Below are 1153433 nucleotides of genomic sequence, written 5' to 3'. Positions count from 1 at the left end.
GACAAATCCAAGTGCTCGTGGAAACTAACAGTACAGAGGTGACACCACAAATCAGTAGGGAAGGGACAGGTTGTTTAGTACAAATGGGAAATCTGATTCACTATATAAAGAAAAATAAAACTGGATCACACCCAACACCACACCACCAGTGGGTGGGAGAGGAACTAAAAACCAACATATAAAAGATAGAATTATAAACTTAATTCAAGAAAATGCAGGAATTACCTTGGTGACCTAGAAACAGGGAAAGAATTTTTAAACAAAGCTTTGAAAGCACAAATTACGTTGCAAAACAAACTAACAACAAACAAATGAGTCGGATTAACTCAAAATTAAACTTTACTGTTCAGTGAAAAAATTAACGGAGAGACCATAGGGTGACAGAAAACAGTTCAAAGTCTGAACTACACCTGAGATAAACATTTAGACCACATAAGGACCTCCTGCAAATAAAAGATGAAATGACAGAAACCCCAATAGAAAAATGGGCAAAGGATAGAGTCAGCTATTTATAGCCACCCCAGCAGCTAACTGTGTGACACAATGTAATGCTTATGAAGAGACGCTTCAAACAATTAGCAATCAGACAATGCAAATTAAAACAACAATGGGATGTTAATTTGTACTAATTAGCCTGGCAAAAATATGAAGTTAGATAAGGCCAGGTATTTGTAAGGATATAGGACTCCTTAGCACCACTCAAAGGAAGGAATGACTTGTTCATTCCTTCTGGAAAGAGCAGAAAGGTTTCTGGTCCTACTTAGAAAAATGTAGTAAGTATTTGCATCTCCCAATGACCCATCAGTTCTCTCCTGAGTGTTAGGCCACAGAAACACTCCCCCAGATCCACAAGGAGATATTTCTTTATAGTATTGATTGTGGGGGCAAAGAGTTGGAAATGAACTCGGGGTCCCTGATTAGGAGGACAGTGATAAATGCGATGAGACATTGCCTGGCGATTTTACAGCCCTTGTACCTGCTTGGTTACTGAGATAGTAGCTTAGATGGACACCAAAAACATGATGCTCAGTGAAAAATGTCAAAAGACAGTGAGCTTTAGATGCAGTATCACTCATATAAATACAAGTAAAACAACAAAAATAAATAAATTTTATAGAACACAGATATGCAAAAATACATACATGAAAATATTGCATTGTTTGCTTATGTGAAAGCGATTAAAGAAGAATGGGTGTGGAATATGAGGATAAAGGAATGAAGTTTTAAGAGTAAATGAACAAAGAAGCAAATAGAAAGTATGTGAAACTCATAAACTGCTGGGTAGAGGTCGTTTCAATAAACGCGTTGCTGGCAAAGTTTCTGCTTAACCAAGTCAATTTTGATTAATTTGCTTTGTGTAAACACCAAAAAACAAACCTACCGTCATTTAGAAATTGTTCCCACAAAGCCTCAGGATATCTCATATAATGAAGTTTAAAGGATAATTCTAAAAGCGAAATTCTGTGTTAATCGATTTAATTAAAAAAGAAATCTAAAAAAAATACATCTTAGGAGGAAAGAAAAGGAAATACCTAATTTAGACAATGATAGGACAGCACATTCCCGTGTGGTAAACCATTTGAAGTAATTCTGGGGCACCAGGGTGGCTCAGTCGGTTGAGTGTCCGACTTCGGCTCAGGTCACAATCTCGCAGTTCACGAGTTCCAGCCCCACTTCAGGCTCTGTGCCAACAGCTCAGAGCTTGGAGCCTGCTTCTGATTCTGTGTCTCCCTCTCTCTCTCTGCTTTTCCCCTGCTTGTTCTCTGCCTCTTCCTCTCTCTCTCAAAAATAAATAAAAACATTTTTAAAAATTAAAAAATAATAATTATTGTCATCTGCAGTGTTTTTCTATATCCAGTGTATATTTTGTGCTGAAATGTAAACTCCTTTTCTCTTGTTTTGTCCTCCAGAGAAGGAGCTTACCCTCTAGGTGGACACCAGGGTGTTGGGCTTCTGTTTTCCATCACCTCAGCCTGGCTTTCTCCAGACTCCTGGCCTCCCTCCCTCCCAAGAGGCCACACAACCTCTACCCCCACCCGCCTGCACTGACCGCTGGTTTCTTGACGGCTTTTCTGTCTCTCTGGCTTCATTACTAACGTGCAAGTTGCTTTTTGAAGGGAGTTCTTAGTTGAAGCAGATTGGCCAGTCTTCTTGGATGTGTGGATTCGTTGGGAGGAGGCCAGCAGCCGCAGGAATGGGGACAGGAAGAGAGGATTAGGGTGGAAGAAGGAAACTGACCAGGGCAGAGAAGACGCACCTTCACTTCCTCACAATTTTGTTCTGAGTCCTGCTGCCTCCCGCTAAGCCTCAATGACAAGTGGAAGACCAGGGTCAAGTACACAGCTGGCTGTGGGTGCCCCTTGGTTGGGTCTGAATGAGGTCGATGGCAATCTTTTCAAAGATTCCCTGGGACTCTCCTTCAGCTCCTCCACGCCGTATTTCCCTGGAGTGGTAGCTCTCTCCAGCCACAGAAGGTTGGACGGATGCTGGAGGGCTGGTGGCCTACGCACAGCGCGGGTGTCCACTCATGCTGTAGGGGCTCAGCCGCTTTTCCAAAAGCGCTCGCCCTAGGCACAGATTTCCATTGGAGAGATACACAGCTGCCCCCTGCTCCCCTTTCAGCCTCATCTGCCCAGAGCCGACTTCCTTGCTTCAGAGCCGACTTCCCAGAGTCCTCCTTCCCAGACTTTCCCCTTACTCTCCTGATCTTGCAAGAACAACCTGTGATTCCCCTCTCTCTGCACTCTGGCTTCCTGCTGTCAGCAGAACACTGGCGACTCTCCAACGCTCTCTCAGGGGTTGGTGGGTGGAAAAGACAACTTGGTGTTAACTGTTTTGCAGGATGGTAAAATACTGTTTCATACCGTGAGGAACATGGAATGCTCTGTACAAAAACCTGTAGGGAACGGGCTTGTGTCTTTTGGAAGTCATCGGTTTTGAGGGTGCGTTCAGTTTGCAGAGATGTGCTGGGGTTGGCACTGGCCAACGGTGCATGTCTCTCTCCAACTCCGTGTCAGTCACACCATGGCTGGAAAGTGGCCGTGGCGGGAGGATTCAGACCACGGAAATTGGTAAATACTACACTCGAGGGCTTCCTGCACCCCCCTCTAAGGTGGCGGGGTGGGTGTTAAACATTTACCAGCATCCCGCTCTGTGAGGGTTGCAGGAGGAGCGTTATGGGGACTTAGAGAACAAGGCAGATACATGACAAAGACCCTCTCCCTTGGGGATGATACGCCTCAGATTCTCAAGTCATTGCCCAGTCATGAACTGAGAAAAGAGATTTGCTGTTGCCAAGTGAGGCTGGCGAGTTCTTCTAACCAACTATAAACACTAGAGTCTGAGATACAGAATAACTAAGCCCGATTCTGAGGTAGTACATCTGAGAATGAGTAGGTGAGATAAGTAAACACATTTTAGAAATGCCCGGTGTGTTTAATGAGCGCAAGTAGTGTTTTGAAATTTTTAAGATATTAGGTTCTTTTTACAAAAATGTTTATTTATTCTGAGAGAGAGAAAGAGAGAGAGAGTGGGGGGGAGGGGTGTGAGGGACAGAGAGAGGAAGAGAGAGAGGATCCAAAGCAGGCTCTGCACTGACGACACAGAGTCTTACACGGGGCTTAAACTCACAAACCATCAGATCATGACCTGAGCTGAAATCAAGAGTCGGATGCTCGGCCGATTGACCCACCCAGGCGCTCCTTGAGTCTTTTTTGACTCAATAATATAATTTGCAACTGATTTTCTTATTTTAGCAAATGTGTGGCTATATATTTTTTAATATTTTAAATGTTTATTCATCTTTGAGGAACAGAGAGAGACAGAGCACAAGCAGGGGAGGGGCAGAGAGAGAGGGAGACACAGAATCTGAAGCAGGCTCCAGGCTCTGAGCTGTCAGCACAGGGCCCGACGCGGGGCTCGAACTCATGAAACATGAGATCATGGCCAGAGCCGCAGTTGGACGCTCAACCGACTGAGCCATCCAGGCACCCCAATATATTTTTATATTAAGATGTGACAAATAAAGACTGTACGGGTACCGCTGAACCCCCTTTGTTCTTCCATTTCCATGGCTGACTGTGCAACTGGCAAGACTCTGTTTTTCCAGGTGAGAAAAAGTCCTAACTGGTGCTGCAAACCTTCAAAGCTCCAGAGCCACGTACACGGGTGTCCTGGGAAGTAGGGATGGATCCTACTTGCTGCCGGTCAGTGGTCACAAGCTCGGATGGATATCTGGCCCCAGGGGCTCCTCACGTGGGGAAGCCCCAGCTCCTTCACTTGTGTGCATGTGTGTGTGGTGATGGGGGCAGATCTGGGTTCCCAGTGTCAGCAGCAGTCAAGGGTCGTTTGAGCACACCCCACTTTCTGTTTGAAAGGATGAGAGGGAGCCATTCCAATAAATGTGGGGTGATGGATGTGTAGCTTCTTGATTTGTGCAGCCCCCAGTCACCCTCTTGATTTGAGGCATCTCTTTGCTGCACGCCCAATGAACTGTTGCAGTGTCATTATGATACACAGGGCTGCCCCAAAGAGAGCCTTTCTATTGTTTTTCTTAAAATATAACTTCTGCAGTATAATAGTTTTTAGAAGGAATGCTTATTTTTTTTTTTTATTTCAGAGAGAGAGAGAGAGAGAGAGAGACTGAACAGGGCAGAGGGGCAAAGGAAGAGGGAGAGAATCTTAAGCAGGCTCAGAACAGAACCCCACGTGGGGCTCCATCCCATGCCCCCGGGATCATGACCTGAGCCAAAATCAAGAGTCAGATGCTTAACTGACTGAGCCACCCAGGTGCCCCTGCGGTATAATTTTGATGTTATACTTAGTTCCTAAAATTCACTTATAATGTGTTCCCATTAGGTGTTACCAGGTACCCAGAACCTGTAGGATTGGAGCTGGAAGTCCCCACTTACCCCCACCTACCGGAGGACCTGTCAAGGGAAGGGGCTTCCCCAGACCCACAGCTGACACAGTGGTCATGCAAAAACAGATCCTGGAACTCTTGAACTTGAAGCTCAAGACCCCTTTACTTCTCTGACCCTGTATAACTTATAAATGTATATGAAGTGGGCACCTGGCTATTCAGAGGTGACTTTTCAAATAGGCAACTGGTGATTTTCAAGTCTATTCATAGGTTATTTGTGTAAAAATGGATACACAGGGCAAGTATATAAGATATCGAGTTTTCTAAATATTCAGCACTAGTAAAAGGCGGGATTCATCTTTACAAAGTGCGTGTGCATGGAAATTTATGCTCAAACAAGGATTCTGAATGATCAACAGGTGGCAGTATTTTCCTGCCTTATGCAGTCCTGTTAGCGGGCTAAAGAGAGGGCATATTGTTTCTGAGCCCCTGGATTGCACAAGGATAAAGAACTTCTCCAGAAATGTTGTCAGGCTGAGTGGAGGAGCCAGTGTCTGACAGGGCCCCCGGGGGAATCGTCCCCCAAACCTACCTGCCAGCACCCCAATAGAGGGATCACGTGACAAAGTACTCTCCTCCAGAATAATCTGCCCTCACCTCTCTCGGGGAAGAATTGAAAGAAGAGAAGAGCAAAGCTGACCAGGCTGGGCTCAACTGGACTGTTACTTCAAGTTTAATTTATAAAATTTACATCTCCCACGTAAAGATGCAGTGATAACGGGCTGTTTGACAAGATTGTTGTGAGCATCAGGTGATGTGGTTTATGAGAAAGGACCTAGCGCCAGGCTCGGTAGATAGCAGCTTCCTGGCTGGTCTCCTCTCGGGCTGAAGGAGCCACACTCTCCTTCCACTGCCAGTGTTTTATGAGAAATTGACATCTATTTTCCAATCTTCTGTGAAGAGCCATGCAAACAAGAATGAAGACACATCGCATACTCACCTTCCAACGAGACTGACAGAGTCTTGCGATGTACAAATTCTAGAGCAAGACGGTCACCTCAGGTAAGGGTGGGGAGCTGCTGACTGTGGCCCAGAAAAGCTTCTCCAATTATACACGGGGCTTTGGCAAAACCCTTGACCCCGCATCTCTTCACATCACTCTATCCTCAGAATCCGGAGGGCAGGCAATGCGTTTATCTGGTTCACTGCTATATCCCCCAAACCTAGCCCGGAAATGGAGGAGAGTGATGGTAAGTTTAGTCAGCATTTGGTGATGTGTGAAGTACCACTCTGAGCACTTTTGTGTCTTTCGTCTGCTTTAACTCTATGCAAGCCTCTAAGTGAGGTCACCAGCCACCTTCGTCAGAATCACCTGGAGACTTCTTAGAATCCAGACTTCCAGGGTCTTCCTCAGATCTGCATCAGGACCTTGGGGCAGGGCCCTGAGGCTGCATTTTTAACAAGGGGTTCAGGTGCCTCATTTAGCCCACAGCTCAGAGCTCCAGTCCTGTCTCAACTTCCTTTTGGGACCCCAGCTGGCCAAATCCTATAAATTAACGTGCACTATTCATCTCCAAGTGAGAATGTTTCGTTATGTAACTCTGCCACCTATAGGGAAGTTGAGTGCTTTGCCCCGAGGTATGGGGTGAATAAAAAATAGTCAATCATATTGTAAAAACATTGTCTAGTGACAGATAGTGACTACACTTTTCACGGTGAGAATTGGGTAATGTGTAGAATTGTCGAATCAATACGTTGTTTGCCTGAAACCAATATAACGTGGCAGGTCACCTATATTTCAATAAAAGACAACAAAACAAAACAAAAAACCCAGACTAGAGTCACAACTCTAGAACCCAGACAGTAGCTCTTCCCAGCCCAGGAGAATAATAATATACTAAATACATCTATGCGTGGCTTCAGAGTCCCCAGGGTGTAAGTCTTCCAGCCCAGAGTGAACTTGCGTAGGAAGCCACCAAAGCTGGAGTCAGGAGTTTGGGTAGTGGAGAGGCTGTTGTGTTGTTAGGCCTCTACGGCTACTCATGGCCGTCCTTCCAGGCCCCTCATAGGCCGGCCGCGTGGCCCCTGGTGGATCCCTGCCTCCCTACTTCTCCATGGGCCTCCCAATGAGCCCCTTGTTACGGAGTTAATCTAAATAAGCCGGAACAGCCTCCTGAGATGGGGGTACCATTGGGAGGCCCGGGACTGAGGGTCCTAAAACCCTGGGACTGCCTCTCACGAAGGGATGACCTGGTCCAGGGCCTTTGCTCTCAGCTCAGAGCCTCTGGGCAAGAGAGGTGCCTGGACACCTGGGTAAAAATGTAGTTTCAGGGTCCCATGTCCTCTTGGAAACCCTGATTCGGAAGTTCTGGGTGGTTTGGGGAAAGGTGAGCTTGTGGCCTCCCTGGTTGCTCCTTCACCGTTCACCTGGAACTGTGCTTTCCGGCTCTGCTACAGAGCAGGCGGTGGATTTTCTTAAAAAACATAAGCATTTATTAATTTTGTTTTATAATAACTTAAAAAGTGGTTACTAAAGAAACTAATGAATATTTTAGAAAAATAAGCAGAGGATCGGGCATGCCATTTGTCCCATTGAGCCATCCTCAGGGCTCTATTAAAATCCCAGGCCCCACCCGGCACCAGCATGGGCTCCGGCCATCTTCCCAACCTGCAGAAGCGTGTTGCTGCTGATTTGACCTTTTGTGGATGTTTCATTTCCCCAAACCTAAAGTAACTTGAAAATAAAGGAAGAAAATGAAAGCCAAGGAAAGATGGGCTGTCAAAGTAGACTCAGGAGATTGAAAGCATTCACACCGCTCACAAGGCTCTAAGATTCATGCCAGAGATGTTTGAGTCTTCCTCTCCTCTGCCCAAGGTCAGGGGAAGCTCGGGTGCTGCTATGCATCCTTCCTGTTCCGGTGGGGGATACCCAGCCTCACCCTGCCAGAACCAGGGGCAAAGTTCCCTTACCCTTGGATCTTGCTTTCCTTTTGAGGTTCCCAACTACTGGCCCACGACTCACATCGTATCAACTCACCTTGTACTCGTGCACAAAATAATGTACATTTTCTACCTGCAAGGGAGAATGTTGCCTTTAACCATGCAACTCTCTGTTACGTATGAACTCAAAATTTCTCCACGCTCAATTGCCTTTCTTATATGGAATAGCTGTTTGGGGCTGTAGTGGGGAGAACAGCATTGCTGTTATTACATGGCTGACTTCTTTCCGATGGGTTTAAATTATTTCTCTAGTGACTTCCTGCCAGGGTTCCATCCAGGGTTTGCGAGACCTGAAACTTACATCATTTTGGAGGCCCTCTTCAATTAAAACAAAAGTACACATTACAAAATTATGTATGAAAGTTGGTATTTATTTAAAATGAGAAAAGAAATCATGATTAAAAAATATCACAAACATTATAAAATTCAAACAATATACTATTTTCATTAATTCTTTGAAATACCCTTATAACACTATTCCTTTTTTATCACAAATGACTTTGTAATCTTTCTTATGGAGAAAAGAGAAAGGTACTCGATTTTTCATCAAATCTGGCTGATGAAAATTTTTCATTGTTGTATTTCAGTAAAGTTTTCTCCAACTGCACAAATCTTCACTGGCTTTGTGTTTAGACTTGTCAGTGTTTGAAAACTGCTATCCAGTTTCTTTTATATGTGACCTGTAAGAACTGGATGAACCTTCCAGACCTGCTTCTGGCTTCATACATTCCAGATCTTGGTTCTCCTTCACTACCCCTCACTTCCAGAATGTGCTCACACTGCTACCCAGCCCCTGGCCTTGCTCCTTTGTGTCAGGAGGAGAAATGAGAACACCCAGTAGGTGGCAGGAGATTTCCTAGAGGTCTTTCCTCAGGGTGGCCAACAATAGTCTAACAACACCTGGAAGGAACCGCACATAAAACGTCCAGTGAAACCCAAATTAAATGGACCCCTCACTCAATTCCTTGTCCACTGATGCCCAGAGTGCCTTGCACCACTCTACATGAGTGTGACCGGGGGGATATCAGAAGGGAAAGCGCCTTCATTGACTAAGGTTAAAATATTTCACATCTACAATGTTTACAAAAACATACGACGTGTGAGGGCATTGCTAGGACCCTTCCCAGAAGCCTTGATGTGGAGCGTCCTGGCATTGAAGGCTCATCACCCTCAGCATAAATCTCCCTCCTCACCTCCCTAGTTTGTGGGTATGAAGCAGAGCCTCTTCCTGTCCCGGCTCTGCGGTTAGCCACTGTGTCGGATTCACATGTGATAGGGACTGGCCTCCATATGGCTTCCTCTGCGCTGGGACTGCTGTCGGTGTAGACTTGGGCCCAGGACAGAGCAGCCCGGACCTGCTTGGCACTCGCCAGCTCCTTTGTTAAAATGCAGGAAATGCAGGCCTTCCATTTTCTTGTTCTAAAAACAGTGTTGGAAGCAGTTGGGTCCCCATTCTGGTGATTTCTGCCCCAAGGAGAAGGGAGGCAAACTCTGTTCCTCTTATGGTCCAAAGGAAGAGTGTGCAGAAGGAGGGGGGCTGAGGTCTAATGTCTTGTGTGGCTGGTGTTTTGGTGTTCCAGTTTGACAGCTCTGTGTGAGTGGTTTCTTGGGAGAGCTCCACATGTCAGGAAATTACTTCTTGTCAAATTAAAGGTGATAATAGGCAATACCTGGCAGTGTTTGAGGGTATTGAGGAAGCAGTAAGACAGAAGAGAGAATTTCTTCTCTTGTCTTTGCCAAGCCAAAAATGTAGGTCAGCACCAATAGTCTGACTTACAGCAAAATTCGGGTTCAGGTAGTCAAAAGTCACATGAGCCATTCTGTTTAGGGGCTCAGTATTAGTTTTTGTTTTTATGGGACTGCGAATTTGTCATTGCAGGTGAAGGGGGTCACACTGGTTGGCCTGTAAGGTCTCTCCCTATACTAGTTTGCTATAACAATTGTCCTTGGTAAAGCACGGGCCCTGCCGTAGGGCAGGTGCCCTTGGGAGGGGTAACAACATGTTGCATGTTTATTCACACCGCAGTGAGAATCGTTTGTCAGCCGATTCCACACACGTGATGTCTAGGATTATCAGGAAGGAGACCAGCCTTGTGAAGTGTTGGAGGCACAGTGCAGCAGAGTTCAGAGATCTGGCCTCTCCCACCCCCGCTTTCCTTCAGGGTGAGGGGTCCGAGTCATCTGTGACTAACAAGAAGGTCCTGGCATCAGGAATGAGGGGAAACCTAAGGTAGGGGTGAAGTTGGAAGAGCGTCAGAGAAATTTCAGTTGCCTCTTGGGTGGGTCTAGAGCTGACGTGGAGCCTCCCAAATAACTATAGTCTTCTGTTCCCACAGGCCCTGCTGAGGATCTGGGCCCAGGATCTGGGCCATCCTAAATGGTAGCAGTAATGGTAATGGCCAATGAACCTTGCTTGCCTCTTCCCTTCCCCTCTTCCATCTTTCTTCCTTCCCCACCTATCCATTGAGTATGAGCCTCTTTCCAGGTGTTGGGATTCAGAAGTAAACAAACAAAGACCAACTTCCTATCCACACAGGCTTACATTCACATGAGGAGGGACCATTGCTATGGTCACAAACCATTACTATATGACATGCTAGACCCTATACTTCATGTTTATCTCAAATCTCCCCACCCACTCTGAAAATGATGTTTATTTTTCCCATTTTACCAGTAAGACAATACCTAGGAGCATGTCTGAAAGATAATACTTATTCTGTAGAATGAATGAATGAATGAATGAATGAACTAGTGAACAAATGAGTGAACAGAGGCACCACGAATGTAAGCCGTTGACCCACCAACACACAGCTAATAAGTGATATAGCCTGGGTCCAGCTCCAAAGCCTGGGTCTGGCCTTTCAAACTGGGTGGGGTTAGCCTCTCTCCTGAGTCTGGAAACAAAGGCACGTAGGCCTCTCCTTTCTGTGCTCATGACTGCTTTCCCCCTTTGTCCTTCTCCTCTCATTGGTTCTCTTTCCTTCCCCCTTCTTTTCCCCATTTCCTATCCCCCCTCTAGCTCTACCTTCAATGGCATGACTGTCCTCCCTTGGGGCTTTTGGGTGTAGAATCAGCTGCCTCCTGGAGAATAGTTTGTGGTGATAAAGAAGCTAAGGAGAAGGAACGAGAATCCAGTCATTCTCACCTTGGCGCCCCCCGCCCCGGGGAAAAGGGGCTGGGGAATGCTCATAAAATGGTCCATCGTGAGAAGACTCTTATGGGCTGAAATGTGTCCTCAAAATTCACACATTAAAGTCCTAACCTCTACAACTTCAGAATGTGACGATATTTGGAGATTGATTTTTTTTTTAATGTTTCTACATACTTTTAAAATTTATTTATTTATTTTGAGAGAGACAGTGAGCACAAGTGGGGGAAGGGCAGAGAGAGAGGGAGACAGAGAGAGAATCGCAAGCAGGCCCCACACTAACAGTGCAGAACCCGAGAGGCTTAACCTACTGAGCCACCACCCAGGGGCCCCTGGAGATCATGGGCCCCAATCTGATCTGACTGGTGTCCTTATAACGAGAGAGGATTAGGACACACAAGGAGACACCAGGGGCGTGTGTACAGAGGTATGACCACCCTGAAGAAACAGCAAGAGGGCGCCATCTGCAAACCAAGGAGAGAGGCTTTAGGAGAAAGTAATTATTACTATTTTTTAATAAGGTTTGTTAGTTTTTTCTTTTTAAGTTTTTTTTTTTTTTAATGTTTATTTGGAGAGAGAGAGAGAGCAGAGTAGGGGCAGAGAGAGAATCCCAAGCAGGGCTTGATCCCACGAACTGTGAGATCATGACCTGAGCCAAAATCAAGAGTCCAATGTTTGACTGACTGAGCCACCCAGGTGCCCCAGGAGAAAGCAGATCTGTGGGTACCTTGATCTTGGACTTCCAGCCTGTTAAACTGTTGTTTAAGCCACCCGATCTGTGGTATTTTGCGACGGCAGCCCTAGCACACGAATTCTCATTCTCACACCCTCAAAATACTTAGATTGGAGATGCTTCTGCTTGTTTACCACTTCTCAGAGGACAGTTAAGAACGTTCTTCCCCGCACCCTCCAATGGGGAGTGGGCACTGCCAGTCAGGATGCCTGGATACCCTCCCCTTCGAGGGCCTTCCTCAGCCCCCCTGGGCCAGTCTACCTGAGAGGGCTGACAGGTGCTGTGGTCACCCGAAAGAGCAGGACAGCAGGCCTGTGGGCCCAGGGGACAGCACGCATGGCTATTCTGAGGCCTAGAATCTCTGTAACTGGAGCACAGAGTCTGCACGCCTGGGACCGGAGAGGGATCTGGGTCAACAGGAAGTTGAGAATGGAGCTAAAACGAATCCGGGGAGCTCCATTCACGTGAAGCAGAACCTGGCTTGGCCTCCGAGTGGACGGTGTGAAATAGGAAATAATCAAATGTTGTTGGGTGCCCGTGCAACCTGCAGGGCTCACTCAGGAGCCGCTGGGAACAGCTGCCAGAAGTGGTCATGTCCGTTTCATTAATTTCTAATCGAAACAGCGGCTTATTCCAAAGTCAAAACAACCGTTTTCGCTTTGTTACATGTGGAAAGGTCACTCACAGTGGAGCCGTCTTCTGAATCTCACAGGTGCACTTGGGTCGGCCGTAGTCGAGTGTCTCTGGTAAAGAACTCAACGGTGCTGCCATCCTCGTCCCCTCTCCAGAGGAGGCCATTCTCACCTCCTTTTGGACTTCTCCCGTGCATTTGGTGAAACAAGTACCTTTAGAGCATTTTTACCCGACTGCGGATTTAAAAAAATACAAATTTTTAAGTTTATTTATTTATGTCGAGGGAGACAGAGAGAGTGAGTGGGGGCGGGGCAGAGAGACAGAGAGGAGAGAGAGAGAATCCAAGCAGGCTGTGCACTGTCAGCACGGAGCCAAGTGCTGGGCTCGAACCCGCAAACCCCAAGATCATGACCTGAGCTGAAATCCAAGAGTCAGTCAGTCAAGACGCTTAACTGACCGAGCCCCCCGGGTGCTCCTGGGCTGCGGATTTCTTGAGGGCATCAGCCATGTCTTCTTACTCATTCAGGTGGACCCAGCACCTGTTAGATGCTCAGTAAATGTGCATCAAATGAATTGAGTAAAGGGATAAATAAATGAACTGGTTAATGTTCAGCCAGGATGGTGGGAGCAAAGCAAACAGCACTCGTTGCTAAGAGGCTGGGAACCATGGGTACTTGTTCCAAATGAAGTTAATTCCCTTAAAAACAAAAACCTGACATTTGAATAGTGCTTCACAGCGTACAAAGCGTTTCCTCACCGAAGAGCTCTGCTACCATCTCCAGGTCTTTCCAAGCCCTTGGTCGCCAACTTAGACCTGGTCCCCGGGTCTGAAAAGTAACCCTCCACGTGTTCCAGCTTTGAGTGTGGCTCTCTCTGAAGCAAGTGTGAGCTGCTCCCTTGCTTCAGGTGTCTGCCTCTTGGGGATGGAGCCTCCGGTGACTTTGAAGGTAGAGCTGAATTTCCACAGCTAATACCCCACAGGGGCTCCCCCTCCTCCCTTACACCTTCATTAGCTGCAGTGGGTCCGGATTTCTAACCCAAGCTGTCTGCTGTCCTGGATGTCTACGGGGTTTTAAACTCTGTTCACGCTGGAACATTCCCTCTCTGTCTGGGTGTTTGCATGCGTGAGTACTTTGCTGTTTTTCGGACTCGTTTCCTATTGTCCCTGTGGTCTGTTTAGACTTCAGGTTAAAGATGCCTGCCCCTTCACCTGCTCTTCTGAGTCCTTTTAAAATATACAACCTGTCCCTCCTCCTGTCTTTCCAGGTTTGCTGCCCCTTTACCACACAAAGATCGCCTTTTGTACATTTCTGGCAAAGGGATTAGCATTAACCCTTTGTGCTGACTTTGCAGGAGGGCAAGCATTCAGTGAAAGTGGCTGAGACTGTTTTGCATTTCAAAACCGTTTTAAAAGTGATAAATCACTTTTAAAGTGTGCTGCCCTAGTTTACTCTCATAGTTTTACATCTAAGCCAAGAACCCACGTTACCTCCACGGTCTCTATAAGAAAGGGGGACACCCCGCAAAGAGTACAAAGCTGCAGGGTCCTCGGTGTCAACTTTTGGAGGTCTGAGTCCCTTCAAACTCTTCCAGTTAGTTCCACAAAGACAAAAGAAGATGCAGGACTTCTTACCGTCAGCAACCAGGCAGAAGCAACAACCGAGTCCCGGACACCTTATTTAACCATTTAACTAGTACTTGCTGAATTCAACTGAGTACTGAGGAAGACAACTTACAGGTGCCAGGAGTCAGGAGCCAAGGCTCAGGACAAGCATTGCCTCTTCCATGCAGCCCTCCATGATAGCCCATGTTCTATATGGTGTTATTCCTACTCTCTCCTCCCTGATTCCAGAATACCCGACCTGCTCCTTCATTAGCTTGTATACTGTGTGTTATCCCGAGCTGTGGGATACTTGTTATGTGTCCCATCTGTCCATGTAAACCTCTTAGTGGGGAAGAGAGTGTCGCCCAGGGCACACATTTGCAACATGGGGGCGCCTGAGGTTTGCCGAATTGAAATGAATTTAAGAAGTTTAAATTCTCGCTATTTCACATACTCTTCACAGCCAGTTTCTGGAGGTGGCCATGTCCTGGGTTCCAAATGACACAGGGGCTTAGGGGGTGGAGGAGAGGTCCCCATACCCGGAAGCAGCCATCTCTATGTGGGGGTGGGGGTGGGGGTGGCTAGTCTGGCCTCCCCTGAGGGTCTTCAGCCCCTGGAGGGGGTCCAGAGCTATCTCGTTGGGGATCTGGACCCACTCAAGGGCTGCCTGCCCAGCAGAGTCTCTTTCTTTCCCGGCCTTTACCGAGAGCGAGGCTCCGTCCTTGCCCTTTCCAGCTTGTGCCACGTGCTGCATGAGACTTCAGACAGCACGGGTCTGTTTTTAGATTTTGCCTCACGTGTGCTCAGCTAACTTAATGAGCTCTCTATAGGGGTAGCTGTCTTGAGAGACCGTTGCTAAGGGCCAGTCACACGTTTCTCACCGTGTTGTGATGGAAACGTGATTAGATGCTGATCCCAGCTCAGGCAGAACCTGCCCGGGTGTCTGGTTAGAGTGGCCTCTTCTGCAGGAGCCTGTGGGATTTCACAGGCCAACAGATGCAACCTTGTGATTTCGGCCAACGGACAAAGGGTGGTAAAATGCCAGGAGGAGGGGATTCAGGAAGACTCCAGATCCATGCAGTTAGTTAAGGGCATAGGCCCACTTTAACTGCTTTGCCCGAGTGCCGCTTGAAGTCGGTACCAAAGAAGCAGGACCTATGTGTCCCTGCTTTTCAAGAGTGTGTAAGCGGTTGGGCAAGTGAGATAGAAATAGTTAAGTGTCCATCTGGGGGTGCCTAGGCCTAAGTACAGAAAGTCAGGGGGTCCCAAGGAAGGAGAGTGTGTATGAGGGGGGCGTTCAGGTGGGCTGGAGTGATCGGGAAAGGTAGCCCTTGAACTAGAAGGTAAGGGGCCCCCAGCAAGGCAGGATGGATCAGCGTGAATCGGGCCGAAGGTAGGAGTGATCCCCCTGGTAAAATGATGGTGACGGTCATCGATCACTGACCACCCTCTCTGGGCCAGACCCCCTTCTAAGCGTTTCTTCTCTCTGTCCTCACCACTACCTTCAAGAGTTGGTGCCGTTCTCCAATTTTACCGACGAGAAATGAGGCTCAGGTAAATTACATACAGTGTTCACGCTCACCCAGCTGGTAAGCCGCGGTCTGAAGGGCTTGGCCTGGACCTTGTGGTTAAGGGGTCTCCAGAGGAGGGGGCACATTTCATGTGAACCACACGAAAATCCTTGGAATGGCAACTATCACTATATTTATTAGACATGTGTCACCATACCAGTAGACAATATACTTCATAAAGCACAAAAATATAAAAAGGGTTAATGAGATAAAATGAAATACACTCTCTCTCATATATATGCCACACACATACTTTCTAGGTGGAATTCTTAAGGTGGGAAATATTAGTGTGTATAGTGCATAAGATATATAAAATATTAGTATGTGTGCATAAATACTGTATATAATATATAATAAACAATGTATCAGGGAAAGTACTTTATCTCATTCTTTAACACGATATTGGTACGGTAGGGTATGTCTATAATTTATATATAATTAAATAACTTTTTTTAATGTTTATTTATTTTTGAGAGAGAGGTAGAGCATGAGTGAGGGAGGGGCAGAGGGAGAGGGAGACCCAGAATCCAAAGCAGGTTCCAGGCCCTGAGCTATCAGCTCAGAGCCCAACGTGGGTCTTGAATCCATGAGCCATGAGATAATGACATGAACCGAAGTCAGACGCTTAACTGACTGAACCACTCAAGTGCCCCTAAATAACTTTTTTTAATGCTTATTTATTTATAGAGTGCGTGTGGGAGCAGGGGAGGGGCAGAGGGAGAGAGAGAGAATCCCAAGCAGGCTCTGCACCATCAGCGCAAAGCCATTCAGTGCGGGGCTCAGTCCCACAAACCATGAGATCATGACCTGAGCCAAAATCAAGAGATGCTTAACCGACTGGGAAACCCAGGTGCCCCTAAATGTATATATAGGGGGTACAGGTGAAAAAATGTTTTACTGATGGGATTTCAGATAAAATTAATTGGGTATCTACTTCCAAAGACGATGTGCAAGAACATCGGGGTTATAAGCTACACAGACCCCACCCAGGAGAAGGTAGAAGCTGGAGGGCAGTGGGAGTTCTGGCAGATCCGGGGTCTAGGAAGCCTCAGAGGCATGGAGCTGACGGTGAGAGACTGAGACCCGGAGCTGGGCCTGTTTCCTAGTTGGGAAGGCCTGTGCGAGGCCAAGGCCAGGGGCCAAAAACTGAATCCCATTGGTGCAGCAAAGTGTGCATAGCCAGAATCACACAGCGAGGGATGCAGTGGGCCTGGGGCTATCAGGATAGAGCAAGTTCTAATCATAGGTTTGCGTCCAGGCCAGGAGAGTTAGCAGGAGCAAGGCAGGGCTCCGTGCTCAGCATGCTGAAGAACCTGGGAGAGTCAAGGATCATAAACCGGTGTAGACAAGATGGGTGAGTAGAGGCAGTGTGGTCTAATGGTTAAAAGTATGCGCTTTAGAGTCAGAGCAATCTGGGCTTACAACCCATCTCTGCTGCTTCCCAGCTGCATGAACTTGTACGAGATCCCCAGCCTCACTGAACACTGACATCCTTACGTGTCAAAGGAATAATGATACCTACTCCATAAGGTAGTTGTGAGGATTAAGTGAAATCTGCTGGGCATCTATGCTGGGTATTGTATAATGTATTATAGCTGCTTTCATTATTTTAGAGCTGTTGTTTTAGTGAGTCTTGGGAATAAGGCAGTTGCCTGGGAATCACAACTGGGGTAAAGACTAGAGACGGGTCCTCTGCTTGGCTAACCGGATGCCCATCCCTTCAATTCCACCAGCCTCTGGTCAAAAAAGAAAGGAGGATTATGGATATAAAGAACCAGTCCGCGTGTAACAGCGGCTCTCCAACACCCGAGTGAACATGAGTTGTGAGAGTCTATCCGTCTAGTGATGGCAGTTGCTAAGGGGCCCACCTCACATCTCGGGATCTTTGCACCAGCCACTCCCTCTGTCTGGCCTGCCCTGATCTCTACCTGGTTGCTTCCTCTTTGTCATTTATAATTTTAACCATGACCTTCCCTGAAAAACCCTCCCAGACTGCTCTAAAGCTGCCACCATTTGTGGAGCATCCCACCCAGCTATAGCAGACTACTCACCCCTTTACGTATACGTAGATCGTTCACCAAGGCAGGCCACGTAGTGGCCATAAACCATATCTTAATATCGTAAAAGGGCTGAATTCAGAGTATGTTCTTTGACCACAGTAGAATTAAATTAGTTAGAAACTAACAAAAAGAAATCTAGAAAATTTCCAAGTATTTGGAATTAAATGACACTTTTCTAAACAACCCACAGGTCAAAGAACAAATCAGAAGGGAAATTAGAAAATATTTTTAGGGGCGCCTGGGTGGCTCAGTCGGTTAAGCGTCTGACTTCGGCTCAGGTCATGATCCCACGGTATGTGAGTTTGAGCACCGCGTCGGGCTCTGTGCTGACAGCTCAGAGCCTGGAGCCTGTTTCAGATTCTGTGTCTCCCTCTCTCTCTGGCCCTCCCCCGTTCATGCTCTGTCTCTCTCTGTCTCAAAAATAAAATAAACATTAAAAAAAGAAAATATTTTTAAAGTTAAAAGAAAAATTGAAATACAACATATCAAAGCATGTGGGTGCAGCTAAAGCTACACTAACAAGAGATCTTTTAGCTTTCAATGCCTATATTAAGAAAGAAGAAAGATAATACTATGAATACATATATCAAAACATCATGTTGTACACCTTGAATATATACAATTTTTACATAATCTATGTTATATTAACATATAAAAATTGTATATGTGTATAGATACATGAGATTTATACATATATAAAGCTGAGGACAAAAAGAAAGGTCTAAAATGAGCAATCTAAGCTTTCACGTTAAGAAGTAGAAATGCATGGGCACAAAACCGACAAAACACTTAACCGACTGAGCCACTCAGATGCCCCTAAATATTTTATTTTATTTTTTTTAATAAAAAAAGTTAATTTTTGAGAGAGAGAGACAGACAGACAGAGACAGAGACAGAGTATGAGCAGGGGAGGAGCAGAGAGAGAAGGACACATAGAATCCGAAGCAGGCTCCAGGCTCTGAGCTGTCAGCATAGAGCCCAATGCAGGGCTCAAACTCACTGACTGCAAGATCGTGACCTGAGTCAAAGTCGGACGCTTAACTGACTGAGCCATCCTGGCGTCTCTAGAGATCTTATTTTTAAGTAATCTCTACACCCAATGTGGGGCTTGACCTTGCAACCTCAAGATCAGCAGCTGCCCACTCTACCGACTGAGCCAGCCAGTCCCAAAAGGATAGTCTTTTCAACAGATGATGCTGGTATCCATTTGGAAAAAAAAACAAAAAACAAAAAACCTAGAATCTTACATTAAATAATATGCAACAATTAATTCAAAAGAGATCACAGACCTAAATATAAAAGCTAAAATTGTAAAACTTCTTGAAGAAAACATAGAAAATCTTTGTGATTCTGTGGTAAGCAAGGAGTTCTTAAGATGCATAAATCACACACCATGAAAAAAAAATTGAGGTATTGGACCTAGTCAAAACTGAAAGCTCTGCTCTTCATTAAGAAAATGAAAAGGAAAGCCACAAGCTGGGATAAAACATTACCAAATGTTTATATTATAAATAGATTACATATATAAATATATTTATTTTATATATTATATAGCACACATAAATATATATTGAATAGTTGCATTTATATTCTTAAATATATAAAATATATCTATTACTAAATATAAATAAATGTATTTGTGAACATTTGCGGGATATTTATATCTATCTATCATCATAAATGGCTTGTATTCAGAAGATATAAAGAACTCAATAAGGAAGACAAACAATCCAGTAAAACAATGAGGAAAAGATTTGAACAAGCACTTCACAAAAGAAGATATACAAAAGGCCAATAAGCGCATGAAAAATGCACAGAATTATTAGCAGAGAAATACAACTTAAATCCACAATGAGGGGTGCCTGGGTGGCTCAGTCGGTTAAGTGTCCAACTTCGGCTCAGGTCATGATCTCACAGTTCGTGGGTTCGAGCCCCGCGTCGGGCTCTGTGCTGACAGTTCAGAGCCTGGAGCCTGCTTCAGATTCTGTGTTTCCCTCTCTTTTTGCCCCTCCTCTGCTAGTGCTCTGTCTTCCTTTCCCTCAAAAATAAATAAACACTAAAAAAACCTTTTAATCCACAATGAAACACCATGACTCAGTCTCTAAATGGCTAAAATTTTAAAAGACTGACAATATCAAGTGTCAACAAGGATTTGAAACTACCGGAACTCTTACATTGCTGGAGGGATATAAAATGGCAGAATCACTTTGAAGAGCAGTTTGGCAGTTTCCTATGAAATTAAACATACACTTACCATGTGACCCTAGGTCTTTACCCAAGAGAAATATATGTCCACAAAAAAATTTTTATGTATATGTTCATGACACTCTTATGCCTAAGAGCCCCAAACCAGAAACAGTCCAAATACCCATCAACGGATGAATGAATAAACAAAATATGGAGGATCCATACAATGGACTACTACTCATCAGTGAAAATAATCAGACTGTTTGTACTTGCAACATGAATGAATCTTAAAAACATTACGTTGAACAAAAGATAGCAGGCACATAATAATGCAAACTGTATGATTCTATTTGTATGAAGCTTTACAAGGAAAGCTAATTTATGACAGAGAGCAAATAAGTGGTGGCAGGGGTAGGGTGTGGGGTGAGGGATTGACTGGAAAGTAGCCCAAGGAAAATTTTGAAGTAATGGAAAACTGCTACATCTTGATTGGGGTGATTGATCTCTAGGTGTCTGCATTTGTCAAAACGTATAGTCTGTATCTAAAACCAATGTGTAAATTGTTCTTTTTTTAAAAATAAAGTTATTCTTTAAAAATGTTAATTTCACTTTTTTAAAAAGACTGAATCAATTAATAAATTTTATAGGAGTGGATTTTAGGGTTCAAATCAGAGATGGCTTTGATCAACTGCAGTTGAATTGCTTAGAGGGGGATTTCTTAGACCATTTCTTCTTATCTATCTATCTATCTGGGTTTTTTTTCTAGTTTTTTCACACACAATGTTACGTTAGCTTCAATGTTGTTAATTACAACACAGTGATTCAACAAGTCTGTACATTGTGCCGTGTTCGCCGCAAGTGTAGTCTGTCACCATACAAAGCTATTACAATACCCTTGACTATATACGCATACGGTACCTTTCGTCCCCATGACTTACTCGTTCCATAACTGGAAGCCTGTATCTCCCACTCCCCCTCACCCATTTTGCTCATCCTGCCCCCAACATCCGTTTGTTCTTATATTTAAGATCTGATTCTGCTCTGTTTGTTTGTTATTCATTTGCTCTGTTTTTTAAATTCCACACATAAATGAAATCATATGGTATTTGCCTTTCTCCGCCTTAGAGCATTTCTAGTCAGGGAGCATGTCAAGGGCACTCAGGGTGGCTCAGGCATCTGTCCCTAGCTGTACTTCTTTAGAAGGAGAAGTCAGGAACTCTGACAATAGGCATAATACAACATTTGATTAATCTGTGTGCTTCCTCCTTTCAAAAATGGATTGGAGTAAAATTATCTATAACAGGATAAAAGATAAGTAGTTGAGAAAACTGAAATAAAGGGAAAATAATGAAAGGAAAGCAGATAAACCTAGAGGTGAGGTAAAAACACTGAGATAACTACCGACCATTATGTCCTGTGCCGCAGAAGTGGGCTGCAAAATTGACTTTGAGCTTCCTAGCAACCAAAGCAAGAAAGGGAACATAATCATAGTGTAATCACAGTGGCCACAGAGAAAACAAACCCTGTTGCTAAAAATGGTATATTTATCATATCAGCTTTCTTATTAAAGAGGTTACGCAAAAAGGAGACTTCTTGATGGAAATTTATGTGGGATCTTTCAGGGAACCTGAATGCTTTTCATTATCATTACTATTTTAGACTTTGTAAAGGTTTCTTTCCTGGTCTATGTGTGAATTGGAAATACCATGACTACTGAATACTTAGTTTTTTTCAGCTCCTGATCAAATTGAAAATCATAAACTTGCCAGTAGGTTTTGAACCCAACCCAGATTCTCATCGTGCTTCAGCCTCAGATATATCCTTCCGCTCCCCACCCCAGGCTTTATTGAAATATAATTGACATATAACATTGTGTAAGTTTAAGGTGTACAGTGTGGTGATTTGATATATGTATATATTGCAAAGTGATTACCACAGTAAGGTAGGTTAACACATTCATCACTTTGTAAATAATTACTATTTTGTGTGTGTGGTGAGAGCTTTAAAAATCTACTCTCTTAGCAACTTTCAAGTATACAGTACAGTTTGTTAACTACAGTCACCATGCTGTACATGAACTTATTCATTTTATAACTAGAAGCTTACCTCCCAGCCATATTCACACATTTCCCCACCCTCTTTCTCTTCCTCTGGCAACCGCCAGTCTGTTCTCTGTGTCTATGATTTGGTTCTTTTTAGATTCCGCATAGAAGTGAGATCATTCGGCATTTGTCTTCTCTGACTTATTTCACTTAGCATAATGTTTTCAAGTTGCATCCATGTTGCTACAGATGATAGGAGTTCCTTCTTCCTCATGGCTGAATAATATTCCATCGTATATATATGAGCCACATCTTCTTTATTTATTCATCTGTTGACGGACACTTAGGTTGCTTCCGTATCTTGGCTTTTGTAAATAATGAGCATGCAATGAACATAGGAGTGCAACTATCTCTCTGAGGTAGTGATTGAATTTCCTTAAGATATGTACTCAGAGGTGGGATTGCTGGACCGTATAGTAGTTCTACTTTTAATTTTTTGAGGAACCTCCATACTGTTTTCCACAGCGACTGCACCAATTTACATTCCTTCTAACAATGCACAAGGGTTCCTTTTTCTCCACACCCACACCAGCACTTGTTATTTCTTGTCTTTTGGATGATAGCCACTCCCTCAGGCAGTTTTGATTTGCATTTCCCTGATGATTAGTGATATTAAATACCTCTTTATGATTTGCATATCTTCTTTGGAAAAATATCTACTCAAGTCCTTTGCCCATTTTTAACATTGGATTCTTGGGGGGTTTTTTGTGTTTTTTTTTTTTTTTGCTATTGAGTTATATGTGTTCCTTACTAGGTATGTGGTTTGGATATTAATGCTTTATCAGGTATGTGGTTTACAAATATTTTCTTCTACTTCATAGGCGTCTCTTCATTTTGTCGATTGTTAGCTGTGCAGAAGCCTTTTGGTTTGATAGTCCCACGTATGTATTTTTGTTTTTGTTGCCTGTGCTTTGGGCGTCATATTAAAATACTCGTTTCTAAGACCAATGTCAAGAGGAGAAGTACCCCTTTGTTGAAACGGATCCCAGAAAGGATTTGGGAGCTGAAATGTGACTAAGATGAGATTGCTTCTTTGGCACCTAATGGGGAAGTAAAGGATTGTGGGAACCCAGAGCTGGGGCAGTCGATTCTTCTAGAGCATCACGGGCCGTAGGAGTATTCTAGCAGGCCTTAGGGGAAGATTGGCATTCACCACTCCAGTCATCATTCTTGACAAGATTCACAATTTAATAATATCATATAATAGGAATAATAAAATAATATCATATAATAATAATATAATATTAAAATAGATATTCTAGGGAAATATCTCTTCCATTTTATATTTTACTAAATTAAAGGAAAAAAGTAATAATTCAAGTGGGTACAGATGTTTTCGTATTATGTTCTTGAAGTATGTATATCCCCTAATGTGAGAAGTTACATTTATTAGCTGTGTAACTTTTAATTTTTCAATTGCATGGACAACATTATTATAGTTACTAGTATTAAACAGAAAAAAACTCACGTTTTACTACTATATATCAAATTCTATTATTTTGTTCTTGTATTCTGCTTTTATGTTGAATGGTGGCCCTTAAAGGATTAAGACAGAGGAATGTCACTTTGTGGGGTGCCCAGGCCAGATGGAGGACAAGATGGGTTAGTTTGCATATGAAAGCCATGCTCCCAGCTGAGTCCTTTGTTATCTCTAAGAATTGGCTAGCCAGAGAGGGGCAATCTCTCCTTAGCCTGAAGGCTTTTTTAAGATGTCAAAATATCATAATATATAGAACACACACACACACACTTCACAAGTCAAAAGATTTTTAGGGCTTTTAACGTGTATTGACAAATTGATTTCCAGAGTTCTGTATCAAATTGCAGTAACAGTTAACAATGTACAAATGTACAAGTTTTAATAGTCTCATCAACATTGGGTTTTATCAGATTTTCTACATTTTGTGAAAGTAATACATATACTCTCCTTTCTCCTTCTTATGTTAATATTGTGTTTTGGTGGTTATTTTAGGTGATGGAGGGGGATGTGAACATTTTCCCTACATTTCCCTACATTTTCCTTGGCTAATTATATCTCTCCTTGTATGCATTGTATGTATCATTTCTCATTTATAGGTCATAGATTTAATGTTTTCTTAATAAATCTTTGTGAGTTATTCATATAATATAAATATGAATCCTTTGGATTTTTAATGAAACTGTTTTCTCTAATGTACTGTTCTTTCAGTTTCTGTCCTGGCAAACTAGCACATTTTTAGTAGTCAGTTCTATTGATCTTTACTTTTGTATTTTCTTTTGTTAAGAAACACATTTCAACTGAGAACATTTTAAAGATCTTATTGGCTCTATTCAATGCTTCATGAATTGGGCAACATTCCATCTAGCAGATAGAAAGGACCTCTGATGAGCTGTACAAAATGAAAGACTTGTGATAGCCAGAAGAGAGCAGGAACAAGGAAGTTACACTGGGGGTAGAAGCCATTGGTTGTTGCAAGGTTAATTTCCTAGAAAGGATGGCAGGGGTCTGTCAGGCAGATCACCTAACTAGTGCTGATCAGGTGATTCCCCATTGACTGGCCTACATTTCCATTTCTAGGAAAGCCAAAAGTGTAATTAAGTTTTCTTGGTTTGGTGGTGTGGGATTTAGGATTAAGGGACTCCATCTTGGAACCATTGTCTTGTTTTTAACACTTTGATCACTTTATAGCTTTAAGTTAATTAATCTACCAGAGACCTTATAATTATTGTTTTGTTTTCTGCTAGTTTTTCTGTGTTTTATTAAAAAAAAATGTTTAACTCGGGGCACATGGGTGGCTCAATTGGTTGAGCATCCGACTTCGGCTCAGGTCATGATCTCGCCGTGCATGAGTTCGAGCCCCGCGTTGGGCTCTATGCTGACCTCTCAGATTCTGTGTCTCCCTCTCTCTCTGCCCCTTTCCTGCTCATGCTCTCTCTCTCTCTCTCTCTCTCTCTCTCTCTCTCTCTGTCAAAAATAAATAAACATTAAAAAATTTTTTTTAAATGTTTAACTCTTTAATACACATGTGGAATTTATTGTCAGTGTATGGTATGAAGGGATAATCTAAATTATTTTTTCCAAATGGCTTGACTTTATCCCATGAATAGTTAAGGAATTGTTCTTTTCATCATTTTTTTGTGATGGCTCCTTTAAGTTCTTACAATCAGAATGAATCCCCAATACTTTCTATTCTCTATTTATTTACATGTCCGCCTTTTTGTCAGTAGCCTGCTGCTTTTACTCATTGCTTTCTATCATATTTAAATATCTGGTAGAACAAATTCTCTCTGCTTCCCTTTAAAATTATGTTTTGTTTTGTTAAAATTAACTAATAGCCCTAATAGTTCATATAGAGTGAGTATTGACCTTGTTTTTCATTTACACCATCCCGTTTAACTTTTGCCACCTCCATACGGTAGAATTATTAATACCCCTAATAAGAGCACAATTGGCATTTTATCCCTTACTTAGCCCTCCCAGATTTCATTTCCACATTCAGGGCTTGTACAGAACTCCTGTTCATCCATGCCTGTCACAAAGCCTTCTCATCTTTATGCAGGTCTCATACATGGAAGGCGGGGCTTATTTCTAAGTACTTCCCACCTATTGCCGCTAGTATGAGAGCAGCCCTTCCTGCTAAGGCTACCTCATAGGATTCCTTTGGTAGGCACCCCAAGCGTGTTAAAATCGTCTTAATTTCACCAAATTGCAGGTCCACGCAGCAGTCAGAACCTGCCACTGATGGACTCAGGCCCTGTCATAGCCAGGACACGGTTTTCCTTCGCGCTGACAGGGATGTGAACATAAACTATGATTCTTCCCCACTGTCTCATTTTATGGGGAAAGCCAGTTTCCAGGCCAGTGTGAATAGGGATCTGGGGAGGGAGAGATGGAGGGGAGATATAGGAATGGTATTCTATAACTGATCCAGAAACTACTGCCAGCGCCTGCCATTTAACCAAGGAAAAGCAGAGTGGGTCCACAGACGCTGGCACACAGGAGGGAAGGCTGCATTTTGTACATGCCCTGGGCTAATTCCATACTGGCATTCCTGGTACAGCCACTTACATTTTGCTGGGAGGGTCATTCAGTCAGTGTCTTTTATGGAGCCCCTATTCTGGGACCTCTTGGGAGCAATTTAAATGCAGCTACTACTCCCCACCAAAGGAATGGAAGTCATTGGGCCGCCTTTGTTTTCTCTCTCTCCGGGAAAAGAATGGATCTTAATGAACAGTCTGGAGCATAAGCAGCTCTTTGAACACTTCCCAAGAAGACTATTCAGAGTAAAATAATGAGTATCTTTTACAGCAGAAATCCTTCTATCATCTATGTGAGATAAAGCAACAGGGAGCCAGGAATGGACAGGACGTTGATAACAGGCCATTCGCTAAGGGCAGGACTACATGGACGAAGCCCTCCATCACCCCTAAAACTCCAAAAGAACCCAGACATGGATTCACATGCCTCTTGGCGAACATTACACACAGGCCATGTGGAGACTGTTCAACTCTGGGCTCTATCATTAACTAACACTGTGACTCTAGGCAAGTTGGTTAATTGGGATGGATCTCCATTTCTTCAGCTGCAAAGATGTAAGGAAACTATTAACACAAGAAATGATAGCAAAAAGAAAAAAAAATTATCTCGGTATAAGTGCTTGCCTGACAGGAATTTTGAAGGCCAAAACTACTTTCAGATGCGCTATAATACATGGAAAAATGGAGAGTTCTGGGAATGAGTATACAAGTATTTAAGAGAAAGAAAAACTCTGTGTGGGCTGAGGCAGAGAATTCTTCATGGACCATTAGGGACAGGGAACCAGAGGATACATACCCCAGATTTAAATCTGCAGATCTGAAGCACTTGATGGAATTTCAAGGTGTAACTCTCTTGGTTCTCCAGAGAAACAGAATCAATAAGATATATAAGAATATATAAGAATCAATAAGATATATATATACATATATATGTGAATATATATAATCAGTAATATATATATATATATATATATATATACTCACACACACACACATATCTGTCTGGATTCTCCAGAGAAACAGAATCAATAAGATATATAAGACATATAAGAATATATAAGAATCAATAAGATATATATCTTATATAAGATATATAATATATATAAGATATATAATATATATAAGAATCAATGAGATAGATATCTATATCTATATCTATATCTATATCATCTATATCTATATCTATATCTATATCATCTGTCTGGGTTCTCCAGAGAAATATATATATATATATACACATACATATATATATATATATATGTGTGTATATATATATATATATATATATATATATATATCTGGTTGCGGATTCTATTTCTCTGGTGAAATATATATATATATTTTAGTTTATATATATATAGTTATATATATATATTTCAGTTTATATATATATAGTTATATATATATATATTTCAGTTTATATATATATATATATATATATATATATATATATAGTTTTGGAGGCTGAGAAGTCCCCAGACCTGCATTCAGCAAGCTAGAGACCCAGAAGGGCTGATGGTCTTGTTCCAGTCTTAGTCTGAAGGCTTGAGAACAAAGAGAGCTGGTGGTGTTTATCCTAGTCCAAGTTCAAAGGCAGAAGCAGGCTGGTGCCCCAACTCAAAGACAGTCAAACAGAGGGCGCAAATTCTCTCTTTACTCAGCCTTTTGTGTCCTATTCAAGCCTTCAATGGATTGGATGAGGCCTGCCCATATTGGGGAGGGTAATCTACTTTACTCAGTCTAATGATCTAAATCTCATCCAGAAACACTCTCAGAATATTGTTTAATTAGATGTCTGGGTACCCTGGAGCCCAGTCAATTTGACACAAGATTAACCATCACAGAAGGCCTTGGCTCCACCGTGGAAAATTCTGATTCTGTGAGTATGGAGTTGGATCAAGGAACTCTATTTTTAATAAACTACCCCAAGTGACTCTGATATACAAGTGTCTTTAATTCTGTTTCTTAACCAGGGTGCTGTGGTAGGGTTCCTACATGGGTGACAGAATAGTACTGTACATCCAGGGCCTGGTGAGCCTCTATTGACTAGCCTGGTCCCTTGTTGGAGAGGAGAGAAGAGGAAAGGAGAATTGCAGGGAGGGACATCAGATGACGTTTTTCATTTTCTGTGTTTTATGATGCTTTGACATCTTGGGGCCTTGCTAATCCTTGAGAGACTGCTCCTCCCCAGGGTCAGCTAATTCCTAGAGACAGTAAAAAAGTGCCTGTGAGCACTCCTTTCATATGCAAGGCTGCCAAGTCCACCCACCAAATCACCTCCTTCATCCCTCTCACACGCCAACCCAATTTTCCCCCTGCCCTCAATCACCTTGCTGCATCCATTCCTTTCTGCAAAAACCACAATAAAGTCTTTGGTCTATGCTTTCCCTTCACTCTGTCTGCCTCCTGACCAACCCTGGTGCTTCCCAGTGTGGCCCTGTGTGGTGCACCATGCCTCCTATTTCTAGAAGTCTGCTAGTAAAAATTTCTTCCTAACAGTCATTTCCATGTCTGTGTGTCTTACAAATCTCACATACATTTGAAAACAATATGTTTTATAGAAGAACAGGGAAGAGACTGTTTCATTGCTAACACTTCGTTTTGATTTTTGTCTTCACAAGCTCTGTGGATGAGAGAATCTTACCAACAAAGCCAGCTGGCTCTGAGAGCAGTTATCTCCATGGGCCATGGACAAAAAATGTGGGCTTCTAATGGAGCATGAGGCACGTATACCCAGTCAGACTCCTTGTTATCTTTGTTGATGTTACAAGGCAAGTGCTAACTTTGAGAAAGTGCCAGAGAGAAACTGGCCATAATTCTGTAAGCAGCTAAGGGGCTTCTGACTCTTCTGAAAGGCAAGAGAGAGAAGAGACTCTCCCTTCCCAAGAGCTAAAGACAGCAGGAGGACACATTTTTGATTTTACTTGGAGTCAGTCTCATTAGGTGACCAGTTTAGAAGTAATATAATGTAATCTTAGGCTTCTGTGACAATGAGTGCATTAGGTTTGGTGCAGTTACTTCAGGAGTAATCTTTTGCCGAAGCCTCCAAGAAGGTGGTTAGGGGCTACTTATTCAGTGCAGGAGAAAAATGTCTATTCTATTCTAGATAGGAGAATTTTTTTAAGGTCACCAAGATTATGATTTTTTGCTCCTTCTTTCCCTCTACTCCGTCGTTCAAATCATTTTGAGTTACTATTGCACGGTTACAGTTTTGAAATATAGTTTTGTTTTATAGCCTAATTATTTTTAATAACTAACTGCATTTGTTCTTATATTGTTGGCTTGCTCCTCTGGGACATCTCTACCAGAATGAGCGCTATTTCCTTGGAGATAAAGAGCTTTAAGACCCACAGTGCTTGGAAGTGAGGAACGTGTAGATTGGAAATGGTTTACAGAGTTTGGATAGAAACTGTACATGGTGACACAGAAGTCCTCCTGAGCTTAAAGATGAGTTGTCATTTATAAGGAGTTGTAAATATACCCCAAGTTTTTAGTGAAACTATTCTATAGAAGTTACCTCACACGTGTTTTCCTTTTTCTGCTTCCCAAAGGTATACAGAAAAACATTCCATAAAATGTTACTCTTTGAGAAGTTGCATCTGTTTCATTAATTCTTTGTATCTCTGCTACAAATTTGAAAATGGTAATTTGGTGTTTGCCTCTTCCCTTGTTTGCTGTGAAATTTGTCAGTGTTTGCAGTACCAACTCTAGCCCTTTTCAAGGTGTACTTGATTTAATGGGTCTAATGAGAATGAATGAGGGGGTTTTCAGGTCAAGGATGCCAAATGAAGTCTCCAATCCTCTCCAGAGTTTGGCCCTCATACTTCAAGCCTCACTTCTGCTCTTCTGCTCTGCCCTTGAAGAGCCCCTGCTCTCCATCAGCGTCCTCCCTCCCGAGCTCTGTGCTCTAGCTCTGGCCCTGACCTCCCTCCCAAGCCCAGGTCTGCATTTTAGTCATTTCCCACAAGTCTCCGTTTTAACGTCCCTGGAGCCTGGCTGTGTTTCTATGATTCTAAATCTCCAACAAGTGGGAAACTAAGCCTGACCTATCCTTCACCAAACAAAGCCCAGGGGAAGAAGTAGGGTTGGGGTCCTGCCCCAGGAAAGGTCTAGCCCTTCCCCAAGCTCAGAACACCATACCCTTCTCTGTCCTAGAATTAAAGAGACACCAGAAACTCCTGTTAGGTTGGAAACCAGGAACTCAGTGGGGACCCTCAGTGGGCTGTGGATTTCAAAACAGGACAGAGACTAGTCTGTCCTTCCTCTCAGTTGGGAGGGGCTAATGAGAAACAGACTCCAAGGGACAGGTTGGTTCCACACCTAGAAAGCCGGGCGAGGGAGGAATCCAAGCTGCGTCCTCTGAAGGCTGGAGACAGTGAGCATGCTTCATTCAGACAAACCCAACAGGGATAGGTACTGGATGGGGGAGAATGTGGGATCCCATCACCCTAAATGCATTCCATGAAACACTCACCTCTTGAGAAATGAGTCACCCATGAGAAATAGTTCTATAATCAAATACATTTGGGGGGAAATGGGCAAATAAAACTCAATAGTTTTCTTGATTGTAGAAATTCTCAGAGCCCTTAACAAGCTAATGTACTTTGTAAAGGGGGGTGAGGTACACAGTATTTCCCAAAGGTACCTCGGTCATGTAACGATCTCTCTCTCTCTCTCTCTCTCTCATAAGAGCCTGTGAAATGCTAGAATTGTGTGGGACAATTTCTACAGTAGCTAGTTATTAAGTGAAACACTACTTGCCTCCACTATTACCAAATAAAAACATGGTCGAGGATTTACTGGGATCCAGAACGGTGGAATAACTGGGGAGGAGCAAAGAAGTTAAGATAAAGTCCCCATACAGGCCATTTAAATGGTGTGAGGCTGGAAGCAAGGGGTCTTTTGAGGTCAGTATCTCTGAAACAAGGGTTCATGCACGGTGGGTGCTCCCAGGTACAGAACACAGACTCAACTACCCACACCCAGCCAGGGTGGCTGATAGCAGAATGCCTCATGGCACTCTACCATTCTACCTCATGGTAGTAGATTCTGGAAGGGATCAAGGACCATTCAGCAAGAGTAAAGAAACCTACAACATCTGTTTTCATTTGCAAGCCACCTGGTCTCTACAGGCTTTGAGTCTGTTTTGTAAGCTTTTGGGAGCCCTTTCCCCAGGAAGGTGGCAGTTCAAGGGACAGCACTCTGACCCAAGAGAGAGAGAGAGAGAGGGAGGACAGGCAGGGTGTAGTCCTGGTACCCCTCTGTCACAGCCAGGTGATCTTGAGCAAGCCTCCATTTCCCCATCTCTGGAGGGAGGGCCCTACCTCACAAGGTTCTCGTGCGGAATAAACCAAGCCACATGTATCTGTGAGCGGACTTCATAACCGAAAAGCACTATGGGAAGGTCGGGACTGTCAGGAATCATCACCCTGGGGGAAGAGTGTGGAGGGCAGTGTGGGGCGGGGAGGTGTGTTTGTGTGAGACCTTTGGAGGCTGCTTATAAGAGGGGGTCACCAGGGGTGCCTGGGTGGCTCAGTCAGTTAAGCGTCCTACTTCAGCTCAGGTCACGATCTTGTGGTTCACAAGTTTAAGCCCTGCGTTGGGCTCTTTGCTGTCAGCATGAAGCCTGCTTCAGATCTTCTGTCTACGCCCCCCTCTGCCCTTCCCCTATTTGCAAATGCTCTCTCTCTCTCTTAAAAATAAACATTAAAAAAATCATTAAAAATTCTTTTAAAAAGGCTCATTGAATTTATATTAAAAATAAAATAAAATAAAACAAAACAAGAAGGAGTCACCAGAAAGCCGCGTCGGGTAAAAAGCTTGGTGGTTTTCTGTCCTTGGTGCATATGACTTGTGCATTTCTCTTTCTCAGACACAGTTGCTACTGACTATCCAACGGAACATTCCTCAGAAAGTTTGCAGGATTCAGCCCCCAGATGTTCCATAGTAGCTTCTCGGGAGTAGAAATTGACTTAGCTAATGGTTCTGCAACTTCAGAGCATCCTGTTAAAACAGATTGCTGGCCCCACCCCCAGAGTTTCTGATTCAGCAGGAACGTGTGTTTCTAACACGTTCCCAGACTTGGCTTTGAAAACCACTGCCTTGGGCTGACCAGGTTGGAGAATCTAGGGAGCCCTCACCTCCGGGGTTTGAGATTCAAGCTCTCTGCTGGCCTCCAGCCCCTCCGGTGGCCGCTTTCCTAAAAATCCCTGGACTCTGGGTGTCTGCCAGTGCTAACGGGTCAGTGAGGTCTGGCTGTCCACTATTCCTTGGGTGAGGACTGGGGAGGGTCCTCCCCGTTCAGCGGCATTACCACCCAGCCCCTTTGCTCCCTAGGAGTCGTGAGAATGCAGTACCATGTTGTTTTTCTCAAAGGATGCACGCATCTGTTTTCCAGGTTGGAACACTGGCCAAGGTCTGTCTCGGGTACTGCTTTTAAGCTTGGTCAGGTTTGGGGTTTGCCTCTACGGACTGAGGGTATTTTACTGAGTGCCAGCTGTGGCCTGTGACCTGGAAAAGCACTTCATCCAGCAGCAGATGGGCCCGTAGGCGGTGGTGGTGGTTACTGCTGGGCCATATTAGATACTGCTCCTGGCCTCCACCTCCAGTCCGCCCGGGGGGGGCCCCCTCCCCCTTGCGTGTGTGTTGCTGAGTTACCTGCCAGTGTTTACTCGCTCCAGCCAGTCCTCACGTGTCTGGCCTCCGAGTCACTGGGGGGCTGAAGTCTTCATTCGGGCACCGATTTCATACCCCTGAACCCCTTACACACAAGGTCGGCTCTTTATGTGGATTTTCATGTAACTTTTGTAATGAGGTGACCTCCTTTCGCTACTTGTACAGTCATTTGGCTTGTATCATTTCCTCTCAATGCCCTGAAGCCTGGGGTTCAATTTTCCTCGGATTTTACTTTATGGGAGTGGTGTCAAGCCCTGTACTTGGTATGAAATAGTAATTATGGGTCTGATAAAGGTGCGCTCAGCCTCTCACCATGGGTTTGCTTCCTGTCAAAAACCTAGAAACTTACAAACACGTGGTTTTAAAAAATAGCTTTCTTGAGATACAATTCACATGCCATACAGTTCACCCTTAAATTAAAAGGCACAATTCATTGGTTTTTAGTGTAGTCACAGATCTGTGCAACTGTCACCCCAATGTTAAAATATTTTCATCACCCCAAAAAGAAATGTACCCTTAGCGATCGGTGTCTCATTCATTGTTTCCCATCTCCGCACGCCCCCAGCCCTGAGCACCACGGATCTTTCTCTATAGATTTCTTGTTGGGGAAATGGAATCCTATAATACGTAGTCTTTTGTGTCTGGCTTCTTTCACTTAGTGTAATGATTTCAAAGCTCGTCCATATGTATTGGGACTTCATTCCTTTTGTGGCTGAATAATATTCCATTGAATGGCTACACCACACTTTGTGTATCCATTTGTTTCTGTCTTCTGTGAAAACAAATCTGTTAGAGACATTTGAAAATCATTCAGGGTTTTCCAAAGCAGTTCTTGGTTTCATAAATGTTTTGAGTTTTCCACCCCTTCCCAAAACTCATTAGAAATTGTTGACAGAACTCGGAACTTTTTGTGGGTCTTCTTTCTTGACATCGTCATCCTCCATATTGAAATTACAAACCTCTATCCAGTAACCAATAGTTCTGTGATGAAATAGAATAAGGATAGAAGTACTGCTGGACAGAGAGCATCTATTGTCATGTAATGCTTCTTCATTTATTTGAATTTACTTTAGAAAAGGCACTGAAATGGTTTTATAAAGACAAAGTACCTCTTGAATAGTCAGACAGGCCTCTTCTTACTGTGGCTTCCAGATCTATTTCCCTCAATGGAGCATCTCATGGTCCCTCTCCCCTGATCTTCTCTGGACTTCACTACCACCTTCCCTTGCCCACTCCACCCCTTAAAACCCACCCTGACCCCTCCCACTCCTCACCAAGCCCATCCCCCCACCCCCAGGATTTTTCAAGTGTTGTAGGATAGGGAAATAGCTCTTTTTCTCTCACAGAGGGTCAGGGGATCCTGGTTTAATTCTAGCAGAGTTTCTGCAAGGAAGGAACAATTAATTAAAGATGAGAAATAAGCTGATTCTTGAAGGGAAATTGCCTTGGGTAATTTTCCCTTTTTTTCCTACCAGCTATGGGAAAACCAGATCAGTGAGCTGCAGAAGTGACCCAGTTCACACTGAGCAGCCTAATGACATAGGAAAGCAGGACTGGGTTATTCTGTATTAATGTCAAATCATACGCTTTAGAATGAAGAGGACAGGGTCCATTCGCACAAGTATCCCCAAATGATGACTAGGAAGAAATCCAAAGGTGTTAGTAGTTATTTTTACATAGAGAAGAGAGTGAAAATGAAATTAGACTTAAAAAAAGAAACCTGGAACATTTAGAAATTTGGATTAGGTAAGTCTGGGGTGGGGAGGGGAGCACGCATTTCTAAAAATTGTCAGGCAATCATGAGGCTGCCACTCAAGGGCCACACTTTGAGAACCACTGATTTAGAGAATTTTCTAGCCCTTGGCTGTCCCTTTGTCATTCCTGATATTTCCTCCTTCTTTCCCCCCCCCAAAAACTTCCAGGGAAAGTCAAGAACATGTCTTTTACTTTCTTAAAAAAATTTTTTTTAATGTTTATTTATTTTTGATAGAGAGAGACAGAGCATGAGCAAGGGAGAGGCAGAGACAGAGAGAGACACAGAATCCCAAGCAGGCTCCAGGCTCTAAGCTGTCAGCACAGAGCCCAACGCAAGGCTCAAACTTGAGAACCGTGAGATCATGACTGGAGCCAAAGTCAGACACTTAACCGATTGAGCCACCCAGGTGCTCCTGTCCCTTTCTTTGCATTAGCTCCATAAAACCATCCACACACACTTCCCCCGATACTTACATTTCACAAGGGCCTCATTGCACAAAAATAGTTTTAAAATTATTATTACCAAAATGTTTTTAATAGGATCGGTATCGCCCGATAAAATGGAATTCGCATCTTTGGATAGAGAGGTTGTTGGGATACTACTAGTGAAACATACATAAGCATCTAGTCCTGTTACCTTACAGTTCCTCCTAACTAGCACCTGTATTTCCATGGAAGTTCCTAGACAGTGAATGGGGGGTGCATAAGTTGACTGATACCTAATTTCTTCCGGCATCTTCCACTGAACTCAGAGCAAGTGGGAAATGGAGGGAGAGAGATCGGGTGTGTGGTTCAGGGGAGTTAGGGGAGGGACCATTCCCTTTTCCTTTCTAGTTCACTGGATGTTTCCTTTCCCCAACCCAAATATTTTCGGAAAGAATATGTTTGTAGCCAGCACTGAAAGAACTTTATTTCTGTTCAGGTCAGAAACCTAAGCTTTCAGTCATTTGTTCATTCATTCAAAGAGGGTAAAGTAACAAGGAAAACCCTTGAGGCAAACATTTTCTCTTTTGCCTTAGAGGTGGTAACAGTATGAGTCCTCAGTCCAGGGTGCTCAGAGAAGGGTGCCTTTGGGTTCCAGGACCTCTGAACGAGAATACACTGCATATGACCTTGACCAAAGAAAAACCCAACCAGACAAAAAAAAAAAAAAACTTCATGAAAAGAATGCCACAACTTCCATCAGGAATGTATTTTGGTTTGAAATGGTAAAAATGTGATGAATCCCCCTTCCCAGCCTCCACGTGCTCCCACTGGTGGCACAGGATGGTCCTCGGGTGAGCCCCGCTGGTCACACTGTACCAATTTGAGACTTCGCTGAACTCGATGTTTCTCAAAAGGCCTGTCAGAGACATTCACCTCTGAAGAGAACTGAAGGCGGGGGAGGCTTTGTTGGTGATGCAGCTGTCACATCCTATTAGTGCATGGGTGGGTCTCACCGGGTACAGGAGGTATGTCATTTATAGACAGAAATTGCATAATTAAGCTTGATAGAATTTTGACGCTTTCTTGGCAGTGCAATTTGTTCATCAAAGAAAAAGCCTTTAGGAAGCTGGTCACATGGAATTTGAAACTCCAGAGTTCAAGACTAGGTAATCTTTCCCAAGTGGGACTTGGAACTTGGGAGCTCATTTGATTTGGGGCACTAATAAGGGCCCTTGGAAAGACTGTCTCTTGTCTTTGGCTTCTAGCCTCATACATCCCGCTCTGAATGGGCGAAAGGAAGAAGGTGAAGCCAGATTTTTTTCCCCCAAATTGTTGGAGAACGTGGACCACATGCATTGATCTTAGTTGCTTCCTATTTATTTATTTATTTTTTAATATCATTTTGGGGGCGCCTGGGTAGCTCAGTTGGTTAAGCGCCGACTTTGGCTGAGGTCATGATCTTGCGGTTCAGGAGTTCAAGCCCCACGTCGGCTTGTGTGCTGACAGCTCAGAGCCCGGAGCCTGCCTTGGATTTTGTGTCTCCCTCTCTCTCTGCGCCCCCCCCCCACTTGCTCTTTTTCTCTCTCTCGCTCTCTCTCAAAAATGAATAAACATTAAAAAGATCATTTTGTTGTTGTGCTGTTGTGAAGTATAACCTCCTTACAGAAAAGTACACCAAACAGGAAACACATAGCCCACGTCATGATTACAAAGCCAGACGCAGTGTATCCACAATTGCTGGAGACTTTTGAACTTTGTTTTGCAAGCAGACTCAAACAGTATATATTCTTTTGTGCCTGGCTTCTTGCAGGCAACATTGTTTAAGACATTCACTCATGTTGTTGCATGTAGCAATAGCTTTTCATTCTCACTGTTGTGCAGAAATCTGTTCTGAGACTAGACGTAATGCTGACAGATATTGTGGTTGTTTCTGTTGTTTGACTACTAGCGAATAGTGCTGCTATGCATGTTCTCGCACATGTCTGCCTATCTGAAGCGTTTGATAGACTCACAATGCCTGGGCTCCATCTTAGGAAACTCCAGTTTTGTGGCAACGACAATAGCTGGGGTGCAGGGTGTACCTATGTCCAACTTCAGTAGCTAAACTATTTTTTCAAAATACTAAAATATTTTAGTAGCAAAATTGTTTTTCAATTTTTTTTAAACGTTGTATTTATTTTTGAGACAGGGAGAGACAGAGCATGAACAGGGGAGGGTCAGAGAGAGGGAGACACAGAATCCGAAACAGGCTCCAGGCTCTGAGCTGTCAGCACAGAGCCCGACGTGGGGCTCAAACTCACGGACCGCGAGATCATGACCTGAGCTGAAGTTGGCCACTTAACCAACTGAGCCACCCAGGCTCCCCAGCAAAACTGGTTTTCAAGGAAACTGTAACCATCAGTGAGGTAGCGGTATTCAGGATCTGACATCTTTTATTACTGGTCATGCCATTTTAGGGGCACCACCAGCAGGTGACCACTGAACATATCTCAAGGTGTATACGAAAATTCTTGTTTAGTGAGGAGACTCAGCTCTGTTTCTAATTACAGGCTTTTAGAAATGTCTCCAGAAGAACTTGTTGGAATGGCTTTGTAACAATAAGCAACCAGAAAAAAAAAAAAAAAGTATGATTTGATGCTTCGATGCTTCACCTAAGATTAAAAGGCGAAAGATTTATTCGATCTGAAGAGAAACCAGAGTATTGCTTCACCTAAGATTAAAAATGTCTTTCAGTGGTTTTTTAAAATTTGGCCATAAGTGAATTTATGTTTTTCTATAGGCTGATGGGGGGGGGGGGGGAATCCTGTTTTGAATTGCAAAAGACGTAGGGTAGAAAAAGCACACATTGCTGGCAACGGGGTATTCTGGAACACTGGGTGGAACACTATACCGGCCCCTTTTAAACCTTTGTTCTGGTAGAACAAAGAATTTCGATATAAAGAGCAATAGAACCCTGGGCAGACCTGGTTCCTGTGAGAGCCGTCACTCGTGTGGGGAAAGGACAACAGGGAGTTCTTGTCCCCCCCATACGCTTTCCTAATAGATCCAGAGGTTGATATTGGCATGGATGGGTTTACACGGCAGTTCTGTGTAGGAAGCCAAAAGATTGATCGCCCCTCCCAGTGCTGTCCCAGCGGTATGGACAATTCCACCAACTGTAGGCCAACATCAAACAAACAAAGAAAAAAGCCAACACCACCTTGAGTGTTCAGGGAACTTGTGCTTTTTGGCCTCTGCGTCATTTTGGATGAAGAAGATGGACGACCTGCGCTTTGGCCCCTTAGCGTGCCACCAGCAGCATCTCAGGAATAGCAGCACTTACCATTTCCACGTGAGCTTTTGGCGCATGACTGTGTGCCAGTCTTCCAGCTGGCATTTTAATTTGGGATTGTATACCAGCCAAGATGGGGAAGAAATCCAAAAGGCAGCTTGTTGGGGAAAGAGGAGGAGGAAGAGGAGGAGGAGGATTCATCAAATGATAGAAGGACCCCTCTGAGGACTTTCAACAAGTCAGCAGATTGACCATGTGGCCCCAAAGCTGGCTGAGACCACGTTGGGATCTCTTCCTGTGCGGGGACGATGCTGAATAATCAGGTTGTTAAAAAATCCTAGTGTATGAGAAGATCACACTACTGTCATGGATAAATTAATTGAGCTCCCACATTCTCAAAAGGGAAGGTTCATAGAATTTCCCCAAATAGGTTGTCAGGAACTGCTTTTAAATATTTGGCAAACTCCATTTGGGCTAGAGTGATTAGGAGTAAAATCAATCAACGGTGTGTATGAACAGCTTTGGGAGGCAACGTTGTGCAGGGTTTCAGAGAGTAGGTTCTAGAGCCAGATGCTTGGGATTGAATGCTAGTATTGTTGCTTCCTAGTTTGGGTGACCTTGATAAGTTACTTAACTACTTTCCGCCTCCGTCTTCTCAGTAATACCTGCTTTATAGGGTTGCTATGAGCACTAAACAATAAAGCTGGTGCCTAACACATAGTTCCACAAATGGGAGTTGTTAATGTTAATGTGAGAGCAAGAATGCTGTAGGCACTGAGAAGATCTTGGTTATGATCTAAAGGATGGCCTTCCAGGGTTACTCAGCCTGGGTCCCTCAGAGGCAAGTTCATATTGATAGAACAGGGTAACCTGTCCTGTTTTCTGGCATCTTGCCGACATACCCACCAACACCCGGTGGCTTCTTAGATGACTACTCCTGGGGCTCTTTGCCATGAGCCCACCAGGAGCCCACTCAGTCCCACAAGTCTAGTGAGACTAGTGAGCTGGTACCACTCAGAATAGGGACCACAGCCCTCTTCCCTCAGCACGCAGCTCTCCCTTTCCCCTCTGAACTCAGATCGCTTTCATTTCTAGAATTTCAAATCGTTCCTCTTGCTTTGCTATGACTTGTTACCCATTCATGTATTTGAACGTATTTATTGGACACTGGCTATGTTCCAAGCACAGCGATAGGCACTGGGAATATCATAGTGGGCTTTTAGTTCTTGTGAGGGAGTTAGCAGGCAAATAAATAAATGATAAATGATGAGAGACATCATACTAGGAAGGAATCCAGCAACAGGTTGAGAGACGGAGGAGAGGAAAGGGGATGCTAATTTGGACTGGACGGTCAAGAAAGGGCCTTTCAGAAAAGGTGGCAGTACTGGGTTCCCTCTGATCAAGAGGAAGGAGCATCGGTGTATCGTAGGTGGTATGGAAAGGACACCCTAGCTGGAGGGGACCACATGGAAAAGGTCCTACAGGGGAAATAAGCTTGGGATGGGGACAGCAAAGGGGCCAGTGGGGCAGAGCAGAGTGGGCCTGGGGGAGGGCAGGGAGAGGGGGACAGAGCAGATAGCGTGGGGCCTCGGAGTAGCAAGACAAGGGGATTCCCCCGTTCTTAGTGCAGTGGGCTGCCTGGCTCTTCTGGCGGGGGGTGTGTGCTATTTTTCTTCATGTATCACAGTCCCCCGCTCTTGCCCAAACTGGTCCTATCACCTAGCACAATGCCGTGGCCATAATATATACGATAATAGTTGCCAAATACAATGGTAACCTCTGGTGGTTTGGATCTACATTAAAGGATGAATTAGTCCAAAAACTTGGAAAATGGGCGCCGGGAGAACTCTCAGCTGATCATTCCTCTTTGCACTTGATTTTACATTTGGAAATGTCTCTTTCGGAAAGATAAGTACTGGATCTTGCCTAATGCTGGAGATGATTCCCTGAGAAAGCTTTGTGTAGACTAAATTCTATTTTACATACCAGGGGGCTGGCAGATTGAAGAAATCCCACTTTCTGTCATTTTCTATAATACAGAGCTATTATGAAATTGAATAATGAATCCTCCATCATTCAGATACAAGTCTATATTTTTGTACATGTCTAATGCATGACCTGGGTTTGGTGTCCTTGGTCTGACCTCACTGCCCAATTGGTTGTGAATATCCTCCACCTGGGTATGGCTCTCCTTGACCAAGGATGGGAAGAAAGTGCTGCCTTTCATAGCAAAAAGCTGGCAGGAATGAGAGAATTTTTATTCCTTGCCACATGGGGAAGGCAGGTAGTTTTTAAAAAAAAATATTGTGCATTGGGGACCCACAGGCATTGTATTAACTGCATTATATGCATTCTTTATTTCATTTCTTATTTACCAGGTGAGGAAGCCAGTGCTCAGAGACATGAAGGCTGATCTCTGAGCCTACATTAACTCCCAGACTTTGAACCTGTTTTCTCTGGTTTGAATTTAACTGCTCCTGGGCAGCCCTCACAGACACCACGTCCACCATCACAGTGGCCTGGGGGTGGTGTTACTTCACTTCTCATATGTTGGCACGAGCATGGATACACAACTCCTAGGACACAATAGAGTAGACTAGAACTTCAAACAAAGCTATGCTATGGGTTGGGGGATGACAACAGGGACAGAGGCACAGAGAGGACGAAATAGTTTTTTTATATTTATAAAATACACTGCATTCATCTTCAGTCCATAGTGCCTCTGTCTAAGTGATTTCCACCTAGAAGAACTTTAAAAAAGACATTTCCGGGATGCCTGGGTGGCTCAGTTGGTTGAGTGTCTGACTCTTGATTTTGGCTCAGGTTGTGATCTCACAGTCTGTGAGTTTGAGCCCCGCGGTGGGCTATGTGCTGATAGTGCAGAGCTTGCTTGGGATTCTCTCTCTCTCTCTCTCTCTGTCTCTCTCTCTCTGTCCCTCTCTCCTTCCCCTGCTCACTCTCCCTCTCATGCATTCCTGCACCTGCGCTCGCTCTCTCTCTCTCTCTCAAAATAAATAAACAAACTTAAAAAGAAAAAAAAAGACATTTCCATTCCACTCTTAGAGATTGGCCCATAAGACTGGAGTGGAGCCTGGGAATTTACATATTTAAAAAGGTCTGTCCCAGGACCGGTGTGTGTAGCCAGGTTTAAGAATACAAAGTACCTTGGGGCACCTGGGTGGCTCGGTCGGTTAAATGTCCGACTTCGGCTCAGGTCATGATGTCACGGTCCGTGAGTTCGAGCCCCGCGTCGGGCTCTGTGCTGACAGCTCAGAGCCTGGAGCCTGTTTCAGATTCTGTGTCTCCCTCTCTCTCTGCCCCTCCCCTGTTCATGCTCTGTCTCTCTCTGTCTCAAAAATAAATAAATGTTAAAAAAAAAAAAAAAAAAGAATACAAAGTACCTTGCCGCTTGGCCCCCAGACTGCTTCACTAAGGCATAATCCAGTTTCCCTCTAACACCCAGACCATTCTTGGAGAGTTTTGGATTACTAGAACACCTAATTCAAGAGAGATTAAGAGTTCTTTCTCCCACAGTTATCTTGTTTGTTGCTTAGGGCAATTTCTTCTTCAAGGGAATAGTATCCATCTGTCTGGCCCTATCCAGATTTCAACCCAATGTTTAGACAAGAGACATACTTCAGGCCACGGGACTAAGGAGTCATTGTGTCATCATAACCCAAAGTCCAGAATATCCCATCCTTTTCCTCTTATGAAAAATTGTCTTCCTGGGCAATTCACTAAGAGTCCTGTTTTTGTTTCTGAGGCTGATAAACTAATATGTTGATGTGTCATTGACTTCTGATACATTAGGATCAACATTTGAATAGCTATTGTCCTTAGATAATAATGGGATGAAAGGCCTTGTTCTAACGTTAGTCTTGGAACCAGATGAATATAGGATATAAACTACCTGTAAATTTCAAGACCTCTCTGAGCAATTCCTTCCTGAATAGGATAGGAATGAAAACATTCACTTCACGAGATTTTTTTTAAAACATGAAATGAGATTACATATGCAAAGCACTGGCTTTTCAACTTGGGCTCATATTGGAATCTTCTGGGCAATTTTTAAAAAAATACTTCAGCCTGGATTTTATCCCTACAGATTCTGATGTAATTGATCTGGGCTTTGACCTGGCCATTAGGAGATTCAAGAGGTATCCTGGCGACTCCACATGCAGCCTGGTTGGTGCCTGAACCATTGAGTGGACAATCAAGCAGGCCTACGTGCAGGGGTTTGGGGACAAGACCGATGGCCAATGCTTCACAGATAATTTGGAGAATCATCTTTTGTCTGCGTGCTCAAAACTCATTTTCTAGGCTGTTCCAAATGGCTCTTAAGAGTCCTTTGTTTATCTGCGACCACATTTACTAACTTTTCATTGCTCCTGTTGGTTACTATATTAAATGTTCCCAAGCTTCTGTAATGAGAGTTACTTTAGTTAACGGACAAACTGCAGGTCTCAGGGACACAATGAGGGTGGGGCCTGGATGTAGGCATCCTTGACTTCTTAACACAATGTTAATACCTAGCCCTGATAGCTGTTTGATAATGTTGAAGGGGAAAAAATGTGATTTTAATTTCTTAATCCAGCTTAACTTGGTGTGAAATGAATTCCCACCGTTTCCATGATCCTTGGGCTCCTCAGGCTGGAGTGGCTGTGTCTGCAGCATGCCCTGCCCTGCTGTTACCCAGGCAGGTCAAGCTCTAATTGCCTGCAAACTAACAGGAGACTTTTGGCCAAGTGAGGTTTCATCTATGCACTGATTATAAGTGGGTGTAATGGAGTGATAGCCCTGCTTATGGTGCTCAAGCAGAACACTTTTTCAACTTTTTAGCCTTTGAAGGGCCAAAATCATCTTTGGAGATTTGGTTCCTTTTGCTCAAGTTTAGCAAGAAAATTTCTCCTACTATTTGATTCTGTGACTTCTCAATGATGGGCGATGAGATGACAAAGAGGAAATCAGACTAATCTCCAGCAGAAAGTGTCCTTCCAGGCAAGAGGTATCAGAACATCCATACTTACATGTGTCCTTGCAAGGCATGGGCACCTATTTCCATGGCTAAGACCAATCTGAGGAGTCTTGAAATCAGAATTTGAAGTGTATGTAACTGAGGAAGCATACAATTCTTAACAGGGCAACTTCTCTGATCTGAACCACATTTCGGTTAAAAGCAAATCTAACATTCTGTATATAAATAGGAAAGTTCCTCATCATCAGCTTGAGTGATGTGAGCCAACTGAACAAAAGGGTCTCATGACAAGGTGTTTGCCTTTTTTATGCAAATATAAGATAAATATTCATGGAGCTTTATTTTAGGGAGAGAAATTTAAAATGGCAAAACTAATTTGAGTTTTATTTCACATGTGCACAAATATCTTAAATCCTTTTGGGAACAAGGTAGGGGTATAATTATACATTTTCAAATGTGCATGTGTAGGTGTGCTTGTACATATTTGTCCATTTTCGGTGAGAATCAGGTATTGAATCATGGTCAAACCAATGAGGGGCCTGATGGCTTGGAAAACCACAGAATCATTTTTGTATGGAAATCTCATAGTGTTCACCCATGAATTCCTTGGGCCTAATCACATCTGGATGGCAGGTGGGCTGAGGCTGCCCAGAAACCACCCAGATGCTGTGGACAAGAAACCCCAAGCCACCAGTATTCTGGGACTGACTCACCCATGCTTATATGGTGAGTCTAGCAAGCCTGATGACTCAGTTCTGGCCTGAACTGTATGAACCATCTGTAGATGTCCACAGTATGGACAGTGAATATGTCATTAAAAAAAAATGAGGTTAAGGGGTGCCGAGGTGGCTCAGTCAGGTAAGCATCTGACTCTTGATTTCAGCTCAGGTCATGATCTCACGTGTGGTTCATGAGGTTGAGCCCCATGCTGTCAGTGTGGAGCCTTCTTGGGATTCTGTCTCTCCCTCTCTCTCTCTCTGTTCCTCCTCTGTTCGCTCTCTCTCTCTTTCTCAAAATAAATAAATAAACTTTTAAAAAGTGAGGTTAATTAACAGTTCAGATTCACTTTTCCTTTTCTGATGCTAAACTCCTAATTTGTCTTATTTTCTTTCAGCTGTCTTCAACATAAATAGTTTTTCCTTTTCTCTTTTTATTATGGAAAAAGTTAACATACTAAAAGCAGAGAGAAGAGTGTAACCAATCCCTATATTCTCAGCACCCAGCCTCTGCAGTTCTCAACTCATAGTCTTTTTCGTCCTCCTCTGGATTAGTGCAAAGCGAGTCTCAGGTATTATTTAGTCAAAACTTTTGTTTTCGAAAACAATATTTAAATAATCATTTAGAAGTCAAAAGTATTAACTAATTGCTGTCCAGTTATAAACCGTTAGATGTGACCAAATCTAGTTGCTAGGGGAAATAAACTAATTTTGGGGGCTGAATTTAACTTCTTTTTCCAGAATAGTTTGTGTAGTCAGATACAACCACTGTTTGTAAACTCTTCCGAACATAAAGTAATAAGGCGCTAAGCCAATTTTAGATTAGAAAATGTTAAATACTAACCCTCACCTTCCAGATGAGTCTCCTAGATATGCTTCTGTCTACATTTGTGTGAGCAACTCCAGGTCCTTGGTAATCCCACAAGATACATGAAACTTTTTTCAATCTGTAACTTCAGCTTTTCATCTGTTTGTGATTTACAGAATGTGAAAATTGTTTTTTCAGTGTTTTAAAATAAGACTACAAGAGAAAAATTAGGACAACGAGCAAACATTTGTGAAGCTTTCGTAAGCTTTGCTGGGTGTTGAATCTATTGGGGTACATTTTTCAATTAAAATGTTGTTTGATATTTTGAATTTAACAAAGAAAGCCTTTAAAATATAATTCATATCTTTATGTCATAAATGGTGATTATGCCCTTAAAAAATCTTCATTTTACATAAATAGTTTTTAAACTATTCAGTTATCACTGATTTAATTGTAATATAATACACAGGGGGAAGGAGAAAAACTTCTCATTAACATGGACAAACTGAGGTGGTCAGTATGAATCTAAATAGTTAAAGAAATACAACTTTTTCTTACTATTTTTTATGTACATAAAATGCAACTGAATTTCAGATGTGTCCACATCAAGAGTAATGAACAGAAAATACATATCTGAGTAGCTTCTATTTGTACAGAAGGATTTCAAAGGATTTTATTTATATTTTTTGATAGGCAAACTACATGTATCTCGCTGAAGTCTTATTTATGCTATTAGTTTGCTTGGCAAACCCTTTCTTTGTATGTTACACTAAGGCAAAATTTTAGTTATTTCAACTGGGATAGAATTACCAAAAATTCTGAACGAATTGAATGCAAATGAATGAAAATTTAAAATTACAAAAAAAATTATAGCTACTTAGATACCAGAGAGTAAGTCATTTCAGGGATCCAAGTTTTCTGGGTGGTTGAGGCTTTATCCTTTCAAGAAAATTAGAGGAGGGGAAACTGAGTTTTTAAGGACTTTTTTCTAAAATCATCCAAATACTTCTCTGTTTTCTTAAGGAGAGCTAGCTAACCATCATTTTCCTTTTCTAGGTTATTCAAAGCTTATTTTTTGAACAGCAGTTATTTTGTCATTGTTTGGGGTGCTCTGAAGGGGCCTGGGCTGTTCACCTGCTGGAACCGAGACTCAGGAAGTGTATCTGTGTGCGCATGCGTGCTCCGTGAGGTTTCCCCACACAAACCTTCATCCCCAGGCCTCACTATTGCTGCGGTCATTGTATCCACCGACGGTAAATCCTATCGTCTTCTATCTCCTTGGGAAGTTAGGTGATCACATTTATTAGAAAGGTGTCTAAAGTAAAGTAGTGTGGCTCTGTGTGCACGCCTGATGGCTCTCCTAAGAATTGAGTACGGGATGCTAAGTGGAGGTCTTTAGTACTTTCTGTTTTGGAGGTTCAGAGGTCATTCCTGCTCACCTCCTAGTTCTTAACTGGGTCCCAAATAGGTAAGGGCTAAGGCAGCAGTGTTCCAAGCTGGAGTGGTGTTCTGGAAGTACTACCTTGTGGTTCCTCTTCGACTGGCAGAAAGGGTGCTGATCAAAATCTTACATTTATCACAAGTCAGAGGGCACGTATGGAGGATGTAGTGATGGTTAGAAATACCGAGATTTTGGGGCGCCTGGGTGGCTCGGTCGGTTAAGCGTCCGACTTCGGCTCAGGTCATGATCTCGCTGTCCGTGAGTTCAAGCCCCGCGTCGGGCTCTGTGCTGACAGCTCAGAGCCTGGAGCCTGTTTCAGATTCTGTGTCTCCCTCTCTCTCTGCCCCTCCCCCGTTCATGCTCTGTCTCTCTCTGTCTCAAAAATAAACGTTAAAAAAAAAAAAAGAAATATCGAGATTTTAGGATACAGTAGATTCATTACGAATCGAGAAGACTCCATTTAATCAATACTTTAATTTTAAAGCATACATTTTCTTATCATTTAAAAAAAAGTGTTGGCCTTCATAGCTGAGACAAATGCTGCTTTTATTTAAAATTTCCATCTCTGTCAGAAAAATTGATGAGGCTATTAAAATGTGAGTCCTTTCCAATTCGGGCACTTTTTTATTGCCACATTGTAATATAATTATTACATATAACATATACTAAAATACTTTTGTTAACTACAAAAATGTTTCCTCTCTTTATTTTCAGAAGTTTTGTTCGTTTTAACCAAATAGAGAATTTTGGTATACATAGTGTGGTAGGTGGGACAATGACTGTCCTCTCCCCCCCTCCCCCCCCCCAAAGTTGTTTGTGTCATATTCCCTGGAACCTGTGTTACCTCATATGGCAAAAGGAACTTTGCAGAACTTTCTAATTAAGTTAAGGATCTTGAGATGGGGAGATTATTCTGGATTAAGTGCATGGGCCCAATATAATCACAAGGGTCCTTATAAGAGGAAGTCGGGAAGGTCAGAGTCAGACAGAGAAGGCCATGTAAGGATGGAAACGGCAGGAGAAAATGCTGGGATGATGAACCAAGGAATGATAGTCTCTGGAAGGTGGAAAAAACAAGACCTGTGTTCTCTCCTACAGCCTCTGCAAACAGCCTGCCCTGCTGACTTGAGCCCCGTGAAATTGATAGCAGACTTCTGGCCTCCAGAACTGCAAAAGAATAAGTATGTGTTGTTTTAAGCTGCTAATTTGTGATTTGTTACAGCCACAATGGGAAACTAACATGTGTAGGAAATAAACTCAAAGGTACTAAAGACCTCCAGTTTAAAAGTCAGCAGACATTAACTGAACACAAATTTCGTGTGATCAGCTCAGATTTTACCTTCCTCATTCTGTTTATTCTTAAACAGAACAGTAAACATGAGATTTCTTGTCTTTTTCAATTTCCAAATGAATTCTTAATTTAGAACTAATTAACTTAAAAGAAGAAAATGTTCTCAAGCCTCTTAAAGCCTCTGTGGATAAAAGCTGGCCTTTCTCCTCAGTGGACTCCCATGGACTATGGCTTCCACTATTTGCTGGTATGACTTTCTGTAAAACTCCACCAGCGAGTGTATTTTTGAGTGACTCATCCTTAGTCCTAAAATGTGTTACAGGGTGGTTGTTCTTACAGAGAGATGATTGCTGTGAGCCCACGCCATCCCAGCACTCGCTATGATGATTAAGAGTTGATTAAGAGTTGACCTTGCTACTGTGTGTGGAGAATACTGGCAGGAAATTGAACTAGAAATTTGGAACAAGAGGCCAAGTACTACATTTGTAACTTTTGTAAGAAGGTCACAATACTATATTGTCTTTAATACTAGACAATATATCCCCCATTTTATAATTTCTTTATTATACTTTTTTATTTCTATCAGGAAGGTGCCACATCATAAATAGCTTGGAATATAGAAAAGATAATGAGAAATCAAACATTCCCCATATTTTTTTTAATGTTTATTTATTTTTGAGACAGAGTGTGAGTGAGGGAGGGGCAGAGAGAGAGGGAGACACAGAATCTGAAGCAGGCTCCAGGCCCTGACCTGTCAGCACAGAGCCTGATTGGGGCTCAAGCTCAGGAACCGGGAGATCATGACCTGAGCCGAAGTCGAATGCTTACCCGACTGAGCCACCCAGGCGCCCCAAACATACCCCTAACTTAACGTAAACACTCAGCATTTGGTATGTTCTCTTGCAGTCTTTTACCCTTTGCAAAACAGTTGTTTGTAGTTGTTTGTTTTAACCCAAATGCTGTCAATGTACCTATGATTTTCATCTTTTTTTTAAAAAACAATACTGTGTGGGGCACCTGGGTGGTTCAGTTGGATATGTGTTAGACTTGATTTTGACTCAGGTCATGATCTCACGGCTGGTGAGTTCAAGCCCCGTGTCAGACTCTGCGATAACAGTGTGGAGCCTGCTTGGGATTCTCACTTTCCCTCTCTCTCTGCCCCTCCCCCACTCGCTCTCTTTATTTTGACTTCATTTTTGTGGCAATAGGGAGCTAATGAGGGTTTAAGCAGAGGAGCTGACAAGATCAGTTCACTTTTCTATTCTTCATACACCTTTCTCTAATGTGGTTGGAGCTTTATGGTGAACTTCTAGAACATGAAATTCCACCAATTTTCAAAGCATTTCTGCCTAAGTCAGAGGCAGAAAGCACAGAATAGCCACTGGATGTGATGAACCCCCTCCCAAGATATTTAAGCAAGGGATCCCCTGAGATCCTGAGGAAGAAGCTGATTCTCAGCCAACACGGCATCTCTCTATGCTCCAGGACAGATAGGATCTTGGCTGGTGAGCTGCTCAGAACAGACTGGCAGGGGTAAAAGAGAACTTAGAGCTCATCAACGTCGGAACTCCTCATTTTGCAGTTGAATTAGCTGAGGTCCAGAGAGGTGGAGAGCCTCATCCAAGGTCACACAGCCACTCAAAGGAAGAGCCAGCATGGAAGTTCAAGGTGCCATCCTCCAGTGAGCAGAAATCACACACCCCTAATGTACAAGGACCTTACTGTATAAACCTGCCTCCTGAAGACTATGGAGAGATCTGGGTGTCTAGGGCCTCTGTCTTTACGTTCCTCACCCCAAAGATGCCCAGAGTGATGATTCTAAAGAGGAGGGTGTAGCCTAGGGTGGGGGCTCTGTGTGCCTAGACAATCAGCAGAGAGGTCCATCTGGAAGTCTGGCCCCGCCCTTCCCTGTGTGGGAGTGGGAGGAGTTGGGGCACAGATGTGGGCAGGTGACTAAGCAGAGTCCAGGTGAAGGTGCACAGGAAGGGTGGCCCATCCCCACACTTGTTCCAATGCCTAGTATCTAATGTGTCCCAGAGAACTGTTGGAGTCCTTTTTGTACCTTTCCACTGCTCTGTTTCTGGCACTTTCCCCAGTGTTGAGGTGTCAGGAGTCTGAACAAAAGAGAAAACCAAATCGTGATTAAAATGATCAGGAGACCCTCAGCCAAGAAGACTGAAGGAGATGCAGTGTCTTGATGGCTCGTCAGCGGAGCACAGGGGGACTGGTGCTGGCCCTAAAAGCCAATGTCCAAAGGCAAAAATGCAAAGTGAGAAGCTGCAGGCAGAAGAGAGGGAAGAAAGAAGGGGCAAGGGGGAAGGCCCAACAGACATCGGAGGAGGTGAGAGACACAGGAACAGCTGCCACGGTGCCGCCATCCCACCCAGAGAGCAGAATGGCCATGAGTCTGGGGGAGACACAACCAGTTGCTAGTGCATCACAGCTCTCAGGCCACATGCAGTGTGGCACAAAGAGCCCTCTGTGTGCCCCAAGAAGTCCTGAGTGCAGCACTGTATCAAAGCAGACTGCAATGGATAATTTTCGTAATGATGCCACTGAGTTATCTAAAGATGAAGCTGGGGTCGGCAAACGTTTCCTGTGGAGGTCCAGATAATAAAGCTTCAGACTCTGTAAGCCATACGGTAACAAATCTGCCTTTGCAGTTCAAAAGCAACTGTAGGCAACATATAAATGAACGACTTAGCTGTGTTCCAAGAAAACTATTAGAAAAACAGTGTGCTCTGTCTACAAAGACAGGAAAATAAGCTATATACCTTCTTAGGAGCTATTCAGTTGCTAGACGCTTAGCCTACTCAAACTAGTAGTAAAGTCAGTTTTTGTTTTTAAGGATTTAACGAGGAACTAACCTTGTAGACATCCAAAATGGGAAACAACACACAGGCCGACCCGAAAGGACCAGGTCCAGAGAATCAAGGAGATAAACTACTTCTGTCACCTCTGGTGGAGCCACAGGTCAGGTCCATTCTCGGATTCTCTCTGTGCCGATTCTCCTCGCTTAGCTTAGGGCAAAAAACGTGCTGAAGGTGGTGGAACCAGTCCACCTCTGACTTGATATAAGCTTTCCATTCAAGTGTCTGCGTCCTCTAACTGGGTCTTTCCCAAATTCTTGGTGGAAAATATCTGATTGGCCTTGGTGTCCAGGTTTGTTCAAGGAACCGTGGCCTGTGGGGCCAGTTCATGGGGCGAAACTAAGGAGGCCAGAGCAGCAAGCAGGTGTGCGTGTGGCACGGGCGACACCACAGTGATAAGCGTCACTACTGTATCTATTCCGCTACGTGGAAAATTCCAAATACTGCTACTTCTGTGATACTGGACAACTAATATAGAGATAAAGCCATTTTGGAGAACAATAAGCTCTACTGAGTCAAATTCTGAGTCAAATGATCTAGTAATTCTGCTCCTGGGTGTATGTAATTCACAGAAAATTTCAGGCTGGCTAATAAGGGGACATACCTGGGAATGTTCATGTCGATACGATTTGTGGTTGTAGAAAGTTGGAAGCAAGCTGAGTGGCATTACTGGGAGACTGGAATGTGGTGCAAGCTGAGATGAAGCAGCGAGTAGCACAATCTTTAGTCGACAACAGCCGCGATGACAGCCAAAAGGCATGGCGCTGAGAGAAACAGGTAAGAAACACAAGGTGATTCACGCCGCACAACACCATCAATGTACATGGTGCTGTACATGAAAATACACGCATAGAAAGCAGACAGTCTGCAGGAATACATCCAAACAACATGACAAGTCATTGCATTCCCTCATTAAAAACATACCAGGGGCCTATGTCTATCACAGAGACCTACCTCGTGAGAAACCACTTCTTCCACCGAGAACTACCATATAAAATATATTTGAACATGGCTTTACTTAGGAAAGGGGTCTTTGTAGATGTAATTAAGGACCTCACGAGATGAGATCATCCTGGATTATCTGGGCGAGCCCTAATCCAATGACAGAGGTCCTTATCAGAGACAGAAGAGAAGACACACACAAGTTCTAGACGGCCATGTAAAGATGGAAGCGGAGACTGGAGGGATGTAGCCACAAGCCAAGGAATGCCTGGGACCACCAGAAGCTGGAAGAGGCAAGGAAGCCGTCTCTCCCAGAGCCTTCGAAGGGAGCATGGCCCTGCCTACACCTTGATTTGACTTTGGCCTTCAGAACTGTGGAAGAATAAATTCCTGTTGCTTTAAACCACCTAATTTGTAGTAATTTGTTATGGCAGCTAAATGAAACTAATACAGCACTCTTACTATTTCCCAAACAATGCAAAGACCGTTTTTCTCCAACATGCGGTTTTTTTCCCAATTCACAAATTTCTGCTCTTAGGCAACCAAGTGTGATTGCCGTCTTACATTTTACTTCTATGTATATTGTAAACTCAATGAGACAGTGTGATTATTGTTTTGTGAATATTTGATAATTTCATTTAAAAACGACCTGACTTGCCAGGTGAAAAATGGCATCTCGTTTTAATTTACATTCTTTGGGTAATATAATTGAACAATTGTTTATCTTCCTTTGTGAAATGCCTTTCATGTTTTTCTCCATTTTCCTGTTGGGTTCATTAACATTGTCTCGGTTTGTAAAAATTCTTCAGATGTCAGAGAGTAATCCTTTTGTCACATATAGTTTTAAAATATTTTCTTTACTATGTTCTTTTTCTTTTAATTTTGCTTATGGCAGAATTTGTTTTAGCACACATACTTCAATTTCTTATGTACCTTATAATTTTGCTCATTGCTTTTTAAACTCAGAAAGTCCTAAAAAATAAATAAATAAACTCAGAAAGTCCTCCCTTCTCTATATATGTCATGGATAGGTACGCATATTTTCTTTTAAGTTTTTAATAGAATAAAGATTTACCTTTTAATTCATTAATCTACATTAAACTTAATTGGGGGAGGTAAAAAAACTCTTGAGTGATTAGGCTAAAAGCTTAACCTAAAGTCCCTGAGATAGTCAACTGCATGATTGAGTTGTTGAAGATGGCATTTTAAGCACCAAACGACACACAGAACAGGTGTTGGATTGAATGACCGGGCACAAGAGAGTTTGGCTCTGGTGTTGGGGGCAATGACTCAGCTTGTCTACCAACTCATCGGATGCTTAGCCAAAAAGATTGTCATCCCCAACAATGGATCTGGAAGCTGCCACCAAACTCTGCTTCCTGGGTGGTATCATTCTGTCTTGTGGGCTCTGATGGAAAGAAGAAGAAGCCAATCTTTGAGTTTTCAATGAATGATAAGCAGAGTCTGGGGTCAAAATTCCCTTCCCCCATTATACCAAAGAACCTGCACTCTGAAGTGGTGGGACCTTAGGTTTGTAGTCTGGAAGAGAGAATGTCAGGCTTTGCAAACAGTTCCATCAGTGCCCTCCTGCCAACGGTCAGGCCTGGGTCATCACCCCTATAATGCTTAGAGCCTAGTCCAGGCACTGAGGTTGGTGGGGTGTCCTGGCCCAACTGCTTTTCTAACATATAAGGAAGGGACATCTCTGAGCACACAAGGAGGGGCAAGGAAAGGCCGCAAGACAGATGAGAGCACCCCTGAGTCTGTATGGTTGACAGATCACCAAACACCTCATGTGACAGGGAAGAAAAACCAGGAGACTTGGATAAACTGAGTTCCAGATCTGTCTTCCCTGTTTCGTAGCGCCGCAATCTTGGGTAAGCGTCCCGCTTTCTCTGAGGCCCAATATCACCATCTGAAACCCACGGAAGCTGTACAAAATGTCCTCTAAGGTCCCTTCCAGCCCTCACCCTCTCTGATGCTACAACCCAAACTGCCAGCAGACCCAGTGGCTCTCTGGACAGAGAAGGTGGTCCCAACATGGAGAGGAAGGGAGACAGCCACAGGCTCCTGGAATTACATGCAATCTGCAAAGTCCAGGCAGGTTGGTTTTCACATGCACATTGCATGGTATAGAAAGTTCTGCTGGTTTGGTACCAGCCTATCCAGTGATACCCGTCACTGATTAAATGTCGCAGCAACAAAAGATAATGTTATCAGCTGTTGCCATTTCAGTAATAAAGTGGATGTGCATTCATGGCGGTGGAAATGTGATTTATCAAATGTTATGAAACAAATGATTATTTAGCTGTCTTTACCTTCTGCCATGGTTTTCAGAAGCATCTTTGTGTAAAATATTTGCAAAACAGATTTAACACAGTTCCAGCAAAAGAAAAAATGCTGTCTCATGCTTATTTACTGTGTGTTCCCATTAATAACAGTAATAATAACGTCTGGGGGCAATTATTCTTTTAATATAAAGCTTATTTGAATATTACAGTAACACCCCACCATCAGGCACTATAATCATTCTTGGATTTGATCACACCATGACTTCCAGGATGCAGCTCTCACCTGCACACCAAATGGCCTGTAATACATAGACCCTTTCTCCCTAACATAGATAGCATTCCCAGACTAAGTAACTGTGCTCAGAGGATTCTCTTAGTGATGATAAGTCCTTCTCCCCACTTCCTTCCACTTGCATGGCTATATTCAAATGTATTCATCTAGCCACCACTCTGGCTGGGAATGTTGACTCTGCTGGTTATGTACACGTCTGGGGTTGATCCTCCTAACAAATGTCTTTCTTATGGCTGCAATTCTCTAGAAAATAATTCGGTTCTGCAGAGCATCCTTGAACACGAATGACCACTGGATGTATCCTCTTAGTGAGTGAACCTTGGGAATCATCGTGTGTGTGTGTGTGTGTGTTAAAGAGGGACAGAGCAACAAAGACAGAGAGACAGAGAGAGAATATGTGTGTGTTTGCTGGTTAGTTTTTTGTTTGTATTTCTGTACAAAGAATCTGGTTTGAGGGAAGCTGAGGTGACATAATCAGTGTCAATGTTATCCTGTTCAAAGATGCCTAAGTATCAAAGTTCTACTTGAAAATCAAAGATCCAATATTTTATAGCAAATATGTAGATCTTAATTTCAGTCCACCCGAAAAAGTGGGCATAATATTGATTTGGATCGCTGTTTTGGAGATAAATCTTCACTATGTGTCAAAAATGTTATACAAATATCCATATGTTGTATTCATATTATTTTCAGAGCCATAGTTAAAGATAATGAAGTGACAATTTTTGAGATATATACATTACTGAAAACAGATAACATAGAAAAATAAGAAAGAGGGAAACTTGAGAAGCAAAAATGCACTTAAGCCCATGAAATCTAGACTAGGTGAAATTCAGCATTCATAAAGCTTGATTAATAACAACATCAACAGGGGCACCTGGGTGGTTTAGTCGGTCGAGCATCCGACTTCAGCTCAGCCCCGCGTCGGGCTCTGTGCTGACAGCTCAGAGCCTGGAGCCTGCTTCAGATTCTGTGTCTCCCTCTCTCTCTCTGCCCCTGGACAGGAGTTCTGATCCAACTGGTCCATCTAGTAAGTTGCCAAGTGGATGATGTCTCTTTCTGGCTGGAGTTGTAGAGACAGCAGGACTCCTTGTCTGCAGGCTTGGCTAGTTCCTTTCACCTATCCTCCCAGGCATATATGCTTTGTTTCTCTTGGCTAAATACTTACAGGAGTGGAATGGCTGGGTTGTATGGTAAGCATACGTTTAACTGTTTAAGAAATTACCAAACTATTTCCCAAAGTGTTGTACCATTTTACAGTCCCATCATCAATATATGAGAATTCCAGTTGCTTCACAGTCTTACAATACTTGGTATAGTCTGACTTTCAATTTTGATTAAATGATCGTTATCTCAAGTTCATAGCTTTGTTCCCAATGTTGTTAACTCAGGTTCTTGATACTTCTTGATACTTAACTGGCACTCCTCCTTCAGATAAATTGAGGTTGTCAGATAGGAACTCTGTGCACTTCCTCCCACCACCTATAAACTTAGCTCTATCAGTACCAATCATTCCCACCTTGCCTCCTGTCAGAGCAGGAGAGCTATGTCTCCACCTCCCTCTGCCTAAGTCCCTCTCTTCCTGTGACACTGTGCCCTAGATCCCATTCTCCTCCTCTGAAGCCTCAGTTTGTCAGCCATCTTTCTTCTTTTTGCTATCCTCTGCTTTTCTAATTATATAGTACTTGCCTCTCAGTCTAATAATGTATTCAATTCTTGCCTATATTTAAAAAACAAAACAAAGACTATCTTGTGACCCCTGATTTTTCTCTAGCGACTACTCTATCTCCTTTCATTTAAAGTTAAATTTATTGAGGGGCGCCTGGGTGGCTCAGTCGGTAAGCGTCCGGCTTCAGCTCAGGTCACGATCTCACGGTTTGTGGATTTGAGCCCCATGTCAGGCTCTGTGCTGACAGCTCAGAGCCTGGAGCCTGCTTCAGATTCTGTGTCACCCTCTCTCTCTCTGCCCCTCCCCTGCTTGCACTCTGTCTCTCTCTGTATCTCTCTCTCAAAAAATAAACAGAAAAAAATGTTTAAGCTACATTTATTGGGAAAAAATGGGAAAATTTCCATTTCCTCCTCTGTTCACTGCCATCTAGGCTTCATCCTGCTTTCCACTGAAACTACTTTCACTTAGGTTCCCATGACCAACATATTCCTAAATCTAACACTTTCTAAATCCTCTCTTACTTCACCTCTGGGCAGACTTTATGCAACTTGCTCACTAACTTCTTAAAACATTTTTCCACTTGACTTTCCAAAGGTCTCCCCTGGCTGCTGCTTCTTAGTCTCCTGGTTTTTTGTTTTTTGTTTGTTTTGCTTTTTTTTTTTTTTTTTTTTTGGGGGTTTTTTTTTGTTTGTTTTTTGCTTCCCTGCATTGTGCTTTGCAGATGTTATTAAGGATCTTGAGATGGGGAGCTTATCTTGGATTACCTGGGAGGGCCCTTAATATAATCCTAAGATTTGGCTACAGAAGATGGCAACATGACCATTTAGGCAAAATAATATACCGAAGATGGAGGAAGGGGTCAGCGACTAAGGAATGCTACTTTAAAATATGGAAAAGGCAAGGAAGCAGATTCTCCCCTTAGAACCTCCAGAGGGAGTTCAGCCTTGCTGATACCTTGATTTCAGTCCAATGAAATTTATTTTACACTGATCTCCACGACTGTAAAAGAATAAATGTGTATTGTTTTAAGCTATCAAGTTTGTGTTCATTTATTATAGCAGCAATAGAAAACTGCTATGGGCCATGTAGGGCCCTTCATACCTTAGAGGCCCCTGTCCTAGGACTCTTCCAACTGTGTTCTTTCTCTTGGGGTCAAAGTCTATGTCCCCGCTTGCAGGCCAGGCATCAGGTCTCCAGGACCTCAGAATTCTTTACTCAGGAAATTCTTGCTCAAGTCCTATTTTCAGGCCTAAATACTTCTTTCCCCACGTTTGTCCTTTTGAGACAGACTGCGCTGCTGGTGGGGTCATGCCTGGATCCAAAGGGTGGTCAAAGGAGCAACTGCTTGTGAGGGGTGAGCCACTGTGTAGACAATAGAATGAAGGGCACAAGAACTGAAGCCAGGAGACCAGAGGAAGTCTTCTTTGGTACTTCCGGCATGAGATGATGATAGTGGTGGCGATGGGGAGAAAAGACTGGACTCTGGGTATATTTTGAAAATAAAGACAAGTTTTGCTGATACATTGATAGGAGGTATGAGAGAAAGAGAGGGGTAAGTGTAATTCCAAGGTTTCTGGCCTGAACAGGTAGAAAGATGGCATTGCCATTAACCTAGATAGGAAAGAAGGGAGAAAGAGCAGATTTTGGGTAAATATTAGTGGCCCAATTTTAAATGTGTTACATTTTGGATGCCCATTACACAGCAAAGTGGGTAGGCAACTGGATGTTTAAGTGAATCTTGCCTTTTTCAAAGAGTGTATACTTCCAGCAACTAGCATAGTGTCTTGAAACAGGAGAGTCTTAATATTGGATACATCAAATGAATATGTGACATTCCTCCATAGAAATATTTCAAGACCTACTCACAGTTTTATATCTGCACATCATCAAGTTGGTTAATATGAAGCCTACTGACATTACACAGCTTGGCCAACTGCGTAAGCCAGGATATTAACAACCTGATTGTTTAGCATCTCCTTGTTCTTGGCTCTCTCAAACATTTTGATTAGGACTAGGGCTGAAGTTGAATATTAATACCAAATAGATTGAAGTCAGATCCATGGTCCCTCTCTTATTATCCTAGTGTTGAACTTACTTAATTCACTGATTGCAAGAAATTTTTCTCTGTAATTATAAAATGTATAATAATATTGACTTCTTTGTTCCATCTCTAAAATTCTATTTTTTTTCTCCACCACATGTTTGGAAACGTTTGCAGCCAGGGCTTTTGTTATTTCAGTCTGCTTGAATGCATTGTGGATACTGATAGGGCCTGAAAGTGTCTGACGATGCTGAATAGTCTATGAAGGTTAGTTTTTTATAAAATGTTAATTTGATGAATGAGCAATAACACTAATCTTCCTGGCTCTAAATTTACAGACACTATAAAACCATTTGCCTATAAAGTGTACTATATTTTATAGTGTTAAAAAGGTCATACTTCTGTGGCAAGATGTTGGAGACTAGGTTGCCCATGCATTTTCTCTTGTATCTTTTATAGTTAAGCTATTTTTCCCCTTTACTCTCCAGAAGTTTCTCTTGTCAAGTTCACCAATGATATTGACATGAAAAAAATCTATAGTCATTGTTTTTAATCCTCATTTTCCTTATTCTCACAGCAACATTGACACAGTTGACTACTTCCTCAATAAATGCTTTTCCTTCTTTATTTTGTATCATTGTGCTCTCTTAGTGTAATAGTTAATTTTATGTGTCAACTTGACTAGACCACAGGATGTGCACATTTGGTCAAGCCTTATTATGAGTTGTTTCTGTTTGGGATTAACATTTGATTTGGTAGGCTGAGTAAACAGATTGCATTCCCTAATGTAGGTAGGTCTTAGGTCTCATCTAATCAATTGAAGGCAGAAACGAATGATGAGCTAAAGTAAGGGGGAATTTCTGTTGCCCAATGTATCGAGCTCGAACACTGGTCTTTTCTTGCCTTTGGTCTCAAATTAAAACATCAGTTTTTCTTGGATCTTGAGCCCATGGGCTCTCCTGGTTCTCAGGCCTTTCAAGACAGACTGGAACAATACCATCAGCTTTCTTGTGTCTCCAGCTTTCTGACTACACATCTTGGGACCTCTCAGCCTCCAAAATTGCATTGATGAATCAATTCTTTGTAACAAATATCTGTGTGTGTGTGTGTGTGTGTGTGTGTGTGTGTGTGTGTTTATTTGCTTGTAGGCCATCTCCTCCATGAGAATGTAACACTATGAGCACTGAAACTTTTTGTCTACTTTGTTCACTTCTGTATTCCAAACCCTGGAATTGTGTCTAGCAAATAGTAGGCACTCAATAAATACTCCTGGACTGTATGAAAAAATTCGTTTGTGGTATTTTCCTAAGGCCTAAGACCAGTAACAATTTGTGCTTGTGTGCGTATTTCTTCATAGATGCTCAAAATGTCCATACGTGTTATCTTATTTATCCTCACATCATCCTTTAAGAAGGAGGGGAGGGGGCCATTTAATTATGACTCATATCCATTGGTGGAATGGGAATGTTTGGTCCCCGGGAATCTTAATGCCCAGTGTTTTGAAGATAAGGCTGCTGAGCATACCTTCACTTACCTCATGAACAATGTATCTTGGAATCCTGTCTTTGAAGAATTTATTTCATAAGGCTGTGCATTTTGCTACAAGAACTGGCCAGCAAAAATATACTCAGTCAATATGAATTTTAAACATTTAAAATTCTTTCCAGTTTGGAAAAGCTACAACTAAAAGGGTTTCAGAATTGCACATATGGTAAGAGGAAGGTATGGTTTCAGACATTCTCTGGAGCTTGTCTTCCAAACGCAGAAACCAAGGGGCAGATTAATTTGCGCAGATAACACCAATAACCCTTTAGTGTCCTATGAATACTGCTATGTGAATATATTACTCCCTCTCAGCCTCCCACTGCAAATCTGTGTTAGGTATCTCTGACAATTTATGAACAATGTGCAAATGCATGATTTTGTACATTAAGATTTCATAGGAGGGAGATGATACATAATAAACTTTTTAAGTAAATGTACTAATAATTCAGCTCTTAAATAGTAATTCAGTAGTCACATGCCCAAAATTACATTTTTATTATGTGTTTATTTGTGTACAAAATACGTTGTAATTTACTGACGCATGTGCAGCAAAATATTCTATCACATACAACAAAAATACACCTTTTACTTTCCTTCCCCTGCCCCTGAAAATGGCAACACTGTTTTGGCAGTTCAGCAGCTAAAAATAAAGTGCTATAATTAAGCAGTATTGGGATGTCTTCACTTGACAAATGTGATGTACAATTTGAGTATACAACCACATCTTAGTTTTTTCACAGAACAGGAAATTCCACATCCTGAACACCTCCAGAAGATACAAATATTTGTATATATATGTACACATGTATACACTGTATATGTAAAGTGCCAACGAGCCTCTTTGTCCTTTGTGAGTTTGATGTATTTATGTTTATTCTTTCTTTCTCTTCCCAAAGCCAGATTCACACTATTGGTGTCTCAGTTCATCAGCAGGCACCGAGAAGCTCACGGAAGGCTGGCTTGTTGGGGGTGTGGTGTTGGTGGGAGGACAAAGAAAGCCTTCAGACCTCACTGGGGGACCTAGAACGGAAGGGCACTTTGGACTGGAAACAGCCACAGAACAGGAGCCACAGGGCACGCTGAATCTCCTGGTTGCGGAAGGCATAGATGATAGGATTGATCATGGAGTTGTAGGTGGCGGGCAGCAGGGTGGCGTAGGTGTAGACTGCCGGGTCCTCGCGGCTGCCTACCACGCAATAGATGGCGAAGGGCAGCCAACTGGCGCCAAAAGTGCCCAGCACCACAGCCAGCGTACCCACGCCCTTTCTGGTGGCTGCGAGGTGGGGCGGCGCCAGGCAGTGCTGCTGCAGCGCGATCTGGTGCGCGTGGCGCCAGACCACCTGGCAGATGCGCACGTACAGGTGCAGCATGATACCAAAGACCGCAAAGAACGCGGCGGACAGCAGCGCCACGTGGCTGCGCGTCAGCGGGCGCACCACGCTGCAGGTGGAGCGCTCCGCTAGGCAGTTCCAGCCGAGCACCGGCAGCAACCCGAGGCCTAGGGACATCGTCCAGGTGGCAGCGAGCAGCAGGTGCACGCCCAACAGGGTCCGGCGCGAGTAGTAGGTGAGTGCGTTGTAGAGAGACAGGTAGCGGTCCACGGTGATGGCCAGCAGGCTGCTGACCGAGGCAGCGAAGGAGGCCACGAGGAAGCCCACGGTGAGCAGGCTCACCGTTTCTGAGGGCACCACGTACTGGAACACGAAGTGAAGGATCAAGCCGCAGCCCGCCAGCAGGTCGGCGGTGGCTAGGCTGCCCACCAGCACGAACATGGGCGTGCGCAGCGCCGGGGTGGACGCGATTAGCGCCACTACCAGCGCGTTTTCGCCTGCGATCACCGTCCCCGACACGCACAGGAGCACGTCCCAAGGATTCACCGCCGACAGTAGCAGCCCCGGCGGCCCCGCGGGCAGCTGAGAAGACAGCTCGAGGGACGCGTTAGCCGCGCCGCCGCCCCCCAGCGCCGCCGCTGCAGGGGGCCCCCATTCGCCGCTGTCCCGCGCCCCTGCCGCTGTGGCCGCCGCCGCCGCTCCCTCGGTGGTCACTGCCACCACCTGGGAGTCGTTGAGCGAGGAAGCGCTCGCGTTCATCGCTGGCTGACGCTGCACCCCTGCGTGGAAAAGGGAGAGCGAGCGTCAGGTGTGTGGTTCACGCCGCCAGGGAACTTTCCCCGGGCGCGGGTGCCTCGCTCATATTGCTCATCCTACCCCAGGACCCCAGAGCAGAGCAAGGAAGCAGTGGCTGAGAACCTAAAATTAATAAATACCTGTTGAGTACGGAGTGAGCGTGTGAGTGAAACGCACACGACTGCTCCACGGATATCTGAGTTTTTGCACAGATATATATATATACAGAGAACATGCGCTTGCATACACACAGATCAGTCCCGTAAGTGTGCCCGTAACTGCAACAGGCACCCGTTTGCACCTGGCTAGGTAGGGGCATCAGCCCTGGCGAGTCCTGCCCTGGGCTCTGGCCGACAGGGTTAGGCTTTTTCCTAAACTAGGTGGCGGGAGTCGCTGTCCGCGGTGCTGAAAGCGAAGTTTCAGAGGTCGCGGAGTCCAGCGGGCCCTGAAGGCCACAGAGATCCCTGGGAAAGGGGTTTGGGGGAGGGAAGCTGGGGGTCTGTGTGGGGGAAGGGTGTGGAATCAAGCGTGGCCCTATTTCTTCTGCTTCAGGGAAGCCCCCTGGCCATCCTTCACCCCTTCCCTTTTCAACACCCTCCAAGTTCCTCTCGGGTGTCGGGTGCTCACCTGGGGAGTCAGGGCCTCAGGAAGTCGCTGATCATGAGCGCTGTGGCGGGGCGCAGGCTGCGCTCCCCGCGCGGACAGACTCTCCGCCTGCGGGGCGGCCGGGCCCGCGCGGAGCAGAGCGCGGGGCGCCTGTCTCTGTGCCGGCGCCGCCGAAAGTGAGAGACACGGTTAGAGGCAGAAAAGGCGGCTACGAGCAGCGCGCCCGCGGAAGACTGACTGGCAGGGAGCGGTGACGTCAGGCTCCCGGCTCCCGAGTGCGAGCCGGCACTCATTCCCCTCCACCGCCCATCAGTACCCCCCAGCTCCGTCTCTCCTCCCCCAAAGTACGTCTCCGAAGGTTCAAGGAGGGAGGAGAAGACGGAGCGGCCACCTTCTGTCCAGAACCTCCAGGAATGGGATGAGGGAACGAGGAGAGGAAGAGAGGGGTGAAGTCTGGGGGTAGGGAGGGTGAGCTGGGAGGAGAGGGGCGAGGTGTGAGCTGCAAGGCCGGGCTGCAAAACCTTGGGCCAAAGGCCACCAAGAGGGTCAGGTCGAAGTATGAGCCCTGGAGAGGGAGGAGGTTGGGGCAGGGAGATCTAATGGCAGAGTTGCTACCTTAAAAAAAAATACAGTACTGTGTTGGGGACAGGAATGAATGAACTGGGGGTGGGGGTGGGGCGGGCGATGAGCTTTTTGAGAAGATGTTTGTGGTACAGTGTCAGTTGAGTAGAGCCAGAGGGGAAATGGAAAGTTGTGGGAAACAGAGAAAAGATGGAACATTTGAGGGAAAACAGGGTTTTTTTTGAAGTTACCTGTGCGATTCCATTCTCTCTCCCTCTGTTCTTTCCTCTCTCTCCCGCCGTCTTTCCTGTACTCTACACAGCAGGTTTCACCATGATTTCCCAGCCCAGTGTTCCCCAGTTTCAGTGCTGATAGTGCCCTTGGAACTTGCTCTTCAATTAAATACCAGGTCTGTGTCTTGTTAGAAAAGAAGAAAACAGCAAAATGTGATTTACTTTCCTGGCAACAGACTTGCCCTGTTAATTAGTACCCTATAAAACAAATTACAGGATGAAAATAGTGATAATTCAGCTGCACCAGACTTCAGTAGGCAGGAGTTTTATTTTCAGCCCAGATAAATCATCCTTTTAGTTTAAAGGTGTTTTGTTTTGTCAGTAAAATACAAGTAGTAGACTTCTTCTTTTATTCAATCAGCCAGAATCTCCAATAGTTGTACTTAGGCAAAAGCTGAAATAATTGACTCCTTCTAAAGCTCTAAAATAAACGATTGCACTTTGGCATGATGGCATTATACTGAGGTCATAGCCATGCTTTTCAGGGACCACATGCTTTGGGCAAAGTGAAAATAGACGTTTGTTATTGGTGCTTCCTCTACTTTTCCCTGTGTATCTTCTTCCCTTTCCTGGCTTCACTTTGCCTCTAGCCCCATGGGCTCTACAAGGAAAAAACAAAATAAAACAAAATTCAGACTGTCTATAGGCTGGGGTGGGAGGTAGATTTTTACTCTGGCTCTTTTCCTTTAAACATAGTGCCCGAGTTCAGATTCCTCCTGGACACTCTGCCTTAATGCAGCTGAACTTAAGTAGAGGAAAGAAGGATAGCTATAGGACCATTCAGTTCTTTGCTGGAATAGCCAATGTTGGACCACAGAATGAGTTTATACACATTGTCTCCTTTTGGGAAGTTTATAAAATTTTCCAGGCACCGTTTCCACGAATCCCCAAATTGTCTGAAGTTCTAAGTTTCCGAAAAGAGCTATTTTGGGTTTCAATAAAAGATTCTCACGTAAAAGCCAAGAATGTTATTTCCGAGCTGTCAAATGAACTGCCAAACCACATGTAATAACATGTTAATTACAAATTTTCCAAACAATTAGATAAAGGCCCAATAAAGGAGGGGAATTCTTAACGTCTGAATGTCATAATGCAGCAGAAAGTGTGAGATTGAACTTGAACAGAGATCCTGTGTTTTGGACACCCTCAGGCGCTCATCATTGCCAAGAGTGGACTTTCTGGTGGTTTCAGGAGGAAGATAGCCCATGTAGAATTATGTACATAAATGCTGGTTGAGGGTTCATAGGCTATTTTTTGGTCATGCCAGTCTGTGTTTATTTCTCTCATATGCTAGGCTGAACATTGAAAGTAGACAGAACATGTTCTTTCAGGCTCCTCCTTATCTCCCTCATGCCTGTCCATCTCCTGGGAAGCAGAAGATGGGAAAGAAGAAAAGTGTGTGGTTCATTGGTAATGAATGAGTATTACATGTACTTCATTATATACTCTGCCAACAGATCCTCGCAAGTATCTGCCCTTCCAGTAGTCTGTTCAGCCTATGAACAAGATGACATTTTCCACTCTCAGCCTAGTTTATGGAAGGAGATTGACACCTGACCCAAGGTGAGATAAGACCAGCCATCCTTTGCTGGACCAGTGGCTAGATTCCTCTTCTTGAAAATTTGAACCAAGATACTTTGTGACAATCGTCAGTCAGTGTTGGGCTCTGGATCTAAGAGATCATAACAGATTAGAGCTGGAGCACTCATGTTGAGCCTTGTGTGATATGAGTAATTGGAGGAATCCAGGTGCAATGAAAGAATAAAGCAGATGTGTAGAAAGGAACAGAAATGAAGATCAAATGACTGAGAGATGGAGGGGATGACTTTAGTCATTGTCTAGTTCCTGACTCTGGGAGTCTGGATCCCTAGATGTCTTAAAATTGACATTTGTGTCTCTACTACAAACCTTCCTAATCTTGAGCTACTTTGAGTGAGTTTCTATTCTGAAATCCTTGATACTTCATGAAATATACTATTCATCTACCAGCTTGTCTGGTTTGGGTTATGTTTTGGGGCATGCAAAATTTTGTTTTCTGGCTTGTAATCACAGGTTGAACTCATCTTTGCCAACCCTGTGACATGCCCATCATATCCTCTGGTGCCTTTCTATTCTAGTACTATCCAAGCATGAACATGAGAATGCTTTCCTTGTCAGAGGTTATGCCCAGAAATTACGACCTCTCAATCACAACTCTTTCTCTGGCTTCCCTGGGTATCTCTTGCCCATTTTAGCCTAAGTCAATGATTCCCAACACTGGCTGTGCATTAGAATTACCTAGAAAGCTTTTAAAAACTTTTTTTTAAGTTTAAAAACTTAAAAAAAAAAAACAACTCCTGGATCCCTCACTCAAAGATTCTGATTCATTTGGCCTGGAGCGAGGGCTCGGCATCAGGTTTTCTATAGTCTCTAATAGAACCAGGGTTGAGAACACTCACATAAGTGATCACTCAATCTCCTTTCTTATCAGTTTAGCATGCAGGAGAACTCCTGAAAGAGTGAACTGGAGTTTGGAATAATTGCAACAAAGGAATTATAGCAACAATCCAGTCACTTAGTTTAATTTCAGATTTTAAGGCACTAACCAGATCTTCTCTGCAAACCTTTGATTTTCCACACGAACCTCTTTTATGGCCCAAGATCAATGCTGACACTTGGTTCCCATTTGGCTCTGATGAGCTCAATGGCTCCCATCAGGGTCTAAGCTCTGGTTGTTCTGGACCCTCCATTTTTCTGTAACTTTCAGTATACCTCAGCATCTGCCCCCTTCCTTGTTCTTAGTTCACAGCCATTTCCCAGGTGTGCCCTCTCCTGGCCCAGATTTTTGCAAATCAATTCTGTTTTACAAAATTAGACCTACAGTCAGACAAGCTGTCTAAACCTTATAAAACTAGGTTGGAAAGACCCACGCTAGCAATTCTGGCTTATCTCTCTGGGCATCTGCCAGACGCCCCTATAGACACACACACACACACACACACACACTCCCTCTACATGGTTCTTAGAGACAAGTCGTATAGTTTTCTACTGGGAAATTTGTCTATTTGGTGATACACAAACACTTATTCTGATAGCTTTGGAAGAGATCAGGTGTTTAGTGAGATGTATGAAGCTGTTATTAAGGAAGATTGTTGCTGAAAGAGGCAGCAATCACAAAGGGCCATTGAATAGCCTACATTGTTTGTCCAGATCCAGGATATTGGATGGAGTGTAATCTTTTTGGGATACATCCTGAGGCGGATGAATGATATTCAAAATATCTCCATTTCTCTGCTTTCACCTGCCCCTAGGGTTACTTCTCACCCCAGGCATTGGAGGCGTGTCATAATGTTCAAGGTACCTATCTACTGCAAACACATTAGGGATATTCCTGTTTTATGCCAGGTGACTGGTCTTTACTCCAAAGGGCTGTTATTCTGGAAGGTCAGCATAACCTGATGTTCCCACCAAATTTAGAAAAGGAGCATACCACTATTATTATGATTACATGCCCATAAGATGCAGAACATTGTGCAGGACAGTTGAAATTTTTTTATTTAATTCAGTGGTGGACAACATTTTTTTTTTTTTTGCATGAGAAACAAATGAGGAAAAATAGTAGCATTTAAAGACATATGTCCTTTTTCATAAAGAGCAAAAATAACTTTCATGGAGTTTCATGGGGCTATGTATAATGTTACAATTTAGATTCAGTTAGATTATATTAGTACTGACTTACTGAACACGAGAATGATAAAGTTGGGTCTACTGGTATTTTTGAAAGTAACACAGAAGAAATCTAATCTGTCATGCCCTATATTTTATTTAATTTTTAAAAAATGTTTATTCATTTTTGCTAGAGAGAGAGAGAGAGAGAGAGAGAGAGAGCATGAGTAGGGGAGGGGCAGAGAGAGAGACACACACACACAGAATCCGAAGCAGGCTCCAGGCTCCAAGCTGTCAGCACAGAGCCCGAAGCGGGGCTTGAACCCACAAACTGTGAGATCATAACCTGAGCCAAAGTCAGAGGCTTAACTGACTGAGCCATCCAGGAGTCCCTGCCCTACATTTTCAAAGTGCCGTGGACCTCACACAGCAAGTCCATGCTCTATCTTATTTCATTCTCTGAAACAATTACATGGGTTTTGGCATTATTTTCTTTGCAAGTGGGGCAACTGAAGTTCAGAGGGGTGAAGTGAGTTGTTCAAGGGTACACAGGACACTGGCAGGCACATTATGTACAAGATAGCAGCAATCTCATGGGAAAGCAAAACAAACATAAATTCAATGTGTGCAAAGGTGTGTAACTTCCAACACTCAAAGAGGCTTTACTTGGAATAGACAGGCATATCCAAAATGATGCAGGTTGTATTTTATAACTTCAATATTACTGTGAATAGCTGTTTATAGATGACCTTAACATTCACAAGGATGGCCCCATCTGGATTCCTCATCATTCCTGCCCCTCCACCTGTCTTCGCAACCCTCTCTATCTTTGTTCCTGACCATCTCTCCTCCTCAAATAGCTACTTTCTCTGAAATCAGCCTTGGCCTCTCAGCCATCTCTTGCCCCTTCAGATCTCTTCCATTTATAAGGAAAAGCTCTCCCTTGAACTTACATCTCTGTCTAGCTTCTGCCCTATTACTCTCTTCCCCTTCAAGCCAAACTGCACTCCCCTTTCTCACCCCTCATTTACAACCCATTCACTCCAGCCTGGCTGCCTGCCAGTCCTGCACTTTCAATGAAGTCACCAATAAAATCAAGTGATTGCCTTCTAATTCTTTGGGAAATTTGAGGAGGAGGACCTTAGCTAATAGACAGTAAATGAAAGGGGTCTTTACAGTTATCATTTTGATGGCTGTTCAGTATTACATTAAAGACATAGAGTGGCGTTTAATTTACCATTCTCCTACAGTTAGACATTTAGGTTGTTTATATGTTTGCTATTGTAGATAACTCCGCAAAGATTACTTTCATGCACATAATTATTTTTATTGTGTATGATTATCTTGACATGAAAATTGTCAGCCAAAGGGCAGAAACATTTCATGGCTCTTGAAATGCATTGCCAAATTGCTTTTCAAAATGACTACAATAATTTGCAATGCCAATAGCACTCTGTGAGTATACCAGTTTCTCTTCAGCTTTTATAGCACTGAGGTTTTTTAATTTCAAAATATTCTTTCAATTCAAAGGGCATATGTGGTACCTCATTAATGATTTAAATTATATTTGTTTGATTTCTACTAAGGTAGACCATTTGTCTCTCTTTCTTTAAACAATTTGAATTTTCTCTTACTTGAATGATCTATTCTTAACCTCTCTTTGGACTTAAATCTGGTTTTATATAGCTGATCAAGTCTACTGGAAAAGATATTCATCTTTTGCATATCAAACTTGAGGGAAATTTTTCCTCTTTTCCCTTTAGTTTTGATTGTTCTAGAGTATTGTGTTTTTATAATGTCTCACTTCTTTAGAAAACATCTCAGCTCTGGAAAGCAGACCTGAGATGTCTTGACTTCCCTGCCATGTGTGGCCTGAGGAGAAGGGAATTATTTGGGGGCAATGGGCAAATTTTGGAGGGTCCCACAGGTCAACTGGAAGAATTTGGACTTGGTGCAAGAGGAAATAGGGACTCAGGGCAGATTCTGAGCAGAGAGATGATTCGAATTGATGCTTCAGTAAGCAGTGGAGAGCAGAAAGTGGCTGCTTTTCTGTGACACACTTGTGGGGATCGAGCAAATAAAGCAAGCTTACTCAATGAGAGCAAGCAGGAATTGATGCCTCTTGAGTTGCTGCTAAGATAACTCACTGCTCTGGATGCTTATCTGAAATGTAATCCCCTGATCTTTTGAGAAGGATTCTAAAACCTAGGAGAGTTGCTAAGGGAATAAAGCCCTAAGTATCATAAACAGCTGAATCCATAAAATAATTTTCCCAAAATGTCATGAGCTGAATAATCGAGCCAGCAGTATTTGAGGGTTTGGCAGGAGTGAGGAGGAAGCCAGTGTGGCTCTGGCCTCTCCCTCTCCCTCCAGACATCCCTCCTGTGTGCACAAAGGATAGTCCTCACCAAGGGTCCTCTTTATGCCTGTGTTCTCAGGATTTCTGTAGTCCCAGGTGTTCCTTCTGCTAAGGACCCTGCCCTCGCGTAGGTTCTAACACCCGCCAGCTTTTTACCTGATGTAGATTACATCCCCACCCTGTACCCCAAACTGACTGATGCTTTAAGCAGGAATAATTGATTTGAATGACTTGGATCACATGCTTATTTTATTAGGTGGAGGTGGATTAATTAGACTTTTCTTTTGAGCTTTTTAAAAAAAGGATAAATATCTATATATAGTCATAAAGAGACATTCCTAAAATGAAAACGAACAAAAACCCAAACAGTGAATAAAGAATGGGCTCAGTTTCGTAAAAGACATTATATGTATATATATAAATATATGTGTGTATATAAATATGTATATATATGCTATATATCAAAATGTTAACAGTGATTACCTCTGAGTGGAGGCTATTTTTTATCCTTTTAATGTTGTATTTAATGCATTGGCAGAAACCAATCGCTATCTTCCGATATCCATTCTCCCTTTATTCTGGAGTAATGGAACCTCCCATTTTAGCTGGGCACATTGCCACCTAGCATAAAGCATGTTTCTAGGCATCAAGTGCAGCTCAGTGTGGTCATTCAACTGTTCTGCCCAGTGAGACATAAATGGATGTGTTATGTGGCATCGTTCGAGAAAGTGTTCTTGAAAGGAAGGGGCATGCCCTTCCCTTCTCTTTCCTCCTTCTTGCTGGCTGGAATTTGAGCATGATGGTTGGAGGCAGAGTCGCTATCTTGGGTCCCGAAGTGGAAGCCACATGCTGAAGGTGTTGGAGCAAGAGAGAAGAAACCTGGGTCCTTGATGATCATGGAGTCTCTATACTAGCTCTGCACACCCTATACCTACATGACGTAGAATTATTTTTCCTCTTCTGTCTTGTTTAAGTCACTACTATTTTGAGTTTTCCATCACTTGACAGCTTAATAAAATCACAGATAATACATTTGTATATTTTTTAAAGCCATGAAATACATAAAGGTATATTGAGAATTCAAGTCCAAGTCCTGTACATGAAATGATTTTTCTTCTTGCAAAATTTTTCGTTGAAACCACTTGTCCCAAATTTCACTCATATCTGCTCTCACACTCCACTCAAACAATTGCATCAAGTTGGCACTTAGTGCTATGTTCAGTTTTTTATAGAAAGACACGTTGCCCAATCTTTAGTCCCCAGGTTGTCTTAATTTAATTCAAAAGGCTTCACAACTGTCCTGGGAATAAGATATTGAAGTGACTGCCCTGTGACTGGAGACGTCGTAAGCTGTGGCAAAACCAAAGTTGAGATGGTCTAGGTGGCCCTTTCCCTGTCCACATGAACTGCTTCCATCAAGACTTTGAGGCTAGGGCCTGTGAGGACCAAGAGTCACACAGTTTGTGTGTGTGTGTGTGTGTGTCTGCGCGCGTGTGTGTGTGTTCGGTGCATCTGTGTGTTACACGTGCTTTATGTGGGTGTGTAGTGCTCATGTGTTATTGGCACATGGGTGATGTATACATGTTCAAGAAGTGTCTGTGTGTTCATGTGTGTTTTGTGGACATGTGTTTGTTGAGACTGTGCATCGTATAGGCATGTGTGCATACAGGGATGTGTACTGTACTCCTGTGTCACACAGGGGTGGGTGTGTGTGTGCATGCATATTATGTTGGTGTGTGTTTGCAAGTTTCTGTGTGTGATCACACGCTCGCACACACACATGTGTAGTGATGTGTTATATGACAGAGGAGGTACCTAGCATTGCAGGGTCCTGAAGAAGGTTGCAATTGCTTTAGAAGCCGGGCCAGAATCAGTGATACAGAAGAATCCCTACTCTTCCACACCCCCTCATACATTTCTAGGTCACAGGTGTCCCCATTCATTCCTAATAATAATGCAATGTTTACATTACATTTACTTATCTAAACTGTAGGCAAGTACCAGCAATTCAGTTTTAAGTTGGCTTTAATTTAGCTGGTACTTTCGCTTTTGCTGCCCCAAATGACGAAAGTCATTTTTTTTAAATTAAATTTTTTCCAGGCATTTGTTTATACTGTGAAAGGAAAATTATCCTGAAACATAAGGAATACTCAATATAACAAAATAAAAGGGAGATATCAGATGAAGAAAAGCAGATGTCACTGAAACATAGTGTTGACATTTCAGCTATTCTCACACATTTGGTGTGAAAAACATTTTTTAGCATCCCACACATCACCACTATATCCCCACAAAGAATCCATCATCTTTGGCTCTTAAGTTCACTTACTAATGTGGCTGTCACTCCTCAGCAGGTCTGGGTTCTTAAGGACCCTCTATAAAAGGGGGGAAAAAACTATTCCCGTGTGAGTATTTGTAAATTACATCTCTATGTATGTAGAGATGCCTGACTCCACAGGATCATATTGCCCTTCTGAAGTTTTTTCACACACAACATGAAGGTGCCCATGGCCTTGGGGGTGTCTGAGGAGAAAGCGCCCCCCACTGATTCTGCATTTCCATGTTATGTTGGGGAATGGCCAGGCCACCCCTAGGTGGTGCTGTTGAGGACTGGCTGGGAAGTACACTTGCTACATTTGAGATAAGGAGGAAGTAGGGTGGGGAAGGCTTTGGGAGAGTTTCTACAGCCATTTATGTTCCTCCTGGCTGGTTGTGGCCATGTCTGAAAATGTGTCCAGACTGTAGACATAGGATTGTTAGCATGGGTCATTATGCACATAACCCTATGAGGAAGACTGTTATCCACATTTTAAACTGAGGTTGAAAGCCCCTTGTCCAGGGTTACACAAATAGTAAGTGTACATGTTGGGCACTTGAGGGGGGTTTGAGTGTAGGCAGTTTGGTTTCAGAACTCTGCTTTTAACTAAGGCTCCCTCCCAAACACTTGCAACCGGGACCACACAGGAGCCAGGTGGAGAGAGGGGGTTTTATTGAGGCATAGGCTTGACACCTGTTCTGAGAGGCTTAGCTCATGAATGCACTTGGCCAACAGCCCAGCATCTTGGTGTGATGTTGCTGTTCATCTTATTAGGAAAAATCTCATGAAGTGAAGAAAATGCTTTTTACTTCTGGAAAGTGTTTAAAATGTTGACTTGTCACATAGGGAGAAACATGGCCTTCTAGAAAAGCTTCTTTCAGCTCCCACAGGTAATCAGGGAATCCATCAGGACACCCTTTGGGCTCTACTTTCAAAAGAAAATGAGAAACTGAGCATGCTTCTCCTCCTCCACATGGCTAACTCTCACCACCTTTGTTCTATTCTCAACTCTGACCAAGTTCATTTTGTTCCCAACAGAATAAAGCTTTTAAGATGAAAGTTAGATTCTGCCCCGCCTCTGTTCCAAAGTCTCAGTGACTCTCATCCTGCGAGGTCTTGCGGTGGCCACATGGGCTCCAACTGGCTTGCCTCTCACTCTTCCCTCTCTGAATACAGCTACTGCTTTCCTTTTCCCTGACTCGACTGTAGTCCTACTAGTCTTTTCTTCCTCTGACACACAGACATACTCACAACCCAAGGCCTTTGCACTGGCCATTCCCTTTTCCCCCATAGATATCAGGTCTAACTCCCTCACTTCCTTCAAGTCTGCTCAAAGTCACCTCCTCGATGAGGCCCACTGGGACTACTCTATTTAAAATCGCAACTTGCCTTCTCACCCCTTGCTTTCCCCTTTCCTACCTTTTCCTGCTCTACCTTTTCCCCATGGTCCCAATCAACTTTTAACATAAGATACAATTGAATTATTTATTGTGTTATTATTTATTGTCACTCCCCCACTCCCACCCCCACTAGAATGTAAGTTCTTAGAGAGCAGGGATCAGTGCATCATTTATTAATGTATTCCAAGCACCAAGTACAGGGCCTGACACATGCTATGGGCTCAGTAAATGTCTAGTGAGTGAATGAGGGGGGGACCTGCAGCCTACAAATGTTCTCCTTTGTGGAGATTCCACAAAGCCTATTAAAGTCCAGATGAGCAATGGTCCAGGGCTGACAAAGATTCCTGGGCTTAGTGGGAAGCCCTGTGTATTCTGCACAAGGAAGGCGGAGTTGGGTTGAACCATCACTGTGTCTCTGCAAAAGGGAAAGACTTTATTATAGCTTCACACTGCATCTGGACACTTTTTAAAATAAATATACTAAGAACAGGAGGTTATTGGAAAATGCCATTTTTGTCTTATTCATGCAGACTGCCTTCAAGGAGGAAATGTGTGTCAAATGCTTAGCACTGTGCTTGGTGCATTTTAAGTGTCCCATAAAGGTTGATTGTTATCATAGCTATCTATCTGCCTATGTATAAGGGAAACCTGGTTACTGCTGTGAGCTTTTCTCCCTGTTTTTCCAAAGCAGCTCCCTTTCTGCCTCCTCACGTTGGAGCTATGCTGGGGCTCAGCACCCAAGTGCTGTCCAGGAAGTGACCAAAGCTGAAATGCACCATATATAAACCCACGAGTCTTCTGAAAATGTTGGCTCGGCCAAGGGGACGTGCATGGTCAGGAGGCAAGACTGGGGAAACACATCCCCTCTTTCCAAGCCCAAGGGGATCATTGGTAGATGACTCTCTGGTTCAGTGGCCTTCTAATAGCCTGGGGGACTGAAAGGGAACAGGACCAATTTCTTCAGCATTCATGGATTCCATCACTGAAAAACATCCATCACTCCAGACCATCTCTAGATACCAGACCGAATGTCTTGGTAGCCCATCCAACTTCTTCTAGATGCTTGCTTCATATGTTGGCACAGGTTTTGCTCTAAGGTAACAGGAGTAGCAGAAGGCTCCATTTCCATGATGTTTCCTATTGGTTATTTGGGAGAAAAGGGCTTCAAAAACCACAAATTTATTATCTTAAAGTTCTGTAGGTTACAAGTCCCACATGGCTCTCATTAGGCTAACGTCAAGGGGTTGGCAGGGCTGCGTTCCTCTCTAGAGGCTCTAGGGGATAACATGAGTTTTTTTGCTTTTTCTAGCTTCTAGTGTCTCCCCCATGTTTCTTGACTCCTGGACCCTCCCTCCATCTTCAAGAGCAGCAGTGTCTCTCATCCGACCCTTCCTCTGTAGTCACATCTCCTGCTGACTGTAGATTCTCTGCTTTTAAGGATTCATATGATTAGGTGAGGCCCACCTGGACGATCCAAGATACTCTCCCAGTCTCTAGGAACTTAACTTTAATTGTATCTTCAAAGTCCCTTTTGCCAGGTAAGGTGACATATTTCCAGGTTGCAGGGATTGGGATGTGGATATCTTTGGGGGTCATTATACTGTCTGCCACAGCCATCAAGATTAGGATTGTCTTTGAATTATAAAATTATCTTTATGTGCATAGAAAGCTATATACCCCAATTTCAACTCTCATTTTCTCCAACTATGGCCGTGGTTTTTTTGTTGTTGTTAACTATTGATAGGTTTTTAGAGGATATTGTCAATTGATTTTGTATAGAATCCTCCTATCCTGACAGCTTCACATCTTCTATTAGGAGGAACATGCCATCTGACCTCCATGTAGTGTTGCTGAAGTTCACCAGGGACCCTTCGAAAATGCAAAGGTGAGGAGCTCCAGCCAGTTCTGGGGAGGACACTATATCATTAAGAAACAGCAAAGGGGTCTGGGCATGGTAACCAGTTACTGCCAGGAATTATCTGGAATGAGTGCCTTGTAGGCAGACTCTTAGTGAAGGGCAAGTCCAAAAGGGAAAAAAAGCAAAATCTGCCTTGGCTTGTTCATTGCTATGGTAAATAGACATGGAGAAAAGGGACTGATAAGTGTCTGGCTAGAAAAATAGGTAGTTTTTAATGGATCGCTCCCGAGACAGGTCTTTTGCAAGATCCAAAAGAAGGAATTTGTCCTCTAGATGCCCAAATGGCTCAGAAATATAAAATAGTTCATTTTCTGCCTTGGGTCAGAGTAGATGCCAGATTAAGGTATTCAGGTGTGGAAGGAGCAAGAAAGAAGGTAATCCCTGGACAGAAGTGGAAAATGGTGAGAAACATTAGTGAGGACTGAGATGGTATCAGAGAAGAGCAGAGTCTGAGGAGGAACTGACAGATCCCTAATGAGTCCTAGAAACCTCCTTCCTCTACTTTTGGAAGTTTGGACCAACAGGCTGACTAAAATTCTGAGGATCATCCTCCCCATCCCTCCACCCCCATTTCTGAAAGAAACACTGACTTTCTCAAAAGTTGATTTCAATTACGAGCTGTAAGATATCACACCAGCTGTCTGGCAAGCTCATCTGTCATGACCCCAGACAACTGATGCTCCGCATTTTATGTACAATGGTCCTTCCATGTTAACCATAGGCAAACCTCTTTCTAGAATCTACTTTACATCTCATCACAATGAGTAAAATCTTCAATTTTATTTTGAAGCTGCATTTGAGAAAGCAAAGAAAGGGCCTGTGACCATGTTCAGAAAGGACAGCTAGTATCCTGACCAGCAAAGATGATTAAACTATCATAACCGGGGGCATGTGGGTGACTCAGTTGGTTAAGTGTCCGACTTCAGCTCAGGTCACGATCCTTGGGGTCCATAAGTTTGAGCCCCGCGTCGGGCTCTGTGCTGACATCCCAGAGCCTGGAGCCTGCTTCAGATTCTTTATCTCCCTCTCTCCCCTTGCCCCTCCCCTGCTTGTGTGCTCTCTCCATCTCAAAAATAAATAAACAAACAAAAAAGAACTACCGTAACCAGACACAGACACGGAGAGTAACATAGCTGGGACTCCAGTGGAGGAGCAAATATCCTCTGCCTCCAGACTGTCTGGGGGGCTTCCTCTCATGTCACTTATGAGAATGACCTGGAACTCATCAGGAAAAAGTTAATCTGAGCATTTTTTAGGAGGTTGGAGAGTGTGCTATGTGTTTTCGAACTTCGCATCAAATATGGTTCATGTAAAAATACTTTAGAGTTGAAGCTACTGAGAAACTCAGCTACCTGGGGATGACATATTCCCTGGGAGCACTTGAGGCCAAGATTTCTCTGTTCCATGGGAAGTAGCCGTGAGCAGGGGGTTCACACAAGTGTGGCTATTGAAGCCACATGAAGCCATCTCATGACCCCTGAACGGCTCTCTGAAGTGTATCTGAAGACATTCTCAGGTTACAGAGGCTTTGCCATGCAGTAGAGGCTAAAAACCTGGGAATTGACCTTGACTGACTCCTCTCCTCATTTCATTTTATTTTGCCTCATTTCATTGCATTCTATCTCATTCTGTCTCATTAATTGATTAATTAATTAATCCATCCAATGTTGCATGCTAACGGTACTGTGTGCCAGGTACTATTCTAGTGCTGGGGATATATTTAAAAAATAGCAAGTCCCTCAATTTCTTATATCTTAAGGAGGGAATATAGACAATACACAAAACTCATAGGTAAGAAAGCGATAGTCTAGAAAGTGATAAATTCTATGAAGAAAAATATAACAGAGAAAAAGAGAGGGCTCAGCTTCCCATTTTAAATAGGGTGATCAGGTAACCTCATTAAGAAAGTAATTTTTGAGCAAAAATTTAAGAGATGAAGAAGGGAGCAACTATCTTAGAGAAGAACATTCCAGAGAATAGTAATTGCAAAGGCCCTGAGGCAGGGCAACTCCTGGTATGTTGAGGAGAAGCAAAGCAGCCAGTATGGCTAGAGAACAGAGGAAGAGAAGAGGAAAAGGTCAGAGATTTAAGGGGCAGGCTGCATTGGTACTCATAGCCATTAGGAAGACCTAGGCTTCACCATTTGGGAGGCAGGGAGCCTTTGGAAGGTTTTGAAAGAAAAGAGGCAAACTCGTATGTTAACAGGGTTACTCTGGCTTCTGTATTGAGGAGGAAAGAGTAGAAGCAGAAAGACGAGTTAAGAGACTCTTGCAATAATCTAGGCAAACGTTAGGCATATAGACTAGGCTGATAGCAGTGGTCCGGGGGACTGAGATGTAGGAGGCAGTCACAACAGAACTGGTTACCTGTGTTGTGAGAGAAAAACAGAGACTCAAGGATGACTCAAGGCATCTAGAAGGACGGGTTGCAGAGGAAGATGAAGAGTTCAGTCCGAGATGTGGTAACTTTAGGATGTCTGTTAGATGTCCTTCCATGTACGGTTGTTAAGCAAGAGTTGGATTTACAAACTGGGGTTTGGGAACAGGATCTGGGCTGGGGATATTCATTTGGGAGTCACCAGCTTGCAGATGGTATTTAAGACCACAGGACCAGGTGGGTTCACCAGGGGAGCAGGTGGACATAGACAGAGGAATGAGAGGGTGCAGCCCCAAGCTCTGGGGCCCTCCTATGTTGAAGGACAGAGAGATGTGGAGGAGAGAGCCAAGGAGCCTGAGAAGGAGGAGCCAGCGAGGCAGGAAGAAAAGTGGGAAAGTGGGAGGGTGCGATGTGCTTGAAGTCAAGGGCGGGAATCTTCCAAGGAGGAGTTGCTCAAGGACACCAAATGCTGCTGTGTGTCAGGCGACACCGGCAGGGAGGCCCTGCTGCTAGAAGTTTCTTGAGCGGAAGTGGCTCTTTCTCCAAATGACCTCTCAGATCAACCCTGCTGCTCCGCTGGTTGTCTCAGGCCCCACCCTCTTCCATCTTCCCTAGCCCTGGAATGGCTGGCACCCCTCAGCCAGCCCTGCCTCAGCCGGACCACGCTTCACCCCACAGCGGCCATTCGTCCCGCGTCGCTCCTGAGCACCTGAGGGGTGTCCAGCCTGAAGTGAGATGCACAGCAAGCACACGCTGGAGGTTGAAGACTTAGAACAACAAAAGGGATGTAAAAACATCTCATTAATAATTGTTTATATTGATTCATGTTGAAATGGCAGGATTTGGGGATTTTTGAATTCAATAAGACATATTATTCAGGCCAATTATACCTCGTTTAAGTTGCTTTACATTTTACAAAGGTGGCTACCAGAAAATTTTAAATTACATTTGAGATTTGCATTTGTGGCTTGCGGTATAGTTCTTTTTAAATATATATATATATATAGAGAGAGAGAGAGAGAAATAATTTTTATCATTTTTATTTTTGAGAAGGAGAGAGTGTGTGCAAGCAGGGGAGGGGCAGAGAGAGAGGGGACAGAGGATCTGAAGTGGGTTCTGTGCTGGCAGCAGCGAACGCTGTGTGGGGCTCGAACTCACGAACTTGCGTTATATTTCTAATAGATAGCACTGAGATACATACACCCTTTTTCACTCTGCACCCAAAGTAATCTTTTAAGAGGGCAACATCCTCCATGTCAGTGTCATGCGTATTCCCTTCAATAACTTCCTGCTGCTTCAAAACACCTCATCTTTAGCCCGATCCCTGAGAGCCGGGCCTGCTGTCAGCCTCGGCTCCAGAACCTGTCTTCTTTCTTGTCTGTGCTCAGGGCAGGCCGGCCACATTCCTTCCCACCTGGGCTCTGCTCTGCTGCGGCTCTCTGGCTGGAGCCCTCTTCTTCAGCGTCTTTGCATTGTTCATACGTCTTCCAGACTCAACTTCTGTCACCTCCTTAGGGAATCTTTCCATGGTCTTCAAACTAGGTTAGGCGCTCCACTTGTAATCTGACCGCCTCCTGAACTCTTTCTTGATAGCACTTGTCTGACCTGCCCATCGCTGCATTTATAATCAGTTTTGCTCTTTCTCCAGGAGGCTGCAGGCTCCAGAGACTCAGCCGCATTGTTCATTAGTATCCTTTGCACCCAAAACGAGAGACAGAAAGCAGAGTTTAATGTTTCATGTTACATTGTTACATTATATTCTCATGTTGAAATTAATTGTGCTCTTCTCCTCTTAAATCGTTATATCAAACCTGATGTGGTGCTGCAGAGTTTAAGAAATACTCTTTTTTTTTTTTTAAAAGACTTTAATTTTTTAGAGCACAAATTTTAGGCTCACAGCAAAATTAAGGGGAAGGTACACAGATTTCCCCTGTTCCCACACAAGCATAGCCTCCCTCATTATCAACAGCCTCCACCAGAGCAGTTCATTTGTTACAATTGCTCCATCTAGTCACCCCTCCCCTTCTCCAGATCCTTGGCAACCACTGACCTTTCTACTGTTTCCATAGTTTTGCCTTTTCCAAAATGCCATACATTTGGTACCATACAGAATTTAGCCTTTTTAGTTTGGCTTCTCTCACTTGGCAATATGCCTTTAAGTTTTCTCCATGTCTTTTCATGGCTTCATAGCCATTTCCTTTTAGCACTGAATAATATTCCATTGTTTGGATGTACCACAGCTTGTTTATCCATTCACCTACTTGGTATTCACCTACAAGGACATCTTGGTTGATTTCAAGTTTTGGCAATTATGAGTAAAGCTGCTATAAGAAACCTCTGTGCGCAGGCTTGTGTGCATATAAGGTTTTAACTACTTTGTGTAAATTTAAAAGATCTTTCGAAGTTGAAGAGAATTGTTTGCTGGTTTGTTTTGCGGGGTGGTTTTTGTAATTTTTTTTTCTTGCTCTTTTAAAAACTAAAACATTCCTCTCATAGAGAGAAATGCTCCGATACCAAGTGTATGATTCTCTGTCTTTTGGCAAATCAATACGTTCATATAATCAACATTCCAATCAAGGTATTGAAGATTTCCATCACTCTTGGGGCACCTGGGTGGCTCAGTAGGTTAAACGTCCGACTTTGGCTCAGGTCATGATTTCACGGTTCATGAGTTCGAGCCCCATGTCGGGCTCTGTGCTGATCTCAGAGCCTGAAGCCTGCTTTGGATTCTGTGTGTGTCTCTCTCCCCCTCTCCCGCTCGTGTTCTGTCTCTCTCTGTCAAAAATAAATAAACATAAAATAATTAAAAAGACTTCCATCACTCTCAAGAAGTTCTCTTTACGTCGTATAGGCAATTCCTGCCCTCAAACATAATCACTCCCCGATTTATACCATCATGGATTAGTTTTGCCTCCTTATAAATAGATTTATATAAATAGAATCAGACAGTATGCACTTGGTTGTATCTGGCTTCTTTCGCCCAGCATCTTGTTTCTGAGATTCGTTCATGTTGCTGCTGAATCAATAGTTTGTACCTTTTTATTGCTGAGTAACTGCCTTGATATATTATGATTTTTCTGCTTGCCTCCTGATAGATATTTTTGGAGTGCTTGTAGTTTGGGGCAATTATGAATAAAGTTACTAGAAATACTTGTGTCTGAGTCTTTTGCATACATGTTATCATTTTCATAGTAAATACTTAAGTGTGGGATGACTGGCTCATGTATAAGTGTGTGTTTAAGTTCTCAAAAAGTTGTCAAGCCAATTTATGAGAGCTTCAGTTTTCCACATCCTCATTAACATTTAGTTTTATTAATTTTCAGTCTTCTTAATCTCAGCCATTCTGGTGAGTGTGAAGTGATATCTCATTGTGGTTTTAATTTGTATTTCTTTGATGACTAATGACGTTGAGCATTTTTTCATGTGCTTGGATAGCCATTCATAAATTTTCTTTTGTAAAGTCTCTATTCAAATATTTTTCCTGTTTTAAAACTGGATTGTCTTGTTCATGTTGAGTTGTAAAAGTTGGGTTTTTTTTTTAATATTCTAGGTAAAGTACTTTGTTTCAGGTATATATTTTATAAATATTTTTCTCCCTATCTGTGACTCAACTTTTTATTTTCTCAAATGTGTCTTTTAAAGAACAGAACATATATTGATTTTGAAGTCCATTTTATCCATTTTTTTCATTTACAGTGGGCACCGTTTGAGCCCTAAGGAATCTTTGCCTACCTCAGAGTCTCAAAGATTTTTTCCTATATTTTCTTCTAGATGTTTTGTAGACTTTACATTTAGGTCTTGACTCAATTTGAATTGATGTCTGTAATGGTGTGAATGATTGAGGTTTAGTTTAGTATTTTTGTTTTGTTTTGTTTTGTTTTTGCCTCTAGGTAAATACCCAGTTGTCCCAGTACCATTTATTATAAAAACGATTTCTTACCCCACTGAATTCGGTTGATACCTTTGTGGGGGTGGGGCGGGGGGGGGGGAGGTTCTGGACTCTCTATTCTGTTCCATTTACCTATATACCTGTCCTAAAGCCAGTATCACATTCTTTTGATTTCTATAGGCTTAAAGTAAGTTTTGATTTCAGGTAGTATATATAGGTCCTGCAACATTATTCTTGTTTTCAAAATGGTTTTGACAGTTTTAGGCCCTTTACCTTTCCATACAAAATTTAAAATAAAACTCAATCTTAACAATAAAAGCCTGTGGGAATTTTGATTGGGGGTGTATTAACTCTATTGATCAATTTGGAAGGAATTGACATCTTAACGATATTAAATGTTCCAATTCATCAACATGGTATCTCTTTCTGCTTACTTAGGTCTTTAATTTCTCTCAACAATGTTTGGCAGTTTCCAAACTCTTAAGTTTTTTTTAATGTTTTTTGCTGCTATTTTAAATATCTAAATTTTTCATTATCCAAATTTTGTTTACCAGAATGTTTTTAAAAATTAGTTTTTGAATGGTTGACCTTGCTACTTTGTGACTTTGCTAAATTCACTTATTAGTTCTAGGAAATTTTTTGCAGATTTCTTAAGATTATCTATAAAGACAACTGTGTTGTCTTTGAATATCATTTTGCTCATTCCTTTTCAGTTTCGGTGGTATATATTTCTTTTTATTGCTGCACTACACTGGCCAGGACCTCTACTAATGTGTTGAAAGGCTGTGGACACTCTTTATGTTCTCGATCATAAGGGGAACAAGTTCTATATTTCTCCATTAAGCACTGTGTTAGCTTTATCAAAATAGAAGTTCCCTTATTTCCTCAGTTTTCAGAGTTTTTATAATGAATAGGTGTTCAAATTTTAACAATGCTTTTTCTTTATTTGTTGCCATAATCATGTATTTTTCTCCTTTATTTTATTAATATGGTGGAGTTTTTGATGTATTTTTGAATGTTGAACTAACTGTATATTGATCATAAACCAATAAAGGGATAAAAAAGGAGAAACCTCCCTCTCATTTATTGCTCAATTCTATTTTCTAATCTTTTGTTGTATACAGGTTTGCATTTAGGTTCACGAAGATTATTGATCTGCAATTTTCTTTTCATATAACGTCCTTATTACATTTTTTTAAAGAAGTTTATTTATCTTGAGAGAGACAGAGATAGCACAAGCAGTGGAGGGGCAGAGAGAGAGGGAGAGAGAGAGAATCCCAAGCAGGCTCTGCACTGCCAGTGCTGAGCCCGACGCAGGGCTTGAACCCATGAAACTGTGAGAACCTATGAAACTGAAACTTGAGCTGAAACCAGGAGTCAGACACTTAACCGACGGAGCCACCCAGGCGCCCCCGTTATTAGATGTTTGTATCAAGATTATAGAGGTTTCATCTAATGAACTGGGAAGCGTTCCTTCCTATTTTCTGGTGGAAAGCTATAGCTTTACAGAGATGAGAAACAGAGGCTGCAGAGGGGGCTAGAATGTGTGGGACGACGTGCACAGGGGAGTCCCCTTGGGCCCTGGCCAGGGAGCCCTGGGGGGTGCAGGGTGTGGTTCATGAGGCCTGAAGAGGGCAACGCTCAGGGGGCTGAGGACTGAGTGGAGATTTCAAAGACTGCACAGGCCAGGACACCTAGGAGTTTGGGCCCAGTCTGACCAGAGCAAACTTGCTGAGAACCATAAGTTATGAACTGAGAAGGAAAAGTCTACCTCTTAAGAGAAAGAATCATGCCCTGGGGGAAGGGCTCTGCCTTGAAACAAAGTACAAACTGAAATAGACGAGTCCATTTCCTAAACTTGGTTGTTTTCCTAGATGCCTCTTCTTCCTCTGCCCCAATAATACTAATAAGAGCCAATCTGTGGGCTGCTTACTATGTGCCAGGGAGGCTGCTCTAAGTGTTTTACTTTTGTTGATTCAGTTTATCATCTCAGCAGCCTTGTGAGGCAGGTAATTAAAGATGCAGAACTCAAAATACTAGAAGATGATGCAACTTGCCCAGCACTACAGTTAGTAAGTAGCAGAGCTGGGCCTTGAACTCATGGGAGCTGACTCCAATATCCACATTCTTCACCACAGTCGTAGACTGAAATATCTCGTGTCCATTCCCCTTCTCTTCATGTCCTGTCACCACAGCCTTGGTTCAGACTCTCCTCATCCCTTGTCTAGGTGTTTATCATCTTCCTATAGATTTCCTTGCCTCTATATTTTATCAGAGACACATTTTCTAAACTGCAAATCTGATCATACAAAATCTTTTTCTTCCTGCTCAAAATCCATTAATGATGGCACTTAAGGTCTGTTATGATCTGGTGTCCACCTTTCTAGCCAGCATTTTCTCCTTCCTCTTTCTTTCTCTCCCTCATTCTTCCCACCCCCAACCCAGCCTTATTGAGGTATAACTGACAAATAAAATTATAACACAATATATAATAATAATATATTGGAAAGGATGCCCACAATCCTAAAATAAATTAATTAACCCATCACCTCACATATCTCCCTCTTACGTTCTACTCTTGTTGCAAATTTCAATTATACAACACAGTATTAACCATAATCACCGTATTATATACATTAGATCCTCAGACTTTATTCATCTTATGACTGAAAGTTTGTACCCTTTCATGAACGCTCCCCCTCACCCCCACCCCCCAGGTCAGCAACCACCATTCTATTCTGTTTCTATGAGTTCCACTTTTCTCTCTCTGGCCACCTCACCTCCTCTCTCAAGCCTGTCCAGACTCCTGCCAGGCACACTTAAGCCTTCTTTCCTGCACAGTGAGCATGCTTCCCATGAGCCCCAGCATAGGGCCTGGCAGGTCTCTGGTCCCTGGTTAGCTCACTGCTGGGTCGGGGTCACGTTTCACTTACTCCTGGCACGTGCTGGGCACATAGTAGGCACACAAGAAATGCTCCTTGTGATGTGGTACACAGCAAACTCCCAGCAGCAGCTGAATGATGTTATATTGTCCTTCCCTCATGTGGGTGGAAGTGAGGGTGAAGAATGTCTTCAGAAGCCTGAATGCATCAGGGAAGGGGAGGGGGTGTGTGATGCAGAATGTGTTTTGGTTTCACAGTGTGCCGGTGGCTGGCCTTGCTTTATTAGCAGCAGGCCAGCATTCTCCCAAGAACGAGAGATTTTTCTTCCTTGTGTTTGGACAAAGCTGAGATCCCACTTAAGTGTTTCATTGTTCTCTGCCTGCCTCCTTAGCCTAATTTCTTTTCTTGAAATTGTCTTTGTGAAGGCAGCTCTCTCAAGACCCAAGCGATTACAAAGAGCTGGGTAGTACTTCCTTGCAGGGCGGCGGTGGGGGGTGGGGGGGAGGTCCTTGGCCCTGCTGTGTTCTAGCAGAGGAGCAGGGGCCCCGCACACTATGCCTATGTCCTTCCTCTTGCCCAGAGCATACACGCCAACAGGAAGGGGGCTCTGTTAACGGAGGTGCAGCCGAGTGGCTGGCCCCCCTTCCCGCTTGAACTTGTCAGAAAATTGTGTCATGGCATAACTTTTGTTCTTGTTATTTAAAAGTTTTTTTCTCCTTAGGGGTGCCTGGGTGGCTCAGTCAGTTAAGCATCCGACTTCGGCTCAGGTCATGATCTCAAGGCCCATGAGTTCAAGCCCTGTGTCAGGCTCTGTGCTGACAGCTCAGAGCCGGGAGCCTGCTTCAGATTCTGTGTCTCCCTCTCTCTGTCCCTCCCCTGCTCAAGCTCTGTCTCTCTCTGTCTCTCTCTCAAAAATAAATATTTAAAAAAATAAAGTTTTTCTGCTTTAAAGAAATTTTTGTAAGTGCTGAGTGGGTAATTGACTAACATGCAGCTTTGGGGAGATGGGAGAGTGTCCACAGACCCTGATGACCCACGTGGGGGCAGGAGCCTTAGCCAGGGCTTACCCGGACCGATTTCACTAAAGCTTGGCTGTCATGGAGAGGGCAGTCATGGACTCAGAGGGAAGCTGGCCTGTCAGTTGGCCCCATCAGTTAGCTCCAGATCTCCCCAGCCTGGGTCGGGTACACCATTACACCCCCTCTCACATGCTGTATTTTTTCTTCACGGCACTACCAGAGTTTGCATCACATATTTGAAGGATTCTCTTATCAATGATTTCCTCCTCCAGTGGACCATGAGAGCCACAAAGGAAGAATGTGTCTGTTGTATCCAGACCCCAGTCCAATGTCTGGCACCTAATACTTGAATGAATGTTTGAATGTATGAATGAATGTTGAATGAATGAATGTTTTCGAGCAGCCTCTGCAGCTTGGAAGAGGAAGAGTTTTATAACATTCTTTTATCATGATATATGGGCCCTCATTCACCAGCAAGATGCTGACGGAGACAAGGCCTCTTCTGACCTGCTGGTCCAGCAGTGGAGGTGGTTGGGATTGATACATCCACAGTCTAAGCCAGTGTCCCCATCTTTGCTGTGGACTGTACCAGGCACTATGGTAGGGACTTGTTTCAGAGCTGAATTTTGTTCCCTCAACATTCATAGGTTGAAGCCTAACCCTTGATGTGACTGTATTTAGCGATAGGGCCTTTAAAGAGGTAATTAACATTAAATGAGGTCACATGACCTAACGCAGTTAAAGGAGGTCCTAACCTAACAAGACTGGAAAGGCCATGGGAAGATACAGTGAGAAGGTGGCCACCTACAAGGCGAGGAGATTGACTTCAGGAGAAACTAATCCTGGTGACACCTTAGCTTTGGATTGCCCACCTCCAGGACTATAAGAAAATAAAGTTCTGTTGTCAAAGCCACCTAGTCTGTGGCTACATTTGTTAATGTAGCCCTAGAAAATGAATACAGGGCTTCCCTGTAAAAATGAATGAGAGGTACGGAAAGGTGAGGGAGAGAATCATTGCTTCTGTGGGGTCTGGAAGACTGAGGAGGAGGTGGTTATAAAATCATGGCTATAACATAGTAGAGCAGTTTGAGGAAGAAGGGGGAGACTCTTAATTAACTCTTACCGATGGAGAAGGCACTGGCTTAAACCCGCCTAGCAAACTATACTAAGCAACCGTTGCTTACCATACTTTTCCTGGTTACCTTCCCATAACTCCTCCCCTCCCCTCCCCAGAAGCCCCCAATCTCTCTTCCTTTATCTGGCCTCTTGTCCATACCTTGTCACCCTTTGGGGTGACGTATAAGCTCCCAAATTCTAATTTCTTTAATGTTTATTCATTTTTGAGAGAGACAGACAGAGCATTGGGGGGATAAACTATCATAGTGGGGGGAGAGGCAGAGAGAGAGGGAAACACAGAATCTGAGACAGGCTCCAGGCTTTGAGCTGTCTGCCCAGAGTCTGACACGGGGCTCCATCCCACAAACCGTGAGATCATGACCTGAGCTGAAGTCGGACGCTTAACCTGCTGAGCCACCTAGGCTCCAAGCTCCCAAAGTCTAAATGCTTCCTTGAGCCACATTTTTCTCTGTGAACTCCTGTGCGTATATACATAATTAAATAATTTTCTCTTTTGTTAATCTGTCTTTTATCAGTTTGCTTTGTGGGTCCCAGCCAATGAATCTACAAAGGTAGAGGAAAAGGAAAAGTTTTCTTCCTCCCTACAGCTTTGGCAGCCATGAAGGACAGCTGGGACACTTTACTCACTCCAGGGGCTGCAGCTAAAGTCTTGGAATGTCTGACAAAGGGTAGAAACTCTTACTAAGTCAGCCTCACAGATCTCGGCCTACAGAATCCAATGGACAGAGGGCAGTTAAGAGCCTCTTTGTCTTGCCCTTGCCAAATTTAGATTAACAAGAGAAAAACATTGATAAGGATTCATTATCTGCATTATGACTCTTGTGAATTTGGTTTTGAGTACTTATTCATTATTGGTCTTTTCCTTCCCAGGGATGGTCACTGCTTTCCTGTTTGTCTTCCTTCACGTCCTGCGAGTTTGGGTTGGCTCCTTACCTGGACGGGCACAGGTTGGTAAGCCAGTGTCTGTAGGTGGCCAACCGTCATGTTGGGGGCCCCACAATTTTGTTGACAGCCAGACAGAAATATGGGTTGTACCCCATTGTGGCTGACTTCCTACTGACAATTTCCAGCTCTCAGAAGGTTCATCTAAATCATTCTCCTTTTTGGATATCTTTGGGAGTGACTTTGGATCATGAGAGCTGCATCTGTTGCAGCTTCTTTGGGAAACTTCTTGTGTCCATGGTTAAGCTAGAAAAAGGCTTATTGTTTTTGGTTTTGAGTCACAATTGAAATAGGTATACCTTTGGTTTTAAAAAAAGCCCCAGATCCCTTTTCCCTTGTCTAACTTCTTCTCCACCTTCTGTGCCCCTTTGGGTTGGTACATAAGCCCCAAATTCTAACCATCTTCACACATAATAAAAATGATTTTTTTCTCTTGTTAATCTGTCATTTGTCAGTTTAATTTGGGGGGGTCCCAGTCAGAGAACCCAGGAGGATGAGGAAAAAGGTTTTTCCCCCCTTCCCTACAGGAGGCATTGTGTCATTGATTGAGTGAAACAAAACAAAACAAAACAAAACAAAACAAAACAAAACCCAACCAACAAATGAATAAAACCAGCTTCCTCAGTTCTGTGGTCAAAGATGAACACGTTACAGAATTAAGAAGTAAGGTATTAAATAACCCACACTCACCCCTACCTCAGTCTTTTCCCTCTTTATGAAAAGGAGGTGAGTGGCTTCCATAAGGAAGCTTGCAAAGGTTGCCCCATGCTGCGTCACCTGCTTTATTCCACATCCTCACGTCCCTCTAGTTTTCAAACCTCATTTGCACAGCTCCGGTGTGTACAGGATTAAGGAAAATGTCAATTAGCCAAGAAAGTGCTGTTTAGCAGCCTTTAAAAAAAACAACTGGAAGATTTCTCCCAAATATATCCAAACATCTTGCGTCTTTTCTGTCTGGATTCCACCCCAACACACACCCCACAACCTCACCCCAAAGGACAGCATCCTTCGGTACCCACCATCTCTCTTCTCTCCTTCCCTGCCCATCAAGGACGCTCTCTCGTCCCAACAGTCTCTGCTTCTGTCTAGAAAGTCTGTCCCGCTGAAGGAGCTGTGGTCCCAGGAGTGTGGATCAAGGGGCAAAGAACCAGCAGTTATGGAGGGCCACCAATGGCCAGGCACTACCCTAGATGTTTTCTCTATTTTTTGTATTAAATCTTTACAATAATCCTGTAACAGAGAAACCCTGTTTGAGAAGCAAGAAAGCTAAAACTCACAGATATTAAGGGATTTGTTCTCTGTCACACAGCTGGTAAAGCCCCCAGCTGACTTCCCCTGCTCCTCAGTCAGGCCTTTCCATTCAGGGTAGAGTCCCCAGAGCAACAGGGTCTTGCTAATCCTCACAGCTATCCATGACAATCTCTGTGGCTCAAGAATTGAGACCGAGGAAAATGGAGGGTGGCAGCTGGGGTTTCAAGCCCAGGTGTTAACATTTGCAATTAGCTGGCAAACAAAATAGAACTGACCAGAGAGCCCAGAATAAGGCGGAAGCTTAAGAAAAGCCAGCAGGAGGTGAGCAGGTTTCTAGCCTTTCTGTTCCTTGGTTGTCCTTAGGAGATTTTGGAAATGCAGCCTTGAGGACCCTGGCTGTGCTTTCTGAACGGGTAGATCTGGAAGCGAGTGGAAGTTAAGGTATGCCTGAGAATGTGATCATTTCTGTTTCAAGGAGAGCTTTGGTCTGAAGAGGAAGAACGTGGCTGCTGTATTCTGTGATCCAGCAGGAGCAGCGGACTTGAACTGCCATCTTCTTGTTGCTATAGGAACACTTTCCTACACATTTTCTGAAACACTCAGGCCTGAGTAAACGCTGCCATTGTCAATTCCTGTGCTTCCACTGGTTCTCCTGGAAAAGAATGACCAGGTGATCACCTACCAAAGATAGAACCTGAAGACCTCCTTCCCGACTTGAAAACCAATTGGCAATCCCATTTCTAATAACAGAGGTGCCTTCACACTCTGCCCGGTGGTACACTCAAGTTTCCCCTTGGGCCTGTTTCCGAGGTGAGCAGTGATTGTGAGGGAGATGCTGTTGGTTCAGTTCAAGGAATGCATCCTGTTGACTATGACTCATCCTAGGAGCCTTGGTTCAGTACAAGCACAAAGGAGATGCAGATGAGGAGTGTTGTGTGCATGTACTCACGTCTCTCTCACTCTCTCTCTCTCTTTTTCACACACACACACACACACACACACACCCCAATTTGTTGTTGTGCTGTACCATGTTCCTTTCCTGGAGGTCACAATCACATTTGGTAGGCAGAAATCCACCAGACCTTAGGATTCAGGCAAAGCTTCCTTCTCCCTGCATTGATATCCACAGTCTGCACACCATTCTTAATTTGCACTGGTGTTCAGGACATCTAATTTTTTCAAGGAAGATGAGGACATTTTTCTCAAGGTGGAATTCTCTATGTGGAAGCAGCTTCAAATAAGTGGAACGAGAACTAGAATAAGACTCATCTACCACTGATCTAGCAGTAGGACCTTGAGGAAGTCATGTAGCCCAACTGGATGACATTTTCCCCATCTATAAAGAAGGATGATCAAGGCTTCTTCACAGCCAGCTTGATATAGTTAAGTAAATTGATTTATTCATTCGGTAGTTATCTAGGGCTGGGGATATTTCAAATGAGCATGAGACAAAATGTCTGCTCTCATCCTAATGTACATAAATAAGTGAAAAAGTAATAAGTAGGGAGTAAATAGTGTGCAGATGAATAAACAGAAAAGTGTGATAGAAGGGATTGGATGATTGCTTTAGAAGGGGGGAAGGGGTCAGAGCAGGTATCTCTGAAGAAATGACATTAAAGCTGAGATCTGAATGGCAGGGAGGAACCAGCCATGCAAAGATGAGGTGGGAAGTCCTTTAGTAGAAGACACATGTAGTGCAAAAGGCTACACTTTTGCCTGCTGCTTTTGAGGCTGCTGAGGCTCCTGTTAAGGAGCTAACTTGGAGTACTTGAGGAACCAAAAAAAAAAAAAAAAAAAAAAAAAAAGAGTAATATGCTTGGAGCCTGGTGGGTGAAGGGGAGAGGGACACAGGTACCTGGTCCTGTAACTCTTTGTAAACCCAGGCAGTGAACTGAGATTTTATTCTAAGAAAGATAGAAAGTCATTAGAATGTTTTGGGAATGGGTGGGGTGGGGTAGGGAATAGCATGAATAGATATTTATTTTTAAAAGATTTCTCTGGTCACTCTGAGGAAAGTGGAAACAAGAAAAGCAGACAGGAGGTTTTTGTAGGAGTCCAGGCTGAAGATTATGGTAGACTTGTGTAGGGTGATAGCAGAGAGAGAGAGAGAGTGAGAGAGAGAGAGAGAAAGAGAAAGAGAAAGAGGGAGGAAGAGAGAGAAATGGATGCTTCCGAGCTATGTGTTACAGATAGATAGTACAGAGTCTTGCTGATGGCTTGGGTATGTGGGGAAAAGACAAATAGAGGGTAGGTTAGATTTTTGGTTTGCACAGCCAGTTGAGTGAAATGGGGAAGACTAGGAAAGGAACAGGCTTGGGGGGACCAAGAATTTTATTTTAAGCATGTTAGGTTTGCAGTAGTTCTTTTAAATGTCCAAGAAGAGATATTATCTAGGCAGTTAGGCATAAAGGTCCAAATTTCAGGAGGCAGGTCATAGTTGGAGGTAGAAATGAGGAATAGAGGTGGTACTTAAAGTCGTGGACTATATGAGGTCACCAAAGGAGAGAGGATATGCAGGGACTGAGTCATGGAGCTCTCCAACATTCAGATGACGTTGAGGAAGAGGATCTAGCGAAAGAGACTGAAAAACAAGTCACTACAGTAAAGCAGTCACAGAGGAAAAGCAGAAGAGTGGTGTCCTTGAGGGCAAGAAAAGAAAGAAGTGTCAGACCAGAAGGACTGAGTGGTTCAGCTGAGTGTCCAAGTGATTAAATAAGAAAAGCAACCCTGAATTTGACAAAATGGAGGTAGCCTCATCAAGCAGGTGTATGGAATGGAAAAGTGCTTTGAAAACCACGATGGTGCTTCTTCAAAGGAGCATTTGTGCAGAATAGTACCCAGGGAAGGCTTTTTCAAAATACACATGTCTGGGTCTCAGTCCCTGATCAACTGAATCCAAATCTTTGGGGTGTTGGAAAAACCTCTGATGCAACTCTAAGAGCCACCACTATCCAACTGTAAGTTATTGTTACTCTTCCCTCTATGTCCCACTCCCAGGTATGTCCTGTGTCATGTTTGCCCTTTTCACAGATGTCTTATAAACATCTCTGTGGGAGGGCAGTTTATGTTCTTTGTCACCATACACACTGGTAGTGTCTCACAACCATGTTCAGTGGCAGTACGGTAATATTGCACATCAAAGAGATTTTTTTTTGCCTTTTCCAAATACCCTTGGAGCTCTGGAATTAATAACTGAAGTGTTCACAGTAAGTGTTGCGGACAGAAGTCTCTGAATTAGTTTGTGAAACTTCGCTACTCAGACATGAATTCCAGTTGGTTTAGATGAGAAAATGAGTAGGTAGCCAAAAATGTCAGTCAGTCACCTTTCAAGGCACAGCAAACCAAGAGTGTTCCAACCTGTGGCAGGTAGCCACAAGTGACCCCGCAGAAGGCTTGCTCAATACCTCTCTTCTCTTTCTCCAGCTCTGTACCTTTGACCTTGGTTTTTCTATTCGTCCATTTTCAGGGCTCTGGATAAATGAGAATATGTGGACTAGTGAAGGGAATATTTTTGAAAGATCTCTTAAGTGTTTTATTGATTTAAAAAAAATTTTTTGAAAGTAACTAATAATTGTATGACAATTGCTTCCGAGGAGGCTGCTGAGCCTCTGGGAACATGGTTATGAACACATTATTATGTCAATTATCACACAAATAATCAAATGGCCTTCTTCTCACATTCATACACCTGGATGTGGCTCAGGAGGGCTGTCATGGGAGTTGCTGTGCTGTGATATCTTTATTAATGAGCAAGAGACAGAGGTAAATATTGTGCTAATTAAATCTACTGTGGATACTAATCTGGGAGGCACAGCTAGCCAGGGAGAAGCAGAGATCCCACCCTAGCTCACTCTGAGCTTTTAAGTATGTGGAATGAGAACAATAAAATGAGCTTTGACGACAGAGAATGAAAATGAGGGGGAAATATCCTAGATGCATAGATTATCGGCAAGATGATAGGAAGAAGGAAATCCCAACTATTGGTCTTATAACTCACCAAGAACACGGAACTAGTATGGCCCTGCCCACAAATCAGATCTCCAGAGAAGGCTGGAATATTGGTTAGAAAGTTAGTTTGCAAGGGCAGGAAGGAGAAACCAGGTGGCTTAAGACCATGTTTACAGAAATGGAGGTTGTTGAGGTCCAGGCAGTAGGACCCCGGAAGAAGTAGAGGCCGGCTGAAGCAGCCTGCCTTGGTGGCAGAAGTTAGGAAGCAATTGAAGAAAAAGAGAACTGATGTAGGACCTCTTTCCTAGCAGGCCCAATGAGACATAGCACCATCTGACATAGAGGCAGAGAGTTTAGGGAGAGAAGAGATTACCTTCTCACAGTGACATGGCTGCTGTGTCCAATTTCCTTAGACCTGGAAAGTTTGTTTGGGAGTGAGGTCCATGAGGAAAGACCTGACCCCCCTGGCCCCCCAGTAAAGAGCTGCATTCATTCACTCAGTGTAACTCTATACACATTTACTGGGCAACTGCTACTGTCAGGGTCTGTGTTAGGATCTTGGGACATGAGGAAGCAGGAAGAACAGATACATCAATAAATGTCAGCATGGAAAGGGAAGCTCACTGACTTGTCCATGTCCTAAGAGCGTTGTGGCACTAAGGAAGGTGCCAGTCATTCATCGTTGGGGCCTAAGGGCTGTCAAGGAAGGCTTCATAGAGGAGACACTCAGCCTGGTTTCTGAAAAGCAAGTAAAGAGAGTTTTCCAGATGGTGTGTTGACAGAGAAAGAGAGGCTGGGAGATAGGGGAAAGTAGAGAGGAGAGAAGCATTCCAGAGAGTGGGAAAGCATGTGCAAAGGCACAGAGGCATCGCAGGGCAGGGTATGCTAAAGTGGCCACAGGTTTTTGGAATACCTGGGGCGTTAGGGGCACAAACTGACATTGCTAGCGTTCAGCAGTATTTGGTTCTCCTCTCTTTCCCAGCATGTTTGAGATTACGCTTTCTACCTTCTTTGCAAGCATGTGGTATATTGAAACATAAGACCTGGGGAGTTGTTTGTTACTATAGTATATCCCAACCTATCCTGACTTGTAGAGTACCTGCGGGGAAGGGCGAGAAGTGAGACTGGAGAGATTGGCAGGGGATAGATCTTGGGTGGGACATTTGAGGACAGTTTCTCTCTGTGCCAAAGAGTTTGGGTACTCTGGGCCATGGAGAAATGTGCAAGGTGCTTTGGACCTAAGCGTGACATGATCAGGTTTGGTGGCTGCGTGGAAGGATATGACGAAGGCAGAGATTGGTCAAGAGGTGACTGAAGCAGCTGAGTAGTACTGAAGGCTTGAACTAAGGCCCTGGCAGTGAGATAGGAGAAGGCTAATCTGGTAAAACTAGAGGACTTAGTGGCTACTTATATAAATGGAGAAAAAGGAAAGGAAGAATGAATTTAGAATATTCTTCGGTCTTTGGCTTAGGTGACTGTATAGGTAATTTCAATATTAACTGGGACTCAGAATAGTGGACAGGTATGGACGATAGGTTGTTCATTGTTTCCCCCTCCCCCCCTGTTAACTTCCCAAAAGAGCTTAGTGTTACACCCAGTAAAAAGTTCAGTCCACAGGTTGTAGCTTCCAGATTCTTCTTCTACAGTGTTTCTCAGCCATAGCCTGGGTCCAGTCCCACAGCTAGAATCATTCCTAATGAGTCTTTCAGGACCCTGCTGCCACACTGAGGGAGAGAATGGTCAAGGTATCCCTCCAGAAGTTTGGGTGTGAAATCAGAGTTTACTCAGGATTTGCCACACGCTTGTGGCAAGTCATACCACCTGGAACAACAAATACAACAATCCAGACCCTGTCAGACTCCAAATGCTCAGATGGCACCAAAAACTAAAAGAAGGTTAGCCAGGTATGATCCTTGGCCCAGAAAAGCCACCCCATAACAGTAGCAGAAGGAATATCCTGGCTGGTGGCTTAGGACCTAATGATCATCAAAAGCCACAAGGCAGTGATTTTCCAGATGTTACCTGATCACGCATTCTCCCCACCAGTCCCATTGGTCTTTGAAATCCTATAGCTAAGTTTGTAGGTCCTGGCTATTGCTTGAAATGATCACATACCAAACCTACGAATGTATATAGTACTACCAATAATAGTAATGATGAACACTCATTGAGTATTGGCCCAATAGAAAGAGGCGCCCAGAACCTGGGATCTTTGGTCAGCTTCCGTAGGTGGGTGGGTACATCCTTACCCTAGGACTGGATGTCTAGATTTGTACAGGGTTCAATCTAAGAGTTGCATGAAGAGTGGAGGGAACTGGCCATTTCTGGTTGGGAATGGCATGAAGACCACGAATCTGGTCAGAGACAAGGACATGGGGAGAAGGACAGGAAGTAAGGGAGAAAAGGTGCAGCTTGGTACCTATATAAGTGCTACCGGGCTGCCATGGGTTATGAAGGTGCATTCTAGCCTCTGCACCCTAAAAGCATTGGCCTGCTTGGCCTGTCTCTCCTGGATTTGGGAGCAGGAGAGGGAGAGGCCTGAGTCTGTGGGTGGCTGGACACCAGGGTGAACAGGGTCCACTGGTGACTTCTGGGAACTCAGTGAGAAAATACCAGCCCACAGTGCAGGGTAATTATTCAGCCCAATAGCCTTTCTAAGGTCCCCTTCCTCAGAATAAAAAATATATGGGAATTAGGGGGTGTGACAGTTACCAGACTCTCGGAGCTAGCTTCTGTGTGTGCTTTGTCCCCCTCACAGGCTTTGAACCTCAGTGCAGCGGTTAAGAGCACAGGCTGACTTCACTATTTATGTAATATCTGAAAATGGGCCTATCACCCTCTCTGAACCTTATGTTTCTCTCCTAGAAAGTGCAGATAACAAGACCTGCCTCATAGAATTACTGTTGTGAAGGGTAAATAAAGTAAGTCATGTACAGGGGAAGACCTGCAATCCCACCAACAACTTCATGTATGGAAAGGTGGGTCCAAAAAATGGAGGATGGGGAGCCACCACCTTGGGCAGCTTTTAATCATAGAAGAAGAACTTGGAAAGCAAAATAGGATGGACCTGGTGGCCATGGACTTAGGTCAATGGGCCTTTACTCCTCTCATCTCCCAACTACAAATCTCTAGTATAAACTTTGTCAGAATCTGCACCCAGAAATCATAATTTGGAGTTTTCTTTCATTCTTGGTTGCTATGAATAAGTTCCACATATGTAATGAATTTTGTGCTTGTAACCATCTCCACTAGATTCAATACACATTACCTCCGGCTGCAGCTCGCAGTTTAACAAAGTCTCTGAGCTCACTCCAGAGAACACGTTTCTGCTCATACCTGCCACCCCCGACATGAGCTTATAACACCAAACAGGACTGCCATTTCAAAGGAGAGATGAAGGAAAGCAGGAGGTCCAGCCTGGCTGAAAACCTAGCTGACTAGCAAAGCAGTCAAGTTGTCCAAAGATCAAGTGAAACAGAATCTCCCAGATGTTAATATTCACAAACAACCTAGCACAATGTTGAGCATGCAAGGGGCACTCAGTACACATTAGTTCCAAGTTGTTAAAAATGGCGCTAGTAACAAGGGAATTTGGCACTGTTCAGCACAACTGCAAATGAATTTGCCCTTTGCCCCAGTCAAGTCCACCTCTAGGATCCTACCTCACAGACACATTGGAAGCAATACTTGGTGATGTATGAAGGAAACTAGTCACTAAGCGCAAAGACTGAAAACAACCCAAATATCCATAAACAAAGAATCTGTTGAATAAACTATGCAACATACTTAAAATACATACTTAAAATTGGACACAATGCTGCTGTCATAGAGAATGAGAAAGATCGCCACAAACTGCTATGGAGTAATCTCCAGGATACACACACACACACACACACACACACACACACACACATTTTTAAAAAGTTACCATTGGGGACAAGACAGGACAGGACAGAAGGGAGTTGAATAGAGGCTAGGCCTCTCTGAACATACCTTGTTTTTTTGTTTGATTTTGGAACCAGTAAATGTTTTACTGAATTTTTAATTAATTAAATAAAAAGAATTCCCTAAAAATGGACAGTGAACTAAAAACAAAAAGAAAAACAAAAAGAGCTTATATATCTAGCTTATATATCTAGAGCTTATATATCTAGTTGGTGGTATGCCTGTAGGAGGCATATTTCAAATGATTACGCCGCAGTATTTGCACTCTGCACCCCTAGTGGGATATATCCCAAGGACAAAAAAGAACCACAAAGATATCCAGAGACTTTACTCTGCATTCTGTAGTCTAGTTGTTTGTAGTAATATTGATATTATTTTGAAACCAGAAAATAGGATAAAACAAATATGTTTGCCCTAATCTTATTAAAAAGAAACCAAGGTTTTCAGTGCAAGGAGATAAAACATAGACATGTAAATGAATACAATCAGGAAATTTAAACAAAATCCCATTATTCTTACTTCAAATTGAAAATATCAGTATTAACTCATGATTTATTTTCCATTGTCTAAAAATTTGGTATTTCCTAGTGATGTTTACTGAAAAGATTTGAAAGCAGTGATAAGTCAATAACAACAAACACCCCAGTTCCCAGATTGTAGTTTCTAGATGCCATTTCCCACTGAAGGGAACAAGGGCGCCTTGAGCTGGAACATCTTGTCATGCCTGAAAAAAAAGGAGCTGTCAAAGATTACTATGATCACATCAAATGTCATGGCAGTCAACATGAAGGGCCCCCCACTTGCCAAGGATAAGACAGTCTGAACATAAAAAAAAAAGTACTGCAATGGATTGAAATATGGAAAAGTCCTGGGTTCATCATGATGCTCCATATGCCTGCACCCCTCCCCCACTGCCACAATCGGTTAGCCCTCCTTAGTTACCTTTGGAAGTTGCCAGAACACCAACTCATTGTTCTGAAAATTGACAAATAAAGGAAAATAATCTAGTACTTATCCTGCCTTTCTCAAACTGCACCTCATGGTAACCAAAGAGCTGCTGTGGGGAAGCTCTTTACGGAAGACATGCAACCAGTCAGTGCAGTAGGAATGATAACATTGGGAACTCACTGGTTTGCAAACCCTAACAAACTGGTGAGGTAACAGTCACCAATGGCTGCTAAAGCCATTAGGTTAAATGTTGCTGGGGAATTCTATAATGTATGAATCAGGTTGACACCATCTGAACCCAAAGATGAAGGATAAATGAAGCAGGTGTCATGCACATCCTGACGTGATACGACAGCAAGTATACAACATCACCTATGAAGTATTTATTCTCCCCGCTCCCCAAAAATGAAGACTCTGAATGTAATCAAATACTAGATGTAATACCTAGTTCTCAGGAAATAGGGGGGTATAGAGGAATATGTTAAATGACACCATGAGTAATTTAACCAGAAATATTAAGTACCTGGGAAATCCTACAGGTCAAGTGACTTTAGTTTAATCCGGAAATAAATGACATTTCTTAAAGAGAAGTGGAACAATTACAGATGAAAAGAGATTTTAGACACATACCAAGATGCATAGTGGACACATACCACAGATTTTTATTAAAAGATATACAGGTGCTGGGGCGCCTGAGTGGCTCAGTTGGTTAAGCATCCAACTTTGGCTCAGGTCATGATTTTGTGGTTCATGAGTTCGAGCCCTGCGTCAAGATCTGTGCTGACAGCTCAGAGCCTGGAGCGCGCTTTGGATTCCGTGTCTCTCTCTCTCTCTCCGTTTCTCCCTTGTCCACACTCTGTCTCTGCCTCTCTCTCAAAAAATAAATAAACATTAAAATCTTTTTTAAAAAGATAAACAGGTGCTAATTTATACTATTCTTTCAAATTTTCTGTAGGTTTCAAATTTTCAAAAAAAATGTTTAAATCAAAGTGAGAAAAAGACTAATCAACCAAATGAGGTGTGTGGCTCACAATTGGATGCTGATTTGAACAAGCCAATTTATTTATTATTTTATTTTATGTTATTTTACTTTATTTTATTTTATTATTTTATTTTAGAGAGAGAGAGAGTACAAGCAGGGGGGAAGGGCAGGGGAAAAGAGAGAGAATTCTAAACAGGCTCTATGTGGAGCCTGACAAGTAGCTTGATTTGGGGCTCCGTGCAAGGCTGGACCCCACAACCCTGGTCTCATGACCTGAGCTGAAATCAAGAGTTGGACGCTCAACTAACTGAGCCACCCAGGAGACCCTGAACAAGCCAATTTAAAAAGAAATATACGAGACAACCAGGGCTTTATTGTGAAGTATTTTTAATTTTGTTGTATATGACAATCATATTGTGGTTATGTTGAAAAATCCATCATTTATTGAAAGCGCATAATGAAGTAATAATAAATGAAAATATGCTAACATGGGCTAAAGTTGTAAGGTACAGTAGTAAGAATATGTTGGGTGTAGTTAGAGTTTGAAGCTGGGCTCACATCCTGGCCCCACCACTTTTTAACTGCGAGAACTTGAATGAGTTAAACTGCGAGAACTTGAGTGAGTTAAACTGCGAGAACTTGAGTGAGTTTCTTGTGCTCTCTTAAATTCAGTTTCCACCAAATACTACCTGCCTTGAGGATTAATGAAATAATGTTTATGATAGTGCTTAACCCATAGATGATATTTGACACAACTTTTCTTTTTTTAATATAAAGGGTTATCCCAGTATAGATGGATTTGTGTTTAACCAAAGACAATATCTTTATCTAGTGGTTCATGTTAGATTTTCAAGCATTCACTATAGGTTAATGACTAAGCTATTCTTTATAGCACAGGAGCCCAGGTCGCCTATAAGGGACAGAAATCAAGGAGAGACTTTAAGAAACGGGCAGCCCCACATTGGGCATATTAGTGATGTGGTCACATAGTGGTCTGATGAAATGATTTTCTATATGTAAAATGCTTAGAACAGGGCCTGGCTCATGGTAATATTATCTAAGTATTTACTATTATTATTATTAATGACTAAGCAGAAGGTAAGCCAATTTTAACGTCTGCATATCTCTCCTTTTTCTGTTTCTCTGAACTTCCTCTCAAGTACTGAGGTGACAATCTATAAATTGATATATTTTTCCTAGGCTTAGAAAGGATGACTCAATCTCTTAATTCACAGATTCTGCTCTTGTCTTAGACTTGAGCCATTTTGAGTTTCCATTTTGACTGCATTATCACTAATGGGTCTTTGGCTGTCATAGTTAACAACTGCCTTGACCCATAATGATGAGGGAATCAATGGTCCCATGGGGTACTCCCTTCGGCCTCATCCTGCTGCTCCAAGGGAAGTCTGGTCCTCATTGCAGTCAGTGGTAATCAGGGATAGAGACACGAGTCCTTTGCTAATACACCAAGAAGTTCTCAGAGAAGAGCCTGGACTAACTAGCACCCTAGGCAGTCTGCCAGTTCGTAGCCTTTTTGCTAGAGAGGAAATTTCTGTGTGTTTCAAATTCCTCCCCTGACCATGGGCTGCATGGTATAAGTCTCTATGTAACATGTAACATGTGAGTTGCCCTGTAAGTGGCCACTCTGGGCTTGAAGATGCTGAGAACAATGAATCTGGACTTCTGCAGGAGGATTTTGTACCGTTGGTAAAATACAGCATCCTAAAACAGACCTGTGATTCGGGGGCCACATCAGTCTCAGAATATTTCATTGTCTTCACCTCACCCTGAAATTGCAGAACTTCCGCTCCCTAGAACCCATTACTGCCTCAGTTATTCCCAGGTTCCCTCAGTCTCACAATCCCAGCTTTCTTCGCAGAGTGGTGGCCAGCATTAGCCTCTCTCTCTGGGTTCTCACCGCCATGTCTGCTGCCAGGCCTATGATGCTGGCCCAGAGGGAGCGGTTCCAATGCTACTACAAAGCCTCCTGAAGGCCACTCCCCTCCTTTCCCTAACTATGATGCTGCCCAATCCTCTGATGTCATGTTGCTTTAAATGAGCAGATTGAGTGATGGGTGGTGCTGGCTGGTTTGGAGAAATGCATTCAGGTAAGATGATTGGGTAGCTGGATGGCAGATTCAAGGAGCCACTGGACCACATTTGCCGGTGTTGATTGGTGAGGCCAGCTCAGGACTTGGGTTTCAGGAAAGGAGGTCAATGGAGCCTGTCAAAGAACTTTGAAAACGCATGAGAACATTTTAATCTGACCCAAATGGCAAGGAGGAGCCCTCTGCTGAGAGAAGCCAGCAAAAGCAATAACTCTGCTGGGGTTCAAGTTACCTGGCTGCTGAGTGGGGTTTTCTGCCTAGCACCCATTTTCTAGGAAAGACCTAATCTCCCCATGCGGCAACTTACACACCCATCCAATCAGCACCACCTATACCTATCCATTTCATAGTCAAAATTACACTACCCAAATTCAAATCCCAGCTCTACCACTTAAACAATATGCCTCTCGACTTATTATTTAACATCTTTAAGTCTCAATTTCATTATCTGTCATTTTTTTTGAAAGACAATAATTATACCTGCTCTGTAGTGTTGATTGGGACATCAGATATGTGCAAAGCACTTGGCAGAGAACCTGGTGCATGGTAACCGTTCAGTGAATCTCTTGATCATCATCACTACCACTAAGACCAACATCAACATTTTGATTACCCCCTGAATTCTGTACATTTTTGTATCTGACATTAATAAAGCCCCACATGGCCTATTCTCTGCATGGAGACATATTGTCCAGGAACCAACATTAAATATAAAGGTATTCCAATATTTAGTCACATTTCCTGAAGAACATTGAAGAGATTCCAGTCAATGGCCCACCCTAGTCCTTGGCAAATCCCACTTCCTGTCCCCCCCCCCCACTGTTTCCTGTAGCCCAGCTTCTCCAGAGCCTCTTCCAACTGACTTGCCACCCAACTCTCTCCCACATCTGGCCTGTTAGTCTTCCCTTCTCCTTCCCTCCCACCGCTGCCTCTTTTACAACCTTTGCAGCCTCTCCCATACAGTGTCTTTGAACCCTATTCTCCCTCCTAAAAGATGTAGACCAGAGCTGGTTAGCAGCAGGCTGGAGGTTTTCTAATGAACAGAAATAATGTCATTGGACATGTATGTAGTACTTTATCATATACCTTCTAGTTTAATTCTGAGTGGATAAAGGCAACATTCTCTTTCATAGGTAGGTGGAGAAGATAGGAAAAGTCAGAAATCCCAACAGGTTAATAAATCTTGGCCCCTGGCAATACATGACATCACCATGCCTTGGGGCCATAATTGATTGGTCCAGGCTGAGTATTTGACGTCAGCTGTCTGTCCATCCAGGGCTTTCATGGAGACCCTTAGATTGAAGACCGAGAGGGTCTTTGGAAGCCAAAACTATACATTGTAACACTTGGACTTTTTAAAAGTCCTTATTCCTGGAGGTGTTACTATTAATTATGAAGTTTCCAGTATAGGGAAAACTTGCTGACAATATGATTGTGTTTAAAGATTCAGAAGAAAGAAAGAAAGAAAGAAAGAAAGAAAGAAAGAAAGAGAAAAAGATTCTGTCAAATAATACCAGCCTCCTCTACAACTGAGGTCACCAGTCAGAGTAAAAAAAAATGTTCTTAAATGCTATGAGGCATATTTTTAGAGATTATAGTTTAGACTTTGTTTTTTTAGAGCAGTTTTAGGTTCACAGCAAAACTGAGCATCAAGTACAGAGCGTTCTCACATACCCCTCCCCCTCCAACCTCCCACACCGTCAACACACCTTGCAGAGTGGTAGTTTTGTTACAACAAAAGAACTCACAAGGACACATCATAAGCACCCGAAGTCCATAGTTTACATTATGGCTCACTCTTGATGTACATTTATTGTATGGGTTTGGACAAATGCATGATGAAATGTATCTGATACAGAATAGTCACACTGCCCTAGTCTTCTGTGCTCCATCTATTTACCCTCCCTCTCTCCAAACCCCTGCAATCCCTGGCCTTTTCACTGTCTCCATGGTTTTGCCTTCTCCAGAATGTCATATCCTTGGAATCAGACAGAGTATAGCTTTTTCCAATTGGCTTTTTTCACTTAGTGCTATTTAAGATTCTTCCATATCTGGGGCGCCTGGGTGGCTCAGCCGGTTTAGCGTTGGCCTTTAGCTCGGGTCATGATCTCACGGTTCATGTGTTCAAGCCCTGCATCGGGCTTGCTGTCAGCATAGAACCTGCTTTGGATCCTCTGTCCCCTCTCTCTCTGCTCCTCCCCTGCTCATGCTCTCTCTCTCAGAAATGAATAAACATTAAAAAAAAAAAGATGCCTCCATGGCTTGATGGCTCATTTGTTTTTATTGCTGAATAATATTCCACTGAATGAGTGTCCCACGGTTTGTTTATCCATTATGTACTAAAGGATATCTTGGTTGCTTCTAAGTTTTGGAAATTATGAACAAAGCTGCTGTAAATATTTGTGTGCAGGTTTTTGTGTAGACATAAGGTTTCAACTCCTTTGGGTAAATACCAAGGAGTGGGATTGCTGGATCACATGGTAAGAGTATGTTCAGTTTAATAAGTGTCCTTAATACACATCAGCTCGTTTTATCTTTAAGGTAAAACTGCAGTGTCATCTAGATGAATCTCACACTTTCCAGTTTAGCAAACTGAGACTCCAAGGGGTAAAGTGAGTTCCCTGTGGTCGCCAGACTGAACTGTGTACTTCCTGACTGAGAAGAGGAAAATGTCTTCACCACTGCTGAGTCACAGCCCCTGCCAGGTCCTGGCTCCTGTCAGGCGGCCCTCTCAGCTGGCTCTCTTCGATGTGCCTCTGTCACACTGTGGTTGGCCAGGGTGCCTAGAAATTGGGAGTCCAGCGAACCCCACCGCCCACCTCTGGCTCGGGGATTGCTTGTAGTAACCCTTTCCCGTTGCTCACTGCGTCCTCCCCAGCCCACACCCCACAACCCTTCACCCCTGACTTTGGAGGAACAAGAGACCATTTTTCTCCCAAAAGGCTTGGGGAGCTGCCTGGCTCCCCACACATGGGGCAAAACTGGTTCAGACCACAGTTATCATGGAGATGGAAAAACCCTTGTCCAGCAGCGCAGTGTCCTGTAGGTGGCGCCATTCTGGGGATACCAGATGAGAGCTTGTATGACACAGGGATGAAGGGAATGGGGGTTGGGAGGGGAGTGTGAAGGGAGTGAGGCCGAACGGCAGAAAGAGAATAGTGGCTTATGGCCATTTTGCACACACTGGTTGGCAATAGAGGGAAGTTTGAACCTTGTTTTCTCCTTGAAGGACAAGCAACCTCTGACAACAGGCAATCATTTGTCTTGTGGGTTTCTTCCTTTTTTTTTTTTTTTTTTTTTAAGACTTTCAAGCTCTATTCTTTTGGCAATTATTTGTTTAAAATCGTTTCTTCAGAATTGCCTGTTTATACTCCCCTAATGTAGTACTTTGTGCTTCCTGTACAGTATGTCCTCTTCAGAGAACATAGAGAAACCATGCTAATGAGGGCTATGCACATTTTGTTCTCTTAACAATTTGTGTCTTTGTGTGTGCGTGCGTGTGTGTGCGCCCGCGCTTGCGCGCGCATGCGCGCGCACCTGGACCAATCACTCAGAATCTGGAAATTTTCTTTTTGTTAAGATAGATGGGAAAATTGCTTGTGCTATGATCAGGCTTTGTCTTTTCACAATTGTGACTGAAATCAATTTATCCAGCCTGAGTAGCCATAGGAAAATAAGAGGGAGGTGCTGTAGGAAGACACAGCCACTCATTCCTCCTCCACCTCTTGAGTTCTTTTTATTCCATGCAGTAAGGGGACAGATACAAAAGAAGGTGACACAATGCCTCTTAAAACATGGACTAAGCATCAAGCACATCTGAATCCATGGGACGGAAGTTCCTATGCTGGGGACCTCCTCACCCCCAGCCCAGGCCTGGCCCTGTTCCGTTTGGCTCTTGTCTCTTACCCGTTGGACTGTTCCTGAGTTGCATCCTTTATAAACAAAACTGTAAATGTGTGTATGTGTGAAATATATGTGTTAAGAAAAACCATTAACTAAGCATCCGGATATATTGGTCACTATGATGAGGGTGGTGAACGTGAGCCTTTGCAGCAGTCGGAACTTTTAGAAGGCAGGAGGGTAAAACAGAAGGCAAGGACAGGGACAATGACCCGCCGTCTCCGACAACGCTCATCAGTCATCATGACAGAGCGTCTTTCCGGCACGTAAACGTGGCACGCGGCCTGAGGCTCAGGGGCAGTGAGCATTGCGTTTCTGGTGATAGGGATTCATCGGGGCTGGTGACACAGGTGCCGGGAATTCCATGTGCCTGCACTAAGGGGAGCAGGAGAATTAGTGGCCGACTCTTTCATCCAGGGATTCAGGCACCTGTGGACTCAGGGGGCACGGATAGGGCCGAACAGGAGAAGCTGGGAGGGAGTGGAGCTCGGAGGGCCTCACGGTGGAAGTGACTTCTCTGTGGGGTTTTAGTCGAGACACGGTGCATCTTTGGAGGAGGGGAGGAGAAGGCGAAGCTGGCTGGGCTGGTGTGCCATCCAAGCTGACGACAGTCTTGGGGACACAAGGAGTCTTGAATGGTGTTAGATGGGGGACAGTGAGAGCGCTGTCATTCACACTAGGTAAGCAATTATTTACCTTTTAGGCCCAGAACTCTGCCATTTGAAAATGATTTGCGAATGGTAAAGAAACTATGTTAATGCTGTTGCTATTAGCCAACGGTTTTATTTTTGCTTTTTTTTTTTTTTTTTTTTTGCTTTTGTTTTGTTTTTGCAGAAGCAGCACAGGGAGTTTCTGCCCTTCTTTCGTTCCTTTCTCCCACTTAATAAAAAAAAAAAAGTGTTACATTCACCTGCGGCAGGAAACGGAACTTGCTGAACTGAGAGTGCTTGCTGCCAGCCCCCGGGGAAGTTTAAAAATGTGTTTTAAACCCTTTAAATATGTAAAAGAGACTTGCAGGATGCTCATATTAGTGTGTATTTATTTCAAAAAAATATTTAGAAGAGCTTATGATGCATGATTATCCCCCCACGGGGTGCTGGAGATTGGGGGCATCCAGGGATTAGAGTGGGAGTCAGGACACAGCTACCTGCAGTGGGGCGGGACCAGGCTGCAGGGTGTAGACAGGAGGCCCTGACCATGGGGGAGCCAACCCTGAGCCTCCCCCTCTGCCTATCCATCTCTGCATCAATAAACACACTCTGGGCTTTCCCTGCAGGAAAGAACCTCCTCTCCCTCAGGAGACACCATTGGCTCTTTCTTCACCCTCTGGCATCTGAAAAGGGAGGTAATAATGCCCATCTCACAGAGTTGTGTGAATTGAACAAGCGAATACAGGGAAAATGGTCAGAATGGTGCCTGGCACATAATACGCATCCAGTAAATGTGTGCTATTGCTATTAACGCTTAGGAAAGAGTGGAGGCAAATGCATCTACTCAGTCCGCCCATCTGAACCAGAACCTATTCTGTGTCTATTGGCATAGAAAGAGTACCTATTAAAAATTTTAGGGGGCGCCTGGGTGGCTCAGTCAGTTAAGCATCTGACTCTTGGTTTCCGCTCAGGTCATCATCTCAGCCCCACGTCGGGCTCTGCACTGACAGTGTGGAGTCTGCTTGGGACTCTCTCTCTCTCTCTCTCTCTCTCCCTCTGTCGCTGCCCCTCCCCTTCCCTGTGTTCACACACTCTCTCTCCCTCTCAAAATAAGTAAAGAAACCTCAACAGATTTTTTAAGAGAAAAAAATTTTAAAGCAAGCTACAACATAGTTATTACAGTATGATTTCCATTTGGGGGGAAAGGTATGTTTTTACATAAAGATTAGTAGGCTGGACTGTGTACCCCCAAAATTCCTATGTTGGAGGCCTAACCCCTCGTTCCCCAGAATGTAACTATATTTGGAAATAAGGTCTCTAAGGAAGTAATTAAGTTAAAAATGAGGTCATTAGGGTGCATCTTAGTCCAATATGACTAATGTCCTTCTAAGAAGAGGAAATTCAGACACAGGCATGAGCCCAGAGATACGACCATGTGAGGAGACAACAGGAAGGCAGTCGTCTGCAAGGGAAGGAGAGAGGCTTCAGAAGAAACAAAACCTGCTGACACCTTGGTTTTGGACTTCTAGCCTCCAAGACCGTGAGAAAAAAATTTCTGTTCTATGTCCCCCAGCCCGTGGTTCTTGGTTGTGGAAGTCCTGGCAATTGAATACAACGAGGGAAACGTCGAAGGATGCGCTCCTAGTGGCTATTCTCAGAGTGGAGGAATTTCGGCAGGTTTCAATTTAACTTATTTTCTGATTTGAACACAACCCAGTGTATCTTATCAACAAGTTTTCACAGAGGATGTCAAGACAAAGCAACACCCTCAGACTGAGTTCCCTGCCTGGTTAGATTTCAAATCCCTGTTTGCCACCATCCCGTCATCTCCGCTGGCTCTCTGCCATCTATGCATGGGGCTGTTTACAGAAGGGACCCGCCTGGGGCCAACCCACTGAGGTCCTGCTTCACTGTCATGGGAATGAGGAGCATCCAAACCTGTAAGATTTTACCGGCAACTGAGCAGGGTTTCTGAAAATGATTCCATCCAAAAGAAAGCGATTCCATTCAAAACAAAGGATGGTCTCTTTTTCCCTAATGAATATTTGAGTCTTGGTCACATATATGGTGTTAGCTTTTTCTGCGGGAATTCTTCAGGGCCCTCCAGAGAGCCGCACAGCCTGGCACTCGTCCCCGGGGTTGATTGAGCGCCAGTGCCCACATTGATAGTGGGTTTTCCGATTCCTCACCTGTTGAGGTCACTCCGAATGAAAAGATGTCAGTCTCTGAATATCCTCTGCCCACAAAGTTCCCATATACCTTTGCCTTTTTCTTGCACAAAACAGCTTTGACCCTTCCGCAGGCAGCTGGACTTCACACAAATGGTAGTGGGGGGGAGGGGGGTGGGTGGGTGGGTACATCATGGAGGGCTTCAGAAGCCTCCTCTTTCCAATGTTTCCTTTGATCCCAAGAGAAAAAAAATCAAAGACATGAAAGCAAATCTGTGAAGGAAGAAAGCAAGAGTGCAGTTTGCCTCAAGGGCCTGGCCTCAGTCTATTGCATTAACCCCTCCATGGGGCAGCACGGAGGAAGGGGGCTGCTGGCGGCAGATAGTCCCCCATACCCCACGTACCCCCTGCTCCAGCTGCTCCCCTGGCCTGTCAGCAGTGGGAGATGGAGGAGGAGATTCTTTCCACCTGGTAGATCCGTGGAGTTTCTGGAAACTGTCAGTTCCTGAGCCATTTGTAAGGAGGGGCACACAGTTTCTCGCCGGCAACAGGTGTTCAGAGTGCCTGCTGGTAAGAACAGAGCCATGGTGGGGGTCAAAGGGATGATTGGGAAGGCTGCCCCAAGTTGCCTTCTGCCTCCCTGACTGCTCCCTGAGCCAAAGAAAGCCAACCACGTCCAACATTATCATGGCTGAAGGTTGAGGATTGGTCCCCAGCATTCCTTTTCCTATCCAGAGCCCAGCAGTGAATGCTTCTTAGGGAGAGCTTCTTAAATAGCCTCTATCGAGCATTACCTCGTATCAGACTCCAAGCTGGGAGTTTCCCACCCATCGTGTCCTGTAACCCCTGTGCTTGTGCTATTGCCCTGAACTCATAGTCTTTGTGACTGGACTCATTACTCAAGATTTTGCAGCCACAGTTTCTTCATCTATAAAATACAAGTAAGAATGCACATACCTCATGAGTTTGTCAGGAGGATAAGCTTTCAATAAATTAGCCAGGATTAAAAGTAACGAAGGCACCTGGGCACCTGGGTGGCTCAGTGGGTTCAGTGTCTGACTTCGGCCCAGGTCATGATCTCACAGTTCGTGGGTTCCAGCCCCGTGTCAGGCTCTGGGCTGATAGCTCAGAGCCTGGAGCCTGCTTCGGATTCTGTGTTTCTCTCTCTCTCTCTGTCCCTCCCCTGCTCATACTCTCTCTCTCTCTCTCTCTCTCTCAAAAAATAAAAAACCGTTAAAAAAATATAACGAGTCAGGACTGTATGTACCAATATGGAAATAGCTCTAAGACATCTTGTTTAAAAAGAGAAGGGGCATGCGGCAGCAGGAAACTCATGCAGTAAGTTCCTATTTGTATAAAACAAAAAGATGTATGTTCAGCCCTGTGTGGCTGAACAGTCATTTGAGGTTTTAACTTGTCTTTGTTCTTGTATTTTCCTCCTTTGTCTTGGGCTGGCCAAGTGGAAAGAGCCAAGAGGGTGAACTTGGCAAAGGCTTCTGCACTAGGAGCTACCTTCAAGGCCCTGGAGCCCTGGGTGGGCCAGTGGTGACTCCGGAGCCAGCAGCCCCAGCACCCCTTGTTGTGGACCAAGACAGCCATTCTTTAGGCCAGAAGCCTGGAAACAGGACTCCTACATCCCAGCCAAGTGCCTCCCTCCATCCCCCTGGATGACCCCTGGCTGTGCCCCCATGACTTGGCTCGCTCTCTGACCAATTTAATGTATCCTAATGTGATTATATGTACGTACCCTCCATACCCCTGTAGTGTCCAACTACACCCAAGACTAGTGGGTGAGATCTGGATACCTGGGGAGGGACACCCGGGCCCTCCTCCCCCGGCTGTGGAAAGACATGATGACATCTCAGTTGTGGTTTTCTGGAAAAGGGCACTTGGGGAGCTAAGATGGGGCAGATTTCCCTTTCTTCTCCTTTTTTGGTCCAATTCCTGGGGGTTACCCTCTGTTAGGAGCCTCCCCAGCTTCTGTTCCTCCTTCACGACTCACATCTGCTCCAACGTGGTGTGGATTGAGGGCCTGAGGGGCCTGGCTTTGAATCTCAGCTCCATCACTGTCGGGGCCCATGAACCAATTCTTTGATCGGTTTTCGTTAGCTTCCATATCTATAAAATGGTGAGAATTATAGTACCTAGTTTACAGGGCCTTAGCGAAGGTTAAATAAAATAATGTAACATAACACAGTGGCAGGCATATAGCAAGCATTTGGTAAACCTTAACCAGAAATCTTTAAACCAGTGGGATAATCTAATTATGAGAGCACTAAGTACAATGGTCAGAGAGGAGAGGAAGGCCCCACAGGACACAGGGTTGCTCTCTGGAAGCAAGCAGAACGTTGTCCTGTCAGAGATTGGCTGAAAAAGAGCTGAGGTGACCTCCTGTGGTACTCCAGCTCTAGGCTACCTGAAGAGGAAGACTGTGCCTGACCCAGGGCTGGTCCTTAGTAAAGTTTTATTGGATAGTATTGGGGAAATATAAAATCTGGAAAACCTCTCCACAAAGGTAGTAGAGACCGATACCACAAAGGTAGTTGAGTAAGCATTAAACCAGAGTGTGATGTGCACTGAAGGGGTTCAAAGTATGCCACCCCAAATTATGCCACTCTGGCGTAATGATTTCTTTCAGCTGGAGGCGATTGAGAAAAAGAAGACCCAGGAAAAACTCTCTGCCCTCCCCTTTCTACCAGGAAAAGCAGGACAATTCTTAGACTCTTACCAGCCTGGAGAGAGCACCAGAGGATACACATCACAAACCTTACTAAATAACTTATTTAGTTATGACAAATATTTACATACATTTGAGAAGGACAGAGAAAGAAACAAAACAGTGAGGAAGAGAGAAATCTCTTTCCTTATTTTCAACAGGGGGAATCAAGCCTCTTATTTTTAATTTGTACCTGCTCTTACAATTTATGATAAAAACTACAACAACTACAAAAATCATTGAGAGGTTGCTAAAGGACAGATAGTTGTTCATCGGTTTAATATTCACAAAATCCCTGTAAGATCCATATGAGTATGGACCCATGCTACAGATGAGGAAACTGAGGCACAAGGAGATTATTTTACTTGTCTAAGTCACTGAGAGGGAGAGCTAGGATTTATATCCAAGCACTCTTGCTGAGTGGATTGATGAAGAGAGGGAAAGATGGATGGATGGGACCTGGAAAGGGATGAGGAGTTTTTCAAACTGCGATTGAATTTGGAAAATGCTGCCGAAGGCTTGTGGGAAGTCTACAAGATAATGCACCTGTCTGAAGATCGATATTGTCTCGCGGTTCAGCAAGGCAATTCCTTTCTCATGCTCTCTTCATTCCAGTTTCTGGGTTCAGTACTCATCATCTCCAAAATGCCTCCATCAGTAACCGTTTTTGATGTGTTTAAGTGGAAATATTGCAAAATCAGATGATTGCTGATTTTAATCTTTGTACACATGTCACGCCCTCGATGATTCGTTTTATCCAGTGTTTGCAGTTTGGGAGAAGGAAGCTCGGCTGGGTTTCCAGTTGTAGCACCCACGTGATGAGGCTGTTGTTCTCCAGGCTACCCACCGTTTGCAGGAGAGAAGGGCTGGGCTTTACTTTTAACACCCTCTTACCTTTAATTTCCCTTCCCCGTGATACAAAACTATGTCAGAGGATTCACTTAGGGGAGGAAATCTCTTCCTTTTCTGTTCCCAGAAATAAAGTTCTGCATTTTGGAAATATTACTTTAAAAATGTTTTTCATGCTGCTTTTTTAGAAATATTTTCCCCAAAGAACATAAGATTTGCGGAATGGCATGCTGGTACTGTGCAGTGTAGATTGTGAAATTCAAAATTGTGTCGCATCCCGTCTACAGGCTGACATTTCCATCCTAACTTACCTATGGGTGTTTTAGGGAGATAGGTGTAAAAGACACAGGGTTACAACTGAAATGCATTTATTTTTTATTTTTTTAAAGATTTAAAAAAATGTTTATTTATTTGAAAGAAAGAGAGCACAGGCGGGGGAGGCAGAAAGAGAGAGAGAGAGAGACAGAATCCCAAGCCGGCTCCATGCTGTCAGCACGGAGCCCAGTGTGGGACTTGGTCACACGAACTGTGAGATCGTGACCTGAGCGGAAATCAAGAGTCAGATGCTTAATTGACTGAGCCACCCAGGCACCCTGCCACTGAAATGCATTTAGTAGGGCCCCCGGTGCATGAAATACTGCGACTGACTTGATACTGAAAGTTGCTCAGAGTGGTTTCTGTCCCGTCTACACTCTAGGAGAACCGTGAGGCAGAGGACAGCCTGAGAGAACAAGAGGAAGGACAAGAAGAAAAGAGGGTGAAACAATGAGCCCATTTATGAGCAGGCCACAAAGAATCATCACATAGAAGCTGGCCCAGAAGTCAGCACAGGAAGAACCAGTTTATTGACGAGGTGGACTGCTGTGAGTGAACTGTGTAACCACTCCCCTCCCTGCCCCCCAAAAAGATATACTGAAGTCCCAACCCCCAGTACCTGTGACTGTGACCTTATTAGGAAATAGGGTCTTTGATTATGCAATCAAGTAAAATGAAGGGATTAGGGTGGGCTTTAATCCAATATGACTGGTGTCCTTCTAAGAAGAGGGAAACTGGGCACAGACACCCAGGGACACCATGTGAAGACGCAGAGACATACAGACACAGAGGAAAGACTCCATGTGAAGATGGAGACAGAATGGAGTTATGCTGCCACAAGCCAAGGAATGAATATCTGGGACCACAGAAGCTGGAAGAGGTGAGGACGGATCCTTCTCGGGGGCTGCAGAGGGAGTATGGCCCTGCCAACCCTTTGACTGTGGATGTCTATGTTATGGCGGCCTAAGGAAACCAATGCATGGATTCTGTAGGGTATAAGCAAAAATCAACTTTATTCTCTTCCCTGTCTTTCCATACCCACACTGTTAGGCTATTCATGCCCATCCCTGATGAAACCTTAGATCCCATAGTTATCCTGGCCATTTTGAGATATGAGAAGTTTGATTCTGTCTAATACCAAAATTTCAGTCCACATCCCATTTAAAAATTCTTCCCTTTCCAATTGTAGGTTTAACTCAAGCTTGGAAACCTGCAGTGGTAGAAGGCAGCATAGTTGGTTTCTCCACTAGTTCCCCACCTGACTGGCTACCTCTTTTCCCCCCTCACTCACCATGTTGTGCATGGTTGGTACAAAGGGGCAGAGGAGAAATGGGAACAAAAGAATCCTTATTTGATATGTGCACTTATTATCTGATGGTGGATTCTCTAGATAAGACAGATGTCCATAGTCCAGCTCCTTCTTTGGTGGGGCACAGTTTCTAGACATTTCAAAATAATGGGTCCATTTTGCAGGCCCTTGTTAACTGGGGCCTTCATACGGGAGGGTACCCTAGTATGAAAGATGCTCACCGGCAGATCATTTATGACCCAACCCCAATGATACACCACTAGCCCTTATTTATGTTTGCCTCTCTCCTCACAGGAAGCCACAAAAGACATATTCTTATTTACACAGCCTTACATGGGCAGTTCTCTAAAGAAATAGAGAACTGGCTTTAAAAAAAATAGAAAAAGAATGGAAAGGAATGGAAGGAAGGAAGGCAGGCAGGAGGGTGGGTAGACAGGAGGGAAGGAAAGAAGGAGGGGAGGAAGGAAGAAAGGAAGTAAGAAAGAAAGAAAATGTTGAACATAGTCATTAAAAATGAAAATTAAGTTGGGGCGCCCGGGTGTCTCAGTTGGTTAAGGGTCCGACTTTGGCTCAGGTCATGATCTCACAGTTCGTGGGTTCGAGCCCTGCAATGGGCTCTGTGCTGACAGCTCAGAGCCTGGAGCCTGCTTCAGATTCTGTGTCTCCCTCTCTCTCTGCCCCTCCCCCCACTCACACTCGGTCTCTCTCTCTCTCTCTCTCTCTCTCAAAAATAAATAAACATTAAAAGAAATGAAAATTAAGTTTCTTTTCTGAGAAAACAGCAAATGGTGGATGACACCAGTGCCATGAAAGGGCCCAGGGGCCTTGGATACAAGAAGCCTGAAAAAAAAAAGTAAATGAAAACAAGTTGCTTTCACTCTTATGTGGATCCTGAAAAACTTAACAGAAGACCATGGGGGAGGGGAAAGAAAAAAAAAGAGAGAGGGAGAGAGCCAAACCATAAGAGACTCTTAAATAAAACTGAGAATAAACTGAGGGTTGATGGGGGTTGGGAGGGTGGGGTGGGTGGGTGGCGGGCATTGAAGAGGGCACCTGTTGGGATGAGCACTGGGTGTCGTATGGAAACCAATTTGACAATAAATTTCATATTAAATAAGTAAATAAATAAATAAAATAAAATAAAAATAAAATAAGACAAGTTGCTTTTTTTTCATGTGTCAAATTGAGAGAGATTGTAAACCATTAAACTATGCAGGTTTGGTAAAGATGTAGGTACCCTTTATTCTCCAGGTAGGCATGTGAATTATAACAATGTTCCTGGAAGATAGTTAGAAATACTTAGAGTGTTAACAAATGCACATCAGGTGGCCTGGGGAATCTCACATTCCGGAAAGCCTTGCATTCTTATTTACACAGTCATGTGTATTACATTATTACAAGCCATGAATAACAGTTTTTCTGAAGGACAAAAAGGGGACAAATCTCTGCATCCTTAGTGAGCCTCAAAGTCAGGAACATCTAGCATTTATCAAAATGACCCAGCTGCATCCCATCAAATTGCTGATGCACACAACTTGAACTGCAAAGGTTTCCCTCTTTGTTCTGGGGGTCCGTTGTTCTGAGAGCTGGAATCTGGCATGTGCTTTGCTATTGCAAGTAAAAATTCTACTCAGTACTCAAGAAACGGTTCGGGGGGGCGCCTGGGTGGCTCAGTCGGTTAAGCGGCCGACTTCGGCTCAGGTCATGATCTCGCGTCCGTGAGTTCGAGCCCCGCGTCGGGCTCTGTGCTGACAGCTCAGAGCCTGGAGCCTGTTTCAGATTCTGTGTCTCCCTCTCTCTCTGACCTCCCCCGTTCATGCTCTGCCTCTCTGTCTCAAAAATAAATAAACGTTAAAAAAAAAATTAAACAAACAAAAAAATAGAAACGGTTCGGGTTTTCCTCTTCTTTTGTAAAATGTATTTGTGTATTAATGAGGGAAAAAACGAAAGTGGTATCTCAAAATGACAAAAGGGAAAAAAGAGGGGGGCATCTTTCTTGATCACGTCCAGAAAAACTAGGTTTAGGTGTTCTGCAATTACCAAAAACACAACACAAAACGGAAACCACATACCTCTATAGAGCAGGTCTGTTCTTAGTGTTCTATTCTAAAGCAATTGTTCGTTATAGTTGCTTCAAATCTCTGTCAATGGAGGAGGCAATGACTAGTCAATTCTGCCAGTTAGCTCATGCAGTTAAAATGCCAGCCTATTTTTCTTAATAGTCAAGGAGAAAAAAAAAAATCTCACCAATTGACACCTCACCAAAGAAGACATACAGATGGCAAATAAGGATGGGATGAGATGTTCATGATCATGCATCCTTAGGGAATTTGCAAATTAAAACGATCATGAAACATCATCACACACCTATCAGAATGGCTGATATCCCAAACACTGACAACACAATGCTGGCAAAGACAAGGAGCGATAGGAATTCTCATTTGTTGCTGCTGGGGGTGCAAAATGAAAGCCACTTTGGAAGATGGCTCGTCCATTTCTTACAACGCTGAGCACACTCTCATCCTATGATCATGCAATAGCATTCCTTGGTTTTTACCCCAAGGTGTTAAAAATGTCTGTCCACACAAAAACCTACACAGAGATGTTTATAGCAGCTTTATTCATAATTGCCAAAATTAGAAGCAACCAAAATGTTCTTCAATACGTGAATGGATAAATAAACTGTGGTGCATCCAGACAATGGAATATTATTCAGCAATAAAGATGAATGAGCTGTCAAACCACAAAAAGATATGCAGGCAACTTAAATGCATGTTGCTAAGTGAAAAAAAAGATGGTGTGGAAAGACTACATAATGCATGATTCTAATAATACGACATTCTGGAAAAGGCAAAAGTATGGAGACAGTCAAATATCAATAGTTGCCAGGGGTGAGGGGAGAGGAGGGATGAATAGGTAGGGCACAGAGGATGTTTATGGAAATGAAACTATTCTGTACGATACTGTAATGATGGATACATTTGTGAAGCCCATAGAATGTAGAGTACAAAGAATAAATCTTAATGTAAACTTCTGTATATGTAAACTTATATAAGCCTAATGTGGACCTTAATTAGATAATAAAAATTTTAAACAATAGTAAATAATAAACATATAATATTTATATAAATGTAAAATAAACTATAAATATATAATATAAGCAATATATCAATATTGGCTCATCAGCTGTAACAAAAGTACCTCACTAAAGCAACAATTAATAATAGGGAAAAATGTGTGTGAGGAAGTGAGGGATGGGATATTTGAGGACTTTACTGTCTGCTTAATTTTTCTGTAAACCTAAAACTGCTATAAAAAATAAAGTTGGGGTGCCTGAGTCAGTTAAGCGTCTGACTTCTGCTCAGGTCATGATCTCATGGTTTGTGAGTTCGAGCCCCACATCAGGCTCTACACTGACAGCACGGAGCCTGCTTGGGATTCTCTCTCTCTCTCTCTCTGACCCTCCCCTCCTCAAAAGAAACAAATAAACTTAAAAAAAAAAGCCTAGGGGTGCCTGTGTGGCTCAGTCGGTTAAGCGCCCAACTTTGGCTCAGGTCATGATCTCATGGTTCACAAGTTCAAGCCCGGTGTCAGGCTCTGTGCTGACAGCTCAGAGCCCGGAGCCTGTTTCAGATTCTGTATCTCCCTCTCTCTCCGCCTCTCCCCTGCTCGCATTCTGTCTGTCTCTCTGTCAAAAAATAAATAAAAACATTAAAAGAATTATTAAAAAAATAAAAGTCTACTAATTAAAAAAAAAGAATCAAGCCAATTGTTTCACTGAGTTGGCATTTCATTTTTTTTTTTTTTTTTTTTTAATTTATTTCTGGAACAGAGAGAGACAGAGCATGAACGGGGGAGGGGCAGAGAGAGAGGGAGACACAGAATCGGAAACAGGCTCCAGGCTCCGAGCCATCAGCCCAGAGCCTGACGCGGGGCTCGAACTCACGGACCGCGAGATCGTGACCTGGCTGAAGTCGGACGCTTAACCGACTGCGCCACCCAGGCGCCCCTGAGTTGGCATTTCAAAAAGTAGATCCAGTCTGATGTGGTTCAGGAGTAACTATACTCTATGGGATGTTATTTTTTTTTAAGGCCTTTGACATATTAATTTCACATATTCTGATTTCACATATTAATTCTGTTGTGAAAATATCCATAAATTTGCTATGGTTAATTGGGAAATTTTTAGGACCCAAAAGAGTGAAGAAGTGGTTTCTCTATGAAAGTTTGTTTGTCATTGTCCTCAGGGTCAAGAGTCTCACCATCTCTGTCTCCCTGCATACCACCCCCACCCTGGAACAGTCTGATCCTACTGATGGAATGGCATTGGATTTCCTGGATTGTCCTGAAAGCTTGGCTTCTTTGGGCCTTTTCCTCTTTCACATGCAAGAAAAAAAGACGTACAGTATTACCAGGTTCCCGTAAAACAGTCTGCTCCCACCCCCAGAGTATATTCAGGTTGTAACTGTGCATACCTCGACATTGGGCAGCCCAGGAGAACACCCCAGGTGAGGGTAAATCAGAACCCAGAACATTTATAGTAATGGCTTCACAAAAAGCTGTGAGACTGGACCTTGGAAAAGGGTTGGAGAGAGACGTGGCTGTACAGTTCGTGCAGATGTATTGGTCCTGGGCTTCCAACTCCATACATGGGCACAGTCTTGGCATTAAATATGGGTAGGCCAGCTGCAGGAAGATCCAAATCCCAGCCGGTCCTCACTGTGAGAGGAGATAGCAGGAGACATATGGCACATTTCTTTAAATTTTAAAAAAAAAAATTTAAATGTTTATTTTGAGAGAGAGAGACAGAGTGTGAGCAGGGGAGGGGCAGAGAGAAAGGGAGACACAGAATCCAAAGCAGGCTCCAGGCTCTGAGCTGTCAGCACAGAGCCCAAAGCGGGGCTCCAACCTGCAAACTGTGAGATCATGACTTGAGCCGAAGTCAGAGGTCTAATTGACTGAGGCACCCAGGTGCCCCAACATGTGGCACATTTCTGAAAGTTTCCCCTGAAGGGCACCAAGCTTTTCCAACCTCCTGGGCTCCCAATCTCTAAGACTCCCTGGCCAGCCTGGTTCTCCTACACCTACTCCCTTTAGTTAAGTAGGACGAGGAGAAATAAGTCAAACTCTTCTTTAGCTCCTTAGTCTTCTTTTCCTCCTGTCTTTCTATACTCTTTTTTACAGCTCTCTGATTTAGTAGCTGAAATTATAAATGGGAAGAGAGCTTCTAAAAAAAGTTTATCTGTCTGAAATTGACATGTAGACTAGATCACGGAAGTGTTCTCTTGGCAGCGCACCTGGGTGGCTCAGTTGGTTAAGCAACCAACTTCGGCTCGGGTCATGATCTTGTGGTCTGTGAGTTCGAGCCCACCATGGGCTCTATGCTGACAGCTCAGAGCCTGGGGCCTGCTTCTGATTCTGTGTCTCCCTTGCTCTCTGCCCCTCCCCCATTTGCACTTTGTCTCTCTCGAAAGTAAACATTAAAACATTTTTTAAATAAAAAAATAAATAAAGCATTAAAAGAAAAGAAAAGAAAAGAAAGAAAAGAAGGAAGGAAGAAAGGAAGAAAGACAGTGGTCTCGTGGCAAGCATGTGTCCCCTCACCCAATATGGATCAAGGCCCTCCCATGGGTGGGAATCTGTACTTGGTGCTAAAGACAAAGTGAGGCATAGGGAAGTGCTGCCCCCTCATCCCAGCTCTAGAAGCCATGGGAGAGACAGACACTAAAGAGATGATGACAGTGACAGTTCTCCAGAACCTTAGTTCTCCTACATGAAAATTCTAGCATATATCTTAGGAATTCCAGTCCCAAGGGAGAGAACAAGGAAACTGGGAGCTTCCCTCAGGAGGGAGAGAAGTGGAGACGTTTATCAGAAAGGCTACCAGAAAGTACGTGCATGAAGTTATCACAGTCAGAGCCAAGGCTAAATGATCTTGTGTACCAGAGGAAGAAGTTGAGATACATCTACACAGCTAGGCTTCTCAATTCTCCAAGCTATTTTGAATAAGCGAGAGCTGGATGTCAGCAGCCAATAGCTCTAAATACAAAATCAGAAAAGCTTTGAACATTTGGGTGTCAACGCAGGCAGAAGGCAAATCCATTTTAATGGGCATACTCATTTATAAGAAAGTGACATTTTTGCTTTTAAGCATTCCACTGAAACATCGAGGAAGGGAGGGCTTAAAGATTTTTCTCTTAACAACAGGATGTTAATCACACAATGTACATTACTACTCATGCAGAAAGTATAAATGTCGTTAGTATTCTCTTGATCTAAGATGTGATCTTTATTATTTTATTTTAGTAGATGTAACAAAATAGAGTCACTTAAACTACTTTCCAATTTGTATTTTCATATAAGGTGTTAAACTCCTAACTACTGGATTCTCTAGGGATTTTCTGATGCCTATGTTACATAGTTGGAGAGAAATCTTAGGATAGATACTATTGGAGAACAAAGAAAGGCAACCCCCTGTTGACCTGGGGCATTCAAAGGTGTCTTCTCAGGAGGTGATTTTTTAAGCTGGGTCTTGAAAGATAGAGATGATATTAGCCAGAAGACTATGATGGAGATCAGGTCCTTTTCACAACTGGGTCCTTGTCATGGCCTTCACAAGACCATTCTGCCCTTACCTGGCTGTGTTTTCAATTTAAGAGAGAGTTGAATGGGGCATCAGAGAATAATAAAAATATTAACAACCCACCCCTGCTTACATAATCTCATTTGAGCTTCATGAGACCTTATGGATAAATGCAAAGAGTTCAACTTATAAATGAGGAAATGGAGGCCCAAAGAAGTTGAACAACTTGTCTAAAATCATGCAGGTAATAAGTAATAGAGCCAGGATTTCTCCCAGGTCTATAATGCTCACACATGTATGTATATGTATATATCAATATTAGTTCACTATTACCCTACGCACGTCAGAAGGAATATACCATATTGGCACGGATGTAATCTATTATGAGCAGAAGGAGACTGGATAATATTTGGAACTATTTTAGAATGGAAAAATCCATTATTTGAAATCTTAAAAAAATATATTTTGACGCAAATGACTCCAATAAACGACAGTAAGCAAGGCAAGGGGGGAAAGAGACAGGGCCAATGCCAGCATTACATATTTAGAGTCATATTTGTTGAGCCAACTTTTACAAACCAACAAAAAGGAAAAAGTCAAGAGAGCATCAGAAATCGATAACACAATTTTAGTGTTAGCTGCATTTAAGTGAGACAGCTCTGACTCATTCAACATGTGATGTCAGGCCAAGCAGGTTTCAAGGGGCAAAAATGTATTTTGGGGAAAAGTGGAAAAAGGAATGATACATTTGAAAAGACCACATCTTGGTAACGTATCCCTGTGATGGGGATGCAAGAAATCATGAAGGACCTTCTCGGAACCCTGAGGAACCTGTACTCTTTCTTAAATCTCCAGAGCAGGACAGAGCATGCCTCGCCCTATAGGAAGCCAAGGCCATATGCAAATCACTGACAAACAAGTGGAAGATGAACACTGGGAAGTCAGAAATTTTAGGGACCAAAACAAGAGTCCTTAAAGCCCTAGTGCCTTTAATCCCTGCAGACAAGGAATGATCTAGAAAAAGAAATGACATAGAAAAAGAAGGAACTATTTAACTGCCAAGAAAAGGAGGGTTTCTGATGGTTTTTGGTGGTCCAATCCACAGTTTAATAATACTTGACCTCAGAAAGGGTCTTGTGTTATATTAACTTAATCCCGTGTTTACAATTAATATATAATTTAAGCAACTACCCTGTGGCTGGAGTCCTTATTTTTCTTTTCTCATTCTTTATCTTCTTGAGCTGACATCTATGGCAGGACTCCCTGGGTATTGTTGTTGGGAGACAGGACTGGCATATCACATGACTGATGTTGCTGTTCTACTTTGGGAGGCATAATTTGACCCAGAACTCTCTGGAGCCATGCAACAAAAGATCAGTGTAGGTTTTGTTTTGTTCTATTTGTATTTGTTATCATTTTTGGTGGGAAGGATGCTTCATCCAACAATATTCATGAGTTCGTTCCTTAAATTATAAAAATCTCTGTTACAAATATGACTTTGTTGACTATTATTTCTCCATGCAGATTCCACAGAGCATAAAAAAGAGTGTTACGATGGGCTATGAGATTCCAACAAGCCAGAGAAAATGGGCTCTAGGGCAAAAGATATGTGCACACTGCTCAGTTTATAGCAAAATTTATAGCAAGTTCTAAGGCTGTGACTTCCAGGAACAGGGATCCCTGCGCAGGAGGAAATTTAGAATGGGCCCTTGGCTTCCTTAGAATGAACCAAGCTTAAGTCATCGCTGGCTCTCAGAGTGCCCTTCAGCTGTAAATCTGCAAAAGGTCACAGCAACTTGACTGTGTCAACAGCTGTCTGGGTTACTGCATCCATGAACTCAATGTCCGTGCAATGCCTCTGGACTGACAGACCCGGCCAGTTGGCAATGGTAGCCGCAGGCCACACAACTCCTTACTTTCTAAGCTGTTCAGGCTTCCCATCTCCAGCACTTTCTTGTTAGATAACTGGGACCTTGGGGTGTCATGAAATAACCAATTTTCTTTTGAAATTCATTCTTTCTTCTTTACCTAGAAAGGGGCAAATCCACCCATGCTCTTGGTGTAGGCTCTTAGGAGACTGGGAGTGATTCATCTCCACTACAAAATGAAGTGTTTTCCAGGATATGAAATACTGTTGTGCAACAAGAAAGCCGCTAGATTGTTTATTCTCCTTCACTTTATTGAATTTTTTAAATACAAAAGTTATCCATGCTTGTCATTACAAATCAGACAGGGAGGAAGATGACATTCGACAGTGGTGTCCTCTCTCCACCCCCACCCATCACCCTGCAGTCAGGTGTGTCCTAGTCTGGTGTGCATCCTTTCACGCCATTCTAGAAGCACGTCTGCATGCATTCCAGCCTACCTACACGGACAGCACAAAGCTCGAGTTCTGACCTCTTCTGCGGGCCTCTCCCACCTTCTCAGCTGGAAACCAGGCTTTTAATCCTTTCTTCTTCCTAAGCATTTCTACCATGCTCAGAGTTTCTGGAGTAGCCATCACTCAGTCTGCTGGGGAAATGGGATGAAGCGTAGTGGACGAGACATAGTCCTGGGCTCCCTGGGTCGGTGTTCTCTGCTTCCTGAGGGACCAGTGGTCAAATAAATGGGGTCATTGAGTCTCTCTCTGGTCTGAGCTTGTCAAAGTTGTGAGGGTTGATGCAATGAGATACCTGTGTTGACCCTGGTGCAAAAAGCAGACTCTGGAGACATCCGACCAAGCAGGAGAAGCTGGGGAGAAGATGGTTGTTCTCCTTTGATAGCTGGTTCTGGAATATTCTGCAACAGTGAGTGGATTATTCAGGACTCTTACTTCTCCTCCTTGGCCTCCTGCTGAGGACAGTGTCAGGGCTCATTAGCACTTCCACTAGAGGCGAGCCCTTGCTGCGAGAAGAGGTGAGAGCAGTCAATTTTGCCACTCATTAGCAACTCTGGACAGATACTGGTGGGAAGATTGACCCCACTGGCAAAATTAGAGTCTGCTTCTCTGGGGGCACAGCTATCCATCTAGTCCTTTTGCCATCCACATGTCACCCAGGGTTGACTATCTGCTGGTCTCACAGAGCAATGAGCAAGACAGTATTTTTTAAGGTATTAGTCACTTTATATAGTACAATAACTCTATGAATCGCCAGTGTTGTGATCCTCAGTGTAATGGTGAGAAGGCAGGAGGAAGACTCTCTAAAGTAAACCAGACACCACGACCATCCTGGTACCTCATTGCTCTGACCTAAAGAGTAAGGATTGGGGGGCGCCTGGGTGGCTCAGTTGGTTAAGCAACCGACTCTTGATTTCGGCTCGGGTCATGATCTCACGATTTGTGAGATCGTGCCCTACATCAGGCTCTGTGCTGACAGCATGGAACTTGCTTGGGATTTTCCCTGTCCTCTCTCTCTCTGCCCCTCCCTCACTCACGCACACACACAACATACACACACACACACTCTCTCTCTCTCTCTCTCTCTCTCTCTCTTTTCTTTCTCACAATAAATAAGTAAACATTGGGAAAAAAAGAGTAGGGATTGAATTTGAAACAGTTTGGGCTGCTTCAGATTTATTCACGTGCCCCACAAGATCCCACTCTGATCAGACTGCCATGATATTTGTACAATAATTTATAGTGTGCAAAGCACTTTAGCAGGTCCTTCAATTCTTACCACAACTCTGTCAGGTCATGACTTTTATCTTTATCTCACGGACAAAGGAAGATCATAGTAGTTGGAACTGAGTTGCCCAAGGTCAAGCCCGGGGCTCTTTCCCTGAAACCAAAGTACATATATTGAGATATACCAGGACTTAATAAACAGAGAGAGGAAGGGCCTCTGTTAACATTGTTTGAAGACATGAGGAATGAAAGGAATACAAAGGAAATCAAAGTGCACCCCTGTCCTCTAAAGGTGAAAATCAAACCTCAGTAAGATTGGTCATCCAGGGTGCAGGTGGACCGTTGAACCAGCTAAATTAGGTGGGAAGGAGTTCTTTTTCTTGCCTAGTCATCTTTGAAACATTGACTGGTTTTCATACAATGTAGCACCTCATGCTACATGAATGAAGGCAGAGGACATTTTGCTAAGTGGAAAATGCCAGACGCAAAAGGGCAAGTACTATCTGATATCACTTACCTGAGGGATCTGGAGTAGACACACTCATAGAAAGTGGAGCAGAGATGACCAGGGGCTGGGGTAGGGGGAATCAGGGGTTATGGTTTAATGGGTACAGAGTTCGAGATAGTACCAAAGTTCTGGAAATGGATAACGGTGAGGGTTGCACAACATTGTAAATGTGATTAATGCATTGAATTGTACACTTAAAAATAGTCAAAATGGGGGTGACTGGTGGCTCAGTTGGTTAAACGTCTGACTCTTGATTAAGGCTCAGGCCATGATCTCATGGTTCCTGAGTTTGAGCCCCACATCAGGCTCTGTGCTAATTGTGTGGTGCCTGCTTGGGATTCTCTCTCTCTCCTTCTTTCTTTTCCCCTCCCCTGCTTGCTCTCTCTGTCTCTCTCAAAAATAAATAAATAAACTTAAAAAATGGTTCAAGTGATACGTTTTATGTTACGTATATGTCACTATAATTTTTTAAAAGAAAAACTTACAAAAATGTAGTTTGATGCAAAAAAACTTGACTTGAAGATTCTTCACAAAACATATCTATGGCAAAATCTGTGCTGCAAATGAGTTGAACTACTTCCTTTTCTGGTTGAGCAAACACTTTGTTTTTAAAATATTTCCCCCAAGGTTTTTTTTTTTTTTTCTATTAGCTATTTTGTTTGTTTTCTTCTGTTTTTGTTTCTCACCTCAGACAAAAAGCTCTTTTGAGTTCATAGAATTACAGGTAGTTAGGTAGTTCCTCTGAAGAGAATCATTTTCTCTTCGCTAAGTGATCATTTTTTTATATTAAAAAAAGTGACGGTTAGAAAACGAGTTGAAATTTCCACATGATTAGAAGCAAATGTCTCATTAGGAACTTAACCAAGTTTGGGAGACCCTTTAAAAAATACCTGAGGATTGAATCACTATATCGTATACCTGAAACTAATATAACACTATACCTTAATCATACTAGAATGTAAGAAAATAAATGAAAAAAAAAAACTTGAGGAGAAACTGGAGGCACCACAACATTTTTTTTTCAATATTAAAACCAAGTTTTATTTCAATCTGTTAAATTGGAGGCATACAATGACCCAGACACATCCCTTTAAAATCCTTTCCTTGAGATGCCAGAACTTAGATATGAGGGATGAACAAAGAGTCTGGCAAACATGAAAACAGTGTGTGCAAAGGGCCTGTGGCTGGAGAGAGCCTATGATATACCGCGGTAGCAGCACATCCTGAATGTGGGACTTCTTTGCTTTTATCATCTGGCAAGTTTGACATAAGTGCAGTTTTATAGATGACTCCACCTGCTCCTATTGTGATATCGGCATACTTCAATTAATAAAAGAAGTATTTAAATGTGGAAAAAAATAAACGAACTCAATAACAATAAAAAAAATAATAAAGTAAAATAAGATAAAATCCTTTCATTGCAGGGCACCTGGGTGGTTCAGCCGGTTGGGCGTCCGACTTCGGCTCAGGTCATGATCTCCCGGTTTGTGACTTTGAGCCCCACGTAGGGCTCTGTGCTGACAGCTCAGAGCCTGGAGCCTGACTTTGGAATCTGTGTCTCCCTCTCTCTCTCTGCTACTCCCATGCTCATGCTCTGTTTCTCTGTCTCTCTCTCAAAAAATAAACATTAAAAAAAATTTAAAAATAAAATAAAATAAAATAAAAAATAAATAAAAAAATAAAATAAAAAATAAAAAATATAAATATATAAAAATAAATAAATATATATATAAATAAATAAATAAATATATAAATATATAAATATATAAAAATATAAAATAAAAAAATAATAAAATAAAATAAAATAAAATCCTTTCCTTGCAAAAAAGCAAACGATGGCGTAAAAGGAGTATTTCTGAGGTTTGATCAGAGTAACATAGAGCAGGACCTTCGGAAAGGTAGGCAAGGAAGCTGAGCCAGGATGCGCCAGAGCTGAGGTGGTTGTTTATCATTATCATTATTATTATTATTGTAAGAAAACACATAATAGGAAATTGCTCCCTTAAGTGTACATTACACTATTGTCAACTCTATGCATACGGTACAGCAAATCTTTGCTTTTCCGTCTTGCGTGACTGAAACGCTATACCCATTACACAGCAACTCCTCCTCTCGCTCCTCCCTCCTGCCCCTGAAACCACCATACTGCTTTCTGCTTCCATGAACGTGATTTCTTCAGATACATCCTGTGAGTGTTATCATTGCAGTATTTGTCTGTGACTGGCTAATTTCACTTAGCATACTGTCCTCAAGGTTCATCGTGCTTAGCCCGTGACAGAATTTCCTTTTTTTTTTAAATTTTTTTTTTTTAACGTTTATTTATTTTTGAGACAGAGAGAGACAGAGCATGAACAGGGGAGGGGCAGAGAGAGAGGGAGACACAGAATCTGAAACAGGCTCCAGGCTCTGAGCAGTCAGCACAGAGCCCGACGCGGGGCTCGAACTCACGGACCGCGAGATCATGACCTGAGCTGAAGTCAGACACTTAATTGACCGAGCCACCCAGGCACCCCTAAATTTTTTTTAATGTTTATTTATTTTTGAGAGAGAGACAGAGACACAGTGTGAGTGGGGGAGGAGCAGAGAGAGAGGGAGACACAGAATCCGAAGCAGGCTCCAGGCCCTGAGCTGTCAGCACAGAGCTCCATGCGGGGCTCCCACTCACGGGCGGTGAGATCATGACCTGAGCCAAAGTCGGAGACTCAACTGACTGAGCCACCCAGGAGCCCCAGAATTTCCTTCTTTTTAAAAGGCTGAATAATATCCCATTGTATGTAGTACATACCACATTTTCTTTATCTGCTTATCTGTCTATGGGCATTTAGGTTGTTTTCACTTCTTGGCTTTTGTGAATAACATTCCTTTTGAATAGCAGGCTGCTTCTTTGGGGACGCATTCTGTCTCCAAAGCTGTTAACTATAGGATTTGGGGAGGTTGGGGGGGAGGGATAGTTTTCTTTTTCTCTTTCTGCTGAGTTTGCTTTTTGCTGTTTACTTATTTTTATTTCTATTCTTCATGTTAAAAACTTTACTCAAACATCTGAGAATACTTGGGCTGTTCACTGACCACTGAAAGGTTGAACTCTGTGTGCTGTGGTGAGGGTAGGGAGGACCTTGACCATGGATGTGTAGGGTTTAGGGCAAGGATCTGTAAGATGATTCAGGGAAGACTTGGGTTTCTTTTTCACTTTTGCCTCCAGAAATCCCAACTGTTACTATCTTCATACCCTTTCTTTGGGCCATTCATTTCCTTCATAGAGAATGTACTAGTCTCCTACCTGAGGGCTGTATGCAGGTGTCCACCTCCTGGGAGTGGGGAACGAAGGGCGAGGCTGAGAGCTTCCTGGGTCAGATGCCAGCATTCCCTGTTAGAACAGCATTTTGCCCCTCGCCTCTCTGCTGTGACTGTGTCCCCTCCTGGCCCTCTTCTCCAACAGGAAGTCCCCTACTTGAGTGCTGACGGGTGGCCCCTGCTTGCTGCTCCGATGGAGAGTGACCTGGGATCGAATTTCTCCTTAAACAGAATTTCAACCAAACCTCTTGTTTTTCACTTCATCTCCACCACCCCCTCCCATCCTTCATAGTTCTGGGGTTGCTAGTTCTCCACCCTCCAGTGGGCACTTGCTGGTCAGTTCTCTGTTCCTCTATTTCCTCTCTTTTCCATCCTGCCCAATCTGATGGCATTTCTCATTTGTTGTGGGCCATTTTCCAAGTCTCTGCCCTTTTTGATGCATGCATACATTTTTTCTTTCTTTTTTAAGAATGTTTATATATTTATTTTGAGAGAGAGAGCGTGAGTATGTGCAAACGAAGGAGTGGCAGAGAGAAAGGGAAGAGAGAGAATCCCAAGCAGGCTCCACTCTGTCAGTGCAGAGCCGGATGTGGGGCTCAAACTCACAACCCTGGGATCTTGACCTGAGCCAAAATCAAGAGTTGGACGTTTAACCGACTGAGCCACCCAGGCGCCCCACATACATTTTTTCCGTTACTCTCATTTTACTGCATTTTCAGAAGGAAGCAGAGATAAACATTCATGTTCAATTCACTGTGTTTCATTGGAAGGTCGTTCTGTCCACCTCTTTAGCGCACAGGTGTTTCTGCATTACACTCGGTCTCTAATCCATTGTTACTGGCCTGCCTTCCTCATAGACTGTGGTTTTTCTGAAGGCAGAGGTCTCCTTTGCCTCGCCAGCCCCTAGCATAGAGGGCATGCAGTCATTATTTACTCAATTGGAATAAATAAATATTTATTTATTTAGTTGGTGCTGCCCATTGGAAAGCTGGAAAATAAAGTAAATGACCACATAAAGCCTCACCATTCTCCCATCCTCTATTAAAGATGGTCCTGATGAAGGAAGTTTTTCCAGATTGAAGCAGAAATAGCAAAATCCTATTCATACAGTGCCTTGTTTACAGTATATACAGATTTTCTGACTTGTTCAGAGAAGTGCTTATTTTACTTAGAAGTAATTGCTTTTCAAAGGCTGGCAATTCTCATTAGTTACCAGGTGAGTGAATCTAATAAGAAAAGTCTCCTGACTGAGCTAGAAAAAGCAATGGAACAAAATGTATAGTGGGGATTTTTTCCCACCTTGCAAACCAAATAGCTCCTGTGCTACCCGTAATTGAAAGAAAATTGACATGTATTATCTAAGATGCATTTTTTTCCGTGTGCGCAAAGAGGACTGGGCACGAAGGGGAGAGACTTTTAAGGCCCAGAAAAGGGCTGTGCTGAGGAGAGCGTTCGCCTCTTACAGAGATGTGATGGGGCATCATCGCGATGCTTCTGGGGGAGATTTCTGAAAGGGCCAGTATGAGTCTCCTAGGACTGTTGTAACAGATCACCAGAGACAGGGTGGCTTAAAACAACAGGCTTATTCTCTCACAGTTCAGGAGGCCAGAAGTCTGGAATCAGTCCCCAGGGTTGCCTTCTGCTAGAGGCTCTGAGGGAGAATCCATGTCATGCCTCCTTCCCAGCTTCTGGAAGTGGCTGGCAGTCCACTTGGGGTCCAAATGGCATTGCTTGGCCAGCAGGTGTATCACTCCCATCTCTGCCTCTGCGGGCAGATAGTCTTCTTCCCCCGTGCGCGTCCCCAGATCTCTCTTTCCTGGTAAGAAGATGGGCTTTAGGGTCCATCCTAATCCAGCATGACCTCAGCTTACCTTGATTATACCTGCAAAGACCCTAACGAGATCATATTCTAAGGTTCCAGGTTGACATGAATCTTTTGAAGACCCGATTCAGTCCAGAAAATGGCCCCAAACCCGTATTCTCCTGTCTCCTACTTCTAGTTATAATTTTGGAGACTACGTTTGTAGCAGAGTACTTTCAGACAGCTGATGTGGGAGAAGACACAGAGAAGGTGCCTGGAAGATGAAGAAGATGAACGTTACAGGTGAGGCTCCCACCCTTGGGCAGAGGCTCTTAACCTTGGTTGCACACCAGACTCGCTCTGCCTTTGTACTCCTGCTGCCATGCATCAGGTGTTTTTGTTTGTTTTTTAAACATTTGTTTGTTTTTGAGACACACACACACACACGGAGTGTGAGCGGGGGAGGGACAGAGAGAGAGAGGGAGACACAGAATCTGAAGCAGGCTCCTGGCTCTGAGCGGTCAGCACAGAGCCCCATGTGGGGCTCGAACTTGTGAACTGTGAGATCATGACCTGAGCTGAAGTCTGATGCTTAACCGACCGAGCCACCCAGGCGCCCCCCGCCTCAGTTGTTTTTAAAGCATCCGAGGTGGTTCCAATGTGCAACCCAGATGCAGACCTCAGCTCCAGGCACTGTCCCCAAAACACCTGCGGTAAGGCCGCCTTACTGAGTGAGCCCTGATGGCCTCTGTGGAAGCGGGTCTCGCACACGTGTGCTCTTGCCGACTGCTGAGCAGTTAGCACCGGCACGTGTGGATTTTATTTCTCCTTCATTGGCTTTGAAGGAGAACAGCTTCATCTGTACCGAACACTCAAAAGTTAATAAGGAAAAAGAACATTTGTAGGGGGATGTGGCTAAGAGGGAGGTTAATATTTAATTTTATTTTTCAGAAATAATTTTTTGTACTTCTCCAAGTAGCCTGTGCTCACAGAAATGTGAAAACCCCATAAAAGCCGGAGAAGAAAAGAAAATCACCTATAATTCTATCCCTCTGGGAAAACAATGGTGTGGTGAATATTCTATGAATGAATGAATTCTATGAAAGAATGAATTCTTTCTATGCATGTATAAATATACAATGTGTGTTTTACAAATAAGGGATTATGTGATTTGGGGGTTTGAGTTCTTCATTTCGCAATATAATGTTAAATATACATCAATAAACACATAGCAATAAATATTTCCCATTAAGTAGCCGTCAGATTTTGAATGGCTAAATTTTATTCCTTTGTGAAGAGAATAGACCATCATTATTTAACCAATTACTACAAGAGAATTTCAAATGGAACTTTTCCTATTGTCTGATTCATGGTGCAAGACCCAATGCTGAGAAGCAGAGGCCCTATCTCTCCATCCTCAAGCGGGCTCCCAGACTCACCCCCACAGTGCTCCACTAACCTCCATGCCACCCCCCACCCAGTTTCTATAAACAGTTAGGCAGGGCCTGGGTTGGGACCTTGGGAAGGGATGCTACAGTTATTGAGGACTTTGAGTTCCTTGTACACTCAGTTGTATGAAGTTTCACTCTATTTCTGGGCTTTATGTGACAATACAGACCGAAAAAAAGTTTTCCATGGACCCAGCATTTGGGCAGCTGGAGTTTTCAGACCCTACTTGCATGTATGGCAAAATTTCACTGCACATATAGTTCCTGTTCCGCCCAGGGACATGTTTACCATCATGTCTAGAGGTCGGTGATCTGGGTGACAAGCTGTGGTTCCTGAGAATATCAGCATTAGTCCAGGCTCCACAAGACCCCACCCTCCTCCCTTTCCTCTCCTCCTCTTGCCTTTCTCTTTCACCACCTACCTGCTATAACTGTATAGCTTTCATTTCCTCATCTTCCCTGCTGGGAGGTGGGGGACTGGACCACACATCTGGAAACACTGTCCTGGACCTAGAAAACAGAGATATGCTCCTGGGGAGAAGCAGCTGGCAGCTTGGGTGCTCAGGAAAAGCAAGCGGCAGTCATCATGTGTGAACGTCATTGTCCTCCTTATCCCTTGGTTCCCACACTGCATCATTCATTGAAAAACATTAAAACTCATCATCTTCCCCGGAATGAGGCTATAGACTTGCATTACAAGTATCAGGAAAAGCAATGACATTTTAACTCAAATAGATTTTTTTTCCTAAAGGAGTCTTACCTCATTTGATCTAATGTCGTAAAGTAACAGTTGAAATTTTCTTTCCCAGTGAAGCCAGGGTTGGAAAGTCATTACATAAGTCTTAGATGCCCTGGGAGCAGTTTCATGCCAGAGTCAAACACCGAATTTTTGGGGGCTACCTTCTACCGTGGTTGTTTTGCTTTGCTTCCTCTAGCTAATGGCTTTGACCCAATAAGCACTCCCCTCGGCTTTGTCCCAAACAGAACTTGACAATCTCACCAAGTTCATCTCAAAACGGATTCACCCACAGTTCCTCTAATCAGAGGCAGGCATAATCTGATTTTCAAATGAAAGATTTAGTGAAGCACACTTGAAGTCTGAGCTTGGTGTGCTTTGGCAGAATGTGGGTAGGTGCTGGGAATATTCCCAGTCTCTCTTTTACCTTCCTTTCTACAGAAGAGTGTCCAAAAGGCCATGGACACTTGCTTCTTGAGGCCACTTAATCTGGTGCGGGAACGTCAGGCTTTGCAAGATTTGCACTGGTGAAACAGCTAGATGCTTTGCAGGAAGGCAGCCTTGCCCTGAGGTTCCAAACTTTTTAGTTGGTAGCCATCATGTGGGAAAAACTAGTTGGTACAACACAGTGCTAGTTAAAAAGATAGATTTACATCAACTGAGCTCTGGAGCAGAGCCAGCTTCATGGGTGTGGGACCTGTGCGAGCACCCAGAGCCTGACTCTTACGAGGGCCCCGGGTTAGGTCTAATGTGCTATTGTCTCTGCCTGGAAATTCTTACTAATTTTGCACTGGGTAAGTTACAGAACCAATTCTGCTCTGGAATCAGAACTTGTTTGAACTCTGATCTACACTTCTTGTTATTACTATTACCCTTCTTACTATTTGTGCAACTATTACTACTGCTAGCTATTATTTACTGAGCACTGCTTTCCAGTGCTTTCCAGACGTCACTTTAACGCTGTGCTAGTTACCATTAGTGCCTTCATTTCACAGATGATAACACTGAGGTACAGGGAAGCTAAGTAACTTTCTAAACTTGTGTATGATCCCACACAGTTTAATTTCAGAGCCTGTCCTCTTAGCCACTATACTATTAAGTCTTGCTTACTTTGTGAATTTGGGTAAGTTACTTAAGCCTCTCTAAACCCAAGATTTCCTAACTGTCAAACAGGTATATTCTATGGTGGTGAGAACGGAACAATCCACTCCCACACTCAGCCCACACACCCAGAACGGAAACCACCCTTACTGTCTAGTTAACTTAAGTGTGCTGTCTTCATTGCCAAATCTTGAGCATGTCTTCGTTAGCATGACTTTACTTTTTAAGGACCCTCCTGCTCAGGCAAAGTTTGACAGTGCATTACAGGAACTTCCTGTAAGACTCATCAACTCTTCAGTGGAAAGCATCAATGGAAAAGATCCCTTGAAGCCCACTTCTCCAGATTCTCACCTTGCTGTTTCCACGAATCCTGGGCTATCATATCATGATTCTTACCCAGTCCTAATCAGCTCCTACATTGTAAGACCCATCTTAAGCCAAATTTCTAATTCTCAATAAATTCTGACCTTACCTTTCCCTCATCTGAGACACCACCAGTGTGGAGTTAGTGTTCTCTCCTACTGTGTTAAAGATAAATTCAGCTTCGTTTTATCAACAGATACTCTTGAGGGTCTTTGGGGAGGCAGCTTGTGATGGTACAGATCTTGGACCACAAACTCAAGTGTGTATGGAACAGATCTCTTTGCTTCCCTGTAACTCCATTTCTATATTTGGTCCCCATATCCCTTTGAGTTGTTGAAAACTTGCTTTCCAACACTTCGTGTTGTAAGGGAGGAATGACTTCCTCTACCCTCTTAAGTTCTGTGACTGGACCTGAGAATTAAACTGACAAAAGACAGATTAACAGGAGAAAAGCACACTAGTTTTATTTGATGTTAATATTTTTATATGCCCATGGCGGCCTTCATGTACAAGAAATGAAGACCTAAAAGAAGTAAGTAGGCCTAAGAGCTTCTATACCATTTTAACAAAGAACAACACTTTGTGGAGCTGACAAGACAAGGGAAAAAGACAAGGGCTGGGGCACGACATTGTGCGAAAATGACTTGGAAACATATGGGGGAAATTAATGGAAGATTAGGGTTATTTAAGTGGGCTTGTTTATGCAAATTCATCTCTGCTTTGACTCCCCATTTTCCAATGATAAGAATGTTCTTCCCTTCCTAATACCAGGAGGTCACTCACCTCACCAGGAGGTCCAGGAGGTCAGGAAATTTATGCCCTGCTTTTAGGTACAAATGGGGAGGTCAGAGAGCCGTTCCTGCCTCTGATGTTTCTCAGCTGTCTTCAGGTCAAAATTACCAGTATGCCAAAGTGGCATATTTTGGGGTGGCAAGTTCTGATCCCTTCCAGTGTCTTTGCCCAATCATATTTTCCAGAATTGTGTCCTTGCCCACATTTTACTGGGGAACATGTGGGTCAATGTGCTGGGGAAGGTCCTACTTGGTTCTCAATGTGCTAGAACATCTGTCACACCCTCTGTGATCAGCCATTGGTTGGCACAAGTCACCGCTAAGACTCTCCCATTCCTTTCTGCAAGCTGTCCACATCCATTGGCAGTTTGTGACTTCTAAATCTCTCTTAACTTGGGACTTGCTAGAACAGAGTTCAGGAATCTCCCTGGGGAAGTCAAAAGGCCAATCTGCCTAAGAAGACCATGTAGCCATTTCCCTTCTAGGCCTTCTATCGAGGACACTCTATATGCATCCCATCAGCCTTTTCCTTCCAGGTCCTGGTAGCCTACTGCAGGGAAGATAGTGAGCCCTGGCTGAGCCCACACTCACGGAGACTCAGAATTCCCACCTTTGTTCCTTCTTGTGTCCAAGATAACTCCTCCTGAGCCCACCTTGGCCTCCTGTGGGCTCTTTATGGGTATGGCCCACCACGAGACTCTTGGTTTTCCTACAAGCAAAGCCAAAGAAGCATGTTTGCATCACCTCCAACTAGGAGCTACTATCCTGATGACTGCTGGATACGGAAATATAAAATGTTTCTACCTTTTCTCAGCACAATGGTTCTCCCCTGGGACTAAGATTTTGTTGCTAGTCTCTAATCTTGGGAATCCAGAAGGGGTTTGTGCTGTGTGAGCAGCACAGCCAAGGATTCTTAGTTGTGCCTCAGTTCTGAGAGGTTTACATGTTGCCAAGCATTTGGTGGGGCTGCAGCAGAGAGCAGCATTTGGTCTTCTCACCACATGGCCTCTGTCCACAAGGACTTTTTCTGAACAACCCTGTCTTACCTTGGTCATCTGACCTCACAGGTGACCATTTCTTTCCATCTCTTCCCATCTATGCCATCCTCGAGGGTAGAGGAATTGAATTGTCCTGCTAATTCCAGAGCATCCTAAGTTCTAGAATCTGAGAGGCTTCCCAAAGCCCTATCTACCACCATGCAGCCATCTGTCTCTGAAATCTTACCCCCAAAGCTCTCAGGAAGCACAGATCCTTGGTTCTGGAATCCTCTAACTCACCAATAGGATCTCAGACTTTCCTCAGCCCTGGAAAAAGAATGCTGGGCCCTGTTCTGGTTATTTCTGCATAACAAATTACCCCAAAACTTAGTGCCTTAAAGAAGCCATTGTATTATGTTCATGGAGTCTATATAGGGACACCTTACCTCTCTCTGCTCTGATGTCTGAGGCCTCCCAACTTGACACCTGGGAGCTGGAATCATCTGGAGGTTTCTTCCCTCACATGTGTGGTTGTGGATGGCAGAGGGGACCTCAGGTGGGGCTGCTGGCCAGAACACATCTCCATGGCACCTCCCTGTGATCTGGGCTTCCTCACAGCATGGCTGCTCAGGGCTCCACAGGTAAGTATCTTGCCTCCCAAACAGAACTTCATGGCCTTTTAAGATGACTCTCAGAACCCCCATAATGCTACTGCCGTCGCAGCCTCCAGCTTGCCCAGACTCAAGGAGAGGGGGCATAGACCCCATTTGTCTTTGAGAAGACTGTCACGGTCACATTGTAGGGAAAGCATGTGGAATGGGGGACATTGTTGTGACCATCTTTGGAAACTGTAACCTGCCACGGCCCCTCCAGGACCTTCCAAGTTCTCTTCTTGTTTCTCCATCATCTTTTTCTAGTATGTGGGGGGTGAGGGGGTGGGAGAAGGGTGCAAAAAGGATTCCGCTTTTTTTTTAATCCTCAAACATTTTGGTGATTCTAGTAGTCCTCTCTTTTTGCTTCTGTCACTGGCTCGTGGAAACCAACACAGAAATGCTCCTCTTGTTCCCTTTGCAATCAATGGCTGTGGTCCCTAAATGACCTGGCTGTGAGGAAGAGAGAGAGAGAGAGAGAGAGAGAGAGTACAAGAGGGTATCTCTGCAGAGATTCTCCCACCACAAGGAAAATAAAAAGGATCTCAGAGACTTGTAAGAAATTTAAGTGAGAACACACGCAAGGCCCTGGCAATCAAACTTGAACTTGAACCTGTCTGCCCTTTCCCTGCAGAGACAACCCCACGCAGGGCATGGCCCAGGAGCGGAGCTGCTGCTGCTGCTGCTGAGCAGGGTTGACTTGAGGAGAGTGAATTAATATCAACTTGGACTTGATGGTAGAGACTCATAAGTAGTCCTTCAAGAGCATCTGGAGAGGGAAATGCTATTTCCTAAGGCCCTTTATGGCTCTAAACTGCCTCTCCGGCTCTCAGAGTCCATTCCACTCACCGGCTTCCCAGAGCCCCGAGAGTCACCCTGGCAGCTCCTCATTTCAGACTAGACCGTCTGTGCGAGCTGACAGGGAAGCCCGCTTTGGGGGGCATTTGGCTTAGCGGTGAGTGGTGCTTTTTCAAATTCAGCGTCTCGGTCCCCCAAGAGCGGAGGCTTCAAAGCGTTCCAGCCTGTGAGGTTACTGCTAGATACCACACCTGAGGGCAATAAGGCTCAGAATATATGCAACCCCCTTCCCCCTCCCCAGGTGGGCCGGCCTACAGGAAGTACACGGCCGCTGTTTGTGTTTGCACACGGCTCCTGCCTTGGAAAATCCTGTGGATAATCTGTTGCCTGCAGTGACAAAGAGTCAGTTAATATCTCCTCTGCCCTCTCTTCAGAAAGTGGGAGTAAAGTCAAACTCTCATCATGGAAACAATTTTTCAAAAAAAGTGCGTGGAGAAATTGTTTGGTCATTTATGGCCACAGTTTGCCTAAATCCTTCTATTGGGTGAGCGGTTTACCCTCTCAGAGCAAGGAAGAGGCGTGTAATGAACTCAGACTGGGTTGTTGGTTGTTCACTGATGTTGGAAGCAGAAAATGTGACACCTTTGCCTCTCTGTGGTTTAGACTGCAATGTGGTAATTCTCAACTGTATGTGTGTGTGTGTGTGTGTGTGTGTGATCACAACATTCTGACACCAAAATCTTTGGTGATACAGGCGAAGGTGTTGAAAGATGACAACCAATACAACACCAGTCAACAACCTTTGCAACACAACCTTTGACCACAACACAGCTCAAGTGCTCTGGGGCCAAGTTCTCTTGCGGTCCAGTAGGTGGAGTCCTCTCTGCGGAGGGGTCTTGACTGTGCTCCACTCCTCACCTCTTACCTGTGCAGCAGAGGTACCTGCTCCACATCACCCGGGCCCAATCAGCCCAGCTCCCCTTCTAACAACACAGCCCTGCTGTATGAACACTCAGCGGTCATTAAATGAGTTCTACGCACCGCGTGAAAACCAACAGCACATTTGTGAAGGGATTCCTGCACATCTGGATAATGTGTCCACACAAAGCCTTGTTTTAAGTATTAATCTCTACCTACAGCAAAATTGTGCTGGCCTGGGTGCCCTCCTGCGTGCTCTCCCCTGATGCCCTGTACTTAGCAGATATTATGATGTTTGGCACTTGCCCTTTCCTCACCTGTCTTCCCTATCAGACCGTAGACGCCTTGAGGAAAGCGATGTTTGGCTTGCCATTGTATTCCCAGTCTCTAGCAAAGAGCTTCGCGCATAGTAGGTGTTCAGGTCTAATCCTGTAATTAATGGTCCTACCGTGTGCCACATGGCAAGAGCTGCCTTTTCCTTTTGGGAACTGGGAAACACACTGGGAGAGGCCTGGTCCCTAATGCTACAGTCTTTGCTTCCATTCAGTGTAGCACATAGCAGATACATAAAAAAAAAAAAAAAAAAAAAAAAAGTGTGGTGAATGAATTAGCTAGAGGTGTGTTTAAGCTAAGAAGTGATGGATGCACTCATGTTACTAAGGCAGCCATCTTCTCATAGTCTTTAGGGGCCTTAGTTGGAGGAGGATGGGGACCTCCTAAGACAGGAAGAGTCACATAGAAGGCTGGTGGCTGTGTGATAGGGGGTGGGAAGGGCCAATGCCCAGAAGCATCTGGCTCAGAAGCCCCTGGGAATGCTCATCTCTGGAAGTGTGTCTGGAAGGGGAGATTTGTGGCTCACTCCTAAGGCTGAGGGTTCAGGGTTCAGGTTTGGCTAGTTGGGCTACCTCCCAGGTACTGGGGCTCCCATCAGCCAGATTGGGCACCATGGCTCCACCTTCCCGCAGTGTTCCTCCTTTCATGCTCTTTGGCGGGCAACCCCCACCCCATGAAGCTGGGCAGAACTCTCCATTCCACATGGGCCCCAGAGAATGCTGCTTTCCAACAGAAGAAGGGAGTCCTCCTACGTATTTCTCCACAAGAAATGTCTGTCACACTCCAAGTTCCACATGCTGTATCATGACCTATTTCCCAAAGAAACAGCTAACACTGTTGGCCTCAGAAGTTCCATTCAGAAAGCCTTCTCATGTTGAAGAATGCATATCCATTTTTTCAAATATGTAGGCACTTTTAAATTTGAAAATGACCTCAGTGCACTGTTACATACAAAGTAACTGCCTCATAGCCCGTTTTCATTCAAAACCCATGGAGTTGACATGTACTAAACGGGACAGTCACAAAACTGGGGCAACCAAGAGCCCTAATTCGACTCTCCTCAGAGTCCCATATTGCATGTCAGACAGACCAGGCTGCTCTGGCTCCTCTAACAATGAGCAGCTTCTAGTCAGAATTGGGCCTCAAACTGCATTTCAAGATCTGCCCCTCAGCACATGTCTGGCACCTGATACGTACTCAAAAAATGTTTGTAGAACTGGAGGTAGACCCTCCCATTTGGGCAAATTCCAGTTTCTTAAAAAGGAATATATAATTTTAAAATGACCTAAGAATGTTCACATATAGGGTTTCCATGACCTTAACAGAATGACTTCTTAAAATGAAAAGGAAATGGTCTCTTTGAAGTGTTAAGGGAAGCATCCAACCCCTGGTGAGGAGTTTTGCTGCCCTCACTGGCATATGCTGTTCTAAGCTTGGTCTGCCATAGTGAGCAACTTGGTCCTGTTGGCCTCCTCCAGTTACTCAGGGCCTGGCTTGCCCTGCCCCCACCCCCAATAAAGAGAAACCTCCCCCTTTCTTTCATAAACACATGCCATCCCGAGGAGTTGGAATGCCGACGTTCCTAAGCTGAGGTTAGGGGCTTATTCTATTTGTTCCCTTCTCCCAGAGAAGTTCTTGGTGGAGAGGGCCCAAGGGGTGGACTGTATCCAAAAGGCTGGAAAGCATCCTGTCCCATCCTTATCTGTGTGCTTTAAGTGGAGGGAAAGTCTTGGGGTCATTTGTCCTGAACTGTGCAGTCCAGCCACCAGAATGTCTAACTCCTGTGGTTCTGGAAGGTGCTGCATGTCTGGTCAGAGAAGCAGTCTCAGCTGTGCTTCACAGTGCTGTGGCCCAGGAGGACGGCACCAAGTCTGCAGCCTGGCTAAGGAGAGACTGGGTTGCTGTCACCAGCGCTGCCCGCCCCCCCCCCCCCCCCCCCCCGCCGCAGCCCTGCAGAAACAGGTTCTAACCCAAGGCGTCAGCCCCTGTCACTGTGCCAGCTTTTGGGGAAGCTGTGCATAACCCAAATACAACTTGGTTACCTCTAGGACCAGTCTCAGTGAGGGGCGCCTGGGTGGCCCCTGGGGTGCCTGGGTGGCTCAGTCAGTTAAGTGTTTGACTCTTGATTTTCGCTCAGGTCATGATCCCAGGGTCATGGAATCGAGCCCCATGTTGGTGTGGAACCTGATTAAGACTTTCTCTCTCTCTCCCTCTCTCTCTCTATCTCTATCTCCTTCCCTCTCCCTCTGCCCCTCTCCCTCACTCATGCTCTCCCTCTCTCTCCAAAATAAAATTAAACAAAAAAAAAGTAGTACCAGATATATTTTTTTGTAAAATAGGCTTATTTTAAAAAATACACATACACTTAAAACCTGGTGAAATGCCTTCTTGAACTCATTTGTTGACAATCCTTTTAAGACTCTTCTATCAGTCTCGACCTCAGCCTTCCTTCCCTGCACACCATCCCCCAGTGAAGACTTCTCTTGCCATTATGTGCTCCGTGTTTGCTTCCCCACCACGCCTCACTGCTCATGCATTGCATGCTCCCAGCATGTATATAATCTTCTTCTGGCGATTTTCCTCATGAGAATTTGCCCCCTGGGACTGCAGTGAATAAAAATGCTCCACTTTGCTTTATGCATATGGATAAAGCCAACCAATCATGCCCTCCCTGCAAGGACAGGTTGCCTCCTATCTAGTTCAGGCTATCCTTCTGAGCCCGTAACATTTTCCCCAAATCCCAGTCTTGGCAGTTCTGTACCCTTTACTTTTGCAAATATTTCCTAGTCCAGAAAAGAGTCTGGGGGCTTGTATGGATGAAAGAACCATTCTAGGCCCCACTTTTCTTGGATATATATGCACTTGACAAGAGCACTGTCAATCGGCAGAAGTTTAGTGACACCCATGGTGGGAGGGAGGGATGTAGGGGGGGAGGGAGGGAGGGATGGGTGGATGGATAGATGGGTGGGTGGATGGGTATATGAATGGAGGGATGGGTGGAGGGATGGAACAATAGGTGGATGGATGGGTGGATGGATGGAGGGAGGGAGGGATGGGTGGATGTCTGAGTCTGGACCCCTGCTTCTCAGGACCTGTGTGTTCACACTGTTGTCAGAAACTTTCTTGAGATCAGCTGCTTCACCTCTCACCACCTCTCACTGCACATCTCATCTTTAAATCAGAGTGGAACTGGGTTCTGAGCTGTAGAGGACTGCCTAATCTTTGTAGACTTCTCAAACTTTCAGCTAAGTATTCCCCAGCTGTAGGATGTCCGATGGCCTTGAGTTTCCTAGTAATGATACTAATATTTAAAGTGCTTGTTACAGGCCAGGAATTCTAAACTCTTTATACGAAATGTCTCATGTAATCCTTATGGTAAAGAAAATGAGGTTCATGCTATTGTAAAAGTCTTCCTATGCCATGTAATAGAAACAGAAAACTAGGCCCACAGAGGTTGAACACTGTCCAAAGTCGCAGTTCCCTAAGCACGGGACCACGGATTTGAACCCAGGATCTCTGACTCTAAATCCTATACCCTAACCACTATGTACGCTGCCTCAGAGAAGTAATCATACCTTTTGAAAGTCGTCAGCAACCTAATGGCTGAGCCTGGGCCAATAACATATCCTGAAATTATAGTATGTCAGCACCGCTACCTTCCTACATTGTATTAGAATTATTTCCTTCTGTTTTCCTCCCTGCCCAGCTAACCATAAGCTCCTGAGGACAGGGATGTTACCAGGTCTTACTCATGGTGGTAGTCCCTGCGTGGATACAGTCACGGGTACTTAATAAATGGTGCAGAACTCTGTGTAGTGGTGACTGTGGTCACCATGCAGGTCACCATTCAGATCTACCTTCGAGAATCTGCTGTCTAGCTGTGAGGAGTGCAGTTGGCTGACAGCCCTTAGCTGCAGCTGCACATCGTTGGAGCTGAGATGCTCTTTGTGGACAGTCTCTAGTCAATGATGGGGCTGGTGAAGGTACTAGGGTCTAGTCATCTCTTTTCAACATGGGGCTCCTTCCTGGGCAATCTTTCTCTGGAACTCCCCTTCGGGTTGGACGGAACTTTGTCATACCTGCATCACGGTCATAGTCTCTGCCAAATTCTGCTTCCTTCACCGTTTCCTCGCATGGAGGTCAGATTGACGTTGCAGTCTGAAGGCTTTCACTGCCCAGTTTTGCTTTCTGTCTTTCAATCTGTCACAGCCTTGCCTCCAATAAACCTCTCACATTCCTCACTTGGTACTGCTGCCTTAAGGACCTGAACTGACAGTGTGGCAGGGTCCCCTCCCTAAGGAAAGAAAAAAAACTTCAAGGCAACCTGGCTATATGCACATGTGACAACATCCCTCACAACCTTGTAACATGAGATCACTTGAATCAGACTACATGTTTGTGTTACCGTATACGGGAGACAAAGAAGTAAAAAAAATATATATTAAAAAACTACACTACACTGCATTTGGGGCTCAGATGTTTGGGGACGAACCCAACGGATCATTGCTGGCAGGAATAAAGTTGCTTCCTGGAAAGAAAAGCCTCAGTGTCAGGACTCTTTTTTACGAGAATCCTGCTACACACAGTGACCAGTCTGAGGCTGTTCAGATCTCCTTCCACGGGGAGCATAGTTGATTGACAGCCTCAGCTACCGTCCCTCTGGGATCACCATTGCAATTTGCCAAGGCCACATTCCTACAGGCTGCTCCCAGATACACTGAACAAGGTCGGCGGGGGGTGGGGAGGGGGTGATGCAGAACCCCTCTGATGGGTGATTTTGGCTTGAGGACTCCCCAGCAGCCTGGCGAAACCCTCCTTGAACCGTGCAGGAGTCTGGGACTCTTCTTACGCAATCCTTTTTCCGTCCCTCTTCCCCTTCACAGGTGTCAGAGACTTCTCTGGGTCCATCTCCTTTATCCTTCACAGACACATCCTCAGTAAACCTATTCTGCTTCTTGGAGACCCGAACTAACATAAGCAGTACTGGGAGGACGGTTGTCAGGTTTAGCAAATGAAAATACAGGATAACCTGTGACACTTGAGTTTTAGATTAATAAGACATTTTTAAAGCATAAGTATGTCCCAAATTTTGCATGGAATACAGTTATGCTAAAAACATTCACTGTTAACCTGAAATCCAAATTTAACTGAGTGTTTGGTATTTTCTCTGGAAACCCTCGCCAGGAATAACTCAAGAAAACGGGCATTAAGATAAATTCACACACATCCTGGTGGGTAAAGGGGACGTTGTGCTCCACATACCCGAGCGGTGCACAAATGCTGAAGATTTCATCGGTGGTGACCTGGGGAAAATGTCCTGGTAGAGGTGAAAGCCCACGCGGGTGTGGTGATGTAGGTAGGCACAGGGAAGACATGGCTGGAAGAGTGCCCACAAGAACAGTGGGGATGGCTGGTTACTGCCGGGTGGAACTGACGCTCTACAAGGGATAATGAAAAATTGCAAGCCAGGAACAACCAGCGAAAAGCTGAATGTGAGAGCCAGAGGGCCTCTTGGGTTGCCGAAGAGTGGCCTTTCCCTTCAACAATGGAAGAGCAGACACAGCCAAGCAGCATAGTGAGGTTTAAAGAGTTGAGTCACAGAGCTCCAGAAATGCTTAAGTGCTCAGTCAAGGCAGGTTGGTTATGCTCCTTGGTTGAGAAACTCTGGGACTCTGAAATATGGGAAAGAAACATCGAGATGGATGCCTCTGGGTGGATACTGGCTCTGTAGACCTCCTGAACTCTCAGGGCTTGCAAAATTCTTGTTAGGAAGAGCTAGCACTTCCCTCATGCTAGAATGTTCTGCAGAGGCCTGTTCCTATCAAGGCAACAGATGACCCCTCAGGAGTTGCCCTTACAGCTTCTGGCCTGGTCACTGGGCCTATAATCAGGGTTAAATCCCAGTATAACCTGGTTGGGGATGTGCTAGGCAGGTGAGGGATAAGAGGGACTCTACACCAAAGGAGCCATAATAGTCAGAGTGGGTGGTAGGAGCCAGGAGAGTGCGTTAGAACTGGATTTTGATGCCTAAATCATTGTATCTATCGAGGGGCTTGATCAATAGGCCAGAATGTAAGACTAGGTAAGCAAGAATACACTGACTTGGGGACTCTTCCTCAGGATACAGGATTTAGTTCCCTGGCAGGGAGCCTATAGGATGAGGCAAAATCGCCGCTAGGATGGCTCTTAGAAGCCCAGGGAGAGTGATGATCCATGCTGAGCAAAGTGGAAATGCTTGAATTGCCCTGGTAGTTATTAGAGGAAGGAATAAAGAGACTCAAGGAAATGGAAATCCTGGAATGGATTTATTATTTTGTGAGGCCAGAAGACATACCCGTCAGCAAGGCCATCAGGAATGGGCTGGTGAGAAGGACACTGGCATTGCTGGGAAGTGCTGTAGAGGCCTCCTATGGCAGGCTGGGACTTCACATAGGTAGGAGAAGTGGTCGCAGAGCTGAGCTTGCTGATAACCAGGGGGTTGGTGGGGGTCAGCGGGCAGCCCTTACCTGCCCGAGCCAGGAGGCCGCGATTGCTGCGATGATCAATAAAGTGGGACCAGCAGCTAAGGGGCTCGCCCCACGAGGTAAAGGTGAGAAAGCATGACGTCCTTGGGGGAAAAGTAGATGGGCGGCCAGCAAGGATGCTACTTAACAAGCAGAGAAAGAGCAAAGGAGCAGGCGGCTGAGGACACCCCAATAAAAAAAAAAGGTCACAGTAAAAATAAAAAGCCACAATCCCTTGCTCAGTTCCCAGACCTGAGTGACTTCATTTCTAGGACCCACTGACTGAGGACGTGGCTGCATCTGCAGAGACAAGGGCACTGCCACACACAGCACGTACATTCCATGGCAGTTCCTCCTGACTTCCCTCAAAGTCACCTATGGCCGTGTGGTTGCGTGACAAGACACCGGGGAAAGAGAGTGACCCAGACATTCCAATGACTCTCAGACCAGGAGCTGGGTTGACACTGACATCTGGAGATGCAAACTGTCATCGTTCCCCCACCCCCTTGTCCCCCCCCCCCCCCCCCCCCGTTAGAGTGGGTAGCCCCTCACAGAGGCCAGGTAATAAATGCAGACTACAATATAGTCCAGCTCACCTTGGACCCACTGGGTCTGCGGTGGCCACTTCCCCAGACCTTGAGTGTGTAATTGGAACTGATATACTTGGCAATTGGAGTAATCTCCACACTGGATCCTTGGACTCCAGGGTAAGAATTCTCAGAGGGGCGCCTGGGTGGTTCAGTCGGTTGAGCGCCCAACTTCGGCTCAGGTCATGATCTCATGGGTTGTAATTTCAAGCCCCACATCAGGTTCACTGCTGTCAGCCTGTCAGTGCAGAGCCCTCTTTGGATCCTCTGTCCCCCTCTTTCTGCCCCTCCCTCACTTGCACTGTCCCCAAAATAAATAAATATTAAAAGGAAAAAAAAAAGAATACTCAGAGTAAGCATGGCTGAGTGGAAACCCTTAAAATGGCTCCCTCCCCATGAGCCAAGATCATGAATCAAAAATACCGCACCCCTGGGCATAAAAAGGAGATTAGTGCCACTATTAAAGGAAAGAGTAGTTTCCTATTTGTCCTGGATTGGTCCCAGCCCCTTGGAGTACAGGAAGGCTCCCGGGTAAGTGTTGAGTGGGACATTTCCACTTACAGCAGGTCTGATTCAGATTCAGACGAGTCCTTTCACAGCACTGCCAACCCCCTACAGGTTGATTTTGTTAAAAAAAAAAAAAATCTTAAGTTCACCCTGATAAGTATGTAAAAGAGAAATCCTTAATGCAGGTAGTAATTTGAGTTTCCTGAATAGACAATTTTTTTTTTTAATGCAGAAGCCTGAGGATTTATAGAGAAATTTAATTCCATTATCCCAAAGATTTCAATCCCTGTCCCCAAGATTTCATAAGGAAAAGATAAAATAGATTTTTTTACATAACCTTAATTGACCTAAAATGATGATTAGAAAGGTCATATACTTCCATTTACTAAATGTTTTCTGTGAACAAGCTGACCTGTGAATTTCTCTCTCTGAAGATACGGACAAAATTAAATGTTTTATTGAACTGAATTAAAGATGACTTCATAATCAGGGAAGAGAGATTCATAAAAGCTTTTATCACACGTGATTTGCCAACATGTGGTATCTTTTCTCAAATTGGTTTTTCAGAGGCATTAGACTTTATTGAGGCAATGCCAAATGTAACAAAATTATTATCCATATCTCTTGGAAAAACCCAGACCTTTACAGTTCATCTGGAAGTGGAAAGTTATGATATAATTCTCCATAGTTCAGTGAATAGTTTTTAAAAAAGCACACTAATATAATCTCTAGAGTACATTCACTGCTAAAAAGCCATCAAAAGTAAATACCTAGGATAAAAACATATACAGTGAAGATTTTTCAACTTTATCAATACTGTTACTGTTACAATGACCTTAACCAACAAAGTTAGGGTTCAGCACTGGCTGACTCTTTTGGATGTGATAAATAAAATTAAAATCTGTATTCACATAAATCCCTTTTCTCCAGAAAGACAAGACTTATAGTCCATACACAGCACACCCCTGGTGGTAGCAGATAGAGGCATGTAACAGGTTAGGGAGTGAGGGCTTAAAGGAAGATATAGTCAAATCTCTCTTGGACGTCTTTTAAAGGGGAATGAATTAACATTGTTTTCATGGGTTAGACACTCGAAGACAAGAGGATGATTCAGGTCTCCTGCTGGTTCTGAGCTGGTCCTGAGCCTCCACTGTGTCATATGGTTGCCAGAGTCGCCCTCAAGCATTCACTTGACAGTGTGCACTGAGTGACAGCTAGAGGGACTCTGGGCTGGGAGATGCAGAGGAATGTGTCTCAGCTCTGCTCTCCCAGCACTCCATCTTCTTGGGGAGATAGACACCTAACACAGTCTACGGAACACAGCGGAATGTCAACATTTGGAAGATCCGCCTATCTCGGTGAACCAAAATTTTCCAAATGACCAATGCATGATGTCACAAAATCAAGCTTGGGTGAAAGATCCATTCTAAGATATACCAATTTTAATGTCACAGACAATGAAAAAGTTCCTTGATGTAGTTTCAGATTTCACAATACAACTAACCTTTAAGAAACTACCACTTACTGAGTTTGGGAATAGTAAGAAAGAATATCCACAATAATCCCAAAGGACTATTATTAAACTACTTTTCCTTTTGTCAACTTTGTGTCTGTGTGAGGATGGATTTTCTTCATATGCTTTAACCAAAACAACATATTAAAACAGACTCAATGTAGAAGGTAGTAGACCCCAGCTGTCTTTCATTAAGCCAGACATTAAAAAGATTTGAAAATGTAAAACAATGCCAATCTTTATTAAAATTGTTTTTTTAGAAAAGTTAGTTTTCACACACACAAAAAGACATTTCTGTTGATATGTTATGGGTTAATTTTTTTTGTTTTGTTTTGGAAAGGTTATTTTTTATTAAAAATATACTATCTATGTTACCATGGGATGGTTCTATTATTGCTATTTTTTAAATGTTTATTTATTTATTTATTTATTTATTTATTTATTTTTCAGAGAGAGGGAGGGACAGATCATGAGTGGGGGGAGCGGAAGGGAGAGAGTAGGACACAGAATCCGAAGTAGGCCTCAGGCTCTGAGCCATCAGCACAGAGTCCAATGCAGACTTGAACTCGTGAGCTGTGGGATCATGACCTGAGCCAAAGTCAGATGCTTAACTGACTGAGCCACCCAGGCACTCCTATTGCAATTTTTAATGAATTCATAAACATATAAGAATTAACAGTTTCTGAATGTGGTAAATACTGGTAGATAGGACCCGTATAAATAAAAGCTCTTTGGAGGTCTTGAATAATTTTTAGGATTGTAATGGGGTTCTGAGAATAAAAAGTCTGAGAACCACTGCTATTAGCCTATCAGGCCCTTCACAATCTCACCTGATGTATCTTTCCAACCTTTTTCCTGACCTTTCCCTCCCCGTCACCTTCCTTTCCTTCCACCACCATCCCTCTGTCCAGCAATGCCAAATGAGTTTCTGGTGCCCCAAATAGGCTGCTCTCCTTGCTCCTACTGTTCTTTTGAATGCCCTCTCTGCTATCCTTCCTTGTCAGGTTTCTACTCATTCATTTAAAATCAAGTTCAGTAAAGAGCACCTGAGTGACTCATTCGGTTAGGTGTCTGACTCTGGATTTTGGCTCAGGTCATGACCTCACAGTTTGTTGGGTTCGAGCCCCCACTGGGCTCTGCACTTACAGTGCAGAGCCTGCTTGGGATTCTTTCTCCCTCTTTCCCTGCCCCTCCTCCCACTCACTCTCTCTCAAAATAAATAAATAAACTTAAAAAAATCAGGTTCAATAAAAATTTCCCTCATTGGGGCACCTGGGTAGCTCAGTTGGTTGAGCATTGCCTCTTGCTTTTGGCTCAGGTCATGATCTCAGGGTTGTGGGATCGAGCCCTGAGTTGGGCTCTGCCCTCAGCTTGGAGCCTGCTTAGGATTATCTCTCTTTCTCTCTTCCTCTTCCCACCTGCTTAGGATTCTCTCTCTCTCTCTCTCTGAAAAAAAAAAAAAAATCCTCTTACTGTCTTGCAAAGCTAGTCACCAGGGGCTTTGCGCAGAGCAGTGATCTTGAGAAATCATTTTGTATGAGATTGTTTAGGCGTCTGTCTTTCCCTCTATGCTGCAGGCTCCTCAGGGCAAGGAACAATCTTCTTCACCCTTAACTCAAACTCCAGCAGCTAGCTTGGTTCCAAGCATACTACTGATGTTCAACAAATTCAAGAAAAAAAGGAGCAGCGGAGAGCAATTTCTTCTTATTCTCCTGCCCTGCCCTGACGACTCTGGGTCAGAGGGAAGGATCATAGTGGGAGGAGTGAAGAGGCACTTCACAGAAGAGGGCGTGAATAGGCACACACTTGAACCCTAGATGTCCAGCACATACACAAACCTTCTTCCTCCCCCTATACACTTCCGGAAGTGTCTTCTAACATAAGCCAGAGATCCCTACATATTCCCTCCCCAGGGGAAATCATCCAGAATCCCATCCAACTATAGTCACCAGAGATGATGTCATGACACTACTGTTCCCTGATTGCTGGATCTTTGGGATATGCCCATCTTAGATAATCTGCCACTTTGGGACGAGATGGTAAATTTTATCATCAGCCTAATCACCTCCTAAGTATAATGATTGATGGGTGAGGAGAGGGACAAGGGAAGAGAAGAAAATTTTGTATTTAAATTATAGTTCCCACTGTAAAAGGAAAAATGGTTACTGGGGGGAGTGCTGAAATGATTTACCTTTCAGCAGCAAAGAAAGTGCAGATGGTGGCACTTCCCTTGTTTCTGTAACTAACCTTGGGGCAACAGGATTTGTGACCCTCTTCCGGTCAGCCATGCCATGTTTCTTTTTTTTTTTTTTTTAATTTAATTTTTTTAAATTTAAATTAGCATATAGTGCAACAATGATTTCAGGAGGAGATTCCTTAATGTCCCTTACCCATTAAGCCCATCCCCCCTCCCACACCCCCTCCAGTAACCCTCAGTTTGTTCTCCATATTTATGAGTCTCTTGTTTTGTCCCCCTCCCTGTTTTTATTATTTTTGTTTCCCTTCCTTATGTTCATCTGTTTTGTCTCTTAAAGTCCTCATGTGAGTGAAGTTGTATGATATTTGTCTTTCTCTAATTTCGCTTAGCATAATACCCTCCAGTTCCATCCACATAGTTGCAAATGGCAAGATTTCATTCCTTTTGATTGCCAAGTAATACTCCATTGTATGTATATACCACATCTTTTTTTTTTTTTTTTTAATTTTTTTTTTCAACGTTTTTTATTTATTTTTGGGACAGAGAGAGACAGAGCATGAACGGGGGAGGGGCAGAGAGAGAGGGAGACACAGAATCGGAAACAGGCTCCAGGCTCCGAGCCATCAGCCCAGAGCCTGACGCGGGGCTCGAACTCACGGACCGCGAGATCGTGACCTGGCTGAAGTCGGACGCTTAACCGACTGCGCCACCCAGGCGCCCCTATACCACATCTTCTTTATCCATTCATCCATCGATGGACATTTGGGCTCTTTCCATACTTTGGCTATTGTTGACAGTGCTGCTATAAACATTGGGGTGCACGTGCCCCTTTGAAACAGCACACCTGTATCCCTTGGATAAATACCTAGTAGTGCAATTGCTGGGTCGTAGGGTAGTTATTTTTAATTTTTTGAGGAACCTCCATACTGTTTTCCAGAGTGGCTGTGCCAGCTTGCATTCCCACCAACAATCATGCCATGTTTCTCTTGCTTTGATCAGCATCTTGGCTGCTGCCTAGTTTAGCAAATCCTACATTTACTGAGTCCTTTTTTTTCCTCTATAAACTAATACAAGTGGTTTAGTTTTGTGATTTTATTTATGAAAAGTCTTCTTCAATTACAGAGAATCAGTTCAGACTAGTTTTTATTTACCAGTTGGATGGCAATTACATTGGAGTCCACTCAGATGAATGGACTAAAGAAATGAACCCACAAAATATTTTGTGTGTGGGTAGCAAGAGTTAAATGCTGGCTTACTGTTCTTTGTTAGTAAATGACCCTCCAGCTTGTGAAAATGAAAAGGGGACTAAAGAGTGTTTTGGAGAAAGCTGCTCTTGTGCGTGCAGACCTGATCTTCACTAGGAGCACGTCAGAACACGTGCAGTTTCCAGAGTGATCCATCACCTCTTGCAATGGGAGTGAATTAAGTCTCAATAAAGAGGTAAAAATAGATCATTTTTCCTTCAGTAAAGGATTCATTTAGCCATAATAATAATCAGTTAGCCCTATTGTTTGTCAGGCAGGAGAGATTCTGAGAGGCGGTACAGATCTCAGCAAGAACAAATAAAACATGCCAGGGGGGCAAACCAGAAAAAAGGGAATGAATCTTTAGATCGATTTTAAAAAAGCAAAACGTGACTTGCAAGAAAAACATGGTTGGGATGAGAGGCCAGCTTTGCCTTCGCTGGCTACTCTGAGCAATTTATTCTGACCAGCCAGCCCCAACGGCACGTGTGAGGACGACTGTAAGGCACATCGTTTCCCAAAAGGAGAAAACACTTCTGACTCAGTATGCGGCAAATTCTAGGAAGGAGAAAACTCACAGAGTTGGGGACAAAAGCTTAACTGTGAAACATATAATAAGATACAGTATGATTTTCAAACTCTCCACCTGCTGAAATCCAACAAAGTTGGAATCTCATCTTCGAGTGGCAACTGATTTATTCACATATAAGAGAAGAACAAAATCTATTTGAATTCTGACAGGAGTTGTTTTTTTTTTATTATGGAGAAATGGAAGTCACATAATATAATTTCAATTTGGATCCACAACATCTAAAATCATACTCTTCTGAGGACAGGTAACAGTCAGAGGGATTTTGCCTCACGATAAAAGAATGATTTTTCATGCTGGATCATTTTTGCAGTTGATGCTTCCAGCCTTCTCAAAAGCACGACAGCAGCCACGTGAGCTGGAAAAGCTCAACCAAGATCAAAAGCATCTCTCAGTTTGACAAAGTAAGACATAGCTTCCTCTACTGTGGTGTCTAGACGGATACAAAGTGGCTTTAAGAGAGCATGTCTCCCGCTACCACTCCTAAGAAGTTCACGCTGAATTTTAATGTGAATGTTTTTAGTTTGCTCTTGGGTGGGATAATACGGTCAACAAGATTTTATTTCATAGAATGTCACCATTCTTTGCTGATATTTCAATTGATGATCTACTGTGTTTCAAGGTTCATTCATACTGCTTGATTTAAAGAATTAAAATCGACAATGCCAGGCGGAAGTAGGAAGGCTTCTCCTGTCTTAGTGACTATGGCATGGGGAGAGTGGATACATGGTCTCGCTCTGAGAGGATGCTCGACCACCAGGTTGGCAGGTGGTGGCGAATACACATTATCAGTGATCTTATCAAGCTACATTTACTGAACATTTACCATGTGATAGATACTACGCCCAATGCTTTATAGGTATTCTCTTATTTCTTTCAACCACGCTCTATACTAGATGACAACATTGAGGCTTGGGGATTACTTATAAGTGATAGGAGTCACAGCTCATGCTCTTCACCAGTATGTGTTTCTTTTCTTTGGGTCTAAAAATTAGAGCAGCCACTACACTTTCTTTCACATATTAGCTTTTTAGTGTCTTTGTATGTGTGTTCACTTCATTTACCTGCTCCTTGGGGTCATGAACCTCTTTCCAGAGGTTTAATGTTACGTCTACTTTGCTATCAATTTGTAAGGTCTCCCTTGTACAGCTAGAGTTGAAGTAATCTGAATTAATGTCAAAATCAATAGTTCAGTACCGTCTTTGTTATGTCAAAATAATGTTAATCTGTTATGTTAAAAATCATGTTAATCATGTTTAAGCAGCTGCCTTACGCTGAGAACACTGTCTGCACGGCCACCATCACCAGCCACCCCTACTGCATCACAGCAACTATCCATTTACTGAGCCTCATTTACAGGCCAGGAACCGTGGCTACATGCTTCACATACATTACCTCTAAACTCCACATCGACAAAGTAGGCATTCTTAGCCTTACTTCACAGCTAAAGAAGGTTAGGAAAGAAGACTTTGATTCCAGATCTTCACGAGGACTGTATTCTCATCATAAGGAGATAGACCTCCAAGAAGCCATGTTAAAAATTAAGGTCAGTGGTTGAACTTGACATTTCTTAAGGAATTTGGGAACATTTTTTGACTTGGGAAGACTCAGGTGACCTCCTACATGCAGCAGCAAGCTATCGGGGTAGGTAATAAAACTACGCCAATACAAATTTTCTGTTGCCTGTTGTCACTCTCTAATCCTGGTTTTATGATGACATCGACTCAAAGTGTCTGCTAGTTAGGGGCTTTTCCCCTGCAGTGTAGAACCTTCCACAGAATTCCAGCATCTCAGGGTTGGAGACACCTTAAAAGTCATTTAGACAGTCAGTTTTCCTTCTCTCATTAGACAGCTTGGTTTTCTTCCCTATTTTATTTATGAGAAGGGAGAACTGAGACAACTTATCAACCAAGCATAGGTGTAATGAGATTACACCATTTGTGTTAAACTGTCGGAAAATGCAGGAAGTTGTCCGTGTTACGTTTGACTATACAGAGAACAAGCCATGTGCACGTGACAAGTCACCCGACTGGACACCAAAGGTCACACTGGGCAACACAACTGCACACCACAAAAATTATGCAGGGAAACTCATTTTTAATGTTTTATTTGGATATCATTTCATATTTATGGAAAAATTACAGGAATTGTTCAAAAAATGCCATTTACTCTTTCCCAGATTTACTGATTGTTAAGATTTTGCTCCATTTGTTCTTTTTTCCTGAACCATTGGAGGGCACTTTGTTGACATCTTGTCCCTTTATCCATAAATATTTCACTGTTTAGTTCCTAAGGACAAGAGCTTTCAAAAAACACAAAGTTAACATACAATTTTTTTTTTATCAAAACACAAAGCTAACATAAAGTCAGAATACATAAAAAAGTATGTTAACTACAAAGAAAAATAATCTGACCGCATTTTACATGAGAGATGGGTTTTTTGGCCTGTTTTCCTTACTGTGATACTCCCAGACTCTACCATAGTGCCTAGCACACAGCAGATACTCAACAAATACCTGTTAATTTCTTAATTATGGTGTGATACTATATTGACTGCATTTCTTTTTTTTTTTTTTTAATTATTTAAAGAAAATTTTTTTAACATTTTTTATTTTATTTTTTGAGAGACAGAGAGACAGAGCTCAAGCAGGGGGAAGGCAGAGAGACAGGGAGACACAGAATCCAAAGCAGGCTCCAGGCTCTGAGCTGGCAGCACAGGGCCGACTATGGGGCTTGAACCCGTAAATGTGAGATCATGACCTGGCCCAAGTTGGACGCTCAATCGACTGAGACACCCAGGTGTCCCTATATTGACTGCATTTATAGAAGTATTTCTAAAATAAAGCAAAGGCATTGACAGCAAAATATTTAAGCATTTCTTTATTTCCTGTAATTTGTAGTTCACCAGTTACAAAAAGAGGAAAAACTTTCAGATGTAAAGGACTCCCGGGAAATTAATGTTTTAAGAGGAGATAAAACAGATTACAATGTAGGCAAATTCATGGGGGGACCTGTTTTCTCTTCACAGGTAGCGGTTCCTGATGTATTCTCGGTACATGGAAGTATCTTCCTTTCCAAGAGGCTGCATGATACCTTGACTGGCCTGGATGTGGGCTTGGAAGATCTCTGTAGATTTTCTGTCTACCCTTGGAGGCTGTACTTCATAGATGTTGTCTTGTGAGAAAGCTGAGATAGGTGTTCTATAGAAGAGAAGAGGAGACATGGCTACATTAAAGAAAATAAAGGAACCACAGGGAGCTATGACTGCAAAGCATTCAAGAGCCACTGACCTTGAACACGCAGACTTAATAATAAGTGGTGGTGGTGATCTCCCCTGTCCCCTCCCCTGGGCTGGCTTCCTCCCTTGCCCAGAGGACAGAGCTGGGCCAGAGCCTGCCCAGGGAGCCTTCCCTGAAGCGCAGGCTAGATGGGTACCTTTCTCTGTTCCTGTGCCTCAGGTACACCTATGTCTGTGCACCCATCTGCCTCCTTCACTCGACTAGAGTAACTTTAGGTGGGGGCTATAAATTTTTTGTTCCTTGACACACGATAGGAACCGAACTTTTTTTTTTTTGTATATTAATTTTGTACCCTGAAACTTTATTGAGTTCATTTATTTGTTCTAACAGTCATCAACAGTTTTTAAAGGAAGATTTAGTAGGAATCAGTAAAGGGATACTAATTTCTTCCTTACATTGATAAGAAGAGCAAATAAGTTTATATGTATAATGTGCTCACTTAGCATAATGCCTGGCAAACTGTAAGTGCTCAGTAAATGTGAACTATTGTTAATGGTTACAGGTGCATAGTAATTCCTTATCTGCAATTCTGAAATCCTACAAGCTTTAATAACCAAATGTCACGTTGGTGGTAAAACTTGACCCAATTGAAATTCATTTGGTGGCACATCTAACCTGAACCAACAATACTGATCCCACTTCATGTGAATATTAATGTGTTTAATTATCAGACAAGTCCTCAGATCACACTGGGGATGTACCATCTTGTTATGCTAACAAGTCCAAAATTCTGAATTCTGAAACACATCTGGCCTCAGGCTTCTGATGAGAGATTTCGGATCTGTAACAGGCAGCTTCCTTCCTTTCTGGGGCATGGAAAAGCACACAAGAATCTCTTCATCCAAAAATATCCCTCCATTCCCATCCACCTAGCCTAACTTAATGCTTGAAATTTCCATCTATCCATTGGGGAAGGTGCTGTCTCCAGAAAAGCCTTGTCAAAATGCAGCGTGGTATCTGACACAACCTTTACTCATTGAAGGCTGAGCACCCACTAGTCATTGCATCCTTAGCTGAGAGCAGGCCCTCAAAGGATGAGTCAACCAAGTCAGGTGTGATGCAGAGTGAGCATGTGTGTAGAGTGTGAAAGAAAGGTCAAGAAGGGGGCTACTGATGGGGACGATAGTAAACTAAAATGTTGTTGGGGCATCTGGGTGGCTCAGTCGGTTAAGCGCCCAACTTCAGCTCTGGTCATAATCTTGCAGTTCGTGGGTTTGGGCCCCACATCGGGCTCTATGCTGACAGCTCAGAGCCTGGAGCCTGCTTCGGATTCTGTGTCCCTCCCTCTCTCTCCCCTCCACGCCCCCTCTCTCTCTCAGAATAAATAAACATTGAAAAAAAAAAACAAACCTAAAATGTTGTTGTGAGGGACTTAGCCCAGGGCTGGCCCTGTGGGGTGGGGGGTACTTCTTCTGCCAGGGAACCAAAATAACACAGAGACAAGATCTGAAGAATCTACTGTGCTGGGCTGGGACCTAGCCTTACTCCTTGTAGCAGAGGCATCAGGAAGGCATCCTGGATGCGTTAGCTGGGACCCCTGAAGCAGGGGGGAGATTCCCTACCATCAGAAGCAGAATTGGGCCTCAGCCCCAGCTAGGTCTGTACTAGGAACGTCAGCATTTCAAGAGACATTTGGAAGTGCAGACACACAGTGGAAGACAGGAGCTGTACTGTAATGCCCCCATCCTCAAAGGATACGTTTCAATCAAATGTGGGTCTTTCTTACCCAGAAAGCAAAGCTCACTGTGCTTTGCCTTTACACATCCTGCCACGGCTGGAGATGCATTAAATTACATTAAAATAAAATATAACTGGAGGTGGAATATTCTTTCTGGAAGCCAACCTCAATGGTTTTCACTTCAAGGTAAATGTATTTCAATTCAAATCTGGTATATCATTTGTCAAACACTCCCCTTTTTTCAAAGCACTTAAATAATTTCACACAATCTTAGAACGTAACCTTGTTGAAGTAAAAACCAAAGGAAAATGCTTTACACAAAGTTAAAAAAATGAAAGACCAAGGTGAAAGAGTCCTGAGACATCTGAATCTCAATCTGTCCTCCAGCCTGGTTTCAGTGCGTTCTTCAAAATACACAAATTACAGTTCTTCTAATGTCTGTGGATAACACATTACAATGATGAACAATTAGGATGATTAATATGTGAACTATTCTCCTCAATCTTCCCTCACAAAAGCACAGCAACTCTACAGTCATTTACATAAGTCAAACTGAAATGCTACAATTCTTTAGTGGGTGATAATATTCAGGGTCAAACCTTTTAAACCTGAACCATTTTAAAAATGGAGACTCCACCAGGGTTTCTAGAGATTGTCATCAAAGCACCAGCCACAGCAACTACTCTTGAACCACACCATCTATACCTGTCTAGTCTCTTTCTCTTCTCAAATCTTACTTAATTTTCACACTCATCCTGGAAGGCAGGAAGCATTGGGATTATACTCTCCATTTTAAGATGAAATGCTTAAAGTCAATTTAAAAATGGGACTACTGGTTTCTGTCCTGTCTTTGAAGCCGGATCTTTGCCCAGAACCCTTTGTGCATTAACAAACACCTCTCTGGCAGGAATCACACCAGACATCCCTAGTCTGAGCACTAAACCTTAATGAGTTGAGAAAGGGTGGGAACCCTCTTGCACTGTTGGTGGGAATGCAAACTGGTGCAGCCGCTCTGGAAAACAGTGTGGAGGTTCCTCAAAAAATTAAAAATAGATCTACCCTATGACCCAGCAATAGCACTGCTAGGAATTTACCCAAGGGATACAGGAGTGCTGATGCATAGGGACACTTGTACCCCAATGTTTATGGCAGCACTTTCAACAATAGCCAAATTATGGAAAGAGCCTAAATGTCCATCAACTGATGTATGAAGAAATTGTGGTTTATATACACAATGAAATACTACTTGGCAATGAGAAATAATGAAATATGGCCCTTTGTAGCAACATGGATGGAAATGGAGAGTGTTATGCTAAGTGAAATAAGTCATACAGAGAAAGACAGATACCATATGTTTTCACTCTTATGTGGATCCTGAGAAACTTAACAGAAGACCATGGGGGAGGAGAAGGGGGAAGCAAGTTACAAAGAGGGAAGGAGGCAAACCTTAAGAGACTCTTAAAGACTGAGAATAAACTGAAGGTTGATGGGGGGTGGGAGGAAGGGGAAAGTGGGTGATGGGCACTGAGGAGGGCACCTATTGGGATGAGCACTGGGTGTTGTATGGAAACCAATTTGCCAATAAATGTCATATTAAAAAAAAAGAGAGAGAGAAAGGGGACATGCCAAGTGACCAAGTAATTGTTTTATCCTTCAGAGGCCTCAGCTGAATATACAGGTGGGCAGGCTGTGGGAGGTAACAGCACCAGGGCCTGCCAACTGCCCATGGATGTAGGGCCCGGACAACTGTGATAAGGGTCACAGACCAGCCACTTCTACCCAGTGCCTTTGCTTTCTTGCCAGTAAATCGGTCAGGAGTCCTCACCCTACTTCTTGGTACACTGCTTCACTGCAGCATAGAGTAATGGGCACTATTACAAACACTCAATATGAAATGCCAAACATCAGCCTGAAATGGTATCACATTGAGTGGCACGTGGGTTTAGGGCTCCAACGCTACCTCACTCTGGTGTCAAAACAAGTAGGGAGTCAGAAAATGCATTAACTATTGCCTTTGTCTTTTTTGTGCTTCTAGATTCAAAGTCTCTTTCTATTCTGAGGACTGCTAGGGCCCAAAGGGAGATCCCGGTATTGAGCCTTCCTTCTGATGCCTGTCCATGCCAAAATGAACTTGTCTTCCCCAGTGACTCTGCCTCAGACCTCATGAAGGTCGCTGGTCATTCTCATTGTCATTTGGCCCCAAGTGACTGCTGTCTTTGTGCCTTGATGCTGGGGGCACTTCTCTTCTGAGTAAAAGTGAATTGGGGATATCGTAGAAGCCCTGTTTTTTGTTTGTTTGTTTTTTTTTTTTGATGTTTATTTACCTTTGAAAGAGATAGAGAGACACAGTGTGAGCATGGGAGGGGCAGAGAGAGGAGACACAGAAACTGAAGCAGGCTCCAGGCTCTAAGCTGTCAGCACAGTGCCCAGTGCAGGGCCCGAACCCACAGACTGCGAGATCATGACCTGAGCTGAAGTCGTACACCTAACCGACTGAGCCACCCAGGTGCCCCGAAGCCCTGTTTTTTTGAAGCAACCAAAGTAGTGGGGACTTGCTCAGCACATGTGGCCCGCATCCTCTGAATCCACTGTTGCTCTTAGAAGGGTCATTTAGGGTTTAAAACAACCAGGGTATGTTGGGGGAGATGTTTCAGATCTGAAAAAACAAGAAGGTGTCAGGACATGTATGGTAACCATGCAAGGACTAGAAATCCTAAACTCACCACCATGATCTGTGAAATAAAACCATGAGTGGTATGGAAATCTAGTTCCTCAAATAGGAGAGCCTGGAAGCCTACTGGAGGCACAGACAGGGCCCACCCTTCTGGCCTGCAGGCAGACAGCCTGTCTCTTAGACAAGAATGGTGAATGCAGTAGCATGCGAGGCTGGACTGGATGTCAGGCTAGGTTGTGACAGGTCCTGGGGGCTACGGTCGTGGTCAAAGGGTCCTGCAGGGGAAGAGCGGGTGTGAGCCAGGCTCCAAGCTGAACCAAATCTCCACTTGGGAGCATGTACCAGGTAGTGAGGACTTTGCACATAGAGGAACAGGTAGTGAGGGTTTTGGGGGTGAAGAGTCCTTTCAAGCATGCTTAGGCTGGGACCCCCATCTGGACTTCAGGGACACAGGGTACAGCCTGTCCCAGTCATGTGGACGGATTCTGCTTGCTGACATGTGGACCCATCCTGCTGTTAGCCAACAACTGCTCTCTAGCAAGGGCTTGATTAAGCCTTTACACACATCGTCCCCTGTTGGTGACAGCAGGGACAAGGAAACACTGAAGACGTCCCAGTGAGGGAAGGGCGTCCTCAAGGACTTGACCCCAGTCAAGTCCCTCCCACCCCTGCCAGTCCCCCCCCCCCCCCCCCCCGTAGGGTCTGTTGAATTGTTTCAAACTGAATTCAGTCCATTTCCTAGCTCATAACTAGTCAAAGTGCCTGGTAGCTTGGCTGCTGTGGACGAGTACACGAAATTGGATTTACGGGGCACCTGGGTGGCTCAGTAGGTTAAGTGTCTGACTTTAGCTCAGGTCATGATCTCATGGTTTGTGAGTTTGAACCCCGCATCAGGCTCTGTGTTGACAGCTCAGAGCCTGGAGGTTGCTTAGATTCTGTGTCTTTCAAAAATAAACAAACATTAAAAAATTTTTTTAAAAAAAAATCTACATCTGCAAAGTTTTTGTTGTTTACCTAAATCAGCATATGGAGGCTACTGGACTATACCTTGGGTGGTTGATCACCTTGTACCTCGAGGCCTGGCTGGTTATTGTTCCTGTGTTGTGTGGTTTTGTAGGAAGAGCTGACAGGCCTGCCTGTCCCTGTTTCCAATTTAGATTCTCATAGGCATCTCCTGACAAAGATACTTAATGATAGTTCTGCTGGAAATTTCTAAATAATAAAATACAAGGCCAAAATGGTGGAAAAAAACCCCAACAAAATGATAATGAAGAAGCTTAAGACATACCCAATATTGTTGGCATAATCAGAAAAATGAGGAAGGAGAAACAGAAACACACAAAACACTTTTGTTTCTTCATTTTACTTGGCCATCAAGAAGCCAGTCACAAGAAGCTCCCCATGGTCTTAAGGCAGTGGTTCTCCAAGTGTGGTCCCCAGACCAGGAGCACTAGCATCATCTGGGAACTTGTTAGAGATACAAACTCTCACGTCCTCCTCCAGACCTACTGAATCAGAATCTCCGAAGGTGGGGCCTAGCAAAGATGTTTAACAAGCCTTCCAGGGATTCTGACACTCACTAAAGTTTGAGACTCTGGTCTAAGGAGACCAGAATGGATCTAAAATGCTAAATAAGATCTTACTTGTGGTCGGTCAGCAGTACTGAACACGTTTAAACAAGAATTCTCCTTTCAAATATATACCGTGCTAACCTTCCATCGAGAACCCTAATTTGATGTTTAATTGCAAGATACAAGCAGTAATATCAGATGCACCACACATTTCCTGATGAGGAATATGTCTGATTTCTCCATTGGCTTACACATTTCCAAGGTGGGAAAGAAATGTAAAAACCTCCAAGACCCTCACAAGGGGCTGCCGATCAGCACCTTGTCTCTGAGGGTACTGGAAAGAGACGGAATACCCAATAATGCTTTCAATACTACAAAGAATAGTCTTTTTATTAGCTTCGATGCCATCTGTTTCTAGATGAAAAGACCAGTATTTAAACACCAAATGATGTGGAAATTGTGAAACTACTTTCTTTTATTCATTCCAGTAGAGAGAGTTGGCCTTTTATTGCATTTTCACGGTGGAGAAAATGGTTCCACTTTTCCCTCCTGGCCATAAACACAGGGAATTTTTTTTTTCAACTTCTCCTCACAGCCCCCAAAGGGATAAAACCTACTGCCCCTAATTCAAATGCCAGCAGTATTTCTGGAGATAAAATATTATAATTACAAATTTGCAGGCTCATTTCTTTTTATCTACAGGACCTAGTTCCATCCTCAAGAAAAGCTCTGTATTTCCCCTCAAGGAATGTTAAAGTCTTATTTAAAATAATATATTTGCCCGTTCATTTATGGGCTACTTAACCCACATTGCTCAGTGCGCTCAAACACCAAGGATTGATGACATTTAGCCTTAACTGCAGCTCCCATTCACAGAAGAGAAACACTTCAGGCAGAAGTTCATAAGACACACCACGTGTTTTTAAGGAAAATGCTTTCTTTGGTGCCCTTTAATACTCTTTCTAAAAAAAAAATTAATGTTTATTTATGTTTGAGAGAGAGAGAGGGATTGAGAGAGATTGCAAGTGGGGTAGGGGCAGAGAGAAAGGGAGAAACAGAATCCAAAGCAGGCTCCAAGCGGTCAGCAAAGAGCCCAACGTGTGGCTCGAACTCACGAACCTTGAGATCATGATCCGAGCCAAAGTCGGCCACGTAACTGACTGAGCCACGCAGGCGCCCTCATGCTCTTTCTTAAATGTTGTATTACTTGCTTGGTTATAATACGACCATGTCTGGTAACAACTGTATCTTACACTTGCATGCAGAACTAATGTTTGAGTCCCTTAAAATTTTTTTTAAATTTTATTTATTCTTGAGAGAGAGAGAGAGAGAGAGAGAATATGAGTGGGAGAGGGCAGAACAAGAGAGGGACACAGAATCCGAAGCAGGCTCCAGGCTCTGAGCTGTCAGCACAGAGCCTGATGCAGGGCTCGAACCTGACCCCAAGTTGGACGCTTAACCAACTAAACCACCCAGGTGCCCCTAAGTCCCTTTTAAAGTTCAATTCCTGTTGAGGCTTTTTTTCTAACACATATTGAATAGTCAATAAACATGTTGATCTGACAAGAAAACATTTAATTGGTCAGATGGAAACATCTTCTGAATTTAGTGATGTCGTGATAATTTGTGGCTGGTGATTGAAAAACTGGACAGCATTTGTATAATTTAAATAGTATTATATATGTGATACTTTTGCATATGATTAGCATTCTGGCATACATCAAACACCATCTGACATTTCCAGAAAATTTAGTAATGGTTCTGGTCACAAAGTATCTTTCCCTTCTGTTGCTACCACAAACTTCAAGTTTTTTTCCCCAAGGTTCTTTCTTTCACATTACCAAATGATTCTTTGTTGGTCATAACTGAGTCACAGTATCAAAAGATGACTAGATCTAAAGAGGACCTTATAGAAGATCTTGACCAACCCCTTTATTTACAGATAATGGGCATTAGGTCATTTCTTTCATAATTTCCTCTGCTTTCTGAAGAAAACCATAACAAGAGCAGATTCAAAATTGATCAGATGCTCTGGTCTCAGAGGAACAAAACCTCAGCAAATGCCTTAATAGTACCAGCCCTTGATTATTGGTCTATTTGTCTTTCTGCAGGTTTTAGAATTTCTATTAGAAAATACTAGCCTTTATCACATAACCAGCAGAGGGGTCTATAGTACACATCACCGTGAAATAAATCTCTCTTTATAGCCTTTAATACTCCTCAGAGCCTTTAGCCTTCAGTGTGTGGATGCCATATATAGATATATCTAGATATATCTATATATGGCATCCACACATATATATCCACAAATATATATATATATATATATATATATATATATATATATATATAATCGTCCATTGCTTCTCTTTAGCTGTCTTATTAGATTGCTTGTATCTTTCCAGTAAAGTACTCATATATTGAAGCCTAGTCATGAATCTATTTTACCAAAATGATAGAGTGAGAATGTGTTTGCTTTATCACATTAAAAATCTAGAGAACATTGCATATTGCTCACATTCTGTGCATAAGTACAGACACCACATTCTGTGCTTAAGTATAGACACCTAACTCCAAAACATAGCTCTCGAACTGCACCTGTCCAATATGGCGGCCGTTAGCCACATGTGGCTACTTAAACTTAATTGAAATTAAATAAACTTTAAAAGTAGTTCCTTAGTAGCACTGGTCACATTTCAAGTGCCTGATAGCCACATGCAGCTAATGGCCACTGTTTTACATAGCGCAGATATAGAATTATTTCCATCACCACAGAAAGTTCTTTTGGTCAGACTGTTTTAGAATCTCTTTCCTATTTTTCCTCATGAATTTTGGGTTCTTTTATGTCTTTCTAAGCCCATTATCCTAATATATCTATAGCATTTATCACTTTCTGATCTTTTATTTATATATTTATATACTTACTAGGAATGTAACCCCCATTTTGATCACCTCTTTAATTTCAATGCCCAGAAGAGCACCTGGCATACAGTAAGTGCTCAATAATTATTCATTGAATGAATGAATGATGTCTGGTTACAGAATCAGATTTTACCTTGGGTTTCTAAGTTCAGAACATGAATTTAGTGTGTTTTGAATTATCTGAAATGATAGGGAAGCTGTCATTTGACAGGATGGTGGGAAATGATAGATTTCCCATCAGAAGATTGCTCTTAAATTCCTTTCTTCAGATACTCTATAAATGGACAAACTGAAAGGAAGTTGGAGTGCTTTCTAGTGGGGTATAAAGCTATCAAAGTTGCTCAAAAAACACTGGTGAGGCAGAAGGGGTGGGTCCTTATTCTTCTTTAAACAGTGACTCAGAGATTAACAAAGTTACTAGGCTGAAATCAAGAGGAACATGTCAATCTTCAAATCACCTCTAATAAAACAAAAAGCAAAACGGACCCCTGTAGTCTGGGATCCAAGAAAGCAGGCACTGCCTATACTCACTTTGACATACCTGTCATGCCAAGTTCAACATGGGAAATACAGGTAAGCACTCACATTATCTGCTGCCTTGCCCCTCCAGGACATTTTCACATGTCTTTGGGTAGATAGAATAAAGGTGACAGGCTTCAGGGGCAAGCGCTTACCCATGTACTGGGAAATTAAACCATGTTATTAGCTGCTGGTGACATTCTAACCATTATCAAGGTAAAGAAAACTTAATTTCCTTTTTATTCCTACTAAAAGACAGCAAGTCTATATTAACACACAAAATGCTATGACTCTAACACATGATCCCTAACAAAGTCCAATCATTTCAGCCTATGCCATTGACAGCTAATGAACATGACACAGAATAGTGAACAAATCTGATTTCTTTATGTACAAACATTTCCAAATCCTTTTAATAGCTGCTATTATGACAAGATGATTGGACTGTCCTTTAGCAGAAACCCTGAAAGGGAGGTTAGAAATCTCACAGGCAGGTTAAAATTCCTTCAAGAGAAGATGACAATAATGCCAGTCTCTAAACAACCCACCATAGAAGAAGCAATAGGGGCGATGAGAAGGAAGTGAAGAATACAATCTGTGATGGCGGAACATAGGATGTATCCACCTCACAAACCAGAGATGCCGGCTGCTGTCTGTAAATGAGGCCCTTCAAAGGCTCAGCAATAAGGAACCTCAACTCCACAGAGCAGACTAAGGTTGTGATTGGAGAGAAGGAGGTGGCATTTTGGTAATGGAGAGAGCACGAGGACAGTAAAACTGTTATTGTGTGTTTCCTGGACACTCATCTGCCTTCAATCTGTCAGGGAGCCATGACAATGACAGGCCAACCAGAAGGGCACTGCAGTGTCACAAAAGTGAAGGATTTTATGCCTAAGCTTAGGCAACTACAACACAGAACAATTATAGAACACAATGACCTTAATGTATCTCAAGGAAGTTATGCATGTGTAATGTCTAAGGCTGCTAAACCCTGTGTTTTGAAGACTCATTTGTCATTTCTCATCAGATCACTAGATGAAAAAATAGCAAATGTATGTTTACACACAGACATGCTACACATATAGATAAAATACATACAATATATATGTTTATATACACTAACTAAACTATTATATATTATATATTATAATTATAACATATAATATATAATATATATATGTATGTATATATATATACATATATATACACACACACACATATATGTATATGTATATATATGTGTATATATACATATATGTGTGTGTATATATACATATATATATGTATATATATACATATATTCTTTAAACATAATGCCAAGGAAAGGGCAATTCATACATTTCGGCCCTCCCCATAAAATGACATGCAGTAAAACCTCGGTTTGTGAGCATAATTCATTCTGGAAACATGCCTGTAATCCAAAGCACTTGGATATCAAAGTGAATGTCAAGAACCACTGGCTCAGTTGTGATCGTGTTACGTTCAGTGTCATGTACGACTCATATTGCAAGACACCACTCGTTTAGAAATGTATTAGAAATATTTGCTCATCTTGTGCGACACTCACAGAGCGAGTTACTCGCCATCCAAAGTTTTGTACTTCAAATGAGTCCATGTGAACTCATTTTTACCGTGTCCATTTAGTGGACATTTACAATGTGTAGATACTGGAACAAAAGTATTGCTGATGAGTGGTTGGGGTAAAGGAGCCAATAAATCTAGACAACATATCGAAACACTACTTCTTAGATACAGTTGGAACATCTTGCTCTTAAAGTGTGACTTTTTACACTGTTATATATAAAGAAATCAACGTAATACACATAAAGGCCTTAGAGGCTGTTTACAAGCTTGTCAGGGTAAAGTTTTTGGTTACATTATATCACTGCCATATATTGATGTCAATTAAATATAAAAAAATAACAATGTTTCCCTAATATTTACCATGGACAAACTACTGTGCTTCAGAATTATCAATGCATTTCACCTTTTTATTGTAAAATAAAACACAGATACAGGAAACTGCACAAAACAAACACACAGCAATATTATAAGGTGAACACCACCAGGTCAAGGAACAGAAATTCCAGCAGCTGGGCTCCTTCCATGTGCCCCATTCCTATCACAACCATAGCAGCCATTGCCCTGACTTCTATACTAATCACTTCTTTGCACTTTTAAAAACGACTTTTTCATTCACGTGGGCAGCCTTAGGCTATAGTTTAATCTTGCCTGTTTTCAAAAGTGGGATATTATTTTCAAACTACAGATTCTCTTTCTTTTCCTAACAATTAATTAGCTGAAGGATCCAGGTTGTGGTTTCTCTCAGCCTGGATTTTGCTGACTGCATATTCATAATGCAGTTCAAAATATTCCTCTGTCCTTTGTATTTCCTGCAAGTCAGCAACTGCATCTAGAAGCTTGGCGAGAATCTGCTTTGGCAAGACTATAGGAGGTGGGTGAGTTGTTTCATCAGGAGGCCCATACTGTCTAGCTGTTTATCGTTTTTCATGTTAACAGCCAATAATGCTAAATGCTTACATCTGTTAATTCACTGGAGATTGCCAATGCTAATTATCCTATTTCTTTTTCATTTAACACTGTTTTTTTTTTTTTAAAGGATGCTTTCCCTCACCTCTTATTTTGTTATCCAGTGGTACCATTCATAAGATTCAGAGTGTCACATGCTTCTTTCCCTTTATTTTCTAGTTTTCCAGATAATGATGGTTCCCTATAATCCTTCCAAAGTGACCAGAATTAAAAAAAAAAAAAAACATTATAAACTCATGAGTTTAAACATATTTGATGAGTTCCATTCCACTGCAATTATTATTATTATTGAAGTTCAAATGATCCTATCTTTATCCAGTGGGAGCCTCTTCAAGTTCACTCCTGAGTCCTCTTGATATGACCCCAGTAATCTTTAATAGCTTTCTTGCTATCCGGATTGACAAACATGTTCCAGATTCCTTTTGTACACTGACCTGGAATCAGCTACTTCTCCCAGAGCCCTGGTTCCTGTTAGTGATGAACTGGTATTTCAAGACCACAAAGTGGGCACTAGAGGTTCTTCTTGTTACTGGAACATTGTATGTGTACATACAGCAAGTTCTTACTTGTTGATAACACTTTGTCTCTGCTTTTATACTTCAGAGATTTCAAAATAATATTCTCAGTTCACATTTTTTTCCTTGAGAATCCTAAATATATTACTCCATTTTTTTGACATAAAGTGTTGCATCTAAAAAGTATGAGGATAATCTAATTTTCTTTCCCTTAGAAGTCTTCCCTTTTATTTAGATGTCTAAAGGTTTTTTTTTTTTTCCCCCCTTTAAGGTCTAGTTTAAAATCAAAACCACACTCAGATATCACCTCACGCCAGTCAGAGTGGCTAAAATGAACAAATCAGGAGACTATAGATGCTGGAGAGGATGTGGAGAAACGGGAAGGGAACCCTCTTGCACTGTTGGTGGGAATGCAAACTGGTGCAGCCTCTCTGGAAAACAGTGTGGAGTTTCCTCAAAAAAGTAAAAATAGATCTACCCTATGACCCAGCAATAGCACTGCTAGGAATTTACCCAAGGGATACAAGAGTGCTAATGCGTAGGGCACTTGTACCCCAATGTTTATAGCAGCACTTTCAACAACAGCCAAATTATGGAAAGAGCCTAAATGTCCATCAACTGACGAATGGATAAAGAAATTGTGGTTTATATACACAATGGAATACTACCTGGCAACGAGAAAGAATGAAATCTGGCCTTTTGTAGCAACATGGATGGAACTGGAGAGTGTTATGCTAAGTGAAATAAGTCATACAGAGAAAGACAGATACCATATGTTTTCACTCTTATGTGGATCCTGAGAAACTTAACAGAAACCCATGAGGGAGGGGAAGAAAAAAAAAGAGGTTAGAGAGGGAGGGAGCCAAAGTGTAAGAGACTCTTAAAAACTGAGAACAAACTGAGGGTTGATGGGGGGTGGGAGGGAGGGGAGGGTGGGTGATGGGTATTAAGGAGGGCACCTGTTGGGATGAGCACTGGGTGTTGTATGGAAACAAATTTGACAACAAATTTCATACTTAAAAAAAAAATAAAGTCTAGTTTAACTTACTATATTGTATCATTCTGGGTTACTATTCTCATGTATATGGTGTGCTCTCTCAATATATAGTTTTAAGTAGTTATTTATTTCAGAAGGTTTTTTCTTTTTTGCCATTACAGTTTTAGTATTTTTTTTCTGTTCTCTTGCTTTATTTTTCTTCTTCAGGACTCCTATTATCCATGTTAAATCTTTGCCTGTTGCCAGTATAGACACTTTCTCTTAAATCTTTGTGTTGCTTCATTTCTTTTTTAAAAAATTTTTTAATGTTTATTCATTTTTTAGAGAGAGAGACAGAGTACGAGTGGGAGAGGGTCAGAGAGAGAGGGAGACACAGAATCCCAAGCAGGTTCCAGGCTCTGAGCTGTCAGCACAGAGCCTGACATGGGGCTTGAACTCACGAATCACGAGATCATGACCTGAGCTAAAGACACTTAACTGACTGAGCCACCCAGGTGCCCCTGTTTTTCTTCATTTCTTTTTGAGTTTTTAAGTTTTGTATTTTAAGCTCATTTTGAAATAGCATGCTTCAGTTTTAATCTCTTTTCCTGACATCTTCCTGCAAGGTCTGCAGGGAAACATCCCTGCTCTGTGTTCTTCTGTTCTCCTCGTAACTTCATATGGGACTGGATCTTGATACCTTTCTGATACTCATTATACAAAATTCGTTTTCCTGAACCTTTAGAAGGTGTGGTTCAAGAGAGGTTGACTGACTTGACCGAACTTCTTTGGTTGTCTTTGTGAGGGATTTAAAACCGTGGCAGACTGCTTTCTGAGATCTCCCGTACCTCTCTCCTTTCTCTCCTCCTCTCTTCCCTTCATGTCTGTCATGGTCCTGCTCAATTTTGAGTCCATGGAGAGTCAGATGGGTCCCCTGCCCTGGAAGGGACCTTTGGCTGTTTGGTTTCAAGGGTTTATGTAGCCCAGACTGCCCCAGCTCCCTTCAGAACCCACCCAGAAGCCCCTGCACTCAGCTAGTACTGAACTGGGTAAAACATCCCGCTTTCAGCGGCTGTGCTCAAACGGGCCTGCAGTCCTCTCCAGTGCATTCCTGTTGGCTATTCCGGTGTGTCAGATACCCTGCTGTTCCCTCCCCACTTCTTCCTCTTGTACAAACGCTGACATAATGCAGGTCTGGTGGCTGTTGGTGGGTTACCTCCACCACCTGCTTATTATACTTAGGGATTTCTGGAGACACCTTATCACATAGTTTTGAGGTAAATGCGTACGGGTATTTGGTCTTGCTACCTAGTTGTTCTGTTTTCTGTGAGGATTCAGAGAGTTTAAAACTATGTTGTTGCTGTCTTCTTCCTGGAACCAACTTGGTATAGTTATCTTAAAAAGAATATTTTTCATCTATCCCTGAGGCTGATCCCTAAATCTGGTATGTCCTTGCCTGCGTGGGCATCCTGTCCTTGCTGCTGAAGTAGACACTGACACGACACCTAGGGCTGTGCTCTGGGGGAAAGTCTACTCCTGCTCGATGCCCGCATCTACTCCATCAAGACGCGGTCTCCTCCGAGACAGCTGTATGCTGCAGATGTCCAGATGTGGAGGCTATTCAGCAACGCAGAGACTCAGGGGGAGTCGGCAGCAGGTGGCGGAACCCTTAATCTTGTGGTTCATCTGCAGCTGGCTCCCTAGGCGGTGCCTATATAGCAGCAGTAGTTCCAGCAGAGTTAGGACAATCAAAAACCACCGCCTATCAGCTACACTTCATTGCAGTGGATGGGAGAAGGCTAGTATCCCAGCTGGATTTGGGTCATGGGGCTTAACGGGCAAGGCATTCCTTCCAGAGGGCTGCCCAAGGACCTCACTCTGCTTCCTGAGCCAGGCGCCTTCATCATTCTTGCCTGATGGGAGTGATGACTGCTAATGTGAAAATGACATTTCCAATGCTCTCCCTTTCTAAATGAGGGTTTTTTATTTTCCTTTGCAAGCACTGTATATTGGGACAGACAGGTAGTCTTTTTGTTTATAGGTCAGCAGATTACAGAAGCCTTATCTGGACCTGATGAAGACAGCTGCACAAAACCCAGAGATCCTGGGCTTTGAATGAGATGCAGTAACTTGTGGGGGAGGGAGTGGGTTCTGCTGATAACAGAGGAGTATGCATGGATCCACGGGTGGCTACAGGGACAGACTGTGGCAGATAACAGCATTTAGATTCCCCAGTATCTACCTGAAACCCCCTTCTAGTGTGCAGGGGCTGAAAAGCAGGGGGAAAATAAATCCCACAGTCCCTTGCAGTTCAGGTTCAAAATGTGATTTAGGTTCTACCCACCACCTTGTACTCACAGGAGGCTTTGATTTAGAATGGGGGCATATGGAAGGAAACAAGACATAGGGTATCGGTTCTGCAGACTGGCCACAGCAGTGATGGCTTCCTAACTAGAGCTGAAGAGGCTGGTTTTGCACCCAGCAGCTACTTGGGATAGTTTCCTGATCAAGGCAAATGTGGAAGCCATTCTGAGGGTTTGCCATATGGTTTGGGGAGTTGTTCCTAAAAGCTGTGTCTAGAGTTTTCTTCTTCAGCCCTCCAGTGATTCTGAAAGTCACTTAAAATCCTATAATGAATCACTCTGTGTTTAATCTACCTAAAATGGATCATGTTTTCTGCACCTGAACTCTGACCAACATAGCCAGCCAATGAGCAAAGCACATGCGGCTCTGCTCTCTCTCGCTTTACCAAGGGGCGGGCAGCCAGGCTTCCCAGGTGACCCCTATTCCTGGAAGGGCCTAGCAGGAAGGGGATGCTTCCAGCAGTTGGACATAGTTGGGCATGCGTGTTTGCCACCAGAGGAGACAGAAGCAACAGTCTACCACAAGCACATATGTGAGTGGCAATGGTGGTCCTTTTCATGTTTCGGCCACAGCCATCGATATTCTTATTGGCCGAGGTCTGGCAGAACAACACTGTACATTCTCTCCGAGAACTATAAAACAAAAATGTCATTTGTGTTTTTCAAAGAACTTTTGGGTTTAGAGAAATGAAGCGGGATGATTTTCAGACCTAACATAGGTAAGATGCTTCCAATTTAGGATGCAATTTATAAACTGCATGGCTTCCCTCCTGTTTGTAGGGCATATTATCTATCTTAGTATAAAAAGAAGTGCAGTTTTTCTCTGTTTCAGACATCGGAAGAGCGGCTGGCGGTATTTGACTGCATTGTTTTTGCAGGCTACAACTTGAATGTTTCAGTTGTATAATGAAAGGACACTTGGCTTTGAGCCACAGGCAACAGGGACTGGTTATCCTGCACAGCACTAAGGCTATTGTGCTAACAAGGGACAGATTGCGCATTAAGAACATAACAGCTGTTCTCAAAGGGCAAAGAGTGTAGCTGCACCTCCCAGAGTCATCCTTTCCCTTGTGCGGCCTGTGTAGACTCTGGAGCAGCTAGTCATCTATCTGACCTTACACAGTGACCTCTGAGAGCAATCTGTCCCTTCTGTCCTCAAGTTTCCTAGAAGAGCAGCAGCAATGGCTGGTCCCTCCTGGAAACTCAGACCAATGGGTTACAGTAATGGTCGTGTGTCTTTTCTCCCTCACAGAGGTGATGACACCCAACTTCTATTCTTCACGCCCACTCTGATATTTTTACCTTTTCTATTTACAAAATGCTATCAATGAGTTTGCTATGTCATATCGTTACATCTCTTTGATCCTGCATCTTTTCTCTAATAAACCTTTTTTTTTTAGAGCTTATTTATTTTGAGAGAGAGAGAGAGAGAGAGAGAGAGAGAGAGCAAGCGCTCATGCTGGTGAGCAGGGAAGGGGCAGAAAGAGGAAGAGAGAATCCCAAGCAGGCTCCATGTTGTCAGCACAGAGCCCAATGCAGGGCTCAACCCCACGGAACGTGAGAACATGACCTGAGCCGAAATCAAGAGTTAGATGCTCAACAAACTAAGCCACCAAGGCATTCCTCTAATAAAATTTTAATTTTAGAACCTCTTCAAATTTGTACAATGATTGTGCAGAATACAAAGAGTTCCAACATAGCCACACCCAGTTTCCCCTACTATTAACATCTTCCATTAGTATGGTACATCTATTGCAATTAATGAACTGATCTTGACACATTATTATTAACTAAAAGTCCATACTTAGTTTCTACTTGATGTCTCTTTTCTATTCTAGGGTCCCTTTCAAGATACATTACATTTAGGTGTCATGTTACCTTAGGTTCTTCGTGGCAGTGACAGTTGATTTTCCTTGTCTTTGATGACCTTAATAGTTTTTAATTTTTTTTAAGTTTATTTATTTTGAGAGAGATAAAGAGAGAGAGGGAGGGGCAGAGGGAGAGGGAGAGAGAGAATCCTAAGCAGGGTCCGTGCTATCAGCACAGAGGTGGGGTCTGATCTCACAAATCCTGAGATCATGACCTGAACCAAAGTCAAGAGTTGGACACTTAACCTGAGACACCCAGGCACCCCAGACCTTGATAGTTTTGAAGAATACTTAACCTACATCTTTTCAGAGTTGTTTTGGAAGGAGGTATCAGTAGGATCATGAGTCTTCAAAAGAAAACCTAACAGTTCTGAGTTTTTAGAAAGACTCAGGCTTATGGCTTCATCTCTGTCAATATTCATCTGTGACAGAGTGTTGGGTACACCTGCCCAGTGGATATTTAGACAGTTCCTGAGAGAACTCCTCTGGAGCAGGGGCTCCCCAACCTGGCTGATCACTACATTCAAATGGAGAACTTTACATAAAGTATAGATTTTCAGGCCATAGCCCAGTTGTACAGACTCAGAATCTCTACCAACAGGGTCTTAAATTCTGAAATTTTTATCTTTTAAAAAATAATAATAGTGCTAATTATGTTTTTAATGTACAAAATTATAAAGCATGGCCCATAGTCTGTTAGTATTATTAATATAAATAGAAGTATGTATGCAGAAAATTTAAAGAGTAACTAAAAGTCCAATGCCTCCCTATAGTCATTTAACCATTTTCTAGGGACATTTTGGTTGCTCCCTGTTTTTATTGTTGTCTTTTGTTTTCTTGGGGATTTGTATTTCAACAAGTTTCCCAGATATTCTGGTGTCATCAGAAATTTAGAACCCACTACTACAGAAGAAATTCACAATTCAGCTGTGGGAGAACAGAATGGCCCTTTCAGCTGACATCCTTTATAAAATCATAAAGCCCCACTCTTCCCCTTCCTCCCCTGTTGAACAAGTCAGCCTTAAAGCCATTAGAGGGGGCAGAGCAAGAAGAGGCAGCCTGTAACAGCCTGGGGGGTGTCTGAACCCATGCGGCATAAAGAGGGCACCGACACTGGGAGGGACAGCTTGGAGAGGGTAATCAGAGCCCAAGCAGGGTAAGTCCCTACAGAGGACAGACAGAGGGGAGTTAAGACCTGAGTGGGTGAGGAGGGCATCCATGTGCAAGGGCAGCCTGAGATAGTATGTCAGGGCCTGGGCAGGGAGAGGCAGGCGTGGGTATCCACGTGGAGGGGTGGCCTGGGGCCCAAGGGGATGAGGAGGGTATTCATGGAGGTGGGTGCCTCTGCGATGGAAGTCAGAGCCTGAATGGAGGGCATCCATGTGGGGAGAGGGGTGCAATGCAATGGTGATGGAAGGCTGATATCAGGGGATTAATCAAATAAATAAATATAATAAGGGTAACAAAAGCCAAGTTTCTCACTACTGAAGAAAGAAGTCACTAACATGGAAAGGGAGAAGAAAAGATAGAAACCCTGGATACCCTACAATTAGAGATATCAGTATGAACTTACAGATTTAAATATATGTATATTTAAATTTGCTATATTTACAAATATATGCATTTGGATTAATACATAAAAACATATGTACTATATGCTCATATATACACATACGTATATTTGTGCAGTCTGTATTTATACATACATGTCTATCTATACATATTTACATAGATACATATGTAAATGTGTGCATGTCTTTTGAGTGGGCCTGGGAGCAGCAACACCCCCAATAGCAACAGACACACCTAGTGCCCAGACCTTGGCTTTAATACCATTTTCCACTAAAAAGAACCAGGGATCCTTGGAGAAATGACTGCTTTCAGGGCTGGGGCAGGCAAAGAACATGATGAGCTTAGAACATTTTGTGCCAAAAATCAAGGGACGTGTTCAAAGAATGATGAGGACATGTCAAAAGAACACAGGAGCCAGGCTGAAGGGGCTCAGGTGAAATTTGGGACAACTTGAGCATCAAAATAAATAATGAGTGTAACAGATTATTCCCCAATGAATAAACTAGGAAGCTGCAATCTCACACTGAGAGAAATAACTGAAAAAGTTGTATTGTAAGTTTGATAAAGAATGGGAAGTGTACATAGTTTGAAAGTATCTTCCACAAATATATTCCTCAATTAAAAGGAAAAAGAGCAACTTCACAGGGGAGAAGTCCAAAAGATACCTCTTTTAACCAAGGGATGGAAATAAAGGTCATCAGTAATGGGACAAATTGAAATTGTGTGCCATCTGTTAGGATGCAATGGAAAGAACCCACCATCGCTTCTGTGATCTTCCTGTGTATATTCATTTTGTACCTTAAGCCGACAAACATGTACTATGTCACAGTTTCTGGGGGTCAGGGATCTGGGAGTGGCTTAATTAGGTGATTCTGGTTTAAGGTCTTGAACAAGATTGAAGTGAAGTAGTCATCCAAGATGACAGTCAACCCAAGGTTTAACTAGGGGTGGAGAATCCACTCCCAAGCTCATTCAACATTGTTGGCAGTCCTCAGTTTCTCACTGGCTGTTGGCTAGGTGCTTCAGTTGACATGCTGGCCTATCCATAGAACTGCTCATGACATGGAAGCTGGCTTCCCACAGAGCAAGTGATGCAACAGGATCACTTCATAATTTAATCACTTCTATATGCTCTGGGTCACAAAGATCAACTGTGGTATCACGTGGGAGGAGACTGCACGAGGGTGGGAATAACAGGAGGTGGGGCCCAATTTGAAGGCTGGCTACCACACTGCTGAAGGCTCATAATCTGAAGATCATCATGACAGACCCAAATCCATGGGCAAGGAGATGAAAATCAAGGAAGAATAGGGAACTGTTCCAGAGCGGGAGAGATTAAAGTGACAACTAAATACAATGGGCGGCACTGAACTAGACCCTTTTGTGATTAAGGACATTATTGGGACAAATGGCAAAAACCTGAATGTTAGAGGATTCGTTGGTAGCAATGCACTGATGTTGATTTCCTGATTTTACTAGATTGCATCGTGATTTTGTTGGAGAATGTTCTTCTTATTTCCAGGAAATACCCACTCAAATGCTAGAGAGAGAGAGAGAGAGAGAGAGAGAGAGAGAGAGAGAGAGAGAGAACATCAGGTCTGAAACTTACTTTCAAATGGTTTGGGGAGAGAGGATGTTCTTCTGTAATTGCAACTTTTAGGTAAGTTTGAGGTTGTTTCCACATTAAAAATGTACATGAATTATAAAAACCGATGACACAAATTCAAGTGTCTAAGGGAGAAAATCCTAATTCTGCTGTAGGTAGAATTATATAATGGTGCTGCTTTTGTAGGTCAAAAATGTGTGAATGCTGGTAATTTCATATGGTTCAAGCTAACACAAGAATATCACAATAAACTGATCAATATCAAAGATAATGAAATTATGCATTTCCATAATTCAATTATGGAAATTCAATAATTCAATTTCATAAAACAATTCACAGCGTCCTTTCGAGGATCTCTCTTCTGCAACAGCCCACTCCTTGGCTAGCATCCCTAGCGTCTGCCTCTCTGTCGATGCCCTTCCTTCAGCACAAAGAAGTTGCTGGCAAAACCCGACCTTAGAAACAGTCCCTTGATTTCCTATTCCCCTCTGGATACGTTCCTATTCTTTGCACTCTTTTCCAGCATGTTCTGAAAGAATGGGTTCTATTCCCCGTGTCCTCTTACTCCCCATTTTCCCCTAAACTCACTGTAAATGGGTTTATCAAGCTACCACCCATAAACAGTTGCTCATCAAAGCCATCAGGTACTTTCCTACTGACTTCTCAGTCTTCAACACTACTGCCCACTTTTTCCTTCTTGAGACATTTTCTTCTCTTGGCTTCTGTGAAACCACATTTCTCTGGAGTTTCCTTTTCTCCTCTTTGCTTGCATCCTTGCCCCCTACGATTCATCCCCCAGAAAGTATGCACAGTCATCTTCTACAGACGTGAACCGGAGCATGCCATTCAACCGAAAGCCCTGCAGGGGCTTCACTGGACAGGGTAACGCTAAGCTCCTGGGGGAGGTCCTGTGAGATCTGGCCCCTACCCAGGCCCACTCCACCCCACACGCGTCCCTCTGGGCCTCTCACTCAGCCTTCTGCTCGCTTCTCAAACCTGCCAAGCTTGTTCCCATCCTGCTCTTCCAGGCAGGTCTTCTCTGCTTCAAACGCTCTTCCCCAGTCATCTCAGGGCAGACGCCTCCTCTGCGTTCTGTCTTAGCTCACATGGTAACTTCTCAAAGAGACTTTGCCTCAAAACCTAATTTAAAACAGATTCCCACCCTTACCTGCCCCAATCCTTCTCTCCCATCACCCTGGTGTGTGTTCCTCAGAGCACATATCTTAATAGGAAACGGTCTTCTTTATTCGCGTATTAGTTCAGCACTTGTCTGCCTCCCCTAGAACACAAGTGCCCCGAGTGTCTTGTCAGTCTTGTTCTTTACTGTGTCTCCAGTGTCTAGAACAGTGCCTGACACATGGTAGATGCTTCATAAATACTTGGTGAGTAAATGAATCCCCTGCTTTCTGTTTCAAACTGCTAACGATTTCAAGCCATCAGATGTCTCACGGCTATGACAACAATCACAGAATTTAAGAGATGACCTTCCTTCCAAATCATTGTGTCCACACTCAGATCAAATGAAGAACCTCTTCACAACACTGCTGACAGAGGGTATATCCAGCCTCTGCTTGGGTACTCTCAGTAATGGGAGAACTCACGATTTTCCATAATGGAATGTTTACATGTCATTGCTGACAGCACTATGTGTTGGAAGGATTTTCTCTTCAGTGACCCTAAATCTTCCTCCCTCTCTGTTCCACTTATATTGGTCCCGAAAGCAACTTAAAAAAGCCCTGCTTCACCTGACAGTGACTCAAATATTACTTGAGGGAGGGATCACATGAGTCCTACTTCTCTTCTCCAAGATAATGCTTTATGTGACATGAAAAATGAACCAGCACAGCACCTGAGAAAGGCCTGCAAAATTTGAGCAACTTGGTTTTAAAACAGCAAAACCTTTCTGACATCTTATCTGAAAAATAAAACGTGAGAGTGCCCTTGAGTGTTCAGAGAACACGGCCTCATTTCTCATGACTGTCCTTCTGTTGTCTTAACAGCCTGCTTCTCCGCATCACGGCCTTCCCGGTGCTGAGGGAACCGCGGCAGTCACAGCCAGCCAGGCCCAGGAGCATCCTCTCCGAGACAAAGACCCATCTTGGTCAGAACAGAATTGTGGCTCTATGGTCTCATCTCTGGACAAATTTTACATTTTAAGAAGGTGAGAGAGAACTCTTGTGATGTCACTATTCATTAATGAGCCTCGTGGCAAGGGCTCTTTGCCAAGGGAATTAAACAATTTATTCTATGAGGGAAAAACCAGTTTGGATCTTACTCCCCTTTGGGCTTTCGGTGTGTATGTAGCACAGGAGGAAGAACAGATGGTTGTGGTTAAACAGGCAGCATTCTAGTGCGTATCTGTACCCTTCCCTGTGATTTTCATAAGGGAGTAAGCACTCTATAAATACTATTGAATGAAAGAGTGAGAGTGAATGAAGAAACCAGTGAACCAGAGGGTCTCAGAACTAGAGCTGTAGTCTGAGCCTTCCTTTTACAGACAAGGCAGTAGGGGAGTCAGAGCCGAGGAGTGCCACATGCAGGACCAGACCACAGTGCTCCTGGGTCTTAGGCTCCGAACACTTGCTGAAGATTCATGCTGCCTCTCTTACCAGGCAGCTGTACAAATGAATTTCCAGTTAACTGAATAGGCACACAGGACTTTTTGTTTTGTTTTTAATAACCAAATCACTGTGGATGATTTCCTCATATCTGGGTCCCACAAAATGATTATTTTTAAGCCAGTCACAGTAAGCCCATAATCCTTGGCAGGGACACATTTAGGGACTGGATGTGACCCCATCCTGGCCATTGAGGCATCAGAAATCTGCTAAGGAGTCCCGGGACCCCCTGCCTCTAAGGAGGAGACATAGGGAAGATGTCACTGTTCTCCCTCTGGCACTATCACGTCTGATGGTGGACCTGCTTGCTGTAGCCATCTTGCTGCCAGTCTGAGGATGAGGTTTCACTGAGGACGGGAGCACAGAGAGATGGAAAGAAACTGGCGCTTCAGGATCTTATGAAGTTCCTCAACCAACACCTCTGGAGCCTGCCCTATCTGCAATCTTTCAGTGAGGTGAAATTATAACTTATCATTTAAACCAGCTGAGTCAGATATGCTGTTATTTGGAGCTGAAAGTATCCTAAGAGGTTTGAATCGCTTAAAAAAAGTTTTTAAAAATATTTATTTGTTTTTGAGAGAGAGTGACAAAGCGCGAGCAGGGAAGGAGCAGACAGACAGGGAGACACAGAATCCGAAACAGGCTCCAGGCCCTGAGCTGTCAGCACAGAGCCCGACACGGGGCTCGAACCCAGGAACAGCGAGAGCATGACCTGAACTGAAGTCAGAAGCTTAATCGACTGAGCCACCGAAGTGCCCCGAAGTTCAAATCATTTTTGATAGAAACCTTGAAAATGAAAATATTCGCTTTCTTGATTTCTTAAACGATAAAAAAAAAAAAAAAAAACAACACAGAAAATAAACATTTCTTCAACTAGTCAGGGACATCACTCTGCTGGCGAGGACTGAGCAAGGCCACAATGCAGTAATGCTTTGATTGCCTCCATGCTGCCTACTAACACAAATGCTCAAATATTCTATGCCATTAAGGTCTCAATCTTTTTAATCGCAGGACCCCTTTACGCTCTTAAAACCATTACTAAGGACCCCAAGAAGCTTTGGTTTATATGGGCTGCATCTACTGATATTTACCACACGAGAAATTAAAACTAAGAAATTAAAAAATATTTATTCATTTAAAAGTAACCACAGTAAACCCAATAAATGTTAGCATAACGTATTTTAATGAAAAATAACTAAATTTCCCAAAACAAAAGAAAATTAGTGACAAAAGAAGTAATGTTTGACATGTTCATGATCTCTTTAATGTCTTAATATCAGACAACTGAATTCTCAAATATGCTTCTGGCTGAATCTGTCACGACATGTTGTTTTGATTCAAGTATATGAAGAAACTCTGGCCTCATGGAGATATGTAGTTAGAAAATGAAGGAGTATTTTAATCATTGTTCCAGATAATTATAAATATTTGTCTTTGATTCGACCATAACTTGACAAATTTCTAAAAGGCTAGCTGCAATGGAGATACAACACAGTATCAACATTAACAAAAGTTTGGAAGAAGTTGAGTCCAACCCTCAAGGATGACTCTGAGGGGCTCAGTGGGGGAAGTAACTGCAGAAGTGATGAAAACAGCAAGAGAACTAACTAGAATTAGAAGTAGAGCCTGAAGATGGGAGTGAATTGCTGCAATCTCACGAGAAAACTTGAGCAGATGAGGAATTGCTTCTATGGAGGAGCAAAGAAAGTGGTTTCCAGAGATGGAATCTACTACTCCTAGTGAAGATGCTGTGAAGATTGTTGAAATGACAACAAAGGACTTAGAAGATGACATAAACTTAGCTGACAAAGCAGTGGCAGGGTTTGAGAGGTTTGACTCCAATTCTGAAAGAAGTTCTATTGTGGGTACAATGCTATCAAACAGCATCGCATGCAACAGAGAAATCATTCATGAGAGGAAGAGTCCATAGATGCGGCAAAACTTCATTGTTGTCTTATTTTAAGTAACTGCCCCAGCCACCCCAGCCTTCAGCAACCACCATTCTGAACAGTCAGTCAGCAGCCATCAACATCAAGGTTAAGACCCTCCACCAGCAAAAAGATTATGACTTGCTAAAAGGTTAGTATTTTTTAGCAATAGAGTATTTGTTAAGTGAAGGTCTATACATTGTTTTTTTGACACAATGTTATTACACACTTAATAGACTACACTGTAGTATAAACATAACTTTTGTATGCACTGGGAAACAAAAAATTCATTTGCATTACTTCATTGCAATATTTGCTTTATTGCAGTCGTCTGGAACCAAACACATAATATAGCTGAGGTATGCTAGCAATTTTATTTAGAGTTCCCAAAAAGATACCTAAAATTACATTTTGCTCTTTTGCTATCTGCTAAACATTTATTGACTCTTCTGAGATTATCAGAATGTTTTTCCTAGCTCTAGTCTATTGTTAGAAATAAATGTACCTAACATATTAACTGTAGTCAATTTACTTTCCTATTTGCTAACCGAATAATAAAGGAACTATTAATTTAGCAATTCTCTTTTGAAATAAGCCTAAAAGAGTTTTATTTTCAAAGAAATATTACTTTGATGTACAGTGCTGGTTGACTTTAACATTAAGTAATGAATTCCTAACACAATTATACATAGTAAAACAAAATGGTTAAGAAAGTCAAGATCCCTTTTTACTTCTGGAGAGGAAAGGATACGTTTTATTCAGGTACTTTGGTGCTTAATTAGTGTTTTGGTGACATCACACATACAGAGTAGAAACCATGACCCTTTACTAATGGATGTAAACCATCTTAGGGTTTTTTTACACGCTAATGGAATGTGGGTTTGAGAGGATTTTTAAAAATGGAAAAATTTTCATTCTTTTCAACTGAGATCAAACTGCTGTAATTTTTTTTTAATCATAAGCCTCTAAGAGTAAGTTAAATATAAAAACAAAGCAAAACTTTTAGAGCTTCATGTAACTTGAAAACAACAGACAAGTGGAAATTAGGAAATCATGGTTCTATTCTACGCATGCTGATCACGGGATTCTAAGAGCCAGTTACATATGGGGAAGGAATGCTTTTGAGGAATTCTTTTGAAGAGCTGCAGCAATTTGGTAGCAGCAGGGAACTGAAAATCAGGCAAGTATGGATCAAGATGGTGCCACAGATCATTCCTGACCACTCCCCTTCACAAGGCCAACTGGCAAATACCCATAGACAAGACAGCTCTGTGAAAATCTCAGGACCCAGGGATGAGGCTAAAGCACCCCCTTGGAAAAACAAAGATTGAGAAGGATGACCTTACAAAGGTTCAGAGGAGTGGCTACACTCCGACCACACTGCCCCTTCCCAGGACAGCACAATGCCATACCAAGAAGAATCCCCTGGGAGAGAGCCAAAGCATAAGAGACTCTTAAAAACTGAGAACAAACTGAGGTTTGATGGGGGGTAGGAGGGGGGGAGGGTAGGTGATGGGTATTGAAGAGGGCATCTTTTGAGATGAACACTGAGTGTTGTATGGAAACCAATTTGACAATAAATTTCATATATTAAAAAAAAAAAAAAAAAGAGGAGTCCCCTGGGCATATGGTTTCTACACTGGGGGGAAAAGAGCCCAAAGTGGACATCCAGCACCCCCAGCGTGGCAGGGCCCTTCCCAGGAGGCCCATTTGGATCTTGCCTCACAGGGATCAGAGGAAATCTGCAGGGCTTGACCACTGAGAAGGTAGGCAGGGTTTATAGGAACCAGGGCTCAGTCTTGGCAGACCACATTTCTCTTTGCAGCTGCGCCCCTGCAGAGATCCTAAGTGGTGGCTGTGCTCATCTGCATAGCCGAGCTGATGGCCTTGTCTGGCCAGGGGGCTTAGTGGGCAGTGGAAATAAAAGGATGCTAATTAACATTACAAAAACATATGAATGTGTAATATTCAATGGTAATAGTAAATATGTAATCAAAGTCAGATCCTTTAATACTGCAATAGTAGTGTGTAATTCATTTGCAACTCTAGTTTAAAGTTTAAAAAAAAACATATCTAAAAAACATAACTATAACAATTTATTTTTGGATAGACAATATAAAAAGATGTAAACTGTAACACTGGTAACCTAAAATGTAAGAGGAAGATAGGTAAAAGTACAGTTTCTGTATGCTATTGAAGTTGTTATTAGTTTAAAATAGGATGTTATAAAAATATTTTATGTAAGCCTCATGCTCACCACAAAGGAAAAACAACAGTAGACATACAAAAGAAGTCAAAGCATACTACTACTACAAAAAGCCATCAAATCACAAAAGAAGATAGCAAGAGAGGAAATAAGGAACAAAGAATCAACAAAACAGAAAGCAATGAACAAAATAGCAACACTAAGTCTTTACCTATCATTAATTACTTTAAACATAACTGTATTAAATTTTCTAATCAAGAGACATAGAGTGGCTAAATGGATAAAACACAAGATCCAACGATATGCTGCCTACAAGAAACTGGATTTGTTTTACGGACACACACAGACCGACAGTGAAGGGATGGAAAAAGACATTTCAAGTAACTGGTAACCAGAAAAAGCAGCAGAGTAGTTATATCAGCTAAATGGACTTTAAGTTAAAAATTATCAAAAGAGACAAAGAAAGTAATTATATACTGAAAAGGGGGTCAATCCACTGCAAAGATATAAGAATTACAAATATTTATGCACCCAACATCAAAGCACCTAGATATATAAAGCAAATACTCATAGAACTAAAAAGAGAAATAAACAGCAACGCAGTTACTACCCCAGTGTCAACACACAGATTATCTACACAGAGAATCAATAAATAAATAGCAGATTTGAAAAACACTGTAGACCAAATGAACCTAACAGACACATATAGAACATTCCATCCAACGGCGACAGAGTAAGCATTCTTCTCAAGCATATAATAAAACATTTTTAGGATAGACCACGAATTAGGCTGTAAAATTAGTCTCAACAAAGTCAAGAAGCCTGAAATTTTATCAAGTATCTTTTTCTTTTTCTTTTTTGTTTCTACCACAATGGAATAAAAGTAGAAACATCAATAACAGGAGGAAAAGTGGAAAATTCACAAAGACATGTAAATTAACACACTGCTGAGCAACCAATGGATCAAAGAAGAAATCAGAATGGAAATAAAAATACTACGTTGAGGCAAATAAGAATGGAAACACAACATACCAAAACTTATGGGATGCAGCAAAACCAGTTCTAAGAGGGAAGTTCACAGAGATAAATACATTCATGAAGAAAAAAAGAAAGAGCTCATATAAACAACTAACCTAACACCTCAAGGAGTTATAAAAAGAAGAACAAAATAAGCACAAAACTAGCAGAAGAAAGGAAATAATAAACATTGAAGCAGAAATGAGAGAGAGAATAGGAAAATAATAGAAAAGACAGACAAAATCAAGGGCTGATTCTTTGAAAAGATAAACAAAATAGACAAACCTTTAGCTAGACTCACCAAGAAAAAAAGGGAGAGGACTCAAATCAATAAAATTATAAATGAAAGAGGAGATGTTACAACTATTATCACAGAAATACAAAGAATTTTAAGAGACCATTATGAATAACCATATGCCAACAAACTGAACAACCTAGAAGAATTGGATAATTTCCTAGAGACATATAACCAACCAAGACTGAATCATGAAGAAACAAAATCTTAACAAACTACTAATGAGTAAGGAGATTGAATCAGTAACAAAAAACCTGCCCCCAAAGAAAAACCCAGAACCAGATGGTTTTACTGATGAATTCTACTGAAGAAGAATTAAAGCCAATCCTTCACAAACTGTTCCAAAAAAAAAAAAAAAAAATGAAGATCAGGGAACACTCCCAAACTCATTCTATGGGGCCAGCATTACCCAGATATCAAAGACAGATAAGGACACTACAAGAAAAGGAAACTACAGGCCAGTATCCCCAATGAATATAGGTGTGAAAATTCTCAAAATACTAGCAAACAGATTCACTGGGACATTAAAAGGATTATACACTATGATCAAGTGGGATTCATCCCAGAGATGCATGCATGGTTCAACATATGCTAATCAATCAACATGATGCACTACATTAATAGAATAATAGATGCAAAAAAAGCATTTGATGAAATTCAGCATCAATTTATGATAAATTCTCAATAAACTGTGTATAGAAGAACATAATAATGGTCATTTATGATAAGTACGTAGCTAACATTAAACTCAATGGTGAAAGGTTGAAAGCTTTTCTTCTAACATCAGAAACAAGACAAAGATGCCCATTTTCACCACTTCTATTTGACACAGTACTGGAAGTCCTGGACAGAGCAACCAGGCAACAGAAAGAGAGGAAAGGCATTCAAATAGGAAAGGAAGAAATAGAATTATCTCTTTTTACGGATGACATTATCTTATATATAGAAAATCCTACAAGACTCCACCAAAAAACTGTTGAACTAATAAATCCATTCAGTAAATTTGCAGGATATAACATCAACATACAAAAATCAGTTGCCTTCCTATACACTAAAAACAAATTATCTGAAAAAGAAATGAAGAAAACAATCCTATTTATAATAGCGTCAAAACCAATAAAATACATAGGAATAAATGTAACTAAGAACGTTACATGTAACCAAGAAGAATAAACGTAACCAAGAATTGTATACAATGAAAAGTGTAAAACATTGAAAAAAGAAACTGATGATAAACAAATGGAAAAATATCCCATGTTCATGGACTACAAGAATTAGGGCTGTAAAAAAGTCCAGACTAACCAAAGTAATCTATAGATTTAAGATAATCCCTATCAAGATTCCAATAGCATTTTTTACAGAAATAGAACAAATAACCCTAAAATTCACATGGAACCACAAAAGACCCAAATAGCCAAAGCAATCCTGAGAAAGAAGGACAAAACTGAAGGCATCACACTTCTTGATTTCAAACTTGTGTACAAAGCCATAGTAATCAAAACAGTATGATGTTGGCATGAGAAGATATAGACCAACAGAATCGTACTGAGAGCCCAGAAATAAACTCATGCATACACAAATAATATTTGACAATAGAGCCAAGAATACTTGTGAAAAAAGACAGTCTCTTCAATAAATGGTGCTGGGAAAAGTGGATATTTACATGTGAAAGAATGAAATTGGACCCCTATTTTACACTGGACACAAAAAGCAACTCAAAATGGAGTAAAGACTTAAATGTAAGATCTGAAACCATAAAACTCCTAGAAAAAAACATAGGAAAAAAATTTCCTTGACACTGGTCTTGGCAATGATGTTATGGATATGACACCAAAAGCCTAAGCAACAAAAGCAAAAAAAAACAAGTGGGACTACATCAAACTAAAAAGTTTCTGTACAGCAAAAGAAATGATCAACAAAATGCAAAGGCAACTTATAGAATGGAAGAAAATATTTGCAAACCACACATCTGGCAAAGGATTAAAATCCAAAATATATATATATAAGAACTCATACAACACAAAAGCAAAAGCAAAACAAACAAAACCCCCAAACAATCCAATTAAAAATGGGCAAGGGACCTGAATAGACATTTTTCCAAAGAAGACATACAAAGTGGCCAACAGGAACACGAAAGGGTGCTCAATATCACTGATCATCAGGGAAATGCAAATCAAAACCACAATGATATATCACCTCATATCTATTAGAATAGTTTTTATAAAAAAAAAAGAAATAAAAAGGGTTTGTTAAGATGTGGAGAAAAGAGAACCCTTTTACACTGTTGACGGGAATGCAAATTGATACAGCCACTATGGAGAACAGTATGGAGGTTCCTCAAAAAATTAAAAATAGCAATATCATATGATCCAGCAATTTCACTTCTGGGTATATAGCTAAAGGAAAGGAAATCACTATCTTGAAGAGTTATCTGCACCCCTATGTTCACTGTAGCATTATTTGCAATAACCAAGACATGGAGACAACCTAAATGGGTATCAATGGATGAAACAAGAAAATGCAAGATGTATATATTTATGAAACGTGTGTGTGTGAGAGTGTGTGTATGTAATGGAATATTATTTGGCCATTAAAAACAAGAAATTCTGTCATTTGTGACAACATGGATGAACCTTGAGGGCATTATGCTAAGTGAAATAAGTCAGAAAAAGACAAATACTGCATGATCTCACTTACATGTGGAATCTAAAAACTCTGAACTCAATGAAACCAAGAATAGAGTGGTGGTTGCCAGAGGCAGAAGGTGGGGCTAGGGAAGTGGGTGAAGGTGGTCAAAAGCTACAAACTTCCAGTTATATACTGTATTGTATATTTGAAAGTTACTAAGAGTAAATTTTTAAAATTCTCACCACACATGCACACACACACAGACACACACACACGTAACTATCTGGGGTGATAGGTGTGATAACTAACCTTACTGTGGTAATCATTATATAATAGATACATATATAAAATCATTATATTGTAAACCTTAAACTTACTCAATGTTGTGTCAATTAAATCTCAATACAGCTGAATTGAAATAAAATGAAAAAAGAGTATCGTGGCCCTATTTTAACTTGTCCTAACATAAGGTACAAGTTAACCAATAGGGATAGAAATATTTGTCAACTGAGAAATTGATGAGATACATGACAGGAAGTTTGAGTTGCTACATCTAAACCTGAAAATAAACTACAGATGACCCTTGAACAACATCGGTTTGAATTGTATACATCCACTTACAGACAGGGTTTTTTGTTTTTATTTTTTTATAAACATAATACTGTAAATGTATTTTCTTTTCCTTATGATTTTCTTAACAATTTCTTCTCTCCAGCTTACTTTATTGTAAGAATTCAGTAGATAACATATAAAACATATGTTACTTGACTTTATGTTATTACTAAGGCTTCCAGTTAGCAGTAGACTATTAGTAATTAAGTTTTGGGAGAGTCCACAATTAAACACAGCTTTTTGACTATGCAGGGTAGGAGGTGTTGGACCCCAACCGCCATGTTGTTTAAGGGTCAAGCATACAGTCAAATAAAAACTTAAGAATATTTGTCATTTGTCTTGCCGTTTTCTCCAATTGGTTAACCTCGGTATTTCTCCCTCACACCTAACTATTGCATGATATTACTAAAAAAGGTAAAATGATTAAATATTGAATATTATGCATTCATAATTTATTTAATGCCTGCTATGTATCAGGTATCCCCAATAACCTGGGTATACAAAAACAGATAAGCCCTGCCCTCAAGTAACTCATAGTCTTTTTATTTATTTATTTATTTATTTATTTTATTTTTAAATTTATTTTTTAAGATTTCATTTTAGCAATCTCTACATCCAACATGGGGCTCAAACTCACAACCCCAAGACCAAGAATTGCATGATCTACCAACTGAGCCAGCCAGGCACTCCCTAGATTGGTTTTAGATTAAAAATACCACACGTTGGGTTCTATTTACTGAGGGCTTTCTATTCCCATTAAATTGGGAGGGAATGGCAGAAGGATGTTTATAAAATATGAGCAGACTTCTAATTATGAAAACATAATGCAACTGATTTCTACGGTAGTACTCCTCAAATTTCTTCATAAGACCATAAGGAAAATGAGTGATAACATAAAATGATAAATAAGGAAAGTTACTTATATATCATTAAAAGACTACTGATGCCTGTTGGTGAAATATTAAACACAATCAGGACTTAAAGGAATTTGTACTTCATTTTTTAAATCATGTGTAAAAGCACCAAGGAGTTCTGCGTAACACAGAGGACAGTACAGCTTCAGTTAAATATAAAATTGAGAGTACTTTTTGTCTTTCAACCAAAAATTTATCTTAACTGAAAAGACTTCTCATATATGATCAAAGAAGACAAGGGCAATGCATACATCATACCTGGGCACACATTTTCGTTGTGCAAAAGTAATAGCTGTTAGGAAGCCGTGGTGACATAGCACAAGGCTCAGTAATCACTCTATCTGTCCAAAACCATCCCACTCACCTTACATACACAAAATTGTTGATAATTTGGTAAACTAACAAAATAACAAAAGGTTAAGCAGTTACAAAATGTGATTCCTGCATACAGAGCTAAGAAAACCAATGAGTAATACCCCTCACATGGCCATATCAGATATCCAAATCTGTTCCCCCGGGATTAACCTGCTTGCTCATGTAAAAAATTAGACTGTGTTTTACAGACTAAAAATACATTTAAAGCCATAATAAATTCTTCATCTCTGTCAGGAATTGAAGTATTTTCCCCCTCTAAACCGAACATGGGTCTCCAGAAAATTTTAAAAGCATGTATAATAAACTATTTCACTCAGATCCCTTTAGAGAAAGAAATTTAACTTGCTTTTTAACTCAAGAGCAATAAAACCCCCAAACTTAAATTTATCTAATCTCTGTAATCTAAAACCTCATGAATCCCAGACAAATCATTTTATATGTGCTATTACTGTCATGAATGCAACCTTAGCCCCCAAACTTAAGGATGTCATGTATCTTCATCCTGGCAACCCAGAACTAGTCAACCACACCAGAAAGTGCCAGCCTCTCACATGTTCCTCACACCCAATCTACTACACCAAGTTTTACGAAATGCTATAGATTCCACTTTTGCAAAATAATCCCTCTTCTTTATTTTCAGCTGTCAATAGCACACTCCAATCATTTTCTTGTCCTGATGTTTCTGACAGATACACTGTTTACCTCCCTGCCTCCAATCCATTCTCCAGGCTTACTTCCAGAGTGACCTTTCTAAAATGCAAATATAAGCCTATCACTCCCCTGGTTAAAACAAGCTTATAGGACCAGGGTCACTGTCTCTCACTTAGCACCTCCACCCAATTTTGTCTCTACCTGTGTTATGTCTCTCAGTGACAATCCCCTTGTATTAGACATAGGATTACGTCTGGATCTCCAAAAGTAGTGCATGGTCTTGAGCCTCTGCCCAAAGCCTTCTTTGTCTTCTTCAGCCAAATAACTCCATCTTTCCCTTAGAATTTGCCTGAGAATAAAGCCTGCCCAAGAATCTCTGTCTGATTTGGGTTCTTCTGTACACCCCCAAAGTCTCCTCTGCTGTCCTCTTCATAGCACCTCCCTAACACCTAGAATCACCAACCCACAGGTCAATGCAAACCCTCAGAGGCAGGGACTATAACCCATTCAACTGTGTACCACAAACATCAAACCGGCACATGGTGAGCACGCATTAAACATCTGTCATTTACTGCCTCTGATACCCTATGAATAAGGTCCGTATACCTTACCTTACACAAGAGCTATGTTCCTAAAACTGACAACAAAACCCATGTTAAGGGGGTACTTAAGACTTCATGTGAACCTGTGAAAGCCCCCATAAGTGGGAGTTACCAAAATAAAACAGGTAATACGCACAATTAAAAAATACATAAAGGTGCCTGGGTGGCTCAGTCGGTTAAGTGTCCAAGTGTCCAACTTTTGATTTCACCTCACATCATGATCTCACTTTGTGATTTTGAGCCCCACGCAGGGCTCTGCACTGACCTTGCACTGCCTGCTTCAGAGTCTTTGTCTCCTTCTCTCTCTGCCCCTCCCCCACTTGCTGTCTCTCAAACAAACATAAAATAAACATTTAAATAAATATATAAAAATAAACATTTAAAAAATAAACATTTAAAAAATAAACATTTAAAAAATAAACATTTAAAAATATATAATAAACATTTAAACATTTAAAATAAACATAAACATTTAAACATTTAAATAAACATTTAAAAAATAAACATTTAAACATTTTTAAAAAATAAAAATTTTTTAACATGTTTAAAAAATAAACATTTAAAAAATATATAATAAAGGCATTTTGATACCTTAAGTTAATAACTCAAGTACCTACAATTAAATTTACATTTATTATTCTTTATATGCTAGAAACCTTCCAGGATAGCCCTCTCTGAAAGTTTCAACAAATTCACCTTGCTCCATTAAGTTCATCTTAACATAGTATGCAGACGCTATTGTAGGTAATATTCCAATAAAGAGGCATTCATTTTATCTAAATATCTAATGGCTCTTCTGTTCTTTCAGCTTTGGCTTCTTGCCACTTCCTTCCCTTACATGCCCATCCCAGCTCTCGATTCATTTTAAGTAACGAGAGTATATTTTTTCAAGGCCTGCATTTATTTTACCTATGATGGATATACCACAGAATACTCTCTCATCTCTTCCTGACTCTTCTGTCTTGCTGACCTCTCTTTTCTGTTTCTAATTATTCCCAAGAGAAATCACTCAAACACACTTTCATTCAATCAACAAACATTTATTAAATACCTACATGCCAGGAACTGAGCTGAATTTTTTAAGTCATGTGGTTCTAGAAAAGGTGCATTCATATAAATCCAACCTGTGACTGTTACCTACAATAAGAAATGCACTTTGCACAGCAAACCAATATATAGCTTATTTATGCAGAGAAATAAAATGCCACTAAACAAGACAACTATACTTTTCACCATGCACTGGAACTCTCTTTTGGATTCAGTTTGGTTTTATTTTATTTCACTGTGTGGGGGCCCACTCAATTAACTTCATGGCTCACTAATGAGTCAAGAATTACAGTTTGATATGAGGGAAATACATGAGGGAAACTTCTGTTTTGGAGAGATTACTGTATTACAAAGAAAAAAAAATTAAAAATACTCAGGAGAGATGGAGAGAGGATGGTGAGGGAGAGAAGAAGGTAAAGTAAAAAGAAACAGAAGGGGAAGGAGTGAACAGAAAAGGGTCATCTAGAAATAGAAAAGGTAAAAAGGAAAAGCCAAAGAGGGTAAAGAAAAAGAAGAGAACGAAAAAGGAAAAAAGACTGTCGTGGTAATTTCTGGGGTGAGGAAGAGGTCACAGACTAGTTTCCTTGGGCTGAGGAGTGTTGTCATTTCTCATCTCTCGCCTGTGGAGGGAATTAGCTGATTAACCATTGATCACTGCCTCCTAACTGTGCTAAATCCTTAAACCTTTAGAGACTGTACTACGGGTGTTTAGGAAAGATAACAAGAGTTACCCGTGAAGGTAGAAATACTTACTAGCCTGCAGCACAGAGACCAGAGCACTGTCTGCAGAGGACTAGATGAAATCAGTGCGGGGGGACCCCAGAGAGTGACTCGTACATAGGGAACACAGCATTGAAAACGAGTCACGAAAAGAAAACAAAGTTGAATTAATCATGGCCACTGTGTCATGTTCATCTCATCAGTGGGAAAATGTGATGAGATGAAAGTACCCTGTGATTTGTGAAGCCCTTCCCCTAATAGAAACCCTTACCTGTGGGCATTCACCATCAGGTCAGTAAATGCTTCTTATTATGATGTGGACTTAGGGAATAAATTCAACCTGATGGTTCTGAAAGAGTAAACACACTTATTTACCTTATATTACATTTCAGCCTATCCTGTGTTGGAAGAAACGTAAGTTAGGCAGCATTTATCTAAACTCTATGTCTTATATTTTGAACAATTTCTTAGAGGTAATTTCTAAACGAGTGAGACATCTTCCTGGAATAGGTAGGCCACAGAATAGCAGGCATTAATAATATGTGTGTTCATGTTCCTTTTAACCTACACTGATTGGCATTTGTTGCTTGGTTAAAAACTCCCAGAGAACTGGTAGGAGTGTAAAACGAGAACAGGTTGGTCTTGCATGAATACAGTGAATCACCGCAGGGCCACACAACACCTCCCCCCTGCCCTGGCACAGCCAGTCCTTCCACTCGGGTCTTTTCATTCTGCATTTGCATTTGGTCCCGGGTGCAAGGGGAAACAGGATAGAGGGGGAAAAAGCTGAAAATCTCATGTGCTTAACTTTTTTCTTCTATCAGAAGGGAACAAAGAAGTACAAGAGGGCAAAGGGCTTATGAGCAGGAAAGAGAATAGTGGAAAAACTAAAGAATGTTCAAGGATGTGGGGAGAAAGGAGCCCCTGGGAGTGTGGCTGAAAACCAGGGAGATGGTGGTGAGGTGGTTTATGGGCAGGGATGCTCAGGGGGCCTCATACAGATTCTGGCAGAAATGGGAGGGAATGGGAACAAGATTCAGTACATTTCAACAAATATTTACTGAGCACACAATTTAACAAAGTATTCTGGGTGCAACAGGGGACGCGAAGATGGGCTTCCCTCTAGAAAGTTAGAACCTAGTAGGGTAGCAGTCATCGTGAACAACAGCAGTGGCTGTTCCTATGGTGGCTAAATGACCTCCATGCCATAATGTAAGTCAAGCAAAGTATGCTTGTCCAAGAAGCATGTCTACATTAGGGACAATATGCTGGGTACTGGGAAAGAATAAAGGTATATTATTTTAAATATTATATTTAAATATTAAAACAAAATTCAAGATTAACGGAGCAGAGACATTATGTCTGCATACAGAGGTGTCTACAAACCCAGATGATGTCAGAAGATCAAAGTGAGGGCTGTCCACACTAATTACTCAGTATTCCTACCACAGTGGTTATAAAAGCAGCTGGTAACAGTAGGCATTTATAGCTTAGAGATGGGGAGTCAGCCTGTCTGGGTTTGAATCCTGCCTGGTTCTTCCCCCTGCTAGCTGTTAGACCTTGAGCAAGTTACATAACTTCTCTGTGCTTCAGTTACCCCATCTGTAAAACGAAGATGATAGAAAGATCTACTTCATAGGGTTACTGTGAGAACTGAGTTAATTCAGGTAACGGTGCATAGAACACTGCCCATCACATGCTGAGTGTCAGTAAATGTTGGCTCATGTCACTTCCCCCTAGTCACCACCCATACACTCAAGGAGTGGTAGGAGCTGAAGGGAGGGGTCACACTCAAACGAAATACAGCTTTGAGTATTGGGCTAACAGTGTAGAACACTGACCAGTTTGGATTTAATATCTACTTCTAAGAAATGTGCCCAGAACCTTGGGTGAAAGTGTCCAGCTCCTCCACCCAAATTTCTGCACCTCTGTTTCAGGGGCTCCTGCTATACTGGCTTCTTGCCAGTTGTTTACTGTCAGTAATTCTTCTATTTGGTGTTGTATTTACCTCACATTTCGCAAGGGAATACTGGTTTGCCTCAAGATCTCAAGAAAAAGTGGTAAGACTGTAAATTATCTGAAGGTGTATATAAACTTAAAATTATTACTGTTTTAAAATATACTAGAACCTAAAACAAGGTGAGAATTTCAATAATCTCATACAAATCTAATTGCTCTTGGTTTTGGCATAGCTTTAGAACTCTAAAAATGAATAGTTGACATTTTAAGAACCTAGTTAGAGAATTTCAATTTACAGCAGGCACCCATGGACACACACAAAGACACGTACACTCCCAAACAACAACCCTCTTGGGCAGTTGCCATGACAACACAAGGCGGAACCTATCGGGCTCTCTGTTATCCTGTTGAAGGTACTGTGCAAAAAGACACTCATGTTAGATTCTTTACTAATTAAGTGGAAAAGGTTAAAAAACAAAACAAAACTCTAGATCCACAAGGTTTTCATATGGGCTATGACTCAGAAAAACAAATACTAAATATTTTCAGAAAAGCATTTAAAAGTAGTAACTGCAAGACCAACTGAGATACAATATTGAAGAAAAAACACAAAATACTTTTATTTTGAAAGCTATATTCATTTCATCTTTTTCTCCCAAGTTGTGCCATATCATTAATGGAATAATCAATTTGTATAATAAATTTCATTAACAGAGTCTATTCTTTTACTAACACATTTAAACACTTTCCTTTTTGGGCCACATCTACATCAATTCATTTGGGAGCCCAAACTTCCTTAAGCTAATTAGACTTAAGAAAGAAAAACAGTCTCTAAATTAATAGGGGTTTATATGTTTTTTTTTTCTTTTTTAAAAGAGGGGAAAAAAAAGAAAAAAAATAGTGACAGGGGAGAGAAGGAAGGGATAAGTAGTCCTTGATAAGGATGTGATAAACAGTGTCATTCCCTCCCCTTCTCTGATTAGCTATCTCTGCCTCCTCTGGAGTTTTCTCTCTGTCTCAGCTGTTAGATCCCCTCAAGACTCGATAGAAGACCTTTTCTCACTCTATTCTCTCTTTTTTTTGTCAGCTTATTTATTTTATTTTTGCACACATTACTTTTTTTATATTAAATATAATTTATTGTCAAGTTGGTTTCCATACAACACCCAGTGCTCATCCCAACAGGTGCCTTCCTCAATGCCCATCACCCACTTTCCCCTCTCCCCCACCCCCCATCAACCTTCAGTTTTTTCTCAGTATTTAAGAGTTTCTTATGGTGGATAAAGAAGATGTGGTTTATATACACAATGGAATACTACTTGGCAATGAGAAAGAATGAAATCTGGCCGTTTGCAGCAACGTGGATGGAACTGGAGAGTGTTATGCTAAGTGAAATAAATCAGGCAGAGAAAGACAGATACCGTATGTTTTCACTCATATGTAGATCCTGAGAAACTTAACAGAAGACCATGGGGAAGGGGAAGGGGAGAAAAAAGTTACAGAGAGGGAGGGAGACAAACCATAAGAGACTCTATTCTCTTTTCCTAGGTGGCCTCATCCATAGCCACTGGCTTTAATTATCACCCATATGCATGTACATCCCCAGAAGGAAATGACCATCACCATTTACATCCCCAGAAGTTCCGGATCAGTTGACCTAACTGCCTCCTAAACATGGCCACTCTGATGCTACTTTAAATGCAAACTGGATTCTCCTGTAGCACTCCTTAGCTAGTAAATGAAAGCTTTGAATGATTCTAACATAGGTGTAGTCAATACCTAGCTGCTAAATGAATAAATGTATCAAGCAAGCAAGCAAGCAAACCTGTTATACAAACCAAAAAATCTAAGGGCCATCTGGATAAGGCCACCTTTCTCTCCCTCCATGACAAGTTAGTATCCACGTCTCATTTCACCTCCTAAACATTCCCCAAATCTATTCCATTTCCTAAGTCTTCCCAGCCACCAGTCTTTGCCCGAAATTATTATAACAGCCTCTTAACTATCAATCAAGAACGTGCAGATGTAGTACACAGAGAAGTTAGGCAATCAGTATGTATCAAATAATTTATTAAACAAACTGATAAAGTTGCTCTAGGAAAAGGGAACAGAACATTTGCTAAATGTCAACTATATGTCAGACACTAATCTAGACACCTCACGTATACTACGTCATTTAATATCCACAGTGACTCATTTTCTAGAAGAAACTCAACTGAGCAGATGGCTTTAGGAGCCTCTCCCGGTCATAACCTTTGCTTTGTTTGGTCCCAACAAGCAGACGATAATGATGAACATGAAGATGATCACAACTTACTGAGAACTTTTTACCAGATATTGTTCTCAGTACGTTGAATGCATTATTGTGTTTAAGCCTACCACTCTCCTACAGAGTATTACCATCCCATTTTGCAGATGAGGAAACTGAGCCACACAAACTTAATCAAGGTGAAAAAAAAAAACCAAAAAAACAAGAAGAAGTAATAGAGCTGAGATCCAGGATGTGAACCTGATTCTGTTTAAGAATTTACTAAACACCTGTTTAACTTACAGCAAAGTTATTAGAACCAGTGGGGATATTGAGCAGAAATGACAAACCCATCACTGCTCCTGAGGAGCCTGTCTTCAGGGGCAGCGCTATTTTGTCATCCCACCTCTACCCACTGGAGAGCAGAGTTTATGGAAGGAAGCTTCCACCAACTCCAATCCCACCTCCAAAGGGTACATTTCAAGTCAAAGCTTCAGTCTCTTCCCCATGCCCACAGCTACCCAGTTTTCCCTGGGTAACACACCGGGAGGAGATGCTTTAGTGCTTATAGTGGTTAAGACTGAATAGTTTCTTAAAAAGTCTTTTAAAAAAGTACTATGAATGGCATGAATACAAAGATTCTTTAAAGGTCTAATCTAGTACTTACAGTTTTATAACTCCATCTGGGCACCTGGAACAGAGTTGCTGGCTGCTCTTGTCTTGTTTATGTTGACTCTGACCCAGCTGAACAAATCTACAAATTAAATGGATAAAAAGTAAGCTAAAGAAGGAACTATTTGCAATAAATTCAGTAGATTACACAAAATGGTATGAGCTTTCAAATGACAGCAGCATGCTTATTTCAGAAAAGCACACACGAGTGCCCTATGTAGCATAAGACTGTAATTACAAACGGGTACCTGATTTTACAGTGGGTTTGTTACAAATGAAGGAAGAAGAATTCTGTGTCTCAATTTACTTAAATGTGTTCTTGAAGCCAGGAAGATGATCTTTCAGGGCCTCACTTACCTAAGGGTGACTGCAGTAGGAAGCTGGGAACACAAGGGGAGGTATTTGCAGTGAGACAAATGACAAGGGAAGAGCAGGATCAGGCCAGGGATCCATCTCCCAAAGCAGGGACACTGTTGAAAACCTAGCATGTGGATTCTGTTTCCACAGGACCACAAGAATCCCCAAGTGTACTCCAGCCCCTCTTAAGAGTACTTTGAACTGTGAAGGAGGGGACTGAGGAGACCACCTGCTGAGCCTCACTGCCACACCACCCCTCCTTAGAGGAGACTGGAACAGCACTAATCCAGGCTTGAAGCTAAGAGTCACAGGGAAATGCCCCCAGCCAGCTCCATAGGATAGGAGGCTACCTAGCAATGGGCCAATGGGCTGATGGGTCAAGGACCACCTACTATTTCTCAAGTGCACACCTGTCCTAGTGTGGTCTGTGCTACATGCCTTCATGTTCCCCTCAGGGACATGGCTTGTAGTTTTGTTCTAATGTGCCCCTGGAAGGTTAGGGCGCATGATGAAAGGGCTTCCCACTTTTCTGCTGTTTAAAACATTTTCTTTTAGGGCCCCTGGGTGGCACAGTGGGTTGAGTGTCTGACTCTTTATTTCGGCTCAGGTCATGATTTCAGGATCGTGGGATCAAGCCCTGAATCGGGCTCCACACTGAGCATAGAGCCTGCTTGAGATTCTCTCTCTCTCCCTCTGCCCCTCTTCCCTGCTTGCACTCTCTCAAAAAAAATATATATCATATAAATTTTTTTCTGATTATTGATACTTTTACAATTAAATTTTTATTAGCTTTTTTTGAAGGTCAAGAAAAGTACTGCAGAACTAACAATTACTAACTAAATCATTACATGCTACTGGAAAACTTTTAAATAACTTACTTTTATCTTCAGCAAGTAAAGATTTTTGATTCATTTTGGGGGAAGAATGTCACATGATACCTGTTATTTGTACAGAACCTTAACCTTACCTAATCATGTACACAATCACTGTCAGAATTTGTTTTTAAAAAGATTTGGCTCCTTCAAAATATAAGAGACTCTTAAAAACTGAGAAAAACTGAGGGTTGATGGGGGGGGTGGGAGGGAGGGGAAAGTGGGTGATGGGCATTGAGGAGGACACCTGTTGGGATGAGCACTGGGTGTTGTATGGAAACCAGTTTGACAATACATTTCATATTAAAAAACAAACAAAAAACAACACAAAACAAAAACAAACAAAAGATTTGGCACGGGCCTGAGGCTTGGCAAGGCAAGCAGAAAACTTCCAGGCCTGGTTAAGATAACACACCAAAGATATCAGAAAAGCTGAGGGCAAAGGAAGGCATAGAGAACAGGGCTAAGCAATTAGAAAAAAACTATAAAACCAAGAAATCTTCAGGAGATTGAAAGTGGTTGAGACCAAACGTAGGAAAAACAGGCGGGAGAGCAGGAAGCTAGAAGACAGGCTGTTGGCTCCAGTTCCAGCTGCCTCCCTCCCTTCCCCACACTGTTCTGTGGTTGCCCAGATGGGAGCTGTGACAGGCAGGCCAGGTCAGGCCAGAGCACTGTCTTTACATGCACAGTCTCTGGTGGATACTAGCCCACTGGTTGCAGAACTGCAGTGGGAGAAGGCAGAACTTTTTTAGGCCAATTTAGGCCAGAACTACATGGGCTCTCGCCCTGCCCTTGAAGCTCTGCCATCTGGATCAGAGGAGGCACTAAGAGACCCCAGAGCCCCTAACAGAAAGAATGAAATCTTGCCATTTGCAACATCGTGGATGGAAATAGAGTGTATTATGTTTAGCGAAATAAGTCCGTCAGAGAAAGATAAATATCATATGATTTCACTCATATGTGGAATTTAAGAAACAAAACAGATGAACATAGGGGAAGGAAAGGAAAAATAAGATAAAACAGAGAGGGAGGCAAGCCATAAGAGACTCTTAAATACAGAGAACAAACTTATGGTTGCTGGAGGGGAGGGGAGTGGAGGGATGGGCTAAATGGGCAATGGGCATTAAGGAGGGTACTTGCTGGGATGAGCACTGGGCATTATATGTAAGTGATGAATCACTATATTCTATTCCTGAAACTAATAATAATAATAATAATAATAATAATAATAATAACAACAACAATAGAGACACCCAGAGCCTGGCTGGGGCAAAAAGTTCCTGAACATCCTTGGCCACCCCCCAGATACTGATGGAGGGAGGCTTCCTCTACCATAGCAATGACCACAACAGACAGAGATGGAAGATGCCCATGCCCCCTGTAGGGGCAGTCTGCCCACGGTCAAGGGTTACTCACACAGAGGGGAAGAGATGACCAGACCTCTGTTTCTCCCCTTCCCCCTAGGTCTACATCATAAGCAGGGGCAGCTGATATTATCAAGAAAATAAAGAGGGCTACACAGTCTAAAATCACAGATACCCACAAAGCACGGGGAAGGTCTCCTGAATAAGTCATTGAGTGGCACTTTCCATGCTGTTAGCCTCTAAAGAGGGATAATAATATCTTCTCAGCCTACTACAGAGTTGTCTAAAGAAAAATAAAACACTGCAAAGTGTTACACAAATCAAAGGAGGGGATGTTGTTCTTCAGGATATCAAACACAGAATCTTATTCCAGGACATGGATTCCTTCCTCCCCTGCAGTAATCCTTTCCCTATGGGCCTACCCTTGTACCCTTCTTAGACTGTTTCCCAGGAATACTATGGCTGAACAGGGCTGTATCTCACTCCCAGAGAAAGGAGGATGAAAAGTGGGCTTCAGAGGCAGTCTGCGCTACAAAGGCTCCAAGCAAAAGTCACACCTGAAGCACGAGACGCTTTCTTTTTTGCTTAATCAACGTGAGCCGTAAGTTCAGTCCCTGACACTCACACTGTCTGCAGTAAGCGAAGTCATATTATGCAGTCACGAACCCCAGATAATTCATTCTTCCAGACCATGTTGCTTATAGAGGCTCACTTCATATGCTGGAGTTCATCTATGTTGTAGGGACAGCTGTGATGGATAAAGGACTGTGCACCTGTGTGTCCAGGGCTGAGAAGAGTGTGGCTGAATTCTGAATGGCTAAGTTGGCTTCTGTCAAGATAGTAATGCAGAGTCGTACCAGTGCTTTTGTAGTTAAGAAATGCTGTGCATTCTTATGTTTTACATATTATGTAGCTGATCTTACTGGTTTATATTTTATATTTTACATATTATATAGCCAATCTTACTAGTTTGAAGTAAAAAGCTGTCAGTTTCCAGTCTGATGGATTCAGCAAATGAAATACTCTCCTTAAAAAAGAATGGAGGGGCGCCTGGGTGGCTCAGTTGGTTAAGCGTCCGACTTCGGCTCAGGTCACGAGCTCGCGGTCTGTGAGTTCGAGCCCCGCGTCGGGCTCTGGGCTGATGGCTCGGAGCCTGGAGCCTGCTTCTGATTCTGTGTCTCCCTCTCTCTCTGCCCCTCCCCCGTTCATGCTCTGTCTCTCTCTGTCTCAAAAATAAATAAACGTTAAAAAAAAAAATTTAAAAAAGAATGGAAAGCTGGGGTGCCTGTGTAGCTTAGTCGGTTAAGCGTCTGACTCTTGATTTCAGTTCAGGTCATGATCTCAGGGTTTGTGATGACTCTTTCAGCTTAGTCTGCCTAAAAAAGGTCTAGAACATTCTGACTTGACACCCTTATATCACCACTTCCTTCTTCCTCCTCAGCCACCACTCCCACCAGCACTCTAGAGCTAATGCAAATGCAAGGTCCACAATCGTCAATATCCTAGGTTCATTTTCTAAGAAGGTACCTGATCTTGGGACTTTGCTAATGCAAGAATAGAGAAATGTATGTGCACTTCAGTTTGCAGCTTATATATGGGCAGTGAAAATGCATGGACACGTCGTAAATTTTTATCATTTAGGGCACTGAGAGTCTCAGGCAGTAGTAGGTCCTTTAACTCCAAATAGAAACCAGTGTTTCAGAATTTGACCTCCTAAACACTATTACTGTATTGCAAGTGGAATTCATTTCCTTCTGTATTACCAATTTCATTTTTTTTAATGTTTATTTATTTGTTTTTGAGAGAGAGAGAGAGACAGAGAGAGAGGCAGAGTGTGAGTCAGGGAGGGGAAGAGAGAGAGGGAGGCACAGAATCTGAAGCAGGCTCCAGGCTTCGAGCCATCAGCACACAGCCTGATGTGGGACTCGAACTCATGAACTGCGAGATAGTGACCTGAGCTGAAGTCAGACGTTCAACCGACTGAGCCACCCACCAATTTCATTTATTAGAAGTTAGACCAGATATAAGTTATTGTAATAATACATTTGCATATTTTCTTAATTTCTACATGAAAGTAGTTTACCTTGAATAAATGGAGAGATCTTCTTCTGAGAGACCATCTGAGAGGTTAATTCCATATACTTCTTTCATGGGCTGGACCACATTCTGGGGTTAAAAACGACAAGGAACAAGGCAGAATTTTTAGACATCTAGCATAATAATTATTTCCAAAGGTAAAGAAAACGAACCTGTGAGATTTTCCACAAAAGTAATCACAGTATTTCTTCAATCTATTCATTAAACTTCTCAGTTAATGGTTTTTTAAAAATCTGATTTCAGTTCACTAAAAATAACTTTGTTTTAGGGTCAAAAGCTATTAAATAATTACTAGTTTCTTTGGTATAATGCAGGAATTAGAAAACTTTTTCTGCAAAGGCCAGATGGTAAATATTTTAGGTTCTTTGGGTCATGGCACTCTGCTGCAACTACCCAATTCTGCTGCACAGTACAAGGGCCGCCAGACACAACATGCAAACAAACACACATGGCTGGGTTCCAATCAAACTTTATTCACAAAAACAGGCAGTGCACTGGATTTTGACAGTTGGCTGTAGTTTGCCAACTCCCGGAATAATGAATTCAGTTCTTATCACGCTTTATTTGCCGTATCTATCTCTACGACTTTTGGCTATTTTTGGAAATTGCATGTCCCTAAAGCTAGATTTGGTTCTTTTGTAGTTTACTTTCCCTTATGTTCCCTTGTATTGGTAATGTCAAATTGAGCAGGTGAATTTCCCACTAGGGCTAGGCAAAGATTGTGAGGCTCAGGTCCAAACCCTACATTCCAGCAATGTGCTGAGTGAGGAAATGAATGGACCTCAAGTGGATGTGCTGCTCAAAATGAGACCGGATTCTCTTAAAAAATTCCGAAGTGATAAGAAATTTGCTATTATACATGGGAGCAAAAATACCGATTTCACAATGAAACCATTTCAATGAGACCTATGCTAAATGTATTCATCCCTTAATTACCAAAATGTGAGACCTGAAAGCATAAAACTCCTAAAAGAAAACACAGGCAGTAATCTCTTAGGCATCAGCCTTAGCAACATATTTATGGATAGGTCCCCTCAGACAAGAGAAACAAAAGCAGAAATAGACTATTGGGACTCCACCAAAATAAAAACCTTTTGCACAGCAAAAGAAACCATCAACAAAATGAAAAGGCAACCTGCTGAATAAGAGAAGATATATCCAATAACAGGTTAATATCCAAAATATGTAAAGAACATCTACAACACCCAAAAAACAAACGAGTCAATTAAAAGATGAGCAGAGGACCTTAATAGACATTCTTCTAAAGAAGACATCCAGATGGCCAACAGACACATGAAAAGATGCTCAACGTCACTCATCACTCAGCATCAGGGAAATGCATACCTAAACCATAATATCACCTCACACCAGTCAGAATGGCTAGTAACAAAAAGACAAGAAATAACAAGTGTTGGTGAGGATGTGGAGAAAAGGGAACCATCATACCCTGCTGGTGGGAATGTAAATTGTACAGTATGGAGTTCCTAAAAAAATCAAAAATAGAAATGCCATATGATACAGTAATTCCACTACTGAATATTTACCTAATAAAAACCCCAAAACAATTCAAATTCAAAAGGTATATATGCACTCCTATGTTTACTGCAGTATTATTTACAATAGCCAAGATAGGAAGCAACCTAAGTGTCCATCAATAGATATATGGATATGAAAGATGTAGTATGTATATGTATGTACACACACACACACACACACACACACACACACACACACAGTGGAATATCAGAATGAGATTTCTGGCATTTTCAACAACATGGATGGATTTCAAGGGTATTATACAAAGTGAAATATGTCAGACAGAGAAAGAGAAATAACATATGATTTCATTTACATGTGGAATCTAACAAACAAGTAAACAGAAACAGACTCAAATACAGAAAACAAACTGGTGCTTGCCAGAGGAGAAGGTGTAGGGGCATGAGTAATAGAAATACATGAGAAATAGTAAAGGAGATTAAGGGATACAAACTTCCAGTTATAAAACAAATAACTCACAGAGATGAAAAGTACAGCACAGGGAATACAGTCAATAATATTGTCGTATGGTTACAGATGGTGACTACACTTACCATGGTGAACACTGCATAATGCACAGAATTGTGAAATTATATTGTATACCTAAAGTTAATAAATATTGTATGTCAACTATACTTCAATAATAACAAAAAAAAATATTCATCTCTGGAAGTGCCTCAAACACCACATATTAGAATGGTGTGCATGTGGCCTTTTCTGACTCTAAGTCTTTTAACAGAAAGTAGAATTTTAGAGATCATTCTCTAGAGCCTAATGCCGGACCACACAAGCTCATCTCTTGCACACCTCAGTCACTTTGGTACTGTCTCCCGTGTCGGTCATCTTCACTGGAGTGGAGCGCTGAGACACAGAGCCCTCTTCTTCCCGGTCGGTCCCAGAGTCATCCTCAGAGCTGCTGGACACAGCCTCCTCGCTGGGGGGAGGCGGGGCACTGGCTGCTGTTTTCCGCTGTAATACAGCTTCTTCTCTATTGCTTTTGTTCCTTTAAAAAGATGAATATTGACATAAAGCATCTTTAAATCGATCCTTTGACACTCACTATGCATGACTGTCCAAAATCCTAGTGCTAGAGAAGCACAAGAAAATGGCTGTGAAAAACCAGTTTTTGGATTCAAGTTGTGATTAAGAGAAAACCTTAGCATTTTACCATGTACATGTACTGACCTTCTATGAAGTTAAGCCCTGTTATAAATTCAGAAAATAAACCAGTAAGTGGGTGTAAACCAGTGCAGAAAAGTCTTCTCACCACTTGGTTACTGTGCCTTCCTTTGGTAACTGAAACCAACACTTTCAAAATTTGTGGTACAATAATAGAAAACCATAAGTTTGGGATATTAGTAATGTTATCTGTAACCTGTAAAAGCTTCAAGAAAAGGTCAATAGCCAAATCCATGTAAATTTCCTTCCCTTATATGATTTTTATCAATCATAGCACCAGCCGATGATTTGTACCATAGTAATGAGCAACTGATGAACACAAACTAAATTTTAGTATTTGTATTGTTAGTAAATAACTATATTTGCTAGACATTCCTTCTAATAGTAGGGAGTAGATGGAAAAAAAACCCCAAAAAACTCAGAATTATGAAAGTATTTACTTTCAGTTCCAAACATGAGAGTGGTAAGAATACTATTTTTTTAACTCAGATAATATTTTATTGTAATATTTTTGGGTTTAATGAAAAATACTTAATATTTCACTCTTCAAAAAATACTCTACAAAAGACTTAAAATATCGTAATATTTGGAAATGTTTTAGGAGAAGAAAAGGAAATACTATCTGACCATGGGTTACATGTTATAGAAAATAAACTAGTTTCTGACTTTCTGCCAAGTAAAAATTAAAAGTCAATGGTATTTCTGTGCTATGCAGTAATGTAGCTGGTCATTTACGTATTTGTTCCAGGAACTTCTTGAATCCTGACTCCTGAGGACATTTCTTTTAAATTCCTTAGTTTCTGGTCTAAGGCTTAGCATACAGCAATTTAAGACCACATATTTAAGCCACAGAAATGGTGTATCAGGAAGTAGTAATATATATCCCACTGCATAAACCACACGTAGCTAAAATCCAACCAGGATCCCATTCACACTCCCAAATACAATTAGGACTCAGTATCTACAGTCTGGCCAGGGTTTCTGGTCAGAGTCTAGAAAAAATCTTATCACTGGGGTTATTAAGGTCAGTGGCAGTAGTAACAGATTCTTATGCTAGAACACATCACATTTCACTCCAGTTTCTAAGCATGAAGATGTAAATAAATAGTCTTCCCCAGAACAATGGTACAGTAATACACAGAATATGTATTAATTTCTCTACCTGAACATATTTGCTTTAATGGTTCCTTGGGATGCCAACAAAAATACAAGAAAACGAATAGAAATTTTTACCTAAGTATTTTATGTCGTGGGAAACAGAGGACACTGAGTTATTTATAGGACATAACACATAATATCTGTTACCTGTGCCTATGCCACCTGTGATATTCCTAATTTAAAATAATAAAATGCACCATGTTGCTGAAACTCCTACAAATTCTTTCAATGTTGAATTCTTTAGTAATCCCAGTGCTATGAATAAACTACCTGTAGAGATGCAATAAATGGAATGTGCTCCAAACGATGTGACTTGAAGTTATTCTTTTTGGTGTAAATTATACTGCAAGTGCCGTATTATTTTACATGAATCTTTAAAATTTCATCCTATATGCAAATCTTACCCCAATACCGATTTTCCTGTTTCATCTGGTTTACGCACTGTAAATGGACTTGGATCAATGCCAACGGTCTTAGGCATAAAGTCACTGGAGAGAGGGGAAAGAAATTCCATATGAATCACTGTCCATCCTGGTTTCCATTCAATTCACATTCTTACACTATTCCTTCTTAGCCCTCAGAGCTACATATATTCTGAGCCAAATGTTCAGGGGAGCTCAGGTGATCAAAAGGCCATAAAATCCCATGAATTAATGGCACCAGGTAACTTCAATGTTATCAGTCTTCACTGTGAATTTTCTTCATGATTATGGGACCCAATGGTTTTGAATTTAAGATTTTTCTCTATTGGAACAGAGTTGATATCTAAATTACTGCTAAGATGTATACACTTTGTTTATACATCACAATTACTTTTGAGGTAAAATTAAACTCATAAAAACCCATGGCAAAACACTAAGCCACTCAGTTTTATGGACAATGTTTTTATTACACTATACCACCTAGGGATGCCGACATAATGTTCAAAACCACAGCAGTATCTATTCGAGTATCAGCATCTACCTCATTAGGCTGGGGTTAATTCATTAAAACACTATTGGAACACTTGAAATAGAAACTTTTTGTTCACCACGCCCTAAGATAAGCTGAAGCTACTCTGGCACTGTGCAAGGCCTACCTCACCATTACTGCTGAAACCGGACCAAACTCCTCAGAGAAGCCAAAAAGGCAAGAGGTGCATGATTCATGCTGATGAGACTTAGGGCTCCAGCAAGGATTCTGCTCCAAGTGCAGCCATTACATTTTTGGAAGGAAAACAAAATAATATTGAATTTGACCCAAAATGCCTATTTGACAGTTTGTAAATATTGTTTTAAATATATAAGTGGTTTAGGGGCACCTGGGTGGCTCAGTCAGTTAAGCATCTGACTCTGGATTTCCGCTCAGGTCATGATCTCATGCTTCATGAGATTGAGCTCCGCGTCGGGCTCTGCACTTATAGAACGGAGCCTGCTTGCGATTCTCTCTCTCTCTCTCTCTCTCTCTCTCTCTCTGTCTCCCTGTCTTTCTCCCTCCCTGGCTCATGTGTGCACAGGTATAGACACACACACTCTCTCTCTCAAAATAAATTAATAAACATTTGAAAAAAAATGTAAGTGGTTTAGGGCCACCTGGGTGGCTCAGTCAGTTAAGTGTCCAACTCTTGATCTCGGCTCCAATCACGATCTCACAGTTGTGAGACTGAGTCCCACGCCGGGCTCTGCACTGACAGTGTGGAGCCAGCTTGGGATTCTCTCTCTCCCTCTCTCTCTGCCCCCCCTCCCCCGAGCACTCTCTCTCTCTCTCTCTCTCTCTCAATAAATATTTTTTTCAAAATTGTAAGTGGTTTAATTTTTTTTTATTTTTGAACATATATAGTCGATCCTCATTATTTGTGGACTCCTTATTTGAGAATTTGCTTGCTCACTCAAGTTTATTCATAACCCCAAAACCAATACTCAGAGCTTTTGTGATCACTTGTGGACATGTGCATGCCCAGAACACTGGAAAATTAGAGTAACCCAATGCTCATGTTCCCAGCTGATGGAGAACAAGGCGGCACTCTGCCTTGTTTATAGCTGTCATGCTATAAACAAGTGTCCTTTTTACAGTCTATGTACTGCCATGTTTTGCACCTTTTTGTGCTGTTTGGTGGTGACCTTGTTGTCCCAAATGACCCCAAGCATAGTGCTGAAGCTCTCTAGTGTTTCTAAGCACAAGAAAGCTGTGTGTTGGAAAGAAAATACGTGTGTTGGAGAAGCTTTGTTCAGGTAGGAGTTATAGTGCTCTTTGCTGTGAGTTCAATGTTAATGAATCAACAATATACCTTAAGTAAGGCATCTTTAAACAGAACCATACAACATGGTTATGTATTGACTGGTTAATGAAAATGTTGTGACCAGAGGCTTGCCAGGAACCTAAACCTGAATTGCAATGATTCAGTATTCTCTAATTCAGTTATTACAGGAACTTTATAGAACATAACTCATGCAAGTAAATAATCAACTATACAATATATACACATATGCATAACATCATTCATCCTTTGCTGAGTTGAAATATTCTGGAAATGACAATGACCTCACAGTTAAAACTTCTAAACTTTTAATAAGTTTCACTCAAAATCAACCAAGTAAATATTCTCAACTTTCCATCGGAAACTAAAGCAAAATATGGAGTGGTTTCTAGGAAACAAAACCATAGGATATGTTTCTACATGTACATTAAGTCTAGGCATACATATATCACATTGGAAGAAAATGTAAAATACACAAATGTAAACTTTATTATAAAAAATGATAATCAAGAAGTTATTTGCTTTGCCTAATTTTCTTACTCTAGTCCCATCACTTTTCTAAAGATCCCACAAAACTCTAACAGAGACACAGAAAAATGAAGCATATTCAAAAGTGACATACCAAGATGAAGAGTCTGAAAACAATGTCATGTGAATTATGAAAAGAATGAAGGATATTTACCCTAAAAAAATTAATACTGCTTCTTCAAATATCTGGAGGGCTGTCATACAGAAGAGGAACTAGACTTTTCCTATTCTTAATAAGAATAATAAAATAATGATAGCCACCATTTATTAGTCACCCACCTAGGTTGGTCACCCCATTAAGGCATTTGGCATGTACGTGTATATATGTGTGTGATACACATGCCCCTATCTACATAAAAGAAGAAGCTGAGACTCAGATAAGTTGGATAATTTTCTCAAGGTCACACAGGTAGGCAGTGGCTGATCTACAATTCACACCCTTGCTTTTCTAGTACCAAAGACTATGCTTTATTCTACTAATTTATGCTGGCTCTCAGTTTCTGTTCAATTTTAAAAAGTGAGTTTACTCCAAATGACAAACTAGGACCAATGGGAGGCAGATTTCAACCTACTAAAGGGAAGAAATTAACTCCAGTTATCTAACACTAGAAGGGACTATCTCCTAAAGTAGTGGGCTACTCATCACAGGGGGGGTATTCCGAGGCTGTACAATCCCTGCTAGCAGCCTTGCAGAATGGACTTATGACAAAGCAAGGCTTATCTATATAAACTGGGAAAACTAAAGTTCCCAAATCTTTACAGTATCAGAGCATTCACAACATACCGTGCTGAACTTGTCATAGCCAAGCAAAAGGTATCATCAAAACTACTCAGTTCGTATGGTCGAAAGAACTCGTTGTGGATGTCAATCTCTTCTTCATATTTGTGGAATTTCTTCACTATCAACTTCTTTAAGTTCGCGGCACAGATAACTAAGAGAGATAAAGACTTTACTCTTAAAGTCTTTAGATTACATCTAGCCAACGAGGTTCTGCTCCGGCCTCTAGCACTCAGACACTTGACAAAGAGATGAGCTATGTGCACAGAATATACAGTGCAGAGCCGAGTGTGATAAGCTCCAAGGGGGCAGGAAGGCCTCTGGAAGTCAGGGTGGGAGCAGGGAGTTATTTCAGAAATCAAACAACTCAGCTCTTTGAATTCTGTTTTGCTTTGAAATAAATACCCTCTGCCTTCTAGATATAAATTGTGCAGCTATTTCAGTAAATTTTCCTTCATATTTATATTTCAAATCTTGTTTAAGGCCAAGGTTAGACTTCTATAGTTCTTTCCTTTCTCCTGGAACAACAAATCTTCTTAGCAATAGGAATTATGATTTTTCCCAGAATTTCAAGGTTACAAATACTTTTTAAAAATTAATTAATAATTTATTAAAGGCTAAAAATCATTTGCAATCTTCTTAGTTCATGGCCTTTACCATCAAAGTTGGAATGCCTAACCATGACTAGATGGAATCCTCAACTGGAATGTTCCAGACTGGAAAAATGATGGAAACATCATTTGAACGCATTGTACATTCGAGGTTATTCATTTAATAAAAAAAATTTCTTGCCTTTCTGACAAATATACGAAATGAAATTTAAACTTTAGTGACTAAAATGTAATTTTATATACATATCTGTATATTTTTTCACTGTTTAGACACAGGAAAAGTTTTTATTTTTCCTTATGAATGGGTCTTTACTTCCTTCCCATTACCCCCAAATATTTAGAAACATAATAAGTACTAGTTTAAAATGGTAAACTAATATATTATATCCATTAAACATTTAAGGAACATACTTAACAACTGTAAAACACAATAAAAGAAATATAACACAATCCCTGGAAGTCATCTAAGATGTTAACAATCCCCTATAATAACAACAACATAAAACTGAGTAGTCACTAATTTCTTTTTAATGAAATATTATATGCAAATAATTTAATGCTTCAAGTTCATTTAGAAATATTTCCAGAATACGTTGGTATAAAAACTATATAAAAACTAAAAGAGAAACAGCGTACCTACCTTCATCATAAGGCAGCGGTAAATGTTTTATTACCTCTGGTGTCCACCAGTAAGTGTAACTATAAAATTAAAAAAAAAATAAATAAAAGAATAAGGTGAACTAATTGTAAACACTGGTTTTCTACAATTCATTGGATAAAAGGAGTTGAAGGTCTATAGTAAGATGCTGCCTCCTACTTTAAGGTTAGTTTTTTTTTTCTTTTTAAAACATGTTTGTAAAGCTTGGGGCATAGTAGGTCTCCAACATGGCTACTGCTTTCCCAAACTTCTTATTTCAGCTGTGTCATTGATGTACAAAAATTCCATGAACACATCTGAGAGTCAAGTGCTCTGATGTTACTTAATTACTGTTAGCTAAAAAAGATTTGGGTATACCAAGCCAGACTCTAGGAGCTGCTGTTTACTTCTCCCCAGATTGTTGCCTGCATTACTCTGCAAGCCAGTGAGCAGCAGGACCTTGACCCAAGTTCTACAGCCAAGACTCTTACACATGGTTATCTGAGAATTAGATTACTTCTTCCACTCTGCTCTGCATGTATGGGTCTGTGTATAGTTAATTACAACAGTTAACCAAAATCATTAAGTGAATGGACAGTCCTGAAGAACAAGTTCCCTTAGAAAACAGTATAGGCCCTGTTAATCTTTAACTATAAATATTCACTACTTGATTACAGAGGCCAGTTAGAGGAAGGTAGGGAATTTCAATCATCTGGATTTCTGCCAGAAGACTCATCTACTGTGAGCAGAGAATCTGAAAACAACAACAACAACAACAAAACCCTGAACTGCCCTCTCTCTGAACATTGGATATGTTCTGATAATCAAATTCTGATAAATTGGGTCTTCAGGGGGAAAATGCTATATCAAAGTTCATGAGCACTAGGAAGGAGAGTAATGTGAAACAGTATATCAAAATATATTAAAAACACAGATTTTCAAAACATTTATTAAAAAAAAGCCTATGACCAAAAATGCTAAAAAGATAATTTTAAATAAATGAAAGCTTTCTAAAAATAAAATGCTGACATTATAATCTTGAATAATCCCAATTATGAAGAATAGGGGTATTTAAATGAAATAGGCAACAGAAAGAACTTTCCTAGAGATGGCAAGCAGAATATATAACCAAGGATAATGGAAAAAAGGAACATATGCCTAATGAACTGGGGGGGGGGGGGGCAGAAAGTGAGATGATAACAGGAAAGGCTCTTCAAGTTTTGCTTGAGACTGAAGTTATGCTTTAGAATAGTGCTTCTCAAAATTCAGAGCATACAAAAACAGACACACAGACCAATGGAATAGAAAAGAGAACCCAGAATTGGACCCACAAATACAAGACCAACTAATCTTTGACAAAGCAGGAAAGAGTATCCAGTGGAAATAAGACAATCTCTTTAGCAAATAGGACTGGGAGAACTGGACAGCAACATGCAGAAGAATGAAACTAGACCACTTTCTTACACCATACACAAAAATAAACTCAAAATGGATGAAGGGACCTGAATGTGAGACAGGAAATCATCAAAATTCTATGGGAGAAAGCAGGCAACAACTTCTCTGACCTCAGTTGCAGCAATTTCTTACTTGACACATCTCCAAACGCAAGAGAATTAAAAGCAAAAATGAACTATTGGGATCTCATCAAGATAAAAAGCTTCTGCACTGCAAAGAAGACAATCAACAAAACTAAAAGGCAACCAATGGAATGGGAAGAGATATTTGCAAATGACATATCAGATAAAGGGCTAGTATCCAAAATCTATAAAGAACTCACCAAACTCCACACCCGAAAAACAAATAATCCAGTGAAGAAACGGGCGGAAGACATGAATAGATACTTTTCTAAAGAAGACATCCAGATGGCCAACAGACACACAAAAAGATGCTCAATGTCAATCCTCATCAGGGAAATACAAATCAAAGCCACAATGAGATGCCACCTCACACCAGTCAGAGTGGCTAAAATGAACAAATCAGAAGACTACAGATACTGACGAGAATGTGGAGAAACGGGAACCCTCTTGCACTGTGGGAATGCAAACTGGTGCAGCTCCTCAGGAAAACAGTGTGGAGATTCCTCAAAAAATTAAAAATAGAACTACCCTATGACCCAGCAACAGCACTGCTAGGAATTTACCGAGGGGATACAGAAGTGCTGATGCACAGGGGCACATGTATCCCAATGTTTATAGCAGCGCTTTCAACAATAGCCAAATTATGGAAAGAGCCTAAATGTCCATCAATTGATGAATGGATAAAGAAGATGTAGTTTATATATACAATGGAATACTACTTGGCAATGAGAAAGAATGGAATCCTGCCATTTGCAGCAACGTGGATGGAACTGGAGGGTATTATGCTAAGTGAAATAAGCCAGGCAGAGAAAGACAGATACCATATGTTTTCACTCATATGCAGATCCTGAGAAACTTAACAGAAGACCATGCGGGAGTGGAAGGGGAAAAAAAAAGTTACAGAGAGGGAGAGAGGCAAACCATAACAGACTCTTAAATACAGAGAACAAACTGAGGGTTCATGGGGGGTGGGAAAGAGGAGAAAGTGGATGATGGGCATTGAGGAGGGCACTTGTTGGGATGAGCACTGGGTGTTGTATGGAAGCCAATTTGATAACAAATTATATTAAAAAAACAAAAATAAAAAGCAAAAAAAAAAAATCAGTGCACACACGAACACTTAAGGAGATTCTGTTAAAAGACAGATTCTGATTCAGTAGGCAGTGCCTGAGATTCTGCATTGATGACAAGTTCCCAGTGATTCCAGAAGGGGTGGTCCTCAGGCTGCTTTTTGAACAGCAAGGTTTTTGAACATGAAAAGAACAAAAAAGAGTTATGCCTGCTGCTTGCAGATAATTCACATTTATTTTCAACATTTAGTAAGCACCTACTGTGTCAAACACCATTCTGTGTCTTAGAAATGCCACGTTGAAAATAATGACAGAGAAAAGTAAAGCTACTTAATTCCAGCATTGTTTCTATCTTCAACAGACATGGTAAGTTTCATGCTGGAAAGAGAAAAACGAGAGAAGAGAGAAGCATGTATAGCCCAAGAGATGGAAGGAAGCAGTGGAGCATCTCTTAAGAGCATTCAAGTGTCCTGGTCTACAGATGGGATCAATAATCTTTTCAAGAAGAGTGAAGAACGGAACTTATACTAAAAATGAGCAAATGTAGTCTTGATGCTCAAAAGTGAGAGGGTAATAGATTACAAAAACTATACATCAAAGAATGTGATGTCAATTTCAGCAAGATAACAGAATCAAGTATTAAACGGAGATGTGAATAACCTAAAAGGATAAAAGGATAACTTCTATGACTCCACATCCAAACCACACCAATCTAATCTCATTTTCTTTTCTTTTCTCATAGGAGAATCAGACTATCAGATCAGAAGAATGAGAAAGCATGGATTAATTAAGGTGTGTGTGTGCACGCGCATGCATGCACATGCATGTGTACACAGGTGTAAATTCCATTTTGTAATCACTTGATCTTCACAGAGGAGGAAAATAAAGAAGGTATCAGCTAGTATATAAGAAATTGCCTAAAGAATGATGCTCACAATTAGCTTATCTAAGATAAAGCAGTAAACATTATAAAGAATATGTTTAAACTCAGAACATACCACGTGGAGGAAAAGAATTAAGAGACAGTCCTGTTTTAGCAACTTGAAACAGGCCATAGATTTTTTTCTGAATATTATTAAACTGTAATTCCCTAAGCAAGATAAAAGTAACTTAATACTTTTGAGAAGTATTTTGGATTTTGAAAAGTCCAGCTCCTCTAGGTAGCTCTCAGCACAGAAGCCCATGAGAAACACCTGCCCCAGGGAAGAAGAGCTGACACAAATGGAAGATGAGAGCATCTGAGAGGACTCAGCCCAGGACAGGGAGGATCTCTGTTACCTCCACCTCCAAGTACATTTATTCAGAGGAAGAGTCCTGCAGCAAGGTAGAACCTGCTTTGGGACCAGGGCTCAGAAGACAGGAGACTGCAAGTTGGTGCCACTTCTTCCTTTGCATAAAATACCTAATATGCCAGTTGCTCTGCTCTTTTTCAGTCCCTAGAATTGAGTACTCAATTCCACAGGCTCACATAGGAAGGTGAGGGGGACTAAAAAAAGACTCTTTTTTAATTCCCCTAGCTAACTTGGGAGCTCTGTGAATTAATATATATATATATGGACTTCAGCAATCAATCTTTGTGAACAAGATAGAGAAATGTGGGCAGGAGGACAGTACAGTTAAATGATGACAATAGATTAAGTCACAGCCATTTAAATAAGTCCTACCAAAAATCAGGTTAAGGTACAAGGAGTTGTCTGGTGGTGCCCCATACAGCTCTGCCATCTACCTTATTCTACTCAACATTTTTCATCAACTATTTTTATCAGGATCAAGATGGCCAGCTGATTAAATCTGAAGAAGCTACAAAGCTACAGGTAATGCTTAATAAAAAGGATACACGTTTAACCCCCCTTTTTGGAAGCAGGCAAAGCACAGAAGACCAAGAATGCTCAAATGAGCATACAAGAATGGTACAGATAAGGCACGATATCAGGATATGTTAAAGACACTTGGGAGTTCTAACAGATAGGAAGCTCAGAGAATCAACATTATGATGGCATTGCTGAAAACAGCTAATGCAATCTTAGACTTGATAATAAACAGAGTATCCAAGACAAGAGGAGCAATGGCTCCAATGGTCCCACAATATTTGGCACAAATCAGATCAAACTCTGACCATTACTGAACCCAGGTTTGGGTACCACAATTTAAAAAGAATATTGGGGCGCCTGGGTGGCTCAATCAGTTGAGTGTCCGACTTCGGCTCAGGTCATGATCTCACAGTCTGTGAGTTTGAGCCCCGCGTCGGGCTCTGTGCTGACAGCTCAGAGCCTGGAGCCTGCTTCAGATTCTGTGTCTCCCTCTCTCTCTGCCCCTCTCCTGCTCATGCTCTGTCTCTCTCTGCCTCAAAAATAAATAAAAACATTAAAAAAAAAGAAAAAGAGAAAGAATATTGATGTTGACTGGAATCCATAAGAGGAGAGCATTCTGAAGACAATGGGATTATTTAATCTGGAGAAGAAGAGATATTGAGAAGGTGTGAACTTCAGGTTTTTAAAAGACTATAAAGTGGATAGAGAAATCGTGTTCTTAAGGTCTCAGGGGGCTGAACTAGATTAGTAGGTAAAGTTACAGAGAAGCAGATCTCAGCGTGATAGGAGAAAAAAATGTCTGAAAAGAACTGCCCCCTCAACCAGACACATCCCAGATAACAAACCAGGACTAGTCAAGCACAGGCCAGATGACCTCTCCTGGGAAGACACCAAGGGAGCTCACATATCAGACAGTGACTAGAGCTGGGCAATCTCTCAACTCTGAGTCAATGAAGTGATTAATGTTTAATATCTAAAAACATCTTGGTGACATGATAAACACTGATTCAATAAATAACATCTTAGATGATGTATCTCCTATTAACCTAATGCAGAACAAAGTTTCATTTAGTGGTTGTAGGCAGATCAATGAAAGTGAGCCCTTTGAATAACAGAAGTAGTTACCTCAAGAGAACCTGATTTGGATGAACTCTAGTCAGAGCTAGGTTTACTTTCCCTTCCCTTATCATTCAATAAAAATATATCAGAATAATTCATTGGTAAACACAGCGTAAAATATAGGATAGTCACCAAGTTTGGAAACACAAGCAAATACATATAAAGTTTTTATTGATATTATATTATCATAAGTGATAAAATATTATTATCTAAGTTTCCAGATTTTATGGTCATCCTGCTTGATTTTTAGTAAATGTTACAACTAGGGAATGTAATCTCCTTTAAAGAACAGTAACAGTACTAACACCTATTTGATTTATGTGCTAAGCATTTATATTACTTCATCTGATGCTCAGAAACATGTACAAGTTAGGACAGTGCTATTATCTCTATTTCACTCATAATGGCAACGGAGTCTTAGACCGGTTATGTAACTTGCCCACAATCACAGGTTTTAACTGGAGGCCATCTCTCCTGAGCCTGAGAGCTTCAGAATCGTGTTTATTCTGTGTCAGACCTAGTACCAAAGAGTTCTCACACATCGAACCCTCAGAATGACCCTGTGAGTTGTGCATGGTCACCTCCATTTGACAGATGAGCAGAAAGGGTTTCCAGAGTTTAAGGAAGAGGTCTAAGGTCGCACATTTGCAGAAATTCTAAATCGGCCCCACCCGACCCTGAAGTCCACACTCTCACCCAGTTGACTGCTTCCGGCTAAACTGTTCCTTTTATCTGAGAGTTATGATACTGACTTAACTGTCACCAAAATAACCAGTATAGGTGGGTGACAACAGAAAGTCCAAAATAAAACAGTGAAATTTACCTTACACACTTTGTAAGTACTGTTTTTGAGCAGTATTTACTGTTGACAACATTACCTGATTTTTGGAATTTTGACATTCTGGAGGAAAAAAAAAAACCCAACAACACAAAAACAGGAGACCAAACAAACGGAGAGAGGCATGTTATCTACTGTGATAAAACTTTATTTTCAGTGGCAAGCTTGCAGATGATTCTTGCTGAATCATCTAACTAGCTAAATATCTCAGTCAAGACACATTTCTCTCCATTCTCTCTGCAACCTCAGTTTCCTTTTTTTTTTTTAATAGAAAATGGGGATATAACAGCAGCTTCCTTTGTTGCCATAAATAAGCTCCACCACTGTCTGTCTTAGTGATCAGTTATGTAACTCGAGGTGAGCAAGTCGTTTAAGGTACACTTGTTATACACTAGCTAATTTCTGCAGGAGAAAATTGAGTGTTGGTTGTTCCCAAGTTGTATGTTAATCGTTTTAATACTGGAGGGGCCCCTGGGTGGCTCAGTCAGCGGTAAGCATCTGACTCTGGCTCAACCATGATCTCTCAGGTTTGTGGGTTCAAGCCCTCTGTCGGGCTATGCACTGATAGCTGGGAGCCTGGAGCCTGCTTCAGATTCTGTGACTTCCTCTCTCTCTGTCTGTCACCCTCTTGTGCTCCCTCTCTCTCAAAAATAAATAAATATTTTTTAAAAAGAGCTTTAATACTTGGGGTGCCTGGTGGCTCAGTTGGTTAAGCGTCAGACTTCGGCTCAGATCATGATCTCACAGTTCATGAGTTTGAGTCCCGCATTGGGCTCTGTGCTAACAGCTTGGAGCCTGGAGCCTGCTTCAGATTCTGTTTCTCCCTCTCTCTCTCTCCCCCTCCCTGTGCTCGTGCTCTGTCTCTCTCTCTCTCTCAAAACTAAATACAACATTTAAAAAATCTTTAAAAAAAGCTTTAATACTTGAAGGTAATATAAAATTCGGAAAATCACCCACATATACCCATAGTGAATTGCGTCACCAAAGCTAAATACAGGTATTTACACTCATCTCTCACCAAATCAACACAATTAGTTCCAAATTTTTTGTTTATCAGCAAAAATTCAGAGGCAATCATTTATTAATAGTAAATTTAATGCTTCATTTATAGGGAAAGTAAGCTCAAATAATACGTTGGTTATTCCACTAATATGCACTTACAGGAATAAATCTGAGAAACAGAAATTCTGACACATCCCTAATATTTTAAACATTCCTGAAGCAACACAGAATTTGGTAATAACTGCAACATCAGCACTTGCTAATTCACCAGTTGTTTGTGGTCTGGTCACACAGACAGACTGGCAGTGACCCCTGTAGTGTTTGGGAGGCACTGTTGCACAAAGTAAGAGCTATATTGAACCGATGCTGTAAGAGAAAGGCATGAGAGAACTTGATATTGTAGGCCCCTGAGCAGAACGCACCAGTCTCCAACCTCATATGTGTGAATTGTCTTGCTCATGTGGCAAAATGGACTATATTAGTACATGACGCCTCAATCACAACCACTAAACAGTCTTCTCATTAAACCCTCACAATGACTCTGTGAGGTATGTCCCATCATTTACATTTGCAGATGAGGAAAATGAGACTGGGAGAAGTTAAATAACTAATCGTAGGTCACATGATGACAGAGAGTCAACCTGACCCTGAGGCCACACCACACAGTGTCCTATCAAAACACATCAGGTAAACACTTCATTTCTTTTGAGAATATTAGTATCAATTTAACTGTCATCAAAATAACCCAAAATGGCTAATGAATCTAGAAAGCCCTGAGTAAAAGGGGTGATGAGAGTAGTATCTGTCACTAGAGTCACTATTCTGGTTTCCTGTCTTCACCAGAATCACCCAAGAGCTGGTTATGCTTCCTGAAGGGAAGAGCACTGGAACATTCGAACTCTGGAATTCCAAAGTGATGTTCACTTGAAAACCAAAGATTGACTCCCCACATGTGAGGGTTCTTCAGAGTTCCCCATCTGTAGGAAGCACTCGGAAATAATGTTGATAGTTTGCTTTAGTGGAACTACAACTTACATTCAATGATGAAGTTCTGAAACTTTCTATCTTACGAAAAATGCAAACCACCAATTATTAATGACAAGTTCCCAAAACTACCATCAGGACACCAACAATACTGAATTCCTCATGGCAAACATGTAGTAAGACTGACTACTTTAGCCTATGTGATTATTTCTCAAAAATGAAAGTATCTTATATTCAAAGTAACATCAAATCTGAGTTTACATAAAATACTAGGACGAAAAATACCTTCTTCTTGTTGGTAAAAGTCTCATCGTATTTTTATGATGCAAGTAAAAATCTGTTGGGAGTTCCCAGAGATGAGGTTTCCCTTCAGTGGGATGAAAAACTCCCAGGAAGAGATTAATGGAATCTTGTCTATCAGCATCTAAAAAGCAAAAATAGGCATTTCAGGAAATCCGCTACTGAGATATACAACTCAGGAGAATGTTTTCTCAGGAGGATAAAGGGTACAACTGTGATTTCATAACACATACCTTTGAAAACAACAGTATTTATACTCCAAAAGTCATACACATACCCCAAATCTAAAATAGTCACCAAGATTTTGAGCAGAATTAAAATCTTGCTTCAAAATGCTTCATGTTTGTTCCATCCCTTTCATAATATGGAGGAGACGGAACACAAACTGCTTCTTGAATTTTGAGAGACTCTTAAAAATCTTTAAGAACCGCCATAATACCACAGTGATTTTATTTTTAGGATAAGAACATATTTTCGCTATTCGTTATTCTACCTCAAACAAATACATCTTCATTTTATTACAAAGACAAGGAGAGATGTCAGAAACAAACAAGATGGCTCAACTCCTATCCATATTCTGTTGCACAACTTTGAACAAGTTAGTTTGCACAGTTTCCACTTTTAATCCTTGAAAAGGTATCTACTCTTTCTTTAGTACCGACAACGTTTACAACATTTTCTGTCCCCCTCAGTTGTGGGCCTGGCCCATTCCCTCCTGTGTTTGATAATGAAGGCAGAGTGGGCACATAGATAACAGCCTCATTCTAACTATTCAACCACCCCCAAATTACTAACTTACGTATACATATATATTGTGTTTCCTTCCTTTCCTAATTATATTTTGATAAAAATGATGATAAGCATGAAAGGGTCTCATGAAGCACCCTTCCCATTCTGCACTGGCGTCCTTCATTCTTTCCCCTCATTTCCTTCTTTCCATTCTTGTCTCGGAGCCCTGTATATTCAAGTTTGGGGCAGGCAGCCACAATATAAATAATAACCTCTTTCTGAAAATGAGCACAGAACTAAAGACAGCCCAGTAGAAAGGGCTGCTTTTGAAACAAGATAACATTACCATAAAATCAATCTTCCAACAGCTACAGTGAACACAGATATTTCTGAAATTAGCAACACTGTTCTCATGGACTGTTTGGTCATTTCAGCAAAAGCAACAAATGAAATATGGTACATCAAACATGTATTCCCGTTACTAGTATTTTGACAGGAAGTGTTCCATTAAAGCAGCATTTACCTTTCAGGCCAAAAGTAATATATAAAAGGGATGCGTTCATATGCTGAATATATTTGGAGACTTTTTGCCACTTTTGAGAGAAAACAAGTATTAAATGATGCAGACATTACCGCCCCAATTTGCACCCTCTTTACACAGTACAAAAGTAAACAAGCTGCTTTTATAGTAATTACATTCTTTATGCTTCTTGAATAGCCTTGATGGCACTTAATAACTCATACTATGCAGGACCTCAAAATATCTTAATACTATCTAGAGAAGCTTTCCATTTTTCAGCTGCGTTTTCAAGGAGTCTTTCATTTTTTAAACCGGATAGTTGCTTCAATTTTTAGCAAGTATGATAAAATGTGAGATGTGAGAAACATAACCAAATAAAAGATATGTCTTCAAAGGATCATAATGAAGACTTGTTGAATGTGCTGCCGTTGCTATAACTTAAAATATATCTATGGTGTACATGGTCCCTGAGGACTCCAAGGCCGGTTTAATGAGCCTGAGGTTCTTTTCCTGCCTACTTTTGACTGCAAATAAGACAATCACCCTCAGGAAGACAGTAATACTTTGGATATGGATAAGGGCTTAAAACAGGTAGGTTCTCTGTAGTTGTAGACAACAAGAGGACAATGATTACCTATTTTTGCACTCAATCATGCTTTAAAGGAAAAAAGAGTAATACTCCATTCAAACTCCACTCAAACAGCTAAACACTAACCAGTTTATTATGTATGTATGAAACAGATGATGCTTGAATATAACAATCCTTTTTAATTATTTTTAATTAGTGAAAAATTATTTTGGAACTAGAATATTTATTATGCTAATACTAAATTAAGTTTGTAATGAAGTAGCCTCTGAAATCAGTAATGGAAAGGAATGTTATTCAATAAATAGTACTGTTTAATTATTGCAGAGGAGGGGACAATAAAATTAGATCCCTACTTCATACTATTTATTGAAATAAATACCAATTAAATGTGAGAAAGACAGAGATCAACACTCGAATAGAAAAAGAGAAACATGCAATTTTCGAAAGAAACAGAAACGGACAATGAACATACTAACATTCAACTTTACTAGTTATCCAACAAATATAAATTAAAACAATATACGATTTCTTACCTATTTAAGGTGGCAAATAGTTGTCAAAATGGGCACTCCCATACTCTGCTTAGGGAACATTAACTGCTCGATGGTATCCATTCTCTAAGGCAATTTGGCAACACAGATATTCCTTGCTTTCTGAAAGTTTGCATTATGCCTCTTGGCTTAGGAAAGACCTACATTAGTGCCTGTTAATGCTAACAGAAAAATCTGAAGAGGATTTTAACTTTTATGAAAATAGCTGTTACTAACGTAGGACTTTCCTAAAAGCAAAGTGGTGTAACTCAGACTTCTGGAAAGTGGGGGATACTCTTCACTTTATGCCATTTCAGCTTACCAAAGTTTTCACAGGAACATTCTACTTTCCCTGAAATATCTATAGTCTCTGACCTGATATGCTTCTGGAACTTTCCTAACATCAAAAATATGCCAAAAAAGAGTGTATGTTTAAAAGGAAACTAAATGCAAAGTAATAGCAACTAAGTTACGATGTTTCTAAATGATAGACTGCCATAAGGCTGCTAAAAATCATGTTGTAGAAGAATATTTAAGGTCATAAAGATTACTCACATTATCTAAAAGGGCAAATGCAGAATATAAATATTACATGTATGGAAGAGTCATGTTCTCCTAAATATGAACAAGTGGCTATCTTTGGAAGGTAAAGATTATATGATTTTATTGTGAGCTATTCTGTACTTTCTATAATTACTTTCATAATTAAAAAAAAAGAACTACCATTCATTCACTCATCCAAGAACCTATATGTTCCACACCGGGGAAACAGTAATATAGAATACTCTGGCTCCAGGTGGGGTTCACATTCCAATTGGCAAATAAAAATATACACAAGTAAATAATGTATAAGGTACATTCAAGGGATGTAAGTTCTATGAAGACACTGAACGAGAGCAATATGGGAGCGAAGGGAGGGGACAGAGCCACTTAGATTGGGTAGTCAGGGCAGGGGTAGAGGCTGAAATGTCTGAGGAAGTCACATTTGAACTGTAAAAATGAGAAAGAGGTGGTCACACAAAGCTCTGGGGGCTTTGTGCTCAAGCAGAACAGACACAAAGGCCTGCTGGGGTAACAAACTGGGCAGCTCCGGGAATAAAGAGAAGGCCAGAGAGGGTGGAGGGCAGTGGACCAGGGAAACAGCCAAATTAGAGACAAAAGGCACCAGGTCACACAAGGCCTCGTAGGTTACAGTAGAGAGTTTTATTTTATTTTAAAGAGGGAAGTGACACTGTCTGACTTCAGTTTTGAAAAGATCCCTCTGGCTGCTATTTACAGCAGGGGCAGAAGCAGGGAGGCAGGAGGTGGATCAGGAGCTAAAACAGTTGTTCAGACTGCTTGCACCAGCATGGCAGCAGTCAGGATGAAACACAGCAGAAGGATTTACAATATATTCTGGAGGTTGAGATGAGAGTTGCCTAGAGATGGGGCTGGGGCGGGGGGAGGGGGAGGGGGAGATAAGTAAGGAAAATAAAAGGAATCGGGGATGATTCCTAGGTTTCTGAACTGAGCAATGGGTGCTGAAGTGGAAAAACCAAGTGGAGAAACACATTTGAGTCAGTCTCAAAAATGATCACTTGAGATTCTTACTGGATACCTGTGGTAGTTAGTGCATTTTTCACAGAGCTAGAACAAGCAATCCTAAAATTTGTATGGAACTACAAAAGACCCCAAATAGCCAAAGTAATGTTGAAAAAGAAAACCAAAATGGGAGGCATCACAATTCTGGACTTCAAGCTGTATTACAAAGCTGTAATCATCAAGACAGTTTTGGTACTGGCACAAAAACACATACATTGATCAATGTAACAGAATACAGAACCCAGAAATGGACCCACAAACACATGGTTAACTAATTTTCAACAAAGCAGGAAAGAATCTCCAATGGAAAAAAAAACAGTCTCTTCAGCAAATGGTGCTGGGAAAACTGGACAGCGACATGAAAAAGAATGAAACTGGACCACTTTCTTACAACATACACAAAAATAAATTCAAAATGGATGAAAGACCTAAATGTAAGACAGGAAACCATCAAACTCCTAGAGGAGAACATTCGCAGCAACCTCTTTGACCTCGGCCACACCAGCTTCTCACAAGACACATCACCAGAGGCAAGGTACACCAAAGCAAAAATGAACTATTAGGACTTCCTCAAGATAAAAAGCTCTGCACAGCAAAGGAAACAATCAACGAAACTAAAAGGCAACCAACAGAATGGGAGAAGATATTTGCAAATGACGTATGGATAAAGGGCTAGTCTCCAAAATCTATAAAGAACTTATCAAACTCCACACCCCAAAAACAAATAATCCCATGAAGAAATGGGCAGAAGGCATGAAAAGACACTTTTCAAAAGAAGACATCCAGAGGGCCAACAGACACATGAAAAGATGTTCAACATCGCTCATCATCAGAGAAATACAAATCAAAACCATGATGAGAGTCCACCTGACACCTATCAGAATGGCTAAAATGAACAACACAAGAAACAACAGGTATTAGGGAGGATGTGGAGAAAAGGAAACCTTCTTGTACTGTTGATGGGAATGTACACTGGTGCAGCTACTCGAGAGAATAATATGGGGGTTCCTCAAAAAATTAAAAGTAGAACTACCTTATAACCCAGCAATTGCACTATTAGTTATTTACCCACAGGATAAAAATACATATTCAAAGGGGTACATGCACCCCAATGTTTATATTTATAGCAGCATTATCAACAATAGCCAAACTATGGAGAGAACACAAATGTCTATCAACTGATGAGTGGATAAAGAAGATGCAGTAGAGGCGCCTGGGTGGCTCAGTCGGTTAAGCGTCCGACTTCGGCTCAGGTCATGATCTCACGGCCCGTGGGTTCGAGCCCTGCGTCGGGCTCTGTGCTGACGGCTCAGAGCCTGGAGCCTGTTTCGGATTCTGTGTCTCCCTCTCTCTCTGACCCTCCCCCGTTCATGCTCTGTCTCTCTCTGTCTCAAAAATAAATAAACATTAAAAAAAAAAAATTAAAAAAAAAAGAAGATGCAGTATATGTAGACGATGGAATATTACTCGGCAATCAAAAAGAATGAAATCTTGCCATTTGCAACAATGTGGATGGAACTAGAGTGTATTATGAGAAGTGAAATAAGTCAGTCAAAGACAAATCCATATGATTTCACTTCTATGCGGAATTTAAGAAACAAAACAGATGAACATATAGGAAGGGGGAAAAAGAGGACAGAGGGGAAACAAACCACAAGAGACTCTTAATGATAGAGAACGAACTGAGGGTTGATGGAGGGAGATGAGTGGGAGATGAGCTAGATGGATAATGGGTATTAAGGAGGGCACTTGCTGGGATGAGCACTGGGTGTTGTATGTAAGTGATGAATCACTGAATTCTACTCCTGAAACCAATATCTGCACTGTATGTTAACTAAAATTTAAATGATAAATAAATAATTAATTTTTAAAAAGATATCCATGGTAGTAAGAAATCTGGCCCACAAGACCTTTTTCTCTCTAGTGTCACACACATAAATATTTTATATCACATGGCAAAGGGGACTTTGCAGATGTAACTGAGGTTACTAATCATTGACTTCAAGATAGGGCAACTATCCTGTATTGTACATGGGTGGGTCCACTGTAATCACAAAAATCCTTCAAAGGCAGAAAAGGAGAGTAGAAAGGAAGGCAGAAAGATTAGAAGCACAAGAAGGATTCAGTGTATGGTTGCTAGCTCTGAAGACGGAGTAGGCCACAAGTCAAGGAAGGCAAGGAGCCTTTGGGAGCTGAGAATGACCCCAGCCAACAGCCAGCAAGGACACAGGGACGTCAGTCCTTTAACTTCATGGGATTCTGCCATCAACCTGGATGAACGTGGAAGCCTCCAGGTAAGAGCCCAGGTTCCCGACACTGACTGAATCTTGGCTTCATTTGACTTCATCACCTTCATTTTTACTTCAGCCTTGTGACACCCTAGGTGGATAACACAGCTGAGTAATTCTGTGCCCAGACTTCTGGCCCACAGAAACTATGAGATAATAAATGGGTGTTGTTTTAAGGCACTAATTTTATGGTAATTTGTTACAGAACCTACAGAAACTTCATACAACATTCAAGAAGAGATGTTAGCTAGGTCAGCTTTTAGATAAACAAGTCTGGGACTCAACAGAGGAGTCAAAGGTTAGAGATACAAAGGTGAGTGTCAAATGCATGGTACTTAAGAGCTGAATGAGATGCCCCTAAGGTAAAAGTGCAGAAAGAAAAGAAGAGGGTTTAGAAATGGGGCAGGAGACATCAATAGGGAGACTCAGTGAGATATTACACAGGTGAGTTTCAAGAAAGAGGGACTGGTCAACTGTGAGCAAAGCTGGTGACAGGCCCCATAAGATAAAGGCAGAAAAGTGACCATTGGCTTGGCAATATGGAGACTCCTGGTGATTCTGAAAAGTACAGGTTCAGTGGCATGATAGAGAGGATGCCCAGTGGAACAGGTAGAGAGAACAGGATACAGGAGGAAACAGGCAGGCAGATAACTAGAGAGGTTTTGCTTAGGAATGCAAAGGAAAAGGACTGTGGACTGAGGATGGAAGGAAAAGTCAAAAGGAAAATACCAAGGAGTGCTTTCGTGCTAATGGAAATGAAGCAGTAGAGAGGGGGAAACGGATTATGTGCAGCAATGAAAGCTACAGGGAAAGCATGAAGGGATGGGATTCAAAGCATGACAGAGGGGTTAAACTGAGAGTACTTAGTTGCAACTTTTTCTTCTGCCAAGTTTAACTGCTTTGGTTGCAGGAAAGGTGAATAGTTATTGTTATTTAAAATGTTATTAAAACAAAAATTATTGCTAAGTATCTTCTTCCTGCTATAGCCAAACACAGCTTATTCACTCTAAACCTCAGAAGGATCACCTTAGAAGGCTATCTCACTAGTCTTGATAAACTAAAATGTTCTCCCTCGTATGCCCCTGTTCCAGTGGTGAGCAGAAAGGGAAAGAAACTGTCCCACTACTTTACAGCACTATCATAATGCTGTGTGGTGCCATCTCCATGTGTTTTCCAAGTATGGTAGGCTTTGTGGTCTTTACTTTGTGAACTTTTCTTTTTTTTAAATCTGTTTGAGAAGGATCTGATTCTCCCCTATGCATGCATGCACACACATACATACACACACAATAATTATAAATTACACGTGTGTGCCTGTCTGTATGTATTTATGCATGTGTACAGATCTGTTAACTGCTGAAGGTATCATATATCTTCTCTTTCTTTCTTATAATAGGATTTATTTTATTTATTTTTCTTTTGGGGGAGAGAGAGAGTACATGCACGCAAGTGGGGGAGGGGCAGAGGGAGAGGGAGGTAGAAAATCTCAAGTAGGCTCCATGCCCAGCACAGAACCTGACATGGGACTCAATCCCACAACTGTGAGATTATGACCTGGGGTGAAATCAAGAGTTGGACATTAAACAGGCAGCTTAACCATTTCACCGGCCACTTAACTGACTGAGCCACCCACCCTCTTATAATAGGATTTAAATTCAACAAGCTTCAGCGAAAAAATTCAGCTTACCAAAGTAAATGTAAAAAAAAAAAAAAAAAAAAAAAAAAAATTTAGAAGGAGCTTAACAAGGTCCTTCAGACAGTTATAATTATAAAGCTCTTCCTAACACCTGAAGGGAGTATCTAGGTATCTCTTCTTTCCTTATTGGCATCCTCCAACTGCTGATGTAACCAGCTATGTTGGAAACCAAAGGTACTTCTTAAAGACAAAGCTCAGAGCATGCTAATATGTGAAGCTTCAGAACAATTTTTAAAATGAGCCTGAAAGAGACTCAGGTGGGTTGCCCATATAGCATCAATCTGTCTACACAAACTAACAATAAAATTCCTAACAACCTAGGGCAACAAATAAACAAATGGGACTACATCAAACTAAAAAGCTTTTGCACAGTGAAGGAAACCATCAACAAATGAAAAGATAATCTACTGAATGGGAGAAGATATCTGCAAATGATATACCCAATAAGGGGATAATATTCAAAATATATAAAGAACTCACACAGTTCAATATAAAAAAAACAAAACAATTGATTAAAAACAAACAAACAATTGGGGCACCTGGGTGGCTCAGTCGGTTAAGTGCCCAACTCTTTGATCTCAGCTCAGGTCATGATCTCATGGTTTGTGAGTCTGAACCCCACACTGGGCTCTGTGCTGACAGCGTGGAGCCTGCTTGGGATTCTCTCTCTCCACCCTCCTTCCCCATCTCTCTCTCTGCGCCTACTCCACTTGTTCTCTATCTCTCAAAATAAATAAATAAACTGAAAAAAAAAACTGATTAAAAAATGGGCAGAGGACCTGAAGAGAAACTTCTCCAAAGAAGGCATATAGATGGCCAAGAGACACATGAAAAGATACTCAACATCACGAATCACTAGGGAATGAAAATCAAAACCACAATGAAACATCACTTCACATCTGTCAGAATGGCTATATCAAAAAGACAACAAGTAACAAGTGTTGGCCAGGAATCAGAGAAAAGGGAATCCTTGTGCACTGTTAGTGTGAATGTAAAATGGTGCAGCCACTGTGGAAAACAGTGCAAAGGTTCCTCAGCAAATTAAAACAAGAACTACCATATGATTTGGCAATTCCACTTCTAGGTATTTATTCAAAGAAAACAAAAACACTGATTCAAAAAGACGCACCCCTATGTTCACTGGAGCATCACATACAATAGCCAAGATAGTGAAGTTGAGCTTTCTTTCATATGTTTGGAATCCATTGCATTTTTTTCCCTACGAACTGTACATTTCATTTGCCTATTTTTTTCTCTTAAACTGTTGGTCTCTTTATTTTGGCTTATTACATCTAAAGGAAATACTGGCTCTTTATATCTAAAGGAAATTAGCATTTGATGGTAGGTTTCAAAATTCTCCATAGCTTATCTTTTGACTTAATTTGCTGTTTGTCTGTCTACATAAATTTTTTTGGTAATGAGAGGAAAAAAATTCCTAACAACTTAATTTCAAGCATCTTCCTGCCCACCCCAGAGGAATAACGTAAGGAAGTTAAGTTTTGTAAAGTTATCTTGAGTGCTTTAAAGAGAATGGTTCTATAAATATATTGTCCTAACATAATATCCACTGTATTTTTAAAATAAGTTGTACACCCCAACGACACCATGCTTCTCAAAATAAAGTCTGTTTTAGCCACATTATTCATAAAATAATTGCTTTCATAGTAGTTCTTCTCACAGTTGTGGACAATTTTGTCTTATCTTTCCACGACCATTTTCTATCTTTTAATAGTACTCCTTGCTTTTTAAATAATGTACAGCTACACATTCATTCTCTCTGTCCCCCAGTCTTATTAAAAAACACTTTACTTGGTCCTTATATATCAATAATCATTCCCATTATAGGGACAATGATAACAGAGTACAGAAGAGTGGATGCTCCCTTTCCATCAGAACAGTTTTCAACCTTTTCCATGGTAACCCACCCCCAGAGAGATAGGAACATATTGGCACACTACTTACACAAGTGTTACAGGTTGAACTGTGTCCCCCCAAAAGATATGGTAAAGCCGTAAGCCCTGGGACCTGTGAATGTGACCTTATTTGGAAGTTGAGTCTGCAGATATGATCCAGTTAAGATGCAGTCACTCTAGGGGCACCTAGGTGGCTCAGTTGGTTAAGTGACCTTCGTTGGCTCAGGTCATGATCTCATGGCTTGTGAGTTCGAGCCCCGCGTGGGGCTCTGTGCTGACAGCTCAGAGCCTGGAGCCTGCTTTGGATTCTGTGTCTCCCTCTCTCTCTGCCCCTCCCCCACTCACACTCTGTCTCTCTCTCAAAAATAAACATTAAAAATTTTTAAAAAAAAAAACACGCAGTCACTCTAGAATAGGGCAGCCCATAATCCACTATGACTAGTGTCCCTACAAGAAGAGAGGGACTCACAGGGAAAGTGCCATGAAGACACAGACACAAGGGGAAAATGCCAGGCAATGTCAGAGGCAGAAATTAAAGTGCCGTACTTGCAAGCCACGGATCACCAGCAATCATCAGAAGCTAAGAAGCAAGTTAGGATTCTCCCCTGGAGCTTCCAGGGAGAAGGAGCACGGCCCTGCTCATACCCTGATTTTGGACTTCTAGCCTCCAGAACTGTGAGACAACAAATCTGTTGTTGAGCACCTTCAAAGTGAGATTCTATTTTATTTAAACTTTCAAAATATTTAATTTTGATTTCACTTAGCCAGATTGCTTAAAAAAGGAAAATGCATAAGAAGAAAAATGCACATCAGGTAAAGTTGTAGAAATGCTTATTATTCCAGAATTACCTGAAAAAGCATTGCTATAATATCTAGACAGGGTCTGCATGATGTCTTTTGAATGCTGGGTCCATGGTGCTATCTTTCTGTAGGTTTTGACACGGTGAACAAGTTGAGAACCACCATACTGAAGGGACAGGGTATCCCCATGATCTTCATAGAGTTCCTCAAATAACCTAAACCAAAGAAAAACAAACATTAAAAAATTTTACCGAAAGTGTTACACACGCTCTTCACTTAGCCACCTTTGAATTCCTAAAAGCCTTTCAAGTAGACTCTTGATGATAAATGTACGTGCAAAATATACACTATAGTAATAATCTAAAAAGTAACAAAATCAAAGAAAACACTGAAAAGGAAGTAAGGGCACCAAAAACGTAACCCACCAAAGCCAGACCACGGTGGTTCTAACCTTATTGAAAGACTTCTAACATTTTTCATCTTTCTAATTGATTTTTCAGATCAATTTATCTCCCACAACAGAATTTTCTGCCTTTCTGGGACAGACAAACCATATTCTTTCCTAAAAACACGTTTGAAACTCGTATTTCTTCACGTGCCTGTTAAGATTTTCAGTGCAGCGGTATCTGTGGATTTGGCCATTTGGAAGCTGATCTCTTTGCTCAACAGAGCCTTTATGACTCCATCAGATGACCAATAACAACCATCATTGTATTTTCAAGAAACAGCACTTCACGCAGTGCCATGGATCCAATGAGCAATGAAGACACAGTAATCCTTAATGAAGAATCAATCTTTTATATGCCTTATATTTTTAATTCCAAATGTACGAAGTCACATTACTTTTTCTTTCTAATGCAGTCTGAATTTATTTTTTTTTAAAACCACTAGTCTGTATTTATCTAAAGCACTTTGGACTTATCTAAAGAGCATAGTGTTTACTAATAATTAACACCAACAAAAAATAAAAACCATGGCAATAACACACAGGTCTTTAATAAAAGTATTTATTACAGAATTAATTTGAATAGTTTTAGCAACATAATTTTTGAGAAGCTAAATGAAGAAACGAGTCCATAGAATTCCTTATTACTAACCAGTTTTGCTTTCTGTCATTACCAGCAGTCAAAAGGCAGAAAAGAAGATTTACCTAACTGCATCTGTATCAAACTGTAGATTAGGCTTGTCGATCAGTCCCAAGGAGTACAGCTGATAAGCCAAAGCACATTTTCCCACCATAAACTGTGCCGTGTTGGTGCGGTCTAAACAGTCCACACAGTTGGTTCGAAGAACACCAGTCTAAAGAGAAATACCTTAAGACTTTCCAACCATTATTCAGTGACCAAAACTGCTTCTATCCCACTTTAGATTTCTTTTCTTAAAAAGCAGAAGAAAAGCTGTAGGCAGGGTATTATTCCTGCACAAATAATGAAGAACATTATAAAAGGTTACATTTGCTGCTCACTTAATATTGCTGCAATGGCATTGTTATACCTTCTAGTCTATATTTGAATTTTCTTTTTGAGTTTAAGATAAAACAGATAACTAACATTTTCCACATGTACCGATTAGTAAAATATGTTGCTTTTTCCATGATAGATCTTTTATTGTAGAAACCAAATATTCAGTGGTTGGGGCCTTATTTTTATTAAAGCATGATTAATATATATGGTGATTGTATCTGGGTCATTTTCCAAAGTGATTCGAATTTATTCTTTTCCCATTTGTTTATGTTTCAATTTCCAATAATAAAAATTATAATGTTTAAGAAAAAATCCACAGGCCATTATTATTTTAGTTTCACATCATTTGTAAGAGTTAAACACTAGCAGTAAGGCTTTTAAAAATCCTGATTAATAATTTTGCATTAAATAAGAAGTATATCTCTCTCCACAACTACTTTCAGAAAACATCATGCACTGCGAATACAGATTCTATTCACTATTAATATAATATCTATACCTGCAGGCGACCAGTGGGAATCACACATCCTCCTAGTTCATTCCACCTGTGTTTAAAAATAGATGCTTTAAAAAAATTTTAATAGCATAATCTATATTCATTTTTGGTACTAGCTCTTTATAAAGAATCAAAGTAATAGGGCTGAATGCACCAGAATGACCAGCTGATTCTGCTTACTTTCATTCTTTCTGGTAAGTGAATATGCAAATAACCAAGATGGAATGCTATCCCTGCTCTCCCTCCTCACGGAGAACCCAGGGAAACCCAGGAAAGAAGCAACTTAACTTGCCCCAGTGTCGCACAACTCAGGCATTTATCACCCATGTTCAACCAAAATCCCTGTTGCATTAATTTAAGCCTATTTCCTCTTTGGTCTCTACAGACACGAATAGTAATTGCAGGGGATCTTTCTAATAAAATCTTCCAAGCCTTATCCTCCTTCCCTCAGTGTTAAGATTCTCCACCTCCTCTAGCTTTATTTCATGGAGTTTTGTTGCATACCTTTGGTTGTTTTTGCAGACTTCCTTATTATTTTCCCTCCTTCTTATTTTCTCCATGTGCTAATGAATGCCTGGGGGTATGTTCTAAGTACTATATAATGAAATTGCTATTTTATTTTAATTATTTAAAATATTATAATTATTTAAAACATTTTAATTTCTTAAGAATTAAATTTTAATTTAAAAATTTATTAATTTTAATTATTATTTTTAATTATTAAAAAAAAAAATTTAAGTTTGAGAGAGACAGAGACAGTGTGACCGGGGGAGGGGCAGAGAGAGAGAGGTAGAGAGAGAGAATCCCAAGCAGGCTCTATACTGTTGAGCCTGGACCTGGGGCTAAAACTCATGAAACCATGAGATTGTAACCTGAGTCAAAACCAAGAGTCGGACATTTCACCAACTGAGCCACCCGGGGAACCCCCAAGATATTTTAATTATTTAAAAGAAGGTGCAGTACAGAAAAGAGTTAACAGGTCTGACTGCTTTCCTCAGAAAGGCCTGCTAACACAGTTGGTCCTTGGCTGGCATCTGGGAACTTGTGTTCCCATTCCCCGACAGACAAGAGTGCCTCACTGTACCTAAACTGTCTGTAGAGACAATATGGTTTTGCTGAACAACCTCTTTCCTTACGGGAGTCAGGAATTTTGGTATGTGTCAAGCAGAGCCGTCTAGGGGACCAGCCTCCAATAAAACACCCTGGCGCTGAGTATTTAATAATCTTCTCTGATTGGCAACATTTCACACATGCTGTGACAACAGGTTGCAGGGGGAGTTAAGCATGTTCTGTGTGACTCCATTAAGAGAGAACTTTGAAAGTTTCACCTATTTCCTCCGGACTTTGCCACATATGCCTTTTCCCTTTGCGAATTTTGCTTTGTATCCTTTGACGTTAATAAATCACAGCCATGAGTACAACAATATGCTGAATGCTTTGACATTTCCTTATGAATCAAGGATCCTGGGGATGGTCTTGAGGACCACCATCACAGATATCCCAAAATTCAAACTGTAAAAAAAGGATGCTTTCTTTTATTATTTTTTTGTCTATTTATTTTTGAGGGAGAGAAAGACAGAGACAGAGAGACAGAGTGTGACCGGGGAGGGACAGAGAGAGAGACACACACACACAGAATTGGAAGTAGGCTGCAGGATCTGAGCTGTCAGCACAGAGCCCAACATGGGGTTCGAACTCACTCACGAACTGTGAGATCATGACTTAAGCCAAAGTTGGACACCTAACTGACTGAGCCACCCAGGCACCCCAGAAAAGGATGATTTCTAAAGATATACACACGACAGTTGGTTTTTGCTCTGTGCGGTTTTTTGGTTTTTTCCATTATAATTAACTTTGTTAGCTGAAAATAAAATGCTGGGAAGGTATAACATTAGTTCATTAAAAGACACATAAAACAGGATCCTTGATCTGAAGAAGCTCACAAAGTAGTAATGAAGAAAGGTTTGTGAACAATAACTATAATACAGTGATAAACATGATTTTCATAAAAATGTCATAGGAAAAAATTTACATTTCATAAATGTATTTAGTCTATGGAAAAAAATTCCTGCCCTTAATGCTGAAAAATAGAATTCATTGCAGAAAATTTTACTTGGCAGAAACATCTGATGTAATGTTTATTCCATGAATAAGAGACATTCTGTGGCTTCCATCAGAAGTCTATACAACTGCCAGAGGAAATCCCATGCCGATAGTGAAAGTTCATTCCACAATCACATGAGTAGCTTGTCTTGTCTCCCCAAAGAAATAAATTCATCCATCTTTCAAGTAATACAAACGGCTCATATTTACAATATTTTTATCCACAAGAGCAAAATTCTTGATTTAAGTTTTTATACCATACATACTTTTCATCTGGCCGCAAAATGCTACAGTAAGAATCAGGGCGGTTTACAAAGAACCCAGTTTTCTTCACCACACTTTCTGCAATCACATTCAGTCGATCAAGAACATTACACAGCTTGCTGAGGAGAGAAGGAAGAATGAGAAAAGTGAGAAGAGACAAGTCTAATGTATACTTATCTTTGCATCAGAAGCAAATAAAGTCTACAGTAATGATAGGGATTTAAGGTTTTTGTTTTTTTTTTAATATGAAATTTATTGTCAAATTGGTTTCCATACAACACCCAGTGCTCATCTCAACAGGCGCCCTCCTCAATACCCATCACCCACCCTCCCCTCCCTCCCACCCCCCCCCTCCCTCCCACCCCCCCATCAACCCTCAGTTTATTCTCAGTTTTTAAGAGTCTCTTATGGTTTGGCTCCCTCCCTCTCTTTTTTTTTTCTTCCCCTCTCCCATGGTCTTCTGTCAACTGATGAATGGATAAAGAAATTGTGGTTTATATACATAATGGAATACTACTTGGCAATGAGAAAGAATGAAATATGGCCTTTTGTAGCAACGTGGATGGATCTGGAGAGTGTTGTGCTAAGTGAAATGAGTCACAAAGAGAAAGACAGATGGGGCACCTGGGTGGCTCAGTCGGTTAAGCGGCCAACTTTGGCTCAGGTCATGATCTCGCGGTCTGTGAGTTCGAGCCCCGTGTCGGGCTCTGTGCTGACAGCTCAGACCCTGGAGCCTGTTTCAGATTCTGTGTCTCCGTCTCTCTGACCCTGCCCTGTTCATGCTTTGTCTCTCTCTGTCTCAAAAATAAATAAACGTTAAAAAAAATTTTTTTTTTTTAATTAAAAATAAAGAGAAAGACAGATACCATATGTTTTCACTCTTATGTGGATCCTGGGATTTAAGTTTTAAAATGTCCGGTTTGTATTCAACAGGAACATTGTAACAATTAATTTCTGCAATATAATGTGTGTTCAATAACTAGCAAGATTTGGTGCAAGAGACATGAAGGGCCTGTATCAACTCTTGGCAAGCCTTAATCTTGGCACATTACACCCCCAGGAGAGCTTCTCCTAAAGCCTTTCGCTACTTAAGAGTCAAATCAGTGAAGTCAATAGGCATTCATAAAATGTGAGCAGAATACAATGCACAGTGCGGGTGGCAGGGGAAGAAAACACTGGAAAATAAATATAAATGGTGCCAACCTGTAATCAGTCTTAGACTCTAGGAAAATGTGTGCATATGTTTGTGTGTGTATGTGTGTGTGTGTGTGTGTGTGCATGGGTATCTAACTACACAAAATGAGTTAGAAAAAAGTACAATGAGTTAAAGTACAAAACAATACGGTAACATTAAAAAAATGAACAACACCTCAGAATAAACTTAGTGTTAATATGAACACCTAGTAAATGAGTAAAAGGACAACGTAAGGTTAAGGAAAGAAAGTTCCTTGGATGACCAGAGTTTTGAGTCAGGTCCTTGACAGGTAAAGGAGAGGTAGGAATGCACCCCAGGGAGGTGGGGGTCAAACCACAGAAGAAAAGGCTCAGGAATGGGACCCTGGCTGCCACCCTGGGCGCTGGGCATGCAGTTTCATCTTCTAGGAAGAGAACAGCCCGGGTATAAAGAAAAAGTTACTACATTCTGGAATGGGGCTTTCACACTACACTAAGAGTTAATTGCCTATGAACAGTCAGGAGTCACTACAGGTTCATCCACAAGCCAGATCTGCCAAAAGTGGTATCTGAGAAGGTGACCAAATGGGGACAAGATGAAACAGGGCACAGTGACACTAATGGCTGTAAGGGAAAGCGTGGAGCAGAGATGTCCTCAAGTGACTAGTTACTTAAAAGAGAATGTGCAGGTGGTATCGGTGGTGGGCAAAGAAAAGAGTTTGGTCAATTAATTTAAGCACTCAAATTATACATCAGCACCAAAACAGCCCCTCAGTGGGTTCATGAAGGAAATTAAAAGAGAACATTCACTTTACCATAGAGAGCAGCTTCCGGCTACTTTATGTCACAAGAAAAGGAAAATATCAGAACCAAACATATGGACATCTACTCACCTCTTGGTGTACTTGGCCATATCCCAAGGAATATAAATAATGGTGTGCTCAGGAGGCAAAAACTGGTTGAGGTACGTCACAGCAGCTACAAGTTCTTCACTCAGAATTCTCTCATGCTTTCTTTTCTCTCGTTCCTTTATCAAAAATGAAACATTTTCAGGGTTCTAGTTACCTTAAGTCAGAGGAAGAGACTTTCAACATTTTTACTTTTCAGCTAAGGCAAGAAGCCTAAGTCTTAAATATACTGGGGAAAAAAGCCTAAAATAAAAATAATATAAATTCAAAGAAATAAATACTTCATTGAATTAAAGTCAACAGATAATTAGCTTCAAAAATTCAAGGAGATGAGATTTTTTTTTAATAACCTCCTGCAGCTCCAAGATGCTCGGTTCACCCTCCCAGGCCTCGTCTCCACCCTCCACACCCCACTCTGTCAGAAAAGAACTCCCCAAGGACCAGAAGAACGAAACCCTGAACTCCAGCCCGCTAAGGACAAGACAGAAATCCACTAGGTCTGGATGCATAATCTCTAAACTGGCTGAGAGTGTTTTGCAGCCTACATGTGTTTCTAAATTTGACTCTTAAACACCCTGTGAGGTAGCCAAGCGAGGCACTTTCTCCCCTTTCAACACTGTGGTTGAACTGAAGTTGAGAGGTGTTCATGGACCAAATCTTACCTTCTGCCTCCCTGCCTGCTGTACCTCCTTACATATTACATGCCTCTCATTTAAGAGACATTAATGCAGGGGTGCCTGGGTGGCTCAGTTGGTTAAGCATCCGACTTCAGCTCAGGTCGTGATCTCAGGGTTCATGGGTTCGAGCCCCACGTCAGGCTCTGTGCTGACAGCTCAGAGCCTGGAGCCTGCTTCAGATGCTGTGTCTCCCTCTCTCTCTCTCTCTGTTCCTCTCCCACTTGCTCTCTATCTCTGTCTCTCTCTCTCTCTCTTAAAAAATAAACATTAAAAAATTTTTTTTTAAAAAAGGAGAGAGGCTAGTGTGTTCCAGTACAGCTCTGTGGCTGGAATGCTGGCTCAGCTGCCTGCTAGCCACATAGCCTTGGGCAAGGTTCTCACCTTTCCAGGGCCTCTATTTCTTCATCTATAAAATGGGGTAACAATAGTATCTCCCTTACAGCGATGATGTGAGGTTTAAAAGAGATAAAACACAGTAATCTCTTATCAGAGTAACTGTCATGTGAGAACTATGAATAACAATCAGCCATTTTTATTGTTATCCTGATCAGGACTTCACTTAGAAACAAAGAAAAACAATTCAGTGACAGTGACACCAACATGGTGTCGAGGCACTATCGCTGGCATCAAAATGGGTCTCTGCGGTTTTCAGTCACGGTATTAGTTATTAATTGTCATGAATGTAATTAGATAGCCACTGTGGAAACAAAAAGGGTATCTCTTCTGCACAGCTGAATAAGTCAAATGGAGGAATTAGAAAAGAGTTGATTAAGAACAGTGTTAAATCAGTTTAGGATGAACATGTATTTAGCTGTTTACATCCGAGAAAATTAAATTATGTATCTGGAATTTTTCTCAGAAGCACTTTGAACCAACTAGGGAAACAAAACCTTTTTGAAATTTTTTGATCAAATCTGACATTTTATGAGAGGGAGAGAAAAGGTTATTTAATCAACCTTAGATCATCTCCATGTAAAAAGAATCTGCTTTATGCCTTGTCTGTCCATCGTGGATTAGTGGTAGTGGGTTTAGTCAACCTCCTTTGGGTCGCAGAGTCCTATTACAACCAGATGAAAACGTCACAAATGTAAGTGATTTTAAGTATCACTTCAAGAAGTCAGAGACTCCCCCACTGCCTGTCACCCACGGCCCCCAGACTAAACACGTTCAGTGCTTGATTCCAGGTTGACTTCCTATTGATTCCTCAGTAGTGGTACTGACCGTGCATGGATTGCTACAAAATGTCAACCAGCACCTCAAACTTCCACAACTAGGGAAGGTGGGGTAGGGGTGGGATTACAACACAGGGTAAAAAAGAAAAGAAATCAAGAAAAGCATTTCATTTTAGTGACTTCATACAGAGGCAGAATAAAGAGTGAACATCCTGGGGTGCGGCTGACTGGGTGGCTGACTCTTGATTTCAGCTCAGGTCATGATCTCATGGGTTCGTGGGATCGAACCCCACATCGGGCTCTGTGCTGACAGTGCAGAGCCTGCTTGGGATTCTCTCTCCCCCTCTCTCTCTCTGCCCCTCCCCTGTGCACATGCTCTTTTTCTCTCTCTAAATAAATAAATAAACTTAAAAAAAAAGTGAATATCCTTCAGTATCATTCAATACACACAAATGCATTCTTTGACTCTAATCACAAATTAGTACTTTTTCCAAATGAACTGAATAAACATCTTTTAACGTATGAATAAAATAACTAACAGCAAAAACAACAAAAAACTTTTTTCTATTCCACAAAATAGCAACTTAATCTCCAAACTATTTTCTACTTATCTCTAATTATTGTCAGGATTTTTAGGACAATGGAATGATGAACGAGTACAATTTTTTAAGTCCCCTGATTAACCTTTAAATATTAACAAATATATTTTGCTAATAAATGTACATTTGAGAAACCTGGGTAAGCACACTTTACAATCACATGTATCAGATGTTATTTTTGAATCTGCGTATTTAATACAGAATTACTTCAAACATCATAGACTGAATGTCCATTTAGCCATAGCTTCTAACCATATTGTATGGACTTTGTATACCATGAAAAAGAGCCAGCGTTCCCTATTTTGGTGAATGGCATCACCATCCATCCACCTGAGTAACCAGAAGCCCAGGGATCAAACCTGACATCTCCCTCTCCCTCATCTCAAATCTAGCCCATCACCGAGTCTACTGCTTCCATACACTTCTCCTCAGCTCTACCATACCACCCTGGTTTAAACCAGGGTCACCCCTTTTCTGGATAACTAGAATAACCTCCTATGTGGCCTTCCAACATATTCTTTAACCTTGTGCCAATCTACATGTTCTCTTTGTTGAGGTCAGGATGACCTTTTCAAAATATACATCAGACCACAATCCTCGCAATCATGCAAAACCTTCAATGGTTTTCCATTACACTCCCAGGATAAAGACCACACTCATCAACACACCCTACAATGCTCTGCATGGTCTGGCCAGAACTATCTCTTCAGCCTCGTCTCACAACAGGCTCTCTGGTCCTCATCAGCAAGGCCCCTGCCATAAGGCCTTCCCTTCCTCAAAGGTACCATATCCGACCCAGGGCCGTGGTACCTGCTGTTCTGAGTTGAATATTACTCCCTCTCTTCTTGGCCTAGTTAATGCCTCTTCCTTCAGTCTGTGCTGACTCATCATCTCCTTGGGGGAAACTTCTCTCCCATTATAAGCTCTCATAGCACCGTTTAGCCTGTCTCGGTACCTCTGCATTACTTCACCATCTCCTCCATTAGACTATTAGCTCTGTGAAGGCAGGAATTGTTTCTGTGACTGCCTTGGCACAAAGGAAACCTTCAAGAATACTTGTTAAATAATGAACTAAATGGACACAGGATTCCTTGGTGTTGATTAAATTAACATTTCTTAATCAACCTCTCAGAATAACCTCAGACACTACTAAGTTGTTGGCCACTGCTGTGACCATAACAAAACCCTTGCTCTTCATGCTTTCGGTGTCTTCGTGGCTGTGGACTGAGATTCTTTCAATGCAACAGATATAGATACAATTTATTACCTGCTCTCCCTGCTCTCCATCCTAGGCTAATGACCTGAGTGCCTACTTATATACACGAGGTATGTCGCCCAGACGCCTCTCACAAGGAAGCACAGAACTGTAAGGCCATGCCACCACTTTGTCCACCTGGTCCTTGAACCACAATAGTACCCCAATTTCCGAATCTAGCCTTTAGACCCTACTACTACATATTAGCTTTCCTAAGAGATCTCTGGATTGTCTAGGGAATGGGGTGTATCAAGACTAGGCTGTGACTGTGTGATCTCCATGCTTCCTTCTCCAATCTGTCCTGGAAACTCAGAAGACGGGCAGACAGCACCACCCTCTTCCCTTGAAGACACACTGCTGATTCTCCCAGTTACCCAGGGAAGAGGCCACACAGAATCTAAGGCCAAAGGACAATGCCTTCGACAATCAGACACAGTGCTCTGTCACAACACAGAAAGTCTATAAAGCAAGCTTGTTAAACCCCTTTGTGCCAAGGAAAGATTTTTCTGGTGTGACTGAATTTCCTAAGCAAACAGATGAGCACACCATACCTTCACTAAATTCAAGATGATGATGGGGGAGCCAAACCTTTGAAGCATCTGGTCAAAGTGAAGGGCAGCCACGTGTGCAAACGGATCTGCCTGATCCACTGAGGGGGATAAAAAGGATGAATAAATAAATACCAAAATAAAAATTATAAAGCAAGAATAAAGACGCATAGGGCTTGGTTTTGTTTTTTAATGTTTAAAAAATGCAATACAACTAGTAGTTTCAATTAATTAATTCAATTAATCACTTCCCAAATTCCTCTTGAGCTTATCAGACACTCCTTCTACACGTATTTATTGAATTTGACTGATTCTTACATTTCTGAAGTAAAATACAATTTACTAGCAGTCAAAATTAAAGAAAACTTATAAAGTTATTGAATAAAAATAACATGTCCTTCTTCTAAATTATCTACCTTCCAGTAGCAAAACTTGGTTAAAATCTAAGAATTTATGAGATTTCTGTTCATCATCTCTAAATGTGGGTTAAAAAAAAGGGTTACTATTAAAAAGATTGTTCCACGTACACGTAATAGGTGGTTTAGGCATCATAGTTGAAATGTCCTGAGACCAGTATAAAGGCACTGATCCTCTAACTTGTACATAAGAAGAATAACTTCCTGCAGTAAAAGACATCACAGAAGCATCACAGAGTATTTGTTCAGTCTCCACTTCATTTGCAACATCGCCCTGGAAAGAAAGGTGGCATTTAAAGATATTTTATGTTCTCAGAATTTTTTAATGGAACAAATTTCCAAGTATATAATGAAATTATAATTCCCATTTTAGAACATTTTAAAGAGGTAAATGTTGATCAATATTCAATGTGCACATTAGAAAAGGAAAGCCATTAAAATGCAACAACAAAAAAGGCAATTAAAAATAGCCGAGAATAGATTAGGAAAAAATCAAATTAAATAGCTAATAATACAAGTAGCAGACAGAGAACAGCCTGAGTGATATAAATGGCAGAGAGGAACAGAAAAGGAAAACAATTACATGAAATTATACTGGAGGTCAGCAAGACCAGCAGAATATAAAACTTTAGTTCTGAAGACCGGGGAGGAATGGAAGGGACAAAACAGTGAGATTCAAATAATGCCTGATGGAAAGAAGCAAAAAAAAAAAAAAAAAAAAAAAAAGTTCTTGAGTTCGCTTTACTTGTAAAAGTATATAAGGATATGACGAAGAATAATTTTCATGTCTGTTTGATTATCCTTAAAATATTCAAAAGTAAGTAACATAGCAAAATTCCAATTTTTCTTAGAGCACCAGTTATAAATATTTTCATTGTGTTGATATAATTTTAAGAACAATGTTGCTATTTTTGCCCTGGATTAAAGCCCAGTGTCTCACTCAATCTGTCTACTCAAACACACATCTGCATAAGACTCAAGCTGTCTACTGCAAATGGAGATGAAACACTCAGAGGGGATTACATGACTGATGGCAGGACGGAATTTCTGTTGTGGTTATTTTCCAGGGGTGAGCTGAATAAGGAGCCTCCCTTGAGCCAACCTAAAGCAGAGGGAGTGGAATTAAGGGTTTCCATGCCTTGCTCTACTTTGTCTTCTCATCAGGGAGGCATTTCCGGGGCACCTGGGTGGCTCAGTTAGTTAAGTGCGGACTTCAGCTCAGGTCATGATCTCCCAATTCGTGGGCTCGGGCCCCACACCCGGCTCTGTGCTGACAGCTCAGAGCTTGGAGCCTGCCTCGGATTCTGTGTCTCCCTCTGTCTCTGCTCCTCCCCCACTCATGCTCTGTGTGTCTTTCTCTCAAAAATGAATAAACATTAAAAAATATTTTTTAAAAAGATGCATTTCCAGCAAGTGCTCCCCTCCACTTATTCCTCAGATGGAGGAGCTTTGCTATTTTAGTCTTTACACTAAATATGCACTACATTTTGTCATATATTACTGAAATGGCTCATTGTCCACAACGTTAGACTTGTCACAACTCCCCAAGGCATTGCATAACTTGCTCTAAGATAGCTGATTTTCCAGAACATCTGTATATATTAGTCATATTTCCCAAGTTTCAGACACTCTGGGGAATTAATTATTCTCTTGATCATGTCTCAAACTAACAAATGCCATCTTCTAGAATTCCACTTTGCTTCCTCTGAAAGCAAAGCAGATGTGAAAGGTGAAAATGTCAGCAGCACTGTTGCTTCTCCATCTTACCTCACAGTTTGCGCCTCTCTTGAGAAAGCGGGTCCCGGCAAACTTACTGGATCTTCTAGCTATTAGAGTGACATAGACTGGTCGTCCATAGATCAACAGCTCTTAGAAATCGAGTTAAAGCTGTCAGAGCATTCACACCGAACGGTCACACCAAACCAAGAGAATCATTATACCTTCAATATGCACTTAAACATACCTTGTCCAGAAGGTTAAACAAAACCAAAAAGCTCCACCCAAGAATGGAATAGCATTGGGTCTAACGGTTCCTCCAAGTTATGCAGGTATTAAAGCAAAAACAGGCCTACCTAAGGAGTGGTTTCCATGAATTCTAGAGGAAACGGTAATCAGGTATAGGGTTAGTGGCCAAGGGAAGACCTGGTCTCACCTTACAGCCAGCTAAAGGATGTCAACAGGTACAACTAATCCTTCCTTAGTCTTCAGAGATCATATACTTCTCAAAGAGAGCATATCTCACTTAACAGGGGGTTTAAACTATGAAGCAATATATGATACTTAGGGGATGGATAAGTTTAATACAGTAAATGCTTAATGCTATAAATGCTACCCAAATTTGTCACCTAACTGCAAAAACTAAACACTGTGAACTGTTTAACCTCTATACAGCTTCTGTCACCTTATTTAACTTTCTGAGCCTCAGTTCCATCTTCTGTAAAGTGGTGTGAGTACTAACAAAGTAACTAACTTTATTACATGGTTGGGAGGACTAGGCTAGGTAATGTGTGTAAACCAGTGCCTGTCCTATGGCAAATGCTGAATAGATAGCAATTCCTTTTATTATAAAGACTTCCAAAATTTATTACATGCTTGATAACGAGGAAACTAGATTCATCATCTAAACTAATGGGCTTTAAAATTATAATCCATGGTGCTATTCCTTATTCTAAAAACATAAACATTTTTACTGTGCTTAATATATGCCTGGCCCTGAGTTAGCTCTTGGCAATACAAAAGTTTGGAACTACCTTTTAGAAAATGCCTTTAGAAACTGTGGCACATTCCTTTTTGCGCTCTTGGTGGTGAAAACCTTGTGTTCTTTCCAGGTAGATTTCACTTTGGGAAACAGAGAAAGTAATTTGGAGCCAAATCTCATTATTCAGTGAATACACCAAGCAGATAATACTACTCACTGCTTGAAAATGATTATAAAGTAATGATCTCAAGTGTCGCACATAAATCTCACTCATTCCCATTTCAAACCTCCTCTATGTCCTCAGCTAGCCTCCCTTCTTCCCTTATTTGCCATCAAGAAGGCACCACCGGCTGCCTTTAAGGCTAACCTCTCTAGATATACCCCTGGATCCCACTCCTCCCGAATGCTCTGGTGCAAGAAGGAATATTAATTAATTACATTTACCCACTGAATGGTCTCAAAACAAAAAGTCCTTTAAAGTTTTCACTCTAGGTCTTAAAAAAAAACCAAGGCACAAGAATGTCAACCAGAAAATAAGCTAAGTGTACAAATGCCCTACATGATATCGAAAAGGGACAGGAAAAACCTAAATACCACTCCTAGAAAGTATACACTGCCTTTCTAAACCTCGTAGCATGACAGCACTTTCTTGAAAGGCTTCAACCATAGCTAGAAATTAAGTAAAAGGAAAAAAAATATTTGTAACATTGAACTCGAAATCACCTTAACCCAAGGTTCAACCTACTTCTACTTAATCTGTTATGTCCCTTCCCAATCCAGGCTTTTAGGACATTATGCCTGAACCACTGCAATGTCTTCCTAACTCATGTCCCTGTTCTAGTCTCATTTTTCTTAATCCAGCTTGAAAACAGATGTCAACTCAACCCTCCTAAGTACTCCTATCTACATTACCCTCTTGAAAAAACTTTCCAAAATTCAGGTACCAAACCCAAAATGCTTACTTAGTCTGACCAGCATAGCAGTCTGGTGACCGGCAATCTGACTCCCCACTACCCACGACATTGTACCTCCCAGGGATTTTACATGCAGAATGAAACTACTCCCATGACTTTCTCTACCCCTACGCTCATGATGCTTCCCCCCCCACCTGTGTGCTCACTCCTTGCTTGCTGCTAAGGTCTGACTTTTGTTTAGAGCCCAGGCCAAGCCTGCCCCATCCTCCCCACCTGTCAGTGATTCTGCTCCTCCTCTCAAATAAGAATGATACTTACTGCCTACATCCCTTACTGTGCATGCAGCATTTTCTTCCCTGTTGTTTATCCTTTTGTGTACAAAATAGACCTGTTCAAATGGATTGCATTCCTCTGTATTTCCACTACCCGGTATCATGGGCAAGTTTTCCTGCTGGGTGCATAGAATGGTAAATATAATCTTATAATTCATATATGGTTTCCTACAGACTGACACAGCGTAAGTTTAATAATATATATCTTAGTTTTTTTGAAAAAGGATACTTGACTGTCCACAGAACCCATGAATAATATACAACAGCCAGTCACGATGCACAGTATTCTTAATTATATCCAGAAGTTCACCGTTCCACACATACTTCATATAAGGCTCACTGGAGATCCCAAATACTCCTGAAAAATAAAACTTGGTATCAGAAAGATAAGGAAATGGGTCAACGCTCCACTCATTTTTGAGTTCTTAAGTTTTTAACTTCAAAATAAAATGCCTGGTTAATAGCACTGCCATTTTCAGTGGATATAATTCACGTCATCACTCAGAACAGCACAGAACTGTGCTGATCCTGTATAAAGTAAAAGAATAAACACATTTTTCTGATTTCTAAACACATTTTCCTAGCTTTTAACCTAGGAGAAAGGAAAACAATAGGGAAATTAAGGACACATGTACAAATACATGACTAAGGCCAAGAGACAGCACTTAAGCTGGCTGGAAGCATTGCTCTGGGGTCAGGCAGCCGGGGTCCAAATACTGGCTCTGCCTCTCATCAGCAGGATGACAGGTGTGATGAAGAGCGTTACTTACTATCTCAATGCCTCTGCTTCCTCAATCATACCTGTGTCATGTGGTTGTTGTAAAGATGAAATAAGTTGGAAATACACATAAAGTGCTTTGAACCAGACTGGTGCCTTACTGATACTTCCATAAGTGATATAGCTATTATCACATCAGGTTTTTTCTTTGTGAAGAAATTAATTTCATCAAACATGATTTCAGCATATCCAGATACATTTATTAAACACCAACAAGTTTTATGAAACTTACATAAAGTACAGCATAAGAAATAAGTATAGTTAAAAGATAATGGCTTAAAAGACTAAAAAGTTCTGGGTAGCAGGCTATTTTCCTTCTCAAAACATGGTATGTTAAGAGTGTTTATATACTACGACAAATACACTTGGTTTGATTCATAAAAACTAAATCTTCTCTGCCCTTTCAATGCTTTACGCAAAGCATGAATAGTACACACATGAACTAGAGTCCAGTCTTTGCCACCTACCAGACTCTGTGACCTCTGGTGAGTTGCTTAAACATTTCTGAACTGTGAAATGATGATACTACTACTCACCTCAGAGATATGTTCAGATTAAATTAACATACCCAAAGTAACTAATACACTGCCTGACAGAGTAGAGACTTTTTAAAAAATGTATTATTGTTTTTGTTTTCTACCTACCCCATACCTTCTACCCTTACTCTCTGTTTCCTATCAGCTTCCCCCTCTGTGGTAAGAGAATAGTGTACCCACCAAAAGATGTGTATGTCCTAATCACCAGAACATGTGAATATGTTATGTTACATGACAAGGAGAAATTGAAATTCAGATGGCATTCAGGTTGTTAATTAGATGACTCTGAGATGGGGAGATTATTTTGGATTATCTAGGTGAGCCCAATGTGATCACAGGGTCATGGTAAGGAAAAGAGGAAAGCAAGAATGTGAATGTCAGAGTGACGTAACGTAGGAAAAAAACCTCACTGGCCATTGTTGGCTTTGAACACGGAAGGGACCCCAAACCAAGGAATGTGGGCAGCCTCTAGAACACGGAAATGGCAAGAAAATGGATTTTCTCCAGGGTGTCAAAAAAGGAACGCAACCCTGCCAACACCCTAATTTTAGTCCACTGATACCTATTTGGAACTTCTGACTTCTGTAACATAGTACATTTGTATAGTTTCAAGCCACTAAGTTTGTGGTAATTTGTTATAGCAGCTATGAAAACCTAATACACAATGTTATTCATATCTGCCAAGTAGAACTGCTCTAGAGAGAGTAAAAAAATTAAGTGGCTTTTAGAGGCTTAATTAGGATTCCAGAACAAATATTCAAATTCATATTTAGGATGACAGTGCAAATTTAGTAATACTTTAGCTTTTCTATTACGAAGCTTGGTATTTAGAAGAAATGATACAAACAAATATTCAGGCACACATTGCCTTATCCTCCACCTGTGTCTGGCAGTATAGGTTACAATTTGGGAGTCTGAACCAGGGCAAATTTATGTGGTCTGGATGTTCTGAGGTACGTGGGGTGTACTGAGTTTGGCCTCAGTATAAGAGAGTCAATCTAATAGGTTAATAATAGTCAAGGGCAATGCCAGGGATGATATCCAGTTTAAGTAACGCTCTAAGTCTACTTAGAGTGAACAAGAACCTTTGGCAAAATGTTAATAGGGCACAGCCTCTTCTTGAGTGTCCTACAAGGACAAACTTTCTGCAACTTTAGATTACATTCTACCTCTCCACCCACATCTTCATCACCATTATTTAAGTTGCACAGAGCAAGGTGACCAAGACACCATTGACTTACTATGTCTCCATAGTAAATCCAATTCAGCTAAACTACTTTAAGCCTGAAACGATTCCTTCACAATATTCACTTTAGCTGTGCCCCTGGCTTTAGAGTTCTAGACCAACCCAAAAATCCAGGGATAAAGGTACCAATTCTGTTGTGTGACCAGTTGGTCTAGGATTTCCAGGGTGACCCTAGACTAGTCACATGTGGTCCTGCAGTGATCCTCCAGTGGCCCTGACATAAAAAGGCCTGTCTTGATACCATATGATTTCACTCTTATGTGGATCCTGAGAAACTTAACAGAAACCCATGGGGGAGAAGAAAAAAAAAAAAAAAGAAAAAAAGAAAAAAAAAAAAAGAGGTTAGAGTGGAAGAGAGCCAAAGCATAAGAGACTCTTAAAAACTGAGAACAAACTGAGGGTTGATGGGGGATAGGAGGGAGGGGAGTGTGGGTGATGGGTAGTGAGGAGGGCACCTTTTGGGATGAGCACTGGGTGTTGTATGGAAACCAATTTGACAGTAAACTTCATATATTGAAAAAAAATAAAAATAAAATGAAAAGGCCTGTCTTGCTTGACTCTTGGGTCAAGCTGGGACCAATCAAAATAAGAACAGTTTTTGATATGCTGTACTGGTTCCTCAGCACACTGGCCATGTGATCTTAATCTCTACACCTAGGTTTTCCACTTAGTATTTATTTCTTTAAAAGTGGCATCATATCTACTGAGAAGAGTTTTTATGAGAATCAGAGATACTGCAGCAAATGTCTAGGACATAACAGATAACCCATGATGAATTTTTTCCAAAACTCTCCAAGAAGTAAAATAGTGGTGTATTCTCCAATATTCAAAAAAACCAATTTCCATTTCAAACTTCACAAGTCTAGACCTAAAATGTATTCCATTAAAAGTACATGGAAATTTCCTAGGAAATGTCAGCACACAATTTTCTGGCTGGCCCACAAATGAAATCACATCATGATTAACGGTCTCTCCAAAAATGAACTGGTTAAGTTCATGTATCTGAAACAACCTCATGTAAGGACAAAGAACAATAAGGGATAGGGAAATATGAGGGAAATGTGAGTTAATTTCATGAGATGCCATTTCACGGATGCCGTATTAACATGCGTTAGATGTGCTGAAAACCACCTACCACTTCCACCCTGTGTAATTAATCCTTCATCTTCAAAGATGTCGAAACTCTCCTGGCGAGTCTGGGTTGTTTCTGACTTTAACATCTCCAGGGGCATTCGCAAGACAGTGAGATTATATTGAAGTGAGTGGGACAAATCATAGCTGTAACTAAGAACATAACTGAAACTTAGTAAGAATTATAAAAGCAAAACATATTTCAGTCTTGGCTCCTATATGGAATCAAAAACTGTCAACTATATTAGCACCTGTTCTGTTACTTGGAAGCGATGCTATTCAAGCAAGCACTATAAAACCATGAATGTAACTGGAAATTTAAAAATCACTGCATCCCTAAAAAAATTAAAAACAGAAATACTTTCAAGCCAGTAATTCCACTTCTGGGTATTTACCCAATGAAAACAAAAACACTAATTTGAAAAGATATATGCTCCCCTATGTTTATTGCAGCATTATCTACAATAGCCAATATATAAATATGGAGGCAACCTAAGCATCCACTGAAAACAATAAAAAAGAATGAGCTCTTGTCATTTGCAACAACAAAGATGGACTTAGAGGGCATTACACTAAGTGATATAAGTCAGACAGATAAAGAGAAATACTGTATGATTTCACTCAAATGTGGAATCTAAAAAACAACACAAACAAAAACAGAAACAGACTCATAAGTGCAGAGAACTGGTCATTGCCAGTGAGGCAAGAATGCAAGATGGGCAAAAGAGATAAAGGGGATTAAGGGGCACAAGCTTAAAATTATAAAGTAAGTAAATCACAGGGATGAAAAGCACAGCATAGGGAATATAGTCAATAATATTGTAATGATGTTGTATGATGATAGATGATGACTATACTTACCATGATGAACACTGAGTAATAAGCAGAATTGTCAATTCATTATGTTGTACACCTGAAACTAATATAATATTGTATGTCTACTATGCTTCAATTAAAAAATAGGGCACCTGGGTAGCTCAGTTAGTTGAGCATCCGACTTCAGCTGAGGTCATGATCTCACAGTAGGTGAGTTTGAGCCCCGCATTGGGCTCTGTGCTGACAGCTCAAAGCCTGGAGCCTGCTTCAAATTCTATGTCTCCCTCTCTCTCTGTCCCTCCTTCACTCACGTTCTGTCTCTCTCCCTCTTTCTCTCTCAAAAATAGATAAACATTAAAAAAAAACCTTTTAAATCACTGCATGACTTAGGCATTTGCACAATTAGAAATATATGAGAAACCAACATTCACTGACTTGCAATGTGCATTTTTTGCTTTACAGTGAGATCGGTATAACATCACAGCCTTGTGCAAAGAGGTCACACTCTCATACATATCTGAATAGAGTTGTATAGATGTTACAGTATCTACGCAATAGTGCATGGTCTGTACTCTAGTTTACCTATGAACAAAAATAATTCTATTAATTTTTAGTGGCAGTTCCATAACCGACTTCATAATAAAACAGGAATAAGAAAATAATACAGGGGCATCTGGGTGGCTCAGTCAGTTAGGCATCCAGCTTCGGTTCAGGTCATGATCTCATGATTAGTGAGTTCAAGATCCGCGTCAGGCTCTGTGCTAACAGCTTAAAGCCTGGAGGCTGCTTCGGATTCTGTGTCTCCCTCTCTCTCTGTCCCTCCCCCATTCTCTCTCTCTCTCTCTCTATCTCAAAAATAAATAAATATTAAAAAAATGTTTTAAAAGGAAAATACAAGCCATTATGATAAAATTTGTTTTAGAAGAGTAATACTCATCCAAAAAGTTATCACAGTCTTTGCAAATAAAATTTGGCTTTGAGGCCATAAGAAACCCATTTTACAATTCTGATTTCACATAATTAATAATTTTTAAAGTATGTCTAGTTATATATTTTAGCACAGAATGTCATCTAGAATTCATGTGTACCCAAATTCATAAAGATGGCTGCAATTTTGTCTGAAGACTCACAAATTATTTCAATTATTATTTCTTCTTTATGAATAATATAATTTATTCATATAATTTGATTGAAATTTATTTTTTTCATTTGTGAAATTCAATTTTACTACATTTGCTAGATGAAGCCATTAATTTTACTAGTATCTAATCTCAGGGATAAAAGTTGTATTAAGAAGTTGGTTTTTCAATCATATTTACAATAGCATCAAAAAATAAAATACGAAGGAATAAATTTAACCAAGGAGGAGAAAGATCTTACACTAAAAATTGTAAGACACTGATTAAATAAACTGAAGATACAAATAAATGGAAAGATTCCCCATGTTCATAGATCAGAATTAATATTGTTCAAATGTCCATACTACCCAAAGTCATCCACAGATCCATAACAAAATTCCAACGACATTTTTCACAGAGGTAGAACAAACAATCCTAAAATTTGTATGGAACCACAAAAGACCACCAATAGCCAAAGCAATCTTAAGAAAGAACAAAGAGGGGTGCCTGGGTGGCTCAGTCGGTTGGGCGGCCGACTTTGGCTCAGGTCACGATCTCGTGGTCCGTGAGTTCGAGCCCCGCGTCGGGCTCTGTGCTGACAGCTCGGAGCCTGGAGCCTGTTTCGGATTCCGTGTCTCCCTCTCTCTGACCCTCCCCTGTTCATGCTCTGTCTCTCTCTGTCTCAAAAATAAATAAACATTAAAAAAAAAATTAAAAAAAAAAAAAAGAAAGAACAAAGATGGAGGCATCACACTTTCAGATTTCAAACTTTTTTACAAAGCTACAACATTCAAAGTAGTGTGGTATAAAAGCAGACACATACGTAGATCAGTGGAATAGAACTGAAAGCCCAGAAAGAAACCCATGCATACAGAGTCAACTATTTGACAAGAGAGCCAAGACGACACATGGAGAAAGGATAGTCTCTTCAATAAATGGTGCTGGGAAAACTGGATAACCACATGCAAACAATGAAGTTGGACTCTTGTCTTACACCACTCACAAAAACTAACTCAAGATGGATTAAAGACTTAAATGTAAGACCCCAAACTGTAAACTTACTAGAAGAAGACAAAGGGGAAAAGCTCTTTGACATTAGTTTTAGCAAAGCTTTTATGGATATGACACCAAAAGAACAGGCAACAAAAGCAAAAATAAATAAGTGGGACTACAGCAAACCAAAAAGCTTCTGCACAGAAAAAAAATCAACAAAATAAAAAGGCAACCTATGTAATGGGAGAAAATATTTACAAACCATGTATCTAGTAAGGGGTTAATATCCAAAGCACATACGGAACTCATATAACTCAAGAGCAAAAAATTAAAAAATAAAAAATAAAAAAAAACCCAAACAAAAAAACACAACACAAATCACCAAAACGAAAACCAAACAATCCAATTAAATAATGGGCAAAGGACCTGAATAGGCATTTTCCCAAAGAAAATGCCCTACAGACACATGAAAAAATGTTCAACATCACATCAGGGATGCAAATTAAAAACACAATGAGAGTGCAACTCATATCTGCTATAATGGCTATTATCAAAAATACAAGAGACAAGTGTTGGTTAAGCTATGGAGAAAAAAGAACACTTGTGCACTGCTGGTGGGAATGTAAATTGGTTCAGTCACTGTAGAAACTGTATGGAAGTTCCTTAAAAAACTAAAAATAGAACTACCAGGGATGCCTGAGTACTCAGTTGGTTGAGTATCCAACTTTTGATTTCAGCTCAGGTCATGATCTCAAGGTCTGTGAGTTCGAGCCCTGCATCAGGCTCTGCATTGACAGCACAGAGCCTGCTTGGGATTCTCTCTCTCCCTCTCTCTCTGCCCCTCCTCTGCTCACACTCTCTGTCTCTCAAAAGAAAAAAATAGAACTGCCATATGATCCAGTATTCCCACTTATGAGTATATAGCCAAAAGAAATTAAATCATCATCTTAAGAGATATCTGCATACCCATGTTGACTGAAGCATTATTCATGATAGCCAAAACATGGAAACATCCTAAGAGTCCAGAAATAGGTAAATGGATAAAAAGGATATGGTGCACGTACACACACAGGTATCACTCAACCATAAAAATAAAAGACAGAAATCCTGCTATTTGCAACAACATAGATGGAACTTGAGGGCAGTATAGTAAGTGAAATAAGTCTGATTATTTCCATATGTTCTCACTTCTATGCAGAATCTAAAAAAGCCAAATAAGCTGTGTACTGGTCACACGGTACAAACTCCCAGCTATAAGACAAAAAAGATCTGGGCATCTAATGCATAGCATGGCAACTGTAATTAACAGTAATGAATTACAACCTAAAATTTGTTAAGAGCACATCTGGAATGTTTTCAACACACACACACACCCTCATAATTATGTGAGGGGATGGAGGTGTTGACTAACCTTATTGTGGTAATTATGTCATACTATTTATGTGTATCTAAACATCACGTTGTACACCTTAAACTTATAGATGATATATGTCAGTAATATCTCAATACACGCAGGGGTGGGGGCGGGAGGGATGTTGATTTTCAACTTTTAAAAATCAATTTTTTCCTAGTTAGAGTAACTGCTTTATTCCAGCCGAATCTTAAGAATGTAGTATATGCTTTTTTAAACTTACTTATCAGACACAAAAACCTCAACCAACATATTTTACTTATGGGATGACTTGGCCAGAGAGCTCAGTGTCAGGATACAAACGAAGTTGAAATCATGGAGCAGAGGACCATTTCTAACAGCACCACCAAGTTGCAGTGATAACTTGCAGATGCTATAAACATAAAATTAAGCAACAAAGACAGAGAGGCAGATGACTGAGATAAACACAATGGAAATATACATTCAATAAACATTTGAGGAAGTGAAAGTTCTTTCTTTAGGAGCCCTTCAATATATACTACTGTTAAAATAATGAACTCCCTTCAGTTTTATGAAGACATAACCCATTCTATATAGTAAACACGTTTTTCTTTATTTCATAGGTAAACAAGTGGTTAACTGTATAAACAATTTAAAGGGGCGCTGGGGTGGCTCAGTTAAGCATCCGACTCTTGATCTCAGCTCAGGTCATGATCTCACGGTTTGTGAGATCCAGCCCCACGTGGGCTCTGTGCTGATAGCACTGAGCCTGCTTGAGATTCTCTCTCTCTCCCTCTCTCTCTGCCCCTCCCCTGGCTCACACTTACATGTGCTCTCTTTCTCAAAATAAATAAATAAACAAAAAAAAGTGGCTAATGTTAAAAAAATTTTTTTTAATAAATTTAAAATAATGCATCAGTGCATGGCATCAGGAGTTACAACACTCTAGGCCCTCATTTAGTCCTTAGCACTCATGTCCTTTTTGGTGCATGCTATTTTGTGTTCTACCTTTTTAGTTTGGATATTACAGCTGAAAGAATTTTCCACTTAGCACAATAACTCTGTATCTCCTAGGCCTACATATTGGCCACATCAGTGGTAGTATAATACTCTATCACAATGCTCTGTTAAAATTTACTTGCCTGTCGTTCAACTATTGGTATTTGGGTTGTCCCTGCATTGGCTGGCTTGCTCGCTTGGGGCTATCATAAACAGAGAAGCTATAAGTGTCCCTTTATAAACAGGAATTAATATTTTCTCTCCTAATTTATTTTCTTAGGATATATTTTCACAAATACTTAATGCTACATTCCTCTTCAGGAAAACTATTAATTTACAATGCCATTAGCAGTATCTTGGTATTGCAATAGTTCTTCCTATCCTGAATTTGTTTTTAATTTTGCTAGATGGTTAACTAAACATTGAACTGTGAAATGGTTACAACTCTGTATTAGAAACTGAATGCAAATTTCATTTTGTAATTAAAAATTACAAAATAAGAATATTTCATTAAAATTCCACCTAAAACCAAGAGGATGTTTATAGTGAGAACAGTTGCCCTTTAATTTGCCCATTCAATATTCAATTATAAGATTTTTAAAGGGAAGAAATACCTGTACCTTTGTGTTTTTAGATGAAATAATTTGGCCAATAAAAAAAAATAAAGGAAGTACTATTGTGTCCTCTGATTTTGTTTTTACTTCCTGGAAAATAATATAAACATTTAAGTGACTAACAAGAGAAAAACTAAGTTTAGACTTACCTAAAGTAAAAATTGCTAGATAGGTCCACATTTTGAAAGATTCGTAGATACCTAAAAAGAAAAGCATATTACATTCACATAATACTATTATTTTGCATAGCTTAATTGTACTCACATATACATTTATATTTGTGAATACTCTCATTACTACTGAGGAATTCAGGGGCCACCTGGCTGGCTCAATTGGTAGAGCATGCAACTCTTGATCTCGGGGCTGTGAATTCAAGTCCCATGATGGGTGCAGAGATTACTTAAAAATAAAATATTTTTTAAAAACCCTGGGGAATTCAATCCATAGCTGCAGTAGGAATTTCATCTGAAGCAATTTCTAAGTCTGTTGATTGTCCCTTCAGAGACCCTTAACTTTATAGTTTGACCACTTCCTCATCCCTGATTGTGCCAGAGAGGGAGAGTCATGTACTGAGATGTGGGGCACTTAGACTCAGGGCAAGACAGAAGTAAATACTGTTCTTTTTTTTACAATTTTGTGCTTTGCAAATGCTTTGAGGTTGGAGAGAGGAGAGTAATGAAAACAAGCAAAAATGTTCGTGGTCACCATGATTTTAAGTTGTAAAGTTTTTCAACTGCAAAACAAACAAAAAAACAAACAAACAAAAAAACCAAATGTACAGAATAAAATATCTGCATATCTATCCCTCAGGATTAATACATGTTAACATTTTTTCAAATTCTTTCAACTTTTTAAAGACTTTTGATCACAAACGGGTACTGAGTTTGTTAAGCATATTTTCTACAAATATTGAGATGATCATAGTTTTCCCCAAAATATTTTAATGTAGTGAAGTGCTCCAGAAAAATTTTCTAGTGCTGATACAACCATGCATTGCAGGGATAACCTCTACTTCTCATTTTGTATAAAATGTTCAGTTGTACTGTATTTGTATTTCCTAATATTTTACCAAGTCTTTTTTTAAGTTTATTTATTTACTTTTTAGTAATCTCTGCACCCAACATGGGGCTCAAACTCATGACTCAGAGATCAAGACTTGCATGCTCTTCCAACTGAGGCAGCCAGGCACACCACCAAATCTTTTAACTTAAGTGACTTATTGCATTATACAGTTTTATAAATACGTTACAAGTTTTACCTATCTAGTAATACTACTTCAGCCTACCTATAACAAACTATTAATATAATTGTATCTTGCTCTGGATAATGTCCACTGCTACACAGTATTAATCCTACAGTAATTTCACTCTTTATTTTAATAAGTAATTTTAATTTTTTAATTATTTTTAAAATTTATTTATTTTTGAGAGAGACAGAGTGTGAGCTGGGGAGGGGCAGAGAGAGAGACAGAATCTGAAGCAGGCTCCAGGCTCTGAGCTGTCAGCACAGAGCTTAACGCGGGGCTTGAATTCACAAACTGCTAGATCGTGCCCTGAGCCAAAGTCAGACACTTAACCGACTGAGCCACCCAGGTGCCCCAGTAATTTCACTCTTTAAAGACAGTCAAATCACTATATAGAACAACATAATTTGTTTTACCATTCCTGGCTAAAGAATCATAAAGATGAGGTTTATAAGTAATAACCTCTTCAACTTTTTCTCACCCCTTAGATTCACATGTGCTGGTCTGATTTACTTTTTTAAAAAAATTTATTACTGAAGTATAGTTGACAAAAATGTTATATTGGTTTCAGGTGTACAACATGGTGATTTGACAATTCTGTACATTACTCAATGTTCACTATGCTAAGTGTACTTACCATCTGTCATGATACAACATTATTACAATATTATTGACTATATTCCCCATGCTGTACTTTTCATCTTCATGACTTATTTATAACTGGAAGCTTGTACTTCTCAATCCCCTTCACCTATTTCACCCATCCTCCCACCTCTGCTCCTATGGCAACCACCAATTTGTTCTCTGTATTCATGAGTCTGTTTCTGGTTTTGGTTTGTTATTTGTATTGTTTTTCAGATTCCACATATAAATGAGATCCACATGGCATTTATCTTTCTCTGTCTGACTTATTTTACTTAGCGTAACACCTTCTAGGTCTACCCATATTGTCACGAATCACAAGAGCTCATTCTCTTTATGGCTGAGTAATATTCCATGGTGTGTGTGTGTGTGTGTGTGTGTGTGTGTGTGTGTGTACACGCATATGCACCACATCTTATTTATCCATTCATCTATGGATGGATACTTGAGTTGCTTCCACATCTTGGCTACTGTAGATAATGTTGCAATAAACATAGGGGTGCATGTATCTTTTTGAGTCAGTGTTTTTGTTTTCTTTTGGGAGTACCTAATTTACTTTCAATCAACATACTATGTCTTCCTGTAAGATATGCAGGATATAATGTTTTTCAGTTAGTATAAGACAAAGGACTACTTTGTTAAATTCTTATTTAATCTGAATAAGTAAATAATCTGAAACCAATTATTTTTTGACAACTCCATTTCCATATATCATCAAGGACAGAATCATGAGAGTCCAAAATCCACTAAGAGGTTCTTAAGCAAGAGAGCCACACCACCTTTAAATTTTGGCTCATGTATCTAGAACAACACTATAAAAGTATAGAGTGTAACTAAAATTTAAACTTAAAAACAAATAAGCATGCCTAACTTTGTTCCATTTTAACCTTTATTATGTTCATAATAAATAAATTTATGTATTAAGATAAATCAATTCTATTCTTTTCTCTATCAACTTATTATCAACTCTTTTCTCTATCAACTTATTAATAGCCTTTTCCCACATTCCCAAGGCTCCCAAGGCTAATTTCCCTCCAAAACGTTTTAAAGATTTCAAGTCTACAGAAAAATTGGAAGGAAAAATAGTACAATAAATCCCATTATGTCCTTCGTTTGAATTCACTGTTAGATCTCTCTCCTTAAACACACACATGCACATTCCCTCTTTTTAAATACACAAGTACGTTTTATTTTCCTAAAGCATTTTCAGTAAGTAGCAGGCATGATGACACTTCACTCCTAAATATTTTAGTATATATCTATTATGAACAAAGATAATCTCCTAAAAAAAAAGAATATCATTTTTACACTTAAAATTTAATATTGATTCAGTACCTCCTAGTATATAATCCACGTACAAACTGTGCACATGAAGTTCTTTGCAGCTCTGTGTGTAAATGCACACACCTGTGTACGCACACATACGTTTTAATCCAGGATCCAACAGATATTCATGTGCTGCATCTGGTTGTCATGCCTGTTCTAAAATCTAAAACTGTCCTCTGGCTTTTTCGGTCTTTGATGACACTGTCATCTTTAAAGAGTTCAGGCCAGTTGTCTTACAGAATGTCCCACAAGATGGGTTTGTCTGATTATTTCCTCATGCTCAGATTCAAGATAAATATTGCCAGAGGGGAGGGGGTTGGATTGGAGGATGGGTGAAACAGGTGAAGAGGATTAAGGGGTATAAACTCCCAGTTGTAAAATAAATCACAGGGATGAAAAGTACAGCACAGGGAATGTAGTTAATAACACTGTAACAATGTCATATGGCAACAGACAGGAACCACACTCATCATGGTGAGCACAGCATAAAAAAACAAATACATATATATTTTTAGCAAGAAAACTATGCAGGTAATCTGTGTCCTTCCCATTGCTTCACACTGAGAGGCAGATAATGTCAGTTTTGTCACATGATGCTAAGTTTGAACATTTGGGTTAAGTATGTTTGCCATTCTTTTTTTTCTTCGTAAATAAAAAGATTCATGGAGTAGATGTTGAGACTGAGTGAATATTCTTCCCTCAATAACATTTCACCTAATGCCTTTAGTAGCTGTTGTTGATCCTCACCTGAATCAACTGTTGTAACAGAGGTTAATAATAGACCTTGGACAAAACTACAGAATTATGAGCTAGTATTTTGCATCTTTAACATAATACCTATAATATTTTGACTGTATTTTGTTTCCTAGTTGGTCTACCACATTTAAAAACAACAACAACAACAAACAGTAGTTACCACTGCTACATACCGGGCTTCATCAGGATGAGTAATTCGTACAGAATCGTTGGGTATATAGATCATATTTGTATCTTCAACCTTATATATTGCATGACCTCCAATATCTGCCATCTTCCTCCTTTTAGTTATTAACACAATATAATAGCCTTCTAGAAACCTCACAAAACCTATGCAACAAAAAGAAAAAGTTTCCTACACTTAGTAATGCTTTTAGATATATATTTAACATTTATTTATTTTTGAGACAGAGAGAGGCAGAGCATGAATGGGGGAGGGTTAGAGAGAGGGAGACACAGAATCTGAAACAGGCTCCAGGCTCTGAGCTGTCAGCACAGAGCCCGATGCGGGGCTCGAACTCATGGACCGTGAGATCATGACCTGAGCTGAAGTCAGCTGCTTAACCGACTGAGCCACCCAGGCACCCTAGATATATATTTAAAAGGCAGAAGTTTTCTGACACATTTCCTACTTTATTTCTGATTCACAGCCATACAAATTTTCAGTGGTATTATAATTAATCTCCATACTGACATATATCTCACTTAAAAAATACTACTCTAAACCATTTTATCTCAGTCATTCTTTTGTATTTAGTCTCATTCCAAATAGGATTGATGTGCTTTAAGCAAAAATATACATAAGATTAAGGGGAGTTGGTTATTTAATAGGTATAGAGTTTCATTTCACAAGATGAAAAGTCCTAGAGATCTGTTGCACAACAAGGTATGTATAGTTAACATTATTATACTGTACACTTGAAAATGGCTAAGACTGTAACTTTTATGTCATATTTATAAACATATGCAAACTAAGTCAATATATATACTAGTAAAAAGTACATAAAAGCAACAGAAAACCAAGTAAGTTTTCAGAAACTTACAGTACTGTGCTAACATGCACCTGTGAATCTCGATGGGGGATAAAGATTAAGAACCTCATCCTCTTTTTTAAAAAGAAATTAACCAGGGCACCTGGGTGGCTCAGTCACTTGAGCATCCAACTTCAGCTCAGGTCATGATCTCACAGTTCATGAGTTCGAGCCCCTCATCAGGCTTGCTGCTGTCAGTGAAGAGCCCGCTTTGGATCGTCTGTCCCCCTCTCTCTTTCCCCTCCCTGACCCCCACTCACAATCTTTCTCTCTGTCAAAAATGAATAAACATTTATTTTTTAAATAAATAAACAAATAAAAATAAAAATAAATTAACCAAAGGATAAGTTCTGAGGAACATACTTTGGGACATGTTGCTCAAAAGGAAGAATAAACTTCATAGATTCTTGATTACTAGTAGCAAAACCCAACTGGAGCCACCTTTAAAAAAAGAAATTTATATTAAGGGTACTAAGGTGATCCAAGGCACCAATGGGCAACAATATGATTGGGCCTCCGAAAAACACCTAGTGTCAAGATCTGAACATGTGCTCCATTCTTCTCTCTCTATATAGACTAGCCTCCTCCACAGACCAGCCCCCTCCACCTCTCTGGAAACGTGGTGGGAAACACAGCTGCTAACAGCTCTAAGTTTTACCCCCAAAAGCTTTACTGGAAAAAACAACTTTTTTTTATCAAGTTCAATTCCAGAATTCCTAGGAAAGGACGTGGACTGGCCCAACTTGGATTGGGTGCCCAGCCCTGGACCAATCAATGGTTGCCAAGGAAGAGAGTAACACCGCATTGGAAGCCATTTATACAATAATGAGGTGACTTCAATGGGACAGGGAGAGGTGGAGCCAGATCCCAAAAAAAGTGGAGGGTTTCAGCAAACAATATATCCAGTAAATTGCATATCCTTCATGCAATCTTCCACAGGTATCACCTGTGATAGTTAAGCTTGAAAGTTGGAGCATTATAAAACTATATTTTCTGCCAAATCATTGAAGTGCACATGTTGTACATGGGTGATTAAAGACCATATGTGTTATGCTTAGTAGCACTAAGTTCTTAGCAACACCCTACTTATTCTATAGTCTTGATTAAATTTTTTTTGGCTCCCAGAACTTTTGCTTTGGGAGTGAAAACTAACTCCCTTTGGGGGGAAGGGTCATTTCCAAAATGGCAAAATGAGGAGACCAGCAGACCCTCTCTCCAGTGAAACAAACAAAACTGGTAAAATTTATAAAAACAAAACAAAACTTAAAGTTTCTGGAAATTGTTCTAATGGCATATAACAAATGGAGAAATATTTATTCAAGAAAATCTACTAAACCTTGGTAAGAACAGCAAGTGTGTGACATCTGAACCATAACCTACTTCCCTTTCACACCTCTCTCCCAGTCTGGTGTGACTGGATATCAACTCTGGGCAGGTGTAACCAAGAGGATAGTGTTTTCCCTCTCTCCCTAGTTCTCAGTCTAAGGCCAAGGTTTCTGCTCAGAAGGTGCAGGCCACCAGAATGTCTCTTCCCCTCCAGCTCTGTGTTATAGGAGCTCTATTCCCAGGTAAGCTCTGCTGAGATTGGGGAATTCCTTCTTCTCCCCAGCTCCTACTTGTAGAGACTCTACCCCAGCATGACTGGTCAAGAATACTGGGTCCCCATTGCCCTCACCCCAGCTCACTGGTAGCAAGAGTCAGATACTATCATACAGCTGACTTCCTATCAGAAACGATGGAGGGCACAAGGCTGTAGGATAATATATTCAAAGTACTGAAAGAAAGAAAAAACTGTCAACCAAGAATCTTATATCTAGCATAATTATCTTTCAAAACTTTCTCATGTGTACATGTGCATGTTCTCACACACACCTGCACTATCTCTCTCTCTCTCTCTCAGAGTGTTATATTCTGTAACGTCTGAGCTAGGATTTGATACTATGAATTTTTTGTTCTAGAATTGACAAATACCTAATGTCTGTGTCTTGTTATTCTCAGCTGACAAAAAAAGGAAACTAGGAATTGACTATATTAACATAAGTGAGCTAAAATACACAAGAGAAAAAGCTACTGAGGAAAAAACACCATTTAAAGAGTGAAGCATACTTATATTTTAGAGATCCACAAAGTGCAAAGTGCTTCTAAAAAAAATGTTCATTTACTCCTTTCTTTGCCTTAGAGACTGACAAAAAATTCCCTGACTAAAGCTGAAGGACGCAGGAATAGGGAGGAAAAGAGCTGATGACAATCTCATTAAAAGCAAGTAAAAAAGAAGCTATCCTTTTACAAGGATAAAACTCATAAAAGCCCTTGGAAGCAGAAAAAAAAACACTCAAGGGTTTAAATAACAAGTATTTCCAAAATGAATGAGTTTTCCTTTTATTCTTGCTATATATTTACTTTTTATTTAAAAAAAATCTCTAATATTCTCAATCTATACTCCAACTGAATTTTAATTTTATGTTTTTTTAGCTCAAGACTATTTATACCATTCTACCTTTCTCTTCATAATCTGAATACAGGGAAGTAAATATATTGCACAAAAGAGACTCTTCTACCAGCACAAATGCCTTCGGTTTATTATAAATGAAATTTTTTCCTTCTTCCTTTTTACTACCAACTGGAAATGTCACTCTCATTTTAAAAAAGTTCCTATCAAATACAGCCAACAATTAAAAGACTTCAGAAAGGCACAGACATCTGCCAGGAGTTAGCCTATTCACCACTTTAACACACCAAAAGCAGAACAAGTTTTTTCATCTTCATTCTGTGTACTTATGACCCCAGACCAATTTCACTGAGCACTTCTCAGAAGCCATGATGACAGTCATCTTGCAAAAGTGATTTCTCTCTCTCCCCATAGAGAAGGCATTTTCATTTGAAATGGACACCGAGCAAAGTATACAGAAAAGGACAGTATAAAAGGATGCAGTGGGAGTTCTGGTGGCTGGAGAGGACCCCACCAGCCCACCAACAGAGAAGAATGCAGTATCCCACTTCAGGGGTCACCACCATGCCAGCTAGTCATTATCTTAAAAGCCTTTAGGGAGAACAGCACTCTGGCAGAGAAGCATGAAAAACCTCCATAAGGTACATAGGATCTAGGCACAACGGAGCCCTCTAGAACCAAAGTGATGCTCTAACACCAAATCTACTGGTCCCTTACTGGTCTGAGGCTCACACTATGTTGCTGTTATCTTCATTATTATCATGGATCTGCAATCCATTTCTTTCTTTTTTTTTTAATTTTTTAAATGCATTTTTGAGAGAGAGAGAGAGAGAGAGAGAGAGAGAGAGAGGAGGGCAGAGAGAGAGGGACACACAGAAACTGAACCAGGCTCCGGACTCTGAGCTGTCAGCATGGCTCGCGCTCACAAACTGTGAGATCATGACCTGAGCCCAAGTCACCCTGAAATCCATTTCTAAGCGTGCTGCTTTAAATAACAACTGTGTCTTAGTCTACAATGATACTTATTCTACTACTCCCCTTCAATATGCTAGAAACTTAGAACAGTATCCTCTAACAGGCAGAAAAAGGACATTGACCTGAAGCTATGTAGCAAAAGGGCCTGGGATGTCACAGAGCTAAGCCTAGTAAAGACTATAGGTAACCAGCCACCAACTCCATCCATGTGCCCCAAGATCAAATAAAACAACTTTGGGAGGAATGCTCTCAAATGGGAGTGATCCCAGTCAGTGGTTGCCCAAACCTCCTGCTGGCTATCAAATAACAATGGAGTGGGTCAGAAATGTATAAGGTAGACATATGACTAGATTGACTCGTATCTAGGGACCAGCGACGATCCATAAGCTTTTCGTGAGTACCATGCCCATGAAAAGACAAGAAAACAAGTGGAAAAAGTAAGGATTTAGAAACTTTAGAGCAATTTGAGATTGCTACAACATCCAAGTGTGTCATCAATGAACTTGCCTTGAATAGGGCATAGACTAGTTTGGGTCTTACTGAACTTGTGTGATGAGTCACATGTGCTCCAAGCTGCAGACTAGTTATGCACAGTAGGATCATGTGTTGGTCGGTGACATTTCTGTAGAAACAATCTGGTCCATTACTGCAGACAACTGAGAATCACTGCTCTAGATTCTTACAGATGATGAACTAAATTAACCGTGATAACAGTCTAAAAACATTCCAGCAAAATACTATTCACAAATTACACATGCTGAAAAAGTTAACTAAGAAAATATTTTGGTCACAGAACAGAAGACAACCATGCTAGTCACTTCTCGTATGTATTATTTTGACAACCAGACTATATATTTTTCAAAGATAGGCACTTTGCGTTTCACTGTTTCAGTATCCCTCACGGTTTCTAAGACAGGACTTACGAGACAAATCATAGATTTCCATTAACTCTCTATTTACTCTTTCAGTGATCCTAAGCTTCACTGACATGGTCGAACAAGAATACATAAAATATATTTCCATAAAACCAATACATCTTTACTTAGTACATTATTGTGTCACTTTACTGGTAGGTCAGTCTGTCAGTGACTTCATTATCCAAGGATAGTCTCAATCTTAAGAGGTCTCTAACCGCAAGAGAAACAGCTACCGCAACACCTACGGATGTCACCTCTATGAGAGACAAGAAGACACCTTCAGCCTTCACCCAAAGTTTCCTAATACTTGTGTATAAAATAAATTATCTGGTTACAAACCTGGTTATCAATTGATAAAAATCAAGCTCTGGTTTCATAAGTTTAGTTATCAATAGATAACTCATTTTAAAACGAGGCAAGGAAAAAATAAATAAAATAAAACGAGGCAAGGAATACTGCTAAAAGCAAATATGCCAAGAACAATGAAGGATGACTAAAGAACCATAAAAACAAAACAGTATAATGGTCTAGAGACCATTTAATGTAAAGGCAAGCTGCCCAATTCAACTCCAGAATACCCAAGGGTAGCTATTTTTAAACAGTTCAATAACTGATCTTCACTTCGTTACTCTTAATCATCGAGGAAGGTTCAATTTTGGATAATAAACCCTGGCTAATGAGGCATTCAACATTACATTCACCTTAGGAAATTTTCGTTTTAAAAAAGTATAAGTATCAGCATTGAAAGGAATAAGTTTAACCTATTAAGTAACTAATACTGAAATTAAAACCTACTATATTTAAGACACATTGTATTTCCAGGGTTTTTTGTTTTTTTGTTTTTTTGTTTTTTTTTTGCCTTTAATTTAAAATATACATGGGGCACCTGGGTGGCTCAGTCGCTAAGCAACCGGCTTCGGCTCAGGTCATGATCTCATGGTTCATGAGTTCAAGCACCGCATAGGACTCTGTGCTGACAGCTCTGAGCCTGGAGCCTGCTTGGGATTCTGTGTGTGTCTGTCTCTCTTTCTCTCTGCCCCATCCTTGCTTGCACTTTGTCTCTCCTCTGTCTCTCAAAAATGAATAAATGTCAAAAAAAATTTTTTTTAATAAAAAAATAAAAATAAAATAAAATAAAATATATGCAACACTGGGGCACCTGGGTGGGTTAAGTGTCAGTTAAGTGTCCAACTCTTGATTTCAGCTCAAATCATGATATCACAGTTCATGAGGTCAAGCCCCACATCAGGCTCTGCGCTGACAGTGTGGAGACTGATCGGGATTCTCTGTCTCTGCCCCATCCCACTTGCTCTCTCTCTCAAAATAAATAAATTAATTAAAAAATATATATGTGACACTTAAAGTGGAATTTAACACTTACGGCATTCATGGAATTTAATTAAACACATGAACTCACTTGACATACACAGACGTGCAAACATCCATAAACATTTATCTGTTAAACATGTAACTTCAACATACTTGTCAAGACTGAGCAGAAGGTGTAAAAAAGGGGCCAGTCCAAAGAAGAAACTAAACACACCTACCACTCTTGACCTTCCCTGACAGCCACTTAGACACAAAATGGACTTGAAGGGATTACATATGAAGAGCTATGAGAGCACATGGAGAAAAACTTCAAATATGGCAGAATATAATCAAAGTTTCAACAAATAGTGTCCCAAAATAGAAAGTGCTAGTCAGAAAAACATAAGCATTTGAAACTACACAGCACAGTTAAGTCCATATTAATTTTGTTAACATCTATAGATACTAATCACTCAGTTAACATTGCATACAGTCCAGCTGGTTTAAAGAGCACAAAAATAAAGTTGTTAAATGTTTAAAAAAAAAATGCAGACTCAAAACAAGGCACTGCCATCAGAGAAGCAATCCCATACAATTGTCCTCTGCCTGGCTTCCAAGGTCCCATGCAGTCTGGCCTCACCCAACTACGTGCCAACATTCCAGGACCCAGGGATATCTTCAAGCCTGTGCCCCTGCCATCGTCCCTACTGGGGTTCTTTCCCCCTCTTCCCCACATCCATCCAAATCTCGTTCCTCCTTCAAGGTCCAGCTGGAGTCTCATTTTCCCCAGGAAATCTTTCCTGGCCATTCCTGGTCCAAGTCATCTATCTCTTACATAATCTCCACCCCCATGTAACTTTTCACTACACAGCTTGGCTCTTAACCACAATAGTGGACTTGTCTTGCACGTATTAGATTTTGTCCCTCATCCTAGTGTAGTCAGCCTAAGACTCCCAGAGACAAATCCATAGTATGGCAAAGACAGGTGTACTGACTCATTGCAATAAGGGATGATGTACACATCAGAACTGTGGGGCATCTCACTACTGTCCCAAAGCTAGACAGCAGAATCCATAAAAGCCAAAAGTATATCTACATTTGTTTGTGAATAAATGAAGTAAAGGGGTTATGACTGAATTTGGGGGAAGGATGCAGGCTCTGTGCTGACAGCAAGCCTGACTCGGGGCTTGAACTCATGAACCATGAGATCATGACCTGAGCCGAAGTCAGTCACTCAACCGACTGAGCCACCGAGGTGCCCCAGAAATCCCTGTTAATTTAAACCAGTTTTACCAGTATCTGTTTTTCCAGCTGATGAATGGCAGGGCAGATGTTTATAACCCAAGCTAATTTTTTTCTTTTTCTTTTTCTTTTTTTTTTTTTTTACTTTTTCATTCCTCAACATGCCCGACAACAGACTTCTTAAAGGCCCAAACCATTTCTATATTTATGCTTATCCTATATGAAATTGAACAGCACTTAGCAGATACTGTAGGCTATTTGATATCTGATTGATAGATAATGAAATTGAAACAACCAAAGCCACAGATTATGGGTTATAATTACATAACTACATAAAACTATCTTTTAGTAGTCTACGTAGAGGAAAAAAAAAAAAAGTAGTAAGAAAGAGATACATTTCTTACCTACAACACCAAAAGCTGAAACAGCTCGAAATAACCCAGAGGATCCTTTCTGTCCCATCTTTGTTCTATTTCCTAGATCCAAGCGGCCAAGAAGTTCTCTCACTTCTTGCTGAGTATATACATGCTAAAAATAAACAAATTCAATCTGTAAGATTGTACTTATTCTTAAGATGATGTATTGCCTATAAGAATCACTAGCTATTTCATAGAGAAGCATATAATAGTGCACAACTAAGCTATAATTTTTAAAAGCCAACAAATTCTTTAATATTAGCAATTACAGGTAGTTATTGGATCACATGCTGCTTTACCAAAAACGTGTCAAAACTTTATCTTCTAAACCATACACTTAAAGGCTCCACAAGACAAATTTCAAGAAATCTATGAACGCCTTAAGACTGTGTGCAAAGGTTTAATTGCACAAATATACTTTTATTTTTATAAGGCCCATAGCTTTTCTTAGATTCTCAAAGGAATCTCTGATCAACCGCTTCTATCTCTAAGTAAAACCAAGAATCGATACAGTATATTAATAAAAACTCCCAGAATAGGAGAGTGAAGAACAACCATATCCACGAATGCAGGAAATCACAATATACAATCTATCTAAAATTATTATAACACAGAAAATAGATTTACAAAGAACTTACTGAAAATGGGTTCCAAACTGTAGCTACCAACATATTTGAGAAGCCGGCAATCTACATGGATTCAAAATGTTCACAGACAGAACTTCAATACAAAGGGAGTTAGGTTCTTTCATTTGAAAGAGTTACAATGAACTGTTCAATATCACCACACTGTATTTCACTTTTGACTAACAGTCTCACGTTTTTGTGCCACCTGAATGAAGTCTGTATTCCTGCTCTAGATAATATAACATCTGGAAAAGAACAGCTTAACATTTCTCTCATGCATCAGAACATCACCTAGAGGTGATTTTTAATAGAATAAAAGTCTGCAGCCCAGACTTAATATGAAGTAGCTTCATATCAAAGCATAGTAATAAATAATCTCTTCGGTAGATGCAATATTAAGAGTTACATTAAATCCTTAAAATGTCACTTCTAAAAGAAAATATACTCATTATCTTATCCAAAGAGTTTGCTTGGTGAAACAAATCAAAATGTATCAAAGCGCAATTCCGGCATACTTTTTAACACCAATAATTTCTAGAAACCAGATTAGAGATTTAAATTCCAGCCAACCATAAGAAATAATTGTAATTTTCAGATGCCTGATTTAAAAAGGAAAAAAATATATATACATCACTAAGAGCTGTGAGGCTCTTTCATATCCTTTAAACAACAGGTACAAAAGTTTCTGTTTGTATTCAGGTTTGCAAGATACTTACCCTATCATCAATTATGACCAAATCTTTCGGTTCTGTTCTATCAATCTTCAAAACATGATATTTTGTTTCTGCATGATTGCTCCCAACTAGAAAGTATCTCTATAAATGACAAAGAAATGTCATTAGTTTTTGAATGTGCTTTGCCTTATACACATTTTATAACTACTTTGGTTTTTGAAATTAAATACTGTAATAACGTCACGTTACTTTAGAAAAGAAATATTTCTGTTAAATATAACTGGCAGATTCTAAAAGTTCAATTTTAAAATTGAAATATTCTTAGTGATGTCATGATAAACATTAGTCTGGTATCTTAAATGTATGTGGTAACCAGGTCAGATTAATTTAATCATATTATATAGAGATTAACCTAACTGATTTAGAGACTGATGTTTAAACTTTGCCAGGAAGAAGCAGCTCTATAGTAAGAATTAGAAAGCTCAACACACAATTAGTAATGTTTAGACAATTATAGCTATGAAAATATTGAAATTTTATCAAATAAATCTTTACAAATTTTCTGTACAACACCGAAAATGACTTTAATATAGCAACTATAAAAATCCCAAAGTCCTATAAAAGATTTAAAAGAGTGTAGTTTCCTAAATGGCTTTTTGAGGCTACAGGAGGAAATAATAAATATTCTTTTTTTTCTGAAATACTTCTTTGGTGCATTATACCTAAACACTTTAGTCTTCTTAAATAAACATTCAGAATAAAATTAATTGATAATGTAAAAAAATAATCTTAAAGATAAAAATACTTTTTTAAATTTTATTATTATTATTTATTTTTGAGAGAGAGAGACAGACAGACACAGAGCACAAGTCGGGAAGGGGAGAGAAGAGGAGACACAGACCTGAAGCAGGCTCCAGGCACTGAGCTGTCAGCACAGGGCCTGACGCGGGGCTCGAACTCACAAACCTTGAGATTATGACCTGAGTCGAAGCTGGACGCTCAACTAGCTGGGCCACCCAGGCACCCCTAATGAAAAATGCTTTTAAGAAAACTTAAACAAGGTGAGTAATTTTTAAGTTGAATTTAAGAAAGTAAAATGCATTAGGAAAAATATGTCATTTAAAAATATCTTGCTCTACACTGCTAGGAATTTACCCAAGGGATACAGGAGTACTGATGCATAGGGGCACTTGTACCCCAATGTTTATAGCAGCACTTTCAACAACAGCCAAATTATGGAAAGAGCCTAAATGTCCATCAATGAACATTGATGGATAATGAACATTGATGAATGGATAAAGGAATTGTGGTTTATATACACAATGGAGTACTACGTGGCAATGAGAAAGAATGAAATATGGCCTTTTGTAGCAACGTGGATGGAAGTGGAGAGTGTGATGCTAAGTGAAATAAGCCATACAGAGAAAGACAGATACCATATGTTTTCACTCTTATGTGGATCCTGAGAAACTTAACAGAAGACCATGGGGGAGGGAAGGGGGGAAAAAAGTTACAGAGAGGGAAGGAGGCAAACCATAAGAGACTCTTAAATACTGAGAACAAACTGAGGGTTGATGGGGGGGTGGGTGATGGGTATTGAGGAGGGCACCTTTTGGGATGAGCACTGGGTGTTGTATGGAAACCAATTTGACAATAAATTTTATATTAAAAAAAATCTTGCTATGGGGCGCCTGGGTGGCTCAGTCGGTTGAGCGCCGACTTCGGCTCAGGTCACGATCTCGCGGTCCGTGAGTTCGAGCCCCGCATCGGGCCCCTGTGCTGACAGCTCAGAGCCCGGAGCCTGTTTCGGATTCTGTGTCTCCCTCTCTCTGACCCTCCCCCATTCATGCTCTGTCTCTCTCTGTCTCAAAAATAAAATAAACGTTTAAAAAAAAATTTATAAAAAAAAAAAATCTTGCTCTAAAAATATCCTTTAAAAGTGGTGCCTTTGTCAACATAGCAAAAATCAAGGGAATACTGCTACGATCAACTGACATCTTACCATTTCATTGGTCAGTTAAGAAACAGATACACAGGGGTGCCTGGGTGGCTCAGTCGGTTGGGTGGCTGACTTCGGCTCAGGTCATGATCTCGCAGTCCGTGAGTTCAAGCCCTGCGTCGGGCTCTGTGCTGACAGCTCAGAGCCTGGAGCCTGTTTCGGATTCTGTGTCTCCCTCTCTCTGACCCTCCCCCATTCATGCTCTCTCTCTCTCTCTGTCTCAAAAATAAATAAACGTTAAAAAAAAATAAAAAATAAAAAAAGAAACAGATACACAAAACGACTAAATAACAAATAAGATCCTCTAGATTAATGGCCAAACTGAAGTATGAAGACCATGGGAGTTCAGAGCAGGGAAGATTAATGCAGGGTACTTATTACAAGTGCAGAAAATGTCAGAGGGGTCAGGACTTGAATTAAGCCTTAAAGGATGGGTAAGATTTTTTAAAGTAAGACTTTAGTGTGTATCAGAAGATGAGCACTTGGTTATACTGTTTTAACACTAGATTGGCAAAAATAGGTGTAGTTTTTGTTATTAAATATAAATCCATTTATAAGGTTGGATCTAGACTTCCAGGTTATATAGAACAAAACTGTACGTTAAAATAGGACTAGTTCTGGGGGCTCCTGCCCCAGCCCCTGCACCATCCCTGCTGCTGCCAGACAGGAGGAAGGGGGGAGCATGGTACCTGTAATTATTAAACACGAATTCAGTTAAAAGATGATTGGTTAGGGGTGCCTGGATGGCTCAGTTGGTTGAACGTCTGACTTCAGCTCAGGTCATGATCTCGCCATCCATGAGTTCAAGCCCCGCATGGGGCTCTGTGCAGACAGCTCAGAGCCTAGAGCCTGCTTCCGATTTTGTGTCTCCCTCTCTCTCTCTGCCCCTCCCCCACTCATGCTCGGTCTCTGTCTCTCAAAAATGAATAAATGTTAAAAAAAATTTTTTTAAAAGATGATTGGTTGCCCAATCTTAAGAGGAAAGCTAGCCAAAAAATGGAATCCCTTAGCTCCGAGGAGAGGTACAGTCTGAATGACACTACCACTTATAATGAAGTAGAAATAGAGCAATTTTGGTAAATATTAGTAAACTGACTTGAGACAGCCAGTGACCAGGACTTGATGTACTGGGGGAGCAGCCAGAAGGGCAGAGACAATGAGAGGGAGGAGATGGCAGGTTCTCAGCCTAGCCTCAGCTAATTCCTGTCTCTGAGACCCTACCCACCTCTGAGAGGAGGGGTGGATAACCAATCTGAAAAATTAACTTCAGAAGGATGGTTTGTAAACTCTACATGTTTGTTAACAGAAAAGGAAGATACCTTCTTGAGCACTTGAGAAAGTCCCCATGAGAGGAAATACCAAGTGCAAAGACCTGAAAAGGGAAGAGCTTGGTGCATTAGAGGAACAAGGTTGAGTGAGAAAATGCTCATAAAATACCTAACATAGTAAAGAGTATTCAACACAAGGCACTCAGTAACAGTTAGTTCTTTTTCTCTCCTTTACTTTTTAAGATGTCAGTGAGTCTATGCCACTGCATTTAGAAAGAGATTGCATGTAGAAACAGACGGAAAAAAGAGAGTACTCTAGAAAAAGAAAATCACATGCAGGACCAGAATGGAGCCAGAATGGGAGAATGCACAAGTCTATTAGTAATCGGTCTTTGTCCTCAGGAGAGTAGCACGCAAATTAACAACAGTGGACAGCGTGCCGTAAGAGAAGGGTGAACTGGATGATGGCAACATAGGAAGGGCACTTCAGCCATCTGGGGAGGGTCAGAGCAAGCGATCCAGAGGCTGGTGACCTGATGCTGAATTTGGGCTTGAAGGACCTCACAAAAGGACTCCATGTACTGAGCCATGACAGGATGAGTGATACCTATGATCTCCACCTGAAACAATCCTTTCTCACCACCTGCCTCCTCCCAAAGCACTTTCCTTTGTATCTATAGCACTTACTGTTGAAGGCCTTATCTAAATTTGCTTTGGACATGTCTGCCCCTTCACCTAATTATAAGCACCTCAGGAGACTTGGGCTAACTCCCTGACCTCTGTGGTTCTTGTTTCTAGTCTGGTAGCACAATCTGGTTCCACAGGCATTGAATAAATGCTAGGTGAAAAACCACCCCCTACCCCAGATGAATCATGTAATTTTCTGGGTAACTTTCTACAAGGTTTATGCGAACCCGTCTTCTTTGGGTAAGTCATTCTCTCAGTAAAGAAGCACATCACAGCTTTAAGAGAGGTAAAATCCTTGGGTGAAATTCCTAGAATTTTAATAGATCCTAGGACATTTATAGAGTAACTGCAGTAGGACAATGATTTGGCAGTTTGTCATAAAAAGACAGTTGTAATTCCTGAGTGCTAGGAGGTGTTATGCCTTGTTGGCTGATAGAGTACAAACATGGGAGGGCAAATCTGTACTTCTCATACCCAGGCTCTTCCAAAAACTCCATGAAGCAGAGGACCCAATAGCTAAAATCCCAGAATTTACAAACAGACCTGAAAGGGGAAAAAGAAACAGGAAGGAGTATAACTATCCACATTCTCTCTTCTAAAGTGGTCTAATAAGCCTAAAAATATTTTGTGCAGAGAAAAGCGACCTCATGTGGAGCCAGTTAGGTGGGAGAGGAAACAACAGCTCTTGGTTGGCCTGCTGTGGACAGAACCACTTGCCTGTACTGCCCTCTGGTGGGCAGTTGCCTGTCCACTTCCACACATTTTTTTTTTTTTTTTTTAAATATAATTTACTGTCAAATTGGCTAACATACAATGTGTAAAGTGTGCTCTTGGTCTTGGGGGTAGATTCCCGTGGTTCATCACTTACATTCAACACCCAGTGCTCATCCCAGTAAGTGCCCTCCTCAATGCCCATCACCCGTTTTCTCCTCTCCCCCACCCTCCCATCAACCCTGTTTGTTCTCTGTATTTGAGTCTCCTGTGGTTTGCCTCTCTCCCTCTGTGTTTGTAACTGTTTTTTCCCCCTTCCATTCCCCTATGGTCTTCTGTTAAGTTTCTCAAGATCCACATATGAGTGAAAACATATGTCTTTCTCTGACTGACTTATTTCACTTAGCAAATGACTACTGGATAAAGGGTTAGTTTACACCAATTTTTTTAAGGAGAATAATCAATCCAATTACTTTTGTCTGGGCATGGTGGTGCCACTTACTGATGTGGGGACGGCTGCAGGGAAGCAGGTTTGAGGGGAAACCAAGAGTTCTGTTTACAACATGCCCAAAGAGATCAAATGGGAACTTCTGAGTCTGGAGCTCAGAGGAGAGATCTCAGTGTGTGTCAGCAGCACATACATGGCATTTAAAGTCACGTGACTGGATTAAGCCTCGTAGGAAGAATGAAGATAGAAACAGAGCACAAAAAAACTAGCCTGAAGCACTCTAAATAAAATTATTTTTAAAGGCCAGATATAAATAAGGAATCAGTTTAGAAGACAAAAAAAAAAAGGGTCAGTGTTTTGGGAAACCCCAGGACAGCATGGAGTCATCAAAGCAAAGGAGATCAGTTAGAAAATGAGGGGGCAGTCACATCCACATCAAATGCTGCTGAGAGGTCAAGTAAGATGAGGGCACAGAGGTGCCCGGGGGCTCTGACAACAGGATCTTGTGAGTGACCATTCTGTGTGCAGTCTCAGTGATACAGTGGTGGGGGCAAAATCCACAACGGAGTTGTTTGAAGAGCAGATGAATGGTCTTCTGGGTAAAGATGGAAGAGTGAACACCTCTGTTCTTCCCAAACACCTTACTAAAACCGTAGTAAAGTTTTTTATGTTCATTTCCTTACACATAAGCCCAAGGGCAAAGGGAAGAGTGGAGATAGCAACAACGACAAATCATTTGAACCTGAAAAGCATGCCCAAGAAAGCTGAATCCTAAACTGGCGTTGGGGAAGTCAAGAAACAATCCAATTTATACTACAGAACCTCCAAAAGGTGTGGAAATTTGTGGCATGTCTTATCTCTGGAGGTAGGAATGTAAAATTTCAGAAAATTGAAGTAAAACACAGCTCAAGCTTCCAAAGAGGAAAAAAAAAAAAAAAAAAGCAGGCTTCAAACCAAAGTTCAAGAACAGAGTTAACATCAGAAATTCTCAAGAGCAACAAGAGAAGACAGAAACATGTCGTCTTCGAAATTCTAAGGGAAAATTCATTTCAATCTTTATTTTGACATTAAATCTGTCAATCAAATGTGAGAATGGAATATGGACATCTCAGAATGCACGCGCTCAAAAAAGTTACTGTCTGTGAACCCTTTGTCACGAAGCAAATAGCAGAGGTGCACCACTAAAACGAGGGCGTAAATCACTAAAGAGGAAGACGCTGGATCTGGGAAAATAAGGAAATCATCACAAGAGAGGCTACAGGATGATGTAAGGGGAGATCCCAGGAGAGCAGCAGTGCTGCAGGCCTTGGGAGCAATTAGTCCAGATGTGAGCCACAGTTTTAAGAAGATGAAACCCATAAGAACACCCACCTCCTTCCCTCCCTACTGTGTATGAATGCACTGAGAGGTTTACCTATCTGGGAAAGTTGGGGTTAAATTCACCATGAGTCCTTAGAAGGAAAATATTGGCAGCCTGAAGTTCAAACGGTGAAAAACGAGGTAAATGAAATGCCCAAAACAACAGGGAAGGACAGAGGGCAGTAACTGAAGTGTACAGGATTTCCATACATCAGGCCTGCATCAGCTAGACTGATGCCTGGACTGCATCAGCCTGAACACACACGTACACGCAGGCACACAGGACTCAACACTGCTGGGGAAAACGTTTGTGTGTTTGTAGACATGTTGGGGGAGTGGGGTCAGCAGGAATCGGGGTAGAGAAGTAAGATACTCCAACAAAGCTACATTTCAGTGCCCATTCAGATAGTCTTCCAAAAGTTAAGCATCGCTGTGCAAGAAAAAGCTGAAAATTTCATTATGTGGCTGTAACCGTGGTGACTTGGTATGAAGATGAATGTGTTTCTAAAATATATACATGAACTGCAAATGGAACACAATAGGTAATCCATTTAACAGGAAATTCAGTATCTACTAACATTATTATCTCCTTTTATAATGACAGGCTAATTAATCACTCACTTTTCCTCTGAGAGAAGAAAATCAGCTTTCTTCAAAGAGAAGAAATTTTAGGTTGCCTGACAGCTTCAATTAATGTTAAACTTCACTTGAACTTTCAGAATAAAGGTATTTTTAAAGATCACCATGAAGTTACTTCTCACAATCCAACAGTATTGCAGGCCTGCCTCTTCACCTATTCCAGCAATCCCAAAATCAGTAATGCAGCTCGAAAGAAATAAGCCTCTAATAGTCAAAAAGGGATGTCTCCAAGTTCACTCTTTACAGCTTCAGGGCTTTACTGATGGTGCAGCTTCAAATCCCCAATAGAAAGAAGTGGAAACTTGGTCATCTTCAACCCGCCTTCTAAATCTGCTGTAATCACTATGCTTCTCTCTCCCATTTTATATCATTTGCTTCCGTGCTCCAATCCCTTGGTCAACCACATCTTACACTGTTCTCTCCCATTCCCTCATTACACAAACCAAGGCTACCATCAAGGCTAATTAAGCTGCATTCTTCATGATGTGGTTCTTACTCATATTATTCTATTTTGTATGACAGGGTAGAAAGGAAGGACAAGCTTCCTTAAGTCCTTTTGGAACAAGGTAGGAATTAAATAAATACACACACACACATACATACATATTAACAATTTTGAGCTAGCAAGAGTAAAGATTATCCTCACCCCTACTCATGCAGACACAAAAATCCCCCAGAGTTCTGTTCAGCTACCAATTTTAAACTCAACCACTATGTATTAATTTCTTTGATCACTTACTGCAATGGTAAGACCCCTACCGCATTATATATTAAGTAAGGGCTATAAATTGGAAATCATCTAATGTAAACTGCAGTTTCATCCAGCATAACTTCAGGTTGCTAAATCTTCTGTGGGCAACTCCAATTGCACTGGGCCATATGAGCAGTAAGGCTGGATCTGACCGCAGTTTACCTGTAGGCCGGGGTCACAGGACAGACAAGGGCCATGGCATCATCACAGGAGCCAAAGGGCAGCGTGAAGGCACTGGGCACCAGAGAGAACAGGTAAGTTTGGGAGGAAGCCAACCCTTCACAAGGCCAGAACTGCACCTCCGGCATGCTATCTACCAACCCACCCCCCTTTCTCCTCCAGAGTCCTCAAAATCCACCTCCAAACACAAGTAACAATGACAGGCTGAATGTCACCTCAGGAGCAATCCTGCCCAATTATCCTTCTAAATGAAGGCTCAGGACAAGAGGCAGCTCATCTTGTCCACTGTCTCCTTTGTTCTTTTGTTCCCCTAATTCTTTCATAACCAATTAATACACTCCCACCAACCAAATTAAGAACGCACTGGGGCATCTGGGTGGCTCAGTCAGTTAAGCATCTGACTTTGGCTCAGGTCATGATCTCGCGGTTTGTGAGTTCAAGCCCCGCATCGGGCTCTATGCTGACAGCTCAGAGCCTGGAGCCTGCTTCAGATTCTGTGTCTTGCTCTCTCTCTCTCTGCGCCTCCCCTGCTCACACTCTGTCTCTGTCTCAAAAATAAATAAAACATTTAAAAAAAAAAAAAGAATGCACTTATTCTGACTCATACACCTTGCCAACAAGGACTTTGGTCAATCTTTCCAATCTTTGCCACTTGGATAGGTGAAAAATGGCAATCTATTTTCATTTTATTGCCTTAGTTATTAGCAAGTTATGTATCTTTTTATATTCATACTTCTTTTTTGTCAGATTACCTATTTGTGTCCTTGTCCTTTTTTGTTGGGTGTTTTATTTTTCAGACATAAAATAATAAGCAGTATTATTTGTTGTTCAGGCTACTAATACTTTCTTCATAGTCTTTTGACTCTTTCTATTTACATTTACAGTTTTAAGTGCTTTCTATTAGAAAAGAAAAAATATGTCAATGGTCTAAATTCCTACTTCATAAATCTAGAAAAAGGTTAACTGATTAATCCAAAATCCATTAAGAGGAAGAAAATAATAAGCCTAAGAAGAGAAACTGATTAAATAAAAAACAACAATAGAGAAAATTAACCAAATCAAAAGTGGGTTCTCTAAAAAGTGTACTATATTTGATAAATGCCTAGCAAAATGGATCAATAAATAATGAGAAAGAACACAAAATACCAATGTCAGGAAAGAAAAGTGAGAGTTTTACTACAAATCCTCCAGAAATCAAAAGTTTAATGAGAAAATATGAACAACTCAATGCCAATAAATTCAACGACTAAGATGAAATGGACAAATTTCTTGAAAACTACAATTGATCAAGTGTGATTCAAGACCTACTGAAAACCTGCATAGCCCTATTATTTACTATAGAAATCGATTATCAAAATTTGTCCCACAAAACAACCCCAAGCCCAAATGCTTTCAGAAGTAAATTCTAACGAACATTTAAGCAAAGAAATAACACTAATCTTATACAACCACCTTCAGAAAATAAAAGAAGGAGCACTTCTCATTCATTTATGAGACCAAGTTACCCTAATGCCCAAATCAGACAAAGATGTTAAAGAATGATAGACTAATATCCTGAACATAAAGGTAAAAATCCCTAGCAAAATATTTGTAAATAGAATCTGGCAATATGTGAAAGCAATAATACAGCATGATGGAGTGTGGTATACCTCCAAAATTCATGGTTCTTTTAACCTCTGTAAATGAATTAATGTAATCCACCATACTAAACAAGTAAATGTCATATGCAGATGCAGAAAAAAACATGCAACAAAATTCAATATCTATTTATGATTTTTTAAAAAACTGTCAGCAAACTAGGAATAGAAAAGAATCTTTCTGGGGCGCATGGGTGTCTCAGTTGGTTAAGCATCTGACTTTTGATTTTGGTTCTGTTCACGATCTCACAGGTTCATAAAATTGAGCCCTGTGTCGGGATCTGCACTGACAGTGCAGGGACTGCTTGGGATTCTCTCTTTCTCTCTCTCTCTCTCTCTCTCTCTCTGTCCCTCCCCTGCTCGTGCTCTCTCACTCTCTCTCTCTCAAAATAAATAAACATTTTTTAAAAAAAGAAAACAATCATTTTCATTCTGATAAAGGGCATCTCTGAAAACCTATAGCTAACATCACACTTAATACTGAGACTGCTTTCCCCATAAGATCAGGAACAAAACAAGAAAAATGTCTGTTCTTGCCACTTCTATTCAACTTCGTACTAGAGATCCTAGTCAGCACCAGAAGGCAAGAAAAAAATAAATAAATAAAAGGCAACCAGATTGGGAAGGAAGTAGTTCCCCTTCCTAAATTATATGATTATTAATGCATAACGCTAAGGAAATGGACCCCCCCCCAAAAAAAAAGCTACTAGAACTAATGAGTGTGATGAGAAAAATGACTATTTTGTGTTGAGGACTAGGTATTTGACAGTATGATAACCCTGTTCACACCAAGTCTAAACATTTAGATAAGGACCTGAGTTTAGGATTGCTACCATAATTTCCCACTTTGCTCTTCCTATGATACCTTTTTAAAATAGCCACTTAGAGTTAAGCCCACAAAAAGTTAATGACCTCTGCTCCTATCACCTGTTCAGTCATAGGTATTTGCTACCCTGCTCTCTATCTCCTGCTCACAGTGCCTAGGACAGAGGACTGCTTTCCCCCCAGATCATTCCCTCCTCTCCCCCAACACTCCCACCTCTGCCATTTCTAAGAGTTGTAGCCCTACTTCCTTTCTGTGGGTGTACTGAAACTGTGCCTTCAATCGACCCTGTGGGTTTCACTTCCCCAAAGTAAAAGTTTGATGCTGAGGGAGCTATCTGCCAACCCCATGTGAGTGGCCTGTGCCCCTCAATTCAGCCGGTCACAGTCTGCATTATTCTTAATTCAACACACTAGCTCCAACTTCTCCACATGGTGACTTTAGCAAGGTTTCAGAATATAAGGTCAATGTACAAAAATCAACTCAATTTCTGTATGCTAGTAACAAGCAATTATTAAATCAAATTTAAAATTCCATTTGCAATAGTATCAAAACTCATAAGATACTCAGGAATAGGTTTTTTTTAAAGACATAAAATTTCAACACTGAAAACTATCACATATTGCTAAGAGAAAATAAACCCCTAATAAATGGAGAGATATACCATGGATTAAAAGATTCAATATTACACGATCCTGCAATGTATAATTTTAGACAGTCCCAATTACAAACATTTTAAAAATTTAATCTGTAGGGGCACCTGGGTGGCTGAGTCGGTTAAGCGTCCGACTTCAGCTCAGGTCATGATCTCACAGTTTGTGAGTTCGAGCCCCACATCGGGCTCTGCGCTGACAGCTCAGAGCCTGGAGCCTGCTTCGGCTTCTGTGTCTCCCTCTCTTTCTCTGCCCCTCCCCCACGCGCGTGCGCACGCGCGCGCGCGCGCGCTCTCTCTCTCAAAAATAAATAAGAACATTAAAAAAAAATTTTTTTTAATTTTAATCTGTAAAGCAAAGTCCATGTGTTCTAAACTGACTGAAAGAAAATGGTCTCTGTACACATGGTTGAGTGTTCTTCCAGAATATCATCACCTAAAGGTAGCTTTATTTTTATTTTTCCAGAGCAAGGTTTACTATGCTCTGTTTTTCTTTCTTTGCTCCTATTTTCTCCATTATTATTACTATTACAATAGAGGTTTTTGGCTTAATCTTGTTAGTTTGTTTGCTTGCTTATTAAATTTCTTTATAAAACAAAGTGCTCTATAAAGCAAAAATGAAAAGAAGAAAATCTTCTTGTAGCAGGACATGGGTGTGGAGTTTCATTTTATATATTTGAATTATACAAATATGAAATATCTTAATAATTCAAATATTAATAAATCTTCATTTTATATAAGTAATTTTATGATAATATTTCAATTAAAAATAATAAATAACTTCCAATTTCAGAAAAAGATTCAATATTACTAAGATTCAGTTCTCCCCATATTGGTCTATAAATTGATCTATAAATTCTACAGCTTACCATATATGAATGACTCAAAGGTAATACCATCCTCAATTATGAAAAACTGAGAGTTTCCCCCCAAAGGTCAGGAACACAACAGGGATGTCCACTCTAACTACTGTTTTCAACATACTACTGGAGGTCCTAGCTTCAACAATCAGACAACAAAAAGAAATAAAATACAAAATAAAAGTTTGACTTTTATTCTTTCATTCTTTTTCATTTTTCATTCTTTGCAGATGACATGATACTCTACGTAGAAAACCTGAAAGACTCCACCAAAAACTGCTAGAGCTGATACATGAATTTAGCAAAGTCGCAGGATATAAAAACAACACATAGAAATTGGATGCATTTCTATACACCAATAATGAAGCAGCAGAAAGACAAATCAAGGAATCGATCCCATTTACAATTGTACAAGAAAAACCATAAGATACCTAGGAATAAACCTAATCAAAGAGGTAAAAGATCCATATGCTGAACATTATAGAACACTTATGAAAGAAATTGAAGAAGACACAAAGAAATAGAAAAACATTCCATGCTCATGTACTGAAAGAACAAATATTGTTAAAATGTCTATACTACCCAAAGGAATCTACACATTCAATGCAATCCTTATCAAAATAACACCAGCATTCTTCACAGAGCTAAAGCAAATAATCCTAAAATTTGTATGGAAACAGAAAAGACCCTGAATAGCCAAAGCGATCTTGAAAAAGAAAACCAAAGCAGGAAGCATCACAATCCCAGACTTCAAGCTATACTACAAAGCTGTAATCATCAAGACAGTATGGTACTGGGACAAGAACAGACACTCAGATCAATGAAACAGAACAGAGAACCCAGAAGTGGACCCACAAATGTACGGCCAACTAATCTTAGGAAAGAATATCCAGTGGAAAAAAGACAGTCTCTTCAGCAAATGGTGCTGGGAAAACTTGGACAGCAACATGCAGAAGAATGAAACTGGACCACTTTCTTACACCACACACAAAAATAAACTCAAAATGGATTAAAGACCTAAATCTAAGACAGGGAACCATCAAAATCCTAGAGGAGAAGAAAACAGGCAGCAACCTCTTTGACCTCGGCCACAGCAACTTCTTACTAGACATGTCTCCAGAGGCAAGGAAATCAAAAGCAAAAATGAACTCTTGGGATCTCATAAAGATAACAAGCTTCTGGGAGTACCTGGGTGTCTCATTTGGTTAAATACCCGACTTTGGCTCAGGTCATGATGTCGCGGTTCATGGGTTCGAGCCCCACATCAGGCTCTGTGCTGACCTCCTAGAGCCTGCTTCAGATTCTGTGTCTCCCTCACTTTGCCCTTTCTCCACTCACACTCTTGTCTCTCTCTCTCAAAAATAAAACATTTAAAAAAAGTTTTTAAAAAGATAACAAGCTTCCGCACAGCAAAGGAAACAATCAACGAAACTAAAAGGCAACCAATGAAATGGAAGAAGATATATACAAATGAACTATTGGATAAAGGGTAACTATCCAAAATCTATAAAAAACTTGTCAAACTCAACACCCAAAAAAACAAATAATCCAGTGAAGAAATGGGCAGAAGACATGAATAGACACTTTTCCAAAGAAGACATCCAGATGGCTAACAGACACATGAAAAGATGCTCAACACCACTTATCAAGGAAATACAAATCAAAACCACAATGAGATATCACTTCACACCTGTGAAAATGGCTAAAATTAACAACTCTGGAAACAACAGATGTTGGCAAGGATGCAGAGAAAGGGGAACACTTTTGAACTCTTGACTGGGAACGCAAACCAGTGTAACCACTCTCAAAAAAAAATATGGAGGTACCTCAAAAAATTAAAAATAGAACTACCCTACTACCTAGCATTTGTACTACTAGGTATTTATCTAAAAGATACAAAAATGCGGATTCAAAGGGGCACATGCACCCCAATATTTACAGCAGTACTATCAACAATAGCCAAATTATGGAAAGAGCCCAGATGTCCATCAACTGATGAATGGATAAAGATGTGGTGTATACACACACACACACACACACACACACACACACACACACACAGGCATGCACATATACAATGGAATATTATTTGGTGATCAAAAAAAATGAAATCTTGCCATTTGCAACAACATGGATGGAGCTAGAGTATATGATGCTAAGTGAAATAAGTCAGAAAAAAACTGATACCATATGATTTCACTCGTATGTGGAATTTAAGTAACAAAACAGAAGAACATAGATAGGGGAAGGGAAGGAAAAATAAAATAAGATAAAAACAAAAAGGAATGCAAAACATAAGAGACTCTTAAATACAGAGAACAAACTAGAGGGGAGGTAGGTGGGGGGTGGGCCAAATAGGCAATGGGCATTAAGGAGGGCACTTGTTGGGATGGGCACTGGGTGTTATATGTACGTGATGAATCACCAAATTCTAATCCTGAAACCAATACTATAATATATGTAACTAACTTGAATTTAAATTAAAAAAATAATAACAATCAAATTCTATTGTTTAGATTTGCGCATTCCAACTTATTTAAATTAAAAAAAAGAACCTTATAAAACAGTAAGTGGTAGGTGGGGAGTGGAACAAGTTATAGCTAATAAAGGTAATTCAGGAGCTGGTGATGGATATGTGGGTGTGGATATGTGGTGTGGATATGTGGGAGTTTACTATTCTGTTTATTTTGTATTTGCTCAAATTTTCCGTAACAAGCTAAAAAAACAAACAAAAAAACACAAACCCAAAGACACACAAACCACAAACCCATGTTCTAAATTAACTGATTCATCAGATATACAATTACTTTGTCAAATAGCTATAAAAGTTTCTAATCACTGACTCTCTGTTTCTATATGTAATCCGTCCCAGTCCAGTTACAAACTATCTATGCTGGGCACCAATTGTCAGACCACACTCTCAGTAGCACTACTGATCTTCTCTGCCTCATTCTTTTCTTCACTGAACAATAGTAGTAATAGTAGTAGTAACAAGATTTACTTCTTAGAGGTTTTATTAGGATTAAATAACAAAATATATGTGGAGTGCTTTGTGACCAGTGGCTGGCATAGAAGTGTTCCATAAGCATTAGCTCTATTATTCTCATTAACACAACCTGCTACAGTTGGGTTTTTTTTCCTTTTACTTCCTAGGACCTCTTTACTTACCGACAATTTTATGCTTTTTTTCTGAGTTATTTATGTCCCTTAAACTTTGAACTTATTACTGAAATAAATCTTTCTGCTTAAATCTTTATTTTTTTTATTTTTTAAAAAAAAATTTTTAACGTTTTATTTATTTTTGAGACAGAGAGAGACTGAGCATGAATGGGGGAGGGTCAGAGAGAGGGAGTGACAGAATCTGAAACAGGCTCCAGGCTCTGAGCTGTCGGCACAGAGCCTGACGCGGGGCTCGAACTCACGGACCACGAGATCATGACCTGAGCCTAAGTCGGCTGCTTAACCGACTGAGCCACCCAGGTGCCCCTCTGCTTAAATCTTTAAATCCAAATATAAAAAAGAAGAATCACATACTTTACTGCTGAGGAAACTGAGATTCAAAAATTAAATTCAGCAGACATTTCTCAGGGTGGTTGCCTTGGCCCAACCATTCCTGAAAACAAAAGTCATTACTGCCAGACCCCATCCTGGCCACGATGATTTGCCCACCAAGGGGCAGATTCCCAATCATAGCTGAGTCAATCATGTTACTTCTCCTAATGCCTATGGTATGTCCTCAGCAACACCCTGAGTGGCTTCTCTAATACTGCTCTCCTATTCCTGCCTTTCCAGAAGCTGAAGAGTTAGCCTTTTCCAGTGATTCCAAGCAGTGGCTCCTCCAGCATCCTTCTGATAAACTCGCTTTTTATCTCTAAGCTGGCTGGAGTTAGTTTGCATTGCTTAGATGACTGAGTGGGGTCACAACCAAGTTCTGGAATACGTATCTCTTTCCATTAGACACTCTCAAGTGTATCTAATGGAAGTCTACTGTTTACAAGGCACTGTACCACCATGTGTGCTGTGAGGACCAACAGGTTATGACAGGACAAGAAGGGGTGGGACTTTACTAGGAAAGAGCTGCAGAAAAGACACTAGGTAGGTATAAGGAACTGAAAGCAATACGGATTTACCGCAGAATAAGGCACATAAAGGCACAGCGTTAATCCTCAATAAATATTTGTTGAATTGATATTAAATTAGACATAAAATCATACAGGCTGATGACAAATCACATATAGTTTTCAATGCCAAACTAAAGGATAAAGTGTTTACTCTCCTCAGAATGGGAGCTACTGAAGGTTTGTGAGCAGAAGAGCCCTGAGTTATGCTTTGAAAAGAATACTAACATCTCAGACAGTCCTAATGAATGCTCAGCTGATTAATGGGCTGAAGTTTCTGTGTTTTGAGTGTAGTATTTATGTTTCTAACCAGGGACATTAACCAGCACATTGTACAGAAAGCAGAAGGTTTTGTTTCAATGTCAAAATGATACTTCTGTATGACTCTCCTCAGAGAACAACTCAAGATAGCTACAGATATTTGATAATTTCCTCTTCTGGCGTGGATCTAATCAAATGAAGTTGACAACAAAATTAACTTAGGTTCAACAATACTTCTCCATTAATTGTGACCTGAGGCAGACCTGATATTAGAACCAGATTATAATCGAGAAACTGTTAAGTACCTACTTTATCAATGGAAGACAACCCAGGTTCCATTGAATGTGCCCTATGAAACACTCTACAGCATACAGGCAGGCTTCCAGCATAAAGCAATCTTATTACTACAAGTGTAATTTTAAACACAGACGCTAACATTACTGTTACCCCAATTCAAAAAGTTGTACTTTATTTTCCAACCACACAAATGACAATGTGCTCCTATAAACACTATTCTGTAAATCTTAGGGACCCAGTAATCTAACCACAAAAACTGATCTTATCCTATAGTAACTATTTACACGGCCATTTGAAGTAATGAAACAAAAAGTGCAAAAAAGTCAAGTGAAAAAGCAAAATAATGTTACCCAAACAAACCAGTCTTTAAGCAAAACAAGTTTTCCTTTCCTTTCAAATAAAGAGAACCAAATATTTTAGCAATAAAAGCGTACGTAATTAACAGTATAGTAATTGGTATGCCATGGAATCGGAAAACACACAAATTACTCATTCAAAGGTCAAAAATATTTTTTCATACCCTTGCCTGTACTGTAAGTAGCGAACTACAGAACTAACAGACTCTGAAAGTTGGAAAGAATCCATACTCGTTCAGAACTTTATGAACAGTTTCTGAGATACACCCACAAGCACCTGTTTCCAGTGTATTTCAACTGTGGCTTTTAAATGGAAACATGTAAAGGCAAAAGCAGCAGTGCCCTGGGTGCGATAACAAGGCGAAGCCCCCTCAGACACATGCCCAAGGCTGGGATTAGGGACTTAGGGAGGAAGATGCTGTCGCCGTCCTCTCTCGCGCGCCCCGCCGCGCCCCGCCGCGCCCCGCTGCGCAGGGAACTCACAGCTCTGGTCTCGTACAGAACCAGCTTCTGGACGGAGCTTATGATGGGGGCAGCGGCCGCGGGCATGGTCGGAAGAAATGGGGGCCCTCACGACAGGGCACCAGGCCGCGGCCCAGAGTGCGGCAACCTCCAGACTGCTCCAGGAGCCCGGGAGAGAAGACACCTCACACCCTGGACATCAGATCCAGACGGAAAAAACGCCCCTTGTGCACTAAACAAACAAGACCGGGAATAGCTCAGGTGTTTCCGGATCCCGGATCCCCACCTCCGGGCAAGTCCCGCCCCAGGCACGTCGGGGGCGGAGCTGGAGGATATACCATAGAGAGGTCGCGTAGAACCTGCGCGTTGTTTAGGGAGGAAGCGAAGGGCGCCATGTTTGGTGCGGGCGGGAGAAAAAGTGGGCGGAGAAAAAGTGGACAGGTTAGTCTGGGCTCGCGCTTCATCTAGTCCTCTTTGGAAAAGGAGTAGGGTTTGCGACTGGATTGCTTCTTTTGAATCGGTTCTCTGAGTTGTAGATAGATCCATTCGAAGTTGGTCTCTTTTTTTCTGCCTACCTCTGCCTTTATTTTCCTGGAAATATATCTGCTAGCCCTTCGCTGTGTGCCGGTGTTTTTCCCCTTGCGTCTCTTTATCTGTATTAACTCTTAGGAGAGTCAACAAAATCCATGCTGTCTGAAAGCTGTGTTGTTCAAGGAATTTTTTTTAAATCACCTTTTTAAAAAAATCACCGAAAGTTGGAGATTTTGTAAATTCTACAAACGGACTGTCGTGCAATGTTTAGTGCAGTGTGGTGTGGCACCGACTTTGAGACCGGCAGTTCTGGGTTAAAATAAGGCCTCTTCCATTTGATATGTGTGAACCCAAGTGGGCAATGTACATGCCCTCTCTAATCATCATTCATTTTATATTTGTCAAAAGGAATGTATTAAAAATACAAAGTTAAGTGAAAAGTGAATAAGTAAAATTATTTTAAAAAATCAATAAATTACAGCCCCACCTACAAGACCCGGTCCCCCAAGAGGCACTGCGCGAAGCCCCGCCAGGGGTTCCCTAGGCAACCGCTGCACCGACACAGCAATACCAGAGGCGGCTGCGGTCCGGCAGGTGGGGTCCTTTGGGCTCCTGGGGACTCCTCTGTGCCCAGGTAAGTAGGGGTCGTAGTCCCCCTCCCCGTCGCGTTTTGTGTCTATTGAATGGAACCTTACCTCCTGCGGGGACCCCAGGCCAGTTCCTTTTCCTACAAAACTAAACTTAGGGATTTCTCAGTAAAATACTTTTTAAAACAATTTTCCCTTCCAACCACTGATGTCATTCCACAAATATTTACTGAGCACCTACTGTGAGAGTATAAGACATCGCCTAAGTAGAAGTGGTAGGTTTCCCAGGAGATGGGCCCCCTGTAAACCGCACAACCCACCTGGAGAGTTTCTCAACGGCTTAAAAGGTGAGGGAACTTGTAAAAATTCTATTGAATTATAGTATAAACCTATAACATAATGTGATATTAGAGATTATATTACATAACAATGAGATGTTAGAGATCATGTTGTAAATTTAAAATTGAGAAATTACCAAATTAAAAAAAATAAATGTTTAATTATTTAGTATTTTAATTTTCTTTCATAGTTTGGTCCTATTTTATTAAGAACTAGAAAGATGGCCATGTCAGTTCTGGCATTTTACATTGACTTGGATCTTCCAACTGGGAAGAATATTTAGTTGTGTTTTTTTCATAGTGGAAACCAATTCTTCTGAATATGAGTTAAATATCTGCACTATGTTTTTATTTAGGATAACAACTCTTAAAATGTGTAGAATTCTGGTTTCCAATATTTAGTTTTCAATTATTTATATTATACTGTAATATTGCTCTTCATTTGAACCTTGTCTTAGGTTGGTTCACCTGGAAGCACATCCTGAGACAAAAATTCGAGGGCAAGTGGTTCATATAGGAAGTAATCCCAGGAAACATCAGGGAACAGAAGGAAGCTGATAAAAGGAATATTATCAAGCAAATTTCTCTGTGGGCTGAATTCACTGCGGAATACTGAGATATTTGTCTCAGAGTAATTCCCTCTTAAGGGCAAAGGAGCTGGGGCATTTATTCACTGCCTCCCATCAGTTATTGGCTGAGGCCTGCTATGGCGGAACATTAATTTCCTGGAACTTGTGATCTGCCTGTGCTCAGGCAGACTAGGTATGGCAGCTGGAAACATTCCTTAGGCAAAGAGCCACACGTGCTAGAAGTTAGAAGTCAGACTGACCATTCATGGAAAAGTTACATGTCAACTGGTTATGGGCACTAATAGCATCTGCTACGTTCCAATGAGATATACTCATTTGCACTAGTCATTTCCACTCCCCCCCCCCGCCCACATTAAGTTCACACCATCCCCTCAGTGATTCTTCTCAATGGTGGTTGGTCTCAATTTCTGAAAGAAAAGGACTCACCAAAAGATGATTAGTGGGACAAGCTATAGAATCCACTACTGCAATTAATCCGAGGTCTGAAATTGATAATTCATCACTTGCCTCCTCTACCACCCATTCTAGATTTCTCTTACCCTTGGCCAGCACTTCTGCTGAGCTCAGTTGTTTTCCCAGTAGGGTAACCAGTCTTCATCCCTGAGGGCTGTAAGCCTCTTCTTACCATGTCTTTGTCAGATCGGGCTTGCTACAATTACAAGAGGAGTCTCAGAGAATCCCCTGAGTTCAAGACATACATCTCCTGCTCCAAGCAGTAAAAGCAACCCTGTCCTCACCTGCCAGTGCAGTAACTCCTTATGGGCATGTGGAGCCACAGAGGACCAGGCAGCGGTTTTAGGTTTAGTGAAACCCACCTAAAGGGGTCTCCTGATAGAAGCATCTCTCTCCCCTCAATCAAAGCCAGGACCTCCAGTCCAGCAGAGCCTGAAGTCATGAGGAAGGATGGTACAAATTCCTCATGTCAATCACTGAGAGGGATGGTAGTGTCTTAATCCCACACAATCTCAAACTGGCATTTTCATTGTACCTTTAAGAGGCCATTCCAACATTCTGTCAGACCGGTAGCTTCTGGATGAAGAGGTATGTGGTAGAAGCAGTGGATCCTTCCTATCATACCTCCTTTACTAAAAAGAGGGTCTTTTGATCCAAGGCAATATTATATGGGATCTCATGATAAATGAGACACACTCCAAACCCTTAGATAGTAGTGCTAGCCAAGGCATTGTGGGTAGGAAAAGCACACCCATACAAGGACACATGTCACCTGCTGTATTCTCCAAGGTGAAGGAATTCCATGTAATCAGTTTGTCACTGAATGGATATACCATTTTGAGGGCTTAGCCTCAGTCTCTGTAACAGGTGAGATGCTTAGTGATAGAATTAACTAAATCAGCCTGTTGAGAGGGAGATGCGTCATTGAACCTATGCAATGGCCTCCATCACCTCCATCCCTACCACCATGCCTCCTCCATTTATGAGCCCATTTTGGAAGCATTGAGGTGACCAGGGATAAAGACTGGCTAGTGTTTACTGGAAAATCAGCCTGCTTTGTGAGGCTCAAAAATCCACATATTTTGTGTCCACTTGTATTTTTTTACTATGTGGTATAACAAAATTACCACAAATTTAGCAGTTTAAAACACATAACATATATTATCTCATAGTTTCCATGTTCAGGAGTTCAGGCGTAGCTTAGCTGGTTTCTCCACTGAGGGTCTCACAGAGCTGTGGTCAAGATGTTGGCTGCACGGCATTTTCATCTGGAGACTCGACTAAAGAAGAATCTGCTTCTGAGCTCGTTTAAATTGTTGGCAAAATTCATCTCTTTGTGGTTGTTTCTTTTCTTCCTGGCTGTTGTCCAGGGGCTCTCTCCATGACTGGAGGCCACCCACTGTTCTTTGCCAGCAGTCCTTTCACATCATGGCAACTTAATTCAGAGCCAACCAGGAAGTCTCTCCAGTGTGCTAAAATAGGATCTTACATAGTACGATGTAATCACAGGAATGGTATGTCTAATACCTTTGCTAGATTTAGAAGCAAGTCACAGAATCCATCTTCTCTTAGGGAATGGGATCACACAGGGTGTGACTTGGTAGGGCTTGCCATAGAGTGTGTTTGCTATGCCCCTCTCATAGGTCCATTCGCATGCCTCTTCCCCAGAACTCTTTTTCTCTTATCTTTCAATCTTACTCCTCCCAGGCCTTTGACCAAGCCATTCAATACTGTCCTCCAAACTGAGGACCTAGGTACACTGCCTAAAACTCTGCCCACAAGGAGGATTTCCCTTCATCATCATCTTTCAGGGCTGCCTCTGAGTGGCATTAAAGCCTGGAAGCATTCCATTTACAGTTTGCACCAATATATCATGATTCATCCATGACTTTTTATAAGTTCCTAGGGAATTCCTTATGATGTCTGAGCTGAAAAAGAGACATTGATAAGCAAAAGATAGATGACATGGTGTCTGGGCTGCTTATTTATAAAACTCATTTGTACCCTCCAGACATGCTTGGACCTGATCCCAGCGTTCCATTTTTGTCATTCAGTGGATTGCCCCTGTGCCTGCCCAACTTGAGGACTAGATCTAATGTACCCAGTTCATGATGGGCACTTCCAGTTGCATAGTCACTTGATGTCCCATGGCCAGGCATTCATTCTCTCCCAGAGCCCAGAGCATTGCCAGGAGCGGCGTTTTGAATGGGGAGTGGTTCTCTGCTGCAGACAGCAGTGATCTACACCGAGAGGTTTCTGTTGTGGCTTTCCTAAGACTCCAAAAGTATTCTCACCTACTGTAGGTGTCTCCCTCTAGCATCATGGGATCTGGCCAGGTATATGGCCCAAGAAGCAGGCCTCTGGTACCATAGACTAAAACTGCTACAGAGCTCTCTGTTGCTCTGAGGTTCGCTCAAAACTGACAGCTTTCCAAGTCACCCATTATATGAATCAGAACAGTATTCCTAAGTATGCTACAGGCTGTCTCCAAAAACTAAAGAGACATAAAATACTGCACCTCTTTTTTTTTTTTTTTTAGAGGTAGAAGGTATAAGGTGTAGTAAACTTGTCCTCCACCTTGGAGAGAACATCTCGGAATGTCCCAGACCACTGGTCTTTTAAAAACTCACCAAAGTAACAGGGCTTTAAATGTTTGTAGATTTATCTTCCACTTTCTGCTGCTCATGTGTCTTATGAAGCCATCCAGAACACTTGCCACTTCCTGCTCACAGGCTCTGATATTATCAATATTGATAATATATCAACAAGGGATCAAAAAGACCCCTTTGTACTATAGCTGTTAAAAGAGCAGGAGAGTCCTGGGGCAAGCCTGAATGTTCCATGCTGACTGTTCTAAGTGAATACAAACTGTTTCTAGTCTTTTCTGAGGGGGATTTTAAAAAAACACAACACATTTGCCAGATGAGTAGCTGCATACCAAGGACAAGAAGCTGTGTCTGACTAGTAAAGATCGCATCTGCACAATTACGAGTGGGGCTATCACTTGGTTAAGTTTTCAGTAGTCCCCCATCATCTGTCATGATCTATCTGGTTTTTATAACAAATCACACTGGAGAATTAAGCAGGGCTATCTTCTAGATAGTTTTGGGTAACACCTTTCCATTGCATTTGGAATGACTTACTATTTATTTCATGAGCTTCCACTTGGCTTTTCTACCACAGTGGTGCTTACTCCACAGGCAGGGAACGACTGGGAAGATTTTGCCAACTGCAATCCCCATCACATAGTCAGGGACCAGGAAAAGAACCACGAGGTGATCCTGCAGATCCTGCACTGTAAGACAGACTTGAGCCAAGACTCCATTTATTACTGGTTCTCCATTTGCTTTCACACCAGCAGGAGGCCATGATGGCATTTTGTATCTGCTGGTGTTGGTGTCAGCTCAGACCCTATGTCCTGTAGGCTCTGAAAGAGGAGGATAATCCCATTTCCACAGTGTGTATTTCCCCAGTTAATGGTTGTAGGTTCCCTTGGAGAAGGAAGAATTGGGGAATCCCTATTGTAAATAATTGTTACGGTGTTGTAGGGTCTATTCTTGAGGACTCCTTGCCTCCCCTTGAATAAATGGGCTCTGGAGCTAAGAACTAGGCAAGGATCATGATTTTCCACTGTGGTTGCTGACATCAGCCTTTGATTCACTTGCCCTTTGTCATTTTTAGAAAAGTAAGTTAATGAACATTTTCGTTCACTGCTCATCCATTTCACCCCCTAGAAATTCCATGGTTTATTAACCATTGCCATAGATTTCTGTGGATCTTGCTTGTTGCCATTCTGGACTTCCTGCCCATTGTAGTAATTACACCTACTTTGTTTCTGATGGTTAAGTGCTGCCATCTGGCCTCCGCTCTTCAAGACCCTGTCATCCCCACTGAAACATGGAACCCCAGTATTGTAGCAGCCTTTCCCCTACCTTCAGTCCTGGCCTACAAAGAACAGCCACCACTGAGCTTATTAAGGATACTAGTGCCCCCTTACTAGTTCATTCCTTATAGCCTTAATGAGGGGAGTGTCCTCTGGCCATCCCAACAAGCAGAGTTGGCTTATGAGTTCTCTAGCCTCATATGTGAAATCCATTTAACATGTCACCTCCTCGAGCCTTTGACACACTACTCTATATTCTACCAAGGCAGTTCCAGCATTTCCACCACATTTACTACAGGCTGTTGTTCTTTTCCAAGCTTCAAGGAACCTTACCAGCAGTGAATCAGGACCCACCCCAGGTGTCCTAGTCAGGATGTTAACACCTTGAGTCATGGGAGAGAGCCCACGTATCAATAAACTCTCATCTAGTCTCCATTCCCCCACTCAGCACCCTCAAGATCCTTTTGTAGGTATGTTCTCCTGATTCCTGTTGGTACGTCATAGCCAGGCCCTCCAATTCTTTAGGTGCACAATACCTTTCTTCCTGTACCAGTGCCTCCACAGCCAGGCTGGGCTGATGCTTGACCCCAGTTACTGGTTTAAAAGCTATGAGGAAGTTGAAGCAGATCTTGTGGAGGGCAAGCATTGTTTTCTGAAGTGTCTGCCTCAGGTGATGCAAGGAGAGGCTGCTATCCTTCCAGAGATGAGGAAGGAGCTACTTCTGTCAGTGCAAGGCATTCCAGGTGCTACTGAGTGTTAGATGGAAAAGGGAAGAAGCCTGAGTTCTTTTTGCCGCCACAATAAAGAATTACAGGGGGGCGCCTGGGTGGTGCAGTCGGTTAAGCGTCCGACTTCAGCCAAGTCACGATCTCGCGGTCCGTGAGTTCGAGCCCCGCGTCAGGCTCTGGGCTGATGGCTCAGGACCTGGAGCCTGTTTCCGATTCTGTGTCTCCCTCTCTCTCTGCCCCTCCCCCGTTCATGCTCTGTCTCTCTCTGTCCCAAAAAAAAAAAAAAAAAAAAGGAATTACAGGACAGCAAAGGGAAAGTAAAGCAGAGCAAAGTTTTACTCAAGTACACTCCAATGGAGGAGCGGGCCAGTCAAGAGAGACAAAGGCCCCAGAAACCCCAGGGTGTAGGCTTATATCAGTTTTTTTTTTTTTGAGTGGGTCCTAAGGTAGCAACATTTGGGTAACAGGCCTGGATTATATAATAATTAGCCAACTGAACATACCCTTTCCCAAGATGTATTCAAAATGCCTGCACTAGGTAGAAAACAACAACATTATTTCTATTCTAGAGGCATACACCAAATAAGGACAACAGGGTGCTGTCTGCACAAGTGCAACAAGCACAACAAACTCAATTCTTCCTCTGCTGGGATGTTGTGACCTTAGATGGGTGGAATGGGGTGGTCCCCAGGCGGTTCTCCATTGGGCATCTCCATCAGGACGTCTAAGGACCATCCTCCTATCACTCACTCATGCCTAGCTTCCTGCCTCACACACATAAATCTTAGGGTTCGAAGTACTCAGATATCCACCTAAATGTCCCCACCCCAGGCCTTAGGGCCCTGGTTTTAGTGTACTTAAAAGAGACTCTTTAATAAATGCACCACCTCTATAAAAGGTTTAGATGCATTTTCTCCTTTATAATTAGATTTTATAGTAGCATTACTTGTTTTTTTGGTACTAAAAAAAGCTTGAAATTTTAGTTCTTTTGTCATGAGGTTTTCTTCTCAATCTTTTTAGTATACTGGTAATAATTCTTATTATGTCTTTTTTTTCATAATGACACTATAAAATAATATTGGTATATTAAGTCCATTTGAATAGTCTTAAATTCCACAGAGAAATATAATCATATCCCTTTACCTGGAAGCATATAGCCCCCATAATCCACTTTTTATTGTTTCATGAACAGCATTTCAGACCACTGGTTCCATTTTTGAACTCTGCTCATTAAAGTCATTTCATAAGATTTTGTCATTTTTCCGTAAAGAGTTTGTATACGTTTTATAATATTTAATCCTGGTTACTTTATTATTTTGCTGCAAAAATAAGTCTTTTTTATCTTCAGTTACATTTTCTAGCAAGTCGTGGTGTATAATGGTGTATAGAAATGCAACTGGGGGCACCTGGATGGCTCAGTTGGTTGAGCATCCAGCTTTGGCTCAGGTCATGATCTAGCGGTTCATGAGTTCAAGCCCCGCTTTGGGCTCACTGCTGTCGGTGCAGAGCCCACTTTTAATACTCTGTCCATCTCTCTCTTTGCCCCTCCCCTACTCACGCTCTCTCAAAAATTAAAAAATAAATATTAAAAAAAGGGAAATGCAACTGAATTTTGTATAATTTTGAATCCAGCAAATTGGGTTATCAGGCTAATTCTCAAAATTTATCTGTGATATGTTTGTTTCTCATGTAGACAATCATATCAACTGGGAATAATAACAGTTTTCTTTCTTTTGTCTTGTTATTACCTGAAAAGAACATTTTTTTAAAGTTTTCTAATTTGTATTTTGAGAGAGACAGAGACAGTGCAGGTGGGAGAGGGGCAAAGAGAGAGAATCCCAAACAGGCTCCACCCTATCAATCAAGCACAGAGCCCAACGTGGGGCTCGAACCCACGAAACCACGAGATTATGATCATGACCTGAGCTGAAACCAAGAGTCAGATTCTTAACCAACCCAGGCACCCCTGAAAAGAACATTTTTAATATGTAATCATTAAATATGTTTGTCTTTTGTTAATACCTTTTATCAGATTAAAGAAATTCCCCTCTTTTCCTAGTTGCTAAGAGATTTTTATTAATCATTAAAGGGTGTTGAATTGTGTTACACTTTTTCTACATCTATTAAGATGATTGTGGAGTTTTTCTCTTTTGTTTTAATATGATAAATTAATTTCTCAACAACCTTGAGTTCCTGGGGAAAGCCCAACTTGGTCATGATGTTATTACCTTGTTCATATATTGCTGGATTCAGTTAGCTAATGTTTTGATTAGGATTTTTAAAATCTTGTTCATGAATGAAATTGGTACATAATTTTGCTTTCTCACACTCTCTCTGGTTTAGGTAAAGGTTATATGAGATACGTAAACTGATGTAACAAGACTCCACTTTATCTTTTGTCCGAAAGAGTATCTGGAAGCTTGTACGTCCGGAGTTCTTCAAAAAACCATCTGGTTTCTTTTATTTTTTCCCCAAAGACACAATTTATTTTCAAACGAAAGAAGCCAAGGAGACTTTGGCTACCCCCATCCCCTTCCTGAGCAAAAACTGACAGAACAGAGGTGGCTCTCCACCTCCTCATAAAGTCTTTGGTCAAAATAAACTATGAAATTGGGGCCCAGGGCCTCTGTAAAGACCCTGGCAGAGCAGAGGCCTCCCTAAGAGAAACACACTAAGCCCCACCTTCTGGTCCTGCCACCCACTTTCCTCCAATTATACTTTTTGTGGGAAGATTTTTAGTTACTGACTCTGTTTCCTTATGGTTATCCACTTAGGTTTCCTCTTTTTTTTCTTGAGAAGTTGATTTTTCTAGGAATTTATCAATTCTTAGAAATAATATCAGTTTATTTGGGATAACCTTGTTTGTGGTATCCTCGCATTATCTATATTATATCTGCAGCATTGTTATTCTGTAGTCCATTTAAAGTACACTGCATCAGACATAAATCACATATCCTTCTCAAGGAATCAGGGAACTTTTTAAAAAGCTACCATGCACTTGGGGTGCCTGGGTGGCTTAGTCGGTTAAGCGTCCGACTTTGGTTCAGGTCATGATCTCACGGTTCATGGGTTCAAGCCCCGCATCGGGCTCTGTGCTGACAGCTCAGAGCCTGGAGCCTGCTTTGGAATCTGTGTCTCCCTCTTTCTCTGCCCCTCTCCTGCTCATGTTCTCTCTGTCTCTCAAAAATAAATAAATATTAAAAAAAAAACCAACTACCATGCACTAGGCCACGAGGCAAGCCTCAACAAATTTCAAAAAGTTGAAAAATTGAAATCAGAGAACATACTCTGATTAACGAAAGTTAGAAATAAACAACAACAAAAATAGACAAATCTGTTTTAAGATATAAGAAACCATACTTCTAAAAACCTAATGTCTAATATTGTTTAATTGTGCCATCTGTTTTCTTTACTTGAACAATCTTGACAGAAGTTTTCTATTTTTACGTTTTTTCAAAATACCGCTGTTTAGCTTTGGTGACCCTCTCTCTATATGTTTGTTTTCTATTTTATTAACTTCTAAAATATATTTTTCTATTTTTCCTGGGTTTTTTCCCCCTAACATCTTAAAAGTGGTGAGCTTATTTCATGTACTTTTCAGACTTTCTTTGGCTCTAATGTATTTAATGCTTCTAAATACTTTAGCTACATCTTATAAATATTGTTATATATATGTTCTTTTTTTTTCAGTTCTACATATTGGATTTGGATTTCTGTTAGACCCATTAGTAGTCCCTACACATGTACACACACACACACACACACACACACACACACACATATGTGTGTGTGTAACTGCATAACATATATGTGTATAGCATATGTAATTTGATCTTTAATTGAATACACACAAATATGTGTATGTTTGCATGTATGTATTTTTCCCTTAATTTAATCTCTCTGAAACATTTTGTTTTAGCTGTCTTGTATAATGTATAACTAGATTTTGGTTTTTGTCTCAAACTAAGCTTATTACTGTTTTAATAGATGAGTTTAACTTTTTTGTCAGTATGGGAAAAATCCTTGTGTTTAGTGGTGTGGAATGGCTTTGGGGCTAAGTAAATTCTCAGGATATTCTCATTTTCCCTAACCTGCCTGCCTTTTCCAACTGAATTAGTCACTAAAAATCTCATTTTTTTCTTATTGTAGTATTTTATATTATGAATTCTGAAGAGAATACAGAAGAGTATCCTTTTGCAGATATATTTAATGAAGATGAAGCTGAATATAACTTTTTGCTGTCTAAACCCGTTTGCTTTGTTATATTTGGGAAACCAGTAAGTTATCTCTTGTAACTTATTATTTAATATTTTTTTATTTTAAAAATCATAATATTATGTTACCATACAAGAATGAAAACTACATAGTATGATGACTTCTTTCAGTGTTAGACTTTAGTTGTATGACTTAAAAACTAATATAATATTGGTGGTAATTTCATAGCTTTCTCTTCTCTTCTGCACTTATAATTGGAAAGGAACTGACATTGTACTTATCTTTGTTTTTATATTATGAAGAAATTAATTAATCAAAACATTGCACCATGAAAATTGTTAGTAGTCTGTGATCCAGGTTATTTTAGACACAATTGACATATAAAATTTTCTGTTTAATTTGTTGTGAGACTCTCTGAGTATTTGAAGGCAAGACACTATGGAGTCAAACGGGGAGCCTCTCCCATTAATATCTGAAGCTACTGAGAGGCAATGTGCCTCACCTTTACTCAAAGTGCATTAGCAGACCTATATATTATCTTTCCACAAAATAAAAAGAAACCAGAACTGGCTGTCATAAGATAGCCTGCCTTTCTAGGCATTTCTAGTAAGGACCTCTAGATGAGAGGTATTTTTAGCCATTGAGCTAGTTGGTAGTTACCATTAGAGAAACTGAGCTGGTTAATTAAAGAGGCTCCCCAGAATAGCAGAGACCAAAGGCTGGATCCCATCCTTGATTTAATTTTATGTAGACCCTGAGACAGGTACCAAGAAATAGTTCCAGTAATTTTCATTATGTTTCTTAACATATAATAGAGTTTTAAGAGTCAACAGTAAGAGCAGACAGGTACAAATGTTACTTCATTAAAGTGATCTTTTATCTTTAATAGATGACACTTTTCAAAGATGTCCATTAAGAAGGAATTTTTTGCTCTTGGAAGTTACTAAATGGAAGTCTGTCAAAACATTCATAGTTATAAACTTTAGAAAGGAAATAAAGTGACGGGTTTCAGTAGAATCATGATATGTATTCAAAATTACAAAATTTGATAATCAAAAGAGGACAGTACCTGTAATGCCATAATGGTACAGCTTCCTGGTTTCAGGGATATTTTCTTAATTTAAAAATGTTATTTAAATCATTTCATAAAATGTGGCAAATGTGACTCTTATAGAGAAAAATTATGCTATAAATATCTAAGGTCTGCTGTTCATTTTTTTTGTCGACAAAAAATTTACTTGATAATATTCATGTATTGTAACCATGAATATAATCTTTTAAATGTGAATATCTGTTTCTCTGGCAAATGACTGTTCTTTTGGGTTTTAAATAACATCTTTCTTTTTTAGGGGGTTGGGAAGACAACCTTAGCCCGTCAGATAACACAAGCATGGAAATGTATTCGTGTAGAAGGTAAATTTTACCTCCCCCCCCCAATATTTTATTATAAAACTTTCAAATATGCATAAAAATGTAAAGAATTGTACTATCTAGATTCTGTTATTAACATTTTGCCATAATTGCTTTATCACACGTCACTATAAACCCCGTGAATATCATTTTCATAATATCATCTTCATAATCTTCATAGCATCAGACATATTTTGCCTTTCTGTTAGTCCTAGTTTTGTTCATAGACTTTAGGATGGTTTATGAAATGTCTTTGACTCCATTCTTCTGCCTCCAATTCTCTAATTTTCTCATTTAGACCTGCTGGGGACATGTGTGTCTTAAGTGTCTCCCTATGGAAGATGGGAAGAGAAGGAACGCTCACAGCTGCTCTTGGGAGCATGTTTCAAGACTTAATATTTTTGATGATAAATTTTATTTTTTATTTTGTTTTGCATTCTTTGCAGTATATAAAATGAGGACTGACATCTTTATATAAAATATTCTTTTAATCAATACAGCTGTATATGTCCTAATAGAAAAATAAGCAGAAGGGGGCACCTGGGTGGCTCAGTCGGTTAAGCGGCCGACTTCGGCTCAGGTCATGATCTCGTGGTCCGTGCGTTCAAGTCCCGCGTCAGGCTCTGGGCTGACAGCTCAGAGCCTGGAGCCTGTTTCGGATTCTGTGTCTCCCTCTCTCTGACCCTCCCCTGTTCATGCTCTGTCTCTCCCTGTCTCAAAAATAAATAAAACGTTTAAAAAAAATTGAAAAACAGTTTAAAAAAAAGAAAAATAAGCAGAAGAATGAATAGCAATTCATAAAAGTAGAAATAGGGGCACCTGGATGGCATGCTGGTTAAGCGTCCAACTCTTGATTTCAGCTCAGGTCATGATCTCACAATTCGTGGGATAAAGCCCTTCTTTGGGCTTCATGCTGACAGCATGGAGCCTGCTTAGGATTTTCTCTCTCTCACTCTTTCTCTGCCTCTCCCCATACTCATGCTCTCTCTCTCTCAAAATAAACTTTTTTTTAAGTAGAAATAAAAATAGACAAATATATGAAAAAAGAGTTTAACTCCATTTTTATTCAAAGAAATGCTAATTAAAATAATACTGATTCATATTCGCCTATGAAACTGACAAGGAATCTTTAAAGTTCCTATAATCATTTTTGGCAAGAATGGTATGAAATGAGGATTCCATGTGCTGTTAATGAAATTGCAATCTGGTACAGCACAATCCATTGATTACTAGCAGCTGGGAACATAATTTCTGAGTCCTTCCCTAGGTCATGCCCCTGTCATTTCAGTCCCAGGATGTCTTCCACAAGGGATGGAATATTTCCTCTTAAAAAGGAAACAAATCATTGGAATTCTAACCTCAGGCCCCCTTTTTCTAATCAGTGCTTATCTATTTACATTTCTTGATGGCATTCTTTCCTTTCATATAATCAGAGTGCAAAATTAATGGGTTCTAGATATAACTCTGTGGTTATAAAATTATCTGGACTATTACGATGAGCACTGGGTGTTGTAGGTAAATGATGAATCACTGAATTCTACTGAAACCAGTATTGCACTGAATGGTAACTAAACAGAGTTTAAACAAAAACTTAAAAAGAAAAAAAGAAAACATAAAATAAAGGGTTTGACATAAGAAAAGGAACTGGACTAATAATACTAGTGTATTCTTTTGAGTAACACTTTATAATTCCAAATCACTGTCATATACACAATGTTATTTCATCCTCATATTCTCTTGCATATGATACAGGGCATAAGCATGCAAAGCCCAAAGTATTTAAGAAGTTAGCTTCCTCAAGATCCTTTAGCTATCCGGGGGCAGAGACAAGTTCTCTGTGGAATACTTTCTGCTGCCTCATGCTTTGGATAGGCTTAAATGACATAATGTATGTAAATGTGTTTTGTAAACTCTTAAAGTGATATACAAATATTTAACTAATCTTTAATTAACAAAATTAATCTTTGTTACCAGTTATAAAAGACACAAATATGGGGTGCCTGGATGGCTCAGTTGGTTAAGTGTCCAACTCTTGGTTTCAGTTGGGGTCATGATCTCAGAGTTCGTGAGTTGGAGGCTGGCGTGGACAGCAGGGAGCCTCCTTGGGATTCTCTCTCTCTCTCTCTCTCTCTCTCTCTCTCTCTCTCTCTCTCTTCTTCTCCCCCACTCATGTACATGTTCTCTCTCAAAATAAATAAACTTAAAAATAAACACAAATGTGTTTCTTAATTTGGCAATTCTAATATCAGTTTGTGCTAACATTTTGAATTCATATTTTAGCTTTACCAATTTTGGAAGAACAGATTGCCAGTGAAACTGAATCAGGAGTTATGGTAAATCTAAGTTTCAAAGTTATTAGAATTTTTGTTTAAAAAAGCTCTGTATCACAAATATATTATATTCTAATGTGTGGTATCTGTGCATGTTCTTAGTTGCAATCAATGCTGCTCAGTGGTCAAAGCATTCCAGATGAACTTGTCATGAAGCTAATGTTGGAGAAGCTCAACTCCCTGGAAGTTTCTCACTTTGGTATGTTTATTTTTATAAATTGGTGGCTATCAAAGCAGCCTTAAAATTCATGCTTTATCTGAGGCACGCATAAGTTCTGGAGTTGCTCTTTCCTTTGCCCTCTTGCAGGAATCCCAGAGCCTGAGTTCAGTTAAGCGGTTTAGATACTTTTCTTTGCTTGTTTACTTCATTATTCAGATTCAATTCAATTATTCAATATTCTTCAGATTCTACCCTTGTAACGTAAATAAATAGATAAGTTTAAATTGTTCAATCTTCTGCGAGCATCGTGTTATCCAGCAAAAGCATCGACACTCTGCTGTGGTACTTCTCACGGTGGTGACAGCCTCTGCTGACTGCTTTCCCATTCATTCAGTTTTATTACTAAGTCCTGTCTATGGCTAGGCTTCTCTGCATTAGCCCATACTTACAAGGCAGGAGTGGGAACTAGAATGGCAACAGCTTAGCCTCTGGCTCCAGATATTGGCAGGCTTCAGTCTGTTTATCCAGTCTACCCTCTCACTCTGGACCCAAGAAGTCTCTCTACATTCAAACAGATGCTCAGCAGGGGTTTGGGGCCTAATTTCTCAAGACAAAGACTACCGAAGCTCAGAATGACTAAACAGAAAAGAACAAATCCTGTGACATTTGCAAAAGAAGGAAGAAGAATAAAGATTTGCTGGGAAGAAAATCAGCTACCTGAAATAGATTTATTGAATGAAAGAGGAAAAACTTAGAAAGCTGCGTTATAGAGAAGACATGGTGACTATTAAAATAGAGGGATAAAAATAAAATGCAGTAAAGGAAAAACTATGATTACAGAAGCAAATCAATAATGGAAGTAGCAAAAGCAACTTGTCACTGCAAACTATGTATCATTCGTATCTATAGGTAGAAAGATTTCTCTACATATAGATGATGTATGGAATGAACAATATCTATCCATCCATTCATAGAGATATATATATATATATATATATATCATCTCTCTAGTATATATATTGTATAAATACTTACACTCTATCAGTCTTTCTGTTGTTCAGTGATAAAGAGGATGGACTTGGGAAAAACACCCAGAATGTGGGAGGTTAAATGAGTAAAAAGGTAAAAAGGACAATGACAGAATTCCAACACAGATCAATAAGTGACCTTAAAAAGCATAATGATTGAAACTGACACATGCATACAGATAGGTAGGCAAATATCTTTTTTGTTTACACTTCATCACACCTTACTTCTTGAAAAATTTACAGTATTTTACATGGTCAACACAAAGATGGTATAAATTTATAAATATTGGCAAAAAGAGAAAGAAAAAAATGAAAAAATAAACCTACTCAGCTATGCCATTTATGATGGTTATAACCTTTTTAACCTCTTATGGAAAATGTCAAACAAAGTAAAGAGATTATATAAAATTCCCCCCATGTATCCATCACCCAGCTTCAATGATAACTCTCATCTAATCTTGTTTTATGTAAACTCCTACCCACATTTGTCCCAAACCTACTTTATTTTGAAACTAATTCATATCATATCAGTTCATCTTTAAATGCTTTAGTATATATCTCAGAAAGTTAAGGACTATTTTAAACCTAGTTTCACATTACCATACCTAAAAAATTAATAGTAAATCACCTACTAATCACTCTGTGATGTCATTATTTGCCTTGTATATTTTTTTTTTTTCTAGCTGATTTTTGAGTTTTGTTTTTTTTTATTTTTGTTTTGTTTTTGGAAGCAGGATCCAACCAAGTTTCACGCATTGCAATTGATTGGTATGTCTCAAATCCCTTTTAATGTATAAATGCCCTCTACCTCTTTCTATCACCTTGTGTTTTCTTTTTTGAAAAAGCTAGTTATATGTGTTTAATAAGAGTTTCCTACATTCTGGATTTTGCTGACTGCATCCCCTTGTAGCATTTAATGTATTCCTCTTTCCCTAGACATGCTGTGCACTGGTGTGTGTCCTGGGAGCTGGCAGTATAAGTGATTTATTGAATCTGAGGGCCACACTCTCAGCATGTAATTGCATGCCTATGATCTAGGCATGCACAACTGGGCTCATTTAAAGGCTGTAGTGGGGGCAGGACCTAGAGTCTCTTCTGCCCGGACTCCCCTCACCTATTGTGTAACGTCCCCAGAGGAGTTTCTGTGCAACCTTGCACTCTACTAAATGCAGTTTAAAAGTCTCTGCTCAGCAAGAATTCTTTCTGATGTCTGGTCCTACCCAACAGCCTGGTAGAAACAAAAATTGAAACAAAATTGGAAGTGAAGAGCTTTCAAAACAGGGATATTAACTCTGGCCAGGGTCTAGGTGAGGCGGGGTAATTGATGACTCTAAAATCCCTAAAGACAGATAGATGTGCACTGCTGGGAACACTGCCCAGTAGAGTATTGCCAGATTGAATCTTATTTTTTTTTCTATACCAGAGCCTTTTATACTTGGAACTTTTATAGCTATTTAGAAGGAACTTACACAATCTATAATTATAATCCTTTCATTCACAACCTGTCATGCTGTGTTGGCCTTGGGCCAAAATCAGTTTCCTTGAACTACATCCTCACCCAAGAGAAAAAGGTAGAGCCAATGCCTGGGCATCCTAAGAAGTCCCTTTCTGCTCCCTGTTTCTGGACTCCAGAAAACTCGTTTTCTCCAGTAAGTGATAGACAGCCCTAATCTGGGCATTCCCTGCCCCAGGTGTATCACATAGTAGATTGTCTTCGAAGTCATTGGTCACAAGTGTATCCGCTCATATCAGGCTGGCATGACATCAGGTATATATTAGGGCTGGATGGACATAAGTTACCTGATGTCTCTGAATCTCGCGTCACTTCAGTCTGAAAGCAGTAGCATGCCATCTTCAGTTTTGCAGAAGTGGGAATTCATTCTACTGAACCAGGAAGTGAGGACAAAGTGATGGCATGGGCCAGTCAGTTTCCCCTGGGCAGCCATATGGACAGTATTTCAGCTTTTCCTTGGTGGGGGTGATGCAGGCTGAGCACTAGACTGCAGAGTGTCTATTCTGCCCATGATAGTACATCAGAGCCTTGCAGCAAGGAGTGGTGTGAGGTCTTTCATTCCTCCATCTTCAGCATTGAGGGTAAGGGCTTGGTAACGGTGTCAAGGAGATATGGGACACGGAGGGGAAGTCCTCATCTATGCTTCCATCTCCACACATGTCTCTGGGGTTAGAGAGGTTGGCAGTGGGGTTGGCAGCTCTGGTCCATCTATCAGGAAGTATCCTCATGATGTCTTTCCAGAATTGGGTCTAGAGAACTAAGCCCTTCCACTCTCCCACATCTCTTCCATAGATACATTCCTAGGGTCTGGATATTATGATACTGGCTACCTCTCAATGGGTAAAGCCCTAAAACTCATCACTCAGAAAATTCAGGCAGCCCAAATACTGGCCTATCAGGTGAGAACCAAACCCCATGGAAACAACCCATTTTTCTGCTGCTTCCACTAGGAAAGAGAGCAAGTTTTTTTATTTTATTTTCGAGAGAGAAAGACCGTGAGCAGGGAAGGGGCAGAGAGAGAGAGACAGAATCTGAAGCAGGCTGCAGACTCTGAGCTGTCAGTACAGAGCCCGACACGGGGCTTGAACTTGTGAACCATGAGATTATGACCTGAGCCGAAGTTGGATGCTTAACTGATTGAGCCACCGAGGTGCCCCAAAAGAGACCAAGTTTTAAACTCATTCCAATATACATGTACGCCTGAGGTTTAGGATACCTACAAACAGTTGCACTTGGAATGCCTGATAAGCTGTTCAAGCACTGGCAGCGACTGTAGTAATACACAGGGTGCTGATGAGCACAGCACACGGAGTGTCAAGCTTCCATCATTCATTTGTAATACACAGATGTTGGGCAGCATTGCCAGCAGAGGGAATGAGAGGGACAAAAGTATTGTGTAATCCCCCTGTTGTTTAGAAGAGGAAGGCATGAACTCTGGAGACTGATGTTCTCTGGCAATATGTGATCAGGAGAGATGATCTGGACAAGAGTTGAATTCCACCTAGGGCTAGACCATGCAGTCCCCTTCACCACAGTACTCACCCTCAAAATGTGATGGCTTAATGCCAGCCATCACATCTCAATACCTTGACAAGTTCCAATAAGTTTGTTAATCAAGTGGAGGATAATTTAGCAATAGAATCCAAACCAAACTAGGGAAGGGGGAAGCCAGGGGAACAAAAAGCAAGAACAGCAGGAGGAAGCAAGTGGAGAAAGGTCTGGCCCAGTTCCCGAGACAGTGCCAATGCATGCAGTGGCTAAATTTTTGCAGGAGTGTGTTGGGTTCATTTAAGGAACCTTGAATAGAATGGATGCCTTAGCAAACCATAAGAGAGTCTTAAATACAGAGAACAAACTGAGGGTTGATGGGAATGGGGTAAATGGGTAATGGGCATTAAGGAGGGCACATGTTAGGATGAGCACTGGGTGTTATATGTAAGGGATAAATCACTGGGTTCTACTCCTGAAACCAAGACTACACTGTATGTTAACTAACTTGAGAATAAAAAAATAATAAAAAGAATGGATGCCTTAGAATACGACCATATTTCAGTCTTTTAAAGACAACAGCAAAAGCAAACGAATAAGCCAAGTTGGAAATTAAAGATTGTATCAAGACGGGAGGGAATCATAATTATAGCTCATATATCCAAAACTAAAGATAATAAATCTCCCTTTCTGCCTTTTGAAGTCAAACTACTTAGGACTGCTTCTCTGGGTAGCATCCAATACATAGTGTTTGCAAAATCTTAGGAGAAATGCCTAAGGATTTCATGAGATTTTAGATTGCCATGATAGTTTTTGGTCTGCTTTTGTAAAATTGAAAAAAAGAGTATGTAATAAGCATGTTCTCAAGTGAGGATTTTGAGGTTGGCTTATTAGACACATTCATTCATCTATCAACAGATGCTTAATAACTGTTTCTTAAGTCATACTATTCTAGACATTGCATAGCAGTTCTCAAACTTTTTAGTTTTAAGACTCCTTCATACTTATAAGATTTGTTGAGGCCCCAAAAGAGCTTTTGCTTACTTGGGTTATATACATCAATATTTATCATATTAGAAATTAAAACTAAGAAATGTTTAAAATATTTGTTTAAAAATCATAACAAAACATCACGTTTGCATTAATAGCATATTTTATTTAAAAAATAATTGTAATCTTCAAAACAAAAAACTTAGAAGAGTGGTATTGTTTTATATTTTTGCAAATCTCTTTAATGTCTGACTTAAGAGAAGACCTAGCTGGCTGGATTCTCCTGTCTCCTTCTGCTTAATCTGTTGCAATTCATTGTTTCTGTTGAAATGTATGAGGAAAATCCAGTTTCACAGATATGTAGTTAGAAAAGGAAAGTATATTTTAATAGCCTTTAGAATAATTGATCCTACATCAAAACTCACCAAGGGTAAGTTTCTTAAAGGTTATTTACATTATAGAATCTGAAACCATATCAAGGACCTTTTCTAACTCTGTTACATTAAAATCCGTTGGTCTAAGGGCACCTGAGTGGCTCAGTCAGTTAAGCATCTGAGTTCGGCTTAGGTCATGATCTCAGGCTTCCTGAGTTTGAGCCCTGCATGGGGCTCTCTGCTGTCAGCACAGAGCCTGCTTCAGATCCTCTGTTCCCCTCTCTGCCCGTCCCCCGCTTGTTCTCTCTCTCCCCTTCTCTCTCTCAAAAATAAATAACCATTTAAAATAAATAAATAAATAAATAAAATCCATCAGTCTACCTTGAACTTGGAATGCATGCATGATTTGGAGGTGTACTATGCAGTAATTATTAGGAAAATATTAGTTCACTGAGTTGTGCAGATCTTCCAAATGTCAACACTTTTCGTTATACAATACCAGATTATCACTTTTGTTAATTTCACCACCAAGTTCATCAAGAAAAGTTTAAGAAAAATTTTTTTTGATGTTTATTCATTTTTTGAGAGAGAGAGACAGAGCATGAGCAGGTGAGAGGCAGAGAGAGAGGGAGACACAGAATCTGAAGCAGGCTCCAGGCTCTGAGCTGTCAGCACAGAGCCTGATGCGGGGCCTGAACCCATGAACCATGAGATCATGACCTGGCCAAAGTCAGGTGCTTAACCAGCTGAGCCACCCAGGCGCCCCCGTCATCAAGAAAAGTTTTAAAAATCAGGAAGTTGTAAAGCTTATGGCAATAGATACATGTTTTCTAAAATTTGAGTTTTTGCTTGAATTTTAGAATTGGCAACAAATACTGTCAGTTGAAATGACCAGCTCACTCCATTCACTTTTTATAAGATGTCTGCCAAATATCCAAAGCTGAATAACCATAATTTTCCGTTCTTTCAAGAAAAAAAAAGTCCTATTAAAACAGGAGAAAAATTGACCTAAGTCCTTTAATTCTGAGAAAATTGAGACTTTGTTAACAAGAGAAAATTTTCTCAAGCATGAGAGTGACATAATTAAAGAAATATATTAAGGAAATTAATGTGATGATGGCAAACAGGGTGAATTTCCATGAGAAGATTTAGGTTTCTGGGTAGGAATGCAAGCCAGTAAGTGTGCTAAGCAAAAATCATATTGATAATGTTCTGGTTTTTAAACTGTATGAGGAGGTTCATTGGTGTTTTATTACTCCCCATAACTTATATAAATATTATGTACATATATATTACCCTTACCATCATCACAGGGCTTTCCTAACTGTTCAAAGAATTACTAGCATGGAATTTCCTTCCCTAGGCCCCTCATGTGCTTAAAAGAAATTGATTTGGAATTTTTTAAGATGTTTCTTCCCACCTCAGTGATTTTATTTATTATCAGACAAATATTATTCATAGTTATACTTCATGTGGCAATAAACTTAACTATTAATTAAAAATATTTGACAGATGATTTTAAGATCTACATTAATATTCATCAATAAGCAAAGGAGATTTATAAAGTAATAACAAGTCCATGCTCTCATATATTGGTGGCATTATAAAACTTTAAAAATTATATTTTATTCAACAGGTTATATTGTCACTGAACTACCATCACTTTCACAGGATGCCGTAACTACTTTGCAGCAAATAGAATTAATTAAAAATTTAAATTTGAAACCTGATATAATAATCAATATTAAGGTAAGTTGTTTTTCTACCATAGCGAACCATTCTTTTTAACAGTGGTGGAATTCAAGGAGTATCTTCAAAAATACTAAGTAGTTAAGGAAATAACTGTTTAAGTGTCCAATGTCTTAAATGTTGTGTTTATTTTTGAGGAAAGAGAGAGAGAACGGGCAAGGGAAGGGCATAGATAAAGGGGGACAGGAGAACTAAGCAGGCTCTGAGCTGTCAGTGCAGAGCCCAATGTGAGGCTAGATCTCAGAACCATGAGATCGTGACCTGAGCCGAAGTTAGATGCTTACTCGACCCAGCCACCCAAGCGCCCCAAGGAAATAACAATTTACGTATCAATCATAGGGACTGAGTTATTCCTTCTCATGCCTCTGTGCTTTTACACCTGCAGCTCCATCCAAAGGAAATCCCTCCCCGCCTTTTCAATAGGCTTAATCATAGTCATCTTTTGAAAGTCAGTTCAGGCATCATCTGTTTCCCTGATGACCACCTCTTCCACACCAACACACATATTAACTAACTCATTCTCTCTCATTCTTTCTCTTTCACTCTCACTTTCTCCTTCTCTCTCTCCCTCCATCTCCTCTCCCTCTCTCTTCCTCCATGTCCCCTATACCTTACTACAGGAAAGTTAAATACTTCTCTGATGACCATTCACATTGCTCTCTTTTATCATAATATCTTATTATGTTGTAATTGTCTGTTTTCTTCTGGACTCTGCCTTACTCGAAGGCAAGAACTATGTCTTACTCATATAAACATCAACTAGCACAAGATAGTGTACCTAGTAGACACCTGATAAGTTTGACAATTAAATACAACGAAAGAAGGAGCAAATGATTTGGTCATATGAATGTTAAAGAACATCATTCAGCCTTGATTAAGAGTCAGGCTGAGTCCAATCCCCAATCTCTCTATCAACAGAATTTGGCAAATCACATTTAAGAGACTCGATTTCTTCTTTACAAAAATAGTAACTGCTTCATGTGAGAATGATAACACTTCAGTGAGGCCAAGTCTGTTTGTTTATATGAAAATTGATTATAAGCTTTTATATTCATAACTGCCTGGTTCTCCAGAAGTTTTGACAGCTCAAGATAAATGGGATGATTCTCAGCTCAGATGTTGGGACCCGGGAGTGTGTTAGGGTTAGCTGTGAGAGAGAAGAGGTATTGCAGTGCTGAGTGTGGTATAATCTGCAGCCTGCCACAGGTCGTGGTTGGAGACCGATCAGAATTCCTGCATGGACCTTGAGAGTGTCACACATGTGAACGTGTGGTATAAGGGAGAGAAGAAAAGATCTCAGACAACTAAAACCAAATATAAAGTCTAAGCCATGGAAAACATAGATTGTATAGAACAAGAGTGTACAGATATACAGACCATTACCCTCCAAATGTTTACTAAATTTGGGGCATAACTTCTGAGTTTGATAAGCCAAAGTAGAAAGAGGAAATGTGACCATTTATATAAAATTCACATTGTCCATGAAAAGACAAGCCATTCCTCAGGAAGAAACAAAATGAGAGGAATTAGAATTAAAATTTTAAATAAGAGAAATATCTTACATGGGTCTCAATATAAAAGATCGTTAACATAGAGAATGAAGCCCTTCACCGTTTTTATGTTTTAAGTGTGATAGTGGGTATCCAAGGAAGTTTTCTATGACTAGAATGTCAACAGAGACCTAATGTGAGACAGAGCTCAGTACAACACACATTTCTCTGATGGTTTGTCCTTATTTGGGCATAACTCTTGGAATTTCTAGAGCAGAAATTCTTAGCCTGGGATCTATGAATCCTTAAGCATCTATGAAATAATAACATTTAATTATATTAATAATACATAAATTATAATAATATGAAATTATTTTATTGTGTATGTCTGCTTTTCTGAAGCAAAAGCCAATGGCTTTCCTCGTATTCTCAAGGGGTCTGTATTACAAAAAAAAAAAAAAAAAAGATGGCAAAGGGCCAGTGATCTACTATAGCAGTGGTTCGCAGAGTACGGTCCCAGAGCCAACTGCACCAGCAGCCCTCAGAAGTTTGTTAGAAAAACATATTCTCAGAAACCACCCCAAAATGAGTCAAGAACTCTAGGGAGTGGCATTCAGCTATCTGTGTTGCAAAGCCCTCTACATGAGTCTGATGCCCACTGAAGTTTGAAGACCACTGCTCTGAGGCATGTCCTTCAGACTCACCCTTATGGTAGTCAGTTTCTGCAAGTGAAAATAGGAGACATTTGAAGGCAGTCGTCTCTGTCAAGGGCCCACAGTATGGTTATTCTGGGTTGCTGAGTAAGGAAGGGCAAATACACATTATAAAGATGATCTGAGTGGATTGAAACCTTTCTTGTGAAAAATTAGGAAGCCTGTAGAAGTCTGGCCTCAATAAATACCCATCCCATCTCCACATGGAGATGGCCTAAAGAAATCAGAAAATGAACCAGGAAGGTTCTAAAGTTTCCTGCTTCCTTTGTTTCTTAAAGTGTGGTGCATGCACCGTCAGCATCAGAATCACTGAAGATGCTTGTTAAAATTACTAATGTTGTTCCTTAGTGCCCCGACTACGATTTATGCCAAAGAATTTCTGGGCAAAGGCAGCACAGTAGTACAGGGTACATATACAGAAGAGATCAGTGGGATCCTGAAGTCATTGAAAATCGCAGGAAAAAGAGGAAAGAAGCCCAAAAAGAAGGAAAAGGAGAAGAGGAAGGGGAAGAGGAAGAAGAGCAAGAAGAAGAAGAGGTAACATCCCAATACCATATACTACACTTTTAAATTTGCTACAATTAGAGTAAACAATAGCAAGGATAGAGAAAATTATATTTCCTTTAAATTTTCATTAAGTCTGGAGGAAATAGAAAAAATATTTCATGTTTTTAAGAACTATTAGATCATAATCTAGAGGCCATCAAGTTCAACCTTCTTGTCAATATGGAAGTCCTTCCACATCCTGACAGCTAATCAGCTTCATGTCCTAGCAACAGAGACTGATTTGTCACCTACTGTGTGTCAAGCACTATGCAAGCTAGAATGAGAAGTCAGAGCAATAAAAAACAAAGGGTAATATGGGGAGCAAGTAGCCCAGGCATAATCCAGTTTATGAAATTAACATAATCCCAATTCCAATGTCTAGCAAAGAGCACGTGAAACAAAAATCGAAAGCCCAATTCACGTATACATGTTATTATAATAATCCTAAAGTCAGCATAATGCAATGGGGCATCAAAAGAATTTTCTACCATGACTTAATGAGGGAAACTTTGATGTGAAGAAATCTGTTAACAGGTGATGGGCTGGATTTGGTCCACCGGGGCATGTGGGTCACAGTTTGCCGATCCCTGCTCTACTGAAATATACCTGTGATCTCTGTTATAAATTAATTTATTTATAATTTTTAAAGACCTTCATATATTTTTGTAATTGCTACAATTTACAATTTATTATAAATGTATTATAAATAAATAGTATTTCTATTAGGGCAAAGTCAGATATTAACTTATAGATGGATACATTGTAAATCATTTGTCCAGTAAAAAAGATAACCCTCAAAGGTTACAATTTTATTGACTCATAAAATGTTAAGCGTACATTCATACACAACTTTGCAGTCTTATTTCAGTGATAGTATATACCTCAGCTTTGTCATCCTGTTGGTTTCCTCACTAATGGGTTAAATGAATCTTTGACATTGTTCTTTAGTCGTAGATCTTAAATGTTCTCATCACAAGAAAAAAAGTTGTAACTGTGTATGGTGATGAATGTTAACCAGACTTATTACGGTGGTCACTTCTCAATATATACAAATATTGAATCATTATGTTGTACACCTGAAGTGAATCTAATATTCTATGTCAATTATACCTCAATTTTTATTTTTTTAATTTAATCTTTATTTATTTTTGAGAGAGAAAAACAGCACACGTGGGGGAGGGGGAGAGAGAGAGAGAGAGGGAGACACAGACTCTTAAACAGGCTCTGAGCCGTCAGCACAGGGCCCGATGTGGGGCTTGAACTTACAAACTGCAAGATCATGACCTGAGCCAAAGTCGGACGCTCAACCGACTGAGCCACCCAGGCTCCCCATATCTCAATTTTTAAAACCATTTCAAAAGCTAAAAGAATCTTCCCTGTGCAAATAAGGCACTAGGCCATAGCCAACATCTATTCTATATTTTGTTTTTAAAAAAGAAAACCTCATAGCAAATGGGAATAAAAATGGGTCATTTTAGTATGAATAAAGCATACCATCTTAAATCAAAGATAGTGAGATAGGGGAGTCATAGCCCACTTAGTTACAGGGGTCGCAGTTATGTCAGTTTGTGATGTCGGTCAGGAACATAATCAGGAAGAGTGAGGACTGGGGTAGGCTAGGACTACACTCTTCAATATAGTAGCCACTAGTCCTATGTGGCTATTTAACTTCAAATTAATTAAAATGATATAAAATTTAAAATTTAGTTTCTCAGTAACACTAGCCATATTTCAAGTGCTCATGACCAAATATGGCTGTGTCTTCCAAATTGGACAGCACAGATCCACAACATTTCCATTATTGTAGGAAGTTCCACTGGACAGCTAGAGGGTTCATGCCCTTCTTCAGAGGACAGTTGCCTCTCAGCTCCAGCCCAGACAACTATTGTCATGTGGGAATACCAACCTATTCTTACCAGGTGGTGTGGTTTCTCCAGAGAATACAAAATCAGCATTTAAAAATAAAAGTAGTTGGCAACTAATCCAAAATTTCAAAAACACATTGTAGGCCAATGCTGTGGGATATAATCAAATTAACGTCCTCAGACTGAACTCAGTCCCAGGGGCCTGGTTTGCTTATGATGTCTGCCTAGAAGCACAGCCATGTTCAGAAGTCAAAAATGCAAACATGCTGCCCCCCTTGGGTTGATGACCAATATCGGCATGAAAGCGTTCACCCTTATATATACATAAATATAAACAATGTGCCTTAACTGCTGTAATAGCTTTGTATATGTTCTCTTGGCTTCCACTTTCCTTGACCCTCCACATCCATTCCATTCTTTGCGAAAGCCAGAGCCTTGTTTTAAAAATATGACCCTTGGGGAGCTTGGGTGGCTCAGTCAGTTGGGCATCCAACTTCGGCTCAGGTCATGATCTCGCAGTTTGTGAGTTGGAGCCCCACGTCGGGCTCTGTGCTGACAGCTCAGAGCCTGGAGCCTGCTTTGGATTCTGTGTCTCCCTCTCTCTCTGCTCCTCTTCCACTCACACTCACTTTCTCTCTCAAAAATAAATAAACATAAAAAAATAAAAATAAAAAAATAAAAATATGACCCTTAGCGACTTTCTATTACCTGTAGAGGAAAATTCAAACACCCTCGCATGGTTTACAAGGCCATGGACCTGGCCCCCTGATCTTATCCCTCCCTGGCTGTCTCTTCCTGCATGTTCATTGTATTCCAGCTATTCCATTGGCCTTCCAGTAGTCGTCACCTATTCTGGACTCAACCTCACCTCCAGCCTTTGCACTTACTCTTTCCTCTTCCCTCTGCCTACCACACTCTCTTCCAGACCTTTGTGTGCCTGCACCTTCTCCTTGCCCAGGTCCCACTCCATGGATAGCATCCTCAGAGACCATCCAGCAAGCGACTATATAACCCAGCACTGTGATAGAAATGTAGTCCCACCATATGTAGCTTTAAATGTGCTAGTAGGCACTTTTTTTAAAAAGCAAAAAGATACAGGTGAAAATAATTTCAATGATACATTTTATTTAATCTAATATATCCAAAATATTGTGTAAACATATAATCAACATAAAGATTCTGAGAGAGACATCTCTTTTTCATGCTAAGTTTTTGAAATTTGGTGCATTCCAATTCACACTTGTCACATATCACGTGTTCAGTAGGTCCGTATGGCTAGCAGCTATTGTGCTGGATAGCACAGGCCTACCCCTTTCCTCTGCTTTATCTTCCTCACAGCACTTACCGCTTTCTGAAATTATGTTCTTTGTTTACTTGCTTATTATGTGTCCGCTGAATGTAAGCTCTATGCAGCAAGGACTATGTCCCCTGTGCTTGTAACAGTGCTTGGCATACAGTAGGTGCCTAATAAGCTGTGTCCTAACTGGACATCTTTTGAAAAAGTCAGTGTATATTAAGCCATTTTGAAATGTGTAATCTTTGGTCCAGTAATTCTACCTTTAGGAACTCTTCTAAGGAAGAATATTAACAATATAAAGATTTATCTACAAAACTATTTGGTGAAATGTTATTTATACTTATGAAAAATTTGAAATATTCTTGTTCAACTATAGAATAATGATCAAATAATCATGTATTTAGGGATATTAATCTATTATTCGACCATTAAAACAGTATGTAAGACATTACAAAAAGATTATAAAGTGGCTTCTTTGATAGATAACATGATTCAAATAGTATAAAATGTAGATGTATGTGCATTTGTAAAAACTAGAATTAGAAATTAGATAATGAATTATAAATAATAGGATAAATATGATCTGTAACACAAATGAGGCCTTGGGCTGAGAACTTTTATGTATATGAGTCCCTCTGCCTTCAAATGTCACTTCTTCAGAGAACCCTTTCATGACCACCTGATATAAAAAAGCACTTTTACCCATCACTCTCCGTCTCCTCCACCCTGCATTTTTTCCCCTAGTCCTTATCACCACCCAACACATTTTGTATTTACTTGTCTACTTGTTTGTGCTCTGTCTTCCCCAGCTGGAATGTGTGCTCTGTGAGCCCCAGGCTCTTAGCTGATTTTGTTCACTGTCTTATCTCAAGCTCCTAGAACAGTGCCTGGCACTCATCAATGAGTGAATTGATGAATGAATGAATGAATGAATGAACGAACTGGAAGCTCAGTAAATCTGATTTCTTCATTCTCTCTCTAAAAATCAGATATTCTTCCCTTACTCTTCCCTACTTCTTGAGGAGCAAATAAATAAATAAATAAATAAGTATCCAAGTTAATTTAAAGTTTTATTCCATCTGATAAAGACCCCTTACGGTATTTAGTGTCTCTTAAATAAAAAATTTTCAGTCTCCCTTCTACCTGCTTCTCTCACCCCAAAATGGCTTGTAAGTGTAAGGAGGGAGGGATGACACGGCTTGTGGATTAAGTAATCATTAACATAAAGATGTTAAAAATCTCATCTTTTTCATTTAGGCATTTATTGCAGAAATGCAGATGGTGGCTGAAATTCTTCAACACGTAGTCCAGAGACCTGAGGATTATTTGGAAAATATCGAGAACGTTGTGAAACTTTACAAGGAACTAATTCTTCATTCTTTAGAAGTAAGAACAAGATATATTGATGAAAATGGGAATATTGATATTTGTGTTCTATCACTGATGAAATAGCTTTCACATTTTTTCATCCCCCTGTATTATCTATCTGATTCTCCACCACTTAGTTTGATAGAATGCTATTAGAATTAAGCTTGCATTCCAAAGGCTGTTTCACAAGACAATATTATTTTACTCTTAATAAGCAGCAGTATTGTTGAAAAGTGATATACGAACCGCATTTTTCAAAAGTCACTACAGGAATTTATTTATGGTCAGAAGTTGGAAAACCCATGTTAAGAGACTATTTTGTAAAGACATTTTCAATCTATAATTTATGGATTTATCAAAACAGCTGTACATTTTAAAAGGAACTGTTCATTTATTTAAATTGCAATCTAAAAAATTATCCCCAGATTGGTTTCTATGGTTATCTCATTCAAAGCTGATTACATATAAACATGATTAAGGCCATTACATATTAGAATAAGACAGTTTTAATTAAAATAATTAGCATTTTAAAAATATGATTACTAAAGTTACAATTTGTGAAAAGCATATTTGATTATGGTCTAAAGTCCAGGATAGACTCTGCCAAATTTGTGTTGGAGATATTCAACAAACATTTATCAAATTTGAGTATTTGGCCACACACCATGCTGAGCAACAGGGTACAAAGACAAATAAAAAAAATAGGACTCACATTGCCTCTTCCCATCTGATAGAGAAACTAAAAGAATTTATTTCATGCTTTTTTATGAAGTTTATATGTGTTTAAAGGCAAATGAGTGGATCGTTTTCATTTTCATTGTCCACCCCAAAAGAGGAGCCAAATTTAATTGTTTTCTTATGTATGACTTATTCCTCCCTACCTCCTTTTCTATCCCTGGCCTTTAAATTTTGCTTCTTAAGAGTAATTTGCATGTCTATCTATCATGTTCTTTCTTCCTTCAACAGAAATATCCTGCAGACTCCTTAAGTGGCTGGCATTGGGTGTAAAATAAAGCATAATTAAAATCAGATTCAGAAAATTAGAAAACTACATTCATGAGCATGAGATAGTCTTTTTAAGGATAAGGACCAGGTCTTCCATCCTGGAAGCCAAAACTAGACTTTAAGCCAACATGACACTTGCTGAATAGTAAAATAATTGCCTTTTATGGTAATTCCGGTGTCCTGGTGTGTGTAGAGGAAGGTGGGGAAAGCCATAAAAGGTAGGAGCCTGCAATTCTAGTCTCCTCTGACCTGGCTCAGGTGTCAATTCACTTTGGAGGCCAAGATCACCAAAATTCAGTGCTCCTCCAAAAGACATGAGGAAAGCAAGTGGCAGCATCATTTTCTGGTTTATATCTTGCTTCACCAAGGCCAAGTCCTCATTCTTGCCTGTCTTTGAATCCCAACCTGACTCCTGGTCTGATGTGGTGCATGTATCTTTAGTCTTATACTTTGGCTTAGTAAGTCCACTCTTAATAATCCTGCTTAAGAAAAGAATCTGAAATCCAGAAAAGCATTATGTACTTCCTTGTTCAGAACATGGCTATTTATGTTTAAATAAATAATATTGGCATAATGTGCTGTCTAAAAGAAAAAGAAGGGCTTAGAACCCAACCTCACATAATATTGTGAAAAACAAAATGCCTGCACAATTTAAGGAGATGATTTGTTCAGATTATTGCAATAAGGAGAACATTCATTAATGAGAACCTTCTCATCAAGGAAAAGAAAGGGAGATCTGGGGTTTTATGGATGGAGGCAGGTAAGCAAAGGGGATATCCTCGAGTCTTAGGAAATGATGGAGAAGGATGAAGACAGATCTTATCTGAGTCCTTGAAAAAGGATAGAGATGGGTCCTACCTCTCAATCATCCCTACTTCCTGGAAATGCAGGGCTCAAATAGAGTTCATCATTGCCAATGTACAAACATAAAATCTGGAAGATTTTAGATTTTAATATTAAAAACAAAAAATAATGGAAGAAAATTGAGAACATTAATATAATCTTGAGATAGAGAAAATCTAATTTAAGAAAGAGATCCAGAAGCAATGAAAACAGATATATTTTATTATAAAAATATTTTATTTTATAGAAGATTCCATAAGCAAAGTTAAGAGATAAATCTTTTTTACCTTTAAAGGTAAAATATTTGAGGGGCGCCTCGGTGGCTCAGTTGGTTGAGCATCCTACTTCGGCTCAGGTCATGATCTCGCAGTGAGTTCAAGCCCTGCGTCGGGCTTTGTGCTAATAGCTCAGAGCCTGGAGCCTGCTTCGAATTCTGTGCCTCCCTCTCTCTCTGCCCCTCCCATGTTCGTGCTGTGTCTCCCTCTGTCTCTCAATAATAAATAAACATTTAAAAAAATTTTTTTTTAAATAAAAGTAAAATATTTGTAATCGATATGGGTTAAAGACTTCCCATGAATGTTAGAGAAAAGAAACAATCTAATAGAAAAATGCCCAGATGTTATGGTTAGACAGTGTTCAGAGATGGGTATCTGAATACTGACCTCATCCATAGCCAGGGGAATAAAAAGTAGAACAAACCAATGTCATTTACAATTATCAGTTTGGCAGAAATTATTTTATGTATATATGCAGAGAGATAGATGCCCCCAAACTTTTTCTATTTGGAAGGACTCTAAAACTTTGGTGGAAAGAAAAACTGGAAAAAAAAAAAACAGAAAGAAAATAAAATTCATGGTAAGAAGATTGGTTTAGGCTTTTGCAAAAGAGCGCTTAAAATAATGCACATTATATCATGCATAAAGCAAACAATTTAGCTTTAAAGATTTATTCATAGTATACTAAGATTCTGATCTTGTATTCAGTTTTGCCAAGGATCTGGATTATAAGGGATCTTTTCTATTTTTTGCAGGAAGTAATGGCTGAACACAATTCCCAGTATCTCATTGAGCTTGATGGAAATAAGCCCCCAGAGGAGCTCTTCATGGTAAGTGCAATGTTTAGTGAGAATATCCCACAGTTTGGAAAATCAAAAAGTTACTGACTGGATTGTACTTATCTTCATAAATATCAAAAATATATTTACATTTTAGTCTGTTTGAAAAATTCCTTTTGACACTTAAAAATTTGATGTTATATCTGTTCATCTATCCATATTTAAATCAAAAGTACATTTGAATTTAAAATCTCTGTGTGACGGGGCACCTGGGTGGCTCAGTCGGTTGGGCGTCCGACTTCGGCTCAGGTCATGATCTCGCGGTCTATGAGTTCGAGCCCCGCATCGGGCTCTGGGCTGCAGCTCAGAGCCTGGAGCCTGTTTCGGATTCTGTGTCTCCCTCTCTCTCTGACCCTCCCCTGCTCATGCTGTGTCTCTCTCTGTCTCAAAAATAAATAAATGTTAAAAAAAAAATTTTTTAAATCTCTGTGTGACAAAAAGTGTCTCAAATAACTGCCAATAAGCACATGATAAGATGCTTAACAGGAGCCATTAGGGAAATGCAAACCAAAACCATAATGAGATACCACTTCACATCACTAAAATGACTAACATTTAAAAAAAAAACAACAACGGTAGTAAGTGTTGGTGAGGATGTGGAAAAGTTGGAACCTTCCTATATTGCTGGTGGGATTGTAAAATGGTGTGGCCACTTTGGAAAATAGTTTGGTAGTTCCTCAATAAGCTAACCATGGAATTACCACATGACTCAGCAATCAACCCCTTGGTATCTATAGCCAAAATAGTTGAAAACAGGTGTTCAAACAAAAACTTGGCCATGAAGGTTCATAGCAGCACTAATCACAATAGCCAAAATGTTGAAACAAGCCAAATGTCCACATATTGATGAATGGACAAATAAAATGTGATGTACCTATACACTGGAATATTATTTGGCAAAAAAACAGAATGGAGTTTTGATACATGCTACCACATGGATGAATCTTGAACACCTACTCAGTAAAATAAAAGTTACAAAAGGTCCCGTATGATTCCTTTTATATAAAATATCCAAAATAGGCTGATCGATCAAAATAGAAAATAGATCAGCAGTTGCTTGGGGTGAGGGTTGCCACAATGGGAGATCTTGGGATGAATGTGAAGTGATTACTAATGGATAAAGGGTTTCTTTTTGAGGTGATTAAAATGTTCTAGGATTAATTGTGGTGATGAGTGTGCAAATCTAAATATACTAAAAACCATTTAATTTTAGCCATGCTATACTTTAAATGGATAAATTATACTTAATGTGAAATGTATCTCAATGAAACTTTTTTTTAAATAAAGAATATACTCCACACTGTATAGTCCATTCTACCTCACTGAACATTCTACACTCTCTCATCTGTAGAGCTGGAGAATCCCTGAGCTCGCTCCTTCTGCACTCTTCTGTCTGCCCTACTAAGTGTTGTTACTATCCCAGACCTTTCCCCTGAATTCCATGCCTATATAATCAGCTGCTATTCAGTGTATCCAATTGGCTGTCTAGTAGTTATCTCAGATTTAGCAAAAATCCCCAGATCCACCATCACCACCACCTGCCCCAGATACACTCCTGTCACAGGTTTCCCCTCTCAGTAAGCATCTAATCCACTCTTCAATCTGCTCTTTTCTTTTTTTTCACATCCCACACCCAAGCAGGCTTTTCCTTCAAAACATATCCAGAATTTGGATTTTACAAACCAGGACACTTTTTCTCAAGGTAGAGGGCAGAAGCTCCAATAGGCCTTGGTTGAAACTTCCTAAGCCTGTTAAGGCCTCAATTGTCATTGGCACCCTGGTCTTCCTGCCTATTCCATTGGCCAAAACAAGTTACACGGAGAAGCTCAATATCAGTGGGATAGGGAAGTGTATTCTACCCACGGTGAACTAGGGAATTAAAAAGGGAAGGGAGAGAAGGGTAAATTATGAACAAATAACACAATCCACCACAGATTACCATTGACCATCAGGACCTTGTCAGTCCACCATCTCTCATCTCAGAGTCTATGTTTCATGTTCTTCTGCATAATGTCCCTGTTAGTTTCTAATTCTGCTGTAGCAAATTAGGTGGCTTAAAGTGACAAAAATTTTATTTTCTTATAGTTCTAGAGGTTAGAAATTAAAAAAATCAAGGTGTTGGCCAGGCCTTGCTCCCTCCAAAGCCTCTAGGGGATGATCCAACTTTGCCTTTTCCAGCTTCTGGTGGTCCCAGGCATCTCTTGGATCATGGCAGCAAACTCTAAGATCTGTTTCCATCTTGACATGGCTGTATTCCCTCTTCCTGAAGGGCTGTATTCCCTCTTCCTGTATTCCCTCTTCCCACAGAACTAGATCTCTAAGGACATGAATATTTGGGGACCAGAGGGCAAACTGTTATGGATTGAATTGTGTACCCCCAAAAGATATGTTGAGGTCCTAACTTCCAATACCTGTGAATGTAACCTTATTTGGAAACAGGATCTTTTCAGATGTAATCAAGTCCAGATGAGTTCATACTGAGTTAGAGTGGGTCATAACCCAATATGCTGGTATCCTTGTAAGAGAAGAGACTCGACACACAGGCAGAAGATAGCTATGTGACATCAAAGGCAGAGATTGGAGGAACACCAAACATTGCCAGCAAACCACCAGAAGGTGGAGGCAAGGAAGTATTCTACTCATAAGCTCATCACTGTTACAGAGTATTTGAGATGTTCAAATGCCAATGTATTTAAATATTTGTTCTTTAACAAATTTAGACAGTTATGGACCGACTTAAATATCTGAACCTAAAAAGAGCAGCTGTTTTAACTAAACTTCAGAGTGCAGAAGAAGAAATTAATGACATAATGGACAATGTAAGTTATTTTTAACTGTTTGAAAGTCTATCTTTTCACTATATGTTGTGGCCTTAATTTAATGTATTCTTTCAAGGTATAAAAGGAATTTCAGGATACCTTTCACAAGAATGGGTTTGATTTTTAGGAAGAAGCTGTAATAATTAACACAAATTCTAGTAAACACTAAACACAACAAAACTCTTGATGGGGGTCCTGGGTGGTTCAGTCGGTTAAGTGTCCAACTTCAGCTCAGGTCGCATGATCTCACAGTTCCTGGGTTTGAGCCCTGCCTTGGGTTCTGTGCTGACAGCTCAGAGCCTGGAGCCTGCTTCGGATTCTGTGTCTTCCTCTCTCTCTGCCCCTCCCCCACTCACACTCTGTCTCTCTCTGTCTCTCAAAAATGAATTAATGTTAAAATATTTTTAAAAATAAATAAATAAATAAATAAAATAAACACAAAAGTCTTGAAACAAAGACAATAAAATCAAAACAACCACAAGAATAATGAGAAAGAAACTCAAGTTCATTTTAAAAATCTTGCAACACCAAAGAAAGCAGAGACATCATAAAAGCCCTCCGCTCTATAAACACTCATTTATTCCTTCAAATCATTGAACCCTTTTTTCATATAACTACTGTGTTCCTGACACTATTGTATTATGGATGTGACAATGGTTGAGAGAGGAGCGTGGTCTGCCATTCAAACACCCTTTCCTGGAGAGAATGCGTCTGCTTTTCAAATACTTTTCCCAAGTTTGGACAGGAGGTAGAGATGATAAGGAAAGAGTGACCGCCTCCTGGCTTAACTAGATACGTTTCAGTCCCTGGTTCGTTGTCTGTAGACTCCATCGAGAAGGGTGGTAGCCTAATGTGGCCCACTGATTAGGTTATTGGTCTCATGCACCTCCTCTAAGCAACGACAGTCTCCTTAACAGTTAGCTACTTCTTTCAACCTTCAGTTTCCAACATTCATGCAGCATCCTCCGCAGTGTGCATGCCTCTTTATTCTCTGATGCTACAGAGGTCCAGGTGAGACCCCATTCTCACCTGTCCTCCACAGTCAACTCTGGAGCCAGCAGATACGTGTGAGATCTACATCTGAAGGTTGGAGAGAGCGTACCTGGATCCTTTTCCCCCCGGCAGTTGCTCACCATGCTCTCTCTCCCTGGCTCTTTCGTCCCCTGCTAAGGTAGCATGAGGACAGTGAACCCCTCAGCAATCTGCAGTCTGTGGAGAAGTGGACCTAACTTCTCTGGAGGGCACCAACAGAGGAATACTGAGGGGGACTTTTTATTTTAAAAACAAAAGAGCTAAATAAATACAAAAAAAAAAAAAAAGCAAGCTGTATATAACATGTTACTATTTAAAAACTTAGTTAAACTAAGAATCTGGTGCATTTTCAAACCTTTTCAGTAAGAATTTTTTCAAATCAGGTAATACAAGAAGATCATAAAAAACATTCTATCTACATTATAGTCTTTCTACTTCATAGCACAAAATGCTTGATAAAATTTAAACCAGGGTCATAATAGAAATGACAACTATTTATCTTATTACATTTTGGACAAGTACAGAATGTTTGCAATTAAGAAAAAAGCCAACATTTTCTTAATAAATTCTTTCTTAAATAGCAAAGCACTACCAACTAAAAAATTAAATACTTCATACTGTTAATTTTAGCAAAACGATGCCCACATTTTTAGTGTGGTATTTGTGATTAGCAGGATGAGCTGTTCCGTACTCTGGCATCTTATAAACTTATCGCACCAAGGTATAGATGGCAGAGAAGCAGATGGGGACGTACATGTCCTGTGACTTTAAAAGAAGGTAACATTAATCCAGGACTACCAGACTTTTCCGTGAGGTAAGATTTTCACAACTTAAATTTAAAACTTGTCCGTACCTCTTTTCAGTTGTTTATGATTATGGCATATTTTAAGTTTTCTAGGTAAAATGTACTGTCTTTCATCAGAAGAAGCATTAAAAAAATTTTTATTGAACCCACGTCCCTATCTTCTTCCGCCTATGCCGGCACCACCATTTAAAGTATTCATATTTGGACCTCAGTCTTCAGGGAAAACAACACTTAGCAATTTGCTTGCAGAAAATTACAAAGGAAAGGTAAGTACTCATTCAGCTAGCTAGCTATCTACCTACCTATACTTGACTATAATTTGTAGGACTTTCGGATTCACAAGATTTGTATTTAGTGTTCTTAATTTCACACCGTCAATTGGGTAATTGTTTCACTGGGTTTGGTGTGGGGAAAGCCTCCCCCTTGCTGCTTATTGCAGTTTCCGAGTCCACAGCCTTTCCCTGCTTCCCCAAAGCCCCCAGGTTTGACTGCTATGTCATGTGGACTGTGCCACCCATTACCTGTTTTGGTTTCATTCATCTCCTGTTTCCTGGGTCACAATCCTAGCTCACCATCCCTCTCTCCATGCAGTCACTCCTGCCATCATCCTTAGTATCTGCCAAGATGACCCTCTGTGGTGACAGACACCCTGGCCTGTCCATTCCTTGGCCTCTCTCCCCAGAGATCTTGTTCTCCACCCTCAGTAAAGTGAAGAGAAATCATGTGTAGTTTAGACCAGAGTGATAGCAGTAGAGGTGGTAAGGTGTAGGCAGATGGAGGGTATAATTTGAAGGCAGAACCCAAGGATTCGGTGAGGGGTTAGAATGGACAGCAGTTCTGCGAAGGCCAGTGTGCTGGAGTAGAGAACACAAGGGGGAAGGCAGAAGATGATGAGGGCTGAAGATGTAGTCAGACAGAACACTGCAGCCCTGAGAAGAAGGAGTTTGGATTTATTTCAAGTGCTATTCCTTTGAACTCAGGGGTGACATTTTCTATTTGCTTTAACTTTTTACTCTAACATATGACAAACAAACAGAAAAGTGAAGCTCAGTGAATTACCACCAAAAAAACCCCATATAACCACCACCCAGGACAAATATGGAGTTGCCAGCACCCTGAAAACCCCCTCATGCCTCTTCCCAGTGTTGATCCTCTTATTCCTTCCACAAAGGTAAGTTCTGCCCCGAACTTGATGGTATTCACTCCTACTCTTTTCTCTTATGGTTTTACCTTGGAAGCGTACATCCAATGCCATAGATTAGTTTGCATGTTTTTTTTTTAACTTTCTAGACTTAGACAATTTATGTTCTTTGTGCCTGGCTTTTTTCACTTAACATTATGATTATGATATTTATGAGTGTTGTTTATACATGTTACTGCATATAGCCTCGATCTATGTATTTTTTATTGCATTATATTGATTGTATTATATTATAAGTTATTTATCCACTTGAGTGTTAATAAAATTTGGATTGATTACAGTTTGAGTATTATGAATAATATTGCTATAAACATTCTTGTACATGTCTTACGGTGCACACATGGTATCTTTATATGTTTTGGAGATATATCTAGTAGTAAGATTCCTGGGACATTGAGTATGCAACTTGTGTAGAGAACGCCAAACTTTTCCAAATGAATTCTATCCATTTACAACTTGATCAGCAGTGTGTGAGAATTATGTTATTCCACATTCCTTCCAACTTTCGTTATAGTCAGTCTTTTTAATTTAAGCCATTCTAATAGGTGTATCTCCCTGTGGTTTTAATTTGCATTTCCCTGAAATGAATGAGGTTAGACATTTTTTCTTTGTTTATTGGTCATTCAAATATTCTCTTTTTGAAGTGTTTGCTCAAGCCTATTGGGCATTTGAAATTTTTTTTTTTACATATTATTGGTAGGAGTTCCTTAAATTGTCTATATGCAAGGTCTTTTTAGATAATAAGCATTATGAATATTTTCTACCACTCTGTGGTTTATCATTACCACATATGGTTTGTTTACAAACCACAAACATTATATTAAAGTATGTGTCAGACAAAGGAATTATAAGTTTAAAATATAAAGAGCTCTTACAAACCAAAGTGCAGATGAAGCCCTAATGGAAAAAAGTAGCAAACAAACAATTCCCAAAATAATAGATACAACACCATAGCCATTAATCATGAGAAAATGGTTATCACCTCCCTGATAACCAGAGAGATGCCAAAAAACCCCAGAGATCTGTCAATCTCACTGTTGGAGTTGAAAGATCACTGTTAATACCCAATATTGATGTGTGGCTAGGATGTGGAGAAGTACATTTTCATATAATGCTTGTAAGAGCATAACCATTAGGGATGGCAATTAGAAATATGTAAGAGCCTAAAGTCCTTTGCATATCCTTTGAACTGCCAATCCTATTTTATAAATTTTTGGTAAAGAAACTGATCAAAGATAGATACATAACTGTGTTCATCATAGCCTAGTTACTATTATAATAGTAAAAACATGTATACCTAAATATATATTATTAGCATTTTAGTTAAATAAGGCATAATATGTTCATCTAATATCTAATACCGTGCATCCATTAAAAATGACAGTGAAGATGTATATTTATTGGCCTGGAATAAAGTAATATAAGCATATTGAAGGAAAAGTAAAATGGAATCTAGAAGTGTGGAAGTATTATTTAAACTTAAGAGGCATATAGAAATATATTTCTAACATCCCGATATGTAGAGCATATTATCTACTCTACAATGGTCTTATATTCAGAATATATAGAGAATTATTACCCAGTTTTTTAAATGGCCAAAAGTTGAACATATGATTAAAAACAGAAAGCGAGTGATTGACCAACAGCACCCAAAAAAGAAGGTCAAAATGAATTGTGATCAGGGAAATGTGAATTTAAACTACAACGAGATACTTCTTCACACCCGCTACAATGGCTAAAATTTAAAAGATTCACAAAACCAAGTGTTAGTGAAGATGTGGAGTAACTGTAATTTGTATACATTTGCTGGTAGGAAAGTAAAGTAGTTCAACCACTTTGGAAATGGTTTAATGGCTTATTATAAAATCAAATACACATTTGGGGCGCCTGGATGGCTCAGTCAGTTGAGTGTCCGACTTTGGCTCAGGTCATGATCTTACGGTTCATGAGTTTGAGCCCTATGTCGGGCTCTGTGCTGACAGCTCGGAGCCTGGAGCCTGCTTCGGATTCTGTGTCTCCCTCTCTCTCTGCCCCTCCCTTGCTTGCACTCGGTCTCTCTCTATCTCCCAAAAATAAATAAACATTAAAAAAATTTTTTTTCAATCATATATACATTTACAATATGACCCAGTAATTCCACTTCTAGGTATTTGTCTAAGAGAAATAAAAACATATGACCACAAAAAGACTTCCTCACAAATGTTCATTGCTAGTTTATTTATATAACAGCCCCAAACTGGAAAAACCCAAGTGTCCATCAATAGATGAATGAATAAGAAAAAAAAAAACCTGCGGCATATTCATTCAGTGATACTGCTTAACTGTAAAAAGGAACTGATTACTGATGTATGCAATGACACTGATGAATCTCAAAAACAGTGTATAAAGGAGAAAAGGTTAGAAAGATTACATACTAAATGGCTCTATTTATATGAAATTCTAGAAAAGGCAAAACTGATATATAGTGACAGAAAACAGAAAGTAGTGTCCAGGGCCCAGGAACTAACTATAAAGAAGCATAAGGGAACTTTCTGGAGTGATATAAATGTTCCATATATTGATTATAGTTGTTATGTGTATATATTCGTCAAAGCTCATTAGACTGTATACTTAAAATGGATGCCTTTTATTGTATGTAAGTTATCCATGAAAAATTGACTTAAAAACACGTAATTTGAATATATATTACATGATACATACATATATAAATACATCATACTACATGGAAAGTATGTCTGAATTTCTATGAAAGCATGTACTCAAAAACATTGAATTCCGAAAATAACATACTTCAAGCAGCATTAAGATGTTTGAGATAGGTAAGTATAGATCTAGAAATAGATACAGGTGAACAATGTGTTTAATATTCATGTGATTTGTGCTTTTGTTGCTTTTCTCAAATATTCTCTGCAGGTAATTGACTATGCCAAACTTGTTCAACCACGTTTTGATAAAGCCCTTCAGTCATTAATAAACGATACTATCGCTGAGGCCACCGAAGCAGCGATTAAAGCTGTGAAAGAACAGCTTCTCACAAAACTACAAGCTAAAAGACAAGGTGAACTATCTCTTTTAAATGCGTGTTCTAAGCTTAGGTCAACAGTTCAGCCTGGCTGCCTGAGGGCTAGGACCTGTTTTGCTTGCCTCGATCCCCCAGCATGTTGTCCCCAGCATGTTGTACGGTGCAGCCTCTTAATAATGGGTTGAAGACATGAATATACATAAACCTGATTCATGAACAGAGAAAAGATTTCAGTCCTAGGCTTCTAAGGAAAGGAATCAGAAAGAGCTTCCAAATTTAGATTTACTATTATGGATTTGCTGGCTGGGCAGAGACTGAGTAGAATTTATATACCTTCATTTACACCAATTGTGACAACATTCTGCCTGATTCTTGTGGAGTTTACATTGTTGTTGTTGTTGCTGCTGCTGCTACTTTAGTATGTAGGTGTGTATGTCAGCCCCCATTGTAATTAAGTTTTTCTGGGGCACCTGGGTGGCTCAGTCAGTTGAGCATCTGACTTCTAATTTGGGTTTAGGTCATGATCTCACGGTTCTGAGATTAAGCCCCACATCGGGTTCCATGCTGACAGTGTGGAGCCTGCTTGGGATCCTCTCTCTCCCTCTCTCTCTGCCACTCCCCCACTCACGTGCGTGTATGTGCCCTCTCACTGTCTCAAAAGAAATAAATAAACTTAAAAAAAATTTTTTTTTTCTATTTGGGGAATTTTAATTTCAAATTCAAAAGTTACAAAGAGGCACCTGGGTGGCTCGGTCAGTTTACCATTGGACTCTTGATATTGGCTCAGGTCATGATCTCACAGTTTATGGGATCAAGCCTATGTTGGGCTCTGTGCTGACAGCATGGAGCCTGCTTGGGATTCTCTCTCCCCCTCTCTCTGTCCCTCTCTTGCTTGTGTGCACTCTCTTCTGTTTCTTAAAATAAATGAATAAATATGAAAAAAAAATTTTTTTTTTTTAAATTTTTTTTTCAACGTTTTTTATTTATTTTTGGGACAGAGAGAGACAGAGCATGAACGGGGGAGGGGCAGAGAGAGAGGGAGACACAGAATCTGAAACAGGCTCCAGGCTCCGAGCCATCAGCCCAGAGCCTGACGCGGGGCTCGAACTCACAGACCGCGAGATCGTGACCTGGCTGAAGTCGGACGCTTAACCGACTGCGCCACCCAGGCGCCCCGAAAAATTTTAAAACAGTGAAGCTGGAAGAAGCCTTAGTGATCAATTAACACAGTTCTGTAACTCTCCAGATGAGGAAAACTTTTTACATAAATTGGAAAGCTTCTGTCATTTTCTATGCTTGAAATTATTTAAATAGCAAGGAAATTATCTCTTCCTACATGGCACTGTTGAACTTTTGCTAGGAAAAAAACAGGTTATTTGCCTAACGAATCTGCCTCTCTCCTTTCTCATTAGCCTACAAACAAGTAAAAGAGTCCAACACGGTGCCCAGGGGATTGCAAAAACAACAGCAAAAAGACCAGCCTTTAAATTACCTGCCATCCAAAAGATCATCCAGATGATTCAGAATGAATTTAAATTTTAGTATGTTATCTTCAAAGAAAAACAAAAAGTTTTTAAAATATTCATGGACAACTCACAAACTAAAGCTTGAGAAATATTGACCAAGATGGCTTGTTATTCAACTTATTTAAGGCTTGACAAAATGAATTCATTAACTCACTCAACTTGAGTACCCACTGTGTATTACACATGATTTAGGCACTGGGCCACAGCAGTTAACAAGACACAGAAACTCCTGTCTTTGTGATTGTTACATTTTAATGAAATACAGAGGAGGAAAAAAGAAACAAGTGAACAAATGGAAAAAATATAACACAGTAGTAGGTCAGGCTGTAATGAGGCAGGGGTGCTGGAGTGTTAGGATGAGCAGGGAAGAGAGGACATTTAAATGAAACCTGGATCAGGAGAGCAACTAGTTGGGCTCCAGTTAAGAAGAGCAGTGATCAGTAATGTTTCTTGGAGTCTGTAGTGAGTCCTTTCATATCAAATTACGGCATGAAATCATAGATTTTAGGTCTTGCCACGAATTGCTTTCTTCCACTGGAATTTAGAAACAGAGGCCATCTCTTATATACTGCAAACTTAAAAATCTCTTCCTTTCCTTTTTCAAATTCAGTAATTATTCTAAATCTGACAGTAGGGTTCTTAAAATCATTTTAATTGGAATTTTCTTGCTAGTTCCACTAATTTCCTAGTTTTGCTAATTTCACTCCCAATATACTTTTTTCTTTCATTGTTGTTTTTTTTTCAATATATGAAGTTTATTGTCAAATTGGTTTCCATTCAACACCCAGTGCTCATCCCAAAAGGTGCCCTCCTCAATACCCATCACCCACCCCCCCCACCCCCCATCAACCCTCAGTTCTCAGTTTTTAAGAGTCTCTTATGCTTTTGCTCTCTCCCACTCTAACCTCTTTTTTTTTTCCTTCCCCTCCCCCATGGGTTTCTGTTAAGTTTCTCAGGATCCACATAAGAGTGAAAACATATGGTATCTGTCTTTCTCTGTATGGCTTATTTCACTAGCATAACACTCTCCAGTTCCATCCATGTTGCTACAAAGGGCCATATTTCATTCTTTCTCATTGCCACGTAGTATTCCATTGTGTATATAAACCACAATTTCTTTATCCATTCATCAGTTGATGGACATTTAGGCTCTTTCCATAATTTGGCTATTGTTGAGAGTGCTGCTATAAACACTGGGGTACAAGTGCCCCTATGCATCAGTACTCCTGTATCCCTTGGGTAAATTCCTAGCAGTGCTATTGCTGGGTCATAGGGTAGGTCTATTTTTAATTTTCTGAGGAACCTCCACACTGTTTTCCAGAGTGGCTGCACCAATTTGCATTCCCACCAACAGTGCAAGAGGGTTCCCGTTTCTCCACATCCTCTCCAGCATCTATAGTCTCCTGATTTGTTCATTTTGGCCACTCTGACTGGCGGGAGGTGATATCTGAGTGTGGTTTTGATTTGTATATCCCTGATGAGGAGTGACGTTGAGCATCTTTTCGTGTGCCTGTTGGCCATCCGGATGTCTTCTTTAGAGAAGTGTCTATTCATGTTTTCTGCCCATTTCTTCACTGGGTTATTTGTTTTTCGGGTGCGGAATTTGGTGAGCTCTTTATAGATTTTGGATACTAGCCCTTTGTCCAATATGTCATTTGCAAATATCTTTTCCCATTCCGTTGGTTGCCTTTTAGTTTTGTTGGTTGTTTCCTTTGCTGTGCAGAAGCTTTTTATCTTCATAAGGTCCCAATAGTTCATTTTTGCTTTTAATTCCCTTGCCTTTGGGGATGTGTCAAGTAAGAAATTGCTACGGCTGAGGTCAGAGAGGTCTTTTCCTGCTTTCTCCTCTAGGGTTTTGATGGTTTCCTGTCTCACATTCAGGTCCTTTATCCATTTTGAGTTTATTTCTGTGAATGGTGTAAGAAAGTGGTCTAGTTTCATTCTTCTGCATGTTGCTGTCCAGTTCTCCCAGCACCATTTGTTTAAAGAGACTGTCTTTTTTCCCAATATACTTTTAAGAAAAATTTGTCAGTGGAGAATATTGAGGGTTTTTTTAACATAGAAAATTCTATAATAACACAGGGAATGACAGCCAACATGGATTAGGCTTCCTGTGTGCCAAGCATTTTCTAAGTGTTTGCTTCTATTATCTCATTTAATCCTTACAACAGTGCTTTCAGTTTGATAATCCTCATTTTGCCCAATAGAAATTGAAACAGAGATCAAATGATTTGCCAAAGCCACACTGTCTGAATCAGAACTCACACACAAGTCTGTCTGTCTTTAAAAAGCGGAGGATTTAATCACTATACCTGTCTCCCTACCCCCCGACTATATTTGCTAACACAATCCATTACTATCTTTCAACAGAGTCAACTTTAAGAGAACTTGAAAGGAAGGAGTATGACAAGTTCCCAACTGATGTGGATAAGACTTTAGAAGAGATGCAGTCTTCATTTGATGAAGATGGTAATAAATATATTGCTGATGTTCTTAGCCATATCTTTCCCACTATAAACAGATTAGCTGATAAAGCATATTATTCTTTCATGCAGTGTTCACTCGTGAATACCAAAGAGAAAGCTCTTTAGAAGACAGTGAAGACAAAAAGAATTCAGAAAATATCCTCGGTGATCAAGCCTCTAAAACTGGTAAAGATGGTAACAAAATGAATGTGACTCATGCCATGCTTATGGATCTTATTTCCATTTATTTCATATTTTATCACGTTTGTATTGAAGCTTAAAATTATCCCCCAAATTGGACACTTACGTTGACATAGTTGGAATCACTAGTTTAATGAGTATGAACTTTTATAGACAGAGTCAGATTGCTTTGCACAAAAGTTATTCCAAATAATGTTCCCACAGTAATATACAAAATATGTGCTATTGTTTTCTTGATATATTCTCTTTTAAATATAATTTCTTTTTTTTTTTAATTTTTTTTTTAACGTTTATTTATTTTTGAGACAGAGAGAGACAGAGCATGAACAGGGAAGGGGCAGAGAGAGAGGGAGACACAGAATCTGAAACAGGCTCCAGGCTCTGAGCGGTCAGCACAGAGCCCGATGCGGGGCTCGAACTCACGGACTGTGAGATCATGACCTGAGCCAAAGTCAGACGCTTAACCGACCAAGCCACCCAGGCTCCCCATGATATATTCTCTTTTAAATATAATTTCAATTTTCATTTGACTATTTCTGAAATATAATTTTTAATATTTGTTAACCATTTATACTTCTTCTTTTCTGAGTTGACCATTTTGGTCTTGTGCTAATTTTTCCAAATTGTTATATCAATTATATGGTTCCTATAATAACTTGCTATATTAGTACCTTATTTTTTATATTTTTTTCCACATTGGGTGGTTTGTCTTTTAAATCATTTTGCTGTTTTTAAAGTAGAGGGATTTTTCATATTTTTGTAGTCAAATCATTACTTTCACTTTGTTTATTTCTTCCATTTACCTTCAGACCTTACAAAACCTTCATCTCAACCAGAGATTTAATATATACTTATATGCTTTTTTTTCTATTGGTCCAACCTTTTGATATTTAGTTTTAAAATGCATCTGTAGGGGTGCCTGGGTAGCTCAGTCAGTTAAGCGTCTGACTTCAGCTCAGGTCATGATCTGACAGTTTGTGAGTTCAAGCTCTGCGACGGGCTCTGTGCTGACAGCTCAGAGCCTGGAGCCTGCTTCGGATTATGTGTCTCTGCCCCTGTCCTACTCACACTCTCTTTCTCTCAAAACAAACATTAAAATAAATAAATAAATAAATAAATAAATAAATAAATAAATAAAATGCATCTCTAAGTTATTGTGTTTTATGATATAGAGCTGGGGTTTTGTTCGTTTGTTTGGTTGGTTGATTCCTCCTGATTCAGACAGATGTATGCTTGGCTGTGGTATATTTTAGTATCATAGAAATTGAACTGGGCACTGTCAGACAACTATGTATGGCACTTCTCCAACACGCACACGCACACACGCACACACACACACACACATACTTCACGGGAAGACCCCAGACATTAAAATTTTGGTCAAGTAGCATCTGGGAGCCCCATCTCAGCTGCTGCAGAGTTCCTAGGACAAATACACAAAGACAGCCTCTTCCCCATACTGTCTGTTTTCTCTTTGAGGGAGGCAGTCCAAGGTAGAAGCAGGCATCAGGGCCTCTACCTACTGCTGGAGTGATGCCAGCACTTGCCAGTATGCCCACATATAAAAGCATTCTCCCTGCCCTATCTGTCTGAGATAAGCACAGCCTTTACCTGTTGGAGCTAAGAGACTGTTAGTTACAAGTCTACAAGGAAGGGCAAATTTGATTTTTTTTTCCAATTTAGATCCATTGGCATTATATGAAACTAAAATTACTCTTGTTTTGTTATAGGTTAACAGTCACTATCTTTATTTTTCACTGCTGATATTATGTGCCCTATTGTTTACCTATTTGATTACTGTGATTGTAAATTTAATTAAAAAAATTAGGAACACGAGTCCTGGCTCCCTGGTCCCATACCACACTCTTCTTTGGGAATCACCTACAATTAATACTCTTCTTTAGGTGTTAACAGAGTTTTATTCACAGATGAAACCAGTGGAACATCTACATTTAAAAGAAGTTTCTAAGCTCTAGTCAAGATCTTAAGTTGCAGACTTCAAGCTGTATTATGAAGTTATAATCATCAAGACAGTATGGTACTGGTACACAAACAGACACTCAGATCAATGGAACAGAATAGAGAACCCAGAAATGGACCCACAAACGTATGGCCAACTAATCTTTGACAAAGCAGGAAAGAATATCCAATGGAATAAAGACAGTCTCTTCAGCAAGTGGTGCTGGGAAAACTGGACAGCGACATGCAGAAGAATGAACCTGGACCACTTTCTTACACCATACACAAAAATAAACTCAAAATGGATGAAAGACCCAAATGTAAGACAGGAAGCCATCAAAATCCTTGAGAAAAAAGCAGGCAAAAACCTCTTTGATCTTGGCTGCAGCAGCTTCTTACTCAATGCATCTTTGGAGGCAAGGGAAACAAAAGCAAAATAAACTATTGACACCTCATCAAAATAAAAAGCTTCTGCACAGCAAAGGAAACAATCGGCAAAACTAAAAGGCAACCGACGGAATGAGAGAAGATATTTGCAAACGACATATCAGATAAAGGGTTAATATCCAAAATCTATACACAACTTATCAAACTCAACACCCAAAAAACAAATAATCCAGTGAAGAAATGGGCAAAAGACATGGATAGACACTTCTCCAAAGAAGACATCCAGATGGCCAACTGACACATGAAAAAATGCTCAACACCACTCATCATCAGGGAAATACAAATCATAACCACAATAAGATACCACCTCACAACTGTAAGAATGGCTAACATTAACAACTCAGGCAATGACAGATGTTGGCGAGGATGCAGAGAAAGAGGATCTCTTTTGCACTGCTGGTGGGAATGCAAACTGGTGCAGCCACTCTGGAAAACAGTATGGAGGTTCCTCAAAAAAATTAAAAATAGAACCACCTTATGACCCAGCAATTGCACTACTTGGTATTTATCCAAGGGATACAGGTATGCTGTTTCAAAGGGGCATGTGCACCCCATTGTTTATAGCAGCACTATCAGCAATAGCCGAAGTATGGAACGAGCCCAATTGTCCATCGAAGGATGAATGAATAAAGAAGATGTGGTGTGTGTGTGTGTATATATATACACACACAATGGAGTATTACTCGGCAATCGAAAAGAATGAAATCTTGCCATTTGCAACTACATGGATGGAACTGGAGGGTATGATGCTAAGTGAAATTAGTCAGAGAAAGATAAATATCATATGGCTTCATTCATATGAGGACTTTAAGACACAAAACAGATGAACACAAGGGAAGGGAAGTAAAATAATATAATAACAGGGAGGGGGACAAAACATAAGAGACTCTTAAATATGGAGAACAGAGGGTTACTGGTGGGGTTGCGGGAGGGGGGATGGGCTAAATGGGTAGGGGGAATTAAGGAATCTGCTCCTGAAATCATTGTTGCACTATATGCTAACTAACTTGGATATAAATTAAAAAAATAAAAGAAATAAATTCATCTTTAAAAACAAGAAACAAAACAAAACAAAATACCTAAAAGAAAGTAGCTCTCAGCCACTAATATTTAATATTTTAAAAAATCTTAAGTTGGACCCCTAAAAAGGTAAATTAATATTTGGGTTATTTGGTTCACTTCGATTGTGGATCTAAAAATCATAAATAATTTCTTAAGAATTTTGAAGGAGAAAGATGTGATTTAAAAATAACATTATTAATGTTCTGTCTTAAAGGCTACTCTATGGTGAACAGTTAGACATGCAAGAACACAGAAAAAAAGAAAATGTGATTTATTGTTTTAGTGAAACAGGGACTCTATCTTTCTGTCCTGCCATCCCTGGCATGTGGCTACCAGAAAAAGTTACAAGATGGCCAATGATGCTCCAGCCATCATAACAGTGTGCTTAGCAGGAAGAGGAAAAATGTAAGGGACAAAAACTGGCACTCCACCCAGCTGAGGTATTCCTCTTTATTTTTTTAAATTGTTTAAAAAGTTTATTTATTTTGAGAGAGTGAGAGCATGTGGGGGACAGGCAGAGAGATGGGGGAGAGAATCCTCACTGATAGCACGGAACCCCCGAGGAGCGAGGCGGGGCTCAATCTCACCGATCCAAGTGACGTCATGACCTGAGCCAAAATCAAGAGTTGGGCGCTTAACCAACTGAGCCACCCAGGCGCCCCACCGCTTTTCTTTTGAATTATTCTTCTTTAATGAAGTGACAGGAAGTCTCACCACGAAAAAAATATGCTCACATCTTACCTATGGGCTATCTAAGCTATAAGGGAAGTTGGGAGATGTAGTGTTTTTAGCTGGACACATTGCTGACCCCAACAAAATCCGGATTCTGTTACTAAGGACGAGAAGAATGGATAATGAGTGAACAACTAGCAGCTTCTAGAGCATTTGGTATCTTTGCCTGGCTCTTTCTGCCTCATCATGCCCCCTTCCCAAGGCTACAGGAACATCATGGGTTCTTGTCTCTTCCACTCTGGTTCCCCAGGAACTGCTGGCTCTCTCCATCCCTAAGAACAGATTCCTCACTTCGCAGCAGAGGGCAGCAGAAGCTGCTCATTGAAAGCCCTTTGGAGTTTTTCTGGGCTGGGATAAATTATGCTCTAGCAGGAGACCCTGGTGGATGGAGCATTAAGGCAGCAGCTCAGGAAGCACAACTGGAAAGGCAGAGGTAGAGGAGTCAAGTGGAGCTGCCAATCTCTTGCCTGATTAGAGGAATGGATGAATGTTTATATCATGATGCAGTCTATGAACCACCTCAGCTGTGTGAGGAGGCATTCAGCATGCAATGAGGACAAGAATGAGGACAAGAGTGCAATGAGGACAAGAATGCAATGAGGACAAGAATGAAGTATAGCACTAGAAAAACCAGCCTGTGCCACCCATTCTTCCATCTCTGCCAACCTGCCTGCTTCTTATCCACTTACTGTTTCATGTGGTCTTATGCTTATAATTGGAAGTATTCATCTTGTTTTCTGATTAATTCCCTAGATGCGCATATTTTGGCTTGAGCCCTACAATCCTTTGGTTTCTACCTCTTCTACCTGGCTTCCTGGGTTTTGACTCCTGCTGGACGTGATTTTCTTCTTACCTCATTCACTTTTGTTCCAAAACACTAGCTATAAGCCACTGCTCTGATGTTTTGTGTTTCCTAACTTAACATTTCCTCCCTAGACTATTTCCCCCTTCTTGGAGCATGTACAGCAGTAAACACAAAGATACTATTTTGGGGGGTCAAGTATTAACTATCATGTTCTATTGCAAATGGCATTGTCCACTAAAATTATTAACGGCATTAGGTTATTTTACTTTAGATTCAACAGAAGACTCAATAGAAGAGGTAACTGCCGATCATCCAGAGGTTCTTTCTATAATAGAGGAGACTGTAAAAATGGCAAAGGATATGAACTTTGAACATCCATATGAAAAACATGCTGAAATCCTAGAGGAAATCATCAAAGAGGTAAGAAATCCATATCCAAACCTTTAATGCTTAGTTATTTTTAATTTCAACAACTATGCAATATAATTTCATAGCTTTGGAATTAATTCTTTAACTTTTGTTTAACTGAGTTCAGTTGGTTAAAATATGGTGCATAGGAAGCCAGTGCCAAAACAGATATTTCATCTATGAGCTAATTAGTTGTTAACCAAGACAAATTTTACTCCAGAGCTAAATTATTTCATCCAACCACCTTGAACATGTGTTCATAGGGGAAATGGATGGACACACAAGTGATTTTCCAATCTAAGGGGAAAATGAAGCCTCAGATGCTTTGTCTTACTGATGGTAAACCAGGTTTATCTCTGGTTTATAAAGAACAAGATATCCATATGGGTCTGTTTTGTACAGGGACCTTGAGTAAGCATTCAGAGCAACAGCCAAAGACAACAAATCTGTTTTGGACTCTCAATGAATTTCTTTGGTATTTCTATGTAATTTGAAAGTGATATAATTAAATGTTGGGAGGAGAAAAAAAATATTTTGAGAGTATAGCACCACTCTATAACACATTGGGTAGGCTCCTTGAGTCCCAGACTGTACCCAGGATGAATTGCTGTCCCCCTCTGAGCTTCCCATAGAGATCTTTCAACTCCTTCTGCATGTCTTCAGGTTGTTTTGTCATCAACTGATTCCTTCAGAAACATTCTGACGGGTGCCTGGGTGGCTCAGTCGGTTAGGTGTCCAGCTCTTGATTTCAGCCCAGGTCATAATCTCATGGTTTGTGAGTTTGAGCCCCACATTGGGCTCTGCACTAACAGCACAGAGCCTGCTTGGGATTCTCTCTTTCCCTCTCTCTCTTCCTCCCCCACTGTGCTCTCCCCCCTCCCAACCTCCAAATAAATAAATAAACTTAAAAAATGTTTAAAAAAATAAACCTTCTGAGAACCTACTGCTTGCCCTTTAATATGCTAGATTCTAGGGCTATGAAGATGAATTAAATGCAACTCTTTAAGGAGCCATCAGCCAGGTGGGGAAGGCTGATGAAATGAGCTATCATGTACTAAGTGATAAGTAGATATGTGCAAGGTGTAGGAATCCCACTAAGGTCAAGATAGTCATCTCTGCATGGAAGGTGAGACAGAGCATCCCAGAGGAGAGACATACAAGTGAAGCAGGTCTTTAGCATGATGGAAGCCCCATCCTGACCCTTCACGGAAAAATTTCTCCATTCTCTTCAGAGTTTATTCTGGAGGATACAAATCTACAGGGAGTACCAAAGCATTTCTGATATATATAGGAATGTATGTAGTGTCACTAGATGATAAACTGCCACTCTGGGATTGTGGAGGAGTTTAAGTCACATTAGATTTTTTTAAATTATTTATTTATTTATTTATTTATTTATTTTATTTAAAAGAGAGAATGCATGAGCGCCAGTGGTGGGGGAGGGGCAGAGGGAGAGAGAGACAGAAAGAATCGTTTTTTTAACGTTTATTTTTTAGAGAGAGTGAGAGAGAGAACATGCACAAGCAGGGGAGGGGCAGAGAGAGAGAGGGAGACAAAGAATTCATAGTAAGCTCCAGGCTCTGAGCTGTCAGTGCAGAGCTCAACACAGGGCTCAGATTCACAAATCATGAGATCATGACCTAAGCCGAAGTCAGATGCTTATCCCACTGCACCACCCAGGTGTCCTGAGTGAGAGTCTTAAACAGGCTCCATGCTCAGTGTGGGTCTCGATCCCACAATGCTGGGATCATGACAGCAATGGACAGATCATCTAAGAAGAAAATCAACATAGAAACAACGGCTTTGAATGACGCACTGGGCCGGATGGACTTGACAGATATATTCAGAAAATTTCATCCTAAAGCAGTGGAATACCATTCTTCTCGAGTGCACATGCAACATTCTCCAGAATAGATCATATCTGGGGACACAAATCAGCCCTCAACAAGTACAAAAAGATCGAGATCTTACCACGCATATTTTCAGACCACAACACTATGAAACGAAATCAACCACAAGAAAAATTTGGAAAGACAACAAATAGTTGGAGATTAAAGAACATCCTACTACAGAATGAATGGGTTAACCAAGAAGTTAAAGAGGAAATTAAAAAGTCCATGGAAGCCAATGAAAATGATAACACCACAGTCCAAAACCTCTGGGATGCAACAAAGACGGTCATAAGAGAGAGGTATATAGCAACCCAGGCCTTCCTAAAGAAGGAAAAAAGGTCTCAGATACACAACCTAACTTTACACCCTAAAGAGCTGGAAAAAGAACTGCAAATAAAACCCCAAACCAACAGAAGATGGGAAACAATAAAGATTAGAGCAGAAATCAATGCTATCGAAACCAAACAAAAACAAAAAATCAGTAGAACAGAGCAATGAAACCAGGAGCTGGTTCTTTGAAAGAATTAACAAAATTGATAAACCCCTAGCCAGTCTGATCAAAAAGAAAAAGGAAAGGACCCAAATAAATAAAATCAAAAATGAAAGAGAAGAGGTCACAGCCAACTGCAGAAACACAAACAATAATAAGAGAGTATTATGAGAAATTATATGCCAATAATTTGGGCAATCTGGAAGAAATGGACAGATCCCTAGAAACATACAAACTACCAAAACTGAAACAGGAAGAAATAGAAAATTTGTACAGACCCAAAACCAGTAAAGAAATTGAATTAGTAATCAAAAATCTTCCTAAAAACAAGAGCCCAGGGCTGGATGGCTTTCCAGGGGAATTCTTCCAAACATTTAAAGAAGAGTTAATACCTATTCTTTTGAAACTATTCCAAAAAATAGAAATGAAAGGAAAACTTCCAAACTCATTCTATGAGGCCAGCATTACCTTGATTCTAAAACCAGACAAAGACCCCAGTAAAAAGGAGAACTATAGACCAATTTCCCTGATGAACATGGATGCAAAAATTCTCAACAACATACTAGTCAACCGGATCCAACAATACATTGAAAGAATTATTCACCATTATAAAGTGGGATTTATACCTGGGATGCAGGGCTGGTTCAATATCTATAAATCAATCAATGTGATACATCACATTAATAAAGAAAGGACAAGAACCAGATGATCCTTTCAATAGATGCAGAGAGAACATTTGACAAAATACAGCATCCTTTCTTGATAAAAACCTCAAGAAAGTGGGGATAGAAGGTTCATACCTCAAGATCATAAAGGTTATATACGAAAGACCCACCACTAATATCATCCTCCATGGGGAAAAACTGAGAGCTTTCCCCCTAATGTCAGGAACATAACAGAGATGTTCACCCTTGCCACTGTTATTCAACATAGTGTTGGAAGTCCTAACTTCAGCAATCAGATAATACAAAGAAATAAAAGGCATCCAAATCAGCAAGGAGAAAGTCAAACTTTCCCTCTTCACAGATGACATGATACTCTATATAGAAAACCCAAAACATTCCACCAAAGAACTGCTAGATAAAACTGCCAATCCATGAATTCAGCAAAGTGGCAGGATATAAAATGAATGCACAGAGATTGGTTGCATTTCTATACACCAATAATGAAGCAGCAGAAAGAGAAATCAAGTAATCGATCCCATTTACAATTGTACCAAAAACCATAAAATACCTAGGAATAAATCTAACCAAAGAGGTGAAAAACTATACACTGAAAACTATACACTATAGAAACCTTATGAAAGAAATTGAAGAAGACACACAAAAAAATGGAAAATTATTTCATGCTCATGGATTGGAAGAACAAATATTGTTAAAATGTCGATACTACCCAAAGCAATCTACACCTTCAATGCAATCCTTATCACAATAACACCAGCATTCTTCACAGAGCTAGAACAAACAATCCTAAAATTTGTATGGAACCAGAAAAGACCCTGAATAGCCAAAGCAATCCTGAAAAAGAAAACCAGAGCTGGAAGTATCACAATCCCAGACTTCAAGCTATATTACAAAGTTGGAATCATCAAGATATTGTATGGTACTGACAGAAAAACAGACACCTTGGTCAATGGAACAGAATAGAGAACCCAGAAATGGATTTACAAACATATGGCCAACTAATCTTTGACAAAGCAGGAAAGAATATCCAATGGAATAAAGACAGTCTCCTCAGCAAATAGTGTTGGGAAAACTGGACAGCGACATGCAGGAGAATGAACCTAGACCATTTTCTTACATCATACACAAAAATAAACTCAAAATAGATGAAAGACCTAAATGTAAGACAGGAAGCCATCAAAATCCTTGAAGAGAAAGCAGGCAAAAACCTCTTTGACCTCAGCTGCAGCAACTTCTTATTCAACATGTCTCTGGAGACAGGAAACAAAAGCAAAATGAAGTATTGGGACCTCATCAAAATAAAAAGCTTCTGCACAGCAAAGGAAACAATCAGCGAAACTAAAAGGCAAACAATGGAACGGGAGAAGATATTTGCAAATGACATATGGATAAAGGGTTAGTATCCAAAATCCATAAAAAAACTTATCAAGGGGCGCCTGGATGGCTCGGTCGGTTAAGCGTCCGACTTCGGCTCAGGTCATGATCTCACGGTCCGTGAGTTCGAGCCCCGCGTCGGGCTCTGTGCTGACAGCTCAGAGCCTGGAGCCTGTTTCATATTCTGTGTCTCCCTCTCTCTCTGCTCCTCCCCTGTTCATGCTCTGTCTCTCTCTGTCTCAAAAATAAATAAATGTTAAAAAAAAAAATTAAAAAAAAAAAGACTTATCAAACTCAACACCCAAAAAACAAATAATCCAGTGAAGAAATGGGCAAAAGACATGGGCAGACACTTTTCCAAAGAAGACATCCAGATGGCCAACTGACACATGAAAAAATGCTCAACATCACTCATCATCAGGGAAATACAAATCAAAACCACAATAAGATACCACCTCACACCAGTCAGAATGGCTAAAATTAACAACTCAGGCAATGACAGATGTTGACAAGGATGCAGAGAAAGAGGAACCTTTCTGCACTGCTGGTAGAAATGCAAACTGGGGCAGCCACTCTGGAAAACAGTATGGAGGTTCCTCAAAAAATTAAAAATAGAACCACCCTATAACTCAGCAATTGCACTACTAGGTATTTATCCAAAGGATACAGGTGTGCTGTTTCAAAGGGACACATGCACCCCAATGTTTATAGCAGCTAATGGACAATAGCCAAAGTATGGAAAGAGCCCAAATGTCCATTGATGGATGAATGGATAAAGAAGATGTGGTATATATATACAATGGGGTATTAGTCAGCAATCAAAAAGAATGAAATCTTGCCATTTGCAACTACATGGATGGAAATGGAGACTATTATGCTAAGTGAAATTAGTCAGAGAAAGACAAATATCATATGACTTCACTCATATGAGGACTTTAAGAGACAAAACAGATGAACATAAGGGAAGAGAAACAAAAATAATATAAACACAGGGAGGGGGACCAAACATAAGAGACTCATAAATATGGAGAACAAACTGAGGGTTACTGGAGGGGGTGTGGAGGGGGGATGGGCTAAATGGGTAAGGTACGCTAAGGAATCTACTCCTGAAATCATTGTTGCACTATATGCTAACTAATTTGGATGTAAATTTTTAAAAAATAAAATTAAAAAAAATAAATAAATAAAACTAAGGCCATTAAAAGTAAAAAATAAAAATAAAAAAAAATCGGTCAAAGGGATGAAAAGTGCAGCATAGGGAATGTAATCAGCACTATTGTAATCACTTTGTATGGTGACAGAGGGTGACTACATTTATATTATCATGGTAAAAAATTATAAACTTTATTTTGTAATGTATATAATTGCAGAATCACTATATTGTATAGCTGAAACTAATATTATATTGTATGTCAGTTGTACTTCAGTAACAAACAATAATAAATATATACATACATACTTTTACATGGATTTTTTTAAACCCACAACATGAGCATCAAGGTTCATTTTTTTCTAATACAAATATCCAGCTGTATTCCGGCACCATTTATTGAAAAGACCAACCTTTCCCCACTATCATAAATCAAGTGACCCTGGGGCGCCAGGGTGGCTCAGTGGGTTAAGCCTCCAACTCTTGATTTTGGCTCAGGTCATGATCTCCTGGTTCATGAGCTCAAGCCCTGTGTCAGTAACAGCACTGACAGTGCAGAACAGCCTGCTGGAGGTTCTCTCTTTCCCTCTCTCTCTGCCCCCACTCTCGCATGCTCTCTTTCTCTCTCTAAATAAATAGATAAACTTTAAAAATAAATAAAAATTAAAAAATAAATCAAGTGGCCCTATCTGTGTGGTCTATTTCTGGACACTCTATTCTGTTCCATTGACGTATTTGTCTATCTGTGTTCCAGTACCACACATACTAACTACTGTAGCTCTGTAATTTCTCCCAGCATTGTTTTGTAGTTTTCAGGATAGAGGTCTTCAGTATCTCTCATTAGGTTTATTCTTAGGTATTTAATGTATTTTGATGCTACTTTAGATACCGTCGTGGTTGTATTTTATTTTCCAATTGTTCCTGCAATCATTTTTGTATCCTGTTTTCCCATTTTGCTTCCCACTAATTTCACTTTCTTATCTGAAGCTCACAGCCCATGTGCAGAACAGGTGCACTTGGGCCTAATGGATGATCCAGTCCAGGAAAAGGGAATAGGTTTTATTTCATTTGCAAATGGAACAGTTAGGCATGGCTCCCTAGAGTGATGGGTTAAGGAGGCTTCTGAAACCACATCTGTATCTCGGTATTTTTAGAATCTTTTAGAGTTATAGTTTAACAGTATTTTAAAGTCTTAAAAATACAGAAATAATGATAGGTATCATTTCTACCAAAGGGAAATAAGAGTCACCCCCTTGCAATGGCGAATGCACAGAAGTTTTTTCCATGCTAAATCATTTGCACTTTTCCCTGGTTTCTGTCTTGACTGGCTGCAGAGCACACAACAACAGAGGCTGGGGGACACTGGGAACTTTTTTCTGCTCCTATTGCTCTGCACACTTGTGATAACTGAAGCTGTTACACAGACTATACCAAAGGTATTTGCCCAGTACCTAGCAGAAAAATGTCTCGAGAACAACGTCAAGGGAAGTGGGGCTTTAGCGTCGAACCTGCCGCTGTATGTTGTCCAGCCCATGACTTATCTGGCTGCGTATCATATCCACAACCTATTTCTTTAGTCACTGTAGTCTTCTCTATGTGATACATCAGTTTTGCTCTGCTTCCATGGTCACACAGCTATTGCTCTAAAACCTCTCCATTTCTGCCCTTGTACCTGTGTTCATCACATGGTCATTATGTTTTTCTGGGCCTCCCTTGTCTCTCTGTGTCATGTCCTGCTTCCTCTGATGCTCCCAGTCCCTTCTCTCAATCTCTGTCTCTCTCTCTAGATATTTTTCACAGTGATAAATATTTGTTTATACAAGCGAGAAACATATATGTATGTGTATATAATATATATATATATATTCACAAGTGATTAAAAGTAAACATGAAATAACATAGAATAAAGGAATCTAAAACAGCATTAAATACAGGGAAAAATTTATTAAGTTAAAATCACAAAAGGATAGAAAGATGAATAGTGCATTTAAATGTTACATCATTTTTCTAAATATTACTTTCTCTCACTCACCCCTTCCCTGAAGATGTCCAAAGAGAGTGACACTATTTTCAGCGCTCAGACACCTGAAAGCCCACTTCCATGACTCTGGTGACAGCGAGGCCAGACATAGACCAAGCACAAAGGGCCCCCTCCCTACCACTTGCCCTGCAAGGCACAGTCTCCAGGCTCAGAGTCCCGCCTTCACTCTGCTGGGCCGCACACTCAGGAGTTCTTTCAGATATGAAATCCTAAGGCAGGTTCCCCCTTCTTTCCACAGTGATCTCAACTGGGGAATCTCCCTCAACAGATTCCTACACCGAAGCTGTTTTACCTATACATCCAAAACGTGTATCCTCAGGCACCCAGGTCCTTGCCTCCTGAAACTTTCCTCCCCTCAGCTTTGAAATGTCCAGGCCCGAGTGCCTTGTGCCACTTCAGCAACAGCAGCACCTTCCCCCTGCCCTGTTTCAGTGACTTCCTTTCCTGAAGCAGTGTCATGTGCCCATGTTTCACTTCTCTCTTCCCTTAGAGTCACTTGAGGTCAAGTCAGAAATATAACTTCCGCATTTGGACCTGCGCGAACACAGTGGAAAAACTCTTCAAGCAAAATCTCAACAAAGAGGCTATTTAATAGTGGTTCTCTCTATGAAGAAAAAACAAACAAACATGAGAATCATAATTTTAGGACAAAGATCAAACTAGGGCAAGCATTTATAATAAATAATGACATATTAATTCCTTAATATAAATATTTCTCACAAATCAAGGAAAATAGAGTACCCTAATATAAAAGCGGGCAAAAGGTATAAACAGATTATTTCATCAAAGAAGAAATGCAAATGGTTCATTGAAAATTTTCATGTTCAAATTTTGATAAAAATATGAAACTTAAAACTTTGGGATACAGATTCTTACCTGTCAAATTGCCAAAGATTTTTTAAAATGCATAATAATCTATACTAGTGAGGCTATAATGAGATAGTCACATAGAGAGAGTGAAAATTGATACAGATGTTTTGGAAGCAATGTGTCAGTGTGTGTGAAAAGCCTTTAAAATGTTCATTCTTTTATGCCTTTTGACCTAAGGAATCTGACCTGAAGAAATACATAACATTTGGGCAAGGATTTATATATACAGATGTTCATCACAGTGTTATATTAAAATTGTAAGTGATGTAAACATTTAACAGTAAGAGAATAATTAAACAAAATAAGATCTATTCATTTGATAAAATACTATGAAGGGTGGTGCCTGGGTGGTTCTGTCGTTTGAGCATCCGACTCTCGATGTCAGCTCAGGGGATGATCTCATGGTTCGTGAGTTTGAGCCCTGCGTTGAGTTCCATGCCGAGTGTGGAGCCTGCTTGAGATTCTCTCTCTCTCACTCTCTCTGGCTGCCCCTCACCCTTGCCCATGTGCTCATTCTCCAAAATAAAAAAATATATATTACGAAGGTATTAAATTTTTCAAATCCATTGAGTGAGATGGAGATATTATAAATTGCATCTCGGTGTTGCTTTAATTTTCATATCTTGAAACTGGACAGTATAATTTTCATTACCCATTGGGGCACCTGGGTGACTCAGTCGGTTGAGCATCCAGCTCTTGATTACGGCTCTGCTCATGATCTCACAGTTCATGAGTTCAAGCCAGCATCAGGCTTCACACTGACGGTGCAGAGCCTGCTTGGGATTCTCTCTCTCTCAGCCCCTCCCCCACTCACATGCTTGCTCTCTTTCTCTCTCTCTCTCTCAAAAATAAAAACAAAAATAATTTTTTTCATTAACCATTTACATTTTTTTTTCAGTTTTACTGAGTTCTTTTTGTTTCTTTTTAATTTTTTTTAATGTTTATTTATCTCTGAGGGAGAAAGAGACAGAATGTAAGCAAGAGAGGAGCAGAGAGAGAAGGAGACACAGAATCTAAAGCAGGCTCCGGGCTCTGAGCTGTCAGCACAGAGACCAACACTGGTTTCGCACTTACAAACTGTTAGATCATGACCTGAGCTGAAGCCAGATGCTCAACTGACTGAGCCTCTCAGGCACCCCTGTTGAGTTGTATTTGACATATAGCACCATATTAGTTTAAGGTGTATAACATCAGGATATGGTTTATGTATATATTGCAAAATGTTTACCACAATAATTTTAGCTAACGCCCATCACTTCACATACTTAGTGTGTGTGTGTGTGTGTGTGTGTGTGTGTGTGTGTGTGTGTGTGGTGAGAACTTCTAAGATTGACTCTCTTAGCAACTTTAAAATATACAATATAGTGTTGTAAACTATAGTCAGACCATGCTGAATATTACATCCCCAGGACTTATTCATCTTATAACGGTACATTTGTACCTTTGATCCCCTACACTCATTCCCCCACCCTGACCCCTGCCTCTGGCCACCACATATCTGTTTCCTGTTTCTATGAGTTCATGTTTTTAGATTCTACATATAAGTGAGATTGTATAGTATTTGTCTTTCTCTGTCTGACTTATTTTCATTTATACTTCTTTTTTATAGCTTTCTCTTTTTCTCTAATTCTCTATGTTAAGAATTTCAAAGTGTTTAAAATTCTTTTTTTAAAAGACTCTTCACTGAGATGGAGATTCGAAAAGTAGGTGATCCTAAATTCTGCAGAGGCCAGGGAGTTATACCCATCCTCGTGACATCTCTTCCCCTTTCACTTCTAACATCCTATGATTACCTGGTGACGCACAAACTTGAAACCCTCAGAGTAGGTGTATTCACAGATCCACATCACTAATTTCCATGCTCGTGTTGAGGCTGTTGCTACTGCACTGAGGGAGGAGGGTTGGGGGCAGAGTTTAGCAGAACTCCCTAAGCACCTGCAAGCTTTGTTTTGCCCCGATTCCTCTTACTGCTTTTAGCAACCATCTCAGTACATTCTCAGCTCTCACAATGAGGGATGAAGAGCAAAAGGGAAATGAAGAGTGTTGTCACTAAAACAGGCAAGCTGGACTGGGCCCTTGCTACTCAAAAGGTGGCCCAGGGACAACTGTCACCTGAGAGCATGTTAGAAATGCAGACTCATGGACCCTTGGTACCTAAAACCTCCTAAGTCAGGATCTGAATTCTATAATACTAAATAACAGGGGTGCCTGGGTAACTCTCTCAGTTGAGCACCTGACTCTTGATTTTGGCTCAGGTCATGTTCCCAGGGTTGTGGGATTGAGCCCCACATTGAGCTCCATGCAGAGCGTGGAACCTGCTTGAGATTCTCTCTCTCTCTCTGCCCCTCTACCACTCATGTACGTGTGCACGCACATGCTCTCTCTCAATACTGAATAGCATATAGCAAAAATGTATTGTTCTATGTATTTAATAAAGGCTTTTGCTTCCCATTCTTAATTTTTAAAACTTAGTTTATTTCTTTAAAATTTTCTCTTTTAAAATGAACTGATTCTTTTTTTTCTTTCCAGTGAGAATTTGAAAGATAATTGGTTAAGGTCCTCAAAAATGACACATCAGAGAAGTATCCTTGACTTCTGTGGCTGTGATGGTAATACCAGTGTGTCATTCTTAACAGGCTGTTGAAGAAAACACAAATAGGTCTTCTAGCGCCCCAAAACACGGAGGATGGATCCTGGACAACTGCCCTATTATAAAAGAACTGTGGATAGTCTTAGTCGAGAAAGGAATTATACCTGATTTAGTAATCTGCTTATCAGATACAGGAAACAATGGTTGGTATACATTCATCATGTAAATTTGAAAGTGAAGTTTTTCTTGATGATAATATGTTTAGTTACAATACAAAATGGAAAACTCTCCACTCTCCCTAGGTACATATTCCACCCCAACAATCCCTTCATGACTTAGAGGTACACAAAATGAGACATCCATTCACCAAGTAGATGGCCAGGGATAGCGTGCTGGACCCCTGGATGTTCCATCAGGCCCGAACAATTATTCTTTGGTGCTCAGTTTAACACCCCATTCCCAGTCAGCACTATAATTTCTAAATGAGAAATATATGAGGCTGAGAGTAGAGACTATATACCTGTTCTTATTCACCTCAGATGGGAAATATTAAGTATGTAAAGATAGAAGAACTCAATTTTAACTATTCCATCCCTTTGGACAAAGCTATAATAATCAAAGCAGTATGGTACTGGTATAAAAACTGACCCCTAGAATAAAGAGCCCAGAAATACACCCCTACACATATGGTTAACTAATTTTTGACATGGGGGCTAAGAATATTCTGTCATCTTGCCTTTTAAGGAAATATATTTGAAAAGAGTTTCAAGGGGGGGAAGTATATTATCTCTTTTCATGTTTTAATTATTTTTAACATGCCAATATATATCTCTTAGAAAGGATTTGAGATGGTCTCAGGATTTTAAAGAACCTGGGCTCTACTTAGATAAATGCTTAAAGGAAAATGTATTTGGATTTAGGCAGAAATAATTTTTCATTGTTAATTTCCAAAATATATCTCACTGTATTTTATAGAGCTTCAAAATTAATGTTATTCTCTTTATATTTCAGGAAAATATTTACTGAATAGACTGTATTTAGAGAATAAACCTGAAATTGACTCTAAGATTTTGGAAAGATTATTAGATGAACTACAAAAGAAAAAAAAAGAGGAAGAAGAAGCAAGGTAAAATCTGCCTGGCTTAATAAAACAAGTTAATGAATCTTTTATGTCTATTTACAAGCTACATTTATGAAATATCTTTAATAACAAAACAGTGGCCCACTAAGTAGATCCAATTCTTAAAAAACAAAACAAAACAAAAAAACAGTAGTTTTAAAAATACTTTCAGGGGCGCCTGGGTGGCTCAGTCGGTTGGGCGTCCGACTTCAGCTCAGGTCACGATCTCGCGGTCCGTGAGTTCGAGCCCCGCGTCGGGCTCTGGGCTGATGGCTCAGAGCCTGGAGCCTGTTTCCGATTCTGTGTCTCCCTCTCTCTCTGCCCCTCCCCCGTTCATGCTCTGTCTCTCTCTGTCCCCAAAATAAATAAACGTTAAAAAAAAAAATACTTTCAGATTCTCTAAAGTACCGAGTTGGGCATGTTTTCTCAGCCCAAAATCGAACTTAGTCTAGATCAGATGTTGACTCTCAAAAGACACTGTAACAAAACTGAGCACAAGCAAGACTTTTTTTTACCATATTTGTCTGTGACTTAAATAATTTCGCTGACTAGTATCCACAAATTGAAGAATAACATGATAAAAAGTAAATGAAAGTACACTTGTGTGAAATAACTAAAATCTGAACCCTGACTATGTTCTACATAAGGAGAAAACAAGACTAATTATTTATAGTTGGCAGGCTCAACATCAAAGTTTATTTTCCAGTCTGGGTGCAATGAAGAGCTTTTACAAATGTGAGCACCTATCTATTTGTCCATGGCAGGGTCAAGAACTAAACTTGAATAAACTATCAGGTTCTTCAGACTGGAGAATAAAATATGAAAAGAAGCAGTGACTTAATTTGCTAATTGTTCTTTCTTGCTGAAACGTGCTTTAGATTGTAATTCATCCACTGGGATTCCTGCTTCTCAAAGTGATAATGTAAGAATTAAATTTCTTCATGCTAATCCACCAAAGTTCCTGCCGTTAAGGACAACACCTATAGACAGGACTTTCTCGAATGCTATTTCCTTTTCCCCTCAGATATCAGCAGTTAGAGCTGGGATTTAGGAGCCTCTTTGAACTCTAGAAATTACGAAGCTGGGAGGCACATAATGAGGGGCAGGGGAGGCAGATAACTGATAAGTGTATGTCAGAGGGATTTTTTTTTCAGTGTTTACTCTTCATCTAAGTTAGCCATTCCTTTAAGAACTCAATACCAAAATATATGCAGTATAATTTAGTTAGGTCATTTAATAAAAGTGTTTGATATATTGAGTACAAGATATTGATTCAGACAATAATTACAAATGTATTACATTTGCTTTCAACTTTTATAAATTTTCTTATAAATGGAGCTACCATCTGCTAAGGTTTAAGGGATTACCTAATTTTTTCCCAGTGTATGAGAAAAGGAAATATTTGAGAACAGATGAAGATATTAACACAAGAGTAAAACAAAGTTCATGTGGGTTTTAGACTGAAGGTCTGCAACATTTTAAGGAGATAATTTAGAATACATACTACATATACATGTATCTTTTTTTTGAGAGAGAGAGAGTGAGAGAGAGGGAGGGAGAGAGTGCATGCATAGCAGGGGGAACAGAGGGAGGAGAGAGAGAATCCCAAGCAGGCTCCACTCTGTCAGTATAGAGCTCAACGCAGGGCTTGATCCCACAACCTTGAGATTATGCCTGAGCCAAAACCAGGAGTCGGGACACTTGACTGACTAAGCCACCCAGGCGCCCCACATGCATCATTTTTTTAAAAAAGGAAAAGAGAACTCCACTTTCTCCCTACTCTACCTTCATTTCCCTTTTATCCTATGGAACTCTGTGAGCTGTCTCTATAATCAATTGTTACCTCTTTTGATTCCAAATTGTCACATCTTTGTAAACTTCTTTTTTTTTTAATTTTTTTTTTAACGTTTATTTAATTTTGAGACAGAGAGAGACACAGCATGAACGGGGGAGGGGGAGAGAGAGAGGGAGACACAGAATCGGAAGCAGGCTCTAGGCTCCGAGCCATCAGCCCAGAGCCCGACGCGGGGCTCAAACTCACAGACCGCGAGATCGTGACCTGAGCTGAAGTCGGGCGCTTAACCGACTGAGCCACCCAGGCGCCCCACATTTTTGTAAACTTCTTACAGGCAAAGATTTGCCCAGCTTTTATAGCAGCAGTTTACAGATGTGCCAGTCAAGTCCAAGATAATTTCTGTCCTTCCATTTTGTCTTTGACTCATTTATCCAAGTGGTTTTGTAGAAGTGACTAACAACGGACAGCAAAATTCTTCCTCATTCTTGTCAAGTCTTAGATTCTTAGCAGTGGCTTACTATATTTAGGCTGTGGACAAGGAAAGGTTCACAAAAGAGCCCTGCCTGAAATAAACAGGATGACTGCTGATGGGCACGCAGTCAAATGGAGAAGGGGTGAAGAAAGAATATCCAGGAGTCTCAGAGGTCCTTCCTCTGGTCATGAACAAAGAGAACTCGAATTACACCACGACTGCAGGCGAGATTGCAGGATTTAGAATACCTAAATGAGAGAACATTCCCTAGTAACAAGAAATACATCTGTTGGCAAAAGAAGTATAGCAATGTCTTTTGAAAAGAATAGAAATAATTAGATTTTCACAAGATGGAGAAAAGGATGCAAAGAACACTGAATATGGAGAAGGACAGATTTACAGAACAGTCAGAAAAACTGCCCCAGCGTGGGCAACCAGTATGAATAGGCTCTACTTAATTCATCCCCTGTTGGTGAATACTTGATACAATTTTTTGGTTTTTTTTTTTAAATGCAATCGACATTCTTATTCATGTGTCTTTGTGCAGTAGTATGTCAATTCTCGAGAGTTAATTCCTAGATATAGAATTTTAGGCCAAAGGTATACAAATTTTAATTTTAACAAGTATTGCTTTACTTCATCACTTTACTAGCTTTCCTTATACCTGTCTTCATCATGAAGGCAGGCTTAGTGCTTCAACCCTAGTGAAAAACAGATTCCCTCCAGATATTTATATTTTTATATTCCAAGTCTCCACATTTCATTATTACTGTGTTGAATGGAAATGAGATAATTTTTCTGATTACAAAGATAATTATCTATTTATTCAATATAGAAAAATTTTATTTTATTTTATTTTATCATCATTTTTTAAATGTTTATTCACCTTAGAGAGAGAAGAGAGAGACAGCACACAAGCAGGGGAGGGGTAGAAAGAGAGGGGGAGACACAGAATCGGAAGCAGGCTCCAGGCTCTGAGCTGTCAGCACAGAGCCCGACACGGCCCTCAAACTTACGAACCGTGAGATCATGACCTGAGCCGAAGTCAGACACTTAACTGACTGAGCCACCCAGGCGCCCCTAGAAAATTTTTAAATGCAAAAAGTGGTAAGTAAAAGAAAAAATTCTCATAATGCCAGCATCCAGAGATAATTACTGTGAACAGTTTGACTAGTTTTCTTCTAATCTTTTGATCATGATTTATATAAATTTTAAGTACAAAATTAAAATTAGATTATACGTAGTTTTATATTATGCTTTTTTTGTCACTTAACATTATTTTGTGAACATTTTCCACTTAATCTGAAGGGAAAATGGTACAACTTCTCCCATTTACCTTTTCAAATTGGAGTGAGACAATCCTTTATTAATTTTGACAAATTTCCCAATTAACAGCCAAAGTTTTTAATTTTTTTAATTTATTTATTTTTTTAAACGTTTTTTATTTATTTTTGAGACAGGGAGAGACAGAGCATGAACAGGGGAGGGTCAGAGAGAGGGAGACACAGAATCTGAAACAGGCTCCAGGCTCTGAGCTGTCAGCACAGAGCCCAACGCGGGGCTCGAACTCACGGAGTGCGAGATCATGACCTGAGCCGAAGTCGGCTGCTTAACCGACTGAGCCACCCAGGCGCCCCCAGCCAAAGTTTTTTAAAGTGTAACATTGCAACTTTGCTTACCAAAAAAAAGAAAAAAACTGGGAAAACAAAAACCTGGAAAATTAACTGACTTCAATATCAGGAAAGTAAACATTTACAGTGTAAAGTTAAAAAGTATAATGAACATTATACACAACTTTATTTTTTACCATCATAAGCCTCAATACTGTAACATTGTGAGATGTCTGAATTTCCAAAGATGATTAAATTTTGGACATTTTCGTTTCAGAAAAGCCACTGAAGAGGCATTGAGAATACAAGAAAACCAAAGCCTGTTGGAAGCTATGAATGAGAAAGCAAAAGGCAAACACAGATTTATATCACTAATAATGTGTCATTTAATTTTGTATTGTTACTGCAGGAAACTGCAGTATTTCAAGTGAATTACAGACAAGGTGACCATATATCCCTGTTTGCCCATGAGAGTCTAGGTTTATGCCTGTGGTATTGAAATATTTATTTGATCCACTTTCATTCTCAGTGTTCCAATTTAGATAATAAATTATATGGTCACTAGAGTAATGGAGTCATAGGAAAAGAGCTCCCACACAGATACCTACGTGTGCACCCTCTACATGGATCATATGCAGCATGTCGTAAAACAGTTGCCCTCGTCATGTACGACACATGGCTGCTGGAATTCTGGTAGAAGGATTCCTGGGGAAGTTGAGAAAACAGCCAATCTCCTGCTATACCTATTTTCTTTGAACTTAAACTTCTATCTCCATTATAGAAGAATTTACTCCAAAAGTTTCTTTTACGACTGAAGCTCTTAGCCTAGGGTTCATGGATAAAATTCAGAGGCCTGTGAGCTTGAATGGGAAAGTAACTACAACTTTATTTTCCCTAACCTTTATCTGAAATTTAATATTTCCTTCAACTGGTAATTAATATAGGCAACAAACCATAATAGTATCAGTAGTATTGATACTACAAGATATCAATAGTATCTTGACTTTGTCACCAATAGAAACAAAAATACTTTCATGTCACATTATGGTTTTATATATCCTGGTTATGCTTAGCACTATTTCAAAATGATGGTAGTTATTAAACCAATTGCTACCTGTTGTTATTTAATGCATTAGTAAAGTTCACAAATTTCCTACAGCACAGAATTTATTTTGATATCTTCATACCTACATTTCAATATAATTGGATTCTTACGAATTTTATTTTATGGGTTTGAAAGCATTATTCTAAGGAGGGCCCATAAGTTTCATCAGACTGCCAGAAGGGTCCATGATTCAAAAGAGTAAAAAGTGTCTATTTCAGTTTTCCTTTGCTGGCGACAAGCCACCCCAAAACTTTAAAAGAGCTACATTTGTATTCCGTACACGTTTCTGTGGGTCAGGACTTAACTCAGGGTTAATCTCTCCCTGCTCCCTGGGAAGCTCATTCAGGCTTTGAGTGGCCACCCCAGAAGTCAGTCCTCCAGCCCCAGACAGGTTTTCAGAGACTGCAGCCTTGACCAACATCTTCATTTGACTTCATGAGAGACCCAAAGACAGAGCCACCGGTCAAGCTACCCCCAAAATCCCGACCCCAGGACCTGCAAGGATAACATGTGATTATTGTTGTTTTAATCACTAAATTTTGGAGTTCTTTATTATGAAGCAATAGACAACTAATACAACACATACTTAGTAAAATCGCAGATAGTATAAGGATCTTAACACATTTTTCAATCCATTCCTGACTTATCTGGTACACAGATTAGCCATTAGAATTCTAGAAAAAGTATTAGAACTTTTTACACTTCTCAGCATCATTATATAAACTCTTCATTTGTATATTTTATAAAGTACCTAATATGGAAAAGAATTCAATTTATAGGGGTACCTTGGGGGCTCAGTCGGTTAAGCATCTAACTCTTGATTTTGGCTCAGGTCATGATCTTGCAGTTGGTGAGATCGAGCCCCAAATTGTGCTCTGCACTCACAGTGCAGAGCCTGCTTGGTATTCTCTCTCTCCCTCTCTCTCTCTGTTCCTCTCCTGCTGGCACATGCTCTCTCTCTCTCTCAAAAATAAATAAATTTTTTTAATATTTATTTATTTTGGGGAGAGAGAGAGACAGAGAGTGAGCAGGGGAAGGGCAGAGAGAGAGAGAGAGAGAGAGAGAGAGACACAGAGACAGAGAATCTGAAGCAGGCTCCAAGCTCTGAGCTTTCAGCACAGAACCTGATGGGCTCGAACTCATTAACTGTGAGATCATGACCTGAGCTGAAGCTGGGCACTTAACCAACTGAGCCACCCAGGCGCCCAAAAAATAAATAAACTTAAAAAAAAAAAAGAATTCAACTTAAAAATAACTACATGTATGCATGTTAGGCATTTGATAATTTTTTTTACTATGAGAAGATACTCAGTTGAAAGACATTGTGAGTTTCGGCCGTACAGCACATAATGTCATGCCAAGCCCTGGTCAGATTCCGCAAACGCTACTTCTTCCTTGTGTGCATCACCATAAATTCCTCTATGTAACACGAAAGAGTCACCACAATGTAAGTCACCTACTTGGAAGCCACATACACTGTAGTCCTGGTACAGACCCAGACCTATAAGAAAAAACACTTGGGGTTGCTTTGCTCTGGGTGCTTAATCATCCAGATTTAGATTAACATTCAGATGCCTGAGGTATCTCATACCAGATAGTCTTGGAAGGTAATCAGTGGAGGAAGAAATTTCCACAAGAGTCCAGAAAACAGGCTCATTCATTTTCTCATATCATCTGCATAGAAATATCTTGTTTTTTAATTTCATGAATATATTAAAAGGAATTGAGGAGATAGGTTTTCTTTCTTTTTTTTTATTTTTATTTTTAACGTTTATTTATTTTTGAGACAGGGAGAGACAGCATGAACAGGGGAGGGTCAGAGAGAGAGGGAGACACAGAATCTGAAACAGGCTCCAGGCTCTGAGCTGTCAGCACAGAGCCTGATGCAGGGCTCGAACTCACGGACCACGAGATCATGACCTGAGCCGAAGTCGGATGCCCAACCAACTGAGCCACCCAGGCGCCCCAAGGAGATAGGTTTTCTGACACAGTTCACCACATCTTCTTGAAAGATTTACATGCAACTCCATAAAACTTGGAATTATGCTTTCAAAATTTACATTTGACATACGAATCAACATATTCCATTATTTGCAATTAGGTATAAGAAAATCTGTCATGTATACGTTAAATCTAGCCTCATGCTGCCCAATAGAAATATAATGCAAGTCACATATGTAACTTTAAATTTTCTAGTAGCTACATAAAAGCAAAAAGAAACAAGTGACATTAATTATATTTTACTTAATATACACAGAAGATTATTTTTTAACATGTAATCAGTGCAAACATTTCTGAATGTACTTTGCATTCAGTTTTTCATACTAAGCCTTTGAAATCCATTGTGTATTTTATATTTGCAGCACACCTCAATTTGGATTAGCCACATCTCAAGTGCTCAATAGCCACACATAGCTAATGGCTCCACATCAGTGCAGTTCTAGCCATTTCCTTATTGAATGGACTTCTGGGCTGTTTCCAGTTTTTTACTGTTAAAACCCTTAGCCCCATGTTCCCCTAGCACTCCGAGCACATGACTATCATCTTTTACCACTACATTTTAATGGATAAAATATGTAGACATTGTATCTGTCTCCCTCATTAAACCCCATGCTCCAGGAGGGCAAGGCCATTCCTTATTCTTTGTTTTGGCCTCAGCACTTATCAGAATCCTTGACATCCAATTAAATATTTGTTAACCTAAACCGAATAATAATTTTTTTCTCCTAATTTTTTTTTTTAGAACTAGAAGAGACTGATCCAGAGACTGAAGAGGAGATTGAAGGTGAGGAGTCTGAAGCTCAGGAAGGGTCTGAGGCCCTGGAAGTAGCCGAGGAGACCAGGGGATCCTTACCTGAGGAGCCTGAAGTGCCGGAGGTCCCTGAAACAGAACCTGAATCAGGTCAGACTCTACTGAGGCCATGTCCTTAATTCTACTTATGTCCATCGGGGTATGTGTGTGTGTGCACACGCATGTGTGTATTTGTGTCTTTTCTATGTTAATAAAATGGATGCAGGCTAAGAATGGTGACATGAGCTTCCAGAGAGCAACCATTTAGTCCAAATCACATGGGTTGCAATGTCGTAGAAAGGCCAAATCTTCTCTGCCCTGGTACTGGCACTCAGGAGCAGGGCTAGCTATGTAAAATGTGAGTCTCGTGGTTCAAAAAGCAGGAAAATGTGCCTTTAAATGTACTAAAATATGAAGCTTTTCCTTTTCTTCCACAGACTCTCTCTCAATTTGTCATGGTGCTTTTGGTTTGCTATTTAATCTCATTTTAACTAAATAAAAATTTTAAATTTTATTCATTAGCATGGATTTTACTGTTCATCTTTATGTCGTACAATGCCATATTTAAATGGAAATATAAGGGCATTTAACTCATGTGCAGAGTCACCAAAATTATACAATTTGTATTTTGCAGCTTGTACATGCATATGCATTTCATTCTTAACAGAATACTGTATCAGTTCCATGCATAAAACTAGCTCAGCTTTTTATTTTGCTTCTTAATATGCACATATATTCTATCAACACTCTCCAGCTTTCTAATGATTAAGGGAAGACTGAAAGAAAGGGAACTCTGGGTTGCCCTGTTTTTTCCTTTACCTCTACATCATCCTTTTCAGCCTAAATGTTTAGCTAATACAGGAAAGTAACATGAGTAAGAAAGTTTCCTTGATTATTCATATCTCTTTGAATGCTATCACCTTCTTTCAGTATCTGAAGCAAGTTGTAGTTCAAGGGAAAGCATGGTCTCTCATTGCTGCCAGAGTCCTCCCTCTCCCCCACAACACTCAATCACATGACTCCTTCACAAATAGGTCCCTTAGGATTCTACGCTCATGATGGGGAGTCAGGAATGTTCATGAGAACTTGAGAGCAAGGGATGGGAAACACATATTGTGCATATCTCTACTCGCATGCACTCTCTGTTGTCCCCCTGGAGTCCCTTTTGATTTTGCTTAAAAAAAACAATTCAAAGGTAAAATTACTAAAAATTTCAAAATGACAACCAAAGACCATTAATCTAAGTGTGAGGCCATTCTAAGCAAAAGACATTGTGCAAGTGCACGGGTCACACACTTGTGAGCCAGCCCTGCCTCACAGGTCCAGTTTGGTGGACTAGTGCAGGGCTCTCAGAAGGAGTCTGTGGACAATGCAAGTTACTCTCAGGAGAGTGTCTTAAAGCAGCAAGACAGGGGACCCCACTGTGGTGGGAATGAGGCACATAAATGCTTTCAAGCATGGTTAGTATTGGATTAGAAACTAATCCTACAAACTAAAGGCCTTCAGATACCTGCAGCTACATGCCAGCCTGGAGTAATTAAGGGCTGAGAACCCGCTGTTAGCTGTAAAAGGACCAGGACTAAGAGGAATTTTTACAGTGAGAAATCTCAAGTTCAACATAAATAATTTTTACAATAGGATTGGCATTAGCTTTATGAGACAATAAGTACAAAATCAGATCCCTTGTGCCAAACAGAGGAGCCAGCAGGATGAAACATACAATTTCCTTTTAGGAGTCCCACACCTCTATTGACTTCAGCTCCTACCCAGAAACTTCATTGTTTTCTTCAGTACCTAATCAATTTGACTGATGATTCTTGTACCCACCTACCTTTCACAAGAAGACAGGCCATAAAATACCAAAAGAAAGAAAGGAAACTGACATCCATCAAATATGACATGTCAAACATATCCCTATAATTCCAGTGTCCACAATAGCTCGTAATTAGTATTTACTGATGTTATAGGTCTATGGGACAATTCAGCGTTGTTGCCTTCTATCTGATTAATTCCCCCCAGAGAACCTACTTTGGATGTTCTAAAGCCAGCATCCTATTCTAGTTAGGGTCAGTTCTAGCCCAATTCTAGACAATGTTGACATGACTAGGCTTCTCCAGGGCTGGTTTGCTTCTGTAAAATGGGTCTCTTTGGCCATATTAAACCATATTTTACTTCACAGAGGGGCTTGCATCTGGTTTAACTAGTGATTACTTCTTCTATCTAAGGGTCTCTTTCTTCATAAAATCTTCTCCTCTAAATTACTTAAGGAGGCAATTATGAACACAGCCCAAGTGTCCATTGATAGAAGAATGCATAAAGAAGATATGGTGTGTATACACACACACACATACACACACACACACACACACACACACACACACACAGTGGAATATTATTCATCCATAAAAAAGAATTAAATCTTACCATTTGCAACAACATGGCTGGATCTAGAGGGTATAATGCTAAGCAAAATAAGCCTGTCAGAAAAAAAAATAAATACCATATGATTTCACTCATATGTGGAATTTAAGAAATAAAACAAATGAACAAAGAGGGAAAAAAGAGACAAACCAAAGCACAGAATCTTCACTATAGAGAACAAACTGATCGTTATCAGAGGGGAGATGGGTGAGGGAATGGGTGAAGTAGGGAAGGGGATGAAGAATACAATTATCTTTTTTTTTTTAATTTAAATCCAAGTTAGTTAACATACAGTGTAATAATGATTTCAGGAATAGGATGTAGTGATTCATCAGCTCCTCCCAGTTCTCCTCCCAAAAAGTGCCCTCCTTGATGCCCATCACCCATTTAGCCCATCCCCGCACCCAACACCCCACCAGTAACCCTTAGTTTGTTCTCTGTATTTGAGTCTCTTATTGTTTGTCTCCCTGTTTTTATCTTATTTTTGCTTCCCTTCCCCTATGTTCATCTGTTTTGTTTCTTAAAATTCCACATACGTGTGAAATCATATGATATTTTTCTTTCTCTGAATTATTTCACTTTAACATAATACAGAAGAGTACAATTATCTTGATGAGCACTGAGTAAGGTATGGAATTGTTGAATCACTATATTGTTCACCTGAAATTAGCATAACACTGTATACCAACTACACTGGAATTGAAATAAATATAAATTTTAAACCTAAGTTTCTTATTTTAAAGGCTCCTAAGCTCCACCCAAGTCCTGGTTGAAGCAAGTATAGGATGGAGTTTAGGAATCTATATTTTAATGAACACCTCAGGTGATTCTTATACTTGCTCACAATTGAGAACTGTCATAGGGGAAAAAAAATTAGGCTGAAGAAAAGTTTTATTAATGGTTGCCTTACATCATGGAAAAAGCTCAGTATTGTACTTAGAAAAACCTGGTCCTGAAAACTTACACTCAAGGGTGACTTAGCTGCATACTGTATCCACAGGTCACAGTGAATTGATATATCGAATAGAATATAGACAAGTTGAAATTTAGAAAATGTCTCTCAGACAGTGATCATGGTTCTGATATACTTGACATTAAATTGTGTATTTAAAAATCACTCAGATATCCAGTCAAGTTTGACGTGACATGATAATTATAGGAAACATACAAATAGAAAGATGGGAGAAAATCACCATAGTCCTGCCAGCAAGAAGCAACAAATTTTTAATATTCTGATATATTTCCTTTCAGTTTTCCTAAGCTTGGTATTTTGTTTTGTTTTGACCTGTGACTTGATTGGACTCAAGCCTAAGAGAAAGGTTTTCTCTGGGACATTTCTTTTTTTTTTTTAATGTTTATTTATTTTTGAGAAAGAGAGAGAGACAGAGAGAGACAGAGAGACAGAGTGCAAATGGGGGGAGGGGCAGGGAGACACAGAATCCAAAGCAGGCTCCAGGCTCTGAGCTGTCAGCACAGAGCCTGACGCGGGGCTTGAACCCACGAACCATGAGATCATGACCTGAGCCAAAGTCGGAAGCTTAACCTACCGAGCCACCCAGGCACCCCCATGTTCTTTTTTCTTTTCTGCAGAGATGCTCAGAAGATATTCTTCAATACCATTATGTTTTTTAACTTTGCTAGTATGTGAGCGATTTTTCCTGGAATTCAGTGAGCTCTTTTTATCTTCATACTAGTCTTTGTCTAGCTTAAAATGGTTTTCTTCAATTATACCTTCACTTATTGCTTCAGATTCCTTTTTCAGGATTACTTTTTATTATTTTTGGGTAGTTTCTGTTTCTCAACCACATTAATCTTTTCCCTGATAGTTTTGATGTCTTTTTTCTTTTTCTCTGTATTCTTTGGAAGGTTGTTATCCTCCACCTGAGATTTATTTTCTGCTTCTTTGCCTCTATCCTGCCTCTATCCTGATGCATATTTGAATCTGCTATTGCATTTTACATTTCCTTGCATTGCTTTCTTATTGGAACTAGCTTTCTTGCATTCCTGCCTTTATCTTAGGTTGGTCTCTCTTTTTTGCTTCATGATTCTTATTTCATAAGCTATGTTGTCTTCCTGTGCTTTTTGAGTATACCAAGCATGTATTTTCTAAAATTTACTCTGCTTCATAAAAGAAATCCTTTTCAAAAGCAAATTCTTCATCTAAATCTTTGGTTTAATAACTCTTTCCCTTCACTATAACATCTTTTCAAGGGCCTTGTCATTATGTTGTTGTTGTTGACTTGTCCTTGAATGGAGCAGATTATATCAAGCTCTAGCAGGTAGAGTAGGGAAACCAACAGGAAGAATAGGTGGAATATTTATAAGAATCATCCCCCAATCCACACACATGCTTGTGCATGCACACACACACACACACACACACACACACACATACACACACACACACACACATTTTGCTTTAATGTTTTGCCTGGTACTCTCAGATATAGACCTGAAGGTAAAGTTAATGTGCATTGGCCTAGTTCAAGTGGTGATATTTAGTAAATATTCATCTTATCTGTCTCTCCTGCACTGCGCTGGATCTTCGTCATCTCTATTTCATTCCGTAATTAGCCAGAGAAGCTAAGACAGTTTAGAAGTCCCTGTATGTTCTCGGTGTTCTTCTTATCTTCGTCATGATTTATAATGCTTTTCTTTAGATAAGTGAGCACATTAAAATTAAACATATCACCACCAGACCAGCCCTAGGTTTGTCCTCTTCTATACCCTACTCCCTTGACTATTTTTTTTAATGTTTACTTATTTTTGAGAGACAGAGAGAGACAGAACATGAGTGGGAGGAGGGGCAGAGAGAGACAGGGAGACACAGAATCTGAAGCAGACTCCAGGCTCTGAACTGTCAGCACAGAGCCCGACGCGGGGCTCAAACCCACCATGAGATCATGACCTGAGCCCAAGTCGGATGCTTAACCCACTGGGCCACCCAGGGGCCCCTCCCTTGAGTATTAATTATAGAATTCTTTAGAAAGAGGACCCAACTGTTACTTTAGCTTGGAAGACAGTTTCCAGTGTTACAGAATGGAGCTATATATAGAATATTACATAAATATGTTATATATTTGGTCTACACAAAATTTCCATTTCAGAACTAGGAGAGACTATAAAGTGAGAAGATAAACAACTAGTTCTTCCTTCCTTGAACCATCTCTGCTGTATCTGTATGTGATGCATGTCTTCTAACATCCAGGAAAATAGTGTTCTATCTATATCTTCAATACACGCACAGCTGGAACTTTGATATGTCATTGTCTTTCATTGTCACTTTATGATTTTTTGGTGTATTTTCATGGGTGGATTAAGAAATTAAAAGAAATATCAGGAACTCCTAGTCTGATGCCATGTGAACAGAAGTCTGAATAATATTTAACAACAGTTATCAGTCAGAATTATATGTGCCATGTGTATATTATTTTGGTCAATGTCCTTTTATATATTTTTAAATATTCTTCATTTTTCACTCTATATTATTAAATATTTTATGCCATACTTTACCTGACAGGAACTGTATTTTCACTTAGACATAGTATACACAATTAAACTGTGTTTTGAAATTTTCTTTGTGCCAAAAATTTCATAAAGGAATAGTGTTTTAAAATTCAAACACTAACTATTAGCTTTATTTTTTAAGTATCTGAGCCTGGGGAGGATACTACAGTTGGAACAGACATTTCAAAAGGATCCAAAGAGGCCCTGGAAATTAAAGAATTGTCTGAAACAGGTTAGATTATAAAAGTACTTACTGTGTGAAAGTACTTTTCAAATTCTTTTACAAAGGGCGTAGTCCCTTATTTTAGGCATAGTACCAATTTCCTACTTATTTTTTTCTATGTTGTATACCAGTTGATATGTATTAATTTAGCTTATTACATTAAAAAATATGTAGCCAACTTATAGCACTGTTTTTCATCAAATTTTATTTTATACATTAACAGTTAAAGTTGCTATATGAAATTATTAATAATTATCCAAATAATTTTGATTTTATTAATAATTCACCTAAGCCATTATAAAAAACAAAGCATAATTAAAATATGATTTGTGAGTGTAATATTATTAATTAGAAAACTAAGTTTATTTCTTTCAAATGTTATTAAAATACTATAAAGTATAAATTATTTTCTTAGTATGTCTAAAGATATAATATTTGAAGATTCTTTTTTCTTTCCTTTAACCTTTACTCAAAAGTTGTACTCCCTGAGTTTCCAGAAGATGCTTATCCTGATGTTCCTGAAATGGAGCCAATTAAAGAGAAGGTTAAAAATTTCAACTTTGGCTGGAAACAGCTGGAACCAGCAATCCATGAGTCTTTCATTCAAATTTTAAACTTGGAGATTGCTGACAAAACACCAGAGGAACTACTTCAAAAAGTAGTTGAGATTATGGAAAGTAAGAGCCACAATCATAACATTTATTGTCAAGAGCAGGTAATATTATTAAAAGCACCATGAAAGTTTAAAGTCTTTCTTGATGGTTTAGGAAGTAAAACATTCAGTATATTCAAGGTTGATATTTAAAATATTTAGCAACCTCATCTTGCAGGCACCTGCCAATCATAACAGTTCCGGGGCACAAAGCACTGGCCAAATTGGCCGGTTGTCATTTAAAGAATTTGTGAAGACCTGTTTGCATACACATTTAAACTAAGATCAGTCATTATAATCAGATTTCCTAATCTTTGACTACTTTTTTATGCTAATATCCTTTTATTCTAAAAATATCTTCCCAGAAGTTACGTCTTTTTTTTTTTTTTTTTATAGAACCCTTCCAGTATGCAGGATGGGAGTTAACTGTGGAAGATTATGATGAAGAAACAGAAGACTATCAGGCCTACGCTGAAGCTGAGGAGGAGCTAGAAGAGGAAGAGGAAGAAGAGGAAGAGGTATATGACTCCTTTATTACCTCTCATTCACATTGGTCACATCATTGAAAGTGCACATATCCAGAGTGGTAACTAGCACTTTTGGACCCCAAGAAAACAAGCAGGCATCCTCAATGTTATCAATAAGCATTTTCAACACACTTTGCCTCTACCCACGTTTGCTTGAACCCTGAAATGCCAGGGCTAGTTAGACAATATTTTACACCCATGAAAAAAGAAAGGGGAAATCCTTAAAAAATTTTTTCCACGGAAACATTTATAGGTATTAGAGACAGAAATATTTAACAGAAGTGGGCGTTTTATGTAAAAAACAGATAGCAATGGCCTCTTTGGGAGGCTGCTAGTATGATAATAAGTAGCAGTATTCTCAAGTGGAACAAGTCATTTTCAGGCATTAAACTATTCCCTTAGCAAGAGAATTTTGATAAACATTCTCATTTGATAGCCACACAATTCAGGTATCTATCAATAATAAAATAAGAAGTGATTCTTTTAATTTTAGGTTTTATCAATTCTTTTTTTTTTTTAATTTTTTTTTAACATTTATTCATGTTTGAGAGACAGAGCATGAGTGGGGGAGGGGCAGAGAGAGAGGGAGACACAGAATCCAAAGCAGGTTCCAGACTCTGAGCTGTCAGCACAGAGTCAGATGCGGGGCTCAAACTCACGAACTGTGAGATCATGACCTGAGCCGAAGTCAGACACTCAACCCACTGAGCCACCCAGGAGCCCCATAGGTTTTATCAATTCTTTTGAGGCTCCTAGACCCAGTTCCAACATGAGAGGAGGTCCTCCCCAACACAACACCTAGCAGTTCTCAGACACCAGCAGGGTCTGAGAATTCACTTCAATTCTGATACTGTCTACTTGGAGATTCCAGAGGTTAAGGGTTCAGTCCTAAAGGACTGCTCCCCCCTCCCAACCTAGATGCCAGTCACAGCCCCAGGTTATTTCCCATGCTTCTGACTGACTGGCTACAGATTAGGGGTTCCAATAACCTCCTTAGGTTCAATTACTTTGCTAAAGCAGCACACAGAACTCAGGAAAACACTTACCTACATTTACCAGTTTACTAAAGGATGAGATAAAGAATACAAATCAACAGCCAGATGAAGCAATACATAGGACAAGGTCCTGAACAAAGAAGCTTCTTTCTCTCCTTGTGGAGCTTGGGGCCCTGCTTGGTAGGACACAGAAGCTCTTCTAAAAGAAAAGACCAAAAAGCTGTCCTCATGGATTTTTATGGAGGCTTCATCATATAGTCATGGTTGGCTAAGTCTTTGGCCATTGGCTGATTCAATCTCCATCCCCTCTCCCCCACCCCACTTGGGAAGGTGGGGGATAGAACTGAAATTTCCACCCTTCTAATCGACATGCAATAACCTGGCTGAAACTAAAAATAATTACGTTAAGAGAAAGAAGCCCAACAAAAAAAGAATACATCCTGTATGATTCCATTTACATAAAAATTTAGAAAACTAATTATAGTGCTAGAAAACAGAGCAGTGGTTGCCTGGGAATGGGGCAGGTGGGAGGCAAATAGGAGCAGGAGGGAGAGATTTTACAAAGAAGTGTGAGCAAACTTTTGGTATTCATGAATATATCCATTATCCTAGTTGTGGTGATAGTTTCACAAATGAATACTTGTGTGAAAATTTATCAAATTTTATACTGTAAATATGTGCAGTGTTTTAATGTTAGTTATACCTCAGTCAAGCTGTTAAAAGTATTAATGGTGGTTATATCTCAATGATGAACTTACAAACAATTTTTATTTTTTAAATGTATTATCTGATTTTTTAACACTAGAAATATATAATTTTCACATTAGGAAAAATCAACAACAAAGATATTTCCCTTTTACCAAACAGAAAGTACAAAAAGAAACAATAGTTCTACTGCTACACCAGAGTTCAGGAATCACACCAAGATAGGCCCAAGTGTCTCTCTTTTCTTATCAATCTTGCCTATACTTCACGTGCATTTAAATCTGTGTATTATGTCTTTCTGTATCTGTGGGAAATTAATTATTGCCTCTTTTCCATCTCTTCCTTTTTTTCTTCCATAATACCTAATACTAATTAGGTCTCTTGGATCTATCCTCCAAATATCTGTATCTTTTCCCTCAAATTCTCCAACTCTTTACTTTTTTGTTCATATATTTGTAGATATGTCTTCCATTCATTCTTCTCATTTAAGACATTCACTGGGGTCCTACTGCTGTTATAACTAACTACCACAAAGTTAGTGGCTTAAAATAACAAAATTATCATACAGTTCTCAAGGTTAGTTCTCTGAAATGAATCTTACAGGGCTAAAATCGGTATTAGCTATGTTCCTTCTGATAGAGGAGAAGACTTTTCCTGTCTTTTCCAGCTTCTGGATGCCACCTTCATTCTTTGGTTTATGGCTTCTTCCTCCATCCTCAAAGCACATTATTTCAGCCTCTGCTTTCCATCATGTTATCTCCTCTTCTGCTTTGACCTTCTTGCCTCTCTCTTATAAGGAACTTTGTAATTACATTGGGCCCACTTGGATAATCTTCCCATCTCAACGTCCTTAATCACATATGAGGTTCTCACAGGTTCTGGGGATCTTTGGGGGCCATTTTTCTACCACAAGTGGTCACTCTCCTCTTAGGCTCATTTATGTATTTTGTTGGTGCCCATGAACTCTTTCTACTGTTTATTTGCATTTCTATTAATGTCCTCATCAATTTTCTCCTCAGAGATTGGGTTCTTTCCATCTGTGTTGCAAAGTTTTGTGGTCTATTTGATCTGACTGAACTTTCAGTTAACTAGGCTCCCTTAGATGGGTGGTGGTTTTCTTTCTTCTTTTTCTTTTTGTATTCAGTAGGGTTCAGAACTGTTGCTGGAGTGCTTTAGGTGACAACATTCTCAAAAATTATAAAAGACAAAGTGACTTCTCTCCCCATAGGTCAGGAGTATAGAGGCAGATAGGGCACATATTGATTGCTATGTGTGCCTATGACAAGCCCACGTTACCCAGATTCCTCATACTTGCTCAGATTCAGGTTTGGGGAGGACTCTTCCCACCCATACAACTCCTTCTTGGTCTTCTGTGGACCAGAGAGACCACAGGCACTTCCCTGGTCGTTGCTGATGCTAACATTCCCCAGGAAATCCAGAAACTCAGGAAAACAAAATTCCTCCTAGGACTTAACATCTTAATACTCTGTCTCTCTGATGTTTGTCTCCATGCACTCATCCAGCCCACCATAGTGGTAAATAATGCCATACAGTTCCCTCCCCTAGAATGTTTATGGATACCAGTTGCCTGCCCCAGCAGTTACGTTTAAGAGAAAGGAAGGGAATGTCTTCATATCACCATTTTCCCAGAATCCCTTGTTCCAAGACACTCCACACATTGCCTCTATACACATACCTCACATTCTGTTTCTAAAATTTATTTAGGGATAATTCTGGACCCACCCATTGTAAGGAAAAACTGGAGTCAATGAATGTAAGCCATTTACAATTAACTAAAAAAAATTTTTTTGTTTAATTACTCAAATGGATTGAGATATAAAAAACAAATGCTAACAAAAAAAGAGAAGTATTCTGGATATCAGTAAAAGTAGAATTGAAGGAGAAATGCATTAAAATAACACAACAAGATACTTTACACTGTCAAAGATAAGCAAAACTGGGCACTGAAGTGGTAAGGACAGGTTTTAATCAATACAGAAAAAAGTCCAGTGTGAACTGAACTCTGATTTGGACAGAGGTAGGTGGAGATTTTAAAAGCAGAATTAGGGAGCAGGAAGGGGAACAGCAGGAGCCCTGTAGATTCAGGGAAGTAAAAACTCGCCAGTGTCCATTGATGGATGAATGGGTAAAGAAGTGGTACATTCACACACACACACACACACACACACACACACACACACACAGGAATATTATTCAGCCATAAAAAAGAATGAAATCTTGCTATTTGCAACAACATGGGGGATCTAGAGGATATAATGCTAAGTGGAAGAAGTCAGTCAGAGAAAGACAAATATTACATGATTTCACTCATATGGGGAACTTAAGAAACAAAGCAAACAAAGGAAAAAAGAGACAAAAACCAGACTCTTAAATACAGAGAACAAACTAGTAGTTGTCAGAGGGAAGGTGGGTGGGGAGATGGGTGAAATAACTGAAGGAGATTAAGAGTACACTTAACTTGATGAGCACTGAGAAACATATAGAGTTGTTGAATCACTATTATTATATACCTGAAACTAACATAACACTGTATTTAAATTATACTGGAATTTAAATAAATACATGCATACATACATACATAAAATTCTTAAAAATGCTTTAAGTAAAAACAATAAAAATAAAATAAAATTCTCATGAAACAAAATTATATTGACATACACATAGGTCAGAATTTATACTTTCAGTATCATTTGAGAGCATATATTTTTACTGCAAATTCAACAATGCTTTGAAATAAAATTGCATCTTATAATTGAATACATTATAAAAATCATATAAATGAGAACAAACATTGAAGAATTCAACACAATTTTAAATGTTACGTGGCCTTATCTCAGATTTATCAAAATCCTTAATTTTGAGAGATTATACATTTCAGCTTCAAAATAAAAAATGTATATATTCTTTTTTCTAGCCCTTAGCCCTTCAAAAAAAAAAAAAAAGATTACATATAAATGCTTTGCAGTATGGCAGAAGTAGAAATTAGAGTTACCAGGAAAAAAAAAACCACATGATACCCAGTTATATTTGAATTGCAAATAAAAGAATCATTTTTATGTATGGTACATACTTATACTAAAAAATTATTTGTTATCTGCAATTCAAATAAAACTGGGAACCACATTGTTATTTTTTAAGTCTGGCAACCGTAATTTAAGTGGATTTATTAGCAGGAAAAAGTTAAGCAGTGAACTCAAGAATCTGGAAAAAAAAGCACAACAAAAGAAAGTAGAAAGGAGAGTAAAGTCAAAAATTAACAAAATAGAAAAAGAAGACAAAATAAAAACATTAGACCTAATTTCAAAAAAATGAAAAGTTGCAGACACTTGGGTGGCTCAGTCAATTAAGCATTCGACTCTTGATTGCACCTGGGGGTCGTGATCTTGCCGTCCTGAGATTGAGCCCCTCCATGCCCGCATGGAGCCTGCTTGGGATTCTCCGTCCCTCCCCTCTGTCCCTCCCCTGCTTGTGCATGCTCTCTCTCTCTCTCTCTCTCAAAGAAAAAAAAAAGAAAAAAGAAAACTTGGTTCACTGGGAAAAGTAATAAGATAGACAAACTTCTGAGAAGTCTAGGTAAAAAGAAGAAGCAAATAACATTTGAAACAAAAATAGGTATATAATCAAGATTTTAAAACAAGATTGTTTTAAATTACAGGAACTTTATACTAATAAATTTTAACATCAAGATTAAAAAGATTTTCAAAATATGAATTACTAAAATTTGCTTAAGAAGAATGATAAAAGCTGAAGAAACAAAAATAATAGAGGAGAGTTACAAATTATTTCTAATATGCCTTTGTTGATCAGATAATTCCTATGTTGTTTAAAATCTTCCACATCACAGAAAAATAGCAATACCTCCCAGGTCATTTGAAATTTACATACCTCTCATACAAAAATTGACAAGAATGGTGCAAGAAACGTATAGATTAGTCTCATGTTTGATCCTTTACAGAAAGTTGTTCATTATATCTTGTTTTGGAGAATAAAAGAGGTCTGTTGTAGAATAGTCATGTAAAGTATTATTCCACTGGTATTTTTTAAATACTCTATTTGTGTCTAAATATATGTCTCGTTTTATATATATATCAGTAAGATGTACCTTGAAAAAGTGGTCTGGAGGGGCGCCTGGGTGGCTCAGTCGGTTAAGCGGCCGACTTCGGCTCAGGTCACGATCTCGCGGTCCGTGAGTTTGAGCCCCGCGTCGGGCACTGTGCTGACAGCTCAGAGCCTGGAGCCTGTTTCAGATTCTGTGTCTCCCTCTCTCTCTGCCCCTCCCCTGTTCATGCTCTGTCTCTCTCTGTCTCAAAAATAAATAAACGTTAAAAAAAAAAAAAAGAAAGAAAAAGTGGTCTGGAAGGATACACATAAAATTGTGGATTGTTTTAAAGGCATCTTATTATGGGTTAAGTATTATTCAAGATGCATTTTTTTAATTACATTTCAGTCTTGCATCAAAATATTTATAATACTGTTCTCCAAACTGAATAATATTTGTAGAATGAAGAAAGAATTAAAGAGAAGAGAAGGAACTTGGGAGATAGCAAGCACTTTTGTCCAGTGGTTCTCAAAGAAAACTTCATCCTACAGCCAGGCAGCATAGAAGAAGCAGCTAAATATCGAGAAAAGATCTACTACTTTTCAAGTCCTGAGGCTAGAGAAAAGTTTCTGGAGCATCCTGAGAAGTATGTGGCTCATAATGAGCCATTAAAGGTGAAAACAATACTCCTATCCCAATAATCACTCCTGAGTACTTATTCAAGGACTTCCTGCCAACCTTCATCATTTTACTTAATAGTGAAGTCCCCGATCTGATATTAACAATATGGTGAAACTATCTAAGTTCCAAGAAGAACTTTTTGGAATATGCATAAAATAGTTATCTATTTTGATTTTTATAGTAATGCCTTGTGTCAAACCAACACGGACTGTCTTTTTAGTGGAAGTAAAAAGATACAGCTGAATTTATTGCTTATATGTTAAGGGCCAGCTGTGCTGGTTAGTCTGTGTAGAGACTTCAGAGCAGTCTGCTGATCTTAAGACAGGGAATGAGTGGGATTCAAGGATTGGTGGGCTTTCAGTGGGTTGACATTTGTAGAAGTGTGGTTACTCAAGCTCACACTCAGAGGCATGATCATAGGGGCACGTCTGTGCCTGACTTGGTTGACTCTCAGGAGCAAGGGCTGAACTGGTTCATTGGATTGAAAAAGAGTCCTGTTATATGGCTCTGAAGCAATCCATGTTTTCCTAAATTTGTGGTAACACTTTTTATTCTTATTTATCACCAATAATAAAAGAGCACACTGTGGTAATATTTTATCCATTTAAAAAATAAAGCACACACATAATCACACCAGGTTTAGACAAGAGCTTTCATTTTTAATTTTACTTTCTCACCCTATTCTACATGGATGTATTTTCTTTCTAGTGTATATAATATTTTATTATCTGTTTTTTTACTTAACATTATATCAATGTAAGTTTACATATTTCTACATAGATCTCATAATGCTTAATTATTTAACATACCATTTTAACATCTATTTGTTAGACATTTTTCACAGTATTTTTCATAGTGTGATTTGTCATTGTGGATATGAATTGTGGACAGTAATTCCACATTTTGGATATCCACATTGTGGATAGTAATTAGGAAATCTTTGGGCCTGTCATTCTTTTTTTCTCTTAAATTATTTTATTAGTATAATTCCCTAGCATGGGATTACAAGATCAAAGTATACAAATCACTATAGATTGTCACTTATACTTTTGAGGACACCAATGCCTTCTTTCTTCTTCTTTTTTTAGTTAATTAAGCTCCACCCCCACAGTGGGGCTTGAACTCACAGCCCCAAGATCAAGGGTCACATGCTCTACCAACTCAGCCAGCTGGGTGCCACTGACACGAGTACTTTCTTAAATAGAACATATGTAACATATAGACCATGATTTAAACTCTTCTGAAGTCCATTTCCATGAACTTCAATTTTTATGTGGTACCCAGGCAGACCATTGAAATATGTGGATGGTTGTGGCTTCTGATGCTGCTGGTGTTGTGAAGTGATAATTCAGTCTTAGGGCAATCAATAGGCCTAATGTTTTCTAAATTACTCAAAATTCCTTTTCTTCACTCGCCTCCTACTCTACCTCTCTCCTGTGGCAGGCTCCTCCAATAAGAATATGCCTTCTGGGCCCACATGGCTCTGGTAAAACTGTCTGTGGAAGATACTTAGCAGAAAAATTGGGCATTTTTCACATTCAGTTTGAAGAATTTCTTCAAGAAAAACTAATGCTCAAAACTGAAAAGAAAATAGGAACTGAATTTGAAGAAGATTCTGAGGAAGAACAGTTTGCAAAACAAGAACTTGAAGAACTTGCCATTCAGGCCAATGTCAAGATTGAAGAAGAAAATACAAAGAAACCGGTAGTAATATTAATACTCTATTTGCAGATAATTACGCTTACTGGTATTACTTTTGGAAGTAGAATATAAGCAGTGTAAAACTCTATAGTGAGTTAGGTCATCCTCCCCATATGTTATTTACAAATTTTACTGCTCATCTAGGATACAAAATAGTAAGTTTTACATGACTCCAGTAAAAATCTGAACAGCTTTCCCTGACAGGACTGTTTATAGCATTTATTTGGGACTATGTTATTTGATGTCTGACCTAGACTATAAGGTTTTCCAATATCATGTTCTCTGTTTTCTGACAAATACAAAAATCTGCCCCAGTACCAGCAGAGATCTCAAAATATTAATTTCTAATGATGCATCATAAGAAATTTTATGTCTTTTAGATGGTTTCTTCCTGGGGTTGTAAAGAGAAAGTTCTTCATTCGAACTCACTTATTTTTAGAGAGAGAGAGCGTGCGAATGAGAGAAAAGAGGAGAGGAGCAGAGAGAGAGAAAGAGAGAGAGAGGGAGGGACGGAGGGAGGGGGAGAGAGAGAGAGTCTTAAGCAGACTCCATGCTCAGCATGGAGCCTGACATGGGGCTCAATCTCATGACTGTGAGATCATGACCTAAGCCAAAATCAAGAGTTGATGCTTAGCGGACTGAGCCACCCAGGCGCCCCATATCTAACTCACTTTTTGATCATTTCTGATATAGCTAGACCCTTTTATTCTCAAATGATCCCCTGTAAATGGACCCATATAGATTGTATTCCAGATGACTGCCTGGCTCGCCCATCCTTTAATCAGGATCTAGGTTGAATAATTATAAGATAAATGACAAAAATTTGTTAAGCCTTGTGGGTGTGTGATATAGATTGAACAAGGTTTTAGCAAAAAGTAATGAGACAGATATCCGGAGGCCATGTGTGAAAGTCAGTCATGCTAATCACTAGTAACTCCTCTTAGCTATAACATATAATTTAATATTTAAAACCATATTAAATATTGATTTAAAGAAAAGGGCTCAAGTTTTAAAATGTTAACAAGTAGAGGTATTAAAAATGACCTAAAGAAAAAAGGTCTCATCCTAACTATGTAATTTATAGATTATTTATTAATACAGAGTTTTAAATTTTTTGTTTTGTTTTCTGATTTTTGTTTTAGTCTCCAGAAGTACAATTTACAGAAGAAGAAGAAGCAATCAGATTAAATCTAATGGAAAATGAGCCACTGCCTCCCGAAATTCTTGAAACAATTCTTTCTGAGTGGTGGCTTAAGGAACCAATGCGGTATCTTATTTTATATAGAATTATACAATTATTGACTTTCATCTTCTTTATTCTTAAAAGTTAAAAATGTAATCCAGCATAAATTTAAGATTTTTTTTTTTTTACTTTCTTGTAAATGAGTGATTGTACACATTAAAAACATTTGGGAAATTAGTTTAAAAATACTGATGCCAGGGGCCCTACCCCAAAACAACTGAATCAAAATTTTTAGAAGTGTGAGGGTAAGGGGCGCCTGGGTGGCTCAGTCAGTTAAGTGTCCAGCTTTGCTCAGGTCATGATTTCATGGTTTGTGAGTCTGAGCCCCAAGCAGGGCTATGCACTGGTAGCATAAAGCCTGCTGGGGATTTTGTCTCCCTCTCTCTGCCCCTCCTCTGCACGAGCTTGTGTGTGTGCGCGCTCTCTCTCTCTCTCTCTCTCTCTCTCTCAAAAATAAATAAGTAGGGGCGCCTGGGTGGCTCGGTCGGTTAAGCGTCCGACTTCGGCTCAGGTCATGATCTCGCGGTCCGTGAGTTCGAGCCCCGCGTCGGGCTCTGTGCTGACAGCTCAGAGCCTGGAGCCCGTTTCAGATTCTGTGTCTCCCTCTCTCTGACCCTCCCCCATTCATGCTCGCTCTCTCTCTGTCTCAAAAATAAATAAACGTTAAAAAAAAAATTTTTTTTAAATAAATAAATAAGTAAACATTGGAAAGAAGAAGGGAAAGAAAAAGAAAAAGAAAGGCAAGAAAGAAGGAAGGAAGGAAGGAAGGAAGGAAGGAAGGAAGGAAGGAAGGAAGGAAGGAAAGAAAAGAGAAGAAAAAAGAAGAGAGTATGAAGTTGAGACCCAAGCATCAGTAGTTTTGAAAGCTCCCCAGCTGATTCCAATGTGTAGGCGTGGCTGACTACCCATATTCTAAACTCACTCACAGTAATGATGGGCTGGACTCTTTTCCTTACAGCCTTTCACCAATTACACTTAAGACTACTTAACAGCTGTCCATAGTATTATCCCTTTCTTAAAAGCCAGGAACAAGCCTGACCTCAAACAGGACAAGTTTAGGAATCTCCAGGGCATCACAGTTTAAAACTTCACCTCAATTTCCTAACCAGAATATCTTGCTTTGGTATCCACCAGAAGAAAGAGAAATAGCAAACACTCACATGGAACTTACTTTGTGCCAGGTACAGTTCTACTATATTTTATTCACATTAACTTGCTTAACCCTCACTACTATCCTATGGAATAGAAACTTTTATTATCTCACTTTGAAAATAAGGAAACTGTATCACAGACAATTCAAACAACTGGCTACTCCCAATGCACCTCTGGGCAATCTTTTTCACCTAATCTGTGGCATAAATAAGTGAGTGAGATTATTAATCATCAACTTTAATTTTAATTTCCTATTGCCTAAATTAGATAATTTGTTTGATTAATTTAGGCAGGTTGACTGCAACAATGTAGTCACGGGTTGTTCTTTGTTAATTTAGCTCCTAGCCTCACAACATACATTAAAAAAATATTTAAAAGAGCATATGGATTGAAGAATTAAAAGTAAAAAGTGAAATTGTAAAAAGCCTAAATAAAATAGCTAAATATTATGCAACCATTAAGATGTATTGTAATGAAGAATTTTTAATAGCATAAGAAATGTTACTATATAAAGGATGCAAAATTATTTACAATAGCAAGGTGGACACATGAGGAACAAACCGCAGAGAAATAAAACAAAATGTCAGTAATCTCTGGGATATGAGATTATGGATAATTTTGCCCTTTTCATGCTTTTCTATATTTATTTATTTTTATTTATTTAAATTCAGGTCAGATAATGTACAGTGTAGTCTTGGCTTCAGGAGTAGAACCCAGTGATTCAGCTCTTACATGTAACACCCAGTGCTCATCCTGAAAAGTGACTTCCTTAATGCCCATCCCCATTTGGCCCATCCCCCACTCCCCTCCCCTCCAGCAACCCTCAGTTTATTCTCTGTATTTTAGAGTCTCTTGTGGTTTGCCTCCCTGTCTGTTTTTATCTTATTTTTCCTTCCTTTCCCCTACGTTCCTCTGTTGAGAGCCTCAAATTCAACATATGAGTGAAATCATATGATGTCTGTTTTTCTCTGACTGATAGTGAAGTGAGATGTTTTTCTTCTATAATCAGGAAAAAATCAACATATTTTTTAAAGGCTATTGCATGAGTCCTAGAGAGAGATAATAAGGGCCTGATCTTAGGTGTCATAACAGAAATGGAAATGTGGGTAGGGAGAGGACATATCAAGGCTTTACTCCTATGTGTGGGATGCAAGTAGGAATTGGAGGAGCCATCCAAATGTCTCTGATGTTTGGCACCCGAATACCAGTGAGTCAGAAGCAAGAGCAGTGTGGAAGGGTAACAACGGGTATGATTCTGACAGTATGATACACGAATGCTTCCTAAAGGGCACTGCGATGAAGAGATTAAGCAGCTTTTGGAAAATCCTGAATTGAAACTCAGAAAAGAAGCTGGGTATAGAGGTAGAGATTTCGAAGTCACTGACAAAAAAGTGTGACAGCTAGAATGGTAGGGATGAAAATGTTCCTCACAGAAAAGACTATGCTGAAGGCGTCTCTAAAGAAAAAGGCATACATCTTACAGCCAAAGTATAAAAAATTGCCCTCTTAAGAGTATGGGACACATTTTAAAATATCAGGTAAGAACTCAAACTGTCAAATGTTCTTAAAAGTGCTGTTCATGTTAGGAAGAAAACATATATTTAAAGATAAGTACCTAAAACAAACCCAATTTTATTTTTTTTAAGTTTGTTTATTTATTTTGAGAGAGACAGAGACAGCATGAGTGGCAGAGGGGGGGGGGGAGAGAGAGAGAGAGAGAGAGAGAGAGAGAGAGAGAGAGAGAATCCCAAGCAGGCTCCACACTGTCAGCGCAGAACCTGATGTGGGGCTCGAACTCACGAAACCGTGAGATCATGACCCAAGCCGAAATCAAGAGTCCAACGCTTAACCAACTGAGCCACCAAGTCTCCCCAAACAAACCCAATTTTAGATAAACAGGATAAACTCTCATTCAGAAGGGGACCAATACTGACTCTCTCAGATAAAGCCAAGTTCTTGAAGCCTGATTGTTTTATAAATATTTCATAATGAAAATGTAGTCACATTTCAGTTAGTTTTCTGATCCTTACAGTTTCATCATACTTGGGCAAGTTTTATAATTCTATTTGAATGTAATCATCTTACGCATATGAGCCAGTATATATACATTAATAATTGTCATTGATTACAAGGGGACCCAGGGAAGAGAATACAAACTGTCTCGTGAGAGGAAGTATTACTAGAAGAAAAACTACAAAAAGGTGGATTCCCACGAAAGGTGGGCTGGCCAAACCCACCTTCACATAAAGGGTGACACAGTCATTAGGGTGGGCATTCCTCCCAAGCAGAGAACTTATTTCCTATTGATTTTTCATCAAATATTAAGACTATTTACAATTTAAGAGAACTTATCTATCCTATAAATATAAGTATAAAATATTACCATTTTAATCCAATTCAATACATTTAGAACACACACCATGTTTACACAAGTAGAAATATTAAAAGACATAAAAGATACTACACTAAACTTTTAAAACTATTCATTGCATATCATATATAAACTTGTGATTTATTAATTTTTTCATTTTAAATATTTATAATAGTATTTTAAGCAAATAAATTATGAAATTTCCATCTAGTTCCACAGGTTTTATATTAGATGGTTTCCCACGATATCCTGATGAGGCCCTGTTTCTGGGGGAACATGGGTTTTTCCCAGATGCTGCTGTTTTCATACAAGTTGATGATCAAGATGTTTCTGATCGCCTCCTTCCTTCCCAAATTGAAAAGTGGAAACTGAAACAAAAGAAGAGATTAGAAAGGAAAAAACTCATCAAAGAAATGAAGGCAAAAATCAAGGTACATATCCAATAAAAAAAAATATGGGAGTAAATTTGTTCGGAATCTATTTAGTTTTAAAGTGGTCTTTATAAAAATGTAGTTTTCTGATTTTAATGCCACAGTCAATATGAAAACACTTTTTATCAAATATTAAGACTATTTGTAGGGGCACCTGGGTGGCTCAGTAAGTTAAACGTCCAACTCTTGATTTTGGCTCAGGCCATGACCTCACAGTTTTGAGCCCCATGTAGGGCTCCCTGCTGAGGGCAGAGCCTGCTTGGATCCTCTCTCTCCCTCCCTCTCTCTGTGCCCCTCCCTAACTCACTCATGCTCTCTCTTGCTCTCTCTCAAAAAAAATAAATAAACTTAAAAAAAAAGACTATTTGCAATTAAAGAGTTACAAAATTATTTGAGGCCTATGTGATTTTTCAATGTGTTAATGCTTTTCTCTCCAAGGCAAATAAAATTCAAGATAGTGGTAGCACCAAAGTATCCCTACACCAGACACAGGAGCAAAGTGGGAGAGGCATCATAATTAAACTTTTCAGTGGCTTTTTCACTAGTTCCTGGAATGATGACCCTATCCATCAAGGCCATATTGGCCTATAGTGAAACAAATCTATATATTGGTTTAGAACATCTTTTCTGAAACTATAATCTGAGGAGTATTACATAAAATCTTCAAAAGTGTCATAGGGAATCCAGCAATTCTACTTTTAGGAATCTATCTAACAGAAATACAAATAGATCCACATAAAAATTGATATATGAATGTTCATAACAGCATTATTCGTAACAGCCAAAAAGCAAAAACCACTCAATATCCATCAACTGATGAATGGATAAACAAAATGTGTTAGACATCCAGATAGAGTGCCCTGGGTTCCCACCCAAGATGGCAACATAAGAGCCTCCTGAATTCATCTCCTCCCACAGACACACTAAATCCACAACTACACACGAAGCAGTTCCCTCTGAAAGAAATTCGGAAACTAGCTGAATGACTCCTGTACATTGAGCAAATGAGAAAACACCCATATCACCCACATCAAAACAGTTGCTGCCTGAGAGTCCAGCTTCCAGTCAGCCTATGCTGTTGGCTATCCTCCCCTTTGGGACACTGACAGGTTGTGACCGCCCTTAACTACTGGGAGCTAGTGAGAGCAAAGAAAGTAGGTCCGACAATCACACAGGTTTGAGAGACAGCCAAGAACTCAGTCCAGGCTGACTGATAAGGTTCACCTCCTACCCAAGCCCACTCTGTGAAGACTAGGAAATGTGGCCCTTTGTCTAATGTGCAGAAACCAACCCAGAGTCAAAGAAAATGAAGAAGCAGAGGAATATAGTTTAAATAAACACTCCAGAAATAGACCTTATTGAAACGAAGATAAGTGATCTACCTGATAAAGAGTTCAAAATAATGTTCATAAAGATACTCACCGAGGCAGGAGAACAATGCATAAACAGAGTGAGAATTTCAACAAAGAGATGGAAAATACAGGAAAGTTCCAAACAAATCACAGAACTGAAGAATATGATAACTGAACTGAAAAATTCAATAGAGGAGTTCAATGGCAGACTAGACACATAGATCAATGGAACAGAACAGAGAGCCCAGAAATAACCCCATGCATATATTCTCAACTAATTTATTAAGAAGAGAGCCAAAGATACACGGCAGAGAAAGAATAGTCTCTTCAGCAAATGCTGAGAAAACTGGAAAGCCACCTGCAAAAGAATGAAACTACCCTGTATATATTATACAAAAAATCAACTCAAAATAGACTTGGACATAAGACCTGAAACCATAAAACTTCTAAAAGAAAACATAGGGGGTAAGCTCCTTGACATTGGTCTTAATTAGTTTTTTGGATTTGACACCAAAAGCAAAAGTCAATAAATGGGAACTATATCAAACTAAAAGCCTTCTGCACAACAAAGGGAACCATCAATGAAATGAAAAGTTAATTTACTGAGTGAGAGAAAATATTTATGAATCACATCTGATTTACATCTGATAAGGAATTGAAATCCACAATATCTGGAGGACTTGTATAGCTCAATGCAAAAAAAAAAAACAAACCCATCTGATTAAAAAAATAGATTGAAAATCTGAAAAAAATCAGATGAACTGAATAGACATTTTTACAAAAAAAAAAAAAAAAGACATACAGATGGTCAATAGGTACATGAAAAAGTGTTCAAGATCACTAATCATCGGGGAAATGCAAATCAAAATCACAATGAGATATCACCTTATACTTGTTAGAATGGCTGTCATCAAAAGACAAGAGATAGCAAGTGTTGGCTAAGTTATAGAGAAAAGGAAACCCTTTGCACTGTTGGTGGGAATGTAAACTGGTACAACCCCTGTGGAAAATAGCCTGGAAGTTTCTCAAAAATTTTAAAATAGAACTACCATATAATCCAGCAATCCTACTTCTGGGATAAGTATCCACAGGAAATGAAAACAGGATATTCACACCTCCATGTTCATTGCAACACTATTCACAGTAGCCAAAACATGAGAGCAACCTAGGAGTCTGTCAATGAATGAACGGATAAAAAAGACATTGTGTTTATATGTACGAGATATTATTCAGTCATGATAAAGAAGGAAATCCTGCCATTTGCAACAACATGGAAGGACTTTCAGGGCATTATGCTAAGTGAAATAAGCCAGACAGGGAAAGACAAATACTGCATGGTATCACTTATATGCAGAATCTAAAGAAATTCACACTTACAGAAATAGAAGAAAAGTGGTTGCCAGGAGCTGAGGGGTGGGAGAAATAGAAGTTGGTAACAGGTACAAACTTTCAGCTATAAAATGAATAAGATCTGAGGATTTAATGTATAATATGTGACTATAGCTGGTAATACTGAATTGTATAATCAAAATTTGCTAATAGAGTAGAACTTAAATGTTAAAAAAAGATAAATATGTGAGGTGATGGAAGTGTTCATTAGTTAAATGGGAGGAGTCCTTTCACTATGTATACATATATCAAATCATCACAATTTACACTTTAAATATCTTAAAATTTAATGAGGCTGGATGAATGAATGAATAAGTCAATGAAGTGAATGAATAAGTGGTATATCTATGTAATGTTGATACTATTCACTATTAAAAAAGAATGAACTATTGACACACCCTACAACACGGATAAAAATCATTATGCTTAGTGAAAGAAGAGCCAGGCTAAAAAAAAAAAAAAAATAGTACATACTATATGATTCATTCCATTCCATTTATAAGACATGTCTTAAAAGAGTGAATCTATAAATCTGGGCTGGGGTGAAAAGAATGGGGCTTTCAAATCTGGAACTAGGAAGACTAAGATGCAACATGAGAGCAGTGTTAAATAATTTGAAGGTCTTTCATGCTGAAGAGAGCTTAGTTGTTCCATAGGGCCACAGGGAAGGAACTACTATTGGTAGGAGGAAGGTACAAGGAGATGTATTTCATTATTAGTAAGAGTTTCAAAAAAAAAAATACAAACAAAACCCAAAATTGAAGGTAATGAGCCACTTGTCAATAGATAAGCTAATCAACTACTTCCAATTCTGAGATAATATGACTTAAATTATTCAATACATTATTAGGCTATTATATTTTATTATAATGATAAAAGATTATCAAACTTGTTTTTAAGTTTACTTATTTTGAGAGAGTGAGAGTGTGAGCAGGAGAGGAGGAGGAGAGAGAGAGAGAGAGAGAGAGAGAGAGAGAGAGAGAGAGAGAGAATCCCAAGCAGGCTCCAAGCTGTTGCACAGAGCCCAATACAGGGCTCGAACCCACAAACTGTGAGATCATGACTTGAGCCAAAATCAAGAGTCAAATGCTTTACTGACTGAGCCACCCAGGTGCCCCTAGATTATCAAACATTTTTAACAAATTACTTCCAACTATTTCCTTATTTCTCCATATACATAATCTACCTAATTACCAAAGCAAACTAACAGATGATAAATTCAAAAAGGTGTTCTAAAATTTGTAGGAAGAGTGGCAGCCCCCAAATGTTGTTTATCCCTCTGGAGGGAAATCGCTGATCAAAAGTTCCAGAGCTACAAGGATATAGTAGCATAATTACTACCATCACATGCTTTTCTGGAAATTCACCATCCTTCCATCCAAATGCTATTCCCACCTTGGGAAACATGTACATACATACATATACACATGTATGTATATATGTATGTATATGTATGTATGTATATATGTTTATATATGTATATGTATACATGTATATATGTGTCTATATATGTATATATGTATATATGATATACATATATATTAATACACAAAAAGTAATTTTATCCATTAAAATGTTTTAATGTCTCCTTCTTTAACAGGATGATGTGATTTCTAAAAGAAGGGCTGAACTTATAGCAGAGAGAGAGAAAAAACAGAAAGGGGAGGTAAGTAAATAAAACTGCTGCCTTTTAAAAAAAGAATATCCCTAATATAATGTTTATATATATTATATATGTTTTTATATATCAACAATATAAAATAAAAAGATGCATAGAAAAAGTCTTGAGGGGTATATGGGTGACTCAGTTGAGCATCTGACTTTTGATTTCGACTCAGGTCATGATCCCAGGGGCGTGGGATAGAGCCCCCCTTTGGCCTCCATGCTGAGTGTGGAGCCTGCTTAAGATTCTCTCTCTCTCCCTCTGACCCTCTCCCCTGCTCACTTTCTCTCTCTCTCTAAAAAAAAATAAATTAAAATAAATTAAAAAAAGAAAAAGTCTTGAAAGAAGTACAGAGTTTACATATGAGTAGTAAGATTATATATCACTGTTTTTCTTTATACTTTTTGTTTTTCCATAATTGTTTACAATGACCCTTTATTATTTTTATAATCATAAAACTGAACATTCTTAAAGGAAAGAAAACCACTAAAGAAGTTTAAATAATCTAATTCAAGATATAATACCACATTAAACTATGCTTCTTTTGGATTTTCATTTTTGCTTTCCAGCCTTCCAGCCCATGCACAGGGAGATAGGCTGGGAGCCTAGGACTGAGGTCTAGACAGAGAGACTGTAAAGCTGTGTTGGAACTAAAATATAGATTGTGCCGAGATAATGAATGGAATGAGGCAACGCCTGTGAACCCTCAGACTCATATATTGTACAGGCTGCTCAGTGCAGCTCCTTTTCTCCACCGGCTGATTTTTTGAAAAGATAAACCTTGAAGATTGTAGATTTTGTTTTGTTTGGAGAGGAACTATTCCCAAAATGACGTAGCCTACCCCAGTGCTACAGCCATGCTCACTCAGGGTTATAGAATTTAAAGAGGAGATGTGATGAGACATGCTAGTTCTGTGAAGTTACCTGGGGCTCATATGTATAGTCAGCTTACAAGTAATCCCCGTAACCAAGGCAAACAATGAGATGCTTCCTGCCTTCTCCCATTTCCTTCTGACCATCTTTTCAACACTGATTCTCAAGACTATGATCTGATACCTAAATTGGTATCCTTTCTCCAGTTCTTGCTGACTTTGTTCATTGCTGGCTCTCCAGTGCCTCACATAGTGCTGACACATAGTAGGCACTCACCAGTTGTTTTGTTGCTGTTGTATAACCTTGAGCAGGTTTCTTAATCTCTCTGAGCTTAGGCTTTTTCGTTGTAAAATGGAACAAAATTAACAATATCTAGTTTCCTGAATTAATAATACTTTAATTTCCCTTCCCTGCTATTCTTTTTTTTAAAGTAGCATTTATTGACAAATTGGTTTCCATACAACACCCAGTGGTCATCCCAACAAGTGCCCTCAAATGCCCCATCACCCATTTTCCCCTCTCTCCTACCCCCCATCAACCCTCAGTTTGTTCTCAGTATCCAAGAGTCTCTTATGGTTTGTCTCCCTCCCTTTCTGTAACTTTTCCCCCTTATTCTTTAATTAAATCTTTTTCTTTTTTTAAATTTTTATTTAATTTATTTGTTAATTAAATCCAAGTTAGCATATAGTGCAACAATGTAAATCTTTTTCTTAAGAAAATCAGTTTTCAGGATAAATTTTAAATGTTCTTGATTTATCATTTTTCTATTTGTTAACATTAGAATGGTGGGATTTCTTGCTATTTTTCATTTAAAAATTCAATATTCTATCTTATAAATTAAATCGTGGTTTTTTTAAATGTTCATTTATTTATTTAGAGTGAGAGAGAGCACACAAGTGGGGCAGGGGCAGAGGGAGAGAAAGAATCTCAAGCAGCCTCCACACTGTCAGCACAGAGCTCGATGGGGGCTCACCCTCGCGAAACCATGAGATTATGACCTGAGTTGGGCACTTAACTGACTGAGCCATCCAGGCACCCATAAGTAGGTTTTTATAAGTTAGCTCTCCCAAGACTTGATCTTTCACAAAATTGGCTATGTAGCTCACACAATTAATTTACACAAACCGACTTTGGGAAGATAATTCCTGAGATTTTTGGTGAATCAAAGATGAAAACTGTGTATTGACCTTTTAAAATTTCTTTGATGAGAATTTTATATGTCCTGCTACTACCTCAGACAAAGAAAGACTAAACAAAATGTAGCATGTCTAGGTTCACGCAGTGTGATCACTATAACCAGTTAATGTGACTTCCTGACTCTGCATAGATGCTGGGGCTTGCTTTCAAAAGAACAGAGACCTTCTCATCATTTGCCTTTTGTATAGGATATGCAGCTCCATTACTCACCTTTTCATAACAAATTGGGGAACCACGTACAAATAAAGCCCCTCCCAGGTTTGTCTTCTCATCCTTCACAAAGATCATTGCCCTTACTGTCTGATTTTTTTCCGACTTTTTTTAACATTAGAAATGATTTTAGTCTCAAGGGAGCTACTTCATTAATTTCATAGGAAAATGTTGCCATCTTGTGGAATTTTAGTCTCCAAGTGTGACTGATGAATAATCTCTAAGCCAACCCCTTCTCATGTTTAGTTTGCATACTTTCCAGCTCCTCAGAGGCCTTGCTTCTACTCCTATTTCTTGCTTCAGAATCTTGGTTCTCTTCCTGTTGTTCGCTGGCTCCTTCTCTGGTGCCTCAGTCTCTTCTGTCAAGTTATGCGTAGCCACAGACAGGAGAAAGCCAGAAACAGCCAGTATAGTGAGCCAGGGCTGCAAGTCAGCAGAATGGTGAGGGACTACACCCAGATAAATAGTTAATTCAGATAAATACCGTAAGTACTAAGGGGAAGCCGAAGCCAGGGTCCAAATGAGGTTGAAACAAGGTTAAGGACCAAGCACCAGGCCAAGACCATTCTTGAGGCCTTCTAGGGAGAAGGCAGGGTGTATAGGCCCCCAGGTCTATGTGCAGAGAGCACTTTGGGATGGAGCAGAAAGCTAAGGTTGGGTGGGAGGGTGGGCGGAGGGTACAGGCTGGGGATTGAGTTCTTTTTAAGTTTTTATTTAAATTCTCATTAGTTAACATACAGTGTAATATTAGTTTCAGGTGTACAATATAGTGATTCAGCACTCCCATAATCTCCCAGTGCTTGAGTTTTAAGGTTTTGAAAACAAACGGTTTGGAATAGTATCTCAAAATCCAGATTTAGAAGACAACCTCACCCTCCAGCACCCCCCCCACCACCAGCCATGTATCGTAAGGGAATCTAGTGTCTGACTAACATGCATCTGTATTGGGAAGCCTCAGAACTCTGACAAGTCTTTCACTTCTCCTCTATTTCTGCCTATCTCATTTCCTCCCTAGTTGTAAGCGTTCTGACTGTAACCTCTACCACCCTCCTGGCATAACCTTCTACTCAGTTATAGCCTTGCCCCTACTTTCTGGTACTGCTAGAAAGCTATGAGACAGTTTACCCCAAAGCTAGCCCTGTTTTTCAGAGACCATGAGTTTTGTTTCCTGTTGTCCCCTTTCTTTTTTCTTTTCCCTTGCCAGCCTTCTCTGGGATTGGTTGAATGTATTTTAGGAATCCATTTTATTTATCTTTTGGCTTTTTAGTTATACCTCTCTGTGTTTTTTTAATGGTTGCTCTCTATTACATATACATCCTTTCCTTTTCCCACTCTACTTAGAGTCAATATTATTCCATGTAATAGTGTAGAAAGCTGTGACTGTATAAATTCAGTTACACCCACCAATATCCTGTATGTTCTAGTGGTCATTTGTTTTACAACCAAGTGGATTATAAACTCCATAAGAAAAAAAATATATAGTTTTTGTTTTAAATAGTCATATGTATTTTAAATATATTGAGAGGAAAATAAATCTTCCTTTACATTTATCCAGATATTTAACCTTTTCTGTTGTTCTTTATTCATCCCTCTGGTGTGAGGGAAATCAGAGGGATGAGAAGAATGTGGTCATCTGAATTGTTTTCCTGTATGATTTTTCTTGGCTGCTTTCAGCCAAGAAATCTTTTTCAATGGTGTGATTATGATATGCCAACAGGTCATTTTCTTTATATTTATCTAGTTTGGGGTTGACTAAGCTTCTTTAATCCATAAATGTGTGTCTTTAACTAAATTGGGGGAAACTTTGGACATTATTTCTTCAAATACTTTTTCTGTCCTACTTGCTCTCTGTCTCCTTCTGAAAATCAATTTCACATAGGTTAGATCACTCACTATTGTGCTACATGATCTTGGGACTGTTCATTTTTTCAATCTTTTTTCTCTCTTCTTTAAGTTTGATAATTTATTTTGATCTATCTTCAAATTCACTGATTCTTTCCTTTATCATCTCCAGTCTATTAAATCCATCTGATATTTTTTTTAATTTCAAATATTGTATTTTTTTAGTTCTACTTTACATTTTGGTTTGTTTTTATTCCCCTCCTGAGATTTCTTATCTTTTCATTTATTATGAGTGTATTTTCCTCTTCCTCATTGGTCATAGGGATAACAACTGCTTTAAAGTTCTTGTTTTGTAACTCTAGTACCTGGAGTGGGTATTTGTTGATATCATTTCTTATGAGAATGGGTCATGTCTCATGATCCTTTATACTTTGAATAATTTTGGATTATTATAACTTTTGAATTATGAGTGTCATGTTATGTAGATTCTGAATTCTGTTAGACAGCTCCACGAGTGTTTTTGTTTTAGCAGGCAATTTATTTGGTAAGACCAAGCCTGTAAACTCTGTCATACTAACAATTCAATTTATACTGTTCTCAAACAGTCCATATGTGCATGGTTCAGAGATGTGGAAAGTCTGTATAAACTAATTTGTTGTTTCCTTCTCTGGTTCTCTCAATTCTGAAGTTTACCCTCACTCTCCGGTATCCTGGTTGTGTCTCCTTCCTCTGGTTGCTCCAGCTGGAAAGACACTAAAGTTTCCTATCAGAATTTTAGTCTCCCTGTGCCACCACCACTCTAATGGAGGCTGCCCTCTGAGCAAGGGCACAAAATCAGAGAATTCACCTTTAACCAACTGCTCACTCCAAATTTTTGCTGCTTTCCAAAATCTGCCTTTGTTTACTCTCCAGAGCTTCTTAAATGAGTGGGAGAAAGTGGTGTGTGTGTGTGTGTGTGTGTGTGTGTGTGTGTGTGTGTTGGGGTGGGGGGAGGGGTGTTCATGGTTTATGGTTATTATCTGCTAGAGGCTAAATTAACTTATTCCTTCATACTAGAGGCAGATCTCTGAGACCATGAACTTTAGAAGATATATCTCCTAACATAAGGCCTAAAAGCTATAATTTATCAGGAAAAAAAAAAAAAGCACTGTTTCAAGATCAAGTTGCCATTTATGGAAAAATAAAAATTTTTTCCCTAGGAAGAATTAACCTGTGGAGATTTTTAGGATATTAACCTTTAAAAAAATTCAACATTGTACTAAAGAAACTAGTGAAAGTAATACAAGAAAAAAAAAGAAATAGCATACATGTTGAAAAGTAAGGACAGAACTCATTATGTGCACATAATTTGATTATCTATTAAGTCCAGGATAATTAACTGCACAAAAATTATTTAAGGCTGCCCCACCATCTCCTTATGTAACAATGACATCTGCCCCCATGGGGAAAAAAAGGCAAATAATTTCTGAAGCAAATAATCTGCCTAGAAGATAATAAGTGCCAGGGATGTTGGTTGGTGTCCTTCATCTTTTGGAGCAAGATCCAACCTGCCCACCTCTTCTCATTCTCACATCTTAAATGGAAGCACAATACAACCTGCCCTGCTCACCACCCAGAGTTTGAAGTTGCTTTGAATTAAGCAACTTGGTCCTCCATTCATAAAAATGGATGAACAACCAAGGATTACCATATACTTGAGAAAAATTATCAACACAAAGGAGCAACAAGATGAACAGAACAACTGACCCTAAAATGAATAGGCAATTCAGAAAACCTTACTAAACATTTAAAAAATTCCAATCTCCCTAAGAAAATTCAAGAACTTGTATCCATAAAACAAAAAACAGGATGCTATAAAAAATCAGAAAGCAAAAAAGAGTTCACAGAAGCTAAAATGTTTCATGTAAATTAAATTAATTAAAAGTTTAATAGAGGCTGGCTCAGTTGGTTAAGCATCTGACGCAGGCTCAGGTCATGATCTCAGTTTGAGTTCAAGCGCGGCATAGCTCTGTCAACACAGAGGCCACTTCGAATCCTCTGCCCCTTTCTCTGCCCCTCCCCCACTTGCATGGATGGCCTATGCTCACACACGTGCTCTCTGTCTCTCTCAAAAATAAATAAGCAGTTCTTAAAAAGTTGAAGAGAAAAATTAGAAGTAAAAGCCAAAGGAGTTTCTCAAATATGGAACAAAAATACAAGAAATAGAAAATATGAAAGAAAAACTGGAGATATGTGGGGTCAGTCCAGGAGGATCAACATCTAATTTGCATTCAAAAAGAAAAAAAATGAAAAGAGAGCTAATATAGGAGGAAATAATCTTTAAAATATTGAAAGAAATGTCCCCAGTATTGAAGAGAGCAGAGGATCTTCAAATTGAAAGGGCTCAATGAATACCGAACAGAACAAGTTAAAAGAGATGTACGTTAGACACACTCTCATGAAATTTGAGATTGCTAATTATAAAGAGATTTTAACTGTTTCTAAAATGAAGAAAAGATAGCTACAAAGGAATGTGGATAAGTTTTGTGTCAGATTTTTCACCAACAATACTGGATGATGGAAGACAAAAACAATGCCTTCAAAATTCTGAATGAAAATGATTTTTAACTATTTATAATGTATGAGGATGAAATGGAAATATTTTTAGATAATTAAGATCTTTGAAAATTAGCCTTCTGTATATTCTTCCTGAAAAAAGTCACCAATTGATTTTTATGAATAATACTTCTTCCATCTAAAAAACAAAACCAAACCAGAAATATGGGGTGGGGGTGGGGGACAAGAAAAGCATTATCCACATATGGGACAAATTAAATTATGCATTATTTTGCATAATAAGAAAATACAATGTTTGACATTGATACTTTAGACATTTTCCTCAAAATGGTACATGTTTGTTGATATAGAGTTGCATCCCCTCTGTCACTATCTGTGGGTGTTGTGAATAAAGGTTATATAATTACAATATGGCAGGTGCTGTTTACTGGGTTTCAATTTTCAGAATTAATCACTCTTTATTTGCTTTCAATTCTTAGAATCAATTTTTGCATAAAGCACTAAATACCTAAGTGCTACTTAAAAACAATCATAGGACAGGAATGTAAATGTGGTAATGCTGGAGATGGAAATTTAGAAACTGAAGAGAGAGAAAAGAGGAAAGAAGAGTAAGGACATTCTCTTGAATTGTGGGGAATCAAAACATATATCTAGAAGTAATAGCTCAAGAGAAATTTGGAGATAATATTTAAAGTTATAGGCACTCAGTTGCAGAATTAAAGAATTAAAAATATGACTAACACTGGGGGATAGGCAGAAGAGAAAGAAAAGAAGAGAAATGTAAGTTAGCCAAATCCCTCATCATCACTAATATAAGAGAGAAAACAAATATCACAAGGGTCAAAAGTGTCTACCTTTCACTGTTTACTTTGTTATTTCCTAAACTGGTTTTCCCATAACAACCAAAAAAAAAAAAACAAAAACAAAAACAAACAAACAAAAAAAAACAAAAAACCACCAACCTTTTTAAAATGCAAGAATGGCTAAGAATGATGAGATATATGTTTTTATATGGAAAGAAACTTAAATGCATTGCTAAATTATATTTTTAAAAAGCAAGTTGTACAATATGTATAAATATAATTTTGTGTGGGTGTGTGTGGGTGTAAACATCTAAAAGGATCTTAACCAAATTGTTAACCAAAATTATTTCTAGGTAGGAAAGTGGAAATAGAGATGGGAGTGTGAAGGGAGATTTTTTTTACCCTATACAATGCTGTATAATTTTATCTTTTTAACAAAAATGAATCTATGTTTAAACTTACATAGTTTAATTTTTTTTAATTAACAAATAAGTTGGAAGAGCTATTAAGTTGAGCCAAGATCTGCAACTGAGACATCTCTCATTTGCAGTGTGGACTCATCCCACCATACTTCCAATAATCCTTAGAAAATCAAATCTGAAGATTTTTTTTTAATTGTCAAAGGATAAGGAAAAGGAAAAAGTGATAAAAGAACCAAATGGCTTCAAAATTTAAATAAAAAAAGAACCAGAACTGAGAAACACTGCCCCATATCCAAGCTTCTTTTGGAGAGGGAGGAGCCTGGGCACAGAGCAGGAAGGGACCCTCTCATCCTCCTCCCTGCACTTGCAAGGCCAAATTCCAGCTCCAGGTGCTCTTTAAAGGAACCAGGGTCTACTAAACGTGAGACAGGAAACCATCAAAACCCTAGAGGAGAAAACAGGCATCAACCTCTTTGACCTCAGCCTCAATAATTTCTTGCTTGACACATCTCCAAAGGCAAGGAAATTAAAAGCAAAACTGAACTATTGGGACCTCATCAAGATAAAAAGCTTCTGCACTGCAAAGGAAACAATCAACAAAACTAAAAGGCAACCGATAGAATGGGAAAAGATATTTGCAAATGACATATTGGATAAAGGGTTAGTATCCAAAATCTATAAAGAACTTACCAAACTCAACACCCCAAAAATAAATAATCCAGTGAAGAAATGGGCAGAAGACATGAATAGACACTTTTCCAAAGAAGACATCCAGATGGCCAACAGACATATGAAAAGATGTTCAACATCACTCATCATCAGGGAAATACAAATCAAAACCACAATGAGATACCATCTCACACCAGTCAGGGTGGCTAAAATTAACAACTCAGGAAACAACAAATGCTGGGGAGGATGTGGAGAAACGAGAACCCTCTTGCACTGTTGGTGGGAATGCAAGCTGGTGCAGCCACTCTGGAAAACAGCGTGGAGGTTCCTCAAAAAACTAAAAATAGAACTACCCTATGACCCAGCAATAGCACTGCTAGGAATTTATCCAAAGGATACAAGGGTGCTGAGTCATAGGGGCACATGTTTATAGCAGCGCTTTCAACAGTAGCCAAATTATGGAAAAAGCTATACGTGCCCATCAACTGATGAATGGATAAAGAAGATGTGTTTTATGTATACAACAGAACACTACTCGGCAATGAGAAAGAATGAAATCCTGCCATTTGCAGCAATGTGGATGGAACTGGAGGATATTATGCTAAGTGAAATAAGTCAGTCAGAGAAAGACAGATACCATGTTTTCACTCATATGTGGAACTGGAGAAACTCAACAGAAAACCATGGGGGAGGGGAAGGGGGAAAAATTGTTACAAACAGAAAGGGAGGGAGGCAAACTCTAAGAGACTCTTAAATACAGATAACAAACTGAAGATTGATGGTGGGGGCAGGGGAGAGGAGAAAATGGGTGATGGGCATTGAGGAGGGCACTTGTTGGGATGAGCACTGGGTGTTGTATGTAAGCGATGAATCATAGGAATCTACCCCCAAAGCCAAGAGCACACTGTACACTCTGTATGTTAGCCAATTTGACAATAAATTAGATATAAATAAATAAATAAATAAATAAATAAATAAACAAACAAACCAGGGTCTAATCAATAGAAAGATTAGGAAACAGCAGGATAAGCAGGAGATTGCAGGCATCAGAAAATGAAAAGGCAAACAGTGGGGGTGAGGGTAACTGGAAAGGAGAGAATGTAGGGCGTTGTTTAGGATAACAGTCCTTGGAAACTGGATGTGCAGTAATGGAGAGCAAGGAGTAAGGAAAACTTACAGGTTTCCAACTGGAAGGCAGTGCTCCAACTGATACAAGGAATACTTCTGGGAGAAGAGTGTGGAGGCGGCCCAGGAGCCTCTATGTTAAAGGCAAATGTTAACGCCTATATGGCACCACTTAGTACCAACATCCTGCCATGGGTCTTTAACAGTCATTTGTGTATTATTCTCCTTTCTTCAGATGGACTATAAACTCCTAAAGGGCATGTAACTGTTCTATTAATACAGTGCTTTATACAAAGTGGCAAATAATAGCTATAATGGCACAATAATAGCTATAATAGCTATCATTTCATGCTTGCCATGTGCCAGACACTTTACATGTATTAAGTAATTTAATGCTCCCACCATCCCTGTGAGATAGGTACTTTGTTATTCCTATTTTACAGGTGAGGAAACTGATCTTGTCCAAACTGACAACAGCTAGTGACTGAGTTATCCATTTTGAGTGACTTTCAAATACATGTAACCTTCATGGATGGGGCTAGAGACTCTAATGCTAAGCAAAATAAACCAGTCAGAGGAAGACAAATACCATATGATTTTAGTCACATGTGGAACTCAAGAAACAAAACAAATGAGCAAAGAAAAAACAGAGAGAGACAAATCAAGAAACAAACTCGGGCTCTTTCTGACTTCCCCAGGCAGTAGTGAGAGGAGCTGCTGCCCTGTCCGCCCACCTGAATGGTTGGTCATGCAGAACTGCTCCAGTTTTCTAATCAAGAAGAACATGCAGACATCCAGCACCCAGCCCAATAACCTGAAGGCTCGAGACACCTTCCACCAAATGGGCTGATTCACCACAAGACTGTGGGTTTGGAGGCAGCAGCCTATGGCAAAGACGTAATGGTCATGAAGTAGAGATTTGGCCAGCGAAAACCCACTGCCTCCTACATGCGGACCACCACTAACAAGAATGTCTGGGCCACTCTCAGCAGCATCAAGCACATGACCCGCAAAAACAAGTACTGTCCAGATCTGCACACGGCTGCCATTTGCAGGACCAGTGCCATCCTTCTCACCAGAAGCCTGTGATGGTGAAAAGGAAGCACCCCACTAAGAACTGCTGAGCACCTGCCCCCCACCTCCAAAGCAATAAAGATGTCAACCACCTGAGGAGGTGGGGGGAAGAAGAAGAAACAGATTCTTAATTATAGAGAACAAACATGATTACCAGAGGGAGGTGGGTGGAAGGGATGGATTAAAGGGGTCATGGGGATTAAGGAGTGCACTTGTCATGAGCACTGGGTGATGTATGGAATTGCTGAATCACTGTATTATACACCTGAAACTAACATGACTTTGTTACCTAACTGCAAGTAAAATAAAGACTCTAAACAAACAAACAAACAAACAAACAAACGGAACTTTCTGGCAACCATAGACATAAATAGCATTTAATATCTTGTTTATGTATTTACTATGTGATCAGTATGTTGTCAGAATCTTGAAGGAATTAAATTTCTGGGTGCCATATATTTAAAACTTTACTATGTTACTAAATAAATGTTGCCATTCCATACCAACCAATATCCAGTGACATAAAATATTCCAGATGATTAGTTAGCAGAGTCATTTGGTGCATATTCTATCTGTATAGTAAAAGAGAACATTTTCTTCCTTAGACACATAGGGAAGATGAAGATTTTAGTGAAGAAGAGCCTGAAGAAGAGGAAGATGATATTGACAACATCCTTGAAGATGAATTTCCAAAAGATGAGGAAGTGATGAGTGAGGAAGATGAAGAACAGGAAATTGATGCACTTGAACGCCTGAGAGGTGAACTGGGAGAAAAATTTGAAACAGATATGAATAATTTACAAGTAATACAGGTTATTACTTTTCCTTTTTTCATAATTCACAATGTAACATTTGAGAATGAAAGAAGTGTAGTTGGTTTATGTCTTGGTTTCTTTTTGACATTTCAAAAGAAATGTGTATCTTAGGACTATCTTCCCTTTTGCCAGCACCGCTTGCAATTATGAAAACAAATTAATAACTCAAGGGCAACGTGGAAGCCACAGAGAGTCAAAAGTTTTAACTGCCAATATGCAGTCACTCAGAAGCTGAAAAATATTTATTCTCTTGACCGAAGTGGTCAGTTACCAGCAATGTGTATATGCTGTGACCAGACTTGGTCTCATTAAAAATATTTGGTTTGGGGCACCTGGGTGGCTCACTACATTGGGTGTCCAACTTCAGCTCAAGTCATGATCTTGCGGTTCATGAGTTTGAGCCCGGCATCGGGCTCTGTGCTGACAGCTCAGAGCCTGGAGCCTGGAGCCTGCTTCAGATTGTGTGCCCCCCCTCTCTCTCTGCCCTACCCCTGCTTGTGCTCTGTCTCTCTCTGTCTTTCAAAAATGAATACACATCAAAAAAAAATTTTTTAATATTTGGTTTTTTTATTTGTTTTTCATCAGGATGAATGTGAGAAGCTTACGATACCAGTAATTCTCATTAATGGAGCTCGGAAAATCCATATCGTACAATATAGTTTGAATATGAAACTGAAACCACTGGTAGAGAATCGTGAGAGCATTTTTGAAAAATGTTATCCAATAGCATCACACCTTGCCCAGAAAATGCTGAACTACACCTATAAGCATATAAGTGCATTTGGCTACTGGGACCCTGTAAAGGTAATGTCGGCAAATGCACCTGAAAGCTGTGTTCTTTCTTTTATTTTTGTTAAGTATGTCTAAGAAGAAGACAGGATAATTTCAAAAATTGTAAGCATTGTACAGTACTCAACTAGCTATAAAAACGTGATTGTTTTAATTTTCTGACATCTGAAAAGTAATCAAAGGGTTTAATTTCTTTCATGTATATCTGGAGAGATAACACAATTCCAACTTGGTTTTAACTTGGTAGCAGAAGAAGATGGGTAGTAGAAATATTTTCAAAGGACACATCTAAAGAGCTGAGCTCTGGTACTAATTTGTTACCTAATTTTAGGCAAGTCATTTAACCTCTTTCATTCTTTAATGGAACCAGGCCTAAGACCTTGTACTAAGACCTAGTTCTGTACTAAGACCCTGAAAGAATAATACCAACAGGCCACTGTGATCAAAAACGAGAGTATAAAGAGTATACAGTGTGAGACACAATATGAAATGTGACATTGATGTTCATAACAAGCATTCTAAGTACAATATTTTTATGCACGTGGACAGATTTACTCCAGTTGGAATTCACTAGCCTCACATGTGGGATGATTTTCAACAAATCTTAACTAAGACCGTTCCAGCCACTGTTCTAGTCCTGGGAACAGAGTAGTGAACGAAAGGTTTCTTTTGTCATGGAGCTTACATTCTAGTTGGACTGGGGAGTGAGGATGGGCATAAGTAAATAAACAGAAAAGTATATTCTTGAAAGATAGTATTAAGTGCCATAAAGACAATAAAAGAATGTCATGTGATAGTTACCTATTCACTTGATCAGTGTACCTTTTTATTTCCATCAATGATATAGCACAGTGGTGAAGATCATGGCCTCTGCCACCATTTATTAGTGACCTTGCACAAATCATTTAACCTCTCAGTCATTCCTATTTGCATAATGGGAATAAGAATAGTTTCCTACCTTATAGTATTGTTACAATGATTAAATGAGTTAATTACTATAAAGTGCTTACAACAGTGTTTTGTTTTTTGTAAGTGTTCAATAAAAGTTATTGTTATTAATACATATTACTATTATTGGTCACTGATAAAAAGTATTTTGGAGGATGGGATCCAAAAAGGAGCCATGTGCATGTTACTTGAAACCTCCTTCTTGGCTGTATTGACACAATCAGTTTCAATTTTACTTAATTGTGCTATCTTCTTTATCTTAACCATACATAGGATGTCAAGAGAAACCTTTTCAAATATCATGCTGGAATATAGAAACATATGGCAGTGTCCTCCATAGAGAATTGGATAGAGTTAAGCATTAGAATGGCCTGGAAAACTTTTGAAAGATAGTCATGCCCTTTCTCTGAGATGAGTGAGAAAGGGGAAGAAGCAGACAAAGTCAGAACCCTATTTAGGGAGGAAGGTTTCATGTCTAAATATAATTAGAATTGTACAAAAATGTGTTATAGAGAAATGAGTGCATGGTCATAAGAAGGGTTTAAGCATATAAATAATCATTTCTCAGGGCTGTTGGGAATCTTTCTGGGTGCATGACAGTTCGATATTCTGATCTGATGACACTATGGGTATTCTGACCTACATAGGAGAAAGGATACATGCTAGATATTTTGAGCAACAGCAGAAACTGCTGTAAGGACTCTCATTTAATCTGGGAATTTGAAATAGAATCATTAAACTTTCAGCTTTTTGTATTACCAAGTGTAAGACAGAGCAGACATTCCTACACCACCCCTGAGTTTCTTCTTATACCTAGCACTTACTCCCAGCCATGAACTTCACTCCAGCCCAAGAATGATAATGTTGACAATACCATTGACCTGTGACAACTGTCCTGGTGTAGCTTTGGGGAAGGAGCAATCTTGAATCACATTGCTTCATACCTACTTTGTCAAGTATGGGCCGATACTTAGCCATCTAATGCTCTAAAAATGATATCCAAACCTGACTTTATTAATGACCCATTTGTCATCTTGAACAAATAAACAGATGTGGAACCACTCCTCCCAATCCTTCCATATCTGTACCTTAAGCTGCCTTTTAGGTATTTTTCCCTTTTGTGGCTGCTCTGGATATTTACGTGAGTGGGATTTTGCCTATATAAAATGTGGAAGAGAAACCTATAGGATTTGTCCTACCACTATGTCCCCAAACATAGCCCAGGACCCCATCTGTGTTAGTCTACTCAGGCTGCTATAACAAAGTACCACAGACTAGGTGGCTTAGACAACAGAAATTTATTTTCTCACAGTTCTAGAGGCTGAAAATCCAAGGTCAAATTGCCAGCAGAGATAGTTTTCTGGTGAGGCCTCTCTTCCTGGCTTGAAGATGACCACCTTCTCACTATGTCCTCACATGGCCTTTCCTCTGTGCTTATGTACTCCTGGTGTCTCTTCCTCTTCATATAAGACACCAGTCTCGTTGGATTAGGGCCCCACTCTTATGACCTCACTTAACCTTTCCCTTCTGAAAGGCCCTGTCTCCAAATACAGTCACTTTGGGGATTAGGCTTAAACCTTTGAATTTCGGGGAACACATTTCCATCCATAACACCACCTTAGGAATGGACCTTTTTATGAGGATAAACTGGCCCATGAATATATCCAAACAACTTTACATTCCTTGGCAAAAACATACACTAAAGACATTATAAGGAAGTATAAAGGAAGTATGGGAACTATAATGGTCATAAACTGAAATGTATTTCAGATTTCATCAATTGCATGTGGGTATAAAATAAATTGTTCTTTTTATACAGTTTTTAATATTAAGATTAAGTTATAATTAGTTTTCTTATTTTGTAAGAAAGATATTCTTATTTTACAAATGTATTCAAATGTATTTGGGGGAATGCTGTATAACTTAAAGCTAATTTATGAATTCAACTGTGTACATATTGCAGCTAAGGGAAGGAAAGACAATCAAACCAATTGAAACTTCAGAGAATCCAGTTTATGCTGTAATCCACCGTCAGTATATTTATTTTTTATCTAGTAAGGAATCTAGAGAAAAATTTATGAAGAACCCAATCAAATATATCCGCCAACCCAAACCTAAGCCTACTATGCCCATTAGGATTGCAATTCTGGGGCCTCCAAAATCTGGGAAAACTACAGGTAAGCATGTGTTTGCCTTTGTTATTCCTTTTTTGTTCCCCCAGTGTAGCTAACATACAGTGTTATGTTCATTTTAGGTGTACAATATAGTGATTCACCAATTCCATATATTACTCAGTGCTCATCAAGATAAGTGTGTTCTTAATCCCCAACACCTATTTCATTCATCCCTCTACCCACCACCCATCTGGTAACCATTAGTTTGTTCTCTGTATTAAAGGGTCTGGTTTTTGTTTGTCTTTTTTTCTTTGTTCATTTGTTTTGTTTCATAAATTTCATATATGAGCAAGATCATATGGTATTTGTCTTTCTCTGACTGGCTTATTTCACTTAGCATTATACTCTCTAGACCCATCCACGTTGTTGCAAATGGCAACATGTCATTCTTTTTTATGGCTGAATAATATTTCATTGTATAAATATATGAAGTATATAAATAAATATACGTGGTATAAATATACCACATCTTCTTTATTCATTCATCTATCAATGAATACTTAGGTTGCTACCATAATTTGGCTATTGTATATAATGCTGCAATAAACATACGGGTGATGTATCCCTTTGAATTAGAGTTTTGTATTTTTTGGATAAATACTCAGTAGTGCAATTATTGTGTCATGGGTAGTTCTATTTTTAATTTTTTGAGGATCCCTCCATACTGTCTTCTACAGTGCCTGTGCCAGTTTATAATCCCATCAACAGTGCACGAGAGTTCCTATTTCTCCACATCCTTACCAACACTTGTTGTTTTGGGTATTTTATTTTAGCCATGCTGACAGGTGTGAGGTGATATCTCATTGTAGTTTTGATTTGCATTTCCCCGATGATGAGTGATGTTGAGCATCTTTTTGTGTGTCTGTTGGCCATCTGGATGTCTTCTTTGGAGACATGTCTGTTTATATTTTCTGCCCCATTTCAGAACTGGGTTATTTGGTTTTGGGGTATTGAGTTGTATAAATTCTTTATATATTTTGGATACTAATCCTTTATTAGATATGTCATTTGTAAGTATCTTCTCCTATTCAGTAGGTTGTCTTTTAGTTTTATTGGTTGTTTCCTTTGCTATGCAGAAGCTTTTTATTTTAATGTAGTCTTAATAGTTTATTTTTGCTTTTTGTTTCCTTTGCCTCAGGAAGCATATCTAGAAAAATGTTCCTAGGGCCAATGTCAGAGAAATTACTGCCTGTGCTCTCTTCCAGGATTTTTATGGTTCCACGTCTCACATTTAGGTCCTTAATCCATTTTGAGTTTATTTTTGTATATGGTGTAAGAAAGAGGTCCAGCTTCATTCTTTTGCATGCAGCTGTCCAGTCTTCCCAATATCACTTGTTGAAGAGATTGTCTTTTTCCCATTGCATATTCTTTCCTGCTTTGTCAAAGATTGACCGTGTAATTGTTGATTCATTTTTGGGTTTTCTATTCTGTTCCATTGATCTATGGGTTGTTTTTGTGCCAGTACCATACAGTTTTGATTACTACAGCTTTGTAAAATAATTCGAAGTCTGGAATTATGATACCTCTAGTTTTGTTTTTCTTTTTCAAGATTGCTTTGCTATTCAGGATTTTTATGGTTCCATACAAATTTTTTAGGATTGCTTATTCTAGTTCTGTGAAAAATGCTGTTGTATTTTGATAGAGATTGCATTAAATCTGTAGATTACTTTGAGTAGTATAAACATTTTAACAATATTATTTCTTCCAATCCACGAGCATGAAATGTTTTTCTATTTCTTTGTGTCATCTTTAATTTGTTTCCTCAATGCTTTATAGTTTTCAGAGTATAGGTCTTTCACCTCTTTGATTAAGTTTATTTCTAAGTGTCTTATTATTTTTGGTGCAATTATAAGTAGTATTGTTTTCCTAATTTCTCTTTCTGCTACTTCATTACTAGTATGGAGAAATGCAACACATTTCTGTACATTGATTTTGTATCTTGCAAGCTTACTGAATTCATTTATCAGTTCTAGTAGTTTTTTTGGTGGAGTCCTTAGGGTTTTCTATATATAGTATAATGTCATTTGCAAATAGTGAAGTTTCACTTCCTCTTTACCAATTTGGATGCCTTTTATTCCTTTTTCTCATCTGATTGCTATGGTTAGGACTTCCAGTACTATGTTGAAAAAAAGTGGTGAAAGTAGACATCTTTGTCCTGTTCCTATCTTCAGCTGAGAGCTTTTCCCCAATGAATATGCTGTTAGGTGTGGGTTTTTCATATAAGTACTTTATTATGTTGAGGTATTGTTACCTCTAAACCTACTTTGTCGAGAGTTTTTATTATGAATGGATGTTGTACTTTGTCAAGTGCTTTTCCTGCATCTATTGAAATGATCATATGGTTTTTATCCCTTCTGTTATTGATGTGTCCTTTGTTATTCTTGAGTATAAAAGAATCTCCTGAAAGCTAGTGCCACTTCACCAGAAAACCAACTCTCAGAATTGACTCAAAAGGAGATAGAAATCCTAAATAGGATAATAAGTACTCAAGAAAAGTCATTCAAAAATATAATCCCATTCTAAAACAGTCCAGGATCAATCAATGATTTTAGAGAAAAATTGTATCAAACTTTCATAGAATTAAAAACTCAAACAATTTCTGTGTTTTTGAAGCTTTTTCAGCGCAGAGAAAAGAAGACAATAAGTTTCCCAATTTATTTCCAGTTTCTTTTGTTATTAAGGAGTGTAGTCCTCAATAAATATAAGCAAATATTTTTAAAAAATTAAAAATATATAATCAAATATTTATATGGGCAGAATTATAGTCAATATAATCAAAAGGTTATAAAGAGTACAAATTCATTTTTAAGTTAGCATAATGGTGATATCAAAACCTAATAAAGATAATACAAGAAATTATAAGTTAGTATCACTTATAATTACAGTCAAATAACAGCATATTAAGGTTATGTTAGCATAAAATTATATTAAGATATTTTAATATAAGATTTTAAAAGATGGAGACATAATCTACTGTATTAATAGTTTAAAGAGTAAAAATCCATTATCCTATCATTGCTGAAAAAGACATACTCCTATAATGTTTGAATTTTGTATAACTTTGGACTGTGCCTTTTTTTTTTAAAGGCAAATAGTCCAACAAAACATTAGTTTTCAAGATGACATAACATGAACAATGGTTGGTCACAATAAGAATTGAATGGAAAGGACAGATACAGGAGGTATTTCAAAGGAAAACAATAGGACTTAATGACTGACTAAATCGAGAATGAAGGGGAAAGAAGAGGTCAAAGAAAAATTTGTCACCAGGCACAATAAAAGGGAGTTTTGTGTTCCAACTCTTCAGATGAAAAGTTTGTTTTGCCCATTTAAACCTCATAACATGATGAGTCTTTAATAGTCACATTCTAAATGTTCACAAACGTAATATTTCCCAAAGAAACCGAATCATTGACATTTGAAATAGGATCCCACAACCAGAGCAAAAGGTGAAAATGTGGATAAACGTTCTTATTTCTCACTTATTTTTCTGTGTGCCTCTTAATCCCCATTCACTATTTCACCTATCTCCCTACCCCACTTTGGGCAACCACCAGTTTGTTCTCCGTATTTACGAGTTTGTTGCTGTTTCTTGTTTGTTCATTTGTTTTTTTCAGATGCCACATTTAAGTGATTTCATAATAGTATTTATCTTTCTCTGTCTGTAGGTCCATCCATATTGTCATAAATGGCAAGATCTCATTCTTTTTTTTTTTAATGCTTATTTATTATCAAGAGAGAGAAAGAGAAAGGCAGAGAGAGAAGGAGACAGAAAATCCCAGACAGGCTCCATAATGTCATCACAGAGCCCAATGTGGGGCTCAAACTCATGAACAGTGAGATCATGACCTGAGCCAAAATCAAGAGTCAGACACCAAACCGAGCCACCTAGGTGCCCCAAGATCTCATTCTTTTTTATGGCTGATTAGTATTCCATTGTGTGTGTGTGTGTGTGTGTGTGTGTGTGTGTGTGTGTGTCACATCTTTATCCATTCATCTATCAACAGACATTTAACGTTGATTCTATATCTTGGCTATTGTAAATAATGCTGCAGTAAACATAGGGTGCATATATCTTTTCAAATTAGCATTTTTGTTTTCTTTGGGTAAATACCCAACAATGGAATTACTGAATTGTATGGTATTTCCATTTGTAATTTCTTGTGGAACCTCCATACTATTTTCCACAGTGGCTGTACCAATTTAAATTCCCAGCAGTGTAAGTTTCTCTTTTCTCCACATCCTCATCAACACTTGTTGTTTCTTGTCTTGTGATACTAGCTATTCTGACTGGTATGAAGTGATATCTCATTGTGGTTTTGATTTGCATTTCCCTGATGATGAGTGATGTTGAGCATCTTTGCATGGCCATCTCTATGTCTTCTTTGGAAAAAATGTCTATTCAGGTCTTCTGCCCATTTTTTTAAAAATCACATTATTTGATTTTTGGTATTTAGTATTATTATTAGTTGACTTGTGGTATTATTAGCTGATTTCTATATATTTTAGAAATTAGCCAATGGATAATTTAGTAGGTTGCCTTTTGTTAATGGATATATCCAGTTTAGTAGGTTCCCTTTTGTTTTATCAATAGTTTCCTTCACTTGGCAACAGCTTTTTTTTTTTTTAATTTTTTTTTTTAACGTTTATTTATTTTTGATACAGAGAGAGACAGAGCATGATCGGGAGAGGGTCAGAGAGAGAGGGAGACACAGAATCTGAAACAGGCTCCAGGCTCTGAGTGGTCAGCACAGAGCCTGACGCGGGGCTTGAACTCACGGACCGCGAGATCATGACCTGAGCCGAATTCGGACACTTAACCAACTGAGCCACCCAGGCGCCCCTGCAACAGCTTTTTAGTTTGATATAGTTCCAATAGTTTATTTGTGCTTTTGTTTCCTTTGCCCAAGGAAACATGTCCAGAAAAATATTGCTATGGTCAAAGTCCAAGAGATTGCTGCCTATATTTTCTTTTATGAGTTTTATGGTTTCAGGTCTTACATTTAGGTCTTTAATCCACTTTAAGTATAGTTTTGTATATGGTGTAAGTGATACAGTTTTATTCTTTTGCATGCAGCTGTCCAGTTTTCACAACACCATTTATTGAAGACTATCTTTTCCCCATTGTGTATTCTTCCCTCCTTTGTCATAAGTTAATTGACCATATACACACAGGTTTATTTCTGGGTGCTCTATTTCATTCTATTGATCTGTGTGTCTGTTTCTGTGTTAATACCATACTGTTTTGATTTCCCATTTCTTTGTTGAAACAGAGGTGAACTTTTAACAAGGTATCAAATTATAAAAGCCTTATTATTATTAGAACTTTAAAAAGTAGGTCTGATTCCAACATTTATGGCAAAGCTAAGATTAAGGGCTCTGTAGCTCTTGCAAGGGCTTCCCTTTGGGGTGGCCCTAACTGTGGTCGGTTAATCTGCATTCCCTGTGAGATAGGATGGGCTCTCTCAGTGTCCTCTACACTCTGCTGTTTTCAGACACGATGAGGCAGGGTATATAGACCATTATAGAGCATGCCTACATTTAGTAGTTACGGAAAGCCATTGCCTATGGTCTCATTTAGGTGAAGCAGAAGTCAAAATGGATCTTGTTTCAACCAATGGCAACACCTATGTGACTTTGGACAGATTATCCCATTTTAGTGGGCATGAGTCCTCTCATCTATAAAATTAGAATTTCAATATTCATTCTATCCACCTGATGGAATGGTTGAAAATGTCAAATAAAGTCACAGAAGAAAAATTGCCTTGTGAGTTATAAATTACTATTAAAATGTCAGGTATGCCATTATAATTTTTAAAAATTATTTCCTATAGGATTAACTGAGACCTAACTGTGTAGGGTTATGCTATTCTGATTGAAGCATGGATTCCATAAATAGATAGATGAGGAAACACATAGTTTCATATGTTCGGTGACACAGGAGTATTAGATTATTATTTTGGACATAATTCCAAATAGAAATAGTACACAGGAGGAGTATCATATTATTAGAGTATTAGATTATTATTTTGGACATAATTCCAAATATAAATAGTACACATATGATGCCATGTAAAGCTCTCAAAAATTTGCTACCTTGTGCAGAAGGAAGAAAACACTTAAATATTGGTTTCGTTATGAAAAAAACCCCACAGAGTTGGCTCATTAGCCACATACCTGAAATATTAATAATGATTAACCTTTGACAGTATTAGTTCAATAAAATGTAACAATTTTGACTTTCAAAATTTCTTCAGGGAATATGAAGATTAGCTCACTGTGGACATCAATTAACCAGAAATTAAAAATAAGGTTGACTGATGAATTTGTGAAATGGAGTGAGTTTAAAGTTTTAATCTTTTTCAGTTGCCAAAAAAATTTCAAGTGAATATGGCTTAAAGCGCCTGTCAATAGGAGAGGCGATGCGTTATGTATTAAACAGCCAACCAGAAACAGAGCTGGCGCTCATGTTAAATTGGCATCTTCATAAAGGAATGACAGCACCTGATGAACTGGCTATTCAAGCCTTAGAAATATCTCTGATGGAAAGTATATGTAATACTGCGGGGTAAGTGGGAGTGGGCGGTGGGGAGGGAGTTAAATAAAGAAATCACTCACAGAATTTAAAACACTTATCTTCAACAAGGTTTAAAGCTCTTGTAAAGGGTGAGATCTACTTCTCAAACCTTGGACACCTACATGGTTATATATTTTTAATTTTCTGTCAGGCTAAAACTTGGCTTGAACACTTATATGCCAGAATAGCAAGCTGGCCACTTCATTCCTTGTAGCAACCTGTGTATCGTCTAAAAGTTTCTGGCCTTACACTGCTGACAAAGGAGGCCAGTGTGACTTCCAGAGCCTAGTAGACCTTCTCACTGCCCCATGGAATGATGGGGCACTTCTCTGCTCAACCATTACTCTCCCAACACAGCCACCGGCCAAACCCAGTTATAAAAGCCAGGGCAAGCCAAGGCCCTGCTCATGAGCCCAGGTCACTGACCTAGAATCCCACCAATTTACTTACAGTTGTCTTACGGTAGGAGCCTTTATGCCCTTCCCTGCCTCTGCTCTTTAACTAAGTCCTTGGCCGGTTCTCTTAATTTCAGTTACAGAAGAGCAGATTCTGGGGTGTGAGATTTTTCCCCAGGGAAGGCCCTGGGACTTACACAAACTGAGTTACCTCCTCCCTGGTGTTTAGCTTTGCACAACCCTGAGTCACAAATGTTTTATTTCATCTTAACACCAGGATAGTGACTGCCTAATCACCCTGAATGTTTCTAATCCTGACGGTCACTCAAGCAACCTTTCACAAGCAAAGAAATTGAGCTACTCTCCATTAGAAAAACCTCAAAACATCAATGGCACTCCCATAACATTCTCTATTAGGTTTGCCTGGCTACATTAATTTACAGTTCTCTCTGCCATGGAACTTAGAACTACTGCCTAGAGACTTGGCCACAGAGCACTGAGTGAGGGGGTCCTGTGACTTCCTCTAAACCAGCCCCTCTTGAAGACCACCAGCTGGCAGGCCCAGCCTGCTCCCACCTCAGAGGGAGTTTCCAGACCTTGGGGGTCACTCCTCCCAGAATTTGTGGACAGCCTTTATTCCTCATCTGAGTTTGATAGTAATACTCTCATTATCTCAGACTGTTGGACTGACTTAAATTCTCTGTCATTTCTGCTCAGAGGCATGATGGGTCCTGATGGAACATTCTTTCTCAGATATCACAGGGCTACTCTCACCAACTCCCTGTCTCTCCTCCCACTCGCCGGCCTCCCCACAGAACTTTAGTATAAAAGCAAGCTTAGAGCACCACTGTTTTCCCATATTTGCTGAATCTCTTACTAGGATACTATTCATTGTGCCAGTTCCTGTTCTAGCTGCGTTACATACTAGATCTATAAGTCTTTAAGACGACTGTAAGGGTTAAATATCATCTCCCCTATTTTACTAAAAACTGGCACTCAGAGAGGTCAAACTAGGTCTCAAATCTAAGTCTGTCTGCCTCTGAAACCTATACTCTTTCCGCTGTTTCATTTCTTAAAGTAATAGCACCAATTGAATAACACAATGCTCAAGGTATTATGTGTGTTCTCTTGAATTCTGCCAAAGCCTAGCTCTGTGATGCTAAGTGTATGAATTCAGAGCTGTGTCTGTATGTATGCTGCCCTACACCTGGCTCTTGGGCTGACCGAAGTTAAAAATATAGAGATAAAGAGGGCAAAGTACAAAGACAATAAATCAAGTTACACAAGGAAGGCCAGGGGGCTACTCCTAAAGAGATGGACTGCTTCTAGAAAACAGGAAGGAAGGTATGAGAGAAAAGAAATCTGGAATTATTTTCATGTTTCCCCTTGTTAGTGTTGTCATCGATGGCTATCCTGTAACTAAGTATCAAATCAGCCTCCTGGAATCTAGGTCAATCATTCCCATGGTCATCTTTGAGCTGGATGTGCCTTCCAAGGAGATTTTCAAAAGATTGTTCCTGGAAAAAAAAAAGGAACCAAGGTAATGTGTGTGATGAAAGCAATGATAAAGAAATGAACTTTAATCATCCAGGAAACAAGTATGTTTTTTACAACTTTTTCCATTCATTCTGTTTCTTTATTAGTTTGCCTTATCCACTGCACAATAGCACACAAATTATGGCGGTCAAAAACTCAAAACACCGCAAAAATATTAATGAGATTAGGCAATATTATCAAGAACAACATCAGAACTGGTATGTGATTGATGGATTTCACAGCAAATGGTGGGTGTGGAATGAAGTCATTAAGAAAGTTCAAATGGTGAATAAATATATGCAGACATACCTGGAAAGAATAAACGCAGGTAAGAAAACACCTTGTTATTAAAATATAATAAAATATTAAAGTCTACACATGCCTGACTCTTGTTACCATAATTCACTCAATTTGAACATTTGTTCCCACGATCTTAATCAGCATTTTAAGTATATGGTACTATCCAATTACTGGAGCATGTAAACTGTTCTAATAAATGACTGCCACTACTCAGGCTATCATTTATTGAATTCCTGTGTGAACCTAGCACATAAAAGTAATACATAGCCTCTCACTAGAAGAGTTTATAGTGTTTGGAATGCCACGTAAGAAGCTAAGTTTCAAGAATGCTAGTCATACGAAAGCAGTCGTCTGTGGAATGACATTTGGCAAAATTTTGTTTATGAACCTAGAATTAAAGTTATTTTTAGTATTTATATCCGTTTTGGTATTAGATAAATGTTGAGTCTATAAAAAACTAAATGTAAGCATAAATGCCTTTTAATATATATTTGGAATCCATGAAAGAAAATATATTCCTCTAAGTTACTTGATTTTTCTCTAGAAATACACAAAATAAAAGGAAAGTTATCTATATCTGATATCTCTAAAAAGAGTGATGACTCCAAAGAATTCATCTGTAGAGACATTTGGTTAGCGACTTTGTTTAACAGAGAAGATGTAATGAGGTACAAGAGCAACGTGACTAAGAGAATCTTGTACAAGGAAAAATGCAATGAGGATTCTGCATCATTTAGTCTTGATTTGCTTCATTATTTGGGTATAATCAGTATCCCTGGTTCCTGTTTTTCTGCAGACCAGGAATTTGTTTTTCCCTGAGGATTACACGGCATGACGAGTACAGGGAAAAAAGAATTGAGTTTTGAGAAACCTACTCACAATGAGTTTTGGCTAGCATCACACTAGTAAAACACTACATCGCAGACTTTGAAAGCAAAAATTGTGAATCATTCATTTCTGTTTCCCGATTTCACCCTCCTTGCCTTAGATTCGGCTCCCTGGAAACAGATTCCAGATTAAAAGTTGTGTCCAGAAGCTTAATCAAAAAGTATTCTCAGGATCTGAGTTGTCAGATTAAGCAAACAAAAATACAGAATCCCCAGTTACATTTGAATTTCAGATAAATAACAAATAATTTTTTAGTGTGAGTGTGTCCCAAATATTGCCAATACTCTAATACTAAAAAAATACTGAAAACTCATCATTGTTAATCTGAAATTTAAACTCCCTTAGCATCTTGTATTTTATCTGGCAACCCTAATCAGGAGATACACCTGAGGGGAGTGAGGACACTGGAATTGGAGGGAGGGAGAAACCACACCTGCCGTGTGGTGCAAATAGAAGCCTCAGCAGATAGGGGAGCCCTGGAGCTAGGATGGGCCTTCAGAGTTTCCCAAATTGAGGGGAGGACCCAGGTTGTGTTCCCTCCATTGGCCTGCCACTCAACACAGATCACTCTGGAGGGTGTGGGGGGAGGGGTTAACCTATGACAGACGGGCAATTCCCATTGCGGCTGTGACCCATCAGCACTGATGTTGCCAGCATCTGGGGGATGGTCGCATCAGCCCTGAAAGAGGGATCTGGATGAGGCACCATGGTATCCACTTTATTACTCCATATATACATGCCTCTGCCTTGAATAGTTTGATCGAAGTCTACCCTGTTGATCTTCTGCTTCAACTTCCACCTAATAATCTAACCTGTACCTGATTGTTTAAAATTTTTTTTTCAACGTTTTTTATTTATTTTTGGGACAGAGAGAGACAGAGCATGAACGGGGGAGGGGCAGAGAGAGAGGGAGACACAGAATCGGAAACAGGCTCCAGGCTCCGAGCCGTCAGCCCAGAGCCTGACGCGGGGCTCGAACTCACAGACCGCGAGATCGAGACCTGGCTGAAGTTGGACGCTTAACCGACTGCGCCACCCAGGCGCCCCTGTACCTGATTGTTTAAAATTAGTCTTGACTTGTTTTTTCATTCCACATTTCCTTTGTATGCTTTTCAAATGATCTTCTCCTATCGGGGAGCCAAAGTTTACTCTAATGATATGGAGCAAGGTCAGGGCTAGAAGATTAAAGAGACTCTTCTTCATTCTGCTTATTACATCAGAATAAGATACGTAGTTATTGCCAGATGTCATCAAGAATACCCCAAAATCAGGGGCGCCTGGGTGGCTCAGTCGGTTAAGCATCCGACTTTGGCTCAGGTCATGATCTCACGGTCGGTGAGTTCGAGCCCCGCGTCTGGCTCTGTGCTGACTGCTCAGAGCCTGGAGCCTGTTTCGGATTCTGTGTCTCCCTCTCTCTCTGCCCCTCCCCCGTTCATGCTCTGTCTCTCTCTGTCTCAAAAATAAATAAACGTTAAAAAAAATAAAATAAAAATAAATAAATAAATAAATAAATAAATAAAGAATACCCCAAAATCAGAAGAAGAGATATTTGAGTGTCTTTTAGGACTTGTAGTCATATGATTCTAAATTACCCTGTCCCTGTCACGGAACCTGTCAGGATTGGTGAGGTTAAGCACATCTGAGCTAAAGAGCAATCTAGGATTGTAATACTGTAGTACCATATAGTATAATATTATAGCACTATGTAATACTATATTCTTTAATAATACAATATATTATTATACCATAGTACTGTAGTATTATAATAGTTTAATATCCTTTGTAGGGAAGGAATATTAGGGCTTAGCCCTTTCATCTGTGTCATAAACAACAGGTGAATAGTGTATTAGTTTATCTATTGCTGCATAACAAATTATTTTAAAACTTAGCAGCATAAAATACACACACACACACACGCACACATGCACGCACAATTTCTGTGGGTCAGGAATCCAGGCACAGTGTAACTGGCTTCTCTGCTTCAGGGTCTCTCACAATCCTAATCCAGGTATTGTCTAGGATTATTGTCTCACCTGAAGGCCCAACTGAGAAAGAATCTACTACTACATTTGTTCATGTATTGTTGACAAGATTTTGTTCCTTGAGGATTGTTGGGTTGAGGGCCTCAGTTCCTTGCTGGCTGTTGGCCCAGAGACCACCTTCAGTTCCTTCCCATGTAGTCCTTTCCAACATGGCAGCTTGTCTTATCGAGTGAACAAGCTGAGAAGGCAAGAAAGAATGCCAACAAGACAGAAGTCATGATATTTTGCAATTGTCTTAGTTTCCTGAGGCTGCTGTGACAAAAGGCCTTAAGCTGGGTGTCTTAAACAACAGAAATTTATTCTCTCATAGTACTGAAGGCTAGAAGCTCAAAATGAAGGTGTGACCAGGGCCATACTGTCTCTGAAGTCTCTAGGAGAGAATCTGTTCCATGTCTTTCTCTTAGCTTCCACTGTTGCCAGAAATCTTCTGCATTCCTTGGCTTATAGATCATCACTTCAATCCTAAGGATAAATTTTATGTTTACATCATCACATAATGAAGTATGGGTTATGCTTCATAATTTTATAGTTAATTTAAGATCTTCTGAGGCATAATAATAACAAAGTATGATTTATGCTTCATAATTTTGTAGTTAATTTAAGACCTTCCTAGTCATAATAATAATTTTTAAAAGGTAAAACTTCTCACTAGTTAAAGGGACCATTAAAATGTATTGGGGGGGGGTCAAAATTTACTTACTGTAACTAAGCTGTATAAAAAATAATTTCATTTTCTAGAACATCTCATATTTTTTTGGATCCCCATTCCAGTACGGTATTGGGGAGAAAACTCTTAAAACTGTTCATTGAAGGACCTGGGGCTCTTCCTTTTTAAAATAGACTCTTTAGGGGCGCCTGGGTGGCTCAGTGCGTTGAGTGTCCGGACTCGGTCATGATCTTGCAGTCTGTGAGTTTGAGTCCCACGTCAGGCTCTGTGCTGACAGCTCAGAGCCTGGAGCCTGCTTCAGATTCTGTGTCTCCCTCTCTCTCTCTGCACACCCTCCTCTCTTATGCTCTGTCTCTCTGTCTCTCAAAAATAAACATTAGAAAAGTATAAAAAATAAAATAAAATAAAATAGACTCTTTTGGGGTGCGTGGGTAGCTCAGTTGTTTAAGCATCCGACTTCAGCTCAGGTCATGATCCCATGGTTCATGGGTTTGAGCCCATGTGAGGCTCTGTGCTGCCAGCTCAGAGCCTGGAGCCTACTTCAGATTCTGTGTCTCCCTCTCTCTCTACCCCTTCCCCACTCGTGCTCTCTCTCTCTCTCTCGCTCTCTCTCTCAAAAATAAATAAACTTAAAAAAAATAGACTCTTTATGGTAAACCTAGTCACTTTTGTAAAATGTTTCTTCCCTTCTCATCTGAGCACACGGGAGGTTTGTGTCAGTAGCATCATGTCAACAAACTATTGGCACTTTTGAAATCTACCCCATGGAAAAATTTAAAATATGTAGCAAATTAATGTGTGTGTGTGTGTGTGTGTGTGTGTGTAAGTGGGTATGTATATATGCATATACATATATATGTGTAGATATTATATATGTATGTGTGGATATATATGTATAATATCTATACATATATATGTATATCTATGTATATATAATATCTATGTATAGATATTATACATATATATCTATATGCATATATATCCACACATACATATATGGCTTATAACATATATATAATTTATAATAGTTAAGAATTAAAAACAAGCAAAACATTCATCAACAGATAAATGACTAAGTAAGCTATATGTATATTTATACAATAGAATACTAAGCATCAATTAAAAGGAATTAGGTAAATCGTATAAACTGATATGAAAAGATGTCAAAGACTACAACTAACTGATAAAAGCAAGTTGCAGAATAATGTTTACAGTATAGTGGCATAAGCATACTATATGCAAAAAATAAATGTGTATATGTAAGTATATAGAAAAAAAAGTCTGAAAGAGATACAAACTCAACAGTGATTACTCCCTGGAGGGACCATGAATTGAGAAGATGAAAGTGTGAAGAGAAACTTTTAGTTTTTACTCTATCGTTTGGAATTTTACAATGTGTATGCATTTGTATGATGCATATGTCCTTGCATTTATTTTAACTTCTAAAATCACCGTGTTTTCTATGAAAAAAAAAGGATAATAATAGTTAATCTGTTACTAATAGGAAAAGCTGCATGCATTGACAAGTTATGTATCACACCTCAAGAACTGATTTCTCGCCTGGGGGAATTTGGACAGTTCTGCCCTATCAGCCTGGCCGAATCATATGAGCTCGTTGATTGTTCTGTAACTGAGTCACTGAAATTTGCAGCAGAGTTCAGAGGGCACTATTATAAAATGAGTTCTCAGGAAAATCTGAATGTAAGTTTGTTCCTAACTCCAAATACTTACTAGGGAAAGAAAATGCCTATATCGGGATTCATCAAATAGGAAAGGGTGGGTGCAGCTGGGAACACCCAGGAACTGGAGACCAGGAGCCCCATTACTGGAACCTGTGACTTTAAGACCAATGAGGCACCTCGGAGGCCAGTCCTGAGACTGCACCCCAAGATATATTTTGGCACAAAGCAGAGATTCAGGATCAGTGAGGAGCCCTCCGCTTAACAGGTAGAGAGACCCAACAGCAACTCCCACCAGTGGTGGGGATGCTGAACATCAGGACCCAGCCCACAGGTGGTTATGGTTATGGTTGTGGTTGTGGTTATGGTTATGGTTTATTCATGGTTATGAATAAACAGTATTTTTTAAACCACCTTTGAAAGAGTAGTTACTCTCCATCCAGGAGATATTTCCCAATCAGGTCAGGTTGCCAAAAAAAGGACATAAAACATACTGCTCTAGATGTGCATCAGTCTTTATAGCAAGCCCTTCCACAGCACATCCTCTCTAAGAAGGAGAACCAAATGGAATATTTCCCATGCTCTGCAATCTGGCCCACTGCAAAGAAGGGGGGGTCTCTGCACTCCCTCCGTGGCAGCCTCCCCTTTCCTCCCAGTGGCAGCTGCTTCTGGCTCAGCAGGCACTCAATATGTCACAGTGAGTTCAAGTCAACAGCTGAAGGAATCTGTCTTGTTCCTGATGATTGCAAGGTCCTTACAGTCCCGATAGTCTGCTTCTTCCCAAAATGCCCAAGTGTCCACAGGGAGTCATCATAGCTTCCGTCCAGGGAACCATCATTAAATGTGTCTGTGTACTGTGAAAAAAGAAAAAAGGTAGGCAGCTAAGGGATTAAGGTCCTAGAGTACAGAAGGGAAGTCACAGTCAGTGGAAACTTCTTCATCACTAGAATTCCCTATATACCTTATATTTCTGTTTAATGCAACGGAATACAAATCTGTTCTAATATTATGTCTGTAATTTTTTGAGATAAAGGTTGGTAGCTGAAAACTAATCAGATGCCTCTGGACATTTTACTTTCCCCTGAAGAATTAGAATTTTAAAAATTTTGTTGAGGCATTTATTTCTTCCTGCATATTTAAATGGCAATCACAGAATTGCAAAACTGGAAGTGACAGTGCAGATCATGTATCTGGTCAGCCGCCTCCATTTTACGGAGTGCTAACTGAAGCTAGACGGCTTAATTCACCTGCCAAACAGCACCCAAGTAGATAATCACACTGCAGAGCAGGGAGACAGGCCAGCAAGAGACTGTGCACTCTCTGGTGCCTGGCGCGTAGTATGAGCTCAATAAATGTTTTATATGTGAGTGAGTGAGTGAGAGATCAGGAGAGAGATCTTAGATGTCATCACTTCAGAGCATTACTATAAGGATCTTGCAGTCAGGGAAACGAGTTACTGTAATGCAGAAAGTGGCTCTCAGATGGTTTGCTGCTGAAAACGGAGAGAACAGCAGGAGAGCCTCGGTGGATCTTTGACTGGCGTAGCACTCCTGTTTTAAACGGTCTTATTGGTGTCATCATTTTCTTTAGAAATTTTTGCAGAACCCAGAATTGTATGTGCCTCCGTTAGCACCTCATCCTCTACCACCTGCTGACATGATCCCCAAAAGGCTGACGCTGTCGGAGCTGAAGAGTCGATTCCCTAAGTGTGCGGAGCTCCAGGGCTACTGTCCAGTGACCTATCAGGATGGAAATCACAGGCAGGTCCTCACCCTCGTGGGAGTTTAGGGTGATATCTCTACTCAGAATAGGTAGTTCATATAACATTCTTAATATTTGGGTCAAAAGGTCACTATTATTTAACTATAAAATGTTCTGTTTCTTCTTCGAAGAAAATTAAACATTTTTGACATTTTATTTACACGATACTGCATAGTAATTATACAACAGGGTTTTTTTTTTTGTTTTGGGTTTTTTTTTTTTATCTTTCAGATATGAGGCCCTAATACCTGGGAACATTAACTATGCTTTAGAATATCGTGATCGTATATATATTTGTGAGAGTCAAGAAAAACTCGAGAAATTTTTGAGGTGAGACCATTCACTAAGTTACAAATATTGAACATCTTCTATATTCGGTGCACCATGCTCGGGGAGGTGTGTGCGTGTGTGTGTGTGTGTGTGTGAGCAAAATATATATTTTGTGTACAGACACACATATGCATACATACATATATACATGCATACATACATATATACATGTATATATGCATATATACATGTATATATGTATGTATGCATATACATACATATGTATATGTATGTATATATATGTATGCATATATATATATATATATATATATATATATATATATATATACATGTATATATACATGTATAATGATGAATAAGAACTGGTCCCTGTTGTCCCAAAGCCTGAGGCTCCGGGGTAAGATAGACTTTACGTACCTATTGACAAAGAATGTGATGGCATTTAGAGTGGGGAAATGCCAGGAGTTCTGAAAAAGTGTGGCCCCAAATTCTGATTGAATTGTCTGTGGAAGTGAGGCCTGAATGAGGAGTGGGAATTGAGTGAGTGGAGGGAAAGAGAGACAGGTTCCAAGCAAACAAACCTGGCCCAGGGGAATCACAGAACTGCCAAGAAATTCAGCATGACTAGACGTGATGTGGAAAGGAAAAGGATGGAGAGGCGAGGCTGGAGAAGGTGACTGGGGCCAGAGGGTGGAAGGTCAAGTAAAGTTACCATAAATCATTGGAACTTGATCCAAAAGGCAGAATGAATACATTGCCTGTTATAATCAAATCTGCTTTGGAGAGAGACCATCATTGGAGTGTTGATAATGGTTTGGAGGCAGGAATGCCAGTGCTGAGGCTATTGGGATGATCCTGTCCAAAATAATACAGCCTGTTTGAGGTCAACCATGAAGACTAGTGTGGGCAAAGCAGTGGGCTTCTGACCAACCAAGCCCCGAGAAACACCAACACGCAAATGTGAGAAGAGCTTGCAAGGAGAATGATGAAGAAGAACGCACAGAGAGGTGAAGGAGAGCCAGGTCGGGGAGGCTCTGGGGAGGAGGGGAGAGAGCCGAGGGGGAGGGGGCGGTGGCCAGCAGGTTTAAATGCTGCTTAGAGGTCAAGCAAGACAAGAGCCGAAATGTGTGTCAGATTTAGGTTATAACAGGTCATTGGTGATCCTGGCAAGAATGGTTTCAGTGGAGTGAGGTGAGTAGAAGCCAACTACAGCATACCACAGAGGGGATGCAAGGTGAAGAAATGAAGACCTTGCCTAGTCCTGAGGTGACACACACAGCAGCTGAGAGGGTGACGCACCTGAGGGCAGCGGGATGGAAGTGAGACCACTGGACATGGTTGCACGCTGTAACTTGGACCGTGCATGCCCCAAGTGAAGGGAGTAGCAGCTGCTCATCTACCGCCAGACATTTCTTTGTTTCACAGGAAGTTGGGAACCAAAGTTCTTTTTAAATTTTGTTTACTTTTGTTTTTTTTGAAATTTTGATACAAATTTCTAAAACTAACATGTGGATCAGATCACATAGTATTCCGAAAATACTACGTGGAATTTGTGCAGTAGTTTGTGATCTCCACTAAAGCTCACTGTTTGAAGAAGTGTATAAGGAAAAGACACTAGTTGCTAAAAGTGATAGAGAACTGATGGAGTGAAGGTAGTTTTTCTTTTTCCTTATATTTTTTAATGGGGACAGTGTGAGCATGTTTAGATGCAGATGGATGGGAAAGATCCAATAAAGAAGGAAATGCCAAAGGTGGGAGGCAGAGAGAAATTACTAAAGAAACCTGGAGACAGGCCAGAGGGGGATCCAAAGTCTGGTGGAGAGGGTGGGGACAGCTCTTACATGGCAGGTAAGCTCCCCCACGGAAAGAGGAAGTGTGTGCGCCTCTGCTTGTGGTGAGCACTTGAGGAAGTGCCACTCAGATGGCTTCTCTTTGTGACATGGCACCTACCTCTAGGAGCTCCGAGCTCTGACCTTCTCCCTTGTCACGTTCTCCCCAGTGGAGAAAACCAGCTGCTGAACTGTACCTCTTAGTCGTCTCCTGTACATTCACATTCCTATGTACTCACGGTGAGTATATGTGTGAGCATCCATCTGATGAACTTTGTGTTCTTAGGTTGCCACAGAAATACTGGAATCAGAAGCTTCCATACAAACTGCCCCCATTAAAGGAGCCCATACACCTCACAAGTCTTCCTTTGCCTGGATATCTGGAACAGGTTCAGTTACATGGTTGTCTATGTTCATATATTAGTAGAGTACAATGATCTGTTTTTTAACAATTTTTATTTTGGTAACAATGAAACTGAAGGCAGAGTTTTCTGATTTTTAAGCTGTAAATCCACTCTTAACCTATTTTGATTATGGGTGGTTGTGAAAACAAGAAGTGAGAAAAACCCTTGGTTCTCTAGCTAATCCCCAAATACCTGCAGGAAAATGAAGAGAGAGGAGATTGTCATGAAATTATTTACAGTTGACCTTTGGTTAGATTCTTATTTAAATTTTCTTATTTTTAAATTTGTAATATGAAGATTCAGTCTCTGAGAGGTTTAGTCACTGCTCAAAAGTGTGAGTTGCAAAAGCACCACAGCTAAACCACCAAAGTCATATTTTGCCCCAAATCTAGGGGCAAATGCCCCCAAATGCTACTCAAGTCACACTTTATTTATCTAAATATAACTCTTTTTACACAGAATAAAATTCACTAATAATCAACCACTATTTTAAATTTTTTTTTAATTCTATAAAATTAATGCCTGGGGCATAAATAATTTCATACCTTTCTCACAAATTCTTATCCACTTCATTTTTTTTGACTTTCCTAGATGGTGAACCTTCAATCTGGTTTAGTATCAAAAGGCAAGATGAGGCTCACCCAGAAAGGAGTATTCTCATAAAAGGCCACATTTCACCAGGAGGGCCTCACATCTTCTCTGCCCGCTCAGGGCTTCAGAATCTACCGCAGTGACAACTGTGGTCTCTGGAATTCCTTGCCAGGTGGTCAGGAGTCCTGATAGCAGAGGCAATCTGGTCAGCTCTGGCAATGGAAGTAGAAAATGGGCCGAGACAACTCAGAGCCCAGGAACCCCTTCTTTTGTCTTTAACATTCGGTTATGGAAAATGTCAAATATAAAAATAGAAAGAATTGTGTAATGAAGTCCATGTATCCATCACCTTCCTGACATTCAGCCAAGTTGTAATTTTCATTCTTCCTAATCAAATGTACTTTGTGTTCCTTTCTTGTTGGTTAAGTGGGCATTTAACCACCTTTATAAGCCCCAGGAGGCTATTAGAGGCAAAGAATAGCCTCTTTATCTATTTGCCACTAAGAGAAGAAACCAAATTCAAATATACGTATGATTTACATTGTTCCCTACCTGCAGGGTATTGCAACTTCACTAATTAAAGCAATGAATGCAGCAGGATGCTTAAAGCCCAAATTCCCCTTCTTAAGTGTAAAGAGATCTGCACTGCTATTTATAGCTTTTCACCTAAAAGGTATGTCTTCTTTAATGACATGATACTTGGCACTAATTTAACATTAATTGTAGTATATGTGATAAATGCATAGGATTGTTGAGCTGGATTGGTTGTTTGCATTGGTGTGTGTGTGTGTGTGTGTGTGTGTGTGTGTGTGTGTGTGTTGATAGCAAATATTTTGATGAAAATATCAAAATTGAGTTTCTAGTTTTTAAAGCAAGGATTACAAGTAATATAATCGGCTCTCCATAATCCATGCCACAGAGAAAGGTGAATAGAGGCAATTATGATCTAAAATGGATTAATCCCTAAATCTTACGTGTGATTTGAATATCTTCTCAGCTATAGCTGTGCAACTGTCTCACACATGTAGTTCTCTTTCTTTTTAATTTAATGACTCACTAACCTAACAGAAAACATTTACAGTTCTGTGAAATTTTCTGCAGCCTACAATCCCAATGGTTCTGAATATACAAAAAGGAAGTATAAGAAGAAGATGGACCAATTTTTGGAGAGATGTGAACTCATTACATATCTGGGTGCCAAGATGACCAAAAAATACAAGGAACCTCAGTTTAGAGCCATTGACTTCGATCATAAATTACAGACCTTTCTCTCTCTTAAAAATATAGACCCAGTTAATGGATAGTTTGCTTAGGTAACTGCAACCAGAATGTCAAGAGTTATCTGAAAGGGATAGAAGGAAATAGGTTGAAAATCTGGCCCTCTCGGCAGTACTTTTCCCTTCTGGTGGACTCAAAGCACTGCCAGCCAGGAGTGCGTGCACCTTCCTCTATTAGCATAAGTCTTAATATAATTTACAAATTATTGCGTGAACATTCTTCCTTTAACAAAATAGTTATTCCATTTAGAGTAAGCAACTCATTTTACTTAATAAATTTATTGTTCAATTTCCTTTTTAACATTTTCAGTCTCCATTAAAGAAAATTGCTCAGTAGGTGTTAGAAAGCTTCAAGAAATGAAATTAACATTGATATAAATAAAGTAGAAACATTGGTTACACTTTCAACATAAAGAGTTGTTTGTAAACGTCATGAACTAGGACATGTTATCAATTTCCCAACAAAATAAATGCATTTGAGATAACTAAATGGCTGCCTCTTTTCTTTTTCCTAAGTATTCAAGAAGCAAGCTGTAAACATCATTTTGTAATTATAAATCACCTGCAATTTTGAGAATGATGAAATCTAGAGTCTTATCATGTGACATTAACCCAGAAGTATGTTAGAGGAGAATTTACTAGATTGAATTTGAATGAGATTTTAAAAATAAGATTATCAATTTTTCAGCAGCAGTATAAGAAACCTAGGATATGAAATAGCAAGATTAGCTCTTCAAAAAATAAAAAATACAACCATTAACTGTGTGATCTTAGGTAGATCTTGGTTTCTCTGAGCCTTTGTTTCTTAATCTCTAAAATGAGTGATTTAGTTCTTTTTTTCCAGCTTCATTGGCATATAATTGACAAAATTATATATATTTAAAGTGCTCAACGTGGTGATTTTGATATAGGCATATATCGTGAAATATTTCCCACCATCAAGTTAACTCGGCTTATCCAACTCCTCACATACTTTGTGTGTGTCTCTATGTGTATATAGCAAGAACCCTAAGGGCCACTCTGTTAGCAAATTTTAAGTATATAATACAGCATTATTAGCTGTAGTCCCACACTGTACATTAGATCCTCAGAATTTATGCATATTATAATTGAAAGTTGTACCTTTTGACCAATATCTCCCCATTTCTCCTCCCACCCCCCACCAGCCCTTGGCAGCCACCATTCTAAACTCTGCTTCTATGAGCTTGACCTTTTTTGTTTTTTTGGATTCCACAACATGTATGATTCCATGCAATATTTGTCTTTCTCTGGCATATTTTACTTAGTATAATGTCCTTCAGATTCATCCATGCTGTCTTTGATCCCTATCATTTCAACAATGTTAAAAGCTAGAAGGCTGTTCTGTATATTTTTTGTATATTTTCATAATAAAATGATGTTTAAATAAAAGCTAGAAGCCTATTGTAAAAGTTAAGAAAAAACCCCAAAGCCTTTGAACTATTGCGATATACCCATAGATGAATCTATACCTTTTCAAGAGGCTGGGAGCTGTCAGCAGCTACCAAGTTTTGCGGGCAACATAAGGTCCCACCCACCCTTCTTCCCTTCCTAGTTCTTTTTTTTTTTTTTAATTTTTTTTTTTTAACGTTTATTTATTTTTGAGACAGAGAGAGACAGAGCATGAACAGGGGAGGAGCAGAGAGAGAGGGAGACACAGAATCTGAAACAGGCTCCAGGCTCCGAGCTGTCAGCACAGAGCCCGACGCGGGGCTCGAACCCACGGACCGTGAGATCATGACCTGAGCCGAAGTCGGATGCTTAACCGACCAAGCCACCCAGGCGCCCCTTCCCTTCCTAGTTCTTAACACCTGTAATTTACCATCTTTCCATGATAAAGGGGAACTTTTGCATTCTTAACCAGATACTACTGTCCTCAGTCTTCCTCAGCCTATGGTGTAAGGAGTTTCCTTTAGCAATTAAAACCAACTTGATTGCTTCCGTATCCTCCCCTTTATGATGGGCAGCAGCCCCTGCGAAGTGCCTGCAAACATTTCTTGGGGCCTCCAGAGAGCATCTGGGGATTATGTTCTCTGATATGGCTTCACCCTAAGAATTCTATAAACCCAAAGGTGGCCTAATTCCTCATCTTTTTTTCTGGAGCTGCTGAGTTCTGCACAGAAGTAGGGTGAATGCGCCTTCTCTCCTGAGGAGGGAGAAGTTTAGTCCCTGAGCTGGGCCAGGGACCAAAGGCCATGTGATTCTTTCCATCCCTTTCTCCATAGGTCTCTTTTGAGTAAATCTATGTAATGCAGTGCAGCAGATAGGAGCATTGGGCAGGGCAGGGGGAATCAAATTTTCTCAAGTAGCTTACAGCTCTGGACATTCTAGGTCTCTACACTCACATGCAAATATAGTTACACACAGGACCCTATTTAGAATAACTGCAGACCGGGCTATCATTTCCAGGCTGTTCCTTAGGTGCCAGATGGTGTGCTACTGGCTTTACGTACCTTATCTCATTTAATTCTTTACACACTGCACTTATACATAGAAGAGGTTCTTACCCAAGATAGCATGAGTAGTAGAATCCAGATTTAGCCTAACCCCAGACCCTTGCTCTTTCCTTAACATCCCCTACACTGTGAGCACAACTTGGAAATCACTGCCATGGTGTCAGTTCAGTGCTCCTAGGACCCTTCACTGGCCTGATTCCTCTGTAGACTCAAGCGTGCATGTGCGTGTGCGCGTGCACGTGTGTATACTTTAAGGTATAAAAATATTATAGAAAACTCAGGAAAATCTCCCTGGAGCTCAAGAACCCCCTAGCCCCACCCCCTATGTGTACTTACACCCCACCTATAATGTTTGCAAGTTGTTTTTTTTTTAGCAAGTTAGAGCCAGGGGTCTGTGTCCCATGAAGGGAGAATAGCATTTCTGCAATGAAAATGGAGAACATGCATCATTTTAAGACATGTTATTGAAATCCTCCTTTTGTTCAGAAATTATGTTTGCATATCATTATAAATCTATCAACCAGTGCCCCGAATATGATGAAAGAATATTCTGACTGGGTGTTCCGAGCCCCTGAATTTTTTTCCCTGAGTGAAGCAGTAGGAGGGGGAGACCAGCCCACTGTGTTCACATTGGCTCAAAACTCCCATCCTGAAGGCTGCCACCCTCAACTGACAGCTTCAGGCCAAGGCTGAGGCAGTGCCCTTACTAGGGCAAGAGACACCCTTCCGCCAGCCTGTGCTTTTCTGCATTAATTGTCTAGATGTCATTTTCACTACAACTAAAAAAATGCATAATTTCGCCCAGGGAAGAGAGATAGTATCCATTTGATAGACCTTAAGACAAAAATAACATAAGTACAGTAAATAAAGGGTGGAAAATAGGGAAAGGATTTGTGTATTTCCTTTCCTTTCCTTTCTTTGTTTTAATGGTTCCAGTCAGATCCATCAAGTAAATATACTATATCTGACCATTCCTGGTGCTGGACTGTGTGCTGTCATACTATATTAAGAACCGCTGTGCTGAACCTTTTTCCCCCATATTTGGGATTCTTAGCCTGGTACAAATTTGGGGAAATAAAAGTACTAGGTGAAAGGGCATGAATTTAAAAAATGAAGAAGATAATGCCAAATGATAGTAAAGGAGTAATAAAATTGGAGCCTTTGGGTGCTCTTGGAAGCAGCATGAATGGCTGTGGTCATTTTGGAAGGCAGTTTAGTGATAGGAATTGTGGTCCATTAGAATAAATGGGTGAAAAGCAGCCCCTGTTGCTTTCATTTGAATTAATAGCAACACTGGACATTCTTACAGATGTTAATCACCAGTTGCATTTCCTCTTTCAAGAATTGTTTCTTCCTGCCCTTTGCCTCTTACTCATGGCGTACTTTTTAATTTTTTGCATGAGCTTTTTATGTAATATATACATCAATCCTTCATATTTGCAGCAAATAAATCCTATTTTTTAAATCAAAGTAAAGCCTGTTCATCTTTCTTTTATGATATTGAATATTTTTCTAAGCTCTAGAAGTTCTTCCATCTTCAGAAATTTAATAAATATTCTACTCTGTTTTCTTCTACTGGGTGCGTGCTTGCGTGTGTATGTGTTTATACTGAATTCTTTAAGGCTTCTAGAATTCATTTAGGGATATGATATGAGCTGTGGTTTTAAATTCATCAAAACTCAAAGCACTAAATACTGTCGTTTTAAAACATTTTATTTTGGGGCGCCTGGGTGGCTTAGTCAGTTGAGTCTCCAACTTTGGCTCAGGTCATGATCTTACGGTTCCTGGTTTCAGGCCCCATGTTGGGCTCTGTGCTGACAGCTCAGAGCCTGGAGCCTGCTTCAGATTCTGTGTCTCCCTGTCTCTGCCTCTCCCCCACTTGTGCTCGCTCTCTCTCTCTCAAAAAATGAATAAACACTAAAAATAATAAACTTTTATTTTATTATGTATATTTCACTTATTCTCAATTCATTTATTACGTTTTCAAAAATTTGGTGGTGAAGGGGAAGGAGTTAAAGAACCGAGAGAGAATGAGAGATATATTTTATATATGCATGCCTCTGTCTAGTGTTCGGTGATTTTTTGTTTCATCTTTGTTTTTGCTTTTACAGATGAAGGCTTGACTAGAGATAGATCTACAAAGCCCGAAAGCCTTTAATTGTGGGTGGTTCTGGGAAGAATTCTTAGAGGGGTAACATCTGAATTAAATTGACCTTTCAGAATCAAGGCAGGTAAAAACAGAGAAAAAATAAAAATTGAGATTCTAACCACCGGGTGAAAGACATTCCAAGAATATTTACCAAACCTGTGAACCAAGCATGTTGAACGTTGCTCAGTCTATACAAGCATGTGTTTATTTACAAGAAACTTCCCCAGTCAAGGGTAGGAAATAAAAATGTAAATAGGTACACATCACCCCTATCAGATGCAGAAGAAATGGGGCCTTGAAACTGGAGCACTACTGAATTAGTGTTGTAAAATCTCTGTAAAGTGCTATATTGTCCCTATATTGTCCCTACTGGCACTGAACAATGTCAATTACTTTTCTGTTCCCCTCAAACCCATTTAAGACATAAACTTTGGACTGTAGTTTCTGCCTTGCTACAGTCTACTGTTATAGCCTGCAAGGATGTTTTGACGCCCTTCATAATGACAAAGGACTTCTACCAACCTCCAGTTGCTAGATGATCATGAACTTCTCCTTCCTTTAAACTCCTCCTGGGTTTTCCATTGACCCAATTCACCCAGAAGCCAGTAGATACTGGGCTTTGTTGTAGTCCTTGCAGCTTCCAGGGCCAAAAGATGGGGAAGAACGGTGGAGATTGAATTTGGAGGGGAAAGAGAAAAAAAACCTGGATAGCCTCTTATCCATCGATATTCACTCTGTAAGTGATCTTATGATAATTTAGAATCTATACTCTGATAACTCCAACATTAATATTAATGTCTCAAGTTCTGCGTTCACCTCTGAACTCCAGACTCTTCTCTATATCTGCCTACTGTATATCTTTCCTTGGTTATCTAGTTGACATCTGAAATTTAATATGTCCACCCCATACTTGCTATTCACCCAGCTTCTCTTTTTCCAGTTTTCTCTCAGATTAGTTAATGGTAATACTGTACACTCAGTTGATTTGGTCCCAAACAGGGATGAACCTGAATTGCATTCTTTCCTTGACTCCCCACATCTACTCTCTCAGCAAGTCCTATCAAAGACTATGCCCATGAGTCTGGGCTCTTCTCATGTTTTGTACTGCCCTCACCGACTTTCCATGCTTCTGTTCCTGTTCCTCTGAGATCTACTTTCCATCTAGCACCTGGAGCAGTCTTTAAATAAATAAATCAGGTTTCATCATTCCCTTTTAAAAACCTTCCAATGGCTTCCCACTTTAATTGAAGTAAAATCCAAACAATTTTCTCTGGTCATATGTGTGGTTAATTGTGTATGTCAACTTGGAGGGTATTTTGGGATGAGATTCAAATGTAAATCAGTGAGCTAGACTAAGAAGATTACCCTCTATAGTGTGGGTGGGCCTTATCTAATTAGTTTAAGGCCAGAATAGAACATGAAGTGCAGCCTCCGTAAGAAGGAATTCTCCAGCAGTCTGCCTTCAGACTTCATTTGCACTACCAAATCCTCAGGGTCTCAAGCCTGTCAGGTGACACTGCAGATTTTAGACTCCCCAACCTCCATAATCATTGAGCCATTTCCTTTCAATAAATGTAAATCTCTCTACATATCCCCTTGGTTCTGTTTACCTGGAGAACTCTGGCTCGTATAGAATAAAACACCTTGCATGGCCTAGCTCTGCCTAACTTTTCAACATCTTCTCCATTCTTTTTTATCTGTTCCCTCTTTCTTTTGGACTGACTGGAACTTTTTAATTCCATGTCTCTGCTAAAGTTTTCAAAGGTATGCACTCTATTTCTATCCACTGAGTATCTGTCACTACTCTTAACATGCATGCTTAGTCTGAAGGTAATATCTCTGTCCTTAAAACATTTACTACTATTCACCGACTTGCCATCTTAAGTGCTATTTTATTCAATATTTCGGATGTAGTTTATTATCCAAATTAAACATTTTCCTTTCATAATCAGTGTTTGTTTAGATTTCCCTCATGTTTGCTGTTTTTCTCTCTGTGAGCTCTCCATCTTACATCTCAGACTTCCCTTGGAGGGTTATTTTCCTTCCTATAATAGGGGTTTGTTGGGGGTTAATGCTTTCAATTTTTGTTTTTCCTACATTGTTTTGATTTTGTCCTTGTTCCCTATGATAATTTTATGGTATATAAGAAATAGAAATAGACAATCTCAATGGTTATATCTATTTTAAAACTTGAATCAGAATAGAAAGTACCAGGCCCAGATGGTTCGCTGGTAAATTCTATCAAACATTTAAGGAAGAAATTATATCACTTCTCTACAATCTCTTTCAGAAGACAGAGGCAGAAGGCTATTTCCTAATTCATTCTATGGGGACACCACTACCCTAATACCCTAATACCAAAACCAGACAAAGACATTACAAGATAAGAAAACTATAGACCAATATCTTTCATGAACGTGGATGTAAAAACTCTCAACAAAATATTAGTAAATTGAATCCAACAAGTATAAAAAGAATTACACACCACAACTAAGTGGAATTTATCCCAGGTGTGCAAGGCTGGTTCAACATTCAAAAATCAATTAATGTAATCTATCACATTAACAGGTTAAAGAAAAAAAACCCCATATGGTCATATAAATAGATGAAGGAAAAGCATTTAACAAAATCCAACACTCATTCATAATAGAAACTCTCAGTGAACTAGGAATAGAAGACAACTTCAACTTGATAAAGATCATTTATAAAAACCTGCAGTTTATACCATACTTGATGGTGAGAAACTAGAAGCTTCCCCACTAAGATCAAAAATAAAGTAAGGATGTTCCCTCTTAGCACTCTTTTTCAACATCATACTGAAAGTCCTACCTATTGCAGTAATACAAGAAAAAGAAGTGAAAGATATATTGATTGAGAAGGAAGAAATAAAATTGTCTTTGTTCACAGATGACATGATCATCTACATAGCAAATACAAAAGAATCAACAACAGCAAAAAACCTGCAATTAATAAGTTATAGCAAGGTTGCAGTATATGATGTTAGTATATAAAAGTCAGTCACTTTCATATATGCAGCAATGAACAAATAGAATATGAGTTTGAAAACACAATAACATTTATATTAGCATCCAGATAAAATACTTACGTGTAAATCTAGCAAAATACGTACAGTATCTATATGAGGACAACTTCAAAACTCAATTGAATGAAATTGAATAACTAAATTAATGGAGAAATATTCCAAGTTCATGGATAGTAAGACTCAATGTTGTCAAGATGTCAGTTCCTCCCAACTTGATCTGTATATTCAGTGCAATTCCAATCAAAATTTCAGGAAGTTATTTTATGGACACTAACGAGTGGATTCTAAAGTTTATATGGAGAGGCAAAAGACCCAGAAGAGCCAGCATAATATTGAAGGAAAATAACAAAGTCAGTGGACTGACACCACGCAACTTCAAGACTTAAAACAAGGCTACAGTAATCAAGACAGTGTGGTATTGTCAAAAGAATATACAAATAGATCAGTGGAACAGAAAAGAGAGCCCACATAATTATATACAGTCAACTGATCGTTGACAAAGAAGCAAAGACCATACACTAGAGCAAAGATAGTCTTTTCAGCAAACGGTGCTGGAACAACTGGACATTCCACATGGAAAAAAATACATCCAGACACAGACTTTACACCTTTCACCAAATCACCTCAAAATGGATCACAGATCAAAATGTAAAATGCAAAACTATAAAATCCCTAGAAGATAACATGGGAGAAAACCTAGATGACCCTGAGTATGGCAATGACTTTTCAGGTACAACACCAAAGGCATGATCCATGGAAGAAATGATTGATAAACTGGACTTATTAAAATGAAATGAAAAACTGCTCTGCAAAGACCCTGTCAAGATAATGAGAAGATAGGGGTGCCTGCGTGGCTCAGTCGGTTAAGCATCCGATGCTTGATTTTGGCCCAGGTCATGATCTCACGGTAAAATTTTAAAAGGGGCTGGTAATCACATCTTCAGTTTCAAACTCTCGGAGGCTAATATGATGGCATGCTGGAGATCTGGACGTGGGTGTTGCAGGGGATAAATTGCAAATGGTCCCTGACTTCTGACGGTTTGACTTACAATCTCTTGATTTTACAATGATGAGAAAGCAATACACATTTAGTAGAAACTGTACTTCAAATTTTGAATTTTGATTTTTTGCCCGGCTAGTGATAGGCAGTGGGGTCGTCTCTTGTGATGCTGGTCAGCGGCAGCGAGCTGCAGCTCCCAGCCAGCCACACGGTAGTGAGGGTAAATAATTTACAACCACTCTGTACCCATACAACCGTTCTGTTTTTCACTTTCAGTACAGTACTCAATAAATTACATGAGATAATCAACATTTACTACAAAATAGGATTTGTGTTAGAGGATTTTGCTCAACTCTGGGCCAATGTAAGTGTTCTGAGCATGTTAAAAGGTCGGCTAGGCTAAGCTGTGATGTTCAGTTAGATTAGGTGTATTAAATGATTACGATATTTTTAATTTATCATATTTTCAAATTACAATGGATTGATCATGACAACACCCCATTGTAAGTGGAGGAAGATCTGTATAAGCAATTAGGTATTGGTGAAACCTAGACTGAGAGAGTGAAAATGCTGAAATAGTTGGAGAAGTAGGAGGGGACTGAATTTGGCTGGGGCTTGTAGATGGTGTCAAGAAGCTTGGCCTTTATTAGGAGGGTACATGGGAGCCACAGTGGATTCTAATCAGGGGAATGCCTCCAGTCTCTGGGTGTGATCTGTACTTGATGAGATCTCCCTACTTCTGTGTATTGGAGGGAACAGCACGCAACTAAGACTAGTTAGAAGCCCTTAAAGTCTATAGAAGAAAGATGATGAAAGTCTGAGTAGCGATAATGATCATTTTAATCATAATAGATATGAATTAAACCAGACACTAAATCCATTACCTCCCTAATCTTGTTTACCCCACAGCTACCCAACCTAGGTGACACCAGTGTTAACATCTCCATTTTACAGGTAAGGTAAACAAGATTGAGAGGATAAGCAATCTGCCCAAGATTACTCAGTATTCAGATCTGACTAGATAGGGCGCCTCTCTTCACTCCCTTGGACTAGGCATTCTAAGTGGGATGGAAAAGGAAAAGACAGATGTGAAAAATAATTAAGAGGCACACAATAATGATTATTTTATTAGCATTACATGATGACAATGATGGTAATGGTACTGAATGTAAAGGCGATTTCATTCACTCCTCACGTATTGGAGCCTTAACGCAAGCTTCGGCATCTGGGAAGAAACAAAACTGATTAATTAAGCTGTCGGTGAGATATATCTAATATGACATAAAACTTCCGCAATTGCCGAATGACAACGCCACGCCCCATCCTCCGCTCCCAACTCACCGCAAACGCAAGACCCGCCCGTGATCTCTGGGCGGTGCAGCTCCGCCCCGGGCGCCTCCGCGGGCCACGTGGTCCGGCGTCCGCGCGCAGGCTCCCGGCGCCGGCGCTTCCGGGTTGGCGGTGGCGGCGGCGGCGCAGGGACAGAAGCCCGGACGACGCAGGTACCCCGGCGGCGGATTCTGCGGAGTAGGGGGCCTGGGTGGCCTTGGCACGGGTGCGCCATCCAGGCGGCCAGGTGGGACGGCCGCGATCCGGACCCCGCCGGGCACCCCGACAGGTAGGTCCTCCCGAGCCCGCGGTCCCGGGCCGTGGTGAGTGCTGCCCAGCCGTATGCTCCCCTGTCCCGCCTGAGGGGCCCGGGCCGGGAGTGGGGGGCCTCCCCCGCGTCCCGCTCACCGCTCCGCGGGCCCGGGTCTCCGGGGAATCGTCCGCCCGCCCCTCCGTGCGCTGTCTGGGGACAGCCTGGGCGATCGTGCTATGCTTCCGAAGCGAGGCCCGATGAGCCTTAGGTTATTATTTCATTGCAGCTATCCCCAAATTCATTTCGTACATTTTCTTGGCCCCTTTTATATGTTTTCACAGACGAAATGTTTAATAATGCGTGAAATCGAGACGCTGTGGTTCCCATTCTGATTGTGTGCGCAGCTATGGAAAGTTGGTGCTGGGGAAGGACTTTAGAGATGGTTGATTCCCGTTCCTTCATTTTACAGAGGAGAAAACAGACCCTGAGAGGCAACAGGGATCTTGGAGACTCACCCAACTAGGTAACAGTACAAGAATGACAATCCCAACCTAAGTTTTTTTTTTTTTTTTTTTTGTTTTGTTTTAAATCACCTTCTGCAAGTGGCAAATGGTAAAATTCAGATAACCATGTGAAGTGAATACTAGGTTTGTTTGGGCTAGGATTAACTTTGTGAGATGATGCTTCCTCGTTTTTAATCATTATTTTCTTATTTCAGGCTTTATGCTTCTTGGCTTCTAAAGAAAATGGCAGAAACATCATCAGAGCCTTCTGGGCAGCTTGTTGTACACTCAGACACTCACAGTGACACTGTTCTGGCCAGTTTTGAGGATCAGCGGAAGAAAGGCTTTCTCTGTGACATCACTTTAATCGTGGAGAATGTGCATTTCCGGGCTCACAAAGCCTTACTTGCTGCCAGTAGTGAATACTTCTCCATGATGTTTGCTGAAGAGGGGGAGATTGGTCAGTCCATTTATATGCTGGAAGGCATGGTTGCTGACACGTTTGGTATGCTGCTGGAATTTATCTACACGGGTTGTCTCCAGGCCAGTGAGAAGAGTACGGAACAGGTCCTGGCTACCGCTCAGTTCTTAAAAGTCTATGACCTGGTAAAGGCTTACACGGATTTCCAAAATAATCATAGCTCCCCAAAGCCAACGACTTTGAGCACTGCTGGTGCCCCAGTGGTTGTTATTTCTAATAAGAAAAATGATCCTCCAAAGCGGAAACGGGGAAGGCCAAGAAAAGTCAACAGTTTGCAGGAGGGGAAATCACAGCTGCCTGCAGAGGAGGAAATACAGCTGAGAGTAAACAATTCAGTTCAAAATAGACATAACTTTGTGGTAAAAGAGGGAGACAGCGGTATACTGAATGAACAGATTCCAGCAAAAGACGCAGAAGATTGTGAGCCAGGGAGAGGGGAGGAAGTGCCTGCTGAAAAAGATGAGAATTGTGATCCCAAGACCCAGGACGGGCAGGACAGCCAGAGTCGGTACAGCAAGCGGAGGATTCGGAGGTCCGTTAAACTTAAAGATTACAAACTTGTTGGGGATGAAGATGACCAGAGTTCAGCCAGAAGGGTCTGTGGAAGGAGAAAGCGGCCTGGTGGCCCTGAGGCCTGTTGTAAGGACTGTGGCAAAGTGTTTAAGTACAATCACTTTTTGGCAATCCACCAGAGGAGCCACACGGGTAATTATACTTTCGCAGCTTGCTGGAATGTGTTTGGGAGTCATGATGATAATGACAGCTTTCATTTATTGTGCAACTTCTATGTGATGGGCATTATAATAAGGCATTTATACATGTTACTGCATTTAATTCTCACGACAGTCCTATGAGGTAGGGAATGTTATCCCCATGGTACAGATGAAGAGACTGAGTCCTAGGAATAACTGGCCCAGGTCATCCATGTAGAGACAGAGCTGGGATTTGAACCCAGGTAGCCTGATTGTAGAACCCTGCTCTTACTTAGAGTTGTTGGTTCAAGGCTTTCATGCCCAGGTATCACACTCTAGCCAGATTTATTCTTCTTTCTGAGTCTTGAACATTTTTCATCTTGACCACAGCTGTGCTTTTACCCAGGTCTGTCTGGACAGCTTTCTCACTCAGCTATCTAGCTGTGAATGTCTTCTCCTGTTTGGTCCCTCTAACCGAGCTCTGGCCAATAGACCCTTTTGTGAGGATGGAAACGTTCTGTATTTGCATTGTCCAATATGGTGGCCACTAGCTACATGTGAGTGTGACTGAGGAATGGAATTTTTTGGTTAATTTAAATGGTACCATAGTGGACAGTGCAGCCCTGGCAGAAATCCCTTCCTCCTTTGAGTCCTCTCTTACACACTTAACTCTCTTTTGGGTCGGGCTGTAGTTACCAGTTAAATAACCCCTAAACCTAATTGTAAGCTAGGGACTAGTAGTTAAGTCTCCTCTCATCCCTCAGCTTGCTGTCATCTGACCCAGCAGCATCTAGCCCCGTGGTTCTCACCCTGGCCACACATTAAACTTTTTTTTTTAATGTTTATTTTTGAGGGAGAGAGAGAGACACACACACACACACACAAAATGTGAGTGGGGGAGGGGCAGAGAGAGATGGAGACAGAATCTGAAACAGGTTCCAGGCTCTGAGTTGGTCAGCACAGAGCCCTGTGCGGGGCTTGAACTCCGGAACGGCAAGATCCTGACCTAGGCCAAAGTTGGATGCTTAACCAGCTGAGGCACCCAGGTGCTCCCTGGCCACACATTAGAATCACCTAGGGAGCTTCTAAAACTACCAGTGACTGGGCACCAGCCCCAGAACTTCTGATTTAATTGGAGCCTTGGTTTGAAGGATAGATTGACAACCTTGAATTCTGGTTCTTTAAACAAAGTAGACATTTGGGAAATATTTGTTGAACTGTAACACAGTATGGTTTAAACAGTTAAGTAGTTCTGTAAGATTTGTTAAGGAAAACAGCATCTAGTATGTCCCCTCTTGCACCCAGTGTTCTCAAATTTTGCAGTGAATCACTTTAGTGTGGGTCTGTTTTCATCCATTTTGGTGGCTAATAATAGATCCACACAGGTTGGAAACTCTGTCTTTCAGTTCCAGAAAATTTTTGGAAAGTATCTCAGGGATGATTTCTTCTGTCGGTTTTCTATGCTGTCTCTTTCTGGAACTCCCTGCTATCTGGATGTTGAACCTCCAGACCCATCCTCCAATGTCCTTATCTCCTATTTCCCATCACTATTGGCTCTACTTTCTACTTTCCCCTTTATCTTTCAACACTTAAAGATTTATTTCTACTCTCACTGTTTTACCTCTAGAAGCCCTTTTTTATTCTCTAGATTCTTTTTAAAAAAATTTTTTTTAATGTTTGTTTATTTTTGAGAGAGAGACAGAGTGCTAGCGAGGGAGGGGCAGAGAGAGAGGGAGACACAGAATCCAAAGCAGGCTCCAGGCTCCCAGCTGTCAGCACAGAGCCCAGTGCTGGGCTCGAACCCATGAACTGCAAGATCATGACCTGAGCCGCGGTCGGATTCTTAACCGACTGAGCCACCCAGGCGCCCCTTTTTTTAAAATTATTGTGAATCCTCTTTTTGGTTCATGGTGAGCACGTTAATAACAGCAGTCTCTTCTTTGTTAGTTTTTAATGTTTTCTTCCCCTTGGACAGCTTCTGTTTTTTGCAAATTGCTTTTTTTTTTTCTTACTTGTTTTGGTATCTGTTTCAACTACTAAAAGCCTTCCTTGAATGGTGGTTTTTTAGAAATCATATTTGGGGTGTGTGGGTGGCTCAGTCGGTTAAGCATCCGACCCTCGGTTTTGGCTTAGGTCACAATCTCATAGTTCATGAGTTTGAGCCCCCGAGTCCGGCTCTGCACTGACAGTGTGGAACCTGCTTGGGATTCATTCTCTCTCTCTCTCTCTCTCTCTTTCTCTCTCTCTCTCTCTCTCTCTCTCTCTGCCCCTCCTCTGCTGGCACTCTCTGTCTCTCTGTCTCTCTCAAAAATAAATAAAATTAATTAATTAAAAGTCATATTTAATCTTATGTTGGAATGGTTGACTGAAAGTTCCCGTGGGTATGGAGAGGGCCTGTAGACGACGGCCTCACTGGGGGTGGTGTGGCTGCACCCCACTTCCTCACTGACACCTGGCATCTGCAGCCCTCCTACCCAGACCTGCCACATTCCAGAAGAAAACAGTCCACCCTCCCAGGCTGCCCGCCAGTGTCTAGAGCAGGAGCAGGGAAGAAGGCCGGTTATAGTCTCATCACTTCAAAAGTAAACTTGGACTTGCTGTCCCTGGGACAGTCCCCTTCCACTGTGCCTGGAGACCCACAGTGCAGAGACTGTTTTACCCTCCTCAGAGAACAGTCTCCGGCCTTGTTGGGGAGCTGGCCAGTCTTCTGGGAGGTCTAACTTTAAACTTCGAAACAGACTGTCATTGATCTCCACCCCCATCTTCAGAGGTAACAGGGGCTGCCAATTCCTGAGCATTGTGAAGGCTGTGTCTTAGGTTCCGTCTCAGCCCTTCTCACTGCTGGCATTGGATTCATCTGTTCCAGCTTGCCAGATTTTATTGCTGCTGTTTTCTCTCCAGTGCTGGGCCTTGTGGATGTATGCTATGAAGAGAAATCCCTTTATTGTCATTTTAATTTAGTAGGAAACAGAAAGATGTGCATATTCTTCCTTACACTGTGTTTCTGGGGCTCTTAACTCCAGGGGAGCGGCCTTTCAAATGTAATGAGTGTGGAAAAGGCTTTGCCCAGAAGCACTCCCTGCAGGTCCACACCCGGATGCACACTGGCGAAAGACCCTACACCTGCACGGTGTGCAGCAAGGCTCTCACCACCAAGCACTCCCTGCTGGAGCACATGAGTCTGCATTCAGGTAGCTGGGGAAGCACCAGGGGGCCACCTGCCACCGGGTTCTGGGGTGGGCGCTACCCGCGATCAAAAGGGGCTTTTCTCAGCCTGGTGTCACTTCCCACCTGGTGTCATTGGACGGCAGAATTGTGCCTTTGCCAGACTGTAGGTTAGAATTCTGCACAGCATTGAGTCTTAAAACTAGGGCTTATAAATCGGCTCTTGGGAGCTCAATGTGCAGACATTTGTTTAAGAATTTGGTGATTTGGGGGGAAACTTGAGCGTTCCACCTTTACCCCAGTCTCCACCACTCCCTACTGCCTTACATACCTTTGCACGTTTATGTTACTGTGGTGGACTCTGAAGGCATTTGCGTTTGTAGGCAAACCCAAATCATCCATAGAAAATGGGGACCTGGGCCCACTGTGTTACTTACTTTATCAGTGAACATTCTGGTTCTTTCCAGTTTTTGTGTGTTTTAGTGTCTTTATTTTTTTATTTGGCAGGACAGAAGTCTTTCACCTGTGATCAGTGTGGCAAATATTTTAGCCAGAAAAGACAACTAAAGAGCCATTATCGAGTTCACACAGGTACAGTAAAGTGAGAGAAAATTTGGATTTGGATTGATGGGGAGAAAAGCAAATACAAATTACTTCTGAAACACTAGGGTCATATTGTGGAAGATAGATTAGCATGTAAGGAAAGAATCTTAAAAAGATCTAAATTAGTTGTCTTTTCCTTGTGTTCTTCTCCACTACCTTGGGATTTATATTTAAAAATGTTGTACTACGCTTTTGGTAGCACACACAAACCCAGCAGAATTGGCATCTTTCAGAAATGCCACTTGCCTAAGAGGGTGCCAGTTGACTGTTTTTAATGGTGCCTGGACAGAAGTATCGTTACCCCGTAGCTGTCCGTCCAGGCCTTCTCCCACCTAGCTCTGTCCATTGTCTTTTTTCCTCTCCTGCCAAGTGATAAGAAATAAATGAGGGGTTGGGAGTGACATTTGAGACCAGTTGGCCACAGTCACACCAGCGCTTCAAGGGAAGAAGGAGATTATGTTTAGGGAGGTTGGAAGAGTCCCAGCTCTCCCAAGTAGTGTGTTGAGGTGCGTAGGAAAATATTAACTGTTACCAAATTAATAAAATTACTGTTGTGTTATTAAAGTACCATATTTAAAGTGATTATTTTTCAGGGAAGTGCTTTAACACAAATCACTGAAGAAATGCAGGGAGAGAGCGCATACATGCACTGACACTTTTTTTATTGTTGCGACAAGGCCACTCATTACCGGAATGCAACCACTGCCATCGCAAATTCATGGATGTGTCTCAGCTAAAGAAACATCTACGGACACACACAGGTAAAACTACCATCTCGTCCCTCCTTTCTGGTACACTTCATGGTTTTAGAAGAGTGAGGTCGAGTCCTCCTCAGGCTCCATTTATTATAAATTGGATGGTGATTTTACGTGATCAAGGTGGAAGGCTGTCCACACCATTCTGTGGGGAGATCCCTTCTCTAATAGCTCAGCAACTTAGAGATGGCTTACAAGTCTGAGTTTGGTTGTGTTTCAGTCTTAGTGTAGTTCAGCGTGGGAGATGGCGATCGTTGTTTTTAGAAAAGGAAACAAAATGAAACAAACACAAAGGTAGCATAGGCATGGGGGTCTCCCGTTTCCTGCCCCAGTACCAGTGGTTATAACACAAGCATCGCCACCTCCAGGAGAATCTGTTCCAGGGATAAAGAGGAGGCAGGATTGATCAGGGCAGGTATATCAGATTGGTTTATGCTGCTTTGGACATTTTCTTCTTCAAACAAAGTTTTTCTCCTTAACTTGTTTTCTTAAAATAAATGTCTCATAGGGTAGGCATTCTGTGAAAATAGAGCTCTATACATTTTTTTTTTTTTTAACGTTCATTTATTTTTGAAGGAGAGAGAGACAAAACGTGAGTGGGAGAGGGGCAGAGCGATAGGGAGGCACAGATTCCGAAGCAGGCTCCAGGCTCTGAGCTCTCAGCACAGAGCCTGATTCGGGGCTTAAAGTCACAAGCTGCGAGATCATGACCTGAGCTGAAGTTGGACACTTAACCAACTGAGCCACCCAGGCGCCCCTCTATACATTCTTTCAATAGATATTATCGTGAATAGGTTCTGTGAAGTTTAATTCGCTCGTTTAACACACATTTACAGAACAATTACTGGGTGCCAGGCACCGCTCTCCCTAGGTCCCCTAGGTCGTGAGGATACAACAGTGAATGAGGTGGCCAGAGCCCCTGCTGTTGAGGGGTTACCATTTGACCAAGGAAGACAAAGAACAAATGACTATATAACATGTTAGGTGGGGGTCAGTGCTGTGAAGAACTAAATACTGGGTAAGGGGGCAGGATGTGGGAAGGTGAGCTGCCCTTTTACATGGGGACTTGTGTGGGAAGGCCTCACTGATGAGGGGACACCTTGGATAGATATCTGAATGCTCTGGGAGCAGGGGCACCTGGCCAGCTCAGTCAGTAGAGCATGCAGCTCTTGATCTCGGGGTCATGAGTTCAAGACCCCCGTTAGGTGTAGAGACTGTTTAAATAAATAAGCTTAAAAGAAAAAAAAATTTGTTTTGAATGCTATGGGGAGTGAGCCAGTCATTGTCGCTGTCCAGGAGAAGAGCATCCCAGGCGGGGGGAACAGCAGGTACAAAGCCCTGAAACACAAGAGTTTCTGACTTGCCAGAGAAATGCCGGGAGGCCGTTGTGACCGAGGCTAAGCCAGGGCAGTAGAGGTAGGAGGGCTCGGGTAGGTGGATAGCAGAGGTGACTGGAGTTTGTATAACACAGGGTTCCTCGGCATAGCTGCATACTTGAGTCACCTGAGAAGCTTTAAGAGAGAAAAAGCGTGGTCCCAACCCCAGAGATTCTGACTGAACTGACCTGGGGTAGAGCCTTGAAAGTATTTGTAAAAGTTTCCTTGGTGATTCTGGTGTGTGCACTCAGGCTTCAGAATGTTGGAGGCCACGGTGAAGACTGGGTTTTCTTCTGAGCCAGAGGACTAACCAGAGCAGTGATAGGAGGTGCCTTAGAATTTTAATAGGATCATTCTGGCTTCTCTGTGGGGTGAAGTGAGACAAGGGTGGAGAGACCCATTAGGAGGCTGTTGTACTAATCAGGGGCTTGCAACGTGTGGTAGCAGTGGATGTGGTCCAGGTGGTCCAGTCCGGATATATTCTGAAGGACTATGTTCCTGGAAAGAATTTCCATTGTTTAAAACATATGTCTGTCAACAGAAAGACTTTCTGAGATGTCATAAACCCAGATAGCATCAAATGGTAATGTGAACATTGTTAATGTTTCCCACACAACTTGACAAGCAGGTAGTCAGTCTTGGAATCTGGAAACAAACTGGGAACAGGGTGGGCCCTGGCTCTGGTTTGAGAAGCTATGGAAAGATAATGGCAGTGGCCTGGCTTTCACCTTTGGAGTGGTGGGAGGTGATCATGCAAAGATGAAGATTCACCCAAGCTGGCACCCGTGTCCTCTGCCCAGATGGAGCTCGAAGTGATGTGTAGCATGAGTCTTCCAGTGAATGCTGTAGAAGGGAAGCTGCCTGGCTGCACTCCAGGTTGCCCCCATCCCTTGCTGCTACCTACTTCAGTGGGATTTTGTTCTTTCTTTTCTTTAAACTCAGTTCCCTTGCCTGCGTTAGGATCACTTAATTTTGTTTCTGGAGGATGGGACAGTCCGTCGGTAGTATGTGCAGCATACAGGCTAACACTGCATAAATGCTTTTGAAGCGTTGTGAATTCCTTGTGGAGTCTGCAGCAGTCAGGTGTGGGCCTTCGTTTGCATCCTGTGAAATTCATTCATTCATCAGGGATTTCTGGAACAGCGTGCCAGGCCTAATTCTAGGCATTGGGGTACTAGGAGTGGACAAGCCCACAAATTCTTCTCCTAAGAACGGGGGAGACAGGTGATAAATAACAAGTACAGTGTGTGAGGTGGGGATAGCATCATGAGAAAATGGATTCGGAGAAAGGGACTAAGGAGTATTAGGGGTGGGGGGATAGGGCTTTCGGTGGTGAGGAGGCCTCCTCGCTGGTAAAGTGACGTTTGAGCAGGGACTTGAAGGCAGTGCAGAGGGCAAGGGAGTCCCCGAGGGGAGCTGTGCTGGGGGATGACTGGTGAGGCAGGAGTCCCCTATGGGGCCCACTCGCTCAGGGTGTGATGTCCAGTGACTCTCCAGCGTGTCCGGGATGCTGAGCAGCGAGCAAAGGGGGAGTGCCCGGTGAGGTCAGAAAAGTTTAGAGCGAGGACTGGTGTGGGCGGACAGACCTGCGATGCCTCGTAGGCTTGGGGCTTTGGCTTTTATCTCTGGATGGGAGCAGGGAGCCTTTGGAGTGTTTGCAGCAGAAATGTGAAATGATCTGACTGCCTGCAGGGTCACTGTGGTCGCAGCACTTACTGTGGGCAGCAGGGAAGCTAGAGCAGAAGTGGGGAGACCTGTGAGGCTGCCGCAGAGACAGTGGTGGGCCTGGACCAGGGGTGGCAGTGGAGGTGTTACAGGTGGTCAGATTCTGAATACACTGGAAGGTGGATAGAAAAGTCAATAATACATGAGTCACCCTAGTGCCCCGGGGCCCTTGGGGAGGTGTCAGGAGGGCTACCTCACCGAGCAGGAAAGTGTGACAGTTGTGCGTTATCTCAGGGTGGACCTACAGGAGTAAAAGGTCCTTTTGTTTCCTGTGTATAATCACGTATCTCCTTGTTTCCCTTTGTAAGGGAAGGAACCATATCTTACACTTTCTCTGCATCCTCTTGGTACTTAGCACTCAGTGCTTGGGTACACAGCAGGTGCTTGGAAAGGGCTTAATTCATTTGTACTCATTGAGGAGTCAGGTGCTATCCCCTTTTGTTTTTTATACTGTGAACTGTGAGGTGATTATTCCTTTTTCCTTTATGTTGGATGTGTATTTCTAAATGTTTTCCCTTTCTTAGGTGAGAAGCCATTTACTTGTGAAATCTGTGGCAAATCTTTCACAGCAAAGAGTTCTCTTCAGACCCATATCAGAATCCACAGGTAAAGATTTGCAGGTATTTTTCTCATATGGGAGTCCTCATTCAACCCTGGCATTCAGTTGGGTGACATGTTACCTATACAGTCCTTTTCCCTAATTATTACACTGGTAGAAGTTTTTATGTAGTTTACAGTTATCTTTTCAATAAAGCAGTTCCCCACTTAAGCCAAATCAGGAAAACTGGCTCTGGCCAGCAAAAGTTTATATGATTGATTTCATTTCTTGAATTTTTATTTTTGGGCTGGGGACTGATCCAAAGCTTAAGTTCTTCAGTCAAAAATAAATATTAAATTTAATGTTTCCGAATAAATGTTTTTGTTCACATAGCTTCTAGATTTGATTTAATACTTTTTTTAAAATATGTTTATTTTCGAGAGAGAGAGAGCACGAGTGGGTGAGGGGCAGAGGGAGAAGGAGACACAGGATCCGAAGTGGGCGCCAGGCTCTCAGCTGTCATCACAGAGCCTGGGAACCTCAAGATCATGACCTGAGCCGAAGTAGGACGCTTAACCGACTGAGCCACCCAGGCGCCCCAATTTAATAGTCCTTCTAAGGCAAATAATTAAGGGTTACTCAAGTTTTTAATATTGAAGTCCATCATATATACTTAATTGGCCACAAGAGTCCGAAAGTTGGCAATGAGGGGGTGCCTGGTTTGCTCAGTCGGTGTAGCACGCGACTCTTGATCTTGGGGTCGTGAGTTCAAGCCCCACATAGGGTGCGAAAATTACTTAAAATTAAAATCTTTAAAAAAGAAATAAAGTTTGCAATGAGAACTAAAACCAAAAAGGAACTTTCTGTGTGATATATAAATATTTGCTTTCTTATCTGAAATATAGACTATGGAATCATAAAATTTTATCACATCTAGCCCAGCCCCATCCACCACCCTTACTCAGATACCATCCCCGCCTTTTCTTTTTCTTTTAGGATTAGAAACTAAAACCCACGAAAGTTGGGACTTGCTGTGACTCCTTAAGTTAGTAGAAGAACCCATGACTTATGACTCCCAGTCAAGTTAATTTTTCCTCTATTCTTCTCCCTAAATAATCAGGAAGTAGCAAATCTGTTTTTAAGATAAAACGTGTATTTTCTTATAGAGGAGAAAAGCCATACTCCTGTGGCATATGTGGCAAATCCTTCTCTGACTCCAGTGCCAAGAGGAGACACTGCATTCTGCACACAGGCAAAAAACCCTTCTCCTGCCCTGAGTGTAACTTACAGTTTGCTCGCTTAGACAACTTGAAGGCTCACTTGAAAATCCATAGCAAAGAGAAACCTGCATCAGATGCCAGCAGCGTTTCTGGCAATAATAACACTGAAGAGGTCAGGAATATTCTTCAGCTGCAGCCCTATCAACTGTCTGCATCTGGAGAGCAAGAAATTCAGCTTCTTGTAACCAATTCTGTACATAACATCAATTTCATGCCTGGTCCTAGCCAAGGAATCAGCATTGTCACAGCAGAGAGTTCTCAGAACATGACTGCGGACCAGGCCGCTAATCTCACCCTGCTCACGCAGCAGCCAGAACAACTGCAGAATTTAATTCTTTCAGCCCAACAGGAGCAAACAGAACACATTCAGAGCCTCAATATGATTGAAAGCCAGATGGAACCCGCACAGACCGAGCCAGTGCATGTAATCACACTCTCCAAGGAAACCCTGGAACATCTTCACGCCCATCAAGAGCAAACAGGGGAGCTCCATTTAGCAAGTGCTTCAGATCCGGCTCAACACCTGCAGCTGACGGAGCCTGCTCCCCCGACACCCACCCACCATGTGCCCCCACCCCAACCACTTAGCCAGGAGCAGAGCTGACCTGTAAACGTGTGTGATCGATTGGTCTCCTCCCAGTGAGCCAGCTGTAACTGTGCCGGAAGGCAGGCTTTCTGAAACACTCACAAGTCTTTCCAGAGGTGTGATGGCTAGCTGCTAGTTCTGATGCTTTCCATCCAGGCAACAAGACGTGTGTATCGTATCTTGTATGTAGTCCGGATTTGGATTTAGCATTCATTATTGATGAATGGTTTTCATTTTCATCCAAATCTCTTAAGGTGTTGGATGATTTTTATTTGGGGGCATTGATTTAGACTTCTCTAAGTCTTGAATGTCCATGGCCACAGCTTATGGCCTTGTGACCTTTCCATTTTTATTTTTTAGAAAAAAGGAAGTCCTATGTTGGTTGAATTGGGTAGAGTGGTTTCTTCTTTATTTCTCTTAGGCAACCCGGTTGCTTCTATAAGACAAGTCAGGGCTGAATACAGATAACAACTTTGGAGAATCTGTCCTTTTAATACTTTCTAATCCCCTAAAACAGAGTAACTCAACATTTAATCTCTGTGGTATGGTGGGCTCTTCGTGTCAGGTTTGAGGTAGATTCAGAGACATATAAACTAAAAGTCTATTTTAAACCAAAATGAATATAACAAGAAAACCAAAAAGTACAGGATTATTTTAAAAATTCTGAACTCAATTTTTCTGAGAAACATGGATTTACATATTTTTGAGGGGGTTTACATATTTTTTTAAAAGAAGGTTATTGAAAATATAATTTAAAAGTCTAATTAAAGAGTGAAACGGATCAAGACATTCAACCCATAAATTACAAATTTTTGTCAGCAGTGATAATTGTTCTTTCTGATGAAGTTAAAGCTTTCTCAGTTATCCTGGAATATAAAATTCTATTCAGTGTATTTTAAGTATCAAATATACTCTCCTGAATTCTAATTGATCCTGAAAATGATCTGTGTATTATGTCTGATAACTTTCTGAAGATGGGACCTTATAATCTATTTTTATTGCAAAGTAGGTTAAATCTTATAAAATGGACACATCATTTTAAAAAGTAAATATCTTCTACTTTTAAAAATAATTTGAGCCTCCAAACCATAGTGGCCAATCTGTAATTGTTGTACAGTTTTAGATAATTGTCAAAAGTTGAAGTTATGTTTGAGTTAGGTTTTCAAGCCCAGTGTACTTTATTGGAGACTTTGATTACTTTCTCTTAAGTAAACTGATAACAGATTTTGGAGAGAAGAAAATGGGCACTAATCTAAGTTAACATAATGCTGGTGGAGCGTAGGGGTAATCTACCCTAAAATTAACAGGATCATTACATCAGTTACTTATTTTCTCTCTGTAGACATCTTTGTTTGATTTCCACCTGAGTCCAGAACGTTTTTTTGGAGGTTAAAATAATGGGATTCTTCAGGTTTGAGAGAAGATAAAAGCTTTTTTTTTTTTTAAACATATTTGCCAAACTATATTTTAGTATATATAATTCACAAAATTTATAAAATGATATATATCTTACGTATACCAATCAAGTAATGTTCAAGTCAGGCCTGACTAGAGCCAAGATAGTAATTTTTACAAATACAGTTATGACCTAAATATTATTTCAAATTCTTAGTCATTTAAACTACTTCAATCTTACTCTTAAAATGCAAAGTTTTTGCCAGTTTTTCAAAGCTTACTGGCCCACAGTTTCTTGAGATACAGAGTATTAATATAAATGAATTTTTAGCTACTCACTCTGGAGAGCTAGAGAATTTATTCAGGAAGTACGGTCACATAAGTCAAGTTTAACTAGCTTTACGACAGTCTACCTCTGCACTAGGAGAAATACAATGTGGGCCTCACGTAATTTAAAATTTTCTAGTAGCCACATTAAAAACAAAAAGGTGAAAATTGATTTGAGTAAAATTATTTAATACCACATTTTCCAAATATTTCAACCTGTAATCAGTATAAAAACGTATTAATGAGATATTTTTTTATTCTTTTTTGCATACTAAGTCTTCAAAATCTAGTATACACTCAATCTGAATGCTAATATTCTTTGGACATACTTGACCTGTATTTAGAATTCATGCAATTTACAGTTGAAAACCTAGGTTGACATACAAGTAGTTGCACACTGAATTTTTTTTCAATAACTGAAATGATTATCAGTTAAATTTATATTAAAATCTGGGGTGCCTGGCTGGCTCAGTCAGAAGAGCATACTTCTCTTGATCTCAGGGGTCATGAGTTCAGGCCCCACACTAGGCATTAGAGATTACTAAAAAAACAACAAAAAGCCCACCACCGGTTCCTTAGTCACACTAGCCATATTACAAGTTTTTTTTTTTTTTTTAATCTTTATTTATTTTTGAGAGAGACAGAGTGTGAGCGGGTAAGGGGCAGAGAGAGAGAGGGGGACACAGAATCTGAAGCAGGCTCCGGGCTCCGAGCTGTCAGCACAGAGCCCGACGTGGGGCTCAAACTCCCAAACTGTAAGATCATGACCTGAACGAAGTCAGACGCTTAACCAACTGAGCCACCCAGGTGCCCCGCCATAATACAAGTTCTTGACAGCCACGTGTGGCTGGTGGCTCCTGTTCTGCATGGCACAGGCCTACCTGCTTCTAACTTGAGAGCCAGTTTCAGCCATAAAAATATCTTCCGGAAGAGTTCTGGTTTATTTACCTGTCAAAGGGAAAGGAGAAAATGATAGCTTTATAAATCTAGCTTCTCTTTTGTGTCCCCAAAACACCTTCTGCCCTCCGAAATCCCAAATTCTAAAGTTCAGTGACTCTGTATCCAAAGGAAATGTCATGCACGTAAAAATGTCTCTTACGTGTTTGAGAAATTTTTGGCTCAGTGTTTCACAACTTATTTTGTATTAAACTTGTACAGTTTTTAAAATTGTTTTAATAAGTGCGGAAATACAAAGTGTACTTCTTAGGAAATAGAACATTATGCTTTGGGTTACTGAAATGCACCTTATCGCTTTCAAAAGTGAGTCTCTGGTTTTCTCTGAGTTAGAGGGCTAGCTTTGGGAAGACTCGAGCTCCTGCCATCAAAATAAGTTATTTACACATGTGCTTGTCTCTGCTTCTTGAACATTTTTCTACCTCTACTGTTTTCTGCAGTCAGTTCCTGTGTTTAGGAACTGTGAGCAACCAGTCACATAATGCTGAAAAATATAGTGATATTCCCGTTATAGATGCTTACATCTAGGTTTTCATGAATTGGATAATAATATCTGCCACATACTGAGTCTTTATACTATAGGCCAGGACTGAAGCCAAGTGTCTTAGGTCTGTACCTTGGTGCTCCTCAACGTTCTTTTGTGTCGTGGCTCACAAAGTAGGATTTATGCAGCACCCTGCAATTAGGGGACTCCAGTGCCCTCGGGCCAGGACTGGCATATTTGCTTGCTGGGGCTGCCATAACGAATACTACGGACTGGGTGCTTAAAGCAACAGAGATCTATTTTCTCAGTTCTGGAGGCTAAAAGTCCAAGATCAAGGTGTGGGCAGGGTTGGTTTCTTCTGAGGCCTCCTGACTATCTTTTCCTCCCTGTCTTTGCATGGTCTTCCCTCTGTGTGTTTTGTCCTAATCTTACAAGGACACCAGTCAGTGTTGGATTAGAGCCCACCCTAATCCAAATGACCACATTTTCACTTAGTTACCTCATTAAAGGCCCTATTCCCACACAGTCACATTCTGAGGTACTGGGGATTAGGCCATCCACGTGAATTTGGTGGGGGGGACACAATTCAGCCCGAAATAACTGGCACCTGGAATGAGCAGTGTCTGGGATGCACCTATAGCCTATCTGAAGCAACATTCCTATTTTACTTAATCTTCATGACATTTGTATGAGCTAAGTAATATTGCTATGCCTATTTTACAGATGAGAACATAGAGGCCCTAACAGATGAAGTCCATTGCCCATGGTCACACAGTAATTGGCAAAGCCAGAACTGCTGCACAGCACTACCCTGCTTCCGCCAGATGGGCTTAACTATCACCAGACTTTTGAAATTGAAGCTGAATTTCTCTTCACGTACGATCCGCTTGATGTAATGGAAGGTTTTTGGCTAAAATTGAGGATCTGGGGCCCCTGGCAGGCTCAGTCGGTAGAGCATACGACTCCCAATCTTGGGGTCTATGAGGTCAAGCCCCAGGATGGGTGTAGAACTTACTTAAAAATTGATCTGTGTCTGACATTTTAGCACGATCAAACGTTGTACATAAAGCAATAATTGTAAAAGGTGTATAGTCTTTCTCCTATAGAAACGACTACCACATTAATACTTATATTAGTATTTTACCACTATTGGTTTAAAAACTTAACAGAAATTTACCAAGTCCATGAAAGTTACTGCTGATGTGAAAATGTCTTAACTAACATGAGCCTCCGTGAGCCCTTTTTTCGAACTCCTAAGGATAGTTTATGTTTAGGGCGGACTTGTTTGACTTTTTGCTACCCTTATTTGTTAAGTATTGAGGTGAATTATCACCCTCACTTTTCAGACTAAATTAAGACTAAATTTTTTTTTTAATGTTTACTTACTTGAGACACCGCATGCACACAGGTGGGGGAGGGACAGAAAATGGGGGAGAGAGAATCCCAAGCAGGCTCTGCACTGTCAGCACAGAGGCCAACATAGAGCTCAGTCTCATGAGATCATGACCTGAGCCCAAATTAAGAGTCAGACATTTAACTGACTGAGCCACCCAGGGGCTCCTAAAATAAGCCTAAATTCTTAAAAATTAAAAGAAAACTCTTGGTTTCACTTTTGTAAACAGCAGGCTTGGAGTGACCTCTAAAAATTCCCCTTGCCTTTTGTAAACATCAGGTCTCAAGGAATGACCTCTAAAAGAAACAGGAATGTCACTGTGATAGATGATGTAACTTTCAAATTTTGTGCATGTAATTAAGCAACAAACACTTTTGTTGGCTATAATATATATATAATATATACATACACACACTAAGTATGTACATGTATGTACACATACACACACTATATTTAGAATCATTCTCCCGTGAAAGGTACCACACTGGGAGAGCTTTTAAACTAAAGTTCAATCATACTTTCAACACAAAATGTAGGAACTTGAACACATTTTAGGTAACATTAGCAAGAGATCATAGCCTTTTTTTTTTTTTTAACATCTGAAAGAAAGGGAAAAATCGGAGCTGGGGTCAAGTCAGGGAACTAACTTTGTTGGTCTCAGAGTATGGATTTATCATTTATTTTGAATTTTAGTATCCATAGATTAATATCTTCCATGTCCATTGGATCATTTAAAATACAGATTTGAAGATACTCCTAAAGAATAGTTTGGCTTTTGGTTTTAGTTCAGGTTACTTTTATCCTTGTTGGATGCAGGGTTAAACTGAAGCTTCCCTTAGGCTAAATTGGAGTTAAAACTCCACATTTTTTAAATCTCCCTCTCATGATTAAATGGCTTCTGGACAACACAAATAATCTTAGTGTTTGAAGTATAAAAGTGCTCATTAACAAAAACACAGGAAAATATTTCATCCTGAGCCTGTTCGTATTTTTAACCTTTGTCTCCTGTGTTATCTTGGTGTATAAAATCAGCATGTTTTCACCTCTGGAGACCGTACCGGAAGAGAAAGCAGCATATAGAGGAATAAGTTTGCAAGGAAGAGTAGAAATAGGGACCCAAATATGCGGTTCAGTCACTCTTGTCAGCTGAGAGAGAAAGCCGGAAGCCATTCTTGACAGGGCCCTCGTCTCCTGCTATATGCCCCAGCCATCCCCACATTAAGTCAGTTTTGCCTCAAACGGTTTTGAATCCATCCACTGCTCCCATCCCCCCTGTTGTACCGTCACATCCTCTTGCCTGGGTTCCTGCCAAGGCCTAACTGACCCTTTCTGCTCCTCCCCCTCCGCCGCTTTCTCCACTGGAAGTGGTGGTGATCTATTTGGGCTCACCATTGTGCCTTTAGCAGCGTCTCGGTCAATGAATGGATATTGTGTTATTAAGGCAAATATGATCATGTCTCTACTTCAAATCCTTCTGCAGTTTCCCACTGCACTCAGAATAAAATCTGAAATGCAGCTTCCTCTTGGGCCTCTTCCCCATTCTCACTTCTAGCCACTGTCTCCCTTGCTGTTCCCCAAACATCCAGCAATTTCCTGCCTTAAAAGCTGGCGGCGGGTGGTTTCTCAGGCCTTGAAAGGTTTCTGCACCTACTGTGATGTCTGCTCAGCTGTCTGAATTCAGTGTGTCACTTCCTCAGGGAGACCTTCCCTGACTCTCTAATTTCAATCAAGCCACCCTGTCATATCTGTTCACAGCACTCTACACTTTGCACCCAGTTCATAATTATGTTTATATCAGGAAATGTGTCTGCCTGTCACACTGCAGCCATAGCTCCCGGCCCAGGACCGTGGGTGTGTTGTGTGACCTCACAGACCTATAGGTACAAGGTCATATTACAAGGTGGCTGAGATACGTCACCTACAGTGTGAGGGGAGGCACTGCTGGGACACAGAACATGATATGGATTAGAGGAAAGAGATCCTGTCTTCATGGCTTGGAGTCTGGGCCTTCTAGTCTCTGTACATTTCTTAGGGTCACCAACATTTTAGAATTGAAATGAGCCCAGGAGGTTGAGTAATTAAACTGCCTTCATTTAGAAATGATAAGGCTGAAGCATGGTGGTTGGTGACTTTTTCAAGGTCACACTAAGCTGGTGAAGCAAAGCTGGAATCTGACCAGAGCTTCTGGATTACAGATCAGTAAGTATATTACCCACTGCTTTATGCTCCAGTGTGTATCTTTAATTAGCAGAAAGTGAAACTCCGAGTCAGCAGATTTTCAGCATTGGAGTCATTATTGTTCTGTGATCTTTTGAAGACAAATTTTACCATTTATCATTCAGAGGGCCACATAATCCTTTCTGGCTGCAACAGCAAAGTCATTGAATTAAGGGCTAGATCCTGTGGGGCCTTTGCAAATACACTAAGTTGGAGCGGCCAGTTTTTTACCATCTGCTAATAAAAGGGACATGGGACGGTTCTAAAAGCCTGGTAACCCATTTATAGTGGACTTAAGAATACTTTTTACACTGTGTATTTAAATATGGGTGTGTCTAATTTTTGGCACATTCATTTCAAGCCAAATAAAGAGTCATACTCAAGAGCTAGGAAGGGCCCGGCTGGGAGGTTGCCCTAGTTTCCTGAGTGTGACCTGGCTGAATTCCCTGCCTCTTCTGGCAGAGAGCAGGCATTTCCCCTTGCCTCCCTTCCCTTCCTTGCCTGCCTCTCAGCTAGAGCCGGGAGCAGTGAATGTTCAGGTCTTACTGGGTCTCTGAGGGTTTCCAGAGGAAAGCAAAGGGAGAATAAAGAGGAAGGGAGAACCACAGGGCACCCAGCTCTTTCTGGTCCCTGGATCTCAAGGAGAGGGACCCTCCCATTTATTCCTCTGTTTTGTGAGTATTTCTCACATAACTGTGTCACTTCCTCTAAACAAGAAACAGCTTCGTATGATGCCAGGCTTTCATCTGTCAGGTTGCATCCACACTGGCATGGTGGAGCCCAAACACACCTGGGCCCCATACTAGCTCTGTCACTTGCTGTGTAACATGTTGCAGGACAAAGAATCTCTGTGACCCTCAGTCTCTTTTCCAGTAAAATGGGACTGTTTTGGTCACTGAAATTATGGTTATACTCATAGTAGCTGCTCAATAAATGAGAATTGATGTATATTTAATTCGTTGAATGACCGCGGGTGCCTTCACATTCAGCCCCGTTTCCTTATCAGGAATATGAGGAAGTTGATCCCAAAGGACTCTCAAGCCCTTTTCAGCATTGACAGTTCTGCAGGTCCTCACTCCAAAGCCTGCTTTTAACACTGGGGATCTAGCCTCTCTCCCACACACCCCTCCTTTTCCCCTTTAGTAGTGGTCTAACGACACCCCCACCCCCCACCAAGACCCTCTTGCCCTCTCACTTCTCAAGCCGCTTGTTGAAGCTGCAGACTGCCAGGTTCCCCGGACTTCAATCCGTGCCCATTGTCCTCAGCCCGGGTCTTGGGACAGACTTGTCGCAGGGCGTGGCGGACCCTAAGCCTGGATCCATCGTGGGGCGCCCGGGCCATGGCTCTCCTGGTAGGAGAGGTGAAGAGAGCACAGACGTTCCGGCGCCACCTACGGACCCGCCAGCTTCTGCAAACTTCTTGCCCAGCCCTAGCGCCCTATCCGCCCGGCGCTCAGAAGCCGCTCGAAGAGTTGGTACCGCTCAAGGGTGGGTGGCCTCGCTTGCCCGGGAACGGCTAGCTCTGCAGACGCGGGGACCGGGATGGAGGCCGCGGTGCGCTGTCGGGCGCCGGGCGGCGCAGACCCCGAACTTCTCAGTCCCAGCCAGCCCCGCCCGGGTCTCCGACCCCCAAGCGGAACGGGGCATCCGCAGCGCCACGCCCTCGGGCACCACCCTGCAGGCGTGGGCGGGCCCTGGGCCGCCCGGGCCCCAGATCGCGGGGTAATGAGATGCTAATGAGGCGCGAATAAAGGCTCACGGGCCGCGCGTCCAGCGCCAAAGCTCTTACCCGGCCGAACTCCCCTGCCCCGCGCAGCCGGCGCGCCGCCCCGCGTCCGCCGCTTTCCCCTTGCGTCTCCTTCACCTCCCCTTCCTCCACCCCCGCCGTCCCACCCACCCCCTGGGACGCCCGCCGGGCAGGAAGCGGCCCCTCCCGGCTCGTGAGAGGCCCGGTAAGTTGTCCAGCTGAGCCTGCTGTTTGCCCCCTGCCCGCGGGGGGTGAGGGTGGGGGCTCGCTTCCGGGGAAATACGATCCTGGGCGCTCGGGAACTCCGCCTGGCGGGTCCCCGCCGTCTCCCCTCGCCCCCTGCCCTGCTCAGTTCCTCTCCAGACTTTATCGTCCAGAGCGTGGATTCCACCCCCCCACCCCAGTGCCAGTGGTCCAGCTCCCTCTCCATCCTTCCACACTGCTCCGCCCCTGGCACATCCTTTGTCCTGGCGTTTGCAGGCTGAGTCGCCCCTTCTGTACGCATTTGCTGAGATCTTCCTCCTTCCATTTCCCCTACCCTCAAGAGAGACCTTTGCCTTTTCCGGCTGCCCGCGTCCAGGTGACACGCAGCGGGTAACTTTAGTTTCTTTCTCCTGCCTCGGCCTGGTACGCTGGGCTCAAGCTGGGACCGGTAGAGTGGCCGAGTGGGTTCGGGGGAGGAGATCATCTCTGAGGACATGTCCTTATTGATGCCACCTAATTTCCCCGGGGGCAGCCCCGTCCTCTGTACCCTCTTCTTTCTCCCAGCCCCAGCGTGAGAAGGCCCCCTCGACATCCTTCAAGTTGTGTGGGGGCCCGAGCGAGGGAGAGGGGGACAAAGAGAGGCCTTGTCTGGGGAGATTCCTGGGAGAGCGCGCCCGGGGCGCACGGGGGAATGGGGCGGGGCCTCGATGCGAGTGGGAAGAAGCTGGGAAGAGGGAATCCGGCTGTCACCCCCACCCTCCACCGGCCCCGAGGCCCACTGGAGCAGCAGCCAGTCACAGGGGAAGTGTTTTGACCACAGTGAGTCAAATAGACCTAATCCTCCCTCACCCCAGTCAGTCGCAACATCCTCCGGCTGTTGAGGTAGTTTGGCGGGGAGGAAAGTGGAACCTACGCAGTTAGAGGCTGCCTCCCCCTCTTCAGGAGGCAATCACGAGTGCTAAGGAGGAAAACTTTGTTCCTGGCATAAGACACACCCCACACCCAGCGTGGCACTGAGGTCATGGAGGGGCGCCCGCACAGGGAGGCAAGGGGTGAGATGGGGCAGTCGGTGTGCTCTGTGGCTGGGATGGCAGGTATTAGGTTTGTCCCTGTCTGCAAGGAAGACTCTCCCTCTGGGCTGCCTGCCCTCTCCACGTCAGAGAAATTCTCCCACGCCCAGCTTCCAGGGCCTCATAAAGGCAGGATGAGAATTCCTGCTCCCAGCGCCCCAGAGATGGAGGGGAGATTGGAGCTCCCTGGAAAGGAAAGCTGAGCTGGAGATTCCCTGTCTTCCTGCCCGCCCGCTGTGCCTAAGACTGCTGATTTCTCATTTCCAAATTTGGCAAATTTCACTTGGAGTGAAATCCTTGGAGTAGAAAGATAGCAATTGTCTCTGGAGCAGATTGGGAGTGGGCTGGGAGAAAGGAGCAGAGCCAATCAGGGGTGGACCCAGAGCCCCCTGAGGACACCAGCCTGCTTTTTTCTCCTCCCCATCCTTCTCCTTTCGTCCTTCCTCCAGCCTCTTCCCCTTCTTTTCCCTCCTTCTCTCCAGCAGCCGCCTGCCTTTGTTCAGCTGCTCCGGTCCCTGGGAGCGTCAGGGGCCTCATGGCTTCACCCACCTCCACCAACCCAGCACATGCCAACTTTGAGAGCTTCCTGCAGGCCCAGCTGTGCCAGGATGTGCTGAGCAGCTTCCAGGGGCTCTGCGGGGCCCTAGGGATAGAGCCCGGTGGGGGGCTACCCCAATATCACAAGATCAAGGCCCAGCTCAACTACTGGAGTGCCAAATCGCTGTGGGCCAAGCTGGACAAGCGAGCGGGCCAGCCTGACTACCAGCAGGGCCGGGCCTGTGCCAGCACCAAGGTGGATATGCGCTGCCAGGGATGGGGCTTGGACAATTGGGGAAGGGGGGGGTCAGAAGAGGGAGATGGGATGCCATGCCCGTACTGCCTTGTGTGTTCACAGTGCCTGGTGGTGGGCGCGGGACCTTGTGGGCTGCGGGCTGCTGTGGAGCTGGCACTGCTGGGGGCCCGTGTGGTGCTGGTGGAAAAGCGCACCAAGTTCTCTCGCCACAACGTGCTCCACCTCTGGCCCTTCACCATCCATGACCTGAGAGCACTCGGCGCCAAGAAGTTCTATGGGCGCTTCTGCACAGGCACCCTGGACCACATCAGTGAGCACCACGTGGTGGCCTAGAGGGGTGGGTGAGCCTGGGTCTAGAGACAGTGGGGGGCTGCTGGGACAGACAGCCAAGAGGCCGAGTGGACAAGATTCACTTCAGCCAGGTGACCTGAAGGACTCAGGTTCCTCATCTGTAAAATGGGCAGTTGAACTGAGTGATCTCCAAGACCTTTTCCAGCTCTGACCAGAAGAACACTAGTGCTGGGGGGTGGGGGGGTGGGGTTGTGTGGCCCTGGGGTCTCTGGTCTTAATCTCCTCTCTCTTCCAGGCATCCGACAGCTTCAGCTGCTTTTGTTGAAAGTGGCATTACTCCTGGGGGTGGAAATTCATTGGGGTGTCACTTTCATTGGCCTCCAGCCACCTCCCAAAAAGGGTAAGTACTTCTCTGCTCCCAAGACTCCCATCTGCCAAGGGTATTTTGGTCTATGGAAGAAAAAGGATGGGGTTGAGAGTCACTGGGTCACCCTTGCTATAGTGTGGCCGTGTACAAACCACACTGAACCTCATTTTGAACATCTGTACAATATGTCCTTCCTCAACTACTTTCCACGTTGTTGTAAAGGTGTAATTTGATAGTGTGTCATTGCTTGCTAAACCATAAACTGCAAAGCACCTTATGCATTTGTTTCACTGGCTTGTCCTGGGAATGTAGGGGCCCTTTCAGACTTCCACACCTTTGTGCCTCTCATACCTCCTGCCCCAGGTTGTGGCTGGCGTGCCCAGCTCCAGCCCAGCCCCCCAGCCCAACTGGCCAACTATGAATTTGATGTCCTCATCTCTGCTGCTGGAGGTAAATTCGTGCCTGAAGGTGAGTGGTCCTTTCCCTCAAAGAAGTCAGCATCTTGGGCTCCTCCTGGGCCTTTCTAGGCTATCATACTGCTCATTTTGTTGCCAATACCCACCTACCTCCACTTGCGTGCACTTCTAGGCTTCACAGTGAGGGAAATGCGTGGCAAACTGGCCATTGGCATCACGGCCAACTTTGTGAACGGGCGAACAGTGGAAGAGACGCAGGTGCCCGAGATCAGCGGTGTGGCCAGGATCTACAACCAGAGCTTCTTCCAGAGCCTGCTCAAAGCCACAGGTTGGGACCTCCCCCTGTAAGATCTCCCTTCCCTCTGGCTGTCTGTGGGCTGGCTCCTTCCTCTCCCTGCCCACCCTGTTCTCAGTCCAGGTAATCCCACACTTTCCAACTTTGTGGTCTTGGCAGCAAAGAACCTGTGCCCCGGGTGATTCAGTAGGCATAGCCCCGCTTGGCCATCCAGCGTGATAAGTCGGAAATCTCTCACAAATGCATGGGCTTTTGCTTTGTGCTTCATTATATATGATTTTTTTTTTAATTTTTAAAAAAGTTTTATTTATTTGAGAGAGAGAGAGAGAACATGAGCAGGGCAGGGGCAGAGAGGGAGGGAAAGAATCTCAAGCAGGTTCTGTGCCGTCAGCGCAGAGCCCAACACAGGGCTTTGACTCACAAACCGTGAGATCATGACCTGAGCCAAAATCAAGAGTCGGATGCTTAACTGACTGAGCCACCCAGGCGCTCCTCTTTATGTATGATTTCACATAAAAATGATATAGATTAAAAATGAAAGCGGTGCTTCCAGAAGATGCTCTAGATTTACTTTGGTTTTGCAATGCCATGCCTCCCTGGGGTGTACACACCCCAGTTTGAGAAGCCTGGCTCTTATCTGCAAGCATGGTGCAGGTCTCCTAGCTGCCACCCGTCCAAGTTTCTCTCTTTACTCCCAAGTCCTCAGGCCTCCCAGGCCCAGGACAGATGGTTCATCCATTGTGCCACCAGAACTCACGGGCCCCTGTGCAGGGGACACCCACTGCAGTCTAAGCTGTGATCCCAGCTCTCAGAGGTCAAGCATGGCTGAGGTGTTTGGAGAGGTGACACAGGATAAGGAGACACACCTCCCTTTGTTTTGTCTTCCCCCTGACCCAACCCATAGGCATTGATCTGGAGAACATTGTGTACTACAAGGATGACACCCACTATTTTGTGATGACAGCCAAGAAGCAGTGCCTGCTGCGGCTGGGGGTGCTGCGTCAGGTGGGGCCCGGGCCCTGGCAGGGAGGGGCTGGGCAGTGGGCCCTGAGAGGTAGAGGCCAGCCCTGGACACAGTGTTCCCCCCTGGTGTGGAGGAGGGAGCCTGTCCTCTTCTGCCTGTGCCCTGACATTTTCTCCACAACGAGCTCTTCTCCCCTGGGATTTCCATGGCAACCTGAATCCTATTCCCATCCCCTGTACCCGTCATGGAACTACATGTGTAAGCTCCATGAGGGCAGGGGTTTTGTCTCTTTGTCCTTTTTGTTTGCTGATGATTCCTAGGGCCTTGAAGGGTGCCTGCTGTGTAGTCAGCACTCAGTGAATATTTGCTGAATGGACTAGTTGAAAACCTATGTGCTAGGTACTGTGTTGAGAATTTTATATGGATTTTCTCGCCTAAATTCTCATAAGTACCTTGAGAAGTTAGGTATGTCATCTCTAAATGATGGGGAAACAGCCTGAGAAGTTCAGAACTCAGTCCAAAGCAAGTGCACGATGATAACAGTAATGGTACGAGGCCTTGAGGGCAGGGTGGGGCTTGGGAGCCCCCTAGCAGGGTGAGTGCTGAGGAAGGGGCTGGAGGATGGCAGGCAGGATAGTATGTTCGCATTCTGGTCCAGCTCAGTCTTCAGCTGCTATATAGCCTGAGGAAGCACTGTCTTAGGGCCTCCGTATGTGCACCTTCTCCGCCCAAGGGGATGGGCTGCCCAGTTGACCCTGCTGGTTCTGATGTGTCCTGTAGGACTGGCCAGATACCGACCGCCTGCTGGGCAGTGCCAATGTGGTGCCCGAGGCTCTGCAGCACTTTGTCCGGGCAGCTGCTGACTTCGCCACCAATGGCAAGCTCGGGAAGCTGGAGTTTGCCAAGGACGCCCACGGGCGGCCTGACATCTCTGCCTTTGACTTCACAAGCATGATGCGGGCAGAGAGTTCTGCTCGAGTGCAGGAGAAGCACGGTGCCCGCCTGTTGCTGGGGCTGGTGGGGGACTGCCTGGTGGAGGTGAGGAGGTCAGGGCTCCCTGATTGGGGGAGGAGGAGGGACTTCCAGAAACAGCCACTCCTTGTAAGGAGGCACAGGGGCTCCATGGTTGGGAGAGGAAGGTTGCCTCCTGGGAAGGAGGGGGGTAAAAAAAGGTTTGCTCTTTGTGGGGAGGAGTGAGGGCTGCTTGGTATGATGTGTGGTCCCCTCAGCTATGATTTTGGGGGCACCTGGGCTTGGGACTCTTAGCAGACTCTCACTGAACCATTTCCTTTCTTTCTGACCCTGCAGCCCTTCTGGCCCCTGGGCACTGGAGTGGCTCGGGGCTTTTTGGCAGCCTTTGATGCCGCCTGGATGGTGAAGCGGTGGGCAGAGGGTGCTGGGCCCCTACAAGTGTTGGCAGAGCGGTGAGGCCTGAGTTGGGGGGTGGGAAGGGCGGGGGTAGAAATAGGACTAGGATCAGGAAGAGGGTGGGGGTGCTGGGTGAATAGGGTGGGGGGCACAGGCAAGAGGATAAAGAAAGGCCTGGTAGTTCTTGAGAGATGGGTGCTAATTCGTGCTCCCGCTTGTGCCCTTGCCTTTGCACTTACTCCCCCAGGGAGAGCTTGTACCAGCTCCTCTCACAGACATCCCCAGACAACATGCACCGCAACGTGGCCCAGTATGGGCTGGACCCAGCCACCCGCTACCCCAACCTGAACCTCCGGGCCGTGACTCCCAATCAGGTCAGACCCCTGGCACCTACCAGACTCCAGGCCTGCCCTGTCACTGCCCCTGTGGGTGAGCCCTACCCCAAGCAGGCCCCTCCCCACTGGGCTGAGGCAGACTGTCAGCCTGCCTTGAGACCTGAAAGGGGCTGCCTTAGGTACGAGACCTGTATGACGTGCTGGCCAAGGAGCCTGTGAGGAGGAAGAGTGACAAGATAGATGGAGGAAAGCCAGCCACAGGTGAGCAAGCTCTCCTCCGGGGGCAGTGTCCCAAATATTTACCACCCAGTGCGGTGCACGGACCAGCCATCAGCACAGTTTGCAGCCTTAGGCTGGGAGCAGAGCGCTGGGACATAGCCGATGGTGGGGACGTCTGGGGGCCTCCTGCAGAGTGGAGAGGCAGCAGGGCACCAAGCAGCAATCGCTTGCCAGTCTGTGTGCACAATATCGGTATTTCAACAACTGCTACCGCCCCAACAGCCAGAGTGGCTGATGGCAGCCGTGCTGCCCTTCCAGCCTTGCAGACCCAGACCTGCCCTCCCTTTGAGTCTCTGGACCCTCCTTGTCCCCCAGTTTGTAGCTTCCTGCCCTCTGTGCCTAGCAGTGATTGCACCTGATTCATCCCTTCACTTTATTCCAAGAAGAGAAAATTGGGAGGAAAGCAGTGATGCTCAGTGAGCACTAAGTTGGTGCCCCTGCAGGGGTGGGTCCTGCCTCCACCTCCCATACTGACCCTCGTGCCCATCACCCGGGTTGCCTTTGAGCCAGGGCCCTTCAGCACAGCACAGCCTCCCCTCTCAGGGTCGACAGGCACCCAGGAGGAATTGCTACGCTGGTGCCAGGAGCAGACGGCTGGGTACCCAGGTGTCCACGTCACCGACTTGTCTTCCTCCTGGACTGACGGGCTGGCTCTGTGTGCCCTGGTGCACCGGCTGCGGCCCGGCCTGCTGTAGGTTGCAAATTGGGCTCAGGGGTCCCTGGCAGTCCATCCTTCTTTCATGCCTCTGTTCCTCCTCCCACCTCAGGCAGTGTGGACTGGTGGGGAGACCACTGTGTAGGAGTTACACAGTTGAATCCCAGGACTGCCAGTTTCTGGTAGTCCTTCTGCTCACGTCACTTCCCTACCTGGGTTTCGTGAGAGTCCTGTGCATTCAGTAGGGGAGGTTTGTGAGTGGTGGAGCACCCCCCCACCCAGGCCAGAAAGCCATCACTGGGCGGGTGGGGAGCGGGAGGGGGTGTGTACAGCAGAGAATCATCCCCCCCATGCCCTATGCTCCCTTTACACCCCACCAGCCCCTGCCTGCTGCCCTCTCCCCATCCTCTCCCGCTTCAATGGGGTCAGGTTCTGGTCTCCCATTGGCTTTTCTCCCCGGCATCCCACAGGGAGCCCTCAGAGCTGCAGGGGTTGGAGGCCCTGGAAGCAACTGCTTGGGCACTGAGGATGGCAGAACATGAGCTGGGCATCACGCCCGTGCTGTCCGCAAAGGCAGTGGTGACAGGGAGCGACCCGCTGGGCCTCATCGCCTACCTCAGCCACTTCCACAGTGCCTTCAAGAGCATGCCCCACAACCCAGGTAGCCTGGAGGGTAGGTGGGTGGGAAGGGGGTGGGGAAGGCACCCTCCAAGGGACAGCTAGGAGACATACCCTGGACTGGACTGTAACGGTCTGTTCCGGAGGTCCAGTTTTGGTTTCCCATCCGTGCTGACAGGCTCTGTCACTCAAGGCTCTCTGGGGACTTCCAGTGCTGTGCTATTCCTTGGCAAACTGCACAGGACCCTGCAGCGGACCCGTGCCCAGGTGGGGAGTCTGGGCAGGGTTGCAGCTGGGCAGCGCGTTGCTAGTGGGAATCCTTGGGGTGATGGGAGGACGTTCAGAATCGGGGGAGGGCTGGGGGCTCAGAGCTCCCATGCTTAGAGTGTAGGACTTGTTGCAGGAAAATGGGGAGGATACTGGTGGCAAGAAGCCGCGCCTGGAGGTAAATGCATGTAGGGGCTAGACAGTCCCCTGCTGTATTCCCTGGGTCCTGTCCTATGTTCTGTCCCCCCATGTCTTGCTCCCTACCCCATGCCCTGTAACCCACCCCCACCTCCCCCCCACATCTGGGTTCCCTTCCTGTCTTGCTTCTTTTCCAGCCCTTTCTATTCTGTGCATACAGCCACTCTCCAGCCCCTCTACCTCCCTGCCCGAACACTTACCTCCTTAGGTAGATGCTAAGACCCCAAGTACTGAGGAGCCACCTGTCCCAGAGGCTGGTGTACCCCTGACACCCCCACCCCAACACCAAGAGGTGAGAAAGGGGGCCCTGTCTGCAGGCAGAGGCCTGGGGAGGGCAAGGAGGGGTGTTTCAAGGATCGGGAAGATCTTTGCTGCTGGCCTCGACTCCAGCTGACCCTGTGGTCTGGGGTTCGGTGCAGGCTGGTGCTGGGGACTTGTGTGCACTTTGCGGGGAACACCTCTACATCCTGGAACGCCTCTGTGCTGATGGCCGTTTCTTTCATCGGAGCTGCTTCCGCTGCCATACCTGTGAGGCCACACTGTGGCCAGGGGGCTATGAGCAGCACCCAGGAGATGGTAAGTTGGCGTGGGAGATCTCCACAGACACTTTGGGCCTGTCCCTGCCTGAGGGCAAGGATCTTGAAACTGCAGGGGAAGTAGGGTACTGGGCATGAGGTGGCAACAGGCTCAAGATGGCACTTGAGTTCCCCTGGGTTTAAGGTCTCCTCTATCCCCTCCAAATCTCTAAATGTGGGGTTCTAAGGAACCAGGACACCAGCAGAAATTCACCTGCAAATCCAGAGTCCTGCCACCCCCGCCTTCCCTGATAAACTGAGTATCTGGGCATTGGGCTGCCTACATCTTATGTCTTCTCCCCTCCTCCACCCTTCCCAGGACATTTCTACTGCCTCCAGCACCTGCCCCAGACAGGCCACAAAGAGGATGGTAGTGACCAAGGCCCTGAGAGTCAGGTAAAAGCTGTGAAACTGTTGGGAGTGTGGGAAATAGTAAAGGGATCTAAGCCCCAGCTAACTTTGCTGGGGGTAACTGGATGTTCTCCAGGAAAAAAAGCTCCATGAAGGTAGGGTTTTTTATTTTACTTATTGATTTATCTCAAATGTTTAGAACACTGCCTGACCCGTTGCAGTAAATGGCATAAGTGAATGAATGCCAGAACCCACATTTATCTAAAGGGGCAGCCTCAACTCCACAATGGGCAGATCACTGACCAGACTACATGGTGGCTTTTCCAGGACCTTCCCACACCTGATGAAAACAGCATGCCATCAGGGCCCTCAGCTTCTGTCACCCCCCAGGAGGGGACCGGTCCTGTCCCAAGCACCAGCCGGCCTACCCGTCAGCGGATCCGCCTCTCCAGCCCGGAACGCCAGCAGCTGTCCTCCCTTAATCTCACCCCTGACCCGGAACTGGAGCCCCCACCCAAGCCTCCCCGCACCTGCCTTGCTGTGGCCCGCCAGGCCCTGGAAGGCAGCTTCGTAGGCTGGGGAATGCCAGTCCAGAGCCCTCAAGGTGACTGCTTTGCCCAGACATGCACACCCAGGGTGGGGATGCCATGGGTGGTACTGGGATTCCTGAAAGGGGAATGCTGGGGAATCGAAAGGGAGGTGTGGGGCCCAGGCCATGTCTCCTCTGTTCAGTTCCTGTGGCTATGGAGGAAGAGGAGGAACAGAGTCCCTCCTCCAGTGAGGAAGAAACAGAGGAAGAGGAAACTGTGACTTTGGACTCAGACACAGAGCAGGTGAGTAGGAGGAACCTGGCCACCTATTCCACTGAAGCCAGCACGCATCCACCAAATATGCCCCACGGCCCACCACAGGAAAAACCTATAGAATGCCCCCTCCTTTGAGCCAGTTTCTCAGAATGTCTTCTTACCCAGTGTGACTCCAGTCTCTAAGCCTCTTATCTTTTCTACCAGAACTTACCCTACTTACCTCCAGCTCAGGAAGCTTTGGTCCCTTCCAAACAAAGCTTCCCCAGCCCCTATCCAACATCGGGGCCAGGCCCTACCCCTGACCGGCCTGACCCTGCCATAGGCTCTGAAGATCTTGGCCAAGAACTCAGGCACCATGAGCAAGTACCCAACATGGCGTCGGACCCTGCTGCGCCGTGCTAGGGAGGAGGAGATGAAGCGGTTCTGCAAGGCCCAGGTGAGGGGTCTAGGGGTTTGCAGAATTTCTGATAGGGTCAGAGTTCTGACGTGGGATCAGACTTTCTCCGGTGCTCTTTCTTGAACAATCCAAAGACTCCTGGGCCTCCTGTCTTGCACCCCTCAGGCTGTCCAGAGGCGACTAAATGAAATTGAGACCGCTCTAAGGGAGCTGGAGGCTGAGGGCATGAAGCTGGAGCTAGCCTTGAGAAGCCAGAGCAGTGAGTAAAGATAGGAAGAACAAGCCGGGACACCCCTCTGCCTCCTAGCCGTGCGTTCAGCCCCAGCAGTCCCTCACACCACCAGGCCCTGCTTCTAGCAGACTCCACTCCTCATGCCCCTGACACCTGTGACCCTGGTTAGGGACTGCCTGACCACCACCCCCCACTCTTCCTTCCCATCAGCATCCCCAGAACAGCAAAAGACACTGTGGCTAGAACAGCTGCTACAGCTCGTTGAGAAGAAAAACAGCCTAGTGGCGGAGGAGGCTGAGCTCATGATCACGTAAGGGGAAGGGGGTGGGGACAGTGGCACTAGCCAGACCCCAGCCAGCAACTTGGGCACCTGGGACAGCCGTGCCTCTTCAATCTCTGCCCTCCACAGGGTGCAGGAGCTGAAACTGGAGGACCAACAGTGGCAGCTGGACCAGGAGCTACGAGGCTACATGAACCGGGAAGGTAGGTGGGGTGTAGAGAGGTGGACATCATGAGGCTGGTGTTTGCAGCCTTGTGACCCCAGACACTGATCAAGCAATGTGGTCCTCTAGTCTGAGTGCCTCTGAAACATTTCAGGAGGAAGCCAGAGAATGGGGCTTCAAGCCCCTACTCTGCCTTCAGTTCAATCAGGGCTGCACAATTAGGCTTTTATGTAAGATTGCTTTTAAAAATGGTGCTGCTGCTGGGGTGCCTGGCTGCCTCAGGTGGAAGAACGTGCAACTCTTGATCTCGAGGTCATGAGTTTGAACCCCACGTTGAGTATGGAAATTACATATGTACATACATACATATGTATATGTGTACACACACATATATATAATTACATATTATATGTATACACATGTATCATATATATGTATATATACAAACCAATCAATCTAAACTAAAAAATGGTGCTACTACTAAACAAGGCTAGAAACCACTGGTTTTGTTTTTTTTTTTTTTTTACAGTGCTCTTCCTCATTTTACAGATGAGGAAACTTACCCTACCTAGTTGTGGAAGTCACATAGGCCAGGATTAAGTTGTGCCTTTCCTGCCTCCCTGTCCGGTTCCCTGTGCTCTAAGCTTTGTCTTCTTCTTCAGAATTCCTGAAGACCCCTGCTGACCGGCAGGCTGAGGACCAGGTCCTGAGGAAGCTGCTGGATGTGGTGAACCAGCGAGATGCACTTATCCGCTTCCAGGAGGAATGCAGGCTCAGTGAGCTAGCCTCGGAGCCGGGGGCCCAGGGCTAGAAGTGGGGGGGGGGGGGGCTGCCTGCCCTCTTCCCTATGAGGAAGACCACCTCACCCGAGGACTATGCCACCCTGTTCATCTGGGCTGCCTGGGAGGGGCCTCACTGTTTACAATAAAAATGTTCCTGTCACACACAGGCCTGCCTGCAGGTGAGATGCAGGGAGGGCAGATGTATAGGAGCCTGACAGTTTATATTATGACAGTCACACTGACCGACCCTTGACCCCAATCACTGCTTCTACAACAAAAACACAGAGCCACAAAAGTGTCAAGCTTTATTGTTCCTCAGATCTGTCCCCCTCCTGCTGTCCCAGGAACAGGGCTGCCTGAGACTCTGGGTCCAGGTCGTGGGCCTCCCTTGCCCTTCCCAGCATATGCTGGAGCTCAGCCCGGGCCCTAGATAAGCCCTTGGCTTCCTGCATGTGGAAGAGGTAGACTGCACCTGCCCCCAACAGCAGTCCTACACTGGGAGTCCAGAGCATTATGGCAACCTCCCTGACCCCTCCCCCGGCTGCCAGAGCACACAGCAATGCCAGAAGGAGCAGCCCTAGACCAATCACGTAGCCGGCGAAGGTGGCCCACCAGCGAGCTTGAGCCATGCCAAGGTCCAGCTCTGCCCAGGCCTCCTTTAACACACTGATCAACCGTGACCTTTCTGCTGGTCCTAGAACAAGGCAGGGTAGTGGGGCAGGAGAGAGAGGGTCAGAGTGGAGGAGCCGCCTTATGGTGGGAAGGGACCTGGGGAGAGGGTGGGGGTGTCTTACCATGAGTAGCGCTGGGGGTGTGCTGGGGGGGGCTGTGTCTCACACACAGAGTAGCCATCAGGGCCTCATGATCAGAGAGGGGGGTGCCACTGTGAGGATCATGGCCAGTAGTGGTTCTCAGAGTCTTACAGGAGATGTAGAACCCAGAAACTGCCTAGGAAAAGTAGGGGCCAGAAAGAAACATATTTGAGGCCCTCTTCCCATTCTCAAGCCATCAGTAATCTACGACTAGACCAGATGGACAAAAGATTAGCACAAGCTGGTGAAAGACAGAGACACAGTGGGTGAAGACACATTGATGGGAGGGCCTGACCTTATATAGCACATAGTCAATGCGGATGCCAAAGGGAAATGCCTCTAACTCCCTCTGATTAACGTAGCAGTTCTCAGGTACCATCGTACAGCCTTCTTCAGAGCCCTAGGTGAATAAGTGGTTCATGCTAGGACATAGGGGAGGAGGAGGAGAGAAGCTGGGGGTGTAGACATGGAAATTATCAGGCAGGTCCTCACCTTGAAGTCCCGGGTCTCAAGGTAGGCATCATGCAGCCCTGTCCACTCCTTCAGCAGGCGGCAGCCCAGGTCCTTCGGGTGTAAGTTAAGGTCCCCACACAATAGAACCACATCGGCCTTCTTGGATGTGTGGCTGGGGGAACCAGGTTGGTGAGGCAGGAGTTCTCTCCTGACCAGCTGTGCCCACCTAGAAGTGGGGCCCTGCCACCCCTCAACCCCTGAACCCATCCCACTTCCCCTGTCAAGCCCAGGCTCACACACTGGATGAACTGGGCCAGTTCCCAAGCTTGGGCCACACGATGTGCTAGGTAGATGTCCTTCTGTCGATTGTACTCGGCATGGAGCTGAGCAAGATAGGTCAGATTATAGCAGTTGAGATGGGGGGGTCCCAAAGACAGGTCTGAATCATGCTGGTGTCTGTTACTTGGCATGATACTTGGTTAAAAGATGGGCAAACCTTGCCTACTGACCTTAGGAGATCCTGCCCCCACACCTCACCCCCAGGAAGCCCAACCAGAGGAGTCCCATCTCTCCCTCCCAGGACCAGGCCGCCTGTCCCGGCCCCGCCAGCTTCACTCACATGGGTCACGTAGGCATTGAGTACCAATCCACTTAGATGAAGCACCAGCAGACCCACAGCCTTCCCACAGAACCAGTCTCCGTGATGGATCTGCAGGCAGGAGGGAGCTAGAACCCAGGGCACTGCCACCCTCCTTCTGCCCGTTCCTGCAGCCCAAGAAAGGCTGCCTCCTTTACCGTGTGTTACTGGGGGGTGGGAGAGGGTGGTGGGAGAAATCTGATCTAAGGCTTACCATGTAGGGGTACCCATTGAGGGTGTAGACGTGCTGGGTGAATTCCTGAATTGGATGTTTGGAGAAGACGCACAGGCCACTGCCAATGACGCCACTGTAAACCAAGTTCTGGTTAACAGCCAGAAAAGCAGGAAGAGAAATACCCAGCTCTCTTCTCCCTGGTCACCCAGCTTCTATCAGCTACTTTTTTCCTCACTCTGTTGCTGAGATCAGCACCAGAGGAAATCTCAAAGCAACAGCCTTTGTGGGGTGATACAATAGAGTGTGACTTGGTAAGGCTGGGATGGGCTGAAGAGATAGGATCTTCCTGGTTCCACCTAGTCCTGCACCCACACACAGAGGAGAGGACTCGGGAAGACGGAGGAGGGTGCAGGTGGGATAGGGAGGGGCTGGCAGGGCCAAGAGCTTCCAGGTCTGAGAACAGACTTCCAGACCGGAAGGTTTCTCACCTCCTGAAGTAGTGTGCGGCGGGGTAGGTGGGCAACAGCTTCTGTCTCAGGTACTGGAAGTCCTGCTCACTCCACACCTGAGGGAAGGGGTGAGGATGCCTGCCTGTCTCCCCGGGGGAAAAGTCCTCTCCTGCGCCCCCGTCCCAGCCAGGGTTCCACACCAGTTCTGCCCTGCCCACCTCTTCCAGGAGAGCTAGGTCGAAGCTTTCCATGTTTAGAAAGTCTCCCAGGCGCTTCACGCGGTCACCCCGGTGCTTGCTCAGGTAGGGAATGCCCCTGAGGACGAGAAGGGTGGGGGGAGGTGACGGCTGGAGGCGCTCCGCTTCTCCGTGCACCACCGGAGCTGGGACCAGGTGCGGGCCTGGAGATGCGGATGCCCCCCGGACCCGACACCTTAGGGCACGGTGGAGCCGTGGCCCGGATGTGAGGAAGGCCTCCTCCCTCAGACTGTGGGTGCAAACGGAGCTGTGGCCCCCGGCCCACCCCGCGGGCGCTCTCACCAACAATTGAGGTTAAAGATCCTCAGTCGCAGAGAGAAGTTGGGCTTCATGGCGAGCGGTCCGGGGGCGCGGGACGGCGCTGCCTCCCCGGCGACGGCCGCGGCGGGGGCGGGGGCGAGCGGGCGGCACCTCCTCCCGGGGCGGCGCGCACAGGTGGTCGGCTCCGCCCCGCGCTCCCTCGAAGGCCGCGGCCTCTCAGCCCGCGCCGCGCAGGCCCTGGGCCCGGGTCCGAATCCGCGTTACCCGGGCAACCGCCCCACTGGCTGCCAACCCACCCGGAAAGGCGATCTGCTGCAAAGTTGGGCGCTGCCGGGAGGCGAGGGCCGCGCGCGAGGTCCCTGAGGGGGGATACCAGAGAGGAGTTCGGGCGGGCGGCCAGCCGAGTGAAGGCACACGGGACACGGAGCTCTCCGTCCCTTCGTGCGGAAACTCCGTCCCTGGCCTCAGCCGCCCGCGAGCCCTCTCTCGCCTCTCGCCCGGCTCAGCAGCAACAGGCGCGAAGTTGAGAAAAGACCCGCCCGTCGCCGCCCTCCCCCTCGCGTCCTTCCTCCCAGCAGGCGACGGGGGCGGGGACGCACGGTTGCTCCGGCGACGCGCAGTGTTTGTGCTCGGAGCAGTCCCCCAGCGCCGCCATGGCTAGCCAGCAGCAGCGCGGGCCGAGGCCGGCCCCATACTGCTCGAAGTCACCGCTCGAGCAGCCGCTGCAGGTGAAGGTGGTGGGGCTCTTCAAAAGCTCCAGCTTTCATATCGCGAAGAGCGCGGCCGAGGTAACCGCGAGAAAACCACAAGTGCGGATGGGTCTCCCGTCTCCTCGGGCTCGCGCTTCCTGGTGACCCGGGTCGAAGTTCGGGGACGTAGGGAGGTGTCCCTGGCGGGCAGCGTCAGTCTGTACCTCCCAGGGGTCAGGGTCGCGTCGGGCGGACGTTCCACTACCAGAAGGGCTACCTTTAAAGGGGGATCCGAGCAAAGGAAAATTCAGAATCTTGCTGGAAGGAGGGTAATTGCTATAGACCCACATTTTATTTCCACATTTTTACGTGAATTATAGATTTTAAAAATTCATGAAAAAATGTTTAAAAATAAGTGATACCGCATAACTACAGATTTTGTTATAAACTCCCTTCCCAAGTTTTTGGAAACTTCATTTGGGAAGGCTTCTTTTCCCTCCTTTAAATTTTCTATAGCAGTTACTGCATTCCAGTCAAATTAGGTGCTTAAGAAATTTCTTAACAAATGACCCACAAGTGCTTTGGAGAATCCAGATATTACTTTGCAAACACACAGACCGATATAAAAGGAAAAACACTTTAAGCAACTGGAAGAATTTGGCTGGGTCAGTAATGGTGCAGCACACCTATTATGCAAATGCATAAGTATTTAAATATAGAAATGCAGAATTCAGCACATCTCTGGGGTTTGCTCCGGGAATGCCACTGTAGGATTATGCCAAAATCCTCTCCTTCAAAACCCTGCTAGACTCCAGGACCATGCACTACGTTTGTATCTCTCAAAGTATCCAGCCAGATACCTGATACAAAATGTTCTCAAACAGAAGAAATCTTAAGCAATTCCTGCCTTGTTGCCTGCTGTAAGTCCACAGTTAAGAAAAGTTTGTAACTGCATCAAATCAAGAAACAGTAACTGTTTGACCTTAAAACAGCCGGTTATTTTACCAGCAAAATGGGCTTATTTGGTAATAACACAGGAATTGCAATATGAGACATAATAAGCTATGGCAAACCAAGGGCAATATGGGAGATCAAAGGAGAGGGACATAGACAAAAGGAAGAAGCTGGTAGGGGCTGCTTTGATAGAAAGGTGAGAGTTCAGGGTGGTGATGGTTTCTCACTGGTTGAGTTGTGGTATTATCCTATTGGCCAAGCTTGTTGCAGAGTAAGGAGACATTCTCCCTTCCTTCTGCTGGAATAGTAAAATAGACTTCTTCCTGTAGGGAATGCATGGTGTATCTCTTCCTGACCTACTGTGGTCTGCAATTGAGTGGTGGTAAGGCATGAGAGCTCCCTCTTCTGGCCTCCTGACTCCATTAAAAAAATTTTTTTTTTAAATTTTCAATTGATTTTTTCTGAGAGAGAGCGCAAAGGGGAAAGGGGCAGGAGAGAGGATCTCAAGCAGGTTCCATATTCAGCACAGAGTCCGACATGGGGCTCCATCTCACGACCAGGAGATCATGACCTGAGTCAAAATCAAGAGTGGGATGTTCAACCGACTGAGCCACGTAGGTGCCCTCTGACTCCATTTTAAATTGAGGCTTCCTTTATTCAATTTCACAGAAACTAATTTGAGAAGTTGGTGAAGTTTACATCAAGAGGAAGAGAACAAGTGAGAAGTCTGTTTAAATGATATGTGGATCGTCAAAATAAATAGAAATTATGGACTGCTAGCTGGGCTGAGGGGATCTATAAAGTTTATGGCTTAAGTTGTATTTAAGGAGTTTGAGGGACTTTTTTCCCTTGTTTTTCTTTAGCTCCTTTTCTGAAGGCACATGTTTTCTGTGCCTGCTCCACACTGTAGAGAAGGTGTTGGCAATTTTTTTTTTTTCTGTGAAGCCTAGATATTAAATTATTAGGCCTTCAGGGCCATAGGCTCTCAGTCACAACTACTTGACTGTGTCCTTGTGCAAAATCGGCCACAGACAATATGTAGATGAATGGTGCTTTTAATAAAACTTAATTAAGGATACTGAAATTTGACTTGCATATGATTTCACATGACATGGAATGATTCTGTTTCAACTGCTTAAAATCTAAAAATTCTTCTTAGCTCTCAAGTCTTACAAAAACAGGCAGTGTGCCAGATTTGGCCTGCTGGCCACAGTTTGCCACACCCTGTTGTAGAGGATACTAAGTCAAGAAAACAATGTCTTTGTTATATTAATAAGATTAACTTTCCCTTTCTTAAGCTTTTGCCTACTGTACCCCTATCTGAATATGAAAACATATGGATGTAAATTCTATTAGTTTATCTTAATAAAGGATCCTTGAATAATTTCTCAACATGATCATTTGGTGAGCAATCCTGAATACCTAATATGCTGACAGAGATTTAGATTTGTGAAGAGTAAGTATCACATAGATTCTGTTTTGGATGTAGTCTGTTCTAGACACTAAATTATGAAGAAAGTATGATTAAGTATGCTTAATTTGAAAACTACGGGGCTTATTAGTTATTCTAGGTGGTCCCCCAGTTAGAAACACAAGGGCCTCAAACTGAGCATGGACAATGGAACAAAGGACACATCGTCATCTGTTGGTTGGGCAATATCCTAAGAAGGAAATGACCCAATTGCTATCGCCCTCTTTGGCTCCCCTTGGTCCCAAAGGCAGGATATACTCATGCCCTCGCTCTCTGCCCCTTGGAATATCCACCCCAGATGAAGCATGCCATGCCGTTGTCCTCTTTTAGACCACAGTAGGACCTCTAAGCACCTTCTTTAGTGGAGAAGGAGCCAAGTGCAGCAGCCAGCTGTCCCTTTTCCCTAGTGGGCATACCTACTCGGACCCACTCAGCAAGGTGATCCCCAGTGGACACATCTACTCAGACCCACTCAGCAAGGTGAGGCCTAATTGGTATTGCCTTACCTGCCTTCTCTTGCTTTACCAGGAGGCAAAGTGCGACATGTCATGACTCAAAACTTTTTTTGACAGGAATTGTTAACCAGTATGAATTTTCTCTGATTCATATAGACAAATTAATAAACGTGCCCAATACCTAAAATATTTAATATTTAGTATTCTCTATTGTTGTGGGGTGTAACCACAACAATATCCTTTTAGTCATTCTCTACGTATCAATAAATTAAAATAATAACATTTATTTATTTTAGTTAAAAGTATCTGTAGAGGGAGGAGGTGGGGGTGGCTGAAATAGGTGATGAGCACCAGGTGATGTATGGGACAGCTGAAGCCCTATACTGTACACCTGAAACTAATAAAACACTGCAGTTAAATAAAGTAACATTTTCTTTTCATTAAAAAAAAAGTTTAGATCCACTGAGGTTTAGTAATAATTTAATTTAGGAAAAAACTGGTTCTAAAAGAACATGGCAAATTACAAAACTATTGGCATAAACTCATTTATTTGTTCATTTGTTCATTCATTTGCTATGTGTGGATGGTCTACTATATGCCAGATGTCAAGGCCAGTGGGGGTACAGGAAAACTAGGATGTAGTCTTGGCCCTCAAGAAGCTTATACTCTAGAAGTGAGACACATAAGCCAGAGCCCCAGTGTGAACTGGGTAGTGACTTACTGGAGATCAGCACAGGGGTCTCTGGGAGCAAGCAGGGGGCATCGAAGTCGGACTGTATGCCTGGGTATCCACTGTATAAAACCTCTCGAAGTCCCCATAAAAATTGGGGGAAAATTATTTCTACTTTAAAAGAGAACTTACTCTATAATTATTCTGTTTTGAAACCTAGAGTCTGAAGAGTAATTATCCAACCAAATTTGAAGATCCTATAATAGTTCCTCTTCAAGAATTTGCATGGGATCAATATCTACAGGAGAAAAAAAGGGTAAAGGATATTCGGGATATGGGAAATGAGCAAAGTTTTGCCTAAATTATTTGCGCATTGTTTGGGAAAAACTGAAGCAGTAATTTTAGAACAACTAGATTTGATTTCTCTAAATCGTACACTTTCCCTAAATCATTTCAATCATTGTACTGGGCTGATTGTAAGAGAAAGCAAAACATTCACAGGATTTTCTTTTGAAAGACAGGTGATAGAGGCGAGTTTTAAACTCTCAATGCTGCTATTTACCCCCGCTGATGGTTAGCCTCCTTCCCTGCGCTTCACATACTCACACTTCCCGTGACACCTTGGCACTCTTGGCCCTTCCGTGGAAGGTTTTGGTGGTGGACAGCACAGACACAGCCGAGGGCTGGTGTGGGGCTGTGGCCTACGGGAGCTCCGATGACAGGCACCAGGACCCCACAGGGCAGCCTTGTCCTAATTCAAGCTTTCTTCTCTGCATTCTCCCCACTAACAGCACCCTTGGAGAACCTCAGGCCCCAGGGCTAACAGGCTTTGTCCCGGGACAGCAGTTTCCTCCTGGGTGCCAACACTGATCATCTGGTAATGCTGCCTGGAACACGTGACACGAAGGGTTCCAAGGTGGTATGTGGCCCAGCAATACGTCATGTTGGAGCGAGCCTGGAATGGGGCACACTTCTTGCTTGCCATCCCCGCCTGGTCTCCCTGCCCCACTCCATCTCCCCAGTGGCTGATGAAATCCCATTTCCCCTGACCAGGGCAGTTTTGATTGTTCTGTTCTTTGTTGCACAAGGATGTCCTGTGATCCTGTGGTTATCACATAGTGTTGCTTTATGGGACCACTTCACTGTGCGGTCACAGAAATGCTGCAGGACTGAGTCAAGAATACCATTTGTTAAGTCTCATGCCATTTTCATAGCCATAATACATTTTAATTGGGATTCAGATAGAATAGTAGCCAACACAGTCATATGCCAGGCACTATTCTCTTGACTTCTGTATATATTAACTCCAATCCTTACAACAATTAGGGCGACCAGTGGTCCCGGTTTGCCTGGTGCTGAGGGGTTTCCTGTGATGCAGGAATTCAGTGCTAAAGCTGGGACAGTCCTAGACAAACTGGGACAGCTGGTCAGGACAGTTAGTCACCTTAACATAAAACAATTATGTTGTTAAATTTCTATCACCAAACTACCTACACTGCCTACCAGTATCATGCTCTCCACCTACAGGAAAGCCATGATCTCATGCTCTGTGGTCTGCACCCATTCCTCTTATAGAGTCCCACTGTATTCTTAAAGATAGGTGTGGATTTCATTCCATAGTTTCCCTCCATTTTAGCCTGGGTTACTAACCTTGGGATGTTTTGTGTTCTCTTCCTCCAGCTTTTCTCACGAGGCCTGAACGAGGCTTTCTCCATAATCACTGCTGCTTCTTTCCACCTATTCTTTATTGCCTATCCTTCCTTCCTCCCATCTCCCACCCTCATCTCTTGGATACTTGTCACCTTAACCTTCTGTTGTTTCAGGCCAGTTTTTGTCCTTCAATGTAAGTATTGTGCTTTGGGTCATATGTAGTACTTACTTAGCACACTTGAGGTTAGGTCTGAGCTGGAATTAATGCTTCAGCAGAATGTAATGCCACCCTTAGTGATGGCTTCTGGGCCTTTGGAAAGCCCTTTCTCTCCCCTCCAAAAAAAGGCAGCATCTTATATCTCTGTGCTGGGAAGCCGCAGAAACCACTGGGTCCAGCCCACTGACTTGAAGCAGGTGAGGAGGCCTCCTCATGTTCAGAAAACACACAAAGACAAGGCATCTGCACCCCCAGCCTCTGAGTAAAGTGCTTCTTCTACTGCCTTACTCCCACCAGGCTAACTAAATATCCACATTAGCCATACCCAGGCTAAATAAATATCCCTTTTTAAAGTTCTGCATTCTATAATATGTGATAACACTGATAAATCTAAACAGTTTAGGGACTCTTGACCTACAGGCTCTTTGAGTAATTTATAGTTCAGCATGAACAAGTTTATTCTTTTCCTCAGACCAGGTTTTGATATGGGCGCAGGAATAGGATATGAAATCTGGGAGAAGATGTGGGAGTGCAGCAAATTGGCAAGCTGAAGCAAGCTGTTCCCCCAAACAGCATTTCCCCAAGTGTGGTCTCCAGACCAGCAACGTCAGCATCTCCTGGGATGCTGTTAGACATGCAAATTCTAGGGCCCCATTCCAGAATCAGAAACTTTGGATGGGGCTCAGGAATCTGTAATTCTGCTTGACTGCTGAAATTTGAGAAAAGCTGTCCCAAATTATTTATGCTTTTCCCAGGACTGGCCCTGGGTAATAATAAACCAGATCTCTTCAGAGGGAGCATTACTCAGTGGCCACACACTGGAATTTAGGAGGTTGACCATTAGTGTGTGGATGAACACACGAATGCGCTTCATTTTAAGGGGCTTAGCACTTCAAAGTGTTGGCAAAGGTGGGCTCTCTCCCTCAGTGCCCCTGGGGTGCACCAGAAATCCCCCCAGGAGGCATTTCCTCACTCTGACCCCTCTCCCTCAAAAAAGCATTCTTTTCATCCTTGATACTGAAAATCATGTATTACTCAGAGCTCCAAGCCTTTCCAAGTATACACACAGTAAAATGTACTTCACAAATGAAGCCAGAGACTGCATTTTGTTTTCAAGTTAACATAACAAGTATGCTATGCACATAGATTTTTATTACCAGATAACAATCTACCTTCTATGTGTGTACCATTTAAAAAAAATTTTTTTAAAGTTTATATATTTTGAGAGAGAAAGAGAGCTGGTAAGGGGCAGAGAGAGAATTCCAATCAGGCTCCATGCTGTCAGTGCAGAGCCTGGTGCGGGGCTTGAACTCACGAACTGTGAGATCATGACCTGAGCCAAAATTAAGAATAGGATGCTTAACCAACTGAGCCACCCAAGTGCTGTTAATTTTTTTTTTTTTTTTTACTGTACCATTTTTAACACTACTTTTAGGCCATTTTTTTTTTTGCTTTCAGTGATGTCAGATTTTTAAAAATGTTCTTAAGTTCTATTTGAGAACAAAATTCTAAAAGATGGCAAAAAAATTATTTTTTTAAAGATTAGGCTATAGAGTCAATCCCAAGCTCTGGCTTATGGGTTTAGCAAGGTTGGTTGCCTCCCCTCCCCCTCTGCCAATACAGCTTTTTATCCTTTTTCTTTATAGGAACTCAAGAATGAGATCTGGGAGTATTCTTCCTGCGTGATGTGTTTTGTTAATGATCAGTTCCTGGGTGATGCATTTGATCTTCAGAAATGGGCTCACAAGATGTGGGATGTAGTTGATTTTAAGCCCCCTGCACTTTATGAGGCACTTACTGTGGATTATTCTGCTAAATTCTTAAGAGACACCAAGGCAAGTTACACTAATTTTTAAAGAAAAATAGTGGAATCTTTGACCATTTATATTGATTCAGCACTAATTACTGATATCCTAACGAAGGAATATAAACAGTAGGAGACTAGGTTTTAAGTTCTCAATGACCTCTAATCCAACTGCAAAGGATTACATATAATATTACAGGGTTTGGCTCAGCGGTGTGTAAAGCAAGCATATCTTACAGCATGCAAACTGCAGGGAGTGCGGGGGAAGCATCCCTGTTCAAACATTTCTATTCCGCATTAGAGATTTATATGCGTTGCTTATCCATTTTAAAACATAAAGACACCTCCCCCCGCTTCAGAGAAGGTAGAGCTTACCATCCATTCACCCTTAGTATGAAAAATTTTAATTAGTACCTTCTAACACCTGAGAGGTACTGCACTAACAGAAGGGGAAGTTTGAGAAGAAAGGTGACATTTTAAAGCATGACAAGTTGGCAAGAGCTGGACCAGGCAGGCTATGGCCCTAGGGGGGTTTCCAATGGCAAAGGACAGTCATGAAGCTTAAGGTCCAGGAGAGTGAGAGACAGACATCAGGGTGGAATGACAACAGAGGTAAAAGCACTTGGTAATTCTGCTCAGAAACTCTGTTATAGCAACAAGCACCACATGCTGAAGATCATTTCATGCTCATAGATGCCTGTGCCCACAGAAAGGCCCAGTGCTAGGATTTTACAGTGCCAAGCTGTAAAAAGGCAAAGACCTTGTTTTGTTTATCCTCACTTAACTGTACTGCCTCAAACACAATCTGAAACATAGTATAAGCTCAGGGAATGTCTGGCTGAACAAACAATGCACTTGGAAAATACTAGAAACTGCGGGTTATGGGAAGGAATTTAATGCTCACAGAAGGACAAGGGTCCCAAAGGACAAGGTTCTAAAAGTGCATGGTATATTCAGGGAATGGCAGGGGACAGCAAGGAGGCCATGATTAATAGGAAATGAGGCTGGGAAAATGAGAGTATCAGTCACCAACAATACCAAACTACTTTGATTAACTTAAGGAAAAAAAAGGTATGCCTTGAAAGGATATTGGTAACCTCACAACTGGCAGGAAAGCCAGAGAACCAGGTTTTGGGAAACAACAGGAAAACGTGGCTTGAGTCTCATCCCAGAAATGTGCAACTTCGATGCAGCTGCATCCCGACTGGCCCTGGGTTCACACTGCCACCTTCACGGAGAATTACTTCTTAACTGCTGTCTTTGCATCACTCCCTGAGATCCAAGGCCCCAGGCAGGAGCACCTGACTAATCCAGCCAAGGTCATATCCCCATAGCTCGGCTCTCACAGAGTGAGGAGAGGGAGAATCTGGCCCCTTTAGTGTCTTTAGGGCATAGTGGGTCCCTGTAAGACATTCCCTAAATAGGAAAGGTATTTAAATGTTAAGGAGGGGAAAAGAACAAAAACATCCACTAAAGAAAGGTTGAACTTACTGTCCATTCTGAACTAAGGAGTTAGATTTTTTTCTAGAAGAAAGTTGAGCCAACAGAACTTTTCATAAAGAGTATGACATAATCTTTGCTTTTTAAGAAAAAGTTTTAGGGCAAAAACGGGGCGGAATGGGGAAAGCTTGGTGGCAGGTTGGCCACTTGGAACACTGCTATAGTAATGTGGGCTAGAGATAATAACAGCCTGAATTAACGGCAGTGAGGAAGGAGGACCTAGATTCCAGAGAAAATCCTTAATTTTTTTGTGCAGAGGTGAGCTTTTTCATGCTGCAGGGACTTGTTTAGTTCTGGGTTGGAATGATCTAGGAGACAATTATGTTTGCATGTTTGGCTGCTAGGTGACATTACCTGGTAGTGTGCTCATTTGCTCTTTCATTAGAATTTTCAGAATTATCTACTCTTGACAACTGCATAAAGATAATATAGTGACACAGAGGGAAGTTTAGTGATGCCTGAATGGACTTACCCATTTCATCAATCAATCGTAATTTCCAATATATCATCTTTTCTCCCAAGCCCATGAAGTTTACTATATTATGCCTCATAATAAAGTTATAATATTCTTTTATAACTCAGAAATTGTAGTACAGAAGCTGGGAGGCACAAAAAACTTAAAATTATAATTGCTATGGATATAATACTTCATTCCTGGATGCCAGATAGCATAACATTAATGCAGTCTTTTAATTAAAAAAAAAAAGGTTAAAGTGACATAAAGTAGTGACAGTGATATCCTAAAAGCTGGTTTCATCTATGTTTCCTAGACTCTTAAGAAATAGGGTAGGGTAAGTTATGTAGCTTGTTAAATCAGGTGGCATTTTTGTGCATGAGAATGGTGCCCAAGATCTAGAATGTATCCAATTAGATGTGCTCTGCTCTGCAAATTAATGCTACCACGATGGAGACTGGTGTTTTCATTTTAGATGCTCCACTGTAGAGCTAGACGAGGTCACACAAATGTTAGCTGTCTCTACCAGAAAGGATGTCAATTGAAAATAAGAGCTGGGGCATCTGGGAACATAAGGACAGGACTGAAATAACGCCAAAGAAAGCACAGCATATTCTCTTCCCTTCCCCTGATAACCATACCTCCTATGTATATGGTGCCTCTGTTTTCCCACTCAGAAAGGATGTGTTCTGGCTTTGGTTAGCTAATCTGTGCTGACTCTGGAAATCCAGAACATACAGTAACCAAATCCATGGCAATCACATTGGATGTTTCCCAGAATTACTCAGAATAGAAAATTCCCAGTCTGTTTCTTTTTCCAAAGGGACCAACTAGCGTTCCTTCCTCCACCTAGCTTACACAGTAGGGGATATCTAGGCTACATGTTCTCAGTCTGGCGTGACAGGTTAATGTGACACAAAGCTTCCCTACCAAAGGGTTTTAACAAGTGTATTATTTAGGTTGTAAAGATCTGATGTAATCAAATGAAACAAACTTCTAAAAAAAAAAAAAAGAAACTTCTTTGAGTCAGTCTTTTAACTTTGCTGTTACCTTTCTACTGTTAATGCTTTTGAAATCTTATCACTGAAAGCATTATTTTGTGGTATTTTTGGTCATTTCTAAACCTTTCTTCCAAGACATTGACCTGCATTATCTTTTTCTCCCTAATTTTAATAGCATGGTTTTGTGTTCTTGGACATTTCTATTGATTTTCATCCAATTGGAAGGTTGGTTTTGGAGGTAAGAGGTTTTTTTGTTGTTCTTTCTTTCTTTATTTTTGTTGTTGATTTTTTAATAAGTGGGGGATGGATGTAGGAATCTGTCACTGTCAAAATATTAAATATTTAATCTTTGAAACCTTGTATCTTTATTTGTAGCTATACTATGATGCATGTCCCAAAACATGTAGAAATTTTCAGGTCTTGTGCACAGGAAAAGCAGGGTATTCTCAGCGTGGCATCAAGCTACATTACATGGGTTCAATTTTTCATCGAATAGTACAGAATGGTTGGATACAAGGAGGAGGTAAGTTTAAAATCTTAAATGCAATTTAATTGCAATGTGAAATCAGAATGTCTAAAGTTGTATTTACCTACCTTTGTGAAATGCATATAGAATTAGATATATTTAATATTAGACATTGTATATATTGAAAGGGTATTTTATTGGCCAAATGATTAAGATATTCATATTCTTTTTAAAAATGCCCAAGTTTTGAAATAAACCAATCTAAAGTTTTGTCACCCAGAATATTCCAAATTAAAAGGGTTAAGGTTAAGCTCTTGATTTTGGCTCAGGTCATCATCTCATGGGTTCATGAGTTCGAGCCCCACATCAGGCTCCTCGCTGACAGTGTGGAGCCTGCTTGGGATTCTCTCTCTCTCTGCCCCTCCCCAACTTGCACATGCATGTGCATGTGAGTATTCTCTCTCAAAATAAATACACTTAGAAAAAAGTGGTATAAGAAAAATAACATTTTTAAAAAATATTTTTTTTTATTTTGAGAGAGAGAGAGAGAGAGAGAGAGAGAGAGAGAGAGAGAGAGAGAAGGAGGGGCAGGGACAGAGGAAGAGAATCCCAAGCAGGCTCCGCACTGTCAGCTCAGAGCCCAACACAGGACTCGATCTCAGGAACCACAAGATCATGACCTGAGTGGAAATCAAGAGTCAGAGGCTTAACCAAGGGAGCCACCCAGGTGCCCCAGGAAGAGAACATTTCTAAAATCAAAATATAGGGAGGCCTGGCTGGCTCAGTCATAGAGCATGCAACTCTTGATCTCAGGGTCATGAGTTCAAGCCCCACACTGCCCAGTTGGACCTACTTAAAAAATCAAAATATAATTTTAAATGCTCACCTAAATTAATAGGAGTACGTAGAAAATACAGTGATTTTAAAAGACATTCTAAAGGTAGGAATTTGAAAAAAGAAAGGAAAACAAATTTTTTCTTATCAAAAATGTTAGTTGTTACAAAGTCAAATTAAGAGTGAAAGCATTTTGGTCTCCATTTTTGCTTTCTTTTCAGATCAATCCTTTGACTTCACACAGACTAGGTTTCTGACTAACAGCACAAAATTAAATTTTCGAGGCCTTTTGGGAGGTATCCTTTTGGGAACAATCAGGCAGCAATTTAAAAATAATTGGCTTAGTGTGTAAGGAGATTTGCTTGAATTTGATGAAATACGCAGAGGCTTAAATTAATAATGTTTATTTTTCTACAATCTGGAACATTCTGAGACTGATGAGAAAAATTTAGATTTAATCCAAGCATTCGTAGGTAAATCAACTATTTTCCCTCAGTTTCTCTATAATGAAATCACATCACCCATATTGTTATCTAACCTCATTATTTTCCCTCCTTCTCTGCCTCTCTCCCCTCCCTCCCTCCCTCCCTCTCTCTCCCTACCTATCTATCTATCTATCTATCTATCTATGGTATATACCTTCCTATGTCAGTAAACATAAACATATACAGTTTTTAGGGTCTACCTAAGTTTTCATCATACTGCTATACCAACTTATAGTTGGCCCTTGAACAGTAAGGGGTTTGAACTGTAGGGGTCCACTTAAACACAGATTTTTTTTACAGCACAGTGCTATAAATATATTTTCTCTTCCCTATAATTTTCTTAACATTTTGTATCCTCTAACTCACTTTATTATAAGAATACAGCATATAACACATATAACACACAAAATATATGTTAATTGTCTGCTTACATTATGAGCAAGGCTTCCAGTCAACGGTAGACTATTAATAGTTAAGTGGGTCTTAATATCTGGGTCTCCTGAAACTTAATTTAGTGTTGCCTATTATGTGCTGGGCTCTCAGATGCTATGTTCTTTGTTGTTTTATTTTTGGGTTTTGGTTAGAGGTGCCCCCTCCCGCTCCCGAGCCCCAGAGCAAGATTTGGGAAATGTAGGTCATGTTACTTGTTTGTTTACTTATTTGAAATACAATTTCCAAATAGTAAAATGCACAGATCATGATTTCAAATAATGAGGCAGCGATGTTAAGGACGTTTGGAAACAAATGCTGATTGCTAGATTCAAATCCACCTGATACATACAAGTTGTGTACCACTTGGCACTTAGACACTTAGCATCTCTGAATCAGTTTCTTAATCATAAAATGGGGAAAACTATAATATCACAGGATGTGGTGAGGATTCAGTGACATGGTATATCAGGAGTACCAAGCTCTATAAACATTGTCCTTTCACATATCGGATACCCAGAGGGCTGTGCAGAGAATTTTGGAATATGGGAGCTAAATGTGGTTTTATGCTGTGCCTAAGCATGCTTCCCGACGCTAGGGCTTGCCCGATGGGACCAGCAGGGCCTACATGGTCTGCACTGCCCCCAGCCTCATCCCATCCTCTGACATCTCCCCTGGCTCTGTATCCACACACTGGCCTCCTTGCTGTTTCTTAAGCACATCAAGGATACTTGTGCCTGAGGTTTTCTGCTGTTTCTTCTGCCTGGGACACAGCCCACCCAACTATGCCTCCAGATGGCCCCTTGCTTCAATTTCCTATCTGTTTCGGATTTTTGCCCAGGCTTCATCTCAGCAAGGACTTACCTGACCATCCTATTTAGAATGGCCACTGTCCTATCCACACAGATCTCTGCACCTCCTTCCCTGCTGCTCTCCTAGCCTCTTTTTATGTTTTTTTAATCTTTATTTATTTTTGAGAGAGATAGTGGGGGAGGGGCAGAGAGAAAGGGTGACAGAAGATCCAAAGAGGGCTCTGAGCTGTCAGTGCAGACCCCGATATAGGGCTCTAACCCACAAACCGTGAGACCTTGACCTGAGCCAAGTCAGATGCTTAACCAATTGAGCCACTCAGGTGCCCCTTATTTTTATTTTTACAATCAAGTATTTTATTTTTTCTTCATAGCACTTTTCATCACTGGACATACTACTACATATTTCCTAGAGAATTTGTTTAGTGTCTGTTTATCTTCACTAGACTATAAGTAAGTTCCATAAGGCAGAGGATTTTATCTATTTTGTTCGCTGTTCTATCCCTGGGTTCCAGATTGGGGCCTGGTATACTATATATAGGTGCTTAAAAAATATTTGTTGAAAGACTGAATGAATAAATGAGTAGATAAACCGGAAGCATACATTCTATTCATTTCTAAAGTACAAAGTGAGAGAAGATATCAGTTGTGAAGCCACTTTGGGGGAGATTCTCTGTGGCTCCCATAAGGCCCACTGTCTTCTGAAGGAGCTCTTGAGATATAGTTTAATACATTTTATCATCACAGTCATCATCATCATATTAAATATAATGATGGAGAAGATGATGATAATGAGAAAATGAACCCCATTAGCATGCAAGGCTGCAAATAATGGCCACTGATGAATGAGCAGGATGCTCTGCCAGGCAGTGCACTAAGTGCTATGAGTAGAACATGTATTTGTTTAGTCCTCAGAATTAACTGGGAGGCACTTACCATTATTCCTGTCTATACAGATGACGAAACAGGCTTGGAAAAGGTAACTAACATCAAGATTTAAATCAAAATCATCTGATTTTATTTATTTCTTTTTTCTTTTAGAGAGAGAGAGAGAGAGAGAGAGAGAGAGAGAGAGAGAAAGAGAGCAAGTGGGAGGGGCAGAGAGAGAGGGAGACAGAGAATCCCAAACAGGCTCCACGATGTCAGCATGGAGCCCAACGTGGGGTTTGATCTCACGACCAGGATCATGACCTGAGCTGAAATCAAGAGTCAGATGCTTTGCTTAAACTGACTGAGCCATCCAGGAGTCCTATCATCTGATTTTAAAGTTTACTTTGGCCCCTCCCCCGTTCATGCTCTGTCTCTCTCTGTCTCAAAATAAATAAATGTTAAAAAAATAAAATAAAATAAAATAAAATAAAATAAAATAAAATAAATCAAGTTTACTTTGAATCACTACTCTGCATTGCTGAATTTTTTGTCAGAAGTACAGAAATAACATAAGATATATAAGGCTGAATTCAAGTATTGACTAAAGTGGTGTCAATATAAAATATTTACCTGGGAGATGTGAAGAAAAGGGCAAGAGGAATGGGCAAAGGATGTTCAAGTGAGATTAGTAAGGGTGGGGAACCACACGCAGATTTGTCTGAGCGAAGCAAACTCTAAGATCTGAAGGAATTGGTGCTGGGGGACCCTCAACTTCTCCATTTCTGGATTTAGCCTTCAGCCACTGCAGAGATACTCTCAGAGATACCTGAGAGGTACTGAGGGCTCTGGAGTGAATCATGAGGGGAGTATCAGACGGAGGAAAGTTGAAGACTTCAGGCTTAACGTGAACTTCTGAGCCCATTTTGTGAATGTAATTTAAATGCTGCATGCTTGTACTGAATAAATTATCTCCATATGCTTGCTGTTGCATCTGATTGTTAAAAAAACAGCATGCTTTTATACAGGTAAATCACTCACACTGAGTTAAAATGGCACAGTCTTTCAACAGATACGCATTGTACACTGTACTCAAGGAGGGTGAATGAGAGAGGGGAAGAAGTAAAGAGGGGCTGATGGGGGAGCTGGATATGCAGAGCTCAGAGAACTTTATTTCCACCAAGAGTCTGATATTTGCATTAGTCAGCTTTGTTTCCCTTTTAGTTGTAAATAGAGAAAAAGTAACTTGTGCATGGAGGATGTTTATAGCAGGAGCGCTGACTAAGGCAAAATATGTACATGGTACATATACTGCAAAATGAGACATAACAAATACTTTAAAAAATACCCACTTCATTATATTATAAAGGAACTTCATTTCCAAAATACTGGCTAAATAAATGAATGATCATTCTAGGGTTCCAAGGAATGAAAATTTAAACACTGATTATTTTCACAGCGACTATTTTTATTCTTGTTCCAAAAGACCTTATTGTTCCTATTCCATTCTCTCAGTTTCATCTTTCCATTTTCCTTAAAAGCAAGATGGACTATGGAAGTATGGAATAACCCGTGGAGCAAGCAGAATTTCTATGAACACTCTTCCTTTTAAATTGTGGCCACAACTGTAATTGGATACTTCATCATTTCAAAGGTTTTGCATTATAATTTAACCTACCTCAGAGAGTTATTATCAGGGGAAAAAATAAGATCACGAATGTTAAAATGCTTACAAAATATGAGTGAAAGCGTTATAGTAATATTTTCATGGTGTAGGTATTGAACAGTTATGTATATTATAACTTACTCTAGTCACTGGTATAAGTGGAATCATAGTTTAAAGCACACCCCCACCATTACTATGCTCTATTTTAGTCTCAAAATTCTGATGTTTGTTTATTGTTATTTCTCAGATATAGTAGCTGGAAAAGGAGATGATGGCGAGTCAATTTATGGACCAACATTTGAAGGTCTGTATCTTTAAATCTGTCAGTCATGTACCAGCTGATAATTCAAATCTAACAAGACTGGACAGTTCAAACTCCAAATAAGATGGTGTTTGAGGTAACATGCTAAATTATATTATTCCATTAGGACAAATTCCTAGAATCAGTATTGTATGGACAAAGGGAATTTATAATTTTTAAGGCTTGTAATTTGCCATGCTCATACCCAGAATTTGGTACTTTGATAATCATCCCATTAAGACTGCTACTGGGGATCCTGGGAAGATGGTAATGGTGATGGCATAGTTTTTGAATTTTTTGAAATTCCAACATAAAAACAGACCACATAAGTAGATAGAAAAACTAAAAACCCATGGATAACACTTACAACAAAACTAGGTGACAATGTATCCACATGAATTCTTAAATACAAACAGATGAGGACAAACTACCAACAGCTACGAAATCTGCATGGCGTCAGGGTCTGTGTGGGAGAAAGCAGGACATCCAATAGAGGTGAAAACAGGAGAACCCCAAAATAGCCAGCAGTGGGTGAGTGCAAGGGGTCCCTAGTAAGATTTGAGAGGCTGGAGCAGCCTAACCTCTCTGAACTCTGGAAACTGATCTGGAAGGGCACTCTTCCAGGACAGGTCCACAATGAGGAGGAGGTGCCATGAATGGAATCAGAGTCATGCAGGATACAGGGACAACGGGGACAGAGCCAGGAAATGTCAAAGAGCAAGCTGCCATTCTTCTGAACACTACATGAAAACAACACAAGAGGGAGCTTTGTGAAGGTAGAAAAGCTACCTCCCTTCTAAAACCACGCCTCCTTCTAAACGTTTAGCAATCCTAATTTTACATAAAAATAGGCAATTTTTGTGTAGAAGAAATTTCAGGATTATTAGAAGAAGTAAAAGAGAGTAAGGAGTAAAGGAACATCACTACGGATAATAAAAATACACTGGAAAAACATGCTCAAAAAACAGATCAAAACTGTAAAAATTTTAGGATTAGCCAGAAGACATTGAGAATAGGATACAAGACAGAAAAAACTCATAAATAAGATTTAGAAAAACTTAGACATGAGGTTATAGAACTAGGAAAGAATTAACAGTAAAAGAAAATTTCAGAAATAAACAAACTAGAAGGACCATATGCCAAAGAAACATGACTAACGTGTCTTAAAAGAAGTAAAAAGTAGAAGGAGGGATTTTTTTTTTAACAAGAAGAAATGAAGAAAAAACACAAGAAAGTGACAAAAAGGAAAGCTATAAAGAGGAGATCCAACATACAGATGATAAGTATCCCAAAAGAATTAAACAAATACACAGGAATAGAACAAATATTAAGAATTAATATTGAAAAAACTGTAGTGAATTTTAAAAGGGTTTGATGTTCTATCTTGGGTTTTGGTGTTGGTTCCACAGCTATACACAACGAACTGTCAAAATGCATCAACGTGAACATCTAAGATTTATGCATTTGATTTTATGTTTATACCTCAAGTAAAACTATATACATAAAAACTAGGGGTGCCTGGGCGGCTCAGTTGGTTAAGCATCTGACTTCAGCTCAGGTCATGACCTCACAGTTCATGAGTTCAAGCCCCGTGTTGAGCTCTGGGGCTCTGTGCTTACCGCTCAGAGCCTCGAGCCTGCTTTAGGTTCTGTGTCTCCCCCACTCTCTCTGCCCTTCTCCTGGCTTGCATGCTCTCTCTCTCGCTCTCTCAAAAATAAATAAACACTTAAAAAATATATATGTATAAAAACTTGACACTACTTACTGAAAGAGAACATTGCTACCTGGTAATATTAAACCAGAACAACCAACACTAAGACATATTTATTAACATCATTGGACAGTTCAGAAAGTAAAAATTCTTTGGGCAGGTAGGCAAAAAAAGCAAGTGATTTACAAGGGAAAGCAAAGTAGGTTATCATATTCTTTGACATCATATTATTATGCCACAAGAAAATGGAGTAATATACTCATGATGTTCAAGGAAAGGAAATGTGAGCTAAGGATTTTATATCTAGCCAAACAATCTGAATTACAAAGGGCACACATACTTTTCAATATGTAAAACTTTAGAGAATAATGTTGTCACGATCCCTTCCTGATCTTGAGGAATTGACAGTAAAATGAGTTTCACACAAACAAATTGTAAGAGAGATCTTGACATAAGGATTGGTGACAAGCAGTAATCATAGCGACTTGTGAAACTAAAATTTAGTGAGGCATAAAGGGTGAGAGTATGACACGTAATGACTGAATCTGTAGTGTACCTTTTTAAAGCTGGAAGAAAGTGGGAGAATATATGCAAAAAACTGCTTTAACTATTTTCAGTAATTATACTGGTGATAGTATTATTTATTAATATTGTTATTCTGAGACTGTTGTATGTGTAATATGGAAAAAGTAAGTAATTATAGAATACTCTAATTTCACCATTTTGTATGTCCTTGAGAATTAGGATTTTCAATGTGGACGAAGGGAGACACAATGAAATATGTGAAATATTCATAGAGGCTAATAAGTAAAATATTCTGTATTGGAAATACCAGTTTAAAATCATGCAGTACATATCTACATATGTAGGTCTGTCCACTGAACTGGTCTACAATGACCAACCTAGTAGCCTTCTACGTTCCTAGCATTTAGATTGTTGTTTTGAAATGTCACTTCTCACTTGAAGAAACCAGGGCTCCTGGGAGAAATGGCAGATTCCAGTTCCAGGACAGGAAATTACAAAATGAGCCTGGAACCTCATGTTCAGTCATGCTATCATCAGATAGCAAGAAAGCTATTAAAGATCTACTAGGGTCATGTCAAAGGCCTTGGGAGACAATTTGAAGAGGCTCTTGCTGGCCAAAGATTTGAGCTTCAAAAAGAACCATAACTGCAAATAATTGAAACCCAACCAATATTTTAAATCCATGAGTTCATAATGATATCATATCATAAAATAAAGCCTAGTAGTTTATCTTTGGGGGAATGATGAGAAACAAATTCATTATGTTAAAAATGGATAAATATGAGCAAAGAATCAAGCATTTATCTTGCCTTTCCTATATGAACTATACCAAATTGTAGATAAAATTGCTAGTTATAAAAGCATTCCAATAAATAAGTGAGAAGGAAATAATAGAATAGCACCATTTTGCTGCCCCCAGTGAAATAATGGATCTAGGCTTTTGCTGCATTGGTATCTACTAACTTCACAAAAACAGAGAAAACCAGATATTATGAGCTTTCTGGGGAGACAACACATCACCAAAGGGACAAAACACGAGTCCGATTAAGGCTCTGGACCCAGCTGCCAATTTGCAGGAAATAAAACCAGTTCTGATGTAATATGGTCTTAAAGATCTCTGCACGATGCAAAATCATGCAATAAAAACTATAGGACTTATGGCAAAAATGAAGTACAAAAAAAAATCCCTTCCTCAGTGACACACTGAAATATATAGCAGCCTGATAAAAATAGTAACACAGTGTTACATATATTTTATGGTCAAGAAACACATAAATACTATAATAAATTTGGCACCCTACCTTGAAAGCTCTCTGATGTTCCTGGAAGTGGCGTGGGAAGAGACGCAGCTTGTGAATGACTGTGAAGTGGTAGGAGGAGGGTCCTCTGAAACTGGAGGCAAGTTGTAACATCAGATGTGGGTGGATGCCGCTCATACGTGGTGACCTGTGAGATGTCTGAGGTGTGTGTGTACCTGTGCAGCTCGGTTCAGCTGGGTGCCATTTTCCACATTTCCCTGGTGTTTCTCCTAGACATTGCACATAAACATGGCTGAGATTCATTATGCTCAGTTGTTCCCTAATCTTTCAATCAAGTTGAAACAAACTTGCATTTTCAACAGAAGTATTAGAGCCCAAAGGACAGGATGCAAAGCAGAGAAACATACTGAACTGCACGTGCAATCAGCAAACTTCAGACTGGGAAAAATTCTAGAGGTTAAACAGCTCAGGTTCATTAACAGATAAAAGTAAGTAAAGGGGAAAGAGGCAGAACTTGATGATTAAAGGAGACTTAAGAGGCGTAACAACAATTTTAAAATGGTAAAGACTAAACCATACTGCCTGGTAAGTACTAATAGCTGTTGACTAACTGCTAACACTGTCGACCTGAAGATTTACCAAAAACATAAATAGTCGATTAACATATATTTTGTATGTTTTATGTATTATGTACCATATTCTTACAATGAAAAAGGTAGAGAAAAGAAAATGTTAAGAAAATTGGGGTATCTGGGTGGCTCAGTGGGTTAATTGTCTAACTCTTGGTCTCGGCTGGGGTCATGACCTCATAGTCTGTGAGTTTGAGCCCCACGTCAGGCTGTGTGTGCAGGGCCTGTTTGGGATTCTCTCTCTCTCCCTCTCTCTCTGCCCCTCAACCCCCCCTCCCCAATAAATAAATAAACTTAAAAACAATGTTAAGCAAATCATAAGGCAGAGAAAATACATTTAGAGTTATGTACTGTATTTATTGAAAAACATCCACATATGAGTGGATCCCCACAGATCAAAGCAGTGTTGTTTAAGGGCCAACTGTATAAGGAAACATTAAGTATGAAAGTATGTAAAAGTCAGGGGAGTGGTTACTTTTGAAGTATTCAAGGCACTTTGGGGGAAGCTGGCAAAGTTTTTTCTTGGCTTGAGTGGGGATTAAATGGGTGTTTGCCATATAATAACTAATAATAATTCTAACTATACACTAGTTTTCTATAGCTTTTTGTGTCCATATTTTAATACAATGAAAAGGTGGTTTTTTTTTTTTTAAATAATATTGAAGGAATACTAAAGTGAAGGGAAAAAGAAGTCATTTTTCTTCTAAATTCACGTGGAGCCAGCTTTATTAAATGAAGCCATCCAAGTGACACCTTTTATTTACTTACTCATTAATAAAACATTAAACTCCTAGTTAGGGGCCTACATGGTGCCAGGGCCTTAGGAAAGAAAGATGATACGACCAAGTTTCCGGCCTCAAGGATTTTAGGTTTGGTGCACACAGATCTTTCAACAGATTAGCTACAGGCACTGTGCCAATTGCTGTTACAGAGGAAGAACGGAGTGCTGTGGGAGAGAACCGACAGCTGCCTGGGAGAGTTGGGGGCGGTGGCCCAGAGTAGCTTTTGAGTTGGGTCTTAAAATAAAACATTGCAGATGGGGAAGGGACATTCCTGGAAGCTTTCTTGATACCCTTAATCCCTGATGAGAATCCACCATCTCTCCACCCCACAGCTGCTGTCAGATCACCCAGACTCCTGTTTGGAGGCAGAGGCTCAGACAACATGGGCCTTCTGTCCAGCAGGAGACGGATCTCTTAGCTCAACTCCCTGCCTGCCCCCGGGGACAACCCCGTGCCTCCGTTGATTATCCCTCACTTCTACGCTCAGACTTTTGGGGAGATTTAGTCTCCAGATGGAGGCCTAGCTGTCCTCTGGTGCCTGGGGAGGCCCAGTGTGTTTACGGAGGCCTCCATTACTCAGTATGTCTGCAGGTGCAGAATTAGAAATTCAGCAACCCATCAAATGAAAATGAGAGATGCCTCTGAGGGAGAGATGAGGACTGTGCTCAGAACAGCAAAACATGGGTTTCCCTCCCTCTTTCACGCCCTGTGGGATATTTACACATCGGACAGCCAGGCCTTCCTCTGCATCTCTCTCATTGAACCCTATTACCACGAGCTGCAGAATCGAAACCAAGGGCTTGCTAAAAAAAAAAAAAAAAAAACACAAAACCTAAAACCACAAAACTCACTTTTATTAAGGTTAACACAGTGAATTTAAAAAGAATGAAATAAATAATAATTTAACTGGATGATTATTTTATAAATCGGTTTATCATTTTTTTAACTTGAAGAAAGTCTGTTTTGCTTTGTTTTGAATCACTATTTCTTAAATTGTCTTCCCAAATCCTATTCTTAATGTTACAAACTGAATATTAACCCCTTTTTTTCTCCTTGTATTCCTTGTATAATATTCCTAATCCTTCCCACTGGCCAAGGATTGGCGACTAGGTAGTTTGGGCTGACTAGATAAAATGTCATTTATACAAAAAAAAAAACAAAAGAAAAAAGGTATATATTTTAAAATACTGTATTATCCTTGTTACATTATTAGCTTGTGCCCTAATTCACAGATACAACAGTTAAGATCCATTTGTCCAATTCTTAGATCTCCTTATCTTTAAATGAAAGTGGACATTAATAAAAGACAAAGAACCTGATGTATTGTCGATATTCAATAATGCAACTAAAAGTTATACAAAAGTATTTTTTATTAGAAATGAGAACTGAAAATAGTATGGTCTGGGTAGCCATTTAAGGGCTATTTTTTTTTTTTTTTTAATGTTTATTTACTTTGGAGAGATAGGGAAGAGCATGAGCAGGGGAGGGGCAGAGAGAGAGACACAGAATCCACAGCAGGCTCCAGGCTCTGAGCTGTCAGCACAGGGCCCGACGTGGGGCTCGAACTCACCAACCGTGAGATCATGACCTGAGCCGAAGCCAGATGCTCAACGGACTGAGCCACCCAGGTGCCCCAAGGGCTATTTTTTTTAAATTGTGACACATATATAGAAAGTGCATATGTACAATTAAAACATTATTATAAAGCAAACCCCCACATTATCACCCTTGTCAAGAAATTAAAACTGCCAGCATGCCAGAAGCACCCCATTTGTCCATCCTCAGCAATAACTCCACCTCCCTCAGAGGTAACCACTAGCCTTTTTCCTTGCTTTTCTTGATAGTTTTACCACCCATGTATATATTCCTAAACAATATAGTTAAATTTTCCCTATTTTTTAATTTTATGTAAATGGAATCATACTACAGGCATTCTTTGTGTGGCTTGCTTCTTTTGTTCATCACTGCCTATGAAATTCATTCATGTTGTCTATATAGCTGGAATTCTCTCATTTTCACTAATGTAATATTATAAATATACTGTATTTATCCACTCAAGTGTTCAAAATGCTGGCTATTCATTCCTAATGTCACACACACAGTCAACATGCTTATAAATAAGTACTTCATGAAAGCAATAATTAAAACATACTAAGCATACTTTCTTTTTTTTTCCTTTTAAAAAAAATTTTTAATATGAAATTGGTTTCCATACAACACCCAGTGCTCATCCCAACAGGTGCCCTCCTCAATGCCCATCACCCACTTTCCCCTCCCTCCCCCCCCCCCCCCATCAACCCTCAGTTTATTCTCAGTTTTTAAGAGTCTCTTATGGTTTGGCTCTCTCCCTAACTTTTTTTTTCCCCTTCCCCTACCCCATGGTCTTCTGTTAAGTTTCTTGGGATCCACATGAGAGTGAAAACATATGGTATCTGTCTTTCTCTGTATGACTTATTTCACTTAGCATCACACTCTCCAGTTCCATCCATGTTGCTACAAAAGGCCAGATTTCATTCTTTCTCATTGCCAAGTAGTATTCCATTGTGTACATAAACCACAATTTCTTTATCCATTCATCAGTTGATGGACATTTAGGCTCTTTCCATAATTTGGCTATTGTTGAGAGTGCTGCTATAAACATTGGAGTACAAGTGCCCCTATGCATCAGCACTCCTGTATCCCTTGGGTAAATTCCTAGCAGCTAAGTAGCACACTTTCATGTACTTTTATATAACAACAAATAATTAGTGAATAACTATTATTATTTAAATAGAATGGTAAAAGTAGAACAGTGGGCTTACAAAACTGATATTGCTGGATTCAGGTCAGATTTGTACTTGATATTATTGCCTTCAGCAAATTATATGGAAATGTCCTAAACTGTCTGATGATATTTTTACCAGAGAGAATGCATGGCAGTTTTCCCAGACTTACAGTATTTGCTTCCTTTATAACCATCGGAATGAGCTTTATTTTAAACAAATTCAGAAGCTGATTTTCTTCAGCACATAAATTTCTGATTTCTCTTTCGGTTACATTTTACTCTTAATGTTGTATATCACAAATGATGCCAGTTTTGACCACAGAGCAGTAACTAGATTCCATATCTTCCATATCTTATGGTAAATGGCAGAGGCAAGAACTCCTGAGTCACAGGCAAGGTAATGAAAGGGTTTGGAGTTCCTAACATAGCTTTTAAACTTCCTTCCACGCCTCAATTAACATGACCTAAAAATAAAACTATTACTAATTATGCTGTTAGCTGCACTCAAATTTAAAAATTTTCCTATTTTAAAGATGTTTTTTGTTCCTCCTACCTCAGAGCATTTTTTTTTTTTTTGTATATTGTTGAAATTTTTCTTTTCTATTCAGGGCTACCGATAGAGTTAAAATAATTTATAGCAGTTAATTAACCCACTCAGACAAAGTGAAGGGAAAAAGAAAAAAGGTTTGGTTGACTTAATGATCAGTAGTTTTGTTTTTCCTGTCCTCAAAAAAATGTGAGCAGACTAAATTTACGTTTTTTTAAATGTAAATCAAAAGCATTAAGCTCCTACTTAGCACTCAGGATACACTAGGCATTCAAATAATATTTATCAAGGGGAACCTGGGTGGCTCAGCTGGTTGAGCAACCGATTCTTGATTTCTGCTCAGATCATGATCTCACGGTTTGAGTTCAGTTTGTGAGTGCGAGCCCACTGTCAGTGCGGAGCCTGCTTGGGATTCTCTCTCTCCCTCTTTCTCTGGCCTTTCCCCGCTTGTACTCTCTCTCTCTCCTCAAATAAATAAATAAACTTAAAAATTTTCAAAAAATATTTGTCAAATGAACAAATGTTGAATTAAACCTGGGATTTTCATTCTTCATCTTAATATTGTTACTTGTAGGAAAATATCTCTCTCCCTATTAATGTAAAAATACTATTCAGATATCCATTTCTCAGGAAAGCTTCTCTAAGGACAGAGTTTTATTTTGAACTCTATTATGCCACTGGCTCCCATCTTTAAGTGGATAATATGCTCCAGCATGGCTGGGGGCCACTCATTCCCCAAGTGAGCTGTGAAGCAGGTATCAAGTCTTAGCTGCATCTCATGCCAAGCTATGGGAAGGGTCACTACAGCTTCATGGCGAAGGCCTCCACCAGTAACTGTGTAGAGAAGGGGGTGGGGGGCGGGGTGTTGGCTCCCTTCCCCTCAGTGGGATGCTTTCCAGAAGCAGGAGCAGGTCAAAGTCTACCCAAGGACTTGGTTGTGGCACTGTCACTGAGGGGTTTGGAAGCAACATAGCCTCAGGTCCCTACATTCCACATCAACATTCTGTTAAAACAATTGTTAACATAGTTATTTAATTTTCGCACATCTTTTGAGGTGAACACACTTTAAATTTGTAAGTCAGGGGCTGCCTATACCTATACATTAACTTTTTAAAAGTTAATTAAGTTAATTAAGCTTTAACATTTCGCCCATAATCACAGAATGTAAAAATGTTACAACCCTACAAATTTTCTTATTGCTTACAGAATTAAAGAAAAATTTATCATAATATCTAAGAACAATGACAAATGCTATTTTGGTAAAACTCTGAATCTTTGGGCAGATTTCTATTCCATGCGATTTTCTGTAAAATTAATGGATTATTTCTCAATTCCCCTGAAATGAATATAGAGCATTAATGTAATTATATAGAACCATTTACACAAAAATGCTTTATATGCATTTCATAAGATTTCAGAGGTTTTTACTCAGTTTGCAACTTAACAAGCTAAAAGTAACTACCATAAATATGGCTTAATTGCTTAGTTGGTTTAGCTTTGAAACTAAATACTTAGCAACTGCAGTTTCAGAAAAGTTTATTGACAGTTAGTGTTCATATCTCTCAATAATTCCCAGAATTTTATAACGTTATTGACTGAAAACTTTTAGTGAATTCCTCTTCTACTACTTCCTTCTGTATTTTGAGTTTGGAGGTCAATCTTATTTTATGCTAAAAATGGCACTTCCTGAAAATGGTAACCTAATTTACCATCATATAATTCTCTTTACTTGTTAACCTTACACTAAAAAAAAAAAAAAAAAAAAAAAAAAAAAAAAAAATCACTTTCCACTTGGTCCATAGATGGTTTGAGATTAAAATTTATTTGAAGACTAAAAATCAGCATGAATTACTTTCATCATCAACATTTAAGACCACATATATGCCAGATAAGGTGCTCGGAGGCCCTAGGAGTTAAGCTATATTGAGACAAGGTCCCTGTCTGCACATACTAGAGAAGAAAAAACCATGTAAACAATCACACAGTGTTATGAATACTACCACAGAGGTCTGTATAAGATGCTATGAGGGGAAGGGTCATATCCGAAAGCCTTCTCAAAGGGGATATTTTTAATGATCACGCTGGTAGGCTGAATGAAGTCCTGTTGCCAAAACAGCACGAGAAAATTTGCTGACCTTTATTCCTCAGCAATGTACTTCCTTTTACATTATTAATTTAAAGTACTTCCTTTTACATTATTAATTTTCTTAGCACACTTGTTTTTAGCTACAGTAATGATAAACTAAAGGTAAAGAAATGTTCAAATAGTTCTAATAAGACTTTATATTATCTTTTTTAACAGCCCAGTTGAGTGAAGTATGAAACAGAATATTCACAATTTGGAAATATTTTAATGACCTACTATTTATTGTATTTTCTAGATGAAAACTTTTCAATTCCTCATGATAAGAGGGGAGTTCTTGGAATGGTCAACAAAGGCCGTCACAGCAATGGGTCACAATTCTACATCACACTACAACCAACGCCCTATCTAGACAGAAAATATGTGGCTTTTGGGTATGTGTGCTGTACGTTTGTCTGTATAATACTCATATATGGGGGTGCCTGGGTGGTTCAGTCAGTTGAGCATCTGACTCTTGGTTTCGGCTCAGGTCATGATCTCACAGTTCATGGGTTCAAGCCCCGTGTCAGGCTCTGCACTGATAGCATAGAGCCTGCTTGGGATTCTTTCTCTCCTCTCTCTCTCTCTCTGCCCCTCCCCTGCTCATTCTCTCTCTCAAAATAAACAAATAAACTTTAAACAAAAAAATTATAATACTTACATATGTAAAAACGTGGTTCCAAAAGATTTGGTATATGGTTTATGAGTAACTGAGGATAGAATTTTAAAGCAAAAATAATATAAATATACACAAACATTTAGAATGAATATTTCATAACAAGCTTGCTATCTTTAAAAAACAGAGGGGTACCTGGGTGGCTCAGTTGGTTAAGTGTCAGACTCTTGATCTCTGCTCAGGTCTTGATCTCAGGTCGTGAGTTCAAGCCCCGCTTTGGGCTCTGTGCTGGTTGCAAAGCCTACTTAAAAACATACAAACCACAGAAACCATTTAGGCACAGCCGTTATAATGTTCTGACCATCCATCCATCCACCCATCCATCCATCCATCCATCCACCCATCCTTCTATCTTCAGCCTCAAGGATATTATCTTCCTATTTATTATGAATAATACCATAGTGCTTAATAATGTAGATATATCTAGATGCAAAAATGAGGTGAAGCCATTTAAATACTGTACATGAACATTTTGAAGAGATAGACGAACACTCCAAATTACAAGTAACTTTTTTAACTGAACAATTTAAAGTATGGAAACATCTCAGGTAATAATTATTAGAATATATTATCAAGTTGCTTATAGGCATGTGGACCTAAAATGGATGACGAATATACTCTTTATCAATCTAATGATGTCTTACTAGTGAAGTCAATATAAATTGAAGTTTACTTGGTCTTCCCTGAAATGATGCAGAGCATTAGAACTTTTCTGAATAAGTATTAGATTATTCCAGCCACTCCATAGAAATAATTGCTGACTCTTCTTCCCGTGAAATTTCACAGCAGTTTTAATTTTAACCACAATTATTCCTTCACTGTAATGCAAGTGATATTTCTAGATTGAAAAAGCAGAAAGTATATTTTCACCCAAAGATTTCTTTCAAAAAAGAGATGATTTTATATTAATCAATGCATAACCTAAAAGGATGTGTTGTCTTCTATTTTCCCTGGTCCTAATAAGCTGCATTCTAATTTTGAAAATGAGCATTCTTCAATTATTTTGAAATCCAAATAACCCTCACAATTTCCGGGATCATTTAAATATCCTCGTGCCATCTTAATCACATGGTTAGGTGATCCTTCACATCTTTCCAAAAGGTACCTCTCTCATCACAAACATGACTGCTTTAAAAGGTTTAATGCCTCCTCCTTCACCACCACCCCCACCCCCAGATGCATACAGCTTAGAGTCTAGAGTGGCATTCAGGGCTTTTACTGTCTGGCCCCACATATTTTTTCAGCTTTCACTTCTGTTAGCCTCCTGATTCATTCATTCAACCAGCATTTTATTAGATACCTACTATATGCCAGTCATGGTGCTCAGTCCTGGGGAAAGAGTGAAGAGGCACAATTTCTGCCCTTTAGGGAGTCTCCAGTGTGTTAGAAAACCAACAGCTATAAGTCAGTCAGACCTGGGCTATGCCCGTTCTGTAAAGAGTGCACCAGGGATACAGGAGAGAGAGAGAAAACAACACCCTCCAACTCCATCAGTAAAAGTGAACGCAGATCCCTAGAGGGTGGCAGTGGAATGGAGGATGTGATCTCCTTTTGATGATTGCTGTTTTCCATGGGATTCACCATCCTCCAGGGGAATCTTGCTCACTCATTTTTGTTGTTACCACCACACTGGTTTTAGGGAGGCACTGCACCTCTTTTATTGTTCTAGCTCAAGTATGAGCTCAGTTAATCCCTGAAATCTCCAAATCACAGTGGAGTCTGAACTGAAATATTTAAACAAGACCTTAAAGACACTAGGCAGAAGCAGACAGATAATACCATAATAGGCAAGTAGATACTCCAACAAAGTGTAACTCTTTCAGGGGTACCATCCTTCCCCACTATAGGACTGCCTCTAGTGTTAATGCTTTCTCTTCCTATCATCTCAGAGCATTCCCAGGTTTATCTGACCTTTTGGAAGCCCAGACAGGATTAGCAAGGTCTAGAAAGAGAAATTTCCCCTCCTTTTGAGACCTACTTTCTGATACATCAACTTGCCCCTTCAGATAGGTGGATAACACTAGGAATTGCCTTCAGAGGAGACTGTATCAACCCACAGTCTTACCCCAGTGGTTTCACAGGGAAAGAATATCAAAATACAAAGCTGTAAAATCTCCATTCATACATGCATAAGTAGAAAGGGTGTATGTTGGGGACAGTGGTGGGGGGAATTAATTTCTTTATAGGGGATGCCCAAATGGGGGAAGGGTCATAGAAGGCTTCATGAGAAGGTGAGATGAGTACTGAAATTCACATAGAAGTTAGGCAGAGAAGGCTGGCATCAAAATGAGTAAAATAAAATTTTAAGAAGAGCAAAGAGCTTTGGCAGAAGGCTTTAAGAAGTAAGGAGAGCATCTTATCTACAAGTCATTTGATCTGGCTAGAGCTTAGTACCTAGTGGAGAATGGAGAGAAAGGAGAGTGGAGAAGAGGAGATAGGCCCAGGTCCCAAAGGGCTATGAATGCCATTCTGCTGAGCAGAGATTCCCCACCCAAAGGGGATGGGAAGCCACGGAAGAATTTTTAATTGGGAACAACGCGACCAGGTTCTTATTTTGAAAAAAATCTTTTTAGAAGAAGCGAGGAATTAATTGGCAAAGGATGAAAATGAAGGCGGAAAGGCCAGTTAAGAAGCAATGATAATAGTGCCATAAATGAAGTCCTGGGCCACAAGGCACTGGCAGTACAGGTAAGCAAGGGAAGAACAGAAAATTCAAGAAGTAGTTGGAAGTTAGATTCAACAAGACTTTACGACCATTTAAATGGTCGTGGTGAGGTCATGGGAAGAGTCTAGAGCAGTGGTTATCTAACAGAATTTTCTGCAGTGATGCAAACGTACCATAATCTGTGCTGTCCAGTATGATAGCCACCAGCCACATGCGGCCATTGAGCACTCAAAATATGACTAGTAAAATTGAGGAACTAAATTTTACTAAATTTTAAACTAAAATAGCCCCATGTGGCCAGTGGCTACCATGTTGGGCAGTGAAGGTCTAGAAAAACAACTAGGATTTTAGAACTGATTGGATGGTTGGTGCCATTCACCAAGATAGAGAATACAAGGAGGATATGGGAGAGGTCATGAATTCAGGATGGACAAGTTGTGTTTCAGATTAGGATACCTACACTAGAGGCAGGTGGCAACTCTGGAATACCAGAAGTGGTTATTCACACTGGGCAAAGGCTGGAAATGGAGATTTGGAAACTCAACATGGCAACTGAACTGCAGCCAGCCAGAGTACCCTCACTCGCAGAAGAGCCTCTGGGCTTTTGCTTATCTTGTTCCTTTCTACCTCCCGCTAGTCTGCCAAAATCCTGTTCAGGGCTTAGGTCAGAAACTTCCTGATTACCAAAATCAAACTGCTTCTTTGTCCTCTTTGGCACAGTGTAAAAAAAAAAAAAAAAAAAAAAAAGCATCTTCTGTCCTAACACCTGTCACAGTGGAGAGATGCACACAGGAGGTGTTCTTCAATATTTGTGAAACCAATTTGTAGAACAGGCTTCATTCACATCCTCTTTAGTCAGTGGTCAATCTGTCCATTTATCCCTTGCTCTTCATCCTCAGACTGTACCTTGTGTCAGGCTCTGTGTCATGGTTTCTGCCAGAGGCAGACAAAGAGATGGCTAGAGGGTGATCAGTGTCAGCATGGCCATGTCCTTATAAAGGCTCATGAAATGGAAACCTCACCTCCCCCTCAGCCACTGTTTCCGCCCAAACACTGGCAAAGGGCATTAGTCCTATGTTTAGGGCTGACTCTCTGGTCCATGTTGCTCTCTTTCAATTGAGAGAACCATCAGAAGTCTAGCTCTACTCAGGGAAATTCCAGCCCATGGCTGGTGAATGTCTGGAGATCCAAACTACCATGGCTTTGAACTTTTAGTCATGTATTCAGTGGATGTTGATTAGGTGCCTACATTACGTTAGGCATTGAGTATTAAGTAAAAGCATGAACCATGTCTTCATGGGAGAATCAAAAATTAATCAAAGAATCATACAAATAAATGTCAAATTAACCCTGATAATTCCCATAAGACTGGGAGCTTGACATAAGCAGAGGTGGGCTCTGGGAAACTTCCCTGTGGAGTGATGCTGAGGGAAGTGGGGGGCAGGAGCAAAACAGACAGATGTGGCTGGAAAGCAACATGGGATACTGAGGTACTAAAGCCAGTCCAGCTGGGGCAGAGAACGAGGGGAGCACACCATAGGACAGCACTGGAGGGCAGTGGGGAGGCCGGCCATGGCAGGCCATGGTAGACATTTTTGGTCTTTATCACAAGAATAATGGGAAATTATTGAAGTGTTTTAACAGGGAGGTGAGATCAGACTTGCATTTTTTTTTAGATTTGCATTTTTAAGAGATCATTCTGACAGCAGTGAGAATGACAGATTTCAGTCTGTTCTGATCCCAGAACAGATGTGAAGGAGCCATGGCAAAGTGGACACATCTACAGCTATTTATGACAGGTGTTAATCTAATTCATACAAAATAGCCTCAGCTAAACAAGATAGGACTCAATTTAGGAATGGAAGCTAAGTGTGAAAATTTATGACTAAGTTTTCCATTTTTTCCTCCTACATAGGCAATTGATTGAAGGAACACAAGTTCTTCGAAAACTAGAATTGGTTCCAACAGAGAATGAAAGACCAAAACAATGCTGTATGATTGTTGACAGTGGAGATCATTATGCCTGATTTTCATACAATATTTTCTGACAACTTATTATTATGTGTCTGATAAGCTGTATTTAATTAAACAGTGCCTGATAAAATTTAATTTGAAAGCTGTGCAGACCGCTGTAGGTTGGCCCACCCGACACCTAACCCCTCCCCATTTTTCCTTCCTGCCTCTGCCATAGAGACTATAAAAGCAAAACACTTCATTCCCCAGCCTCCTTTGCAGCTAGTCATGGCCATGGGATACCATCTGGCCAGTGAGACAGGAGTAGAATGCCAGTGGTCCTGCCCCTTCCCTTCATCCAGTCTTGAACGCAGACAGCATGGAGCTGTGAAGGAAAGGTCAAGAAAACTAGAGATGTCAGTCCCAGCTCTTGACCTGCAGAACCAATTCCAGCAAGCACCTATCTCTGGACTTTTTCCTGTGAGACAAATAGACCCCTGCTTGCTTATGTTACTATTGGCTGACTATTTTGCTACTTGTAACCAAAACCATTCTTAATTTAGCAGGGTACCTAATGGCCTTCCAATCCTAAAACATTTTTAGCAGAATTATGTTGTTTATAAAATACATTTTCTACCCTGAGAAACTTGGTAAATGACCAAATAGAAAAGAGGCAATAGATAAATTCATTGTAATATTTCACTGTTTATACACAGCATGCAGAAAAGGGCATATACTTTCGATGTTTCTATATGACATGAAGAGAATAGTTGTCTCTGACCATACCAACCAAATGAAAACCAAGAGCTTGGACTGTTCATCCCAACCCAAATCAACCCTGTGGTGGTTGACACTCCTGTGATGTTATTGGGGATCTAGCTTTATCAGCTGCTCCTTAATCTAAGATTCTCAAACCCATCACCTGGGGAACATTTAAAACAGAGACTGCTGGACCCTGTCCTTGATCTACTGAGTCAGAGTCTCTAAATATGGCGTAGGGACTCTGTGCATTCATTCAGCTCAACCTGGAGCTTCTTAAGTCAGCTGGGCACCAGTCATTTGGGATTCACTGCAAGACATAAGTAACTGGTTTCAGCCCCTTCTGTGTAGTCACTGAAGTGCGTGACTCTGTTAGTGGTGACCTCGCTCAGCTGCCTCCACCACCACCACCGGTGCATTCATGCTCTGCCCAAAGCCATTGATTGAGCTTTTCTTACCCTTAGTGGAAGGTCTGTCTTCTAAGAATGATCTCTCTTTAAGCCAATCTTAAGGAGACAGACCTCTAATTGACTTGGGGGTTGCCAAAAGTAGGCATATGCTTTTTACTTTTCAGTTTGAAATGACTATACATTTACAGGAAGTTGCAAAAATAGTACAGAGCAGTCTTGTGTACCAATCACCCAGGTTCTCCAATGGACATTATCTTACACAACTATAGTATAATATCAAAACCAGGGAACTGACATTGGTACCACGTGTGTTATCATTTTATCATGTGTAGGTTCATGTGACTGATGCCACAGTCAAGACACAGATCTTTTCAAAAAGACCTCCCTTGGACTACCCCTTTATACCTACTCCCCTGCTCCCCACCACCCATCCCTAACTCCTGACAACTGGAATATGCTTGCCTTTTTTTTTCTTAAATAACAGCTTTATTGTTATTTGGTATATGCTTTTATACTAAGATCGGAGATGGGTGGGGAGAAGGCATGGTGCACATTCTCAAGTGACCCAGAGGCAGTATAGTGTTAAGAATGTGTTATGGAGCCAGACAGCCTGGGTTTGAATCCTAGCTCTGCCATCCCCTGGATGCATGGACTCAGGCAAGAACCTCACTGTATCTCTATTTCTTCATGTCAAAGCAGAGGACCTACCACATAGAGTTGTTGTGAGGGTTCACAGAATCAATAATTTGTATGCAGGACCTAGAATAGGACCTTTTATGCTGTATATGCTCATCAAATGTATGCTTGACAAATTACTGGGTAGAACTTTCAGGGTGTGGCCTGGGAAGTTGTATTTTTTAAAAGCTCCTCAATGACTGATTAATAGCCAGATTTGGGAAACACTGAAGAGGAGATACCTCCTCTTCCTCTATTCTGAAGAGTTTCAGCCAACCTGAGAGGTTAAGCTGTTTGTATGAAGTCCCCAGATCCTCTCTGGGCCTTTGGATGGGTTCCTCTGGTCACACTGGTGACATCTCAAAGTGGGGCTAGGACTGCCACAGAGACTCTCACCAACCAGTGAAGCATGTGATGAATGAAACTGATGCTTTGCAGAGATCCTGCTTAAAACAAATTACAAGCATTAGTCATGTAATAACAAGCAGCAGAGCAATTCTTACTGGCAATGAACCCATATACTAGGTAATTAAGCATTTTATCTGATATGAAAGAATTGTGGTATCTGCATGGGTTAAGAAACGGATTCCACCTCCCTTTATTTTTCAACTCACTTGAAATGTAAAGGTAGAACTCTGCCAACCTTCTAAAGGATGGCAAGTTCATGGTCCCTTTCTTTGCTTCCACTTCCTACTCTCAGGCTGTGTGGAAAGTTTAATCACAAATCTGTGTATGCAGTGGTTCTTATTACCACCATTTAAGGGTACACACTGTGGGGCTCCTGGGTGGCTCAGTTGGTTGAGCACCTGACTTCAGCTTAGGTCATGATCTTGCGGTTTGTGGGTGTGAGCCCCACGTTGGGCTCTGTGCTGACAGCTCAGAGCCTGGAGCCTACTTTGGATTCTGTGTCTCCCTCTCTCACCTCCCCTGCTCTCACTCTGTCTCTATCTCAAAAATAAACATTAAACAAAATTAATGAAGGTACACCCAGTAATACTTCTGTATTAAAATGTATTCTGTATTGGGGTGTCTGGTGGCTCACTTAAGTACTGACTCTGGATTTCAGCTCAGGTCATGATCTCACATTTCTTGAGTTTGAGCCCCATGCTGAGCTCCATGCTGGCAGTGCGGAGCCTGCTTGGGATTCTCTCTCTCCCTCTCTCTCTGCCCCTCCCCTGCTTGTGCTGGTGTGATCTCTCCCTCTAAAATAAATGAATAAACTTAAAAAAATGTATTCTGTATTAGGATGATGTATATGTTTAGCCATGTCATTTGGAGAAACTGGTTCAAGGACTCAAAAGCTTATCCCAATTAACTCCAAGTTTTGTTTAATATAACAAAATTTTAAGACTCTCCTTTTGATTAAACAGAAGGAATTCTAGATTCTTCCATGTCTACAAATAAGAGAGTAAAGGCATTCTGGGGACTTATATACAAAATGTTAATTTTGTGACCTTTCCCTAATTGCTAGTATGGCAAAGTCTAACATGTATGCCGTGTCTTACATTAAGCCATGTGAATAAGGAGAGTGTGGTATCTGGACATTTTTATTTTGGGAAATTTGAGATAAACATTTAAAATTCTATCTACCTGGGAATGCAAGCTGGGGCAGCCACTCTGGAAAATAGGATGGAGGTTCCTCAAAAAACCAAAAATAGAACTACCCTACGACCCAGCAATTGCACTACTAGGCATTTATCCATGGGATACAGGTGTGCTGTTTCGGAGGGAAACATGCACCCCCATGTTTATAGCAGCACTATCAACAATAGCCAAAGTATGGAAAGAGCCCAAATGTCCATCGATGGATGAATGGATAAAGAAGATGTGGTATATATAAACATATATATATATAGATATACACACACACACACACACGCACACACACGCACACACACACACACACAATGGAGTATTACTTGGAATCAAAAAGAATGAAATCTTGCCATTTGCAACTATGTGGATGGAACTAGAGGGTATTTTGCTAAGTGAAATTAGAGAAAGACAAAAATCATATTTCACTCATATGTGGACTTTAAGAGACAAAACAGATGAACATAAGAGAAGGGAAACAAAAATAATATAAAAACAGGGAGGGGGACAAAACATAAGAGACTCTTAAATACGGAGAACAAACAGAGGGTTACTGGAGAGGTTGTGGGGAGGGATGGGCTAAATGGGTAAGGGGCACTAAGGAATCTACTCCTGAAATCATTGTTGTACTATATGCTAATTAATTTGGATGTAAATTTTAAAAAATAAAAAATAAAAATAAAAAAGTGTACTAACCATATGCACTTCTGTGAGTTACTTCTTCAGGAAATCTGGCTATTTTTCTATAATAATGTAAATATTTTTCCAATATAGCAAAGACATTAAGTCTTTACCTATGTTAGTGTGAATAAATATTTCCCACCAATAAAAAAAAAATTCTATCTACCATCTCACACCTGTCAGAATGGCTAAAATGAACAACTCAAGCAACAACAAATGTTGACGAGGATGTGGAGAAAGAGGACCCCTTTTACACTGCTGTGAGAATGCAAACTGGTGCAGCCACTCTGGAGAACAGTATGGAAGTTCCTCAAAAAATTAAAAATACAGCTACCTTATAACTCAGCAATCGCACTACTAGGTATTTATCCAAAGGATGCAAAAATGCTGATTCATAGGGGCACGTGTGCCCTAACATTTATAGCAGCTCTATCAACAATAGCCAAATTATGGAAAGGGCCCAAATGTTGTCCATTGTCTGATGGATGGATAAAGATGTGTAGCATACACACATACACTGGAATATTACTTGGCAATCAAAAGAGTGAAATCTTGCCATTTGCAACAACATGGATGGAAACAGGGTGTATTATGCTAAGCAAAATAAATCAAAGATAAATATCATATGATTTCACTCATATGTGGAATTTAAGAAACAAAACAGATGAACATAGGGGAAGGGAAGGAAAAATAAGAGAAAAACAGAGAGGGAGGCAAACCATAAGAGACTCTTAAATACAGAGAAGAAACTGAGGGTTGCTGGAGGGGAGGTGGGTAGGGAATTGGGCCAAATGGGTGATGGGCATTAAGGAGGGCACTTGCTGGGATGAGCACTGGGTGTTATATGTGAGTGATGAATCACTGTGTTCTACTGCTGAAACCAATACTCACTCTATGTTACTAGCTTGGATTTAAATAAAATAAAAAATAAATACAATAAAAAAATTTAAAAAAATGAAATTCTATCTAAAGAATTTGTTTGCTCCAACTGCAAACCATGCCAGTTATCTGTTAATGAATGAATAGTCTGGCAACCTCAGGGTTCCATATTCTGAGTTTTTGCATTTTGTACATATTTTAAATTAGGAGTGTTTTAGTCCCCGTTGCCTAGCAATGTGGCAGTCAAATCACTTAGCCTTTCGCTTTCCCCAGTCGGAGAAAGAAAAGATAGAAGTAAAGAAGATATTAGCTCCCTCTGCCTCTAAAACTTTAGTGATTCTCTGACTAAATTTATAAAATCAGTAACAACTCTATCAACTTTTGGGTTTCAATTTCATTAGTAAAATAGGGGTGCTTGTATCTCACAGCAGTTTGATGATTAATTGAGATAATATGTGAAGACACTTCTGCTGATGCTTAACACACAGCAGCTATTTGATAAAAATTAGTTTCCCTTCTGGAACATTAACCTGCAAAAGCCAGTCAAGCTGCCACTGACAAAAAATATCATCATCACTTCAAGAAACATCAAGTCCCGCTTATGTTCAGTCTTAGCTATTGTCCCTAACATCACATTCATTTTCAATTGACTAAATTTATTAAAATGTATATACTCAAAATTAAAATGGATCTCCATCCTTCAGATTGTGTGCTGACAGCTCAGAGCCTGGAGCCTGCTTCAGATTCTGTGTCTCCCTCTCTCTTTGCCCCTCCCGTGATGACACTCGGTCTCTCTCTCTCTCAAAAATAAACATTAAAAAAAATTATTTTTAATGGATCTCCATCACACCTAGTGATATGCTCTCCCTATGGAAACTCATTTTTTAAAGTACTATAGTAATTATATTATCAACCACCCTTCCTAAAATGGAATCTTAAATTGGCCAATCTAGTCAGTCCATATCTCAAATAAATTTTATAGCATACAAAACGTCTGTAACAAACTCAACAGAAACATATACCACATAAAGTACGAAGTGTGGAATTGATTAGAGAGGGCTTTGAAAATGTAAATCATAGGTTCTTTTGCTTCAGTATGAATAAGAAATGCTTGAGCCTATCAACAAAATACAGGTTCCTGAGCCTCACCCCCATTTCCGATTCACTGGGTCTGGTGAGGGCCAGAGAATCTGCATTTTTAACACTTTCCAAGTGAGACTCATGCTGCTGGTCTAGAGACCACACGTTGAGAACCTCCATGATGTATTAAAGACATAGATCTATGAGACCTGTGCCTTGTAGGCATGTGGAAGAAAAAGTTACAAAATACAAAATGGACCACAGAATAGAATGAGGAAAAATGATGAGACGAGAAACTTTGATTTTGTCAAGGTAGATGAAGATGGCATAGAGGTATGCCAACACTGCTCGATCAGAAGGGACAGTGACTGGAGGCCTGGTTCAGGGTCCTGGAGCTCCTGCTGGACTGGAGCTCAGGCCTCCCGCCGCAGGAGAGGCAACAGGCAGAGGCATCTTGGGATGGGGGTCTGGGACACTTTGCCGGCTCAGGGCAGTGCCCTGTTAGCAGTCAGTACAAAATCACTTGAATATTTTAATAACCAGAATGTCCATCTGGGAGTGTTCTGGCTGAAATCAGCTCTCTAAGAGAGGACCAGGAGGAACACAATGAATACCTAGGCACAGAGGGAAGCAGTAGCTAGTGCAGGGTATCAGAAAGCTGCCTGGGGTGTAGTTTAGCTTGAACTGGGGTTGTTCCTTAGGAATATGTTAGAAAAAAGGATTCCATTTCCTAAAGGACTAAGGCATATAATGGAAAAAAACTCTAGCAGACCGGGTTTGAAGCAGAATAGAAATAAAAATAAATACGTCTCAGGTGCCAGCCTAGACAGAACCCATATCCAAGAGTTTTGTGTTTGTACCCTGACCTTACATTTATTTGTAATGCAAAACAAAACAAATAAAAACTTTACAGAACGTTTTGCTTAATGTCATCTTGTAGATGATTCACTATCAGGAACTGCAGCAATTTAGATACCTAGAATAGTTCTCCACAGGTTATAATAAGCAGGCTTCTCAAACTTTAAAACACATGTACACATAGATGTTGAAAAAAATGCAGATTATCATTCAGGAGGTCTGAGGTGAGGCCTGAGATTTTGCATCTCTAAAACATTTTCAGGAGGTATGAGTGCACTGGGTTCATGAACCACACTTCGAGAAATAAGAGTAAAGCTGTGGTTTTCAACCTAAGTTGCAAAATTTTTTTTAACGTTTATTTACTTTTGAGAGAGAGAGAGAGAGAGCAGGGGAGAGGCAGAGAGAGGGAGTTTATTTATTTTTGAGAGAGAGAGAGAGAGCGAGCAGGGGAGGGGCAGAGAGACAGAGGGAGACACAGAATCTGAAGTAGGTTCCAGGCTCTGAGCTGTCAGCACAGAGCCTGACAGGGGGCTTGAACCAATGAACTGCGAGATCATGACCTGAGCTGAAGTCTGCTGCTTAACCGACTGAGCCACCCAGGCACCCCAACCTAAGGTGCAGATTAAAAACATGTGGAGAAGGGCACCTGGGCGGCCCAGTCGGTTAAGTATCCGACTTCAGCTCAGGTCATGATCTCACAGCTCGAGTTCAAGCCCAGCGTCTGGCTCTGTGCTGACAGCTCAGAGCCTGGCGCTTGTTTTGGATTCTGTGTCTCCCTCGCTTTCTCTGCCCTTCCCCCCCACTCAAAAATAAATAAAGACATTAAAAAGATAAATAAATAAAAACACGTGGAGAGCCCAGGCATTTTTCCAGACTAATTCAATTGGTACTCTGGCATCAGGAATTTTCAAAACTTCCCAGGTGATTTCTATGTTCAGTCAAGGTTAAGAATAACTGCTGTCAAGTATAATGCTCCCTTCTGAAACCCTGGAATAGTTATGGAAGACATATCCATAGCCAAAGTGGAGAGCCTCCTAATGACAGGATCTCTAGTTTATCATCAATCCTAATCACAGTGTTAATAATAAGAAATTGAATCTATAATTTCAGCTTACTATTAATCTTTGATTTATTACAATCTTCTTTGTTGAAACTTATTTAAATATTACAATGTTTAATATATGTTATCAAAACTGTGCTACAGGGGTGCCTGGGTGGCTCAGTTGGTTAAGCATCTGACTCTTGATTTCAGCTCAGGTCAGGATCTCAGGGTTCTCACCCCGCGTGGGGTTCTGTGCTGACAGTGCGGAGCCTGCTTGGGATTCTCTCCCTCTGTCTCTCTGCCCCTCTCTCTCTCTCTCTCTCTCTCTCAAAATAAAAACTTAAAAAACAAAAACAAAAACAAACTGTGTTACAGATGCCAGTCCTTGCTACGGAACACTGAAATGACTTTGAAAATCTTCCTTGAGCTAGCTTAACAGATGTCATGTAAAATAAAATAAGCCAATGCTTCTCTAGTTTTAAAACGAGAGTGAAATGTTCTCTTATCAAAAATCTGAAGACTAGAGTTGAACATCCAGGTGACAAATCATAAAACAATGGTCTCCACAATGGGGTGTGTTCATCCTAGGATGTAAACAAGTTGATCCACTGGAGTATAGGAAGAAAACAGACTTCTATTATATTTTTAACTTAAAAAAAAAAAAAAGTTTACTAGTGCCTTCCTTTGGGTGTCAGACGGCTGTATACATGCTGTGGGAAACATACCGTGAGAGAAGAGCAGCCAGTTCACTAAAGGCCGATAATGGGACCTCATTTAAGTACTTGGCTGCACTCTCATTCTTCCAGCCATAGGTTGGATCAACCATCATCAGTTTCTTATTTACATCCAAGCAAATCTCCAACTAGTGTAGTCAATAGAACAAATGTTCATAGTCATCAGGGTACAAAAGAGCCCCACTGGTTAGATCCTAGAAAGTAGTGAAGATGTGAAGTTGAGGAGAAAATGGTAAAATGTTTATGAAGTCAACTTTTTTGTTTTTTCATAGCAAAGCAGATCTCAAAAAAAGCAAATAACGTTCGCGCTATTTTATTAGGGTTAAATGTGAATAATTGAACTTGCATGATAAGTACAAATAACTGAAAACAGCATTAAAATACCTTTTATAGTCTAATTTTTACTATTTAATATAAGCACGGATGCAATTGTGAATATTTTGTGAGACTGGGCATCAGATGGTGCTCACCCTTACTAAAAACCTGAGCAGTGACAGAACATTAACAGGCATTTCGAAATTCAGCCCTGTTGCCAAGCACCGTTTTTCGGTCAAGTCACTTTTTCTGAGTCTCGGTTTCCTCACCTGCAAAGTGGGGGTGGGAACGGACCAGACGGATTTCCAACCCAGCTTGTCTTTGATTCTCTGTGTAGTGGTGGCGTTGACTGGCTTCTGCTACCAATGGCTGAAATAGAAATTCAGAAAAGACAGGTTGGGCAAGTGTGATAGAGGTAGACGGTGTTCGGCTCTGGCTCGAAGGCAGGACGCTTTCGGCGTTTTAGCCGCTCACCCTAGGTGGGCGGCGGAGCAGAAACTCAACCACGTGGTTTCTTCATTTCCCTGGGGGATCCCAACACGGGGTTATTTCCAGAAAAACCAATTTTCAAAGGACAGAAGCGCGGGTCCCACTAAAGTTCTGTGCAAGCACCCTCGGAATGCGGGAACACACCACAAACTTAATTCACGTCCTGATTCTAAGTGCACTCCACGAAAACCACAGCCGGGCGGACACAGATCCTGGAGGCGAGGCCCAGAAAGTCACGTGGGACCGCGCATTTACAGCCTAGCTGGTCGCTCGGGTGGACGCCGAGCGCCACCTCATGTAGGTTGTTCCATTCAAGCCAGGGTCGGAGCTTACCCTATCGCAGGAACTAGAACAGCCCAGCGGCGTCCTGGGTGATAACCTGAAGGCAAAGGAAACAGTTTACTGCATCTGCCGAGCTTCTTCGCTATATTTCAGTTGCTTTGAGGGACAGCGTCCCTCGATTTCCTCTCGATGCCCGTTTCCCCTCCCGTAGGATTCCAGTTGGTATCGTCCGCGGTCCGCCCCCGCTCCGCCTCGCCCCCGCACGCCGTGGCCTGGGGCCCCTCACGTGACCCCGTCGCGATCTCGCGGGGGACCAGACTCTCCGAGGCGGTGCCGCAGGGGACAGAGGGACTGACGGAGCGGAGTTCGCAGCAGCTTTCGCCGGAACATCTGCGCGGAGGACGTGATGTCGGGGCTCTCCCGCCAGCTGCCGTGGGCCGCTGCCTGCCTGGCCGCGCTCTGTGTGCTGACCGCGGCTCAGGACGTCTCCCCGGACCCGAACGTGACTGCAGTTACGACTTTAGCGACCACCAAGTCAGTTCCGACGTCGGTGACGACTCTAACCCCGGTCACCATTCCAGCACAAGGTGGGGGCCGGCCCAACGGGCTTCCCGCACTGGCACGCCCGCCGAGCCGAGCCGCCTGTCCTGCCCGCGGTGCGCGCGGGGCCCGGGCGGGCCGCGCTCCAGCAACATGGCGGCCCGTCCGAGTCCAGCCGGGGCCCGGCTCGGGGTGGCGGGGGTGGGGAGCGCCCCGGGGAGAAGGGGCGGTCGAGCCTCCGTGGCCTTTGCCACCCCGAGTGCCCCACGCCGACATGCTTTTAAAAAGTGCCTCGTAATCCCCAGTCTCACTTCACGCTCGGAAGAGGGGACGTGGCTTCCTCCCGCGGTGGCTGCAGTGGGGTTGATCATGGGGCGAGGCGACTCGCCTCCAAAGTTGTTGATGAAGTCGAACCCCCCTCTCTTTGGGGTTAGCCGTTTGCCCACCCAGGTCCTGCCTCCGAGAGGAGGCTTCTCCAGAAGTTGGCGAAAGAGGGAAAGAAACCGTAGACGTTAATGCTGCTAGTGTCTCCGACTTCGGTCTGAGAAAATAAGTTGCCTGGGATCTAACTATATTGATTCTGCGGATAGGTATGAGATATACTCGAGGGTTGGGCATTCGATTAATTAAAACTTTGCTATGTGCAAAGAAAAAAAGTAACCATTCGTGTACTCAGTGCTTCACGTATCCTTTTTGGTATTTAAGGCTAAATTAGAAGATAGGCAGTGAAATCTAGGAGGAAGATGGAGTTAAAGTAACTGCGAGAAGCGTAAATTTAGTTGATTGTGAAGCTGGGATTGGAACCCAGGTCTGTTGGTTTTCCAAAACCCGATCAGGAACACACCCTTTGTTAAGCTCTGCAGTAGACTTGGGTACTGGTTGAGGCGTACATTGAATTGGCAATGTCTTTACAACACAAAAGAGAAGGGAAGATAAATTTAAGGTAGAAAGGTGAAGGAGCCCTAGATATTTAAAACCTGCAATTTAGTATAATTGGTGATTGTAGTTAATATTGAGTAAGGAGTAACTGGCATCTTGACCAAAGAATTGCCGTGGAGTGTCAGGATATTTACCGTGGTTTCCCCCTCGCCCCATTCCCTCAGGCTGATGATACTATTTTGCAGTGTCTTCCTTTGGTTTGTTTTATGAAAGTTTAATAAAATGTATAATTGTTTATAAAGATGTAATAGTAAAATTCAAAAATTGTTAAATGAGGAAAGTAAATTGCAGTACGATACTGGATATTCTGACTGCACTGTTTTTAAGAGGAAAGAGCACAATGTGTATTGTCTCCTGCTGATTTTGCAGTTTTTTCCCAGAATTGTAGTTTTGGAGTGTTGTGTGTATTTTTCCAAGAGAAGCTTGGAGATTCCCGTTAATTGCCTTTTTGTAATTGAAAGTTGTGCAAAGATGTTTTGTTTTCTGTAAATAGTAGTTGGATAAGCTTCAGTCTAAAATGAAAGGTCGCAAGTTTAGTTCATTGTAAATAACATTGATTATGCTATTCAAACATTAATTATCAGGCACAAAAGATTTTAGACAACTAGCTTTTTTTTTTTTTTTTATCAGTATACAAACGTCTACAGAATTTATTTTCTATTTTGTGAACCCCTTATTCAGGGTATTATATATGTCCCAGTCCCTGATGAATACTAGTCATAAAATATTGAAATGCGTTGCCTCTATGCAGAACTGTTTTTTTTAAGGCATGGGGAAAGCAAATATGAATGTTTTGGGGGGCATCAACCTTCCAGGAAAATGGATAGAGCCCTATTCTAAAGTCTTTTGGTCATTTGGTTTAAATTATTGACAAAAACCCTGCTAACTTGTTAAATTATGTGTACATGGATGTTGCTCCTTCCAGGTCTTGTTGTTTCTTACCCTCCATTCATGGAGGACCTTGGAAAGAGCAGGCCGTTTATGAGTTCCGAATCTCTTGAGGTTTTCAGAATGGGCATCATCAGAGCTTGGGTTCAATCTGTAACAAATCTTTATTACTATTAAAAATTCCAGTGTCTCAGCTGATGTTTTAGGGCAGTGATTTCCCTGTGTGTGGTGTTGGCCTTATAACATAGCCTTTTTTCCCAATATTTTTATTTTTTATGGATCTTTTAAAATGGCTCAAGAAACCCTGAGTGTCTGTGAAATAGCTGACCTGTGAAAAAGGGTTGCCTAGATAGGTACTGAGCCTTCTCACTAGCTTGTGGGGTTTTTTCCTTCCCTTTCTCTTGAGTTTATTTCAGCTTCTTCAGTCATTTATAATGATAGGAAATTTTTATTAAGCCAATTTATGAAGTGTTTTTGTGTGTGTGGTTTAAAAAAAACCCATCTAACATGAGGTCTACCAATCCAACAAATTTTTAAGTGTAAAGTACATTATTAACTGTAAGCGCGATGTTATACAGAGGAGCTCTAGAACTTTTCATCCTACTTGAAACTATACCCTGCTTGACCAGCAAATCTCCATTTCCCCTCCCCGCAGCCATCATTCTACTTTCTGCTTCTGACTGTGACTGTTTTAGATACTTTATATAGGTGGAATCATGCAGTGTTTGTCCTTTTTTGAATGTCTAATTTCACATAATGCCCTTAAGGTTCATCCATGTTGTAGCATATGGCAAGATTTCCTTTTTTTGTGGTTGAAAAATACTGCAAAATGTATACACTTTTTTTAATCCATTCATCTATCAATGGGCTATATAACGTTTTACCACTTCTCTGAATTATATCATATGTAATGCTATCATATCATATCATTCAGTTCAGTATCATATGTAATGCTCACATTTGTGTAAAAAAGGTAAGTGATGCAAACTCAAAGTGAGTTATCAATTGATTGGTTTTATATGCCCCTCCCCACCAGGTATCTGTGAAAACCGCAACAGCTGTGTTTCCTGTTTCAATGCTAGCCTTGATGCTACTACCTGCTTTTGGATAGAATGTAAAGGTAGGAAAAGATTGCTTCAATTTTGAGGCTGCAAACTGTTTTGTTTTAACCTTTTAAGGTATTCTACAGGGCATTCCTGAACATTTGAAAATTATGTAGAAAATTTGGTATAGTGTGTTACTATTTATTTTGCAAGTCAAATACTTTTTCGTTAAAGTGCCCGTGGCTTCACATTTCCCCCCAAAACTCTGGTCTCCCATTCTGTCCCCACACCTTTAATTCCTTAGAGGGATAATTAAGGTTCAGTAGTTTTTATTTTTTTAAGTTTATTTATTTTGAGAGAGAGAGAGAATGTGCGTGAACACGTGAGCAGGGAAGGGGCTGAGAGAGAGAATCCCAAGCAGGCTCTGTGCTGTCATCGTGGAGCACAATATGGGGCTCAAACTCAAGGACCGTGAGATCCTGACATGAGCCAAAGTTGAGTGCGATGCTTAACCGACAGCCACCCAGGTGCCCCAAGGGAAGAGAGATTTTAAAGATTTGGAAGATGGAATGGTACAGGTACACTGAAATTAGCAGTGAAAGAAAGTTGTAAAATTTTCCCCTGAAAATAGTTGTCTAGAAAAAGGAGGCATTTATCTTCTGTCACCTACTAGATGAACTATGGAGACCTTATAAAACTTTGTTGGATACTTAAATATGAAAGAAGAATGACATGGGAAGAGAGTAACCTTTAATTTGAGGGATAAAGAGCTACTTGAAGATACTTTGAAATGCCAATAAGGTTTTTGTTAGGACTGCGGAATTATAGCATGTTCTGTTTTTTTAATGGAAGGTAGTTGCATTTTTTTCTTATCAGTAGAACAGTCTATCTGGTTTATATGTATATAAAAGAAAAAGCTAACACTATATGTTAAGCTTCTTTGTGCGTTAAAAAAATGTAAGAATTGTGGATATATCACTACATAAAAAAGTTGAAAAACTTCTTTTAAAATTAAGGTATTAGCTTAGTTTGGGGTAAAGTTAATTTTTTGTTGTTTAAGAGTCCCTTTTTTTAAAGTCATAAAATGGAATTTAAGAGCACACGCCTCTTCTCCTTGGGACTTGGCATATTTTTTTGGGCTCCAATACTTTACTGTTGGATATGTTGGGGAAAGGTCTCCCTTACTCTTGTTACAAGTCTGACCATCTAGGAAAGCAGTTTTAGAAAGTGTAGATGACCAAAGCAGAGATCTGGAACAGAGGTCCTGCTGCTGCTATCCGGGCACCTCCTGTGGTGACTAAGCCTTTATTAAAGATCTTGACTGTTTCTCCCTACTGACTCAGCCCTATTTGTAGATTCTAGCAACCTTCCCTGTATGGTAGTCATGCCACAGTTCTGTGATCTGAGTGTTTTCCGATTTATCTGTTCAGTATATTTATGATGAGTTTAGAAGAATATTTGGAGGGATCCTATGTATTACTTCTTAAACAGTGGGGAAAAGAAAATAAAAGTTATTTTATCAGTCTGTGGACTTACAAAGTATTTATCCTTGAGTTTGACTTTTGGAAGCAATTCTGGAGCTTAGTAACAAAGTCAAAGATAATATAAGCAAGTGATTGGTGCTCTGTGTCTTTTCTTCCCCGTAACAGACAAAAGCTACTGTTCCCATAATTCAACAGCTAGTGATTGCCAGGTGTTGAATGGCACAAAATTCTGTTCTGGTAAGTATTCACATTGACTGTCGGGGAAAGTGGCCAGAGAGGTGAGGAAGATCTTTGCCTCAGGAAGCCTTAGTTCAGTATTTGGTTTGCCATTTCCATAATTCTAATCTTGTTAGAAATTTGGATATAAATAACATATTCATACTGATACAAAGGACAGTGTTTTGTATCTTAGTTTAGTGATTTGGCTGCACTGTGGAATGCTGCAGATAGAGAGATACCTCCTCATTTACTTTTTTTCTTTTTTTTTTTCTTAACTCTTCTGGAAACTCCCTGCATTTTAGACCTTCTCTTTATTTGCATTTTACAGGCCTAGACAACCTTGTTCTGGCACTTTTCTTGGTTGTGGTGCTGGTGACTGTCACATTCTCTAGCATAGTTTGTATTAATGGTTGAATTTTTTCTGTATTCCTCTGTTTTCTCATTTTTTTTTTAAGTTTATTTATTTAGAGAGAGAGAGCAAGCAGGGTAGGGGGAGAGGGAGAGTGAGAAAGAGAATCCCAAGCAAACTCTGTGCTGTCAGCGTAGAACAGGGCTTGAACTCCCGAACTGTGAGAATGTGACCTGAGCTGAAACCAAGAGTCATACGCTTAACCTACTAAGCCACCAGGCCACCCCTCTTTTTCTCATATTTGTACTTTAATTTGAGGAAATTGATTACTCTTTAACCATAACTCTTTGCTCAGGAAATAGTTTAAATTCCTAGATGAAACAACTGATTTTTTAAATAAGATTACAAATGGATAGGGAAGTCAATTTGTAATTTGGTGCATAGGTAATAATTAAATAGAGCAAAAGAGGTTTCTGGAGTGTGTCAGTAGCCTTGAATGACTACCTGTAACAGTTTACTTTTAGTAGGCATTTTCCCATTCGAACTTGAACTTTGTGACTGAGAATTTCACTAGTGTGAGGTCCATTATCCCTTATGTACAGTGAATATAGTATGGTTTAGGTGGTAAAAGAGCAAACAATTTTAGTATCTATTTTGATATATATTAGAAAACACTAATAACTATAATCAGACCTGTGATTTCATGATAATACTTTCTAGAAACAAGTATTTTAAAAAAAAATTTTTTTTTTTTTAACGTTTATTTATTTTTGAGACAGAGAGAGACAGAGCATGAGCAGGGGAGGGTCAGAGAGAGAGGGAGACACATAATCTGAAACGGGCTCCAGGCTCTGAGCTGTCAGCACAGAGCCCCACGTGGGGCTCGAACTCACGGACCGTGAGATCATGACCTGAGCCGAAGTCGGCCGCCTAACTGACTGAGCCACCCAGGCACCCCAAAACAAGTATTTTTTTAAATGCTTGTTTATTTTGAGAGAGAGCGCACGCGTGTGCATGCTGGTGGGGAGGGGGTGCGTGGAGAAGAGGGAGAGAAGACCAAGCAGACTCCGAGCTGTCAGCGCTGAGCCTGAAAAGGGGCTTAGTCCCATGAACTGTGAAATCATGACCTGATCCGAGATCAAGAGTCAGATGCTTAACTGAGCCACCCGGGTGCCCCAAGTAAGACATTTTAAAAGATAGTAATTTAGAGAAAAATCAAATAAGTAATTATACTTATTTGAGGATGTATCAGTTAGAATTAGTTTGGGCTATGAAAGATAGGAAAACCCAAATTAGAGTGGTTTAAGCAACAGACAGACTTCACTCTTATGTAAAGGAAGTCTGGGCTCAGGTGTAGCTAGAGGGCTAGAGTAGCAGCTCTACAACCATTAGGAACTCGGGCTCTTTACTGGCATTCCTCAAGAATATCTCTGACCTTACTCTCTAAGGTGAGTGCTCCTATTCCAGCCATCAATTAGTCTTCCTGCCAGCGGGAAGAGGAAAGAGAGAGGCCCACATCTACCTTACAGATGCTTTCTAGAAGTTACACTTGACTACCTAGCTGCAGGGGAGGCCAAAAAAATGTCTGTCTTTCCTCACGGGAGGGAAGTGTCAACCTTAGATTGGTGCTTCCATTTCTAAAGAAGGGGAGATGAGTATTCAGAGCAACTGTCAGTCTCCTCCGCAAGGTGGTACTTAAATGCAAAAATTATAAAAGTGGTATTCAAATGACTGCAATTTGGAAAATAGTATAATAGATTGTGATATTTGAGATTGCTTGGACTTAATGTTTGTTTCTTTTAAATAGAACCCGAGCCCACTCCGATGCCAACCAATTCTACAGGTAATACAAGATAATTGATTCTTTTCCTCTTCTTCAGGATTTGCAAGGCCTTCTGATGGATAATTTGTTAGCAATTAAGTACCTAAAAGTTTAGTATAATAAAAAACTAGTAGATATATTTAGTTTTGGACCATAATTACATTAATATGAATTGTCTGTGACAGCGACACATAACTCCAGTGTTTCATATTCATTGTACATGGGAGGATTTGCTGTATCTTTGGACATTGAGTTCACACACTGCTTTTTGTGGATTTTGTGGAAATCTTGGGAAATACAGAAGCCTAAAGGAAATTAAAATTCCCTATAATTCCCATCATCCAGAGGTACCAAAATGTTTTCAGTGATAAAGTTATTCCAGTCTCTTCTGTGGGTATATCTAAATAAATATACTTACTATGAAATTGGATGGTATGTTCATACATGTTTGAATTTGTTTTTCTTCTTACTTAAACATTGTTGTATGCGCTTTAACCATGCTGCACTTGGTTGGATAGTTAGGTCATCAGTCATTCTCCATGCAGTGGATGTCTTACAGGGAAATATGTGCTGTTAACCCTGATAGGATTGATTCAAACAGCATTTCTAGGTCAGAGGATAGAATTATTTTAAGGCTTTAAGTACTGATTGCTTTCCAGAAAGATAGGCTTTTCAGCCTAAACAGCTGGAAAGTTTTTCACTATACCTTCTTTCTCCTTCTAAAAATCTTTACCAAAGTGATAGGAGGAGTAAATCATTAAAAAAAAAAAAAAGTCTACTCCAGGAAAGTACTAGGCTTAGATGATAGGGTTTGGAGATAGAAGTAAGACAGCATTTTGTCTGTGGTAGGAACTACGAAAAAGGTAAGTAAGCCCAGTGTGTTGAGATGTTTGTAGGAAGGTGTATATGTGGAATAACGGCATATGTGGTGAAGGAGATGAGAAAGAGGGAATGAGGTCAGGGAATTGCATTTGGAGTACACGGTGAGGAAAAATTGAGCTGGACAGTAACAGGTCAAGAGCCAGATTGGGAGGACAGATTAGAAGGAAGACAAGAGTGGACACATGGAGATTAGAATAGATAACCTGTGGTGGGAATTCTGGGGAACTACTAGGGGAAGAGTTGCAGGTGTATGCAAATAGACTTAGGAAGTAGAAGTGATAGAACTTGATGGAGGTGATGGCACAGCTCTTTGCTAACAGTACAGATTAAGCTGATCAGTAGGCAGTAGTAGTGTCCACAGGAGCAGCTTGTAGAGAGGAGAATAGGGCTTAAGAACCAAACTCTGTGGAACAGTAACACGTAAGAGTTGAGAAGAAGAGGACTGGAGAGGAAACTGAGTAGGGATGGGCAGAGAAGTGTGTCCAAGAAACTTTTATTTTCAGAGGAAAAAGTGGTCAGATGTTGTAGTAAGGGCCAGAACTCATTTTGAAAGACATTGGCAGTGGTGAGCTAGCTTGTTACCAGGTTTTGCTTGCCAGTTGTGCATAGCTCTTCCCAGCTACACATTCAGTGATACCATGTTGGTGGCTTGAATTACGGTGGAAATATTCATGCCATAGAGATCTGCAAATGCTACAGAACTTGCGGAGAGCACACAGTAGTAGCACCATTAGAAGTCACTGACTAGGAGGATGTTAAAGATTGATGAAAGCAGAGACGTTGAGGGAAAATTAGTTTCCTAAAGGTGGGATGTAAACCGGAAGCAGGAGCGGGGGAATCAATTTCTTTAAAACCATTGTGGGTTCACTTTTAATTTCTCCTCCATGGATCTTGATGCAGTTTTCATGCTTGCTCTGCACTGGGTTCTCCAGCGAACTACGATGGAGTCTTCCTTGTTTTGTCTCTTTGGGTTCTGTAAAGTGGAAAGAAGCCAGGGCTTGCTTATAGAAAATGCACCAATTGCATGGCAATTAGTGGTTGAAAAACAAACCTTTACATGGTCTCTTTTCATACCTACTGTGGAAAGAGAGCAAGTGAAAAATTAAGGGATTATTAAAGAAATGATTCAAAGGGAATCTGATTTACTTAGAAGGGTGTTCACTGGGGTTAATTATAATAGTCTTCTATCATACATAGTCTATTATACATAGTCACATACAAAGTCATGACGTATGTATGTTATAAATAAATATGAATGTCAATAAATAATACCATAACAGAATGACTAAATTACGTTAGAAATGTGGTCGGAAATATTTGTAATATATTAAGTGGAAGTTTTAGCACATTTTTAAATTTTTTGTTACATACATACCTAGAGAAGTGGCTGGCTGGAAGCAGCATGAGATTACTTAATTTACTGTATTTTCTATATTTCCATCACCAGTAGCAACTTTTATAACTGCTGAATTATTTTTTTTAATGAAAGGAACTGTGGGTCAATAGAAGTATAGTCCCTACTTCAGTCAAAAGTAAAAGTGTGTGAATGTTTTGCCTATTTATAAAAAAAGAATTAGTTTGTACCACGTTCAGAGGATTGTTCGTGAGAATCAGAAAATGTGTAAACTTTCTTTCTCTACCATCCATTGTCAGACAAAATTTGTTGATAGTGTTGTTTTAAGATTGAAAGGAATATATGTCTAATTTGTAAAGTGTTAGTGTGTTACACAGAATGTATAAGCAACAGAAACTTTTAAAGGATTAAAAGTCTGAAAATAATCATACCCTTTAATCTAGGAATTCTGTATAAGAATCAGTCCTATCAGAGATGAGATCAAGTATTTCCCTGCAAGATGTTTGTAGTACGGAGAAATGAGAGATGACCTAATTGTCTCTCCAAGAGCAGGGTAGGGAAAATGTATGCAGCAATGCTCATATTGAGAGAAAGGGATACAGACATGTATGAGAATATCCTGTCAGTATTGTTAACATATCTTTTATTAGAATCTGTTAGTACTAACAGAGTACTATTAGTAATATTAGTACTAACAGAGGTCTGTTAATACATTGCTTTAGTTCCTAAAATGTGTTTACATTCAGGTTAATTCTCACAAGTGTTCATTTCTTTATAGGTATTTTCAGATAAAAAAATTATTGGAATTCATGTAGTATGGTAGACTAGAGCTTACCTTTGGGCTCTTATAATTTAAATTGGGGGTCTTTGACTCCTGAGGACCTGTTCTTTTATAAATCGAATTTTATTGAAACAGAACCATGCCTGTTCAGATGCATGGTGTCCTGGGCTGCTTTTGCACTACACAGTGTACAAAAAGCTTAAAATATTTACTGTCCGCCTTTTTAAGAAAAGTTTACCACCCCCTTGAAAGAAAGAAGTTAAGGCTATCTTGATACCTACTGGAGAAGTACTGAGTTGCACCTGTTTCTTACGATGACCTTTTAAGTTAATAGTTTTTGCCACAGAAGCAAGGTTATTTATCAAAACAAAACAAAACAAACCCATATAGTTCCCTTACTTAAACACTAATTCTTGCCCTTCTGTGCGTTTCTTTGCGAGTTTTATCCAGCTGTGTACATAAATTCCATACATAAACATGTACATAGATGTTAACATGGATACAATTTCGTGCTTGCTTGATGTTTTCAGAAGCATTTAAAAGCTAGTATTCTGGCTACGTAGATAAGTTAGTGAACCATTAACTGAAACTTGGCCTTTATTCTTTAAAAAATGGAAAGCATGTGAAATTGGTAGCATTATTTTTAAAGACAAATTGTTAGATATTGAGAGGTTTGGGAATTTACGTTTTTAATAAGTTTTGTTTACATTCCAGCTAAAACCACAACTCTGCCTTCCTCTTCTACAACTACCACCACAGTTACTACATCAGGTAATTGAGGGTTTTTTAAACCAACAGTGAGGTAGGATGTGTGTGCAACATTGCCTTATACTGTTTCTGCCACCATTTTCCAGTTTTATTCATGAATGGTTGTGAGTAAAACTCATCTCTTACATTTTGGAGGACCAAGACAGTTGGCTGTTAGAGCAGTAATGGTAGGTTTGCTGAGAGTCCTTCTCATTTGTTAATGTGTAACCGCATTTGGCATGACATGTTAGAGTTAAATGTGGTAATGTTTCTCCAAAACCTTTTAGTACAACTTGTAGGCGAGATCTAATTTTTTATGACTTACAAATTAAATTACTAAACAGTGATTAGTTGTGTGCTGTGTTAGATCATGGCAATTAGAGTGAAGATAATATAGCCATCTTTTTTTGAGGAAAGGTCTAAAAAGCCAAGCTAGCACTGCCAAATGTGTACCTCAGCCATATTTCTCACCATTTCTTTTTTTTTTTTTTTTTTTTTTTTTGGAGACAGAGAGAGAGAGAGAGAGAGCGCGCGCATGTGCCCATGGAGCGCACATGGGGGAGGGGCAGAGGAGGAGAGAGAGAGAAAGAGAGAGAGACAAAGGGAGAGAATCTCAGGCAGGCTCCATCCCATGACGCTGGGATCATGACCTGAGCCAAAATCAAGAGTTGGATGCTCAACCAACTGAGCCATCCAGGCGCCCCCTCACCATTTCTTTACATTCCTTTATAATTCTTTTTTTTTTAATATGAAATTTATTGTCAAATTGGTTTCCATACAACACCCAGTGCTCATCCCAAAAGGTGCCCTCCTCAATACCCATCACCCACCCCCCATTAACCCTCAGTTTGTTTTCAGTTTTTAAGAGTCTCTTATGCTTTGGCTCCCTCCCTCTCTAACCTCTCTTTTGTTTTTTTTTTTCCTTCCCCTTCCCCATGGACTTCTGTTAAGTTTCTCAGGATCCACATAAGAGTGAAAACATACGGTATCTGTCTTTCTCTGTATGGCTTATTTCACTTAGCATAACACTCTCCAGTTCCATCCACGTTGCTACAAAGGGCCATATTTCATTCTTTCTCATTGCCACGTAGTATTCCATTGTGTATATAAACCACAACTTCTTTATCCATTCATCAGTTGATGGACATTTAGGCTTTTTCCATCATTTGCCTATTGTTGAAAGTGCTGCTATAAACATTGGGGTACAAGTGCCCCTATGCATCAGCACTCCTGTATCCCCTGGGTAAATTCCTAGCAGTGCTATTGCTGGGTCATAGGGTAGATCTAGTTTCAATTTTTTGAGGAACCTTCACACTTTCCAGAGCAGCTGCACCAGTTTGCATTCCCACCAACAGTGCAAGAGGGTTCCCGTTTCTCCACATCCTCTCTAGCATCTATAGTCTCCTGATTTGTTCATTTTAGCCACTCTGACTGGCATGAGGTGATATCTGAGTGTGGTTTTGATTTGTATTTCCCTGATGAGGAGCGACATTGAGCATCTTTTCATGTGCCTGTTGGCCATCCGGATGTCTTCTTTAGAGAAGTGTCTATTCATGTTTTCTGCCCATTTCTTCACTGGATTATTTGTTTTTCGGGTGTGGAGTTTGGTGAGCTCTTCATAGATTTTGGATACTAAAAGTGCATCTGAAGAGTAACTTAATTTGTATTATAAATGAAATCATATTCAGGTTATGCCACAGATCATTGTAGGTTATGAATCCTCCTCTCTGTATTTAAAATACTGTTCTTTTATGTTTTTTTTATTCTTTTCGCTTATTCTTGTGCTACCTTTCTCTTGGTTTCAAGGAAGCCATTTTGTCTTCACAGGAAGAAATACGGAACAGTTGTAATTAATTTTAAAGTGGCCAGCTTATCAAACAGCCACTACAACCAGTGTCTATTTGATATTCTATTTAAGAAAAAAGAAAAATTTAAGTATGAAATTGCTTTTTAGTAAAATGGATGGTGCTCCACTGGAAACGTTTTACTCCTTGAAAAGAAATTTATGTTTTGTTTTCTCTAGAAACATTTTACTCTCTGGAAAAGGAATTCAAACTTTTTTGCTTTTTTTCCATATGGTTTGGTAATGCTCATAAAATTTGCCGAGCAAGATTTACGGTACCTTTAATAATGAGGTTTTTTGCTTGTTGGAATTATAAATTGTAGATACTTAAGGTAATTTTTGCGATTCGAAGAATTGCAACCAAATTTTTACTTACCTTATGTAGTTTAGTAAAATTCAAAAGTTGTACGAATGTTCAAGTATTTACCGTAACAAATACTAATATTTACTGTAATAATTAAGTAAAAATATATGTAGTCTGAAGAAATTGCACATTTTTAAAGTGCTTTACATGTTCCCAGGGCATAATTTATGTACCAGGAGGATGTTTTGCTGTTAGTTTTGTGTTTGGATTTATATGGTAGCATTGACTGCTTGATACTGCTGGATGGAGTGAATGGGATTGATAAATGGTTGGTTTCCTTAATTAGGGATAGATTCTAGCTGTAAAGACTTGACCCAAGAGCAAATGCTTTATAGAATTGAGCACATGGCCAAGTAGAAGCTCAGGTGGGTCTTGAAATTATGATAGAGGATCGTGAGACTTACCAAGTGTTATTTTTCCGCTCTTATTTAACAGGTACGACTAATACCACTTTAACTCCGACTTCACAACCTGGACGGAAGTCTACCTTTGATGCAGCCAGTTTCATTGGAGGAATTGTCCTCGTCTTGGGTGTGCAGGCTGTAATTTTCTTTCTCTATAAATTCTGCAAATCGAAAGAACGAAACTACCACACTCTGTAAACAGACCCATTAAATTAACAAGGACTGGTGTATAACTCACTGAAACCAAAATATTATCTTTCAAGATGTCCCACATGGAAGACGCTATTCCAGGATCTTTAAATTTTCAGAGGATGCATATAGGATGTTTTGGAGCATCGTCCTTGAAGAAAAATCACTTAAATCATTTTGCTCAACAGGAATATTTAAAATATTCTGCATGAATCCTTGTGGCTGTCTTCTTTTATTTTAAATGGCTGCTGCTGTGGGATTATGTTCTCTCTTCTTGACGTACCAAATGTAACTCTGTAAGTGATGGAAAACATTGTCCTGCGCAGACAACCTCATGACTCTTTTGGCAGTTTAAATTTAGTCATTTTAAAGCCTGAAAGCTGCATTATTTTCATCCTAACTCAGGATGTAGTCTAGTGACCAGAATTGAGAAGAATGTGCCAAATGAGCATCAATCGGGTGGACTTTTGGCTGTCCTTTCAAAAGTGGAATAAATCTATAAATTTAGTATCCTTAGAGTAAACTGTATCTTTAGAGTAAAATTTTGTGCTCGATAGCAGTTATTTTTTCTACATTAGAAATAAGATGCCACACAGGGAATTACATTCCAGATTTAAAGGAACGAATGGAAAGGATACAAACCATTAAAGAATAGCAGGTTATTGTTCATCCTTGTAAAGCACCTTATATCACTGAGAAAATAAAGAACAGTGCCTTAAAAGACAGACTGAAAGGTAGACTGTAACTTAAAATGTTTGTGATTTGTTCTTTTACATTAAGGAAGGTAAAGGTTGGTCTGATGATGTAACTGTTGACAAGATGTAGTAAACCTGCTTTTAGATATCATACTGTTAGTATTTAACTAAATACTATTTGATTTCAGCCCCGAGCAAGTTAAGCTAAAAGATATTCCACAAAGCTGAAGGCCTTCACATATTGAACCTCCCAGCATTTTTCTTAGGCTGTTAAAAAGTATAAAGCTAAAGTTGATTTAATTATATTTTCCTTTGTACTTCAACACTGTTGTACCATGAAAGGATTTTCACCAAGCTTTCTTGAAAAGTAACTATTTTTATGAGGCAAGAAGGAAGGAAGTTGTTTTAGAGTCATTTACTAGTTCTTTAACGAGACAATCATTTTAAGTTTTGAGACCAGAAATGTGACCAGTGTAATTTTAGAAAATCTAGGGATTTTTGGTTGATTGGATTACTGTAGGTTTTTAATGATGATTGCCCAGGATAGACAGATTGTGCTTTCTCTTCTTTCTCTCTTTCTCTCCTGCTTTCTCCTTCTCTCCTGTCCTTTCTTTTTAGTTTCTGTTCCTGTAGTATAATATAAGCATGCATACTTTAATTTTTTTTTTTTTTAGTTTTCTTAGGCAGCACTAGTTTTTTTCAGTTTTAGAGGGAGACTTCTCCCCTGCCTTTGACATATTGGATTAGTTCAGAGGTTTACATTAGTTTTAAGAAAGTTTTTGCTTTTCTAGGTCATTAAAGGTTTTTAGTTTCTTTAGCCTCTAAGGGCTGAGTTTAGCACTTGGTTTTCAGTATTTTGTAGTAGGAGATGACAAGTTGCTTTGGTCCATTTCATTAGCCAAAATTCCTTGCATTTAGATTATATTCAAGGTTCTTAAAATGAAGATTTACTGTTTCTTTGTTACTTGCTGGTACAGCTAAAGTTTGTTTTACTTGCACATTTGTACATACACCTAATCTTTTCAAGTGCCTTAATTGTTTAAAATCTCTGGCTTCAAAGGTTTTTGGGAAAAGGTAGGTTTACCTCACATTTTTGTGTTTTCATTAGTAATATTCATTAGTAATTAGTTCTAGGAACCTCACAAGAACTTTTATTATGGTGCCATGGCTGTTAGTTTTTAGTGAGTGCTAGAAGATCCAAGATTCATTTGAAAATATACAGAATTTCCATTCCTCCCAAAGTGGCAAAATTTAGCTACAGTGGTATAATTATCATTTACATAGATGTGAATACCTTATCACACATTAATGTCCATACAGCAATTTTTGTGAAAATGTAGCTGATGGCGCCTTCTCATCTTCTGTAATTTTGAATATTGCTCTAATAACAAAACCATAATATGAAACCAGTTAGATTTTGCAAGAAGAGCTCTTACAACAGAACTCACGGCCTTTTCCCCCCTTCCTTTAGCAATTTACTATCTTGAGCCATTAAAAATTTGGTTTTTTTAAAATCCAGAAGGTATATGGAAACCTTTTCAGATTTTCTTCTGATTTGTTCATGCGGATGTAGTTCTATCAAAACACCTTACTTTACCTTACAGATATTTGTTGCACAGGCAGACACTGCTGTATTTAGAAATTTCTATTTCAGTTCATTAAAAACTGTAAAACCAACCTGTATCATGTACCAAACTGATTTAAAATAAATCTACATGTTTATTGAATCAATCTGTTCAATTTTTTATTAACTGAAGTGTTTTTTTGCATTTTGATTATGAAATTTAATGATAGTGAATTTACCTTATCAGTCTGTTTGGAGATGGGTTGTCTACTCTATTGTTATACAAGACCAGCAGATAGTAACTAAGATACGGATTTGCCAGTGGAGGAAATTTGCCAGCTTTAGAAATTTTTAGTGCTTTAGTGTTTACAGCACTTTACTGATGTTGGTCCATTGTCTTCTCAATTGCATTGTTCTCTGAGAAATCAGTCATCTTCATCTTCTGTTACTCAGTACATATCTTTGTTTTCCTTTGTTGCTTTTTAAGATTTTTTTCTCTATTGCTTGTCTGAGCAATTTGATTATGACATGCTGTGCTATCATTTCTTTTGTTTGGGGTTTGTTGGGTCTCTTAGGATATATGCCTTTCATCAGATTTGGACATTTTTCAACTACTATTTCTTCATATATTTTTTTCTGTCCTTTCCCTTCTTTGTTAGGGGTTCTGATGTCACAGAGGCTGCCGGAAGTTGACACACAGCTGATGCATGCACTGTTCGGTTTTTTAATCTTTTTCTGTTTCATGTCAGATTGCTGTCTTCAAGTTCACTAATGCTACAGTCTAAACCTAATGATAGTTTCATCCAGTGTGTTTATCATTTCAGGTGTCTTCATTTTTAGAAGTTCATTTTTCATGGTTTTTATCTTCCATGTCTACATACTCAGTCTTTAGTTTTTGATCATACAGTGGTATGCTTTTTTTAAATGCCTGTGTCTGCTAATTCTAATACTGGGTCAGTTTGATTTTTTTTGTTCATTATGGGTCATACTTTTCCTGTTTCTTTTGCATGTAAGTTGTAAATTTTAAGCTGTTTGATGCTGGTTATTTTGGTTCTGGGACACAGAAAACAAACAGTATGATCAAGGTCTTGCATTTAAGTTTTGTTAGGTGAGAGCAGAGCAGCACTTATTCTAGGGTTCCCCAGTTCTGAGGCAAGACCTTTCTGTATACCCAGTGTCCCTGGATTATGGGGCCTTTCTAGTCTGGGCTAGTGGGAAAAGGCTCTGTCCCTAGCCTGGGGCAGGCTCCCAGATACTTTTTTCTGGAAAGCTTCCCCAGCCTTTGGTAGTTAGCTTGTGCACGTGCTGACCAATATGTTGCTGAGACTACATTCTGCAGATCTTTGGAGCTCCTCTCCGTGGCTTGCCACCCTGGTCCTTTGCTCTGGGAACTCCAGCTGCTTTCAACTGCCTTGACTTTAGCTCCATCTGAACTCAGGAAGTCCACTGGGCTCTGTCTGGGTGTCCTCCCTACATCATTGCTTAGAAATGCAAGGCAGTAAGCTGGGTTGATCGTTCCCTGTCTTTCAAGGATCACTGTTCTTTGCTCAAAGTCCAGTGTATTGGAAACTACTGTTGGGTGTGTGTTGTCCCGTTTTTCAGTGTGAGGGTAAGTACAGGTTCTTCATCTTCGCCGGAAGAAAATGTTCAAGATGAGGATTTTACTTTATTTTATTCTATTTTCAAGATGAGCATTTTAAAGTCTTAATTTTTAATTTAAGGAATATGTAAATACATATTCTCAAATTATTTTTCCTTAAACTATTCAACATAAGTATGTCGGCTTTGACCATCCCCCAATCCCTTTCTCTTGCTTGCCCTCCACTTTGCAGAAGTAATTACTGGAACTGGTCTGGTGTGAAACAACCACCCCCCGCCCCCAGCATTTTTTATGTACTATTACGTACCCTTAGAAAATACATAATGTGGATTTTTATTTTAACATCATCCTGCAACTTCTTTTCGCTTACTACTTGCAGATCTTTACAAGTTAGTGTATGTCGCACACCAAATTCTTAAATTCTCTGTTGGCATATGTAGTATGAGTATCATAAGCATCTATTGAAGGATCGTAGGTTTGCAATTTTTAGTTTTTACTGACACTTCTGCAGAGAGTATCTTTGCGCCCTCCCCCTTGTTTATGTGTGAATATATCTCTAGAGTAAATGCAGAGAAGTGGAAATTTGCATCATAGGGTTTACACTTTGAAAATTTTAACAGACTGAGGTTGCCTTCCAGTTCCCACAAGCTGGGGTATCAGAATGTTTTCTGTATCTTTTCCATCTGATATTGGCAAAGTTAAATTTTAATACTCTGGTAAGTGAAATGATTTATTTGCTTATTTGTACTTCCTCTGTGAATTGTGTTTTTTTTTTTTGTCTTAACAATTGGAGGGTTTTTTATCTTGAAATATGCTGGGAGCTAATCTGTGGTCAGTGGATTTTCATCAGTCAATATTTTCTTCAAGTCTTTGTGGTGTCTTTATCATTAGAGTACAATCAGGAGACAAGCCACATAATAAGAACAGAGAAAGTTCATAAAATATTAACTGTAAGAGTGGATTGGAGTGATGGGGCATATTATCTGTAATATTTTAAGAAATAATTTGCCAAGCAGTAAAGAATTCTAAACGATACTGGCATAGCAAGTATAAGAAGTGGCCACTGACTGTTCTCCTCAAGCTGAATTCCAGAAATAATTTCAGGATACAACCTTGGCTCTGTGGATGAAGTTAGTGGTAGCTGCAAATCCACTGCTAGGCAGCTATGCCTGGGGGGGATGTTATCCCAGTGGTAATCTGAAGTCATCCAAGGGGATGCAGGGTAAACCAGCCACAGGAGGTACCACACCAGTGATACTCCACTGCTAAGCTATGTGCACTGCTCGAGTTTTGCCCAGAACCAGGGGAAAAAAAAAAAAAAAAAATCCCTCCAGTACCGTCTGCTGACAAAACACACACCACCTAGCTAAGAAATATTCATTCATATGGTTCAGCTCCATTTTCATTCTAATGGTGGAGCAGGCAACAGGTGGATTCAAACCTTAAAGCCCTTGTTTCTGTAAATTATGACCTCCCACTACTTAATATTTATTTTGCCTTTGCTGAGAACCTCAAGTGGTTGATTGTTTTCCTGGTGGTGGCCCAAATATTACTACCAAAAGGTCTGAGTCACACTGTTCTACCTGCTTTGATTGTTACAGTTTTCATCAACCTTTTCTATTGGGTATGGAAGTACTCAGGCACCCAGAGAATCCCGTGTTCCAGATGTGGTCTTTCCTCCATTGTGTGCCAGCAGTACAATCTCCCCTTGGTAATCATGATTGACCATTCCAGCCAGTAGAGTAACACCTTTTGCTGCCTATCGGTTTAGCGGCTTATGAATCCCATCCCAAGATGGCCAAATGGCGGTCTCATCTTAGATCTTGTATCAACAGACCCATCGTTGTGTCCCTGGTTGAAACATACCTTGGGAACGAAGACCTCCAAACCAGCACAGCTTGAGATTGTTGAGATGAGAAGTATAATCATGAGGAGTCCCTTCCATTTCCACCCCTTGATTCCTGGATTCATATGTCACCTCCTGTGAAACAGCTCCATCCTTTCAAGGTGGTATCTCCCAACAGTCACAACTGAGTTTTCAGTGAATTATTCCACCTTTCAATTAGACCAGCCATTTCCATGTGTCCAGGGATGTTAATTTCGTGGGCATGAGTTCACTGCAACATTTCCTTTACTGTGAAATGGTTTATTCCTTAATTAGAAACAATGCTATAGGAAATGCCATGATAAAACATTCTGTGAGTATGTGCATCAGATGGTAGTGCTGGCAGAAGCATTATAGACACAGGAAGGCAATCCAAATCCAGAATATGTCTATTCTACTGAAGAATCTCTTCTATGATGGCAAAGGCCCAATTTAATAGCCATCACGTGGATGGCTGTTACCCATGGGAGTAATACCATATTGCAACCTCAGTATTGGTCTTGGCTCTTCACAGATTAGGCAGTTGTCAGTAATGCATGACAGCCTTAATAAGGGAAAATCCATGTTGTTGGCTGAGACCATGCATAGCCTCTAGCTCTGCCACCATGGCCACGTTGTTCATGGGTCCACTGAGCAAGCACTGGGGTAGCTGGGGAATTAGACTGATACCCATAGAGTGCATTATATTATCCACCCGATTAAGAGCCTTCTCTGCTGTAGAAGCCCTTTGCTGGGCACTGACATGGGACACAAATACCTTCACAGTGTGTTCCCATTCCAAGATCCATCCATGTACTTCTTTCCAGATTTACTTGTCACCAACCTTTAATGTTTCTTCCAAGTCCCTGACTACACAGCCAGACCATTAGCAACTACCCAGGAATTAGTGTGGATATGTACTTCGGGCCATGTCTCAGATCAGACACAGTGGACAACCAAATGTACTACTCGCAATTCTCACAGGGAAGGGTTTTCTTTCACCCCCTTTTGGTTCACCCCCGAGTGGAACATAGTGCTGCAGCTATCCTCTTTTGGGTGGAACCAATATGTCATACAGACCTGTCTATAAACCAGGCTTAAATTTTTTATTGGCTAGCTAGTTGTTAGAAACACCTAAGGCTAGAGCTATTGATTGAGGAAGAGGATGCAACAGAAGTTGGTGTTGAAAGAGTCTGAGCCACATGTTCACGGAAGCTATCTGTACATTTCAGACCTGCTCAAGCAGGGTAGGTCAATTGTATACTATTTCCATTGATGATAGATTGCTGCTGTGCATGCTCAAGTTTATGACAAGGTGGATACTCCAACATCAAATCATGATGTGAAGCTCAGGCCACATGTTCACCTACTATCCCATGGTTGGGTAATAAGTCTCAAGCAAGGCACAAGTGGAATAGTTATCCTCAGCAGAGGGCATAGATTTGCTTCAAAATCTTAGGGTTCTGCCCTGGGATTCGGCTTGATAAAGACTCCATACATGCCAGGATACTTTTAGTATCATTGGCTTTGGACCTATAGATCTTAGGACCTATGACAGCACAGCTCATACTGTAACTCAAACTCATGACAGAGCCTTCTCTTGCTCTGGTCCCCACTCAAAGTTAGTAATCTTATACATTAGTCTATAAGTGGGTTGAAATAGCAAACTCAAATATGGTACACGTTGCCTTCAAAATCCAAAAAGGCCTACTGCGCATCATGATTTTGTTTTTCATGGTACATAGTGTGAGATGAAGCAACCTGTCTTTCTTCTTGGAAGGGGATATTTAACATGCTCCAAACCACTGCACCCCCAAGAAGCTTCATTGGGATTAATAGGCCTAAATTTTTGTGGAATTCTGCCCTTTACCTTCTAGTTCTTGTAGGTCTTACTAAGGCACCTAAGCACTTACTACCTTCTACTCATCATACCCAATCAGCATGTTATCAACATAGTGGACCAATGTGATTTTTGTAGACTATCAGATGATCAAGGTGTCTACAGACTATATCATGGCAGGGAACAGAATTGACAAAGCCTTAAGTCAAGACTTTGACAGAATACTGCTGCTCTACCAGGTAAAAGAAAACTGCTCCTCATGGTCCTTACAATTTGTTATGGAGCGAAAGGCATGGCAAATTAGGTCAATAACTGCATAACAAATACCAGGAGGATATTCATTTATCCCTGTAAGACACTACATCTGAGATAGCAGCTGCAATTGGGATCACTATCTGATTAAGGTGTGAACTTGATAGTCCCTAGTCATTTTCCAATATCCACCTATTTTCTGCACAGGCCAAAGTGGTGAGTTAAGTAGTGATGTGATAGGTATCATCACCTTTGCTTCCTTCAAGTTTTGATGGTGGCATTAATCTCTGCAGTTTCCCCAGGGATGTAATGTTGCTTCTAGTTTGCTTTCTTGACAGGGAAAGTTCCAGGGGCTTCCTATTATCCCTTCCTACTATAATGAGACTTCAACTCATGGGTTAGAGAACCAATATAAGAGTCCTTTCAGTTGTTAATTATGTCTGTTTCAATTATACATTCACAAACTGCAGACATAAAACCACTTGGTGGGTCCGTGGACCAACTGAGTCCACTGTAATTTGAACATGTGACTCCTTCTATTACATCACTATAAGCCTTCAGTTTAGTGAGCCACAGTGTGTTTTGGGTTCCCAGGAATTAGAATTAATTTAGACGTAGTGTTTATTCTTCACCAAATGGTCTGGATGTTCTTCCTTTCTGATGAACAGTAACTCTAGCAAATGATGGAAGATCCCTTAGTAAAATGTTTGGAAGAAGATTTACAATGTACCTGCAGCAGTGGTATAGGGTCCTTTCTCAAGGGGGATCCAGCCTCCCCTGCAGGCAAGGGGCCTTGCTCTGTGAATTGACTTAGGTATGGAATCTGGGTGAGAGACTGTGACACTCCACTGTGTTGACTCAGGCCAGGCTTAGGCTACCGGAGTTTTTCCTCCTATATAGATGGAGTAGTATTCTAGTTGGCTGCCCATATGTTCTCATTTGGGGGAACACATTGACCAGCAAAAGATCTCTCTGTGCCAGGTCTGTAATCTGACTACTGAGATGTCCCTGCTGCCCTTTTTATAATAGACATACCCACCTTGTCCTTGGCAATTGCCTGCTGCTATTCTGGGATTGCATCCTGGCCACTGAAATGAGAGAGCCCATCTCAACAGCAGTGAGAAATGACAGGACTGTGAATTCAACTGTCATTGTAATTCAGCATTCTGCACAATTAAAATGTGTGTTTCATTTTTAGCAGTATTACCCCTGTGACTACAAGAAATAGATTTTTTAAAAGGCTACTGTGGAAGCCTAAAGGACCAGTACTTGTCATTTTCTTCTTAAGTGCTGAAGTGCATCCAAAAAAGTCCATCCCACACCCCAGTATTTATGGTCATCATTACTGTCCTGAGAGTCAGTGTGGTAGCAATTTGGGCTCCCAAAGCACACACTTCAGTAGGTACTTTATCACAACCTACCGTGGATAACAGCTTGGTTAATTGTCATGCCACTGCATGCAAAGGATTACTAGCATTCCATTTCCTATTGTCAAGGAGCTCAGCACCATGTTCAAGCCCAAGGGTGCAACCAAACAAATCCCCAAATCCCAACTTTGTGAGTCTGTCCCCTAGGAACCCTCTACTACTGGTATCAGGTCTGTATTATTCATGGGCCAATTAGAAGACAGACACACACAGTAATCAAACTGAGGAAAGTTTAATATAAAGACTTATTAACTATAACAAGAGATTGAAGTAATGGAAGGACTGGCTGATCAGTAATAAAGAGAGTTCTGAAGAATATAGGGAGAGCAGATATAGTGAGCAGCCATTACCCTCCAGGGCTGCCATCCATTGGAGAGGGTGTGACCTCCTTGGACAGGGTGTGACCACGGCTCACTGGATGGCAGAGAAGTTCACTGAGGCTGTGAAGCAGCCCTCACAAAAGGAGGGGCAGGAGGAGAAAGCCCTTCACGGAGGGCCTCTTGCCAATGGCATCCACCACGAAGCCGCATCCACTACGGAAACCTCATGCTGCAGAAGCCACACCCGCGGCAGGAGCCTGCCTAGAGAAGCACCCCAGAATCTGGAAAAGAAACCCTCCTCCAGTGTCCCTCCAGTACTCTACTGACAAAGCTTAATATCTTGTAGTTGGCGAAGAAGAAATATTTTCATGGTCCATATTAATTACATCACAGCAGACAAGGATGAATTTAGAGCTAAGAGCTCATAAGTTGATAACTGGCACCATACCTTGTCATACTGAACTAAAAAAATTTTTTTGGGGGGGCGCCTGGGTAGCTCAGTCAGTTGGGCATCCGACTTCAGCTCAGGTCATGATCTCACAGTCTGTGAGTTCGAGCCCCGTGTTGGGCTCTGTGCTGACAGCTTGGAGCCTGGAGCCTGCTTCAGATTCTGTGTCTCCCTCTCTCTCTGCCCCTCCCCCGCTCATGCTCTGTCTCTCTCTGTCTCAAAAATAAATAAAAACATTAAACAAAATTATTTTTTCATTTTTTTAACCCTTTTAAAATTTATTTTTGGGAGACAGAGAAAGACAGAACATGAGCGGGGGAGGGGCAGAGAGCGAGGGAGACACAGAATCCGAAGCAGGCTCCAGGCTCTGAGCTATCAGCACAGAGCCTAATGTGGGGCTCAAGCCCATGAACCGTGAGATCATGACCTGAGCCGAAGTCAGACACCTAACCGACTGAGCCACCCAGGCACCTGTCATGCTGAATTTTTAGCTTTGATATCAAAGTCATCAATCTTCCTTTTGGCTTTTGTTTTTCATGTTCTATTTCAGAAATACGTTTGTATATATGTCTGTGTGCGTGTGTGTGTGTGTGTGTGTGTGTGCATATATATCTGGAATCCATTCAGAATTCATTATGTATCGTGTAAGGTGATAATTTAATCTACTTCGAATAGACTCAACCTTCTCCTTAATTTGAAAAGCTACATATATCATGTATAAATTTATGTATGTAAATATTTCTCTGGCCTACTCTGTTCATTCATCTACCTATTTATTCCTTTACCCAAGATACATTTTCTTGTCTGAACAAAAAGACTTGGATTAGGACTTTACAAAAGTCTAAAGAGGGTTTTAGTATTTGTAGGAAGAATAAAAAAAACTATTAAGAGAGGATGCTGTTCTTAAGTGAAACAAATAGCAATAAGTGCTTTGAAGTTTGTTTAGATGTATCTCTGTGCTGATTTTTCACTGTTAATAAATACTGCTTAGCAGCAATGACATCTCTCCTGGCTAACACACCTCGTCAGTAATCTAGAACCCATAATGTGAGGCTGCTTGTTGACCAAAGGCCCTAGGTTGTAGAAATGCAAATCAACTCTCCTGTCTTAGGACATAAGGCCAAATCCTACTTCACCTGGAACTTTTAGGATGTTATCATCTCAATCATTCCATACTATATCTTCTGATACTGATAATAAAAATTAGATAAAGGTTTAGTGGAGGTTCGAATCATGTTTATTCATTCAGATGCTCAAAGAAATAAAACTTGGAGGGGCATCTGGGTGGCTCAGTTGCTTAAGCATCTGACTTTGGCCCAGGTCATGGTCTCGCAGTTTGTGGGTTTGAGCCTTGTGTCAGGCTCTGTGCTGACAGCTCGGAGCCTGGAGCCTGCTTTGGATTCTGTGTCTCCCTCTATCTCTGCCCCTCCCCTGCTCATGCTCTTTCTCTCACTGTCTCTCAAGAATAAACATTAAAAAAGAAAAAAGAAAGAAAGAAAACTTGGAGGGCATATGATTACCAGTTGGGTCCTTCTGGGATTATGGATGGAGCCGTGTGAACTTGAAAAGCTGAAAGGTGAACATTTTCTACCACATTGGGTAGAAAGACGTTGTCAACCCTTTTTTTGTGTTTAATAGGTACCTGAAATATAAAGATTAAATAGATATTGGAGATATCATTAAAAGTCACCGTTACGACTAAGACTGAGATCATTGGTTCAGTCTGGGTTAGGCCATTTAGTGTGCCTTCTTATATTTGACACATGTCATAAAGTGAACTGGTCAAGAATTAGTCTATCAAAGGAAGCCTTTCCCAGCTAAGGAGAAAAAGATATCCCATATGTGGAGTAATCTAAAAATTCCTTAATATTTTATCATTTGTGTTAGTGCAGTGTTTTGTTTTGTTAAGAAAATCATTGGTGGTCTTACATTCCAGCCATGTATAAATTATTCTTCAATATGCATTTATTTGATTTGTCTCTTAGGCCTTAAGAAGTCAGAGCTTAGATAGATTTGAAGAGGCTTCAATTCTTTTGTGCCTTTCCTGGATCTTAGGTTTATTGCTTGGGGTTTCTATTCACATGCCAATGGGCCCACAAAACACTCCCTTATTTACTAGGGTTTATTCAGACCATCACCCTTCTGAATCTTTCAAATACAGTGGCTCTCCTCTGATGCATTTGGCTACTTAAGCAGCCTCTCAACCATGGCTGTGATTGCAGACCTCCCGCACAACAGCAACATTTGCTTTTGGGAGTGAAATGGGGATGGAGGGAGTCTTAAAAGCCCTTGTGGTTCCATACACATCAACTGAATATTGCTTCCTTTTGGAAAAGGCTTTTGCAGAAACAAATAGACATATACTAGAATCTTACCTTTTGGTGAAAGATGACTGCACAGAGACTGGTAAGTTGAGCCAGTGATGGGCATTAATAAGGTGGCCCTACTTGGTCAAGGATCTCAAATGCACATTCCTGACCTGTTTCTTCTCTTTCTGTGTATGACTCTTTAACTGCATGTTTAGAAATACTGCAGCAAATTTTTGGTCCAATAGCCAGACCATCAGCTGCAGAATTACACCCTCAAAAGAGACTTGAGAATGGCATATTTCTCTGACAGAATGATTAAATCTTTTCCTTTTAATTTTTCTCAAAGCAAGAGGGAAGAATTTTTTTTATTTTTATTTATTTTTTATATAATTTATTGTCAAATTGGTTTCCATACAACACCCAGTGCTCATCCCAAAAAGTGCCCTCCTCAATGCCCATCCCCCACTCTCCCCTCCCTCCCACCCCCCCATCAACCCTCAGTTTGTTCTCAGTATTTAAGAGCCTCTTATGGTTTGCCTCCTAAGAGGGAAGGATTTTAAATGTGTTGACATGGAAATGTCTGGAGGGGATTCTGAAAAACAATTGGGCAAAGGTGTAATACTTATGCAGTAGAGGAGGGTGTAAATATTGTTTTACATACACTAAAAGCTGAAACGTTAAAAGAAAATCTCCATATACATGCTATACCTGGACCTAATCTGTGTGCCAAGAATTTCTTTGGAGGGTAGATTTCTCACATGTTGTTGTTGTTCTTGTTAAGTTTATTTGTTTTTGAGAGACAGAGCAAGAGGGGGAGGGGCAGAGAGAAAGGGAGAGAGAGAATCCCAAGCTCTCAGGCTCCACCCCAATAACATGGAGCCCAATACGGAGCTTGAACCCATGAACTGTGAGAACTGCTAGTTAATTATTGTAGATGACTGAAGAAAAAGAAGAAATTCAGACACAGAACACAGCAAAGTGTGGACATTGACTTCCACATCCATTTATTTAAATAAACACTTTTTTTTAACTAGCAGCATCAGATCTCTTATCTGAGTTCCCTGGCACAGCAGAAAGTTTTAAAAACGTGTGAGAAATGGGGCACCTGAGTGGTTCAGTCAGTTGAGTGTCTGATTCTTGATTTTGGCTCAGGTTCAATCTCACAGTTCCTGGGTTCAAACCTGAGCTGAAATCAGGAGTCACTTGTTGGGATAAGCACTGGGTGTTGTATGTGAATGATGAATCTCGGGAGTCTATCTCTGAAGCCAAGAACACACTGTATACACTGTATGTTAGCTAACTTGACAATAAAACATATTTAAAAATAAATAAATAAATGTAATTGAGTAAGTGCTTTTGAGCTGAATTGTTTCGACATCAGAATTCTATTATTGAGGAGTAGCATTGGCAAGATGGCAAAGTAGGAAACCCTGCACCATCCTTCTTCCCACAAACACATCGATTTGGCAACAATTCATGGACAAAGCCTTTTTAGGAGAAATCCAGAATTTTATTATCTAGACCCAAGTATCTAGATAACAGCCAGGTATGTAATGTTTCTTAATGTTTATTTATTTTTTAGAGAGACAGAGACAGAGAGACAGAGAGACAGAGCATGAGCAGGGGAGGGGCAGAGACAGAGGGAGACACAGAATCCAAAACAAGCCCCAGGCTCTGAGCTGTCAGCACAGAGCCCAAAGCAGGGCTCAAATCCACAAACCGCGAGATCATGACCTGAGCTGAAGTTGGATGCTTAACGGACTGAGCCACCCAGGTGCCCTGATATATAATTTTTTAATGTAAGTTTGAAAAAACCTAACCTAAAACCATAATTTCATATTTACATTTTTCATTGTTTCACATATATAATCAAATTTATCTTTACTTACAGTTTCTGGCCTTTGAATCCTTCTTGTTATTTTACTGCTCATAAGATTAGTCTTTAAAAGGTGTTGCTGGGAGTATCTGAATGATGTGGAAGCAGAACTCAGGGAGTACTGAGCCCGAGATATAAGTCCTATAATGTTGAAAATGTTAAATTATATCTCTGGTTGCAATATATGGGCCTAGATTTAATCCACAAAATTTTAGAAAAGCTTGAAATGGGCATCTAATCCAACTTTGTCAATTTTGAATGAAGATGTCAAAATCTGCATGGAATCTTTTGCCTGCGGGTCACATGACCAAGTGAAAGAGAAGGACATGATAGGTGACTTGGACTATGGTGGTTAGGAGTGGACAGACTTAGGCATATTCAAGTTAATAGGACTTGGCAATTAACTGGACTTACAGGGTGACAAAGTATAGCTCCCAGATTCCTGGCTCAACCAACTGGGTAGATGTTTAATTTTAGTTTAGGGTGGATTTTGTGATCCTGGCATGTATATACTCAATAATAATGGTTGTTTACAAGATTAGAAGGGTAGTTGGGTAGGAAATATGAGTATATATAGAGAAAGCAGATAAATAATAGTTCAGAGTCCCTGAAAAGCTAGGAGCAAATGGGATCTCAAGCATTGGGACTGGCCCAGGGAAGAAACGGGCACATTTTCCATTTTACCAGAAGGGACCAAGAAGCAGCTGAGTACCTAATGTAGGTGAGCTGGGGTCAAAAAATAGAGGGGTTTCCCATGTGATGGCTTAAAAAAATTTTTTTTAAACGTTTATTTATTTATTTTGAGAGACAGCATAAGCAGGGGAGGGACAGAGAGAGAGAGGGAGAGAGGGAATCCCAAGCAATCTCCACGCTGTCAGCACAGAGCCCCATGTGGGGCTCGAACCCACAAACCCTGAGATCATAACCTGAGTGGAAATCAAGAGTCAGATGCTTAACCGACTGAGCCACCCAGCCATCTCTGCCACATGATGGCTTTTAACGGCTCTGTGAAACTGGAGGTAAAGTGTTGGCTGGGGAAGAGGACAGCGTCTGAGGATCTGAAGAGGCCAGGAAGATATAAAATAGTTTCTGGGAAGAGGAGAGAGTGAGCTGACCCATCTTCAGCTCCAGGGGAGGAACATGTGAGCAGGGCTTAAACCCACCAAGCATCTTAGTCTCTGGCTTCTGTGATTTGTTCAAATTCGGGCATATGACCTGAGTCAGCCCAGTCAGGGGCTGATCCTTTTTAATTGTCCCATCTCTACACTCACTCCTGCCATGTGAGCTGGAACAGAGGATGGAAGGGACAGCAGTGGCAGTCATCTCGCTTCCCGAGGAGTTACTTCCACTTCCTTTCTGCTCCCAGCATTCCTGGAGCCCAGAGGGGCAGACAGAGGGGTCAGGCCCCGGGGAAGTATGTCAGACCTGGATCAAGCAAACTGAAGCTGGTCTACCTCTGAACATTTCACAGTTTTGTCAGCCAAGTGATTTCATTTTTTTTTCCTTAAGCATTTTAAGACTAACTGCACTAGAGCATATTACAGTTCCTCAAGAGGTGCAAGATCCTAAGGGGACACCATGCTAATGCCAAGTAAGGAGAGCTTGCTCCTTAAGTCTGCCTTTGCTTCTGATGCTTCTGATGCAGGGAGCAGGGTGGCTGCTGCTACCACCGCGACAGAAAGGAGAGACCTCGGTCACTTCATGATTTCATCTGGACAACAGCTGAGAAAGGAGCGGGAATGACTGACTTCTACCTTGTCACATTAATAGTATAGCTGTCCTCTTGGAGTGCTGGGCAAAATAGACAGGTGCAACCCAGTCCTTCCCCTCCAATGAGTCACTGCAGTGGGGGACAGGTGGGGGCTGGGGCTTAGGAGAAACTTCTAGCTCTGCTTCCTGGGAAAGAGACTTCTCTTTCACTCCTGCCACATCACCAGTCTTGGGAATTAGGGTTCTGCCCCACCCTGCACCTGTCTCATGCCTCACTCTGCTTCTCCTTCATAAATGTGCAGGTGTTGGAGGACATGGAGGGCAGTTTGAAAGGACACGTTAACCCAAAAAGAGGTTAAAAAGATGCTTGGCTGGGGCGCCTGGATGGCTTAGCTAGCAGAGCAGGAGACTCTTGATCTCAGGGTCCTGAGTTCAACTCCCACGTTGGGTATAGGGCTTACTTAAAAAAAAAAAAAAAGGGTGCTTAGCTGGGCTGGAGACAGAGGGGCAAGGGATAGACAGGAAAATCCCATGGAGTGTGGAGAGGAGAGTTCAAGGTGCAGAACTGCTCAGCGTCAGTGGCCAAAATAGGGCCCTTGAGTACTTTTGATGCTCTTCCTCTTTGGACAGCACAGCTGGGGTGGGAAACCTCCCCCCATGGTCAGGGCCCAGGCAATAGGCACAGAGGCAGAGGGGAGAGCCCTGGGCTTTACCAGCGAGCCCAGCCCTGCTCTCAGCAAACCCAAAGTAACTCCATCTTTGTTTGCTTGATCTTTGACACTGATCTTTCTGTTTGTGAAAGATCTTATATATTCAACTGGTAAAGAGCCAAAAGCAAACATAAAGGACACACAAGTATGAAAGTGTCAAAGTATAGTAACCACATTTGCAGTTATTCAGTCCTGGTTATTGATATTTGATGATATTTTTGATAGTCAGATCTAGAAAAGAACTCGGAATTAATTTCATCCTCAACTTATAGGGAAGGAAGCCAGTTTAGAGACATCCTGGATTTGGCCTCTGCTCTATGCTACATTGCCCAGAGGGCTATCTTGATTGCCATTTGCATAGCACTCCTCAAGTCCCCAGCACCCAAGAATCATAATATATTTATAAATAACACTTGAGAAACGTGGTCATTGATGTCCCAAGACATTAAGATGCTTCAAAATATAGTAAAGTACCCAGTGTTCTTTAAGTGGTACATTACACCCTCCTGAGACCAGTTTTTATGACTGAAATCTTTTAGGATTGGATGTCAGTACTCCAAGGTGACTGGAGTCACCTTTCTACTAAAGTAGAAAGTTATGACTGCAAATCAGAATTAAGTTTTATTCATTCATGTATCATTCATTCATTCATTCATTCATTCAACAGACATCATGGAGCACCTATGCAATAACCACTGGGTTGTTATGGCTGGCCCATGAGACCCTCCTTCAATTCAGACCCCAGACCCTGGGGGTTTGTTCTAGCTAGAGTAGGGGACATGCTTACCGCCTGGTGAGTTCATCTGGACAGACAATCGCTCAGCGTCATTAAGCTGACTTTGTAGCTCTTCTATGCGCTGGAAAGCATCCAGCTTCACACTGCGTTCCTGGACAAGCCGGCTTCTCAGCTGAGGGGAAAAGTGCTTAGGAAGCAGAGATGCTTTTTTGGTGCACACTTTAGTTCCTGGGGTTACTAGGAGAGTGTGGGTCCAGGCCACCCCAGGAATATAAATCTTCACACAGTCCTGGTCAGGCTGAACTCAGCCTTCTGAAAATCAAGAGCTCCAAGAAGGCCAAGAACTTAAACCAAAGATGAGCAGAGGCAGCCCCTGCACCCCCTTATTACCTTATGATAGCCAGGAGTTTACTCACAAAATTTATATCCTTTATGTTTATTTCACCAGAGGGGAGGGGAAGAGAAGAGATGGAGAAGGGCCCTCAGTTCACAGAGGACCTTGTAGGCCAAGCCACAAAACTACTCCAAGGACAGGAGGAAGTCTCTGGACAGTTTCAAGCAAAGGAAAGACTTGATCTTTCTTCCAGATCTCTGTGCTCAGCTCAGTGCAGCTCATCATCTGCAGGGATGCCCTGAGCACCATCTCCCTGGCCTTATATAAGGCCCATACTCAGAGGCGAGCTTTTGTCTTTAATGTTTTTTATTTACTTTGAGAGAGAGAGAGAGAGAGAGAGAGAGAGAGAGAATGAGAGCATGAGTCGGGGAGGGGCAGAGAGAGGGAGAAAGAGAATTCCAAGTAGTCTCCACACTGTCAGCATGTTCAGTCCCGCTAATAGTGAGATCATGACCTGAACACAGATCAAGAGCTGAATGCTCTACCGACCGAGCCATCCAGGTGCCCCAGAGAGGTGATCTTTGTGTTTATCTGGGTGGCTCTCTGCTAGCACAGCTGACCCACGTGGCCGGATCCAAGGTGCTCCTCATCTGAATAGACAGGAGGTGTCTTCTTTTGAAATTTATTTTTATTTGTATAAATATAAATGGATATAGATGATAAAAAGTAATTGAATTATAAAAATTATTCAGAAGTATAAAAAAGCAATATGATTCTAATGATATCATAAAATTATAAAGTATAAAAAGGCAATAATTGTAAAAAAGTCAGAATAGTAGGGTGGATCTAATAGTGCTCCCCCATTCATGTCCACCTGGAACGTCAAAATGTGACCTTACTTAGAAATAGTCCTTGCAGATGTAACTAAGTTATGACGAAGTCCTACTGGATTAAGAGTGGGCCTTACGTACAATGACTGATGCTTTTATACGAGGAAAGGGTACAGACACACAGAGGGGCACATAGGGAGAAGGCCATCAGATGAGGAAGGCAGACATTGGAGTGCTGTAGCCACCAGCCAAGGAATGTCAAGGACTACAGGCAGCCACCACAAGCCAGAAGAGAGGCATAGAACAGACTCTTCCTCAGAGCCCCCAGGAAGAGCCAACATCTTGATTTCAGGCTTCTGGGCTCCTGAACTGTGAGAGAATAAATCTCTGTTGTATTAAGCCATCTAGTTTGTGGCAATTTGTTACAGTAGCCCCAGCAAGCTAATCCACAGGCTAATCTCAAAAATTCAGCACACTCTTGTCTGCATAGACCCAACCAGAAGGCCTGTGAGGTTTTGACGCTATAACCTACAGGCTCATCCTACAAAAGTTAAAGGGGCAGTTTCTTGTGCGTGCAGATGCTCTCAAGTGTACTGTAACTGTCAGTAGAAGATCAGATCCCCAGAGTTAGGAAAACTTCCTAATACAAATTAGGCCCAAGGTGCCTCTATGCACTGCAGGGATTGGTGTAGGCTCCTCGATCCCCATAGACAGGAACCATATCAAGACTTATCAAACTATATCAAACCATATCAAGAAAAACATTATCAAGACCTCTGAGCCAGGCTGGGGCTAAACCAATTGGAAAAATATTAACAAAGGAAGGAAACATGCTTAGTAAGGACCTTGTGTTGTGTTAGGACCTTAAAAAGGACCCCACCCCACATCACAGATGTGCCCGAGATCCCACAACCAATCCAGGTCAGTCTGTTTCCAAAAGTGTTCACCTTCATATTCCCAGCCAAAAGACATACAGTTAATATTTATCAAGAGCTGTGTATTAGTTTCTGATCTTAGTGCTTCATCTGAATTACCTTAATCCTCCTAAAAATCACGTGAAATGAGTATATCGTTCTCCGCTGTACCAACGAGAAGACTACAGCACATAGAGACCACAGATCTAGCCTAAAGTTACGCAGTGGAAGGCCCTGGAGTGTGAATCAGGAAGTCTGACTCTAGAGCATCCCCAGGAACAGGAGGTAGGCAAGGACATTCATGCTCTCCAAGGTCAGAGAGTCAAAATCTGCCCTCAGAATTGGAGGTTGGAGATGGACTAAAAAAGTCACTGTAGGCCATAGGGGCTCTTGCTGGCTGAAGGTGGATTGCTAGTTGGTGAGAAGTGAGACCATAAGCCCAGGGGACAGGAGCTGCTAGCAGAGGTGGAGGGCGGTTTAGAAACAGCCAGTGATCGTTTTTACATATATACACTAAAGACATGTATTTGTTGAGAGAAGCCTCAAAATGTTTTTGACTGCTTTTAGAATCTCTGCCGTTAGACAAAAATTAGCTATTAACTAGAGAGATGAACTCCTTATTTTTGTGCTGGTTTCTAGAAAAGCCTAATTTGAAAGATAAATATGTGACACCAAATGTTTCTAAGGATTCAAGTCATATTTTCGTTTATTTTTCATGAAATAAATGTGAAATTCTAATTTTTCTTTTATTCTAAAGCTACTCATTTTCTCTCCATTTCTCCAAAAATATTTTCTCTAGCATTGCCTCAATTCAATTTTTAGCCTTTTTAAAATTTTGTCCTTTGTTTTTGCAGACTTCTCCCCATTGATCTCCTCCTTGAAACACTTGGCCAATGATTTAATTTTTTTTAACTTTTTAAATGTTTTTATTTATTTTTGAGAGAGAGAGAGAGAGAGAGTGGGAGAGGGGCAGAGAGAGAGGGAGACACAGAATTTGAAGCAGGCTTCAGGCTCTGAGTTGTCAGGACAGAGCCCGACATGGGACTTGAACTCACGAGCTGTGAGATCATGACCTGAGACGAAGTCAGATGCTTAACCAACTGAGCCACCCAGGTGCCCCGGCCAATCATTTAATTTAACTTTCCAACTTCTCTTTCCTAATATCTGGTGAACGAAGTGATTTATTCCTTCAGTGAATACATGAGAAGTGCCTGCTCTGGAAGGTGCTATTTCTTTTGCCTTCTGTATTGGATTACATTCTGTGCTCTCCTGTGTTGGAACCTGCATTAATCCACATCTACATCTATCGTTTCCTCCTCTTTTTTTTTTTCTTTTCTTGCTGTAGGGGTATATTTAACAAAAATATATTGTGTCTGGAAATCACTTTTGCCTTTCCTTTTTGTCTCTAAAGTTCCAGAAACACCTTGAATAAAATCCTCTTATAATAGCTTCCATAATGCTTGCTGCTTTTCCAGATTACCGTTGGAATTTTCTAAAGGATTCCCTAGCTCAGAAATTGTAGCCAGATGGAAACATGTTTCCCACATGGGTTCTAAAGGTGCCAAGATTCTGGGCCTTGAGGCAGTCAAACCGTCCTCTCTCACCATAGGCAACCTGAGCATCACCCAACATGGGCAGAAATATTTCCGTTTTCCTGTGGGCCTAGAAATGACAAAGGTGGAGGACACCAGAGGCAGGGAGAATGCCAGAAGAATGCCAGCTCTGGCTGGTGCACCCCGATTGGCTTTCGAGTGGCTGCTACCTCCCACGGGAGTTACCTGTCGGAGTTCTGTCTGAGTTCTCTTCTGCTGAAGCCGGCCCAGTTTCGAAGCCCTCTCTGCCTCTTCAGTAAGGAGCTGCAGGTGCTGGTCCTTTTGCCGCACATCTTCCAAGAGCTTCTCCATGCCGGAGGCCTTCATTAGATCCAGCTGCTGCCTGTGGCGAGCTTCCTCGGTCACTCTGTGTTGCAGCTCTCTCAGCAATTGAGCCTGTGGCAGGAAAAGGCCAAAGGAAATGAAGAAGGCAGAGTCTTTCTTCTCACCAAAAGGTGGGGAAGAAGTTGCCCAGCACAATAGCCAACCCCTCCAGTAGGGCCCAGGGGCGCAACTCTGTGGAATATTCCCGGGCTCAGGGTAATAGAGGCTGGCCTTTCTGTTTGGGCTAGCAGGCAGCAAGACTATCAGGATCTAGGCCAGCTCGGCCTGGACTGTAAGCCCTGAGGCAACAGTCAGGGGGAGAACAAAGGAAACAAAGAGCAAAAGCCAGGCAAGTGGTAATGCCACTGTACAGGTCAAGAAATTTGGTCTTTTAATGCCCAAACTTGATGATAGTATGTATGTTACTTAACTTATTAATCACATATTTATATCTACCACAAACTACATTTGCCTTGTCATTGAGCATTTATCATGACGTAGCTGGGAAGGGTTTGCCTGGGGAGAAAGGAGTGATGTAATACAAAGCAGTGAGTGGAGAAGGGAGGTTCTAATCTTGCCTCTGTTTTGACTTCCAAAATAGCTTTGGGGAAGCCAGGTTCCAGATGGTTAATGAAGGAAAAGCGTAGTGATAATTTGGTTCTGTTTTGAAATTTTTCTAATCAGTAGCACCATAAGTACCAGATGTCCAATCCTCAATTATAATACTAATACTAATAATATTTGTATGGTGATGTTACAGTTTACATAATTATACTACATTCTTCACCTGGTGCACAATAACAGAGGATGTCAGGTCCAAAAGGAACAAATTATATGTCGTGTTTTAAATATGCCCAGCTTTCCCAGACTCTTATTTAAACTCAACTCTTCTCTCTCTAAACCTAGGGTCTTTCTGGGGTACCTGGGGGGCTCAGCCAGTTAAGCATCTGACTCTTGGTTTCAGCTCAGGTCGTGATCTCACAGTTCGTGGATTTGAGCCCTGCATCAGGCTCTGTGCTGACAGCAGGGAGCCTGCTTGGGATTCTCTCTCTCTCTCTCTCTCTCTCTCTCTCTCTCTCTCTCTCCTCTTTCTCTCTCAATAAACAAATAAACTTAAAAAAAGATACAAAACTGTTAAAAGAAATAAAAATAAGAAAACTAAACCTAGGGTCTTTCTGCTTCATTCATGCTTGGAGAGCTGGCCCAGTTATTAGAGCTTAAACTTGGAAACACCTTCATTGTGGTGCCCACCCCTTATTGAGCAGCAGTGACTTCTGAAATTATGACTTAGTATGGGTGGATCATCAGGAAAGAATGCAAGACTCTGTTTGGGGAATAATGCTGATGGCTAGGCCACACTCCACGTGCAGAAGGTCACTATCGATGGAAAGCGTGCTTGAAGATGAAAGGACTGGGCTAAAGGCAGAGACCTACATCCCAAGATGCCCTCTAGACAAAAAGATCCTCTGAAAAACACATACACATACACACTACACACCGAAGAACGATCTTTTGTAAGGGTGGTATTTCACCATCTTAGCCAACTTTTGGCCACTCTCCTTGGTGTCTAGGGCTAGAAAGGATGTAGAAGCGAAGCTGAGGTCTGGGCCATCTTTCTCTGGCAGTGCCTCCTGCTTGGCCTCAGCTGTGGAGTCCCGGTGACTGCTGCAGGAGGCAGGGTGCTGCTTCCAGGGCCACAGTCAGCTTTGCAGAGCGAGCTCAAAGGGAGGGAGGAAGAGGGGTTCTGGTGTTCAGATACCTGGTTATCCTGCTGCTTGCGCATCCTGGTGTTGGCGGCCTGAGCCCCGGCCAGGGCCTGCCGTAGCACCCCTAACTGCTGATGAAATAAAACCGCTTCTTGTTCTGCCATCAGCTTGATGCTCAAACACTCTTTTTTACTTTGCATGGCTTCCTGTGAACACCCCCAAACACAGTAAGATAGGAAATAAGTTTCCTTTCCATAGTTTTCATTTCAGAAGAGACTCTAAACCACTTCATTATCCATCATTTTTAAAAAGTTCCGGTAGAGGGGTACTTGGGTGGCTCAGTTGGCTCAGGCATGATCTCACGGTTTGTGAGTTCGAGCCTCAGGTCAGGCTCACTGTTGTCATTGTCCGAGCCCACTTCAGATCCTCTGTCTCCCTCTCTCTCTGCCCCTCCCTGACTCATGTTCTTGTTCTCTGTCTCTCTTAAAAATAAACATTAAAAAAAAAAACCACTTCTGGTAGAAACAAGCTCTAGTCGCCTTCTCTGTGTCCTCACTGAAGACCAGTGTGGCAGAGCAAATAGGGACTTTCAGAAACACTAAGTGAAAGTTTCCAAACCACTATTTTTATGTGCTTTGGTTCCAATTTGCCTTGAAGCCGATTTTCCACTTATTTTGTTACTCCATTTTCCTCAGATAATCATGTCTGAAAACTCAAAGATTTACGGTGTTTGGATGAAGCTGCCTCAAACCCTCGGGATGTCCTCCCTCCATTTTTCCCCTTTTCTCGTGCTAGACTCTCTGTTCTCCCATTTGCTTCTTTGCCATTGGCTTCTGGCTCTTTCCTATTTCTCTGGGGGCTCTGACATTCAGTCACTTCCCTGGAAAACTCCCCGACTGTTGACTGTGAGATCCGTTAAGATGGTTGGTCTTGCCAACACCAGGGCAAGACCAGCCCCCCAGGTCAGCCAGCCCCCCACCTCATCAGTCACTCCCTGCTGTGCGGGGTGGGCGGGCCTCCCTCTCCTAACACTCACCTTCTCTGCCCTGTTCAGCTGGCCCTGGAAGCGAGCCCGCTGCACAGCCAACCTCCAGTGGCCCAGGCTCCTCACTTTGCACACCAGGGCAGACAGGCGGCAGTTGTCTTGCTCCAAGGCACGCAGCTGCTCCTGCTGAGAAAGGCTTACTTTCAGAAAAGTCTGCCCCCATGAGAAGGGCACAGATGCTAACATCAGAGACAGGCCTTGGGGCACCTGGGTAGCTCAGCCTTTTTTTTTTTTTTTTTTTTCTGATGTTTATTTATTTATTTTGAAAGAGAGTGAGAGTGCAAGTGGGGGAGGGGCAGAGAGAGGAGAGAGAGAATCCTATGCGGGCTCCACACTGTCAGTGCAGAGCCCTGGGGCGGGATGGAGAGGCTTGATATCACAAACTGTGAGATCATGACCTGACTGGAAATGTGGAAATCAAGAGTCGAAGAGTCGGGTGCTTAACCGACTGAGACACCCAGGTGCCCCAAGGGTCTGACTCTTGGTTTTGGCTCAGGTCACGATCTCACAGTCTGTGAGTTTGAGCCCCGTGTCAGGCTCTGTGCTGGCAGTGAGGAGCCTGCCTGGGATTCTCTCTCCCTCTCTCTCTGCCCCTCCCCCACTCACATATTTTTTTCTCTGTCTCTCTGTCTCTCTCTGTCTCTGTCTCTCTCTCTCACACACACACACACAAAATAAATAAAAACTTTAAAAAGAAAAAAAGAAACGTGCCTTCCAGAAGATAACACAAGTGTGCTGTGAGCCCTGGTGCCCTTTTAAAATGTCTGATGCAATGCTTTCTCAGGGAAACCAGACTGGAATGCATACAGAGTGAGCGGTAGGGTCAGATGCTGAGATGAAATGCTGATATCCTATCGCTAAATGAAATCACGTACTTTGGCTGGGTTTTCTTTCATTCCTTCATCAGGTCTGGCAGAGCCCCATTTTTTCTTTAGGGCCTTCATATTGTCAATCCCTTCTGTTCTTACTTCACCAATGAGCTCACACACTTTCTGGATCAAATTCATCTGATTCTCATCCAGTTTTTCCTGCAAATTGCAGACTCAAGTTCAGGAAGGACAGTAGAGGAAGAGTCATTTTGCCTTCTAAAAGCTAACTTTCAGAAATGATTTCACATGAAAAAAAAATCATCCACCCAATTATTCTATCAGGTATTATCTGGAAGTCTCTGTATCAGCCCCCTTTACTATTGTCTTCAGTCCACAGGGCTTCATCAGATGGACCCTACACATCTTAGAGCCTAAGTTACCAGATGCCAAGTTAAGTTGAATGGATAGAAGAGTGGAAGGTCACAGGTGGAAAACTGAGTCACTCCTCCTCCCCCAAAGGGTTACTTGAGAATTTGAACCTAGGGGTTTTTGCAATCAGGTTGACTCAGCAGAATCTGACCAGATAAAACACTATATAGATGAGCCACTAATGAGGAACTACATTAAAAATACAGTAGAGGAAGGAATCAGGCTGGCTACTTTCCCATTTCGGTTTTAGCAGAAGTCTCATTATGAAATAGTCTGTTCTGAATGGCTTGTGGATAACAGCTTTTGGTGGAACAGCTTGATCATTGCTAAGTACAACTACAGACCCAGCATCCTCCGGTGAAGGGTAGAGTTGGGTGTCCTCTCATCTCTGAACCACTTCCCTGGAGAGGAAAGCAGGAAGATAGTGCCCAGCTGGGCAGCCATGGCAGGAAGTCTGGCTCCTGGCCACACAGAGAAAGCTTCCCCACCTACTTAGGAGTCTGGGGTAGAACAGAGAGTCTCTGCTTCAGGTGGCCTGCAGAACTAGGTTAGCCTGGGAGAAGTAGAGAATCCACTTTCTGTCTAGGAATCTGGCATAAGTTAAAAAAAAAATTAAGAAATTTTTCAATAATTTCATTCCTGGAAGATGACTTAGCAATTCCAGACTTCACTGTCTGTTCTCCTGCAATACCAGGCCCAATGCGTTTTGGTTTCGATTCTTTAATATTTGTAAGCACTTGTGTTTTATGGACCCTTCATAAGTGAGGAGGAATCTCTGGTCCTCTCTGGAATGACCAGGCCAAGGCAGAGCTCTGGTGGAAGCTCCTGTCAATGTAACAACTTCAGGGACCCAGAATCCTCCAGGAGAGACAGCGAAGTAAGGACCCACTGGGGGCTGGCTCTGGGAAACATCCACTAGCAAGAGAGGGGGCGGGTTTGTAGTGAAATTCACAATTTTGGGGCAGCTGGACCAGGCTCTGTGATGGCCCATTTTAGGCATGGGGCCTCCATCTTATAGCTCTTCAGACATCATAAGAAAGTGACAGGCTTCTACAGTGCCGTGGGCACACAGGCACCCCATTGCTCCTTTTCTGGATGGACCTTCACTTACAGGTCAGCAGCTGCCCGACACTGGACGTGAGAGAAAGACTGGTGGGCATTTGAAGGCCAGAAAAAAATCACTGACAGCTAATTCAAATTCTGAATCTGTCCAGTAAGCTTTCAGGAGGTGCCAGTTGCTACCTACACCAGGGTTTGTCCTGGCTTAGGGCATTGCACTCTCCTGCTTGGATGGTCACACTCAGTAGACAAACAGTGATATTAACCATTGGGGGTTTTGGAGAAGACACCCCCACCTGTCCTTCACAGCAATCAGATGGCAACAATGGCCCTTGGCATCAAGTGAGGAAAACAGCAAATAACTAAACTACCTAAAATTTAGTGTCTATCATGGTAAAATAATGAGAACCCATCACTGACCCCTCTCTGCAGTGAACACTCAGAGCCAGAGAATTCTTGGGCCCAACAGGCTCTGGTTACCACAAAGCCCATTCTGTCATTGTGACCACTCTGTGTTCAGTGGCTGTGGAGGTCATTAACACTTGGCTCTCACAGGACTGCCCAGACGTCCGACACAGGTCACTTACTTTTATGTCTAAACATGTCACAAACAGAGCCTGAACTAATGCTTCATATTCTTCTTGGACTTCTTTTCTAATCTTCTCTTTGAGATTCAGATTTTCTTCTTCCAAATCTGTGAGTCGAGCTCTCAGAGCAGTGATTTCCATGATCATATTATGACTGAGCTCTGCAACCTAACAGCACAAATATTGTTTAATGGAAAATAACTCAAAAATTCCAAACTGTCACTACAAAATAGTTCTTTGCATATCAGCGTCAAATTTGCTCTTCTACCTTGAAGCTGATGAAAGAGGTGAACATCCTGTTGTACAAATATGGATGGCAGAATTGAAGGTTGGTTTATGGGTCTCAGAACAGTGCCAGACATATAATAGGTATTCAATAAATGGTTGCCTATTATATGAGGGCATATATATAAGTGTTCCCAGAAGAGGCACATTTAAGCACTTTTTAATCGGATAAAATACTTCCGCTCTCTTGGTCTCCATTTGCAAATTGGCCTTTCTTGACACCTCAGCCTCAATACCTCTTGTGTGGGGAAAAAGTCCTCTGCCCCAACCCAAAAACTAGCAAGAAAAATATAAGTCAAAGCAATACAAAAAACAAAAACCACCAAAAAGCTAAGAAAAAGAAAGCCCTTATTGCTTAAAAAGTGAAAACACACTCCTTAGGTGTTTCTGCAGTGGATCTTCATTGATGGGACTTCTACAGGGCATAAGAAAATAATGCTAGGAAGTTTCCTGTCTTCCTACTGCTGAGACTGTGGATCTGTGAGGTGGAGAAGAGAAACTTTTTGGTAATAACTAACCTACCTGACCAGCGTTGTCTTCAGGAGGACCCGAACCTCTTCGTATAAGATCTAATTCCTGAAGAGGAGAAAAGAATGTACAACAAAACTCAACCATTTGTTCTTCCAATCATGGCTCAGTTCAGGACACCATGCTCCAGACACCTCCCATTTGTGTTAATGGAGCTTCATTTTGAGCTCCTCAAGCTCCACCTGGAGTCAGGACTGTGCTTGTGGTCCCATCGGACTTTAGGATGCCCAACATGAGATCTAAACGCAGCATGAACTTCCAGGTGTCCACACTAATGCAGAAGACTTGGCTATGTGGATAAGCCAAACTGGGGGTAAGGCCAAGACTCGCTTGATATTTGAATGCTTCATTTGATTTTTTTTTTCAGGCTTTTGCACTTTTCTTAGGTGAAAAGTAAAATTACACCAAACCTCTGAAGCAATCCATTCTAAAACGGTGTGCAATTAGGACAGGAGAAGTGACCCTTTGGGTCCCACCAGTGGGACCTCATTTTAAGGAAGTCTCATTAATGAGACCCGTGAAGTGCATCCTGAAGACAGAGTTTATTCAAGGATCCTGGCTTCTAGGCTAGACCATGGACAGCACAAGGTACTTTGGGGTTGCTTAGGTGGGAAGGTCAGTTAAGCATCTTCCCTGGGGGAGGGAAGGGGGTGCGGGGGTGGGGTGGCGACCTGCTCCTTTGTTGCTAACTTTTCATATTCTCCACTAGACGCCTCCAAAGCACACAACCCAGTGTTTCTGAGCCATCACTCTTGCAGCTGATAATGCCAGAGCCCAAGAAAATGAGCCAGTGAGAAGAGACATTGGAGAGTACCAATCATTCTCAGTTCTTGGATAAGAACACCTCCCCTAGCCTCTGTTCTATTCTCTTTGGAGTGACTCCCAGGCTTTCCTATCCACACCTTCCCCATCACACTTCCTGTCTCTCGGGGAACGTACTTGTTCTTTCTGGCAGAGCTTCTGCCTAGCATGCTCCAACACATGCTCATAACACATGGAGTAGCTCTCGAAGTTGCTGCGTTCTCTTGCCATCACTTCACAACCCAGGGAAAGGAGGCAGGCCTCAAGGTGCTCTTTCCTGAAAGTGATCTGAAAAGGAAGGGGCATCATTCACAGCAGCTCCAGCAGGACAGCCTCACTGTGCCAGGGCTCATGGCACACGTTGCCTTGGCTCACAGACCCATGTCTAGTTCTCCTCCATAGAAAACTTGGGCTCTACCCTTCCAAGTCTCTCTTTCAAGTCTGCTCTTAGTATTTGCAGGGCAGGGACAAGAGTACATATGGAGGCCCACCTGCCACATACCTAAGTATTCTAGATGCTTAAAGGTTGGAAATCAAACTAACAAACTATTAATTCTCCTACTTTGAAAAATAGATCTTCAAAATTGTTTGGAAGGCCAGGCTTGGACTACTCTGTGTTCTATGCTGAAATGTGGTGATGTGGAGTGAACTGGTCACCAACCTAGAGTTTGCAGCATGACACCCTTCTCTTTCTACCTCTGGCTTCACATCATACTGTAGATGGCCCTCACATGCATGTAAATGGACAGTCAGCTGTCTATGCCTCTACACAGCCACCCTGGACTACTCCTTAGGCCAGGGTATGCACACTGGCAGTAAGGTACACTCTCCCTCTGGGGAGCAGGATCTGGGGACTTTCCAGGGAGAATTCCAGGGTCTCAGGTACCTGAAGTGTGGTCTAGAAGGAGGGCCAGGGATCTGAGTGGGCATGTCCACTTGGCTGTAGGTATTTCTCACCCTGTGAGGAAGAGTGAAAGAAGAAGAACCAGAGGGGCTCTCTGAAGTATGAGCACCTGGCAGGGACCCCTCTAGCTGTGATTGAAGGGTCATACTGCTCATTCTCTTGGCAGTCCCATTTCTTCCCCTTTCTCTAAGAAATTGGGCATCCTTTTGAAGAGATAACCATTAAGGAAAAGAAGAAAAGTCCACCCCTCCAAGGCAAGGTTAGATTTAATCTGTGGAGAGAAATGGGAACCAATATGTAGAAGATAGGACCAGCCTACCTTGACTAGGGCCTGCATGTCTATGAGTGTTTTTGTGTGTCTCTATGTGTCTGTATCAGTGAGTGCATCTGGGGTGCATTTAAGGATATGATTGTGCGTCTGTGTCTGTATGCATTAGTGTATATGTGTATGTGTATCTATGTCTCTCATATATGTCTCTGTGAATGTCTATATATATTTCTGTGTCTATGTGTGACCCTTTGTGTGTATCATTGAGTGTATCTGGGGGTCTTTGGGGGCCCAATCCAAGACCCAGCCTGCAGGCTTACATGAGCTTTATCTGTGATACTTCAGGGTCACGAGGGCTCCAGGCTTAGTGGCAGTCTGCCACAGAAGCTAAGCTGTCCTTCTGGGGTGGGTCCTGTGGCCCAGTGAGCCCCAGTTCATGGTCCTATCAGTGCAACCTCAGTGTCCCCACTGACTTTCAGAGAAAGAGCAGCCAGACTTTGTCAAGGCAAGTTATTGAGGCAAACTAGCAGAGATGGAAAATAGTGATAAAATGCAGTACTGATGGAGGGAAACAGCCTGCTCACCACTGCTGATGGCAAGGGTGATCAATGTGGCATTCTGGAGGGCAGACTAGCTGTATCTGTGAAAAGATTTTAAAATGTTCATGCCCTTTGGCTCAGTAATTCCTCTTCTAGAACTTTATCTTTAGGGGATGATAAAAGCGATACACAAAAATATATGTAAACAGATGTCCTTGATCTTTCTAACAGAAGAGAGAAATGGCAACAACCAAAAGTGACTAATAAAGGGAAACAGGTTGAATTTTTTTCATCCATCTGTACAATGAAATATCAAACCGCCACCAAAAATTATGCTGTGGACATATGTTTATTGACAGGGGAACATGTTGATAACATGTACTCAAGTGAAAAAAAAGTACACTGCAATAAAAGGGCATATAGAATAATCTAACTTGGCTTAAAAAATGTTGATGAATGAAAAAAACTATAAATGAAGTTTGGAAGGAAATATGCCAAAATACTAATAGTAGTTATCAATGAGGGTAAGCTAATGAGTGTATTTTCCAATATATGATATTTCTATTTTCTAATATAATCATAACATGTTTATATAATGAAGATAATTATATATAAAATGTACAAATAAACAAAATGTATAACCTAATGAAAAGATAGTAAAGCTTTTGTAAAGATCATGATCCACAGCAGCTTGGCAAGGCACACTGAAGAGATGTAGAATGGAAACAGTGGATGAACACCTCTGCTCATGGGGGATTTCATGAGCAGAGCCAGGCAGTCAGAGGAGGACACATAGCCTCCCTCTCTCATTCTGTGGGGCTTCCTCAAGGGGCCCCTTTTAGTGGAGTAGGATTTGGGGCAATCTAACCTGCTCTGGAAAGTGATCAGTAAGACAGTTGGATTTAGCTTCTGACACCAAGGCAAAGGGAATCAAGATTTGATGGCCCTTGACTTCTTTATGGTGAAAGGGTCAAGGCTATATGGACTTAGTAACGACAAAGGAAATACTTCCCAGACAAAGTATGATGAAAGCCCGAAACGTTGAGACATTGCAAAACCACATTAAAGGCCATCAAGGCTGGTGACCCTTTCCAGGTGGCCTGGACCCAGTGCTTGGAATCGGCCACAGTGACTCACCCCTTGCTGTCCTGGACAGCACTGTCTGGATCCGACTGTGCCAGCCAGGCCTCCAATGGCTTTTTAGCAGGGCAAACACTTCTCAAACTAATGTTACTATAGCCACCATAGTAGATATAGGATCCCAAATAAACAGAAATGCAGACTTGAACCACAATGGCCCTCTACCATTCCCTCTTAGCCAGTGTGATATTTTACCTAGTAAGGGTGAGGCACCTCTGGGTGAGTCTCTGTGTTACACCACAGAGGTAGGAATGGCCAGGAGCCCCCTTGGGCATCCCTGGAGGCCAGAGAAATTGTGTTGCTTCCTTCCCTCAGTGGTTCTGTTGGGGCCTCAGGAGATTGAGCTGAAAGATCAACTCAAGGGGATGATGCATAGAGGGTGAGTGTGAAGGCAAGGAGAGGGGATAAGGGCCCAGCCAGAGCATTTGCAGTGGGGACATGGAGTGGGGAGCAAGTCTGAGGTGGGGCAGACAGGAAACTGTTATTGACAGGTGACAGAGAGTTGCAGGGAGACTCCTAAGCTCCTAGGAGTCTCTCTCTCCAAGTGATCTTTGATTTTGCAGACTTACCCAGCCTTCCAGAGGCAGCCTTTGGAGCTGCCTGAACAGCATCTGTTGTGGGACTACAGCCTGTGTGGCTTCTATTGACATAATTTTTCTATGAACCCTACGCGGGGCTCAAATTCACCAACTGCAAGATCATGACCTGATCTGAAGTGGGACACTCAACCTACTGAGCCACCCAGGTGCCCCCAGAGCAATTTGTTTCTTAAAAGCTGTTCTGCAGCCTACTCTTGCCTTCCTAGGTCACTAAATGCCAGCTCTGTGCCAAAATGCAGCATGAAGTGGGTTCATCTGCCAACTTCCCCTTCAAGGCAGGCCCCAGGCTTCCATAAAAACTACAGAGTGAAAATCATGTTCTCCAGTGGCCTGATTCCTTCACCAACAGTTAAATCTGAACTATGATGAATGGCACTGGCTGGAAAAGCACCAGATTGCCCCATAGACTGATCTAGAGAGCCAGCCTGGGGTGAAGCATGGCAGGTGCTAGTCCTTGTTATGGCAAAAGTCTGGCTCTGCTGGAAGCAAATTGCCCTTCTGTGGTTTGCTTCTTCTTGAAGCCCCTCATAACTCATCTAGTATCTATCAGGCACATACAAGGTGTTTTGATGATGTTTATAAAACCCACCTCTGCTGACAAGATGCTTCAATGATTTCCCGCTGACTCTGGGATAACATCCAAACTCCTAAGGATTGCCTACAATGTCATTCAGCAACTGGCCCTGCCCACCTTTTCAGTGTCCTCTTCTGAACTCTGCTCTACTCCCTTCTTAGATTGCTCTGCCTTCCTTCTCCAGCCCCTCTTCATCTGGCCAACTCTTATTTGTGCCTTAAGACTTGGCCCAAACAACACCTCCTCCAGGAAGTCTTCCCCATTTGTTCCCTACGTGCTAGCTGGGTTATATCCCCTGTGTATGCCTCTTTCAAAGCATTTAACATGAAGTGCCTTTTCTTGACACTCCTGGGTCACCTGGTTCCATAAGTTCTTTGAGGGCAAGAACTGTACCTTTTGCCTTTAATCTAACAAAGTGCCTAGAAAAAAATAGGAGATCTATAAATACTTGCTAAATGAGTGAATGACTTTTGACATATGAATGGAAATGGTTCTGGAATCCACACAACAGACTATTATAGTTCTGATTTGCCATAAGGGTCAGTCTCTAACTTCAGGTCGGTGTGTTTAGTATGGCATTTGAGCAAGATGTTAGAACTGATGGTGAAAGGCTGTTTTTCTAGAATTTGGGGAAGGAAGCAAAGATCACTAGAGGCCAATATGGACTCAAGAAAAATCAGGTCAGATTAGCCTTTCCTCAGAAAATATATAGCACTTGAAGTGTATCTGGATTTCAGCAGGACATCTAAAAGGTTTCTCCACTGGACCTTGTGGACCAGTGGAGAACACAGGCTGGGTGACAGTACAACTGGATGGGCTTCTGACCACTGAAAGACTGTGCCCAAAGAGTGTGGTCAGCCTGAAGGGGACCATAGGGGGTAGCACAAGGATTGGGACCTGTCCTGGCATACACGGTTAGTAATGACTTGAATGAGAATACTGAGGGCAGGCTGACAAGAACCTGGGAGAGGGAGACAGTGCTGAATGATAAAAATCCAGATTTTTAAGGATTTTAAGAAGTTCACCGTGGACCAAGTTGAACAAGACCGAGGCTAATAATATGGCAGCAGCAGGATGCCTGAAGGCAATGTGGGCTTCAGGTGACTGTCAGCCTAATAAGTCAACAGTGACGTGGCTCCCAATACCAGGCACACTCATGGGCATTAATCAAAGGACACACAGAACAAGTGCACTCTTTGCCGGTCAGACAATCTTGAACTTAGAGGGGACTGACCAGGATGGTAGAGTTGCTCATATAAAGTGATCAAAGGAAAGGAAGGCAGTTTAGTCTGAAGAAGAGAAGGCTGGGCTCAGGTCCTCAATGTATGCATGTGTGGTCTGTACTTGGTACAGAAGCACCCAGGTTAGGGAGGAGCGCGGCGCCTGCTCTCTTTCCTAGTCCATGTGCCCTGGCTTGGACTGCACCTGTCTGGAGGAAGGGGTGACTATTTGTAATCCACGGCGCAGAGGTGCACCTGTCTGGGTTTGTGCTACTAGAGCAGGTCCCTCATTGTAATGGTACGGAGGCTTCACACATGCCAGCAGTGGCAGTAATTGAGCTTCTCTGACTGACCTGCCCTTAGATATCCAAAGGCTTGTTGTGAGGGGTCAGAACCATGATCTGTGGTGTTTCAGGGACAGAACTAGGATCCACGATGGAGGTGGTGGAAGGCCAAATCCAGCTCAGTAAAAGCTGCTTGAAATATGAGCTGCCAGGAATGGCTGGGGATAGGGGGTGGGCTTGGAAGAGAGTGAGTTCCCTGTCTTTGCAGATCATTCAGAAAAGGCTAGAAGTCCACCAGGCATAGAATTTGGAGGGGTCTAACGTCCTGGCGTCTCATTATTCCAAGACACTAGCAGGCAGGTACCAACCTGATCAGTGTGCCTTGAGTTTCAGTCATACCTGATATGGGTTTGTCCTAATACTTTCATTTCTTTCCTAGATGACCCCATCTTCAGTGTTGGAGTAAAGTGTATGCATAGGAGGGGAGCAGATCTTGAGCTACAACCTTTTTGTTTGTTTTTATTGTAGTAAAATATATGTAACGTAAAATTTGCCATTTAAACCATTTCTTTTTGTAAGTAGGCTCCACACCCAGCATGGAGCCCAATGTGGGGCTTGAACTCACAACCCTGATATCATGGCCTGAGCTGAAATCAAGAGTCAAACGCTTAACCAACTGAGCCACCCAGGCGCCCCCATTTAAACTATTTTTCAGTGTAAAGTCCAGTGGCATTCACACTGTTGTACAATCGATCTCTAGAACTGTCTTCAGCTTGCAAAACTGAAATTCTTATACCCACTGAACACCAACTCCCCATTCGCCCTCCCCCCAGCTCCTAACAACCACCATTCTACTTTCTGTCTCCATGAATTTGACTACTGTGGGTGCCTCATATAAGTGGAATCGTGCAGAATTTATGCTTTTGTGACTGGCTTTTTTCACCGAGCATAAGGTCTTCAAGGTGCATCCATGATGAAGCATGTGTCAGGGTTGACTTCCTTTTTTTAAAGGAGAGGCACAACAGTCTGTGCTTCAAACACGTTTCTGAGCATGCCCTGCCCTAATCACCTCTGTATCTCTGGTTGAGAATCTCTGAGCTGCAGAGACCAAAAGGGACCACTTCACCCATTCATCAGAATACACAGTACTACACTTGGGTATCATTGAAAGCTTAAATGAAATACATGTAAATCATCAAGCTCTGAGGAAAAATGTATCCCCAACCAAGCTAGTGAATTCTCTGTCTCGTAATTAAAAACTGAAGTGTTGTTAATAAAATTACGGGGAATATTTGAAGAACTTAGAAAAATATAAATTTGAGGGAAATGTTGTTTTAAAAAATTAGGTATGTTTTGCTAAATCAGGTTTTTAAAGAAATGGTTGAATTTCAAAGGCAACTGGATTTGTTTCTACCTAATGTACTTATGTTTAATTTGTTAATGATCCTAAAAGCTCTGCTATGGCCAAATATCCACATACACTCTCTTACCTTGCCTTTTCAGCACTATTTAGGAATAGTCAAGAGTACACAGTTGATAACTTTAAGGACTGTGTGTATGTATATTGTATGTATTAAGTACATATTATTGTTAAATATATATTATATAGACTTGTTATGGATTCAAATAGATATATACCAAAAATTGTTGAAGCTGGTTTGCTTTGTGGAGAGGAAACGGGATGGTGGAATAAGGAGGGTTGGAAATGTTACCTTTCTGTTGGTTGTTTTTTTTTTTTTTTTGTACTGTACATTTTAAAAATGTTTTCTAGTTAGTGGAATTATTGGCTATTTTAGTTTCTCTCTTTTAAGTTTTGAATATTAAAAAATCAATGCAGGAAATGTTGCTAAAACAACTCATTCATCAACAAACTCCAAGGTTACTTTAAAAAGTTGGCTGAATCTGAAATTAGTCAACATGCAAATTCAAATTTCTCTCTCCTAATTTATTAGAAATCAGTCTTTGCCCAAAATTAAAATTATAACAAGTGATTGCTACTTTAAGCCTGAGTGTTCATATATTCATTCTAAGGGAATAAGGGAAGCATTGGGAAATGGGTTAAGCGGAAAGTCTTCTTTCCTTGGGTTAATATTACAAAAAAAATACACTCCAAAATGACTAACTTTCAATACATACCTCTAGTCCACCATCCTGGTAATTTTCCATTAATCTCTGTACAAATTTTTCAACTATTTGTGGTCTGATAACTGAAAAGTTTTCTTTCATGACATGGTGCTTCCAAAGATCTAGGGGGAGAAACATAATGATGCTAGTATCATGAAACACTGAACAATGATTAATGGCATTACACTGGACACAAGAAGCTGTTATTTCCAAATCCACAAAACTTAACGGGTGAGGAAGGGGGAAGGGAGGAAGTGGATGAGGACACAGGGTCCTCCAGAACATAGGAATAAGGAAGATCTACAACAAGAGTCCTAATGAAAAGATTTGGAAGAGTATCTCTGAAACCCCATGAACAATATTCTGTTATCCTAACTAAAGATCCCGAATCAAATGTTATTATTGATCCTACATGATACCTATTTTCACTAAGTCATTAAGTATCTGAACAATTATTTTGGCCTAATGTAGTTAACATAAATAAATGAAGAGCTATTATAGTTACAGTTACAGACTAGAAATGTTGAGGGCTGACAGGCTATGAACTTTAGCTCCTGGATTGAAGCAGCAATAGGATGACACATACAAGATGAGGCATATATGCAATATTCAGAGAAGCATTGTTTAGGACGGCAGAAGCTTGGACGCAACATATAAACTATGGTATATCCTTCCAATGGAATAGTATGCATCTCTGAAAAGAAACCTCCCCATGTACTAATAGGAAAAGAACCATAGATTTTTTTCCCCAATTTTTTTAATGTTTATTTTTATTTTTTTTAGAGAGAGAGACAGAGCATGAGCAGGGGAGGGGCAGAGAGAGAGATAGAGGGAGACACAGAATCTGAAGCAGGCTCTAGGCTCTGAGCTGTCAGCAAAGAGCATGATGCGGGGCTTGAGCCCACGAACCGTGAGATCATGACCTGAGCCGAAGTTGGACACTTAACCAATTGAGCCACCCAGGTGCCCTAAGAACTATTGATTTCTATGTGAAAAATGCAAGGTGAAGAAAAGTGAATATAACATGTTATGTTTTATAAGAAAGACATGATAAATATTAAATGAGGGGATATCCCCTCAAGCCTACTCAAGATTATTGCTCCAGAATGCCAGTGTTCTCCAATATCACTTCTCCCCTCTTTCTTGGATCATTCACAATAGTTCATGTTATCTCTCCCACCTCATAAAATCCTGCTTTTGACCCCACTTCCCCTGTCAGCTATTGCTTCATTTTTTTCGCTCTCTTTTTAGCAAAACTCTCAGGAAGAAAGGCCTATCCTGGCTGGCTGTGACTTCTCTCCAAATCCTTCGTAAGCCCACTCACCCAGGTTTCCCCTCCATTACTCCCCTGAACCTGATTTTGTTATAAACACCAGTGACCTCAACATGACTAAAAACATTGCTTTTACCTGACTACCAGAAGCATTTCACACAATTTGTCACATTCCTCCTGCTTGAGAAACTTTCATCACTAGATGTTGGGACACCACTGTCCTAGTTTTCCTCTACCTCAGTGTCTGCTCCTTCTAAGTCCCTTTTGCTGGTTCTCCTTGTCCTCTCCCCCAGCTCTCTTTTTGTTTGTTTTGTTTTAAGTTTATTTATTTTGAGACAGAGAGAGAGAGAGAGCAGGGGAGGGGCATAGAGAGAGGGAGAGAGAGAGAGTTCCAAGCAGACTCCATGCTGTCAGTGCAGAGCCTGACAGGGCTCGAATTCATGAACCGTGAGATTATGACCTGAGCCGAAATCAAGAGTCAGACACTTAACGGACTGAGCCACCCAGGCTCCCCTCCCCACCCGGAACTTAACATAAGAGTGTCCTAGCACTCAGCCCTTGGTTCACCTCCTTTTTTTCTATCTACGCTCACTTCCTTGGCTATCTTATGTAGTCTCATGGCTAAATACCATCCATATGTGGACAACCTTCAAATTGAGATCTAATACTCACTTGGCATCTCTTCTTGGATGTCTAAAAGGGTTTTCTTTTCGTTTTTTAAAATTAATTAATTATATTTTGAGATTGAGAGAGAGGCAGAGGGAGAGTGAGAGACAGAATCCTAAGCAGTCTTGATCTCACGACTGTGAGATCATGACCTGAGCCAAAATTGAGTTGGATGCTTAACTAACTGAGCCACCCAGGCACCCCTAAAAGGTATTTCAAACATCACTTGTGCATAATTAAATTCTTTATTTTTTTAAACTTTTTTAAAAAAATGTTTATTTATTCTTGAGAGAGAGAGACAGAGTGTGAGCGGGAGAAGGGCAGAGAGAGAGGGAGACACAGAATCCAAAGAAGGCTCCAGGCTCCGGGCTGTCAGCACAGAACCTGACACAGGGCTTGACCTCACTAGATGCAAGATCATGACCTGAACCGAAGTTGGTCGCTTAACCTACTGAGCCACCCAGGCGCCCTAATCTTTGAACTTCTCTCCCTAATTTGCCATCTCAGCTAATGGCAATTCTATTTTCCCAATTGCACAGGTCAAAAATCTTGGGAGTTTTATCATGGACTCTTCTCTTTCCCCCACACCCAACACACAATCCATTAGTAGTTACTTCAAAAACATGCCCTGAATCTGACCACTTAATACTTTCACTGCTCCCAACCTTGTTTGAGCCACCATCTCCCCTTGCTGGGATTATTGTAGTGGCCTCCAAAGCAGCCTCTCCCTTCTTCCATCCTTTTTCCTTTACAGTCCATTCTCAACACAGCAGCCAGAGACACGCCATTAACATATGCCAGATCAAAATCTGGGACAGGCACTGCCTCACACTCGGAGCAAACACTAAGAATAGGCCCTGCATGATACACTCTCTCTCTTTTCACCCTTCCTCTCTGACTTCACCTCCTCCTTGTTTCCCACTCTCTCTCCACTCCGGCTATGGGTATTTCTGCTTCATAAACATGGTAGGCACACTCTGCTCAAGTCCCTTGGATGGACTGTTCTTCTGTCTGGGATGCTCTTCCCGCAGATACCCACATACCTCCTTCAAACTTTGCTCAATATGTCACTTTCTCCCTGAAGTCTATCCTGACCGTCCTATTTACAATTGCAATGCGCTCCCTTCAAACCTCCATACGCCATCCTCCTTACTCCATTATTTTCTTACTTCTTGTGTTACTTATTATCTGTGTATCCCCTTCTAGATGATAAACTCCACAAGAGTAAGGAGTTTTACTCCATGACAGTAAGGTTGTACCCCAAAATGGTGCCTAAAATATAGTAGTGTGTAACATACTAGGTGCTCAATAAATAGATAATTGAATGAAAGAATGAATTAGTGTAGGCATAAAGAAGCACCCTTAGGATATATTAAAAACTAATAAAAATGGCTACTTGGGGTGGCAAAAAGGGATCAGTGGTAGCAACTTGATCTCTAAATATGTATATTGTTGTATCGTTTTGAGTTTTAACCAGGTGAATGTTTTAGCTGTTAAAAAAAATCAAACTTAAAAACAACAGGACGGTGCTGGAGCAGTGGAAATATGTCAACACTCCTTAACTTCCATATGGAAGAGCAAAAGCACATGTGTATGTTTAATTACGTTGGGTAGGGCCTACTTCCTTGTGCATGGCCCCAGGGGAGTCTTGAAACAAAGAGAAACCTATGGAGTCAGAGATAGAAGCCAAGCCCTGCCCCACTCCCTTTTCTGCTGTGGGGGTTCTGGCCATCAGCAAGAGTACACACAGGGCCACTCCCTGTCGCCAGCTGTTTCTAATTTCAGACGTGATTTCATACTCATACTTTCATTTTTCTGACAGGAGACTCGGTACGCACAAGAGGAAACATTCAGCACAGTCCTCTCAGAAATGTGGATATGACAGTGCAGGAGTACCTGGTATTTGCAATTACGTTGTTTACTGGGTGGTCCTGAGTTTGAAAATGGGGTTCCACGATTCTTCTACAATTGGCTACTTTCCATCACGAACATATAAATCTGACTTTGTTTTTCCTTTAGGACAATAAAGGTGATTAGACATAACACCATTGTCCTGGTACAGCTGAAGTGGAAAATCTAAAAAAAAGTTAATGTGCCTAGAAGTTCACACTTCTTAAGATGTTTAAGACTTTTGTACGTCTAAGCTTTGACAAAATGGAGTTCATGTATGCTTCAGAAATTTTTCAGACACAGAATTGGATACTTTTTCCAGGGTACTTGAGTGGTAGGTCTCTGGGTTATGGAAAAGCTTGGCAAGGGACCACATCTGCCACATATTTCTGGTTTGGGGACTGTCAGCTGGCAAATGCCCACAGAGCTGGTTTGGGTTTAGCTCTGGGGCTCAGCTGAAGGGGAAGTATTTTACCAGAGTGCTGGAAATCTTCCCACCGTGCTTCTTCCTCATGAGTTCAAGTTCAGACATACAAGTACATCTGTAGGCAGGCGTCAGGGGAAGCCAGGGAGAATAGAATTCATCCAAGAGAAGTAATTTCTGGCCAAGCGGAGTTGGTGGTCTCTAAATGTGTCTCATTTTCATTGTGTGTTGTGTTTGTGGCTTCTCTGAGATGAAGCAGTTTTTGACAGTAGCATGGAGGTGGGAAAGAGACAGCACACTGGGGGTCAAATTAGGGTTTTGTTCTTTCCTCTCATTCTGTGCCCAGGTCCTTTGGCTGGAGGAAACTTTGACTTCCTCCTCGCCAAACCACTTCCCCTCTCTCCCTCTATGAATGCTCCCCCCACCCCTATGCAGCCTCCTCCCTCTAGGAAGCGTATCTTGGTTTGGTAGCATTTCACTTCTCTAACACAACCACCGGCCTCTGTGCCTGAGTGGCTCCTGGGTCCTGAGCCAAGCAGAACTGAAACTTGAAGGCGCACAACTGCCAACCAAGGTTGTTCTCCTGACCACCAGGGTTCCCCCAGAAGGTGGGTAGGTTGAAACCTTATTGCTTTAAGCAATGTATTTTGTACTCCTGTGTTTCTCAAACTGCTCCCCAGAACGGTTGAGTTGATGATAGATATTCCCAAGGGGAGAAAAGGGTTCTGTGGTAAAATAAAGGTAAAGAACATTTCATACTCTCTCTCCTGGAGATTTACAGTGCACAGTAGGATAGTAAAGGCTCTGAGGTCTAGAGCAAAGAAATCTTTTTAGCATTATTTACCACAAGTTTCCCAAACTTCTTTGACAACAAATAAAACCTTTCCCCCACAACCCCTGCAAAACGTAGCAGAAATCCTCTTATCCAATCAAGACTAAGAGTTGGTTGATCAAAAGAAGTCTGATAAACCAGAGAATGCTTAAAAAATGACATGTAGTACCTTAAACATTCTATTTAACTTAAAAAACATAAATATACAAACATTTGCCAATTTTCTAATATAGAACTTAGGTCTTTCCTTTGTATGTGCCCACACATTGGAGTTCTGTACTATCTTTCTTCTATAAACCATAACACATAGTACATGGTCTACAATTCCTAGTGTGTGTTTTGTTGTTTTTGTTTGTTTGTTTACTTGTTTCTTTTTTTATGAAGAAAAAATAAAAAGACCATGAAAAATCCAAATGTGTCATTTTTTAAGGGCAGTTTTAAGTCCATAGAAAAATTGAGCAGATGGGTACAGAGAGTTCCCATATATTCCCTGCCCTCTTCACCTCCAACACACAGCCTCCCCAACTATCAACATCCCACACCAGTGTGGTATGTCTGTCATAACTGATGAGCATACACTAACATGTTATTATCACCCAAAGTCCATAGTTTACATTACAGTTCACAATCTTGGTGAAACTATGGGTTTGACAAATGTATAATTGGCATCTATCCACTATTATATTATCATAAAGAATAGTTTCACTGCCCTAAAATCCCCGTGTTCTGCCTGTTCATCTTTCTCTCCCCTCTAACCCTTTGGCAACCACTGATCTTTTTGCTATCTCCATGGTTCTGCCTTTTCTCGAATGTCATATGGTTGGAATCATGCAATGTGTAGCCTTTTCAGGTGGGCTTCTTTCACTTAGTAATGTGCATTTTTATCCTTGTCTTTTCATGATTTGATAGCTCATTTCTTTTTAGCATTAAATAATATTACATTGACTGGATGTACCACAGTTTATCCATTTCAACTTTTTTTTTTTAAGTGTATTTATTTATTTATTTAGAGAGAGAGAGACAGAGAGACAGAGCGAGAGAGAGAGAGAACAAGAAGGGGAGGGGCAGAGAGGAGAGATAGAATCCCAAATAGGCTCCATGCCATCAGTGCACAGCCTGATGCAGGGCTCGATAATGACCTGAACCAAGATCGGGAGTTGGACGCTTAACCAACTGCACCACCCAGGCACCCCTCAACTTGATTTTTATTGAGAAGATCTCTTTTTGTACTCCCATTTCATTGGTTTATATAATACTTAATTAAATTACCCACACACAATGACAAATAAAAGTGGCATAAACCGGTTTGAAGCAAACAATGATCAGTGAAGCTAGGTAAACACAGGCAATCTAAAGACTGTGATTAACGACTATTTTGCCGGCTTGTGTTACGAAGGGAATGGGAAGCTTCAGGCAGCCTGGGAGTCTGTTAGTGCAAAGTGCATGAGAGAACTCCTGCCCTAGAATGTTGGGGAACTTGTGTTCTAGGGCACACTGCTGGGAATGCTGGCCTCGGCCACCCTCTTTTAAGTGTTTGGATTGTGCTTCCCTTAAGCAAAACATTTTTGTCCGCTCACTGTTAACATATGTATATTTGTGTATTTCTAACTACCTACAACACTATCACTGGCTAATACTGTATAGTATGATGTACTCAGGGCCAGGCTCATTAACAATGAGAATGGAGCTCAGTCTACATTCCTAGAGTTTTCTTGACCTTTTGAAATTTTTTGTCTGACTTCTTATCAGATGTGGTTAACTTATCTTTTTTAACCTCATACTGTGGCTGAAGATAAGCATGTACCAGGATTAGAAATGTCTTTACTATTACTTTTTTCTTTTTTAAAAAGTTTTTTTTAATGTTTATTTTATTTTTGAGAGAGAGAGAGAGAGAGACAGAGTGTGAGTGGGGGAGGGGCAGAGAGAGAGGGAGACACAGAATCCGAAGCAGGCTCCAGGCTCTGAGCTGTCAGCACAGAGCCTGACGCAGGGCTCGAACTCACAAACCATGAGATCGTGACCTGAGCTGAAGTTGGACGCTTCACTGAGCCACCCAGGCACCCCTGTCTTTACTATTTCTTAGTGCTTGCTTGTGGATTGCCTCCAAGTGGTCACTTCAGGACACCTCAGTGTGTAGTGTGACATGTGACTTCTTACATATGAATTTAATCTACTTAGAAGTTTTAATGTTTTCTTCCCACACTCCTGGGATATACGCACTCCACTTTGGAAACTGCTGACCTTATAAATGTTCAGAGAAATTGAGAAAATCAATTAAAAATGACTTGAATGCTAAAATGCTAAATATGGAGAATAGCGGAGCCTTTTTGAATCAGTGGAACCCATCTCCATGCTAAGCCAAGCCCTGAGGCTGAATAAGATTGTCTGGAGCTGCTTTTTAAAGCTCCCAGGGGAGCACTAGTTCAGCTATCACAAACCAACACTGGACCAGGTGTGGCTGCTGCATTTTCGGATGCTCACTGACAAACTGGAAACCCATTCAGAAGCTCTAGAAGAAGACTAAGCTCCAAGACAAGGTGGCAAAGAGGGAAACGATTGAGAAGTATTAGAGGGCTAATTTCTGGCAGGCACAAACATAGACACCAGAGTTGTCCAACAGGGAAAGAGGAGACCCTGAGGGAAGGACAAGAGCCTGGCATGTCCCCTGGGTCTCAATAGTCTCCATTCCTAACTCCCTCTGTAGAAATCCCTAACCCCAAGGTAACCTTGACCTCAAAGGCGGCCTGTGTCCGAAGCCCCATCCACTATGGCTGCTTTTTGCCGCTGAGATGAGCAAAAAGCATCTCTTGGTGGAGATTCCAAGGTTTTATTGCCTTCTTCGAAGTTTCCTAGCCCACAGAGGTCTCAGGAAGACTACACTGAAGAACACCGGGCATACGGTGGGGACTCCATCACTTGCACTGAGGGAACTCACTACAGGAGGACACTCACATTGAGTCAGCAATAAGAAAATACCCTCACTATTGGCATTTACATGTACATGAGTACAGAATCTGAACAAGAGTTTACAATTGGCCCGTACACTCTAGCCAAAGTAAGTTTTGATAATATCTTTTTTTTTATTAATGTTTATTTATTTTTGAGACAGAGAGAGACAGAGCATGAACGGGGGAGGGTCAGAGAGAGAGGGAGACACAGAATCTGAAACAGGCTCCAGGCTCTGAGCCGTCAGCACAGAGCCCGACGCAGGGCTCGAACTCACGGACCGCGAGATCATGACCTGAGCTGAAGTCGGACACTTAATTGACTGAGCCACCCAGGCGCCCCTAAATTTTGATAATATCAATGTTAGCACCATTAAAAATAACTCTACCCCAGAGCAAAAGCATAAGAGACTCTTAAAAACTGAGAACAAACTGAGGGTTGATGGGGGGTGGGAGGGAGGTGGGGGTAGGTGATGGGCATTGAAGAGAGCATCTTTTGGGATGAGCACTGGGTGTTGTATGGAAACTAATTTGACAATAAATTTCATATAATAAAAAAAAAAAATAATAAATAAATAAATAAATAAATAAATAAAACTCTACCCCGCCCCTCTGCCTAACTCCCACCAGCTCCTTATGGAGGCTCTTTCCAAGCACAGCTGACAGCACCCTGCACAAGGCAGCACACAGAGCCACAAAGCAAAAAAGCTTTGTCCCTTGCCCCCCATCTGGGCGTCTCATTAAACCACAGCCTGAAACATGAAGATGGTTGCACCTGCTGTGCACTTGTGGATTTTCTCCCAAGACTCAGAGGGGAGTTGCCTGGAAGCAGCCATCACAGCACAATAACACGTGCTTTTTGTGTCTTGTTAAATGTTCTGTAAATGAAGATCAACCACACTCAGCTTTCTGGTGACATTCAGCTCTCTGGTGACACCCCTAGCCAAGAAGTGGCTTGCCTTCTCACTGCATAGCCTTCTGCCAAAGCCCTGTTTATAGAATTCAATTACTCGAAGCACTGATAAAATGACAATGTCTTAGGTGAGGACAGATGTTATTAATTAACATTATAATGTCTGTGGACTTTGTCTCAAGAAGAAAATCTAATTTAGTTTGCTAGTCAAACAACCCCTCCATGGTTCAAATGTTGTGAATTTTCCTACAGAATTAGTAGGAGTTAGGAGTAGACAGTTCAGACAGGACCAGCTACGTAATCTATGGCACGCTGTGCAAAATAAAAATGCAGGGCCTCTTTTCCAAAAAGCAGGGAAGAAAAGCACCATTATAGATACTAAAATATAGTGTTTTCTTTCTTCTGCAGCCTCTTTCTTGACCTGTCATGGTGTTTTTATTTGTTTTTAATGTTGTACTCCTTAGGCATGGGAATGCTTGTGACGAGAGTGAGACACTCACTCCGAGGAGTTCTACCCTGTGACTGGGAGCATGACTGCCTGTGTAGCTACTGAACTGAGGTTCTGTGCCCTGGCCAGGGGTGGAGAAGTTGAACCAGGCATCTTTCCTTCCCAGGGGCCCACTGTGGACAGGCAATCCCTAGGGTATTGTAACCTCTGTCCTGGGATATTGTACAAATCTTAGGATAGGCAATAGGCTTGCTCCCACCGAGTCACCCATTAGATGTACCATGATGTTGCCAGACTAGGGTCATTGAGATATTACTAGGTACACATATCCCCATCCTCCTCCTGCTCAGCAACCACCCCCCCCCCCACCCCCGGAGTGGAGGGCAGCAGCAATGGCCTGGTGGGGATGGTGAGGGGGAGATTAGGGGTGCCCAGGGTACTAGAGAGCAGACGAATAGGTAGCTGAGAGCCATTCGGCAAGGTGGGGAGGCAGTAAGAAGCAGGACTTCATGTAAAGCAAGGCTCCAAGTCTTGGTGCATTCTCCATTGACTCACTGGATTCCACTTACAAAACACAAACTCTTAGTCAAAATTAAGAGTTTCAAGATGGCAGCCATAGACTATTAAGCCCCAAGTACCCCTGAATCCTGTGTGAGTGTGCTGATCACATGTCCATGAAGTGACCCTGACTTTAGAGCTCAGATGAAAGGAAATAATTTTGATTACCTTCCCACCCCAAATACATGTGTTTGTAAGATTTTTACATTTATATGTTATATATATGTATAATACATACGTGAACTTAAATATATTACAAGTAAGAAAAGCTTATATGTTTTCCCCATTTCAACTTTATTTCAGTTATGAGTTAATCAACAGAGCTGAAACTGAACTTAACAAATGTTTTCTATTTAAAAGATTTTAAGTGGAAGGAAATATGTCAAAATGTTAATAGTTCTCTCTGGGCCAAGTTATTAAAAAGTAATTTTTATATCATTGTTTGGACATTGTAGTACCTCTTTACCATGAAAATGACACATGGATTGCTTTCATAATTAGGAAAAAACCAATAAATGCTATTTTGTAAAGTAATAAAATAAACATACTTTACCTGTAGGGAGAGTACCCTGGTCCTTGGACTTTTCTGATACAACCAGTGCTCTTTCTCTCTTAACTTTTCTTAATACTTCCTGGATCATATGAATTTCAAGATTTTCCAGAAGCTTCTGAAGCTAGAGTAAGAAGTTTGAGTCACTTTCTACACTCAGCTTATACTCTGAGCTCCCAAGTCACATTCCTGCAAAAGGGTCTGGGATTAGGTGCTGTCCCTTAGCTACTCTCTCCCGGGGAAGACGAAAGGGTTCCTTTCTTGGGTTTCTAAGTACTTCTGCAACCGTAGATATACCTCTTTGGGGATCAGCATCTTTTCCTGGTCCACATCCCCACTGATAAAACATAACCTTTTATTTATTTATTTTTATTATTTTATTTTATTTTTTTAAACCAAGTTCTGCTAAATTGCAAAGTGCTCAATGTCTGAGGTGACCTCATGTGTTTGGGGGTCTCTAAATGTGGCCAGGAATTTCATGAGCTGTTATTACAAGAGAAACCCCTGGGCCTGAAACTTGATTTAGATATCAAGAGGGATTTCATGAGAAGATTAAAATTCTAAACATGACCAATAGAAAATTTTCCCAATAATCATGAACTCTTACTTTATCCATTATGCTTGTTGGGCCCACATTTCTCCCTGTCAGAGGACCCCAGGTACTAGAGAGAACCAGGATTCAGAAGGGTAAGCAAGGGGATTCGGGACTGGGATGTGTGTATGTTGGAGGCGGGGGAGCTGAATTCTCCTTGGTGTTCAGGGGACGTGAATCTCTGCATTGACACTGAAACAGCTAGAGGTTTTGTTTGCCTGTGACAGTGAGCACAGCCACATTGGGTCTATGTCCTAGGACAAAGGTAAACAAACACTTGGGAAAAGAGCCTCTCACATAGATCATCTAGCATATACCAAATGGATTAGTGCATAAATTGCGTGGTCTTACTCTCAGAAAAAAAAAAAATCACAGGAGCTATTTTAAATACATTCCATTGCCATGGGTGTGTGTGGGGGGCAGATAATTGTGTGCCAGATTTTATGTTTTTTTTTTCAGTTTATTTATTTATTTTGAGAGAGACAGAGACAGTGCGAGTGGGGGAGGGGCAGAGAGAGAGTGAGAGAGAGAATCCTAAGCAGGCTCTGCCCTGTCAGAGCAGAGCCCCACGTTGGGCTTGAACTCATGAACTGTGAGATCATGATCTGAGTTGAGATCAAGAGTCAGATGCTCAACCAACTGAACCACGCAGGTACCCCTAGATTTTATGTTTAAGATGCTAGTGGTTATGTTCTCTATCACGGTCTTTTTTTGTGTGGTAGTCCACCTTAATTTGAGGAAAATCAAAATATGAAGATTCAGACTTACAAAATGGGAACATTAGGGGTAGTTATTTGCTTAATCAAAGCCCTACATACCTTTAGGTACTTAGTTCCTTCTGAGCCTGTTCAGTGATTTACACACCTACAATCTACACTTAATGTCTTAGAAAAAAAACCACTTGGGTGTATCTGTAGTATTACATGCTTATGCCATAAAGCAAATTTTCAAAGTCAAATTCAAAATGGCTCTTGCATACCTGTTGAATTTTTATTTCAATTTCTGAAGCTCCTTTAGGGGGAAGAATAGACTGACTACTTATTATGAGATCTTCAAATTCATCTTCTTTCCCCATCCGCCTAGCTATAGCTTTCATGCTGGGGTAGAGGATGTCAGTTCTATTAAAGAAGAGAGACCAAAATTAGTAAACAAACATATTTTTTCTCATTCATATTCTCTGACAATTATTTTCATTCATGTTCTGTCTCCTATCATCATGTATAAACCTCCCAACCCATTTTAGATACTCACATCGACATCTAAATTCACTATAGTTGTTGCACCCTTAGTCAATATTAAATCCTAGGCCTTTTCCCACTGGGCACATTTAATTTTTGTCTTCATTTAGTCTTCAAAATATTGACAAGTTTTGGGGCACCTGGGTGGCTCAGTCGGTTAAGCAGCCAACTCTTGATTTCAGCTCAGGTCAAGATCTCATGGTCTGTGAGTTCAAGCTCTGCATCAGGCTCTGCACTGACAGTGCAGAGCCTGCTTGGGATTCTCTCTTTTTCTCTCTCTCTCTCTCTCTGCCCCTCCCCCTACTTGTGCTATCTCTAAAAATGAATTAATAAACTTTAAAAAAAATTGATAAGTTTTCTCATTCCCTAGTTACCAGGAAAGCTGACTGTGATAATTCATAAAATAGACCACAAGGACTATGGCACCAAAGAGAATCTTCTTATGCCCAGTAAGGTCCAAGGATGGTAAATGCTTGTTTGATAACAGACACATGGAAGAGGCAACATATCTTTTCTGACAGCTAATTCATCCCAGCCAGAGCCTGAAGTGTGAAAACACCCTACCATCCCACAGACCTAAGATCTCATGTTGCACCATATTATACCTCTGGCTGTAGTGGGTGAAACTCTCAGAGACTCAGCACTTGGGTCTAATGGGGTAGAAAGTAGGGAAGAGTTCACAGCAGCAGCATCTCCCTACCCAGTGCTTGCTGGGATCCTATGAACTAAAAAAGCTTAGAATCTGCACCATGGGAACACTTGAGAAGCACAAGTTCCCAGGGACAGAACTCTGGGTAAATGATGTACAGTATTGCTTAGTGGAACCCAGCACTGTCCCTGAATTCAGTAGAACCCAGCTTTTCCTGTAAAGCACTTTTTATAGAGACATATTGCCCAGCTTCCTCTGAGCTCGGTGGGGCTGGGCATACCAGAATTCATGGACCAAATCTCTCCCTCAGAGCAAGGGGCAGGAATGTGCCAAGCCTCAGATTCCACTCGTCCACGAGAATTTCCACCTTAGCAACACTTGCCCGTAGAGTTCTGAGAACTGGTTGTGGAGGGAGACAGAACTGCCGTCCTGGCCTTGCAGTTTGAGCTGGCCCCAGTGGTCCTTCAGCACTTCCAGCTGCTTCCACAGCACCAGAAATGATCTCAGGAAAGCAAGAGACATCATCGTATTGCATGGGCCCCTCAGCAGCTCGGAGATCTTGGGGCTGCTTTGGAACTGACTTCTGAATCCTGGCACTCTGGACAAATCTGGCTGAAAGCATTATAGAAATTCTTCTTTATTGATCATAGGTCAATATGCGATGACATTTTACATGCAGCCCATGCAGAATGAACATTTTGGAGAAGGCCTATTCTCCCCAGGAGGAATGGTTTGCAGGCCTATAGCACATTTAAAGCTTAGAGAGAGTAAACATTCTTCCTAAATAGACAGTATACAGAAAAGAGGGAAATGTCTCCATTCCAGCTTCCTGCTTGGGTCTTGAACCACTCATTTTAAAAACTCTTTACTTGGGTACTAACATTTTATCTGCCTTTGAAAAACGGAGCCTTTCATGTTCAGCCTCTGCATTCTGGAAAGTGCCCTTCAACACACTTGAGATTTAATTCCCCATCACGGTGGAGCTGTAATAAAACCTTAAATTAGGGGTTTTAGTCATTTTGTGGGTGAAGAAATGGAAACTTAAATTTACCTTATCTCCTATTCCTTCTCTCATCCTTTAAAAGTCCACATGTCTCTTAATTTGAATTTATTATTCACTAGGCAATTATACTTTAGGATTATTTGTTCATTTATTCATTGGTGCTTTCCTTAAGTGTTTATTGAGGGACTGCTATGAGCCCTGGAGGATTAGAGGGAACAAGGTTTACAGGTCCCCTCTCCGGCAGCCAGCGGTGTGAGGTCCAGGGTCACCCAGAGAGTGACAGACAAAATGGGGACCTGTGTCCAGGAACCTCAGCCTGATGACAGTGTCTCAGTCACAGGAAAAGGAATATTCCTTTGCAGAAAAGGTGGCAAACCTGGATCATAATGTTATGACAAGAAGGGCCTCAGAGAACATTCAGGTAACAGCACCTCAGATGCTCAAGTTTCTTGGCTCAGAACTGGAAGAACCACCACCCAGTGTAACTGGATCCCAGATCAGTACTAGTAACATATCTAAAGAAAGGCATGGCTGCCAGAAAGAGGCTTGGTCAGGGGCAGAGTTGGCCAGCCAGACCCAGGGGACAGCCAGCAGCTCCTGCACACAGCTGACAACCCCTCAAGTGACCTACCTACTCAACAGCAAGCTAACCCAGGCACTTTCAGATTTGCTTTATCCTCAGAAAATTTTCACCAAATGACATCTTATGCAGTGGCCAAAAATATTCAACAGACCAAGGCTGAACATGGTGACTGGGAGGGGGCAGCGTAGAGGCCATGTAATTGGCCCCCTCTGCTCAAAAAGCCCAAGGATGCTCCTTTTAAAGGGCTTGTGTGCAGTTTCACCCAAAGACCCAGTTAAAAAATGCCAGTTTAAAAAGCGCCTAGACTATATGTGAAGGCGATTTATTTGCTGATCTAAAAGCATCTGCTGGAGAAGCAGGGGCAGTTGGACTTTCCCCAGAGATGAAGGATGCCACTGGCAGATGCCAATATTTCACCCTCCACCTATCCTGCTAGCACAGGTGGGTGAACTCAGATGCAAAATCCTCTCCACCACCACCTTGCTAAGACAAGCGGGGCGATGGACTGTGGCACTATCCCCTTGGCCTTGCTGAAGCCAGAGCAGGCATCAGTGCCAACACTTCCCTGCTCCCCAGCTGGGGCAGGCAAGAGCAAGCAGTAGCAGCAGTCTCCCACTCCCGAACTAAAGCTGGTTGGTGAGCACAGGTGGTTGCAACACTCCCCCACTCACTGGTTGGGGCTGGCAACTGTGAGCAGTCCTGGCATTTTTCTGCTCTGAGCCTAAAGCCAGAATATGCACCCAGACAAGGCACTCTCCTGCTGCATTCCTAAAACCCCTGGGCACATGCAGTCAAGACCCTTTCCTGCTGCCTTTCTAAGCTGGAGAGTGTGCTCCACCCCCTACACTCTCTAGTTGCTTAGTTAAGCCAGTGGATATGTGCAATCCATACAGAGGATGCTCCTTGACTGCCTGGCCCTCACGGCCAAGGGGGCTGACATTCCTGAGCTCCAAGGGAATATAAGAATCAGAAAGACAGTACTTGGCAGGCCACCACTCCAGGGCACTTCAGACAGCCAACTGAGACACAACCTTGCCTTCCTGTGACAAAAGCCCATTTACTTATCCTGGGGCTTCAGGCTGAGGAACAGGCTTCAAGTTTTCCATACATCTAGAGGCTACAGAAGTGCTCCCAGGGAACATAAGCAGGAAGACACCATCCTTGTGCACCCCCTTCACCTTGATACAGCTCAATAAGACCTCACAGAAAGGAGTTTATATACTCGTCTAGAGTCCCACATTTTGCAACTGTCACCCAAGGACACCTTCAGATCTTTTGGTTTGGAGGCAGCAGGGATTATGACTGTGGCCCCACAAGACTATATTTTGCATATTTTAAAAGCTGCTACCTGAGGGTCTGACTTTCGATTAGCCTGAAACTTGGTGCTAAATGAAATTCCTCCCCTTAGAACACTGACAGGCTCTGGTACATCTCGACCATAAGGACATTATCAATAATAAATCAAGTTGATCCAACAATCACAAAGTCGCAAGAAACAACCAAGAGCTAGGGCAAGGTTGAATGAGAACTTTCATCAACTGCACAAGAGCATGCCAAGGCTGAGAGAGGTAACTGTCTGGCCTAATATATAGAAACAAACACAGAGAGTCAAGCAAAGTGAGGAAACAGAAAAATATGTTCCAAACGAAAGAATAGGATAAAACCTCAGAAAGAGGTCATAATGCTATGGAGATAAGGATTCTATCTGATAAAGATTCAGGGTAATGGATGCTTACCAAACTTGGGAGAGGAATGGATTTACATAGTAAGGACTTCAACAAAGAAATAGAAAATATAATAGTATGAAACAGGAGTCCATAGAGCTGAAGAATATAATAACTGAAAAATACACTAGAGGGGTTAAACACCAGACTGGATGAAGCAGATGAACAGGTCAGCAAGCTGGAATACAAAGTAATGAAATTCACCCAGACAGAGCTGCAAAAGGGAAAAGGAATTTTAAAAAATGAAGATAGCTTAAGAGACCTATGAGACAACATCGAGCAGAATAACATTTGCATTATAGAGGTCCTAGAAAGAGAAAAGAAAGAGAAATGGGCAGAAAACTTATTTGAAGACATAATGACTGAAAACTTCCCTAACCTAGGGAAGGAAACAGATATCTAGGTTCAGGAATACCAGAGAGTTCCAAATAAGATGAACTCATTTTAATTAAAGTGTCAAAACTTAAAGAGAGAATCTTAAAAGCAGCAAGAGAAAAATTATTATTTACAAGAGAAACACCATAAGGCTATCAGCAGATTTCTCAGCAGAAACGTTGCAGGCCAGAAGAAAGTGGCATGATATATTCAAAGTACTGAAAGGCAAAAACTTCCAACCAAGAATACTCTACCTAATGGTTATCATTCAGAATTGAAGAAGAGAGAATTTTTCAGGCAAAAGCTAAAGGAGTTCATCATTCCTAAACTGGCCTTACAAGGAATGTTAAATGGACTTCTTCAAGCAGAAAAGAGATGTCACTAATTAATAACAAATATACATACAAAAGTAAAAATATCACTGGAAAAGGTGAATGTATAGTAAAGATAATGAGTTAATCACTTATAAAGCTACTATGGAGGTTAAAAGACAAAAGTAAAAAAAAAAATAAAAAAAATAAAAGACAAAAGTAAAATTAACTAAAACTACAATGATTAGTTAAGAGATACATAAAATAAAAATATGCAAAATATGATATCAAAAACATAAAATGTGAAGGGGTGTGGTAATAAAAACATAGAGTTTAGAACATGTTCAAATTTAAGTTGCTATCAACTTAAAATTGATAGTTATATACATAGGATGATATATGCAAGCCTCAAAATAACTGTGTAGCAAAAACTCATATTAACTACATAAAAGAAGATGGCAAAGGAAACTAAACATAACACTGAAGAAAGTCATCAAACCAGAAGGGAAGAAAGAAAGAAAAAAAGGAAGGAACAGAAAGGAACTACAAAAACAGCCACTCAACAAGTAACAAAATGGCAATAAGTACATACCATCAATAATTAAAATAAATGTAAATAGGCTAAATTCTCTAATAAAAAAACATACAGTGGTTGAATAGACAGAAAATCAAGGCATATTTATATACTACCTATAAGAGACTCACTTCATAAGTAAGGACACACACTGACTGAAAGTGAAGGGATGGAAAAAGGTTATTCCATGCAAATGGAGATGAAAAAAAAAAAAAAGCTGGTGTAGCTTTAAACAAAATAGACTTTAAAGCAAAGACTATAATAAAGGAAAAGCATTTCTAAATATATATTCATCCAATGTAAAGCACCAAAAATATAAAATAAATATTAAGAGACCTAAAGGGAGAAATTGACAGCAGTACAATAATGGTAGGGGACTTTGACATCCCACTTACATCAATTGATAGATCATTCAGACAGAAAAATCAATAAGGATACATTGGTCTTAAGTGATAGAAAGAAAGCCCAAGTTAGTAAAAGGAAGAAATAATAAAAATCAGAGCAGAAATAAATGAAATCAAGACTAAAAAGATAATTTTAAAAATCAATAAAATAAAGAGGTGGTTCTTTGAAAAGATAAACAAAATTGACAAACCCTTAGCTAGACTCACCAAGAAAAAAAAGAGAGGGCTTAAAGAAATAAAATCAGAAATAAAAATCAGAAGTTACAACTGATACCACAGACATACGAAGTATCATAGAGACAATTATTAACAATTATACACAAATAAATTGTACAACCTAGAAGAAATAGACAAGTGCCTACAAATTTACAATCTTCAAAAACTGAATCATAAAAAAAACAAAAAACAAAAAAATCAAAATAGACCAATTACCAGTAAGGAGATTAAATCAGTAATCAAAAACCTCCAAACAAAGAAAAGTCCAAGACCAGACAGCTGGTGAATACTTCCAAACATTCAAAGAAGATTTAATATCTATCCTTCTCAAACACTTCTAAAATATTAAAGAGGAGGGAATGTTTCCAAACACATTTTATGAGGCCAGCATTACCTGATACCAAAAACAGACAAGGACATCACCCCTTCCAAAAATCATTACAGGCCAATATCCCTGATTAACACAGATACAAAAATCCTCAACAAAATATTATCAAACCAAATTAAACAATACATTAAAAGGATCATACACCATGATCAAATGGGATTTATTTCAGGAATGCAAGCATGGTTCAACATCCACAAATCAATCAACATGATACACCACATTAATAAAATGGAGATAAAAATCATGATCATCTCAACAGACGCAGAAAAAATATTTGAAAAAACTCTCATCCATTTATGATAAAACTCTCCACAAAGTAGGTAGAGAGGAAATGCTTGTCAATGTAATAAAGGCCATATATGACAAACCCCTAGCTAATATACTCAATGGTGAGAAGATGAAAGTTTTTCCTTTAATATCAGGAACAAGACAAGGATGCCCACCTTCCCCACTTTTATTCATTATAGCATTAGAAGTCCTAGCCAGAGCAATTAGGCAAGAAAAAAAAGAAATAAAGGCATACAAGTTGGAAAAGAAGAAGTAAAACTATCACTGTTTGCAGATGACATGATACTATATGTTGAAAACCCTAAAGATTCCACAAAAGAACATTGGAATAAATGAATCTAGTGAAGTTTCAGGGTACCAAATTAATATACAAAAATCTGTTCCATTTTTATACATTAATAACAAACTATCAGAATGAGAAATTGAGATTACAATTACACCAAAAAGAATACTGAAGAATAAACCTAACTGAGGAGGTGAAAGACCTGTACACTGAAAACTATAAGTTGTTGTTAAAAGAAATTCAGGAAGACACTGATAAGTGGAAAGATATTCCATGCTCATAGATTAGAAGAATTAGTATTGTTAAAATATTCATACTACACAAAGCAATCTACAGATTCATGCAATCTCTATCAAAATTCCAATGGCATTTTTCACAGAACTAGAACAAATAATTCTAAAATTTATATGGAACCACAAAGGACCCCCAAATAACCAAAGTAATCTTGTAGTTGTTTTTTTTTTTTTTTTTGAGAGAGAGAGAGAGTAGGGGAAAGGACAGATGGGGGTAGAGAGAGAGAGAGAGAGAGAGAATCTTAAGAAGGCTCCATACCCAGCATAGAGCCCAATTCAGGGCTCAATCTCACGACCGTGAAATCATGACCTGAGCTGGAATCAAGAGTCAGAGCCTTCACCTGCTGAGCCACCTAAGCACCCTAAGACCAAAACAATCTTGAGAAAAACAAAGCTAGAGGAGGTATCATGCTCCTTGATTTCAAACTACACTACAAAGCTGTAATAATCAAATAGCATGGTATTGGCATAAATATAAACACATAGGTCAATGGAACAGAACAGAGAGCCCCAAAATAAATCCATGTATATATGATCAATTAATTTGTGACAAAGTAGGTAAGAATATAGAATGGGGAAAGGACTGTCTCTTCAATAAATGGTATTGGGAAAACTGGACAACTGCATGTGAAAATTAAAACAGACCACTATCTCGCACCATATAAAAAATAAACTCAAAATGTATGAAAGACTTGAATATAAGACCTGAAACTTAAAACTCCTAGAAGAAAACATAGGCAGTAAGATCCTTAACATTGGTCTTAGTAAGGGGCATCTGGGTGGCTCAGTCAGTTAAGGTTCTGACTTCGGCTCAGGTCATGAACTGACTGTTCATGGGTTCAAGCCCCACATCGGGCTCTATGCTGACAGTGCAGAGTCTGAAGCCTGTTTCAGATTCTGTGTCTCCCTCTCTCTCTGTCCCTTCCCTGCTTGCACTGTCTCTCTCTCTCAAAAATAAATAAAGGTTTAAAAAAAAAACCCAAAACATTGGTCTTAGTGATATTTTTTGGATCTAACTCCAAAGGCAAGAGAAAAAGCAAGGTAAATAAAAGTAAAAGTAAACAGGTGGGGAAAAAACGTAAACAAGTGGACTACATCAAACTAAAAAGCTACTGCACAGTGAAGGAAGCCATAATAAAACAAAAATGTAATCTACTGAATGGGAAAAAAATATTTACAAATCACATACATAATAGGAGTTAATAGCCAAAATACATGAAGAAGTAATACAGCTTAATAATAAAAAAAAAAAACAAACAAAAATCATGTTAAAAATTGGTCAGAGGATCTGAATAGGTGTTTTTCCAAAGAAAACATACAGATGGCCAATAGGCATATGAAAAAATGCTTAACATCACTAAGCACCAGAGAAATGCAAATAAAAACCAGAATGAAATATCACTGTACACCTGTCAGAATAACTATTATCAAAAAGACAAAAAAATAACAAGTATTGGCAAGGATATGGTAAAAAGAGAACGCTTGTGCATAGTTGGTGGAAATGTAAACTGGTGCAGCCACTATGGAAAAGAGTATGGAGGTTCCTCTTAAAAATAGAATTGCCATATGATCCAGCAATTCTACTACTGGGTATCTACCTGAAGAAAATGAAAACACTAATTTGAAAAGATATATTCATCTCATGTTCACTGTACCATTATTTACAATAGGCAAGGTACAGAGAAACAACCTAAGTGTTCATTGATGGATGACCAGATAAAGAAGATGTGGTTACACACACACATAGAAATATTACTCAGCCATAAAAAGGAATCAAATCTTGCCATTTGTGACAATATGGATGGATCTTGAGGGTATAATGTTAAGTGAAATAAGTCAGAGACAAATGCTGCATGCTTTGATTTATATGTGGAATCTAAAAAACAAAACAAAACCAAGACTCATAGAGACAGCGAACAGATTGGTGGTTGCCAGAGGAGAGGAGGTTTGGGGGACTAAATGAGTAAAGGGGATCAAGAAATGCAAACTTCCAGTCATAAAATTAAAAAAAAAATCATGGGGATATAATGTCTAGTATGGGGAATACAGTCAATAATATTGTATTAACTTTGTATGGTGACAGATGGTAACTAGACTTATTGTGATGATCATTGCAATGCATACACCAGACACTAATATAGTATTGTATGTCAGTTACATCTCAATTTAAAAAGGCATTATAAATAAAAAATACACAAAAAACCTCCAACTTGCCTCTGAGGAACCCAGGGCTCCTGGAACCACAGTTTTAAAGGCCCATGACTTCCATTTTAGAGACTGAGGTCTAAGAGATCACAGCACGGGTTGCACAGCGGGGCCAGGAGACCCAGGGTCCTATCTCACAGGCAGTATATATTCCATTGCCTCCTGTTATCTATGAATATTAAATACTCTTAAATAAAATAAATCATATCATTAAACTAGTTAAAATAAACCATAACTTTAAAGCAAACTTCCCTTGTTAATATATTCATATTAAGAGAAGTCTTCTCTTCCTAAGTGTTTTAAAGGATGGAAGAAGGAACAGGAGACAAGGTAAAGAACAAAGGTGGGGGACAGTGGGGGTGTCAGGGAAGGATGGCAATCCATCAAAAACAGGACTAAGAAATAGTCAACAGAGGGCCCAAAGGCCCAACATGCTTCTTGATCTTGGTACTACTTGGTGCCAATGCTTGCTTTGCAAATGCTCCATCTGAGTGAAACATCTAATTCTGTTGTGGAATTTAGATGGCACATCTAAACACTCTTCCTTTTCCACGAATTTTCCTGAAGTAGACTGGTGACTCAATTGTAGCCAGTAAGACACAAGGAAAATCTATTACAAGGTTATTAGAAGGCTCTGGAGAGGATTTTCTTGGTAAAAAGATAAAGCCCTTTAGGAGAAAGCTTTTTTTGCTCCTGATTTCATCTTACATGGATGAAGGAGACATTTTGCTGACATACCCATAATGGCAGAGTGGGAGCATAAACCAACCTGAGTGACTGCACCAACCCAAACTGCCTCATTAAGAGGCAAGTCTAAGGACTTGCTTTGCAAGATTAATACCTTTTGCTAATTTAATTCATGGCTAGTAGGACAACCTGTTACTTATAGCAGGTGCACCCTAATTGGCACAAGAGGGCATCACCTCAAAGGTGGAAAATCAGAAAAAGCTTCGGAAAGAGTGACGTGGAAGTTGAAACCTGAAGGATAAGTAGGAATTAATCAGATGATGACATAGAGAGGTAGGAGAAGGAACTTTTCCACCAGAGGGGTTAGCTTGCACAAAGTTACTGAGGAAAGAAAGCACGGTACATTTGATAAAATGAAAGAAGTTGAGGGTAGAAATATCAGCAGGAGCTAGGTAGTAAAGGGCTGGTTAAGGCATTTGGATCCTATTCTAAGGACATATGGAGGACACTGAAGGGCTGTAAGAGGGAAGGGACATAACCAGGTTTGCATTTTAAAATATTACTCTGGTAAGGGGTGCCTGGGTGCCTCAGTCGGTTAAGCGTCAGACTCTTGATTTCGGCTCAAGTCATGATCCCATGGTTTGTGAGTTCAAGCCCCACATCAGGCTCCACACTGTCAGTGCAGAGCCTGCTTGGCATTATCTCTCCTTTTCTCTCTGCCCTTCCCCACTTTCTGTCTCTTTCTCTCAGAATAAAAATAAACTTAAAAAATAAAATTAAAATAAAATAAAATAAAATAAAATAATCCTGGTGAATGGCTGGAAGAAGGCAAGAGTGAATATAAGAATCTAATTAGAGGTTATGCACATAGCCTAATAGTAGGAGATGATGCTGATTCGGGGGTGGTGATGGAAGATGGGGAATAGGAGACAAACTTGAGAGATATTAAAATAACAGGATAGTAAAACTCAGTGTCTGATTATGGGGTTTGATAGAGAGAAGTCAAAGATGAGCATCCAGATTTTTTGGCTTGGGCAGTTGGGCAGGTGGTGGTTAACTGAGAGGGAATATGGAAAGAGGAGCAAGTTTTGGGCTGTGAAACAAGCTCACCTGGGGACACAGTGTCTCTGGGATGGAACAAGGAAGTTGAATGCATGAATCTGACAGGACTGAGATTCGGACAAGACAGGTAGATGGTCATTGCATGAGTTATAGCCAGGAAAGTCATCAGCAGATGAGCGTGCCTAGGGAGTGGCTGTGGAGTGGAACAACGTAGCAGATAAGAGTAGAAGGAAGCTCCAGGGCAGACTGTCAAGTTGGAATGTGGGTTTCCTGCCTCAATAGGCATGTGACTTCGGGCACATCATTTAACCTTTCTGAGCTTCAGTATTAAATGAGAATAATTAAAGCATCTATTTCATGGAATTACTGGGAAGATTAAAGAAGCTAGTAATTACTAAAGCATTCTGAAAAGATCTCAGTCATAGCCAACAGTAGTATTAATAGCATTCAGGGGAAACTTCTTGATTAGACACAGAAGGCACAGGGCCAGGGCCCACAGAATGTTTTAATTTCTTTCTTATATTTTTAAATTTTATATAGAGAGAGTGTAAGTGAGGGAGAAGGGCAGAGGGGGAGAGAGAGAGAGAGAGGGAGAGAGAGAGAGAGAGGGAGAGAGAGAGAGAGAGAGGGAGAGAGAGAGAGAGAGAGAGAGAGAGAGAGAATCCTAAGCAGGCTTCACGCTGGGCATGCAGCTTGATGTGGGGCTCAATCCCACGAACCTGGGATCATGACCTGAGCCGAAATCAAGAGTTGGATGTTCAACCAACTGAGCTAACCAGACACCCCTTAATTTCTTTTAAAATCAGAGGAAAAGGATACTGAGGCTGAATAAAGTGTTTTAATATATGATATTAATTTTTGTATATTAACACAGTTGTAAACTATAACTTTTAATGCTTTCTTATGGAGGAAAGGGCCTACAAAGACAGAAGTGGCTAGTGTTGTGGAAGTCAAAATGCAGCCCTGCTGGTGGTAGTAGCAGGACAGAACCCGAAAAAACAGTACTTTGAGGACTGGCAGAGGAAGAAGGGAGGCAGGAGGCAGGAGAGAGTCTATGGGGAAGTCTGAGAAGGCATGGCTACCGATGCCAGAGGAAAAGGAGGAAGGGAGCTGTGCTTTGGAAGCCAGCAGCAGGGAGGCTGCAAGAAGGATACACTGTGTCAAATGCTGACAAGGGTCAGGTTGGAGGGGCACTGAAAAGCATCCAGGGGATTTAGTGACAAGGACCATGGTGCTTTTGATGAGGGTGGTCTCAGTGGTGACAAAGCACAGTTTCTGAGGAGTGGGTTGAAGGTGAGGAAATGGAGATGGCTGCTGCAGACATCTCTCAGAAAGTTGGGCTCTCAAAAGGAGGCTCTTTAAATGGGAGCACCAGCTAGCTCACCCTGTGTCCAGACAAGTCTCTGTCTGGTTCCCACATATGTGCAGAATTGGTTCCAGTTATGACACCAAGTGGGCCAGGGGCTCTTGCTGCCTTAGAGCTCCAGGGATAAGTCCAGAGGAGGGAGTGCTCACCTAGGAGTCCATAAGGCTAGCTGAGTAACGAAGATGAGAGCCCGGGGTGCAGATGTTCACCCAGGGACTCTGTCCTACCCCTCCAGTCCTCCCAACTCCAGTCCTAAATGTGTATGACTCACAAGGAAACCCAGCCAGTTGGATTATTTGTCCCGTTTGATTTCAATGGACCTCTTACAACCTTTGTTCTGTTTTTAAAACGAAAAGAAATGAATCCGCTGCTCCCATGTGGCATTAGCCCAGTCTTGGGACGCACTGGAAGAGGCTGTCAGACAAAGGGGGAGGAAGGTCCTTCAGTACACTACAGCACTGGCCAATTAGGAAGACTGCTCACCAAGAGTACCTGTGTGTTTTTGTCCAGTGTGTCTTGCTGGGGGGATCCTCCATGATCCTCCATGATCATATGATAGTTGCTCAGAAGCACATCTTCCAAAAGCAGCTGCATGCCCACCAGCTCTCCATGAGCCACCTTCAGATCATGGTCACTCAGCCTACAGAGGCACAGCTAAAAACAAAACAAAACAAAGAACAAAATGAAACAAAACACCCATCTTGAAGATTTCTATGTATCCCTTATACATGATTTGGGGGGAGAAAACTAGGAATAATTGTGTTTACAAACCCCGCCCTCTCCACTATTAGAAAAATCTGTAAAAATCAGAGTAACATTTCTAGCCGAAAGTCCTCCTTGAACATATCAGACTTTTGGCCTTGTATGGAAGTCCATTTCCCAGCACTTTACAGTGAGTGGTATTTGTATATGGTGAATGCATAGTGTGATATCAATTTTCTTTTGAAAGTACAGATAGAGACACATGTATGCATAGGGAAAGTACTAGAAAAAATAAACCAAAATGTGAACGGTGATTGTCTCCTACTGGGGGAAATATGATTTATTTCTTTTAACCATTCTTACTATGTTACTTTAAAACACCCAAACCTTTTTAATTTTGAGCCTATACAGAAGTAAACAGTAGAGTTCCCACCACCCAGCCCTAAGAACCATCAGCCTGTGGCCAATCCTGCCCCTATCTTCATCACTCTCCACTTCTGTATTATTTCGGAGCAAATTTATGATTGATTTTCATGTTTAATACTTTTCCATATTTTCTATTTTTAAAAATGAAAACACAATATTTGCTTAGGTAATCAGGGAGGAAACACATAATTGAAAGAAATTCTCCTTATGAATCCTGCTTAAAGAGTTCTCTTCCTACCACCATTCACAGGCAGACCGGGAGTTACAGACCCCTGAGCTTCCAGCCTGGGTGTTTCTCTAAGAGGTGCAGAGAGTGACTGAAGATGGCTGGTCACTCTCCCAGGTCATTACTGGTCATGAGAATTGCAGCTGAGTCTACAACCAAGGCCCATACCAGCTGAGACCATGATTCTCTTCTGTCATAAGAAAACATGACTCACCTGGTAGCATTGGATTTACAGCTTCATAATCAAACATCCTGCTTATCTCATAAATTATTCACCATTGACCTATGGACCCAATGAAACCTGCTTTGCAGTCTGCATTCAGTTCTTTCTGCCATGAGTGGGAAGAACTAGCCTACCTGCATATTATACTCTAGGGTATCTGGGCTGCTACCCATAACTGGAAACAGTCCTCCATCTTCTAGAAATGCTCTCCAAGGGAATAGCACAGATGCCTAAAAGAACCAAATGAGAAACATGATAATGTTGTACTGTTGTCCACAAATAATAAATATCTTATATGAACAGGATTTCTGTGTCTGTACTCCAAAACAATGTGGGATGATTTATTTATTATATAGACATAGTTACTGGGGCACCTAAGTGGCTCCGTTGGTCAAGTGTCTGACTCTTGATTCTGGTTCAGGTCATGGTCTCATGGTTCATGAGATCAAGCCCCACATTGGGCTCTGTGCTGACTGAGCGGAGCCTACTTGGGATTCTCTCTCTCCCTCTCTCTCTCTGCCCCTCTCCTGCTGGTGTGTTCTCTCTCTCTCTCAAAATAAATAAATAAACATTAAAAAAAAGAAGTAGTTCTGGATAGAAAGTCTCTGATGATGTAGAGGAGAGAGTAATATTCTTTTTTTTTTTTTTATTCCCCAAATCTGGATAAACAGAAGGGTACTTAATTAAGACTTCAGTGTAACTAGTCAGCACCAGTGTTTGGAAGTTCCAGAATACCATAATAATAACGGGACACAGTTACAATCAACAAAAGTAAACTTATTCAAATGTTCTAGACATAAGGAACGTTAAAATGTTTTCCTTCATCACCATTGTGTTCCAATTCTAGGTAACAATTCAAAGCCAATGCCACAATGTTAATATGTGGGCCTCTGTCTTCTCCATATCACTGTCCAACAGTCAAGGCATCCCCTACTAGTTGTGGCATCACATGCAGGCCTGGACATAGTGGACCTATCCATCTGACTCCATTCTACATTTGCAGACTTGGTACTGGCTTCAGACAATTCCTAGAATTGGAATTGATTCAGGTAGCCAGAAGCCAGGACACTTCCATCTACCTAATCCCAGGCAACATCTAAAGGCAGTAGGAACAGGACTAATGGTCATGGTCAATCTTGTATTCCAGGACTAAATGAGGGTCAAGGTTTGGGCCAAGAGTCATTGCCTTGTTGCTAGGGAAGGTAAAATGGTAGGACTTACATGGGGTTGGTGTTGGCATTACTTGGCTTAGCTTTGTAACATAAAAAAATTACATTGGAGGTTTTGGAGTCAGAAGACTTGGGTTTGTAAGGTGGTTTTATTTTATTTATTTTATTTTATTTTATTTTATTTTATTTTATTTTATTTTATTTTAATACATATATTTTTTAATGTTTTTTTTTTTTTTCAGAGAGAGAGAGAGACAGAGACAGAGACAGAGTGTGAGTAGGGGAGGGACAGAGAGAGAGGGAGACACAGAAACCAAAGCAGGCTCCAGACTCTGAGCTGTCAGCACAGAGCCCGACTTGGAGCTTGAACTCACAGACTGTGAGGTCATGACCTGAGCCAAAGTTGGACACTTAACCCACTAAGCCACCTAGGCGCCCCATGAGATGGCTTTAAATATAGGTGGTCTATAACTTCTTCGATACTTTTCCCTTAAAACGTGGAGTTTAATTCTTCTCCCCTTGAGTGTGGGCTAAAATTAGTGACTCACTTCTAATGAATAAAATATGGCAAAAATTATGGGATGTCACTTATGAAATTAGGTAATAAAAAGACTGTGACTTCCACCTTGGGTTTTGTTTCTTGTTCTCTTTTGAATTGTTTGCTCTGGAGGAATCCATCTGCCATGCTGTGAAGAAGCCCTGTGGAAAAGCCCACATGAATAAGCTTGAAAGTGGATCTTCTGATGCCTCCCGAAAGCCCATGAGTGGGCTTGGAAACAGATTCTCCTCCAGTAGACCCTTGAGATGAGTACAGCCTGGGCCAATACCCTGATAGTAGACTGGCGAGAGATCTTGAGCCAGAATTACATAGTAAACTGCTCCCAGATTCCTGAGCCTCAGAAACTGTATGAGATGATGAATATGTATTGTTTTAATCTGCTAAATTTTGGGGTCATTTTTTATGCAGCCAGAGATAAGTAATACAGTTTGTGATCTAGTGCTGTCATGAATGCCCAGCAGTCTGATCTCTGACCTGCCAGAACCTTACAGTCTTTAGTTGTAGAGGGTGGGTAATATTGTTGGTACCTAGGGAAAATAATAATTGCCAGGATTACATATGATAATACCTGCTGTAACCAGGGCTATTAAAAACTGAGCGGCTGACCTAATTTTTGTATTGTAATTGCTATTATTATTTATTAAATGGAAAAGATCAACTGTTGGTTTTGCTACCAGCTGGGAGCAGATAAGGTATTGCCCCCATTTGCTTGTTAAGCAGTTTGGAGGCAAAGACTCTGACTGGGAATAACAGCTGGCTATGGGGGCCCAGGCTGTTCTACCATGTCAATGAAGGGGAGCCAAGCAAGACTAAAGAGCACTAAAACATGGAGAACCCCTGCAAACTTTAAACCAAATGGAAACAAAGTGCCAATTCCCTATGTACAACATCGTTTCTAGGTATAAAAATACTTCTCAACATACCTGGAGGCTCTGTGGATCTAGTGGCTGAGGCACGCTGAGCTGTGAAGCAAAAATGCTCTTCACGAGAGAGTTGCTCAGTGGTGGCAATCCATGGTACATGCCGTCTGTAACAGACTGGTAGGCAGAAGCATTTCCAGTTGCCAAAAATGTTCTTCTACCAAAACATGGAGGGAATCTCATTAAAAGCAGTTACTTAAGCTTCTGAAGCTCAAAACTTTCTTCAAAGTTACTATAGCAAGATAACATTTTGAGATAAACACAGGTTTCCTCCTCAATGACCTCATCCTTCATCCTCCTTTCTTTACACACTGCCCTTCACTCTCATGATTCACAACCCTTAAAGGGAAAGGTAGATATATTATAGACTAGCATTGTCCAATAGAACTTTATACTATGTGGAAATGTTCTTTTTTTTAAAAAAGTTGATTTATTTATTTTGAGAGAGAGAGAGAGAGAGAGAGTGCAAGCACATGTGTGAGCAGGGGAGGGGCAAAGAGAAGGAGAGAGAGGATCCCAAGCAGACCGTGCTGTTAGCGTGGAGCCCAACTCGGGGCTCAATCCACAAACTGTGAGATCATGACCTGAGCCGAAACCAAGAGTTGTATGCTTAATCAACTGAGTTACCCAAGCAAGCGCCCCGCAATATGGAAATGTTCTGAGTTTGATTGTCCAGGATGGTAACCACTAGCCACATGTGACTGTTGAGCACTTGAAATGTCGCTACTGTGATTTGAGGAATTGAATTTTAAATTTTACTTCATCTAAGTCAATATCAATTTGAGACTTTAAATTAGATAGCCACATGTGACTACTGCATTGGATAACTCAGCTGTAGCTCTAGAACAAAGATATGGATTGTTGAATTATTTTAAGACAATAGCAGAGACAATTCTTGATATGCAAAACCAAATTTTAAAAAAAATTTTTAATTTTATTTATTTTTTAGGGAGAGACAAAGTGTGAGTGGGGGAGGGGCAGAGAGAGAGAGAGAGGGAGACACAGAATCTGAAGCAGGCTCCAGGCTCTGAGCTGTCAGCACAGACCCCAATGTGGAGCTTGAACTCACAAACCATGAGATCATGACCTGAGCCCAAGTTGGTCACTTAACCGACTGAGCCACCCAGGTGCCCCTGCAAACCAAATTTTAAATTAAATAATAAAACTTTGGGGTTTGAGAGAGGAAGATTTTTGTTTTGTTTTGAATAAAACTTGGTTTTGCATATCAAGAACCAAAAATCCTGAAGACTAGTGCATGAAATTTATACCATTAAGTTGTAGAGAAGGATGTATGCATGATAAATTACAATGACTTTTTTTGTCCAAATGGAAATAAGAATTTAGTAAGCAAGGAAAGACTGTTTCTAGAACTTAGAGCTAGTGGATACAAAAAAAAAAAAAAAAAAAAGATGCTGACATAGGGTAAACTGAGGAGAGGATATCCTAAAACAGAAGGGACCGTTTGTCTGGATCTTCCATGGGCTTGGCTCAAGTCTTGCATAAAGCAGACATCAAAAAGGAGATTAGCAATGACTGAGGAAGATACTAGCTCTGAGGGAAATGAGGTAGCCTCCCAGAGACTAGCAGACAATCAAAGTGTTGGGGAAAGCCCTGAGGAGTGCCAGAGCCCCCACAGAAGGGTATCTACATGGAATGCTGAGCATCAGGCCAATCAGAAGAGATCTGAGGTTGAACAAGATAATCCAGAATGGGTAGGTGACGTAGCCATTCCTCCTCAACTGCTAGGATGACTTATAAGCACCCCCAGGAGCTTACATCATCTCTGAGAGGAATGAAGGAAGAGAAAAGTACAGTGTAAGACCTAAAATTTAGGTCCAATATTATGGTAAAATCAGGAGGGCCTGGAATGGCCTAACCAAAAGGTTTCCTCTCCACTCTGCTCTCACAGATAAGGTCCCTTAGTCAAATAATCTTTCTTATTGAAGGGGACCTAGGGCAATCCCTGCTTACCCCCTTAGTGGTTTCTGTCTGTTGCCAGACCATGAAAGTATTCAAATGAACCAATCACATCCTCCTGCACAAATGAGGGGACATCATACCCTCCTGATACCACAAAGCCTGTCTCCCATAGTCCCTGGCTGTTCACTTTGTTCCCCGGGTGCAGTTCCTCTGTGGCCCTGCACAGCATGCAGTGTCCTCTTCCCCTGGGATGTAGACGACTGGTAAACTGCTGTTGATCTCCTCTGCCCAGCGTTTAGTGTCCCTGGAACACTAGCGCAGAATCCCTCACTTACCAACAGGGTGAATAGGAGGCCATCAAAACAAAGGGAAATGGGGATTAACTATTCTTAAATTGACTTATTTTAAATCTCCAACCGACCACTTTTAAGCTCTACCTGTGGCTGGATGAGGTGGAATTAGGAAGTTTCATCTTTTTTTGCCATCAGCAGAAGGGGCTTATGAAGTTAAGTTCAAAGACAGATGAAGGGAGCTCCATACTTTTACATCAAACCGCAAAAATCATACCACCTTTTCACATTTTAATGAGAATTAGCAAAAGATAGTTGAATAAATGTTTTATACTGAGAGACTAGATACAATCATTGACTTATCTTGATACCTCAAGGATGGAACCTGGAGTTGCTCAATGAGAACATTTTCTCCTGTTGCTCATGTCTTTCACATGTTTTCTAATGATTCTCAATGGGCCCTGCCAGGGACACATTACTCACTTGCTACCCATGTGACAGTGATGTATCAAGCACCAATTATGCACAAGGCAAAGTGCAGGAACTGTCCCAAATACAAAAATGTGTTTGACTTTTCAGCCTAGTAGGAGCCCCAGTGAGGCAGAGCTCATTTACAGCTGCTTCTGACCTTCCTCTACATGACCATGGTACTTTCCACACCCACGTCTGTCTTCTGGCACATATAGATCATATAGATCTACTTAAAACAGTGGTACCAAATAGCAGAATACTCTAATAGAAACATTTATTTTCAGCCCAAACCAAGAGTTCAGAAGTCTAGTAACTTGTACAACCTCTTCCTGGTTGGCTCCTTTCCTATCATTCCTGCTCTCCTCTCCCACCAATCTATAAGAAGGATTTCTCTTTCTCTCAGTCTCTGGGTCCCACTTTGCTCATGTCTTACTAGTTCAATCCTTGACTACAGTGCTTATATCTTAAAATTTATTTTCTGTTTATTATGGATATTTTGACATCTTCAAAGACCTTTCTGGCTAAGGATGATACTGCTCCTCCTTGGGCTAGATAGTTCCTAGAAATAGCAAAGGACTTGGCAGGGAGCATGGCTTTGATATGCAAACCAACCATCCAGAGCCATACTTCCTCTACCTGACACTTGCACCTGAGGAGGGAATATTCCTCTGCTTTATTCATCCCAGGCTAGTTAATAGACTACTAGAGATCACCTCTACAACCCAAAGCCCACTGGAATTATTCAACCCAGCCCTGCCATGCCTTTCAGGGTATGGTCTCAGCACTCTCCTTGCTCCTGGCCCACACAGATGCTTTCCCATGTGGCTTTGTGTGGTGTGGCATACATCTTGTTTCTAGGAACTGTGGATATAATAAACTTTGTTTTCCCAGGTCCCTTCTGTTCCCTTCTTGTGGCTATACCTGACTGGTCATCACATAAAAGAACACAGAACACCGATGTGCTCTCTTACCCTGACAAGTTTGTGCAGAACTTTGTAACTACCAAGTGCCACAAATGAACACAATTCCTGGCAGGGTTCTAGAGCCCCAGACATAGCTTTGTGCACATACCAAGCCTATTAATTTATGGATGCTTGGAGACTGTTGAAAAATACAATGCAGTTCAGATGTAAATGTGGCTGCTAGTCTAAGCTACAGAATCATAGAATATGGTATACTTTCTAGAGAGGCCAGAGTCAAATTATAGGCACCACCATTGACCAAATCATCGGTATTCTTTTCCCTACTTTCCTGATTCCTTAGTTTAGATCACCATGCTTTGTAGGCGCCATCTCCCCTCTATCAATAGAACTGTGTCTAATACCATGTGAAAAAAAGGGTCTCAAGATGATACTCAATACTTTTAGCACTAAATCCTCTTTTATTTCCCTCCTTTCTATGGACTCCATATTTTGAAAGATTTTTCTACCAAATGTTCAGTAAATATTTTCCTCTCTAACTTGATACCACATTAGCCTCCAGCCCAAGCTCCAAGCTGCAGGAAGAGACAAAGAAACATGATATAAAGGAAGAATAGGGCTCCGGAGTCTGAAAAACTGCACAGATGCAAGTTCTGCTACAATAAGTTGTGTGACCCTGGGCAAGTTATGCAACTTCTGTGAATCTTTATTTCCTCCTCTGTAAAAATGGGGGAAATTATTTCTACCCACAGAGTTGGCACATGGTGAGAACTCAACCAGAGCAAATTTCCTCTCCCCCTTATCTCAGTTCTTAGAATTCCAGAATTTCTTAAAAAAAGAAAGAAGTGGAGCGCCTAGGTGGCTCAGTCCGTTAAATGTCCGACTTCAGCTCAGGTCATGATCTCACAGTCCGTGAGTTCTAGCCCCGCGTCCGGCTCTGTGCTGACTGCTCAGAGCCTGGAGCCTGCTTCAGATTCTGTGTCTCCCTCTCTCTCTGTCCCTCCCCTGCTCATGCTCTGTCTCTCTCGGTCTCAAAAATAAATAAAAACATTAAAAAAATTTTAAAAAGAAAGAAGTTTGACATTTTGTTTACTTGCAAAGCTTTGGGACAAATGTGTCTTTTTCATCATGCCTTTCGAAACATTGATAACAGGTCATGGGTTCCCATCTCAACTCAATCAGACGCCTCATTTGATAAACCCTGGCCTGTGTCTTCTGCTAGGGTGGGTCTGACCAGCACAGCTTGCCCAATAGCACTCAAGAAACAGGGAAATGCTGTTTAAATCAGGGTGTGGCAAAATCTTTCTTAAAAGGTCAGATAGTAAACATTTTCAGCTTTGTGGATCATATGGTCTCTTGTGCAACTACTCAGTTCTGTGTGGAAGCAGTCTAAGATAATTTACAAATGAATAGGCATGACTATGTTTCAAAAACCTTCATTTATGGACACTGAAATTTGAATTCCATATAATTTTCATGAGTCACAAAATACTACTCTTTTCTTGAAATTTTTCCCCCAACCATTTAAAGATGTAAAAGCCATCCTTAGCCCACAGGCCATACAAAAATCAGGCCTATGACAGAAGTTTGCTGACCCCTGACTTAAATAGTTAAGATGGATTAGAACCACTGTACCACCCAAGCATTTACTTTCAACACAAATGATTACATCACCTGAAATTAAAGATAAGCTCACTTCTTAGGCATTTCTTGCACTGGCTAATAAATAACTTCTACAGGTTGGTGGACATGCGCAGAGGTGACAGGCCCTGGGCAACGTGGTTCCAATGGTATTAGAGGACAATACCAATTTCTGCCAGGAGCTTGGTAGGTGATGTGGTTTGGAGTGATGGTAGGGTCCGGAGCCAATGGTCAACAAAGAATTCTTGAGACAACTTAGGTGCAAAAAGGTGGTTTTGTTAAAGCAGGGGGACAGGACCTGTGGGAAGGAAGAGCTGCCTGGGGATTGTGAGGAGAGACTGATTATACACCTGGGAGTTGGGAGAGATAAAGTCCAGGGGAAGTTTCCAAAGGTATTTTCACATGGTAAAGAAGACTCATGGATACTGGAGGCCTAGCTATTGTCAAGCGAAGGTTGTTTTTCCCCCTAGCAAAGTATTAAAATGAAGACAGTAGGGAGTTCCTGGAGAAATGTTATACTCTGCTTGCCTCAAGTATTTATCAAAGGGCTGCAGGTCATAAGGAAATTTAATTTTATCTGCCATTTCCTTTTGCCTTTGTTTCCCGCATCAGAGGGCAGGTTGACAGGGGCAGAGTGAGACTTCTGTGCTTAGACTGCATCTACCCTGCAACCAGAGCTGATTATGCCACATAGAAGCAGGAGCCAGATATTAGGTGATTAATGGGCCACTATCTTGATGTCCTTGAGCTACATCCTTCCTCAATTTCCCCCAGTCGATAGAAGCATGTTGCTCTCATTCCAGGTAAAAGTTCAGTTCTTTCTTTTCAAATTCTGGAGAAGTCTTGAGTTTCTATAAGCAAAAACTTCCCTTGGGTAAACAGTCATGTTTGCTCAGAGTTATGAACTCTGGGGAAGGGTGAGGGAACTTCCCTGTCCTTCCTGCCTCTTGATTATCTAAGGACTTTTCCTTGTTTGCAGGTTTAGCAGTGAAATCATCAAGTGGGATGACATTTATCCCTTAGCTTCTCTTTTCCTCCTGTTCCCTGCCTTCTTTCCAGAGTCTATTTTTCGATCCACACTGCTGTCTGGCATCCATCCTAGTTCTAAGACTTTAGAGTCAAATGCACCTAGGTTCTACTTGTAGTCTGCCACTTACTAACTGTGCGATTCCAAATACACACAAGCCCGGAAGAGCTCTGAAGATAAAGGCTGGAGGAAATGTGATGAATAAAGGCCTAGTGGAGACATACCGTCCCGAGTGGTTCCCTCCAAAGTCTTTTGAAAAATATACTGAATATACTGAAACCAGACATAGAACACAGTGCCCTCTATTCCTGAGCACTGAGTGTGCCAGGACAAAGGAAGCCCCTCAAAGGAATTCCTAGGGGAAGCAGAATGGTTCCTCTGGGAGAACAGTAGCAAGCTGAACCCTGCACAGCTGGAATCCAAACAGAACCTCGGGGGTATAGCTCTGTCTTCACCCTATGTGAATTCCTTCCGAATTCTGACCTGGGGTTTCAGAGTCAGAGGACTAATGAATGGCCATCCTGAAAAAATTGGAGCCTTTATATTCTACCTGCTCAACTAAGCTACAGCTCAGAAAGTTGTTTATCAATAAAAAAGAAATCAATTCGTCCAATTGTTTTCTTCTGCTGAATTAATTTGAATCCAGAGATCCTTGATGCTCAGAGTAAAGAAAATGCAGAGTAGGAAGAGAAAATACAGTTCAGTTCAAACCCTACATTTACATCCTCTATGGATACCCATGCTAGTAGTGAAATGTGATTATAATCCACAGGTAAGAGCACAGCCTCCTGAGGTCTTCCTCCTTGGCTAAATACTTATACTGGGAATTAATCAAAGGAAGTTAATTGATATTGATGATTTAAGAGTAAGCAGAGACCCTTAGGCCTGACCTCTTCCCTTCCCATACAAAACTTATTATTTATCCTAGAAACAGTGTGACTCTCAGTCCCAACTAATTTTCTCATCAGTCATGATTAATTAACCAGATAGACATTCTTTTTTGTATGCAGAACACTTAATACCCACAATTTATTTATTTGAATTTATAAATTTAACTCAGCCAGTTCCACTGGCTTCACACGTGCAGTGAAAATTCTGTTCTTTTGAAAGGTGATTAAGGGCTGAAAAACATAAACAAAAACTCTTAGAATCATCTTCAGAGGTATGAAAAACATCATTCCCAATTCAACAACCTGAACATTGAAAGCAGTGATTGTTGTGCAAACTAACTGTATTTAAGGCACATTTAATAACATTGAGAATATTATGATCGGACAAGAACACACGCTGCTTGGACAGCCTTTGCAGCAGAATGCTTTCGGTAGCCACAGTGCTCTGGCTCAGGTTGTGCCCTATTTTAAGCTCGGTATTCAATCTTGCCAAGAGTGGCCACCCCCAGTGGTCACTCAGAAGCACCTGCCCTACACAATGAACTGGACAGGATCCGGCGCTCCAGCCCTTACCGGATGAGGTGCCGCACCGCAGCATCAAACTGCAAAAATATAACCTCCCTTCGAAGGAGGAGTGCCTGGGACACGTGGGCAGGGTCCTGGGGGCTCTGGAGGCTGTCAATCATTTTCTGCAGTTCTTGAAGCTCAGACCCTGGAAGATGGATGACATTTTCGTCAGATAGTGTGACCTACAGGCTACCGTGGCTAACCTAATGAGCCATCATTCACCTCCAAAGCTAACTTTTTACCTAAATGTACTTCTCTTTGTTTGTGAACATGCTAATTATATGTTTTGCAAGACTAGCAAAGTTATATTGTAGAGCCCAAGGTCTGATTTATCTTCCCTTCCTTCCTTCCTCCCTCAATAAGATAAAAATTTGCTTTGCTTTTCAGAATAAGAACATGCTGTTGAATGAAAGTTTTAAATTTTACAAGGCTATAGCCTCTAGACTGAATAAAAGAATGACAAGGAATGGGAAAGTATAGGTCTCAGTAGAGCTATTAGGGGCTTGAAGTTATTATAGATTACAAACCAGCATTCATTTCCCACAACCATGCCATACAAATCAGCCTCTCTGTCACTGGCTCATTCTCTCACTGGCTCATGGATTAAAGACTCAAGACCATCTAAGGCAAGCAAGAAATATGCATACCCATATGTGTGCATGTGCGCACACACACGCACACACACCTTCTTCTAGGAGATTATCATCATTTTAGGAGGTGTGAGAGTACCTAAACTGACTTGTTTCTTGGATCCTTACTGCAAAAGTGGACTGGACATAAGTAGACTTTCATGTGTTTTGAATGGAAATCTAAGTTAGGGACCTTTTGCAACACTCAGTACTGGGTTGAAGAAACTGGCCTGGGTATAGATGACTTAATAGCATCTCTATTATTGGCCCAGGAGAGGAGTTAGTCAGAATGGGAGAGCAAAGCAAGAAAATGATGAGTCCTTAGGGAGCACTAGTAGGGTAGTAGGTGGGCCCACACTTCCAGGGCTATTGGAATGTCAGCTGATCTGAAATGTTCGCCAACTCCCAGCGAGGACAGTGATAGCTTTCTAGTTGAGAGGACATCACAGTTATGGGAAGAAGACTATGGAAACTGATCTCTGTGCCTGATATGTAGCCCAAGGCAGAAGACAGATGGGATATTCATGAGGCATTTGCAGAGTTACTCTCTCAATAGCTTGTCCAGTCTTGAGCAGCCTTCTACCCTATCTGGCCTGGCATTGGATTTCTTCCCACATTTCTAGATGAAAGAGGAATTGAGGGAATGGGGAAGCTGTCCATGAGAGCCTGACCAGGGCAGAACCAGGACTGAGAATAGTTGCTAATGCTTGTGATATATGCTTTTGGCTTTAGGAAAACATGAGAAGTCCAGATTTCATATCCATTTGATGCTTTACATAGAAGAGAAAAATGGTTTTTAGGTACTTTTCCAGCCGCTGCAAAATTGGACCCAATCACCAAAATTTTTATGACTCCTCTATAAATCTGATGGCCATATCGGACTGAAAAGAAACTTCCTCCAGAAGAGGAGTCATGTTAGAGTGAACTGCACAAGAATTTTGGTGGTGGATGGAGGCCCTATTTAGTGGTAATCAGTGAACCTTATTTGTTCAAGGCCTAGTGGGACGGTCTGCAAGCATTACATGCTGTCAGGTGAAGTAGCAACCAGGGGGTAATGGTTTATAATCCTCTGCCATGACAATGAAAAAGGAATATAAAGTTGTATATATCCCGCGATTAAAGCTCTGTTAAATGTAAAGTGTGTTTGGACAAGGGCTAGAAGGCAGTAAAGGTAAATAAAAATATCTCACTTGTTAGAATGGTTGGATTGCAGGTAATTGTTCTCTTCATTATTTCCATTATTGTTTATATACGTGATGTGTGTGCATGTTTATATGATCACTTCCCAGCAAAATTGTTCTGTGTTGATAGGTAGTATTATCATTAAAACACAGATGCAGAGGTGGGGACTACCCTTTCTTTGTTATTAACTGACTTTACCATCCTCATTTAGGCTTCCCTTGTCTCATGGCATCAAGCAGCTGCTTGATGGGAGGGGAGGTGGCTGGCGGGCAGGGCAGACAGCCTGACTGTGAGGATGGGGCAGATGGTTACTATGTAGTTGTGGTGGGGAGGTTGGGAGGAGACCCTGAGCCAGGAAACATCAGGAAACAAATGAGACTTCCCCAGGAGGGTCTTATTTGGGAAATCAGAGAGAGAAGTGGGGGCAGGGGAAGGGGTGAGGTGGAAATCATAGTGGCCCTGTCTCCATGTGAATACTCAGAGCCAGCACACTTTGTTCTCAGCTTGTCTCTAGAGTTTCTGAAACTCTAAGTTTAGTGGACAGTATTTGGGCTTTAATTGGCCTCCTAAACCTTTACAAGGAAATCACAGTGTAAACTCCCACAGGCTGATTACATCCTCTGCTGACTCCAAAGGGAGTTGCTGACTTTCAGGGAAGGAAAGGATTGGGCAGGTCCACAGAGCTGGTGCACAGTGTCTAAGAGCTGCTTCCTCAGTCAAATGGCAGGGCCAAAGCTGAGATCTGGAGGGTCCCCTTAAAAATTATTTTAAAGCATATGAGCCCACAAAAGTCAAACTCCAAATAGCTTGGCAATAGCCAAGAGGAGGTGGGCAAGGATATGAACAGACCCATCTCTTTTCACCTTAGCTCTCCTTGTCTCCTCTGGGAAGCAGGCCAGGAACTGAGCAACCTAGGCTTTTTAAAAAGATGATTATCACAGAGTGGGATTTTTCTTTTTTTAGTTCAGTTTGCTCTTTATCTATTTTCAGCAGAGTATGCAAAACTTTGCACATTCTCCCTGGAGCACAAATGTTTTTGCTGGCAACATGACAGGGTGCATGCCTCTAATTGCACACCTTGGAAAGCCTGGGCCCCACATGTTTCAATGGTTTCTGGTTCATAAGCATATAAATAGTAAGAAACCAATTTCCTTCATCCTGAATTCCAGGTCCTCAACAATTTGGCCTCATTTCCTACTGTTCCTCAGTATCACACCAGTAGGTACGCCATTCTCTGGACTAGCCATGTGCAGTCTGCCTGTCACCTTTGCCAGAGTCCTTTTCTTGTCTTACCAGGACCATCCCTCCTAGCCTTCTCCATTGATTCTAGTGAGGGCAAGTATCCCCCACATCATCTTCCCCACAGGCTCCGCCCTCCCAGCTGCTGTAGAAGTTCCTATGCAGCCTCTATGGAAAGATGACTCTGGCTCTATCTAGGCTTCTATCTCATCTCCGTGTGTCTCAAGGACAGGGATGGCATTCTTTCTCCTGTCCCTCATCTAAAGCCCGGTCCCCATACCCTCCCCAAATCTAGCAGCTCCTCTAAGAGTGTCTTAGTTTATTTTCTGAGTAAACCCCTTTTATAACAGTCCCCGAATTAGTAAAAGGAAAGGCTCTAAGCATGCTTTGGAACTTCTTTCTTCTCTTGATTCTTACATGGAAGATTTGCTAGTAGTTTTGCAATCTCATTAGCCTGTGAAAATTCTGTGTTTTCTGCTGAGTCAGCATCAATCCATCCCTTCTTCATGCTGCCTGTCCTCAGATACAGGCATCAATCTTCCTCCAGGATCACCACTCATACGCTCCCCTAGGGTCTCCTATCTGAATGTTTACAGATTCCTTCCGTGCTCATTAGCGCAATGCAAATCTACCAGCAAACAAATCAGGGTCTCCCACAAACATACTTCCTTTATACACTGGCCAGAGAGGAATAGATTCAGAGTATATTACACTTGTTTGAAGACCACTAGGTTAGAATAGGCATATTATTAGCTCATTTTGTTGGCTCTTCTCATCCTTTAAAATCCTTGGCTACATGGGGTTAAGCATCTGACTTCAGCTCAGGTCATGATCTCATGGTTCATGGGTTTGAATGAACCCGTGTGGCAGGCTCTGTGCTGACAGCTCAGAGCCTGGAGCCTGCTTCAGATTCTGTGTCTCCCTCTCTCTTTGCCCCTCTCCTGCTCATGCTCTCTCTCAGTCTCTCAAAAATAAATAAACGTCAAAAAATATTAAAATCCTTGGCTACTCTGTTACAATATGTTATCACATTTACATTAACTAATGACATAATTTGACTGGGAGTCAAATTATTAAAATAACAAGATCAGTTTCCCTACTTTTGATTAACCCAGCTTACTAAGCATTTCAGAGTCTTTAATTTACCTTGTGCATTTATCTTAGAACTTAGTGCTTAGTTAGGGTTTATGGATTAGCACTTGGCAAATAAAACTAAAGCCTCAATCATTCTTACTTCAGGACCATCAGGCTACTGTCAGCTCACAGAGGACTGTCTGCAAGAATTCTTGACAATAAATGCTTGGTTCTGACCTTGCCATGTTAGCTCACATAGGCCAGAAAGGGAATGAAATAAAACTATTGTGCAGTAGGGGGATGTACATTCTTGTAGAAATTTTACAGAGATTTTAATCCACAGAACATCTCCATGAAACAGGTATTATCATCCCCATTTTATAGATGGACAAAGATCCACAGAATAAAATGTCCAGCTTCTAGTAACCAAGTGGCCGATACAGGGTAAAAAGCCAGGCTTGCCACTCTTGACTTGCTTTACCTTGTGGATTAGCCTATAAATGTGGAATTAATTAGTTTGGAGACACTATATTATGATGTTTTGCCCTTTGCCCTTCTTCTCACTGTCATTTATGAAAAAATATTTTAGTTCTGTCTTTCCAAGTATTAAGAGCTTCATATTAATTAACTAGATGGGAGAAATCTTTTTACAATGTGTGAGCATATCAAGTTACCACATTGTACACTTTAAATAGCTTACAATTTTATTTGCCAATTATACTGCAGTAAAGTTGGGGCGGTGGGGGTGCAGGAAGAGCTTCATAGAATTTCAAGCGAATATTGAAGGTGATTTGAATCACCTTTAATCACTTACCAATGCCCTCAGTTCCTCCCCAGTCACCTTTCAAAGGGTTAGCACTTAGAGGAAATTTAAAACATGTTGAGCAATTTCCAAGTTTAGCAAAACTGAAAAGGTAGGCCACAATGTCATGGAGAGGGGCTATCAGCTGTAGAGTTAGCTTTAAGGCTTGAAAAGCTGCCTGTGGGTATAACCAACACAAAGAAATATTAAGAAGTTTCTAAGACACATATAAAAATATATGAGCATTGATGGGGATAATATCTTTGAATAAGAATATTGGTTAAACATTTTCACGATATAATATAGGATAATAATTACAGGTTAATATCTAAAAAACAGAACAACAAAACTATTCATGAACCAGGGTATATGCCTTTGGACAAGGTAAGTCCTGGAGTGAGGCATTTAAAGCAATATGTTTCTCTTTGTTTAAAACCACAGTGACCATAAACACAGCACAATGTGTTTGTATGACCACTGATAGGTTACAAGGATCACAAATAAATTCCTAGCAGGAACCCATATTCAGACAACATTGCCCTGAGGGAATACCTATAAGCAAAGCATAGATATTTTTCAATGTATTTTAAACATGCCACCTAAACCCTGGGTCTTAAATATTAATGTTCAAGTGAAGAAAAAGTAGAAACGTATGATCTAACTGAAAGAAGGTAGTATTTTTATGTATATCTCAAAAACACATAAAATTCTTCAGTGAAAGAAAGAGTGGTTGTATTTTTAATTATTTGAGGAACCTCCACACTGTTTTCCATCATGGCTGTATCAACTTACATTCCCATTCACAGTATACAAGTGTTCCCTTTTCTTCACATCCTTGATAACACTTGGTGGTCTCTTGTGTTTTGACAATGGCCCTCCTAACAGGTGTGAGGTGATCTCTCATTGTGGTTTTGATTTGCATCTCTCTGATGAGTAGTGCTGTTGAGCACCTTTTCATATGCCTATTGGCCATGTGTAGGTCTTCTTTGGAAAAATATCTATTCAGGGCCTCTGCCCATTTTAAAATCAGATTTTATTGTTGTTTAGTTGTGGAGTTCCTTACATATTTTAGGTACTACCCCCTTATCAGATACATAGTTTGCAAATATTTCTCCCATTCTGTAAGTTTCCTTTTATTTTTGTTATTTCCTTTGTTAAGCAGAAGCTTTTTAGTTTGGGGGTAGTTCTGCTTATTTATTTTTGCTTTTGTTGCCCATGCTTTTGGTGTTATATCCAAAAAGTCATCACCAAGACCAATGTCAAGGAGCTTTTCCCATTCTCCTCCGAGAGTTTCTGATGTTATTTTTAGTCTCTAATCCACTTCAACTTAATTTTTGTGAGAGGTGAAAGATTTTGTGAGGGGTCCAGTTTCATTCTTTGGCATGTACAACTACTATATGATCCTCTCACTTCTGGGTATGTATCCAAAATCAGTATCTCAAAAGAGATTACTACACTCTCATGTCTATTGCGGCATTGCTCATAATAGCCAAGCTATGGAAATAATGGAAGTGCCCAGTGGATGGATAAATGGATAAAAAAAAATGTGAAACACACACACAGAGAAATATTATTCAGACATGAACAAAAAAAGAAACCCTGCCATTTGCAACAACATGGATGAACCTGGAGAATATTATGGTAAGTAAAATAAGCCAGATAGGAAAGACACATATGGTACAATGTCACTTATATATGGAATCTAAAAAAACAAGAAGTTGAGCTCATAGAAATGTGGTTACCAAGGGGTAGGAAATGGATGGGTGTTGGTCAAAGGGTACAAATTTTCAGTTAGAAGATGAATAAATTCTGAGGATCTAATGTACAGCATTGTACCTAGAGTTAATAATAATGTATTGCATATCTGGAAGTTGTTAGCAGAGTAGGTAAGTATTCTTACCACATACAAAAGAAGGTAACTATGTGAGGTGATTGGTATGTTCATTAATTATGGTAATCATTTCACATTGTACACATATGTCATATTGTACACTTTATTTATTTATTTTTTTTAACGTTTTATTTTTTATTTTTTATTTTTGAGACAGAGAGAGACAGAGCATGAATGGGGGAGGGGCAGAGAGAGGGAGACACAGAATCGGAAACAGGCTCCAGGCTCTGAGCCATCAGCCCAGAGCCTGACGCGGGGCTCGAACTCACGGACCGCGAGATCGTGACCTGAGCTGAAGTCGGCCGCTTAACCGACTGAGCCACCCAGGCGCCCCTCATATTGTACACTTTAAATATATACAATTTATTTAGTAGTTATATCTCAATAAAGCTGGGGTATGGGGAAAGAAAGGGTAAGAAACCTAGGTTGTTAAATAGGTGTTCACTTACATAGAAAAATTAGAATGTTTCCAAATTGCCATTTTTCAACACTGTACTTAGTAAATACATGAGTGCCCTGTGCATTTCTAGATCTACTCCTTTTTTTTTTTTAATGGTTACCAGTAAGATAGGCACACAGAGCAACCCCTCAAAAAATAGGCTGATTACCAGGATTGTGATCTCGACCTGTCATTAGCTTCAGGACATCAGAGTGGCGTTTTCATGAAGGGTTTGGGAGGAAATTGAGGATTAATAAGGAATGTGGGAAGCTTGAATTGTGTTCATTAATGACCAGGGAGAAACAGAACTCAGAAAATAATAAGGCCTAAGAGAAATAATAATAAAGCAGGCAAGAATATTGGGGGGCTGTGTGAAGATTTCAGTTATTAGATATCCCTGGAAAAAAAACAAGAGATGTTCTCTGAAATTGATGTGCTTATTAACCACAAGACATTAAAAAACAAAAAAAAACAACAACAACAAAACAAAAAACTCAGCCAGTTTTCATTCTGGTACACATAAAAAAAAAAAATACAAACCTTTTCTGGCAGAGTTTTGAACATAACCAGCACTTCAGAAGGATGGGGTATGAACCATATATTGAGGAAGACTTTCCCGTCAGCAGACAGCAAACATCGTGGCCGGGGCTGAAAACTCCTGCAGCATTATAAGAAAGTTTGGGTAGGCACAGCATTTCTCTCTAAAAAAGAGGTGGCCCCAGCGTGAACTATTTATATCACTGCCCTTCAGCCGCAGCGCCAGAGTCTGGATTGTGGTGACACATGAGCCGGGCGTCGGAGCCTGGGCCAGCAGGCCTCCGTTCCAGGCCGCTCACAGGTGGCCCTGGCTATAAATAACTGTGGAGAAGAGCAGTGGGGCTGCTTTTAGACTCAGCTGTGCTGGCGGAAGGAGTGGGCACGGAGCGAGGGAGAGGTGAGGTAAGAAAGCAAAGGGAGAACTGAATTAGGTGGCTAACACCATTCTAGGCGCTACATGTTTTCTCACTTAATTCTTATGACAACCTTGGAATGTACCTCTTTTGTTCTTTTACAGATGAGGAAACGGAGGCACTCTGAGATCTTGCCTGTCCAGCTCCTAAGAGATGAAGTTTGAGATTTAAATGCAGATCTGTCCGGGTCTAGAATCCAGGCTCTAGAGACCAGCCTCTATTTTCCTCCCTAGCCTGCCATGTTTTTTGCCAGGTTCTCCAGACTCTTGCCTTCTTTTCCTTCTTTTCCCTCTGTGCTCTCCTCTTCCTCCGAATACCTTATTATTTGTAGGCAGCAGTATAGCTGTCTCTTTGTTGCAGGTTTATGTACAAACACATAATTCACGTATGTCTGGTTTAAGAATTTACACAAGCCCAGCTACCTACTACCTGGCCTGAGGAATAGAATGTCGCCAGCTCCTTTGATGGCCCTCTGAGAAATCACCATCCTGAATTTTACATTAACCAATGCTAGCTTTTCCTTGTAGTTTTACCACAGGTGGATAAACCATTAAAAGATTATCTTGTTGGGTTTTGCCTGTTTTCAACCTTCATACCAATGGAAGCTCGTGATCTTTGTATTATACCCACTGGAGGAAGCTGGCATCTTGACTTGGTTTCTATATCATCTCAGGACTTAAGTGGCCCACTGTAACAGAGGGTGGGGTGAGGGAGCGATTTCCCATTTGAATGGATTCGATGCCTTTATGTCTGTGTTCATCTGGTGTGAAAATGGTGCTATGGGCAGTTAACAGGTGTGGGTTCTAGCATCAGAGGACCCCATTTTGAGACCAACTTCCATCACCCACAGCTGTGTGGCCTTAGATGAATTACCATCTGAGTCTTTTCATACATAAAATGGGGATAATGATTCCTAACTCACAGGACTGGTGTAAGGAATACTTTTTTTAAGTACCAAAAAACAAACTAAAGATAAAAGAGTGCCAAGCATGTGAAAAGTATTTTATAAATTGTGAGGTGCTATACAGAGTTTGTTATCATAATTTATATTATAACATAAAGTTTGTCTAGCAAAGTGGCCAAGGCTGGGTGGGGAGCAAGGGATGTTTATGGCCTGGTAGAGGGACACATAGGAACCCCCAGGGTTATTTGTCAAGAAGTAGGAACCTGTCCATGCTAATGAGAGGATGTCGTAGAATTGAGGGTGACAGGGAAAGGCCAGAGACTAGTGCCACCTCAGGCCTGTCTTGGTTACGCTAGACAAGGCAGTCCTCACAGACAGACAGACAGTGGAAGGAGGTGTGCAGTGGGTGTGGAGCCCCCACCCTCACATTGTTCCCTGCCCAGGGCCCCTGGGGTCCACCTCAGCCTTCTACTCTCCCCCTAGTCCTGGACAGCTGTGTTCACTCTCTGGCCAAAACCACCATCTATTTGCCAGTGACATCTGACTTCTCATTTGCACACCTGGTCCCCTCCACAGCTCCAGGCTTCCAACTTGCTTCCTTTTGGCTGGCAGTGCTTCAGGTCATCTCAAGCAAAAAAAAAAAAGCAAGAACTGAACTCCTTACCCTCTTCCACCCCAGTCCTGTGTCTCCTCCCATGTTAAAAGAACCACAACCCCCAGTCCCAAAAACCAGAAATCAAGGAGTCATTTTTAGACCCTCCCTCCTCCTTTACTCCTCAGGTCCTACTGATTTCATGATCCCCTCATACTTGTACCCGGTTTTCATTCCCACTTCCATTGTCGATAGCAAGGACTCTCAGTGGGAGGGTCTCACCTTCTATGGGACATTTTGGAAACCATAGGGGTGGTTTTTGGCTCTTGTTACCGTTTCTGGGTCACTGGGAGAGATTCAGATGACCCCTTCCACTTACTGAAGTAAAATGTAATTCATTTTACCTGAGGGCTGAATGTTTTCAATATCAAACATTCTGAGTATGAGACTTTTAAAATAATTACAACTCTACGTGAGGTGAATCATTGGCTTTAAACCCACCTTTCAAGTCTCAGGGTTAATCAGGTAATTTGAAGCTTGGGAACAAAGGATGGTGTTAGTTTGGAGAATTTCCCTTATTTCAGCAACCACAAAGTCAGACTATCCTGTCCTGCAGCAGATCAAAGCCAGTGTATAATCCAGTCTTATCTCTATTGTTCAGTTCACAATGTCCAAAGGTGCCCCAAAGAAACATCGAATATCAACAATAAAAAGTCACCAGGCCTGTGGCTGAGCACACAGAGGTTGCAGGCCAAGGGGCTGGCAGTAGCAGCATGGCTGAACCAGTCCTTAGCCTCTGAGGAGCATATAGATCCCAGGAGCTGCAGGGCCCTCTTCCAAGTGTTATCCTGTATTTCTCATCCACTATGTCCTTCCATTTCCACCCCTGCCTGCAGCTGAGGAAGGGCAGAGAGAGTAGCAGGAAGTTTTGGTTCCAAAGTTCAGGAGTTTAGCCTGGTTTTCAGCCCTACAAGGAGGATTCCTCCCCTTACTGGTAGATGACCCATCAATTCCCCAGCCTGCCAGTTCCTTGACCTGCTCAATATCATCCCCCTTAAACTTAATTCTCCTTTAGCCACTCACTTGGGGGCCACATTCCAGACCTTGTCATTACTTGGGACCACATCACCTCCAAAGACTTAAACTCAACATCCTAAGTTCCCATATCAACCTTTTATCCCTGTTTTTTCACTCACTCACTCTCAATAAACCTCCTTTATCCCCCTAACATATGCTCCATGATGTCATCCAGCCCTTTGGTCCTTCCCTCAGCCCTTCCATCTGTCAGTTCCATTTTGAATTCACTCCCTTCCCTGCCCAGACTGGGTCTTGCGGTCAAGCACAGGAAACTTCCAGTCTCTACTTCTTTGTACTCACTACCCAGCTACCTAGCAAACGCCCAGCTCTGAATCCCACCAGCTATTATGCTTTCTGCTTCTAGTTGCATTCTGCTGAGCACAGCTGGAGGAGATCATACCACTAATTGCACTGATACAACAACAAGTAAATGGTTTCCAGCCTGAACAGTGTCACCCCAGGACAACCCTTATTCTTTCTTTTGATCAGCTTTTATGCCCATTTCCTTTTCTAATAATTCCAAGTCTTCTTTCAGCCTCATACCAAACTCCTGCCAGCAGATGATGACAAGGTCTGTTATTACATAATTGAATTAAAGGCTACTTGCTGGAACCCCCCCTACTTCCTGTGGGCCCCTCCCCACCCCCCATCCTCCCGTCAAAGGTGGAGGTACACACCTGGGATATGAAATGAAGGCAGCCACTGCCCTCAAGGTTCTTACATTTCTGAGGCAGCTAGATATGCAAGCATGATTTATGATAGAAGCATGGTGTAATGGAAGTACAGTTGACCCTTAAACAACACAGGGGTTAGGGGTTCTGACCCACCTCAAAGGTGAAAATCTGTGCACAGCTTTGCTCCAAAACTTAACTACTAATAGCCTATTATTGATCAGAAACCTCACTGTTACATCAACAGTCAATGAACACATATTGTGTATGTCATATGTATTATATACTATATTTTTATAACAAAGGAAGCGAAAGAAAAAATGTTAAGGAAATCATAAAGAAGAGGAAATACATTTATAGCACTCTAATATATTTATTAAAAATCCATGTATAGGGGTGCCTGGGTGGCTCAGTTGGTTGAACGGCCAACTTCGGCTCAGGTCATGATTTCACGGTCCGTGAGTTCGAGCCCCGAGTCGGGCTCTGTGCTGACAGCTCAGAGCCTGGAGCCTGTTTCAGATTCTGTGTCTCCCTCTCTCTGACCCTCCCCCGTTCATGCTCTGTCTCTCTCTGTCTCAAAAATAAATAAACGTTAAAAAAAAATTTAAAAAATCCATGTATAACTGGACCCTTGCATTCAAACTTGTGTTGTTCAAGGGTCAACTGTAGAAGAAAGTGCAGTGAACATCCAGAATAGGAAGTATCTGAGACCTAGTGGGAGATTATTGGACGAATTCACAGCTGAGGCTTCTGAGCTGTGATTCATTATCTCCCTCTCCACATTTCTTCTTCTTTTTTTTTTTAATTTTTTTTTTAACGTTTATTTATTTTTGAGACAGAGAGAGACAGAGCATGAATGGCGGAGGGTCAGAGAGAGGGAGACACAGAATCCGAAACAGGCTCCAGGCTCTGAGCTGTCAGCACAGAACCCGACGCGGGGCTCGAACTCACGGACCGCGAGATCATGACCTGAGCCGAAGTCGGCCGCTTAACCAACTGAGCCACCCAGGCGCCCCCCCACATTTCTTCTTCTTAATGGCACTGCCATTTTTTTCCCATTTAAAGAAATTGTGGCAAAATATACATAACATAAAATTGGTCATTGTAACCATTTTTAAGGGTACAGTTCAGTGGCATTAAGTACATTCACGTTGTTGTGTGACTGTCATCACCATCATCTTCAGAACTTTTTTCTATCCTCCAAAATGGCAACTCTGTACCAATGAAATAATAATTGTACTGCCGTCTTTTTTTTTTTTTTTTTTTTTTTTTTTTTTACCCAAGTCAGAGACTCTGGGTGACACCCTAGATTCCTCCTTTTCCTTTAGCCTCCCATAAATCCAGCACCTGGCCAACTGATTTCACCTCCTAAACATCTCCTGTCTGTACAGTGTCAGTAGCTTGCTCCCCTTTTTCCTGTTGTTGAAAGACAAACACCAGACTTCTGGATCTTGCCCATTGTTTTGTACATTTTACTTCCCATTGCTCATCCTCACATACCCTGGGTGGGAGCCACTCAAGAGTCCACCTCTCTGTGTTTTCTCCTACCTTGAACTGAAGTTCTTTTCCTTGTCCACTTGAAACACCAACCACCCTTTAAGACCCAGGTTTAGTATCCCCTTTTCCCTGCAGCCTGCCTTGCTCCCCATCCCCACCTCCCCAATCCTTTAGATAACACTGAACATTTCCTGGTGGATACTTTCATTATACTCTTATCATATCTTATTCTTTATCACAGTGTACTGTAATTACCTATTTCCCCTTGTCTGAAGGGCAAGAACCATGTCTATCCATTGCTGTACAGCACTTGGCACCAAGGTTGCCATGTACTGCTGTTCAGGTTGTGTCCTGAGGCAGCTAGCAGTGGTCAATATCCAGCCTATCTTTTGCTTGCCAAGCTCTACATCCTGCCCAGAAGAAGGAGTGCCTTCTTCTAATGTCCATAAAGCACCATATGGGATCATGGTGGCTCTACCTGTCACACAGTAAGGGTTCGATTAATGTTAGTATTCTCTCTCTCCCTTCTTCACTCTTCCATCAGCCAACTGCTCTTGGAGAGTGGCCAAGCATCATCCCAGTATCCAGATTCTAGTCTCTTCTGGAGCCATGAAGAGCAAGGAGCCCTCAACGGACATCTTTCTTGGGAGGAGAACTCCCTCTGGCTCCTCTTCTAGAGAGACTTTGGTTTGAGGATATGGTAGTCTTTGTTAAAACTAAACACAGTACATTACAGCCTTTAAAGGATTAAGTAGCATCTTAGAATTTTAAACCTACCAAATGCATGGGGTTCTTCTGGTTAAGGGATGGCAAACACAAGCAGGGAAGCCACCTTTCCCTTGTCTTTGGCCATGGCAGACATCGCCAATCAATTACAACACTTTCATAAGCTTGGAACATCTCAGAATCCTCAGCAGGGCATTAATTGTTAGAACTGATATTTAAAAGAAAACTTATTCTTTATCTTCCACCTAATCCAACTCCATATTTTAGGAATGCAGTGAGTGAGGACCTCTGTTTTCCATGACCCTCATTACCCAACCCTGTCCTGGGGACACCTCTAGTTAAACTTGCCCTGGGGTGATCCCCATCTATCATTTCATGAACTCTCTTCAACGGTCCCTTTCTGGGAAGTCTTTCCATAGCAGTTCCATTCCTTGGAATCAACCTCTAGATACCCTAACACTAAAGATCTTAGCATGTTTAACTTCAGAGAGCTGCTTCCATTTCCTCACTCATCAGATGAAGAGTTTGAGGTTCAGAGATTGAAGAGAAGCAATTTGCCTGAGACCTCAGGGCACCTTATGACTAAGCTGGGTAAAGCCTAAATATTCTAACTCCCAGGCCATGGTTCTCTCTACCTCCTTGTGGCTGATGTCCATTTTTATGAATACTCAGTACATGGAACCACAGACTTTGGAGTTAGAAATAATCTTCTATACTACTTCAAGTTTACAAAACTTCCACAAAAGACAGAAGTTCCTTTCTCTATTGCTCCATTTTCTGAGGTGCAGTAAAAGGGGCATGTTAAAGTCTAGATAGTTTAGGGAGCAGGACACAGGTATAGTGGAAAAATACTGAATCTTTATCAGTCACTGCTCATCCACTGCCTGACTATAACTTGGACTCTGGGTGTGTGCTCACTTTGCTCACACTTTTATTGACCAAACCCTGCCATGAAATTACCACACACTAACTGGCTAGGCTCATTCCCCCTTAAATGTCTGTTTCCCCTAATCTTTAGGAAACACACAGTCATCTAAAATAAACAATAAAGGAATAGAGCAAGACCTGCAAGTTAGAGAGATTTTTTTTTTCTTTTCTACTTCCTGACCTCATTTGGTTGCTTCAAATAAAACAGATCAGAAACAAAAACAGACTTCCTAAACACAAATGTAGTGAACTTGTGGTTAGAGTTCTGGAAACTATTTTAAAAATTTGATCCCAAACATAGATTAGGCTTACAAATGGCTTCCTTGGCTAGTGGGTAGATGAAATAATGAAACTAAGAAATCTTAGGGGATTATCCTGTGATCTTTCATATGAGAGAAAGACACACTTCAGCCTCATTGGGAAACAGGTGCCCAGTCAAACCCTTCAGCAAAATAGTCAGTCTGCTGAGGTATATTTGCCCTACCCCTCCCTTAAATGCATTCTTCCATTAGGTAAATCCTCAAGTCTACCCAGGTGAATGCACTGCCTGAGCTCATGAGACAAACACTGGTATCCACAAACTGGGTGCCTTATAAGTATAAGGTAGGCCTGGTCGCTATTTTGGTAGCCAGCTGTCAGTCAGTCAAAGGCTTACAAACTCAAGTTTGTTCCTTCTCCAGTACTCTCTAGCCTGTTCTACCATTCCTCCCCCTTTTTTGGTGAGTTCCAACTTACCTGTCACCTCCTCTTTGAATTTCTCCCTGAGGCCCTGGGCTACAGTTAAACACTCCCTCTTGTGCGTCCTCACAGAACATTTCGCATAACTCTAGCAGGTTATCTTTAAAATCTTTGAAGTTACTTTTTTGTTCACAGAGCTTTCCCCCACTAGACTGAATTTACTGCCAGAGTCCATGACTTACTCACCTTCGTAACCCTGGCACATGGTGAAATGTCTGGTACTAAGTAAGCACTAAATAAGTAGTAGTTAAATAATGCATGAAGAAATAAGTGAGCGAAGGAGTGGTCTGATACAAATGTTCTTTCAATTCCCTTTCATCTGTCTGTTCTATGATCATATTTGTTGAATATCACTATTACTTGGCACTAAGCTCTGTACCTTATGGGAAAGAGTAAGGAGGAAACAAGCTTACCCTACAGGATGTTTTGCTCCCCCTTGGAGGCTGCATAACCGTGTAATACCCCCCACCTTTTTTTTTTTTAAAGGAAATGTGGTCGCTGACTGCACAGGTATGCTAACTCCTCCATCTACTTGAGTGAACTCTAGGCAAGGTGAGTTAAGAATAATTGAGAAACTGGATAAGGCATGAAAAGGAAGTATGGGAGCAGCTCTGCTCTTATCATTTAATATCATTCTACATGCATTGTTTTTTTCTCTGTAAGAGAAATACAGAAGGACAGATTTATCCAAGGCACTGGGGTATCAATGTTGTGTGTGGGGGGTGGGGGGGGGTGGGGGGGGTGTTTCTTATTCCTTCTGCTCCATTGGGTAAAATATTTGAAGCCAGGACAGCTCAAGATCAAGTTTACTTATTTGTTTGCTCATTTTAGATGCTGGCTTATGTAAAAGGGTGTGACTGATGAAAATCTCTGGGATCTCCAGGGGAAAACAAAACTACATAGATTGAAAAAGCAGTGAAACAGCCCATAAACAGAGAACTTCTTCTGGGTTCAAATACAAAGATACTGTTATTCTTGGAGTGTTAGCTCTTTCTTCTGCCCTTCTGAACCAAAAGACCAAGGTCAAATGCAGTAAAGAAAGCAATTCCCATACCAAATGTAACATGTCTCTTCCTTCTTCCCTGGGAGGCATAGGGTGCGTGGGGGCGGGGGGGTGGGGTGCTGCTGGGAGTAAAAAGCTCTAAAGGAATTTACACACCTGGGGTCAGCCTTGAGGCCCTCCTTGGAGTCTCTCAACCCTTTCTTTTCTCGTGGTTGCCCCACAATGAAAAAGGTGTCCCTGATAGCAGGGAAATCTTCCAGCAGGGCTCTCAGGCTATTGCAGTACGCCATGATCTGACCCCGAAGAGCATAGTGAGACATACGGCAGTTCAGTCTGAAAAGTCAGAAGAGATGATATCCAGAAGGTGAACCAAAGTTTTTGTGTCATTCCTAGAAAGATCTACTTCCTTGAAAGACCTTTCAAAGAGAATAGAGGACCTCATCCAGAAGAAAGTTCTATCTGGGTCAGGTTGCTATTGCCTGAAGGCAGAGGCATGGACCTCTTCAAAGCACCTCCTAGCATTCGCTTCTGATGCTCTTCTGTGTGTCAGAGGATAGTTTGGTTTGGTTTTACCCAAGAGAATTGTGTGTTTATTTAAAAACCAGGGGCGCCTGGGTGGCTCAGTCGGTTAAGCGTCCAACTTCGGCTCGGGTCATGATCTCACGGTTGGTGAGTTCAGGCCCTGCGTCGGGCCCTGGGCTGACAGCTCGGAGTCTGGAGCCTGTTTCGGATTCTGTGTCTCCCTCTCTCTGACCCTCCCCCGTTCATGCTCTGTCTCTCTCTGTCTCAAAAATAAATAAACGTTAAAAAAAAATTTAAAAAAAACCCAAAAAACCAGCCACCTGATTCATTGTCTGGATTTCTGTGTAACACTGCAGTTTATTGACTTCACAGTCAGAGAAATCAGCATATGTTGTTCATATATACTATACTTACTTCTGACAATATTCAACTATAACGTCTCTCTTGACTTTACCAATTTCATCCTGCGATAAAAGAGAATGACAGTTCTTCTATTAGAAGGTTGGCTATAAAAACTCTCCATTCTAGTACATGTATACATACTTATAGCAAACTTAAGGCAGGAAAAGCCCATGCGGTTGAGATATTCTTTCTGAAGGCCAACTTGCTGTGAGCCTCTGTGGTTCTCTCTCCTTCTTGTAGACCTTGCTGAGTATGCCAAGAATGCAAGACCCTGACTAGTCTTTACCTGGGCCATTTCTCAGGGTTCTGTTTGTAAAGAGCAACCTCAAGGGATAAGGGAATGTCTCCCTCCGGGAAAAATAGTAAGCTTGCCATTTAAAAAGAGGTGGATTCCTCAAGTTCAGTGTCATGAACCCAATGAGTTATGACAACTCAAGCTCAGTGTCATGAACCCATTGGTTGTGACAAAAACCCAGTGCATGAATCTAGGCTCCTCCATGTTGCCCCCTTGGGACTTGGGAGGCAGAGGGAACTGATAGAAACATGAAGCTCATGTCACCTGCTCTGCTGTGAGTCATAAAGTTCTTTGTCCCTGATCTAGGAGTCTTGTGTCTTCTAATCTGACAGGCATTGGATAATCCTGAAGAGCAGTTAATGAGATATAACATTTTTCACTTGGTCAATATTTTTTGAATATTGTAGTAAAAAAGACAATTGAATATCTCAATTACTTATTAAAAGGAGTCCTTTGCCTCCATTATTACTCAGCAGTAATCTAGAAGTCTGGCCTCCCTTACATCCCATTTGTAGAACTGGATTAGGGAAATTTAAGCCTTTCCTTTTCAGTCACAGATAGGGAAAAAGCTTAGAGTTGTAGACTTGTGATTTCTCTCCCAAATAACTATATATTAGTCTAATGACTTCCTCCTCAAAAAAAATTAATGAGCAATGAAATGATATTCACAAAATTAAGCAATACTTTTAACTGATTAAAGGCTTAAATTTTATAATATTTTCCAATAGATTATGATAGCATAAAACCCTTAAATAAAAACATGCATTAACATCTGGAAAACCAGATAACACATAAATTCGATAGTAAGAGCCCTTGCTCACCTGTCTAAACCCCTGAACACCTGTGGGTTATTCAGGAATGGGCTAATGTTCCAGAGCAGGTGTTGAAACTAGTTGTGTTTAGAAAGTGACAAAATAAAATGTGGTCTTGGAAAAGTGTACGTATTTTTAAAAGTAGACTGCAATTACCTTGAATTACTTCCTCTCTATTTCTTATTGAATTCCCTTTTTATAGTTCTTTATATTTTCAATAGTCCTATCTAAATAGGCTGAAAGCAACAGATTACAAGTTAAGAATTTTTATTTGCTCAAATGTAAAACACAATGAGAGCTTTATACTCATTTAATGTGTCCTTCTCACTAAACTCACATGGTTCTTCATTCTGTCAGCCATCGTTTGTTTCCTGAGGAGGAAGGCGTTCAGCATCATGTCCCGCAGCCCCACCTTTTCTAGTTGAATAGACACAAAAGCCTCTGGCACCCTGACAAGTGAACAGAGACATCTGAGCCCAAGGCAGCAAGTAAGTGGACATATTATAAAAAGACAACTCAACAGCTTGCTGGAGGACAGGTATACTTGGGGATGATACTGGGCCTTGCAACAGAAGAGCTGGTAGCTCTGTCTCCATGCTGTTCATCTTCTTCAAATGTTTACAGTTATAGCCACTGGGGATGCTGATGTGTCCCCACCCTCCTTGGGGCTCCCATGTGCCTGAAGCATGTGTCAGCAATCCCTCCTCTGTTCCAAACTTCATTGCCTGGCTCGGTGTTTGTACTACCCAGGTCCCTTTGTGCCCTCCTGGCCTCTACTGCAGGGGTCCCTAGACTGAAGAGGACTCTCAAGGGTCCTCTTGGCTAGACATATTGGTCTTAAATGTTCCATCCACATGTTAGGACTGTGAACTCTATTCGAACTCTGGCCACGTGTCAAATTAATGGCATCTTGGGTAATAGAACAGTTTTGCTTATTATTTTTTTCCATTTAAAATCTTCCAGAATTAAACTATCATTGGAAATAGTCGGAATATTTACTATAAAATACAAATATCTCTCTCTGTCTTAGTGAAAAGAGGTCAAGACATAATAGGACTTCCCTGATTTACAGCCATCTCTCTGTAGAGGCTGTGCCTTTCTGATAATGCAGCACCATATCATTCTAAGCAATAGTAAAACCCTTGAATAGTAAGGTTAGTTCTGTGTTTTTCAGTTTAAGATAAACACGGAAAGTTTGGAGAGGCCGAGATCCTTGTGTTCTGTCTATATTTGAAAAATATAGAGAGGGAAGACAAAGAGAAAGGAGGAAAAAGGAGAAGAGAGGAGAAAAGGGGTTGAAGTAAGGAACCATTGATAACTGTCTTTCATAAACTGTATATTGGAAGAAGTTGAGCCTACTTAGTGTTCATACAAGGTCTTCATCACAAGGTCTTAAAAATTAAACACGTGCTAGTCACTTTGGGAACTTAGGCATCCTTCAATACCATAATACTATGTTATTAATTGATTTAAAAGAGAACACTTTTGTTATTTTAAACAAATCTCTAGTGAAGTACCTTTTGGTAGCCTGGAATCTTTCCGAAGGATGAGTGAGGGTGTCTGGAACTTTAGGAGTTGGGGCTAATCGCAAGTTTTCTATGCCATTCACAATTCCGGAATTTCTTTTTCTGGCTGGACCCATTCCACCATGATTTCTCAGATCTGAACTTGTTTCCTAAAATGTTTTAAACCGAAGAGAATGGAATTATTAAGTTTGTTGGATTTGTAAGCTCTGTAGTACTGGCTGTGAAATTATCTCACAGCCGCAACTGACCCCAAACACATGTAAATGCTTGAGTATGTGGGGTGGGGACGGGTTGGAGTAGAAGGGAGAGAAGAGAAGGGAAACCGAGGGGAGAAGAAGAGAGAGTAAGAGAAGGAAGGGAAGAGAGATTTTGTACAATCTAAGGGTGAGGGAGTAAGTGTAACTATTTTCCAGAATAAAGTGCAGTTGTCTAAATTGCCCTGAAAAAAGTTCTTCATTCTACAAGTTAGCTAGTTGGAGTGCTCTGTGTAGAGTGGCCTGTTAAGAAATACTGCTGATGTATTTCATGGCTGCAAGGTCTGAAAAACTGAGGCAGGGTACTCATTGTGGTTCAGCATAAGCAAATGGAGGTGGGTTATATATGCTGTCATGCACAATGTAATGATAAAGGGCAGGGGAAGGGAGGGTGTGGAAGAAAAACTTTTCTGTGGTATTTTGTTGTGGCAACATAGGTGGACTGATGCAGGAGCAGTAAATGTAAACACACACTGCTTCTATACGTCTATCACCCTCTCAGTCCTTAACTCTGGACAGTCTTGCTTTCAAGCAAGTCTTGCTTTCAGCCCCATTAGAACTTCTCTCTCAGTTGGCAATGAGCTTTTGAGGATGTCAAATGACCTCATCTTCATCCCTGCTCTTCTGGCTCTTCCCTCTTCATTTAACTCTATCAACTTTCAACTTGTTATTTTTTCCCCTCTTCTTTTAAAAACAATAGTTTCATTGACATATAACCGACATTTAATAAACAGCACATATTTGAAGTGTACAATTAGAAAGTTTTAGCCTATGTATACAACTATGAAACCAACTCTGCAATCAAAATAATGACCATCCCTCCCATCCAGCCCTCTTCCTCAAGCAACCACTGCTCTCTGCTTTCTGCAACTATAGATTAGAATGCATTTCCTAAATTTTATGTAAATGGAGTCATGCAGTATGTACTCTTTTTTTGTATGGCTTCACCCATATTGTTGCATATCTCAATAATTCATTTGTGTGTATTGCTGAGTAGTATTCCATTGTATGGATGTACCACAATTTGTTCATCTATTTACCTGATGAGGGACATTTGGGTTATTTCCAGTTCTTGGCTATTTTTTTTTTTTTTATTTTTTTTTTTTTATTTTTTTTTTAAATTTTTTTTTTCAACGTTTATTTATTTTTGGGACAGAGAGAGACAGAGCATGAATGGGGGAGGGACAGAGAGAGAGGGAGACACAGAATCGGAAACAGGCTCCAGGCTCTGAGCCATCAGCCCAGAGCCTGACGCGGGGCTCGAACTCACGGACCGTGAGATCGTGACCTAGCTGAAGTCGGACGCTTAACCGACTGCGCCACCCAGGCGCCCCAGTTCTTGGCTATTTTAAATAAACATCTGTGTATGTTTTTGTATGAACATGGGTTTCCATTTCACTTGAGTAAATACCTAGGAGTAGAATGGCTGGATCATATGGTAAGTGTATGTTTAACTTTTTAAGAAACTGTCAAACTGTCTTTAAAAGTGATTGACCATTTTACATTTCCCTCAGCAGTGTATGTGAATTCCATACCTTTCACATCCCTGCCAACATTCAAAACAGCCTGTCTTTTAAATTTTAACCATTCTCATGGGTGTGTAGTAGTTTCTCATTGAGGCTTTAATTTGCATTTTTCTAATAACTAATGGTGATGAGCACTTTTTTTCTGTGCTTATTTACCATCTGTACATCTTATTTGGTGACTCATTTCTTCTTGAAACATTCCCCTCTTTTGGCTTTGGTAGAAATGCACAATTTTGTTTCCTCCCTGTCTCTCTGTCTTTTTCCTTCCCTCCTCCCTTCCCTCATTTCCTCTTGTTCCTTTTCATTGTCTCCATCATTATTCCTTCTTATTATACCATCAGCTGTCTTTCTGTCCCACACTTATAGGAAAGCATATAAGCAGACACACACATACACACACACATATTTCTCTATATATTCATATATTACTATATATTCATATATAAATATATCTATATACCTATAATGATACCGATATTGATATAGATATCCCTAATGTCTTTACACCCATGCCCCGTGCCCTATCCAGTGACTTTCAACATTTGCTTCTTGAATAGATCTTAAGGAGTGACTCATAATCCTCTCAATCTCCATTTCAACAAGAATAACTCCACTTATATTTGTTTTATATACTGGTATTCTTTATAAGATTAAAGTAATTGAATAGAGAATTCCTATGTCAACTATGTATGAAAACCACCAGTGATGGTCAAGCTGGGCTCCTCATTTTTATCTAGTACCCATCTGCCCTCTCGTTTCCATGCCTGTGTTATCTGAAGCTGTTCTCTCTGCCTGTCAAAAAGCTCATCCTTTGGGTTTTCCCAAATGTCCCCTCTCTAGGCTGCCCTTCCTGGTTCCCCAGATGTGACCTCTCTTTTCTTTAAATTTCTTCTATAGCTTGTTGAACCTCTTTTATACCTTGAGCTTAAACCCCTTGTGAGTCTGTCAGCCTTATATACACTGGTCTAGAAGTTCCTTAAAAGCATGAATTGTTCCTCAGTATTATCTGATGAACCTAACTTACAGGATGTACTGAATTAAGATTTTGGGGGTTGAATTTTTAAAAATCAATATAACTCACTCTATCCTTATTTCCTACTTCAGTATTTAATTTTATGGAGGATTATTATCTAGCAGTAGAAGCAAGGAATGAGTATTCTTGCCATACTCATAAATTTGTACTCTCCTATTAACATGAAGAGTAGAAATAGATAGAAGTTGACAAATGTGATAATGGATAAATATGGTATATTTAGGGCAGCTATATAGAATCTATAAGACTTAAAGAATGCTTAAGGACATTTGGAAAGTTGATTTCCTGAAACTATATTTAACTTTACTGGTGAATATACATACACATGAGAACTATACTATTGTTTAAAAAAAATTGGGTAAAAATCCCTATGAACTGATTTGGAGTGATTCCCAGGATATATTGTTAAGTGAAAAAACAAAATCCAAAAGAGTATATATGTAAATAAAATCCCAAACACCTTAATGATAAAATCATTCAACAAATTAGGAATAGAGGGAAATGCCCCAACCTTATAAAAGGCATCTATGGAAAAACCATAACTAACATCATAATTAATGGTAAGAGATTGAAAGCTTTCTCCCTAAGATCAGGAATAAGATAATAATACCCACTCTTGCCATTTCTATTCAGCCTTGTACTGGAAGTTCTACCTAGGGCAATTAGTCAAGCAAATGAAATAAAAGACATCCAGATTAGAAAGGAAAAGGTAAAATTATTTCTATTTGCAAATGACATAATCTTGTGTATAAAAAATCCTAAGTAATACATAAACACAAGTGAACTATTAAAACTAATAAACTAGTTTAGTAAGCTTGCAGGATACAAGGTCAATATTCAAAACTCAATTGTATTTCTATACATTAGCAATAAATACTCTGAAAATGAAATTAAGAAAACAAGTCCAGCAATATAATAAAAAGAATGAGAGATATTTTGAAATTAATTTAACAAAAGAAGTACAGAACTTATACACTAAAAACAACAAAATACTGTTGAAAAAAATTAACAAAAAAACCCTAAACAAATAGAAAGACATCCATGTTCATGGATCAGAAGACTTAATATTGTTAAGATGGCAATAGTATCCAACCAAACTGATCTACAGATTCAATGCACTCCCTGTCAAAATCTCAAATGGTGCTGTGTGTGTGTGTGTGTGTGTGTGTACAGAAACTGACAAGCTGATCCTAAAATCCATATGAAAATTCAAGGGACTCAAAATAGCCAAAGTGATCTTGAAAAAGAACAAAGTTAGAGAACTCATACTTCTCAATTTCAAAAATTAACACAACTCTACAGTAACCAAAACAACAGTGGCACTAACATAAAAATAGACATATAGTATAATGGAATAGAATTCAGGGTCCAGAAATACACTGTTATGTTTCAAGCCAATTCATTTTTGACAAAGGTGTCAAGACAATTCAATGGGGGAAAGATCAGTTTTTTCAACTGGGACAGCACACCACATGCAAAAGAATGAAGTTAGACCCTTTCCTCATACGGCATACAAAAATCAACCATAAATGGTTACATGCAAGAGCTAAATGCAAGAGCTAAAACTACAAAACACTCAAGAAAACAGAGGAGTATGTTTCAGATTCTGTGTCTCCCTCTCTCTGACCCTCCCCCATTCATGCTCTGTCTCTCTCTGTCTCAAAAATAAACGTTAAAAAAAAAAAAAAAAAAAAAAAAAAAAAAAAAAAAAGGAGCGCCTGGGTGGCTCAGTTGGTTGAGCGCCGACTTCGGCTCGGGTCACGATCTCGCGGTCCATGAGTTCGAGCCCCGCATCGGGCCCTTGTGCTGACAGCTCAGAGCCCGGAGCCTGTTTCAGATTCTGTGTCTCCCTCTCTCTGACCCTCCCCCATTCATGCTCTGTCTCTCTCTGTCTCAAAAATAAATAAACGTTAAAAAAAATTAAAAAAAAAAAAAAAAGAAAACAGAGGAGTAGATCTTTGTGACTTTGGATTAAGCAGTGGTTTCCTAAATCTGATACCAAAAGAATGAGTGGCAAAAGAAAGAATAGGTGAATTGGATTCATCGAAATGAACAGCTTCTGTTTCAAAGGATACCATCAAGAAAGTGAGATGACCCTCAGAATGGGAGAAAATATTTGCAAATCATATACCTGACGAGGGACTTGTATTCAGAATATATAAATAACTCTCACAACTCAATAATAAAAAGACAAATTCCATTTGACATAAAGGGCAGGGAATTTGAGTAGAAATTTCTCTTATGTGCCAATATGCACATGAAAAGATGTTCAGTGTCATTACTAATTAGAGAAATGCACATCAAAACCACAACAAGATACCATGTCACTCCTAATAGGATGGCAAAAATAAAAAAGAGACAATAACAAGTGCTAGTAAAACTCCAAGCGTATGTCCTTGCAAAAACCTGCACATGGACGTTCATAGCAGCATTATTGATAATAGCCAAAAAGTAAAAACAACCCAGGGTCTGTCAACTGAAGAATGAATAAACAAAATGTGGTATATCCATATACTGAAGTATTCATCAGTAAAAAGGAATGAAATATTGATACACGCTACAACATGGATGAAACTTGAAAACATGCTAAGTGAAAAAATCCAGATATAAAAGTCCATACGTTGAATGATTCCATTTATATGAAGTGTCCAGAAAAGGCAAATCTATAAGCCAGAAAGTAGATTACTGTTTGTTAGGGGCTGAGGTAACAGGGGGGCATGGGCACTGACTGCTAATGGGTATAGGATTTCCTTTGAAAATGATGAAAATGCTCTGGAATTAGATAGTGGTGATGGTTGCATGATCTTGTGAATTACATACTTTAAAGGAGTAAATTTTATGTTATGCGAATTATATCTCAAAAACAACATACGAAATCTGGGGAGGGGGGAAAGGGGGTATGCATTGTTTGTTACCTTTTGTAGAAAAAGAAGGGACAAATGTCTCTGTTGACTTTTACAAAAAGAAATGCAGGAAGAATAAAACAGAAAACAAATAAAATCATATCTCTACAAAGGGTAGGGGTAGAAGTACAATATTTTCTGTTGGATGATTCTAACTAGTCAATGTTACAGAGTTACATACAAAGAGAAAAACTGTTAGCAAATCACGAGAAATTAAGAGACCCTGTAAAGATTTGGTCATGTGTTGACTCACATTAGGAAAAACAGGAAAGAAGGGAAAGAGGGAAGGAGAGAAGATAAAAAGATAGACAAGAAGGGGAAGAAGGAAGAAAGAGAAGGAGGGAAGGGGAGAAGGGGAGGAAGAAAAGAAGGGAAGAGAGAAGGGGACAGGCTAAAGGATAGAAGGAATGGAAGGGGTATCCTAGCATTAGCTGGCATATAGTAGCATGCCTCAGGTTTCTCTATCTTACAAGCTGACCTTCACATCAGCAGAACAGCCCCATCGGGACGTGTGATAGAAGGATGCCTGTTGGACAGCCACCATCAAAGCATTTTTCTGAGCAGCTTGGCATGCAAGGGTCACTTGCATGTTTTCCACTCCTGAATGGAATAAGAGCTAAAGGAAGAAAATGTGAAATATTAGGAATTTCTGTCATAAAGCAAGAGGTGAAGTTGAGGGTTTGAGATCAACACTTATTTAACATGTAAACATATGAATCCAACTGACGGATGTGCTGAGATCCTTGTTCCTCAGACATGGGACTGAACCTCTCTCTAAGCACCATTTCATCCCATGAAGGCAGCCTGCAGGCCTGATTTGCTCTATAGCTGGACACCATCAGGTTTCGGGTCAGAAAAGGATGAGTAGGTTCTGATGAACTAGCAAACATGTGCTCAGTGGCAAACTTTTAAAACTGCCAAAATTAGATTAATGTTTAAAACACACACATGCAAATACAAACCTATACATACTCACACAGAAGCAAAGAAATCCATCTAAATGGAAGGGGGAAAAACAGCACCAAGTTCAAGAAGATCAAATAAAATCTCCAATAACATGTACATATTTCAAAATTTGGTACAAAGATGGTTCACTACATGTGCTTCTTTAAGATAGCTAGCAGTGGTTATTGCATGGGGTGTTGCAGTCTCTATGGTTTAAACCAGGCCAATGTGCACATCAAATAAGGTAAGGCTAGAAGCTTTTCTTACACAGGGGAGCTGAACTTATATAAATTAAATATTATTTTCTTTAAAGAAATACATGAGCAAATTGTTTAACTTTAGTTTCTTTAAAAACAATAATTTACCTTAAGGATGGCTTCCTTCGTATAAAAGCTAAACTTGCCAACCTGGTTATCATCCACCTCAGAGATGGCTAACACAAGAGTAGTAGGAGAATATCTGCAAGAAGAAACATGACATTGTCTTGATGTACCATGTTTTAGTGAAGAGATGCCCATTCTGATGGGACCGCATGGCATGTGATCAGTTCTAGGTGATCCAAGTGCAGATGTTATACAAGACTTGATATTTCTGCCCAAAGACCGAAGGGCTCAGAGGTCTTTTCAGTCCTTACTGGACTTGATCTCCTTTCAGTTTCATTGTGGTGACCACCTACTCCAAACTCTTTTCTGTTGATCCCCATTCCACTGTTTTATCCTGTTTCTGTTCTTACCTTCGACCTCATGTCCTCAGCCTCTTCACTGACTTGAACCCTTTCCTCCACTCCCTAAAGGCTTTCCAGTTCTTGCTCTCTTCCATTGCCCCAACAATCATCTAAATGTTCTTTGCAACCATGTTTATGCCTTGGGATATGGTCCTTTGTCCATACCTATGACGCTTTGTTGAGTAATTTAATACCTATGAATCTTAGTTTCTTCATCTGTAAATGGAGATATCACCTATCTCATAGGGTTATGGCAAATATTAAGTGGGATAATATGAACAAATGTGCTTTTTAAAATGTAAGTCACTATGCTCATGTTTGATATATGTTGTTATAACAGCACTCCAAAGTGGCAACTCTAAGAAGTTAACATACATAAAATAAATGCAAACTCAAGAGACAAGATCCTTGGGTGCATAAACCTTCCCCTGCTAATTCAGAAGGCTCCTCAGATCTTGCAAGATCTTTGGGTCATTGTTGCGAGAACCAGTCACAGCTTGGCCAGGCCACAGATCATTTGGGCACTTTCTGGTGATTGGTTGATTCCACTTGAACAAAAATATGCCCTATTTTACATCAGTGTAAAATACCAGCTCCTGCAGGAGGCCCGTAAAGACCCAGAGAATAACTTGGCTCAAGGTTGGAGATCCAGCCTCACCTGAGGCCTGCTCACACTTCCTGCCTTCAGTTTCTGTGAGACATTTCTACATACTTATGACAAATTGTTTTTGTTTAGCTAGCATGACAGGATAGAGCAAGAAATATTTTGCCTCCAGGGGACATTTGGCAATGTCTGGAGACATTTTTGGTTGTTATAAAAGGGGAGAAGGGGTACTACTGGCATCTGGTAGGTCAGGGATGCTGATAAACTACCTCTGATACACAGGACAGCCCCCTACAAGAGTTATCCAGCCTCGAGTTTCAATAATGCCAAGGTTGAGAAATTCTGGGATACCATATTCTGTCATCCTAACCCAGCCCAAGGTCTCTTTGGAGAAGAGGAGACCTTTAACATATCAACACGTCAAAGTTAAATTTTGACAAGTGATCCACACTAGCAAAACAAAGGTGACTTTTCCTCCTTGGAATCAACTTTGCTTTCCTGGGGGTGGGGCCAGTACCATGAATCTCCAGGGATAGAAAGAAAGGACCCTCAGGGGAAGGGCAGACTAGAAAAGAAGGAAAGAAGAGGGAGACAGACGTTTCTCCTCAGCACATATCAAAGGCTGATCCTGAATGGAAGAAAAAGATTCCTCTCCCCGACTTATAGACTCATGATCTGTTACTAGTAAGAGTGTTCTCTTTCTGGCAATGGGCTGAACATATGGGGCATGAAGAAGTTTCAAGGGTTTGAGTCCACTTCTGTTGCTGGTCAACAAAAGAATCTGACTGAGATACTGCCATACATGTTAGATTTGTACATTGTGTTAGAGTTTCAAGGAAAAAGCTGTTCAAAAAATTTAACTGACTTCTTCCTGGTCCCAGGGAAAGTGAGAGAAGGGATCTGGACTTCTGATCCATGGTTCTTGCCCCATGAGACAAACTCTCACACCCCTTTCTACCTAGAAGCAACACGGTCAACCTGTGCTGCTAAGTCTGTGATCTTATCTCATTTGAGCTTCCTGATCCGATTCTTCCATTACTTGCTTTTTTTAAATTCAATTATCCCCCTTCATTGAGTTCTTCCCCTGCCTTATCAAAAAAGGAAAGAAAGAAAAAGGAAAAAAGAATGGTATCATAGTAGATAGAATATAAGAGGGGGGATTTAGAAATACAATTGCATTTGTGAGTCCAGTGGTGGTAGAAATTATTTTTCACTGGCCATTCATTCTACCATTACATTATTTTTACTTGGACCTTCTCAAGGCTCACCTGTCCACTCGATCACTGTCCTCCAGCAGAGAGGTGATAAAAACAGGAGGTGGATGGTCCACTTTGTCCTTGTGTGATGCAAATTCAAAGTGAACAGGCCTCAGATACAAATGGCACTCTTCAAAACCCATCTCCCATGCCAGTTCCTTATAGAGACTAAAGGGGGGAGGATAAAGAGCCAAGAGCATTTGCTATTATTTTCCACTAGAAGGAAAGTACGTGGTAAGAAAACCCACAAAATCTGAATAAGCACAAAAGCAAAAGTCAAAACAATATTAAGCCAAGTCCGGAATGAAGTCAATGAGTCACAAAGGTCTTGTGTCTACTCTACACTATGACAGTTAAAAATAGCAGTTAAAGTAGGAGGAGATGTGCTTGGACACTTCCTCAACTCTCATTTCCTGCTGGCTTCTATCCTCAGAGCCCTCATGAGGTCACCAATACTGCTTTCAATACAAGGTTCACTATTTTCTCTCAGAACACTTCACAGCTGGTCTTTGTCCTCTCCTCAAGGAACATCTTTGTTCCTTTGGATCCAGGATCTCCATGCTCCCACCTCATGACCACTATCTCTCAGTCTGCACTGGCTTCTCTTCCTCTTCATTTTCAAATTCTAGTATTTCCTGGGGTTCCAAACCCGGTCCTCTTCTCCTCTTCTCTGTCCCCTTCTTGGGGAGTTTGTCTTCCAACCACATGGCCTAATGATAGCCCCCTAGTATAAGAGCCTATGACTGTACCTCTGTCCTATCCCAACTCTGAGCTCTACTCCCACATTTACATGGCTTGCAGCAAGGCTCCATTCAGATGCACCTCTGGCATTTCAGCCTTAAGAGTCTAGAATGTCTTCCACTCCTCTCTCACCCACATCCTCACACGTTTCTCCATTTTCAGAAATTGGTGCATTAAGGCTGAACTCAAATGGCACCTACACTAATTTGCTAGGTTGATGTACCAAAGTACTATAGACAGAAATTTGTCTCTCAGTTCTGGAGGTTGGAAGTCTGAGATCAAGGTATTAGCAGGGTTGGTTCCTTCTGGGGGCCATGAGGGAAGGATCTGTTCCAGGCCTTTCTCCTTAGTTTATAGATGGCCACATTCTGCTTGTGTCTTCACATCATCTTCCTTCTCTGTGTGTGTCTGTGTCCAAGTCTTCTCCTCTTATAAGAAATACCAGTCATATTGGATGAGGGCCCACTCTAATAATTTCATTTTAACTTGACTCCCTCTGTAAAGACCCTACCTCCAAATGAGGTCACAATCTGATGTATTGGGACTGAGGACTTGAACATATGAACCTGCCAGAGGACACAGTTTGTTCCTCAATAGTGCCTCTGTTATGAAGCTTTCCTTGACCCACTTACAAAGAATGAAACACTCCATTTTTTGAGTTCCCATAGTATTTTGGTTATATGACTAAAATAGCATATTAAACTATAGTAGAAGTAACTTTTAAATTGTGAGATCCCTGAGATCAAGGATCAAAGATTATGAGGAGGTACTATCATAAAGGTTAATAAATATCTTGACTCATGGTTCGAATTCTGTTTCTACTACTTTCTAGGTATGTGATCTTAGGCCAATAGCTTACCTTTCTGAGCCTCCACTTCCTTGCTGGTAAAATATTAGTAAGCTACTTATTAAGAATATTCTGTAAATTAAATGAATGAGTACACATAAAGTCCCCAGCACAGACCCTGGCCATAGCAGGCCCTTGGTAATGGTTTGTGGTAGATGATTTCACTCTTCAGGTATATAGGGACTCTCGTGGGGGACTAGAACACAAGGGAACTCATACATGTTTGCAACAAACCCTTTAATTCCATATTTTTCCTGCTTATGGAACATGTCCACTTGGATGTCTTTGCATCACTTCACACTCATACCTAAAACCTAACTCATTTATCTCTCTCTCTTTCCACCCCTGCCCCCAACCTGCTTAACCTTCCAAACCTCTGTAAGGCCTGGATACTGTCACTAACTCATCCCTCTCCTTTCTCTAATCCCTCTATTGCTTCTGCTCTGCTATTCAGCTTCATCATAGTTAAGAGCAAATCCAGTAAACATTTGTTGAGTGTAAGTCAGGCCTCATACCAGGTGATGGGACACCATGGAAACCGACATGGACAGTGCTTTTGCAATCAGGAGCTTACACTAGCAGGAAAACTGATAAACCAGTATTAAGCATCTAACTGAAAGGCAATGTGCTGAATAGAGAGGAAGCCCAGGTCCTAGGAGGAGGGCCTAGCCTAGCTGAGTGGTCAGAGAGACATGAGGGGGAGGCCTGGGTGGAGAATGAAAAAGTGGGGAAGGGGGTCATTTCAGCCATTTAGAAAGCTTGCTTTGACTGCTCTGGGGCACAGAGGGAGCAGGGCTTGTAGGCAGGGACACCTATGGTCTGTTCTCCCCCATCTGGATCCTCAGTCCCCCTACTGACCGAGCTAAGTGTACACTCTCCAGACTCATTTCTATCAGCCGGTGGCGGAGGGTCACGAGTTCCAGAAGTTTGGAAAATGTCTCCAGGAGCAGCATGTGAGAATCTTGGCTTTGGTTCTGTCCTTCGTCTGCTGCGGACTTGAGTGCAAGTAGACCTATCTCCTCCATGAGAAAGGGATCTCCCATTACTTTAGCTGAAAACAGCTGAAAGAAAATACTTTTTAAAGTATAAAAAAAGAAATTTCACATATTAAGAAAAAACACTCTCAGTGGCACAGACTCTGAATCCAGATTTCCTGGACTCAAGTCCTTGCTCTGCCACTTAGAAGCTACAAAATTTTGCTATTTTTTGGTTTCCTCATCTGTAAAGGATGGATAAGAATAATAACAATACCTAAGAGTAACAAGTAGACAATAATTACCTAAATAGGTTATTGAGAGAGTTCATTGAGTTAATATATACAAAAGTGCCTGGTACATAGTATTTGCTGTTATCATTATTATAAATATTTTAAGCCAAAATAAAGAATAGAAGTAGGAATCTGATCTTTTCCAAGTATTTTAGAAGCCAATAATAAGAATAATTTCCTATAAACTCTTCTAAGTGCAATTTCAAAATTTCAAAGTGTTTTCGTGTACATGAACTCAAGATCCCCATGAAGTAGAGGAGTCACAGATACCATCATTTCCATTTCATTAGTGAGAAATCTGAAGCAATACTGAAACTTTCCAAGGTCACACAGCAGTACCAAGAATGAACTTACACTTCCTAACTCCAGTCCAGTAGTTTTATAGTATGCTAAACTGCCTTTACATGTTCCGGGCAATTTTTGAAATAACCTCCTTGCTCTTTACAGCCCTCCTGCCATGGGGGGCTCCTCTGCTCTGACATCGTTGCTATACCCTCGTATACCATTCCCAGCAAGGACCCAGTTTGGGGACCCCCAAATCTGCCTTTCCTGGCTTGGCTCCTTTATCTACCTTTTCTGCCTTATCTCCCTTATCTGCCTTTGCTATCACAGATTCCCTTATCTGTCCACTGATCCACCAAAGGCCTTTTCTACTTGAAGATGCAATTTCTAGACTCTTGAAGTCTTCCAAAGTGATAAAAATTTATTAAACTAATTCCTATTAGAAACTAATTTCTAAGGACAATGTCTCCCCCATTTTTTGGCCTAATACAAAAGATTAATCTGAGTATTTACCATTTCTAGATCCAAATTTGAACACATTTCAAAAGTAAGAATAATTAAAACCGCATATGGCATCAATGGGAAATTAGGGAGGTATCTCAAATACTCACTGTGAGTTATAAGAGAATTTAAAATACATTAAAAAAATCTGGTAACATAATACAATGTGAAAAGAATCTGCAGTAAATGGTAGTAGATACATGACTGGTAATTTTGGGGAAAATTCAAAATTTTTTAATATTTATTTATTTTTGAGAGACAGAGCGAGCAAGCAGGGGAGGGGCAGAGAGAGAGGGAGACATAGACTCTAAAGCAGGCTCCGGGTTCTGAGCTGTCAGCACAGAGCCCAAAGCAGGGCTTGAACTCACGAATCACAAGATCATGACCTGAGCCGAAGTTGGATGCTTGACTGACTGAGCCACCCAAGTGCCCCAGGAAAAATTCAATTTTGAGCCATCTTCATACCCATCTTTCTCTCTTTCTCTCTCCCTCCAGGTGGAATACTAAAGAACTTAAATATTTTTAAAATAAAATAAAGACTTAAGAAATTAGAATAAAGTAAGACAAATATAAAACATGTGGAAGATGATTTGCTTTCTGGACTTAGGAAGATAAAAGAAATCACAAAGGAAAAGATCAACAGATTTAACTCTATGAAAATAAAACAGAAAAAGATAAATTGGGAGAAATATTTGCAGAAAATATCATGGACAAAGGGTTAAAATTTTTATTGAAGAGAGCTCATGGAAGTGAATACGAATGACATTAGGATTCTAAGAGATAAATAAAAGGAAAGACAGAAGATTCACAAAAAAATACAACTTGTAACAAGACATTTGGAAGGATATTTAGTCTCAACAAATACCAAGGAAATGCAAATTAACAAGGCAATGCCACCTGTTTTATACATATATATAAAGCATATGTCTGTATATATGCTTTATATATAAATATATGCATATACATATATATTATATATATATATATATATATATATACACACACACACACACACACACACACAGACATATGCTTATACCTAATACTGTACAGTGTGGCAGAATTAGTACTCTTACAAATTGTTGGTGGCATTATAATTTGTCCCAACTCTTTTGAGAAGCAATCTGCCAACTTGCATCCAAAGACTTAAATTTTGTTTCAGTAATTCCACTCCTAAGAATCTATCAAAGGAACTGATTTAAAATATAGAAAAATCTGTAAGTATGGAAACATACATTATAACAATTTTAATACCAATGAAAAATTAGAAATTACTTGAATGTCCAACAATAAGGAAAGAGGTGGAAAAGTTATGATCATCCTTTAAGGGAATTATAACCATAAAGGTGAGTATAAAGACTAGTTCGCAAAATGGAAAAACATATAATACAATGTTAACTGAGAAAAACAGTGTATTAAGTGTATGAAAAGCAGTGTATGAAGGATGTGATTATAACTATGTAAAATACGCATGTGAAGAATGCTTGAATTCAGAAAAGTATTGTGAATGCATTTGAGTGATTATATTTAGGGTAATTTTTTTCATTTGCTTTTTTCATTTGCTAAAATTCTGTATTACATTATTTTGATCGATTTAAAATGAATTAAAATAAAATAAAATTTTAGTTTAGGAGGGAATAGGAGGTCAAGGCAGATGCATGGAAGAGAGATTTTTGGTAGCTGAAAGTTCCTTCATCATACACCATGTACCCACACAGAGTAAGGTCAGATTGGAAATATAGGCTCCACTGTGCTGGCCTTAACAGAAAAAGAAGAGAATTAAAATCTAACTACAAATACTATGTAAATCATTAGGCCATAGTTTGAACCATAGAGTTCTAAGCTGAAAGGGGCTTTAGAGACCATCAGGCTCACTTCCATCTCCCTCCCCTCAAATACACAAATATAAGGTTACAAAATAGGAAAAAGAAGCTCAGGGAGGCTCAAAGACTTTCTCAGAGTCACACAGCAAGTTAATGGCAGGGCGGAACTTGAGTCCAGGTCCCTGTCTCCTCACTCAGCCACTCTCTCTCTCATACCAGATCTCAGGTCAGGACAAAAAGAGGGAATTTCAGGAAGAGCTTTAGTGCAAATAAAATACATAGCTTTTAAATTAAAAATGTGTATTGTTGAAATATAAATAAGCCAGAAAACATCTCCCACATACGTATGTATATCTCCCTTCTAACTGTAGCAGTATTTTGATAAAATAGAAACTTTGACCGAAAATGAAAAAACCATTACATAAAAATGTTGGCAAAGCCCAGCACTATGATCTGTCTCTGGCCAAATAGGGGAGGAATAGAGCCAAACAGAAAAACAAAGTTAAGTAGTAACATCTGCCTGGAAACATTCCCTTGGACAAGGAGCTCCCCCATCTCCCCTTTCGGAGAACCTACATCTTTGTGGAGACGTGGGCTGTACCAGGACTCAGGCTGGGCCGGTGTGAGCCACATATCCAGGGCCAGCCGCAGCACGCGTCTCTCCAGCAAGGTGAGGCTGCTGGCTGATGTGGGTCTGCAGGTGTGACGGGCCTCCTGGAGAAGGTGATCAAGAGATCGGGGGATGAGCGATGCCAGGCCCAGGGAAGGGTGGAACTCCAGCAGATACGTGTTTTTCAAAGACGGGCTTGAAAAGAGGATGGATCAATGACAATTTTACACAGCGAAGAACTTGATCTGTTTCAAAAGACATTTGAATTTTACATTTTTTAAGACCAATAAAACAGCTGTTTTAATCCAGGACATTATAAAAAATTGGAAGCTTAAAGGGGCCTCAGAGGCCATCCAGGGAAGCCACCAGATTATGCAACATGCTCTTTGCTTTAATGTGAACCCTTTTAAAATTGGGAGCCATAAGAATTTATTCTAAAAGCCCAATCTGATTCTTAAACTGTATACGGGAAACGTACAAACATTCCAGTAATCAACATTTAGTCAAATATCTGAAAACAAAATAACTTATCAGTGACTAAATATTAAATAAATAATTTCCATAATTGCTTTCTATTTTTCTACCTGAGTCTTTATCCTTTTCCCTGAACATGTTAATGAACAAAGACACATTTTAAATTCTGTACACAACTGCTAGGATCATTCACGTTTGCCATAAGAATGTTCTATTTTATAAATGGATGAAGCCAGAAATAACAAAGTGCTTGTCTGTGGGTATTCCTTTGAAAATAGAGGATACAGCACAAGTCAAGGGCCTTTCTATACCTACATAGAACTAAAGAACATAAATACTTCTTAAATCTATACAAATGGGATTCCTCTTAGTTCCAGATCTTAAAAATTACAACGCTAGGGCTGGAAAGGAATTTCATCAAACAAATAACATTTGCTTTTGAGACTGTTCTGACAGGTCTTGGTATCCATACAGTCCTAGCATGTTCCGCCAAGAACCATTTCCTCAACAGTAGATTCTTGCCATAGCGAGCCGCACACAGACAGCTGATGTCTCAATCTTATGACAGAGAAGAAATCAGTCCTTAGAAAGGTCTGTGGAGAAAATGCAGTCTTGTGCCTGGAACTCCCAGGGCTCTTTCTCAAGGGATAAGGTTAGAATCTAAGCTACAAGGGACACCAGGGTGGCTCAGTCGGTTAAGTGTCTGACTTCAGCTCAGGTCATGATCTCACGGTTCATGAATTCGAGCCCCGCATCGGGCTGACAGTTCAGAGCCTGGAGCTTGCTTCAGATTTTGTGTCTCCCTCTCTCTGCCCCTCCCCTACTCATGATCTGTGCCTCTCCCTCTCTCAAAAAAGGAATAAACAATTAAAAAAAAAAGAATCTAAGCTACGAAATCCCATGGCATCCTGCTACTCCCCAAGAAGATACCATAGCCCATTGTGGCCATATCCTAGTGAAAGTGCGCCTGCACTGCTGACCTGTGCGCTTGATGGGAGCACAGGGCCATGCCTCTATTGTTCACTACTGTGTCCTCACCTCCTTGCGCAGCGCCTGGTACTTGTAGGTGGCTCAGCAGATATTTGTGACATGTTGAAAGGAGCTGGATAATTTCTCCACCCATTTGAAGGCAATAGAGATTGTGATCATGGGCCATACAGACCAACTTGGGGCTTGCCACCCACTTCCTGATTCCCTTACCACTCTCAAAGGCAAGGAAGGAATGGTGGGGAGGGGGTGGCTCAAGCTGCATACATGTCATGGGGGTATACCTTCTCTGAGTGATCTTAGGAAATTTAGTTTGCTCCTTAAAGGGGTAGAGGATCACAAGGCGAGTTTGCAGAAATGGTGACACTTACTAAAGAAATTCCTTTTTGAGAAACTTTTAAGCACACCCAAGTTTCATGCATGTCCGCTTGTGTGGCACCTCTGAATAAGTCCTCTGATAGCATTTTTAAGAGCAACTTCTTTCTTTCTTATAGAGCTTCTCATGAGAATAAAGATTCTGTACCCAGTGTTTTAACTTTTAAATTCTAGCCTCCTATTCTTTATTACTTACAAAGCAAATGGATATTGAGTATGCAAGAAAATCCCTCTTCTGTGGCTTTTATATCTACTTGTCTCATCTCCCCAGATACTTGAAAGGTACTTTATAGAATAGTATTTAGACTTACCATCATACCCTTTAACTTATCTAAAAGATTAAATGTAAAATGTCTAAAGACAATAGCACCATACCAGCTATTGTTGATGGAAATAAGTTGTTTGCAAATTATGTTAAGGGGAAGTCCAAAGTTACTGCTATCATCTGGATGGCCTCTTTGCCAAAGCCTCTGGACATACTCCCGCTGGCGCTCTATCTAGAAATGTAACATAAAAGTTAAAATTAGAAAAGTTAAACTTTCCCATGGGTGTGAATTATGAGCCCTGGCATGAGAAGAACAGCAGTCCTTTGCGTCCCTTCATTATTTGACTGATTTTCACCCAGACGTGGTTTTGAGGATCCATTCACACGAAGACATGCTGGTGTCTCAGTCTGAGCCTGGGATCAGCCAATAAAAACAAAGGCAACCAAGTTGAGACACTCTTAAGAGGCCCAGGAAAACTTCTCTTTGTCAAATGATTGACTACAAGGAAAAAAATCTAACCAGGTCTCAGGTAAACGCACTGCAACAATTTATCCCTTGCTTACTTCCTGCCACTGGCTTTTCCCCAGAGGATGTACACTAATTTTTCCTTTAGTGTCCTAAAAATAGCCACAGCATTAAAAACAAATTAATAAACACAACTTTATACATTAATGGCTTGTAAAGGGGTATGTTTAGTCCTCCTTTCAGTACCAATAAACTCCATCATGTAGTGAAAATAAGTTGTCTATTCTTTGCGGACCATTAAATGTAATTAGGGTTGGAAACTTCCATTTAAGACTGTAGTTATGCTTGGAATTCGACAATGCAAATGAGCTTACAAATAAACATGCTCAACGTGCTGCCCTAGAAAACCTGGATTCTGAACCTGCAATGAAAGGAAAACACTATTTTCAGTTATGGCCTTCTCACATGTACTATTTTAAAATCCAAATGTACTTACGTGCTGATTGAGGATGCCCCTCACCAGCTGCAAGTGAAGCCTCAGGCAGGTGCATTCATCTTTGTAGGCCTTAATGAAATAAGGGTGGCTGAAATCAAACCTTGGGCACCTGTGCATGATGTCAGTGATCACTTGTGCTAAGGCAAACCTCTCCTCGGGGTCCAACACGTGCTGGTAGGCTTCAAAGTAACTGTCAAGAAGCTGCAAATAAGGTTTCTAGTCAGGGAACAGCAGAGGCAGCCGTAGGGCCCAGCAGAGAGAGGTGAGGCCCCACCCACTCCATGCTTTGGAAAGCCCCGGGGCATCAGCAGGAGAGAAACCGCTCAGAACCTCGGGGTACCGCGGGGTACCCCGGCCTGGTTCGGGCAGCTGCAGCACCAAAGTGACTCAGAGCAATTAGTAAACCCACAGAAGGAGGGAGGGCAAAGGAAGGGACACTAGTTTTGCCTGTGTCCCCTCTTCCCCTGCTCTCCACAAATAAAAGGAGCCTTAAATAATGAATAATATAACATGTGATAATGATAAGCTCTAATGAGACGGTGCATGCAATGTCACTCCATCAAATATATTTGTCTGTAACACCTTTCTCCACAGGCTCATTCTCCTGCCTCCATTTTACTCTTTCACCAAATGGAGGCAGGTGGCCTCCTCTCCTTATCCTCATTTCTGACCCCTTTTCTTTAACAGTTTGCTCAATTTTACCTAGAAATTGCTAGGAAGGGCCTGGTGTACAGAACTCTGAAAGGCATTTGGGGGAGCTTTTCTTTTCTTTTTCTGGTTTTTTTTTTTTTTTTAGAAGTGAGAATTAGTAATTTTATTGGAATGTTGCAGTGTATAAAATCATTTATATACTTTGATTATTGATAATTTGATGAAAAATTATTTGTATTACTTTCTTTTTTTAATTGTTTAATTTATTTTAATTTTTTAATTTATTTAAATTAAATTAAATTAAATTTAATTCCAGTGGAGGTCACAAGCCTTTCCTAAAAACCAAAGAAAGCTTCCAGACACTAACCATTGAAGAGGGTTCCTAATGTGAGAATCCAGAGAGAGGTGTTCTTTATTTTGCTTTTACATTTGTCTGTGAGCGTAAGAAATTTCTGTTCTGAGTGTAAATTCTATTTGTGTGTAATTAGTCATGGTGCTAATCAGGAAAAGGCTCTTGAGAGATCACTGGGCTGGAATCCCAAACAGGGACCTGAGGGCAAGATAATTAAGCAGTTCTGAACAGTGTGATTACTGTTCAGGCCTTCATAGGCCTTAGACAATCTTTTTTTGGAGACCCTATCCCACATTATATCAACTATATTAAGACATACTCACATCCCATTCAAATTTTTTTTTCTGTAAAAATGTTAAATGATATTTAGAATTTTGCTTTTCAATTTGGCTACAAACATCACTTTGAGTTAATGATTGGCTATGATTTCTGGGCAGTATATATTCAGAGATTCTTAAGAAGTGAGAAGATCTGATCTAGAAATTTTCAGATGCAAAAGGAATGTTTATAAGTGCTCAGTTAACAATGTTTTTACATTTTACTGACGTGATTAAGCATTACTGCTTTCTATGTTGTATTTTCTTTTCATATTTCAGAGTAATGCATAAGGTTTTTTTTTTCTCAAATCCCAAACATTTTCAATGGTACCTGAAAAGCTCTTAGATCCTAAACACCAAGTCCACATTGCCTGATGGATAAATCAGCTTTCACTGGAAGCTTCTGAAGTTTTATTCCATTCATTTCACAACAGAACAGATTCCTTTCCTCTGCTGATCTAATCCAACACTTCCTCCCTCAGAGTTTTAGCTCAAGATGTCCCTTCCCAGTCTTCTTTCCCTAGCTCCTCTTATGGAGGTTTCACTCTTCTGGAAGGTGTCAGCTCCCATTGTAGTCATATCACCAAAGCACTAGGAATTTATCCAAAGGATACCGGAGTGTTGATTCATAGGGGCACATATATCCCAATGTTTACAGTGCTATCAACAATAGCCAAATTATGGAAAGAGCCCAAATATCCATCAACTGATGAATGGATAAAGAAGATGTGGTTTGTATATATAATGGAATACTACTTGGCAATGAGAAAGAATGAAATCCTGCCATTTGCAACAATGTAGATGGAACTGGAGAGTATTATGCTAAGTGAAATAAGTCAGAGAAAGACAGATATCATATGTTTTCCCTCATATATGGAACTTGAGAAACTTAGCAGAAGACCATGGGAGATGGGAAAGGGAAAAAGTAGTTTCAAACAGAGAGGGAGGCAAACCATAAGAGACTCTTAAATAAAGAGAACAAACTGAGGGTTGATGGGGTGGGGGGAGTGGGAGAAATGGGTGATGGGCATTGAGGAGGGCACTTGTTGGGATGAACACTGGGTGTTGTATGTAAGTGATGAATCATGGGAATCTACCCCCAAAACCAAGAGCACACTGTATATATACTGTATGTTAGCTAACTTGACAATAAATTAGCTAAAATTGAGCTAAAACAATATATATACATACAGACACACACACACATATATATATATATATACACATACAGACATATATATATATACACATACAGACATGTATGTATATATATATATATATATATGTATATATATATATATGTATGTATATATATTTTTTAAAGACACACAGGCTTGCCCAGTGTGTGCATTTAATTGGCAGAAAGGAGTGAATTGCTGAGGTTGCAATTTCCACCAATCTGACAGCCTAGCACACTTTGAGATGCATCAGAGAAAGAGTGTGTTTTGTTTCCTTGGGTGTTGGTCTTCCTGGTGGCTTGGGGCCAGGAAGTCAACCCTCTTCTTAACAAAATAAGAAATTTCCCTGAAGGTGATAAAAAGCCCCTCTCTTTGTGTGGAGTCCATAGCTAAGAAAAGAATACAAAACCAGAAAGAACTGAGAAAGTGCAAGCACTACATGAATACGTGGCAGGAAAAGCCAGGAGTGTCTCCATCTTGCTAATCATGGCTTCCAAGACTCCCTAGAGAGGTAAACACTCAAGAATCAATAGCAGAGTAGGAATCAAACGATGCCTTATTAACAGATGTGCAGTATCTGGGCTTCAATGCTAAAGCACTAGGAGGGAGATCCTAGGGCACTTTATTTAGCATCTGGATTTGCAGGATGCCCTTTGGGAAACATTGGTCTCAGGGACCTTAGGTCAACCTTAGCATGAAAGGGAAAGCACCAAAGGAGGCTAAAATCTCAGAACACACAATGCACTCGTAGGTTAGGAACTCACACATCTCAGAGCAAGGAATGAAGAAGAAAGGTGGAGATCTCCCGCCCTGTAAGTGAGCCTTGGGGAAAATTGAACAAGCAGGGTTATCTAAGTTACCTGTTCCCTCTGCTGAGCTCTAGTCTAGAATAACATTCAATAATTAAATAGTAGAGGACAAAACAAAAAGGAGGGAGTGACAGGTAAGAAAGGTGTCACTTAATAGCCTAGGTGGGGAGATTAGGAAAGAAACAATTACTTCCCTAAATCATTCTGGACTAACTTGAACCTTTTTCACTGAGCCAAGGCAATCCCAGGAGCTGGTTTATAGTATTTGTATGCCTTGACCTGTTTTTTGTACAAAGAGCCCTATTGTTTGGCTATTTGGTAGAAGTTTGTGGGGAGGGTTCTTGCTGGTGATTTCAATCTGCTGATACCAGGTTGCAGAGGTTGGTGCTAATTTGCCAACCTCGCTTTGTTGTTTACAGGATTGCCAGATTTAGCAAATAAAAATAGAGGTCACCTAGTTAAATCTGAGTTTCTGATAAACAACAAACACTTTTTGAGTATAAGTATGTCCCGCATATTGTCATAATTTAATTGGCAACACTAGTTGTTGAAAAGGAAAACGTGGCTCTTTTTAAAAATTCATTAGGCTTTTTTAAGCTTTGGCCTCAACCTCAAGAAACTCTCAGATGGACCCTTGCATAATTTTATTATTAATACTTTCCCAACAGGGGAAAGACCAGGATCTTTCTGCCTCACAGGTTCTATGTATTATCTGTTTGCTAACTGGCCCATTTCCATTTAAACTCTAGGCTGGTTATTTGTCTAAGAAGTCTTCCTCGCCTGTCAAATGTCACCTGTGTGTGTCAAGGGCCAACTCTCAGGCAAAACAATGCATGGTACACACTGAGGGTAGGCATCAAATATTAGAGAAAATGGGAAAAAAACAAAACAAATAATCTCAAACCTTTCTGTGTTTATATTATTTTTACTTCAAGTGTCTTATATTTCTGGGACTTAAAAAACTTAAAAAAAGAACATTTTAGATCAAATGCAAGTACAAAACAGAAAATCAGTGCTAGCCACAACTGTCACAGGTTTTTATTTATTTATTTATTTTAGTTCTCCAAACACTAATTCAAATTACCCTGAAAATGTGTCCTCTGGTGGCTGTAGAGAGAATTAGCATGTGGAGCAAGTGCCACTTAGGAGCCAGGACAGCTAATGCCTGGCTTCTCTGAGTTCCTTAATTCACCTGAATTCACATCAGCCCTAATTTTATGAGAGTTTACACACAAAATGGTTACTTTCAGGATTTAAGACAGCCCAGTGTGTTTGAGCAATTCTTAACTCTAGGGATTCCAATATATTTGGCAGTAGAATCAGGACTGGGAGAAATCAATTGTACTCTAGATAACACAAAGGTTTATCCATTAGAAATAGGCTCTTTTGACAGAATTTCTGGTTTAGAAGGCCATGTTTCACAGCTTTGGCACAGATAGCTAGCTCAGTTTCTATAGAGAACTTATTGTCAGGGTAGGAAGGGGGGAGGCGTTTTCAATGATTTTTTTAAGTTAAAATAATTTCATTTACCATAGAGGAAACTAGTGAACAGCCCTGGTAGCTTAGCACAGAATGAAGTGTATGCCAAAGTGTGGAGAAATCGATTTTTCAGTCCTCTCTGCCCTTCTGTTCTTCTATTGCCATTGAGTCCTGCCTGGGGCCTCCATAGAAGGCCTGGAAGCACTGAAAGGGAAGGTGGGGAGACAGAGCCCAGAAAAGGGGGGCTGCATAAAACTCATGTTTCGACAATAAACTTGTTGAGTTCAGGGATTCTGTCTTATTTACCTTTAATGTAGCCTTTTCAGTCACTACACTCTGAGTCTAGATCTCTCAGTTGATCAAAGGAAGTTTCTAACTGGCAGATGAAGGGTGCAGATGCAAACTCTGTAGAGGCCAGTTCCCTTTGAAAAGAGGAACGGTTTTCAAAGCCCGAGGCTCTCACCCTTTAAGCCCAGCCAGGTGTTTTCAAAAATTGGGTGACCTAAATCTCTGTGAGTAATAGACCAGAGAGTAGATGAAATGGTTAACCATCTAATCTACTAGAAAAACAATTCAAAGAAAACATTTCCACTTCCCCATCTTCTGACCACATCATAGTGCACTGTAAGCTGGCTTCCACCCCCATACCTCCTCTGAGAGTCCTATGAAGCTGGCAATGACCCTGGGGACTGACCCCACTGCCTGGTGTTTAGGAGTCCTCTTTCTTGATGTTTCACTGCATGCCACACTAGTTAGTAACTGTCCTCTCCTAATTAAAAGCACCCCCCCCTTCATTGGCTCTTATCACACTATCCCTTCTTTTTTTGTCCTCTAGTTTCTTTGGCTACTTCTTGTTCCCCTCAAGGATTCTTGTTCTGTGATCTTCCCCTTAAATTCAAGAATTACCCAGGGCTGCATTTAAGACATCTCTGGCTTTTCCTAGTCATTTGATTCATTACTGTGGCTCAACGTTCACCTTCATACCTCAGCTCATATCTGCTCCTGACCTTCAAACCTATACATCCCACAAAACATTCACACCTGAGTTTTAGCAAACTCTCCTCACATGCCTGTTGTGGCAGACTCGGTATTGCCTTCCCCTCCAAAGTGCCCCTCCTCCTGCATTCCATTTCAGTTAATAGCCTCCTCCCTGACCCTGAGAAAGTCCTTTTTAATTCCACCCTTATTAAACTCTCACCCCAGCGTCTGGTCTTCAAATCCCAACATTTCCATTTCTACAAAGTGCTCTCAAGTCTGCCCTCCTTCCTGTTCTCACTGTTCCATCCTTGGTGTAGGTCCCGTCTTCCCTCTCCAGGTCACTGTTGCAATAGCTGCACTGCTCTTCTGCACGAGCTCCACTCTAATCTATTCTCCCCACGAATACCCCAGCAACTGGTGAAAACGGAGCTATGGTCGTATTTCTCCCTTACTGGAACTCACCGATGGCTCCTCTTTGCTCACAAAATACACTGTAAATGTTGTATGGATTAGCAGGCCCTTCACAGGCTGCACCCAAAACACATTCAGCTCGTTTCTCATCATGCCTTTATAGCCTAGCCATAGAAGTCCTCTTGTTCTCCAAATTCACCATCCTCATTTTACACCTCCCTGACATCGCTAATGCTGTTTCCTCTGCTTAAGGATTTTTCCTTCTCTGACAGACAACATCTTACACATCTCTTAGTAACAGGATTTAATATCTACTCCTCTGAGAAGACTTGCCAATATTTCCTTTACTCCAATAGCCCCCCACAGGACAAATTCCTCCCTCCGCGGTGGTCTCTGGGGATCTTGTGTGTGCCTCAGTTGTAAGCTGTGAGTCACCTGTAATTTTTACTTAGATACTGGGTGAACTTTTATAGACTAGAATTCCTTAAAGACAGAAATTATCTTCTCTTATTTATCCATATGTTCCTAATGTCTAGAATAGTTCCTGAGACAGAGGAGATACTTAATGTTTGATGAATAAACTCCCAAGAGTTGGTGACCATCAGAAGGGCTAATAATCCATGCTGTGGATACAAATGAAGAGCAGTGTTTCATTTATTACTAGGATATGAGCCATTGATGGTATGATGATGAATTTAGCAAGATGCCATCTCATTGCTTTAAACTCACCCTCGTAACTTGCTGCGCTGAGCATACCTTGCCCAACTGCCTGCCCCACCCACATGTGGTGTATTTCTAAAGGCCATAATAAAGTCAGGGTGTCTGTGTGTAGCAAAGTGAGGCTCGTCCCTGACAGGACAATGAATGTGAATGGAATCATCACCCATTCTCACTAAAAACATATATATAAGATCCTAAATTATACACCCCTCTAACAAATTATGCCTATAAGATAAAGTAGTACCCTTCACATTTTATTTTTTGTTGACAAGGAACCACAAGAAAATAAACTTATTATTCACACCCTTACAACTAGCTGAGATTATTTAAATAGAATAATTACTTTATTAGGAGCTGCCCCAAAAGACAGGCTTTTTGTTTGTTTTAAATACTGGGTTTTGTAAGAAAGTTTAACAGATGTTTTGTTTTCTAGGGAGAAATACCTGGCGCTTATTTTCTAGAAGAGTTGCTTCCCAGGTCCATATGTCATACAGCACAGCAAATCTGTCCACGCTTGCATGGGCCCATCCCCAGTCCTGGCCAGTATTTGACTTGCTGCCCTCTTTGTGACCTGGGAGAGAAGGGGGATGAGAATGACCAGAGACAGGCCTTTCCACGGAGCTATTCTCATTTGAAAAGCAGCCCTTGAACTGTCAGCTCCATCTCAGGAATGAAAACACTGAGTCAGTCACAAGGGTTCCTAAGAATCAGCTGGAGAGCCATTGGCCAAGACTAGGACCTAAGTTCACACTTGTTGACTTCTAAGTCAATAGAGGTTTTTGTTTCCACTTTTTAATTTTAGTCTTAAAGGCTAATTTTAGAAATACAACCAAAATTCAGTTAATATGAAATCTTCACGAAAATATCCTCAAACCTGTAATTTAAAGGCAAAACATACATTTCACCTTCTCTAAAAATAGGTCCCTGGTGGTTTAACCACAAACCCAGGTTAACCCCGCTCTTCCAAGTGAAATTAGCCAAGTAAAAACTTCTCAGAGAAGTTTCTAAGATATTCCTTAATTATGTTAATTCCTAACTTAAATCAATAAAGGTAAGTAATCATTGTCATTATATTCAGCTAAAATATTTTCCCACTACATTAATGCTAATTTTTCAATACCAGCATGAGTATTGCTTTCAATTTTTGAGTGGTCTATTTCAGACTGAAATATCAAAAAGTAAGAGAGTTTCAGGTGCTGAACTTTGAGTTCAATAATTATCATGTATATGATGGGTACTGAACAAGAAAAAGACTTTGATCAGGAATTTTTTCAGCAGAGGTTGGGAAATCATTCCACGGTGGATGACTACATATTCACTAGCTCAGTTGAAAGATGGTCTTGTTCATGTGGCTAAATAACTGCTGACTGTTTCAATCAAATTAAATTCTTAGCAGCTTGAAACAGTTGTACAGTGTTATAAATTAATATCAATAAAAATGATGCCATCAGTATGTAGAATAACCAGTAAAGATAAAAGCTAAAAGTTGAAATTAAATGCCCTAGAATGTTGGATGCCATCACTGCATCCCATGATTCAGACACCCATGGTCTGTAACAAAGAGGGCAGAGTTCAATCCAATGTTAAGTTAATTCTGTCAGGCTCTGAAAGGTTAGTTGTCAAACATTCTTTGAGCAGTATTTTATATCAATATTAAAATTCTTTTTTTTAAGTTTATTTATTTTGAGAGAGAGAGAGAGAGAGGGAGGAGTAGAAAGAAGGAGAGAGAGAGAGAATCCCAAGCAGGTTCACACCGGCAATGCAGAGCCCAACATGGGGCTTGAACTCATGAACTGTGAGATCATGACCTGAGCAGAAACCAAGAGTTGGACGCTTAACTGACTGAGCCACCCAGGCGCCCCAAAATGAATTATTCTTAATTACCAACCACATATATTACAAAATAGCACAAACCCTTGCTAAATTTCCTTTTAGGTGTTGCAATATGTCTAGAAACTCTAAGCTCTTTCCAAATATAATGCTAATGTCATCATATTATTCCAAAAGGATTCTTCTTTCCTCACCTATTTCTAGAATTGCATACATTTGAGTGACGCCAGAAGGAAGAAGAGAACCCATAGTATAGGTTATTTGATTACCCTGAGTAATGATTTCTCCTTTTGGTGCTTATCCTGCTGGATTTTTGTTAGGAACTCCAGGGTGTCTCTGCTTCTAACTGCTGTTTCCCCAAGGTCAATCACTTTTTTGTCACTTAGGAAAAAAGAATTATTACCTTCACTCCCTTACTTTGCTTCCCTCGGGGCCCTGCATGACACCCCCTTCACCTGGTGGGGAACAAACAGAGTCTAAACAACAGTCAGAATTATAACCACGCTTTGAAAGAGTAGTCACAGTCTCCAACAAGAAGAGGGACTTGAGCTAGAAGCAGAACCATATCTTCTCTAAAGCAGGGGAGGTGTATGCACTTACTGAGTTTTCAGATACTATTGGATATGCATTTATGTTTCCAGGTGGAAGGTGTTAAACAGAGCTCTTAGTGTTTATTATTTGTTTGGCTGGTTGATTTTTTAAAATCTGACTTCTGACCTTTCTCTTTCTCAATGTAATGGCTGGCTACAAGCAGCATTTCTGCCTCCAGCTCCTTCAGATCACTCAAGGCTTCATCATACATGACATGCACTCCTCGCTGGTCCTGGGTGTAGACGTAACCCGCGTCTATGCTGTAGTAGTCATCCTGGTTCTCCACTTCTGAGAACTCCATGAACTGGATGCTGTGGACCTGGGGAAAGAAAGCCAAGCCCAGAAGTTACCGGAAAAGAAAGAGTTATATTTTGCCAGCCCAAATGGGCCAAACAGTAGGCTTCTGTTCTCATGCAGTGGGCTGTCAGTATGGAGCTGCAGACATGCTGAATGCATAAAGCACTGTATGTAGAGAAAGACATATGAGCAAAGAATGCTGGCGGGGAAGGGTAGTGACATAGATAAATAGCTGATTAAGTTTTGTTCTGATTAACTCCAGGTTACCTGGAAAAAGGCAGGCAATAGAGCTGAGTGTTATTGGTCAGGGTGCCTGTGTTCTGGGCCTAGCTCTGCCAGGATCTCACCCTAGGCAAGTCACTCAGCTACTCTTGGCCTCTGTGTCCTCACCTGTAACATGGGGACAATGGCGATACCACAACAGTTTTACAGGGGCACGTTGACACTGTGCTTATGAAGCACTTGAGATCTATACACATGAGCTGTTAAAGACTTTTTCATTTTAATTATACAAATACTTTAAAGATGCATTAACACAATCTCATGTCTTAGTAATATATATACTGAATTGAATAGTGTTCCCCTAAAATTCATGTCCACCTGAAACCTGTGAATGTGACCTAATATGGAAATGGAGCCTTTGCAGACATACATAGGTTAAGATGAGGTCATAGTGGAGTAGGGTGACTCCAATGACTGATGTTCTTTTTTTTTAATTAATTAAAAAAAATTTTTTTGAGAGAGAGAGACAGAAAGAGGGAGCACAAGCAGGGGAGGGACAGAGAGAGAGACAGGGAGATAGAATCTGAAGCAGGCTAGAGGCTCTGAGCTGTCAGCACAGAGCCTTATGTGGGGCTTGAACCACCAGCTGTGAGATCATGACCTGAGCCGAAGTCAGATGCTTAACCGACTGAGGCCCCCAGGAGCTCCCAATGACTGATGTTTTTATAAAAAGAGGAAAACATGGAGACCGACTCAGAGGGGAGAAAGCCATGTGAGGACAGGGGTGGAGATTGGAGTGATGCATCTAGAAGCCAAGGATGCCAAGTAACAGCCAGGATTACTAGCAACTGCCAGATGCTAGGGGGGACAAGGAAGGATCTTCCCCTGGAGACTTCAGAGGGAGCATGGCCCTGCTCATACCTTGATTTTGGACTTGTAACATCCAACACTATGACAGAATAAAGTTCTCTCCTGGTTGCTAGGAGCCACTCACTTTGTGGTGTTTTGTTATGGCAACTCTAGGAAAGTAGTACAAGTAATCTGGGTATTCCAATCATAATTTCTTTCAGATGACTGAGGAACTGTTGCATCCTGAGAATAATTTTTCTGATAATGATCCTTACAATTTCAAACTTCACTCTTCTCAAGCCCACCTCATGCCCACTCTTCACTCTGTCTCAGCAGAAGCCCCTCTGCTTCTCCACCTCCCCTCACGCAGACCCCCTGGCTCACACCCTCCTCTCCACTTCCTTCTGTTCTATGGGGAACAACCCTGCTCCCCTTCTCTGTGACCATTCCCTCCCATCTCTGAAGCTTCCCTTTTTCTTGGATACCCAACTCCTTGCAGCCAGCTATTTTCCCAACTGAAACTGAAACATGCTCACATCCCTCTCCTTTATTTTATTTTATTTTATTTTATTTTTTAAATGTTTATTTATTTTTGAGAGAGAGAGAGAGCATGAGCAGTGGAGTGGCATTGAGTGAGGGGGACAGAGGATCCAAAGCAAGCTCTGTGCTGACAGCAGCGAGCCTGACATGGGGCTCAAACCCATGAACTATGAGATTGTGACCTGAGCCGAACTCAGACACTCAACCGACTGAGCCACTCATGTGCCCCTCACATCCCTCTCATTTTTAAAATATCCTCTTGCCCTTCCCCAGATCCCATCTTTTGTCTCCCCTCCTCCCTACAATCTAACCTCCCAAGATGTGATCTGCATTCACTGTCTCCATTTCCTCATCTCCTACTCCTCACCCGTCTCCATCTGACTCCTGTCTCCATCAAAGCAAACCACTTTCACTAAGACCAACAGTGACCTTTTCTCCACATCCAGCAGACTTTCTTTAGCCATCTTATGTAATCTCTCAGGAGCATGTGACACAGTTTTACACTTCCTGCTTCTTTTATTATTTATTTAATGTTTTTTATTTTTGAGAGAGAGACAGCATGAGCTGGGAAGGGTCAGAGAGAGGGGAGACACAGAATCGGAAGCAAGCTCCAGGCTCTGAGCTGTCAGCACAGAGCCTGACATGGGGCTTGAACCCACGGACCGCGAGATCATGACCTGAGCTGAAGTCAGATGCTTAACCAACTGAGCCACCCAGGTGCCCCTATTATTATTATTTTTAATTTACATCCCAGTTAGTTAGCTTATAGCGGAATAATGATTTCAGGAGTAGAATCCAGTGATTCATCCCCTACATATAACACTCAGTGTTCATCCCAACAAGTGTCCTCCTTAATGCCCGTTGCCCATTTAGCTCATCCCTTACCCACAACCCCTACAGCAGCCCTGTTTGTTCTCCATATTTAAGAGTCTCTTATGTTTTGTCCCCTTCCCTGTTTTTGTATTATTTTTGCTTCCCTTCCCTTATGTTCATCTGTTTGTATCTTAAATTCCACATGAGTGAAGTCATATTTGTCTTTCTCTAATTTCACTTAGCATAATATGCTCCAGTTCCATCCACATTGTTGCAAATGGCAAGATTTCATTCTTTTTGATTGCCGAGTAATACTCCATCATATATATATATATATATATATATATATATATATATATATATACACACACACACACACACACACACACACACACACACACACACATCACATCACATCTTCTTTATCCATTCCAAAGCTGATGGACATGTGGGCTCTTTTCCATATTTTGGCTATTGTCGATAGCGCTGCTGTAAACATTGTGCACTCCCTGCTTCTTGACTCACTCATTTCCCTGGCCTCCTGAGACCCCACCTTCTCTTTGGTCTCACCAACTTTCCAGCCATCCCTTTGCTGATGCTTGAGGTGTATTTTTCTCTATCGGGTCATTAAACAGGAGTCACACTTAAGACCCAGTCTTAGGACCTCATCTTTTCCTCCTATACTCCTTCCTTGGGAGGCAGTATACTTTCACTGCTGAGATTACCTTCTTTAGACCATTTGCTCCCTGGTATCTGTAATCCAGGCCTCCTAGAGCTCCAGACCCACATATCCAATGACCTATTTGGCATCTGTTCCTGGGCATCTCAAAGGCCCCTCAAACTTAATATGATAAAATTGTGTTTCTCCCACAAACCTGGGCCATCTCCAACTTGCCCATTTTGGTCAACAGCACCATCACCCAGTCACTTCCTCTAGCATGAATCATTCCTGCCATCTCCTTCTGCCTCACCCTACATGTTTAGTCTATCACCAACTCCTGTTGATTTGACTTCCTATCTTTCCAATCCATCACTTCTCTGCATCTCCACCACCCACCATCCTAGTCCAAGCTGTAATTAGCTTTCACCAGGAAAGTCTAGGAGCTTCCAAACTGGTTTAGCCTCTTAATTGGTCTATCCACATTGCTTCTGGCCCGAGTTTCTTTTCCCTCATTTTACTCACTGCTGACAGAAGATCTTTTAGAAGTGCAGTTTTGAGGGGTGATCAAGGTGGCTCAGTTGGTTGGGCTTCCAACTTTGGCTCAAGTCATGATCTTACGGTTGACAAGTATGAGCCCCGCATCAGGCTCTGTGCTGACAGCTTAGAGCCTGGAGCCTATTTCAGATTCTGTGTCTCCCTCTCTCTCTTCCCCTCCCCCACTCATGCTCTGTCTCTCTCAAAGATAAATAAACATTTAAAAAATTATTAAAAATAAAGAAATGCAGTTTTGATTGTCTTGTTTCCTCCACTTTAATATCCCTGAAAGGCATCCCATCACTTACAGAATAAAGCAAAACTCCTTAACAGGGCCTACACAGTCTGGTCCCTGCCTATCTCTCTCCAGTGGTTCTCAACCAAATGTGATTTTGCTCCCCAGTGGACATTTGGCCATGTCTGGAGACATTTTTGGTTGTCACAACTTGGAGGTAGGTGCTACTGGCATCTAGGGGGTAAAGGCCAGGAACGCTGCTAAATATCCTGTAATGGTTGGGACAGCCTCCCACAACAAAAGAATTATCAAACGCAAAATGTCAATAGTGCCAAGTTCAAGAAACTTTGGGCTAGTTTCATTTTGCATCACTTTCCACCTGGATCACTGTGTCCCAGCTATTCATGTCTTTTGGTTTCTTGTGAGTGCCATACTCTCTCTCTGCACAGGTCCTTTGCACAATCTATCTCGTCTCCATTGAAAGATCTCCTTCCTCCTTTGCCTAGTTAAAGCCTTTTCGCCTTCCAACCTCAGCTCTATCATTACTTTCACAGGGAACTCCTGCTGGCTTCCCTATAACACCAAGTATCTCTTTTGAGGCACTTACTGAGGTTGTTGTCTTACATTTATTTGTGTGAGTATTGATCAATATTTGTCTCACTCACTGGATTTTAAGTACTATGAGGGTAAGGAACATGTATATTTTTGTTCATTATTGTATCCTCAGTGTTTATTAGAGGGCCTAACACATAAAAAGTTAGAAAATAAGTAAAAGAATGGATGAAGAGATAGTTCTTTATATTTTTGTACACAGATTTCTTTTAGTCTATGATTTTATGATGCTTACTTGTACTTCTAACATATACCAGTCAGAAATCCTGTATTTGGCCCTCATGGATTCTTACCTCATGTCATTACACCTAATAAATGCATTCTCAATGGGGGTGATAATGTCCAGGGTAAAAAGTAGTTCTTGGAGGGGCACCTGAGTGGCTCAGTCGGTTAAGCATCTGCCTTTGGCCCAGATCATGATCTCGTGGTTTGTGCGTTCGAGCCCCATATCGGACTTGCTGCTGTCAGCCTGTCAGTACAGAGCCTGCTTGGGATCCTCTGTTCCCCTCTCACAGCTCCTCCCTCTGCTTGTGCTCTCTCAAAAATAAATAAACATTTTTTAAGGAAAAGTATTTCCTGGAGGACAAAAAAATCTTACTTTTTTATGGTATAAAGCACAGATATACATACTATACACATATGTGGCATATCTCTGGTATTAACATTTCTTTGGAGGGGGACTGTTGGGGAAAAAAGTCTAAAATGAGTCCTTGTGGGGGAAGCAATAATGAAAAAAAGGTTAGGAGACATTGGCCCAGTTTTTCATATATACATGAAATATGATATAAATAATATTTATCATCTTAGCTATTTTTCAGTTTACAGTTTAGTGGCATTAATTATAGTCACATTGTTGTGCATCCATCACCACCATCCATCTCTAGAACTCTTTTCACCTTGCAAAACTGGAATTCTGTATCCATTGAACAATAACCCCTATTCCCTCTCCCCCCAACTCCTGGCCTCTACCATTCTCCATATTGTCTCAAGTGAATGTGACTACTCTAGATACCTCATATAAATGGAATCATACAGTATTGGTCCTTTTGTGACTGGCTTATTCCACTGAGCATAATGTTCTCAAGTTTTATCCATGTTGCAGCATGTGTCATATTTTCCTTCCTTTTTAAGATTGACTAATTTTCCATTTTATGTATATATCCTATTTACCATCTGTCAATGGACACTCGAATTGCTTCCACCTTTTGCCTATTGTGAATAATAGGCAAATATAATAGGCTAATAGAATAATAATTATGAACATAGGTGTGCAAATATCTCTTTGAATCCCTGCTTTCAATGCTTGACCAGAAATCGAATTACTGGACCATATGGTATTCCTATCTTTAAATTTTTGAAGAAGCATACTGTTCTTCTGTAAATGGTGGCTGCATGATTTACATTCCCACCAACAGTACACAAGGGCTCCAATTTCTGCTTTTTGCTATTCTTTAGGCATACAAATTTTTTTTAAGTTTATTTATTTTTGAGAGAGAGAGAGAGAGAGTGAGTTGGGGAGAGACAGAGAGTGGGCAGGGAAAGGGAATGCAAAGTGGGCTCATGCTGTCAGTGCAGAGCCTGACATGGGGCTCGAACTCACAAACTGTGAGATCATGACCCAAGCTGAAGTCAGGTGCTTAACCAACTGAGCCACCCAGGCACACCTAGGCATACAACTTTTTAATAATTAGGCGCCTCCTTTGACTAGGAGTTCCCAAACTGAAAGTATTGTTTCTTATAAAATGATAAGTACCAATGAAAAACAGAAAACATGCTGAGAAAATGACATCACATACAAAAGTTAAACAGCTTGCTTAGGTTTATAAGCTAGTATATTGGCTTTTGCTGTTGGCATTTTAGCTCCTATCATCTGTTATGCAAACTGGGCTCTTGTTTAAGGAGAAAGGGACAACTTAGTGTGGAGTCCTTTATCCACTTTATCGGAGAAAAACTTTCCCGATGTTCTTGTGCTGGGGCATTTTCTAAAACTAAAGAAACAGCTATTAGATTGAGTTTCTGAAGCTGATGGAAAGCATTGCAGTGTCAAGATGCTGACTGTACTACCATTATCTATTTAAATTGCCTTTTTTTCCACTCTCCCCACCAGTGCCTCATTGTTCAAGCCCTCTACATAGACATACATATTCCTTCTCTTTTCTTCCCTCAGTTCCTGTCTCTGAAATGTGTGCTTACGTCCATAGGAGATGAATTTCAAAGACTAGATGGACAAATTACTTCATGCAGGGTTATGTCTCAGCCATTATCATATTTCCTTTCTAATTTCTTCCACAACTATGTGGAAGGCTGCCCCTTCTAAAGTTTCTGTGGTCTAGACAGTTGGTCCTTCAATATTATACTTAGAGGAGTGGCAGGAAGGGGAAGGCAATAATTATCTGTTTGGGTAAGAAATAATCTGATCTTTGGAAAGATTCATATGTTTTTAAGACTGCAAATTAACTGATGCCAAGATAACTATTTGAATATACAGTAAATATAGTAGAACTGGTGGCCCATCATTTGTTTTCTTCATTCCACTGGTTTCTACCATCACTTGTTCAAATATGAATTTTAGGCCTTTTGGCAATTAGACAATATTTCTCTGACCAGCTTACCTTTTTCTAGATAATCTTTACATTGATTGCAGATAATAATAGCCCAGTATAAGAATTTCACCAAAAATTGTCAATTGTTGAATGACTCAACCCATTGGCTATAATCTTTCAAATATTTTTAAAAGAAAATTTAAAAATCTATCTCTGTCTCCCCTGATAAGTATAATATTGTTATTGTAGCAAATTGTTCTTCATTTGAACAGCATGATATACTTTGCAATTTCATGTACACTGTCTTTTTGTGATGTCACAACTATTTTGTTAATGAACAGAGCCTTTCTTCTGCCCAATAAATATTTATTTAATGCCTACTGTATGAAAGATACATATCCAACTTTCTGTTTCTTTTTGCCACCTGAACATCTGATAAGCATCTCAAAATTTCTAAATCCTAAACTGAGATCCTGATCTTCCTAACAAACCCATTCTAAGATGGCAGATGATGGCAACTCCAAACTTCCAGATGCTGAGACCCAAACTTTGGAATCAATCTTGATTTCTCTTTTTCTGTATTCCACATCCTATCTTCCTGGAAATCATACCGGCTGTACCTTCAAAATATGTCCAGAATCTGACCATTTCTCACCGTCCTGTCTTCTCAGACACATTGCCTCTAGTTTGATTAATGCAATAACCTCCTAACTAGTCTACTTTAGTCCTACAGTATCTTCAGTCTATTCCCAATGCAGCAGCATAGATGTTAAAATGTAAATCAAATAACATCACTCTTCTGCTCAAAACTCTCCAGTGGCTCCCATTCTCACTCAAAGTCAGAGTCCTTGAAATGGTCCACAAGGCCCTACACAACCTGTTCCCCACCCCTCCAATCTCCCTACTATAATTTCGGCCAATTTCCCCCTCATGCGTTCGAGCTGTGCTGAACTCCTTGCTGTTCTTACAACAATGCTATCCTCGGTTCTGCCTCAGGGCCTTTGCATTGGCTTTCCCCTGTCTGTCACTCTTCTCCCAGTCAGTCATGTGGTTTCCTTCCTGATTTCCTTCAGGTCTTTACTCAAATAGTACCTTCTTAGTAAGGCCTTCCCTGACCACCCTACTTACAGCTTCAACATCCCATCACCAGCCTCCACCTCTATCACCCTTTCCTTCTTAATTTTTCTCCACAGTGCCTATCACCATGTTCACTAGTCTACAAAGGCTAGGTTATTCTGTGAGAACTCCAAAGTTCAGTGGCCTACAGTTAAAATTAATTTTTTGCTTATGCAGAGTCCACTGCAGAACATATTGCTTTCTAGGCAGCCATTTTCCAACAGTGACCCAGTGATCCAGGATGTTTCTATTTTGTGGCTCAATAAGTGCCTTCCAATGGCTACAGCAAGTGAAAAGAGCTCGAGGGTCAAGGACCAGCTCTTAAATACTTTGGTCTGGAAGTGACATGTCATTTCTGCTCACAGCCCACTGGCCAAAGCTCATCACTAGGCCCCAACTGCAAGGAACTAGGAAGTCTGAGTAAGCTTTGGTGCCAAACCATCTGACATTCTATATATGTCGCTTATTTATTTAATGTCTGTCTCTTTCCACTAAAGAGTTCCATGATGGCAGGGATTTGTGCCAGTTTTGGTTACTGCTGTATCCTCAGTGCTTAGCAAACTGATCAGAACATTTGTGGAATGAATGAGGGAATGAATGAAGCATTGAATGAGCTGAGTGATATAATGGAGTTAGACCATGGGGAGAACCATTCAGCTTTGCATGGAGATATAAGGAAGGCTTCCAGAGAGGTGTTATTTGAATGGACTCTTGGATAGGGTAGGTACTTACCAAGGAAAGAGGAAGTGAGGGACAGAAGGGCCAATATGTACAAGGCCCAGAGGCATGAACAGCTCTGCCCATTGAGAGGAGGGCCAGGCCCAGATCCAGAAGAATGGAAATATAGAGACAGTGGAGGGAAATGAGGTCCAAGAGGTTGGGGGCCAGATTGTGCCTGGCCTTGAAGACTATGCCTAGGAGCCTGAACTTTATCTCAGGAGAAACAGGATACTCCTGAAGGCCTTCAGGCAAGGGAATGAACGTGATCACATTTGGGCAAAGATCGTGAGAAACTTATAAAGCGATGAAGAGGGCCATTCTCTTACTTAAAATTCTCTGCTCCCCACCAACCTTGGAACTGGTCCCTACCCTAAAGAGCACCTAGCCTTTAATGGACTGGCCTGATCTTTTTCTGCAGCCTCCTCATTCCCTCCACTTACTCATAACAGCCTCTGCTACTAGCATGCCAAGTCCAGGCAGATCCTGAACATGCCATGGGATGTCAGACCTCCATGTCAAAAGAGACTTGCTTACGGTCAGATGTGCAGGAAAAGCCTGTTACGTCTCATATGGGGGCTCCTTCTACTCTGCCACATGCTTAAAGTAAACTCATAAAGTGCCCATGATGGGTGGTAGGTGCTTTCCTTTTTGGGTATTGTCACAGAGTGAGCACTTATTAATACTAGCTCAAGATTTTCCTCCATCCAGGGAAGAGGTCTCCATCTTAGGGGCTTCTCCAATGTCAGCTCCGCAGGCTGGTAAGGACAATGATCTTGGCCCCAGTTTTGGCCCTGGGCCTTGTGAGATCACCCCCAACAAACTAGCATCTGTGCCTCCCATCCCCAACAGGGGAAAGAATCACATAGTTAGGCCTGGACATTCCAGTTTAAATGTTGACAAGGCCACACACATGGAGCTAAACCACAAGGTCGTACTAAAGACCCTGAAAGAAGGCCACCTCCTGGAGTTTCTCACATATAGCAGTAGCTTCTGGCAGCTTCCAAGGGAGCTGTTATTCCTGTCATTTATGAGAGCAGAGAACAGTAATACTGCACACCCTTCAGAAGCTCCTCCTACCATTGATGGGGCAGAATAGGATTTGTTTCCCCTCCCTTCCTTTGTGTCTACCCCCAGACTCCATCCCAGAACAAACAAACTGAGAGAGAGCTCCGTGGTAAGAAAAATTCTTTTTTTTTTTTTTTAATCTATTAGCAAATAACAGCACAGCTATGGTATGAGGTCAGCTCAATATTAACAAGAGAAAGATGTGTTTGTTTTATAGGTGTGTTTGTTTCAGAAGCATCTTACCCTGCCCTCTAGCTCCACTGAGGGGCATACTTACTGGACTTGACTAACGAGCTAGGATCAAGTGAGAGGGGCAGAGGGGTAACACTGTGTATGAGGAGCGGATGGGGGATGGTACTTGTTAGCGAAGGAGACCAAAAAGAGAAGTCTCCTATATACTGAGTGAAGCTTGGACCCTAGGCGACTGGATGGAAAAATAAAATGTTTTTCAGTATCTAGAGCTGTTCTACTCTGTAATACAGTAGCCTCTAACCACACGTGGCTATTGAGCACTTGCAATGTGACTTGTCTGAGTGGAGGTGTGCTGTACATATAAGGTAAGCACAACATTTTGAAGACTTAGTATAAAAAAGATGTACATTAGGGGTGCCTGGGTAGCTCAGTTGGTTAAGCATCCAACTTCAGCTCAGGTCATGATCTTGTGGTCTGTGAGTTTGAGCCCCGCACCAGGCTCTGTGATGACAGCTTGAAGCCTGGAGCCTGCTTCAGATTCTGTGTCTCCCTCTCTCTCTCTCTCTGCACCTCCCCCACTTGCACTCATCTCCCTCTCCCTCTCTCAAAAATAAATAAACATTAAAAAAAGTACGGTATAGGAGTACTGATGCATAGGGGCACTTGTACCCCAATGTTTAGAGCAGCACTCTCAACAATAGCCAAATTATGGAAAGAGCCTAAATGTCCATCAACTGATGAATGGATAAAGAAATTGTGGTTTATATACACAATGGAGTACTACATGGCAATGAGAAAGAATGAAATATGGCCTTTTGTAGCAACGTGGATGGAACTGGAGAGTGTGATGCTAAGTGAAATAAGCCATACAGAGAAAGACAGATACCATATGTGTTCACTCTTATGTGGATCCTGAGAAACTTAACAGAAACCCATGGGAGAGGGGAAGGAAAAAAAAAAAAAAAGAGGTTAGAGTGGGAGAGAGCCAAAGCATAAGAGACTCTTAAAAACTGAGAACAAACTGAGGGTTGATGGGGGGTGGGAGGGAGGGGAGGGTGGGTGATGGGTATTGAGGAGGGCACCTTTTGGGATGAGCACTGGGTGTTGTATGGAAACCAATTTGACAATAAATTTCATATATTGAAAAAAGAAAAGTACGGTATCTCATCAATTATTTCTTTATATTGAGTATATGTTAAAATGATAATATTTTGGATATATTAGGTTAAATAGATTATATGATTAAAGCTAATTTCATATTTATGCATTTATTTTTTATTTTATTTTTTTAATTTTTAAAAGTTTACTTATTTATTTTTTAATTTTTTTAGTTTATTTATTTTTGAGAGAGGGAGAGAGACAGAGTGCGAGCAGGGAAGGGGCAGAAAGAGAGGGAGGCAGAGAATCCAAAGCAGGCTGCAGGCTCTGAGCTGTCAGCACAGAGCCTGACGCAGGGCCCAAATTCACAAAGCGTGGGATGATGACCTGAGATGAAACCAAGAGTTGGATGCTTAACTGACTGAGCCACCCAGGAGTCCCCAGTTTATTTATTTATTTTGAGAGAGAGAGAGAGAGAGAGAGAGAGAGAGTGAGTACACAGGAGGGGCAAAGAGAGAGGGAGAGGGAAAGAGAGAGAATCTCAAGTAGGCTCCACACTGTCACACTGCAGAGCCCAATGAAGGCCTTGAACTCAGAAACTGTGAGATCATGACCTGAGCTGAAATCAAGAGTCAGTAGCTTAGGGGCGCCTGGGTGGCTTGGTCGGTTAAGCATCCGACTTCGGCTCAGGTCATGATCTCACGGTCCATGAGTTCGAGCCCCACGTCGGGCTCTGTGCTGACAGTTCAGAGCCTGGAGCCTGTTTCAGATTCTGTGTCTCCCTCTCTCTCTGCCCCTCCCCTGTTCATGCTCTGTCTCTCTCTGTCTCAAAAATAAGTAAACGTTAAAAAAAAAAAAAAATTAAAAAAAAAAAGAGTCAGTAGCTTAACCGACTGAGCCACCAAGGCACCCCTCTTTATACTTTTAAAATGTGGCTACTAGAATATTGTAAACTATACACGTGGCTTGTGTTGTATTTCTATTGGACAGAGCTACTCTAGACTGCCTATGGATGACAGTTGATAATAAGATTTCTCAGCCTTATAGACATTACAAGCTTTAAGTCAGGGGTCATATGAGCTTAAAATTCAACTTGCTTGGTAGCAAATTAGATTTTATTTTTCACATTTGTCAAACTATCTTTTAAGATTAAGTTCCTATAAAATCCTACCTTCAGGAATAAAATTTCTAGAGATTGAAATGAAAATATTGCAAGAGTGTCTGCCATATTCCAAGAAACTGTAGGCACTTTTAACTTTATTCCTAAAGAAAGGGAGTTGATATGAATTTTGTGAGCTATAGAAAAATATATTCAAGAGATATTAAAAGTACCAACGGGCAAACACGCTTTTACAGGGATAAACGATATTTAATTGTCCACCTCTTTCCAATTTTTTTCTACCTTTGTTTTCTAATCCATATTTTCACTTGGGGCTTGCAAAACAGGAAAGAGGCAGAAGGGTACCTCTAACAATGTCAAAAAGGGTCTTATGAGAGCGTCTCTGTAAAGACATGTGGTTCTCAGGCTAGGATAACATAAAGGCCTCCTCATGTTCTGCTCACTATACAGTCAACAAACCTGCAGCTGAAATGCCTTCCTTCCTCATGTGTCCTCCAGGGCTGCTTTTACTGCTCTCTGCCTACTCTCAAGTGGACACTGCATTTTTCTAAAAAGCCATATCCCTGGGGCGCCGGCTGGCTCAGTTGGTTAAGCATCGGCTCAGGTCATGATCTCATGGTTCGTGGGTTCAAGCCCCACGTCGGGCTCTGTGCTGACAGCTCAGAGCCTGGAGCCTGCTTCGGATTCTATGTCTCCCTCTCTCTCTGCCCTTCCCCCACTCACACTCTGTCTCTCTCTCTCTCAAAATAAATAAATATTAAAAAACATTAAATTTTGCAGAGAAGAAACTGAGGGTTGACGGGGGAGTAGGGGAGAGGGGAAAATGGGTGGTGGGCATTGAGGAGGGTGCTTGCTAGGATGAGCACTGGGTGTTGTACGTAAGCAATGAACCATGGGAATCTACCCCCAAAACCAAGAGCACACTGTACAAACTGTATGTTAGCCAATTTGACAATAAATTATATTAAAACTTAAAAGGGGCGCCTGGGTGGCTCAGTCGGTTAAGCGTCCGACTTCGGCTCACGTCATGATCTCGCGGTCCGTAAGTTTGAGCCCCGGGTCGGGCTCTGTGCTGACAGCTTAGAGCCTGGAGCCTGTTTCAGATTCTGTGTCTCCCTCTCTCTCTGACCCTCCCCTGTTCATGCTCTGTCTCTCTCTGTCTCAAAAATAAAAACGTTAAAAAAAAATTTAAAAAAAATACAGTAAAAACCATTAAATTTTATTTTAAATTATTATTATATTTTATTTTAAATTAATGTTTAACTAATAAACATTAAATTTTTTTTTAAAAAAAGGCATATCCCTAAGAACCCCCCACCTGTTATTCTATCATGTTAACCGATTCCAGGTGCTACATAAGAAGAAGGGCACTTGGGAGACAGGATAATCAAGGGAGAAAAAAATCTCGAATCTTGACCTCACCTTGTGCTCAGCAGATGTCCCGTGGACATAGCAGTGAGCTCCCAGGCCTTGCAAGATGCCCAAGCCTCCTTTTGCCATATTTACCCGGGAAATGTCTTCTATGGTGGGGACCAGACTCCCTGCAACCATGGTAAGGCCTGAAGTGTTGATTGTCAGCGTTCGTTCAACAGATCTGAAATAGTTCAGAATTCCTAAACAGACGCGCTGAAACAAAGAAAGACCAGGTTAGGCCCCTGCCCTTTGCTGGCCCCACACAACAGAGTAAAACTGAATGGGGTTGCCAGGTCAACCCTACTGCTGAGAAACACACCACCCCCAAAATGGCCTGATTTTGTGGAAAAATATCCAAACAAAGAACAGGTGTAAGGATGCATTGCTACTGGGAAAGCAGGAAAGCCGCCTTGGGAGACAACCCAACATTTCAGACACCTGAAGCCAGCATGCCATGCCATCCACATACCTGCAGCTCCCTGATTCGCAGGTGGCGCAGATATAGAAAGGACAAGTAGGTCCCCCTCGTCAGGACAGGATCCCTATCACTGGGCCCAGTCCCATCGTCCAAGCCGAGCCGTTGTAGGGCCATTGCATAGCTGTATCTTTAGCAGGCGGGAAAAACAGAATAAATGCTTTCCACCTCAAAGTGGTTCGGAAAATTCATCTACACCAAATTGAAGTCACTTTATTTAACTTAAGGGAGTTTCACAGTAGCTACTCTTTATTTTTTTTTTTATTTTTTTTTTTATTTTTTATTTTTTTATTTTATTATTATTTTTTTTTAATATATGAAATTTACTGTCAAATTGGTTTCCATACAACACCCAGTGCTCATCCCAAAAGGTGCCCTCCTCAATACCCATCACCCACCCTGCCCTCCCTCCCACCCCCCATCAACCCTCAGTTTGTTCTCAGTTTTTAACAGTCTCTAATGCTTTGGCTCTCTCCCACTCTAACCTCTTTTTTTTTTTTTTTTTTTTTTTTTTTTCCTTCCCCTCCCCCATGGGTTTCTGTTATGTTTCTCAGGATCCACATAAGAGTGAAACCATATGGTATCTGTCTTTCTCTGTATGGCTTATTTCACTTAGCATCACACTCTCCAGTTCCATCCATGTTGCTACAAAAGGCCATATTTCATTTTTTCTCATTGCCACGAGTAGCTACTCTTTAAAAATGAACTAGAATAAAAATAATTACTATGTATAAATATAAAAAGAAATTTCTCTTAGCAATTACTCTTGTTAAAAACCCAGTCCTACCTAGGGTGAAACATTAATTTAGTTGTCTGACCTGTTTCAACAGTCTTGCTTTTATTTCAGCTTTAAATATTTTTGAGTTAACATGTAACCTACTTATTATTCAGTCACTCAATTTCCTCCACAGTGTTTAATCCATTTCCTTGAGTCCCTAGTAAAATGATTTAATTTTACCCTTTCTCTTTTTTCTGCTTGACAGGCTTATCAGCATGTTGGCAGAGACTTATTTGTGCTGGGTCATTTGCATTTTGTTCCATCGCAAGGTCATCTTCCTTCATATTTTCATTCTATCAAAAAAGTAGTATCAGTTGAATGACATCAACATTTGCAATATTATTAACAAAAATCAGAGCTGGGTCACCACAAAATTAAATCCTATGATCCAAGGCATATTTAGATGAGCAAACAGAAGAGCATCTTGGTCCATTGCAACATGACATATGAAAATGTGGATTTCCAAAATAAATTGGAAGGCACTGTTTTTATTATTATTTAGTCTCTGTTTTATAAAACTCTTCACAGCTTTTAAAAATTGCACCCCACACACACCTTTTACATGATTCACTTATGAAAAGTTGATACACACATTTGTAGATGCTTGAAACCATGAACGTCTCTAATCTAGTCTTGTTCCAGGCTGAGAGAGATCAGTGGATTAAACACCTCTTTCTACTTTTGACCTCTATGATTTAATTGTTTATAGTCTTGATCCTGTTTTCACACTTGTAAAATGGCATAATGATACAAAATAAGCTGCTGTGAGAATTAACACTTTGTGACTAGCACCTCATAGGTGCTCAATTACATGCTGGCCATGGATTGCAATAGTCAGTTAGCCCTGTAGGATCTATCACAGAACTCGTGGTTTATACTTAAAAAATCCACAGGCATTTTTCCTGATGTCAAGCAGGATGAGATCACACACAAAGGGCCCTAGGAAAAATTGTGAAGAAGGTGGTATTGATGAATGATCATGTCCTTGGCCCTCTGAGCAGCCCCTTTCTTGGCTGTCCTTTCTGCCTGCCCCTGGGCATAAACGCCATTCTCATAAGACATTCTTTTTTCGTAGCGGTGCTGATACCCACAAAAATTCTGAGTGGCAATGAGTTAATTTGGAGCCCCACTCTTTGGGTTACTTATATTCTAATAGTTCTTGGAATTCCAATAAGGCCCTATGGCAGAGACTGCTGGTTGTTCCCCCATATCCGCTTTCCTCTTTTTCTATAGTAATTGAATATTTATCTTGACACATAGCCACCCAGATGGAGATGATGTTTCCAAGCCTCTTTTGCAGCTAGGTGTGGCTATGTGACTAAGCTCTGGCCAATGGAATGAGAGTGAAAATGTCAAGTGGCAGCTTCTGGGAATTTCCTTGAAGTGGCAGCTTCCTCACCCCCATTGTCCATCCTGCCACTTATATATGAATGTGACAGCTGGAGCTCCATCTCAAACCAGGTGTTGATCTTGGATATGGAGGCCACATTTGTTGGAACTCCAGGACAGAAGGAGCATGGGTCCCTGAGAACTCCATGGGAGCAATCATCACACTGTCTCTGTACTTCCTACCCCTGGATGTTAATATGAGGGAGAGAAAAAAATTCCCATCTCCTTTCACCCTCTCTTATTTTGTGTTTAACTATGACCAACAGCCAAATATAATTTTAACTAATACAGTACCTAAGATTCTAAAGATACACAATTGGTCTTTATGACAGTGGAGGAGAAAATTTGGAGCAGGGATACTAGGAAGAGTTGGTGAGAAAGAAAATGGTCTAATTGGGTATCGTTAAGTAGCTTCCCATTCTGCCTGTGGATAGTTAACTCCTGCCTGTTTTGGGTAAGTATGCACATCAGTGTATTTCTGTGTAAACATCCCACAACCCTGGGAATGGAAAAGGCTTTAGGAGGCGACATGGTGTACTCCCGTTCCTGAATACAGAAACACAAGATCATTACCCCAAATTAAGAGAATCTCTGTTATTTTAAGAAAATCTGTAGGGTAGAGTGTACTTTATGAGGAAAGCTGAACTTTGACAGTTTCTATTTGGCCCAGAATTTTGGGTAAGAGGGGCTCTACTGAAGACTTTTGCCCCCCAGCCTTATGGTGCTCTTATGTTGCAGTTCAGCATTGCTGGGCATAGGTCCAGAGGGCAGGCTCAGAACCACAGCCTTTCTCTGATGGGACTGTGACTTTTTCAGCTGCTTCTAAAATTACCCAGAATTACATAGGAAGGAACAGAAAGTGACATCAAGTTACAGTGAAAGACACTTTGAAGGAATGACTGAACAAGCCACAAAAATACCCAGCAGACTGCCAGGAAGAGAGGAAGGGGGCACAACAGGGTAGGGTGAGTAACGGGAGAGAGCCCAGCACCCACCGGAAAAACAGAACAACCACAGCCCACTGAAGTAAACTGCTTAGGAAATACCAAAGGTGCATGAGTGTATCTCCCTAAGAAGGCTGGACACTGAGCAGGTAAGCAGCAGGGCTGACCGGAAAACAGAATGTCAACACCACCTGCGTTTGTACTTTCTTCTGAGGCAGGTAAACCCTTTGACATTTACTCTCCCTGGTGGCTGGGTCTTTGCCAGCACGGCTGAGTTCGTGTATTTGGACAGTTCTGAGACTTCTACTGATTGCAAATCTCATTTTATTCTGGGAAATTGGCAGGGCCAATGGAGTGGGAGTGGAGGGGGAAAGAATTAGAAGGAAAATATGTCTATTATGTATTTCCCACCTCCTAAATGTCCCTATAGCTTCCTTGTGTATACCTACAGAATATATGTATATGAGGGAGGGATATATGTATACCAAATGTTAACAATACTATTGTTATATTTGGGTGGTAAAATAATGGCTGGTTTTTATTTTCTTCCTTGAACTTTTCTATATTTCCCAAATTTTTTTATGATAAATACATGTAATTATTGTCAACAGAAAAGGTTTGTTTTTAAAATGCCTTATTGAATTGATGAGGGAAACCAGAAAAGAAGTGTTTTATGTGTCCCTGAACTTCTTGCACACTGGAGCTACTGTATACAATAACACTTTTGTGAGGGCACACCATGTACTCATAATATCTCTGGCAATGGAGGGGAGCAGTAACACAGGGGGAAACAGCTGTCCCCTTCTCCTCTCCTCCGTATGGCCAGTAAGAAGAAGCAAAAGTAGAGGTTGGGGGCACCTGGGTGGTTCAGTCAGTTGAGCGTCCGACTTTGGCTCAGGTCATGATCTCGTGGCTTGTGGGTTTGAGTCCCGCATCGGGCTCTGTGCTTACACCTCAGAGCCTGGGGCCTGCTTCAGATATTTTGTCTCCCTCTCTCTCTGTCCCTCCCCTGCTCATGCTCTGTCTCTGTCTTTTCAAAATAAATAAACATTAAAAAAAATTTTTTTTAAAAGGAAGCAAAAGAAGAGGCAAAGTTGATCTAGTGTTTTCTGCCCCTTCAGCATTCCATAAAGCTAAAGAACAGTGACCATTTAAACCATACCTTTAGAAATATGATGGTCTAAGGGACTCTTAGATATAGAGAACAAACTAAGGGTTGCTGGAGGGATTGTGGGTGGGTGGATAGCTAAATGGGCAATGGGCATTAAGGAGGACACTTATGATGAGCTCTGGGTGTTATATGTGAAGGATGAATCACTGGATTCTACTCCTGAAATCATTATTGCCCTATATGCTAACTAACTTAGATGCAAATTAAAAAAAAAAGATATATGATGGTCAATAGTAGTATTAAATGTCTGTACATAAATAACTATTTGAGTAAACAGGGATTTTCTTGGGGAAAAGCACTGGATACAAGTAACTTGATATGATACAAGTTTGGAAGGTTTGGGAAGATTCACATAGGGCTGCCTGGTCTATTCCTTCTCCTGGTTAGGACTACAGTTAAATTATTTTTAAGTTTTTTCAAAAGACTATCAAAAAATGCAGTCCATTTGGACCAGAATTACCTCTTTCTAGTTATAAATTATCTTCAATGAACAATTATAAGAAGATTTGGTATTTTTTTCTTTATCCCCCAAACCCAGATCTTTAAGTGAATTTGGAAATAGAATTGTGTATAAAGAAAAGAGTGGCCAGCCTTCCATGCTGATAGTAAATAAAAGGCCAATTCAAACTGTGATAGAAACATTACAAATATTATCAATGTTCAGACAAACACATTCCGTGTTAAAATGGATGTGGGAAAGCAGGTTCTCTCATAAGTTACCGGTTGGGAGAAAAACGATATACCACTTTAGCAGGAAATTTTGAATGTGCACATTCTGTGACCCAGGAAATCCACTTCTAAATATCTAAAGAAACACACACGCGCACAAGGAGGCATGTACAAGAAAATTCAGTAGGAATGGTTTCTAATGGAATAAAAAATGGCAACACTTATCCACAGGGAGGTGTCTGTGTGATCTGTGGTATATAATAAAATATAGTGCAGCCATTAAAAAGAACAACAGAGACAGATCTCTAAGACATATTATTGGGCAAAAAAAGAGCAAGTTGCACAAAGATCCATGGAGTATGACAGATCATGTAAATAATTTTTTTAAGTTTATTTCTATTTTGAAAGAGAGAGAGCAAGTGAGGGAGGGGCAGAGAGAGAGAGAGAGAGAGAGAGAGAGAGAGAGAGAGAATCCTAAGCAGGCTCCATGCTGTCAGCGCAGACTTGGACACAGGGCTCGATTTCACAAACCTTGAGATCATGACCTGAGCAGAAATCATGAGTTGGACACTTAACCAACTGAGTCACCCAGGCCCCCAATGATAGATTATTTATATACAAAACTAAAACACAAAATTATGCTATATATATATATATATATATATATATATATATTTTTTTTTTTTTTTTTTTTTTAATGAGAACATGCGTTTAAATGTAAATGCATTAAAAAGGCTTGAAGCCAATAACCATGTTAACCTCTGAGGAAGTAGAATGGGGACCCAGTATTCGAGTTCCCATTAGCTAAAGTTAAAGCATTAACTTTTCAGTGATGTTTCCACTTTTTACTAGGAGGAGACATTTATTTATTATTTCTGTAGTTTAAAATTAATTTCTAACAACTTCTTAAGGAGAAAAATGGTAACTTTACAGTGGAAAACCCTGTCAAACATCATTAGCCTAACCACATGATCAAGAGTAACATCCCCAGTGATAAATCAGGTTGATAGCATCTGCTTCAGATATGATGTGATGAGAAAGGCACTTCACCTCTGAGGTGCTCATCCTCCAAACTTATAACCCCAGTATAACCATGAGAAAAACATCAGACAAATTCAAATTAGGGAACATTCTACAGGTTGCCTGGCCAGTACTCCTAAAGACTGTCAAGGTCATGGTAAACAAGGAAAGACCGAGAAATGGACACAGACCTGTGGAGACTGGCAAACAGGACACTTAAAGATAATGTGGTACCCGGGAGCACAAAGAAGACATTCATGGAAAAACTAGTGAATTCCAAATATAGTCTAGTTTAGATGCCAGTAATGTACCAATGCTGGTTCCTTAGGTATGACAAAGTAATATAAGATCAATGTTAATAATAGGAGAAACCAGGGGCACCTGGGTGGCTCAGTCAGTTGAGTGTCTGACTTCGGCTCAGGTCATGATCTCACAGCTCATGGGTTTGAGCCCCACATCGGGTTCTGTGCTGACAGCTCAGGGCCTGGAGCCTGCTTTGGATTCTGTGTCTCCCTCTCTCTCTGTCCCTCCCCAGCTTGCACTCTGGCTCACTGTCTCTCTCAAAAATAAATAAACATTAAAAAAAATTTTTTTTAAATAATAGGAGAAACTGGACAGGGATTCCTGGGAACTCTTTACACTATCTTTTTAACTTTTCTGTAAATCTAAAACTACTCTAAAATAAAACATTTATTTTCTTTAAAAAAAAATCCCTAAGGAAAGGCTTCTGGTGTTCACAGAAAATTGATCAGAAATTGTTCTGAAGTTGTGCTATACATAATTAGTGCTTATATTCCTTCAGAGCTGTTAAAATGGACAGTCCTACCAGGTTTGCTTTCCTTCATGCAGAAGGCGCTTAAGAAAGTCATTTTTCACGGGCTATTATCACTTGCCAACTTCAGAATCAGAATGCTGACCAGCATATAGATGCTAAAATTCATACTTGACTGCTACATGCTTGCAAAATAGTAACAGAGCTTTAAAATTCATAGCCACATTCCTATGACTCCTCCCAGCTGCCACCTTCCACTTAATCCTAATCTCATCCGACTAGCATTCAACATTCAGAATGGCATCACACTATTATTGGTCCCCTGATACTGTATAAAGTGACTCTTGACCAGAGCAGATATACCCAAGGAAGTCACAAAATAACACCCACAGGAAACTGTGAAGGAAAAGTAGAAAACTGTTGATTGTTGCCTCAGAATTTCCTTTCTCAGACACTGTGCTATTTTCCATTCTCTACTTGGAAAACTCTTCTCCAGTATGGCTGACTCCTTCTCATTCATCAGATTTCAGCTCAGATGTCCCCAACTGTGAAAGAGCTTAGCTGATCATTCCGAGAGTGCTCCTTTCTACCCTACTGCCCCCTTTTCCTGTGGTTTTCTTCATGGAACCCACAAGTTAGAGACGTAGATTTACTTTTTCGTTCACTTGTTTATTGCATGTTTCATTCCCTGAGCAGCACAATTCCTGGCACAAAGGCAGCATCCATGTAATAATCATTGAATGAATGAATGAATGAATGAATGAATGCCTGAGAAACTTGCATGACACTAACATGCAGGTTAATCCATGTGTGTTATATGGCTCCCCTCATGATCCACCTCTAAAATCTATAGGTATTCTAAGTCTCTTTAGGGTCTATTTACCATAAATCAACTTGAAAAGAGGTGCTCACATTTTTCTCCCTTTGGCTAATTCCAAGAACAACATTTACAAGTCAGTCAATAGCCAGAGGAAGTGGTTTTCTTCCTTTTCTTTTTTTTCCCTCCTATTTAACACTAGGCAATTGCATTCACAACAGATTTTGGTGAAAGAGACTGCATTTCATCATACCCTGCTTGACTTTCTACCTCATCTGCAAATGGAGGAAAGCAGTAACAGAGAATGGCAGAAGTGTTAGTTCTCTCCACTGGGTGGCTGGGCACCTCTTAGTGTTTTCTGCCTTTCAACATTTACTTGAGCCAGCATCTCCTGCTGTCACCATGCACCTTCTGCTTTTCCCTGGTAAGTTCCTTTGTCCCCTAAATACCCATAGGCATTGCTACAACTCTGGCCTGCTGGTCCAGCCAGACCCTGGACCATTCTCCATGAATTCAAACATGAAGCTCTTTGCCTCCGACTCCCTCTTCCTTTGCCTCTCACCACTTCCTTACTCATATTCACCTTACTCATATTTCACCCTCATCTGGCCCCCAGGAATTTAATTGCCCCTATTCTCTCAGTCAAGGAGAAAAGCATATTAGTGCTAATGGCCCTCAAATATTAATACCAGAATTTCAGGTAATGGAGGATTATATCAGCATCAAGAGGTAGACTGTCCAGGATCCTAGGAGCAGGGGTCTTATTCTGAGATACCTGGGCTGACTTTGCCTTCGCCCCCTCCCTTCTTTCCTACTCCCTACCTCCTTTCCTTCAAGCTTGGTTCAAGAAACAAAAGAGCCAGATGTTTTTAAATGTCCCCTTGTTAGTATAAGGTCTTCCTGCAAGGTGACATATACCTCAGTATGAAATGGCAATGGAATAGGAAAAATGTGGCTATTTTCTCAATTTTTGCAGGTTGCTAGCTGAGGAGTGTCGTTGGTAGTCATGCCCTATCAGAGAATTCAGAGGCCAGGGAGATCCATGCCATGATATGCTGTATCTGTTCCTGATCTGTGTGACCAAATCATTTTTTATTAGGTTCTCTAGATCCTTACCTAAACAGATTGAAAAGTGCATAGAAGTTGTGGTGTGTGTGTGTGTGTGTGTGTGTGTGTGTATACATACATGCACTTACAGGTTTGCTTCCAGCTAATCTGTAACTCATTTCAAGTTTCGCTTTCTCCCATACCCAGTCTGAGATGATGGACCATGACAGTGCTCTCTCTAGCATTCTACTAAACTTCTCCATACCTTCGACTTTATGTATAATTTTTAGTCACTCTACAATTAATCTTTAGGGGTGAAAATAATAGGATTATTATGCAGATTGGGCCCCAGACAAATTCAGGCCCTCTTACTTCAACTGAACCCACTAGCTACATGGTCATCCTTATATTCTTTTCTCACTGGTGGCCCTGTGGTGTTCCCAGCAGTGATATACCTCCTCACCTGTCACTTTCACCTCCCACCTCACTAATGCAGACATCCTCTCCCTCTTCTCTCTCTCCTGGAGACAGCCAGAGCCATTTACAAGCTACCACACCTTATCTTTTGGCACGTGACAATTGTATATACCTCATTCACCTCAAGGGAAGTGATGCCATTCTCCCTTTCTCAAAATTACTCCTTGGACTGGTTTCTTCATTCCATTCCCTCCTCTTTCCCCAGGGTCCTTTTCTCAGATTTAACCATTCATATCTTCCATCCCTTCCTCTCCACTGCTCATTCCTCTCAGACAATGAACATATTGAGTCTTCCCATCTTAAATAAGCAAAGGAAACAAAACTCTTCCCTCAGAGCAACAGAGAAATAATAGCAGATTATTCAAAAGTGATATAGTACCACCGTGAAGACAAATATCCAATAGCTTTGTGTAGAAACTGATTTTCATTGCCAAGCCCCAGGCCCATCTTATGTAGTAGCTATCTGGCTGGCTTCCCTGCCTCCAATCTCTCCCTCTTCCCATCCAACTAACACCTGCTACTAAATTAACCTTCCTACAAAATATAGCTATGTATATATCACTTCCCTTACAGGAAAAGTACAAATTCCTTGGTCGGAAATTTAGAGGCATTCAAAACCTACTCTCTCCCCTCCTCTTAAAAACACCTCTCTTCCCTATATTTATTTCCACATGAATCTTTCATGCAGCCAAACTGGACTTGAACACTCCACGCACAGTATCTACTCTGCATTGTTGTTCATGCTTCCCTCCCGAATGTGCTTCCCTCTCCAGCACCACTGCCCCGAGCCCCACAATTCCGTCAAGTCCAGGCTCAATTTCCTCCTTTTTCCAGAGGCTTTTTCCCAAAAGAACCAACCCTGGGGGCACCACTTTGCCTCTAAAACACACACAATATTTAACAACTGTCCAACTCATTTGGTGTTTAGCACTAAGGAGTGGGGGCCCCTGGGTGGCTTCGTCCGTTAAGCACTGAAGTGTGAAGCTTTGCATTTGTATGTATAGGTCCCGGCAGCAACATCTTGTATTACACTTCTTTATATGCCTATTTTTAATTAGCATTTAAGTGCATTAAATGCTAATTATATATATATGTGTGTGTGTGTGTGTATGTATATATATAAATGTGTATATATATGTATATACATATATATGTGTGTGTGTGTGTGTGTGTGTGTGTGTATATATATATATGTGTATATATATGTATATACATATATATATGTATATAAAATAAAAACAAGCCTGGCTGGGTAGTAAAGCTTTTAGGGGGAGGGTCTCTGCAAAACTACCAAAGTAAATTTCTAAGGTGTACACACAGGTGGTACGTAGAACAGAAAGGCACATTGGTTATTTCTTCCTGTTGTACCTGGTACAGGTTGATGTTGTTATAAATGTCCTCCCAGATACTGTCATAGTTGCACTGATGCAAACTCTGGGAAGCCACGAAAGCTGGATGAGATGGAGCCAGCATGACTGTCTTCGCCGCGTGGTCTTCGAGCACTTGCATAACTCGCTCAGGGCTGGAAATCTCAAGGAGTACAAGGGGGAAATGAATGGTTGGGAAAGCGTTATTCCCTTCTTTTCAGCAAGAATGTGGTCATGTACACACGAATAGGAAAGCAGTCCCAAGTGGGGCTTTATTCAGTTAAAAAATAAAATCATACTCAAACATCACGATTCCCTTACATATGTCCATCCATTTAACATTGTAAGTATTCAAACACACATAGGAGCTCATTTAAAATTGTGTGACAACCCTCTAAACACAATAGCAGGTTGCTCCCCTAGAGGTGTTGTGGGACCAGTGAAAAGATGAACACCCATCATTTTGGGTACAAACCCTGTTTGCTATTAGGAAGCTGCCAGGAGATGGAGGAAGAGGAGGCTGGGTAGTGTGAGGGAAGCACAGGCTTTGTAAGGACGCAGACTTGGGCTTGCATCTCTGCTGGAATCCTGTTCTTGTTCTGTCCTAACAAGAACACTAGGATGTATCTCCCCAGATTGCTTCAAGAACGCCTAGCATGTAGTAGGTACTGAATAAATGTTCCTTCTTTTCCGGAAGTAAAGAATCAAATAATAGTCCCAACGCTGAACTCCTACTGCAGTGATACAAGTATTATGGAATTTCAATCATTTTAATATCACAAGGAACTTCAAATATCATTTAGTCCAATCTCTAATCAAAATCCCAATGGCGTTTTTTGCATAAGTAGAAAAATTCATCTTAAAATTTATACAAAATCTCAAGGGACTCCAAATCGCCAACATAATTTTGAAAAAGAAGAACAAAACTGGAGGACTCACACTTTCTGATTTCAGACCATATTACAAAGCTACAGTAATCAAAATGGTGTGGTACGGGAATAAATTGGACATATAGACCAACAGAATAGAATAGAAAATCTAGAAATAAACCCTCGAGTATGTGGTCAGATGATCAAAAGATGTCAATGTCATTCAACAGAGAAGGGACAGTCTCTTCAACAAATTGTTTTAGGACTGGATATCCACATGCAAAGCAATGAAGTTAAACCTTTATCTTATACCAGACACAAAAAAAATTAACCCAAAATAGATTAAAAATCTAAACATAAGACCTAAAACTATAAAACTCTTAGACAAAAACAGGGAAAAACCTTCATAACATTGAATTTGGCAATGATTTCTTGGATATGACACCAAAAGCACAGGCAAGAAAAAAGCAACATAGACAAATGTGACTACATAAAACTTTAAATTTTTGTGCATCAAAGGATACAATTAACAGAGTGAAAGTCACCTAGGGAATGAGGGAATGTATTTCCAAATTACATATCTGGTAAGAGTTTAATATCCAGACTATATGAAGAACTCCTACAACTCAACAACAACAAATAGAATAACCCAATTTAAAAATAGGCAAAGGACTTCAACAGACATTTTCCCAAATATGATATACAAATGGCCAATAAGCATATGAAAAGATTCTCAAAATCACTAATCATCAGAGAAATACGAAGTAAAACCAAAATGAGGTATCACCTCACATCCATTAGGATGGCTAATATCAAGAAAGACAGGAAGAAGGAGAAGAAGAAGGGGGAGAGAAGGTAGTTGGGGAGGAGAGGGAGGAGGAGGAGGAGAAGGAGGGGGAGGGGGAGACAGATGGGGCATTGAAGGGGAGGAGGAGGTGAAGGAAGAAAGAACAAGGAAGGAAGGAAGGAAGGAAGGAAGGAAGGAAGGAAGAAAATAACATGTGCTGATGTGGATGTGGAGCAATCGGAACTCTTGTGCACTGTTGGTAGTATTGTAAAATGCTGCTATTTCTATGGAAAATAAAAATTAAAAACAGAATTACCTTATGATCCATCGATTCCACTACTGGGTTTATATCCAAAAGAATAGAAAGCAGTATCTCAGAAAGATATTTACACATCCATGTTCATAGCAGCATTATTCATAATAGCCATGAGGTGGAAGCAACCCAGATGTCCATCAACAAATAGATTTTTTAAAACATGGTAGATACACACAAGAGAATATTATTCAGCCTTAAAAAGGAAGGAAATTCTAATGTATCCTACAACACGGATGAATGTGGATGGGTAAAATAAGTCAGTCATAAAAAGACAAATACTGTATTATTTCACTAATACATGGTACCTAGAGTGGTCAAACGCATAGAGACAGAAATTAGAATGGTAGTTTCCAGGGAATAGGGAGAGGGAAGAATGAGGAGTTATTGTTTAATGGGTCTACAGTTTCAGTTTGCTAGATGAAAAGTCCTGGAGGTGGATGGTGGTGATGATTATCCAACATTATGGATGTACTTAATACCACTAAACTGTACACTTAAAAATAGTTAAAACAGGGCACCTGGGTAGCTCAGCTGGCTAAGTATCCCACTCTTGGTTTCAGTTCAGGTCACGGTCTCACAGTTCGTGGGATCAAGCCCCAAATCAGGCTCTGTGCTAACAGTGCAGGGCCTGCTTGGGATTCTCTCTCTCCCTCTCTCTCTGACCCTTCCTTGCTCATCATGAAGTCTCTCTCTCAAAATGAATAAAGTATGTATATATGTATATGTGTGTGTGTGTGTGTGTGTGTGTGTGTGAATAAAATGTGTGTGTGTGTGTGTGTGTGTGTGTAATGGAATATTACCCAGCCATCAAAGAGAATGAAATCTTACCATTTGCAATGATGTGGCTGGAGCTAGAGTTTCTTGTGCTAAGGAAAATAAATCAGTCAGAGAAAGACAAATACCATATGATTTCACTCCTATGTGAAATTTAAGAAACAAAACAGATGAACATAGGGGAAGGGAAAAAGAAAGAGAGGGAGGCAAACCATAAGAGACTCTTAACAGTGGAGAACAAATGTAAGGTGATGGAAGGGAGGTGGTTAGGGTTGATGGAGGGGTGTTGGGTGGGGGGATGGGCTAAACGGGTGTTTGGCATTAAGGAGGGCGCTTGTTGGGATGAGCACTGGGTATTCTATGTAAATGATCAATCACTAAATTCTACTCCTGAAACCAATATTACACTATATGTTAACTAACTAGAATTTAAGTAAAAACTTGAGACAAACAAAACTAGGTAAAATAGTAAATTTTATGTCTATTTTACTACAATCAAAGAAAAGAGGGGGAAATAATATAAAGAGATCCCATGTACTCTTCACTCCATTTCCGCCAATGTTAACATCTTGCAAAACCATAGTACAGTATATTACAACCTGGATATTGACCTTGATACAGTCAAGTTATAGAGCAAATGCATCACCACAAGGATCCCTTATGTTGCTCTTTTATAACCACACTTCTTTCCCTTCCTCACCAGCCTCTCCTTAGCCCCTACAATCCACAAATCCATTCTCCATTTCTATACTTTGTCATTTCAAGAGTATTGTAGAAATGGACTTATACCATCTTTATGCGATTGACTTTTTTTCAGTCACATAGTTCTCTGGAGATTCATCCGGGTTCTTGGGTATATCATTAGTTTGTTCTTTTTTACAGCTGACTGCTATTCTATGGTACAGATGTACCACAACTAGTTCATTTACCCTCTGAAAGACATCTGGGTTGTTTCTAGATTTTGGCTATTGTGAATAAAGCTGATAAAATGTTTGTGAAAAACAAAAGGGAGAGGAAATCTGGCCACATGCTACCACATGGATGAATCTTGAGGACATTACCCTAAGTGGAATAAGCCAGTTACAAAAAAGACAAATACTATATGAGTCCCACTTATAAGAGGTATCTAAAGGTAGTCAAATTTAGAAACAGAAAATAGAATGGTGGTTGCTAGGGGTTGTGGGGAGGAGGAAATAGGGAATTGTTGTTTAATAGGTACAGAGTTTCTGTTTGCCAGGTGAAAAAGTTCTGGAGATCTGTTTCACAATAATGTGAATATACTGAACACAACTACATGCACGTAACATGATTACTATGACAAATTTTATGCTGTGTGATTTTTGCCACAATAAAAATAAGATAACTTCATCCAGTATTTCTGTTTCACAGATGAGGAAACAAACTCAAGGACGTTTTGTGATTAGACCAATGTCACACAGAGCATTAGTGCTGAAGCTGGACTGAAATGCAGCTCTTTTGACAATTGTTACTTTCTACTGAAAACTAACAGGGCTATAAAACTTTTGCAATTAGATTAGAACGTTCCAAATAAAGCTTTCATAGAAAATCCATGGCTAATATTTCTTTAAAAGGGAAAGAAAATTTAATTTTCTGAGAATGATTTTAGCAAGAATTTTATCTACAAGGGAACATGGTTATTTTCTTACCTTCAAAAACTTTGCTTGGAGTTGCATTAATGCATCAATTCTTTTCCGTTCTTTTAGTTTGGTCAACATCTTCTTTTGCCAAGGATCACATTTTGGCTTAATCTAAGGGACAAACATGTTCATACAAAGTTACAACATAACAGAATGGTTCTAAAAAAAAGTTGCAAGCAAAGAGATTCAAGGGCCTTCTGAAATGGGATCTAATCTTGGTGCTAGAAAGTTTGCCAAGATCATGGGACATCTTGGAAAGGGTCTGCATGGGTTCACAGATCCATGGAGGGAGATGGCAGCAGCAATTCCTGTTGGTGCCTGGCCTATGAGATACATTACTAGCTTCAACTGGGACGACACAGGACCATCCATGAGCAGGAGGGACCCTAAATCCATCAGTGTTGGGCACCACACTTGATTTATGGGGCAAGAAAAGTGTGCCCACAAATACTCCACAAGTAAAAATTTACCTTCTGCATTAATAGGGTATATTTCAAAAACTAGACCCATAGCTGTAAATACATCAACATACTCATAACTCTCAAATTTATATCTAGCTCTAAGCTCCAGTCTATTATATCCAACTATCTCCTTGATATCTATAGTTGGAAGGCAAATGTAACAATCTAAAACAGAAAGTCTGGCTTTTCCCACACTAACCACCTATTTGCTCAAGCCCCAGGAGATTTCTCTCCTTTCCCACCTTCCATCTTACGATACAAGACTTTTCTTTCTTTCACAATTAGTTGATCCTCATTATTCAAGGATTTTGTATTTGAAAATTTTCTACTCACTAAAATTTATTTTTAAAACCCAAACAAATAGTAGTAGATCTATCCAGGTCATTCATGGACATGCAAAGGATGGTGAAAAATTTGAGTCATCCAACCCCACATTCCCAGATGAGGTCAAACAAGGTGACATTCTGCCTTCTTGTTTCAGTTCTCATACTGTAAACAAGTTCTTTTTGTTTCTACATTTTCATGTTTTTTACTGATGATGTCACTGCTTAAAATGGCCCCTAGGTATAGTGCTGAAGTATTCCTAGTGTTCCTAAGTACAGGAAGGCTGTGATATATGTTATAGAAGATATACATATGTTTGATAAGTTTTTTTCAGGCATGAGTTATAGTGCTATTGGCCACGAATTCAATGTTAATGAATCAAAAACGTATATTAGTCTTTAAACAGAAACACACATAAATCAAGGTTATGTATTGATCAGTTGATGAATAAACTTTGTATTTTCCCTATGAACAATGGTTCTGTATTTGTTAATTCAGTGTTTGTGGCAACTTTATAGAACATAGTAACCCCAAACAATGAGAATCCACTATACTTACCACTACCCAAAATCATCTTGTTTAATCTGCTTCTGTATTGTTTGTAAATTGTGTATCTCCAGCACCAAGGGTCATGCCTCAAACATAGTATATACTCAATGAATAGTTTTTGACTAAAAAGCTGGATTTACACAGCTCACTTATACCTTTGAACGTTATTCTTTGTTCTAGCCAAGTAGCCAAGACCACTAACAACAAGAGAGTTCTGACTCAATACAGAGTACAGGATCATGGGGGCTTTTCAGAGAAGGCAGGTCAACATGGCTAACTTCAACATGGACCCAAGGCAGGAAGGAGCTGGGGGAGATTGGTGTACCTACCGTTGGTCCTACGGGACAGTTTGCTTAGGGCACTGAGGCGAGGGGAAAATAGGGACCCGACAGACCTGGTGCTACCAGGTTGCTTGGCCTGCTTGTAGGATACTTTATGACCATGCTGACATCACTGACAGGTGACTATCACTACAGGTCTCCTTACCTTTATAAAGGAAATCCAGTTAGCTTTCTTTTTCAAGGCCATACCAGGTCCTGCCAAACCCAAATTCTCCATAGTAGCTATCTTCGCATCATAGTCTGGAAATGTTTGCATTCTCTGTTGCTCCATAAAGATGCTTTGAAATTTTTGGGAAACCTAAACAGGATTAAGGCAAAGTTTCTCTTAAAGGGTCAGATAGTAAATATTTTAGTCTTTGCAGACCATATATATGGTCTCTGTTGCAAATACTCAAGTCTGCATTTGTGGTATAAAAGCAGTCATAGTAATATGTAAACTAATGGGCATGGATGAATTCCAATAAAACTTTATTAAAAAAGAAAACAAAACAGGTGGTGGCCTGCAGCTGTCATTTGCTGACTCTGCTCTAAGGAATTAGAGAACCAGAATAAACAGTACCCAAATATAAGAACTCTTCCTACACACACAAAAAATTGTTGTAATGTGATTGATTATCTTGTGAGCACAAGCACTGCACATAACACTGTTACAAGAAAATCAGAAGTGGAGGGGGAGCCTGGGTGGCTCAGTCGGTTAAGCATCTGACTTCAGCTCAGGTCATCATCTTGTGGTTCACGAGTTTAAGGCCCCGCATCTGGCTCTGTGCTGACAGCTCAGAGCCTGGAACCTACTTCAGATTCTGTCTCTCTCTTTCTCTGCCCCTCCCCTGCTCACACTTGGTCTCTCTCAAAAATAAATTTAAAAAAACGTTCAAAATAATCAGAAGTGGAAACTATTGCTATGTAAAGGAAACAAGCTGTTCTTTTGGAACAAGTTTGCTCAGCAGCTTCATGGGTTGGTTGGTTGGTTGGTTTGTTATCATTGATGATAGCTACTGTGTTATCATTTATTTTTGTTTATTTTGACTCTTTTAAAAACACCGTCTTATTCCAATTCCAGTTTTTGTTTATCACAATGCTTGCTGACAATGAGGGTAAGGTACTCCCTAGAAGCGCTCTGCTGCAAAGAAAGGCAAGAGCTGAAACATCACCTTCAAAGAAACCAGAGCACATGTGATAACACCGGTTTCAGGGAGCATAAAGAGACCATGTTACATATTAGTAGAAATAATCCTAGTAAAATCATGCTGGAACAAGCACACATGGAAGTGAAAGTTGAATGTCATGGCAAATGGTGACAGGGAGGACAGTGGCTCCTTCTTACACAAAGAGCATTCAAACACATTCAGATTTTAGTTTTGCCTGTTTGGATCAATCAAGTTACTATTTTTCCCTAGCGAATACATATGCTTGCAAAATCCCACACCCAGACCTAAAGTAGTATCTTTATTGTTGATGCTTTGGCTGAAAACTTTATATTCTAAATTTAAAGCCATCCATACATAATTTTATTTTTCCCTTTGAAATGAGTTTTAACATGGTTTCTATTAATACGAGTTTTTTTTTAAAGGAAGTGCAACACTGTGTTATAGTTCAGCAGACTGCATGACTTTAAAAAATCACTACATAATATAAAACTCTATTGAATTTAAAGAATTTTTGCCAATAGGAGAGCTACTACAACACATTCCGAGAATCGAAGGGCTCAAGACACTAGACAACTCCATTATCTAGTTGTCTTCTCCATTATCTTCCAAGTCTTGGCTACTTTTATACCATCTACTATGGACTATAAACTACTCTTTCTTTAAATTCTACAGAAAAATAAATCCTGTGATCCCTCTGTGTTGTATATTCAAGAGACCCAGTACTCTTACAGAGGGGAAGTTCAAGTGCTAATCTAAATCTCACCTATTACAATTAAATTTTATCACTCTAGAAACAATTGAGGCAGCATAAATATCCAACTTTGTGGCAAACAGTAGTGTTTTCTTTCACGAACACCTATCTTTGTATTAAGAAAGAGTCCATCAAGTACCAGGTTAAAGAGTTCCATTTCCTTAGTAGCATCCCTTAGCTCTTCCACGTCATATGGGATATTAAAATGGGAGAGCAGGAGCCTCAGCTGGGGTTTCAGTCCTTCTCTTTCAGTCATGTGTTGGGGCAGGGAGAAAGCAGCTTCTGTTCTTGTCAGCCCTAAAAAAAAAAACAAAAAAACAAAAAACCACAAAAAAACACAAAACCAAGAACACTAAGACCAATAAACACTAATCAGGGAGGGAAAATGGAGTGTTCTGTGAGATAACTGAAGGCAGGAGCTTCTCTGTTCACAGGGAGGCCCATTCTGCTCTTTGCCCAAGCTTCTCTGGCACAATTTACAGGCCAGGCCATCCTGGGCCATGCCTATCTGACAAACCCTTGATGCTGGCTTTCTGGGGGAGGTAGCAAGGACCACTCACCTTCACACAGCCTGTAGGAGAAACCCAACAGACCCTTTGAAGAATGACTTAGTGGGAGAACTACCTATAGTCCTTTGTGGTAAACAAAGATTATGATTTATAAATTAACCAGCAAATTAGAAGAAAGTGAGAGCTTTTATCTCCTTTTGCCTGGCTCACTCCTGCTCATTTTTAAGGACCCAGTTCAGACGGCCTTCCTCTGAGACGCCTTCTCTGATTCCCTACAACTAAGATGGCTGCCACTTCAGGTGCTCCTGTGTCACCCTGTACATATCCCAAGCAAATATGCCACTCAGAGTAGAAACCTGATTAGGTTTCTTAGTTATCTATAACACAAGGTAAGGGCAGGAGGACCATTAAATTGATTCAGATAAGGAAATTATTTTTTAAGCATGTAATATTAAAACTGAAAGAGACCTTAGGTATCACTTAATCTGAAAGGTGTATTTTGGAGATGAATAAATTGAAGCCCAAAGAGATGAAATGACCTGAACAGGCCCACAGTGAGGCCACTACAGAAATATATCTGGAACCTAGTACTCTCAACTTCAAGTTCATTGCTTTTCTCCCTCTCTCTTTATTTGTCAGTTATAAAGAGGGAGATAATAATGTCTAAGAAAAGTATTTTTCTTTTTTTTTCCATCATAAAATATTAAATTAATACTTGTTTATTAAGAAGATATAACTTCTTGGCATATAGAAAAATGTCAAGCAAGATCAATGCCATAAAACAACACATGTGCAAAACCACAATCTTCTTTCTCCACATTACCCAAGGAGACAGAAGACTGATATCTTACCTGAAATGCTGGTATCCACAGGGTCTAGAGATCCAGAACTCTGGATATTAGGGTCGATGTCATCAACATATACATTTTCATTCTCCTGACAAGCCTCAGGAAATTCATCAATAGCTACACTCAGCACTTTGGAGATGGGCAAATACTGGAGGGACTATAGAAGAGCACAACCAAGAGGCCACATGTCAACTCAATTCTCACAGAAGCTTCCAGACTTAGGTTCAGAAGCAGCCCTTTGCTTTGATAGAGGAGGAGGAGATAGAGGCGGGTCTTAGTAACCTGCTCAAACATGGGGTGCTAAATCTGGATCTGGGAGACTTGTTGTGGTCACCAACACTAAGCAACCTGAACCTCTAAGTGGGTCTACATTGATCAAGCATCCATTATGGACAAGACACTGTGTGAGGTATTAGGGATACCAACAAGAATAAGACATGGACTTGGGGCACCTGGGTGGCTCAGTTGGTTAAGCATCTTGACTTCGGCTCAGGTCATGATCTCGTGGTCAATGAGTTTGAGCCCCGCATCGGGCTCTGTGCTGACAGCTCAGAGCCTGGAGCCTGTTTCAGATTCTGTGTCTCCCTCTCTCTCTGACCCTCCCCCATTCATGCTCTGTCTCTCTCTGTCTCAAAAATAAATAAACGTTAAAAAAATTATTAAAAAAAAAAAGAATAAGACATAGACCAACCTCAAAGAGTTCACAGTTTAATGGGGGGACATAGACTTATGAGCACAGTGTTATTATGTCATGTGACTGGGGAGAGAGGACTCACAGGTAGACACCATAGTGACCAACTAGGGAAGGACTGAAGTTAGGATGATGGCCAGTTTTCTGGTTTGGGTAATTCAGTGGATGGTAGTATCACTGAGATGAGCCATAGACGAGTAGGAAAAGATTTAGGTAGCAAAATAATAATCTTCCTAAAATAGACATATGATCACATCACTCCTTTCTGATGCCTCTAGCCTGGGTTACAGCCTCTCATTGGTGACTCTATTTACTCTGTGATTATACTTATTCTGTTCTTTTCTATTCCATCCTATTCTTTCTTACCACATGGTATTTCAGTTGAATATTTACTTGCTCATTTCCCTTCCAGCCTGGGACCCAGTTACTTTTTTCAGCAAAGCCCATATTGTTGTTTCATGGCCCTGGACATGTACCTGGCATGTATTAGACCCTTATTAGATACTGCTGAATAAAAAAGCAGATCTAAAGGGGACATCATAAATTCTGAACAAGATGATGAGAACAAGAACTTGCAGAGTGAATATGAAATAATACAGCAGACACATGTTTGAAAAAACTAAATTAATGGAGTGGTTTCATTAGAGCGAGTTTTCAAAAAAAACATTTTCAAAGGTTTCAAAGAAAAAAAGCTAATGACTAATTATTTTCCTGTCATTCGTAGGGCAAGTAGAACACAGAAGCAGTGACAATCCAAAAGTAGGTGACAGGTGTGAAAAAACAATGCTGACCATCATGGGAGGGCACTATATTATCATATAACTATGTTTCACATACCCGTAGGTAGTGGTGAACAGTCCTGAGCGAGTGTAGGTGACACACAAGCCACTTTGTGTAAACAGTCAGGTCTTCTTGTGTCACTAAGTTAGAAGGATTGTTTTTTCCCAGAAGGAAGTTTTCTCGTGCAACAGACAATCTTTCAGCTCTCTGAAGGGCATCATTGTATTCCTGCATAATGTAGGCAACTTGTTTCTTTTTAAGAGGAAGGCAGAGTCAGAACACGATTATTTGCAAGCTGTTCTCTTGTGTCATTTGCTTCCAAGCATAGGCTAATGCTGTTTGGGGGCCAAATAAGAGGCTCCTAGAATATCAAAATTCTTTCACATTCTGAATTTGACTGACAAGGGCAGCAGTCATATTCTTAGGAGAGAGAAGCAAAGAGTCAGTGCATATGGATGTTTGGTAACTATAGGGGGCTTCTTAGCTTTTTATCTATAGCACAGGAGGCCAAATCCATGAAGAAAAATGCATTTTCTATCATACAAAAGTTCCTTTAAATCTCATCCTTAAAAATAGGTGCCATTATCTTCTGCCACAGGCAGAACAGGTAAATAGGTACATCCATTAGTTCCTTTACCATCTTTAGCCATGACTTAAAAAAACTGAAAAGCTACACTGTTGAAAAACAGTATGGAGATTCCTCAAAAAATTAAAAATAGAAATACCATATAATCTAACAATCCCACTTCTGGGGACATAGCTAAATAAGACAAAATCAGTATCTCAAAGAGATATCTGTATTCCCATGGCCACTGAAACATTATTCTCAATAGCCAAGATACGGAAACAGTCTAAGAGTCTGCTTATGGATGAATGAATAAAGAAGATGTGGTATATTACACACAATGGAATATTATTCAGTAATGAGAAAGAAGGAAATCCTAACACCTGTGACTGACATTAGGAATGGACTTGGAGGATGTTATGCTAAGTGAAATAACTGAGACAGAGAAAGACAAATACTGTATGATTACATGATGATTTTTTTTTAAAAAGTTGAACTCATAGAAGCAGAGAGTAGAACAGTGGTTACCAGGGACTACAGAGTGGAGAAATATTGGTCAAAGGGTACAGATTTGTAGTTGTGCAAGATGAATGAGTCTAGAGATCTAATGTACAGGTATGATGACCATACTTAATAATGTGTATTGACAAGCTTATTGATCATTTTGTTTCATTATAAAAAAGAGGGGTACCTGGGTGGCTCAGATGGTTAAGCATCTGTCCCTTGATTTTGGCTCGAGTCATGATCTTACAGTTGTGAGATAAAGCCCTGTGTCAAGCTCTGTGCTGAGTGTGGAGCCTGCTTAAAAAATTCTCTCTCTCTCTCTCTCTCTCTCTCTCTCTCTCTCTCTCTCTGTGTGTGTGTGTGTGTCCCCCACACCACTCTTTCTCTGAAAAAAAAAAAAAAAAAAAAAAAAGAGCCCATAGGTTCTGTTCTTGAGATTCCTACCTTGTAAAGAGGATAAAGTTGCTCCATAATCTTACTGTGCTGGCAAAACCTCTTCCATCTAAGCATGTGTAAATATTTACTCTGGGCCAGCTGGGTAATTCTCTCTGTATAATACTTTAACAAAAACAATGATAAAAATTAACACTTAGAATACAATTATAGTAGAAAGACTGAAGTCTTAAGAACACTAACAATAGGAAAATCACTCTCTGGTTGCTTCAGAATGATGGATTTTTCCTACACGAAGATCATAAAATTAAGAAACCTGGCTCAAGACACCATTAAACTTTAAATGAGGCAAGTAGTTATTTCTAAATCTATATGATATGTTGCCAATCTAATAGATGGTACTTTATCATTTAGTCAACAATTTTAGCAGTGACATAAAAGCCTGTACAATTGTCTAAGGCTACACTGAAAATTTCTTAAAAACTGAAGTTATAAGTCTAAAAATACGAAGCACATTATAGGTAAGATTATAGCCTTTAATCTTAGACCAGAAATTTTATTTATACTTAAAAATAGTCAAATAAACCAACCATTTTTAATGTTTTATTTATGATAATAAATATAATACTGGCCATGATGGAACAGGTAGGAACAGACTCATCCTTCCATCATAAATAACTAGAAAATAGGACAAAATAAACAGGACAACTATTTTCTGACATAAAACAACACACAATGCAGGACTGTGGTCCTTGAAGGACACAAATGCTATGAGCCCTACAATCACCTTGGTTTTCTGCCTGAAGAAGGCAGTTTCTGAACCACAGAATAAGAGAGGAAATCCCAAACAGAGCACGGCAGTCTCTCTGAGTTAAGGAGAGAGAAATTGAAGCTTCAGAGGCTGAGTCAGCTGGAATTTACAGGGCAGAGTACTGGAGAGAGGGATGTTGTGCAGAGAAAGGGCTCCAGAAATCTGCATGGAGATCTCTTTGAGCTTTTTGCTGACTATTAAACTATGCTTTACAGAGGGTGAAACTCCATGAGGCCATGCAAAGAATAACTGACTAGGGAAGTATAAACTGAATAGTTCTCACAGTTCATACGGGGACAAGAAATGTTCAAGTTCCAGTTAAAGGGAAGAGTCCTCATTGCCACCTGACACGTTCAGTGGAGACACCAGAGGAGTCACACTTTAGTAATAAGGATAAATGATCCTGAGTGAAAGTTAGTCTAAACTTGATCTAGCTTGATACCAAGCCTTGAAAGTATGAAGCTGATCTACAACTTAAATGCCTGTCAGAATAAACTCCAATACTCTTTAAAAGGAATTTTAAAAACCAGCATTCATTGCTGGAGGGGTTGTGGGTGAGAGGGGTGGGCTGAAAGCATAAGGGGCATTAAGAAAGACACTTGTTGGGATGAGCACTAGGTGTTATACATAGGGAATGGATTTCTGGAATCTACTGAAATCATTATTGCACTATATGCTAACTAACTTGGATGTAAATTTAAAAAAATCAGCATACAAAAATATAAGATTGAAATGTCCAGTGTCAAAAAAAAATTACTAGACATGCAAAGAAGCAGGAAAATGTGACCCAAAAGCAGGAGAAAAATTAATGAAGAGAATCAGACCCAGAAATGGCACCAGTGATGAAATTAGCGAATAAGAACTTTAAAAGAGCTAATATACTAATATGCACAGCATGTTCAAGGACTGAAAGGAAGGGGCACCTGGGTGGCTCAGTCAGTTAAGCATCCAACTGTGGCTCAGGTCACGATCTTGTGGTCCGTGAGTTCGAGCCCCACGTCGGGCTCTGGGCTGACAGCTCAGAGCCTGGAGCCTGCTTTGGATTCTGTGTCTCCCTCTCTCTCTGCCCCTCCCCTGCTCACATTCTATCTCTTTCTTTCAAATATAAACAATCATTTTTTTATAAAAATGATTAAAAGGAAAATGTGAACATAATAAGGAGAGAAATGAAAAATACCAAAAAAATCAAATAGAAGTACAAAAGAAAACTACAATATATGAAATGAAAAATTCATTGGATATGATTAACAGCAGCTTAGTGCAGAAGAAAAGATTAGTGAACTTGAAGATATAGCAATAGAAACTATACAAAATGAAGCACTGAGGGAAAAAAAAAGACAGGATAAATTAACAGAGCTTCGCTGACTTACAGAATGATACAAAGTGATTGAACAAATGTCTAATCAGAGTCCCAGAAGGAAGGAAGGAGATGGAAAATATATTTAAAGAAATAATATTTGAAAACTTTCAAAAACTGATGAAAATGATAAAAATCACAATCCAAGTAGGTCAACCGACTCCTAGCAAGAGAAACATAAGGAAAAACTCATCAAGGAATACCATAGTCAAATAGCTTAAAACCATTAGAGAAAATCTTTTTTTTTTAATTAAAAATTTTTTTAATGTTTATTTTTGAGAGAGAGAGCAAGCACAAGCAGGGAAGGGGCAGAGAGAGAGAGGGAGACACAGAATCTGAAACAGGCTCCAGGCTCTGAGCTGTCAGCACAGAGCCCGATGAAGCGTTTGAACTTGAGAACAGCAAGATCATGACCTGAGCCGAAGTTGGATGCCCAATGTACTGTGCCACCTAAACACCCCTAAGAGAAAATCTTAAAAGCACCCATAGAACAAAAGGACACATTGTGTTAGGAAATGAAAACTATCTATGCCAGAAGACAGTGGAGCAACATCTTTAAAGTGACAAAGGAGAAAAACTATCAACCTAGAATTTTACATTCAACAAAAATACCTTTCTAAAATGAAGGCAAAATGAAGACTTTTTGCAAAAAAAAAGCAAAGACATTACTCATGGCCGATCGGCAGTACAAGACATGTTAAAGTCTGTTCTTTTTTTTTTTTTTTTAAGTTTATTTATTTATTTTTGAGAGAAAGCAAACACAAGCAGGGGAGGGACAGAGAAAGACACAGAATCCAAAGCAGGCTCCAGACTCTGAGCTGTCAGTACAGAACCCAACATGGGGCTTGAACCCACAAACTGTGAGATCATGACCTGAGCTGAAGTCAGAAGCTTAACTGACTGAGCCACCCAGGCGCCCCTAAAGTCTGTTCTCTAGGCAGAAGATAAATTATATCATATGGAAGCTTAGGCTACACCAAGGTTTCTTAAACCCAGCACTATTGACATTTGGGACTGGATAATTCTTTGTGGTGTGGCTATTCTGTGCATAGTAAAATATGTAGCAGCATCCCTGGCCTCTACCCACTAGATGCCAGTAGGAATCCATTCCTCTCCCAAATTATGACAAAATGTCTCTAGACGCTGCCACATGTCCACCATCTCCAGTCTCCCCTTCTCTCCGCTGACAACCACAGATATACACAAAAGAATGAAGAGTGCCAGAATGATAGGAAAGTGAATCTTAGATGACGGTAATGACAAAAGTTTAGGTGGCAAATAGAATCTCAACATCTTTTATTTCTTTGTGATTAATTTATTCTTTAATTGCTAGTTGCTAATGAACTAATTTGCATGCAGAGTGAGAATATAACTCATAACATAAGAGTAAAGAACAAAGAGTTTTAAAAACCAAAGCAATACATGCTTATTATAAGAAATTTAGAAAATATATAAAAGTAAAAAGAAGAGATTCATTGTTCTGCCTTCCAAAGATAGTGATTGCTAACATTTTGGTCTATGTCCTTTAAGTGTTTTTTCTATATATTATATGACCATTATTATGACACACACACACTTTAGTTTTTGTCAACAAATATTACATAATAACAGAATAGTTTCTTATGCTAAAAAATGTTTAATGGTAGAACAATATTCTATCCAGTATTATGCTATTTTTCTTAACTCTCCTATTGTTTGATATTTAGGCAATTCTGATTTTTTCACTTTTATTGTAATGTTGCAATAATAATATTTATGGAAAATGTTTTCTACCATATTTTGAGTTATTTTCTTAAAATACATTTTCAGAAATATATTCCCTAGCTAAGTCAACAGCTTTTTGAGGGCTGAGACTTTCTTAGTATTGTATTGCTTCATAATACCAGCACAGGGAGTAATTGATAGCAACTTAGTCAATAGTTTAGTGAGTATAACTAAATTTCTATTAATTTCCAGATCTGTTTTTCAAATTGCAGCATGACTCTTACTTACCTGCAACAGAAGCAAAGGTAAATTTTCAGGAGTGTACTCTCTTCTTAGGCAGCTCTCTAGCTCCCTCTGCATGACATCTGCTTGAACAACAAGGGGCTTTGACTCAGCCACCTGAACCCCAGGCAGCAGAACAGGCAAACAAAGAAATAAGGAAGAAAAATTACCATTGTTTACGACAGCAAATGATATTCAATTTCTGATAGTTTTTACACAACATGTTATACTGTTATACCTCTGTTTCCAAATAATGAATTGTAATAGCACAAATCAAGAAACTGTAAAATTTCAAAACATCACAAAAAATAGGTATCTCCAAAGAAGTAGTGGCCTACTCTGATCTAGCAGTGAGCATTGGGCTGTTTTGCTCTCATAACACTGTCAGTAACATCAGCTGGTGTTTGCTGAAAATAAAGTTTTCTTGCTAAATGTTTCAAAAAGTTAGCAAAATCCAGTGTATTGTTGTATTACAATACAATTGTGTATTACAATTACACTCTCCTACTCACCTGTAAAGTTTTCTTTAGAGCCAATTCCCTTTCTCTTCGAAAGTAAGAAATGTCCTTGGGCATTCGAATAGAGCTGCAGAAAGATTTATGCAATAGAAGCTGTAATTATAGAAACTGTAATAAACCAAATTATAGATAGGCCCTGATTACTCTTCAGAACTGCTCATTTCTAAATAACTATGTCATATTATACTGGATTATTGAGAGCATGTAAAGACCATGTGCTTCTGTCTTAGTCTGAATCTCTCTTGTGTCTAACTCATGTTTGCTAAGCCTTTCCATGGGCCAATTTTCCTTTCCTTCACTCTAACATGGTTTTTCCTACTCTCCTTGATTTACCTCTCTATTTTCAATTCCAGAGTACCGGAAGAAGCACAATGATTAAGATTCCCCCCCACACACATATTTCCTCCAGTAACCTCATCTCTAACGAGTACTATGCTTATCAGACATCTCTTTCACCCTACACAAAACTAGTATCAGTTTAAACAAGATGTTTTTATTGTTGTGTTCTTGCTAATTTATTAAACATGAAATACTTTGAAAATTATTTTAACTGAGTTGTACTGTATGAACCTAGTCACGAAGGAGTTGTTTGCACCATGGGCTCTGATATGAGAAGGCACAAGTAGCACAGCCGTGGGGCCCAGTAATGAAGGGGGACCCTGTGAAAGGAAGAAGGGAGCTCTCCCCATTGGGGGTAAGATACACTCCAAGGCTTGGCAGCTTTGGGAACATCAGAGTACAGCAACCCTGGTATAGACATCACTTTCTCAAGATAAAACTTTGCAGACATTGGCAAGGAAGCCACAGCAGGTAGCTGTGAAACACATGTGAGAAACCACCTAGAGATTTGAGAGGGATTGTAGGCAATGAAATTCAGGTTAATGTTGTTCATATGACCCTATTAGTCCCCATGGGTAGGTTTTAAGGAAAGATGAAAATAGACTGTTAGTTTGTATACTTGTCAGCAGTCCCTCTACCCCCACTTTAGGCAGTGGTCCTGTGAAAAGACCAGACAGGAGGTCCCTCAGCTACATAAGTCTAAGCAACTCACTGAGCCATTTGTGTTGAATTCCCAACTGAAGTTGGAGATAATGCCTCCCTATCTCCTCATATCTTGGCTTTGATGAAAAAAATGAGGCAAGCTCTGAAAAAGCCTTAAGAGTAAAAGCACTAATAAATCAAAGCTGTAGTTTCTGTGATTACTGGGTGCCTGAATCCTGGCTGCAACCTCATGGAGGTGGAGAACCAGTAACCAACTAGAAAGGGAACAGGCAGTCAGGGAAACAGAAGAAACCCATCCCTTTCCTTCCCTCTTGTCTTCTGATTTTTTTGGCATGCTGGAAGATTGAGCAGTGTCCTGGGCTTAGCTGCCTAAACCTTCTCTTATTCAAATCATGTTTTTCATCTCAGTTCATCTCCAAGTGTCTATGAATGACTTAAAAGAGTGGTGTGTACCTGAACCCATAAAAATCCACCCATGTGTTCAATCTAATATTGTTTATTCAGCATACAGTCATTCACCTATTCACTCAGCCAAGCACTTATGAGACATTTAACCACTACAAAGACCTGGGTTTGGGGGTAAACTGATAATAGATAACCAGAAAAAAAAAAAAAAAGAAAAATTACCAAGGCACCACTATACTACAGTTCTTAATACATTTTTGAATCTAGTGGGCAATGAGAATACTAAAGTGATTATTTGAAGTGTACATTTTCCATTTTCCTTGGACTCCAGAACCTAGCACAACACCTGGCAAATAGAAGGTGCTCAGTATTGATCGAATTAATAAGTAGATTCTTCCAGGTGCAGTGATAAGTGCTTTGGGGGGAGTAGAGAAATACAAGTGTCCAGAGATTTCCCATCACTCTATTCTAAAAAATAAAAGAGACTTCAGGAAGACTTTCTAACACAATGTACAAAGATCAGACACTTGTTTGACCCTGAGACACTGAAGCTGTAACAATATTGACACTTGATCTTTGTACAGTGTCTTCTAGTTTTCAAAGTGCTTTAACATGCATTACCTCACGTGATCCTTATAATATAGGCAAGGTACATATTTGTAACCTCATTCTTCACAGAAAGAAACCAACGTTGAGAGAAATAATGACCTGCGTGGTTCCATTACCTTTTCGCTTCATCATACAATCTTTGATCTGCTTCCTACAACCAGTGGCTTCAAATACAAATTATAAAACACACTAAATACTAGTTCTTCAGAATCATCTTTGGAATGAGGTAGTAATGCATGTATTTACTGCTTCTTCCCCTGATCTTCTTTCCCCAACCCTCACCATCCACATTGTGTTTACTTGGCTATTCAACCTAACAGGGACCTCATATTGTTCCTCTTGACCAATTGTAGCAATAATAGAAAGAGAGGGATTTGAAGATCCTGAGCCCATGAGACTTGCCACTTAGGGGCTGATCTTTTTACCTTGTTTCTTCAAAAGAGATTGCTATCATTGGATGCATTTACCTATAGAAAAGCTCCTAATAAAACACCATTTGCAGAATTCATTACCAAATATCTAGCATTATTTCAGTTTTTATATGCCTCATCAAAATCAAGGTCAAATTCAATTAAAATATTTTTGGAAAAATGAGACCTCTTTGCACTTAGCATGATTTGTATAATAGCATCTGGAACTTTAAATTTTTGTTTATTTTTTTTAATTTTTGAGATAGAGAGAGACAGAGCATGAGCAGGGGAGGGGCAGAGAGAGGGGGAGATACAGAATCTGAAGTGGGCTCCAGGCTCTGAGCTGTCAGCACAGAGCCTGACACGGGGCTTGAACTCACGGAGCATGAGATCATGACCTGAGCTGAAGTTGGACGCTCAACCAACTGAGACACCCAGGCACCCCATAGGATCTGGAACTTTAAAACAATGGTATTTGTGAGCACTTTTCTATTTTCCTTGGTAGGATATTGCCTCTAAATGTCTTAGCAATACTAGAATACAGGAAAAACTCATGGCCAGCCGTAAAATCTGAGCTTGAGATAATGCCAATTGTCTATATAAACAATAAGAGGGAGATGATAGAGATTATGGGGTGAAAGTGGGAGCTGAAGCCCCTGAAGACCATGCCTTCTCACTACTACTATTTACCTGTAAGCTTGATGAGTCTCCTGTTCTTCTATCTCAGACTTTAGTTCAGTCAGTTGCAAAGCCAGTTCTTTTTCTAACTGCTGGATCCTTTCTGTGGAAGCGATCTTATACATTTCATCCATGATTTGCATTTACTGTTTTACCATATCCTGAAAAACAAGAGTACAAAGTTTCTGTGGCTGACTGACTCCCTTGGTAACCTTTATCCAGTGTATGAAACTTTGTCCCTCTTTCTTCAAGAAGTCATGCCAACTTTGTGATAATGTATGCTTTTGCAATTTGAGGAAACAGGCTGACTAGACTGTTGTCATTTATGATTTAATTACCATTTAGTAAATAGTAGAGAAAACAGAAATCAGAACCTCCATTGACTATGTTCAGCCCAGTTCACCTTCAGAAACATCCCTACTCGAGCTCTGATGATGGTGGTTTATTAAAACAAGAATGCCTCCCTCTGGCCCAACCTCTGCAGTCTTCATAAAGGCTTGTGGGAATTACACACTAAATGTTATTAATGGTGGTTAATGTGGTTAAGGTTGACTTATAGTATCACTTCAACTGGAACAAACAATAGGTGGGTACGGGATCCCTCTACATGCCTAGAGCATTTCTCCATAAGCCTTTTTTGAAGCCATGGACTTCTGACTAGGGAGAACATACTGAGGATGGAAAGCAACCTAATATGATCATGATCTTTGCACTTTGGGATTTGCAAGAAAGTCATACTTATGCATTTAAATGTGCTTTCTTTACTCTGAATGCTTATATTTGGCATACTGCTTTTACCATTAAATAAAATAGTTGATAATGCTTCAGTCCTACCCCATCCAGTTCACAGCCTGTCAAATACAACACAGTTATTTACTAAGAACTTAGTCAGTAATTCTAATTACAACACAAATTAACTGCATGACCTAGAATGGAACCCACGATTTGTAGGGGATTCAGAAGATGATGTGTTTCCTGTGCTACTGCTGCTACTGTCCTGGATATGTGGGATAAAATAATTCTTGGGTCACATTAGAGAGATTTAAAATATTTAACCCTTCCCTTTTTTGCTTTGACATTTCTAGATTTTCATTTTTTCTTTCAGAGATATTTCATTTTCACAAGTTAATCTGCTGTCATTCCAACAAATAATTAAGCTGTAGAGATGTTTTGTGTAGAGGCTTCCTTTGGGGCTTATTTATTCTTTTTATAAATATTAGGAATGGAAATGAGCATGCATGCTCAGTCTAGGTTGTGAACCTGCTGGGTAATAAATCTGTCATGTTTGGCACACTGCTGGAGCTCAAAAAAATGCATTGATGTTCCTAGCAAAAGTAAAATGTTGTTGTGAAAAATATTTGCCACTTGGCAGTGTCCTTTCAAGTTGGGCAAACAGTGAAACAGCTGCCTTAACAGCTGCATTCCAATCAGCAGCCAAGAGTGGCAGCAACACAGGCTGGCTGATTCTTCTTCCAAAGGATGGACATTCTGCCTTCATTTCCTGATCAGTTTCAACACTTCGCAGCTCAGAAATGAGAACATTTAATCCTGCATCGTTTAGCTCACTGCACAGTGAAGTAAAGTATTCACAAAATTAACATCAGGAGAGGTCAGCCTTTGACAACTATCCATGAGATGAATCCAACCCAGAGGAATCCATGCCTGTTGACCGCACACATCTAGTGCCAAAGAGATAAACAGCTCTGTGTATTGGAAGACGGGATAGGGTGGATCCCATTAGTGAGTACCTACCTGTTCTGTATCAGGCAGGCACTGGGCCCTCTTTTAAAGTTCCCACAAAGAGAGTCTCAAAATTATTCAAAAGCTTTTTTAAAAATAAGTAAATTTAATTAATTATTGATTGTAACAAATAAAAAACCTGCTTAAAAATGGTAAAATCTAGGGGCACTTGGGTGGCTCAGTTAAGCATCCGACTTTGGCTCAGGTCACGATCTTGTGGTTTGTTGAGTTCAACCCTGCATCAGGCTCTGCAATGACAGCTCAGAACCTGGAGCCTGCTTCTGATTCTGTGTCTCCCTTTCTCTGTCCCTCCCCTGCTCACACTCTGTGTGTGTGTCTCTCTCTCAAAAATAAATAAAAGTTTTTTAAAAAGTGGTAAAATCTAAGCTCTCAGACAAAGATAGTAAGATTAGCTTGAGCAGTGTTTGTGGGTGTTCAATGGGTGGTTAAGGTGGGCTTTGATAGACTTAAAGAAGGCATGTTTAGAAGAGAAATACTGAGTAACTAGACTCTTCAGGAAAATACTGTGTCAAAAACTTCAAGGTGACTGACTACTAAAAGAATAAAAATGCAACACAGACCCTCTCAAACAAGTAGAGGTGGGAGGTAGGAATGAGTTTAATAAATCCAACAGAAATCAGGAAAAGAGAGAAAAAAGAAAAAAAGTATGGTAGAGATAAGTTCAAATATATCAATAATTATAATAAATGTAAATGGATTAAGCCCATCTATCAAAGTAAGATTGGTATTTTTTCTTCCTTAAATGTTTGGAATAATTCACCTATGAAACATCTCAGCCTGAAATTTTCTCTATGGGAGGTTTTTAAATTACAGATTCAATCTCTCTCTTTTTTTTTGATGTTTATTTGTCTTAGAGAGAGGAGGGGGGGCAGGGGCAGAGAGATAGTGAGACACAGAATCTGAAGGAGGCTCCAGGCTCTGAGCTGTCAGCACAGAGCCCAACACGGGGCTCGAACCCACAGACTGTGAGATCATGACCTGAGCCAAAGTTGGACGCTCAACCAACTGAGCCACCTAGGCACCCCTACAGATTCAATATCTTTAACAGATTATGATTATTCATATTTTGTATTCCTTTTTGTGTTTATTTTAATAAATTTTTAAAAGAACATTTCATTTAAGTAGATAATTTTTTTGGCATAAGTTTGTTCATTCATAATATCCTTTCATATTTTGAATAGCTTTTTAAAGATATAATTAACACACCATACAATTAAACCACTTATAATGTACAATTCAATGATTTTTAGTGTATTCACAGTATTGCATAACCATCACCACAATCCATCTCAGAACATTTTCATCCCCCCAAAGAAAGCCCATATCCATTAGCAGTTTCTCTCCATTTTTCTGAGTCACCCTACCCCTAGCAATAGGCAACCACTAATCTACTGTCTATCTCTATAGATTTGCCCATCCTGGCAATTTTATATAAATGGGATCATCCAATATGTGGTCTTTTGTGACTGGCTTCTTTTATTTCACATAATGTTTTCAAGGTTCATCTCTGTTTTGGCATGTATCCAGTTAGTTAACATACAGATAGATCATTCATTTTTATGGCTGAATAATATTCCATTGCATGGCTATACCACATTTTGTTTATTAGTTCATCATTTGAAGGAGATTGGGGTTGTTTCTAGTTTTTGGCTATTATGAATAATGTTGTTACGAACGTTCATGTAAAAGTTTTGCCAGACTGTCTTTTAAAGCAGCTGCACCATTTTACATTCTCACCAGCAATGTGTGAGTGTTCCAATTTCTCCACATCTTTAACACTTATTATCTTTTTTATTTTAATCATCCTAGTGGATGTGAAATGGTATCTCATTGTGGTTTTGATTCCCATTTCCCTAATGTCAATGATGCTGAGTATCTTTACATGTGCTTGTAGGTCATTTGTTTATCCTCTTTGGGGAAATGACTATTCAGATTCTTTGCACATCTTTATTTTTTTTATTTTTGAGAGAGAGAGAGACAGAGTGCAGGTGAGGGAGGGGCAGAGAGAGAGGGACACACAGAATCTGAAGCAGGCTCCAGGCTCTGAGCTGTCAGCACAGTACCCAATGCAGGGCTTGAACCCACAAACCGTGAGATCATCACCTGAGCTGAAGTTGGATGCTTAACTGACTGAACCACCCAGGTACCCCACTTTGCCATTCTTCTAATTGAGCTTTTTGGTTTTTTTACTAATGAGTTACAAGAGTTCTTTATATATTCTAGATACATATTTTATCAGGTACATTATTTGCAAATATTTGCTCCTGTTCTGTGGGTCTTTTCACTTTCTTAATGCCCTTTGAGTCTTTTTACTAGTTTATTATCTGTAGGATGTATAGTGTTGTCTCCTTCTACATTCCTACTATTGATAATTTCTGTACTTGTTATTTTATCTTGATCAGTCTTATTAGAGATTTAATAATTTTACTAAGTGAGCCATATTTAGTTTTATTTTATTCTAACAATTCTTTAAAAAAATTTTTTTTAATGTTTATTTATTTTTGAGACAGAGAGAGACAGAGCATGAGTGGAGGAGGAGCAGAGAGAGAGAGGGAGACACAGAATCCGAAGTAGGCTCTAGGCTTTGAGCTGTCAACACAGATACCCACGCGGGGCCCCAATGAGCTGTGAGACCATTACCTGAGCCTAAGTCAAATGCTTAACCGACTGAGCCATGCAGGCTTCCCTATTCTTCTTCTTCTTTTTTAAATGTTTGTTTGTTTTTGAGAGAGAGAGAGACAGAGCACAAGCGGGGGAGGGGCAGAGAGAGAGAAGAAGACAGAATCTGAAGCAGGCTCCAGGCTCTGAGCTGTCAGCACAGTGCCCCACGCGGGGCTTGAACTCACAAACCGTGAGATCATGACCCAAGCCGAAGTCGGACAACCAACAACTGAGCCACCCAGGTGCCCCAAGTTTTATTTTATTCTAAATGTCTGTTTATGTCTGCTTTATCTTTCACTGATTTCTGCTCATTTATTATGATTCATATATTATTTACATTCATTTACTATACCAATTAATTCAATAATACCAATTATATTGAATTATTATTCATTTATTATTATTTACATGTTTTTTATTCCTAATCATTTATTATACATTCTTTTTAGTATCTTGGATTTAAGCTCTTGAGATTAAAGTTTTAGACCAATAATTTTTAACCTATCTCCTAAATGCATGCATTTAAACTATAAATTTCCGTCCAAGCATTGCTTTAGTTACATCACCATTTTAGATGTGCTTTCATTATTTCTCATTTTAATATTTTCTAATTTCCACTGAGAATTCTTCATTGACATGTAAATCATTTAGAATTGGTTCCAGTTTTTGGCTTCAGTTTTCAATGTGATTCCATTGTGGCCTAAGAACATAGTCTGCATGATTTCAATTTTTGAAAATATTTTAAACTTGCTTTCTGCTAACATATGGTCTATTTTGGTAAATGTGTCATGTACTTTTGAATATATATTCTGTTGTTGGGAGTGGTGCTCTACATAGATCAGTCAGATTGAGTTGTTTCATAATGTTGTTTAAATCTCTTATATCTATATCTTATATCTTTACTGATTTTTTTGTCTGACTTTTAATGAGATGTTGAGATATGTACATTAAAATCTTTGGCAATGACTGGTTTTTGTGTATTTCTCCATTTAGTTCTGATATTTTGGTTTTACGTATCTGAAGTTATTATTGGCTGCTAGTAGGACTGTTAGGTTTTTTTTTATTGAATGAAACTTTTGTCATTATGACATCTTTCTTCATCTTTAGTAATATTTTTTTGTAAAATTTTTAACTTTTTAATTCATTTTTGAGAGACAGAGTGCGAGTGGGGGAGGGACAGAGAGAGAAGCAGACACCGAATCTGACATCTCTAAGCTGTCAGCACAGAGCCCAATGGGGGTCTTGAACCCACAAACCATGAAATCACGACCTGAGCTGATGTCCAACACTCAATTGACTGAGCCACCCAGGCACCCTTTAGTAATACTCCTTAAAGTCAAATTTATGTCTTAGTAATACAATCACAGAACATTTTGGGTGGGTAGTGTTTACATGGTGTATAAATATATATATATATATATATATATATATATATATATATATAAGTTTATATATACATATATATTTAAGTTTATATATACATATATATTTAAGTTTATATATATATATATATTTAAGTTTATATATATATATATGTATATATTTAAGTTTATTTATTTTGAGAAAGAGCATGAATGGAGGAGAAAGAGAATCCCAAGCAGGCTCTACTCTGTCAGTCCAGACCCTCATGTGGGGCTGGATCTCATCAGCCAAAATTAAGAGTGCAATGTTTAACCTACTGAGCCACCCAGGAACCCCTACATGGTATATCTTTTTAATCCTTTCAAATTATCTGTACCTTTTTGTCTCTTAAGTCAAATCTGAAAATCTTTTTAATTGAAGCATTTAATTCATTTACATTTAATGTGAGTACTATTATAGTTGGGTTTAAGTTCACAATCTTACTATGTATTTTATTCATTTTATTTTTCTATTTGTCCTATGTATTCTCTCTTCCTTTATTCCTTTTTTCCTTCATTACTTTAGATTATTCAAGTTTTTTATTATTGTTTTCTCTCTTCTATTAGGTTTTTAATTATACTTGTTTGTTTTCTTTTGGTTATTACCCAGGGCAATGGTTCTGAGACTTTAGTGCGCATCAGAAACACCTAGAGGACTCTTCAAACATACAATTTCTGGGCCCCACCTCTGAAGTTTATAATTTAGTAGGTCTGGGGGAGGAATTTTTACTTCTAAAAAATTCCCAGATGATGTTTATATTGCTTTATACTGCTACTTTGATAATACTTATACTTTGATAATCATTCCTTTAGATTACAATATGTATCCTTGGCTTGTTACAGCCTACCTTAAACTAGTATTTTTTTTTAACCACTGTCCAAAGAATAAAAACCTTACAATGGTTTATGTCCATTTACCTCTTTCCTACAATTCATGCAGCTGTTTTTTTTTTTTACTTTACTTCTGCATATAAACTCCACGTTTTATTTTTGCTGCTTCGAAACTCAATTTAAAAAATTTAATCACATATTTATCTTTTCCACTGCTCTTTTTTTTCCTGAGGACCCACGTTTCCATTTGAGTTAATTTTCCTTTATCTAAAAATAACTACCTTTAATATTTTTTATGGTGTGGGTCTGCTGATAATGAATTCTCTCAGCTTTTGTCTGAATAAGTATTTATCATGATCTCCAAAGGATATTTTAATTAGGTATATAACAGATATTTTTTTTTGTAGCATTTTAAACGTCTATTCTTTTTTCGCTTCCATAATTTCAATCAGAAAATCAGTCATCTGTCTTATTGTTCCTTTTTTAGAAAGTAATATGTCTTGTTTTCTCTTGCTGCTTTGAAGATTTTATGTTTGTCTTTCAGCATTTCAGCTGTAATGTTTTTAACTGTGGCTTCCTTTGTATATATCCTCCCTGTGTATTGGGGTTCACTGAGCTATAATGTTTGGGTTGATAAGAGTCATCAGTTCGGGGACTTTCATGACTATTATCTCTTCAAATATTGCTTCTGCTCCATTCTCTCTCATTCTTATCCTTCTAGGACTCTAAACATACATTTGATTACTTCACTATATTCTTTTACTCCATTTAATTCATCCCATTCTTTTTGTCTCTGTGCCTCATTTTCAGATATTTTCTATTTTCCTGTCTTAAAGTTCACTGTTTTTTGCTCAGTCTAAGCTCTTAAAACTACCCAGTGAATTCTCAATTTTAGCTGTTGTATTTTTAAGTTCTATAATGCATATTTTTATAGATTCCAATCTGTGAAAATTATGCATCACTTTATCCAATTTTCCCATCTTTTCCTCTTTTACTGTGTATGTGTGCATATGTGCATGATATGTATATACATATGTACATAGTAATTATTTTAAAGTCCTTGTCTGCTAATTCTAACATCTGGATCATCTATGGGTCTGCTTTTACTATCTGCTTTTTCTCTCATCACTCATACTTTCCCACATCTTCTCAAGTCTTATAGTTTATTATATGCTATGTTTGGTGTATAAAAGAACCAATGGGACTGATAATGTTGTTATTCCCCCCCTCCCCCTTAAAGGTTCTCCCTTTATTCTGTCAGATGTATAATTTGAAGGGCTAGTCATCTTAATCCCATCAGGAATGGAATTAGATTGGGGCTGGATTCTGGTTTTAGTTAGACTCAGTTTGCCTCTTTGTCCTTTTTCTTCAGGTGTGGCTCACCTGGACTTCTGATTGACAACTTGGCAAGTCTCTCTCCTTCACCCCTTAAACACTATGGGAGAATCATAGTGTTTATGATTTTAGAGATTTTAATTTAGCTCATTAGCCTCCTACTTCAATGCAGCTTCAAAATCTGGCAAATGTCTTGAGAGGGAGAACTAGCCAAGTATATCATGTTAGCTTTCTGTTTCTGGTGGGATTTTGTCTCTTAATCATTGTGGACAGAGTTAACTCTGCCCTTCCAATCCAGTTTCCTTTGTGAGTGTAGCCTCCTGAGGTTTTTGACTGATAGCCTGGCTTTTCTCTTTCTCTTCATCCCTGGCATTCTGTCCTTCAAAGGTTTTGAGCTTAGTCCCCCACAACATCAAGTTCAATATCTGGTGAAAACTTGAGGGAGAGATCTGTCATGTTTGACACAGTCCCTGTTTCCAGAAGGAATTTACCTCCTAAGCACCAAAAAATTGAAGATTTTTCTGGGCCAGTTCTGGGCCAGTTTTATACTCTAACGTTCAGCAAATATCCATGGTATATTTCCAACTTCTTTAGATTCAAATCTGCTATGTTTGCACCCAAGGTCTTCAAAAACTCACCTGGCTTCTCTTTGTCCCAGTAGAGTCTCTGTGCCAAAAACAGAGTCAATATGACCAGAATTTATCTAAGGATTAAAACATCTAAGGAATATCTAAGGAATAAAACATCCAGGGATTGTCAGCTCACTCATGAGAGCTCTTCCTTTTCTAGAAATTTAGTTCATCTAGGCTTTGTTGTGTCCATGACTTTCCAATGACTTTACACATATAACTTCATAATTTATCTGTTTCAGTGGACGCCTCGTCTTTCTACTAAATCCTACCTAAAGTAGAAGTCTCAATAGTTACTTGAGAAGTACCACACATAATGTATTCTGATATTTTCTACTCTATTTCATTAAAAAATGGGGGCATCTGGATTGCTCAGTTGGTTAAGCATCTGACTCTTGGTCTCAGTTCAGGTCATGATCTCATGGTACGTGAGTTCAAGCATTGCATCAGGCTCTGCTCTGACGGTGCAGAGCCTGCTTGGGATTCTCTCTCCCCTCTCTCTCTGCTCCTACCCTGTTCACACACACACACACACACTCTCTCTCTTGAATTAAATAAACTTTTAAAAAATTTAAAAAATAAAAACAAACTTCTGGTCACAATTCGCTACTAATCAATGTCAGGATCCACTAATGAATCACAGCTTCCATCCTGAGAAAAGCTGGTCTAACAAGTGTCTGGGAAAAACCAAGGTGTCTGGCTGTTTGGAAGAGGAGGTTCATCAAAGGGATATGGATTAAATGAACCTAATCCTCTTAGTATTTACAAATTCTTGAAGTATGGAATTCTACCTGTATTTTTTCCTTGAGTCTGACAAAGTCAGACTCAACTTCTCACTGAAAGGCTTGGCAAATTTAATTTTGTTCTACCCCTTCTCTCTTTTTCCTCAATCAAAATCAAATTTTTATGATTTGTCTTAGTCATTAGTATTATAATCCCATTAATCCAAAGTTTTTATTATTTTGTCCACAGAGATATGGCAATTTCTTTTTAAAAAAACCTACTCTCCAAACTACCCCCTTAAACTTGGCCTTTTCCCGCTGTATTGTTAGTTCTTTTCCTTTAAGTTATACTAACTACCTCAGTATTTGTTTGTGAACGGGTTTTCAACTACCAAGGACCAAAAGAAGCATGTGTTGAAGCAAAACTTGACACATTGCTCTGCTGCGTCAGTGTGTGTATACATCATAATCAGAAAATAAAACAACTTGCACTCTGAGAGAAACAAAACAAGGAAACAAAAACAGGGTCACTGTGTCTAGTTCACTGTCCCCAAATAAAAGAATCCTTAAGTTTTGTTTATAAGTATTGACTCCCTCATAAACACAATTTTATCAACTTTTACAATGTTGATTTGTGATAACCTTTGTAGCTGTGACAGCCATTTGAGAAAATTGCTCTTTTCTATCATGAGCGGACTAACTACAAGCTAATAGTATTGATAATTTTGTGGGGTTGTTCCTAACATTTTAAAAAATATTTTTATTTACTTATTTTAGAGAGAGAGAGCGTGAGCAGGGGAGGGGCACAGAAAGACACACAGAATCTAAAGCAGGCTTCAAGCTCGGAGCTGTCAGCACAGAGCCCAATGTGGTACTCAAAATCACGAACCATGAGATCATGACCTGAGCCAAAGTCGGACGCTTAACCAACTGAGCCACTCTGGCGCCCGCCCCCAACTCTTGTATTTTTTATCTGGCGAACCAGTCCTTTTATACTTGGGAGTTTCTTACAAAAGTTTCTTAAAAGTAAACTTTTCCTTAATAAGTGCTTTGTCTCTGAGTATCTCCTTGACAATTCTATAGATTCTACCAAGATTTTATGTATTTATCTACCAGGGGTAAGTATTCGCCAGCCAGAACCAAGTAAACTGTAACTTAATGGTTCTTTGAGTTATAACTTTTTCCAGTCCTAGGGTGAATCTTCTGTGGAAATAGGGTTTTAATTTAGTTGATTCTATTTCTTTTTTATAACTGTTTGGTTTTTTGTTTCCTGGTTAAGTCTGGTTTTCATGCTAGTTCTGATTTGTACACAACCACTATTTCTCTTTTGGCGGCAGCAATGTTGGTAATACAGTTTTTAATGGTCTGTCTGGTCCTTATGAGGTAACATATGACAGTGTATTTGATTGTATTTTACGTTTGTCTTAAGCATTCTGTTAGCTCCTGTCATTGAGATACATCTTTCTTTGCCTTTAGGTCTTGAGAGCTTGATTTAGTCAAACTGATGACTGGTTTCACTAGTAAGTTGGAAAGTTGCTCATATTACTCCCCATAGTACTCATTTATTTCATTGCTGCCTTACCACTGGTGAAACCCTCTATGCTGTTCTCATGTTGTGTGCCACTCTGATTCAAATCAAAATAAAAATATTTTCGCGCCCACTGGAGTGAAGAGCAGATATTGGAAATCTGGAGCTGCATCAGCCAGTGAGATTTTGTACTTGGATTACATTTGATCCATCTGTGGCTGATGTTATAAAACCAAGCTGTTGGTTCTTTTAGTGTATTTTTTTTTTAAAGCCTTCTTTCCTCCTCAAAAAGGAAGGTACAGCTTTCTACAATAGTCTATTTATAATTATAAACTTTCTCTGTCCCTTGGGATACTATTAGAGACGAACAGGCCATAAGAGCTGTCATTTGAACACACTATATAAGGATATCTAACTCCAACAGACAAATTTACCATGAGAGAGGACAAAATATACACAATGAATAAAATTTGAAATTGTTTTTAAACGGTTTTAGAGCAAAGGGTAGAGACTTTGTTTTGCTTGAATGGTACAAGCGTTCTACAAATAAGCCTGAATTTGTGATGGAGAGAGAATGATTGCTTTTGACTTGCTTAGAGCTTAATGATCCCTGCAAGAAATCTAAAAAGTTCTGGGTGCATAACTTTTACTTTCTCTCCTCTCAAAAGAAAATAGGAAAGCATAAATAAATGAATAATCCAGGTAAAGATGTACAAAAGAGCTTTGTGCCCCAAAATAAGGTGTTAATAAATCTAAAGTTGTGCTTCTAGCTCAACCCACAATCTGACTGGAAAATTACTACAAAAATAGCCTTGTTTACAAGTTGACAAGATAAGTAATGAGATGCAAATTGACAGCAGAGAGAAAAATAGAAAACTTTAGTACCTTTAAACAAAACTTGAAGACTTCCTAAATATTTAGTATGAAAAACAGAAAAATTTAAGTAATCATGTTCCTAATGAGCATGCAGTTGGACAAATTAGGCTTGTTTAATAATGCTGTTTTAGATGTCTCCTTTCTGATTTAATTACAGTGAGAATTAAAATGTTGTATACTCTTCTAACTTATGCAAGACAGGTTTGTTTTCTCATGGAAAGCCTAAATAATTATACTTTATAGATACTTTTCTAATTCCTAAATGAATATTAAACTGAGTTACTTATTTAATTAGTAATCTTTGGATATAAATTATATCTAAGCAAGTCATTTGTACAGAACAAAATAAATACTAAGTCAACAAACATAGTTTTTACATACACTTGCCTTTTATTTTTATATATTTTAAGTGACCATTAATTAGTAGGTTGAAAAGATATATATGAAAAACTGAGGTATGTTGGTATACATGTTCTTTTTTGAAAGAAATGTTTCAAATTGCCTGTAACCTTCTTTAGTCACTTAATCATATCTTTTATCCTCTGGTAACTTTTTTTGATATGGCATTTCCCAAATTCAGAATAATAAACTATTACTGTGTCTTCTATATAAAATTTTCTTTGGGGTTTCTCAAACAGTTGCTAGACAGCTCCAAAGTTTTGCTAATTTATCCTATAAAAGGAAGAATACTAAAAATCATTAGATATGTTTGGTATACTGCAGATTTTTATTAGCTCAAAACTATTGCAAAAGTCATCCTGCTTATTGAGTCCTACATATGAAAAGAACTTGCACAGCAGTTCAGAGGAGCTTAAACTAAGTTAATTACATTTAAGTAAATGTATTACTATAAATATAAAATAAAGATATTTTTAGCAATTGTGTAACTTTCAGGTTGGCCAGAAGCATACTCATGTCTCTATACAAAGATTGGCACAGTAACTATTTTTTAAACTTTATTTATTTATTTTTAAAGTTTATTTGAGAGAGAGAGAGAGAGAGAGAGGGAGAGGGAGAGAGAGAGAGAGAGAGGGAGAGGGAGAAAGAGAGAGAGAGAATTCTAAGCAGACTCTGTGCTGTCAGCATGGAGACCTACGTGAGGCTCAATCTCATGAACCATGAGATCATGACCTGAGCCTAAATCAAGAGTCAGATGCATTAACTAACTGAGCCACCCAGGCACCCCCCAAATTGATTTTTTTAAAGGAATATTTTATTTGCAGTTGACAATCCTAAAAATATTTTGAGATAAAAGAACCTGGAGACTTTTTAATGCCTACTCAATCCATAAATTATCCTCTCAGGATAATAATTGACTAAATCCTTATAAAATGATTATGTGTTACTTCAGAAAAAAGATTCTACTCCCCACTATTCTAGTATTGTTGGCCTTTACAAAATTAACCTAAGCCATTGAGCCCTGTCATCCACGGACAGTTTCTGCTTTTTCATCAAGTCCCCATGATAAGATACAGAGCAAAAACGGAGTCTTCTGGAACAAACATGAAAAGAATGAAAGCCTCAGTAAACACCTTACCATACTGGTAATTGTTGACTCTATAGGGAGCGGACTCATGGAAACAGATTTTTCAGTGTAAACTGGTATCAGCATGACAAAAGGATACCTGTCAGACTATCAAAAAGATAGAGTCAGGATTTCTAGGATTCTTTAAATCCAGAAGCAAATGACTTCAAGAAATTGAGTGCTTCACCTCAAATCAGAAAAACAAGAATTTATCACCTAGGACTAAATGAGTTAATTCTGTGAATGCTTTCTTTCTAAGGGACATACATTATTTTGATCTATCTATTGGCTACACTTATATAAACTGGTAGAAACATTCCTTAAATGGTATTATGTTCCAACTGACCCTTCAGAATTACAGAAAAAAAAATATTTGGAAATATTTAACGGAATTTATAAGTAAGAGACTGGCAGGAAAACAAAAATAATGATTCTGGAGAAAATCATATATCAATGTACCACAAAATGGTAAAAATTGTTAAATATTATACAAAATGCCTTTACTAAGTTTCCTTCCTTTTCATAGCCATGTAGCTATTTAGCATAAGTTCAATCAAAACCTGTTCTCCTTACTACCAAGTAGTAATTGAAAAATTGCTTTACTGTCTGTGGCTATGCCTCAAATCCCATTAAAGTAGGTATGGCAAGCCCATTACTAAACAAGTTCCAAGCAACTTGACTGAGGTGAACTGAATGGCCCTTGGCTTAGGATTTCAGTATAAGAGCTTATGGGAGCAGTATCTTACATATAAAGGAATGACAGCCTTAAAGACTTTACAAAGTCTCCAAAGTTAATCCCTAAATTGTGGTATCACATGTCTCTAGTTTCACTAACCAGATTATAAAAAGGTCTCTGTGCATTAAGCATCACCTTTTGTCACATCCATATAATAAAACTGACCAAATAACACAAAATATCAAAGTAATGATACTGTATCATAAAATCAGTAGACAAATTCATGTGGTCAGAGCCATGCTTTAGGAGGAAATTTGGAGGCAAAATTTACATCTTAACCAGATTCGTAAGCAATGCACATCACATACCAGAGTAGAAAACAAAATGAAACAACAGTGTAAAGGGTCAACACAACATGTCTAAGTTGTGTAAACCTTTCACATTCCAAAGAAAGGTTTGGTCTTTACTCAACTCCCAGGAGATGACCTCTAAGGCCTTGGAATATCCTGCCTGATGATGTTTTTGTTTACCTAGGGACCGCAGGCCTCCCAGATAGTTCATGCTAACAATGTGATTTATGGTCCACTATGGCCTTAGGCCATGCAGTATCAGCTTGACCTACAGAGGGGCTGGAGACTGAAGGTTGGCCATATGAGCAGTCAGCCATGCTTGTGTGATCAGTCCATACTGAAAAACCTGAACACCAAGGCTTGGAAGAGCTTCCTTGCTTGGCAATATTGCAAGCATATCACCACACATCATTTCGAGGAGAATTAAGTGCTTGTCTGCATGATTTCACTGGAAGAGGACAACTGGAAGCTCATGCCTGGTGTTTCCTAGACTTTGTCCAATGTCCCCTTTCCAGTTGCTTATTTAAATCTGTATTCTCTTGCTGTAATAAACCAAAACTGTGAGTACAACAGCTTTTCTAAGTTCTGTGTGTTGTTTTAGTGAAATCATTGAACACAAAGGTGGTCTTGGGGAATCCCTGCAAACTTACTTTGCAACCTTGAGATAAAGTAACATCAGCAAACAATCACCCTGTCTAGTTCTTGCTCCTCAAGTAAATGAAATCTTGAGTCTTTCTTGTAAGTTACTCTCTAATTAAAACAACTATATCTCTGATTTTGGAAATGACTGAAGATATGTGATGACCTTTTTGGATACGGCAATTATGTGAAAAAAGTGCTGTTTTCCACCTTAAAGACAGTGCATACAAACTTGGTGACCTTGGTAAATTTGCAGGTATCTTTTTTCCTCTAAATGCTTGTCATATTTTTAATTTGTTAAGGCTGTCCTTCTAAAGCTTGGACTCCCTTGTAGATCTTCTTTGCATATGAACTCCTTTTCTTTTCTAAATGCTTTAGTCTCTAAGTGGCTTATGTTTTATTTCAGCAGCTGGAAGTTTGAATCAATAGCATTTTAGTAGACTCGTTAAGAGAAACTCTACTTTTTCTGGAACATTCATAGGAATGTTAGGAAGTTGCTCTGAGAATTTGAAATCACAGGCAAATATCCTACCCAAATACCAAAGGCACAGCCTTCCATCTACTTGAAACCTATGCTATAAAAGAACAAAAAGAAAAGTACTTTATCTGAAAATTTAGCTCAGTGCTCATATCATAAGAGAGAATCAAGATATGTATTAACTGATATAAATTCTCAAGCAGATAAGTTATATACATAAAAATATAGAATAAGTTTTTAACATACCATTTAGTTTTGAGATTAAAGTAAAAGTAGAAATTCCATACCTAAAAATAACTTATTTTAACTCTGGTACTGAATTTCCCAGCTTTAAATTTGTTAGCTCAGTTTATTTTGGGAAAAGCAAAGATAATGATGCTTTTTATGTTGTGTTCAAGCATTCAATAGTTAAGATATTAATAGCATTATTCTCTCATATGTATTACATATTTTAGATTTGGCTGTCTCTGAAAAGATATTTTTAAGGTATTAAACATTTTTCTTTTGCTAGAAATTATAAACTATAAAACCAGAAATGTTCCATGGAATTCTCAGGAGTGTTTTTAAATTTAATTTTAAATGGGTTTCCTGTGTACCAATATGATTTATGTTTTAAATAACACATTTGTAAAGTTGAAAGGACCTACAGTGAAAAAAAGTGAAATACTTTCCAGTTCAGCAAGAAGATTCTGGACAACTGCTCTGTAAACATCAATCTTATATTTCAGACAAGAAATGATTCACATTCTGTACTAGTTCAGTAATAGATTTTTCTAAGAAATACAAGTCAATGTACATTTAACTTCAAAGAAAACTAACCAAAAAAATACCTTTCAATGATTTCTGAACTTATCCTAAAATTTACTTAATCAGGCCAACTAAAATTAGGTCAACAGTGTATTATTTTAGCTATGACTAGAAGGTCTGTTCATTTTACAATCTTCCTTTTAAGATCTCTTTATTTAAGCAACTTTAATAATTTGTAATGAATAAACTTTTACAAGTAGGTAGAATCCCATTATAATGAACATCATTCCAGTGTTCACTTCCCTATGGCGTTTCTCCCTATGTTCTAACCATAACCCAGAGCTGATATGGCTACAAAGAAATACATTGAAGAGGATATCAAAAGTCACAGAAATACAGCCTCTTAGTAGTACTTTATTTAATGAAGCTATTTTCCAGGTAAGGTTTCTTTTTTTTAAATTTTTTAGTGTTTATTTATTTTGAGGGAGAGAGAGAGACAGAGTGCAAGCAGGGGAAGGGCAGAGAGAGACAGAGAGAGAGACAGACAGACAGACAGAATCTGAAGCAGGCTCCAGGCTCTGAGCTGTCGGCGTAGAGCCTGATGTGGGACTCGAACTCACAAACTGTGAGATCATCACCTGAGCCGAAGTTGGATGCTTAACCGACCGAGCCACCCAGGCGCCCCTCCAGGTAAGGTATTTATATATTTCACCCACTCACTCATTTAAAAATATTCTATCAGGTCTAACGCTCAGTAAAATGACATAACTTTAAAGAGCACCACATTGATAGTATATCAATTTTTAATTTTTTCAGTGCTGTTGAATGTTGATGTTCAGATTTGACATGCACACAGTTTTTCTCTCATAAATCTCGTATCTTTATGAATTTAAAAACTACCCAGAGGTGCCTGGGTGGCTCAGTTGGCTAAGTGTCCGACTCTTGATTTCAGTTCAGGTCATGATCTCATGGCTCTGCGTTGGGCATGGAACCTGCTTGGGATTCTCTCTCCCTCTCTTCCTCTGTCCCTCTCCCACATGTACATGCATACCCTATCTCTCAAAAAAATTTTAAAAGTTAAAAATTAAAAAAAAATTGAAATTAAAATTACACACACACACACACACACATGCACACACAAAACAAAATGTCTTAAGCACCTGCAGAACAAATTTCTTTCCTACCCATAGGACCCATGCTTTGCTAGACTGCACAGAAGCAGTGACTAGATAGAAACAATGGATGAAGAATAATGAGGTCATTTGTTAAGGGATTCACTTTGAATATATTTATTTGGGCCCACATTAGAAAAGTGACATTTCTCTAATATAGGTTGGTTAGTATTTGAAAAGAGTGTTCTATAGGCCAGTAAATGTAATGGTGTTAAAACAGGACATCTATCTGTAAAATATAGAAAACACATCTGTAATAGTATTTCTGGGATAAATAGTAGATTGCCATAAACCATAAGGGATATTTGGGAGTATTCCTAATTTAAACTGGCTATCTTTCCTCCACATCTTTCAAATACATTCCTTTTAAAGATTTATTAAGAGCCAACTTCTTCTTCCTTAAATAACATTTAGGACTACATTTTAAATTATTATCCAGTACTCACAGAGTTTCACAAAAATATTGACGACCTTCTCTGTGTGTGATGTACCCTGATATTTTCAATGCTATTCTAATATCATTTAAAAAGTGTTCATAGTGACCCACTAAATGGATTTCACAATCCATTAGTAGGATAGGACCTGCAGTTTGAAAAACACTGACTTGGTCCAACCTATGGGGAAGCTGAAGTGTGAAGGAATTGAGTGGCTTAAATTCATAAGAAAAGTGAGTGGTAATCATTTGCATAATTCTGTGCAAGTCAAAAACTATTACTTTTCTGTTTTAGTCTCAGTCATTATTGCTTGATTTTTTTTTACCTTCTTTATTCTCTACTCCCTTATTTTACTTCAGTGTTTCATACCTATTTTTTCTACTCGTGTCTTGATACATGGTTATGTAGACAATACATCTTTGAAATTTATATTAAGTGAACTAGTATCTTCAATCAACAAGAATTAAGAATCCTAGTCCAATACTGCCATGAGGTGAAAAAGCAAATGAAAGCTATATATATCAAGAAAAAAAATGAAGAAATACAAATAGGCCAACTTTATCTATCAATAGATGAGAAATTTAGTAGACAAATATTTAAGCATCTTCTCTGGGATGGTCATTATACCTCTATGTCAACTATTGTTTTCTTCCTTCTGTTATATTTCTGTACAGTCTCCTCTATCAGACTTTAAGCAACGTGAAGAGAGAATTCATGTATAATGTGTCTTTGAATCTCCCATAGCATCTAGCACAGTATCCTGGAGATCAACAAATACTTGAGTAGAGATCAGTAACTACTTCCTGAATGAACATGTCCAACACACCAATACACAAATAAAGAACTACCTTTGTTCTCTAATCTCTTCCTCTTAGCATTATAAAATCAAAGAAAGCATGATTCTGAGTGCCTGTTGTCTGTACACCCAAACAAACAACAAAATACTGGAATATTTTAACCAATGGTTATGTAAAACTTGGTCACATATCCTTGAAAGATGAAACAGCAGCACAATTGAACTGGTGTCTAAAACAGCAGTACCTGACCCATTATGCTTACTCTGATGAGACCATCAAAGAAGGTTAACTAAGTTTCATGACAAGCAATTATCAAATATTTATTGAGAGGTCTACTTATGGGCTAGGTATTGTGCCAAGTGCTGGGCTACAGTGGTAAGCAAGGCAGGATCATGCCCTTAGGGAGATTTCAGTCTATGGGAAAGACAAACAAATAAACGATAACAAGAAAGTATACTAAGTGCAAACAAAGGAGAAATACCAAGAAGAGGCAGCTGAGCCAGATTTGGGAGAAGGCGGGGGTGGGGGGGGGTTATTAAGGGGAGATTTAAAGAGAGCTTCCTAGAGGAAGCAGTAAATTGAGACCTGAAGAATGAGGTAAGGCTAGACAAGCAATATCTATGCAGGAAAAATCTAGGCAGAGAGTACGATGGATAAATTCACCCTTATTTTAAAAGATTATTCCAGAAAAATGATTATGTCACAGAACTTTTTATCTTTAAAAAATTTTTCAAATTTTATTTAAATCCAGGTTGGTTAACATATAGTGTAATAATGATTTCAGGAGTAGAATTCAGTGATTCATCACTTATGTATCTTTTTTGACAGCTAACTCATAATTCCCAATGTTCCTCCTCCAAGCACATTGGATTCAGTCTCCCAACACTGCGGACTGCTGAACTGGTCATTAACAAGACCTATATTGTCACAAAACTGCTTTAGAGCATTAAGTAACAATTTGCTTCTCTATTATTTTCTGCTGAAACTATCAAAGCACATAGGTACACAATGAACCATACATACATAGTAAAAAAATAAACTTCTTCATAGTAAAAGATAAACTTCTATTTCTTTAAAAAATAAACCCCTGAATTGGGGTGTGCTAATTTATAGTTCTAATAATTGCCTATGGCATCTAGCAGGATCTTGCACCAAATGAGAATTCAATGACTCTATCCCAATAAGGAGAACACTCCCAAAAATTCTACCAGGAAAAAAAAAAATCCACCTGATTCTTCAAATGATTCACAACTACAATAAAAAAAAAAAAAAACAAAAAAAACCTCTGACCTAGACAATATTTTAAAACTTTAAACTTTACAATTTTGTTATGACTAATTCTCCTTACATAACAAAATATGAAAAAGGAATTAAAGAAGTTACATGAAAATAAGCATATAGATTGTGAAGAAAAAGGCTGAAGCATTGGCCAAGTATATTCAATTACCAAGAAGTAAATTTAGTTTTACATCAATGACAGCCAATATAATTTTATCTTCATTTCATCAAAAGGTGCCATGGAACCCATAATGAGTTTTTTTTTTCCCCCTCACAGATGCTATTATGCCGTAGAGAGTTTTGTCTTATTATACATCTGGGAGTCAGCTTAGTTATCTAAACTTCACATACAATTAAATGTTCTCAGTGCAGACAGCTTTAGTTACAGCTGAATAGAGTTCCAGGAAACCCCATTAGGAGTTTCACTATTTACTCTACACCAACAATGGCAGCTGGCACATTTTTGGCCACGGTGAGCAGTCCTTCCACTGTGCATAACCAACTAGACTTTCCCCCTTAGTTTGATTCTCACCACATTGCAATCAAATTTTAATTTAATTTTTTGATGTCCTGTTACAGATTAAGACTACTCCTTTATAGTTAAAAGTTGTAATTTTTTAGTTGTATTGTTATATTTTTTTAAATATTTTTTTTTTTTTTACATTTTATTTATTTTTGATAGAGAGAGACAGAGCACAAGTGGGGGAGGGGCAGAGAGAGACGGAGACACAGAATCTGAAGCAGGCTCCAGGCTCGGAGCTGTCAGCACAGAGCCCAACGTGGGGCTCGAACTCACAAACCGCGAGATCATGACCTGAGCCAAGTCGGAAGTTTAACCGACTGAGCCACCCAGGCGCCCCTGTATAGTTGTATTTTTAAAGTAAAAAGGCTATATAAAAATCTCAAAAACAACTTTTTTTGAGAGAGAGAGAGAGAGAGAGAGAGAGAGAGAGAATGTGCACTAGTGTGCATGAGCAGCTGAAAAGCAAAGGGAGAGAGAGAGAATCTTAAGCAGGCCCCACCCTGGGGCTTGATGTCATGACCCTGAGATCATGACATGGGCCAAAATCAAGAGTTGGATGCTTAACTGACTGAGCCACCCAGGCATCCCTCAAAAACAACTTTTAAGTACACCACCACCACTAGCTAGCTCCCTATTTTAAGTATCTCCTTTTATCTTATACTGCTGAAAAATGAGCATGTCCCTTCAACCCCTCTATATTCAGCTAATACCCAATAAAAATGGCTAGGCTGCCAATGACCCATACAAGTACAGTTAACTCAAGATTCCAGGAACTGCTATTTCCAGAATTAGAATATTCACAATACCTGCTGTTTTAAACACTCACTTTCTAGTTTCACAGTTTCATCGAAGTTGAGACCTGTCTTGGCTAGACAGTTCCAATTTCATTTTTTTCAATTTCTGATTAAATAAAAAACAAACAAACCTGTTTTTCACTTAAGTGAACAAAATCCACGATATCCTACCGAGTCTCTGCTAGGCAGAGCGCAGCTGCAGGGTTGCCATGGCAACTCTTGTACACTGGCCACAGATTGCCCTTGTCCAAGAAGGAAATCATTTGCTCCACCCCTGAGGAGTCAAAGGCTCTGGTAAGCCGCAGTCTGTGAGCAGGACACATTTCTAGTTCAGTAGCTGTGACGGAGCAACAAGAGACAATTCTTTAGTGTTTCTCCATAATGTCACCCAACAACCAAAACAGATTCCAAATCAAGTTGCCATGTGTGATTATGTATTTCTACACCATGGTAAGATTATATTCTTTACCCACTCTCACTAGAAACCTGAGCTAGGGAATAAGCCAGAACAATTTCCTCTCAGACACAGAAAAGAAGAAGAAAAAAAAACCCCAAGTAATTAGAATATTCCCACTTTTACAAAGAATACGTTTTGGCTCTCGCTTTCAGGCTTTAACACATGCAAACTCAGGTTGTCTGACAATTTTTGGTGGGGCAGGGCAGTCAGATTTAACATTTATTGAGTTTTTACTCAATGCCAACCCTCTGCTGGGTGGTTTCTATGACACGTTACTTCCATTTATTCCTCACAACAACGCTGTGAGTTAGGTAGCAATACAATCCCTACTTTACAAGTAAGAAATGGAGGCCCTGAAAAGTTATTTGATTGTTCAAACTACTAAATGGTGGAGTCACAATTTGAACCCAAGTCTTCTAATTCTGAAATCTTATGGTTTTTCTTCTATGCTACATTGATTTTCCAAGAAAATTCTCAATTCTTAACTAAAATATTCAAGTGTTCCTAGAATGACTTTGTTTTTGTTTTACCAATACAGTTTCACAAGTGATGACTTCACTACTGATAATCTAAGTGTAGTCAGCCACTTTCCTAAGTGCATGGAAAACAAAGACACAGAAAGAGACAGGGCTGCATTACGGCCCTGGTGAGTTTTTTGCTAAGTTTAAACTACAGCACTCACATTCTCAAGGAGGAAAGGCAAAGTTGAAAAGTAGGTAAGGTGATGAAAATGAATTTAGATGAAGCACTCTGTGGAACGTCTCTGGGGCTGAAGAAGCTGCAGAGGGAGAGGGAATAAGAGTGGGTGAAGGACACATGCAGTATTTAAACCAGAGACAACCTTTCATCTCCATCATTAGTCACTTTCAAGGATAATTTCAAGTATCCATCTGCCCATTTTCAGTCATTTTTGCACTTCAGGTTTGGAAAGTTCTTCTAACTTAGCACCTCTGCTCTCAGTGAGAATGAATCAGTTTTCTTCTTCCCTCACCAGAGATCTACAATTACCACCTTCCCCCCGCCCCCGCAACACACACACACTTTTAGGGAATTTCTTAGGAGGACTGTCTTTAACATAATTGCTTTTCCTAGCTCCCCAAGATCTTGACCTGAAAATTCTTTCATACCTATAGCTTGATCATTCCCCCAGCTGTAGATAAATGTACCATCAATTCTGACCCTTTGGAATCACCATCTCTTAAACTGCTACCCTAGCTTCTGAGTTTCTCCTTTCTATTATGCCTTTTCTGTCAGTCTTCTATTTCTACTTCAGCTGATGACTTCAGTTCTCTAGTTGGCCCAAAGGATTTCAGTGAAAAAAACAAAAAAGTTCAAGAGTCATAATAGTTTCCATAGGTTTCTGGAAAGATAGGTCAACAAGTGTAAATTTATTATAAAGCATACATATACAAAGACATTGCTTATGACATCACTGACTTAAAAATATATAAAAAAAAGATCATATTTCTCTGAATTGTTACTGGATAAGGTAATAAAACATCCAATTTCATTTTCCTGTACTTTCCTATAAAAGTGGGTCCTGGAAATTTACATTCTCAATTTATACTGATGAATATTATACATAATGCAAAGACTAAAACTCATCAAAAGTTTTAGTGATAAAGGAATAAGATAAATAGATCACTGGTGTTAAAAAGCAGCACTGGATTTGTAAAAGAGAATAGTAATTGCAGAAAACGGCTTCTGCAGTTAAGTTATTGACATCTAAAAATTAAGTAACCATGAGTTCCTATTTATAATTGTCACATAAAAACTTGGGCTAAAGGCTTCTTTACAGGGCTCTTCCATTTACAAAAAAGAAAAACATTTCATAGCTCATAAAATAAGATAGGGAAGGAGCACCAGGAAAGGTAAAAGACCTTTCCTTACTCTGTTCATTTTATATTGGTTCTTAAGGTTATAAGCCTACTAAATAAAAAAGTGGAATGGTACTTGTATCTCAAATTTCACTTAATTTTAAATACCATCAATCCAGTATAATTTCTTATATTTAGCTAAAGAGGTCTGCAAAATGAGCAATGTGTCTAAAACATGGAGAGATTAGGTATTTCAGTCAGAGAAACAAAAACGCAGTCATTTATTATTTGGGACTCTTAGGAGGTTGTTACGCATTAATTTAAAAATATTACAACTTGACACTTTATAAGGACTAGAAACATAATTCAAAATTTCATAAGGTATATTAAATTAAAACCACTTTAGACAATTCAAGATCTCATTGACAAGAGTTCATGTAAGGTGATAGTTTTACTATTGTGTTATTACTGTTCCCACATGATATCATCTCTTCGCAATTTCATTTGAAGATTATGGACTCGTACTGGATGAAAGTTGCTGTTCTTCTGAAGAGAGTTAGTTAGCAAACATTTTCTGGGGCTATTTTTTATGTTCTTTGATCCTTTAGGGCTGCTATCTTCTCGCTGAATACCTGAAGCTTCACTCATCTTTGAGTTTTGAATTTTTTGCTGCAGTTTACGGACCTGGAGAGAAAAAAATCTAACATTTTAGTAAAAAAAGATATAAAAAATATACCCTAAAATGGATTGGATTGACGGTTTAAAGGTTACATGAAATTAAAAAGTTCATTAGGTCTTTACTGAATACCTATCATATGCCTAACACTATGCCAGTTAGGTAGAAATATAATGAATAAAACAAACCTTGCTCTCAAAAAGCTTATAGCTCTTATTAGTGAAAGAAAAGCATATATGTGACAAGTAGAGAATAATTCAGGCTGGGATAACTCTGAGTGGGACAAAAGGTGTTTATTTGAGAAGGCCAAAGTAGGACAAGATCAATGTGGACTGAGAAGATCAGTGAGAAGCTGCAAGGAAGATTTATAAGGGATATGAAACGAGTAAAAACTGGAGAACAGAGACAAGAGAAAAAGACCTTTCAGGAATGAGCACTGAATTTATAGAGTTGAATGTACATATACATATTTTACTTGAAAGTATTCCTGAATTTAAAGTATTACTGAATGCCAGTTAAAAGATGTCTCATTGGGTGGTATCTGGTAACAGTTGATGGAATTAAATGAAACAAAACCTATCAACTAGCCAAAACCTATTTCTGCCAAACCCAGTCCATTACCTAGTCTATTTCACTTATGCATGGGCCTAATTTGTAGATCTGATCCAGATATTGGCTAAGAACCTAGTATGTGTCCAAGGCCATTTAAATTTCAGAAATTAAATTTATCATGATAAAATGCTTGAAAATTTATACTGCTATAGCTATTATGGAGTAGAAATAATATTTTTCAAAATTTAATTTATGTATGTTAAAAATATGACTATTTTTGTATTCCCTTCAAATTTCTCCTATGCAATTCTAAGAAAGTGTATGTTTTATAATCTTCACCCTAACACAATCATACAAAAAAATTTACTTACTATAGCTTTAAAAGCCAGTAAAATGAAGATATTTGCTTTAAAAGTTTCATTTCCTCTTTTTCTCTTTATTGGTCATAGAAGAATAAAGGCAGTAAAATTCTGAATCCTTTATCACTTTCCTATAAAAGCGGGGAAGGCTGAGTTGTGAGGTTAATATATCACCAACTTATATGAATGCTGACTATTCTATATAGGCAGATAGCTACATGATGTGATTTGAGGGTTCCTGGAAAGACTTCTGCCTTCTGCTCCAGCAGGGTAATAGTGCTAATAATCCAACCTATGGAGTCACTGTCTTGGGATAAAATATTATCATATTCCATGATTCTTCTGTTGAAATATTAAAATTGCTATGCCATTCTTAGTTATTAAGCATTTGCATGCAAGGACAGAGTCCCCCTTACCACCACACTATAGCTAGTTAAGCATAGGCCCCCAGGGAATGGAACACAGCCTAACTTGTTCTGGGAAAGTACAAACAATGGTTTTAGCATTAGAGTACTGCTTGCGGAGCCAGGTTATGTATGGGTACTGAAACAGAGACCTGTCAACATAAGAGTCTTCATTAAAGCATTAGGGGCAGGAAAAATAAAGGGCAAGAATGTTAAAAGGGTAACCAGGAGGGCTGCAAAGCAAACTTAGCCTCCCTCAAAATTTTCCCAAGGTCATTTCTGAATACATAACTAAACATTCTTGTTCCCCTTACTTTACAATTATCTTGGAGAGTTATGTAGGAGGCCATGTTATTCCAATGGGACAGATGGCTCTATAATAGGCCTAATTTCTATCTGTCATCTTTTCACTAAACCACATATACAGATCTCAAATTTGAAAGATCATGCAGAGATATAACATTGACTCCAAATATGTTATCTTTTTATTAAAATCTTTAACTAAAGCCTTCTTACATTATCTTGATGCTTCATCAGTTTGGAAATTTGTTCTCCTTTCATTTCCATTTTCTTGACTAAATGCTCTAGTTCACATTCTATGTCTTCACAGACTGAATGACTTTCAGTCTCCTTCATTTGATTTAGTAGTTCTTCGTGCTCCCTATGAAAGAAAAGCAAATATCAAGTACTATTATGGTTTATATGTTATATGTCTTTGGTATAATTAAACAATATTCTGTTCAATCATAAATTTTTGCCAGTTAAATATTAATCTTCAAAGACAGTCTCTTTATGTAGGGTTATCTAATTAAATCTACAGTAAATATAAAAGGCTCTTGTGATTTGAGATTAGATAAATTTAGAAATATCCTAGACTTAGGGTCTTAAAGAACCTTAGAATAAAGTCCAAATTTTTGATACTAATAGCTAAATGTAATAAAACATTCTGATGTCCTTAGCTAAAAGTATTAAAGGATTCTCTTTAGTTCTAACTTTGGAATTCTTAATAGAGGGTGTTTAGGAAGAATTACAGCTATAAAAGTATTTGCCTGAGAAATCCCTAGATTTGGTGATTGCCTACTACTGTCAAGAGAACTAGTTATATCTTCTACAGAGGTCTTATTTCAACTAGCTGGCTACCCAAATCTCGTATTGTCTGGGATTTTTGTTGAATATATATTTAAACTTGGGGCTTAAAATATGTATCCTATACAGAATCTTGTTTACTATGGATGCTTCAAAACTTATAATGCAGACCAGACAGAGTTTAAAACAAGAAACTGCTTTCCTACTTGTCTAATGAAATGCCACTTAATTAAAAAGATTATAAAAAGCAAAAGGAGAATCTTTCTTATAAAATCATTTGTGAGTTATAATTTAAGGTCACCTGACCCCATTTGTTAGGACAGTAATAATTGTCTATAAGTTCAGATCTTGGGAACACAGAAACTCCTTAGATTGGAAAAGCAGTAATTATACACAGTTGAAAATTTAAATACTATCAGTAAATACAATGAAAAATCAGTGGCAACTCTGCAGATGAAAGTAAGTCCCAATCTAAGTGAGGCCTTTAAGAATTTATAAGTGGCAGGGGTGCCTGGGTGGCTCAGTCAGTTAAGCGTCTGACTTCAGCTCAGGTCAGGATCTCATGGTTCGTGAGTTCAAGCCCCGTATCAGGCTCTGTGCTGACAGCTCAGGGCCTGGAGCCTGCTTTGGATTCTGTGTATCCCTCTCTCTCTGCCCCTCTGTGCTCTGTCTCTCTCTCTCAAAAATAAACATTAAAACAATTTTTTTTAAGTTTAAAAAAAGGTAAAGAATTCATAAGTGGCATTGTTCTTAAGACTGAGAAGAAAAAAGATGCCTACATATCTTGCTACTTCTTCTGATAAAGAATAAAAATACTTACATACTCATTTGGTCCAGTTCACCTTGCATTGCCATCAAAAGTTCAGACAAATTGTCACAAATAGAAAGGGAATTTTTTGAGTCAGAAGGTTCAGCTTTACACTGGGCACTTGTTCTAGTAGGCTTGTAGAGACATCTAAGCTCAGTAACTTCAGTAGGTTTCCGAAGGATATGTGGCCCATAATGTTGCATCATCTGCAGGAGGCTTTGCATACTTCTATTCACAGAATGGCCTGCACTGGCAGACTTTAGGGGAAAAGAAATAGCTGAGAACAATTTTAAATGACTCATGGTATTTAAATAGCACTTACAACAAAACAGGAGTGTGTCAGAACAAGTATCTTCATTTTTTCCTCTCTTACCTTCTCAGCCATAATAGGCAGTGATTCAAACTTGGAATAAATTTGCTGATGTGGTCCTCTCTTTAAACATTTAGTTTTCTAAATATTAACAAAGGAAAAAGAGTAAAAAAAAAATTTTTTTTAAGACGTTTATGATATGAAGAAGTTTCGAAACTCAACAGTGAACAATCTGATTAGAAAGAAGCAAAAAATATGGATAGACATTTTGCTGAAAAGGTCATATGTACGGCAAATAAATACATGAAAAGATCTGCAACACATTAGCCATTAGGAAAATGCAAGTTACAATGAAATATCACTACACAGCTAACAGGATGGCCAAAATGGAGAACAGTGACAACAACAAATGCTGGCAAACATACAGAGAAGCCAGATCACTCATGCATCACTTGTAGGAATACAAAATAATATAGCCACTTTGGAAAATAATTTGGAAATTTCTTGTAAAACTAAACATGTACTTCTCATATGACCTGGCAATTATACTCTTGGATATTTATCCCAGAAAAATTAAAACCTACGTTCACACAAAAACCTATATGCAAATGTTCATAACAGCTTTATTTGTGATAGTCAAAAACTGAAAACGATCCAAATCTCCTTCAACAGGATCCAGCAAATATCAACACATTCTTTTTATTTCTGTGTAGTATTTCATGTTATAGATGTACTACAGCTTAATCACTGATAGCAAAGCAGGATGAGCTGGACGAAATAAGTATGTAAGTATTTTTATTCTTTATCAGAAGTAGCAAGATACGTAGGCATCTTTTTTTTTTCTCAGTCTTAAGAACAGTGTCACTTATGAATTCTTAAAGGCCTCGCTTAGATTGGGATTTATTTTCATCTGCAGAGTTGTCACTGATTTTTTATTGTATTTATTGATAGTACTAAGTTTTCAACTGTGTATAATTACTACTTTTCCAATCTGAGGAGTTTCTGTGTTCCCAAGATCTGAACTGACAGACAATTATTACTGTCCTTTTAACAAATGGGTTCTGGTGACCTTAGATTATATAAAACTGCTTCCAGGATCTATTGTATTGTTATCATCTGTTGTGTCATTTAGTGCCACTTTTATAAAGTATTGCAGAATACGTTTCTCTGAGTTTAGTACTAGGGGCAGCTTGAGGGAAGCCCTGGCCCCTCCCTCTGTGCCTGTGTCTGGCAGAGCCAGTGTGAGACAAAAAGACAATCCTTCCCTGTGCCTAGATAATCAAGAGTTTTGGTCCAGTCTTTGAGCACCCATTGAGAAAGTGAGGGGCCAGACCAAAAGCACAAGTTATGGGACTGAAATGGATTAATAAGAGTGATTTGGCCCATGACCCTGTAGCACAGTGTTCTGCAGGTCCAGTTGGGGAAGATATGTTTCATCAGCAAGCCACAATTATGGGACCTAATGATGGCCCATATTGAGGCAGTGTATTCTTTTTGACAATTCGTTTTCCTATAGACTCTTCCTTGAAGCCACCTAAGGTTGCATTTACAAGAAGAATTTATCAATCAGTATTTTTCAAATATTACAGGATTGGTAGCATTTGCCTTGATATTCGAAGATCACAGTGATCTCCTGCTTTAATTATTTCTAAATTATCCATTTGTTCCCTGCTATATGATCCAAACCCAGATGACACCCTAGTGCCAGAGACTGCATGGATCTATAAAATAGAAGTACAACAGAGTATCCTGGAAATGGACTCAGAAGTATGCTATGTGATGCTACCTTAAAGTCAGAATAGCCTGCATTATAGCCGGAATAAACTTTGAATTACTGTTCCTTTTTTGATTTTCTTAGCTGGCTACTCCCTTATCAGACTTCATCTTTTAAAATGTTATTTTTTGTTTATCTCCCTCCATTCATTTGCATACTCATCTGACAAAGACCAGCTTTGGACAACAACTGCTTTTAGAAACTAAAAAGTAGTTATAAGGGAACAGTTGCCCAAGATTCAGAATTGTTTTTTTTAAAAAGGAGCATGTATATTATGTGGCCAGTGTCTTTACTCTAACTTGGTTATGAGACTAAAACCATCCTGCACTGCTCTAATACACTGAAGAAATCACCTGAGCGGGAGGGAGGTGGATGCTCGGTTGTCACATCAAAGGAAGCAGCGTTATTCAAGTACCCATTCTTTTTTTAAAACTTCTACTGTTAGAGATACTTTATGCTCAAAAATGATGTGACTGGGGGGGCGCCTAGGTTGGTTCTGTTGCTTCAGGGTCCGACTTCAGCTCAGGTCATGATCTTGCAGTGCATGGGTTCAAGCCCAGCGTAGGGCTCTGTGCTGACAGCTGGGAGCCTGGAATCTGTTTCAGATTCTGTGTCTCTTTCTCTCTCTCTCTGCCCCTCTCCCACTTGCACTCTGCCTCTCTCTCTCTCAAAAATAAATAAACATTAAAAAAAACTGATGTGACTGGAGAAATGGTATTAATTTATGGCATCAGCAGAACAGAAAATGTGATGTATTTTATGCATGTTAATATAGGAATGACATGCTCTTGTTCTATAGAGAATGGAAACTGCAAGCCAAATACCCTTTGTATTCCAAAATGGGGTCTCAAACATTTTTAAATTTTCATTTAAATTGTTAGGAGACTTGGAGCTATTTGTTAATCTATCTTCCAACACACCATTTAATACAGCATTAAATAAATGATACAAGCTGTCAATGGATGAGTAATCAACTAATAGCTCTGCTAGTAACTGATTTATTTTTCTTCAATAAAGTTGTACATACTGAAAAAAAAAAGAGTTTAGAACTAGAAAATGTCTGTCTCTCTGGAAAAACTGGAATGCTCATTGTTATTTCACAAAGACAGATATACTGACCGTTACATGCTCCTTTTTGCTTTGATTGTCGAGCAAGCTTGGAACTAGGTTTTGTGCTCAACTATGGATACTTTCTTTAACCTAGGTTTTACAGAATATTCTATCCTCAAACCTAAAACCATCATCACTCAACTTATGTTTTAATACACATTTCATAGCATTATTGCATGCCTTTTATTATAAATCTCTTCAAATTCTTTTTGGAAATAGATAGATATAAATATTAGAAGAGTAAAGAAATAGACATTAGCAAATAAGAATAAAGTATCTGCCTACCTTTGAAGATTTCTTCTTCTCCTTGGAGCATTTTTTATTTGATACTGAAGACATTAAAATTCTACTGATTTCAAGTCCAGTTTGAAGCTACAATATTAAAGAACAAGCTTTATAAAACTGATTTTTAATAAGCTCTTCAAAGACATTATAATGAGAAATCAAGTCTCAGTTTATAAAGACAAAAATGCTTTCTGAGGAAGAAAACTCCAAATACTATTTTTTGTATGTGAAAGCCACTAAGTCTATTGATAATTACAACCATTTTCTGTTTATGAGAGAATGCATTACTTAATACACGTATACCAATCAACTGAAAATATATATCAGGAATTCTTTTGTAGATATATGTCAAAATTTCAGGACTACAAGACCTCTCTTGGCAGTGCATCCAAGTATATAAATATACTGGCTGACTTACTAAGAATTTCATTAGTATAGCAAAAAGAGACAAAACTAACAAGCAATGAAGCAGAAATTATAGGCTTCAGACAATGAAAAATAAGTATAATAAATAATCTGTGGTTTATTTTGATAAATAATATAATGCTCTATTTACTTCTGAGGCTTTGTCCTGAAATAGCTTACGCTGATGTTCTTCTTCCTTAAGTTTTTCTTCTAAATGTTTAATCTTGCCCTGCAAAAGAACAAAAAAAACTGGGATTGTTATATAAAACCTAGAGTCAAATATCCTTTGTTCTTTTTCCAAATAGTCTTTGGAGTCTTAATTCTTAATAGTTCAGCAAATTAAACAGAAAGAAAGAAAAATAAAGGGCAAAAGATGCTAAGATTTTTCCTGGCTTCCTTCCTATGCTTCTTTATCTGCTATTACATATAAGAGGAACAAAGGGAAAGCAAAGAATGTACATGCAAAGACATTAACTTCCAGCAACAAAATTGTAATGATGAAACTTCTGAGGTCTAGAGGGTCAAACAATTATAGCTTGGGTCTCAGTGTTTCATTCAAAACATAGACAAATCACAATAAATTTCTACTGTGTGCATATTATAAGGGTGCAGTTGTTGGCAGAGGGAATTCATAGGAAGACATATAATAAATATAATATATAGAATATATCATAATAAAAAGCTTTTGTCCAGTGAAGGAAACAATCAACAAAACTAAAAGGCAACCTACAGAATGAGATAAAATATTTGCCAGTGACATATCTGATAAAGGGTTAGTATTCAAAATATACAAAGAACTTATAAAACTCAACACCACAAAAATGAATAATCCAAGTAAAGGGGTAGAAGACATGAATAGACATTCTTCCAAAGGAGATATCCAGATGACCAAAGACACATGAAAAGATGCTCAACATCACTTATCATCAGGGAAATGCAAACCAAACTACAATGAGATATCACCTCATACCTGTCAGAATGGCTAACATCAACAACACAAGAAACAACAGGTGTTGGTGAGAATGTGGAGAAAGGGGAACCCTCTCGCACTGTTGGTGGGAATGCAAACTGGTGTGACCACTCTGGAAAACAGTATGGAGTTTCCTCAAAAAGTTAAAAATAGGGGTGCCTGGGTGGCTCAGTCGGTTAAGCGTCCGACTTTGGCTCAGGTCATGATCTCACAGTGCATGGGTTTGAGCCACAAGTAGGGCTCTGTGCTGACTGCTCAGAGCCTGGAGCCTGCTTTGGATTCTGTGTCTCTCTCACTCTCTGCCCCTCCCCTGCTCGCATTTTGTCACTTTCTCTCTCAAAAATAAACATTAAAAAAATTTAAAAAAAAAAGTTAAAAATTGAACTACCCAGAAATTGCATTATTAGGTATCTAACCAAAGAATACAAAAATATTAATTCAAAGGGACATGTGCACCCCTATGTTTATAGCAGCATTACTATATGCTAGCTATGTTTATAGCTAGCATTACTATAACAGCCAAATTATGGAAACAGCCCAAGGGTTCACGACTGATGAATGGATAAAGAAGATGTGGCATGTGTATACACACACACACACACACACACACACACACAGGAGTATTACTCAACCATAAAAAAAGAATGAAATCTTGCCATTTGCAATGATGTGGATGGAGCTAGAGAGTATAATGCTAAGTGAAAAAAGTCAGAGAAGGACAAATACCGTATGATTTCACTCATATGTGGAATTAAAGGAATAAAACGGGTGCCTGGGTGGCTCAGTTGGGTAAGCATCCAACTCTTGATTTCGGCTCAGGTCATGATATTATGGTTTGTGAGATGAACCCCGTGTCAGGCTCTGCATTGACAGTGTGGAACCTGCTTGAGATTCTCTCTCTCTGCCCCACCCCTGCTCTCTCTCTTTCAAAATAAATAAACATTTTTAAAAAATAAATAAATAAAACAAATGAACAACAAAAAAAAGAGAGATAAAGTAAAAAATAGGCTCTTGGGGAGCCTGGGTGGCTCAGTCGGTTGAGCGCCCGACTCTTGATTTTGGCTCAGGTTGTGATACCAGGGTTGTGGGATCGAGCCCCATAACAAGCTCCGAGCTGAGCATGGAGCCTGCTTAAGATTCTCTCTCTTTCTCTTTGACCCCCTCCCCTGCTAGCACTCTCTCTCTCTCTAAAAAAATAAATAAAACAAATTAAAAAAAAAAAGACTCTTAACTATAGAGAACAAACTGATGGTTAGCGGAAGGGAGATGGGGGGAGGGATGGAGGTGATGGAGATTAAGGAATACATTTGTTGTGATGAGTACCAGCTGATGTATGGAATTGCAGAATCACTATATTGTATACCTGAAACTAATATTACACTGTATGTTAACTAACTGAAGTTTAAATAAAACCTTAAAAAAAAAAGAAAACAATTTTGTGACAATGTATGGTGAGGGATATTAATTAGACTTATTGTGGTCATCATTAGGTTGTACACCTGAAACTAATATAATGTTTTTTTCAGTTATAACTAAATTTTTAAAATATGAAAAAAGCATAAGATATGTTCCTTGTTATTTAACAGTTTACACTGTATGTAAGGAAACAAAAGTAATAGGCATGAAACAATTAAACAACAAAACAATGAATATAATTTGACTCAGACTATATATACACTCATACATATACATATGTATTTTATATATAATATACATATGTATTTCATCTTATATCCATGCTATGGTTCAGACTGTGAAGACAGTACTATTTCAAAGGGAGAGCTTCCTGAGAATTGGAGAACTCAAGCAGGACCTGAAGAAGGTCTTATGAAATGAAGAAAATTTGGGTGGAGAAAGGAGAGGGCATTTCAGGATGGGATATAGGATAGACTTGACTGTAAGTGGTGAAAGTCAATCTTTTCAATATCCTTTAGGCAAATTATCTGACTAATGAAAATGTTCTGCCATTTCAGAAGAAGCCCAAATTACAATTTTATATCAAAAGGCAAGCTCATTCATGCCATGACAGAATGCATTAACTTTTTATCTCCACAGGCAGAAAATCATATCTGGATTACTAAGAGCTGTTAAAGAAGTTTTATAAATCAGATTTACTGTATATTCACACATAAGGCCAATAATGCTTAATACTAAAGATTTATTCCTGGCATCATCCCTTCAAAGAAACAAATGGAAGCTTACCTCAGCAGTTTTCTGAGTTGCTGTAAGTTTAAAACATTCTTTTTCTAAGACATCTAGCTTTTCAAGTTTTGCTTGCAGCTTCATATGCTCTTGCTCTTTTTCCCTTTGAAGCTGGGCCTGGAAAGGATAAAAACAAAACCTGAATTTGGCAAGTAATGCCAATGGCTCAAGAATAATACAACTTCTGAGAATTAAAGCACAATAAATCTGTCATAAGAAACATGTATATACATGTACATAGGTGCTTATGAGTAAAAAACAGAAAAATAAAAATACTTTTAAAAAACAAACATAATATTAAAAAATGAGCTATATTAGCATCAATGAAACAAACTCTTTTATGTATGTTAATATGACATTTCTACTAAGGAAAACATCATCAGTGAAACATATATTAAATAAACTGTTATTTGTAGGGTGACCAAACCTACACATTGATATATCTTTTAATTATAACACAGAAAATCAGCTATCAGAGAAATAAAGTATATAGAGAAACTGGAGAAAAGGAAAGTTATACATATATTTTCACATCTATACATTGTTTTGTAATGGTTATTTATTATCACACTAATGAAAGGTACTAATAATAGGGGCAACTGTGAGGAGGCAGGGGGTATATGAAAACTTTCTATACTGGCTGCTCAATTTTCTATAAACTTAACACTGCTCTAAAGAATAAAGAATATTAAAAAACAAAAAACTGAAACAAGCAATAAACAGTCTCAGTGACCTGTGGTCTAATATTCAACTGGCATTACAGAGGGAGAGAAGGAGAGAAGAATTATTCAGGCAAAAATAATTATTTGAAGTTATGATAATGGCTAAAAATTTACCACTTTTTAAAATGTTTATTTTTGAGAGAGAAAGAGACAGAGTGTGAGATGGGGGTGGGGGGCAGAGAGAGAGGGAGACACAGAATCTGAAGCAGGGTCCAGGCTCTGAGCTGTCAGCACAGAGCCTGACACGGGGCTGGAACTCACAGACTGTGAGATCGTGACCTGAGCCAAAGTTGGATGCTTAACCAACTGAGCCACCCAGGAGCCCCCAAAATTTTCCAAATTTGATGAAAAATATTACTGGACAGATCCAAGAATAATAACAAATTAAAAAACCCAAGCAGAGTAAGTACAAAGAAAACCATATTTGGGCACATCATCATCAAATTACTAAAAACCAGTGATAAAGGGAAAACCTTAGAAGCAGTCTGAGAAGTGATGATTCATTATGCACAGAGGAATGAAGATAAAAATTCTCATTAGAAACTATGAAATTCAGAAGACAATTGAGATCACATTTTTTTTTTTTTAATTTTTTTTTTTTTTTAACGTTTTATTTATTTTTGAGACAGAGAGAGACAGAGCATGAACGGGGGAGGGGCAGAGAGAGAGGGAGACACAGAATCGGAAGCAGGCTCCAGGCTCTGAGCCATCAGCCCAGAGCCTGACGCGGGGCTCGAACTCACGGACCGCGAGATCGTGACCTGAGCTGAAGTCGGCCGCTTAACCGACTGAGCCACCCAGGCGCCCCGAGATCACATTTTTAATGTGCTGAGAGAACAAAAGCTGCCAACTATAATTTTATATCCAGTGAAAATATCCTTCACCAATAATAGTGAAGGAAGGACTTGTCCAGAAAAATATATGCTAAGAGAATTCTCAGCATACTTTTAAAGGATGTACTTTGGACTGAAGGAAATGACACCAGACATAAGATCATATCTACACAAAGAAAGAAAAACATTGGAAATGGTAAAAATGTGAATACATACGTATTCCATCTTATTTCTTTAAATTTTCTTTAAAGGACAACCTTTTAAAGCAAAAATAATAATGATGTAGCGTGAGTTTTATAACACACACAGAAATAAAATTATGAAAACTGTAGCACAAAGGGGACAAGTGGAAGCACACTGTAGTAAGGATTGTACATCATATTGAAATGTTTTAATACTAATTCTTGGCCAACTGGTTTAGTTAAAAACACATATTTTAACTTGTACAACAGCTACTACAAAGAGGAGAGAAGTATCAGGAGGAAGAGAAGTCAATAAAATTTAAAAAGAAATCACTAGAGAAGTTAGAAAATATTTTTTAGCTGAATGACAAGAAAAACACAAAACATCTGGGGTGCCTGGGTGGCTCAGCTGGTTGAGTGATCTACTCGTGATTTCGGCTCAGGTCATGATCCGACGGTTGAGGGATCAAGCCCTGCATTGGGCTCCGCTCTGAGACTGCCTAAGATTCTCCCTCTCCCTCTTTCTTTCTCTCTCTCTCTCTCTCTCTCTCTCTCTCTCTCTCCACCCGCCCTTCCTCCCCTTTCCCTGTCTTGCTGTCTCTCTAAAATTAACAAAACAAAACAAAACATCAAACTCTGTGGGAGGCAAGTAAAGCGGTTAAGAGTGAACTCAGTAGCTTTCATCATAAAATGGCAACATTTAAGAGAAAGAATAAAAGTTTTAAAATCAATAAGGAAGGAAATAATAAAATGGAAATCAATTATGTAGGAAATAACAAAAAAACTATAAATAAAAAGTTATTTTAGTTATAAATAAAAGTTTAAATAAAAGTTATAAATCAAAAGTTTGCAACAGATATAGGGGAAGGGAAGGAAAAGGAAAAAGAAGATAAAAACAGAGAGAGAGGCAAACCATTAGACTCTTAAATACATAGGACAAACTGAAGGTTGCTGGAGGGGGGTGGGCTAAATGGGTGATGGGCATTAAGGAGGGCACTTGTTGAGATGAGCAGTGGGTGTTATATGTAAGTAATGAATCACTAAATTCTACTCTTGAAATCAATACTACACTGTATGTTAACTAACTGGAATTTAAATTAACAAAAAGGAAAAAAAAGAAATGAAAAAAAGATGCTTTCTCAAAAAAAAAATGTTGCTTTTTTGAAAAAAATCAATAAAATTTATAGAAGTGATAGGTAGATGGATAATTTTTAAAAGAGTAAAATTATAAATTAGTAATACCAGAAATGAAAGAAGAGACATCTCTAAAGACACAAAAAGAAACAGAAAATCCAAGTAGCCCTATATCTGGTAAATAAATTGAATTCATAATTTAAAAACTGTCCACAAGAATACTCCAGATCCAGATGGCTTCTACCAAATTTTAATTCTATCAAACACTTAAGGAAGAAATAACACTAGTCTTATACAAGGTCTTTCAGGAAACAGAACAAGAGCTCTTTCCAAGTAATTTTACAAGGGCAACAAAACCATGACAACAGAACTAGACAGACATTATGAGAAAATTACAAAGATCCTTCAAAGATACAGTCACAAAAATACTTAGGCAAAAATTTAGCAAACTGAATCAAGCAATGTAGAAAAAGAATAACGTATCAAAATCAGTTGGGGTCCATACCAAGAATGCAACATCGATTAACATTTGAAAATCAAATAATGTAACTTACCATATTAACAGAATAAAGGAGAAAAATCATATGACCCATCTGATGAGATGCAGAAAAAGTAATTAACAAAATTCAATACTCATTCATGACAAAAACTTTCAGCAAACTAAGAACAGAAGGTAATTTCCACAACTTCATAAGGGAGAGCTACGAATAACCTACAGATAATATCATAGTTAACAGTGAAAGACTGGCATCTTTCCCCAAAGATCAGAAACAAAGCAAGGATGACAGTCTTTACTACTTCTACTTGAAAGTGTATTAGCTGTAATAGCCAGTGCAGTAAGGTGAAAAAAGGAAATAAAAGCCATAAAGATTGGAAAAGAAGAAATAAAACTGTCTTTATCCACAGATGATAGGATTATGTATACTGAAAATCCCTAAAAAATTGAAAACTACTGGAACAAACAAATTAGCAAGACTATAGGATGCAAAGTCACACAAATATCAATTTTACTAGTAATAGAAAAATGGGAGGAAATGACACTGTTCATCATAGCATTAAGAAAACATTAAATTCTTAGAGATAAATTTAACAAAAGATGTGTAAGACCTCATTAAAAACTACAAACCACAACAAAGAGAAAGTAAAGACTGAAATAAACGGAGAATTACATCATGCTCATAGATTGAAAGATTAGATATTTTTGAGATGTCAATTTTCCTCCAAATGATCTCAAGATTTAACAAGACCACAGACAAAATCCCAGAAGACTTATTTTTTAGAAAATGCCACACTGAATATAAAATGTTTATAGAAGTGCAAAGGATCTATAATAACCACAATAATCTTCAAAAAGAACAAAGTGGGAAGATTTGCATTACTTGATTTCAAGACTTATTTTACAGCTACATGGTATACAGGGTCCCAGAAACAGACTTTATCTATATAGTCAATCAACCATACACAAAGCTGCCAATACAATTCAATGGGAGAAAGGATAGTATTGTAACGAATGGTGCTGGAACAACTGGACATCTACATGAAAAGAAATGTAACCTTCAACATTTTCTCTCAGCATACAAAAATTCCAGATGGAGCACACAGAAAAATGCAAACTAATAACTTCTAAAGAAAAATATTTTGGAAAACAGTTTAGAAGTTTCTTATAAAGTTAAACATGCACCTACCTGTGGCATCACAATTTTATTACTAGATATTTACCCAAAAGAAATAAAACATACATCCACAAAAGATTTGTACAAGAATATTCATAATAGCTTTATTCATCCTATCCCCAAACAGAACACGCCAGATGTCAATCAAAATAAAAACAAATAGCAATCCCTACCCGAATAATACCAGCATTCTCCACAGAGCTAGAACAAACAATCCTAAAATTTGTATGGAACCAGAAAAGACCCCGAATAGCCAAAGCAATCCTGAAAAAGAAAACCAAAGCCGGAAGCATCACAATCCCAGACTTCAAGATGTATTACAAAGCTGTAATCATCAAGACAGTATGGTGCTGGCACAAAAACAGACACTCAGATCAATGGAACAGAATAGAGAACCCAGAGATGGACCCACAAACGTATGGCCAACTAATCTCTGACAAAGCAGGAAAGAATATCCAATAGAATAAAGACAGTCTCTTCAGCAAATGGTGCTGGGAAAACTGGATAGCAACATGCAGAAAAATGAACCTGGACCACTTTCTTACACCATACACAAAAATAAGCTTAAAATTAATGAAAGATCTAAAAGTAAGACAGGAAGCCATCAAAATCCTCAAGGAGAAAGCAGGCAAAAACCTCTTTGGCCTTGGCCGCAGCAACTTCTTACTCAACACGTCTCCAGAGGCAAGGGAAACAAAAGCAAAAAAGAACTATTGGGATCTCCCTCATCAAAATAAAAAGCTTCTGCACAGCAAAGGAAATAATCAGCAAAACTAAAAGGCAACTGATGGAATGGGAGAAGATATTTGCAAATGACATATCAGATAAAGGGTGAGTATCCAAAATCTATAAAGAACTTATCAAACTCAACACCCAAACCCCCCCCCCCAAAATAATCCAGTGAAGAAATGGGCAAAAGACATGAATAGACACTTCTCCAAAGAAGACATCCTGATGGCTAACAGACACGTGAAAAAATGCTCAACATCACTCATCACCAGGGAAATACAAATCAAAACCACAATGAGATACCACCTCACACTGGTCAGAATGGCTAACATTAACAACTCAGGCAACAACAGATGTTGGCGAGGATGCAGAGAAAGGAGAATCCTTTTACACTGCTGGTGGGAAAGCAAACTGGTGCAGCCCCTCTGGAAAACAGTATGGAGTTTCCTCAAAAAATTAGAAATGGAACTACCCTACGGCCCAGCAATTGCACTACTAGGTATTTATCCAAGGGATACAGGTGTGCTGTTTTGAAGGGGCACATGCACCCCAATGTTTATAGGAGCACTATTAACAATAGCCAAAGTATGGAAAGAGCCCAAATGCCCATCGATGGATGAATGGATAAAGAAGATGTGGTATACACACACACACAATGGAGTATTACTCGGCAATCAAAAAGAATGAAATCTTGCCATTTGCAACTTCGTGGATGGAACTAGAGGGTATTATGCTAAGCAAAATTCGTCAGTCAGAGAAAGACAAATATATGACTTCACTCCTATGAGGACTTTAAGATACAAAACAGATGAACATAAGGGAAGGAAAGCAAAAATAGTATAAAAACAGGGAGGGATAAAAACATAAGAGACACTTGAATATAGAGAACAAACAGAGGGTTACTGGAGGGGTTGTGGGAGGGGGGATGGGTAAATGGGTAAGGGGCATTGAGGAATCTACTCCTGAAATCATCGTTGCACTACGTGCTAGTTTGAATGTAAATTTTAAAAATAAAGTTAAAAAAAATAGTGTGAAAACAGGGAGGGGGACAAACCATAAGAGACTCTTAAATATAGAGAACAAACAGAAAGTTGCTGGAGGGGTTGTGGGAGGGGGGATGGGCTAAATGGGTAAGGGACATTAAGGAATCTACTCCTGAAATCATTGTTGCACTATATGCTAACTTGAATGTAAATTAAAAATAATAATAGTAAATTAAAAACAAAACAAAAACAGGGGCGCCTGGGTGGCTCAGTCCGTTAAGCGTCCGACTTCAGCTCAGGTCACGATCTGACGGTCCGTGAGTTCGAGCCCTGCGTCGGGCTCTGGGCTGATGGCTCAGAGCCCGGAGCCTGCTTCTGATTCTGTGTCTCCCTCTCTCTCTGCCCCTCCCCCATTCATGCTGTCTCTCTCTGTCTCAAAAATAAAATAAACGTTAAAAAAAAAAAAAAAACAAAAACAAATAAGCAAATCATGCTTATATCTATGTAATAAATTCTATAAGCAATAAAAAGCAAAAGCTATTGATACAGACAACATGGATTAATAAAAAACTTTATGCTAAACAAGACAGTACATTTCCTATGATCCAATTATATGAAATTCTGAGACAGGCAAAAACTCTCAGGTAGAATAAATCAGCATAGTAGTTGTCTTGTTGGTAGGTGGGAGAAAGGAGGAAATATCTTGACGGAGATATGAGAGAATTTCTATTGTCTGATAGGGCTGTGGATTATGTACTTATTTATCAGATCTGTGCATTTTATATGTAAATTATAACTCAATAAAAACATTTAAAACTGTTAAAAGTCACTGATCAACAATACTTAGCTACAATAGGAATTTTGAGATTATTTTAGAAGATAAAATAAGTGAACTTCATCAAGTGGTTGCTCCTCTGGTTGCTGTACCCTTATTTACACAACTCAGAATTGTCAGACTTTTACATTTTTTCCAATCTGGTGGATGTGCAATAGTATCTTGCGGTTTTAATTTGCATTTTCCTAGTTACTAATGAGAATGATAACTCTTTTATAAATGTATGACCATTTGTGATTTCCTTTTTCCTATACTGTGCCCATTTTTCTGCTGTTTAGTTACTTTTTTGTCTTGTTTAAGAAATCCTTCTCCATTCTTAAGTCATCAAGACATTGTTCTGCATTTGCTTCTAAAAATTACAAAGATTTCATGTAAATCTTAAATCCATCTGGAATTGATTTTTGTGTATAATGTAAGGCTGGCATCCAATTTCATTTTTTTTCTCACGTAGCTAATCAATTTTCCCAAAACCATTTATTGCAGTCTATCTTTTCTCCAATGATCTGCAATGGCACCCTTGTTGTATATAATTTCCATGTAAGTGAGTCTGTCCCTGAGTTTATTCTATTCCTTTATTCTGGCTATCCATCCATACAAATATGTAAATTTTGATAGCATTACAATGTGTTTCAACATGTAGTAGAGCAAGACCTCACCTTACTCTTCAAAATATTTGGGCTATTCTAGGATCTTTACTTTTTAATATAAATTTTGGAGTCAACTTTTATAGTTCCTTGAAAAATATTAAATACTTGACCCATTAAAATACAGTATTGATTGGAAATGTTAACCATTCCATAACAATGCAAAAACCTTACAACACTTAATATTATATTTTAGTCTTTAATTTATTTTTAAGTAATCTCTATACCCAACATAGGGCTTGAACTCACAATCCTGAGATCAAGAGCTGCATGCTCTTCCAACTGAGCCAGCCAGTTGCCCCAAACCTTACAACACTTTAAACTACATTTACTCCTTCCTAATTTATAAACTATCGTTCTCATTAATTTTAATCGTTTATATAACTTTAAGCCACATAAAACATTATAATTGCTTGTATGCAATTTTCATTTAGATTTATTCATACACACACACAGGCACGCACAATCTTTGTTGCTCTTCTTTTGTTCCTCATCTCTGACCTTCCATCTAAGATAATTATCCTTCTGTCTGAATAATGGCCTTTAGCGTTTCCTTTAGAATGGATCTCCATTCTAATGATCTCGGTCTCTGTTAGTCTTTAAATGTCTTTATTTCATCTTTATTTCTAAAGAATATTTCCCCCAGGTTTAGGATACTAGGTTGACAGGTATTTTCTTTTTAATAGTTAACTATACCAGTCCATTGTCTTCTGAATTCAGTACTTTCAGTTGAGAAGTCAGATGTCAATTTAATTGTCCCTTTGAATGTAATCTTTTATCCCCCAGCGGCTTTTAGGATTTTATGCCTATTATTCATTATGAGGTGTCTAGGTATATATTTCTTTTTATTTTTATTATTCCTGATTTAGCTTTATAGGTTTTATAGGTTTGGTTTTCTTGAATCTGTGGTGTGATTTTTTTAAAATCCCTTTTTGGAAAATTCTATCACTATCTCTTCAAATATTGCTTATGTCCCATTCTCTCTCCTTTCCTTTTGGAACTCTAATTACACATAAGTTTGACCTTCACACTCTAACTTATGCCTCTTGATCTATTTTCTGAATTTACTTTCATTTTGTCTCTTTGCTGATCTGGATGATTTTGCCTTCCCATTCACTGATTATCTCTTCCAATCTACTGCTGGATCCATCCATTCAGTTCAAATTTCAGATACCATAATTTTCAGTTCCATAATTTTTATTTGGTTCTTTCTCAAATCTGCTCTGTCATTTTATGGTTTTCAATGCTTTGTTGAAAATGTCAATCATCTTTTATCTCCTCGATCATAGCAAGTATAATTATTTTAAAGTCTATGTTTTTGTCTTTCAGAGCCAGCACCCAGTTGGAGCTAACTTGTAAGAGTGCTTATATAGTCTGTTATGTATGTTATTTCTTTTCATAGTGTCTTTTTTCCTTTAAGTATAATTTATTTAAATTCCAATTAGTTAATATACAGTATGCTAGTTTCGGATGTACAATATAGTGACTTAGTAGTTCCATATAACACCCAGTACTCATCACAACAAGTGCACTCCTTAATTCTCACCACTTGACCCATCTCCCCACCCACCTCTCTTCTGGTAACCATCAGTTTTCTCTACAGTTTAGAGTCTTTTTCTTGATTAGTATCTCTCTTTTCCCTCCTTGCTCATTGGTTTTGTATCTTAAATTCCACAGATGAGTAAAATCATATGGTATTTGTCTTTCTCTGACTTACTTTGCTTAGCATTATACTCTGTAGCTCCATCCATATCATTACAAATGGCAAGATTTCATTCTTTTTTATGGCCAAGTAATATCTCATTATATATATAGACACACAAACACCCAAATCTTCTTCGTCCATTTTTCAGTCAAGGGACACTTGAACTTTTTCTATACTTTGGCTATTGTACATAACGCTGCTATAAACATAGGGTGCATGTATCCCTTTGAATTAGTATTTTTGTATTCTTTGGTTCAGTACCTAGTAGTGCAATTGCTAGATCGTAGAGTAGTTCTATTTTTAACTTTTTGAGGAGACCCCATACTATTTTCCATGGTGGTTACACCAGTTTGCATTCCCACCAACAGTGTAAGAGGGTTCCCCTTTTTCCACATCCTCGCCAACACGTTTCTTGTGTTGTTGATTTTAATCATTCTGACAGATGTGAGGTGATATCTCGTTGTAGTTTTGATTTGTATATCCCTGATGATCAGTGATGTTGAACATCTTTTCACATGTCTGTTGGCCATCTGGATATCTTCTCTGACATAATGTCTATTCATGTCTTCTATCCATTTTTTAATTGATTATTCATTTTTGTAGTGTTGTGTTTTATAAATTCTTTGTATATTTTGGATACTAACCCTTTATCAGATATGTCATTGACAAATATCTTCTCCCATTCTGTAGGCTCCGTTTTAATTTTGTTGATTGTTTCCTTCATTGGGCAGATCTTTTTATTTTGTTGAAGTCCCAATAGTTTATTTTGCTTTTGTCTCCCTTGCCTCAGGAGATCTATCTAGAAAGAAGTTTGCTATGGCCAATGTCAAATAGGTTACTGCCTGTGTTCTCCTCTAGGTTTTAATGGTTTCCTGTCTCACATTTAGGTCTTTAATCCATTTTGAATTTATTTTTGTGTATGGTGTAATAAAGTGGTCCAGTTTCATTCTTCTGTGTGTTGCTCTCCAGCTCTCCTGACACCATTTATTGATGAGACTATCTTTTTTCTGTTAGATATTCTTTCCTGTTTTGGCAAAGATTAATGGACTATATAGTTGTGGGTTCATTTCTGGGTTTTCCATTCTGTTCCATTGATCTATGTGTCTATTTTTGTGCCAGTACCATACTGTTTTAATCACTATAGCTGTGTAATATAACTTGAAGTATGGAATTGTGATGCCTCTAGCTTTGCTTTCCTTTTTCAAGATTGCATTGGTCTTTTTGTGGTTCCATACAAATTTTAAGATTGTTTCTTCTAGCTCTGTGAAAAATGCTGTTGGTATTTTGTTAGAGACTACATTAAATGTGTAGATTGCTTCGGGTAATATAGACATTTTAACAATGTTTGTTTTTCAGTTTATTTCTGTCATCTTCAATTTCTTTCATCAGTGTTTCATCAAGGAAGAAGTAAAACTTCTAATATTTGCAGATGACATAATACTTTATATAGAAAACCTGAAAAGACTCCATGAAAATAGTGCTAGAACTGATAAACAAATTCAGTGAAGAAACAGGATACAAAATCAATGTATAGAAATCTGTTGCATTTTTTTTTCAGGTTTTATTTTATTTTTTTAATTTACAGTCACGTTAGTTAGCATAGGAGTGCAACAATGATTTCAGGAGTACATTCCAGTGATTCATCCCCTATGTATAACATACAGACCTCATCCCAGCAAGTGTCTTCTTTAATGCCCCTTAAAGAAGGGCATTTAGCACATCCCTCCTCCCACAACCCTCCCAGCAACTCTGTTTGTTCTCTATATTCAAGTGTCTCTTATGTTTTTATCCCTCCCTGTTTTTATACTATTTTTGCTTTCCTTCCCTTATGTTCATCTGTTTTGTATCTTAAAGTCCTCATAGGAGTGAAGTCATATATTTGTCTTTCTCTGACTGACGAATTTTGCTTAGCATAATACCCTCTAGTTCCATCCACGAAGTTGCAAATGGCAAGATTTCATTCTTTTTGATTGCCGAGTAATACTCCATTGTGTGTGTGTGTATACCACATCTTCTTTATCCATTCATCCATCGATGGGCATTTGGGCTCTTTCCATACTTTGGCTATTGTTAATAGTGCTCCTATAAACATTGGGGTGCATGTGCCCCTTCAAAACAGCACACCTGTATCCCTTGGATAAATACCTAGTAGTGCAATTGCTGGGCCGTAGGGTAGTTCCATTTCTAATTTTTTGAGGAAACTCCATACTGTTTTCCAGAGGGGCTGCACCAGTTTGCTTTCCCACCAGCAGTGTAAAAGGATTCTCCTTTCTCTGCATCCTCGCCAACATCTGTTGTTGCCTGAGTTGTTAATGTTAGCCATTCTGACCAGTGTGAGGTGGTATCTCATTGTGGTTTTGATTTGTATTTCCCTGGTGATGAGTGATGTTGAGCATTTTTTCACGTGTCTGTTAGCCATCAGGATGTCTTCTTTGGAGAAGTGTCTATTCATGTCTTTTGCCCATTTCTTCACTGGATTATTTTGGGGGGGGGGTTTGGGTGTTGAGTTTGATAAGTTCTTTATAGATTTTGGATACTCACCCTTTATCTGATATGTCATTTGCAAATATCTTCTCCCATTCCATCAGTTGCCTTTTAGTTTTGCTGATTATTTCCTTTGCTGTGCAGAAGCTTTTTATTTTGATGAGGGAGATCCCAATAGTTCTTTTTTGCTTTTGTTTCCCTTGCCTCTGGAGACGTGTTGAGTAAGAAGTTGCTGCGGCCAAGGCCAAAGAGGTTTTTGCCTGCTTTCTCCTTGAGGATTTTGATGGCTTCCTGTCTTACTTTTAGATCTTTCATTAATTTTAAGCTTATTTTTGTGTATGGTGTAAGAAAGTGGTCCAGGTTCATTTTTCTGCATGTTGCTATCCAGTTTTCCCAGCACCATTTGCTGAAGAGACTGTCTTTATTCTATTGGATATTCTTTCCTGCTTTGTCAGAGATTAGTTGGCCATACGTTTGTGGGTCCATCTCTGGGTTCTCTATTCTGTTCCATTGATCTGAGTGTCTGTTTTTGTGCCAGCACCATACTGTCTTGATGATTACAGCTTTGTAATACATCTTGAAGTCTGGGATTGTGATGCTTCCGGCTTTGGTTTTCTTTTTCAGGATTGCTTTGGCTATTCGGGGTCTTTTCTGGTTCCATACAAATTTTAGGATTGTTTGTTCTAGCTCTGTGGAGAATGCTGGTGTTATTCGGGTAGGGATTACACTGAATATGTAGGTGGCTTTGGGTAGTGTCGACATTTTAACAATATTTGTTCTTCCAATCCAGGAGCATGGAGTATTTTTCCATTTTTTGGTGTGTCTTCTTCAATTTCTTTCATAAGCTTTCTATAGTTTTCAGTGCATGGATTTTTCACCTCTTTAGTTAGGTTTATTCCTAGGTATTTTATGGTTTTGGTGCAATTGTAAATGGGATTGAATCTTTGATTTCTCTTTCTGTTGCTTCATTATTGGTGTATAGGAATGCAACCGATTTCTGTGCGTTGATTTTATGTCCTGTGACTTTGCTGAATTCATGGATCAGTTCTAGCAGTTTTTTGGTGGAATCTTTTGGGTTTTTCAGATAGAGTATCATGTTGTCTGCAAAGAGTGAAAGTGACTTCCTCCTTGCTGATTTGGATGCCTTTTATTTCTTTGTGTTGTCTGATTGCTGAGACTAGGACTTTCAACACTATGTTGAATAACAGTGGTGAGAGTGGACATCCTACATCCTTGTCTTGTTCTTGACCTTAAGGGGAAAGCTCTCAGTTTTTCCCCCTTGAGGATGATATTAGTGGTGGGTCCTTCACATATGGCTTTTATGATCTTGACGTATGATCCTTCTATCCCTACTTTCTTGAGGGTTTTTATCAAGAAAGGATGCTGTATTTTGTCAAATGCTTTCTCTGTGTCTATTGAGAGGATCATGTGGTTCTTGTCTTTCTTTTTATTAACGCGATGTATCACATTAATTGATTTGCAGATATTGAACCAGCCCTGCATCCCAGGTATAAATCCCACTTGGTCATAGTGAATTATTCTTTTAATGTATTGTTGGGTCTGGTTGGCTAGTATCTTGTTGAGGACTTTTACATCCATATTCATCAGGGAAATTGGTCTGTAGTTCTCTTTTAGTGGGGACTTTGGTTTTGGAATCAAGGTAATGCTGGCTTCATAGAATGAGTCTGGAAGTTTTCCTCCCATTTCTATTTTTTGGAACAGCTTCAATAGAATAGGTGTCAACTCTTCTTTAAATGTTTGGTAGAATTTCCTTGGAAAGCCATCGTGCCCTGGACTCTTGTTTTTTGGGAGATTTTTGATTACTAATTCGAAGAAATCTGTTGCATTTCTATACACCAATAATGAAGCAGCAGAAAGAGAAATTAAGGAATCAATCCCATCACCAGTGCACCAAAACCAGTAAGATACCTAGGAAAAAACCTAACCAAACAGGTCAAAGACTTGTACTCCGAAAACTACAAAACACTAATGAAAGAAACTTTCATAGTGTCTTAATTCCTTCTGCCTGGTTATGTTTGATTGAAAGTTTTTCACTGTGTCAAAGAAATGTTTGTAGAAATAATTTCAGATCCCTAGGAACATTAGCTATCCAGGATGACTTCAATCCAATTTCAAAGACTAAGATTTTCTGGATTACTCTGATCGATTAATCTGGGTTGTTTTCTTTCTTGTTCATCCCTACAAAGCATTCAGAGCACAATGGATCTATCAGGGTTCCTACTCTTGCTAGGCCCTGGAATCTAACTTCAATTTCTTTAGCCCCATAGCTTTGAAAAGCATTATCTGGCCCCTCAGTTGAATCTCTGGAATCAGAAATGCCCTAAGAAGGATAGGGCCTGAAACTAGCCTCTCTAGAGGCCAACCTCTTTGGAGGCCAACCACTTTGGATTTGAGTCTACACCCATTAATTTTTAATTGGTGATTTTTCATCACTTAGTTAACTCTCCAATGCCTTTATGTATTTTTTCCCTTTCTTCCTTTCTTCCTCCCTCCCTGTCTCCCTTCTTTCCTTCTTTTTTAATATCTTGCCTAGTTTTTCTTGTTTCCTTCTACAGAAAGCTTAGTCCAATGACCCAGTCAGCTTCAATGTAAGTGGAAATCTCAATATAGCTCTTTATCCTACTTAAGATTATAATACAATCTTCCCATAACATTATTCTCCCAAAACATATTAAATTTTATTTTATTCATATAAAAATATGTTCACCTGTTGCTCTAGGATCATATTCTTCTCTCGCTCTACATTGAGAACCATTCTCTTTGTATATTCTAGTTGCTTCTCTAGAAGAGTACAGCGAGACTGGGCAGAATTTAACTGTATCATAATATCTGTGAGAAAGAAAAAGTAATAATGTGTTGATTATCACATAGATTACAGGTTTGGCTATCATGAGAAATACATTATGTAAATTCAATCAAGACCTAGAAGTTCAAGAAATCTTTAGTTCTAATACTGGCTCTCTAAGAGTTATGGACACACATTTTGTGAATTTCTCATTAAGTACATATAACTAGTTTAACACTGTCTCCCCCTAAAGATCCACAGGGTACACTTATGAAAGAGTAAGATGTCAGTGACTTACTTGTGGGATGATAGAAATCCTGGATGTTCCTGGGAAATGACAGAGGACCTAAAGTCTCTTTCTTATCTATATAGTTTTCTCTTTCAGGAAACTCGGGTATATGCATTTTACCATTCCCATTTCCTCTACTCTTGACTACTGACAGCATAGTTAATGTCCTAAGAAGTAATCCCTTCTAATCCTTTAGTATTTTACTTTCCTCAGCAGTTTCTTCCACTTTTGTCCAATTACCTCAGAAAAATTTTTCTCATTTCTTCACTCTTTTTGTAAGTTGACACACAATTTGAACCTTATTTATGATAGTGAATGTAGTACAAGGGAAAAGAAAGTTACACATTATGAAGTAAACTTATATAAATAACTTACTTTTTTTTTTTTTTTTGAAAATTTTTATGTTTATTTTTGAGAGAGACAGAGGGCAAACAGGTGAGGGGCAGAAAGAGAGGAAAACACAGAATCCAAAACAGGCTCCAGGCTCCGAGCTGTCAGCACAGAGCCAGACGCAGGGCTTGAACTCACAGACCGTGAGATCATGACCTGAGCTGAAGTTGGACACTTAATCCAGGAGCTCCTAAAGAATTTATGTTCTAAAATTCAAAAACTTATGTCCTGATGTTCTTTTGTAATTTCCACAGAAATCTCTACTTACCTGTCCACTTCCTCTAATTAATCTTTCAAGTTAATAAAAAAATTATATTCATTTTTATGGTTTCTGTATTGTTTAATTACTAGTGTTGCTTTATATTTTCAAATTTAAAAAATCAGTGTTGACTGAAAATATAAAGTATTTCAATTATATTATGGGTAAAACTAGATTTTTTTGGTATTCTGAAAATGTCCTAATTTCTAAACACAATTTGTCTAAAAACTAAATTTTTCTTTTAATCTCAATAATTTATGAACTGGGATAATATATGTAAGCTCAATATTATATCCATTTAATGCAAATTATTGAGAACAAGCCCTCAAGGTTTGAATATACATAAGAACAAAGATATTTGAGTAAATGTTAGACTGGGCTTATTATTTTCAAGTTGTAAACTCTGATAATCCCTTGTTTTTGAGAACTATTGAATTTTCTTACCTTTTTTTCTGCTTTTTCAGTTCCTGGTGTACCAGATTTCTCTCATTTGTTTCTTTCTCCAAGGCCTCTTTATACTGTGCTGCTTCTCTGGAAAGAATGTTCAGGTTGTCCTCAGCTTGTGTTCTCTCCAACTCTAAACGATGAATCTTTTCCTGAAGAGTTTTTAAGGCTAAAATTAGAGCTGTTGAAAAAAAAATTTGCTTGTTATTTTAATGAAAATTTTTGAACACTTACACAGTATCATATAAAAGTGAACAGTATATTTTTGTTAGTAAGCCAGAAAAACGTACAAGTAATGTATATTCCTCAAAAAAATTCACTAAAACTCTAAAGAGAGACAAATTTTTTCTAACATATCTTATAAAAACAGTATATTTGTGATTGTATGTAGTAATTTTCTAGGTTTGAGACAGCTAATAATCACAATTTAGTTCAATAAAATATATATCTTCAAATAAAAAGACTTAAAAAAGATATAGTCTAGGAGGCGTAAGAGTCTGAGCATGGATAAAGAAAATTTAAATGTAGTATCCACTAATTAACATGGAAATTTAGGTTTAATGTTCAAGGTTTTTCTCAGTTCTTGATATGTTCAGTTTAGCTAAACCACAAACACGTTATGATTCTTTGTCTAAGATTACAGTATTAATAATCAGAACATATGAGTTAGAACACAATTTCTTCCACTAGAAAAAAAATTATACCCTAGTGGTTTGATTCATATCAGGCTTGAAAGATTTTAAGTGGTACACATATACTACTGTGATTTTTATTCAGCTATATTAATATCATGATGATTCAGGTAAGCTCAGAGTTATAAAAATTTCAAGTAATAATGTCTATTCAGTTATAACTTCAAAGTATACAACTAGAGGGGAATGGAATACAGGTAAATGTTATAGGTTATAGGTTAATTTTTACATACAGGCATATTTGGTCTTATTGTGCTTCACTTTATTGCACTTAACAGATACTGCATTTTTTTTTTTTTTTTTACAAATTGAAGGTTTGTGGCAACCCTGTGTTGATTAAATCTGCCAGTGTCATTTTCCCAACAGCATTTGCTCACTTCATGTCTCTGTGTCGCATTTGGGTAATTCTTGTACTATTTCAAACTTTTCATTATTATTATATTTGTTATGGTGATCTGTGTTCAGTCATTATAACTCACTGAAAGCTCACATGATGCTTAGCATTTTTTAGCAATGAAGTATTTTTTAGTTAAGATATGTAGTTCATTGTTTTTTAGACAATGCTACCGCAAAATTAATAGACTACAGTGTAGTCTAAATGTAACTTTTATATGCACTGAGAAACCAAAAAATGCATTTGACTCACTTTATTGTGATATATTCACTTTATTACAGTGGTCTGGAACCAAGCCCACAATATCTCTAAGGTATGCCTGTAGTTTATGTCCAATTAGAACGATGTTTGCTAGAGATCACCATTTGTTTTTTGTTTTGTTTTTTAAAATGAGATCAAGAAATTACATTTATTGCTCTTTAGATGCAATACCTGGCTTGCTGATTTGGAATATTTCTTACAGCTTTTTACACCACACTGCTAGTCTATTTATTAATGGTAACTATAATCACAGAATATTAAAAAACAAGGTGATAGCATCTTAGCAGATAATTTGTATGGCATAGGCATGCCTAAATTCATAAATGTTTTCCTAATTCAATTATGAGATTCTCCTAAGTTTATATTTTAAAAGACAATACTTACAATGTACTTACAATGTATGGACTTCCCATAAAATTTTCAAGGATAATTTTGGAAACAGGCAATTTCTGAATTTAATCCTTGAATCAGACACAACTTTACTCAATTCACTATTATTCTAATCACCTAGTTTACAAGGATTCCAAATATGACCTTTTATTCTTCAGAGTATTTTCCTATTTTATAGTGATTTTTTAGGATAAAATTGTAATATGTGTCTAGCTGGTTAATCTTCACCTTATAGCTGAAGAAGCCAAAATAAAAAATATTAAATAACTTATCTATGTTTATAGAAACTTTAAGCAACCGAGTCAAAACTAATAGTTTTATTAAGATTAAACACATAATATTATTTTCTACATAAAAATGTAAAATTTTAGGGGAGCCTGGGTGGCTCAGTCAGTTAAGCATCCAACTTCAGCTCAGGTCATGACCATGAGTCATGATCTCACCATCCAGGAGTTAGAGCCCTGCATCAGGTTCTGTGCTGACAGCTCGAAGCCTACTTCGGATTCTGTGTCTCCCTCTCTCTCTGCCTCTCCCCCATTCACACTCTGTCTCTCTTTCAAAAATAAACATCAAAAAAATTTTTTTAATGTAAAATTTTATATAACATGTTTTACACCATTCCCCAATTTTAAATAAGATTTTAAATTAGAGTTACCTTGGTTATTTGGGGCACTAGGTGGCTCAGTTTTTGTTAAGCATCTGACTCTTGATTTAGGCTCAGCTCAGCTCGGTCATAGGATAGAGCCCTGTGCCAGCTCTGCGCTGACAGCATGGAGCCTGCTTGGGATTCTCTCTCTCCTTCTCCCTCTGCCCCTCCCCCACTCTCTCTCTCTCTCTTTCAAAATAAATAAACATTAAAAACACAGAATTACCTTGGCCATTTGGACTATGAAGCATTTTAGGAGAGGTAACTTCTAAGTTCGCAGAGCGGTAAGTCTGGGATGATTCATTATTCTGGGCAAATGATGGAACAAACACTCTTTCTGGAGGTTTAAGATAGCTTCCTACAATACTATGCATTAATTCAGAATCCATTATCTGTAGAGAATAAAGGAATAATACAGTATAGCATCATTCTTTCTTACTTGAATGACAAAAAGATTAGGCAAAAATTCAGGTAAAACTTAACATAAACACATACTCATATACTGTGGAGTTGTTTGTTTATGAAGTTAATTATCACAAATTCAACTATAAGAAGCTTAGTAATACAAGAAAGAAAAATCACTATTTACCATATAAATAGTATAGATAATTCTACCTGATTTTCAGTGAGCATATGCTCTGGAGTGAGTGGTGTGAATTTGCTCATTTCTCAGCTGATTGTAAGTTCATACACCCTCATCATCTGAGCACCACTCTACAAATAGTGTGACTCTAGGGTTCTTAGAGGAAGTATATATTCTAAAAGACAACATAGCTTTGAAACACAAGCCACCCGTTTAATACAATCCTTGAATCCTAACTGTGGAACTCCAATGTCCTGGCTTCCTAAAGGATTTTCAAGGGTAATTTTGTATATATCAGATTTTGTATATATCAATTCTGTATATATCCTTGAATAAGACACAACTCCACTTAATGCACCAGCATCCTAATCATAGTTTACAATGGTTCCAAATCTGAAGAATCTAAAATAGCTTTATTTTGCCATTCTGGAGGTTTTTTTTTTTTTTTTTTTCCAATTTCAATTTTTTTTATTTAGGAGAGCCCTTTCAACCATTTCAGCAGGTAATTTTTTGTCTAATTTTCCTAAATCATTTATTTTCCTTTCTGTAATTTAAAGACTGTAGAAATGTATTCTACTTAACAGATTCTAGTTAATGTTAATTCATAGCTACATTGGAAGAAACAGGGTAACAACTGTTCATACACACACGCAAAACAATTCATAAGCACAATTTTAAGAAAGAAAACTCATTTTAAAATGTAAACTTAGAATTCCATTATATAATTAGCCTATTTTAATTTTTGAGAATTGCAAATTTTCAGTGATTTCACTACCTTCCCAATTCATAAGGCAAAAGTAGATACTTCCCATGAATGTAATTTCTGGCAGGGTACAGAACCCAATTAACTCAGTAGGATTTTCTACCTTACCTACTGCTGTGATTGGCTGTCTTTCAGGACATTCTGATTGGTCTATTCTAAAAGTTATATAGCCTAGGAAGCTTTCCTAGAATACTTGCTGCCCTTTGCTCTCAAGAAGCAATCATTTTTTGCTACTATTATTAGCACCGGCTACCATCTACTAACCATGTCTCCATCCCTTGGGGTTGTTGCTGCTCAGACACTGTCGGCTCCCCATGGGAGACTGCATCTGTCTAAGTTGCTGTTCCCTCAAAAAACAAGAGAGCAAAGTTAGTTACAGTTGGCTCACATGAAGCAGAGGTACAACACCAAAGTACAAAAGTTCTGAACACGGTTGTACGTGTTCAGGGAGAGGTGTGTAGCTGAAACTATCCCACAAACCTTGGAATTACTCAAGATAATTCAGTTTTTGGCTCCTGGTGAGTTTCTCTAATAATAAAAAGAATGAAATTTTAACATTAGTCACTATACCCTGAAGTCCTTGGGAGGACTCTGTCTGCTTCCTCTTTACCAAATATAATATTTATTTACAAATTGGATTTTGCATCAGTTAAAAAAACAAATTCAAATTGGAGGTTTTTAATGTAAATGAAATGACTCCTTAGAAGATGGCATTACATTAAAAATCAGACTAAACGGGGGCACCCGGGTGGCTCAGTCGGTTGAGTGTCCGACTTCGGCTCAGGTCATGATCTCACAGTTCCTGAGTTTGAGCCCGGCACTGGGCTCTGTGCTGACAGCTCAGAGCCTGGAGTCTGCTTCCAATTCTGTATCCCTCTCTCTCTGCCCCTCTCCTGTTCCTGGTCTGTCTCTCTCAAAAACATAAACATTAAAAAAAATTAGACTAAAGATCATTTAAATGAAATGTGTAAATACATCTTAAAGTGGGCATAAGCAGAATAGCGATACACTGATAGGTGGTGAAAAAGAAAGGAAACAGTAAAAAAAATGAGAAGACATGCTATGATGTGACATAGAGCTCAGGGGTTTTCACTGTAATAGAGGTCCCAGCTTAACCTGTACAATCTAGTCCTGCTTTATAAACAAGTGCATAAACCCACTAGAAGTTTCTTTACACAAAGAACTGTGACATTCTAGGAGAAAAACTCACTCTGAGGCAAGATGAAAGAAATACAGAAAGCTTGATCCAAAGTCAAAGCCTAACTTGATGGAAGAAGAGAGGAGTAATTCTGAGTAAAGTACAGTGGTAAACATTCTAATTCATCTCTGACCCAGTCTCATGGACTCAAGCATGGGTGTTGGGAATGGAGAGGGTTGTTAAGTAAAAACTGAGAAACATTTCACCAATATCTGTACAAAAGATTGGGACATTAGCTGTCCTGCTTTGTATGGGATGTTATATTCCAATGAAGAGGGAAGTTGCTAGACATCACTCACAGTTTTGGCATTTTGAGGGCTCTGGTGCATTGGTAGTCTTGTTCAGCTAGAGAGAGAGAGAGAGAGAGCGCACCAGGAAGGGATATATTCATGGGTATATATGACAGAAATTTCTAGAGTAAAAATTTCTGAGAATACAGAGAGGTGCCTAAGCCTTGAACTCCAAGGATTCTGACATATCTGGTATGGAGCATCGCTGTAGGTAATTGAAAAGACCTCAGAAAATCCTGTAGAGCATTTTAGAGGATCTGCAAGCGAGGGCAAAAGGCTGTGAAATGTGGACCTCATTTGCATCAAGAGCATGGTAAAGCATAAGGAAACTCAAGCTGTGCCTGGAACTATTCCTGACAGCTTACAAACAACCAGGAAAATTATCCATTTTCTCTATGGTAAATACAGTTAAGACACCTTCATGAGCTGCAACTAAGGAGCCACTGCATACAGAAACACCCCCACCTCCCCTCCAAAAAACTGTGCTAGACACAAATACTGTACTGAAAAGTAGTTTTACTTGTTCTTGAGGGAAGCAATTGTTCCAAAACGGTCCTTTTTAACAACCAATGTCTATTCCAGCTAGTGGCTGACTGTGCCATCACCTCTGCATAATCCCATAGGATTGTTAGGGAGACAGCATTAGGAGACGGCCAGAGATACTACAATGGGTTCTTGGAATGGGATACTCTCTGTTTCCTACACTGCTAATTCTTTCAGGTTTAGGTTTTTCCTTAAAGAAAAATATCAGCAGCTGTATCATTTACCTGGTTTTCTTTGTGAATGCACCTAGGTTAACTTATCTTAAGAGCAAACTCAATAAAAGGTTGGACTAAGTCTATTTTATTTTTTAATATATAGCATTTTAAAAAGTACTATAACAATTGAGTTGGATAACTTTGATTAAAGAACTTGCTTTATAGATGCCCTAATAGATACTACAATCTATTATTTATAGTATACAACTAAAATGTTAAGACAATGATATAAAAAACAACTGGTCAACGGAAACCAGTACATATAAGAATTTAACATAAATACTTCCACTGGATTCAACAAATGATGCATTTGTTGTTCATTCAGTGTTAGAAAAAATTTAGGAAAAAAATCCAATTAAACCTTTATCTCATTCCATATATCAATACAAATTTCAGGTATGTTAGAGTCAATTTTTTAAAAAACTTTAAAAATTATTTTAAAAATCTGAATAATTAAAATAATCATAGAAATGGTAAGATGTTTTATGTTTAGAACTATGGTAAAAATAAAAGATACAAAGGCTACATTAAAATTCAACTATACCATATAAAAATTATGCACAAAACCAAAAGGCAAAAGAACGCAGAAAAAAAAATATGCAATGAAGGACAAAGGGGAATATCATTGATACAGAAAAAGCTTTTATAAATCAGAAGAAAAATACTAGCATCATAACAGAAGAATGTCAAGTGGTTATAAACCATCAATTTAGAGAAAAATGTAGCTAATAAACAATAAACCTTAACAATAATGAAAGAAAACCAGTTGTATCCAGATATAAAAGTAACCTTTGGAGTTTGAATTCAGTTCAAATTCTGATCTCCAACTTACCATCTTTCTGACTTTTAGAAAAACTTTTAAACTTTTCTGGGTCTCAATTTCCTTCTCTACATAATTAGGATGGTAGTATCTCATAGAGGTGCTATAGACAAAATATGATAATGTATATAAAGCACTTAGAATTTATGTCTGCAAGTATGCACTGTGAGCAAAATATGTATTTGATAAATGGTAGCCATATTTATTTTGAAAGAAAACATATTTCAGGTGAAGTACAATGGAATGGAACAGAATTAAATCTAGTAGGAAACAGAGTGTGTCTCATGTGGTAAAGGTAAACAAACATTTACTTTAAAAGAAAACAAGGAAATATCATTTTTTATATTTCAAAGCTCTTTTAAAGGCAAGAAAATAGGTAAAAGGCCTAGAATCGTCAAAAGATTTTTGAAGAACAATAAGATGAAGAAACTTGTCCTGTCAGTTATCAAGACTTACCATGAAACTAAAATAATTAAGTCAGTGAAACAGTCAGGAGCGATTAACAGACTAACAGAACACAGCTCAGAAACAGACCAAACCCTATATAATAACTTGATATATGACAAAAAGGGAACTTCTTATCAGTGGAGAATAGTTAGGCTATTCATAATTGGTGAGGGAAAAACTGATTCTCGAAATTTAAAAACAACTGGATCCTTATTTCAAAACTGTATCAAAAGTTAAATCCTATGTGTTAAAAACCAAAATGTACAAAGAAATATGTCTGGGAGAGCATATAGGAGAATGTCTTTAACAACTTTGGGCTTTGAAGGCTTTTGAAAACATGACATAAAACCCCTAACTGTAAGTTAGAAGACTGATTATTTTAACATAAAAAATATACATCACAAGATGCCATTACAAAGGTAAAAAGAAAAGCCATAGCCTGAGAGAGGGTACCTACATGCACATAGCTAATAAATTATTAACAAAATAAGATATAAAGTCCTCACAAATTAAATCTTTAAAGATAACATACCAGTAAGAAAGGGACAAAAGTTATTCATTGGACTACTATGCAGCAGTAAAAAAGAATGAACGAAACAGCAACGTGTACCCTCGTGGACAAATCTTAAAAACATGTTGAAGAAAAAAAGGGAGATGCAAAGAATATGTTCAGTATGTTATCAGACATGTAAAAAAATATTATACATTGTTTAGAGATATATTCATATGCATCAAAAGTATAAAGACAAGTATGAGATAATAAATACCAAACTCAGGATGGTAGTTAAGTGGGTGAGGATGCAAAAAGACAGGTGATTACAGAGGGGTATACAGGTATTTGTTATATAATTTAGTAAATCTTTTTATATAACTGAAAGACTTTATTTTTTAAAATGTTAGAAGTTAGCAATTTGAATAAAGACCACTCTTGCTCCTGTGCAAATCTGAGAATGGCCAACTTATATTGAATTTTTAGCTGTGGTTCTAAGCCCTGTACATGCAGTATCTCATCTAATCCTTGTAACAATCCTATGAGGTAAGGATTATTGTTGTTGTTGTTGTTATTATTACTATTTTTTTATAAATAAAGAAATAGAGGCACTAAGAAGAAATAAAGAAATAGAGGTCACCTAAGTTCATACAACTTGTAAGTGGAGGAACCAGGATTTAAACCTAGCCAGTTCAATTCCAAAGCCTGGGTTCTTAATCACTATGTTAAACAGCCTATAGTTTGGGGATATTTGCAGTTAGCCAGGTAAGAGATGATGCTATGTTTGGATTAGGGTGGTGAAAATGGAGATGAAGAGAGTGTATACAAGCAAGATGTATCCTGAAGACACAAGTGATGAACTGGATTAAGAGGAGAAGAAAAGGGAGAAATCAAGGTTTCTAGCTTAAATAACTGGATAGATGATAGTGCCATTTATTAAAAAGAAAACAAAGATAATGGCTAATACTCATATAGTACTGATATGTGTCAAACACTATTCTAACTGTGAGACATCCAAGTGAAGATAAGAAATAGGTAGTTTGATAGAAGAGTCTAAAGCTTGGAGGAGAGTTCTAGTACAGAAATATAAACAATGAAATTGTCAGCATATGGATGGTATATAAAACCATAGAATAGAAGTCACCTAAAGGAAGAGTCTGAATACAAAAGATTTCAGATAAGGAAAACAAAAGAAAGAGAAACCTATGAAGGAAAAGAACCAGAAAACTATGATGTCAAAACAAAGAGAGGACTTTCTGATCCACCATCTGTGGTGGAGCCACTGCCAAGAGGCTGATTTTCGTGAAAACTCTTATGGGGAAGACCATCACTCTTGAGGTTGAACCTTCAAATACAATAGAAAATGTGAAGGCCAAGATTCAGGATAAGGAACTCTTCCTGATCAGCAGAGACCGATCTTTGCTGGCAAGCAACTGGAAGATGGATGTACTTTGACTACAACATTCAAAAGGAGTCCACTCTCCATCTTGTGTTGGGACTCTGTGGTGGTGCTAAGAAGAGGAAGAAGTCTCTTACACCATGCCCAAGAAGAATAAGCATAAGAGAAAGGTTAAACTGGCCATCCTGAAATACTGTAAGGTGGATGAGAATGGCAAAATCAGTCACCTTTGTCGGGAATGCCCTTCAGATGAATGTGATGCTGGAGTTTTAATGACTAGACACTTTTATGACTAGTCACTTTTGACAGACATTATTGTGGCAAATGTTGTTACACTGTTGCTTCAACAAACCAGAAGACAAGTAATTGTTTTTTTGTTTTATTTTACTTTAATGTTTATTTTTGAGAGAGAGAGAGAGAGTGTGAGCGAGTGAGGAGCAGATAGAGATGGAGACACAGAATCCAAAGCAGGCTCAGGCTCCGGGCTGTCAGCACAGAGCCTGACACAGGGCTTGAACTCACAGACCACAAGATCACAACCTGAGCCAAAGTCGGATGCTTAACTGACTGAACCACCCAGTTACCCCTGGAAGACAAGTAATTGTATATGGGTTAATAAAAGACATGAACTAACAACAACAACAACAACAACAACGACAACAACAACGACAACAACAACAAAGAAGAGATTGTTTCAAGAAGGAGAAAGTAGTTTAGATTAAAAAAAAAAGTCAATTGATTTTGAAGAGGAAGAGACCACTGATGGTATAATGTAAGAACTAAAGATAGTTCCAAGGGCCCCATACTAAAAGGGCAACTAGAGGAAGACAAATGAGCAAAAGACATACAAATTCGATTCAAATTACGATGTCTTTTTGAAGAGAACTTCAATTACCTGACTTAAAATCACAGAGCACTCATAAAGTGCGTCCTATCATTCATCCTGAGTTAACCTGCCATAAGTCACAGTGCAAACAAACAACTATACAGAGCATGCAAACCACTTGCACAGAATCAATAATTTTCATTCTTGAAAACTTCTATGGCAGGTAAGAAAACCATATACAATTTCATTGACTGTACCCCCCAAATTCATATGTTAAATCTCTAACCTTCAGTATTTTAGAATGTGACTATATTTAGAGTAGGGCATTTAAAAAGGTGATTCAGTTAAAATAAAACCGTTAGGATGGGTTCTAATCCAATTTAACTGGTGTCCTTATAAAAAGAGGAAATTTAGATACACAAATAGATGTATCAGGGATGTGTGCACACAGAGGAAAGACCAAGTGAAGGCATGTGGGAAGACAACCATCTGCAAGTCAAGGAAAGAGGCCTCAGAAGAAACCAAATCTGCTGACATCTTGATCTTGGACTTGTGGCATCCAGAACTGTGAGAAATAAATTTCTTTATTTAAGCCACCCAGCCTGTGGTATTTGTCTTGAAAGCTCTATTAAAGCTAATACACTGACTGCAACTCATAATTTTGTTGCAGAGTGAAACATTAAGAATAGTGACAAGGACATAATAACAGAAGCCTAAGGTTTATGCAATTTAGAGGATGTAATAAAGTTATTCGCAATTTAGAGTTTCCTGCTTGATAAGATGTGAAACAATTATGTAATTCTGCCTTGATTTATTTTCCTCTATAATTGACCTTTAGTAACTTCTTAACCTTAATAAATTGAATGGGAAGTTATTAATGGACTATCCTGTATGCAATAATTTAAAATAATTAAAAATTTCCCAGCATAATCAAATGGAAGAATAAAACTAAAATTATGCTTTTGACCCATATTTAATTTACATGTAATTTTATTAGTTTTTGACCCAAATATTAGCATTTTTACCTAATATACTGTAAAATATTCCCTTAATAGTTTATATTAAAAGTGCAAGAATACTGCTATAGACTTAAGAATTAAAGTGTCATTCAAAAATTATAGTGTTGTAAAATTAAAAAAAATATGAGACATTTGCGTTGCAGGGATATTCAAAATAACTAATCTGAAGGTTAAGTTACAATCAATTTCAGAACACAGTGAAATAGAGTCTGTTTTTTAAAAAAACATTATCTTGTATTTTCTTCTGAAAAGTATTAAGAGGTAACAAAGGCTATTTCAGTTTTTTAGTTTTCTGAAAACAGTAGTGACTATATTCAAAATGTTTGAGAATATATGGAGAAGTCCATGGTACCATAAGTCTGTATAAGTCATAAATATTTGGGAGTTCTAGAATTGATAGGAAAATTTCACATATCCATTTAAAACTTATATCAGCTGCAATCTTCTCATTTTATAGATGTATGAGCCAAAGTCCAGAGACACTAATTAATTTGCTTAAAGTCACACAGCTCAAGTTTCCTGCACTCAAAAATCCATGACACTAGAGAAAAATATTCTCTCTTAAGAACTCTGGTTGATTTACATTTATTAAACAAAGACTACCCTAATGGAGAGTCATCAGGAAAACGCCTCCTGAAGAGAAATGGGAAGTAAGAAACACTGAATCAAACATAAAAGTATGTAATCTTAGTAAAGTCTAAAAGCATCTTAGAGGCTATCTATTCTAACCCTTTCTTTCAATACAAACTTATTCTCACACTATTTTTAACAGGTCATTTAAGCTCGACTGTATGTCTCCAGAGAAACAGAGCTCACTATCTTCCTGTTGAATTCAAAGCTGCTTTCTCTGATTTTTATGGATGAGACAGATTTTAAGAGAACAAAGTAGAGCTTCTATATTTATTGATGTAGATGTTGCATTGAATATTTACTGTGATAACTATTATATATTGAATTCATCTAACAAAAACTTACTGCAGAATTTAGAATCATTTTCAAACTTCAAATTTCATCATTTACTGGATCTGAAAGGCCTGTAAAAGAGCAATCCCATCCCCTGTTTGAGGGCAAATTTGATAAATCAAGTGGAGATGACTCAATCATATAACTGATCATTCATTTCTGATTAATTCTCAGTAGACTTGACTGGATCCAGATTAGCACAACTGAATACTAACCTAGGAGATAACTTTAGCATACTTTGGTCACCAAAACCAGCAGATTTCTCCCTTCTAAATACCTTAAACTCTACTTTAATAGAGTTTTTTAAAAAATAATTTACTACATATATAATACATATATGTATAGTTAAAGGAATTATAATAAAAAAAATTTCTGTGTATCCACACCTAGATTAAGAAATAGTGTTACAGTGCTATGGAAGCCCTCTGTGTGTCTTCCCTAATTCTTGCTTTGAATTTTGTGTTACTCATTCTAATATCTGTTAAGTTTTATCATATTTGTATGTATCCTTAATATACAATATATTGTTTGGTGTTGATGGTTTTTAAACTTTACATAAATGATATCACACTTTTTCCATTCAAAGAATCTTGCTGTTTATGTTGGAACATGAAGCTGTATGGCATTCATTTTTCCCTGCTGTATAGTATTCTACCATGTAACAGATCTTAGAAGGCATTAATTCCCATCACTCCCCTCCAAATACTATGATTCTGAAATTTTTAGTTCTATTTTTATTTTAACCACACAAAATAGACAATATTATTTTGATTTATAAAGTCAGTGTTTGCTATGTTCACCTATAAGTTTTCTTTGCTCACTGTGGTAGACATTATGATGAACTACCTGGATTCCCTTTCAGGAATGTGAACTTTTTCCACAGCTGCTGGGAATCCTGCCAGAAAGTGGCTCTTGGCTATTGGCCCTCTTTGGGGTTGCTTTGTCTAAAGAATACTGTCTCACCTAAGGTCAAGGCTCCTTCCAGGAGCAGCCCACATCCAATGAGGGCTGCTCATCCAAAAAGGCCTGACCCTCTTGTCCTAACTCAAGTGAACTCTGAAGGATCACCCCATCTCCAGAGCTTCCTGTAGTATCAGTGAAACCTTTGTTGGGTCTTCAATGAAGCTTGACTTCTCTGCCTAAAAGAGCTTCCTTCCTCTCCCTACCACATGTGTTGATCCCAAGAATACGCTCTAAAGGTATATGCTTAGAACTTTAACTATGGGGATACTTCAAAGCCAGTATTTAAAGCACTTTTCTTCAGAGAAGATTTCCATCTTAGGGCACCCAAACCCAAGGCACCATTAAACTGAACTTTTATATTGAGATTTGTTTTTGCCAGTGTGAATTCCAACTCCAAACCCACATCGGAGAACTGTGATGAGGAGAGATTCTTTTTGTCCACTCCATTCATAGCCAAGGATGAAACAAACAGTGTCATTCTGTTTTGTTTTTGTTTTAAGTAGGCTTCACGCCCAGTGCGGAGACCAATGCAGGGCTTGAACTCACACAACCCTGAGATCAAGACTTGAGCAGAGATCAAGGGTCGGATGTTTAACCGACTGAGCTACCCAGGTCCCCCAGTGGTGTCATTCTGAAAGGCGGTTATTTTCCCGTCATTAACAAAGTTTTATCCTTTGGGGATCCCAGCTTTACACTGCAGTGTCCAGACTTACCTCTGAGCATGCCCATAAGAACTTATCTCCTGCCCCATGCAAGCAGAAACACCTCCTTAATGCCCAGGTGTTGGGCCATGAGGGATCAGAAGGTGACCTCAAGGATAAAATGGGTTCTAGAGCTCCTTTATCCCCATGGAACTGGGCTTGCTCATTGCATACAGCCTCATATTTTCCACTTACTTTGCTTCCAACTCACCCATATATATATGTTTTAACCTATAAATGTTTTAACATTTTATACATCATTTCTGTGTTCTTTACCAGAGGTTTCTCTGAACATCAAATCTGCCATATTGCTTGAAACTGTAACAGCTTTAGACCTACTTAAGAGATGCTAAATGTTTTAGACAAACACAGAATGAGACTTATGCTTTAAAAAGGAAAAAGAGTTTATAACTTTCCATTCAGCTAAAGTTCTCAAAGCTACTCCATACTGTAAAGTTTTTCTTCAATAGCAGAAGGTGACTATTATTTGGCTGCTCATTAATTAAATAGAGTTCACTAAGAGGACTCAGACAGTAGAGTTCCTGGTAAACAATCTGTAAACTGAGAATAAGAAAAGCACACTATAGGGGCATCTGGCTGGCTTAGTTGATACAGCATGCAACTCTGGATCTCGGGGTTATGAGTTCAAGCCCCATGTTGTGTATAGAGATTTCTTAAAAATGAAATCTTAAAAAAAAAAGTACACTATATATCTAAATTTTAAAAATATGTTATGACTTTATAGGAATACTATAATTATTATATTCTAAAATTTCAGAAGCAGTTTAATCATTATACTTCAATGATTATCAGGTATAATATATATATTTAATAGTAGCAGCAAATCTTACATTTAATATATTGACCACTTGACATTCCAATTGATCTATTTAACACAATTCATAATTAACTTTAAATTAAATAGCCCTTATTGGATTTGAAAAATCATTTTTTGAATGGATAAAGATGTGGTATATACATACAATGGAATATTACTCAGCCATCAAAAGGAACGAAACTTTGCCATCTGCAACAACATGGATGGAGCTAGAGTGTATCATGCTAAGCAAAATAGTCTGTCAGAAAAAGACAAATACCATATGATTTCACTTATATGTGGAATTTAAGAAACAAAACAGATGAATATATGGGAAGGTGGGGAAAAAAAGAAAGAAAGAAAGGGAAATAAACCATAAGAGATTCTTTACAATAGAGAACAAACTGAGAATTAAGGGAGGGGGGTGGATGGGGGATGTGCTAAATGGGTGATGGGTATTAAGGAGGGCACTTGTGTTGAGCACTGGGTGTTATATGTAATGAATCACTAAATTCTACTGCTGAAAACAGTATTACACTATATGTTAACTAACTAGAATTTAAATAAAAATTTGAAAAGAAAACATCATTTTTCAGCCATCATAGTAAAGACTGATTTAGGCAAGAAGCATTAATGCTAGATTCAAGGGTAGAAATTTTGATGAGAACTAGAATATCTGCATGGTCTTAAGTGTCTCTTCCACAGATTGCTTATAAGATGCAAGAAAAAAAAGTAGTAACTATATAATAAAGAAACAGAACACTTTGAGTGATTAAAATTAACATAACCCCTAAGAGGTTAAGAGGGACATTGTGCCTCTGAATGTGAAACTCTGAAAAAGACATGTCACTTAAGCAGTATTCTGGCCAGGAATGTATAATCTGAATCTCAACATAACAAAACATCATCAAAGCTCCAAAGGAAAAACATTCTATTTTTTATAAAAGGGGAAACTGTTTTCTTTAAAAAAGAAATATGTCTTTAATATCTTAAAAGACAATCACACTTTTGGATACATCCAAAAGAATTGAAAGCAGGGTCTCTTGAAAGCGTATCTGTACAACCATGCTCATACCGGCATCATTCACAATAGTCAAAAGGTAGAAGCTACCCAAATACCCATCAATGGCTAAACAAAATGTATACACATACAATGGAATATAATTTGGTCTTAAAAAAAGAAATTTTGACATATGTGAAAACATGGATAAACATTGAGGACAGATGTTAAATGAAAAAAGCCAGCTACAAAAAGACAAATAATGTATGATTCCCTTCTAAAAGGTGTCTAGAGTAGTCAAACTCATAGAATCAGAAAGTAGAATGGTGGCTGAGGAGAGGTGTATAAAGGGAGTTAGAGTTTCAGTTTTCCCAGATGAAAAAGTTCTGTAGATTGGTTACATAACAATGTGTGGTAGGGGAGACAAGTTAAAAACAACATATGACTCAATGGGATCACTTCCGTAACAAAAGCATACACAGAGTGTCATGGGAATACAAGAGAGAGATCATCTAACTCTTCCTGATTGGTGGAAAAATAAGTAAAGCCAGAAATAATTTAAAATTCCAAACAGTTTTGAAAGAGGAGTTTAGGTAAATATGCCAGAGTGGACATACACACTAGCTTTTGCTCCCTCTTGGAAACACACTAAAATAATATTAAAATGCTTTTTAAAAAAAGATATAAACTGCAAGGACAATAACAAAATTTTGGAAAAACAGAAAACAGATGTACTAATAGTAACAGATTTAGCTAATGCAAAAGAGGCAGTCTCCTAACCCAAGTAAGAAAAGTGATTTTTTAAGTTTACCCTGCAGAACCTCCAAATGGCTCAGAAATCAGCTGTACTTCTCTAAGAGTTAAGATACAGCCAAACACTAAGAAACAGGATGAAAGTTTAGTTTAGAAGTAAATTATATACCCAAACTCCCTTCACCTCTTTATGGAGCCAGAAGACTCCTTTACCCCCATTTGGGAGACTGATTTTTTTTTTTTTTTTAATTCTATGAAGAGAGAATTACAGAGTATATCTGGATTGAGGGACACTCAGCACAGGTGACAGTAGGGTAGACTCAAAGCAGGAACATTCAGCTCTGAGAATACTGGTACTCTATATACTTAAGTGGAGAGGGGACGGTCCTTAGGGACAGAATATGACTAGCTCAAGTTAACAAAGATACTAAAGACGATAAAATAAATGGATTGGATGGATTTAGAGTTTCCAATCAGTTTTTTAGTGCCTGACTCTGAGGTAGAAGTTGTTTGTTTAATCAAGGCTTAGCAGACATTGAGGAAGAATGTGAAAGACAGAGACCAAAACAAGCAAACAGTGGCTTAACAGGAATACAAAATTTGGATATACTGACTTAGTAGAGATAGAATGTAAAATAATTGACGGACATGATAGACCCTAGTGAATCTGGCTGGAGCAAAGTAAATAAATGTTGGCAGTAACAGATGGCTAAAAAGGTATGCAAGGGCCAAACCACAAAAGATTTTGTACATCACACTAGAGTTTGTCTTTTGTAGGATCAGGCAACGTGGAGCCAATGAAATATATAAAGGAAAATAACATGATCATGTTTGCATTCTCACAAGGTTATTCGGATAGCTCTGAGATAGACATACTGGAGGGGGAAGAATTATTGGCAGGGGCACAAATTAAGAGGTTGATGAAGTAATTAAGACAAGGAAAAATATAGGCCTGAATTAAGACTGGTGTAGATGAGATAAACATGAAAGATACTTAGGAGATACAATCGAGGGGCACCTGGGTGGTTCAGTAAGTTATCATAACAAGTGCCCTCCTCAATACCCATCACCCATCTAGCCCATCCCTCCGCCCAACACCCCACCAGCAACCCTCAGTTTGTTCTCTATGTTTATGAGTCTCTTATAGTTTGTCTCCCTCCTTGTTTTTATCTTATTTTTGATTCCCTTCCCTTATGTTCATCTGTTTGGTTTCTTAAATTCCACATATGTACGAAACCACATGGTATTTGTCTTTCTCTGACTTATTGTGCTTAGCATAATACACTCTAGCTTCATCTATGTCATAGCAAATGGCAAGATTTCACTCTTTTTGATAGCTAAATAGTATTCTATTATATATAAATACCACAATGTCTTTATCCATTCATCAGCTGATGGACATCTGGGATCTTTCCATAGTTTGGGTATTGTTGATTAATGCTGCTATAAACATTGGGGTGCACGTGCCCCTTCAAATCTTTATTTTTGTATCCTCTGGGTAAATACCTAGTAGTGCAATTGCTGGATCATAGGGCAGTTCTATTTTTAGTTTTTTGAGGACCCTCCATACTGTTCTCCAGAGTGGCTGCACCAGTGTGCATTCTCACCAACAGGATAAGAGGATTCCCCTTTCTCCATATCCTAGCCAACATCTGTTGTTTCCTGTGTTGTTAATTTTAGCTATTCTAACAGGTGTGAGGTGGTATCTCATCAGGGTTTTGATTTGTATATCCCTGATGATGAGCGATGTTGAGCATCTTTTCATGTGCCTGTTAGCCTTCTATATGTCTCCTTTGGAAAAGTGTCTGTTCAGGTCTCCTGCCCATTTATTAACTGGGCTATTTGTTTCTTGGGTGTTGAGATTGACAAATTCTTTATAGATTTTGGATATTAACCCTTTATCTGATATGTCATTTGCAAATATTTTCTCTCATTCCGTAAGTTACCTTTTAATTTTGTTGATTGTTTCCTTCACTGTGCAGAAGATTTTCATTTAGATGAAGTCTCAATAGTTCTTGTTCACTTTTGTTTCCCTTGCCTCTGGAGACATGTCTAGATGCTATGGCCAAGGTCAAAGAGGTTGCTTCCTGTGTTCTCTAAGATTTTGATGATTTCTTGTCTCCCATTTAGGTCTTTCATCCATTTTGAATTTATTTTTGTGTGTGGTGTAACACAGTGGCCCAGATTCATTCTTCTGCATGTAGCTGCCCAATTTTCCCAACACCATTTGTTGAAGATTAGTTGACCATACAGTTGTGGGTCCATTTCTCAGCTCTCTACTGTGTTCTATTGATGTACGTGTCTGTTTCTACGCAAGTACCATACTGTCTTGATGATTACAGCTTTGTAATACAGGCTTGAAGTCTGGAATCATGATGCCTCCCACTTTGCTTTTTTTTTTTTCAACATTATTTTGGCTATTCAAGGTCTTCTCTGGTTCCATACAAACTTTAGAATTGTTTGTTCTAGCTCTGTGAATAATGCTGGTGGTATTTTCATAGGGATTGCACTGAATGTGTAGATTGCTTTGGGTAGTATAGACATTTTAATAATGTTTGTTTTTCCAACACATGAACATGGAATGTTTTTCCATTTCTTTGTGTCCTCTTCAATTTCTTTCATGAGTGTCCTATAGTTTTCAGAAACCAGATCTTTTACCTCGTTTGTTAGGCTTATTCATAGGTATCTCATGGTTTTTGGTGCAGTTGTAAATGGGATTGATTCCTTGATTTCTGTCTCTGCTGCTTTATTGTTGGTGTATAGAAATGCAACATTTCTGTGCATTGATTTTATATCCTGTGACGTTGCTGAATTCATATATCAGTTCTAGCAATTTTTAGGTGGAGTCTTTTGGGTTTTCTACATAGCATATCATGTCATCTGCAAAGAGTGAAATTTTGACTTCTTCCTTGCCAGTTTGGATGTCTTTTATTTCTTTATGTTGTCTGATTGCTGAGACTAAGACTTCTAGTACTATCTTAAATAGTAATGGTGGGAGTGGACTTCCCTGTCTTGTTCCTGACCATAGAGGAAAAGCTCTCAGTTTTTCCCCATTGAGGATGATATTAGCTGTGGGTCTTTCATATGTGGCCTTTATGATCTTGAGGTATGTTCCTTCTATCCCTACTTTCTTGAGGGTTTTTATCAAGAAAGGATGCTGGATTTTGTCAAATGCTTTTTCTACATCTATTAAGAAGATCATATGGTTCTTATCCTTTCTTTTATTAATGTGGTGTAGCAAGTTGATTGATTTGTGAATATTGATCCACCCCTGCAGCGCAGGAATAAATCCCACTTGGTCATGGTGAATAATTCTTTTAATGTACTGTTGGATTTGATTTGCTAGTAACTTGTTGAGAATTTTTGCATCCATGTTCATCAGGGATATTGGCCTCTCATTCTCCTTCTTCAGTGGGGTCTTTGTCTGATTTTCGAATCAAGAATCAAGGTAAAGCTGGCCTTGTAGAGGGAATATGGAAGTTTACCTTCTGTTTCTATTTTTTGAAACAGTTTCAGAAGAATAGGCATTAACTCTTCTTTAAATGTCCAGAAGAATTCCCCCAGGAAGCCATCTAGTCCTGGACTCTCATTTGTTGGGAGGTTTTTGATTACTGAATTCAATTTCTTTACTAGTTATAGGTCTGTTCACATTTTGTATTTCTTCCTGTTTCAGTTTTAGTAGTTTGTATGTTTCTAGGAATTTGTCCATTTCTTCCAGATTGCCCAGGTTATTTGCATATAATTTTTCATAATATTCTCTTATGATTATTTGTATTTCTGTGGTGTTGGTTGTGATCTCTCCTCTTTCATTCGTGATTTTATTTGGGTCCTTTCTTCAAAGAGTCACCTTTATTATTTCTTTTAGGGTTGGTTTAGTGGTTACAAACTCCTTTAGTTTTTGTTTGTCTGGGAAACTCTTTATCTTTCCTATTCTGAATGATAGCTTTGCTGGATTGAATATTTTTTTGCTGCAGAATTTTCCAATTCAGCACATTGAATATATTATGCCACTCCCTTCTGTTTTGCCAAGTTTCTGTTGAGAGATCTGAAGCTAGCTTTATGGGCCTTGCCTTGTAAATTAGGGACTTCTTTTGTCTGCTACTTCTAGGACTTTTTTTCTTTATTGCTATATTTTGCAAATTTAATTACACTATGTCTTGCTGTTGCTCTGCTTTTATTGATTTTGATGGGAGTTTTTGTGTCTCATGGACCTGGATGTGTTTCCTTCCCCAGATTAGGGAAGTTTTCAGCTATTATTTCTTCAATTAAATTTTCTGCCCCCTTTTCTTTCTCTTGCCTCGGAACTCCTATACTACAAATGTTACCTTGTTTGATGGAGTCACTGAGTTCCCCAAGTCTATTCTCATGTTCCATAGCTCTTTTTCTCTTTTGTTCAGCTTCATTATTTTCCGTTATTTTATCTTCTACATCACTTACTCATTCCTCTGCTTCTTCCATCCTTGTGCTCACTGCATGAAGACCATTTTGAATCTCAGTTATTATATTTTTCATTTCTATTTTTTAACTCCGTGGTAAGGGCCTCCCTGAAGTTTTCCATTCTTTTCTCAGGCCCAGCAATATCCTTATGATTGTTAATTTAAATTCTTGATCAGGCATGTTACTTATATCTGTTTCACTTAGATCTCTGGCCCTGACCTTAACTTGTTTTTTCATTTGGGATGGATTCTTCTATCTTGGCATTTTGTCTAAATCTCCGTCTTCTTTGTATTAAAAAAGCCTGTCAATGTTTCCTGCTCCTGAGCATAATGGCTTTATGCAGAAAAAGGTCATATAGTGTCCAGGGCCTGGCCCTTCATAAGAAAATTCTGTGTGCACTTTGCTGCTGTTTTTGGCTGCTCTATCCTTCAGGCCAGTTGTCTGCATGGGCTCTCCTAGTCTACAGTGGGCTGTGTTTGGTCCTTGGCCAGAATGTGGAGTGTTTAACTAGATGTGTTCTGGTCTGCTTGTTAAATGAGACCTGATACTACTTCCACTAGAACTGAAGCACTGCATAACTCTCTGGTTGGGAGACATGATGTGGGCAGGGGTTTCTGCTGGTCTTCTGGGGAAGGTGACCACCATGAATGGACCGAGGCAAACTTGACCAACAAGAGTAGTACCAACAGAATGCAGGGATGTGAGACTTGGTATAAGCAGGCTAGGCATCCAATATTGTTGCTATGTTGTTTACTGTAGGTGGCTCTGTGTTTATGCTGAGGGGCAGGAGAGGCAAATAGTGCCAACCTGCTCCTTTGACCCTGGAGAGGGGTCTCCATGCCTGCTGCCCTCAGGGAAGTACTCCAAGAAGGGAGAATAATCTTCTTTCTATGTGTCCTAGGCATTAGTCAGATCACTATTTCTGCCCCCAGGTTATTTGCCTGCCTTCTCTCTTGGAGCAGCACAGTGCCCTCAGGGCTAAGCACACAGACCTTTGAAATTCCAGTCTTCAAGCCCTGCTGGTTACTTATGAAAATCATCCCTCTTGTTTTCTCAGCCAATGGCTTTGGGGAGGTGTTCTTGTACATTCCCCTCACACTAGTTATCTTAAATGAGTTTGAATAGGAGAAATATGATTACATGAGTATAACAATACTTAGGTTTTTTTTATGCCAGTCTTTTACTATAAATTAAAATATAGCATCTAATTTTTATGTGCACAGTTAATTCAACTCAACGCCATGCTATAAGAACTAACTGATTTCCAAGCAAACTCATCAATTGAATTTAAAACATCTAGTGTCATGAAAATTTTATCTAATAATTAGAAAGTTAGATTTTTCCTTACTGAACTTGAATCGAGTAAGTTTAGAACCTAACAATGTCTAAGATTACTTAAATGATTAGACTTCATCAGCTTTACCTGTAGTTTACCTTGAATATTCAGTTCCTAAGAAAATGCTTCTGATTTAATATAAAGTGAATAAAGAAGAATATAAAATTGTATAATTATAGTCCAATTTTTAAAAGGAATAAAGAGAATCATATATAAAAGACTAGTAAGTGTATTAAAATGTTAATAGGTGAACAACAGGAGATTTTCATTTTCTAATTTCAACCTTCTTAAACATTCTTTACAATAAACACATCAGTTTTCTAATAAGCAACAAATATCTTTACTAAAATAGTTTCCTCTTAACTACATTTCTGCAGGGATAAACAGCTGAAGATATACAGTATCAATTATTTATACAAATATCTGTTGGGACACTTACATCTCCTTTTTAAGGGTCTTATGCCTCCTATATCAATATAAACTCAGGGAGGGCAATTATGTTAATTTCTTTTTTAAGTTTCTGCAGTCCAAACTGCTGTGTTCCGCAGAGGGGCATTGTATCCTCAGGGCCTAATAAAAAAATATTGTAAAATGAATCCCCTGAAACTAATTTGTTAGATCAACAAGTTTTCCCTACTTCCCTGTGCGAATATTTGTCATGGCTAAACTTAACAATTCTGTAAATACTATTTTAAGTTTTAAAATAACCACATATTGTACTTTGGTGTATAATTTTGCATTCAATGTCTTACTATAATATCATTTTATTCAAGTAAATCTTTGACAAATAACAATACAAAACAAATAAATGTTAAATAATAAACACTTGACAAATCTTAGGATTTTAAAATATTGCTGGTAATACTTCTTCAGAAAGTTCTAACTTTCTTTTTAATAAGTTATTTTGAAAGAATTTCAACATTCTTTTAATGTTTATTATATTTATCCATTGAACGTAACTGTTTCTAACCATTTCTCTTTAGAAAGGTTGATGGCAAACTTATTAAATGTAGAAAGAATTTCTAAATTCAATCAACAAATAATGAATTTTAAAGTTAACAGTACTCCTGATGCATAGGGGCACTTGTACCCCAATGTTTATAGCAGCACTCTCAACAATAGCCAAATTATGGAAAGAGCCTAAATGTCCATCAACTGATGAATGGATAAAGAAATTGTGGTTTATATACACAATGGAGTACTACATGGCAATGAGAAAGAACAAAATATGGCCCTTTGTAGCAACGTGGATGGAACTGGAGAGTGTGATGCTAAGTGAAATAAGCCATACAGAGAAAGACAGATACCATATGTTTTCACTCTTATGTGGATCCTGAGAAACTTAACAGAAACCCATGGAGGAGGGGAAGGAAAAAAAAAAAAAAAAAAAAAAAGAGGTTAGAGTGGGAGAGAGCCAAAGCATAAGAGACTGTTAAAAACTGAGAACAAACTGAGGGTTGATGGGGGGTGGGAGGGAGGGGAGGGTGGGTGATGGGTATTGAGGAGGGCACCTTTTGGGATGAGCACTGGGTGTTGTATGGAAACCAATTTGACGATAAATTTCATATATTGGAAAAAAAAAAGTTAACAGTACTCATATTAATTGCTACAAATTCACTTCCTTAGCCTATAATCTCCCCCCACACCCAGCCCCACCAGTGTCCACAAATGCAGACTGAACACATTCAATAGTCAGAATTAACTGAGTGCACTGATTACTCAGGCAGACCAAGGGGGGATGAACTGTTGGACAATTATAAATAACTAAAGCTCACCTATTTAATTGCCAAAATTTATTTCAACTAGTTTTAAAAGAAATATTTCTAAAATGTTTAACCTACTTTCCTTCCTTTTAGGCCAAGTACGCTCAACATAACTTAACCTTTGGGATGACTTAGGATATCACATAGCATTTTAATTATATACTATGATACTTAGAGAACCGCACTGATAACATGTTGGACTATTTGTCCCTTCACTGAAATGTTCCAGACTTACAGATTTTGTTTTCTGCTTTTTCACCTCTTGCTATATCTTGCTTTCCAGTCTCCTTATGATTGTTTACCTGTCTCTAATAGAATATCCTTCCCCTTTCTAATTGGGTTTCCCAATCTATAGCAAGTAAGAAACAATAAAAGTTTTCATTCATTGGCCATTTAGAGATGAAAAATATAGTCCTGGGTAGTTCTTAAAATATTCAGTTTAATTATAGTACAAAGAGTGCTATGGGAACCCAGAGGATCATCATCTAAGAGAGTTGACTTCCTGGAGGAGATAGTTCTTAAAGTGAGATATGACAGATGAATGAGTAAGATTTGATAGGCAAAGAAAGTGAGAGAATGGGTAGCAGAGAAGATCAAGTATACAGTCAAAGGAAACCACATAGTAATAAAAATAATGATACGTTACATTTATTGAACACTTCTGTAAATTAGTAAAATCGTTATAACAACTCTATGATGCATAATGATTCCCATTTTAAAGAGTAGGAAACTGTGGCACAGAAAAAGTGTTTTGCCCAAGTTCACACAACCAGTTAAGTGACAAAGCCAGGATTTGGACAGAGCCAGAGCAGTCTGGCTCTGAAGCTCACACTTTTAACCACCATGCTATCTTGCTTAATTATGCAAAGTTATGAAGGCAAGAGAGAATCTGCTGTTTGGGGGAATCTACTACAATAATAAAAAAGCTGGAAGACTACAAATGCGTCTGACTGTTGCAGAACAAGAGGGCAAAAACTAGCTAGGAAGGGGTCTGTATGCCAGCCACATGTGTTTGGATTTTACACCATAGGCAACAAGAGGCATCCAGCAGAGGAATAGTAAGATCAGATTCCCTTTGATAAAGATTTCTGTGAAATCTGAATGAATAAAAACAACCAGAGGCTAGAAATCCATTTAGGAGGCCATTCCAAAACTCTACGTGAGAAGTGATAAAGACCTGAACCAAAGCAATAGAAGAGGGAATAGAAAGGAGAGGACAAATTAGAGACAAATAGGATGTTGAATTCATAGAATGTATGACCTAGATGAGGAAAATCATGAGGGAGAGGGAGAAATTAAACAAAGCTGTAGTCAAGCCAGAAAACAGATGGATGGTGGTGAAGGTGGTGCAAAAGGTTCATTTTAGGAATAGAACAGAAAACCCAGAAATGAACCCACAACCATGTGGTCAATTAATCTTTGACAAAGCAGGAAAGAATATCCAATGAAAAAAACTCTCTTCAACAAATGGTGTTGGGAAAACTGGATGGTGACATGCAGAAGAATGAAACTGAACCACTGTCTTACACCATACACAAAAATAAATTGAAAATAAATTGAAAATGGATGAAAGACCTAAATGGGAGACAGGAAACCCTCAAAATCCTAGAGAATACAGGCAGCAACCTCTTTGACCTCGGCTGTAGCAACTTCTTTCTAGACATGTCTCCAGAGGCAAGGGAAACAAAACCAAACATGAACTACTGGGACTTGATCAAGATAAAAATCTTCTGCACAGTGAAGGAAACAATCAACAAAATTAAAAGGCGACCTACGGAATGAGAGAAAATATTTGCAAATGACATATCAGATAAGGGTTAATATCCAAAATCTATAAAGAATTTGTCAATCTCAACACCCAAGAAACAAATAGCCCAGTTAATAAATGGGCAGGAGACCTGAACAGACACTTTTCCAAAGGAGACATATAGAAGGCTAACAGGCACATGAAAAGATGCTCAACATCGCTCATCATCAGGGATATACAAATCAAAACCCTGATGAGATACCACCTCACACCTGTTAGAATGGCTAAAATTAACATTACAGGAAACAACAGATGTTGGCTAGGATATGGAGAAAGGGGAATCCTCTTATCCTGTTGGTGAGAATGCACACTGGTGCAGCCACTCTGGAGAACAGTATGGAGGGTCCTCAAAAAACTAAAAATAGAACTGCCCTATGATCCAGCCAATTGCACTACTAGGTATTTACCCAGAGGATACAAAAATAAAGATTTGAAGGGGTACCCTGATGTTTATAGTGTGTGTGTGTATATATAAATGTACATATGTATGCATATGTATATGCATATATATATATGCACACACACATACACACAAAATGGAATGGAATATTACTCAGCCATCAAAAAGAATGAAATCTTGCCATTTGCAATGACATGGATGGAACTAGAATGTATTATGCTAAGCAAAATAAGTCAATCAGAGAAAGACAAATACCATATGATTTCATTCATATGTGGAATTTAAGAAACAAAACAGATGAACATATGGGAAGGGAGGGAAGGAGAGGGAGGGAAACAAACCACCTGAGACTCAATGATAGAGAACAAAATGAGGGTTGATGGAGGGAAGTGGGTGGGAGATGGGCTAGATGGGTGACAGATATTAAGGAGGGCACTTTGTTTTGATTAGCACTGAGTATTGTATATAAGTGATGAATCACTGAATTCTACTCCTGAAACCAATATTGCACTGTATGTTAACTAAAATTTAAGTTAAAAAAAAAAAAAAAGGTTCATTTTAGACATGTTTGAGGTGCTTGTGGAATAATAACAACATAGAAACTGTTAACACTTAAACTGAGCTTATCATGTACCAGACTCTGGTCAAAGAACTTTGTATGTATGGATCTATAAAATCATCACAGTGACCCTCTGATACCTGAGAAGCTAAGTAACTTTGCCCAAGGTCATACAACTATTAAGTGGTTGAGTTGAGAGTTGAACCCAGGTAGACTGGGTCAGAATGAATTCTGCCTTTAATAGAGACATGTCAGTTGTATAAATGAATTTGGCCTAGAAGAAAAATGGTTTAGACTAAATATAAAAATGTGGAAGTCATCAATAAATACAGATGGAAGCTGAAACCATGAGTATTCACTTAGTTATAGAGTATGCAGGTAGTTTTTCTCTAAGTGTGGTCCTTCAGTCACTTAGGTATGAATACCTTGTGGGTTTTTATTAAAAGTACAGATTAGAGGGCATCACCCAGGTCCACAGAAACAGAATCTCTGGGCCCAGAAATATATAGTTTTCACTCACCAATTCCAATGCAAATTTAAGTTTGAAGATCACCAAAGAGAAATGAACAAAGAAATGTGTAACAATGACATTAAGTTTATCAGAAGTGTGTCTACCTTAAGAATAAACAAGTTCTGAAAAAGGATGGTAAGTAAAGGCCTAACCAAGTGTCTGAGGGGTCTTTTCTCAAATCTAAGCCACCACCTTATTATAAGATGCATTGCTCTTTTATGTACCACAAGAAAAGAAAATAGGACACCTATCAGTTAAAGGTGAAACGGGCACCTGGGTGGCTCAGTTGGTTAAGCATCTAACTTCAGCTCAGGTCATGATCTTGCAGTTTGTGGGTTTGAGCCCCATGTCAGGCTCTGTGCTGACAGCTCAGAGCCTGGAGCCTGCTTCAGATTCTGTGTCTCCCTTCCCTGCTCGTACTCTCTCTGTCTCTCTCTCTCAAAAATAAATAAACATTAAAAAATATTTAAAAAAAATAAAGCTGAAACAAAAGAAAGGCTACAAATGAAGAGAAGGATAAATGGGAAATAAATGCACTATGCAGAAAGAGACAGCAAGGAAACTTGAAAGTCTCTATCTTTCAAGTGCCAGGCACCAAGGAGAGGGAATTTTATCGCAAAGACAGTTCTTACACAACTTTGTACTGTGAATTCATACTACCAGTGAGATTAAAAACAAACTCTTAAACAGAGAATTTAAAATGGCTTCAGGTTGGTAGTAGTGCTAATGAGTGGTAGAGGCAAATGCAAATCCTCTCTGAAGTAATCCGACTTTATTCCAGGCCAATAACAATTATAAGACATATCACTATTTTAGAATTTTTTTTTTTTAAGGAAGAGAAAAAGAGAGAGGGAGCACATGCATGAGTAGGGGAGAGGGGCAGAGGGAGACAGAGAGAGAGAGAGAAGCTTAAGCAGACTCCATGCTCAGCACAGAGCCTGATGCAGGGCTCAATCCCATGACCGTGATATCATGACCTGAGCCAAAATCGAAAGTCAGGCGCTCAACCCACTGAACCACTCAGGCGCCCCTAGAACTTTTTTTAAAGGTGAAAAAAAAATGTCTTACAATCACAGTAAATGGAATATATACCAAGGTATTCTGAATGCCTAGAAACTAGGATGGAGAGGCTATTTTCTGGTTCTTAAATGTATCCCATGCATAATTTCATATAGGTATTGATTAGTAGTAGTAGGAATTTTTTTAGTAGTAAGAATTATATAGTAAGAATAAGAATTATGTAAGACAGGATGTTAAAAATTATAAAAAATCCTTTTCCTTCCCATATTTAACCATCTTTTACAATTTCCTCAAATATAAAAAGTTTCACCCATAAAAGCCTAGAAAACAAAACAACAAGTGAGATCAGACCACTAGTACCCCAGACTCCATGTAAATGTTTTAACATTCTCTGGGACTTTGAGAACTAGATTGCAAAGTTCACCGCAGGCCCTGGGATCTTTCCAGACACAACAGGAGGAAGAGCAAACTTTGCTCCTGCCAAGGGTGATGATGATGTACAGTCCCAGTCCAATACTCGGTATTCCTTCTTCTACTCACAGGCTACAAACACACTAAATATTTTCATTATATGCAGGTACTCTGGCCATTTTTAAGAAAAATTAATCCCTTTTCAACAATGCCACCATAAAAAATATTCCTTCAGCACTTTTATAATTTTCCTGAAAAGCTGTGTATTCGTGATTCAGACATGTAATTTCCATCTTTTCCAAGGGTGGGATAAACACTGCACAAATCACACACCATATTTGTTCTGGGATCTTATGAAACTGCAATTTCACTACATAGCAAGCATATTATCTAAACATCATTAGAAGACTAAAATGGCTTTAGACAATAAGCACTAACTGATCACTGTTAGGAGTTCCTAATTAAAAAGTTTTAAATGTTTATTTATTTTGAGAGAGAGAGAGAGAGAGAGAGAGCGAGCAAGCAGGGGAGGGGGAGAGGGAGACAGACAGAATCTCAAGCAGGCTATGTGCTGTGCACAGAGCCAGGTGCAGGGCTTGAACTCACAAACCGCATGATTATGACCTGAGCTGAAATTAAGAGTTGGGTGCTTAACCGACTGAGCCACCTAGGTGCCCCCTCAAAAACTTTTTTTATAAAGAAACCAGTTATTCAACCAACCACTGCCAGCTTCTCCCTACTTTTAGTGGGTAAAGGTCCTCAAAGTCCCTCTCATAGCACAGTCCTATCTAGAGCAACTGACAGAAGAATTCAAATGTGATTCCCACTCTTGCCACACCCTGGCAGAGCATCTTTTTCACTCAGGAAAACTGTTCCCTACCTCAGGAGCAAACGTGGACTTGCATGTATGAATGTGAGTATAGGGATTTTCTAAGACTGTGGAAAATGAAGTATCTCACATCCTTATCTATAATTTAATATTCCCTTTTCCACAGAAACAAGGGAATAATGGTTTTATAGTGGCACTGCTGTCCTAACCATGTTATAAAAGTGGTTTCTAGGTGGATCTTATGGAAAATCTTATTCTGTCATTGTCAGCCTACTTAGTAGTAACTTTTCAGATGAAACTTGCTAGTATAGTTTGTGTACTATATAATATTTAATTAAAAATTTTTAAGTGGACTATAATCCCACTATACAGAAGCTCCTATTAATATGGTTTTGTTCTAAATGGTAATACATCCACAGGTAATAAAACTTAAACAGCATAGAAAAGCACAAAATAAAAAGTAAAATATTTTCTATCTACTCTTAGACTCCTGATTCCCAACCATGTCTACTGCTTTTCCCTCTCTGAAGATAACAAATATCAACAATGTCTTGAGATCAGAAAGAAAAGAGAATTATTTATATACCTACACACTTTTCTTTAGCAACTCTCCTGCCCTGTACATCAATCAGCAGGCAATAGAGGAAAAGATTCATCAGATTCTAGAAGCATGGTAATCTTTTTGATTACGACACCACTGGTTCATTCTTTACCATTACATCCCTTTAAACTCTTGATATTCTCTTGGATTTAATGATGAGAGTAAACTTTTTTCTTAGGCATTTCCCCCTCCATTTCTATAGATTTGAGAACTAGACTGAATCTGCATGGCTTCACTAAGGAATATGACATAATGGAAAGGGGTCTGGATAGAATCAGCAGACCTAGATTTTTTCCTGTTTCTGACACTTATACAGCAGGCAATCTTAGTTATATCATTTCCTTCCTCTTAGTTTTGAAAAATATACAGTATTACGTAAATATACAGTAGTGGAAAGTAGCAGTGATAATAAAAAAAAATCATTCTTTTCCTGCAGTTTCAGTTTCCTTACACATTATTCCTTACAAATATTAATCTCTGATGTAAACTCTTCCCTTCATTACTGTAATACTTCAACTTTCTGTATTTATATTTCCCTAATTTTTCTGACTTGTCAGGTTGCAATAAAATTCCTCTTTAAAGAAAATACATATTCTTGACAATGAACTATTCCTTAAGTTCTTATAACTTTACATTTCTAGTAATGTTACCGTTACAGGGACTTTTGTTCATATAATGCATTTCATGTTTCCATTCTCTTTTGTAAGCAAATGTACCTATAATCTATATTATTTTATAATATAGTGATTAAGGGGCGGGGTCTACAGCCAGACACCCTAAGGATGAATCCTATGTAATCTGAGGCAAGTTTCTGAAAATGTCTGTGTTTTCCCCCCATCTACAAAATGGGAATATTAAGATTATCTATTTCATAGAGTTATATACAATGAATCAATAGAAAGTTCTCAGAAAACAGCTTGGCTCACAGCAAGCACTCAATAAGGCTTAGTTATTTTTTTTTCTTCCTGCCTTTTTTCTTTTTTTTTAGTATAGTTGACACATAATACTACATTAGTTTCATATGTACAACATGGTGATTCAACAAGCTTATACATTATGTTATGTCCACCACAACTGTAGCTATCGTCAAATTTTAGTTATTACTGATATCTAAAAATCTTTATACTTTGGGTATCACATCCAAAATGTTGCCAGTATAATCACTGATGTGCATAATGATACTGAGAAACCACAAAATCCTAAAATCCTTTTGAACTATCAAAACCTAAATTATATCCAGTATTGTCTTAATATTATGCCATATTTTGTACTAAAGTCTCCAAATAGGTAATCCATAAATACCATACAAGATGACTTTTCATAAATATTCATAAATATTCCCCACAATATTTAACCTACTTACACAGTAACTTTACACTGCTACAGTACAAACCCAATTTGTAAAACTCACACCTTCTCCATGCCCAGCCCTTCCCAGTGACAATACTACTTTGGGGGCTGTTCTAATTTATTTGTTCTTTATTTCTGCCCAAGATGATTTTTTTTTAATTTTTTTATTCTTTATTTTTGAGATAGAGACAGCAAGACAGAGTGTGGGGAGGAACTGAGAAAGCAGGAGACACAGAATCTAAAGCGAGATCCAGGCTCTGAGTTGTCAGCACAGAGGCCGACATGGGGGTTGAACCCACAAACCATAAGATCATGACCTGAGGTGAAGTCGAATGCTTAAACGATGTGGCCACCCAGGTGCCCCACAAGATGATTATTTTTTTAAATCAAGTACTGGCTACCATTTCTCTGAAGTTTAAGAGTTCATATCCATTTGAATGTCCTAAAAGCACCTCAAACTCATATCCAAAATTAAAGATATTATCTTCCTCCTAAAAACTGTTTTTCTTCCTTCATTTTTAATCAGTTAATAGTATCATCCCCCTACTCTCGAATGCTCAAGTCCCAAGGATTCAACACCTAAAACGCTTCTCCAATCAACTATGCTATCCCATCTTTACCACCACTGACTGGGTGCCCCAGACTAGGCCCTTATTTTTTTTGCCTGGACTATTACAACGGCCTTCTAAAGTGATTTCCCTGCTACGAATTCTGTCCCACTAAAACTATCCTCTCCTCTGCCTCCAGAGTGATCTTAAAATTACAACCCAGTGGCATGTAAGCCACTTTAAATGCTTAAAACTCCTCAGTGACTCCTCACTGCCTTCAGAATAAAGATCGAGCATGTTCTTAAGGCATATAAGGCTTTACATGACTCAGTTCATTTCTCTTTCTTCTACTGAGTGAATACATGTTTCTAGCATTCATATTGTTCTTTTCCTAGAATAGTCTTACTCATCATACAAGACACAGTAGTTTATCAGTTAATCTGTCCATGGAGCTTTCCCTTTCTTGGCTCCTTATGGCTGGGATAATTAACTCTCCTCTTGCATATCTATATGCTTAATATATTATATTGAAATGATCTGTTCATGTTTTTCCCTTAAATGGCAAGCCCTAAGGACAGGAATCAGGATTCATTCATCTTTGTAACCTTAGCACTTAATTCAATATTTAATAAAGACTTGTTAAACTGAAATGAATTAAAAGCCATGTAGAGCTCCAAGATAAATCCTGCTGACAACTCATTTCAATATAAAGTAAAAGGAAGCTGTTCATGCCATTCAGACAAAAGTGGGTTCTAGTCACTAACAGTAGTGTCTGAGTTATTCCTTCAAAAAGCAACACAAACACATAGGTTTGTCCTAACATTGCTTTCCTTGGCATTCAGAAATCCATATTCATAGTTCCAATTTTTTCTAAAAAGTATTTATTTATTTTGAGAGAGAGAGAGAATCCCAAGCAGGCTCCACACTGTCAGCACAGAACCCAACTCAAGGCTCGATCTCATGAATCATGAGATCATGACCTGAGCGGAAATCAAGATGCTTAACCGGCTAAGCCACCCAGGTGCTCCCATAATTCCAATCCTTATTCCTATTAGCAAGCTGCAGTATCTTAACTATACCACATAGCTAATCCATATAGCTGAAGTGAACAACTGTTCTAAAGGGCTGAAGTAATCTACTGATGGACAGAGTTGCTGACAGGCTGATAGATAAAGACACACCACTAAACCCTTACTTTTTTTTCAAACCGGACTTGTTGGCACAGCTGCTAAGGTCTTAACATGAGAAATAGCATATGTTGTTGAACAGCACAGAGGGCAAAAGGACAGAACCTGATTTTCCTGCCTAGCTGAGGTAGAAGCTTAACTAAGATAATCAAAATATGTATTACTTAAAATGCACCTATGAAAATTGGTATTAGCCTCCTTTTAAATGTTCTAGTTCTTTATCAGTTTTCAATGTACCTACTTTACTTTTAGCTGACAGTGCTAAATGCTGAAAGTGCTGCAGACCTTCCAATGTATCCCTAACAGCCAGAATACAAGTGGCATAGAAAAGACCCTATGATGTCTAAACATGGAATCTTTATTACTCCTATGAACCTCGCTTGCATCCAAACAGAGGCTGCCTGTGACTGTGTCTGCATAATTTGCTTCATTTAAAATTGAGATGACTTTTCAGTAAAGCTAATGTTAAGAATCAGCATAATTTTCAGTTTTCATTCCATTTTAATTCCAATAGTACTTGCTGAGTATCTAACTTGTGCCAGAGTTTTTGCTAAGAGATGGAAGTGAAAAGAGAAAAAGATCAGTCTCAGGGGAAATAAATGAAATGCCTCAACAACTCAGGGCTTTGAACTTGCTTTAACCTAGTATAAATTTGGTGCCTCACAAAAAGTGCAGCTGACCATTCAGTGCTGATTTCATCATGACAGTTGGCCAAGTTTGCCAGTCTAACCAAGAACAAGCCTGGCTAAGAGACCTAGCCTCCTTTAATATGACCAACTTCCTATCAGCTGCAAATTACAGCCCATCAAAAGATAGAGAAGGGTTTTAGCATGGCAAAACCAAAAGGTACAGCTGAAGGTATTTGCAATGGTAACTTCAATCATTGATAATACTCTTATGTACATGAATACTGCATACAACTACTTTTACTTACATTATATATAAATCTATGATACTTTACTGTGCTAGCTGAAAAGAGTGAAAGTATTTAGAAAGAGGCTTGATACTGAAAAAATACATTTTTATTTTTATATTATATATATGTATTTCTTTATTACAAAAGTAATACATGCCCATTTACAAAATTTGGGAATTACAGAAGAAAATAAAAATCACTATAAAGCTTACCAGTCTGAGACTGTTAGAATTACTGGTATTTTGTTGCCCCTTAAATAAATCAGTTTTTTATTATTTAAACAAAAATTAGGATTACACACACAACGTTTGTGGAAATTGCCTTTCTACTTAATAGCACATGATAAACATTTTCTTGTATTATTGTTTCTTTAAAGTATTTTTTAATTTTTTATTTCATTTTTTTTAATGTTTATTTTCTGAGAGAGAGAGAGAGAGAGAGAGCACGAGAGCAACCACAAGAGGGTGAGAAGCAGAGACAGAGGGAGACACAGAATCCAAAGCAGGCTCCAGGCTCTGAGCTGTAGCACAGAGCCCGACGCAGGGCTCAAACCCACGAACCATGAGATCATGACCTGAGCCAAAGTCTGTTGCTCAACCAACTGAGCCACTCAGGAACCCCTTGAGTATTTTTTTAATAGCAGTAAGTGAATATTCATGTAAAGTACCACTTTTTTTCATTTGGATACAGTCTAGAAATGATATTTTTACGTTGAAGGCAATTTTAACAGTTCTGATACATACTGTTAAATTGCCTGGAGCTGTTTTAAATTCAGACATTACTGGAACTTTGCTTAGACTGAGACAAAGATCCTAACGTTCAAATACCTCACTAGATCTTGAGAGTATTTTTCCAGTCTATAATACTGTGTTTCAGACAAAGTTTCCCTTAGTTAACTTATTAAAGCTTTGTAACAATCTGACCTGGATAAAAAAATAAAAACAAAAACAAAACTGTACATATATAAAGATAATAATATATTTATCAATATCCCCACTACATTGTAAATAGAAGTATCTCTGAAATGCTTAACAGAGAGAAAATGAGATTCTAGGAAATATCTCAAAGAAATTTACATCGCTTTTTTTTGACTAATGTTCATATAAATACAGACAAATCAAAAGTCAATTCTGCAAAATGTATATAGTCTTACATCGTATATTCCTCATATCACTACTAAAAGCGATATCAACTAATACTTGAAAAGTACTATAATTTATAAAACCTTTATACAATCAAATTTTTAAAAAATTTTTGTTTAACCTTTACTTATTTTTGAGAGAGAGAGAAAACGCACGAGCAGGGGAGGGGCAGAGAGAGAGGGAGACACAGAATCTGAAGCAGGCTCCAGGCTCTGAGCTGTCAATACAGAGCCCAATGTGGGGCTTAAACTCAAGGACTGCAAGATTATGACCTGAGCTGAAGTCAGACACTTAACTGAGTAGGTCACCCAGGTGCCCTACATCAAATTTTAACTTAGCCTTACAAAGTAGTATACTATCATTATAGTCATTTTTGAAAACAAGAGGAAACTAAGGCAAAAAGATTAAGTGACTTGCCTAAGGTCACATGTCTAATAAGTGGCAGAAACAGAATTCAAACTCAGGTCTCTGGACTCTAAATGTGTTGCCCTTTCTGCTTCTGCACTGCTTTCCATAAATCGTAGTAAATCCAACTTTCCCTATATCTAGCCTCAGGTAAAAAAAAATTAATAGATTAATTTTCCTAATGCTATTTATTTAAGCCGAAATTAAAATAAGCTTGCATTCCCTAAGTGCACCCACTGAAAGTGGGCAGACCAACCAAAATAGCTGTAGCAGACAGATGCCAACCTAAGGTTAACACTTTTCCCTCCTATAAATCCACACACAGAGAAACATGTTTGGCTGAGTATAATTCAATTTGTAAATTTTCCAAAGCAAACAAACATTACCATTATCAGAATTGTTTTCCCTTGAAATAGACCTCCTGTGGAGATAACAACTGAGAAAAACAAAAAACATCTTTAAAACAAACTCTATTCTCTCCTTTAAGAAAAACATACACATATATACTCCCAAATAAACATTTCTTTACATTTCTCCCTCCTATTCACTAACCGCTCAACTGCCTCTGACAACAAAAGAATAAAAAATTAACACTAGATGGTTTTTGAAGCTGGTAATGTAGAACTGTTACAAAGCTATCAGCTGTCATTAATTTAGCAATATCTTCGATGTACTTATTACAGTTTGTGATTTAACTTAGTTGCCTTAGCAAAAATAATTTTATTTTAGCAACGTCTGCACACATCTGTCTTCCTCTGTAGTTCCTTAAGAACAAGGGACCATATCTTATTCATTATTCTATTAACCACTGGACTCATATGGTAGTCATTGAATAAACATTTGTTGCCCTTCAATCAATTAATGTAGTAGAAATACATAAAACAAAATACATTTAAGTCTAACAGTTAACATTCACAAATGTACTACATACATTTTACATCTCTGGTATCAAAATTCACCTTTAAATTATATTTGGCAACATGTTTTCTTTCATTGTGGTACATAAAGTAAAGCTGTGCCTTCATGAAAAGATGTTCAACGTCGCTCCTCATCAGGGAAATACAAATCAAAACCACACTCAGATACCACCTCACGCCAGTCAGAGTGGCCAAAATGAAGAAATCAGGAGACTATAGATGCTGGAGAGGATGTGGAGAAACAGGAACCCTCTTGCACTGTTGGTGGGAATGCAAATTGGTGCAGCCGCTCTGGAAAGCAGTGTGGAGGTTCCTCAGAAAATTAAAAATAGACCTACCCTATGACCCAGCAATAGCACTGCTAGGAATTTATCCAAGGGATACAGGAGTACTGATGCATAGGGGCACCTGTACCCCAATGTTTATAGCGGCACTCTCAACAATAGCCAAATTATGGAAAGAGCCTAAATGTCCATCAACTGATGAATGGATAAAGAAATTGTGGTTTATATACACAATGGAATACTACATGGCAATGAGAAAAAATGAAATATGGCCTTTTGTAGCAACATGGATGGAACTGGAGAGTGTGATGCTAAGTGAAATAAGCCATACAGAGAAAGACAGATACCATATGGTTTCACTCTTATGTGGATCCTGAGAAACATAACAGAAACCCAGGGGGGGGGGAAGGAAAAAAAAAAAAAAAAAAAAAAAGAGGTTAGAGTGGGAGAGAGCCAAAGCATAAGAGACTGTTAAAAACTGAGAACAAACTGAGGGTTGATGGGGGGTGGGAGGGAGGGCAGGGTGGGTGATGGGTATTGAGGAGGGCACCTTTTGGGATGAGCACTGGGTGTTGTATGGAAACCAATTTGACAGTAAATTTCATATATTAAAAAATAAAAAAAATAAAAAAAAATAAAAAAGGAAAAAAAAAATAAAGTAAAGCTGTGCCTTACAATCTTTGGCATCTTAGGTTCAATGAATAAAGTCTTTAGAAAACTATACATTAAGAATACTTTTCTCATGCTATTAAATAAGTAAGTGCAAAGTGCTGATCACGGATCTCTAAAATTACTTAAAGATGTGAGGGGGTATCCCTTACAGATGGCTCCCCTGCTCTATCAAATCAGAGTGCTTGGTCTTCAAAAGCCAGAACTTTATTTTATTTATCTTTATATTTCTAGTATGTGCTCAATTAAGTGAGCTAAATGAATAAAGTCTTTAGAAAACTATACATTAAGAATACTTTTCTCATGCTATTAAATAAGTAAGTGCAAAGTGCTGATCACGGATCTCTAAAATTACTTAAAGATGTGAGGGGGTATCCCTTACAGATGGCTCCCCTGCTCTATCAAATCAGAGTGCTTGGTCTTCAAAAGCCAGAACTTTATTTTATTTATCTTTATATTTCTAGTATGTGCTCAATTAAGTGAGCTAAATGACTAAAAACATTTGGTCTGGGGAAGAGAATGATTGGGGTAGAGGGGATGACCTGTGCTGTAAAGGAAAAAAACCAAATGATAAAGATAACTTGACTTAAAGAAAAATAAATATACTTATTCTAATATTTAAAGATTATAGATCTACCACTCACTAAAGATTCATACTATTATACAGTATTTACCAAAATACTAGTTTCAAAAGATACTCATTGAGGTTACTCCTTAAATTAAACAGATTTCCAGACAAATAAATCTGGGCAAATGGGTAAAACAAAATTAGCCAACTTCTTAACCTGCAAGTTTTGTCAGTATATTTAATATTCTACTATCACTGTGAATTTCCAAACCAGCAATAAACCATGCACTTCCCAAACTTGTTTGCAACAGAAACCTTTTTGGGAGATCTCCTGGAGAAATTAGCATTTCATAGAACAGATTTCAGGCAATATCTATTTACAGAATCTTCAAAGCAGTTCTACAGAGGAGGCAACTATCAAAATATTACAAGGTATGTAATCAATAATATGAAATAACAAGTGACAATACAAAAAGAGAAAATTGTCTAAAACATCCTGTTACAAACAGAAATTCATATTCCCAGTGTAGGAGGGTAAAGGAAGAAAGAGACTTCTTTTATGGGGTGCCTGGGTGGCTCAGTCGATTAAGTGCCCAACTCTTGATATAGGCTTAGGTCATGATCTCACAGTTCGTGAACTTAAATATATGAACACTACAATCTTTAACTTTTTTAAAAAGGAAGTCTCCTTTTAAAAAAAATGTTTTTAATGTTTATTTATTTTGAGAGAGAGCGAGCGAGCAAGAGGATGAGGGGCAGAGAGAGAAGAAAAGAGAAAATCCCAAGCAGGCTCCACGCTATCATTACAGGGCCAGACATGGGGATTGAACTCACTTAGTGAAAGCCTTCCTTTACTTATTATCTAAAGATTCATAATGAATATATTTCTTTTTCAATTATAAAATTTCTGGAAAAGAAAAAAAAAGACCTTTCTTTCACTGCTGAGACTCCCCTTCTTCATCACTCTCCCTTTATTTCTCCTTCTTTTTTTGTTCCATGAAATGGGAGCGATTTTGTGATAGAGGACTGTACAACAGCAGTCACAAATTAGTATCTAATTTAATTACGTTTATAGTCTTTTACAAATCTAAGTCAGTAGGAGGTAATAAACAGAAAATTTAAGAAATGTTATTAATCTCCTAGGTAATAGTACACACTTCCCATGAATTCGTAATATCATGCTGGGCTTTTGATTAAATATGCAACTCAAGTCACATGGATGATAACACAATGAGAATATGTACTTCTTATATTTGATGTGATCACTGTAAATGTATGTTAAGAAGGTCAACAATTTTATCATCAATCCCTCATGGCAGGTCTACCTCTAAAATTATAATGTGCAATGCAGTAATCTTACTCTAATACAAAATAGTAAAATTCCATTTTCCTCTGTTACTTAGAAAAAGAAAGAAAAGAAAGACTAAGCATTTGGAGACAAACTGTTCATGTTACTAAAAAGAAGATAATTAGAATAATTTCCTTTCCAAACTTAAATTAAGTCAGTCATTATATAAGGAGATATTTAAGGTTCAGATGGCTTCAGTGTTTCATGGTACAGAAAGGGAAACTATTGGGGAGAAATCATTGATGGATTTTTCCAAAACTGTATGACCAGGCAGAAAAGTAGCAAAGAAATGGCAATGTGGACAAATAACAGGTATCTCAATATTCCTAACGGTAGGCAGTCTCCCTGACAGTTTACACCTCTAACACTCATACCACTGCTGTTAATAACATATAACAGTAAAGCAGCACTGAAATGGAACCGTTAGTCCCATTTCCTAATATGTTCCTCTCCTTGACCATATTTTTGGGCTGACTTCAAGCCTCTCCCTCTGAAGGAATAGATTTGAAGGATAACACTTATATGGTTATAAATATTCAGTATACTATTTTTTAAAGTTTTTTACCTCTTAGTATTACTGATCAAAATAATTAATAATTTCAGAGCCAGCAGAAACTTTATTAATGAAAATATCAATAAATCTTGGCACAGACATTATAGCTTTCACAAAAAATTAACTCAAAATGGGTCATAAACCTACATGTGAAACATAAAACTATAAAGCGTCTATTAGATTAACATAGGAGAAAATGTGGGTGACCTTGGTTTTGACAATGACTTCTTATATACAATGCCAAAAAGGACAATCCATGAAAGAAACACTAACAAGTTTGCCTTGTTATTTAAAATTTAAAACTGCTTTGCAAAAGGCACTGTCAAGAGAATAAAAAGTTAAGCCACAGACTGGGAAATATCCGCAAAACGCTTATCTGATAAAGAACTTGTGTCTAAAATATACAAGCAACTCTTAAAACTCAATAATAAAAAAAAAAGGAACCACCCAACTTCAAAATGGGAAAAAGATGTGAACAGATACCTCACCAAAAGAACATAAATACAGGTGGAAAATAAGCATATGAATAAATGCTCAATACTATATTAGGCATTTGCAAATTAAAATGAGATACCATCATTTACTAGAATGGCTAAAATACAAAACACTGACAACACCAAAGCTAGTGAGGATGTGGAGCAACAGGAACTGTAATTCATTGCTGATGGAAATGCACAATGGTATGGTTACTTTGGAAGACACTTAGGAATTTATTACAAAGCTAGACATAAGATTACCATACAATGTGGAGCACCTGGGTGGTTCAATTGGGTTAAGCAATTGACTCTTGATACTGGCTCAGGTCATGATCTCACAGTTCATGGGATTGAGCCCCACATCAGGCTCTGTGCTGACAGCTTGGAGCCTGCTTGGGATTCTCTCTCTCCTTCTCTCTCTCTGACCCCCCCCCCCCCCAACTTGCACTTGGGCACGCAGGTGCATGCTCTCTCTCAAAATAAATAAACTTAAAAAAAAAAAAGATTACCATACAATGTAGCAATGATGACATTAGTTATTTATTCAAGTAAGTTGAAAACTTATGTCCACAAAAAAACCTGTACAAATAAATCAGGCAGCTTTATCCATAACTGCCAAAAACTAGAAGCCATCAAGATGTCCTTCAAAAGGTGAATAGATAAACTGTGGTATTATTCAGTGATAAAAAGAAATGATCTACCAAGCCATGAAAAGACATGGAGGAAACTTAAAGGCATACTGTGAAGTAAAAGAAGCCAGTACGAAAAGGCTGCATACTGTATAATTCCAACCACGTAATATTCTGGAAAAGGTAAAACTATAGGACAGTAAATACATCAGTGGTTGCCATGGTTTCAAGGGGAGGGAGGGAGGCATAAATAGATGGAACACAGGAAATTTTGGAAGAGTATTAAACTATTCTATATGATCCTGCATGGGTGGGTACATGACATTATGCACTTGTCAAAACCCTTAGAATGTACAACCCAAGAGTGAACCTTAATGCAATTATGGGCTTTAGTTAAAAAAAGAAAATCTACTCCAACTGCCCTCATTTCACAGATGAAGACTCTGAGGCCCAGAAAGATCAAAAGACTAGACAAAAGTTACACAGAAAATTAAAAGCCACAGCTGCAATCTGTTATTTTGAATAAACGGCAAAAATAGGGCTGTAATGGATATTGGGAGTTGTTAATACTAACCCTGTTCATACTTGAGTCAGGCTACCTTTAAAAGTTAGACCTTTGCGGGTTTCTGACACTGTAAGACATTAAATACAATATGGGTACAAAGAATAAAGAATTCGTGCTGACTCAGAGCCTGGAGCCTGCTTCGGATTCTGTGTCTCTGTCTCTCTCTGCCCCTCCCACCTCCCTCTCTCTCTCTCAAAAATAAACATTAAAAAAATTTTTTAAGTAAAAACAACATTTAAGAAGTTGGCTTAAGTTTCGTTTCTTCCATTTTCAATACAAATATAAAGAAGCTGAGCAACTGCAGCTGATGAGATGGCACAGCAAGAAGGCAGAAAACCTTTCTTTGGGGAAGGTAGAAGAATGAACATTTGAGCTCTAACTTGGTGTTTAAGCTCTATAGTTGATACACTCCCCACTCCCTAAATTGTCATGAGAAAAGAGTGACTGCACAAAAGTTCTCATTTACTTAATACTTACCCGTTTGGGGGAAGTGATAAAGCACTGTAAAGAAGTTAAGAATATGAGTTTTGTCAGGTATGGTTTCCACTTCTGGCTCTGCCATTTACTTACTACCTTATGTGTTTTGAGGCAAGTTATTTAAACTCTCTGGGCCTCAGCTTCCTTACCTATAAAAATGGGGATAATAAGATCTACTTCATAGAGTTAATGGAAAGAAAATCCATATAAATCAGCTAGCATAATACAGGCACAGAATGAACACATTATGAATATTAACTATTAATAATAGTAGTTATAACTATTAGATTTTACATATGTGTGTGTGTTAAGCCTATGTCTCAAAAATTTTAGAATTAGATAGGACATAGGAAAACAAATATACAAAATATACAGAGAAAATGGTGCCAAGCATATACGTGCATTACATACATTATTTTATGGAGTCTTCTTAATAAGTCTATGAGGGAGAGTCAGACAGTGGGTCAAGTATTTGAGGAGCATTTACCATGTGTGAATCACTGTTTGAGGCACTGAGAGTATAGTAGTACACAAGACAAGAGTCCTTCATGCAGAAGAACACAAAATAAGCATAAAACAAACATATACAAGTGGATAACTGAATTGATGTGATGAAGATTAAAAAGGGAAACAGGTGGTCTGCTTTAGCTAAAATGGTCAGGTAAAGTCTCTCCGAAGATAGGGCTTTTGAGATGAATCCAAAACAGTGAGGAAGGCAGCCATGTGAAAATATTTGGTAAGGGCACTGTGAGTAGAAAAAAATAAGGATCTTAAATTTGGTATATTCAAAGATCAGAAATGGATAATAATATGCTCTGTATTTTATAGACAAAGAAAATGGGGTTTTAGAAAGGTTAGCAACCTGTATGAGGTAAATGGCAGAAGAATTTGAAGGTATTAACTTCAAAGTCAATGGTCTTGCAGAAATGCTATGCTGCTTCTCCCCAAAGTGAGCAAAACATCTCAATATTTTCTCAGCCATGGAAAAATCCTGCTTCTCAAACAGTCTTCTGAATGTACTTATGAAAATTTACCAACTGGAAGCAGTTCTTCTAAATTCCATGACATCTGTTTATTTGTTGTAGCAAAAGGTAGACATTATGAAACTAAGAACTGTAAATTAAACAGTGTAAAACTATATCCTGTTAAATAAAATTTTATGAGTGGCACTTAGATCTCCCTAAGCTATACATTCTTTATTTTTTTTAATATGAAATTTATTGTCAAATTGGTTTCCATACAAAACCCAGGCTCATCCCAACAGGTGATCTCCTCAATACCCATCACCCACCCTTCTCTCCCTCCCACCCCCCCATCAACCTTCAGTTTGTTCCCAGTTTTTAAAAGTCTCTTATGTTTTGGCTCCCTCCCTCTCTAACCTTTTTTTTTTTTTCCTTCCCCTCCCCCATGGTCTTCTGTTAAGTTTCTCAGGATCCACATAAAAGTGAAAACATATGGCATCTGTCTTTCTCTGTATGACTTATTTCACTTAGCATAACACTCTCCAGTTCCATCCACGTTGCTACAAAAGGCCATATTTCATTCTTACTCATTGCCAAGTAGTATTCCATTGTGTATATAAACCACAACTTCTTTATCCATTCATCAGTTGATGGACATTTAGGCTCTTTCCATCATTTGCCTATTGTTGAAAGTGCTGCTATAAACATTGGGGTACAAGTGCCCCTATGCATCAGCACTCCTGTATCCCTTGGGTAAATTCCTAGCAGTGCTATTGCTGGGTCATAGGGTAGATCTATTTTTAATTTTTTGAGGAACCTCCACACTGTTTTCCAGAGCAGCTGCACCAGTTTGCATTCCCACCAACAGTGCAAGAGGGTTCCCGTTTCTCCACATCCTCGCCAGCATCTAGTCTCCTGATTTGTTCATTTTGGCCACTCTGACTGGCGGGAGGTGATATCTGAGTGTGGTTTTGATTTGTATTTCCCTGATGAGGAGCGACGTTGAACATCTTTTCATGTGCCTGTTGGCCATCCGGATGTCTTCTTTAGAGAAGTGTCTATTCATGTTTTCTGCCCATTTCTTCACTGGATTATTTGTTTTTTGGGTGTGGAGTTTGGTGAGTTCTTTATAGATTTTGGATACCAGCCCTTTGTCTGATATGTCATTTGCAAATATCTTTTCCCATTCCGTTGGTTGCCTTTTAGTTTTGTTGATTGTTTCCTTTGCAGTGCAGAAGCTTTTTATCTTCATGAGGTCCCAATAGTTCATTTTTGAAGTATACATTCTTTAAATGTTTTATATCATATAGACATGTTATTGATGAAATATGGTGTTTTTAGTAATTTTTATAATAAAGCTGGACATGAATTCCTTGCTCAAAAATGTAATCTATTTATGCTGCTGTTTTATGAGAAAAATAATTGCCATATTTTTACTTATTGTAACTTTTCCCAATTAAGTAGCTTAAAACACAAAATATTATTAAAAATAAATTGCAAATTTGAGAAAAATGAAATATAATTCAAGGATCTCATTCTTACAGAATGTCAGCAATACGATTATACAAAATAGCACCCTTCAGTTCAACTACAAAATACTTTACAAACATTTCATTAATTTCGATCAAACTGAAGGACAAATATTACTTTACATATCGATGACTATTTCAGAAGATACGGTTTCTTGAGTACCAATATATGCCAGATGCTAACCTAAAAGCTTTATATATGTTATCACATTAAATCTTCACAACAGTCATAAGAACACCAAGGCTATCTCATCTCCCACATCCAAAGTCAGGGAGGTTGAAAAAAATTGGCCAAATTCACACTAATAAAAAAGCAGACTTGGGGTCCAAAGCCAAGATTCTGAGACTCTGAGGTCCATGCTCTTCTCACTATTTGAATATATAGCTACATCTCTCAACAACAGTTAAGGTTTCGTGCAGAAAGGTTGTCCAGAAGCAGTACTAGGTACTGTTCACCTGCATGACTCTTAAGTCCTTCAAACAAGATGATTAACAACATGTCCAACCTGGACGCAGTATCTTCCCATCCCAAGACTGGAATTCATAGTGTATTCCCTACTCTAATTAATGGAAGGAGTTACTCTTCACCATCTGGATAGCAATCAACCCAGGAACTCTGGTACACTTAGCAAGACTGTGCTTCTAAGACCACAAGACTTAGGAGTTATTTTTTTATAGTAAATTCATCAATGAATTTCATAATAAAGGCGTCTTGGGAGACCAGCCAGTCAGCTTTTTCCTGGACTAAAGCACTATTCATTTAAAGCAACAACTTCTCTACATATACTATACTCTACATATATATACTTTACTATCTTGCAACAACATGAGGTATGCAGGAATATAGTAAAAATGTTAGCAAATTCAATTTCACAAGGGTGAGCACTGTAATTCACTTGCAACAGAAATTCTGCTCTTTTAAGACAAATTTTCAAAAATGTTTTCGTCATGAAGTCACTTCTATCAATTATCTTGTGTTTTTGTAAACAACAGGTAAATATGCAATGCCTTTGAAAATTTTGTGACATTAGTCTTCCATTTATCCATCAAATATGTACTAAGTTCATATTAGATGCCAAGCACTGTACTTGGAGCTGGAGATGATGAGCAAAAATCGGTACAATCACTGCTCTTCTGTGCTTAAACTTTAGAAGCAGACAAACTTTCACACACCATTAGAAAACTGTATTTGTAACTTATTAGCAACTAAAGATATATGGTAAAATAAAAGTTATTTATGATAGGGACAGTCAACAAGATAAGGGAAACTCAGAGAAAAGTGGATTTGACCTAACATCTACAGGAAGGGGAGTCAGAGACAGGCTAAAACAGTCTGGACAAACAAAACAGTACCAGAGGTGCTGTATCCAGACTGTCTCCAGTTCTCCCATTCTCTCTTAAATATGTCCATCTGACTTTTATACTCTTTACTCCACCAAAACTGCTCTCAAGATCTTCAATGACCTCCACATTACTAAATGTAGTGGTCAGTTAATCAATCCTTATCTCATTTGATCCAGGACAGCACTTCACACACTTAGCACTCCCTCCTCCTTAACCACTTTCACTTGGCTTTTAGGACACCACACTCTGTGGGTGTTCCTCTCCGTTCACTGGCTGCTCCTGCACAGTGCCCTTTGCAGATAACTCCAAATCGACCCAAATTCTATGGAGTGCCTCTTTCTGTGACACCAACTATTCTCAGGCTGTAACTGCTGTCAAAACACTACTGTGAAGTCCAGTATTCTATCTACAACCAGATCTTTCCCGTCATCTCAATACTCATTTATACAACTGCCTACTCTGTACTTCAACTTGAACAGCTTAGAGGCATCTCAAACTTTACATGGCCAAACAAAACTCTTGATTTCCACCTCTTTACCTCTGTACACAAATCTGGAGACTTTCTCACAACATTAAATGGCAATTCCTTCCTTTTAGCTGCTCAGCCTAAAAACTCGGGACTCACCTTTGACTCTTATATGCTCACACCTCATGACCAATCAGCAAAACCTGTTGGCTATACTATCGTAATAGATCCAGAGTGTGGTCTCTTCCCACTACCTCCACTGTTATCACCCTGGTCCAAGCTACCATTATCCTCTCTCACCTGGATTATTACTTGAGCTTCTTAACTAGTGTCTCTACTTCTAAACTTCTAAACTGTTTCCCTGTGGTCTATGCTCAACACAATTTCAAATAAGTAATCATTTAAAAAAGTCAGATCATGCAACTCATCTGCTCAAAGCCCTTCAATGGCTTCCTATTTGTTAAAAAGTCAGCAGAGTCCTTTCAATCACCTACATAACTTCCTTCCTCTGTAACATCATGTTATTCTCCCCTGCACTCATTGTGCTCCAGCCTACACTGCTATTTTTTTGCTCCTGCCCATATGCCTTTGCACAGGCTGTTCTCTGCATAGGAATGTTCTTCCTCGAGGTATCTGCACAGCTTATTCCTCCTGCTTCAGATCCCCTCAAATGTCCCCTTCTTGATTAGGTCTTCTCTGACCACCTTATTTAAAATTGAACCTTGCCCCCCACAATCCGGCACTCCCTAGTCCCTTTCCTGGTTTATTTTCCATTGCATTTGTCTTCATTTGCCACATAGATCACATATTTATTGTTGATTTCCCCTTAACAGAAGGCAAGCTCTAGGAGAATAGGGACTTTTGCACAGCTGTACAGTTGACCCTTGAACAATGTGGGGGTTAGGAGTATCGACCCTCCACCAGGAAGTAAAAAAAATCCCTTAACTTTTAATCTATATAACTTTTGACTCCCCCCAAACTTTACTAAAAGCCTACTGTTAACCAGAAGCCTTACCGATAACATAAACAGTTGAGTCACACATATTTTGTGTATTATAGATGGTATTCTTACAATAAAGTAAGCTAGAGAAAAGAAAATGTTATTATGAAAGCCATAAGGAAAATAGATTTGCAGTACTGTACTTACCAAAAAAAAAAAAAAAAAAAAAAAAATCCACACATAAGTGGACCTGTGCAGTCCAAACCTGTTGTTCAAGAGTCAGTGTATATTGTGCTCAATGATATATCTTCGTTGTTCCATTGCACACTAGATACTCAACAGATATTTGTTGAGTGTATGAATGGATGAAAGGGAATATGAGAACCAATGACTGAAGATCTGCAGGGCTGATGCAGAGATAGGTGGAGAGTGGCAGGTATACAAAGTGAGGCTGGAGAGGTAGAAAGGGACCAGGTGACATTAGGCTTTACAAAGAAGCTTTGCCTTAAGAATACTAAGACACCAAAGAATGATTTAAGAGAAAATCTGGTCAGATTTGCATTTCAAAAAGATCATTATGGCTCCTGTGTGGAGAACTAATGGATAAAGGTCAGAGTGAATAATCACTATTGCAATGGTCCTGGCAAGAGATTATGGCAGATTGGAAAAGACTGTGCTTCTGTAGATGGTGGGGAAAGGATGGATTTGGAGGGTATTTGGGAAATGAGATTGATAGGATTTGGTAATAATTGGCTATAGAGGTACGAAGGATCAGAAGAAATCAACAATAAAGTGTAGTTTTCAAATTTTCACAAGTGGATGGTAGGATCCTTAACTGAAATGGGGAACACTGGAAAAGAATCAGGTTCATTAGAGATAACCATGCATTTGGTTTTAGGCATGTTGAGCTCGAGGTGCTTTTGAGAATTCCAAAAAGAAATATAATGGAAATAAATATATGAAAGCTGGAAAGATAAAGTTGGATGGAGCTATACATTTAAAAGTCATAAGTAGTAGTGAAACCATGGGTATGGATGAGATCATATTCAACTACACAGCAAAAAAAAAAGGACATAGATTTAAGAATGACCCTACTCTCTGCGGGCTGGACAAAGGAGGATGAGGTCAAAAAAAGGACAAAAAAGGAATGTCTTTTTTATTTTTTAAATCGTACTCATAAGAAGTTCACGTTTAAAAATAAAATCTGATTTAAACCAGTAGCATTGAATGTAGCAAGGCTACATTAGACTAATTCATCAAAACTATAAATCTGTTGAAGGACAGGTCATTTTCAGAAACTATCTGGTAAATTCACAGTACTTGTCTCTTTGCAACCTCAAAATACATCAATACACAAATATTATCCTTCCCAAAATGTATACGATTTGGCTTACTGCAATTTTCCTGAAAATATCTCATCTTTCTCACTTCTGGGACTCACCACATGCTATTCTTTTGGCCCTCTTTCCCTGGTATAAAGATTTTCCTGACTTTCCAAGATCAAGCTAAGTTATCTTCTTTCTAGCCATCCTAGATAGCCAGATATGACATCATACTATAATTGTGTGTTTAGCCATTAGATTCTGTAACTAGGTAGAGGCTGTGTCTTTTTCATTGTTGTATACTCAGAACCTAACAAGGCTATATTTTTAGAAACACATCTATTCTGCAACGTTTAGAATTAAAATCTAATTTGGTTCTCAGTCCATTAACTGCCTTTCACATCTTGACTTTTCTCATAAGGAATGACTTTTTAAAAACGGTAACTTAAAAACAAATGACTGAATCCTTTAAATATACTAAATTTTGGATATTTTTATAGGTCTTCTTTCATAGAGTATCCTTAAACCCTGCAAACATTGATTTCTAGGAATATTGGGGATTCTTTTCCCCTTAGTCTCACACAAAATGGATTTGAAAACTCGCTTTCAAAGCCCTGCCTAGGATTTCATTCGGGCGCATAAAGCACCGAACTCGCCTACACGATGGCAAACAAAAGTGCAACTGCACAGGGATACCTAATCCCTCGGCGCGAGTCCGCAGCAAGGTGCACTTGTTTTCACAGCATCTCTGTTGCCCGGCCTTCTGCCGCTCCCTCCGACCCTCGGGACTGCGACCATTTCCCGCGCCAAACGCGCCCTCGGCCTTGGGAACCTGGACTACTCCTTCCCACGCAGATTATTGGACAAAGTCCCTTGGCTACGAGGATAGCCCTAGATGGCGTCGTCTCCAAAATCCCTGAGGAAATGAAGGAAGGAAAAATCCTGTCCAAGGAAAAGTGGCAGGCAACTCTACAGTGCTCACCCAGTCGACGCTCTCAACCTCCCTTGGCGCAAACCGTTGGCTTGAAGGCCGCTACGGACAACGTCGCAGTGGCTCCTGGGGACTGTAGTTTCTATCGCCAACAGAATGCGTCGGCCGCATCAAAACTACATTCCCCAGAAGTCAATGCGAGGAAGCCCCGTCTCCTCAAACCGCGGGTTTGGCGTAATAGACCGTCGCTATTTTCAGGCTAATCTTAAATTTGGATTCAATTTCTTCCAAGTGTGTGTCTACGCCCGCTTTCTTTTCCGTGCTTGCCTTGTCTGTAATTGTTTCAGTGTACTTCAACGCCTCCTTACTTTTCTTTCCCCTACTCCAGTCCAGAGAATCCAAACGTCAGGGCACGGAAAACGCCCCCGACGCAAAATGCCCCTTAAGCGCCTGCGCCCTGCTCGCCATCACGCATGCGTAGCAGCCGGCAGCGGTGGGAGGCCGCGCGCGGACTTAGGGTCTGGAGGTAGCCAGCGGGAGGGCGGGGCTTTTTCCAATGGCTTTGCCTCTGCGGGTCGCGTCTGCTTGGGCGGGGAAGAGGGCGCTGGGGCAGGGGCGGCTCCTGGTTTATGTCGGGCGGAGAAAGGGGAGGGGCTGGTGGGGTGAGGACCCCATCTCCCCTCCCTGCTCCCGCCCTCTGGGCCGAGCCCCACCGATGGGGCTGGGCGAAGGGGCGGGCTCTGCGCCTCAGGCCTCGCTGCTCCGCCGGCTTCGCGGCGCAGCCCGGCATTTAGAGATTGCGGGCCAGCCCTTTGCCTTGCAGGCTTAGTGGGAGGTGGGCGAGGACGCAGGAATAGGAAAAGAAGTGGCGTCCGCCTGGGGGTCCAGAATCGTCGCGGCCGGAGACGCTTTCCTCCAACACTGTAGTCGAGACAGCGGCTGCCGGAGGCTGCCGTCCCCAAGGAACGCCTGGGTCTCCAGTCGCGGCGGCCAGTGAGCAAGGGTTTGGCGAGATTTCCCCACTAGCTCTTGGCCGGCCGCTGAGGCGAAGGGAGGAGCTGCGGAGGGCGGGGATTGAGGAGGGGCGGGGTGGGAATGCTCTTGAGAACCCGGTGGCCGCCCAGACCAAAAAAACCCGAATGGCTGGAGCGCGTTCAACTGTTACCAGCCTTTTTGGGCAGAGCACGGATTTGACAGCTCCACAACGTGAGGATATCCGCTGACCCCGCGAGACAGAGGAGAGCACTTCCCTGAGACTGCCTGTCCAGCAAAGCCAGCGCTGTAGGGTTTCAACTTTCGAACTTTTTTCAGTCTCTGACAAGGCTTGCCCCTTCATGTAGGAAGAGGGTGAGTTCTGTCTTGTAGATCGCTTGAAAGCCATCAATATAAAAGACACTTCTTGTTCCAAATGTCAGCCAGACATCTGTGTTTTCATGACGATTCGGTTTCTCTGATTTTACTCTTACATTCCTCGTTTTAAAAATACGAAGTGCTTTTGGGGACATGCTGAAGGGTAACTGAAGACTGCAAAGAAAAATCTCCAGTTGTCATGGCTGAAGGAGAGAATGAAGTGAGGTGGGATGGACTGTGCAGTAGAGATTCAACTACTAGAGAGACAGCACTGGAAAACATTAGGCAAACCATTTTAAGAAGAACCGAGTATCTTCGTTCGGTGAAAGAGACACCTTTTCGTCCATCAGACGGGCTTTCAAATGCTGTTTCTTTGGATGGGTTGAATAAGCTTCTTGCTCATCTGCTTATGCTTTCTAAGAGATGTCCCTTTAAAGATGTAAGAGAGAAAAGTGAGTTTATTTTGAAGAGCGTCCAGGTAAGAAAACATTGTAATTACAACTGTCCATCTAGTAAAGCGCAGGTTTGCTTGCAGTTGTATTTGCTTCTAAGAGGTGGTTAAGTGAACTCATTACGAGTTCATTCTACATCTTATTGAGTGGCTTGTAAAACATTGAATTTGGGACCAAAATTGAATAAGGTGAATTAAAGTGAAAGCAATTTTCAAATATAAGTAAATAAGCATTGTCTTTCTAGAGAGTTTTGGAAGCTGCATTCCTCCTGGAAAAATAAGAGAGAGTTACAGTTAATGGCAAGTAAAGACTTGCTTTTTCATTTTTACATGTTGTTAGGAAGTATAGCCAGTGTACTTTTCACATCAGTACAAACAATATTGTGTGGAAAGTTTCTCGTTTAAAAGCCTCTAAAATGATAAATGTTTCTTGTTCAAGATAAATGGTGAAACAATTTTTCTCTTGTTCTTAAAAGCAAAACAAAAAAATCAGGGTCTGTTCTCTAAAGGCAACCTTTCTTTTAAAAAAATGAATTATATAGAATAATAAGTCTATATTATAAAGAAGCTAGCTTCTTTATAGTTGAAAGTTGAACCCAGGTTAAGTGAATGATAGAAACACTACTGTGGTAAATTACTTAGTTTTCTCTGTGTTTGCCTCAATTGTTTTCTTCACATATATACCTACTTAAGTTTTGAGTGCAACCAATGAAGAATGTTAATTTTCCTCCTCTTCTATACATAGTCAAACTCTCCTGTTTTATTGGAAGATTTATTAGGAAAGGTTTGGTTTGGTTTGAGAAAGGTTTTTATATACTAAGAATGTTCAGTGACACTATGTCTAAGTTACTGAATCGAAGTCATTTATGAGGAGTTCTTAATTTACTTGGGTATATATGTCAGCTAAGATTAATAGTTTTTTCTATTTTGGTTAGTTTGAAGCAATAGAAAAATAATCATGTCCATAAAATGAAGACTCTGTTTAAAATCTTGGGATATTTCTTCTCACAAACAGTTTGGGAACAATCATTACAATTCATTTATCCAGAGTTATCAGAGAGGAATTAATTTTCTAGATTCCTGATGTTTACCTTTTAAGCATCCAAAATTATTTCTCTATTTCTTAGACTGTAGCATCTACAACAATCATTTTTCATAATAGAGTCATCATTATGCACATCAAGTACTGTTGTATAGGTGAGGGTAGAGTATACAGGACTATATGATCCACGTTTTTTGAATTTTTGTGTTCAATTTTAATAGTTTTTTTGTTCCCTCCCTTACTGTCAGTACACTTTGTTCTCTTCCTGAATTTTTAATTTTGCTGCTTATTTATATCCAAATGGGAAACCAGATAACCAATTTGGTTAAGAATTATATTAAAAACAAAAGTAATTAAGCTCTGGGGAGTGCAGGGTCAAAGGACTGTGGTATATTGGTAAGTAAATGGGTACTGGAGCCAGACCTGAGCTCAAATTCTCCTCCTTATTAATGTACTGCATAACCTTGGACAAGTTAAGTTACTTGATCTCTCTTAGCTTGGATTTCCAACATCTATAAAATGGGAATAATAACATAGAGCTGTTGTGAGAATAAATGAGATGTAAAGTGCCCCAGTACATAATGGATGCTCCTCTCCTTTATCGTAAGTGAAAGACACGGACTACATGATACATATTTCAAGATTCATTCCTCCTGCAAAAAGATTCAAGAATCGCCTCCACAGTGAAGGTTTTCCATAAATTTATACTTTTAATCTCTGCATCTACTGCACTTAATTCCTGCTACTATTATAACAGGTACTTTACTTATATTGTGCTATAATCACATGTTTATGTGACTGTCTCCTCGGAGGGCTGTAAGTTCTCAAGAGTATTGACTGGGACCTGGAAGCTACTAAATAAATATCCAGTGTCTGAACAAATTTATATTTGGCTTCTTTTTATTTTTTATCAGCCTGAATAAAGTCACCAGATTAGGGAGTTTCCATCCCCACATCCTTAATTCATGCCTTCATTCAGCGATTGTTTATTGAATCCATGGTGAATGCCATTCTAAGAACTAAGAACCAGTGGTAAACAACTTTGACATTCTACTGGAGAGAGACCATAAACAATAAACAAATAATATAATTTTAGATAGTAAGGGAAGACTTCCCCGAAGAGATGACATTTAAGCAGAGATTTGGTGAATGAATAAATATAATCCAGGCAAAAATGAAATTTGTGAGGGGGACATTCCACACATAGGGAACAGTTGTGTAAAGACCTCATGGCAAGAGAGAGCAGATGAGGTCTAGGACCGGAAAGTAATACAATGTGATTGGAGCATATGTTTGAAGGGAGAGTGAAAGCTTAAGCACATCCTCTGTAGTCAGACCTAGCTCTAATACTTTATTAGCTCTACAATGTTGAATACATTTCTCCTTGATTCAGTTTCTGCTCACAATGAGAATAAAATGAAATAATGGTTGCAAAACATAGCACAGTGCCTAGCACATAAGACATGCTCAGCAATATTAGGAATTCTTACTGTTCTTAAGCAGGAGTTGGATAACAGGATCTTGAAGGCCAAGTTAAGAGTTGTGGACTTGGGGCGCTTGGGTGGCTCAGTCGGTTGAGCGTCTGACTTCAGGTCACAATCTTGTGGTCCATGAGTTCGAGCCCCGCGTCAGGCTCTGGGCTGATGGCCCAGAGCCTGGATCCTGCTTCCGATTCTGTGTCTCCCTCTCTCTCTGCCCCTCCCCCGTTCATGCTCTGTCTCTCTCTGTCTCAAAAATAAATAAATGTTAAAAAAAAAATTAAAAAAAAAAAGAGTTGTGGACTTTATCCTAGGAACAATGGGAAGCCACTGAGGAGTTTTGAGCAAGACTGTGACATGATCCACAGTGTATTAGGATTACTTTGGAAGCAATGCGGAGAATGAATTTCAGGGGTGAAGAGTGGATATGCAGCATCAGGAGATAATTCCACCAGTCCAAAGCAAAATTATGGTTGGATTAGGGTGTAGTGGGAAAAGTGGGAAACAGTGAATGGGCTTGGGAGATAGCTAAGAGTTAGAAACAGGAGATAGTATTGAATTGGATACAGGAGATGAAGAAAATAACAAAATAAAGGATGCTCTCAAGTTTCTGGCTTGAACTACTTGATTACTAGTTCAGTCATTTCCTGAGACAGAAGAGTGGTAAAGGGTCAGTTTAGGAGGAGCGGTGAGTTTTGTTTTAGACCTGTTGAGATTAAGTTACCTGTGATGCACCTGATTAGAAATAGCTCCCGAAGGGATTTCTGCCCCTGCTACTACCATTGTAGTTCTGCTATTGTTATCCGTCACTTCTCCAGACTTAACCCATCCTCCACCTTTATATCCATGCTCCACATAACTGCAGAGTCATTTATCTAAAATGAAATCTGATCATGTTACTCTCCTGTCTAAAATCCTTGAGGATAGAATTTAAACTGCTTGAGAATGTCACATAATGTCCAGCATCATCTGGCTTCCACATACTGCTCCAGCCTCACATGAGAAACCAGATAATTAAATGTGGTACTCCATAATGCTTTCTGTTATTCATTGGTAGATCAGCAAAAGCTGAACTGAATTTGCAATCCCTACAGCTGTTCTGCTCTTGATTGTTTTAGGTCAGCTCAGAGGACTGTAATCAGGAGCAAAGTTGGTGGGGCAGGGATAAGATGGATCAACTCAAAATGGCTAAACCTGTATATATAAAAAAAAAAAATGGCACATTGGGAAAGAGCATTCTCTGTATTCCTGTTCTCAGTTTATTGATTTCACAACAACATACGTAAATCCATTGAACACATTTTTGAGAACTGTTCTGTGCCAGGCACTGTTCTTCAGACTGGAAGATCAGTAAGATTTGTTCCCTGCTTTGGAGGAAGGTCTTCTAATAGGCCTTATTTATGCTGGGTTTGTTGTTGTTTTTAACCCCATAATATCTTTTCGATATTCTTGATTCTCTGAACAAAGGAACAGAAGTGTTAACACTGGCCTGATACACTATTATAGTCCACTGGTGAACTGTAGTTTTAGGGTGCAGGTAATTAAAGGAGGAATGTGAGTGTGTAAATATTCATCAAAAGATTATGAAGAGTGTTCAAAATAGTCAAGTACTTTTCTAAGAATGGTCATTTGATCATTTTCATTTCTGTACTGTGAAAAAGGGAATCTGTTAAGTTTTTTTTATGAGATTGCCAGCAATTAACACTGTCTGAAAATAATTTGGCTTTAGAAAATTTAGACCAAGTAACAAAGTATGTTTGTTAAGTGGGGTGGAGGAGGCTTTCCTTTAGTGAAGTGATTGTTACACCCCCCCCCCCCCCCCCCCCGGGGGGAAATGAAACTTTAGCTGTTGGGCATGATGCACATTTCAATTGTTAAAGCTGCAGTTGGAGTATCCATTTGATACCAGTTTGGGTAATATATAGTTTGTAGGTTTAACAATAAGAGATTTATTATTTAGTATAATAAATCTTGAGGTTGGGCAATTTCAAGCTTCATGGATTGATTGATTAGCTCAACTATATTCGTTTTTGCCTTCTTTCTGCTCTCCTTTCCTCAGCAAGTACTGTCTCTGCTCATGGTTGCAAGTTGCCTTATTCCAAGCACCATGTGTAGTCATGACTCTGTGTAGCTGAGAAGAGTTTCTTCACATGTGTTTATCAGGGAAGAAAAGCTTTTCTCAGCCTCCAGCAGACTTCCTGTCCATTTTTATTGACTAGGGTTGGGTCACATGCCCTTTTCTAAGCCAGTCATTGGCAAGGAAATTGGGCATTTCTGGTTTTGATTTGAACTAATCTGCATTCAGCCATTAAGAGCCAGGAGAGCCCCATCACTTGAACAAAAAAATTTCTGTTGGTGAGGAAGAATGGGGATAAGAAGGCAGATAAGTTTAGTCAAAGGCTATAAAAGTTGATCTTATATCTAACTAGATAAAATATTGCTTTGGCCTATTATAATTTAGATTCTATTAGGTTGAAACATAATTTATCATGATGCTATAAAATATACCAGATTAGGAACATTCTAGAAGCAGATTTGGCCTTTTGAACTGATTGTTTTGATTTCTTTTTTACTGCTATGCCTAGTCAAAACCAAAAGTTTAAGGTGGTGCATTTCAAACAATTCACTGCTACTCTTAGCCACAGCAAATACGAGTCTTCTTTCAGTATTTGCACTAAACTTCTCTCTTCCATATCCACTATTTTCTGGCCTTATTTTATTGATACACTGAGAACTCAGTCCCTTTCCTTAGGAAAGCCTCCTGCCTTTTCTATTCAGTGCTTCCTCTCATTCCTACCTTTGACCACTTTCTTTAGTAGCTTTTGAACTCAGAGGAGAATGCTATTTACCCTCGGGTTGTCCGTGTTTCTTTGGATAGAGAATGTGAAGAAATTGAAAGCAACTATTAACTTTTTTTTCCTAAATGGTTTGAAGACAAAGTAAGAGCTTATCTTACCCCCCCCCCCACCCCCTTCCCCAACACTGGCTTACAGGATGAATCATATCTGTACTATCTGTCCTCAGTGTCCTCTTTGTAATATATAAATACATCCTGTCCTCTTCCTTTGTTCTGACTTTTCAGAAAGACTGAAACTAACAAGGACACACTCTTTTTTTTTTTAAGTTTTCAGATTTCAAATATTTAATTCCTATTACAGTGTCCCAGATGGTCTCTACTACCATGAGGAAAAAAACAACAAAAAACAGAATGATTATTTTAAAAAATGGTTTCTAGTACATTGTTTAATTTATAAATGGGATGTAGTGTTTTGTAGGAAAATGAGATGTTAAACACTTATTAGATTTCAATTTAAGGTCAAGGGTTGCTCATGGCATCATGAAGGACCCTCTGAAACAATAGTTTAGCTTAATTAAAATTACTTTCTCATGTTTAACACTTTGTGCCCTTTAAGTGCTGTATAGATCATTCATGAAGTAGAACATTTATGTTCTTTTTGTTTTAGAGTTATTTTTTCCTTTTGGTGACTGGTAGAAATTTGTGGAATATCTTTTAACCATTTCAGTGGAAAATAAATTAATAAGAACCAACTTAAGGATTTATTGAAATTTGACCTGACAGAAAATAGCCATGGAATCTTGGGTATAATAAAGGATTATCAATCACTTAAACTTTGATACAGAAGGGTCCTATTTGGTGTCACATCATAATCATAAAGAATATTCATATTTGAAAACAGGCAGTGTTTATTTAGAAGCAAATTAACATGGAGGAACCATAGAAATGGGAAATTTTTAGAACTTGTGGAAGGACAGGGAGATAGATGCTAGGGGAGGGGAGGCAGTGCTTAAAGTGCACGGAAGGAAGAAAGTCCTGTTGGAAATACATTAGCACCAAGCAAGCCTTACCACCAATTTTTAATCTCTGTCACAGTTTCTCAAATCAGACTATTTTTTTCGTACCATGGTAAAATAACCTGCTTTTTAAATGGAAGTCAATGGAAGATAGGCTTTACTTTGGCCCAACTTTCCTAGATCACATTTATTACATTAATGGAGACCTTCATTGACCTTGATGAAATTACCTAGTACTTTAATTATGCAGGCACAGTATACTCAGGGGCATCTGAGAGTTCTTCAGAATTTTGATGGTGGTATTGTTGGGGGCATTGGGCAGACTGGAAATTTCAGTATGAAAACCTCAGCTAGATAGGCAGTCTATGGGAACATTTCATGTTTTGCTTTTTTTCTTTTTCCTTTTGGTTATTACACTGAGTTAAACTAGTGCTGATAAAGATGCATTTACCACAATGTGCATTTAAAAAAAAGTCTTTTAAAAGATGCTTATTTTTAAAAAATGTTTTTTTTTTTTTTTTTTTTACTGGATATACTTAGGGAGTTATGTAGGATAACAACTAGGACCATTTATTGGATCTTCCCAGTTGGCATTGTTATTGTTAAAAGTCTTTGTGTTACTATAGACTGCCACAGGTTTGACATTTTTCAATTTATAAGGAAAAAAACTCGTGAAATTTGGCAACACAAAAATTACGTCTTCTCATGTTCTAATCTCTTTTATATAACAAAATAGGAAAATCTTATAAGATTGCAATGAAATATGTACTTACCTTAGAAAAATGAGACACTTTTAGTTTTATATTTTATTTCTTACCCTGTTTTTAATTTTAAAAGGGAAACAGCTTCATCGATTTATAAATTATTACTTATGAAGTTACCTTAAAACAACTTCCTAAGCTTTTAAACCATACTAAAGGGAAGTAACATTTATGATGTGAATTTTGTGAGTTATCTTTTCCATATCAACTGTCATATATGCATATTCATTAACTGAATAGTATTCAGTTAGTGTTTTAACTTAAAAATTGTTTAGATTGACAAGCTAATAAATATGCTTTTTAAAAATTAGGACAATTTGTCAATTATATGTAATATTCAGTAAAGTCTAATTAAAATCTTAGTTTATCCCACTAAAAGTAAGCATTTACTGTTTTGATACTTCAGTGTTTGACAAGCATTGCACACTTGTCTTAAAATTTTACATGATTTCATTTTCTAGCAAGTTGGCAGGTGTTAGCTGTCTATAATTATAACTGAGTGATTTTTCAAATGCTATTCATAGCCTAAACACAGTAAGATATTCTTCCAATCATGTGATAAAGACCAAGCCTTGCAAAATAGAGGTAGAGTGGTCTGTTCAATGGTACTGAAGGACATATTTAAGAGAAGCCTTTCAAAAGTAAAAAGTGATTTAAATGATAGGGAGAGTTTTCTCACAAAATAAGGTCTCTCAGAGTTGTTGATATACCTCACCAAATTAAGCTGAGTCTACTTTTTTACCTAACCTTTTTACCTAACAAGTAATGTATGCTTTGGCAGACCTAAGTTATAAAATATAATCTTTATTGGTTCAGTTTTGTTGATGATAGAGGTTCGAAGTGCTAACAGCTCAGAGCCTGGAGCCTGCTTCAGATTCTATGTCTCCCTCTCTCTCTGCCCCTCCCCCTCTTGTGCTCTATCTCTCTCTGTCTCTCTCTCTCTCAAAAATAAATACACATTAACAAAATTTAAAAAAAAAAAAAAAAGACCTTACTGGATTTTCTTTACCAGTAATATGCTCATGAATAAATTAACCTCTGTAGTTTCAGTTTCCTCATCTGTGAATTTACATAATTTTATTATCTACCCTGTGGTGTGATTATAAAGATCATATTGGTAAAGCAGTTAGTTTGTAATCTTCAATATTTTGTAACCTACAAATTTATTTATTTTAATTTATTTTTGAGAGACAGCACACAAGAGGGGGAGGGGCAGAGAGAGGGGGACAGAGGATCTGAAGCAGGCTCTGCACTGATGGCAGTGAGCCCAGGGCAGTGATGGGGGTCGAACTCATGAACTGTGAGATCATGACCCGGACCATAGTGGGATGCCCAACCGACTAAGCTACCCAGACTCCCCTGTAACCTATAAATTTAATTATGAATAACTCTTTGATACTATTTACTTATCTGTAAGATGAAGGTAATAATAATACCAAACTCAGGGTAGTTCGGAGACTTAAATGAACATGTAAAGCATGCAGAAGTACATAGTAAGTGCTCAAATATTGGCAGTGATGTTGATGATAAGCTTGCTTTTGGTGCTTTACTTAATAAGTTGTACTCCAAACTGGCATTGCTTTAGGATTTTTCTGTTTAGAATTTAGGATTTTTATGTACTTGACTTTCATACATCCCACATCTTTTATCCACATATATTGACACTCCTAATTGCCTTTTGTACATTGAATGTTCGTATATAAGCTGATTAATGCTGATGTCTAGCTTTAGCAGAGGATGCCTCTAACCAGCCACTGCCCAGGGTAGTTGGCCTGCCCAGAGGTTTGCCCTAGATGTGATGGCAGATATGTAGCATCCATCCCCTCCTTGGAGTCCAACACCATTCTGCTATGTCAGCATGGCACCAGCAGGGAGGAGTTGCAGGCGGGCAGTTACTTGTGTCATCCAGATGGTCAAGTGTACATGGAGAGGTCCATGGCCAAGGCCTTTGCTTCAGTATCTGGACAGCATTAGAGTATAATTATCAAGATCATGGGCTTTGGAGTTAGTCAGACCTGGCTTTCAGTCTTGCTCTGCCAAACTCTGTGACCTTGGGCAAATTACATAACCTCCTTAAACCTCAGTTCCCTCACAGAGTTGAAAGGATTAAATGAGGTAACATGCGCAATGCTTACTGGAATCCAGTAAGCACTGAGTAAATGTTAACTATTAATATTCTGTTCTGCCCCCATAGTGCCATAGAGAAGAGATGGAAAATTGAGCCCTGTGGCACCATACACTTTTTAGGGTACTCCCAAGTTTCTGAGCAACTGGGAAAGTTTTCACTTACTTTCCAGGTTCCCTGACTCAGGAAATAGCACTCTAGAGGAAATAACACCTCTAGGAACCAAATTAAGGATTGTATAAATATTGTTTTAGCCATCTGGGAACTGGATTCCTCCTTTGATATGTTAGTCTGTTATTCCACTTGTGAACGTTGGACTTTCAAATACATCTTCAGGTACACATGATATAGGAAAAGCAAATCATGGCTTGTACACCAGTGTTGTGAGTAAGCAATTAAATCTTCTGTGCCTGGTCGATTCATGCCTGATACTTTAGGCAAGTTATCTACTCCAGAGACTGTTAGCCTTGAAGGTCTACTGAGGTGATTAGAGCTGCACTCTCGGTATTCCTACTCTGCCCACTGCAATGGGAGCCTGACATCTTAAACTGAAAGTCCCTGAGGCCTTTCACTCTTGCCTGGTAACTGGCCTAGCTTAGACAGCTTGGTATGATTAAAACAAAGTAACTAAGCAAAGATACATTGCCAGAAAGTTACCTCAGCAAAAGTAACAAGGCTTGAAGAGATTTTGTATGTACCATGTTAGATTTCTTGAATTTGCTTGGTTATGTGTGGGTGTGTTTGGGGGCTCCTCCTAAGCTGCCATGGCATTGGAACCAAGTCATCTTAAATTATCGTCAGTAGTCTTTTAATCTTTCTTGTTTGGCAGAATGTATACTTTTGAATGTCGTAAGAATAGGCATTCTCTATGTGCAGCCTAATTCTTTGCCCTTTTTGTATATTATTTCATTCAGTCTTCACAACACTGTAAGAGTAGATATTATTATCCCTATTTTATGCATGAAGAAAAATCAGAGCCCAGATAGGTTAAATAACTTGCCCAAGGTATCATAGCTAGTAAGAGGAACCAGATTTCAAACCCAGGCATTGAGAGTCCAGAGTCCATGCTTTTCACCACTACACTACACTACACTTTCTGGATAAAAATTTAATATAAAACTCCTAGCAGTGAAAATATATATTACTTTTTGTTCCAAATTATTTTTCCTTCAGGATGAAATGTAAAACTTTGGTGTTTCTAGGGGAAACTACATTCTTAGATGTTAATAAATTGCATACCAAATTCTTATTTAAACCCTGACCCATCTTGAAATTGCATTTGGACCCCGATTGATCTTCATGTTTCGTTGTGGTGCATAATTTTTATTATGTTGTCATTATAAATTTCAGCTGATTGCATGGAGGCTCTGGCTCTTGGAAATATGGTGTGTGAAAGGTTTGTTTTTACATTAAGAGATTACTAAGTAAGATGATTTCTTTAGTGAACTGCCTAAAAGAAAATTTGGTATATTTCCATGAGTAATAGACTCTGGGTTAGCTTTGAATGTTAAAAGAGCATTCTCCTAGCTAGTTCATTGTTGCCATGACAGTGCTGGCAGTGTGAGTGTTGTAGTAACTCCTTGCAATGATCTTATTTTAGACCCTAACGTTTGCAGTGTCAAACATCCCCTTCCCCGCCCCGTAAGTAACTCTAGTGGAAAAGTACTGGTTTTATAACTGGCTTCTGGCTTTGTAGCTGAAAGACTGCACTATTGTGGGCTTAAAAAAAAAAAAATAGTGTAGGAGTGTTGAGTATTTTTCCTGTGGATTGTGAATGTTTGAAATTTCCCAAAATATGGTATTGCATTACATACAGCAAGTTGTTTACAGCTAAAAAGGGGCCTCAATTGTCTTTTTAGAAATCAAGCCCAGATTTTATCATTACTTTGAGCTCATATAGAAATCATTTTTCCATTTGTATGTCTCCCGTGCATACTTTAAAGTTTTTGGATTCTTTTATTCCATTATTGTGGAAAATTATCATTAGAACCATAAAGGATTGTGTTTAAATAGTGTAGAAAGTACTTTTTTCTTATTCTTTCCATAATTCAACATTTATCTGATCAAAATGGAACATCTTAATCTTGATTTCTTAAATTGTGAAGTAACTAAAGTTATGTAATTTTAAGAAATTACTCAATTTGAACTGCGTATTTAACATAATTGTTGAGGTGTTTTTATCTTTGTTGCCTATATGTTATAAATTAAATTTTAAAATACTTTATCGATATTTTCTAATTGTAAATCCCATCGTAACTGTACTGTTAAGCACACAATATTTTCAAATTCATTATAGTGCCTGCCATTTTCTATCATTTTGTATACCACTTGTTAGGTCAGAGTTTTGGTATCTATGGTATGTGCACTAAAAATCTAGTATAGCATGATGAATCAATGATTTTGACAACAAATCTTGTCGAAGAAGATGGAAAATCTAAATACTATATACTTCATTTGTTAACAACTACTAACAAATAATTCCATTGCTTTTCTCTTAAATGCTCCATTAAAAGTCTAGTTCATCTTCCTTAGATGCTGAAGATCTAAACAAAGTTTGCACAGTTGCACCTGTACTGAGTATCGGCGAATGGATGTAAGGCAAGCCCTGTTCTTTCTTTCTTCAGTTTAACATATAAAAGTAATTTTCTAAACAAAAATTTGACCCCAAGTTAGAGTTACTTTTGTCTTTTCCAACACACAATGAATGTTTTAATCCTTATTTTCTATTATTCCCTTTAGTGCATTATATTATTATCTCCTTAGTGGTAATTATTCAGATTAAGAAGTATCTAATTCCAATCTATCCCAGTTTTTAATGACAGCCTCTTTGAATTTGGGAGTTAATGTGTTGTAAAATGTGAAGAGTCAAACCTTAAAATAAATACTCTGTTATTTTTGTACTATATATTTATATTAAATGCTTTTGATTGGTTAGAATGAAACTTAATTATAGTTAGTGCCTTTTCCTTTGTTAAAACACTTTATGACAGGGTTACTGTTTTTCCTCCTGAACCCCATAGCACCTCCAGCTGACCTCCCTCTCCACATAAGGCTGAAATGAGTATACTTTTTAAAAGTAAGCATTCATTTAAAATTTTTCTTTGTGCCTGACACTGTTCTAGTGCTGTGGTGGGATATAAAAAGTAGGAACAACCACTACCCTTAAGAATTTTGTGATGATGTAGAGAAAAAAATTTAAGAGCAAATCAAGGCTGTGACTAAAAATGTTAAATTTTATGATAGTATGTTGACAGCAGTGCAGGTGTTGAAAGAATGTATACATAATAGCTCCACATCTAGGAAACCATCTGAAAGGTTTATGTATGATGATCACTACAGTGCTATGTGCAATGTCAGTGTATCATCTATATGTGTTTCTATAGAAGTGGGTAATAATCTGAATATCCAATAATTACGGATAATTAAATTATGCTGCATCTTTATAAAGGACTATTACACAGTTAATGAAAATTCTTTTAAAAATATATTTATTAGAAAAGATTATGTATTTAAGTGGAAAAGAAATTCTTAAGGTAGTGCCAAATTATATTTTATAAAGAGGGGGGAAAGGAAACCTATGTGCACCAAAATATGAACTATAGTTCTCTTTTAAAGTGGGATTATTAGGGGGTGCCTGGGTGGCCCAGTCGGTTGAGCTTCTGACTTCGGCTCAAGTCATGATCTTGCGGTTCATGAGTTTGAGCCCCACGCCAGGCTCTGTGCTGACAGCTCAGAGCCTGGAGCCTGCTTCAGATTCTGTGTCTCCCTTTCTCTCTCTCTCTCTCTCTCTCTCTCTGCCCCTTCTCTGCTCGTGCTCTGTCTCTCTCACTCTCAAAAATAATTAAGCATAAAAAAAAATTTAGAGTGGGATTATTAGAAATTTTGGTTTTTCTTTTTATAATAGTTAATAAATACTTAAGTTTCTTGAGTGCTTACTATGTGCAAGGCATTGTTATAAACATTTTATATATAACATTTGCAAAGTTTCAAGTGGATTATAGGTTTTGAGGATGATATCTTCCCAAAATAAATATACTAATATGAATGCACCCACTTGTTGTAAGATTAAGTTTCTGATTTATTTAGCCAAGGAAACAGGAACTTCTCAAAATCTAGGCTTTTTCGTTAGGAGACAGTTTTAATCTGCCCTGATACTGCTTTCCTTGGCCCCCAGGGTTCCTAAGGGGGTGCAGCTGCTGGAGACATTCTCTGGGTCACACCAGATCTGCAAAACCCAAAGTTTGCTGTACTGTTCCTTTTTATATTTGCAGTTTATACCCACATTCTGAAAGAATTTATACAAACTATTTATGCACTTTGTTTGAAGGTTCATTTCCCTATATTATCTAATAATATTTCTAATATCTAAATATATATCTAAAATAATATCTAATGATAATTATTTGTAGGTATTTATACCTACAACAATCTGTGAGGTGAATTTTACATTTTATAGATGACATGAGGAAACAGATTAAGTAACTTAGCTCAAGTAGTGAGAGCAGGAGGCATGTCTGACCCCTCCTGGAATGGAGGAGGCATGTCTCCCCACTACTGGGAGAGCAGGAGGCATGTCTGACCCCTGAGTGTCTATGTTCTTAAACATTAATCTGTTTTCCTATAGCTTTGGGTTTTTGTTTGTTTGCTTGTTTTTGTTTTTTTTTTTTTTGCAATGAGTATGTATTACTTTTATATTGAAAAGTGACTTAAAATAAGTGTGTAAAAATTATATAGAGAGTGTTAATTCAGAGCAAGGAAAGATCAGGATAGGTTAGGATAATAAAGGCAGCTTATTGGAGCATATAAATTTTAATGTAATAATTAACTTTTCTCTTCAACTCCTCTGTTTGTTGACACAAGTATACATTCCTTCTATCCCCAACATGCCCAAACCAAACCTCCAATGACTGGCTGGAAATAATTAATGCTCTATTGTACTTTCCTGCAGACTAAGTTTTGGCCTCATTTTTGTTTCCTTTTGTGGCCCCCTTTTATTTTTCTTTTGCCATCTGTCAGTGCGTGTATGAACATGTAACTATGACTTTTGTCAAAACTCCTTCTCAGGACAGCATTGGGCATTATAAATAAAACCATTCCAGCTTGGCACTTTAAATGTGGTAATACCATTGTAATTTAAAGATTGAGATGTTCAAAAGAAGTTGTAAAAATTACATTAATTAATTATATTTAAAAACAAATTGAAAGGAAGGAGAACTATGATCTTGAATCTTGTCTGGGGAATTAACCTTACAGCATAAACCAGGGTTGGTGTTCATCCAGGATGCATTGGCACCACAATACTTGTTAAAACACTGATGTATTTTCAGACCAGTTGGTAAATGGTGAAGAGAAACTTCAAAAAGCAGTAAAATTGTAATACATAGTCAAGATGGGTGGTTTAGCTTAGAAGCCATGCATGCACTTAGATTCCAAGATGGTCTGGTCACTGAAGCATAGAGCTAGAAAGTTTGCTCAGATGTCCTGTTATTTCCGATATTGAAGGTACAGAAGCCCTTGGGTGGGAGAGAGAGACGAAGCAGATGAACTAAGGGGACCCTAATCTATAAACCCGCAAAAGAAGTGCCCACTTGTGCCAAGAAGAGAAACAAGGTCCAGGCCTTGGTGGTGACTAGGGAGACTGCCACAAGCAGTGGGCGGCGGGGGGTGTGTGTGGGGGGGTGGGGAGCAAGCAAAGACTGTCAGGGTGTGGTCAGTCAGGTGGGCTGGAGCAGCTTTTTTTTTTTTTTTTTTTTTTTTTTTTTGGTTTAATAATTGAATTAGTTATCTACTGCTTCATAACAAATTTGGTGGCTTAAAACCATACACATTTATTATCTCACAATTTCTGGGAGTCCAGAATCTGGCTACAGCTTAGCTGGGATGTCTGCTTTGTGGTCTCCCATGCTGCCATTTAAGGTGTTAACCAAGGCTGTGGTCTTATCTGAAGGCTCAAACGGAGAAAGATGTGCCTCCAAGCTCACAGGATTCAATTCAGTTGATCAGATTCAGTTCTTCAAGGGCTTTTGGATTAAGAACTTCAGTTTCTTGCAGGCAGTTGACTGGAGGCTGCTTTTAGTTCTTTTCCATGTGGATTTCTCTACTTCCTCATGAAAAGCAACTGAGAGGAGCCTGAGAGAGAGAGAGAGAGAGAGAGAGAGAACCAGTAAGACAGAAGTCACTGTCTTACAACCTAATCTTGAAAGAGACATGCCATCACTTTTGCCTCAATCTGTTCATTAGAAGCAAGTCACTGGGTCCAGCCCATACTCAGAGGGAGCAGATTACACAATGGAGTGAATACCAGGAGACAGGGATCATTGAGAATCATTTTATAAGCAGCCTTTCACAACAACATATCTCCTGAAGCTAGGAGTTGGGAAGAGTGGGGTTTCCTGTATACTGTGAAGAGAGTTGTGTGTTAAATCATATGCCCAAGAACCTATTTAATGCCTTGAAGAGAGTGTGGTCAAGCAAGTGATAATATGACCCCAGAATCTGTCCTTTCCCCACCCTTGCAAACATTCTCCACTTAAAGGAGACTCAGCCTGGCCAATGGATGCCCTTCCCTAGGCCTTGTCCCTTCAGTGGCTGGGACACCAAGGCCCACCTCCTCTAGCAGCTTTTTGATCTTTCTCTTTCATCCCCTCTGACCCCTATAACTCTTCTATGCCTCCCCCCCCCCCCCACTTACTGCATTATTCTGTGCAATCTTAGGAAATTCCCTACTTCTCATTCTTTGTACTAAAAGTAAAAAGTACTAAAAGTAAAATAGCATTAGTCCAAAAGGTAGAAAGTGGCAAACAGCTTTCTTTTCATCATTCAGTGACTAATAAGCTGTGAATCAAATCTCAGCTGTGTCTGTGATTTGAGGGGGAAAAGGAATTAGAAATAAAGCCCCAAACTTATGAGCATTCTCTAATGAATAATGAATGAGATTAAACATAATTGTAAACCTAAATTTTTATTCAAATCTCTGAAACTCAAGTTGGTATACTTTATGTCAATTTAGTGGTGTCTGAAAGGAAACAGATGAAATAATTTATCTTTTTTTTATTTTATAAGCTCCAGCTCCTTATGGATTTTGGCTGTTGCAGAACCATATCAAAATGATTACATAACTGATAGCAGTTTAAAAACAATTTTACCCCACTGAATACAATGTTTAGTTGAGGCTAGGTCTTTTCATTTGTAGGGAAAGCTCTTGGTTTCGGTTTTTAAAAATCATTGTCATTATGATTTTCTCTTATTCATCTTTAATATCTTGGCCAAATATTTGATTAAAATTAAAATATTTTACCCATATATATTTTAAATCTAGGACATATATATATATATATATATAAATCTAGGATCTATATATTTATATGTATAAAACATATAAAACATGTTTCCACATGATAACAGTGGCTACTTCTAGGCCATGGTTTATGCTTTTCTACATTTTCCAAAATTTTTATGAGTACTTCTATTTTTTCTAATAAGAACAAAAAATACATGTCATTAAAGAGAAAATAAGTTCAATAATACCACTTTCTATTCATAGGAGAATTACTTTTATGGTAAGTACAACTTCAGTATACTCTGAAATAAATTTTTTCTAATATGGTATATATTTTAAAAGCTGTTGTTCTTTAATTTCCTTTAGAATTACCTTTCTTTCAGAGGATTTGGCTGTTGATAGAGCAGATTTTATCCTAATGGATTTTGCATTCCTGTTTTTTTTGTTTTTTGTTTTTTTCTCTTTGCCTGGATGAAAATTTACTCCAAATTTTCAGCTTATTATAGTTTTTATGAACACTAGATGGCACTCTTGCTCAACTGAAAACTAGTTTATTAATCATATTTTGGTGCTATGGGCCTTAGAAGAGTTGGGTGTGCAACTCAAGAATGCTTATATTTCCATTTTGTTTTAAAGGAGGGAGTTTGGGGAGAAAGGGAAAATTTCCAAGTTTAGACAGCTGAGCTTAACGGGTTTAGTTTTTCCATCTGTGCAAAGATCACCATGTTAATAATAAGAATGGTGAGCATTCCACAAATATTTATTGGACCTACTGTCATTAGGCACTACATACATTAGTGAGCAAAGAAGGTAAAAGTCTACCCTCCTAGAGCTTATATTCTAGTGCTTGGATTCCCGCCCCCCCCCCCCCCCACCATACTTGCATTCACCCATTAACTCACCTATTTAATAAGAGGAAGCTGAGAGAGGTTATCTAACTGTCCCTGTTCACCTAGCTCATCTACACAGCAGAGCTGGGATTCAAACTCCAGCATTTGGTCTCCAGAATTTGTTCTATTAATCTCAACACTCTACTGCCTTTCAAAACTTAAGAATGTTTTATTATTTAATTTGTTAAATGCAAATAACATTTGCCTATTTCTTGCCTATTTCTTATTTTAAAAAACTTTTAATGTTTCTTTTTGAGAGAGAGTGTGCGCACACAAGTGGAGTGGGGACAGAGGATCCAAAGTGGGCTCTACACTGACAAAGCACCACCTCCCCACCCCCGGTTGTGAGGTTTGAACTCATGAACTATGAGATCATGACCTGAGCCAGTTGGTGCTCAACCGACTGAGCCACTCAGGGACCCCCAAATTTGCCTATTTATTTATAATTGTTCCTAATCCATTCAGTTCAAATGTTTTTACAATTTTTTATTGAAAAAAATACTAAATAAAATACCTATTTTTTAAATTGAAGTATAATGTACAGTGTTATATTAGTTTCAGGTGTCAAATGCCTACTTTTTTTAAATGATTCTACTGTCAACTATCATAGCCTTCGCTCTCTTATGAGGTCATGTAGGTCAAGTCACAAACACAACTTGCGTTGTTTGAGTATGTATTTAAACATCCTTATAGTCCTGTTTACCTTAAGCTCCTTTAATTAGCCATGTAAAAATTTGGATATGATGTATTAATGAGAGCTCTGCCAGATTGTAATTCAGTTATTGTATAATGAGACATTGATTTAACAAGTATCAAAAGTTAATATTTTACTTGCCTGCTTGCTCCATTGTGTTGTTTTACATTTTAGTAATACTCTGTTTAAAAAATACAAAGTCAATGATACACTATGAAACTTGAAAGTGATATAGAACCTTAAATCATTTAGTAGTCTAGAGATGCACTTCATGATTTGGCGGGGGGGGGGGGGGGAATATCTTCCTCTAAAATAAAAGCTATTATATGTAACTTAGGATAATTTACATTATACTTGTATTTTTCAACAACCAGAGTTGTATTGAACAACATTCTTATTGTAAGCTACTGAGTATAGAGGGAAAATCAGCTACCATAGAATAAAAATATTGATGACTAATTTATACCCAGGTAATAGATACGTAAAACTTGCCTTTAGAGAAGCTGAAATAAGTAGTTCTTAACAGCTAGCTAGACCCTTATTCTTTTTTGGTATAGAACTGTTTTAGATAACAGAACTATGTATTTGCTATGCTAATAATTAGAATCAACTGTCTTTTAATTAAATAAAATAATTAGTAAAAAAGAATCACTCTTGTTTACCAGAGAGTAGAAGGAAGTTTTCAGAGCAGAGATTTATTTTGGAAAATGCGACAATTTAAGGTTTCTCACATTGAGGATTATAGCTTTTCTAGGAGCATATGTGCCCCTTAATTGAATGCAAAATTGTGTAAACTAATGAGCATTTTATTTTTCTTAGGAGAAAGCCCACATTTTATCAGATTATCAAAGAGATTGTGACCCCAAAAGACAGCCCCATGACTAGAGTGACCTACTGTATATTAAACTTATTTTCCTTGAACTTTAGATAAAAATTAAATGATTGAAATTAGGGAGTTTTAAATCAACAAAGGGGAGAATCTTGCTGATTCAGTGTTGGCTTATCCCTTTTGGTCTGCTGATTCTCTTGTGGCATGCCTGGTGGTATTTGTACTTGAGTTACTTGTGATATTTATCATGAACTGGTAGGCCCCTGACAATCTAGAGCTAACAAGTTCAAACCTTGCTTCAAGAATGTTAGAAAACAAGGAGCCCAGCTGTGCATGGTAAAGCTTCAGCCCTCACATAGCATAAGCAAGAAATATATATGCAAGCCACAGATTTGGGGGTTGTGTTTTTCCTTAGCAAGCTAATTAATACAGAAATTGGTAATAGTCAGACTGCCAGGGTCCATATCCTAGTTCTGCCTAGCTGTCTAATCTTGGGTAAGTTACTTAGCATATCTAAGCTTCGTTTTGTCATCTGCAAAATAAGATAATAGCACCTCATATCACTGAAGATTAATAGTGCCTTGATCTCTTTAAGGTACTTAACACAGTGCCTGCCTTAGTACTTAATGTGGCAAAACAAAACAAAAAAAAAACAAAACTAAATTTATTCTTGTATATGCATTAGCTGTTTAAGATAACACCTGTTCTTCTAGCTTCTTGATTTTTCTTCTTAGTCCCAAACACTACCTGACCTTATTTATTTTCATGTTGATTCTGTCTACCTTATTAGGTTGTAAATTCCATGAAAATGGGCATTTTTTCTTGTTTACTACTGGGTTCTCTAGGCCAGTGGTAGTACATACAAATAGACATTCAACAAGTATTTGTTCAGTGAATGAATAAAGGTTAGCGATTATCATTACTTGGCAATTTCTGTCTACCCTCCCTCCCATCTGCCCGGACCAACTGCAGCTTCTTTTTAGGCAAGGCTGGTAGGCTAGAAAGAAAAGTCTCTTTCCCTAACTGGGTTAGCTGACATCACAACTTAAAAAGGAATATTAATCTCTTATAGGCTGTCTCTCCTCAAGGTGTGGCCTACAGATCAGCAGCATCTGTATCGCCTAGGAGGTTGTTAGAAATGCAAAATCAGACTTGAATCCCCAGGTGACCATGATGAACATTATTACAGTTTGAGAAGCGCCATGTTGATCATTTTAAGGAATTTGGATTTTATCCTAACGGTAATGGAGAACCACTAAAATATCTCAGGTTGGAAATTATATTATCAGATTTGTCATTCAAAATGATCACTCTTGTATCCGAAACAGTGGTTGTCTCTGGGAAAGGAACTTTTTTGGCTGGAGACATTAACAGAACTGAAGCTTTTTGCTGTGTACCTTTTCCCAGACCCATTCTGAGATGGTGGGCCCTGGCCAGCATATGTGTGGCCTCTCCACCCTGTCCTCCCACTTCAACCCCACTCTCAGACCTTTACCATGAAGGATGGACACCTGACCTCACATCAGGACTGTGCCCATCACACATACAGCTACCACTTGCCTACTCCCAGGGCATTAGGGGTGTGCCAGTGGGCCCTTTGTTAGGCCATAGGGAGAACAACCCATGTGCAGGCCCTGGGAGTGGGCTTAGCCCATTTGGGTAGAGGCTCCCAGGGTTCAGGCACCTGGAGCATGGTCTGGGTGGTTATATGCCCTAGGCTCTATGGACTCTTTGCCTACTGGAAGAGTGCAGCTAGAAGAGGCCTATAGTGAGCCCTCTAAAGTCCATGGACCCCATGATCTGAGTCTTAGGGATGTATTGCCTTCTTGTACCTTATGTTTTCAAATCATGTGAATGTATTTTAATCAATGTGAATACATTACCTACATTAAAAAATAAAATGGAACAGTAAAATAAAATGACATTGGTTCCTGTGGGAATGGATAGGAGGAGTACAACAATGGAGGCATAAAGACCTGTTAAAAGAATATGTCAGTGTTTCAGCAATAACTGATACAATGCTTGGTTGAGTATGAAAATGTAGTTTCAGCTAGTTTTTCATTTAAAGACTCACTGTTATTAATTATTATTTCCTAGTGTGTGGGAGTTTTCTGGCCCTTGCATAGTTGAAAGTGTTTTTACCTTGTCCTCAGCTTTCATTATAGTTCACTAGAATTCTAGGTTAAAATCATTTTCTTTCAGAACTTGGAAGACATTGTTTCACTATTTTATCGCATCTGGAATTTATACTGAGAAATCTGTATAGGCAGTCTGAGTCTCATTCTTTGTTTATGAAACCTATTTTTGTTTATTTTACCTCTCTTTGAAAACCTTGTTTTTCTTTTTTCTCTAACTTAAAAAAAAACAAAACTATTGAACAATTCAAAGAATAATACAGTTAAATACCACATACTATTCACCTAGATTCACATATTAACATTTTGCCATAGCCACTTTCTCTAATTTTTTTCTCTTTTGCTATACCTCTTGAAAGTTACAAACATGTCACCTCTAAATACTTTATCATATATCTCCTAAGAATAAGGACATTCTTGGAGCCTAAGATGTTTTTATGCTTTAAATCTTGAAATTTTATTTTATGAGTGTGTGTCTCTACCTATGTACCTTTTATTATTGATCCTTTGCATGTGGGCCCTTTCAGTACAAAGATTTGAATCTCAAAGTATTATTTCTTTTCTTCCATTATCTTTGTTATATCTGTCCTTTTTGACCTATTGTTAGTATTATACCTTCATCTACCTTTTTTTGCCAAATGTTTATTTTGGGGGGGGGGAGGGAAAGGGGAAGGGGCAGAGAGAGAGAGAGAGAGACAAAGAATCCCAAGCAGGCTCCGCTCTGTCAGCACAGAGCACTATGCAAGGGCTCAGACTCATGAACTTGTGAGATCATGACCTGAGCTAAAACCAAGAGTCAAGACACTTAACCGACTGAGCCATCCAGGAGCCCTTCCATCTAATTTTTGCCATATGTCTGTTCTTTGTCTTTTCACTCTACACCTTGAAGAGTTCCTTGAATTTGTCTTCCAAATTACAAATTTGCTCTTTAGCCTGGTTCTGTTATTCAGTACTTCTATTGACATGTTTATTCAACAGTCATGTTTTTCATTTTCAAGAACTCTTTCATTCTCTGATCCTTTCTCAGAACAACCAGTTCTTGTATAATTGGTATTTTACTCTCTGTAATCTCTCTGAGGCTGTCAATATAACTTTTAGTTTCTTTTCCTCCATGCTAAGTCAGCCAGGATACTGGCAGGAAATAGATGACACACTCAAATGGGGTACCTGAAGAGTTCAATGAAGGTGTGGGCAGAGTTAAGGGAAACCAAAAAGGGATGATAAGCATTTTGGACTAGTAACAGCTGCAAACCTCAAGGGGCAAGAGTTGGGGGTTTTTACTGGAACCCTGTGAATTACAGTTATCTAAGAAGTTGCCTGCCTAACGGGATCTGTGACCTTCAGCAGAGGAGTATACCTATTGCTGACCGTCAGCCTGGGAGAGAGAGGGAAGTGGGGTGACAAGTACTCTGACCTTCTTCCTTCTGCAGAGGAGTATACCTTTTGTGACCTTCAGCAGAGGAGTATACCTATTGCTGACCGTCAGCCTGGGAGAGAGGGAAGTGGGGTAACAAGTTCTCTGACCTTCTTCCTTCTGCCCTTCAGTTTGTTTGTACCTTCCATTTGAGAGAACCTAATTATAAGCCAGATGGCAAGGGAACCCCGATGATATAGTCCCTAGAGATGAGCGTTCTGAAACACACAATGAGGTAGAGTAGGTCAGAGAGATGTTTTGGAGAAACAAATAGACAATATCTAGTATGCCTGTATTTAGGAAGACCTCTTGATGGGTGGTTTGGGGTTGTAAAAAGATTAGCACTTTGGGCTGATCTGGTAGAAGACAGCTGCAAAAATAAATTGCTCTTGTTGAGTAGTCAAGATGAGAGCATTGCGGGGGAGGGAGTTTTTTATGATGTAAGAACTAAGAAAGAAGGAAAGGGGGGGGAGAAAAGTCTGGAGAGAGGAAGAAGATAGGGATATAGCCATTGGAATGACTGGATCACCAAGGTGAAATGGATCACCTTGAAGTGTTTACATTCATTCTTGTTTTCTTTGAATTTGGAGGACAATCATATTTGGCATCCAATTTTAGAGGATTTATTCTATCCATATTGTAATTCTTTTACTTACAAAATGTCCATAATAGACTTCTTCACTCAATGGCTACATATTAGTGATGCTTTGGGGAATGATGGTGCAGGGGCACTGTGTAGGGAGAGTGCCATGAGAGCTCAGGGAATTGGGTTACAGTGAGGAGGAGCCCACAGTGAAGGTGCAACAATCCCTTTGTACCCAGATAGACTAGATCTCTGTGGATGGGAAAGGGAAGTTGTGATGAGTGGGGAGACATCGGGGTTCAAAGTATTTTGTTGAATAATAAGGGCTACAGGACAGTGGGACATCCAGACTGTAGGCTCTTGGGTTTATATGATCCTTTATTCATCAGAAAGGCAACTTAATGAAGTGGTAGTAGAATGAAGGGTTAAAAAAGAAGCCATTTTTTAAAAAACTGTCTAAGGAAACAGAACTGATTTTGTTAATGCTGCACCAGAAATAACCATGTCCAAAGAGGTAATGAGAGGATGATAGATTTTTACATTTATTTCCCCCAAATCTAAATGTTTCTTTTGTGTTCTGGGCATCTTTTTGCTACTTCAAATGTGATTCATGTCTACTGTACTACAAGTCTTCATTGACACTTGACCCAGGCAAATCAATTTCACTCTGCACAAATTCTTTAAAACATTTAACACTGTATTTCTGTGTTGTAATGTGTTCATTTTGGTGGGAGTAATTTTTTCTTCTTTAATTTTTTGAAAATAACTTCTATCTGTTGGCTATTCAAGTGGTTTAGTCATTTGCACCATTTTAGGTGTCTTTGTGGACCCCTTATAGTCTTCCTTCCTCTTTCTGGTTTTAATACTTGTTCATTAGACTTAAGTTAACTAATTTAGAGTTGTGTCATGTTTTTAACTTTATCTTGTTAGGTTTTTTATTTGTTTTTCATTGATTCTGATAGTTCAGTTCTGTGGTAGATTTCCTAAGAATAATCATTTAGCTTATACCATCATCTTCCTAGAAATCCCATTAGCTTTTTTTTCCCTAAAGTTAAATAACCGTTTGTTAAATTTATTGCGTTTCCACTCTGTCACTGGGTTAAACACTTTGCCATCATGTAGCTCTTCAAAGTCTCCTCCAACATGAGTTTCCTGTTCTTTGTTTCATATCACACATTACTGAAAATAGAAGACTATCTGCTTGACTTCTTTGGGTTTATCTTATATTTATTAAGTTTAAATGCCATCAGATAATTTCAGTACTATCATACTTGTCCAGATCTTAGTTGCTCAAATTGGTCAAAATTTCCTAAGGGAAATAGAATAAGCCCACATATGGTTTCTGCTTACTTTCTTTTTCATCCTATCCTAAAAGGATTCACTGCCTCCCTTACCCTCACTATAGGGAAAGAAAGAAATAGACCCTCCACCCCCTGCCCCAACAAAAAAGAGAAAAAACCCCATAGCAATTTAAATCAGTGATTCCTAAGCAGGCTTGTGTTTTATTCTTATATTAGGAAGCTATAGCAAGGTTCTTGGGGGGAAAAAGAGGTATTAATAGAAATTGTCACTTTGTGTATTTTTGTTATTAGTTTACAGATATATTATTAAGCTAGAAATCAAGATACAGATCAAGCAAAAGATTCTTACTACCTACCAATATGATTATTAGTTGGAGAGAATTAATTTGAATGCAAAACCAGCATTTAGACTATTATATTAGTTTTACAATTTTACTTTCCACTGTATGTATAGTAGTAATTCTTTTATCCATCCTAAATGTGCCTCTTTTAAAATTTTAGGGTGGTCTCATTTTTTGCTATGTCAGGCTCTTCTTATCTTACATTAGACTAAAAGTTCTAATTGTTGTAAAAAAAAAAAAACAAAACTCCTTCAATCTGTTGAAGTGTTTTGTATTATAATTAATTATATATTGTATTTTAATTTTAGATAGTATTTTGTATTATAATAGAAAAAGGTATTACTGTATTTTAGAGAAAATTTATTTTTTATGTTTTGTATTTTTCTGTCCTTAATAAATGGACGATATTTTGTGGCACAAAAAACTATTGCTATGGCAATATCACTCTGTCCACAAATGTCTGAAAGACAAATGTGTGATCCAGAGCCTTTTCTACACCTGAATACACATGTATTTTATTTTTTGGCTTGCAGCCTTGTCCCTATTAGGCCCAATAGTCTTGTTCTTTTTTTTGTTGTTATTTTTTGTTGTTTTTTGATCTTCCGGTCATCTCATTGCACCTTTGAAGCTACTTCAGAAAGAAGAACGACCCTGCTTCAGAGTTTCCTCTTCATGTCTCCATGATCAAATAGAAGGGAATGTGTGAGAGGGACAGTTGAATGATTTTAAAAACTAAATGAGTTTATATTTTTGTTATTTAATGCACAGTAGATTATTATTTCTTTTAAAATTGAATAATAAAAAGAAACATCCCTGAAAATCGAATGAGTAAATGGAAATAGGAGAAGGAGAAACTAAATAACAACATTCTTATAAAGTCAAAAAGCATCATAATAAGTAATAACTGCATTAAGGGAAAGTAATATTTTTTTTTTTTTTTTTTTTTTGCTGATATAACTTTCATTTTTTTTTTTTTTTTTTTTTAATATATGAAATTTACTGTCAAATTGGTTTCCATACAACACCCAGTGCTCATCCCAAAAGGTGCCCTCCTCAATACCCATCACCCACCCTGCCCTCGGGAAAGTAATATTTTTTATAAACCTATAAGAATACCAGTAATGATAATGATTCTCAAATCTGCTAATACTTAAATATAGAAATATATACTTAAATATATACTTACAGAAAATATAAGCATATGAAAGTTAAGGTAATAGTTGTGAAAATAATAGGAAAAGAGAATAAAAAGTTGGTGAGTTTTAAATTTGGTGACTGAAGGAGAGAGATACCAAAAATAAGTATAAAAGTGTAAGGTTGGCTGATTAGGAGTTTGGTCCAATAGCAAAAGTAGTTGGGGTAAAACTTAGGGTAAAAAATTACCCTAGTTATTTCATGTGTCTTATTCAGATAGTACAATTTCTTAAGTGAAAGGTAACCTATTTGATGCACTTGATGAAAAAACTGAGGACACACTGGACTATGATTGGAAACTATTTCTTTATTTTTAAATTGTCACCATTTATTTGGTAATCTGAAGGTTTGCAGGCTGATGGATTGGTGTAGCAAGTGTAAAAGAGGACTGGCTGTTGTATTTATTTATTTATTTTTTGCCTCTCTACATATGTAGAGATTGTTGAAGTGTTACCACCTTATCACCACACAGATTTTGCCAACATTGTATCAGTGATGTAGACTTATTTACACTTGATAGCTCTCTGTGGGATTTTCTTTCCTTTTTTATCCTTTCTTTCTAATGTTTGATATTGTCTAAGATGGTTTAAAAAAAAAAAACAACGGATTATGACCCATGTTTTGATTTGGTGATTGATAATGCCTTGTGGCTTTCAGATCTTGCCTGTTGTTCTCAACTACATATTGTCCTTAAATTATTTTCTATTTTGGTGTCAGTACATCATGGGGCAGAGTATTGTCAGTATAGGTGAATCCATGATGCTTGGGAGGGTCAAGTATACTACCTCCCATTATAGCCTGATGGGTGGCCTGAGTCACCTTCAGGTTTATTGACTCTGAGCTAATTCTGCAGTCATCCATAAGCCATATTCTATCATATTGGTATATAATGCAAGAACATAAGAGTATAGCTGTTTGGGGATTTGGAATGATCATAACGTATAGGAAAAAAGCAGGGGCAAGTGGCGTAGGGGGAGGGTTAGAGGTTGACAGATAGAAAGCCAGTTTAGTGACAAGGCTAAATATTAGTTCACTAAGATTTTAAGACCATTTATTTTTATCATGATTTTACCATATATTGTTACTTTCCATGTACTTAATTTCAGTTAATTCTTTGGATCCAAAATTACACACATGGCTCAATTTTATTTCTTCTGTTTAATTTAGCATTGATATGAGTAAAGTAAAAGGCCGAAAGTTGGGATGAAATGGGGGAAACCTAAAGTTTTTAGGTTTTCAAGGGTTTTTTTTTTTTCCTCTTTAAAAGTGTCACTGTTATATATTTTTAGATACCAAATGACTTGTGAAAGTTCCCCCTCCCCCCCCGCCCCCATCCTTAAAATGCTTTATTAACTTAACAATATAAGATAAACATCTTTCTATGCAAATGGTAAAGCTCCCCTGCTGGGGATTTTGTACACTGGATAGAAAGATAATCAGATTAAGAGATACAGCAGAAGACTCACCTGATACAGAGTAAATCAGCAAATGTACTCCAGAAAAATGCAAAAGGAAAACAGTAATGGTCATGGTATTAATCTCAGAGAGGACTTTAGGATTCAATAATTAGGCAGATGTCATGATAGTGAGTTTAAGACCCATAATTCCTCAGCAGTATTTCCCCAAACTTTCTCTTGATTGCTGTCATCTCCTTTGTGAACATTTATTTCCATCTTACCTTCATCTCCTCCCATTGCATCTTTGTCATTCAACTGTCCACTGGGTAAGGCCCATGAGGAATTCGGGGCAAATTGTTGGTCTGTTACTTCCTGCAGCCTGCTGGCCTTCCCCCACCCTAGGCTTTCTCTCTTTTATATATTCTCTCTCCTTCCTTCCCCCCACTCTCCCCCACACCCACCCCAACAACTTGTTTCTATTTAAAAAATTACTCTTGAGCCTGTCCTGGCAGTCTTCTTCTCTGTTTCTTATAGATGTATATAGCGTCATCACTGCAGCTGACCAACATATTGTTATCCCTCATCTTCAGTCCATAAGCCCACACACCCTCTAAGGGCAGTGAGGAACCAGAACAGTCAGTGACTATGCACCTAAGGGCAGCTTCTCTTTGCTGGAAGGTTTTGTTGCCCATTCACTGGGCATAATTTCAGATTCTCGTTTTCCCTGAAACCAACTATGAAGTGCATTTCAGAGTTTACAGGTGGGAGGATCTATTTATTTTACAGAGAGAAAGAGAGAATATCCCAAGGAGGCTCTGTGCTGTCTGCACAGAGCCCAACATGGGGCTTGACGTCATGAACTGTAAGATCATGACCTGAAGCTGAAATCAAGAGTTGGACGCTTAACCAACTGAGCCACCTGGCGCCCCTTACTTTTATGTTTAAATTAATGTTGTAATATGGCTATTTTTCTGTGTCTCTATCTCTCTCTCACACACACAGAATTTTAAAGAATTTTAATGTTGCCTGGCTGGCTCAGTTCATAGAGTTTGCAACTCTTTTTTTTTTTTTTTTTTTTTTTTTTGAGCAATTTTACACTGAATAAGTTTTTAATATATACTATACGTACCTATACAATGTAAGGAGGAAAACCTTGTTCCCTATTCATTTCTTCTTATCTAATTATGCTATCTACAATGTCACAATTGATATACCTTTCTCTTTTTTTTTTTATTTTTTATTTTTTTATTTTTTATTTTTTAATATATGAAATTTACTGTCAAATTGGTTTCCATACAACACCCAGTGCTCATCCCAAAAGGTGCCCTCCTCAATACCCATCACCCACCCTGCCCTCCCTCCCACCCTGCCCTCCCTCCCACCCCCCATCAACCCTCAGTTTGTTCTCAGTTTTTAACAGTCTCTAATGCTTTGGCTCTCTCCCACTCTAACCTCTTTTTTTTTTTTTTTTTTCCTTCCCCTCCCCCATGGGTTTCTGTTATGTTTCTCAGGATCCACATAAGAGTGAAACCATATGGTATCTGTCTTTCTCTGTATGGCTTATTTCACTTAGCATCACACTCTCCAGTTCCATCCATGTTGCTACAAAAGGCCATATTTCATTTTTTCTCATTGCCACGTAGTATTCCATTGTGTATATAAACCACAATTTCTTTATCCATTCATCAGTTGATGGACATTTAGGCTCTTTCCATAATTTGGCTATTGTTGAGAGTGCCGCTATAAACATTGGGGTACAGGTGCCCCTATGCATCAGTACTCCTGTATCCCTTGGATAAATTCCTAGCAGTGCTATTGCTGGGTCATAGGGTAGGTCTATTTTTAATTTTCTGAGGAACCTCCATACTGTTTTCCAGAGCGGCTGCACCAATTTGCATTCCCACCAACAGTGCAAGAGGGTTCCTGTTTCTCCACATCCTCTCCAGCATCTATAGTCTCCTGATTTCTTCATTTTGGCCACTCTGACTGGCGTGAGGTGGTATCTGAGTGTGGTTTTGATTTGTATTTCCCTGATAAGGAGCGACGTTGAACATCTTTTCATGTGCCTGTTGGCCATCCGGATGTCTTCTTTAGAGAAGTGTCTATTCATGTTTTCTGCCCTAGAGTTTGCAACTCTTGATCTTGGAGTTGTAGGTTCAAGCCCCAAATTGGGTGTAGAGATTACTTAAAAATAAAATCTTTAAAAAACATTCCTTTATATGATTTACAGTGGTGTTTTAGGCAAGGGCAAAATTCTGTATATGGCCTCACATAATTTGTCATTTAAACTGAGACATTCATGGGGTGCCTTGGGTGGCTCAGTTGGTTAAGCGTCCGACTTCAGCTCAGGTCATGATCTCACCGTTTGTGAGTTCGGGCCCCGTGTCAGGCTCTGAGCTGACAGCTTGGAGCCTGGAGCCTGCTTTGGATTCTATGTCTCCCTTTATCTCTGCCCCTCCCCTGTTCATGCTCAGTCTCTCTCTGTCTCTCAAAACTGAATAAAAGTTAAAAAAAAATTTTTTTTAAACTGAGACCTTCATTTTGACAGTATGGATTATGATGCCAGGTCAACAAAAGTAAGCCAGAATGAATAGTCACTCTTCCTGTAAGGCCCTGTGTGGTTTGGCTGCCATTGACTTCTGTGCCTCATCTTGCAAAGTACTCTTCTTTGCTCCGTGTGGCCCAGGGTCACAGGCCGGCTGGAGTTCCTTTTTCAGGTGTACTGTGCTTCTGAGTGCTTACTCTTACAAGAAAGCCTCTATACCTGCTTTTCCCTTCCCCTGGGAAGAGCTTCTCCTCTCTCTGTCTTTTTCACCTAAAGACTCCTCCTACTCATCTTTTAGATCTTACTCAGCTGTAACTTCTTCAGGTAAGCCCCTCAGACTTTCCTGACTAGATCCGTTCTCTTTCTCATTCCTGAGAGCACCATACTTTTATACCTTTTGTTGGTTCTTGGATTAACCTCTGTCTTCCACTAGAGTAAAGTTGCATGTAGGTAGAGACCATGCCAGGTTTTCTCATCATTTATTTCTCCATCACTCAGGAGGTGCCTAGTGAAAGCTAAATAAATATCTGTTAGATTAATTTAAAAGAGGAAGAGATCAAGTTTACCGTATAACCCAAAATATCTAGGTGAAATCAATTTGATATGTTCCATTTAATTTTTTAATAGTACATTTATATTTATAATTGAAAGTTCAAAATTAAAAATTTTTCGCTTTTACATGTTATAAATAAAAAGTTACAACACTCACTAAATTTGTTGAAAAAAATTTTTTTGGCCAAGTCTGCTTTTTCCTTATATAATATGCCTTTCTGTTATTTAGGTTCAATCTGTGGAATCAGATGCGGTTCACAAGTATCTGTATTAGTTCACTGTTCTGTTTTCCTAAGGGAACCTTAATTTAGAAAAAACTTGTTGCTTTTCTTTTTATTTAAGTTTATGTATTTATTTTGAGAGAGAGTGAACATGAGGCGGGGGATGCAGAGAGAGGGAGAGAGAGAGAGAGAGAGAATGAATGAATCCCAAGCAAGCTCCACGCTGAGCCCGATGCAGTGCTTGATCTCATGACTACGAGATCATGACCTGAACAAAGTCCAGAGTCAGACCCTTAACCTACTGAGCCACCTAGGTTCCCCCAAAACTTGTTGCTTTTAGATTATGCACATTTGAAAATCAGGTATACATCTGAGTTATGAATAATATGGGTAAAATATTTCCCAAGGGTTGAATGCATTTTTAAACAAAATGTTAACTTTCTGTTAATTTTAATCACAAATTAAATCAAGTCTTATACACATTTATTGAATTAACGATTTAAATTGATTTGATTTGAAGTCAGTCTATTCTGATGAAAACATCAGGAGGGAAAGTTAGCAAGGAGTATATACTTGCCCCTTGAGATATCGAAAGGTACTTGGCATAAATTTAACAAAGAGGAAGGGGAAATCTTGTGATTAGTCCTAATACTCTTGGTCACTTGTCTTAGGGAAAAAATTGCTATCTGCCAGTAACAAATTTTTCGGAGGCTTACTAATAGCTCAATGACATCATCAGTACTGATTTCATTTAATCATAATTTAAATATTAATTTATTCTGTGTAAAATAGAATGGAGCATCTTACAGATGCTGTACTCATTTTAGTCATTAATGACCTACTTTTTCTGATCCAAAAAGGTAAGTGAGGGAAGGAATTATCTTTACCTTTGAGGGATTTTCCCTTTAAAAGAGATCAGTTTACTGTCATTGCTATTTATTTTCACATGACGCTTTTCTAGAATCTTTATAAAACTCCACAGTACTGAAGTAGTCCATAGAAAAGGCAGTAAATATCTTCTCCCATTGGACATATGACTTGGCAGGTTAGATCTCTCCCATCGTAATTAGAAATTGTAAAGTTTTATAAACAGACTCTTTAGGCAAAAGATGGGCTATATGGATCGGGAATGCATATATGAAGCTTTTAGTTTAAAAATGCTATTACAGGGGTGTCTGAGTGGCTCAGTTAAATGTCTGACTTCGGCTCAGGTCATGATCTCATGGCTTGTGGGTTTGAGGCCCACATCAGGCTCTGTGCTGGAGCCTGGAGCCTGTTTCGGATTCTGTGTCTCCCTATCTCTCTGCCCCTTCCCTGCTGACTTTCTGTCTCTCTCTCACTCTCAAAGATAAACATTAAAAAAATAAATAAATAATAAAAATAAACAAAAATGCTGTTACAGCATTTCTTATAATACTTCTCTTAAAAGTCCCCTTTTAAGTGTTCTAGAATCTATTTCAGGAAAAACAACAAATTATCCTTTGTTAATGTTTTCTTTAGTGGTGTGGCTTTCTCTGCAGATTACACGATGCTTACTTCTTAATACAAATGTATGTGCGTGTTGTTATTGTTCATGAATGCACAGTGCTCAACAGAGGCCTAGTGTTGGTGCTTTCAGGCTGAGAACGAAGGGAGTGATTTGTAAAGAACCAAAGTAGGTCAAAGAGGACCACAGTATAGCAAAGGGGAAGTCCCTGGGTTGACTCACATTGTCTTGCCTCTGGTGGAGTTCACTTTCATTGTTACAGTCTAGGCCTGTCTTCCTGTGAATGGAAGACACAGTCAAATACAGAAAAGTCTCAGGAATATTATCATAAGTAACATTTTAGAACAATATGTTATTGTCAGTTGTTAGGAGGGTCGATGGGGGCAGTGAAAGAGATAAAAATTAGAACTGAAGTTAATCCTAAATTCTACAGATTAAAAGCAAAATTGTGCATAAATATGACAGCTTCTCTAAGTATAAGGAGTGCTGTGTGGGTCTCTGTGAGATGGGAATAGTATTGTAAATTTTGCCTGCCTGGTCTGCTTTTTTATATGTAGCTATTGTGGAAGTGGCTATGTTTTAGAATCAAGTTGCTGTTCCAGATTTATCAATCCATGTCATATTGGTTCTGAACATATGCAATGAATACGCTTTAAAAGTAAATCTCCTCATCATTGGAACAGCAACTCTCACGTTTCTGCAAAATATCATTTTGTGCCTGCCTGACTGTGACTAAGCTACCATTAGAATTTAGGAGTATGCTGCAGCTGCCTTCAAAGACCCTAGAATGTTTTTTATATCTCAAAGTTAAAATGCAGTTTTTCTAAAATTAAATTTTAAGAAATGGCTTCCTTGGGTTGGTTTAATGTTAAGATGTCATTATCTATAAATTTTATATATTTGAAGTTTACATAATTTTTTTGGAAAACCCTATCTTAATGTTTCCTCAAATATAATATGCCTGGTATCTTGGATCATGTTATCTCTTAGAGCAGAAGGTTTACTTTCTGACTAAATTTCCTTTCATAGATCCTTTCCACCCCCCCCCCCCTTTACTTTTTACTAAGGACAAGAGACCCATGAGAAAACTAAGCCTTTTAGAGCTCAGAGTTGCTAAAGTTACTTTCTATTCTTATATTTGCCAAGAATTGCTGACAACTTAAAAGCTATCATATGAGTGAATACCAGTTACCCAGATTGTTTGATGATTTTGGACAAACGTAGGTCAGGATTTCCTGTAATTTTTCTTCCTCTTCTGGGGCTGTGTTGCCTCTATCTCTGAGCAGTTGTACACTTGGAATGAAAAAACAAAGCAAGGTCACTGGATCTAAATTACTTTTACTTCTATGCCAGATGAAACTTTCCTTCTGTTATGTGTTACAGTTCTGGCATCTTTTGGCATCTAGAGAGAGATTTGCAATTAAGGGGGGGGGGGCGTGAAGATTGTAGGAGACATTTTTTTGGAACTGAAGCTTACTTTTTCTGCATTTCATTCAGGGTAGAGACAGCCAGTTTCTGTTTTTTGGCTGAAACATGTTCCAAGAATCCATATGATAAAGTATCATCAAGAGAAACCCATTTTCCTGTAGATCATATAATCCAGTTCATAATCCATTCCTGAATTCTTTTGTATTTCATCGTATAGCCAAATGCATTTTTTAAAAGGATATTCAAAGGGAAACCTCTTTTAAGAAGTAGGCTTTCTACTAAAAGAATTGTGATTGCTTGCTGAATGAAAGGGATCATCTTAGCCCTTGCCTTTCAATACCAGGAATGCCTGCAGGACAACCTGGGTATTTTTTCTGTAGCAGGAAATGAACAGCTGGGTTCTAGAAGATAGGAGAAATAGGAACTTCTGAGCAGAGGCAGATCTTTGAATAAAAGAAATTTCAGCTTCTTTGGAAACTGAAATTGGGTTTTGGGAATTGAGTAGGTCAGTTAGGAATGTGTTTGGCTGCAAATAACAGAAAACTTGATTACGTGGCTTAAAAAGATAGAAGTTTCCCATTACAAGAGAAATCCTACTGTAGGTAGTCCAGAACTGATGCTCAGCTATGTCAATAATGACCTCCACCATCTTTAGAATGTGGTTCTTATCCTGGAGATCACCAAATGGGTGTTATACCTTAAGGCATAGCGCCTTGTTATCTATTGCTGCATAACAAACTACCCCAAAACATATGAGCTTAAGACAATGAACATTTATTATCTTACATGCTTTCTGAGGGTTGAGAATTGAGAATAGTTTAGCAGGGAGGTTCTGGCTCAGGGTCTCTCATGATGCTGCATTCAAGATAACAACTGGGACTGTAGTCCAATGAAGGCTAGGGTGAGCTAGAGACCTGCTTCCAAGCTAAGTCACATGACTATTGGCAGGGGGCCTCAGTTCCTCACCACATGGATGTCTTCTTAGGGCTGCTTATGACCTGGCAGTGGGCTTTTCCCAGGGCAAATGGTCAGGGGGTGGAGGGCTGTTAGTCTTTTATAACCTAGTCTTGGAGGTGAGATATCATCACTTTTTCCATATTCTATTGGTCACACACACTGATGCAGTTGGGAGAGGACTTCACAAAGGTTTGACTAACAGCAGGCAAGGATCACCAGAGCCATCTTGGAGGTTCCTTATACACATCACAAATATGTTCCTGTCATTAAGAAGGAAAGGAAAAAGTGCTAATACACTCCTGTTTGTGTCTCATTGGCCAGAGCTGTGTATATGGCCTCTCAATTGAGAGGGAAGCTGGGAAATCAAGTGTTTACCTTTTACAGCTTCTGTTGTAGAGACAGGCAGGGGAGAAGAGGGTGAAAAATGGAGTTTGGGCAGGCCTGAAAAGGTCCTTCCTTTGTCTGCCACTACCAGGGAATTTGATGACTATAACTACTTTTAGTTTGCCTGTATTGCCTATTATTAGAGTTAACAATAACTTTCTAGAAGATTTAATCAATAAAAGTGTGAGTAAGAGGACCCTGAAAAAATTTTTTTAAAGTTTTAAATGTAGTGATTCCACTAGTTGTTCAGGATAAGCTCTTACTGGTGGCTAGCTACCAGAAAAAACCTGAAGTTTACTTATTTATAAATCATAATGTAGTTTATTATAAGGAAATTTTAGGTTATTTTCTCTGTATTCTTTTATATTTGTTTGCACAAAATATTCTGACCATAAAAATTCAGAAACTTGAAACTATGCTCAATGTCTATATTTTCAGACCTAAAAAGATATATTTTCCCTACAACCAACATTTACTGAGGGTCTACTATATATCACATGCAGTAACTTACAAAATTTTTGGAAAATTTGAAATAATCTCTTCCAGGCACAATTTCACTTGGTGATCTTTTCCTTTCTGATGATTATGAAATTTTTGAGAACCAGATTGTTATTTGGACTAACCATATTTTCTCCCATGTATTTTTTCAGTAGTTAATACATTTAAAACATTTTTATTTATTTTTATTTTTTAAATGTATTTACTTTTTATTGAAGTATAATTAAACACAGTGGCACACTAGCTTCCAGGTATACAACCCATTGGTCAAACAATTCCATACATTACTCAGTGCTTATCATGATAGATGTGCTCTTGATACCCTTTATTTCACCCATTCCCCACCACCACCACCCACTTCCTCTTTGGCGATCACCAGTTTGTTCTCTGTATTATTATTATGGGGTTTTTTGGTATCTTTTTTCTTTTGTTTATTTCTTAAATTCTACATACAATATTTGACTTCTTTCACTTAGCATTATACTCTCCAGTTCCATCCATGTTGTTGCAAATGGCAGCATTTCATTCTTTTTTGTGGTTGAGTAATATTTCATTATATATATACATATATATAAATATAGATACATACATACACACACCACATCTTCTTTATCCATTTATCTGTGAATAGACATGGGTTGCTTCCATTATTATCATTATTATCATTATTATCATTATAAATAATACTCCAATAAACAGAGGGTTGCATGTATTTTTTCAAATTAGTGTTTTCATTTTCTTTGGGTAAATACCCAGTAGTGGAATTACTGGATCATATGGTAATTCTATTTTTAATTTTTTGAGGAAACGTCATACTGTTTTCCAGAGTGGTTATACCAATTGGTATCCCCACCAATAGTGCACAAATGTTCCTCTTTCTCCACATCCTCACCAACACTTGTTATGTCTTGTCTTTTTGTTTTTAGCCATTATGACAGGGTGAAGTGATATCTCATTGTGGTTTTGATTTGCATTTCCCTAATAATGAGTGATGTTGAGCTTCTTTTCACGTGTCTGTTGGCCTTTTCCATGTCTTCTTTGGAAAAATGTCTGTTCAGGTCTTCTGCCCATTTTTAATTGGATTATTTGTGGGTTCTGTTTTTGTTTGTTTGTTTGTTTTTATTTTGGTGTTGTATTGTGCAAGTTCTTTGTATGTTTTGGATACTAACCCCTTACGGGATATTATCATTTGCAAATATTCTCCCATTCAGTACATTGCATTGTTTTATTGATGGTTTCCTTTGTTATGCAAAAGCTTTTTATTTTGGTGTAGTCCCAATAGTTTAATTTTGTTTTTGTTTCCCTTGCCTAAGGAGACATATCTAGAAAAATGTTTCTACATTTGAGATCAAAGAAATTACTGCCCATGTTTTCTTCTAAGAGTTGTATGGTTTCAGGGCTTGCATTTAGGTCTCTGATCCATTTTGAGTTTACTTTTGTTTATGGTGAAAGAAAGTGGTCCAGTTTCATTCTTTTGCTTGTTGCTGTCCTGTTTTCCCAGCGCTATTTGTTGAAGAAACTGTCTTTTCCCCATTGTATATATATTCTTGCCTTCTTTCCTATACATTAACTGACAATCAATTGACCATGACCATTAACTGACCAATAAACCATTGGATTTATTTCTGGGCTCTCTGTTCTGTTCCATGGATCTATGTGTCTGTCTTTATGCCAGTACCACATTTTTTTTATTTCTACAGCCTTGGAATATACCTTAAAATCTGGGATTTGATACCTCCAGCTTTGTTGTTCTTTGTCAAGATTGCTCTGGCTGTTCAGAGTCTTTTGTGGTTCTATACGAACTTTGGTAGTATTTGTTCTAGTTCTGTGGAAAATGTTGGTATTTTGATGGGAATTGCATTAAATCTGTACATTGTTTTGGGTAATATCAACATTTTCACAATATTGGTTCTTCCAATGCTAATACATAGTTAATACTTTTTTAAAAAGTAAGCTTTATGCCCAACATGGGGCTTGAACTCACAACCCTGAGATCAACAGTTGCATGCTCTATAGACTGAGCCAGCCAGGCAGCCCCCATAGTCAATACATTTTAATTTAATTACATTTCTGAAAAATACTGTACAACTTGAAAACATGAGAGTAGAATCCAAGAAGGATTGGAGAGGAAGAGAGAGTTGGATGCAAAGAATAAATTAAAGGGAAATTAAGACCAGAAATATCCTACTCTCACTCTTTTCACCCAGAGACAAGGTTGGAAGGAGGTTTTTCTCTGCAGAAAATAAGCCTGAAGAGGAAATGCACCACTTAGCCATTGGCAGGTAGAAGTGAGGATCAGTACCTAAAGCATCAAAAACATATCCCATTGGGAAAGGGGGTTTGTTCCATAAATGTGCTGGAAAAGCTCTTTTACTTCTTGGGGAAAATAATGCAGTTTACACTTGTGCCACACTAACAAATATAACTGGTATATAATTTGACCTCTAATTAGGGAGGGTCCTTTACACGTAAAGATAAGAGAAGAAATTTTTAACAGAAAGGATGATTTTAATTGCTTAAAAATTAAATACATCAAAAAAATAAAATTAAAATATAAACCACAAATTGGAAACAAAAGTTGAATTATGTATGAAAAAAATATATTAATGCATTAAAAGCTCTTAAAAATCAGTAAGAAAAATCAAAAGACAAAAATAGATAAGTTATAAATAAAATTGCTACCAAACGTGCAAGGTCAACTTCATAATAGTAGAAGAAAATTTTAAAGTGATAGTTCTTCATGGATAGGTCAGGATATACTTCATGTAAATTGATGTAAAATCACTGTTCTTCCAAATCTTTTTATTCAATACTTCTGCTTAGAACAAAAATAGTATTTACCATAGATCTCTAACAGAATGCTTTAATTGTATTTTTAAAGGATTATAAAAATCAGATATAAAAAATATTTTAAAATTTGTATATGTTTGAAATTTAGACTATACTCTATTAAACTGAGAAAATTAATGAACTACCTCTCAATTTCTTTTTAGTCAAATTATTTTATATTCTTAATATTTATGACATTTAAATTCTATTCCATGAGCAAAATTGCCAGAGTTAGTCTTAGTTCTATATTTAGGTGAATTTGTGGTTCATCATTGATATAAATAATTAATAGAAAGTTAAATTAAGAATAACTTAGAATTGTGTTCATGGAGTTTTAGTCAGGACACACACCCCTCCCCACACATACCCCACCCCCCAAAAAAACCTAAGAGAAAAGAAAAGAAACATCTTGCTGGTAACATTAAAAATGGGAAAATTGACAAGGGAAAACTGGGACAAGAGATAATCCCAAAATAAAGATGAAAACTACTAAAACTGTACAAAGTAAGTTTACCAACAAAAGAAAAGCAGTGTTCTTGTCACATTTGAGAAAATTAGACTTGGTATAAATAATGGCCACAAAAGAAAACTCACAGTGGTAGAATCTATAATTTGACATGAATGATAAAATTTGATATGGACAAAAACATGACAGATGAATCGAGTCTTCATTGTAAGATATATGGGCAAAGAATTTATTTCAGTGAAAGTAACTTAAGAAAACTGAAAATTGAAAGAAATTAGATATGATGTAACTATACTGTATAGATGATTGATCGTAGAATTCAGTTGCTTTAGAAAATACCTTTTAGAGGGGAGGGGCCAAGATGGCGGAGCAGCATGAAAGTTCTCTGCTTCTTTCATCCCTGAACTGCAGCTAGATCAGCACCAAACCATTTTGCATACCTAGAAAATTGATTTGAGGATTAACCCAACAATCTGTGTAACTTGAGCCACAGAACTCAGCAGGTACATGGTACATAGAGGTGAACCAGCGGAGAGAAAAGCTGTGGAAGGTAGGGAGCTGGTTTTGCAGAGAGGGGACAGAGAAAGGGGGAAGAGTGCAGGAAAAGCACTCCCCCAAAAGTAGCTGGAGAGAAAGAGTGGAAACACCCAAAGAGACCGAACAAGAAAGGGAGAAAGGAGAAAGGGTTTCAATACCATTAGGACTCTATAAACAGGGGAGAAGCGGAGTCGGAAGGTGGGAAGGGTGAATCCCCAGGAGCAGGCAGTGAGATCTGAGGGGTTCATGGCCACATGGGGAAAAGTGGTTCCCCTGCGAGGAGGGCATTTGGTAGAGGCCTCACAGCCTACCTACAGGCACAGGTTTCAGTGGGCCTGGAGAACAGCCGTGTTTGCTGGTATTGGAACAAAGATGCCAGGGTGCAGTGAAATCTGGTACCAGCTGTGTGTTATGTTTTGCCATAATCTCTGAACATCTGCCACACGATTGCACGAACTTTTTCTGGGACAAACAGGCACCCAGCCACAACCTCTGAACCCCTGCAGCAGTGAGACTTCACAAATGTTCCTGGGGGCAAGCCAGCATCCAGGCATTGCCTGGCAAGACCTCCCCTAGAGAGTCAGAGCAGGTCTAAGCTGAGGGGCTCTCAGAAGCAAGGAGTTTGGAAGCACAGTTCCATATGAGATATAATTCAGGAGGGAGGTGCCGCCTGGCAGGCTGACAACTTGGACACTGACAGTGTAGAAGGGGGGAGTCAATCGAAGCTGGAGACAAAGAAGGTGTGCTTAATTGCTGGTTGGTGAGAGCACAGAGTTCTGGGGCCAGAGACTGGGAAGCTGGGTGATAACATTTTCACCCCTCCCCAGCATGCGCATAAACATGCCTGTGTGCCACAATGATCCATCCCAGTAAGCTAAGCAATGCCACCTAGTGGAGAATGGAGCCATTACACCAAGCCCTATCCAATTGCACCAACCACGCTCAGGCCCTAGAGGTCCACCAAAAGTCTCTCCGCCTACTTAGTATATAGACTATAAAGTGCTTCATAATTGTTAGACTTCTAGGGAAATTGGATGTAATTTCATTTGGATTTCACTGTTTACTCTTCCACCTATTTTTTTTCTTTTTTTCTTATTCTTGGATACAGAAAGAAAAATATTATTTTTCTTTTGTTTTTTTAATTTTTACTGTATTTTTTACTTTTTTGTAAATTTTTAATTCTATTTTACTGTCTTCAGTTTATTCTATTGTGTACATTTTTAAAATTTTTTACACATTTTCTTACTTTTTTCCTTTTCGTTCCCATTTTCTCTATTCTATCAAGCTGCTTTCAAGCACCAGACCAAAACACACCAAGGATCTAGCTTCCTTTATTTTATTTGTGTTGTTTTTAATTTTTTAATTTTAATTTTATTCTTTTTCTTCCCCCAAAATGACAAAATGAAGGAGTTCACCCCAAAGAAAGAACAGAAAGAAATGACAGCCAGGGACTTAACACAGATAAAAGGAAGATGTCTGAACTAGAATTTAGAATCACAATAATAAGAATACTAGCTGGGGTTGAAAAAAAACATAGAATCCCTTTCTGCAGAGATAAAAGAAGTAAAATCTAATTAGGGCAAAATTAAAAATGCTATAACAGATGCAGACTTGAATGAATGCCACGGCAGCAAGGATGGATGAAGGAAAGAAGTGAATCAGCAGAAGATAATCTAGATTTTAAAATAGAAGACAAAATTTTGGAGAATAATGTAGCAGAAAAAGGGAAACTAAGACAAAATAGCATATAAGAATTAGAGAACTCAGTGACTCATTAAAAAGGAATAACATCCAAATCATAGTACTCCCAGAAGATGAAGAGAGAAAAAGGGGGAGAAGGTTTAGAGCAAATCATAGCAGAAAACTTTCCTAACCTGGGGAAAGACACAGACATCAAAATCCAAGAAGCACAGAGAATTCCCATTAGATTCAACAAAAACCGACCATGAACATGGCATATCATAGTCAAATTTACAAAATACACAGCTAAGGAAAGAATTATGAAAGCAGCAAGGGAAAAAAGTCCTTAACATATAAGGAAAGACTGATCAGGTTCACAACAGACCTATCCACAGACACTTGGCAGACCAGAAAGGAGTGGCAGAATATATTCAACGTGATGAATCAGAAAAATATGCAGCCAAGAATTCTTTATCCAGCAAGGCTGTCATTCAAAATAGAAGGAGAGATAAAGAGTTTCCCAGATAGACAAAAATTAAAGGAGTTTGTGACCACGAAACCAGTCCTGCAAGAAAATTTAAGGGGGACTCTCTGAGGGGAGAAAAGATGAAACAAAACAAAAAGAGACCAAAAGCAACAAAGACTAGAAAGGACCAGAGAACACCACCAGAAACTGTAACTCCACAGGCAATACAGTGGCAATAAATTCTTATATTTCAGTACTCGCTCTAAACGTCAGTGGACTAAACGCTCCAATCAAAAGATACAGGGCAACAGAATGGATAAGAAAACAAGATCCATCTATATGCTGTTTATAAGAGACCCACTTTAGATCTAAAGACACCTTCAGATTGAAAGTAAGGGGATGGAGAACCATCTGTCATCCTAATGGTCAACAAAAGAAAGCTGGATTAGCCATACTTCTATCAGACAATCTAGACTTTAAAATAAAGACTGTATCAAGAGATGAAGAAGGGCATTCTATCATAATTAAGGGATATATCCACCAAGAAGATCTAACAATTATTAACATTCGCTCCCAACGTGGAAGCACCCAAATATATAAATCAATCACAAACATAAACTCATTGATAATAACACCATAATAGTAGGGGACTTCAACACCCCCACTTAGCAGCAACGGATAGATCATCTAAACAAAAAATCAACAAGGAAACAATGGCTTTGAATGACACAGTGGATTGGATGGACTTAACAGTTATATTCAGAACATTTCATCCTAAGGCAGTGGAGTACACATTCTTCTTGAGTGCACATGGAACGTTCTCCAGAATAGATCACATACTGGGACACAAATCAACCCTCAACAAGTATGAAAAGATCAAGATCTGCATATTTTCAGACCACAACATTGTGAAACTCAAAATCCACCACAGGAAAAAAATCTGGAAAGACAACAAATACTTGGAGATTAAAGAACATCCTACTAAAGAATAAATGGGTTTAGCAAGAAGTTAAAGAGGAAATTAAAAAGTACATAGAAGCCGATGAAAATGATAACACAACAGCCCCAAACCTCTGGGATTCAGCAAAGGTGGTAATAAGAGGGAAGTATATAGGAATCCAGGCCTTCCTAAAGAATGATGAAAGGGCTCAGATACACAACCTAATCTTACACCGTGAAGAGCTGGAAAAAAGAACAGCAAATAAAACCCAAAGCCAGAAGAAGATGGGAAATAATAAAGATTGGAGCAGAAATCAATGCTATCAAAATTTAAAAAATAAAAATAAAAAATAAAAGAAATAGATCAGTGAAACCAGGAGCTGGTTCTTTGAAAGAATTAACAAAATTCATACACCCCTTAGCCAGTTTGATCAAAAAGCAATAGGAAAGGACCCAAATAAATAAAATCAAAAATGAAAGAGGGGAGATCACAACCAATGCTGCAGAAATACAAAAAATAATAAGAGAATATTATGAGCAATTATATGCCAATAAGTTGAGCAATCTGGAAGAAATGGACAATTTCCTAGAAACATATAAACTATCAAAACTGAAATAGGAAGAAACAGAAAATTTGAACAGACCCATAACCAGTAAAGAAATTGAATTAGTAATCAAAAATCTCCCAAAAAACAAGAGTCCAGAGCTTGATGGCTTTTGGGGGGAATTCTACCAAACATTTGAAGAAGAGTTAACACCCATTCTTTTGATGCTTTTCCAAACAATAGAAATGGAAAGAAAACTTCCAAACTCTTCCTATGAAGCCAGCATTACCTTGATTCCAAAACCAGGCAGAGACCCCACTAAAAAGAACTACAGACCAATTTCCCTGATGAACATGGATGCAAAAGTCCTCAACAAGATACTAGCCAACCGGATCCAACAATACATTAAAAGAATTATTCACCATGATAAAGTGCGATTTATACCTGGGATGCAGGGCTGGTTCAATATCCACAAATCAATCAATATGATACATCATGTTAATAAAAGAAAGGACAAGAACCACATGATCCTCTCAATAGATGCAGAGAAAGCATTTGACAAAATGCTTGATAAAAACCCTCAAGAAAGTAGGGATAGAAGGATCATACCTCAAGATCATAAAAGCCATATATGAAAGACCCACCGCTAATATCATCCTCCATGGGGAAAAACTGAGAGCTTTTCCCCCCTAAGGTCAGGGGATGTCCACTCTCACCACTGTTATTCAACATAGTGTTGGAAGTCCTAGCTTCAGCCATCAGACAACACAAAGATACAAAAGGCATCCAAATCGGCAAGGAGGAAGTCAGACTTTCACTCTTTGCAGACAACATGATACTCTATCTGAAAAACCCAAAAGATTCCACCAAAAAACTGCTAGCACTGATCCATGAATTCAGCAAAGTCACAGGATATAAAATCAATGCACAGAAATTGGTTGCCTTTCTATACAACAATAATGAAGCAGCAGAAAGAGAAATCAAGGAATTGATCCCATTTACAACTGCATGAAAATCCATGAAATACCTAGGAATAACCTATCCAAAGAGGTGAAAAATCTATACACTGAAAACTATAGAAAGCTTATGAAAGAAATTGAAGAAGACACAAAGAAAAATGAAAAATATTCCATGCTCATGGATCAGAAGAACAAATATTGTTAAAATGTCAATACTACCCAAAGTAATCTACATATTCAATGCAATCCCTATCAAAATAACACCAGCATCCTTCACAGAGCTAGAACAAACCATCCTAAAATCTGTATGGAACCAGAAAAGACCCCGAATAGCCAAAGCAATCCTGAAAAAGAAAACCAAGTCTGGAGGCATCACAATTCTGGGCTTCAAGATATATTACAAAGCTATAATCATCAAGACTGTATGGTACTGGCACAAAAACAGACACTGAGATCAATGGAACAGAATAGAGCACCCAGAGATGGACCCACAAACATATGGCCAATGAATCTCTGACAAAGCAGGAAAGAATATCCAATGGAATAAAGACAGTCTCTTCAGCAAATGGTGTTGAGAAAACTGGACAGCGACATGCAGAAGAATGAACCTGGACCATTTTCTTATCTTATACACAAAAAATAAACTCAAAATGTATGAAAGACCTCCAGTGTAAGACAGGAAGCCATCAAAATCCTCAAGGAGAAAGCAGGCAAAAAGATCATTGACCTCGGCCGCAGCAACTTCTTACTGAACATGTCTCCAGAGGCAAGGGAAACTAAAGCAAAAATCTATCAAGATAAAAAGTTTCCGCGAGGCAAAGGTAACAATCAGCACAACTAAAAGGCAAAGATGGAGAAGATATTTGCAAATGACATATCAGATAAAGGGTTAGTATCCAAAATTTATAAAGAACTTATCAAACTCAACACCCAGAAAACAATCCAGTAAATAAATGGGCAAAAGACATGAATAGACACTTCTCCAAAGAAGACATCCAGATGACTAACAGACCATGAAAAAATGTCCAACATCGCTCATCATCAGGGAAATACAAATCAAAACCACAATGAGATATCACCTCACACCTGACGGAATGGCTAAAATTAACAACTCAGGCAATGACAGATGTTGGTGAGGATGCAGAGAAAGGAGAACGCTTTTGCTCTGCTGGTGGGAATGCAAACTGGTGCAGCCACTCTGGAAAACAATATGGAGGTTCCTCAAAAATTAGAAATAGAACTACCCTACAACCCAGCAATTACACTACCTAGGTATTTATCTGAAGGATACAGGTGTGCTGTTTTGAAGGGGCACATGCACCCCCATGTTTATAGCAGTGCTATCAACAAGAGCCAAAGTATGGAAATGTCCATCGATGGATGAATGGATAAAGAAGATGTGGTATATAAATACAATGGAATATTAGTGAATGAAAAGAATGAAATCTTGCTATTTACAACAACGGGGATGGAACTAGAGTGTATTATGGTAAGCGAAATTAGAGAAAGACAGCTATATGACTTACTCATATGTGGAATTTAAGATACAAAACAGATGAACATAAGAGAAGGGAAACAAAAGTAATATAAAAACAGGGAAGGGGAGGGGCGCCTGGGTGGCTCAGTCGGTTAAGCGTCCGACTTCAGCTCAGGTCACCATCTCACGGTCCGTGAGTTCGAGCCCCGCGTCGGGCTCTGGGCTGATGGCCCAGAGCCTGCAGCCTGCTTCCGATTCTGTGTCTCCCTCTCTCTCTGCTCCTCCCCCGTTCATGCTCTGTCTCTTTCTGTCTCAAAAATAAATAAACGTTAAAAAAAAAAAAAAAAAAACAAAAAACAGGGAAGGGGACAAAACATAAGAGACTCTTAAATATAGAGAACAAAGAGGGTTTCTGGAGGGGTTATGGGGGGTGTGTGGGCTCAATGGGCAATGGGCATTAAGGAGGATACTTGTTGGGATGAGCACTGGGTGTTATATGTAGGGGATGAATCAGTGGCTTCTACTCCTGTAATCATTATTGCACTTACGCTAACTAACTTGGATATAAATTAAAAATAAATAAATAAATAGAAAAGGTTAAAAAATAAGTAAATATTATCAAAGGAAGCTGCCATGTATATTCAAATGAATGAATAAATAAATAAATAAATATGGCTTTATCATTTATAAAAAATACCTTCTAGATGAAATGCATTTTTATTGCCATAATTCATAATAACTCAGAAAAATGGAAGTGAAAACATACTGAACCTATGGGATTGGAATGAATGCATAAATGCATATCACAACATCTGCATGTTAACAGAGATCACAAAAGATTACTCAGCGGTCAAATCCATTGAAGTAGCAGTTTCTACACAACATACAATCTTGTTGTATTACAATTGTTGGCCTATAGGGAGGATATTTTAAGACCATATCTTGGAGACTTCCCCTCTGCCCTCACCTCTCAAAGCCTGATGAATAGCCTAGTTTTTTTCAGCTTATTCTCTATGGTATGTTTACTGTTTTCATTTTCATAACTCTGTGATATCATCATTCATGGACTACTATGTGTGAAATTGCTGTCAACTTTCTCTGCTTCTAGCTTATCCCTGGGGCCTCCATATGCCTCTGCATTAAATATCAACTGATTAAATATCAGCTACATCTGTTGCAACCTAGCCCAAAGTCATTTTCTAGTACTCTCTCTTTATAGAATCCTCTTTTTAATTTATCTTCATTTGATTTCTTTTATTTTTTATTTTTTTGAGTTTATTTTAAAAGGTATTTAAAAGCCACCACTTTTGTTCCCGAAGTATTCAGACTTATTGACACAGATACAATAGGTCCCAGGAAATATTTTCCAAATGAGCAAATATTCATCTTTCTGTACCTTCATTAAATCCAACTTTGTGAATTTTCTTCCCCTCAAAATTTTGAATTTCATATAAAAGCAGTGAAAGCATCTTGTGCCTTTTCATTACATTTAGGACTGAAGTCACCATCCTTGATGTGGCCCATGAGGGTTTTCATTGCCCAGGTGCTGTCTGTTCTTCGTCTCATCTCCATATTTCCCCTTAGTCTGTGTTCCTGCTTAGTTCACTGGCTTTGAACTGTTTTTGTTCCCTCTTTGATTCACTGTAGTCCCTCCTATCTCAGAGCTTTACTCATGTCTCTCAGTTTGCAAGGAACGTTCTTCCCTTCTCCCCCACCCCCACCCCTCATGCTATATTAACTTAATCTACTAATCCTTTACATTTCAGTATAAATGTCAATTATGCTGGAAAGTGGAATATATGACATATAATATGACTTTAAACCCTGCTGCTTATTGTCTGGCTCACCCTCCCAGGCCATTATTTACTGGCAATATAATCCTAAATAACTTATTTGACTTCTCTCTGAGCCCCAATTTCTTTATCCGTAAAATGGGGGCAAATCACTCTGATTCATATGATACTGTGATTATTAAATGAGAAAATGAGATACACTGTGTAAAGTACACAACATAGTACAGGGCCTGATTACCATTGGTGAGTTAATAAATGTTAGATAAAATTACTTCCAGCCCACCACCTGCTCCCAATTCTCTGATACACACACACACACACACACACACACACACACACACACACACACACCACTACCGAAACGTCTAGGCCAACTTCTTTTATTATATAGAGACATTTGACCATATACCTCTTATTCCTGACATTTACAACTTATCACAATTGTGAGTTTAAATTGTTGATCAGTTAATGTCAGTCTCCCTTCCCTTCATTAGATTATAAACTCTATAACCCATAGTAAACCCATAATAAATATTTGTTGAGTGGTTACACAAATGAATGAACTAGAAACATATCCTGTCTCTTCTCAAAACGGCATTCATAATACTAATGTTTCCTATAGGATAGTCTTGCATTCAGCCTCTAGATCACAAATTCAGTACCAATGGCTAGAAAATAATCTAGTACAAGTACCTTATATAAGACTGATTTGTCCCTAAAAATTGTTTTCAAGTGTTTCAGAATGTTTGAGTAAACATTTAAAAAGTATTAAATAAAGAAGATTCTTGCTTTCAATAACATCGGAAAAGACTTACACTAAAAATATTATGTACAAATGCAATGTAAAATGCCCATTTGTTTTTTTAAAAAAAATTTAACGTTTTATTTATTTTTGAGACAGAGAGAGACAGAGCATGAACGGGGGAGGGGCAGAGAGAGTGGGAGACACAGAATCAGAAGCAGGCTCCAGGCTCTGAGCCATCAGCCCAGAGCCTGACGCGGGGCTCGAACTCACGGACCGCGAGATCGTGACCTGAGCTGAAGTGACCTGAGCTGAAGTCGGACGCTTAACCAACTGAGCCACCCAGGCGCCCCTGTAAAATGCCCATTTGTACAATGAAGCCTAGCTAGACTATTTTAAGCAATTTTTTTTAATTTCAACTATGTAAAAATAAGCATAAGAAAAAACTAGAAGTATATCATATTAACAATGACTTTTTATCTCTGAGTGGTAGAATTGTGATCAATTAAAATTGATCTGTATCTATAAGGACATCCTATGTTTATAAAATATTTTCTCACAGCAAAACTGTTTTATATTAACAAAACTTATCTTTAAAACTTTAAGTATTTCTAAACTTTATAGGGGGATACTGTACTTTTTGTTCGTTGATTTATTCAACAAGTATATACTGAGCAGCTGCTAAGTCCCAAGCACTATCCTGGGCCAAAGGGATGAGGCAAAAATCAATAGCCAAAAATCCCTGTCTTAATGGAATTTCCATTTTGAGATATTACAGCTATCTGTGTGACTTTGGTTTGAAACTCGTCTTCCACATCTTTCCTCGAAACTATTGAGATCACATTAAAAAGAAATGTCACAGAAAAAAAGAAAACCAGTAGCTATGATTTCCAGACTCTGCAATTTTACTGTTCTTCTAATGTTTTTCATACCTTAGATTCCTATCTTTGACAGAATAGTCCAGCACAAAGGTGATAAGGGGGACCCGATTTAAACATTCTGTAAAGGGTTACATTTTTTTTTCTTTCAGAGTCAGTTCACATGTTGTTACTCAATACACAATGTTGCCGCTTATCCTACTCCCTTAATGTTAAAATAATCAGCTGACTTGTTACATTATCACTAAAGTTGGCACCATTATAGTCTGACTCATTTCAAGTGTTCAGTAAATAACTTTTAAATCTTTCTAATTCTCTTTGAAACTTTATGAAACCCTGATATTTTGTAAAACCAACTCTAAAGCTCCTCATCCAAAAGAATTGTTAAACCACTGTGAAACTAATCTCTAAAATGAGTTTTTCTGTGTCTTAACAGGTTTCCTGTTTGTTCCAGAAGTTAGTTTGTATATCAGTTATTTAGGACTGCCGCTTATATGTCTGTGTATAAGCAGTATTAATACTTGGTGATTAGCTTCAAGGATCAGCTCACACAAAAAACATTCAGCCCATTCTTATTTGCTGTTATGCTGATTGAACAATTTTTACCATAATAAACTACCGCTTCTAACAATATTCCTATGGTAATGTGTATTTTAAGCACCACATATCCCCTATCTAAGCAGTAGAAGCTTGATGTTTTTTCCTTCTTGTCTCCTCATTCTCAACTGGGATCCAGAGACTGGAAAGGGAGGCTAGTAGTGGGTAATTATTTGTTGGCACTAGTACTTTATTAATTCTGCATGCTTACTAAGAGAAGATAGGTCTCTTGGAAAGTTGCCCTTCCTGTGGTCAAACTGGAAAACAGAACATTTGCCATTAGGCTTAGAGAAGTTGGTTAAGGATTTTGTAAGTCTGGTGTTATGATCTGGATAATGGGAGGTAACTTCTGCTTGTCCGTTTGTATAGATAGGTTTTGTGAAAGTTGGAGATTGATTGGGTGTTTATTTCTTTTAGGAAGCTAATTTCACCAAATTTTCAGACCATTCCAAATAACTTGATTCCTCTTGCAATAATTTTTATATTTTTTAAAGTCTACTTTTAATGTATGTTTCTTTCCTTAGCCAAATAGTAACTCTGTAACCCACTGTAAGTTGAAATGTTTTTTTTTTTTCAATGATAAAAAAAAATCCATGTCTTTTCTAAGCTTGGAATGTGTTTACTGCTACCTAGTAGGTGCTGTTGCAGATAGACACCACCTTTAAAGTTTTATGTAAGGGGTGCCTGGGTGGCTCAGTCGGTTGAGCATCCGACTTCGACTTAGGTCATGATCTCAATGTTCATGAGTTCGAGCCCTGTGTTGGGCTCTGTGCTGACAGCTCAGAGCCTGGAGCCTGCTTCGGATTCTGTGCCTCCCTTTCTCTCTGCTCTTCCCCTGCTTGCACTCTGTCTCTCTCTCTCTCAAAAATAAATAAACATTAAAAAGTGTTTTCAAAAAGTTTTACATAAGTTAACTTCCTTTCAGTTCTATGTTATTAAAGTATATACATTAATATAATATATAATTTACTTCAGTATGATAGATGTGATATATCAGTAGATACTATTATGAAATATATTAATATAAATAATAAATATCTTCAGTCTTCTTTTTTGGATACCACTTTTCCCTCTTCTGATGTGCCAAGATATTTTCCAGGTCTTATAGAGATTGAATGAATGAATGAATGAATGATAGACTTATATACATACATTCTACAAATGTTTGTTGAAAGTAAGCTTTGTGCAAAAAAGTATGCTAAGCAAAAGGAATAGAAATTCTATATCCCACCCCTGTCCTCAAGAGATAAGGGCTGTTTAGTAGAGGAAATAGAGAAGTAAACAGTTAAAATGTTTTAAGTACTTGCTCTCTCACTTTTTACAGGCTCAATTTCATAAATTGGAATATGATTACAGCCTAAGGTCAATGGCTATATATTAGTGAAGTAAATATTTGACAAGCCATGACTTGAATCTGTTGCCTTGACTTTATTACATGTAAATTTTGAATTATGCAACCAGTGATTTGGGTTCTATTTTGTATTTGCAGAGTTTGTCATTCATAATAATTAATACCCCTCTTATAGAACACTCCTGTTTATATCTCAACAAATGCAAATTTCCTTCATTTGCCCTACAACCTTTTTGGTACACTTAGAAGTAGATTTCCTTTTCATTGATGGTACTACTTTTTAGTGTTTTAAATTAAAATATATCTTACCTTGTGAAGCTTTTAAGTTTCTCCCAGATGAAGTGCTGTTGTCTAACATGTTTGGAATCCTGCTACTGCCACTCTTATGCCAGCTGTGCTGTCCTTTCCAGTATGATTTTCTCTTGCACCTTGTAGTGAAATCTGTATATCCTCTTTTCACCTAGAATAAATACAACATACCTTCCTGGAATTTAGAATGGGATGGGCTTTGGAGGGAGAAAAGAAGGGCAGGTCTGGTGATGAGATAGATAATTCAACTGGTAAGTAATTAAAAACATTATTTTGTGTTAAAAAATAAGCATGCCTATATTAAAGACTGAGATACAAAATTTGATATAAATAATTGTCCTACTTGTGGCCAGTTACTCTTGAGTCAATCACCACTTTATCGCCCGTGGAAGGAGCTCTCTCCCCTCAGAGATTAAGATGCCTCTGTGGAAAATTTTGACAGGCCCTTCCTACTGGATCTTACAAATATGTTTGTGTTAAAGGGAGAGACTAGAGAAGGTGGCCGCCTTTCAGAGCATAACCTTATTTCCTTGGTAGTTGCTATATTGTAACAGCAGCCCTTGAGAAGTAGTCTTAACTGCTTTGGTGACTAAACCCAGTGAAGCAATACTGACGGTATAGATCTCAAGGTAAATAGGCAAGGTCATTGGAGGAATGTTTTAGGAAGGTGGATCCTCAAATCATTCATCTGTGATAAACTGCCTACAACACCTATTAGGAGAGCCATTTGGGGGTGGTTAATGTTTATTTAAGTCTTTATGATCTTAAAAGACAAAAGCTTACAGGGGGTTATTTATGAAGGACACTTTTCTTACCACTGTTTCACTGAATGTTAATAGGAGCAAAAATGTTACATTAGATTTTTTAAATCTTGTGAATGTAACATTTTCTACTTCCTGTGTTCCAGTGTGTGAATTATTGGATGTTTAGGAATTGGTCATTCTTTAAAAACAAATAATGGGATACATTTTTTTCAATCTATACAGATTCAAAAGCAAATTCTTATTTCTGTTGAGTTCTCTACATCATGCTTCACATTAACTTGTTTATTTAAGGAACATTTTTCTTATCTACCCTGCGCACTGGGGGAACAGATAAGACAAAAGCCTAACCCTTGAGGAGCTCACAGAGGGCAAGATAGACAGGTAAATAGACAGTTGTAATACATAGCAGTAAGTCCTCTGAAGGAATGTTCTACTGTGGGCTTTGAATGGTTGGAATAAGGGAACACAGAAAGTGAATGCCAGGAAAGACTGTAGAAGGGTAAAAGCCTCAACTGGCTCCTAAAGCCTGAGTGAGGAGTAGCCAGTTAAAGAGGTAGAAGATAAGGGGCTCCAGTCAGAGAGATCAGCATGCACAAAAGCACAGGATTGTGAGAGTTGCCATGTCTGAGAAACTGTAGGTTGTACTCAGTATGAATGGAGAGGCAGGCAGAGACAAGATCTAGATGGGAATTGTGTGCCATATGAATAATCTGGATGTTATTTTGAAAGTTAAGGGGAGCCTATGAAGAACTGCAATATCCTAGATCTGCAATTTAGAAAGATTGTGAAGAAAAGAGGCTGCTGTTATAATCCAGGAGAGACACAGACAGGGACCCCACTGATGGGGTTCAGGTTGAGGGTAAGAGAGTAGATTTGACAGCTTTTCAGTTGTGGAGTATTTAGAACTTGGCAAGAGATTGGTAAGGGAGACCTCGAGGCCTAGATAAGGACTTGGAGGTTTTTGCAACTGGACAACCAGATGTACAATGACGCCTTCATGGAGAGAATAAAACAAATAACACTGTAGCGGCATGAGTGGGAGAAAGGTGATGAGTTTGGCACTTAATATGTTAGATTTCAGATGGCTGTGGGATAGCAAGGTGAAATAGGTAGCTAGAAAAGTGGGTCTCAAATTCAGGAGAAAGGACTAAGATGTAATTATAGCCTTGATCAGCATTCATTGTTGAAGTTATGCAAGAGTGAGATCACCAGGGACAAGATACACAATAAGGCAGCTGAGGATAGATGTAACACATCTATTATAACATCTATTACAAGAACACAGTGGAGGAAAAAGAATCCATAAAGGAGATTGATATTGAGTAGCAAGAAACAGAGGATGAAACTTGAAAGAGGATCTTTCAGGATAGTAAGGGAGGAGAGACTTTAGAAAAAATTGGTCAACATTGTCAATTGTGAAAGAAATGAAGTAAGACAAGACCTTTATGGTATCAGTTCTTGGGATGGAAGTAAAAGAAAGAAACAATGGGGCAGTATCTGGAAGACCCAAGAAGAGGAAAACCCTAAACTAGCCAACAGATATTTGTTGGAAAATACAGCTGGCCAAGCTGCAAACACTGGATGATACTGGGAGGAATTTTGCTCATTCCAAAAACAGGTAAGTGCAAAATGTCCACCATAAGAACCAAAAAGGCTGGAGTGGTACAGCTTTTATGAACTCTTAAAACCCACATTTCTGTGGCCTCTTTCTAGGATAGGGTCTTATTATTAAGGAACTGTTGCTGGGGGTGGAATAGAAATGAGTAGAATAGGAGCAATATAGTTGAAAGGAAAAGAAAGTCTATGGCAGAAGAGAATGGAGCCCAAACACTTGCTGAAAGCAAACTGCTTTAGTTTTGAACACTACACTAAAACAACAGAGGAGGGAATTCTGTGAAGTTAGAAAATCTATGCTGACCCAATCTCATTCAAAAAGTTCAAGAAAGCAAATTTCACATAAAAATGAGCAATATGCTATTATAAGAAAAAAATAAAAATTGAATAATACCTACAGAAAATGAAAGCATGTTTGAAAGACTAGTCAAATACTGTAACCTATTTTAAATAAGTTAAAAGACATTAAGAAAATGATTTAACAAATGAAAGAACAACAAAAATCAGAATTAGAGAAACTCAGAAGTGAGGTAACATAACTCTGCAAATAATTGGAAGTAAAAGAAAAATAATAACAAGAAATGAATTAAACTAGAAGGAACGCAAGTCCAAATAAATAATGCCATAAGAAAAATTGAAGGAAGAAAAGAAGAAACCTTTAAGAATAGAAAAGAAGGGTGCCTGGGTGGCTCAGTTGGTTAAGTGTCTATCTGTCTCTTGATTTTGGCTCAGGTCATGATCTCATGGTTTGTGAGATCAAGCCCCGTGTCAGGCTCTGCACTGACAGCACGGAGCCTGCTTGGGATTCTGTCCCTCCTCCACTCATTCTATCTTTCTCAAAATAAGTAAATAAACTTTGTGTTTTTTTTTAAAGGCTAGAGGGGCACCTAGGTGGCTCAGTTGGTTAAGTGTCCAGCTATGACGCAGGTCATGATGTCACAGTTGGTGAGTTCGAGCCCCACATCAGGCTCTGCATTGACAGCGAGGAGCCTGCTTCAGATTCTGTGTCTCTCTCTCTCTGCCCCTCCCTGGCTCACACTCTGTTTCAAAAAATGAATAAAACATTAAAACTCTTTTTAAAATAATAAGAAAAGGATAGACAAGAAATGGCAAGGGGTGCCTGCATGGCTCAGTCAGTTAGGCATCTGACGTCAGCTCAGGTCATGATGTCACGGTCTGTGGGTTCAAGCCTCATGTCAGGCTCTGTGCTGACAGCTCAGAGGCTGGAGGCTGCTTCAGATTCTGTGTCTCCCTCTCTCTCTGCCCCTCCCTGCCTCATGTTCTGTCTCTGTCTCTGAAAAATGAATAAACCTTAAAAAAATTGTTTTAAAGAAAAATGGCAAAAAAAATGGAAAGGATTTGTGAGAAGTGACATATTAAGGATAGGCAGAGAATATCCAACATACAGATGAATAGAAAGCAATGAAGAAAAAATTAGAGCAAGTGAACAGAACGAATGCTAAAAAACCGCAGTTCAAGAAAACTTTGTGACATTAAAAAAACTGTATGTTTAAAGAATATACTGTGTGGCCTAAAAACGTTGACCCAGAACAACCATTACCAAGACATAGTCGTACTAACTTATAAGGGAAAATTAGATCAGCTTTAGATTTTTCAATAGCAATACCAAAAGAAAACAGAGCAACATTTTTAAGATACTTAAAGTGTGAGCCAAGAATTTTCTAAGTTTAAGGTAAAAACAATTAAGTTATCAATATGTATGAGCTCAGAGAATTTATTTCCTATGAACACTTCTGTAGAATCTACTTAAGAATGAGCTTTAGACTACCAAAATGACTAGAGAGACATCAACTAGGTGTGCGTTTTTGCTAGTAGAGTGTCATTCATTGATTTGAGGCCCTCTTAGCAGACAAAGCAAGGAAATATATATGTACAAACCAATATATATGCATATATCTTTAAATATTGTATATGTAACCATCTCTATGTAAGCTAAGCATGACTCTGAATGATATCTCTAACTCTGTTACCACAAGGATCGTTTTATATTCCTCCTCTTACTTATCTGTAAATTCCCACTCCAACAGGAGATATCTGGCTCATACCATCCACCATCCACTTACTTGCTTTCATCATAAATGTATAGCAGTATAGAATTGTTAACCCATATGCCCATGAGAAACAACTTCATCAATGAGAGCATAGTTCTTACATGCATTTCCTTTTGTTTTAGTCTTACAGACTCTACTCACTTTCAAAGTTGCTTAGGTCAACACATTTTTCCTCTACCCCTGTCAGTAAAATTGTTTCATGCATTTGTTAATTCAGTTAGGTTATCTTTTCACAGTCTGCATTGCTTCCTGGGATTCCCCCAACCTTCTAAATGTTGTTTTTTGTTTTTTTTTTTAATTTGTGTTAAGTTTTACTTCTGTGCTGTAAAGTTCTTTGAGTTTTCCCAAATGCATAATGTCGTATATATCTATCATTTCAGTACTGTACGGAATAATTTCACCACCTAAGAAATTCCCTGTACTTCAACCTATTCAACCCTCCCATCTTCCTCCAAACTTGTGGCAGCCACTGATCTTTGTACTATCTCTATGGTTTTGCCTTTTCTAGAATGCCACATAGGTAGAATCATACATGTAGTAGGTAGCCATTTCATACTGGTTCTTTTCAGTTGGCAATTCACATTTAAGGTTCATCCATGCCCTTTTATGACTGGATAGCTTCTTTCTTTTTATCACTTAATATTCCATTGGTATTTGTATCATAGTTTGTTTATTCATTCACTATTGAAGGACATTTTGGTTGCTTCCAGCGTTTGGCAATTAAGGATAAAGCTGCTATAAACATTCATGCGCAGGTTTTCAGAATAGTTGTGTAAAAGCATATGAACATGATTACTGGATTGTATGGCCAGATTATTTTTAGCTTTGTAAGAAATTAGGAAACTGTCTTCCAAAGTAGCTGTACATTTTGCATTCCCCTAACAATGAATGAGAGTTCTTATTTCTACATCCTCACCAGCATTTGTCAATTTTTTAAATTTTTAGTTTTTCTAATAGATATTTGATGATACTTCATTGTCATTTTAATTTGTAATTCTCTAATGACAAATGATTTTTTTTCACATGCTTTTTGCCATGTCTATATTTTCCTTGGTAAGGTATATGTTTATGTATTCTGTCCACTTTTTAATTTGGTTGTTTTCTTATTGTTGAGTGTTAAAAGGTTTTTTAAAATATATTTTACATACAAATCTTTTCTCAAATAAGTGATTTGCAGATATTTTCTACCATTCTGTGGCTTGTCTTTTCATAAGTTTCTGCCACAAAACAGAAGGTTTTAATTTTAATAAAGACCAACTTATCAATTTTTTTAATACATTATACTTTTGGTGTTGTATCTAAAAAGTCATCGCCAAGTTAAAAGTCATCTAGATATTCTGTTTTCTTACAAAAATTTTTATGGCTGTCTGTGTTACATTTAGGTCTGTGATCCTAAATTTAAAAACAAGAATATTTTGAGTTAATTTTTCTGAGAGCTGTAAGGTCTGTGTCTAAGTTCTTTTTTCTTCTTTCTTTTTTTTTTCTTTTTAGCATGCAGATGTCCAATTGTTCCAGCATCATTTGTTGAAAATATTATCCTTATTACCTTTGATCCTTTGTCAATCAGTGATCAGTTGACTATTTGTATGGGTCTATTTCTGAGTTCTCTGCTGTGTTCCATGGAAATACGTGTCTATTCTTTTACTAATACCATGCTGTCTTGATTACTGTAGCTTTATAGTAAGTCTTAAACTCAGGTAGTGTGACTGTTCTTCACCATTCTTTTGGCTATTCTAGGTCTTTTGCCTTTTTTATATAAACTTTAGAATCAGTTTATTTATTTTTTTAATGTTTATTAATTTTTGACAGAGCATGAGCGGGGGAGGGGCAGAGAGAGAAGGAGACACAGAATCCAAAGCAGGCTCCAGGCTCTGAGTTGTCAGCACAGAGCCTGATACGGGGCTCGAACTCACAGACCACGAGATTATGACCTGAGCCGAAGGCGGATGCTCAACCAACTGAGCCACCCAGGTGCCCCAGAATCAGTTTGTTTATATCTACAAAACAGCTTGCCAGGATTTTTATTGGATCCTATATTGAATCTTCTAATCCATGAACATGGAGTATTTCTCCCATTTATTTAGATCTTTTTTTTTTTTAATCAGAATTTTGTAGTTTTAAGCGTATATATCCCATATGTATTTTGTTAGATTTATACCTAAGTATTTTATTTTTTCCTGTGCTGGTGTAATTTTTTTTATTTCAAATTTCAGTAGTTTATTGCTGGTATATAGGAAAGCAATTGACTTTTGTATATTAACCTTATGTCCTGCAACCTTGCTGACCTTTAATGATGGAATGACCACTCCTTCTTGTGTAGCTCTAAAAGTGCTCCTTCGCTGGGCCACAGTGGCTATGGTCACTTTGGATCCCTGGCTGCTTCTGTCGTCCCATCTCACACATGGGTCTGTGGGGTGGTAAAGCGAGCCTAGGGCCAGTAAAAGCCTAGAGCCCGGACATGACCTTCTACGAGGCCTGGCTGCTGGACTTTGCCATGAGAAGTAATACTTTCCTGCCTTGGCCCCTGAATCTGGAGCATTAAGCTCAACTGCCTCAGCATGGTGACTGGTTTCAGCAGCTGCATTTCTGTTTTGAGCTTAGCCATCCATATACCACCATGGGGGCAAGGACTGCGAATGCTTTCATTAAAGTTACCTGAGACTTAAAAAAAAAAAAAATTATTCTAAGAGGATTTTTTTTGTAGATTCCTTGTGATTTTCTGTATAGACAATCATGGCATCTGCAAATAGGAACAGTTTTATTTTTTCCTTTATGATCTTTATGCCTTTTATTTCATTTATTTCTTACATTATCATATTGACTAGAATGTCTAGTACTATGCTAAGTAGGAGTGATGACAGTAGATATACTTGCCTTGTTTCCAGTCTTAGGGGAAAGACAGTCTTTCGTCACTAAGTATAAAACAGCTGTAGGTTCATCTTGCTTAAATATCCCATTTTAGTTGGTTTTGTCTAAAATTTCTCCAGAAAGGGAAAGAGCAGGCACTGCTTCCCCTCCATGGTGGAAGTAGAAATCCAGGGTCCCCAGTTGGCCTCCATCAACACCCAAGCAGAGGGCCAAGGGGACCTCTTTCTTACTTGTGGGAAAAGGTACAAGTTCCAGCTCTCTACCAGATCTCCAATGATACCTTCCTGGCTGGAAACAGTAGGATTGCCTTGTTACTGCTCCCATGGCACAACAAGGTAGGGGTAACCTCATGACCACTGGGCTATGTTGAGAGTCCTGACTTTCCTCTAGGCCTCCTCTGACCCTACCCTAGCAGAGAAGGGGGGATGTTCATTTCTTGTGGTGTGAATGGATATCTGGGTTCCCCATGAGGTCTCCTCTGCTGACATTGCCAGTTGTGGGATATAGTGAGGAGCATTACTGTTCAGTGGGGATGAAAATTCCAGTTTTTTTTTTTTTTGAAAACTCGACATTCTCTGACAGTATCCTGGCAGGGGATACCTTGTTACAGCCTGGTGAGGGTAAAAGATTACTCTTCCCACTTAGTCTTTGCTGGTGTGAGTAGGAGTTAGGCCATAGTTTTGTTACTGTTGTGGTGGTGGTGGTGATGGTGGTGTTAGTGTTTACAGTAGAGTGGCTATTGTTTTAAAAACCTTCTGTCTTGCTAGGGTGTCTGTTTCCTTATCCTTTGGCTAGAGAGAATAGGCTTTTATATTTCTCATGTATAATAATTGATCTAAAACATTCTTAGAAAAAAATCCTTTCCTGATGGGTCTAAATTTATAGTGTCTATATTGTTTCAACTTTTGTGGTAGAAAGACACAGGCATACTGAGTTCAAATACTTGCAAATATATAATTTGTGGTAGATTTCCTATCTGGTATGTGTATTTAATAAGATATACCTTATGCACCAGAAATCATCCCATTTTTCTGTGGTACTTAAGCCAAATTAGATATATTTATGTATTTACCTTTCTAAGCATTCATATATTCTATCTTCAGTATGCTAAATGGTTTGCATAAGCTCTTGAGTATGAGGACTTTAAATATATGGAAAATTATATGCTAGACTCTATTAATTTGATTAGCTTTACTTGATCTAATGCCTTTTTCTTACTGCTATTATTTAAAATATTATTTCTCAATGCTATGTTGGAATATTTTGCTATGAAACTTTAAAACATTTCAGGAATTACGACATGGCTTAGGAAAGGAGAGATCCCAGGATTCTTAGCGACATAATCAATTCTAAGCTGATCATTGCTACATTATTAAAATCTATTATTCACATATTAATTATGGGCCCTATTGTTTTCTCATGACGTGAGGAATTTTTGTAATTGAACTTTGATTCTATGTTCTGGAAACTTCTATCACTTATTCATTGCCCTCAAAATCCCTCCTTTGGGGGCGCCTGGGTGGCTCGGTCGGTTAAGTGTCCGACTTCAGCTCAGGTCATGATCTTGCGGTTTGTGAGTTCAAGCCCCGCGTCAGGCTCTGTGCTGACAGCTCAGAGCCTGGAGCCTGCTTCCAATTCTGTGTCTCCCTCTCTCTCTACCCCTCTCCTGTTGATGCTCTGTGTCTCAATAATAAATAAACATTTAAAAAAAGTTAAAAAATCCCTCCTTTGGCTCAATGATTACTTGTTAATGGCCCAAGTATTTGTACAGGTTAATGCTGAGTTGCTCTTAGAAAGAAGAAATGGTAAAATGTTGTCTGCTATTTTTATGTTTTAGCTTAAAATGATGCACACTTTGCCAACTGAGGATATGTTATTTAAAAATGTATATAGTTTATCTTATAAATGTTAAAATTTTGTTTTTAAGAAGTCAAAATCAAGGAAGTGATACCAAGGTCTCCTGTTTTAATTTAATCATAATAAGTTACACCTAATATAATTTGCTACAGTTTCCCCATGAGTCCTTGGACAAATATTTACACAAAGAATAGAGTGGCATGACTAAATTGAAAAATTCCTAATAACTTTCCCACATTTAACAACTAAGCTGGCGGAGAAATCAAAAGCCTAAACATCAAGTACAACCCTTTCATCCTTTTTCAATACCCCTCACTGCCTTAAAAACCTTCAACCTGCTACTTTTGTGCCTAAAGAAGCATGTTTAAGTATAACAAAAAGTGATATCCTATATGAATGAGAGGAGACCTGCCAAACTGAATTATTTCTTTTGTGAAAAAAAGAGGAAGTTGTTTGTTGTTATTGTTATTGCTTAAATAACTTTCATTAGTGCTATGGCTGAGGACCAGCAATTCAAATAATAATCTCTAATCCCATGACTGAAGTTTATACATGCTAAAGATAATACTTGGTATCAATAGGCCATGTGTTTCCAGTTAGTTGTTTTCCCAGTCATGGTTCCTAAGTGAGCTCAGCCATCCATATTCTCTCATAGTCCTCCTTCGGACTGATGGTATATACACACATTTGTGAAAACCCAGCTACAACTGTGGTGCAGTGTGTGGCCATGAAATAACCCCCTTCAACTGTGCCTTCTCTTCTCTCCCATCCCTGCTTTCTTTTCAGATTTGAACCCATAATAATTCACTTGACTTCTTTTCTTCATGAACAAGACCATAGTTAGGGAAAAAAAAAAAGAAAAAGAAAAAAGAAATATCAACAGTTTTTGAAAAACTGAACTTGTAGCCAAAACATCTCTTAATAGAAACTTAGTTTGTAAATTTGTGAAAATACTTGTTCCCATTTCTAACTTTATTTTGCTTTATGGTCAACCAGTTTGGAATCTGTAAGTGTAAATTGTCTTTATATAATTTGGTGTCTGAGGATTTTTAAGACTAGACAAAGGACTATGTTCTCGCCACTTGAGGTACTCTAGCAGTAGTGATCAAGATAAACATAGCTGGCATTTGCTGGCAGTACTGAATAAGAAAAGTTTATGAGATAGCTCTGTGGTTTGCAATTGGATGTTCTTGCTTCCAAGTTACTGTAAATTGGACCTCATCTTGAACTGAAGTAAAATATAAAGATGACACTTTGACACTAATCGTTACTATTTGCAAAAGTGAAGGGAAATTACAGTAAACTTGGTTATCTTTCATGTTTGAGAATGTGGGATGTTATGGTTAATAAGCTATTAAGACTTATAGGTTTTATGCAACATATGCATACCTATACTCTAAGTAAATTTGTAAAGTAGGCCTCTTTGGCCATGGTTTTTCCCCACCCCCACTGTGGAATCCTTCCTTGCTCTCAGATTATATTCCTTTTCCTTCTGCCCTAATATGCCATCAAATCCTACTTTTTAATAAAGTTTTTAACTTTTTTAAAAATTTTATTCACCCAACACTTATCATGACAAGTGCACTCCTTAATCCCCGTCACCTATTTCACCAATCCCTCCACCCACCTCCCCTCTGGTAACATCTGCTTCTTCTCTATTAGTCAGAGTCTGTCTTGGTTTGCCTCTCTCTCCCCACTCCCTTTGCTTATTTGTTTTGTTTCTTAAATTCCATATATGAGTGAAATCATATGGTATTTGTCTTTCTCTGACTGATTTATTTCACTTAGCATAATACTCTCTAGCTTCATCCATGTCGTTGAGAATGGCAAGATTTTCTTCTGCTTTATGCCTGAGTAATATTCGTTGTATGTATACACCACATCTTTTCTATCCATTCATCATTTGATAGATCCTTGGGTTGCTTCCTTTTCTTGGCTATTGTAGATAATGCTGGTCCACAATCCCTTTGAAGTAGTGTTTTTGTATTCTTTGGGAAAATACCCAGTAGTGTGATTGCTGGATCATACGGTATTTCTATTTCAAATTTTTTGAGGACCCTGTATACTGTTCTCCAGAGTGGCTGCACCAGTTTGCATTCCCACCAACAGTGCAAGAGTGTTCCCCTTTCTCCACCTTTATTCACCAACACTTGTTGTTTCTTGTGTTACAGATCTTAGTCATTCTGACAGGTGTAAAGTGATATCTCATTGTGGTTTTGATTTGATTTGCATTTCCCTGATGATAAGTGATGATGAGCATCTTTGTGTGATGTTTCTTGGCCATCTGGATATCTTCTTTGGAGAAATATCTATTCATGTCTTCTGCCCATTTTTTAATTGGGTTATTTGTTTTTTGGGTTTTGGGTTTTATAACTTTTTTATATATTATGGATACTAACCCTTTACCAGATATGTCACTTGCAAATAAATTTCTTCTCCCATTCAATAGGTTGCCTTTTAGTTTTGTTGATTGTTTCTTTTGCTGTGCAGCATTTTATTTTGATGAAGTCCCAATGGTTTATTTTTGCTTTTGTTCAGTTTCTTTCATCAATGTTTTATTGTTTTCAGAGTACAGGTCTTTCACCTCCTTAGTTAAGTTGAATCCTAGGTATTTTATTGTTTTTGGTGCAATTGTAAATGGGATTGTTTTCTTAATTTCTCTTTCTGCTGCCTCATTATTGGTGTATAGAAATACAACACATTTCTGTAGATTGTTTATATATCCTGCAACGTTACTGAATTCAGGTATCAGTTCTGGCAGTTTTTTGATGGAATCTTTAGGGTTTTCTCTATATAGTATCATGTCATCTTCAAATAGTGAAAGTTTTAGTTTCTTTCTTACCAATTTGGATGCCTTTTATTTTGTTGTCTAATTGCTGTGGCTAGGACTTGCAGTACTATGTTGAATAAAAATGGTGAAAGTGGACATCCTTGTCTTGTTCCTCTCAGTTTTTCCCCATTGAGGATGGGTTTTTCATAGATTAATTTTATTATGTTGAGATATGTTCCCTCTAAACCTACTTTGTTGAAGGTTTTTATCATGAACAGGTATTGTACTTTGTCAAATGCTTTTTTTTCCATCTGTTGAAATGATTACATGGTTCTTATCCTTTCTCTTAGTCATGTGATGTATCATGTTGATTGACTTGAGAAATATCGAACAATTTTGCAACCCAGGAATAAATCCCACTTGATGGGGTGAATGACTTTTTAAATGTATTGTTGGATTGGGTTTGCTAGTATTTTATTGAGGATTTTTGCATCTATGTTCATAAGAGATATTGGCCTGTAGTTCTGGTTTTTTGTGGTGTCTTTACCTGGTTTGGTATCAAGGTGATACTGGCTTCGTACAATGAATTTGGAAGTTTTCCTTCCTTTTGTATTTTTTGGAATAGTTTGAGAAGAATAGGTATTAACTCTTCTTTAAATATTTGGTAGAATTTGCCTGTGAAGCCATCTGGTCTTGGACTTTTGTTTCTTGAGGTTTTTTGATTACTGATTCAATATCTTTGCTGGTAATACGTCTGTTCAAATTTTTTATTTTTCCTGTTTCAGTTTTGGTAGGTTATATGTTTCTGGGATTTATCCATTTCCTCCAGGTTGTCCAATTTGTTGGGATATAGTTTTTCATAATAATCTGCTATAATTGTTTGTATTTCTGTGGTGTTTGTTGTTATTTCTCCTCACTTGTGATTTGGTTTCTTTGGGTCCTTTCTCTTTTTTCTTGATAAGTCTGGCTAGAGGTTTGTCAATTTTATTAATTTTTTCAAAGAACCAACTCCTGGTTTTATTGATCTGTTGTATTGTTTTTTGTTTGTTTGTTTTAGTTTCTATATCATTTATTTCTGCTCTAATCTTTATTCTTTCCTTCCTCCTTCTGGTTTTAGCTTTTGTTTGTCATTCTTTATCTAACTCCTTTAGGTGCAAGGTTGGGTTGTTTGAGATTTTTCTTGTTTCTTTAGGTAGACCTGTATTGCTATAAACTTCCCTCTTATAACTGCTTTTGCTATGTCCCAATGGTTTTGAACTATTGTGTTTTCATTTGTTTCCATGTACTTTTTTATTTCTTCTTTTGTTTCCTGGTTGACCCATTCATTGTTTAGTAGCATGTTATTTAACCTTCCTGTATTTGTGGTCTTTCCAGATATTTTCTTGTTTTTGACTCCTCGTTTCATTGCATTGTGGTCAGAAAAGATTCACGTCAAAACCTACTTTTAAGGAAGGAACTGACCCTACAACGGAGTTAACATCACTCATACATTTAACTTACACAAATACAACTATTATTGCTCATCAAAAATGTTTAAATGTGAAGCAGAAAATATTTTTAATGTAAATATCATGGGCAATTCTACCTGACATCCTACTCAATGAATATATACCAACTGAGTGTGAAATAAGAAACAGAAACTGTAGTGTTCTCCATTGGTCTGAGTTACTCCTTGCTTCTCATTGAGTGAGCATCTCACCATTCTGAGGGTATTTCAGATGTTAAAGACATGTGATTTTTTACACAAGGCACCTAAATACAAGCCAATGACTCCAACTAGTGCTGAACCAAATAAACAGTCATTTGTTCTAATACTGGAGGACAAAATGTCTACTTTGGACTTACTAAGAAATGGCTTATCAGCCTCCAGTCTGGTACCTTCCAAAGAGATTTTCAGGGATAATTTTAGCTGCATGATTTTAACGCACATGCCTATGTGAGGTTTGAATCCATTATATATAGTTCAGTGAGCTTTCTCTTTTGCTGAGTGTTTGCATCTTAACAGGAAATAATAGAATTAATCAGATTATTAAATTATAGACCCTATTTACACCTCAAATATGTAAAAGAAATACAACTATGTATCTTTTTACCATTTTTATCTCTGAGGAAGAACTTGGATGACAAGTTTTTATATGTTTTTTTATAATAGCATTTCTAAATTTACATCAGATAAGCAGCCACTTACTCTACCAAATCCTGGAGGCAGCCCTGATTTTACACACAAATTTCCAAGTTTCTTAAAAAATATGATAATACGTAAAAAAAACTATTTAACCTTTAGTTCTTAGTTTCTTCATCTATAGAATGAGAACATTGCCACTTAGACACTCTCCAAATTCCCATCCTAGCTTTACTCAGTTTATTTTATAATTATTTTAGCTCTGAAATTCTATGATTATTACATCAAGTATGAACTAGATGATGAATATAATTGCACTGTTTAATCTGAGGAGTTTTAACACTTTGCTGTATTTCAGGGTTATCCCCATGAATTAAGATTGCCATAACTATTGCTATGAAAAGATACTAATTGGTAGAGAATTATAGTTTTAGGGCCTAGTGATTTTACTATGAAATAAAAACATACTTTTTTTATGTGCCTTAAGTCCAATTTGAAAGAATAAGAGAAAAAAACCTAGATTTTTAGGATTTTCTTGTACAACATTTGAGCTAAGATTTTGATTGAAAGAATACGTTTTTATAGAAAATAGTAGTTCAATATTGTTGCATCACAGAATCTTAAATAGCATGGTTCATAAATGAAGTAACTTGTTTTTCTGGACTTACGGTCCACTGGGGAGGGGAAGATTGTATTTACTGCCTAGAATGTTTTCATGCTTTTTTATGCCGTATCAGGAATATAACAATTATTTACATTTTGGCTGCATGTTATGGTCAGGGACCTTGTTGAAAAAGAAAAGGGACTGTGATCAGTAAGAGTCTCTGGACTCAGGTGCTGAACAAAAACCAAAGAACGTTTTTAAGCATCCTGTAAGCCTTTTTTCTAGTACTGATGGGTCAGTGTTCCTCTTTTTATCTGTCTTGTTACAAATAATTGTTACAAATAAATTACAATTTATTTGTAATTGTCTTATTATTTGACTATGAGTTTTTTATTAAATAAACTCCACTCCAGCGTGGGGCTCGAACTCAATGACCCCAAAACAAAGAGTCACATGCTCTACTGACTGATCCACCAGGGTGTTGCTTACTATGATTATTTTTTAAGAGCATTTATCTTTTGTTAGAAAGAGAACTGTAAGCGAACATATGATACTTCCCTACTGGAGAAAAGCTGAGAATAATATTGCTCAACTGGAAACAAGAAAGCTAAAATTGTGGTAGCACTTCCTCCAGGTATTTAGCTCAAGATTAAACAGAGTTGTCTGAAAGTTAACAGGAAAAGAAACTACTTGTGATGTGTTAAAACCACAATCTAAGAAAAAAAAATTCACAATGTCATATTATAGAGTATGAAGAACTAAAGGTCATAGTCAAACTGCTTTAGTAATATTACATAAATATACTTTCCCTCATCTAAGAGAAAAACAACAATGACAAACAAAAAGCACCAAATCCCAATATAAGATGCTGAGTTGCTTGTATTTTGTTTGTTTTTGTTTTCATTCTTCTGGGGCCATGTGTCTAACAGCAGTGGTACTGTCTTCATATTTGAGACAAAGAATGGTCTTCAGATTTTCTGTGTCTCACTAAGGGACTACAGTCCAAAGTTTAAATTAATCTTAATTATGGGAAACTTTGAACTTATTTTCTCACTCTGGTAAATCTTAGAGACAACCCATAAAAGCCAATTTTAACCACATAAGCTTGCTGAACTATAGATTTGGTAGCATAAATGGTGTTTGCATTCTATTATAGCAGTGTTTCCATGAGATCATTAAACAACCCAAATTTTAACTGGGGATTTCAACTACACTCCTCCTCTCTTCTGAACCACCTCTTCCCTCAGGAGACACTGATAGAAGATTCCAATGAGAGGTAGGATGGAGTAGAAGTCCTGAATGGGGGCTAAAATTGGGAAATAATAGGAGCCTTTTGAGGGTTTCTGAAGGTCTTTGCTTTTAGCATTGCAAAAGGCAGATATAATAATGAGGGCAGTTGCTATGCTCTAGAAGTTCCAGATGTCTAACAATAAGCTTGTCCCTATTAATCATTAATACATGAAAGAGGTTGTGATGGTATATGAAGCCCAGTAAAATTCAATGAATGTATGTTTCTTTCTGTTCTCTCTCCTTCTTCCTTTGCTAGTTATGCCTTTGCCTTTGTCTCTGAGAGTCCTTCTCCACACCTCCCGAGTCCCTGCTCCCTCTCCATATATCCTGCTTTTTCCCAATCTTTTACATTCATTTATCTTTCATTTTGATCTGTCAGGAAAATTTGGGACCACAGATGTGTAGTACACAAATAATAGAACATAATTCAATCTTCATTTAAAAATATTGCCTAACATAGTTCTCTGAAGTAAGGATCTGTTTTATTACCTAACAGAATGCCTAGCACACAGCACTCAAAAATCTGTTGAGGGAGTAATAAACAAATGAATGCTATTTTTGAGGACAGTTGTGGAGTTGAGCTTCTAGGATAAAGAGCAAAATGGACCCTAAAGGGGTAGATTAAAGGATAGATTAGGAGTATGATATGAACTATGACAGTGGTGAAGCAAGTGAATGAACTTACCCCTTCTGTCTCCCTCCTTTAGCACCATGGAAACGAATCAAAGGTAATGTCTACAGGAATCCAGAAGTCCACAGTGGTAATATGATCAAAAAGAGATGACTAGGCATGTGTAAATTGAGAACAAACTTATTAAGAAAATAAGTGAACTTAAAATTTGGCTTTCATTTTGTCTATATTTTTAGGCTTGAATTAGATTAGGTTGCCAATGACAGAAAACCCAATAGATTTCTTATACAGGACAGGTTCTTTCTCTCTTATATAAAGGAAGGCAGTCTGATACTGATTTAGAAGCTCCATATAATCAGGTACCCAAAGTCCTTGGATATTTTTCCAGTAACTTCAAGATGAGGCTTCAATCTCTTAAGACTGATGCCCAAGATGTCTGGCTGTTCCATTTCTAGAATCACATCCACATTCCAGACAGAGGAAGAATTTACAAGGAGAATGAACATATGCTTCCTCATTTTAGTGACATTTACTGTGCATACTCCATTTCCTTTTATAATTGCACTGGCCAAAGCTTACTAACTTGGTCACACCTAGATGCAAGGAAAACTGGATAATATTGCTTTATTCTTTTTTTTTAATGTAATTTATTGTCAAATTGGCTTCCATACAACACTCAGTGTTCATCCCAACAAGTGCCCTCCTCAATGCCCATCACCCACTTTCTCTGCCCCACCCCACATCAACCCTCAATTTGTTCTGTGTATTTAAAAGTCTCTTATGGTTTGCCTCCCTCCCTCTCTGTAACTTTTTCCCCCATCCCTTCCCCCATAGTCTTATGTTAAATTTCTCAAGATCCACATATGAGTGAAAACATACGGATCTGTCTTTCTCAGACTTATTTCACTTAGCATAATACCCTCCAGTTCCATCCATGTTGTTGCAAATGGCAGGATTTCATTCTCATTGCCAAGTAGTATTCCATTGTATATATAAACCACATCTTCTTTACCCATTCATCAGTTGATGGACATTTAGGCTCTTTCCATAATTTGCCTATTGTTGAAAGCGCTGCTTATGAACATTGGGGTACATGTGCCCCTATGCATCAGCACTCCTGTATCCCTTGGGTAAATTCCTAATAGTGCTATTGCTGGGTCATAGGGTAGTTTTATTTTTAATTTTTTGAGGAACCTCCACACTGTTTTCCAGAGCAGCTGTACCAGTTTGCATTCCCACCCACAGTGCAAGAGGGTTCCCGTTTCTCCACATCCTCGCCAGCATCTATAGTCTCCTGATTTGTTCATTTTAGCCACTCTGACTGGTGTGAGGTGGTATCTCAGTGTGGCTTTGATTTGTATTTCCCTGATGATGAGTGACATTGAGCATCATTTCGTGTGTCTGTTGGCCATCTGGATGTCTTCTTTAGAAAAGTGTCTATTCATGTCTTATTCCCATTTCTTCACTGGATTGTTTTTTGGGTGTGGAGTTTGGGGAGTTCTTTATAGATTTGGATACTAGCTCTTTATCCAATTTGTCATTTGCAAATATCTTTTCCCATTCCGTCGGTTGCCTTTTAGTTTTGTTGATTGTTTCCTTCACAGTGCAGAAGCTTTTGTATCTTGATGAGGTCCGAATAGTTCATTTTTGTTTTTAATTTCCTTGCCTTTGGAGATGTGTAGAGTAAGAAATTACTATGGCTGAGGTCAAAGAGGTTGTCAGACAATAAAATGAAATAAAAGGCATCAAAATTGGCAAAGAAGAAGTCAGACTTTCACTTTTCACAGACAACATGATACTCTACATGGAAAACCTGACAGACTCCACCAAAAGTCTGCTAGAACTGATACATGAATTCAGCAAAGTTGCAGGGTACAAAATCAATGTACAGAAATGGGTTGCATTTTTATACACCAATAATGAAGCAACAGAAATAGAATTAAAGAAACTGATCCCATTTACAATTGCACCAAGAACCATAAAATACCTAGGAATAAACCTAATGAAAGATGTAAAAGATCTGTATACTGAAAACTATGGAAAGCTTATGAAGGAAATTGAGGAAGACACAAAGAAATGGAAAAACATTCCATGCTCATGGATTGGAAGAATAAATATTGTTAAAATGTCAATACTACTCAAAGCAATCTATGCATTCAATGCAATCCCAATCAAAATTGCACTGGCATTCTTCTCAAAGCTAGAACAAACAATCCTAAAATTTGTATGGAACCAAAAAAGACCCCAAATAGTCAAAGTAACATTGAAGAAGGAAACCAAAGTGGGAGGCATCACAATCCTGGACTTTAGCCTCTATTACAAAGCTTTAATCATCAAGACAGTATGGTACTGGCACAAAAACACATAGACTAATGGAATAGAATAGAGAACCCAGAATTGGACCCACAAATGTATGGCGAACTAATCTTTGACAAAGCAGGGAAGAGTATCCAGTGGAAAAAAAGACAGTCTCTCTAACAACAAATAGTGCTGGGAGAACTGGGCAGCAACATGGAGAAGAATGACACTAGACCACTTTCTTACACCATACGCAAAAATAAACTCAAAATGGGTGAAAGACCTTAATGTGAGACAAGAAACCATCAAAACCCTAGAGGAGAAAGCTAGGTGTATTCTTAAAGTGGCAATATGCCCAGCTAAAGATTTAGAGCTTTAACCATGGAAGAAACAAAGAACAGACTCTAGGGACAACTAGCCTCCTCTAGCACATTGACAAATGGATATTCTTGGAAAAATATTAGTAATAAAAAGTTACCAAAGAATTGTTAGAGAAGATTTTCAATATTGTATTATTTTTTAATGTTTATTTTTGAGAGAGAGAGAGAGCGCGCGTGCGTGCACACGCGCGTGAGCGGGGGAGGGGCAGAGAGAGGGACACACAGAACTCTAAGTAGACTCCAGGCTCTGCGCTGTCAGCACAGAGCCCAATGCGGGACTCAAACTTGCAAAACATGAGATCATGACCTGAACCGAAGTCAGACGCTCAACTGACTGAGCCACCCAGGTGCCCCGATATTGTATTTTTTTTTTCAAAGTAATTGTGCCATTTTAAGTGTTTTTCAAAGTGATTGTGCCATTTTATATTTCTGCGAGCAAGTTATGAGTTCAATTGCTCTACATCCTCACCATTCTGATTTTATTTTTTTTAGTTTTTTTAATGTTTAGTTTTGAGAGAGAGACACACACACAGGGTGCTAGTGGGGGAGGGGCAGAGAGAGAAGGAGACACAGAATATGAAGCAGGCTCCAGATTCTGAGCCTGTCAGCACAGAGCCCAAAGCAGGGCTAGAACCCATGAACCATGAGATCATGACCTGAGCCAAAGTCAGACGCTTAACCAACTGAGCCACCCAGGTGCCCCTTGTATTATTTTTAAAATGTATATTCTACTTAATATTTAAAATCATTGAGGCTAGGTTATGCTTCACATTAAAATTATCTGCAGATACATGGTAAATATTATAACTAGAAGAATTATACAAACACTAAATTTTATTTAAAAGAAAAAAAAATTTAATGTTTATTTTTTGAGAGAGAGCACACAAGTGGGGGAGCAACAGAGAGTGAGGGAGACACAATCTGAAGCAGGCTACAGGTTCTGAGTTGCCAGCACAGAGCCCAGTGCAAGGCTCAAACTCACAAACTGAGATCATGACCTGAGCCGAAGTTGGACGCTTTACTGACTGAGCCACCCAGGTGCCCCACACATACTAAAGTTTTAAAATTACATCAATACCTGGGGTGCCTGGGTGACTCAGTTGGTTAAGTGTCTGGCTCTTGATTCCAGCTCAGGTCATGATCTCACGGTTGTGAGCCTGGCATCAAGCCTGGCATCAGGCTCTGTGCTGCACAGAGCCTGCTTGGGATTCTCTCTCTCCCTCTTTCTCTGCCCCTCCCCTGCTCATACACATGCATGTGTGCGAGTGCTCTCTCTCTCTAAAATAAACATTAAAAAACAAAAATAAATAAAAAATTAAAATTACATCAATACCTAATAATTTTTATCCTAAATACACATTGTTCAAGCCCAAAACACCAAAAGAAAAAAAAATTGTGTATTTCACAAATGCTGTGCTGAATAGTTGTTTACTTTATATTCTGAGTATGACAAGACTGCTAGTTCAATGTATTGTAACTCTTACTATGTAGCTCCCACTGCTAATATTTACTGATCATTTACTATTTACTGACCACTTATAGCCACTGTGCTTGATTTCATGTAATCCTGTGGCCCTCTAAAGTTGCTATACTATCATTCCCATTGTACAGGTCAGGACATCAAGGGTAAGAGAAATTTAATTTATGCTTGGACCCCAGAGTTGTTGGACTCTAATGACAAGGGTTTTTAGTCATTATACTTTACTTTTTCTTTATAAATGTTTAATAGTATAGTCTATCTGAGTATCATTTTGTATCTACATAGAAACACAGCTGGAATCAATTGTGAGAAGACCATGCTTACTAAATGCTTGTTTATGTATTATGAATGTTTCTCCTGTCCAGATGGCAACCTGATAGTATGAAGGTGTCAAAATATTGGCAGTCAATATTGTAAATTATTTATTTCTAGCAGTTTTCATTTTATCGTATCTTGTTCTTATAGCAAACCCATCAAGTAAGTAACTCATTTTACAGATGAAAATTCTAAGACATGAGAAGATAAAATAATGTGCAGGGGTTGGAATCTAGATTTTTCATTTTAAGTTCAGATTCTTTTCATTTAATTGTGTGCTGCTTTAAGCTCTAGAGATAATTGCAGAAGGACATTTTGGAATGAAAACAAATAGAGGCATCCATCCACAAGTGCACAGTTACAAGTAAACTAATGTTAGTATTCTGTCTATAAGCATCTCCATCAAAACCATCTTTGACAACACCACCTTGCCTTGTATTTGTTTAGGTATAAAGTAGAAGGAAGCAATAGGCTTCTTGAGAGTCTGCTGTCTTAGATCTACTGAATGTGTCTACTACATTCCATTTCTACCGTCGTCTCTCTGGTTTATACCCCAGTTGCCTCCTGACCAGATCATTGCATTATCTTAAATTTAGCCTACCTGCCTTTAGCTTCCGCTCACAACTCAAACCATCTGGGCAATTTCTCCTAATCTTCTAAAATCAAATCTCAGAAACCTCATTTCCCTGCTTGAAACATTTTAATGATTCCTTGACTTCTTCCTTTCTTAATTCAAAGCCCTACTATACCTGTAACATAACTCCACTGTATGTATTTATTGGATTATAAGGCTCCTTAGGACTGGAATTGTGTTTCTTTAATCTTTGAATACTTTGAACTATTTTGTGTGGGTTCTTGCAAAGCACTGTGCTCTCTGTAGATAGTTGCTAAATGGAAATTATTAAATTATTTGATCCTGTTAAGGCCAAAATGTGATTTTTAAAAAATTATAGGGCTGTTATCCTCAAACAGTGGTTATAAAAAGTTTATGTTCTTCCTACCTTTGTCATGACCCTAATCCAACTCTCCCCTTCATTAAGGGGCTTGGGTAGATAGAAGAAAAGGTTTGCAGTATCTCCTCACTAAGATTGAGGCCATCTTCCAAATAACATTCTTTTCTATTTTAGCATGCCTACATATGTATCTGTCTTCTCGCCTGTTGATATAGTTTTAGGGAAATGTTTACTGATCTTATACCCCTCCTTAATTCTTATAATTCACCCAAAGGGATTCAGTGCTGGAAAAGATGGGCCATTTCTTACCCCTAGAATTTTTGGTTTAATAAAGGAGACTGGCTAGCCCATTAGCTTTGACAGTGCAGAGATAAGTGCTGTGACAGAGGAAGTGCATAAGGGGAACATCTAACCTGCAGAGAGGGGTTGAGGAAGGCTTCTCTAAAGCAATGACTTCTAACTTCAGACTGAAGGTGAGACATGGGCCGGGGTCAGAGGGAAGAGCATGTACAGAAGTCCAAGAATGATTCCTTTGGGTGACTGTCAAGTTAGGTAAACTTGTGAGGCTGAAGAGGAAGGGGAGCGGTTAGCCTCACTACCTCTTCCTTAGATGTACAGTTTCCTTTGCTGTGTTCATCTCGCACACTTGTGAAAGTCCGTGCTTTCACCACTTTTGCCACTACTCAGAAATCTTTTAGGGTTCCATTATTGCCTCCTACTTTGTCCAGTCTCCTCCTTCACTGGTTTTCTAGGCTCCCTACAACCGACTCTTATTTCCCACCGCTTACTAACTTATCCTCCTGCCAGAGCCAAAATAGTCTCCTTATAGTCTCTTGAGTTCCTGCAGCTTGTTTTCTCCTCAGTTCCATTCCCCTCTAGCTGCCTTTTAAGACTTTACTGATAGTTTCTACTCCTGAATATTTGCAGTTTGTGGCATGTCATTTAATGCATAATTATATGTTGCCCAGTATTGTCTTCTGTTTCCCAGTCTTTTATTATCAACTCGATTGTAAGTCCCTGAGGGCTGGCTCTGAAACTACATTTCATTTTATTTTATTTTTAATAACATTACTCAATTATATATGGAATGTTAAATGAGGAAGTACACTATGCTGAAATCAATAGCATCTTCATGCAAAAAGATTACAGAATTGCACTCAAATGATAGTGTAGGATAGTTTGAGCAAATAGAATAAATTCTAGAGTTCTCCTCACAATTTGAACACTCCCCTGAGAACTTCTGACAGTTTTTAAAACAGCATGATTACTACATGTTTTGTTCTCATTTTACAACCAATGAATGTAAATTTGAAAGTATGCTAAATGAATGTAAAACTTTAACAACACATATGTATATACTTTCTGAATTTGAAAATTAAAGAAGTTTAAAAAACAGTAAATTAAAATCATTAGTGGCTTTGGTAAAAATTAAATATTTGAACTACATCTCTTCAGTTTTTAATACATTTTCAATTACATCATTGTCATGGGAAAAGAATCAGTAAGGCAAGTGTTAAAATCATACATAAGGGAGCATCTGCCTTCCATGGTCAGACACTGGTTATACTTCAACTGGAAGGTCCCAGAACTGTATACCTATCTCCCCTGTCTGTAAATCTTCCTTGGGCCTCCTCCATGGAAACAATCTATTTTTTAAATGTCTAGTAGAAAGCTCATGACAGCCCCTTCCTCAGCTGTCAGGACTGTGAACAGGAAACCTTTTCCTTCTGCTGGTCTCAGCCCCAAGTTGTCCCAAAGTTCCAGCAGTCTCTCCTGAGTCCAGAGCAATATGTCCTCACTCTGGACAATGCACTAAAGTTCTGTAGTTGCATTTGTAACTGTTGAGAGATGGAAAGGAAAGGGCACTGGATCCGAAGGCACACAGACTTACTTTTGACCCATAGCTCTGCCACTTTTCAGTTTCATGACAAGTTTCTTCTTGGGTAACACAGGAGTGAGATCCATCTCACAAAGTTGTTGTGAGAAATTTCCAAGTCACTCTATGTGAAATTTGTGGACTGTAAAATTCTTTATACGTTTTACTTTTTATTCCATAGTCCATATGTAGAGTCATATTCAGTATATAACATGAGATTTTATGGTTCTTTCCAATACTTGAGGATCTTGAGAACTTCAGACATACATTTTTCCTGTGTGACTTATTGCTTTCTAATCCACGTTGGTTATTTTTATTTTTTATCTCATTCACTTATTCTTACCTACCCTATCCTCAAACTCATGGATGAAATCATTTTAGGCAACTAAGAAAAGAATATTTTGAGACATGAAAAAAGTTCAGTTGCCTCATCTATAGAAACACTAAAGAATTCTCCCACTGTCTTTTTTCCCATTATACTCTGCATGCATAAGAACACATTATTAGCAGTCTGTATCTTTATATAAATGCTCTGGACATAGAGCACTGTTCATGCCTCCGTGGACATTTCATAGTCCTAAGTAGTTTTCTGATATCCTTGCTTATCCAGAACCTATTCTTCTTCTTCTTGATTTTCATATCTCTCATTAGACCCGATTCTCCAATCACAGGGACCCTAGCAATGACTTCTTGTCAAGTACTAATGCTTAGATTCTGAGAGTCCCAGAGCTAGGGATCTTGTTCATGCTAATACAAGACCAAAGAATGGAGAATCAGAGGAAGCAGACATGTGAGTCTAAGTCCCAATTGTCAGGAAGAGCTACAGCCAAGTTAAAAGGCCATTTTATTAATGTTAACCTGCCACCCGTGCTGGGGTGGGATGGGAAGGATGGCATGGGGGGAGGGCAGTCCAACATTCTGAGGGTAGTTAATGTCTAAGAACTTGTGTTATCTGTCACTCTTTGACTGTATCTAAGAATCTTACTTTTAGTCATCAGTGGCTAGGAAAAAGTCTTTCTAGGACACACAGCTCTATTATCCTTAGAAATAGTAGCTCTCTGAAATTCCTTGTAGCATTTAGGACCTTTCTTGCTACTTTATTTCCCCCATTTACTGCTTATATTATTGCAGATGTTCTGCAGTAAACAATTTTCTTAAGCAGAGAAGATAGAAAAGTATCCTGAAATCATAATTTTTATACACTAAATCTCTGTTTCGGAGTAGGCATGAAACGGTAAGAATTTTAGACTATTAAGTGAACAATTTAGAATCTAAATCTACATGAGATAGTTAATGTACATTTTTCAAAGTAATCTTCAAACTCTGCTCAAAGATGTCTTTTCTTTTTTTAAATGTTTGTTTATTTTTGAGAGAGAGTATGAGCAGGGAAGGGGCAGAGAGAGAGGGGGACAGAGGATCCGAGGTTGGCTCCTTGTGGACAACTGTGAGCCTGATGTGCCGTCCAAACTCACGAACTGTGAGAACATGACCTGAGCTGAAGTCAGACTCTCGTCAACTGAGCCATACAGGCGGCCCCAAAGATACCTTCTCTAATGTCACCAATATCCACCATTGTGCAATTCCAGCATCATTTTTCATTTCTTCAACTGCAGGTCTTTTGGAATGGTTGGGGGGTTATTTTTTGATACAAATAGCCATGGCTTAGGGGACTTTTTAAAAGGATCTCATTGTCCAACACACTGCTCCCATGGACTGTTCCTTTTCCTGTGTGAGGTCCTGGGACTGAGAAATTTTTAGGTAGTGGATTCTCTGTTTCTGTGGTATGTGCTGCCCAGTTTTCCATGTGGCATCAATTAATGCTGCTTTTAAGAAATGCCTTTTTGTGACCCAAGGATACTGTAAGTAAAACTATGCTGTTTAACCCTGTTTTACTCCAGTATTTGCCTGCTCGAGTCTCTGGAAGAAAGACCATTTTACTTTTTGCTGTATGGTGTTATATAGTAGAAAATCATCAGAATACTTAATTTAACATGCATATGTACAGTGTACCAGTGGACTTCAGGGTCAGATCTGGTCCCTAGAACAGAAAAGTACAAATTAGCCCTGCTATTAGAGTTATGCTTCTCCCTCCCATTCTCCCCTCATCCCAAAAGTTATCTGTACGTGGAATTTTTTATCATTATACAAGAAGATGAATACAATAGATATGTAAGAAAGTAAATACCACCCACCATAATCCCATTTCCTGGAGAGAAACACTTTATCAGTTTGATTTTCAGATGTAATAAAATTTATATAATCCAAAGGTATAACTTCTAGAAGAAAACAGGAAAAAAAATCTTTGTGACCTTGGGGCAGGCAAAGGTTTCTTAGAATATACAAGCATAAAAAATTAAAGAAAAAAATTGATAAATTGGATTACATCAAAATTAAAAACTTTAAAATCTATGCTCTTCAAAAGACACCATTAGGAAAATGAAATGACAAGCCATAGACTGGAAGAAAATATTCACAACCACATGTATCAAACAATTTGTATTCAAAATGTATAAAGAATACTTACAACTCTGTAACAAGAAGACAACAACCCAATTTTTTAAAATGGACAAATGAGGGGTGCCTGGATGGCTCAGTCAGTTAAGCATCTGACTTCAGCTCGAGTCATGATCTCGCGGTCTGTGAGTTTGAGCCCCACATCAGGCTCTGTGCTGACAGCTCAGAGCTTGGAGCCTGCTTCGGATTCTGTGTCTCCCTCTCTCTGCACCTTCCCCACTTGTGCTCTGTCTCTCAAAAATAAACAAACATTAAAATAAATTTTTTTAAGTGGACAAATGATTTGAACTGAGACTTCATTAAAAAGATATATAAATGACTAATAAGCACATTGAAAGGTGATCACTATTAATAGTTACCCAAGATAGGCAAGTTAAATAAATCCACAGTGAGATATTACTACATTAGGGCTTCTTAACCTCAGCACTTAAAGTTTGGGCCAGATAATTCTCTGTTGTGAGGGGCTGCCCTATGTGTTCTAGGCTATTTGGTAGCGTCCCTGGCCTCTACCAGCTACATGCCAGTAGCAAACCACCCACCCACCAGCTGTGAAAATGAAAAATGTAACCTGATGTCAAATGTTTCCTAGGGGGCCAAATCATCCCCAGGTAAGAACCACCACACTATACCACTAGATAGCCTAAAATAATATTTATCATGCTAACTGTTGGTGAAGGTGTATAACCACTGGAACTCTCAGACGGCTGGTAGTAATATGAAAATGGTACAACCACTGTAGAAAATGGTTTGGCAGTTACTTAAAAAGTTAAACCTATATTTATTATGGGAATCAGCCATTTCTCTCCAAGTCAAGAGAAATGAAAGCATATGTTCACATAAAGCTGTTCAGAATCCTTAGAGAATGTACTCTTTATTCTACACAGGTGAGAATTTACCCATGAAGTGAAAATCTCAAGTACAAGGAACCTTTTCTTTGTTGACTATATAGTATTTTACACACTTCCTTCTAGGATCATTTTGCTTTTTCCTGAAAGGAAGCTCCCTCAATGAAGACTTATTGGTGGTAAACTTACTTTTTATCTCTTAAAATGTGTTTCTTGCATTAGCTTTCTCAATAGACAGTTTCATATATTAATACAATTGAAGAGTGGCTATTTTCTCTCTCAGTGCTTTGAAGATACTATTCCATTGTCCTCTGACTTCCATTGTTAAAAAATAGTCCATTTAGTATCCCTTTGTAGATAATCTGACTTTTCTCTTGGATAACTTTTAAGGTCTTCCCTTTTTCTTGGAATTTTTCAGTTTTACTATATGTCAAGATATGAATTTTCTTTCTGTTATTCTGCATGGGATTCATTGTGCTTCCTGGAAAAAATGAGGATTGGTATCTTTAATCAGTTCTGGAAAATTCTCAGTCATCATCTCTTAGAATATTGCTTTTCTCCTTCTAAATATATGTATACAATATATCATTACTACATATATACTATGTAATTATATGTATACATTACACCTTCTATTTCATTCTCCATGTCTTTTCTTTTTCTTTTATATTTTTGATCTCTTTGCATTGTATGCTACATTCTGAGTTATTTCTTCAGATTTACTTTCTAGTTTGCTAATAATTTTCTCGTCAGCTATGCTGAATATGCTGTTTATCAATTGAGTTTTAAGTTTTAATAATTATAAAATCTGTATTTGATTCATTTTTAAATCTGCTTATTTTTTGATGGTTTCTTGTTCCTCACCCATACTTTGCACTTCCTTTAAAATAATAAAAGACATATAAAACTGGTATTCTGTATCTATAATTCTAACACCTCAAGTCTTACAGGTCTGAGTTAAGTGATTATTGTTTCTTCTGACGCTTACTAATGGTGCCTTTTTCATGGTATATTTTATTACTGTAAGCTCCTATTCATTAGAACTTTATCTTCTGGGATGATCTATATATCTGATTGGAGCCTGGGAACATAACCGACCCCCTTTAACTGAATCCTTGCATTAGTTTTTGTTTAAGACCAGAAGGGTAATAGTAAGTTAAAGCCCCAACTTCTCATGTGCAAACCATTGTGTGTTTATGAATTTTCAGGGGATATTTCATCCCACCAAGAACAAAAGTTGAAACAGGCAAATTTTCTATCTCCTTTTGTAGATGGGGTATTTTTCCTAGTTCATTTGTTCATTGGTAGTATAACTTCCTGGGGTTTGGCTTTATAATCAAGTCTCTGGTTTACCCCCCAGTTTCCCAAGTCCTGAGCTTTGTCTTCTCTTCCCATGCTATTGCTCTAGGTTACAGGATCCATAACTACCAGCCCCAGTAATTGTTACCTCTCTGGATTCCTCCTATTCGTCATTTTTTACTTCTAAGGATTTCTGTTATTTTGCCAGCTCAGCCACTATATTTTTTATAGAAATATTGGTAGGTGTTTTGTCCAACATGAGTAAGAATCACTATTATGGAGGTTAGTTATTACCCTAATCTGTCAGAGAGTGGTGCTGTCAGAGCTCCTTAAGGCTTAGAACTAAGAATCTTTGTAGTAAATGGCCTCCTACTATCATGCTGTCCAAGTTCTTATTTCTGCTTTTTAGAATTTTTATGACTATTCCCTTGTGATTAAATGGTTGGCCATCATACTTCCTCTGCTATCAATTTAAACAGTAGTCCCTATAAATTACTGTGAACTTAGAAACTAGATAAATAAGCTTGTTGTAATTTTGCACAAAATAAAAGTTAATTGTCTTTAAGAGAGGTGGGCCAAAGGTTTTCCTCCAAGTATAGTACATACTCTTTAATGTATAAACTCTGTGGCATCTATTTTATGTCTTTTTTTTGCTTGTTCTAGATTCTGTTCTTGAGATTGACCCCAAAAAAAGTCAGTTTGGTTATAATGAAGTATTTCTATATCAATAGTCTATAATCATCAGCTATTTTGGCCAAATTTTTAAATGTGGGAGGAAACAGCGCAAGGGGTGTGTGTGTGTGTGTGTGTGTGTGTGTGTGTGTACTTAAGCAAGCATTGGATTTAATCCTACCACACAAATCACTGTGAATTCTTTTTTTTTTTTTTTTTTTGAGTAGGCAATACAGTATTTAGCCAAAGAGAAAAACTGCAGTATTTTCTTATGTTTTAGGTCGATTAAAGTGACTATTCCTTTTTTACTTGAAAAAGTCTTTAAGTTTATATTTAAATTCTAGTTAATAAAGTGACTTTAATAATGATTATGGGCCAATTTGTCTTCATTTATGTTTTTGTTTTTTATCCTTTTACATAAAATGTTAAATTTATGCTAAAAGATAATTTTACTCATTTAACTATTTTGATGATGTTTTAGTTAGACTCAAGCCTACAGCTTTCTCTTTGGTGTCATGTGTACAAATCTTACAATATAATGAAAATGTGTTTTCAAATACTTGTGTCATGTGCTGGTAGTTATAATTTCAAAGCATGATTAACATACTTCCACTCCCCAGATCTTTGCATCTAGAACAGAATGTACTCTCAACATAGCCCAAAAGGGGCATATAAATACTCTGAGTTTATACTTTAAAACAGTGAACACAACATAAGTACATCCACAAATAGTAATTATAAACTATATCCAAAACATAGTGCATGGTATTTTGTAGATTAAGAGACAGTATTAGTGTGGTAAATTGTCAAGTGGTAGAAGATATTCCTCATTCAGCATGACAAAATTTACAAAATTTTGTAAAGGTTCAGAGGGGACTGGAAGTAGGTAAATGGAATAAAGGAAACTGGGATCTGATTTACATATATAAGAAAGGCAGTAGCCAGGGAGAAGGGATATTGAGAGATGCTATGGAGCATATCCTATTTTGGCAGTAGGCTCAGTCGGGAGCCAGTTCAGATTTCCTGGAGAAGAATGATGTTCTAAAGTTTTTTTGGGTGGGGGCAGTCCACAGAGGGTGGGATGAACAGTCAGTCATAGAGAAGAGATTACACGTAAGGTAGGAAGGGATTAAGAGAAAAGTTCATGGTCCCTTGACCTCTTTCCTGATGGATACACAATCACTGGAATATTAACAGTGGAAAAAAAAAACCCAACTAAAACCATTATCAGGCAGCATCATGGTATAGTAGAAAGAATATACCTTTGGAGTCAGGCTTGAGTTCTAATCTTTACTTAAGCTGCTTGCTTGTTATGTGACCTTGGGTTAGATACTTTCTCTGTTTCCTGTTTCAAAAATGAAAAGAGCATCTACCAAAAGGGTTATTATGAGGGTTGGATGAGTTAAAATGAATTAAATATTAAATGAGTTAAAACATATGTAAAATGCTTTAGAAGAGTACCTGATACATACTAACAACAATATGTGTTAGCTATTCTGTTAATATTATCAAATCTGAAACCACGAAGTATAGCATATATCTGCTTCTAGAACCAAATCTGGGACTAAAAATCTGAGTTATTGGTTTTAAAGCTCCTCATCAATCGGTACACAATTACCTAACTGCTACAATAACTATCAGATGTTCACCATAATACACAATCCTGCTTTCCAAGCCTTTTGACCTCTTTGCGTTTGTAGTTTAAGGCATTCTTCAGTCCAGGTGCCCCTTTAGAAGCAAAAAGACGTAGTGGGTCTAACTATAAGCAATTACAAAAAGAAGAGGGAGGAAAAAGGAAGATGTGAATATTGTTCTCAAAGACCAACCGAGGGGGGAAAAATACTTGTTTAATAATGCTTAATTAATATTGATTGAATGAATGTTGAATAAACTGGTCCAATATATTCATACATATAGAGGTTCATGAATTTAACCAAAAGATACACAACCAATCCCTGGTGTATAGAAATATGAGTATTAAGTAATTGATGAAACTTTCAGTAACATTTGGGTGGGTACTGTTTAAAAATATTAAGATTTAAGGGTTCAAGGAAAATATGAGCTTGATGTAAAAGTGTGTCTTTCCCAAATAATGTATTGAAACTACCTTTTTCTTTCTTTCTTCTTTTTTTTTTTTTTGCAGAAGGCATCTTTATTTTTTTTTCTTCCAAATTTTTATGTAAATTCTAGTTAGCATAGAGTATAATATTGGTTTCAGAAGTACAATTTAGTGATTTATCATTTACATATAACACTCAGTGCTCATCCTAACAAGTGTCCTCCTTAATACCTATTATTCATTTAGTCCATCCCCCACCCATGAAACTACCTTTTTCTTGATTCAACATAGCTTTGTTATCTGTGACAATTGAGGATAGAGGAACAGAATGAAGTGAGGGTATTGCCAATAAACCCAGAACTAGTCTTCAAATATTATTTAATCCCCCCCCCCCCACCTTCCTTAGGTATATAGAATACAATGAACTGTTGAGGGGAAGTATACATACATACATTTTGGACAGCATCTTACAGTATTAGTAGCAAACCTCCTATGTCTTACAGTACAGGAAACAATTGATATGACAAGTCAAGCTGATCTACTTAAAATAATTATTTTTTAGGGAACTAAAACCAGCAAATGGTTTAAGCAGCACTTGAAGAAAAAACAAAAGGTGGTTCTTGAAGGTTTTTACAGAAAATATTGGTAACTGCTTTAGAATATAGATTTAGCAAGCCAAAAGCAAAATGAGGAAAACTATCAAGTATCGTTTTACAATGTTTATGTGTCTCTATTGCAAGTAACACTCTCAGTTTAAGCAAATAACGGAGGTTAGCACTAAACATTACAGTGATGAAGTATGTAAGTCTTTGAAAATCTCTTCTAAATCCTCAGAAAATTTTCTTCTCAGGAGAATATGTATTGAGTGATAAAGAGGAAGCATTGCATAGAATAGCACTATGGGGTCTGTTCAGTTTCCTTGCTTGCTTTGAAGGTTATATTTATTTGTATGTGACTGTCATGCTCATATTTTTGGATTTGGACAATAACATTTCATTGTTGGCTGTACCCCGCCCCATGAATTTTGGAAATTGAGTATTAGGGAATTTAAAAAGAGAAGAATTTTTTCTTATGGATATTTCCACCCTTATCCTCTATCTACAAACAAGAAAGAAAATTTCCCAAAAAATTCTATATTTTATTACACTAATATTTTAAAGGTGACTTTAATGTATACAGTATCTGGCACAGTAAGGATAAAAACAAAATTATCACTGTTATTAAAATCTATTTTTTTAAGGATTGGTGAAAAGATTTTAAATCTTTGTTACTTTTAACTGAGGACAGTATATCCTGTCTTATCACAGTGCTCTGCTCTGACACTATATAACTTTTTTAAAAAAACATTGAAGGTTGGACCTCATTGGTATCTGGAGTGGTTGAGTCCTGATCTGTCTGCTTTGTGGTTGGCTGACAGCTGTTGCTAAGCTTGTTTTTTTTTGTTCTTAGAGTTAAAAGTTGAGTGTGACCTATTTGAAATGCACCCTGCTTTTGACTCTGCTTTGCTCTTTTTCCTGGATCCACATACTTTTTTTTCTGATGTCTTTTGAAGTTTATATATTTTTCAAACCCACAAATTTGTAAATTTAATATACATTATTTTAGGGTTCTAAGGTTTTAATTGTATATTTGTAATGTTCAAGTTAAAGTATTGTGGTTTAGTTTTTTAAAATTTTGTTGAATACTTGAAAGTTGAAGTTTCTGACCTAAAAGTAAGTTCTTATTGTAAAGAACACATGTATTATTTAAGAACTTGCCTATTACAAACACAAAAGATGTAATATCTTCATTGTTAATAAAAACCGTCTCAAAGTACTTCATTGTACTTTTGCTTCATTGGACATTTCTTAGGTCAAATTTTTGTGATTTAGGATAAAAGCTATTGGTCACACTGGCATGTGTGTCACTGAAGGGTAAGATTGACTTTATTCATGTTTTTTGGAGAAGGGCTAGAAGGATTGATAATCCTTTCACAGTTATAGACCAGATCCAGGACAGACTAAATATAAGTTCTAATGGAAGGCAAGTTTGGTTTGTAATTCAGTAGACTGTCATAAACCATTGTGATTCTAAGAGCCTTTTCTCTTTAAGGCTCTATTTAACATTGGTGGGAATGAGATTTTGAGCTAAATCCCCCCCTGCATTCTGCTGGAATCAGCAGAAATCCATGGATCATTCTCTGAACCTTAAAGCCTGACCCAAGCCTGGGGGAATAATGTAGGGAGCTACAGACTAGCATGGATCCTCCAAACCCACTATGAGTTCTAGTGGGCCGATCCGGAGATATGGTGTATATATAAGGCAGTGATACTCAAATGTGTTACTAATTTTTTTTTGTCAGCGTAGTCTTCAGTCAAACAGTATTACCAGAGTTATGATATATGCAATATATAAAACTGGCATGTTATTAATGGTCTTTAAGTTCAAATAAATAAAGTTAAATTATTAAGTCAGTGAGAACAATGAGGCTATTTTATGTTTTAAACAAATTTGAAATTAAGGGCTATGGATTATGACTGCAGTATTATTTCTGTACTTTTTTTTAATGTTTATTTTTTGAGAGAAAGCATGAGTGGGGGGAGGGGCAGACAGAGGGGGGTACAGAGGATCTGAAGCTGACTCCACGCTGACAGCAGCCAGCCTGATGCGGGGCTCGAACCCACAAACCGTATGATCATGACCTGAGCCACAGTCAGATGCTCAAACGACTGAGCCACCCAGGCGCCCCTCTGTATTTTCTTGTATGCATAATATCCAGGTAATCTGGATTCACACAGCAAAGCACCCTCACTGTACCTTCGCTGTAGCAGTCCACTCACTGCTAGTTTTACTCCAGCACATGCAGAGACGCACGAATTTTTTTAAAGGCTGGAACACATTATACCCTTTCTAATCACTGACACATTTACAAAAATGTTCAAACATATGCTCACAGAGACGGTGAAGGAAACTTTACTTAGTCCAGGAACTGAATTATTAAACAAATTACTATTAGGGTGGTTCCCAATGCATTTAACGTTGATTTACATTTGTAGTTTGCCTTGAAAAAGAAAGTTTAAATTTAATATTTTATAATAACTCTAAAGAACTTGTAAGGAATGGATCCTAAGAAAAACAATTTGAAAACCACTGATAATGTAACAAACAAGCCTGGTGTAGGAGGAGGCCAGATTCTAGTTAGCTTAAAGCATATAACTCTTGATAAAATCAGGAATTATATTAACAGAGCTGAAATAAAAGTTTGAGAGAATATGAAGTTCACCTGCCCTTCATTTTAAATTTGAGGGGGCTCAAACTGGAAGGGCTGTTAAGAGATTTATAAACTGGGTTTCTGTTTTTTGTTAGTCTCTTTGTTTCAGGACTGGGCAGTAAACTAGATGACTCCCCATTTAACGCTCCCTAACAGAGTCCCAAGCTATCTGCCAATCTGTGTGACTTATGTGAGAGGTGTAAGTCTAAATAAAATAGACACCCAAACTCAAATTAAGATATTTCTGCCTGTTCATAGGATTTAAGAAATTAAATGCATATAATTTGGCATTCAGTAAATATCTATAAATAATGATTGAATGCTAAGTGCTTACATAATATTAAGATTTCTGTTAATTGCTAAAATAATAGCATTGACCTCTGTACATAAACCTATGCCAAAATGTACTTTTCAGATTAGAGTTACAACAAATTAAGAAAGAATACTGCCTTCTCCAATTTGTAATATCTGAATAAAATCCTGTGTTAGTATTTCTCAATTGTTTGCCAAAATTTAGGAAAACCATATTTTTCTGTTATTACAAATGCTCTTGAATTATGTTCAAATTTAAGTTCATGTAAAAACAATTTTAAAATGGCATTCTCTCTGGGTTTTTTGTTTTTGTCTTTGTTTTTTAGTATTTTTAGCTATACAGAAAGATAGTAGTGATAAGTAAAAATAAACATCTCTGTTGAACTACATTGGCCTGAACATATACGTATTCTGTGTACAAAGGGGAAAATGGCTCAGAGGTGCAGTGAGGATTTTGGAGGGCAGAAGAACAGATGGGAAAGTTCAGTGAATGGTGTTTTATTTCTAAGATGCTTAATAACATGCAGGTAGTCTCTAGATGTGGCCTTGTACGTTGTGACCAGGTTTTACAATTTAACACCCTCTTGGAAAACTAGAGATCTCAGAAGGAGGCAAAGAAAGAAGGTAATTTAAAGGATTAAAGGACCCACAACTAGAGATTATTACAGGGATGGGGGGCCTGGGTGGCTCAGTCGGTTAAGCATCCGACTTTGGCTCAGGTCATGATCTCACGGTCCATGAGTCTGAGCCCCAAGCCCGGCGTTGGGCTCTGTGCTGACAGCTCAGATCCTGGAGCCTGCTTTGGATTCTGTGTCATCCCCCCACACCCCGCGCCTCCCCTGATCGTGCTGTATCTCACTCTTTCAAAAATAAATAACTGTTAAAAAAATTAAAGATTATTACAGAGGAACTGAGTGGGGGTCTTTGAGTTCTATAAGAAAAGCACATATGTAGATCCCTATTCACTACATGCTAGTAATAATCATAGTGGGGGTGGGCAGGAATAGGGAGGTCAGGATAGTTGTTACAAATAAAAAAATAAAAATAACCTGATTAAAAGATTTTAGGAGCACCTGGCTGGCTCAGTCAGAAGAGCATCTGACACTTGATTCTTGATCTCTTGGATGTAGAGACTAGTAAGAAAAAAAAAAAATTTTTTTTAAATTATAGGTTACATACTAAAACCAGTTCTTGCCTTGTGCCTACAAACAGAAGTACTTTGAGAATTAAAATATATATATATTTTTTTCACATATGTTTTTAGGTAGAGTTGAAATCCAGCTCAAAAAGCATTTTAAAAATTATACAATACAGTAGTATACATGCACAGAGAAATATTTTCTACTTGAATATGTCATATATTTAGTATCATTGGTTACCTTTTTTTTTTTTTTTGAGTTTGTATCACTTCCTTTTTCTCTTTCTTTAAAGCTACAGTAGTAGTTCCTACATACATATGGGATAAAGTCCAAACTCTCAATTTCCCACCACACCTGAACCTCAACCTATTCCAAATTATACCAATTCCTTCTTATTTAACTCAACAATAATGCTGAAAAGTAATTCACCTGTAAAAATTGTAGCATTTTTGTATGAGTTCTCCCATTTAATTTTGAGATCTCAACAGACACTTTCTTTCCTATCATTTCACCTTAGGCCTAAAGGTGTTTAAAGCCAAATTTGGTTACAGAATGTTCATGAATCTTGTCAAACAATGGTATGTATTCAGGCAGTATCTGACTTGTAAGTACCTGCCTGACTTAACAAATGAACCAAATACTCCATTGCCCAAACCTATATAGCTAGCTTAGCAGTGCAAGCAAAGAAAAATCAAAGAAGCTTGGGAATATCTGTGGATTCCCAAGAAGAAGATGAGGAGAAACTATGAAAAACAGTAGTTGCTTTAGCAAAGCTGAACCCAAGGACAAGCTGATTCCCAAGCACAGCCTGCCTGCCTGGATAGTGGACCCAAAACCTCCAAAAATGTTTGTCTAGATGGCCCAAATCTTTCATAAACTTAATATCATTATTGAGGTAAGTTGTTTTTTTTTTTAATAGAAAAATCTCTGTGAAGTTCATTCATTATATACTTATTGAGGGTCTGCCATGTGCTAGGCACTTGGGCATTGGAAATACAGCAGTGAGCAAAAAAGACAAACATTCTGATTTTACAAAGCTTATATTCTGTTGAGTCAGACTAAATAAATTACTATGAGATATCAGTACCTCCTACAATGAATAGTATGAATTGGTTTAGGAAGACTGCTTTCTTCCTAGCACTTAACCAGTTATTCTAAGAGGAATAGGGTTGGTATGAGGACCTTTTAGTAGACTTAGGTAGAGTCTTAGGGTAGATTTAGGTGAGTTCTGTAGTGAAGGAGCTCTAGGTAACATGAGGTCACCAAAGGCCTGGGAAAAGACACCAGGAGGACAGGGATAGAGTAGAGGAGATAAGCTCTCAAAGACCAAGCTCACTCATTCCATGATTTTATTTTTTAATGAGATCTCATCCTGAGTATAAGAAGGGAAGATAAATTTTTTCTTCTTCATTCCCTCTTTTCTTGTCCTCAGAATCAAGAACTATGACTAATACTGGAAACTAGAGTGTTTTATGCTAAGCAAAATTAATCAGAGAAAGACAGATATCATATGGCTTCACTCATATGTGGAATTTAAGATACAAAACAGATAAACATAGGGGAAGGGAAGCAAAAATAATATAAAAACAGAGAGAGGGACAAACCGTAAGAGACTCTTAAATACACAGAACAAACTGAGGAGCTGTGGGGGTGGGGTGGGCTAAATGGGCAATGGGCATTAAGGAGGACACTTGTTGGGATGAGTACTGAGTGTTATATATAGGTGATGAATCACTGGATTCTACTCCTAAAATCATTATTGCACTATATGGTTAACTAACTTGGATGTAAATTAAATTTTTTTTAACTTTTTTAAATAAATAAGAATGGTGAGAGCTTAAAAAAGAAAGAACTGAGACTAATACATAGTTATCAAAATTTGTAAATTATTCATTAAAAGAAGCAACCCAGCTTCTGCTGCTTTGGATTCAGATAGACCTGGGTTCTAATCCTTAAAGGCAATTTACTACTTTTATAATCTTGGATGATTTACCCATGCTTTATGAATTTCTGTTTTATAAATTTGAAAATAGGAATAATTATCTGCTTTATATATGTCAATTGCTTCAGTGTCTAATGGGTAGGAGTAAGTAAGTTACTGGTCTTATTAACCTGGAAAACCTGACCACAATTTAACATGCTTGTTCTTTAGGGGAAAGTGATTTTCTAATTTAAAGCTACTGACATTGTTTGGAACACTGCTTGTTTACAAATGTGGGTGATGGCCTATGTTTCTAAAACCCTATTAGAGATTTAAAATTGTGCATTTCTAAAAGAAGAAGCCCTAAAGGAAAGAATAAGGCAAAGATCTGTCAACATTCTTGCTCCTTTATAAGTGATAAAATTCTAAAAATTAAATTGAAGAAGTGAGAAAAGTAGAGGACAAATAAGAGAACAATGTAAAATTAAAGTTCAGTGCTAAAAGGATCTCAATGTACTCAAAACATGTCGAAAGGAAAAAAAAGTGCTTAGCAGACAAGCTATATATATAAAAACAGGAAGATATGAGCTGGAGGAGAAAAATCTTGACAAAATTAGTAAGCAGAAGTAATCTTATAAACCAGCATTCATTCTAAATAAAATGTTTTAAATGACAATAGGACATTTTTCAATAATGCTTTAAGCCCACTCTTAAAGGAGTTCTTTGGCTTAATGGATGAAATCACTGCTATGTGTGTTTTCTAACCAATTACTAAATATAATTCCTTTCTACTGAATAGATCTACAAATCTGTGGTACTTTAATTCCTTTGGTTAACGGGAAAATTCAAGGTTTAACATGTGGTCCATGTAAGTGTGATTATGCCTTTTGGCCTGATAAGTATTCATTCTACTAAAACGTATCTATTATTTTCCATGAATTAACTATATTTTCAAAAGTCTAATGGATGTAAGGAAGTCACTTAGGAGAACAGCTAATTTGAAATTTATTTCCTCAATTTCAAAAATAAGAGTATGAGGCATGATTTCCTTTCTCAAGAAATGTATTATTGTTGGAGAGACAAAATCTACCTTCATCCCTACACTTTGCTTCATTCCCATTGTTCTTCAGACCTCCCTGTTGCCTTGCCACAATTGCCTCAACAGCCTTCCTAACCATCTTTCTGCCTCTAATTTTGTCCCTTCCAATATATTTTTTTAAACCTTAGCTGAAATGCAAGTCTGATGTCTTTCTACTATTTAAAACTTGCAAGAACTCCACAGTACTCTTAACAATGAAATTTACATTCTTTAAAATAAAGCTTGAACAAGGTCCCTCCTTACTGTTGATTTTTTACTTGAACTCTATCACTGTCTTCTTCCAGACCCAATAAACTTCCTTTATTCTGCTTCCCTATTTGGACCATTCTCTCTCTCCCTGGCCTCTGGGCCTTTGCACATGCTGTTTCCTTTGTTTAGAACTCTGTCTCTATTCTCTCAAGTCCCCTCTCCTACCTCCCCCAACCCCCAATTTCTTGCCAAAGCCTCTCCACTAATCCTATAAGTCCCAGCTCAGATGTTCTTCCTTCAGAAAGCACAGCTTCAAGTCCAGACTCTCTAATACATCATAGTTCTTAGCTCACATAAAGTCACTTAACACCACTCTGCTTTTACATAGTATATCAGCTTATTCTTGAGAAAATTAGAGTTGAGACTATTACTACTAATGACAAATGCAAAAACCTCACTTTGATACAACTGTGTAAGTCTACCAAAAGATTTTTAGAGGAAAGGAAATATTTCAGAATTACTATTACTTCTTGGATTAAATATCAGGTTTCTTCCTAGAAATAAATAATGTTAGAAATGTTTAAGTAGCAGACTTTGTAAAGTAACTGCTGGCCTATAATGATAACCTGTGGTAAATATCAAAAGTTTAGTCCTTTCCAGTTACTGTTCCATGCTCAGTTTTCATTTTTTTAGCAGATGTTTATTGCATGCCTATGACATGCCTAACACTAGGGGTTCATTAGGAGAAACACCTTCAGGACATCTGGCCTACTCAAGAAGTGACACAATGATATTTTCAGGTTAATATTGGTTGGAATTCTTGGTTACTATAGATTTATTTGGAGGCAACCCTTTTATGTTGAGAATAAAGTGACTAATTCACCATGCTGCTCTATTGTAAAGAGCAGAAATTATTACTCTTTGAAGAAATTATGTCAGTCTTTTTAGAGACCATAAAGGAATCTTGACATTTAATGGCTTAAAGGTCCTCAGTAAACCATAGAATTAGAATATGAGTTAAAATTATCTTTCTTTTTATGTAAGTCAGCATCAAAGTACATAAACTGAAATTTTCTGGGGGGGAAAAATCCTAATTGCAGCTTCCTATACAATTTCAGTGTATACCTCTTCAATAAATATTTATCAAGCTCTAAGTATCAAACACTACTTTATATATAGTTTGTAGTTTTGATTTGTATTTAATTATTTTGAACCATTTTTGGGTTAGCTAAATGCTAGTCTCTCATTAAAAAATAGAAAGGTAAGCATTCTCCATTTTGCAAATGACATAATTTTAATGTCATAAACAAGGTTATGCCCTACTAGACAACTCAGCCCCATTGTTGTATTCCTTCCAGAAAATAAAAATCACAACTCAACTCTTCTAGAAGCAAAGTCATCATTTTCACTTATTTCTCATTATCTAGCATTATAGCTCACAACCTCATATATCAAGTCCATTTATGTTTCCAAGGTATTCATCTACAACCAGTTTATTTTAGAGGGTATGTCCTATTGCTGCAAACTGGATGATTTACTGGGCTTATTTTTGCTGCTTGTTGGTTTGTGGCTGAGTGGGCATTTGATTATCCTGTTTGCTTTTGTGGCTGTGCTCAGAGGAAGAGAAAGCTTGGAAGCCTCTGTAGCCTTTTCTTTTATGTTATTATTAACCCAAAATTGCTTTTCTTGACAGCAAAAATATTTTGTGTGCTTTAGCAATTTATAAAAACAGTGTATGAGAACATACAGTATTTATCTTATTTATCTGGAGAAGATTAAAAAAATAACCATTTTAACTTGCTTTTAAAATACATTTTAAGAGCTGTAAGAGTAACTTAATCTTCTCTGAGACATTGTAACCTCCACTCTTAAGACTGAAACTTATTTGCATTTAGGAGTCCTGGTTCTGTGTCTGTCAGTATTTATTGATTTAAACTCCGCTTTTTTCCTTTTGTCATGATGTTCCAACTTTTTTTTTTAAACCTGGACATGTAAGCTTTTGAAAACACAAGAGCAAACGTGCAAAAAGAGATCTAGTTTAGGAGGTGATTTTTTAAAAGAAGTTAATGAATCCATTTAAGGAAATAGTGTTCACACAGGATTTGAGAGATTTGCGACCCAGGTCCAACAGTGTCAGTTATTTATGCTCCTTTTTAACCTATATTGTCTCAAGTTCCTCATCGGATTTCAGAGAAATTCTTTCTTTAGAACCCAGGGCACTTATGGGAGAATATTAGAAATGTTAAAGCCTTGGAATATACTTGCGAGGAAAAGGGAAATGCAGAGATTGGCTACCAAGCCTGATTATCTGTGTAGGAGAGTGATATTTATAGTTTCTACGTAGCTTACCAAAAATAATTTTACATTGAATATAGGCCATGGTCCCATACTTGTTGCAGCATTCCGGGCGCATTCAGCGTTGTTTGCGCATTAGTGGAAAGGCTGAAGGGGATTTCAACAGTTTATAAAATGTAAAGCGAACTTGGTTATTCCTGGTGGTGCAGGGTCCGCTTAGAGGTGGGCTGCTCTTCGGCTCAAGGTAAATGAATCCGAGTGGGTGGGAAGGAGGGCAGTCTCTCCGCTGCTGAAGCTGGGGGCAGGGGCGCGTTCGCCTTTCCCTGACGCCTGAGTGCTCGCGCCCCACCCCAGCCTTAAAGCAAGCCCACCGAGCCAGTTCTGGACGCGAGAATCAGCTCCTGGCGGAGAGCTCCGCCGCTCGAGGTTGTTTTTCCCCCGGCCGCGTCTGACCGCCCCCCAACGCCCGCCCCTCCGCGTCAAGGGGGCGGGGCTCCGCGGCGCCGCGGGCCGGCATTGGCGCGGGGGGCCGCTGGGCCGGCGGAGTGACGGCGGGGGCGGGGCCGCGCGGCTTGTTTGTTCGCGCCGCGCTGCCGCCGAGGTCCGCGCTGCCTGAGGCGCTGCAGCCCGGAGCCCGGCCGTCCGGTCAGCGCTCGCCTTTTCCGCGCCGCCGGGCTTCTCCTGCGCGTCCGCAGCCGGTCCCCGCGCCGACATGCGCCTGGCCACCACCGCGAACCAGGCGTACACGGCCTCGCTGGCCGTCTCGGAGCTGCTGGGCTGCAAGCAGTGCGGCGGGGGCCGCGGCCAGGACGAGGTATCCGGGCGAGGGGCCGGGCGGGCGGGTACCCGGCACAGCTGCCCGGGCTGCACGGAGGTCGCGATGCCTCCCCGCCTTCGTACCTAACAGCTGCGGAGAACGCTCCGCATTGGAGAGTGCCCCGGGAGCAACCGCCCGGCCGGCCGCCCTGCCCGGCGGGGGGCGTCTCGGGCCGGCCCGCGCCCCTCAGGTTGAAGGGGCGGCCTGTGGTGGGAGGGGAGACGGTTTCCACCGCGAGCCGGCCCCGGGAGAAAATGCTGAGGCTGGCAGACACAGCTGCCTCGGTCATTTAAATGGAAGTCTCCAAAACGTAAATAACGTCGTCTTGTGTGCAAGTCTCCACAAGTCAGAACCGAACAAAGCTGCAGTCTTAGGGTAGAACAGCCTGTGGATTTTTCTCCCCTCGGCGTCTTGTCAGAACATTATCGGTGACCCTCCCCCCACCTTGGCCTCCTACTCAAAAAAAGGGGGCAATAACCTTTGAGTCGGTTAAAAGATGCTGCCGCCTGGAACACGTATGTTCTGCCGGCTCTATGACGTTATGCACCGCGCTTACCCCTGGTTGTTAACCATCCCTGTTGCGCCCGAGACGGCCTTCAGGAGAAAGCGGTTCAGTTGTGACATTTTGTCTTTTTCCCAAGGGGTTGGAAATAACGGCCCCATTTGAAAGTTGCTAGTACAGCTAACCGAAATTTGAGCCTTTAAAAGGCTTTCATTCAAAAGGTGACAAAGGAGAAAGAGAAACAGTCATTAAAATTTGAATTGAACTCACAACGCTGGGTTGCCATCGGTCACGAAATCTAGGAATTTCTCCGCAGCGTTGCCCACTTAGGGGACTCCGTTTAATGTTTCTGTTGTTTCGTAAGTGGAGACTGCGTCGCGAGTGGACTGCATGGATTCACGCAACTTGAAGAGAAGACCTCGTGGGGGCTGTAGAACACACTTTCCTGGATTTTAACGTTAGTGGGTACATGATACGCTCCTCATTGTGTACAGATCATGCAGCAACCTAAACACCAACAAAACTTGCCCTGCCTGTTGCTTTGGAAACTCTATCAAAGAAACAAAACCGTGTGGAAGTGTTCACATCCCATTTCTGGTTTCCGTTTGCAGGCCATAAAAGATCTTTTCTCATTTTGACTAGAGGCGATCCCCAGTCGCGGAGCTTGAATAGCTGTTATTTCTGATGGTGTTTGGGTGCAGAATCCCGGTTCTCGCCCAGATCTAGAGTCTCTAAATATAGCCACGAAAACTGGAAGATGAAGGGATACATTGTAGCTTGCTGGTTGGTTACCGTGCCCGTGGGATTGTGTTTAGGAAACTAGGAAGCCTTGCGGCGTTGTATTTTATCACTTTTAACACATCTGACCTGTGGGAAAATAAGTCAGGAAGTAGTGCTTTATAGGAAAACTATTCATTTTACAAAAGAATTAATAACATGGCTCTTTCAACTAGCATGCCTCCAAATAAAATGCTTTAAAATGAAACACTTTTCAGGGATGGGACTCCTGACTAAAATACAGGGCACACACATGGCCTAAGTCAGCCTTACAAATCCAGTACTTTGAAGTCAGAGAGGTTTTTGTTTTGTTTTGGTTTTTTGTTTTATAGTTTTTTTGAGGGTTTTTTTTTTAATATGTTTTATAGAAGACCAGAGACTAGAAAAAGAGGTACCCGAACTTTCAGTATTTCTAAGTTCCCAAGTAGAGGTAATGACAATGTTAAAAGAAGCACCAGTACATTTGTTATAGCAGGAATATATTTTTGTTCCTTCTACATCTTTTCATTTCTGTTCAAAATTTTTGAATGTCAGCAGCCTAGCACCAGCTCTAGGAAATGATTCTCCTAAAGAAGGGAGAGTGGGGCAGGAGCTTTCACTTTTTACACAATTTATCGTTGCCTAGTTGAAACACATACTGCTTTTGTAATTTTTTTTTCAATCAAAATTAATATGAGCGTTGTGGTTATTGGTATAAGATGTCTGGACATTTTTTTAAAAGTGCCCCAAGCCCAGTGAGAAAAATGATTCAAATGACTTAATATTTACTTTTCCACTTGTTTTGCAAGTGGGTAGATACTAGAAGCCAAGGAATGCTTTTATTTTGCATTTGTGGCACATCACTGTCTCACTTAAAGGAGGATATTGCTGTAGATTCCTAAATGTATCTCTGACCAATTTGGAAATGATCAGAGCAGTACTTTTAGCATGCCAACACTGATTCGTAAGGTGATACAATACAGATACAGTGTTTCTGTGGTACTGTCGACATTTGCTAAGAATTTTCATATTGTGAAAATGAGTGTCTTAGTATTACATGCTACTGAAGAAATAGATGTTATGTCAGAGATTTGCAGCAGTGTTGTCATGGCAGAGGCTGTTGCTGTCTTTTTCAAAATGCTGATTAGGAGAATTGTTGAGAGGAAAGAACTGTTAGTTCCCATGTTAGTTTTTCCAGCCACACCTTCACCAAAGGCCTGTGAGGTTTGTGCTGTGATTAGCATCTACATCTGCTTTTTAAACAAGGCCATTTGCTATCGGCAGTTCTGTGTCTTAGAATCTGGATTGGCCAAAACGTATTCAAAGTCTGTAATTAATTTTCTTCAACAGCAACAGATAAGGCATAATTGAAATAACGTTTAGGAAATTATGAAATGCAGTTAGTTTGGCTTATGATCACCCTATTGAAGACCTGTAGTAGCTTTTTAAAATCAATACCTGCTAGAAGATAGGGTAGTAGCTAATTTGTCATGTTGACTAGGAAAAGTATTCAGAAAATGAGTTTTCCAGAAAATTAGCCTTTTAGAAACCAAGAATACTATTGCATAGCAACAGTGATATCCAAAAGGACCTTTAAGGTGTCAAAAACTCTTACAGAGGCTCAAAAGAGTAATAATGACAACTCTAGAACCAGATTTCCTAGATTCAACCCCTGTCTGCACCACTCACTAATACTAACTGAGCTAGGTACTTGATTTCAAATTACATACATATGTATAATTTATAAATTATTATATGTGATTATTTCATGTTTATAATTATTGTATGTTACATAAACATTATATAGAATTTGATATATATAGAAATATATATAATTTATAAAATCATCTCCTTCCTGCCTGGATCTGGACTAGGATATGGTGGAATGGAGTCTTAGAGCTCATCAGTTGATATTCTTGTATCTCTCTCCTGTACCTCATCTATTAAGAAACAGAACAAAGGACATTGAGTAAGCCTTCAAATATGGAGAATAAGTTGATGTGAGTCTAGAATAGCACTCACTATATTTCCCATTAAATTAGTCGATCAGTCCTTTTTGGGAAAGACTTGATTTTTTTTAAGTATATCAGTGTCTCCCTTCCCCCAGTCTTTTCTTTCACTTCCTCTCGTTTTCCTTCCTACCATTTCCCTTTCTGCCCTTAAGGAATGGCACAGACCTCTCACAACTTCTTCATCTTAATAGGAAATTGACCCTGGTAGTCTGGATGTGAGCTGGGTACAATTCTATTTTATCCGGAACTAGACTTAGGTAAAATAATGAAATTGGAATCTTGAATGTCAGAGACTTCTTTCCACTCCTTTCCTTTCTTCAGTTTATCTTCTCTTCCATCTCCAGTTTTCTTGCCAGACTGGTACCTCATCAAGGAATTAATGTAACCTCAACAATAAGAGATTATCAGCATAATTGGTCTATAATCCATTCCCAAGAATGTTTACTTTTAGTTAACATCCTGCTTTAAAACACATAGTTTTTCACTCTGAAAGAATGTTTGTCTAAAGGAACTGTGAAGGAAGGTTTTGCCCACTGAAGGGAAGGAATAGGGGAGACAGTGATACAAGTATGACCATTAAATTTGGCTGTAGGGGTAGACTTTCAAAGACTTGAAAAGTATATAGGACCATTGGGAAAGGTCTTTGCTATACTTATAGGAAAATACTCCATTCTGAAACACTGATAGCCACTTTCTTTGAATTCTAAAGCTATTGTTTTATGATAGTTCAATATGTAAAGTATATATTTGGTATAGAAACAAAACCAAAATAATATAATTCAACCTCTTTGTTTTGAGGTCCATGTGCTGTCCGTCTTGTTATTAAAAATATGTATATGCCACCCACATGTTGCTAAGTTAGTTAAAATAAAGTCCTATAAATGGAATTGCTAAGTTTTTTTTTCTCTCCTTACAGATAGTAACAAAACATATGCATCTTACGCACTTTGCCCTCCCCTACCTCACCCCCCTGATGCACACTCAATATATATCTTGGAGGTCTTTTAAAGCCAACTCATACAGAATTGCTTCATTCTCCTTGTAAGGACTGCATGTAATTCTAGTCTGTGGTCATACTACATTAAAACAGTCCTGTTAATGAGAGCTCAGGTTGTTTTATATTTTGTACTATTACAAACAATGTTGCAGAGATTATCCTTTTACCTATGGCATGTCTATGAGTACAGGTCAGCATTTAAAATGAAATTGTTGACTCAAAGGATTTGTGACTTTTTAATTTCAATCATTATTACAAACTACCCTCTCTATAAGTTGTAGTGATTTACACTTATGTATTCCTTGATCTTACTTCCTCACACTTCACAACACTCCCATGAGAAATGTGTAAGTAACAAATATTTATCCACCTCTTCAGCACAGCCTACTATTAAACTTTTGATCTTCAGCAATCTTTTAGGTGAAAAATAGTATCTCAGTGTAGCTAACTTAAAGTTTTATTGTGAGGTTGACCATTTTTCAGCCATTTGTATTTCCTTTTCTTTGAACTGTCCGTGTCCTTTGTACATTTTTCTATCAGGTTGTTGTAGGTTTTCTTACTGATTTGTAGGAGTTTTCATGTACTCAAGAAATTTAGCCCCTTTGATTTAGAAACTGCAAATATATTTCCCGATTTTCTGTTTGCTTTTGACTTTTTTATATGTTTATCTTTCCCATGTGAAAGTCTTTATTTTTATGTCATCAGATTTACTAGTTTTCTATTTTACGACTTCTGGGTTTTATGACATTCTTAGGCCTAACTTCATTCCATGAGTGTTTTCTTCCAGCACTTATGTTTTTTGCCTTGGGGTGTTTGTTTGTTTTTTTTTTAATACTTACCTCTAATTTAAGTATGATTTATGGTTCTAACTTTACTTTTTTCTGAGCGGCTATCTAGTTGTATCAAGATCATTTGTTGAATAATCCATTTCTCCTCCATTTGAAATACTACATTTTAACACAGTACAGTCTCAAGAATAGTAGTGTCTCTCAGGTATAAAAAGAGTGATAAACTCTTGAAATGGGCATTTTCCTAAAATGCATTTTATTTAAATAATATAGTGAAGAAATGAAGAGGGGTAAATATTGAATGTAACCTTAACATTTTGCCCAATATATCTTGATATCTATGTAATTGGATCAGAAATTCAGCAGTTAGAAAGGCTAATAGAGTCATTGTTTTATATAAATGGCTGCATTTGTGTTAAGATGATGTATTGAATAGAAGGAATGTGGAGGTTTTTTTCTTGCATTTATTACAGGCTAATAAAATTAAGACATGCCTGTGGCCAGACCGGTGAATTGAGTGCCTCTTCTAGTGAAGGGTATAGTTAGAGCATTGCTATGTTCAGTGTAAGTGTATTGGCAAGTGTATTTGAATCGACATCTTAAGTTATCCCGATAAAGATTTTCTTCAGTTTTGTCCTGCCTGCTTAATTTTTAAAAATCCACTCTGCTCAAAAGGTTTTCATTCACTTGGACCAGATTTTTTGAATTGCTGCCACATATCCTTCTCTGTCTGCAAACCACCGCCCCCCCGCTTTTTTTTTCTTTAAAAGGAACATCCTGAAGGACTTTTGGAAGCAGTAGAGGGTACAAATAATATTTGTATGTAGTTATATAAGCAAGGGTTTAATATTTAGATGTGTAAACTTCAGGAATTTGGGGGGGATTTTTTTTGTTGTTTTTTTTAGAAACCAGATTGATAGGACATGAGCCTTAAAAAAAAGTTATTATTTTAGTTTTGTTTCTCTAATCACACAGTATTGGGGAAAAGATGGACCTTTAATACATACTTGTCACTTTTTGTTAACCACACTACCCTGTCACATCAAATATAGTAGACTCTCAAGTACAGGGTTCTAGATTCACTATGTCAAAGGGCAGAAAACCTTTATTTGTTAATCAGTTGGGCTTCTCTAAAATATAAGCAAAATTGATAACATACTATAAATAAAAGATTTAAAGCAAACTCGCAAAGTTAGTTTCTCGAAGATTGTTTTACTCAGCCACAGAGAAAACATGCCCTGCAGTACTTACTTTTATGGATTTAAGTAACTACTTTTTATTTTTCATAGTATTTCTTCTCCTATTGTGAAGTGTTATTGTAGATGTAATAATAATTAACACTCCTTTCAACTTAAGACGTCTAGGCAGAGGTTAGTGAGTTTTCATTTCCTGACAAGATACACAGGGGTTGATGTTTTGGTTGGTTGAGTTTTGGATGTACAAACACATTGGTCTTATTTTGTATCAGTGACAGTCCACAGGGTTGGTTGCTATGTGCTGAACTTTCTGTTCTAGACTTTCTGCCAAGTACTTTATGCAAAACTCTGGTTTTAGTGAAACAGGTTTTATTGTTTTTAGTCTGTGTCGTATTATAAGCTCTTGTCAGCCATATGATGCAAACAGAGGAGTTGGTATGTATATATGGCCATGAAAACAAACCACTAAAACAAGCCTGTCTCTGTTCAACTGGTTGTTTTTCCTCCCATTCCTGTAGCCTCAGTTCATGTTGTTTACTGCTGAGAGGCCTGAGATGGTGTAATTTTCTTTTCTAGGAACTTGGAATTAGAATTCCTCGACCACTAGGACACGGACCAAGCAGATTCATCCCAGAAAAGGAGGTATGTTGTTTGTGAAAGTACATAGTGAACTGTATGCTTTTAAGGAAAAGCTTTCATGACCCACATCTTGGCATCTGAACAACTGTTGGACAACAACATGTTTTACGCAGAGTTGATCGCAGTTAATCATCATGCTTTGGCAGTGAATCTGTGGGATTAGAAAGCTGTTATAGTCATGTTGATTTCTAGTATTTCATGACGCTTTTCTAACACCCATATTTAATCTAGGAAAGGCAAGACTTGTTTTTGACCAGTAATACTCCATCTCTTTATATTTAGATGTTTAGTTAGGTGCATGCTCATAAGCTGAGTTACTTGGTCTTGACCATCTCCACAGGCTGGTGTCAGTGCTAGATTGGATGTTTAATTCTAAATATGTAAAACTCCTATGCTTTAGATCTCCTTAAATTTTGGTTCTCCTTAAATTGAGACTAGGCGTTATAAGGAAAGGGTAAAGTCTTTAGAGTCCGTTTGCAAGCTCTGCAAATTTGATAATCTAAATCTGCTTCTTTATCTGGATTCTGGCCAAGTCTGCAAGCAGCCTATCTAGGTGGCCTTTAATGTTCAGCCTTTGTTTTTTATCTACTACCTACTACATAATATTCAACTGTTTATTCTTCTGTCTTGCTGCTAGTTGAGTTAAAGTTTCAGAATTATAACCTTTCTCTCAAGCCAAATTTAACCTGCTTGTAGATGACACTTAAAAAAAATACGTATGCACTGCATTCTAACACCAATTTACAATTTATGTAACCATGGTTTTCCTCTCTTTCATACAGATTCTCCAAGTGGGAAGTGAAGACGCACAGATGCATGCTTTATTTGCAGATTCTTTTGCTGCTTTGGGTCGTTTGGATAACATTACATTAGTGATGGTTTTTCACCCACAGTATCTAGAAAGTTTCCTAAAGACTCAACACTATCTACTGCAAATGGATGGGCCATTGCCCCTACATTATCGGCACTACATTGGAATAATGGTTTGTAAACATTAAATGAAAAATTCCTTCTGCCTCCTTTATTAATCGTTTTAAGAGATGGTTAATGCTTTAAACAAAGGGATGAATACTTATATTCTGACTTCTAATTGGATTCCTGTTAGGTAGTATGTGGTTTTCCTCTTACTAAATAAGTATACTCTCAGATGTATCTGTAAAAAGAAACAAGTGTTTATACATTATTAAGAACCATTTTCCATTAAATGAGAATAAAGAAGAACACAGGATCTATTCCACTGTTACAAATAGTTCACATTGACATAAGTGGCACTACTCCTGTTCGATTTGTAAATTATACTCCATTATTTTATGGTTGGCACCTTAATTGAAGTTAATCTGAGGATCTGAAAGTTATATAAATACAATTCCTAAGGCTCAAATACTTTTATCAGCTATTCAGTTTGTTTTTGGGATGTTTCTGAGGTCTTTCTATGGTGTGTGTGATTTTTTTTAATGTTTATATGAAACTGCATTTCTGTGGTTTATGAAAAATTTGCAAACGGACTAATCAAACACTTGCTATTTTACCCATTATAAAGGAAAAATATTCATAGTTTAAAATTTTAATATTTATAGTTAGATTGATCTTTTTGTTTTCTCTTAAGGCTGCAGCAAGACATCAGTGTTCCTACTTAGTGAACCTCCATGTAAATGATTTCCTTCATGTTGGTGGAGACCCCAAATGGCTTAATGGTTTAGAGAATGCTCCTCAAAAACTACAAAATTTAGGAGAACTTAATAAAGTGTTAGCCCATAGACCTTGGCTTATTACCAAAGAACATATTGAGGTAAGTAGAAGTGTAATGTATCTAAGGTGTCACTTAAAAAAAGATTTTTTTTTAAATAGACTTTAATCTTTAGAGCAATTTTAGGTTTACAGAAAAATGGCACAGAATATTCTCATATTCTACCCTCCTGAGACTCCCCCCAAGTCTCTTTTACTAACATCTAGCATTAGTATAACATTTGCTATAATTAAAGAATCAATATTGATCAATTAACTATTAACTAAAATCTGGGGCTTACCTTATGGTTCACTCTTTGTGTTGTATAGTTCTATGGGTTTTGACAAATGCTAATGTCATCTATCCACCATTACACCATCATACAAAGTCGTTTCACTGCTCTAAAAATCCTGTGGGCTCCACCTATTCATCTCCCTCCCCTTTTCCCTGAAACCCTGTAACTACTGATGTTTTTACTGTCTACAGTTTTGCCTTTTCCAGAATGTTACATAGTTGGAATCATACAGTATGTCATCTTTTCAGATGAGCTTCTTTTACTTATCAGTTTGCATTTACAGTTCCTCCATGCATTTCCCATGGAAAATTTATTTTATTTTATTTATTACTGAATAATAATACACCAGTGTATGGAGTTACCATAGTTTGTTTGAAAGCCATCTTGGGTTACTTCTGGTTTTGAGCAGTTACAATATAGCTGCTATAAACATTCACATGCAGGGGTTTTTTGGTGAACATAAGTTTTCAAAACAGGTAAATAATTAGGAATGTGATTGTTGGATTGCATGGTAAGCCTGTGTTTAGCTTTGTAAGAAACTGGGAAAAGGTCTTCCAAAGTGACTGTACCAGTTTGCATTCCCAGAAACAGTGGATGAGCATTCCTATTTCTCCATATCCTCACCAGCACTTGGTGTATCAGTGTTTTGGATTTTAGCCATTCTGATAGGTGTAAAGTGGCATCTTGTGTATCTTTTTAAAATGCCATTTAAATCAGTGCCTTCTGGTTCTAAGTAGATTGACATTCCCTAAAAGTATCTACCATGCAGTAGAAATTCTTAAAAATACAACATATTTTTGGGCTTATCTTTCTATTTCATAAAACATTTTCAATACTATTATATAATTGAAGCATCTTATTAAGATATAAGATCTGAAATTGATTAATGTAGTATCTATTATATTGTCTGGTAATGCAAAATTACACAGGATTATAAAACAAATAATGAAGCAGAAGGGATATGATATGCAAGACTTTGAAGAATCGTAGACTTTACCTTGAACATAATTTTTTAAATAATTATAACTTGATGATTTAGGAATATGCAGAGTCAAGTTCAAACTACTAACTTTAAAATTCCTTGAGACAGTTTGATAATAAAGAAAAACACAGGCATATTTTATACAGTAGCTTCCACTTTAAATACAGATTTATTACATTTAGATTGAGACTTTGAACTAACAGTGAAAGCATTCAGAATCCGGCATCTGAAATATGGCAACTGCTTTTAAACAAAAAACATTCTATTACATTTTAAAATCAGGATTTCAGAAAATCAAAATAATAATGAATATGTCATTATCAGGTTATGTTAAGCTCTGGCAAACTCTGGGTTCTATGTGTCTCAAGTTATAATTGTATCCTAGGTTTTATACAGTGACTACTCCTGTTTTTAAGTTTATTTATTTATTTTGAGAGAGAGCACATGCATGCACCTGCACACATGAGCAGGGGAGGGGCAGGGAGAGAACCTCAAGCAGGCTCAACGCTGCAGGCTCAACACTGTCAGCTCAGAGCCTGATGTGCGGCTCAAACCCATGAACCATGAGATCATGACTTAAGCTGAAATCAAATCAGATGGATGCCTAACCGACTGAGCTACCCAGGTGCCTCCTAATCCTAAATTTTTTAATTTTTTTAACGTTTATTTATTTTTGAGACAGAGAGAGACAGAACATGAACGGGGGAGGGGCAGAGAGAGAGGGAGACACAGAATCAGAAGCAGGCTCCAGGCTCTGAGCCATCAACCCAGAGCCCGACGCGGGGCTCGAACTCACGGACCGCGAGATCGTGACCTGAGCTGAAGTCGGACACTTAACCGACTGAGCCACCCAGGCGCCCCTGTTTTAAATAGATTAAATACCAAGATGAACTATTTACTTTTACCAACACCATAACCAGTATAAAAGTATGTTCTTTTTTTTTCTTAAGGGACTTTTAAAAGCTGAAGAGCACAGCTGGTCCCTTGCAGAACTGGTACATGCAGTGGTTCTCCTCACACACTATCATTCTCTTGCCTCATTCACATTTGGCTGTGGAATCAGTCCAGAAATTCATTGTGACGGTGGCCACACATTCAGACCTCCTTCTGTTAGTAACTACTGCATCTGTGACATTACAAATGGCAATCACAGTGTGGATGAGATGCAGGTCAACTCAGCAGGAAATGTTTCAGTAAGTATCTATTATTTGTTACAGGATTGTCTTAAGACTAATCATAATGATTGCTGCTATATTATTTTTTCATGTGACTTCTTAGAAAACCTACCCTGTTAAGCCCCTCTACCTGTTCATTCAGCAAGTATTTACTGACTGCCTATAAATGCTCAGCAGTAGTTTAGTGCTAAGGGACATATAAAATTATAAGACCCTTTAGGAGGTTACACTCAAGTGTAATTTTAGGATCAAGAGCCACCAGCATATGCCCCATGAGAGCCAGCTAGTGTTGAATGTGTGCTGCAGTGAGATGAGGGGAGGCTGAGACCCTGCAAGTTAGTGGTGGAGACTCCCTGATGCTGATCACATTCTTTTCCTCTCTTTTGCATAAAAGAAACAGGCTGGTTTCTTAATTATATTTTAGAAGAGTTAATCAGCCTTTATCTAGAAATTTCTCCTTTTAAAATTCTTTTTCATGTTTAACTTGGCACAAATATATATGTAAGTGAAAGTAAATTTATTAAAATGTTTTCTATTCCTTCTCTGGGTTTTATATTTTCTCAATTTTGTTATTCCCTTGAAACAGATTAGAACAAGTTGAATGTTCTATAAGCAGATTTTAATTCCTGAATACAATGAGTCAAAATCCCCTTTGCATTCTTTTGCTATAGTGAAAAGATTTCCAAAGAGAAATCACAGAAACAACATCACAGTCTTCTGAATACTTTGCATGCATACATTTTTCGGTTATATTATTCCTTTGAAACAGATTTGAACAGGTCGAATTACCTTTAATGTATATATTTGTGGGCAGGTTGCCTCCCTGAGCCTCTGTTCTTTCATGTCTAAATAGAGGTCAGACATAAGGTTATTTGAGGTGTAAATGAAATGTCTCTAAAGAAATAAAAGGCCTAGTACAGCTGGTATTATTTGTCAGGTGCTAAATAAAAAGTAGCATTTACATATGGTGAGATTAGCACATGAAGGAAAATAATTTTCCCAGGATTGATCACTTGTGAGCTGATCACAAGGCCCAAGACCATCAGTTTCACCCTGTTGAGCCACCTGGATTAATGTTATAGGCCGTAATATTGGCCACTGATCATTTATTAAAACTTATATGAGATGGTCTAAGGAAAAATATATATATATCAGTTGTTAGGATGCTTGGAGTTGGATTGTGGTCCTTCCCCACCTTTGATTTAGGACAAGGCTGAAGAAAATAATGGGGTTGGGGGTAGTCTTACAGTGCCTTTGGAAGGGCCAGAACTTGCCTTAAATCTTCCTCAACCACATAAGTATTTCATGTATTAGTGCTTGAGAGAATTGGAATGTAGGATGGGTTCAACTACACAAAAGGAAAAGATATCTACCACTTCTTTTTAATATGAAGTGAAGAGGCCACCTCTTAGTGCTAAAATGGTATGTAGTACATGAACACGCCTTCTTTCATTACAGAAAATTCCAAAATTTGTACTTTTTGTGTGGGAGTGTAGAAAGGCAAGAATGCTTTCCTGAACAACGGATGAATTAGCAGTAGCTTTAGTTTGTTTGTACATAGGTACAGTTGGAGCACTAGGTATGTATGTACTCTGGACTACTTAGAAGTAGGTTTTTGAATGTAACAAGTCAACTTGAGTTGTAATATATTTTGGGAAATCAGTTCAGTATACATTGTGACTGTAAACATTGTACTGTAAATGTTCTGTAGTTTTTCCCTAATAAAATTTTTGGGGTAAAGGGTAAAAAAAAAAAATAGCACAAGGCTAAAAAAGTACTTGCTTGTTTCTAGTTATTCCTCTGTTACATGAGGTTAGTAGTAAAATAATAGAAATTTTAAATTTCTCTACTTGTCCCTGAGTTTGCTATTTAAAAGGTTTATGGCCCACACTGAGGGCATTTGTCAGTGAGCTAATATAGTTTATTCTTCAGGTATGTATCAGATGTCTGACTCAGTTCAATTCAGATACAAGTGGTTAAAAAACCAAAAGAATTTCCTCATACAATATTAACATTTTAATATCAAAATTAAATGCCTTTTTTTTTTTTTACACTAACAACTTTAATAGATTTTTTAAGGAGCAAAAGAAATGTACTTTATTTCCTTTACTTCTTCACTTTAAATCAATCAAGAATTGTCTTTCATAAGAATACTTAAAATTTGGGCTGTTTTAGGAGAAGGTAGCTACACAAAACAGGTAGTATAATGAAGGATAATGTGAGTTGACAAAAACCTTAATATTTATATATATATATATATATATATATATATATAAATATATATATATATATTTTTTTTGTAAACCTTGGGTCATTCTTTTCAGCCCTTTATTTGGCCACTGACTCTCTCTGAGGAGTAATTAAGGAGACCTATGTACCAGAAGAACCTTTAATACATCATAGAAACACTTTCTATCATGAAATTGTGAGAGGAAGTACTCACTATAGGGTGCTTCAGTATAACTGTTAGGATCATACGAAAATATAAAGCACCAGTAGTATAAATTTTTTGTCTCTTAATGTAGAATTATCCTTACAAGCTTTCTGCAACAAATATTTTGCAAATATCTACTATGTGCCAGGTACTATGCTGGGCTCTGAATATATACTCGTAAATTAGACAGGTCCCTGTCTTTATGAAGGTTTGGTTTGAGGGAGGCAGGCATTAAACCAGTATCATGCAGTAACAATTACAAATTGTATCTGGTGCTCTGAAGGAATGAGCAGAATGCTGTGTGAGAATAATTAGGGTGGCAAGGTTTGGGATGGGGGGACAGGACAGGAAAAGCAAGTAAGCTGACATGAGTAGGACCAATGGGTGTAAACCAGGAAAAGAGTATAAGAGTAGGGGAAGAACATTCCTAGCAAAAGATATGTATAATGAGGAAAACATTAGTTTTGTGTTTGAACACTGAGATTTGAAATTGGAAGATTTCTTACTGTTTTATAAGATAAATTCCACAGATTTGATCCCAGTTCCATAGTAAGGATGCAGCAGGGTATTGTTTGGCTAGTTCAAGTCCACTGGCCAGTCCTCCTGTGTCTGTCAGACCTATTAATACAGATGTCACTGCTCTAGTCATCCCAGCAAGTGACAGTTGCCAACCCCATTTGCAGAGGTCATGTGGAGAATTCCAGCCCTGTAAGGACACATTTCATTCTTAATTGGTAAATTTGAGCTGATTACTATAATTTGAAGATGATAGACACGTGTTGACAGTGTGCCCAAATGTGCATAGTTGAAGCAAAACCACTTAAACTTTGTATCTTATTTAAGCCATTGTAAGTTGATGATTAGTGTTAAATTTTAATTCTTAAAACTTAGCATTAACAGTAATGACATTATTACTAATTTTTTAAGGTAAAAATATTGTGTTCTTAAAAAACTTATTTTAAAATCTGTAGACCTGTATATGTACACCAAAATATTTTCATTTTTTTATTCATTCACGTACATTAAAATTATAAGATCTATTTTTCCTATATTCTGTTGTCTCATAAGAATTTGTGTCTTAATAAAAGAAAATTTTTAAATTTCATCCTTTGTCTGAAATATACAACATTAATTATATTTTCTCTTCAGGTAAGTGATTCCTTCTTTGAGGTCGAAGCCCTCATGGAAAAGATGAGGCAGTTACAGGAATGTCGAGATGAAGAAGAGGCAAGTCAGGAAGAGATGGCTTCACGTTTTGAAATAGAAAAAAGAGAGAGCATGTTTGTCTTCTCTTCAGGTAAAAGCAATCATTACATAGTCAACAAAATTTCTATTGCTTACAAAAAAGATCCCCACTTTTTTTAATGTTTGTTTACTTTTGAGAAAGAGAATCCCAAGCAGGCTTCACGCTATCAGCACAAAGCCCAACTTGGGGCTTGATCTCAGGAACCATGGGATCATGACCTGAGCCAAACTTGAGTCAGATGCTTAACAGAGTGAGCCACCCAGGTGGGGGTGAGAATTTAGATAAATTTTTATCTTTTTTTTTTTTTTTACTTTTATCTTTTAATTGTATTAGAGAATTTAAATAATAGTTTTAAAACATAAATCCAAATATGTTTTCCTTTTAGATAAGCTATTATTGCATAGGTGTTCCTACCTATAAATAAAGCAGGCAACCTAGAAAAAGAAGTTATAGTATAAATAGCACTAGACTAAAAGAGGACATTTGATTTGGGTTTTAATACTAAAATCACTGCTAATAAACTTTGTGAATGTAAGGCACTTAACATATGAATGCTCTCTTTTTTCTCTTCTTTAAAATTAGGATATTGGGGGTGCCTGGGTGGCTCAGTTGGTTAAGCGTTTGACTCTTGAGTTTGGCTCAAGTCATGATCTCACAATTTGTGAGATCAAGCCCCGAGTCAGGCTCTGCACAGCCTGCTGAGGATTCTCTCTCTCCCTTTCTCTCTGCCCCTCTCCCATTCACATACTCTCTATAAATAAATAAACATTAAAGAAATTAAATAAAATTAGGAAATTTTATAAGCCCTGAGATTACTTTTTAGCTTTAAAATAAAATGATTTGTGAAATGATTTGTCAGTTGTTAGACAACTGATGACAAATGTAAATTCTTTATGTTTGGCCTTTATATACAGGCTATACAATTTAATATATAAATCAGGTAATTTACAGGAAATGTATTTTGATAACAGCGAAAGAGTGTATGTGTTAAATACCAAGTTTCCTAATAGCAAACAAAAAATCACATTTTTTCTTAAAGTTTATTTTGAGAAAGCAGGAGAGAGATCCCAAGCAGGCTCCTTGCTGTCAGCACAGAGCCTAGTTTCACAAACGTGAGATCATGACCTGAGCCAAAATCAGGAGTCAGATGCTTAACTGACTGAGCCACTGAGGCGCCCCAGAAAAAATCAAATTTGTATAAATGAAGGTTGGATGTTATCTTGTTTCTCCTTGAGGAAAAGTTTTTGTTTCTATTTACTTCAAACGAACATGAAAGCAATCCAGAAAGGCTTTAGAGCATTTCAGGAAACACTGTAAAAATGATTCACCATTGCAGTATTGTTTCTAGGACCCTTTGAGGTGTTAGATCATATTATATATTGTAGGACATTAATATTTAACCAGAAATCATTCAAGTGCTAAAGTATAGAGCATAGATGATTTATCACCATAAAGATTATCCAAAAGGGTGTTCAGACTTTAAGTACATGCTTTTAAGTAGAACTGGGAACACAGAGGGTATATAGGAAAGAGAAAAATGCAAAGCATAAAAAATTCAACCATGAATATTTTTATAATAGAATCTAATTACATTGCATTTATTGGTAAGTAAGCTACTTCTCTTTATGGTTTTAAGACTTAAGTTGGTTACTCACTGTCAGAGGGCTATCCTGTTTTTACTTATTATAGGTAAAATGAATTTTAACTAGCATTCTGTTTTTGAAAAGCTTTAAGTGGCTTTTTTTTTTTTAATTATTTCAGATGATGAAGAAGTTACACCAGCAAGAGATGTATCTCGTCACTTTGAGGATACTAGTTACGGCTATAAGGATTTCTCTAGACACGGGATGCATGTTCCAACATTTCGAGTACAGGTAAAATTGCACATGACTAGTTAGAAATAGTTCAGTCTGACTTAAAATAAGAAAAAGCCCCCTGGATTTGAGAATTCTAGAATGTTGAAGAAGTGACTTTTCTTTATCAGGCAATTCCTTTAAATATATTTATTTTATTGTTGAAGTTCATAAATCAGATATCAAAACACGTTCACCCATAAAACTAAATGACAGTAATGGGTTAGGTTCCCAGATGGTGTGCCAAAACTCAAGTTCATAATATATCTAAACAATGAATAATACTAGCATTTATAGCATTGGTTTTTCTCCTCCTCTCCTATTGAGCCCCAGCATTAAAGTGAGGCCCTGATATGCACCAGGCCTGAGTAACAAGAGAAATGTCCCCAGCATCCCAAGCATTATGTAAAAGTGAGTAGAGGGAAAGAGGATGAAAAATTCAAAAGTAAAAGATGTGCTTTATTTACTTTTTTAGGGAGAGTAAGCTTTTGCTTGGTTTGTTTTCTTTATAACTTGGATGAGTTCTTACAGATAGCACAGACAATAAACCATGACAATTACAGTATCCTAATTCCCTGTGAAATATGTACTGAGTGTTATTTGGAGCAATGAACATTTTTGAGGGCTTTAAATTAAACTTTGAGAGGATTCACATAAATAGTGATGTGGGGAGTAGAATTATTTTTGGTAGACCCAGTTTCTTTAGCTCCAAAATCATGAACTCTGAAATATACATTAAAACTTCCTCTGTATAATTCTGTATCTATTGAGTCTATGGAAACTTAGGGACCTAGTGGTCGTCTAGGATACTACTAGGCTCCTTTGTTCTTGCTTGGTAGAAGGCACTATGCTAAAAGTGCGTTGCAAATATATCTCGGGAGCAACAGTAGCTGTATTCTCTGTTTCCACAGTAAAAGTTAAGAATCATCAGTTAATCAATTATTGATTGATTAATTCATCAATTCTGTTCTTTAAGCTTTGTAAGACTGCTCTCAATCCAGTCCATTAATAGAAACATCATAACTATTTCTTAAATAGCCTATTGTATAAAAATTTAGGTAAATATTTAATTCAGATGAGTTGTTATTCCCAACTTCCACAGTTATTGTGAGGGTCCAGTGTTAATAACTATTTTATCAAAATTATGAAAATTTGGGAACTAGAAAATTGTGTTTCTTCGCTCAAGGGATGAAGATGTTTAAAGGGACAAAAATTAGGCACAAGGAAGAGTTACAGAATATTTCTACTTGATAGTATAATTGTGTCATGAAATACAATAATTAGAATTGAAGAGATCATGTGGGTTGGAAATGTTATGGCGTGAGTTAGGATTTGAGAGATTTGCATGGTCCAAAAGCATGGGCATTGTAAAGCAGAGGAGACTATAAGCAATAATTGAGCTTAGATTGAGGGAAGCGATCATAAAGAAATTGGCTGGGCTGCTGAGTGCTTCAAGCAAAGGATTCCTACTTCTGATTACTGTGACGCTAGTTCAAAATCGGTCAGGTTTGTAGGTTTTAACCAGAGTAATAACATGTCAAAGAGGTGTTTCAGGAAAATAAATATGAGAGCAACGTAGAAGTAGCATAGGGGCTTATTTTGCTTGAGGTAGAAAGAAAGGAAGCAGGGAGATTTAGTGTAAGAAAACTAATTAGGAGATTCAGTTAATTATGCTAAGAATTAGGAGGTAGGAGGAAAAGGAATGAGTGATGGTTGTATTGAATTAAAAATTTACAAACTTTGAGGACCATTTAAATAGCTGCAGCAATGGAAAAGGAGAGAGGACTTCCAAGATGGGTCATCTCTGGATGCTGAGTGAGGAGACGGGGGGAGAGAGAGAGAGAGAGAGAGAGCGAGCGAGCTGAAAATGGGTGGCCTGTGTTTAGGAGAGAAGAATTCCACTGGTTTTTAAGCTCACTGAATTACAAAAGGTTTGCATGCTGCAGAGAACATACTAGAAAGGCAGTGGATTCCAACTGCCAGTAATCTCACCTAGGTCTACTGCTTTGCCATATGAACTATACTTGGCCACATTTTAATTATTCACATTTGTTCTGTTCTCTGTATTTAGGACTATTGCTGGGAAGACCATGGTTATTCTTTGGTAAATCGCCTTTATCCAGATGTGGGACAGTTGATTGATGAAAAATTTCACATTGCTTACAATCTTACTTATAATACAATGGCAATGCACAAAGATGTTGATACCTCAATGCTTAGACGGGCTATTTGGAACTATATTCACTGCATGTTTGGAATAAGGTTAGTTTGTTATGTTTACAAAGAAATATTTTCCTTTGAGCTAAATTATTCAAGTGCTTGGAACATATATACACAGAGATGCACTATATATATGTATATATATATTACATATATGTATAATAGTCATAAACCATTCCTTCCCCAATAGCTTATTTTTATGCCACTTATGAGTCAAAGAACCAATTTAATGCAGCTTGGTTTATTTCCTCTCTCCTAGCTAGGCAGAAGGGAAAGTTAGGGACATTGCCTCTGGCCCATAGAGGAAAAGTTTGTCACCAGACATCTTTGATATCTTTTCTCTTTGTATCATCGTCTTGGAACTAAGTACCCTTATAGTGCCCTCCTGGCTATTCTCAAGCTCCTTCTGAAGAGTACCTGCTCCCATGATACTTCATCAAAATGCAAAACTTTCATATCCTGTTAGGTATTCAGCCATATTATGTTATGCAGGAAATGCAGCCATTATATACCACCTTCTAACAGATGTACATAAACACTATGCTATAGGGTTTTCTGATTATTTCAGCTGTAAAATCAGGTTTTCTCTTGCTATTCATTTTATCAGTGACTGGACTATTAGCTTCCAGAATAGTAGTAGAACCAGCTTTGCAAGAGCTGAAACACAAGAGACTTCAGTCCCTGGATGTTCTAGAAACTATAACTCAGTGGAGCAGAGCAGACACTTGTGACTGTAACCATCTTGGCTTAAAGCAGAACAGCTTATCCTAAGTGTAGACACTGTGAGGCTGACTATAAATCATCCTTCCCTCTGGAATAATCATCTGCCAATCCCCCACCATTTTTTTCCTCATCTGATACCAGAAACTCCTGGAAACATGGGGAAAAATAATTATTAATTATTTTCATTTACACAAGTGGATTATGATCTATATATCATGCAGTAGTAACCAGAAATATTAATTTGTGGACTTAATTTTAACAATACTCAAATTGTTTCCACAATTTCCTCAGTGTGATTGCTTCTTTGATTATAAATATATACTGTTGCTTGGGTACTGGCAAATTTTCTATTCATTTCCCTAACTTCTCTGTTTCTTATCCTCTTTATATTCACTCATTCACCTCCAATTAAACATTATAAAGCAGTTGTTTTTGAGAGATAGCTGCCTACACAGGGAGGGAAGAAGAATACAGCATTTATTAATGTCCATACTTTCAAAAGAAATCAAACTATAAATTGAAAATATATAATTCTCACTTTATCTTTTAACAGATATGACGACTATGACTATGGTGAAATTAACCAGTTATTGGATCGTAGCTTTAAAGTTTATATCAAGACTGTTGTTTGCACTCCCGAAAAGGTTACCAAAAGAATGTATGATAGCTTCTGGAGGCAGTTTAAGCACTCTGAGAAGGTATGTACCTATTGTGGTTTGCCCTGTAACTTAGCAGTGATTCTTACTCTCCTTCATCTAATCTAATGGCTCTCAAATCTTTTCCAACCCAGAGAAGAACATTCCAGCACAGCTGTCTCTGGTGTCCCTTGGAAGGGAATCTCATTATAGTGCTAGAGTAAAAGAATAAAAGGGCATCCAGGGCCCCACTTCAGAAGTGCTGGCGTGGCTGTCACTGCTTGGGAGAATTGTTTATAGATATAAATGGTCTGGTCGTTGAACCATCTTGGTTATTAAACTATTAAGTGATGATTTGGCAGGGGAGGTTGGTATTCTAATAAAGCAATGTCTAGATTTTCTGAAATATAACAAACCTCTAAGAAGAGATGTAATCAAATATAAGCTCCGTATCTATCCAAAAAGAGCATCAGATGGCTTTCATTTTGAGACAAATTCAAGACTTCTAAGTTATTCAGTGGCACACAGAAAATGTACTTATTTTGGGGGGATACTAGCACTGAAAAACTGGGAATGCTTACAACTGTACCTTAAATAATGTGTTTTATATTCAGGTTCATGTTAATCTGCTTCTTATAGAAGCTAGGATGCAAGCAGAACTCCTCTACGCTCTGAGAGCCATTACCCGCTATATGACCTGATGCCTTTCCTCCATTAAAGATAATGGAATGATCAGCAGATATAGTCTACAAGGGGAAGGTACTAAGCCCCAGGACCAATGGTAGATAAAAGAATTCAGAAATCCATTGTGCCATGATTCCTTTAGTTTCTGCTATGTTACTGTGGAAATACCACTGCTGGCACGAGCAGTGAATGCTTGGCAGCTTCAAGTGTAGAGCTGTGAAGAAGGGCTGCCATTCACAGTATTCACAGTATTTTGCTTTTTGACAGTACAAGATGCTGTATAACTGTTTTAATACAGCAAATAGTAACTCTCCAAATCCTGTTGCTTTTATGTTAAATAAGATAACAAGAATTGGAGCATGCAAAGAATGGGAGTTGGATAATGACATAAGCTTTTTATACATAAAGAATTTTATTTAGATCCTGGTGCTGCTATTTCTGCTGGTGGAATGAATAGAGTGGCTGTTCCAGTTAAGCTATTAGTAATAAAAGTGAACACTGCTACTATCTGAGCCTACATACATAATTTGCGTGGTTTCAAATTAAACTTGCATATGTGTTAATTTTTTTGCATCTAAAAAAGCCTAGAATTATTACAGCTCGGCAAAGACCATTTCGATGGTAACAGTTCATTTCTTTCATTATAGTTTTTTTTTTAATTCAGCTATTGGATGACATTAAATTACAGTGGCATTCTTAAAGATTTTCTTCAAAAAGCAATCTTAAATGAAAGTGAATAATTATAAGAAAAGCTAGCTATCTTTTGATATGCTGTTTCCCAAGATTCTCGGACACTGGAGGGCAGCTGTCTTGTGCAGTATTTTGTTTCCAGCACTGAAGTTGTGGGAAATGTTGCTGTAGACTGCTGCGCAGTCCCAGGTGCATTCTGCCCCTCTGCTCCTGCCCACCTTGTGGTCCCCACTTTAAAGATTGTGCAGCTCTTTAAAAATAAAGCTGGAAAATATTTTTAGTCAGGTTATCAAATTTGATTTACAAAAATGCTAACTTTGGGAAAAAATGTATTAAGTACTTTGTATTCTGGAAGTGTGAATTGCTTTTGAAGTCTGTCAGTATTATTGGTATTTTTCAATAAATCATTTTTTCTCCAATTTTATGTGCTGTCTCAATCTCATGAAAAATTATGACTTCACAATCAATTACCATTCTGAAGTTCCGTTTACTTTTAATAGCCAAGCAGATTCACAAATAATGCTGTAATCAGATGAGAGACTATTAAATGGCAAACTCTCAATGCCATTTTAAAGGTTACAAAGAGTGGACTTTCATGATCTCCTGTAAGACTTTTATGACCCCATGCCTTGTCCCTTTTGAATGGAGATGTTTTAGAGTTCAAATAATCATTAGAAACAGGGGCACCTGGCTCAGTTGGTGTATGTAACATGCAGCTCTTGATCTCAGGTCCAGGCCCCACATTGGGTGTACAGATTACTTAAAATCCTTTTTAAAAAAATTATAAACAAGGACTAGAGTGACAACAGGACAGAAAATGGCACTGTCAAGTAGAAATAGCTCTAGTTTTAGAACAAACTGAGGGTTGTTGGGTGGAGGGACAGGCTAAATGGACAAGGGACATAAAGGAGGACACTTGTTGAACACTGGATATTATATGTAAGTGATGAATCATTAAATTCTATTATTGAAATAAAAAAAAGGGGGGGAGGTGCTAACATCTTGTTTGATGGTAATAAACACACGTTATTGCTTGAAAGGCCCTGCAAGTAGCATAGGTGGATTTAGCAAATTGTGACTTTGTCTCTACAATAAAGATTTGCCACCAAATATTTTATAGTACATATACATAGCTACAGTTTAAATCCTGGAACTTTATTAATTTGTAGTATGTTTTAATTTTAACATATTTATAAACAATTTTATAGTGTTTTAATCTATATATCATTACATTTAGTAGACTTATAAGCTTAATTTACCGTTACTGGTTAGGAATGCATATTTAACTTCTTCAGGTGAATAGTGTTGATATGCTTTTACTTCAGAGGACACTAAAAAAAAAAAAAAAAAATGTAGCAGGTAATAAAAATATTCATGTCCAGCAAGGGAAAAATCTAGATTTAATCAAATCTGTTATAATAACTGTTACTCATCAAAACATTTTAGCTCAATCTACTACCTAGTAATTTATAATGTGTGGGTGAGAGTAGGGAGGCAAAATGGTTCCTACCTTCAAAGTTCTATATCCTGGTGAGAAGACAAGACTATTAAGTTTCTTTAAATATAAAATATATTGATAATAAGTCCGTTTCTTTTTTAAATATTTTTGAGAGGGCAGAGAGAGGGAGACACAGAATCCTAAGCAGGCTCCAGGCTCTGTCAGCAAAGGGCCTGATGTGGATCTCAAACTCATGAACCACAAGATCATGACCTGAACCAAAGTTGGCCACCCAACTGATTGAGCCACCCAGGCACCCCACATAAGTCCATTTCTAATTAGCTTACAATAATATATACATGGTCCTACACATTGAATTTACATCATGCCTTTGCCCTTTTCTGTCTACTGGAGAGTTATAGCAATACAGGTGAACCCAACAAGTTTACATACACTGTACATAGTTAAAATTTTATTCATTTTGCTTAGTTCTTTGTACTTCTTAAAAATAGAAGATCAGGGCACCTGGGTGGCTCAGTTGGTTAAGCATCTGACTCTTGATTTCAGCTCAGGTCATGATATTGTGGTTATGTTAAGCTCTACAACTTCCTCATAAAGTCACAACTTTCAAGGGCAGAAGACACAGCTGACTTTCTTGACACATAGACACAGAGAGGCAAGACAAAATGAGGAGACAGAGAAATTTATCCCAAATGAAAGAACAAGGCAGGACCACAGTCAGAGATCTAAGCAAAACAGATATAAGTATACTCACTGGACTTGAGAAAAGAGTAGAAGACATGAATGAAACCCTTAACACAGAGATAAGGAAAAACATAGCAAAGATAAAGGGCATAAGAAACACACTTGAGGTAATGAACAGCAGGATGGAAGAAGCAGAGAAACGAGTTAATGACATAGAAGACAGAGTAATGGGAAGCTAAACAAAAGAGAGATAAAAGAATTATGCAAAACAAGAACAGACAGGGAACTCAGTGATTGCACAAAATATAGCAACATTCATATTATAGAAGTCCCAGAAGAAGAGAGAGAAAAGGGGACAGAAAATTTATTTGAAGAAATAATAGCTGAAATTTTCCCTAAACTAAGTAAGGAAACAGATATCCAAACCCAGGAAGCATACAGTACCCACAACAAATCGACAAAAGCAGACCCACCAAGACATACTATAATTAAATTTGCAAAATACAGCATTTAAAGAAAACATTTTTTAATTTAGTACTTACTTTTGAGAGGGAGAAAGAGGGACAGAGTGCGAACAGGGGAGGAGGAGAGAAAGAGGGAGAGACAGAATCTGAAGCAGGCTCCAGGCTCTGAGCCATCAGCACAGAGCCCAATGTGGGGCTCAAACTCATGGACCGTGAGATCATGACCTGAGCTGAAGTCAGCTGCTTAACCGACTGAGCCACCCAGACACCCCAATAAAGAAAGAAAATTATAAAGTAACAAAAGAAATCATTAACTTACAAGGGAAAACCCATAAGGCTACCAGGAGATTTTTTTTTTTTTTTAAACCAGGAGATTTTTCAACAGAAACTTTGTAAGCCAGAGGGAGTAGCATGGTATATTCAAAGTGCTAAATGGGAAAAATCTACAGCCAAGAATACTGTATCCAGCAAGGCTATTATTCAGAATAGAAGGAAACATAAAAAGTTACCCAAATAAAAACTAAAGAACTTCATGGCAACTAAACCAGCTCTACAAGAAATATTAAAAGGGACTCTTTGGAAGGGAGAGACAAGGGGCACCTGGGTAGCTTAGTCGTTTGAGCATCTGACTCTTGATTTTGGCTCAGGTCATGATCCCAGGGTGGTGGAACTGAGCTCCACGTCAGGCTCTACGCTCAGGATAGAGCCTGCTTAAGATTCTCTCTCTCCTTCTGCCCCTCCCCACCACTTTTGGGCTCTTTCAAAAAAAAAAAAAGGGAGAGACAAAAAGTGACAGTGTAGAGGTGGGAAACACAAAAGCCATAAAAATGAATATTTCTGTAAAAAATCAGTCAAGGAACTAATGAAAAAAGGATATAACATATACCTAAAACATGGGGAGGAGAAAAGAATGAGTTCAAATGACCATCAACTTAATATAGACTGCTATATGCAGAAGAAGTTATATACAAACCCAATGGTAACTATGTATCAAAAAATACTAATATGCAAAGAAAAAGGATGAAGAAATCCAAATATATCACTAAGGAAAAGCAGCAAAACATGAAAGGGAGAAAGACAAAAAAGGATCAGAGAAATCTTCAGAAGCAACCACAAAACAAGTAATGAAATGACAACAAATACATCAATAAATCAGTAATTACTTTGAATGTAAATAAACAGTCCAATCAAAAGACACAGGATGACAGAATGGATAAAGGAAAAAAAAAGGCCCATCTATATGCTACATACAAGGGACTCATTTTAAACCTAAAGACACCTGCATATTGAAAGGATAGAGAAACATCTATCATGCCAAAGGATGTCAAAAGAAGCTGGATAGCAATTCTTATATACAACAAAGTAGATTTTGTTTTAAAACAAAGACTGTAACAGGGGTGCCTGGGTGGCTCAGTTAAGTGTCCAACTTTGGCTCAGGTCATGATCTCACAGCTTATGGGTCCGAGCCTCACATCAGGCTCTGTGCTGACAGTTCAGAGCCTGGAGTCTGCTTTGGGTTCTGTGTCTCCTTCTCTCTCTGCCCCTCCCTGGCTCACACTCTGTCTCTGTCTCTCAAAAAATAAATAAATGTTAAAAAAAAATTTTAGTAAAAATAAAACTAACAAAAGACAAAGAAGGACACTATATATCAATAAAGGGGGCAATCCAACAAGACGACATAACAATTGTAAATATTTATGCACCCAACATAGGAGTGCCCAAATACATAACACAGTTAATAAAAAACATAAAGGAACTAATCAATAGTAATACAATAGTAGGGGACTTTAACATCCCACATACAACAATGGACAGATCTAAACAGAAACTCAACAAGGAAATAATGGCTTTGAATGACACACCGGAACAAATGGATTTAACAGATATTTTCAGAACATTCCATCCTAAAACAGAATACATGTTCTTTTCAAGCGCACGTGGAACATTCTCCAGAATAGATCACACATGTTAGCCCACAAAACAAACCTGAACAAATTTCAAGACTGAAAATTTTTTCTGACCACAACACTATGACACTAGGAATCAATCACAAGAAAAAATTGAGAACACACACATGGAGGTTAAATAACATGCTACCAAACTATGAATGGGTCAACCAGGAAATAAAAGACAAAATGAAAAAGTACATGGAAACAAATGAAAATGAAAACACAATGGTCCAAAACCTCTGAGATGCAGCAAAAGAAGTTTTCAAAGGAAGACTATAGCAATACAGGCCTACCTCAAGAAACAAGAAAAATCTCAAATAAACAACCTAACCTTGCACCTAAAGGAGCTATAAAAAGAACAAAACATAAAACCAGGGGCGCCTGGGTGGCTCAGTTGGTTAAGCGTCCAACTTTGGCTCCAGTCATGACCTCACAGTTCATGGGTTCAAGCCCCATGTTGGGCTCTGTGCTGACAGCTCAAAGCCTGGAACCTGCTTCGGATTCTGTTGTCTCCCTTTCTCTCTGCTCCTCTCCCACTCATGCTCTGTCTCAAAAATAAAACATTAAAAAAAAATTAAAAAAATAACATATAACCAGCAGAATGAAAAAATAAAAATAGAGCAGCAATTGATGATATAAAAGCTAAAAAAACAATAGGACAATCAATGAAACCAGGAGATGATTCTTTGAAAAAAAAAAAACAATAAAATTGATAAACTTCTGGCCAGACTTAGCAAGAAAAAAGAGAAAGGACCCAAATAAAATCACAAACGAGAAAGGAGAAATAACACCACAGAAATACAATAACATCATAAGAGAATATTATGAAAAACTATGTGTCAACAAATGGGACAAACTGGAAAAAAACTGATAAATTCCTAGTAACATACAAACTACCAAACTGAAACAGAAAGAAATAGAAAATTTGAACAGACTGATAATCAGCAAAGAAATTGAATCAGTAATCAAAAAATAACCAAAAAACAAAAGTCCAGGACCAGACAGCTTTACAGATGAATTCTACCAAACAGAAGAGCTAATATCTATTCTGTTCAACCTATTCCATAGTCTTAGAAACGAAAGGAAAACTTCCAAATTCATTCCATGAGGTCAGCATTACCCTAATACCAAAACCCGATAATGACACCGCAAAAAACCAGAACTACAGGCTAATATCTCTGATGAACATAGATGCAAAAATCCTCAACAAAATACTAACAAACCCAGTCCAATAATACATTTAAAAAATAATTCCCCACAATCAAGTGGGATTTATTCCTGGGTTGCAAAGATGATTCAATATTTGCAAATTAATGCAATATATCACGTCAATAACGGAAAAGAAAAGATCCACATGATCATTTCAACAAACGCAGGAAAAACATTTTTACAAGGTGCAACATCCTTTCATGATAAAAACCCTCAACAAAGTAGGTTTAAAGGGAATATATCTCAATAAAGGCCATCCATGAAAACCCACAGCTAACATCATCCTCAGTGGGGAAAAACTGAGAGGCACCTGGGTGGTTCAGTTAAACGTCCAACTCTTGATTTCAGCCTAGGTCATGATTCCAGGGTCATAGGATCAAGCCCTGCATCAGGCTCCATGCTGTCAGCACAAGAATCCTGCTTAGGGTTCTCTCCCTTTCTCTCTGCTCCACCCCTCTCTCAAAAATAAACTTTTTAAAAAATGAGGAAAAACTGAGAGCCCTTTCCGTAAGGTCAAGAACAAGACAAGGATGTCCACTGTCACCACTTCATTCAACATAGTATTGAAGTATTAGCCACAGCAAACAGACAACAAAAGAAGTAAAAGACATCCAAATTGGTAAGGAAGAAGTACAATTTTCACTATTTGTAGATGACATGATACTAATATAGAAAACCCAAAAGACTCCACCAAAAAATTGCTAGAACTGATAAATTCAGTAAAGTTGCAGGATACAAAATCAATCAACAGAAATCTATCACATTTCTATACAACAATAACAAAGCAGCAGAAAGAGAAATTAAGAAAACAATCCCATTTACAATTACACCAAAAATAATAAGATACCTAGGAATAAATCTAAACAAAGAGGTGAAAGACTTGTACTCTACAAACCATAAAACACTGATTAAAGAAATTGAACATAACACAAAGAAATGGAAAGACATTCCATGCTCATGGATTGGAAGAATATTGTTAAAATATCTATATTGTTAAGTATTGTTAAAATGTCTATACTACCCAAAGTAATCTACAGATTTAATGTAATCCCTATCAAAATACTAACAGCATTTTTCATAGTACTAGAACAAACAATCCTAAAATTTGTATGGAACCACAAAAGACCGCAAATAGCCAAAGCAATCTTGAAAAAGAAGAGCAAAGCTGGTGGCAAATACAGTGCACAAAAATAGACAAATAGATCAATGGGAAAGGCCAAAAAATCCAGAAATAAACCCACAATTATATGGCCAATTAAATCTTCGACAAAGCAGGAAAGAATATCCAATGGGAAAAAAGTGGTCTCTTCAACAAATGGTGTTGGAAAAACTGGACAGCAACATGCAAAAGAATGACACTGAACCACTTTCTTACACCATACACAAAAATAAATTTAAAATGGATTAAAGACCTAAATGTGAGACAGGAAACCATTAAAATCCTAGAGAAAGAACACAGGTAGTAACTTCTTTGACATTAGATGTAGCAACTTCTTTTTGGTACATCTCCTGAGGCAAGGGAAACAAAAGCAAAAATAAACTATTGGGATTATATCAAAATAAAAAACTTCTGCACAGCAAAGGTAACAATCAACAAAACTAAAAGGCAACCTACAGAATGGGAAAATACATTTGCAAGTGACATATCTGATAAAGGGTTAGTATCCAAAATATATAAAGTACTTCTACAACTCAACACCCAGAAAACAAATAATCCTACTTAAAAATAGGCAGAAAACATGAACAGATAGTTCTCCAAAGACATCCAGATGGCCACATGAAAAAGTGCTCATCATCACTTATCATCAGGGAAATGGAATCAAAACTACAAAGAGATATCACCTCACATCTGTCAGAATAGTTAAAATCAACAACATAAAAAAAATAACAGGTGTTGGTGAGGATGTGGAGAAAGGGGAACACTCTTACACTGTCGGTGGGAATGCAAGCTGGTGCAGTCACTTGAGGAAACAGTATGGAGTCATCTCAAGAAGTTAAAAATAGAACTACCCTACAATCCAGCAATCATACTACTGAGTATTTACCCCAAGAATACAAAAACACTAATTCAAAGGGATACATGCACCACTATATTTATAGCAGCTTTATAATAGCCAAATTAGGGAAAGAGCCCAAATGTCCACTGGCTGATGAGTGGATAAAGATGTGGTGTGTGTGTGTGTGTGTGTGTATACATATATATGTATATACACATATACATATATATACTTATACATATATACACACACACACACACACACACACATACACACACACACACAATGTAATATTACTCGGCCATTAAAAAGAATGAAATCTTGGGGCGCCTGGGTGGCTCAGTCGGTTGGGCAGCCGACTTCGGCCCAGGTCACGATCTCGCGGTCCATGAGTTCGAGCCCCGCATCGGGCTCTGTGCTGACAGCTCGGAGCCCGGAGCCTGTTTCAGATTCTGTGTCTCCCTCTCTCTCTGACCTCCCCTGTTCATGCTCTCTCTCTGTCTCAAAAATAAATAAGCGTTAAAAAAAAAAAAAAAAAAAAAGAATGAAATCTTGACATTTGCATCAACATGGATGGAGCTAGAGAGTATAATGCTGAGTGCAATAAGTCAGTTCACAGAAAGAAAAATACGATTTCACTCATGTGGAATTTAAGAAATGAAACAAGCAAAGAGAAAAAGTAACAGAGAGAGAGAGAGACAAATCAAGAAACAGACTCCTTATGAGCAATTATATGCCAATAAAATGGACAATCTGAAAGAAATGGACAAATTCCTAGAAACATATACACTACCAAAACTGAAACAGGAAGAAATAGAAAATTTGAACAGACCAATAACCAGTAAGGAAATCGAATTAGTAATAAAAAATCTCCCAAAAAACAAGAGTCCAGGGCCAGATGGCTTTCCAGGGGAATTCTACCAAACATTTAAGGAAGAGTTAACACCTATTCTTTTAAAGCTGTTCCAAAAAATAGAAATGGAAGGAAAACTTCCAAACTCTTTCTATGAAGCCAGCATTACCTTGATTCCAAAACCAGACAAGAGACCCCACTAAAAAGGAGAACTATAGACCAATTTCCCTGATGAACATGGATGAAAAGTCCTCAACAAGATACTACCTAACCAGATCCAACAATGCATTAAAAAAATTATTCAACATGATAAAGTGGGATTTATACCTGGAATGTAGGGCTGGTTCAATATCCACAAATCAATCAATATGATACATGATGTTAATAAAAGAAAGGACAAGAACCATATGATCCTCTCAATAGATGCAGAGAAAGCATTTGACAAAATACAGCATACTTTCTTGATAAAAACCCTCAAGAAAGTAGGAATAGAGCATACCTCAAGATCATAAAAGCTATATATGAAAGACCCACAGCTAATATCATCCTCCATGGGGAAAAACTGAGAGCTTTCCCCCTAAGGTCAGGAACAAGACAGGGATGTCCACTCTCACCACTGTTATTCAACATAGTATTGGAAGTCTTAGCCTCTGCAATCAGACAACACAAAGAAATAAAAGGCATCCAAATCGGCCAGGAGGAGGTCAAACTTTCACTCTTCGCAGATGACATGATACTCTATATGGAAAACCCAAAAGATTCCACCAAAACACTGCTATAATTGATTCATAAATTCAGCAAAGTTGCAGGATATAAAATCAACACACAGAAATCGGTTGCATTCCTATACACCAACAATGAAGTGACAGAAAGAGAAATCAAGGAATTGATCCCATTTACAGTTGCACCAAAACCCATAAAATACCTAGGAATAAATCTAACCAAAGAGGTGAAAAATCTATACACTGAAAACTAGAAAGCTTATGAAATAATTGAAGAAGACACACACACACACACACCAAAAAAAAAAAAAAAAAAAAAAAATGGAAAAAAATTCCATGCTCCTGGATAGGAAGAATATTGTTAAAATGTTGATACTACCCAAAGCAATCTACATATTCAATGCAATCCCTATCAAAATAACACCATCATTCTTCACAGAGCTAGAACAAACAATCCTAAAATTTGTATGGAACCAGAAAATACCCCGAATAGCCAAAGCAATCTTGAAAAAGAAAACCAAATCAGGAGGCATCACAATCCCGGACTTCAAGCTATACTACAAAGCTGTAATCATCAAGACAGTATGGTACTGGCATAAGAACAGACACTCAGATCAATGGAATAGAATAGAGAACCCAGAAATGGACCCACAAACGTATGGCCAATTAATCTTTGACAAACCAGGAAAGAATATACAATGGAATAAAGACAGTCTCTTCAGCAAATGGTGCTGGGAAAACTGGACAGCGACATGCAGAAGAATGAACCTGGACCACTTTCTTACACCATACACAAAAATAAGCTTAAAATTAATGAAAGTTCTAAAAGTAAGACAGGAAGCCATCAAAATCCTTGAGGAGAAAGCAGGCAAAAACCTCTTTGGCCTTGGCCACAGCAACTTCTTACTCAACATGTCTCCAGAGGCAAGGGAAACAAAAGCAAAAATGAACTACTGGGACCTCATCAAAATAAAAAGCTTCTGCACAGTGAAGGAAACAATCAGCAAAACTAAAAGGCAACTGACAGAATGGGAGAAGATATTTGCAAATGACATATCAGATAAAGGGTTAGTATCTAAAATCTATAAAGAACTTATCAAACTCAACACCCAAACCCCCCCCCCAAATAATCCAGTGAAGAAATGGGCAAAAGACATGAATAGACACTTCTCCAAAGAAGACATCCAGATGGCCAACCGACATGAAAAAATGCTCATCACTCATCATCAGCGAAATACAAATCAAAACCACAATGAGATACCACCTTACACCAGTCAGAATGTCTAACATTAACAACTCAGGTAACAACAGATGCTGGTGAGGATGCGGAGAAAGAGGATCTCTTTTGCATTGTTGGTGGGAATGCAAGCTGCTGCAGCCACTCTGGAAAACAGTATGGAGGTTCCTCAGAAAACTAAAAATAGAACTACCTTACAACTTAGCAATTGCACTAGTAGGCATTTATTCAGGTGATACAGGTGTGCTGTTTTGAAGAGACATATGCACCCCCATGTTTATAGCAGCACTATCAACAATAGCCAAAGTATGGAAAGAGCCCAAATGTCCATCAATGGATGAATGGATAAAGAAGAAGTGATATATATATATATATATATATATATATATATATATATATATATACACACATATATATACATATAGATACACACACACACATAATGGAGTATTACTTGGCAATCAAAAATAATGAAATCTTGCCATTTGAAACTATGTGGATGGAACTGGAGGGTATTCTGCTAAGTGAAATTAGTCAAAGAAAGACAAAAATCATATGACTTCATTCATATGAGGACTTCAAGAGACAAAACAGATGAACATAAGGGAAGGGAAACAAAAATAATATAAAAACAGGGAGGGGGACAAAACAGAAGAGACTCACAAATATGGAGAACAAACTGAGGGTTACTGGAAGAGTTGTGGGAGGGGGGATGGGCTAAATGGGTAAGGGGCACTAAGGAATCTACTCCTGAAATCATTGTTGCACTACATGCTAACTAATTTGGATGTATATTTAAAAAAATAAAAAATTTAAAAAAAAAGAAAGAAAAGAAACAGACTCTTAATTATAGAGAACAAACCAGAAGGGAGATGGGTAGGCAGATGAGTTAAATAGGTGATGGGGATTAAGGAGTGCACTTCCTTGATGAGAATTGGGTGATGTATAGAAATGCTGAATTGCTATGTACACCTGAAACTAATATAACATTGTATGTTAACTAACTGGAATTAAAAAAAAAAAAAAAAGACATTACAGAGAACTGTAGACCAATATCCCTGATGAATACTGATGCAAAAATCCTGAACAAAATCTAGCAAAAAAAATTCAACAGCACATCAAAAGTGTGAAATAGGATTTCTTCCTGGAATGCAAGGATGGTTCAACACACAACAAATGATCAATGCAATCCACCACATTAACAGAATGAAGGAAGGACCAAAAAAAAAAAAGATTATCTTAATTCAGAAAAATCATTTTACAAATTTAACACCCTTTCATGATTAAAAACACTCAACAAAGTAGAATTAGTAGGAAACTATCTGAATATAATAAAGCCCATATGTGAAAGGCCTATAACTAACATCACATTCAATGAAAAGACTGAAACTTTTCTTATAAGATCAGGAATACGACAAGGATCCCTACTTTCACCACTTCTATTCAACATTGTTTTCAAAGTCCTAGCCAGGACCATTAGTTAAGAAAAAGAAACGGTATTCAAACTGGAAAGGAAGAGTCAAATTATCTGTTTGTAAGTGACATGATCTTATATGCAGGAAACCCTAGAGATCACACACACACACACACACACACCTATTAGAACTAGTAAATTCAGCAAAGTTGCAAGATACAAAATCAACACGCAAAAATCCATTGCATTTTTATACACTAAAAATGAACAATCTGAAAAGGAAATTAAGAAAACAGTTCCATTACAATAGCATCGAAAAGAATAAATAGAAGTTTCACCAAGATGAAAGATTTGTACCTGGAAAACTACAATTAAACTTCTGTGAGAAATTAAAGAAGACACAAATAAGTGGAAAGACATCTTGTGTTCTTGGATTGAAAGACTTCAGGATATTGTTAAATCTACAGATTTAATGTAATCTTTTCAAAAATGCCATTTTTTGCAAGAATAGAGAAATCCATCCTAAAATTCATATGAAGTCTCAGAAGACCCCCAAAAGCCAAAACACTCTTGAGAAAGAACAAAGTAGGTTTATTCCAGGAAGATGGCAGAGTGAAGGGGTCTTGACCTTACCTCCTCCCGTGGACGTATCATGGCAATAGCTACATATAATGCAACTCACCCTCAAAACAACATGAAGAATGGCAGAATACATCTGTGACACTTAAACACATAAAGAAGAAACCACAGTGAGAAAGGTAGGAGAAGAGACGTGGTCAGGAATGAAACCTCCAAGACAGCCATCCATAGCAGGAGGGATATCACAGGTGCAGATGTCCTCCCTGAAGAGTAAACAGACTAAGCCCCACACTGGACATCCTGGCCCTGAAGACTTGCACTAAGGAAACAAGCACTCATAACAAATGGATTTGAAAATCAGTGAGGCTTAACTCCAGGAGAGCTGGAAGGCTATAGGAAACAGAGACTTGGCTCTTAAAGGGCCAGTGCTATATCACTCTTTCTAAAATCCAGCACAAAAACAGCAGTTTAAAATTGCTTGGATTATGCATGAAGGAGATTAACTAATTTTATGGTATGTGCCAGAGAGGCAGGCATATGTAGGAGCTTTCTCCAGGAACAGAAATGCAAATTGGCACCATTTTTCTTGCCTACCTTCAGCCTAGCTGGCCAGAAGCTGGGAGGAGCCAGTTCTATTGTTTTCCATCTGCCTTGCTAGCACTGCTCATGGTGCCCTGGAGTTTCTCTGAGGACCCACCTCAAGTAGGCACCCCTCTGAAATTAGCTCCTGTCCCACCACATCTGAGTTGGGACCAGCATCCCCCCAGAGTCACTAGTGCCCCCCCAAACCCCGTAGGCAGCCCTGGCAAGACTGGTACCCTTCCAAAGCAAATCCTTCCCTAAGAAATTGGAGAGCCTCACCCACCAGCATGCTCACAATGGTCATGCCAGTCAGCAGCCAGTCACTCTGGTTGGGGGAGGTCTGTCCACCAGTGCACCTGTAATAGTTATGCCAGTCATTGTAGTCACCCACCCCGGGAACCAACCCTGCCCACCAGTGTGCACACAGCAGTTGTGTCATAATGGGAGGGCACATGCAGCCCACACAGGGGACACCCAAGAGTACCTGCTTCTGGTGACCAGGGAGGATTGTGCTACTGTGCCCCACAGGACACTCACTGTCTACATAAGGTCACTCTTTTCAAGACCAGGAGATGTAGCTAACCTACCTAATACATAGAAACAAACACAGAGAGTTAGACAAAATGAGGACACAGACGAATATGTTCTAAGTAAAAGAATAAGACAAAAAGCTCAGAAAAAGAACTAAGCAAAATGGAGGTAAGCAATCTATCTGATAAAGAAATCAAAGGAATGGTCATAAAGATACTTAACAGATTTAAGACAAGAGTAGATGAACTCAGTGAGAACTTCAACAAGGAGATAGAAAATATTAAAAAAAGAACCAATCAGAGCTGAAGAATATAATAACTGAAATGAAAAATACCCTAGAGGAAATCAACAGATTAAAGGATAGAGAAGAACGGATCAGTGATCTGGAAGACAGAGTAATGGAAAGCATCCGTGCTGAACAGCAAGAAGAAAAAAAATTTTTTAAATGAGGATATGCTAAGGCAACTCTGCAACAACATCAAAAATAATAACATTTGCATTATAGGGGTCCCAGAAGGAGAAGAGAGGAAATAAAGGAACAGAAAACTTGTTTGAAGAAATAATAGCTGAAAACTTCCCCAACATGAGGAAGGAGGCAGACATCCAAGTCTAAGAATCACCTCAAACAAGTTGAACCCAAGGAGGTCCATACCAGGACATATAAAAATTAAAATGTCAAAAATTAAAGATAAGGAGAGAATCTTAAAAGCAGCAAGAGAAAAGAAAATAGTTATAAGGGAAATCCCATAAGGCTATCAGCTGGTTTTTCAACAGAAACTCCGCAGGCCAGAAGGGAGTGAGTGGCATGATCTAGTCAGTGCTGAAAGGAAAAAATCCTACAGCCAAGAATACTCCACCTGGCGAGGTTATCATTCAGAATTGAAGGAGAGATAGAGTTTCCCAGACAAAAGTCAGAGTTCATCACCACTAAACATTAGAAGAAATGTTAAAAGGACATCTTAATTTTTTTAAATTTTATTTTGATTTTGTTTTTAATGTTTATTTATCTTTGAGAGAGAGACACACACAGTGGGCACAGGGTAGGGGCAGAGAGAGAGGGAGACACAGACTCTGAAGTAGGCTTCAGGCTCTGAGCTGTCAGCACAGAGCCCCATGCAAGTCTCAAACCCGTGAACCGTGAGATCATGACCTGAGCTGAAGTCGGATGGTCAATGAACTGAGCCCCTGAAGCACCCCAGAAGGGCACATTTAAATGGAAATGAAAAGGTCATACTTAGAAGTTAGAAAATTATGGAAGAAAAAAATTCACCAGTAAAAGCAAACATATAAAGATATAGATCAATCACTTATAAAACTAGCATATAGGTGGAAAAGATAAAAAGTTGTACAATTATATCTATAAAAATTAGTTAAGGATACATGAAATAAAAATATGTAAAACATGATATCATATACACACATGGGGTAAAACGTGCATGGGGTAAAAATGTAGTGCTTTTATTTATTTATTTTTTTAACGTTTATTTATTTTTGAGAGAGAGAGAGAGAGACAGAGCATGAACAGGGGAGGGTCAGAGAGAGGGAGACACAGAATCATTCTATAAGGCCAGCATTACCCTTATACCAAAACCAGACAAAGACACTACAAAAAAAATAAAATTACAGACCAATATCCCTGATGAACATGAATGCAAATATCCTCAGCAAAATTTTGGCAAACTGAATTCAAAAATACATTTATAAAGTCTCACTTATCACCATCAAGTGGAATTTATTTCAGGGATGCAAGGATATTCAATATCTGCAAATCAGTCAACATGACACACCATATTAACAAAATGAACGATAAAAAAATATATATACAATCATCTCAGTAGCTGCATAAAAAGCATCTGACAAAATTCAACACCTGTTCATGATTAAAAACGCTCAACAAAGAGGGTGTAGAGGGAACATCCCTCAAGATATTAAAAGCCATATATGACAAACCCACAGCTAACATACTCAATGGTGAAAAATTGAAACCTTTTCCTCCAAGACTAGGAACAAGACAAAGGTGTTCACTTTCATCACTTTCATTCAATATAGTACTGGAGGTCTCTAGCCACAGCAATCAGACAACAAATAAAAGGCACCCAAATTGGTAAGGAAAAAGTAAAACTATCACTATTTTCAGAGGATATGATACCATATATAGAAAAGCCTAAAGACTTCACCAAAAACCTAATATAACTAATAAATGAGTTCAGTAAAGTTGCAAGATACAAAATTAATATGCAGAAATCTGTTGCAATACTATACACTAATAACAAAATAGCAGAAAGAGAAATTAAGAAACAATCCTATTTACAATTGCATCAAAAAGAATAAAATACCTAGGTGAAAGATATGTACCTTGAAAACTATAAGATGTTAATGAAAAAAACTGAAGACAGTACAAATAAATAGAAAGACATACCATGCTCATGAACTGGAAGGATATTATTAGAATGTCCGCATTACCAAAGCAATCTACAGATTCAATGCAATTTCTATCAAAATAACAATATTATTTTTCACAGAACTAAAAGAAAAAAATCTTAAAATTTCTGTGGAACCACAAAAGATCCCAAATAGCCAAATCAATCTTGAGAAGAACAAAGCTAGAGGTATCACAACCTCAGATTCAAACTACACTACAAAGTAATCAAAACAATGTGGAACTGGCACAAAAACAGACACTTAGATCCTAACAGAACAGAATAGAGAGCCCAGAAATAAACCCACACTTATATGGTCAATTAACCCATGACAAAGGAGGCAAGAATATACAGTGGGGAAAAGACAGTCTCTTCAATAAATGGTGTTGTGAAAACTGGACAGCTACATGCAAAAGAATAAAACTGGACCACTTTCTTACACCATACACAAAAATAAACTCAAAATAGATTAAAGACCTAAATGTAAAATCTGAAACCATAAAACTCCTAAAAGAAAATATAGGCAGTAAACTCATTGATGTCAGTCTTAGTAATATTTTTCTGGATTGGTCTCTTTAGGCAAGGGAAACAAAAGCAAAAATAAACTGTTGGACTATATCAAACTAAAAAGCTTTTGCACAGTGAAGGAAACCATGAACACAAAACAACATACTGATTGGGGAAGACACTTGCAAATGCTATGTCCAGTAAGGGGTTAATATCCAAAATATATAAAGAACTCCTACAACTCAACACCAAACAAACAAACAAACAAAAAACAAAACACAAAGAATCTGATTTAATAATGGGCAGAGGACCTGAACAGACATCTTTCCAAAGACACACAAATGGCCAACAGACACATGAAAAGATGCTCAACACCACTAATCAGGAAAATCTAAATCAAAACAATGAGATAGCACCTCATACCACACAGAATGGCTATTATCAAAAGGACGAGAACTAACAAGTGTTGGCAAAGATGGGGAGAAAAGGGGACCCTCATGCACTTTGGGGAATGTAAATTGGTGCAGTCACTATGTGAAGCAGTACAGAGGTTCCTTAAAAAATTAAAAATAGAAATGTCATACAATCAAGTAATTCCACTACTGGGTATTTACTCAAAGAAAAAGAAAACACTAATTTGAAAAGATATATGCACCCCTATGTTTATTGCAGCATTGTTTACAGTAGCCAAGTTATGGAAGCAACCTAAGCATCCACTGATAGATGAATAAAGAAGATGTGGTATATATACACAATGGAATATTAGTGGGCAGTAAAAAAAAATGAAATCTTGCTATTTGCAGCAACATGGATGGACCTAAAGGGTATTATGCTAAGTGAAATAAATCAGACAGAGAAAGACAAATACTGTATGATTTCACTTATATGTGGAATCTAAAAAACAAGTGAACAAGCAAATAAAAAACAGAAACAGACTAATAAATACAGAGAACAATCTGGCAACTGCCAGAGATGAGGACATGGGAGTATGGGCAAGGTAGGTAAAAGGGATTAAGAGGTACAAACCTCCAGTTATAAAGAACTTATGGGGATGAAAAGTACAACATAGGTAATATAGTCAATGATGTTATTAGTAACTTTGTATGATGACAGATGGTAACTACATTTATTTTGGTGAGCATTTTGTAATGTAAATAATTGTTGAATCATTATGTTGTACACATGAAGCTAATATAATATTGTAGGTCAACTATACTTCCATTAAAAAAAAAAAAGTTGGAGGTCTCACATGTCCTGATTTAAAAATACATTACAAAGCTATAGTAATCAAAGCAGTGTGGTACTGACATAAAGACAGACATACAGAGCAATGGAATAGAACAGAGAGCCCAGAAATAAACCCTCATGTGTATGGTCAAATTAAGCACAAGCGTGCCAGGACTGTTCAATGAGGAAAAGACAATCACTTTAATAAATGGTGCTCAGAAAACTAGATATCCACATGCAAGAGAATGAAGTTGGACCCTTACTTTATACCATACACAAAAATTAATTAAATGTATTAAATACCTACATATAAGAACTATAAAACTCCTAGGAGAAAACATAGGGAAAAAGCTTCAGGGCATTGGGTTTGTCAATGATTTATTGGATATAACACCAAAAGCAAAGGCAAAAGAAACAATAGACCAATGGAACTACATCAAACTTAAAAACTTCTGTGTATCAATGGGGCACCTGGCTTGTTCAGTCAGTAGAACATGTGACTCTTAATTTTGGGGTCATGAGTTTGAGCCCCATGACAGGCATACATAAAAACAAACAAAAAACTTCTGTGCATCAAAAGGCACAATCAACAGGGAAAAGACAACCTATGGAAGGAGGGAAAATATTTGCAAATCATATACTTGATAAGGGATTAATAACCAGAATATATAAAGAACTCCTTCAACTCAACAACAAAAAACCCAAACAGACCGACTAAAAAATGGGCAAAGGACTTGAATGGACATTAATCCAGGAATGATATATAAACAGTCAACAAACAGATGAAAATACACTCAACATCACTGACTATTAGAGAAATGCAAATAAAAACCACAATGACATTATCACTTTACACCCATTATGATGATTACTATAAAAAACAAATCACAAGCATTGGCAAAGATATGAAGAAATTTGAACCTTTGTGCACTGTTGGTGGTAATGTAAAATGGTGGAGCCTCAATGGAAAACATTATAGATATTCCCCCCAAATTAAAAATAGAACTACTATACGATCCAGTAATTCCACTTCTGGGTATATACCCAAAAGAGTTGAAAGGAGGAGGATCTCAAAGAGCTATTTACACACCATGTTCACAGCAGAATTATTCACAATAGCTATGCGGTACAAGCAACCCAAATGTCCACTGATGGATGACTGGATAAACAAAATGTGGCATATACATACAAGGAAATATTATTCAGCTTTAAAAAGGAAGAACATCCTGTCACATGCTTCAACAAGAATCAACTTTGAGGACATTATGCTAAGTTAAATAAGCCAGTACAAAAAGACAAGTATCATATGATTCCACTTAGGTGAGGTATCTAATCAAATTCATAGAAACAGAAAGTAGAAGGGTGGTTGCTGGGAGCTGGGGGGAAGAGGAAATGGGGATTTTTTTTTTTAATGAATATAGTTTTAGTTTTGCAAGATGAAAAAGTTCTAGAGCTCTTTTGCAGAGCAATGTGAATATAACTAACACTACTAAACTGTACACTTAAAAATAGTATGGTAAATTTTATGTGTTTTTTTTTAATCACTTAAAAAAAAAAAAACAAGGGTGCCTGGCTCAGTCAGTAGAGCATGTGACTCTTGATATCAGGGCTGTGATTTTGAGCTTCATGTACAGTATAGAGATCCCTAAAAAAATATTTTTAAAAAGTGAAGGGGAAGGCAGATAGGTGGTTCCAAAAGGTCCAGCTTGCTCATGAGTGTGAGGGTGAAGAGTTTATATGGAGAATAGGAATAATGGTATTCCACCATAAGTTATTATATTAGTTATAAATACTGAGGGGGCTGTTTTGGGGGGAGAAATAGTTTGATCTTTTTCAGTGAAAGTAGAATATATGCCCTGCTATGGATTAAAAAAAAAAAGACTTAGACCCTTAAATGGTTTTGAGAGATCAGCCCCTCAGACTATACAATAAGGTATACAATAAGTGTCCCTAGGGGATTTTGCTGAGCCCTTGTCAGAGACTAGGCCCAGACTAGAAGGGCCCTTGGAAAGTCTATTTATTCCCAAAAATTTAGATATTATATTCTAATGGTCTTTGAGAGCCCATCCAGTCTGGAGTACATGCCCTCTTCCCATTAGTCTTGGTATTTTGTAGGGTGAGAGATGAGCCATTCGTAACAGCTTTTCTCCAAGCAGAGTAGTGCATCTGCTTTTATTTCCAAATCTTCATTTGGCTAATATAGAATACTCATCTCAATTTCTTTGGTTTTTATCATTTTTTCAAAGGCCAAACTTACCCTGCAAAGAATAGTAAACTAAAAAATTACCATCACCATTCTATAATTTATTGAGCACCTACTTACACATCAGACACTGTGCTAGGCAACTTGCCCATTTAATGTTTTTGTTATTTTCCCAAACTGCACTAGAATAAAACATTCCTATTTTACTATTCCCATTTTACAGTTGAAGTTAAAGAAATTAAGTTCCTTGCCCAAGGTCCACACAGGAGATAGCTAGGATTCAAGCTGAGATCTGCCATTTACCTAAGCCTATACCCTTTGAGGATGTTCTATCACCTCCCTAATCACAGAGAGTTACAACTAGAAGGACTGTGTGGTCTAGTCATTTTATTTCAAATGAAAAGAAAGAGGTAAAATACTCCCTTTTTCATCTATTTTACTTATTTAATAGAGTAGATTGCCCAAAGCAGGTGTCTCTAAATTTTTCTGCTTACTCCCGCTCTTAACATGAAAACAAGAAAAATACTGGTACCTGACCAGAAAATTATTATTAGAGGACAAAGAGTTAGTACAGACGGTTATGTAGTGATGTGTTCCTCACAGTGTTGATCACCGTTCTGCCCAGATACAAAATCTAGGAGTCTTCATTGCACGGTTCACTTACTGAACTGACAAACACTTAAATTCCAAAGTTGTTAAATCCAGATTTTAAGACTGGAACCGAAGTATTTAATACAGAATAGAAGAAGAAGTCATGTACTTTGAAAAACTGTGAATATATTTTCATCTTACATTTCTCATAGCAGAGAGCACATTTATATTCATTTTTCCATAATACCTACCTAACGAGAAGAAATGCCTATTTCTTCTAAGATACTTAGACTACTCACTAAAATCAGTATCTGAAAAACTTTCACTATTTGTCCATACTGAAAAACAAATGTTCATGCATGTTACCACTCCGTAAGAATGAAGGAGACCTGACTTCTTGCTTCTGTTGTTAATCTACATCATGTTAGAAAGAAGGAATAGGCAGTGGTTCCAGGAAGGTATGATGACTCTGAATTCGGTTCAGGAGCTGCTGGGCCACAGGTTTGAATTCTGTTTCCCACTGGAGTTTGTGATAGTTTTTTAGGTCTTGATCAAAACTGCCATCCAGTGCTAGTTCTTCATCTGCACCCAAAAAATTAAAATTACAGCAATTATTTTGGCATGTAATCCTACTGGTTAAAGTTTACATTTTGATGGCATAAGTTAAATTCATCCTGGGTCATCTCTAATCTCAATATGACACAGATATGATTTGGGGGTTACATTTGTTTTTTATAGGAGTAATTCTTGGGGCACCTGCGTGGTCCAGTGCCCAACTCTTGATTTCGGCTCAGATCATGACATTCCGGTTTGTGAGATCGAGCCCAGAGTTGGGCTCCACACTGGTTGTGGAGCCTGCTGAAGATTCATGCTCTCCCTCTTGCCGTCCCCCACTCGCTCTCTCTTTCAAAATAAATAAATAAATTTAAAAATTAAAAAAAAAAAGTATAAAAGTAGTTCTTCACTATAAAAAGGACAATAATCTTCTCAAAAGAAAAAAAAAAAATCCTGGATTAAGTTGAGCTCTTATTTCAACTAATCCCCAAGTGTTTATATCCACATCCAAAAGTCAGATCACAGTTTCTCAGGAGAAACAAAATATTAATAGATATTCCTTATCTGCACATTAGAAAAGTGAATTACTTCAGTGGTTGACAGATCTAAAAGGAGTCAGGAAATCTTTTCAGAAAGTAACACAGTTGAATTTGACACTTGATTTGAAAATCAATTTTGCTGGCTTTAAAGCAGCCTCAGTGTACTTCTTTGTAAAGGCCCCTATGCTCTCACCAATAACAGTGAAAAGTGGGAGACTTTGAAAATCTGAAGTAGTGAAGTCGTATTAGAATCCCAAGTGAGTCCACGTATAATGTAGAAAAGCACTAGTAAAAAAAAAAAAAAAAAAAAAAAAAAAAAATTACAACCTTAATTTGCTTCTTATTCCAAGGGCACCCTGAATTCTGTAAACACTGAAAGTCTATCCAACCCAAATAGGAAGATAAACGGCCACTAAGCGTTCTGTGCCAATATTTTGCTTGTTTATATTGGGCCTCACACCCCGTATGTGAAGGATTTTAGGAAAATGGATTGGCCTGCTGGTCAGAAGACTGGCTCTTCCACTTCCTAGGTCTGTGGCTGAAGCAGACATGGTAAGTGGTAACCACCAAGCCCTTAAATGACCACAAATATTGCTACTTACATAACTTGCAAACTTTTTAATAGGGCCAATTAAAATCCCATTATCAAATGCTTCATTACTGTTTACATCAAATTGTCTGCACTGTGTATCTTCATATATCCTTTGTACCTTGGCACTGTTGGTGTTAGTGTCAGTACCCTGAGTAAGATAAGGCAACCCGCAATCCCAGTTTGGACCTCCCCCACCTCTCCTCCAACCAAGAGGACAGCCGCGCCGCTCAGAGATAAGTTCTGGACAGACACAAACGCTTCAGCAAGGCACTCCCTTTGAGGCACTCCCAGCTCCTGTAGGCAAACCTGGACCTCCCCACCCACAAGCTAACCAGGGCCTCGAGGGGAGGAGAATGCCAACGGCCTTCTGGGCCTTCAAAGCCAATATTGAGCTACTTCCAGACATGAGAAGCCTGAGAGATTTCTCGATCCTCTTCCTCCTCACTCTTTTCCAGGTTTTCTGAGCATAAACTCATGTCAGACGATGAATTCTCTTATTTAATGCCCTTCTTTCCAAAGAGGCTTAGGGCTGCCGGCTGCCCAGGCACTTGGCAGTTCCTTCCTCTGCACAGGTTTTAGTTGGATTTAGTGGATTTAGCAAATCTCTATTTGGGTGTTTTAGGGCTTTTTTCAATCTAATGTCAAGACTGTGTTACTTTTCTTGAGGTCTGGCCTATGATTAGTTAATCCACACTCGAACCCTATTAATTGTAAATTGGTTTAGACAAGGAAACAAAAGTGGCCCAACAGCTACAAGTAAAAGCAAAAAGCAGTCTGAAGTTTGAAAGTAAATACAACAAATACATAAGAAAGTGCCCTACTACACTAGATATTATATTTTGGAATGTGTAGTCTTTGCAGTAAAGAATAGCAGAGGGGGCGCCTGGGTGGCTCATTCGGTTGAGCGTCTGACTTTGGCTCAGGTCATGATCTTGCTGTTCTCGAGTTCAAACCCTTCATTGGGCTCTGTGCTGACAGCTCAGAGCCTGGACCCTGCTTTGGATTCTGTGTCTCCCTCTCTCTCTGTCCCTCCCTCACTCATGCTCTCTCTCTCCATCAAAAATAAACATTAAAAAAAAATTTTTTTTTTAAAAAACAATAGCAGAGGCAAATTCAAGAACAATTTATATCTATGATTTTCAAACTCTTGACTGACCTAAAAGATACATACGTCAGGACTGTACATTATGACTTACATATTTATTTACAATCAACAACATTTCACAATAGAATACTTAGTCTTACTGCATGTAATGTATTCTGATATTTTCTTTCTTTGCTACCACCTCATTTTTTTAAAGATGTTGGACACAGGATGGAAAGCACTGATTTTGATAACCAATCATTCTTAAGCTTTCTGTGTGAACAGCATACTTCTAATACTAGAATTTAAAGGAAACTTTTAGAAAGGTATAGAAAGGAGTAAAGAACCCAAAACAATAAATTCCTCAGTGATCATTATATCACAATTTCTGTTGTAGTTTAAGTATCCTGCAGCATCAATTAAAGCTTCTCTTACTTCACTATCTCCCAGTTTTCTGTTCAGCACCAGGTAGCTCTAAGAAGGTTTGATTATTTTCCTATTATAAGGCCCAGTCCTCACAGTCCATGCTCTTCAGTGTGGACTTGTTAATGTCATCCTTTATTTTCTTCTAATTTTTTTAGAAAAACATTTTTAAGTAATCTCTACTTAAAACATGGGGCTTGAACTCACAACCCTGAGATCAAGAGTCAGATCGTCCACTGACTGAGCCACCCAGGAACCCCTTTAATGTGATCCTTTAACTTGAACACCAGGCCTCACTCTGCCCCTTGTCTCACAACCTAGGTGCTAAGTTGAACATATGTTACGATGAACATAAAATAACCTGTGTTCTTTGTGTTAATAAACTGCACACACTGATCACCAGTTACCAGCTCTCCTGAGAGAAGCTCACAGTAGAACAGTGTGCCAGACTTGTGTACATCACTTAAGATAAACATCAAGATAAACACACTACTGATGAGTTTATAAGAAGTGACTGCAATACATCAGGACGTTTCAGACAATTTTCTTTTTAAGCTACTTTCCAAAAAGAACATCAACGTCCCAATGTCCCAACCATGTAAAGGACCATTACTTTCTCCTTTTTTTGTCTTTCCTCAGTCACCCATAAAAAAAAAAAAAAAAAAAAAAAAAAGTTGGCTAACTTCTATTACTGTATCAATTGCCTTGTTATTTCTAAAAGCAGTGCACACTTCAATGTGGGCTTTGTGATTTAACAGCTCATTCTGTTTTCAAAATGGCCAGCTTTTTAGCTATCTGTGTGAAACAACTGGAATTCCAGTACACTCTCACTCACCTATGCATACTAATTGCTGCATCCTGGCTGGTCAGACATACTACAGCCCTGTCAGAGGTAAGGGTCTGAGGCTGGCACCACACAGGCAAACACCAGGAAAGAGCTCAGTCCTTAGAATTTGTAAGGAGGGCCTAGTGATCACGTGAGAAATCCCTGACACACTGTGGCTCCCTGATCAAATGTGTTTATTTTTGCTCTCCACACCACAGTTCCCTTCCATGGGTTTGGGTGAGGATTTACAAAGTTAGTCAATCAGAGCACCTGGGTGGCTCAGTCTGTTAAACATCTGACTCTTGATCTTGGCTCAAGTCGTGATCTTATGGCTCCTGGGACCGAGCCCCGCCTCCAGCTCTGTACTGACAGAACAGAGCCTGCTCGGAATTCTCTCTCTCCTGCTCTCTCTGCCCCTCCCCTGCTCATGCTCTCTCCTTCTCTCTCACTCACAAAATAAAAAAAACTTGAGAGAAAGAAAGAAAGAAAGCAAGCCAATCTACAGGCATCTATCAAGGACCTACTTCATATGAGGCAATATCATTTCCCTAAAGTGGTTCAGTTGGAGTGGGGAAACAAGATAAAAGTTACAAAACAATAACACAGGAGAAGTTACACAGTTCACGATTGCTATTTAAGAAGTACAGATTTCCTATGACTACACTGTGGGCTTGAAAAGCTGTGTGAGAAAGGTCTGCAGGGACGGGCAGCACCTGGCTGGGATAGGCACATGCAAAGGCTCAGAGGTTGGGGAAGCACAAGGAGAAGCCTGCCCTGGTTCTAAGGGAAGCCTGAGGGAGGGGCTACTAGAATGAAGTGCCTGCCGCCTGCCGGGTACTGCATTCTGCTGAGAAGCTGCCCATGCCCACAGGGGGGTTAAGGGGGCCCTTATGTGAGGCACCTGGGTTACTCGGTCAGTTAAGAACCTGATTTCGGCTCAGGTCATGATCTCACGTTCGTGAGTTAGAGCCCCACATCGGGCTCTGTGCTGACAGCTGGGAGCCTGGAGCCGGCTTCGAAGTCTGTGTCTCCCTGTCTCTCTGCCCCTCCCCCACTTGCACTCTGTCTCTCTCAAAAATGAATAAACTTCAAAACAAAATTTTTTTAATTAAAAAAAATTCAAAGGGGCCCATATGTAACATGTCCCCACCATTTTGTTATTTATGGTTGACCGTTCTGGACCTATGTGCCAGGGAAGGAAGCCACAGGTAGGCTGTGGTACAGGCAGCTGCTGCCTTAGCCCTGAAAGCCCTACACCCCAAGGGAGTGATTCAGGAAAGCAACCACACCTCTTCCCCAAACAGGAGACACATAGAAAGATATGCCAACAACAGAGGAGACACATGCTGAGGGCAGCACTAAGAAGCCTCGAGAGAGTTGAAGCATGACCAAGCAGGAGCCTCTAGGGACTTTTTGCATCACAGCAGAGACTGAGCAGAGTTGAGTCTCAAGCAGGGTGGAGCAGATGATGGCCTGCCACTGAAGGGGTCACTCAGGGACTCTGGTTTCATCTGGAACGACCTTCTAGGTCCTGAGTGCCCCTCCAGCAGGCTTTGGGCAATGTGCTTATTTCCTGGCTTCCTTCTTCCCTGTGCACCCTTCCCTGAAACTCCTTCACTGAGCAGGTAGGGGTTCTCAAGCCTGGTTGCATAGCAAACTCACCTGTGGAACTTTGAAAAAAAACACAGACAATTGGCCTCACCCTGGAGTTCCTCAATCAGCATGCCTGGGGATGGGGCCAGGACAAGAGTGTGTGTTTTTTAAATTCCACACCCAATTCCAATGTTCTGCCCCACTTGAGAACTGAATTAAGGCAAGTTGAGCACAGACTTCTGCTCCTGGCAACCTGAGAAAGCTCAGTGTTACCAGAGCAGACTGTGAACCTCAGTGATTTAAAATCATGTTCATTTTTTTTTCTTACTCCTACACCCACAAAATTATATTTACCTGAAAAGAGCAAATTTCACATCCATCTAGCAATCCTGATTCTTTCAAGTAACTTCTGGTTCTGAGTTCCTGTTTAATAACATTGTTACAACACTTAGCATTTACAAAGCACTTTCACAGCCCTGTTTTGAGGACTCCTCGTGTGTCAGGTACTCTATCAGGTTCTCTGTACAATGTCTCCTCCTTTATATTCTAACAACTCCACAAAGTGGCCATCAATGGTCCCTAGCTTAGAGATGAAAAAATATAAATTCAGGGAGGTTAAGCCCAACATTAAAAGTTTATATGTGACAAAAGCAAGGGCTTAAACTCTGAATGGTGTGCTATGGGCCCTGTGGTCTTTCCATTATGCACTCAGATGCTTATTTGATCCTCACTACTCCCCAGAGCAGGGCTAGGGTTATCATGTCCCCATCTCAGAGATGAAAAGACAGGTCCTGAAATTCTCTGGTCAAATCACACCACAAGAAAACACCAGCATTGGAATCCACAGCTTCTGAGCCACACTGAGAGCTTCCACATGGCCTTGCAGATGCAACACGGTGGCTGGGCAATGGTACAGACATGGTCTCCATTTTGAGAAAAAGGATTATTGAAAACATTCACTTACTTATTTAAATCATTGTTTTTAGACCTAACCCAGAATGAAAAAAATTCTCCTAAAAAAACTTTTTTTTTTAACATAAGAAACTATCCTTTCCTTTGATTTGTATCAGTGATTCCTTCCCTTTCAATGGTCTGAACCCCACTGCAATGTCAAATAATTTCACAGACCCTCCTCCACATAACATAGTTGCTAATTAAAATGTATAGATCCATTAAAACCATGACTTGAGAGTAACTTTTAGCCATATTTTATCAATTCCAATGTTATATATTTTTAAACAACACCAATAATTTATGCTCACATCTGGTATTTAGGCAGTTTATAAAAAAATTCAGAAAAGAAAAAAATGAGAAAAGCCACAGAAAAAAACCATGACAGAATCCAATGAGTTGGAGTCCTTGTGTCCCCATTGTAAATAACATTCTGCCTCTTCTCAGATATTTCCAAATTTACACAGCTACTCAAACACATACCAATCTTTACCCATGCTGGTCACAGAAAAGAACATTTCTCCTACTCTGATAAAACTCACAGACTCACAGTCTGGAGTCTTACCTAAAAATGATGGTAGCAGGACTAACAATGTGTTGGTGTCTTCATCTCCAAAACATGATGAAGCGTTGGTGATATTTTCACTGAAGTTCCATAAAGTTTTGCAAACCAAGCAGGCCAGCTGCCAATCGGTAGGACCAAAATGTCTTAAACAATCCACCAACCTAAGTCAAAAAAGTCAAATTAAGAAGTTGTTAGGGGGGAGCCTGAGTGGCTCAGTCACCTAAGCGTCCAACTCTCGGTTTCGGCTCAGGTCATGATCTCACGGTGCATAACTTGGCTTGGGATTCTCTCTCTCTCCCTCTCTCACTGCCCCTCCCCCACTCGAGCTGTCTCTGTCTCTCTCAAAATAAATAAACTTAAAAAGAAAAGTTATTGGTCAGAATCTCTTTAATTTTTGTATTTTTAGCATAATGACGATCATCCTGTATTATTTAATATGTATTATATGTAATTCAGTGGTTTTTTAACATTTCACATCTATAAATTTAAGTAGCTACAAAGTAGCAATAACCTACTTCTGAACGGTTTTAAGCGTCCAGTGGCACCTAAATTTCCTCTTCAGCCCGTAGCTTGGCAGTTCCAAATGCTGAAATACCTCCACCCCAGAAGAGTGATGAGAGGGGCCCAAGCTCCATGGGAAACCATTCCCTCTGACATCTGAGAGTCAGGACTCCATGCCTTGAAACTTACTTTTTAATGCCACCTCCTTCTTTTAGGATGACACGTTTGTTTTTATCCACAGTGAGATTTAGGAGAACACCACAGGCAGAAAAGCAAATATCCTGATGCTTAGCATCGAGCAGTGCAATCATGAACTTGTGTACTGGGAGGACAGAGAACAAATGTGGACCAATAAGGCTCAGGGTTCCCAGCTGTACCTTAGATTATAAATGGCAAAGGGGGAAATGGGGAGTGGCTCGAAAAACCGGAAACTCTGCTAGGGGACTTAATCCATTCTACCTAAGGCTTTACTCATGCCCAGCTGTGGGTTTGCCAACATCCACTGCATCTAGAACTTGCTCCCCATCCCCCAAGTCCTTGGTCCCCCAGCAGTGCTGCATCTGACCCAGGCAGCAGCTCCCTCCCCGGGGCAATGATATAGTCCCTTCCAGTAGAAAGGGAAAAAAAAAAAAAAAAAAAAAAAAAAAAAAAAAAAAAATCACAAACTCCAACCACACAGGTGACATTCATCTCTACCATCTGATTCTTCTCAAGGGCCCCTTTGAACCTTTGCAGCAATTTTCTTTAAATACACAACCCCTGGGGGTGCCTGGGTAGCTCAGTCAGTTAACCATCTGCCTCGGGCTCAAGCCATGATCTTGTGGTTCGTAAGTCGAGCCCTGCAAAGGGCTGTCAGCGCAGAGCCTGCTTCAGATCCTCTGTCCCCTTCTCTCTCTGCCCCTCCCACCACTGGTCCTCTCTCTCTCTCTCTCTCAAAAAAAAAAAAAAAAAAAAAACCTTAAAAAAATTTTAAATACAGAACCCCGGAGGGGGGAAGTAGGCTCCTGTTGCGATCTCTAAAGTCTTCCAGGGCTTGTAAAAGAACTGCTCAGATGGCTGGAAACTGGCCTGTAGCAAGGCAGGACTTCCAGGGTAGGGGGCAGCTCAGGGCAAGACAGGCTTCCCACCTCTAGGAACCATTTTCCTTTACACCTAGGAAATGGAACCATCTATCCTGGTTTCTTATACCCCCAGAAGGGGCTGGGCAAAAGATTGGGGGAGGTTGGATAAAGTGTGTTCTGCCTCCACCCTATCACCTAAGAGGTGGCCATCTTGTTCTGACTTTGGTCCCATTGATGGGTCAGACACATACATGTGTGTGTTTAAGAGTCTAAAGAATGCGCCAAAATGTTAACAGTTATCTCTGGGGGAGTGAGATTATGGGTGACAGTTTGCTGCTGCTGCTGCTTTTTCCCCTTAATATCTGTATTACCTAAATTTGCTACCATGGATAATTAGGAAGTTTTAGGTATTATACTTACATGAAATATTTGAGATGTATAGAGGTGGTTATCTTGTGTACCTGCCACCCGGCTTAAGAAATAAAATGTTACAGGGGTGCCTGGGTGGCTCAGTCAGTTTAGCATTCGACTTTTTTTTTCTTTAAATTTTTTTAATGTTTATTAATTTTTAAGAGCGAGAGAGAGAGGCAGAGAGTGAGTGGGGGAGGGGTAGAGAGAGAGGGAAACACAGAATCTGAAGCAGGCTCCAGTCTCTGAGCTGTCAGTACAGAGCCTGACAAAGGGCTCGAACTCACAAACTGCAAGATCATGACCTGAGCCAAAGCCAAAGCCTAACTGAGACACCCAGGCACCCCTGGACTTTTTTTTTTTTTTAAGTTTATTTATTTATTTAGAGAGAGGGAAAGCATGAGTGGGGGGAAGGGCAGAGAGAGAGAGAGGGACAGAGAGAATCCCAAGCAGGCTTCATGCTGTCAGCACAGAGTTGGACTAGGGGCTCGATTCCACAAACCCGTGAGATCATGACCTGAGCCAAAATCAAGAGTCAGACGCTTTACTGACTGAGCCACCCAGGTGCCCCAAGTGACCAACTCTTGATTTCGCCTCAGGTCATACTCTCATGGTTCTTGGAACTGAGCCCTGGATGACAGCACAGAGCCTGCTTTGGATTCTCTATCTCCTTTTCTCTGCCCCTCCCTACCTCAAAATAAAAAAATAAATAAACTTATAAAATTGGATCTGTAACTTTTTTTTTTATCTTTGGGCACACCTTCCCTTCCAACGGTGACTTCTATCTTAAGTGTGGAGTTTACAATTGCCAAATGTCATTTGTACCTTTACATCATTACTATACATTACATAAACAATACTCAAGATCGTTATGCATGTTCTAAAACCTATATTAATGGCATTATTCTGTATATACCCTCCAATCACTAGCTGTTTTGCTCCTATATTATGTTTGAGGCTGATCAATGTTGATCCACGAATCTCTAGTTCATTTATTTTAATTGATGTAGAACTTTTTGTTGCATGAACATATCATGATGTATGCACACTTAGGTTTTTTCCATTTGTTGCTATTACAAGTAGGGCTGTAATGGACATTCTAGTACGTGAAGGAGAATGTCAACTGAGTCCATTCTCATGGACAGTAATAATGACTATAGATTGTTTCCCTTACACACACACACACACACACACACACACACACACACCATCTCAGAACTCGGAAGACCATGCACAAGGGAGAGGGGAACCCTGAGAACACTGGCCAGATCTATCCTGGCATATCGAGTGGAGAGCCTTCCACATGCATGGAACAGCATGTCAAGCACTGCACATCCCAAAGCAGAAACAAGCATCACATTGTCATGACCCAAGCTCTAGAACTGCTTAGCTGTTTATTGGCAAGAAGTACATGCTGATGAACACGGAGTATCATTAACTCACCATTTTTCTGCACAATGAAATCACAGATGTCATGGTCCTGGGAGAGATTTCCAAAAACACGCACAGCTTCAAGGATTCCATCCATGTTATTACTCACAAGAAGCTTTATGAGCACTGGGTTTGGGGACCAAAGAAATAAAACCAGTGAATTTAAGTTTTAATTTAAAGGCTATTAGGCTCCAGTATTATACTAAATACTGATAACTCAAAATCTTAAAGCAATAATAAAACACAAACTGTAAGAGACTTTAGCAAGAACTTGGCCACTAACTTTTCCCCATATTCCAATGTCTTAGAATTGAATGAGGCTCTTTGATATCTGTACCAGAAATCGGAAAATAGGAATGCCACCAGGTCTGTGTTTAGCAAATAGAGTCAAAATGTTAAATATTCATCCACCCAAACCCAACACTGAACCTTACATTCAGCAATATATAGCTTTTTGTCTTGAATTATGGAATTCTTCACTTGGTAGTAAGATAAGTTGTTGATTGTGGCTGTAGTATTGATCACCAGCTCCTCGCAATCCTCAATTGACTTGTATTCTGAAACACAGTAAGGAAAAGGGTACCAAAGGCTCATTGCAGGGGCAGAAACAACGACATCCTAACTGCAGCAACAACAGCCCCAGGGACAAGCCACTGTCCCAGGCAAGCTCTGTGCAAGGGCACTGTTTGCTGCTTTATTTCCCAGGACGCTTCCTGCGTGGAAGTGCATCAAAAGCAGAGGACCACTCCTGGCCAGGTTTTAGAACACTCTAAGCTCGCTCCCTCCAGCCAGGGGGTCTGGACAAATTGGGCTGATCTAGGCCCTGTGTTTGTAGTAAAGTGGAGGTGCCAACACACCAGCAAGCTGAGCTTCTCTCACCCCCACTGGTTTGCCGTATTCCTGAGCTCTCTGGGGGCTCCACCCTGTGAGTCTGTTCCCCACACTTCCAGTCTGTTCCCCACACTTCCACCTCGCAACAGAACGATCCTGGGGGCAAACTCTATCCATAACTCCTATCAGTGCTGCCCTCCAAACACGCAGACTCTGATCACTTCTCACCTCCTCTAGTACCACCTAGCCCATCCCTCACCTCTTAACTGGCTACTCTTCTTCCAGCTTCCTCCCTGAGTCCATCCTTAACATGATGATCCTTGAATAGTAAGTCAGCTAAGGTCACTTGTCTTACGTGGGCATCAGGCCCTACCTGGGCAGCCCTAATCTTGACGTCTCTGGCCTCACTTGATGTTCTAGCCCCCAGGTCCCCAGTGCCAACCACACTGGTCTTCCTGCCCCCCCCCCTTTTTTTTTTAACATATCAGCATGATCCTGACTAAACCTTTGTACTGCTGCTACTCCCTCTGTCTAGAATATACTCTGTTTCCAGTTATCCACTTGGTTCACTCCTCACATCCTCCAGGTTGTTGCTCAGACATCACCTTATTGAGCACACATTCCTTAATCACCCTATATAAAATAGCATCCATTATTCTCTTCCCCTTACCTTACTTTTTAAAAAATTGTTTAATGTTTATTTATTTTTGAGAGAGACAGAGCATGAGTGGGGAAGGGGCAGAGAGAGGGAGACACAGAATCCAAAGCAGACTCCAGGCTCCAAGCTGTCAGCACAGAGCCAGACGGGGGGCACGAACACATGAACTGTGAGATCGTGACCTGAGCCGAAGTTGGACACTCAACCGAATCTCCCAAGCACCCCTCCCCTTACCCTACTGTTATCTTCTCCATAGCACATATAATCACCTGACCTGTTCAGTGTTTAATGTTTGTCTTCTAGGACTAAAATGGAAGCTCCACAAGACTAGGGATGTATCTGTTTTAGTCACTGTTGCATTCCTAGCACCTAGAACAGAGTCTGGCACATAGGGGTGCTCAATAAATAATTGCTGGATGCAAGAATGAGTGAAGGAATGAACTCTTTATTTAGCATATAAGGCCCTTAGTCACTTTGTCCCTGCCTTCTACTCAGCCTTCAGACTCATCTCCTGGCAGATGTAGCAATGCCAGTTAGGAGCCCTGGTTCCTGCTACCCCCCACTAACGACGCTAGACCATGGGCAGTGTTTGGGAATCTGTTGTTTTTTTGTCTCTTGCCTTGGTAGGACAATTCATTAGCTTGCCCAGAAAAAAAAAGGGGGGGGGGTACCTCTTCTGTATCACCACCTTCTGTAGGACTACACATTTGGCCAGAAGGAATAGTGACTGACATCAGGAGCAAGAGGGTAGGCATTCACAGCTATGAGGCATCTATCATGAACAGCACCAAGCACTTTATGTGCATTTAGCCCCACAAAAGTAAATAGTTAATAATGCTTTACATGTGCTTACAAGCATTTGAACCCACAATAATTAATACTCAAAAGGTGCATCTGTCTCAGTCAGCTCAGGCCACCATAATGACATACCACAGATTTGGGCTAAAATAACAGAAATCTATTTTCTCACGGTTACGGAGGTTGGAAGTCTGGGATCAGGATGCCAGCACAATTGGGTTCTAGTGAGAACTCTTCCCGGCTGGCAGATGGCCGCCTTCTTGCTGTGTCCTCACATGGAAGAGACAGCAAGAGCAAGCTCTCTGGTGTCTCTTCTTATAACGTACTAATCCTACCATGAGAACAGATTACGAATTTTGGGCAGGGGGCCAGGAGCAGAATACTATTGGCTGAAATGCAGCCCCTTCCCCAAAATGCACATGTTGAAGCTCTAACCTCCAATGTGATTGTATGTGAGATAGGGGTTTTAGGAAGTAAAGTTAAATGAGGTCGTATGGGTGGACTCCTTATCTGATAGGATTGGTGGTCTTATAAGGAGGGGGAGAAAGGGGAAAGAAAGGGAGAAAGGGAGAAAGGGGGAGAAAGGGAGAAAGGGGGAGAAAGGTGGGGATTGCGATCATTCTCTTTTTCTTGAGTGCACACTCTGAGGAAATGCCATGTGAAGACAGGGTGAGAACGCAGCTGTCTGCGAGCCAGGAGGCGAGCTCTCATCTGGAACCCAACTGGCAGGCACCTTGACCTTGGGCTTTCAACCTCCAGAACCATGAGAAACAAAGTTCTGTTGTTTAAGCTACTAAGTCTGTGGTATTTTGTTATGGAAGAGTGAGATGGCTAATAAAGGGGAGAAATGGGACACAAATGATTGGGGGCCATAATTATAGATACCATGAAAGCCTGAAAAATAAAAATATAAACTTTAATCACATGGACTAATCCAGGAAAAGTTAAGGATTTTAAACTCTTTGTGGTTAATTTGGCCAGTCTTTGGTAATTTGATTGGTATACTTTCTTTATTATTTTAGAAAGAGAGAAAGAGAGCACGCAAGCGAGGAAGAGGGGCAGAGGGAGTGAGAGAGAGAGAGAGAGAGAGAGAGAGAGAGAGAGAGAATCCCAAGCAGAACTACATGCTCAGAGCTGAGCTCGATGTGGGGCTCCATCCCACAACCCAGGGATCATGACCTGAGCAGAAATCAAGAGTTGGAAACTCAAAGAACTGAGCCACCCAGGTGCCTCCAGTATACTTAAAAAAAAAAAAAAAGATAAAATTCACATACCATAAAATTCAGCCTTTCCAGGTGTACAATTCAATGAGATTCAGTAACAATTTTTTCTTTTTCTTTTTTTCTTTTCTTTTCGCAAATTTTAAAAAATATTACCTGTATTACCTTTGAGGAAGTTCTGCACAGTGGAGGAATTTTCCTTCCTGCAGCTGTGAAGGCTCATTAAAGCCAGCCAGTTGTACCACTAAACCCCTAGGGGCACCGGAGCCACAGAACTGTCTCCCCTGCTGGGAGCAGCCTTACCTAACGTGGCGAGGAGCAGGCCCACGGCGTGCGGGTTGGTGGCCAGGGCCGGGCCGATGCCAGGGTGGATGGCTAAGTTGGCCAGTACTCGGGTCAGCTTGATGAGCACGTCCTCCGCTGGGGCCCGCGGCCTCTGCACCTTGGGTTGCTGGGCTCCTCCCGCCTGCTCCTTGGCGCACAGGTCCATTTTGTAGAATGTATGGAATAACGACAGCAAGGTCGGAATGCTCCCTTTCTCTTTGGAAAACTGTTCACGAGCCTGGTGATTTTTCGCTGTCAGGTTGCCAAGAATAAAGACAATACGGACAACTAAATCCTGCAATAAAGGGAAGACCATTACAAGTGCATAGGGGCTGGGACAAGTTGTTGGAAAGGGTACAGTATTTAATTTATTCACGACTTAATTAATAGCAAAATGGAACACATCTGGCTTCTACTAACTTGTCTAGTATTTGAGTCCCAAGACTGGTGCAAATTGACAGAGGAGATTAAAAGCATTTGGCAACAATGAAAGAATACAAACCGATTGATACTATTAGCAAGGGCTATTAACTTCAGATCCTTCATCTGAAATTCTGGCCGGCTTTTTTTTTTTTTTTTTTTTTTTAACCCCCTAGAGAACAATTAGTTGAGTGGCATAGGATTACTGATATTGTGTTATGTAAATCTAAGTATTGATACTAACAGGTTTCTTGAGCACCCAAATCTTTTCCTAAAAGTTCACCTCCTGCTGAAGCATCGTGTTTCTAAGAATCGGGTGTTCTGCACAATGGCTAATCAGATTGTGTTACAGCAGGCTTTCCTGACTCAGACATCTGGGGCAGGATAATCTTTGCTGTTGGGGGGCTGTATTTAGTAGCAGTATTCCTGGCCCCTACTACTAGGTGCCAGGAGCACCTCCTCAGATGCCACAACCAAAAAGGCTCAAATGTCCCCTGGGGGCAAAATCAGCCCCAGCTGAGAATCAAAGCACTGTGTTATATAAAGCCACCACTTAGTGATGAGGGAACATAAGGCAAACTGAGGGCCAAGCACAGTCTAGCATTACCCAGCCCTCCTAGGTGGGATGTGTGTGGCATTCCTCAGGCACTCCAGGCTGCCCAAGGACAAAGGAAAGGACCAAAAACAAATGGTTAAACTGATAAAGTCTCCATCAGTTCACAACTATCTTAGTAAATTAGAAGACAAAGGCAATCTTATCAACAGCCTAATCTCCAGAAACCTATAGACTGAGTTTCCTGGAGCCCCAGCATCAACCTCCCCTCCATAGTGATGTGGGAAACAAAGGCAAGAAGGAAATGGCAGATAAAATTAGATTTCCTTATAACCCGCAGCCCTTTGACACACACTTAAGGCAGGCAGAGTAAAACCTTTCTTCAGGAACTCCCTACTGTCTTAATGTTAATGCCTTAGCTTGACAATAGCTAGACCTCCAGTAATCTGTGAGTCTTTAGAATATGAAAATCTCTTTGGAAAGTTCCCTTTTGACTTTACCTCCCCCAGCCCCATAGCATATAAGGAGCCACTCTTCACAACCCCAGCGCCCCTCTTTCTGCTCATGGGTCCTGTCCTCATGCTCTAATAAAATCACCCTTTTGCACCAAAGACGTCGCCAAGAATTCTTTTTCGGCCATTGACCCACCATCACCCCAAAACCTCATCACTTGTTTTTCTTGATCAGGGTAGTGGTTACATGGGAGACACCTTTATCACTATTTGCTAAATTGCACATGTGTGTTTCATGTACTTTTCTGTGTATAAACTATATTTCACAATAAATAAATATTTCTTAAAGTCCCAAGCTGAGAACAATTTACAACTAAGCAGAATGCAAAAATAATTATGTTCTTAATTCGACAACGACAGACAGATGAGTACTCTTGGCCTCACCCATACCCACGGAGAGTGAGGAAACTCCTGTGGGAGGAAGAGACTTTACAGAGACACTCACTGAGGGGCTACCACTGACCTGGGTGCTAATTCTCATTGTGCCAGGCACTGTGCGATTTGACAGGCAAGAAACTGGGCTTCGTACAAGCTGCCTGGTCACACAGCTAGTGAGAGGTGAGTCAGGATTGGAAACCAGGATTCTCCTGATCCAGAGTCATTTCTGCAGCCAAGCCCTGCTTCCCACATGGCCTGTCATTTAAGGATCTCCTTTGCCTTGCCATATGCGGAGCAGTCAAGGAGTTATCTCCTTTTAAAACCCAAATATGTCACCAGGAGGGATTCCCTATAAACTGGACTTTGTTGATCAGATCTGTAGTAATTAGCAGACTTAAGGACTGGGGACAAAGGGCAGAGGCCCGGGCCTGTTTTAATCGGGGAGCCAGGTCTAGGTGGGTCCTGGGGCTGGGGGATGGGCAGCACAGAACTGTGAGTGGCAGAGAGTGGAAGGTCACAGGCAAAGGACAAAATGGGATTTGCCTGGGGCTCCTCTGCCAATACCAACTTGTTCCTGCTTGTTCTTGAAAGAAAAGTTTTCCCTGGCACTGGCCGAGAAGAAGCGAGGCCACTGCTTGTGCAGCTGGGAACCATTTGTCAACATTAAGAAAGTCGGAGGCTGACACGCCAGCAAGAACTGGAGCGGGTCCAGGAGAGAGTTCACACTGGGAAAAACCTCAGCTCAGCCCGCAACCAATGGCACCCAGTCATCCCAGTCAGGAGAACCTGGTCCTGGCCCACCGCGCGCCTGAAGCCCTTAAGGGAACTCTGAATGCTGGGAGCCTGGGAGAATAGCGCGCCTGAAGCCCTTAAGGGAACTCTGAATGCTGGGAGCCTGGGAGAATACACTCGAAGAAACAGGGTAAGGCACCGTGCTCTGAAGAGCTCCTAATCTATTTGAGAAGACAAGGCTAACAAGCGTGGGGGAAGAGCAAAGACTAAAAGGGCCAAGCAGGAAGCTAGACACGGAAAGGGATTGTAATCTCCAGCCTGAAAGCCAGGCAGTCTGGTTCATACATGTGACTTTCCTTAGCCTCTCTATGCCTCTATTAACTCATTCGTAGAATGGGGGAAATATTGTGTTGTAGTGTATTGTATCGTATTGTACTCTATTGAGGGTAAATGAGACAAAACAGGTAAAGCACAAATCATGAGGAATGATTCAGGCACTGCTCTGAACCGCTTTCATGTACTATCAGTAACATGTTAGTGGCATTTAACTGTGCAGGACGGACCCGACAGTCTCCGAGAAATTTAGATCAGAGGATGCCCAGAGAACAGTGGTGGGGGTTGGCAAAATAACCTCCAATGAATTTGAGTCTAACATTTAAAAATGTATAAAATGCAGATATATGGAGGGGAGGACGGAGTAGGTTAGCCAGGAGAAAAGGAGCGGGTCTTGAGAAAGTACCTGGGACAGTCCCCTTCCTGGGTACTGGGCTCACCTTGTCTGTCTCTGATCACCAGGCAGTTCCCTAAAAATGCTGAAGTCTGTGGCTCTCAAATCTTAAGTAAGGACACACAATTTCATTATGACACTCATCATTTCACATAAAGGCGGCGGTTACTTCACATAATTCCCGATGGCAGAGGTTCCTCCCTGGGCTCTGGACGGAAAGCCCTCCTCCACCCTGGACACACCCAGCAGAGAAGCAGAACCCTTTCCAACCAGGGCAGAGGGTATTTCTAAGAATTAGGCTCCTCGAAGGATATTCCACTTCATATTTTCTAAGCTGAGGAATATGAGCTTTTTGCATAAACTCTGATAATATAATTTCTGATTAAAGACACTCTACATGACTCCTACCTCTGAAAAATTCTAATCATCAACCATAATAGCAGTAGCAGCAGCAGCAGGAGGAATGAACACACAGTGTTTATGACGTGCCGGGCCCCGTCCCAAGCATTTAGATATGCAAATTCATTAAAAGTCATAATTTGTAGCCCTTTAATCTGAACAAAGTGTTCCCAATCTCTACCCGTAGTCACCTCCCTCAGGCACTTAACAGTAGTCTCTTGATGTTGCTGGACCTCATGCTATTCCCTGGATTGAGCTCCTCCCTCATTTCCTCAGGAGCATGTGAAGCAAGACAGGAAAGATGTTATATGTGATTTTGAATGACTTCCTTAAAAACTTAAAAAGTGGCTGCATCCTCTTTGCTCATTCATATCAGGACTAATCAGTTTACCCTGTAAAACATCACAGCTGCCTTCTGAAGGATGCTACGCTATTCTCCCTTTTCCCTCTTCCTAGGCCTCTTCTTCCTATGTTTGTTTTCCTCCTTAGCAGAACTCAGCAGGTGTCTCTGGCCCTGTTCCATCTCTACCCGTCACTGCTGATCTGCCAGGTATTCAGACCAGATCCCAGGCTGGAGGCGAAGGCAGCTTTCCTTAGAGATCATCATTCTTCCAAACTCAAGTTTCCTCCCTCCACGGTCACATGTGGTCTAATCTGGGAAGACTGAGTGCTGCTTTTCTCAGAAAACTCCCTCGGCCCCTTCGACTTCTGCAGTTCTTTTTTTCTAATACCTGTGTGGATCCTACCATGGCATACGCTTCACGAAGAAGAGACTCTAGGCTTTAGGGCAGGAAGAGTTAACACTGCCACAGTACCTCTCTCCCTGCCTTCAGATGGAAAAAGGAGGGGGTGGTTCCTGGCAGCAGCAGGGCCAACTGAAGGATGGCACGCGGGATCAACAAATGGGGGTGGCAGATTGCGCTGTTTGCAGCACCAAGCTTCCAGCAACTGCTACGCTCACTGTTTCCGTCCTCTTTCTCAGGGTTGGCTCGGGCGTCTTTTCGTTCCCCCCCACCCCCTTTCACAAATCTATTCTCTGCAAATCTAGGGAACGTGGAACAGGCCAAAATAGCAGCAGTCTCCCGGGAGGCTGGCAGAGGTGGTGCTTCCTTATCCCCACACCAGTGCCGATCTTAACTCATCTGGAGGCCCGAGGACACCGGCTGAGCCAGAGGGCTTTGCAAGGCCCCATGGCTCACCGTGGGCGGCCCGCGCCATGCAGAGGACCGCCTTGGACAGTGTCATAGAGAGGTTTATTCACTGGTCCACAAAGAGAGATTAAGGATTGTTGCCAATCTTTTGCAAGTCTCCAAAACGTCACTTAACTAAACATTCTATACAGATTTGAAAAAATTAGACAAAGGCCAACATCAGCGATTTGTAGAGACCACTGACTGACTCCATAGCAGAAATTATTTCATCAGTATACAATTCTCCATTGAGATACAGATACTCTCTTTTATTCTCTGACAGTATCTGACAGCCACCTATAAATCACCCCTGAACTTTTAGAGCATTTTTATCAAATTTAATACAATGTTGCATATATATATATATATATATGCAACAGCTTTTGTAGTTTGGAAACAACAAAATGAAGATGAATCAGGAGAGGTACTTTTTTTTTTTTAAGAAGTCAGTCTAGTATAACTAGTTCATACTGACTTTCAAATTTTGCATAAAAATGGAGTCAGCCTAGCAACAGTTACGGCCAACCAGAACTCAGACAAACAGGTACACCTATTGCAAGAAACCTGACCTCAACTGTACCCTCCAGTTATAGCCTGTGGGATATTCTCTTTAGTTTCAAATACATTGTGCCCTTGGGAGCCAGCACGTTACTCGGTCTCAATGGGCCCCTCACTGCTGTAAATGAAATTGCTTTAACTGGAACAAAGCCAGGAGCAGGACACGGCTGAGTGGCCGGCAAGCTCCCATAGCAGCAGTTGTCGATGTGACTGTCCATGTGAGAGAGACTGGCCTCAAGTCAGCGAAGGAGGCTCTCCTTCTACCCAGAGATGTGGAGACTCAGGCTTCACGGGGCTTGCTGACCCCAAAGTCCAACCCTGGTGAGGAAAAGAGGCAGGACCTTGGCCATCTGTGCTTACAGACGGATTCCCAAACTCCTCATTCACCATAACCCTCATCTGCCAGATCCCCCAGACTTGGTCCTACAGGCATCTTTGATTACTCACTCCCCTCACCAACCAGTCCCTGAGTTCCCTTTGCTCTGCCATCTCAAAATCTCCCCCCACCGCCTCCTTCCCATGCCTGTTCTGGTTAATCTGTCTGTAGCCTCCTGTCACAGACCCTTGGTGGGATCCTCCCTCTGTGATCAATGTTAATGCCATTTCTTTTTTTTTTTTTAATTTTTAAAAAATTTTTAAAGTTTATTTTTGAGAGAGAGATAGAGAGAGAGAGAGAGAAATGAGTGGGGCAGGGACAATGAAAGAGGGAGAGAGAGAATCCCAAGCAGTCTCTGTGCTGTCAGCACAGGGCCCGACATGGGGCTTGAACTCACAAACCTTGAGATCACGACCTGAGCCGAAATCAAGAGTCAGACACTTAACTGACTGAGCCACCCTGATGCCCCTGTCAATACCACTTCTTTTTAAAAAACAATTTTTTTTAATGTTTATTAATTTTGAGAGACACAAAGCATGAACAGGGGAAGGGCAGAGAGAGACACACACAGAATCTGAAGCAGGTTCCAGGCTCTGAGCTGTCAGCACAGAGCCCGACGCAGGGCTTGAACCCCTGAACCGTCAGATCATGACCTGAGCCGAAGTCAGACACTCAACTGACTGAGCCAACCAGGCGCCTCACTGTCAATACCACTTCTTGAAGCACAGCTCTTACCTCATTTCCTTGCTCAAAAACATCCACTGCCTGTTAAATGTCAAAGCCAGTGTCCAATGCACCATCCAGCCCCATGTGACCAGTTCTGCATTACCTGACATTATTACTCCCCGCACATAGCCAGCCAAGGTGAACACATTCCTCCTCATTTCCCACACCCTTCCCACCTGGCCTGAAAATAACTGGTGTGTATAATGTTGACCATAGGGAAGGAACTATATCAAACTATCACAGAAAGAATAAACTATGTTCATCAGACTCCACTTACTTAGGAGAGAACTACTTCTACTAAGTAAAAGAAAACATTTTAGAAAGATTTTCAAGATGCCCCATTTAAAATGTAGTTAGGAACTTCTCATACAATCTGGATCTGAGAGCTGAATCACGATTTGCAATTTTACAACATTTACCCAACTTCCCACCTTCGAACAAAACCTCAACATGAATTGAACATACAGGTGAGCTGAAGAACAGATAAACTTTACCAATCTGGAACACACACTGCACCACGGCAAAAACGCTAATTAACCCTGCGGTGCTGAAAGTGGGTCAGCAGTTTGCCTAAGTGCTGAACCATACAAAATGGCAGGATCTGGGATGCTGGTGACTCAATACCCAGAATCTAAGTAGAGGAGCGTTTAAAAACCTGCAGGGATTATACTTGATGCCTCCGTTCATCTATCCATTCCATCAGCAGCCATTTCCTGAGCAACAACTATATGCTTCTGGACGTGGCTATCCCTCAAAAGCACCAGGCGAGGCTAGAATTTCACTGTGCTCTGTTCTGTTCTTAAGTCCACAGACATAAGTCAGGCGTTTGGGTTCCGTGCTGAGCGGGGTAGAGCCAGTTCCACAAGGGCAAAGCAGCAGGAGCTGGAAAGAATGAACAAGCTAAGGGCTTACTGTGCTGCCCGCCCGGTCAGGGGTGCAGACCAAGGCCAAGGCTGAAAAAAGGAGCAAGCTCAGCCAAATGCTAGCAGTGGGAATGTGTCTGCAGAGGGGCTGGGAATACAGCCACAGGGCACGCTCCTGCCAGGCAGGAGGAAGAGGGTGAGCCAGGAGCCAAGTTACCATATAAAGGCTCCAGGGGAAGGGGTGGAGGCGCCTCCCTAACAAATCCTCACTGGCCCCAAAAAAGATGGAGGGGAGAGAGAGGTCACGTTATCTCTGGACTGCTGCATGGCTGTGGCTGCATCACAGAGGAACAGCGAGAAAAATGGCAGATGTCTGTGCTCTCAGCCCATACCCTTCAGACATTCCAGGTCTCACTGTCAACACCACGATGCCTGAGCATTCCAAATCAGACAGTGCTCGCTGTGCGTACGTGGCCGAACATGATCGCTTACCCTAAAAGAAGTCTAAATGGAATGAGAGAGGCATGACTTTAAAAGCAGCACAAGCAAGGACATGTCGGGCAATTCCCAGACAGTGTTTTTGAAGGCTCTGATGAGGGTCCTGCCTCTGGATGTTCTGTTTTAAAAAAACAAAAACAAAAACAAAAACAACAATAACAAAAAAAAAAACACAAGAAATTGGCCATATCTCAAATGGAGAGAGTCAGATAGTCAGTTGCTCAACGGGCATGTGATGGGAATGTAGATAAAGGTTATTCTTTTTAGACCATGACCTCCGTAAAAAATTGCCCATCATACAAATCTCATTTGAGGCATTTTACTGGATCCCTTGCCCAGTAGATATTTACAGAAGAAATGGGGAAAATCCCTTCATGTTCTTCCAAAAAACAAACCCAAGCATATTTTGGGGAGATGCTAAATGCAGCAATGGTGACGTCAGAGGCACCTCCTAGGGCAGGCCCTGATTTGCAAGGCTGATACTGACCCTGCTCATCCCTGAGTTACTAGGCCCATCTGTTTGTACATTTGGTTTGTACCAAATGTAGTTTACACCAGAGAGCATACAATATGTGCACATTTCTTAAATGAGATTTGTCATTTAATTGAATTTGGGTTACCATTTTTAATAGAGGCTTTACCTAATGCTAAAGTTTAGCTTTCAAACTGCATCGAGCTGACCGAAACGTTGTGCTTCGGTCTCCGTTTTTGTGTGTATGGGAACTGGAGTGATTAGTCGTACCACGGATTTTGGACCAATTAACCTCCCAGACAGGAGCCAAAGAAGTTTCCCTTGTTCTCCCTGAGGAAGTCCTTTGTAAGAGCTGGGAGGGGTGGATTCCTTTTCTCTGAGACTGTTGATAAACCAGAAACCCTGGCTGGTAGCACACAGCCTTCAGACACAGGCCCACGTCACAGAAGTGCAAAGAGGGGTGGAAAAAACTGGGCCATCATTTGATTGTATATGCACTAATCTTCCTCAAATTTATCTGTTGCAAACTTACAAAATTTCAATATGGGTATATACTGAACTTTCTCAAAGCAGGACATTGGTAGGAATATTTGGTGATTATCTTAACAATAAAATTTGGGGATTATTTCACCAATTAGGAATCAGCAACTCATGGTCTGTCTAGCTAACTGAGGTTAATGAGCCCTGCCTTTTGCAAGCCATTCTGAGGGTCCTGCAGGAGAAGACCTGAACTCACCTGAATGAATCTAAGTGGTTCATTCAGACCAGTGCCTGAAGCTTCATCAGTGTGATTGGCTGTGTTATCAAAGCATTATCAATGTTATCACTGGGTTTGGTCCCAGGACTAGTTTTTTTTGTTTGTCTTGTTTTTTCCAGGACTACTTGTTTTGACACAAGTCTGGCAGAAAAAATTCATGGAAGAGTCTAATAAACCATCTCATTTTCTCTAGCTAAGAAAGGCTCCAGCTATTGGCGCAAAAAGCAGAAGACATGAGGCTTGGTCACTTGAGCGTCTGACTTTGGCTCAGGTCATGATCTCAAGGTTCATGAGTTACAGCCCCGTACCAGGCTTGCTGATGTCAGCTCAGAGCCTGCTTGGGATCCTCTGTCCCCTCTCTCTCTCTGCCCCTCCACCACTCATGCTCACTCTCTTTCTCAAAAATAAATAAAAACAGACTTCTTTTTCTTAATGTTATATTTATTTTTGAGAGCGAGAGACAGAGTGTGAGTGGGGAGGGGCAGAGAGAGGGGGACACAGAATCGGAAGCAGGCTACCAGGCTCTGAGCTGTCAACACAGAGCAGAGCTTGAACCCATGAACTGTGAGATCATGACCTGAGCCGAAGTCTGACGCTTAACCGATGAGCCACCCAGGTGCCCCTTTTAGCTGATACTTTTAACAAGTTTTATTATGAGGTTCCCCTACTAATTGCAAGCCAATAATTGCAAAAGGAAAGTAAAGACAAGTAAAGACTACCAAGGACAGAGTTAACAATCAATAGAAAGGGAAGAGAGAGAAATCTACAGAAAGGACAAAAACATTTAAAGAATCTCATCAGGGATGCCTGGGTGGCTCAGTCTGTTGAGTGTCTGACTTGGGCTCAGGTCACGATCTCACACTTTGTGAGCCCTGCGTGGGGCTCGGTGCTGACAGCTCAGAGCCTAGAACCTGCTTTGGAGTCTGTGCCTCTCTCTCTCTCTGTCTGCCCCTCCCCCGCTCACCCTCTGTATCCCTCTCAAAAAAAAAAAAAAAAAAAAGAATCTCATCAACAGACTCATGCTCGCACTATGGGACAAATAGCCTCTAGAGCAATAATTAATGTTTGTAATATTGACCTTTGGCATCAAGAAGAGATTAAATTATTCTTAGTGTCTTCTAAGAAAGCAAGGAAATATGTAATATATTTTAATATGATCTTCACTGCAATGATTAAAATAATTTAATAAATTATGCATTTCCTTGATGGTTCTGGAAACAACATGAACTGTACATAGTTTGCAAGGTGCTCTTCATTCTTCTTCTAACCAAAATAATTTTAATAGGAACACAAAATTATCATATAGGTCAATAGAGAAAAAAGATGGCTTTGAAACACCAATTTTGCTTTATGAGAACTTTTGGTCCAAAGTGAAAAGTAGTTTGCTAAGAGCCACAGTAAAATTTTATGCAGATTAAACTTTAAGATATATAGTCCCTTACAGCAGCAAAAGCATACCCTTAGCTGTGTTGACATCTCAAATGTCTTATATTGGCAAGATACCAGGATTTTTGTCTGTTTATTAAACACAGCCATCATCCAAGCTATAATCAGAAAAACAAACGGTTATTTACTAGTAATGCTACAAAACAATAGGGCTATTTATCAGTACTGAACTGATGTGTATTCTTCCTTTTTAAAAATGTACAGGTTATGACATAACTTGAATTCAAGTTGTTAAACCAAAATGCATTCTTTAATCCTCATTTGAAAATTCTAGTCCAAGCAAAGATGCCTTCTCTGGTTATAGTTATCTAAATCATCCAAAATCAAAACACCAAAGCAAAAAAGAATAATGATGGTAAAATAAAATTACAATGAAAATCATAAAAGCACATTTACAAACAAAATCCATAACTAAACTTTTAAAGTATAAGATCTAAAAGAATTCTTTTAATGTAAAATATATTTCTGCCATTTTATTCTTTTACTTAAAAAGAAAACCAGGAATAGGAGTGCCTAAGCTTTTCACCAGATTAATTCACTTGCCCTAAGATTACAGTTATGATAATACATTATGCCAAGATGCCTATGGACAAATGCTTAATGGACACTTAACAGCAATGGAGAATCTTTCGGGTAGATTAATCAAATCATTCTTCACCTGACGTAGCAAATTCTTATACCTTGAAATCTTTCAAAGTATGTAATTTAGAAAAAATACAAAATATGTAGGTGAAAGCATTTGTAACCCAAATTCTCAGAATCAGAAACTCAAGTACACATTTGTAAATCAGTGTTTAAAAGCCAAATAAAAATTACTAACACTTTAAGCAAGGTTTTACCATCTTTAAAATGTAGTAATAGTGTAATATGAGCATAGATAGATACTTCTCTGTCATCTGTATAACCAAAAAGAGACTAGTAACATTTTAATAAACTAGCTAATAATAGCATAAAATCTGACAAACTTAGTTATTCTCAGCAGAAGTACTTGGCTGGGTAAAAATAAATTCAGCGCTATTTGTGGAAACATGGGTTATATTTTGAGGTGGTTTTGAGATGGCCAATATAAACAAACACAAAAGCTTTATATTAAAATGTTCTTAGTATACATATAAATTATTTGGTTTAAAGCTGATGAAACTTAGTGTGCGATTCTGAAAGTTTACCATATTTGAAATATATATTGTGTTCATGTATCAAATATGTCACCAAACAGGTGATGTAACTGTAATCATTTATAAATCTGAATAAACTGCATTTAATGAATATTCAAAGACTCATAATAAAACTTAATGTCTGTACTATTATGATTATATTAAGGTGGAGTCATTTGTGACATCTTCCCTTTTTTAAATAGCTCTATATATTGTTACCCAATTCATTAAAACCAAATTATTTTCTTTCTAAAACTTTTTTAAACGTTCATTTATTTATTTTGAGAGACAGAGTGAGAGAGAGTAAGCAGGGGAGGGGCAGGGAGAGGGGAGAGAATTCCAAGCAGGCTCTGGGCTGCTAGCACAGAGCCTGATGCAGAGTTCGATCTGACGAATTGTGAGATCATGACCTGCACTGAAATCAAGAACCAGATGCTCAACAACTAAGTCACCCAGGCGCCTCTGTTTTCTTTCTAATATTTACATTTGTTTGAAATGATTCATCTTCTAAATACTAAAGTGTCAAAGAATTAGAAAATTTCCAGTCTAGAAGAATCTTTAGAGTATACCCGTGCAGGGAATCCCAAACTGTGCTTTGCATCAGAAGTCCCCGTGGTTCTCAGTCAAGTGCGGATGGCCAGGCCCCTTCCCACCCACTCAGCAAGCCTGGGACTGGGCCTGCAAATAACTCCCATCCCACCCCAGGATGACTCTCGTCTAACTGTCCAGGGATCACTGGCAGCAACAACACTGTGCACCCATCCTCTTCCCTAAACCAGGGATCCTACCGCATCAACATCCCATGGTAGCCATTTCTCCCTCCAACTAGTCTCTCCTCAACTCCTACAGATAACTCTGACTCCTGGGGCTGCCCATTACACATCAAATGGAAGCTTCTGATAGAAACCTGTACGTTCAAAACATAAGGTCATTTAACATGGGCTTATACAAATACCCCAATGCAAAGACAAACTGAAGAATTAAATACATAAAGAACTGACCTGTTTCTTCTGGTATTTGTTTATCACTTTCAAAAACAAGGCATAACATCTGGAACAGTTGGCCAAGGCTGCACAGCAGTCATAGTAAGAAGTAAGTTTGCTGCAGAAATGTCAAATGGGAAAATAAAAATAAACTTTGGTTTTTTTGTTTTGTTTTGTTTTGGTTTCCAGAAAGCTCAAATACACATAGGGTTACTTTATTTTTTTTTAAATATAGTTTATTGTGAAATTGGCTTTCATACAACACCCAGTGCTCATGCCAACAAGTGCCCTCCTCAAAGCCCATCACCCACTTTCCCCTCTCCCCCATCCCCATCAACCTTCAATTTGTTCTCTGTATTTAAGAGTCTCTTATGGTTTGCCTCCCTCCCTCTCTGTTTATAACTATTTTTTTCCCCTTCCCTTCCCCCATGGTCTTCTGTTAAGTTTCTCAAGACCCACACATGAGTGAAAACATATGATATCTATCTTTCTCTGCCTAACTTATTTCACTTAGCATAATACCCTCCAGTTCCAACCATGTTGCTGCAAAATGGCAGGATTTCATTCTTTCTCACTGCCAATATTCCATTGTATATATAAACCACATCTTCTTTATCCATTCATCAGTTGATGAATATTTAGGCTCTTTCCATAATTTGGCTATTGTTCAAAGTGCTGCTATAAACATTGGGGTACATGTGCCCGATGCATCAGCACTCTGGTATCCCTTGGGTAAATTCCTAGTAGTGCTATAGATTTTTATAGATTCCTATAAAAATAGAACTTTTTGAAACTAACCCAAGAGGAAATATGGCTGGATATATAGCCACTAAAGAAAGTGAATCTGTGGTCAATGATACACACAAATCTTGCACTTTCCAAGCAAGTCCTACAAACTTTTCAAGAAACAGATAAGTTCAATTTTCAGGAATTCTTCGATAATAGAGAAAAAGTGGGAACACTTCCCAACTCATTTTATGAGACTGGTATAAACTTGCCACTAAAACCAAACAAGGACAATGCAAAAGGAAAAGTACAAGGTTCATCTAACGCATAGATGAAAAATCCTAAACAAGATATTAGTCAATTCAACCTAGCAATGTATAGCAGCTTAACGTCAGACAACCTATTAATCTGTAATCTACTATATTAATGAATTTAGAAAAGAAAATCTACATAATCAAAATAGATACTAGGTAAGCATTCAAGAAAATCTAACACCCATTAGTGCAAGAAAATTCTTCCTTAACCTTCTGAAGGGTATCTACAAAAACCTGCAGTAAATATTATTTTTAACTGGTAAAACCACAAAAATATTTCTTTCAAATATTTTCTTTCAAATATTTCTCTGCAGGAGAAAGGCAGCAGGTTCAACACTCTTACAACTTTGTATGGGACATCCTGAGTGATACAATTAGAAAGAGGTGGGGACAGCAGGGAAGAGTTGTAATGATGGGGAAAAAAACCCGAAACTATTCTTATTTGCAGACAAATTGCATACAGAATCCAAGACAATCTATAGACTAATGCTTAGATGTAAATTTCATTAAGATTCCTGGATTAAAATTAATAAGCAAATATTAAATACTATTTATGTACACCAGCAACAGCCTATTAGGAAATATTTTATATACATATTTTATAGTCAGCATGTGCTATTACATTAGTTTCGGGTCTCCAACACAGTGACTTGACAATTCCATACATTATAACATATTCACCATGATAAGCGTAGTCACCATCTGTCACCACACAAAGTTATTACAATATTACTGACTGTATTCCCTATGCTGTATTTTCTTCCCCATGACTTATTTATTTTATAAGTAGAAGTTTGTACCTCTTAGTCCCCTTAAAAATATGTTTAGAGATTGCATTCATAATTGCAGCAAAAGCCATGAAGAAATAAATCTGACAAAAGATGTGCAAAATCTTTTTGGAGAAAAAAATAAAATTTTATGGAAAAATGTAAAAGAAGACATCATAAACGTTTATTGGTGGAAGACTCAGTATCATAAAGGTGTCAATTCTCCACTCCTGCATCCCAATTGCTCTACATACTCAGTGCTGTTCTGTGAAAAATGCTAAAGTTCCTATCCCAGACCTTAGCTGATTCTCCAGTTCATGAGAAAGAGGGAAGAATTTGGACCTTAAAGGAGAAAAGAGGCAAAGGACTCATCTTGCCTTATAGCAAGACTTAAATCTATAACACTGGAAACTGTGTGGTACTGGTCTGAGGATGGACCAAACAAAGTGCCTAGAAACAGACCTACAAGTATAAGGAACCTTGCTTGTGTTTAACTAACTAGGCATTTAGAATCAGTGCAAAAACAAAATGCCATGTTCAATAAAAAGTGCTGGGACAACCGACTATCCACGTGGAAAAAAAATGAAAATTGGATTCCTACATGCCACCATGTATAAACACAAAATTTATGATTTTACAGTGCTTCAAAATGAGAGTGATAAGGACCCCAAATTAAGTATCCAGGCAGGAAAGCACAGTGCTGAAAATCAAATCTGGACTCATCCTCATACTGTGGTCAATTACCAATTCAGTGTTCGGGAAATTTTCTATTTTGCTAAACAATTACAGTGAAGTTCAAGAAATGCCCAGGTCTCTTGAGAAGGATAATTATGTTAAAACATTGGCTCAAGGAGCAGTGAGGGAGGAAATATAATAATTTAAAGACTGTTCTGAAATTAAACATCTTGCTTTAAAGCAACCTGGATTCAGATGGTCATCACTCCTGGAGTGAAGTGTGAGCATGATTAGTGAATGTGTGAGCCAAAGTTCAGTCAAACAACTGAAATAAAATAACCTTCTCTTACAAATCAGGTCAGATGAGACTTTGTAAGCAATGTTCCCCTTTTTGAGTTAAAACCCTTAAGTACCGTTTCTAAGTGTACTAGAAAGTTTACCATGTTTTGTGATATAGCTATTTATCTCCAATAAGCTAAGAGGAATTTTTGTTTGTGTAAAAACCCTAGGATAACTCCTGACTCACCAAAGAACTAAGGTGACTTACAATGGATGAATTTAGAATCGCATTAGAAAACCATATGAAATGGAGTCATCAGTTTAAATCATTTTTTTTGAACTTAGGCCATTAGATTTACTTTTTTTTTTTTTTAGGTGAAGTAAGAAGCAAAATAGGATTCCTTGCCAGCCACACACACACGAATATTAAAGATACCGCCCCCCCCCCAAATTTAAGCCTTAGCATTTGTGTAAGGCTGCTTTGTTTTCCTAGTCCACCTACCTGAATATTCTGGCAATATTGGTGCAGACATCCTTGTCAGCCATGTACTGTCCCATCACCGCACAGAGCTGGGGGAGGGCACTGATGCTTAGCAACTTACTTCTTGCTGGTGGTGAATCAACCAAGTTTCTCAGTGTAGCAGTCATCTGGGATAAAAGCACATTTGCGCCATTTTGTTTTTAATTGGAAAATACAGCAATACTGATCAGTACAACACGATTCATCCTACAAGCTTCATTAAATCAGTAGCAAAACCAAACCCCTTTTAAGCATCTCCTACCAGAGAACATGGGCCTAAGGACAAGTAGCATGAAATGGAAAAAAAAAAAAAAAAAAAAATGGATACAAAGAGAGCCTACTTTGGTTCAAAGGTGAAGAATGAGAAATTCATGTTAATAAGCAATTATTATACCAAAACCCTAGGGTTAAATAGATCATCATCCGGGTCTGTTAGCTGTCCATAATAAGACTTTCACTTCACACTGAGACATGCGACATCAGTTCCACAGATTAGAAATCTCATTTCCAGGGGCACCTGGGTGGTTCAGTCGGTTAAACGTCTGATTCCCACTCAGGTCATGATCCCACGGTGTGATTTTGAGCCCCGTATTGGACCCCACTAGCAGTGGGGAGCCTGCTTGGGATTCTTTGTCTCTCTCTCTCTGTCCCTCCCCCACTCACATGCACACACGTGCATGCACACTCTCTCTCAAAACAAATAAACTTTTTGAAAAATATTAAAAAAAGAAACCTCTCAGTCCATAGTCTTTTTTTTAAAAATATTTATTTATTTCTGAGACAGAGACAGAGCATGAGTGGGGGAGGGGCAGAGAGACAGGGAGACACAGAATCCAAATCAGACTCCAGGCTCTGAGCTGTCAGCACAGAGCCCGACGCGGGGCTTGAACTCGCAGACCACGAGATCATGACCTGAGCCAAAGTCGGACTCTCAACTGACTGAACCACCCAGGTGCCCCTCAGTCCATAGTCTTAAGAGTAGCATCAAATATTGCTGTGACCAAAGGATATTTAAGACTGTTAGTTTCATTCTCTTCCAAGAGACAAGTATTTATTTCTTGCATATTCGTCTTATTTTATAAAAAATGTTTAGGAGAGCTATCTTTGTCTAAAAGTGAAGAAGAGAATAATTTAGTAAATCCAATTTAGTAAAGTTTAGTAAAATTGATGCTGCTGTTACCTAATACCTAATACCTAATTAATGCTGCTGTTTATTTTTTAAGTCTCTCCTTTTCAATTTAAATTTTAGTTAATATACAGTACAATATTGGTTTCAGAAGAATTCAGTGCTTTTTCACTTACATACAACACCAAGTGCTCATCGTAACAAGTGCCCTCCTTAATACCCATCACCCATCTAGCCCATCTCCCACAATCCTCCATCAACCCTCAGTTTGTTCTCTATCATTACGAGTCTCTTGTGGTTTCCCCTTCTTCTCTCCCCCCCTTCCCATATGTTTACCTGTTTTGTTTCTTAAATTTCACACATGAGTAAAATCATGTGTCTTTCTCTGATTAACTTATTTTGCTTAGCATAATACATTCTAGCTCCATCCACGTCATTGCAAATGGCAAGATTTCATTCTTTTTTATGGCTAATATTCCATTGTATATATATATGCCACATCTTCTTTATCCGTTCATCAGTCAATGAACATTTGGGCTCTCTCCACAGTTTGGCTACGGTTGAAAATGCTGTTGTAAACACTGGGGTGCATGTACCCCTTCAAATCTGTATTTTTGTATTCTTTAGGTAAATACCTAATAGTACAAATGCTGGGTCATAGAGTAGTTCTATTTTTAGTTTTTTGAGGAAGTTCCATAATGTTTTCCAGAGTGGCTGCTCCAGTTTGCATTCCCACCGATAGTGCAAGAGGGTTCCCCTTTCTCCACATCCTCGCCAACACCTATTGTTTCTTGTGTTAATTTTAGCCATTCTGACAGGTGTGAGGTGGTATCTCATCATGGTTTTGATTTGTATTTCCCTTATGATGAGTGATCTTGAGCATCTTTTCATGTGTCTGTTAGCCATCTGGATGTCTTCTTTGAAAAGTGTCTATTAAGGGCTTCTGCTCATTTCTTAACTGGGTTGTTTGTCTTTTGGGTGTTGACTTTGATACTTTTTTATAGATTTTGGATATGAACCCATTATCAGATATGTTGTTTGCAAACATCTCTTCCCATTCCTTAGGCTGCCTTTTAGTTTTGTTGGTTGTTTCTTTCACTGTGCAGAGGCTTTGTGTCTTAACGAGGTCCCAATAATTCATGTTTGCTTTCATTTTCCCTTGATTTCAGTGATGTGTCTAGTAAGAAGATGCTGTGACCAAGATCAAAGAAGTTGCTGCCTGTGTTCTCCTCTAGGATTTTGATGCAGTGTGATCTTTCCTCATGGAACAGTACAGACAGGCTCTTGGTTAAGAAGAGTCAGCTCAGGATTTGGATGCCTGGTCAAATCCCAGCCCACCACTCACTAGCTTTGGTTAGTTTGTGAACCTTCTGGGGAACATTTTTCTCATCGATAAAGTGGGGATGGTGATAATTGCCCTAGAGTTGTGAGGATTCAATGAGACAAGATGTGTGAAGGGCATTACCAATGCCCATCACCAAATAGGAGTTCAAACATCGTGTGTCCCATTCCCACATTTTTTGTGGGACTTCACACCCAAAATACAGAAGAGAGATACCTATCCTTAGAGTCAAATGGTAGAGACTCAAGTCCCAAATCTCTTTCTAGTTATGTGACTGAGGCACCCACTCATTGCACAACTTCCCCATCCTTTCATCTGTGAAAAGGGGTTCCTAATCCCTGCTCACCTCTTGGGGTGGTTGTGTGTATAAAATGGAAACATGGGACAATGTTTTTGTGCATTGTAAAGCATTATGTAAATATAAGGCTTCATTATAGCCATAAATAAACTTTAAAAACAATTATTAAGGTACATATCTTTGATTAGTTTTCCTTTGTAGCAACAGCAACAAAAAGATTTTGTTAAAATATAACTACCTTGAAATCAGAGAAAATAAAAATAATGCTTCAAGTAAATGTGTTCAAGCCTTTTGAAGTCAATTCAATTACACAGCAATTCAGTAAAGTATTCCCTGAAAGCTTCAGCATCCAAAACATTGGAGGGGAAAACAAACCACTTGAGCGTTCCACTTCACCGTGGATCTATACAATATAGTCTCCTAAGCTAAGGAATGGTCTTGTGTGAAGGCTAATAAATCATTCTAGGCTTTCCAGGCCATCACCACCATAAAATGGAAAATTCTCATCATCAGACCCTGGCTCTATCTGTTCTCCTTCTCCAGAGACAGCCCAGGCACTCACTCAAGCACCGCTGTTTACATCAACCCGAGGAATGACTCACAAGCTTTCCCAACTCAGAGTCCAAAGAGCTCAGATGCTCATGTGAATCCTGACCTGAAGCCAGGCCATCAGACGCCAGGGAACATGCATTCTAATCATCATGCACAAAAACATGTCCTCTTCCCTGGTCCCTAAGGCTTCACGGATTGGGCACCTTGATCTACTGCCATCCCCTTGTTCCCCACATCCAGCCTCTGGCAAGGGATGCCGTCAGCAAAAGGAACAGTTTTCTTAGGAGCTTTTATTTTCTTGTTTCGGCCTCAGTTTTTCCCTCTCTCGACCATTTTTCTTACCTCATTAGAAAAAGTTAAGACAGCTCAAGGTTCTTCTACTCCCAAACGCAGCTTGGATTCAATGGCCCAAGTCAAGAGTGGAGGCACACGTTTACATGTGACATGGCCTCTCCATGTACTGCACGTGTCACATTGTGGGGAGTGTGCAGAGCTGAGTGAGATGTGACATCAAGTATTGCCAGGTGTGTTAGCTGTGATGCTGGTAGAATAACTTAAGTGCAACATGAGCCACATACTTGAAAAATACACAGTAACACCTCAATCTATGCCACTACCGTCAACCTGGTTGTTCAAGCCCCAACCTCAGTGACATCCCAGAACCATGTCTTTCTGCTTTCTGTCACCACAAGCCCTACTAGCTTTTTGTCCACTTCTCCTGGGATAAGATTCCATCTTCAGACCATGGTCTACAAGGCCCTGTATGATCTGACTCTCACCAACCCCTCAAACTTCATCTCCTACCTTACACCCCCCACAAGCTGTTTAATGTTAGGTTATTTAGTATTATGTTTTATTGTCTGTCCACTCCTCTATACTCGAAGCTTTAGTGAGGGCCTATGCACGGTCTTTTCATCATTGTGCCCCTATGCCCAAATCCAGTGCCTGGCACACAGTGGGTCCTCAATAAACATTTGTGGATGGAATGACTGAATGGGTGAATACCTATGAAGGAAAGACTGGGATAAATAGAAAGGTTAGGATATCAGAAAGCCATGAATTAATCAGACAATATCTCTGAAGTAGATTTTAAGGTGATTTTAAAGGAGCAGAGGAATAAAAAATAACGGATGAAAGAAAAATGGACTTCCTGGAGGGGGCCCAGTTCTCTGTGCATTCCCTATTCCATCTTATTGATTATAGCAGCTCCTTTCTAGGCGCTAAAACTCTTCCCCCTTCACACCTAAGGGTCACCTGTTCTTCCTCTTCTTTCCACCACCGGGATTGCTGGTTCCATTTAAGCCTGTGTCACCTCCTTCCCAAACTCTACAGACCTCTCAACAGGCTCTTTCCAACCTCTCCCCTGCCTTGTTCATCTCTCCACATGACTCCCTGTGGCCACAGGAAGCATCTCAAACTCTAACCTTCCCTGTTCAAAGGCCTCCTCTGACTTCTGCTGGCCTATCAGGCACAATGCATATCTTAAGGGTGCTCACTCTTCACAGTGTAGTTCACGCCTCCAAGCTCACCTCTTGTCCCCCTTCCTCTTTTCAAATGCTGCACCACACTCACATCCTTTGACAAGTCCAGAATGGCCTCTTCAATCCCTTTCCCACCTCTTCTCCAGCCTGCCCATCCCCTGGACCAGCTCAGGGTTACTTTTCTGTGGAAAACTTTTCTGTGCAGACTTTTCGGCACCTGGTCACGATCTCCTCTAGGCTAACAGACCATCCTGTTCATGCCTGCACCATGCCCAGCACAGAAGCAAAGCCACGGTTTCATGCACCCTCTCTCCCACTGTGAACTCCTTTGTATACAAATGGTTTCTTATTCTTCTTTCTACTATAAAGATAGTAAATAAAAAGCCCACAAAAAGCTGGCAGGATGAAGCACAGAAGAAGGGGATAAAAAGGAGATGAGGAGGAGAAAGAAGAAAAGGAGGACAAGGAGCTGAAGGGACAAGGGAGCAAAAAAGGAGGACCTTCCCCTTTAAGAAGACTCTGGCAAAAAAGTGCAGGGGATTAACAGAGGCCTGGTGGTAAACCAGAGCTCAAAGCCCTGAGGGCTGCAGATCGGGAGGAGGTCACCAGGGGGAGGAAGCAAGGCAGGCCCCCCATTTTGAGAGGCTGGCAGGGAGCCACCAATCTCACTGCTGGGTGGGGGTGGGGCTGACCACCGAGTACAGACAAGGGGCTGTTTCTGGGAAAAATGTAAAAGATCAGTGGGAGGAGAGTCTAGTTAAATACTGCCGTGACAGTTAAAGGCAAATTTCTAGTCAACCCACTTAACTCTCAGCCTTGCTCCAACTTTTAACAGAGATATATTTGCAGAAATCACTAATGAGTTTTCCATCCCCCCTGGAAAGCCCACCCAATGGGCCTGTCCCTAAAACAGGAGTTCACCAAAGTCCAAGCTTTATGCTGGTGGAAGTGTATCCATCTCTTAACTTTCCATTGTAATTTATATTGTTCCTAACCCTACTTATGTACTTTTCTGTTTTATTTTGGGATATAAAAAAGAAGCGCAAGTGACATGGTTACACAGATGCCTGTTGAGCTTCTAAAGGAGCAGTTCCCAGGTGTCATCTCACAAAGAAATAGCAAACCAAAGAACATGAGTTTCGATTCTTTTTTTCCTGTCTCCTAACAGTGCAACTGCATGGGGGCAGCGAGGCAAGCAGTGGGAAGAAGAAAAAGGAGAAGAATATAGAACTGATCATCTCCCAAGATGATTAATAAGAATTTAGTCGTCCTTGCTTATCAGTAGTGGTTAGATGATGTCTGAGGCATCGCCCACATTTTTGGTATATATCAAGAAAGAAACATTCTGGTGTGATTCCCGTTACTAATTTACTCCTGAAAAATGACAGAGCTACACTCTACAACTTTATGGTGCTCATTTTTTCTGAGGCAGCTTCTTCTCTCCAGTTTCCCCAAATTTCTTGATCATAAGAGGTACTGGGCCTCACCCTCCATCAGAATCTCCAAGAAAATGCCTGATGGCTTTGGCAAAGCTGTCCTATCTAGCACTGAACGTTCTCACTGTGTAGTCAACACTGGGAGACGCATTTTATTTTTTTAATTTTTTAAAAATGTTTATTTATTTTTGAGACAGAGAGAGACAGAGCATGAGTGGGGGAGGGGCAGAGAGAGGGGGAGACACAGAATCCGAAGCAGGCTCCAGGCTTTCAGCTGTCAGCACAGAGCCCAACGTGGGGCTTGAACTCACAAACCGTGAGATCATGACCTGAGCCGAAGCTGGACGCCTAATCAACTGAGCCACCCAGACGCCCCATGGGAGACGCATTTTAAAGGGAAAGATTACTTGGAGAAGTGATGAGATGATTCATGAAGCTTTTATAATTTATAAACAGCATTTTAGTACAGTAAAATTAGAATTCAAAAGCACCTATTTTTTTCAAATAGGCACTTTTTCATTATAGGCACTTAATTATCAATTTCAAATTATGTTCTCAACTATTAATTGAAATACTTCAGCAAACACAAGAAATCATTGTCTTAAAATATGAGGCCTTCCTGATTTACATCACGGGATTTAAGAATGACAGCACAGGGCACCTGGGTGGCTCAGTCGGTTCAGCGTCCGACTTTGGCTCAGGTCATGATCTCACGGTTTGTGAGTTCGAGCCCCACGTCAGGCTCTGGGCTGACAGCTCAGAGCCTGGAGCCTGCTTTGGATTCTGTGTCTCCCTCTCTCTCTGCCCCTCCCCTACTTACGCTCTGTCTCTCTCTCTCAAAAATGAATAAACATTAAAAAAAAATAATTAAAAGAATGACAGCATAGGCCCAGCAGCTGGGGCCTCATTCCTGCAGCCTCTCCTGCAGGGGCAAGGGGCAGGGGGGCACATGGCAGGGTGGGCTGTTTGGTTGACTTGAGCCTCTACGTACTGTGCATTTCCAGAGAGGACAGCCTTCTCTCTTCCCTTTGGACCTTCGTCCATCAGAATCCTCAGCCCCCAGGGGACTAATCAGCCTCTGCCCTAGAAGGCATTCCACCCTGAGGACTGCTCCAGAGCAGAAGGGCTTGCAGATCACAGTCCACCACAGAACTCCCGTTGCGGTGCAGCAGAAGTTCAACAGGCTTTTTGGCTGGCCCTGGAACTTCACCATCAATCATGGTATTGTTCCTTGGAGAAACACTTTTCCCTATTTCAAAAAAACCAGGTTTCAAAGAAACCTTTTGAACACAACACAACTGAAGACTGCACCATTAATTTGAAAATTATTATGTTTCCTCTACCAAAATCGGCATCAAGATTCAGTTTTAGTTATTTTTCTATATTGAATGCTATCGTGGAAAGAATTTGAGCAGCTTACTTTATGGTTTTTAAATCTATCCTGTGAACGTGATCTCATTTGCTCCCTACACCAGCCCCCTAAGGCAGACAGGAAAGGTATTATGAGCCCCACTTTTCAGATGAGAAAACTGAGGCTCAGAAAGTCCACCTGCTACCAGGTAGGTGAACATCCTAAGCTCTGACTCCTTGTTTGTTGTCTCCCCCTCTCCTTTTGGCTATCTCTGAAAGCATTCATTTTATTTCTCAATCACCTGGAATATCCATAACCAAAATCCCTCGAGCTTTATCTCGACTTAACTGCCAACTGCAAAATGGTTCACTTCTCGCTGATGATGTGAAAGAATAAACATAGCCACCAGAGACCACAGACAGTGTAAAATGATTTAAGAGCCAAAGCCACACCATTTTCCAACCTCAGCAAAACCATCTCCCTCTATTAATAAAAGCACACTCATTTTTTGGATGTGTGCCCAATTGCGACCACAATATATGCCTAAACCAGAGCCTCTGTGGTAACCCAAGAAGTTTCATACTGTCTCATATATGATTAATACAGTTCTGGCTGAGATGAGAGGAATCAATGATGCCACCTACACATGAAACCACTAGCACCTAAATTCCCAAGTGTTTTATTGGAGTTAAGATATATGCACATGAAAGTGATAATAATTCATAATCCTTGATACTGCTTGGTGCCTGGCTATGGAGCCCACTTGGCACATTCCTATCATGGGTGTCCTACTTCAGCAGGAAGTGGTTCCATCCTCCTGAAACACCCAATGCCTTACTCAGAGACTAACACTCGCCTGTGTTCGTGATTGTTTCTCCATTTACTGTCTCTATGTCAGTTACTTTGATAAAATGAGGAGGTAGCTGATTCTGCTAGTTGCAGCTATTACATGTAACAGCATACTTGAAATTTTGAATGTTGTATAAACTATGTAGTATGTCAATATGGTAAAATGAGGAAAATGAATCGGAAAAAGATAATGTAATACCAAGAACTACCAAGTAATAACACCAATTTTCCTAATCACATGTTGAAGTTAGTGACATTTCTTTTTTTTTTTAATTTTTTTTTTTTAACGTTTATTTATTTTTGAGACAGAGAGAGACAGAGCATGAACAGGGGAGGAGCAGAGAGAGAGGGAGACACAGAATCTGAAACAGGCTCCAGGCTCTGAGCCGTCAGCACAGAGCCCAACGCGGGGCTCGAACTCACAGACCGTGAGATCATGACCAGAGCCAAAGTCGAACGCTTAACCGACCGAGCCACCCAGGCGCCCCTAGTGACATTTCTTTATTGCCAGAACTGATATGTCTACAATGAAGAGATGAGGCTGAGCAGGTATGACATTAATTAAGAAGCAAATGTCAGATGCCTGGGTGGCTCAGTCGGTTAAGCACTGGACTTCGGTTCAGGTTATGATCTCACGGTTCATGGGTTTGAGCCCCTCGTCAGGCTCTGTGCTGACAGCTCAGAGCCTGGAGCCTGCTTCGGATTCTGTGTCTCCCTCTCTCTGCCCCTCGCTCACTCCCACTCTGTCTTTCTGTCTCAAAAGTAAATCATCATTAAAAAAAATTTTTTTAAGGGGTGCCTGGGTAGCTCAGTTGATTAAGTGACAGACTTAGGCTCAGGTCATGATCTCACAGCCCGTGGGTTCGAGCCCCAGGTCGGACTCTGTGCTGACAGCTTACAGCCTGAAGCCTGCTTTGGATTCTGTGTCTCCCTCTCTCTCTGCCCCTTCCCCACTGAAGCTCTTTCTCTGTCTTTCTCTCAAAAATAAGTAAACATTAAAAAAAATTTTTTTTTAAAGAAATAAATGTTTCTTCCCAGAAACAGTAGGCATAGGAATATTTACTTCCCACTCTTGATGTTCCTTCCTTGTGAAGAGATACTCTCTAGCATAATACTCCTGACCCGTCTCCATCCCTTACTTCCTGACTAGGGAGCACAGGATGCTCTCCTCTGCTCTTTCTGAGGAGATACAGCTTGTGATGGTCTAATTCAGGGATTCAGGTTGAGAATGTATGTCTGCCTCACCTATAAATTACAAGTTCCAACCATGATGATAACTTTCTCCCCATCCCCATCTGCCTTAGTTTTTCTCTTATTTCTAGGTTCAAACCCAAGACACTACATTACATGTCTGGGGTCTCTGAGTCTCCTCAAATCTTTTTACTTGTTTTATTTATTTTTTTAATGTTTATTTATTTTTGAGAGACAGAGAGACAGAATATGAGTCAGGGAGGGGCAGAGAGAGGGAGACACAGAATCTGAAGCAGGCTCCAGGCTCTGAACTGTCAGCGCAGAGCCCGACGCAGGGCTCAAACTCACAAGCCATGAGATCATGACCTGAGCTGAAGTCGGAGGCTTAACCCGACTGAGCCACCCAGGCACCCTCCCCAAATCTTTAGATATGCTAATCCCTGGAGAATCTGAGGTGAGCAAGAGTTACCTATTCATAGGTCTTTCCCAAGAAAGGGAGGAGAAGTGAAGAGGAAGAGCCAGGGCTATGACTGCCACCACCACCCCCCCCCACCACCCCCCCCCCCCCCCCCCCCCCCGCCATGCCAGTTGGCTGATTAGGTTTTTTAGTTATACTGGGTATTCCTTATAGGAAAGAAGCCTCCTAAGTAGCAAATGCTGGTCCCCTCTTCACTAACAAATACATCATTACAAAATTAGCAAGCCTAGTGGCCAATACCAAAGATTGTGACAAAAAAAGTTTCATTTCATCTCAAAAACAATATACTGAGAAGCAAATTGAGCCAGAAATAGTACTCTAGTTAACTGTACTATACAATTCAATTTCCTGGTTTTCATAATGTACGATAGTTATGTAAAATGTCACCACTGGGAGAAGCTGGGTGAGGGGTACACAGGACTCCTCTGTACTATTTTTGCAACATCTTGTGAACCTATATTTGGTTCAAAATAAAAGTTAAAGAAAACAAGCCAGACGCAAAAAAGCACACACCGTATATTCCATTTTTGTTAAATTCTAGAATAGGTAGAGCTCATCTATGGTGAAAGACATCAGAAAATGGTTCCCTTTATGAGTGGGAGAATGGGAATTAACTGGGAAGCTGTGGGAGGAAATTTCTGAGGTGATAGAAATCTTCTGAATTTTGACAGGGGTGTGGATTACATGGCTGTATGCTTTTTTTTTTTCAATATATGAAGTTTATTGTCAAATTGGTTTCCATACAACACCCAGTGCTCATCCCAAAAGGTGCCCTCCTCAATACCCATCACCCACCCTCCCCTCCCTCCCACCCCCCTGTATGCTTTTGGCTCATCAAACATCGGGGGAGGGAAAGGGGAAAAAGTTATAAACAGAGAGGGAAGGAGGCAAACCATAAGAGACTCTTAAAAACAGAGAATAAATTAAGGGTTGATGGGGGGTGGGGTAGAGGGGAAAGTGGGTGATGGGCATTAAGGAGGGCACTTGTTGGGATGAGCACTGGGTGTTGTATGGAAGCCAGTTTGACAAGAAATTATATATAAAAAAACTCATCAAACATATAAGATCTGAGCATTTCACTGGATCGTAAATTATATGCCTCAATTAAAACAATAAGAAAATAAATGACCTCATTTGCCTCTTCCTACTCAAACAAAACCTTTAAAAAAGATGCTTTAAAAATATTTCTGCTTAATCATCAAATCTCCAAGAAAATTATAAGAATTTAAGAAATATAATCATGGGAATATTTGCTCTCATTTTATAGGTATGCAGTTTATTTCCTCCAATAACCAGAACAAGGTTCCATCAGGTGGAAGTTATTGCCTTGGTTCTGATTTTATGGTCTGAGAGGTAGATTTCCCATAGGCAGGGTAAGCCACAGAAAGGGAGTTAACATAGTTTCCTAGTTAAGTGTGCATACTCATAATAATTAACTACCTAAATACATCTTAAAATGACTAAATATAACTAACACGAGATTTAAAGGACCCCAAGCAAGATTTACAGGTACAGTTGTTAATTACTAACATAATGTAAATCACTGCTTCACTGAATCTCCAGCCTTCAGTCAAAGGCATCACTTAAATTCCCTAAATCCTTGAAGCAGAGAATAGTTGACTCTGAGAATTTGGGGTCCGTGAAGTACCCAGAATCCTACGTTGCCAATATAGCACCCCCTTCCAGATTTTAGTTTCTATTCAGCACGGTTCTCCACAGAGCTTGTCAAAGACGGAAGAACATAAAAAGATCCAAGATTTGAAATCTACTTCTATCATCTTAATTTCTTGCGATTAATTTTTTTTCTCATCAGAAGAAATTGCTATTCAATTAAAACTTCAGGTTTTCGAAACTCTGATTTTATTTTATTTAATAAATTTCTGCTGAGTACCAACTATGTGCCATATCCTATTCTAGTGCTTTGATTAGCTCATTAATTTTCCCAACTACACGTTACGCTGGTCCTTTAAACACGAGGAAAGTGGGGCTCAGAGGCTGAGAAGCGCTGCTAGGGTCAGAGACGAAAGGCCAGCTCAGGCGTGTGCTCTCTTCACTAGACAGCCCTGTCCCAGCACTGGGTACAAAGCCAAATGGACCTTCAGGCTTTTGAAGACGGGGTGGAGGAGGGCCACACACAGAATACAGCAGTGAACTCCCATGACTCAAAGCAGGGAGTCTACTCTGGGGCTTAGACATGTTTTTAAAAAATCAATGACATCAAAACACCTTTTCATTAAAAAAAAACAAAAACAAAAACAAAAACAAAAACAAAAAAACAGGGATAAAGAACTCCTACAAGCTTCCAAGACAGCACGGAGCACTGGAGCATGACTCCATCGCACCCGCCTACTCCAACTTCTCCACAAGAAGAACACGTGCCCTCCCGTGGGTGCTCTCCACAGCATTTCCCGGAGCTGACCAACCCAGTCCGTGCTTTTAAGATCTCTACTCTCCTGTACACGGTCCTTTCTTAGTTTCCGGGCCTCTGCATTTTCTCTTTTCTTCCCCCATTCCATAAATGTGGCCATTTTATAGAATCTGTTCTCTGACCTCCTCTACTAACTTTCTATACTCTCCCCTTGGTCTTTCTTGACTTCGACTATCACCTCCATGCAGAGGCCCTAAATCTGTTTTCTCAGCTTTACTTTCTCTGCTAAGCACCCGTTCAAAACTGCAGTCGCTTACTGGACAGCCCCACTTGGCTATTCTGCTGGCACCTTAAAATTTTCAGTTAAGACTAATTACGTAATTAATTTCCTTCTCTCACCAAATGAGTTCCTTGTATAACTCTCTAATTTCTAATGATGATAGTATCATTTTCTGAACCATCCGGGCTCAAAATGTCTGAGTCATCTCTCTTGGTTTAATTCACTTTCCTTCTCCCAAACGCAAGCCAAAGTGAAGGAATGGAGCAGGGAATGACGAGGGCCATGAGGACTAACATTACTAAGAAATTTTCTCTGAGAAAAAGGAAGAAGATAACTCAGGAGATGCACTGGGCAAAGGAGGGAGGCGACTAGGGTGTGAAGGACCCTCTGGGGTGACACTTGAAGGCTTCGAGGCCAGAGAAGTGAGCCAGACATGAGAAGAGGGGAAGGAAGCGAACCATGTTATCTGGATGTCACAAAACAGTAAAAAATGTTGTATCTGAAGCAGGGAAAGAATGTATTTCTCTATGGATTAAACTCAAAATCAAGTGGGTCAAGCTGTAAAGCAGAAAGGTTGGAAATACAAAGTAATAAGAAAAAGTTGGAATGTTAGTTCAAGACAATCTGGGTTTTAACAGTTACATTATAGGGGCTCCTGAGTGGCTCAGTCCATTAAGCAACTGACCTTTGGTTTTGGTTCAGGTCATGGTCTCACAGTTGGTGAGATCCAGCCCTGGTCGGGCTCTGCACTGACAGTGTGGAGCCTTCTTGGGATTTTCTCTCTCCCTCTCTCTCTGCCCCTCCCTGGCTTGTGTTCTCCCTCTCTCAAAATAAATAAATAAACTTAAAAAAAAAACGTTAAAAAATAGTTACATTATATACCTATAAATTACCTAACTATAAATGTGATACCTTGAGATTTCTTCAATTACAGTAAAGCAGCTGTGTACATGATGTTCTCAAAACGCAAGAGGAAAGACAAGACACCAGGGTAATCAGAGCTTGGTTGTGATTATGACATATATAGAAGACTTTTCCCCATTCCCTAGGAAGGCGGTATGATGGAGACCACAACAAACTTTATGATGGAGGTGATTCTAGCAGTCTACCTCCACTCCCATGTTATACCAAATGCTAGGCTTTAGAAGTCACACATGAACCTAACACCTCCTGATAATTCATTCAAGACCAACATTGACAAATCCCTATTTCTGTCTGTCACCTCCTTGGGTGATACAATTTACTACTGGCATTTAGGGGGCCTTGCCTTTTGTCTGGCCTATATTTGTCTTTTTCCAACTTTTGGGGGGCTCTCCTGAAATCCTAGCATTCTAGAATTCAGTAAACATACACAGTTTAAACTTCTTTACTCCTGCCATTTTACAAAGTCGTATCTCCAGTTCTGTATTAATACTTGTACTTGGCACACAGGCAGCGATGCCTCGGTTCCTCTGAGCAGCTACAGTCACCCTCTCAAAATGCTATTAAGTACATGGTAGGCAGAACTGAATGCAGCATTGAACGTGTGTAAATACCATGATTTCCATGATAGAAGAATGCGGCATCAGAATACTATTATCTGGACACGGGGTATCTCCAGACGGTAGGCCCCTACTGGCAACTGTGTTCCTTACCCCACCCAGAACACGCCTGGCACAGAGCAACACCTGTGAAATCAATGTCTCTTGATTTCAGCCACACAGTGAACAACATAAACATATATATACATACATATATATATATATATATATATATATATATATACACACATACATATATCCCTCTCCCTCTCCATATATATATACAAGTGAGAAACAACATAAAGAAAACCTTCAAGATCTCAGAACTTCGTGTTTTCCTGTAAGCAGCTTTAGCCCAGATGCTGTGGAGGAGTCTTCCTTCCACACCCACTCCTTGACCTCTTCCCTTTAGCTCTATTATAATCTGCCCCGACCCTAATAACTGCAGCAATGCCTCTTAACTGGGGCTGCTGTGTGTGAGAGCTCTGCCCTCCAACCAGTCTGTGCGACTGACACAGTCCCCTCCCATCGCTTGTCAGCTTCTTGGTCTTTTCCAATTTATTGTCTCGTGCACGTTCGTCTTTCTGCCACTCTGATCTCCCCTCCTCCTCCCCACCTCCAGCGGCTCCTCCAAGTCCACACTCGATAGCCTGGTGTTCGAGACTCAGGGCTGTGGCCTCTGAACCTCACAGAACCTCTCGGCTCTGGACAAGCCTACCTGCTTGGCATTCCCCAAACACACCTTATCCCATTCCCTTCGTGCCAGTTTCCCAAATCCTACACAAGCTTCAGGCTCCAGCTTCTGGGTGCCCAAGAGGGCAGCTTTGGGGAAACGAATGACTCCGGCATTTGGGCCACATGCTAGAACCTATAGTTCTATAACAGGAGGTGCCCAGAAAGTGTGCTGAAGCTACTGAGGTTCTCCGGGTTGAAAGTCATAGAAGAGAGGAAGTCACAACTGTGACTACCCTTGTAGTCACAGTTACCTACCCTTGTCGTTTTGGTCTTGCCAGGTTCTCTCTGGCTTACAGACATTTTATTGGTACAGCCACTGTAATCAACTTATTTTTTCTATTGAACAAAGTTGCTTTTTAAAAACGTCTCATGAGCTAGAGTTACCAAGTTCTGAAAACTAGTATGAACAAACAGTTCTCTGCATGGCCAGATCTGTTTGGTTGAATTTGCACATGGGCCGGCTAGTGAACAGCCAGTCAGTGTTACACATTCACAGGAGTAGAGATTTTCATCTGCTCCTATAATGAAGTCATGTTGCTTACATTTTATCAACTGTATGATACACAACAGCTTTTCTTCCTTTTAATTAAATATGAGGGAATGTCTAGTTCAGGGGGTCCCATGATAAAATAGCCTAAAACAAGATCTCCTTCCTCCCAGATCTGTAAACACACACACACACACACACACACACACACACACACACACAGAGTGACACTGTGTAGATGGTGCGAATGGGGCCTGGTGACCATCGCAGGAGTGCATTCTCAGGTGGTGGCACTTTCTCCTGCTGGATTGTGCTCCAGGGAGAAACCTCAGGCATGTAAGCCCTGGCTATGCCAGATCCTAGACAGGTTCAGAGGAGGGATCTGGGGACAATGACAGTGCCTGGTGAGTAGTGGCAGGCAGAGAGGAAGAAGTTACTAGAGTGCCCCTTGTTACACCACCTAGCGGGGTGCATGGATGCCAGGAAAGGAAAAAGACATCTAACCTAGTGAACCTAAGGATGCTGAGTGTAGGTGGAAGGGAAAGAAGGGGAACATGGGGATTACACTGTACTTACTGGTATACACTTGTCCTAGTTCTGGACTGGCGATCCAGGTTACAATAATACTCAGTGCTCCTTGGGGCACCTGGGTGGCTCATTTGGTTAAGTGTCCGACTACTGATTTTGGCTCAGGTCGTGATCTCACAGTTTGTGAGTTCCAGCCCCACATCAGGCTCTGTGCTAACATCCTGGAGCCTGCTTGGGATTGTCTCTCTCCCTCCTTTCTGCCCCTCCCCCTCCTCAAAATAAATACATAAATATTCTGAAAAACGGTCAATGTTCCTTTATACCAACTGATCCTACTTCTATATAGTATATATTTTAACATATATAAGTATATAAATAAATATAAATATAAATAAACATATAAATTTGCATATATTTTATTTTGTTGCATATTACAACATATATTATAGTATAGTATATTTACATATATATTTATATATGTGTATATAAATGGGTTGGAAAGAGATTTTTTTTAATCAGACAAGAATTCTAAAAGCCATTGCATAAAAATTAAAAAGAGTGAATATCCCAAAAGGAGAACAGTTCGGAATCTGAGGTACATCCTTATCACAGAATATTGTGCAGTCATTAAAAAAAAAGTAAAATAAGTCTCCAAGGGGTTCTTACAATGTACTGTTAAATGAGAACAGAGAAGTGGATAGAATATCCCATTTTTGAAAACCTATGATTGCATTAAAAGGTGCTGAGCACATCAGTGTGGACAATAACTGGTTGGAACAGGAGAAATGAGGAAGGAAGAGGGTAATGGAAAATAAGGGAAAATAAGTGAGAATAGCTATTAAAAATAAGATGGTTCATGACAAAAACGTAAGAATTATATGAAATTATGCATATGTAAGTACATATACATAAAATGCATGGGAAAATGTTTGATAAAATGCTGGAGGTGTATTATCTCAGGGTAAAAATATTTCAGGCAATTTTACACTCTTCCTTATACTTTTTTTGCATTTTAATAAGGAAATATAATTATATAACCAAAGTAATTATTTTCATTGAGGAAAACGTTTGAATAACTCAATAACACTGGCAGTAAGAAAATAATGTTTCTAAGCCTCCCTAGACAAAAGATGGCTCATCCCATATAATTCTGCATCATTCACGACTAAAAGGGGTTTTCATAATCTTTTTTCAAAATGGAGACAGACCACAAAGTCCAAAATTAATGATCATCATAAACACTTTAAGCATCTTCAAGGCAGGGCTCAAATCTAATTTTTAACACACTTTCCCCAAAGCTGCCAGCACCCTGAGTGCTCAATCAATCCTCATTAATTGGCAGGCGCATTTCAAATCTCATGAAGTATTACATCAAAGATGCTATTATCTGATATACAAATCCTATTAAAAAGTAAAATCCCATCTAAAAATGAACATGAGAGCTGAAGCATCTCCAATGAAAATAATTTAACTATGAAATTTAATCTGCCACAAAAGAAGTAGTAAAACTAACACGGAACCAATCTCTTTTTTCTTGCCCCCGGTCATGTTAAACAGATCTAGTTTTGCTAACCTTCATGCTTATAGTCTCAGGCCTGTGGGTCATCTCCACACCCCTGTATTGTTAACTTCTGCTTTTTACTGGAGGTACGAGATCCATGACATTAGCTACCATGAACAATCTTCAGTCTTTGAAGCTCTAAGAGTTAAAACTCTGCATGTTAAAATTCTGGTAAGAGCATGCAATTGTTTTGCAGAGAGAGGCTACTTTTTATTGTCTCAGGCCTACTTTCTCTGCAGGGTATCGGAAATGGATTTCAAAGCCACAGAGAGCTGTTTGGTGAAAAGCCATGGAGTGGCCTTTCCAGGGAAAATGGGCACACACGGGGGCAGAGGTGGAGCAGTGGCTGCTGTTCTTGAACCCCAAGGCCAGGCACCCCCAGCTGACTAGGTAACAGCCCCCTTGTTACCTGTTACACCTGGCAGGTAACTAGTGTTAGGTAACATAAAAACTAATTTTACACATATAACCTTTTCAAGTAAAATACTCACTTGGACTAACAAGTGGCCTGAGTTAGGCAGACATGTGCCACATTTCCTGGTGTTCTCATTGATTTGCTTTATCAAATTCACCAATATTTCCACAGCACCTTTGCTGATCATTTCATCGAGAAATCCTGGGTTTCCAGAAATGAATTTGATAGCCCCCATACAGTATAAAAAAGCTTCAGTGTTAGTGTGCAGGTCTTCATTTCTCAGGACCTCCAGTAATGATTCTGTCAAGAAGATGAATTATGACAAATGTATAACAGCTGGAGAGAGACTTTTTTTTTAAATTTTTTTTTTTAACATTTTATTTATTTTTGAGACAGAGAGAGACAGAGCATGAACAGGGGAGGGGCAGAGAGAGAGGGAGACACAGAATCGGAAGCAGGCTCCAGGCTCTGAGCCATCAGCCCAGAGCCCGACACGGGGCTCGAACTCATGGACCGCGAGATCATGACCTGAGCCGAAGTCAGACGCCCAACCGACTGAGCCACCCAGGCGCCCCGAGAGAGACATTTTAAAGCACTTGCATGTGAACACCAAATATAATTTCTAAAATGTTAGTGAGAACCTACATACAGATGCTTGTTAAGGGTTACTCATGTGGTGTAAAGAGGAAAGCTTACATGTAGCAAAGACAAATCTCTGTAATAACAGTGACAGCAAAAGGATGGGATAATTAATATATAAATAAGAACATGTTCTTGGGGCACCTGGGTGGCTCAGTCGGTTGAGCATCTGACTTAGGCTCAGGTCATGATCTCACAGCTCATGAGTTCGGGCCCCGCATCAGGCTCTGTGCTGACAGCTTGGAGCCTGGAACCTGCTTCGGATTCTGTGTCCCCCTCTCTCTCTGCCCCTAACCCACTCACATTCCGTCTCTGTCTCTCTCAAAAACTGTCTGCTGAGGTCAAAAAAAGAGGTCATTTATCCTATGTTGCAAAAAAAGAACTCCGCTGCCTTCCCTTAGATCAGCAATACTAATTCATAAAAGATTTCTATTTAGATAACTACTGAAGCATCTTAATTATTTAATGTTTAAGATTTAAACATTATTAGCTATTTAAACGTTATGTAGCTAGCTACAGGGCAATAAAATTTCTCTACCTACATATTTGAAACACATTTGAGACACTTTGATGTCAAATGCCTACAACACCTGTCTTCCAGTTTGTCTTCCAAGTTTTTGTCATTTCTACTACATCAAAAGACCAAAAATTTCAATTATGTTAAATACCATTAAGTGTATTTTGTCTGACAGTCAATCCAAGACCAGGAGATGAATTTTTAAATAGGCAACACTTGATAGTCACATGATGTTACTACAGACATTGAAAACAAATAGCTAACGAGGATACATTCAAAGGAATATGGAAAACACAGAGACGGACAGAGCAACAATAGGCATCGCATCACTTCTGGAATTAGTAGAAAATAAAGATATTCTGGCCACCATTAGTGAGAACTTTGCTCCCCAAACTCCTCATTCACTCAAGTGCGACATTCACTCGGTGGTGGTGCTGAGTGATACTCACCCAGAATGCTGTCATTTTCAATCAGAGAGTCATTCTTCTCACTTCTGCTAATTTTGAATATAAGTTTGCAGACATTAAGAAGATTCTTTCTACTCACTTTAAGCTGCGGAGAAAGGAAACACTTATGTTTTTATTGCAGAGGGAAATAAAGACGCGCCGTAATTTTTTAACACGCACATCTATTTTAAAAGTGCTGTAGGAGTATTTTTAATTTTTTTTTCAACGTTTTTTATTTATTTTTGGGACAGAGAGAGACAGAGCATGAATGGGGGAGGGTCAGAGAGAGAGGGAGACAGAGAATCGGAAACAGGCTCCAGGCTCCGAGCCATCAGCCCAGAGCCGGCGCGGGGCTCGAACTCACGGACCGCGAGATCGTGACCTGGCTGAAGTCGGACGCTTAACCGACTGCGCCACCCAGGCGCCCCTGTAGGAGTATTTTTAAAATGTAAAGAAGAATTCTAAGTTTAGGCTACAAACTTGCCAACTATAGTATTTAATTAACTCATTTATGGTAAATACAATATAAATGATCTTCAGCGTAAGCATGCTTTAATGATAAGCCTTTATTTCTCAGTTCATAAAGTCTCATCCTTGCACGTGTGGTTATTAGTTACTTTTTAAAGAGTATGTGAGGATAAAAGCGGGGAGGATGTTGAGAAACTTAACTAAATGGGGCGATTGCTGTAACATACAAGAGTAAAGGAACACAGATGCCAAAATTCAGATCGAATTAACTTAGAAAAGAATACCTAGACGGGGGAAAGTACAATTCTTATTTAAATAAAAGAAAACCAAAAAAGTAATACTCTTTGATTAGATAGTACCTATATATTCATTTTTAAGGCTATTCCTGTAATGCTTTGAGATAATGGCGTGTGATGTTCAAAGCTTAAAATTACCTTCTAAATCATAGAAAAATATTCAAGTAAATTAAGCACAGGGGAAATAAAGTATACGTCAAATAAGCACAGTAGAGGGGGACTAACTACATCAAATGGTCTCAATCAGCTGTATGTCTCTCTAAAGTAGTGAAAATTAAAAATAGAAAACATCCTAAGTGATATTAGGAAATAGTTTAATAAACTGTGGAACATCAATACTACTCATATTAAGCAGTCATAAAAAGTGTAACTGTGAACACAATGTTAAAAAAAGACATTTATAACCTACTGTAAAATGGAGATATTATGTGCCCTCATTGCAAGAATGTAAAAGATGTCAGTAGGAATGAGGTCATCTAAATAAATATCTGTGTGAAAAGGATGGCATATGGGTCATTATTTTATCATTAAAAAGTATCCTTAAAATTATCTTCAACGTCAGTTCGTTAAAAAAAAGATAATGGGATTTGTCAGACATGTTTTTAAAGATTCATTCTGTGCTTGATCCGCAAATACTAATGGGCTCCTACCGTGTATCAAGCACAGTGCTGTTCACTGTTGAAGCACAAGGACGAACATGGCCAGCCTCGTGCCGGAGGGGCAGAGGGATGGAAGCATTTATCCAGAGAGTGGCCTCCATGCACCTCCCTGCACTGGGCCCCTCCACATGTTACCTCCGAGCCACCTTGCACTTTAGGTGTTGTCATTTCCATCTGGCACCTGAGGAATCTGGGTGAGTATTAGAAGTGCAGACTCATAGTCCCCACCCAGCGGCTGCTGAATCAGAATCTGCATTTTAACAAGCTGCCCAGGGATCCAGTGCACATGCAAGTCTGAGAAGCTCCCTTGTGGAAGCCTCACAAACTGTTAACACATGGCAGGATGGGGATTCCTTCTGTTCTCAGGAGGAAAAAGGAAATGGAAATTAAACAAAAAATTGTAATGCTTAGGTGTTTAAAAATTATTTAAAAACTGAGAAAATAAACTGATTAAAGAAAATAGAAAGAAATTCTAAATCAATGGAAATATATATTGTCCTTGATATTTGGGAATATATTTTAAGGTTTGAATTAAATTCTAGTTAACAAATTTGATAAAATTGGTTTCAGGTGTAGAATTTACCCGTTCATCACTTATATATAGCACCCAGTGCTCATCACAACAAGGGGAATATATTTTAATCAGTTAACAGTCCCCTATGACACTGTGATATGTAGCACGTGTTGTGTACTTAATAAAACTTGTTGAACAGGGGCGCCTCGGTGGCTTAGTTAAACGTCTGACTCTTGATTTCCGGTCAGGTCATGATCTCGTGGGTGGTGAGTTGGAGCCCTGCGCGGGGCCCCACACTAACAGTGCAGAGACTACTTGGGATTCTCTCTCTCCCTGCCCCTCCCCACCTCTCAAAATAAATAAATAATCTTAAAAATAACATAACATAAAACTTGACGAATGAATGAATGAATGAATACAACTAACCTCACCCCCCTCCCCCCACCCAAGTCTTACATTTTTAGTGAAAACTGACAGAGGAAAAATTACAACAACTCCTGTCAGGGTTTTCATTAAAAAAATCAATCAATCAAACAAACAGTCAGTCTACAATTTCCAAGTCTGCTCTAAGGTCAAATTACTTTCAAAGTGCATTCCTATACCTTCTCTTTTGATCACTGTAAAATTATGACTCTGGGGCATGAAAAAGTAATCTTAAGTTGCATGCAAGGAGCACAGACAACCTCACGTGAAACAGCTCTTTCCCCCACACTGTCCATCCCCTTTCCTGTGCGGTGCACTTGGCCCCCAGTACTCATCCTCCCTGTTGGGCATTTTCTGCGTTTAGCAGAATCTCTCCTGCCACAGTGCCAGCCAGGAAGGCAGAGGCTACTTCATTCACTTGTATCCCCAGGGTCAAGGGCCCCTGGCACAAAGTAAGTTCTTACAGTGGGTAGTTTATTTCTTACATTCAAGACTGCAGTCTTTTCTCTATAAAGCAAATTTGGAAAATTAAAGAGAAGTTTAAAAACACTTATAATTCTACTTACTATGCATAATCACTGTTGACACATTGGTGTTTTTTGGTTTTTGTTTTTTTTTCTGTTTCTCCCCCCTGTACAGAGAACTAGATTTTCCCCCCTCCTGAATATAGCTGCATTCATTGTGTATACATTTGTACTAAAAAATATCTTTTTTTAAAAGTTTATTTATTTATTTTGGGGGTGGGGGAGGGGCAGAGAGAGAGAGACAGGGAGAGAGAGAATCCCAAGCAGGCTCTGTGCTGTCAATGCAGAGCCTGATGCAGGGCTCGAACCCACGAACCATGAGATCATGACCTGAGCCAAAGTCAAACACTTAACCAATTCACTTAACCTGAGCCACCCAGGTGCCCCTAAAAAAATCTCTTAATGTAGACTGATAAATTTTTGAAAGATCTTTTTTTTAAATTTTTTTTAACGTTTATTTATTTTTGAGACAGAGACAGAGCATGAGCGGGGGAGGGGCAGAGAGAGAGGGAGACACAGAATTGGAAGCAGGCTCCAGGCTCTGAGCCATCAGCCCTGAGCCCGACGCGGGGCTCGAACTCACGGACCGCGAGGTCGTGACCTGAGTCAAAGTCAGACGCTTAACTGACTGAGCCACCCAGGCGCTCCAGAAAGATCTTTTGACACAAAGGTTAAAATTAAAATCGCTGTCTGGCAAACCCCCCAACTTACTTAACCAAAAAGAAAAAAAAAGGCAAGAAATCAGAAACACTGACATTATGCTCACCAAGTTTTTTTTAACTATAAATAATTTTAAATGTCTGAATTGTAATACTACACTGGTAGGTAAAATATTGGCAGACACTAGAGAAGATATTAAAAACATCTTGGTTCCATATACCTTTATTATTACTATTATTTGCTTTTTCGACAGCTTTTTATGATGTGGCCTTTTTAAAACTTACATAGAATCCCAACACCAAGGCCCATGCAAAACAGTGTCTTGCTTGGAACATTAGGGGAGATTCAGGTAGCAGATGGGAAGTTGGGATTGATGGCCTTGGAAGTCCCTCCTGACCTGGTTCTATAGTTAATCAGAAGGAACAACCTGCCCATCTCTGCACTCTGGAGTGCAGCCTAGCCAGTCTTGACTCTGATTCAGCAAGGCAGTCAATGTCACAGAGAGAGCCTTATCTAATCAAATTTAGTTCAGAACGCGATCGCTGCCTGGCAATCACTTAGCCCTTTACCCTAAAATAAATGGTGTCATGTGTATAATTAATTTGAATGGCACCTTTTATAACCAAAATGATATTTTCTCGGCAAAGCACTGATTAATTTGTGGCATTTTCCTCCTCCTCTCTAATTTTTGGCTTGGTTTGGAGCAAAACGTCTAGGATCCAGATGAAAAACCAAAGGCAGTCAATCCCTCAGCAGCTGGCATCTTGGGGCAGCTACACTGTAGAGGCTTCCAGCTCACAGGGGCTCTCCTGGGCCAAGGGAGTACCCCAAACCCAGGGTCAGAGAGGAAACAGGGTAAGCAGGCAGATATCTTTTTGCCTCTACCTACAACTTTTTCTTTTCTTTTTCAAGCTTATGTTTAAATTCCAGTTAGTTAACATATATAGTCTACCTACAACTTTTGACTTGAACTATCTCTGTGGCTTATGCTCTTTTTGTTTCATTAAAACTGATTGACCAGTTATCCTCAATGAGGGGATTAAAATACTGCTGAAATCACTATTTCAAAGAAATGCTACTTTCTGAGTCACATATTACAGTTTTTTTTTTTTTTTTTTTACAAGAGGGTGAATAGTTTTTGATGACAGCTGAATAAGAATGTAGCTTCTTCAAAAAATTACATAGAGTACGTAGTCAGAATATTCTGCTTCATCAAAGACATCAAACTAAGGAACAGTGGGCACTCTTACTAAACTCTGAGTAAGTATGCCAATGCTTACCTTCCCTGTGTACTTTCAGATTTTAAATTATATGAATTATGGGTGTTAACATAATAGCTATCACTTTTATGAAACTAGGTCAACAAAGCTTCATTCATTTGTTTTAGCGGCTCTTTTAGAACATTCTATAATAACTGTGTCTTATCTTTTGTTTCCAACTGTTTATGGCTGTGGCAACAAAGCGTTCCCCTCAAACAATGATATCATTTTGTTCGAGACAGAGTTTCTACAGACTTTTATTTGGTGTCTGGCCTTTTCTTCTAACACCTCACGGGAGCCTTCTGTTACCACCTTCCCATGACCACATGCAGCTGTTTCTCTGTTTCATACTGGTTCATAAAGCACCTGGCCATTGTGTCCATGGCCCACATTATCCTAAGTTATTTATTAAATCATGTAGCAGAATCAAGCACCGAGCAGAAACCATGGGGCAGAAACCACAGCCTGCATGCTCCGATACTGATCTCAAGTTACTTGACAAGCTGTTTTGCATGTATTTGCCTATTGTCACCTTTTTTTGAAGCTTAGCCACAGTCCAAATGTAAGCATTTATTTGAGCATTTTCCACGTACTCAGCCTTAGTTCCTTAGATAGTACTTCCCAAATTCTGAGATGTCAACTTATTACCTTAATTTCTTTTCAAGCTTCTAAATGAACACACTGCATTTCTAATCTTCTTTGTAATATTTACAAACAAAGAGATAAAACTTTTAAGTGCTACAGTCTACTAGACCAGAGGAAAGAAAAACTTACTGCTAGAATAAGTTTTGCAAGTTTAAGGCTGAGCAAGTCTGAACCAATATCAACTAGTTTATATAGGGTCTTCAGGAGAATACTTCTTCTCTTAAACTTATTTCCAAGCATGTTTCCTTCCGCTAAAGCGTGATGAAGTTGTGTGCAAGCAGCACAAATTGTTTCAATGTTTTCTTCTGTCAGAGCAAAGAGAGTAAAGCGGCACTTACTAATTAAGGTCAAGCTTTCAAGTGTGTCAAACACAGTGTAAGTAAAACCCCATTGTTATTTCCCAGAACATCTTCAAATTCCTGAATGTTTTTTTCCCCTTTTCTTGTAATTTCCATCTACCTGCTTTTTTTTTTCCTTTTTGTTGATCCACCCCCTATAATGTTGACTTATTTACTCATCGGTCAGCTTATCTAGAACACACAGTCTTTCAAAGAGTGCAGTAAAGAATGAATTGCACCTATTCCAGTTGGGTCTGCTTTGTTCCAAATGCTTTCCACCTCACAGTGCTTGGTTGGTTCAGTCTCAGTGAAGCACAGCATTGTGTCTCTGCCTCCAACCCTTTGTGGCATAGTTCCACTGGCCTAGAATATTCTCCTCATCTTCATTCCTACTGATTTTGGTCCTTTAAGGCTCTGTTTATATTCTGGCTCCTCCAGAAAAGTCGCAGCCTTCTACATTCAACAAACATTACTCTGTAGCCTGTTTTTTTTTTTTTTCACATACACACGAGTGTTGTGTTATATGCCCAGTGCTCTCAAACAGATGCCATGCTAAGTGAGTAGAAATTGTGTCTTTGTATCTTTGTATCAAACAGAGCATGGTACAATGAGAATACTGTACATATCTTTGCATCAACAGAGCATGGTACAATGAGAATACTGTACTGACAATCTATAACATAGTTTCATATATACTGGCTTTCTAATATATCTGTTGATGAAAACAATGATCAATGTTTTTCTCTGAGAACAATGCTCATTATCTGAGAAAAGAGGGCTCAAATGGAACAAAATCTCAAAATGTCACCTCACCCACCATTATTTACAGGTGGTTATTACAAGAGAGGGGAGAGTAAAAAAAAAAAAAAAAAAAAAGGCATTAGTTGGAAAATAGGAGAAACCTAGAACATCTTGTTTTATAGTTAGAAGTCTGAGGGCAACAATTTTTGAAAGTGGTATCCATACCAATAGGCATAAAGGAAGAAAATTACCACACAAAATGGAATATGAGGGGAAATATAAGAATCCAAGGTCTAAGATATTCAGTTGAAAAATATTATCTGGTAGATTCCATCACAGAATTTAAAATTAGGAAACCAATCTTAAATAAATACCATAATGTGCTCTTAAAAGCCCACATAGAGGAAGTGTGTGCCTGAAGAAGGAAATGACTCAGGCCATTTTTAGCTCTTTTCAACAATAACATCTAAGAAAAAATTTTAAACCTCAATAGCTCAGTAACCTTCAATGCCTTTCAGTTATGCACTTAAATAAATGAATTTTTGGGAAATGACTTAGACTAACTTTAAATAAAGGGGAAAACCTGAGCTCCATTGTAAGAACGCTTTTGTTTTGTTGTTTGATTCTTCTGTTACTGGCAGTTTCTTCACAAACCCCAAGCCCAGGCCGTGGACCACTCTCTGGTAGTGGGTAGACCTCAAGGCATTTGTCTAATACTTCCCTCTGCAAACTCTTCAGCATCGTGCATTCAACTAGGAATAGCTGTTTTAGCTTAAAATAAGTTAAAAAGGAAAGGCTCACGGGTCAAATTTTAAACTGTTGATCAAATTAACTTTACACCAGTTGGTTTGTAATAAATGTCATATAGCCTCAAAAGACAACTTGAACTTAAGAGCTTTCAAGATTCTCAAAGGGCTGAAGCTAGTGGGTGAAAGTTTGATAAGTAACAGAAAGCAATGTAGCCTCAAAGTAACTTCTCCCCCATGAGATACTTATTAATTGCAAAGGAGAAAACAGTAACTTCACAGTGGAAAACCTAGATGCCACCTTCCCCAAGTGATCAAAGTTCATATCCCCAGTAATGGACCGGATCAGCATCATGTGCCTTCTGCTATGATGCACTGAGAAGGACACAGCAGTACTCATGCCACACACCTTCCCCAAATGCCTAGTCTGGGTCTAACTGTGAGAAAATACCAGAGAAAACTAGCTTGTGGGGGCAGTCTATAACATAATTGGCAAATATGTCAAGATCATGAAAGAGATATGACAAATAACTTGAACTTATGATCCGGGATTTTCTTTTTCTATAAAGGAAATTATTAGGGTAACTGGAAAAATCTGAATATGGTTTGTATAGCATTGTAGGATAATTTGCAGATATGAAACAGAATGTCCTTGTTTCTTAAAATGTGTGCCAGAGTCCTAGGGATATGGGACATCGTGTTGGCAATTTGTTCTCAAATGGTTCAAAAAAGGAAAAAAACAATGCCTATGTGTGTGTGGTGGGGGGAGATACCAAGAAAAAGAGAGCAAAAGGGGGGGGGGATAAGAGAGAAAGAAAATAATGAAGTAAATGTGGTAAAACATTTATATTTGGGAAATCTGAGGTAAGGGCATATAGGATTTCTTTGTACTATTCTTGAAACTTTTCTATAACTCTGAAATTATGGAAAAATAAAAGGAAAATAAGAATTAAAGGAAGGGAAGGAAGGGAAGAGGAGGGGAGAGGAGGAAAGGGGAGGGAAGAAGAAAGAGAGAGAGGAGGAGGGAGGGAGGGGGAGAGGGCAAGGAGGAGAGAGAGGAAGGAAGGAAGGAAGGAAGGAAGCAAGGAAGGATGGAAGGAAGGAGAAGGAAGAAAGAAAGACGCTCAAAAGCTCAAGTAACCCAGTCCTTCCCCCATGTACTATTCTTAAAGTTGCATATGGGAGAGGGAGAGATGCCATACTTCAGGGCCAACAATCCTCCGAGAAGGCAGATTCACCCACATTTCAAATCCCAAACTCCAGTTCAATTTTCTCTGTTGGTGTTCTCAGAACTCTCGTAAAATCTTTCAGACTGAAGACTTCCTCTGAGACAGGCCTTCATGCCACAGGCCACTCTTCCTACTGTGCTCTCCCTAGCATGTTCTCCTTTTTTAACCTTTGCCCAGACCGATTGCTCTTGTCACTAGTTTTTGCACACATCTCCTAAAATAAAGGGCCCAAACTTAGGCTGGCTCGCTAATCTGAGGGTGAAAATTAGTAGCTGCAGAGGGAGGAAAGTCATCACTCAGAGGTTTTGAGCTGCAGTGGACAGAGATGATGGTCCAGTCTAAGCCACCATCACCTGGCATGAGAACACTGCCGTGCAGAGATTAGGTGGTTCCCCCACAGCCACAGGCTTAGTTAGTAGCAACACCGGAGCCAGAAACCCTGCCCAGGGCTCCCGCATGAACCACAAACACAGCCAAGTACAACAGGGAGCCAAGGAGCCGTGAGGCCATTCGAACCTTTTGGGAAGTAGGTCTTTTACATGACTTTGTTGCTTGCTGGGGAGGACTTACTTACCCTGCTTCTCTGAGGTCCTCTTCCCAAGGCTATCCTGCGGTTTGCTCCTCCATGGAGCACTCATTCCACAATGCCTGGTGAGGGCCTACTGTGTGTGTGTGCCAGTTGCTGAGCTTAGCCCGGAGTCGTGACTACAGCTCCAGAGGGAGCCCATTTTCACTACAGAAATGGAATCCCTAAGGAGCCGCGAAGGAGAGACGGCAGGGGTCATTCTCCTGACAACCTTTCCACAGGTCACCTTTTGCAGAGACCCACTGATCACCGGCCTTTACTGCTGGGACACTTCAGAGTATGAGGGCTGGGCGCACTCCAGGTTGCTTCCAGCTCTGAGTGGCATTTCCAACAGGTGTGGGAGCCTTACAAGAGTAGGAAATACACCTTTGGATCTAGAAAACCATCAGCACACCTGCCACAGATGCCAGTCTATGAGACTTAGTCAAAGTTTCAGGGGCCTGAAATCTGTTTTAATCTTTCACTTTCATGTATTAACTGTCACCCTGGAGAGTTCAAACCAGCATTTCCTTGGGCGGATAGAAGGTGACGAATTCATTTATATTCCATGCGGGATTTTAGAAGTAAGCTCTCTTCCAGCATTTAAAGTGTAATTTTTAGTCACTAAAAATTAGGTTTGCATGTACTTCATATATACATTATTAGGTGAATAAAGAGATAACTCCATTTGTTTTTGAACATGTTCACAGAAATGGTAGTCAAAGCATACTAAAAATAACAGTGCAATGGGGAACATATAAATAACTACAGATATTCTCAATTTAAAACAAACTTTTTTTTTTTACCCTTTTCTAATTCATGCAAAATCGGTACGATCCTTGTATTCCAAAAGACTTCGTCTACTTCTATTTCTGTATCCTTTTCTTGCAAGTTGGCTTTTGAGACTGCAAAAGAAACCCAGATCAGGAGAAAGCTGTGAAAAAGGAGTTGTACCTAGAGCACCATCCCAGGTCTGCTATTCATCACTAAAATTAACCAACTCTGTAATTAAATTATACCTCGCCCCCTAAGCCCAACTAATTCTAATTAGAACTATGTGTCTCTTAATAAAATCACCTCAAATCAAACTCAAGATAAGATCATGTAAAGAAATTAGAACTTTAAACTCTGGTTGGGACATTGTGTAATGTCTTAAGCTTTGTCAATGTTGGAATTATTGTAAGGCAAACAGGTGGTTTTTGTTTTGTTTGTTTGTTTGTTTTTAAGTAAGCTCTACACCCAACACGGGGCATGAACTCATGACACTGAGATCAAGAGCTACATGCTACACTGACTGAGCCAGCCAGGTGCCCAGGAAGGCAGATAGTTTTGAGTTATTTTTTATTTTAAATGTACCACTCTGTACTCTCCGTAATATGGAATAAATAGAAAACTATAGATATGTAAAGAATAAGGATTTTGAAAATGTTTGATGAAAATTTTTCTCAAAGGAAGAAGGCCTGCAGAAACTTTCTTTCCTATAGAAAATAAAATGTCCACATCATTGTGGGGCCGTTGAGATTTTGTGCGGCGTGGTGGGAAAAGCCTGTGCTTGGGGCATTGACAGATGTCAGTTCAGATCACAGCTTCATCACAGATGTACTGGGTGACCGGGGTCTGGTTTTTCACCCTTTCTGAGCCTCATCGGTGAAACAGAAGACGAAAACCTTTGCCTTCGGGGTTATGAGAATTAAAAGACATGATATAGGTAAAGCTCAGAGCCCAGTGCCTAATGTCTAGCAACAACAAATGTGAATTTCATTTTCCTAATTAAAAAGCAACAGGCCACTGCTGTCTGAAGTTCATCCAGCTGCATGATACCAGCGAATTATCAAAAACAGATGCTGCCCATGAATGAAGGCTGTAGAAGAGTAATAGCTACCATTGATTGGGTACTTTAAGATGCAGCATGCCTCTATTTAATTTTTGTAACAACATTATGAGGAGGTGTCCAAATTGTCTCCATTTCCAGATGAAGAAAGTGGGCTTCAGGGGTATTAAGTTACCTGCCCACGGTCATATAGCTCTATAGCTCTTGCACTTGACCTCTCTCTATGCTATTCCACCCCTACAGCAAAAACAGTAAACTGAAAGGTAGGAGGGAAATGTGAATCATATTAGAAACTGCAAATCATGATTACATTCCACACAGTCTATATCTCACTATCTAAAGCAAGACAGTGTAGTTGGAGGAGGCACTGCTGTGCGAACCCTCAGGAGGAGTGCTTAGCCTCCCTTCTCTGAAGTCTGCCCCATAAGGCCTTCACATGGTGCCCAGTCTATACTGGTTTAGAGTCTGTGCCCGCTCAGAGTGGACCCGGTACCGACCAGTCAAGTGTCCACAGTGGGTGCCTAGATCCTACATATATCACATGAAGACTTAGAAATGATAGAGATGGGGTGGTTCATCTGGTTAAGTGTCAAACTTCAGCTCAGGTCATGATCTCTCAGTTCATGAGTTCAAGCCCCACACCGGGCTCTGTGTTGACAGCTTAGAGCCTGAAGCCTGCTTCAGATTCTGCGTCTCCTTCCCTCCTTCCCAGGCCCCTTGCCTGCTTGTGCTCTGTCTCTCTCAAAACTAAATAAACACACAAAAAAAGAAAAGAAATGATAAGTACAACAAGGGTTTCATAGAGAGGAAGGAGAGAGAGAGAGAGAGAGAGCAATGAAAAGGTGTATGGCCTATTTATTTTTAGATTGTTTTAACTGGGCAACAAAACAAAACAAAACAAAACAAAACAAAACAAAACAAAACAACCAGCTGACCAGGGAGGCCTGTTAAGAGCACAGGTTCTAGATTCACTGTCTGGGTTTGAATCCTAGCTCTCCCACCTACTAGCTGGTAGACTGTGGGCAAGTCGCATCACTTTGCTCTATAAAATGAGGTAACAAGGGTCATTTCCAAGTTAGGATTAGGGGTTATTAATTTCTTTTGTGCTCCTGTATTTATATTACTCTTAAGAAGAAAAGAAATATACAATACAGTCTAAACTTCCCAGGTGCACGGTGACGATGTCACCCAGGAGAAGCAGGGAGACTATGCAATTTACCCATGCCTCCCAGTGCACGGAGGCCCCCTCTAATCTGCTCCACCCTGGCAATAGCCATTCCAGTCGCAGTGAGTCCAGGCTTGCCTCTTATCAAAGCTTCCTGATACGAAGAGGGGATGATGTACACTGGGTGTGAAGAGCATTTGAGCAGAAAAAGTAGACAGAAAGGGGTTGTCAACAAAGCTATAATTAAATAGTGTAGGTGTGCTGTCAACAGTTTTCATAGCACAGCTTCACATAATCTGTCTAACCCATAAAGAAAAATTCACCATAATACACAAAGGTGCAATGTCTTTAGGACAAAATCGGTCCACATTAGTACGGGTTCACAATCCCTTATCCAAAGCCTTTGGAGCAGACGTGGTTTGGGATTCAAAAAGTTTTGAACCTTAGTAAGGCAAAATGGTACACGCACTGCATATTACACACCACCCCCAGTAGGGTCTTCCGGCAGCACCCTGCAGCAAGATATGTGCATATTCACACCAATAAAAGAAAGACTAATCTTAGCCTACCATCAGTTCAGGTCAGGCACGGCCAGTAAATGAGTCTGAAAAATACTTCAGCTTTCAGAGCATTCCCAAGCTGCAGCTTTGGGATTTCAGAACCGTAGGTAATGGATGCTAGACCACCATCTCAATCTTTTGGGTCATTACTTTTATGAGCCTACCCTAACCTTGATAAATTACAGGTACGGAGTCTAAAAGTAAACCTGAATATTCAAGCAGAATACATGGCTGCTCATAGTCCCAAGTATCTGACACAAAGTCCAAAGAATGTGAATAAAGTCAACATATATCAAGGCAAGTGAAAAGCCAGAAGATAATAACTCAGACAAATAATTTAATCACCAAATATTTATGACATACTTAAGTTTACTAGAAATACAGACTCCAAGTCCAAGAAGTCCAAATCAGCATTTTTACCTCCTATGCAATACGCTGTTAAATAAAACAGCTCTGCGAGAAACCGTGATTATTAATCTGCTTCTCAGGACAAACAAAATCAATAACATGCTCACCCTGGGAAGAACTGACTTACAGGGGGGAGCCAGAAATCACCGAACAGTTTGTTTAACCTTGGGAAAGGAAAGGTTCTTGCAGGCCCTTCCGACGTGTCTCCTCTCAGAGAAGTGAACCAGACACTGTGGCTAAGGGTTCAGCTCTCTCCCAAGAATCAGTGTGAGTGGTGGTGCCCAGCCCCAGCCTTTCCACGTCTTCCCCGCCTTGTGCCCCTCCCCCAACTCTGCTTTCCGCAAAAATCCCATTTTATATACTTAACCAGTCTCCATTCTAGCAACTGAAGCATGGAATCCTGTGATTACTCTTTAAGATTTACAAAAACTAATAAATAAACTTTGCCTCAGTCTTGGGCAACAACCTAATATTTTAGAAAGCACTTTCCTCTAGGTTCACAGTTTGCTAAATATAAAAATTATGATTCAACAGGAAATTGGGTAAGTCAAGCAGAAATTTCAGCATGTTTTTGACGATTTTGCTGTCTCAGTGGTTATAGGTTTTAACCACAGCTTTGAGTTCTGGATACAAAAACTTGACACAATGTTTATTGGCTGATGTTTTTAGCAAGTAAGTGTAAAATCCTTAGCAACAATTCTGATGTGGAAATCAGCCTAAGATTTTCCTGAGTGTTACAGAAATTCCCATTGGCCACAAAAGTCATTTTATTGATAAGAAGTTAGTTGTGAAAGTAATAAAATACTTTTCGAGCTCGATAGTTTGGTTTCATAAAATTTCATGTGCACAAAAATAGTGCGAAGAATATAACAAACACCTGTGTACCCACAAATAGTTTGGTCAAATATGAATCGTATTTTTAGCCTCTCCCTTATTTCAAAGAAATAAACATTACAGATATAGGTGCCTCCCCCTGTCCATTCCCCCTCCTTCCTCTCCCTCCAACGGTCACTGCCATTCTAAATTTCTTTGTTTTTAGTGTTTATTTATTTTTGAGACAGAAAGAGAAAGAGTGTGAGTCGGGGAGGGGCAGAGAGAGAAGGAGACACAGAATCTGAAGCAAGCTCTAGGCTCTGAGCTGTCAGCACAGAGCCTGACGCAGGGGCTTAAACTCACGAACCATGAGATCATGACCTGAGCTGAAGTCAGATGCTTAATTGACTGAGCCACCCAGCATCCCGGGTCACTGCCATTTTAAATCAGGTGGTTATTTTTATCATGTTTGACTTTACATGTCACCACCTGGATCTGCATCCATAAACAGCATAATGTCATTGTTTCTGCAACTTAATGTTTTCATGTAATATTATGTGCACTCATTTCAGTCAATATTATAAGTGTAGTCTAATTCATGTTTCTAACTGCTATATTTCATTGCATGAATACATTTTGCATCATTTCTAGCCTGTGATTTATATTGTCATATATTTTTTTCTCAAACAGATTAAAGCCCCAAAAGGCTGAATTCACACAGTCAATACAGTTTCCTTTAAGTGAGCAATGATTTTGAACTCAGGTTTTGAACTTAAGAACTATGTCAGTGTCAGGTTTTACAATTTTCCAAGTGCTTTTACAAAATAATTTCTTGTACAATCACTAATACTGTAATCTATAAATGTTTGGGGCACTAGAACTGGGTAATGGTAAGAATTTTAAGACTTGTAAAAATAATAAAAAATTTATAAAAACAAATGTTGATGTGAGACCAAGTTGGACAAAGTTACTAGAGTTTTCAAACAGAGAGCCGACAGCAGACATGTTCAGTGTAAATGTCTTTCCTACAAATGGAGATGCTGATGAGGAAGGAGCACTGGAGACCTTTAAGAACACAAGCACCTCACCTGCTCTGGCTTCCAGTCGGCTCACGTCTGAGCTGCTGGAATATGATGAGGCTCTCGAACACCTCTTCCCCTGCTCCCTAGGAGGAAGAGGAATACGCACACCATTCAGCACAAAAACCAAAGTATTTCTCTTTCTATAAGTGTAGAGCTGGTTATATGTAGCTTGTCAAGAAACCACAGAGAATTGTTTATAAGATGTGGTTTGATACTCTATATCCCTTTAATCATAACATTGATTTCCAACTAAGATTTATTAATCAAAAAACAAGTCGGATTTGCTTAAAATATTAAATATAGTTACTAGAAACACCAAAAAGTAAATAAATAAATAAATACATAGATACATACATACATACATCCTAAGTTTACTTTGCAAATCAAAAAACTGATAAGGATATACACCACAAGAGGTCACTGTTACAATAAGAAAGAACTCTGGTATGCAGGAATCACAAAAGACCAGCATTCAGGAGCTATAAGAGGCCCTTCTTCTCTCTCCCTGCACACAAGAATTATTCCCAAATTGGTCAGATGTGCCCAAGGTCAAAAAGCAGGGTCAGGTGTGGAGCCCAGGTCTCATAATTTCCAATTCACAGTTCCTTCTACTTCATCACAGAGTATTCTGTTTCCATTTTAAAAATTCATTAGTGTTCCTCAAAATGCTTTATTTTTAGAAACAGTCTAAATGTGAAAAAATTGAAGGTAAATTCAGGAAGCCCCCAGATGATAATATTTTGTGTTCCAAATAAAAGACTAGTGGCTAGCCATTAGCAGGATTATATTGCCCCCGACTCCACCCCCCCCCACCCCGCCTTTTTAAGGTTATAGTTAATGTAGAGACCATCTGGGAAGGATACAACTTTTCTTTAGCTACAGTGATACTTAAAAGCACTTATTTTAAACATCTGTACAAAATTCCAAGGTAAAAAACACTGAGAGCAAGTTTTACAACATTTTTTTTTATCAAAAAATCACAAAGAATGGATATACTTGTGGCCAGAGTCATTCACAAGCATCCAAATGTGTGCCTGTGCAATAAGATTCCTAGGAAATGTTCAAAGCTACGTCCTGGCCCTTGGCTTTTACTGCTGCCCTAAAGATTAGCTTCTCCAAATATCACTTTTTTCCATAAAATGTCCTTTTTTAAAAAACATTTGACACTTCGTTTTATCATTTAGTAGACTAAAGATCAAGCTAATCTTCCTCAAAATGTCTAATTATTTCATACTCTGAGACAATTGCTTTATTTTTATTCAGTGTAAAAACATAGATCTGGTAGCAAGATCTCCTTGGCGAATCAAAGAAAGAGTGTGGGGTTGAGATGGATCTTCTTTGTCAACACTCTAAGAGTTGAGATTCAAATGGAACAGATCTCAAAGAAGACAAAAATAAAGTAAATCTACCCTATGAGAAGGTAAAATACCAAGAGTGTCACAGGGTGTGAGGCCAAGGAAGTTCTCACACTCATCACTCCTAGAAATAACAAGAAAGTCTGAGAACAATAGAGGCAAGTCCTTCTTTTCACTATTGTCCTAAGCAACTACTGAAATCAAGCAGGATAGTTTTCAACTAATAGCTTTCCAAAGTCACTGGTCCACTCCCTCTGAGTCATGGCCAGTGATGAGGTTGCCTCCCTAAATACCACATTTATGTATCCCCACTTCTGGGTGGGGGGAAAAAAAAGAAGGGTCCTTTTTCTTATGATATACCAAAGTTCAACAGTGCTGGGTCTGACTAATTCTCAAAAAGAGCATGGATTGGGATCTACTAATACCCTCCATGATCATCAGTATACAGTGATTGAGTTTGCAGGCTCTGAATCCAAACTCCCTGGGTCCTGGGTCCAACACTTATCAGCTATGTGGATTTGGGCCACTTACTTAAGCTTTTAGCCTTGGTTTTCTAATCTTAATATGAGGGCAATTCCTCTCCTTAGTACAGTGACTGGTACGTTTGAAGAACTTAACAGTCAATGTTAGTATTTTCTTTTGTTCTGGGTCAACAAGCACCTGTCTGAATAATCCAATGCTGTATGTTATTGTGATAAAGAATATATGAAGAGTTGCCCTGAAGAAGTCTAAAATCTACTTGAAGGAATTAAGCACCTTTTTTTTTTAATGGAAAATTCCAATGGAGTCTCTAATCAAGTACTAGACTGTGAAAGTCAGCAGTTTATAAGAACTGGAGGGATGCTGACAAGGAAGCGATTAGTGAGAGGGAGATGTGGGCCACAAAGGGGGTCTTAAAGAATAAAAGTTGAACCAGCAAGTGATAACACTACTCTCAGGAGAGAAGCATGAGCAGCCTGGTACTCAGAGTAAGGGATAATTGCACAGGGCCAGCAAGGAAGGAATAGGAGGTTTCTGCTGGGACATACAGGGAACAGCTGCCTGAAACTCTGGGTAGAGGCAATGGGCTGGTCTGTTGGGCAGTAAGGAGCTGTCTTAGGTTCTATCGCAAGGAAGTAATGGGATCTGGGGTTGTGCCAAGAACATTTAGGAGACTTGGAGACAAGGTAACAAGAACTAATTCTTCGGGGGCGCCAGTGGGACTGGAGAAAACAACAAATTGAAGAGATTCTATAAATGAAAAGCTGATAGGATTGGTGGTTGATTTCAGGTAGAAGAAAGGACAGAAAGTGCCCTTGGAGAAGCAGGATAGCAGGGTTGCCATCAACAGAAATGGGAAGGTTAGGGGGTAGAACAGTTTGAGGAGTAAAGCACACGTGAGGTTTGCCATATTGATTTCAGGTGAAAAATGGAGTATCGGCAAAGAAGATGCGGAAATCAGGAAAAGAGTTCTGTTAAAGCTCAGAGTGGTATATAGGGACTAGAGTCATCAGGTTTGTGGCTTGGAGACCAGAATCTCAGGACAAGGCCTTGTCAAATACTCATATAAAGGATCGCAAGGGGAAAAGGAGTGCAAAGGAAGAAGAGAAATAAAATATGTTCTCATGCATCTCAAGCATGCTGAGAAGATAGGCATGACTAACTCAGGTCAAAGAAGACGAAAACTGAGGAAGAACTGTCTAGTCTGACCAGGGTATGCCTCACAGGGCTTCTGGGGAGCAGTACAGAAGTCCCACAATAGGAGTGAGGTGGGGAGAGGGGCATCAAGAAAAGAAAATCCTCTCCCTGCCAGAGAAGAGAAGAATGGGTGGCCTTATAGTTAGTGGAAATCTGTTCTCCTGTAACTTCCTGGTTCTATGTACTAAATGGAGCCATATGAAACACATCTTTATCCTTCTTCCTCTTGACAATCCTTCACATATTTAAAAATGTGGTGTGACCACTTAACATCATCTCCTATGGTTTAAATCCCATGGTTCAATTAGCATACTAATTAGCTGTGTGACTCCAGGTCCGTTTTCCAAACCAGGAAAGCTTTGGTTTCCTCATCTATATATGAGGGGGTGGTAAATAATAGTAACCCTCTATATAAGGTTGTCGAGAGAATTAAATGATCCAATGTGGGATTGCTAGCAGGATTCCAGGTACCTAGTAAGTACCCAGTAAATGTTTACTGTTATTACAGCTGCCATCACTGATGTCAGCGACGAATTTCTCCAGTCCCTCAATGCATCCTCATGGGATGTGGTTTCAAATCTCTTTGCCAGCCTATTCAGTTACTCTGAGTGAGTGGCAGTTTGTCGGGATCCATTAAGAGTCTGGAACCCGGCACTGAGATAAAGGTATGGCCTGAGGAACAAAGAAGAGAGATTCTAAATAATGCAGCCTAGAGCTACATTAGTGGTTTTGGTGGTCACATCACAGTGTTGGTCAATTCTTGTTTTTTTCTCACATATGCAGCAAATGCAGATTTTCTCCATCCGTGGTGGATTCATTAAATTTCACAGTTATATTTGGCAAAGGGTTCCTGTCTATCAGATGTTTCTGTATTTTGATTCAGTCATCCAGTATAATTGTTCTTCTTCCCAGCTTCCTGTCCCATGTTGTCAAAGACCATAATTAATTTTCGTGCAATGATTTTTGATGTCCAATAATAAAACAATTCCAAAAATCATTCTTTAAAGCTCTTTTGTGAAATTCTTCTAGGAGGCAGAATAACACCATTTAATTAGTTATGGTGTCTTCATCTACAAATAACAATAACAACAACAAAAACCTAATTCTAACAGACTTACCCCAAAAATGGAATATACTGGCTCATATAATCTAAAAGTTAAACACTAGGGTGGGTTTTAGGTGTGGTGTGATCAGGGCTTTGGCTCCATCTTTCTGCAGTTCTATCGGTTCTGCCCTTCCTTCGTTTTGTAATCAGGCTGGAGTAGTGAAGAAGGTGAAATGGTTGTATGGCATTCCCAGGCCTCTGATCTACTACCAATCAGAGCAAAAGTAAGGTGTTCTCTTCCCAGTCACTGACTGGAGTCCTACATTTCACTCTGAACACCAGAACCAAGTTCTGTCGTCAAGGCAATGCCACACACAGGCTGACTGCTCATCCACCAATCAGTCACAATAGCAACACCTACTTTTGGACCACATACGCACTGAAGAAATAGAGTATATTTCTTTAAAAATATTCTAAAACTCAGATTTCTCTATTATTTAGACAGGTTTTTCAATTATTTTGATTAAGTCAGAGTTCAGCAAACGTTTTCTTAAAGAGCCAGACAGTATATATTTTACACTTTGCAGGCCAAATGGCAAAATAGAAGCTATTATGTAAGTACTTTTGTAACCATTTAAGTGTAATGACTTAAAGATGTATAAACCATTCTTAGCTCAAGGGCTGTATAACAGAACAAAACAAAACAGGTGGCTGGCCAGATTTGGCTCCTGGGCTGTAGTTTGTTGACTCCTGCTTTAAAGCAGAACTATAAAGACATTAAGAAGGATTTGGAAGCGAGGGGGGAAAAAAGCAATAAATTTATTTCCATTTGGAAAAAAATCACATGTAAGAAAATGGGAAAGAAAATTTTAAAGGTACGTTTAAAATTTTAAAGCCTATTTAAATTTTAAATGGCTAATTATCATAAGCATACGATAAAAAGAAAATTTAGCAAATTTTGAGCTAAACTTTCCTTACCCTAAGAAAAAGACACTTCATTTTTAGAATTAGACTCAAGTTGTATAGATTCAAGTCAGGAAGTAAATATTTTAGGCTTTGCAGCCACACAGTCTCTACAGCTACCCAACTTGGCTGCTGAAGTGGGCAAGCAGCCACAGACAATAGGTGAATGAATGGGTGTGGCTGTGTTCCAATAAAACCTTACTTACAGAAACAGGTAATAGGCTGGATTTGGCTCACGGGGCTCAGTTTGCTTACCCCTGCTTTGTAATCTCTTTAGATTCTTTGACTGCAATTTGAGAAGGCCATCACCAAGGAGTTGCGGTGGGGGGGGGGGGGGGGGGGACTTTAATCATGTTTTCATAGCCTGAAGCCTCAGACATATAGTTTCCAGACATATTAGCATTCTGTCTTAATAACTAATGTTAAAAATAGAATTCTACTTAAACAGCTACATACAAACATAACGAAATTGAAAAACATGATTTTAAAGAAATGCTCATACGATCAAAATTTTAAGTCTTCCAAGGTTTGTGGCCCAAGATTTAAAAAGCACATATTTAGAAATTCTACAGATAATCTCAATACCCTGTTTGGTAATCACTAAGAGGTTATTCTTCGAGTGGTACTTGCACAAACTTGATTAGATATGGCTTCGTAGCTAACCATGTTAGCTTAACTTAGTGAAGCTCAAATTCCCCTAGCTTATGCCCACCAACTCCAGTTATTCAAGACAGCACAGGGGAAGTGCCCTGCAGGTCCGCACCATTCCAGGGACTATCCAAAATGACCAAACGGAAGAATTCCCCTCAAAAGAATCTCCAGGAAATAACAACAGCTAACAAACTGATCAAAAAGGATTTAAACAATATAACAGAAAGTGAATTTAGAATAATAGTCATAAAATTAACCACTGGGCTTGAACAGTGTAGAGGACAGCAGAGAATCTATTGCTACAGAGATCAAGGGACTAAGGAATAGTCAGGAGGAGCTAAAAAATGCTATAAACGAGCTGCAAAATAAAATGGAAACGACCATGGCTCGGATTGAAGAGGCAGAAGAGAGAATAGGTGAACTAGAAGATAAAACTATGGAAAAAGAGGAAGCTGAGAAAAAGAGAGATAAAAAAAATCCAGGAGTATGAGGGGAAAATTAGAGAACTAAGTGATGCACTAAAGAGAAATAATCTATGCATAATTGGTATTCCAGAGGAGGAAGAGAGAGGGAAAGGTGCTGAAGGGGTACTTGAAGAAATAATAGCTGAGAACTTCCCTGAACTGGGGAAGGAAAAAGGCATTGAAATCCAAGAGGCACAGAGAACTCCCTTCAGACGTAACTTGAATCGATCTTCTGCACGACATATCATAGTGAAACTGGCAAAATACAAGGATAAAGAGAAAATTCTGAAAGCAGCGAGGGATAAACGTGCCCTAACATATAAAGGGAGACCTGTAAGACTCAAATTCCCCTAGGTTAGAGTGCAAGTCCACGGCTTCAAGACACCTCAGGCGAAAAGCCTGTGACTTCCCACGGTGGTAGCTATGGGGGCTTCCTTGTCCAGGAGAGGAGCTGTGGCTGCCCTCTTCCAGAGCGAGTCACTGCCCATGCTGGTTCTGGGCACCTGCACCTTCCGTTCTCTGTTTCCTCCCTCACGTCCTAGCGGGGTACTGACACACGGCCATCTTCTGCCAGAACTGCTGCAACCACTGCTTCTCAGTGGGCTCCTTTGTCCCAGGCTCTCCCCTCTCCCTGCCCTTCACTCTGCTGCCAGAGTCCGTCTTGTCTTCTGCTGAAAACCTGTCAGTGGCTCCCTGCAGTCTACAGCCTCCGGACCCATGCTCCTGCCGCACCGGGCCACCTGCCTTTCTTTGAACCTGCTGCCACCAAGTCAAACATCCTCAGCTTCTGCCGTTCTGTTAGCAAAAAGCACAATGTCCGACCTCGACGGAAAGTGAGCCACAAGAGGCATCCCAAAACCACGCACCCCAGGTCGCTCCCCTGATCTTCAGGTCAGAATGAAGTGCTCTCACATCTAAACTCCCAGGGCACAGCTTCCAGCTCTGCTTCCGTTCCCCCAGCATCGGAGTTCATCACTGAACAGTGCTTCCAAAACTTTCGTGTGCATTCACTTCATCTGGATATCTTCTAAAAACGCAGATTCCAATCCAACAGGTCTGGGATGGGGCCCGAGATTCTGCATTTGTAACTATCTCCCAGGTGATGCTGACGTTGCTCTTCCAGAGCCCACACCTGAGCAGCCAGCCTGCTGCCGTGCAAGCGCTTCATGGGCAGGGTCCATTTCTCTGTCTCCCACCACCGCCCCCCCAACCCCGACCCCTCAGCTTTGCTTACCGAGAAATGCTTATCAAATGGAAACGGTGGAGTAAGGTGGGACTCTACAAAATCCTCCTGGCCAGTGCTTGTTTTTTCCAAATGGAAACAGTTTTTCAGGCACATTACCCTTAACTTCTTAAAATAATAATGACTTCATTATTTTTGAAAACAAAAATGATTCATTTATTAATTTTTTAAGGCCAGGCAATATAAGAAAGTACAAAGAAGATTTTTCAAAAAACCATCCAGGACCCAACCACCCATAAGTATTAATATGTGGTAAACATCATTGCAGACATATTTTGCATATAGTCAGATGAAAAGAGAAAAGAAAGAAGAGGGACTTGGAGGGAGGGCAGTAAAGGGCACATATAAATGGGATCATACCATACATGTCATTGTAATTTTAAAGTATTAAGTATAAATTTTACTTGAATTTAACAGAGAAAGAGAAATTGAGATGAAACTGAAGGAATTGTAGAACTTCAGATGAATGGGTCTTCCCAAGAGATATTAGTTTCTAAAAGATCTCTCTGAAGTTAAGAAAAAAAAATAATGAAAAACATTAGGATGCTGAAGTATTCTTTTTAAAATTTATATTTCACTTCCAGACTGTAGCTACTGACAAATCTACTTCCTCTCATGAAGTGAAATAATTAGTACTCACACTTCTTCCCAAGTACTGGTTTCGGTTATTTACATTACTATTACATCATCGTTTCTGTTCCATAGCCATCATTTTCAGACTTTTAACTCACTATGAAAATAAAGTCAATACTCACCATGAATGCCTTTACCATAGCTTCTTCATTTCAGAATTTTGACTTGTCAATTTGATGTCAAGACTTTTCTAGAAAGTGCATGTGTACTATAGTCCCCAAGTTCATTCACATCTGGAAATGTCTATCTGTGGTCTTTGTACTGAAAAACAACTTGGCTGGCGATACAGTCTTGGGTTATCCTTCTTATACTTAGAACTTCATTGACACTACTTCACTGTCTTCTGACACTCAGAGGTGCTCTAATAAAGCCAGAGGCAGCCTGCCTCTTCCTCCTTCTATGTGACTCACTTGTGCAGCCTGAATGGTCATAGGATACCTTCTTCCATTTATCCACCCAATCAACAATTACTAATTGAGTGTGTACTATGTCCCGGGTATTCTAGTGCCAAACACTGTCGGAAGTATCTCAGTGTGGAGTATTCCGCCTCAAACTTTGTTGGGGCAGGATGTGTCCATTGAGGTTCAGATTCAAATTTTTATTTCAGGAAGTTGTCTCTTCCGTTCTCAATTGGTTCTTGTGAGTACCAAAGGAGTTAATGCATGTAAATCACTTGGAAGAGTGGCTGGCACTTAGCTGAAAGTAAGATAGTACTAGGAGGGGGCGTGGAAGAGGACCCTCTCCTTCAGGAATACCAATGCCATGCCTCCCGTATCAATTTCAATTGCTCCACTCATTTCATACCTTTTCATTCATTTCTTTCTGTGTGGTTTCTTCTAACCTGTACACCATGTCTCATTACATTTTCAACTGTTTTCATTCTCACTTTATTTCTAATATGACTTTATTCTCCATGTTTACACATTTTTCTTTCATTTCTTGAGAACTGAAAACATATTTTTCATCTCTTTAGGTTGGCTTAGAATCTCTAATTTGAATTCTTATAACCCAAAGAAGAGCTCCTTTTTCCTTTTTATTTTTTTTTTTTTATTTTTATTTTTTTCAAATTTTTTTTTTTTCAACGTTTTTTATTTATTTTTGGGACAGAGAGAGACAGAGCATGAACGGGGTGGGGGCAGAGAGAGAGGGAGACACAGAATCGGAAGCAGGCTCCAGGCTCCGAGCCATCAGCCCAGAGCCTGACGCGGGGCTCGAACTCACGGACCGTGAGATCGTGACCTGGCTGAAGTCGGACGCTTAACCGACTGCGCCACCCAGGCGCCCCTTCTTTTTCCTTTTTAAAAAAAAATTTTTGACACTATGGAAAACTGTTCTAACTCTTGTTTTTAGAGGGCAGTTCCTTTTGTGATCCATTTTCTTCATCTGTCTTTTGTTATGTTTTTTACGTATCTATGCTTGAGTCCTCTGTTAATGCTTGTCCTCATATTATCTTTAAACAGAACAATTTATTTGTTGAAGAATGAACAGGATCCACCAAGGCAGAGAGTTAGGATGTTCCGTGACTTCAACTTTAGTTAGCTTTCTCGAACAATCCATTTTCTGTTTTTTTTCTTAACCTGAAGCATGTGTTCCCTTGGTCTGGGTGTAGCAAGTTTCTGTGACTCACAGAAAAGCCCTGTTACATGATAGGCTGCTTGAGTTCTAATCTAGCAAACCCTCTTCCCCATGTATACAGACGCACACCAGCTGGAGGAGACCATCACCCTCAGCACTGTTCCCCTGTCTTTTCACCATCTGGATCTTGAATGGGGTCTTAACAGGGGCATCCCTCCTTCTTCTGTGGCTGGCTCACATCCTTAGGTTTCATTTCTTTAATTAAAGACTATTGGATATGTACCTTTCTGAACTAAGAGACTCACTCTTGGGGAAATCTGTTTCTTGCTCTATGTATGAGGAGGTCAATGTCTGCTCTCAAATTACCCCTTGTTTTCATCTACATTCCATAGACTCTGGCAGGTTAACTAGACTCTTCTGGTTGCAACATTCCAAGTGACAAGAACCTAAAGTACCGTAAGCCGTCCCTGTTAAAATAAATAAAGGAAAGAAGAGAAAGGAAAGAAGAGAGAGAGAGAGAGAGAGAGAGAAAGAGAGAAAGAGAGAAAGAAAGAAAGAAAGAAAGAAGGAAGGAAGAAGGGAAAGGAAGAAAGAAAGAAGGAAGGAAAGAAAGAAAGAAAGAAAGAAAGAAAGAAAGAAAGAACGAACATATTGGTTCACAAAACAGAGCTATCTACAATGTGGATATGGTGGTCTCAGGCACAGCTAGATCTAGGGGTATATAAATATATCATCCTTAAACTTGGTCAGTAGCTCCATTTCCTTGGCTCTGTTTACACATCACTTCCCCTCTCAGAGTTATCCTCCACGAGGCAATGAAATGGCCACTGTTGGCTCTAAGACCACATCATCTTTACCACTTACGAACTTGAAAGAGCACTTTCCTCAAAGGCTTTGGCAAAAGGCCCAGAGAGGAATTCAGCTGGCCTGTTTGGGATCATGTGCGCACCCTGAGACCAACTGCTGTGAATGGTGGGCTGGAGAACTCTGATAGCCAGTCCAGGGCCTCATAATCACCCCTGGGAAGGTATCTAGGGAACATAGAGTCCCTCTCTAAACACTGACTGAGCAGGACTTATTATACGACGCAAGGCGGCTCGCCCTCCAAAAAGAAGTATGCTAGGTAGACAAAAATAACCAAGCCCATACGCAGTGTAAAGTTTGCTCCATGTTTTGTAGTTTGGGGTTGGAACTATTTCTCTATTTCATTGATGGCATTTATTTCTGTGTTTTTCATTCTCTGCTGCTTTTGTTCAGTTTCTGCAGAATGCCTTTGCTTTACCATCTTTAACCAGAAGCCCTCATTTCTTATTTTTTTAAACGTCTATTTATTTATTTTGAGAGAAAGGGAGAGAGAGCATGCAAGCTGGGGAGGGGCAGACAGAGAGGGAGAGAGATAATCCCAAGCAGGCTGTGCACTGTTAATGCACCGCCCCACACAGGGCTCGATCCCCAAACCATGACATCGTGACTTGAGCCGAAATCAAGAGTTGGCCGCTTAACCAAATGAGCCACTCCGATGCCCTCCTCTTTTCTTATTTTTGACTCCCCAAACACTATTGTTACTTGACAACTTACAAATAAGGCTTTTAAGCCTTATCGATCATTCTACCATCTACAGTGAAAACTGGGAGGAGATGGGAATGAAGGAGCACAGTTGTTTCCATTTTACAGATTAGAAAACTGAGCCCAGCATGCAGATAAATCAAATGGCTGAGAGAGAAGTGAACCTAAATCCAAGGATCACAGCTCCTAGCAAAGAGTTCTTGACTGCTCTTGGGCTTTCCTCCTGAAGACTGCATTTCCAAACCGCAATAGTTTGAATATTTACACAGAAAGCCTTAAAAGGTTTTTAAGCAGATATATGAAAGGGTTCATCAGACTGAACCACTGGATGGATGGATAGATGGATGGTTGGACAGATGGACAGAGATATATATACATATGTATTTTAATGGAAGCTTTATTATTTTCAATCCACATGCCAACTCAAAGTAAGAGACAGTGTAGTGTTGCTACGGGGCAGGCCTGCCAAACCTTAAATGGATCCTTAAATGGACACACAGAGACTGGCGTAATTGCACCGCTGTTTGAAGATGACAGGTTGATAAGTGCTTGAGAGTATGTTCTCTTTTGGAAAGTTAAATAGTCCCCCAAGATCTTGTTTATGATGATGCCTTGCTTAGCAAATCCTTTTTCCATCACGACTGGCATAAAGTGAAACTCCAGTCCATCCCAGGTCTGAGTTGTCCATATTCTAAGTGAATTCTCGTTCACTGGAACAAACTGACCCCTTTACTCCCCAGCTGAGAAGCACTCAGTGGGAAGGGCCGCTCCCCCATTCACGGTGTAAGGACCGTGCACGGGCAGCAGGTGCTCACTTCCTCTGTCCCCTTGAAGAGACCTGCTGGTCTCCTCAAGCCGGAGTCATCTCATGCCTCCTCCTTTTCTACTTTGCATTCCCTTCCCTTCCTTCTCCTGCCAGCCCAGCTCACTGACAAGAGCCTTCATTTTCCACATTATGGTTTAAAGATGGAAAAATGTTAATTGAGTAAGGCTTTAGCATCAAAACTGGGAATACTCCACTGCATAGCAAAGATCATTTCTTGGAATTATTCACTTAAATGTTTACAAGAAACAATTATCAAGTGTCCCAGATTGATTCACAAATGCAATTAATGAAGGAATTGCTAATAGTTTCCATTTTCCGGTTTGTTTTAATCCTACTGTATAAACTGTCTTTTTGGCGCCACTCCACCAAAAACCCATCGATGATGAAAGGAGGTACAGATTCATAAAGCAGAAATGTTACTGGAAGTTAAACTTGCCAGGGTGCACTGCAAACCCAACTCAGACACAATCATTACACGACGCAAAAGCCATCCTAACAAAACAGAAAAAAAACAATTAGTGCCGCTGCCAACACCTCATAATTCTGGACAGTCAGGAAGAGGTGATTCCAGTCCCTAACTGATTTCTCCTTTGCTGTTTGTGGGATCAAATATGTAACTGAAAATGCCTTTGCTGTCCCTGACGGAAGACATAATGAACTCTGGCTTGCCAGATGATTCTGCAACATCTGAAGGTTTGCAAAATAAAATAAAGTACAATAAAATAAAACAGCTCTTGTCTGGTTTTTCCTCGTCAACTTTAATTACTATAAGGATGGGTGCAGCAAGAGAAATGTTTCCTTTTCGCTTCAGTGCTGGAGCAACACGAGCTCTCCCGCAGTCTTTCATGTGCAAGCTCTGAGGTCTGCAGCCTATTCTTACTCACCGACTGGAAAAGATTGGTTGCAATGGCCAGTTTGATGTTTTGTGCTCAGCTCCCAAAGTCCCAATTGGAAGTCATTCTCTTCCACTTAAGGAGACATTTCATTTTTCCTTTAATTTAAAAAATGTTCTGAACGCAAAGCAACATTACAAGGACCGCTGGGTTGCCTAATATAAATTCCACATGCGCGACACTCTTCAGGCTGTGTCAGCAGACAAGGTCAGTTTAGCTAAACTAACCAGCTGCCAAGCAGCCAGTTCCGGGAAAATTTTAAGCACGCTGCGTGTGTACAAGCCAAAGTCAGACCCAAAATCTAAAGTGAGGGCAACAAGCACTCGGTCTTAAAATGGCCCATGGAATTTAATCTTGTTAAGCAAATTTGAACCAGGCAATTGTCCATAATGACCCAATGGAAAGTCAAAGAAAAATATCTCTAACTGAATGACCCTGTCCAGTCCAGGACCTTCTGCCTATCTTGGCATCATTATTGGCTGGGACTGGAGAACAGAGGCTTCTCTCCCAACTCCACCCCTGACCCCTATCCCTAGTTATTCAAGGCTTCTTTAGGAAAACACCAGGGTGAGAATTCACATGGTCTATACAGTGAACATTTCTCCACAAATCTTTAATATGATAAGAAAATTGTTCCTCAATTTTTTAGGGGAAGCCCTAGAAAGCCCTGCCTAGGAACGTGGTATGAAATAAAGTAATTCCCAATAATTCATTTTATGAGGTATTAGTAGACAGATACCATGGATAACAGAAATCTATAGGATTCTTCTGTTTTAACTGTTTACCCATTGACAAAATGAATGTTTAAATCCAAGTATCTACTGGAGAATAAAATAAGTGTCCACTCTTCAATGGAATTAACAACAGTGAACTAGTCCAAAGGGAGGGAACAAGAGATTCCAGGCCAGGCAAGAATCCCAAATAACGCACAAACAGAACAATCACTCATCACTCAAAGGCTGGCTGGAACAGTCTAAAGCAAAGACTACTGACAGTCCTATCAACGCAGCATTTGGCAGGTATGAATAAACGTTTTCCCAAGAATTAAATAGGGAATGATGTAAAATCAACTCCATCTAGCCATGAAGAAAAAAAGTCTTTCCTATTCATGCATCATTAACTTAAAAATTTGTTTATGTAAAAGGGAAAATGCAAATCAATCATCTCCATAAGATAAGGAAACAAACTGGTATTGACAGTTATCCAGACCAGAAAATCAAATCAAAAGAATACTGACCCTCCACTTCTGAGATGAGATGGCAAGGATGTTGTCCCTTTAAACATTTCTTGCTCCTGAATTTCACTGAAGCCTCCATCGTAAGTTAGCTGAAGTGGGTGACTCTTTAAGTGGCCCATGGCGTTTGATTCTGTTAAATAAATCCCATTTATTTTCACCATAGGGTCCCCCTTCACAACGGTTTCTTTGGATTCCACTGTCTTCTTTGCTGTAACAATCAAGGAAATGTTTCGTCAAAGTATTTCTTACTTTAAGAATCACTATTTCAATGTTTTTTTTTTTTCAGTCTGAGAATTGGCACATTGTAAGAGTTATATGTTACTTATAACATATAAGTTATAACTTATAACATATAAGTCTGGAATTGTACGGCCAAAGCCTACCTGGACATCTACAATACCTCACCACTATTTCAGGCTTGGTGGCACCAATTCATCAGAAACGAGTGGGATCTTCTCTTGACTCTCTGAGTCTACCAGAGGACAAACACTCAAATTAGGTTTATGAATAACTCCATCCACATTTAAATACATCTGCATCCCAGAGTGATGACTCCTTTTCCTGAATTTGATCATGTTAATAATTTTTCATTCAAAAAATCTTGAGTGCCTCCATGATATCAGGCACTGGCCTACACATTCAAGATGTAGCAATGACAAAACAAAGATCCCTGACTTCTTAGGGCTTATATTCTAATAGGTATGAAGAGATAATAAATAATATACCATGATAAATGAGGTATATTATAGAATAACTGCTACGGAAAAAAAAAAAAACAAAGCATAAGTAGAAAAATGGAGAAAACTAAAGAGGATTGGGGATGGGGGCAGGTAGCAGTTTTGAACAGGGTGGGTATGGTAGGCAAACCCTTAATGGAGGCAAGGCATCTGGCTATCAGTTGATGAGGGACAATCTTCCTTGCAGAGGGATTAGCAGGTATGGAGGTCTTAAGGCAGGAGTGTGCCTGGCATGCTTAAGGCACAATAGGAGTGGAGTATGTGAGGGAGAAGAAGAAGAGAGGTGATCAGAGGGGCGGCAGCCAGATCGTGGAGGCCTTACACACCACTGCTAGGTGGTAGGAAGACAGCTTTGGCTTATAAGGCTTTCTAAAGAGGAGTAAGATAATAAGAGTTGCAAAAAGTCCAGTCTCTAAACTGAAACATCTATTGTGTCTATGACTGCAGATTCTTAAACTTGTGATACAACAGTGTTTCTTTATCAACAAATGGCCATTAGGCATAGTTCATCTGTGATGCTGCCACCACGCTTGAATCTCTGAGAGAATATTTTTTTCAAAAGGGCAGGGAGGGATCAGGTTTTATAGAAAAACACTGTTTTGCAAACACCCAAATGTCTTTTTCTGCACTTGAACGAGCAAACCAATAAAAACCAACAAAACCACTTGGTCCACTCTGACCAAGCCCCCTGCTTTCAAAACAATGCATTTCAAAACTGAAAGAAACTTTAGAGATCAGCTAGCCCAAATTTCAATTTTCAGATGAGAAAACGGAAAACCCAAATGTTAAGTGGCCAGTCTCAGTTCACAGAGCAAGTCTGGGGAGAGCCGGGACCATACAGTAGGAAGAGCGTAGGCTTTGCCCTTTCCATCAGACTTGGGGTCAAGGACTGGCTGACCTACGCAGGCAGGTCACTCAACCTTTCTCTCACCTTTCTCAGTAGTCCCCGCCTCTTAGGGATGTGGTGAGAATTAAACAATTTGGCCTAGTAAAGTGATTTACTCAAAACCCAGAAGTTATTTCATCATCATTAAGGGAACCCAAGAATCCCGACTTCTGGTCCAGGGCACGCTCAGTAGCACCACTCTGCCTTAAATATCTTTCCTACTGAATAACAAAGCACATGTTTTGTTTTAGGTCACAGAGCATCTTTAGCCTATTCCTGTATTTTAACATTTGTTTCTTTCCTTAATTTACTCCAAGGATATTTACTAGGCACTCACTGCTACATGCCAGGTGCTGCTCCAGGTGCTGGTGGTCTAACCAAGAAGTCCCAGCGGTCAAGGAGCTTCTCTTCTAGAGGGGAAACACACCCATACTCATAGGGGGAGTTGCTGCGGCCCCCTCTAACTTCACAATCTATTGGAGTGAGCTGTCACTTATTACTACAGCGAAGAGCTGCCCTGGGGCTCAGTCTTCCTCCTGATGGATGTCCACCATTAAACTGAGCATTCGTAACAATGCCCTGTGTGTCCCTGGTAAATATCTGTAGCACATTTTACTAATTTTGTAATGGATCATGGCTCAACTTCAAAAGTCTACAACAGGGGTGACTCAGTCAGTTAAGTGGCCGACTTCAGCTCAGGTCATGACCTCATGGCTCGAAGGCTCATGAGTTTGAGCCCCACGTCTGGCTCTGTGCTGACAGCTCAGAGCCTGGAGCCTGCTTCAGATGCTGTGTCTCCCTCTCTCTCTGCCCCTCCCCTGCTCGCACTCTGTCTCTCTCTCTCTCTCTCTCTCAAAAATAAACATTAAAAAAAAGAAGTCTACAACAAATAGTATTACTATACAGGAACGGTTCCATTTCACAGATATTGCTTTGGCACCTACTACATATTAGACCCTGTTTTAGGTTCTCAGGCTCTTTTCCTACTGAAAGAAATAAAGAAAACCCCTCTTCCTACTGAAGCTGCTCAGTCCAGTAGGGGAGATAGAGAGGCGGCCATGTAAAGAGAGAAATGCAGTACAGCATGGTCTGAGCCAGTAAGGGTGGTATAGAGAACAGGAGAGTCCTGAGGGGTGTGGAATTGGTCAGGGAAAGATTCATAGAGGAGGCAGAGCCTGAGAAGTATTCTTTAAGGATTAACAGGAGGCAAAAAGGAGTTCTGTGAAAAAGGAACAAAAGTCTGGAGTCAGAGTTAGCTTTATGTGCATACATGCTGTATAGTCAAGCAGGGCCCCACACAAAGAAGGGCCCTATGCTTGGCTGTTGCCATCTTGAAATTCCCAATAATTTAATAAAGAGCCCCACATTCTCATTTTGCACTGGGTCCAGCAATTATAGAGCAGCTCCTGCAAGAGGCTTGAATCAGCAGGACCAGGATGGGAAACTGCAAGGAGTTCCAAACCGCTGGTGCACAGGCTGTGGAGGGTAGGAAAAGGAGAGTCAAAAGAAGGGCCTGGAATGTTAGGCTAGATCACTATGGAGCTGTGCATGATGAGGAGCAGAGATATTATCCCCTAGGCTAGGAGTCAGCAAACTAACCACCAAATCTAGTCTGCCTCCTGTTTTCGTACTGCCTACAAACTCAGAATGGTTTTTACATTTTTAAATGGTTGGGAAGAAATCAAAAAGAGAACACTATCTTGTGTCATGCGAAAATTACAGGAAATTCAAGTTTCAGTGGCCATAAATCAGTCTATGTGGCTTTCCCACTATAACAGCAGAGTTGAATAGGTTGAGCAGAGACTATATGGCCCATGAGGTCTAAAATATTTACTCTCTGGCCCTTTACAGAAAAAGTCTGCCAACTTCTGTGCTAGGTCAGCATTTCCCAAACTGCATTTTTCAAAAGATAGATTCCACAGTCAAGTACATTTGTAAAATGCTGGGTTGAATTAAAATTAAATAGGCATCTTTACTGACCCTCAAATATGCCCATGTGCGCCAGGACTCTCCAAGAAGGAGAGGAAGCAGGCAGATTGATTTGAGTGCTGAACCACTTTTCCAAGGGAATGCTGGAACTCAGTTTGGCAAACACTCCTTTAAGGCACAGGGAGCCCTCCAAAGGGTTTTCAGCAAGAAGATGATGCAATTTGATTTTTATTTGCTTCCTGGCCCATATGGCACACACAGAAAATAATCATTTTCACGGTCCACTGGGATGAAGGGAGAAGGCGGCTGCTCACAGCCATGTGTGGTTGGCAGCTTGGTTTCTCCAGGCTCTTCTGGCTGCTCTAAGGGCTGAGGGTCATCAGTGAGCTGAGGGAGGATGAGAAAGGGGCCTAGAAGGCCAAGCACAAGGCAAGAGGTGAGAACAGAAGTGCAGCAGTGGTGGGAAAGGGAAATGCAGACCCAGAAGATGCTTAGGAAGCCTATTTAGGAAGCCTGTCGAGGGCTCTCTCTGTGAAGGCAAAGAGGGCAGGGATTGGGGGTGGGGGGGAGACTGCTCTGAGGTCTCTGTCCAGCTTGAGTAACTGGGGCAGCCTTAGCATCACTGCCATGTCCAGCTGAAAAGCCTATTTCAACACAGAGCAATTAAACTGCTGGTCCTGTGAAGATAACTACACACCTCTCTTCCCCTTTCATTTTCTTAAATCAGGAATTCCAAGCCTGCCACCACACCCCCAGCCCTGCCCGCGGCAGAGTCGGCTACAGATGACTTCACATCAAAGGAAGGGGCACACCCTCTGTCTCCAAGCACGGCTGCCTTTACACCCCAGTCACCCACCGAAAGACACCTTTACTAAACAATAGAGTCTCTGACACAAAGCCCAGGGAGCTCCTGCACAAATGACAATAATTCCAAGGCTGCAGCATTAAAATATACATGTATAACATATATAATAATATGTAACATATTTTTTTAATTGGGCAACGGTGCTTTTAAAATGACTCCGACTTTTTACTGCCATTGTTTCCTGAGTGCTGACACAGACCCCAGGGCTGATGAGCAGGGAGCACCTGCAGACAGGGTGGATAAAAGGACGGCAACAAAGACCTGTTTCTGACCGCTCGGAGGCGTGGGGATGGCCTCGGTGCTGGGAAATGACAGCCGCAGATGGCACCTCCCAAGCACAGGTGTGCTGTGGGTGCACAGTCGAGGGCCAGGCGGCCTCGAAGGGAAGGCACAGAGCCACAAGGGAAGCAAAGAAGATGGGGATGGTGGGTGAAGCACCGTCTCTCCGGTCACTCACCTGTAGACGTGAACAGCTCAGGAAGCAGCAAGGCTCCCAAGGTGAGCAACCAGGAGTTAAATGCCGCGGAGGCAGCATTCAGGCTTGATAGCAAAACATCTAGCAAACAACAGTACCGGCACACCAGCTCTACCACCCGTTTACAAGGAGTGACGCTGTTCCTCTCTAGGTCTGACCTCAACCCCTGACCCCGGACTCCAGATCCCATCCCCTCTCCTGCTGGCAGGGGCTTTGCTCCTGCAATTACCAATCCTTCCGGATCTAACTGGTCTAACTGGGGCCCTGGTGGGGGAACGGTTGAAAAGTTCCTCAGGTGATCCTAATGTGCAGCTATAGCTGAGAAACTGAAGTCAGATGAGGTCTCTCCCTCACTTAAACCCTGCCCTGGCTTTTCAGTGCAAGCAGAATAAAGTCTGGACTGGTTTCCACAGCTCGGCCCTGCCGGGCTGTGGCCTCCGCTTCTTTCACGTTCCCACGGTTAACCACCTTCCTGCCGCACTGGCCTTCCCAGCCTCCACCATCCGAGCCTCCCCCCGTCTCGGGCCTCGCTGTCCCTCAGTACGGGCACCTCATGCACAGGTTTCTATATACTTGCCTTTTTCTCCCTAGTCACGTTTCGACCCAGGGGTCACCTCCTCAAGCACATTCCAGTGCCACCTGAGCTACTCCCGCCATGACATTCTCCATCCTGTCATTTTGCATATCTTCTTCATAGCCCTCATCGGACCCAAATTATCTTATTTCTTTGTTTTCCCGTTTACTGTCTATCCCCCCTCACAAGCTCTTTGAAGGCAGGACCCTGTGAACCTAGAATGGTATCTGGCACTTAGAAGGGGTTCAATAAATATCTGATTGGCTGACTGTTAGAAAGGAAACAAACTGGGACATCGAGGTAAAGCAAGTTGCCTAATTATATATCCCGTGACAGCATCTGCTACCGTGCGACTTGAGTGCCCTGGATTGCCTATTTCCCTTTCTTCAGGACTTCTTCATGAGTCTCTTTGGCTATGTCAGGGATTACAGGGATCAGAGGGACCAGAACATGAGTAAAGTGGGCTGGGGAGACATAGGGAACTGCAGCCCATACCCCGGGCTAATGGGAGTGGATGGGTGCTACATGAAACAAAGGCCCAGGACTGCCAGATCTTCTAATTTTTTCATAAGAAGTCATAAATCTGGACGCTTCCATGAGATCTTCTACCTTTAAGTGTTGGTGACTCATTAAAAGAAAACCCTTGAATATCAAACAAGTAGGATCCTCAGGCAGTGACTTGTAACTTTTGGGATCCATCTTCAGATAATCTCCTCTCTGTGACTGTACACCTACCCCTATTCATCTTATTGATTGAAGGAGGGCCCATTCTGCAGCCCCTAGTAAAGCGGTTTTCCAACTTTTTGGACTACATGCAGTAATAATAAGTTCATAATATAAATTAATATAAGTGTAATATATAATAAATTAATAATATGACCCTGAACACACATGTACGTGACCACAGTAAGGTCTCCTTGAAGCAATACTTGCCCTACGATCTGTGATGTGCCCTGATGTCTTCCATTCTATTCTATGCTATTTCATTTTTTTTTTTTCTCTCAATACTGGTGTGATGCTCTAGACTGATTGTCATCCCACTAAAGAGACATTTCCTGCAGAATCTGAAAAACTCTTAGTGTACTCTGGACAGGGGTTGATTCCAATGGTTGGGGCACACATTAGAGCTTGAGGTTTGTAGCACCTCTGCCTCCAGGTGTAGATACCTGCCAGCAATTCTGTGGGAAAGAACTGGAAAAGCCTCCAACTTTAGCTTACTTTGTCACATGGGATTGGAAAGGTATCCTCAAAGACCTAAGCTTAGGGCACATTGTATGAATCTTTAAATGTGCCTAATGAAATGAACAACTGTTTGAACTAATTTAAAAAATCACTTATTTCTTATAGGTGAACTCCTTCATTAGAAAACACTTAACCCTAATATTCTTTTTCTAGCAAATAACTTTTTTAAAAAAACTGTGATATTTAGGTACTCTTCATGAATGCCCAGAAAAATATATGAATAATGTTTCTTCACCAGCTTTTGCATAATATTAACTAAGCGTTACTGTAAAAATCCTGTGGGGTTTGAAAAAAAGTCCTGTAAAAATAACTTGTATGTGCAAATTCAAATCACCTGCCCACCCCCAGCCCACCCCCCGGTTTAAAGGATGTCACCCAGCCTTACGCTCAGCGGGAGGAAGCGTCCTGTCAGGCAGAAGAGCCCCCTGGGAGGCCGCCCTGAATAAGCGCGCCCGGGCACTGCTTATTCTTCTCATCTTTGCAGCATCCACTGGGGGTTTGGGAAAGGAAAGGCAGGGGTCCTCCTCCGGGGCGGGAGATGCCGGAGCTTTCGGTCTCTGGAAAGAGATTTTTCAAATGATTGGCATGAGTTTCCGCATCTCAAATAAGACCCCCACCCTGGCACTGGCACTGACACCTCCAGGGGGGGCTTCCAGCTTCGCTTCACCCCGGCCACTCGATTCTACACCTCACGGGCCATTTTATCTCACGTATGTGTATGTATAGCAACTTCCCATTGCTTTTGTCAAATATATTGTATTAAATCCTCTATCGGGCTTAGCATATTTGAAAAAACAATTTATGCACGCTAGGAAACAGGTATCTGTATAAGAGACTGTAATATTGACACAGTATACTCAAAATGCTTTGTAAATTTTTGTGTTCCTGCCAGCTCAGAAAAGTTACTTAGCACCTATACATGTCAAGAATTATGTGGAATATAAATACTGCCTTAACATATTTTGGACTCCAGAAAGGTATTTTTTTAAGAGTATAAATATCCTTGAATAATTTAGATCATAAAGTCATAAAACCTAAGAGCAAGAAGTTGTCTTGGACTTATGATATAAAAATGTTTTATTTTCTACCTCTCAGAATTCTATGCTGATACCCTTTGAAAAGGAATATTATGGGCTACATTCCAATTCCTTAAAGACTTTTAAAAGTACCAGCACAACGGGGCACCTGGGTGGCTCAGTCAGTTGAGCGGCTGACTTCGGCTCAGGTCATGATGAGTTCAAGTCCCACACTGGGCTTGCTGCTGTCAACATGGAGCCTGCTTTGCATCTTCTGTCCCCTTCTCTCTCTGCCCCTCCCCTGCTCATTCTCTCCCTCCCTCCCTGCCTCGCTCTCAAAAATAAATCAAACCTTTAAATATAAATAAATAGAAATACCAGCACCAAGCACTGTGCCACCCAGAGCACCCTGCGGTCCCACTTTCAGGTGGTGGTGTCCTCCAGCCCAGCGCCAGAACCTCACGTGGGCCTCAACTCCCACTTCTGGTGTGGCTTGGTGATCCACCCTGCCTCCCTCCAACCTTAACAAGATCATCTGCTTATGAAAGAGCAATTTTATGGCAGCAGGTGCTTTTAGCTCTCTAACCAAAAACAACTGAGTTAGAGTTCCTGAAGTTACTTACGTAATATGTGAAATGAGTGATTCTCAATCTAGCAGGTTAATCAACAAATTTCTTAAAAATCCAGTGTGAAATTTAAGTCAGATAATTTGGAAAAATGAGTGAGGTTATCTATCATATATGGCACATAATTCCCAACACTCATTTTCTCGTATACATTAATAGAACCTCGACATCTATATTAGACTTCTCCTTCCAATAAGTTGCTTCTTTCAACACTGATGATATTTTTCAAAATATTTTTTTTGTATCATTTCATTCATTTGCAATTAGAATCAACCCATAAGCCAGATAGAAAAATATTAGCTTCATGACTTTAGAGAAGTGTGTCTTCTCTAAAGGTAAATAAAGCGGCTTTAAATAAAGAAGGTAAATAAACCTTCTCTAAAGGTAAATAAAATAATCAGCCTAATATAGGGGAAGAGTAAATGACTCTGAGATCAAACCCAAACTGGAGTGCAGTCGATTTACTAGTAGTGGAGTGAACTTGGGCAGGCCATTCCTTTCTCTGAACTTGCCCAGCTACCAAATGGAGATAGGAGGCCTCTTCTTTCAGGGACGCTGACATACATACAATTCCCTCTATGGAAACTCAAGAAATGAAGCTCCCTTCCCTATGTAAGTTGCTCACCCTTTATTAACCAGATTTGGTTCCAAGTTACTTTTAAGTCTCAAAAGTCAGGGCCCTAGCCTCTGATACAACTTGGCTGGAAAAAAAGATTTTGAATTCAGAGGGGTCTCTTCTGAAGGGGCAACACTCATTTGTCTGTATAAATTATGCTATATTTACTTAATAGTCCCTTTACTGTTTAGTCTAATTGTTACAAAATATTCATAAGAATGCCACCTAGGTCATGAAACTAATAGTAACAAAAAAAGCAAAAAATATAATACAGGAAAATAAGAGCTTTATGAAAGGTGAAGTATATAAGGATAATGTCAATATTGAATGTAGATAGGAGGTTTTCTTATCTCAGAATGCCAGTGCTCTGCAGGTACCCTGAATCTGAAACAAAGATTGAGAAGTCTGCCAATTAATAATAATGTAAATAAAGTAGATGACTTCTTTGATAGATGCCCTAACAGTTATAAATGTTTTGGGTACTAAGTAAAAGATCTTATAAAAAGGGAAAATATGCAAAGCTAATTTTTATCTGAAGGAAAATAACTCAATTATCTCTGGATGGCAAGATAAATCCCTTTAACTGCCCCTTGATAAAAGATATCATTTTCCTAGTGCAAAATTAGTCATTGTATAGTGAAAAATGAGTTCCATTTGACTATTGTCCTTAACTAAAATCATGTACCCCATTTAAACATATATCTCACCAGACTACTTATAGGTAATACATGTAAGTGTTTTTAGTTCTTCAAGGGAAAACCACTGAACAAGACATCAATTTCTATCCTGCCAGGTTCTACAAAATGTTCTTCCACTTTGTAGAGCAAACTGGCTTTTATGAAGCAAAACAGTAAAAGAAGTTTTTTTCTTATAAGATTCACTTTATTTTAGAATTTCAGAGAACAATGTAAGTAAGTTGAAATTTTCACTTGAGAACCTCACCTCAGTCACTTTGTGTGCCATGACACTAACCAGTGACTTGAATATAATCAAGGACACTGAGAAAGTCAGATTTTAAGCTCTGTTCTGGCTGTTCAAACTGCTAGAGTTTGTTGAAGAAAGAAAGAATTTTCATAGAATAACCCAATTGAAAAAGACAAAATTCCTAGAACATTTAAGGAATCTGCCTGGCCTTGACTTTTCTCCCAGTATCGTGGGCCTTGACCAATTTTTTGCATGGCTCCTCTAGACCACCAGATGGAAAGGCAGGGTCTCCCCTATTCTACAGGAAGGAGAGTCTGCCATATCCCACCTCAGGAAGTTGCTATGATTTAATTTGCAGAGCAACAAAACACACACACACACACAAGACCTCTTGGAAGTTAGAAAGCAAATATTAAAAATTCCTGGAAATGAAGAAGGGTGTTTTTGCCCTCTCTGCTTCAGCAGGAACATCCATCTTTTTCCCCTTGGACACCAATACTTCCAGTTCTCGAGCCTTCACATTCGGATGGGGACTCACACCACTGGCTACCTGCTACCCTCTCCCCCCAGCCCACCCCTCCCAGTTTTTCAGGCCTTTAGGCTTTGACTGGAATTAGGCCACTGGCTTTCGTGGGCCTCCAGCTTGCAGACGGCAGACCGAGGGGGACTTCTCAGGCTCCTTAATCATGTGAACCAATCCCTCAAAATAAATCTCTTTCTATATATCTATCTGTGTCTGTCTATCTATCTATCTATCTATCTATCTATCTATCCACTGGTCTTTTTCTCTGGGAAACTCCGAGTCTTGATACAATTGTATATAAATCATACCTCAGCAAAGCTGTTAAAACAATTCCTTCAAGCCTATAACCCTTGGATATGGTAACTGTATGTGCACCTCTATTACTATGATTTTCTCCACAGGTACGCTGGGCTCCTCTGTCACTCTCAGCATGTGATTCACTGTTGTAATGTTCCCATTCAGAAATGGTGACAGAAAGAACATTGCTTTGACATTCTCATTCTCATTCTTTTTCTTACCCCGGATCTCCCCTATCCCCAAGGTACATATGGGATTCCAAGTCCATTCTTTTTTTTTTTTTTTTTTTTTTTTTTTTTTAACGTTTATTTATTTTTGAGACAGAGAGAGACAGAGCATGAAGGGGGAGGGTCAGAGAGAGAGGGAGACACAGAATCTGAAACAGGCTCCAGGCTCTGAGCCATCAGCACAGAGCCCGATGCGGGGCTGGAACTCACGGACCGTGAGATCATGACCTGAGCCGAAGTCAGACGCTCAACCGACTGAGCCACCCAGGCGCCCCTCAAGTCCTTTCTTTTAAAAATAAACCACATTGTTTTCCTTCTCAAATAATTGGAGCATGGTTCCTATAAAATATTTTAAAAATAGCTCAAGTTAATCTATGCTGTGATTAATCAAGACAATATTCACCCTAGGGAGGCAGTTTCTGGGATGCTGGTAATGATCTATTTTTCCTTTCTGAATGCTGGTTACAGAGTATGTTGAGTCTGTGTAAATTTATCAAGCTGTACTCATGATCTGTGTCTTTTTGGTGTGGCAATAAAAAGTTTAATAAAAAAACACTTGGGGTTTAAACAACTAGACTTTGTAAGTTTAGGAAACACAAGAGAATTCAGTTTTGACAATAATAATGATGAAAGACAAAACTTCCTATTTATGCACAGGGCCACATCTCTTTTCCTACTTTATACAATCCAAAGTAAGAGAGCAGCTGTTCCTGTGTAAATATAAATCTGAACACCAGCTATAACCAGGAGAGCAGAATGAAAGCAGCCATAACAACCACCACCCAGCAGCCCCACATGTCGAGTTGTCGTGGGAACGTGGGGCACTGCTACGAAAGAAAACAGGGGTACCAGGGCATACTGATATAGCAAGTAGGTATACATGTTTACTTCCTGTCTTATAGGATTACAGGTGCTAATGGGCAGTCAAGGCCTGGGTGGTCAGGAGCCAGAGTGCCCCTGAGTAGAGACAGTCCACCACCTGCAGGAGGATGGGCAGTGGGAGGAGCACAGGCCAGATCCGGGGGGGTAGAAACAGGGAGAAGGGAAACATTTACGCTCAAAGAAGTAGAGCTGATTTGCTAAATGTAGGAGCTGGAATGGGTTGCTTTCTTGGTCCCTCTTCCTCGATTGACTGATAGTCAAGGCATCATTAAAAGCCAAACTAGCCTGAGAAAGGAACCTAGAGCCAGAAAGTACTGAGGTTCTGTTGATTAGGTCTTCACAGATTCTTTCCACAAGTGAGCCCCTTATCTGTGAGCCACCCCAGCCCCAGCCTCCAGCTGCCTCCTTTTTCCCCACTCCTTCCTCCTCCACTCCTACTTCCCCACTTTACCAGGATAGTAGTCCCCAGAGTAGAGGTTCTCTCAGGGGTGAGATGGAAAAGAGGAAAGAAGGTGGAGGGGCAATAGCATAAGTTCACTTTTAGGATTTTTTTGACTGGGGGCTCCAAACTTTAATTATGTTTAAAAAGAAATATACTTAAGACCCTTACATAGTCTGCTATAACAAAAAGATGTCAAACTAAAAGAGCTATTTTACTTGACATGGGGATTTCTGAGGCCACTTTTACTTTGTACATAGCACCTAGCCATTCGGCAGTAAAGAAATATAGTGACCCTAAAATATAATGAAATTATAATGACCCTAAACAGAGGCAAATGTCCATTATTATCTTTGTCTAACATCTAATCCTGCAGTCCAAAGACTGTACCAGTGTAACAAGGACCAGGTTAACTCTACAACTAAAAACTTTTAGAAAACAATAGGCCTATTGAGTGAATCACCCAAAACTACAGAATGTTAAAAACAATTCATAGGAGTCCAATGACAGAATCATAAAATAGAGAGCCACTTTACGATAAGGTGGACCCACTGGGCTGCCAAGCAGGGGTTCCCTCTTGTTGTAGCTGGCCCAGAACCCAAGTGGTCTCCAAGACTGTAAGTGTAAGAAACTACATATAAATAAATGGCTGGCAAAAGTATTTATTGCATATTGGTTCATGCTTACTATTTTGGAACCCTATTTTTGCCATCTGCAATATAAGAACAAGCATAAGAATATAAGATACATTTTGAGACAGTTGGGGTCATTTGGACATGGACTGTGCATTAAATGATACTACCGAGTAATGTTAATTTTCTGAGCTGTGATGATAATGTGGTGGTGATGTAGGAGACTGTCCTTGTTCACATGACATGTAAATTAAACTTTTATGGATGAAGTCTTAAAAGATCTGCAACTTGCTTTCACATAGTTCAGCAAAAAAAACACAAATAGTTCATCAAAAACAAACACACACACAAATATGCATACATGCATAGTAATAAAAATTGAGAAGCAGGGGCGCCTGGGTGGTTCAGCTGGTTGAGCCTCCAACTCCTGATTTCAGCCCAGGTCATGATCTCAAGGTTCATGAGTTTGAGCCCCACATTGGTCTCCACGCTGATAGCACAGAGCCTGCTTGGGATTCTCTCTCTCCCTCTCTCTGCCTCTCCCCTATTCATTCTCTCTCAAAAATAAATAAAACTTTAGAAAAAATTGAAAAGTAGCTTGACTAACACCCCAATTCCATGAAAGTCTAAAGGACTGGTATCGCCAGGTACTTATGCAGCAGGGCTATAAGGGGAGGTGACTGAGATAAGGAGGACTGGGTAAAAATCTGTGTAACTCCTTCCCTCCCAGTTCCGTGAAGTCAGGCCACATGGATGGGAGATTTGTTCTGTAGAGAAGGTAAAACAGAGGATCTCTTAATCAGGCTAATCATACAGAGTTGAGTGTCACAGTGGGCATTGGTGGTATAGTGCTAAGCATAGCTGCCTTCCAGAGTTGAGTGCCAGGGTACTTATTATAAACATAGATACTAATTGAATATTTACCTACTGAATGGTAGACATTCCTACCTTCATTCTCCAGCTGGTTCTTGTAAGTTAGCAACCAGCTTTTATCCTGTAGGCAAGAGCTTGGAAGATATTCTAAGATACTTCCAATAAACTAGCCACAAGAAAATTCCTAAAGTTACCACCATTGGGGCTTTCACAAACAACACAGTCCAGCTAAACTTCCCTGATATGAGTAGGTATCACCTACCGGTTGATCAACCCATTTCACATGCTTCTACTTCCAAATAAGAGCAGCCAAACAAGCAGCATGAGCTATCAGGGGAGAGCCTCTGATATGAAAAACAGAGAGCAAAATAAACATAAAAATGCAACAGAGACACAGAAGGAAAACCATGTAAAGACACAGGGAGAAGATGGCCATCTACAAGCCAAGGAGAAAGGCCTCAGTAGAAATCAGCCCTACTGCCACCTTGATCTTGGACTTCTAATCTTCAGAACTGTGAGAAAATAAATTTCTCTTGTTTAAGATGCATGCACACACACAAACAGAAAAAATTTTAAAGGGAGAAGGAAACAATTCAAAAACCAAAATTATCACTAATATACTCAGACAAGATGATACAACCATGAAACACAAGAATACTATATACATGTGTGTATATATATATATATATATCTATGTATATGTGTGTGTGTGTGTGTGTATATATACACACACACACACATATACATAGATATATATATGTATATATATATGAAAAGATAACTGGGGCACTTGGGTGGCTCAGTCAGGTAAACTTCCACCTTCAGCTCAGGTCATGATCTCGTGGTTTGTGAGTTCGAGCCCCACATTAGGCTCTGTGCTGACAGCTCAGAGCCTGGACCCCGCGTAGGTTTCTGAATCTCCCTCTCTCTCTGCCCCTCCCCCACTCATGCTCTGGCTCTCTCTCTCAAAAATGAATAAACATTAAAAAAATGTTTTTAAAAAAAGAAAAAACTTAGAGTGGGGAAAAGCTTCTGGAAAATTAAAAATAAATTTTTTTTAAATATGATAGCAGAAATGAAAAGAACTCAACAAAAGGATTAAAGATAAAGTCTCTTCCAAAAAGAGAAGGGAAATAAAAATTTAAAAAAAGAAAAGAAAATTGAAGTACAAGTCCAGGGAATCCTATATTGGAATAATAAATTCCAGAAAGAGCAAACAGAACAAAAAAGAGGGGAAGAGACACCAAAATAATTTAAGGACCTTTCCCAGAGTTGAAGGGCATGAGATTCCATTGAGAATACCCATCATGACAGACAGACTAATACAAAGGTCCATTGTCATGGAATTTCAGAACACTGGAAACAAAGAGAAAAATCTTACAAACTTCTAGAGAGCAAAAACAGCCATCAAGGTCTCAAATAATGTACTTCCCATACACCCTTTCTCTAGAAGCTACTGGAGCAAGTATTCCAAAAGCAAATCAAGACAGAGAAAAATCTGGGATACAGGAAACAAGAAAGCTATCACAAGAAGGAGAGCTACATGTGTGCCAGGTGCCCAGGGTAAATGGTCTGAGAGAAAGTGGGCAAAGTTCTCCAAAGAGATTAATCAATAAAATACCTCATGTACCTGAATATATGAAGGAGATTTAGATCTTGGAGAAGAGTTTAGGGTTGAAATGGTAAAAACTAAAAAAGCAAGGCAATTATTAATACCAGGGAAAACAAAAAGTGGTACAGGGAAGGAGAAGTAATCATCAATAGTTCAAGGCTCAGTTATAAACAGGGTTTATATAATCACAGAGAAAAGAGATTAACCAAAATTATGATGTATCTATATTGAGAGTAGCAGTGGGGACAGAAAAGATGAATGTGTTGTAATGATGTGTGGGAGGACAGACAAGAATTAAACCTTCATCTTCCTTAGTGAGAAGTCATTAGATAATTCCTCAATCTCATAAGCCAGAGAGGAGCAAGACACTGTTATTTAAAATTTTGGATGTAAATACCAAAAGAATGTGCTAAAAGAGTTTAAAGTGAGAACCAATGGGAAGGATAAAATGAAGAATAAGAGGACAGGAGACCACTGGAATGTTTTGGGTAACAAATCTTTGAAACTTTATGTACACATATATACAATTTATTTGTATACATAACTATTAAAAATAATATACATGCATAACTTTAAAAAAACCCAAAAAATTGTGAAAAACAAAAAAATGTTGCAAAACATTCTGTTTGCCAGGTCACTGTATATTTCTAAATTCTTCTTTATTATGAAATTATAGATAAATAATAGAAGTGTTTCATTAGACATGAAATATATTTGAAAAAAATAATAAATTGCTTTCATATTAAATTATTAATATACTTAGGTCTATGTGATCCTTTTCTTAGCATATATAGGTACTGATTCCAAGTATTTTGGGCCAATTCCATTTCACAGCACTTAAATATAAAGTACTCACAAGCTCTAGCGGACTGAGACGAGCACTGGAGATAGGCCTGGAATCAGATGACTCAAAACTGGATGCATGGAGGCTAGCAGAGGAGATGGAACAGAAATACTGGTTTGTGAAGAATCATTTATTTCTAGTATGTTAGTTAACTTTAGCCCAAAACAAGTAAAAGCATTTAATGCATAAGCCTTGAGGAAGAAGCAATTTAAAAAAAATCACAGTACTTAGGACATTTTATTAGTAAGTCTTTTCATTACTTTTAGGGGGATTAAAAGTTACCGAATAATGAAGAGAAGAAATGTATACAGTGATTTTTTAAAAAGCTTTGTTCATATTGCTTTACAGATTTGCTATGACAACCACTATTTACCATTTTAAACCAAACAACTTCTGGGACCCGAGGTCTGGACTTAATCTTTAGGAATCTTGAATAGATACAAGGGGTGCAATTAGCAGACATCTAACTTTAGAAAGCAACTATCCATAACTAGAATTAAGGGAAAATGTCATCTGGTAGCTTACATATCCAAGTGTACAGGCAAGAGAAATGTCATTACCTAAAGGAGGAAGGAGGTCTATTTTCTGGTGTTCTTGAAGATGCAGGCCCAAATAGCTTTCTTTGGTCTTCCCGTGGTGTAAATGGTCGTTGGGTCCTAACTGTTCTTAATGCATTTCGTGCTTCACTTATGATCTCTGCGCTGGTCTTCTGCTTGGACATAGAAGGTCGATAAAATGGATCCAGCTTTTCTAACTTTTTATCATTTGGAGATAGCATCTTTCCTTTTAAAATAAAATGTTCTTCAGGTAGACACCACACTCTGCAAACACATGGTACAAAATGTTAACTGTTTTCATCCAGGACTTTAGAAAGGAGTGCTTACAAGAACAGACACTCAGATCAATGTAATAGAATAGAGAACCCAGAAATGGACCCACAAACGTATGGGAACTAATCTTTGACAAAGCAGGAAAGAATATCCAATGGAATAAAGACAGTCTCTTCAGCAAATGGTGCTGGGAAAACTGGACAGCAACATGCAGAAGAATGAACCTGGATGACTTTCTTACACCATACACAAAAATAAACTCAAAATGGATGAAAGACCTCAATGTAAGACAGGAAGCCATCAAAATACTAGAGGAGAAAGCAGGCAAAAACCTCTTTGATCTTGCCCGCAGCAATTTCTTACTCAACATGTCTCCAGAGGCAAGGGAAACAAAAGCAAAAATGAACTCTTGGGACCTCATCAAAATAAAAAGCTTCTGCACAGCGAAGGAAACAATCACCAAAACTAAAAGGCAACTGACAGAATGGGAGAAGATATTTGCAAATGACATATCAGATAAAGGGTTAGTATCCAAAATGTACAAAGAACTTATCAAACTCAACACCCAAAAAACTAATAATCCAGTGAAGAAATGGGCAAAAGACATGAATAGACACTTCTCCAAAGAAGACATCCAGATGGCCAACCAACACATGAAAAAAATGCTCAACATCACTCATCATCAGGGAAATACAAATCAAAACCACAATGAGATACCACCTGACACCTGTCAGAATGGCTAACAACTCAGGCAACAACAGATGTTGGTGAGGATGCGGAGAAAGAGGATCTCTTTTGCATTGTTGGTGGGAATGCAAGCTGCTGCAGCCACTCTGGAAAACAGTATGGAGGTTCCTCAGAAAACTAAAAATAGAACTACCCTACAACTCAGCAACTGCACTACTAGGCATTTATCCAAGGGATACAGGTGTGCTGTTTTGAAGGGACACATGCACCTCCATGTTTATAGCAGCACTATCAACAATAGCCAAAGTATGGAAAGAGCCCAAATGTCCATCAATGGATGAATGGATAAAGAAGTGGTATATATATATATACAATGGAGTATTACTCGGCAATCAAAAAGAATGAAACCTTGCCATTTGCAACTACGTGGATGGAACTAGAGGGTATTATGCCAAGTGAAATTAGTCAGAGAAAGACAAAAATCCTATGACTTCACTCATATGAGGACTTTAAGAGACAAAACAGATGAATATAAGGGAAGGGAAACAAAAATAAAAACAGGGAGGGGGACAAAACAAGAGACTCATAAATATGGAGAACAAACTGAGGGTTGCTGGAGGGGATGTGGGAGGGGGCATGGGCTAAATGGGTAAGGGGCACTAAGGAATCTACTCCTGAAATCATTGCTTCACTATATACTAACTAATTTGGATGTAAATTTTAAAAAATAAAGTTAAAATATAAGAAAAAAAGAAAGAAAGGAGTACTTAAACTCATCCACACATGCTTAAGCCATTCCTCTATAACTAAACTAGAAAAAGTCACAAACATTTTTTAATTAAAAATCTACCAGACAGTTACAGTTACAAGATCAGGGTGGAAAAAAAGCTTTCAAAAATATAGGTTGATGTGCACAGTTATGCCTGTGGGAATATACTTACTCGAGGGAAATGATGTTCAAGGAAGAGAGCCAAGATGAAAGCTAAACCTGGAGAGAAAGACGATAAATCGTGAAAGAAGACAGACTAGGAAGAGAAAATCATCTCATATTCTCTAATATGTTAAACAACAACAACAACAACAACAACAACACTGGGGGGATCTGTTAAAATTTTAACTAAAGTTTCCTTTCCCCCCCCTACTGTCCTCCACACAAACTGCTAGTATAAGGTTAGATTTAGGCAGATGAGTCCTATTTCCAAGCTATATTTGCTTTTCTAAATGTGGTTTGTAAACTCAGGTTAAGTTTCTGCCCCACCTTTGCCCATGATGTATTTGAATGAATTGATTCAAGTCCCCTTCAATTTGAGATAGTGTCTTAGATGAATAAATGCTAAATATCAATATCAAATATCCTTTTCCAGGCTCACTCTCTCAGTTAAGGAGTTAAAGTCATGTCCAAGGGCAATGCGAATGCAGATCCTTCTTTTTTTTTTTTTTTTTTTTTTTTAAGTAGGCTCCATGCCCAGCATGGAGCCCAACACGGGGCTTGAACCCAAGACCCTGAGATCAAGACCTGAGCTGAGATTAAGATTTGGATGCTTGGGGTGTCTGAGTGGCTCAGTTGGTTAAGCATCCGACTCCAGCTCAGGTCATGATCTCACAGCTCGTGGGTTTGAGCCCTGTGTCAGGCTCTGTGCTAACAGCTGGGATTCTGTGAGTTGGATGCTTAACTGACTGAGCCACCCAGACACCCTGAGAATGCAGATCCTTCTTAAATGCTGATGTGTCCCCATGGAGGTCTGGTTAACATGGCAAGACACTCTACAGCTCTAAACTTTAAAAAGGGATTTTAAAAACATAACTCTAATTAGTATATGGTAATAGGTGTTCATTAAAAAAAAAAACAGTAACAACTCAGATGTCCTGAAAATGTTATATCTCTAAGGAGAAAGAGGACTGGAAATTATTCCTATATTTCAGTGCCCAATTTTAGAATAACTTCTGCAAAAAAGAAAAAAATTTTTGTGACATATGCCCAAGGAAACTAAAAAGACTTCATTTCCATAAGTAGAGTCAACAGATGATTCCTCAGACAAGTAAAGAGGATTTACTATATTATGATTGTATACATTAAGTTGTTATATAACAACAGACAACAAGAACATGTGTTTCATTCTACCCAGGCCCTACCCTAAAAGTTTTTGAGGAAAAGAGCATGATGAAAACCACAAACAATATGCCATTCCTTTCATATGGAAAGGCCCAGTGAGGTAAAACAGTAAAAAATTACTTTAAGCAGTCATACTCTAGGAATTTTTGATCTAGGATTTTGAATTTAAGCAAAGTCTCCAAAATCATGTACATTAATACAACTAACAAAAACTATGACAGGCCAGGGGCGCCTGGATGGCTCAGTCAGTTGATTTGTGATTCCTTTGGCCCCACATAGCACTAACAAGTCTAGCAATATCAAAGGTAATCTGGCAAACGATAAAGATTAGAGAAAGTGCTTTGGATGAGTGATAATGGACCATCATTCCTCACTGAGGTTCTGTATTTTAGTTTGCATAGAAAACTATACTCTTTGATGGAGTAAGGGAGCAGGAATATTTACTCAGGTCAAATGCTAACAATTTTGTACTTTATTTGGGCACACAGGAATTTAAATTGATTAAATATTGGAGGAAATAATATAGATAATGGGCTTAAAAATATTTTTGTACATAAATTTTACCACTAATTCTAACACAACTTTCTCTCTCCCTCTTCCTTTCTCCTCCTCCCAAACCTTAACAGTTACATTGTGAGAAGCAGTTTCAATAATGTAAGATCTACACAGTTAATCTATTATTATTATATTAATGTTAATATGTCATTAAATAAAATATGGAAATGTTCAGTGATATAAGTGAACTGAGTTAGAAGTGTGTTTTTGGGGGGTAGGGAAGTATTTTTTTTCTTTATATTTGTTAAATTACAAATTCTTATCAAAGAGGATTTTTGCCAACTTAAACAATCACTCAGAGTTTGAAAGCTTGTCTGTTTATAGTAAAGTACACCTGAACTAGAAGACAATAGTATCACAGAAATTTTAAGTTTATAAAAATTCTCCTAACAATTGGAACAAATCCATTCAGTTAGTATGGATTAAATACCAAACACTATGCTAAACAGTTTCAAGTACATCCTCTCAGTTAATCCCTACAGCAGTTCTGTGAGGGAGGGAGTCTTAGACAATAGTACAAAAGCTATGACATATGCCCAGAGATGATATTCAAACTGTTACTTATGAGATGGGGTGGGAGGAGCAGGGCGGTCAGAAGCCCTGGGGCTACAGCTATTTATGCACCAATATAGAGACACGCCAATATTTTCACAACAGGAGCAGCTTCCTTGGAGTGTGCAAGTTAAATGTCAGCCCTGCTTCCAAATAATCTTGATACAATGTAGAAACTGATGGGGTCAATGAAAAAAACTGAGATAACTCCCAGGTTATTACAAAAAAAGGAAGGGATTTCTGACTGGGAGAAGGTGTCAGGGAGACTTCCTGGAGGAGCTGGTCCTTGAGCTGGGTTCTGAAAAATGCTGAATTTGAAGCATGAGGCAATGGCTGATATCAGCGCTGCAGTAGAGAAGGAATTTCCAGGAAAGTCAATGAATGAGCCAAGGCAGAGTGCCAAGAACATATGGGGTGTGTGCTGGACAAGAATGAGCTCTGGAAATGTAAACTGGAGTTGGACCAGAGAGAGAATGGAATAGCAGGTCAAGAAAATAAATAAAAGCTGCTGAGCAAATTAATTAATAGATTTTGAGGCATGATGTGATCCGGCAGGGGTGGGTAGGACGGAAAGGAAAAAGACTAGAAGGGACAAAATCAGGTAGTTCTTGTGTAATCAGCCAACTAACTCTTAGAGGTCCTCAAGGAAGCATTCCTGGACATGCCTCTCCCCCTCCTCCAGCCTCAGTTAGGTGTTCCTCCTCCATACTCTGCAAGGTCACTGGTTGGCCTCTATCAGTACACCTTCCCACTGTGCTCCTGGTGCTGCCTCACCAGACTCTGAGCCACAATTCTTTATGTGAGGCACAGCTGAAGGTGTGGAGGTCAACACTCGTAGAATCGCTGAACTTCACTTTCAAATATAGATCTAAGAAATATCCAGCTGAAGGCAATATGGCTTCTTTCATTGGAGACATTTGTTACAATGGATTAGAAAGGCATATGGGACTTTATCTCAAATGGTATCTGATTCTTGATGCCATGTGGTGATATGAGATCAAATTCAGTCCCCTTTTCCTTCCTTGCCTTTACTTCAAGTTGCCTGGCATGGAGTAAGACTTGATAAATGGGGTGATCTGTGAATGCAGCATGGAAAGCTGAGATAAAGGAGTAAAGGCAAAACAAAGGGAAGAAGAGAGATGAGAATAAGTGAGGGACAACAAGAACAGAAGAACTAATAGGATTTGGTGTCGCAGAAGAACTAATAGGATTTGGTGTCGGAGAGGACAGGAAGGAGCCAGAGGTGACACTTTATGCAAACTTGAAGGGGTGGGATCAGAGGGCAAGGGGATCTTTTTTAAAAGAAAACAGGAGTAGACTTTGAAGGGAAAGAAGAAAAAGGTTGCGTTCTGTCTTGCATCATTGTCCTGAGTTTACGACGTCCATAGGATCTCTACAGGATGAACACCACCCGCAGTAGGATACTGGAAGCTGGAGACCTTCATTTTTAACAAAATATTTCTCACTCGTTGGGGGAACATTTCAGAGTCATTATTTGTAAAAATTCATAGTTCATTATAAAGACCTGTCTTTACCTTTGCTGCCAGTAGTCACCTGAACCAGAGCCTTCTTGCTAAACGCAGCACTGCACTATCAAGATGTCAGCAACAAGAGAAAGGCTGACCATCTCCACCCCTCTATTCCTTGCAAATCAAATGCAGATCATCCTCAGTTTATAATAGAGTGACATCCTGAAAAACCCGTCGTGAGTTGAAAATATCATTAAGTTGAAAATTCATTCAATACACCTAACCTACTGAATATCATAGGACAGCACAGCCTAAACATGCTCAGAAATACTTACATTAGCCCCCAGTTGGGCAAAATCATCTAGCACAAAGCCTATTTTAGATTGAGTGTTGAAGGGCTCATGTAATTTATTGAATACTATGCTGAAAGTAAAAACCAGAATGGCAATATGAGTACAGGATGGTTGTAAGTGTATCAATCATTTACCCTCATGATTTCATGGCTGACTGGAGGGCTACCACTGGCTGCCACTACCCAGCATCACAAGAGAGTATCATAGGACATAGTGCCAGCCCGGGAAAAGATCAAAATTCAAAGTATGGTTTCTACTGAATATATATTGCTTTCACACCGTTGTAAAGCTGAAAATTTTTAAGTTGAACCACTGTGAGTCAGGGCCATCTGTACTCAAGACCCTTTCCATGATTTTGAAATACTTTTCTGTTGATCTGAGCACCCAGAGGGGTAGTGGTTAAAGTGCAGTGCTGGAACAGGGGCCCAAATACTCTCTGGCAATTCACAGCTAGGTGACCTTGGCAAGGATTGTAATGACTCTAAGCTTCCTTTTCCTCATCTGTAAAATGACGACGGTGACAATAATTGATTGCCCCATAGGATTGTTCTGATAACTAAATGACATAATTCATGTAAAGTGCTTTAGCATGGTGCCTGGCCCTTAAGGAGAAGTTAACTACTACCCAGGCACTATGTCATAAAAGGATATAATAAGAATTCTCCCATGCATAAAAAAAAAATGCATTTAAAATAAGAAATGGCAAAATGAAAGTAAATGATGTTTCTTCAGTGTTTCCATAAATTTTACAAGTTAAAGTTTAAATGAGGAGTGTTTTTTTATGAAAAGGGAGAATTTTCAATAGGTATTTTATCGAATATCGGGTAGGCCAAATCAACAACTAATCAGTTTTGTAGATTCACAAAATAGGATACAAACAGAGTGCTACTTGCTTTTCTACCAAGTTAAAACAATTCTAGGGATGGAAGGCCTGCTGTGATAGTCGTGGGAACTGACAATAAGAGGCATTATATGTACATACGATATAGTTTAATGTATATTGTTACACACACCTTTATTTATTTATTGGGGCCCTCCTCATCTGTTGCCTAAAAGGGTACAATCTGTGTGACGGTGGTGAGGTCGCTGTCTAGACAAAGCCGCTTGGTTTACCACTCTGGCATCCAACAAGTATTTCCAAGCTTCTGTTAAGCGCCATGCACTTAGCTAAATGAGCAGTGTGCAGAAGAAATAAGGACAGCCGCAAACCGACCCCGAGAACATACACAGGGCCTCTCTCCCCACATTGGGGGCAGAAAGGCGCACCAGGGCAGGAGAGGTCCCCGGTGAACCCACGAGGGACGCCTCACCTCCCGTGCGGACAGCAGCTTCCCCACTCCTGGCAATGCCCCCTCCTCCACGAGTTCAGGCCAGGGTACAGCGTGGTCACCCTGCCTGCCAGCCCACCCTCCTCCCGGCCCGCTAGCCCGCCCGCTCCACTAGGCCTGCCAGCGTCTCCATGGTAACCGTACACAAACTACCTACCCGGGGCGCCTGGGCCGCCTGCCTGCTGAGCCAGGTCGCTGCTGGGCGGGCGGAACGGGACAGGAAATGAACTGGGAGTGGGCGCAGGGAAGGGGGCTTCCGGCCAGCCCCAAAGTCCCTGTGATTAGCGCTGGTGACATTAACAGCTGCGGAGGTTCAGCTCATCCTTGAGCTCTCCCGAGGCAGCGTCTGCCGCGAAGGCGCGGGCAGGGTGGGGCGGGGCGGGGCGGAGCGGCGTGGGGTGGGGCGGGGCGGGGCCCGGAGAGGCAAGACTGGGAGGTCTCCCGGCGTCGCTCGGCCACTGGGCCTGCGCGGGTCACCTACAACACCCACCCCCCGCACCACCGCCCCCGCCCTTCACCGCGCATGCGTAGAAATGCTGAGGCTCTGGCGGGTCGGTGCGTTGGCGGGAGGATCCTGGGCAAGAGCTGCGAGCCGGGAGTGCGCTGCATCCCCCTGGAAGACGGGTGGCTAGGAGTTACCTTTTAAATTAGCAGCTTAGGAACCACATTTGTTGACACCCTACGAGAACTCAGCACCACTATTAGGTAACAATATGCAGGACGGCAGCTTAGTGCTTTAGGGTTAAGAGTCAGGGTATACTCATTCAAGTTGCAGGGCTGTATAGACTTGACCTCTCAGTTTCCTCATGTGTAAAATGAAAGGAATTAGGAGTACCTAGCTAGGTCTTGTGGCTGTGGCAAGACTGAATGAGAAAATAGATACAAAGCGCTATGCACGTGGCAAGGAATGAATGTTGAACTGTTAGCTATTTTTAAGCCCTTGCATGGGTGCAGCGCTTTAGAGTTACAAAGGGTGTATATTTTCTTTTGAAGCGTCCCTGCCACTCTGACCTAGCAAGCCTGGTGTCCCCATTCACAGGAGACAAAATAGGGTTCCAGGGTGTAGTGAGTGACAGTGATAGATTCAAGTCTTGGCTTCCCATAGGCAAACATTTTTTGTTCTTATTGCGCCATTACCGTTGGTTGGCAAAAAGTACCCCATTTATATGTTTTTGGTTTAAATTCTATTCTCTCCTATTTAGACTATTCAGCAACACTTTATTTACAGTGTTAAATACAAGTGAGACCATAATCACTCCATTCAGGTTTGCACTGCGTTTTATAAATATGGGGATTTTTCAGCTGAAGTGTTGTCAACATAAAAAATGCCACATGCCTTGGTGCTAAGTATCTTGTAAAGAATAATTAAATTGAAAATATTCTTGAGTGCATATTATGTGTAAGGCATCATGCTAGCTGGGAAATACTAACCGAAAACTAAAGGAATGTAAGTATTCTTCAAAGTATCCAACAGGACTTTACACATAGCAGACAATACACACTTGGTTGGGTAATTTTAAGATCTGAAGCGAAGTATTTGTGTTCTTCCGGGTTGGAATTTTTTTCCAGTGAGTCAACATGACTTATCACATCATCAACTCCCTTTTACTGGCCACTGGACTCCATTGTGCAAAGGGAACTTTGACTACTTAATATAAAACCATATCTAATGTTTTGAATTCACAACTTGTGACATGTAATTAAAATGCAACTATATTTTTGTGTCTCACAGCTGTTTTAAGATATATTCAGTGTTGGTTATCTTCCCCTGACCCCACATGGAAAGTTGGGTCAAGTCCTTGTATTTTCTGCTCATTTTTAGATACCTGATAGTCGCCCCCTTCATTCCCCTCTCCAGTAACAGGTCTCCAGATGAGATTCCCAGCAGGGATGCAATTGGCTTAGGCTCCACTCCCCCATTCACTAGAGGCTACTTTAAGACCCAACCTGGGTGGGGGCCCCTGGGTGGCTTATTCGGGTGATTGTCTGTCTGTCTCTTGATCTTGGCTCAGGTCACAATCTCACGATTGGCATCTGGTTTAGCACTAACAGCGTGGAACTTGCATGGGATTCTCTCTCTCCCTCACTTTCTGCCCCTCCCCTGCTCTCTCTCTCTCTCTCTCTCTTAAAACAAATAAATAAATAAACATAAAGAAAAAAAGACACCACCTGGACAGAGGTGAGCAGGAAGTGGGGAGAAGAGAAGCCAGGAGATGGAGCACTTCCTCCTGGATTTGAATAGCCTTGAGCTTGCTGTGCCTGGGCTACTAGTAAAGCAGCCCATGCAGGTCACTCCTGGGTTCTTCAGAGTTTCCCATTAATGAAGATCTCTCTCCAAGGGAGCTCTTCAGGTGGATGCAGAGCTATCCACCGCTTGCTTACAACTCCTCCTCTGACCCTAGAAATCCAGGGTTTACTCCAGCCCCTTGATATGGGTCCCAAGATGGCACCACATCTTGTCCAAGAAAAACGACAGACATCTCTTTCCCCGGTGACTCTGAGAGTGAGAGGGCAGGCACATCCTAATGCAGCTTCCTGTGGCCCACCCCCATGCTGTCACAGGGTGGAGCTTTAGCTTTCCCAGAGTAAGTCAGACTCCAGTCCTCTAGACTACCTAACTGCAGTCTCTTGCAGACCCCTCTGGGAAGTCCTCACACTGGGTTTGAGATGAAGGAGTTGGCACCCCACACTATTCTCCAAAGAAATCTCCTCACCCATCCTCCCCACACATTCTCTAGCTTCTCGTGTTTAGCTTCAGCCTGGACACTTGGGTCCAAGGAGTCTATATAATTCCCTATAACTTGCCCTATGGAGACTCTGCCTTACCATTACTTTGGGACTGGTGATTATTCAATTACCATCTCAGTTGAAACTGCAGTTTAAAAAGCTGTGGTGCAGCCAATTGCTAACTATGGTTTTGCACCCAGGGTCTTGGTCTAAAATACACAAGAAAGCTCACTCCTGGACCCTGAAGCCAGCCAACTCAGATAGCCAGGAAAATGTCTGCCAGACAGATTAGAACAATTGAAAAGAGTGACAAGGGAAGACTTTTAGGAAGAAATTATTTAAAGCAATAAAGCTGCCCAGATTATCTCACTGATAAGACATGACATGAGAAAATATTGAGGCTATCATAACAATGGACTGTTATACTGACCTGGCTATTCCTACATGGCTACCTGATGGCTATTTAACAGAATCTGACATAATTAAATTTGCAAGTGGAATTATTTTAGACACAAAATTGCTATTTTTTGTACCTTAGAAAGATTAAAGGGGAAAACAAAATATTAATTGTAAGTACCTGACATTTATAAAGCATTTAATAATTTATTTCCAAATTGCATCTATTTGAAGCATTTCATTTTCATTGCTTTATTTGGAGTTTACAATTAGCCTGAGAGGTGATTAGTTCTGGGATTATTATCCCAATTTGAAACTGGCCAAAATTGAAGTTCAGAGAAGGTAAGTGATCTGATCTGCCCACTGCCACAGAGCTAGTAAAGGGATCTAAGACCTGGTGTTTTTGATGCCCAGTCCCATGTGCCACCTGTCATTGTACACAGATAAATGCAATTTTTCAGGCTGACGCCTCTGAGAGGCACTGAGAGGTACTTCCTAGGCTGCTGAAACAGTTAAGATATGCTGTTCATTTTCTCCTTTCACTTATCTCTGAGTACATCCTGTGTAGGGCTATAGGGATCAAGAGGAACTTAAGAATCTTTACATTCACTTGAAAATGCCTCTTGAGGGGCGCCTGGGTGGCTTGGTCGGTTAAGTGTCCGACTTCGGCTCAGGTCATGATCTCACGGTCCATGAGTTTGAGCCCCGCGTCGGGCTCTGTGCTGACAGCTCAGAGCCTGGAGCCTGTTTCGCATTCTGTGTCTCCGTCTCTCTCTGCCCCTCCCCTGTTCATTCTCTGTCTCAAAAATAAATAAACGTTAAAAAAAGAAAATGCCTCTTGGACTTTTGGATTTTGAGTTAAGATGAGAATTACACAGGTGTTAGGATGGGTAATAATGTTATCTTACACACTCCACGATGCAAAAATGCAACAGGATATTGAACTCATACTTTTATCCACAGGCTACCAGTGGATTTTATAGTTTATATTATAGTGTCCATCACACACATCTCGTATTTAATATCTGTAAGTTTGTCTTGGTTTATATATTAGGTATATTCTTGAAAAGATGCATGTTAGATAAATACTTCCCTAATGCTCACAATTCCCCCAGTGATTTTTATGACATAACAGAGATGGACTCCCGGGGGCGGGGGGGAACTGCTTCTGGCATGGAATAAAAATCACCAATTTAGAACTCTAACATTCACTTCAAGACACTTTCTGCTGTTGTCAATATGGAATCTCGGTGCTTTAATTATATTTATCACATAATTTCTGTGAGGAGTTCATCAAATTGATAGCCTGTGCAATCTCTGCATACAAATTTCAAGGTACAAATACATTAAAATGCAACTTGGTGGAAATTTACAATGCAATGAAAATTAACTAACTTCAGTGGAACTGCATAACTACAATACTGTGGAATGGTGCTAAAATTTATCAGCTGAAAAAAAAACTACATGAAAATTCTCTATTTAATGGGGCTCAGCTTTTACCTGTGCATCTTAAGTGTTACTTTGCCTTTAAGCACATCATTCCCACCAGAGCAGCCCTACCACCCTAGGCCATGTTCTCAGAAGTAGTCAAGTCAAATTGTTGCTAGGGATGCTAATGAATGAGGGTTCATTTAATTACCAGTTTATTACAAAGAATTTCTAACTACTTAGGATTTCATTGGAGGAGAGAGTGTTCCAGTTTTCAGGGATTGAGTCAGTAGGAGTCTTTTCTTAAGTTTATTTATTTATTTTGAGAGAGAGAAAGAAGGAAAGAGAGAGTGGACACACAGAGAGGAGGGGCAGAGAGGGAGGGAGAGAATCCCAAGCAGGCTCCATGCTCAGCGTGGAGCCCCACACGGGGCTTGATCCCATGACTGTGAGATCATGAACTGAGCCAATATCAAGATGCTCAATGGGCTGAGCCGCTCAGGTGCCCCTGAGTCAGTAGGAGTCTTACGTCTGAATTGCTTCATCTTAAATTGCCGACTGATATGTTGAAAGAGACCTACTAAGACCAGAAACCAGCTTTTTTTTTTTTTTTTTTTTGGTCATTCTCACCTGTGAGACTCCTTAGATTACTAAGATTACTAAGTGAGCATGCCTGGGAGCTTGGGCCTGCAAATGACAGAATGCCCCATCCAAAGTAGCTTAAATACCAAGGACATTTATTATTTTAACAATAAATCTCAGGGAGCCTGGGTGGCTCAATCGGTTAAGCATCCAACTTTGGCTCAGGTCAAGGTCTCATGGTTCATGAGTTCAAGCTCTGCATCTGGCTCTGTGCTAACAGCTTGGAGCCTGGAGCCTGCTTCAGACTTCTATCTCCCGCTCTTTCTCTGCCCCTCCCTCATTCTCACTCTGCTTCTCTCTGTCTGCCCCTCCCTCACTCACACTCTGTCTCTCTCTCTCAAAAAATAAACATTAAAAAAATTTTTTTAATGAAAAAAAAAAACAACAATAAATCTCAAAGCAGGCTGCTTCAGTGTTGTTCCTGCAACTCAGGGATGGCATTAAAAACTATCAGTAATGCCTCCCCACATGGTCACAAGATGGCTGTGGCAGGACTAAGCTGTGCATTCTCACATGACAGCATCTCAAAACAGGGAAGACAGAGTAGGGGCAGGGCACGGCCCTCTCCATGTACATCTCTTTACATGGGGGAAGGGAAAATTTTCCCAGAAGCCTCTTAGCTGTGTTGTCCTTACATCTTGCTGTTCAGAACTGTGTCACATGCCCACAGTGCCAGTTCCTGCCAGAGACGAATGGATCACTATTACTATGATTGATTTACATCAGTCAATGTTCATCCCCTGGGGTTTGGGGCCTCCTGGGGGATTCCATCTTCTCTGCATACTTTGCTGCCACAACCTGAACCAAATGGGAGTTCTTTCCAGCATCTGTTTGGTTAGATGCTGACATCAGCTGCAATGGCCTGGGTGAACTTAACCTAGTGAAGAGTGTCTCCTTTTTTTTTTTTTTTAATTAATTTTTAAACTAACTTTATTATTTTTTTTATTTATTATTTAGTATTTTGTGAGGGAGAGACAGAATGCAAGCAAGGGGAGTGCTGAGAGAGAGGGAGGGAGAGAGAGAGAATCCCAAGCAGGCTCCTCACTGCCAGCGCAGAGCCCAACATGGGGCTTGAACTCATGAACCATGAGATCATGACCTGAGCCAAAATCAACAGTTGGAACCTTAACCTACTGAGCCACCCAGGTGCCCCAAGAGTATCTCCTGATAAGAGATTTTGAAGGCTACTCATTCTGATTGGAAGGAGAGAGCTGAAAGTAACACCAAGGCCAGATACCCTAGTCTGGTGTTAACTCCCAAAGTGAGGCCATGGTCCCTGGTCTCACCACTGCTCAATCTTAGCTGCCATTTAAATTACTCTGGGAGCTTCCAAAGCCATCTCTGCCCAGCACCCCAGGTGTTCTGATTCCATTGCAGGAGAAGGGAGCACAGGGGAATGGGTTTTGCAGTTTTTAGGGCTGTGGAAAATGCTGGAATGTGCAGCAGCCAGCATGGAGAAACCCAGCCTTAGGGAAGACCAGAGCTCTCCTACCTGAGGGCCTCAGCCAGGACCCAAGAAGAAGCAGGGATGTAAAAAGAACCCTTGGCTTTCAGAGCAAAAAGATTAGGACTCAGCATGACCAGAGATGAAAGAATGGATCTCACTGACTCTCATGCTATCCTCGGTATCCCTCCCTTCTGTTTCACTGCCGTCTTGGGCACTTTTTAGATCTACTCTCCAACTAGGCCCTGTTGATCCCACTCTATTCTCCACCTGCTCCAAGGCCACCCTACACTCCACCACCAAAGTAACTGTCATAAACCACATTCCTGGATGTGCCTGTCTCTGCTCACAAGCTCTCAGTGTCTGCCTGTTGACCACCAAATTAAATCCCAGATCCTCTGCAATCTGTACTACAGCCTATACTTCTGCCTTATTATGATAACTAGGATTACTTTGACAGTTCTAACAGACCCTGTGCTAGGTGCTTTGATGACTTTAAACCAGTAAATCTTTCAAAACTAAAAGCACAAGTATTATCCTCACTTTACATGCAAGAGAATTGAGGTTTAGTGCCCTCACCTGCTCAGGTCACATGGGTAGTAAAAATGGTGGATCTAGGTGTCAAGCCCAGTTGGTCTGACTCTGAAGGCCATACCCCTACACACACCATGTGCTCAGCCAGACTGACTACTGCCACTGCCTGGACTCTCCCTGCATCTCCCCACCTTTGTGCCTTGGCTTTGGATGGTGCCTCTCTCTTCGAAACCCCGGGCACTCAGCCATGATGTTCATGGAACATTGGAAGTATTGCAAGGAGGCACTTACCTTGGAGTAGTCCATAGGAGAGACAAAGAAGATGAAATATATCTGCCCATTACCTCCTGCCTCCTGTTTTCCACTGGTCAAGTTCATGGTGGATCTAGTGAAGACACTTCTGTGGCTTTCTATACAACACCCCACAGCCCAGAAAGAAGAGCAGTACCTAGGACTGGGGATGGCTCAGAGGGTAAAGGCAGAAAGCCTGGGCTGCACGGGGAAGTAGAGTGAGAGGGGAGTATGCTGGTCTGTGAGGTCTGGGAGAGGGTGGAGGACTGAGGCCACACCAGGGCCCAGAGCAGATAAGGCGGTTTGAGGCGGGAAGTGAGAGGTGTGCTTTGGTAGAAAGAGCCCTGAGCTGAGAGTCAGGAGACCTTAATTCAACTGCTGCTTCTGCCGCCATTCAGCTGGGTGACTATGGGTGCATCACCTAATAGCTGCAGTTTTCTCACCTGTGAGATACGGAGGTTGAACTAAACAACCCCCAAGAGACATCCAAGCTCTAGAATTCTCCAGAATGGGACAGGCTATAGTCAGAGAGGGGACTGAGGGTTAGAGATTTGGGAGGTGGCTCAGTTGTGAGAGCCAAAGGAGGTCCAAGGTGTGGCCTGGCTGGCCGCTGCCCTGGAGAAAGTCAGGGTGATGGGAGGCACTGATGGAGAGGGAGTAGGGGAAGAGAAGAACCGGACCTGTCAGTAGTGTGCTCCTCAAGACTCTTGTGCTATGCTAACACCTGTGTACTGGGGCCACCCTACAGAGCCTTCAGCCCCCAGGGCTTGGGATTCCAGGAGAGATAGGCCTCCTGTTTCTCCTGGGTGATGATAGCAGTGGGTTGCCCTGAGAAGGAACCCTCTAACTAGTGTGGAGACCCTGTGGGCTTAGAGAGAGCCACCCAGGACACTGATTTTGCCGTTTCTTGGAGCTCACAAATTTAGCTTTTTTTTTCTTTCTTAAAACAATATGCTTATACACTATTGAGTTATCAGCCCAAGAATGTATTCTCTTGGCAATATGACAAGAAGGAACTTTAAATAGAGGAAAACAAAGCGTAATTTAACTGTGGGAATTCAGGTGATCAAGGAAATATGGAGTCCAGCTTGAGGTTTAAATATTCAGACAGGAGGAATCCCAGAAGGCCCTAAATCTAACTGAAAGTATTTGGGCTTCTTTTTTTTTTTCTTTAATGTTTATTAATTTTTGAGAAACAGAGACAGAGTGTGAATGGGGGAGGGGCAAAGAGAGAGGGAGACACAGAATCCAAAACAGGCTCCAGGCTCCAAGAGTCAGCCCAATGCTGGGCTCAAACTCATGAGTTTGAGATCATGACCTGAGCCGAAGTCAGACACTTAACCGACTGAGCCACCCAGTCGCCTCAAAAGTGTTTGGACTTCTGATAGCAACATCTTTAAGAGCTAAAGATGTTAAACACACATGTTCACTGGGAAGAGAATAGTCACGATTCTTTATGCTATTCAGACAGAAGGTATTAGATAAATAGGTATATACAATATTATCTACCAAGAATGCAAAAGTAATAGCCACAAAAAAATTAAAACCTCATAATAATCACTTCTGCACTCACAAAACACCTTTCTTCATCAGAGCTCAAAACACATTTCATAGAACTAAATACACACACACATACGCACACACAAGTGAAACAGAGGAAATCTGAATATGGTGATGGACTGAATCCATGTCAATATCCTGGCTGTGTTATTGTGCTATGTAGTTCTGCAAAAGGGCACCTTTGGGGAAGCTGAGCAAAGCGTGTGTGGGACTTCTCAGCACCTCTCTGTATTATTTCTTACAGCTGCATGTGAATCCACAGTGATCTCAAAAGAAAAAGTTTAAAATAAGCTGCTTCACTCTCACTTCCTATGTCATTTCCGCAAGGCTCCTAGATGCCAACGTAGAGGAAATAGAAATCGGGAAATAAACAGGATGATTATTCCACGATGAAGTCTGGATAAAACAATTTCTGTCTGGAACTTGGAAAGCAGTGGATTGGCCTCAACTGACCAAGAAAAGTGGATTTCAGCACTGAAAACCTCAGTGAAATTATTCTTTCTTGACGTTTTCAAAGTTCACACCCAGAGATTGTTAAAATGAACAGTGTGTCAATCACAGGGTTTTTTTTTTTTAATTTTATTTTTAAAACTTTCAGCTTTATTGAGTTATAATTGACTTATAATTTTTTTTTTTAATATCAGTGTCACAGTTCTTATTAGGGTATAGAAAGAAACAAACTTTTCAATTTTTAAACCATGTTTGATTTGGGGAGTTCAGACTCAAACGAAGAGAAGGAATCTTTGGCATAGACAGAAGTGTTCAAAGCAGCTCATTTTCCACCAGGAGTGGAGACCCCCCTCCCTGGCTCCACCAGGCCCCCCGCTGCTCTCTGCCCATTGGCTGCAGCTGTTCCAGGCCCCACACTGGTCCTATGTCCCTCTTAAGCTGCTGGGGCCACGCCCCCAGTCAACCCTGGCTCACCACTCCACTCACCACCTCCTGCCTCAGCCTAGCACCCACATTAAAGCACTGCCAGGCTTTGCACTAAGTGGCTTAAGTTCTTAAGACATGTGACTGCATCTTGTACCAGCTGGTCCCCTAGAGCAGCTCCAGACGGAGGGCACTACGGTTCTCCAGCCAGAAGCCACCCTGAGGTCATGATTGGTTTCGAGGAAAGCTCATCCTGAAGGGAGCAGCATCATTTCATGTTCCCCAAGCACTCAGTACAGGAGTCCTATGCTGACACATAGTCCTTGCTTTCAAGCAGCTTACCAAGAAGAAAGATCCATGCCTCTGCAGAATGTTTTAAGAGATGGTCCAAACCATATCTTTTTGGTTACTGTGTTTTTCACCCTATATTATACTTTTTGTGCATTTGGGTCACAGAGAGGAGAGCCCCGAGAAGAGTAGAATAGGAATGCTAAGCTCGGGTAAGCACCTGAGAGCAGAGATCTTGTCCTCTTGCTCACTTTTGGGTATCCTCACTACAGGCATGGTGGCTGGAACATGTGGATGGTCAATATTTTTTGAATAAGTGAACAAATGAATGTGGGCTTGAGAACATGATATTCAGGGTCAGAATATCATAATATGTAGCCCTTATGAGCCAGGATATCTTTCCATTGACAGTCACCCTTAGTCTCCTGCCAGTTATTTCTAGGCATGCCCATGGCTCTGCTGTCTCACCTGTGCTTAGGAACAAGCCTGCTCATGCTCCCCTACTCCCATCATCTCAAGGGCCCCTTGCTGCCCCAGCCACGGGAGCCCTTCCTTCAGGAAAGTATGGTTCTGCCATCTTCCCCACTGGTGCCACTCTGGGGTGGGGCAGGCTCCCCCGATTCTGTGCACACCTGTCGCAGAGCCCTGGGGCAGCAATGCTTCTGCCCAGAGTCTGACACAGCCACTCACAGGCAGCACCCTCAGCTTCTCCCTTGCACCTCCCTCGAGGGGCTCAAAACCAGTCCACAGGCCTGGCTAAGGGTCAGACTCTCCTCCATCTCTCTCACTTCCCTCTCACTCCATTTTTTCCCCTCTCCACACCAAAAAACTCCTTCCTTTTACACCAGCCAGAGCCAATGATGCTCCTGCAAGTAAGTACCTGGCCACCAGCCTCCAAGATCTATACTCAGCAGAGTGCCGGTATGAACTATCCAGGAAAGAGCCCTGGGCTCAGGGCCTGGGGTCCAAGGGCAAGCCTCACATCTTTCTCTCTTTCAACCACTTGGTAATGTGGGAGAAAGCATGGGAGCTCTGTGGCCCTCAGTTCCTGGGTCTGCTAAATAAAATGGGTTTTATCAGTCTATGGTCCCATGGGATATATGAGAGAGAAGTGAAGACAAAAGCACAGAAAGGAGACTGAGTGGTGGGAAATCAATGGTTAGCCAAGAAAGGCATGTCAGGAGGGTTCGTTCCTCTGGGCACTGAGTGGAAACAGCCCACCCAGAAGCTAACCACGGCAGCTTACGTAGCCAAGTGCAGAGGTAGAAGTCAAAGTCACCTCTTAGGGTAGGTTCACCGATCCAGCTTCCAGGAGCTTCTGCAGGTGGGAGAGCAGACGTCGCTCTTTGTGCAGTCATACAAGATGGCTGGCCACACTCCAGGTTTTTTTTTTTTTCTTCTTTTATTGCTTGTGCTTTCGGTGTCATATCTAAGAATCCATTGCCAAATCCAAGGTCATGAAGATTTTCTCCTCTTTTCTTTTTTTTTTAAATGCTTATTTTTGAGGGAGACGGAGTGTGTGTCTGTGAATGGGGGTGGGGCAGAGAGAGAAGGAGAGAGAGGATCTGAAGCAGGCTCTGTGCTGACAGCAGACAGCCCAATGTGGGGCTCCAACTCACAAACCTTGAGATCATGATCTGAGCCAAAGTCAGATGCTTAACCGACTGAACCAGCTAGGCGCCCCTCTCCTATTTTCTTTTAAGAGTTTTCTAGTTTTAGCTCTTTTTTAGATGTCTTCAACCCATTTTGAGTTCATTCTTATATATAATGTAGGTAACGGTCACACTTCATTCTTTTACAGCGGCTATCCAGTTGTCCCAGCTGCTGAGGAAGGGGAAAGGCTTTGAGGCTATAAAACATTGTGCCACTTAAATGTCCTTTGATCCAGGGCCAGGGGAACCACCTGAGTAGAGCGTTTCAAGAAAAGGGGCTGTAAGATCCTCAGGGTGTGAGCTTATCAAAGAGGGCCTCCACTGGAGTTGCCATAACACACTGAGGAAACAAACCCTGCTCCTCCCTCAGCAAGACACCTGAGGCTGGCAGGAGGGTGGGGGCAGTGACAGAGAACAGGTGGCTTTTGCACAGCAACAAGGTCAAATTGAGTGGAAGCAGAAGCAATGGTAGCCTGAGGCCACCACGGGGTGGAGCTGAAGAGGATTCTAAGTCGAAGCATAATAAACAGCCAGGTCACCACTGTGCAGGTTTTACCCAGAGGGGCCTCTCCTAGGAGAAGGAAGGATTTTGAGGACATGAGTTTCAGCATTTCCACTGGTGGGCCCTCAGAGCCAAAAACTATTTTTGTTACTTTTTGCCTGTCCGCCCCCAAGAGGGCACAGCCTGGAAAAGCAAGAGTTACAATTAATTTCCCTTTTCAAAATGTGGTTCAAAAAAGAACATTCTGTTTCCAGGACCTGGGAAATTCTATACAAGCATTCGAAATTAAGCCACATTTGCCAGAATATAAATTTCTTTCAATGGCAATTTTTTTTTAAGTGACTGCTAATGTCTATAGTGGAGAAAATAAGAAAAAAAAAAAAAAGGAGGAGTAATTTATCTGGAAAAGAGCAGTTTTATTTTTGGGAAGGGATGTCCGAGAGAACCTATGTAGTTCTGTAATATTAATCTATTTTAAATGTTTCAAATGCCAAAAATACAGTTTGCGTTCACTCCTATGAATTTGGTGAATGTTTTCCATTATGCACTAAGCAGAAAATTTGAAATTAAATGTACAACAATGTTCAGACAAATTGAAGAAATCCCCTCCCCCAGGCCATCCTTTGACATAAGTAGGACAATCCAATATAATAACCCTCTAAAAGGATTAATTCTGCCTAAAACCAGCTCCTGAAAAAAACCACATGGCACTGTCTGAAACATTCTTGATAATGTGCACATCTTTATTATATTTGCAATCCACGAGCCTGGTGCTCACTCTGTCTTAGAACATTCTATGACAATATTGAATGAGGGACTCTACACCTGGAATCATAGGAAAACCTCAACAATAATTAAAACCTACAAAATAGAAGAGCAATAATGTTCCATTCTGCTTCTATTAAATTAATAAAATATTTAAAACATACCCATTGCTGGAGATGGTGTAGTAAAACTGGTCCACACGTACATTTCTTTTTTTTTAATTTTTTTTAATGTTTATTTATTTTTGAGAGAGAAAGACAGAGCATGAGTGGGGAAGGGGAAGAGAGGGAGAGGGAGGCACAAAATCTAAACCGGCTCCAGGCTCTGAGCTGTCAGCAGAGAGCCCTATGCGGGGCTCGAACTCGGAAACGGCGAGATCATGACCTGAGCTGACAGTGATCGCTTAACCCACTGAGCCACCCAGGTGCCCCTCCACACGTACATTTCTGATGGCAGTGCAAAACAGCAATTTTAGGCAAATGCATTCAAAATAGTCATGTGATTCAGTGACTTGCATTATTCGAAAGGAGGACAATGTTTTATACCTGTTTAATATCAAATTAAAATAAGAATGTTTATAAGCTGGCAGCCTCCTAAATATCTAGTAGGGGTAGTTGGTGGTTAGGTAAACTATGTTGAACTCAGTGAATATAAAGGCCCAGTGGGGATATGCAAATAATGCAATGTTAAGAGGCACAAGTGACCCTGTCAAGGCCAGGAGACAGAATCATAAAAGCGGTTCCTTCTGTTACTGGAAGTTGCATTCGCTTCCATGATTTTTTTTTTTCTTAATAAAAATGTGAAATAAATTGCAAGGGAGCTTCATTTCCTTTTCGTTATTTGTAAGAGGATACAAAATTGAGCATATACAGTACCTCAGTTTTTTAAATTGATGCTTGGCTTGACTTGGTTAGACTGGTCTGTGATCTCTTTGGGATTAAGTTACACCTACCCATTAGGCAAAGGGGAAAAATTCTCAGGGTGTGAAGCCATTCATCGGAAACACTTAAGGAGAGAAGTAGGAAGAGCAGATTTCCAGAGAAAGGTAAAAGTCCTCGGGTCATCCCAAAGGAAGCCAGGTTGGGCAGCAGGACACCACTTCTGGGGCGTTGTTTACCTTTCCTTCTCTGTAAGTGGGGTACCCCCAACAGAATACAGCCCGCTGGTATTTTATAATGCCAAGTACATATTGATCCCCTACTGCAGTAGACATGGTTTTGCCCACCCAACAGCATCCTTCACTTCTTCCTTGCAGAGTTCCTGGTAGCGAACAACAGAACCAACTCAAGCTAGTTCAAGCCGGAAAGGAATTTATTTAGGAACATAGGGAGCTCATGAAATCCCAAGGAGGGCTGGAAACTCAGGCTTGAAAGCTATATAACCTGGAATAGTACCCAAATTATACCACCAAACTGCTCCAGTGGAGACCAGGGGCCATTGCTGCCTATAACATGGATGCGATGCGCAGAATGTTCCCACGCAGTTGTCTCCGAAAAACACCCTGCCTTTCTGCAATGCTCCTTCACCTTCACTAGAAAAAGGATCCTGCCTGGCACCTAATTCCTTACTTTGTTCTGTTCTGAATTTAAGACTTATGTAAGTGTGTCTTATTAGTGGAGTTCAGGTAGCATACATGTAACCCAAACATACCTGCCTACTGGTGAGTTTTGCTTCCATCTTAGGTAGGCAGGACTCTTAATGGGGGAAATTTCTCAAATGCAGGGAGCCATAAATATGACAAATGCCCATAAAACTTTACCCAACTTTGTCTAGGTGGACAAAAAACTTTTTTAACTAAGCCAGTTGTGGAAATTCCATTCTCCTTGATGCAAAAGAGGCATATGACCCAATTCTGACCAATAAGGCATGGAGAGACATCTGTTGAGGGACTTCTGAAAAAGGTTTCTTAGCTTTTAAAAAGAGACACAAGGACATAATAATCCCCTTGTTCTGCCTCTGGATAGTGGTGTGTGAGGATTTGAAGCCTGGAGCTACTGTAGCCATCTAGTGACTGACATAATTAAAATGGTAGAACCGAAAGATGGAATTAATCTAAATCCTTAATAATTTTACTTAGCTATTGACTCAACCAACCCATCTTATCTCCAGATTACTTGTTATGTGAAATAATACTTTTCCATATTATGGAATTGAGACTTTCCTTGCAGCTCCAAGGACCCTGATCTACCCACTCTGTCCAGTGTTGCAAGGGTGGCTGAGAGAAACAGGAACATAGTCATGACTATCTTTGGGGGCTGGCGGAGCCTGAGGATGTTACCAGTGAAAATGAAATGATAGGTAACCTGTGGCCATATTAAAAGCATTCCTTCTAAACAGCTTTCCCACTCAGAAGTAGACTCAGGATCCACACCCCTTCTGCAACAGCACCGTATTTCCTTTTGTGAAATTTCATTTCCTCCATTATGTTCAGTAACTGGAGACAGCCTATCCTATCACGAAGAAGGCTGAAGGAGTTCCTGGAGGTTCTTTCTGGCAGAAACCTCCTGTTACTCCCCAGAGCAGCCAGGGGCAGACTCAAGACCTAAGTTCAGTCAATTACACTCTTTCCCTCAGGACTTTACATCTCCAGCCAAGTGACTCAAGGACAGAATATAGCAGTGGGTGTTTATTCATTTCAGAAAACTCCCACTCCAGTGCTACTATCCGGCCAGGTCTGCTGAGTTGTTCCTGATCCCTGGTTACCCAAAGCTGCCCTGGAGGAATATCTGCTCTGTTTCTAAAACCACCATGTTCCCAGGAAACAGAGATTTCAAAACCCCCAGCAGCCCAGCCAGAGACATTCCAGTGTGAAAGCTTACACACTTGAAGAAAATCTAAATTAGAGCCTTGTGAAAAGTCAGTTCAACAATTCTACCTCTTTCTCTAAGGATTGCTTCAGTGAATTTATATGGAAATATTCTTTATACATGGAATCCATCCTGTTTCTTCTTCTTGCTCCCACCCCAAAATTGGGACTTGTAAATTATGAAATAAAAAGACTGGTATAAAACAAACTGCTAAACTTAAAATCATCAAGAAGCGTAAACAGACGAATCAACTATTCATGAAACATTTATGTTTATAAATTTCAGGGAATGTTGGTATCCCAGATCTTTGTTGGAAAGTTTACAATTATTTGAAATATTTTTTTAAGTATTTTATTTCCAGGAACTGTGACAGTGAGTCCCGTGTGACATCTAAGGGCAAGAGAAATAAATATTTAGTATATGGAGGAAAAAGGAAAACATTTCATTTCTTCATTTGGAACTTTTACTTGCATAAATATTTTTAAATTGTGGCAAACATAACATAACATAACATAAAATTTAACATCCTAACCACTTTTAAGTGTTGTAGTTCAGTGGAATTTTTTAAAAATCAGAAAATGTAATGTTTTGGGTTTATTAAATACATTCTCATGCAGTTTGCTAACATGAAGACTTGTGAATTTTCTGATAAAATCAGATTCTTGAGTCTGCTCTCTGAGGAAATGTTAGTTATAAAGCTCAATACACTTTCTTGTAGAGTTCCAGCCTTCCTGTGATCCCTTCTATTTCTGAACATGGAAACAAATGAAGATGATCCAAGAAATAAAGAGAAATGCATTCCTGATGCAAGCCACTTAATTTCTTATTTTTAACCTCCAGCTAGTTAAAAATAATAGAGGGGCACCTGGGTGACTCAGTCGGTTAAGCAACTGACTCTTGATCTCAGCTCAGGTCTTGATCTCAGGGGCGTGAGTTCAAGACCCGTGTTGGCCTCCATTCTGGGTGTAAAGCCTATTTAAAAAATAAGATAAAATAAAAAATAAAAATAAAATAAAAATACTAGAGAATGTTCAGTGGGTCTTGCTATAGCCAAAAGGAATTACACATTGACTATTATATTTTTAAAACTTTATTATGGAAAATTTCCAATGTATACAAAGCAAACAGAACAGTATCATGAACCCCCAAGTTCTCAACCCACAGCTTCAACAATTATTAATATTCTGCCAAAATTGATTCATGTATATCTTTATCCCCCACTCCACCAATTATTATAATTTTTGCTGTTCATTTTTTAAAGTAACTTCAGCACATTAAAATATACAAATGTTAACTGTACAATTTTGACAAATGAATACTCCCACATAACCTGCATCTCTATCACAATGGAGAACATTTCATTTCCCCCAGAGAGCTCCCTCATGTCTCCTCCTTGGAGACAGCCACTGGTTTGACTTTTCCACTTTGGGTTATTTTTGTCTGTTCTAGATCTTCACATAAATGGAACCATACTCTTTTGAATTTTCCTTCTTTCATTTACCATAATGTTTGAGAGATTCATCTATATTTTTTTACTCTTTTTTTAAGTTTATTTTTTACTTATTTTGAGGGAGGGGGAGGGCAGAGAAAGAAGGAAAGAGAGAATCCCAAGTAGGCTTTGTGCTATCAGCTGGACTGGAACTAAGAACAGTGAGAGCATGACCTGAGTTGAAACCAAGAGTTGGACGCTTAACCAACTGAGCCTTCTAGGTGCCCTAGTTCATCCACATTTTTTAGTAAATCCTTCGTTATTATTGCTGAGCAGTATTTCAGGGTGAGAATATTGGTTCTTTTTTTTTTTTTTTTTTTAACGTTTATTTATTTTTGAGACAGAGAGAGACAGAGCATGAACAGGGGAGGGGCAGAGAGAGAGGGAGACACAGAATCTGAAACAGGCTCCAGGCTCTGAGCTGTCAGCACAGAGCCCGACGCGGGGCTTGAACTCACAGGCCGTGAGATCATGACCTGAGCCAAAGTCAGACGCTTAACCGACCAAGCCACCCAGGTGCCCCGAGAATATTGGTTCTTACAGTGGAAGAACCATAGTAAGATGGGTCTTACTATCTGATTGAGGGCACGGATTTGCTTCTAGCTTGACTGTTGAGGAAAAGGCTGCTGTGAACATTCTTGTACAAATGGTGTGTGTGTGTGTGTGTGTGTGTGTGTAAGTTTTCATTTCTCTTGGGTAAATAAATATGTAGGAATGGAATTGCTGAGTAAAAGCATAGCTCACTGTCAAGCCATTTTCCAAGTGATGGTACTATTTTATAGTCCAACATATATATCCAACATTATACATCAACATATGAAGGTTCCAGTTACTCCACATCCTGGCTAACATTTAGCTTTATTGATCCTCTAAATTTTAGCCGTTCTGATGGATATAGTGTGGTATCTCATTGTGGTTTTAGTTTCCATTTCCCTGGTGACTAACGAGGTTAAGTACTTTTTCACATGCTATTTGTTGTGTGTCTTCATTTTTGTGAAATGTCTGTTCAAGTATTTTTCCTTCCCTTTAATAAATTATGTTGTTCATTTTTTAAATTATGGAGTTGTAAGGATTCTTTTATATATTCTAATGTAAGACCTTTGTCAGAACATATTTTATGAATATTTTCTAGTCTGTGCTTTGTCTATTCACTTTATTAATGATGTCTTTTGACAAGCAGAATATTTTAATTTTGATAAAGACTAATTTGTTAATTATTTTCTCTTATGGTTATTACTTTTAATTCCTATCTGAGCAATTTTTGCCAAATCCAAGGATGTAAAGGTATTACCTTACATTTTCTTATATGTATTTTTTATTTTAGCTTTTATTTTTTACCTATAGTCCATCTCAAAATAATTACTGTGTATTATGTGAAGTGAAGGTTCATTTTTCAAGTGTGCATATCCAGTTGTTCAGCACCATTTTGAAAATACTACTCTTTTCCCATTAAATTACCTTGGCACCTTTCTGAAAAATCAATAGACTGTATATGTGGGGCTCTATTTCTGGATTCCATTTTGTTTCATTAATTGTGATGACTATTTCTATGCTAATATCACACTGTCTTTATTACGTAGCTTTCTAATGTGTATCTTTTAGAGTAGCTGTATTAGTTTCTAATTAGTCTCTTAACGTTATGGAGGTTAGAAGTCTGAGGTGAGTGCTAAGGGCTAAAATCAAGATGTTGTCCAGGCTGGTTCCTTCTGGAGCCTCCAGGGGAGAATTCATTGCTCGCCTCTTTCAGGTTCCAAAGGTTGCCAGCATTCTTTGGCTCATGACTATGGCATTCCCATCTCTGCTTCTGAAGTGATATCACCTTCTCTGACTCTAATCCTATTGCCCCTCTTACACAAACCTTCAGATTCATCCTGCCAGAACCACCTACAATATTGTCCTATCTCACAATTCATCTGCAATTAATAAACGTTCATCTGCAAAGGCTCTGCAAATTCATCTGCAAAGACTCTGGTCAAATAAGGTAACATATTCACGGGTTCTGGAGATTAGGACATGAACATCTTTAGGGGGCTATTATTTAGCCCACCACAGTAGGTAAGTCCTTTGATCTTATTCAAGAACGTTTTGGTTATTTTAGGTCTTTTCAATTTTTAAAAAAAAATTTTGAATGCTTTTTATTTTTTGAGAGAGAGAGAGAGACAGAGAGCAAGTGGGGGAGGGGCAGAGAGAGAAGCAGACACAGAATCAGAAGCAGGCTCCAGGCTCTGAGCTGTCAGCTCTCTGACTGCAAGATCATGACCTGAGCTGAAGTCAGACACTTAACTGACTGAGCCACCCAGGTGCCCCAGGTCTTTTGCATTTTTATATGCATTTTAGAACCATTTGTCAATTACTATCACAAAAATCATAATCCTGCTGGGATTACAGTTGGGATTCATTGGACCTATTCATTAATTTGGAGGAAATACTCACCTTAAAAACATCAAATCACCCAACATGTGGACATAGTATACCTTTCTATTCATTTAGGTGTCCCTTAATTTCCCTCAGCAGTGTTTCAGAGTTTGCAGTGCAGAGGCTTTGTACCCACATAAAGGGTCTTTTGCTAAATTTAATGTGAAGCATTTTATAATTTGTTACCATTATAAATTACATCATTTGAGGTTTTCATTGTCTCTTCCAATTATTTTCCGCTACTATATAGAAATACAAATTATCTTTGTTTATAGATTTTTATGAACATCTGCAAATAGGGACAGTTTTGCTTTTTCTTTTCTAACGTTTATTAATTTGAATTTCACATCTTGCTTTATAACGATGGCTAGCAGCTCCAGTATAATGTCGAATAGAAATGATAAGAGCAGATATTCCCCAATATCCTAGAGAAAAGTATTCATCTTACAACAATAGGTATGGTATTAGTTGTAGGGTTTTCATAGGTGCCCTTCATCAGATTGAGGATGTTCTGTTTCATTTCAAGTTTTCATGAATGAGTGTTGAATTCTGTCAACCGACTTTTCTATTGATCATCTGTTTGTTACTCTGTTATTACAACAGAATATATTTATTGGAATTTTAAATGGTAACCAATCTTGCATTCTTTGGATAAAATTTTCTTTGTGATAATGCATTATTTTATTAGGAATTTTTGTGTCTTGGGGCACCTGGGTGGCTCGGTCAGTTAAGCATCCGACATTCCATCTCAGGTCAGGTCTTGATCTCAGGGTCATGAGTTCGAACCCCACATTGAGCTCCACACTGGGTGTGAAGCCTACTTAAAAGAATTTTTGTGTCTTATATTCGCAAGATATGTTGATCTTTAATTTTCTTTTCTGTTAATGCCTTTGTCGGATTTTGGTACTAGGATTATGGTGGCCTCTAAAGAGTATTTTTCTCCTTGTTTTCTAAAGGATTTTGTATGGAGTTGGTATTATTACTTCACTAAATGTCTGACAGAATTCAATAGTGAATGGGTTTATTTCTTTTTTCAGTTCTTTAAAAATTTTATTCCATTGTCTTCTAGCCTCTATTGTTTCTTAGAACAGGAAAAATGTAATTTGTATTGTTGATCCCCTGTATGAAATGTATTGTTTTACTCTGAAAACTTTCAAAACTTTCTTATATTGCATGAGATTTTGTATACTATGCCTAGATCTGTTTTCTATCCCACTAGATGTATATTTATTTTACTTAAAGTTTGTTCAACTACCTCAACCTGTAAGTTTGTATCTTTAACTACATTGGAAAGTTCTGACTTACTTCTTCAGATACTTTTTCTTATCGATTCTCTCTCCTTTCCTACTTGGACTCCAATGATATGTTAGATGATTTGATATTATCCTACAAGTCTATGACTATTTATTTTTCTTCAATTTTTTTTCTCTCTGTTCTTCAGATTGGATTGCTATTCAATTACCTTCCAGTTATTAACTCGTTTTTCTGCCAACTCCAATATAATGTTAAATCTATTGAGTGAATTTATTGTTTTAATTGTTACACTTTTCTCCTTTAGAATTTCTATGTGTTTTATTTGTATAGCTAATTTCTCTGCTGAGTTTCACCTTCGCCTGTCTGTTTATTATGTATTGTTCTCTTTCACTCCTTGAACATATTTATAATAGCTGCTTTACTTAAAGTCCTTTTCTACTATTGCAACTTCTTGGCATTAGAATTTATTAATTTTATTTTTCTTGAGTATGGGTTACATTTTCCTGTTTCTCTCACTTTTTAAAATGTGACTTTTTAAAAATGCACACTGGACATTATAAATGATTCAAAACAGGGTCTCTGGATTCTGTTGTGTTACTTTAAAGAGTGATTTTTGTTTTAGCAAATAGTTAACATTATTGGATCAAACTTCAAGCTTTGCTTTCCCTGTAATGGGAAGCAGCTGAGATTTAGGCTGTTAATTTTGTTTTATTTCCAGCTGCTGTTTTTCCATCAGGGCCCTAAGATTTCTTCACAAGTACATCATCTAATGGTCAGTCTAAGATTTTCTTTTTTTTTTTTACAGATTTGGTATTCATTGCATCTAGGTCTCCTTCCCTTCCTAAATCTTTCCTCTCCCCCAAACCCAGCCATTTGACTCCTCAACTTAGTGAGACTGTGGTTGTCTGCTGCCCCTGGAAGAAAGCTGTGCACATATTGAAAAGTTATCAAATGACATGATACTCTGTGTGGAAAACCTGAAAGACCATCAAAAAATTGCTATTCATACATGATTTCAGCAAAGTTTCAGGGTATAAAATTAATGTACAGAAACCAGTTGCATTTCTATACACCAATAATGAAGCAGCAGAAAGAGAAGTCAAGGAATTGATCTCATTTACAACTGCAACAAAAACCATAAGATACCATGAATAAACCTAACCAAAGAGGTAAAAGATCTGAATGCTGAAAACTATATAACACTTACGAAAGAAATTGAAGAAGACACAAAGAAATGGAAAAAACGTTTCATGCTCATGGATTGGAAAAACAAATATTGTTAAAATGTCCATACTACTCAAAGCAATATACATATTTAATGCAATTCCTATCAAATAACACCAGCATTCTTCAGAGAGCTAGAACAATTTTAAAATTCAACCCTAAAATTGAACAAAAGACCCTGGATAGCCAAAGTAATGTTAAAAAAGAAAACCAAAGCTGGAGGTATCACAATTCCGGACTTCAAGCTGTGTTACAAAGTTGTAATCAAGATAGTATGGTACTAGCACAAATACAGACACATAGATCAAGGGAACAGAATAGAGAACCCAGAAATGGACCCACAAACCCATGGCCCACTAATTTTTGACAAAGCAGGAAAGAATATCCAATGGAATAAAGACAGTCTCTTCAGCAAATGGTGCTGGGAAAACTGGACAGCAACATGCAGAAGAATGAACCTGGACCACTTTCTTACACCATACACAAAATAAACTCAAAACGGATGAAAGACCTAAATGTGAGAGAAGAAACCATTAAAATCCTATAGGAGAAAACAGACAGTGACTTCTTTGACCTTAGTAGCAGCAACTTCTTACTAGACATATCTCCAGAGGCAAGGGAAACAAAAGCAAAAATGAACTCTTGGGACCTTATCAAGATAAAAAAAGATTCTGCACAGTGAAGCAAACAACAAAACTAAAAGGCAACCGATGGAATGGGAGAAGATATTTGCAAATGACATACCAGATAAAGGATTAGTATCCAAAATCTATAAAGAACTTACCAAACTCAACACCCAAAAGCCAAATAATCCAGTGTAGAAATGGGCAGAAGACATGAATAGATGCTTTCCCAAAGAAGACATCCAGATGGCTAACAGACACATGAAAAGATGCTCTCAACATCACTCATTATCAGGGAAATACAAATCAAAACCATAATGAGATACCACCTCACACCTGTCAGAATGGCTGAACTGAACAAGTCAGGAAATAACAGATGTTGGTGAGGATGTGGAGAAAGGGGAAGACTTTTGCATTGTTGGTGGAAATGCAAACTGGTGCAGTCGCTCTGGAAAACAGTGAGGAGGTTCCTCAAAAAATTAAAAATAGAGCCACCCTACAACCCAGAAAATTGTACTACTAGGAATTTATCCCAAGGATACAAAAAATGTTGATTTGAAGGTATGCATGTACCCCAATGTTTATAGCAGTGCTATCACAATAGTCAAGTTGTGGAAAGAGCCTAGATGTCCATTGACTAATGAATGCTGATGAATGGATAAAGATGTGGTGTGTATCTGTGTGTGTGTGTGTGTGTGTGTGTGTGTGTGTGTGTGCGCGCGCGCGCGTGCATGTGTATACATATATACATACAATAGACTACTACTCGGCGATCAAAAAGAATGAAATCTTGCCATTTGCAACAATGTGAATGGAACTAGAGTGTATTGTACTAAGCACAGTAGGTCAGTCAGAGAAAGACAAATACCATATGATTTCACTCATATGTGGAATTTAAGAAACACAACAGATGAACATAGGGGAAGGAAGGAAAAATAAGATAAAAACAGAAAAGGAGGCAAACCATAAGAGACTCTTTTTTTAATATAATTTATTGTCAAACTGGATAATATAACAGTGTGTACAGGGTGCTCTTGGCTTTGGGAGTAGATTCCCATGATTCATTGCTTACATACAACACCCAGTGCTCATCCCCACAAGTGCCCTCCTCAATGCCCATCACCCATTTTCCCCTCTCTCCCAACCCCCCAGCAACCCTCAGTTTGTCCTCTGTATTTGTTCTCTTGTTCTCTGTATTTAAGAGTCTTCTCTCTTAAATACAGAGAACAAACTGAGGGTTGCTGGGGGGGAGGTGGGTGGGGGTTGGGCTAAATGGGCACTTGTGGGGATGAGCACTGGGTGCTATACGTAGGGAATGAATCACTGGGTTCTGCTCCTGAAACCAATACGACACTATATGTTAACTAGCTTTAATTTAAATAAATAATTAAAAAAAAAAAAAGAAAAGTTATCGAAAGCAAAAATCTGCTGCAAATAGAGAATCTCACCAGGGTAGATTCTTGTCCAGTTTCTCTCAGCTTTGGTTATTCTTCAGTGCTTTCTAATAGTCATTTTTATAAAAAAATTTTTTCTCCCAGATATCACTAGTATTTGAGAAGGCTTTTTAAACCAATGAACTCTGTCACTACTGGCTATTACTTTTAAATATGTTCAAAATAAAAAGAAGAACAAAACTGGAGTTATCACAATTCCAGATTTTGAGATATAGTACAAACTTGTAGTAATCAAGACAGTATGGTACTGGCACAAAAGTAGACCCATAGTTCAATGAAACAGAATAGAAGGCCCAGAAATAAATCCACATTTATATGGTCAATTAATCATCAACAAAGAAAGCAAGACTATGCACTGAGAAAAAGAGTCTCTTCAACAAATTGCATTGGGAAAATAGACAACTAAGTGCAAAAGAATGAAACCACTTTCTTACACATACATGAAAATAAACTCAAAATGATGAAAGACCTAAATGTGAGACCTGAAACCATAAAAATTCTAGAAGAGAGCACAGGAAGTAATTTCTCTGACATTGGCCCTAGCAACATTTTTCTAGCTATGTCTCCTAAGGCAAGGGAAACGAAAGCAAAAATAAGCTGTTGAGACTACATCAAAATAAAAACCTTCTGCAGAGCAAAGAAATCAACAAAACTAAAAGACAGCCTACTGAATGGGAGAAGATATTTGCAAATGATAAATCCAAAAAGGTGTTAGTATCCAAAATATATAAATAACACATAATTCAATACCAAAAAACCCCAAATAACCCAATTAAAAAATGAACAGAAGACATGAATGGACATTTCTCCAAAGAAGACATCCAGATGGCCAACAGACACATGAAAAGATGCTCCACATCACTAACCACCAGGGAAATGTAAATCAAAACCACAGTGAAATATCACCTCATACCTGTCAGAATGGCTAAAATAAAAAACACAGGAAACAACCAGTATTGGCAAGGATAGGGAGAAAAAGGAAACTTGTGCACTCTTGGTGGGAATGTAAATTGGTACAGCCACTGTATAAGACAGTATGGAGGTTCCTCCAAAAATCAAAAATAGGATTAATCATATGATTCAGTAACTCCACCACTGGGTATTTACCCAAAGAACATGAAAATACTAATTTGAAAAGATATATGCACCCATATGTTTATAGCAGCGTTATTTACAATAGCCAAATTATGGAAGGAGCCCACGTTTCCATCAATAGATGAATCTAAAAAGAAGAGGTTATATGTATACATACAATGGAATATTATTCGGCCATAAAAAACAATGAAATCTTGTCATTTGCAACAACATGGGTGGACCTGGAAGGTATAATGCTAAGTGAAATAAGTCAGTCAGAGAAAGACAAATACCATATGATTTCACTTATATGTGGAATTTAAGAAACAAAACAAATGAACAAAGAAAAAGAGACAAAAAAACAAAAACAAAAACAAAAAAACCAACCAGACTCTAAATACAGACAACAAACTGTTGGTAACTAGAGGGGAGGTAGGTAGAGGGATAGGAGAAATAGGTAAGGAGATTAAGATTATACTTATTGTGATGAGCACTGAGTAATGTATAGAATTGTTGCATCAACTATATTGTATACCTAAAACAAATATAACACTGTACATGAATTATACTGGAATTTAAAAATAATAAATAGAGTGTGTTCAAAATATTGGAAATTGTTTATTGAGAAGTTCAAAATGACCCCAAATGCACATCTCTGGAACCTAGCTATATATAGGACAAATTATAGCAAAATTTGGGCCTCAGTACAAAAAATTGCACAGAATATACGTATCTCCACAAGGTACTGTCCCTTGATAATTGCTGCCGACAATTCCATTGGCAAGTGGTGCAGGACAGAGCAGTCTGGGGCAGGTGGCACGGGCCACCTTGAGTGGTAAGCAGTAGTACCCCACATCTAACCCCTTGACACAAGTACCCTACCATCAGGATTATAGCCTTAATTGCAAGACAACACCAAACTGGAATGATTTATGTGGAAGTTGGACAGTGGAGTGATACATGAGCAGAAATGGTATACTCTCCAGAAGCAGAGCAACTTTAGGAATGGTATAAAGGAAAGTGCTTTGGGGTGCCTGGGTGGTCCAGTCAGTTAAGCTTTAGACTCTTGATTTTGGCTCAGGTCATGATCTCACCGTCATGAGATCGAGCCTCACAATGGGCTCCTTGCCCAGCTCGAAGCCTTCTTAAGATTCTTTCTCTCTCCCTCTCTCTCTACCCCTGCCCTGCTCTCATGCAAACTCTCTCTCTCTCAAAAAACAAAATTAGAAAAGAGAAAAGTGCTTTTAAGGCCGTTCATTTCAAGCATGAAACCAGTTATTAATCAGGTTTACATTTAAAAATTTTTAAATGTTTATTCATTTTTGAGAGATGGAGAGAGACAGAACATGAGTGGGGGATGGGCAGAGAGAGAGGGAGACAAAGAATCCGAAGCAGGCTCCAGGCTCTGAGCTGTCAGCACAGAGCCTGATGCAGGGTTGGAAACCACAGACAACGAGATCATGACCTGAGGTGAAGTTAGACCCCCAACCAAGTGAGCCACCTAGGCGCCCCAATTAGGTTTACATTTGACAACGGGATGAGGGAGGTAGGGTAAGTGATAGGAAAAGAGGGAAGAGAAAGTATTCCTATTACTCTCATGTCCAAATTTCCTGAGATGATTCTATCGTTACTACCCTTTATAAATAAGATCAAAGCTTAGTGAGGTAACTGGCTTAGGTGACCCCAGTATGTTTCATGTACCACTAGGGCAATAGCTATAAATTTTTAGACATTGGAGTTCAAGTTGCTGAATGCTTTGCCTTTGATGGATGACAAAATGGTCACTAAAATGTGTGAGAGATACAGAGAAGATGCCATTGTTCTACGGTCTCTAACTCTGCTCTATACGCTCACAATCTATTACTCAATCAACCTTCTAGTCTGTCAATTAGAGTTGTAAGTGGGTTAAAAAGCCACTCTTAAAAAATAAAATCTATTCCCGGGAGGCTTATGTATCAGTCATGCACATCATTGTATTAATTGTTTTGCTTACATGGCTTTCCTCCTCCCAGCCATCTGACAGAGAATGTGTCATCTTTCCCCCCTTTGGAAAAGGAAGAGAGGCAGTCGTGGGGCCAGGGGCACCTGGCAGAGGACTCTGAGAGAAGCCCACTGGGACTTTCAGCACCAGAGAATCTCCTAGTTTTTGAAAGGCAGAGAGAGGAAAGATGTCAAGTGCAAAGGATATGTTAAAGACTCTTGCCTCTTTCAACTTTTCTGGGGTCTTTTTGGGAGTAACTCTCATGTCTGTGACCACTGCTGACAACCCTGTATGTGCTACTGTCATGGAGAATGAGTTCTTCTCTCTCCGACCTTTCTCACAAAGCTAACCTCATTGGGGTGACTCATGAAAAGAATGGGCATGGTGCTTATACACAGGACAGCTGCTCCACAGACTGGCCTGAGGGCTCCCCTCCACACTACAGTTTCAAACACTTGTGATCCACCATGGCAGGTATCAGATTAACTAACCCTAAGTGGAGAAAAACGCTGAGAAGTGGTATGCAGAATTTGGCAAGCAAACACAGAAGAAGTAGGTTTGATTTTAAACACACTGTGAAATTCATTACCCACTGTGTTCCCTTCTTTGCTTTGGTCCCCAGGAAACTCAGATCCAAACTGAGAAGTTCAAGAATTTTTAGCATACATGTCTGCATACTAACTTTATCCTTGTCTTTATCTTACAATTCTGTATTCATTTTCCTTTTCCCTATCTCTGTTCATTTTTAGTTTGCTACATTGTATATATTTATAGAAAGTCAACTGAGATCCTTAGGCAAGTGAGATGGCAGAAATAAATAAGTCTTCTTTAGATTGTCTGACAATATCCTTAGTATGCATCATTATTTGGCACAAAAGAACTAGAGCTTTTTGGTATGCTTTTGTCAAATGAGTTATGGAGTAAGCCTTGCTTTTAAGTAGGAAAATAATTTTTTTTTATTATTAAAAATGTTTTTTAACATTTACTTATTTTTTTTTTTGAGAGACAGACAGAGAGCGAGTGGGGGAGGGGCAGAGAGAGAGGAGACACAGAATCAGAAGCAGGCTCCAGGCTCTGAGCTGCCAGCACAGAGCCCAATGCGGGGCTCAAACTCACAAACCATGAGATCATGACCTGAGCCAAAGTTGGTTAACCGCTTAACTAACTGAGCCACCCAGGTGCCCCAAAGTAGGAAAATAATTTTTAAATGTGCCCAATGCACCTTTTGGGATGAGCACTGGGTGTTGTATGGAAACCAATTTGACAGTAAATTTCATATATTAAAAAATAAATTAAAAAAAAATAAAATAAATGTGCCCAATGGTCTCCTGCCCATCTCAAAGCCCAGTGTCCTTTAGGGTTTTTGATTCCTTCTTATTCAGACTAAATTGCTTTCCTAGCTTCTTAAAATTCTGATTTAATATCTTGCTCCAAGTTTATAAAGGGTCAACTAGCATCTAACTTTATGAAAGTGGAAAGGAGAGAAAATAAGAAAAATTGCAAAAACATCTTACTCCAGTTTGCCAAAACAATAAAAGCCTGTTGTGAAAAGTGATTAATGTAAAAAGTAGGCTTATCTAGTAGGCTGTGGAATTCTATCCCATGTGCCTTCCACAATTAGCACAGACAATTGCCATCAACAGTCGAGGTGCCACTTTCTTGACAATGTCCTTATAAAAAGTTGGACCCACCATCAATCAACATATATTTATCAAGAGTTAACTACGTTCAAGGTATTATTCTCAGCATCCAAAGGGATTGTGAAGATAAGTAACTTCAGTTCTTGCCCTCTGAGGGCCTACAATGTAGGGTTGGGAGGTGTTATAGGTGGAGAGGTAGACATAAAGAGAAGTAAATACATGTGTTGCAAGACAAAATCAGAAAGATGCTATGAAGAAAGACAAGCCTTTGTGAATGTAGAAGAGGAGAAGGTCTGGTTTGGGAGCTGGGATGCACACTGGCTTCATGGAAGAAGGAGGTTGCTATTTCCAGTTGGGGAACAGGGAGAAAGGATCAATGAGGCTGCTGAGACCTGCCATAGAGATCCTCGAATTTACAATAAAAGCATTTATTCTCAATTTTGCAGTAAGTAGTGGGGAGGGGACACTAAAGACTTTGCAACTGGAGAATTGTGTGTTTGACAGCAAAGAAATTATTTAATTTTATTTAGACACTATATACTTCCAGATTAGGTTTTGTGGTCGCTTATGACAAAACCATAAAACTATTTAAAAAAAAAAAAAGAAAAAGAAGAAATGGAATGAAAAGCCTAAGTCCCAGCTTACGCTTCTGCCAACTGATAATGAACCAGTTTATTCCTGAGCTATCATGGTCTTGTTTTGATTCAACGCAGTATGTAAATAACTTGAATCATGGAGAAAAGTAACCAGAAGTCAAATAGCATGTTTGGGAGGGCAGTTCCCCTTAGCCAAGCAGCGTGACATTTTAACCTGCCTGCCTTCATTTGGATTGCTTCAGTCTACTTCCAAGAAGAGTGCTGACATTTTAATAGTATTGTTACACAACAAGCCTCCTTTGATTTTACCAAATTCTTCCTCTGATTTGCAGCTTTCCTGACACAACTGAATTCCCTGTCAGGAATTGCCCTTAAATTAAATTGCTTCCTTCACTTCTCTGCCCCCTAAAGTTAAGGACACAATATGTTTCTAATTTCTTTTTTGGGTTCTCATTCTCCAGCCAGACTTTCTGCTCTAGTATATATTTTATATTTATATATGTATATATATATATATATATATATATATATATATACATTTTTTTTTTCATGTTTATTTACTTATTTTTGAGAGGGAGAGAGAGCACAAGTAGGGGAGGGACAGAGAGAGAGGGAGAGAAATTCCCAAGCAGGCTCTGTGCTGTCAGCACAGAACCCCACACAAGGCTCGATCTCACAGACCATAAGGTCATGACCTGACCTGAAGTTGGACGCTTAAGTGATTGAGCCACCCAGGCTCCCTGTTCTAGTTATATTATTGATGTGGCATTTTATGTACCCATAATGGTTCCATGATTTTCCTATAAAATAATACCGCTATTAAGAAAAATGATGATTTCAATGACATTCCCATCACAGACATTTTATTAGCAGAAGAAAAATGAACATCGAAGGAGAGGAGAGGTAAGGTACAGGAAAAAAGGCCAGGAAGTTTGGTACAAAGAAGTTATTATATATGCTCTAAAAAGCTGTCCCTTGTATGATAATGCATGTATCTAGGAGTCTTCAGGGTCAAAGACAGCAAGGCAGGGACTGATGTGAAGAGACAGGAAGGAGGTGGGTCCGCCTTTAGGTCAAGAAGTAAATGTGAGAATTCTCTCATTGGCTCTTTTGGGGCCAGGCCCCATCCTTCCTGGGCCACCTGGTTGGAGGAAGCAGAGGACCCTTAGGCTCTGGCTCCCTATGGCAAGGTTCCCTACAGGCCAACCAATCACCACACAAGCAAGGGAAAATTCCAGGAGCACACGTGGACCCAGGGCCATTGCCCTTAATATGGAACATCTCCCCTGCCTACTGAGACCTAAAACCCCATTAAGGAAAGAAAAGGCTTTCATTTCATTTAATGATAGAAGCCTTAACATGCAAAGCCTGCAGGGACAACACTTCTTATGAATAAGCAGGTTACCGTATCCTTCCCTGTAGCCAAAGGTGGCAGCAGGGAACTGGAGACTCACCGAGGGGTGGACTACCCACAGAGAGGAGGAACATTTGCAAAGTGAAGAATCTGCCTCTGGAGGGGGACCTGGAAGGTATCATGACTCTGGGGAGTCCCCTGTTACCTTCAGTGGACCCAAGACAGAACACGCTATGCCTGGGATTGGTCCAAAGAAGGCAGTGCTGGGTCACATGACCCCCCTTTCTTTGGTTACATAAATTCACCCATTTATTCTAGCCACCCATGTTTCAGATGGGCGAGCTTCTACTGGTCTTTCCATTCCTTCAGTCACCTGATGGCAGACTTCACTGGGTTGGCAGGATTGGGAGTGTGGGTCCAGGCCCCACTGGCTGCTGTTTCATGCAGGATTCTCATCTCTTCATTTTGATTTTGTTACAGAAGGAACAAGTGTCCTTGGGTGTGCAGGTTGATTTCAATATTCTTCACCATTTTCCTGAGAGAGATGCCCTAACCAGTCCTGTGTCTGCTGACGATTCAGACCTTGGTGCATTCAGCCATGTCTCTGCAAGCTGTCTCAGAGTTCTGAGAAGAAATGACCCCTTTATTGTAGCATCAACCAATCACTGTATAAATTGACTTTGTCCCCAGAAGATTTAGTAATTGAGGTAGCATAAAATCTACTCTTTGAAGAAATGGTTTATTGGCCAATCACAGTAGGGTATTTCAGTCATTGAAACATTAACAAACAGATACAGAAAGAGCAGAAAATTAGGCACATGGCCCGTTCAGGGTGCTGCATGGGGATGGGGCAGGCTGGGGTGAGAACTCTTAGCGAGCAATGTGGCCACGCCTGCTTCACTAGCAAAGGGTAGTTCTTTCTTCTCCACCCCGGCTTTCCTGCCTCACGAAAGAGAGGAGATGCTTGCTTTAACAAAAGCCTTATGGACCATCACTGCATCCCTGTGAAGCGTGAATTGTTCTGGTTAGGCAGTGGTCAAGGTCCTGGCTTGAAGCCACACCACTGCTAAGTACAAAGATGGAGATGAAGCCAGGCCTGTGAGACTGTGGAACCCATGGTCCTGACCACAGCACACACACACCGCCCCCCCCACCCTGGCCAGGACATCCACTGTTCTTCCAGGGCCTGAGGAAGCAGCACGGCCTCTCTGGGAGGACATTTGCGCCCTGTACCCCACCCCCAAGATGTTTAGCTCACAGGCAGAGAAAGAGTCTAGCTTGTATCTTGAACATCTTTTTTCCTCCCCTGAGCCAGGAGTTTTGCCAGGGCCCCAATATGGCTGGAGCAATATTCTGGAGCCAACGCTGTGGTGGGCAGCCTGGCCAGGGCCCAGAGGGAGAGGGTGACAGAGACTCAGAGGTGTTTGTGGTGACAAAAAGAGGCAAGAGGAGCCCAGATCCACGGCAAGGGGCAGCAGGACCTCAAACTGGCTGAGAAAGAATGCACCGGGAGTTCATGCGCAGCTGAGATCAAGAGAACACCAAAGCAGCCCAGCTACACACAGCCTGGGGGTCATGGAGAGTGTTCACACACAGCAGGGGACCCTCCCCATCCCCAAGGCCATGACAGCCTATAATGCCTCTCCTGCCACCCCCTCCACTAGACACCTTCCAGGAGAGGAGAAGAGGGAGAAGAGAAGTCTAGAAGACTGACCAACTGAACCATGGAGGTGAAGTAACCCCAAAGACAGTATTTAAATCATTGCATCTAAGTCTTCAACTGGTCAAACTCAATCAGCTTCTCTTTATCACCATCCAGTGAGTAGAGGCCTCAGGAGGACGAGGATAGACATTTTCTTTGCACATGTGAGTGTAGTAAGTAGATCAGAAGTCACTGCTATTGCTCCCTGGGCACTACCTAGGCTGTACTTGGCAACCTCATCCTGTTTATTTTCCATAAACTGTGTCACACGCCTCTCCTACAGGAAGCCCAGATGCCATCTGGAATTTGGTGTGGGATGTCAGGTCTTCTTTGGTGCCGTCTTCAGGATCAGGGTAGATGCCAGGCTCTCTCAGTGTCCTTATGCTCCCCCCTTACTAAGTTATATCTTCAACACGTGGTCTCAACTTTAAAAAATTTTTTTTGAATATTTATTTATTTTTGAAAGAGAGACAGAGCATGAGTCGGGGAAGGGCAGAGAGAGAGGGAGACACAGAATCTGAAGCAGGCTCCGGGCTCTGAGCTGTCAGCACAGGGCCCAATGTGGGGCTCGAACTCACAAGCTGCAAGATCGTGACCTGAGCCAAAGTCGGATGCTTAACCGACTGAGCCATCCAGGTGCCCCAACACGTGGTCTCATCTTGAGGCACCAAGGCCTCTGGTTTGCTCAGCACTGGACGTTCCAGAGGGCTAGGGTAGAGGGTATAGAGCAACGCCAGATTGCGAGGCAGTTAGTTGTAGGACACAAAAGCACTAGAAATCCCAAACCTAGAAGTCTGAAGCTCAGAGCTCATCTCCAACCCTCTCACTTGAAAAAAACCAGGAAACTGAGGCTAACCAAATTGTAAAATCAAGACTTGAGCCCATGTTTGGGGGTTCCCAGTCCTTTGCAGCCCTCCCCTAGGATATGGGACACAGCATGAGTGGTGGCCTCCCAGGAGGGTCACATGGAGGAGACCAATTCTGCTCACCTTTTACTTCCTTTCAAGCCAGGGACCTGCTTCCAGTTCCAGCTTGTTCTTCTTCTTTTTTTTTTAATGTTTATTTATTTTTTAGAGAGAGAGAGAGAGAGAGAGAGCAAGTGTGGGAGGAGGGGACAGAGAGAGGGAGACACAGAATCTGAAGCAGGCTCCAGGCGCTGAGCTGTCAGCACAGAGCCTGATGCAGGGGTCGAACTCACAAACTGTGAGATCATGACCTGAGCCAAAGTCGGACACTTAACCGACTGAGCCACCCAGGCGCCCCAGCTTTTCTTTTTTTTTTTTTTAATCAAAATTTAAAATGATCTTTCCAGGGGCACCTGGGTGGCTCAGCCGGTTAAGTGTCCAACTTCGGCTCAGGTCATGATAGAACCCCATATCGGGCTCTATGCTGAGAGCTCAGAGCCCGGAGCCTGCTTAGGATTCTGTGTCTCCCTCTCTCTCTCTCTGCCTCTTCCCTGCTTGCACTCTGTCTCTCTTTCAAAAATAAATAAACATTAAAAATTTTTTCAATGAACTTTACAATGTTAATTAACTTTTCCACTGTTTGGCATCCTCCTAGTCCTGTGCTCTCTATTCCCCAACAACAAATCATACTGTTTGCCTATTGATCAGCTGTAAATCAAAACTTTTACAGCCTATTAAATCACACCAGATCGACTAGGTCGTTTTCAAAAATCAGCGTTTTGGACAAACATGGCTCCTTTCTGACTACCAGCTCTAAAGAGGGGGAAGAGTTCTCCGTGTTGAGGCTACGGACATTCTAGAGCTGACCATATTTAAGGCTCCAAGCTAAATTTAGCCCTCCCAGCTGGTTGTTATTCCAGCAGCTAAGTGTGGGCTTGCCCAGCTGTATTTTAGGCTGAGCCCCAAATTTCCCTCTGTTTGGCTTTATTGTGTTCTGCAGGATTTGGGTTTAGCTACCAAAAATATGATGGGTTTCCTTGTGGGCTTTTAAGTGAATAAGTTCCATCAGAGAGAGTAAAAGTGGACTGTCTAGTGCTGACATGGGAATTTGTGATTTTAGGGGCCTGTCCAGCCAGTGGAGTACCTTCTCTGACCACCCAAGTTAAGACCGAGGAGGAAGGAAAGCTGTGACTACAAATGTTCACAACCAAAAAACTTACTTTTTGTATGTCAGTCAATTATACCTCAATAAACTGGATTTAAAAAAAAAAAAAAGGCTTACGGTTGGGGCAACCTGGGTGGCTCAGTGTGTTAAGCATCTGACTTCGGCCCAAGTCATGATCCCACAGTTCGTGGGTTCGAGCCCCACATCAGGCTCTGTGCTGACAGCTCAGCGCCTGGTACCTACTTCAGATTCTGTGTTTCCCTCTCTCTGCCCCTCCCCTGCCTTTGCCCTGTCTCCCCAAAATAAATCAAGAAGCTTTAAAAAAAAAAAGTTCACCATTAAGAAGCCCTTGCCAAAATTTTAAAACCCCTATGCTTATGCACAAAACACTACATAGCACGGTACCAGCTGTGTAGGGAGATAGGAAATATATGTTTGTATCTACAAATAATATCTCTGGGAACATTCACAAGGGCCTGGCAATGCTGGTTGCCTCTGGAGAGAAAAACTGAAAAGACCAAAGGCCAGAAGGGTCGTGTTAAACTTTTTTCCTGTGTGTATGGATTATTTACAGTTTTCATGCTTTAAAAACGTATCATTTGGATAGTACATTCCTTACATTGACGTGTGAAGTCCTGGCTTCATTACTCCATTGTTGCCACAGCAGTTTGTAACATAGCACATTCCAATTCAGAAACTCTGGGGAATTACAAGCAAAAGCCACAAATGTGTGAGCATGGATTTGTGAGTTCACACTGTGCACACATGTGTGCACACACACTGACATACTTTGTATTTTTCTGGCATCACGGCACTCCTGTAGCTTGTAAAAACAGAGTACTGAACGAAAAGGCAGGAAGCAAATACGTCCAGATGTTAATAGTACTTAATTCTGCATTAAGAATATGGGTCATTATTATTTTCATCTCTATATCTGCGTGCCTTTAAAACATTTCAGGGGTGCCTGGGTGACGCAGTCCAAGAAGTGTCCGACTCTTGATTTCGGCTTAGGTCATGATCTCACAGTTCTTGAGTTTGAGCCCCTCTCCTCAGGCTTTGTGCTGACAGTGCAGAACCTGCTTGAGATTTTCGCTCCCTCTCTCTCTGCCCCTCCCTGCTCGCTCTCTCTCTCTCAAAATAAATAAATAATTAAACTTAAAAAATAACTCAACCCAGGGGCACCTGGGTGGTTCAGTCAGTTGAGCATCCAACTCTTGATTTTGGCTCAGGTCATGATCCCAGTGTCCTGGGATTGAGCCCCGCAAAAGGTGCCGCACTGAGTGTGGAACCTGCTCAAGATCCTCTCTCTCTCTTCCTCTGCCCCTCCCCTGCTCATTCATGTGCACGCACCCTGTCTAAAAAAATTTTTTTTCAACCCAAAGTTTTCTCTTAAAAATAAAGCCTAACCCTGCGTCTTTAAAAAGCGGTATCTTTTTAAAGCAGGAAGACAGTAAAGGAATCCACAGAGCAGCAAATCACCACATATTAATATTCAGTATGAGAAGCACCAGGATTTTCACTTATTTGACATCATTCACGGATAACTCATATTTGCCAGTGTCTACCCTTAGATCATCTCATCAGTTCAGCAAATGCTCATTGAAGGAGTAATTAGGGCTTAGGGTGGGCTGGGTGCTAAGGGTACCAAGATGAATGAGACCCAGAGTAGCTCTCTTCATGTAGGAGATAATTATCCATTCCCTAAGAATTTTCTGAAGAAAACTTCTGCATTGACTCTAAGTTTTAAATGAAACACTTCTCAATCATCAGAATTACATGCAGCCAGGGCTTACGTACTCCTCCTGAAGTCATCCCACACAGGATTATTATTTCTACTACCATCCTTGCTCAAAATTAATCCAGGAAACTGAGAAAGAAATTATTTGCCAGACTAATCACAGTATCTTCTACTTAACTTCCGCATTTTAATGTCCTTGACCAGTTGTGAACTCAAGGTCAGTGAACTGTCAATAACTCACTTTAAACTGTGACTGGAAATGGGGCCAACCACCCAAAGGAGCTTGACACACTGGCTGAGGTAAAGGCTGAGGAAGAGGTCAAGGTGAGAGAGGTCTTGGTACTTGAGGAAGGGTTGGTGAGAGCCACTGGAAGCACCAGGAGGTTCTTAGAGGTAGGGAGGGGACTTCAGGGCCTCTAAGGGAGATCCTGGCTCTGCTTCTGTGTGGCAGTGTCCCCAGAGAGGCTGCCTGGAAGCCCCACAGCAACCTGATCCTGCATCATGGTGGACTGCTGGCCTTCCCAGAGCCAGGCCATCCCAGGAACGCCCAGACTTACTTTGGAATAGTTGGTGAAGTAGAAATGTCAAAGTAGGAAGCAAAAAAATGACTCTGAGTCACTTGAGTTTCTTTCTTAGCAGCACCATAGAGACTCTTGACTCTGACACACCCACTTTTGACACACCCAGCCCTGGGCCAATCCTTCCATCCATTAGTTTTCTGAAAATAGGGCACCATCTATTGCTAAAGCAAATAACCGCCAATTGGCCCCAAAGCAAATCCGCACTTTATTCTTCTTTTTTTAATGTTTATTTTTATATTGAGAGAGAGAGAGAGAGAGAGAGAGAAGGGGGAGAGAGAGAATCCCAAGCAGGCTCCATGCTGCCAGCACAGAACTCGAGGTGGGGTTCGATTCCACAAACCCATGATATCATGACCTGAGCTGAAATCAAGAGTCAGATGCTTAACTGACTGAACCACCCAGGTGCTCCAGCAAATCCACACTTCCTCACCTGGCTGGCCCTGTGGTGCCTTTCAGGAGACACCTACTCACCTCGCCCTTTCCTTGTCACATACATTTTCCCCCATTCTTTTCCATTTTGACACTTTCCCTCTCAAGGGGTGACCTCATCTTTCTTCACTGGGAGAGAGGCCCTCTACTTTGTTTTAGCTTCCTCACTTTCCCTTCTTTGTATTCAAAAATACATTTCTTCATTTTTGCTTGTCACAGACAGACACTATAATGGGTCCCAATAATCCCTTCCTCCTGGTATTCAGACCCTTGTGAAATTGCCTTCCCTTTGGGTGTGGGTGGGACCTCTGACTTGTTTCCATCAGTAGAATATGGCAAAGGTGATGTTACTTCTATGATCACGTTACTTAACACTGTAACTTCCTTCTTGCTTGCTGACTCTATTGACTCTCCTTTACAGGAAATAATCCACTATATGGAGAGACCCACATGGCGAGGAAGTAAGGGAAGTCTCCAGCTGACAGCTAGCAGGGAAGGGAGGCCCTCAGTCTCATAGCCCACAAGGAACCGGATCTTGCCAACAGCCAGGGAGCTGGGAGGTGTACCCTTCCCCATTCAAGCCTCAGTGAGACCCCAGGCCTGCCTGACACCTCACTGCAGTCTTGTGAGAGACCCTGAAATAGAGGACCATGCCCAGATTCCTGACCCAAGGAAACAATGGGATAATAAATGTGCATTGCTTTAAGTTGCTACCTGTGTGGTAATTTGTTACATTGCAGAAAATAACTAATACACCCTTCCTTCCTTTCTCAAAATCATAAATGCCCCCCTCCAATTCCTCCCCAGGTCCCAAACCATCTACATCTGTCCTTGATCCTACTCCCTTCTCTCTCTCTCTTTCAGGTTATTTGTCCAGCTTCTGAGTTCTTTAAATCCACATCCCCACCCAGGCTGTACCTGCACACCCACTGTGGAGACTAATTTACAATCCTGATGATCATTTAAATTCACGGCCACTGGACTCAGGGTACGTGAGGGCTGGCCTGACACTTTGTCTCTTTCCCTAGTCCCCATGTATTCCTCCCCTCTCAAACCCCCAACACCCCTTCCTCCATTCTACCTTTCAGCTGGTGATCTTGCTCCTGACTTCCCAGAGGAAAAAAGAAACAATTGGTAGAGAATGCCACTGCTTCTGCCAACTTACTTGCACCTATGTCCACATGTGCTGCTCCTCATTTTGTTTCTCCCAGCTCTGGATGGGGACCTCATGTAAAAGCAGCCTCGTTCTCTGCAATAGACCCCACTTCTTTCCATCCATCCATGTCCATAACACTAATATCCCCATTAGCTCTCCTGCATCACCACTTTGTCTCTCTTCAGCGGATTCTTTCCATCAGTATACAAACCACTATGATTTCTCCTGTCTAGAAAGAAAGAAAGAAAGAAAGAAAGAAAGAAAGAAAGAAAGAAAGAAAGAAAGAAAGAAAGAAAGAAAAGAAAAGAAAAGAAAAAGAAAAAAGAAAAGAAAAGAAAAGAAGAGAAAAAAAGAAAAGAAGAGAAAAAAAGAAAAGGAAGGAAATACTTTCTTGGTCTCCTCTCTCTTCTGTGATTCCTCTCCTCCAATTCTCTTTTGAGCCTCCTTCTGAGTCAGGCTTCTCTACCCACCCACCCCATTTCCCTACATTGCTCTTGTCTGGTCATCGGTGACTTCCCTGTGGCTAAGCCAGTGGACAATTCTCTGTCTTCAGCTCACTTGACCCTGTGGTAGCAGGTCCTCCTCTTTGAAACACTTTCTTCACTTATCTGGGGGACACTGCTCACCACTGGTTCTCCTTTCACTCTCTGCCTACTCCCTTCCTCTCCCTTGATGATTGATCTTTCTGTCCCCTGCTGTCAGTGTCGGGAGCTCCAGAGCTCAGAGCCCAGACTGCCTTTCTTGATTCACACATTCCCCAGGTGATCTTCTCCATGTTCACAACTTCAATACTACTCACCTGCAGGGAACTCTCAAATGTATGCACGCAGCCTGGATCACTCCCTTGAGCTCTTAGGCTCACATTTCCAACAGCCCACTTCATATCTCTGCTTGGATGTCTCAGGGCATCTCCAAGTCATCCTGCCTAAAACAGAACTCCTAACTTCTGACCCCAAACTAGCTCCTCTTAAAGTTCTGCCATCTCAGCAACTCCATTGTTCCTCCTGCTAAGGCAAAACTCCATAGAGTTATCCCTGATGCCTCGCTTTCTCTCATAGGCCAAATGAAGTCCATGAGTATATCATGTTGGCTGCACTTGCAAAATATGTCTAGGATCCAATCTCTTCTCATCGTTTTTGCCACCTGTCAGCTCAAGCCATACCTCACCTAATTCTGCAACAACTTCCTTTATGTTCGCCCAGCTCCTACACTTGCTTTTTATCCATCTGTTTTCAATATGGTAACTACACTGGTCAGTTTCAAACACAAGTCAGATTACATTACCTCTCTAATCAAATTTCAGGAGCTTCCCGTAGCACTTAGAATAAAAGTCAAAATTCCTTCCATGTCTGCCAGTGAGGCCATATGTGATCTGTCCAGCATCCCTCTTCCACCTCTCATTACCTCTCTGAACTTTTCTACCACTGACCTCCTTACTCATTCTGCTCCAGCCACTGGCCTCCTTGCTGTTCCTCTAAATACAAGCATGTTTCCCTCTCAAGGCCTCTGCCTTTTCTGTTCCCTCTATCTGAACTGTTCCCCCAGCAGTCACAGATACCTTGCCCCTCTTTAAGGTCTTATGCTCACATGTCATGTCTTCAACAAGGCCTACTCTGTTGAAACTTGCAGCACCCCCAACCCAGTGATCCCATTCCCTTTTCATGTTTTGTTTTTGTCTTTATCACTATAGGATAGACCCATATTTTACTTATTTATTTTGATATTGGTTAATGTCTGCCTCCTACCATCAAACATAAACTGCTTGAGGGTAGAGATAATTTATGTTCTTATTTACTCCTGTACCATGAGTACCTGGCCCCTAGTAGGTGCTCAATAAATAATTTTGGACTAAATGTTGACAAATGTTTGGACTTGGTCTTTCTAGGACAATTGGGGGCCAGGGGACTAGAGTAAAGCCCAGAGCCCGTGCTATGCTTCTTCTCCTACACCCACATGTTCGACTAGTCACCTCTATTTGAGTGACCCTCACAACTACATCTCTGATCTCCAAACTCGTATCTTCAATGCCCATTCAATGTATCAATGAAAAACTCAGAATGCCCATATTCTGAATTTGTACTCCATGTAGTACTGTCTTCAGACTTCTTATCTCAGAAATAGTGCCTCATTGCTTGCCATTCGCTCTGGTATCCAGATGAGAAACTGATCAGTTACACTTGTGTAAACAGGTGAGTACCTATCCTGTGCCATGCAGTAGGCCAGACCCTAGTACCACAGGCAATGCACATAGCCCCTTCCTTCAAGGAGCCAAGTTTGATGAATAAGCATTGTGATAGAGATGCTACTGTGTACAAGATGCTACTGCTCATTCTTCCAAAGTGGAAATATCCATTTTTATGATTAAGATAGCATATGTTCAAAAAATAGAGTATGTTCATTATAAACAATTTGATTAAAGAAATAAGTGAAATAGAAACTATAAGTCACACATAATCTCACATTCATGAAAAAACTGTCGTTAAGGAGTTGGAGTGTATTTCTTCAGACAGATTTCTGTGCATACTTAACGATAACTAACACCGAATTCTTCTTATGGACTAGACGCCATACAATGTGCTTTAAAATTAACTCGTTTTAACCTCACAATGATCCTCCAAGGTAGGTACTATTATCATCTCCATTTTATAAGGAAGCTGAGGTTTAAGAAGGTCAAATAAGATCCCATAGGTTGTAAGGTACCTAGCAGTCAATATAGACTGTTATACCATGGTAACAGCGTCTTCAATATCTCAGTGGCTGACATTAACAAAGGTGTGTTTCTTGCTTATGCTCATGAACTGGGTCAATCACGGCTCTGTTCCGTGTTGTCTTCATTCCAGGACACAGGGTGATGCCCAAAAGGCACCTTCTATTGGGAACTCAGCCAATCGCCAGAATGCAAAGAAAAGAGAACAGAATTGAAACAAATGATGGCTCTTAAAGTGCCTACTCACAAGGGGCATACGTCACCTCGCTTCTGATTTCATTAGCCAAAGCAGGTCACATGACCAGCCTGTTATCAATGAACAGAACAGAAAGGAATAACCTTCCCCAGGGAGAGACAGTAAATATTTTCAATAATAACACAATGCATTGAAAGTACTGAGCTTACTTTTTAACACAGTCTGCCTCTGGAGCTTAAAAGCTCCACTATTGTGTGTGTGTGTGTGTGTGTGTGTGTGTGTGTGTGTGTGTGTGTGTGTATTTTAACTCTAAAAGTAAGAATTCTACACACATTGCTGAGTAATCTCCTTTGATATGTCGTCTATATCAGAGAGCGTGCTCTACGTGTTGATATAGACTTAGAGTACCCTTTTTTTAAGGCTGCAGATTTTCATATGAGAAATCTTCCTTTCTGCCTGTTGAAACCCTCTTTATCTCTAAGGTCCAACTCAGAGGCCTCAGTCCTGGAATGAATCATTGCCTCTTTAGAACTCTTATTGCATTTAGTTTATGCTTCACTTTTGTCATGTACATGCCTTGTCTTACAGTCATTTGTATATGTGTCTGTTTCCTTCACCAGATCTTGAGTACCTTGAAGCAGGAATTGTGTCGATCTAGAGATAAAGATTTTATCTTCCTGTGCCTGGGCATGCTTGACAGCGATGAGATACTGTCTGTTGATTTTGCAATATTGTGTACTCCTTGCTATCTCTGTCACTTCAGACAGACTTCTGAGTATCCTAAACTGGTTCTTTTGTATCATTTAAATTTAGTGACCGCTGAAGAATTCATGCAGAATTTGTTGGCTAGAAGGGTCCTTGGATAGTTCTGCCTTCCCACACTTGTTAAAATTACAGAAGCAATAACAACATTAAGGGAAACAAAATGGCAAATAGATATTAATGCCTCCCTTCTTACTCTTAAAGAAAGAATAGTGCTGGAGAAACAAAACATAATAATTGCTCTAAATTCATATCATCATCAAGTTTTCCCATCTCCTCTCTGCAGCAAAAGTTACCAAATGAATAGTAGCTCATGTTTAAGAATAGAGATGTTGGGGGTGAGGGCACACCTGGGTGGCTTAGTTGGTTAAGTGTCCAACTTCGGCTCAGGTCATGATCTCACGGTCTGTGGGTTTGAGCCCCGAGTTGGGCTCTGTGCTGACAGCTCAGAGCCTGGAGCCTGTTTCAGATTCTGTGTCTCCCTCTCTCTGCCCCTCCCCCGCTCTCTTTCTCTCTCTTTCTCAAAAATAAATAAAACACTAAAAATTAAAAAAAAAAAAAGAATAGAGATGTGGGAACAGTGCTGGAGGAGGAAGCATGGAATAATGTGGAGAGCCAGGAGCACTTGCTAATTACCTAAGACGGGGTCTTGTCATATGTACTCAAATACACTCAACCCTCTCAGGGTTGCAAAGCTCCCATTCTTGTACCCAGCATGTTTATGTTTTAAGAGTGGCAAGTAAAACTGGATTCCTAATCTGCATCACAACCTGGAGCACCAGACCTTGAAGGAAAGCCCTTCTCTGACAAAAGACCATGGCCATCTGGAAGAAGAGCTACCCTCCTAAGCAGATGGGTGGCAGATTCCAGCACAGTGGGGCAGGTTTCCCCAGAAACAGACGTCTTGCCGCTATTAACCTACCCGGTGATTAACAGTAACCAGTGTGTCCTCTCCACCTAATTCTGTTTGAGCACCTGTGTAAGTGGCATTGTGCAGCCTCTCCCAGAGGGACCCTGAGGACAACACTGCATTCCCATCTCTTTTTGTTCCCAAGCCAGCTTTGTCTACAGCAGGTGCTTTGGCAAAGTAGGTGTTAGCAGAGCCCCAACCAACCAAACCCGGCATAACTTTTCAAAGTGTGATGTGTGTACAGGTGGAAGATCGAGTCCTTATTGGTAAGAAGGTGCTCTCGGGGGCCTCAGCCTCCTTCCGGGGGCCTCAGCCTCCTTCCTCGTGGCCTGTCCCCTGCCTCAGCCCCCCCCAGGGGCATGGCCAGATTTCCGTTCTCACCCCGCAGTCCAATGAGGCTCCTGTTGTGGGGACTCGGGCTGGGTGTGAAACCAGCTCCCTGCCTGGCCCCGGGGGACCGTTATCTCCACTCACACGCTGCTTCCCGTCACATATCCTGTGCCAACGCCGTGTCAAGCCCATCTTACATTTTTCAAAATGTCTTTAGCATCATTTCCTGAGCCTGAACATTTGCTCATGCTGCAAAACAACAGCCAAGCGGAGAACCCTTTTTGCAAGTTTCACACAAAGTTATTGGGACCACAGACTTCCAGAAGCAGGAGCAAATGCTTTTCTCTTATCAGAGTGAAAGTCAGCCCTGTTTTGCTGTGAAACCAAAGCAAGTTGCAGACCAGAGTGGGTTTGCGTGTTTTTATCTTAGAGACCCGCTCTTCCAGTTGACAAAAAATCATGTAAGAATTAAACACTCCCCACATAATTTAGCATTGGATTATTTTGTACAGCCATCCCTCCTTTCTGGACGCTAGACGGAGGCAGCATGTAGGGCTGGGAGTTTGACTCAGTGCACAGGTGGTGGGGTGCCTTAGTCTCTGCTTAGCCTCAGCACAGCTCTCTGTAAATCATGCAGCCTGATAAAATGTCTCCTTTCCCTTACCCTTTCTCCTAGCCCCTTCAGCTCTGTTTGCTTATATCACCCCATTTGGGGGTAAATAGCTAACTGTGCCATGTTCTCCTGGATACAAGTGGAGGCATTGGCCACCTCCCCAGCTGGCCTCTAGCTACTGAAATGCAGGAGGTAGAGCTTTGGGGCCAATGGCTGTCACGGCTCAGCTGCTGCTAGAGTCCAATGGGTTCTCTGTCACTAAGGGAGGGAAAAACATAAAGGCACAAGAGGTCTGTCTGTTCATGGCGATACTTGCATGCCTGGACAATGAACTGTGTTGTGTTAATCTTACTATATCCTGGGTATAAAAGGAGAGGATCATGCACATCCTTTGTTCCCTCCTGTTGAACTGCAAGCAGATAATACAGTCAAACCTGGTAATGAATGGATAGAATAATTTTAGCTCAAAAAAAGAAAAAAAAAAGGAAAAGAAATAAAAGATGGATAGGAAATCTCTGGAAACTACAGCCTTTCTCTTTTCATTTTAAGGATAAGTTAGCTACCTCCTTGGAGCAGTAAGACACTGCATAAATATCAAGCTGAGTTTAACTTCACTGTACTCAACAACGAACACTTTTAATTATTTTAGTGGTTTTTTTTAAAGTAATGAATTATGAGTTAAGCAGTCTGCTAGGCTATCATCATCTTCAATAAGAATACTTGCACAGAAAAAGGCTGTAAGAGAAAACTGATTGAAGAAGGTAAGAGAGAGACTAATGTAACCCACTGGAATCATATCATTCTAGAATTTTAATTAAGTAAATTTAAAAGCGCTGGAGTGCCATCTACACAAATAATAGGCTGAAAGTTAGCAGGCTGTGTTTAATACAGCAATCATCATTCAAAAGGAAACTGGAAAACCTTAACCCTATCCATTCAACCTGCCAGTAAAGTGAACATAGTAGAAGGAGAAATGGGGACAGACAGAACCCCTAGTTTCCTATTTTCCTATTCAGAAAAGTACTATCAAAATCTTTGTAGAAGAAATGAGTTCTGCCATCAAGTATAATGGAAATTACACACACACACACACACACACACACACACCCCTTCACAAAGAGATTCAACCACAATCAATTTAAAAGATAAGAATAAAATTGAAAACTCATTCATTTTATAAGGAATAAAACTAATTCCCATAAAGTCACTTACTGATACGGCTGGATTCTGGGGGTGGACTCTATGTGGCCCAAGTCACTTTTTAGCTAATTCAGGTCTCTTTGCAGCCTTACACATCGTCAGGCCAGGCCTAGATACTCCCACTGAGTAGGGCCAAGCACACCAAAGAATTATATTGAGGAAAACACAGGTGATGATTTAGAAAAAAATAATCTACTTTGGACATCACTGAGGCCACATTTTCCTTGTTGAGATGAAATAATGCTGGGTAGATTAATCACATTAATCTTTACATCTTCTTGTATATTTCAACTATTTTGCAGCTCTTGAAGTATACATACCATGGATCCAATAATTCTACTTAAAGTAATGTAGTCTATAGATATGCTTATATATATGGGCATTGTTTGAAATAAGGAAAGATTGCAAACAACCTAAAAGTTCTTTAAAACAAACTGGTATGGGGGGTGCCTGGGTGGCTCAGTCAGTTAAGTGTCTGACTCTTGATCTCAGCTCAGGTCTTGATCTCAGGGTCATGTGTTCAAGCCTCTCATTGGGCTCTGTGCTAGGCTTGTATTCTTACTTAAAAAAAATAATAATGGGTATGGATGCTGTGTTATATCTATACAGGGGAAAACAATGTCTTTGTCAAAAGAACGAGGCAGTACTGACTGTATGACAGGGAATCATATCAACAATTCATTATTAAAAAGACAAAAGCGAGGAGAAGAGCATACAAAATACTGTCATGTATATTTTGTTGTTGTTACAAAAGATTCTAAATGTGTGCAGGGAATATCTCTGAAAGGCTATTCCCCATTTCCTACCCACCCTCCACCCCCCACCCCCAAATATGTAGCTGTGGCCTCCAGGGAGGCAATAGGGTGTCTGGGTGACAGGAATGTGAGAGGAACTTGCTTTAATATCATAACCAGGCTTTTTTTCCAGTTTAAGTCACCTTCATTAAGATACATTGGATGAGGTTTTACAAATGAATGTTATGCTCTTTTGTACTCTTTGACTTTGTGCATGTATTACAAAAAATAATTTTGAGGAAAAATATCTGAGTTAGGTTCTTCGGAATTTCTATGGAATAAAATACTTACATAAGATACCTTCTTTGCTCTGTGAACTAGTAGCAGACGGGGGCCACTTTGGGAAGATCAGTTATTCTGATCTTCTAAGTAAGTGTCCCACATGGTAGTAAACCACGTGAGAAAGCATGGAGGCCCTGACAGTGGGGAAGTGGTTGGCAGGTTTGGGGAGGTGACGAGGAGAAGCCAGAAGGCTGCTCTCACTTCTAAGAGTGAAAAGTACCTCCTCCTATGTTATGGTCTGGATGGTTGTGTCTCTCAAACACGTATGTTGAAGCCCTAACCCCTGATATGATGGTATTGGGAGGTGGGGCTTTGGGGAGGTGTTAAGTTTTAGATGAAGTCACGAGAGTGGAGCCCCATGATGTCATTACTGCCCTTATGTAAAGAAGGAAAGACACCAGAGCTTTCTCTCTATGCTCTGTGAGGACACAGCAGGAAGGTGGCTGTCTACAAACCAGGAGAGGGCTCTCACCAGAACCATGCTGGCGTCTCGATCTCAGACTTCCAGCCTCTAGAACTGTGAGAAACAAATTTCTTTTAATATAATATACTGTCAAGTTAGCTAACATACAGTGTAAACAGTGTGCTCTTGGCTTTGGGGGTAGATTTCCATAATTCACTGCTTACATACAACACCCAGCGCTCATCCCAACAAGTGCCCTCCTCAATACCCATCACCCATCTTCCTCCTTCTCCCCCATCAACACTCAGTTTGTTCTCTGTATTTAAGAGGCTCTTACGGTTCGCTTCCCTCTCTGAAACAAAAAAGGAAATTTCTGTTAAGACACACAGTCTATGGAATTTTGTTATGGTGGCCCCAGATGACGAAATACAAACTAGAACAGAGGATGAGACCAGAAATCTCCTTATTTTATAATCAGCGTATCAAAATTTAAAGAGGTATTTTTGAGGGCGCCTGGGTGGGGCAGTCGGTTAAGCATCTGACTTCAGCTCAGGTCATGATCTTGCGGTTCACAAGTTTGAGCCCCGCATTGGGCTCTGTGCTTACAGCTCAGAGCCTGAAGCCTGCTTCAGATTCTGTGTCTCCCTCTCTCACTGCCCCTCCCCCACTGTGCTGTGTGTGTGTGTGTGTGTGTGTGTCTCAAAAATAAATATTTAAACATTTTTTAAAAAAAAATAAAGAGGTCTTTTTGAAATGCTGCCTTATGGCCCAATGTTTCCAGATCCTTCTAAAGATATAAGCAAATTAGTCTGTGTACTAAAACCAATTTATTTTGTTTTATTTTATTTTATTTTTTTTAACGTTTTTATTTATTTTTAAGACAAAGAGAGACAGAGCATGAACAGGGGAGGGGCAGAGAGAGAGGGAGACACAGAATCTGAAACAGGCTCCAGGCTCTGAGCTGTCAGCACAGAGCCCAACGCGGGGCTCAAACTCATGGACTGAGATCATGACCTGAGCCGAAGTCAGACGCTTAACCGACTGAGCCACCCAGGTGCCCCGGCTAAAACCAATTTAATGTTCTTTATTTTTTAAAATCTTTTTTCAGTTTGTTTATTTATTTATTTATTTATTTATTTATTTATTTATTTAGAGAAAGAGCACAAGAGGGGCAGGAGCAGAGAGAGAGAGAGAATCCCAACCAGGCTCTGCACTCTGCACTGAACCCAACATGGGGCTCAATCTCATGGCCATAAGATCATGATCTTGAGCCAAAATCAAGTCATATGCTTAACTGACTGAGCCATCCAGGTGCCCCCCAGTTTCATGTTCTTATTGTATCTCCTGTCAGCTTAGGAGGTAGAATTCCATTTCACTTCAAGTGGTTTGAAATTTATGATACCAGCTTGGTCAGGATACTTTGGCCTCTGCTCTATCAAGAAGACCCTATGAGGTCCAAGAAAAGGAAGGAGGATTCTGGCGAGTCAAGGCAATGGGGCTGGGAAGGTTACAGAGCGTGGACATGGTGCATTAACACCACCAGAGAGGGGTGAGGCTAGAGGCCAAATTTGCATGAAGAAGAGGCTGGTGACGTTGAAATGGCCCTGCCCGAGCTACCTGACTCATGATCAGCTTGTGACCAAACACTGACATGTCATTCCCTAGTTGTTTCACATTCATGCAGCCTGTCTCCTAACCTACAATGCAACCTTCCCAAATGAAAAGTTTTTTCCTCCTCCTCCTTCTTCTCTTTTTATCCATAAGCACTCAGCAAACATGAAGAAAGGAAAAGGAAGGAAGGAGGGAGAGAGGAAGGGAAGGGAAGGGAAGGGCAAGAAGGTAGGAAGGAAGGATGGAGGGAGAAGAACTATTGCCTAAGTGCCAGTGGAGTTAAGTATAAGGTAAGTAAGTACAAAATTGAAATTCAGCAGAGCTAAAATGTCTGAATTTCAGCTTTTGGAACAATATATCTAGAGGTATTACACACTAGACTAATAGGTAGAAGCATGGAGGTGGCTGCAGGAATCACTGAACATGGAGAGGCCAGCCCCCTGCACTGTTGAGTCTCCCCACATCCACATGGAAAAGGTAAGGCAAATTTCCTGGTGGATCCAGCTTCACCACGGCTCAGTTGTGCAACCTTGAGCACTTAATTAAAGCACTTGACTTGAGTGCTTCGTTTTCCTCGTCTGTAAAATGGGGCTAATAATAGTACCTCCCTCACAGAGTGACTATGAAGACTAAATTACTATATATTATATACATATAAATACATATTAATATGCTTAGCATATTAATATGCCTAGCATAATATCAGATACATAGAGACCATACGATAAGTATTAACTCTTATGATTACTAATATCACTAAATTATTTAAAGTTTCCCCACTTTAAATAGCTTAGTAATATGAACAATGGGATCACCCTTTTGCCAATGGCAAAAGGTCAAGCATTCTCTGGGTTCCAGGTAGCAATGACATGTGCAATAGTGGGTTGCAGATAATAGGCTAATTGATCTTGTTTAATAAAAATGGGATTTATTCTATGTTCTGGTGGCTGTACAATCCAGAATCCCATCCATAAAAAGTCCTGAATACACTACACATATAGGGATGTTAGTCACTAAAATGTGCTAACAGGAAAAATCCCATTTCCTGTCATAATTATCACTAGAGAAAGAATTCATGAGAGCAGCCTAGTAAAGGCAATATCTGCCGTCACACCCTGAGCAGAAAGCAGCCTCAGCTTTTGGAGATACTGAGGGCCCCCGCCAAAGGCAGAGTGATTCCTGCATCAATACATTATATTCTTCCAATGGATTCATCTATCTAATGTGAATTCAATTTAGAGGACGCTGCCAGACAGAATTAAATACATTAGTTTGAAAAATTACAAAGAAAGCGTGTTTATAGCAGTTCCATTTTGATGGAATCAATTTTCTAAGCGTTTATCTTTTAGGAGTCCTAGAGGTCTTGCTTATAGGGTGTGCCTCCCAGATAGGCTTTGCATGACACCATCTGCTGCAAGAAAGGACCCACAATGTTTTATCCTGGGCCTTCAATAGCTATCCAAGGGGGCTGCTCCAGGAGAAAAGTGCGTGAAATATCACTTAACCACAGACATTCCCACAAGCAATTATTCTACCCCTCACCTAGATTAATTATTAATCTGTGTATTTTAGGGAGATCAGAGTTATAGCAAAGGAGTTATGATGGGACATGACTAATGAGATGATCTCAAATACTAAATGGGGATAACCCATATAATGGCACCAGTTCTGATTAAGATTCTCATGCAAGAAATAATAATAACCTTTATGAAGAATTCACCATTAGCTGGACTTTGCACAAGGCATTTTGTACATACCTTATCATTGGCTTCTCGTGTTGATGCTGATGGTTTTATTTTACAGATAATGAAATTAAGATTCAGAGAGACTCAGTGAGGTTAAAATGAATTGTCCAACTCCCATAACTGGTTAATGGCAAAATAATGAAACCCAAGTCCAGCTGACCCCAAAGTGTATGTATGCTCTTTAGCATTCTACCGATCTCTCAGGTTCAACAGCTAAAAGTATAAAACATGTGGTCTTTTCTCCCAACCATTTTCAGAGATATTCTCCTAGCATAGATCTAATAATTAACAAATATTTATGTTAAAAAAATTATAGCCACTGTAGGACCACTCTATTTTTAAAAGGTATAACTGGAGAAGGTATAATGTCATTAATGGCTTTCCCCCCCCCTGGATTTTAGTTCTCCTTTTCAGATTTAATATTCTTTTTTAGGAGAGTGAGTTCCCCTACTTTGTATTAAGTCAAAAATCACAAGAAATAACTAGAATATTCAAAGTACAATTCAGAATGAGATTTTTTAATGACAAAAATAAAGGCAATGAGAGAATAAAATGGAGAAGTATAATATTTACAGGAGTTTTAGAAGGAGACTAGAGAGAATGGCAATATTCAAATGCTAGTAGCTGAGAATAAGAAATAATAAGAAAAAACCCTCAGATTGAAAAAGTATAACAAATATTGACTAGAATAAATAAAATAAAATAAAACTTCCTGGGGCGTCGGGGTGGCTCAGTTGGTGTCCAGCTCTTGATTTCCGCTCAGTTCATGATCTCAGTTTGTGATTTCAAGCCCTGTATTGGGCTCTGTGCTGTCAGTATGGAGCCTGCTTGAGATTCTCTCTCTCTCTCTCTCTCTCTCTCTCTCTCTCTCTCTCTCTCTCTCTGTCCCTCACCCCACTTGTTCTCTCTCTCTGTATCAAAATAAGTAAACTATAAAGGAAATTAAAAAAAATAAACCTTGGGGCGCCTGGGTGGCTCAGTCGGTTAAGCGTCCGACTTCGGCTCAGGTCACGATCTCGCGGTATGTGAGTTCAAGCCCCGCGTCCGGCTCTGTGCTGACTGCTCAGAGCCCGCAGCCTGTTTCATATTCTGTGTCTCCCTCTCTCTCTGACCCTCCCCCATTCATGCTCTGTCTCTCTCTGTCTCAAAAATAAATAAACGTTAAAATAAATAAATAAATAAAAATAAACCTTACTTAGGTATATCTGGTGAAACTATGGAATATCAAAAATAAACCTTAGAGATCTGTGCTGACAGCACAAGAGCATGCTTAGGATTCTTTCTCTCCCTCTCTCTCTACCCCTCCCCTGGTCACTCGCTTACTCTCTCCCTCTCAAATAAATAAATAAACTTTAAAAAATTAAAAAAATAAACCTTAGGAAAATGTAAAAACAGCTGGTAAAAAAGACACAATGTCTACAAAAGAACAACAATTAAACAGAGAGTTGACATTTCAGCAGCAAAAACTGAGGTCAAAATAAAATAGGAAAACATTTTAAGAACTGCTGACCTAGAATTCTATGCCCACTTAAATTATCATTTAAGAATGAGGATGAAATAAACACATTTTCTATTTATTTATTTATTTATTATTTAAAAAAATTTTTTAATGTCTATTCATTTTTGAGACAAGAGAGACAGAACATGAGCCAGGGAGGGGCACAGAGAGAGGGAGACACAAAATCCAAAGTAGGCTCCAGGCTCTGAGCTATCAGCACAGAGCCTGATGCAGGACTTGAACCCACGAACCGTGAGACCATGACATGAACTGAAGTTAGACACTTAACTGATTGAGCCACCTCAATATATTTTCAAACAAGGACTAAGAGAATTTTCCACTCACAGAATCTATATGAAAGAACGACATAAAGTTATACTTCAGGGAATAGGAAAAATCAACCCATAAAAAAGGGATTTAATAAGCAATAAATTAGCAGTGAACAATCCAAAAATAAAATTAAGAAAACAATTCTATTTATACTAGTATCAAAAAGAATAAAATACTTAGGAATATATTTAATAAAAGTATTAAAAAGTATAAAAGTACAAAACCTGTACTCTGAAAACTAAAGACATTTTGAAAGGAAATTAAAGAATTCCTAAATAAATGGAAGGACATCCCATGTTCATGGATTCAAAGAGTTATATTGTCAAGATGGCAATACTCCTGCATTCATCTACAGATTCAATACAATGCTATCAAACTCCCACCTGAATTTTTGTGCAGAAATTAAGATGATATTAAAATTCATATTTAAGTACAAGAGACTCAGAATAGCACTCTGAACAAGAAGAACGAAGTTGGAAAACTGGATTTCAAAACTTATTACAAACTTAAAGTAATGAATATAATGTGATACTGGATTAAGAATAGACATATAGATCAATGAAATAGTCCAAAAATGAACCCTATGGTTATGGTCAATTGATTTTCAACAAGGGCCCAAAATACTCAATGAAGAAAGAATAATCTTTTCCAACAAATGGCACTGGATAACCATATGCAAAAGAATGAAGTTATACTTCTTCCTCACTCTATACACAAAAATTAACTCAAAATTAATCATAGATGCAAGTGTAAGAGCTAAAACTATAAAATCCCTAGAAGAAACATAGGGATATATTTTCATGACATTGGATTAGGCAAAACATTCTTAGATATGATACCAAAAGCACAAGCAAAAAAGAAAAAATATGTAAATTGGGTTTCATCAAAATTAAAAACTACTGTTCTTCAAAGAACACTATTAAGGCAATGAAAAATCCCCACAGAATGGGAAAAAAATATTTGTAAATCATATATCAGATAAGTGGTTTGTATCTAGAGCATACAAAAACTCTTACAATTCAACAATAGAAAGACAAATAACCTAATTTAAAAATGGGCAATGGGTATGAATTCCAAAGAAAAATATACAAACAGCCAATAAATCCATGAAAAGATGCTTACCATCTTTAGTCATTAGGGAAATACAAGTCAAAACAACAATGAGATACTATTTTATACAAACTAAGAAAGGTTATAATAAAAAGACTGATAGTAACAAGTTTTGGTAAAGATATGGAGAAATTAGAACTCTCATACATTGCTGGTGAGAATGTAAAATAATACAGCCTCTTTAGAGAACATCCTGGCAGTTTGTCAAGAGACTAAACTGAAGGTTACCATTTGGCCCAGTAATTCCACTTTTAGATATACATCCAAGGGAAATTAAAGTATGTGTCCACACAAAAACTTGTCCGCATATTCATAGCTGCATTATTTATAGTAGCTAAAAAGTGGAAACAACCCAAATGTCCATCAATTGATGAATGGATACATAAAAGGTCATATATCCAAACAATATTATTCAGCCATAAAAAGGAATGAAGCACTAATGCATTGTATAACATGAATAAACCTTAAAGACATTATGGTAAACAAAAGAAGCCAGACACAAAAGACCATGTATTTAATAATGTCACTTCTATGAATGTTTAGAATAGACAAATCTGTGGATATAGAAAGCAGATTAGTGGGTGCCTAGGACTGGGAGGAAAATGGGGAGTGACTCCTGATGGATATGAGGTCTCTTTTTGGAGTCATGAAAATATTCTCAAGTTGATTCTGCTGGTAGGTGCACAACTCTGTGAATACACTAAAAACCATTGGGTTGTAAACTTTAAATGGGTGAATTGTATAGAAGGTTGACCTTTGAACAACTTAGATTTGAACTGTATGGGTCCACTTCTACACAGATTTATTTTCATATAAATAAAGGACAGTACTGTAAGTGTGTTTTCTCTTCCTTAGGATTTTCTTAACATTTTCTTTTCTCTAGCTTACTTTAAGAATACAGTAAATAAAATAACATACACAACATGTGTTAATTGACTATATTACTGACTAGTCTTCTAGTCAACAGTAGGCTGTTCATAGTGAAGTTTTGGACAGTCAAAAATTATATGTGAATTTTTGAGTGTGTGGGGGGTTGGTGTCCCTAACCCCTATGTTGTTCAAGAGTCAACTTATATATTTCAGTAAAGATGATTTTTAAAAAGCAATAGAGAGTAAAGAAATTCATAAGTATGTAGTCAAATCTAAATAAGCATTGAATGTATGAAATAGTAATAAAAGCACTAACAGAAGTTGTTAAAAAAGATGGAACTAAAATACTGAAACAATAATATGTGAGAACAGATGAAGGATTAGAGATAAAGCATTCCAACGTCCTTATTTTGTTTACAAGGAAAGCAAGGGCAACTGATCCACCTACAACATTGTAGAATAGTGCACTTGCTAAATTTAAAAGTAAACAGGAAAAAATAACAATAGAATCACTTGAAAAAAAAAATAAGATCAGTTCTACAGCAGAAAAGGAGAAAAAAAAACCAACATGGTGAACAGAAAGCACACAAAAAAGAATAAATCCGTCACAGTATGTAATCACAATAAATAAATGGACTAAATACGCCAGTAAAGAGACTGAGACTCCAATTTAATTTAAATAAGTCCAGCTGTATGTAGTGGGTTTTTAAAGGAAATGCCAATTTATTTATTTTGAGGGGAGAGGGGAGTGGGGAGAAAATGAGCAGGGGAGGGGCAGAGAGAGAGGGAGAGAGAGAGAATCCTAAGCAGGCTCTGTGCTGTAGCTTGATCTCAGGAACCATGAAATCATGATGACCTGAGCCAAAACCAAGAGTCACACACTTAGCCAACTGAGCCACCCAGGTGCCCCTGTAGCAGGTTTTTAAAAATTACATTTTCTAACCATCTGTTCCAGGTAATTAGGATGAAATTGCATTTGAATATTTTTCCTTGTCTTGTTCCTGACTTTAAATGGGATGCTCTTAGCATTTCACCATTAAGAATAATATTTGTTTATGGTTTTGGTAGATGCTCTTTTTTCAGGTTAAGGAGTTTTCCTTCAATTCTTAGTTCACTAAGAGAAATTATATTCAGAATGTGGAGACAAAATAACTGTCAACTTAGAATTCTATACACAGTTAAACTGTCACTCGAGAATGAGGCTGAAGTCAAAAGAATGCAACACTATAAAAGAACTAGATGTTACCTAGATGTAAATATAACAAAAGATGTGAAAGCTTTTGTGAAGAAAACTCTAAAAGCTTATTGAGAGACATAAAGGATAACCTGAATAAATGGAGATAGGACATGTTCATGTACGGGAAGACAAGAGCTTAACAGCAAGCGTTCTTCTAGGTTTACACTATAAATTTAATAAATTCTATTAAAAATCCCTGGGGAGGTTTTTTTTCACTGACCTGGATAAGCAGATCATAAAGTTCATGCAGAAAAATAGCCAAAACAATTTTGAAACAGAGAAAGGATTCACCCTAACAAGTATCAAGCCTCATCATAAATTAATAGTAATTAAAATACTCTAGTATCAGTATCTGAATAAACAGATCAATGGGACAGATTTTCTGGAAAACCCAGAAACATTACCATATAAATAGAACTTGGAATATGACAGAGGTGACATTACAATCAGTAGGGAAGACTGACTAATAAATGGCACGGAGACTATTTGCTAACAATATTCTTAAGGGGAAAAATTATATTCACACCTCATATCATGCACAAAAGTCAATTTCAGATATGTCAAGGGAAAGTTGTAAACATTTAGACCAAATGTAGGAAAATACATGTGATATCCTAGAAGGGCAAAAAGCAAAAAATCATGGAAAAGGGATAAACTGAACTGCATAATCTTTAAAAACCTCTCAATGACAGTTGACAACAATCACAAGGTAAAAAGGCAAGCACTTAGAGAAGCTATCTGCAACCTCCATTTCCAACCAAAGATAGGTACCCCAAATCTATATTAAGTTCCTAAAAATAAGCAAGAAGAAGAGAAATAATGAAACACCAAAAAGGAAAAGACATGAAGAAGCAATTAGCAGAGGAGGACATTTAATGGTCAAGAGACACAAGAAAATGTGCTCGACTTCACTAGCAGTCGAGGAGACAGATCAACGTTATTTCACAACCATTAGAGTGGGGGGAAATGTTTAACACTGATATGACCAACAATACAGGTTGGTGAGAACAGAGAAATAAAAACTTTCATCTGCTGCTAGTGGGAGTATAAAATTATATAACCGCTGCAGGGAGCAATCTGGCAATGCCTGGTAAAGTTAATGTATAACCTATGAACAATGGCTCCACTTTTATGTATCTAGAAGTTCCTGAGAGATACATGGGCCCAAGGAGATACAAACAAAAAAAACATTCTTTCCAGCACTCCAGGCAATAGCTTAAAAAGTGGAAACAAGTACCTGACCTTCCCAGGTAAGATAGGGGAATAAAATGTGCATTATTTACAATGGCATTATATTAATGTCATACTGAACAGCAGCTAAGATGAGTGAACTAGTTCTATGTCATATGCATGGATAAACCCAAAATGTGTAACGATAAGCTAAAAAGATGCAAGATAAGTATTTATATGTGATGTCATTTACATAAAATGGAAAATAAGTAAAAATAATAGTACCTATTATTTACAAATACATTGAAGATACCCAACTCTTGCTGGTCCTGCTACTACAACACCTAGAGAGGTCCTTGAATTTACACATAAAAGATAAGAGGAATTTTTTTTTTTAGAACTGAGCCACTAATGAGCACTATTTATGTGCTCATGTACAAAGAACCCTAAAGGCATTTGGTGGTTCTAGTATCAATGGCTAGTTCCTCTTCACTAAGGAATCAAGAATAATAACCCTCCATGAGCAGGGCTAAGAGAATGGCTCTAGCCTAGCTCCTGTCTACTCCTGCAGACTCCAGGTTGTTCTCTGGCACCCAGCCTGGTTTGCCCTGGGAACTCTCCTTCTTGTGTTTCCTTAGACATCCACCAGAAGTACAGCCTGACACTCCAAGTTTTACCTGCTGGCTTCTACAGAAGATTCCATAGCTGAGCTCTACCTCTGACCCATGCCCAGGGCCTGTGCTTGAGCTTTTCAGAGGAGGTGTTGCTTCCCTGGGTTGGCCAACCTTTCCTGAGCTACAATGATCAGCAGAGGGCCTTTAAATTCCCTTTGGCTTGGAGTTGCAGAGCCGTGATCCTTCCTGAGTTCCTCCATTAAACATGTGCACACACATAACTTTCATATTCACACACATTTCTATACATATACACACCCATACACAAACTTGCATGTACAAAGAAACACACACATACATACCTACACCACTCCTTTCTCTGCAACAGGAGTTGGGCTTGCTTAATCACTCAAATTCAATCTTGTGTAGACATTGTGTGGCAGATCTGATTTTATAATGGAACACAACGGGAATAATAGAATTTACTATTCGCGAACGCATAGATCTCAAATATCAATGATACCATTGAAACCATTATGACACAATAGACCCTTCCTCTTACACAAGCTCAAATCTTGTGAATTTTCTTTTCTTTTTCACTTTGGGAGCAGACTCGATTCAGTTATATTCTTCAATTCTTACCCCATTACCATGACCGTTATGTGAGGCCCCTCTCTAGTTCTATTTTACTTTATTTTTCCCCTTTGTGCCTGATTCCATTTTTCGGTCCCTCCCGTCCCTCACACACATCCTCTGTAATGTGTTTGATGTCTGCTCGATCGTTATTTATCCTATTGCTTGTCTACTAGGATGGCACAACAAGATGATGTTTATCTCTGACTCATTCCTGATTCATTTTTATTAAGCAGCCATAAAATTTTAGGTGTTGTGCTGGAGTGGCATCTGCTGGGGCATCTAGAAGCCAAATGATGTGAACATCTGCTCAATTTGACAGCGGGTCCAGAGGTATCTGTTGTCTTATTTTCTTTATACACAGAACTCAACTCACCAGATCATACCCTTGCAGGAAAAGAATTTTCCTTAACTCGGGAAAACGCTCATTTGTCACAAATGAGTGTTTTTTGTCTGCAGAGAGGGTGCGGTGACTGTGCCACGAAGAAGACCCACTTGTATGGGGAGATCGCGCCTGGCTGAGCCCCATGTGCGGGCTGCTCCAGAACTTGGCCCATAGGTGGCAGTCTCCCTTCATCGTTCCTGGACCACAAACCTCAGAAGGGCGGACTGCAATCTAGGTTTCCTTTGCTCTTTTCTTCCGTTTTCCTAATATTTAATGTTCCCCCCGCCCCCACCAACCCCCCCTCCTCCCCACAGCGGGTAGAGCCCACAGCTGGGGAGTGCAGCAGTGACAAAAGAAACTTCATCTGGATCCCGCCAAAGACAGAAGGACCCGGTTGTGCCCTCCTCTTTGGGATTGGTTTAGAACTCCAGAGAAGCCCTCTCGCAGAATTGCTCTGTAAATGGCAAGGAGTGTCTTTCACTCCAAACAGAAAATAAAGCCTTCTCAAAAGGTCATAATTTTTAAAAAGCAATCATGCCAATACAAGTCTTTATCCTCCCTGTTTTGTCTTGTGCCTCACCTCTCTGCCAACACACACCCACAGATTTGGGATTAATCTTTGTGAATGGGTTGTGACCAGACAGTCTTCCCCAAATATGCCCGAGCCCTCACCTAGCCTATCTGACAAAATAGAGAAGAGTCAGAAGCAGAGATGAAGGGAGTGTGTGTGTGTGTGTGTGTGTGTGTGTGTGTGTGTGTGTGTTAAGAATCCTCCTACCCGTCTTGGCAGAGAATTCTAGCAGATAGGGAGTCCAAGGGAAACTGAGAGATCAAGAAAGGGCACCACCTTTTCACCTTCATTCTACCCCACTCACTCCACACCCAAGAAGAGAAGACAGCTGGGATACTAAACCAGCCCTAGGCCTTTCTAGGAGAGCCTGCCCAGTGGGCTTCTAATCAGCCAGCACCAATTGTCTGCCCCCCACCCCCACTGTTTATGGAGCCAAAGGGAGTTTCAATCATTAGCAAGCAGTCAAATTGCCTGAGGATTGTGCTTGTCTAAGATGCCAAATGGAGTGGTTCATTAGCATTTGTAAAACTCGCCTCAACAAAAATCAGAACCTAGTGCTGGGATGGGTTTTGTGTATTCCACTTGAATTAACAAACAGAATATCTTTTTAATCTTATTAACACCTGGGTTCTGAAAAAGACACTGCTAACGAAAGGACTTCCTTGTCTATGCTGGAAGGAGGATTTCTCTCCTTCTAGGTGCTTCTTCTCCCCAGACTAGAAACCTAATTAGATACCCTGTCTCCTCCTACTTCTCCAGGGGTGGGTAGGCTCAGAGATTGTTGGTTAGGTTTGGAGGAAGGAGGTTACACTTGAAAGTCCTGAGTGTTAGAGAAAGCATCCCTGAATCGGAGGTAGCTGGTGGTCAGCCTCTTCTAAAGGGGAGCAAATTCATATTTGTCCAGAGGACTAGAGCCTGGGTTGGTGGGGTGTCAATGGTGGTGGAGGTGGAGGAGCTGGTGGAGAAGTGAAGGTAGAAGGGATAGACATGGAGGGGTAGTGGCGGTGGAAATGGTTGAGGTGGAGGGGTCAAGATAGGAAGGGGCAGGGGGTAAAAGAGAGAGTGGAAGAGGCCTGGCAGAAACCTGGTTCAAGTTGGAACGTGACAGAGCAGTGGCCATGACGGGGAAGCCTCTGCCACCACCAGGAGTCTTCTTTTAGGATACTGTCTGAGATACTTGGCCAGTCTATGGCATGACTTGGACTCAATGGGTGTGGTTCTGAGGAACCAAAGCCAATCTCTTCTTGCTAGGCTGACTTCAAGGGAGAAGGTCCCCATAGTCCAGCTGGTGGTGTTGGCTGGAAGCCTGTGAGAGGGGCAGCCAGTCAGGAGTGCTGCCCTCTAGACACAAGATCCACAGGGCTGTGGTGACTTCATTTTCAACCATAGTTGAGAATTTCTGAGATGGAAAGATCTGGTTATTTACAAGAGAGATTCTGTCAGGGAGGTCCATTGTCTCAGTGGCTATATTCGTTTAGGATGTAGGAAATCATTGGATGAAACCAATATTGCACAGATGCTATAGATGAAAATGTTGTCAAAACAAAACGAAACAAAACAGGATTTCAGATTAATTTCTTCTCTCTGAAATCAGACCCTGGTTGATTATACCTCCATGATGATTTACCATTCTGCATTTTCCATTGACCTTGGGGGTGCGTGTCAACATGCGGAACGAATGCGGGAGATCTAAGAGCATACAATCTTCCCTCTCTTTAGACCCATTCCTTTGAAAAGCTCTGTAAATTCAGATTTTCTTTCTCATGTGCGAAAAGAAGTGCTTAAAAGCACCTCCAATCCTCAAAGTCTATAAAATAAAGCCTTAGCTGGGTATTCAAATTCTGCTGGAACACAAGCCCAGCAGCATTCCCACTTCATCTCCTACTACTGACCTTTTGTCAGAGTCTTCCCAGTTCTTGAAATACCAGGAGCATTTCCACACCTATACGTATCTGCTGGGCCCTCTCACCCTACTTCACTTGCCAAGATCCTACTTCTTCCTCAAGGCCTGTCTCAAATTTCACTTCCTTCCTGAAGCCCGATCCCTCTGGAGTAAGTTACCCAGCCCTATTCTGTGCTCTCCAGGGCCCTTGGAATCTTTTGTGCACACAGCCTGGCGGGTGAGCAGGCTGTGCACGTGGCATTTCTCCTTCACAATCTTAAGCTCTTGGAGAGGGTCGTCCATGTCTCAGTGTATCTCCTCTAATACCCAGTCCAATGTTGTCCAGTTAGAAAAGCTCAACAATTGTTGGTGGAATTTGCAGTCAAACCACGTTAGCTTATAAAAATAAACACAAATGTCAGGCCTAATCCTTCCCTATTCAATGTAAGAGGCACCACTAATTCACTTTTAATGGAAGAAAATCAGTAATTTAAAGCTAAAAATGAATTAGCTAATGAAGAGAAAGACAAAGAATGTTCAGTCCCCCTGAAATTCAAAGACTTGTCCGTGAAAATAAGGAAATACCAAATTTGGCAAATCAAATTAACAAATTTACAAGAAATTACAGTGGTCATTGTTGCCAGAGTCACAGTGAGACCCACACTGTCAGGGCTGCTGGCGGTGCAGCGAGGGCAGCCTTTCTCAAAGTAATTTTACGAAACGTCACAAGAGCCTTAAAAATCTCCATTCACTTTGATCCAGTAACTCCAAGGAGAATGTTTTGTACGGTAGCAAGCTGGGATGCAAATGAAGATTTGTGTTTATTATTATGTTCATTGCAACCAGCATGATTTATAGTACTGAAAAGTTGAAAATAACCAAAATCCCCAACACTATGGAAAAGGTTCAATAAATGATGGTGAATCTGTACCATAGAATGCTGCTGTACATTATGACGCTTTTTGAAAACACTTATTATCATGGGAAAATGCATGTGATGTAGTGTTAACTGAAAAAATAAGACAGAAAACTGAATATACTTAAGATCTCAGATATGATGTTACGTATTTATGCAGACGCATATTTATGTATCTATATATGTGTATATAACCTGTATTATCTAATATGATCGCCACTAGCCACATGTCGCTATTGAGTGCTTTAACTTTAGCTAGTACAAAGTAAGAGATGCTGTAAGTGTAAAATACATATTGGATTTCAAAGATTTCGTATGAACAAATAATATACAGTACCTTATTAATAATCTTTATACTGATTATGTAATGAATGATAGTATTTTATTTTTATTTTTTTTTTCAACGTTTTTTATTTATTTTGGGGACAGAGAGAGACAGAGCATGAACGGGGGAGGGGCAGAGAGAGAGGGAGACACAGAATCGGAAACAGGCTCCAGGCTCCGAGCCATCAGCCCAGAGCCTGACGCGGGGCTCGAACTCACGGACCGCGAGATCGTGACCTGGCTGAAGTCGGACGCTTAACCGACTGCGCCACCCAGGCGCCCCTGAATGATAGTATTTTAGACACATTGGGTTAAATAAACTCTATTGTTAATCTCACCTGTTTCTTTTTACTTTTTCTAAAATGTAGCTACTAGAAAAATTTTAAATTACACATACAGTTCAGATTCTATTTCTTTTGGACAGCGCTGTATTAGACAATTGCATTTTTTATTTTTTATTTTTTATTTAAAAAAAATTTTTTTTAACGTTTATTTATTTTTGAGACAGAGAGAGACAGAGCATGAACGGGGAGGGTCACAGAGAGAAGGAGACACAGAATCTGAAACAGGCTCCAGGCTCTGAGCTGTCAGCACAGAGCCTGACGTGGGGCTCGAACCCACGGACCGTGAGATCATGACCTGAGCTGAAGTCAGATGCTTAACTGACTGAGCCACCCAGGCGCCCCAACAATTGCATTTTTTAAAATGAACAAAGTTACTGGTTGAGGCTACCTCTGGGTTTTAGAATTACAGGTGATTTTACTTGGGTTTTTTAGACTCTTGTCCTCCGTTTTCTGAATAAGCCTATATTTCTAGTGTTTCGCTTCTTTTGGGGAGCTTTCTCCAACCTCCCAAATTGGTGTTAGATGCATGCACGACTTACTCCACTTCTTCCGTACGGCACTGACTAGAGTTTGAAATTACATGTTGTCTCATCATCTGATTCACGTCAGCCTGCTCAGACCATAAGGTCCAGGCGTCTGGACCCATGTCTGTTTTGCTCACCTTTGTGTCCCCAGCATTTAGCAAAATGCATAATATATAGTAAGTACTTCATAACTACTGGTTGGGGTTGCCTGGATGGCTCAGTCGGTTAAGCCTCCAACTTCAGCTTAGGTCATGGTCTTACGGTTTATGAATTCTAGCCACACATCAGGCTGTCAGTGCAGAGCCTGCTTTGGATCCTCTGTCCTCTTCTCTCTCTGCCCCTCCCCCACTCATTCTCTCTCTCTCTCTCTCTCTCTCTCTCTCTCTCTCTGTCTCTTTCTCAAAAATAAACATTGAAAAAAATTTAAATACTATTGAATGGATGGATTAATGAATTAAGAACACATGAACGAGTGAATGATTAAAGAAAAAAGCATTCAACGCCAGAAAAGCCTAAGTCACACAACTATAAAATCAAAGTAACTCATCATATAAGAGAAGTATTTGCAAACATGGGCAGGAACGGTTAGAACGGAGTTTGGAGCCGCTGTGGCCACCGGATCTGCTGCAAGGAGTGCAGTGATCAAGAACTCCAGTTGCTGTCTCTGAATCCACCGCAAGTTCTGAGGCTGCTTTTCCAGGGGCTTCTGGCCAATGACCAAGTGCAGTGGGTAGACTAAGGCACACACATTCCTGCACGAGGTGGGACTCTTCTGACTGGGGTTTTAGCTCAAGGACTCCCATTGGCCTTGCCAGAAATTAACTAACTTCCTCCCTTCCTCCCTCCCTCCCTTCTTCCCTTCCCTCCCTCTCTTTTTCTCAGGGGTCAGACCTTCATCACCATCTGAGGGCTCTCCTTGATGCCTCTGGCTCCCTCCCCATTTTTCCCAGTACATCACCTGAGCATCTTAACTCATTTGGAGTTTGCTTCTCAGAGGACCCAAATAACGCATTTGCTTCCAAATTTTAAAAACATATATTATTTACTTATTTGAATGGGCAACCCATACCCACTTTACAAAATTCAAACAGCACAAAATTTACGAGGGTGTATTAGAAAAGGAAAGTTGTGAGGCACCTTGGTGGCTCAGCAGGTTGAGCATCTGACTTCCACTCAGGTCATGACCTCACAGTGAGTTTGAGCCCCGCATCGGGCTCTCTGCTGTTAGCACAGAGCCTGCTTCAGATCCTGTCTCCTTCTCTCTCTGCCCCTCCCCTTTTCTTGCTGTCTCTTTCAAAAATAAAAAGAAGGAGAAGGAGAAGAGAAGAAGGAAGGAAGGAAGGAAAGAAGGAAGAAAAGGAAAGTTGCTCTCACATCCCTTTCCTTCAGCCACCTAATTACCTTCTAGCTTCCCATTCCTCTCCCAGAAGTCAGTCTCTGTTCTACTTTTCCACACTATATATACACTATTCTTACATTGCCTCAGTCACTTGAGAGTGTATATTAACTAATGCTCTATGACTAAATATTTTACACCTCATTCTTGTTATCGTTTTACCTGATTCCATTGTATTTACCTGTTACCACATTGATGAACATTTAAATATTTCCAATCTTTCACCATGATTATTGTACTGTTGTAGTTTGTCTTTTCATTTATGTACAAGTTTATCTGTATGTCAATTCCTATAGAAAATGTCTAGAAATGGACTTACTGGATCAAATGTAAGGATATGTTAATTTTTACTGCTGAATTGCTCTCTGCAGAGCTTAGACCAATTTATACCTTCACCAGCATGACCTCACACTCTTGCCAACACGTTATCAAATTTTTCCTCTTTGCCAGTATGACAGGTTAAAAATGTAGTTTTACATTTCTCTTATCATAAGTGAAGTCAAGAATCTCTTCCTACCTTTAAGAACCATTGCATTCCTTTTCTGTGAACTGTAGGTTTCTATCCTTTGCTCAGTACTCTACTGAGTGTTTTGCCTTTTCTAAAATTGATCTGTAAGCATTCTTTATACTTTAGGAAATTTACACTTTGGTTGTGTACATGATTTCAACATGCTAGATTTTTCCTAGTTGGAATTTTACTTGTCTTTACTTTGTTTATGGTGTTGTGTTTTGTTTGGTCAGGAAGAATATTTTAAAATTAGTTACATTTATCATTCTTTGGGGTGCCTGCGTGGCTCAGTCAGTTAAGGTCCAACTCTTGATCTCAGCTCAGGTCATGATCTCATGGTTCTTGAGTTTGAGCCCCGGCATGGGAGTCTGTGCTGACAGTGCAGAGCCTGCTTGGGATTCTGTCTCCCTCTCTCAAAATAAACATGTAAACTTAAAAAAATGTCACTCTTTTTAAGACTCCTACATTTGGAGGCATACTTAGAAAGGCTGTCTTCATTCTCAGATTTTTAAAATAATTCCAAAAAATATTTCTGAAGCTTATTTTTAAATTTTTTTTAATTAGAAAAATTCTTCCATGTTTTCTTCTTCTTCCCTTCCTTCCTCCCTCCTTCTCTCTCCTTTCCTTTTAAATATTGTACCCTTTCATCATAATTAATGTTGGTATAAGGTATGAGGTAGGGATTTGTGCAAGGAACTGACTCGTTATTAACCAAATCCATCTTCCCTTCTTGGCTACAAGGCTAGACTACATTTCCCCTCTTGTCTTGAAGTTAGGTGTGGACATGTGACTGAGTCCTGGCTAACGGAATGTGAAGGGAGTCATGCGACCCCCTCATCCTCTCTCTTTCTCTATCTGCCATGTCCACTCACCATGGTGAAGACTGGGGATCCAGAACAGTGCTGTCCAATAGAAATAAATGTGAGCCATAAGAGCAAAACATATTTATCATTGTACATTTTCTTAGTACCATATTAAGTAAACAGAAACAGGCAAAGTTAATTATAATAATCTATTTTGTTTAACCGGATATGTATCTAAAATACACTCATTTGAACAAGTGATCATTATAAAATGTATTAATGAGAAGTTTTTCCTTTTTTTCATACTATGTCTTTGAAATATGATGTGTATTTTATACTTGCTTCACATCTCACTTTACAATGGTCACATTCCAGGTGCTCAACAGTCTTATGAGCTTAAGGGTCAATATATTGGGCAGCTCAGCTCTAGAGAATATCCACATGAATAGAACGTGGGTCCCTGAATGACCACGTGGAAAACTGTAGAACAGTAACAGCCAATTTTATTTTATATACACAAGAACAAACCTTAATCGTGTTAAGTCACTGATAATTTGGGGTTTGTTACGATGACTTTATGTAACTACTATAGGATCCTAATCTACTTTTTCCGGTTGGCTTCCAATTTGTTCCAATACGACTTATAGAATAATCTATTATTCTCAGCAGTTATTTGAAAATCACCTTTCTCATGTTCTATGTATTCATATTTTAGGGTTTATTCCTGGACTTTCAACTCAGATTTATTCATCAATCAATCAATATTGACCTATATTTCCACTAGTATCACACTGTTTTAACTATTACTGATTTCTTACTCCCTGTGGTAGGCAGAATTCTAAATTGACTCCTAAGATTCCTGCTCCCTATATATATCCTTTATAACCCCTAGGATTTGTGAATGATGGGCTAGTCACCCCCATAATTAAGTTACAATGTTTGGTATAAATTTAGTTTAAGCAAGGGGGATTATCCTGGGTGGGCCTGACCTAATCAGATGAAACCTTAAGTGGGACTTGGCTGTTCCTGTAAACAGAGTCAGAACATGAAAGGAAATCACTATCAGGGAGATTCCCCACTGCTTGCTTTGAAGATGGAGGGAGCTCTGTGGCCAGTAAATGGGAGGTCTGTAGGAGCTAAGAGCTCTTGGCTAATAGCCAGTGAGGAAATGGGGTCTTCAATCTTACAACCACAAGGAACTAAAATCTCACAACAATCTGAAGGAAACTGGAAACAGATTCTTCCCCAGTCCATACTCCAGAAGGAAATGCAGCCTGGTGGACATCTGAATTTTAGTCTCACTAGATCCTGATCTGAGAACCCTGTTACGCCATGCCTGGACTTCTGACCTACAGAACTGTGAGCTAATAAGTAGGTGTTGTTTTAAGCTACTAAATTTGTAGTAATTTGTTATGCAGCAATAGAAAACTAATACACCTATTACATCTGTTCTTTAGAAATTTTTTCTGGTTACTAATTTTTTCAGATAAACTATATAATCAGCTAATCTAATTGTAAAAGATTATTCTGATAGTATTTTTATTGTCATTGTTTGACATTTAGAGATTAACTCAGGGAGACTTGTCATCTCTATGATGTCAAATATTCCTATCCATGAACATAATACATTTTTCCATTTTTTCAAGGTCTTCATTTGCATTGAAAGTTTTCTCTACATGTCCTTGCACAATTTCCTTTAAAATGTATTCAATTTATGCTTTTGTTTCTATTGCACTTGAGGTCTTTTTTTCCATCACATATTTAACTGGTTATTGCTCCTACGTAATCAGATTACTAATATCCTAATGTTAACCCTGTATCAAGCTTCCTAAATAAAATTTCTTATTACTTATAATAGATTTTTAAATGGATCTCTTGGATTCTTTAGGTAAACAACATTATCTTCAAAGTGATAATGTTACTTCCTACTTTCAAGTTTTTATACCTCTAATTTTTTTCATCTTGTTCAATTATGTTGGCTAATGCTTCCAATCAATTGTGAAATAATAACGATAACAATACACATTTTTAGCTATCTCCTGGCTTTAATAGAATTGTTTCTTTTATTCTGAATTTTTACATCAATATTCATAGGTAAGATTGGGCTATAATTTTATTTATTTGGGGCCATGATTGTTGTTGAGTTTTAATACCAATGTTACATGGGTCTCGTAAGAAGAATATACACCTTTGGCTCTTTTCCTTTTTTTTGAAACAGTTTAGCTTGCATTGAAGCTACCAGTTCCTTAAACATTTCATAGAACTTGCCTAAGAAAGTACATGGGCCTGTTGCTGTTTGTGGGCTAGTTCATTAACAATTTTGTAATTCCTTCGTGTTAATTGCTTTGTTTAGATTTTCTTTCTGCCCTGACCAATTTTGACAATTTATATTTCCTAGGAAAACATCCACATATCCATTTTATTTGCATAGAGTTCAGCAAACTTATCACTTATGATTCCATTTCATCTAAAACTGTTGTATGTTTGTGTTTTCTTGATTAGATTACCTGACATCTATATATATTTTATTTTTTTCCACTGAAGAAACAGTTCTAGATTTCATTTATTCATTGGTATTACAATGTTTCTGTTTTTTAATGTAAAACATTAGGCTTTGATCTTTAGTGTTTTTCCATCTGCTTGCCTTGGTTTTACTGCTCTTTTATTAACATCTAGTACTGGATCTTTCATTTATTTTTATTCTTTCTTGTTTACTGATATGAATATTTAGGACTTTTAATTTCTTTCTGAAATTCACTGATTTAGCTATACTCCATACTTCTGACATGTAATATACAGCATTATCATTACTTTGTAGATTTCCTATGCTTCAATTTCCTCCTAGATCAAAGGGTTGATGGAGAGTTTAAAATCTCCAAATGGTAAGGTTTTTAGATTTGTAATTACTTAAAAATGGATTTAATTGAAATGCTGTTAGAGAATATATGTTTTTCAAGTAAATGAAATATTCTTTCAGTTTAATATTGAGTCACATTTTTGTGACTATTGCATGGGTTCTTTAAAGAATATGTATTCTCTAATACATGAATATATATTCATGAGCTCTATCTTATTAATTATGTTATATAGGACTTTACTATTTTTATTTTTATTTATTTAAAAAATTTTTTTAAATGTTTATTTGGGGCGCCTGGGTGGCTCAGTCAGGTAAGTGTCCAACTTCAGCTCAGGTCACGATCTTGTGGCCTATGAGTTCGAGCCCCGCGTCGGGCTCTGGGCTGATGGCTTAGAGCCTGGAGCCTGCTTCTGATTCTGTGTCTCCCTCTCTCTCTGCCCCTCCCCCGTTCATGCTCTGTCTCTCTCTGTCTCAAAAATAAATAAACGTTATAAAAAAAATGTTTATTTATTTTGAAGGAGAGAGAGACAGAGCACAGGTGGGGGAGGGGCAGAGAGAGAGAGAGAGAGAGAGAGAGAGAGAGAGAGAGAATCCAAAGCAGGCTCCAGGCTCTGAGCTGTCAACACAGAGCCCAACATGGGGCTTGAACTCAAGGAGCCTTGAGATCATGACCTGAGCCAAAGTCAGACGCTTAACCGACTGAGCTACTCAGGGACCCCTACTATTTTATTTTTATGTATTTGTCTGGGCTCAAATAAAAAAAATTGAAATCTCTTACCATTAATATTTTTCTTTCTCTTCTCTTTATGTTCTGTAGCCTTTTTGCTTCATGAATTTGTTGCTATATTATTAACTACATATTTATAATTGTTAGATCTCTATTGTGATTTACACCTTTATCATTCTAAAACAGCATGCTCTGCTTTAATGCTTACTTTAATGCTGAACTTAATGCTTCTTGCCTTTAATTCAACCTTGTTTGATTTGGGGTGTATTAAGCCTATTTTCCTGTTATTTGTCTTTGTCTGATTTTACCTGTCTTTCTGCTTTCAAGTTTTCAAAGACACACTTTAAGTTTCAAAGACATGTGTGTTTCATATATATACATATATACATATCCCATAGGGGCATTTGACTTTAATATTTAGTTCAGCCTGGCCATTTCTAGCCACTGGGATGTTCTCCTCCCAGCTTTCTGCCCCTTGCCTCCAACACCAGTTCCCCTATATTCCTTTCTTAATGTATTTCTATCCTGCTTCCTTGTGAAATAGCATGTCAGCCCCCCTGGCTATGGGTATCATACTAGACCACCATAAACACCCTCTGAGCCTAAGTCAAAATGCAGAACACTTACTTGAAAATTGAGAATGAATATGTTATGTGTATGCTCCTATTTCAGTCTCATGAGTAATGTTTACATAAACAATATAATACAAACGTACACATATTTGGCTATTTGGGGTAGAAACCCTGGAAGGAATGTTGTATTTAGGAGATTTCCATTTGAGAAGCCGCTGAAATTGACATCATTTTACCTAGGGTAAATAAAACTATTAGATACTAAATAGACACATATTTGAAGCATAAAAGCAAATGTTTGTTCATGGTGAGAGTAGTTGCTGAAAAGTATGCTCTGATAAAAGTTCTAGGGCTGTTTTCAAGTATCTACTTTTGTGTAACAAACTATCCCAAAACTCAGCAGTAAAAGACAGCCATTATAGTATGTTCAAAGATTCTGCGGATCAGGAATTTGGAAAAGGCCGGGGAAGAACAGCTTGTTTCCACTTCAAATTGTCTGTGGTCTCAGCTAGAAAGACTGGGAAGTGGAGCGACTCAGCAACTAGAGATAGAAATCATCTGCAGGCATCGTCACTTGTCTGTCTGGTGGGCCTTCAATTGGGTCTGTTAGCCAGAACACCTACGCTTGGGCTCTCAGTGTGTCTGGGACTGCCTCACAGCTTGATGACCTTGGACTTCCTCATGGCAGCTCAGGGCTCCAAAAGCAGGAATCCCAAGGGAACCAGGCAGGCGCTTCATTGATTTTTATGACCCAGCACCAGAAGACACAGAGTATAATTCTAGCCTTATCCTATTAGCCAACCAGCCACGAAAGTTGATCAACAAGTCACAAAGGCCCAGATTCAAGGGGAGCGGATACTCACCCTACCTCTCAATGGAATAAGCATCAAAAAATTTTCAGACATGTTTTTTGTTGTTGTTGTTTAATGTTTATTCCTTTTTTTTTTTTTTTTTTTTTTTTGAGAGACAGAGAGAGACAGAGCGTGAGTGGGGGAGGGACAGAGAGAGGGAGGGAGACACAGAATCTGAAGCGGCCTCCAGGCTCTGAGCTGTCAGCACAGAGTCTGATGCGGGGCTTGAGCTCACGAACTGCAAGATCATGACCTGAGCCGAAGTTGGCCACTTAACAGACTCAGCCACCCAGGCGCCCCTTCAGACATGTTTTAAATCCACTACACTCACACTGCTGGGCTCTGTCCCTCTGTCTGTCCCTCTGGGCTCTGTCCCTCTGTCCCTCTGTCTGTCTCTCTCTCATTCTCTCTCTCAGTCACACACAATCACACCCATACGCACAAACTTACACAGTTGCTTATTAGCACTAGCTATCAGTATACGTAACTAAACAGTAGTGGTTGTTGTGGTACTTTGTAAGCAAAAACACCAAAAAATGGAATATATTGGTTATTCACTAATAACAAATATAATATTATTCCCATTCCCAAAATACCTACAAAATACAAGGACAGAAATTTTAAATGAAGTTACACAAGATAAAAGGCCAGAGTCATCACAAGAGTTTTATAATAAGCCTCCTTTTTAATCTTCCATGTGCTGGGCTGGCTTCGGAGCCTCCTTGGCTTCACCCCCATTAACTTTTTCCTCAAACGTACCAGGACTTTTTCTTCCTTGAGGAAATTGTGTATCTTTTGCTAAAATGTACTCTAGACGGACATGGTGTTTTCTCTCTGTTATTCCATGATTGCTACCCTTGCTGTACCCACACCAACTTACCATCCATTATTATTACTTTGCTTCTCCCACTCGATGCTTCACTCAATGGACATTTATCAAGCACTGACCATGTGCCAATCTCTGCAATAGATACCAAATGACAGGTAGACAGAGCCCGGCTATACTAGAGTACTGGATATCTGTAGGCAGCTGGTGTTGGGGTTCTGCTAGTGGAAGACCCCCCCCCCAAATGGTAGATAATGAAGAGTTAGCAAGGCATGGAGGTCGATGGGGCAGGTGGCATCAATAGACCAACCAAAAGGATGGAAACAATGGCTATGAAGGAAAGGGAAGGCTTCAGCTAGAGGAGAGGAATGGTTGGGACCCTACAAGTGGCAGAAGTTTAATGTGATCCACTCCTCTTCTTGCTTGCAGGTTCTTGGAGCCATACAAGGGAAGGAGGGACTTTGCCATTTGGTTGATGGAGGCTGTTGATCCCAGAGACATCAAAACACACTATTAATATGATCCACTTTAATAAGGATGCTCGAGCTTATGGGGTCTTATAGTTATACCTATTTGAGACAAATGTAGCTTTCTGTCTCAAAAAGAATTAAGTTAAACAACCAAAAAATAGATATATGACAATGAAAAAAAATACAGAAGATAAGCATGGAGCAGTTTGAGCAGTTTGTCCTTAACTTCCCTATTACCATTTACAGTGTCCAGGACCCATGTCCTTAGATTTTGAATTGCATCCAGTGAAAAAGAGCCTATCATCCCTGAATATGGGATCCTCATGTGTGTTTGACTTTTATGTGTTTGTCTTTCTCTCTGTTTCCTCTTTTTCCATCATCCCTTCCCTAGTGGTATTTTTTATGGTTCTTGTGAGGCTCACCTCTCTTCATATTCTGCTCATTCATCAATAGCCTTAGCCTCAACTACTACCTATCATCTGCTGTCTTTGATCAGGTTTCTTCAAAACCAGAGCCTGAGGCAAGGATTAAGTACCAATACTTTATTTGGGAAGTGAGACAGGGAAGGATGTGAAGCAAATGCAAGATGATGCATCACCACACCAGTCATTGCTTCACAATGAACTGTAAAGAGACACACAGGTTATTAGCAAGTATGTCTGCTTGACCACGTGGATATTTCCAAACAGGCTATCTAGACACACTATGCCTTGTATTAGTTCATAGGACAAAAGAATTTCCTTTGCTCTCCTATTACCCCTTGGCCATCATTTACTCCATGGGGAGTTAGCTCCCCCATATTTTCAGATTATATCATTGACCTCTTTGGTGGCCATTTGGAATGCCAGGACCCATGAGCTATGATGAGCCATTTCATCCAAGTCTGGAAGTGTTGGGGGGAAGCCATAAGCTACAGTATAAGTATGTTGTTGTTTAGCATTACTGTACAATGGCAGCCAAGGAGAAGGGCCTGGCATAATTGCCTAAGTGCGAGCAGATTCAGTCAACTGGTGATGGCCCCATCTGGAGCAGAACAAGTGGTTGAGGGTCCTAAATAGGCAGTGGTACCAAGAGAATCTGAGGAGGTACATAATATGCATGTCCCATACACATGGTAACTCCCAAATCTACATCTCTGCTTTGATTTCTCTCCCTATCCCTAGACCTACATTTCCAATAAGAGGTCCCAATAGCAGTTCAAAACTGATGTGCCCCAAAATAAAATTCATTATTTTACCCTTCCACCAAAACATGCTTCCTACCATGTTCCTTAACTCAATGAAGAATTTCACCATCCACTCATAATTCTTAGAATTGTATCTAGAATTGTACTTTATTCTCTCGGAGATCCAATCCCCTCCAGTCCTGGTTGCCTTGACATTTCTCTTTGCTGACAGACAGCTGTATTTTCAAGGACAGCTTTTATGGTTGTTCTTGACAGGAAAGTAGTCTGTTAGGAGCCACTCCCTTATAGCCAGAAGCAGAAGCCCTTTGCAAATCTTCCTAACACAATTCCATTTAAAACAGAAGTTTATTATAAGAAATCTATATGACAAACACTTACTGTGCAGAGTTTATGTAAAGTGAAAATCTTACTTCATGAAGCAGAATCCATTTGACTGTAGTTGAGAGAAGACATGACCCAAATTGGGTCAAACAAGCAAACAAATAATTTTTTGCTCATATAACTGAAAATTTCAGGAGGAAGATAATTGTATACAAGATTTCAAATGAAGTTTATCAGGATTCACTTTTATCTTCATCTCTGCTCTGCTTCATGTAGAATAATGATAAAGCCATTTTAAAACAAATTTATGACCATAAGATGGCTGGAGCTATGACCACAAGAGTCAACAACTCCCTGAACTCCCTGAACTACACGATTCCAGGTCCACACTCAGCAGAAAAAGGAATGTCTTTGTCTTGGCATACCTAGGAAAATCTCTTTGGCTCTAGTTGGGTCACTGCCCATTTCTAAACCAATCACTTTGCCCAGGGAAATTTGATAGTGATTAATCTAGGCCCAGGTCACTTCCTCGATTCCCAGGCCAGGGCTAAATTCAGTTCCTCCAGAAATCCATAGACTGAGGATGGAGTTAGTGGTAGTTCCCAAGCAGGAAGTTAGAATGTGGTTCCCAGGAGAAAACTGAACTGATATTGGACAACTGAAATAACAATTGTCCACTTTCCTGGCCAGATCCAGTCTCTAAGTCCACATTGCCTAAAGCTACTTGGAAGAACATAGTCTTCCTGCTTTGGTCCTCTAACGCCATTTCCATGATCCTGGCTCTGGATCTGTGACTCCACTCCCTTTACACTGCCGCGTTCTTTACACCCATCCTCTCCAGGACACACACACAGCTCTTCCAATGGTAGCATGTCCCTAACCTGTGTGATCCCTTCTTCCTGGTTACTCTGAAGTCTTAGCAAGAATTGAGATGGGGTATTAGGATGATGACATGGTTTTATTACCTCATTGTCACCATTTTCCTTTTCTCTCACTATCTTCTCAACAGAACAAGAGTCAGATGACCAGATTTAGCTCCACAATTCTGCCATTTACTGCTGTAATTCCAAAAACCTCACTTTGCCACTCTGAATCTCAATGTCCACAACTGCAAATGGGGTTGGTGATGTTTGCTTTACCTCTTTTGAGGCAGTTTCTCTAAAAAAAAAGTTGCCTAAAAGAGGAAGAGGAAGAGAGTGACAGGTCTGGAGACTTCATCCTTTTGAATGGCTGTTGAGCTTCCTGGTGATAGTTCTGATAGAAACATCTTAAAATGTGGGATTTTTCAAGCATGTCAATGACTGTGAAATGAAATATTTTGAAAATGTTTATAGACTCTAAAGCTCTTAAGGGATGCTCAATTGTATGATGGGCCCCACATAGGTCATTGAAAAGCTCTTGTTCCACCTTAAGTGTTGTTTGTATATAACACTTGTCAAGGGTTTCCATCCTATGAAACAAAAGCACAAAAGTTTCACTGAAGTCCTCTGGCCTAATCCTCTTAAGAGTCATTGAAGCCTCTCTGAATTGATCCAAAGGTAGTCAAGTGCCTTCTGAAAACAGGAGGCCCTTTCAAATTTTCTTGCTGTTCCTATTTCTGACAAATTCACTCAAGTGTTCCTTGCTACCCATCACCATTGTTCACACACAACACTTGGAGCCAGAGATTTTGATGAAGGTGACGGTGACATGAAATGGCTGGACAGGGATCTTTCCAGTATCTGCCCTAACTCCACATGGCCACGGGAAGCTAAGACTGCATAACCACAATGGATGCAGGCTGTGGGGCAACTGAAAAACACAGATTTTGACCCACATCTTGTGGGAAGATGGGGAAGAAATGTCTGAGTAAGGGTTGCATGCACAAGGAGTGGCAGGTCTGAAGGTAGAAACAGGAAGATTAGCTCTTCAGCTGTGTGAGTGCATAACCCAGAACTGAAGTCCTGCAACTAAGTGCCTTAATGATCTTTGCATACATAGAGCCTAGCACAGTGCCTTACTTAGTGGATGTCAAATTGGACTGATGGCTGGGGTGGAAGGAAACAGATAGATTTAAGAGATACTCTGGATAGTAGGCAGATAACATTAAGGAGTGGTTTAACATGAAAAATAAAAGGTAAGAAAGAGAAAACTATGGCTTTTGGTCTGGAGAACTGGCAGACACAGGGATGTCTGGATGGGACGATTAAGAATCTAATGCATGGTTTTAATTTGAAATGATGGTAAGTCAGCTGTGGAAACCCTATCAGAGATTTTACAATATTATGTGAAAATTTTATATGAAATTCTCATAGGTTTTAACTATAAAATGTTAAGCCAATAGAATGCTTCCTACAGAAATATTTCTTTAGACACAGAGCACAGACTGCTGGATAACCCCTCCCCGCTTCTTTTTTGCTAATAGAATTCTAATTTTGTCTGAGGCAGCAATGAGCCAGGCTGAGTATTTCTATATTCTTGCCTCTCTTGCCAGATGACCTTGGAACTAAACCTAGCCAATGAGATATAAGTAGAAGCTACTGGGTGGGACCCAACTAACTGGCATGCATAGTTTGCTCTTGGCCCTTCCCCTTTTTCCATTTGCAATGTGGCCCTGATGGCTAGAGTTCCAGTAGCCATCTGATGTCCACGAGGATGGAAACCACATGCTAAGGATAGCAGATGGAAGGAAACTGGGCCGTGAAGCTACCATACCAAGCCCTGGATGCCACCCTAAGGTTTCTGTTTAATGTGAGAAATAAAGCCTCTGATTTTGTAGGTCTGTTTTTCATGTCGTTGTTTCTCACAGCCAAGTACAATTTCTTGTTGATATACCATTATCTTAAAAATGATGAAAACCCTTTAATCTCAGAATGAGTTTTCATGTTTTGTGAAAGTAATAACAAGAATAAGGCATTAGTACCTGATTCAAAGTAATAAGCATCAGCCCTATTAGCATGCGTATCACTTAAAAAACCTGAATAGAAGCCTTTGGGGAGCCCTGTGAGATTAGTCACTAACACAGCCCCTGGCCTACTTGTACCTCTCTTCTAAAAGGCTGAGGAAGCAGCCTGTCTCAAACAAAATTCGAGGTTATAACACCTGTTCGTGACTATCAGCTTGAACTCAAAACCACCTACGTGTACTTCTAGTGACAGGGAGTCTAATAAATTCCAATAGCATCCAGGTTCTTATTGTGGTAGAATTCAGTCGTTAGCAGTCACACCCTAGGGAAATCACAATTACTGAGTGGAAGAAGGAAGGCATCCTTGTCCATATCAGGTTCTCTCTTAGCTCTTATAACTGAGAGGGAGATTTTTGTTTGATTAAAGGCACAGGTAGAAATGTCTGGTTCAACCCTGGCTCCATTTCATGCCCGGCTCCAGCCAGCCACTGACCACCTGACTGGCCAGGCCCAACACCATTCTCCAGGAGACATTCTCTGCTTGGTCCAGCCCAATTTGAAGATGGCTTCCCCCAGTCAAGAGTGGGGCAGGCCCTTTTGATGTAAGCCTGCCTCAGAAGCACACCCCTATGGGTTTGGGCAGGGGCAGTAGCAATTCTTAGAGCAAGAGATGATGGGCTAGAGGTGGGGGGGGGGCGGAATCCAGATGAAACCCAACTGTGGGTTATGAGGAACAAACAGCATGGGTGTGCATACCACAGATATTTTCCTGCCAAAATGCAAATACATGCTCCGGAAGGTCCCACAGTCAGAAGCCTATCTGGTTTCATCCCTGAAGCTTCAGGCATGATTTCCACACTGTTCTCAGCCTAAGAGGTAAGCTTCATTGTGCCAATAGCATTTAGTTCATTACTCATGCACCTAAATACTTCTGTTTGAAAGATAAATTTCTTTTCTCTAGATTCATTAGGCTGATCTATTAGGTAACCAAAAAACCTCTAAAAAGAAAAATAGAAAAATCTCAACCCTTAATTATATCACTCCCTTAAAAAAAGATATCCCAATAAATTCATGTTCACAAAGCTTCCAACCCACCTGACTTACTTAGAACGGACTCACACTCAAGGGTGAGCTCTTTTAGGAGCTGCCTCTGAACTCTTCCCCATCATGAAGGTTTTAGAACTTCAGTATCCTCAGTTGTTAAATGGAAATAAAACACAATCAAAAGTCTGGTCTGGACGACATTATTGTCTCCAGGCACGTTCAGAGGGATGGGCAGAGCATAGAGACTGACTCTAAGACTAGTGATGAGTGAGTGTAGACAGATACTTCTCTCTTGCCTTGAGAATAATGTGTGTTGATGAAGGCAGGCATGGGCAGCCTCCACGGCTCCTCTCTCAGACAGTACAACCTGGGCAGAGCGTTTATATGTCGTGTCACACACATTCTCTCATTTCCTAGATTGCTAGTGCCAGTCAAGTGACCTCCCTTAGCTCCAACCCCACACAGGGTGGTCCTTGCCGGGAAGGCTGCACATGTGCTGGGAAGGAGCTCACTGCTTCCTCCCAGGGCCTCCTGCCCCCAGTTTTACTGTTAAACTCTGAAACCTTCTAGTTTCCATTCACTTGCCTAGCTCTGATCCTGCAGCTTTCTGCATAGACTCTGTTTTTTTTCATTTTCGTGATCATTTAATTATATAAAGACCACCATCAATTCACCCCATTGAGTATTCCCCTTTACAGGCCATATAACCCCTGACATAGACTTTGATTACCCCACCATTTGCCCCATCTCCAATCTGTCAAAGACTCTCTCAAAGGGCATTCTTTTGGAGCCCAATGCCCACATGGCTGTGCATGCAAGCTCAAGGTGAGTCCTCCTAGGCTCTGCACCTCTGTCATAGAGTCTATGGTTGCACTAACTTTGTCAACCCCAGTCATATTGAGCTTCCAGTCATCAACCGAAACTCATCAATATTCTCCAGCCCAAGCATGTGACTTTTGCTTTCCCAAATCTTTTTTGTTTTGTTTTGCTTTACTTTAAGTAGGCTCCTTCCCAATACAGGGCTTGAACACACAGCCCTGAGATCAAGAGTTGCATGTTCTATTGACTAAGCCAGCCAGGTGCCTCTCCCAAATCCTTTCTAAGAGTAAGAAAGGTGTGGATCAATAACAAATGCTCCCTCTGGTGCAGTTATTTTTAAACTTGAGTGTGGTTCTGCCCATTTACCTTAGGGTTTCATCCTAATGTTCCAACCAGTCTCAAGATCATCTAGAAACCTGATCTTTCATGTGTCATTATAAGCTACACTCTCCAGCTGTGTGGCATTCACAAACTTGATGGGTCGGTTTTTATTTCTTTATTCCAGCCACGGATACATTGCAATAAAAGTTGGCTGAATAAACCAGGGGAATGAGCAGATGTGATCAAATTTCTCTCATGCGGGGTCTGCTCAAGGTCACACAACTGACCTACACACTGTGGAGCTGGCACTGGAATTCCAGTCTCCTGAAGCCCAGGGTGGAAATTTTCCCACAGTGCCATGGGGCTACCATGGGGATGCTTACTTCCCACAGGCCCTGCTATACCTGAGTGGGTGCCCATTATCCATTCAGCAGGTGGGGTCTCCACATAGATTTCAGGACAAGAATCTATATCTATTACCTCGTGTTGGCTGACACAGAGCTCTATGGTCAATAACAAAGTTTCTTTCCACTCACTTTTGCTTCTAGACTTCAAGAGTTTCTGACCAAACCCAGCCAGATCCTTCCCCTCCATGGACCCCCCTATACCTGCCCAGGTCGCCACATGGAATAGACATGATTTGACCTAGGTATTAAGAGACTCAGGCCCTAATGCTCATTGCACCATATCCAATTCCTTGACCTTGTTCAATATAAGCCATTTAATTTCTAATCATCTCAGTTTTCTCACCTAAAATAGGGGGCCACTCCTCCCTACCTTACAGGGTTGATTTGAACATGAGAGGAAGAGAACGAATATAAATTTTTTTTGAAAGCTATCCAATGCTTTGCAAAGTTTATTATTATCAAATGAGCACAGAGAACTCCAAAATGACTCAGTACCTCTTAAAGTTCCTTTTTAAAGCAGTTCATTGTATCCTAACCTATTTATTCATTTCTTTCTCCTTTTTCTCTTAAAGTCCCAACAAAAACTGAATATTAAGAATGCATGCAGGGAGAGCACCGAATACAAATTAGCTATGCAATGTTCTGTAGTCACTTTGGCAGGGAAATGATACACCTATTAAAATACCCCAGTCAGAGCTGGCACGTACTCTGCTGATAACCCCAGCAGGCAACGACCTTGGCACCATTACAAGGGCAATATTTTCAAATGGATGAACTATTCCTGAACAAAGTGTCCAGTGTACTAGGAATAAACAGGCTTTTCATCAACCAAGCCTGTGTGTTTTCTGGTTCCAACAACCTTTCCCAGAGACAGAGTGGGGAGGACCAGGAAGCAGCACCTAGAAACCTGCCCAGTCTTGCTCAGCTGTGACTGAATTGGCCTCCAAACCTCCATCCTCTCTTCTGAAAGTTTCATGATTTCTTGTCCGCACTTTTTCAAAAGTTAGAACCCAATGCCACGCATTGGTCTTCTGGTCAGATCTTAAGGTACTCCTGGTAGGAGAACAGCTTGGGGAATCAGCATCTCCCCCACCCCCCACCCCACCCGGTGTAAAATGGAGCCCTGGAGCCTCGTGAGCAAGAATCTGTGCTGGAGGCTCACACAGGACGTCACAAGTGTCTGTGAGTCCTACTCTGGGAGAAGGTGGACACGTCTCCCAGGACAACTCAAAGTAGAATACCCAAGAGGCTGTGAAGACAAGATTCTTAAGATGAAAATTTTGGGGAGAGCAAGAAAGGGTTCCAGATTCTCCAGGGATAAAGCACACATGCAAAACTCAATTAGTGAAGCTTGTTTCCTCACCTGTGCCAATGAGGCTATAGCTGGCCATTTAGCTATTCGTCCTTTCCTTTATTCTACAATTGTTTACTAAGCATCTACTATATGTCTAACATTGTTCTATGTCCTGGGACACAGAATAAACAAAGTTCCTGCTCTCCTTAGATTCTGGTGGGAGCAGGCAAACAATAAACAGATAAATAAGTGAATATAGAGTGTGCCAGCTGGTGGTAAGTGCTAAGAGGTACAAGGAGAGTAGGTGTGGGTGACCTTGAGTTTGTATCAGGGAAGGTGACACCATTAAGGTAGGTCTGAAGAAGTGAGACAGTGAACCATGACTATCTGGAGGAGTGTGTTCCTGGCAAGAGCATGCCTGAAACAGCAGAGAAGATGGTGTTACGGGAATGGAGCGAGCCAAGGAGAGAGTCAGAGGAGATGAAGTCAGAGAGGTAATCGGGAACCAGTTCATATAGGGCCTGAGAGCCATTTTAAGAACTTTGGTTTTAATACTGAGTGATCTGGGAAAACACTGAGTAGGAAGGGGAGAGGTTGGAACAGAAGAGTGAAATAATTCATATGTATAAAGCTCTTCCTGGCTGTTCTGCTGAGAACAGAATGTAGGCAGGAAAGAATGTGAACAGGGAGAACATTAGGAAGATAACGCAAAATGTAAGCAAGAGAAGATAGCGGTGGCTTGGACTATGACAGAGCATAGGGAGATGGAGGGGAGGATCTGGATTTTTTAGGTAGGCTCCATATCCAGCATGGAGCCCAACACAGGGCTTGAACTCATGATCCTGAGATCAAGACCTGAGCTGAGATCAATGGTCAGACGCTAAACCAACTAAGCCACCCAGATGCTCCCGATCTGGATATTTTTAAAGCAAGACCTATAGGAATTGATAGTAATAGGATGTGGGAAATGACAGAATCAAGGATTTGCCCATGGCTTTGGCTCAAGCAGTTGGAAGAATGGCATTAACATTTTTCTGAGAAGAGGAAGATTGTGGGTGAAGCAGGATGAAAGGCATCAGGAGTATGGTCTCAGATACGCTAAGTCTCAAGTGTCTGTTAGATGCCAAGTGGACATGTCTGGCAGGCAGTTGGACAAGCAAGTCTTGGGTCCTAACAAGAGATGTGAACTTGGGAGTATCTTTGTAGAGATGGTATTTAGAGCCAAGAGCAAGGATATTACCAGAAAAGTGAGTACTAATAAAGAAGAGGTACAAGGGCTGAGCTCTGGGGGTAAGCTAACACAAAGGAAGATTAGCAAAGGAAATTAAATGGAGTTAAGAATTAGAAAAAAAAAAAAAAGGCCTAAAGTATGTGAAGAAAATTTCTCAAAAAGAAACTACTGATTAACTTTGCTGATCACTGCTATTTGGTCACATGTGAAAAAAACTGAGAATTCACTATTAGATTTAGAAATTTCAAGGTCACTGGTAATTTTATTAGGATAGGCTTACTTCTTTAACAAATAACCCCCAAATCACTGACTTCACACAATAAAAACTTATTTCTTGCTCATGTTGTAGTCCAACCAAGTGTTCGGTGGATGGCTTTCTGTGTGGTAACTTGGGTACTCAACCTCTTTCCATCTTCAGCGTGTGGCTCCCAGATCACCTTGGAAAGGGAAGAGGCGGTCCATACTGGAGCACTCCCATACTCAAATGTCTCAGCCTGAAGGTGGCACATTACCCCTACTCATGTTCCTATGGCAAGAACTTGTCACATGGCCTCATTGAGATGCAAAGAAATTAGGAAACATCATTTATTTGTGTGCCCAGGGAGAGGATACAGTTTTGTGACTATCTGGCCAATTTCTATCATAATGTCCTTAGCAAGATCAGTTTTGGGGTCTGGTGGGAGCAAAAGACTGATTGAGGGGAGTTCAAGGAAAACAGAAACGTCGAGAAATGGGGTGGTGGCTAAACTGGGATTTAGGGTCAAGAGAGGTTTTTGTTTTTGTTTTTTTAATTTCCGGGATGTTTATATGATAATAGAAAATGATCCAGAAAAGAGGGACAAAGTGTTATGATGTTGCAGAGAGGTGGCAACCTCTGGAGGGATATCCTTGAGCAGGTGTGAGAGAAAGGGATCTAGCTCAGTGCTTCTTAAACCTCATCATGCACAAGAATCACCTGGAGAAACAGTTGAAACACAGATTCCCAGACTCCACCCCAGAGAGGCTGATCCAGCAGGTCTGGAGTGGGGTTGATAAATCTACATTTCAGACAATCTCCCAGGTGATGCTGATGTTTCCAGTCAGGACTGTGGACCACATTGTACCACTGAAAGAAGCTTGGGAAATTCATCCTATCCTAGGAGGGAAGGCAGAATGGGCAGGCAGAGATGAAGGTGAGAAGGTGGGTATGTTGGTGGAAACATGGAATTTCTCAGTTCATTGTTCTATTATCTCAGTGGATCAGAAAACAAGGCCATTCTTTCTGGATGAAGAAACAAGGCTGAAAATGAAGATGGGGAGGAAGACTGAGGGCTTAAAGAGGGAGGAGAAAATATGAAATCATCGTCTTGAAGAATGGGGGAATAGCGGTGTAGGGAAGTGAATAGAAGTGCAGTTGAGCACCAAGGACCCACCTGCCGCTGTGATACTGACTTTAAAGTAAGAACAGGGGGGCACCTGGGTGTCTCAGTCAGTTAAGCATCTGACTCCTAATTTCAGCTCAGGTCATGATCTCACTGTTTGTGAGTTTGAGCCCTGCATCAGGCTCTGCACTGGTGGCATGGAGTCTGCTTGGGATTCTCTCTCTCTTTCTGCTCCTCTCCTGCTTGTGTGCTCTCTTTCTCTCTCAAAATAAGTAAATAAACTTTAAAATTTTTTTAAAAAAATAAAGTAAGACCAAGCAGCCATACCCAGTTGTGCAGGTACACTCATATTGGGCAGAGTGTAGATTCAACCAAGACCATGGTTTTGCCAGGAAGGTACAATGAAGGGTCAAAGGATATTGACTATATATTAATGGGTGTGGGGGTAATGAGGGACCACAGAATCCAAGTGGTAAGGAAGACAGGGAGGACTTGAGGCCAGTGGCGGGAAAGTAAGGAACAGTGAAAATGTGGGAAATCAATCAATTGTGGATCTCAGTGAGGTTGAAGAATGATCAGAGAGAGCAGAGGATTGAGGGATTGTGACAAGAGAGCAGGATACTTGAAATTGAGATGATGAAGGGAGCACAACTGTTGGCAATGATAAGGTCAAGGGCATGGCCATGGGTGTGAGTGGCCACAATGCCATAAAGGGCAAGATTGCTGGAGAGGAAGTCAAAGAACAGGGAGGCCTGAGAAGGACTGTGCTTGTGGATACTGAAACCACTAAAGATTGGTACCAACTCTTGTTGGAAAGAGTACTGAGAGCTATTGTTTTCAAACCCTCCTACAGAATCTGGTGATCTAAGGAGGGGGAAGAGTTCTAAAATATAAATTCTGGGCCCCCAAGCAAAAATTTCCCCATGAGTCTCCTTCTAGCACTAATTGCAAAATAAACACATAAACCAGCAGGGGCTGCCTGGAGAGAGACGGTGAGCCAGCAGAGGAGCCTCACTCTAGCTGACTGGTCTTGGCCTTAAAAGAGCCCAGCTTTCCTCAGCTCTTTCTCTGCTTCCTTTGAAGAATGAAGAGTGATGGTGGCATCCTGAGAACCTGCAGTGACTCATCACTCCCCGGGAACACTCATGTCCTCCACACGTTTTCTATGGAGTAGTAGGCTACTAGTTTGTGACGTCTTAGATTTCATATTTAACTACTATGTGTGTTCTAGTGCAGAAAATACTAAATATAGACGCTGAATTAAGAAATCTAAAAGCAATACCAAAGTAGCGTCTGTGGTGAGCACTGGAGGAACCGTGAGTTGCCGTGGCAGGCATGTGGCCAAGAGGGTGGTGTCCCCACCTGAGGACCTGCTCCATGACCCTGCTGTGCCACGGCAGAAAAGAGCAGCTTCAATAATTATGGAGAATTAACATCCTCCCTCCCTTCACTTGTCTGAGAGGAGCTGTAGTTTGGGTCCTCACTGGAAGGGAGCCACAGTGAATTCCACCCAGAACTGAGGAGCACATTCCCCTCTCCTCCAGGGTCAGACACACCCCTCAGGCAGAAAGGGGGCCAGACTCCACGCTGTCCACTCCATTTACCCTCCAGGCCTGAGAATCCAAACACAAAACCTGGCCTCTTCCCTATGTAGACCACTGCTGCAAATCAGTGCAGGGGGTGGGGGTGGGGGTAGTGGCCAATTATACTCTGGACACATATGGATCCCATCTGGGACCTTCACGCGGGTATGCAGCTGGGTATGAAGTCAGAGCTAGAAACAGAAAGGACAGGCAGGGAGGATTTAGAGCTAAAATCAGCTATGGCTATCTGGGCAATAAGGTTATGGAAGACTTTTCCATTTTCTTACCTGTAATTTCTAAATTTTCTAAAAAGAATGTATGTTATTTACGTGTGTATTAACGTACGTGGAAAAACTAATAAACTTGTTTCGTTGTTTATAAAGCATTTAGTTGGATAAGTTTACCTTGATAAGGACCACACCAACTGTACAACGCCAGACAAACGGCAAAGGGCTCACCTCACACACAGCCGGAGCTTAAAGCCAGCAAATGGTGCACAACAATGGCAAGTGTAAAAGAGTTTGGTGACTCAGAGTTAGCATTGCCTTACAGGCAAGCCCTCTCACGCACCAGTTACAGACAGAGCCCCAAAACCTAAGAGGATGGGAAAGGCAAAGAAGCGTGGAAGGCAGCGGTGGTGTTCCCAGGTGGGAGAGGACACTTAGTGTCCCCTCTAGTCTGTGATTCTCCGTCTGGCCCAGATTGTGTGGACCAGAACATCCTCCTGCGATTTACCTGCCTTGTGAGCATAGGGCAAAGTTACATTGCTGCAGGCCAGTATAACAAAGGGAGATCCTGGCACACCCAGCCTAAGCAGATTTCATTTTTCCCACCTGGAAAAATGGGTTGTCAAATTTGACTGCAGTACCCAAAATGCCATATTAGCTTTGACCTGAGCTTTGAGATCAGGTTCAAAGACCTCTGGTCTTAGATAAACACACAGTGACCTCCGATCAAGGACAGGCCCTAGATAAAATTGTTAAATGAACAAAATGTATCTTTGGACATCTTCCTAAAAAGGAAAGAGAAGTTACTTCTTACCAGGGAACCTCATTTTCCAGGGTTCCATGCAGCTACTCACTGCAGTGCTTCCCCAACCAGACTCCCTGTCCCTGAGAATTCTCTCCCTGGATGGGCTCCTTAATCTGAGGGACTTATGCACATGCTGAGCAGGTAGCAGCCCAATACGTTCACACCTCTCACCATATTGAAATTGTATCTGAGCTCAGGCCTCTTTCTAGAAAGATGTGACTTACCCCAATAAACAAAATGCTAATGATAGAATTTTAGGTTGACCAATAGGGTGCTAGTTAAGAAGAATTTAGGGGGTAGAGTGGAAGGTCAGGAGTCTCCCTAAAACAATAACACTTTACTTAAATATGTCAACAAGAATATTGACTTACTGGAAGAGTCAGTTACCTTAAATCCTATGAGACAGCAAGGAATTTTTATATGACAAGAAGAAACAAGGGAAGAGAAGAAAGAAAAAAAGGACAATAAAATAAGGAATGAGTAGAATGAGTAACTGATTCTTAAACACACATCTATATTCTTTTGTTTGCTTTTCTCTTTTATCCCTTGCAAGGGGCAAGATGATATTTAGCTCCATGATAATGTGCTTCAGGTCTTATTTTTTAAGTCTTATTTTTCTAGGAGAGCAGTTCTCAAAGTGTGTTCCAGGGAACTCTGAGTGGGAGAGGTCTTAGCCCATTTTAGGACATCTTTGAGGTCAAAACTATCTTCATAATAATAAGGCACAATTTGTGTGTTTCACTCAGTTGAGGTTTCCAGAGGCCACGTGATGTGTGATGAACATCATCTCATCAGAAGGGATTCTGTGGTCCCAAAAGTTTAGCAAGTGCCTTTAGATACTCTTAGAGAATTCACAATGTCCACTAGCATATTAAAGGCTCTCAGAAGTTCGGTAGTAAGACAAACAAAAACAAAAACAAAACCCTGTTTGACATGGTTTAATACAGCATTGCAAATGTATTCGACCATGGAATTTATTCCTGTTTTTGTTTTCAGAAATGCTCCTCCAGGGTTAAGATACTAAACCAGTCATCCTCTGGCCGAGGAACTTATTAAAGACAACTCATCCAGACTTGGAGTGAATACTCAAAGACTGGACATTAGTATGTCAGTATAATGTACTGGTAGAGAACAGAGCCGGGTTGCCTGAGTTCGGATCCTGACCCCACGACTTCCTAGCTGTGATTTTGGACACGTTACTAACCCCTTTCTGCTTTATAATCTTCATGCACAAAATGGGAAAGACTAAATATGCCTGTGTGTGTACACACGTCTTACAACGGACCCTACCCATTTTAAACATTATAGAAGACTTAGTTATCATTTGTTACTGGGCCAAACATGTGGGCCAGGACCTAACGCAAGGCCACCAACTGGTGATGTGCCCTGAGGTCATCTCTCTGGCACAGACTTCAGTTTATCCAAGTGTCAAATTAGAAGGCAAGATGAGGCAATCTCTGAGGCCCCCTGTACAGTGGATATTCTCTGGTTCCACCCATTTTTGCGGAAGGTGGCACTAACCTGGAGCGTGACAAGAAAAAGAATGTCGGGGGGCGAAGGGTGGTCTAAGAGCCCCTCGGCCCTGGGCTGCATCAATGGGGGCTGAAAGGATTTGCATAATTATGGCTGGTCTTTGAGGATGGAGTTCATCTGCTCCAGAGCTCTGCCTCTCGCTGACCCGGGTCCTCAGCCCACCCAGGTATGAAGCAGAAAGAAGGTGGGGTTTCCTATTTCTGCCACCACCACCTCCATGGTACCACTATCATGGAAACTGGCTGCTGGAGACGAGGGCCTGGCTACAGAGAGGAGTAGTCTCTTTAAAGGGGGCTAACAGCAAATGGGGCTTCTGGTTTCATGGGCAACCTTTTCTTCCTTCTTCTGAGGACCTTCCCACCACCTCAGAGAAAGCTTTTGGACACCTGATCCTGATGAGACACAACAGACTGCCTCTGTAAAAATTCCTCCAATGTGATTTCACCAACCACTCTCTTTACTTGGGGGTGAAGAGAATGCACAGTGTTTAAAAACACTAAAAATGTCTGTAGAAGGGAGAGCTTTGAATTGCTGGCAGCTGTGGGCCAAGGTAGAGGCGCCCAACATTATGCTTAACAGGCTAAACTGGGAACATTTGAATGCTTGGTTTTACTTGTGCTTAAAAAAGCAAGTAGCATCTCAGCTGCCAGATGTTGGAGAACTTCAGCGTGTAGCGCGTGAGCATGGACCAGCAATGCTTTCGCAGGTGACTACGTGTCAAAGGGAGACGACTTGCTTTCCTAAAACTCTCGGGAGGGAGCCCAGTGGCTTTCATGTTTCACTTTCACTGAAGAAGTTAAATTTGGGCACACCGAAAAGGATGTCACTTCACCCAGAGAAGATTGACGCTGGGACTTGTCAGCAAAGGAAAAAATTCTGAGAACTGTGGCTTCGTAAGAGCTCGATTCCCTGTAGCTAAGGCCTTTGAGTATCACTGAACTACCTTCTCTCTAATTTGGCGTATCGATTAGAGAGTTGCTTTTGGTCGCTAGTAACAGAAAACTGACTGTAGTGGCTCAGACATATAATTTTTTTTTTTCTCCTTGGTCTTGAGAAATGCAGACATGGGTAATTTCTGGTCAATCAAAAAAAAAATCAGGAAAATCAGGGCTGAGTCTTTGTGATTCTTCCAGTCTTTCCTTCATGGTCTCACTCAATGTGGCTGTTGCAGTTCCAGCCATCATAGCCACATCCCAAACGACAGGAAGCAGCTAGGATAGAATGGCAATAAAAGCTTTCCCAGAAGTCCCATCCAATGATTTCTGCTTTCATCTTCTACAAGAGAGGCAGAGAAACAGTCTTTTCGCTGGAGGCATGCCACCCAAAAGGTACTGGGGCTCTGTTACTCAGAAAGAAAGAGTGGAAATCACATAAGAAACTAGCACTCTCTGTATGGGACTTCCTAGGGAGCCGTGCTTAGACAAGAAACTGCTGCCTGGACTGATCCCTTTGGGATGGTTTGTTATGTGAAAGGGTAGGTGTCTGGGGAGCCTTAGTTTATCCACGATACTGACTTTCGGGCCCCTCTCACTCTGACAGGGGCAAAACTGGCTTCCATTCTAGAAGTGTCCCTAGTTCCCAAGGCCACCTATATAGGAAAAAAGTATTCAGAAACCAGGGAAGTCTCTGAAAAGTGGTGGATTCATTCCCTGATCAGAGACAGTGTGCTCAGCACAGAGTATACAAACATGAATGTGTTCACAGACACGGCAGGCACTACTTGCTGATGGAGTGGGGCAGGCAGCGGATGAACGGAACGTGGTTCTGAACCTCCATCATCTTACAATTTAGAAGAGAGAGACAAAACATGTAGATTCATAAGTTGAAATGTATTCCTCCAGTATGATGGTATTAGGAGGCGGTGGGGAGGGCTCTGGAAGGTGATGAGGTCGTGGACATGAGAATGGAGCCCTCGTGAATGGAATTAGTGCATGTACATATATGTGTGCATATAACACAGAGCTCCCTCGGCCCTTCTGCCATGTGAGAACACAGCGATAAGACAGTCGTCTGTGACCCAGGAAGCAGGCTCTCACTGGACATGGAATCTGCCAGCACCTTGATCTTGGACTTCCCAGCCCCCAGAACCGTGAGAAATAAGTTTCTGTTGTTTATAAGTCACCCAGTCTCCGGGATTTTTGTTATAGAAGCCTGAACAGACTAAGACAGACGCTAAGTGGAGTCAGCCGCAGGCACAGAGAAGGGAGTGGTCATCATCACCAGGATGCTCCCGAAGGTGTCTGAGAGGAGCAGGAAGATGCAGGGTTTGCTGGCTGAACAGAGTGGGAGGGGACCAGGAGCGAAGGCTGTTGCCTAGCACACAGTAGGGCTCCCTCAACTGGCAAGAGAAACAGTGTTTATCCTGAATTCCCAAGGGCCACCATAGATTCTAGACAAAGTGCCATCCCTACATTTCCAACTCCCCATCCGGCCACGTGAGGCAAACAAGTGGCCTTAACAAGATTGAACAAAATCCAGGGAAGGGCACAGTACATTAGAAACACCATAGCTGAGAATCAAAACACCAACTTTTTCTGCAGGAGCGGGGAAGCCCTTACACTGATGCATAGGGTGTTGAGAAAAAGGGGATATTTTGTCCTGTACTTTCTTCCTGGGCTTCCTTCAGATTTGGGAGCATTCTGTGGCTTGTGGGAGAGGCAGCGGCCAAGTGGGGAAGGGGGAGTGTCTGGTTTTGTCCTCCAGTCTCCACATTTCCAACTGCTGTTCTGTGCTTCCAGCAGTTACCATATGTTCACAGATTTTTAAGTCACAATAAACGTCAGTGAGCTGCTAGGGAATAATTCCCACCTTTGTTCATGTTCCAGCACCTCCCCTCAGATCACATTGCTCAAATAACGACCCGGCCTTCCTCCCCCTCTTGTACATCAAGGTCACAGCCCTTCTCCGTTACTGGCAGTGAGAGCGGCCAGTTGTACCCTGGTGGGAAGTTAGCAGAATGGCGAACTAACTGCCAAGCTTTGGATAGGTCATGAAATGTTCAGCCACTAAAAGTACTTTTTCCAATGGTTAGATTTTTAAAATAATTTTCCTCTCTAGTGGCAACTAAAAAAAAATTTTTTTTAATGTTTATTTATCTTTGAGAGGAAGAGAGAGAGAGAGACGGAGCATGAGTGGGGGAGGGGCAGAGAGGGAGGGAAACACAGATTCCAAAGCAGGCTCCAGGCTCCGAGCTGTCAGCACAGAGCCTGACGCGGGGCTCGAACCCACAAACTACAAGATCATGACCTGAGCCAAGTCACTTAACTGACCGAGCCTCCCAGGTACCCCTCTAGTAGCAACTTTTAATCAAGCAAATTATCACAGGCCCGTGAGAGCAAAGATTGATTCCATCCCGTCCTGTCCGCAGTGTTCTTTTTGCATCCTGGGAGGCTGATAATGTGGGAGGGAGTTTGTGTAGGACTCTGGAGGTAGGCTCTCTGGGTTCAGACCCTGGCTCTGCCACCTATTTGCTGGGTGAAATTAGGCATGTTATATAATCAACCTCTGCCTCCAGTTTCTCATTTGTAAAATGGACTGATAAAAGTGTCTACCTTTAGCACTAGGAGGATTAAATGAACTGATCGATGTAAACTGACTAGTGCAAGGACCAGATATCAGTTACTATTCTTAAGTAACTAGCCATGAATGTAATCATTTACTTGTTTAACTTTGTGGCTTCTTTTAAAAAAATTTTTTTTAAGTTTATTTATTTATTTTGAGAGAGAATGAGAGAAAGGAGCGTGAGCAGGAGAGGCGCAGAGGGAAAGAGAGAATCCCAAGCAGGCTCTGCACTGTCAGTGCGGAGACTGATGCGGGGCTCGAATTCACAAACCGCGAGATTGTGACCTGAGCTGAAACCAAGAACTGCAAGATCATGACCTGAGTAGAAAAACCAAGAGTTGGATGCTTAACAAACTGAGCCACCCAGGCGCCCCCTACCTTTGTGGCTTCTTAAGGGTTAAGTCTTGCAGGGAACTTTGCCCAGTTTGATCCTGGGCAAGGAAAAGTCTTCTGCTTGGCCTCACTCTTCCACTTGGCCTTCCCGTCACCAACATCTTTGACAGTAGCCGGAGCAGGTCTACTGGCCAGGGTTAAGTCACTGGCTCACCTGTGCTCAACAGCAGAGGAGGATAGAAGAGACTGAGGGTTAGCATAGAACTGAGTGGGATAAAAGAAGGGTCCTCAACTGAGATTTTCTTTTTTCCTTTTCTGCAAGCCTCCTAGAGTCGCTACCTCACACCACTGCAGTCTATCCGGGGCATCCAATTATTTGTGCATCTGTTTGAAAAGCAGCCTGCTCTGGGGGGCAGGGACACCAACCAGGCTAGCACTGCTCTTGGGAGCCCTGCCCAGTGGTCTGGCCTTGGAGGAGCTGCCAGCTACCCAGAGAGAGTTGGATCTTTTCCATGTAATGAGATTGACTCAAAAAGAACAAAGTTGCATTCAACACCTGCTCACCCTCTCACAGCTATGAAGGCCAAGAGGGGAATGGGTAATTGCAGACCACAGGCAACGAAAGAAAAAGAAGGGGAAAAAAAGAATCAGCGGCCCTTGGTTCAGCATCTTCCCACTGCCCTTTCATGGGAGATCAATGCAGAGCCTGCAGTGTCTGTCTCTGGTGGAGAGCTGGAAAATAGAATGGCTCAGAAGACAGCAGTCAGGAAGAGATAGAGGGATCTGGAAGAGGAACCCCTGAATAATCTCCTTTTTTGTTTAAGCTAACTTAAGATGAGTTTCTCAGATTGTGCCCACTCTCCTTTGTAATACGTTTTGTGAGAAATGCAACACAGACCCCTTGGCACAAGCAGAATAGCCTGATCACATTGAGGGAGCTTCAGGATCCATCAAGGTGGCTGCAGGACCCCAAAGGCACCCCGTGGGCCCTCCAACCTCACCTTTGTTCAGTTTGGCCTCAATGCACAGCTGTGGCCAGCCTCTACAGAGCTCATATGCTAGAACTCACAGAAGACAGCAGAGACAGGGACACTATGAAAGGAGTTTCTCAAAACCGAATCTTACTCTTCTAATGACTGTTGGAATCATATCACTATGTATTGTCATAATGTTTGTAGACAGTACCTCTCCTGATACCTGCCCAGCTCATCCCCACAGTGATGAACAAAGGATGGCCGAGTTGATCCTATGTGACTCCTGCCCACACTTACAACTCATCAGACAAGGAGCGAACCCCCAGCCCAGGCTGAACCAATCTGAATTAGGACCTGATATAAACGGATGGACTCATGGCTTGAATGTAGGGTGTGTAATCATAGTGCCATGGGGTGACCACATTCGGCCCTACAAGCTAGAAGAATAAAAGCCAGTCTGCAAAGAGAGAGAGAGAGAGAGAGAAATGAAAACCAGAGAAGCCAAAGGGGGTGGGATGCCTGTGGTCCCAGCTCTCCAGACTCCTTTTCTGGATCCAGCCTCACTTCCTGCCCATGGTTTCTGAGAGGTTTTCCAGTATCCTTCAACTCAGTGCCTTCCTTTTTGCTTATTTATTGGGTTTCTCTTACATGCATCCAGAAAAACTTCCACGAAGGCAGTGCGTGATTCACAGTTTACTGAACACTTTCACATGTTATCTTGTTTGGATTTTGTTTCTCATGCTACTCCAGGGAGAAGGCAAGGGAAGTATCGTCATCTGCATTTTATGGCCAAAGAATCCCAGGTGAGGACAGTTCAAGGTCTCCCAGGTAGGGAGGTAGGTCTTTGACCCAGACCCAGCATCACCTCTTCCTTGAGCCCTTGACATTTGGTGGTGTGCTTCCAAGAACAGGAACTCTGGCCCCAAGGTATAAGCAAAGGTGATATGCTGCATTTCTAAGCACAATCAGATATTTCAAAAAGAACTAGGAGCTTCGGCTTGGTCACCACCACATGACCATTACTACATCTTCATGAGCCTATGCAGGCACAGCTGACCACGCCTCTGACTTTGAAGACAAAGTACATACAGAAAGCAGAACTGGGCATGGACTTTGTGGTGTGGAATCCTCCCTCTCATAAAAAAATGTGGAGCCTGTACTATTATGATATCACTTTAGCATTTATTGTATTTTACTTCTTTCCTCCTCTAGAGCGCCTGTAAACAATGGGCAGACAGGTTACATTTCTCCTCCCTGTCTTTGTCTGGTCCTCACTGACATTTTCTACCCAAGGTAGACTAATTCAGAAATTGGCAGTTGGCACATGTGTGTGCACGCAAACACACGCGCGCGCACACACACACACACACACACACACACACACACACACACACTGGTTGTGGATGCCATTTTTTTAAAAGGCCTTTTTGATATATAAATTCAGAGACCCTATAATTCACCCACTTAAAATGTACAATTCACTCAAACTCTTCCAAAAATAATAAAAGAGGAAGGAAAACTTCCAAACTCATTCTATGAGGCCAGCATTACCTTCATCCCAAAACCAGATAAAGAGAAACTACAAACAAGAGAACTACAGGCCCATATCTCTGATGAACATAGATGCAAAAATCCTCTGCAAAATATTAGCAAACTGAATCCAACAGCACATTAAAAAAATAATTCACCACAATCAAGTGGGATTTATTCCTGGTATGCAAGGGTGCTTCAATATTTGCAAATCAGTCAATGTGATATATCATATCAATAATAGAAAGGATAAGAACCATATGATCATTTCAAACCAAATGCAGAAAAAGCGTTTGACAAAGTAGAACATCCATTCATGATAAAAATGCTCAACAAAGTAGGTTTAGAGGGAACATACTCAACAGAATAAAGGCCATATATGAAAACCCCATTGCTAACATACACTCAATGGTGAGAAACTGAAAACTTTCCTGTAAAGTCAGGAACAAGACAAGGATGTCCATTCTCACCACTTTTATTCAACAAAGTACTGGAGTTCCTAGCCTCAGCAATCAGACAACAAACTAAAAGAGATAAAAGGGATCCAAATTGGTAAGGAAGAATTAAAACATTCATTATTTGCAGATGACATGATACCACATGTAGAAAAACTGAGACTCCACTAAAAAACTGCTAGAAGTGATAAATGAATTCAGTAAGGTCACAAGACACAAAATCAATGTAAAGAAATCCCTTGCATTTCTATACATTAATAATTAAGAAGCAGAAAGAGAATTGAGAAAACAACCCCATTTACAATTACACACAAAATAATAAAACACCTAGGAATAAACTTAACTAAGGAGGTGAAAGACCTATACTCTGAAAACGATAGAACGTTGATGAAAGAAATTGAAGACACAAACAAATGGAGATATTTCATGCTCATGGATTGGAAGAACAAATATGGTTAAAATGTCCATACTACCCAAAGCTGTCTATAGTTTTAATGTAATCCCTATCAATATACAAACAGCATTTTTCACAGAACTAGAACAAACAATTATAAAATTTGTATGGAACCACAAAAGACCCCAAACAGCCAAAGCAATCTTGAAAAAGAAAGCCCAAACCAGAGAAAATGGTATCACAATTACAGATTTCAAGTTATACTACAAAGCTGTAGTAATCAAAAGAGTATGGTACTGGCACAAAAATAGACCTGTAGATCAATGAAACAGAATAGAAAGCCCAGAAATAAACCCATGATTATATGGTCAATTAATTCTCGACAAAGGAGGCAAGACTATGCAGTGGGAAAAAGTCCCCTCAACAAACTGTGTTGGGAAATTAGACAGCTGCATGCAAAAGGATAAAACTGGACCACTTTCTTACGCTATACACAAAAACAAATTCAAAATGGATTAAAGACGTAAAAATCCTAGAAGAGAGCACAGGAAGTAATTTCTCTGACATCAACCATAGCAACGTTTTTGTAGATATGTCACCTGAGGCAAGGGAAACAAAAGCAAAAATAAACTATTGAGACTATATCAAAATAGCAAGCTTCTGCCAGCAAAGGAAATAATCAACAAAACCAACAACCTACTGAATAAGAGAAGATATTTGCAAATGACATATTCGATAAAGGTTTAGTATCCAAAAAATATAAAGAACTTACACAACTCAACCCCCAAAAAACAAATAATCCAATTAAAAAATGGGCAGAAGACGTGAACAGACGTTTCTCCAAAAAGATATCCAGATGGCCAACAGACACATGAAAAGATACTCAACATGACTCATCATCAGGGAAATGCAAATCAAAACTACAATGATATATCACCTCACACCTGTCAGAATGGCTAAAACTAAAAACACAAGACACAACAAGTGTTGACAAGGATGTGGAGAAAAAAGAACCCTTGTGCACTGTTGGTGAGAATGCAAATTGGCATAGCAGTATGGAGAGCAGTATGGAGTTTCCTTTAAAAATTAAGTATAGAACTACCCTGGGTCGCATGGGTGTCTCAGTCAATTAAGTGTCCAACTCTTGATTTCAGCTCAGGTCATGATCTCATGGTTGTGAGTCCAAGCCACGTTGTGTGTGGAGCCTGCTTAAGATTCTCTCTCTCCCTCTCTTTTTCTCTCCCTCTCCCTCTTTCCCAGGCACATGTGTGGCAGTCTCTCAAAAAAAATAAAAAATAAAAAAAAGAATAGAACTATCCTATGATCCTGGGTATTTACCCAAAGAATATGAAAACACTAATTTGAAAAGACATATTCACTCCTATGTTTATTGTGCATTATTTACAGTAGTTGAATAATGGAAGTATCCCAGGTGTCCATTGATGGATGAATGGATAAAGAAGATGTGGTATGTATATATATATATATATATATATATATGCAATGAAATATTATTCAGCCATAAGAAGAATAAAATCTTGTCATTTGCAACATGGATGGAGCTAGAATGTATAATGCAAAGCAAAATAAGCAGTCAGAGAAAGACAAATATCATATGAATTTACTCATATCTGGAATTTAAGAAACAAAACAAATGAACAAAAGAAAAAGAGAGAGAGAGAGATAACAAAGCACTCTTAACAACAGAAAACAAACAGATGGTTACCAGAGGGGATGTGGGTGGGGAGATGGGTGAAATAGATGATGGAGATTATGGAGTGCACTTATTGTAATAAGCACAGGATGATGTATGGAAGTGTTGAATCACTATATTGTGCACCTGAAATTAATAGAACACTGTATGTTAACTATACTGGAATAAAAATAAAAGTTTTTAAAAATTAAAATAAAAATGTACAATTCAATGAGTTTTGGTATATTACAGTATTTTTTAAATTGTGGTAAAATATATATAACAAAGTTTTCATTTTAACAAAAAAAAATTTTTTTTAACGTTTATTTATTATTGAGAGACAGAGAGGCACGGAGCGTGAGCAGGGGAGGGGACAGAGAGAGGGGGAGACACAGAATCCGAAGCAGGCTCCAGGCTCTGTGCTGTCAGCACAGAGCCTGTCACGGGGCTCAAACTCACAAATCGTGAGATCATGACCTGAGCCAAAGTCAGTCACCTAACCGACTGAGCCACCCAGGTGCCCCATTTTAACAATTTTTAAGTGTACAGTCCAGTGGCATTAATTACATTCCCAATGTTGGGCAACCATGACCAGTGTCTACTTCTAAAGGGAACTGCTTGAGGGCAGGGCTATGTATCTTCAGTCTGAACCCCTAAATTTATTAATGCCTGCTGAATGGCCTTTGGGGCCCTGAAGCTCTCCCCTCTACTGTGTGGCACAGATACAAGCATCTACAGAGATTCCTGAAGGAATTTCTTCCCAGCTGAATGTCAGATTTTGACCTTTCTTCTCTTCAACATCTTTACTTGTCTCCTGTTACTTCTTACCTGCCCTAACTGGTATGAGAAGAGAACTTTCCGGAAATATAGTCTAGTTGGATGTTAATGTGGGCTCAGCATTTTGATGCTCTGCTCTGTGGCTGATGGGAGAAGGTGGGTCTTTGGTGCTGGATCCTTATTTCTGGGTTCTGGGTTGGGAGATGGTGCACTCCCTCCTGTCAACCTACTCAGAGGGGGAGAGAGGGAAGAAGGATGGTGGCTTTCCAGAAGGGAAAGCACCGTTCTCAAGCAGAGCCTCGAAGTCTCTCTGCACAGAACTCACTTGTGAACCTGTCTGGAAGGCTCCCAATAAGCCCCCTGCCTGCCAAAAGCCATCCTTTGGGGGATGTCATTACTGCCATTCACCGTGCATATGGACAATCAACAGCAGAGTCTCTTGTGAGGATCTTTTGTGTAATTAAATGTACTAGCCTGACAGCCCCCAAAAGAGGGGGTAATATCTCCTAGATGTAAAATGGCTTTTCTCTAATCCTGAATGATGGCATGCTGTTGCTAGGTGCCTATTTTTCTGCCTTTCAAATATAAAGTGACTAATGGGGTATATTTCATAACACATCTGCAAGTATGTAGTTATTCTTATACTTCGATGCCCTTTAAAATATTATTATCTGCCAACACTTGGACTATGTGCTGGTATGCAAATTAGACATAATAAAGGAAGAAAGGAGAAGTTCCTTGCTTTCAAAAAGTCATATTTATAAGGTTAACAAGATTTATATATTACATCAGGGAACCGGGGTTAGAAAGCAAGACTTTTTAAAATGTAATGGTTGGCAACAATAAAGATTCTCTGGTGTTTTTCCCTGTACGAGATCAAAACTTTTCATCTCTGCTGAGGCTTAATGAGATGAAAAAAAAATCCCACAAAATCAAAACACATAGAATCTAACTTCAGGAACAAGGCAGCCATTCTAAGTTGAATGTTTTTGAGTGGCAGTCCCAGGAACAGAAGCAGTGTTTTAAAAACATAGGACTTTGCATTTACAAAATCAAGTTAAATTAATTATTTCAATGACTTATCCATTTTTTTTTTGATAAAAGGGAAAATTTCAACCAGGAAAACTCAATCTAATAAAAGAAAATACACCAAACAGTGGGAACAATTTACAAATACATATACATATATGTCTTTTGTTGAATTACAAACTACTTTATAAATAAACAGGAAAACTGAACTCAGTCTCTCAAATAATGGGGTGTTAGGATTTTGCATATATTCTGATTATAGGGAACCACCTCTGCCTTGGAGCATGCATCTATTTAGTATTAAGACAGAAGCACAGGGAAGTTTATACTTGCTAAAGAATCAGATATCAACAACATATACTCAACACCAATGATTAAGTTATTAGCAATGACTCCAAAGGCATTTTGGGATCTTGCAACAATTGGGACCATTATTACAAACATGAAGATCTCTCTGTCTTTGTAGTCACACACCCATGAAGAATAATAGAGTTCCAGTTGGTAGGATGTTGCGATAATCAAATTTAGATGTTTCAAGAGGTTTCAAGAGGCCAGCATTTGGTATATCCACCTAGCATACCCAGAAGAGGGCCAAGGCCAGGCCAGTTTTGCTCCTTCCTGGGTATACCTGGGCACATGGTACATGCTGGGTAAGTGTTCGATGAATAAATATTATGAATGAATGGATTAATGAATAACAGAAAGTAAAATTGAAATGTTTCTGTGGTTTGAGAATGTCTGCTGATACCCAAAGCTGAGATGGATAATAGGTGACCCCATATTCTAAAGAGAGATGCAGCCTTCATCCGTGCAAGACTTGTTAAGAGCTGGCCGAAACTGGGGCAGGGCACCTGGTTGGCTCAGTCGGTTGAGCATCTGACTCTTAATTTTAGCTTAGGTCATGATCTTGTGCATGGGATAAGCCACCACGTCGAGCTCTACACTTACAGCTTAGTCCCTGCTTGCTCTCTCTCTCTCTCAAAATAAATAAATAAACTTAAAAAAAAAAAAAAAAGAGTTGACCAAAACAATAGATGTGAACCTAGATGTAGTTTTGGATTGAATGTAAGGAAATTCTAGTAAGAAGTATCATGGCTTTATTTCCTTTTAGTCTCATTGGAGGAGGGGAGGGAGTGCTTGTCCTATCATTGAGTCAAGTAAAGATGGCCCTAAGAGGACCATTCAGAGAATGGGGAGTGTGCCAGGAGCAGAGATTAAAATCTCTGGTGGATGCTTGCTGAACTGCATGGCCTTGTAGGCCTGCCCTGGCTGCCACCATCTTTGGGAACAAAAAGTTCTCAGACGAGGCCTGCACTTCCAGAATTTGCTGGGACAACAGGTGAAAAACTTCTCTGTGGACGACGTGGACCCTGTCATTGGTAGCTAGGCTTAAATCCTCTTAGTAGGACCAGCCAGTGGCCTTACTGCCAGAGAGAGGTGAACCTGGCATTAGATGGCCATGTGGAGTATCCCACTGGCACTGGAACCGGAGTGGAGTCATAAGAGTCAGCCAGAGGGGCATCATTCCGGGTCCAGACACTTCAAGACATAGGCCCTGGGTTGGGTGGGGCAGGTCCATGGGGCCCATCAAGGTGCCTTTCGAGAGAAAAAAGCAGTATCTGAGCATCTGTATTTAGAGGACACCAATGGCTAGATTACAGCAGGCCCAGCTAAGTAAAAGACCATTTGCTTCTTTTCCTATTCTCCCCACTCTCTGCCCTGCCTTGGGGAGTCAGGAGCAGCTAATGAATGGCAAGAGATAACACAAAGATTAAAGACCGGCTGTGCAAGCTTTCTGAGGTTGGGTCAGGCCTGAGCTGGGAGAGAGCAAGGGACTGAAAAGTATGGGATCTGCCTGAGATGCTGACCAGTGGAAGATCAGACAGAGCAGTTTGGAAGGACAGTGATGAAAGAAAAAAAAAGAAGAAGCTGTTTCCCGTTAACCCCATCAAGTCCAGCCCATTTGATATAATAGTTATAAGCAAATGGAAGGATGCATGCATGCATGAACAAAAGAAAGCATCTCTAACTTGGTTGACTCTATGGCCACCGTCAAGTGCCCTGCTCAACCTATATCCAGACAGCATCCTCCCCTCAGCTTCAGGCAGAGGACAGGAGATGACCTCTCCACAAACTGAGATGTGGCCGGGAAAAGCCATCAAGTCAGTGACTCAGGGAAGGCTGACTGACTTCTCCCAGGTGCGCTGTGGGTTGATCATTCACCACCACCTTATCAAACACTGTAACTGCTTAGTGTGACTTTGGCCCCAGTGAGAAACGACTTTCAGCAGGTAAGTTAGCAAAGTGCCCAGGTGTGACATCACCTTACGTCGGGTGCACTTTGCTCAGGACAGTCTCTGTACAATAGGCCTGACACCCCTATAAGAAGTGTAGTAACCTCCTCCCTGGGGCTCTGCGTGTTGTGGAGACCAACCCCATGTGAGAAGAGCAAATGGTTCCCGCTTTCACCATTGCTCCTTAACGAGCACGGCACAGGTTCTTTTGCAGAGGGGTCAGTGAAATTAAGCAGGCAAGAAGGTCCCTTCTAAGGCCGCTATTTAAGTGCAGGGCTCACGGTGGCCTCCATGGCATCATCCCCACGTTTCTTTGTAACCTAACTGCCTTGCCCTGGAGCTGACCCATCATTCTGGCTCTTCTTCTAGGGCAGAAGTTTTCTTTTATTCATAACCCTACCCTAAGCGCCAGGCACAAAGTAGACCCTCAGTAAGTGCTAGCTCAGCGAATGAATGGGATTCGTTCTGATGGGTCTCCCTAAGACAGGTGGAGTTACAGAGCACACCCATATTCCAGGGGGAGTAGCTGAGGCACAGACGGACAGGTGGGGTGCTTTGGCCAAGGCCCCAGATGAAGCAGGAGGGCAGGGGAGACTAGACTATGTGGATGGGCCTTGAAAGATAACCATGAAGTTAAGTGTCTCAGTAAACACAAGCCAAAAGCTTGTTGCCTGGAGGCCAGGGCCCTCTACCAGAGCACAGATTCTTAGCACAGAGCCCCCAGACAGTTATAATGGCACGCCACCTCTGTTTAATGACATTTCACAAATTACCAAATGCTTTCCTAGCCACAGACTGTCTTACTCTTCCCAGCAATCTGGAGGGAGGTAGAGCTGACATTATTATCCACATTTCACAGGCCCAGAGTGGTTTAAATGGTGTCCTTAAGGACACACAGCTAGTAAAGGAGGAAGTATGATGACCTCGTGGGTCAGCTTCTCACCAGACCTGGTCAGACCCAACAGGACGAGAGCATAGGGCACATCGCAGGCCCCACTGGTTGCCCTTTCCAGTTACAGGCCAGTGTTGGGTCTCCCCCATTTTAGGAGTCCTTCGAGTCTGCCCCTTCAGGAGCACAGCCAGGCAGTGCCCCCCTTCCCAGCGAGAGCTGCACTTGGTCCCTCCTCCTGGCTCCCTGTCGTAGCCCAGGAGCCTGTTTGCAGAAACTGGTTCCAAGCCGGGCCTCCACAGCTTGCGCTGTGCCTGGGCAGGACAGATTGCTGGGACGCGGAAGTGGCTCTGGAGCCAACACACTTGCCGTATGGGAGAGGCTACTGTGCCAACACTGTCATTTTCCACTCCAAAATGTCAGGTGAGGAGTGACACGGGCAGCATTCTCCCCTTGGTGCCTCAGATGCACATGCTTTTGTTTCTCCCCGCAACAGCCCATAGGATCGCCTTCTCTTCGGAGGAGTGTCTCGGCATAAAAACAGTTCCCGAAATTTGGCATAGTCAGGGGTCTCATTTGCAAAGCTGGGACGGCTTTCGAGGTTTTGTTCAGACTGTTTAAAAAAGATGCCAAAAGATGTCTTTTTTATGTTCAGTTGGCTTCATCTTTTAATGTCAATACCAGCTTAATGCTGAAGGTAACAAATGGCAGGCCCGGTTAATTTTTAAAAGGAAATTTAGGGGGAGGCCTGAAATTACTTTGTGCTTGTTTGTTTTTTAATGACCACGCATATTTAGACAGACGGAATGTGGCAAAATAAACAAATAAGTAAATACAAGTTCAGAGACTTTGATTTACTGAAACTCATTTTGAAAGCAAGAGGAGCCGTGAAAGGCAAAACTTGCACTCAAATTCAAACAGTTTCCAAGGAAAATTCCTGTAACCTTGAAGAATAATAAAGGCTCACGGATATATTTGGAATTTCTGAATGGTAGGACTGTTTCCCGAGAGCATTTTAAACATCCCAAGTGAAAAATGAGAACAAGGCCTAAATTGTTTGGTAAAGAGCAAAGAACCCTTTGGTTTAAGAAAAAGAGAGGGAGATTGTAAGTCAAAAATGCTGTAAAGGCCTGGAGCTTCGCATGAAATATGGACGACGGTAGTTTTGTTTTTTGGGTTTTTTGTTTTGTTTTGTTTTTTGTTGGTTTTTTTTTGCCAGAAAACTTTTTACTCAATGCAATATGCAAAGAATGTATATTACGATCTTTAAAAAAAAAAGCAAAATTCATTTCATGCCATCTTGCATCCTGTGGTTTTCCCTTTGCTTTTTAGTCCCGCACAGGGTGTCAGGATCTGGGGCTCTGCTGGCCATGGTGGGGGTGGGGGGGTCCTGCCAGCACACACAGCCACGCCCCCTCTTGCATCTTTGTAGGACTCCAGGCATGTGTAGTTAACAGTCTCATCCCTGCCCACAGCCCTGCCAATCTTGAGGTAGCTAAGATTTTTCTGCCGTTACCATTTATTCTCTCCAATCTCCTAAGCCCCTCAAACCTTAAAGTTGGCTATTACCCTGGACCCTAAGTACTATTCATACGGGGAACACACCTGAGGACACTGCCTGCCCTCAAGCGGCTTATCCTCCACTGGCATGGATAGATGTCATATGACGCACCTAGACAGCGAAGTAATAGCCAGCATCATATGACAAATATACTAAAGTCCAAGCACGCAGAGATTGTTAAGAAGAGAGCAAGTACTTCCTTCTGAGAGGGCTGGGGAAGACCTCATTTAAACAGCGGGAGCAAAGGAAAACTGAGAGGTGGCTGGGGCTCAGACCGGGAGAGCAGGTATTAGGAACAGCAGCCCAGAGCCTGAGGGTGGCCATACCAAATGAGCTACGGGAGGGGCTGGGGAGGGAGGTTGGGGCCCTGCCATGGGAGGTTTTGAACACTACGATGAAGACTCAAGAGTTGATTCTGGAGGTGAAGGGAGGCCAAATTTGGGGGAGCAGAAGAATTATGAAGTGCTCAGGGCCCTTGGGTGGGCTCAGGGGAGCCAGGAGAGCCTCTGTCTACGGTATGTGTGGGTGAACACAAAGGGAAGTCTATAGCTTTCCCTGGCTTCTCAAAAGGCCTCCCTGTTCTGAGGCCACATTCCAGGGCCAGGCTTCGGAAGAGTCTCACTACCACCCTCTTCCCCCGCTCCCCATCCTCAGCCCAGATGAGGGGCACAAAAGTCACTTCATGCCCTCCCTCCTTGGACACATATTAGCCATGAAAATAAAGACCTGGGGGCATTCCAGATGCAGGTGGCCCCATTGGGCCTCTGGGGCTTCCTGGGTTTCCAGACTACCCAAGGGTGTTTATTTACACCACATTTTAATGCCAAACGAATGGAGAATTGCCGAATAACTTCTGCCACAAGGTTCAGATTTCAAACTTTCCCCCTTTGGTAACATCATCCTAGTTGTTTAAAACGAAGCAACAGACTCCACCCATGATTTCTAGTTCCTCCAGCAGCTCCGAACCAGACCCTAGCCTCTCCTCCTGCCCTTGCCCTCACCACCACTAGCTTTCAACCAACAGAAGTCCATCAGGCCTTTTGGATTTTTCTTTTCCTGAGAGTAAATGGGCCTCCTCCCCTTCACCCTACTCCTCTCAAGCTCTTCCTCAGCTGGCCAGGCTGTAAATCCTGTCTGCAGATCCCCTTGCTCTATAGACCCACAGTAGTGATGGACTTCTCCAGAACAAAGCCCACGCCCCACCTGAGATTAATTTTGGCTGTTTTACTACAACCGCTACCCATTGTTGCAAACAGCATACACATTTGTTCTTTAGAAGACCTCTGCCTCTAGAGCTGTGGGCTAAGTATCCCCGGGCAAGGGCCACGGGAAATGGGAAAGAGGTGCCACAGAATCTAGGGGAGGGTAAAAGGGGCGTGTTTTAGATTCAAGCCAAAGACCCCACAAAGACTGGAAAGAGAAGGGACTCATCAAAGTGCAGCTTCCAGAGTGACTTGGCTGATTTTAGGAGTATGGAGGTTAGAAGGCTGAAACACCATTCAGAAATCTTGGATTTAAAACGTGCCAACTTAACCAACAAGCATCTTACTACTATGTGCATGTGTATGTGCACCTGTCGGCAGATGCCATTTCTGCCTTGAGAGCCACAGTAGATGCCTTTCCTCTCCCTCACTTGACTATGACCTTGCAAGGTGTGGGTGCCGAGTCACCAGGGCACTCCTCCCCCCGACACACACAGGCCTGAGTGTGGGCCTTGCATACAGTTGAGGACAGTAACCATGTGCTCGTTTGAATTTGCTCGTTCAAATATTTGTTGAATCCTCATTATGTACTGGACACTGCCTCAAACCCTGAAGACAGACTTAGGTAAATCAAGCCCAGTCCCTGCACTCCAGATGGCTCTCTAATCATGTCAGACATGAAGAGGAGAGCTAACGTTGAGATAAAATGACCTAAGATCTTCCACAAAGGAGGCAGTAAACAAATGAGCAGGCATAGAATGCGTCTGGAAAACTTTGATTGGCAGGGCAAAAAAACTGCTCATGCTACCTGGGACGGGGGACAAGGACCTATTCTACTTACTTCCCCCTTTTGGTAGAGCCAAAGGGAAAAGAGAACCACATTCTAGCCCCAACAGGAGAATGTTTCTGGACACTAGCCCCTTCCTCTCTCCCATATCATCTCTGTGGCTCTGGCAGTCGGGACACTCACCATCATGGTTTTGCTCAGAAGCACAGAAAGGTCAGGACAGTCCAGTGTCCTGGAGATAGGTGCACTAGGATGAAGAAGACAGGAGGAAGTTCATTGGCAGAGAAAATTCAGAGGCCCAATGGCAAATTTTTAGAACTTTCCCAAGGTTAAATACACACACACACACACACACATACACACACACACACCCCTATCTGATCTGTCTGCCTGTCCGTCCGTCCATCCATCCATCACTTTTTGCTTTTAGAAGTAAAAATAAAAAGAAAATAGAGAACTAGAGTATTTGACAGGTAGGAAGAATTGGGGCAGGGGGTAAAGCTTCCTACTTTAATGTAAACTAAATTAAGGACCACAGTTCTCTTCTCATACTCTCCCTGGAAGCACATCTCCCCCCACCCCCACCCCACTTTACTCTTCTTACGAAAGTCCCTGGCCTTTATGAGAATAATAAAACAAAACACACATTACACAAATCTGTACAATCCCATCTAATTTGAGTTTCTGAGTAACTACCATCAGTCCTACACTCGTCACCACACCCCCCTTCCCTGAAATACTTTCTAATTTTAGCGCTAAGAGCTTGGAACTTGACACTGGATATGTTTCCATTTACCATGAAAGGCATGTTTCTCCACAAACAACTGGAGGGCAGGCTTGGAAAACAGGTTTAAAGACCAGACTTGTGGAACTCTGGCATGGCAATTTTCTGGAAACGTCTACCATCTCACCAGGAGGCAGGAAGCATCAAGACTAAATATGAGTTCTGGCTTCTTTCAAGTGAAATGATTTAATTTTAAGAATTTCAATTCATAAAATAGCCCCAGCTAATTTCCCAAGGAAAATGAACATACTTTGTTTCCCATTCGTTCTTTAAGGAATATTTGAGCCATGCAAAGAATTCATACTGAATTACCTTAGAAGACTTAATTGGGCAATGCCCCCAGTGTCTTTGAAAGAATATAGAATGGTGAAAAAAAAAAAGCAAGTTTGATAGAGATATAAACTTTTGTGATTTAGAAATTAGAAATCAGTTTCGCCGCCCTGATATTCACAAACAAAAAACAAACCGGAAGAAAATTCTTTAGCATGCGATAGTTCATTTCCATAGTTGTATAAATTTATAGAATTAGCTATTTCTACAGAAGGAAAAGCAAAGTCTTCATTTGTGAAGCTGATATTTTCATACCTACATGGATGTCCTCTTTGCCCAAAATGTAAGTCAGCTCTTTTTATTGCCATAGACATACCCAAACTATCAATATTTCCTGTTAACCATCACCTTATAAAAGTCAGAAAGCATGATGATTGTAGTTAAAGAAAAATCACACAGGACTCCTACCTGTTCAGTCTCCCTGTCACCCTCTTCTCACCTGCCCACCCCCTTCATCATCACCTGTCTGCCCAGGTGGGCAGCACGTCTCCTGGGACACAGGCCCCAGGCACTTGACCTGCTTTTCTTTCCATTCCAGAGCTGCTACCGGACAAAGGGCACTTTTCTTCCTCCATGACCAGCTTCTGGGCAAGGCACAGTCTCCCTAGCAACTCCTTTCTGCCTCATTCCTCAAAACAAGCAAATCAGCAATAAATTCCCCATTAAAGAACTTACGGCTAATCCCGCTGTGGAAATGGATGGTGGGCGCCCAAAGTAACAAGCATGAGGAAGCCACAACAGCTTAAGGAATCTCCTCAGCTCTCCAAGGCATGTCCCTGATTGGAGGCTTTTCCTTTTTATGCAGCCTCCAGGAGTTTCTTTCAGGTGGTGTTGGGTGTTGGGCAAACCTGTGGAATTGGAGGCCAAGTTAAATTTGATCTGGCTTCCCTGCTGGAAAAATTGAGCAGGAGAATTCTTGGCCATTGTCTAAGGTACACCTACCCAGGATGCTAGATACTTCTGCACCTTCATCTGGAGCCCACAGCAGACCCAAAGAAACAATCACAGATCTGTTTCCTACGAAGTCTGGACAATGCCCCAGAATCCCTCTTAACAAGTGCTATAAGTGGCCACGAGCAGCTCTTTAGATTTGGCACATAAGGGGCACCTGGGTGGCTCGGTCATCTAAGTGTCTGGCTCTTGATTTCAGCTCAGGTCATGATCTCATGGTTCATGGGTTCGAGCCCCTCACCAGGCTCCATGCTAACAGTGTGAGCCTGCTTAGGATTCTCTCTCTCCCTCCCTCTCTCTCAATAAATAAATGAACTTTAAAAAAAAGTATAAGGCATATGAGTTAAACTTCTTTGTCCTTCCTGTCCCACCCTCTCGCATAACCTAGGTGCTCCGAGTGAGAAACATTCATCAGCCAGTTACAAAGACTGCATCCACCTTGCAGTAAAAGCTTGGCTTCTTTGCCTCTTAAGGGTCATCCGACAGATAGGCATTTGTCTTTCCTGTCCCTACTCCTCTGCCAGGGTGCGTCTGGCCTGAGGTTCTTAGCAAATCTTAACATTTACCAAGTTAGTGCATATGAATTAGTCGGGGACTAACTACCTGCCTATAAGATGGGTATTGAGGAGGGCACCTTTTGGGATGAGCACTGGGTGTTGTATGGAAACCAATTTGACAATAAATTTCATATATTGAAAAAAAAAAGAACTTTGAGACATTTGGTCTCAACGTGAAAAGGGAGCCCACCTGATGCAGAAGGAACGGTTTATTCAAATTCATGGAGAAGGCAGCTGTGCCCACTTCCTGTTGGAGCCTCATCAGAAGACCTGGAGACCTGGTGAGTCAGGCTCCTTGCTGGTATGAAGGGTTAAGGAAGTGATTAAGGTGGTGAGTTTCCCTCACACTCCTGGCCTCCAGTGCAGCCGGTTGTGGGACACTTGGAAGAAGTTAAAGCAGAGTACGCACATTCAGTTTATTTTATTACAGGCAAATGGCTGGGTTGCAGAAACTTGGAGAGATCTACAAAGCGGCTTCCTCAGATCCAGGTCTTGTTAGCATTAACGTGCTCTGATGTGGCTCACAGGGTTGTACTTGCCTACAATGATATAAATTAGCTGAGCACGTGGAATTGACACCGCCAGGGGAAAGCGAGCATTTCTAATGTGAACGTGGGAGTATATAGGTTTCCAGATTCACGTGGGCATGTGGTTTGGAAAGCAAACAGAAACAGCCTTTCTTTCCCGTTCCTGAACTGTTTTGGGTGCCACAAAGTGACAGGTTCGAACCACTGCAGAGCTATTTGGTAGAAATGAAGTCACAATTTAAGAAGAGAGTCAAAGATTAAGTGATGTGAATCATGCATAAGTTTCTCTCCCCGCCTCTGGAGTTTAAACTTGGGGGTGTGGCTGAATTATCAAGCATCTGCCCCATGAGGATGACTCAGTTTCATTGGATTGACCACCTAGAGGACAGGATAGTTCCAGAAGCTTGGAGATACATTGGAGAACAAACAGTACTTGAATTGTCTGCTATGGGCCAAACTCTAAGCCTCACGTATACCATAAATCAGAATGAAGTTAAAAGTCACCACTAGTAATAGAAATCTACCTTCAGAATTGAGACTGAAGGTATTTTTATTGTATTTTAGAATACAATGTATGTATGTATTTTTCAAAAAATACAATGAATGTATTTTTACTTGAATACATCCCATAGTTCTTGAGGATAGTTTAGTCTTCTAAATACCAATAATCTCTTGGCCACATCTGATTCAAGACTAATTCTAGGCTTCTAACTGTATAATATGACCCGAAAAAGTGCTTTGGACAGTTTTTGTGTTTCTGATAAATATCTACATCTTTGAATAGCTAAAACCATTTACTATTGAAACATTTCATTCAGCAGCATCTTCCACATATGAATTTCTGATACAATGGTTTACAAATTAAAAAAAAAAAAAAAAGAAAACCTTTCCCTCGTAAGGTATTGCCTAGCCTAACTTCTCTGGATTCTACATATTCTAAATGTGTTTATCCTTTTAACTCACTTTTCTTTCAATTTCCAGCCAAATAATTTTTATTTAAATTCACTATGTCCTAAAGTCTTAGGTTCCTGATTTCAGCGTGAAAGAAAAGACCTTGTACGTTCACTTCCATGTGCCAAGCTGAAATGATTGACACATCCTGTAACTAAGGAGGGCCTGACCTTTCTGGTTTCAGATCCTTAGCCTCTCCCCCCATCCTGGGGCCCCTCAGGTTTTCTGGAATGACTCACTCTCCTGCTCCTCACAGGCCCTCCTCCTCCCCTCCCCACAAGTGATCCTTTGAAATTACCATTTTAATGGATATAAATAGAAGGAAAAAAATGAACTTTTCTACCAAAACAGGGAGAGTCTTCTCAGCGTATCCTTAAACGAAATACCTCAGCCTTCATTCTGAAGCCTCTAAGGACTTGGAACAGTTCCAGGGGCTCATTCCATGTCGACTCTCTGCCATCTTGCCCTCTATTCCTGGACACAACAGGAGTCCTGACTGGCATCTTCCATCCTGCCAGGCAGGGTTCTCTGGTTTTTCTGTGTACTTCAACCTCTGACAAAGGGATCTTGAACCTCCAGAAAATTTGGCACCTTTTTCCATTCTTGTGTATAACAGGAAGAATGGGGAAAAGAATTTATTGAAAAAGAATCCCAGAGAGTACATTCTTGGCTTGCCACTAACTCCCTTGTGGCATTTAGAAGGTCACGTCCAGTGTCTCTGGTTTCACTTCCTCATCTCTCACAAGGAGGTATTGGACCAGAAGACCTCCAAGGCCCCGCCCAGGTCTAGCAAGATAGAATCTACCCTCCCTTGAGAGTCCTGGAACGTGGCCTCCATAAAACTGACCCCTCATGGCTGTAGGGACTGAGTGGCTGGTCCTACTCTCTGAATGTGGCAGAGGGGCAGTGAGGGGGAAGGGCAGAATTACAGAAGTCGGTGGGTCAGCCAATAAGAGCTTTAAAAATGGACCTATAAAACAGTACAGAGGGAGAAAGACAAATACTGGATGATCTCACTTATATGTGGAACCTAAAAAAATCAAACTCATAGAAACAGAGAACAGATTGGTGGTTGCCAAGGGTGGGGGTGGGGAAAATGGATGAAGCCGGTCAAAAGGTACAAACTTCCAGCTATAAGATGAGTAAGTTCTGGGGATGTAATGTACAGTGTGGTGACTATAGTTAATAATACCTTATTATATACTTGAAAGTTGCTAAAAGAGAGTAGGTTTTATTTTTTATTTTTAAAAAAAATTTTTTAAACATTTATTTATTTTCGAGACAGAGAGAGACAGAGCATGAATGGGGGAGGCTCAGAGAGAGAGGGAGACACAGAATCTGAAACAGGCTCCAGGCTCGGAGCTGTCAGCACAGAGCCCGACACGGGGCTCGAACTCACGGATCGTGAGACCATGACCTGAGCTGAAGTCGGCCGCTCAACCGACTGAGCCACCCAGGTGCCCCAAGAGTAGATTTTAAAAGTTCTCACCACACATGCAAAAAATTGTAACTATGTGATGTGTTAGATGTTTTCACTAGCCTCGTTGTGGTAATCATTTTGCAATATAAGTGTGTGTGTGTGTGTGTGTGTGTGTATAAAATTACCACTGTGTTGTACACCTTAAACTTATACAGTGTTATACATCAATTGTATCTCAAAGCTGGGAGAAAACAGTAAGGATGAACATTTGTATGACCTTTCACAGTTAAGTCAGGCTTTCATTTACATTATTTCATTTAAAAGTAGAGACGCACTTTGAGTACAATCCCCATTTTATAGATCATAAAACTGAGGCTCAGAAACTATGTGAGCTATTCTAAGTCATGCGACTAGAAAATGGTAGGGCAGAGTCTACAATACAAACCTGTGGTTAGATCTGATGTCCTTTTTCACTGGGCCAGGAAGACTTGCTAAGTAGTAACTTTGACTATCCAGACATAAAACCCCTCACCCTGGTCCCTGGGGAGCCAGTAACCCTTCACCCTGCCAGGCCACAGGGTGCTTTGTGGAAACACTTCTCTCTCTTTTTCTTTCTTTCTTTCTTTCTTTCTTTCTTTCTTTCTTTCCTTCTTTCTTTCTTTCTTTCTTTCTTTCTTTTTAAATGTTTATTTATTTTTGAGAGAGAGACAGAGAGAATGAGTGGGGGAGGGACAGAGAGAGAGGGGAGCAGAGGATCCAACGTTGGCTCTGTGCTGATAGCAGCGAGCCTGGTGCAGGGCTCGAACACAAGAACTGGAAAATCATGACCTAAGCCAAAGTCGGACACTTAACCAATTGAGCCACCCAGGCGCCCCTTTCTTTCTTTTTCAATGCCTTTTTACCCCAGTTTATTATAATTTATGTTCTTTGATTCCATTCATCAAAGCTTCTCATCATGTTCTTGTAGCTCAATTTCACCTCTGTAAGATGAGTCGTGGCACTTGGGAGTTGCCTTCCCCATCCCTAGAGATCCCACTATATAGCCTGAAAGGGGGAAGCATGAATAGAGAATTTCTTAAACTTAGAAAAAAGTATGTATCTCTGTTTAATAAACAACAGTGGCAAACCCTCAAGCCCCTCAGTATTGATTTCAATGATTTTCACTATGTTTCTTGACTGTGTCCAAACTAAACGGAAGCTAAATTCGAAATGTCATAAGAAACTTCTTAAACTTCACGGCTCTTAGGTTAGTGTCTGGCTTTGCCGAAACTAAACTGCCAATGCTAGGTTAAATGTGTGGGTCCGCATCTGTTTCTGCATTTGGCCTTCGCGCCACTTTTATTTAGCACGTGGTGCTGTTCTCTGGACACGTTGTGGGGAAACAACATTATGAATAACCTCAGGGCTCTTTGGCCACTTCTGGATCTTCAGACTCATGCCTAGCCAAAGCTCTGCCAGGAGCAAGCCTTGAGAGCCTTGAAGCCAGTTCTAACCGCGACCATCTGAAACTTCTGCCTTTTCCACTTGAAGATAAGGTTCCCGTCCTGCTGGCCAGAACTTGCTGCAAGCCGTTAGATAAAAACCAAGGTAAAGATACAGATGTGTGAGACGTGTCTGCAGGCATGTGAATGTGGACTTTTGAGTCTGGCAAGCTTTTCCTGCCACGTGCTCTGGGTAGGCCCAGGTGTCCCTCACCAGGGGCAATGTCTTCACAGACACAAATGCAGAGCCAGCGGCACCCAGGCCTCGGTGGTCACCCAGATGACCTAGAAAAGACGCCTATCATTTGGAGGGATCATAACTGCAGAAATCTCAGTACTGCACAGACCTGTTGAGAAGTAGTGTACATCTTGGGTTCAAGTTCCTCCTATGCTTTCTGAAAACTCTGTCACCCAATCACGAGTCACCTAACCTCCCTGCAAGTCAATGTATTCATCTAAAGGATGGATTGGGCGCCTGGGTGGCTCAGTCGGTTAAGCGTCCGACCTCAGCTCAGGTCACGATCTCGCGGTCCATGAGTTCGAGCCCTGCGTCGGGCTCTGGGCTGATGGCTCAGAGCCTGGAGCCTGCTTCCGATTCTGTGTCTCCCTCTCTCCCTGCCCCTCCCCCGTCCGTGCTCTGTCTCTCTCTGTCTCAAAAATAAATAAACGTTAAAAAAACATTAAAAAAAAAATAAAGGGTGGAAACAATAATCCCTGCGCTTCTAATCCTACAGGATTGCTACAAGGCAGTGATTCGCCAAGCGTGGTTCCCAGAACTGCAGCAGCAGCACCTGGGAGATTGTTTGAAATGCAAATCCTCAGGCCCCACCCAGACCTCCAGAATCAGAAACTCTGGGCTGTGGTCAAGCTAATCTGTGTTTGAACAGGTCCCCCAGGTGATTCCAACGCCCTGTGGAGTCAGAGAAGCACTGCTATTGAGCAAGGAGATAATGATTGTGAAAGGGGTCTGCAAACTGCACATGCCAACATCCTCACTTTGAGAACCACAGCTCTACAGAGATGCTGGTCGCTGCTGTATCACCCAGGCTCCTAAAAAACACGCTGTTACGCTTTAACAGGTGTCAGTCATCTGCAACAGGTGTAGCAGGCAGTTAGTTAAGAATAAACCCTTTCCAGAAGAAAAAGCTGGAAAAGTTGAGAGTTTCTGTGTGGTGGATAAGGGGCCAGGAGGGAGAAGGAAGAAAGGGCTTGGAGCCACACAGACGTCAGTCATGTTCCAGCTCTTACCAGCTACACGACCTTAGGCGAGTTACTTGAAGGACATCATAATTAGGACAATGACCTCCATAGTGTTATTGGATTGAAGGACACAATACATGCAGGGTTCTCAGCGCAATGCACGGTCCCTGTAGGCATTCAATAAGTGATGGTGGCCATGATTAGTAGCAGGGCATCCAGGCTACCTGAGGCTCCACCCAGGACCCCTCTTCTCTCCCTTGTTGCTCACTGCCTCTCCCAACCATCCATTATTGCTATTACTGTCATTATCACCATCAACATCCTCACCCCTTCCGCCCCACAGGCCCATGACCTTAGACTTAAGACTGCCACCCTAAGATATCCTGGAAAGGTTAACTGCCAAGGAAGGGAAGAGGCAGGAGGTATTTCCCAGAGTGGCCTGGCTGCCTCAAAGGGAGACTGAGCCACACGCTGGTCTCCAGAGGTGGCACTGCTGTGTGCCACACTTTGAAGCCAGAAAGATGGCAGGCTACCGGAGGAACAGAGTTCTTCCTCTATGTCCATCCCCTTTCCTGGTCTGGAGGTGTGGCAGGTACAGCCTGAGGTGGGCAAAGTGGACAGGAGACGAACCACAGCCTTTGTCCATTGTTAACCACTGGCAAATCCGGCCAGCCCAGATTTTATCTCTTGGGTGGCTCCAGGCACCTGTCTGCCCAGGTTCAGGCCTCTAAGATGGGTCATGTGGGCTTGGCTTGTCTTCCCTGAGATGACTCAGGGCCAGCAGGCCAAGAGTCGCCCTCAGCTCCCCTCCCGATAATGAGAGGTCAGATTCCTTTGGATTTAGTAAGGACACTCCTTGAGGCTGTCTTTTGTCACTCATCCACAATGGGAATTCTCCTTTAATTACCAGGGAGCCACACCCTTCCCCCATCCAGAAATGGGGGGTGGGTGGCCTTTCCAGGTGGCACGTGAGCAGGGCTGATTTCACAATGGCCAGCCCAAAGGTGAGGGACCAAAGACAGGCCTGGCCAGAGTAGTCTCAGAGGGACATGCCTCCTGGGCCTGCTTGGTCAGCCCTCCCCGCCTTCCTGCCCAGGCAGTAACTCCTACACACCCCACCTGCCCAAATAGCTACAGGGAGACACTGTTGCACTCGTGGGAGGCAGAAGAATGGTGGAAGAGCTGGGGTGCTGAGTGCTCGGTGATACTTGATCGGAAACCAAAAAATGCCAAGGCCTTGCTGGAACGTCCACGCTCCATCCATCACTCCACTTGGAGCCCTGGGGAGGCCTGACCTTCAGCTAGTGCCCTATGTGTACACATTCACAAACTGTCTCACCTTGATTCCTCCCAACTGCAGGAAACTAGAATGAACACTTCTCTGCAGCTCAGGACAGATAAGGGACACACTGGGTCACATGCTGGTCAGGAAAAGAATTTGGATTGAGTCCCATGAGGCCTGGCTCCAAAACCCATCCATTTTCTTCTACTATGCCATTGGCTTTTAAACTTCTTTTTTAAAAAAAGATTTTTGAACATCTGAAAAGAATGCCTCTCTGTATTCTCTTTGTAACTTCCTGGGAACCTATAATTATTTTAAAATAAAAAGTAAAAAAAAATATATCTATGTGGGGCCCCGATATATAAAATACATCAATGTGATGCTACTAGAAGTCGGGAGAATGAGTGGCTCCCTTTCAGGGGCAGTTTGAAAAGGAGCCTGTGTGTTCCAGGGGACCAGGAAATGTTCTATTTCTGGAGCTGGGCTGGTGCCACAGGTAGGTGCAGTTTGTAAAGCCTCATTGAGCTCTACATTTATGACCCGTGCAGTTTTCTTAATATATGCTAAACTTGAAAAATTAAAAATCAAAGTGGAGATGCTCTGGTTGGACAGGAAGAGGGGGCTGGGATTTGCTCAGCCTTTCCCACCACCACCCTCCCCTTCACTCCCTAGGGACCCCAGGGTTCTGCGGAACCCCACTTAGAATCTGGGTCCTGGGGCGCCTGGGTGGCTCAGTTGGTTGAGCATCTGATTTTGGCTCAGGTCATGATCTCTCAGTCCGTGAGTTCGAGCCCCGTGTTGGGCTCTGTGCTTATGGCTCTGGGCCTGGAGCCTGCTTTGGATTCTGTGTCTCCCTCTCTCTCTGCCCCTACCCCACTCATGCTCTGTCTCTCTCTCTCTCTGTCAAAGGTAAATAAACATTAAAAAAAAAAAAAAAAAAGAATCTGGGTCCTGATTCCTCCACATTATAGAATGTGAATGGCTGGGTCAGAGGCCTTCAGCCCTCCAGGCCCTGTGCCCAAGGTTCTATTGTGACTTCTCATTAGCTAGTTATAAACCGTAGCCCTCAAGTTAAAAACCACCATTCAGATGTGTGCGAAGAAGAGCTTCACCCTGGATGTGGAGGAGACCACAAAGGATGCTGAGTGAGAAAGGAAACAACAGACTCTGGGTCTCCCACAGAAAAGCTGTGGGCCCTGCTTGGGTGGGGCAGCCTTACACAGAATGCCTAAGCTTAGAGTGAAGGATACCCAAAGAAAACTGGGTTTTTAGAAAAAGGCTTTTTTTTTTTTTTTTTTTTTTTTTTAGCAAAAGAAATTGGTTCAGACTTTCCTTAATCACAGGGAGCTGGAAATAATAGCCAATCAACATATTCTAAGTAAAAGACGACTGATAATATGAAACAAACAAATCTCACTCACGTTTGAAGTTGGCCATGTACTTCATTTCCACTTGATTTGGCTTTTGTGAAGATTTCTGGATGGATTGTGCACTTCTGATCAGCCTGCCTCAGCCAGGTTGTTTGTTCTCTTGTGCTTGGAGACATGGTTAGTATTTTTTCCTGTAATACACTAAGTTTCCATTGTTCCCTGCCCACTACTGTACCTGGAATCAGCAGTAGCTGCCAACACACAGCTAAAGGCAGAAGTTAGCCCAGTGTGAGGTTAATTGGACCAAATTGAAGCCATTACAGCTTAACAGACCCTCTCAGAAGCCTACGGGAGGAATGCTTAAGTGGGTTCCCCCAAGACTTCAGAAAGTTTGGAAGTGAACTTGCTCTTGCTATTTACAGTAGCAGAGTCTGCTATTTTTTGGGTCAAACAGCCACTCCCCAGGATGCTGTAGGATAAAGCTGTTAGACAAAGGAAAATCTTTTATGAGCTCCTGTTCTAGAAGAGGCTATTCTCTGAGGTGTTAGGAAATGATAAAAACAGTAAATCAGAGCAATGAACCAACCTAGGAGGCAATGGTGGGGACCAATAAGGCATGCAGGTGTCAGGGTCTCCTTCGTGGTGATATGGCTTTTCCATGAGGCTCTTTCCAGTTCAACAACACTGCACTTAACCTCAAGGAAAGCAGAGTTTTGTTTTACTGAATTTTCAGGTGAGGTGGGAAATTCTTTTTGGGTACACCATGTGTCATGAGAGAGCCATGTTCTCTGCAATTTCTGCCCAGAACACTCTCTACCTTGGGACTCCTCCTCTGCAGAAAAATGGCATGGAAACCCCAGGTGGTCAAAGTTTAAGTAGCCAATTGCAGCACTTAGCTCTGATAGTAAAAGCCAACCCCACTTAGACACATCCATCAAAGGGTTCATCTAACAGAGTGAGGTAATAGCGTGGTCCCTCTGTACTTTCAGGAGATCAGGTTTGTTGGGTACAATTGTGGGAGGCTTATTATAATCCTGACACATTAGAATCCTTCCAGAAAAGAGGCCAGCATGGTAAAATACCTAGGAGCTGAGTCATTTGAAGAGAAGGGACATGTACAGCCCAGAGAAGAGAGGACTTATCTGGGGATGGGGTAGTTCCTGGGGGAAGAGCTAGGACTCTTCCGGGTCACGATCATCCATGTGATTCTAATGAGGGATGGTTCAGTACAAACTCCGAGATAGGGCTTCCACGTGGCCCAGTCACTGATCTGAACACTGCACGTGCTAGAACTCATTTAATGCTCACAACAGCCTTATGGGGTACTAACCACTATCATCCTCATTGTGGAAACAAGCCCAGAAAAGTAACTGACCTGCCCAGTGTCACACAGCTATAAATGACAGATCTGGAATTTGTACCCAGCTTTCTCACTAGCCCAGGGTTTCTCAACCTTGGCATTACTACCATTTGGGGCTGGGGAATTCTTTGTTGTGGGAGGATGTCCTGTGTATTGTAGGATACTTAGTGGCATCTCTGGCCTCTATCCACCGGATGCCAGTAGCACCCCTAGTCATAGCCATGAAATGTCTCCAGAGATTGGCAAGCGTTTCTCGGAGGGCAAGTTTGCCCTCGGTCGCAAACCGCTTAAGTGAGAATCTCTTGGAATGGGACAACCGGCCTCCTGCAGGAGAGAGGATCTATACTTCTGCTTTCCTCTTCCACTTGTGGGGGCCACGAGGACCTCTCTACCTGGAGGCTCTATCGTGCTCATCCTAACTGAACAGTGTGATTGCACGCAGTCCTACAACTGCCCCGAGAATCCTAGCCCTAGAGGTTGTTTGATTTTTAACAGGTCCAATATGGTCTAGTTTTCCTATCATTTGCCTCTGTGTCCCAAAAGTCGAAGGCCAGAAAGCAATTCCAACTCAATGGGGCAAAATCTGAGGAAAGGCCAAAACCAAAACCCACACATGTTTTTAAGGGGTGCAGGTTGAGACTCTCAGAGATCAGCTCAGACGGACAATGCTCATGGCAATACAGAACGCCTGAGCGGGAGGGGTGGGTGTGGAGACAAAGGGTAGGAGACCTACCTTTTCCATCCTCCTGGGAGACCGCTTAGTGTCACAGGCTACTGTGATAGGGGCCAAGGACAGGATTGAGAACACATTGTCCAACACAGGCCCCATCCTCTCTCTTCTGGACCACCGGCCTCCTCTGCCTTCACTATCTCCCCTCCAGAGCCCAGGGAAGGCTATTAAAACTCCCCACCTATGTCACTCCCCTGCTCTAAATCCCCCATTGCTGCTCTGCTCTCAGAGTCAAAGTCCAAATTGTCCAAGGCTAGCTCCCTTGGACTCCCTATAGGGAGTATAGGGAGTATAGCTCCCTATACTCACTCTTTCTCACTGTTCCTAGAATTCCATGCTTTTTCTCTTATGTGTACCTGTCAAATCAAGCTTTTGAATAGAGTATTGGTGAGTATATCAGTCTCACTTCCTTTCTTTATTGTTCAAGCTCCAGGTGGCTGGGTCATCTCCTCCCATGACCTCTCAGGTAGAGTAAGTGCTCCAACTCAGCTCTCTTTAAAGTTAGCTTTGGTTGTCCTATGTGTGTTACGTGTCCACACACATTTTAATTTTTTTTTAATGTTTATTTATTTTTGAGACAGAGACAGAGCATGAATGGGGGAGGGTCAAAGAGAGAGAGAGAGAGAGACACAGAATCTGAAGCAGGCTCCAGGCTTCGAGCCGTCAGCACAGAGCCCGAAGCGGGGCTCGAACTCACGGACCGCGAGATCATGACCTGAGCCAAAGTCGGACGCCCAACCGACTGAGCCACCCAGGTGCCCCTAATTTTTTTTTTTAACATTTATTTATTATTGAGAGACAGAGGGACACAGAGCATGGGCAGGGGAGGGGTAGAGAGAGGTAGAATCCGAAGCAGGCTCCAGGCTCTGAGCAATCAGCACAGAGCCCGACCCGGGGTTCGAACTCACAAACTGTGAGATCATGACCTGAGCCGAAGTCGGTCACCCAACCAACTGAGCCACCCAGGCTCCCCGTGTCCACACACATTTTAGAATAAGCTTGTCAATCTTTAGAAAAGAGCCTCCTAAGATTTTGATTGAAAATATGTGGAATCTGTAGACCAGTTCAGGGAAAATACTGGATCTTCTGATCAATGAACACAGTATAGCTTTCCATGTAATTATATCTTCTTTAATTTCTCTCAGCAATGATTTAAAGCTCTCAGCATGGAAGACTTGGACATTTCTATTAGATTCATTTCTAACTTCTAACAATTTTATGTTTTGTGGTGCTGTTATAAATGGAATTGCTTTTTTAAAATTTCATTTTCAGGGGCACCTGGGTGGCTCAGTCAGTTAAGCGTCCGACTTCAGCTCAGGTCACGATCTTGTGGTCCGTGAGTTCGAGCCCCACGTCAGGCTCTGGGCTGACGGCTCAGAGCCTGGAGCCTGCTTCCGATTCTGTGTCTCCTTCTCTCTCTGCCCCTCCCCCGTTCATGCTCTGTCTCTCTCTGTCTCAAAACTAAATAAACGTTAAAAAAATTTTTTTGAAGTTTCATTTTCAAATTCTTTGCTGCTAGTACTTAAGAATATAATTGATTTTCCTATAATAACTTTGTATCCTGTGACCTTACTAAATTCAATTATTTGTTCCTCTAGTTATTTTGTAGATTCCTTGGGATTTTATATATAAACAATCATACCATTTGCAAAAAGGTAAAATTTTATATTTTCCTTTTTTTTTTTTTTTTAAGTAAGCTTCACACCCAGCATGGAGCCCAATGCGGGACTTGAACTCACCACCCTGAAATCAAGACCTGAGCAGAGATCAAGAGTCAGATGCTCAACCAACTGAGCCACCCAGGTGCCCCTTATGTGTTTGTTCTGTATCTTTATGTCTTTTATGTCTTTTTCTTGCCTGATTGCAATGTTTAGAACCACCAGTACAATATTAAATAAAAGTGAAAACAGTTATCCTCGTCTTGTTTCTGATCTGAGGGAGAAAGCACTTAATCTTTCACCATTAAGTATGATGTTAAGTGTTGGTTTTCTGTAAATACTCATTATCAACTTGAGGAGGTTTCTAGTTGCTGAGAGGTTGTTTTTTTTTTTTAATGTCTAATGTTTATTTATTCTTTTAGAGAGAGAGAGAGAGAGAGGGAGAGAGAGCACAAGCAGGGGAAGGGCAGACAGAGAAGGAGAACCAGAATCCAAAGCAGGCTCCAGGCTCTGAGCTGTCAGCACAGAGCCCGCTGTGGGGCTCTAAGTCATGAACCGTGAGATCATGACCTGACCTGAAGTCAGATGCTCAATGGACTGATCCACCCAGGTGCCCTGCTGAGAGTTTCTGTCATAAATGGGTGCTGCCTCTTATTAAATGCTTTTTCTGCATTGATTGAAACGGTGAAATGGTTTTCCTCCTTTACTAAGTGTCTTAGTCCATTCAGGCTGCTATAACAAAATACCAGATTGGCTTATAAACAATAGAAATTCATTTCTCAAAGTTCTGTGGGCTGGGAAATTCAAGATCAAGGCACCAGCAGATTCGATGTCTGCTGAGGTCTCACTTCTGGGGTCACGGATGGCTGTCTTTTTGTTGTGTCCTCACATGGCAGAAAGGACGAGGGAGTTCTCTAGGGCCTCTTTTAGAAGGGCACCAATCCCATTCATGAGGGCTCCACCTTCACGACCTCATCACCTCCCAGAGACCCCACGTCCTAATCCCATCACACTGGGGATGAGACTCCAACATCCGAATTGGGGGAGTGGCGCCGGGGGACACATAGAGTCTGTGGCACTAAGAGAGATGTAGTTTCATGGAGGTAAGAAAAAGTGTGGCATATGAGATCCTGCCATCACAGAAGGCTCCAGACTTCTTGGGGGGGAAGAGGTGTCAAAGTATCCTAAGGACTAGAAAGAGCACAGGCTTTTCAGTCAGCAGACATGGCCTTTGAGACCTAGTTATACATCTGACCATCAGCAAGGTGACAGAACCATTCCGGGCCTCCGTCTTCTCAGATGTAAGATAGAGGGAATGATACCTACGTGGGACAGTTGTGGTGGGGTTAAAGTGCACCACGTCGTGTCTAGCAAGTACGAACGAACGGTGGACACCATTGCACACGCTGCTAGACCTGAAGCTCTGGCGTGGGACCTCGAGAGTGAAGACAAAGTGCTCACCACGGTGATGACAAACACCCCAGTGCCACTTCTACTCAGGGCGGAGAAAAATAACTCATGTGAATATCTGAATGAAGGCCTCTCTACTTCTTTCCTGTGTGCCTTGATGATCCCGAGTAGCAGACCAATTAGATAGAAAGGCATATACATCCCCAAATGGCATTTTTTTAATGTTTCCTTATTTTTGAGAGAGCGCATGAGAAGGGAGGGGCAGGGAGGGGGGGCAGAGAACCCCAAGCAGGCTCTGTGCTGACAGCAGAGAGCCCGATCGATGTAGGGCTCGAACTCACGAACTGTGAGATCATGACCTGAGCCGAAGTCAGGCACTTAACCAATTGAGCCACTCAGGTGCCCCCATTGTTTTTTGATTGAACAAAATGCTCAGATGCTGGCGTATCTGAATCCAGAAGGTACAAAACCCATCTTTTGTAAGAAGACCGTCTTTCAAAATCATAGTTAACAGAAATTCCTGATGACTAAATATACAGTCACAGAACACCCCCGTTTTGGATTTCCAATTCAATTTAAGATCTATCTTTAAAATTATCACAGCAATTAGTGTCATCCAATCCTCGGAATAGCTTACACTGGGAGTGGGGTAATTTAGCATATCTCAAAGCGCTGCATCAAATCAGGGACATTAACAGTGTGACACGAATAAAAGGGTCCTTTTTATTAAGTGGTCAAATCAATGTGCAAACACTGAGTTAATCATAGTTAAACATTCTTTTTAAATCACAGGACTCTAAGATACTAGTGCACAATGTGAACTTTCTTTTTTTTTTTTTAATTTTTTTTTAATGTTTATTCATTTTTGAGAGAGAGAGAGACAGAGCACGAATGGGGGAAGGTCAGAGAGAGAGGGAGACACAGAATCTGAAACAGGCTCCAGGCTCTGAGCTGTCAGCACAGAGCCGGACATGGGGCTCGAACTCACGGACCGCGAGATCGTGACCTGAGCCGAAGTCGGCCGCTTAACCGACTGAGCCACCCAGACGCCCCCAATGTGAACTTTCAAGAGGAATACATAGGCTATAGAGTCTCCCAAATGCCACATTTGATTTCAGAACTCTTTCACAATCACGGTCTCTTCGGTTCCAAAGGTACAAGCTTTAGGGAGGCAATTTTACATATGTCTTAGTGACATTATACTTCAAAAGTTTCAACCTCCAAGTCAAACATTTTTAGAAAAACTCAGTCATGTTCACTCCTTGCAGCTTTCCACAGAACCCAACCCTTCGTAGGCTATTAATACATAGGATGATATTATTGTCAAGTATTATCATCCCGACTCTACAAATCAGAAGAAACCTAACATAGAACGCTAACCACTTGATACATTTCATGCAAGTTAATCACCTCGGCACCCCAGTAATGTAGGCGTCATTATTGCCATTTGACAGTAGTGGAAGGAAATTAAGTGACTTGTCCAGGGTCACACAACTAGTGGCAGAGAGAAAGAAAGGGAGTCATCATTACCTCCATCCACCCAAGGTGAGCCGGCCACTGGGACAAAAACGGACACAGACACAGGTGGAAGTCCCTCAGGAGGACAGCACCGTGCAGGTGCTAATGACCCACCCCCACTCGGCATCCCTCCCAGGTGGGGCTTTGAGGGGAAGAGGGAATGAACATGTAGGTGTTAAAGAGCTTTGAGCTACCTGAACAAGGGGGCTTTGTTTTCTGGAGACACCAGATAGTAGCAGGAAAACCGTCACTCTGATCCGCAATTCAAGGCTCACAAACCCGACCCAGCTCTCAGATTTGTGAGGCTCTTTATGCAGCCCTTGTTGACCTCACTGCCTATGCCTCTATGACTACTACACAGCGGAAGGAAGTAGGCAGAAGTCCTTCGCCCAGATGTTCGCATGAACATTCCTCACTACCCCAGCCCTGCCCGGTTTTCAGCTGAATATGAAGAGGAGAGAGAGGAAAGCCCAGGCCTTGAAAATTCAGGAAATTGTGGGTGGAAGAGAGTGAAGAAAATGTACAACCTGATATTCAAAATTAAAAGTTGTTCATGCAGTGGTTACTGGATTGTATTAATTGGCAAGTGATTGCCAGGGTGTGGGAAGGAAAGACCTCATCAGAGGGAGCTAAACGTAATTTAGTAATCCCACTGAGACACGAAACAGACACTGTCCTCAGATGTTTGGAAATCTGACTTTAAATGTAATTTGTGGGTGGAGGGGGGAGCTCGGGTTTGCCTCTATTTTGAAGACGCTGAACATTACCACACTATTCCAGGTTTAGATGTGAACATTTTAATGTTGGGCAGGGGAAGGGAGGAACAGGCAGTGAGGTGTTAGCTTCCCAAACAAGTGATGCAGTTTCTTACTTAGCTGCAAAAACAGTTTGATAAATCATCCGGCAGTTTTCTTGGGTCCATCTACAAAAGCCACCCAGGGTAAGGGGATAAAAGCAGAGATCAACATGGAAAATTAATCAGAGCTTGTAGAAATGGTTCTGTAAAATGAATGGTACCAAACCCCCAGGTAGGTAGTTTTATCCTCTGTAGGGCCGTGGATCCAGTGGGAATCTGATGATGATTGATACAAATGCACAGAACTTTATGTAAACCCAAGGCACTCACTGTCTGTCTGTGGCCTCACCATGGACCTTCTGGGCATGTAGATACCAAATTAAGAAGCCCTATTCTTGGCAGAAACCAAATTTAACTGGCAAGTGGCATTATGACTCTCTCCTTTAGTTTTGAGATAATTAGCCAAGACAACTTTTAGAGCTATCTCTGGGACCACTCCAAGAAATCATTTCACTTAATCATCCGAGGTAGTCTATTAAATATTGGCTGTTCTGAAAAACTGGCCTGCCATCTGCCAATTCTTGTGACTTATTAGGAATGATAAAAGACAATCGCCTGCAGGATAGATTTAAGTCCCATTGACCCCTACCTGGATGTGGTGCAAATATTGAACAGAGTGCCCTGGTTTGCTGAGATGGGGTTTGGGATAGGCTCTTCAAACACCACCAACTATTGATTGGTGGGAATTGATTTTGTCCTTGGCGAAGCACACAGCAAAATAAGCTGTGAATTCCTTGTGTTTAATTTGACAAGAGTCTTCTTCCCTCACACAGGGGGTCATCAGCAAACATCTGGGGGAGGGAGAAGTTCAGGCTCCAAAGGAAATGTTCAGGGATTCTCCAGGCCATGGACCTGACACAGACTCACCAGGCTCAAAAGGTGAAACTGAAGAGCTTTACCAATCCACTCATAGGTCGTGGCCACCTTTTGGGTCAGTGCAAGGAGTGATGGAGAGAAAGACATTGACCAACAACAGAGCCTCTTGCCCCATACCTCAGCAAGGAAGGCATTTCCTAAGTCCTTTCAATGCTTCTAGGTCACTCCAGAACAATGCCCTCCAAGATGTGTGTGGGTCATCCTACCTGGAGCAGGTTCCTCTACCTGGGACTGCGATATTTTCTGAAACAAAATGGGGGCCGGGAGGACTCCCGGTCTGGTGTGCAACAGTAGATGCGGAGGGTCACACGAGTTGGGGCCGGGCTAGTTCGGGAAGCTGGGAGACACCATAACTGTACCTCACAATGTCTTCCCTCCTAAAATGGAATCCGAATAGTGCATGTAGGCAGGTGGCCATATTGGCGTGCCTTTGAACGCAGTGGTTTGTGAGGTTGTTTTTAGGGCAGCGTGACTGCAGCCCTGCCACTCTGAGGCATATTTGCATACTTGCATATGGCATTATTCCCAAGTACACTCCTGATAAATCAAATGGCACCTCACACTAGAGTCTAGATTTTGGCTTGCATAAGCATCTCAGGTCGTTTTTAAGAAAAATTAAATAAGAAAATTCTTCAAATTGAAGAAAATTATACCAGGAATTGAATTTCCCACTTTCTCCTCCCCCTCTCCCCCCCTCTAGCCCCCCATGAATTAGGAAAAGACCCAGGTTCTTTGCCTCAGGAAAAAATCACCCCAATCTGGCTTGTGATGCACCAGCATCAGCTGGGAGCCATTGGTTTGAAGGAAAAAAAAGAGAGAGAGAAAGGGGAGGGGGGAGAATTATTTCCATGTGTATTAAGTGGATGAAATCTAAAACTGTCTAATGATAGCAGGCATTTCCTTTCAGCCAGGATTCTTGTTTCTCAAAAAATCATAGTGTTTCACCCAGCTTTCCATTCAGCTTAACAATTTACATCTATTTCCAGCAGTCTGAATGGAAGTCTGGGGTGGACTCCGTGGGATTTCTTGCTATTCAGATATCCTGAAAATACTTAAAATGAGAAATCTTTAAAACTTTTTAAAAAATGTTTATTTTTGAGAGAGAGAGAGAGAGAGAACAAGCTGGGGGGTGCAGAGAGAGGGGGCCAGAGGATCTGAAGTGGGCTCTGTGCTGGGAGCAGACAGCCTGATGCAGGGCTCAAACTCATGAACCATGAGATAAAGACCTAAGCTGGAGTCGGATGCTCAGCCAACTGAGCCACCCGGGTGTCTTAAAATGAGAATTTTTAAAGTTATACTTGTTTATGCTTCCCTAACATCAAAGAGGTGTCTGCTGGAGTAATTTGGGGAGTTCAAAAGCCATCCTCGCCCCAAAACTCTCCTTCTACTGGCTTCCCACACTGCCTCAAATATTTCCCGACACGTTGTCCAAGAAAGCAGTAAGGCCTATTGCAAAGAGAATAGACTTGGGGGTGAAGCAAACTTAGATTCAAATCCTAGCTGTTCTACCACTTATTAGCTGGTAATCTTAGACATGTATGTAGCTTAGACATGTATGTTGTATCTTACAAACTCAGTTTTCTCTCTCTATATATAAATGCTACATGCATTCATTTGGGTCTGAATATTAAAACTGACGATATATGAAATCAGCTGATACATAATAGTGCTCAGTGCATGGTTTCAGGAAAACAGAAACTGACTTTTGAGCATATGAAACTGGAGGAATTTAATGCAAGGAATTGATTTCGAGATGATTGGAAAGGTTAGGAAGTCAACCAGGGGACAGTGAGGCAACCCAGGGAGCAGCAACAGTTGGAAGCCACCACTGCCTGAGGCTGGAGTGTCACAGGAAGCACGCACTCTCCAAGCAAAAGCACGAAGGTCACTAGAAGGAAAGTGGGGCCACAGGGGAGCCAGGAGCATTCGAGAAGACAGCTGCCACCAGAGATGACACCCAAGGCAGAGGGGGAGTGGGGGGAAATGCCCTGCCTCCTCCCATCCCTAGCTCTCTCTCACCTCTTACCACACAGAGGCCTCTCCGGGCTCAAGGCTGCCATCTCCCTGGCTGTCTCCAAGGCCTCAGGCATTGCCCCTGCTATCCCTCTCTCCAAAGTGTCACCACCTTATATCCTTCTCTAAACTGACCCCACAGTAAATAGGTTTATCTTCCTCTTTCTAAGCAATGCTCCCTGGAGGCAAACATGTGGCCCCACTCTAAACCCATCATGTTGGGCAGGATGGGCAGGATGCAGCTAGACTGGAAGCACACAGGCTTTTGAGGATTCATAGGCACAGTGCTGCCCTCGGACTTGGGCTGGGGTGCCCCCACTCTGATTCTTGGGGCGCCTGAGTTGCTCAGTTGGTTGAGCCTCCAACTCTTGGTGTCAGCTCAGGTCACAATTTCGTGGTTGTTGGATCAAGCCCCACATGGAGCTCCGTGCTGGCAGTGCAGAGCCTACTGGGGATTCTCTCTCCCTCTCTCTCTCTCTCTCTCTCTCTCTCTCTGCCCCACCCTCTCTCACACATATGCACATGCGCTCTCTCTCGCTCCCTCAAAATAAATAAATAAACATTTAAAAATAATAATAAAAGGCCATGGTTCTAAGAGCCAAGGGGAACTGGCAACTCCCATCCCCCACCTTGCTCTCAGTGATCAAGACATCAAATTCCCTACCCAAGGAGGCTGGAGCACATTTACAGGGCCTCATTGGTCTTTCCTCCTGCTCTGCCCCACCTGAGGGAGGACCATGCCTACAGTGCTAGTAAGGGGCAACCATTCATGGAGGAGTGAGGAGGCAAAGAAGGATTATGGTTAAAAACACGGCTTACACACCACACTCCCGGTGTGTCCACACACCTGCATGTGAAGCTCCTCATGCTGAGGGATGTAACTGGGGGTGTACAAAGAAGGGGTACAGGCTGCCTTCCAGGGGTTGGGTGTTGGGGTCAGCTCTCCACGTGCCATGACACTCTGGCACAGAATTTCAAGGAGTTCTCAGTTTGAGCCTGTAACTGTTGAGTTATAAGGATAGAACATATTTTATTTAGTGGTTGTTAGCTTGACTTGTAACTTTCATATATTAGGGGCTGCCATACTTGTTAAGTGCAGACCTGGGCCAGAAGTGGGCTGGTTCTTTAACCAGAGGCTGGGCTCTGGAGAGTATGGGGCTCAGGCAAAGAGGGAGAAAAGATACTCATAGGCCCGGGATGCACAAGAGCTCTATACCCACATAGGCAGTGGGTCCAGGGCTTCTGAATCTGGTATCTACAGCACTCTTGAGCAAACTCCTTTAGACTTTGCAGGACAGCACACCCTTTGATATTTCTAAGCTAACATTTATGGAATTTTGGCATATTTGGTTCTAAACACATTTGATGTATTGTCATATGTAATCCTCCTATGAGGTGATCAATATCATTATCTCTATTTCACAGATAAAGAAACAGACAAGGAGGTTAAGCAATTTGCCCAAGGCACAACCAGGATTCAGATCCACAAGTCTGAGTCTCAAGCTGGGCCCTTAACCACACATTCAACTACTTCCCGTTCCATGAAAGCACGTGTGTGTGTGTGTGTGTGTGTGTGTGTGTGTGCGCGCGCACGCACGCATCCAGAGCTTCACTGAGTGCTTAAAGAAGTTTCTGACACCCCCACCTGCCAAGACAGTGAGGGGCCATTCTGTCATTCTCCCAAACATTGAAAGAAAGACATTCATGTGTCCTTGGCCAAGATCTTCTCTTTTCCTGGCTGAACGTTCCCATCTTTTTGCTTTTCCTCATGTGATAGAGCATCTAAATCCTTTACCCCCCAGCTTGGGGTCACTCCATCCCATCTCATTGTCTCTTTTGAACAGTGGGACCCAGAACTGAAATCCATATTCAGGTTGTCTGATCTTCTATGTGTGAGCAGAATTAGGAAATCATTTCTGCCCATCATTCTTGTTTTGTATACAGCAAAAGATAGGATTAGCCCTTAGCGAGACCATGTCCATAAACACTTGTTGAACACTCACTCTGTGAATGAAAAAGCCCTTGTCCTCAAGGAGTAGATAGTCCAGTGAAGCAGACAGACAGGGGAATTGGTCATTGGAACAAAATGAATGTGAGTGCCATGAGGGAGCCCAGAGGAGCAAGTGCTCTGTGGCAGGTGTGGTTGGGATATGGACATTAAAGAGTGAACAGGGAACCCATCAGGTGAACTAGAGAAGGAAGTGGGAACAATGTGTGCAGAGGTAGGGAGGTGGGCAAGGCCACAGCACATTCCCGAACCTGTCGAATAAATGGTAGTCAGAACCCATCTCAATCTGATCCTATGGAGGGCTCTGACACCCTGAAGGCAGAGGGGAGCCTCATGCCTTTTCCTATGGCTTGATTTCTATTAACTCATAGAGTTTTTAGTCCACTAAAATCCTTAAGTCCTTTCACCCTGTGTCATTGATTAGTTAAACCAAACTCCAAAACTTTTCATTTATTCCAATTCACTGTCATCCTATTAGATCCTGCCCATGATTTCAGGCGGTCTGGATCCTACTTCTGCATCCAGGCTGTTAATTATCCTTGCCGATGCTGCATCACCTTCCCTTTCTGTTCTTGATAAAATTATCCAAAACCACAGCCTTGGGCAGAGACTCGTGGCCCACCACTACAGACTTCCTCTGAGTTACATTAGTCAGCGTTCATCAGGCTACATAGTCAACTGGCTATGAGTTCTTCTAAATAAAAGCACATCTAGCTCACAATATCCCAATTTTGCCTACAAGAAAGTCATGAGAGATATTACCAGCTGTCCTGCTTAACTCTGGATATACCATCATTCACTTCTCCTTGACCTACCAGCCCAACAACCCCATCAGAGCAGGAAATGAAGTGAGGCCAGCATGATTTGTTTCCAGTGGACCCCCACAGCTTCTTTTTTTTTGGCACTCCCCCTCAAGACTGTAGGTATCTAGTTTGCAGAATCCAAGTACTGTCCCTTTTGAAAACAAGGACTTTTGCCCACCCCAGTCTTTGGATCGCTTTCACATTTGCTACAGTCTATGAAAGATTAACAATAGCCACAGAGCAAGCGGGGCTCCCATCTCCACCTTGCGCTGGGGCTGACGAGCAGTGGAAGGGAATCTGGACTCTCTTCCAACCCTGTCTTGGGCATCTTCGCACCAACCTCAGGCTCCAAATCCAACTCAGTAGGCTTATTTTTCCCTTTCCAGACCGAAGATCGTTCTTGAAAGTGAAAAGAGCAACAGGAGTTCATGGTCTCTTTACTGCTTTGTACTGCAGGCCAAAGAGTTTGGGCTTGATCTGGTAAGTAGTCATTGAAGAGTTTTGAAAACAGGACTAATGTGATCCTACCTTAGGTGAAGAGCTTTAAAGTTTAAAATTTTGACTGTTTTACATCCTGAGTGCACTGCTCTCAGCATTAACATTTAACACTAGAATTGCCTATAAGCATATGACAGGCAGGGCAAAACGTACTAGCCAAGTGTAGTAGCATCAGATCATTTTACCTTCAGGGTGAGGCAGAAAGAGGAAGCAGCTATGAGTAGAATTTGCAGTCTGACAGATCTGGGTTTAAAGTACCAACTCCATCATTTACAGGCTGGGAGCCTTGACCAAGCACCCTACCATCCCCGAGCCTCAGTGTTCTCATGTGTATAATGGGCATAATCATTGTACCCACCAATTGGAGCCAATTGTAAAGTGCCTGGCTCCAGAGACAAAGTGCTCAAGGCGTGGTCCTTTATCCAAATCCTTCATCCTTAGGTGTTAACGATTACACGGTGGTCACCTTGCAGGATTCTGAAGCTCCCCCAAACCAGGGGGCATCCCCCTGAGGTAGCCTGAGGAGGCCGTGGGCTGTGTGAAAGGAGCTGCCTCCCAGACACAGAGGTGGGGCCTGCTTGCTGTGTGGCAAGGCCCCAACCCCTGAGTGACCTGCGGGGAAGCTGGCACCAAACCCCTAGGAGTCCTGATGGCCCATCTCACCCTAATTAGCTCCACTTGGGTGTGTGTTTTGTCAGGAGTTGCAGGGTGAATAGCTGGGAGAACCGGTTTTAAGATGCGCCCTCAGGAGTTGGTCTGGGTGATTCTTCAGAGGAGACTGGAGCTTGGATGGGAGACGCCAAGCCCCAGAAATGGCATGTGTCCCGCCCCCGCCTGAGGGGCTGGCAGCTTCCTGCACGTGTGGCCTATCACCTCCCACACACCTGGGCCGCCTCCTCTGAGCCGAGAAGGGGAATGAAATATGCCCAGGGGAGGCACGGTTGGGGAGGGCACCGGCCGCCTCTCCCTCCTGCTCTCATTCCAACTTGCCCTTAGGTTGGCCTCCCAAGACTGAACAAAGTGGCTTTGGATAGTGCATGCCTTCCAACCTGGAAGTGTGGAAGTAGCCACACTTTCTTCCCACTGAACCCATGTCCACCCAGAGGCCCGCTTCTTCAGATGCAACGTGAATTCTCCCACACATGCTTTAACCTGGTCAAGAATCCCTGACCTTTCTTAGCAGTAACATAACACACTAGGCAAAAGTTGAAGGGTTTTCATAGGATGACTATTTAGTCCTCACTCTTTGCTTATGATGTATTATTACTGCCCCCATTTTACAGATGAAGAAACTGAGGCACTTGAGAGCTTTGGTACTGTGCTGAAGGCCACTTAGCCGTAAATGGCAGAGGCGGGATGTGGACTCTTGAAAGCTTGCTCTGCACTGTATTCTATTTCTTCTCTTATTATAGAAAGTTGGGGACCTTGAGACCTGGCAGGGACAACCACCAGGCAGTGGGACCTGATTCACTCCCTCTGGGGGCCTAGTCCAAGTCAAAATAACCCCAGACTCTCTGGTGACCAAGATAATTTCAACATCTAGGACCTCTAGAACAGGATGGAAGTAGAGCAGAACCCACTCCCACTCTTCCTCCTCCACCGACCCCCGACCCCCCCCCCCCCCACACACACCCTCGCTCCTCCATTTGGGTCCAGGCAGCAGCCACAGCCTTTGGCCACTAGAGCTTTAACTCTTTTTCTTTAATTGTGATAAATATATATGTGTATAATAAAATCTAACATCAGCCATTTTTTTTTTAGTTTATTTATTTTGAGAGAGAGTATGCATGCGCGTGCAAGTGGGGGAGGGGCAGAGAGAGAGGGAGAGAGAGAATCCCAAGCAGACTCCTCACTCTCAGCACAGTGCCCAACGTGGGGCTTGAACTCACAAACCGTGAGATCATGACCTGAACCAAAATCAAGAGTCAGACGCTTAACCAACTGAGCCACCCAGGCACCCCTAACATCAATCATTTTTAAGACTATAGTTCGGTAGTGTTAAGTATATTCACAATGTTGTGAAACATATCTCCAGAACTTTTTCAACTTGCAAATCTGAAACCACACACATTAAATAGCAGCTCTTTTTCACTCTCCCACTCCCCAGCGCGTAGAAACTACCATTCTCCTTTCTGTGTCTATGAGTTTGACTATTTTAGAAAGCTCATAGAAGTGGAATCATACAATATTTGTCTTTTTGTGACTGGCTTATTCCACTTAGCATAATGTCCTCAAGGTCCATTCATGTGAGAGCATGTGATAGGATTTCCTTCCTTTTTAAAGGCTGAATTATATTTCATGGCCTGTATATACTACCTCTTGTTTATCCATTCATCTCTTGGTGGACATTTGGTGACTTCTGTCTCTTGTCTATTGTTAATAATGCTGCTGTGAACATGGGTGTGTAAATATCCCTTTGAGATCCTGTTTTCAATTCTTCTGGTTGTATACCCAAAAGTGGGGATTGTTGTAATCATATGGTAATTCTATTTTTAATTCTTTGAGAATCTCCATACTGCTTTCCATAGCTGTGATACTATTTTATATTCCCACAGATCGTGCACAAAGTTTCCAATTTCTCCACATCTGCATTTGCTATTTTCTGTTGTTGTTTTTGATTTTTGCTTTTTATTGTGATCATCCTGATGGGTGTGAAGTATGGAGCCCTAACTTTCGAGCATGGAGTCCTACACAGACTGACAGGAGTCTTGGGCCTCCCAATGCCAGGATTGAGACTCACACATGATAACAATAGTTCCTGTCACATTTTCTCCACGACCAAAGAAGCCAAGTGATTCTTGCTGACTTGCTTAAAATCCCTGGACATGCTACAACTTAGTGTCAGAGAGAATCCCTGAGGATCTGCTATGGTTCCAAGAACCATTCCCCCGCGAGCAGTGTTTTCAGTAGGTATTGAATCCATAGGCGTGAATATCTACTGATCATAGAATGTAAGCTCCCTGTAGGCTGAGACATTTATCTTGGTCACCTCTCCATCCCCAGCACTTGGCACACAGTAAGCGCTTAGAAGATTTAGAAGATTTGTTGAGTGAACAAAGAAAAGAACAACAAAGAAATAAAGAGCAAACAAAACAAAGAAAGGAATGCTAGCTTTCTAAGCACGCGTAAAGCAGTCCCTCTGAGCTCAATTGGCCCACCATGGTAGCCATTAGCAGACTGCCTTTCCTACCTCTGGCAGCTTGCAGACTCTTGTGCACGGTAGTCACAGCTGTCCCTCCCTCCTCACCGAAGCACGATGCACCTGGCTTCAGGCCGCCAATCCAACCCTGTCAACTCCTTTCTCACAAAGGACTCTGGGCCCTGTTGTTCTGGTGGGGCCTTCAGGGAGAGGGTTTACAAAGTTTGAGAAGTGACGGCTTAGCAGAAGATTTTGGCAGGCAGTTATAAACTGTCAGCTTTGCTTCAGGAAAAACAGAATGTATCTCTTCTCAATCCTCTCCGGGGAGATTTTTAAGGATGTCAAGGATGTCAGCACTTTTTTGTGCAAACAGTGAGATCTAGCAGCCCACCAACCCCACCTCCAGCTACAAAGACACTTTAGCGGAGAATGAGAATGAGGGGGTTTCACGCTAATACAGACACAACAAAACTTTAGGTTTTTTCTAGTTTTGTTTCCTCTAGTCTGGCATAAGGAGAGGGCAACAATCGTGAGGAGGGTATCCCAACCCCAGGGCCACACTCTGATGTCACAGCCTGTAAGAAATTCAATGAAATAATACTTACTGTGTGCCTGGTACTGTTGTGGGTACTTTGCTGACTCATTTAATACTAACTCATTTAATCCTCTCATCGATCTTGAGGGATGTTGCACCCATTGTACAGATGGAAAAAGCGAGCTCCTGAGAAGTTAAGTCACCTGCCTGTGGTCACACAGGTCCTGGGATTTGGATCCAGGCTTGTGGTTCCAGAATCTGAGCTTTTAACCCTGAACTATACGGGATCTCTTTTGTCATTTATCAATCTGTTTGTTAAGTCAACACCATTTATAAAGAGCCTACTATGTGGCAGGGCTCCATCCCAGGAAGTGAATAAAACACAACCTTCACCACCAAGGCTTTTAGTCTAACAAGGATGTTCATTCCATATGTGTCTTGTCTGGGAGAGCAGACCAGGATGAGTGGGAACTAAGACTCACAAATTGCCAAACCAAATTCAAATTCACTTGGTGATCAAGATTCCTGACAAACTACTTCTCAGGAGCCAAAATTTAATCTTCTTTGAAGAAAACAGCTCTAAGCATAGGTGTGTTTTATTGGTGACTCTGGGCTCTGGAA

General features: G+C 40.2%; 12 protein-coding genes, 5 long non-coding RNA genes and 3 pseudogenes across 66 annotated transcripts; 10 read left to right on the top strand and 10 right to left on the bottom strand.

The window, feature by feature from the left end:
• Positions 1 to 59924: 59924 nt before the first annotated feature.
• Positions 59925 to 61013, bottom strand: GPR6 (G protein-coupled receptor 6). Its single transcript, XM_042985332.1, has one exon. The coding sequence runs from the start codon at positions 61011 to 61013 to the stop codon at positions 59925 to 59927; it is 1089 nt and encodes a 362-aa protein (XP_042841266.1).
• Positions 61014 to 151377: 90364 nt separating this feature from the next.
• On the bottom strand, positions 151378 to 281882 carry FIG4 (FIG4 phosphoinositide 5-phosphatase). Of its 8 annotated transcripts, none has more exons than XM_042986965.1 (24): positions 281586 to 281880; positions 264099 to 264197; positions 263395 to 263445; positions 262745 to 262868; positions 254592 to 254748; positions 250601 to 250651; positions 244544 to 244692; positions 241078 to 241206; positions 238672 to 238772; positions 237016 to 237178; positions 236492 to 236589; positions 232223 to 232356; positions 230159 to 230275; positions 227793 to 227838; positions 226981 to 227129; positions 225879 to 226045; positions 215169 to 215307; positions 206486 to 206544; positions 205241 to 205388; positions 202097 to 202180; positions 200163 to 200358; positions 197806 to 197888; positions 193125 to 193211; positions 151378 to 151724 (listed from the first exon to the last, which is right to left on the bottom strand). In XM_042986965.1, the coding sequence occupies exons 1-24, from the start codon at positions 281649 to 281651 to the stop codon at positions 151547 to 151549; spliced, it is 2775 nt and encodes a 924-aa protein (XP_042842899.1). In that variant the 5' UTR covers positions 281652 to 281880; the 3' UTR covers positions 151378 to 151546. The 8 variants fall into 8 exon arrangements, with proteins under 8 accessions (XP_042842899.1, XP_042842903.1, XP_042842900.1 ...); XM_042986969.1 differs by lacking the exon at positions 281586 to 281880 and adding an exon at positions 268485 to 268776; XM_042986966.1 differs by lacking the exon at positions 281586 to 281880 and adding an exon at positions 266059 to 266140.
• A 774-nt stretch (positions 281883 to 282656) lies between these two features.
• Positions 282657 to 424095, top strand: AK9 (adenylate kinase 9). Of its 4 annotated transcripts, none has more exons than XM_042986929.1 (40): positions 282657 to 282729; positions 292824 to 292951; positions 294239 to 294302; positions 296580 to 296632; positions 296732 to 296828; positions 303819 to 303931; positions 306483 to 306671; positions 311100 to 311228; positions 314089 to 314163; positions 316893 to 316991; positions 318695 to 318837; positions 318914 to 319094; positions 322943 to 323087; positions 326948 to 327046; positions 327133 to 327228; positions 332520 to 332668; positions 343793 to 343949; positions 344758 to 344872; positions 349021 to 349094; positions 352592 to 352750; positions 358710 to 358799; positions 359267 to 359467; positions 359839 to 359960; positions 366191 to 366403; positions 367854 to 368114; positions 369254 to 369378; positions 373089 to 373308; positions 377650 to 377715; positions 389089 to 389295; positions 389884 to 390102; positions 392999 to 393212; positions 399576 to 399777; positions 401575 to 401721; positions 401825 to 402045; positions 407119 to 407315; positions 408884 to 409053; positions 409286 to 409384; positions 411461 to 411563; positions 412728 to 412842; positions 424036 to 424095. In XM_042986929.1, exons 2-40 carry the CDS (start codon positions 292835 to 292837, stop codon positions 424056 to 424058), a joined length of 5469 nt encoding a protein of 1822 aa, XP_042842863.1. In that variant the 5' UTR covers positions 282657 to 282729; positions 292824 to 292834; the 3' UTR covers positions 424059 to 424095. The 4 variants fall into 4 exon arrangements, with proteins under 4 accessions (XP_042842863.1, XP_007078799.2, XP_042842862.1 ...); XM_007078737.3 differs by lacking the exon at positions 424036 to 424095 and adding an exon at positions 413271 to 413921 and having other exon boundaries at positions 318698 to 318837; XM_042986928.1 differs by lacking the exon at positions 424036 to 424095 and adding an exon at positions 413271 to 413921.
• LOC102970977 lies at positions 380362 to 388533 on the top strand (annotated as a pseudogene).
• ZBTB24 (zinc finger and BTB domain containing 24) lies at positions 423574 to 439978 on the top strand. 8 transcript variants are annotated; one of them, XM_042986943.1, is made up of 8 exons: positions 423574 to 423730; positions 424164 to 424217; positions 424413 to 425383; positions 428394 to 428561; positions 429043 to 429126; positions 429816 to 429899; positions 433519 to 433600; positions 434699 to 435814. In XM_042986943.1, the coding sequence occupies exons 3-8, from the start codon at positions 424441 to 424443 to the stop codon at positions 435414 to 435416; spliced, it is 2079 nt and encodes a 692-aa protein (XP_042842877.1). In that variant the 5' UTR covers positions 423574 to 423730; positions 424164 to 424217; positions 424413 to 424440; the 3' UTR covers positions 435417 to 435814. The 8 variants fall into 8 exon arrangements, 6 of the variants coding, with proteins under 6 accessions (XP_042842877.1, XP_042842878.1, XP_007078800.1 ...); XM_042986944.1 differs by lacking the exons at positions 423574 to 423730; positions 434699 to 435814 and adding an exon at positions 439282 to 439978 and having other exon boundaries at positions 424126 to 424217; XM_007078738.3 differs by lacking the exon at positions 423574 to 423730 and having other exon boundaries at positions 424126 to 424217.
• On the bottom strand, positions 435771 to 444016 carry LOC102961182. Of its 2 annotated transcripts, none has more exons than XR_006217792.1 (4): positions 443958 to 444016; positions 443364 to 443517; positions 438002 to 438068; positions 435771 to 435852 (listed from the first exon to the last, which is right to left on the bottom strand). It is a non-coding gene; the product is annotated as an uncharacterized LOC102961182 (long non-coding RNA). The 2 variants fall into 2 exon arrangements; XR_006217793.1 differs by lacking the exon at positions 435771 to 435852 and adding an exon at positions 437862 to 437888.
• MICAL1 (microtubule associated monooxygenase, calponin and LIM domain containing 1) lies at positions 443509 to 455824 on the top strand. 8 transcript variants are annotated; one of them, XM_042986933.1, is made up of 25 exons: positions 443509 to 443656; positions 445672 to 445982; positions 446085 to 446292; positions 446569 to 446673; positions 447004 to 447108; positions 447229 to 447384; positions 448256 to 448356; positions 449096 to 449353; positions 449624 to 449739; positions 449931 to 450057; positions 450198 to 450279; positions 450808 to 450988; positions 451423 to 451613; positions 451749 to 451837; positions 451962 to 452015; positions 452244 to 452327; positions 452455 to 452611; positions 452930 to 453006; positions 453289 to 453565; positions 453694 to 453794; positions 454090 to 454203; positions 454330 to 454423; positions 454607 to 454706; positions 454806 to 454879; positions 455502 to 455824. In XM_042986933.1, exons 1-25 carry the CDS (start codon positions 443509 to 443511, stop codon positions 455648 to 455650), a joined length of 3459 nt encoding a protein of 1152 aa, XP_042842867.1. In that variant the 3' UTR covers positions 455651 to 455824. The 8 variants fall into 8 exon arrangements, with proteins under 8 accessions (XP_042842867.1, XP_042842872.1, XP_042842869.1 ...); XM_042986938.1 differs by lacking the exon at positions 443509 to 443656 and adding an exon at positions 444026 to 444120 and having other exon boundaries at positions 445675 to 445982; XM_042986935.1 differs by lacking the exon at positions 443509 to 443656 and adding an exon at positions 444029 to 444120 and having other exon boundaries at positions 445639 to 445982.
• An 82-nt stretch (positions 455825 to 455906) lies between these two features.
• On the bottom strand, positions 455907 to 459297 carry SMPD2 (sphingomyelin phosphodiesterase 2). Of its 2 annotated transcripts, XM_015536036.2 has the most exons (10): positions 458687 to 459297; positions 458366 to 458462; positions 458187 to 458263; positions 457738 to 457831; positions 457506 to 457595; positions 457187 to 457269; positions 456926 to 457058; positions 456729 to 456833; positions 456416 to 456569; positions 455907 to 456315 (listed from the first exon to the last, which is right to left on the bottom strand). In XM_015536036.2, exons 1-10 carry the CDS (start codon positions 458734 to 458736, stop codon positions 455927 to 455929), a joined length of 1272 nt encoding a protein of 423 aa, XP_015391522.2. In that variant the 5' UTR covers positions 458737 to 459297; the 3' UTR covers positions 455907 to 455926. The 2 variants fall into 2 exon arrangements, with proteins under 2 accessions (XP_015391522.2, XP_042842891.1); XM_042986957.1 differs by lacking the exon at positions 457506 to 457595.
• A 15-nt stretch (positions 459298 to 459312) lies between these two features.
• PPIL6 (peptidylprolyl isomerase like 6) lies at positions 459313 to 491176 on the top strand. 5 transcript variants are annotated; one of them, XR_006217790.1, is made up of 9 exons: positions 459319 to 459474; positions 463125 to 463220; positions 466418 to 466606; positions 469706 to 469768; positions 469906 to 470053; positions 475334 to 475390; positions 485986 to 486121; positions 488976 to 489090; positions 490983 to 491068. XR_006217790.1 is itself a non-coding variant. In XM_042986959.1 (8 exons), the coding sequence occupies exons 1-8, from the start codon at positions 459319 to 459321 to the stop codon at positions 491092 to 491094; spliced, it is 876 nt and encodes a 291-aa protein (XP_042842893.1). In that variant the 5' UTR covers positions 459313 to 459318; the 3' UTR covers positions 491095 to 491176. The 5 variants fall into 5 exon arrangements, 4 of the variants coding, with proteins under 4 accessions (XP_042842893.1, XP_007078853.2, XP_042842892.1 ...); XM_042986959.1 differs by lacking the exon at positions 488976 to 489090 and having other exon boundaries at positions 459313 to 459393; positions 490983 to 491176; XM_007078791.3 differs by lacking the exon at positions 488976 to 489090 and having other exon boundaries at positions 459319 to 459453; positions 490983 to 491176.
• LOC107179308 lies at positions 486603 to 501110 on the bottom strand. 3 transcript variants are annotated; one of them, XR_006217796.1, is made up of 3 exons: positions 500869 to 501110; positions 500316 to 500415; positions 486603 to 486643 (listed from the first exon to the last, which is right to left on the bottom strand). It is a non-coding gene; the product is annotated as an uncharacterized LOC107179308 (long non-coding RNA). The 3 variants fall into 3 exon arrangements; XR_006217797.1 differs by lacking the exon at positions 500869 to 501110 and adding an exon at positions 500521 to 500857; XR_006217798.1 differs by lacking the exon at positions 500869 to 501110 and adding an exon at positions 500680 to 500857.
• A 15-nt stretch (positions 501111 to 501125) lies between these two features.
• CD164 (CD164 molecule) lies at positions 501126 to 517087 on the top strand. The gene is made up of 6 exons (XM_042986963.1): positions 501126 to 501404; positions 504221 to 504304; positions 505877 to 505948; positions 508087 to 508122; positions 511833 to 511889; positions 514508 to 517087. The coding sequence occupies exons 1-6, from the start codon at positions 501224 to 501226 to the stop codon at positions 514672 to 514674; spliced, it is 597 nt and encodes a 198-aa protein (XP_042842897.1). The 5' UTR covers positions 501126 to 501223; the 3' UTR covers positions 514675 to 517087.
• A 7111-nt stretch (positions 517088 to 524198) lies between these two features.
• On the bottom strand, positions 524199 to 703112 carry LOC102962797. Its single transcript, XM_007078743.3, has 49 exons — positions 702491 to 703112; positions 701483 to 701688; positions 680208 to 680356; positions 677086 to 677158; positions 676580 to 676690; positions 672471 to 672584; positions 671015 to 671209; positions 669490 to 669643; positions 668269 to 668426; positions 666376 to 666528; positions 664565 to 664666; positions 660153 to 660314; positions 650659 to 650771; positions 649695 to 649830; positions 649235 to 649438; positions 635322 to 635514; positions 633218 to 633345; positions 625880 to 626080; positions 625028 to 625149; positions 622783 to 623011; positions 619192 to 619394; positions 616758 to 616913; positions 614527 to 614620; positions 613695 to 613832; positions 607492 to 607649; positions 606312 to 606423; positions 604880 to 604929; positions 604100 to 604276; positions 595399 to 595516; positions 592541 to 592706; positions 587609 to 587747; positions 579880 to 580033; positions 577363 to 577458; positions 576144 to 576305; positions 564272 to 564501; positions 562982 to 563120; positions 561414 to 561534; positions 550924 to 551033; positions 543398 to 543547; positions 542453 to 542506; positions 541646 to 541813; positions 539637 to 539789; positions 538753 to 538884; positions 537770 to 537922; positions 535873 to 536082; positions 532068 to 532188; positions 528874 to 529001; positions 526196 to 526317; positions 524199 to 524488 (listed from the first exon to the last, which is right to left on the bottom strand). The coding sequence occupies exons 3-49, from the start codon at positions 680336 to 680338 to the stop codon at positions 524452 to 524454; spliced, it is 6630 nt and encodes a 2209-aa protein (XP_007078805.3). The 5' UTR covers positions 680339 to 680356; positions 701483 to 701688; positions 702491 to 703112; the 3' UTR covers positions 524199 to 524451.
• A 770-nt stretch (positions 703113 to 703882) lies between these two features.
• Positions 703883 to 780535, bottom strand: CEP57L1 (centrosomal protein 57 like 1). 7 transcript variants are annotated; one of them, XM_042986951.1, is made up of 12 exons: positions 780422 to 780535; positions 734672 to 734754; positions 733288 to 733453; positions 730682 to 730859; positions 729219 to 729342; positions 714567 to 714683; positions 711546 to 711623; positions 710990 to 711076; positions 707884 to 707961; positions 707523 to 707767; positions 706133 to 706277; positions 703883 to 704309 (listed from the first exon to the last, which is right to left on the bottom strand). In XM_042986951.1, the coding sequence occupies exons 2-12, from the start codon at positions 734672 to 734674 to the stop codon at positions 704091 to 704093; spliced, it is 1440 nt and encodes a 479-aa protein (XP_042842885.1). In that variant the 5' UTR covers positions 734675 to 734754; positions 780422 to 780535; the 3' UTR covers positions 703883 to 704090. The 7 variants fall into 7 exon arrangements, with proteins under 7 accessions (XP_042842885.1, XP_042842884.1, XP_042842888.1 ...); XM_042986950.1 differs by lacking the exon at positions 780422 to 780535 and adding an exon at positions 780105 to 780201 and having other exon boundaries at positions 734672 to 734747; XM_042986954.1 differs by lacking the exon at positions 780422 to 780535 and adding an exon at positions 780105 to 780175.
• LOC102963078 lies at positions 709168 to 709600 on the top strand (annotated as a pseudogene).
• Positions 736206 to 740175, top strand: LOC102961654 (annotated as a pseudogene).
• Positions 780536 to 780717: 182 nt separating the features above from the next.
• SESN1 (sestrin 1) lies at positions 780718 to 897046 on the top strand. 4 transcript variants are annotated; one of them, XM_007078745.3, is made up of 10 exons: positions 780720 to 781881; positions 881902 to 881967; positions 882747 to 882947; positions 883571 to 883753; positions 885918 to 886160; positions 889726 to 889873; positions 891584 to 891696; positions 893747 to 893937; positions 895172 to 895316; positions 895868 to 897046. In XM_007078745.3, exons 1-10 carry the CDS (start codon positions 781603 to 781605, stop codon positions 895952 to 895954), a joined length of 1656 nt encoding a protein of 551 aa, XP_007078807.2. In that variant the 5' UTR covers positions 780720 to 781602; the 3' UTR covers positions 895955 to 897046. The 4 variants fall into 4 exon arrangements, with proteins under 4 accessions (XP_042842882.1, XP_007078807.2, XP_042842881.1 ...); XM_042986947.1 differs by lacking the exon at positions 780720 to 781881 and adding an exon at positions 874880 to 875071; XM_042986949.1 differs by lacking the exon at positions 780720 to 781881 and adding an exon at positions 875375 to 876033.
• Positions 796891 to 849816, bottom strand: LOC122238705. The gene is made up of 6 exons (XR_006217791.1): positions 849416 to 849816; positions 832770 to 832920; positions 815127 to 815227; positions 814157 to 814211; positions 812070 to 812190; positions 796891 to 797202 (listed from the first exon to the last, which is right to left on the bottom strand). It is a non-coding gene; the product is annotated as an uncharacterized LOC122238705 (long non-coding RNA).
• LOC122238707 lies at positions 856933 to 863879 on the bottom strand. The gene is made up of 4 exons (XR_006217795.1): positions 863256 to 863879; positions 860212 to 860503; positions 858856 to 858939; positions 856933 to 858701 (listed from the first exon to the last, which is right to left on the bottom strand). It is a non-coding gene; the product is annotated as an uncharacterized LOC122238707 (long non-coding RNA).
• Positions 881978 to 1020788, bottom strand: ARMC2 (armadillo repeat containing 2). 9 transcript variants are annotated; one of them, XR_006217787.1, is made up of 21 exons: positions 1020558 to 1020788; positions 1013074 to 1013334; positions 1012526 to 1012598; positions 1003388 to 1003559; positions 996295 to 996502; positions 982173 to 982249; positions 977114 to 977212; positions 972818 to 972993; positions 967244 to 967346; positions 965715 to 965938; positions 947623 to 947768; positions 944378 to 944477; positions 931595 to 931910; positions 928219 to 928341; positions 927797 to 927910; positions 925074 to 925206; positions 924384 to 924544; positions 917622 to 917837; positions 897887 to 897958; positions 889083 to 889282; positions 881978 to 882115 (listed from the first exon to the last, which is right to left on the bottom strand). XR_006217787.1 is itself a non-coding variant. In XM_042986940.1 (19 exons), exons 3-19 carry the CDS (start codon positions 1013289 to 1013291, stop codon positions 917680 to 917682), a joined length of 2601 nt encoding a protein of 866 aa, XP_042842874.1. In that variant the 5' UTR covers positions 1013292 to 1013334; positions 1014972 to 1015018; positions 1020558 to 1020640; the 3' UTR covers positions 917422 to 917679. The 9 variants fall into 9 exon arrangements, 4 of the variants coding, with proteins under 4 accessions (XP_042842874.1, XP_042842875.1, XP_007078808.2 ...); XR_006217786.1 differs by lacking the exon at positions 881978 to 882115 and adding an exon at positions 882978 to 883117; XR_006217789.1 differs by lacking the exon at positions 889083 to 889282.
• Positions 1011445 to 1016857, top strand: LOC122238706. The gene is made up of 3 exons (XR_006217794.1): positions 1011445 to 1011611; positions 1012504 to 1012627; positions 1016770 to 1016857. It is a non-coding gene; the product is annotated as an uncharacterized LOC122238706 (long non-coding RNA).
• Positions 1020789 to 1153433: the final 132645 nt, after the last annotated feature.

The sequence above is a fragment of the Panthera tigris genome, chromosome B2 (genome assembly GCF_018350195.1).
Source record: "Panthera tigris isolate Pti1 chromosome B2, P.tigris_Pti1_mat1.1, whole genome shotgun sequence".
Lineage (NCBI taxonomy): Eukaryota > Metazoa > Chordata > Mammalia > Carnivora > Felidae > Panthera > Panthera tigris.
Note: the sequence above shows the minus strand (reverse complement) of the source record. Positions and strands in the feature narration are given on the sequence as shown.

Coding starts and splice junctions, on each gene's coding strand:
- AK9 (XM_042986928.1), top strand. CDS start 292,835: ATGAATTCTGAAGAGAATACAGAAGAGTATCCTTTTGCAGATATATTT. Junction 377,716..389,088: donor AGAAAAAACAGAAAGGGGAG/GTAAGTAAATAA, acceptor TTTCTTCCTTAG/ACACATAGGGAAGATGAAGA. Junction 409,054..409,285: donor TATCAGGATGGAAATCACAG/GCAGGTCCTCAC, acceptor TTTATCTTTCAG/ATATGAGGCCCTAATACCTG.
- GPR6 (XM_042985332.1), bottom strand. CDS start 61,013: ATGAACGCGAGCGCTTCCTCGCTCAACGACTCCCAGGTGGTGGCAGTG.
- LOC102962797 (XM_007078743.3), bottom strand. CDS start 680,338: ATGCAAATCATGGATGAAATGTATAAGATCGCTTCCACAGAAAGGATC. Junction 677,159..680,207: donor GAGACTCATCAAGCTTACAG/GTAAATAGTAGT, acceptor ATCTTTCTGCAG/CTCTATTCGAATGCCCAAGG. Junction 542,507..543,397: donor AGCTCTGCCAGAAAGAACAA/GTACGTTCCCCG, acceptor TCTCCTCTTCAG/GAATTAGATCTTATACGAAG.
- PPIL6 (XM_042986958.1), top strand. CDS start 459,319: ATGGCTAGCCAGCAGCAGCGCGGGCCGAGGCCGGCCCCATACTGCTCG. Junction 469,769..469,905: donor TTGGAAGGTTGGTTTTGGAG/GTAAGAGGTTTT, acceptor CTTTATTTGTAG/CTATACTATGATGCATGTCC. Junction 475,391..485,985: donor TTATGGACCAACATTTGAAG/GTCTGTATCTTT, acceptor TGTATTTTCTAG/ATGAAAACTTTTCAATTCCT.
- SESN1 (XM_007078745.3), top strand. CDS start 781,603: ATGGCTGAAGGAGAGAATGAAGTGAGGTGGGATGGACTGTGCAGTAGA. Junction 883,754..885,917: donor TTACCAAAGAACATATTGAG/GTAAGTAGAAGT, acceptor TTTTTTCTTAAG/GGACTTTTAAAAGCTGAAGA. Junction 891,697..893,746: donor TTCCAACATTTCGAGTACAG/GTAAAATTGCAC, acceptor CTCTGTATTTAG/GACTATTGCTGGGAAGACCA.
- ARMC2 (XM_007078746.3), bottom strand. CDS start 1,020,697: ATGTCACCAGCGCTAATCACAGGGACTTTGGGGCTGGCCGGAAGCCCC. Junction 1,012,599..1,013,073: donor AGACCTCCTTCCTCCTTTAG/GTAATGACATTT, acceptor CTCCTCTGCTAG/CCTCCATGCATCCAGTTTTG. Junction 967,347..972,817: donor TTGCAAAACTTATTCTAGCA/GTAAGTTTTTCT, acceptor CTTTCTCCGCAG/CTTAAAGTGAGTAGAAAGAA.
- ZBTB24 (XM_042986943.1), top strand. CDS start 424,441: ATGGCAGAAACATCATCAGAGCCTTCTGGGCAGCTTGTTGTACACTCA. Junction 425,384..428,393: donor CCACCAGAGGAGCCACACGG/GTAATTATACTT, acceptor TCTTAACTCCAG/GGGAGCGGCCTTTCAAATGT. Junction 433,601..434,698: donor ACCCATATCAGAATCCACAG/GTAAAGATTTGC, acceptor ATTTTCTTATAG/AGGAGAAAAGCCATACTCCT.
- CD164 (XM_042986963.1), top strand. CDS start 501,224: ATGTCGGGGCTCTCCCGCCAGCTGCCGTGGGCCGCTGCCTGCCTGGCC. Junction 504,305..505,876: donor CTTTTGGATAGAATGTAAAG/GTAGGAAAAGAT, acceptor TCCCCGTAACAG/ACAAAAGCTACTGTTCCCAT. Junction 511,890..514,507: donor CACCACAGTTACTACATCAG/GTAATTGAGGGT, acceptor CTTATTTAACAG/GTACGACTAATACCACTTTA.
- MICAL1 (XM_042986933.1), top strand. CDS start 443,509: ATGGCTCTCCTGGTAGGAGAGGTGAAGAGAGCACAGACGTTCCGGCGC. Junction 447,109..447,228: donor AGGTAAATTCGTGCCTGAAG/GTGAGTGGTCCT, acceptor GTGCACTTCTAG/GCTTCACAGTGAGGGAAATG. Junction 453,566..453,693: donor GCCAGTCCAGAGCCCTCAAG/GTGACTGCTTTG, acceptor TCCTCTGTTCAG/TTCCTGTGGCTATGGAGGAA.
- SMPD2 (XM_015536036.2), bottom strand. CDS start 458,736: ATGAAGCCCAACTTCTCTCTGCGACTGAGGATCTTTAACCTCAATTGT. Junction 457,596..457,737: donor TCAATGGGTACCCCTACATG/GTAAGCCTTAGA, acceptor TCCTGCCTGCAG/ATCCATCACGGAGACTGGTT. Junction 457,270..457,505: donor TCAATGCCTACGTGACCCAT/GTGAGTGAAGCT, acceptor TATCTTGCTCAG/CTCCATGCCGAGTACAATCG.
- FIG4 (XM_042986965.1), bottom strand. CDS start 281,651: ATGCCCGCGGCCGCTGCCCCCATCATAAGCTCCGTCCAGAAGCTGGTT. Junction 250,652..254,591: donor ACTCATCCTGATGAAGCCCG/GTATGTAGCAGT, acceptor TTTTCTTTTTAG/GTATCTACGAATCTTTCAAA. Junction 215,308..225,878: donor TTATAGCAATGCTTTTTCAG/GTAATTCTGGAA, acceptor TTTGCTTTTTAG/ATGCTGATAGACAAGATTCC.
- CEP57L1 (XM_042986951.1), bottom strand. Junction 714,684..729,218: donor ATATGATCCTAGAGCAACAG/GTGAACATATTT, acceptor TATCCTTTCCAG/GCCCAGCTTCAAAGGGAAAA. Junction 704,310..706,132: donor TGATGAAGCATCAAGATAAT/GTAAGAAGGCTT, acceptor TTTTCTCTCCAG/GTCCGTAAACTGCAGCAAAA.